At 42.0% G+C, this 1,153,433-nt stretch overlaps 3 protein-coding genes, 1 long non-coding RNA gene and 2 pseudogenes across 11 annotated transcripts in view; 5 read left to right on the top strand and 1 right to left on the bottom strand.

Annotated features, from left to right (window-relative positions):
* Positions 1-348,406: 348,406 nt before the first annotated feature.
* Positions 348,407-928,527, bottom strand: BBS9 (Bardet-Biedl syndrome 9). Of its 5 annotated transcripts, none has more exons than XM_073630475.1 (23): positions 928,456-928,527; positions 925,697-925,819; positions 906,331-906,453; positions 903,022-903,172; positions 863,260-863,324; positions 854,715-854,828; positions 777,088-777,262; positions 769,754-769,838; positions 754,050-754,233; positions 743,864-743,993; positions 695,514-695,695; positions 674,140-674,216; positions 660,375-660,428; positions 656,037-656,139; positions 654,118-654,222; positions 646,279-646,293; positions 618,969-619,109; positions 616,814-616,909; positions 612,236-612,408; positions 600,597-600,749; positions 452,188-452,370; positions 357,743-357,965; positions 348,407-349,495 (listed from the first exon to the last, which is right to left on the bottom strand). In XM_073630475.1, the coding sequence occupies exons 3-23, from the start codon at positions 906,440-906,442 to the stop codon at positions 349,452-349,454; spliced, it is 2,565 nt and encodes an 854-aa protein (XP_073486576.1). In that variant the 5' UTR covers positions 906,443-906,453; positions 925,697-925,819; positions 928,456-928,527; the 3' UTR covers positions 348,407-349,451. The 5 variants fall into 5 exon arrangements, with proteins under 5 accessions (XP_073486576.1, XP_073486577.1, XP_073486575.1 ...); XM_073630476.1 differs by lacking the exon at positions 928,456-928,527 and adding an exon at positions 928,107-928,419; XM_073630474.1 differs by lacking the exon at positions 928,456-928,527 and adding an exon at positions 928,187-928,419.
* On the top strand, positions 362,997-364,221 carry LOC141145844 (ribonuclease P protein subunit p40 pseudogene; annotated as a pseudogene).
* LOC141144617 (uncharacterized) lies at positions 902,975-917,155 on the top strand. 2 transcript variants are annotated; one of them, XR_012244427.1, is made up of 3 exons: positions 902,975-903,140; positions 910,536-910,646; positions 916,405-917,155. It is a non-coding gene; the product is annotated as an uncharacterized lncRNA (long non-coding RNA). The 2 variants fall into 2 exon arrangements; XR_012244426.1 differs by lacking the exon at positions 916,405-917,155 and adding an exon at positions 914,341-914,952 and having other exon boundaries at positions 902,976-903,140.
* A 169-nt stretch (positions 928,528-928,696) lies between the features above and the next one.
* Positions 928,697-1,051,887, top strand: DPY19L1 (dpy-19 like C-mannosyltransferase 1). Its single transcript, XM_073630473.1, has 23 exons — positions 928,697-928,777; positions 934,203-934,468; positions 941,883-941,907; positions 945,036-945,123; positions 951,957-952,094; positions 955,298-955,418; positions 955,494-955,587; positions 958,948-959,005; positions 974,070-974,161; positions 975,050-975,149; positions 976,705-976,782; positions 977,138-977,224; positions 978,024-978,080; positions 984,367-984,447; positions 993,184-993,285; positions 997,063-997,134; positions 1,020,783-1,020,841; positions 1,022,678-1,022,702; positions 1,033,115-1,033,234; positions 1,035,002-1,035,173; positions 1,035,502-1,035,601; positions 1,035,977-1,036,102; positions 1,037,660-1,051,887. The coding sequence occupies exons 2-23, from the start codon at positions 934,231-934,233 to the stop codon at positions 1,037,811-1,037,813; spliced, it is 2,187 nt and encodes a 728-aa protein (XP_073486574.1). The 5' UTR covers positions 928,697-928,777; positions 934,203-934,230; the 3' UTR covers positions 1,037,814-1,051,887.
* LOC141146336 (5S ribosomal RNA) lies at positions 1,026,718-1,026,837 on the top strand (annotated as a pseudogene).
* Positions 1,051,888-1,084,824: 32,937 nt separating the features above from the next.
* The window catches only part of NT5C3A (5'-nucleotidase, cytosolic IIIA), an 87,356-nt gene continuing 18,747 nt past the window's right edge, over positions 1,084,825-1,153,433 (top strand). The window contains exons 1-4 of one of the 3 annotated variants that reach the window (XM_073630469.1): positions 1,084,825-1,085,094; positions 1,147,308-1,147,406; positions 1,147,938-1,148,007; positions 1,151,751-1,151,797. In XM_073630469.1, the coding sequence (XP_073486570.1) occupies positions 1,084,957-1,085,094; positions 1,147,308-1,147,406; positions 1,147,938-1,148,007; positions 1,151,751-1,151,797 (354 nt within the window). In that variant the 5' untranslated portion in view covers positions 1,084,825-1,084,956. Of the gene's footprint in view, positions 1,085,095-1,130,544; positions 1,130,693-1,132,200; positions 1,132,226-1,147,307; positions 1,147,407-1,147,937; positions 1,148,008-1,151,750; positions 1,151,798-1,153,433 lie in introns of those variants that run through there. The other 2 variants (XM_073630470.1, XM_073630471.1) reach the window with 2 other exon arrangements.

The following is a 1,153,433-nucleotide window of genomic DNA, read 5'->3' as shown; positions in this document are numbered from 1 at the left end:
TACATTAGGGTCTACACCCCTAAGCTCAAACACACATTCCTGTGTGTATATGTGTGTGTGTGTATCTATATATACATATAAATATATACACAGACACAAACATTCTTATAAATAAAAGTAAAAAAAAAAAGTTAAAACATGGACGGTGTTAGTATGGCAGTGGACGGTGTCGTCAGTAGAGGAGTGGACGTGTCAGTAGGACAGTGAATGGTGTAAGTCAGTAGAACAGTGGATGGCATCAGTAGCACAGTGGACTTTGGGGAAATCTGCACGGCACAGGATGATTAGGGTGTGCCCAGGCACACCCAGCACACCCTCTGCGCACACACCTATGCCTGTAACATTAATACATGAGGGTAGATTTAGTAAAACTGGTGCATGCAGAATCTTGCCCACCTGTGCATTGTAACCAATCAGCTTCTAACTTCAGCTTGTTCAAGGAAGCTTTGACAATAAAACCTGGAAGCTGATTGGTTACTATGCCCAGCTGCACCAGATTCTGTGTGCATTTTTTTTGGTAAATATCCCCCATGGTGTATATATCCTATAAACATAGAAATGGTACTCCCAATAAATAAAGTTTAATATTTAGTTTCATATTTTAATTAAGGCAACAGATTTGATGTATTGTGGGGTGAAAATTACTAGGGAGAATGAAAAGTCTCCCAACCATTTTCAATGGTTCTAAGTGTTGGGAAGTTTTTCAGCCTCTCTGTTGTTACTAGACATCCAAAAATTATTAAGGTCTACCCCTAAGGATTATTAGTGTTGTACTCAGGCACTAAAAATAACAACATGTAGATCCAAATTACACTCAGAGCTTAATCTTTCTACTGTACAATAATCTATGTCTAACATTGAAAAAGATAACTCCCCCACTTCGATATTAGCTCTTCTTGCTGTATTTATTTGGCTGTCAGCAACGTGATTCTATACATCATGTCTCGACCCGGATACCAGCCTTCCTTATAGATTTGGGTTATATTGAAGACTGCTTCTACTATTATTTAAGTATAATAATAATCCATATATAAAAATGAAAGATTCTCCAGATTATCTTCTAAGAATCTGTTGGAAAATAAAAAACCCATTACGTAGTGAGTGATAGAGAACTTTCCCAAAAGACAATATAAACTAATTGATGTTCTGCAACAGAATAGGATATAAACAGATATTAGGCAAGACTGTCTTCACTTTATCATCAGTTTGCAAACGCATTGGTCAAGCAATTCAATTACCTGTAATGGATGGATGATATTTTTCAGATTCTAAGAGATCGTTCTTCATTCTTCACTAATTCTACATTCTTCATAATCATACTAATTATCCAGCCTTCCAGTGTAATTGCCATAAATCTGATTAGGACCCAGTGGGGGAGATTTACTAAGACCCCTTTCACACTGAAGCGCTGCTAAAACAGCTGCTGGCTCTTTAGCTGTGTGTTAGCGGTACTTTTTAGGCGCTAGCGGGTCACTTTTTTAAAACTCACGTAAAAAAAAACAAAAAGACTAGTTTTGCGGTGCTTTCGAAGCGTTTTAAGGTGCTTTGGAAGTGCTGCCCATTCATTTCAATGGGCAGGGGCGTTTTTGGAGCACTTTTTACAGGCCCCAAAGATGCTGCTTGCAGGACTTTTTCTACCGCCCCGCAAGAGCACCGCCCCAGTGTGAAAGCACCCATTCAAATGAATGGGAGGCAGTTTTCAGGCACATTTCAAGTGCTATTTTTAGCGCTAAAATGCATAAAAACTGCCTCAGTGTGAAAGGGGTCTAATGCTGGTGCACAAAGAATCTGGTGCAGCTGTGCTTCCAAGTTATATTGTCCAGGCTTAATTGAATAAGCTAAAGTTAGAAGCTGATTACTATGCACAGCTGCACCAGATTCTGTGTGCACCAGTTATAGTAAATCAACCCCAGTATGTTTCTGGACTCCACTTAAAGGCATTGTAAACCCTCAAGGTTTTTCACCTTAATGCATAGATTGCAGCTTCCCCCCAGAGCCCCCTTTTTCTTACCTGAATCCGATTGTTCCAGCACCGAGTATGAGCCAAGCAGCTGTCTCGGGTCCTCATTGAATAGATTGATAGCAGCAGGAACCATTGGCTCCCACTGCTGTCAATCAAATCCAGTGACATGGGAGAAAGGGCGGGGCCGAGTCCTGCTGTCCATGTCAGACTCAGGAGTGCGCCCCTGCACAAGTGCCCCAATGAAAAATGTCTCTCCCTGGGGGAACACGATGAAGGGGAGGAGACAGGACACCCCAGAAAAGGAGGATTGGGGCCACTCTGTGCAAAACCCTTGCACAGAGCAGATAAGTATAACATGTTTGTTAATTTACAAAAAAAAAATCCTTTACAATCACTTGAAGGAGCCCCATGGTACCACCCGAGTACCAACCTGTTCACCTCCTATTTGCACATATTCAATCAGGCGAAAATGGCTGATCCAGATCTCCGGCTCTACCAGACAGGGCTGTGCTGTGTGGCAGAACTGTAGATCCCAGGACTGGGTAGACAGTAATACAAATTCTTTGGCAGTTAAAATAGCTCACATGTATGGATTTCATCTCTGTATTTAGCTGTTTTCTTAATGATATTCAGTAAACAAAGTCAGTTAATGGGGTTTGTGTGACAGGATATTCAGTGTTGTTGTTTATATAATATATATACAATGACCTAGGTCTCAGTTTTGTAAGGCTTTCATTTTAGGGGCCTATGTAAGTTAAGACATCCTGTTGAAGATGCAACATAAAAGCCATGTAAATATGGAACAATGTGAACAACATTAGTCTGAAGTATAATGCTCTACCCTGTGTGCTTGACCAGTTCTCTTCTCTTTATTGAGGCAAAACGTTGAAAGTAGTGAGGGTTATCATAACATAGGGACATGTAGTTATATTGTGTCATTGATTGTAGCTTATTACTGGTCCTATAAACTAAATGTGAAATTGGATAAGCTCCAAATGAAATTGCAGAAAGCCGGATCATTCATATAAAAAGTGTAAAGCCGAGTAACTTTGATCCTTGCTAGAACTTGCGCCTAGAATGACTGAAATAATTCATTGCAAGAAATAATTTTAGTCTTGGAACTTAATGAAAAACCAGCATGTAAGATTTATTGGGCAAAAAAAATAAGTTCTCATTTCTAAGGTCATAAAACAAAAAACCCCAGGAATCCTCAGAAGGAGCGCTTTTGCAGTTCATGTGGATGTTATAACATTATATGCTTCAACCTGATTTATTATGTTTCATGGGAAAGGTTTTTCTATATTTTCTTCTTTGCATCATGTGACATTTATTATGCCCATCAGACTGTTTCACACTGTGCAGACATAAATAACTACGTGTCAGTGTTATGGTGTCTACAGACAAAAGATCAATTCTCAGTCCAGCTTGTTATGGTTGAGATTGGGCAACGATCATTTATTCGTATGGCTTCCCTCCCCATAACATACAACCCCTTTCCAAGACTTTGTTTTGAGGAAGCATTCAATTGACTGGATTGATTTTTCCCTGCCAATCGGCTTCATCTGTGGTGAGCTGGTAAAGGCAGGGTTTTGTTTCTGCATGTCAGAGCCTCCAGGAAGTAGAAAATTAGGCAACACATAGTAACATCAAAAAATCCCACTCCTAAACTCCTAAAACTAACAGTCAGAGGCTGCAGTGCCTTAGATCCTACACTGCAGATAGACAACTATGAAGTTGTAGGTACACTCACATGCCAAGAAGCACACTGCTTTTTTTCACGAGGAATTCAAGACAGAAGGCACATTTTTAGGGCACTTTTTGAGCACATTTAGAATTTTTAGATGTTCCTTTTTAACATAGCAAATAGCTTTTTGAGTTATGTGCTTCATAAATGCCATAAATAATTTGAGAATATCTTTTCTATATCCAGTTAACAACAGCATTAGCACCAAATTAGCTCTAAAGGAGTAAATGTACCCTGCAAATTCCAGAACTTTTTTTTTTTTTCATTTTGTATGGAGTATGGTTTAATCCCATGAAGGAAGTGGGAGAAAATATCTCTAAAGTGGGCTGTGTACTTTCAGTCCTTTTCTCCACTCTCCTCTCCAATTAGTAGGCAACAGACCAGTCAAGTGATCTTGCACTTTGCAGACAGCAGGAGCAGAGCAAAAATTACTACACATACATGCTAACCAAAAATCCTAATCACATTTAATGTGTTTTTTAAATAGTTCTGAAACAAGATCATCTTTACAGTACAGTGTGGTATTGCCCATCTAAGTGACACATTTATGATAACGTTAAAGCTCAGTTTTCTGAGGTTTGCAGTGTAGTAACCCAGAGCAACCAATCAGTTACCAAGGTTACCAACATAATCTTGCCTAGAAGATGAATTATTATTTATGTTATGGATTACTGCATCTTGTCTTATACAATAGGCATCAAAATGCTTTCCTCCAAAACAAAATGGCATCAGCATAGTTTGCTACATAAACACCCAATTTTGCAAAAGATTTCCTCTCTGCCTATTTGAAACATGTTATCATGCAGCCATAAATTAACTGACATGAAAATTATCAGCGTACCTGACCCAAGTTTTTAGAAGCAACATTTTGTATTTGTGCAAATAAATAGGAAAACATATAAAGGACAAAGCTACAATTCAAAACCCTGTCTTCAACATCTAAACAAAAAAGTAATAGCAAACATAAAATCACTGACTCTATGATGTAAAAAAAAAATATATATATATATATATATATATATATATATATATATATATATATATAAATGTTTTCTTTCACATATTCTGGAACATTTATCATCTGGAAACAATTTTTCAAAACCTAGGCTAGACATAGAATTCTAACGTATATATTTATTGGGTAAGATAGGATAACTACTATTGTTTTGTATTGTAGAGAACCTTTTCTATGGCTATGCCTTCATGTTGTATTTTAGAATTGTGCTTCACCACAGCCATTTTAGTTAAAAAGTAAGTAATAAACTCCAGCACTACATTAGTCTATTTCCTGGTTTCTGTTGATTTATATAACACCTTGAATGTGCAATATTATTTTTCCTGTACAAGGTGAAGCATGTACATTAATATTTTTGGCATCTCTGCCGTTTCAAAAAGCTTTTTATAATCACGTATTTCAAATAAAGGAAAATCATGATAACATGAACCATTTTTATGACTTTATGAATCAGAGGATGGAAGTTCTAGTGTCTTCATGCCTTCATAGTAAGCATCAAGAAATATTTAACTAGTGATATACTGCTAAATTATATCAGAGCTGAGAACTGCCATTTTGCCTGTTGAATGACATGTATTTTTTCAAGCACACTAGTTGTAGGTAGTACAACTGCTCCTGTACCCCAAGAGATGGATTAATTCAGAGAGGGTTTAAACTGTGGCACCAAAGACATGCAATAAGTCTGGATGTTGCAGGCACCTGAAAAGCAAGAAGACTGTAAATACATGATTACATAGGGGTTTAGTCCTTGCTTCAAGCTTGGATTATCTTACCACTTCTTGGCTTTATTACACTTACCGGCCATATCAATTATTCCATTTTGTTGATTCAATGGTTTTGGGCTAAATAGCATTTTGTTTTTTTTAATCTATCCTAATTAATACGTAGTCTGACAATTTGTGATGCAATCAACATATTTTTATACCCTCCAGCACGAGCTGAGTACTGTTTATATTTAAATAAATACTTTAAAATAGACCAATCAAAAGTCTTTTATATTAACCTATAAAATTCATTCTTTTATGCCTGACATGTTCCCATAGGTGGTTGTGGGGGACAGTTTCACCCCACTTCCCACTTGTCATTCTCCTTGTATTTTTTTTGGTATTCTTTGCAAAGTGAAATTTTACCACATTTACTAAGCTCTGGGATAATTCCTTGCAATGTGAAACTTCCCCTGCAAAGTGAACAGCTTTTTTGATTTTAGTAAATCAACCCATTGCTATTTAACCTTCCTGGCAGTATTCCCGAGTGTGGCTCTGGGTTACATTTCAGTACTAATAGCAGTAAGGATCCTGGTCCATGTTACTTACCTTGTCCCCAGGATCCTGCAATGTCCCCCTGCTGTGTCTGCGGGCTGTGTCCTCCACGCAATGCCTCTGTGTGCCGGGCTCTGTTCCTTGTGAGCATTGTGACGCATGGGGGTGGAACCCCGCGGCAAATTCAAAAAGTACAAAATTCATAACACATACAGTACACAGATTACATTACTGTATGAAATCATTCCACCTCACTTTTGTTCCTAGTGCTTTGTCCAGTGTCCTGCATGCATTTTTATATTATATATACTGTTCTTTCTGCCTGCAAACTTGAGAATGTCCATGGCAACCAAAAAGCATCCCTTTACATCAAAAGTGGTTTTAGGCCAGCTAGAAAACAGCGATAGTAAATTAGAACACTTGCAGAATTGAATCGTGGGTAAATTAATTTTATTATTATTATATTATTATTTTTTATAATTATTTATAGTTATTTATTATATTATAATTTATGATTTTGTGTTTCAACCTTTATCATACCCGGGATGTCTACTAGACTCTTGTTTGGACAGATTTAAGTGTGTTATTACAGGCCTACAATATAAAACGCCAAATTTCTATGGAAAACAATGTACCGATTTGAGACGCAAAAATCTGACATCATACAGCCAGAGTGGCTACTATCTTCTTAGAAGTTAAATGTGAAAGCATTGTAACTGGGTTGTAGTCTGCAGGGTGCTCTTACTTACCACCCTGGTAAAAGCCGGCCACTTCCATCTGAATCTAATTTTACAATCTATTTTTGAATAAATAGGCTGCTTACATAAACAATCAATTGAATTTGTATCCAATCAGGCAGGCCTTAGCACAAAACTATTGCTGGATCTAAAGGAAACTGTACAGTCAGATTGCAAAATATATGATCTTCTAAAAGTGCATGTACGTGCCTCTGGGCACACTGATGTTATCATGCATGTGGGAGTGCATGATACAAAGGCAATGTATACTAGTTGATAACTTCCCCCTTCAATGGGGTTCTGAAGCAAGAGTTTGCTTCCATTACAAAGTATATTTGTCTGTCCTTTAACTGATTTCTATTCTATGTTTATTTGGGATTGACAACTGATGCCAGCAGAACAATTCTGCCAGAGCTCTTTCTTAAACTGATAGCCTTATCGAGCATGACCTCTTTCCTTATTACTCACCTCATCTCTATCTCTGTTCTAGTATTCTTCTTCAGTTGTCTGACTTTCTGATAAATGATCTAAGGCCTTGACACCAACTACAATCCTGCCTAATGCTTTTTACTACACTTCATCCTGATTTTCCAGTTGCACACCAGTAAGATTAAGCCAGGATTTTTACTCAAGGAGAGCTGCCACACAAGATCCAAATACATAGATTCTATGTTTTGGTTGACAACCTTTTGTCAATCTTCTGGTAGCCAAAATGATGAGGGTTCTTTACAAATGTGGCCTGAGTGTACAGTTCTGAAGTAAGTATGAACAAACGGTGACAACTTTTGACAAAATAGTTCAAAGTTCTGTTGTAAGAATATATCGCTTTTCTTTCAAAAACTTTTTTAACTCACAGATGAGAATTTGTTAAGAAAACAAATTGTCGGTGTTGCCTTAGAAGCATGACACTGGCTGAGGTGAAAAACATAAAATGTATGTACGTACTTTATACATTAACCTTTTGATGATAGTGCATTCATTCTCAGAGCTTCAAATAAGGCGGTCACATTATAGTGTAACATAGGGCTGTGTGTAAAACCATCACCCGATAAATACACACTGTACTCCCCTTCATGAACACAGGATCTTATTAGTAATGCAGTGTCAACAAACTGGTTAAATAAGCCCAACTACTGAATATATAACTCACCAGTGAATTTATTAAGCTTAAGAAATTGAAAAATAACTAATTTAGCATGTGGAATGAAAAAACCCTTTTTTATCCCCAATCTGCATCAGAAAACTGGTTGAAGTGTTGGACAAATAGTATGCATGACATTTAGATAGATGAACTAAGAAAAAAATCTGTTGCTGATGCAGTTACTAATATGACCTGGAAGCTTTCACTGAATTCACAACCAGTCTAACTGACTGAAGTCATTGTAATTCAGTTAGTTCCAGAATAAGAAATCTCATTATCTTAATGTTTGACTTTTATGTGATCCATCTGAGTTTAATAATTATGTTCCATACCAAAGCAAGTTTTATTCTAGGCTATAAGGACCAGGTTTTATTATAAAAACCTACATTCAGCAGGAGAAATAGAAAGTCGTGAAATGCACATTATACAAAGATGTGATCAAATATATTTGGTGAGTACAATAATAAATGCATTCATTATTAATTTAGTTACAGTAACTCTCTAATTCCAAGCCCCAAACACATCTGAGTTAATTTACCAAAGAAGTAGAAACTGTTAACTTAGCAAATTTATGTTTCCTTAGCCTAGTGCAAAAATGTGAAGCTCTGTTCACATGCTTATCAAACTTGTGAAAGGAATTTTTTTATCCCTCTTTCATATGATTGGGTTTTAAAGTGTATTCAACGTCCTTTACTTTACTAAGCAAACTGAACGTTCATTGGTAAGTGATCAGTCTCTACTACTGAATAGGGATAAGATTCAGATTTACTGCACAGTGGATTCACACCAAATCCAAGGATTTTGAGGTTTGCATTACTGACAAATATAAAATATTTAAAGGACCCATGGGGTTTATTTACTAAAGCTGGAGAATGCAAAATCAGGCTCAGTTCTGCATAGAAACCAATCAGCTTCTAACTTCAGCTTGTTCAATTAAGCTTTGACAATAAAACTTGGAAGCTGATTGGTTTCTGTGCAAAAGGGAGCTTGATTTTTCACACTCCGGCTTTAGTAATTAAACCCAATAATGTCCTGCCTGACCTTTCAACTGTGGGCAACAAGGCTAGCATGGTCAATATTGGGGGCTTCATGTACCAACTTTCAGACTATAAACAGTTCAATTCTCAGCAGCCATTTGTCATTGTGTGATTATTAGTTTAGGAAGAGCTGTTAGTCTTTGTAGGGAGAGTCAGTTGCTATATGGTGCGATATTACACTTATTTACTGTGGATTGCAGTGTGGTGGGCTACATATTCTTGTGTCGCTCCCCTTCCCCTGTTTCTACAGTTGAGAGACCCAACAACTACTTTTTTGTGTATCAGCAAAAACTGTAGTTATTGTTTAGCTGCTGGGACCACCTTAATGTCTTTTTCTTGTTTTATTTATTTTCTGTTATTTTCTGTTATTTCATTTTTATCAATATTGTTTTGATAAGGGTAAAAAATAAAACAATTCTAATTAAGGTTTAGTATTTCAGGGTTTATATTTTGGGGGACGCATATTTTATTTTATGTTGCTGGGAAAGTTTTTTACTTCAGGGTCCAAAGCATACAGGAAAAGCTACACTTTGCTTAAAGGATGTCATCGCATACTTGTGCCGTAAAGTAATGCACACATAAGAATCACATATTTACCTATTTCCATAACTGTTATTATATAAAGGGCAATCCCCTTTGTTAAACAAAATGTCAGGTGGGTCTAAAGTGAGGCTCTGCATGGAGATAGAAGGTGGTGAGCAGATTCTGCAAGACAAAACAGTGGTGGGACCACACCGCCTAGAGGCAGGGCACATCTACCTTTTCTATCCTAATGTGGTCCTGCTGTATAGCAGTGGCCAACTACAAAAAATATATAAAAATCTTCCATCATTACTAACGCCTGCCACCTCTGCTGGTCTATTCTAACAATTTGAGACTGTAAAGGTATTACACAATATTTCCACAGCTCGAGCTGAATTGCAAAATTCCTAATGTATGTTGCAGGGCAAGGGTTCCCAGGCACTGTAAGGTGCTGCACAATGTTTCTGCAGCTGGACCTTAAGCTGCAAACATTCTAATGTTTGCTGCAGGGTAAATCCTGTGTTGCCCTTCAGAGTTTGAGGCCTATTCTGGTTCTGGTGCTCTGACACACACAACTAAATGTGGCTATTGTCTCTCAGATAATAAACATGAATGTATATTTCAATATGAAACTTCTCTCTCCCTCTCATATTGCAGCCTAGCCAAGCTGCCTACATACTGTCTAGTCAGTGTACAATATTTGTGGCTATTGCATCTCAGATAAAACACCACAATTTTTATTTCAAGATAAACCTTCCTTGTCTCTCCCTTTTAGGTTGCAGCCTAACTCAGCTGCTTGCATACTGTCCAGCCACTGTCCGAGCTCTTCTACTGGAATGTACTACATGGGCCAGCCTTAGCTTCCCAAGTGCATCAATAAGCCTTGACCGCCCATGACTCTGTCACTAAATCACCAGTGTTTCTTCCTTGGACCACTTTTTATTAGGTTCTGACCACTGCAGAAACAAAACAACCCACAAGCTACAGTTTTGGAGTTGCTATGATCTAGTTGTATAGCTATTACAGTTTGGTACACATCAAAGTCAATCAAATCCTAAAGCTTGCCCATTTTTTCTGCTTTCAACACATCAACTTAAGGGAAAATATGTTCACTTACTGCCAGATATATCCCACTCAATTTCAGATGCCATTGTAAGGGGATAATCAATGTTATTTTTACTTTTACTGAAGGAGTTAAATGTAGCAAATGAACTTATCTGAGAATCATCTTCAATACACATTCTTGTACAAAATCCTTTAAGTGGCCTCTGGTTGGGCCCCTGGTGCTTCCCTTTGCCACATGAGGTAGTCATATCTTAACCTCCCTGGCGGTATGATTATTTCGGATTTTAGGTGCTGAAAGCGGTACAATTATTTTGCATGGAAATTTGGCGTTTTATATTGTAGGTCTGTAAATCTTAACAATAACACACTTAAATCTGTCCAAACCAGAGTCTAGTAGATATCCCGGGTATAATAAAGTTTGAAACACAAAAACATAAATTATAATATAATAAATAAAAATAAATAATTAAAAAAAATTTAAAAAAATAGTAATAAAATAAATTTCCCCACAATTCACTATCGCTCAATTCTGCAAGTGTTCTAATTTACTATCGCTGTTTTCTAGCTGGTCTAAAGCCACTTTTGACGTAAAGGGACACTTTTTGGTTGCTATGGACAATCTCCAGTTTCCAGGCAGAAAGAACAGTGTATATCATGTAAAACTGCATGCAGGGCATGGGCCAGAGCACTGGGGACAAAAGGGATGTGAAATCATTTCATACAGTACTGTAATCTGTAAGATTACAGTACTGTATGTGTTATGATTTTGACATTTTTTTGAATTTGCCGCCAGGCTCCGCCCCCGTGCGTCGCGCCGCTCGCAGGGAACGGAGCCTGGCACAGAGAGGCTTCGGAGGAGGACGGAGCCCTCGGACACTGCGGGGAACATCGCAGGATCCCGGGGACAAGGTAAGTAACGCTGCCCCAGGATCCTGCAATGCGATCCCTCGGGGTTACCGCTAATGGTACTGAATTTTAACCCCGAGCCACACTCGGGAAAACCGCCAGGGAGGTTAAATAGGTGAGAAATTATTTTAGTCAATCCATTCATCACACGTCCATACCCTTGGAACCATGACTGGGCTCCAAGGGTATACCAGGCTACCCTTGACCTAGATACAGTTTTCCTTTTTATATATTTTGTCCAGCAGAGGGCAGAATCTTTCAGAAAATCCCAGGAAAACCCTGCAAGCAGTGTTAACCCTTACCTCTCAGGTAGTACCACTTCTGCTAGGCGACATTAACAAAATAATGCAATTACCACAGCATAAAATACACTTAGCCCAGAAAGATCATTAACACAGGCACCATAATACATTATTAACCACTTCCCTACCCGCCCATTGTCATATAGCGGTGGGATCTCCCATCCTGGGCGGGCATCATAGGATGTCCTCGGCTTCCCGGCGGTATAGGACCCACCCGCCGCATCACCAAGGAGCCGATGCATGTGCCCGGCGGGCACTTGCGATCTCTCGTTACAGAGCAGGATCGTGGATCTGTGTGTGTAAACACACAGATCCACGTCCTGTCAGGGGAGAGGAGACAGATCGTGTGTTCATACAAAGTACTAAGTATGAACACCGATCAGTTCCTTCCCCTAGTCAGTCCCCTAGGTAACAAATTCAACCCCTACAGTTAGAATCACTCCCTAGGTAACACATTCAACCCCTTGATTGCCCCTAGTGTTAACTCTTTCCCTGCCATATATTTATAGCACTGATCGCTGTATAACTGTCAGTGGTCCTAAAATAGTGTCAAAAGTGTCTGATCTGTCCGCCGCAGTGTCGCAGTCACGATGAAAAGTTTGCCGCCATTACTAGTGAAAAAAATAATAATAATAAAAAAGGTCTATCCCCTATTTTGTAGATGCTATAACTTTTGCGCAAACCAATCAATATATGATTATTGTGATTTGTTTTTACCAAAAATATGTAGAAGAATACATATTGGCCTAAACTGAGGAAAACATTTTTTTATTTTTTTTTTTTAATTTGGGATATTTATTAAAGTAAAAAGTAAAACATTTTTTTCAAACTTGTCGCTTTGTCTCATTTTTCTTTTTCTTTCACGTGCAACTACATGCTGAGGAAAATTAATGTCACATTTCCGAGCAGTAAAAGAGCACTGTTATGTAATGTTAGCCCACAGATTGTGTTGGTTTGAACTTTTTTTTTCGATTACTTTAAGCAGATGAATAGATCACTAAGGCAGGTATTGCATATTGCCCTGCTTGTCAAGTTCAGATCCTGGTCAAGTATGCTGATCTATGTTTACAGAATTGTGGTCATTGTAATTCTGTATGAATGTAAGATGCAGGTACTTAAACCATTCTTTAATGGGATGTCTAGACATCGGTTCTATTTGCAAATGAGAACATCAAAGTTATTTAATTCTAATACACAGTTATTGACTACTTGCCTGGCAGCAAAACTGAAAAGTGTTCCACTCCACGTCAAAGTCAGATAAAACAAAATCAAGAAAATCAATAAAACTGTAAAATGAATTAGGTAAACTGACGTATAGAAGTATATAACAGCAAAGGCAATATATACTTTTTTTTAATGAATTTGTCACATATGAAGCAAAATGGTTTTGAAGCAGAACGAGAAAGCACTGAAATCTCATTTAAAGAATTACAATAATGGTTGGGTTGATTTTTTTCTTTTTTCCTTAGATGATTTGATTTTTAAACTGATGTTTTATATCTATTTTACTGTAGGTATGCATTAATGACAAAGTATTCCTAGAGTAAGCTAAATGCTTTGTCTTATTGAACTTTTAGACTAAGCCATCCAGTACATTCAAGTTAGGTTCAGACATTGTATTAAATTATTCAGTTGCATGTTTTAAATGTTAGCTTCAATTACTGAGGTCTGTAAATAACAGGTTTTTATTGTAGCAGGTGATAAAGAGTACAAGTAAGTGAAAAAAAGGAGCCTAACTGACCACTTACTGGTTGGACTACATAATACCCAGATTAAAAATGTAATAGTTACTCGACTTAAAAAAAAACAAAAAAAAAAACATATATTTATTTATTTATTAGTCCTGTGCATAATCAGTGAAAAAAATCAAGACCACTATGCGAACCTTTAAAATAGTTCTACCATTGCTGAGAAATTAAAAGTTTTGATGCCTTTTAATTTTAAATTCGATTTTATTTTAGATTTCCAATATCTTTGCACAAAACAGCATAGAAACTTCAAAATATGGGGTGTGGCTTAGCAATGGCCGGATAAGGACGTGTACTGGAGGAGCTCCCGGGCTGGCCCGACTTATACCGGCTAAAAGACCAGATTAATTACATGTGGGCACGGCATGAGCACCCCTAAACGCTACAGGACCAGATCGATCACACGAGGGACTCAACTCCTGACACCTCAGCTTGGTATCCAGCGGTATTTCAGAGGCAGACAGGACCTTTCACCGGGCGCCATTGTGTCCGCACCACGTGCAGCACGAACAGGGAGGGGTGCTGTCATGTCTCAGGCATCCGTTCCTACACTCTCCCCGGACCCAGCCCTCCTTACGGGGACCCCGGCCGCTTTCCGATCGGGATCGGAGCCGGGCGCCCTGCACACAGTCAAAGCCGCCTGGATGATGACCTCCGCACCATGCTTCAGGCCCTCCCTACGAGGGCGGACATGGAAGCCCTTATCCAGCGTGTGGAGGAAGCACACAGCAGGGACATACAGGAGGTAAAGACAGAGCTGCACACGATCACTGACCGGGTGAGCGCCAGGGAAACTTTAACCTCCGCCTTGGAAACTCAGGGTGTTGGCTCTAGAGCGGGCACACGAATCCCACACCATGGAGGCCCAAGAGATGCAGCTTCACTTAGAAGAAATGGAGGACCGTAGCTGCCACAACAATCTGCGGCTGCGGGGGATTCCAGAAGCTACGGGCCTGAAGACCTTGCAGAGACAGTCACAGCCATAGTTCACAGATTGCTGGAGACCCCACCACCCACTTTGGAAATTGATAGGGTGCACCGTACCTTGGGCCCGAAACCCACGGATCCCGCAAGGCCCCGTGATGTGCTGTGCCGCCTACACCGATACGCCCAAAAGGAGACTATCCTACGCAGCGCCTGGGAACATGGAGAAATCAAATTCAATGGAGCACATATCCAGATACTCCCAGATATCTCCAGAGCCACACTGCAATGTCGCGCTATGCTGAAACCGGCGCTGGAAGCTGCTAGACGTCAGGGCTGCACTTACAGATGGGGATATCCTTTGGCGATAATGTTCAAGCTTCGTTCACGCTGCGCACACCAGCAGACCTCCCAGCCTTTTTCATCTTTTTGGGAACTGACCCAGTCCAAGTGCCAAACTGGTTAACAAAAATCCCAAGACCAACTGGTCGTTTGGACCCAACCACGAGCAGACCTAACCAGCCAGCCCGCTCTCAAAGACTCTGGGGTCGTCCCCGCGCCTCAACAAACAACAGGTCACGTGAGTCATGAGTATACTTCTTTTCTGGTCACCAAAGACTATCTTGCAGGAACTGGTAACATGACACTTTTAATGTTAAACCCCACGGACTGATTCCCACCTGACACCCTCCATTCCCGGACTGCCAATCTGCCACCCCAACAAGGAGACCTGGCGGAGAAAAGATGTCCTGGGCGGTACGCCCCGTTGTCTAGCTCATATCTCCCACATGTTCTTCATGACGAGATAACCGCACTATCCCCTAGAATGAGACGCATCCAACCGAGGCATTACCCGGGAATCCCGGGGTGCAGACTGGGCTTTGTTTTCAAGTTTATTTATTTATTTTATTTAGTTGCCCTAAGATGCACCCTCCAGAAAGACGGGGACGGCGACGGGAAGACACTCAACCCCTTGCCTATCAGGCAACCACACACCGTTGCAACTCAGGGATTCTTTCAACCCGAACATTTTGTATGCCTCTACTTTTTCGGAGGAGGACTGTCGACACACAACGTGCTATCTGAGTAGCTTAAACTAACGTACACCTATTCACGGGACAATACCAGATTATGCCGCACTACAGTAGTCTGCCTTGTCCCAGAGCCCTCTTTCTCACCATCTCTAAACCTGTCCGCTACCACAGGCATAGTCAGCACTCGTCTCGAAGGGATGGTAAGATTATAATACACCTGATACCTACACCTGCTACCAGTGGGCGACCACAGTGGTATGCTACCTATTAGGATGCGACTGTGAGGGTTCTATGGGGATATGCCAGACAGTAACATAGTAACATGATGGGAGGGGACTCTTCTTCTAGTACACGATTGATACCTAGTGGGGTGTGATTCGGTAGTAGTGCTGACTTAGTTCTGGAGGAGCGAAACTGGAAACGGTAACTTACATGGGGGATGTTCTTATTGTTTTTGTTGACCAACCCGCATATTTAATGTGTCAGCTGTAATGTTTATTATAGATAGTAATAACTGTTATAAAAGACCTTTTAAATCCCATAAATCCCAACACTATTTAAAGTATAAATCCTGTAGCACCAGCTGCATAATAATTGCCCACTCCCACACTTACACGATGGGCCGGGGGGGTCGCGGTAGCCCCGTAAGCCTCCCATGACCCTTGCTGAACACGCTCCCACCTAGGCCCATGCTCGTCATTCAGGCCTCCCTGAAGAGCGTAAAAGCAATATTTTGCTAACCACTTTAGATTTTATAAAACCCCTTTAGAGGGCTACACAACCTTGCTCTCTCCCCTACCTTACACTCTCTCTTCCACACCCTCCCTATCTCTCCCCCCTTCCAACTCCTTTCCCCCCCCTTTCCCCAACCCCCCACGATCATGGACGAACTTCACATCATCACTTTAAACGCAAAAGGGCTTAACGTCCCTGAAAAGCGACGGATGCTACAAAATGACATGAAACGCTTGAAAGCAGACATTGTTCTGCTGCAGGAGACGCACTTCAGGGAAAATGCTTTCCCTATTCTAAAAAATAGATACTATCCGATGGTATACCACTCCACGTACTCAGAGGCCAAGCCAAGGGGAGTCTCTATTCAGATTTCAGCAAAAATCCCGTGGTCCCTGATCGCTATGAAAACAGACCCGATGGGAAGATATTTATTTCTTAAGGGCATGATAGGTGACATGAAAGTGACTTTGGCCAACCTCTACGCCCCAAACAGTCAACAAGATACCTTTATCAAAAGACACTTGAAATTACTTCAAGAATTCTCAGAAGGCCAACTCATTGTAGGTGGCGATCTCAATATCCCCTTGCTCCCTGCAGAAGACACCTCAACGGGGACTTCTTCCATCCTTCGAGGTGCACGCAAAGTAATACACTCAGCCCTTCACGCTGCACAACTAATAGATGTTTGGCACCTCTTCCATCCCGGTGAACAGGATTATACATTCCATTTCCATCCACATCACACGTACTCACGTATAGACTACTTCCTAATGCCACACGGCCAACTTCAGGTGGTCAGGGGCACCACAATAGGATCCATAACATGGTCAGACCATGCCCCAGTCACAATGCGGTGTGCTCTGACTGACTGTCACAGGGGACATAGGAGACTTAATGAGAGTCTACTTACTACAAGACCCGGAGGTACTGACTGATGTGGTAAAGGAAATAACACATTATTTCCAAACTAACGATACTACAGATAGTGATATAGGCCTGGTGTGGGAGGCCCACAAGGCAGTGATCCGTGGCATTCTTTTAAAACACGGAGCAAGACTTAAAAAGCTAAGAACTGAACAAATTACCTCACTACTTGACAAACTATAGATGCTAGAGGCCGCACACAAACAGACCCAAACCAGACAACGGAGAGTCGACCTTGATACAGTTCGAACACAGATTACAGAACTGCTCCACTTTAAAGCTAAGGCGGCACTCCAAATATCCCAAAAAAAGGTGTACGAATCAGGAAATAAATGTGATAGACTACTAGCACAGTCCCTAAGAGCTCAAAAGTTAGCATCATATATACCATATATACACTCCCCGGCTGGCCAAAAATTGTCCCTACCCCAACAAATTACCAATGAATTCAGATCTTATTACGAGAAGCTGTACTTAACTACCTCCCTAATACCCACCCTGTCGGCTGAAACACGAGACCTTCTAGAAGAACCAATTACACTATCTGAAGTAGAATTGGAAATAGATACCACCAAACCAGGTAGGGCCCCAGGCCCAGACGGCCGTACAATTCAGTACTATAAAGCTTTACTACCATCCCTAGGAAGCCACTTGATTAAGCTATTTAACAGCCTAGTGAGGGAGGCAGGTTCCATAGCTCCATGTTGCAAGCCCAAATATTGGTCATTCCTAAAGAAGGAAAAGACCTGACCCAATGCGGGAGTTACCCTCCAATCTCACTACTCAACACTGATCTTAAGTTGTTTACCAAAATAATAACCTCCAGACTACAACTGCACCTTCCACACTTAATACATTTAGACCAGGTGGGATTTGTCCCAACCAGGCAAGCACGGGACAACACCACCAAAGTTCTGAACCTGCTTTACGTGGCCAATCTCACAAAAACACCAAGTGTCTTCATAAGCACCGACGCCGAAAAAGCGTTCGATCGCGTGAACTGGCCCTTTATGTTTGAAACACTTCGACATGTGGGGATAGGCAGCAATATGATGAGTTGGATAATGGCAGCCTACACAAATCTGACAGCCAGGATTCGGGCCAACGGAGTGCTAGCAGACCTATTCCCAATCACCAATGGGACGAGGCAGGGGTGCCCTCTCTCACCCCTCCTCTTTGCATTATCCCTCAAACCCTTTCTCTGTCACGTCAGACTAAATCCCAACATCTCCAGAATAAAGATAAACTAAACTCAATATAAGGTGTCCGCATACACAGATGACCTTATGTTCTCAATCACGAAACCCACAATATCCCTCCCAAACCTGCTACGGGAATTTGAAGTATATGGTGCCCTATCTAATCTGAAGATCAACCTGACTAAATCAGAGGCGATGAGTGTAGGAATACCACAACCACAGCTTGTAGACCTCCAATCCAGCTTTAACCTGAAATGGACAAATGCGTCCCTGAACTACCTAGGGGCACGAATCCCCCAAACATTCTCAAGACTTTATGAATTAAATTTTCCACCACTACTGAAGTCTGTCAAAACATTACTAAACAACTGGACCACTGGTCCACATTCCTGGTTGGGGCGCTGCAACATATTAAAAATGTCCATACTCCCAAAATTCCTCTACCTTATGCAAGCCTTACCTGTAAACATACCGCTTATTTTAAGAAAGTGCAGTCATTATTCACGGAATTTGTATGGGCCAAACGAAGACCATGACTTACAAACAAATTACTTGTCCTCCCCAAATAATCCGGTGGTCTTGCACTACCAGATGTATGCGCCTACTACCAGGCAGGGCATCTGGGGCGGTTGATAGATTGGTGCTGTCATCAAGACACCAAACTTGGGACCCAACTAGAACAAAACCAAAGTATAGTCCCCTTACGGGGAGCTCCGTGGTGCCACTCGGCCCTACCAGTGGAGATTAAGCGTCATCCATTGATAGAAAATACAACACAAATTTGTGCCAGGCTTTTTTCTCGGGAAAATATATCCTCATCAAACTCCCCTCTATACCCTATATTGGTAAACCTGCTGTTCACGCCGGGTATACAGGATCTTTGGGGGCCTGGGTGAGACGGGTCCACACCAAGCCTCCCACTTTAGTTCTGGTGGGCGTTGGAAAATGACTACAGAACTCTCTGATCCTATGGGCCCGTTCCGCCTGGACCTGAGATCACTACAGCTGAGCCATTTCCTTACCTCCATCCAACCTCCCACGGGCAATAACCAACCGCTAACCACTCTTGAAGAGCTATGCTCGGCCCTGGGGATACCACCACATACACTCTCCCAAACCTACAAACTCTTAAATACACCCCCAACAGATTTTATGCCACCGGGCCTACTTAAGTGGGAGAGAGAACTAGACTGTAGATTTAACACATCTAAGAGACAACAAATCTTCAGATTCACGTATAAATTCTTTATATGTGCCAAAACCCAGGAGACATATTACAAAATTTTATCAAGATGGTACAGAACCCCAGTATTGTTACACAAATTCTTCCCGACGACATCGGACCTCTGTTGGCATTGCTAATCAGAAAAAGGGACGTTATTACATATTTTTTGGACATGCCCTTGATTGACGAACTTCTGGCAAACAATCTGGAAGACAGTACAGAATTTCACAGACCACAACATCACTGATGATTCAGCTTTCTTTCTCCTGCACGCATCCAACATACCCACAAAGACATACAAAAACTCTGTGATCTGACACCTCCTAGATGCTGCTAAAGCCTGTATCCCATTACATTGGAAATCCCCAACCCCACCAACCATAGATTTATGGATCAAAAAAGTAGAGGAAATCAAAAAGATGGAAGACCTCATTCACACAGCACAAAACAGACAAGAGAAGTTTTCCAAAACGTGGCAGCTGTGGAACATTTTCATATACTCAGCTGAAGGTCAGGCCTTACGTGAACCTATAATAAATGGTTGAACACCCACAACACAAATTAAATTATAGATGTACCCTTGTCTGTCTCCTCCAAACACTCCATGATCGCGGGGACCACCCTTCTCCCCTACTCCCCTTCAACCCCTCCTCTTACTCCCTCTGCTACCCTTTCTTCTTTCCCCTGCCGTAGGATACTCCTACGCTACTTGGTGCTCACGGGACCACACTACCCCAACACATCGCACTTTTAGGAGGTACAGTTACCCTCCTCTAAAAATGGAGGGTAACTCGATAATACAATACACGATTCCTAGATGTAACCACAGTACCGCCACATAGCGAGCGAGAATTATAACTGTATAAAAACTTCAATGGTATCTAACACGATGTAAACATATTCTAACAACAATGTCAAAAAGTCATGTAGTTGTATTACAACTTTGTTGGATGATGGTGTGATGAGTTATGTATCACCTTGTATTATTATTTTGGTCCATGTGGGCCCCTTTCCTATTACAAATAAAAAAAAAAAAGAAAAAAGAAACTTCAAAATATAATTAATTGACAAGGGCGAGCCAAAGTAAATTTTATAGTAAATTGTAATGCATTTTCAGTCTGATAGGGTATGTAAAATGTTTATAATATGATGAAGAATCTTAGACCCTGATGGGCTAGGCAGAATGTTGCTTTAGCAATTTAATGAATTTACAAGCATTGTTTGTGGTTGCAACAAATTTGCTTAAATGCAAAATAAATATAAAGAACCAAAACAGTTTGTTATAGATTTCATCATGTTTTACTTTCTCAAAATGTATGTTAAAAGGGGGTGAAATGAGTGGGCAGTCCTAATTGTGATGCACCAAAAAGCGCAAAAGCAAATCCGATTTTAGGCATCAAAAATGAAATTTTTGGTGAGATACTCACAAAAGGTTAATCACTTTAGGGATGGAGACACTGTAACTTTCCTCATTAGAACACCCCAAGGCGCATCAGCTGATTAACCACTTAAGGACTGGGCCTATTTTTCAGACTTGTGTTTACAAGTTAAAATCATTTTTTTTTGCTAGAAAATTACTTAGAACCCCAAACATTATATATATTTTTTTCTAATACCCTAGAGAATAAAATGGTGGTCGTTGCAATAATTAATGCAAGCATTAATGGGCACTGGTGAGGCTGCGTTGATGGGCACTGATCAGTCTGCATTTATGGGCACTGATCAGGCTGCATTGATGGGCACTGGTGAGGCTGCATTTATGGGCACTGGCGAGGCTGCATTGATGGGCTACATTGATGGGCACTGATGAGGCTGCATTGATGGGCACTGGTGAGGCTGCGCTGATGGGCACTGGTGAGGCTGCATTGATGGGCACTGGTGAGGCTGCATTGATGGGCTGCATTGATGGGCACTGATCAGACTGCATTGGTGGGCACTGGTGAGGCTGCGCTCATGGGCACTGATGAAGCTGCACTGATGGGCACTGGTGAGGCTGCACTGATGGGCACTGGTGAGGCTGCATTGATGGGCACTGATGAGGCTGCATTGATGGGCACTGATGAGGCTGCATTGATGGGCATTGGTGAGGCTGCGCTGATGAGGCAGCATTGATGGGCTACATTGATGGGCACTGGGGAGGCTGCATTGATGGGCACTGATCAGGCTGCATTAATGGGGGTGTTTTTCAGCTGCAGGGACAGGACGACTGGTTGCAATCGAGGGAAAGATGAATGCGGCCAAGTACAGGGATATCCTGGATGAAAAGCTTCTCCAGAGTGCTCAGGACCTCAGACTGGGCCAATGGTTTACCTTCCAACGAGGCAATGACCCTGAGCACACAGCTAAAATAATGAAGGAGCGGCTTCACAACAACTCCATGACTGTTCTTGAATGGCCCAGTCAGAGCCCTGACTTAAACCCAATTGAGCATCTCTGGAGAGACCTAAAAATGGCTGTCCACTAACGTTTACCATCCAACCTGACAGAACTGGAGAGGATCTGCCAGGAGGAATGGCAGAGGATCCCCAAATCCAGGTGTGAAAAACTTGTTGCATCTTTCCCAAAAAGACTCATGGCTGTATTAGATTAAAAGGGTGCTTCTACTAAATACTGAGCAAAGGGTCAGAATACTTAGGACCATGTGATATTTCAGTTTTTCTTTTTTAATAAATCTGCACAAATGTCAACAATTCTGTGTTTTTCTGTCAATATGGGGTGCTGTTTACAATAATGAGGAAAAAAAATGAACTTAAATGATTTTAGCAAATGGCTGCAATATAACAAAGAGTACAAAATTTAAGGGGGTCTGAATACTTTCCGTCCCCACTGTATAAGGACAGCAGCCACACTAGTGTGCAGTGTGAGATGGTATAGGAAACAACATAAATTGCAAGAGTATTCCAAAGTTATTATAGTGCTCTAACTATTATAAATATTATTAGAAATATTATTTAAAAATTTATGGAATAACTACTTCCAAACCTATGCAAATACTTAAATGGCCTGGGTGAGGGGGAAGAAATGAGGAGAGAGTCATTATTGGCGTATAATACGGTAATACCAAAAGAGGGAAAAGATGCCACCTTATGTTCCAGTTATAGACCAATAGCACTGATAAATGCTGATACAAAATTATTCACTAAAGTGATACAGAAGTATAAGACACAAGGATAAAGACAAGGATAAAAAAGCTGATGCTGGAGTGGATCCATGAGGAAGGAAGGGAAAGGAAAGACAATGGTGTAAGAACATTATTATTGTTAAGAAAATAAAGAAGTGGGGAATCCCCGAGTCTTACTTCTGTCTATAGATGCAAAAAAAGCATTTGACAGGGTAGACTGGGGATTCATGATGGAAACAATAGAAAACCTGGGATTAGGGCCCAAATTGATCCAATGGATCAAAAATGTATATAAGTACCCGACAGCTTCAGTCAAAATAAATGGAGACATATTCTTACCATTTGAGATGTTCAATGGGACAAGACAAGAATGCCCACTGTCGCCTCTCCTATATGTATTGACGCAGCAACCATTCTTGGCAGCTATTCGGAAGAGCGTAGATGTGGAGGAAGCGAAGATGGGGGGAATAGAACACATGCACATCCTGACGATGTTTTATTATACATATCCAAGCCCAGACTATCAATTCCAAATTTAATGAAAGAACTGGGAAAATATGGGGAATAATCAAGTTTTAAGGTAAACCCAATAAAATCAGAAATTGAGAATTTGGTCTAACCAAGAAGGAAGCAACAGCATTACAAAATGAATTCCCATTTACATGGGTGGAGAAAGAACTAAAATATCTTGGAATAAAACAAACAGCCTCCGTAGATTAAATGTACTTAAGCAAATTATATCCCACTACTAAATGAGATTTAGCCTAGGTTCACATTGGAGCGATTTGTCATGCAATTTGAGGCTGGGTTCTTACCTATGCGACTTAGATGCGGGTTTTTCCCCGCATTCCAATTTGCATAGCAGGAGAATGTGACTGGCTCCCTTTAGAGCCGGTTCACATATCTCCGTTGCGGCTGCGAAGCGCACTGCACAGAAAAGTGTGTCTTTGGCTCAGTTTTAGGGCCGAATTCAGGCATAGAATTGGCCCTGATTCATCCCTGAAACGGGGAACAGGGATGCAAAGTACTCCTGTGCGATCCTCAGCGGGTTACAGTGTGAACCCGGCCTGAAAGATGAAATTGCATGACAAATCGCAACCTATTGGAGGCAATGACACTGTTCCAATTGGTGTGACACACCGATTTGCGAAATTAGTTCCTGCACTACTTTTGCCAATTTCAGGTGCGACTTCAATAGACATCTGCGCATGAAGCCACACAGATGTCTATCAAGTAGCACCTGAAATCGCGTTGACCTTGCTACTTTGAAATCACGCTACTTCAAGTGAAGTGGGCGTGATTTCAAAGTAGCATCAATGTGAAACAGGGCTCAATCGGAGATAAAAAAAATATCAATATGTCCGCTATCCTAGGTAGGAAGGATAAATATGATAAAAATGGCCATACTCTCGAAAATAATATATAAAATCCAAATGTTACCAATAGCATTTCCACAGAATTTTCTGAGAACCTTGCATAAAATGATTGTAAAATATATATGGCAAGATAAGAAGCCAAGGTTACAGTATCCGAAATTAAGTAGAGATAAAATGCACGGGGGGATTGGTAGCACCAGACATAAAAAGATATTACAATGCAGTAATATTAACACTGATGGCAGAATGGACAAACACAGAAAATGCAAAAGATGGGTTAGTATGGAAAACACTTTTGGATAAAAATATATGGATACCAAAAAAATACAGAACACTGGATAGGGACACGCACGATTTGACTAGAAACATCTTTAACCGCTTCCCAATCACTGCACGATGATATACGTCAGCAGAATGGCACGGGTGGGCAAAAGGGCGTATAGGTATGTCCCCTTTAAGAAGCGGCACTGCGGGCGCGCCTGCCGCATTCTCCGTGACCGCGGGACTCGATGTCTGCCCTGATCGTGTCACGGAGAGTTAGAACGGAAAGATGCCTTTGTAAACAAAGCATGTCCCCATTCTGCCTAGTGTCATGATAGAGATCACTGCTCTCTGTCATCGGGAGCAGTGATCGCTGTCATGTGTGTTGAAGCCCATCCCCCTCACAGTTAGAATCACTCCCTAGGACACACTTAACCCCTTCATCGCCCCCTAGTGGTTAGCATTTTTATAGCACTGATCGCTGTATAAATGACAATGGTCCCAAAATAGTGTCAAACATGTCCAATGTGTCCGCCATAATGTCACAGTCATGATAAAAATCGCAGATCACCGCTATTATTAATAAAAAAAATGAATAATAATAAAAATGCCATAAAACTATCCTCTATTTTGTAGACGTTATAAATTTTGCGCAAACCAATCAATATACGCTTATTTTTATTTGTATTTTGTATATTTTTGGGGGATATTTATTATAGCAAAAAGTAAAAAATATAGCTTTTTTTTCAAAATTGTCATTCTTTTTTTGTTTATAGCGCAAAAATTAAAAAATGCAGAGGTAATCAAATACCACCAAAAGAAAGCTCTATTTGTGGGAAAAAAGGACATCAATTTTGTTTGGGTACAACGTTGCATGACCGCGCACGACCGCGATTCGGCACTGCGTCGCGAAGCGACGCAGTGCCGAATCGCAAATAGTGCTCTGGTCAGGAAGGGGGCAATTCCTTTAGGGGCTGAAGTGGTTAAAATATGGGATGTAATATACAGACATGAATAATGGGAATATAATTCCCCACTAATTGCACTTTTTGGGACAATTTTTTTTTTTACCAGGCAAAGGGATACACTTTGGAGTTTGGATTGAAAAGGCACAATTAAAAGATATATTATATAAAGGAAAAATAAAAACCTTTCAGGAACTAAAAAGTAAAAGCGAGCTATTAAAGATAAATGAGTGGCGATACCAACAGCTGAAACACTTGATAACAACAATACCACAGCCAATTAGAACAGCGGAGAACCTGAACCCAATAGAACGGTTGTGTAGTGTACAGACAACACTGAAACATGTAATATCTCAGATCTATAAGATACTCACGGACCTAGGAGGGTCAGGAAAGACCCCCATTCAAATGGGAAGGAGGTTAAAGTGATGGGTGGAGTACACGAATACGCGACTGATATAAAAATGATAGAAATTAATTAAGTGCTTAGCAAGATGGTATCTAACATCTGAGAAAGTCCAAAGGTATCAACAGGAAAAATCCCCACTATGTTGTAGAGGATGTAACCAAATAGGTAACATGGCCCATATATGGTGGGATTGTATCAAAATAAAGGAATACTGGCAAGAGATACAATACTACATAGGAAAAATTACGGGGAAGGAGATCTAAAAATATCCATGAACATGTTTATTTCATAGAACAAGCATTACTACAAACCAATATAAAAAAACAATGATCCCACAGTTATTGAATGCAGCGAAGGGAATAATACCAAAAAATGGCTAGACCTGGAAAAACCTACAATAAAAGAATGGTTCGAGGGAATAGACTACATTTATAAAATGGAATATTTAAGTAGTAGAGAAGAAGGCAGGTAGAGAGATTCAATATTGTGTAGGATAAATGGATAGAGTTTAAGAAAACAAGGCAGTATACAGAAAAGTGGATGTAAAAGGCAGTGGAAAGGAAGAGGAGCGGGGGGGAGGGGAGAAGATGAAGAGCGATAAGAGCGACCGACATAGGGGAGGGAGGGGGGTTGGACAACATTTAAATGAGGTTAAAGGGTCTTATTGTTTTTTTATAGCTGTGTTTATTGAAATAACGTATTGTATATAAATGTTGTTTATAATATAAAATCAAATAAAGTTTAAAAAAAAAAAAAAAAAAGTTCCAGGGTGGGAAACTACTACTACTACTATGCAACAAGATTGTGTTTGAATCTGATAAAATTAGATCACACACTTGGTTGCACTGTAAGGGCAATTACAGATGTGGTGTGACTGTGCTCTTGCTGCACACATATCACCATGGGGAATGTTGTGTGTTCATATTCTAATGGCAAGCAAAACAAATTAATGTCTCTTTATAACTGCAACGCCCGTTATGTAATATATGTCATTACATGCACCATTTGCAATGTTCAATGTATCGGTTGCACCACGAGACGCCTTAGGGATAGGTTTCAGGAACACCTATCTAGTGTAGAGAAGAAATTCTCCACCAATGTTGCCAAACACTTCAGTCAATTTCATGAAGGTAATACCTCGGCTGTTGGCGTGCAAATTATAGAGAAGATCCATACACCCAAACAAGGCGGCGATGTTTTCATACTTCTCTGTAAAAGGGAAGTTTTTTGGATTTATTATTTTAAGACCTGCATTCCGTTTGGGATGAACTTTGAGTGGGATATCACACATTACTATGACTATTCATTTCCCACTCATAAAAAGGAGGGGGGTTGCCCTTGTTTAGCGATCTTTTGCGATATTGTGTGATTTTTTGCTTTGCATTTTTTTGCTTTTGCTCTCTTTCCTTGTACTTCAAAAGCAACTGATCTTGGGTGTTCCTTCTTCTTATGCCCTCTGTGTCTCCTGATTGTAGGCATTGTGCCAGTTTCCATATGTGCCTTACCTGGGATATATATAAATAAATAAATACTAAATAGCTCCTTTGGTCATATAGTGTAAAATACTTGCAATACGCATACACACATATGTAGTCTCCACAGAAGGGTAAAACATTTTCCTTGATTAATATATTTGATTGGTGGGTATCTATATGTGTGTGTAGATTTTTTTCTATTATTTATGCAGTTTTGCATTTCTAGCATCCATTTTTCCCCCTGGATAGACATTAAGAGTTTTTTTTTTAAAGTATGGTATATATTTATATACATTATTTAATTATTTAAATATCTACTTCACATTATTTTCGCTAATTTTTCTGTTTTTGTTTTTTATACATTTCTTGCTTATATGTTTACATTTTCTTTTCTCTGTTTATTTACTCTGTAACCATATTAGGATGTTTTTTGGCAACTAAGAAATGATTTTACGCTTGGTGAGGCTTTGTGTTGATTGTTCTCAGGTTGCAGGTGTTTTGGGTTTTGGGTTAGGCCTTTGATTTGATACATGCCTTTAAATAGCCTGTACTGAGAACATTTCAATTGTTGTGAACAAGCACGGTTCTTTCATGTGAAACGCGTCATCTATTCATTCTTGCAAGTTTGTCTGGCTTATGACAATAAAGAAAATTCAACAGCATCTTTTGGAATTGACTGTGCAATCAATTTTTTCTCTTCTTCTGTATTATTATACCAATGGCTCCTGAAGAAGTGGATTAAATCCAGGAAATGCATCAAGCCTTGAGATCATAATTTTTGGATATGATACACTGTATTTTTACAATGTTGTTTATAAATTTGTATTGTGATGTTATAACAATGACGCTATAGGGTTTTTTAAATTTGAGCTAATAAATTTGTATTTATAGACAAAAAATGTCTCATTTCATTTTTTGCAATTTTATTTGATGGGCTGCAGCCAGGGAAGTAGCCAGGTTTCTAAGCATTAGACTAGCATCTGCAAAAAGATTTATTTTATTTTGTCTATGATTAAATGTATAGCCAGTGATCCTAGGGTGGGACTGGATAGATTCTGCCAAAAGTTTTTTTAGGAGGTTAAAAATGAAGGAGGAGAGTGGGCAACCTTGGTGTGTTCCATTGTTTATAGGGAAGGGCTTAGACAGCTTTTTAGATGCGTATGCTTGGGCAGTTGGAAAGGAATATAAGGCCATAAGTATTGTGCCTGAGAATCCAATTTTTTTAGAAGCCAAGTAAGCTAGGCCCAGTGTATTCTTTGAAATGCATGCTTGGCATCCGAGGCAGGAAGCAGAGAAGGCACTTTGATAGTTTCTGCATGGTGTATTCTATTAGGGATTTTACAGGTTGCATATAATGCATGTCTGCCCTTAGTAAATCTAATTTGGTCCAGTGACATTAGAGTAGGGATAACTTCCATTAAATGCTGGGCATTCATTTTTGTTTAGTGGTGTTCAGTAGTGATATAGGGTGAAAACTTTGAGGGGTAACCAGCTCTTTCCCTGGCTTGGGGATGGTAACAATAATTTCTTTCAGCATGTCGGAAGGAAAAAAACAGAAGACACGGCTTGTAAATAATGTTGTATATAAGATTCAGGTATGGGCCTAAGACATTTTAAAGAGTTTATAATACTTACTAGAAGAACCATTGGGTCCAACGGATTTACCACTAGGTAAAGATTCTAGTGATATTCTGATACAGTGAACGGTGCATTTAAGCTCTCTAATTGTAGTTCAGAAAGTTTAGGCAATTTTGGTTTAGCAAGGAATGTAGGTATGGGCAGTTTCACACTGCCCTGGGTGCGGTTACACTGCACTATGGGCAAAGCTAACCTGTAGTTTCAGAAAGTGCACCAAAGATGCAGTATGCAGGAGCTTTTAGTGCACTTTCTGAAACCGCACCAAAACAACAGAACCTCATAAAAGTCTATGGAAAAGCAGACGTCTTCTGCCTCCCTCCCCACAGCGCTCCTGGCTCCTCCTCTTTGGCAAGTGCCCCCATAGAAGGCCACTTCCCATGAGGGAATGCATGTGGGGTTGGTCCAGAGCCACCCTATTTGTATCTACAGTATATACACAGACAGCATGGTTCAGCCCTGCCCCCCGCTCCCTCATCACAAAATGTGATTGACAGTAGTGGAGGCCAATGGCTCCAGCTGCTATCAGTCTGCCCTGTGAGGAGGGAGAGCGCAGAGAGACGCTGCTCTCTTGCTCAGCACTAGATTGAAATTAGGCTCATGTAAGTTTAACAAGGGTGAGGGGGGAAATCTGTAGCACAGAACGTTTTTACCTAATGCATAGAATGCATTAAGGTAAAAAAATGTAAGGCTTTAGAACTGCTTTAAAAACATGGTGGTAACTCAGAATTGCTGATGGTTGTTAACTTACATTAGTTTCAAGATGCTGGATAGTAGATTGGAAGTTTAACTAGCTGTTGGCAAAATAGATGTAATCTGTGAAACCTCAAGAGGCAAAGCTTAGGTATATGTCTTGAACTGTAGTAAAAATAGAAACAAAAAAAAGAAGCAAGAAAACACAGGAGGTAATGAAAACAGGCCATATATTGAAACCAGCGCTTCCCATGTGTCTTTTATTTGCCTTAATATCTGGCGTTTCACGCCATGAAGAAGAGCATATTCATAACATCTGTGTTGCTACTCAATGGACCATAGCTTGTACACTCTTTTTCACAAATTATTAACAGGATAGATATGATTATGTTGTTGGAAAGGCTTTTCCATACACTACATGACAATATGCCCCTTTTTACGGCCAACACTTGGTTTTATCATAACTTGCTCTTTTCTGATTCTTATATTTGTTTCTCCTTCTGGAATTTCTGATTACTCAACTTGTTCTTGCGGTGTATGGTATACATGGCTATTTGATTACTTTTGCCATCTCTTTTGTTTTTTGCATCCTCATGAAAGCTGTTGTACTTTCTGTTGGAGTCTTTGAATGGCCATTCGCCAACCAGCCATGTTGCGGAATCGGAGGAGATAATGTGGTATTTATTATTGGCCTTTGAGTTGTTGCTTTGACCAAAGTCCAGTCCAGGAACAGGAGGAGGAGGAGTTCTTGGACCGAAAATTGGTTGCTTTATTAATCGTGACCAATTATGTCATATTCCTTTACTGCGGGAGCTCCAGGAGAATAATCCAGATGTTTTTCAGAATTATCTCCGGATGACTGACCCCTGCTTTCACAAACTCTTGGCATTGTTTACCCCCTATATTAAGAAGCAGGACAAAGCAGGACACATGCATGAGTCTTTTATTTTATTTTTTGGTTGAATAATAATGATTTGGTTTGGTATATTATCTATATTTTTGGATGCATAGAATGCACTTTTTGGTTAAGTTCTATTGGCAGATAGCATGTCTAATCTTATTTGTTTTCTTTTTTTAATGCACAATAAAAAAAATTGTGGAGAATAATACTTGGCTATGTGTTTTACTTCGAATGACAGTTTGTTAATAGGCAGTTACATTTTAAAAAATATACAATGAAAAAATTGACAAGGGACATCAACATAGTTGTATCTTTGATCTTAAAAACTACGGGATAATGGTGTTGTGGTAACTTGCCCAAATAAAAAAAAAGCATAATAATATTATTCTTGATATCACTAGAAAAGAAAGCCTTTGAAAATTTGTTTGCAATAACCTCATGAAAGCTGTTGTACTTTCTGTTGGAGTCTTTGAATGGCCATTCGCCAACCAGCCATGTTGCGGAATCGGAGGAGATAATGTGGTATTTATTATTGGCCTTTGAGTTGTTGCTTTGACCAAAGTCCAGTCCAGGAACAGGAGGAGGAGGAGTTCTTGGACCGAAAATTGGTTGCTTTATTAATCGTGACCAATTATGTCATATTCCTTTACTGCGGGAGCTCCAGGAGAATAATCCAGATGTTTTTCAGAATTATCTCCGGATGACTGACCCCTGCTTTCACAAACTCTTGGCATTGTTTACCCCCTATATTAAGAAGCAGGACAAAGCAGGACACATGCATGAGTCTTTTATTTTATTTTTTGGTTGAATAATAATGATTTGGTTTGGTATATTATCTATATTTTTGGATGCATAGAATGCACTTTTTGGTTAAGTTCTGTTGGCAGATAGCATGTCTAATCTTATTTGTTTTCTTTTTTTAATGCACAATAAAAAAAATTGTGGAGAATAATACTTGGCTATGTGTTTTACTTCGAATGACAGTTTGTTAATAGGCAGTTACATTTTAAAAAATATACAATGAAAAAATTGACAAGGGACATCAACATAGTTGTATCTTTGATCTTAAAAACTACGGGATAATGGTGTTGTGGTAACTTGCCCAAATAAAAAAAAAGCATAATAATATTATTCTTGATATCACTAGAAAAGAAAGCCTTTGAAAATTTGTTTGCAATAATTCCGTCAGTATCACCAGCAAAGCAGCTTCATTATTATCCCATTAAAGAAGAAGAGAATGTGCGCTGGATTTCGAGGTGTTATAATTTGCCACGTCACGAATGTTAATTCTCCATTACGAGCGCTAGTTTACAAGACCGAATAATAAATTAATCAATATGTGGCGATAACTAACCTGTGTAACAATATGATGATAAAAATATAATCAAAATAATCGATGAATAAACACAGATAGTGAGTAATAAATATAGCAGCTAAATAATAAAGTGCAAAACAAATCTAAAAAATGCAATAATAAATATCCTGCTTCATTGACAAACTCTTCAAAAGTGCAATATAAAGTGCATTAGTGAGTGACACAGCTGAAAAATATATAACTAGTGAATGTATAAAGATTCCAATACAGTGCAATAAAAATAAAGTGAGATCCACTGAACCATAAGTAGAAATCCCAAAAACTGGGATCAGAACGCCTTGCGGCAGTCCATATGTGAAAAAAAGTGCAAGTGCAACAAACGATCAATGTGAAAGAAAAAAGAACGATGTCTATTCCATCCAATCACAATCCGGAGTGCGCCACCTGTTTCCCCAGCCTCTCACCTCTAGAAGCGGCCCCCACGGGCCGAGTTGAGCTTGGATCGACAGATAGTGCAGATTTCCTCAAACGATCAACCTCCAATGGTCACCTCAAAGGAACACACGATATCCAGCAAGCAGCTTCGATCTCCAGTCTCCAGAATTAAGAAACACGGAACTCAGCAATCAGAATGAATACTTCCGGTCACGGCCGTGACCAGAAGTGAACAACACCTGGCTCTTCCCTGACGCGTTGTGTCACTGCTCACGTAACTTTGAAAAATCAGGTAGTGTAGAGTGGAGTAAGTATTTAATGTATTGTTGTAGCTGGGTAGGTTTCACAGATTTGAAAATACCACAGATTTTAACATTATTACATTGTGATCTGTATAGGGTATTGCTAAACGTGCTCACCTTAGTGTAGTTTGTCTGTGTTTCCATCATCCTGGACTCCCTGAAGATGGTGTGGATGGTGCTGGAGAGACAAGTTGTAAGAAAGGTTTCTATATGGGAGATTTGTGGGAGCAGTGGGTTTGCTGGCCTCCAGTAGAAGAGCTGTCAGGCACCACCATTTTGGTTGATCCTCTGCGTTGATGGAGGAAAAAACTCTGGTAATTTCTGTGGCCTTAAACTGTCTTTCCTTTTACAGGTCATGCTGCTGCTTGCCTAGGTCTGTGAAGGGCAGGCGATGATGTTAGTGTCTTAAGGCAATGCTAGTGGGATGTAGAGCTAAAGTAAAAGCAGAGCTCTCAAGCTGTGTGACCATTCAGCTCATGCACTAGCCAGGCCCTCCTCTGCACATTGGGTTTTTGAAGTGAACACAACCAAGTATTTAGTAAATCTACCCTAGTGTATTTTTCTTGTTTGTATTTATACATCAGTGCTTTTGTCCCTGACATACCTTACAATATAGTAACCAGTTTGGATAAACAGGCAAAACTAAAACTGAATGGGTAGGGGACCAAAAGAAAAGAGCAGTTAAATTGTTTGTTACCTCAACATTTCATATTCCTTATATGTGCCTGCTGTACCATGTACTTGTATGAGAAAGTGTCCTCTTCCCTTTGTATTGCTTCCTTTATGTAAAATCCCTAGCGTTCCTGCCAGTACCTCTGTTTTCCTATTAAAACTGACCATACTAAGCAAGAGAGCACGCCGTGATCAGTTTCTAGCTGTACTGGGAACTTAGCCTGCTCTCTTCCAATGATCAGACTTGTGCTGACATGACTTCCCTGCACAGCCTTTCACTAGAAGCTCAGTGTGCTGCTGCTTCTCCTCCCCCAGCTCTTATGCAGCTGAGAACAGAGGAAATGTGATCATTTATAAAAAAAGGGAAAAAGGGTATTTACAATGTTTTTTTTATATCCATACACAAATGTTTTGCCTTTCATTTAAATTTTAAACTGTATGGCTTGTTTTACAAGGTATAATCACTTTAAGCTGGCATACACTGTGTGAAATTAGCACTGTATGTGGCCCCTTTCTGGCCTGAAAAAATCAAAGAAGCTCCCAGAAGTGCTGTAGTTTGCCTTAGCCTTTAAATGCAGAGAATAATATAAACAAAGTCAGTTGCTAAAACTCTTTGGGTAATTTACTAAATGCATAGAGCATGTTAAAGCTGGCCATACAAAGTTAGAATTCCTTGTTGATTTGGAGTAATGGGCTGAAATTGTAACAGTCGTTGCTCTGCCGGCCCAACAAAAGTCGATTACTGAATCGACTTTTGTCAAAAAATCCAGCCCAGAAATTGTTGGCCAAACAGCCTCTGCTGCCAATCATATGTAAGCACTGTTCCCAAATTCTGACAGCCGATGCTAGTGTATTTCAGAATAAAATGGCCCCACGGGGGCAGATGTTCAGCAAAAATCCAGTCACTTTGAAGCAGGGAGAAATCTGTTTATTTAAGTGTTCTTGCATAGCAAGACCACTTACTGTTATCTCACATATATATTATTCTTATTATTATAGCCAAATTTACCACCCTAACTCCTCCCACAGTTTTTACACTACATAGACAAGTAATATACCGAAACGTGCGGATTGTTCCCGAATGGTGTGCTATTACTTTGTGGAACGTTTCGCCGAATGGTTCACAAAATATTGTCATTTTTGCGGCGAAATTGGTCCCATAGGAATGAATGGGGAAACTAGAGTGGGAGATGACAAAAGCTGGAAAATCAGAACATGATTTCTAAACTGCCGCCACTCCCTCATTTTCAAGCCCACCTACACAAATCTTATATCAAAACGTTCAGCTATCCCTGCTGCCACTAAACATGTCCACGGCTAAGCCATAGTCCTGATAGTTTTCACAATATGACCATTTGTTTGTAACTCACGCCGTCCATTGACATTCATTGAAACTACACTCTAGCCCCCTCCAAATTTGAAGGGCAATTTCTAAACTGCGACCGTGCCTTCATTTTTAATATTTCACAGACATACTATACATCAAAATCTAGGTCTGGGTCTTGTGATTCTCACAATATAAAGATCTTCGCTGTAGGATGTATAGTTTTTAAAATACGGCCATTTGTTTAGAGGTCATTTCAGGAAATTTTAGCCATTAATCAGAGTGTACTGTTAGTGTTTGTTTTGTTGCCATGGTTACCAAAGCTTCTGTTATACACAGGGGGGAAGGTGGCTGGAGCATCTCAGCTGATTACAGAGCCCGGGGGAGGGGACAGACACACCATGTACTGATTTATAATAGAGGAATATGATGGGGCAGTTTTGATGGAGTAATTCTGATGGGGCAGTTTTGATGAAGCAGTATTTGGGAAGCATAAACAGGGCATGAGCGTTGCTAGGAAACAGTGGTTGTAAACACAAGATGCTGAGACACTCCAAATGCATGTGACTTCATCTGCTAGACTTGATAATGCTTGTAGACTCCTCCCACAGTTTTCACACTACAGAGACAAGTAATATACCGAAACGAGCGGATTGTTCCCGATTGGTGTGTTATTACTTTGTGGAATGTTTTGCCGAATGGTCCACGAAATGACGTTTTTGCGGCGAAATTGGTCCCATAGGAATGAATGGCGAAATGTTCAAAACTAGAGTGGGAAGTGACAAAAGCTGACAACCCCATGATCAGCCAAAACATTATGACCACCCCATGATCAGCCAAAACATTATGACCGCCCCATGTAAAAAAAAAAATATTTTTGAAAAAAAAAAAAAATTTTTGAAAAAAGTAAAAAAATAATTTTTGAAAAAAAAAAATCATTTTTGAAAAAAAAAAAATATATATTTTTGAAAAAAAAAATATTTTTGAAAAAAAAAAATTATTTTTGAAAAAAAAAAAATATTTTTGAAAAAAAAAAAATATTTTTGAAAAAAAAATTTCTTTTAAAAAAAAAAATATTTTTGAAAAAAAAATATATTTGAAAAAAAAAATTATTTTTGAAATAAAAAAATTCATTTTTGAAAAAAAAAATTACCTTTGAAAAAAAAAATTACCTTTGAAAAAAAAAATTACTTTTGAAAAAAAAAATCATTTTTGAAGAAAAAAAAATCATTTTTGATTAAAAAAAATTCATTTTTGAAAAAAAAAAATTACTTTTGAAAAAAATGTTCAGCTCTTTCAGCGAATGATGGAACTTTTTTACTACTATTTAAGCTTTTTAACACTTTTCACAGTTACTCAAGCCACTCCACCCCACCCAGTTACTCCGCCCACTCCAGTTGTAGAGGCAAGAACACTTTCACAATTTCCCCAGAAATTGTACCTTTTCTAGTTGTGTTTGTTTTTTAGCCTGCAGGGCTGCGTAAATTACGCTCAATGCTATGCTAATCACAATCTGTTATTGAAAGGCATTTTGGGGGGGGGGGTAGCAATCTTTTAAAGTATATGAGTATATGTGAATTATGTGAATCCTTCCCTTATAAAACAGCACATTCAGTTTAAAATAGAAATGCAAGGCAAAATGTTTTTGTGAGTACATACTATATATATATATATATATATATATATATATATATATATATATATATATACTGTATATGTTATTTATATATATATATATATATATATATATATATATATATATATATATATATATATATATATATATATAACTTTTTATGAGTGATAACATGACCTCCTTTCTCAGCTGCATAAGGGGCTTAGAGAGCTGGGGATAGAGATTGCAGGGGGTGTGTCAGCAGTAGACAGAGAATCGGCAGTACACTGATCCTCCCAGTGAGGAACTGTACAGGGGGCATGCCAGCAGAAGTCTAACCATTGGAGGACAAGCAGGCTGTGCCTTCTGTGCCTTCTTAGAATACTAAGAAAAAAACTACCACACTGGGTGGATGGGTGGATAGATAAATATGCTTTTACATCTGGCATGGTCAGTGTGAAATAGGAAAGCAGGGGGACCGCCTGGATCACCAGGTATTTTAAACAAAGGAAGCAATGCAAAGAGAACAAGATACTATTTCATACAAGTACATGGTACAACAGACACATATCAGAAATATGAATTGTTGGAGTAACATATACTATAAGGTTACTAAACACCATTTTTTAACTTCCGGGCAGCACAATTGCAAGTTCAACAATACTGTTGAACTGTGCTGAACTCATGTATGGTCAATGCCGCAGATCCGCCTGATGCCTTCACATAGATCTGTGTTATTTTTACTAGTTTGGGGGGCAGCTTGTAAATAAAAATAATGGTAACCAGTGCAGAAATTTCACATGCTGTGAATAATTTATGGGGCAGCCATAAAATGGAAGGTTGCATTTAATTCTGCTACAAAGGCTCGATAGAAATAGCTAACGTAAAAGCATTATATATTTCTCCAAAACACATTTGTGAAAGTTTATAGGACAACAACGCTCTATAAACCTTCAAACAGCTGTGCATTTTTAGACTGATATAACTAACCTATCACAAGATACAGACAAACTATAAACAATATTACGTTTTCCAGAGTTGCTTTATTCAACAAGAGTGTGATCCATAAAATCACCCTGATTCAGCTTTGTGGTTACTCATATGTTCCTACTTATCATCACTCCGTTTTACATATTCAGGTCATTACTACGGAAAGCTAATCAAGGGGAGATTTGTGATTTTGACACTCCAAAAAGCTTAACAAATTGCTGATTTTCCAGTGCCACTGTTAACAACACACATGGCAATGAAAGTAAGGCATTCTTGTAATATGACTGAGCAGGACTGTAGCAAGGAAGTTCACATAGGGAAAGTATACACTTTCCAAATCTACTTTCCTCATGCAGTGGGTTCCTTTTTTAAGGATATGTTCTATTAGAAGAGCTTTCTAAAAACTGAAATCAAGTCCACCCTGAATACTGAAGCTTATAGTAAACACTATTTGAACAGCTTAACTTTTGCTTGAACATTCCAGTGGTGAAGTATCCCTGTCAAAGCAATAGCATCACTCTCTTGCAGGTTTACTTATATTTTATTTACTAATTTTTTTTTTTTTTAAAGCTGAACTCCAGGCAGAAATATTTTTACATAGTTTGACAGAAGATTCTTTACCTTTAACCATACCTCCCAACTTTTTGAGATGGGAATGAGGGACACCTATCAGCAAAATCATCCAGGCATAGGACACACCCCCTGCCATGCCCCCTTAAAGGAGAATTGTACAAAAAAAACAAGATTGTTTAAACCCACAATTGCTTTTTTACCACTACTATTCCTTTATATTGGCTTTTGGAATTTACAAATGCAGCAATTTAGAAATCAGATGAAAGATTTAGTGCTGGAAAACACTTTTTGATAGATAAAAACATCTATATAGATCAGACCAAAATGAGGGACAAATGAGGAGGAATGAGGGACAGAGGGAAATTGCTCCAAATCAGGGACAGTCCCTCGAAATCAGGGACAGTTGGGAGCTATGCCTTTAACCACTTAGGCCCCAGAAGGATTTATCCCCCTTTTTTGCAATATGACACTGCATCACTTTAACTGACAATTGTGCGGTCATGCAACGTTGTACACAAACAAAATTGATGTCCTTTTTTCCCACAAATAGAGCTTTCTTTTGGTGGCATTTGATCACCTCTCCGGTTTTTATTTTTTGTGCTATAAACAAAAAAAGACTGACAATTTTGAAAAAAAAAAAAAAAAACAATATTTTTTACTTTTGCCATAATAAATATCCCAAAATGTAAAACATTTCTTCAGTTTAGGCTAATATGTATTCTTCTACATATTTTTGGTAAAAAAAAAATCGCAAAAGTTATAGTGTATACAAAATAGGGGATTTATTTATGGCATTTTTATTATAAGTTTTTTTTTTTTTTACTAGTAATGGCGGTGATCAGCGATTTTTAGCAGGACTGTGACATTGCGGCGGATAGATCGGACACTTTTGACACTTTTTTGGGACTAGTAACATTTATACAGCGATCAGAGCTAAAAATAGCCACTGATTACTGTATAAATGACACTGGCAGGGAAGGGGTTAACACTAGGGGGGCGATCAAGGGGTTAAGTGTTCCCTAGGGAGGTGTTTCTAACTGTGCGGGGAGTGGACTGACAGGGAGTAGAGAGAGATCGCTGTTTCTGATCATTAGGCACGGATGATCTCTCTCTACCCCCCTGTCAGGACAGGGATCTGTTTTTTTACATTCACAGATCCCCGTTCTGGTTCTCTGTAGAGGGATCGGCGGACATCGCAGCTGCCAGCCACGAGCATCTGCTCCGGTGTCGTGCCGTGGGCGCACACGCACGCCTGCTATTGCTTTAAAGTGTCTGACCTACACCTACGGCGATTTTGTGCAGATGTGCCAACCTGCCGCAGTATAATGATGGTAGCTGGTTGGCAAGCGGTTAAACAATGTAATTATGGGGTTAATTTACTAATACTGGAGAGTGCAAAATCTGGTGCAGCTCTGCATAGAAACCAATCAGCTTCCAGGGTTTTTTATGCTATGCCATGTTATCCTATGCCATAGCAAGTCTAAGCAGTTGTTAATAAGTTATCTTGTTGTTTCTTGATTTACCCTTGACTAATACCATCCTATGGCCATGTATTTGTATGGCCCTATTGTGAATATATGATGCATTACCATATCTAGAGGTTCCATGGGCAGTGGTTGGCTATATACATGAGTCCCCATATCCACTGTATAACTTGATCATGGTTCTGGCCCATGCACTCATTTGAAAAAATTACATTATTATGTTTTTTTTGTATATATGTCTTTACTGCATGCCATATATTGGTTTCTTATGTTAAATTTTAATTTGTTTAGAGCACATATTTAAGCTCCCGAAGAAGTGCTTTGTTGTGAAATATGTAGAGCTGAGCTTCATTAAGCTACCTCAAAACACAACAATCTCTTGTGGACAGAGAAAGCCTTACATCCATTGGCTGAGACGTTTGCACCTGTGTAGGATTGATGTGGGCCTATTAGACTCAATAGTAGCTTAATTTCGAATAGTGGTGTTGTACCTATATGATTTTAGACAAATTTTATGTTTTTTACGATATGAAATTAATTTCATATTTTATATAAACTTGTAGTTGTGTTGGTGTCTAAAAAGTCCATGGTTTGTTCACTTCAATTTGTTTGCATTATTGGGAAGTACCACCCTGTGATGGTGTAATTTACCTTATTCTCATATGTGAACAAGTTGAAATTAGAAGCTGATTGGCTACCATGCACAGCTGCATCAGATTTTACACTCTCCAGTTTTAGTAAATCAATCCCTATTTCTTCCAAAGCAGTATTCTACCCACTGAGTAATCACATTTTTGCTCCTGCATAATAAGGGTTTATTCATGTTTCTTTTGTTTCAAAAGACCAGTGCTCAGTATCCTAACTTCTTCCCTGGCCACCAGTACTGTAACACGCCTGTGTAATTCATTCACAGGGTAGTGGGAGGACAAAGCATTATTCTACCAACTGTTTAGGTTATTCATTAGAATAGTCGTAGAACCCAGGTCTTGATAGAACCCTCCCACTGTTTAGTTAATTTACAGTGTAGTGGATGAAGTTGGGTCCCAGTCTGGCTCAGTGTAGTGAAAGGACCCAGGTGCTGGTCTGAACTGCTCACCACTAGTGTAACTGAACTGACAGACCCATGTAGTGTTCTGAGACCTGCCAAATTTCCTTAGGATGTGACATTGGACACCTCACTGATTCTACCTCCTAGCGGCTGAGCATAGCTGCAGGACCTGAAAAGGCTGTGACATATTCCATTTAAAACTAATACTGATTTATCAGAATAGAGGTAAGTATCAGAAAAATTATCTGCTTGTATTTACTGTGCATAAGAAATAAAAACTTATTATTCATGCCCCCCCCCCAAGTTCATGTGAGACCCTTCAGGTCTTGTATAGATGTTGAGGGGTCTATACACAAAAAAAGCATGGGGTCCCCCCATATTCCTTAACAGACCAATATCTGAGCATGCAGCTTGACCAGCCAGAAAAGAGGGGTATGGACATGTACCCCCTCTTTGAACCATACCAGGTCACATTCCCCCAACAAGGGGAGAGTACACTCCCAGATGGGACCCCATTTGCATTGCTTCTCTGGATCTGCAGAAGGGGGTGGGCTTGTTGGAATCTGGGAGCACCCCTACTCTTTCACACAAAAAGAAAACAATAAATAGAAATTTTCCATTTGTAATATTACAACCAAAAACGTAAATGTATTTTTCAGGGATTTTATGTGATAGACCAACACAAAGTGGCAGATAGTTGTGAAGTGAAAGTAAAATGATAAATGTTTTTCAAACTGTTTTACAAATAAATATATGAAAAGTGTGGCACACATTTGTATTCAGCCCCCTCTTAGTCAATACTTTGCAGAACCACCTTTTTCACTGCAATTACAACTACAAGTCATTTTGGGGATGTCTCTACCAGCTTTGCACATCTAGAGAGTAACATTTTTGCCCATTCTTCTTTGCAAAATAGCTCAAACTCTATCAGATTTTTCTTTTTTTTCTTAATCAGAAAAAGTTTTATTAAACACAATAAACAACTTCCAATGTACATACATTGCAATTGCAAATAACTACATTTACAGATCATAGTCATCGTTGCACCAGCAAGATTTATAGGCATATTACTCAAGGTCACAGTCCAGCAAATCATACTCACTAATATAGTGCATTCAATACTGAGTAGCCCAAGCATGAAGAATCGCCCCGCAGGGCATTGCAGAAGTCTGGACATTATGAACTCCCTGGGAGTCCATGTGTATACAGCCATGGTGACCATATTCTTTAAAACCTACCCAGGCTCCCCCTATGTTGATATATATATATATATCATTCCATAACAAGAGTATTCCCTATGTGTGTTATCCTCGAGGCGACTGTGGGCGGTGAGATCGATTTCCATCCCATCAAAATGAGTTTTTGAGCATGAAATAGCGCCTGCAAAAATGCAATCCTGACCATCTCCTCAGGGATCACGTCTTCCAAACCTCCCAGTATACAGCAAATTGGAAACACCTGATTGAGCGTTCCAATTACTGCACTCCTGTAACAAGCTCTGTCAGATTGGATGGAGAGCATCTGGGAACAGCAATTTTCAAGTCTTGCCACAAATTCTCAATTGGATTTAGGTCTGGATTTTGGCTGGGCCATTCTAACACATGAATATGCTTTGATCTAAACCATTCCATTGTATCCCTGGCTGTATGTTTAGAATCGTTGTCCTGCTGGAAGGTGAACCTCCGCCCCAGTCTCAAGTCTTTTGCAGACTCTAACAGGTTTTCTAAGATTGCCCTGTATTTGGCTCCATCCATCCTCCCATCAACTCTGAACAGTGTCCCTGTCCCTGCTAAAGAAAAGCAGGTGGTTTGTTCAGGATGTGCAGTGTTAGTTTTCCACCACACATAGCGTCTTGCTTTTGGGCCAAAAAGTTCCATTTTGGTCTCATCTGACCAGAGCACCTTCTTCCACATGTTTGCTGTGTCCCCCACATGGCTTCTCGCAAACTGCAAATGGGACTTCTTATGGCTTTCTTTCAAAAATGGCTTTCTTTTTGCTACTCTTCTATAAAGGCCAGGTTCGTGGAGTGCACAACTAATAGTTGTCCTGTGGACAGATTCTCCCACCTGAGCTGTGGATCTCTGCAGCTCCTCCAGAGTTACCATGGGCCTTTTGTCTGCTTCTCTGGTTAATGGTCTCCTTGCCGGCCTGTTAGTTTAGGTGGACAGCCATGTCTTGGTAGGTCTGCCGTTGTGCCATTCTCTTTCTATTGTCAGACGATGGGTTGAACAGTGCTCTGTGAGATGTTCAAAGCTTAAGATTTTTTTTATAACCTAACTCTGCTTTAAACTTCTCCACAACTTTATCCCTGGCCTGTCTGGTGTGTTCCTTGGCCTTCATGATGCTTTTTGTTCACTAAGGTTCTCTAATAAACTGTTAAAGGCTTCACAGAACACCTGTATTTATAATGAGATTAAATTACACACAGGTGGACTCTATTTAATAGGTGACTATTTAGGTGACTTCTGAAGGCAAATGGTTCCACTAGATTTTAGTTAGGGGTATCAGAGTAAAGGGGGCTGAATACAAATGCATGGCACACTTTTCAGATATTTATTAGTAAAAAAGTTTGAAAGCCATTTATCATTTTCCTTCCACTTCACAATTATGTGCCACTTTGTGTTAGTCTATCACATAAAATCCCAATAAAATACATTTACGCTTTTGGTTGTAACATGACAAAATGTGGAAAATTGCAAGGAGTATGAAAACTTTTTCAGGACACTGTAGAAGACATTATTAGGATAATTTGGTTCATTTCACATGCCCCTGGATGGAGTAGCAATAAATAAATAAACATTTTTTTTGCTGTCTTGACCATTTTTTTGCTGCTATCACCAGGTGTAAAGTCACTATGTATATGAAAGCTGGGCATTGGACAGTGGCATATCTCAGTTATCTAACCAGGCTGGCTAGCTATATATTTTACAAAAGTTATGAAATATTTTAACTGGATGCAGTTGCAGTATCCAGCTTAAGAGCTGCAGTTAACATGTACTTCTTGTATTATATACATTCAGTGTGTGACAATAGCTTTAACTAAAACTGGGCATACATGGTTTGAATTTTGGCCAATTCCCATGAATCAGCCAATATTTAAGCTGTGGTTGGCCCTTCCAACATCACCCAGCCAGACAAACTTCGATCAAGAGATCTGGGCAAAAAAAAGTTGACCAAACAATGACCGCAATGAACTGCTGTAACTGTTTGGGTATTCTGACAGCTGTGGGTACTGGCTATCAGAATACAATAGCGGGCAGCAGGAGATTCATATATCCATGCTCTTTAGCAATGATTGGGGAAGCAATTAATTTCTCTCATTTAGAACAAAATAGGATTTTATGTGTATGGCCAGCTTAAAGTAGTTATAATGACAGAAGGATTTTACCTTACTGCATTCTATGCAGCAAGGTAAAAAACCTTCTACATTCAGTTTCCCCCCAAATACATACCTGAGCCCAATCTCCAACCAGCAATGTACACAAGAGCTGAAATTCTCTAGGCTCTTTCCCTAGTCATTGGTTCAGACACAGCCAGTGAGGAGGGAGCAGGTGACGAAGCTGAGCCCCACTTTATTTGTCTTACTGACACACAGAGAGGGGCTTTTTTATGGAGCACTTGGCGGGGAGAGGAGACAGAAGTGCCAGTGGGGAACCCAAGAAGAGCAGGATTGGGGCTGCTCTGTGCAAAACCATCCCACAGAGCAGGTAAGTATAACAAGTTTGTTATTTAAAAAAAAAAAAAAAAGACTTTACAATCGCTCTAAGTATTCCATAACACAAACAACTGCCTCTATAAAGAAGATCGTGCATGTTTAAGAGTGCGCCACGGTGAACAATGGGCTTGGTTTAAACTGAATAATGGGTGTGACTTAAATGAGGCGCTGCTCAAAAGGGGTGTGGTTCGAGTCTGAGATGAAAAAGGGATGTAGGGCGAAGAAAGAAATAGGGAGGGATGAAGAGAGAAGGAAGGAAAGAAAGAGGGATGGAGGGACAGCAGGCCCAGATCCTACCCCACAATAGCAATATGTGTATTCAATAAAGTTTAACAATCAGCAGATAAAGATATTCCAAACACCTGGTGCACCTGCTTCAATCATCCTGGCACCATGGTTGTTATGATGTCAGGATGATTAAAGTGCATTATTTCTATTATTACATGTAATATAAAATGAAATCATTCAACTCACCCTAATGTAGAATCAATGTAAGCCCTGAGCGTGTCACGTGCCACCGTCGCCTTCCACCAGATGCCTTTGGGTGTCCCCAGCAGAGTCCCTCCTTACACCAGGCATTCCCAGCAGAATCCCTCCTTACATCAGGTGTCCCCAGCAGATTCCCTCCTTACACCAGGTGTCCCTAGCAGAGTCCCTCCTTACACTAGGTATTCCCAGCAGAGTCCCTCCTTACACCAGGTGTCCCCAGCAGAGTCCCTCCTTACACCAGGTGTCCCCAGCAGAGTCCCTTCTTACACCAGGCGTCCCTAGCAGAGTCCCTCCTTACATCAGGCATCCCCAGTGGAGCTCCTCCTTACATCAGGTGTCTCCAGCAGAGCCCCTCCTTACATCAGGTGTCCCCAGAGGAGCCCCTCCTTACATCCGTGTACCCAGCAGAGCCCCTCCTTACATATGGTGTCCCCAGCAGAGCCCCTCCTTACTTTATGTGTCCCCAGCGGAGCCCCTCCTTACATCTGGTGTCCCCAGCGAAGCCCCTCCTTACATCAGATGTCTCCAGCGGAGCCCCTCTTTACATCTGGTGTCCCTAGTGGAGCCCCTTCTTACATCGGTGTCTGCAGCAGAGCCCCTCCTTACATCAGTGTCCCCAGCGGAGCCTCTCCTTACATCAGTGTCCCCACTCATCGGATACACGGGGCAGAGGGTTGGCAGCAGCTCCATTTCCTGTCTTTCCCCGTGTGTTCAGTGGAAAGGGAAGGGGCCTCCAATCCATGCAGCCTATCGGCTTCAGTGTACAAGAGAATTGTCTACTTGTACACTGAAGAGAGAATCCAATTGGCTGCACGGATTGGAGGCCCCTCCCCACTCCACTGAACACACGGGAAAGCTGGAAAGAGATCTCACAGCAGCGGCAGCCATCTTTTTGTAGCCTGCTGCAGTCTTTGCCAAAAACAGTCCCAATTCCTCGGACAAAAGCAAAATCCCGGGATTTTCATCGGGAAACGGGATTGTCCCATGAAAATTGGGACCATTGGCAAGTATGGAAGTGATAAATGCAGGTTCAAGAAACTAGTAAGTGTATTGTGTACAATTTAATTATCAGAAGATGGAGAACAGATATACAAAATAAAAAATTAAAACTATAAATTGAAAAGATTGTTATTTTTTGTTGTGTCAGTCCGTTGCAAAGATTGCTTTACAAATAATATTCTGATAATTTTATTTTTTTCATTAAACTAATGTCAATGGATTACCAAACTGCACAAATAAACTGCCCTTGCAAAATAAAATAAAAGACAATACAATTGAATAAATCCTTATTTGGAGGAGGGGGTCGACTATTGATTTAAGGCTGGATCTGTATGAACTTCTGCTTTTATGAAATTTTTTTGATATAGGCCTCTGTCAAGCCAGACAATAGGTATATGCATATTTCTATATGATTACATTTTTCTTGAAGACTATAAAAGACTATAAAATGTTCATTTGTGGGTATAGAAAATGTTCTATTCAGATAAAATAAGGCAAATCATTACATTTTTTTTGTTCCTGAACTTCTAATAACTTCATCAAACAAGAGACTGAATTAAACGCCACAACTTTCCATTAAATCTGTTCTAATCAGAAATGAAATAAGTACAAGATAAGCATTGTTACACATATTTCCCACTATAAAACACCCTGAAGTTGTGGGTATTTGCATAAACTCTAGAGCAAGGTATTGGAAATGTACTTCAAAGGTTTTTATAAGCTGAGATATAAACCTGTTGTTGTTGGCTTAGTACCAAATTGTTTTTATGGACTTCAGTGTGGAATTAAACACATATTCTATTCATAACTAGAAACTACAATAAACTATAACACAAGGTCATTATTAAAAAAAATATTCCTTCTTCTACCGCCGGGTTTTACTTTGTGGCTAATGACACTATTTTAATGTGTCAATTTTGTTAGTGGAAAGTCACTTAGTAGTACTTCTTTTTTGCATACATCAAGATAATAGCCTTAATACTTTACAACCAAGTCTTTTTGCCTCCCCAAAGTACAGACAGCCTTTGTGTATGATGTTTTTTAGCAGACAGATTCTAAAAAAGAGATTTTTGTAAATATTTTATTATATCTTTTCATGTGACAACACTGAAGAAATGACACTTTGTATAACAGTGTAAATTTGTTGTCCCCTCAAAATAACTGAACACAGCCATTCATTTCTAAACCGCTAGCAACAAAAGTGAGTACACCCCTAAGTGAAAATGTCCAAATTGGGCCCAAAGTGTCAATATTTTGTGTGGCCACCTATATTTTCCAGCACTGCCTTAACCCTCTTGGGCATGGAGTTCACCAGAGCTTCACAGGTTGCCACTGGAGTCCTCTTCCACTCTTCCATGATGACATCACTGAGCTGGTGAATGTTAGAGACCTTGCGCTCCTCCACCTTCCATTTGAGGATGCCCCACAGATGATGAATAGGTTTTAGGTCTGGAGACATGCTTGGCCAGTCCATCACCTTTACCCTCGGCTTCTTGAGCAATGCAGTGGCTGTCTTGGAGGTGTGTTTGGGGTCGTTATCATGTTGGAATACTGCCCTGCGGCCCAGTCTCTGAAGGGAGGGGATCATGCTCTGCTTCAGTATGTCACAGTACATGTTGGCATTCATGGTTCCCTCAATGAACTGAAGCTCCCCAGTGCCAGTAGCACTCATGCAGCCCCAGACTATGACACTCCCACCACCATGCTTGACTGTAGGCAAGACACACTTGTCTTTGTACTCCTCAGCTGGTTGCCGCCACACACGCTTGACACCATCTGAACCAAATGAGTTTATCTTGGTCTCATCGGACCACAGGACATGGTTCCAGTGATCCATGTCCTTAGTCTGCTTGTCTTCAGCAAACTGTTTGTGGGCTTACTTTTGCATCATCTTTAGAAGAGGCTTCCTTCTGGGACAACAGCCATACAGACCAATTTGATGCAGTGTGTGGCGTGTGGTCTGAGCACTGATAGGCTAACCCCCACCATTTCAACTGCTGCAGCAATGCTGGCAGCACTCATACGTCTATTTCCCAAAGACAACCTCTGGATATGACACTGAGCACGCGCACTCAACTTCTTTGGTCGACCATGGCGAGGCCTGTTCTGAATGCAATCTGTTCTGTTAAACCACTGTATGGTCTTGGCCACCATGCTGCTGCTCAGTTTCAGGGTCTTGGCAAGCTTCTTATAGCCTAGGCCATCTTTATGTAGAACAACTTTCTAAGAGAGTTCTTTGCCATGAGGTGCCATGGTGAACTTCCAGTGATCAGTATGAGAGAGTGAGAGCAATAACACCAAATTTAACACACCTGCTCCCCATTCAAACCTGAGACCTTGTAACATTAACAAGTCACATGACACCGGGGAGAGAAAATGGCTAATTGGGGCCAATTTGGACATTTTCACTTAGGGGTGTACTCACTTTTGTTGCCAGCGTTTTAGACATGAATGGCTGTGTGTCAAGTTATTTTGAGGGGACAGCAAATGTACACTGTTATACAAACTGTACACTCACTACTTTACATTGTAGCAAAGTGTAATTTCGTCAGTGTTGTCACATGAGAAGATATAATAAAATATTTGCAAAAATGGGAGGAATGTACTCACTTTTGTGAGATACTGTATATATATATATATATATATATATATATATATATATATATATATACACATACAGTGCCTTGAAATTGTATTCATACCCCTTGACATTTTCCAAATTTTGTCATGTTACAACCAAAAACATAAATATATTTTATTGGGATTTTATGTGATAGACCAACACAAAGTGGCACATAATTGTGAAGTGGAAGGAAAATGATAGATGGTTTACAAAATTTTGTACAAATGAATATCTGAAAAGTGTGGCGTACATTTGTATTCAGCCCCCTTTACTCTGATACCCCTAACTAAAATCTAGTGCAACCAATTGCCTTCAGAAGTCACCTAATTAGTAAATAGAGTCCACCTGTGTGTAATCTAATCTCAGTATAAATACAGCTGTTCTGTGAAGCTCTCAGAGGTTTGTTAGAGAACCCTATGCCCCGTACACACAGTCGGATTTTCCGATGGAAAATGTCCGATCGGAGCGTGTTGTCGGAAATTCCGACCGTGTGTGGGCTCCATCGGACATTTTCCATCGGATTTTCCGACACACAAAGTTGGAGAGCAGGAGATAAAATTTTCTGACAACAAAATCCGTTGTCGGAAATTCTGATCGTGTGTACACAAATCCGACAGACAAAGTGCCAGGCATGCTCAGAATAAATAAAGAGATGAAAGCTATTGGCCACTGCCCCGTTTATAGTCCCGACGTACGTGTTTTACGTCACCGCGTTCAGAACGATCGGATTTTCCGACAACTTTGTGTGACCGTGTGTATGCAAGACAAGTTTGAGCCAACATCCGTCGGAAAAAATCCTAGGATTTTTTTGTCGGAATGTCCGAACAAAGTCCGACCATGTATACGGGGCATTAGTGTACAAACAGCATCATGAAGGCCAAGGAACACACCAGACAGGTCAGGGATAAAAGCTGTGGAGATATTTAAAGCAGGATTACCGTAGGTTATAAAAAAAAAAATCCCAAGCTTTAAACATCTCACGGAGCACTGTTCAATCCATCATCCGAAAATGGAAAGAGTATGGCACAGCTGCAAACCTACCAAGACATGGCGGTCCACCTAAACTGACAGGCCGGGCAAGGGGAGCATTAATCAGAGAACCAGCCAAGAGGCCCATGGTAACTCTGGAGGAGTTCAACAGCTCAGGTGGGAGAATCTGTCCACAGGACAACTATTAGTCGTGCACTCCACAAATCTGGCCTTTATAGAAGAGTGGAAATAAGAAAGCCATAGTTGAAAGAAAGCCATAAGAAGTCCCATTTGCAGTTTGCTAGAAGCCATGTGGGGGACACAGCAAACATGTGGAAGAAGGTGCTCTGGTCAGATGAGACCAAAATTTTACTTTTTGGCCTAAAAGCTAAACACTGTGTGTGGCAGAAAAATAACACTGCACATCACCCAGAACACACCATCCCCACCGTGAAACATGGTGGTGGCAGCATCATGGGGTGGGAATGTTTTTCTTTAGCAGGGACAGGGAAGCTGGTCAGAGTTGATGGGAGGATGGATGGAGCAAAATACAGGGCAATCTTAGAAGAAAACCTGTAATAGTCTGCAAAAGACTTGAGACTGGGGCGGAGATTCACCTTCCAGCAGGACAAAGACCCTAAACATACAACCAGAGCTGCAATGGAATGGTTTAGAAGATCAAAGCATATTCATGTGTTAGAATGGCCAAGTCAAAGTCCAGACCTAATCCGAGAATCTGTGGTAAGACTTGAAAATTGCTGTTCACAGACGCTCTCCAGCCAATCTGACAGATCTTGAGCTATTTTGCAAAGAACAATGGGCAAAAATGACACTCTCTGGATGTGCAAAGCTGGTAGAGATATACCCAAAAGACTTGCAGCTGTAATTGCAGCTAAAGGTGGTTCTACAAAGTATTTACAGGAACACCGATCCATGTCTTCAAGTAGTAAAAGTACCTCCCCCACAGTTAGTAATCATTCCCTAGGCACACATTTAACTCTTTGATCGCCCCTGATGTTAACCCCTTCCCTGCCAGTGGTATTAGTACAGTGACAGAGCATATTTTTAGCACTGATCACTGTAATAATGTCACTGGTCCCCGAAAAAGTGTCAAAAGTGTCAGTTAGGTGTCTGATTTGTCCTCTGCAATATTGCAGTCCCTCTATAAGTCGCTGATCACCGCCATTACTAGTAAAAAATAAAAATATCCCATAGATTGTAGACGCTGTAACTTTTGCACAAACCAATCAATATACACTCATTGGGAATTTTTTTACCAAATATGTAGCAGAATACATATTGGCCTAAATTGATGAATAAATTAGATTTTTTTACATTTTTTTAGTGAATGTGTTTTATAGCAGAACGTAAGAAAAAAAAAACAATTCGAAATTGTCGGTCGTTTTTTGTTTCTAGTACAAAAAATAAAAACTGCAAAAGTGATCAAATACCACCAAAAGACAGCTCTATTTGTGGGAAAAAAAGGACATAAATTTTAAAAATAAAATTGGGTACAGTGTCACATGACTGCGCAACTGTCAGTTAAAGCAATGCAGTGGCACAGCTCAAAAATGGCCTGGTCAGGAAGGGGGGTAAACCTTCCAGAGCTAAAGGGGTTGATGTTCTCTTTGGCCTGTGGTTAGTTAGAAACTTATGGTTAGGTCAGCCATTTAGCCCCAGTTCAATGCTCACAGTTCATCTGTGACTGGCATATATTTTCTGCTCAAAAGTTGTGATGAGGTTTATTAACCCAGTGAAACTATGTCCATTCCAACTTCAAAATTAGAAACTTGACAATATTAGAGCAACAAACATTTAGTTATGGCAACACTACACTACACAGACAACACGTGATCAATTGTTACAATATGTGGGAAACAAGTGGGCATTCATTGCAAAAGATGGGCAAAACCTATATAATTGACAATATCTGGGAAACCATTCTGCTTCCCTTCCACTTTCCTTACCTTTACCCTAGAAATCATGTCCAGCAGCAAGCTATAGTTTATCTCCCTATGGTCATACACATCCTTAGTGGCCAAAAAAAGTCACTGGAGGAGGAAAGAGCACAGCCTCCACCTCCTCTAAACTTTCTTTCTGTACAGTCCTGTCTTGTTTTAGGACTGTTGTGACTGGCGTAGTGATGATAACATCCCCACTCCAGTCAGCATGTCATTTCAAGACTAATGCTGCGTACACACGAGCGGACTTTTCGACCGGACTGGTCCGACGGACCTAGTCCGGCAGACAATTCGACCGTGTGTGGGCTTCATCGGACCTGCAGCGGACTTTTTTGGTCGAAAATCTGATGGACTTTAGATTTGGAACATGTTTCAAATCTTTACATCGGAACTCTGCCGGACCCAGTTCCTATCGAAAACTCCGCTCATCTGTATGCTAGTCCGAGGGACAAAAAAGGACGCTAGGGCAGCTATTGGCTACTGGCCATCAACTTCCTTATTTTAGTCCGGTCGTAAGTCATCACGTACGAATCCGTTGGACTTTGGTGTGATCGTGTGTAGGCAAGTCCGTTTGTTCGGAAAGTCCATCGGAAGTCCAACGAAAGTCCGTCGAACCAGTCTGGTCGAAAAGTCCGCTCGTGTGTACGCGGCATCAGAGGGAGCTTCTGATGGCTGAGAGACCTGGAATTGAATTGAAATAGCTGTTTCTGAGTCAAACTTGGAGAGTTCCTGCCTATGAAAATGAGTGGAGGAGCTGTCACTGGGAAAGAAAGCTACAGACACTAGAAAAAAAAATGGCTGAAGTTTGGCTTTAATAAATGCAATTGTCTTTTACATGACATAAAATCAAATTTCTGTAAGGTGCTATCTGAGGCAAAGGAATTGAAATATACACTCACCAGCCACTTTATTAGGTACACCTTGTTAGTATGATGTTGGACCACCTTTTGCCTTCAGAACTGCCCTAATTTCATTGTGGCATAGATTCAACAAGGTGTTGGAAACATTCCTCATAGATTTTGGGCCATATTGATATGATAGCATTATGCAGTTGCTGCAGATTTGTCAGCTGCTCATCCATGATGCAAATCTACCATTCCACCACATCCCAAAGGTGCTCTATTGGATTGAGCTCTGATGCCATTGGAGGCCATTGGAGTACAGTGAACTCATTGTCATGTTCAGGAAACCAGTTTGAGATCATTTGTGACATGGTGCATTATCCTGCTGGAAGGAGCCATCACAAGATGGGTACACTGTAGTCATAAAGGGATGGACATGGTCAGCAACAATACTCAGGTAGGCCATAGCATTTAAACAATGCTCAATTGGTACTAAGGGGCCCAAAGTGTGTCAAGAAAATATCCCCCACACCATTACATCACCAAAAGCCTGAACTGTTACACAAGGCAGGATGGATCCATGCTTTCATGTTGTTTACGCCAAATTCTGACCCTACATCTAAATGTCGCAGCTGAAATCCAGACTCATCAGACCATGCAATGTTTTTTCACTCTTCTATTGTCCAATTATCGTGAGTCTGTGTGAATTGTAGCCTTAGTTTCCTGTTCTTATCTGACAGGAGTGGCACCCAGTGTGGTATTCTGCTGCTGTAGCCCATCTGCTTTAAGGTTCAATGTGTTGTGCATTCAGAGATGGTATTCTGCATACCTGGTTTGTAACTAGTTACTGTTGCCTTTCTATCAACTCAAACCATTCTGCCTATTCTTCTCTGACCTCTGACATCAAAAAGGCATTTTTATACACATAACTGCTCACTGGATATTTTCTCTTTTTCTGACCATTTTGAAATACTCAGCGCCATGTCTAGATGCCTAAATGTTTTGAGTTGCTGCCATGTAATTGGCGGATTAGCAATTTGTGTTACCAAGCAATTCAACAGGTGTATCTAATAAAGTGGCCGGTGAGTATATATACATAGTTACATAGTTACATAGTAGGTGAGGTTGAAAAAAGACACAAGTCCATCAAGTCCAACCTATGTGTGTGATTATGTGTCAGTATTACATTGTATATCCCTGTATGTTGCGGTCATTCAGGTGATTATCTAATAGTTTCTTGAAGCTATCAATGCTCCCCGCTGAGACCACCGCCTGTGGAAGGGAATTCCACATCCTTGCCGCTCTTACAGTAAAGAACCCTCTACGTAGTTTAAGGTTAAACCTCTTTTCTTCTAATTGTAATGAGTGGCCACGAGTCTTATTAAACTCTCTTCTGCGAAAAAGTTTTATCCCTATTGTGGGGTCACCAGTACAGTATTTGTAAATTGAAATCATATCCTCTCTCAAGCGTCTCTTCTCCAGAGAGAATAAGTTCAGTGCTCGCAACCTTTCCTCATAACTAAGATCCTCCAGACCCTTTATTAGCTTTGTTGCCCTTCTTTGTACTCGCTCCATTTCCAGTACATCCTTCCTGAGGACTGGTGCCCAGAACTGGACAGCATACTCCAGGTGAGGCCGGACCAGAGTCTTGTAGAGTGGGAGAATTATCGTTTTATCTCTGGAGTTGATCCCCCTTTTTAATACATGCCAATATTCTGTTTGCTTTGTTAGCAGCAGCTTGCCATTGCATGCCATTGCTGAGCCTATCATCTACTAGGACCCCCAGGTCCTTTTCCATCCTATACCTTTAGTTAAAAAATGCCAAACACATAAACAATATAAACCTAACTAATAAATAAATCAAATTAACACACATTCATTACATTTACCCTTTGCAGAAAGCTTTTAAGCAAACCAGCCAATGGAGGGTTGGATAATCTTGGGAGAGCACAGACTTTTTATTATGATAATGATCTGAGACCTATAAACGAATGTAATGTGTTTTAACACTCCTATTCCCTGTTACTAATTCTAATACCAGATTCATAGACTTCTTAGTTTAACTTAGCTTTATTGTACAGTCCCAATATACAAAGCTAGAAGAGGCTAGAGTTTAACTAAAAACTTTCAAATTAGATTAATTAAATAGTGATTGTCTCTCTGAGGTGCCGCGTTATTTGGATTACTACTAATTAATTTCTTATATTAAAGGCATGTTAAACTTGTAAACATTACACTGCTGTAATAATATGTTCCATGAGAATATAAAAATGATAGTGTTCCTCTGTATGACTGCTTTGTCTCATTGTTGTTATAATTTCACCTTGTTCAAACATCCTTGATTATTCAAAGGGATGAAAAGCAAGTTAGAACAAAAGTTAGACACAGGTATGACTGAAAAGCATAGACACTGTTCACCACAATCTTGTTCTGTACCCAATAATTTCTACATTCAAATTAATTATGGAGTCAATGGATGGCTCTCTTTAGGCTTCCCAGCTACTGCCTTTGAACTTCTGCCCACAATAAGCCAGTAAACCAGTGTCAATTACAACCTGCATTAAGATAATTGAGCATAGTTGGGAGGAAATGTGTGGCAGAGGTAACCTGTCAGGGTTATAGTAAGGGCTTATCTTTGAATCCGGGCAGATGGGACCACCTTAGCAGGTACTAATTTCCTTGCCTGTAGCTAATGTTAGTGGAAGACATTAAACTGTCGGTAGTGGAACTTGATGTTCTCAGATTCTAATGTTCTTCCTCTTGTGCCTAGTGTGTAAGACATGCTACAGCATTACCCTTGCTTCCCTAGTGATTACAAGGATGAAACATTGTACATACAGTACACGGCAATACAATATCAGCTTATAAAAACATATCCTGGAAGTTTTTTTTACGTGTAACTTAAATCCACTGTGAATAGATAATATTACAGAGAGAAATGATGTGTTGCTAGACTAGAAAACCAATGAAAGCAATGACTTTAGGTTGTAACTTTAAGCTGAGCTAAATGTTACATTTAGAATCATTGAACTGCCGTGTTTTAATTTAGCAGTCTGTGACCAGACAGAAGTTTGGCTGAAGGAAAAAAGGCAGCTTGAGTTAATGAAGCATGTTAATATAGGATGGTCGATTAAGCCAACCTGAACTTGAGATTTCTTCAATCTCCTATATTAGGACTAATTACAAGTGCATACAGAGATCACAGAAGCAATCACTCCTTCACTAAGCATATAACTCATCTCTCTAGTAGCTGTCATTACTGTGCACATTCTGTAAGTGGTTTCCTGTGGCCGTATGACAGTAGGAAATTTCCCTTTGACAAAATATTACAAACATATATAAAAAAAACAAATACATAAGAATTAAAAATACATGTCTATAAATGAGACTGCTTCTAAAACTGATTTTTTTTTAAGAACTTAAAGCTGAACTCGAACTTTCTTTTCACTAGAATTGAATGAAATAATCAATCCCAGCATAGATCATACCTCTGTACCATGTTGCTCTGTTGTCTGCAGATCCCCTGATATTCTGGGTTTAGTTGTGGCTTTGTATTATGTTACACTCTGTACATCCTGCTGATAGACTCTGTCCCTTCCACATCCACTTCCTGCAGAAGCTAGAGTCTGTAACACTCCTCTTTGTAGTGTTTCATACTGTAATGTTATGTAACTTCCTTCACAGCTCTGATAGTGGGTGGGATTGAATATATACTAATTAGCATTCAATCCTGCCCAGTCACACCTACAGGAAGAGTCCAGATCACCCAAGTCCCGCTCACAGATCACAGCATTATTCAAGAAGGTAACACCTTCATACACAGCCTGTTTTAAAAGCCAGCTGTGCTGCTGCTAGGCAGGATTGAATGGATTACAAATAGAATTCAATCCTGCCCAGTTAAATATCCCAACCAGTGTGAATAGGGAGAGTCCCACCCCTTAGATCCCGCCCTCTCAGAGCTTTACTCTCTGTGAAGTGATTCATTTACATATGAAGAAAACATCTTCATAATAACCTCCCACAGCCCTTCCTCTGTAGTCTTGCAGTAAGCCATTATTCTTTGGCATGCTGCAAGACAGAAATGGCACAGGGGGAGGTATGATGCATTTAAGCCTTTCACCACCCACGTGAAGGCCCAGAAACACCCACAGTAACCCTAGGACCCACCCACATAACCTCCCAGAACTGGTACAAGTGACTCCCATAGCCTGCCCTGAAACCAGAGGTTCAAAGCATCAAGGGACATGTAGTATCAGGACTGGAAAGGGAAGGAAACAGTAAGTCAGAGAACTTTGAAATTCAGCCAGGAGGAGGAGTGACATTACAGACACAGAGACCTGCTGTAAATAGCTAAAGGAGGTAAGTTATACATAAACTGACAGTAAGGGTGTGATTCATTTACATGCACAATGCATCTGTTGTTGCGGGGAGGAAAAGTTGGAGTTCTTCTTTAAAGTCATCCCCAGACCAAAGGAATTATTTTCCAGGAGAGATGCCTCTGTACATTTGTATACAGTATGTAATAATGCAAACACAAACATCTGAGTAAACAAAATATATTATAATTACAAATTTGAATCATGAACATTTAAAAACAACAAACTGACAGCAGCTGTAAAATTCTGTGAAAATTAGCTTTACCTTCAGAAGTTTGCCCAGATACAATGAGATTGTCCTTCTTTTCCCGACTGGCTGGAAGTATTCTTTTTATTTCCATTGACTAAAAGCTTGCTGTGCTAAAATCAAAAAGACATGAATTTTGGAAGACTAATGTCCTGTACACACAACCAGTTTTCCCGTCGGAATAAACTTTGAAGGTTTTTCCGACGGAGTTCCGACGGAATTCTGCTCAAGCTCGCTTGCATACACACGGTCACACCAAATTCCGACTGTCCAGAACGTGGTGACATACAACACGTACGACGGGACTAGAAAGCGGAAGTTCAATAGCCAGTAGCCAATAGCTTCTGTCTTGTACTTGCTTCTGAGCATGCGTCGTTTTTGGTACGTCGGAACAGCATACAGACGAGCGTGCTTCCCGATAGTAATTACTTCAGTCGGAAAAATTTAGAACATGTTCTCTATCTAAGTCCGTCTGAATTTTCGGCGGAAAAAGTCCGATGGGGCATACACACAGTCGGAATATACGATAAAAAGCTCCCATCAGACTTCTGACGGACATTCTGCTTGTGTGTACGCGGCACTACAGTAATACACAATACTCCACATCTGACTTCTAAGAGTAAAGTTTATTTTTACCTAATTTCACAGCTGCTGTCTGGGAACTGTGACAGATAGGGTATCATAAATACCTTCTCCATTGTGATGATTCCATTGTGCCTCATCCTGTGCAGAGATTTTCCAAATCTCACAACAACAATCTAAGCACCAGCAGACCGAGAGTAACCTACACTATGGAAGGTTAAAGAGAAGATCTAACCAAAAGTGGAACTTCTGCTTTAAGGCCTCCTCCCTGGCTCCTGTTTGTGAAACAAAGCTTTTGGGGAGATGGGGAGGGAGCTGGTACCCGATCTTGACAGGTACCTGCTCCCACTTCCGTTCTGGTCGCCTTAGACGATCAGAAGTGGAAGTTCTCCTTCCCCCCTCACTCCCAAAGTCTTCTTGGACTGCATGCGCAGTGGGCACCAGGCTGTGAAGCCGCAAGCTGGGTGCCCATAGTAGAGATGCCATCACGACCGAGGGAGGAAACAGAGAGAACACGGCTGGGGTGAGTGCACCTCTAGTTTGTGGGGCAGGTGAGTGTGTGTTTATTAAAAGTCAGCAGCTACAGTTTTTGTAGCTGCTGACTTTTAATAAACAAAAACATGGCTGGAACTTTGCTTTAATTCCACTGTCAGCCCTACACACACACACACACACACACACACACACACACACACACACACACACACCAAAATTAGTTTTAATGGAAACTCCAACTATTCACAGCAGAACTGCTGTTTCCATTTTGACCTTTTAGAAGAAATGTATCACTCTTTGCCACACCCTGACAGATATGTAATAGTTTATAATACAGTAGCAATAAGAATGCTCCTTTCCTTAAAACAACAGATTCTTCCAATGAAAAACCTAATGGCTTCCAATCAATGGCTTTCTGCAAAAGAAGACTATAAATACCTTTCCAGTGGGCAGCAATTCCGAACACCTCAGTCTTCCAGTGATGCAGTCTTCAACAAATTTCTTAACATTCAACAGTTCCAGGTGTATGCAGGCAGGTTGAAATGCATGTAGTTAGTTCCTGCAGCCGGCTCAGGCTGGGGAAGAAGTTTAAACATTTTTGGTTCTGTTTTGCCAAGCTTTTTTATTTTGGCAGGCCCACCTGTGGTATATAAAGAGGAGGATTGCTCAGATCAGAAAGAATGAGGCAATAGAGTAACTGTGGTAGAAGTCGACTTCAGCAAATGCTGTAAATCTCCGCCACTGAGATACAAGAAGATACCAGGGATCATGGATAGCATCCAAGTCACGGACAATGCCTATTTTGACTCTCACCTCAAGGAGGTATGCCTGGGCCATTACATCATGTTAGTTGGGATTAGGGAAAGGACATTGTTTATGTTGTATTATCATACTGCATTTCATCAGGAACATTATGTTAACTATCCTAAGCCTGGTCTGATGTTATTTAAAGGGGTGCATGTTGGTTTTGGCGTGTTCCAAAGAACCTGGGTCTGTAATAGCACTAAGGGGTATGGAGTAACACTACTACAAAAGGTTAACTCAGCGAGATAATAAAGTGGAGTGTTGGTGCCATGGGTAACCAAGAGAAGGAACAGCTACAGCAACCAGTCATTATGCGTGGTACCTGGTAAGTCCTCGGGTAGCAAGGGGGTCAGTGTTCTGGCTCCCTCTCTAGCAGTCCGTCTCCTATAGTAACTAGGAGAAGGCTAGCGCTACAAAGATCTATGGCTTGGTCACGTGGTACAGGAAGGACAGAGAAAGTGAGGGCACACATTAAGGTCCACACTAGGTGCTCAGCGTGACCCTATTATGTTACTGGAAGTGAGGTACCAGAGGTACACCAGACTGGTGGAGTGAGTGCAGGCTCAGCACGTCCCTCCTAATGCAAACATACAAGTTACAGTGTGTAGTGACATGGCATAAGTCGTTTTTCACAGGAACCCTGCACTTTATTGCTGCATACAGGGAAGGCTCATCTCTAGGTTAGGGAACTGCCTTAATGTTAGATTCTTCACATGACTGCAGTCTCTTCCTGGTCTCAGGCATTGATAAGTGTGCTCTGCGCGAGTGTTACCCCATGTGCACGGGTGCAGTAGAAACATGTATAAAATGTCTGTGTCCACCAACATGCACTTAGGTTCCATTCTCTTACTACTTTGTAACTTCAAGACTCTGCAGTGACATAGGGGCCAATGGGGGAAACCACAGCATTCAGTGGAGGATGCACACATTAAAAATGTATGCAAGTGATGACTGCTGAAGACTTTGCTGGAGTCTGAAAGACAGAGGAGTAAAGACTTGCTTGCGCCATCAAAAGGGTAGGTACTCACAGTCTTCTACTGCAGATTTTTCACAAGAATGTGCAATGTTGCTTTCAAATTCTTGGACAATAATTCAATAATTATTTCAAACTCTCAAAAGAATGTTTATGGTTAAATTATGCTCAAACATTAAACTGAACGGTAATATGGTCAGATTTTTGTCTATTATCATCATATATTTCTTATCTTTTTTTTTCCAGGATGAAATGTGTTTACCTATAGCAGTTCTGTAGATTTATTTTGAACCTGATGAATTACAAACATAAATTTGTTATAGATTTTCTTTACTACCAGCATATCTCTACAGTTATGTATAGGAAATCCACTTGGTTTTAAGAACATCTTGGTTTACTGTCAAAATGTCACTTTTTACTAATGAAAAGGCTGATTTATGAGACATAATGAACCCATGACTGGGAATTTCCTAATTTCTGACTACATGATTGAGAGTGTTTGCTTAATTATTTTTAAAAGCTACTACAAATGTCAACAGAAGGTGGCTCATTAAAACAGATATTAAAAAACTCTAATTCTTAAAACAACACATTTTTAAGATAATCCTTCCTTCCTTTTCATACTGATGAAGGGAAATCCACACAATCAGCAGATACACTATCTGGTGAATTCCCAGGACAGCAGTTTGCAGTGCATGACACAGGGTCTTACTAGAGGTCTCTTTGCTATCTATGACACAGGAAACGTGAAAAATGACAATATCATTTCCTACAGCATATCTGCATTAAGAACTGAATATCACAACTGTCCCATGTCTAAGTCATGTGGCCTAGGAATAACTGTTATTTCCTCTTATTCATTAGCTGCGAGCTAGTATGATAGGCTTATTGACGATTGTCTTTAAATATGTGGCATGCAAATCATAGCTATTATTAACTTTTAGAGTGTATAGTTGATAGTTGGGAAATTGTGTATGCTACACTAAGATTTTTTTTAAGGAGACATAAGGATTCTTGCCACAATACCAAACCTGGGCTCTGTAGCTTTCTGGCGTACCCTGGATAGTTCCCCAAATGTATCACATCTGATCTCTGAACTCAGTGTTATCCTAAGTATCTGTCTTACAAGATGCAGTTGAATTTAAAAAAAAAATAGATTCCATACCACTTTCCAAACAACATAAACACCTTTTACCCGTGTTGAAAGACAATCGTCTATTCTCTTTTCTTGCTTTTTTTATATATGTGGGCGGTGCGTGACATGTAGGCAGGCTGAATCTAAATCTTAAAAAGCAAAAGGGGTTCTCTTCCTCTGTTACAGCCTAGGTTCACATTGGAGCAATTTGGCATGCGATTTGACATGTCAAATCGCATGCCAAATCGGCGGCAATTGCCTGCAATGGCACCATCCGAATCAATTCCCAAAAGTAGTTTCTGTACTACTACTTTTGGTGACTTCGGGGTGCTATTTCCATAGACATCTGTGCCGAAACCTGCACAGATGTCTCCGAAGTTGCCCCTGAAGTCGGGACCGACATACGGGAATGAAATTGTGCGAGTTCAGATGAACTCACACAATTTCATTCCTGCTGTCAGTGTGAACCTGGGCACAAATAAGAAATACATAATTAAGGATTTCTTCACTTGCAGGACTCAGGGTGTGGTTTATATGCTCATATGTGATTGTGGTCTTCAATACATAGAACATCTAGGCCCCCCAATGTGAGAGTGGGGGAGCATATTCATAATATTAAGAAAGGCCTCACATAGCATGTCTAAACACTTCAGGAACCACCATGATAGAGATCCCAGTGGTATAAGGTTTTGGGGAATAGAGAGGATTAAAAGACACTAGAGGGGGGGTTTGGTTGTTAGGCATCTTATGCAATGGGAATCCTTTTGGATTTTTGAGACCAAGGTGCTCACCCCTGGAGGATTGAATGTGGACTTTGACCTCAATTGCTTCATTTCCGGGAAGGAGTATTGAAGGGATCCATGGGAGCACATTTTCTACATTGGAGTCCCCATTTCTGAGGACCTCTTACATCTGTTTGGTGAGGAAGAGTGTGAGAACGATCCAGGGAACACACCATCCACGGATATCTTCCACTACTAAGCCTGTATTGACCCCCCTGAGTAAGGGCGGTCGCAGGCTTTCTGGTAAGCCTCTAATTTTACCATCTGGTGGTGGGCTGCACTGAAGGTGGACCATGCAATTTTGATCTTTGCAATAGCCTCTCTGGATTTTGTCTGTATTCATCTTTTCATTTGAGACACATATGAACTTTATTGTTTATTTTTGCACCTTTTTTCTTTATATACACCCTTTAGGGTATGGACTCACATTTATAAGGATCATCACATATATGACTTATATTATACTATTTATGATGGTATAGATCTCAGATGAATAATCCACAAGTGTTCTTAGTATATATGTGTATTGTATCACCTTAAACCAGTGTCACATTGATTATTGTTTTAAGTATCACTTGGTGACACATAATAATCTTGTGGGTCTTGACATATTTGTATATATCAACATATGCTTCTTTTCACTAGTCTAGTGCTACACTGTTTTTCTTTTTGTATACTCTAGGTGCCCTTGTATTGGGGTTATTGTGTTTTAGCTGCAACACTTCCTTCACGGTTTTTTATTTTAGTTTGTATTATTATTTATATTTAGCACCTAGCGCAATTTCTTTCCCCCATTTTTTTTTATGTTTTGAGTAAGTGTTGGAACTTTTTTAACAATTAAATAGTACTTTCCCCTCACTTTTGCAAAGCCTAAGTGGGCTGTTATGTTACAGCAGGTTTGTTTCCTGTTGTTACTGAAAGGGGATATAGGCGGTGTCTTCAATTGCCGGAAGTATTTGTAGTGTAAGGTTTGGCGTCTCTTGTTTTCGTGGCACTGATTATTTTTATAGGATTCGGGTGACTCACTGACTCCACCCCGCTGACAAAGTCCCGTTGGAGGTAACGCGTACAGGAGGTGGAGGCTTGCATGTGACGTCACCTGCTGCTATCATGAGCCCGCATGAGAGCAGATGATCTGTATCACAAAGTTTGTAGAATTCACCTCCGTAACATCTCTAAAATTCGCCCCTTTTTTAACAAATGAAACCACCAAGCTCCTCATTCACTCCTTTATTATCTCTCGCCTTGACTATTGCAACTCCCTTCTCATTGGCCTGCCTCCCCATAGGTCATCCCCTCTTCAGTCTATCATGAATGCTGCTTCCAGGCTTAGTCACCATACCAACCACTCAGTGTCTGCCAAGCCTCTCCTCCAATCCCTACACTGTATCAGAGAAGTACTTACCGAGGCCGAAATGCAGAGAGCGGTTCACCCTTGCGACTAACCGCAGTCCGCCCCCTGGAGGTGATACAGGGAGTGGATGGCACAAAGATGCACAGGCTACCCAGAAGGCAGGGGGTAACTTGCGTGAAGTCCTTGCAGGGATGAGCAGCTGGGCAGAGACTGGCAGATGGGATGATTTGCCGGAGCGGGGTACAAGTAAGTCCAGAACCAGGCTGAGGGTCAAACACACAGGATCTGCATATTCAAACACAGGCTGAGGTGAGGTGTCAGGGAGACACAAGGCAAGTCCAGGTCACAAGCAGAGGTTCAAGGGCAAGGAGACAGTAGGCAGATCTGGGTCACAGCCAGAGGGTCAAACACAGGAGAGGAGCGGAATCTGTATAAACAAGCCATGGGTCAGGTCCAGGAGAAGAGCAGAAGAGTCGAGGTCAATCCGGGTCACAGCAGGTAATCAAGTATCAACAACAGGAACAGGGTATCACAGTGCGCATGTGCGTGCGCCGGATTGCCGGCCCGCAAATGCGCATGCGCCGGAGTGCCATTCCGCCGCGCAGGGACATGGCCGAAGCGCGTGGAAGCTACATTCCCCTCAAAGTCCCCCCCCCGAGGGGTGGCCTCTGGACACCCAAACTGGACATCAATTCTGGATGTTCCTGATGAAAGGCCAGGACCAAACGTGGGGCATGCAAATTTTTAGAAGGTTCCCAGGAGTTGTTCTCTGGGGGATACCCCTTCCACTTAATTAAATAATGGAGCTGTCTTCCCCTTTTTCTGCATCTCAGTATACTTTCCACTTCAAATTCGTCTTCTCCGTTAACTAGAACTGGTGGAGGAGGTGGTTCTTCTCTACCAGGGAAAGGACTAGAAACAACAGGCTTCAGAAGGGATGCGTGAAATACTGGATGTATCTTGTGCGAGTTAGGTAAGGCTAATTCAAAAGCTACAGGATTGATCATCCTTTTGATCTTGAAGGGACCTATGAATTTTGGCCCTAATTTCCGTGCTGGAACTGGCAATCTAAGGTTAACGGCTGACAACCATACTTCTTTACCCACCTTGAAGACTGGATTCTCCTTCCTTCCTTTATTGTAGTACTTGCTGTAGTCATCCTGGGCCTTTTGCATAGCTTCCCGAATTTTCTGAAAGTTCAGCTGGATGGAGGCTACACGGTCTTGTACCTCCAGATATCTCAGGAAGAGAATTTGGGAGAAACGAAGGATGAAAACCAAAATTTGACCAGAAAGGTGTCTGATTAGTGGCAGAATGAATGGAATTGTTGTACGCAAACTCGGCGTATAGTAGGAGAGTGGACCAGTCAGCTTGGGAATCGGAACAAAAGCAGCGGAGATACTGCTCCAGGGTTTGGTTCATTCTCTCTGTCTGGCCGTTGCTCTGAGGGTGGTATGCAGAGGAGAGGCAAATCTTTACTTCTAAGGACTTACAGAGTTCCTTCCAAAACTTGGATGTAAATTGGACACCTCTGTCTGAGGTGATACTGAGAGGAACACCATGAAGTCTAATAACTTCTTTGAAGAAAATATCAGCTGTAGCTGAAGCAGAGGGAGTACCCACCATGGGCAGGAAATGTGCCATTTTTGAAAGACGATCAATGATGACATGGATGGTAGTGAACCCCCCTGAGGGCGGTAAGTCCACAATTAAATCCATGGAAATGTCTGCCCATGGTCGTTCAGGGATGGGTAGCGGTTTTAGTAGACCCCAAGACTTCGTGTTTGACCTTTATTGCGCTGGCATGGAATGCAGGAAGCCACATAGTCTTTACAGTCCTGTCTCCAGCCCAGCCACCAAAAGGAACGCCAAACTAATTCAGCAGTCTTTAGCGTTCCAAAGTGGCCTGCCAGTTTGTGGTCGTGAAATGTTTTTAGGATTAGAGGTCTTACTTCCAGCGGGACAAAGATTTTTCCCCGGGCCCAGAGAAGGTCACCATGTTTCTCCAAAGAGGACATTTCAGGGTCAGGAAAGTGACTGGATGCAGATTTCATGGCGGTCAACAGGTCAGTTTGCCTGATCAAAGAAAAATTTTGTGGAGACAAAATGGTGCTGGTTTCAACTGTTTGAGAGGTTTCATGGAACATCCGGGATAGTGCATCTGCTTTACCATTTTTTTAACCGGGTCTGTATGAAATGTGGAAATTAAATCTGGAAAAGAAGAGAGCCCACCGGGCCTGTCTGGGTCTTAAACGTTTGGCTGTCCTGAGGTTTCAGGTTACTCCAGATTTTTATGATCTGTAAAGATCATGGCAGGGTGGGATGCTCCCTCTAGTAAATACCTCCACTCTTCTAGAGCAAACTTGATGGCCAACAATTCTCTATCGCCAACATCGTAATTTTTCTCAGGTGCACTCAACTTCCGGGAAGCAAAAGCTACAGGGTGCAGGAGGGCCTTGAGACCCCGCCTTTGAGAGAGGATGGATCCAGTGGCCGTTTCAGAGGCATCAACTTCTAGTACAAATGGCAGGGCTGGATCAGGATGCCATAAGATTGGTGCAGAAGAAAATAGGGCTTTTAATTTGGTAAAAGCTTCCTGAGCTTCCGAGGACCACTGAAACCGGCTACGTTGGCGTGTGAGCTGGGTGATGGGTGCTACAATAGCTGAGAAGCCAGCGATAAATCTCTGATAGAAATTTGAGAACCCTATGAATCGCTGTACTCCTTTTTTATCCAAAGGAGCCGGCCATTCCTGGATTGCCTTGACTTTTTGAGGGTCCATTGTGACCCCGTTGGTGGAGATGATAAATCCCAAGAACTGAACCATTGATTTTTCAAACTCGCATTTTTCTGCCTTGAGATACAATTTGTGTTTCTTAAGGATTGCAAGGACCAGTTTAACATGTATTTGGTGTAGTTCAATAGTGGCAGAAAAAATAAGAATATCATCCAGGTAAACGACTAGAAAGTCATCAAGGTATTCCCGAAAGATGTCATTTAAGTGCTGGAAAGTAGCCCGGGGCGTTGCAGAGCCCAAACGGCATCACCAGGTACTCGTAATGTCCAAACCTGGACCTGAAGGTGGTCTTCCACTCATCGCCCGCCCGGATCCGAATGAGATTGTAGGCCCCGCGAAGATCTAGCTTAGAGAAGACTCTGGCAGATCGGAAGCGTTGAAACAACTCTGGAATAAAAGGGAGCGGGTACAGGTTTTTAATGGTAATTTTGTTTAATTCTCTGTAGTCAATGCAGGTTCTGAGAGAGCCAAATTTTTTTTCTTCAAAGAAGATGCAGGCTCCAGCCGGTGATGAGGAAGGACGAATAAAACCTTTTTCCAGGTTTTCGTTGATGTAAGCTTTGAGAGCCTTTAGTTCGGTTTCAGATAGTGGAAAAATGCGACCAAAAGGGATTTCAGAGCCTGGTAAAAGATCAATGGGGCCATCGTAGGGCCGGTGGGGTGGTAGATGGTTGGCCTATTGTTTGTCGAAGACATCCTTATACTCAAGGTAAACTGGAGGTACATGCTGAAGGCTGTCAGGTCCTGGTACAACAGTGGAACAAGAGGCTGGAACTGAGAGGAAACAGTGCTGAAAGCAGTATTTGGAGGAAAAGGAGACTTCCTTCTTTTTCCAATTGATTTGGGGTTCATGTGCCTGTATCCAGGGAAGTCCCAATATGATAGGGAACATAGGAGATGGGATGATGTCAAAACGCAGGAACTCCTGATGACCGGAGTCTGTGGTAATAAGAATGGGTCTTGTTTCTTGGGTGATTAGTCCAGAGCGGGGAAGAGACCCATCAGCCAGGTGTACCCGGAAACTTTGTTTCTTAGTTAACAGAGCGAAATGTAGGCTAGCAGCTAGTACAGCATCCAGGAAGCAGCTGCATGCTCCAGAGTAAATTATGGCTGGCAGGCAGGTTACCTTTTCCGTTAACTGTAGGGAGACAAAGAGGGTAACATAAGTCTGTGAAAAACCAGAGGCTTGATAGTTCATGATAACTGGTGAGTAGGACTTACTAGGTCTCACAGGGCAAGTGCGGAGGAAATGTCCAGTACCTCCGCAGTAGAGGCACAGGTTGGCCTGACGCCTGCGTAGTCTTTCTTCTGGGGTGAGAGGAGTACGGACCTATCCCAATTGCATGGGCTCGGCCTCAGAAGTGGCGGAGGCTGGAGGAGCCGTAAAAGATGGGTGGATGGGAGTCGGCTTAGGAAGCATCCAGCTGGGACGAGGAACCTGGAGGCGTTCTGAGCGCCACTCCCGCATGCGCCTGTCCAATTTGGTGGCTGCTTGGATTAGATCCTCCAAAGCCACAGGAGTCTCCATCCTAGCCAACTCGTCTTTAAGAGCTTCAGACAACCCTTGGCGGAACTGATATTAAAGGCCGTGCTCATTCCAGCCGGTATCAGCCGACCACTTCTGAAACTCAACCGTATAGTCCTCAACAGGCCTACGCTCTTGTAACAAGTTATGTAAAGCTTTGGCTGTAGCCATGCGTTGGGGGTCATCGTAGAGTTATCCCATACTTTCAAAGAAAGAGTCTATTGTATTTAACACAGGGCTCCTCTTTTCCATCAGGCTGTGGGCCCAGGCTTGTGGTTCATCAGCCAGGAGAGAAGTAATAAAGCCCACCTTTACCACCTCAGAGGAGAAAGTCCTGGGCTGCAAAGCCAAATACAAAGAACAGGCATTTTTGAAGGCTCTGAACTTCTTGCGATCGCCAGAAAATCGCTCCGGTATGGGGACCCTAGGTTCTGGGGCAGCCATGTTTACCGTGGGGTTAGATGCAACTTGAGAGGAGGACCCGTTGGCGGGTGCAGGAGCTGAGGTAGGTGCTGCGGATGGTCCTGGAAGTTGTTGGAGACGACCATCTATTTGGGTGAAGCCTTCTTGCAATTTCTGAACTGCATCAGTAAGTGCCGACACCTGCTAGCACAGAATCTCAAGGGGGGAACGCGCTCTGTCGGTCTCTGACATGGCTGGTTTGTACTATCAGAGAAGTACTTACCGAGGCCGAAATGCCGAGAGCGGTTCACCCTTGCGACTAAGTGCAGTCCACCCCCTGGAGGTGATACAGGGAGTGGATGGTACAAAGAGGCATAGGCTACCCAGAAGGCAGGGGGTAACTTGCAGGGATGAGCAGCTGTGCAGAGACTGGCAGATGGGATGATTTGCCGGAGCGGGGTACAAGTAAGTCCAGAACCAGGCTGAAGGTCAAACACACAGGATCTGTATATTCAAACACAGGCTGAGGTGAGGTGTCAGGGAGACACAAGGCAAGTCCAGGTCACAAGCAGAGGTTCAAGGGCAAGGAGACAGTAGGCAGATCCGGGTCACAGCCAGAGGGTCAAACACAGGAGAGGAGCAGAATCTGTATAAACAAGCCAAGGGTCAGGTCCAGGAGAAGAGCAGAAGAGTTGAGGTCAATCCGGGTCACAGCAGGTAATCAAGTATCAGGAACGGGGTATCACAGGAAGCTGAAGACAAACCAGCAATTTGTCTGTGCGCCAGAGTCACTTTTATAGGCCAGCCCAAGGGTCACGTAGGGCGTGCGCCAGTGTGCATGTGCGTGCGCCGGATTGCCTGCCCACGAATGCGCATGCGCCGGAGTGCCGTTCCGCTGCGCATGCGCGCAGGGACACGGCCGAAGCGTCTGAAAGCTACATTCCCCTGACACACTGGTTCCCAATCACCCAGCGAATTAAATTCAAAATACTACCCACATACAAAGCCATTCACAACTCTGACCCTAGCTGCATCACCAATCTTGTCTCCAAATATCACCCAAATCGTCCTCTCCACTCTTCTCAAGACCTCCTACTCTCAAGCTCTCTCGTCTCCTCCTCCCATGCTTGTCCCTAGGATTTCTCCAGAGCCTCTCTCATCCTCTGGAACTCGCTACCTCCACTGGTCCGGCTATCCCCTACTTTTGCTACCTTCAGTTAATCCCTGAAAACTCATCTCTTCAGGAAAGCCTATCACGTCTCCAACTAATCTCCTACTTCCATAAGCTTATTTCCCACAGTTACAACCTTTTGTACCACCTGCCCCACCCTATTAGATTGTAAGCTCTTCTGAGCAGGGCTCTCTTAATCCTCTTGTATTTTATTGTATTGTAACTGTATTGTCTCCTTTTATATTGTAAAGCGCTGCGTAAACTGTTGGCGCTATATAAATCCTGTATAATAATAACAATAATAATCATGAGCCCGCATGAGAGCCGATTATCTGTATCACTACAGGCTATGTGTCATGTTGACTAAATCTGAGTGTTTTATCACAATAAAGAGGTTGATTGCTACAGAGTGCACTATCAGTCTGCTTTATTTTGTATGTATCATCGGGGGACTTTCCTACGTTGGAAGCATTGGAGCCGGATGCCTCTGGTGGTTAACCCTTGTTGGGCAAAGTGCATTTGACCATCCTGTTTAATCAGGGGTCAACACCCTGTGGTGAGCGGCTTGTGTTACTATCATTGGTAGAATGCTCTATATTTTATGGACTTTGTATTCTGGAGTTTTTTCCTCTCTTTTTGGAACTTTATAATATTTATATCTGGTTGCACTGCACCTTTTGATTGTCTGTCTATACTTTAGGAGTCTGCTGTATCTGACAGTATTTAATTCCTGTGAAAGATTATTAAACTATTAAATCTGTGGTCACAGCATACACTTTAATTTTATAGCATTAGAATTGTATTAGCAATCCAACCAATATTATTAATATTATTATTATTATTATTATTATACAGGATTTATATAGCGCCAACAGTTTACGCAGCGATTTACAATATAAAGAGGGACAGTATAATTACAATACAGTTCAATACAGAAGGAGTAGGAGGGACCTGCTCATGGAGCTTACAATCTAATGGGAGGTGGTACAAAAAGTAATAGCTGCAGGAGGTGATCTGATGGAGGTGACTAAGTGAGTTTATAAGGATCGCCTAAAGGCGGACAGGACATACTGGGTGCAGTATGGGAATGAAATTGTGCAAATTCAGCCAAACTCACACGATTTCATTCCTGCTGTCAGTGTGAACATGGGCACAAACAATAAAAAACACAATAAAGGATTTCATCACTTGCAGAACTCAAGGAGTGGTTTATATGCTCAAATGTGATTGTGGTCTTCAATACATAGAACATCTAGGCCCCTCAGTATGAGAGTGGGGGAGCATATTCATAATATTAAGAAAGGTCTCACATAGCGTGTCTAAACACTTCAGGAACCACCATAATAGAGATCCCAGTGGTGTATGGTTTTGGGAAATAGAGACACTGGAGGGGGGGGATTTTGTTAGGCATCTTAGGCAACGGGAGTCTTTTTGGATTTTTGAGACCAAGGTGCTCACCCCTGGAGGATTGAATGTAGAGAGGACTTTGACCTCAATTGCTTAATTTCTGATAGGTAAAGGTTTATATTGGTATTGATGCAGAACATGTATGCAGTTATAGATTATATATTTATATTTTTTTATATATATTTTTTTTACATGGGTTTTTCTTTGTAGAATTTGTATAGTTTTCATTGATTCAGGTATTATTGTGAAGGATAGCAGTGGGTGACATATATAAAATATTTTTTTTTATATTTGTATATATATCTTTTTATATTCATAAACCTTTTTTTATTTAATATGTATGTTTTGAGTAAGTGTTGGGACTTTTTAACAACTAAATTGTACTTTTCCTCACTTCTGCAAAGTCTAAGTGGGTTGTTATGTTACAACAGGTTTGTTTCCTGTTGGTACCGAAAGGGGAAAGGCGGTGTCTTCAATTGCCGGAAGCATCTGTAGTGTAAGATTTGACGTCTCTTGTTTCCATGGCACTGATTATATTTATAGGATTTGGGTGACTCACTGACCCCACCCCGCTGACGAAGTCCCGTTGGACATAACGCGTACAGGAGGTGGAGACTTGCATGTGACGTCACCTGCTGCTATCATGAGACTGCATGAGAGTGGATTATCTGTATCACTACAGGCTATGTGTCAAGTCGACTAAATGTGAGTGTTTTATCACAATATAGAGGTAGACTGCAACAGAGTGCACTATCAGTCTGCTTTATTTTGAATGTATCGTCGGGGGACTTGCCTGCATTGGAAGCATTGGAGCCAGGTGCCTCTGGTGGTTAACCCTTGTTGGGCAAAGTGCATTTGACCATCCTGTTTAATCAGGGGTCAACAACCTGAGGCTTGAGTTACTATCAGTGGTGAAAGTTAACACCTGAGGTGGTTGACGTTTCCCACTTTCACACTACCTATGAGAATTCTCTATTCTTTATGAACTTTGTATTCTGGAGTTCTTTTTCCTTTCTTTTTGGGACTTTATAATATTTACATCTGGTTGTGCTGCACCCTTTGATTGTCTATCTACGCTTTAAGAGTCTACTGTATCTGACAGTATTTAATTCCTGTGAAAGATTATTAAACTATTAAATCTTTGGTTACAGCATACACTTTAATTTTATAGCATTAGAATTGTATTAGCAATGCAACCATTATTATTATTATTATTATTATTATACAGGATTTATATAGCGCCAACAGTTTATGCAGCGATTTACAATATAAAGAGGGACAGTATAATTACAATACAGTTCAATACAGAAGGAGTAGGAGGGCTTACAATCTAATGAGAGGGGGAGGTGGTACAAAAGGTAATAGCTGCAGGAGATGATCTGATGGAGGTGACTCTAGTACAGTTCTTAGGTGGAGGTGGGGTAGGCTTCCCTGAAGAAGTGAGTTTATAAGGATCGCCTAAAGGCGGCTAGGGTTGGAGCTGACCGGAAATAATGTGGCAGCAAGTTCCAGAAGATGGGAGAGGTTTTGGAGAAGTTCTGGAGGCGAGGATGGGAGGAGGTAACAAGGGTAACAAGATTGCAATATTTTGACAATACAATGTATGCTTACTTTAAAAAACCTAATTTCATGTTGTGTGGAGTCTGTCTGCTGACCATCTCTTTCTACAACTTCCTGGATTCCATGCATGCTATTCAGCTTCTCCTCTGCTGTTTATTTCTAATTTTTAAGGACTACATACCTCATGGTACCTGTTGCTTGCAAACAGTGATTCATGTACTGACTCCGCCTCCTAAAACTTCTCCTCTCAGTACCTCTGTAGTTCAGAAAGCAGGTTCTGTAAATTCTATGACACAGTAGTACCTACTCACAGGGCATAGGGAATATGTGTCACAACATTTAAATGTGTGAGGATCTTCACAAAGTATGTTTACCAACTTCAAGATCATTTGCCTAGGCCAGGGATCTCCAAACTACGGCCCTCCAGCTGTTGCAGAACTACACATCCCATGAGGCATTGTAAAGCTCTGACATTCACAGACATGACTAGGCATGATGGGAATTGTAGTTTCTGAACAACTGGAGGGCCATAGTTTGGAGACCCCTGGCCTAGGCAGTCTGAGCGAAAGTGGGAGCGGAAACCTGTCAAAATCGGGTACCCATCCCCCCACCTCCTCCACCAAAAGCTAAATTTCAGAAACAGGAGGGAGGAGGCCTTAAAGTGAAACTTTCCATTTTGGGTGGAACCCATTCAAGGCACCTCCTGGTGGCCCTTTAAATGAGCTTTAATTCTCTACATGATACAGCAGGCACATATCAGGAATATGAATTGTTGAGGTAACAAATTTTTTAATACCATTAAAACCTGGATTAGCATCATGCTGTTCAAAAATACAGGGCACAGCATGGCACCCCAGGGTGCCACAGTGCCCCTATTGAGAAACACTGTTTTAAACCAATGACAAGAACAAAATGCAGTAATTTCTTAGTGATCTGAATATTTATGGTTTTACAATTGTAAACTTCTAGCTATTGTTACTGCTAAATCATGCACTTCTATTCTAATATTTCTTCTAGTTTTCCTTTTTACTTTTACTCCTTTTTAAGGACTTTTGCAGACAGTTGTTCAGTTGTAGACCTAATCCAAGTTTGTTTCAAAAGTGACTAATAAGGGCAAAATGTTAAGCGCAAGTGAAAGTTTCTACAATAAGCTCTTCTGACATAAAACATTTGTAAAGTTTTTGTGTGTGCTGTTTTATTATGCCACTGCCAGAAAAAAAATCCCAAGCACCATCCTTAACCACTCAATCAGAAAAAGTAAACATAGTCTGTTTTTATAAGACTTACCAGACTGTCACTGCTGTCACTAAATGAACCCTCCAATATAAGCAGTTACACCACATAAGTCTCTTTTCTTTTCCTGATTATTAATGTATAATAAAAGCTGAGCCAAAGTAAACAAATGCAGGGATTTCTAAGTCAGGATCTTAAGCCGTGCCTTATATACATAGCATCTTCATTATAAAACATTGGTGCATTTCGGCATTACATTAAGAATTGCCGTATGGCTAGTGTTTAACCTAGTTACAGAATAGTGGTTAACTGTTTTAGAACTAATAGAGCTTGAGATACTATTGTGCATGGGGAACTCTTTCAAAACTAAACTTTAAAGTGTTACTAAACCCACTGCAGTAAAATCAGTCTGTATATGCAGTAAAGCATGCTTGTTATACTCACTGTGGAATCTAAGCGGTTAATCCTCTGCAATGTGTAATAAGACATTTTATCCTGTCTTCTCTTAACCTCCCCTTCTTCCACTGTCCCCAATCTGTCTGGTGATAGAACAGAAGCTAGGGGACAAGCTGCACATGCACAGTTTGGTGTGTATTGCTAGAGAGTTTTTTTTTTTTCTTGGGAGAGTCAGGGGTCTTACAGCCTCTTAGAACAATTGGGGGAGAATAAAAACTCCTCCCACAGGGGCGTGTCCTGGCAATGGAGGAGTGAGGACACGTGTCTCTGCAGCTCCGTCCCACCGTCGCACTGTATCACCGCTACCCGGGAAATACCTACACCGGCAGACTCCTAATATGTCCCAGAGATACCGGGCATCCTCGCAGCCATCGCGGAACAACCAATCCAAGCAGGGACAGCTGGATTCCTTCTTCCTGGGGACCCGAGGACAGAACCGCAAGGCTTACAAAAAGGCCCAGAAATCTACTAAGGCCTCACAGAGCGCTGCCACCCGGTTGCAACAGCCGGCAAGCTCCCCTATACCATCCCTGAGGTTGGTGAGTGAATCGGCCCCCCCTGCCTCTCCAGGCTCTCCGGCTTCTCTGGATAGAGGCCCTGAAGCCCCTGAAGCCCCAGACTCGCTGGATGATGTGGACATGAGGCGCCATATTTGGTCTCTCCCCACCAGGGATGACCTGGAGCGATTTGCAGACAGGGTAGAAAGGACTTTTAAAGAGGATATAGCGCAACTTAAGGCTGACAACTCACATCTTGGAGGTAGAGTGGAATCCCTGGAGCACAGATTTGAAGAAACTCTCCCTGTTATCTCCATGCTGCAGGACAAGTGTACTGCACAAGACCATCAGATTGAAGCCCTGCTCTGTCAGCTGGACGACATGGAGAATCGCAGCCGCAGGGCCAGCATCAGGATTAGAGGCCTGCCTGAAGCGACAGGTGCTAAGGACATTGTTCCTACCCTGGAGGGCATCTTTAAGGAGATACTAGGTCTGCCAGATACAACTACCATTGAGATAGACCGGGCACATAGGGCTCTTAAGCCCCCTTCCCAAGATGTGAATAACCCCAGAGATATTATATGTAAGTTACATAAATACACGCTAAAGGATCGCATTATGCAGAAAATGCGTGGCAAGCCTTATTTTGATCTCGATGGAGCGCAGATATCATTTTATCAGGACATTTCCAGGCGCACTCTTATGCAGCACAGAGCACTCCGCCCACTTTTGGTAGCCATTCAAGATGCAGGCCTGTCGTACCGCTGGGGTTTTCCGTTCTTCTTCCAAGTCACTAAAGATGGCAAAACAGTGACCCTACGTAACAAAGATGACCTGCCTAATTTTTTGTCCTCCCTTGGACTAGACCCTGTGGACTTCCCAGACTGGCGAGGAACTTCAGACCTCCTAACCACCAGGCTCCCACCACCCCAGCCGTGGATACCAACTAGACACAGAAATCGCAGACGGGACCGCAGATGCCATTCCTCTGATGCCTCGCCAGGTCCAGCTTCCATGAGAGTCTGACAGTGCACTCCAGCTGGATCCGCTCTTACCGTACCTTCATTTTCCAGCGATGCCTGTGACGAACCTTGCCCGATATACCTGCTTTACCTAAAACTCCAGACTACCGTTTTGTTTCCATGTCTAGCAGAGCAGGACTGGGACCCACACATATTGGCTCCACCCTAACTAATTGCACTATACCTGACTAAGCCCACTCAGCTACGACTAAGGCTATTGCTGAAACGCGTCAGCTTTATTGTTTTATTGTCACTCTGATGTACCAATAAACGACACTTCAAGGATTACAGTTTTGCCGGCTCTCCTTATTACTGAATTATATTATATTTCCCTCCTTTGCCGCACTTTATTAGACGTGGTGGACAGGAGTGGAGGCCCTCTCATCTCCCCCTCCCTTGTTGGCCCACGTACCCCACATAGGCTAACCCTTATTTTTTTTTTGGGTAACGATCTCTATTGGGATCAGGGTTGGTGTTCGGTTCCTACCCCCCATAGGGGACGAGGTTCCGAATGCCACCCTTAGATGACTCTCATATTGAGATGGCTTCGGCCATTTTGTTTGTTTTGTTATGTTTCTAATACTTACGTCATATGTCTTTGTCTTTGTTTCTCTTTGACACTCCTCTCCCCCCCTTTCTCCCTCTCTTCCACTTTCCCTTTCCCAGGAGTGACCTGCCACGTCGTCTTCCCTGCCTTGCCAACCCGAACATCCTCAGACCTACACATGGCTGCTCTACAGGTAAGCTCATATAACGTTAGAGGACTCTGCTCTCCACACAAGCGTAACAAACTATGGGGGAACTAAAGCGGTTAAAGACCCATTTCCCACCTAAGTCACTTCGCAAGCTACCCACCCATCTTTTCAATCAGTGGTTCCTCAGCACCTCCCCGGTATCGAAATCCAAGGGAACTGCCATCGTAATCAACAAATCTTGCCCCTTCCAGTCTACCGATAGTAAAATTGATCCCATGAGTACATATGTCTTTCTGAAAGGCAGTATAGCTGGTCAGACGTACATGTTCGCGATGCTCTATGCCCCCGCCAACCAACTTACCTTCATTGACTCCACCCTGGAGCAGCTGGCTGACTTTAGAGAAGGCCTCTTGATCACAGGTGGAGACTTTAATATTAGCCCAGACCCCTTGCTTGACACATCACACGCAAGACCCCCACACTCCTATACTTTTCTCAAGCATTTCCGCAAGACACTTTAATCTCACCGGATAATAGATAGCTGGAGAATGTTACACCCCTCAGATAGGGACTTCACTTATTATTTCAAGGTGCATAATGTGTACACACGTATAGACCAAATATACGTAGACCATGTTACCTTAGAACATCTGCAATCTGCGTCCATTGGCAACATTACCATTTCCAATCACGATTGCCATCACCCTACCTTCAGGTACTCACAGGGTCTGGACGTGGAGGTTAAATGAGAATTTGCTAGATGGTGTGGTAGTGGTGAAGGAAGTCACTGACTCCCTGACTCACTTCTTTGGAGAGAACTCCACAGATGAAATCAGTGAGGGGGTAGTGTGGGAGGCCCATAAAGCTGTGATTAGGGGAGAACTGATCTCACAGGGGTCTAGACTTAAGAAGGCACGCTGAGCAGATTTCCAAAGAGTACACACAGCCCTCCAAAAGGCTGAACTTAAACATAAGGCAACCGGGGATAGGGGGGGATAGAAGGAATTAACTGAACTGTGGGAGCTGTTCCTGCGCCTCTTAGACCGCCAAACAAAACCGTAAACAGTTTAGCTACATGTCCCACAAATTTTACGAACAGGGAAATAAATGTGGTCGTATGCTCGCTAGGGCACTTAGGAAGAAGCAAGCACAGACATATGTACATAAATTACACTAGCCCTCTGGGGAACTGATGATGCACTCTTCTAAGATTGCTGCAGGATTCCGAGATTACTACGCTAAGCTATATAATTTAGATTCTGAGCTTCCACCCCATACACATGACACCAGGGAAAAGGCAATACAAGAATATTTGACCACAGCAGGCGTCCCCCCCCCCTTACAAAAGACCAATGTTCCACTCTAGAGCTGCCGATTACCCCAACTGAACTTGGTGCGACAGTGGAGTCCTTGCACAATGGGAAAAGCCCCGGGCCAGATGGGTTCACTAAGGCATATTATAAAACTTTCCTCCCCATCTAGCAGCACCCATGTGCAAATATTTCAACTCTGTAGCGTGAGGTAAAGCCATCCCTCCAGAGGCACTCCTGGCTCACATTACTGTGATCCCGAAGGAGGGCAAGGACCCCACTGCCCCCCAGAGTTACCGCCTCATCTCCCTCCTCAATGTGGACATAAAAATCTTGGCAAAAATTCTGGCTAACAGACTTAAACACCTCATGCCTGAGATTGTCCATCCCGATCAAACAGGTTTCATTGTAGGCAGGGAAGCAAGGGATAACTCCCTTTAGAGCAATTCAACTTATTCACTGGGCTCGTACCCGCTCAGACCCCCAGTCTTATATTATACTATCGACAGATGCGGAAAAATCATTCAATATTTAAATGCAGTACTTAGATCCCTGGGGATGGGGCCGCGAATGTTAACCTCAATCATGGCCCTATATTCTACTCCTTGTGCGCAGGTAAAGGTGAACGGGACCCTTTCATTCAGCTTTCCAATCAGGAACGGCACGAGACAGGGTTGACCTCTCTCACCCCTCCTATTCGCTCTAGTTTTGGAGCCGCTACTCCGCACCGTGCGAACCAATACAGACATTAAGGGCTTGCCGATGATGTTTTATTTCATCTTTCAGACCCCCTGATTTCTCTGCCTAACCTGATGAAGGAACATAACCATTTTGGCTCACTCTCCAATTTTAAAATAAATTATACAAAGTCCGAAATCCTGCCCATCTATTTACCCCCTTCCCTAGCCACAAATCTCCGAGCTGCCTTTCCCTTTGCTTGGGCCAAATCATCTTTGCGATACTTGGGGGTGCAACTTACAGATCGCTTTGATACCCTATACACGGCCAACTTCCCCTCCCTGCTTACGGCGATCAAAAAGGACCTCTCGCAATGGACGCAGACTGCTTTTACATGGTTGGGACGGGTAAACATCATAAAAATGAACGTATTGCCACGCATACTCTTCTTCTTACAGATGCTACCGATTCCCCTACCTAAACTTTTCTTTGACCGTCTGTCCAGCTTGCTGTCTGCATTTGTATGGAATGCACGGAAACCTAGAATAGCCTTAAAGGTACTGAGACGCTCAAAACGTGAAGGCGGCCTGGGGATCCCAGATATTAGACGGTATTATCGTGCCATAGTCCTCCAGAGGATACTTAATTGGCGTTTTCACACCTGCTCAAAACTCTGGGTTTCTCTGGAGAAATGTCTGGCTGCAGAAATTTATCCTACTCCCCATGGTTGCTGAGGGAACACAGGGGGCTATCTGATACGACTTCAACCGGATCAACCGCTCTTCAGAATAGCTCCCCCTGTGTCCCTGCTGGCGCTGCTGGGTGGGTTCCTGTGGTTCCCCCCAGGTGAACAGATGGCATTTTTTGGGCCTTGGGTGGTAGTCGGAGACACCAGTTGTAGTAAACTTATGAAAGACGGTAAACTCCTGAGCTTTGAGGCCCTACAGGCCAGGCATCAAGGCTCACAAATGAACTTTTGGAGATATAGACAACTACACCACTTCTTTGAGATACACGGCTGCAAAATTAGAGACCCTTTGTCCCTTACCCCGTTTGAACAACTCTTCGTGAATGAAGAACCCGTCCCTCACATGGTGTCAGAATTATATCGACTCTTGGGCTCAGCTGCCCATCAATCCAAACCAGCTTACATTCGGAAGTGGGAAAGGGAGCTGGGACGGGAATTCACTGATTTGCAGCTATCCCACCTGTATTATCTCACACACTCGTCCTCTGTAGATTCTAAAGCCCAAGAAACAAACTATAAGATTATGTCTCGCTGGTACCGGGTACCCGCCGACCTAGCACGTGTTTATCCTTCTGGGTCTGAGCACTGCTGGCGAGGCTGTGGACTCAGAGGCACACTTATCCATATATGGTGGGAATGTCCCCTAATCGTCTCTTTTTGGGAGGATGTAAAAGACCAAATAAAAAGCATAACAGGGATAGAAGTGCCTTTCTCTCCGACGCACTTTCTCCTGCATATCCCCCCGATCCCACTCAATTGATATAAAAAAAATGTGCTTACCCATTTATTGAATACGGCAAGGAGACTGCTTCCGATTTATTGGAAGCAGTCTAAAGTCCCCACCAGGAAAGAGTGGATCAGCAGGGTGAATGCAGTCCGAGAGGCTGAGGAATGGATAGCGACCTGCAGGGAGTCTAGAGACCGGTTTATCGGAATCTGGATTCCCTGGACTGAATACACCACAGAATCCAGAGATGTACCCTCTAGCTTGGACATTGCTCTACTGGAACTGGCAGACCCTACCCTTAAAACACATAGGCCGTCAAGAATCTAGAGGATGGGGAGCTCCCCTCGACAAGTGGCAGCTACTGGAGATAGCAGAAGCAGCTTGGATCATTCGGGGATGGTGTGCTCGGTGGGGACGTGACTAAAGCCGCTAATAGGATTGCAGGTACACTCAGTTTGCTCCTTTCCCTTCCCCTTCTTTTCCTTTCCCCCCTCCTCTTCCTCTTTTTCCCCCCTCTCTTTCTTTTTCTAATGGCCCCATGTGTTGAACATAACTTCTGATATACTGTACTTTCAAAATAAAATAAAGATTATATAAAAAAAAAAAACTCCTCCCACAAGCTTTAACCAGACACTGATAAAAGTCACAAGACTGCTCTGACTGCTAATAAGAAAAGGTATTTAGCAGTTTATATTTACTAAACTCCATGTTCTGTAAACTGTGGGAGACCAGATATAGTGAATGCAGGGTTTAGTAACACTTCAAGGGCCCATTCACACCAGATGCAGTGGGATGCATTTTTGAATGCATTTCAACTGCTTAGACAGTCCAAAATCCATGTTAGCTAATGAACCCCATGCTAAAAAAAAAACCTTAGAAGAAATGCATGGCAAACACACATAGATGCACATGTGGACATCCATGGGCCCTAAACTTTACAACAGACCCAGCCCATCTGCCCAAGTTTTTCAACCCAGGAAAGCTATAGAGTAGCAGGCTCTACATGTAAATACATGTAAACAGTGCAGTAGGTACAAAAAGACTAAAACGTCACCTCTTTTTCCATGGGCAAATTGTATTCACTTAAAAACTATATTGACCGTAATTCCAAATCAGTAATATATGTTGTGGAATGTAGTGCCTATCAGATGCAATATGTAGGTTACGCTATCCACCATTTGCGAACTAGGATATCAGAACATTACAATTATACTCTTAATATAAATGCCAAAAATATATCAAATGTATCCAAACATTTTAGGACAGTGCATGGAGGGAACCTTGATTCGTTCTCTTCTTCTGGTTTTGAACAGATTAAAAGACCTACAAAAGGGGGAAATATACATCACATCCTACTCCAGCATGAGGTGTGGTGGATCCACACGCTTAACACCAGGGTCCTTTTTGGTATGAATAACAGTGTAGATGTCAATCTTTCTTTAAAATAACCCATTTAATATGTTATGTAAATGGTTAATGTTTTGTATTTCTCCCTGAATGTCCTCGTTCAAATAGTGACCATCCCCAAGTGTTATCACTTAAAGGGGTTGTAAAGGTAAAAATTTTTTCACCTTAATGCATTCTATGCATTAAGGTGAAAAAACTTTTGACAGTACCGCCGCCCCCAGGCCCCCCGTTTTACTTACCTGACGCCTCGAATCTTCGCTGCTCGTCCTCGTCATCTTCATTGCAGCTCAGCCTGGTCGCTGATTGGCTGCAGTGGATGGATTGAAAGCAGCGCAGCCATTGGCTCGCGCTGCTGTCAATCACATTCGATGACGCGGCGCGCCGGGGGGCGGGGCCGAGTGATACAGCGAGCGGCTATAGCCGCCGGCTGTATCACGGGAGCGCGCCCGCAAGCACTCACCACCGTGCGAGGGAGCTCGCATTAAGGTGGTAAATGCTTGCGGGGAGGAGCTGAAACAGCCGCCGAGGGACCCCAGAAGACCAGGTTCGGGGCCACTCTGTGCAGAACGAGCTGCACAGTGAAGGTAAGTATAACATGTTTGTTATTATTTTTTTTTTTTTAAATTAACTTTACAACCCCTTTAAGTTTATACTGCCCCCTTATTTCAGGGGTTGTATCTTTATATATACTTGATTTTAATTTTATTTGTACATGCTATGAGGAAGGCTTCTGTCGAAACGCGTTAGTATTTATGGAGTTTGCCGTTGCTGTTTTGCTCTAATAAAAGGTTTCTAACAAAGAAGCTGCCAAGTTGCCAGGTGATATTTGTTATGGACATAAAGCAACAGGCCGCCTACCCCTGAAAAGTTCCTTGATCCAGAAAAACTATTGTACTTGGAACACCAGTTTTTGTTGGATTAACATTTATAGTTCGAGCTATGACCTGTCTCCGAGTGCTTACCATGCACTGCTCCTGACTCCCATGTGCTCTCTGTACCTGTTGCACTGTGCCCAGGGCTCCAATATCCTGTTGGTCCTCCTTATTGTTTCATGCCCATCTGTCGTCAGTTAGTAGACAGGAGCAGTTCTGATGAAGAATTTGACTAAGACTAAGAATTTTTCAATGTAATACATAACACTGATAATTTGAAACAATATGATCACAGAAACATGCTTCACCATCAATACTAGTCCATAAGTATAGTGTCACAATGAGGTTTTAATTTTAAGTTTCCTCTGGACAAGGCTGACAAGATAGAGAAATTAAGCTAGTTCTCAATGTATGCATTGCTATACAGTATATGCCCTCTAGCTGAAAGCTTACATAGTTTTGATTTAGGAATCACACTTTTCAGAGGTACTTTGATGCAGCACCATGTGTCTTAAGTATTTATAAATGTATACAACAAAAACCTCTGTTTTTAACCTGAGTAGTTGAAATAGTTTAGCTAGCTATCTGGAAAGTGTGCTGGGAACCTTTGTGTATCTACACAAGGTATAACAAGATTGAGGTTAGACAGAGAGATTGTTTTCTCACTCTGTGTTTGTGTGCCTAGAACCAATAACTAAAAGAGCATTGCAAATTGTACCCTACCCTGCTAGTGATTTTGTTACAGGTACACAGAAGCAGTCTTAGCGAATTGTATACAAATAGTTCCTTATTCCACCAGTAGTCATAAACTGGCAGCATTCATAAACTTTTTAATAAGCAGGAGAATGTGTTACTGATGGTATAGTTGGCAATGTGTGGTCACTGGGAGCCCTGCTGCCCTATGCTATGGACTATACAGGCTTTGCAGAAATTCTCTAGATCAGGGGGTTCCAAACTTTTGACCGTCCTGGGCCAAATTGGAATAAGAGGAATTTTCTTGGGCCACACATAAAATACGCTAACAACAAGAATAGCTGATGAATAGAAAAAGTCAGGCAGATCACAAGTTAATGATCACTAATATAGATATTGTACCTGTCTGAGTAATACAACTTAATTTTTTTGTAATATTTTTGATTATAAAGGTAAAAGAGGGCAACATAAAACTAGTGCAATATTTAATACTGTTTTTAATATCTGTTTCAATGGATGTAGTAGCAATTCTCAAGGTGCTCATCACGTATTTTGGTTCTAATTTTGCACTTCATGTGCTTCATCCTTGAAAATAGTTGTTTACAAATAGAGGTGCTGCCAAAAAAAAATTACATGAATGAGTCGTGATTGTGAAGAGTGTGCTAGCGGGTGACGGCCTACATTTTCGAGTCCACAGCGACAGCTGGAGCACCCCTAACATAAAAGACAAACTCATCTTCTGGGCACATCAGCCATGCTCTGTAGTATTCACAAGGCACCAACCTTCAGGGCATAACAACCCTTGCTCAGTAGTTTTCTCTCTCTTCCTCATGCATGGGTGGGGGCTGGTGACCAGGTCTTCTGCCCACCCTCCTGGTTGTGCAGTTGTACCCCCTCACTCCCAGGATGCTGACCCACTGCTCTCAGGGCTCGACAGCTAAGTGGCATCCTGTAACTGAACTCACTTCATGTGTTGGACCATCTGAAGAATTTACATAGAGGCCATATTTTCTTCTTTACTGAATTTTCACTGCATATATTACCAGGTCTTAGGCCAAGCACAGTCCTACAGCAAGTTCCAAAAGACATTGGATGCTGAAAGTCTCTCTGAGGCAAGGGTTATGTAGTCAGGCTCAGCTAAGGGGAATCCCTTCCTAGGGGCACCCTCAATAAAGTAATAAAGTACAGGTCTCAGGTGACCATACTTCTTATGGCAACCCTTCCAATGGCCAAGGCTCTACTCTCTAAAGCTAACTCCTCTCACACTATCTACTACAGGATCATGTCAGGCAGAAAGTGAAATCACCTTCCTGTCAGGGCTGTGCTCAGCCCTTCCTTCTCTGAGCTGGCCGCTCAGCTGTCGGCTAATTGCCAGCTCCCATCTCTCTCCACAGTTACCCAGCTGAATTTGATCCTGCTCATCAGTCCTGCCTACTGAAGCCATCAAGTCCAGAGGAGCTCTGCCTTCCCCTTGGTCACATCACAAGAAACTATCTCTTGCATTCCTGTTTTAAAGACTGGCTTTGCTGACATCCCTTCAGGCTACAGATCTTGCTTGATGTTCCACTACTTTGATCCCTGACTCCTGGCTTGGCTGATGATCCATGCGGTTACTGAACTTTGGCTATGTTTTGACTATGTTGGTTCTTTTTATTCTTATTATTAAACGAGTGTGATTCTACTGTACTTCTGTCTCGGTCTGATTTCATGGTTTCTGACAGTAGGCGAAGGCCATGAATTCAGAAGATACAGTCAATCCACTTGTTGGTAATATTTTTTCCAGATTGGATGAGCAAGATCACCGCATGGATCAGTTTGCCATAGCATTACAAACGCTCCTGAGTCGCACGGCTCACCTGGAATCTCCCACTGTGGCTGCTCCGGTACAACCTGAGTTGCAGGCTGTCCCTGCTGCTGCTCCAGTCTCTGTGCAGGCACCCGCCTCAAATATTACCTCTATTAGAGGTATGTCTGGTTCCGCTTTGCTTCCCCAGCGATTGGGGGGCGATCCAGTTCAATGCAGAGGGTTTCTCAACCAGGTTGAGATATACTTTGAGATGCTGCCCCAGGCGTTTCCCACTGACAGAAGCAAAGTAGGTTTCATGATATCTTTGCTTTCTGGGAGAGCCTTGGCCTGGGCAAACCCTCTATGGGAGACACAAAAACCTGTTGTCTTGAGTTACCCTGAGTTTGTATAAGGGTATTTGACGTTCCCGCACACTCCGCTTCTGCTGCCAAGTGCCTCATGTCCATCAAACAGAGTACGAGTACTGTTGCCAACTACACCATTGAATTCCGTACTCTGGCAGCAGAGATTGCTTGGAACAATGAGGCCCTTGTGGCTGCTTTTTCTCATGGTCTCTCGAATTCCATCAAGGATGAGATAGCAGCCCGAGATATACCCAATGAGCTGGAGAAGTTGATCACATTTGCCATCCTCATGGACTCCAGACTCAGAGAAAGACTCTCTTTTAAGGAGCGCTTGCAGAAGCCTCCTATGCGTTTGCCTCTGAGCTTTGCAGTCCCACCCTTGCCCCCCCACCTCCCATGCCTCCCCACCTCCCATGCCTCCTGTTACCGAGTCGGTCAGTGAAGATGAACCCATGCACTTGGGCTTCACGCATCTCTCTGCGGATGAGAGAACCTTTAGGAGGAGGGAGAGATTGTGCCCTTATTGTGGCCAGGCAGGTCACTTTTTGAAGTCTTGTCCTACCCGTCCAGGGAACGCCCGAACCTTGAGGTCCTGTCATGGACAGACCCTAGGTGGTGTTGTTTCATCCCCAGTTATCCAGAAGGATAAGCCCCTGGTTTCTGTCACCTTTTCTTGGGCTGAGTCGTCCATCGAGATACAGGCTCTAATCAACTCTGGGGCTGCAGGCCTGTTCATTGATGCTGCCTTTCTCCACTTGTTAAAAAGCAGGAGTAGTTATGGCACTGCCCTTGTGGGGTTAGAAAGATTTTTTTCTGTTAGTGAACAATTCCTCTATATATTACCTGGTGTACATAATTCCTATAAACCTAGGATATTGCTTCTAAAAATTACAAAAATTACAAAAAATACAAAAAACTTATATGTACCAAAATAACGTGAATATTTTAGATCTGAAATCTGTGACTAGTACTCGGTAATTAATAATCACATTGTAATAAAGGTGAAATTCCAACATAACATGCTTCAATTATTTTCACAAAGTGCATTTGTGCAAAACCAGTGTTGTAAATGTCATAAGGTGACTGGTGCTAAATCATACAAAATCATACAAAATATCCAGTGCTATAAATGCCATAAAGTGACTGGTGCTAGATCATACAAAATCATACTAAATGTCCAATATAAAAAGTGACTAATGTGTTTAACCAGTATTATTGGATAGGAAAAATTCCATTAATGGAAAAAAGTTCTTTTTGGAGTATTTTAGGATGTTCAATCTCTGAGAAACAGATTTCTGTGGGAAAACTTCTTATCCAGGTGCTGGCTCTTTAATTAGTGCCTTATCTGCATGCTCTGATACTGCTTGCACTCACCAGATTTTCTTTCCCCTGCAGGGGTGCAGGCAGTCACAGTATCTACCACTGTGTAGCAATCTTAGATGTCTCCAAACTTTACTTTTGCCCTGGATCTCCTCTTGGTCCTTCAGATCCCTGAGTTCCAGGGGCACCCAATTGTCCTGGTTGTCCAATTGGCCCTCTGAAACCACTTAGTCCAAAGGATCCTTTATTACCCTTATCACCTTTATCTCCTTGATCTCCACTAAGCCCATCAATTCCTTTCTCTCCTTTTTCCCCCTTTAGCCCTGATGGACCTAGAGAGCCAGGTAGACCAGGAACTCCTTGTCCTCCAATTTCACCCTTTGCACCTTTTATGCCAAGTTCACCTGGTTTCCCGCGGTATCCTTGCATTCCCCTATCTCGGTGGGGCACTTGCCATTGAGGCTCTTGACGAGAGACCTCTACAGCCTGCCCATGTGACTCATGAATCGGTTCCGTTGTCCGTGGTCGTAGGGGCTCTTCACCATGAGATAATTCAGTTCCAAGTAATTTCCTCACCTAAGTTTCTGCTGGTTATTGGTTATCCTTGGTTACAGAGGCCCTGGGCCCACCTGTCTATGGATTTCATTGTGGAGTTACCCAACTCCCAGGGCAACACAGTTATCCTTATGGTGGTTGACCGGTTCTCAAAGATGGAGTCGGAGGTTGCAAGATGACAGCCAGACCCTGTCCCCTACCTGGTAGGAAGGCGCAGGCAGGCGTCTGCGGTCAGCATGGAGTCTGTACCTATCATTAGCATGACGCAAAACCTCCCTGGTCCAGGAGGTTCACACCTCGGTTTATTGGGCCTTTCTGTATTCTTCGCAGGATTAACCCAGTGGCTTACACATTAGACCTTCCTTCTAATATGGGTATTTCGAATGTATTTCATGTCTCCTTATTAAAACCTTTGGTCTGCAACCGCTTTACCACATCGGTGCCATATCCTCACCCTATACAGGTTGAGAACCATGAGGAGTATGAAGTACAGTCCATTGTTGACCCTTGTAGGTTCCGTGGGCACATACAGTACCTGGTGCATTGGAAAGGGTACGGTCCGGAGGAACGCTCTTGGGTCTCATCCTCGAACGTACATGCCCCTGTCCTCCTCCGTGATTTCCATAGACATTTTCCCCTCAAGCCTGGTGGTCCTCCGAGGGGGAGGGGTCGTTGAAAGGGTAATGTCAGGGCTGTGCTCAGCCCTTCCTTCTCTGAGCTGGCCGCTCTGCTGTCGGCTAATTGCCAGCTCCCATCTCTCTCCACAGTTGCCCAGCTGAAGTTGAACCTGCTCGTCAGTCCTGCCTACTTAAGCCGCCCAGTCCAGAGGAGCTCTGCCTTTGCCTTGGTCACATCACAAGAAACTATCTCCTGCGTTCCTGTTTTAAAGACTGGCTTTGCAAACATCCCTTCAGGCTACAGATCCTGCTTGCTGTTCCACTACTTTGATCCCTGACTCCTGGTTTGGCTGACGATCCCTTCCAGTTACTGAACTTTGGCTATGTTTTGACTACGTATGTTCTTTTTATTTTTATTATTAAACAAGTGTTATTTAACTGTACTTCTGTCTCGGTCTGATTTCATGGTTTCTGACACTTCCTTCCTGGAAGTGGGCCACAAAGTGGTGGACCCTTCCTGACCTGCCTACAAGTGGGATAGTTTTCATTGGAAAGATAAAACTTATAAAAGTCCAGTAAAGCAACACTGTAAATTTTTTCTTTGGGCACATGTGTTCAAATTCGCCCACAAAAATCAACATTTTTAGGTAAGTTCAGAAGTGGCGCTGGTGCTCCATTTTTTGGGGGGCAGCAAACAAATCCCCCTATCAGGTCCGCACTTACCCCATCCAGGTCTTGGCTTCCCTGGTTTCCCCGGCTTCTCCTCCTGGCCAATCTGTCTTAAGACCCACTTCTTGTCCTGATTGGTCAGGAGGAGAAGCTGGAAGACAATAGCAAATATTGAACCTTTTTGAAGCCAATTAGAGTCTCAGGCTCTAATCATGTGCTTCAAAAGGAGAAAAAAAAATCATAGAAATCTATGCATCTGGCACCCCGCATGGAGATTAGGGGCCAGTGCATGGAGATTAGGGGGACGATGCCCCTGTGCCCCTTATGGATCGGCCACCGCTGGGTAAGTTTATGATTTTGTGTTGTGCCACATTCAAAGCCATCTTGGGCCACATGCGGCTCTTGAGCCAAAGGTAGGACACCACTGCTTTAAATTATCTAAGAATGTAATTTGCCTAAACCTAAGTACTATGTATGTCCAGAAAACCTTGTCCATTCTTTTGTTCATTTTATCTACTTACATATGAACATCGGGAAATGTTGTCATCAATATTCACAAGTCTCTGGGCTTGTAGTACCAGTCAGAGGATGTCTTTAGAGAGCACCTACCCAATACTGTACACATCTATTGTCCATACATAGTGCAGTCAGTCACAGCTATAAGTATTATTGACAGTTAATCCTGTTGTTTCAAGAGAAAGGAAAGATGGCTACATAGTAATTTCCCCATTGGACAATGGACCTACTTTCCACTGAAGATCACCAAAATCCCCCCTGATCTCAGCCTTATTTTAGGGGGATCAGTAGATCTGGCTCAACCAAGCTAAAACTTCTGGCACTAATAGTAAAAAGTAGAGATTTGAGGGTGTGTCTGGATTGCAATATTCCAAAAATTACACACAATTTCATAAACTTATTTTTTAATGACACATAATAGAAAAAAAAATGTATGTACCCATTACAAATACGCTGTTTAGGATAATTAAAACATTTAATAAAAAATAAAGCATTGTGGTGCTTTGCACATCTTTACTGGATTATTTCTAAATATGATTAATAACTCAGATTGTTCAGTCTGGGACAACCTAATGAGACACCGTAACTTTACTTCAAAAATCAAAATCATATTTTATTTTTCACAATACCACACTGCATATAGAATATTAGGTTATATAATAAGTTGCATCATTGAACAGCCTTCATAAATAGTTATGAGCAATCAGCATTTTGTTCCACTTTCTAGTTAGCAAAGCATAAATGGCAACATATACTAGAAAGCCAAAATCATCAAGTTTTATAGGATTTAAGGTATTAGTATAAATTCATAGATACATGTCAATTTGTAATTCTGTCGATTCACCTCGTATATCTTGCTCATTAAGCTGAAGTACATGACAGGGTGTTTTTTTATTTGGCCTTTTAAATAAGCTTTGGGTGATTTGTGAGACACCTGGGTCAAAGGCCCAGTACCTTTTACCACCCGGAGAGTGGTTTAACAAGATCAGAAAAAAACATGACCTAGGCTTTCGATTGGCAAGAATAATGAGGTGATGCTCAGACTGATGATGTCATAGCAAAGCTCAGTACGAGGCAAACACATGATTCTTCAGTACTAACATGACCACATGCAGCTTTGTTTTAGGTAAGGCCAAGCCAAAAGCTTACACGAGATATTAAAAACAAAATATGATTCACATGGTAGTGGTTGGAGAGTTATCATAAGTCCTGGTGGGACTATTTTAAGCTATACTTTCGGTAACAAATGCAACATCAAACAAGTATATGATCATTTACCAGTGGATGACAAAGCATAGCAAAAATATAATTTGTCAATTTACTTGGGGCCATGTAGACAAAATGCACCTCTGCGTTTCACACAGGTACAGAATTCTGCATTTGCAACTTGCAAGTAAAAATTTTCAGACTTCAGGTGCCAGTTGTAACTTGCTAGGAAAGCATGTTTGGGAAGTTAAGGTGCATAGTTTAAAACAGGGGTTCTTAACCATTAATATCAATACCATTTAGGTATATAAAAACCAAATGATAGGATATGGGACTGCCTCTTATTATTTATTTTTTTAATTGTAACAGGCTTGTCTGCATTAATGAACCTAAATTTAAAAGTGGAAAAACAACTTGAAGAGTCAGTTAACGTGTAAATTAACTTGTCAGTAACTGTACCTCTCCTTCATGCTTTCATTTCAAACATGCAAAAAAACAGCAAAGATCTCACTAGTTGTAGTTATCTTGTGCATTTATAATTAGATATTTTTATATAATTAAATATAAGAAAATTCTTTGGATTTTTTCTTTTAGATGGTCTGTTCTTAGATATCCATATATAAAGTAAAAACAAACTATTCACATCCCTTGAAGACGCACTGTACATACATACCTTACATGATGATGACAAATTTGATTGTTACTTCTGGTCAAGAGGATATGGGGACATTCTGGGCAATTCTTTGTGCAATCTGTAGTCGTAAAAAGTTATAGTAAAACTTCAGGCTTTAAAAAAAACAAAAAAAACAAACATGTCATCCTTACCTGCTCTGTGCAATGATTTTGCACAGAACAGCCTCAATCTTCTTTTTCCCAGGTCCCCCGCCATCGCTCCTGGCTCTTCTCCCTTGACCAGTGCCCCCATAGCAAGCCTGTCATGGTTATGCAGTAATGTTTGTTTGTCAGCTTATCTCTCCATGTGTTAAGATTAAGAGGCCAGCCACTCTCACCTGGCTGCTTAAGTAATATCTCCTGAAAGCATTGGTCCACTCCAGGCCCTAACAGGGAACTCTTTAATATTGTGTGTTTTGGCTTCTGTGTGTTCATTGCTCTGTGTCCTATGTCTGATCCTGTTCACCGATCTTGGCTTGTTCTTGACCATCCCTGCTTGCTTGTGACCCTGACCTTTTGGCACGTTCTCTGTCTATCCTTGTCTGCTAGTCGCCCTGACCTTTGGCTTGCTATCCATTGTTGTCCTAGGCTGCTGCTTCCTCTCTGTCCTCCTGTAGCCTACCAGGAGCGTGAGCTGGGAGACCCTGGGGGCCGTGACCTGGAGTCAGTTGCAGCACAGTCTATCCTCACTACTAGAGGTTCTGATGAACACCTGCTGGCTCCTAGACTCTGCGCCCTGGGGAATCTTATGCTCTAGCTCCCAGTCGGATCCGTGTTGGTTGCCCAGTGGTCCTGCATTCCTGAACCACCCAGAGTTCCATCCGCAGCAGTCAGCCGTAGGGTCCGCTACCTTAGCGGTGCACTCCTGACTCCAACGGTGTGTATCTGTCATCTGGTGGATACTCACCAAGGACCACCAGGATGCCGCCAGGACCAACACTGAAGAAATATAAAGAAAAAAGAGAAAGGTCTGGTGACCCCAGTAACACACCCTGGGACTTTAAATGAAGTGGGTACCGTTTCCGCCAGTAAACATAACAGTAGTAAATACAGTATATGGTTTATTCAAGTAAAATTGTTTACATGCATAGATAACACCAACAGTTTCGCAAACGGGCGTTTGGCCCCTGGTGGGGTCCCATCTGACTTCGTCCCCTCAGCTCCCTGGTGAGGCACCTGCTGCTGCTATCTTGGAGCCGCACACCTGTAGCCATGGTCAAGCTCAGTGGGGAGTATGGCGACCCATAACCCCTCCTATCCTGTGCCTTTATAACTAATACTGTGCCATTTTGCCAACTATATACTTTTTTATCTTAGGTACAATGTTACACACATCCACCCCTGAAGAGCGAGCTGGATCTCACGAAACTAGTCGGGTAGTATGATGCCCGTGTACTATGACTGCTATTACATCCATGTACCAATATTTCTTGTTTATATATCTTTTTTTTGGTAACTGTTGGTGTTATCTATGCATGTAAACAATTTTACTTGAATAAACCATATACTGTATTTACTACTGTTATGTTTACTAGCGGAAACGGTACCCACTTCATTTAAAAACCCAGGGCGAATCCTTCTTTTAACACTGAAGAAATGGCTGCACTCCAAGATCCATCAAAATTCTTATTTAATGAATGAACATCCCAAGTGTTACAGACAGTTCAAATGGTACCATTACCATTTGAACTGTCTGTAACACTTGGGATGTTCGTTCATTAAATAAGAATTTTGATGGATCTTGGAGTGCAGCCATTTCCTCAGTATTGATCGCATGAGGAGGCAAGCCAAGGTGGGCATCCGTTATATCATTAGGCTTCCTGTCTCACCTGGAGCAGTGAGTTTTTTTGTTTGGATATGCCGCCTGGACCACCAGGGATTGCCACCACACTGGAGCACCAGGTATGCCACCCTAGACCACCAGGGAAATGCTAGTCAGTGCCCAGGCAGCTGCCAATCAGTGCCTACCCCCAATGCCTGCCAGTGCCAGTGCCATCAGTGATGCCTATCAACGCCATCTATCAGTGCTGCATATCAGTTCCCATCAGTGCCTCGTATCAGTGCCCATCAGTGCACAGCAGTGCTGCCTATCAGTGCCCAGCAGTGTCGCCTATCAGTGCCACCCATGAGTACCCATCAGTGCAGCCTTTCAGTGCCCATCAGTGTCGCCTATCAGTGCCCATAAGTTCCCACCAGTGCCACCCATTGGTGCCCATCAGTGCCGTCTATCAATGCCCATTAGTGATGCATATCAGTGCCACCCATCAGTGCTGCCTACCAGTTCCCATCAGTGCTGCCTATCAGTGCCCATCGTCAGAGCCCATCAGTGCCACCTCATTGGTGCTACCTCATCGGTGCCACCTTATCACTTCACTGATGAGCACCTTATCGGTGCTCATCAGTGAAGGCGAAAACGTACTTATTTACAAAATTTTATAATAGAAACAAGAGAAAACTTTTTTTTTCAAAATTTTAGGTCTTTTTTTATTTGTTTAGCAAAAAATAAAAAATGCAGAGGTGATCAAATACCACAAAAAGAAAGCTCTATTTGTGGGAACAGTGTAGCATTTGTCATTTAAACAGCAAGAGCGCTGAAAGCTGAAAATTGGCTTGGGCAGGAAGGGGGTGTAAGTACCTGATTTTGAAGTAGTTAATACCCCATTAAAGATAAACTATAATGGTTTTTGAAATTATTTTCTTTTTTAATTTTTATATTTCTTGCAATATGTTTTTAAAATGTTTGTTTTACAAACAAACATAGATGCCAAAAGATTCTTAGACTGAGATATCTGGTTTTGGATAATTAATGCAATGGGTCAATTAGTACTGTGTGTACAGTAAATGTCAACTTGAGCTACTGACCTCTATGAACAACAGACTTTTTCAATTGAAATATACAAAATATTAATTTGAAATATGTCATATGTACCTTCCCTAAAAAAGTTATATTATGTTTTAGTCCTGAAAAAAATATATAAACAAAGAAAATATGTGCAAAACTACTATAAGGATATACTAACTATGGTAATTCTGTGTTTTCCTCTTAAAAAAAAAAATCACAGTATGTCAGCATTACCTCACAACATGGTCTTGAGTTTATTGTTTTCAAGCAATGAAATAAAAAGTTTGTAAGCACAAATCAGTATGCAGTATGTGAATATGTAAGATCAAATGATGCCCCATGTGCAATTACAAACTAGACATATAAACTGATTGAGTTATTTACATTAAAGTGGTTGTAAACACCATTAATGAAAGCTGACTAAGCACATATATCTGTAGTGTTTACTTATCTCTCTCCAAAGCTCTAAGTGCCATTTCTCTCTAGTGCTTTGTTCCTCTGTTATCAGCATGAATCATTTCTGACAAGTTCCGCGACACATGAGACAACAGTAGCTGAAAATTTGTGTTGGGGAGGAAGCTTAGAGGAAGATAAGCAGGGAGCTTGTCTATTCAGACCACAGCTCTGCATGTTCCTCTGCCTATGTGAAGGAGGGGGTGTCCCTTTCCTCCAATCAGCTCTCACATAGTGCAAGCAGAGGCTCCACACCCACCTCTATGTGCTGCTGAAAGAGGAAGAAAGATTTTAAACATGATCTGCAATTCCAAAGAGTGTAGCAATCTGAAGGCAGCAGATATACAAGTAAATCTTATGTAGGAGGATTGGTTTCATCTCTGTGTATCATCTGAGGCTATTCACTTCACTGGGTATATGTAAGGGTTTACAACCACTTTAAAATAAAATACCTGCCTCATTAGCAATTTCCAGGTGTGCTATTATTTATTCAATGCAACACCTCCTCTCCGTGTCCTCAACCAATTTATAATATTATTACCACTTAAGGACCGGAAGGATTTGCCTCCTTAATGACCAGGTCATTTTTTTCGATACAGCACAGAGTCACTTTAACTGACAATTGCATGGTCGTGCGACATTGTACCCAAACAAAATTGATGTCCTTTTTTTCCCCACAAATATAGCTTTCTTTTGGTGCTATTTGATCACCTCTGCGGTTTTTATTTTTTGCGCTATAAACAAAAAAAGGTGACAATTTTAAAAAAAAACAATATTTTACTTTTTTGCTATGATAAATATCTGAAAAAACGAATTAAAAAAAAAAAAAATTTCTTCATCAGTTTAGGGCAATATGTATTCTTCTACATATTTTTTGGTAGAAAAAATTCCAATAAGCGTATATTGATTGGTTTCCACAAAAGTTATAGCGTCTACAAAATAGGAGATAGGTTTATGGCATTTTTATTTATTTATTTATTTTTTACTAATGGTGGCGATTTTTAGCCCGACTACGACATTGCGGCAGACAGGTTGGACACTTTTGACACATTTTTGGGACCATTGACATTTATACAGTGATCAATGCTATAAAAATGCACTTACTGTGTAAATGTCACTGGCAGGGAAGGGGTTAAAACAAGGGGGTGATAAAGGGGTTAAATGTGCTCCCTGTGAGGTGTATCTAACTGTGGGGGGATGTAACTGACTGGAGGAGGAGAGAGATTGCTGTTCCTAATCACTAGGAACAGCAGATCTGTCTCTCCTCCCCTGTTAGAATGGGGATCTGTCAAGTTTACATTGACAGATCCCCCCGTTCTGGCTCTCTGTGAAGCGATCGCGGGTGGCTGAAGCGATCGCGGGTGGTCGCAGCGGCCGGTCATGCGCATCGGCCCCCCACCTCATGCCCTCTATCGCTCTTAAAGCGGCCGACGTACACCTATGGCAATTCGCCCAGGCGAGTCAACCTGCCCCAGTATAATGACAGCAGCTGGTCTTAAAGCGGTCAGGGACTCAAAAGAGATGCCGTATGTAGGATGTTGAAGATGCCAACAAGTTTATTATATGGTTGGTTTTGAATAATATTAAAGTGATGGTAAAGTCTCTTTTTTTTTTAGTGAAAAATAACAAACATGTTATACTTACCTCCTCTGTGCAGTGGATTTGCACAGAGCAGCCCAGATCCTCCTCTTCTAGGGTCCCTCTTCTCTGCTCCTGGCCCGTCCCTCCAGTCCCCACAGCAAGCAGCTTGCTATGGGGGCACCCAAGCCGAGCTGCAGCTCTGTGTCCATTCAGACATGGAGCTGCCATTCGGCCCTGCCCCCTCTCTCTCCTGATTGGCTAACTGACTTTGATTGGCAGCAGCGGGAGCCAATCAGGAGAGGGAGTCCCAGGTGGCCGAGAGACTCGTGAACATCGCTGGATAGAGATGGGGCTCAGGTAAGTATTAGGGGGGCTGAGGGGGGCTGCTACACACAGAAGGCTTTCTATTTTAATGCATAGAATGCATTAAGATAAAAAAAACCTTCTGCCTTTACAACCACTTTAACACGCTTCTGCAAATAATATTTTTTTTCAGAAGATACAAACAATGAAAAAAAAGGTCATTTGAGCAGTCGGTGCGCAATATCAGTTGTGAATATTGATTAATTAAGGGTTATTATTTGTATATCATACTGTTTAGCAGGTTAATTGTATCTATATTTGCTTCAAAACCCACAAACATGGCAGCCATTAAGATTTGCATAGTAGCACCACTGAAAATGTATCATTTAGTAGAATCCTACCAGAGTGAAAATTTCATTTTTTTTTTTTAAAGAAAGCTAAATAAAAATGTTTTTTTTAAAACTGGACATTTGTGAAAAGATGGATCAAGGAAGATTGGACAAGGTAGCAGATTTGCCAACCCCCATCCCTTAAGTTGACATTGATAAGTAGAGAAGCTGCTCCATTTGCCTTGTATGTGCCCTGCCTCCAAAGACATGCATTTTTTACCTAGCAATTATTAGAATCTGAAAGAGGACAGGGATGGGTTTGGCATAATGATAACTGAGCAAGTTATCTCCTGCGTCCCTTCACAATCAGAAAGGAGTTTCGGTGAAACAGACACATACGATTTCAAATGGCTATATAAGTTCCATGTGTTTTTACTTAGTTTAAGTTTTATGTAATAAGACATGGTAACTGCTATTGAGTAATCCTTTCTAGAAAAACAAAAACATACTCACATTTAATCAAATATTTTAATATGAGGTTATTAAACTAGCTTACAATGTCAACGTTGGTTAATAGAGAATCTTTGAACAGATTCCACGTAGGCATGACACTATGCAAATACTCTATCATTTTGTTTTCTTTTAAAGTTGTCTCGCTATATGCTATAGTGCAGTGGTCATCAACCCTGTCCTCAGAGCCCACTAACAGGCCAGGTTTTATGTTTTACCTTGGGGAGATACAGACTAGAATACTGCAATCACTGATATCACCTGTGATGTATTTCAGTTATCTTACAAACCTGGCCTGTTAGTGGGCCCTGAGAACAGGGTTGATGACCACTGCTATAGTGGGCATATAGCACATAACCCAACAGTACTCCACTTTCTATACAATAGTAGTGTTTTCTTCACCAAAAATAACGTTATATAAATACATACATTCAATTTTTGTTTTATAAATATATAATGTCATTCAATCTTTTGTAATATTTCCAGCATAGAAATAATTGCATGCAGTAAGGTCCCTCAGTTTTAAAACAGGTTCTGTATTTGTGTCCCATGTGATCTTTTCTTCCAATTCAGTTGGAATCCAACTAAATTCCATGTCTTTTTCTTCCCAGATTCTTAGGCATGTCTGATGATTTCTGCAACTAAACCCATTGTCTTTTTGCTTGCAAATGCTTTACACGCTGCCACATTTTGCCCACGCTGTCTACATTTGGGAAAACCTGCCAAATGGTCTGCCTTAATGAATCAAATAGTTCAATTGTTTTATGGCAAACGCTATTTTTAGAAGTCATCCACTGTAAATTAGCCATTTGTTTTTTTGTTATTGTGATAAACCTAGAGTAGCCAGAGGCAGAATGGGTCTCTGGGGACCAGCGGAGAAGACTGTCGCTGTAAACACAAAATACTCCATCATTATTGACAAAAAGGAGGGGGGGGTTTGGGACTTTGAAGGAGGCACATAATGGGAAACCAATAGTTTGATCCAAAAACAGTTTTATTAAAAATTACACATGAAGGGGGCGTGCCTAGTTTACAGCATCTATTGCCTTCTGCTCCACCACAATGGGGAAACCAAAGAAGTTGAAGGAGCCTAGGTCCTTCGGGACACAGCACCAGGTCTTCCTCTGCTCCTCCGCCGCTGATTACAGAGTACTTTAGCCACGAAGGTCCAGCGGGACAACGTGTGGCCAAGATGGCGCTGTCCTCCTCCACTGTGGCTCTCTCTCCTTCCTCTGCCTCCCCTGCGGCCAGCTCTATGAGGTATAGTTCGGATGGGGATCTTTCCCCTGCTCATGCCCCGGACCTCTCTGCTAGCCCCTTCACAATGGCTCCCATCACAACAGGCGGGCACTTGCCTGAAAGCCTATCTCAACCGTTCCCTCTGTACCTCCAGGGACCCCCACCTTCCTCAAGCGCTGCAGCCGCCCAGCCATTCTCCCCGTGGGACTCCTCAGCCATTACATGGGACTTGCAGCTACCTCTTCTCCAGAGCTCCAGAACCCCCAGGGACAGATCTCCCTCAGACACATTGCACCAGGGAAGATCCCCCTCGCATCAGGCTACCCCCTGTTCCCCGCAATCTGAAAGGTACCATGCGGACTATTCCCAGCCTGCTCACTTAGCCGGTTCCTCTAAGAAACAGAAGAACAAAACGAAGCCTACCAGCCAGTCCCCCTGGGGTAGCCATGCCCCGTCTACTTCCTATGCGCCCCTGGCAAAGGATGCCCGAGCAGACATGGCCTTGGACTCTGATACTGAACCAGAAGCCTATACCTCCTGGCGAGATTATGTCCGTTGCATGCCCACCAAACAGGAATTACGCATGCTTACCCAGGATAAGGACCTTCCCTCGACCTTACAAGCTATCTTCAATAACGTGTTGGGCCGCCCAGGGCACCAGAAAGTCAAATTAGACTGAGCCCGCTGAGCCCTCCGTCCCCGTGGCCCACCGTCTAGACCACGGGATGTGATCTGCAGGGTACACAACTATGCCCTCAAAGAAGAAATAATGCGAAAAGCCCAAAACATGCATACTATTCACTTTGATGGGGCCCTTATACAACTTTTTCCGTATCTGTCGTGGATCACGCTCCAGCAGCGTATGCAAACTCTCCTTATTGCGCTGCGTGACCATGACTTTCGATACCATTGGGGTTTTCCTTTTAGCCTGACTGCTAAAAGAGATGGGAGATCCGTGAGGCTACGCTATCCGGAGGATCTCCAGGCCTTCTGTAGGGGGTTCTAGGTTCTTTTTTTGTCTCTTCTTACTGGCCTCCCTATTTCTCTCTCTCAACTTCCACCCACCACCTAGGGTCCCTGGGGTTCTGTGTCTACTCAACGAATCCCGAGAGAACGGCTCTGGATCTCCCACGGGTTCCATTTGGACCATTGCCAGAACGCTTGGACGATTTCTGGACTGTTAAGTATATAGCTAATCTATCTTTCTTTGTATCCACCATGATCAATCTGATGTAATTAAATGTGAAAGGCCTAAACTCTCATTTTAAATGTAGCCTGGCCCTGCGCGAGTTCAAGCAGTCCACCGCTGACATAGTTTTTATTCAGGAGACACATCTTGACAAATCTGGCAATATGGCATTCGAATACAAAAATTTCCACCAAACTTATCTTGCCTCTAATCCACAGAAATGGGCGGGCGTGGTGGTCCTCTTTAGGCAAGGTTCCCCCTTTCAACTAAAAACCCTGTATGCTGATCCCCTGGGACACTACCTTATACTTTGAGGCTCCTGGAAAGGTTTTGACCTTACACCTTGTAACATTTATGCCCGAATGTAAAACAAATAGCCTTCCTGTCTAAAGTATATAAACAATTCTTCACAGCTCCCCATCAGTATTTAGTCATTGGGGAAGACTTTAACCTGTCGTTCCCACCTGGCCTAGACAGGCATACTGTGGGTCGTGGGAGGTCCACTTCAGCTTTAGACTGGCAATCTACTCTCTTTCGCCAATTGATCAGACGATATGCCTTATTTGATGCATAGGGGACCTCTTACCCCTCTGCCAAACAGTTTACCTTTTATTCCCACCGTAACAAGTCCCATTCGAGACTAGATTACTTTTTTGTCAATGCCCCCACTCTCAGAGCCTGTACCAGCTCCGACATCCAGGCAATATAATGGTCCGATCATGCCCCAATCACGCTTTCTCTGTATTTGTATTTCCATTGCCCTCAAACAGAATGCCAAGGTGACTCGTGAGTTGCTGGAAGACAAACTTAAGCAATTGGAAAAACGGTTGTTGTCCTCCCCCTCACTGTCTGTTCTGAGGGAAATAGCGTCAGAGCCGGGTTAAGGGACATTGAGATCGGAAGGTTTGGGAAAGCCCTCCTTCGACTGCCACAAACGTATTATGATAAGGCAAATAAGCTTCACACACTCTTAACTAGACAACTCTGCGAACGCTCCAGTGTGGCCTCTCCCACTTTCCTCAGGGACACATCCGGTACCCTACATTCCAATCCTTCTAAAATTACACAAATCTTCCACGACTATTATTTTAATTTGTATAATGATCCCACTGTCCCACACAACCCCCGTCCCCAGACCTCTCCCAGGCCATACAATCATATCTGGGGGACAGTGATCTTCCTGTCATTTCCCCTTCTGAACTGACCAGTCTCAACTCCTCTATCTCTGAGGAGGAAGTATTTGCCTCGATTAAATCTCTCCCAGCTAATAAATCCCCAGGACCTGACGGACTGCCGTACCTCTATTACAAAACCTTTCTTCCACTCCTTCTCCCTTACATCACTTCTCTGTTTAACGCTTTCCTAGCTTCTTCTCCTATTCCGAGAGACATGCAAACCTCCTTTCTTACGATGATCCCTAAGCCGGGTAAGGACCATACACTGTGCTCAAATTATAGCGCTCCTTAATTCGGATCTTAAAATCTTTATAAAAATGTTAGCAAATAGACTAAACAACCTTCTGCCATCACTTATTCGTAAAGATCAGGTGGGGTTTATCCCCCTTCGCCAAGCTGGTGACAATACCAGAAGAGCTATTGATCTTATAGATGTAGTGAACAGGACCCAATCTGAGGCACTACTCCTAAGTTTAGATGCAGAAAAGGCCTTTGATAGGCTCGGCTGGCCATTTTTGTTTGCAAATCTCCACCGTTTTGGCATCAGGGGCCCTTTTCTGCAAGCCGTTGCCCATCTATATTCCTCTCCACTGACGTTAGTTAGGACCCAGTTCGCTGCCTCTCCTGTCTTTCCCATTTCTAATGGCACACGGCAGGCGTGCCCTCTTTCCCCTCTTCTCTATGCACTCTGTATTGAGCCCCTGGCAGCCCATATAAGGCGAAACCCCAATATTCATGGTATTCCAGTCCGTATTAGAGATTTTAAGATCTCCCTTTTCGCGGACGATATATTACTCACACTCAGGGAGGAGAAAGAATGCCCCTGGTGGGAGTATGAGTAAGGAAACAGAAGTATACGTAAAAAACAAGTAATTTTATTACAAAATGACATTAACAAATTACATTATAAATATTCCTAAAACCATTGAATAGGATGTAGATACATATACAGTTGCTTGATTATTGGATCACAGGTAGACTCCAGAAGAGGGGTCATGCAGGTAATATGATCACAAAAATCCCAACATGTTTCAGAAAAGCGGAGGAATAAAGGTAAACATATTAATTTCCTTCCTCAGGGGTTAAATGGAAGCGAACTGTTATATGTCTAATGAAGAGAAAAGGTTTGTATTTCAGTATGGTAAAACATACAATACAGTATGTACAGTATATAGTATATATGTGTATATTTTTACTTGACAGAGTGGATTGTATCTAAACATGGCATGACATATCAAAAACAGAAAACAGAAATAGTACTCACAATTACAATATCCGATGTGGAAAGAATGCACAGACCACAATAACTATTACTCACACAACCCCATGTCTCTCTTCCAAACCTTCATATGGAACTAGATCGCTATAGTCTTCTTTGCGTTTACAAAATCAATACCTCCAAAACTGAAGCCCTTCCCCTTACTATCCCTGACCGGACGCTTTACCACCTTACGCAATCATTTGACTACTCTTGGAAGACCCCAACTTTAAAATACCTAGGCGTCAATCTTACATCTACCTACGATACTCTTTATAAGGCTAATTTTCCCCCATTATACACTTCCATTAAAGCATCCCTTGCCAAGTGGAGGTCTCAGAGGTTGTCCCTCTTTGGTTGTATGGCAACCATTAAGATAGCAATCTTGCCTAAACTTCTCTATCTCTTTGAGACACTGCCTATCACTATCCCATCCTCGCACCTTAAGTCCCTCCAGGGAGACCTGTTGAACTTCTTTTGGAATTACAATAGGCACCGCATTGCTAGGTCTATCCTCTTTGCCCTTTGTAGTCAAGGCGGCCTTGCGTTCCCGAATATGGCTAAATATTATCTGGCAACTCAACTGCGTCCTCTCGCTTCATGGTATACTCTGCATGCCTATAATCGTTGGACACAAATTGAGAAGCTGTGGCTGGCACCGATCCACCCGAATTCCATATTATGGAGTACCAAAGTCCCGCTTAAAAATTTACAACTGCTAGGGCCCATGTCACTCGTGCGGAGTCTATGGCTCCGTGCCAAACCGGTTTACCCCCTTACCTCCCCGGCCTCCCTGGCAACCTCATTTTTGTTCACGCCTAATGTCCCGGACAGCTTGACCTCGCTGATGTACACCCTTGGATGGAAAAGGCCCTATTTCACTTTGGACAGTTGGTGGATCATAGAACTAGAAGGTTGCGAACATTTCAGGATTTGCAGGAAACCTATGGCCTGCCAAGACAGGCTTTTAATAGCTACTTGCAAATACGACATTTTGCGCAGTTCTTAGTTACAAATCTCCAATTCTCCCCCTGACAGATTTCTAGAGAGTTTGCTTGGAGGGCTCATCCCCTAGAGGTATGATATCGCGTACGTATCAACTTTTAATCACAGACCCTTCCCCAGCTGGACCTAGGCACACCTATATGCATAAGTGGGAGCAGGCCTTGGGCGAGGAGTTACCCTTGAAATCGTGGCAATTAATTTTGTCACAGGCATCTAAGAGCTCTATCTGTACCCTGTACAAAGAGCACCAATATAAGATACTCTGCCACTGGTACCAAACCCCAGACCTGCCTTATTCCATATATCCCTCTGCCGATTGTCGGTGCTGGCGTTGCAATGCTGCTGTGGGTACGTTGTACCATATCTTCTGGACATGTCCTTTAATTACTCCTTACTGGCGGTTGGTCCACTCTCTAATCCATTCCATCTTTGGCTCCTGGGTGCCTTTCAATCCTACAATTTTTCTTTTGGGCCTTCCACCCCCTTCTTTCTCTAAAACGGCTAGAAAGCTTCATGCGCACAGGTTAACTGCCGCACGGTGCTTGATTGCCCTTAGGTGGAAAAAGCGTGACCCTCCTTCTATGGCTGATTTGCACTCCAGGATCTGAGATGTGAAACGGATGGAAAGCCTGACCGCTTCAATAAATGACACTCTTGAGGCTGATAATCGGGTTTGGGAATTGTGGGATTCGTTGGCATCCCCTTTAGCATGAAGTCTTCCTAATCTGGCGTCATCCTGTAGGGATAACGACTCCAGTCTCTGAGGTGGGTCCTGCTTTGGGTGGTTGCTCTTTACTACTCTCTCTTCTCCCTTTCTTCTTTCTCTGCCTCTGTTAGGCTCACTTGTCTTTTTCTTTTTTTTTATTCGTTTTGTTTTTTATTTGCCAACACACCCATTCCAGCGCTCTCTCCTATTAGAGTGTATACCATTAGACAGTTGTGCCATTGTAGTCATTATGTTAGGGTGACTGAGGCCAATGAATCTGAAGTTGACATCTACCATTCACATGTCCTATTTCAATTTTTCTTATCTTTATTATTGTTTTTTCTTTTCATGATGGTATTGCCTACGGGCGCTTAATGGCTTTTGTCATGTATATCCTTTTGTATGTTTTTGCCCTTTTTGTTGAAAATTAATAAAAATTGTCAGTTTAAAAAAAAAATCACACATGACATATACATACACAAGTAATTGGTTTAATGGTCATCATAACCAAGAGCCTAATATAGGGTAAAAAATTGCAAGGGTATCAGCATGGAAAATAGTATTATAAACATCTTTGACCAGTTGCTCCATGTAGAAAAAAGAGTTGACGTAGACATAGAGTAAATCACATCACCTTTACGCTTGACATGTTTTGGGGATTATACCGCCTCATCAGGAATGAATGCATGCGATCTGTAGAAAAAATTGTAAAATGAATGCCAATGTATCTACTGAAAACCCCAATGGTGGGAATATTCAAACAAGAAAGGGGAGCAAAGGGAGTCAGGAGGGGGGAAAATATCCATCCCCTACTTACATGTTGGTGCAAAATGTGAACATGTGGTACTAAACAGATGAGAACCATCAAGTGTTTCTCCTGGGAGCTGAGGGAATAAGGACCCAACAGGAAGGTATACGCAGGCATAAAACTCCCCAAAGGGGTAATGACGTCCATGTTGACACTGCTGGTGATGCAAGAGAGTGACCATAGAAGTGTCTGAAAAGCAAAAAATGTGGCTGTGGTAAAAATGAACAGTGGATCTCACAATAGTGTGAGCCCATGGACAACAGTGCCAAAACATAATAGAAGAAGTGTGAATGAAGTGACATGAATCTACCAGAGTGACCGAGTACAAACATATTCCAAGGTGAATGATAAGATAAAGTGTTGACAAAGGTCCCACCATATGATATACCAAAGATAGAGTAAGTAATAAAGTAATACCCTCGCAATTTTTTACCCTATATTGGGCTATTGGTTATGATGACCATTAAACCAATTACTTGTGTATGTGTATGTGCTATGTCATGCGTAATTTTTTTTCTTGTCAAAAGAAGTTTATTGAGTATACAATGTTATAAAGATACATAAAGTAAGTTTACAAGGATCTATAAAGTAAGCTCATTGTTTTACAGTAGGGTTTATATAGGTAAATATCATGAAATTTCAAATATTAAACATTGGGTTCACGTAAACCTAAATTAAAGATATATATCATTTCCTTAGTTACTTTTGTAGGTATTTAAATGATTTATACCTACTATACATATTGTTTACAAGTAGAGTGTATATAGGTCAAATAAATTCTGATAATGAGCTTTAATCGTAAGGTGGAGAAAAGGAAAGAGAAAGAAGAAAAAGGGTTGAAAGGTAGAGGTATGGTCCACAAGGTTGTCCCGCTCGTCAGTTTATTATTCTTTTTAGTTCTCTTTGAAGCCTTAGAATGGGTGTCTCTGTAAGTCATTTAATCTGTTACCATGGCAACAGGACAGAGTCATTGAAGTTTGACAGGAACTGTTGTTTTATCCAAGGATGCCAAAGTTTTTCAAATTTTGGAATTTGATTTTGATCGATGGCTACCATCTTAGCATGGGACATTGTATTATTCATTCTGTGAATTGTTTCTGCTAGTAATCATGCGTAATTTTTAATAAAACTGTTTTTGGATCGAACTATTGGTTTCCATTTGTGTGCCTTATTCAAAGTCCCAACCCCCCCCCCCTTTTGTCAATAATTATAGAGTATTTTGTGTTTATAGGGATGGAGGCACCCATTTCCCAGCTGTTTCATTCAAAGTCCAAAATTTTCCCCTCTTATTATTACTATAATTATTGACAGACACAAGTATAAGCATCTACAGAGACACTGTTAGTTCCATACTGGCAAAAGCGAAACATGTTTAGGGAAAAATCAGCACCCTGCTAACAGAACCAAAAAACAAAATGGGTCCATTGCTAAAAAACACTGGGCGATAAAAGAACAGCATGTATAATACAGACCTTTTCATTGGTCTGTATCTTGAAACATGACTGCTTTGCAGCTCCCCAGCTGCTGCAATTATTCCACACCTCCGGGTGTGTTGGATACCTCTTTCTTCTACCTCACACTGTGGTTCCTCTCACTGGCTCACATGTCACTACAAGATATACAGTAGAAGATGGCAGAAGGAACCACCGCCTGTGGTGAGGAGAGCAAATATCCAACACACATGTAAATGTGGATATATCTGCAGCAGCTGTGGATAAGTAAAGCAGCAACTATCAAAGTGGCTGCTGGAAAGGTAAAAAATTATGCATGCTGTTCTTTTACAGCCCAGCTTTCTTTTACAAGTCAGGCTTAAAGCGGTTGTAAACCGCTGGATGTTTTTTTTTTCTTTCTTACCCTGCGAGGTAAAGGCATAATGTGCTAGTATGCATTGCATACTAGCACATTATGTTAAACTTACCTTAAAATGAAGCTCTTCCAGCGCTGAGATGTCTGCGCTGCAGATGCTCCCATCTTCACCCGTCTTGCTTCCGGGTTCACAGACTCTGGCTCTGTGAATGGCCGGAGCCACGATGACATCACTCCCGCGCATGCATGTGGGAGCCGCCATTTACAGCACAGGTGGCCGTTCCTTCAGAGTGCATGCACCAGTAAATATCACTCTAAATGGTGCCAGTTTAGGAGATATTTATACTACCTATAGGTAAAAGTTAGTGATTGAAGTTTACTTCCACTTTTAGGCTGCATTCACACCTATGCATTTTTAGTGCTTTTTGCATTTTGCAGATTTTCACTAAGTCCATTTAACATGGTTTCTTATGGAACATGTTCTGTAGTGCAAATCTGCAAAATGCAAAAAGCACTAAAAATGCATAGGTGTGAATTCGGCTTTAATAACCCCCCCATATTTGACAAAAAATCCTTATCAACTATAATATGTGATTTGTCTGCTAAATAATTGGTCCTGTTAAAAATACAGTTTCAGCTCATCGTGGTAATGTATAAATACTCTGAAGTTACATCACTCCATATTTATTAATGTTTACACCAGCACAATAGCACTCCATTTAATCTAAATGATTGAAGAGGAAGGGATGTGATACTGTTTGGCTTTTTCAGAGTTTTCGCAAAAAATGTTTTTGCGTGGTGATAAGCTGTGCAGGGACAATACTATTTAGATCAAATGAAGTTTGGAGATAAACATATTTTGTGCTTGTTTAAATACTGTTAAGCGCATTTGTAGATTATCTGAACTAAAATGAACTTAGCAAGAAACGAATCACACTGTTAAAGAGCAATTTCAAGACAGGTGAAACTAATTACTGAAGATGTTCTTTAGCAAAACACAAAACTTTAGCTACATTTACACCTGTGAATGAACCCAACATCATTTACATGCGAGAACCCAGCGGGGGTACCAGGCGATTAGCTGCAGGAGGCAGCCCTATTTAAAGTAATGGGAGGCTGTTGGCTCCCACAGCTAATAAGGGCTGCTAGTGTGTAAGCGCTCATGCAGCGATCACATGCAGACAGTTTGCGTTCTGGGACAATCACTCACAAGTGATCCCTGCATGAGCAATTTCATGCCAGTGGCCCCCGATTAGCTGCAGGAGCCAGTAGCCTCCCATGACTTTCAATGGGGCTGCCTCCCACCGCTAATTGTAGAGAATGTATCAGTGTATGAAACATTTGCAGGCCTCGTTTAAACAGGTGTAAAGAACAGGCATTTGAGCAACATCAATAAAACTTTCTGAACATAATGCAAAGCTAATGGCTGCAGTTTAACCACTTTAGCCCCGGACCATTTGGCTGGCCAAAGACCAGAGGACTTTTTACAGTTTGGCACTGTGCTGATTTAACTGATAATTGCACGGTCATGCAATGTTGTACCCAAACAAAATTTGCGTCCTTTTTTTCCCACAAATAGAGCTTTCTTTTGATGGTATTTGATTGCCTCTGCGATTTTTATTTTTTGCGATATAAACGGAAAAAGACCGAAAAAAACATGATATTTTCTACTTTTTGTTATAAGAAAAATCCAATAAACTTAATTTTAGTCATACATTTAGGCCAAAATGTATTCAGCCACATGTCTTTGTTAAAAAAAATGTCAATAAGCGTATATTTATTGGTTTGTGCAAAAGTTATAGCGTCTACAAACTAGGGTACATTTTCTGGAATTTACGCAGCTTTTAGTTTATGACTGCTTATCTCATTTCTTGGGGTGCTAAAATGGCAGGACAGTACAACCCCCCCCCCCCCAAATTACCCCATTTTGGAAAGTAGACACCCTAAGAAAATTGCTAAGAGGCATGTTGAGCCCATTGAATATTTAATTTTTTGTCCCAAGTGATTGCATAATGACAAAAAAAAATGATTTCACTCATCACTACCTATCACAGTTTTGAAGGCCATAAAATGCCAAGATGGCACAAAACCCAGCCAAATATCCCCATTTTGGAAAGTAGACACCCCAAGCTATTTTCTGAGAGGCATGTTGAGTCCATGGCATATTTTATATTTTGCCACAAGTTGTGGGAAAATGACAAACTTTTTTTTTTTTTTGCATAAAGTTGTCACTAAATGATATATTGCTCATACATGCCATGGACATATGTGGAATTACACTCCAAAATAAATTCTGCTGCTTCTCCCGAGTACAGGGATACCACAAGTGTGGGACTTTTTGGGAGTCTAGCCGCGTACGGGGCCCCGAAAACCAATCACCGCCTTCAGGATTTCTAAGGGTGGAAATTTTTGATTTCACTTCTCACTACCTATCACAGTTTTGAAGGCCATTAAATGCCAAGATGCACAACCCCCCCCCCCCCCCCCAAATTACCCCATTTTGGAAAGTAGACACCCCAAGCTATTTGCTGAGAGGCATATATCAAATTTCTTCATAAATGTGGGCCAATATGTATTCTGCTACATATTTTTGGTAAAAAAAATCCCAAAAAGCATATATTGATTGGTTTGCGCAAGTTATAGCGTCTACAAACAAAGGGATATATTTATAGAATTTTTTTTTTTTTACTAGTAATGGCAGCGATCTTATAGTGGGACTGCGATATTGTGGCAGACAAATTGGACACTAACTGACACTTTGACACTTTTTTGGGGAACAGCGACATTATTACAGTGACTGTATGACTGTACTAATGACACTAGCTGGAAAGGTGTTAACATCAGGGGCAATTAAAGGGTTAACTGTTTGACTAACTGGTGTTTTACTGTAGTGCAGGAGGTGCTTTTATTAGAGGAAGGCATAGATCCATGTCCCTGCTTAGTAGGAACAAAGGATCCATGCCTTCGTTACTGACAGAATGGCGATCTGCCTGAACCCGAACAATCAGCGGGTGACGGTGGACATCAGGCCCACGGAACCTGCTGATCAGCTCCTGCTGTGTGGTATCACAGCGGGAGCCAGCCTCCAGCGGCATGCACTCGCACCCAATAGCCTGAAAAACTGCTATAGGGCAGTTGGCAAGTGGTTAAAATTTGATGTAACCACCTTTGCCTTCAAACAGTAACACAGTTGCACACAGTTTTTGAAAGAACTCGGGAGATAGGTTGTTCCAAACAACAACCTAACCACAGATCTTCTGTGGATATAGTCTGCCTCAAATCCTTCTGCCACTTCATGTAATCCCAAACTGACTCGATGATGTTAAGATCAGGGCTCTGTGAGGGCCAAACCATAACATACAGGACTCCTTGTTCTTCTTTATGCTTAAGATAGTTCTTAACCCCTTGGCGCAGGATCCCATTGGCTCTTTAACCACTTCAATACCAAGGATGTCATATGACGTCCTTGGCTTTGAGCAGGTATATCTGAATGATGCCTGTACAGATATCATTCAGATATTGCCGGTTTCAGCCGGCGAATCTCTACACCATAGGAAAGATCATAGCGGCCGTTCCACCGCTTGATCGTTCCTATGGGAGGCGAGAGGGGACTCCCCCCCCTCCCGCCGCCCTCCGGTGCCTACTCCGACTCACCGTTACGATCGGTGAGGCGGAGAGTGGATCCGCCGGCGCCAGATGTAGATCATAGAGATTTCCAGCGGACCAGATGGTCCCCGGAGTCTCTATGATCGTCGGAGGCCGGGTGCGATGTTATGGCGTCACGCCCGGCCTCTCCATTCAAAAAAACGGCTCCGCTTCGGCTTGGAAGCGGCGATCGTTTTATTTTTTTTTTTATTTCAGGCTTCCCAGCCTAGTGGTGAGATATGGGGTCTTATTGACCCCATGTCTCACTATTAAGAGGACCTGTCATGTCATATTGCTATTACAAGGGATGTTTACATTCCTTGTAATAGGAATAAAAGTGATCAATTTTTTTTTTTTCAAAAAAGTGTCAAAATAAAAAAAAATATATAATTAACAATAAAAAAAAAAATAAAAAATGTTTAAATCGCCGCTGTCCCCGTGTGCTCGCACGCAGAAGCGAACGCATACGTAAGTCCCGCCCACATATGAAAACGGTGTTCAAACCATACATGTGAGGTATCGCCACGAACGTTGGAGCGAGAGCAATAATTTTGGCCCTAGACCTCCTCTGTAACTCAAAACATGTAACCAGTAAAAAAATTTCAAGCGTCGTTTATGGGGATTTTTAAATACCGAACATTGGCGCCATTCCACGAGCTTGTGCAATTTTGAAGCGTGACATGTTAGGTATCTATTTACTCGGCGTAACTTCATCTTTCACAAAATGCAAAAACATTGGGCTAACTTTACTGTTTTGGGTTTTTTTAAACACAAAACAGTTTTTTTCCCCAAAAAAACGCGTTTGAAAAATTCCTGCGCAAATACTGTGTGAGATAAAAAGTTGCAACAACCGCCATTGTATTCTCTAGGGTCTTTGCTAAAAAAACATATATAATGTTTGGGGGTTCTATGTAATTTTCTAGCAAAAAAATGATGATTTTTACATGTAGGAGCAAAGTGTCAGAATTGGCCTGGTATTGAAGCGGTTAAGGGTTGTGGCATCCTGGGAGGGGGGACGGGGCTTGTGACCATGTGACCACTGTAATTGGCTGTCACAGCGGTCACATGATTGGAAAACTCCCTATCGTAAGAAGCGATCAGGAGCTTTTTGTGAGCTGCCAGTCACTATGCCAGAAGCGTGCAGGGCACACGCTCCCGGCACAGCTCTATCATCACTAAAGCATGCAAATATGTGGCCTCCTCGGCGCCAAGGCCTGGCTGCCGGGAGGCTGCATATTTGCATGTGGTCGGCTTTTAGGGGTTAATGGCATTGGCTGTATGTTTAGGGTCACTGTCCAACTGCAAAATAAATTTGGAGCTAATCACATGCCTCCCTGATGGTATGGCATGATGGATGATGATGGAAGTATCTGCCTGTATTTCTCAGCAGTGAGGACACCATTGATCCTGACCAAATCTCCAACTCCATTTGCAAGGAACCTCCACCATGCAAGGAACATCCACCATGCTTCATTATTACCTGCAGATACCCATTATTGTGCCACTCTCCAGCCTTTCACATTCAAACTGCCTCCCTAGGGCCAAATATTTCACATTTTCACTTACCAGTCCAGAGCACCTGCTGCCTTTTTCTACACCCCAGTTTCTATGTTTTCATGCATAGCTGAGTTGCTGAGCCTTGTTTCCACATCAATGGTATGGATTTTTGGCTGAAATTCTTCCATGAAGACCACTTCTGGCCAGACTTCTCTTGCAAGTTTCGTTGGCCAACCACTAGATCTACAGACCTCAACATTGCCTGTTTCTTTGTACTTTTTTCAAAAGAGCTTGAACAGCACAGAAACCCCAGTCTGCTTTGAAATCTTTGCCTGGGAGAGACCTTGTTGATGCAGTATAACTACCTTGTGTGCTCAGTCTTGCCATAGTGTATGACCTGTGACATTAAACTGTCTTCCACAACCCCGCCTTAGTAGCAGAGTTTGGCTGTTCCTTACTCCTTATAATTGGTTAATCATACACCTTACTTAAATCCTACAAAATCCCTGACTTTGTGCAAGAGTCCAAGTGTAAGAATTAATTCTAATTTGAAGCCAAATGGTAGTCCCATGAAATATTGATTTGATTAAAATTTTAATAAAAATAAACAATTACAATTCGTACTGTTAAAAGCATTCACACTGTACAGCATTTTATTACACCTGCCTAAAACATTTGCACACTACTGTATATATATATAGATATATATATATATCTATATATATATATATAGATATATATATATATATATCTATATCTATCTATCTATCTATCTATCTATCTATCTATCTATCTATCTATCTATCTATCTATCTATCTATCTATCTATATAGATATATATATATAGATATATATATATTTATATATATATATCTCTATATAAATTGTATATACATATATATTTACAGTAATATACATACAGTAATATATATAATTATATATACTGTATACATATATATATATATATATATATATATATAAAATTTATATATATATAAAACCCTAAATATTATTATAGGGATAATCGCCAAAAACCAACACAGTGAATTTATTTCCTTATATACGGTATTTATGTCAAGTTATGTCTGTACTACACTACTTTTGGTGACAGAAAAGTTTTACGATCAAAAATGTTCTTACTTTGTATACCCTATTATCAATGATATCTTCATTTGGTTGGATGCACCCTTAGTTCTTTATCACAGCCAAAAGCTGTATTAGATGAGAATAGATGAAGGACTAAATGATATCTGCAGCCTTAGTTGGGTATATTTGGCAAAGTACCCCCTTAGTATGTAGTTTGTCACAAGTAGATTTGTTGGCCACACAAACAAGGATACAGGGTGCAAGGCTTGGGTAATGATTTTTAAATGAAATCTATACAGATGATTAGGCACTGGTCCCATAATCTCAGTTGAAAGAACTACCTAAACTCTGATCCTTTATTTATCTAATGGCCCATTTTAGAGACATGGAAAAAACTTTCTTCTTTTGTAACTTTTGATTTTAAGGAATCAGGGTGGACAGCGGGTAAGTGACTTATTTTACTAGTTGGTGGTTTTTAGTAGATGAAGATATCAGAATAAATAATGTGAACCATCACATAAGCTTATTCATTATCAGATTTTGTCTAGGTAGAAAAAGGCTGCCACTGATTTAATTTCCTCTTTTAAGAAACTTATTTCAGATATCCTATAAATGTGTTTCAACAGTTTATGGATGCAAAAACATGGTAGATTTCAGTTATAATTGGAAATGAGTGTTGTCTGTCATTTTATTCTATTCTATGCTTGCAACAAAAGACATTCATGTTTTATGGTCTATATAAATTGGACTTCATCCCAAATCTATAGATTTAATTTTAATGGATTAAATACAAAATGGCTTGATTTGCAAGTGATATTCATAATTTGTGTTTTTTTTTTTTATAAAAAAGTAATAAACCTAAAATATTTAATTATTAGTATTGTTTTACATATATATTTATAAGGTTTGAGTAATATCTGGTTCCCCAACTCTCTTTATAGCTTCTCATTAATTTCTAAAAACTTATCATGCACTACACAAGACCAAGCAAGCGGGACTTTCAATGTGCCAAGTAATGTGACAAGTGTTAAAAAAATATATCAAATTTGTTGAAACGTCCACCTAAAATCATATAAAATCAGTAAACATTCTTTTCCATCAATACTACAGTATTTGATCCAAGATTGTCTTTTGATTGGCAGCCTGCACCCATTCAGGAGAAGAGTTGCTGTCAAGGTATACTGTATTAAAGTGAATTCACTAGAGACTGGTAACAACCCTAACAATACAGTCTATCTATTAACTAGAGATTGGTAACAACCCTAATAAGGTAGCCTTTCTATTTACTAGAAACTAGTGACAGCACTAATAATACAACCTACAGTATGTCACAAAAGTGAGTACACCCCTCACATTTTTGTAAATGTTTTATTATATCTTTTCATGTGACAACACTGAAGAAATTACACTTTGCTGCAATGTAAAGTAGTGAGTGTACAGCTTGTATAACAGTGTACATTTGCTGTCCCCTCAAAATAACTCAACACACAGCCATTAATGTCTAAACTGCTGGCAACAAAAGTGAGTACACCCCTAAGTGAAAATGTCTAAATTCGGCCCAAAATGTCAATATTTTGTGTGGCCACAAATTTTTTCCAGCACTGCCTTAACCCTCTTGGTCATGGAGTTCCCCAGAGCTTCACAGGTTGCCACTTGAGTCCCTACCTTCACCCTCAGCTTCTTTAGCAAGGTAGTGGTCGCTATGGAGGTGTGTTTGGGGTCGTTATCATGTTGGAATATTGCCCTGCTGTTCAGTCTCCAAAGGGAGGGGGTCATGCTCTGCTTCAGTATGTCACAGTACATGTTGGCATTCATGGTTCCCTCAATGAACTGAAGCTCCTCAGTGCCAGCAGCACTCATGCAGCCCCAGACCATGACACTCCAACCACCATACTTGACTGTAGGCAAGACACACTTGTTTTTATACTCCTCACCTGGTTGCCGTCACACACGCTTGACACCATCTGAACCAAATAAGTTTTTCTTGGTCTCATCAGAGCACAGAACATGGTTCCAGTAATCCACATCCTTAGTCTGCTTGTCTTCAGCAAACTGCGGGCTTTCTTGTGCATCATCTTTAGAAGAGGCTTCCTTCTGGGATGACAGCCATGCAGACCAATTTGATGCGGTGTGCAGCGTATGGTCTGAGCACTGACAAGCTGACCCCCCACCCCTTCAACCTCTGCTGCAATTCTGGCAGCACTCATACATCTATTTCCCAAAGACAACCTCTGGATATGATGCTGAACACATGCACTCAATCTTTTTATAGCCTAGGCCATCTTTATGTAAAGCAATCATTCTTTTTTTCAGATTCTCAGAGAGTTCTTTGCCATGAGGTGCCATGTTGAACTTCCAGTGACCAGTATGAGAGAGTGAGAGTGATAACACCAAATTTAACACACCTGCTCCCCATTCACGCCTGAGACCTTGTAACACTAACGAGTCACGTGACAGCAGGAAGGGAAAATGGCTAATTAGGCCCAATTTGGAGATTTTCACTTGGCGTGTACTCACTTTTGTTGTCAGCGGTTTAGACTTTAATGGCTGTGTGTTGAGTTATTTTGAGGGGACAGCAAATTTTTACTGTTATACAAGCTGTACACTCACTGCTTTACATTGTAGCAAAGTGTCATTTCTTCATTGTTGTCACATGAAAAGTTATAATAAAATATTTACAAAAATGTGAGGGGTGTCTTCACTTTTGTGATAAATTGTATATATTCACTAGATACTGATAACAACACAAATCATACAACCTATCAGCTCTAACAATACAGCCTATCCATTCAATAGACATCAATGTTGTTGCTGAAAATGCAGTCTACCCATTCAGTAGAGACCAACATCATACCTAAGAAGCAGCCATGCTACAGACCAGTGTAACACATAGGATCCATGATTTGGCCTCTGTCACACTATACTAAAGCACAGCATTCCAAAATGTAGCCCCATACTTCTACAGCAGACTTAGAAGTCATTTAAAGGCAATTGCACCCTTAAATACCAACAAAAAAAGTTTTGCCTTCCCCTCTAACTTCAAGGTATTTCATGTAAATGGTGAACTTTCACCAAAATCTTCCTATTTTTACTGAAATTTCAATGATATGAAAACTTTCAGTTTTATTAATCCCCAGATATCTGCTTATCCAACCACCCTTTAATTCCCATGGCCAACTTTTAAATAGTTGAATTGTAAGATCAGACGTATAAAACGATTAATGTAGTGCAGACAAAACACAGTTAATGAAAGAAATATTCTAACCTTTTAAGAATGTTATTGTTTAAACACAGCATAAATTCTCACAGAATTGAAAAGATCAGTTACATAATTCACAACTAGGATTATTTCAGAATTCCTTCTGGACAAATGACTGGATTTTCCATACCTCCTACGCAGAGTCTATCCTGGTAGCCAAATTTCAATGATCTCAGCATTAGTGTCTGTTGGCTGGTGAGTGCTCATGCAATTTTTTATTAAATAGATAAAATAAATCTGCAAGCATCATATTTGCGATAATCTTATGACAAGCTTATATTTGTATGACAACTGATATTTAGTGAAAGAGGTACACTAGGGGGAGAGAATTGCCACAGAAAATTACATCTGCATGAACAACTTAAAGCGGTATTAAACCCAAAAACAAAAATGGAATATATTCCAGATTACTGATCCTTAAATGGCTTCCATAGTTACAGTCATGCTCAAAAGTTTGCATACCCTGGCAGAAAACTGTGAAATGTTGGCATTAATATTGAAAATATGACTGATCATGCCAAAAAACTGTCTTTCATTTAAGGACAGCAATCACATGAAGCCATTTATTATCACATAGTTTTTTGGATCCTTTTTAAATCATAATGATAACAAAAATCACCCAAATGGCCCTGATAAAAAGTTTACATACCCTGGACACAGGTTAAAATGGCAATTAAAGGTTCATTTTCCACATTTGGATCACAATTAGTGTCTGTGTATAAATAGTCAATGAGTTTGTTAGCTCTCACATGGATGCACTAAGCAGACTAGACACTGAGCCATGAGGAATTAGAAAAGAACAGCCAAAAGACCTGCGTAACAAGGTAATGAAACTTTACAAAGATATAAAAGGATATAAAAAGATATCCAAAGCCTTGAATATGCCAGTCAGTACTGTTTAATCACTTATTAAGAAGTGGAAAATTAGGGGCTCTTTTGATACCATGCCAAGGTCAAGTAGACCGAGAAAGATTGCAGCCACAACTGTCGGAAAAATTGCTCAGGATACAAAGAAAAACTGTCAGGGCTGGGCTCAGCCCTTTCTTCCCTGAGCTGGCTGCTCAGCTGTCGGCTAGTTGCCAGCTCCTATCTCTCCACAGTAACTCAGCTGTTGATGATATCCCGCTTGTCAGTCCTGCATACTTAAGCTCTTAAGAGGAGCTCTGCCTTCATCTTGGTCAACATCACAGAAACCGTCTCCTGCGATCCTGTTCAAGACTTGCTTTGCTGACATCCCTTCTGGCTCCAGATCCTGCTTGCTGTTCTACTACATTAATCCCTGACTTCTGGCTTGGCTGACTATCCGTTCCGGTTACTGAACTTTGGCTATGTTTTGACTACATTTGTTCTTTTTACTTTTATTATTAAACAAGTGTGATTTAACTGTACTTCTGTCTTGGCCTGATTTCATAGTTTCTGACAAAAACCCACAGGTAACCGCAGGAGAAATACAGGCTGCTCTCCAAAAAGACAGTGTGGTTGCTTTTAACCACTTGCCGACTGACTCAAGCACATATACATCAGCAAAGTGGTTTGTGGTTAGTGGTACGTCAGCTCCTTTAAGAGCCATAGCGGGCGTGAGCGCTCCTCCTCCAGAGGCGAACGCCCCCCCAACGGCAGGGGACCCAATGCTCATGGCCGATGGGTGCAATCACCGCCGGCCACCCATGATCATGGGCATGAGAGACAGAACGGGGATTTGTGTGTGTAAACACACAAATCCTCGTTGTGACAGGAGAGAATAGACAGATCTGCTGTTCGTAGTAATTACAAACAACGATATGTCTCCTCCTTCAGTCAGTCCCATCCGCCCACAGTTAGAAACACTCACGAGGGAACAAATTTAACCCCTTGATCGCCCCCTAGTGTTAACCCCTTCCCTGCCAGTGACATTTACACAGTAATCTGTGCATTTTTATAGCTCTGATCGCTGTATAAATGTCAATGGTCCCAAAAAAGTGTCAAAAGTGTCCGATCTGTCCGCCGCAATGTCACACATCACCGCCATTACTAGTAAAAAAAAAAATCCTAAAAATGCCATAAATCTTTCCCCTATTTTGAAGACGCTATAAGTTTTGCGCAAACCAATCAATATATGCTTATTGCAATTTTTTACCAAAAATATGTAGAATACATATTGGCCTAAACTGATGAAGAAATTTGTTTTTTTTTGTTTTGTTTTTTATGATTATTATAGCAAAAGGTAAAAAATATTGTTATTTGTTTTTTTTCAAAATTGTCTGTCTTTTTTTGTTTATAGCGCAAAAAAATTAAAACCGCGGAGGTGATCAAATACCACCAAAAGAAAGCTCTATTTGTGGGAAAAAAGGATGTCAATTTTGTTTGGGTACAGGTCATTAAGGGGGAAAATCTTCCGGTCCTTAAGTGGTTAAGGAGCACAATTCAACGATACTTGAACAAAAAAAAGCTGCATGGTTGAGCTGCCAGAAGGAAGCCTTTACTGAGCCAATGCCATAAAAAAGCCAATGAGGCATGTCAAGGTGTTGTTGGGCATATTGTATCTAGGCTTTTTTGTGGAACTTGTACAGTAAAGGCTTCTTTCTGGCAACTTGACCATGCAGCTCATTTTTGTTCAAGTATCATCATATTGTGCACCTTAAAAACAACACCATATTTTTCCAGAGCAGCCTGTATTTTTCCTGAGGTTACCTGTGGGTTTTTCTTTGTATCCCAAACAGTTTCTGTGGCAGTTGTGGGTGAAATCTTTCTTTATCTACCTGACCTTGGCTTGGTATTAAGAGATCCCCAAATTTTCCACTTCTTACTAGTGATTGAACAGTACTGACTGGCATATTCAAGGCTTTGGATATCTTTTTATATCCCTTTCCATCTTTGTAAAGTTTTATTACCTTGTTACGCAGGTCTTTTGACTGTTCTTTTCTACCTCCTCATGGCCGTGTCTAGCCTGCTTAGTGCATCCATGTGAGAGCAAGTTACCGGTATACACCTTTTGCCAATCTGTGATCCCGTTGATACACCCCTTAAAGGGAACTGCCTGTGAGACCTGACTGATATACTCAGGGGTCCATGTTTTGAGGTGAGCTGCTAGGATTATCGTTGGTGGAGGTTGTCACTTAAGTCACCATATTGATCCATTTGTCATCACATTATTGGACACCTGCTGGTGCTTGCTGACCATCGTATGAGCATATTTTTATATGAAGAGCATGGACTGTTCCTTTGTTTCATCTATCTAGTTTTGTTGTCTTTTATGTTTTTGCGCTGCACTGCTTATATATATATATAGCCATTTTTGGGGATTTGATATTTTGACCCTCAGTGTTCTAGCTGCTGTATTAGGTTTTTTATTTGCGCTGATTGATTTTCTATATTTATTTATATAAGGACACTAATTGTGATGTAAAAAGCCACAAATGTGGGAAATTAACCTTTGCCATTTTTTACCTGTGTGTGCCACCTTCTGTGTCTGTACCAAGGCCAAACATTCAAGGGTATGTAAACTTTTTTTTAGGGCCAATTGGGTGATTTTTTTATCATTGTGATTTAAAAAGGATCCAAAAAACTATGTGATCATAAATGACTTCATGTAACTACTGTCCTTAAATAAAAGACAGTTTTTTGGCATGATCACTCATTTTTTCAATGATATTGACAAAATTTCACAATTTCTGCCAGGGTATGCAAACTTTTGAGCACAACTGTATCTTTTTTAGGCTTTTTTCCTTAACCTTCATCTAGTGATCCGGCCAGTGTCTCCACTCTGGATATAGGAGCAGCTGTGACATTGTCAGTCTGGGGATGAGCTATTGTTGAGTGCACTAACAGATTTAAAAAGGCTTAACTAACAAAGTAAAATTGAATTCCAGCTAACACCCTTTTAAGCAATTACAGCTGACAATCATAGAAAATAAACATATTAGGCTAACTATTTGTGGTGATTGTGTAAATGCTTGAAATATTCGTACAGAAGATGTTTTATGAATAGACCCCTAAGTATAATTGTCCTTGTATATGAGTGGATGAAAGTCAGGAAAAATTATGAGACTCAGACTAAACAGTTTGTAGAGCTGTCATTTTCATTCTTCAGGTATTGTTCTGACAGGGATGTATTATTGAGATAAAAGTACATTCATGCATATTAATAGCAGCATCTTTGTGGATGCTTGAGGCATTTCCACAGCAACTTTTTTAAAATTAGACCCCTTAATGTCTCTATACCCTAGGTTTTCTCTTAATAGGGTACAAAATGAGACATCACATTTTCATTTTTTGCACAAATTCAACCATAAACATTTTACTAACCTCCAAAATCAAAATGAAAACCAAAACCTTTAGTCAATACCATATTGTACAATTTACTGTAAGGATAAGATTGTTTAAACACTTGTTTTACTACTTGAAGATCGTGCCAAGGCCATTTTTTGCCATTTTTATTGTCACAATGACAAGTACTCAAGCAACACTATACCCACATCAATTTTATATAATTGTGTAGCAGTACCCCCGTAGGGGCTGCTGAGTGACGTGGCCCACCTGTCACCCGGCCCAGCCCGGCACTTACTTCCAGACACTCCAAGACAATGAACAAGTCCGTCAGCTTTGTTTTTTTGTATTTTATTGAGGGATTAGAACTTAGATGGGGTTAAGGAATGCCCAGGACAAAGATTATTGCATGGTTTGGGACGATTTAGATACCCTCCTCCTGCACAACACTTGCTGCAGAATATCTCTCCTTCTCCCTCCCCAGCACAATTCTTCAGGCACAGCTAGCACATGGTTAGGCCTGACACTGGCTCCAGCCAGGCTGGGACTGTGGGCCCCTATGGTGTAGCAAAGAAAGTTCTGGTGCTAGCTGCCCTCTTTGGTGGACTACTGATCCCAGTCAGCCCTTTGCAGACCCTGACAGTACTCCCCACTGCAGCAGCCCGACTTCACTGCCAGTAACATCACAGTCTCTCCCACTGCCTCTACATCCATCTCAGACTGCACACTCCCAGTCTGCTCCGGCATGCCTCTCCCAGCTCTCCCGACTGTGCCTGTCACTCACCAATGCCTGATGGATCCCTCCTGGAGACTTGCCCGGCAGTATTCCCCTGCTGTCCTCTCCTGCTCCTGTTCAGGACACCCCTTGGGTTGTGTGGGGTTCCTGTTCAGCTCCGAGCCCCTGGCTCAAGGTCACCCCCCCCAGAGTAAGGGGCTTCCTCAAAGGCCCCGACAGCCTAATACTCCATCTCCAGTTCTTCCTGCCCTAACTGAAAAATGAAACTAGCTGTGAGTCACCAGCCTACTCCCAGCCCACAGATCAAATCAAACAGGCTTAGCTTTTAGCTAGGCCTGCCTAAATTTACCCATACTGACAAAAAATCTCAACTCTAGCACACTACCTAAGTAGAGGGTGCTACACTTGTTTGAGACAGATAGACAGAGACAGAAAGAGCTTTATTTTGGTGATATTTAATCACCACTGTTTTTTTTTTTTTTTTTTTTTTGCTATATACTGTAAAGGAAAATATCAAACATTTTGATTACTTTCTGTTATAAAACTTTGCAAATAAATAATCTCTCTTCATAAATTCAAGCCAAAATGTATCCTGCTACATTTCCTTGGTAAAAAAACAAATAGGTGTATATATTATACTGCAAAGACATGCTGGTAGGTTAATTGGCTTCTGTCTAAATTGGCCCTAGTATATGAACGTGAGTTAGGAACCTTAGATTGTAAGCTCCTTGAGGGTAGGGACTGATGTGAATGTACAATGTATATGTAAAGCGTTGTGTAAATTGACGGCACTATATAAGTACCTTAAATAATAATGATAATATTATTTAGTCTGTGTGAAAGCTGTAGAGTCTACAAACCATGGTATATATAATATATTTATATCTAATTTCTTGAGGCCCTAAAATACCAAGACAGTACAGATACCCACAAAATGACCCCTTCTTGGAAAGTAAACAGTCTAAGGCATTTAGTAAAATGCATGGTGCATTTTTTGACGATATCGTCTTTTCTCGCAATATTTTGGAAAGATTGAAAAATGTAATAAAATGTGTTTTTTTACAAAGTTGTCATTTTAACAAGTAATTTTTAACTGTCAGGGCTGGGCTCAACCCTTCCTTCTCAAAGTTAGCTGTCGGCTAATTGCCAGCTCCTATCTCTCCACAGTGACTCACATGTTGATGATATCCTGCTCGTCAGTCCTGCCTACTTAAGCCGTCCAGTCCAGATGATCTCTGCCTTCACCTTGGTCACATCTTTAGAGACACTTTCCTGTGTTCCTGTTAAAGACTTGCTTGGCTGACATTTCTTCTGGCTCCAGATCCTGCTTGCTGTTCTACTATGCTCATCTCTGGCTCCCTGATGTCTTGGCTTGTCTGACTAGCCATTCCGGTTCCTGAACTCTGGCTATGTTTTGACTCTGTTTACCTTTTTTTTATTATTATTAAACAAGTGTGATTTAACTGTACTTCTATCTCAGTCTGATTCATGGTTTCTGACAGTAGGCAAAGGCCATGAATTCAGAAGATGCAGTCAATCCACTTGTTGGTAATATTTTTTGCAGATTGGATAAGCAGGATCGCCGGATGGATCAGTTTGCCATGGCATTACAAACGCTCCTGAGTCACACGGCTCACCTAGAATCTCCCACTGTGGCTGCTCCGGTACAACCTGTGTTGCAGGCGGTCCCTGCTGCTGCCCCAGTCTCTGTGCAGGCACCCACCTCGAGTATTACCTCTAAAAGAGGAATGTCTGGTTCCGCTCCACTTCCCCAGCAATTTGGGGGTGATCCAGTCCAATGCAGAGGGTTTCTCAACTAGGTTGAAATATTCTTTGAGATGCTGCCCCAGGCATTTCCCATGGACAGAAGCAAAGGAGGTTTTGTGATATCTTTGCTTTCTGAGAAAACCTTGGTCTTGGCAAGCCCTCTATGGGAGACGCAAAAACCTGTTGTGGCCTTAAAATGACACTGGGACTGGTGTGGTGGTGATCAGGGAGACTGTGACTTAATGCACTGATCTGGTGACATTTTACTGATCTGGTGACATTTGGCTGGCTTCCCTGACACACAGTGATATCAGAGCAGCCAGCCACTGTATATGATCACCATCACAGTGGTACAATAGCAGCATAGTGACACTGCACTTGTCCTGGTGACTGTATGTTTTAAAAAAATTCAAAAGACAGTGCAGTCAGACATTTTCTCTGACCAACGCCACAGCAGTACAATGTCACCATAGAGACACTGCATTGCTGAAGGGGCTGCCGTCATCTTTTTTTTTCACACTCTGAGTGCCTACTACAGTACAGATCACTGTAGTAAGCACTCTGTTTCCTCTCCCAGCTGATTGCTGTGAGTGGAAACGGTTCAGAGGCTGCATGCTTGATCGCTATGTGATCGCTGTGATTGATCACTGAGATCACATGTTACAGAGCCAATGGGTACAGGGTATCAATGCTGCATTGGTTTAGGGCCAATTTCATTTTAATTTCACAGGGCACGCATGAGCAGTAGGAGCGGGAGAACACACAGGTACATTCTCCCAAATCCAGGAAGCCACCACCCAACTGTTTATATACAGTCGCTGTGTGGGAGCTTAAACTATGGTTTGCAAAGTCACCAGAATATATTGGTGTAGCACCCTCTACTTTAGGTAGGTGCTAGAAGTAGGATTTTTGTGAGTGCAGGTAAATTTAATCAGGTCTAGCTGTAAGCTAGGCCTGTTTGTTTTGATCTGTGTGGGCTGGGAGTGGCTCAGTGTAGGCTGGGGACTCACAGATAGCATTATCTTTTGGTTACCTCCCTCTGGCTTCTAGAGGATATTAGAAGGGAGGAGGGGAAGAGAGGTGGAGCCATCTGAAGGTGTCTCAGGGAGCCCTGACCAATCCCCAACTAGGATTGGCAGGGGGTAGGCCACCTTGATATACCCAGGGTCAGCCCAGCTGGGGAGGAGTTGTCGGGTGGAAGAAGCTGGAGATGAAGCACTAGGTTGTCGGAGCCTTTGAGGCACTCCCCAGTCTGGGGGGGTAACAGTGGGCCTGAGGAGTTTGGGTTGCAAGTCAGAGCCTTTCTGAGAAACAAAGAAGGATCTTGACAGGAGGCACAGAGAGGAACCAATAAGGACAACAGGAGCTAGTGTTGCCGGGCAAGTCTCCAGGAGGGATCCACCGGAGTGCAGCCAGGAGGGCTAGTGAGGGAGGCATGCTGGAGCAGACTGTGAGTGTGCAGTCTGAGATGTATGTAGAGCCAGCAGGAGAGACTGTGATATCACGGGCAGTGGAGTCAGGCAGCTGCAGTCAGGAGGGCTGGCAGGGCCTGAAGAGGACTGACTGAGCAGTAGTCCACCATAGGACAGCTAGCATTAAAATACTTTTTCTTTCACTATTTGTTGTTACACTAAAGGGGCCCAGAGAACCTGCCTGCAAATGGCAGTTGCTAAGGCCTGACAGAGTCAGAACTGGGCCTACCATGTGCTAGCTGTGCCTGGAACCAAGTATTGTACAGGAGAGAGTGAAATAGTCTGCAAAAATCATTGGGCTGGAGAAGACTGGAGCTCTAGGAGTGTATATAGAGGTTCCAACTGATTATCTTATTGATTCTAGTATTCTAGTATTGATTCCGGGCATCCCATAATTTCCCTTACCCTATCCAAGTTCAAAATCCCTCAATAAAATACAAAACAAACACACGGACTGTTCATTGTCTCTAAGGTGAATGGGAAATTAATGCCGGGCTGGGCGGAGGTGACAGGTTGGACCACAATATCCAGCAGCCCCTACGGGGGGTAACGCTACATTGGATTTTATGGCAGTAACATCTTATCTAAACTATCTCCAAGTGCATAGCGGTGATTTTGATAAAAGACAAGTTATTCCTTCTTTTATGATGTATTCATTTTTGTATGTGTAATATATACAGTATCTCACAAAAGTGAGTACACCCCTCACATTTTTGTAAATATTTTATTATATCATTTCATGTGACAACACTAACAAAATGACACTTTGCTACAATGTAAAGTAGTGAGTGTACAGCTTGTAAAACAGTGTTTAGACATTAATGGCTGTGTGTTGAGTTATTTTGAGGGGACAGCAAATTTACACTGTTATACAAGCTGTACACTCACTACTTTACATCATAGCAAAGTGTCATTTCTTTAGTGTTGCACATGAAAAGATATAATAAAATATTTACAAAAATGTGAGGGGTGTACTCACTTTTGTGAGATACTGTAGATCAGGAGAAACTGGAAACCTATAAAAAATGAGCCTTTAGCTCTAATCCTTAGCTCAAAATAAGAATACAATATATTCATAAGCAATATTTCAGATTTAAACAAAACATCCCTAGGACTATCAAAAAGGATAGAGAGTATTCCTGTGCTATCGTGAAACGGGGGGGAAGGAAAGGGAAGACCCAGAGTATATGTAAAATAGGAAAAGCAGCCTGCACCGGGTAGGGTACAGCCTGCCCCTGGCTACAGTAGAAGTGGAAAAAATGTGGTGCTGCGCTAATCCTTTACATAAGGTGAGGAATGACTCTGTGTGTGATAACACAGTAATGGTGGGTGTCTCTATAGTGTGTACCTATTGAATTAAAACATCACTGCCTAAGTGTGGCTCTGTGACAACAAACGTGATAATGTAACTTCTAGAAAAAAATTATAGGTATATACCTGTCATTAAGGTAAACAAACAAATATATAAAAAGTGACTGGTGCTCACAGACAAATCCTTATACACCCAACTATGTATAAATGAAATATAAAAAATAAAAGATAGCAACCAACTCTAAAGTTACTGGTCCCTGACCAGACTAGTGTACATCTGGTGTAACTCAACACACAACCAGGTGTATGTATACAACAACCACAGTCTCAGTTAAACTGAGCGATAAAAAAGTTAATTAGTATACATGCAGAGCAAATAAAAAGATGACAGTGCTCCACTTGGAAATAGTCATCTATTCAAAGTCCACAGAATGTATATGTACGTGATCCATTTGGTGCCAAACGTGACAATGGTGATTATTCTTCATGCAGCACAGCACGCATTGGTGGGCAGTGGCCCCTTACCTGAAGGTAATGGGGTACTCGCTTTTATCCACTTTTAGGCATGGCAACCTTTCATTGTAAGAACCGTGGAATCAACCAACAGTGGGGGATGGTAGTAATGCAGTCCTATCCTGGTTTATCTCCTCTGCGGGTGTATGTTTCTTCAAGTAGTGTCCCGAAGTCACCCAGATAAATTAGAAAAGGAAAATCCCACAATAGTGTAATATTGTATGGCAAATGTACAAATCTTTATTAAAATTCTCATGTACTCACATTAAAAACAGCAATACTGGGCAGAGATCCGACGAGCAGCGAGCTTGTAATGCAAAAACAAACATAGAGTGCCTGTCCCGTCCCTACGCGTGACGTCACGGTCATGTGACTTCTTTAGGGGATACAGGGAGGCACTGTAGATGTCCTTAAGTAGCTCTCCCATAGACTATAACTGGCGGCCATTTTCCCAGAGCCGCCAGGAAGTACTAGAGCGGCCATTTTGCCTAAGTCGGATGGGCGCTGCTATACTGTGAATCGGCCAATTATCGCAGCAGGGGCGGATGCCTTTCCCTGCCAGCTGTACTGAACTTGGCCAATCAGTAAACATGCTCGTGTTAACTGTCAGCAGAGGGGAAACACAGACTGTATGTCGGCAAAGCGGCATATATGACCGCCTGTGTGCAGCGGCGGCTAGCCTGGCGATACACAGGCCGATGTAAAACAGGAGCAGGTGTGAAAAAATGATTTTTAAAACAAGGTGATGTTAATATACAGGGTCAGCTGAGTGGACATAAACCTGCTGTATACCCATACTCGGTCCCAACTCATAACAATATGTGTTGAGGCATGAATTATTAAAAAGTATATAAAAAAACCTATATGTAAAAGACTTATATATACAAAATCATATATATATATAAAAATACATATATGAAAGGCCGAACGGTAGGGGAGAGGCATCTATATACATTGAAATCCAACACAGCAAATATGTCATAACATTATAAAATCTGGTGACCAAAAGTGCTAGTGCAAAGTATGGATAAATGGTTGTCTCTAATCATGATAGACACTATGCACATGGCGTGGGCATACATATACACCGAAATACAACATAAACAAAAACAGATTAAAAAAATAAAAAATTGAAATGCAATAAATATCGGTAAACTTGGTGTATCTGCTCCTAGTATAGCTGGGCTGTTTATGGCTAAATGAGAAGAATCGGTTTTTAATAATCAACCAGAAGAACTTTTAATCTATAAAAGATATATTGACAATGTTTTTATATTATGGGGAGGCGATATAAATCAGTTAAAATATTTTTTAGATAAACTCAATACAAATGAGGTAAATATTCGACTTTCATGGGAAATAAGCGAGGAGAAAGTAACCTTCCTAGATCTGGACATTCTACAAGAGGATTCAACATTCAGCACACAAACGCACTTTAAGAATGTCGACCGGAATAGTTATCTCCCACTAGAAAGTTGTCACCATAAAAACTGGCTCTATAATGTCCCGAAAGGCCAACTGATGTGACTGAGGAGAAACTGCACGAAACTTCAAGTCTTCCTTGAACAAGCAGAGAAAATTGGAGCTAGGTTCACTGCGAAAGGATACGATCAAAGATATATAGATATGAAAACTGCAGAAGTTGCAGCGATGGATCGCAAAACACTGATTAAGGATAAAATGCTACAGAAATGCCCAATGGAGGGACCAGCGTTCATTCTTGACTATAATGCACAACATAAGAAGATCGAAAAAATAATCAGACGTCATTGGCATATTCTGTTGACAGACCCATTATTACAGGAAAGTCTACCAAAAAACCCCAAATTTATCTACAAAAGAGCACCATCGACTCGGGATAAATTGGTGAAAAGTGTGATAGATCCACCAAAGAAGCCCTTTACGTTCTTCTCAGGGAAAGGATTCTTCCCATGTAAAAGATGTTTTGCATGCGTAAGAACTAGACGCCCCAACGAGAAAGTGTTCCACTTCTCATCTACATCTACGGGGGACACCTATGAAGTCCGTAACTTCATCTGTTGCAACACGGAGGGGGCTGTATATGCCCTAAAATGTAGTTGCGGTTTGCAATATATAGGCCGGACGAAAAGACCGCTCAAAGTATGAATTAAAGAGCATGTGAAAAATATTCTAAACGGATACGACAAACATAGTGTGTCCAAACATTTTCTGTTACACCACAATAAAGACCCGTCTCATCTGAAATTCTGGGGAATTGAACCCTATGTAAGGCACTGGCGGGGGGGGCATAAGGTCAGGACCCTCAGCCAACTGGAGTCCAGGTGGATTTTCACCTTGGACACTTTCTCGCCAAGAGGCCTCAAGATAGAGTTCGACTTGAACTGTTTCCTGAGCAACTTTTAAATATTAATTCTTTATACTATAGACCATTTTAATATTTGAGTTTTAATACTTAGAATTTTCAGAATATTTTTACTACGTCTCTTCTGGCATCAGCCACATGTGGCTGTACTACGCCCATATACGTAGGTTGGAGCCAGCTAGCTATTACAGCACACTTCCAACCTCACCACTCTATATTGAGGAATCATGCGACAGATACACCAAGTTTACCGATATTTATTGCATTTCAATTTTTTATTTTTTTAATCTGTTTTTGTTTATGTTGTATTTCGGTGTATATGTATGCCCACGCCATGTGCATAGTGTCTATCATGATTAGAGACAACCATTTATCCGTACTTTGCACTAGCACTTTTGGTCACCAGATTTTATAATGTTATGACATATTTTCTGTGTTGGATTTCAATGCATATAGATGCCTCTTCCCTACCGTTCGGCCTTTCATATATGTATTTTTATATATATATGATTTTGTATATATAAGTTTTTTTACATATAGGTTTTATTATATACTTTTTAATAATTCATGCCTCAACACATATTGTTATAAGTTGGGACCGAGTATGGGTATACAGCAGGTTTATGTCCACTCAGCTGACCCTTTATATTAACATCCCCTTGTTTTAATTTTTTCACACCTGCTCCTGTTTTACATCGGCCTGTGTATCGCCAGGCTAGCCGCCGCTGCACACAGGCGGTCATATATGCCGCTTTGCTGACATACAGTCTGTGTTCCCCCTCTGCTGACAGTTAACACAAGCATGTTTACTGATTGACCAAGTTCAGTACAGCTGGCAGGGAAAGGCGTCCGCCCCTGCTGCGATCATTGGCTGATTTACAGTATAGCAGCGCCCATCCGACTTAGGCAAAATGGCCGCTCTAGTACTTCCTGGTGGCTCCGGGAAAATGGCCGCCCATTATAGTCTATGGGAGAGCTACTTAAGGACATCTACAGTGCCTCCCTGTTATCCCTGAAGAAGTCACATGACCGTGACATCACGCGTAGGGACGGGACAGGCACCCTATGTTTGTTTTTGCATTACGAGCTCAGTATTGCTGTTTTTAATGTGAGTACATGAGAATTTTAATAAAGATTTGTACATTTGCAATACAATATTACACTATTGTGGGATCTTCCTTTTCTGATTTATCTGGGTGACTTCGGGACACTACTTGAAGAAACATACGCCCGCAGAGGAGATAAACCAGGATAGGATTGCATTACTACCATCCCCCACTGTTGGTTGATTCCACGGTTCTTACAATGAAAGGTTGCCATGCCTAAAAGTGGATAAAAGCGAGTACCCCATTACCTTCAGGTAAGGGGCCACTGCCCACCAATGCGTGCTGTGCTGCATGAAGAATAATCACCATTGTCACGTTTGGCACCAAATGGATCACTTACATATACATTCTGTTGCCTTTGAATAGATGACTATTTCCAAGTGGAGCACTGTCATTTTTTTATTTGCTCTGCCTGTATACTAATGAACTTTTTTATCGCTCAGTTTAACTGAGACTGTCACCTTATGTTACGCACTATGAGCACTATTCACGTTGTATACATACACCTGGTTGTGTGTTGAGTTACACCAGATGTACACTAGTCTGGTCAGGGACCAGTAACTTTAGAGTTGGTTGCTATCTTTTATTTTTTATATTTCATTTATACATAGTTGGGTGTATAAGGATTTGTCTGTGAGCACCAGTCACTTTTTATATATTTGTTTGTTTACCTTAATGACAGGTATATACCTATAATTTTTTTCTAGAAGTTACATTATCACGTTTGTTATCACAGAGCCACACTTAGGCAGTGATGTTTTAATTCAATACGTACACACTATAGAGACACCCACCATTACTGTGTTATCACACACAGAGTCATTCCTCACCTTATGTAAAGGATTAGCGCAGCACCACATTTTTTCCACTCCATCCCTAGGACTCTTTTGCGGCATCTCTTTGTCCATTTCCATGGGCTATGCTTACAGAATCGGCAGAGAGACAGTGTGTGAGTGCTAGCACTACTTTTCCCAAGGGTGATGTGCAGTCTAGTATAATTAGCTGAAGTCACAAAACACCATATATACCATACCTCTCAACTTTTTAAGATGGGAACGAGGGACACCTATTAGCAAAACACAATCCTGCCACGCTTCCTTAAAGGAGAATTATACAAATAAATTATTAGTTAAGCAAGTGCTTTTTTTTACCACTGCTACTCCTTCATACTGGCTTTTGAAATTTATAAATGCAATCATTTAGAAATTGGATGAAAGGTTTAGCACTGGGAAAAATGTTTAAACAACTATATAAATCAGACTAAAATGAGAGACAAATGAGGAGGAAAAAGGGACAGAGGGACTTTGTTTAAAATCAGGGATGGTCCCTGGAAATCTGGGACATTTGGGACCTGTGCCATATACCAGGGCTCAAAATTTCAAGTCCTGAGCTACTAGCCAGACCTCAAGGGTTACTCGCCACTAGTTGCCCCGCCCAACCCCTATGTTGCCCCGCCCAACCCCTATCATGCCCCACCCCAAACCCCACCCCTAATCCCACCCCTAAACACGCCCTTATAAATTATCTCATGAAATGACACTTAAATGTTTTATGCAGAATTACGTTAAAAAAATAGATATTAACAACTTTATCTGTGTCCCCAATGCAGCTATGTGTCCCCAATGCAGCCTGTGTCCCCATTGCAGCCTGTGTCCCCATTGCAGCCTGTGTCCCCCAATGCAGCTATGTGTCCCCAATGCAGCCTGTGTCCCCATTGCAGCCTGTGTCCCCAATGCAGATATGTGTCCCCAATGCAGCTATGTGTCCTCCAGTGCAGCCTGTGTCCGCCAGTGCAACATGTGCCCGCCAATGCAACCTGTGCCGCCAGTGCAGCCTGTGTCCACCAGTGCAGCCTGTGTCACCAATGCAGCCTGTGTCCGCCAGTGCAGCTCTGTGTCCCCAATGCAGCTCTGTATCCTCAATGCAGCTCTGTGTCCCCAATGCAGCTCTGTATCCTCAATGCAGCTCTGTGTCCCCAATAGAGCCATGTGTCCCCATTGCAGCCATGTGTCCTCATTGCAGCTCTGTGTCCCCAATGCAGCTCTGTATCCCCATTGCAGCCATGTTCCCCCAATGTAGCCCTGTGTCCCCAATGCAGCTCTGTTTCCCCAATGCAGCCCTGTGTCCCCAATGCAGCTCTGTGTCCCCATTGCAGCTCTTTGTCCCCAATGCAGCTCTGTGTCCCAAATGCAGCTCTGTGTCCCCATTGCAACTCTGTGTCCCCATTGCAGCTCTGTGTCCCCAATGCAGCTCTGTGTCCCCAATGCAACTGTGTGTCTCCAATGCAGCTCTGTGTCCCAAATGCAGCTATGTGCCCCCAATGCAGCCATGTGTCCCCAATGCATCTCTGTGTACCCATTGCAGCTCTGTGTCCCCATTGCAGCTCTGTGTCTCCATTGTAGCTCTGTGTTCCCATTGCAGCTTTGTGTCCCCAATGCAGACATGTGTCCCCAATGCAGCCTACCTGTGTAGGGGAAGGGAGAGGAGAGCCACCGCCGCCTGGTTGATCAGATCACGGGGTACATAACAGCTTTCATTTCAATAGCTGTGTGTTCACCCGTCCAATCCTGGGACGGGTGATCTGTCTATCAAAGTGCCTGGACAAAGAGGAGGGGCTGTATATGACGGCGCGTGGCAGGGAACACACAGCTATTGAAATTAAAGCTGTTATGTTCCCCATGATCTGATCAACCGGGCAGCGGTGGCTCTCCTCTCCCTTCCCCTATGATCGCTCCAACAAACCCAGACTGCCGGCGGTGCTCTCCCCCCCTCCCCCAGGCAGCCCACACTCGCCAGCCCTCAAAATCCACTCGCAAAATGCAAGCAGGCGAGTGGATTTTTTGAGGGCTGCCATATACCACTATGTCTCACATAACCCCAGTGAGACTGAGATTGACCAAGTGTTTGAATAGGAAAGATCTATTTATTGCCACGCCTACCTCTAGCGTTGGTGGTCAGGCACTATAGCTGGCTGCTGTGTTCTTCACCTATAGCAGCCCCCTTTCCCATAAGGCAAGAGGGCCTACTCTGTACTCGGTTGCCCCTAGGTCTTATACACAATGCTATAGTGCCTAGCTACCATGCTGGGGCAGGTGCAAACTAAGCACAGCAAACAGGTACCATGGTCAAAAGGCGGGCTGAGTTGTAAGCATTGGGCAGGGCTCAGGTGAAAATGAAGGTCAAGGTACAGGAACAAATCAGGAAAACAGGAAGCTTGAAGCACGTTTGTAACACTATCACAAGTATGACACTGAGGGCTTGGCAGGCTTAAAACAGGTTTGAACACCACCCAGAGGCTGTGTCTAGCAATTATCCTGCAGGTGGACAGACAGAGTGCAGCTCAGCCAAAACCAATATGCTTGAATGAGACCTGCAGCTACCATGAGTCAGGAGCGTTACATGCTCCTGACATTTATATTGACTTTGCTCCAGTGCTAAGAATTAGTTGGAAAATTACTTATTTGAGCCCAGTTATGAACAACTAGAATCTTTTTAGCCAGTTATGCCAATATGTATATGTTGCGCCCCCCTAGTTAGGCTATTCGGTACATTTCGTTTTTGGCTTGTAATGTAATCAAAGGAGCAGTAATTGTTTGGTCTGCCCTGTTCAGAGCATCACAGACTGAGAGTTTCATTACTTCCCCCTGCCTCTAGAAGACGTTTCTAGAGCTTAGGGAAGGCAAATTCAAAAGTCCAGCCTGAATATTAAGCAGGACCTAGTCAATCATGGGGAGGTGTGCCAAGATGTTGGTTGGGCTGCTGTTTAATAGACTGGAGCTCTGAGGAGATTGTCTTTTTCCCTCTGTGGGGATTGGTGTTATGTGTTTTGAAGTAACATATTATTACAATAGTTTTTATCATTTTCAATGTTTTTCCAGATCTCTCTCCTTTGTGTATCTTTGATGTCAACACTAAAGATTACAGTCTAACCATAATAATTGTATTAAATGTTGGTGCCCGAAGATTATCTGCTGAAGTAATTCTTATCTCATAAACAGCCTGATTGTTTTCATAATTCAGCAAAATCACAGGGGTCAGATGAAGGGTAACTTTTGTCTGAGTAGTTGTACTGCAAACAAATCCATCAAGCACCAGACCCTAAAAACACCACTGGTTGGGGGTGCACAGCTATCAGTGAAACTGTATTATATAGAAAACGTCAGCACTTCATGTCTACCCTCTGCAATGTATTGAGGTCACATCAAAAATTTAGCAAAAAAGACATGTTCCACCTCCATTTCTACTTTAATTCCATTTCAGGGCCTCATCAGACCCCTTTCTTAAAGTGACAAGCCAATATATGACACTTAAACCTTTAAATATATACACACACACATTGATACAGACTGCATCTCTGTCTATGCCTTTCTTTCTTCTCCCAATGACTCTGCCACTGTTCTACTGACTGGTCATCAGAATAAATGAATAAATATAAATAAACGAGTAGTTGTACTGGCATCCAACAGAAGGAGCCCATTTTTGGCCCTCCACCAATCTAGTCTAGCAATAGATTAACGATATGTGGACAGTTATCGGTTTTCTTTAGCTTGTGAAAAATTTGTATGGAAATCCAACAGCACAGGGGGAGAAGGAATTCCTCATTAATAAAAGCAGAAAGGCTCCTGGGAATTTCTAAACCTGTGCAGCCAACACTTCTTCTCTATATATCTTTAATTCAAAGGCTTACAGAGTTTTCAAAACTTCTGTCCCAGAGTGGCTGTGATATCATGGTTGAAACTGAGCATTATGGATGTGTATCTTAAAACACAGTGCCTGTTGTGAGTTTCCTGGTTTACAGTAATGAGCAATAACATGGCCTAGGAATCAGAAGTATAGCCTGCAGCAGTTTGCATGCAATAAATATAACAAATGGAGTGACAACAACCACCTGCAGTCTGAGAGCTGGAACAGTCCTGAAACACATCCTCTTCCTGGCCCGGCTCTGAGAAAAATTAGATGTTGTCTGAGCTATTGATTACAAGTACCAGATTCCTCTACACTTCTCTTTATGCACACTGAAAGCTGTAATGATTTCACCTCCAGCACTCATAAAAACCACATTGCACAGGGGAATCCACAAAATATGTTTCTCTTTTTCTGTTTTGCAAATTCGCCTGAGCATTTGCTTTCTTAATGTGTGGTATCATATTGCTAGTCTTTGAAACAATGCCAAATGAAACCAGACAACAATAACAGCTAAGTGCCATCTAGAAGTAGAAGATTCTTGTTTTTCTTTGTTTTTCCTAGTAAAGTTATTTTCAAAATTTAAGCACTGCGCTTCTTTAAGTGAGGATTGAGAGTCCTCCAAAGCTGACAATTTTCTTGCCTCAAAGCAACCCTCAAAAGTGAGAAAGAATAAGCGTAAAATACTTGTGAGGGTGTAAAAGAATGCTAACAACAGGCCACAAGTTAGACACAAATAGGTAATAGGTAAAAGGCAATGTAAACAAGATTGGTGGATGTTGAACAGTGTGAAATAGAAGATCGTGTGAACAGAATGGGATTTAAGGAACTGGCTGCCTGCTATTACCAATAGCCTATTCTCTGCCCTACTTTATTTTCAGTTTGTTGGGGGCTGATTTTAGCATAGAATGGAGTATGCTTTATATAGCAGAAAATGCTGTTAATGCCTTCTATTTATGCATTTCGTGTGCTCTTTATTAGTAGCCCATCTAGTACCTATAAATGGGTGCAAAGGGTCAGCAAAAGAAGGTAGGGTTCAACATGAGCATTTTCTGAATTTCGGCATGCAAGAAATTCAAGCTGGGCAACGTCCATAAAGAAAATGTTTGTCTTATTGGGCCACATTTTTGGGCCCAGAACTGAGGCACTGTCACTAGTGCACTAATCCTACCTTCACAGTATCCATTCTTTGTCTCGTTTCTCACCCTACTCCTCTTTCTACCCCTTTTTCTTTTCCTATACTTTACCTTCTAACTTCACAAGCTGGTGTCCTGGCTTTTCACTCTTATACACGAGTAAAGAAAGGGGTTTTTTTTGGGACTTTGAATGAGGTGAGTACACATGGCTAGAAGATGAGTCAATATCAAAAACATGTTTTTATTGGTGAAACAAGGAACATGGTAAAATGACATGATACCGCAATAAATAGAATTATCAATCACATATTACAGACCATATATAGAAACAAACATTAGTAGCAACCAACCTCTGCGTGGTATGGAACAAATCCTGGATGTAATAAAAACACTAAAAAATGCATGGTAGGTGGTGAACTCAAGATATTTTAATGAGTAGAGGTGTCTGCATGAGAATAAGTGCATCCAAATTAGCCGTTGCGTTTCGTGCATAATACCACTCTTCAGGGGCAGGTGCATGCAAATCTATAAAACAAAACATGAGTAGACCAGTATGATCCAATGTTGTGCCCCTCAACGGGGATGATATGTGCAAAAAGAAAGGGAGAGAGTTACTCCCTATAAGTATTTACATCGTAATAAGTCTGGAAAATGGGGGGGGAGTCAGGGGCTGCCCAAATTGTCTGTACCGGGAGCTGTGGAAGGGACCCGCAGAAGAGGGACCGGGTGCATAAACATGATCCCCAAGTAAACGAAGAACAAAGATCCAGATGGTGGTGTGAGTGGGCTTCTTCTGCCCCTGAAGAGTGGTATTATGCACGAAATGCGTCAGTTATTTGGATGCACTTATTCTCATGCAGACACCTCTACTCATTAAAATATCTTTAGTTCACCACCTACCATGTATTTTTAAGTGTTTTTATTACATCCAGGATTTGTTCCATACCACACAGTGGTTGGCTGGTTGCTACTAATGTTTGTTTCTATATATGGTCTGTAATATGTCATTGATCATTTTATTTATTGCTGCATGTATCGTGTCATTTTGCCAAGTTCCTTGTTTCACCTATAAAAACACGTTTTTGATATTGACTCATCTTCTAGCCATGTGTACTCACCTCATTCAAAGTCCCCAAAAAAAACCTTTCTTTACACAGATTTAAGGATGGAGACATGTGACCTACATGTCTCATTTAAAATCCCAAACTCCCCCTTTTTAGTTATTATACACGAGTACACCCCTGTGCTATCTATTGTTATTTTTTACAAAACCTACAGCATTCAAGTCTTATTGGTCTACCATCTCCTCCACGTATGCAGGCACCACAGATCCTAGGCATGCCGTACTATGACTACAACCCCTGGCAAAAATTATGGAATCACCAGTCCCCGAGGATGTTCCTTCAGTTGTTTATTGTTGTAGAAAAAAAGCAGGTCACAGACATGGCCAAAAACTAAAGGCATTTCAAATGGCAACTTTCTGGCTTTAAGAAACACTAAACAAAATCAAGAAAAATAATTGTGGTGGCCAGTAACAGTTAGATTTATAGAACAAGCACAGGGAATAAATTATGGAATCACTCAATTCTGAGGAACAAATTATGGAATCATGAAAAACAAACAAACAAAATAACATTCCAACACATCACTAGTACTTTGTTGCACCGTCTCTGGCTTTTATAACTGCTTGCAGTCTCTGAGGCATTGACTTAATGAGTGATAAACAGTACTCTTCATCAATCTGGCTCCAGACTTCTGTGATTGCTGTTGCCAAATCATCTTTGCAGGTTGGAGCCTTGTCATGGACCATTTTCTTTAACTTCCACCACAGATTTTCAATTGGATTGAGTTTTGGACTGTTTGCAGGCCATGACATTGACCTTATGTGTCTTTCTTCAAGGAATTTTTTCACAGTTTTTGCTCTATGGCAAGATGCATTATCATCTTGATAAATGATTTCATCATCCCCAAACATCCTTTCAATAGATGGGATAAGAAAAGTGTCCAAAATTTCAATGTAAACCTGTGCATTTATTGAAGATTTAATGACAGCCATCTCCCCAGTGCCTTTACCTGACATGCAGCCCCATATCATAATTGACTGTGGAAATTTGAATGTTTTCTATAGACAGTCGTCTGCATAAATCTCATTGGAATGGCACCAAACAAAAGTTCCAGCATCATCACCTTGCCCAATGCAGATTCGAGATTCATCACTGAATATGACTTTCATCCAATCATCCACAGTCCACGATTGCCTTTCCTTAGCCCATTGTAACCTTGTTTTTTTGTGTTTAGGTGTTAGAGGTGGCTTTCTTTTAGCTTTTCTGTATGTAAATCCCATTTCCTTTAGGCGGGCGGTTTCTTACAGTTCGGTCACAGATGTTGACTCCAGTTTCCTCCCATTTGTTCCTCATTTGTTTTGTTGTACATTTTCTGTTTTCAAGGCATATTGCTTTAAGTTTTCTGTCTTGATGCTTTGATGTCTTCCTTGGTCTACCAGTATGCTTGCCTTTAACCACCTTCCCATGTTGTTTGTATTTGGTCCATGTGTTAGACACAGCCGACTGTGAACAACCAACATCTTGTGCAACACTGTGTGATGATTTACCCTCTTTACCTACATACTAACAAGCAGATTTTATCTGATGCAGGTGTTAGTGTTTGTAATGAAAATTTACAGGGTGATTCCATAATTTTTGCCTCAGAATTGAGTGATTCCATAATTTATTCCCTGTGCTTGTTCTATAAATCTAACTGTTACTGGCCACCACAATTATTTTTCTTGATTTCTTTTAGTGTTTCTTAAAGCTAGAAATTTGCCATTTGAAATGCCTTTAGTTTTTGGCCATGTCTGTGATCTGCTTTTTTTCTACAACAATAAACAACTGAAGGAACATCCTTAGGGACTGGTGATTCCATAATTTTTGCCAGGGGTTGTATGAGTTAAAGTTTTATATATAGATATATATATATATCTATATCTATATATATAGATATATATATCTATATATATATCTATATATATAGATATATATATCTATATATATAGATATAGATATATATATCTGTATATATATATATAGATATATATATATATATATAGATATACATACAAGTTCATGCATTTGTATTGTTTATGTCATCTGGTGAAATTATTGTTGTCTGTAATTTTTTCATGGATAAACTCGACTTGTCTGACCTAAATAAAGAATTTTTAGAAAAATAAAAAGAAAACATGGTGCACAGAGATCACAGAGAGAGAGAGGAGTGTAGTTAAATGAAGTCTAAGATGACTTTCACGGTATGTAATAAGGTAGTGTGTAATAAGAAATGTACAGCACACAGTACAGAACTAGGTGCTGTGGAATAGGGTATGGACAGCACAGTGTACAGAAAGGGGCAGTGTGAAAAATGGGTATGTACAGGGCAGTGTACAGAATGTTGGTGTCAGTGGAATACAATAAGCCTCAAATCATGGATATTCTGTGAACACTGCACCAAAGGCCAGAACCCTGTCCTCAGAGTGCTGCATAGACCCCTTTCTAGGCAGGATGCAGGGGAGGGAGTAAGGGACTATGGCACTATTGCTGCATGGAGAAAGGGAAATGAAGGCACTGTGATAATGTTGCAGACCCCCTTCCCCATTCAGCCACTAAAGTGCTATAGACCCCTATCCAATTCAATGGAAACAGTGATCCAGAATCCCCCCCCCCCCCCAAAGCCTCAACTAAAACATGCAATCCTCTAAAAGAAATATTATGTCTTCCCAACTGGCCTGGGAGGAGTGAAATACATCAGTCTTCAGTGAAGATACCAGTAGCAGCCCGTGTATTGAGGGCGCATGAGTGCCGCCCCCCCCATCCCTGCCGCCACCCCCTATCCATGCATCCGGCCCATTTCAGGCAGGGGTCCACCTGATTAGAGCCAGAGGCTCTAATAGGCTTTAAAAAAGGGTGGGTTTAGGGCGCAGATAGTGCGCCCCGATCCCACCTTATTGTGTCACAATAGCGAATGTATTTTTGCTATTTTCACACTAACGTTCCTCCCTGCCAATCAGGAGGCAGCCCATGAGACCTGTTTCCCGATTGGCCAAAGCGTTAGGGGATCTTATTGGATGTCTAGCTGTCAGGGCTGGGCTCAACACTTCCTTTTCTGAGCTGGCCGCTCAGCTGTCAGCTAATTGCCAGCTCCTATCTCTCCACAGTTACTCAGCTGTTGATGATATCCTGCTCGTCAGTCCTGCCTACTTAAGCCGTCCAGCCCAGAGGATCTCTGCCTTAGCCTTAGTCAACATCACAGAGATGCTCTCTGGCATTCCTGTTAAAAGACTTGCTTGGCTGACATCCATTCTGGCTCCAGATCCTGCTTGCTGTTTTACTACACTCATCTCCGGCTCCCTGACGTTTGGTTTGTCTGACTATCCGTTCCGGTTCCTGAACTCTGGCTATGTTTTGACTATGTTTGTTCTATTTACTTTTATTATTAAACAAGTGTGATTTAACTGTACTTCTGTCTCGGTCTAATTTCATTGTTTCTGACTTTAGCGATTTGGAGAACAGAGAGGAGACGCGGAAGGAGCTGACACCAGAGCCGCTGCCTCAGCCATAGATCAGGTAGGTGCCTTACTGCTGGCTGCCCAATAGGCAGGGGGCTTTCTCGGTTCCACGTGGGGGGGGCGGGCGGGGGGAGAAGTTGTCAGTCATGCGCCGCGGGCGGGGGTTGTCAGCTGCCACTGCACTGAACACAGATCTGTCAGCAAGATAATCCATAACAGGGGATTAGCAGAAGGAAGCTGCTTGGATTCACCAACCAAGTTATGAAGGGGACCCTGGCAGCAGGCAAGTGCCAAGTTTGGGTACATTTCATCCCCCACCAAGGAGCATGCCAGATAACTGTGGATGCCTAGATATGTACATGCCCAGGGCTGACTGTGGATATATCCCCTGATCTGTAATGCTGAGCTGTATACCCTGATCTGTGAGGCTGAGCTATATATCCTGATCTGTGTGGCTGAACTATATACCCTGATCTGTAATGTTAAGCTATATACCCTGATCTGTGAGGCTGAGCTATATACCCTGATCTGTGATGCTGAGCTATATACCCTGATCTGTAAGGCTGAGCTATATACCTTGATCTGTAAGGCTGAGCTATATACCCTGATCTGTGAGGCTGAGCTGTATACCCTGATCTGTAATGCTGAGCTGTATACCCTTATCTGTGAGGCTGAGCTATATACCCTGATCTGTAAGGCTGAGCTATATACCCTGATCTGTGAGGCTGAGCTGTATACCCTGATCTGTAATGCTGAGCTGTATACCCTTATCTGTGAGGCTGTGCTATATACCCTGATCTGTGAGGCTGAACTGTATACCCTGATCTGTAATGCTGAGCTGTATACCCTGATCTGTAATGTTGAGCTATATACCCTGATCTGTGAGGATGAGCTATATACCCTGATCTGCGAGGCTGAGCTGTATACTCTGTCCTGTGATTCTGGGGCTGTATACTCTGTCCTATGATGCTGAACTGTATACTCCTGACACTATGGGTGGAAGCAAGTGGAATACAGGGGACAGAGTGGGTGGATTCTATAAGGGGTGGGGCTTATGAGAAGTGGGATGGGTCAAAAAGGAAAGGCGGGGTCTGGCACCCCCATCCTAAAACTTCACCAGTCGCCACTGTTCTTCACCATAGTGTAGCAGCATAGCTGATGGAGTAAGCCAGAAGGCAGGTCTGAAGGGGAATGGACTTCAGGTAAGCTAGTTGCATGACAGAAGTGTCAACCTCTTCTAAATGCTGGGTGTTTCTGGGCTATGAGTGCTGGATTAGGTTGTGCCATGTCATTGGGGTTAGGATGCTGTGTCCTAGCAAACAACGATGGGTGCCTTGCTCTGGAGATACAGACCCCCAGACAGACCCTACTGATCTGAATCCCCAATATGCGCAGTTAGTGAGTACAAAGTGGGCCACCAGACACAGTAAATTGCGGCTCCCGGTACCTGGCTGCTTTGAGCGGCCAGGGTATAAAGTGTTTGCACAGTGATCACATGATCACAATGTAAACACAACTGTTATGAATAGGTTTCATTCATAACAGCTGTGCTTAGTATTTTGATGCTGTGATTGGCCCACAGCTATCACATGGTACTTGGGCCAATCATAGCACTCTGGACCATGTGATAGCAGCGGGCCAATCACATCATGCAATAGTAATCACAGGTGTTATGAGTGTAACCCATTCATGACAGTTCAAAACTTTGCTGTTACAGTACTCATCACTGTAAGAGCAATCAAAGTGTAAAAAAAAATAAAATCTTTGATCAGCCCCCAGAGTGGTACAGTGTCACTGTGTAAAAAAAAATTGTAAAGAAAAGAAAAAAATGTAAAAAAAAAAAAAAAAGAAAAGAAAAAAAAGAAAGAAAAATAATGTTTAAAAAATTGAATAAAAATGATTGTTTTTTTTATAACATACTGTCACCAGTCAGTATCCCTGATCACCGTCACACCAGTCATATGATGATGCTGAATGGCACCGGTGATAGTATTTTAAAACAAATTATGAAAAAAAGTAATTTTATTTAACTTGTTCATTTTCCAAAAAATTGTGACAAAAAATTACAACTTCAAAATACTTGTCATGCCTCTTACTAAATACCTACCATACCTAAATACGAAATACTAAATACTGTTTATTTTCCAAAAAAGGGGTCATATTGGTGGGTATTTGTACTGTCCTTCCATTTTAAGGGACTCAAAAAATGAGATAGGCCGTCAGTACATCAGGATTTATCAATTTTTAAATATATACTGTATACCATAGTTTGAAGACGCTATAACTTTAACTCAAACCATTTATTATACTTTGGGATTTCCTTTTAACAAAGGCATGTTGCAGAATACAATTTGCCCTAAATTTATGAAGAAATTTGATTTTATTAGTTATGTTTTATAACAGAAAGTAAAAAATATTTTTTTTTCCAAATTTTCTGTCTTTTTTTTATTTATATAGCAAAAACTAAAAAAACTCGGTGGTGATCAAATATCACCAAAACAAAGCTCTATTTGTGTGAAAAAAATTATATAAATTTCATTCGTGTACAGTAGTGCATGACCACTCAATTGCCAGTTAAAGTAGCATAGTGCTGAATAGCATAAAATGGCCTGATCATGAATGGGGGTAAAGCCTTCCGCAGGTCAAGTGGTTAAACAATGCTAAGTTAATATTAAGAGATTTACCATGTGTAACGAGCCCCTTGCTCGCTCGGTTCCACTCTCCCGACACTCCTCTGCAGCTATTGAATCAGATTGCAAGTCTGATGGTTCAGTCATCCAATGCTCCAGGATTAGAACTTCAGCTATGTGCCGTTCTAACCCAGTTGCGTAGCTCAGAACAAACACCAGGCAGGCTGTATGTAAGTTCAACCAGGAATCTATCTTTATTGACAAAATACAGGCTTTTATACACTCAAAGTGTAGGTGCAGACCTCCTGCTCATATTACTCTAACAATACAGCTGTAACCTAATTAACCTAATTAACATGAGCTAATTAACTAATCCCTTTAGACAGCCTAGATGACTCAGACATGACCGTTAGTCCAGACTGGCCATCTTGTAGTTCAGAAAGTCCAATCAACATTATCACAATCAACATAGACTCTTCTTCACACAATAGCAGAGTTAATTAACACAAATAACAATGGGGATCTAATGACTCTTAGATCCCATAGTAGACTTATTTACAATACACATTTTAGCAGACAATAGACAGACAGGTGTTGGAATTTACATCAGCATCTCCTAACAGTATCTGTCCCAGCATTATGAATCAGCCACTATTCCAATATGGCAAATCCAGGGTCCCCAGAGTCTGTGTGTCCTGGGGGACCAGGACCCGAATCCACAGTAATACCACCTCAAGAGTCCCCAGGCATACAGCTCACAAAGAGCACCGTTCCCCCAAATGCAAGGGCCCCCGATCGATCGGCAAGAGGCTAGCATACAGTCCCCTCCAAAAGTCTCTCTCCCGGCTAGGTCTGTCACACCATGTACCAAGAAAACACTCCCCAAAGCACTATATTGCTGCTATCATCAAAATGTTGACAAAAGACAGGATGGATCCATGCTTTGCACATCAAATTCTGACCTCATCATTACCGCACCAGAAATCAGGATTCACCCGATTAAAATACATTTTTGCAATTTTTCACTACCAGTATTGCACCTTTTGTAGCCTCATCTTTCTGTTCTTAGTTAATAGCAGTGGAAACTAAGTACCCTTTTGCTGTTGCAGCTCATGCTCAGCAAGGTTTGTCAAGTTGCAAGTTCTGAAACGCCCTTCTGTGCATTGCCATTTATGCTGTTGTGGGCTGCCTGTCAGCTCAAACTAAAGTCTGGCCTTTCTCTTCTGACCTGTTCCATTACCAATGACAATGATGTTTATCAATATTAACCTAGTAATCAGTTCCTTCTGTCATATCCAACCTGCTTAACCTCACCAAATTGCTGGATCTCCATCCACCAAGCATACTTCACTTATTCCACTAACTAATATCTGTGTACTGATACCCTTCTTCTATAGCGCTACCCTCATAGCAGCCGCTGGATAGGATTGGTCCTCTGTTGTTTGCCTTGACTTTCTCAAGAACCTCAGCCCCTCTGACACGCCAGGTTGAGGTACAAACATACTATATGTTTTGTTTTTTAAATAACAAACATGTTATCCTTACCTGCTCAGTGCAGTGGTTTTGCACAGTGCAGCCCGGATCCTCCTTTTCTCAGGTCCCATGCCGGAGCACCTGGCTCCTGACTCGTCCCTCCTGCCGGGTGCCCCCACATAGCAAGCAGCTTGCTGTGGGGGCACCCGAGCAGGCATGCTTCCGAGCCATGGCTCTGTGTGTTCATTCACACACAGAGCCATGGCTCGGGCCCTCTCCCTTCATTTCTCGATTGGCTTACTGGCTGTGATTGACAGCAGTAGGAGCCAATGGCTCCCGCTGCTGCCAAAAGATAATCAGGAGTACAAGTCCCCAGAGAGGCAAGACTCTCGTGAACATCGCTGGATCGAGATGGGGCTCAGGTAAGTATTAAGGGGGGCTGGGGGGGCTGCTGCACACAGGTTTTTTCCCTTCATATATAGAATGCATGAAGGTAAAAAACCTTATGCCTTTACAACCACTTTAACAATGGTAATAACACAATTTAGCCTACAATGTGATTAACAGTAAGAACTAGGCACACAATGACATTGGGCATTAGAAAAGTTTAATCTACTGAGTGTTCGAACTATGCTGCCAGAGCGCATTTATGGCAGCAATGCTAGATCTAGACATACTGGTTATGCACTGTGCAAAAGAAAAGGAAGATGGCAGCAGAGGGGGCAGGGGAACAAATGGAGATTTCAGTATAATTACAGGAGGAGCGGTCCTTTGAGATGTTCTTCTGCCAGCTATCATTGGGGCCCTTTAAGAGAGTTGGTGCCCTTAACAAAACTATTCCTACGTAAAGTAATTTTCAGTTTCTGCCATAGAAACCGCTAGAGTGATATTAAGATTAATAAATCTAATAAAGAAGAGGTAGAAGCCCCTGAGGCCCTGGTATCTTTACTTCAGGAAAACACTGACTCTGATACAGAACCGTCCAATGCTACACGAGAACACCCTCGACCATCTAATATTCAAATTAGATCAGTTAAGATGCCTCCTCCATCCAATCACAAGTGGATAAGTCTATTTCTGCATCAAGTACAACAAAACCTAGCCAAAATTAATTGGAACTGCAAAGAGATTGATAATTTAATTAAAGAGGAGAGAAGAGTCCTTAAAGAACTGGAGGAAGCACCCAATATAATTTGGAAAGGTAGTGATAAAGGTGGAAATATTGTACCTTTACATAATGAAATGGAGGTGATGCACCAGCTCTCGGATAGATCCACCTACCGAAGACTGACCCTGAACCCCTTTCCAGCTATTGTAGACTAATTGAATTTCCAACTGAGTTTAGCCTTTGAAGCAGGATTAATTACTAAAAAAGAACTCAATTACTTGAAGGCATATGAATTTAATACACCTACATTCCATGTAATCCCTATACATCACAAATCTGTCACAAATCCCCCAGGTAGTCCCATAGTGTCTGCTATAAAAGGTCCCCTCGAAAGACTAGGTAAATTTACCAATGCTCTTATTAAAGAACTTGTACAGGAGTTGCCGTCTTATGTTCAAGACACCAGCCATAAATGCAGATAGACGCAATCTCCTTGACACAACCAAATGTACTAGACATGACACCCCACAATCAAACCCGATTAGGATAATCACTCCAAATGGGGCCCAATGGGATCAGATTAAAAATATTTTAAACCATCATTGGCATATTCTATCAAGGTCTCCGATTCTGGGAGAAATTGTTGGGGACCGACCCCTGATGACTGCACGGAGGTCTCAGAACCTCGGAGATAATCTTGTCCATTCAGAATACCAAAGATCACAAAAAAACGAACTGGTTGACTGACATTCCACCTCTGAAGGGCATGTACCCGCGTTAACCAGCATGTAGTATAGGTACAGTATAGTCTCGGCACAGGTGCAAGGTAGATGTGGCTCAAATGCGGTAAACATTTGGTAAAATATGATATAAGCTTGGTATAGGTGCAATCTATGTTTGGAATAGGTGCAGTATAGAGTGCAGTATGGGTGCGGTATGGGTTGGGTACACTTGGTGTCCTGTTTACAGGGGCTCAGTCCCTTCTAGCAGTACCAGCAATAGGGGAATAACCCTCTAACGAGCCCCCGGGATGCTGCAATGACCTCTTATTGTAGAAGGGGGACCCTCTTAGTCTCTCCGAAAGCCTCTGGGGATCAGCGGTGGGAAGCAGAGGGTGAGTGGATGCTCCAGTTTCCCTGTGGCAGCGGTGCAGATGCTGTGATGTGGGCAGTGCTGTGCTGCCTCTGTGTGTCCTCACTCCCAGTCTCATGCACGGATCTCCACTGGTATGGTCTCCAGCTGGCAGGCAAATATTCAGTCAGAGGTGTTCTCTCTCTAAATCCCTCGGTGCCAAGAGGAAGAACATATCCTGGGCACTTTAATAAAAGTTATCTCTCCACTCCTCCCACTGCACAGTGCCTATTGGAATCTGTAGTGTAACCATTATAGTGTAGCCACCATATGGCTACCATCTCAAACTACAACTCCCAGGATTCTCAGTGCTCTGCATAGAGGTCTGTGAGCTTGCTTGGCTTTAGCTCTCCCCTGGTTCACTGCTGGAGGAGGATGGTGCAGCATAACATCAGTATCTCAATAGAGGAAGAGAAGAAAAAAGGGCAATGTCGCCATCTCCATTCTGCTGTAGTCCAGTGGCAGTGGCTACACTTCTAACAGCTCTTTGGTGTGAATGAGATTGAAATTCCCTGAAATTCAATTCTACAGGTTGCTGAGATTTCCATACAGTGATTTTATGGTTTGTAGGTAAACACAATATTGCCAGCAGACTATAAGCACCTATCTCCCCCCCCTCATTTTACATGCTACTGTATGTATGTTATGGTCATAACACAGCCAGAAAAGTGGAACTTTTTGTCTACTGTCTGTGTTTTTGTCAAGTGCATTGTTGAACCACCTTAATACTGGACACTTTCACCCCCTTTCTGCCCAGACCAATTTTTAAATTTTCAGCGCTATCACATATATATATATATATATATATATATATATATATATATATATATATATATATATGTTTAACCACTTGCCGCTTGCCCACCATCAAATGATGGTGGGGGCGATGAGGCTCTCGTTCTGGGATGTCGTCCCAGAACGGCCGCTCTCACGTGCTAGGACACGGCGCGACCCCGATCTCTGTAAAAAAACGCGTCCGTGGCTCTTTAACCATGTAATCGGCTGTGTCCAATCACAGCTTTTTACACACTGACAGAGTGTGTGGCAAGGAGAGCTGATTAGCGGTATCTCCTCACAGGGGACATCCAAACATATAATCAGGGCACTGATCATCAGTGCCCTGATTACATTATAGCACCACCAATGTCACCAATCAGAGTCAGCAATCAGTGCCCACCAGTGCCATCAATCAGTGCCCACCAGTGCCTACAAGTGCCACCAATCAGTTCCCATTAGTGATGCCCGTCAGTGCTGGCTATCAGTGCTGCCCATCAATGCCCATCACTGCTGTCCATCAATGCCCATTAGTGTCGCCCATCAGTGCCACCCATCAATTACCACATTTTGTAAAGCAATCACCACACAGTATTTTCTAAGAGGCATAGTAAGTCTTGCAAAGACTTCATTTTGACACAAATTTTTAGAGAATGCAAAATAAAAAGGACAATGTATATATTTTTTTACACAGGGTTGTTAATTTAATAAGATATTTCTTACACACAGCATGGGCATACTTAGAATTACACCCCAAAACACATTCTGCTACTCCTTCTGGGTATGGCAATACCACATATGTGAGACTTTTCCAATGTTTGGGCTGATATGGTGGTTAATAAATTTGTTAGTGTGCCTGCACTAAAGAGTTTATATGGGCTTCTGCTGTTAAACCATTTATGTTTCTGTGTCACAAAGACACAAAATGAGAAGAACAGATATCACTGGTACAAGCAGAAACAGACAACAATAAAAATCTGAGAAAAAAATGTTACCCTTCCCTATTCTAACCACAACTGGAAAATCTTTGGCTAAAGTTTGGCTTTAACAAGACCCTTTAGCTTAGAGAACTGCCACCCTCCAGATGTTTGGTTACTTTATTCTCTGTAAACTATAGTAACTTTAGTGCACAAAAATGTCAGGTAGTCAGAAGTTGCTCAAATAGTGCAGTCACCATTCTTTGCATCAATAACACTTGGATCATGCATCTGTGTTATTCCAGTTTTTGTTAGAACAACTGATGCTCGTGCATGCCTTAGGTATTGAGTTGCAGGGAGATTATTTTTTCTCTGGATAACTGAGCTGTCAATCAGGTGTACAAAATGAACTAATATTTTTGTGTTTAAGCCTGCCTTTATTATAGCTTAATTTGTCCATTAAGCAAAATGATGAACTCTGTGCAACTGGAGCAGGCAACAAATGACAGATTTCTTTCTAAAATGTGAAGTTTGAGCCTGGTCAGTTTTAAACAAACTAATCACTAGGTGTAAAATCTGCTTATTTCAGGCTATCATAATAACAAGATCTTGGATTCTAATAAGTTATTGAGTTCCTTCCAGCCCAACTGAAGTCTGTTATTAAATTCCAGATTACAAATTCTAGAGGGAGCAGTAAAACATACATTGTTGATGGGCTCACTGTTTGCTAATGTTTCCACATCTAACCTCTAAGCTAGAGCTGTGCTTAAGCAGATAGCATGAGCGCTAATGGTGATTTACTGATACTATATGTCTTAAGCCTACTACACACTACTGGGTTGAACGAAAAAAAACCTGTCAGCTCAGGTCAGAGCCTCTATACTAACAATCCGATGTTAGTACAGTGATCGTCCTCACTGTTCTATTGTGCTCTGACAGGGGGACGGCCCACCACCAGAGCACCCTGGTCAGCCAATGGCTGAGAGTGGCAGTAACGGGAGTCGGTCGGCAGACAGTTTTCGATCATTCTTACTTCGATAGAAGCGGGCCGCCGGATCGGCTGCAGTACACATGGGCTTGAATGCCGCCCGACATTCGGCTTTACATAAAGATAGCAGTGGTCCTCCCTATAACCTGCCACCTAGGCCTAATGGTTTTATGCTGCTGTTGGAGATGATACTGTAACATAGATATCTAGAGTAGCTTACAAAACTGAGTACACCCCTCACATTTTTGTAAATATTTTATTAAATCTTTTTAAGTGACAACACTGAAGAAATGACACTTTGCTACAATGTAAAGTATTGAGTGTACAGCTTGTATAACAGTGTAAATTTGCTGTCCCCTCAAAAAAACTCAACACACAGCCATTAATGTCTAAACCGCTGGCAACAAAAGTGAGTACATCCCTAAATTGGGCCCAATTAGCCATTTTCCCTCCCTGTTGTCATTTGACTTGTTAATGTTACAAGATCTCAGGTGTGAATGGGGAGCAGGTGTGTTAAATTTGGTTTTATCACTCTTACTCTTTCATACTGGTCACTGGAAGTTCAACATGACACCTCATGGCAAAGAACTCTCTGAGGATCTGAAAAAAAGAAGTGTTGCTCTACATAATGTCTAAACCGCTGGCAACAAAAGTGAGTACATCCCTAAGTGAAAATGTCCAAATTGGGCCCAATTAGCCATTTTTCCCTCCCTGTTGTCATTTGACTTGTTAATGTTACAGGATCACAGATGTGAATGGGGAGCAGGTGTGTTAAATTTGGTGTTATCACTCTTACTCTCTCATACTGGTCACTGGAAGTTCAACATGACATCTCATGGCAAAGAACTCTCTGAGGATCTGAAAAAAAGAAGTGTTGCTCTACATAAGGATGACCTAGGCTATTAGAAGATTGTCAAGACGCTGAAACCGAGCTGCAGAACGGTGGCCTAGATCATACGGCGGTTTAACGGGACAGGTTCCACTCAGAACAGGCCTTACCATGGTCGACCAAAGAAGTTGAGTGCATGTGCTCAGCATCATATCCAGAGGTTGTCTTTGGGAAATAGACATATGAGTGCTATCAGCAGTGCTGCAGAGGTTGAAGGGGTGGCGGTCAGCCTGTCAGTATTTTGAGGGGACAGCATATTTACACTGTTTTACAAGCTGTGCATTCACTACTTTACATTGTAGCCAAGTGTCATTTCTTCAGTGTTGTCACATGAAAAGATATAAGAAAATATTTACAAAAAACGTGAGCGGTGTCCTCACTTTTGTGAGATACTGTATGTGTCCACTTTGCCTTTTGATATTTAATACACAATACATCTATAAATAATGATGCAATGTTTATGCAACAATTAATCAAGCGTAACAGAGACAACATGCCATAATGAAAACACATTACACCCAGTGTTCTGCTTTCTAATCATTATTGCTATCTTCACATTTTGTACTACTTCCTGAGCTGTGAATAGTTATTAAATCATTCTCAGTGTGCTTACGGAGAGGAATATTTGAGGAACATATCAAATATTTAACAGGGCTTAGAAACACTTCCATCACAAATCCAAGGTCATTCAACATAAAAGGAATTATTGGATTTTTTTACTCTAAAGCTACTAAATACAGGAATGAAAAATTAAACTCCTATTTGCATAGTCTACAGCTTAAATCATTTTTCTAAGTAAAATAGCTAAAAAAATATTCAGTTCCAGACTGTGACTACATTTGGTATAAATTTTGGTATAAATCCATTGGTATAAATCTAGACATTTGCTTAAGAAATATATATATATATATATATATATATATATATATATATATATATATATATATATATATATATATATATATATATATATATATATATATATATAATTGTGCAAAAGTTTTAGGCAGGTGTGAAAAAATGCTATAAATTAGAAATGCTTTCAGAAATAATAGAAGTGTTAAAAGTTTAAAAGTTTATCTTTTATCAATTGACAAATTGGAAAGTAAATGAACAGAAGAGAAATCCTTGATCCAGTTCCTTTGTTTTCATGCATAGAACGTGGAAACAAGGTTAGGCAACTCAACTATGCACAAAAACATAGGAACTGGAGTGCAGAAAAATTGCAGCAGGTGCTCTGGACTGAGAAGTCAAAAATTGAACTATTTGGCTGTAGCAGGAGGCAGTTTGTTTGCGAAGAGCTGGAGAAAGGTACAATAATGAGTGTCTGCAGTCAACATTAAAGCACAGTGGAGTTATAAATAAAATATAATAACCCACTAGTGCTGTGCTACACAATATTACCTCATCAAATTATACACTGTGATAATATACCTCAAACTCAAAAACAAAAAAATATAAATATGACTTAAACAGCATAAATCATAACACATAAAGAACTACAAATTAGTCCCATAATGTACTGCTGCATGTGATAAAAGAAATGAAATCACTGCTAAATGTGATTTAAAAAGTAATAGTAATAGTGATAAAAGTGCTTATAATTCTTCTACCAATCCACCATTCAGTGCCAAAAACACTTCATGCGATAATTATATTTTATTTAGGTTCAATACGTTTTTATTGTTTGTTTTAACACATATTTAAACAGAAAAAGAAGCACAAACAGCACCAGGTGCCCGACATCAGGCATCCTGGTCTACAAAAATGAATAATACATATACAAAATATATTGCATTCTATTGCATGTGCATAGGTAACTTGAAAGTGTGTCGTTGAGGTAAAGTTGCAAGCATATGGCTGACATTCGTCTAAGTGCCATTTCTCACGGTCTGGACACCCCTTTGGGAACATGCTGCGTCCAGAGGCCGAGGAAAACAATATGTTTAGACTAAAACATTAATAATTGTTGAAAACATTGTGATAAGGTATTTCCAAGTCTCCTGAGTAATAAGGGCACTCATAGTGGGAGATCAGAACACATGATTTCTTGGGGTGGCCAAGAATAGCTGAAAGGAACAAGTTAGAGAGGGATGAAAGCGGAAGTAAAAGAGGAGAAAGAAGCTGAGGAGAGGAAAGACTGTGGGGGTAAAAGATAGGAAGGGGAAGGGGGAGGTGGAGAGACAGCGAGCCTCAACCCTTTGGGGGTGTTACATTTCAGGGTGTAAGGATATGATTATGGGATTATTTGGTCTATCAGGTAGTATTAATCACTGAGAGTCTATGTTTTATGTGATCTGAAGCAGAGTAATGCCTCCAGATACTCCAGGTAAAGGAAAACTTTGTCTAATGCTTTGGCTTGCATCTCTTCCATAAGCATTATATTATTAATCTTGCCTACCCATTCTATAAGGGAAGGGGGGTGGTAGTTTTCCAGTGCTTGGAGATTAATTGCCGCCCTGCACTGAGGAAAATATTAAAGAGGTTGTTTTTTTGTGATTTGACAGTACCAGGTAATATGGAAAGAAGGGCAATAGAGGGAGAGGGTGTGAGTGGTTTATCGTATATTTTCGCGTAATCTGGAAGATTTGTGTCCAAAATGGGAGGAGCACATTGCATTCCCACCAAGTGTGGATGTACGTACCCTTTGCTGAGTTGCATCTCCAGCAGATGTCGGTGGTTGACAGGAACATGATCTTGAGGTTGGTTGGCACCCTATACCACCTCGATACCAGTTTATAGTTCTTTTCTAGAGTATAGCTCGAGATGGATGATTTGTGGATAAAGAGAAAGGCTTTACCCCACTCTACCTCTGTTATGTCTCTCCCAAGTTCCTCTGACCAGGTATTAGTATATTTAGGTAGGGACCCGTAGGTGTGGTCTAGGATCACTCTATAGATCAGAGATAAGGTGTGGTGGGGAATCTCTGGAAGTGTGCATAGCTGTTCAAAGCCAGTCAGGGGTCTGTGGATCTGCTTAGAGTTGTAGAGTCTTTTGCAGTAGGAAGTCAGGTGTATACGTGTGAGCCACGTTACATTGGAAGATGTGCTATTTTGGTTAGTTACAAAGGTACCTAGGGTATTGTTGACAAATTGTTGTGCTGTGGGCCAGGAGGCTCTGTTGTAGTCATCTTTGATTTGGATTGCAGTGCCTTCAGGGAAGGCCAGATTATCGAATAAGGGGGTGAGGGGGCTCGGTTCGGAGGATAGGGAGTAGCTCTCCTTTCTGCGGTACCAGATTGCCAAGGCATCTCTAGTGAGAGGGAATATCATTGATAGTGATTTGTGAATCCGATCATAGCCCCATAGAAGTGCTCGGAGATCGTTTGAGGATAAATCTTGCTCCACTAAGGTGGAGGCCTGTCCCGCCTTTAATGGTGGGGGAGCATAAGAGTTTGTGTTTCAGCCTTGGGTGGTTCCCCTTCCATACAAATCGGACAGCCATAGATCGAAGGGTGCGGAAGAATGCCGCAGGGAGGGCAATCGGGAGGGCCTAAAATAAGTACAGTAGTTTGGGGAGTATGTCCATTTTTAGTGCATTCATGTGACCAAACCAGGACATTGGTAGGTCCATACGGCCTTTGGTAAGACGTCTGAGTTTTGTGATAATATTTTATACAAAACACATACATATGAGAGGTAGGTGTGGGCAATTCACAATTGATTTATAAATATATAAGTTTAGCTTAAAACGAACTAACACTAAATCTACTCACAGCCACATTCTAGGACTAACTTATCTAGCCCTGTAAAGAAGAAATCTTTATTCTAAAGCCGCTCCTGTCCGTTCCCATGCTGAGCTGTCAGCGGCGGCTTCTGTGTGTAGGTGTGTGCAGAAGACAGAACTGACAATGTAAGCCCCATAGTAACTCTATGGGCAATGTCACTTCACTTTATGTATAGCGATTTTTAGATTTAGAGTTAGTTTTAGGCTGAACTTCCACTGTTAGTCTGGCCCAGGGGTCAAATGCCCCTCTAACCCCACCCTAGTCCTCCCCTGCATCTAAGCCAAATCAATCCAGTCAAATTCTGTCTAGATGAACCATGTTGTATTCACCTGCCCTGTGCAATGGTTCTGCACAGAGCAGCCCCAATCCTCCTCTTCTGGGGTCCCCCACTGGTGCACCTGGTTCCTCCTCTTTGGAGAGTGCCCCCATAGGAAGCTTCTTCCTATGGGGCACTCGTGCGGGCTTGCTCCTGAGCCCCACTGCCTTACTTCCCAGCAGCTCCCACTGCTATAATTTTCCTCAATGAGGAAGGAGAGAGCCAAGCGAGCTACTGCTTTCGTGCAGAGCGCTGGATCGAGATAAAAGACACAGAAAAAGTTTTTTGCCTTAATGCAGAGAATGCATTAAATTAAAAAACATTTTACCATTAGAACCACTGTCATTTCAACTGGCAAGTGTAATGAGAATGCAAGAATCACTTTATTTCTCTCTTTTATGCATTAAAGAAAGCCTGTGAGCCTATGAACATGCTTAAACTAACAATACTAGCAAGGAGCTGTCATTATACATTATTACCTTTTTCTACCTGTCCAGAGCTGACCTTATGTCTCTCTCTACTTCTTGATATGAAGGTTAGACATGCCCTCATTCCACGATACAATTCCCAGTACCTAAGCAACTTAACACCCGGTCCTACCATTGTCAAATTAGAAGCATGCCTATGTAATCAGTGATTTTGAGAGAGTCCTTGCCTGCATAGCTGAAACAGCAGGGATCTTAGTAACCCTGTGGGAAAAAGCTCAGATGTAGAGGTACCTGTTGACAGATTATACTGTCAGCTTGCTATTGCTGTCAGTATAACCATTTTTTTGGGCCCACTGTTTGATCTTAAGGTTTTTCAATGAGCAGTGATGATGTGATTTCTGCTACCCCAATCAAAACTCTACTGGCTGAATATCTATAAATGAGGATGATCCTTCATTTTGACTTGTATTTCTCTTTTATTTTCAAAGGGAACCAGTCAGCACTTCTACCGTGTTCCTCAGATTTGTACTGATGACTAGGGATGAGCTTCGAGTCGAACATGAGTTTGACTCGAACATTGGCTGTTCGATCGTTCGTCGAGGATCGAACATTATGGACCGTTCGCACCAAATTCGAGCGGCGCTTCACGGCCCATAATGCACTGCGTCATCACAGTGGTTTTCTGGCTGATGATTGGTCAAGCATGCACTATGACCCGCATGCTTTGGCCAATCACAGCACGGTAAGCAAACAGAGCCATAATTGGCCAAAGGCAGGATGCCTTTGGCCAATTATGGCTCAGGGGATTAAGTACACGCCCCACACTATATAAGGCCACCTGCACGTCGGCCGTGTGTAGTGTGTTCCGGCGTTGAGAGAGAGAAAGAGAGTGTCATTTCATTTCATTTAGATAGATTGAGCAGACAGTTGATTCAGTTAGCTCCAGTATATTTAGTAATATATATATATATACATATATATATATATACGTATATATATATATATATACACACATTCCAGGCTTTGTGTGTATATATATATATATATATATATATATATATATATATATATATATATATATATATATACTGTATCCAGTTTAGCTAGATCTCACTGCAGACCATTCATGTTGCTCTGTTCCTAATATACTACAGGCAGGCAGTTCATTCAGTTAGCTGCAGTATATTCAGTACTGTATCCTGTGCAGCGAGATCTCGCTGCAGACCGTTCCTGTTGTTCTGTTCCTAATATACTACAAGCAGGCAGTTCATTCAGTTAGCTGCAGTATATTCAGTACTGTATCCTGTGCAGCTAGATCTCTCTGCAGACCATTCCTGTTGTTCTGTTCCTAGTATACTACAGGCAGGCAGTTCATTCAGTTAGCTGCAGTGTATTCAGTACTGTATCCTGTGCAGCTAGATCTTGCTGCAGAATGTTCCTGTTGTTCTGTTCCTAATATACTACAGGCAGGCAGTTCATTGAGTTAGCTGCGGTATATTCAGTACTGTATCCTGTGCTACTAGTGGTGATTCTGACACACCTCTCTCCTCCACCCCCTCCTCTTCTTCTTCCTCCATGGCCTCTTCCCCTATAGATTTGTCCTCGGAACCAGCGGTGCTCCGTAGGCGTTCAAGGGGCTACGCAAGCACTCAGGCAAAAAGATGCCATGCGGTGCTTGAGCTGGTGTGCTTAGGGGACAGGAGCCAAACTGAGGCAGAGATTCTGTCAGCTCTGAAGGGGCAGGTTTAGAGGTGGTTGACGCCACGCCAGCTTCAGGCAGGAATGGTGGTTTGCGACAAAGGCTCCAACCTCCTCTCTGCCCTCCAACATGGACACTTCACCCATGTTCCCTGTTTGGCTCACATCCTTAATTTGGTGGTGCAGCAGTTCTTGTGCAGGTACCCGGGCTTACAGGATGTCCTGAGGCAGGGCAGGAAAGTCTGTGTGCATTTGCGCCAGTCATATAATGCCAGTGCTTGGCTGGCTGACCTCCAAAAGGAATACAACCTGCCCAAGAACCGCCTAATCTGTGACATGCCTACCAGATGGAACTCAATGTTGGCCATGCTGCAGCGGCTGCACACGCAGCAGAGAGCCATCAATGAGTACCTGTGCGACTATGCCACCAGGACAGGGTCAGGGGAGCTTGGCTTTTTTTCGCCATGGCTCATGATCAAGGATGCATGCACTGTCCTGTGACCATTTGAGGAGGCCACAAGGATGGTGAACAGTGACAGTGCATACATCAGTGATACTGTCCCTCTTGTCTACCTGTTGGAGCACACGCTGCATGGAATAATGGACAGGGCACTTGAGGCAGAACAGAGGGAGGAAGAGGAGGACTTCCTTACCTCTTAAGGCCCCCTTTATCCAGACAGTATTCCTGCGGGCCCGCCGATCACACAGGAAGAGGAGGAGGATTAAGTCAGCATGGAGGTGGAGCCTAGCACTCAGCATCCGCAGAAGTCTTCAAGGGATCGTTTACAGTCTCCAGAAACCCATTGACTTGTATGTGGCTGGGAGCAGGTAGCTGCGGATCAGGTCGTCCTTAGTGACCCAGAGGACTCCGGACTGAATGCCTCAGCAAACCTACGCTGCATGGCCTCCCTGATCATGCAAAGCCTGCGAAAGGACCCTCGGATTCAAGGTATCAAGGAGAGGGATCAGTACTGGATGGCAACCCTCCTTGATCCACATTACAAGGGTAAGGTTGAGGAACTTATCCAGCCATCCCAGAGGGAGCAGAGGATGAAACATCTTCGGGAGGCCTTGCAGAAAGGTTTGTGCAACGCATTTTTTAGAGCCTGGGAGGTTACAAATTCCTGGTCCTGGACAACGTGTTGCTGAGGCTTCGGTCAGTCACAGAAGGAGCGGTGGAGAAGGTGGCCGTCTGACAGATGCATTCAGACAATTTTTTAGTCCTCAGCCCCATGGTCTGATCGGTTCCAGCAACCATGGCCAGTGTCTGATTTACATGGTGCAGGAATACCTAGAGGCAAGATCAGACTTGGAGACCTTTCCAACCAAAAGTCTTCTGGGTTACTGGATCTTGAGGATGGATCACTGGCCAGAGCTTGCACAGGCCTGTCCTGCAACCAGTGTTCTTTCGGAACGCACGTTCAGTGCTGCTGGAGGCTTTGTAACCGATCACAGAGTGAGCTTGTCCACTGACTCGGTTGATCAGCTCACCTTCATAAAAATGAATCAGTCTTGGATCACCAGCTACCAAGCACCTGATGCTGATGTAACCGACTAATTTTTTTTTTATGAATGTGAGATCCCTTAAAGACTGCCTATGCTGATGCTGAGTGGCTATCCTGTTATGATGAGTGACTATCCTATTCCTCCTCAATGTTCATGTTGATAGCTTGTAAGAACATTTTTGGTTCTGGGCACCACCACCAGTGGCTAAGGCCCAATTTTTCTGCCCCTGTTTTACAGGGGCGTGCAATTACAATTTTTGCTGTAATATTTTGCAGCAGGGCTTGTTCCTGCGCTAAACTAGAGTATCCATGAGGGGTTGCAATGTTGTGGCACCACCACCAGTGCCTAAGGCCCAATTTTTCTGCCCCTGTTCAACAGGGGCATGTAATTACAATTTTTGATCTAATATTTCACAACAGGGCCCATTCCTGCGCCCACCAAGAGTAACTGTGAGGGCTTACAGTGCTGTGGCAATACCACCACCAAAGGCCCAATTTTTCTGCCCCTGTTCAACAGGGGCGTGTAATTACAATTCTTGATATAATATTTCACAGCAGGGCCCGTTCTAGCGCCCACCAAGAGTAATGCCCCGTACACACGGTCGGACTTTGTTCGGACATTCCGACAACAAAATCCTAGGATTTTTTCCGACGGATGTTGGCTCAAACTTGTTTTGCCTACACACGGTCGCACAAAGTTGTCGGAATTTCCAATCGACAACCACGCGGTCACGTACACCACGTACGACGAGACTAGAAAAGGCCGGTTCAGAACCAAGCGCGGCACCCTTTGGGCTCCTTTTGCTAATCTCGTGTTAGTAAAAGTTTGGTGAGAGACGATTCGCGCTTTTTCAGACTCGTGGCTTTCAGATCGTTTTCTGCCGTTCAGTTTGTGCTTGTGGGTTTGTATCTGCTCTTCAGTGCGTGCAGTCAGTTCGTATCAGAGTTTTCTGTGTGATCTTGCCTGCTCGTTGCTGTTTTTCAGGTCGCTCTTCACAGCCTTTGCTGTTCTTCAGTGCGTTCTGTTACTTCGTTCTGAGCAGCCGACCGTTTTCTAGCCATGTTTCGTATGCATACTCCTCGTAGAGTTCGTGCTATGCGGGGGCTTGGTGTTGGGGTCCTGACCTTGACACAAGTCCAGTCCATGAACAGGGTGGGGAGGAGTTCATGGACCAAGAATTGGTTGCTTCAGCGTGACCAGTTCTGTCATATGCCTTTGCTCCGTGAGATCCGTGAGAATAATCCTGGTGATTTCAGGAACTTTCTCAGGATGACGGACCCCGTGTTTCACCATTTGTTGCTTTGCTGACCCCCTATATCAGCAGGCAGGATACCTGCATGAGGCAAGCCATCACTCCGGAGCAGAGGTTGGTCGCTACCTTGCGGTATTTGGCCACAGGGAGAAGCCTGTAGGACCTCAAGTTCTCGACAGGCATCTCCCCCCAGGCTCTTCTTTGTGGACATTTACTGCTTCTGTTTGTTTGAGCTGACCCTGACAGAAATGTGTGGAGTCCAGAAAATGTCGTGATTGTGTAACCTTACAAAGCACTGTTGGCTGTTATTTACTAAATGCAAAGACACTTTTCACTACAAGTGCATTTGCAACTGCACTGAAACTGCACTTGTAGTGCAAAGTAGATTTGCCCTTAGGAAATTACCCCCATTTTCTCATAAAACAACAATTACATCACCCCAAAAGTGTTGTAGCGTTGAGACAATAATCCACACATTCTTGATGAACAATCTTTTTAATACCTGCACAATCACATGTGCATTTACCAAAGGTTTTTCTGACAAACCGACATGTTTGTTGTATAACAATTTTTGTGGTGTCATTATCCAAAATCAAAATGTGCATTTTATAGAAAACAGGCCTGTGTAAAACCAACAAGAAAGACACAAATCTTGATCTTACAAAGTTCACATTTGGTAGAACTGGAAGGCAATATCAGACATGAGTATTTAGGAACTGTGTTTGATATTGCGTTCAGATGGGGGGAAATCACCCCTGGAAAAGCCAAATTTGGAAGATGCACACAAATTTCACAATGCCAACATGTGCGACCTGCCATCACGGGGGATCAAGGGACGTGTTTTGGGGGAGAAAGCCCTTCCTCACCGCTACTTTATTATTGAGGAAGGGGTTGCACCCCCCAAACCGCGTCCATTGATCTCCCGTGATGGCAGATAGCACATGTTGACACACTGTGTGCATCCTCCAAATTTGGCTTTGGGAAAAATCACAAAAACATTTCGCACATTGTAGCACACAAAAGAAGAAAGTGATTTGGAGGGGTTTTAAACTCGCCCCAAAACATCAATGATGTTTTTATATTTTGGAATAACATCATTGATGTTTTGCTTGATGTTTTCCAATTGTAAATTACACCCCATGATCTCCCCGATCAGGATCTGGGCACTTTCGGATGTGAAAGGATCTGGATCCACAACCTCACGATCACCTAAAAAGAGAGGAACCCCAAAATAAATTAGGTCTAAAAAAAATGCCGCCATCCATCTCTTATCTGAGCCTGTGGTTGCAGACACTCACCTGTTGTGGTGACTAGTTCCACCACGTCTTCTTCCTCCTGCTCATCTTGTGTTGGGGGATTTCCCCTTCTTCCAGAGGGGGGGGGGCTCTGGTCTCCTCGGATGAGGGGTGTCCTCCGAGTCTTTTCTCCCCTATGTAAAACAAAAATGGTATAATTAGCACACAGATATTTAATGTCAGAACTATAAAGATGAAACATTGCTTGGAAGTGGGGTACAATTATCTATTTTAGCAGAGTTCCAAGATGTAGCTTTTTTAGTGTCCTTTGTCAACATGCAATACTTTACCTGTTTGGTACAAGCTTCACAGATGTAGCCCCCCCTATAGTATACACTGGAGCACCTGTGTGTCCCCCCTAATAAAAATGGTGTTCTGGGGTCCCACACTAGTGCTCCAGCGTCTAGATGTGAAAACAGCTGCTCAGTGTCCTCTCCTTACACAGAATCTAGTTTGCATTTCATTCTAGTAACAAAGCCATCTACACAACCCAATTCTTTGAAGACAAGTATAGGGCCTCAAAATGGTGGCCAAATGCATATGGGCTAAACAATGGTATTTTATAGTCCGAAATAAAAATGTGTGATCCGAACGAATAATGTGCCCATGAACATGAAAGTTGCCATTTTAAACTGTACAATAGTTCCTAAAAGCACATGGAGCAGCACAAACGTAATAAACACAAGAACAATAGGAACACAGCACAAATATTTACTTTTTTGCAGCACTCTCCAGATCTTTCGGTACTGCTCATGTTCTCGTAATTTCAGGTCCGACCACCGCTTCCTGAGCTGATCTTTCGATCGTCGTACCCCGAAATTCCGGTGCAGACTCCTGACCACTTTCGCCATGATCTTGGCCTTTCGGACATTGGGGTTGGGGTAAGGCCCATACTTTCCATCATAGTCGGCCTTCTTCAGGATGTCCACCATTTCCAACATCTCCCCAAAGGACATATTTGAGTCCTTAAATCTCCTTCTGGATCGGGACGTTTCAGGCTCCGGCCTTTCCTCCTCCTCCTCGTTGCTGTAATTAGCACGATCCTGCTGTCTATCCGCCATGTGCTCTTCCTCCACTGCGCCGAACGAAAAGGGGCGGGGAATAGAATAGAAAGAACGTCAGGGGCGGGCGGAGTTATACGCATGCGCAGTGTGTATAAATCGTAACGCGCGCGTCTTACGTACGATCTGTGAGCAGAGGAAGGAGCATCGGAGACGCCGATCGTGCTAACGAAGGTAGGATCTAAACTTGGGCCTATACTGCTTCGAAATTGAAGCCTATATTGTAACAAGATTAGGGGAGTTGGGCCTGACATTAGGGTTTGTCTTGTGTTGTGTCTTGCAGAGAAAATGGATGGGTTCAACGACCACAATTTCCTGCCCCTGTTTATTGACAAGTACAGGGAGCTGCCCTGTCTGTGGCAAGTGAGACACCCCCACTATAATCACAAACAAAAGAGGCAGGCAGCGCTGGAGAAACTGCTGGAGTTGGTGAAGCCGGTGGTCCCCACAGCAACCATCCCTTATTTAAAAGCAAAAATTGGTGGCCTGAGGAGCACGTATCTGAGGGAGCGCAAGAAGGTCACAGATTCCCAGAGATCCGGAGCTGCAGCAGATGACATTTATGTCCCCAGGCTGTGGTACTATGAGAGACTGCGATTTCTGTCAGACCACACTGAAGTCAGGGAATCCCTCTCCACTCTTCCTTCCACGCTTCCTTCCATACCAGCTGAGGCTTCCGATGTACAACCTGGGCCTTCCAGCCAGGAAGAAGTGGAGGAGCCCAGCTGGAGTCAGGTATAGCATTCTTCTACAGATTTCTGGGCAATAAATAAATGATGTTTACTAGATATTATTATTGATCATTAATTGCTGATTAAAAAAAGTGTTTTACATATCAATAGACAGTAGTGGGCACCCAAAATTGGGACAAGAATGCAAAATGCTGGGCTCAGAATGATAGTCTGTTATATTTGTTAACATTCAATTTGCAGCAGTCAGGAGGTGAAAATTGTGTGTGATTGATGTAAAAAATACTAAAACTATGTCCCTTTTTCATACACAGGAAGACCTCAGCCAGGAGGAGGCTGTGGAATGTGGCAGTCAGGAGGAGGCGGGGATTAGTGGCAGCCAGGAGGAGGCGGGGCTAAGTGTCAGCCAAGAGAAGCCTGGGACAAGTCGCAGCCTGACTGAGTCTCAGGTTCCTCCCCTCCGCCTTCCATACAAAATGGCCAGGAAGGCCACTCCCAGTCCTGTGCAGGATTCAGCATACAGGCTGATCCAGGAGGCTTCGGCGTCCCTCAGAGCCTTCCCCAGTCCTGAAGAGGCCTTTGCCTGCATGGATGCCACCAAATTGCAGGCCATGCAGGAGGGCCAACGCAAGATCTCTGAGGACCTGATTTATAAAGTCCTACGTAAGGGGGAGAGTGGGGAACTGACACACAAGACGGATGTCATTGAGAGGGACGATCCTCCTCCTCCTCCTGCTGCCACAACTAGACCACCACAGTCAAAGCCTGTAAGGAAGCGTGGAAGGAAGACCAAAGAGTGATGACCCTGGGTTCAGTCTGGTCTGACAGAAGATGCAGTCTCTCGTATGACCACAGCCTGGGGACACAGATGTCATCTGCTGCTTTCCGGATCCCTTAGATATGGACTCCTCAGGCCACCAATTTTGCTTTTAAATAATTGATGTCTGCCCTGGGGGTCCAAGGCTTCGCCCACTTCTGCAGTTTCTCCAGCGTTGCCTCCCTCTTTGTTGATAGTTGTGACCCCTTAATAAAATATTTTTAGGTAAATTCTACTCTCCTGTGTGTGTTTTCATCCAAAAAGGACAGTTTGTTGGTGACGATTCAGGTACATTTCTAACATAAAATGTGAAATTAACAAGGGACAACAACACCAAACAATCTCCTACAGATTAAATAGAACAACATATTAGTGGTGTTGTGGGAACTTGTCACAAAAAACACACAAACATTTTCGGGAGTACAAATCAAAATCACCAAAAAAAAAAAAAAATGTTGTCAGATGTGAGAAATCAAAATATATTGAGGGAATCCCGATAAATAGTAACGAAATAAGTTTGTGAGAAGTGTGTGTGAATATGAGCAGCAAAACTACTTAATTCTTCTCACATTATAAAGAAGAAGAGAGTGCGCTGTATTAAACCATTTTGAACATTGCAGCGTGACGAAAGTGCTGTATCCATTATGAACGCTAAGTTTACCAAAACGAGCTGTCCCGTGTCGGAATTTCTTCGGAGCATGCGTGGCACGTTGTGCGTCGCAACAGGCCACACACGGTCGGAATTGACGCGATCGGATTTTGTTGTCGGAAAATTTTATCTCCTGCTGTCCAACTTTGTGTGTCGGAAAATCCGATGGAAAATGTCCGATGACGCCCGCACACGGTCGGAATTTCCGACAACACGCTCCGATCGGACATTGTCCATCGGAAAATCCGACCGTGTGTGCGGAGCATAACTGTGAGGGCTTACAGTGTTCTGGTACTACCAACACCTAAGGCCCAAATTTCTGCAGAGTATATAGGGCAGGCCCCTACTTTCAAACCTCTGACTTACAAACGACTTCTACTTACAAACGGAAGGAGACAACAAGAAGTGAGAGGAAATCTACCCCTAGGAACGGAAATTCTCTCCTGTAAGAGTTAATATGGGAAAAAGGTGTCTCCTCCACTGATGCTTTATCACCAATCCTTGTTTCCCTAAGAACCCCACATTTTCAAAATCCAATTGTCATTGGGACAGAAAGTGAGGTGAAATCTTCTGAATAGGGGCACAGACAGCAAAACAAATGTTACAGGGGTGATAACCCTTCCCTATGTTTTCCAAAAAGCTTAAAAATAGATTTTTTGGCTGGAGCTTTAACCACTTGCTTACAGGGCACTTAAACCCCCCTCCTATGCAGACAAATTTTTAGCTTTCAGCGCTAACGCATTTTGAATGACAATTGCGCGGTCATACAACGCTGTACCCAAATGAAATTTTTATCATTTTTTTCCCACAAATAGAGCTTTCTTTTGGTGGTATTTGATCACCTCTGCGGTTTTTACTTTTTGTTAAAAAAATGTAAAAACCTGAATTTTTAAAAAAAAAAAAAAATTTTTTTTTTATATTTTGTTATAAAAAAATTTTTAATGGGTACTTTTTCTTCTTCATTGATGTACGTTGATGAGGCGGCAGTGATGGGCACTGATAGGTGGCAGTGATGGGCACTGATGGGTGGCAGTGATGGGCACTGATGGGTGGCAGTGATGGGCAGCACTGACAGGTGGCACTGATTGGCACTACAGGTGGGCATTGGTAGGTGGCACTTGTGGGCATTGATAGGTGGCACTTGTTGGCATTGATAGGTGGCACTGTGGGCACTGTTAGGTGGCACTGTGGGCACTGTTAGGTGGCACTTTTGGGTGGCACTGATGAGGAATGTGTTGTGCTTCCACTTCGGGACCGATGTCCCTGACATCTGAGCCGGTGATCGGCTTTTTTCTCTACTCGCGCTGTCAGTGCGAGTAAAAAAAAAAACGATTACCGATCTTCCTGTTTACATCATGTGATCAGCTGTCATTGGCTGACAGCTGATCACATGGTAAGGGGCCGGGACCGGCCCCTTACTCAGATCGGTGATCAGCCGAGTCTCAGTGACTCGGTGATCACAGCGCGCCCGGCGCGCACCCTGCAGGGCGCGCGCAGGGAGCGTGCACAGGGGAGGACGTCATATGACGTCCTCCCGGGAATGCAGGTCCGCGCTGTGGCCGTCATTCGGCCATAGCGCGGATGTCTAGTGGTTAAGCATCATTAAAATCACTGCTCCCGAAAAAAAACGGCTGTTTTTAAAACTTTTTTTTGCATTGATACATGTCCCCTGGGGCAGGACCCGGGTCCCCAAACCCTTTTTAGGACAATAACTTGCATATTAGCCATCAAAATTCGCACTTTTGATTTCTCACATTCGAGTCCCATAGACTTTAACGGTGTTCGAAGGTTCGTGCAAACTTTCGGTCCGTTCGCGTGTTCTGGATGTGAACCAAACCGGTGGGTGTTCGGCTCATCCCTACTGATGACCAATCTGGAGCCCAGTCAGTGTATTTAGAATGCTGTGTGGCCAGAGCAACCAAAAACATCCAAGATTCTACTGCTTTCAATAGACAAATGTGTTTTTTGGATTCTATACAGTATAGGCACAGTAATTAGGACCTATAAACACGATCACACGATCCAAAGCATTGTTCCATAAATCGCTGTTTTACAGTGGAGATTGTTTGTTTCATCCCAAGAACACCCCCCCCCACACACACACACACACACACACACACACATTAAGAAGAAAGCAAAAATAAATATACATACCATAAGTTAAACATGAATTGCTACTGTGTTTTTACATATTTATATCATAAAACATATATTGTGTGGTGGAATTTAATATGAAACCAGCACTTTTAAAATAATAAAATATGACAGCTAGACACAGTATGTGTGGCCTAACAAGTAATTTACAAAGGCTGCAAGTAACAATGTCATATTAGAAATAAGCAAAAGTGGGGTCTCCAATGTACAACATTAGCATTTCTCCTTTAGAACTTTAAACTATTTACAGCTTTGTATACCATGAGAGTTATGATCATGGATATCAAATTAACACATTTGCATAGCACTGTTTATAAAAAAGAATTGCTGGGGAAGCTCAGATCTCTATATCATTACGGGCATTAAGGAACCAAAAATGCTCTAGAGTTGTGTTTACATGAGGAACTGTGTAATTGAAAACACAATAGCCATAAGAAGCAAACTTACCCAAACAGGTTGCTTCTTCCTGGTATTTTTAAGTTTAGTAATTGATAACAATCTACAGAAATGAAGTGAACAGTTCTTCCTCTAAACAATTTAAATGGATATTATTCAAAATTATTCAAAATGTCTATAATAGCCCCATTTAAACCTAATGCTGCGTACACACGATCGGACTTTACGGCATACTTGGTCCGGCGTACTGGATTTCGTTGGACAAGTCGATCATGTGTGGGCTCCAGCTGACTTTGTTTTCTCAAAAGTTTGAGGGACTTAGATTTGAAACATGTTTCAAATCTGTCTGACGGACTTGAGTCCGGTCGAAAAGTCCGCTCGTCTGTATGCTAGTCCGACGGACAAAAACCGACGCTAGGGCAGCTATTGGCTACTGGCTATGAACTTCCTTGTTTTAGTCCGGTCATACGTCATCACGTACGAATCCGTCGGACTTTGGTTGATTGTGTGTAGGCAAGTCCGTTCATTCGGAAAGTCCGTCGTAAAGTCCATCGAAAAAAACGCCGGACAAAGTCTGCTGTAAAGTCCGATCGTGTGTACGCGGCATAATTGCCCCGTACACACGGTCGGACTTTGTTCGGACATTCCGACAACAAAATCCTCGGATTTTTTCCGACGGATGTTGGCTCAAACTTGTTTTGCCTACACAAGGTCGCACAAAGTTGTCGGAATTTCCGATCGCCAAGAACGCAGTGACGTCAAGCACGTACGACGAGACTAGAAAAGGCCAGTTCAGAACCAAGCGCGGCACCCTTTGGGCTCCTTTTGCTAATCTCGTGTTAGTAAAAGTTTGGTGAGAGACGATTCGCGCTTTTTCAGACTCGTGGCTTTCAGATCGTTTTCTGCCGTTCAGTTTGTGCTTGTGGGTTTGTATCTGCTCTTCAGTGCGTGCAGTCAGTTCGTATTGGAGTTTTCTGTGCGATCTTGTCCGCTCGTTGCTGTTTTTCAGGTCGCTCTTCACAGGCCTTGCTGTTCTTCAGTGCGTTCTGTTACTTCGTTCTGAGCAGCCGACCGTTTTCTAGCCATGTTGCGTATGCGTACTCCTCGTAGAGTTCGTGCTGTGCGGGGGCTTGGTGTTGGGGTCCTGACCTTGACACAAGTCCAGTCCATGAACAGGGCGAGGAGGAGTTCATGGACCAAGAATTGGTTGCTTCAGCGTGACCAGTTCTGTCATATGCCTTTTTTCTCCGTGAGATCCGTGAGAATAATCCTGATGATTTCAGGAACTTTCTCAGGATGACGGACCCCGTATTTCACCGTTTGTTGGCTTCGCTGACCCCCTATATCAGCAGGCAGGATACCTGCATGAGGCAAGCCATCACTCCGGAGCAGAGGTTGGTCGCTACCTTGCGGTATTTGGCCACAGGGAGAAGCCTGCAGGACTTGAAGTTCTCGACAGGCATCTCCCCCCAGGCTCTGGGGATCATTATCCCAGAGACCTGTTCTGCCATCATCCAGGTCCTACAGAAGGAGTATATTAAGGTAAGATTTTTATCCTTTTATATCACATTTTATTGTATTGAATGTTTGATAATATATTGTATTTCTTTCCTCATTCCCTAATTACCATGATTGTAATATGCTGTGAATGTCCCCTTTGTCCTCATGCATGCTGGATTTTCATGTAATTATTATTTTAGGTCCTTCATACATATTTGCCCTTCAATAACCTCCCCAGCATGGTGTCTCCTGGCCTATATTCACCTCATGTAGTCACTTAACAATGTATTTTATCAGCTCCATAGTAGTGCTTTACCCCAAACACCCCCTAAAATGTTTGGAAATGTTATTTTTGATTTAAATTCAGGCAGAGTGCCAGAGGCTTTTTTTTGTGGTGTCCCCAAATTTTTGGAAACCCTCCCTCCCCCCAACTGCTAAGTCAGCTGATCCCAATTCTCTATCCTCAATCATCTATCTGCTGACTTTGCCAAACCCATACACACTATACCCATCTCTTTAGTGCTCAGATTTATGGATGAATTCCCCAAAGCATGTAGTGCAAGGGCCTGCCTGTATACTTTCCAATGGTACTGTTTAAAGTTCTTGTATCCTATTATGATCTTGATAGGTAATAGCAGAATGTCCAAATGTGCTCAAATGTGTACAGTGTGTATTTATATCTTTGTATTATGACACTTCTTACCTGTCCAGTGGGCTGCCAATAGTGTAACTAAGGAGGGGCTGTTCCAAGTAATACCCTGTATTTAGGCATTCATCTCTCAATGAAGTGAAGAGGGTTACCTGTCCAAGAGTTCCCCCCCCCTATAATGTTAGAAATGGCCCATGAGAGGGGGGAGGGGGAATATGATAGGTGTACCTTATACTTTGTTGTTGTTAAATTCCCCTTAATAAATGCTATCTGGAGGTTGACCCATAATGTTTGTGTCTAATCTGCTTGCCAGGTTTCTGTGAAAAAATAGTAATGTTTATTGTTTTTTCCTCAACAGTTTCCTTCCACGCCACAGGAATGGCAGACTGTGGCCTCCCACTTTGCCCAGCGGTGGGACTTTCCTAACTGCGGAGGGGCAATTGATGGGAAACACGTCCACATCGTCCCACCACCCAACTCGGGGTCGTACTATTATAATTACAAGGGGTTTAATAGTATAGTGATGTTGGCGGTGGTGTCGACTAATTACGACTTCTTGTATGTGGACGTGGGGAAGAATGGCCGGATGTCCGATGGTGGAGTGATCGCCCAGACGGAGTTCTACAGGCGTCTCCAGAATGGCAGCTTGGACTTGCCACCTCCAGAGGACAATGTTGAAGGTCTCCCATTTGTGTTCGTTGCTGATGAAGCATTTGCGCTGGGGGACCACCTGATGCGGCCATTCCCGATGAGGACCCTCACCCCGGAACAGAGGGTTTTTAATTACCGGCTGGCCAGAGCCCGAAGAGTGGTGGAGAACACATTTGGAATCCTGGCCAGCCGGTTCTGATTATTTATGACACCCATCCATATGGCGGAGTATAAACTGAACCATATAATACTTGCCTGCTCTGTTCTCCATAATTTTCTACGAAAACATTCAGCCAACTATGCTGGCTCAGTTGGGCCTGAGGCCGGAATCCCAAATACATCAACAATGACGGCACTTGAAAGCGGCCGTCCTGGCTTGCCCTCCCTGAATGCCCGTGATGTCCGGTTACGATACCTGGAGTTCTTTGCGTGTAGGGGGGCTATCAATATGCCAGACAATATGTGACACCTTTTTCAAATAAAAAACAACCAAAAGAAATTCTTGGTGGCCATTTACTGCTTGTGTTTGTTTTAGCTGACCCTGACAGAAATGTGTTGAGTGCAGAAAATGTCGTGATTGGGTAACCTTATAAAAAACAGTGTTGGCTGGTACTTCCTAAATGCAAAAACACATTTCACTACAAGTGCACTTGCAACTGCACTGAACCTGCACTTGTAGTGCAAAGTGTATTTGCCCTTAGGAAATAACCCCCATTTGTGCATAAAACAACAATTACATCACCCCAAAAGTGTTGTAGTGTTGAGACAATAATCCACACATTCTTGAGTAAGGCACTTTTTTATACCTGCACAATCACATGCGCATTTACCAAAGGTTTTTAAAACAAACCAACATGTTTGTTGTATAACAATGTTTGCAGTAGCATTATGAAAAATCAAAATATCCATTTCAGATAAAACAGGCATGGGTAAAACCAACAAGAAAGCCAAAAAACTTGAACTTACAAAGTTCACATTAGGTAAAACCTGAAGGCTATATCAGACATCAGTATTTAGGAACTGGGTTTGATATAGCGTTCAGATGGGGGGAAATCACCCCTGGAAAAGCCAAATTTGGAAGATGCACACCAATTTACAAATGTCCACATGTGCTATCTGCCATCATGGGGGATCAAGGGACGTGTTTGGGGGGAGCAAGCCCTTCCTCAACGCTACTTTATAATTGAGGAAGGGGTTGCCCCCCAAAAACGCGTCCATTGATCTCCCGTGATGGCAGATAGCACATGTTGGCACACTGTGTGCATCCTCCAAATTTGGCTTTTCTAAACATTGAAAAAAGTTTGGTACGATAAAACAGGTGATTTTGTGGGGTTTAAATTCGCCCCAAAACATCAATGATGTTATTATTTTTTTTAATAACATCATTGATTCTTTGCTGTATGTTTTGCAGTTCAACATTACACCCCATGATCTCCCCGATCAGTATCTGGGCACTTTCAGATGTAAAGCATTCTGGATCCCTCACATCACGATCACCTAAAAAGAGATAAAGAACAAAAAAAAAGGTCTCAAAAATCTGCCAACATCCATCTCTTTTACCTGAGCCTGTGGTCGCAGACACTCACCTGTTGTGGTGCCAATCTCCACCACGTCTTCTTCTTCCTCCTGCTCTTCTTCTTGGTTTGGTATTTCACCTTCTTCCAGAGGTGGGGGGTCTCTGGTCTCCTGGGATGAGGGGTGTCCGAGTCTTTTCTCCCCTATGTAAAACAAAAATGGTATACTTAGCACACAGATATTTGATGGCAGAACTATAGAAATAGGAAACATTGCTTGGAAGTGGGGTACAATTGTCTATTTTAGCCAAGTTCCAAGATGTATATTTTTTATTGCCCTTTGTCAAGCTGCAATACTTTACCTGTTTGGTACAAGCTTCACAGATGGAGACCCCCCTATAGTATACACTGGAGCACCTGTGTGGCCCCCTAATAAAAATGGTGTTCTTGTGTCCCACACTAGTGCTCCAGTGTCCAGATGTGAAAACAGCTGCTCAGTGTCCTCTCCTTACACACAATCTAGTTTGCATTTCATTCTAGTAACAAACCCATCTACACAAACAAATATTTGGCATCCAAGTAGGCCCCCAAAAATGTGTGTAAATGCATATGGCCTAAACAATGGTGTTCTAGAGGCCGAAAGAAAAATGTTTGATACGAATGAATAATGTGCCCATGAACATTAAAGTTGACCTTTGGAAACGTTACAACTAATCAAAGCATATGGAGCAGAACGAACGTAATAAAGACAGAAAGAATAGGAACACAGCACAACTACTTACTTTTTTGCAGCACTCTCCGGATCTTTCGGTACTGCTCTGGCTCTCTCAACTTCAGGTCCGACCACCGCTTCCTGAGCTGATCTTTAGACCTTCGTACCCCGAAATTCCGCTCTAGACTCCTGACCACTTTCGCCATGATTTTGGCCTTTCGGATGTTCGTGTTGGGGTAAGGCCCATATTTTCCGTCATAGTCGGACTTCCTCATGATGTCGACCATCTCCAACATCTCCCCAAACGACATATTTGTGGCCTTAAAACGTCTCCTTCTGGATCGGGACGTGCCTGGATCCGCCCTTTCCTCCTCCTCGTTGCTACAATTAGCCCGCACCTGCTGTATGTCCGCCATCATGCTCTTCCCCCACTGCGCCGAACGAAAAGGGGCGGGGAATACACTAGAAAGAACGTCAGGGGCGGGCGGAGTTACACGCATGCGCAGTGTATATAAAGCGTAACACGCGTGCGTATTACGTTTGATCTGTGAGCGGAGGAAGGAGCATTGAACGCGGCGATCGTAAGAACGAAGGTAAGAGACAAACTTGGGCCTATACTGCTTCTATAGATTGAGGCCTATATTGTAACAAGATTAGGAGAGTTTGGTGTGACATTAGGCTTTGTCTTGTGTTGTGTCTTGCAGTGAACATGGATATGGTACTGAAAGATCAGGACTTCATTTCAGTCTTCATAGAGATGCTAAGGGAGCTGCCCTGTCTGTGGGAGATTAAACACCCCCATTACAAGAACCAAACAAAGAGGAAGGCAGCACTGGAGCAATTGTGTGAAATTGTGAAGCAGGTGATCCCCACGGCAGACATCACTTATTTAAAGATATTAATTGGTGGCCTGAGGAGCACATATCTGAGGGAGCGCAATAAAGTCCTTGATTCGCAGAGATCCGGAGCAGCAGGTGACATCTATGTCCCCAGGATGTTGTACTACGACAGGCTGCACTTTCTGGCAGGCCAGACTGAACCCAGGTCATCACTCTCCAGTCTTCCTTCCACGCTTCCTTCCCCCCCGGCTGAGGCTTCTGACGCCCAACCTGGGCCTTCCAGGCCATATGTGGAGGAGCCCAAATTGAGCCAGGTATAGCATTCCTCTAAATATTTCTGCTTGTCCAATCAATGATGTGAACTAGATGTTAGTTGGGAGTACTAATTTATGATTGTGATTGATGATGCAAAAACTAAAACCATGTCCTTTTTCATACACAGGGAAGTCTCAGCCAGGAGGTGGCCGGGCCGAGCCGGCTGGCTGATCTGCAGGTCCCTCCATCCCCCCTGGAAAGAGAAAGTGGCAGTAGGAGGAGTGCCCTAGAGGAGGCGGCTATCAGATTTTTTTGTAGGGCTACAGAGGTCCTGGGAGCACCACACACCAGGCAGGAGAACTTTGCTGCATTCATAGCATATAAAATGCAGAGGATGGAGGAGGGCCAAAAAGCCATGTGTGAGGCCCTCATATCTGAGGCTCTGGCGAAAGGTATGAGGGGCCAAATTACACCTCAAACACACCTTCGCGATGGTCCTCCTCCTCCTCCTGCAGGTCCTACTCCTCCTCCAGGTCCTACTCCTCCTCCTGCCACATCTCCAACTGCACAGCCACAGCCCGGAAGGAAGTGTGAAAGGAAGACCAGACAGTGAGGACCCTGGATCCAGTCTGGTCGGCCAAAAGATGCAGCCTCTTGTGGTACCACAGCCTGGGGACACAGATGTCATCTGCTGCTATCCGGATCTCTGTGAATCCCGGACCAGACTGCCCTCCCTTACATATGGACTCCTCAGGCCACCAATTTTGAGGTTTAAGAATTGATGTCTGCCATGGGGGTCCCAGGCTTCACTAATTTCTCCTGTTGATCCAGTGTTGCCTTCCTCTTTGTTTGGTTCTGATCCCTTAATAAAGGATTTTTGTTTTGAATTATACTCTCCTATGTGTTTTACTTCAAAAATGATGGTTTGTTTGTGAGGATTCAGGTACATTTCTAATATACAATGTGAAATGAACAAGGGACACCAACAACAAAAAATCTCATGGAGATTAAATAATAAAAGATATCAATGGTGTTGGGGTAACTTGCCACACAAAACACACACAAAAATATTCTGGAGTAAAAATAAAAATAACATTGAACAAAGATCAGCCTTGGAAAAAATCCAAACATTAAAGAAAAAAAAAAGGCTTAAAAACAAAAAAAAAAACATAAAAAATATAAAACTGTCAGATGTGACAACTAATAACAATATATTGAGGGAATCCCACTAAAAAAACACAAATAAAACTTTGTGAGAAGTGTGTGTGCAGCGTGACGAAAGTGCTGTATCCATTGCGAACGCTAAGTTTACCAGAACGAGCTGTCCCGTGTCGGAATTTCTTCTGAGCATGCGTGGCACTTTGTGCGTCGGAACAGGCCACACACGGTCGGAATTGACGCGATTGGATTTTGTTGTCGGAAAATTTTATCTCCTGCTGTCCAACTTTGTGTGTCGGAAAATCCGATGGAAAATGTCCGATGGCGCCCACACACGGTCGGAATTTCCGACAACACGCTCCGATCGGACAATGTCCATCGGAAAATCCGACCGTGTGTACGGGGCATAAGAGTTTTGTAGCTTAAGCTTGACACTCCAAAATGCTCAACATCCAAAATCCCATGGTTTTCAACTCTACCTGTTCACCAGCATAGGATGGCTTGAAGTTTGTAGCTCAAAAAATGCATGAACTTCTTCTGAGCTACAAGCTTCAGGCATCAAGCATTTTTGGCTCCAATAGACTTCAGTGAGCCCCCCTGAAGCGACCACATATCACAAATTTTTTCCCTAGCTTTCTATAAGCTAAAGGTAATTTAAAAAATGCTCAAGCCTCAGATGCATGCAAAAATTCCTGTAAATATTCTCAAAAAGAAAACCTGCAAAATGAGCAACGATGCTCAGCACAAGTGAAAAAGCAGACTAAATTACCTTTCCATTACATGTAGGAGTGATTAGATCCTTCTCAGTTCAAAGAATAGGAACAGCAAAGATTTAAATTACCCACCCTTTCCTTTCATATCAATGCTCTTCCTTTCATGCATTGACAGGATGAGGAAGATTTCTACCTTAAAGGGGAGTCTCAGGTGAAATCACAAAGAATTCCACTATATGGCCACAGCTACTATCCCCCTTTTACTTACTTGCGGCCTGGGAAGTGGGAAGAAGCAGATAGTGGTCATGGGAGGAGGAGGACACCAAGGAAACAAGATCACAAAGTTTTCTTGTCAAAAGATTTTATTGAATGTACAGCAATTAACAGGTATGTCAATTATTCTTATAGAAATAGAGAAAATAAAGCTCCTTGCTATACAACTTTATGCAAACATTACCAATTAAATAAAAGTATCTTTCAAGTGGAATGTCTTTAAATACAACCTGAGGAGATGATGAGAGATGGATTGGTTGATTAAATGAATGAATAGATGAAACAGCTACCATGGTAGGAGGACCGATTCATTAACCACTTAAGCCCTGGACCATTTGGCTGGCAAAAGACCAGAGCACTTTTTGCGATTCTGCACTGTGTCGCTTTAACTGACAATTGCGCGGTCATGCCACGTGGCTCCCAAACAAAATTGACGTCCTTTTTTCCCCACAAATAGAGCTTTCTTTTGGTGGTATTTGATCACCTCTGTGGTTTTTATTTTTTGCGCTATAAATAAAAAAAGCGTCAATTTTTTAAAAAACGCATTTTTTTTTACTTTTTGCTATAATAAATATCCCCAAAAAAATATAAAAAAACATTTTTTTCCTCAGTTTAGGCTGATACGTATTCTTCTACATATTTTTGGTAAAAAAAAATCACAATAAGCGTTTATTGATTGGTTTGCGCGAAAGTTATAGCGTCTACAAAATAGGGGATAGTTTTATGGCATTTTTATTAATAATTTTTTTTTTTTTACTAGTAATGGAAGCAATCAGCGATTTTTATCATGACTACGACATTATGGCAGACAGATCGTACACTTTTGGCGCTATTTTGGGACCATTCACATTTATACAGCGATCAGTGCGATTAAAAATGCATTGATTACTGTGTAAATGTGACTAGCAGTGAAGGAGTTAACCACTAGGTGGTGCTGTAGGGGTTAAGTGTGTCCTAGGGAGTGATTATAACTGTGTGGGGGAGGGGCTTTGTGTGACACGACACAGATCACCACTCCTGATTACAGGGAGCTGTGATCAGCGTCAGTGTCACTAGGCAGAATGGTGAAATGCTTGTTTACATAAGCATTTCCCCCTTCTTCCTTTCCGTAAGACCCGCGATCACACGCCCGCAAACCGCTTCTTAAAGGGCGACATACAGGTACGTTAATATACCTGTATGTGCCCTTCTGACGACGTATATCGGTGTGAGCCGGTCGGCAAGCGGTTAAAGGTTGGCAGTAGGTGATTATTTTAACCATGGGTGCCATATCTTTTCAAACTTTGGGATTTGGTCTCGTTCGATAGCCATCATTTTGGCATGGGACATGGTGGCATTCATTCTATGCTTGGTTTCAGCCCTCACCAATGCAGGGGAATTCCATGCCTTTGCCATCATTTGTTTTGCGGCCGTGAGGAGTTGAACAAAAAGTTAGAATTGGGATTGTGTTAAACAATCTGGCTTCAAATTAAGCAGTGCAGTGAACGGGTCTGGTCGTACCAAAATCAGAAACATTTTGGAGGCAATGTCAAAGATTTCTTTCCAAAAGGTTTGGGCTATCAGACATGTCCACCAAATATGTAGATGCGTACCTACTTTTGAGCAACCCCTAAAACAGAGAGGACAGTAATTTTGTGCATATTTGGCTACTCTGGAAGGTGCAAGGTATCATTGGGTTAGGACTTTATAAATAGCTTCCATCGCTATAATGCTAGGTGAGGCTGATTTTTTTTATCGACCAGATCCCTGACCAATCTGCCGTTTCAAGGGTTAGCCCCAGGTCCTCCTCCCATTTCCGGACGTAGGTAGGTTTATCTAGAATAGGGTTGACTAGAAGTTGAGTGTAGAGGGATGAAATCATACCTTTAGAATGGGGGTCCTTCTTACATATGGATTTGAAATTGGAAAGATGGGTTAATGGATTTTCAACATTTATAAAAGGTGTGAAAAAGTTTTTAATTTGAAGGTACCTGAATAATTCTGATTGTGGTAAGTCATAACTCTCACAGAGAGTTGGGAAGGAAAGAAAGGATTTAGGAGAGACAAATAAGTGAAGCCTCAGAATTTCCAAGGATGTCCAAACTCTAATGCCTCGTACACACGGTCGGATTTTCCAACGGAAAATGTGTGATAGGACCTTGTTGTCGGAAATTCCGACCGTGTGTAGGCTCCATCACACATTTTCCATCGGATTTTCCGACACACAAAGTTTGAGAGCAGGCTATAAAATTTTCCGACAACAAAATCCGTGTACACAAATCCGACGGACAAAGTGCCATGCATGCTCAGAATAAATAAAGAGATGAAAGTTATTGGCCACTGCCCCGTTTATAGTCCCGACGTAAGTGTTTTACGTCACCGCGTTCAGAACGATCGGATTTTCCGACAACTTTGTGTGACCGTGTGTATGCAAGACAAGTTTGAGCCAACATCCGTCGGAATAAATCCTAGGATTTTGTTGTCGGAATGTCCGAACAAAGTCCGACCGTGTGTACGGGGCATAAATGATTTGGGGGAGATCCATGCAGGATAAAAAGCAGTGTTTTTTTAGGAAGGATAGAAGGGGGTTGTGTGCTGATTGCAGGTGATGTTTAAATTTGAGTTTATCCCAAAGAGATATAAAGTGTTTAATGATGGTGTTACTTAAGACCCCCTGGTTCTTTGGGTCGAAGCCATAACAAGTTAGAAATTCATAATGGGTCGAATTCTGAAGTCTCTATTATCACCCATAAGGGAATTTCCTGAGTTGCGTGGTATTTAGAAAGACTGGCAAGATGTGCGGCTTTATAGTAGGTTGCAAAATTGTGAAACCCAAGGCCTCCGTTAATTTTAGGAAGGTGCAATGTGTGTAAGGGTATAAGTGATTTGGAGGAACCCCAAATAAATGTTTTCACCCTTTTCTGTACTAGTCTCAAATAATAGGAAGGAATTGGGATCGGTAGGACTCTGAACAAATATAATAGTTTGGGCAGAATCATCAATTTTATTGCATTAATCCTACCTATCCTTGATAATGGAAGGTGTGACCATTGTTTCAACAGGCCTGTGACCTGTCTCAGTAGCGGAGGATAGTTAGCTGTGAATAGGTCTGTATTAGAAGCTGCGAGGTGTATTCCAAGATACGGAATCGATTTATCCGCCCAGGTAAAGGGGAGACCATTCTTAGCTGCAACCAATTCCATATTGGAGAGGGATATATCAAGAGCCAGGCATTTCTTAGGGTTAATTACGAGGCCGGAAAAGCCGCCTACCTATTGAGAACGAGCAGGAGATTGGGGCCTGAGACTTGTGGCGATGATAGAAACAGCAGGATATAATCTGCAAACATACAAAGTTTGTGCTGATATCCCCTTATCTCTATACCTGTTATTGTAGTTTTGGTTCTGATTTGTTGGGCTAGGGGTTCTATTAGAAGAGCAAATAGGAGGGGGGATAGTGGGCAACCCTGACGTGTACCCCTTTTTATATTGAAGGAGTCTGACTTGTATCCTGCGTATTTTATATATGTTTTAAATTTATTATAAAGTGCTGCAATCCATTTTATAAAATGTGGGCCAAAACCCCATTTCTGTAGGGAGTAATGCAAATATGGCCAGGCTACAGAATCAAGGGCCTTCTTGATATCACATTGTCACAAGCTTGTCAAGTCGGCATGAAGCCCACTTGGTCCCTATGAATTAGACTGCCTATGATTCTGTTAAGGCGTTTTACAAAAATTTTTGCAAGGAGTTAATATCTAGGTTTAAAAGAGAGATGGGGCGATAATTTGTACAGGAAGTTTCATCTGACTGGGGCTTAGTTATCATGCACACAATCGCCGTTAAAATTTCCTGTCTAAAGGAATGCCCGTCCAGTAATAGATTAACCACTTCAGCCCCGGAAGAATTTACCCCCTTTCTGACCAGAGCACTTTTTGCGATTCGGCACTGCGTCGCTTTAATTGACAATTGCGCGGTCGTGCGACGTGGCATCCAAACAAAATTGACGTCCTTTTTTTCCCACAAATAGAGCTTTCTTTTAGTGGTATTTGATCACCACTGAGGTTTTTATTTTTTGCGCTATAAACAAAAATAGAAAAAACGCATTATTTTTTACTTTTTGCTTTAATAAATATCTCCCAAAAATATATAAGAAAACAATTTTTTTCCTCAGTTTAGGCCGATACGTATTCTTCTACTTATTTTTTGTAAAAAAAATCACAATAAGCGATTATTGATCGGTTTGCGCAAAAGTTATAGTGTTTACAAAATAGGGGATAGTTTTATGGCATTTTTATTAATCCTTTTTTTTTTTTTTTTTAAATGGCGGCGATCAGCGATTTTTATCGCGACTGCAACATTATGGCAGACACATCGGACATTTTTGACACATTTTTGGGACCATTGTCCCAAAAATGCACTAATGCACTAATTACTGCGTAAATGACACTGGCAGTGAAGGGGTTAACCACTAGGGGCGGGGAGGGGTTAAGTATGTCCTAAGGAATGTTTCTAACTGTCAGGGGGATGGGCTGTGTGTGTGATGTCACTGTTCTCTGCTCCGATGACAGGGAGCAGAGATCAGTGACACTGTCACTAGACAGAATGGAGAGATGCTTGTTTCTGTTAGCATCTCCCCGTTCTTCCTCCCCGTGAATTGATCGCGGGTATCCCCGCGGCGATCGAGTCTGCGGGACCCGCGACCCGACTCACGGAGCTTGCCGCGCGCGCGCGCGCGCTGACCGCCTCTTAAAGGGGAACGTAGAGGTACGTAGTTTTGCCTGTACGAGCCCTTCTGCCGCAGTATATCTGCGTGAGGCGGTCGGCAAGCGGTTAAAGGCCTCAGCTAAGATGGGTAAAAGAGTTACTGTAAACGATCGATAATATAATATCCATCTGGACCTGGTCTTTTATTCATTTTTAATTCTTTAATGGCATTCGCTACCTCTTCCGTTGTGATAGATTCTTCTAGTAGACTCTTTTGGGCGTGAGATAATTCTGGCAGGGTTATATGGGAAAAGAAGGTGTCGGCTTCAGTAGCATTGAAATCATTTGTTGCCTCGTACAGGGAGGCTAGGTGGGAGTGAAATTTATGGACAATTTTGACAGGGTTACTAGTGTAGATATTTTTTGATAATTTTAAACTTATTGGTTTGAATGATTTGTTTACTGACTTCAGTGCGTGTGCCAGATATGTGCCTGATTTGTTGGATTTTGTGTAAAAGTTATGTCTAGAACAGTTGAAAGATTTGTCAACGGATTCCATGAGGAACGGGTCATATTCCAAGCGAGTTTTTTCCAATTTATTTTTAGTATTCCGAGAGGGGCTTTCTTAAAAGGATATAAAGGCTGCATTCAATTCGGATTCAAGTTTTCAAGCAAGAATTTTGCATTCACTGTGAACACAGCCATTTGTCTCTGGAATACTCCATGCAATACAGGCTTGTGAGCTTCCCAAAGTGTTAATGGAGAGATGTCTGGGCTGGTGTTAAGTGTTAAATATTCCTATAACGCTTGTTATATTTTTAGGCGATGGGATGGGTGTTTAAGCATTATATCTGGGAGGTACCAGGTGGAATCATGTGCCTTGGGTATAGTGGAGGCAATAGTTGTGTAAAACACATTATAGTCAGACCATGGGATAGGAATATCGGATGTGAGTATTTCTGGTAACATGCCAATTGTTAGGAATATATGGTCAATACGAGTGAATGACTGATGGGGATGTGAGTAATAGGTAAATCTTCTTTTTGTCGGTTTGCTTTCTCTCCAAGAGTCAACCAAATTATATTTAGAGAGGAGCTGAGAAAGTGATAGCTTAATTGGAAATAGAATAAATACAGGACTGGAGGTCACAAGCCTTGGGACTTTAAAGGTGTTGTATATATTAATAGCATAAAGTAATGAATTTTCATCAAAAACGTATGATAAAATATACATTTTATTTAACAATTAATTAAAAAACATGAGACAAATACATATTGCAAATATAGTTATTCCACTGGGATAAGATGCAGAAATGAGAAATGATACCACTTTCTCAACATGTTGAGGAGACTTTAGGTGTGGCATCTATTAAACTACGGATAACAAAAAATAATAATAATTGATAAATGCCCATGTTGAAAATATAATGTGCATGTATAACAGTTGGCATACAAAATGGATTATGCAAGTGTTATCCAAATATATTGAAAATATATATAGCACTTTTAGGGCATACAGACAGCATGGATATCAAAAATGGCTATAGAAAAAAGCAAACAAAAATGACAAAAAGAAAAAAGAAAAGAAGAAAAATCAATGAATCTTACCAACACTGCTTCAAATCTATGTATAACTTGTAATTGAAGATAAGAAATTTCAGACTTCTATTATGCAAATATAGATCTCCTCCTCACATTGAGTCCCATCAGGGTTTGCAGCAAAGGACAAAAGATTTTTAAACTGTGAAGTTTTTCTATATATATCTATATATCTATAGATATATACCTAAATCAGCAAGTATAAAGGCAAAACGCCTTAATTGACAATATGTCAGTATAGTTGAATCAATAGTGTGTTTAAATCACATCCACGGTGATGATTAAAATGTTCATCTTGCTTATAGGGATGTAACAAGATTGGGAGAGGAACAAAAGATCTGGCGTGTGGTCACAAAGACACCCAATGCCACAAAATAATGTCAAAAGTGAGCAGGCGCGATACTCTCCAGATAAAAGGATCTAAAAAATATTAAATAAAGAGCAACAGGGTATTAAAGCTAATGAATGAAATGGGAGTTGAAACAAATGTCCAACCCAAAGCGCTGGCATTGCTGAGTAATAAGTAGTAATCTAAAAGGAGCTTACCAGTGGCGGACAAGACAGGAGGTTCAGGGATATATCGGGAGAGATATACATCTCTCCCTGAGCCTCAGGGTAGCTGACAGAGAATGGCGGGGGACATCCCCAGTCTTATCAGCTTTGCCGGCGCGGCGACGTCTGACATCATCGCCGCAACGCGGACATAGAGAAAAGTGCTGTTTGCGCATGTGCCAGAGTGGGGATGGCAGCGCGATGGATGACGCTTGTTAGACACTAACAATGGCAGCCATCTTAGGAAATCCTGTGCCCACAGTGACGTGTAGCGTAGGTGTAAAACCACAGTAGGAATGATGAATGAGCAGGCAAACCGGCCTATAACAGTCGGAGCTAGAGGGAAAAGAAAAAGGACTGGTAAAAATAGGTCATGGTGCAATGGGAAAAGGTTTACTCAATAGGGCACAGATCAATCGGGATATTGATTAAAAACCAATTTATAAGTGCCCTGGGTGTCTGTGCAACCAGAGTAGAGAAGAAATCAAGCAGAAGGGCAGGACCCAGAATGCACAAATGGTCTCGACAATAGGGCAGTTCAAACTGCAAATATAAAAATAATAATAATTAAAATAGTTACTAACTTAATAAATATAATGAATTAATTGACTGAATTGATAAATTAGCATTGCTGGAAAAAGGTTCATTGAGTAGTCCATAGCCATGAATGAAAATATATATATATATACTTATATGTAGTTCATTATAGTGCACTCAATAACAATTTCAATGCAATAGACAAGAGATGTAAATAAATCTAAAAAAAAGTTGATTTAGAGGAACGGCTTAAAACTTAAGGCGTCATTTAGCCCAGGATGTTTAAGAGCACATAAGTCAGAGATCCATCTGGCCTCGCGTTGTAATAAATATTTATCATAGTCTCCCCCTCTCTCATTGGGGGGGACATGTTCGAGAGCAAAAAAATGCATCTTGGTATCATCAAAGTGGTGGCAGAGGCCCATATGGCGACTTTTGGGTGTCTCCATCTTCTTTTTTAGCACCAAGGAAACATGATCTCTGATGCGGTGAAAGAAGGGGCGCTTGGTTTTCCCCACATAAAAAGCGTTGCACTCACATGTCATGAGATACACCACGCCAATGGACTGACATGTGACCAAAAACTTGGGGAAATACATGCGTCCGTTGGGTAAGGCAACACTCTGTACCTACAAAAACCACATTTATGACAGGGCCTAGATTCCCTAGTGTTGACAGTAATTGTGGAGAGGGGAGCATAGTGACTATGCACAATTCGATCCCTAATTGATTGCAATCTTTTGTAACTTATCTCTGGATAATTTTTCAAATGTTTAGAAACAATGGGATCCCCCATAAGGAGGTACCAGTGCTTCTGCAATAGGTCACGTACCTGCTGATGTTGTCCAGAGAATCTAGTGATCATTCTTAATCCAGGGTCAGATCTTGGGGTTGTTTGACCATGAATTAAGTTGGATCGATCCTGTTTTTTGGCTCTAGCATAGGCCTTTTTAAGGCATTTGCTGCTATAGCCACATGCTTTTAAACGATCTTGCAAGGCTTTAGCTTCACGTTCAAACTGGGCACTTTCACTACAGTTTTTCCTAAGTCTTAGATATTGCCCATAGGGCACATTTGCTATCAAGGAGGAGGCGGGGTGAGAGCTATTGGCGTGTAGAAGAGAATTTCCCGCTGAGGGTTTGCAAAACAAAGTTGTTCCAATTGTCCTATCCAAGTTTATAAAAATCTCAATATCCTTAATATTATTATTATTATTATTATTATTAATACTATTATTATTATATCTTAATATATACACCTACGCTACACGTCACTGTGGGCACAGGATTTCCTAAGATGGCTGCCATTGTTAGTGTCTAACAAGCGTCATCCATCGCGCTGCCATCCCCACTCTGGCACATGCGCAAACAGCACTTTTCTCTATGTCCGCATTGCGGTGATGATGTCAGACGTCGCTGCGCCGGCAAAGCTGATAAGACTGAGGATGTCCCCCGCCATTCTCTGTCGGCTACCCTGAGGCTCAGGGAGAGATGTATATCTCTCCCGATATACCCCTGAACCTCCTGTCTTGTCCGCCACTGGTAAGCTCCTTTTAGATTACTACTTATTACTCAGCAATGCCAGCGCTTTGGGTTGGACATTTGTTTCAACTCCCATTTCATTCATTAGCTTTAATACCCTGTTGCTCTTTATTTAATATTTTTTAGATCCTTTTATCTGGAGAGTATCGCGCCTGCTCACTTTTGACCCCATTTTGTGGCATTGGGTGTCTTTGTGACCACACGCCGGATCTTTTGTTCCTCTCCCAATCTTGTTGCATCCCTATAAGCAAGATGAACATTTTAATCATCACTGTGGATGTGATTTAAACACACTATTGATTCAACTATACTGATATATTGAAGGTATTTTTTCTTCCTTTCCTATTATTGTCAATTAAGGCGTTTTGCCTTTATACTTGCTGATTTCGATTTTTTTTTTTTATTTCACTATGCTGTGTTGTTTTTTCTAACAGAAAATCTTCACAGTTTAAAAATCTTTTGTCCTTTGCTGCAAACCCTGATGGGACTCAATGTGAAGAGGCGATCTATATTTGCACAATAGAAGTCTGAAATTTCTTATCTTTAATTACAAGTTATAAATAGATTTGAAGCAGTGTTGGTAAGGTTCATTGATTTTTCTTCTTTTCTTTTTTCTTATTGTCATTTTTGTTTGCTTTTTTCTATAGCCATTTTTGATATCCATGCTGTCTGTATGCCCTAAAAGTGCTATAAATATTTTCAACATATTTGGATAACACTTGCATAATCCATTTTGTATGCCAACTGTTATGGATGCACATTATATTTTCAACATGGGCATTTATCAATTATTATTATTTTTTGTTATCCCTAGTTTAATAAATGCCAAACCTAAAGTCTCCTGAGGAAGCTCTGCCGAGCAAAACATGTTGAGAAAGTGGTATCATTTCTACATCATATCCTAGTGGAATAACTATATTTGCAATATGTATTTGTCTCATGTTTTAATAATTTGTTAAATAAAATTTATATTTTATCATATGTTTTTGATGAAAATTCATTACTTTATGCTATTAATATATACAACACCTTTAAAGTCCAGAGGCTTGTGATCTCCAGTCCTGTATTTCTTCTATTTCCAAAAATTTGGGGTGTGTTTTGTTTGATTCCCCTCTTCTTTGTTTTTGTATCATGATAGCTTAATTGGATTTCAGGGTGGGGTGTAGGGAGATTTATCAAGAAATGGGAGGAGGACCTGGTTGGAATCCCCACACATGATAACTGTACATATTTTATGTGTGGTCAACACCTGTAAAAGGTGTGAGAGGAAAGGTGTGGGCTGTTTGTTGGGAGCATAATTTGAGATCACTAGGGAAATAAGACTCACCATTTATTATACAAGCCTGGCTGGTTGAATCGACCTGTGTGGACTTTAGAGGAGAAGAAAGAAGAGAAGAATCCAATGGAGTCTGGAGTGGAGAAAAAATGTATAACATATAAGGTTAGATAATGCCATTTTTGAATTATCATAAAAAGAGTTACAAAAGTTGTCCGTGATAGGAGATAAAAATCCTTATTAGGGAAAAAAATGCCTTCATCGGACTCCCACATATCAAGGGTGGGAGAACGAGGGAGGTAAAGTAGGGCACACGGATCATGTAAGAGAAAAGCCCTAAAAACAGAGCATCGTAAAGATGCATATGTGTTTGGACCGCAGGGTATTAAATTGGTGCCGCGCTGCTTATTCCAGTGTTACTACAAAGGGGCATTACTAAAAGGTGTATACAAGATCAGTCACTGCACGATCTAATAAATCTAGGGTAGGGAAAGGATCTGAAGGTGGGGGGGGGGGGTATGGGAAATGGTTAGTATTGTATAAAGCTATGAGGGTGTGGAAGAGGATCAGGGTCCATGACTGCATGAAAATATTAAAACTAACCGAACTGAAGTAGTCAGAGTTGTAAAACCATTGCCATACCTTAAAGTATCATAGGAACAAATTAACTGCAGAGTCAGTTTACTTACTACCTTAGTAACATATGGTTATAAATGTTTGAACATTAACTTTGACCCATGACCTTTGAAAGGGGTCTGCAATAATTCAGAAAATTTTAAAGAAAATTTGAGACTAGGTTGAACAGTGCTACCTATGGGATAGAAGATTAGGAAAAACTGGTCTCTAGGTAGTTGGTCCTCTGATAACCCCAAATATGCTAGGCTTATTTTCTGTGTGTGGGCCATCCTCATTACTACCAGCAAGCACTATAACCAGACCTAGAAAATGATTGGTATTCAATACCTATGAGGCATTAGAGGACAAAAAATTGTATATATATCACACTGTTTCAGCATGAAATTTCAGAGATGGGCCTCATTAGGCCAATTGGCTATTTTGAGACCAATCACAAAACAAGTACGTAGGAGGGAGTTCTTTGGAACCAAAGCAAATGGAATCCTATGTTGTCAGTCCATGGAGTCCTCTTGGTCCAGTGGGGAAGAGACATAACGACCTCTCTTGTGGGAGTGCTGGTTTGCATTTTTCCCAGAGATCTGAAAGATGCTGTTTGGAGATGTTGAGGAGGCTGTTCATCTGTGTGATGGAGAGATGTTAGATGAGGTTTCTACCAGGTGCAATTTTAGGAGGGTTTATTGAAGCTCTTCTGCAGATCTACATGTGTATTTAGAGGCTTGATAGATAAAACTAATGGAGAAAGGGAAATCCCGCTGGTATGTAATGTTATGACGTTGTAGCTCCATTAGCTGCGGTTTCATTGCACGCCTTTTGGCTATGTTAAGTTAGGATAAGTCAGCGAACACCTGATAGTTGTTGCCCTGGAAGTTTAAAGCTTTTTTATCTCTGGCAGCCGCCATGAGTTGTTCTTTTGTCCGGTAGTAATGGCATTTTGAGATTATATTGCGTGGGGGACCGTCTGCTTTTGGGTGTGAGGGCCCGGTGTACTCTGTCTAATTCCAAGCATTCAATTGGAATAGTCAGTTGAAGTTCTTGAAATAATGCTGTAAGAGCAGATTGCAGATCAATTGCAGATCAAGTTTTCCTCTTTTAACCACTCCCCGCCCGCTGTATGCAGAATGACGTCCCGGAAGTGGTTGTGTTATCCTGACTGGGCGTCATATGACGTCCAGCAGGATAACATGCCGGCGTGTGCCCGCGGGGGCGCGCGGCGATCGCGGGGCGCGCGGCGATCGCGAGTGCGGCGTGTCAGTCTGACACCCCACATCTCCGATTGTGATAAGAAGCCTCTATTACAGGCTTCTTACCACGTGATCAGCTGTGACCAATCACAGCTGATCATCGTGAGAACCAGGAAGTGCCTGTAAACGGCATTTCTCAGTTCGCGCTGACAGGGAGAGCCAAGCTGCGGCTCTCCCTGTCAGAGGGGGGGTCTGTGCTGATAATCAGCACATGGATTATCAGCACAGCCCCCTCAGATGTGCCACAACACCTCAGATGTGCCCCCTCAGCTGTCAGTCAGTGCCCCAATTAAAACACAGCTCACAGTGCCCATCAAAGTGCCAATCGGTGCTAATCAGTGCCCACTGATTATCCTGACTGGGCGTCATATGACGTCCAGCAGGATAACATGCCGGCGTGTGCCCACAGGGGCGCGCAGTGATCGCAAGTGTGGCGTGTCAGTCTGACACCCCGCACCTCCGATCGTGATAAGAAGCCTCTATCAGAGGATTCTTACCACGTGATTAGCTGTGACCAATCACAGCTGATCATCGTGAGAACCAGGAAGTGCCAGGAAACGGCATTTCTCGGTTCGCGCTGACAGGGAGAGCCGATTGGCGGCTCTCCCTGTCAGAGGGGGGTCTGTGCTGATAATCAGCACATTGATTATCAGCACAGCCCCCTCAGATGTGCCACAACACCTCAGATGTGCCCCCTCAGCTGTCAGTCAGTGCCCCAATTAAAACACAGCTCACAGTGCCCATCAAAGTGCCAATCGGTGCTAATCAGTGCCCACCACAGTACCAGTCAGTGCCCATCTCAGTGCCCAGCAGTAAAACCTGTCAGAACCTCAACATCAGTGCTGCCCATCAGTGCCACCAGTCAGTGCCAATCAGTACTGCCTATCTGCCAATCAGTGCTGCCTGTAAGTGCCCATCACAGCCGCCTGTCAGTGCCCATCACAGCCGCCAGTCAGTGCCCATCAGTGCTGCCAGTCAGTGCCCATCAGTGCTGCATATCAGTGCCGCCTATTGGTGCCCATCAGTGCTGCATATCATTGCCGCATATCAGTGCCCATTAATTCTACATATCAGTGCATCCTCATCAGTGCCCATCAGTGCCACCTTATCAGTGCCAACTCATCAGTGCTTATCAGTGCTGCCTCATCAGCGCCCATCAGTGCCACCTCATCAGTGCCACCTCATTGGTGCCCGTCAGTGAAGGAGAAAACAAAATGTTATAATCAAAACGAAGAAAAACTTTTTTTTTCCAAAATTTTGTTTTTTTTAGTTTGATTAGCAAAAAATTAAAACTGCAGAGGTGATCAAATACCACCAAAAGAAAGCTTTATTTGTGGGAACAAAATTATAAAAATTTAGTTTGGGTACAGTGTAGCATGACCGCACAATTGTCATTCAAATTGCGACAGCCCTGATAGCTGAAAATTGTCCTCTGCGGGTAGGGGCGAAAGTGTCTGGTATTGAAGTGCTTAAATTCTCTATTTCATTCATATAGTCTTGTGCAGAGATTTCAATATCATCCACTCTGAGTTCTAATGCAGCTGTACGGTTGCCCAGCTCTCTTATCGCTTTAGCGAGGCTGTTAGTGATGTCTGCTTTAGTGCTTTATGAAGCATACCCTCACATTTTTGTAATAGAGCTGGGGAAGCAGTGGAAACCTGTGTGGAATTCTGTGAGGGATTCAGTTCACTGTCTGACTCCCCTGGGGAAAGTGGCTGTGGTAATCTTTGCCTGTGTGAGCGCACTGAAGCTGTGTATGAGGCGCCATCTTATGTAAGTCCTTTGTAAGGGGATTCTTTGCCTTGGCACGGCCGCTTCCCAGCACCATTTTTGTGGCTGAAAATGAGACAGCTGGTTCCCAGAGATTAGCAGGGGAAGGTAGGTACCTTATTGTTTTGTGATCTCTGTTTTAACTGCTGCGGATCTCTGGCAGTGCATGACCGCCCTGTTAAACTCCGTGCATGCGCCCCCCCCGATCAGAAAGATTTCAAGAAAAAGCAGCTACTGGTATGAATAATATCACTTTTTATTAATTTGATTAATCAGCCTAGACTAAAATTATTTATTAGATAGGGATTGTCTAAATGGGAAATTTGAATTCCCCCAAAATGTCAGCAAAAATCAGGAAATATTGTGCACGGCTAATTTTGCCATTTTATCAAAAGGTTGTGGAGTCAATTGTTATTAGGAAAGTCAAATGTTGTTTTCAAAGGTTCAACTGGCTTTAAATTGCTTCTAAGGGTTGTTGAAGCTATTTTTAACTATCCCGAATCTGTCTGGTGGACAAGGCCCCTCATCTGCCTCATTATTTTAGTTTTTACAAAAAAAACAAAAAATTTTGAAAAAAGCTAAATAAAAATAAATAAAAAAAAGTGTCAGTGCACAAATACCAATCAAATACAAAAAACCAAGGGAAAAACACAAACGGAAGAACACTATAAAAAAAGTAAACTGCCATTAAAAACACACGCTCTGCATAAAAGGAAAAAGAAAACAATTTTGCAAAAAATATTTACCTATGCAGCTTACTGAGTGAAAACTGAAAGTTTTTCCACACAACGAAATCAGTAATACATTTTGGTAAAATCACTCCACTCTGCTATGGGCAATTCATGTTTGCTAAAACAAAACGAGGAAGAGGAAGAATTGATTTCTGTTGTTTTACAGAGCAGACCAATGGTTTTATTATAGTGTTGCTGATGTTGTATCACTATTTCGGAATATCAATTTTGACAGTTACTGGTTTGTATCTCAGACAGCACTGTATTTATGTATAGTTTATCTAAATTTGTCAGGGAAATTGCCAGGTAATTTTTTTTACGAACTGTTCATGAACTTGCATCTCTTGCCATGTAACTGAATTCTTAAATTTGAAAAGGTAGAAAGACAATATATTAGTATTCTTTCCTCAATTTATAAATTATATAAATTATATTATAATAATACATTATGAATTGAATATATATATATATATATATATATATATATATATATATATATATATATATATTAGGGCTGTGGAAATTAAAGATCGGAGATCCGGTGATGTCACGGACATCGACGTCACCAGACTCCTCCCTCCTTCCCCAAGTCCCTCCATCTGCTAATGAAGGGAAGGGGGGAGGAGTCCGATGATGTCGATGTCTGTGACATCACAGGACAGCCTGGACAGTGATGGTAAATATGGATGTGGTTAACTGGGTTCATTCAGTGAGCTAAGTGTAGGCAAATTTGATAACCAAATTTGACAGTCAACTTACTAGATAAGTTTTATAATTAAAGTAAACTAACTTTCTACGTTTTTCTTAAAGTTTAATAAAAAAAATACTTACGTCAGTGCTACAGTTTGAATTTAAAACGTATTCGTGTGAATTGTGAAGTTAAGTCATGGATTGTGGAAACAAACTAGTGTCGGGTGATTGTATATAGTGTATACCACATTTACCACTGACTAATGCAGAGTTGCAATGCAAGGAGTTGGATCTGTATGTGCGTTATAATCAAAATTAGTTGATTAATCGATTTAAAAAAATCTATTAATCGAACACGAACATTTTAATCAGTAACAGCCCTAATATATATATATATATATATATATATATATATATATATATATATATATATATATATATATATACACAATGCCTTGAAAAAGTATTCATACCCCTTGAAATTTTCCACATTTTGTCATGTTACAACCAAAAACATAAATGTGTTTTATTGGAATTTTATATGATAGACCAACACAAAGTGGCACATAATTGTGAAGTGGAAGGAAAATGATAACTGGTTTTGCTAATTGTTTACAAATAAATAACTGAAAAGTGTGGCGTGCATTTGTATTCAGCCCCCTTTACTCTGATTCCCCTAACTAAAATCTAGTGGCACCAATTGCCTTCAGAAGTCATCTAATTCAGTAAATAGAGTTCAATACATACAAATACAGCTGTTCTGTAAAGCCCTCAGAGGTTTGTTAAAGAACCTTAGTGAACAAACAGCATCATGAAGGCCAAGGAACACACCAGACAGGTCAGGGATAACGTTGTTCAGAAGTTTAAAGCAGGGTTAAGTTATAAAAAAAATATCCCAAGCTTTGAACATCTCAAGGAGCACTGTTCACTCCATCATCTGAAAATGGAAAGAGTATGGCACAACTGCAATCCTACCAAGACATGGCTGTCCACCTAAACTGACAGGCTGGGCAAGAGAGCATTAATCAGAGAAGCAGCCCATGGTAACTCTGGAGGAGCTGCAGATATCAAACAGCTCAGGTGGGAGAATCTGTCCATAGGATAACTATTAGTCGTGCACTCCACAAATTTGGCCTTTATGGAAGAGTGGCAAGAAGAAAGCCATTGTTGAAAGAAAGCCATAAGAAGTCCCGTTTGCAGTTGTGGGGGACACAGCGAGCATGTGGAAGAAGGTGCTCTGGTCAGATGACACCTAAATTGAACTTTTTGGCCACACCATCCCCACCATGAAACATGGTGGTGGCAGCATCATGGTGTGGGTGCAGAGACAGGGAAGCTGGTCAGAGTTGATGGTGAGGATGGATGGAGCCAAATACCGGGAATTTTTTAAATTGAGATTCAAACCCCTAAGTATTATATTCTGTATTTCAAAACAGGTTAAAGATTTTAATCTGGTTCATATGTGTGCTTTTGGTTTTTTGGCAAAGCCTAGGCCTAGAGAACCAAATTTGAAGTTTATAGTAGATGTAGCAAATACTTTTCAGGCTCCTATGGCATTTAGAATAAGCATGGCTCAGAATGAATTTATATATATATATATATATATATATATATATATATATATATATATATATACACACACACACAGTGCCTTGAAAAAGTATTCATACCCCTTGAAGTTTTCCACATTTTGTCATGTTACAATCAGAAATGTAAATGTATTTTATTGGGATTTTATGTAATGGACCAACACAAAGTGGCACATACTTTTGAGGTGGAAAGAAAATATATAAATGATAAATGGTTTTCAATTTTTTTTTACAAATAAATATCTGAAAAGTGTGGCATGCATTTGTATTCAGCCCCCTGAGTCAATAATTTGTAGAACCACCTTTGACTGGGCCATTCTAACCCATGAATATGCTTTGATCTAAACCATTCCATTGTAGCTCTGGCTGTATGTTTAGGGGTGTTGTCTTTTGCAGACTTTAACAGGTTTTCTTCTATGATTGCCTGGTATTTGGTTCCATTTATCTTCCCATCATCTCTGACCAGCTTCCCTGTCTCTGCTGAAGAAAAACATCCCCACAACATGAAGCTGACACCACCATGTTTCACTGTGGGGATGCTATGTTCAGGGTGATGTGCAGTATCAGTTTTCTGCCACACATAGCATTTTGCTTTTAGGCCAAAAAGTTCCATTTTGCTCTCATCTGACCAGAACACCTTCCATATGTTTTCTGTGTCCTCCACATGGCTTCTCGCAAACTGCAAGTGAAACTTCTTACGGCTTTCTTTCATCAATGGCTTTCTTCTAGCCACTCTTCCATAAAGGTCAGATTTGTGGAGTCCACCTGAGCTGTGGATCTCTGCAGCTCCTCCAGAGCTACCGTGGGCCTCTCGCTGCTTCTCTAAATAATGCTCTCCTTGCCCGGCCTGTCAGTTTAGGTGGACGGTCACGTCTTAGTAGGTTTACAGTTGTGTCATACTCTGCATTTTCGGATGATGGATTGAACAGTGCTCTGTGAGATGTTCAAAGCTTGGGATATTTTTTATAACCTAACCCTACTTTTAACTTCTCCACAACTTTATCTCTGATCTGTCTGGTGTGTTCCTTGGCCTTCATGGTGCGGTTTATTCACTAAGGTTCTCTTACAAACCTATGTGGGCTTCACAGAACAGCTGTATTTATTATTTAAGATAGTAAATTATGCACAGGTGAACTCTATTTACTAATTAGGTGACTTCTGAAGGCAATTGGTTTCACTAGATTTCAATTAGTGTTTTTAGAGTAAAGGGGGCTAAATACAAATGCACGCCACACTTTTCAGATATTTATTTGCAAAAAATCTTGAAAACCATTTATCATTTTCCTTCCACTTCAAAATTATATGCCACTTTGTATTGGTCTATCACATAAAATCCCAATAAAATACATTTACGTTTATGGTTGAAACATGACAAAACATGTAAGGTTGCGTTAATTGATATCATATGCAATTTAAATGTCACTCCTTTAAACTTCATATGAATAAAACAGAGTAAATACAAAGTAACACCAATGTTAATTTGTATTTCTGAATCACATTTCTAAATGGTGTTTACAAAACCCTGTTCAAAATCTCAGTTTTGATAGCGGCAGCAACTGGCTGCTGTATTTCTCGGCAAGTCAAAGCTGTCATTTTGGAAGCCAGGAACTGCTGGTAAGAGCAGCAGTGGGGGCACAAGCTGGAGGGAACAGGGATTGGTCATGCTATGTATGCCCTGTGTACTTTGAGGCATGATTTTCTATGACTTAATATATAAGTCCTGCTAGTTGCCATCCTGGGGTTTTTAATTAAAGTTCAGTTGTCAAATCTAAATACCATTGAAGCCAATAAAGCCTAATCTTAAAATTCATTGATGGCCATTTTCTGCACTAATAGGCAAGGAATTGTCACACAACGGGCATGTACCAATCTGAAAATCAATTTTTAAAAATTCCATTTGGAGGGGAGCAGCAATTTTGATAATGACTAAATAGCAACATTAAAAATGCTAAATTCCTTTAAATAACCTGCCTATGAAATGGTGCATCTGTACAATGTTTGTCCTTCTACAGTAAAACTGACATTTACAAATAAAAAAAAATGCTATTTGAATTGTCAGTAAATTACAGTTTCCAGCTGCTTCAATCTGTTTGTAAACAAAGTTGACGAGGATTCCCTTCATCTAGACCAGTCCTGTATCCTAAATGAGGGTCTGGTATAAATATTAATATGGGTCCACACACAAAAAAAATGGATGGGGTGCCCAAATTCTATAACAGAACATTCGGGTCTAGTATGGATTTTAAAGGGAAACTCCACACAAAAGACAAGAAAAAAGTGTGAGGGACCTCCCCAAAATCCATACCAGACCCTTATCTGACCATGCAACCTTTGTGGCCAGGAAAGGGGGGTAAGAGTTTTCAGCCCCCTACACCTAAACCATACCAGTCTACATGCCCTCATGTTGATAAGGACAAGGGCCTTTTCCCTACAACCCTGGCCTAAGGTCTGCTGGTGAGGGCTTATTGGAAACTGGAAGCGCTCTGTAAAATTAAAAGGGCCCCCAGATACCACCCCCCCCCCCCAGTGTGAATCAGAAAATGACACATAGCACCCCTATTGATTCACTAAACAAAAAGTTAATGGTAAATAAAACACATGCTTTTTGATGAGTCTTTTATTTTAAAAGATGTTAAAAAAGTTCCACAATATAAATACATCATTAATCGTGTTGTCCAGCAATACAGGTCCATATCAATCATGATTAATGACAGCAACCAACAACCACCCTCCACATCTGCTCACAACAACTGCTTGTTGTAAATGAGAGCTCCCACTCTCCCCATCTTGGGTGACATCAACAGGAAGGTACGTTTGTTTTTTTTCAGAAAAGACATAGCATTTCTCTTCTATAATAAAAGGCTTTCCAGCTTGCAATTTTTTAACTAAAGGTTTAGTTCCACTTTAACCACTTGCTGACCGCCGCACGAACATTTATGTTGACAGAATGGCACGGACAGGCAAATGGGCGTACAGGCACGTCCCTTTAAATTTGCCGCCATGTGGTCGCGCACGCGAGTTCCGTGAGTGTGATCGCGGGTCCCACGGACTCGATGTCCGCGGGGATACCCGCGAGCGTCTCACAGAGAGGAAGAACGAGGAAATGCTGATGTAAACAAGCATTTCCCCATTCTTCCTAGTGACAGGACACTGATCACAGCTTGTGATCGGGGGTGGTGATCAGTGTCGTGACACATGTAGCCCATCCCTCCTACAGTTAGAACACAACCCTCGGACACACTTAACCCCTGCAGCGCCCCCTCCTGGTTAACCCCTTAACTGCCAGTCACATTTACACAGTAATCAATGCATTTTTAATCGCACTGATCGCTGTATAAATGTGAATGGTCCCAAAATAGCACCAAAAGTGTCCGATCTGTCTGCCATAATGTCGCAGTCACGATAAAAAATGCTGATCACCGCCATTACTAGTAAAAAAAAAATTATTACTAAAAATGCCATAAATCTATCCCCTATTTTGTAGACGCTATAACTTTTGCGCAAACCAATCAATAAACACTTATTGCGTTTTTTTTACCAAAAATATGTAGAAGAATATGTATCGGCCTAAACTGAGGAAAAAGATGTTTTTTTTATATATATTTTTTTGGGGATATTTATTATAGCAAAAAGTAAATAATGCTTTTTTTCAAAATTGTCGCTCTTTTTTTGTTTATAGCGCAAAAAATAAAAACCGCAGAGGTGATCAAATACCACCAAAAGAAAGCTCTATTTGTGGGGAAAAAACCTTGTCAACCATGTCGCACGACTGTGCAATTGTCAGTTAAATCGACGCAGTGCCGAATTGCAAAAAGTGCTCTGGTCTTTGGCCAGCCGAATGGCTTAAATGAATAAAATGTATGTCACGCCAGAACTTTTTTTTCCTTTTGAATGGAATGAAGAATGATTTGAATATGTGATGTGTTTTTACTGCTATCCAAAGCTCTATTAGAGAGATTTCCCCAACTTTTTTCCCAGAAATAATGTTTTTTCTAAAACAGTAACATTTTGGCTAGACCAACACTTTAAAAAATTTAAAATGGAGTACAGGTTCACTTTAACTTGAAACCTAACTATTGAAAAATTAAAAAGATTTCCTTGCGTTTACCCACAGGTAAGCTGCAATCCTAAAATATCAAAATGTTTCGACTTTAGGTAAAATGTTAACAGCAGAGCATAGTTGATATATGAGATCAAAAGATGTGAACATCCTGAAAATGGATCTAAAGATACTTATTAGGTTCTTACACAATAGCCAGGGAATTTTGGCTTGCAACGCATTCAAAATGAGATCCAGTTAAAAGTTCTGGTAGCATCGGCATATCAGCAAATAATTAGTGGTACAAACTGTATCATGCAAAAAAAGTGAGCTATTTACTTAAGTCAAGAGTAGCTCATAAATCCGAGACACTGGAGGAAGTCCAAACTTGTGAGGCTCTCCAGATGTCCCTATGTAAACAGATTCTCCATAAAGCGAATTTCCTCATTTATTATTGGCAAGAAAAGCATCTGTATGTCTAGTGTAGTATTTATCACCCCTTTGGATTCTGCCACATTCAGTTATTGTTAAGTACACTGTATCTTTTCATCTCATCAGATAAGTAAGAGCCATCTTGTGCATACTGCATACAGGAAATCTGTTTCTGATGGAATATGACTACAGAAATACCTCACCCAAAAACTTTTGAACTTTGTCCACTAGAGAACCTAAAAGAAACTAAACCATTCTTCAGGGGTATACATCATTTATTTTTCTAACACATATCTTGGTCTGAATCTCAATAACTTGGAATGAAGCAAGCAGTGACGTTACTATATCTATTGTTACTGAGACTTTAAAAAATATAGGCAGAAAATTACAGCAGAGGATTAATAGTTCTTAGAGCCCAAAGAAGAACTCCAGACAAAAAGAAATTCATTAAAGCTGAACTCCAGGAAGATTTAATGCAAACTCCACGAAATGCAGTTATTTATTCAATACAAAAATAATCACATGTATTCTTAAATGCAGTTACTCTAAGTAATATAATTCACCTTGGTTTTAGTCTGTTGTAATCCCCTGTACTTTAGAGCTTTGAGAGGGGTGGTGTGACAGACCCAACCAGGACAGGGGCTTTTGGAGGGGATTGCAGCATAGGTTTTTGCCTACCAACTATGTGCCCTGTCTTCAGGGTAGCCTCTTGCCTACTGACTATGGGCCCTGGCTTTTGAGGGGATCTATTGTTTGGGAGGTGTGTGCCTGGGGGACATTTGGAGTGGTTTTGCTTCTGAATCAGGTCCATGTCTCCCCGAAACACACAGACTCTGGGAACTTAGGACTTGGATACAGATTTGGGGTCCCTGTGTTTTGTTGGGGTATAGAATCATCAGCCAAAGCCAGTCCTAACTGCTTCAACCCCTTCCTAGACTGAGAGACTCACAGCAGAAGATTATAATCAGTTCAAACCACCTGATGCTGGTGTCTCATGATGCTTTGTGTAAATTTGTTTATTAAGGTGTCTTTCTCTCATTGTATAATTCCCCCATCGTGTGCCTCCTAAGTGTTGATCCCCATTGTAAATTGAGTCACCTATTGTTTCTGTCCGTCTGCTAATCCTCTTGGAGATGTGATTAGTAATGTGTCCACTTTACCTCATTACCAAATCTTTGTGGGATGTTTATATGTTTATGTTTGCTGTTCATTAGATGTACTGTTAGATGTACTAATGACATTACTGTTTAAAGTTTGCATTGTTTAGGATAATGTGATTAAGCACTTATCGAATTTTGTGTGGAATAAATTCTGTGCAAACTTACAATAAACAGCTCCAGATTGTACATAAGCTAGTGTTGTCTAGTTCTTGGGTGCAATTCTCAGCTGTAATTCCTGGTTCCTAGTTCCAGAGTAAAGGAAGCTATATTTTAGCGGGGGTGCCCAGGCAGGATGCAAGGTGCCAATGACATATACTACATTGCACATGTTGACAAGGGACATGCTCACAGGAGATAGCAGTATGATAAGAGGAATGACGTTATGGGTCTGAAACTGTGGATGCCCCCCATATGTTGATATGCCAATGTCATTGTATTGCATTGCACTGTTAATTTTGTGGTATCCACTGACACAGCGAGGTAATATAGTGCCACAGAAAACGTTCTCTGCATTCTACTTTGTGAAGTAAAATCATGTTGGATTTAAATTATATGTTTTATTGGAGTGTTAAAGTGTAACTAAAGGCAAAACTGGATAGATTATGGAGTAATGAAATCCCATGTCAGTTTTTTTTTCCCATTTTTCCCATCTTTGTCTCATTGGGGGATTTCTCTTCACTTCCTGCCCTGCACAGACAATAGAAAGTGAGTATAATCTATTCAATGTGAGAGAAATCCCCTCTCAGAAAATTATCACAGAAACAAGTGTTATCATTAGAAGATTTATCCTATATTTCTGTCCTGACCACAACTCAAAATGTATTTGTTTTTCAGTCCCAGAAATAATTGTCACCAGGGCAAATGGACAGAGTGTCTCTTCCTACAAGCAATAAAAACTTGACAGGAGTACTAACCTCTCATCACGTCATCTAAAACTAAAATAAAAGTTGTAGTTTTAGATACACTTTAAGCTGTCTGTGGATTCTGTTGAACTAGTAAGTAGCCATACTGTTTGGACAGATTAAGATCTATGGAGGTACTTTATATCATTGTACAAGGAGGTAAGTTGAGACAGAACAGTTTAAAAACAGATTTCTAAAGCCTTTCTAACGCTCTGCTATCTACTGTAACATTTGTCTGTGTCTCAAAAAGCACATTGTCTTTTCTCAGCTCTCTAAGTGGGCACATGGCTGCAATTTGCTTATATATACCAATATTCCTACGGAACAGATTACAGTCTACTGATCTATTCTAATGTGTCTGATCTTTTTTTTTGTGAGTTTTTGTGTGCTTTGAATTAGTTTGTGGAAATAGGACTGTTGTTTCAAGAGTAATCCTTGCTACTAGAGACTACATCTCTCTCCTCAACCTCTACCAGACACACTTAGTTATCTTCAGCATTATCCTGTTCAAAGTGTTCCACACTTAGCAAACATCTTATATAGCTTGTATTGAGGCTGAGGCTGTAGGGGTGCAAGGCAGTGACCTTTAAGGCACAAGTCAATGAAGCACAAGCCCAAGCGGAAGCGGAAGCGGAAGCAATAACTAAGCTAAGAGTTTTAGAACATGCTGATACTGTGAGTGAATTAGACAAGGGCAATTCATGCTGGCAGCCTCGTTGCAGGTCCCCACACCACTTAGGAGTGTCTAGATCAGAGTTATGGCAGTCCAGAAGCTTAAGAAGATGCCATATTCAAAAGGCTGCAATACTTTCCTAACATATCTGCTAAGGATTATCAGATGGTAAGGATTTTGAGTTTCAAGAACTATGTTGCCTTTTGCGTGAACTACAACTTGCTATAGCAGATTATCAGTGACCAGGTCTTAGCTATCTAGACACCGCTTGCAGCATTTCAAAGCTGCCATACAACAAATAGGAGAAGTGGTCAACTGTGGGTTCAAGATACAAGAAGGAAGATCAATTTCCCATTGCAGAAACTAAAAGTTATCCAAGTTTTATACACAATGAATCTATCACCCAGTGGCCAGCCTTTTCCAATGCACAGTGTTGGTCATGCTCAAGCATTTCATCCATCTCAGCACAACCTTTCCTGGTCTGTGTAAAAGAGGCACTCTAAGCATAGGGGTGTTACTTAGGGTGCCAAATGTTGTATACCTATAGGCTCCAGTGATGGAAATCTGGCCCCGCTGTGAATAAATGCCCATACTGTGAACCAAGTAAGCCACAAGTTTTTCTTAACATAGCAATAGTAGAAGGGAGGTAGTTTAGAAGGATTTTCAGGAAGGGGATTAAGAGGGAAAGGTTCAATAATAGTCCAACGAACAGACAGAAATTGGGGAATACAGGACACTGCAGAGCTTCTGGTTCAATATAATAGTGTTATCATTTAGCTCATAATGTTAACTTATATTTTCCACTGCAGTCTTTTAATACCAACTGTATTATACATTGATGTATATAACATTCATCGATGATAAGTTTCTGAATATATCATTGGACATCTGTTCAACATACGAATATGTTTAATTTAAAGAAAACCTAATGAGTGAGTTTATTATTTAGTTTAATCTAGAATAGGATACATTTAGGATGTTTTCATTCCTAAACCTAGCCATTCACTGTTAAGTGGGATGAACTATAAAAATGGATTCTTCCACCCAAATAAGCGAGTTGGATGGAGGAACTCCCCCCACCGAGACATTGCATTCTGACAACAGCTCCTGCTGCTGTCAGAACACACTGATCAACAGCAGCAAGTATTTGGCTGCAGCTGCTGATCAAGAAAGTTTTCCAACTTGTCTGCCAACAGAAGTCAATCAAATGATTGACTTCTATCTAGCAGGAATGGCCACACACTGATCAAAATTCGGTCAGTCCCTGATGAACTGGCTGAAATTCAATCAATAATAATAAATAATAATACATTTTATTTATAGTGCGTTTTCATCAAAAGATCTCAAAGCGCTACAGGTTAAAACAAAAAAGAAAGTTGAACAATTTATACAATGAAACAAAACATATAAAATGGACAAAAGGCTTTGCTAAAAAGAAATGTCTTAAGACCTTTTTTTAAAACAGTCGGTAGATTGAGGAGCCCTCAAGGTATCAGGTAGTGCATTCCACAGGCATGGGGCAGCTGCACAAAAGGCCCTGTCTCTTATTGTCCTGAGTCTAGTTCTGGGTATATGTCAGGAGACTTAGTAGACCAGACTATGTGGACTGCACAGAGACAACCCAAAAAGCATGTAAAGTGAATAATGATATTTATTAAAATAGATGATAAATCAAAAAATACAAACAGTGCACAACCAACCCAACAAACCCACCAACAACAACAATATATACAGCAAGGGGCAGTACCAGAATCACAGATGCCAGTCAGGCCAGGGTCATACACGGCAGGTCAGCAGGACAAGGGATATTCCAGAAGAGTAAATGTTAGCCAAGCCAAGGTCATACACAGGAAGATCAGTAAATGAGGGACAGGGAACCAATGGGACAGAGAGGGGATGGATCGGGCTGAAGGGTACAGGAACACAGAAGGGACCGGGTCAGGATAAACTCCAGGACAAGGTCAGATGCAGGCTCAGGATCGGTAAACAGGCAAACAAGGTCAGGGCTCAAGGAGAGAGATACCAAGGCAAGCATGTGAGGGCTTGCCGGGTATTTATGGGACCGACAATAATTGTCTTCATGTAACACCTGAGCGCAGGGAGTGTTGTCTGCTCCATACTGCCAGGATCCATCCACTGGTGGACATCAGTACTGCAGGCAAAAGATGAAATAACACCAGCAGGGAAAGATTCCCCTGACAGTTCCAAACTGCCAGGAGACACTTGCTGGTGGACCCCAGTACTGCACGCCAAATGATATATCTTACCAGCGCATGGACCCTTTCCTGACAGTACCCCCCCTCAAAGGAGCGGCTTCCGGACGCTCCAACTAGGAGTAATTGTCCAAAGTTAATGGCCTCACACTGAACAATAGATGAGGGCAAGTCAGACTGGGCATCGGGTACTTCAAACCGGACAGCGGGCACATCACAGCAGACAGCAGGCACATCACAGCAGGCAGTGGGCACATCACAGCAGACAGCGGGCACATCACAGCAAACAGAGGGCTCTGGGTGGTCGAGCTGGGCAGCAGGCTCCAGGTGGTCGAGCTGGGCAGCAGGCTCTGGGTGGTCCAGCTGGGCAGCAGGCTCCGGGTTGTCGATCTGGGCAGTAGGTTCCGGGTCGTCGAGCTGGGCAGCAGGCTCCGGGTCGTCGCGCTGGGCAGCAGGCTCTGGGTCGTCGCGCTGGGCAGCAGGCTCCGAGTCATCGAGCTGGGCAACAGGCCCCAGGTCGTCGAGCTGGGCAGCAAGCTCCAGGTCATCGAGCTGGGCAGCAGGCTCTAGAACATTAGGCCAAACAGCGAGCACCGTAAGGGCAGGCCGGATCACAGGTACCGGCTCAGCAAGCTAGGTAATAGGCCCTGGCCCAGTGGGCTGGGTAACGGGCCCAGGCTCAGTGAGATTGACACAACGGGCACTGGTTCGGCAAGCCGAATAACGGGTACTGGCTTAACAGGCCGAGTGACGGACTTCGGTTTAGCAGACTGGGTAATGGGCACCGGTTCAGCAGACTGGGTAACAGGCACCGGTTCAACAGACTGGGTCACGGGCACCGGTTCAGCAGGCTGAGACATGGGCACCGAAACTTCAGGTTGAGACACGGGCACCGAAACTTCAGGCTGAGACATGGGCACCGAAACTTCAGGCTGAGATACCAATATCATGACATCAGGCTGGAAGGCAGGCAATGAGACACCAGGCTGGAAGGCAGGTACCAGGATATCAGGCTGGAAGGCGGGCACATAAGACTGGAAAGCGGGCTCATCAGGCTGAACAGCAGGCACATCAGGCTGGAAAGTGGGCACATCAGGCTGGAAAGTGGGCACCGAGACATCAGACCAGGCAGCAGGTACTGGAACTTCAGGCTGGGCAGCAGACACAGGTGCTGGCACATCAGGCAGAACAGCAGGTACTGGCACAACAGGCTGAACAACAGGTACATCGGACTGGACAGTAGTCACTGGAGCGTCAGACTGGAACATGGACACTGGGATTTCAGGCTGAGCAGCAGGCACTGGGACCTCAAACTGGGCAGCAGGCACAGGCATTGGCACAACAGGCTGAGTAGAAGACACTGGCACATCAGGCTGGGCAGCGGACAGGAACACATCAGGCTGGGCAGCAGACAGAGGATCGTCAGACTGGGAAGGGGGCACATCAGACTGGAACACTGGCAGTAAAACTTTAGGCTGGAACATGGATACAAGGTCATCAGACCGGTCAGCAGACACTAGGCGTCAGGCTGGGTAGCAGGCACTGGGACATCAGACTGAGTAACAGGCACTGGGACATCAGACTGGGTAGCAGGCACTGGGATGTCAGACTAGGTAGCAGGCACTGGGACGTCAGACTGGGTAGCAAGCACTGGGACGTCAGACTGGGTAGCAGGCACTGGAATGTTAGACTTAGGTGGGTCATCAGGCTCAACTGGCATGAAGGTAGACTGGAGCAGGTTGGTCAGTGTGGAGGTAGACTGGGTTACTGGCAGAATTGTGTGGGTTGGAAAGAACTTCCGTTTCTTTTTTGGTTTAGCCACTGTAGCTTTGTAGGTAACTGCAGGGCTGAAAGAAAAAGATGTAACTGGGCAAAAGGAAGACCAGGGAATAGTGCCTGGAGGAGGGTTTTGTGGAATTGTTACAGGTGAAAGAGAAGAGGCAGGTGGATTGAAAGCAAGATAGGTGCAGTGAGTAGAGACTGGGTAATAGTACTTGGTGGGAAGCTGTGTATACCGGGCTGTAGCTGAGCTTGCCACGGCTGACGGGGAGATAGATTTTTGGGAAGGCAGGTGACTAATGGCAGGGCTGGATTGTTGTGGCTTGGCTAAATACAAGAGATCTGACCATGCCTGTAGCACAGGTTGAACAAAAGTTGGTTCACATACAGCCTGTTTAATCAGAGATTGTACGGAACAAATACAATCAGATAACACTTGCTGGGAACAAGAGGAATAATGTTCATCAAAAAAACCCGGATCATCCTCTAACAGCCATACCAGGGATTCAACTTGGCCACAATTGAAGTCATCACTTCCTTCAGGCAAACATGACAGGGCTGGCTTTGCACATAACTGAATCAAAGGCTGCACATCCTCAAACAACATATGACCCTGATCTACTAGGAAATGAACCGATCGGATCGTTTCCAGCAGCTGGTCACTGGACCAATCTTTTAACGTCTGGCGACAATATTCACTATCCTCTGCCGCCATCAGAGAGTAATAGACAATTTCATTGAAATCCATCTTTAGCAAGCCCAGCAAACCAGGAGGATTCCTCAATGCAGCCACGTCTGGTCAGGGATGGCCTTGGTATACTGTCAGGAGACTTAGTAGACCAGACTGTGTGGACTGCACAGAGATAACCCAAAACGCATGTAAAGTGAATAATGATATTTATTAAAATAGATGATAAATCAGAAAATACAAACAGTGCACAACCAACCCAACAAACCCACCAACAACAACAATATATACAGCAAGGGACAGTACCAGAATCACAGATGCCAGCCAGGATAGGGTCATACACGGCAGGTCAGCAGGACAAGGGATATTCCAGAAGCATAAACGTTAGCCAAGCCAAGGTCATACACCAGAAGATCAGTAAATGAGGGACAGGGAACCAACGGGACAGAGAGTGGATGGATTGGGCTGAAGGGTACAGGAACACAGAAGGGACCGGGTCAGGATAAGCTTGGGAACAAAGTCGGATGCAGGCTCAGGATCGGTAAACAGGCAAACAAGGTCAGGGCTCAAGGAGAGAGATACCAAGGCAAGCATGTGAGGGCTTGCCGGGTATTTATGGGACTGACAATAATTGTCTTCATGTAACACCTGAGCGCAGGGAGTGTTGTCTGCTCCATACTGCCAGGATCCATCCACTGGTGGACATCAGTACTGCAGCCAAAAGATGAAATAACACCAGCAGGGAAAGATTCCCCTGACAGTTCCAAACTGCCAGGAGACACCTGCTGGTGGACCCCAGTACTGCACGCGAAATGATATATCTTCCTGAAAGTATATGAAGAAGGTTTGAATGAGTGGTGTGGAGGGGACGTGTTTTGTTTATTGGTTTGAGAAGTTCTTTAAGGTAGGGAGGGGCATATCCATGGATACATTGGTGTGTGAGGAAAGAAACCTTGTGCTCAATTCTGGCGGAGACAGGAAGCCAGTGGAGTGAGTGGAGAATGGGGGTAATGTGCTCATGTTTCCGCACTCTCATCAGGATCTTTGCTGAAGAGTTTTGGATGTACTGAAGCCTCTGCAGACCCTTTCTAGGAATCCCAATGAGAAGTGCGTTACAGTAGTCCAGTCTGGAGGAGACAAAAGCATGAACAAGCTTTTCGGCATCTGAGAGGGAGAGAATGGAACGGAGTGTAGAGATATTGCGGAGGTGATAGAAAGAAGTCTTTCATAGGTGATTTATATGGGCCTCAAAAGTGAGTTTGGAGTCCATTTTTACACCAAGATTTGTGATTATTGATGAAAAAGGAATGTTAGAACCGGAAAAGGTGATGCTGGTAATGGATGATGATTTGGTCTGGTGAGGAGTGCCAATCAGGATGACTTCAGTTTTAGAACTGTTTAGTTGAAGAAAGTTGTGCTCCATCCATACCTTTATCTCCTCCAGACAGGTAGTGAGTACTGATAGGGATGACTGTGAAGATGGAGTTTCAGCTGTTGCATTTACATATAGCTGTGTGTCATCAGCATAGCAGTGGAACAAAATTTTGTGGTGGCTGATAATTTGGCCAGGGGGGGCAAGATAGAGGTTAAAAAGGATGGGGCCAAGAACTGACCCCTGGGGCACACCGCAAGTAACTGTATGTGAATTTGATTTGAAATGGCCCAGAGAGATGTATTCTGTCCGGTTTGTGAGGTATGATTTGAACCAACTGAGAGCTGTATCATTTAATCCAGTGGTAAGATGGAGCCAGTTTAAAAGAATACCATGGTCAACAGTATTGAATGCAGCAGAAAGGTCCAGGAGGATGAGGAGGGATGAAGAGCCAGCATCGGATGATATGAGGAGGTCGTTTGTAACTTTGACGAGGGCAGTCTCTGTACTGTGAGCAAAGTGTAAACCTGACTGAAGTTTTTCAAAAAGGTTATTATGTTTAAGATGGTCCCGAAGGTAAGTAGCAATGGCTTTCTCAAGTACTTTTGATATGAAAGGGAGGATGGAGATAGGCCTATAATTGGATAGGACTTCCAGATCAAGAGTGGGTTTTTTAAGCAATGGTCTAATAATGGCATTTTTTAAAACAGGGGGAACGTGACCAGTTTGAAGGGAATGATTTATAACAGCGGTGATCAGGGGACTCAGGACAGTGATATTAGTTTTTACCAGAGAGGTTGGGAGAGGGTCCAGGGGACAAGTGGAGGGTTTCATCTTCCTGACAAAATTCTGCACCTCTTCTGATGACACCTCAGGAAAGCAGTTTAGGGGTTGGGAGACGATATATGTTGGGGGAACAATTTGGTTGGGAGGACCAGAAAGGGCAGAGCGAATATGTGCAATTTTTGATGTGAAAAAATCCATAAATTTATTGCACTGCTCTTCTGTAATTGCAGTAAGTGGAAGGGATTTCGGTTTAAGATGATGGTTTAGAGTAGAGAAAAGCTGCTTAGAATTTCCTGGACTGTTTCTGATGACATTGGAATAAAACTATGACCTTGCCTCTTTGAGGGACTGTGCAAATTTTTGTCTTTGCTCCCGGTAAATTTGTTTATGAACAGTAAGGCTAGATGCTTTGAAACACTGTTCAAGGACCTGCCCTGCTGCCTTGATCTTACAAAGTTCATCTGTGAACCATGGAGCTGAGCGGGTGAAAGTGACTGTTCTTGTTTTAACAGGGGCATGGAGGTCCAAAAGGCTGCTAAGTTGACTGTTGTAATAATCCACTACTTCATCGGCTGATGAAAAATGTGTGGAAAGATGATGAAAATCTGCTGCCAAGAGTTCTGGGTGTATGTTTTTTTAGGTTTCTGAAACAGATATTCCGCTTACGCTTGTAGAGGCTAGATGGGGATGGCAAATCCATGGAAATTGCCTTGTGATCAGACACACCTAGGTCATATACCTGCAGGTTGGTAAGAGGAGCAGAATTTGTAATGACCAGATCCAAGGTATGCCCCCTGGTATGTGTGGGCACATCAATAAATTGTTTTAAATTAAAACAATCCAATAATTGAAGAAATTCAGCTGCAAAACGGCAAGAGGGAGTGTCAACGTGGATGTTCACATCACCCAAAATTTTAACATCAGCAGAGGATGTGCAGAAAGTTGTGAGAAGATTTGAAATCTCAGTGATAAATAATGGGTTTGGTTTTGGAGGTCGATAAATGAGAAGGAACAACACAGGGGAAGGGGATTTACATTTAAATGCAAGGCATTCAAATGAAGATAATTCGGGTAATGGTTGTAGAGATAACTCCAGATTGCTGCAATGGATAACTAATAGGCCCCCACCACGCCCTGTGCTGCAAGCTTTTTGGAGGTAGCTATATCCTTGGGGACGGCTCTCATTTAAAGAGGAAAAGGTATTTGGTTGGTGCCAGGTCTCTGTAATGCACATATAGTCTGGACATTTATCCAGGATATGGTCATGAATGAGGCAGGATTTGTTTGTAATAGTGCATTTAAAAGTTCAATCTTGCTACTTGATGATGCAACAAATCTTTGCACCAGCCATAGCAGACTAAAGTCCACTCCATGTTTCCCATTCGGCTCACTGAGAAGTGTTACCATGAAGACGTTAAAACTACATGTCCGGTAGGAGACAGTACTCTGATGATGCGTGCGCAAAGCGACAGTTCGCGTTGCTGACCAGAGAGCCAGGATGGTATGGCTTGTCAGTGAACAAACAAACTTACTTCTTGAATATTTATGGATGTAGCGCGGACGGTGAAGAAGCCCTAATTGTTTAATCACTGCAATGCACAGTGGAGTAAAAAAAACTACTGAGATTTATCAGCTGGTTAACGGAGTAGCTCAACATAGTGGTGGTGCCAACAATGTCATGGAAAAAGTGCAGGTTGTTTTTAGCTGCATAGCCAGAATGCTAGCTGCAAGGACTTTCAACTCTGCAGCAGCGGCGATGGATGGTTTCAGGCTTCCCAAATGCACTTCGTGATGGCATGAACAAGCTGAGTCAAGCCGATTTCAGGGAGTCTCCAGGCTAGTGTTTTGCTAGCGGCAACAGATAGGCCACCGCTAGACTCAAAAGCTACCTAATAGCTATCCAAAAAGGTCGACGATTTGGAGGTGTATAGCAACCTGCCTTCCTTCTCTCTACTCAGTATGTCCCATCTTACATGCACTCTATGTGCTGATCCTGCATTCGGTTGTAAGGTGTCATACTTTTACAGTTCTTTCCTAGTGACGGGGGGCCTCACCATCCCTTCTTTTTTAAACGCACAACCTCTCAGTTTACACTTTGCAGCCACAATTATCAATATTGAGTCAGAATTACATCAATGTTCTATATCGCACAGTTCTCCAGTAGGCGTACAGTCATATAAGCCTACAGTCTGACTATTAGTCCAGCAGGCAGTCTGCTGCAAACTTTAAGGGATATGCCCAAGATGTTCAAAAGTAATATGTCCATATGTCACATTGCTCTGTTCAGTCCAGCAGTAGTGCAAGAGAATAACAAAACCACTCACCCCCTGTTAGTTAGGCTCTGCTCCTCCAGGGCTCCAGGCAATTCCTCTCAGTTGCTACTTTGTAGCAACTTTTCTGCTGTAGCTCCAGCCACTGAGCTGACTAGATCCAGTAAAACGGGGGATGGGTGAGGACCGTGGGGAACATCTCCCGCCCTACAATCAAGGCAGCTGACTATCCCCACAGCGTGTCTCCTCTCTCCTCCCAAGCCGAGACCAGCGCTGATTTTGGGCACTCTCCTCCTGCTGCTTTAGACGCTCCAACACTAGGTAAGCCCCTGGAAGTGCAACCTCTCAGTACATCTGCCGCCGGGGCCACTGCGGGCTCTTCACTGACACTCTTTCTCCTGTACGTTTCCGAAGCACCGGGGCACACGAGGGGTGGAAGGGGATGGAGAGGGAATCCTTTCCTCTCTCTCAAGCTTCAAGACATTAATGGCTGTGTGTTACTTAGCTCGACTGGAGAAATGGCGAACAGACAGCGCCAGCTTCCTCTCCCCAAATAAATTGTGCTTCCAGACCTCTGATGTCTCACTTTTGAGATAAAGAATCAATCAGTGTTAATTCAAATTCAATCAGCCAGCTTGTTTACTGAAATAGACCAATAAGAAAACAAAGAGAGGAAGGCCTCCCAAGTGTAGTAATAGGACATATTTATTGGTAAAAGGACAATTGGCAACTCACATGTATAACATAAAAACACTGGCTCTTCAAAAGGTAAAAACCCCTACATCCAATCCTGTGCCCATCTCTCTGGAGCAGCTGCCCGCTCAGTTTGTCTGACTCCAGCATTGACAGGGTGCTCTGTCACTTCCAGAACCACGCAGGAAAGCATCAGCCTCGCCGAGTGGAGATGACCTCACGATGGGAGGATATAAATATATGTGACTCCCGCGCTGTCAAAGGGTCTATACTAAAGGACACTACTGCAACACCTGTGTAACTGATCCAGACAGAAAAAATGTAAATAAAAAAGTGATGGTGGTTGCGCTGTGAAATAAAAAAGGGGGGGAGGGGGGAAAGGAGGGGGGGTTGGATGTGGGAGGGGCTAAAATGTACTAGAATAAGAATGTGGAGGTGAAAGCAGCAATTATGAAAGTGAATACAACCATAAATACACTCAAATATCACAGAGTGTGTAATGTGATAAATAAATCCAAAACAATATGGAGAAATAAGACTGTGTAAAAAACTAATGGCAAATGAGTGGGTCAAATGCCTATAAAATCATAAATACAAAAAGTCCAAAAAAAGGCAAAATATAATAAAAAAAGTACAAAATACCTGACACAAAAATGTATAAGTGACAAAACAAGTTATATTAAATATAAATCAAAAAAGACTGAATGAGTCTATAAAACGTGAATATGAAACAGTCCTACCACCAAGCAGCGTAAGTGTGCCAGCTCACCTCACTGCTGTAAGGTGTACAGCATATGCTGATCGCAGACCACAGATAAGCTGGTGGATGCAAAGTTGAAAGGATATCCAATCCAATGGTTTGTTAAGATGAGTGTAAACACATATCCACGAACGCCGAGTTCGTATGCCCCCACCGGTAGCTCCAGTCAGTTCCTGCTCACAGATGCTCATCGGATGTGGTAAGTGTAAATAGAATATAGAGAGAGGATATACATAGCATAATCCCGTATGGAAATCCAAATTTTTTAAAGAAAATAGAAAAACTCACATTTAAAAACAAAACTGCAGATCGAAACATCCACAAGCGCCGAGCTCATCTCCTGTCATCAGATTGTGACAGTACCCAGTGCTCCAATCCCGACGCGTATCGTCACATCACGTGACTTCATCAGGGGCACTGATGAAGTCACATGATGTGACGATATACGTCAGTTTATTACAAATATCATAAAAAAAAAGGATACATTTCATACAAAATATAAGTTACATAGTGGAGCATAGGCAGGTGTTTACATCCAGTGGATGAAGAGAATCAACCAAATAGTCCTTACTAGTTTCGCCAATACATTGGCTTCCTCAGGGGATATAACAGGTTGTAATTCTATAAAAAAGAAAATCTCATATTAGTATAGCAAAATGTGTTGATTATAATGAAAAACAACGTTGTGCAGGCTACTAACACGGATGCAGGGAGACTAGACAAATGCAATGTCGCCCAGTCAATGTGTCCGAACAAGGATGGAATTAACATCATTCAAGGATTAACACAACATACCCACTGAACCCCAAGGGGCTGGATAGACCACCTCCAAGGTGGGGGTCGTTCTTCACTGCCTTAATGTGACTGCAGGGGGCTTGATAAAAAACCTTCTGTCTCTTCTTCTTTTTCACCTAGCAACTCTACTACATATTACAGGATAGATTGCCTAAAAAAAGAAAAGGTGGTCGTACCTTGGCTTCAACAAACTCTCTCCATCGTACTTTTAGACCTACCCCAGCTCAACATCATTCAGTGGTTCGTACCCATCCCAACAATATGCACTCTTCCACTCCTTTCCCTACACATGGCTCCTTCTACACTTCCCACATCTCAGTCACAATCACATGCTCCTACTGGGGTCACCAACTCTGGCACCTCTTCTATCCCTTCTACTATTACCCGTAGGGTAAGTGAACCCACACTATCAACACTATTTCCTTTAAGCACTCAACTGATGGATCCTAAAATTGCATCGATTTTTTTAGGGAAGAGTCCCAATCAAACACACAATCACGCAAAACCTCTGCAAACCCAGGAACTCCGGGACTAGAGGTTCTCAATTTATCCTCAGTTCCCCTATCTGAGGAACAAATCTTTGTACTCAAACTGGGGTTAACGTTTTGTCCGTCTACTGATCTTGACAGATTTCAACAAATTAAAGACATACATTTATTTGCCCGACGTTTGTTTGATGTTCAAAGTCATATATGATAAATCCAGGGTGACTACACCTTCCAACCCTTCCTCACTTGAACTCTCCTTAATTGAACAGCAGACCGTGGAGGATCTTATGTCACTATGGGAGGAGGGCCACACGTGTGGCGACGAGCCACTGAGCACCACGCTGTCTGGCGTTGTCGTGCCGGGTGTCTCCTTCCCCCCACCCATTTCTTTCAAGCCCAAATCTCGAGCATTTCCTTCACTTCAGTCTAACCCAAATATTTGGGCATTTGTTCAACAGACTACCCAGGAGATCAAACTCCTTAATCTGGATAATTCTGATGGACATAATTTATCCCCCAGCACCGCAAAGCTCTTAAGGACCTTCAATGCAACCCAGATCTTATCATTAAACCGGCGGATAAAGGTGGCAATGTCGTTCTCATGGATGTCCAGGCATACGAACGTATTTGCCTGGACATCCTTGACAATCGACATTGGTACAGGCCCATTTCTAAAACTCTGATTCAGAATTTCACTCTTGAGTACTATAGTCTAATTTTCAAAGCCTATCAATTAGGCACTATTGATTTGAACACTTGGAACTATCTAAATGTAAATGATCCAAAGATACTCACCTTTTACTCTCTCCCCAAAGTACATAAGTCCTTACAGCATCCCCCTGGATGACCAATTGTATCTGGTTGTTCCAGTTTAACTGAGAATGCGAGTGCCTTAGTAGACAACACATCACATCTTTATTTTCCTATGTTCAAGATACCATTGACCTACTTAGAATACTAGATGGCAAAGTACTTCCTCCTCACACCTGGTTGGTAGCCCTGGATGTAGAAAGCTTATACAATTGCATTCCACATACCAAAGGCCTGGACGAAATTCGCGAACAATTAAACGAACGTGAACCATCCTTTAGTTCATATAGTCGGTTTGTTCTTCAGCTGTTGGAGTTTATATTGACAAGAAATGTATTTATGTTTGGTTCCTCCCACTACCTCCAGGTGCAGGGAGTGGCTATGGGGACCAAATGCGCGCCCTCATATGCCAACCTGTACCTGGGGGGGTGGGAGAGAAACCTTTTTTCAAATAATTGCTTTTCAAAAATACTGAAATATGTCATCGCCTGGCACAGGTATATTAATGACATTTTGATATTCTGGTCTGGAACCCGGAATGAGCTTACAACGCTGATTGACTTACTTGCTATTAATGATTACAATCTTACTTTTATCATGGAATGCAGTCAGTCTAAGATTAGTTTCTTGGACCTACAGATCCATGTGGACCTTGACGGAACTCTCCACACACCTTTGTATCGCAAGCCCTCTGCGGGCAATACTTTACTACATGCTACCAGTGCACATCCGCAATCTCTCCTAGACAGTATCCCCTATAGTCAATTTCTCCGACTTGGGAAAAACTGTACCCTTGATCAATATTTTTATCAGGCATCTAGAGATTTATCTGACAGACTATACCAAAGAGGTTACAGTCGTTCTTTACTCAAACGGGCCTTCAGTAGAGTGGTTAGGTTGAACAGGAGGGATTTTATCCACTCCAAACAATCCCCTAAATCCAATCAATCAGTTCGAGTCATAACTCAATTTTCTAAACAACATATTGTTAGGGGCAACTCTTAAATAAGTTGCTTTAAGTTTATATTGCTTTGTCAAATTATTGCATCTATAAGAATAATGACACGGAGTCAGATTAGTCTGTGTCACAGTCCGGAGCAAGAGAGAACTGCACCCTTTTACTTCTTTCAAAGGCCTTTTATAGGCAGCTCTACAAGCAGTAATCTTATCGGCATTACCAAATGAGGTTAAGGTACAAAGAGTTTCTTATCAGCGAACATGTAATGATTATTCAGCAGTTCCAAATTCCATCTAGATACAGATTGATATGTACACAGAAGAGAAAAGCACAAACAATTTAAATAGAACAATTGATACGTACACAGGTAAGAAAGGAGCACAAACAATTTAAATAGAACAATTGATACGTACACAGGTAAGAAAGGAGCACAAACAATTTAAATAGAACAATTGATACGTACACAATTTAAGTGGAACTCTAAGTCATTATTTCAACCCTATCAATTTCCCCCTTTGACATCATCCTCTCCCTCCCCCTGGGTCCTCATGAATAAGTTCTAGTCAGTTTTTCCCCAGAGTCCTTTCCCTGACCGCAAGTTGTCAGAGGGGTAGAACCCATCCCCCTAGGTATTACCAACATCTTAAAATTCAAGAAGAGGAGTTTTATAGGAGTAGGGTGATGTCAATACACATTTATCGGTATGCCCTGTCTATTCTCCTAATTTTCCTATTTATTTTCCTGTATACACATATATTTGTGATTGTAAGTGATATTAATATTAGAATAATAATTACCATTGGACTTAACAACCAGTGAAAGGTATTGGTTGCTGTAGAAGACATTCCACTAAATATATCCCACCAATGTGGTGCAGTATCCTGTTGTATCTGTGAGGAAAGATGTACTAGTCTACCTTTGTCAATAATTGCGGATACAAGGTTATTCTGTAGGGTATGTTCTAGTGTTAATTACCTACATTATAATCCTTATTCATCTCATATCCTGAATCATTTGCTACTTTAGGATCATCTATAGCCCATTCGAAAGTTGTTGTTTCCTCTACTTCAAGTACATTAATACCAGGAGTCCATGCATATATTTGTAAAACAACAATCTTCAACAAAAAATATGTAAGTAGATATTTCATCATGTTGTTTTCTCGGGTTGTTTCTTGCAATGTGATGCGTGTATCCAGGTAGGTTTTCCTTCCAGCTTTACTGAGGTGGCTGTGGTCAAGAGTACTTGGTAAGGACCTTCAAACCTGGGTTCCAATGTCTTTCTGGTGTGTTTCTTTACATATACATAATCCCCTGGTAGCAGCGTATGTGTACCTGTTATTGAATTAGGGTCTGGAAGAGAAGAATACACACTTTTGTGGATCTTAGATAGACGTTGTTGTAATTGTAATACATATGCAGTCAAACTATCACATTGCAATTGCATACTCTGTGGAAAGTATAAACCTAATCTAGGTGCATTCCCAAAAAGTATTTCGTATAAGGATAATCCTGTTTTTCCTGTTGGAGTGTACCTTATAGAGAATAAAGCCAGAGGCAGGAATTCTGGCCAAGGCTTGTTTAACTCTTGCATGGCTTTTTGTATTTTTAACTTTATTGTCCCATTTACTCTCTCCACTGATCCTGAACTCTGTGGGTGGTAAGGGGTGTGAAAACTTTGTTGAACCCCTAACATGGTCATCACATTCTGCATGATTTCTCCCGTAAAGTGTGTCCCCCTATCTGATTCTATGGTTTCAGGAAGACCAAACCTAGGTATTAACTCAGTGATCAGTTTCTTAGCTGTGGCTTTAGCTGTAGCTGATTTTACTGGATAACTTTCGGGCCAACCTGAGAATAAATCGATACACACGAGGACAAATTCAAAGGGGCCGCTCTTAGGCATTTGTATGTAATCAATTTGCAGTCTCTGGAAGGGGTATTGGGCCCGGACCTGATGTTTTCGTGGGGTTTTCACTTTCTGTCCTGGGTTATTCAGGAGACAGATTTGGCAGGCTGCACAGTAGTTTCTTGCAGTGCTACTGAATCCAGGGGCGAGCCATCCTTGGTTCACAATCCTATACATGGAATTGGAACTGACGTGTGTGGGTAGGTGAACTGCCGCTGCCATTGCTGGGTACAGAGAGGCAGGTAGGCATATTTTGCCTCCTTCCCTCCATACATTGTCAAGGTCTGGTGCTGCTCCCATCCTGACCCACTTATCTTTCTCGCTCTCCCCTGCTTGCTCCTGTAATTTACTCAGCTGCTGCCATGTTGGTTCTGGGATACTCACCTCTACCGCTGCTAAGGTCTCAGGGCTTCCTTCCCCTAGAGCTGCCTGTTTTGCAGTCAAATCTACAAATGCATTTCCTTTTGCCTCAATTGTTTTTGCGCTTGTGTGTGCCGCTATCTTCATAATGGCCACTCGTTTAACCTTTTGAAGATTGTTCAGGACTCTCTTAATCCCTTCTCCATGTTTTACAGGTGTACCTGCTGCTGTCAGATAACCTCTAGCCCTCCATATGTGGCCATAATCGTGCGCTACACCATAAGCGTAGGCAGAGTCAGTGTAAATATTCCCTTCTCGTCCTTTTAAGTATTCTAGGCTTGTTCTAAAGCTTTTAATTCTGCTTCATGTGCTGACATGTGGGCTGGTGAGGGCTGTGCTTCAATCACCCGGGTATCAGTCACTACAGCATACCCTGTGTGATATTTACCCTTGTCATCAGCAAACCTGCTGCCATCTATATACAAGGTGTACTCAGCGTTTAAAATTGGTGTATCTGTAACGTGTGGGAATCCCATTGTCTCCTGTTCCATGAGCTGAAAACAATCGTGTTCATCTACTTCTTTAAACAAAAGAGTGTCAGTGTCCTCATTTCTTTTCTCACTAGTACTATTAGTACTATCATTCCCCGTTGCCAAATCTGGTGACTGAAGAGGCAAAAAGGTGGCCAAATTTAAAGTTGTACAGCGCTGAAAAGTGACATTTGGAGGTAAGAGTAAAGTACACTGTAACCTTAATTGCCTAGCCATTGAAATGTGTTTGGGCTGTACCTGAGACAAGATTGCATGTATGTCATGTGTGGTATGCACTACAACTGGATTGTCTAGAACAATCTCTGATGACTTATCTATGATAATTGACACTGCAGCTACCGCCCGTACACAAGACGGTGAACCTCTGGACACTGGATCTAACGCCGCAGAAAAGTAAGCGACTGGTCTTTGTTTTACATGTGCCTGTGTCAGAACACCTGTGGCGTGTCCAGCGATCTCAGCAATGTACAGATTAAATATCTTGGTGTAATCTGGTATACCAATAGCCGGGGCAGAAATCAACAACTTTTTCAAAGTGACAAACGACTCATAAGCTACTTCTGTAAGCATATACGGTACAATTTTCAAACAATCGTATAATGGCTGCATCAAAGCGCTAGCGTGTGGTATCCATTGTCTACAATATGACACAATACCTAAAAACATACGCAATTGTTTGAAATTCCGTGGGGGTAACATTCCCTTTATCACTTGAACCCTCTCCTCAGTGAGATGTCTCGTACCCTGTGATATACAATGTCCCAGAAAGATAACTTTTTCCTGACACACTTGCAACTTTTTCTTATTAACCTTGCAACCCTTTTCTGCCAAAAATCGCAACAAATTAAGGGTGGTGTGCAAGCTTTCAGTCTTTCACTTATCTGTGGAATTAATCCTTCCATAAACTGTCTATTGAAGGCTCGGATCGTGACTGGCAGAGCCAAATCCAATCCCTCATCTGCCATCATACTTTCCATAGATAAGTAAAATTCTGATACAGTCTGTCCTGGCATTTGTTTCATGGGTGATATTGACCCCCTCTCCTGTTGTTTTGCCTGACAGAAAGCTTCTAATCTAGCAATAAAAGGGGCCCTTGAGTCTATGTGTCTGACGTGTCCTGTCTCCAGATTGCCATCCCCCTCAGCTCGGTCTGCAGGTCAGTCATAAACTGGTTAAACAGGGTCAGAGTCATTTTATGTCTGCATAAATCCTCCCCATCCTGCCAGGTTGCTTCATGTGTATTCATTAACTGTGTCACAAATCTACAGAAAGCAGCTGGCTTTGCTATAATGCGTGTATCAGTGCGTACGGGAGCTACAGTTTCTGGATGAGGTTTTTGTGCCCCACAATGCTGACAAACCCATCCTCTCCCCTCAAGTACAGGATATATCTTGTGTGGTTTACGTTCTATGTCAGTATATGGGGGTGGGATGGCTGAGCTAAGATTATTTAAAATTTCAACATTTTTTGTTCTTCTATCTTTCATATCCCAACCATCACAGTCTGGATTATATTTCCACCCCTCTTCTTTTGCTCTATTTGAAACCTTAATTAAGCATTGAACCTGACTCATCCATTGCTTCTCTAACACCTCTCCTTGTCTGTCCCTTTTTGTTTCACTTTTTTTCACTATTTTTTCACTATTTCACTCCATACATCCGGGTCTAAACCCGCTGCTCCTTTCACCTTAAATTTACGAAAGACATCCTTTAAGTCCTATGCTTCATCTTTCCCACAGGTGTTTTTAATTATCTGTGGCACCGTATAGTGCGCCACAATTCCCTGACGGGGTTTTGTGTTCCTCTGGCCCATTCTAACAGTACTGCCTAGGTAGCGTGTGGGACACTTAGTGTACAATATAATGCGGCTACAACATATACAAGAATGAATAATTACTTTATATGCTAGCCCAATAACAAACCAGCTAAGTTATACTAGTTCCTCGTTGCCTTCCTCCTAGGGTGCTAGAATACTAAAAACCTCTCCGGAATGAGATTTCTGAAATCGAATTACTTTATATGCTAGCCCAATAATAAATAATTACTTTATATGCTAGCCCAATAACAAACCAGAATGCGGCTACAACATATACAAAAATGCGGCTACAACATATACAAGCATTCCTTTAAGTGGCCAGGTATCCGACTAGATCTCCGGACTTTATGGAGACCTTATTCCCTCCCCGTATCTGGGATCCCTCTCATGCACTCTTATCCCTGCTTTATGGAGCAGACAGGGCTTATACTCTCAACCCGTCTATGGTTTATGAGTTAGATGTGAGGTTAAGCATAAGCGTCAGACCCCCAAAGTCCTCTTGCGAGGTAAGGGCGCATTCCGTTGCTTAGTTCGGCAATCCCCTTCTAACTCATACCATCCTTGACAAGGCTCATTCACTTTCTCAACAAGACAGACAAGACAGATAACAAATAAACAAATAATTCCAGCAATATAAACCAAAATATGCAGTAATTCTAGACTCACCACTACAGAGGCTGGTGTTTTAAAACCAGGAGAACCGTAACTGACAGAACGGATAGGCACAAATCAGGGGAGCACAGAATATAAGAAAAATAAAGCTTTTTCTTACCTGCGCAGGTTTTTGATCTGTGGTTCCCGGAATGCCTGTCCTTTTGTTCCGTCAGCGTAGCTCAGCCACCTCTTGTAGTATCATCGGTGAGTCCCTCGTTCGGGCGCCAAAATGTTAGGGTCAACTCTTAAATAAGTTGCTTTAAGTTTATATTGCTTTGTCAAATTATTGCTTCTATAAGAATAATGACACGGAGTCAGATTAGTCTGTGTCACAGTCCGGAGCAAGAGAGAACTGCACCCTTTTACTTCTTTCAAAGGCCTTTTATAGGCAGCTCTACAAGCAGTAATCTTATCAGCATTACCAAATGAGGTTAAGGTACAAAGAGTTTCTTATCAGCGAACATGTAATGATTATTCAGCAGTTCCAAATTCCATCTAGATACAGATTGATACGTACACAGAAGAGAAAAGCACAAACAATTTAAATAGAACAATTGATACGTACACAGGTAAGAAAGGAGCACAAACAATTTAAATAGAACAATTGATACGTACACAGGTAAGAAAGGAGCACAAACAATTTAAATAGAACAATTGATACGTACACAATTTAAGTGGAACTCTAAGTCATTATTTCAACCCTATCAATATGCAAACCAGACCCATTCTCAAAAAATTTTGGCCCTTGTTGATGGCGGATCCCACCATCACCAATTATGTCAAAGCCTACCCTGAGATCACCTATCGACGGGCGCCCTCTATGAGGGACCGATTAGTCAAGAGTCATTATACATCTAAACAATCTACTAATGCCTCCAACATTGGTACTTTCTCTTGTGGGCGTTGTGACATCTGCCCTTTTATCAAGAACTCCAAAACAGTTATTCTCCCCAATGGTCAAATTCATTCTATAAAACATTGCATCATGTGCAACACCATTGGAGTGGTCTACTTGGCCCTGTGCGTCTGTGAATGTTTTTACGTCGGTAAGATGAAACGTCCATTTTTCAAACGCATTAGGGACCATATTATGCCACTCCATAAGCGATTGGCCACTACAGCCTTAAATAGACACATTGTTATTCAACACAATTGTGATCCTAATGTTGTGCGATTTGCGGCGCTTGAGCATGTGCCCGCACATGTTCGAGGTGGTAGTATTGATATTGCTCTCTTGCGACTAGAAACCAGGTGGATACATTGCCTAGATGCTACCAAATATCCTGGCTTGAATGAATACATTAGTTTCAAACCCCTTTTGTAAAGAGATATAGTATTATTTCTTCTTCAAAAAAATCTTTTTAATCCAATGGGCCTTCTGGTTCGATCTGGCTCTCATGTTTGGTCTTTTCCCTCTTTTCCATCTCTCTTCACTTTTCCGTCATGACTGCTACTGCTGTATTGGCCTTTTCCATTCTACAGGCCCAACACACATGTTAATGCCCTTCCTTCCCTATATTTTTTCCTATGTATAAATTATTCAATTTCTTGGTTTTATTTTTATTTTTTTACAATACCCTTTTATTATTTTTGTTGTTTTTCTATTATTTCTCCTTTTACTTATCAGTATTTTGGTTTGAATACAATTTAATATGGCTATGAATACATGTCTGCTTATTCCTTCAATGTGATTCTGTATTATTTCCTTGTCAAAAGAAGTTTATTGAGTATACAATGTTATAAAGATACATAAAGTAAGTTTACAAGGATCTATAAAGTAAGCTCATTGTTTTACAGTAGGGTTTATATAGGTAAATATCATGAAATTTCAAATATTAAACATTGGGTTCACGTAAAGCTAAATTAAAGATATATATCATTTCCTTAGTTACTTTTGTAGGTATTTAAATGATTTATACCTACTATACATATTGTTTACAAGTAGAGTGTATATAGGTCAAATAAATTCTGATAATGAGCTTTAATCGTAAGGTGGAGAAAAGGAAAGAGAAAGAAGAAAAAGGTTTGAAAGGTAGAGGTATGGTCCACAAGGTTGTCCCGCTCGTCAGTTTATTTTTCTTTTTAGTTCTCTTTGAAGCCTTAGAATGGGTGTCTCTGTAAGTCATTTAATCTGTTACCATGGCAACAGGACAGAGTCATTGAAGTTTGACAGGAACTGTTGTTTTATCCAAGGATGCCAAAGTTTTTCAAATTTTGGAATTTGATTTTGATCTATGGCTACCATCTTAGCATGGGACATTGTATTATTCATTCTGTGAATTGTTTCTGCTAGTACCAATGTAGGAGATTTCCATGCCTTGGCCACTGTTTGTTTTGCAGCCGTTATTAGTTGGATCATAAGTTTGAATTGAGAGAGTGTTAACCATTCCGGTTTTAGATTAAGTAACGTTAAATATGGATCTGGTTGTATTATTTTTTTAAATATTTTAGATGCAATCACGAAGACTTCCTTCCAGAAGGTTTGGATTACTGGGCACGTCCACCATATGTGTAAATATGTGCCTATTTCTGGGCATCCTCGAAAACAAAGAGCTGAGGTATTAGGTGAATATTTTGCCACTCTAGCGGGTACAAGGTACCAGCGAGTTAGGACTTTATAATTTGTCTCCAGTGCTAAGATGTTGGGTGAAGATGACTTAGATGTGAGCCATATGTTAGACCAGTCCGTGTCTTCTAAAGTTCGTCCCAGGTCCTCCTCCCACCTCTGAACGTAAGAGGGTCTATTAAGATTTGCTACTCCATATAATTGATTATAAAGTGATGAAATTGTACCTTTAGCAAATGGATCTTTTGTACAGATTGATTCAAAAATGGATAATTGGGATAATGGTGTATCCCCCTTTAGGAATGGTGTATAGAATTTTTTTATTTGGAGATATCTAAATATCTCAGAGTTTGGTAGATCATATTTTTCTCTAAGCGATGGGAATGACAGGAATGATTTAGATGCTATGAAGTCATTTAGTGTCTGAATGCCTGATGTTGTCCAAGCTTTAAAAGAATTTGGGTAGATCCATGCCGGATAAAAGGCCGGATTTCTGATAAAAGAAAGGAGAGGATTGTGTGGAGATTGTAACTGATATTTGGTTTTTAGTTTATCCCAGAGAGATAAGAAGTGTTTAGTTATGGGATTATGAATTTTAAAGCGGTCTTTAGGATCAAGCCATAATAAATTTGATATTAATAGAGGGTCATTTTCTGAAGCCTCTATAAATACCCATAATGGGATTTCCTGTTTTGCATGGTATTTGGACAGACTGGCCAAATGTGCTGCTCTGTAGTAGTTAGTAAAATTAGGGTATCCCAGGCCTCCTTTATTTTTGGGAAGATGTAGTGTGTGTATAGGTATACGTGGTTTAGAAGAGCCCCATATAAACAAAGTTGCTCTTTTTTGTACTATTCTCAAAAAATAGGAAGGAATTGGAATAGGGAGGATTCTGAATAGATAAAGCAATTTGGGTAGAATAGTCATTTTGATTGCATTAATCTTCCCTATCCAGGATAAAGGAAGTTGCGACCATTGTTTTATTAGATTTGTGATCTGTCTTAATACAGGAGGATAATTGGTTGAGAATAAGTCAGAATGAGATGCTGTTAAATGAATTCCAAGATATGGGATTAATTTTTCTGCCCATGTGAATGGGAGTGCAGCCCTAGCCGGGATCAATTCCATGTTTGTGAGTGAAATATTAAGCACTAGGCATTTCTTAGGATTAATCATAAGGCCGGATAGGGCTGCAAATCCATCAAGAGCTGGTATTAAGTTAGGACCAGAGACCTGTGGTGATGATAGAAAAAGTAATATATCGTCTGCAAATATACATAATTTGTGTGTAATACCTCCTACTTCAATGCCAGTTATAGTTTGGTTTGTTCTGATGTATTGGGCCATGGGTTCGAGTATAAGGGCAAATAATAAGGGAGATAATGGGCAACCCTGTCGGGTACCTCTTTCAATATTAAAGGCTTCAGATTTGTATCCAGCATATTTTATATAGGCTTTGGGTTTATTATATAATGCTTTGATCCATGTTAAAAAGTGGGGTCCAAAACCCCATTTTTGTAATGAATATTGCATATATTGCCAGGATACTGTGTCAAATGCCCTCTTAATATCGAGAGATAGAAAACATAAAGGGATTTTACGTTTTTTAGCAATATGTGCCAATAACACTGCCCTGCGTATATTATCGCCTGCCTGTCTATTTGGCATGAAGCCTACTTGATCTCTATGTATTAATTTTCCTATAATGCTATTGAGGCGTTTTGCTATTATTTTTGCTAATAATTTAATATCGAGGTTTAACAGAGAGATAGGCCGATAATTCACACAGGAAGTATCATCAGAAAGGGGTTTTGGGATCATACAAACAATTGCCATTAGTGTTTCTTGCCGAAAAGAATGTCCATCTAGAAGTTTGTTAAAAGTTTCAGTGAGAATGGGAGAGAGTATTTCTGAGAATGTTTTATAGTATAAAGCTGAGTAGCCGTCTGGGCCTGGTCTTTTGTTAAGTTTTAGGTCTTTTATGGCGTTAGCAACTTCATCTATAGTTATAGGCTCATCCAAACTGCTTTTTTGATTCTGAGATAACTCAGGTAAGGTTATTTTTGAGAAGAAGGATTCAGCTTCTGTAGGATTAAATTCATTGTTTGTCTTGTATAAAGTTGCGAGATGTGAGTGAAATTTATGGACTATTTTAACTGGATTACAAGTGTAAACATTTTTTGATAATTTCAAACGTATTGGTTTGAAAGATTTGTTAGTTGAATTTAATGCCCGAGCCAAATATGTACCTGGTTTGTTTGTATTCATGTAGAAATTGTGTTTGGAGCGTTTGAGGGATTTATCAACTGACTCAGTGAGAAATAGATCGTATTCCAATCTAGATTTTTCCAGATGAGATTTTGTACTCTGAGATGGATTATCTTGAAATGATATGTAGGCTGCATTAAAATTGAGTTCTAGTTTTTTTGCTAGATTTTTGCGTTCCCGTTTAAATAGTGCCATTTGTCTTTGTATTGTACCACGCAAGACAGGCTTATGAGCTTCCCACAGTGTTATTGGGGAGATGTCTGTTGTATTATTAATTGATATGTATTCCTTTAAAGCTTGTTCAATGGCCATCTGATGTAGTGGGTGTTTGAGCATTATGTCCGGTAAGTACCACGTTGGGTCATGCGCTTTTGGTATGGCTGAGGCTATAGTAGTGTATACTGCATTATGGTCAGACCATGGAATCGGAATTATATCTGATGCAATAATTTCTGGTATCATTCCTATTGTTAGAAAAATATGATCTATTCTGGTGAAGGTTTGATGAGGGTGCGAGAAATAAGTGAATTTCTTTTTCATTGGGTTACTTTCTCTCCATGAATCTACCAGATTGTATTTGGAAAGAAGTTGAGAAAAAGGTAATCTAGAGGTTATTTTGGATGGTGTAAAAGGTGGTTTATCTAGAAATGGGAGGAGGACCTGGTTCGAATCCCCACACATTATCACTGTTCCTATTTTGTGTGTATTAATCACTTGTAATATATGTGAGAGGAATGGTGTAGGTTGTTTGTTAGGAGCGTAGTAGGAAATCACCGTGATTGCTGTATCCATTATATAACCCATGAGTATCAGGTATCTACCTTCTGGGTCTTTAATTTCTGATGATAAGGTGAATGGTGTGGATCGGTGAAATGCAATTAGAGTTCCCCTTTGCTTGGTACAGGCAGAAGCCGTGTAAATTTGTTGATAAAAAGGAGAAATATATTTTGGAGTAGAATCTTTGGTGAAGTGTGTTTCTTGGAGGCATACTATGTGGGCCTTCTTGTTATGGAAAGTACGGAAGGCTTTGGTCCTTTTTGAGGGACATTTATTCCCTGAACATTCAGGGAAAGTATATTCAGTGGTGCCATGGCAATAGATCAAATAGTTTTGACTTACTTTTTGTTATGCAGAGCTGACTGCGCAGATCAACCTGTGTGGACTGAAGAGATGAATAGATAGAAAAGAAACCAGTGAATTCTGGAGTAAAGAGTAAACAAAAAACATATGAGATTAGATGATACATTGTATAAATTATTTTTTGCAAGTAATCACAATTTACCCGTGAAAGAGAATAAATATCTCTCTCAGGGGAATAAGTGCCTTCGTCACACTCCCACATAATATGGTTGGGAGAATGAGGAGGGCTAATGGGGGTACACGGATCTTCCGCTTACAGGAGAGAAGTGGTATGTCAAAAGACATCAAAATGATGTTTCATTAATTGGAGTGTAGAATATAGTTTTTGTTGAAATTATTTATTCCAGGGTGGTTGTATATGGTTAGTCTTCCCCTAGGCTAAATAATTCAGTTAGAAAGGTACTGTTAATAACTTTGGTATTGATGAAGATAGTTTGAATTATTTTGGGATTTTAACCCTTTTAGAGTAAACAATTACATATTTTATTCATATGTAACTGTTTAGATATGTTAACTCATAAAATTGAGGTTGTATTGCTTCAGATTAGAATAAACAAAAACATAATTCTAGGAACTAGTTAGGTAATAATATATTTGTTTTAAGAAAAGAAAGAAAAAGCTTCCATTACTTCTGGATTATTGAACATATTTGTCCTAAAAAGTAATAAATCTATTGTTATTACCTGATAATATATAACTGAACAAGAATTTCCTTATTTCACTTATATATTCTAAGGCTATATGAATCAGAAGTAATAAGAAATATAACTGGAATGTAACATGATCCCACACAGTGTGTGACTATCAGAATGCAGTTACATTCAGTTATAAATATAGGTTTTTTATAGAGAACCATCTCTTAGTATAATAAATGAAGAGATATCAGGAATTAGGATGTCAGTCCATTGAATCTTCTTGGTCCATGGATGATGTGGCATAACGGCCTCTTTTGTGAGAATGATGATTCTCATTTTGTTCTGAAATTATCTGGTTGCTGCCTGAAGGTGAAGATGACGCCATTCTTCTGCGTGTGGGAGTGTTGCTGCTTGTGGGTTCTGTCAGATTTAATTTTAAAAGGGTTTGTTGTAGTTCATCTGCTGATCTGCTTCTGTAAATTGTACCTTGGTAGTTAAATCTGACTGAAAAGGGGAAGCCCCATTGATACATAATGTTGTGGCGTTGCAGTTCCATTAGTTGGGGTTTCATGGATCGTCTTTTAGTAATAGTAAGTTGGGATAGGTCAGCAAAAATTTGATAATTGTGTCCTTGAAAATTAAGTTCCTTTTTTTCTCTTGCAGCAATTAGTATTTGTTCTTTCGTTCTGTAATAATGAAATTTTGTGATTATATCACGTGGGGGTCCATCTTTCTTTTTGGCTGTGAGGGCTCTGTGTACTCTGTCCAGTTCTAAACGTTCAATAGGGATATCTGGCTTTAGTTCTTGTAATAGAGCAGTAATAGTAGATTGCGGGTCTGTCACAGTTTCAGGTATTCCCCTTATGCGCAAGTTTGAACGTCTGGCTCTATTTTCGTAATCTTCGAGCTTAGTTTGAAGTATTAAATTCTCTTTTTTTAATTGTTCCAATTCTGTTATATTTTCTTGGGTTGTAATTTCAATTTCATCCATTTTTATTTCTAAGGCTGCGGTGCGGTTTCCCAGCTCTCTTATTTCTTTGGTTAGGCTTTTTGTTATTTGGTCTGAGGTTTGTTTTAAAGCCTTATGAAGCATCTTTTCAAATTGTAATAATATTACTGGGGATACTGAGGAGGCTTGTGGAGAAGTTTGTGAGAGGATTTGTTCTGTATCTGACTCAAATGGAGAGTCTTGCTGTGACATTTTCTGTCTGTGAGAGCGCCCTGATGCTGTATCTTGTGAGGTGACTGGAGCTGCTTCAGCTGCAGTGAGTGCCTGTGAGCTCTTTGTGAGGTGATTTTTATTTCTGCCACGGTTTCCTCCCAGTACCATATTTCCTGCCCAAACTTTCACAGTTTGTTCCCTGGGGCAAAAAGGTTCAAATGGATACCTTTTGAGCCTGCAGGCTCCGCTTTGTCCTTCTCTTCTCTCCTCAGCAGTGTGGAGCTCTAACAATGCATGTCTGCTCCGCTAGGCTCCGCCTCCTGCCCCCCGATTCTGTATTATTTATTTATGTTTAATTTTATTTATTGCTTTACAGTGTTGTGCATTGTACTGCTTCACGACTGCATGGCTGACTGAACTGCTTGGCTCTGGAGCATGCCTTGTATTTCCCTATTTGATCTTGCCCTCCCAATGCTTCTCAACTTATTCTTCTCATTGGTTCCCTGCATGCCCTGCTCTCCGCTCAGCCCTTAGCCCCTCCCTCATGCTGGGTAAGTTTCCTATCACAGCCCGTGGCTGTATGGACACCCAAGGGCTGGCCTTCTTCGTCGGCCAGCCCACCCCTCGGCCTGTCATCGTCCCCTACCCTCCGCCTACTCCATCTGCCACAACATCATTTCCATCTCTAGCCCCGCCCCTGATTGCGTGTGTTGGACGATCGCCGTCCTCCCACACTCTCAGGGGACACTAGGCATTATGGGTACTGTAGGCATTCGCGGTGGCTAGTGCGCAGGTGCACGGGCCGCTTTTTGTCTGCTCCTGATTGGCTGAATTTGTTCACCAATCAGGTGGGGGGCTTTAAATAGGTGAGTCACTCGTCCGTAATTGCGGACATACCGGGACGCTGCACAAGCTGTATTGACTGCAAAGGTAAATCTCCTTTTTGGGTGATCATACCACTGATAGAATGCTGTGATAATACATCACAGCATTTATCCCACTACCATCTTGCTTAATTGAGGCCCTTTATTTATATTTATTAGGCTCTTGCACCACACTTGATGCGGACACCATATGCATCCACTCCAGCTAGCGCTTTATCTTGAAGCGATCAGGCTGTCTTTGCTTGTAGCCCAGCCTGATGATCCTACTCAGCAGGTATGATTTTCTAGTTAACTCCAGTATTTTGTTACATATCATAAAACATTCTCGTTATTAGCATTTTATATCTTCCTTTTTAATTTTGTCCAGAGCAGTCTACCCATACAACTTACCAGCTGCCTTGATTGATCAATTATTATTGATCCTCCCAGCATCCCGGGTTTCTTATTAGTATACCTTGTTTTTGGTGAGTATTGAGGACTTTTTTGTTATTTCTAATTTATTTAGGTTAATTGAGCTCTTCAGCCTTATATATGTGTATTTCCACAGCTACTTCCAAGGTTTTTTATCAAGCCCCCTGCAGTCACATTAAGGCAGCGAAGAACGACCACCACCTTGGAGGTGGTCTATCTGGCCCCTTGGGGTTCAGTGGGTATGTTGTGTTAATCCTTGATTGATGTTAATTCCATCCTTGTTGGGACCCATTGGCTGGGCGACATTGCATTTGTCTAGTCTCCCTGCATCCATGTTAGTAGCCTGCACAACGTTGTTTTTCATTATAATCAATACATTTTGCTATACTAATATGAGATTTTCTTTTTATAGAATTACAACCTGTTATATCCCCTGAGGAAGCCTGATTCTCTTCATCCACTGGTTGTAAACACCTGCCTATGCTGCACTATGTAACTTATATTTTGTATGAAATGTATCCCCCTTTTTTTATGATATTTGTAATAAACTGAATTAATTTTAGTATTTGTACTGTTGTATTTTTGGCACCGCAATAATCCCATTACCCAGTCCATTGTTTCTATCTTTACCTTGCTAGGATGAGCTGCCTTATCTAATCTGGGACACACATACCACCACACCCTCTTAAATCTGAACAATGTTGAAGTTTGTAAACTTACACGTTTACTTTCTTGAATTCTGTGACATGTATTCACTATGCCAAGAAGTTGTGGAAAGAGATGTCCTGCAGACAGATTTTTCAAGTAAGCTTATACTGGATTGTCAATAAGAACTATTGTTCGAATGTTTCACAGTGTATGCTGTGACCTTCAAGCAGTCTTGTTAGCCCTGAGCTGCCCACACCTCCCTATCCTAGAGGGACAATGCTGCTCCTCCATAGATACAGTACAGTGAGTAAAAGTTGTCACCCTAAAACAGGAAGTGTGTTACAGGCCAGAAAAAGAAAAAAAATGAATCCAGCCACTACCTCTTGGTAAGCTGCAATATTACATTTTTGTTCTTGGGTTTAGATGCATTTTACAAAGAAGCAGTACAGGATAAACATAATTTCAATTATGGGAGCTAAACACAACATTGTCTTCACCATTGTCCTAGACAAAGATCAATGTGATAGCACAGAGGATGAAGCAATGACTAGAAAGTTGAAAAACAAGGAGAAAAGGCTGAATGTATTTTGAAATGAACTTAAACAGGAATACCTCACAATCTTTTTGTTCTCAGGCCCCCCTAGCTGAGTTGGAAATTGCTTCAGTATTGACCAGTATTCTAATAGTTTCTGGTGAAACATCACAAATAAATTGAACAAGATGTTTACACATTTAGGTGGTAGCAATTGATTGTTTAACCCCTTCGTGCCCAGCCCCAGCATCCCTTTACTAGAGATTGTACTCTGAAGGCGGGAAGGATTGGTAAACATGTGACCATTGTGGCGATCACAGTGGTCACATGATCAGGAGCCAGAAAAAGTGACCAGACCTGAACCTAGTAGGTCTCCCCCATTTTGTGTCTGGTGTCTCTTTGCCCCATGTTGGCATTGTGTCCACTGTAGCATTTGTATTGGCAGACCAGAGTAGGACTGGCCATAAGTGGGATTACTTCGAGACAGTTGGCCAGCTTAAACATGTATTGCAATATGTGTGAACTAAAAATCCCTGTTTTTAATTTCAAAGTTTCCTATAAAGGGTATATAGCAGTGTGCAGAAGGCTAGCCAGAATTTTTAATGATTAGGAGCTTGTCACACCTTCTACCGATTGTTAGGGGGATTGAGAGCTGCCTTTGACAGCTTGGTCTTTGCGCTGGATCATTCAGTGGGCGCGCTCTATACACAGAAACATCAGACACATATGTGAGGGTTTAAAGCCCACCCTTTTGCTGCCAAGGGTCAGATAAAGGCAAGCAAAGGACCACATCAGGCAAGCAAAGGGCCACAGTTTGGAGACCCCTGCACTAAACTGTGGCTGTATACAGTATGTCAAGTGACATTTAGAAAAAGATGAATAAATATATGGGCATATTTATGATCTGCTTCATACTTGATGTGTCCCCCAAAATGTTAGTTAACCCACCCGTAGGACATCGTATGATGTCCTTGACTTGAAGTAGAGATATTTGGATGATGCCTGCAGCTATAGGCATCTTCCAGATATCTTTCTTTTCAGCTGGCAATTTCATCTCATGTAAAAGCCATCCAAGAGTCTGATTAGCTGCTGGATTTGGACTCATCTGGCGGAGAGCCGGCTCTGCCAGAACACCTCAATTTTTTTCCTGGAAAGCAGAGATCAATGTTTTTTAATTTTTTATCTCATGCTTTCCAGGGTAGAGGAGATATCTGGGGTCTTGTAGACCCCAGATGTCTCCATAAAGTGGACCTGTCATACCTTATTTCTATCACAATGGGTTTACATTTCTTGTGATAGGAATAAAAGTGATCAACCCCTCGTGGTTGAACGCGGAAGCAAAAGCATACATTGGTTGCGCCCGCATATGTAAACAGTGTTCACACCACACATGTGAGGTATCGCTGCAAACATTATAGCGAGAGAAATAATTCTAGTGCTAGACCTTCTCTGTAACTCTAAACTGATAACCTGTAAAAAAGTTTAAAGTGTCACCTATGGAGAATTTTAAGTCCCGTAGTTTGGTACCAAAACACAAGCGTGCGTAATTTTAAAGCATAACATGTTAGGTATCTATTTACTGAGCGTAACATCATCTTTTTTATTGTATCACAAAATTGGGTTATATATTGTGTTATTTGCATTAAAATTAATTTTTTTCCCAAAAAATTGCATTTGTAAAAACCCTGCACAAATACCGTGTGACATAAAAAATTGCAACGACCACCTTTTTATTCCCTAGGGCTCTGCTAAAATATATATATATACATATATATAATGTTTGGGAGTTCTGAGTAATTTTCTAACAAACAAAAAATACAGATTTTTACATGCAGGAGAGAAATGTCAGAATTGGCCTGGGTGGGAACTGGTTAAAATAAAAAAAAAATAAAAAAAACCTTAGATATTGCTATCACAAAAGACATGGGAGAACCTTTTCTTTTAAACTACCTATCATATGTTTTCCAGTACCTAACCAAGAGCACATATACTGTGATTTATTGGACTTATATCTAATACTAATTGGTCTTTCATTTAAACTTAGCTGTAGTTTAGTTTTTTTAAATAATAGCATTGCAATGTATTCTACGGGTACTTTTATAATCTAATAAGACTTTATTCTTCTTATATATTTGACAAGACACTTGATTTCCATTTTAAAGCCAGTAAAAACTTTTTGCCAGCTCAGATCTTTGGTGTATAATGCATTCACAACTGTCAACTAAATTCAATACATGCACTTAGTCTAAAAGGGAAACATTTGTGCCTGTTTACTTTCAGAATATTGACTGTAAAAGGCTGAGAGGGATTAACATATTTGCTATTTATATTTATCTTGATATCCTGCTGCTTTAGGAGTGGCAAAGCATGCATCAAATCTTCACATCCCATATTTCCTGTTCAGCTAGCATTCCATTGCAGTGAGCATGCAACAGAATAGAATAGATAGGAGAGATAAGGAGGCATTTTCTATTGGGAAATTAAAATGGAATATTGGCAGATAAAGTAACAGGACAATCAATAGTAAGAAATGTAATTCCATATGATTAAAATATCACTAATGTTTACTTTAACAAAATGTAATTTCAATTTATCCTCAACCTTTAATTAAATTATAATCTGACTAAACATCTAAAAAAAAGGTTACCAACGTGACTTTTTTTGTGCAGTAGCATAAAAAAATGCTCCAAGATTTGCACTGTAAAAACTTGAACAATAGAATAATTTAAGGCTACATACTAACGGCTCTTTCACACGGACGTTCCGTATGTCCGTTTTTCATCCTTCCGTTTTCGGATGAAAAATGGACATACATGTATCCCTATGGAATAGGGGATGTCAGCGGATGAACGTCTGCTGACATCCGCTGACATCTGTCTCCGCTATGCTCCGTTTATCATGACGGAGGAAAACCCTACTTTTTCTTCCGTATGAAAAACGAAACGGACGTAAAACTGATGTCAGCGGACGATCTGATTTACATCTGATCCGCTGACATCCATTTTTTACCTAAATATTTTTTTTAATATATATTTCAATAAAAAAGTAATTTATGACCCTGGTAGTGGTCTAAAAGGAAGTCACATGCAGCCCATGAGCCCAGTATGTGGAGAGAGAGAAGAGAAGAGAAGAGAAGAGAAGAGAAGAGAAGAGAAGAGAAGAGAAGAGAAGAGAAGAGAAGAGAAGAGAAGAGAAGAGAAGAGAAGAGAAGAGAAGAGAAGAGAAGAGAAGAGAAACATGGCAAAAGATGTATCCCATGAGCGCCTCATTAACCTGGAGCATTCCAGGCCAACTAACTGGGACAAGAAATGTTGTGACTACAGAGACCGTATTACCAAATCTAGGATTTGGGAAGAAATATTCCAAGAGGTCACACCAGACTGGACCACAATGAGTCAAAAGTAGTGCAAGATACATGGTAAGCAGTTTGTGGGGATGGGGTGGCTTGGTGAGACTTGTAGTACACCCATATGTCCCTTTAGGCCGCGTGTACAGTACCTGTCAGTGCCATCTGTCCCCAGTGCCATCTGTCCCCAGTGCCACCTGTCCCCAGTGCCATCTATCAGTGCCAACTGTCCCCAGTGCCATGTATAAGTGCATCTGTCGTCAGTGCCACATCAGTGCCACGTATTAGTACCATCTGTCATCAGTGCCACATCAGTGTCACATGCCATCAGTGCCACGTATGAGTGCCATCTGTTATCAGTGCCAAGTGTCATCAGTGGCACATATTAGTGCCATCTGTCATCAGTGCCACATCAGTGTCACATGCCATCAGTGCACATCAGTGTCACATGCCATCAGTGCCACATCAGTGTCACGTGCCATCAGTGCCACGTATTAGTGCCATCTGTCATCAGTGCCACATATTAGTGTCATGTGTCATCAGTGCCACATCAGTGCCATCTGTCATCAGTGCCACGTATTAGTGCCATCTGTCATCAGTGCCACATCAGTGTCACATGCCATCAGTGCCACGTATTAGTGCCATCTGTCATCAGTGCCACATATTAGTGCCATCTGTCATCAGTGCCACATCAGTGCCATCTGTCATCAGTGCCACGTATTAGTGCCATCTGTCACCAGTGCCAAGTGTCATCAGTGCCACGTATTAGTGCCATCTGTCATCAGTGCCACATCAGTGTCACATGTCATTGTCCTGGTGCTCCAGGGCCTTCAAAAGTGTAATAGGTAGTAAACAAGTTTGCTTTAGAGCATTTTTACAGCTGAATACATATGGGTTACAAATAGTATACCTAATAATGTATTTTATGTTAACTTAGTCTACTTTTCATATGCAGGGAAAAAAATTGTGACACGTTGGACATCCATTAGGGACCGTTTTAGACGCGAATTGAATGATGAAGCAGAACAAAGTCGAAGTGGTGCAGGAATGACACAAAAAAGAAGAAGCCCCTTCTATGAAATGTTGGGGTTTTTAAGAACGGTTATGGACTTAATCGTAAGTAAATTAAATAAACTAAATAGCTTTTTGATCCCCTGCATGAACATTTACATTGGCAGAATGGCACGTACAGGCAAATGGGCGTACAGGTACCTCCATTTAAATTTGCCACCGTGTGGTTGCGCGCGTGACCCGAAATCCATGAGTGTGATCACGGGTCCCGCTGACTCGATGTCCACGGGGATATTCGCGATCGTCTCACAATGAGGAAGAACTCGAAAATGCTGTTGTAAACAAGCATTTCCCCATTCTGCCTAGCGACACTGACATTGATCACCGCTCCCTGTGATCGGGAGCGGTGATCAGTGTCGTGACACACGTAGCCCATCCCCCCCTACAGTTAGAACACATCCCTAGGACACACTTAACCCCTGCAGCACCCCCTCCTGGTTAACCCCTTCACTGCCAGTCACATTTACACAGTAATCAATGCATTTTTAATCGCACTGATTGCTGTATAAATGTGAATGGTCCCAAAATAGCGCCAAAAGTGTCCGATCTGTCCGCCATAATGTCGCTGTCACGATAAAAATCGCTGATCGCCGCCATTACTAGTAAAAAAAATTATTAATAAAAATGATATAAATCTATCCCCTATTTTGTAGACGCTATAACTTTTGCAATTTTTTTTTTTTTTTTTACCAAAAATATGTAGAAGAATACGTATTGGCCTAAACTAAGGAAAAAAAATGTTTTTTATTATATATTTTGTGGGGATATTTATTATAGCAAAAATTGTCGCTCTTTTTTTGTTTATAGCGCAAAAAATAAAAACCACTGAGGTGATCAAATACCACCAAAATAAAGCTCTATTTGTGGGGAAAAAAGTTTCGTTTGCAAGCAACATCGCACGACTGCGCAATTGTCAGTTAAAGCGACGCAGTGCAGAATCGCAAAAAGTGCTCTGGTCTTTAGCCAGCCAAATGGTCCGGGGCTTAAGTGGTTAAATTAGTTGACTCAAATCATAGACTCATTTAGAACAGTAATGGGACACATGGATTATGTATTCTAATAAATCTACTGTGCTGTCCTGTAATCCATCGATCAACATATCTTTTAGAGTACAAGCACCAACATTTCAGAAACAGAAGAGGAGGGGGATTCGGACTCGAGAAATATAATCCAAGCCGCAGAAATTGTAGCCGAAGAGATACCAGCAGAGCATGGTGCGGAACAACCCGTGTCATTCGAACCGTCACCAAATTCTGCTTCATCAAGAACAATTGCCCAGGAAAGACAACGTGTGCCTGTAAGAATCCCATACAAAATGACCCATTGTAAAATGTTTACATTGATAAATGTTCTAAAAAATGTCTCCCTCAACAGAATCATTCTGTTCGCGTCACAACAAGAACTAGACAACGCGGAGGACAATCCAGGCCAGACATTGAAGGTGCAATGATCGAATTCATGGAAGACATAAGGGAAAGGAGGAGGGCTGACACAAGGGATCCTTTTGCTGACCCCTCAAATCAAGATGCAGTTTACCTAAGGAGTCTGTACCACCAACTGGCACAGGTCCCCATGCATAGAAAGATGGAGGTGCAAATGTCTCTAATTAATTACACTGGTGTGTGTAAGGGCTGCAATTTCAGGTGACCCTATGCCACCGCTCATAAATGAGCAACAACGGCCCTACCAGGGTTATGCTTTGGACCCTGCTCCACTAAACCTATCATCACATCAAATGTATCATCATCATTACCCTCAAAGTATTACCCCCCATCAGCAACATCAACTAACCACCAGTGTACACAATGTATTGACCCCACCTCAAGTGGCACCTCTTAGTATTAATCCCCATCAGCAACATCAACCAACCACCAGTGTACACAATGTATTGACCCCACCTCAAGTGGCGCCTCTTACCCAGCCTCTCTCCAGTTCATATGAGGCATCCAGGTCTCAGATGCACTCCTTTCCTAGTTCCTCCCAATCGACCAATACATATTCCAATTCCCCCAAAGAGCCTTATTACCAGGATCTTTAAGCTAGCACTGTTTATTGCATGGGGGTAAAAGTATTATACCCATGCTAAAAACATGACGTTTTATTTTTTTGTAAACGTTGACAATCACAGAGGTCAGAAGTTTCTTTTAGTTGGCCACCAAGTTTACACACATCTCAGGAAGGATTTTGGCCCACTCCTATTTGCAGATCATCTACAAGTGAATGTTTCGAAGATGACATTTGGTAATTCAAACCTTCAGCTCCACTCCCTCCACATATTATCTAAGGTTAATGTGCTGGTTCCCACTAGTGCGATGACAGACATTGCATGTGATGTGAACAACAATGGGCTGTGAATTACATGCGATGTCAGTCAATGCACTAGTGTGAACTGGCACGTAAGGTCTGGAGACTGGCTAGGTCACTCCAAGATCTTCTTGAGCCACTTTTTTGTTGGCTTGGCTGTGAGTTCACCTGTGAGATCACCTGAGCTTCACATGTTGCCACTGGTGTCCTCTTGCACTCCTTCTTGACGACATCACGGAGCTGGTAGATGTTAGATACATTGCGCTCCTCCACCTTCTGTTTGAGGATGCCCCACAGATGATCAATAGGGTTTAGGTCTGGAGATACGCTTGGCCAGTCTATCACCTTTTTACACTCAGCTTCTTTAGCAAGGCAGTGGTCCTCTTGGAGGTGTGTTTAGGGTCGTTATTTTGGAATACTGCCCTGCAGCCCAGTCTCCGATGGGATGGGATCATGCTGTGCTGCTTCAGTATGTCACAGTACATGTTGGCATTCATGATTACCTCAATGAACTGTAGCTCCCCAGTGTCGGCAGAACTCATGCAGCCCCCAGGCCATGACATTCCCACAACCATGCTTGACTGTAGGAGAGACACACTTGTGTTTCTACTTCTCACCAGGTTGCCGTCACCCACGCTTGACACCATTTGAACCAAATATGTTTATCTCGGTCACATCAGACCACAGGACATGGTTGCAATAATCCATGTCCATAGTTTGTTTTATACAATGTGAGGGGTTTACTCACTCTTTTGAGATACTAAATGTAAGAAAAATATGTTTGTATATATGTTATTTTTTCTGGTTACACAATATATGTTTGCATATAATATATTTTGAGATATATACTGTGGTCACTTATTTTATATGACATGAATAAAAAATTTGAGTGCATGGAAAACTGCATTTTATTTTTGTACTTTCTATATACTACATAAAAATTTTCAAACAAAGTAGATGATAGATTACATAGGCAAAGAATAGCAATGTTGGCACTGCTTAAACATGATTATACTGCCATGGAACCTCTCCATCAGGGGACATAAAATGGTCTGCAAACTGGTCACGCAGAGCAAGAACAGAATAGCTTGGGCACTGTCCACAAAGATTGACAGATGGCAAATGGATTTCACCTTCCATGCTGATGCCTTCCTTCTCACGAATTATGTTGTGCAGCACACAGCATGCTTGAATAACACCTTCAGCATTGGTCAGTTTCAGTTGCATGGCGCTGTGGAATATGCGCCATTTGCTACTTAGTATGCCAAATGTGCATTTGATGTACCTCCTTGCTCTACTAAGTTGGTAGTTGAAGATTCTCTTTTTGTTGTTTAAATTATGTTTTGCATATGGCCTTAAAATGTGCTTTAAGAGTGCAAAAGCCTCATCAGCCACGAGGCATATCAGGTCCAGATGTTCCAGGAAGTGGTTTGTCAGGTGGTAAGTTCATCCTGCCCTCTAGAAGCCTTCTCCCCATTCTGGATGCCCTAAACACTCTTGATTCAGCAGTGCTGCCATGCACCAATATCCACAGCGACAAATTTATAGTTGCTATCACAGATTGCCATCAGAACCACGAAAAAATATTTTTTGTAGTTGAAATAGCTGGAGCCAGATCCAGGAGGCATTGTAATCCGAAAGTGTTTGCCATCCAAGGCTCCAAAGCAGTTTGGGAATTGCGTGTTCTTCAGGAATCCATCTGCGATTTTTGACCACATTTGTATGTCAGGAACTGGCATCACAAGCAGACTTAGCTCCTCCCATATAGTCTTGCAGGTGTCACGTACAATTTTTGATATTGTTGATATACCCAGCAGAAAATAGTGGTTCAAACTGGTGAGGGTTTGACCCGTGGCAAGAAACCTAAGATGAATATAAACAAATGTTAGACTAAACTGTACACAATGGTATATGTGCATGAGCTCTATACATCCAATACCAGAGAAGTGGGAGAGGAGCGAGGTGTCAGGCGGACGCATCGCTGGACCGTGGGACAGGTAAGTGGCTGTTTATTAAAAGTCAGCAGCTACACCTTTTGTAGCCAATGGCTTTTAATAGGGTGGAACTCCGCTTTAAGGGGGGTTTGGGTGGCAGTTGGGAGGGGTCTAGGTGAGTGGCGGGAGGGAAGTTATGTACATGCCTTGGCAAATATCTAAGGCTTTGACTATTGGTTTAGGGGAGTAGGGGGGCTCATAATCTAAAATAAACAACAGCAAAAGGCTGATATACCTGAGAGTAAGTAGGAGGCAATCCTCTGGGGGCACGCAACGTCTCATGTTTGTGTCCAAACGATGCAGACCTGGTTGAAGTTTATCTAGGATGAAATCAAACGTGGGGATAGTCATCCTGGTAACATTGTAGAATTTTGTTGGGTATCTTTGGAAATCGCCATAATGCAGAGCAACAAAACCCTCATAGGGCCTCTTCAGCAGCATGGGATGTGTCCAATAGGTGCAACGTTTTTGCTGCAATCTTCTCCTCCTCTGACTCTCCACTCTCCTCACATACTCCATAAGGACAACACATGTCACGTCGTCCCAAAATTAGGTAGAAAACATAGCTAAAAATACTACAAACGCACAGAGACAGGTAACAGGACAAAAAAAATGCCTGCACACTATCACTGGGACCACAAAGCAGCATGGGAAACACAATGCATGCTGGGGAAGAGCGAAGTCTCACGGGAGATTAGATAAAAAAAGGATGAAAAACGGATATGAAACTGAAGAAAAAGCAATATAAAAAGATGAAAAACGGATGTCCATTAAAAAAACGGATGTCTGCGGATGTAAAAACGGATGTTAGCGAATGTAAAACGGATGTTCGCAGACATGAAAACCGATGTCAAAATTGACATCCACATCCGTTTTTCAACAAAAAAAAAGAAACTGAACTGAACTGAACGGACATAAAAAAAGGAATGTCCGTGTGAAAGAGCCCTTAATCTTGAAAAAAAAAATCTGCTTTATCAATGTTATTCCTTCCTGGACAACACCAATACATGTAGAGTTAGCAGTTACAGTTGGTCCTAGCAGTTACACAAAATAGGCTAAATTCACAAAGTTTTAACACAAGAATCTTTATTTTAGCCTGTGACTGTAATTTCTAAATCTCTTCGCACATAGCTAAAAAAAAAGGTCTTTTTAAAAAAATTAAAATAAAGATTCTTATCCTGGTGTGTTAGCTTTGTAACTTAAGCCTCATGTCAGCCTACACTGTGCAATTTTATAGCAGAACAAACAACTACACACATGTTTACAGGCAGCATGATATGATGGATGACACAATTAAATTGAGATAACGAATGCACTATACTGCTGCTATACAGCAGGGCACAGTTCCAGATTGAAGGTGAATATTGCAGTTAAAGATGCTTTTAGAAGTTCCATTTTAATGTTAAGAATATTTTTTCTCTGCTTTAATAATTTCTAACAAGAAAAATATAGATAGATAGATAGATAGATAGATAGATAGATAGATAGATAGATAGATAGATAGATAGATAGATAGATAGATAGATAGATAGATAGATAGTAGGTGCTCTGTGTGCAGCTCTCTCTGACTTTTCCCCCCTCCCACTGTGAACAGTGACAGAGCCAGGACTTCTGTGTGTTATGTAGCAGGCAGCTCTCACCCCTCACTTCTCTGCTGTGCAAGCAGCAGCAGAGGATCAGTGGCAAGAGGACTTGCTATGACGCCACCATGGGTTCTGGGAAATGTTGTCCTTAAAGAGTCACAGTGCAATGCAAGTGAATGGACGCTGATAGAGCTGTGGACCTCACTGCCCAGTATTCCCTGCACAACAGAGAAGGAGAGATAAAACTTTTGCGAGGCAATTCTGGAGAGATCTGAGTCTTTTATGGAGGAAGCCAAGCCGGGCGGATATGTGGCCTTTGCTGGGACTGTGCAGAGACCAGGGTGCCATCTTAGAGGGGTGTGGAGACTAGCGAGTGTGATCTGTTGCCTTTGCAGAGCCTGTGCAGAGATCAGATGCCTTTGCTGTGTCCATAAGGGCCTGAGGACTGAACCACTGAAAGATTGTTTGCTTAGCTGGAGCCAGAGCTGAGAGGACCCATTGCTGTGAGTGTCTACAGCAAGGGAGGGGAAGGAAGTCCTAAAAGTCACACATCACAGCACAACCCTGTGAGGAGGTGTATGACAGCCTCAGCCTGGGCTCCAACCAAGCCACCCCCTAGTACATTTCACTCGTCCCTGGAGCTTAATCATGGGGAGACCATGGGATAACTAGCGAAGACCAGATCTGAGAGACTGAGCCTTGTAAGGACCTGTTTGAGAGGCCTGAGTAACCGAGTCCTGGGTGCCTGAGGACAGTAGATCACTAAGTGATCTGGACCAGACTCCTGTGTACCAGGAAGGGTGAGCTGAACCATCTGTGCTCATCTCAATACTGACACAGTTAATGCAATAGAGACTGCTCATTGTTTAGCAGCCCATCAGCCATCCATTGCACACTCTTAAAGGGACAGCTACACATGCACCACCTTACAGAAGGGCCCCAACGATAGTCGATAGACAGATAATATTGACAATTAGACACCAGGTACTTTGTAATCACCTTCAGGGTACCATTTTAGCAGATACGTATACACCAACCCACTTTTGGGGCAGTGTGCTCTAGTTGCACTATATCATTTATATATTATAGTTTATAATCTAGTTTACCATCACAGTTCAGTTGATTGCCATTTTATAGGTCAGTGCTCACTTTATCTAGTACAGTATCTTTAAATCTGTTCAATTGCCTGTTTATTGATTCATGCATTGTTTAACTGTATTGCCATAATAAATCATTTCAGTCTACCATGCAGTTGCTTGTAGCCTATTTTATGTGCATTATTATAGAGTGGTAGCTTATTAATTTATTAACTATTAAGTTACACAGGTGTGTCAGTGGGATGCAAGCAGCATAAAGAGTTGTGGCAGAACAGACAACCCATCAAATTCAGCAGTTCATGCCAGGGTAAGTGCTACAAAATAAACTTAAATAAAAAAAAAAAATGCACAAACTCCCCCAGACACAAATTCTATACTGGATTCACACCTTTTAGGCTACACACATCAATGCATGCATTAGTGGGGTGTTCATTGAAATGTCATTCAAAATGTGTGGTACTGCAACTCACCATGCTGCAGATTGTGAATTACCCCAACACATAGGTGTGATGTTAGCCTTAAAGTCTATAGCTTAAAGCATCCCTGTGCTTTTAGAAAATCTATGGTTTGGGGGGTCTTTTGCTAGTGTTCAGGTATTCAGCTGTACTTTTTGTCAATGCAGGCGTGGTGCAAAGAAAACTACCATGTCTCAATGCTGCTGTGTGAATAAAACTTTATTAAATGTCAATTTGACATTTCAATAAAGTTTGGACAAAACAAAAGGTACACGGTGTGGGATTGATGCATCAGCACTGTTCCTGTCAGTACTTGCTAGCAGCCATGCAATCAGTGTGGCTATCTGGCGTGAACAAGCTCATAAAGCTTTAAATAAATAATAGTAAAAAAAGAAAATACAGCAAAAATTGTCCAGCCACCTGAAGTCAAAAATGGGTGGCTGGGCCACGCAGTGAAAACTTTAAGGTAAAACACGTGGCTTGCAGATAAGCAGCTAAATAGCGTATGAGTTACGCAGTTAAGTAATGTAGCCACTTTATTCAGAGGACATAGTCCTTGTATCCATACAATAAAATCACACACCAACCTTGAGAAAAAGGATTTTTTTTTTAAATATTGCATTAAATGCAACTTTGAGACTACACAGCTCCAAATTCAAACACTTCATACTTGTGATTTAAAACAAATATAAACTTAGTTTACTGTGCATAATGCACCACTCAGGACCACTCAATACTAATCCAAAATCAATAAAACACTAATCCAACCTCAACCATTAATACTAATTATTGCGGGATTAGGGACCAACAGACAGATGTCAAATGGAGGTCTCAACACATAAATCTATATAAAAGGGCACTTTTCATCCACTTTTAGGTGCCTAAAATGTTTTTAAAAAAGGTTTCTCTCGCAAGGCTAAAAAGTGCCCTAAATTTAGCAAACAGAAAACAAGGTTTTTAGCCTTATGGTCAGCTCACTCCCAGTCTGTTGGACTGAAAGGCAAAAAATGAATAAAAAATAGAAGTACGCGCCAGTAAATTCAATTTCCCAAATCACTGTGGTATAATCAATTTACAAACCATGGTGTAAGCCTCTTAAACTACATAGACCATAGCAGAAAAGAAGGGAAAAGGTCACCATTAGTATAGGAAACCAAAGAGGTTAATAACTTAAATGCTGTTTGAAGTTAGAAAAAATATATAAATACAGTTTATTTTATTTAGCTAGCAATAGAAAAACACACTACGGTTAACCATTTGCCAAAGTTAAAAAATGACAACATTGGCAATTAAAACACTTCTCCTGGACATGGCAGATATTGTGGGCAAATAGCTTGTATGTGCATTTATTATGGTATAAGTATCGCATATATGATGAAGTTCACCTGACTAGAACTCATTATCCAACCAATCCAAAACTTGTATCTGCTTTTCAGTTTGAGTCTGTCAAAACCATCAACTTCCTTCTAAACCTTATTGACTCTTATTGAAGAAATTGCCAGACTCATGACGACAGATACAGTATTTCCTTTCCCACAATAACTTTCTTTGTACATAAGTATTAATTGTTATGCTTTTGGTCGAAATATAATTTCCCTGCATGCACAACATTTTATATTGATAAAGCTGAAGTTCAGATATGGACTATCTTGCATAGTTACATTGGTCCAGTCTAGAACAATGTAAGTATATATGTGCCATACCTGGCCAATCTCCGTGGAAGCTGGAAACACTGTAGTAGGCACAACCAGCTTTTTGCTTCCATGCCCACCAGCTTCCCTGCTTTTTAGTGAACATAGGATGTTGGTTACTCAGCACGGGTGCCATCCAGAGAATACCTTGCATTTTCTTAATGAGTGCAAAGTGTTTTTTGATTGGAGGTGTAAAGGCATGGCAATCCAATCTCATCCAATCAGAAAACGCTTTGCATTTATTGAGGGGATGCAAGGTTTTCTCTGAATGGTGGCTCTGCCATATAAATAAATAATTATTCGTACGCTGCTTTAAGAAAATACTGCTTTAACAAACTATCGCTGATCCTTTTTTGTCAGTATTGTACAATCATCTGATATTATATTTGCCCAAATCCCAAGCTGTTTGCACCACTCAGTATTGATGAATAGACAACACACTAAAAAGGTAAAATATAACTTTAATGAGCAAATAAAGGCTTTGACACTTCATTACATTTTTCATTTCACCTGCAATGATTTCATTTTACAGAGGGAAAATCTTAACTAATTCCTGGCTTTCATGTTATTTCAAGGTAAAATTAGTTCTGCAGATGAGAAAAAATTATTCTGCATAACAAATTCAAGAAAAGTGCAGACAGTGACTGTGTGAATAATGGGCTGGTCAGCAGAACAGCAAACTTTAATTTAGAAAAAGCTGCTAATCAATCCCTGTACTACATTATAACGGTTCCATGTTTGTTTATACAAGGATCCATTGCCCTTTCCTCCTGAAAGTAGCAGTTTTCATGTGGAAAACGCGTCATGTTTCCCATGGCAATCTGCCAACCTGAATTCTTCAAAAACACACATAGCCAACTATAACTGTAAAGTTATACATGCATGTGTGTACATTGCATCATAAAGTGTACATATTTAGTGCACATGCTTCATGTTACAAATGAGGAAACTTCATGATGTAAGGGGGAAAGAAACAGGTTATATTAACAGTAGGAGGATATGGAAAACTCTACCTACTCTTTTTCTAATCAAAGATCTCAAAAGTTTCTCTTTTAACTTGTGAGCCACAGTGGAACAGGTCAGGTATTAGTAGTAGGATGCAACAGGTATCAAAGAGTATGAGACCAAAGCAGCAATACATATAAAACAATTTGCTTTAATTTATCACTTAAAATCTATTACCGTATATACTCGAGTATAAGGCGAGTTTTCCAGGACATTTTTTAGGCTGAAAAACCCCCCTCGGCTTATATTTGAGTGAGGGTCCCACTTAAGAAAAAAATGTCCCAAAAATGGAGCTGAAAAAGGGGTGGTGCCATCCCGCTGGGTGGCGCACATGTATCCGCCCGGTGCACCCCTGTCAGTTTCCCCTCCCTCCTGCTCTTCTCACAAGTGTCATGAGATGCAGCCTCCCCAGTGCCTGGTAGCGTGATCTCATGCTGTGTGTCAGAGATCTGAATCGCCGTGCAGCCTCTGTAACGATGTCCTGCCTCCTAGACCACCTCTTGTGATAGACGGCACACTGATCCAATGCTAGGAATCATTGTGCCGTATCTCATAGGAGGCAGGACATCATTACAGCGGCTGCATGGCAATTCAGATCCAGCTCTGACACACAGTGTGACATCATGACATCGCATTACCAGTCCCTGGTAGGCTGTACATGATGGGCACTGGTAGGCTGTACATGATGGGCACTGGCAGGCTGCATGTCATGGGCACTGATAGACTGTACATGATGGGCACTGGCAGGTTGCTGCATTTCATGGACACTGATAGGCTGTACATGATGGGCACTGGCAGGCTGCATTTCATGGGCACTGATAGGCTGTACATGATGGGCACTGACAGGCTGCATTTCATGGGCACTGGTAGAATGTATATTATGAGCCCTAACACAGGCTGCTCTATGCAAACAGTCATGCCATCACATTCTGGAATATCATCAGCCTGCATTAGGCTTCAAACTATACAATCTTTTTTTATCCTGTTAGAAATGGATCCCAATACTTCTAATCCTGGACCAAAAGAAAAACGCAGGTCATACGAAGCTGGTTTCAAACTTAAAGGTTGTGTCAAGAGCAGAAGAAAGCAATAACAGTATTGCAAGTAGGGAATTTTGTGTTGACGAAAAACAAGTGAGGGAGTTGTGGAAAGCTGACTTGGAAAAGATTCCAAAGGCAAAAAAAACTTGACATGGTTTAACGACTTCATGTGGGGCTCTAGAGACTGAATTGCATAAATGGGTTATGGAGTGTTGTCAAAATGGTTACTGCGTAACACGCATGGGAATTTGCTTACGTGCCCTTCAAATGGCTAAAGATGACAAATTAAAAGCACCAGGCATTGAAAATGTTGCTGCGTCAGCAGGATGGTGTACCCGCTTCATGAATAGGTTTGCCCTATGTTTTCGGCAAAGAACAAAGATTTCACAGAAGTTGCCAAAAGACCTTGATGAAAAAGTGATGTCATTCCATTCATTCATCATAAAACAAAGAAGGATCCATAACTATGACCTGGGAGATATTGGAAATATGGATGAAACACCTATGACCTTTGATCTTCCAAGCAACAGAACTGTGGCAAGTTTGGGAGACAAAACTATTTTTCTCAGAACCACAGGAAATGAAAAAAACATTTCACAGTCGTTCTGTCATGTTTGGCTAATGGAACTAAGCTGCGGCCTGTCATTATTTTTAAAAGAAAAACCTTGCTTAAAAAGGTCAAATTCCCACCACGAATTACAGTGCGCGCGCATATTAAAGGCTGGATGGATGAAGATGGAACAAAAAATGTCAGGAAGAAATTTGGAATGGACGACCAGGAGCAGCCTTAAAGAAAAAAACATCATTACTAGTTTGGGATATGTTCAGAGTCCACACATCTGATGACATAAAAAAATTGGCAAAGTCTTCTCAAGTTACTTTGGCCGTTATTTCAGGTGGGCTTACATCTGTATTGTAGCCCTTAGATGTGTGCTTAAATAAATCTTTCAAAGACCGTGTGCGAAAGATGTGGCATGAATGGATGTCATCTGGTCAAGTCCGACTGACAAAAGTTGGAAATCTGATGAAGCCCGACGTAGAATTGATAGCAAAGTGGGTTTGTGATGCATGGGAAGAGATTCCAGAGGACATAGTGCAACGCGCCTTCAAGAAATGTGGCATTAGTAATGCTATGGATGGCAGTGAAGACAGCGCTTCGTATGAGAACAACAGCAGTGATGGTGATGACTGCGAACTCAGTGATGAAGACAATGTCTATGCTGATAACCTCACACCAGCTAATGCCGAAGCTCTGTTTGGACATACAGATGATGAGGAGGAATCCAGTTTTGAAGGGTTTTAACTCTTGTGTTTTAGCTTGGTTGCTGATTGAGCTAAGGTTTTTGTACTTTTAAAGTTATTGTTGATACCATATTGTTTTTATTGACCCTCTTTTCCACTTACAGAGCTAGTTTACTGTTTTTCTTTGTAATAAATATTCAAAAATAATATTGGTATCTATTTTTATTTTTTAAATTTACCAGTAGCTGCTGCATTTCCTACCCAAGGCTTATACTCAAGTCAATACGTTTTCCCAGTTTTTTGTGGTAAAATTAGGTGCCTTTGCTTATATTCGGGTCGGCCTATACTCGAGTATATATGGTATGAACAAGTAACAAAATACTAAAATAGATATACTGTGGCCCTAGTGAAAGCAAAACATAACAGAATAGAATATCCATACACTAATATACTATCCTGGCACAGAATAGTACAGCAAAGTACAGAAATGGTTAACTGTTGGCAAAATATTGAACAGACATTACAGAAAGAAGCACATAGGATAAATAAAAAATCATAGCACACTCCTCCCTGGACTCTCAGTCCTGGAAGCACAAAAGACACTCACACCATCAAAGCTCAGGAAGGGGAAGCGTCCTGCAGTTGGGTGAAACGAGTTACTGTTCGGCTTTGAAGAAGCAACTGGCTGGAGTTACATGTATGATGTTGTATGCAGATATATCCTAAGACATATGGCTTTGTGTGGAAAACAGTTAATAGCAAGCAATTGAAAATCAGTAAGACTGAGATAAATACCAAAAAGATATACCCAATGCAGAATCTTGATATTATCCCACACAAATGCCATCACTGAGATAGAAGACTCACAGCTCACTATATTGCAATAGGATACAGATACTCCTCTACAAAAAATAGTGATTCGGCTAGGTATAATGCGTGGGCAAGGCCTTCTTCGCCCTAAGCCGAGACCCTTCACAAAGGTGTTCCCTAATGCCTGGGAACTAGGCGGGGGCCGCAATCATGCCAGTATCAGCATTGGGGCAGCAGCCCAAACTTAGAAGCTTGCTCGCCTTGCACGGATACATTTAATATACAAAGCACTTTACTGTGAAACACTCTTCCCGTGACACAGCACAGCTTCCTTCCCGAATGCAGCATTATGGGGGGACACCACAGAGCCTGTGTCCGACTCCACCAGCTTAGCCATGACTTGTCACCTCACTCCCAGTGAAAATGTAGAACAGCAATAACTTTTTGTGGATCCAATTCTCTTTCTTTCAGTACCTCCAACTAGGTGCATAGGTTCCTTGTGCTTTGTTTTCGGTCCCAGATACATAGGGGTACTGTTCACTAGGTAGGGGTCAGGTTACCAACCCCACTCAATACCAGGGGACACAGTCACCCATGCTTGGTACTACCTTTCCCCTGCCGGACAGCTATGGCATTCTCACCAGTCTATGTTACTTACAGCAATGGCATGTTTGACATCTTCCCGCCAACTCCACTGTACCACTAACCTCTTCATGGTAGCTCACTTTCTATTCATTTTCATCCCCTTAATGTTAAAGGCCCTGTTTTTTTGGACACACCATTGACCTTAATGCACCCCTTTAAGACCAGGCAATTTGTAACTTTGAGAACATTTACTGAAGCTACTTGCAAGTGCAAGGTTAACAGATTACAGTCTTCCTCAGTTCATTGCAGACACAGTTCAGTTCATTCTAACTAACTAGGCTATGTCATACCTCTTAAGCTGATAAGAGTCTTCTATCAGGGTCCAGCCAGGTCCTGGCTTCAGTACCTGGACTGGGTATCCCAAAAGGGTGGTCATGTGTCCCTAGAGGAGCTACATCTTCCAGCAGGGCTTCCTGCTAGTTCCCATGTCGAAGAGCCTCTCTCTAAAGGTTACCTCCCCTTGTATGTATGGGCCACATTGGACCATAACACCAAGGAGTTAGCAACCTTAACCCCTTCTGACCTCCCTGGGTAGCCTGGTGCCTAGAACTCACTAACACAGACTTTACCACAACACAGGGCAATACATTAATATAACATAATGTGCACCCAAAAAAGTAGGCACCTGCCTACAAATGCATTAATATTTCCTGCTCAAAAGCTCATTGAACGTACTCTAAAGTCACTTCATAGCCTTTGTCAGGTAAATGGTCAGCAACGATGATGCTTTGGAGATATAGATTGCTGTCTTGTGGGAATGCCCAGACATGTCTTTTGTAGTCTTTAAAATAAGCAATGGCTGAGTATAATAACGTCTCAAATAGCTATTACTATATAGGTAATGAATAAGAAATCTGTTCACAGCTGTATAAAGGACATACTTAATTGTTATATAAATAGCCTGATGCAAAGTTCAAACCACAGTTTGTTAGATTCATAGCCACTGTATGTTATGCACAAAGATGAATCAGCAACAAAAAGTTCCCAGCTGTGTGCCAAGCATGACTGCAATTGTATGAGTGCTATGGACAATGTTCCAAATAATAAGGCCTAAACAACAATGAAACAGATTTGCAGTAAGCATGCACCACTATACACACGTGGCACAGCCAGCTTCCACACATGAACTGTGTATAACTCTAGTGAGAGATTGTCTCACTCGGCACACAGGAATGACAGGAAATTTCATAAATCTCTGTGGGAGAATATAAAGACGCTGCATTAAATATACTGTATACTTTGTTGGTACTGATCTCAAGCTTACTTATTCTACAAACTTACAAACATCACATGCATGCATTTGCAATACCTATTGGACATTCTAATGTGCATGAATCTGTTTTTTATCCTATATGCCAAATATCTCCCCTTTTAACTTAATTTGTTTTGGCCAACTCTCATCTGGTTTATTTCCTTCTAGCCTATTTTTTACCCTACAGTGGACAACATCTAAAAAGCTAGTGATGCCTTGTGTCACAGAAGTGTATAAGAAAAGACAAATGATGAATTTCAATGATCCAAGGATGCATGATCGATAACCTCTTCAGTTCTAACCAAGGCTAAGCAAGCTATGGCAAATGTATTTGAAAACCACATGTGTATCATCCACCACAGGCTTGATAAGTCTGGTCTACATGGTATAATAAAAACAGACATCGACAGAATGGACTTTTTAAGATCAGTTAATGAAGCTAACAATCCAGATGTTTCAGAGAAAGTGTCATTAAATTGTGAAATTTACCATCTAATATTATGGTATTTGACAAGTCAGAGACTCTTTAAGGAGTCTGTTCCTGAAAAGCAGTTTGTCTTATGTCAAGAAGCTATTACAGTGGTAATGTTATCCATATTTAGTAATTTATTGGCTGCAGTGAAGGTTATATCACTGTTTAAATGCTATAAAGATAAGTATCCTTAAACACTGAGTGCTTATTGTCTGATTCCTGCAATTACAATACATTTACATAAATGCATGCAGTCTGTCATCCTTAGGAAAATGTCAGTGGACTTGGCTAGAGAATTGAAATTGTTCTCTGGTGTTTATGAAGTCATTGTCATTGCCTATTATGTGACTATTAGGTATGTAGTTAAAGCAGAGTTCCAGTCCCCAATTAAATATTTTTTTAAAAGCTCCCCCCCATAATTGTCACCATTTCCACTGCAACATTAGGATACTGTCAGTAATGCAGTCCTTTTTTTGTTTTCTTTAAACCACTATAATGAACCTGAGGCAGGGTCCATCACTGTTGTGGTCATCTGAAGCCCGTTTGTCTTCATTTCCGCGACTCGGTGCAGTTGGCTAACCAGCATGCACCTCCCGATTTTGTGCCTGCGCAGTAATGCCACTGCGCAGCAATGTTTCTTACTGACAGGTTGCTATAGAAATAGCGGCATCGGCAGAAGTTCCGCCCCGTTGTTATGACAACATGTCAATCACAAGATATCTCAGAAGGTAATTGAAGTCGGGATGCCCAACTCCTCCTGTTCGCAACATTTCCTGTCTAAAAATCACATAAGATTTTGGTATTAGGTAATTCCCATGAAATCCTGGGATAGATGACGCCAATATCCCAGGGGTCCATGGGATCTGCCTTGTGACGTAATCACCTAAGTGGCCGGAGCCAGAATTGCTGCAGGAAAAAAAAAGGTAAAATGGTGGAACTCTGCTTTAATACCTAATACTTTCCCTAATATCTACAGATGTCAAACAGAATCAGTGCAATTTTCACTTTAAATTTTGTTGATAAAACATTTTTGTAGAGGAAAGGGTCTATTATGTGATTGCTTACTCTCAAATGTAGATAATACATTTACCTTCATAAATTCATTAAAGAAGAACTCCAGGCTTGGTATTAATTTACATAGTTGAATGGTGCCCATATTGAGCAGCCGACCTCCTGTATTCACAATGCATCAGGTCAGCCACTCAGCATGCAACTCAGAAGCAAGTGGATACCTGGAATTCTTCTTTACATAATAGGAAGAATGTTAGCATGAACTTTAGTTATGTCCACTTGTTCTTTGAAATGTTCAGATGCTCACTGATATCAAAAGAAGACCAAAAAATCCTAACAGCAATCATTCTGTTGAAAAATTGTGCAATAAACATTCATATTGGCCAAGTGTAAATGTCTTGCACTGACAAAGCATCTCTGATACTGGCCTTATCTTTGGGGAACTACAACAACCACCCCCAAAAATCCAGAAGTTGTCTGCAGAGGCCTTAGAGTGCCCATAGACATATATTCCTGATCTAACCGCAGTCAGTAGGATTGGCTTATGGTAATTTCATACGTATGGCCATCTTTGTTCATAATCACAAAGTCAGAGAAACATTTTTGAGGGCAGAATGGTAAACAAAGATAAGGCACTGAGAGAACATTCCCAAGCTGTTAAATGTTAATTCTCCTGCTGGATGAGATCATGGACTTATATTTAGCTCTGAGATAACTGCTTCACGTTTTATTTCCACATTTAGTCACTTCTGCCAGGAAATTTAGCAATAAAAGCAGTAGTTTAAAAAAGTCTTTTTTTAGATGCTGTGATGATTTGCTGTGGTTTGACTCAGTGATTTTGGCTTGTTCATATTGCTCAGGAAACTAAGAGTAGTTGGCTCTTGTTGAGGGAAGAAGGGGGAAAGCCTAAAGGACAAATATTTTGTCACTAGGGAGCATTCTTTATGTGAGAGTTATTCCCACCAAGATGATTACATAAGCCTTATGAATCATTTGTGACCACTTCTGCTAAAGTATGATGCATTAAACTTTAACGAGTCTTACACCAGACCTAGTGGCATGACTCTTGAACACCAAAGCACTAATGTGTTGAACCTAATTGCACTTAGATGAGGCAAATCGAAGTAGTACTTATGCCAGCCAGCAACATCAGATACAATGAATCCAGCTTCCCTACATGGTACTCTTAAATAATATATTATTTATGATTTTCATCTATTACTTATTCATCAAGCAATGACTTATTGTTTCATCCTGGTAAATGTGCTTGTTCTGCAAACTGGAGTAATGGCTTGTTTTAGTGACAAATTTACCTTAATCAGGTGAAAGGTTTCTATAGTCTATGGCAGCCTGTTGCTTACTATAATACGATACAATGGACACCCTTATATACTAATCCTTGGAAAGATATTATTTTCTGAATTGTTCATTATTCAGGTTATGACCATAAAGGTTTAGAGTGTTATGATGTTCAAAAACACAAAAAATGCGTAAAAAAATGGACTAGTAGTCTTGCAAATTTAAAATTTTTAAGATTGTTTGAAATATCCAAGATTAGATTGATTAATTGACAATCCACTGACACTCCTTGAGCAAATCTTAAATCACCTAGGGGCTTATGTATGAAGAGTGTGCTAACAGTACCATTTTTTGTTGTAGATAAAAATCCATCAGCTTTCAACTGTCATTTCTAAAGTCCATGTCTGAATATGAAAATATGATTGTGAATGATTGCTGTGGGTAACAATACATTTTCCTTCTTACATGGGTCATAATGATGAAGGCTAGTGCATTTTGATCTCTTTTTTTATCTGATGTCCACAAAGTAAACATTAAGGGGCTGGTTTACTAAAGGCACATAGGCTGTTTAACTTTTCATGGGAAGGTTTCTTTATCTTAGTGAGTGAGGTGAAACTCTGCTGACTTCTATCATCCAATCATGTACAACCAAAAATGCAGTTTTTTCCTTGCTTGTGATTGGGTATTCTTTGCAAAGTGAATTTTCATTTCATTCACTAAACTAAGTGAATATTCGCTTGGCAAAAAAAATATACATTTATTTGCCTTTAATAAATCAACCTCATAAAGCATGCAGACAATAATCAATACAATGTTAACTACGGTATCGATATCTCATCAAATCCTTTTGACTTTCTAAAAACTATTAGGACTTGGGACCACTATTCATCTAGAAATCTCTCCCGTCAGATGCAGTTCCCTATCCCTCTTCCCATCCCCCTCCCTTTCTTCCAACCATTTTATTTCCATTTTTTTAATGTATTTACCACTTTTGCATGGTCTTTATCTTCAAATTTTTTCTCCAGGTCAGACACATGTAGGTTTCAAATACGTGTCCCACCTTGATTGTTCTAATTGAGAGATACAAATTTCATGATTTCACACACTATAGATTGACGTGACATAAAGAACAAAGTTCCCCATTGAGTCTCTTACATGGTAGGTTTTGTGACTGTATTTCATACTGCTCCTGCTTATAATATGGAAACCCATTCTTTAGCAATTCCCTGTTTATGCATGGTGCGGTCTATATATTTGTCTGACCATGATGTACTCATTTACATGTCTTTCTGTATTCCTTTTTTTCTGTAACATTCTATGTAAAAATGTTCATATAAGTAAATAATGTATAAAAAAAATATTATAAATGTACATTTTGTCAAACCAAAAAAAAAACTGCATTCAGGAAAGCCAATAAATTATTTAGATACAAAAAATGATAACTACATTTCTGCTAAAAATTTTACTTTAAAAAGTAGTGGAGTATAAATATCAAATTTACTTATATGGTATGGATGACAAGTGATCAAGTATTACATCCAATGGAAATCTGTAAAATCTGGCACGATACTTTCTTTTCCATAGTGTTCTGATTAATATCAGGTGGGTGGTCATAATGGTATGGCTGATCCGTGTATGCTTCATAAGCCACTAGTAAGTTGTGATATGAATGGGTCCATAGACAGCGCACTCGTGTCTGTTTCTAGGGGTTTCTTTTCAGGTTTTTAGGGGAACAGGTACTTGGATAGGAATGGGAAGCATAGGATACGCCTGAACTACAAAGTGTTACAACCTGAGGACTGCTTGACTTCTGGCTGCTTTGCACAACTCCTCACTGCATTGCACAACTCCTGGCTGCAATGCACTTACAAACTAAATGTCCCACTGGATACAGGCTGACTGTGGCCTGCACTCTTTCCAGAGTCTCGAAGCACAACACTGTCACACTCTGCAGCACTGGAGACTTGTACTCAGTCACAGGATCATCGTTGCCTCCTGCTGATATCCCCCAAGCTCTTCCTTGTGAAGGAGATGTAGACTCACATCACTTCTGAAAAATTTGGTCTCTCTTCTATGGCTGCCTCCCCACTTTCTCCCGTGAGCTTTTCTCATGACCTAACAGGACCTTGCTGTCTTCAGGCTGGTTTTCTCCCAGGCTACTGCCCCAGGGGCAGAGCCCCTGCACAGGGGTCTCCTCCTGCAGGAATGGACCCAGGAACACTGCTCTTGGTAATCAAGCCGCTGGTTATTTATGAGCTCTCCCACCACCTTCTGGGCACACCACCCCAGGTTTTGGCTGGAGTATCACAAATATTCAGGCTGTCTGTTCTGTCCTTCCTCCCACTATGCTTCTAAAAACTGCTGCATCTACCATAGCTTCATAACTCAATAATAAATTACAGCACACAAGTGATGAAGACTTTAGTCCAGGGGTCTTCAAACTATGGCCCTCCAGTTGTTCATCATGCCTAGTCATGTCTGTGAATGTCATAGTTTTACAATGCCTCATGGGATGTGTAGTCCTGCAACAGCTGTAGGGCCGTAATTTGAGGATCCCTGCTTTAGTCCCTTTTCTCTATTGACTGCCCACTGGTTGCTGAGTTGTTTCCAATATGCTGAAAGATCTTTGAAGGAAGAACAAGTCCAGTCTGCTATGGTCCAGGCCACTACAGTAAAGTTTCACTGACAGTCCTACCACCAACACTACTGAGTCCCTGCTCCACACAGTCAAGTTCTCAGCTCAACAGGCAGCAATCCACCCCTCTGCCTATACATTCCAGGTGACCTGAAGGTAGCTTGCAGCTAACTCCAAACTTCCAGAAATAGATGGACAAAACACATTAGCTCCTTCACAGAACCCTTGCATATGTTGTGCTTAGACTAGAAGAAACAAAATGGTAATTAATAAATTAAAGGAAATCTGTTCTAGTTTGTCCCCTAAGGAAAAAAAATAATGATAACGTTTCAAAAAAAATATACAATAATATGTGCAATATATACAATATGATAGCTAGACATATATTTTTAACTGATGTCTGTATAAAACTATCCAAAGATTCATAAACCTGCAAGAAAAATAGGTAAGCTTGAACAATTCCATTTTAAATTTCAAGAAAGCAGCTCAGGGACAGTATAACATTTCCAAATCTGTCATCTGCAATCATGTAATAATTTATAGTGAGTACAAATTTCATTAAGCGTATCAGAATCCACACACAAATGAGTCTATTCATCAAGCTTCTCATTTTTCTTACATAAGACAAATAGAGAACCATTCACTGTTATTCTATGAAGGTTATTCATCAGCCAAAAGCTGCAAGGACTTTGATGAATAAGCTCCATAGAACAACTTAGAAAGGTGATGTATTTACCTTACTCAAGAGAAAAGATCCTTTAGTGAGCACAGTTTAAAATGATATATATAAAGTATACTGTATACAATATATATATATATATATATATATATATATATATATACTGTATATTTGATGTCTTCAAGGGTGGGGACAGACCTTAATATATTTAGGAAATTACTTTTTTAAAAATATGACGCTTGTTTACTATTGCTTTCACAGTTATTCAAAATCTGCCTCCGGGTTAACAGCACTTAGAGGTGCCGAAGTTCACAAGTTTGACAAGAGGCATATTTCTGCTGAGTCTGTCAGTTTCCAGATTTATGTAATAACGTACTAAATTTAGCATGGGAAAAGCCTTTTCTGAATAATTATGTGTGGGATCAGGAGACTCAAGACACAGAGCAATGTGGAGAGTTCCTTAAGGCTTAAAATAAGGCAAAACCCCCTAAAACTCTGTTGTTTCCCTGGTAAGTGTGCAGCTATGCATTATTCTGCTGCACTAATGGATATTTTGGTTTGACATGTAAGGTGGTGGCAAGTCATAAACATATGTTCAGGGTGTTGAATAAATGCTAACCTTGCATATATTTCCTCAGGCCAACTAACATTGTCATGGTATCAAGGGGCAAAGTGGGAAATATTTTTGGAGCCGATTGTAAGAAGTTCCATGTACAGTTGGGAAAGTAATTACCGTATTTTCTGCACTATAAGGCGCACCTAAGAGCCTTATATTTTCCTCCAAATCGGCCGTGCGCCTAATAATCCGGTACGCCTTATGTGTGCACTATGTTCCAAAATCATTTCCCGCTCTGACACAGGGATGTAGGCTGGCAGTGATAAACCAACCAGAGAACATTGCGTAATATAAGTGCAGTTTATCTAAGGACCCCCGAAAATGGCATCAGTCAAGAGACATGCTTACGAGGCACAATTCAAACTACAGGCTATCAGTTACGCGGTTGTAAATGGGAATAGAGAAGCTGCGAAAGAATTCAACATCAATGAATCTATGGTTCGGAAGTGGAGGAAGCAAGAAAATTAACTGCGCCAAGTTAAGAAGATGAAACAGGGGGGGCGTGGCCGGAATGTGAAGCAGGACGGACGTGGTCTCTGGAGCTCCGTGCAGCTCCAACCATTAAATCCTTGCATACTGGCACATCAGAATTTTGAATTCTGGACTCCTCTAACTCTGGGGGGGTGGCGTCGGTAGAGCTGGCAGCGTGGGCGGAGACGGCTGCCCTCACAGAGTTATGGAGGTGGAAAAATCCCACTACGAAAAGCTTCTCACACCTGTCCAAGACTCATAGATCCTTGTCCAGGATCGATTTGGTGTTTGCCAATGCTCCCATGTTACAGCTGGTGAAAGGAGCCAATTATCTTGCGGGAGATATATCAGATCACACCCCCCTACAGATTCATATTGGTATACATATGCAGGGGAGAGGGGGCACATGGCGATTAGAGCCAAGATGGTTGGAGGTGGAATCAGTGTCTTCCCAGGTGGTGCCAACTTTTTCTGACTACTGGGAGGATAATTTACAGTCAGCGTCCCTGCCGATAGTATGGGATCCATTTAAGGCGTGTATGCGGGGAAAGTACATCTCGGCAATAAAGCAAACGTGTAAACAATTCAATCTCAAATCACAGGAACTGCAGGATAAAGAGAGAAGGTGTGAGCCCATGCAGTTGACCAATCAAGTGTCACTTACATTGAGCTGCTTGAGGCGCGTCGTCTTCTGACGTTGCATTTTACTGAATTAACACACACTTCCTGGGCAAGGAGGGTTGAATCCCTCTTCGAACAAGGAGACAAAAATGGGAAACTTCTAGCCATGCTGGTTGCTGAGCAGAGAGTTCAGACCAGTATACCCTGTATTACTAATTCTCAAGGAACTCTATTGACAGACCCAGGTGATATTCTTGACACCTTTGTAAAATACTATAGCTCGCTCTACATGCCAATCCCGGCATATAATAAACAGGATCTAGAATCACTGCTTACATCCATTTGTATACCAAAGCTATCGGAGTCAGACCAAAACAGTGGAAGTAGAGATAACTGAAAAGGAAATAGAATCTGCCATTAGATCTTTCCCACCTCATAAATCACCAGGGCTGATGGTTTTTGTATTGAATGGTATAGGTCACATTTGGAGAGTCTTGTGCCAAGACTTAAAGCGTTATTTCACTTTTGCTTGGAAGAGGTTACCAGATTCTCTTATGGAGGCTCAGGTGGTTCTATTGAATATTTGGGTGTACATATATCCCCTAAAGTCACAGATTATTTGGCACTTAATCTGATGCCATTGCTCACAAAGGTAAAGACACAATTAGAGGCCTGGAAACATTTAGCATTCTCCTTAATTGGTAGGGTGAATCTCCTTAAAATTAAGATGTTACCAGTGTTTTTATATTTTTTGCACAACACTTCTATCTGGATCCCCTGCTCTTTCTTTCGGCACGCAAACAGCCTGTCCAGTTAATTTCTGTAGGGCTCCAGACACCCCAGAATAGGTCTCCGCAAATTACAAGAACCCTATGGACAGGGAGGTTTGTCTACCTGACTTGTTTAAATATTTCATTGCGGGGCACATGGTCTTTGCCAGGCGTTGACTGATAAGAGACGATGGCGATGCAGTGACAGTATTGGAGGCTGCTTTAGTGGGATCATATGAGGGTCTTAGCTTTCTGTTGTACAGAGGACCACAGGCAAGAGCGCCCTTGACTGGCTCAATGCGTGCTACTATTTGCGCGTGGGACAGGGCAAGGGTGCTACTGCATACTGATACGGAGGTGTGGTCACCAGATACGCCATTGTGGTTCAACCCCAGATTATCTAATTTTAGCAAAATACCAGATCAAATAATATGGGCCAGAGTTGGCGTCAAACAACTAAAGAACATAGTGGGGGGGACACTGCTCTCATTCAACCAACTTAAAGATAAACATGACCAAACTGGTACTTTTTTCGCAATCTGCAGTTGCGGCACACATTTAACACGCAATTTGGCACTGCCACGGTAGTACTTCAGTCCTCCCCTCTAGAGCAGTTACTCTGTGACGAGTCCCTGCAAAAGACACTGTCAGAAACATATAAAGAGTTATTTGCTGACAGACCCCCAGCACTCAATAAATGTAGAGAGAAGTGGAGCTCACTAGTCCCCAATTTTCAAGGGGATGACTGGGACGTTATGTGGGACCACCCATTTTGGGTCCTAGTATCGGCACGTGATCGATATATTCAATTTAAAATACTCCACAGGGTATACTATACCTCAAAAAATAGAATGGAAAGAATGTAGCAGCGCTAAGACCATGTGACAAGCACTAACCAAATAGTGACAAAAAATATGAGTATTAGTATAAAGTTCTTGGAAATATATATTAAAAAATATAATAAATAACACCAGTATGTTGTTCCAGAACCGTGATGTAAATAAATAATTGTAAGATGAATCCTCAACCGCAACCACAGTGTTAGCACCACACAGAATGCACGCTTACCCCAAGGCAAGCTAAGATAAGGCTGCGACCTAATACCCGGACAGGGCCTTTATCCGGAGAAGATGGGAGGCCGATGCCTCAGCAGATTCTTATGAGGTGATCAGCATACAACCCAGATCAACCGAGTCCCGGATCAGATAGATTGGTCAAATAAGGATGCCGTTCTCTCAGTTTCCTCTCAGACAGCACAGTGTTGACATACTTCAGCCTTGATGGTCATCACGCCAGCATTTACTGAAGCTGCAGGGCCACCGAGGTAATTCCACAATGCATTGATCTGGGTTGTATGCTGATCACCTCATAAGAATCTGCTGAGGCATCGGCCTCCCATCTTCCCTGCGTTTCTACAGTCACCATTCGACTGAAGGCAATAATGATAGCACAAGACATGGGGTTCGAACACTTTCAAGGAGGTCCGTCTTGGTGCGTTCGTTTTATGAAAAGGCGTCATCTCTCCATCCGCGCAAGGACTACCGTGGAGCAGCAACTGCCAGCGGATTACAAAGAAATGCTGGCCATTTTCCGCACTTACTGCAGTAACAAGATTACCGACAAAAAGATCCAGCCCAAGCACATCACCAACATGGACGAGGTCCCCCTCACTTTTGACATCCCCGTGAACCATACTGTGGAGAAAAAGGGGACCAGCACGGTATCGATACGCACCACAGGGCATGAGAAGTCAGCTTTCACTGTTGTTCTTGGTTGCAAGGTAATGGACAGAAACTACCACCTATGGTCATTTTTAAGAGGAAGACGCTGCCAAAAGAAAAGTTTCCAGCCGGAGTCATCGTTAAGGCCAATCAAAAGGGCTGGATGGACGAGGAGAAAATGAGAGAGAGGCTGAGAGAGGTGTATGTAAAGAGACCGGATGTTTTTTTCCGCGCATCTCCCTGTTGATCTGCGACTCCATGCGCGCCCATCTCACCGCTACTGTGAAAAATCAAGTGAAGCAAATGAATTCGGAGCTTGCCATCATTCCGGGAGGATTAACAAAAGATCTCCAACCACTGGACGTTGGTGTAAACAGGGCGTTCAACGTGAAGTTGCGAGCGGCGTGGGAGTGATGGATGACAGACAGCGAACACACCTTTACCAAGACTGGGAGACAGCGCCAAGCGAGCTATGCCACCATATGTGAATGGATTGTGGATGCCTAGGCTAAGGTATCTGCTTTAACTGTTGTCCAAGCTTTTGCGAAAGCCGGCATTATTGCTAAACAGCCACCTAGCAACAAGACTGACTACAACAATGATGACAATGATGAGAGGGAACCCGGCATGCTTGATGGCGAAATTGCCCAGCTGTTCAATTCAGACACAGAAGATGAGGACTTTGATGGATTTGAGGGAGAAGATTGATTAAAAAATAATGTGATTGTATTGTTAAATAGTAGAATAGTAGAATAAAGTACAAGTAAACTCACTGTTTTGCTTCCGTTACCTTTTTTTTGTAGACCGTATGTTTTAGCATGCGCCTTATAATGCAGTGCGCCTTATGTATGGGTCAAGTACAGAAATAGTCCCCGTAATTGAGGCTGTGCCTTATAATCCGGTGCGCCTTATGGTGCGGAAAATACGGGTATTTGATCCCCTGCAGTTTTTGTACGTTTGCTCACTTACAAAGAAATGAAGGGTCTATATTTTTTATCTTAGGTGTATTTTAAATGTTAGAGACAGAATATCAACCAAAAATCCAGAAAAAACACATACAAATGTTATAAATTAACCACTTGACCACTGGGCACTTAAACCCCCTTCCTAACCAGACCAATTTTCAGCTTTCAGTGCTCTCACGTTTTGAATGACAATTACTCAGTCAGGCAACATGCTACCTATATGAATTTCACACAAATAGAGCTTTCTTTTGGTGGTATTTTATCACCACTGGGTTTTTTATTTTTTGCACTATAAATGAAAAAAGACAGAAAAATTTGTAAAAAAAAAACATTTTTCTTGGTTTTGGTTATAAAGTTTAGCAAATTAGTAATTTTTCCTCATGAATTTTGGCCAAAATTTATACTGCCACATATCTTTGGTAAAAACAACCCAAATCAGTGTATATTATTTGGTCTGTGTGAAAGTTATAGAGTCTGCAAGCTATGGTGCCAATCACTTAAAATTGATCTCACCTGATCAAACCTGATGTACTTACGGCCTCATTTCTTGAGACCCTAACAAGCCGGGAAAGTACAAATACCCCCCAAATGACCCCTTTTTGGAAAGTAGACATTCCAAGGTATTTAGTAAGAGGCATGGTGAGTTTTTTTAAGTTGAATTTTTTCCCACAATTCTTTGCAACTTGAAGATTTTTTTACAGGTTATTTCTCTCACACAGCATATGCATACCACAAATTATACCCCAAAACACATTTTGCTACTCCTCCTGAGTATGGCGATATCACATGTGAGACTTTTACACAGCCTGGCCACATACAGAGGCCCAACATGCAGGGCGCAACGTCAGGCGTTCTAGGGATATAAATTACACAAAATGAACCCATTTTGGAAAGCATATTCTATAAGGCATAATGAGTCTTTTGAACATGTCATTTTTTTCCACAAGGAAAATGTACGTGGAACGTAAACGCATTTTTTTTTTACAGAAAGTTGTCCATTTATAAGATATTTCTAACACATAGCATGTACATAGCAAAAATTACACAGCAAAATATGTTCTGCTACTCCTCCTGAGTATGACGATACTACATGTGGGAGACTTTTCCACAGCCTGGCCACATACAAAGGCTCAACATGCAGGGACCAGCATCAGGGGCATACATTTCAAATATAATTTGATTACCTATTACACTTTTGTGAGACACTGATGGGCACTGTAGTGGCAAGGATGCAGCATGGATGAGAACTGATGTGGCATGGATGAGGCACGGATGAGCACAGATGAGGCATGGATGAGCATGAATGACCCATGGATGGGCATGGATAGCTGGAGCATGGATGAGCATGGATCGAGCATGGATGGAGCACGGATTGAGCATGGATGGAGCTTGGATGAGCACAGATTGAACATGGATGAGCACGGATAAGCCAGGGATGGATGGAGCATGGATGAGCATGGATGGAGCACTGATGAGCAAGGAATGGATGGAGCATGAATGAGCATGGATGGATGGAGCACGGATGAGCCAGGGATGGATGGAGAATGAATGAGTACGGATGGATGGAGCACGGATGAGCCAGGGATGGATGGAGCATGGATGAGCCAGGGATGGATGAAGCATGGATGAGCACGGATGGATGGAGCATGGATGAGCCAGGGATGGATGGAGCATGGATGAGCACGGATGGATGGAACACAGATGAGCACGGATGGATGGAGCATGGATGAGCCAGGGATGGCTGGAGAATGGATGAGCCAGGGATGGATGGAGCATGGATGAGCACGGATGGATGGAGCACGGATGAGCCAGGGATGGATGGAGCATATGGATGAGAACGGATGGATGGAGCACGGATAAGCACAGATGGATGGAGCATGGATGAGCACGGATGGATGGAGCATGGATGAGCCAGGGATGGAGCACAGAGTGAGCATTGATGAGCCAGGTATGGATGAGCACGTATGGATGGATCACGGATGAGCCAAGGATGGATGAGCACAGATGGATGGATCACGGATGAGCCAGGGATGGATGAGGTATAGATGGGCACATATGGAGCATGGATGGGCACATATAAGGCATGTATGAGCATGGATGAGCCAGGGATGGATGAATGGATGGAGCATGGATGGGCACAGATCAGCACTGTGGGCACCCCAGAGACAGCCCACAGTGCTGCTGCACCTGGCTCCCTCCTCTCCTTGCACACTGTACCGATCAGTGCAAGGAGAGGGGAGGAGCTACACCGGACAAGCTCCGGTTTGTTGAGAAGTGAACACTCCGTCATTGGACGGAGTGCTCACGTGGTAAAGGGCCGCTGTCATTGGCCCTTTACCCCATTCCGTGACGTGGCGGGTCGGAGGATTCGACGGTCACAGATATTACCCAGGTGCGCGCCCAAGGGGGCGCACGGGAACGCGATTCTGTGAGGACGTCCACGACAAAACATGACTTGGTACTTAGTGCCTTGGCGGTATGTTTTGGGTCATTGTCATGCAAGGGAAGAAGGTTCTCATCCAACATTTTACAATACATGGCCCCATCCATTGGCCCCTCAATGCGGCAAAGTCGATCTGTACTTTTGGCAGAGAAACGGCCCCAAAGCATAATGTTTCCACCTCCGTGCTTGACTGTAGGGATGGTGTTCTTAGGGTCATAGTCAGCATTTTGCTTCCTCCAAACAAGTCCCCCTCCTCAAGAAGGCACATGAACAGTCATGCCAATGAACATCTCAATGATTCAGAGAAGGATTGGGAGAAAGTGCTGTGGTCAGATGAGATGCTTTGGGGCATGGAGAGGTCTTCCAGCATGATGTTGATCCAAAACATACCGCCATGGTAACAAAGGAGTGGCTCAAGAAAAAGCACATTAAGGTCATGGAGTGGCCTAGCCAGTCTCCAGATCTTAATCCTATAGAAATCTTATGGAGTGAGCTGAAACTTCGAGTTGTCAAGAGACTGACAAGAAATCTTATGGATTTAGAGAAGATCTTTAAAGAAGAGTGGACCAAAATCCCTCCTGAGATGTGTGCAAACCTGGTCACTAACTACAAGAAACGTCTTATCTCTGTGCTTGCCAACAAGGGTTTCTCCACCAAGTACTAAATCATGTTTTGCTTGGGGATCAAATACTTATTTTACTCACTGAACTGCAACCTAATTTATAGCATTTGTTTTATGTGTTTTTTCTGCATATTTGGTTGATATTCTGTCTCTATCATTTAAAATACACCTATGCAGGGCTTTTTTTCTCAGAGAATAGGTGCAAGAACTCCCCCCTTCTAAGTCACCCCTTGTCTCCGCCCCCTACCAACCTCTGAGCACCCTCCCTTGGTTCCACCCCCTACCCACCTCTGAGTGCCGTCCCTTGGTTCCACCCCTTACCCACCTCCGAGCACTGTCCCTTGGTTCCACCCCCTACCCATCTCCGAGTACCGACCCTTGGTTCCACCCCCTACCCACCTCCGAGCACTGACCCTTGGTTCCACCCCCTACCCACCTCCGAGCACCGACCCTTGGTTCCACCCCCCCTACCCACCTCCGAGCACCTACCCTTGGTTCCACCCCCTACCCACCTCCGAGCACCGTCCCTTGATTCCACCACCTACCCACCTCCGAGCACCGACCCTTTGAGAGGATACAGAACCAAGTATCATTCTGTGATGTTAAGTAATTTGTATAGAATTTGTTAGCAGCAAAATAGATCCCCTGCAGCCAGCAACAATAGATACCCCAGCAACAATAGTTCCCTCACACAACAATGCCCCCCTGCAACAAAAATCCACCCCAGCAACAACAGACCCCCAGCAGCAACAACAGATTTCTCAACAGCCAGCATTAATAGAATCTCCAGCAGCCAGCAACAATAGACATCTCTCTCAACAGTAGATTCCTCTTAGCAACAATGGACCTACCAGGAATATAAAACCCCCTCCCAGCAACAATAGATCCTCCAGCAGCAACAATAGACCCCCAGCAGCAACAACAGATTTCCCAGCAGCCAGCAACAATAGATATCTCTCTCTGAACAGTAGATTCCTCTAAGCAACAACGGACCGCCCCAGGAATATAAAACCCCCTCCCAGCAACAATAACAATAGGTCCTCCACCAGCAACAATAGACCCCCCCGTGCAAAAATAGAACCCCGTCAGTGTAGTCATTATAGACTATAGATCCCCCAGCGGTAATCATTAATAGACCCTCCAGCACATCCCCAGCACCCCTTGCCATTACATACATTTAGTGCTGGAGGTGCTGGAACTGCGTTCCCCCATGTTCCCCCTGAAAAAAAGCCCTGCACCTATGATAAAAAATTATAGACCCTTAATTTCTTTGCAAGTGGGCAAACTTACAAAATCTGCAGGGGAACAAATAATTATTTTCCCCACTGTATATAATGATAGATGGATGTAGCCAAGTGAGAGAAGTCTTATGTACAGTGTATACTGATAGTTGGATTCTCAGAATATCCTGGTTTCATCTGTCTGTGAGAGGCGGCAAACTCATTAAGATATAAGGTTCCAGTGGTTCCTTCTGATATGTTGGTCCTGGAAAATCTATACTGAGGGAAGGCTAACATTACAAACCCCTAACCACTTTTGTGTGACTGTCACATTGATCCAGTGCCTTCTATAGGTTATGGATCCACAAGTATGCAGATATGGAATCCTGATTTACCTTGCCTTTACTGACTGCATGCTTGCTCCAGATATGTGGCTCAAGGTATTGTATCCAGAGACAGTCAGGCAACAGGGAGGAAAGGGAGATCAGCAATGTTAGTTCCCATATTTCTCCAATGACAGGTGTCCTTCCAAAAGTCAGCAGACCATTCGTAATCTAAAAGCATCCAGTGTAGAAGATGTGATAAGGTAAATGTAACATTTTTGGAATGTAGCGCATACGTCTACAGCCTACAAGTCTGGTACTGTTTCTGCAATTTGTGGTCTAAATATATGATAAAAAAATCAAAGAAAAGGAGGCAGCAGAATCCAAATGTGGCATATCAAGAATATATGCCAAATATTTTGAAAACAAAAGAAGACATTTTGGTATGCAGTATAACATTCTACATTTTCTTTGTACAAGAGATGAACGAATACAGAGGTGGGGGTGGGATCAGCATTAAGCATTAGATCAGCATCACAGCCAGGTAACTAGTATTTGGGGAATGGCAGCCCCTTTCTTTAAGCATAAGTTCCTTATAAAAGCATGCTTATGGCTTGTTAGCTGAATTCTTTTGAACTCTCAACCAGACTGAATTGTACAATTACAGAAGGCTTCCTAATGCCATTGAAAACCAAGGTCTTTAAAACAGAACATTACCTTGCCAAGTCAAAACAGCACTATAAATTCTGCTTTCTGTAAGAAGCTTGATGACATCACTTGTCTCAGAAAAGCAATCATTTATCCACTAACTGCACAAACAGAAAATGTTGTGGTGTAGATAAATCATACAATTTGTAGCTAATGCAATGTAATACCAAATTAGTGTTAACATATATAATCAACAGGAATTTAATAAGCACAATGAGATTGAAGAGCATTCATTCTTTCACTGTGTAACTTGGCAACTTCTGTTATGATTTTTGTAATATAGACTGAAATCCAAGTGACATTGCCAAATTACAACAACTTTTCCACATGTAATTTAGGGTGCAATATCACTGAAACCATGTCTGTTTAAGCCTTTTAAAAAGGCTGTGAGAACTTTCCTGTTTTTTCTACAACACAGATTTATTTCAATAATTGCTTTTTTTTTAAAAAAAATATAAATCTGTAAATTGCAATCTACATGAAGGGAAAACATCACTGTTGAAATGTATTGTACTTATAAGCATAATCAAAGTTTGCTTAGTGTCCCTCTCCCTAGCACCACATGCTCACCTTTTCTCCTCTCCCCTGTTACTCCATTAGCCACCAGGAGTGAAGAAAAGAAGTTCTGTGTAAGCTTTAGGCTGCTCTAGTTGGAGCTTACACAGGGCTGTGGACTCTCCTCCCACTCTATGGGAGAGCACTGGAGCAATCACCAAGTACCAGTGCTGTAAAATGCTAAACCATACCTGAAGTGCCTTGTTTTGTCTTTGCTCCCAGTGGCTGAACAGAATGGAGGCTTCAGCGCTTACCCCCAGCGGAGTAGTTTGGTATAAAGGGTCCTCTGTTCTTTACCACAACTCTGTGAACAGATAATGGGATGCTGCAAACACATGTGCGTGCAACTAATACTTTTCTACACACCACTATCTTATTACACATATAAATACAGTAGATATAACAATATGTTTTTAGTTTTTGTTTAGTTTCCCCACTGATCCCATTCAGGCCTACACCACACAGTGAGAGCAGCTTTTCCAGCCCATTTTTATGTGTAATCTGGTGGTGTGGGCTGCTTTCTGATTTTGGGGTTGTAGGTTTGACACGAAGGACCAGTTGTTTTAATGATCTTATTTATTTATTTTAACTACATAGATCACATGGTATATGGTGGCACATGACACATAATATTTGATGGTATGAGAGTGGGTTGTTTTAGTGCTGTGGTTAGTGAGAGACAAACACTAATCACTCAAGTGTCTGCACCTGTGCCGTCTACATATATTGGTCAGTCTTGGACACAGGAGGTTGAGGAAGTACTGTTATTAGCATAAAACATGTTCCATCTGTGATATCCCCATAGTGTCTGTAATGTTTTTATAATATACAATAAATGATTTCAAGTACAGCAATTCTGGAACTTTTCTTTGATGGGCATCTACAGACGGGCTGTGCTAGCACCCTCCCACAAGGTGATTCATTTCAGCTCACCTGGACCGGCTATTCTGAAATATATATACATATTATATATATATATATATATATATATATATATATATATATATATATATATATATATATATATATCTTGGCCATTTTTCAGAGATTATGAATGATAACACAAAAAAATTTCTTTCACTCATTGTTAGTGTTTGGCTGAAGCCATTTATTATGAATCAACTGTGTTTACTCTTTTTAAATCATAATGGCAACAGAAACTACCCAAACGATCCTGATCAAAAGTTTACATACCCTGGTGATTTTGGCCTGATATAATACACACAAGTTGACACAAAGGGGTTTGAATGGCTATTAAAGGTAACCATCCTCACTGGTGATCTGTTTTCTTGTTATTATTGTGTATGTGTATAAAAGGTCAATGAGTTTCTGGACTCCTGACAGACCCTTGCATCTTTCATCCAGTGCTGCACTGACGTTTCTGGAATCTGAGTCATGGGGAAAGCAAAAGAATTGTCAAAGGATCTGCAGGAAAAGGTAGTTGAACTGTATAAAACAGGAAAGGGATATAAAAGATATCCATGGAATTGAGAATGCCAATTAGCAGTGCTCAAACTCTAATCAAAAAGTGGAAAATGAGGGGTTCTGTTGAAACCAAACCACGGTCAGGTAGACCAACTACAATTTCAGTCACAACTGTCAGGAAAATTGTTCAGGATGCAAAGAAAAACCCACAAATAACTTCAGGTGAATACAGGACTCTCTGAAAACATGTGGTGTGGCTGTTTCAAGATGCACAATAAGGTGGCACTTGAAGAAAGATGGGCTGCATGGTTGAATCGCCAGAAGAAAGCCTACGCAAATGCCACAAAGTATCCCTCTTACAATACGCCAAACAGCGCAGAGACAAGCCTCAAACCTTCTGGCACAAAGTCATTTGGAGTGATGAGACCAAAATTAAGCTTTTTGGCCACAACCATAAATGCTACATTTGGAGAAGAGTCAACAAGGCCTATGATGAAAGGTACAGAGGTGGATCGCTGATATTTTGGGGATGTGTGAGCTACAAAGGCACAGGAAATTTGGTCAAAATTGATTGTAAGATGAATGCAGTATGTTATCAAAAAATACTGGAGGAACATTTGCATTCATCAGCCAGGAAGCTGCGCATGGAACGTACTTGGACATTCCAACATGACAATGATCTAAAACACAAGGCCAAGTCAACTTGTCATTTGCTACAGCAGAATAAAGTGAAGGTTCTGGAGTGGCCATCTCAGTCTCCTGACCTCAATATCATTGAGCCACTCTGGGAAGATCTCAAACGTGCAGTTCATGCAAGACAGCCCAAGAATTTACAGGAACTAGAGGCTTTTTGCCAATAGGAAATGGCAGCTTTACCATCTGATAAGATAAAGAGCCTCATTCACAAATACCACAAAAGACTTCAAGCTGTCATTGATGTTAAAAGGGGTAATACACGGTATTAAGAACTGGGGTATGTAAACTTTTGATCTTTTTTTTTTTTTTTTTTGTGCTGTCATTATGATTTAAAAAGAGTAAACACAGTTCATTGATAATAAGTGGCAACAGCCAAACACTAACCATGAGTGGAAAAAAAGTTTTTGTGTTATCATTCATATTCTCTGAAAAATGGGCAAGAAATCATACATTTTGCCAGGGTATGTAAACTTATGATCAAACTGTATATATATATATATATATATATATATATATATATATACACTGTATCTTACAGAAGTGAGTACACCCCTCACATTTTTGTAAGTAGTTTATTATCTTTTCATGTGACAACCCTGAAGAAATGACACTTTGCTACAATGTAATGTAGTGAGTGTACAGCTTGTGTAACAATGTAAATTTGCTGTCCCCTTAAAATAACTCAACACACAGCCATTCATGTCTAAACCGCTGGCAACAAAAGTGAGTACACCCCTATGTGAAAATGTCCAAATTGGGCCCAATTAGCTATTTTCCCTCCCCGGTGTCATGTGACTCATTAGTGTTACAAGGTCTCAGGTGTGAATGGGGAGCAGGTGTGTTATATTTGGTGTTATCGCTCTCAATCTCTCATACTGGTCACTGGAAGTTCAACATGGCACCATATGGCAAAGAACTCTCTGAGGATCTGAAAAAATAATTTTTGCTCTACACAAAGATGGCCTAGGCTATAGGAAGTTTGCCAAGACCTTGAAACTGAGTTGCAACACGGTGGCCAAGACCATACAGCGGTTTAACAGGACAGGTTCCACTCAGAACAGACCCGCCATGGTCAACCAAAGAAGTTAAGTGCACATGCTCAGCGTCATATCCAGAGGTTGTCGTTGGGAAATAGACGTATGAGTGCTGCCAGCATTACTGCAGAGGTTGAAGGGGTGGGAGGTCAGCCTGTCAGTGCTCAGACCATATGCCACAAACTGCATCAAATTGGTCTGCATGGCTGTCGTTCCAGAAAGAAGCCTCTTCTAAAGATGATGCAAAAGAAAGCCCGAAAACAGTTTGCTGAAGACAAGCAGACTAGGGACATGGATTACTGGAACCATGTCCTGTAGTCTGAGAAGACCAAGATAAATTTATTTGGTTCAGATGGTGTCAAGCATGTGTGGTGACAATCAGGTGAGGAGTACAAAGGCAAGTGTGTCTTGCATACATTCAAGCATGGTGGTGGGAGTGTCATGGTCTGGGGCTGCATGAGTGCTGTCAGCACTGGGGAACTACAGTTCATTGAGGGAACTATATATGCCAACATGTACTGTGACATACTGAAGCAGAGCATGATCCCCTCCCTTTGGAGACTGGGCCACAGGGCAGTATTCCAACATACAACCCCAAACACACCTCCACGACCACTGCCATGCTAAAGAAGCTGAGGGTAAATATGATGGACTGGTCAAACATGTCTCCAGACCTAAAACCTATTGAGCGTCTGTGGGGCATCCTCAAATGGAAGGTGGAGGAGCGCAAGGTCTCTAACATCCACCAGCTCCGTGATGTCATCATGGAGGAGTGGAAGAGGACTTCAGTGGCAACCTGTGAAGCTCTGGTGAACTCCATGCCGAAGAGGGTTAAGGCAGTGCTGGAAAATAATGGTGGTCACACTGTCATGGCATGGATACATTGAAAAAGTTATAAATCATAAAATACACAATCAGTAAGACTCAAGACAAGGTGGGTTTTCCCCAGAGAAAAGGAAAACATTGATTGAACTATCCCCATAGGTGGGGGATGGTGGGGGTAGGTTACAAACTCAGAGCAGAAGTCTGGACAATGGTTTCACTCAACCTCAACCAGAGATGACCTGACTCACTCTCAGAGTTCGTTTAGTGTGAAGACAGATTGTCCATTTACCTGGATAGGGAACAGGACATCTTCTCTAACAGATTGTTCCCTAGTTTGTAAGACTATGGAACTTAACCCAAAAAGACAATAACCCCTTTTATCCAGGTGCAACACTAATAGATATCCATTGTCTACTCTTATTGTTCCAAGGATGAAGCTATCCCTTCCAGAGAAATACAGTGTTCACTTAGCTTTTGCCCAGAACAATGGCGGAGACACCCAGTTAATTATACACCAAATTAAGTCCAGTTTCAGCTCAAACAGAAATTACAAAATATATGTATATATTAAATTACTAGGCTGCTATATACAATAATCAATGTATGCCAGAAGTCATCCACATCTTGTAAAAGAACTTTGGCACAATTAATATGAGGGGGAAAGGGTTTATTTGTTTTGTCCCATGAATATATAACAGTCACAGTATATTTACTAAAGGTCTCAATTTCTTATAACCAGCAAAGGACACAATATTGGGACAGCAAACCAAAGAGTTATGAATGTGGGCAGTCACCAGATCACCATAATATGAAACATTAAAATACAGTTTATAATAATACCAGATGCAATTATAGGACAATCAAAATTCTTATTATACAACTGCAATGACCATTAGTGGGCAGATGAGAAAGGGACAGTTACTGCCCAAATTTGAAACCAACCAATCATGAGATGGTAAACATGAGGGGGAAGATACCTATTAAAAACAATGGTACTCCACCCCATAAAAGAGAGACACACATTATTCTCAAAACGGAACCACACACCCACTTGCTGATACACTTCCTGGAAGATTGAGAAGCCTGCTGCCAGTTGACCACTCCCCATATTGCTGGACTTTGCTGTTGGAACTAACCAATTTAATACTCTGGACAGCTTCCCTTTCAAAGCAGTGGTGAGATACAGACTAAATATATCAACTAACCTTTTTGCTCCCAAAACTATAGGGATTGTATTTTTACTGTTTGTGTTTTGATATTATTATTAACGGTGTGCAGGCCAAATTGTTTACTAAAGTTTCCTACATAGTCTGTCCATGTTATATGTTGAAATTGTGTATGGGTAAATTAGGTATAGATCTGTATTGCAGCTAAATTGGCTATTGTGGTGTCCCAGCAAAATTATTTATTGTCCAACCTAATTTTTAACAGGTCTATTTGAAGTTAGGACTTATATTAAAATTTTAGTAGCATTTTTCTTTTTGCTCTTTAAAATACATTCCTTTCTCTCCTTCGGCCACGGAGAGTCAGAAATTGTCTTAAGAGTATTCAGGGTTCTTATTTTAATATTTTAAAGAACGGTTAATCACCCATTTTATAGTTGGTTGTAGCTGTCCTAGGTTTGGTCTTTGAAAGTTAAAAGAAATTACCTTCCTATTGTATTGATGTCCTTGATTATGTGTGTGAAATATTAATCACCAGTAATTCTGGTTTTGTATGAAACTGTATAATTATACTTGTATTTTAATAAATTATATTTACCTATTCATTTGGGAGATATTTATACATTGGTAAGAGATCGCCACAGATTAAAGAACTCAGGAAATTGTCGTGGTATACTACTGGGTGTCTGAGCAACATTCAATAACATTCAAGTTATTTATTAATTACCATAATTGGCTGGAGGCACTGTCTATAATCTATTCTTATAATTCGGTCACCACCTTTTTATTTATAATTTACCATTCGCTAAGTCCCTCCTTTTCATTTAATTGAATATTCCCCATATTTATCATCATTAAAATCTTATACCACACATTCACTACAACACAAAATATTGACACTTTGGGCCCAATTTGGACATTTTCACTTAGGGGTGTACTCACTTTTGTTGCCAGCGGCTTAGACATTAACCGGTTCCCGACCAACTCACGTACTTTTACTGCGGCAGAATGGCACAACTGTGTGAAACCCCGTACCCGTACAGGGCGCGCTCTCGCCGGCAGGGGGCGCGCACCGACCATCGGATTCGTTCCAGACCCAATCAAGTTTCAGGTCCAGACCAATGATTTCTGGCCTGGACCTGCTGATTGGTTCTGGCGAATGAAATGCTTCCCCTGCCTGTAAGTGTAAACACAGGCAGGGGGAGTGATGTCATCTGCTCTCCTGAAATTCTTTTTGGTTCCAGAGAGAGGACAAAGGACATCTAACTGTAAGTTGCACCAACACTACATTAACACCATTACACGTAGGCACACTTTTCACCTCCTGATCACCCCCGATCGCCCCCAGTTAACCCCTTCACTCCCTGTCACAGCATCACCAAGTGCAGTTTTCAGATTTTTCACTGATCACTGTACTGGTGTCATTTGTGACACTAATCAGCATTAGGGCAGTTAGTAGTAGGCCCAGGTAGCTTTAGTGTACCCCCCAAAACCCCCCCTAATAAAGGTTTAACCCCTTGATCGCCCCCAGTTAACCCTTTCACCCCTTGTCACCAATGTCACTAGTAGATCTATTTTCTGATTGCCCTATTAGTGTTACGGGTGATGCTGGTTAGTCAGTTTGTTTTTTTATAGCGTCAGTTAGGGTCAGCCCCAGGCAGGGTCAGATTAGTGCCAGTAGCGCTAACACCCACGGAAGTACCATACACCTCCCTTAGTAGTATAGTGTCTGAACGGAGCAATATCTGTGATCTGATCAGAACTATATTAGCGTCCCCAGTAGTTTAGGGTTCCCAAAAATGTTGCGTTAGCGGGATCAGCCCAGACACCTGCTAGCACCTGCAATTAGCCCACCCAAGTGCAGTATCAACAATTTGAGTCAGGCCTGATTCCTGCGAACGCTAACAATTTTTTTGGCAGCAACTGAAGCTCTGACAATCAGGTGCTCTTTTTGCCTGTGAGTTGCACTTGTTGTACCAGTAAATTTAGAGGCCAAAATGTCCAATCGGAGGTACACTAGTGAAAAGGCCTACATGTTTCTGAGCATGACAGATGATAGTGAAGAGGAAGTCACCCATCTGTCAGATTCAGGCTCAGAATATGAACCAGTAGACAGCAGTGGCACCCTGACAGATAGCTCTGACGACAGAGTAGTGGTCCCTGCTAAGGTCAGGCATACCCAACCCCATTCTTCTTCTGTTGTTGAGGTGCAAAAACTGCAGGACTCTTGTATGGAGCAGAGAGCCAGTACTAGTGCCGATCATTCTTCTGGTGAACTGGCAAGCACCAGTGGCCTAGTACATCCTGGTCGTACATCCAGCACTGCAGTATCACGTGGTGACGTGGCGAGTCCCATAAGTGCAGTTCAAGCTGGTGAGGTGGCTAGCACAAGTAGTGTCCCACAGCCATCAAGAAGACAAACACAGGCCCTTTCAAGCCCATAGTGCCCTTCCTGCTGCATTTTCCAATCCTAATTGGGAGCCCACCGCTTCTGCAGCACTCGTACTTCCCCCATTCACTTGCCAACTCGGAATTCAGGTGGAAACAGTTGATTTTACATCACTTGATTTTTATTCGCTGTTTTTCACGGAAGATCTCTATAGATCTATTGTGGACCAAAGCAATTTGTATGCTGGTGAATTCATCGCCACTAATCCCCAGTTGACCCTTGCCAGAGATTGGAGACCTATTACGGTTTCGGAATTTAAGACCTTTCTGGGCCTATCCCTTCTCATGGGCATAACTAAAAAAAGTGAGTTGCAGTCATATTGGTCCACTAACCCAATTCACCATATGCCCGTGTTCTCTGCCTCCATGACCAGGACACTATACAAGCAGATCTTGCTGTTCATGCAATTTAATGACAATGAACTCTGTCATCTTCGGGGTGACCCTGAATACGATTGGCTCCACAAAATTCGGCCCTCGTAAACCACTTCAACCAACAGTTTGCAGCCTTGTTTACTCCCGATCAAGTTGTCTGCGTTGATGAGTCCCTGATTAAATTTTCTGGTCGCTTGTCAAACAGTATCTTCCCAGCAAGCGTGCCAGATATAGGGTAAAGATGTATAAGCTCTGTGACAGGGCCATAGGCTATACATATAGTTTTATGGTTTACAAGGGAAAAGATAGTCACGTGGAGCCCGAGAACTACCCAAACTACATAGGAAGCACTGGTAAGATTATTATTATTATCATCTGCGATTTATATAGCGCCAACAGTTTACGCAGCGCTTTACAATATATAGGGGGGGGGATTGTATGGGACTGGTGTCACTCTTATTTGGAAAGGGGTACCACTTGTATGTGGACAATTATTACACAAGCATACCACTTTTTAGCACTTGTTTGATCATGAAATTGGTGCATGTGGCACTGTGCAAACTAATCGCCGGGGCTTACCTCAGCGGCTTGTAGAGTCTCGAATTAGACTGGGGGAGATAGGCTGCTTGAGAAGTAATCATTTGCTTGCAGTGAAATGAAGGGATAATCAGAATGTTTTCATTCTGTCCTCCCTTCACACAGATACAACAGTCCAAACTCCAATGGTCACTGTTGTTGTGGAGAAACCCCTGTGTGTCCACGAATACATCCTTAACATGGGAGGGGTGTAATCATTTGCTTGCAGTGAAATGAAGGGATAATCAGAATGTTTTCATTCTGTCCTCCCTTCACACAGATACAACAGTCCAAATTCCAATGGTCACTATTGTTGTGGAGAAACCCCTCTGTGTCCACGAATACATCCTTAACATGGGAGGGGTGGACCTCAACGACCAGTTGATGCACCATACTTAATTGCCTGTAATGCCAGACGCTGGTACAAAAAAGTGTCTGTATACTTATTCCAATTGGCTCTGCTGAACGCTTATGTGCTATACAAAGCGTCAGGATGAACTGGAGCCTTCCTTAAATTCCAGGAAGAGATCATCACAGCCTTTCTGTTTCTAGACGGTGCTGTGGCCCAACTTTCCATTGCAAATGCAGTGAGCCGGCTGCATCAGAGGCATTTTCTGTATGCCCTCCCTGGTACCCCTACCAATCGATCACCCAAAAGAAGATGTGGTGTCTGTGGAAAACGCGTATATAGACGTGACACCTGCTGTTATTGTCCCTCCTGTCCTGGCCAACCTGGTCTTTGCATCTGTGAATGTTTCTAACACTACCACACACTAGTGGAGTATTAGCATAGGGTACAGCACTGCACAGTCAAGGACACACTTTCACAGGGTCTCCAAAGATGACATCGTATTTTGAGAGACACAAACCTGGAACCATTACAGTTAGAAATAAAAGTGTAAAATATATATATATATAGATATATATCTATATATATATATAGATATATATCTATATATATATATAGATATATATCTATATATATATATGTTTTATTGTTACTATGTTTGCTTTTCAGGTATGTAATTCTTTTATACTTTACTGTTTACTGTGTTTTATTGTTAACCATTATTTTCTTTTCAGGTACACCATTCACCTGCAGCACTGATTTATTTATCTTGACAGCAACAGCGTTTGCTCTCACGATACATAAATCAGTGACCCCAGCGCTGTAGAAGGTGATTTCACCACTACAGTTAAAAAAAAAACAGCATATATGCCGAAGCATGGAGGCAGGGGTGGAGGGGGTGATTTGTTCCTAACATTAGGGGCAGATTGCCCCCATGCTTCGGCATATATTTTTTTGTCTTTTTTTGGCACAGATTGCTGTTGTTTTATTGAGTTAATGTTTTATTGTTACCATTGTTTGCTTTTCAGGTATGCCATTCAGCTGCAGCACTGATTTATTAATCTTGACAGCAACAGCGTTTGCTCTCACGATACGTAAATCAGCGGCTCCAGCTCTGTAGGAGGTGATTTCACCACCACAGTTTACAAAAAAAAACGGTCTATGTATGCCCATCATTAGAAGTGGGTGGATGCAGGGCGGTATTCTAATGGTGGGCATACCCACCGATCAATCTCTTTTTTCGTTCAGCCCACAGGCTGCATGAAAAAAAGAACATTACAATATATGCCCAACAAGGACCAGCAACGTACTGGTATGTTGCTGGACTTTGAGTGGTTATACCAGAATGATGCCTGCAGGTTTAGGTATCATTTTGGTATCATTCTTTTCAGCCAGTGGTCGGCTTTCATGTAAAAGCAATCCTAGCAGCTAATTAGCTGCTAGACTGCTTTTACAAGATGTGGGAAGGAACACCCCCCTCCTCTATGGTTTTCTCTGGCTCTCCTGTCCCAGGGGAACCTGAGAATGTAGCTGGTGGTTCTGCCAGCTGACCATAGAGCTGATCGAAGACCAGAATGGCTCCAATCATCATCGGCTCACCACCATCAATAGTAATTGAAGAAAAAGAAGATTTTTTAGAATTTACAATTCCTTGCCTATTAGCCTTAAAATGGATTGAATTGCTTTTTCAAGATTCACCCCTTCCCTCCACTGACTTTAGTGAGGTTCAGATTAAAGTTTGCAATCTCTAAATATTATCTCTAGATTTTATGATAAGTTTGACAAGCTGCTTGCAAATCAAAGTCCAGAAAGAGTGTAACACTGCTCAAACTGTGGATAAAGATTTCCTCGTGGGTGCTGGCATCGGCTCGCCCCCGTCAATAGTAATTGAAGAAAAAGAAGATTGGTCGCATACCATGGAAGGAAGAACTTCTGTCTGTAGAATAGTTACTTTATTGTCAAAGTTCCAAAGGACGTAGAAAGGATGTTACAGGAACATTGGTAGGCTGGTTTCATAAGGATAACGCGTGCTTGTTCACAACAAAAAAGTTCAAAACTTTTTGTTGTGAACAAGCACAAGTTATCTGTGTGAAACTGGTCTACCAATGTTCCTGTAATGTCCTGTCTTCGTCCTTTGGCACTTTGACAAAAAAGTAATTATTCTACAGAAGTTCTTCCTTCCATGGTCTTCTTTTTCTTCAATTACTATTGACAGGGGTGAGCCGATGCCAGCACCCACAAGGAAATTTTTATCCACAGTTTGAGCAGTGTTACACTCTTTCTGGACTTTGATTTGCAGGCAGCTTGTCAAACTTATCATAAAATCCAGAGATTGCAAACTTCAATCTAAACTCACTAAAGTCAGTGGGGGAAGGGGTGAATCTTGAAAAAGCAATTCAATCCATTTTTAAGGCTAATAAGCAAGGAATTGTAGATTCTAAAAAATACCATTCAGCAAGTAGAGAGTCCTCCTTTATTGAGACTTTGAAGGTGACAAGGGAAAAACACCATTCCTTTCCAATACATGCTTTGGAGATGCCACAGCTGCATGCAGTGTTACACAATATGATTATCAGACAGCATTAGTGACACCATATTCTGGTATCATGTTTTGCATTTGTAATTTATTTTTTTAATTCATTATAACTTGAAAAAAAACATTTTTGTTAGGTGGTTTTGCTTTTACACCCGATTTTATATCTAGAAGCAACAGTCCTGAATTGAGCAGTAAACATATCAGGCACTACAGACCTATAAACTATAGGAAAGTTTACTATGCAAAAAGAAAAAAAAGCTAAATACCTCAACTGCCTAGTGTTTGGCCAGTGGCAAAACAGTTTTATAGATAAGCTAGTGTATTGTGTAGAAAGTTTAATAAATATCAAAACACTGCCAAGTCTCCTACGGGAATTTGATTACTATGGAACCCTTTCAAATCTGAAAATCAACCTGACTAAGTCAGAGGCGATGAGTGTAGGAATACCACAATCACAGCTGTTACATCTCCAATCCAGCTTTAACCTGAAATGGACAAATACATCCCTGAAATATTTGGGTACACGAATCCCCCAAACATTCTCAAAACTTTATGACTTAAACTTCCCACCACTACTGCAATCGGTCAAAGAACTACTACACAACTGGAGCTCAGGTCTACACTCCTGGTTAGGGCGCTGCAACATATTAAAAATGTCTATACTTCCAAAATTCCTCTATCTTATGCAAGCCTTGCCAATTAAAATACCTGCAACCTATTTTAAGAAGGTACAGACAACGCTAACAGAGTTTGTATGGGCCAAAAAAAGACCACGACTTACAAACCATTTACTGGTTCTCCCCAAACAATCTGGTGGCCTTGCTTTACCAGATGTCCATTCTTACTATCAGGCAGTACATTTGGGGAGACTGATAGACTGGTGTCGTCACCAAAACACCAAACTATGGACCCAACTAAAGCAAACTCAAAGTACAGTCCCCCTCCGGAGAGCCGCGTGGTGCTACCTGGCCCTACCGGCGGAGATCAAGCGCCATCCACTGATAGGGAATACATTACAAATTTGCGCCAGGCTCTTATCTCGGCCAAGTTTGTCCTCCTCAAACTCCCCCCTATATCCAATATTAGGAAATCCGCTGTTTGCGACGGCTATGCGGGATGTGGTCTTTGGGAGCCTGGATGAGGCGGGTATGCACCAGGCCTCCCATTTTAGCTATGGAGGGCACTGGAAAACAAATGCAGAACTCTCTGATCCTACGGGCCCATTTCGCCTGGACTTCCTGAGATCGATGCAGTTGAATCATTTCCTTAGCTCCCTACAACCACCCCGGAGTAGTAACCAACAGTTGACTACACTAGAAGACCTATGCTCGACCTCGGGGATACTGCCACACACGCTCTCCCAGACCTACAAACTCTTAAATACTCCTTCAACAGACTTTATACCGCCGGGCTTACTGAAATGGGAAAGAGAATTGGGCTGTAGTTTCAATAAGACCAAGAAGCAACAAATCATTAGATTCACATACAAATCTTCTATATGTGCCAAAATTCAGGAGACAAATTACAAAATTTTATCGCGATGGTACAGAACCCCTGTGCTGTTACACAAGTTCTTCCCGACGACTTCTGACCTCTGTTGGCGTTGCCAGGCAGAAAAAGGGACATTATTACATATTTTTTGGACATGTCCTAGACTGACAAATTTTTGGCAAACTATACGAAAGATGATACAGAACTTCACAGATCACAACATTACTGACGACCCAGCTTTCTTCCTCTTACATGCTTCAAGCATACCCACAAAGACATACAAAAGCTCAGTGATCCGACACCTTCTGGACGCAGCTAAGGCCTGCATTCCATTACATTGGAAATCCACTGCCCCGCCAACCATAGATTTATGGATCAAAAAAGTAGAGGATATAAAAAAAATGGAAGACCTCATCCACACTGCACAAAACAGACAAGAGAAGTTTTCTAAAACGTGGCAACTGTGGAACATGTTTATTTACTCGGCAGAGGGCCAAGCTTTACGTGAACCTATAATAGACAACAGAACACACCATATCATAAACTGATCAGTGGGCACAATTTTACCCTATTTATCTCACACACTCCATGACCGCGGGGAACACTTTTCCCGCTTCCCGCCCCTTCCTCCCTTCCTTTGCTTTTTCTTCTACCCCTGCTTCTTCCTCCTCATGGAGGACGTTCCTACACTCTCTTTTATAAAAAAAAAAAAAAGGAAACATGGGGGGGTTTCATGGGACCGCACCACTCTAACACACTACACTTCTAGGAGGTTTAGATGCAATCCTCTACATAAGAGGATTACAAGATGATACAATGTATGTTTTCCGGTTATTACTACCGAACAGCCATAAAGTGAGCAATAACAATACCGTAAGGGAAATTTCAATAATCTCTGACATGATGTAAACATATTCTAACAACTATGCCATAAAACTATGTGTATGTATCACAAACTTTGTTAAATATGATGTTTTGTGTTATGTATTACCTTGTATGTTTTTGGGTCCATATGGGCCCCTTCCCTGACATAAATAAAAAATTTAAAAAAAAAATAAATATAATAAATAAATATCAAAACAGTGTGCGCAAAAACACTTCAAAACCAAAGCACCACAGAGGAGGCAGTTTTTATCTCAAAATAAGAACTGGCATGCCATATTTCAGAGAAATAGTCGCACATATAGAACAGTGGCTGGAGAGTATGTAAGCAGCTTTATTCTGCTGCAATGTAAGAGGAGAGATGAGGCAGTTTTAAATCATGAAATAAAATTAGATTGCATTATTTGAGTGACAACAGCCATAAATATTATATATACTCCAGATAGTATTTAACCATTTGCTTACTGGGCACTTAAACCCCCTTCCTGCCCAGAACAATTTTCTGCTTTCATGACAATTGCACGGTCATGCTACAGTGAACCCAAATTAAATTTTTGTTATTTTTTTCACACAGATAGAGCTTTCTTTTGGTGGTATTTAATTGCTGTTGGGTTTTTTATTTTTTGCTAAATAAAACAAAAAAGGACCGAAAATTTTGATTTATAGTTTCATAGTTTGTTATAAAATTTTGAAAACAGGTAATTTTTCTCCTTCACTGATGTGCACTGATGAGGCTGCACTGATGGACACTGATAGCGGCACTGATAGGCACTGATAAGGCGACAATAATGGGCACTGATAGGTGGCACTGATAAGCACTGGTGAGGCGGAACTGATAGGTGGCATTGAGAGGTGGCACTGATGGGTGGCACTGATGGTTGGCACTGATGGTCACTGATGGTTGGCACTGATGGGTGGCACTGAAGAACACTGATAGGTGGCACTGATGGGCACTGATGATCACTGATGGGTGGCAATTATGGGCACTGGTAGGCACTGGTAGGTGACACTGATAGGCAGCACTGATCTGTGGCACTGATTATGAGACACTGATGGGCATTGATTGGCAGCACTGGTGGGCATTGATGGGTGGCACCGTGGACACTGGTAGGTGGCATGGTGGGCACTGGTAGGTGGCACTGGTGGGTACTGATAGGAGGCACAGTGGGCACTGGTAACTGACACTGGTGGGCACAGAAAATGCAGCTGCGACTTTCTGTGTGAGGGACCGATGTCGCTCTGACAGAAGCCGGTGATTGGCTCTTTTTTTCCCTCACGCTGAAAGCGTGAGGAAAAAAAATACAGATTACCGAGCTTCTGTTTACATCACGTGATCAGCCGTCATTGGCTGACAGCTGATCACATGGTAAGGGCCCCTTACTTGGATCTGTGATCAGCCAAGTCTCATAGACTTGTTGATCACAGAGTGTGCCGCGTGCGACCCCCATGGACGCCCTCCCGGCATTTAAGGCCTGCGCTGTAGCCATCTTTCGGCTATATCGCGGGCAGCAAGTAGTTAAACATTTGGAGTAGGGTGCATTTTCAAAAAGACGTACAGCATGCAGTTTTTCAGCACAAAAATGTACATGAAAGTGTATGTGTTTTACAAAAAAAGAAAATAACACTGTGAAGATCCCATAAACAGTATGCAAACCTTTTGCATAGGCCATGTTTTCAAAAAAACACAGAGGGGGAGATTTACTTGACTGGGGAGTGCAAAATCTGGTGCAGCTTTGCTTAGAAATGAATTAGCGTCCAATTTTTCTTTGCCAAAGCTTAATTGAACAAGCTGAAGTTAGAAGCTGATTGGCTGCTAAGCACAGCTGTGTCAGATTTTGCACTCTCCAGTTTAAGTGCACACTAGACGCGGCACGACTGCCGGGGCGACTTGCAAGACGACTTCTGTATAGAAGTCTATGCAAGTCGCCCCCAAAGTAGTACAGGAACTTGCGTCGCTCCTATTAGAACGGTTCCGTAGCACAGAACGGGAGGCGACTTGTCAGGCGACTAGGTCGCCTGACAAGTCGCCCCTGTGTGAACCGGCCCTCAGTTAATCAACCCCAGAGTGTGTCTTTGTGGCCCAAAATATACATTACAGCAGTGGTTCTCAACCTGGGGGCCGGGACCCCCTCGGGGGTCGAATGACGATTTGGCAGGGGTCACCAAATCCTGGGCTGAATCCCGCACCGCTCTCCCAGCCTTTTCGCGGCCGCCCCAGCTGGGCTGTTCCTGGAGCCCGCAGCCGCCCACTCAGTCTCTTCCCAGCCACCCATTCAGTTCATAGAGACTAGAGGTCAGCTGACTGGTGAGGAATGTGAAGTGGGAGAGGCTGGAGGAGACCCTATCTCCTGATTTGGGCATAGGTGTTACTGCTGCAAGATACCACAAAGTCAGAGACACAGTGAAGCTGAAGACACAGTGAGTAACACTACCTGTGATTAGAGTTGCCATTAAAAGTCCCCACTACAGTTCTCAGATCAGTAGATGACCTTGATCAAAAGCACCTAAGTTGGCTGATCAGAACTCCCCCAGCACTGCCACTGATCCCATCCCCCACCAGCACTGCCACTGATTCCATCCCCCTCCAGCACTGCCACTCATCCCAACTCCACGCCAGCACTGCCACTCATCCCATTTCCCCCACCAAAGAGTAAGAGAAGGAATAAAAATAGAGAATACATGGAAGGGAGAGGAAAAGAGGGGGAGGAACAAAGAAAAAAGGAGAGAAAGAATAAGAGAAAGAACAAGAAAGACGGCTAGAGAGAGGGATGGAGGAAAAAAAAAGAAATTAGGATAGAGAGGGATAGAAGGGAAAGGAGAAAGGAGAACAAAGAGAAAGAGTGGTACATCCTAAAATGTACCATAAGGGGTTTTAATACCGAACGAGTGGAAGGGACTTGGGGAGCGCTAAATGTCCGCGGGTTAGGAGCACAAATTACTTGTCTTGCCTTGGGTGCTGACAACCCGCGCTACAAAATTAATTTTACTGCTAGGGGTCTCCACTTGGGAAATTTATCAAGGGGTCACGGCACTAGAAGGGTTGATAACCACTGTATTACAGTGTATATCTATTTAACATAAATGAAATAAATACTGTGCAAGCTTCATAAATAGTATTTACACCCTTAACATAAGCTGCTGTGTTAAAAAGACACACAGCATGCAGCTTTTCTGCCTCATTAAAAAGTGCTTGGAGTAGGCTGCATTGTGGACAGGAGGGACAACAGTGGGCTTTTAATCCAAAAATCGACATTCATGTGTTTTGGTTTCAGAGGGAAAAGCCAGCAAAATATTGTACTGACTCCATGCACAAGATGTAAAGACTTTTACCACAGTTTGACAATCGAGAGACAATAGCCATTAATATATGGTAATCATGGCATACCAGAGATGGTAATGGTGGTATACCAGAAGCTCTGGCAGAAACTGGTAAAGATTTCAGACAAGCAGAGGTGAAAGGAGTTGTAATGGTGCTTGGAGCTCGGATTGGTGGAAGGCAATGGAAGGACTTTCTAATGGTGGCAGGTCAACGGTGGTATGGGATGGGTGAAAAAAATGTACTGGTTCACATCAGCTTCATGCATTTTGTACTGATTGCTGATCCAGAAATGGTTATCCAGTCAACTGTGTCAGTGGACAGTCTAGAGAGGCGAGCCCGTGCCACTATTTATTTTGGCAGTTTGGGCTAAGTTTTGCAGAAAACAGGCACACTAATGAGCCAGGTGTTTGCTGGGCTTATATTAGAGCTGGGAGTAGAGGTTAGTGGCCCCACCCTTCCGTGGGGGTCATCCTGTGCAAGGGAGCTGTTAGGAGCACGTTGCTTCGTACTGGGACAGTCCATGCCCATGCTGGGACAGTTCACTGTCCATGCTGGGACAGTGAAAGGCAGAGTCTGTAAGGCTATAGCAGCATGGAGCTGCAGAAGAAACAGTCAAAGCTGGGGAAGGTTCAGCATTTAGTGCGCGAGCACTGGGACTGTGTGTTTGACGGTCTGGATGACCAAGGCAGGAGGCCTAAGCAGAGATACTGCAGAGAAGGGTCACGAGGTGGAGTTCTGTTTATTTGTCATATTGATGGTGAGAACCCCTGCGAGGGAAACTATTCTGATATGAATGTTTACTTTCCTTTCAATAAAAGTGGCCAGAAAAAGCCCTGAAACGGACTTTGTGGAGTAGAGTGGACTCACTGTTTGGCGCTACCAATGATCTAAAGTACCCAAAATCATCACAGTAGGCAGATGTCTCTCTGCCACTGAACGCCCACTGCACTGAATGCCTTCTCTGACAGCACACTAACCACAGAGCAAGCCAGTAGCTTCATAGTGGTGGTCCAGCTTTTCACCCAAAAGTCCATAGGGCCTTTTTGTTTGTTCTCTCTATTGTGGTAACATGAGATCTGCCATGGTTTGAATTCTGGGGTCCTTGCACAGGCACCTTTCTTTCCTTAGTTTTACTGAGGACATCAGGGTTCTCAAATATCTCACTCCACCAATGTATCCAACATTCATGCCGCGTACACACGAGCGGAATTTCAGACAGAAAAAGTCAGATGGGAGCTTTTCATCGTATATTCCGATCGTGTGTATGCCCCATCCGACTGTTTACTTTGAAAACTCTGAGAGACCTAGAAAGAGAACATGTTCTAAATTTTTCCGACTGAACCAATTCCTATCGGGAAAACCGCTCGTCTGTATGCTGTTTCGACGTACCAAAAACGATGCATGCTCTGAAGCAAGTGCGAGATGGAAGCTATTGGCTACTGGCTATTGAACTTCCTTTTTCTAGTCCCGTCGTACATCTTGTACGTCACCGCATTTTTGATGGTCGGACTTTGGTGTGACCATGTGCATGCAAGACAGCTTGAGCAGAATTCCATCGGAATTGCATCGGAGAAACCTTCAGAGTTTAATGGAAAAAACGTTCACGTGTACACGGCATTAGAGTTTAGAAGGCTTAAGTGGACCTCCAGCCCTCTGCCTTATACTTTTCCATTTCCTGCTGCTGTCTCTGTCTCACAGAAATGGAGTCAACTGTGAAAGCATCTTGCTGGCCCTGAGATAGGATAACAAAAGGTATTCTCTTCCTCCTGCTTCTGTGCCTCAAGAAGATGGTACATTTATCCTGAAGTAGTAGCTACTGACATTGTAAAAAGAATCACAGATCCCTGAGCTTATCTTTATCCCATACTTACACAAATACTTGGGTGCAACTGCCTAAGCATGTACATAGTTGTCAATAGTCCCGAATTTCCCAGGACATTCACGAACTTTGGACCCTTGCACTGATTCTAACGTTTCCCGTTATTTGTCCTGAATTTTTCCGTGTTTCCCGGGCATTGGAAATGTTTGGGCAATTATAGTGTTAATAGCGCCGCGTTAGAACAGCCTCATATCCTCCCCCTACCTCATTTTGTTTCTATTGGACAAGAAGGACCCATGCTCTCTCTCTTTTCCCTGATTTGCCAAGTATGGCAAGCGGGGGCGTGGCTAGTTATTACCATGCCAGCCCGCCCAGACCAGAGCGCAGTCGTTGGAACACAGGAAAGGAAGAAGGAGGTGCTGTGTGACGTCCATTAGACAGAGCTGCTGTGTAGGAAGAGAAGCCAGGAGGTTGATTCGCTTGTTGCCACTGCCTGGGAGGGACCGAGGAGGAGAACTAACTGGGAAGGTCCGGACAGTCTCTACGGTGAGGCCCGGCTGCCGGTGCCACGTGGAGGGAGCAGTGAGTGACTACTAGGCCCCAAACGGTAAGTGCTCCTGCTTCTGTGGAAAAAAAAATTGCCGTCCCTTTTGGGGGGGGGGTACAGTGATTGGTGTGCCCTTAGGGGACATTTGTAATGGTTTTTTATAATATATATTATTTTTTTTTTTTTTGAGGGGGTGATGATAGGTAGCGACAGTGAGCATGGCCTTGATGGGGTTGTGTTTTTGTTTTTTTTTTGGGGGGGAGATAGGAAGTGGTGGTGGGTGACCCCTCTTATGGGTACAAATGGCTGATGGTGGCCCTGTTAGATTTTTGTGTATTTAAAAAAAATAATAATAATAATTAGGGGGTGGGGGGCAGTAGTAGGAAGCGGCAGTGGGTGGCCTTTATGGGGTTGGATGGCTGAAGGTGGACCCCCTCCTTTTCCTTTTTTTCCCATTTTGGAGGGGGGGGGTGATAGGAAGCGACAGTGAGCAGGGCCTTGATGGGGTGTGTATTTTTTTTGGGGGGGGGGGGGATGGGAAGTGGTGGTGGGTGACCCTGTTAATTTTTTATTTTTTAAATACACAAAAATCTAACAGGGCCACCATCAGCTATTTGTCCCCATAAGGGGGTCACCCACCGCCACTTCCTATCCCCCCCCCAAAAAAGATAAAAAACCCATCAAGGCCGTGCTCACTGTCGCTTCCTATCACACCCACCCCCCAAAGGGGGGGTCCACCTTGAGCCATCCGTCCCCATAAAGGCCACCCACTGCTTCTTCCTATAACCGCCCCCCATCCCCCTAATTTTATTGTATTTTTTTAAACACAAAAATCTAGAGGGTGAGGGGCGGTAATAGGAAGCGGCAGTGGGTGGCCTTTATGGGGACGGATGGCTGAAGGTGCGCCCCCTCCTTCTTTTTTTTTTTCCCCCATTTTAGGGGGGTTTGTGATAGGAAGCGACCGTGAGCACGGACTTGATGGGGTTTTTTTGGAGGGGGGCCAGATAGGAAGTGACGGAGGGTGACCCCCCCTTATGGGGACAAATAGCTGATGGTGGCCCTGTTAGATTTTTGTGTATTTATGGGGGAAAATGAGGGGGGGCCTGTTCTATTTATCTTTATTTTTATGGGGGGGGCCTGTAGTGTGGTGTGTGTGTGTGTGTTTGTTTGTTTTTTATTTGGGGGGGTGGTTGACAGGCAGCTGCAGTGGGTGGACAGTATGGGGACACATGGCTGATGTGGGGCCTGTTTCTTTAATTTTGGAGGGGGGTGATTATTTATTTTTGGCCAAATTATGGTATGTGGTAGGGATGCACTGATACTGGTATCGGTGCCAATATTAAAGTGGTTATAAACCCTAATAAAAAAAAAATTAAAAAATGAGAAAAAAAAACCCTGCAGGCATAATGAGCTAGTATGCATAGCACACTAGCTCATTATGTATTACTTACCTCAGATCGAAGCCCCCGCAGCCGTACTCGTCACTCCCGCGCATGCTTCAGTTTGCCCCAGTGTGCATGTGCCGATGCAGATACAGAGGATATCTCCTAAACCGTTCAGGAGATATCCTGGGTAGCTACTAAGGATGGGTGAAAGGTTCGGCCTGAGCATAAGTTTGGGCCAAGCTTTGGTTGTTCAGATGTTCTGCGAACACCAACCAATATGCGGTGTTCGGGGCAAATTCGAAAGCCGCCAGAACACCGGTAAAGTCTATGGGACATTAACATGAAAAATAAAAAGTGTTAATTTTAAAGGCTTATATGCAAGTTATTGTCAAAAAGTGTTTGGGGACCCGGGGCCTGCCCCAGGGGACATGTATCAATGCAAAAAAAAGTTTTAAAAATGGCTGTTTTTTCGGGAGCAGTGATTTTAATAATGCTTAAAGTGAAACAATAAAAGTGTAATATTCCTTTAAATTTTGTACCTGGGGGGTGTCTATAGTATGTCTGTAAAGTGGCGCATTTTTCCCATGTTTAGAACAGTCCCTGCACAAAATGACATTTCTAAAAGAAAAAAGTAATTTAAAACTACTCACGGCTATAATGAATTGTTGGTCCCAGCAATACAGTTAAAAGTCATTGAAAAAAGCGGCATCCCCCCAGTCCAATATTAAGGGGAACCCCGAACCAAAATTAAAAAGAAAAATTGTGTGGGGGTCCCCCTCAAAATCCATACCAGACCCTTCACATGCCCTCAACATGGGGAGGGTGCTTTGGGGTAGCCCCCCCAAAGCACCTTGTCCCCATGTTGATGGGGACAAGAGCCTCATCCCCGCAACCCTTGCCAGGTGGTTGTGGGTGTCTGTGGGCGGGGGGCTTATCGGAATCTGGAAGCCCCCTTTAACAAAGGGACCCCCAGATCCCGTCCCCCCCATTTAAAATGGTAACAGGTACATTGTACTGGGGGCACCTGATGTAAGAAGGGACTCTGCTGGGGGCACCTGATGGCATCTGGTGGTAGGCGACACACTCAGGGGTCCCACTGATTCTGCATTATGGTGAGTTGAATGATTTCATTCTATATTACAATGTAATAATAGAAATAATGCGCTTCAATCATCCTGACACCATAACAACCATGGTGCCAGGATGATTGAAGCGCTAACACCAGGTGTTTATCTGCTGATTGTTAAACGCTGGAATACACATATTTCTAATGTGATGTAGGATCTGGGGCTGCTGTCGTTCCATCCCTCTCTCCCCCTTTTTTCCCCCTTTCTCTCTCCATCCATCATTCATCTCAGACTCTAACCACACCCTCTTTGAGCCACCTCCATTTAAGCCACACCCACTGTTCCGCATAAACCATGACCATTTTTGGCGCTGCGCACGCCTCATTTTTCTATGCCACACCTACAAACGCATGCCCCGTCCCCTAATTATAATGCACTTACAGCCAAAAAAGTGTCCCTAAAAAACTTTTTACAATGTTGGCAACTATGCATGTAGAATATTAAGTTCCATACGATTGGTGTATCACATATAAGGTGGATGAAGCGCAGTTTGTGTTGCCTCTGTGTTGCTACATTTCGGCCAGGCAAATACCCACTGGGTATGATCAGCTACAGTGGCCTCATACTCTTCAGGCCTAATACAAGTCATTCCAGAAATCAGGATACCAAACTAGAAACTGGTGCAAAATCTGGTTTAGAATGTGTGCAAGGCAAGGTATGTGTCTAAACCTTCCCTACCAAAGGGCTGACAGCAAGTTGATGCCATTGTCACACACAATCTTGCCTAGCAAAAAATGACATGGGACCTCTCAGTGATCTCTCAGCCTGCCCCTGAAGATCTGACAGCATCTCTAGTCCAGTGTAGCTCCTGTCCCCCAGGCATACCAGCTGCAAAACAGCATGTCAATTATTTGCCTGCACCATTGTTTAGGCTTTTGATCACTTGGGGGGACTGGTGGTTCTGACAGAAGGAAAATTTTGTGGAGTAAGGGGAGAGGTGGACAGGGTGGAGTGAGGAGGAGGAGGAGTGTGGGCCTTTTGCCTGCAACTGGTATCATTCATGCACTACTCACACTGTGCTTTGTGGTGAAAAATCATGTCTCATCATGCATATAGTACCAACATGACTGGTCCATTAACACACTGTGATTTACTGTAAAAACAGCTCTTTAAGATATCTTACTGTATAAAGCACAGGTTAGCAGCAACTATCTATTCCTGCAAATAACACCCAGTTAGTGGTTTATACCTACTCTAAGGGGGTTATTTATTAAAGGCAAATCCACTTTGCACTACAAGTGCAAAGTGCACTTGAAATTGCATTGAAAGTGCACTTGGAAGTGCAGTCGCTGTAGATCCGTGGGGGACATGCAAAGTAAATAAAAAACAGCATTTTAGCTTGCACATGATTGGATAATAAAATCAGCAGAGCTTCCCCTCATTTCAGATCTACCCCTCGGATTTACAGCGACTGCACTTCCAAGTACACTTTCAGTGCAATTTCAAGTGTACTTTACACTTGTAGTTTGCACTTGTAGTGCAAAGTGGATTTGCCTTTCGTAAATAACCCCCTAAGTCTCTCTCCACAGACCCTGACAAAAGGCTGTTGAGAACTCTTACTTTTATAGGAAGGGGTTCGGCACATGAGAAAACTCTCACTATTGGACTTTCACCTGACTACAGTTTAAAGGTGAGGAAGTTCAAGGTCAGTAAATTGTTACCATATCAGCAAATGGACACATTAGCTTGCCATTTTCCTGAACTACAAACTTGATTTCAGGTCAAACTCATGATCAACATGAACCCAAAGCCATATCTATTGACCACAATACCCACACAACCCTGGTAAGTTTAAAAGAGTAGCGCTAACTATGATAGACAAGATAGTAATCTGGTGCTTGAAAAGCGAGACCTTTGGGAAAGTTTAAATCAGCTATCTATGTTTGTTCTGGTGTTCAAGAAGCTTTAGTAATGCATATGTTCACATATGAATGTATAAATAAATCCTGAAGTAAGTGAAAATCAAACATACAAACCAAAGGAAATTCCAAATAAAGTGGGGATTATAGGCTCAATTGCAATCACTAAGTGATCAGGCAAAGAATTCATTTGAAATTGCTATCTAATATTTTGCTTGTTGAACTGAAGATGGTTCTGGATGAAAAAAACTAAAATTTTAGCTTATGTTAATATAACATAGCAAATAATAGTTAAAAAAAGAAGTCAAAAGTATAAAATATTGTGAATTGGGGGATAGTGTTTTAAATATGCGCAATATAGCAGTAGAAAGAATAGGCAGCAATGAAAGGTTGACATGATTCCGGAAAATCCAATCATTGCCAGCATACTAAAATGTAAACATTCATTACCATTGGAAGACTTTTCAGCAAAATGTAATGTTTCTTTACCTTTGGGTGCTTTGAACTTTGACCTCATGCTTGTTCCCAGGCTCTGTCTAGTTCTTGGGCATTAGCAAGTAAAAATGTTTTGTTCTAATAAGTGTTGAGTTCTTCCTCCCAAAATAAGGAAACACAACTTTCAAAATCAGTTTGCATGAAACAAAAACGAATTCTGTCCAGATGTTAAGCATTACATATGAATTTTATATATATATATATATATATATATATATATATATATATATATATATACACACACACACAGTGCCTCGAAAAAGTATTCATACCCCTTGACATTTTCCACATTTTGTCATGTTACAACCAATAACGTAAATTTATTTTATTGGGATAATGAATAATTGTGAAGTGGAAGAAAAATTATATATATAGTTTTCAATTTTCTTTACAAATAAATATGTGAAAAGTGTGGCGTGTATTTGTATTCAGCCCCCCTGAGTCAATACTTTGTAGAACCATTTTTCACTGCAATTACAGCTATAAGTCTTTTTGGGTATGTCTCTACCAGCTTTAAACATCTAGAGAATGACATTTTTGCCCATTCTTCTTTGAAAAATAGCTCAAGCTCTGTCAGATTGGACGGGGAGTGTCTGTAAAGAGCAATTTTCAAGTCTTGCCACAGATTTTCAATTTGATTTAGGTCTGGACTTTGACTGGGCCATTCTAACACATGAATATGCTTTGATCCAAACCATTCCATTGTAGCTTTGGCTGTATGTTTAGGGTCGTTGTCCTGCTGGAAGGTGAACCTCTGTCCCAGTCTCAAGTCTTCTGCAGACTCTAACAGGTTTTCTTCTAAGATTGCCTTGTTTTTTGGCTCCATCCATCTTCCCATCAACTCTGACCAGCTTCCCTGTCCCGTATGAAGAAAAGCATCCCTACAACATGTTTCACGGTGGGGATGATGTGTTCAGGGTAATGTGCAGTGTAAGTTTTCTGCTACACAGAGCATTTTGGTTTTAGGTTTTAGGCCAAAAAGTAAAATTTTGGTCTTAACATCATAATTTAATAGCAAGGACGTAGTCACCATTTATTTTAGCAAATTTATCTTGGCATGACTTTAAATATACTCACAAACTTCCCTCTTCCCTTCTCAATCATATCTCAGAATTTTTCTTTTCTTTTATCTTGTCTCTGTAGTAAGAAACAGCTTTTGAGGCTTTTAGCTGCATTTAAGAGTGGTGGTATTTGGCGAGGGGATGGGGCGTGACCGGATGCTGAGGTGAGGGAGGGCGCTGTAGCCAGACCTAGCCTTCGCCCCTCGCTCCTATTCCCGCTCCTGACAAGAGGATGCAGCGTGGCCCGTAGGAGACGCTGAAGAGGGGGAACGCCCGGAGTGCCTGGAAGCCGCCGCGGTTGTGATACGCCGCCTCACACAGACCTGAGCTGGGCTACTCGCACGGGGCTCTCCTGAGAGTGGCATTAGCGGCGCCTAGCCCAGTGAGAGAGGGGGGCGCCGACACCCGGGATTGAGCAGCAGTGCTGGAGAGCCCTTGGCAGACCTAAGCAGCAGAGGATTCTGTCCGCAGCGCTGGAGGGGTGAGTTGGCGGTTGTTTGTATACTCACCCGCAGTACACCATAGCGCAAAGGTCCATTAGGAAGAAGTATTCACAGCTGATAAACTTGTGGGGGAAAAAAGGCATACAGATCCAGGACAGAGCGGAACCTAGCACTGTGCTGAGAATAACAGTACCCTGCCAGCATGACGAGGAGGAAGGGGATGGAGGATGGGCCAGCTCAGGAAGGGTTAGGGGCCCCCGGACCTCACGGCACCAAGGAGAAGGGGAACCAAGTGGCAGCTAAGCTGGAGCGCTTTGCGCATACCCCAAATCAAACCCCTAAAAAGGCCAGCAGCACAGGGGGAGGTCAGCATCAAACTGGCCACCCTGGGAGGAGAAGTCAGACCCAAGAAAACGGAGCCTTGGCAGCTATACCACCAGCGGGCCCGGTAGTAGGAGGAGGCCCGGAAAGACAACAGGTCTTGGGTGCGGAAGGGGCAGTAGGGGGAGGTCAGTGTGGTCTGGTAAATGAAAAGGAGCCGTCCCTGAATGACATTCTCCTGGCTGTCAATAATTGCAAACATTCAATCAATGAACTGTCCGAGCAACTCAAGGGCATTAAGGATGAATTACTTGCAGTTAAGGGGGAGGTGCGTGCAGTTTGTACCCGGACAACAGCTCTGGAGGAAAGGCTTAGCCAAATAGAAGATGATGTGTATCCATTAAAACAAGAAGTAGCACTCATGAGAATTCAATTGAAGGACTGTTTGCAGAAAATGGACAGTATGGAAAACAGGCTACGCAGGGAAAATTTGAGGGTGCTCGGTCTCCCAGAGGGCTGTGAGGGTAATAACCCCATCAAATTTATGGAAGACTGGCTGAGGGAGAAATTTGGCAAGGACGCATTCTCAAACACCTTCGCTATAGAGCGTGCACATAGGATAGCTCCCAGGACTCCAGCTCTAGGGGGTCACCCCAGGCCCCTTATTTTTAAACTTTTATGTTTTCGGGACAAGGTTACTATCCTGCAGAAGGCAAGAGAGTTAAAAAACATTCAACACAATGGTGCCAGGATCTCAATATATCCGGACTTCTCCCCCGAGCTGCAGAGACAAAGAGCTAAATTTGGAGATTGTAAATGAAAGCTTCAACAATTAAGAATTAACTATGCGCTTTTGTATCCGGCACAGCTGCGTATCTCAGCTCTGGGGGAGGTCAGGTTTTTCTCCACCCCCAACGAAGTGTCAACTTAGCTAGAGAAGAATGAAGAGAGAATAAAACGGGGAGAAGGAATTTAGGCACTTTGGGATGGGGGGCGATTTGAGATGTGGGGGTGCACAATGAGGGGAGAAAGGTGGGGAGTGTGGACACGGAAGGATGTGTGTTGGTTTAGCCAGATACAGCAATGGGATTCAATAAAAGGTAGGGTGATATATAACATTCACAAAAGGAGGTGGTTTGGATTAATAGGAGACCAGAGTGTTGCAAAGGCATTAGCCCCAAAGGCTCATGAGCATTGAAAGAAGGTGTAATAAAACCCTGGACCTGAAAAAAAGGGTTAATATATGCTCATGGAATGTAAGGGGGATAGGGGACAATTTTAAAAAACAGGTAATTTTTTCAATAGCCAAGAAAAAGAAAGTTAAAATACTCTGCCTGCAGGAGACCCATCTGGTGAATGATACAATTAAAACTTTAGATAACATGCAATTCTGGATACAGTATCACTCTACTCACTCCTCCTATTCAAGAGGGGTGAGTATATTGATAAGCACAGGCCTGGCCTTCTCCTGCAGTCAGAGTAAGGTGGACGATTGTGGGCGGTACATTTTTCTCTCCTGCTTAATAGAAAATAAAAGATTCGTTCTGGCCAACATTTATATCCCTCCCCCATTTAGCATGGTAATACTGGATGAACTAGCTAGTTTTGTAATGGACTTCCCCGGGACCACAGTTATAGTGGTGGGCGATTTTAACATGACGATGAACAATAGCATAGACAGGTTCCCACCGAAAAGTAGAACTGGAGGGGCCCCCAAGAGCCCCCTCCTGCAATACTGCGACGAAATAGGGCTGGTGGATATCTGGAGGAGGAGGCACCCTGGGGAGAGGCAATACACATGCCACTCCAGGACTCATGCCACCTTATCCAGAATCGACCTTGTCTTGGGAAATGAGGAAGCATTAAACGCAGTGGAGGAAATAGTTTACGAGCCAAGGGGTATTTCAGATCATACGCCAGTTATCACTGTTGTGAAGGCAGGGGAGCACTGTAATAGGGGGGGTTGGAAAGTTAATCCCTTTTGGCTCGAACTCATAGGAGAGGAGGAGAAAATGATGGAGGGGCTGTCAGAGTTCATTAAAACAAATCTAGGATCGGCCTCAGTGGGGGTAGTATGGGACTCCCTGAAGGCATATCTTCGGGGAGCACTAATTCAGAAAATTGCATTTATTAAAAACAGTCGCAAGCAGAAGAACTAGGAGCCAAAGAGAGTGTAAGAATAGTGGAGGCGCAGTATGTAGAAACACCATCCCAAGCCAGTTATGAGTTTTGGGCGGGGAGGCAGGACGAGTACAGTAGGATACTCCGGGAGAGGTTGGAAAAGAAGAGACTATTTCAGAGGCGGAGCTTTTTTGGAGAAGGAGAGCAGGTTGGGAAGGCTCTGTCTCTGATAATCAGAGCAAATGGTCCCTCGAGTATTGTACCAGCAATTAAGGGAAGGGAGGGAGTAATCAAAAAAACCCGATATATTAGGTGAATTTAGGACATACTTTGAGAAGCTATACAGTTCTTCTAAAACAAATGTGGAGGGGGAAATGCAGGGTTTCTTTGAGGGGTTGAGGATAACCCCATTAACTTATGAGGACCGGGAAATGCTGGACGCCCCATTGACTTTCACGGAATTGCAGAGTCGGAGTCCCTCCTTACATTCAGCCTGTGTCCCATCAAATGCAGCCTTATTCAAAAGCAGTAGGAGAAGGATCAACCAGCCTGATCTCATCCACAGATGGATAACAACTGATGGGACACAGGCTGAATGTAAGGAGGGACTCCGCTGGGGGCACCTGATATAAGGACACACTCCGCTGGGGACACCTGATGGTATGTGGTGGCAGGCGATGTGGCTAGTGACACGCTCAGGGCTCCGACTGATTCTGCATTATGAGCCCTAGCTATTTTTTCTTCACACGCTCCGTCTATCTGAGAGAGGTATCCTGACCGACATCCCGATCGAGAATTTCCACACCCTCGAACGGTGACGGCGGACTTGGATGTGACTCCTCGCCAGGACCTCTATAGCCAGATACCCCTGGGATCATTGGATCCCTCAAGTCTGTATGACACTCCACCGTACGGTGACTGTGTCCACCTGTTCTGGTAAGGATACCCATTTTTACCATTCGTAGTCTTCTTTGAGCACGCAGATGATTCAAGTGTGAGGTGTCCCCATACAGAGTTGGTTCCAGTCTCCACCCCATGTGAAGTTGTGGCACCATCTATGCCTTGGAACCCCCATGTGTTGTTAATTAACATATGACTTACCACATCTCTATGGACTTTTATTTTAATTTGTTTATGTGTTAAACAAACACACATATCACTTAATAGATATCTTTTATGTTTTCAGCACTTTTTTATTAATATGTGTTGAATATGTTAACGCATAATTCTAGCGCTGCATGTGTTTTTTATTTTTTCCTATTTGCACATTGCTTACCACATTGTTTCATGCCGGCAGCTACCACTTATATAATTTTGTAATAGCGCAATTATTGATTGGTTTCATTGATTTTCAGTGTGTTTAGAGAGCTTATTTGGAAAAAAGGGGTGGCTAGGATCGGTTTGCGGACGCTGCGACAGCCAGAGGTGAAGGGCGGTCTGGCGGTACCGGATACGAGATACGAGGTACGAGGATACTTTCTGGCATCCCAACTGCAACAAGTTGGAGGTAGCAATAGGTCAAGGGATGAAGGAGTGGGTGGTAATGTCTTGTTGAATGACACCGGACATGATACAATTGCAGAGGCACTAGAGGCAGATTCATTCAGTACTAAATGTCCCACTACCCAGATGATGGTCAAGGCTTGGGTACAAGTCAAAAGAACTCTGGGTTATACTGGCTTTGTGGAATTTTCCCCGCTCTGGGATAATAACAACCTCAATGAGCTCAAAAAAATGGGGCCCTTTGAAGAGTGGGACCGCCAGGGTATTCACTGCTTGGCACAGGTATATAGGGAAGGGAGGTTAAAATCTTTCCAAGAGCTGGTGGAGGAGTACGCAATCTCTAACAGGTCATTCTATAGGTATTTGCAACTCAAGCATGCCCTAGAGGCACAATTCGGGAGGGATGCGCCAGTGTGGTGCGAAATGACCTCTTTGAGAAAGCTGATTGATGCGAGCTCTACGAAGTGATTAATCTCTGACATTTATGGATGCCTGAAGGCATCAGCCCAGGAGGGTATGGTGGAAAACAAAAATAGGATTAAATGGGAGAGGGACGTGGGAGCGTTGTCTGACGATCAATGGGAGCATGTCCTGTCGCTGGGGCCCAGGGTCACTCTTTTTCCTTCACAGGTGATGTCTCACTTTTATTTATCCTATAGGGCATATTATACACCATTGAAGTTATTTAAATGGGGTAAGAGGCCCGACCCAAAGTGCCAGAGGTGTGGAGGGGGGTACGGAGACTTGATTCACATGTTTTGGCGATGTCCCAAACTACACAGATATTGGAAAGGGGTTGTGGAAAAGATAAATTTGGTGTTTGGGACGTCATTGAGGTTGGAGGCGAGAGAGTGCTTGTTGGGACTAACGGGGGATAAGGTGGCCTCAAAGGACATACAGACAGCAAGGATCAGATGCCTGTTTCAGGGTAAAAAGCTTATTGCACGGTATTGGCAGAGAAAGGAGGCACCGACGGTTTCAGAATGGGTGAATGCAGTAAGGGAGGTGATTTGTAGGGAAAAGTATATATACAAGAAAAGGGGTAATCATAAGAAATTCGAAAAAATATGGAAGGTATGGCTGGACCAGGATAGGGTTGGATTGGAAGGGGGGGTAGGATAAGGATGGTATGGGGGGGGGTTTTGTTTAAAAAATGTTTGGCGAGGTGTATGGTGAGGGGTGGGTAGGGGGTGGGGGAGTGAATGGGGGGAAAAAGAAAAAAGAAAAAGAAAGAAACCTGTTTTGAAGTTTACTGTATACGGGTATTTTGAACCGGAACACATTGGAATGATAAATAATGTATGGATAAGAGGACGGTATTAATGTGTTCCTGTTCATGATGATGTTTCTTGTCCCTTTATTTTTTGTTTGTTGTAATGAAAATTTTTTCAAATAAAAAGATTTAAAAAAAAAAAAAAGAAACAGCTTTTATTATTCCCTGCTGGGAGATCAGCTCCTACCACCTCAGGAAAACCCCCAGCACTACATTTCCCAAAAGTATGTTCTCTTCACACAGTCTGTGGTCTGGCTCTTTGGATTCAAGACAGCACCAATGTTTTGCTAGGTTAGGAATCAATATATGCAAGTAGAGAGGGACAGAGGGGAGCAGGATAGGTGGAGTTCTGTAACCAGGCGAGCAGGGTTGGCAATACTGCTTATGATTTCAGCACAACAAAAGGCAACATTTTTAAAGGGATAAGGCATCATCAAATGTGCATTTATTGTAGAGATTATGTAAAAATATTTTTTTTTAGGTCTGACATACTCATATACAAGGGAAAACTGTCCCATATTTAATGAGTACACCTGTATACTCGAAAATAATTAAATTTTTTTGTGTCTTGCTTAACTACTTCAGCCTCGGAAGGATTTACCCCCTTGCTGACCAGAGCACTTTTTGCGATACAGCACTGTGTCGCTTTAACTGACAATTGCGCAGTCATGAGACATTGCACCCAAACAAAATTGATGTCCTTTTTTCCCACAAATAGAGCTTTCTTTTTGTGGTATTTGATCACCTCTGCGGTTTTTATTTTTTGCACTATAAACAAAAAAAGAGCGACAATTTTGAAAAAAAAGCAATATAATTTACTATAATAACTATCGCACAAAAATATATAAAAAAAACTGATTTCTTTTTCAGTTTAGGCCGATATGTATTCTTCTACATATTTTTGGTAAACAAATCTTAATAAGCGCATATTGTTTGGTTTTATCGTGACTGCGACATTATAGCAGACACATCGGACACTTTTGAGCGATCAGTGCTATAAAAATGCACTGAGTACTGTGTAAATGACACTGGCAGGGAAGGGGTTAAACACTAGGGGGCGATCAAGGGGTTAAGTGTGTCCTAGGGAGTGATTCTAACTGTGGGGGGGATTGCCTCACTAGAACATGACAGAGATCACTGCTCCCGATGACAGGGAACAGTAGACCTCTGTCATGTTGCTAGGCAGAACAGGTAAATGCCTTGTTTACAAAGGAATCTCCCCGTTCTGCCACTCCGTGATATGATCGCGGGCCCCCCGGCAGACATCGAGTCCACAGGACACCTATGAAGAAAAGCTTGTATACAGTATATTATACAGTGCCTTGAAAAAGTATTCATACCCCTTGACATTTTCCACATGTTATCATGTTACAATTAAAAACGTAAATGTATTTTATTGGAATTTTATGTGATAGACCAACACAAAGTGGCACATAATTGTGAAGTGGAAAGAAAATGATAAATGGTTTTCAAAAAGTTTTACAAAGTAATATCTGAAAAGTGTGGCATCAATTGTATTCAGCCCCCTTTACTCTGATACCCCTAACTAAAATCTAGTAGTATCAATTTCCTTCAGAAGTCACCTAATTAGTAAATAGAGTCCACTTGTGTGTAATTTATTCTCAGTTTAAATACAGCTATTCTGTGAAGCCCTCAGAGGTTTGTTATAGAACCTTAGTGAACAAACAGCATCATGAAGGCTAAGGAACCCACCAGACAGGTCAGGGATAAAGTTGTGGAGAAGTTAAAAGCAGGGTTAGGTTATAAAAAAATACCCCAAGCTTTAAACATCTCATGCAGCACTGTTCAATCCATCATTCGAAAATGGAAAGAGTATGGCACAACTGCAAACCTACCAAGACATGTCCGTCCACCTAAACTGACAGGCCAGGCAAGGAGAGCATTAATCAGAGAAGCAGCCAAGAGGCCCATGGTAACTCTGGAGGTGCTGCGGAGATCCACAGCTCAGGTGGGAGAATCTGTTCGCAGGACATTTAGTCATGCACTCCACAAATCTGGCCTTTATGGAAGAGTGGTAAGAAGAAAGCCATTGTTGAAAGAAAGCCATAAGTCCCGCTTGCTGTTTGCAAGAAGCCATGTGTGGGACACATCAAACGTGGAAAAAGGTGCTCTGGTCAGATGAGACCAAAATTGAAGTTTTTGGCCAAAAAGCAAAACGCTGTGTGTGGTGGAAAACTAACACTGCACATCACCCTGAATACACCATCCCCACTGCGAAACATGGTGGTGGCAGAATCATGTTGTAGGGATGGTTTTCTTCAGCAGGGACAGGGAAGCTGGTCAGAGTTGATGGGAAGATGGATGGAACCAAATACAGGGCAATCTTAGAAGAAAACCTGTTAGAGTCTGGGGCAGAGGTTCAACTTCCAGCAGGACAACGATCCTAAACATACAGACAGAGCTACAATTGAATGGTTTAGATCATAGCATATTCATGCATTAGAATGGCCCAGTCAAATTCCAGACCTAAATCCAACTGAGAATCTGTGGCAAGACTTGAAAATTGCTGTTCTCCAACGCTCTCCATCCAATCTGACAAAGCTTGAGGTATTTTGATGTTCAATATTATTGCATTACTTTGCACCACTGCTTTGTATGTGATTCAATTAGTACAGTTTGGCAGCAGGCAAAACCATAAGTAAACTCAGTACTATAGCTCTTACCTAAATAGAACTTTTTAGCTTGATATGCACCTTAACCACCACCATACCCACAAGCCCGGTACCATGCTGACGCTGGCCTCCAAAGGCACACTTAAAAGCGGTATTAAACCCAAAAGCAAAGATTAATCAAATTGCAGCTTACCAATTGCTAGATGGGGTAGCTGCATTTGTTTTCTTTTTTAGACTTTCTTACCTTTATTTTCACCTGGTAATAGTTTGTTCTCTTTCAACAGAACGAGCTGTCCTGCAGATTTAGCAGATAGAGGGTTGAGACAAACCATTTTCCACTGATAGGGGTCCGTCAGTTCTTACAAAGTATTAGCTGGAGTTTGGTATTTGTTAGTGTATCTAAATTTGCTAGTACATCTAGCATTACTGCCCCCACATGCAGACACTGCTGCTGTCCAAAGGTGCCTCTTTGCTCATAGGGGAAAAAAGCATAAAAAAGAAAACTAATGTAGCCACCACATCTAATGATTGGTAAGCTGCAAAATATTACATTTTTGGTTTTGGGTTTAATATTTCTTGTTCTGTAGCCTGTATAAAGCTTCTATACTATTTTTTTTTTAAAGGGTAATTCCAGATTTATACACTTTCCCTAAGTTAAAGTGTTACTGAACCCACAACAGTAAAATCAGTCTGTATATGCAGTAAAGCATGCTTGTTTTACTTACTGTGGAACCTAAGGGGTTAATCCTTTGCATTGTTTAAAAAGGCTGTTTGATCCTGTTTGCACAGATTCTCCTCTTCTTGCGTTGTCCCCAAAACATGTCCTTATAAGACAGAGTTAGTGGAGTCACTCTGCACATGCTCAGTTTGGTGTGTATTGCTAGAGAGTTTTTATATTTTGGGAGAGTGCATGTGATCAGCACAGGACTAATCAGCACTGTCCAGACAGAGAGTCAAGTGTCATGCAGCCTCATAGGACAGCCAGTGCAGTATGAAAACTCCTCCTACAAGCTTTAACCAGGGACTGATAAAAGTCACAAGACTGCTATATACTGCTGATGAGAAAAGGTATTTAGCAGTTTATATTTATGTTCTTTGGGAGACCAAATATAGTGAATGCATGTTCCTGGGTTTAGTAACACTTTCGTGCTCTGAGCTGAGATGAGATGAGATGGAAAAATACTCAACTTTGTAAATATCGTCAACCTGTCCAAAAAGTTTAAAAAACGGAGTTACCCTTTAAGAGAAAATATGATAAATATAACAACATTTTTACTTATTTTACTGACTTCAATGCTGTAGCTTTTCTTTGCAAAGTAGTACAAATGAGTAAGTCCAAAGTTCGGAATATAATGAATTTGGAGAAATTTGGAATTAGGCAGCAACCAAAACTCTGCGCCCATAGACTGAAGACCACCCGAAAGGTGCATAGACGAACTTACAAATGCATTAGAACAGTGCATGTCTATAGGCAATGCAGACTGCTCCGATAATGTTTTATTAGTAACAGTAAAAAAACACAAAGAGGTTTTTCCACCACATGCCTCTTTAGTGCCCTATACTGTATGTTGGGGGTCAACAACCTGTAGATCGCAGACAGGTGGCTTGTAGATCTCGGTCTGGGTTTGCTGACCTGCCATTCCAGAGCATCAAACAGAGCGCAATGCAGAGGGACTACTTGTAAAGTTGGAGCTGTAGAAGGGAGCAAGAGCTGCATAAGCCGATGCCTCCACTGTAGTGCTGGATCCTGTCCAATGCGGAGTGATACCAACTGCACTCCACATTTTATCACGGCTAGCGGTCTCCAGAGTAGTGCCAGCAGCAGAAAAAAAGAGATCTTCAGGACAGTGTGAAGCAATACACTGGGCATTATAGTATAGGGCTGCTTTCACACTGATGTGCTGTGGTTTACCCACACCGTGGGTGCAATGCAGTGTACCTGCAGCTTTCCTGTGGATTTGCTGCACTTAGCCATAGACTTCTATTATATCCTGCTGTTTTACCACCCCCTAACTTTACGTGTGAACAAGTACAAGTGCTGCTCCTCTGAAAAGCGATCCGAGTGTGTGTTGATAGGTGGTGAGGAGGTGTTATGTTGCCTTCTTAACACCTGATTTAAACCCATGATTGCCATGTAATGCACGCTTTTGCGACACGGTAGTCCTGCAATTAGAGGTTTAAATTAGGTGTGAGGAGGCAGCACTGTGACCGGTGATCTTTGACTTCTCCCATGTTGTTCAGGTAGATCTCCACCTCTCTAAGGTTGCCTACCCCTGCTGTATGTATTTCCACTATTCTAGGAACAAAAAGCAAATGGTTTTCTATCCAATGTCAATGGGTGCAAAGAAAGGGCACTTTCATCCTCATAAAAAAACAATTTCCTGCTAATCGCAGGGAACCACAGCACCAAGGAGCCACTGGACCAGGAAATTATGCCCTACAATCTCTCAGTCAAAGCCATGGCTTTGGATGTTTTGTGAGGGAGATAAACAATCTTACCTGGCTTTTGTTTAAATACAATGCATTTACCAAACTACAACTTTGCTTCAGCTTTAAAAACACTACACATAAATTAATTTGAAAAACCCACACTATTTTCTCAGGAAAAAATGTATAAATAAATAAAAGTATTCATTGACATAGTGTACTTATTCTCACAGGAAACATTATGTATTTAAAAAAATTGTTAATGTAAGCTACTCTTGTTTTGTTGTTTGCTTTTTACATGGGTCTCTCATGACAAAATAACTGAAGAATCCAAAACATCCCCAAAGGCATTTGGGGGTTTTACTGCCAATGAAAGTGGATAACATCACTTGAGGCCTAACTCCAGGCACAATTTAAAAAAAAAATACCCATGGCACTGCAAGGGTTAAATGTTCAATATTTCTAGAGGTGCTGGAATGAGGAGAAATACTTACCTAATTACATACTTCCAGCAGGTTCTCTACAGTATTGTTACTCAGTTGCTGCAGACTCTTCTCTAACCTGACCAAGACTAGTTACACACTTGCCCTCTCCAAGTACAATACAGGGTTAATAGCCCTGCATTGTACATTATAACACCAAAAGACCACCCACAGAGCAGAGCTTCGGGGGAGAAGAGGACAACACTGGAGCAAAGTTATGACTGGTACACACATTCAGTTTTTTTTTTTGTTCAACCCAGTAGGCTGAACAGAAAAAAACTGAGAGATCGCTATACTGAGATGTTAGTGCAGCGACCTCTCCCGGTCTGAATAGGAGTGACTTGGTCCGCATTCGGACCACGGTCCGCCATTTAGTAATACCTGGTTTAAACCCTTAATGACAAATATAAAACAAAAATGCCTGAACACAATTTTGCAAGTTGTTAGTAAAACTGTACATATCATTGCAACTACTTAGTGTGTTGTCTAGGTAAATGATACTTTTTTTTTTTTTTTTTTTTAGGACAAATTGGGCTTTCATTTGGGGGTAAATGGTAATGGATATCTCCTATTTTTTTATCATCATAGGACAATTGGACTAAAATAGTAAAAATAATATCATTTTTTTTAAATGTAGCTGTATTTTTATTGCTACTACCATAACCTTTTACCAAGGAACAACCCATAACCCCTGTGCTTTGTGCATTATGTATTACTTACCCCTGCTCTCTGTGCATTACACACTCCTAACCCCTGTACTCTGCATTCTATGCACTGTTTTATGTGCATTGTGCACTCCTGACACCTGCACCTGCACTGTGGCATATGTTACTGTGTATACAGTGAGTAGCCTCTCCCGTTTTAGCACAATTTGGCCACACCCACAATTCACCTTTTTCTCCTCAGGGTGCACAAGGCTGCTGCAGGACTTTTACAATCCTATCGATTCCTCTGACTACAATAATGACTGAAGAAATCTGACAGAACAGGGTTTTTAACCTACTGCAGGCTACAGGACAAATTAATTAAACATTAATGTGTCTGCACAGTGGGCTGTTGGCCTGAGGTACACTGTGACACAGATGCCAGGTGCTCTGTAATACTATATGTGTAACTGAGACATTTAGCTCATCAGCCAACCCAGTCCCAGATGGGCCTGTTGCAGCCGACCCCGAATGTAGCTAGGGGTCTGCATGCACTCACTAGCCAGGCTGGGGGTGACTACTGGATGTAGATTATCCAGTCGGTCACCCAGCCCAGCTGTTGATTTAAGATATTCACAGGAAAAAATCCCTGGAAAAAAGAAAAAAAGGAAAAAACATGAAACCACAGGTCCTAGCAGGGAAATACTGTAAGTCTTTACTCCTCCACACTAAGCAGAAAAAAACGAGCTGCTTAAAGAAGAGAGGTGATTTGTGAGAAAGTTAGGACTGCCCATAGGTGGTGCTGTGCTCTTTTTTACTGTTTAGTGTCCTACTCCTGAAAGTGGCACTATAAACTTACAGTCAAGACTAATGACAAGCTGTGTCCTTCAATGAACGTAAGATAATTTTTTTTTTGGCAATTTCTACATCACTGAATTAATCAGAAAGATTCTGGTACAACACACCCTCAATAAATTATCACTACCATTTCTGGAGTTTTCAGTCTCCAGTCTCCAAATATAAAGCCTCATCCACATGGCCAGTTCTTTATAGCAGCTCTCTTCACATCAGGAGGTTCATATGAAATATAAGTTGATGATAATTATATTTGCATTTACTTTGATAAGGGCTGGTATATACTACTATACACTGGGTGAATCTTGAACACAATATGAGGACTTTCTAGCCCCTATGTCCACCCACCAGGCTTAAAGCACATGCCGCCATGTTGTATGTGAGAGTTATATAGATATCACTTTGTATTTTGTAAGTGGAACGGGATATATGTATATCATTAGTGCTATATGTCTATTAATTTATTAGAAAAAGATATCCAATAGTCACGTCATCTGACGCAAGGACATTTTCTCATTCCCTACTGTCTCATGATCTGTTAGACCTCTGGAGGGAGTTCCATCCACTGAGTAAAGATTACACTTAGTATTCCCATCCCCATCATTCCCATTCTAGAATAGACCATATGTTTATGTTACGAAAACATCTTCCCCTGGTATGCTCCCCATCCATTCTTGCTGCTCCTTGGTCAGATCATGATCCTGTTCTAGTAGTTTGCCGTTCTCTATTATGTAAACCCCAGTACTCCTCTTGGGTTATGAATCATTCACTTTTGCCTCTTAAAGATATTCAGGCTGATCTTTTAAAAGCCTCAACGGAATACTTCTGCTTCAACTTCGCATCAGTTTCCTCTCCTGTGACTCATACAAAGCAGTGCTTAGGGGACAAATCATTCAGATGGCCATGAAATGTAAGCTAGAACATCAACAGCTACAATACAAATTAGAAGCCAGTCTAGAGACACTTTCTACTACCTTTAAGCAATCCCCTACTCCCGTTAACCGCAAACCTTTGGACCAGGCTCACGCGGAATTGGACTTATATCTTACTGATACCGCTGAACTCACTTTGCGCTGGTACCGTCAGATATGGTACGCTAAAGCAAATAAACCGAATGCGATGCTGGCCAACAGGTTACGTACTTTTACTCCCAAATTCACTCCAATCACTTTACGCACCCATCATAATGTTCTCACTAGTAACCCGGTAGGGATATTGGGCAAATTCCGCCATCGAATTATCACATTATACTTGGCCCATAACCAGGCAAATAGTCATGACATAGATACTTTCCTGCAACGTCTTTCATTACCTGCATTATCTCCAACACACACGGCCCTCTTGAACTGTGATATCCAGGAATCCGAGGTTCTGCAATATATTAAAGAACTAAAAGTTGGTAAATGACCAGGCCCAGATGGTTTCATGGCGCTTTACTATAGAAAGTTGTCAGACGTCTTAGCCCCCCTATCTGACAGCTATATACAACTCAGTCAAGAATGGTCAGCATTTGACCTTCTGACTGCTAATATAGTCATGATATTGAAACCAGACCATGATCACTCTTCCTGGGCCAACTTTAGGCCCATCTCACTTATCGACATATGAATATCTTTACCAAGATCTTGACTAATCGTCTAAACTCGTTCCTTCCTCGTTTAACTAAAAAAGACCAGGTCGGGTTTTTTCCGCAATGTCAGGTTGGGGACGCATTTAGACAAATCACCCAATTGCAACACATCACCCACAACCATTCTTTGGCAACGATGCTTTTATCACTCGATGTGAACAAGGCCTTTGACACTCTGTAATGGCCTTACCTATGTCCGTGCTTCGTCACTATGGCTTTGGTACTTCGATTTTAAGTTGGTTAGTGACATTATATGAATCCCCCAAGGCTAAAATTAAATATTATGGATTTGAATCCCCCCTTCTACCTATTAGGAGAGGTACCCGTCAGGTCTGCCCACTCTCACCACTCCTATTCATTTTGGCCTTGGAGCCTTTGGCAGAAGCGGTCCGCACCCATCTGGATATAAAGGATATCGAAGTTGTGGGCTTCCATCATCAGATTTCTTTAATCGCAGATGATATCCTGATGACCTTACCATCCCCTAGAGTCTCTCTGCCTAACTTACTATCCCTTTTAGACACCTTTGCATGCCTTTCAGGATTGTTAATCCCATCAAGTCTAAATCAATGTCAGATAATCTCTTACCTTCTGAAATGGCCACCCTAAGAAATGCTTTTCCGTTTCAATGGCTTTCTTCTTTGCCCTACTTGGGAATCCGGCTTACCCCCAGATATGAAGGATTATATCAGGCCAACTTCCCACCTATTCAATCGCTATTTTCCCTTACGAGAACATTAACATTTGAGGCTCTTAGATCCTCTCATGATATTCCCCTCTGTGAATATTATAGTTATTTACAATTAAGGCACTTTTTCTAGCGACTTATAAAATCCAGACTTACCTCATATATGTTGACCCCACTTGAGAGCCTCTGTAGAGCATGACCCCATTCTCCAGGACTAATATCTTTACTTCACTCTTTACTAATATCTTTAATTATCTCCTCTAGGAGACCCTCAGTACCATCTTATCATGCACAGTGGGAGAAGGAACCGGGGAAGCAGTTAGATGCAGAGGACTGGCAAATCATGACCATAGCTTTTTCTAAAGGCTCTAAGAATGTTCTCATATTAGAGAAAGCCTACAGAGTACTATACAGATGGTATTACACACTGACCAGGCTGGCTCGATTCATTCTATCCTACTCTCCTCTTTGCTTCTGGGGATGCTCCCAGGTAGGCACCATGACGCATATTTGGTGGTCTTATCCTAAGGCATGCAGATTATGGAACAGAGTATATACCCTTCTCCGTAACATTCTTCACACTTATATCAAAAGGGACCCCTACAAAGCCCTTCTCTATAAGCCAATTGCAGAACTGCTTCGTTTGGAATGGCAATTGGCACTGCATCTTTTTACAGCAACTAAGTTAATCATTGCAAGGGCTTAGAAAACTCCTGTGCTCAGCTTTGAAGCTGTTAAAAATCGTATGAACGATATCATGGTAAACGAGAAGCTGACGCCTTTCGCTTTGGACATGCATGATAAATTTCTTAAGGTCTGGCAACCATGGATTGCACAAACCCAGCCTTCCAGATTTGATAATAATCTTCTTTCAAATTAGTGGCTCTCTGACGTGCACCCCGTAGGACTCCTCTTCTCTTTCTTTTTATCCTGGTTCTTTTTCCCTCCTTTTCTTAACATTTCCATGTTTTCGCTCTAGTTTTCTTTTTAATGTGTATTTACTTTTAACGCCCATCAGATCACTAAGCATGGCTCGGGCGAGGATGGTTACCCTGTTCGTATTCTCCTAATGGCATATTGTATACTTACTTATATAGACATCCACTGTTACTATGCTTAAATGTTTATTGATCTTAAACATTACGCTTGGGTGTCTTTGTATCAGCTCATTATGCAATACAATCTAGAATCTTAAACTTTCCCAACTTTCGACTTATGGACTTTAGTTTTCACAATATGCTGAATTCCTTTTTACTTTATCCCTTTGTTGGGGTTTTTTTTTTCTTTATTGTTTACACTATATGCGATCATACCATCTTACTGTTCACCTAACCTGTCTGATTGCATTATCCTGAATAAATTATTTTTGTAAAAGAAAAAGATATCCAAGAGTCTTTTAAACTATCAATACTTTGCACTGACACTACCAAATGTGGAAGAGGGTTCCACATCCTTATCATCCTGACAGTGAAAAACCCCCTGCGCAGCTTAAGGTTAAAAAGCTTATCCTCCAATCTCATTGACTGGCCCTGTGTCTTCCTACACTCCCTGAGACAGAATAGTTTACTTCCTACAGTGGGATCACCATTGAGGTATTTGTATATCGCTATCATATCTCCTCTTGAGCGTCTCTTTTCCAGGGAGAATAAGTTTAGTGCTTGTAGTCATTCCTCATAATTGAGGTCCTCCAGTCCCCGTATTCATTTTGTTGTTATCAACCTTTAGCAACCGTGATAAAGAAGCTGTATTGCTTTGAAACGCATTCCTGTTACTAGAGGAGCATTGTGGTGTACTACAGGTGGTTTTCTGGACGGCCACTTGACCCTGGCGGCTCCTGTCATTTTTTTCTACAACGTTTGTATTTTCAGCAGCAGCCATCACTTCTCCCCAGCTTATGGCCAAGCCGGGGAGTCAGACATCCCTCGTACGGACTTCACATCAGCTTCAGCATCCTGCTTCCCACCGCATCCCCTCTCTCATTGTTTGTGAGTGTAATATTTTATTGGTTTTCATTCAATCTTTCTCACAGTACTGCACTGATGAGATGTGCGCCCTCTTTTTTTCTTTTGTCTTGTTCCACTCTTTCCAGTTCCAGCACATCCTTCCTGAGGATTGGTGACCAGAACTGGTCGGAATCCTCCAGATGTGGCCAAACCAGAGTTTTATAAAGTGGCAGGATTATCATTTAATCTTGTAAATTCCCTTTTTTTATGCATGCTAATAGTCAGCTGTTGGCTTTGCTTGCTGCGGCTTGACACTGAATGCTATTGCTCAGTCTGTCTTCTACCAGGACCCCCAGATCTTTCTCCATACTGGATTCCCCCAGAGGTTCTTCCCTAGTGAGTAATTTGTGTTTATATATTTAGCCCCCAAGTGCTAATTACTTTACATTTTTCAACATTAAACCTCATTTGCCATGTAATTGCCCACCTCATTGCTTTAATCAGGTTTTCTTGTAAAGTTTCTATATCCTGATGTGAAGTTATTGCTATGCTTATTTTTGTGTCGTCAGCAAAAACTGAAATTGAGCTATTTATACCGACCTCTATGTCATTTATGAATACATTAAACAGAATTGGTCCTAGAACCCCACGTACACGTTATTTATCACCACCCTTTGGACACGCCCCATAACCGGTTTTCTATCCAAGAACAAACCATATGAACTATGCCTACAGACCAGTTTGTAGATTAAGCATTTGTGGGGAACTGTATTGAATGCTTTTGCAAAATCCAAATACTCCACATCCACAAGCCTTCCATTATCTACATGGTAGCTCACTTCCTCATATAATGTTAACAGAGGGGTCTGGCAGGAACGCCCCTTTGTAAACCCATGCTGATTACTACTGATGATACTGTTTTCATCAGCAAATTCTTGGATATAGTCCCTTATCATCCTCTCCAATAGTTTACATACTATCAATATTAGACTGACTGGCCTGTAGTTTCTAGGGATATATCTCTGCCCTTTTTTGAATATTGGTACCATGTGGGCTTTTCTCCTATCAGTTGGTACCATTCCTGTCAGTATGCTGTCCATAAAGATTAGAAATAATGGTCTGGCTATAACCTGAGTTCTTTGAGGAGTCTCGGGTGTAAGCCATCTGGTCCTGGTGATTTATTTGTGTTAAGCTTTTTTAGCCTTTCCCAGACACTGGCTTCTGTTAGCCACAAGAGTACATCCTGTTACGTGTTACTAGTAATACAGTCATGGTTGTTATACACCTCCTTTTCCTGTGTAAAACCTGAGAAGAAGAAAGCATTTAGTACAGTTGCCTTCTCCTTGTCATTTGTAACCATCTTCCCTTCATCATCCAATATGTGGCAAATTAGCTCTGACCTCGCTTTTTTACTTAATATATTTAAAACATTTTTTGGTATTTTTTTACTCTCCTCCTCTATGTGTCTCTCATAGTCTATTCTTAGCTGCCCTGATTGTGTTCGTATACCTCTTATTGCATTCCTTGTAGTGTTTGAATACCAGCAATGACCCCTCCATTTTATAGATTTTAAAGCCCATATTTTTGTCTTTAATATGATTTTTTTACGTTATGGTTTAACCACCCAGGTTTAACCTTCATTCTTCTATATTTACTGCTCATTGGAATGCACTGGGTGATTTTACTGGCCTTATGGGCTGTATGCTTTTTAAATTTGTATACACAGTGGCGTTCCTTTTACTATTGAGTGTAAATAAAGCCTGTTGTTTTATTAAAATGATTGTGTAGGTCTCATGTGGGGGCCATTAAAGTCCATATCATGGCAGAATATATTTCTGCTTGATTCTGCTTTCACCATTTAATTTTAGGATGTGGTACGGTGAAGGTCTTTTTTTTTTAAATACAGTCAAGACTACACATTTCCTTTCATGTCTAAAATAACAGAGTTGTTTGTTTTTACTTAAAAATGTTTTCTTAGTGAATTTACACCATAAATATGAATAAAACCTTCAAAAACATAACTATGGTAAACAAATATGACACTGAGATAATGCAACACCTCAATGATTATGAGGTTTATAAGAAACTTGGAGATACTATTCCAGATTTTTATTTTCAGGCTTTAAATGAATCTTTCATGTGTGATTTCATTTGTTGAATTTCTTTAAAAACCTGTTTTTTAACACGTGGCTGTGCTATGATCCATAACATGTGATTCAATCCAACTAGTTGACCTTTGGCTACCCTTCTTCATTAAGCAACTGTGGACGTACACTAGCATAGCACATGAAGAATGTATTAAAAGAGTCACTGAATAGTAGCTGATGCACTTTTTCTTTTCTTGCTTGAAGTCATCTGGTAAAAGAACGTGTGTTTTTTTGCACTTGCAAAGGACATCAATGGGATCCAATATTTCCCAATCTTGCACAGGCACATTTATTGACTGGCATGAGCATACTTTTAACCACTATATGGCTTGATGGCAGTACACAGGTGACATCTTGTACTAGGGTATCTGTTGATTCTATTTGTTTTCTATACAGTAGATAACAACATAGTTCCATTTGTAAACTCTAATATTGAGTTAGAAAACTGTTTATCAATGGTCTTAAAGGGTAACTTCTCTTTCGTGTGAAAAAAAAAAGCAAATGAAAAAAAAAAAAGAAACAAATATAGCGTGTACAATTGCTACACAGGTCATATTGTAATTGAATGTTATTAAAAAGTACCATTCCTTTTTAATCTGCAGCGCTGTAATTTTCTGTAAAATGCAATGCACTATGGCTACCTGGAGTACTGTGTACAGAATGCCCCCCAGAAACATAATTTCCTGCTTGCGTGATTGGCTCAGTGATTTTCCCAGAAGTCTGCATTAAGATATCAGTCAGAGTTTGATCAATCCCCTGCAACAAAAATGTCATTTTTGGTGATATACTCCCAAAGGGAAATTAAAGGCATGCAGACCTTGCCACTTTCCTCATTAGAGCCCTGCAAGTGCAGCAACTGATTGAGAACTATAAAATCACTCCCATACAGATTAATTTCTTAGGAATAACAAAAGGTAGGAGGAATCTGCAACAAAGTTTGTTAAAATCCTCGCAATGTACATAGATCACCCAGAGGGGAATGCTTTTTTTTTCTCAAAAGTGGAGTTAAGGGCAATACACAATAGAAACTGGCCGACATTTGGCCCGTGTGTACGGCAGTCAGTCTAACAGTAGCCGGCTGAACGGGGAATGACTGAAAAAGGTCTGCTGACTAGTGTCTTCTGGCGGTGGGGGGGGCTCCATCTCCCCGTCAGAACACAATAGCATAGCAGGGGAGATTACTGAATTAACATTGGATTGTAAGTAACGGCACTCCTCCTGAGCACTTTTTTTTGTTCAGTCTGCTGGGTTGAACGAAAAAAAAAATACTAGTGTATACTAGGCTTAACTCTTTCAAGCTGAACTCCAGGCAAACAACTAAATACAAAGATGAAATACATAGATTGAGGCTTTTTCTTTTTCTTACCTTCCAAAGGATTTTATTACTTTATTTCAGGGATTATATAGCACTGACAATTTACACATCGCTTTACATGCTGTACATTACCATCAGGCCCTGCCTTCAAAGAGCTTAAGATGAATACAAGGCTTCCTCTGATTGGCTGAGGTGGGGAGCTGGGAGGATGACATCACAATTTCCACCTCAGCCAGAGGAAGCTTTGCATTCATTCATAAAAATACAAAGCTTCCTGTGAATGGCTAAGCAGTGCTCAGCCCAACTTAATTTTGTTCCGGCATTAAACCCGGAAAGTCCCCGTACATCATGTTGCATGTCTTGGTGTAGTTTACACCCAATTTGTGACTATTTGCAGCACAACACACTTATTTATTTATTTGCACCACTTTGTGGGAACTCATTTTTGTTTGCAGCAGCATCGTAACCCTCTACGCACCTAAGGGTAAAACAAATCTAAATGCCTAAGCTCAATTTTGCATTTTTGACATGTGTTAGTAAAACAGTACATACAGTGCCTTGAAAAAGTATTTATACCCCTTGCAATCTACCACATTTTGTCATATTACAACCAAAAACGTAAATGTATTTTACTGGGATTTTATGTGATAGACCAACACAAAGCGGTACATAATTGTGAAGTGGAAGGAAAATGATAAATGGTTTTAATTTTTTTTTCACAAATAAATATGTGAAAAGTGTAGCATGCATTTGTATCCAGCACCCTTTACTCTGATACCACTAATTAAAATCTAGTGGTACCAATTTTCTTAAGAATTCATCTAATTAGTCAATAGAGTCCACCTGTGTGTCATTTATTCTCAATATAAATGCAGCTGTTCTGTGAAGCCCTCAGAGGTTTGTTAGAGAAGCTTAGTGAGCAAACAGCATCATGAAGTCCATGGAACACACCAGACAGGTCAGGGATAAAGCTGTGGAGAAATTAAAAGCAGGGTTAGGTTATAAAAAAATATCCAAAGCTTTGAACATTTAATGGAGCACTATTCAATCCATCATCCAAAAATGGAAAGAGTATGACATAACTGAAAACCTACCAAAACATGTCCGTCCACCTAAACTGACAGGCCGGGCAAGGAGAGCATTATTTAGAGAAGCAGCCAAGAGGCCCATGGTAACTCTGGAGGGGCTGCAGAGATCCACAGCTCAGGTGGGAGAATCTGTTCACAGGATAACTATTAGTCGTGCACTCCACAAATCTGGCCTTTATGGAAGAGTGGCAAAAAGAAAGCCATTGTTGAAAGAAAGTCATAAGAAGCACCTTTTGCAGTTTGCGAGAAGCCATGTGGGGGACACAGCAAACGTGAAAGAAGGAGCTCTGGTCAGATGAGACCAAAACTGAACTTTTTGACCTAAAAGAAAAAACGCTGTGTGGTGGAAAACTAACTCTGCACATCACCCTGAACACACCACCGTGAAACATGGCAGTGGCAGCATCATGTTGTGGGGATGCTTTTCTTCAGCAGGGACAGGGAAGCTGGTCAGAGTTGATGGGAAGATGGAGGAAGCCAAATACATGGCAATCTTAGAAGAAAACCTGTTAGAGTCTGCAAAAGACTTGAGACTGGGGCGGAAGTTCACCTTCCAGCAAGACAAGGACCCTAAACATACTGCCAGAGCTACAATGGAAATGGTTTAGATCAAAGCATATTCATGTGTTAGAATGGCCCAGTCAAAGTCCAGGCCTAAATCCAAATGAGAATCTGTGGCAAGACTTGAAAATTGCTGTTCACAGATGCTCTCCATCCAGTCTGACAGATCTTGAGCTATTTTGCAAAGAAGAATGGTCAAAAATGTCACTTTCTAGATGTGCAAAGCAGGTAGAGACATACTAAAAATGACTTGCAGCTGTAATTGCAGTGAAAGATAGTTCTACAAAGTATTTACTCGGAGGGGCTGAATACAAATGCACGCCACACTTTTTACGTATTGATTTGTAAAACATTTTGAAAACCATTTATCATTTTCCTTCCACTTCACAATTATGTGCCACTTTGTGTTGATCTATCACATAAAATCCCAATAAATTACATTTAGGTTTTTGGTTGTGGAAAATGTCAAAGGGTTTGAATACTTTTTCAAGGCAATGTATCAACTACTTTGTGCATCCAGGTAGATTATACCACGTTTTTTTCAGGACAAATTTGTTTTTCATTTGGTGGTAAATGGTAATGGATATCTCCTGATTTTATTTTTATTATCAAAGGAAAATTGGGCCAAAATAATAAAAAAAAAAAAAAATGTAAATTTAACTGTATATTTCTTGCTACTACCATAACCTACCACCAAAAAACAACCCAAAATAAATTCTCCTGCTCCTGACAATCGCAGCGATAATACATATGTGTATATTAGTTTTTGTTTGTATCCGTAGTACAGCCCAGAAACAATAGTGCGCATTTTTTTTTTTTTAACAATCAGGAGTGCTTTATTGAAAAGTATAAAATGCAGTACAAAAGAAAAAAGAAGTAAACAGACCATGTGTATAGAAGTACATACAATTACGGATCATATATTTGACAAAGGGTAAACTCCTGCTCACATAATTGTTATCATACTACTTTCAAGGCATCTACACCAATTCGCATAGTATTCTTTATAAACCATGCTAGACAGTCCTATCAGGCACATCAAAAACATTGTCAGCTAATCCATGGTAACCAAACCTTCTCATACTTCCATGGGCATCCCCGACTCGTATACGTCAGTCTATAGAGAGGCAAAGCGTTGTTAATTCTCTTTTCCCAGGAGGATAGGGTCGGAGGGCGAGCGGAGGTCCACCCAGCAAGAATCTCTTTCTTGGTGTAATAGAAGAGGAGCGAAATTAAAATTTTGCTATGATGCGACTTGTGCTCATCCTCATGTATGCCCAGCAAGGCCATCTCAGGTGTTTTAGGAACTGACAAGTCCATTCTAAGATTTAAGTGATCATACACTCCCATCCAGAACTTTATCAAAGCAGGGCAGTCCCAGAACATGTGAAGATACGTACCAATCTGGGTTTGGCATCTAGGGCAATGTGGATCCCTATCGGGGTAAATATTGGATAACCTCGCCGGAGTGAAATAGATCCTGTGTAAAAATTTTGTTTGTGTCAGTTTATCTCCGGCAGATATTACCAGTTTGGGACCTTGCTCTAGACAAGTCTCCCAGTCCTCTCTATCCAAAGTGGGGATGTCCGATTTCCAAGTATTCCACAACCTGTCCATCTTGGGTATATTCCTAGGCAGCAGCGTGCTATATATGGCAGACAGGGGTTTCACTAGATCATTACTGGACAACAGATCTTCTAACGGGTCTAATTGTAGTAGAGGAGGGACAGGGAATTGTGCCCGAGTCGCATGACGTAATTGAGCGTATCGGAAGAACATCCATCCCGGAAGCCCATACGTTCTTGACATAAGCGCAAAGGACATCAATTCCCCATTGGGCATAATATCCCTTAGGGTTTTGATTCCGAATCCTGCCCATAATTGGGGATCAGGAATTGTTCGGTAATGGGGCAACTGAGGATTTCCCCAAAGAGGCTGGACAGGCGCCCAACGCCCCTCAAGGGAGAAGCTCTTACTAGCCATCTTCCATACCTGTAGTGTTGCTCTAGTCGGAGCAGGAAGCTCCGTATATGCTTTTACCCCCCTATAGACCAAATTTTGCAGATCTTGTAAAGAGCCAAGCTTCGCAGCCTCTACGCATACTGCCGCATTAGAACGCCTCCCCTCAAACCACCAGTACGTCGTCACCAGCATCGCCGCCCAATAATAGAGTCTGAAATTGGGGGGAGCAAGCCCCCCCAACTGTGTGGGGAGTTGTAATGTGGACTTGGCTAGACGCGGAACAGCTGCATTCCAGATGAAGGAATTAATTTGTTTATCTATTTCCCGAAAAAAGGATGCCGGGAGCCAGATCGGGCTATTTCTAAAAAGGTACGTGAACTTGGGTAAGAGCATCATTTTTAAGATGTTTATACGCCCCAGCAGATTCAGAGGTAGTCCAGACCATGCACGGCACCTTTCTTTAAGGAGGTGGAGTAAAGGAAGTATATTTAGGTTATAGTATTGTGCAGCATCCCTGGATACCCGAACCCCGAGGTACTTGAACTCTGTGACCCACTGGAGAGGCGTACCTCCCGTCGCATCAGGGATCCCACTATCAAGGGGGAAAAGGACTGATTTAGACCAATTTATTCGAATCCCCGACGTAGCACCAAATCTATCAAAAATGTCCAAAGCGGCCATCAGAGATGGGCCAGCATCATTCAAGTAAAGTAATGCGTCGTCCGCATACAATAAAATCTTCTCTTCAAGTCTACCAATCTGCATCCCTCTGACCTCCGAGGATTCTCTAACCAGAATCGCCAATGGCTCCAGGGCTAGAGCAAATAAACTAGGTGACAGCGGGCACCCCTGGCGAGTGCCTCTGTGAAGTGGGAAGGGATCCGAGATCCTGTCATTGGTGCGCACCCTAGCCTTCGGTGCTCTATAAAGCAATTTAATCCATTGGCAAAACCCAGGGCCGAAGCCAAATCTCTCTAGCACTTCCCCAAGATATTCCCACTCCACAGAGTCAAACGCCTTTTCAGCGTCCAGGGAGGCGATCACTCTATCCCCACAGTTATCATGGGCGATGGACAGGTTGAGGAACAGACGCCTGATATTAATATCTGTCCCCTTGCCCGGCATGAAACCGGTCTGGTCAACATGGATCAATGTGGAAATGATTGAGGACAGGCGGGTGGCAAGGATTTTGGCTAGAATTTTTGTATCCACGTTAAGTAATGAAATGGGCCGGTAGGACGCACATTCCTGAGGATCTTTACCCTGTTTGTGGATCAAAACTATGACCGCCTCCTCCATGGATTCCGGCAGAGCACCCCTCTCAGCCAGTACAGCAAAGAGGGACGTGAGTTTAGGTGCAAGCAGCTCCATATTCTGAGAGTAGAACTCCGTAGGGAGTCCGTCCACCCCCGGGGTCTTTCCTTTCTGCAAGCCACTTATTGCAATCTGTACCTCCTCCAGGGAGATATCCTTATCCAACATTGCCCTGTGCTCCTCAGATAATGTAGGAAAGGGGATATTATTCAAATACTCCTGCAATGCCAAAGTATTACTACTAGTTCTGGAAGTGTATAGATCACTAAAAAAATGGGAAAATCTAGCATTGATGTCCTCTGGAGAGGTCAGCAACTCCCCACTATCGTCCCGCACTCCCGCTATGTGTGTGGTTCCCATCTGTCCACGAGCCAGCCAGGCCAATAATCTCCCGTTTTTGTTGCCATATTCAAATATCCTTTGCGTTGAGTGTAGCATAGATTTCTTAGTTTGTTCTACATTAAATAAAGAAAGTTCCCTTAGAGCTCTCTGCCATATATGGTAGTTAGGTTCAGTAGGGGATCTTACATATGCAGCTTCAGTCTCCCCCGCCTCTCCCTCCAGCCGCTCCAGGGACCGACCAGCCTCCCTCTGAAGTGAAGATATACGGGATATGTATTCCCCCCTAACCCAGGCCTTGAAAGTATCCCAGAGGATCAGTGAGTCCACAGATTCAGTATGTCGCAGCCAGAAATTGCATATAGCTTCCGGCAGTACCTCCTGAATCCTCTCGTCCAACGCCCAAAATCTGGAAAGACGCCATAGCCTTGGGCCAGCAGGTCTACCCAAGGAGATGACAAGGCTTAGGGGAGCATGGTCTGAGATACCCCGCGCCAAGTGTTTAACCTCCCTCGTCCAACAGAGTGCACCCCCAGATACATATGCCAAGTCTATACGGGATAGGGCTCTGTATGAAGCTGAGTGGCAGGTATATTCTCGGTCCCTAGGATGAAAATGACGCCATGCATCCGTCATCGCAAAAGTACTTGCCCAGTTCTGCAGCTCTGTCGAGATGCGGGCCCCCGGGGTTTAATCTATCCGCCTCCTGGGAGGGCACCAAGTTAAAGTCCCCAAAAATAAAGACTTCTTGAGTATGGTATCCCATGACATTTTGCATAATGTCATAGAGAAGTTGAGCCTTCGCAGGAGGGGGGAGGTACAGACCCACCAATACCATTTGTCTAGAGTGTACAGTCATATGAATAATCACGTATCGTCCCTCAACGTCGGTCTTGACATCAAGAATCTGAAATGGGAGGGACCTGCGGATCAAAACACTCACCCCCCTAGCATAGCCGGAGTAGGTAGAGTGGTAATGTGCTCCCACCCAGGCCTTTTTTAACCCAAGAATTTTAGAGCCAATCAGGTGCGTCTCTTGTAGAATGCATATGTGAGGTAAGTATTTTTGTATATATTTAAAAACAAGAGACCTCTTAACGGCTGAATTTAATCCCCTGACATTCCACGAAATAATGGAGATGTCAGCCATCTATCAGAGCACCAAGAAGTACAGTTAGTCGGATCCGCAAGCCCCACCCATCCCTCAGCCCCCCGAAAGGACAGCATGTCCCGATATCATATATTCCATACAGAAATAACATTAACCACATATCTGCCAGTAAGTTGTACTGTAATGAAGGGCATAATATCCCTCTTGTGTTATGAGCAACTCCTTTTATAGCAAACCTACGAACACATCTAACTCCCTTGTGTCTGCAACGGCAGAAAACTTCCCCCCCTCCCCCACACCCCCTTGAAACTGGTGATGTGTCAATACCCATAAATCCCAACTGTTATAACCGTAGTAGGGGCGTGGACTTAAATGCGATGAGGTTGTCTAGCCAGACAACAGAGATGCTGACAAGACATAAAATATAAACACATATATTTCTCCTGGACTAATGCAGGGGCACATATCTTAGTTACAGTGTGGAGGCCTTGGTCGCACTCTCACCTAACTCAGCCATTAGCAAAAATCTCATGTAATGTAAAGAATCATGTCTCCTGGGCTGTTGCAGGGGTATATATCTTAGTTACAGTACCTAGGTACTAGGCATTCTCTCTCTTAACTCAGTTTTTAACAAAAACAGCGCACGTTACGAATAGCATTTCTCCTGGATTGATTTCAGGGGCACATATCTTAGTCACAGCACAACCACACTAGGTGCATTCACTTTTAACTGTAAGGCTGACATAGAAAACATAAATTACAGTGAGCCTGTCTCCTGGGCTATCACAGGGGAGACATATATATTTCCCCTGGACCAATGCAGGAGCACATATCTTGGTTACAGTGTGGAGGCCTTGGGCGCACTCTCACATTAACTCAGCCATTAGCAAAAATCTCATGTGCTGTAAAGAATCATGTCTCCTGGGCTGTTGCAGGGGTATATATCTTAGTTAGAGTACCTAGGTACTAGGCATTCTCTCCCTTAACTCAGTTATTAACAAAAACAGCGCACGTTACGAATGTCATTTCTCCTGGATTGGTTTCAGGGGCACATATCTTAGTTACAGTGCTACCACACTAGGTGCATTCACTTTTAACTGCAGGGCCAACATAGTAAACATAAATTACAGTAAGCCTTTCTCCTGGATTATCGCAGGGGCACTCATCTTAGTTACTAGACCAAAGATCTCGGCTCTATACACCTTATTTCAGATCCTAGCATAAAAGGCTTATTTAAAATGAAATATAGAACTAAAACCAGAAAAATATAACATAGAACCCCCTCCCCCCTGGAAACCACCTGCAGGTTGGTTATTTCCCTGCACCTGCCCTCAGCGTTTGTAGGATACCAGCAGGCATCAGGATCTATAGTTCGATAGTTCACTGCATGCAAATCCCTTGTGGCGAAGCACTGGATACACGTTCCAGCGGCATCCTTATCTTACTTAGCCCTCAGAACAACGTCTGGTGGAGTTTGTAAATCCTAGAGGGTCTTTGATATGTTGGTCTTCCTCTATTCCAGGTGCGCAGTAAAAGTTTTGTCAGCCAAAGCATCCAGTGCGGTTAAGTAGCACAGCATCAGTTGTTTGCACCAGAGTCACCATCACTGACTGAGATTAGTAGGTAGCAGCTTAATAAATGAGGGCTATAAACAATAGTGTAGCTTCCAGGGCAGACTGGAGAAAAACGAAAGTAATCCCACCTTTAACGGTGTTGCAGTAGGGCCTCAAGCCAGGTGGCAGCCTCTCGGGGAGATGTAAAGAATTTTACCGTCTCACCGTCCTGTACCCTCAATCTGGCCGGAAAGAGTATGCTATACTTAATGTTCCGTGCCCTGAGCGATGCTTTCACCTGATCAAAAGACCTACGCAGTTTCTGTGTTTCAACAGAATAGTCTGGAAAAAAGAGCAGGTTTGCATTTTGGTACTTTACTTCACCTACCCTGCGCGCCTCTCTCAGCACTGCATCCCGGTCTCTAAAGTTAAGCATACGGAAGATCATGGTGCGGGGGTTGGAACCTGGCGGTCCGGGCACAGGAGGGATCCGATGCGCTCGCTCCACAGTGTAAAAGGGGGAAAACTGCGCCGCTGGGAGCAGGGTTTTCAGTAGTTCCTCTACAAAGACCGTGGGATTTTTCCCCTCAGCTCCTTCTGGCATGCCGACGATCCGAAGATTGTTTCTTCGGTTCCGGTTCTCGGAATCATCCACCTTGTATTCTAGAGCCCGGACTTTAGTCTGCAGCGTGCGGATGGATGCAGTATGATCCGAGACCGCGTCCTCCGCCAGACCCACCCGCTCCTCCACCTCAGACACCCTCGATCGAAGCTTGTCTTGGTCCTGTCGGATCAAACTCACATCTAGTTGCACAGATTCAATCTTGCTCGTCAAGGCAGCCTGGCAGGAGGCTATTGCAGCCATGACCTCCGGAAATCCGAGCTGTGTCGTCTCGGCCGGGTCTGCGGCCTCCGTCTGCGACGCCATATTGGATAGCCGCCGGGGAGATCCCGCCACGTGTGAGTCCACAATCAGGGCTGTATCATCCAGGTTTTGCGGGAAACGTAACTTTTTGGCCCGCCGACGTGTTCGGTATGGCATTCAGGCTATTAGGGGTAGTTTCCCTCACAGTTTAGTAGCCAGGGGTCCGGATATTAGGAAGTCCGTCAGCAGAGCTCCAAGAAACACGTCCTCCTAAGTTGCCATCTTGGCCACGCCCAATAGTGCGCATTTTACTTTTTTTTTTAATCCTACCTTAACCACTTCAGCCCCTGAAGATTTTACCCCCTTCCTGACCAGAGCACTTTTTACAATTTGGCACGGCGTCGCTTTAACTGACTCATGCAATGCTGTACCCAAACAAAATGTACGTCCTTTTTTTGCCCACAAATAGAGCTTTCTTTTGTTGGTATGTGATAACCTCTACGGTTTTTAATTTTTGCACTATAAATAAAAAAAAAATAGCGACAATTTTGAAAAAAAAAGCAATATTTTTTACTTTTTGCTATAATAAATATCCCCAAAAATGTTTTTAAAAAACAAATTTCTTCATCAGTTTAGGCCAATATATAGTCTTCTACATAATTTTGGTTAAAAAAAAATCGCAATAAGCATATATTGATTGGTTTGCGCAAAAGTTATAGCATCTACAAACTATGGGAAAGATTTATGGCATTTTTTTTTTACTAGTAATGGCGGTGATCTGTGATTTTTAGCGGTACTGCGACATTGCGGCGGACAGATCGGACACTTTTGACACATTTTAAGAAAATTACTGTGTAAATGTAACTGGTAGGGAAGGGGATAACACTAGGGGGTGATCAAGGGGTTACCGTATTTATCGGCGTATAACACGCACTTTTGTCCCCTTAAAATCAGGGGAAAATCGTGTGTGCGTGTTATACGCCGATCCCCCGACGATTGTGAGCCTTTTGGCAGCTCTCGGCGGCTTTTGGCCACTCTCGGCGGCTTTCCGCTTTTCTCTGCGGCTTTCGCCCATTCTCGGCAGCTTTTGGCTATGCTCGGCGGCTTTTGGCCGCTTCCGGACATTCTTGGCGGCTCTCGCAGTCCCGCGTTAGCCACTGAAAGCCGAGTGCATCCGAAAGCCGCCAAGAGCCGCTGAGAATGGCCGAGAGCCACCGAGAACGGCGGCGCCATTTTCAAAGGACAGATTTCTGCAAACGAAGGGCAAGGCTACAGATGGACACTGACAAGGCTGCAATGGGAGACAATGCTGCAATGGGGGACAATGCTGCAATGGGGGACAATGCTGCAATGGGGGACAAGGCTGCAATGGGGGGCTGCAATGGGGGACAATGCTGCAATGGGGGACAATTCTGCAATGGGAGACAAGGCTGCAATGGGGGACAAGGCTGCAATAAGGGACAAGGCTACAGATGGACACTGACAAGGCTGCAGATGGATACTGATGAGGGTGCATTGATGGGCATTTAAATGTAAGTTTTTTTCCTTAAACTTCTCTCCTAAAAGTTTTTTTCCTTAAAATTCCCTCCTAAACTTGGGGTGCGTGTTATACGCCGGCGCGTGTTATACACCAATAAATACAGTAAATGTGTGTTCCCTAGATGTGTTCTAACTGTATGGGGATGTGACTGACTGGGAGAGGAGACATATCGTTGTTCCTGCTCAGTAGGAACAACGATATGTCTCCTCTCCCCTGACAGAACAGGGATTTGTGTGTTTACACACACAAATCCCCATGCTGGCGCCTCGTGCCTGCGCGTGGCCGGTGACAATCGCGCTCGCTGTCCACGTGCATCGGGTCCTCCGCCGTGAAGCGGGCGCACCTCCGGCATTGCTTGCTTGCCCTCTGTGGCTCTTAAAGGGTACAACGTACGCATACGGGGTTTCTGCCGACATATATTGGCATGAGCCGGTCAGCAAGTGGTGGTCTCTCGTCCATTCACAGAGATAGAAAACACAGGGGCAGGGTTCACAGTGACTGATTACTGTGATAGCCAATCAGAGGCTATCACAGTGATCAGGTGACCTGGAACCGTTCCAGGTCCCGATCGTTAGAACGGGGCCCTAGGCTCTCGGTGAGGCCCCGGTCTCTGTGCTGGGAGCGCGCCATGGGGAGGGCTCCCAGCACAAGGAGAGATAAGCAAATATGCGGCTCTTCGGAAAAAAGCACAGTGCAGTGGGGCCCCATATTTACGCATAGTCTGCGTGAAGGGATTTATTAAAAAGACCACTAGAAATTCACATTGGGCAGAGCAAGAGGTTATTCATTTAATATTGGCAGTGTACTGTATGTAGCTGTTGCAACATACATACAGTGCTGACAGGGGCTGCATTTCTTAGTAATGGAAATAATTTGTTTGGGTTAGCATGACACAAATGAACTGTTTAAAATGAACTGAAACCAGGAGTTAGGCTTTAAATGGGAACTAAGTCATTGGCGGTTTTGATTGGGCATTGTAGCATGGCGTATCTCCTATGCATGCACAACTCATTAATTCATGCCAGCACTAAGGCACCATGCCAAGGATTTACCCTGAGCTGCAAATGCACAATTTGGTGAACATGCTAAAGAAGACTGCAAATAGGAAGATACGTTTGTTTCACTGCAGAAGAGACATAGTGATAATAAACTCCCTGTATGCTTTCTTTTTTTTCCATTTTAGTCCCACTTTAATTTTATTTATGCTAAGGTACATTACTGTGCTCATCCTGGCTCACAATGAAAATACATCACAATACAAAACACAAAACACTAAATGCATACAACTAGATCACTGGAATGCTTTTAAGACACAGAAGTTTACATGTTTGCAAGGGCATTATCCTGACATTCACAGTGCTCACATTTATACAGAAAACTGAGAAAACTGTGTAAACCATGGTTTTGAAGATAGGAACCTAGACAAGTTATGAGAGCTATAAATTAGCCTTTGGCTGGCATTTTAGACTTTACATTGGGGGAGAAGACCCTACCAATCATGGTTTATATCTCCCCCCTTAATGAATTTCAATTAGTGCAACACTACATTGTGAGGGAACATTAAGCTGGACAAACACATTTTCAAGTTCTAGAGAAAATGGGGGGGGGGGGGGGTTAACTGAGTCACACGTCTAAGAAAAGCTTAAGGATTTTAACACCAATTGTTTTTGTAAATGCTGATTTCTTCTTTTCACATTCAGTTTTTTACTATACTGGAATGTTTGTTCTTTCTGTTTTTTTTCAAAATGAAGGCATATTATAGAAGATGTTTTAATGTTTAGAGAACAACAACGCATGGTGTCCTGGGTACTTCCTCCCAGATCTGGACCAGGGCATCACTGAGCTCCTGAACAGACTGAGGTGCAACATGTTGGCGTCGGATGGACCGAAACATGTCCCAGAGGTGCTCTATTGGATTTAGGTCAGGTGAGCATGGGGGCCATTCAATGGTATCAATTCCTTCATCCTCCAAGAACTGGCTGCATACTCTCACCACATGAGGCGAGGCATTGTTGTGCACCAGGAGGAACCCAGGAACCCAGGACCCACTGCACCAGCGTAGGGCCTGACAATCAGTCCAAGGATTTCATCCCGATACCTAATAGCAGTCAGGGGGCCATTGTCTAGCCTGTAGAGATCTGTGTATCCCTCCATGGATATGCCTCCCCAGACCATCACTGACCCGCCACTAAACCAGTCATGCTGAACAATGTTAGAGGCAGCATAACGTTCTCCACAGCTTCTCAAGACCCTTTCACATCTGTCACATGTGCTCAAGGTGAGCCTGCTTTCATCTGTGAAAAGCACAGCGTGCCAGTGGTGGACCTGCCAATTCTGGTGTGTAATAGCAAATGCCAATCAAGCTCCATGGTGCCGGACAGTGAGCACAAGGCCCACTAGAGGATGTCTCCTGAAATCTCCTCCGTGCTCTTGAGACTGTGCTGGCGATACAGCAAACCTCCTGGCAATGGCACATATTGATGTGCCATCCTGGAGGAGTTGGACTGCCTGTGCAAGCTCTATAGGGTCCAGGTATTGCCTCATGCTACCAGTAGTGACATTGACCCTAGCCGAATCCAAAACTAGTGAAAAAAAGTTAGTAAAGGTGAGTAGGAAAAAAAATGTCAGTGGCCTCCACCTGTAAAACCATTCCTGTTTTGGAGGCCGTCTCATTTTTGCCCATCTAGTGCAACTGTTGTTAATTTCATTAACACCAAAGCAGCTGAAACCGACTAACAACCCCCTCTGCTACTTAACTGACCAGATCAATATCCCATGAGTTTAATTGACTTGATGCTATACTCTGATTAAAAATAGTTTCTTTAATTTTTTTGAGCAGTGTACATATGACTGATTTAAAAGTTGGTTTGCCAGAACCAGCCCCAAACAAGCCATCTGGAGCTAAAAAGATGTTGATTTGTGACACTTCTAGGAGGAATAAGGAGCAATCTACATGCTATGCTCCTAGGATGAGAAGAACATCATGCATATGTAGTAAGCAAATAGAATTGTTTATATATATATATATATATATATATATATATATATATATATATATATATATATATATATATATATATATATCAGTGTTTCCTAAATCCCACCTGAAAGTGTTTGTAAAGGCAGAAGTTTTTTTTTTATCTTAATGCATTATGCATTATGATAAAAAAAACTTCTGTGTGCAGCAGCCCCCCTCAGCCCCCTAATACTTACATGAGCCCATCTAGATCTAGCAATGTTGCAGGAGTGTCTTGGCTGCCCAGAACTTTCCTCCTCATTGGCTGAGACAGCAGTGCGGCACCATTGGCTCCAGCTGCTGTCAATCAAAGTCAGTCAGCCAATGAGAGGAGAAAGGGGGAGGGGTTGGGTTGCGGCTCCATGATTGAATAGACACAGAGCTGTAGCTTGTTTCGGGTGCCCCCATAGCAAGCTGCTTGCTGTGAGGGCACTCAACAGGAGGGAGGGGCCAGGACCATTGAAGAGGGACCCGAGAAGAGGAGGATCTGGGCTGCTCTATGCAAAACCACTACACAGAGCAGGTAAGTATAACATGTTTGTTATTTTTAACGTAAAAAAAATAACAAGACTTTACATTCACTTTAAATTCTACCAACAGTTCATGTTCCTTAATATAAGCCAAGTGACATGGCACTTTTTTTTTCCCTGAGAGATTGCCTTCCAGGAGACACGTGAAAAGCCCTTTTGACAACCTTAGGCCCAAGCCCCAATAAAGGGGGGGTTCTTGATCCCCTAAATGAGTTGGCTAGAACTTTTCTTTTTGTTGTCATATTGCTCTCAACAGTTAAAGTAGAACTATATGCAAAACTTTTTTTTTCATTTTGGATAGAGCAAATGAGGGTTATAAACCCATTCCATTTTTTTTCCCGTTATCTGTGTCCCATTGCAGAGATTTCCCTTCACTTCCTGTCCCATAGCCAAACAGGAAGTGTGAGGAAAACCCTGCAAATTAAGGGAATTCCTTGGGGACCCCTAGGTCACCATTGGAAGATTTCACCACTATTACTTATCTGGGCACAACACCCAAAATTTGGGATTTTCTTTTACTTTCACTTTCAATTATAATGGTAAACAGGACAAATAAAGAGGGTGGATCTCATGATTTCATAATAAAAAAAATTGCCACCATCTACATTGTTTTAGTCTTGCTTTATATGTATAGTATTCACTCTGAATTAAAAAATGTTTATATATTGTGAGCAAGGTTCACACTATTGCAGCTCTGTGCAGGAGCGTTTTCAGGGGCATAGCAGCCCATTCATTTGAATGGTTTAGTGTACCTGTGGGAAATGCAGAAAAAAGGTCCCTGGACCCTTTTGCAAAACACACCGGTTGCAGCACCATGTCATTTCCACACCCAAAAATGTGCTGCGGTTTCCGATGCATGGGGGTGCCATTAAGAATTGATGGCTGTGGGAACGCATGCAATTTACACACTCTTCAGCATCCCCATTAGTGTGAACCTAGGGTTACAGAGCAGTAACTGATTACCGTTTCCAAGGTAAATAAAATAAGGTTAAGAATGTTTTTGAAGTATAGCAAGCGACACAGTAATCGCTGTAATCCTTCTCATTCTACAAAGAGTCTATAAAGAAGGCACTGTCATCGTGCACATCATTCACTGACATTATAAACGCTGTAATCCTCTTAAGTATGTAATTACATGGCAGTACCCTAATAATATCTAATGTATTAAAACATCTGCTGAGTAATAAAGACTGTTAAAGTGATATTAAAGTCTTGTTTAAAAAAAAAAAAAACATAACAAACCTGTTATACTTACATGCTCTGTGCAATGGTTTTGCATAGAGCAGCACCTATCCTCCTCTTCTCGGATCCCACGGCGGCGCTCCTGGCCCCTGCCTCTTGCTGGGTGCCTCTGGGAGCACCCACTCAGGCGCGCTCCCGAGATGGGGCAATGTGACTATTTACACACAGAGTCACGCAGAGTCACAAAAATCTTATCACTTCCCTAGAGTAGCACAGAGCAAATGCAGTTTCACTATGGTGACATTGCTGTGGCAACGATCATGTACAATGGCTGGCTGCTCTGATATCACTGTATGTCAGTGCCACCAGCCATTATCTCTGATCACCGACACAGCAGTACAACATCACCGGACAAATGCTGCCAGTCAGAGTCCCTAATCACCGTCGCACCAGTCAGTGCCCCCAATCACTGCCTCCCATTTACAGCGTTCCTAATCACTGCCACATCTCTCACAGTGTCCCTGATCATCCCTGGCACAGTGTCTCTGATCATCCCTGGCACTGCACATGGTGGGCACAATACATCACATGGCGGTCACTGCACATGGTGGGCACACTACATCACATGGTGGTCACTGCACATGGTGGTCACTGCACATGGTGGGCACAATACATCACATGGTTGTCACTGCACAAGGTTGTCACTGCACATGGTGGGCACAATACATCACATGGTGGGCACAATAAATCACATGGTGGTCACTGCATATGGTGGGCACAATACATCACATGGTGGTCACTGCACATGGTGGGCACAATACATCGTATGGTGGTCGCTATAGATCACATTGTTGTCACTGCACATGGTGGGCACAATACTTCACATGGTTGTCACTGCACATGGTGGGCACAATACATTATATGGTGGTCACTGCACATGGTGGGCACCGCACATGGTGGGCACAATATATCACATGGTGGTCACTGCACATGGTGGTCACTATACATCACATGGCTGTCACTGCACATGGTGGTCACTGCACATGGTGGGCACAATACATCACATGGTGGTCACTGCACATGGTTGGCACAATACATCACATGGTTGTCACTGCACATGGTGGGCACAATACATCACATGGTGGTCACTGCACATGGTTGTCACTGCACATGGTGGGCACAATACATCACATGGTGGTCACTGCTCTGCATATGACATGGGGGGAAGCAGCAGTCTGCCCCTATTACAATTATTTCACCCCCAGTTTCTGCACAATTCCCCTGTTTACTGACCTAATTTTAGCAGCATGGTAGATCTTCTTCCTCCCGGGCTCTTGCTGAAGGGGATGACATCAGCGCCCCTCCCCCACACAGTTGCCTGAAGCTCCCAGAGACTGAGAGGATCTGTGTGTGCAGATTCTGTGATAGGAGCCGGGCACCAGTGACAGCTTCAGCTCCCCTTCTCTGCCCCCATTGCGGCGCCTGGGTGCTGGGTGATCACCACCACACCAGTGCAGTGTTCCCTGGCCTAAACTGACCCATCTGCACATCCAACTGACTATGGTCTAATAGGACACCAGTCCCAGCCATCCTCTGCGGACAACTGCACTCCTGGAACCACAGAGACTCATTTGTTCTTCCTTTCTTCAGCCTCCTGTACTTCCTGGTCAGTGAACATGACATTCCTGGAGGCAGCCATGTACCAGTAGCAGGGCTGAAACTAGAGGGGGTGCCTGCCCCAGGTGACGCATCTAGGGGGTGCTGCCAGGGGTGCCACCCCCACTCACTGGGAACTGCTGCTCTAAGGGTGTCACTGCTGCCCGATCAAGTGTAATGGGCAGGCAGGTCTCCCTCCTAGTCCTGCCCAGGGTCCAAACAGCCTATGTCTTTTCTGCGTAATACATCCCAGATAAGGGGAAACTTCAAAGAAGGACCTGGATTAAGGGGGGTGCTGAGGAGGCCCTGGACTGGAGGGGTGCGGAGGAGGCCCTGGGCTGTGGGTGCAGAGAAGGCCCTGGACTGGGGGGGTGCAGTGAAAGCCTTGGGCTGGGGGGGTGCAGAGGAGGCCCTGGACTGGGGGTGGGTTAGAGGAGGCCCTGGACTGGAGGGTGCAGTGGAGGCCCTGGCCTGATGGGGGGGTGCAGAGGAGGCCTTGGGCTGGGGTGAAGAGGAGGGCCTGACCTGGGGGGGTGCAGAGGAGACCCTGGACTTTGGGGATGCAGAAAAGGTCCTGGGTTGGGGGGGTGCAGGGGAGGCCCTGACCTGGGGGGGGTGCAGAGGAGGCCCTGGACTGGTGGTGGGGTTGAAGAGAAGGCCCTGGGCTGGGGGGGTGCAGAGGAGTGGGGGGGGTGGAGGAGGCCCTGGACTTGAAAAGTGGGGTTGATAAATGCCCTGGATTCAGAGAGCAGGGAGATGAGGAGGCTCTTAATTTGGGGTGGGCTGTAAAGGAGGCCTTGGACTAGGAGAGGAGTGCAGAGAAGGCTCTGGATTAGGGGAGTGGGTGCAGAGGAGGCCATTGACTAATAAAAGGTGGTTGGTGTGGCAAAGGCTCCTAGATAAGGGGGGTACAAGGGAGATACTGGACTAGGTGAGAGGGTGCCTGGACGTCCCAGATTAGGAGACGGGGAGTCTGGAGGCCCTGAACTATGAGAGGGGGATCATGGAGGCCCTCTGGAGTCAGAAATAGGGTGCTTGAAGGACCTTCCTGCTTCAGGGAGAAAGAGCCTGGATTTAAAGCCTGGGCTGAGAAAGAGCCTGCCTGGGCCCTGGAGGGTGAGTTCACAACATAAATGGGGACATTTATCAATTGTCACAAATAATACAAAACAGGAGCAGAGAGACAGGTCGTTTAATAGATTTAATAAAGGAGAAATACAGCCAAAGCCTGTTTGGTTGTACTATTGTTGATCACATCAGTGCAGGCTTTGCACTCCTGTTACCCATTTTCAGCGGGAGCGAGCTTAATCTGATGTGACTAAGGGAATTTATCAAAACTAGAGTTGACAGAATTTGGAACAGCTGTGTATGGCAACCAATCAACTAGGTTTGTACTGTCTGTTACATACTCGCTTGTGGCACAGTCATTAAAGCATATGACCCGTTAAGCCCCTCCCACTATTGATGCACTCTGACCACACCCACAGTTTTGACGTGGTGCCGCTATATTGCCACATACCATTTTACTTGGGGGGGGGGTGCAAAAAAAAATGTCCAGCCCCGGGTGCTAGATGTGCTAGCTATGCCACTGACCAATAGGCTAATCTTGCTTGGCTTATAGGAACTGGGACTGCTATAGGTGAGGCTACACTAAGCTATATTCCCTTAATCACTTGTATAGAGACGATCATTACAGTACATTGGCTTGATACAATTTGGTTGATTTGTGTAATACACAAGATACAAAGTTCCGTATATAATCAGTCCAAAAAGAGAAAATGCTTCACACATGTGGTATGATACACAGAAGGAGTAGTAGAATGTGTTTTGGGGTTTAATTATGCCCATGCTGTGTGTGAGAAAAATCTTCTTAAATTGACAACTTTGTGTAAAAATAATTTTCTTTCCTGAATTTCTCAAAAACTTGGCAAAATATGACATTTTCAAAAGACTTAAGCCGAGTACACATGAGCGGAATGTCCAACAGAAAAAGTCAGACGGAAGCTTTTCATCGTCTATTCCGATTGTGTGTAGGCCTCATCGGACTTATTTTTTTTCAAAAATTCTGACGGACCTAAAAATGGAACATGTTCTAAATATTTCCGAAGGAACCTATTCCTATCGAGAAAAACGATCTTTTGTATGCTGTTCTGACAGATCAAAAAACGGCGCATGCTCTGAAGCAAGTACGAGACGAAAGCTACGGAGTTTATTCCAACGGCAAAACCGCTCGTGTGTACGCGGCATAACTATGCCTTTCAGAAAATACCTTGGAGGGTTTGGTTTCAAAAATGGGATAATTCTGTGGGTGTTTCTACTGTCTCAGTGCTCTCATGAGGAATTTATGCCCATATGGAATAATTTACGATTACCAGAAGTAGTGAAACTTAAAAATTTTGACTCTTGGAAAAGGGATGATAAAGATGCTCTACATCCATTTAATAAACTGGTAGAGAAATACCATCTAACAAATTATTTCTTCAGTACTTGCAGTTGCGGCATGCTCTGCAAAGTCAGGCAGCGACTTTTCCATGAAAATATAATCCTTCCACAAGTTTAACTTTAGCAGTGTCTACCAGGAATTCTAAAAAGGGACTTACTAGTGATATATACTCCCTTTTACAGATAACAACTAACGCTAATACACAGGATGGTAGTCTTGGGCAGTGGCGTAGGGATCTGGAGACTATTAGTAATGAGTAGGGATGAGCTTCGTGTTCGAGTCGAACCCATGTTCGACTCGAATATCGTGTGTTCGGCCGTTTGCCGAATTACGAGCGATATGGGTCGTTCACGCCAAATTCGAGTGGTGCGTCACGGCCCATAATTTACTGCGGCATCGCAGTGCATTGCTGGCTGATGATTGGCCAAGCATACACTATGGCCCGCATGCTTGGCCAATCACAGCGCCATCTGTACCGAGAGCCGTAATTGGCCAAAGCCAGTGTGGCTTTGGCCAATTATGGCTCAGGGGGTTTAGTACACGCCCCACACTATGTAAGGCCGCCTGCATGGCGGCCCTGTGTAGTGTGTTCCGGCGTTGAGAGAGAGATAGATAGAGAGACAGTGTCACTTGATTTAAGTTAGCTAGAGTAGGCAGGCGAGTCAGTTAGCTGCACTTACAGTGTATTGTGTACATATATACATCCTAGGTGTTTGTATATATATATATATATATATATATATATATATATATATATATATATACACACACTGTATTCAGTTTAGCTAGATCCGTTCCTGTTATTGTCTTCCTACTACTGACAGGCAGGCAGATGTTTTTACAGTATTTACAGCTACCTGAAGAAAATTGCTGGTGTTCTTATGATCCTATTAGTCCTATTAGCTAGAGTATTTACAGTTAGTGTAGTGCATCCTCTGCACAGTGTGCATCTAAAGCTACCTGAAGAAAATTAGTGGTGTTCTTCTGATCCTGTTAGTACAGTACCACAGGCAGCTGCAGTATTTACAAGTTAGTGTAGTGCGTCCTCTGCACAGTGTACACCTAAAGCTACCTGAAGAAAATTAGTGGTGTTCTTCTGATCCTATTAATACCACAGGCAGGCAGCTACAGTATTTACAGTTAGTGTAGTGCGTCCTCTGCACAGTGTGCACCTAAAGCTACCTGGAGACAATTGCTGTTTTTCTGCTCCTATTAATACCACAGGCAGCTACAGTATTTACAGTTAGTGTACTGTGTCCTCTGCACAGTGTGACCTAAAGCTACCTGAATAAAATTGGTGGTGTTCTTCTGATCCTATATTAATACCACAGGCAGGCAGCTACAGTATTTACAGTTAGTGTAGTGCGTCCTCTGCACAGTGTGCACCTAAAGCTACCTGGAGACAATTGCTGTTGTTCTGCTCCTATTAATACCACAGGCAGGCAGCTACAGTATTTACAGTTAGTGTACTGTGTCCTCTGCACAGTGGGCACCTAAAGCTACCTGAAGAAAATTAGTTGTGTTCTTCTGATCCTATTAATACCACAGGCAGGCAGCTACAGTATTTACAGTAAGTGTAGTGCGTCCTCTGCACAGTGTGCACCTAAAGCTACCTGGAGACAATTGCTGTTGTTCTGCTCCTATTAATACCACAGGCAGGCAGCTACAGTATTTACAGTTAGTGTACTGTGTCCTCTGCACAGTGTGCACCTAAAGCTACTTGAAGAAAATTAGTGTTCTTCTGATCCTATTAATACCACAGGCAGGCAGCTACAGTATTTAAAGTTAGTGTAGTGTGACCTCTGCACAGTGTGCACCTAAAGCTACCTGGAGACAATTGCTGTTTTTCTGCTCCTTTTAATACCACAGGCAGCTACAGTATTTACAGTTAGTGTACTGTGTCCTCTGCACAGTGTGACCTAAAGCTACCTGAATAAAATTGGTGGTGTTCTTCTGATCCAATATTAATACCACAGGCAGGCAGCTACAGTATTTAAAGTTAGTGTACTGCGTCCTCTGCACAGTGTGCACCTAAAGCTACCTGAAGAAAATTGCTGTTGTTCTGCTCCTATTAATACCACAGGCAGGCAGCTATAGTATTTACAGTTAGTGTATTGTGTCCTCTCCGCAGTGTGCACCTAAAGCTACCTGAATAAAATTGGTGGTGTTCTTCTGATCCACAGGCAGGCAGCTACAGTATTTACAGTTAGTGTACTGTGTCCTCTGCACAGTGTGCACCTAAAGCTACCTGGAGACAATTGCTGTTCTGCTCCTATTAATACCACAGGCAGGCAGCTACAGTATTTACTGTTAGTGTACTGCGTCCTCTGCACAGTATGCACCTAAAGCTACCTGTGAAGACAATTGCTGGTGTTCTCATACTAATAATACTACAGGCAGGCAGTTGATTCTGCTAGCTGCAGTATCAGTATATATATACATCCCAGCTTTGTGCAGCTACATCTCACTGCAGGCCATTAGTATGTCTGGAAAGCCAACAAGGAGAGGCAGACAGTCACAAGCCAATAAAAGAAGGCAAGCAGGCTCTGTGTCTAGAGGCAACAGTGCTGGTCGTGGAGACGGTGCATCCTCAGCACGTGGCCGTGGGACACGCTTGGCCTTTTTTTCGGCAGCTGGCCGTGTTGAGCCGCAACATGCGGAAGACTGGTAGAGTGGATGACCAAGCCGTCCCTCATCCTCCTCATCCTCCCTCACCCAGGCTCAGGGTACTTTGGCAAAGCAGCTGGCAACGCGGCCCCTTGGCTCAATGGCATCAGTCACTCCTTCCCTAGCCCCACCATGGCCTCCTGAGGAGTCCCCCGAACTGTTTGACCACATTGTTGGGTACATGCTCCAGGAGGATGCCCAGCGTTTTGAAGGCTCCGATGATGGTACCCAGCTTGAGGAAGGCAGTAACCTGAGCCCAGAGAGAGGGGGTGCCCAAGAAGGACAGCAATCTGGCAGTCATGTTCCCCCAGCTGCAGCATACTGCCAGCTTTGCTTCAGTGATGAGGAGGGAGGGGATGATGAGGTCACTGACTCAACGTGGGTGCCTGATAGGAGAGAGGAGGAGGAGGCACATCACTAACGAGGCAGGATGCCCTCCAGGGGCCAGCTTAAGGGCAGCACACCGACTGCATCACACTGCAGAGCTCCACATGTGCAGGGCGCTGCTGTCTCTGCGCGTTATTCCAAAAGTTCTTTGGTGTGGGCCTTTTTTGAGACGAGTGCATCAGATTCCACTGCTGCTATTTGCAACATATGTCTCAAGCGTATCTTGCGTGGCCAAAACATCTCCCGCTTGGGCACCACATGCTTGACCATACATATGTTGACCTGCCATGCAGTTCGTTGGCAAGTGTACCTAAAAGACCCACACCAAAGAACAAAGAGGACCTCTCCTTGCTCCTTATCAGAGGGGATCTCCAACCCCACTATACCTTCAGTCCTCTCTGAGACCTGCACTGAGAGGAATGAAGGTGTAGAATTAGGTGTGTCGCAGCCAAGTACTTGGGGTCAATCTACTATTGGTTCACCGACGTCAGATTGTACCAGGCAAATTTCCCTGCCCCAGCTGCTGCACCGCTAAAAGACGTTCGCTCCCAGCCATCCACATGCCCAGCAGTTGAATGCTAACATTTCAACTGCTGCCTTTTCAGTTGGTAGACTCTGTCCCCTTCCGTGAGTTTGTGGAATGTGCGGTTCCTCAGTGGCAGGTTCCCAAACACCACTTTTTCTTACGGAAGGCGATTACGGCTCTCTACCGGCAGGTGGAAGGCAATGTCTTGGCCTCGCTGGACAGGGCGGTCAGCGGTAAGGTGCATATTACCACTGACTCATGGTCCAGCAGGCATGGACAGGGATGTTACCTATCTTTCACCATGCACTGGGTGACTCTTCTGGCAGCTGGGAAGGATGCAGTACCAACCTCCTCTCCACCCTCCGACAGGGACAACTGACCCATGTGCCCTGTTTGGCTCATGTCCTTAACTTGGTGGTGCAGCGGTTCTTGGGCAGGTACCTGGGCTTACAGGATGTCCTGAGGCAGGCCAGGAAAGTCTGTGTGCATTTTCACAGGTCATATAATGGCAGTGCTTGGCTGGCTGACCTCCAAAAGGAATTTAACCTACCCAAGAACAGCCTAATCTGTGACATGCCCACCAGGTGGAACTCAACGTTGGCCATGCTGCAGCGGCTGCACACGCAGCAGAGGGCCATCAATGAGTACCTGTGCGACTATGGAACCAGGACAGGGTCAGGGGAGCTTGTTTTTTTTTCCCCACGCCAGTGGGCCATAATCAGGGATGCATGTACTGTCCTGTCACCATTTGAGGAGGCTACGAGGATGGTGAGCAGTGACAGTGCATGCATCAGTGACACTGTCCCTCTTGTCCACCTGTTGGAGCACACGCTGCATGGAATAATGGACAGGGCGCTTGAGGCAGAACAGAGGCAAGAAGAGGAGGACTTCCTTAGCTCTCAAGGCCCCCTTTATCCAGACAGTGTTCCTGCGTGCCTGCCGATCACACAGGAAGAGGACGAGGAGGAGGAGGAGGAAGAGGAGGATTGTGTCAGCATGGAGGTGGAGCCTGGCACTCAGCATCAGCAGCAGTCTTTAAGGGATCATTTACAGTCCCAAGAAACCCATAGACTTGTATGTGGCTGGGAGAAGGTGGCTGCGGATCATGTCGTCCTTAGTGACCCAGAGGACTCCAGACCGAATGCTTCAGCAAACCTATGCTGCATGGCCTCCCTGATCCTGCAAAGCCTGCAGAAGGATCCTCGTATTCGTGGTATCAAGGAGAGGGATCAATACTGGCTGGCAACCCTCCGTGATCCACGTTACAAGGGTAAGGTTGCGGACTTTATCTTGCCGTCGCAGAGGGAGCAGAGGATGAAACATCTTCGGGAAGCCTTGCAGAAAGGTCTGTACAACACGTTCCCAGAGACTGGGAGGTTACAAACTCCTGTTCCTGGACAACGTGTTGCTGAGGCTTCGGTCAGTCAAACAAGAAGCGGTGGAGAGGTGGCTGTCTGACCAATGCGTTCAGACAATTTTTTAGTCCGCAGCCCCAAAATATGATCGGTTCCAGCAACCATCCCCAGCGTCTGTTTTACATGGTGCAGGAATACCTAGGGGCAAGATCTGACTTGGACACCTTTCCCACCGAAAATCCTCTGGGTTACTGGGTCTTGAGGATGGATCACTGGCAAGAGCTTGCACAGTATGCAATTAAGCTACTGGCCTGTCCTGCATCCAGTGTTCTTATGGAACGCACATTCAGTGCTGCTGGAGGCTTTGTAACCGATCACAGGGTGCGCCTTTCCACCGACTCGGTCGATCGACTGACCTTCATAAAAATGAATCAGTCTTGGATCACCACCAGCTACCAAGCACCTGATCCTGATGTAACCGAATAATTTTTTTTTAAATGTCAGATCCCTTCAAGACTGCCTATGCTGATGCTGAGTGACTATCCTCTTCCTCCTCAATGATCATGCTGATAGCTTGTAAGAATATTTTTGGTTCTGGGCGCCGCCACCAGTAGCTAAGGCCCAATTTTTCAGGCCCTGTTTAACAGGGGCATGTAATTGCAATTTTTGTTGCAATATTTTGCAAGGAGGGTTCATTGCTGCGCTCAACTAGAGTATTTGTGAGGGGTTGCAGTGTTGTGGCACCAGCACCAGTGCCTAAGGCCCAATTTTTCAGCCCCTGTTTAACAGGGGCATGTAATTACAATTTTTGATGCAATACTTTGCAGCAGGGCTTGTTCCTGCGCTCCAACTAGAGTATCTGTGAGGGGTTGCAGTGTTGTGGCACCAGCACCGGTGCCTAAGGCCCAATTTTTCAGCCCCTGTTTAACAGGGGTGTGTAATTACAATTTTTGATGCAATATTTTGCAAGCAGAGTTCATTGCTGCGCTCAACTAGAGTATTTGTGAGGGGTTGCAGTGTTGTGGCACCAGCGCCTAAGGCCCAATTTTTCAGCCCCTGTTTAACAGGGGCGTGTAATTACAATTTTTGATGCAATACTTTGCAGCAGGGCTCGTTCCTGCGCTCCAACTAGAGTATCTGTGAGGGGTTGCAGTGTTGTGGCACAAGCACCAGTGCCTAAGGCCCAATTTTTCAGCCCCTGTTTAACAGGGGCATGTAATTACAATTTTTGATGTGATATTTCACAGCAGGGCCCATTTCTGCGCCCACCAAGAGTAACTGTGAGGACTTACAGTGTTGTGGCACCAGCACCACCACCACCAAAGGCCCAATTTTTCTGCCCCTCTTCAACAGGTGCATGTAATTACAATTCTTGATCTAATATTTCACAGCAGGGCCCATTTCTGCGCCCACCAAGAGTAACTGTGAGGACTTACAGTGTTGTGGTACCAGCACCACCACCAAAGGCCCAATTTTTCTGACCCTGTTCAACAGGGGCATGTAATTACAATTCTTGATCTAATATTTCACAGCAGAGCCCATTCCTGCGCCCACCAAGAGTAACTGTGAGGGCAGTGTTGTGGCAACACCAACACCTAAGGCCGCAATTTCTGCAGACTATATAGGGCAGGCCCCTACTTTCAAACATCCAACTTACAAACGACTCCTACTTGCAAACGGAAGGAGACAACAGGAAGTGAGATGAAATCTACCCCTAGGAAGGGAAATTCTCTCCTGTAAGAGTTAATATGGGAAAAACGTGTCTCCTCTCCACTGATGCTTTATCACCAATCCTTGTTTCACTAAAAACCCCAAATTGTCAAAAAACATTTGTCATTGGGACAGAAAGTGAGGTGAAATCTTCTGAAGAGGTGCACAGACAGCAAAACAAATGTCACAGGGGTGATAATCCTTCCCTATGTTTTCCAAAAAGCTTAAAAATAGATTTTTTGGCTGGAGCTACACTTTAAAAATGTACCAGTTCAAAATTACAAACAGATTCTACTTAACAACAAACCTACAGTCCCTGCCTTGTTTGCACTGCCTGTATACTGCTGTTCACGCCTTTCTTTTTTTTAATTTGGGTACGGGGTTCCCCTTAATATCCATACAAGACCCAAAGGGCCTGGTAATGGACTGGGGGGGTACCCATGCCGTTTGTCTCCCTGATTTTCATCCATATTGCCGGGACTCGACATTATATTAAAGCCGCAAGCAGTTTTAAATGACTTTTATTCCTTTAAAAATGTCATTTTGTGCAGGGACTGTGCTAAGCATGGGAAACACGCGCCACTTTACAGGCATACTATAGATACCCCCCAGGTACGATATTTATATCTTCTCCCTAAAAAACAGCCGTTTTTAAAACTTTTTTTTTGCATTGATACATGTCCCCTGGGGCAGGGCCTGGGTCCCCAAACCCTTTTTAGGACAATAACATGCAAATTAGCCTTTAAATTTAGCACTTTTGATTTTGAACGTTCGAGTCCCATAGACTTCAATGGGGTTCTAAGGTTCGAGCGAATTTTCGGTCCGTTCACCGGTTCTGGTGCGAACTGAACTGGGGGGTGTTCAGCTCATCCCTAGTGATGAGGAATGGAAGCAAACTTTGGAAAATTTGACCAGAGTTTCCTTATCCTCTTTACAGTGTTTGACTCAGCTATTTATTTTTCACAGGTCTCACTATACTCCTAAAAAAACTACATACTTGGGGTAAAGCAGCTTCACCAAACTGTCCCAGATGTACTAGCGAATCGGGCACACTTATACACATGGTGTGGCGTTGTCTTAAACTCCATCGATATTGGGATATTTGATACTTTAAAGCAAGGTTCCGCACGTTTTGTTTTTTTTTTTTTTAAGTCAGCAGCTACAAACACTGTAGCTGCTGACTTTTAATAAGGACACTTACCTGTCCAGCGAGCCCGCGATGTCGGCCCCTGAAGACTGCCTAGCAACAGGGGTTTCAGGTAAGTTAAAAAAACATTTTTTTTCAAATGTTTTTTTTTTAATTTATTTATGAATTTTAATGCCATTTCCTTTTTTAGGGTGGACCTCCACTTTAAATACCTTAGGTTCTAAAAATATTTATTCTGATCAAAAAATAGCTCTGTTAGGGATTATAACGGAAGATATTCTCCCAACTGAAATGCATGTGATGTGGCTGCGGTCTATGTACATAGCCCATAAACTTATATTGCAGAAATGGATATCAAACTCTCTACCAATAATTGCTCAATGGTCTGATGTAATTAATATTAATCTAACAAGGGAGGAATTGACATATAAACATAGAAAATGGACAAAAATTTTCAAAAAATTTGGTCTCGATGGTTAGACTCCATTTTGGTTGCGTAAACAAGCTGAGCAGACCATTGAGTTTATTGAAAGTTAGAAGAGGGATAGATTTCTGGTAGGTGATATAAGTACATATAATCTGTAACTGTTAAACTAAATATCATGACTTGTCCTACAATGCATTCCAATGTTATACTGTATATGAAGTGTGTTTTCAAAATTTTACTGTTATTTAGAAAGATCTTGAGTAACAAGATTGCATAATCAGGAAGTTGTACAGTTTATTAGGATTATCTTTTTTGTTGTGTTTTTTTTTTTTGTTTTTTTTTGTTTTTTTTCTAGCTTGTGTTGTCTTTGTGTTTAGTGTTCTGATGTTAATACAATTTTTTAAATGTTCAGTTGGAATGTTTTGTATGTAATAGTGTTGTTGTAAAGTGAAAACATTTTCAATAAAAAAGTATATGGTTTAAAAAAAACTGACAACTTTGTGTAAAAAAATGTATTAAAAAATCATTTTCTTTCCTGAATTTCCCAAAAACTTGGCAAAATATGACATTTTCAAAAGACCTACTATGCCTTTCAGAAAATACCTTGGAGTGTTTTATTTAAAAATGGGGTAATTCTGTAGGTGTTTCTACTTTCTCTGTGCTCTCATGAGGGCTATACCCAATTTATATATATAAAACACAAAGCGCTGTGATGCTAAATAGCTGATAATTACACATAAAACCAAGTGAGGCTGCCATGAAAAGAGAGTGTTTTCAGAGTCACTTAAAAAGAATAAATAATGATATTTGAAGCGCTTCACAATGTGCATGAAAATGAATATATAAGAATAAATATAAATATAAATAGTCAAATAAATCCAGTGGTGAGTAAAAATTCCTAAAAAATCCAGCAATCAAAATAGTGTAAAATTATAAAAAATTAGTGACACCAAATGTGTAAAAAAATTCACATAAAAAATCCACATAAAAATAAATATATAGGGATGTATTCAGAAGGTTCAATTATACAGGTGTAGAATCCTGATTGGTATAGAGCTTTTGATCACTAGCAAAGCTGTTTAAAAACACTTGCTTAATCAAGGTGCTCATTGACCTTCATAGTAACAATATGCTTTTTGCTTCTATTCACAACCAATGTGAGAATCATAAACAGGCAGATAAGAGAAAAAAACAATCATTGTGCAATAGTTAGGATACCAAGGTACACAGGCAAACTTCAATCCACTCACGTGTGCCTTATAATAATAAGGCATATGCACGTTTTACTATAGCAGTCAGCCGCCTTAGACAGGAGCAGATTCAGTGCAGTACACTGTGTGATACTGCTGATCTGCACAGAGCGTCCTTGGCTCCTCCCACGCGTTACATCACAGTCACGTGACTTTTTCAAGGATAATACAAGCTCTGACGGACTCAGCTTTATAGCACAACAGCAGAGTGGTTGCCCCAATTTATGCCCATATGGATTAATTTACGATTACCAGAGGTAATGAAACCTAAAAAATTTTGACTCTTGGAAAAGACTGGTATTGTCTTTCTTCACCAGCTTTTTTATAAAAATGCTCTACATCCATTTAATAAACTGGTAGAGAAATACCATCTATCTAACAAATCATTTTTTTCAGTACTTGCAGGCTCCAGAGCCTCCAAAAACCTGTTAAACAGGAAGTTAGATAATTTTTGCTCCTTGAAGGACCAAAGGTGCCCCTTGGATTTTTGGCCCCCTCTATGCATCTAGGCTTTAAAAAAAGTCTCACAAATGTGGTATCCCCATACTCAGACACAGCTGAATGTGTTTTGGGGTGTAATTATAAGTATGTCTATGCTGTCTTTGTAGGAAAAAAAAAAAACTATTTTTATTTGCCTTATTTTTTTTTTTATTATTTGGATATACAGTATCTCACAAAAGTGAGTACACCCCTCACATTTTTGTAAATATTTTATTATCTACAATGTAAAGTAGTTAGTGTATAGCTTGTATAACAGTGTAAATTTGCTGTCCTCTCAAAATAACTCAACACACAGCCATTAATGTCTAAATCGCTGGCAACAAAAGTGAGTACACACCTAAGTGAAAATGTCCAAATTGGGCCCAAAGTGTCAAGATTTTGTGTGACCACCATTATTTTCCAGCACTGCCTTAACCCTCTTGAGCATAGAGTTCACCAGAGCTTCACAGGTTGCCACTGGAGTCCTCTTCCACTCCTCCATGACAACATCACGGAGCTGATGGATGTTAGAGACCTTGCGCTCCTCCACCTTCCATTTGAGGATGCCCCACAGATGCTCAATAGGGTTTGGGTCTGGAGACATGCTTAGCCAGTCCATCACCTTTACCCTCAGCTTCAGTGGTTATCTTGGAGGTGTTTTTGGCTCATTATCATGTTGAAACTGTAGCTCCCCAGTGCCGGCAGCAGGCAGCACTCATGCAGCCCCAGACCATGACACTCCTACCACCATGATTGACTGTAGGCAAGACACAACTTCATTTGGAACTTCATTTGGTTCTCTGGGCTTTCGTAAATGTCTATCTGCCCCCTCCTGTAGACCCCACATTACCTTTCTCCATTTGCGAGAAACTAGTTCCCCTCCCCTCTACACATATAATTTTTGCTGGGGACTTTAATTCAATCCTCGACCCAGCCCTAGACTCCTCTAACCCCCAGCACATTGTTTCCCCTGATCTTGCTCAATGGGTGGACACCTTTGCTCTATCTGAGCTCTGGAGATGGACTGACACCAACGTTTTTTCACATCTGTCCACAGCACATAAATCTGGCTCCAGAACAGATTTTGCATTTGATAGTGCTCCAGTGCTCCAGTGTTCTATCGGGTTTAGGTCAGGACTCTGTGCAGGCCAGTCAATTTCCTCCACCCCAAACTCACTAATCCATGTTTTTATGGACCTTGTTTGTGCACTGGTGCGCAGTCATGTTGGAACAGGAAGGGGCCATCTCCAAACTGTTCCCGCAAAGTTGGGAGTATGTACAGTATCTCACAAAAGTGAGTACACCCCTCACATTTTTTAAAATATTTTATTATATCTTTTCATGTGACAACACTGAAGAAATTACACTTTGCTACAATGTAAAGTAGTGAGTGTAAAGCTTGCATAACAGTGCAAATTTGCTGTCCCTTCAAAATAACTCAACACTCAGTCATTAATGTCTAAACCGCTGGCAACAAAAGTGAGTACACCCCTAAGTGAAAATGTCCAATCTGGGCCCAATTAGCCATTTTCCCTCCCCGGTGTCATGTGGCTCGTTATTGTTACAAGGTCTCAGGTGTGTTAAATTTGGTGTTATCGCTCTCACTCGCTCATACTGGTCACTGGAAGTTCAACATGGCATCTCATGGCACAGAACTCTTTGAGGATCTGAAAAAAATAATTGTTGCTCTACATAAAGATGTCCTAGGCTATAAGAAGATTGCCAAGACCCTGAAACTGAGTTGCAGCACGGTGGCCAAGACCATACAGCGGTTTAACAAGACAGGTTCCACTCAGAACAGGCCTCGCCATGGTTGACCAAAGAAGTTGAGTGCACGTGCTCAGTGTCATATCCAGAGGTTGTCTTTGGGAAATAGGCATATGAGTGATGCCAGCATTGCTGCAGAGGTTGAAGGGGTGGGTGGTCAGCCTGTCAGTGCTCAGACCATACACTGCACACTGCATCAAATTGGTCTGCATGGCTGTTGTCCCAGAAGGAAGTCTCTTCTAAAGATGATGCACAAGAAAGCCCACAAACAGTTTGCTGAAGACAAGCAGACTAAGGACATGGATTACTGGAACCATGTTCTGTGGTCTGAAGAGACCAAGATAAACTTATTTGGTTCAGATGGTGTCAAGTGTGTGTGGCGGCAACCAGGTGAGGAGTACAAGGACAAGTGTGCCTTGCCTACAGTTAAGCATGATGAAGGGAGTGTCATGGTCTGGGGCTGAATGAGTGCTGCCGCCACTGGGGAGCTACAGTTAATTGAGGGAACCATAAATGCCAACATGTACTGTGACATACTGAAGCAGAGCATGATTCCCTCCTTTCGGAGACTGCATCGCAGGGCAGTATACCAACATGATAAGGACCCCAAACACACCTCCAAGATGACCACTGCCTTGCTAAAGAAGCTGAGGATAAAGGTGATGGACTGGCCATGCATGTCTCCAGACCAAAACCCTATTGAGCATCTGTGGGGCATCCTCAAATGGAAGGTGGAGGAGCGCAAGGTCTCTAACATCCACCAGCTCCGTTATGTCGTCATGGAGGAGTGGAAGAGGACTCCAGTGGCAACCTGTGAAGCTCTGGTGAACTCCATGCCCAAGAGGGTTAAGGCAGTGCTGGAAAATATTGGTGGCCACACAAAATATTGACACTTTGGGCCCAACTTGGACATTTTCACTTAGGGGTGTACTCACTTTTGTTGCCAATGGTTAGACATTAATGGCTGTGTGTTGAGTTATTTTGAGGGGACAGCAAATGTACACTGTTATACAAGCTGTGCACTCACTACTTTACATTGCAGCAAAGTGTCATTTCTTCTGTGTTGTCACATGAAAAGATATAATAAAATATTTACAAAAATGTGAGGGGTGTACTCACTTTTGTGAAATACTGTATTTGTCCAAAAGGTCTTGGTATGCTGATGCCTTAAGAGTTTCCTTCACTGGAACTAAGGGGCCAAGCCCAACCCCTGAAAAACAACCCCACACCATAATCACCCCTGCACCAAATGATTTGGACCAGTGCACAAAGCAAGGTCCATAAAGACATGGATGAGTGAGTTTGGGTTGGAGGAACTTGACTGGACTGCACCTCAACCCGATAGAACACCTTTTGGATGAATTAGAGCAGAGACTGAGAGCCAGGTCTTCTCGTCCACATCAGTGCCTGACTTCACAAATGTGCTTGGTCAAGCATTCCTATAGACACAATCCTAAACCTTGTGGACAACTTTTCCAGAAGAGTTGAAGCTGTTATAGCTGAAAAGGGTGAGCCAACTCAATATTGAACTCTACAGACTAAGACTGGGATGCTATTAAAGTTCATGTGCATGTAAAGAATTGACCATGACTAATGAATTTGGCCATATAGCAGTAGAATTTTGTTTGAATTTTTTGGTTTTAAGAGTGTTCTTTGATTTTCTAATTGCTAGCAGGGTCAAATTGATACTCATTTTCAACCTCAGTAATGAGAAAATTCAAAGGAGCAGGGTTAAAAAATTTTCTTGCATGAACAAATTTCTAACAGTGAACATGGTTTTTGTTTGGGAAAGTCCATTCATTCCAAAACTGTATGCTAAAAGCAAACAAGATTTGTCTAGTCTATGACCAGGTTAAGACTGGACAACCCAACCCAACTTGAATTTTAGCAGGTTCCGGTTTAAGATATTAGGCCATACAAGCAAAATATGCACTGACAGTCAGATCTTATAATGTAAATGATGGAAAACCGAATGCCTGTACGATAACTTTCATTATGTAGCATGAAAAAGGTAAAATTTCAGTCCATTTGTTAACAGTTCATCAACCACAGTGGATTCAAACTAAAATGTGTACAATTTGACTTTGGTCAGTTAAAAGAATGCAGTATCTGGGCAGGAACCATTGTCATCAAGATAGTAAGTAAAGAGTAAAGAGTTACAGAGCACCATAAAATCGTAAAAAGACCTTACAGAGATTTAATCCTTCCCCACTCTATCAAAATAAATAAATAAATAAATAAATAAATAAAAGTTGGCTGGGCATACACCTTAGCCAAGCTTTTACTAAAGAAACCTACTGTCAGGAGCGTGTGCGTTCCTGCTCCGTCTTAGCTGCTGGTTCAAGCATGCTGGTTTTGGCTGTGGCATTCTCCTTGTCTGTCTGTCCACCTGCAAGGTGATTGATTGTGTCCAGACTCTGGGTGGCGACCCAACCTGTTTTAAGCTAGTCAAGCTTGCAGTCTCATGCTGATGATAGGGTGTATAATACCTGATCAAGCTGCCTGTTTGTCTGCCTTGCTCTGCTAGATTGGATTTCCCTGTGTATGACCTTGGATCGGATATCAGACTATTCTCTGAACTCTGCCTGCCTTTTACCTGGACTGTCATTGAAACCACTCTGCCTATTTGCCAATCGCAAGTACTTTTTTGCTTTGCTCATTTCATGCATGCCCAGGCACTAAAGCAGTATGTACAAGTCCTGGGGGCAACCAAATATCGATAGGCCTGCTTGACTTATGGGAAAGGGGGCTGCTATAGGTGAAGAACACAGTAGCTAGCTATAGTGCCTTACTACCTGCGTTTGGGGTAAGCATGATACCTACAAACATGGCTTCTTAGCTAGACAAATAGGCAAGCAGGTAATACACACACACACAGACCCACACACACATAGAAACACAGAAGAAGCGAGATAGAACAATTTATGTTTATTAACAATTTACTAACTGGCTTGCATGTGTTACATTTCCAAAGCATAACATATTTTATATTATTTAGCCCTTTAAACCTATTAGCATATAAGAGCCTCTTTCTAAAGCAATGAACGTTTTTTTTTATAAAAGTCAAAACTGTTTTTTTTTCCAAGAATTTCATTTCTTTTCATTACCTTGTTTTCATTGTGAAAGAATCCATTTCATAATAGATTTGTCCTATTTGTAAACCGGTGAATACATACTCTCACTAGTGTTCACCGTTTCCATTTTTCCATTTTTAATGCTACTCTTCAATGCTTTTTTAATGGATATTAGGCTAACTTTGACACTGCTTCTGTGATGTTACAGAAACCATGCCACTTTATTTTTATCTATTGTGTCTAAAAAAAAAAAAAAAAATGTCAAAAAGCACAAGGAGTTAGCATCATTTCAAGACATACCAGCTTGGCACATCAAGCACAAGAGCTGGTATTCCTGTGGCTGGAGTGTCACTAGCATGCATTGTCCTCTGTACTGCTGATACTAGTCACTATGTCCTGTGTGGTTTAGGAATGCGGACAGGGTTACCTGTTCACCTGGCACATAGTAAAGTAAAATAACACAGGATTAAAAATGTGGTACAAGAATGTAGGTTGGGTTAACTCATTCACTTGGTGCATAAAAAATGCGATAACACAAATACATGGAGGATTAAAAAACTATAATAGAAAAAACACCCCCCTTCACTAATATAGGGTCATGTACCTAGAGACTTAAAGAAGTATTTGAACACTGACAGCGGGGGAAGTGGAACATGAGAATCTTGGAAGTTGGAGTGTGGTACTGAGTTAGGCATTGATGACATTGTGAAGAGTTCTTTTTATCCAAATAATAAAGAAGGTGAGGGTAATTCCTTCACTAATAGTAATGTAAATCATAGCAAGCTTTCAAGGTGTAGGACCTCCTCTTCTGGCTGATAGGGCTCTGTTCCTCAAAAGCTTACTATGCGTTCCACAGCCTATAGAGGTATTTTGAATGTAGTGTTCAGAAAACTTCCATAATTAGATTCATTTAGTTAGGGCTTAGAAGTCAATCAGTAAGATATGGGAGCTTTTACACCACATCCTTATAAGGGATGGTTGGAGCAAGATGACTCTATAGTACTACTTAAACTTGTTTATATAAATTGACAAATAAACATGAGTACACAAAAAGATTCTGGGTCACAGTTTACTGATCTAAATAGCAAAGTCTGCTTAGTTAGTGAACTAGTAAAGTAGAAAGTAAGTATGGAATATAATAATGATATTCAATGTTCCTTTTTTTTGGCAGTGATGCAAAGGTTGGCGTCTAATGACCCACAAATCCACACGCCTTTGTTCAATCAGTTATAGTGGAGCCAGTTAATAAGCTAATGAGAAGAAGGGTGCTTGTACTTTAGCACAAACAGATCAGTGGACAAGTTTTACTTATTCACCACATTTTGGACAGATTTCGAATATTAGCCTGGTAATGTGAATCTCAGCATTTAGCTGAGATTCAGTCATCTCTAATTGTGAATGAGTTAGGGTTTGTTTTAATTAATGTTTATTTTTAAACTGTTGTGATTATCTTTATATGAATGACTTACCACATTACACGCTCTGCGGTAGTGCTCAAGTAACAAGTGCTCTGATTGAAAGTACCATCTTTTTATGGGCCCCCTCTTGAATCATCAGTTACTCAGGCACATATGGGTTAACATCAGCAAGGCAGTAGACATTCACACGCACAGACCTATCAGATACAAACACTAATGCCTGGTGTGCTACACTCGAATGTCTAGAGGTAGAGAATGTTCTATTTTTTTCTTAATTTACATTTAAAAAAAGTAAATAAAAGATAAGGATTTTACAGGTAAGTCAGCATTCCTATCTTGAAGTACAGTATATGACACTGGACTATATGCTGGCTACCTTCAGGTAAGTATAGAGAAGGGAAAAACACAATGTGGGAGCCCCCAAAGCTGCATAACACAAATGTATACAAAAAATAGGAAGTTTCCCCAGGGTTTTTTTAGCAGCAGAGAATTTGTACAGAAAGTAGTAGATGTAAGAAATCATTTATTTAACAGACAATAATAATTTCAAATGAACAATAATAAATCATCCATATAGGTAGTGCGACACAAAAACAAACATGGGACATTACTCATAGCAAGGAACACCCTATGTGCAAGCATGGTTTGCCAATTGTATTTATGACGTATGTATCCACATGAAAAACCCCAATGCATTTCGACCCTTGCGATTTTTCGGTCTCTTCAGGGGGATTTATATTCTAGGAAAATATCAAAGTATCTAATTAAAGTCATTGGACAATATAAAAAATGTGTAAGTATAACATTTCGAATTGAGCAAAATTATATCTCCATACACATTAGGGTTGTCCCGATACCGAGCATTTGCCCAAGTACTTGTACTCGGACAAATGCTCCCGATGCTTCCCCGATACCTGGACTGTCAGCGGTGATCGGCGCGTGGGGGAGTTACAAGCTTCTCCCCCCGCAGCTTTCAGCTGCTTTAGTGACATACAGCAGTGATTGGTGTTTGTAACTCCCCCACACGCGATCACCGCTGACTGTCACTGCATCCTCCTCCATGCCCCCTCCGTTCCTCTGTTTCCCTCCGTTCCTCTGTCCCCCTCCGCTGTCCCCTCCGTTCCGCCATTCCCCTCTCCTCTGTCCCCTCTGTTCTGCCGTTCCCCTCTCCTTCTTTGTCCCCTCCGTTCTGCTGTACCTCTCTGCTGTCCCCTCCGTTTAGCCGTTCCGCTGTCCCCCTCTCCTTCTCTGTCTCCTCTGTTCTGCTGTGCCTCTCCGCTGTCCCCTTCGTTGTGCTGTCCTCCTCCTCTTTCCTTTGTGAATGGACAGAGTCAGCTGACTCTGTCCATTCACATAACTGAAACATTGTAATCTCCTGTGATTACGATGTGTCAGTTTATGAATGGAGAGCAGCCGCTGTCTTCTCTCCATTCATTTTCAGTGCAGCTGAGGCTGCAGAGAAAGGGACTGGGGAATCTCTATCCTCTGTCTCTTTCTCTGTCTCAAGGGGGAGATATCAGAGGTCTGTTAAGACCCCTGATATCTCACCAAAGCCCCCTAACAGGGCTGATTGAAAAAAAAAAAAAAAACACATATTGCAATAAAGAATAAAAAAAAATTATTGTAAAAAATAAAAATTGTAAAAAAAAAAAAAAACCACACAGACACCGTTCCCCCCACCCCCCGAAAAAAAATAAAGCATTGTTAAAAAAAAACAAAAAAAAAACAAAACACTGTCACGTGACATTACAAAAAAAAAAAGTATCGGTAATCGGCGAGTACTTGAAAAAAAAGTATCGGTACTTGTACTCGGTCCTAAAAAAGTGGTATCGGGACAACCCTAATACACATAGAGGTATAGTTACCAATGGGTAGATGAAGACATGAAAATGTATCGCACAAACTAGCATTGCAGGATTGTAGTTGTCCAAAGATCCCATCGCCGCCGCACATACCCTCCGCGTCCTCTGGGTGGGCGCATAGTCCACCGAGCTTGCAGGGGACCACATTCTAGGACCCGGAGAGGAGGATGGGGGGTAAAACACCTGCAGATGGACATGCAAAGACTTTTTGTAAGTAGTCGTTTGGATAATATAGGAGGAGTGTATAGAAGTGCTTGGCAGCTGTAGGCTGGTTGTTATTTGATCACTAGTGGATTCATGTTATAGAAAAATTAATTAAGTTATACATAACATAGCGTAGTTTGTTCATTAGTTGGATTGGTTATGAAAGGGTTGGCTAGCAGTGAAGAAAGGTTGGGTGGGGGGTGGAGTGTAGTGATGTGATTGGTGAAGCGAAAGTGCATGATGTGGGATTGACTGATGATGGGGCAAAACAAGTGTAAAAGTGAAAAAACAAAAAAACAAAATAAAAACAAAAAACACTAAAAACTGAAAAACAAGTGTTAAAAGTATAAACAATTGTATATGTGAAGTGAGAAGAAAGGGGGAATTATTATCCAAACGACTACTTACAAAAAGTCTTTGCATGTCCATCTGCAGGTGTTTTACCCACCATCCTCCTCTCTGGGTCCTAGAACGTGGCCCCCTGCAAGCTCGGTGGACTATGCGCCCACCCGGAGGACGCGGGGGGGATGTGCAGCAGCGATGGGATCTTTGGACAACTACAATCCTGCAATGCTAGTTTGTGCGATACATTTTCATGTCTTCATCTACCCATTGGTAACTATACCTCTATGTGTATGGAGATATAATTTTGCTCAATTCGAAATGTTATACTTACACATTTTTTATATTGTCCAATCACTTTAATTAGATACTTTGATATTTTCCTAGAATATAAATCCCCTGAAGAGACCGAAAAATCGCAAGGGTCGAAATGCATCAGGGTTTTTCATGTGGATACATACTGTACGTCATAAATACAATTGGCAAACCATGCTTGCACCTAGGGTGTTCCTTGCTATGAGTAATGTTCCATGTTTGTTTTTGTGTCGCACTACCTATATGGATGATTTATTATTGTTCATTTGAAATTATTATTGTCTGCTAAATAAATGATTTTTTACATCTACTAATTTCTGTACAAATTCTCTGCTGCTAAAAAACCCCTGGGGAAACTTCCTATTTATATTTTATATTTGTATACCTTCAGGTAAGTGGCCAAAAAAACTGCCAGGGCTGCCCCCAGAGCATACCATATACCAATACCATATAACTCCGTGAGTGATCAAAACACAGAGCGGATGGTGCTGTCTCCTGTACTGTACTCCAAGATAAAGAGTTTACCGATAAGTCAAAATTCCTTATCTTAATTGTAATGTACATGACACAGGACTGGTATTCTTAGGCCATGGGACTTACCAAAGCAATAAATGGATTGGGTTGACATAACAAAGCGACACTGGCAACAAACAAGACTGCCAACAAGCCCAAAAGAAGAACAAGAGTTAAAGAAAAACAAACAAAAAAACTCACATAACAGCATTAAGCAACTTGCGGCAGAAGTTCAAATCAGCGGAGGCCTGAACACCCACCTAGCAGAACTTGGAAAACGTGTGAACAGAGGACCAGGTGGCAGCTTTGAAATCTGGGATACAGATACTTGCTAAAAAGCCCAAGAAAGAATAACAGCTCTGGTGAAATAGGTACTGATAGGAAAGGGAGGAATTGTTTCCTTAAGGTGTAGGCCCTGGAAATTAGTTGTCTGATCCAACTGGCAATTGTGGAGCAGGAAGCAGGTTGTCCTCTACGAGGACCTCCAGGTAAAGCAATAAGGGGTTCAGTCTTGGAAATAGAGGTCCTCCAGGTATAGCAAAATGGCTCAGTCTTGTAAACAGACGTTGTGACTGCCAAGTATACCCTGACAGCCCCAACCACATCCAAACATTGTAAGGCAATTTCCTTGTCATGGTTTGGAGCAGGACAGAGTGAATGAAGGACATTCTTAGATAAAAGGGAAGGTTGGTCTCAAAATCACCTTGTCTTTGTGCAAAACAAGCAAAGGCTCTTTACAATTAAAAGACGCCAATACATAAATGTACCTTTGACATAGTGGCAGAGAAAGCTGCTTTTGTTAGACAGGCCACATGGTGTGTGCCTGAGAGGGAGCTTAAGTTACAGAATAGCAGCAGTGTCAAGATAGGATAATACTCTGGGACAAGGGAGAACCTGAGCGTTTTTTCTGTTTCCCGTAGTCCTTTAGCACGATGCATGTTGTTCAAGTCATTAGCCCCAGCTCCCTTGTGCCTGTGATCTGCCATTGCTAGTGAAGGAACCCCCCAGTGGGGTATGGTTATGGAATGCAGAATAGAAGGGGTTCTGCATCTCTTTAGAGGAAGCCACTATAACCCAGTCACTGGCTGTGTTCCCGTGGCTGTGTCTCTTAAAAAGAGACTGCAGCAACATACTGCGTGTGTTCCCAGCAGAACAGTCAGGTGGGAATGTGTCATCTAGGAAACATGACAAAGTCACCCCATCATTCTGAGACTAAATTTCTCATGCAGAGAAGCTTTGGAAACAGAGGTTAACACTACGCACAGAGGAATACATTAATAGCCAGGAACTGGTGTTACATACAGGGAAACCTCATCCATGATGCTGGACCCTCTATAGGTCCAGGCTTCCCCCCTTGTAGTGAGCGCAATATGGAAGGGGTCTTCAGGATCCGGGAACCATAAAAAAGGGCCACAGCACTGGACCTGTATAGCGCCCTACAGCTAACTTTACACATTGCACTTTGTGCTAAGGTGAGCACCTAACGCAGGATCCTGTGATTGAAGCAAACATTACAGGCTGGCCCAATAAGGTGGGGTATGGGTAATGTCCCCATGAGAAATGGTGTGTGATACTGCTTCACGGAGTGTACACAACAGGAGACTAAGGTGAAATAAGTATAAAGAATGTTTGATGATCAAAAAAAAAAAAATGTCCCCATGGTACACACTGAGGCTAACTGATCCCGAAGTCAGATGTTGATGGAAGTTTCGGAGGAAAAAAATAGTTTAAAAGAAAAATACTCTTCTAGAGGAGAACACATCCATCATCTAGGGACACTAGCTGAAAACTGGAGCCTCGTGGAGTGGTGGTTTGTATGGGTACATACTGTAGGCAGCCCAGTTTTTGCCAGTTCCCAATGACCTGAAGATGCCCAATGACCATGGTCCAAGAACACCAGTGCAGTGTTCTGTACTGTGCAATTAAGATATAAATATAGATAGATATTATATAGGAAACACTAACTGTAAAAAAAATATCAAGAAATTGTAATTGACTGTGAAAAAATGCATACAATTATTATATTGCTTAAATAAAAACAAGTAAACATTCTTTTTTTACCCTTTTATAAAAAGGCAATATACACTGGCAAAATGGATTTCACTGTAATACAACATTTTATTTTCATTAAAGGTGGATAAATCAGCTAAAAAGGAGCAAGAAAAGACAAAGCAACAGATTCCAATTTTGGTTTTACCCTTTATAAACATGTTTAATAGCTCAGCCAACAAACTCTCAATTTCCAAAAGAAAGTAGCTAAATAGGTGTTGGTAAATTTTTGGAAATGAAAGAAATGTACTGTATATAAATATTTCAAAACAGTCTATTAAGGATTTGTTTTAGCTCTGTTTTGCACAGTAGTTTATAGTCACAATGCTAAACATTAATAAAAATATATAAACATTTACATATATCACACCTCGTAAACTGATTGCTCAGCATTTTACTATTGCCTGGGATAAGAAAAAATATGGCTCCCAGCAATCTTCACAATCTAGAACATTGCTCTAAATCAGAAAGCAGCTGACATATGGTGATTATAATAAACTACTGATTACTGGAAAAAAATAACAGATAAAAAAAATACATGTTGGCTAATGGCAAAAGTGTACAGATGATTCGGTGGCCCAGGGGACAGAGTAAATAGCCATCTGTATTGCACAGATGGCTTGCAAAATATGGTCCCATTTCATACACAAACCACATAAAATTGCTATGTAACATTTCAGTTTAAAACTACAAAATAGTTTAGCAACATAGAAAAAAAATTAAGGATTGCTCTATAAATCTGTGGTTGTAGCTAACATGACCTGAAAATGTATAAAATATATTTTATGACACCATTTTTAAATTATAGTTGTCCATTGTCTGCCCATAACCACTCCATAGCAGCATCTTGAATGTTTCAATGATCTCCATTTTGTCGCAGTCCACATAGATGACATCAGAAGCTATTCTTCATTTTCATCTTGCGTCTTCACGTTTTTTCCTATTGATGTCAGTGCATAATGTTAGGACATAAGATAATGTCAGATTGCAATTTTCACCTTGCTTAAACTGAAAACAACACTAATAATATATTACAAAACAACGGAGCTATGCATTGCCAGCTGCTACTGGTGGGGGACTGGATGGGAGCCCTAAAAAGAGAAAATAAAAATAAAACTTAAAAGAGAAATCTCATTACAACCTTTAAGAATGTATTACAGAATCAATATACAGCACTGATTTCTATACTGTACATCTTTGAACATGTATTTTACAGCAGGCTGCATGGACAAGCAGTCAACATTAGTTTAACAATAAAGATGTACAACTCCCTAAACTGAGAAGAAAACGAATCATATATTACAAATTAATGGAGCTATATGCACTGCCAACTGACATTGGTGTGTTGGGGGGGGGGGGGGGGTGTTTGGCTAGATGGGAGCCCTAGAAAGGTATTGATGACAGTTTTTCAGGAATATGATTTTATATCCTTGGAAGATTTCTTGGTAAAAAATGACTACCAAATGATAAAATGATGGTACTCATAGCTGCTTGATTTAACCAGCACCAGTAAACAGAGTGGTGTAGCTACCTTGTAATTCAATAGAATAACTGTTCGCAAAACCTTAAAGCAACCCAGTCACCCATTTTCACGTGATGTTTTGCCATTAAGCCTAGATATTCGTAAGGCCTTTGACAGTGTAACCTGGCAATATTTGTCCATGCTTTTAAAATGCTATGGCTTTGGAGGGGAATTCCACCATGGGTTTTAAGCCTTATACACTGCTCCTCAAACAAGAATCAGGCTACCGGGCTGCAACTCTGTCTTCTTCCTTCTTGGAAGGGGAACAAGGCAAGGTTGCCCTCTTTCACCCCTGCTTTTTTTTTTCGTCATCCAGACATTATGGGCTATTTTAAAGGTCATAATACAGTTAAATGATGCATGTTCACCAATGATGTACTTCTATTTATCACCCAACCGACAACCTCTTTACCGAACCTCCTAATAGAGGTTCTGATGGGTCTTATAGTCAATCTTACGAAATAAATAGCCATACCAAATAATTTAGCCCCTTCTAGGCATCAGCCACTAAGAGAAGAGTTTCCTTTTGTCTGGTCTGCTTCTTTTATTTCATACTTAGGCATTACACTTCCCTTACATTTTCAGTTATTTCAACACATTTACCTCATGGTGGGTCTCAAAATTCATCAAATGCTTGGATTATGGTGTATCCTTTTCATATCTCCTTTTTGGGTAGGGTGGTGGCCATTAAAACAAATGTTTTACCCAAACGGCTTTATTTATTCAGGGTTCTGGCGATTAGAATTTCTAAAGCTTATCTTTCCCACATTCAGTTGAGTGTAAATACATTCATTTGGCAGAATAAATCACCTATGCCAGATTAATCTTATATCACTCTCATAAACAAAGGAAGTTTAGGTTTAAAACAGATATGGCTCTACTATTTAGCTTCTCGACTAACGCAGTTGGCTCAGTGGAATATTGTGGACTCCTTGGATTAAATTTGAAATGAACTCTATTTCAACATATTTTTTGCCATGGTTGCTTTGGTCTAACATGGTCCTTACAAAAGAAATGGCAACATGTAATCTTTGAGTGGCACAGTCCTTAACATTCTGGAACGTCTATAGAGTAGGCCATAGATGGTTCTAATCTCGGCCAGTTCAGCAGGAACCAGCCAAGATTTAATCCATGTATGGGCAGGTTCATTGTACCAAAGTCGATCCATCAATCGACTTAGGTACAACCAGCTGGTCGGATTTCTAGCATGCGATTATTGCCAGCAGCTATAGCCTCTAGCAATCATCACTGTATTTTCTTGGTAGGGACGGCTCCCCAAGCCCCCTTCCCCACAATAGCCGCGCAGGAGAGATTCCCCTATCAACACTGACTCAAGCAATTTTCTTTCCTGCAACACATGGTTGCAGGAAAGAAAAGCGCATCATCTATGGCCTGCCTAAGTTTCACTTGGTATCTACAATATCTCCCTGGTCTTCATATTATGAAGCTCCTAGGTTTGTGACAGCTTTCTCTGAACCCAGGGAATTCCACTGGTGGAAAACTCGTGCTATCACTAATCTCTCACGCTTTCAAGAGGGAACCACATTTATTTCTCTTTCTCAGCCTCAAAATTTGAAATCGGGGCCTTCCTTTGGGTTTCTTCATTATCTGCAAATTTCTACACTACACATTATGCTCTTTCCCCATCTATCTCTTATACTACCTATGACATTATTTGTCAAAAGAATCCACAAGGGAAGGAACTGATTCCAATTGTCTATTAATTGCCTCTTGATCACTAAGACTGTTATCAATCTTCTTTATATGTCCTGTTGGGAAGAAGAACTTGGGGAGAAATTTTTGACCAAGAATGGGACACTATGTGGGGCAATCTCACGAAATGTACTAAATCTTTAACAACTAGAGAAACAGCACTTAAAATGTTTACAATAAAATTACATTGCATCTATCCACAAACCCCACAGTTCTGTTTCCGTGGTTTCCCCCAACCGGGCTCCTTTCTAGATATATTTTGGGAGTGGGAGGAATTAACCTCGGTTTGGCAGGATATATTTAATTTAATTACCTCTTTGGTTGGTAAACAATTTACCCTAAATTGGGTACACTGCCAATTATTTGCAAAGATTCCTGATCTTGAATCTTTTTCTGAGAGATTGGGGGTAGATTTAGAAGTACATCTAAATCTCTCTTTCCTCTGAAGTCCGACCCATATTTAGATAGAGCTTCAGAGACTATTGACAGGTGTTGAGGAAGCAATGCAATTCCTCCTCACTGCTTTGTTTCAACCCAACCACCTCCTCACTTCCTGTTTTAACCCCATTTTTGCTGACAAATGTGACGCATAGGCTGCAGGACATTTGCGGAGCTTCCCTATTTGCTTGAATGTGTAGCTTGCCACCCGCCGATCGCTAAATGTGAGGTAAACTTGGTAAACACCCCTATCTGCTGCCTATTGCAGCCTAAAAGGGGGAGGTTGGCAGGCAGCAACAATGCATGTCCTAAATGAAGTCAAATTCATGCACTTTGTGTTTGCATGTCATGGGTCATTGCATACCATTGGAAATCTATTAAGCTTGCCCTCTCCCAAGTAATTTCCAAAATGGATGCCATTATGTTAATGGGAAAACATATATCATACTATTCATGACTCCAAATCTCATTTTGACAAAAAAAATGTCACCCATAGTTCCTTTATGGCCTTTCTGCTGCACATTAACTACCATGGTATGTTCCGTACTCTATGCCAATGTATTTTATTACACGTTTAATAGTTTCTGCCTCTGTCGTTTGTTGGATACAATGTATCTGTATTAACCTTCGTATATCAAACTGGTATTATTTCAGCTGTTCTTTTTATTTTTGAGTTTATATGTTCCTTGTAATTTGTTTGTACAGCTGATTTATATGCACTTTTAGGGGCTTTTGCCGTTATACCATTGTATACACTTAATGTATGCTGCAACATCTCTTTTGTCATACTTTTATTTAATAAAAGTTTGTAAACAAAAAAATAAAAGCAGCCTTACTAAACTATACTAAAATGTATTATTTAAAGTAATTCCAATTTAAATTAAGTGTCTAATGCCAAAATGTATTTGTCTTATTCCAGATAGAGTAGGGAATGGTTTAAACCCCTAGCCATTTTTCTTCTGCTGTCTGTGTCCTATTGGAAAGATTTCCCTTTACATCTTGTTCTGAAGTCAAAACAAATGAAAGCAAATCTCTCCAAAGTGAGAGAAATCCCCTTATTTGTTACCAGATCAGATGCATCCATTGGAAAATGTGTGCTCTATTCCTATCCCAGTGACAACTACAAATTCTAGATTTTTTCCATAATTTTTAAGAGAGGTTAAACCTTCCTAAGCAGGGAAAAAGACAGCAATAAAAACCTGATTCTTCGATGCAAAAGCGAAAAATATGTTTTTGTATCAGTCGCACTTTATTTATATTTACCAGTAACACTGTTAGTAGATCCAATCTTAGTTTTCTGGCATATCTACACTTGCAAATGGAATTGTCAACTTTGGACACTTCTGGGTGAGCTGGATGCCTGCTTTTTTCAACTGTGTGATGTAGTTTCAGACACTGAATCACTAGTTTCTCTACATGTAGTGGGGAGATGCCAGCATCCAACATAACCAGAAGTGTAGGATACAAAAAAATCGTCCCCGGCCTGTGTGCAGCTGGGCGCTATTTCTTGTAGTCTAAGCTGAGCCTGATGAGCCTTACATCCCAACTAGCTCCAGCATACACTGTTACCAGCCACAGGTCTCACCTACTGGAGCATTAAAGCGGAACTGTTTAAGTTCAGCCTACATCAACAGTGTAGGATACTGAAGATTCCAGTGGCAGGTGTAGGTCTGAACAGAAAAAATTGGAGCCACTGGAGTCACGACTGGTATTATTAATGTAGCTTTATAGGCTACTTTTTTTTTGTTACAGAGTTGCTTTCAGCTTACCAAGAAGTTGGGAACTTGAAAATAAAGCAAAGCATGTTAATTTTAAACAAACTTTAAGCCAACTGGACAATTAAAATGTGTAAGGCTGGGTTCAAACATGCTGCGGCCATGGCTCCTAGCAGGGGGTCCGATACGTCCCTGTTCACCGATTCAGGTGTGAATTAGGTTCGCATTTTCGCCTGAATTCACACCTATATTGGAACGCACAGGACCCTTCCAAATGGGGACCGAGGACCGCGCCCCCCCCCCCCCCCCCCTGGAGCTGTGTGAACCAGCTTCATTGCGAGCCGGGCGCACTGTCTTTTCATGCAAATTGGATGCATCCAATTCGCATAAGGGTTAACCCAACCTAACTGAAAATATTGAAATTGCATGTTTTTAAGAAATCTTTGTTGACATTGTAAAAATTATTTCACGTTTGATTGTTAGATATCAAATTGTTTATGTATTTTGGAATTTTATCTGAACAGATGGGAAGAAATCTTCTTCTTTACATTCTAAAATTGCTTCAAAAAAATTCAAAAAAAGTCATTTTCTATGTTTTCTTTTAACATAAAACTCATAATTTTTCTTTGCCTTTATTGATGGCTAACCTTATTTCTTTTACTATAAAGTCAGCTGTCAAGTTAAGGAATGAAACAAGTATCCCTTTCCTGAAAAAAATATCTTTTATGAGAATGGCTTAAACTTGTCCATAAAGACCCTGAATGTCTACATTGTGAACTGTCAATGTGTAAACAGCAGAGAAGGGGTTTTACAATCCCAGGAGGATGTTGACTCTTATCCCGGTCATTACTCTCTAAACATAGTTCAGTGAGTATTATTTACAAGTTCTTTGACGTTTTAGGCCTATGAAAAGCAGCCAGAGATTGACCCATTCTGGTCTAGCAAAATGTGGAATGTGTTCCACAAAAGCCTTCACTGCATATAGTATTATACACCAGAAAAAAATGAGTTTTCTTTCATTAGGACCTAATCATGACACATATAAAAATGATATTAGAGCTAATCATTTAAAACAGATAGCGAATTAGTATATCAAATGAGAAATTATAGCAATACTAATGTAAGGGAGGTAAACTTGAGAAATTAAAAATCCTGTTACCTTTTTTTTTCCATCAAACAAAAACGAAACACACAGATCAGAGTGAGTACATTTTTCATGCTAATCTAAGTATATACCTACAAATTAGGAACATTTCCAGTAAATATAATTTTCAAATATCCCTTTTACCTATATAGGAACTTAAAGCACTAATTATGCCAGCAGAAAACAACTGTTTCCATATGTTTTGTTCCGAATAAAGAAAGTAAAGATAAGAATATCTCAGGTTTTTACTGTTACATTTTGGGGAGATATCACTTATACTCCCTTTCCATGTGAGAGGGGGGTCAGTGGACAGGATGGGAGATCTCTCTAATGGGAACAGAGGCAAGAAAAAAGTTGCCTGCTAGTCATTTTTTTTTCCAGAATAGTATCCTCTCTCTCCCTTTCGTAATTACCTTCATTTTCTAAAGTCGGGTGCACACGTACCCAAATTCAATCGGTTCTGCGGGAGCCAAGTGAATTTTGGTCTGTGTGTACCCCTGTCTGAGTCGAACATTAGACCAGCTTCTGTCAAACAGTCATGTTGGTAAACCAGCATTCGATGTGCGCACACAGCCAATGGTTGCAGCGCTGATCAGGGTATTCTGAAGGAGGGGGAAGTCCCCACTGTCAGAATGCAATAGCTCAGTCAGGGAGATTTCTGCATCCAGATCGCTTGTGTGGATGTGAAGAACTGTCAGTTTTATTTCCTTCAACAAGTGACTTAAAAAAAACAAACTGACAGTTCCCCACAAAAACTGTGTGTATACCCTGCTTTAAATGGTTGTGAACCCTTACATTTACCCAGTGAAATGAGGTAATACACAGAGATAAAGCAAATCACCCTACATAAGTTATACCTGTTAATCTTCAGCTTTCTCTTCTCTAAAGCCATTCAAAGTCAAGAATTTATACAGCTTGTCTGAGCTTTCAGAAAGCAGGGGACAGGGAGCTGAAGTTGCACTCTGCAGAGCTCAGTGAGAGCTGACTGGAGGGAAGCAACACCGCCCCTTCACACAGGAACAGATCTGAAACTGTCAATCACAGTCTGTGTGCTGGAGATGTCAGGAAGACTTGTCAGAAGTAACTCATGCAGATAGTACAGGAACAAGGCATCAGACAGAAACAACACTTAGTCCTCTGAATGGATACAAGTACACACTTGGAGAAGCTATCCAATTGGATGCTGCCACCCCTTGTGACTCTAGCAGCCATCTTGGGTCAGGCAGAGCCTATCTAAGGCCCTGGCTCCCAGGCTTGGTGTGCATTTTGCGTGTGGGTAGTGTGGGGACAGGTCGCCCATCTGAGTGATAGTGATTAGTGGCAGGGTGAAGTTTCAGATGAGTAGAGAAAGGATAGAGACATGCCATCCTTCTGGAGACCTCCCCACTTGGGTTCGGACCGGCCAGGCCACATTCCATCCCTCAAGGCAGACGCTGTCGGCACATCTGAGACCTGCTCTGCTACACATTGCTGGTACATGCTGTGAGTGTCCCCAGTTAGGTGCCTTCCAGTGAATTACTGGATTCTGCAGTAATACAAGCTCTGTTCTCTGCAACTGGACACTGTGTTTACTGCAGCCGCACCATGCTGCACCTCCCCACACTCAGTCAGCCAGATGTGCCCCTTGTGCTGATTCCTTTTTATTTGAAATTCATAGAATCTTCTATAACAGCTGGGGGGGGGGGGGGGGATCTGTATAAATGTCATCTTTTGAGTTCTGCTCCACTCTGTGAAATGGAAAGAAGTATTGACATACTGACTCCCCCATGCTTAACAAGCTTTGAAGGAAATGAAGCATTAAATTGAAGTTTGTATGAAGAGAGAGGATGGGGAAAGTGTGGCCCGCAGGCCAGACTTTGGAGACTCCTGTTCTAAATCATAATCATAAAATGATTTCACTGACTTTATTACTGAAAAAATAAAATTAGGAGATGGGTGGTTAAGTAGGAGTTTAATGCACAAGACTAGATTTTTTTTAATCTCACTTCAGTAATAATGACTATTACCTTTTTTCCACTGGGGGACATCAATAAAAACTTGTGGTATGTGATATATACTGGAAACAAAATTGGGATAGAACACGATATCATATTGGATGTGACTGGGTCTTAAAGGGTAAAGGGCCAACCATTAGAAGGTGCTCTAATGGAGACTTTGTAAAAGTAATTTGTGACAACATACTGTATATCCATACATTAAAATAGAACTATAGGCAAAACTTTTTTTTCATTTTGGATAGAGTAAGGGATGATTATAACCCTTTTCAGATTTTTTTCCGCCATCTGTGTCTCATTGTGAAGATTTACCTTCACTTCCTGTCCCATAGGCAAACCCACCAATCCATTGGGGACCCCCAGGTCACCAGAACTAGTGTCCCCATTTGAAAATGTCCCCTCTATTACTTTTCTGGGGACAACCCAAAATTTGTGATTTTCTTTTACTTTCACTTTCAATGATAATGGTAATCAGGACAAATTGAGAGGATGACTCTCCCTAATATGAGCACAGACAGTAATAAAAACTGACAAAGTATTCTAATTCCTCTCCACTCTATCCAAAACTAAAAAAAAAAAGTTTTGCCTTTAGTTGTATTTTAAACTTAGTAGTAATGGGTATAGCTAAAGTGTAAATTTTAATAAATACGTACATAAATTTAAAAGAAAGGTGCCAACTGACAGTCTGCCTATGATAAAACATTCAACATTCAATTTCAGTAATATAGCTTTGATTTGAATTTGCGTTCATTCCACTTAGTACTTGTGAATTTTACAAATTTTCACAATCACATGTATTAATCATGTATTACCTGGCATTAGAATGGCTTGTTGAGATCCAGAGTCCGCACTTAATGACAACCTGCCACCTTTGGCCAGCCTGTCGCACAGCAAAGTGATGTGTTTCTTTAGCCTAGTAGTATCTTTTGGGATGCTGAGTTGGCTAGTGAGGTTAAGAGCCTGTTCTTTAGAGCTTTTGGACAGACATGTCCTTAAAAGATGAGACAGTGCTGCATCCACAGTCTCCTCCCAACCCTACAGGAAAGGGGAGGAAGAAAAGACAACCATGTCATTATAAATTGGAAATTCAAAAGCATATTATTTTGAAATATAAAGCTATATTGATATATTATACATTACATACTAAGAAGGAAATCATTTTATTAAAAGTCCACATAAACAATACAAGCAAGAACATACCTAATTACAAAAGACATTTTAAACTCTCCAGGGAGATACCAAATCTCAAGGCCCACAAGAACAATGTGACTTAGGGATGAAAATCAACTTTTTTCTGGCCAAAATCAAAGATGCTAAAAATCGCTCTAGGTGATCTAATTTACACATTTTTGGAGTTTTGTGTGACATTATGTCTAATTTGCTTTTTTTCCTCCCTTTTTTGTTTTGTTCCAATACACACAAAGGAAATAAACATGTGTATAGCAAAACATGCGTTACTGCAATACTTTTCTGTGTGAAATACTTGATTTTCTGGAAAAATTTCTGGGGTGCCAACAATTTCGGCCATGGCTGTAAATGCTAAGTGAATAATCTGCCCTTACTCAAGATGGTAGCAGCTAGCAATGCTAGGGGAGTGTTTATCAAAGTGATTTCTCAACAAAATAAAGCCTGAAAACATGAATGGATGGGTGACTTTGCTTTGAATATTAACATTAAATTAAATAGGGGTTTTAAGTTTGTGGTGCTCTGGTACAGTTTATTACCCTTTTAAGTGCATGGCTACTTGCAAATTTGCTTTGATCATCTATTTGTTTGCCAAGCTGGCAGGTCATTATTAGGTCTTGAAGTCCTCGTTACAGATCTACTTCAACTTCTCTGTTTAACAAATTTGCTAGTAACTGACATTTTTAATAACTGGGGCAACCTCTCTTAGCTTTCAATGGGGTATGGGGGCACACCCTGCTTTAAGGTAACATTTTTGCCACCTCTGCACTTTAGCTTTTACGAGATCATGACCCTTCATACTATGATTACATCACATATATTACCTCCCTAAAGCTTCAACATCCTAGCTGGATAATTTATAGATGCTTTAATTCTGATTCAATGCGGCCAGATGTGCCGCACGCTCTCCATAATACCACATTCGATTGAATTTTCTTGTTACTGTGATAATGTAATGCCTTGTATTTAAGCCAGAACTTTGGGCTCAAGCTCCTATCTTCATAAATGTTCACTAGTGCCTTGTTTATCTCTTTTATCTAAGGCTCCAATTCAAATGATGAAGCTGCCCAGGACATTTTATTCTCCATATGTGTATGTTTCTGGCCATTTGTCTAACAAATTTTGCTTACCCAGGAGTCCTGACCTTCAGGTCTTCGCCACTGGAGAATTATAAGTTTGTTTGGGAAGTATCTTGACATTATGGAAAATAGGCATTACCAGATATTCCTCGCTGATCTTGTATTGATGTATTATAAATGAAGACATTGTATTGTGCTGTTCATTGTTGCTGCCAGTTATCCAAAAGTTGTGAGAGAAGGTGCGTACACCCTATATCTGGTCCTTGTAGCTCCATTAACTTGGGTTAAACCACTAAATTCCTTACAACTAAACTGCTCTTTTACTGAATGTAAAGAGGAAAGGATCAGCACTACTCCCAACCAGCCAAGGTAAATAAACTATAAAGAGTGGCCTCAGCTTACATGTCTCCACTAAACCACACACCCTCATGCATTTTGCCCCACCCACTGGGGCTTAGTCATAGCATACCCTGGATTGGTATTAGGACAAGCTGGCACTCCATGTTCTGGGACACAGGGATATGCTTTCACCTCTACTTTGAGCGGCACCAAAGGTTATCAAACTGCTCTTACTGAGTTAATATTAAAGTGTTACTAAATCCACAACAGTAAAATCAGTCTGTATATGCAGCATAGCATGCTTGTTATACCCACTGTGGAACTTATGGGGTTAATCCTCTGCATTGTGTAAAAAGGCTGTTTTATTCTGTATGCATAGATCCTCCCCCTCCTGCACTGTCTATCTAAGGAAGGCCAATTAACACAGGCAGAGTAGCCGACCTGCACATGCTCAGGCATCGCAGTAACGACAGTGAATAGGTTCCAAATACTAGACAGATCCCATTCATAACTGAATTACACAAAAAAGGGCCTTTGATTGCCTGTGGGGACTCAAACACAAATCTAACCCCCCCATGTTGATAAATCTGATGACAATAATGTCTCTCATGCCACTGCAAAATATTTTCATTCCTGCTGGCACAATACTCACTTGCAGATTGTTGTTACTACTCACTCCCAAACAAAAAATTTTCCCTAATCAACTACAGTGGGTAAAATAAGTATTGAACACGTCACCATTTTTCTAGGTAAATATATTTCTAAAGGTGCTATTTACGAAATTAAATTTTCATCACATCAGTAACAACCCATGCAATCCATACATACTAAGAAACTAAAACAAATAAGTTTAGAAATTAAGTTATGTGTAATAAAATGGAATGACACAGGGAAAAAGTATTGAACATGCTAACTGAAATTTATTTATTACTTTGCACAAAATCCTTTGTTGGTAGTGACGACTTCAAGACGCCTCCTGTATGGAGAAACTAGTTGCATGCATTGCTCAGATGTGAGCCCATTCTTCCACACAAACAGTCTTCAAATCTTGAAGGTTCTGCGGGCCTCTTCTATGAACTATGGTCTTTAGTTTTTTTCCATAGATTTTCTATTGAATTCAAGTCAGGTGATTGGTTGGGCCATTCTAGCAGCTTTATTTTCTTTCTTTAAAACCAATTGAGAGTTTCCTTGGCCTGGTGTTTGAAATCATTGTCTTGCTGAAATGTCCATCCGTTTTATCTTCATTATCCTGGTAGATGGCATCAGATTTTTATCAGGCATGTCTTGGTAAATTTTTCCATTCATCCTTTCAATGATATGAAGTTTGCTTGTACCATATGCTGAAAAAAAGCACCACACCATAATGTTCCCACCTCCAAACTTTACTGTTGGTATGGTGTTTTTGGGGTGATGTGCAGTGCCATTTGACCTCCAAACATGGTGTGTATTATGGCATCCAGAGAGTTCAATTTTGGTCTCATTTGACCAGACTATATTCTCCCAGTATTTCCAAAGCTTGTCTAAATGTTGTGCAGCAAACGTTAAACAAGCTTCAACATGCTTTTTCTTCAGCAATAGAATCTTGCGTGGTGAGGATGCATACAGGCCATGGCGGTTGAGTGCATTACTTATTGTTTTCTTTGAAACAATTGTATCTGCTAATTCCAGGTCTTTCGGAAGCTCTTCACAAGTGGTCCTTGGCTCTTGGACTACTCTTCTGATAATGCTTTTGTCTCCTCTGTCAGAATTCATGTGAGGAACTCCTGGTTGTGGCCGGTTTAAGGTGAAATGATGTTCTTTCCATTTCCAGATTATGGCCCCAACAGTGCTCACTGGAACATTCAGAAGTTTAGAAATCCTTCTGTAACCAATACCATGAGTATATTTTGCAAAAATAAGTTTGTAAAAGTCATGAGAGAGCTCTTTGCTTTTACCCATCTTGGGATGTTTCTTGTGTGACACCTTTTTATAGACCATCAGTTGAGACTAAACCAGCTGATATTAATTTGCACTGACAAGGGGCAGAACTGTTTTGTAATTACTGATAGATTTCAGCTGGTGTCTTGGCTTTCCATGCCTTTTTGCACCTCCCTTTCTTCATGTGTTCAATACTTTTTCCCTGTGTCATTCCATTTTACTATACATAACCTAATTTCTGAACTTATTTGTTTTGGTTACTTTCTATGTTAACAACTCTCTTGACCGAATTCCCAGAGCTTGACAGTGTCTCCTTTGACAGCATGAAAACCCACAAGGCTGTATTGAGAGGCAAATACATTCAATTAGCTACACAACTGAAAAACGGAAGACAAAACTGAAAGAACAAGAGCTAGCCTTCCAGGACAAATCCAAAGATTTCCCAACAGGGTACTTTGCCCACAAGTAAACCCCTTGAAAAAACTGTGCAGGAATTCGCCAAAATAGGGATTTACATAAAAAAGCATATACAGGAAGTTTTTATTGCACTGAAGCTCTGCAGAACATTGGTGTGTATGTGCCTGCTTGTGGCCCCTGCACTCTGAGATACCCCACATGGCTGATATTTTCTCCATAAGGTCATGCATAGTAGCAGAAAACTCCTCTCCTAATTAGAAAGAGGAGGGGGCCACCCCTGAAGGGGTTATAGAGGCCTCTTAAGAGGGTAGAGACTCAGGCCAGAGATAGCGGTACAGAGCTTTCGGTGTCAGGACTCGAGGGGGTGCACTGAAAGCCCCCTTGGAGATGCTAACTGATTGTAAGCTGGCAAGACCCACAAGCATCCACCATAGTAAGCATACAAGTGAGGGATTTACACAAGGGGTATTCATGGGACAATGCCAGAGCAGAAAAAATGAATGCCATCTGTCACTGCAGGCAGAAGAGTGCACGATTATGGCCTGGAAGTTCATAGTGTTGGAGTAGCTGAGCAGATAATGAAGAAAGAGAGCAAGCTGGTTTTCTCTCACTGCTAGAGTGTAACAAGAAAGTGTCACAGTTGGCACTCCTAAGATTATCCCTTTTTGGGACTCAGAACAGAACATCTAGGCTCACATAATGGTCAAAGCCCTGACTTACCGCAGTGGTGGTCCTAAGACTTTCTGCAGTCCCCACCAGGCTCATAGGATAGATTAAAGGCACATTCCGCATCCAGAGGTCTTCGCTCTCCCAGTGGGATGCTCCCTAAGTTGCCTTCAAAGACAGGGATTCCCAGATGGGTGGACCATGGCCTTGAACTTGTAAAACACCTTGTAACCAACCCAGCCTGGTACAACCAGGATACCTAGGTAGGTGCCAAAGGCAGAGTCCAGTGCCCAGAAAGCACATTAGAGGCAGTCTCCACTTCTTCACAGTAGGGTCAGGATGCAGTCTGAAGGGCTAGGATTCAGAATTCAGAAGCTGCAAAAATTAACACCAGTGATTGCAGAAGCTTAGAAATGTATTAGATCCTCCTCTTCCTCGTCTCTTAGTTCGGGTCTGGTCAGTGATGCTGCCTGCGTTACAGACGTGTCCCCGACACCTGCCGGTGTGTGAGAAGTCCAGTTTCCTGGTGGAGAAATCCCAGCATGCCTCCCACGTGGAGACACACTACTATAACTAAGCTGTATCTATTTTGTTACCAGAATGTGGACATTTACCAGTAAAATTAAAGAATACGATTGATGGTTTGGGAAATGATTATCTTGTAAAAGACTTACCTTTACATGAGTCTATAACGCAAGAATTCAGAGACGCATTTAACACAAGAATTGATCAGGATAATGCTGCAGCTCTGCTACCAACAGGGAAGCTTATTATATCAGTGGATAAAGACACATATGAAGAATTAGGTTTGCAGGGCAAGCCATCTTTGTATTCTGGAAAAAACTATGAGATATATTGTTAATCTAGATCTGACAAATGAGGCTCTCTCCCAAGATGGCAAAAAACTTCAGCATGTGAGATGGGCCTTTACTGAGAAGAAGCCTTTGAAGTTTGATTTCCTCCTAGCATGGGATAACGCAGAAGCACCTACTATAAAGATGTATTTTTCAAAATATATGGTCAAAGAGTGCCCATTTAAGATCAGTTCTGTTTCCAAAGATGTGCTTTGTCCTGTATTGAAGAGCAGAGAATTACATGGGAAAGAGGGGGAGTTGTGTAGTGCTATGGAGATTTTCGAGTGGCTAGGTGCTGTAAGCAATAACATTGATTGCAACAATCAGGCATCCAGTTTAATATCAAGCTTTTGTTGCCCAGATCCAAATATTTTGGTAGAGATAGCTTATGTATGCACTATTACTGGATTATAACACCAGTAAAAATAATGCAGTTGTTACAGCAGCTACGAGAATATCGTGATGAACTAAAATTAAGTCAATGAGCATCCCTTATGGTGAATGGATTAGCAGACAGTCCTGTATCTTAGAAAGAAATTGAACATGGATTTTTTAAAGGTGGTGAAAATTTGTACAGTTTTGTTGTCTTTAACAATGAAGACTACTGGCTATACATGGCTGTTGTTACACACAATGGCTGCCCACCATAATTATCATTTATTGATGGCACTTGCAAAACTTTAACATTGGTGCTTCTTTGTTTAATGACTGCTGTCAGATGATTTGGAACCCTACATGAAATTCAAGGGAGTTCTTTTATTTGTCACAAAGACTGGAAATTACAATATCAGAATTGTATGCACCATGATCTGCTGTTGAATCTGAAAAAGCGGCCTGAACATTTTCTGATTGCACTCTATGTGGGTGGAATTCAGTCTATGTAAATAATGTGGCGAGTTGAGGGAGTTGAGGATAAATTGAATGCGAACATACAGATGGGTTGAAATTGTCTTGGAGGAACCTGTTATACAGTAAAAACCTAATTTACACTTCAGATTTATGATTGAATTATTTTGGTAGTAAATACATATTTTTTTGTAACAATAAAATTGTGACAACAGATTTGTATGTAACCCTGAAAATAAAGGTTGCATGTTTTGCACATACAAAAAAACAAAAAAGAAATGTGTTAGCCGAGAATTAAAAAGAGAGAAGTCAGAAGAGAGAAGTACATTTTCCTAGGAGACTAGCAAAATATGGAGGTATGCTGGGGGTGAGAGGGGTTACACTGGGCTGTCCTTACAGCTGTTTTCCAGTATCCATCTTCTAAAGACAACAGCATAACCCTAAGTATCTGATTATTTCGTCTGTGTCCCGTAATGTACAATTAAGACAACATTTTTAGTTCTCTACTAAAAAGAAAAAAGCTACGGAGTGAGGAGCAGACACGTATAACATTTACCAAATATATAAGGGCCAAATGACCCATAGGATGCAGAAACAGCACATGCAAAATTAAGGAAGATGATAAAAAAGGTCCCTTGTCTGTGGCCTACCATCATATGGGTGACCATTATGAAGTGCAATGCAGCAGAAAAAGACCACCTACATTAAGCATTATCTTAGGTTCTATTCCAAAAATGCATATGGTTTTATTAATATAATGTAAGTAGCAGTATAAACCTCACCATATACAGTTTAATTACAAGCAAAAAAAAGAGTCACCTCACACAGACTGAACTATAAACCCTGCTATTTCATATAATGTTAGATTTCTCAAGGCAAATGCAGGCATTTATTGTTCATATGGTAAAGCAGTAAATTCATTTTTATGGAGTAAAAATATACCCGAAGTGTAAACATTTTGAAATATGTATTGCTTTTGCCTGTAATGATCTACTTCACAGCTAAGGAACTTTATTCACCTTCACTATTCTGGAAAAAACGAAGTCTATGAAATACCATTCACTAGCTTATATTTGGAGTAGTTTAAAAGTTGAGGCCAGATGTGAAAAAGCTGGAGAAAAAGGAGGTATGTCTCCATAGCCCATAGCATCCAGTGGCTTTCTTTCATTATTCTTCTCTATTTGTGCTATAAATGAGAGTTGAAATATACAGTGCCTTGAAAAAGTAGTCCTACACCTTGAAAGTTAAAGGGATAAAAATTTCAAGGAGTATAAATACCCTTTCAAGGCACTTTAACTGTTTGTTATGAACAACAGAAATACTTTTCTTCTCCTCCATCACTCTATATGAAGCTTTATGGTACTTTAGAAAAACCCGGCAGTTATTAGCATATACTGTATGTATGACGTATCGATACAATTTGGGTTCATAGAGATTCTGTCAGCTTTCTTGATACTTTTCAGTCATAAACAAGTGTACTTGGGGCAAGAAGAGATCAACAGATCCATGTTTTAAAAAAACTATCTATACGGATTCATCAGGGCCACTAATAAGGCAATACAGCCAGCCCTTTTGTATTGGGCCTGGGCCCCATCAGTTCAAAAGGGGGGCCCGGGAACCTGCTGAGTAGGAGGGCCGGCTGTACTGTCTTGTTGTAGACACGATCCTCCTCTGCTTCCCCTGGCTGCACTGTAGGGGGGATTGGTTCTAGTACATGCACCGCTACCATTTGCTGTTTGGGCCACCCTGTGTGCCCCTTTCCCTCACAACACTGATGGCTTCCCTTCTCTCCTCTCCCGCTGGCAGCTGCTGCAGGCACACAGATGGATGTTTTAGGATGGAGAGCAGGGGAAAGGTCCGGTAAATATGTAATTTTCTGGCCCCTTCCTTTCTTGAAAGTGATATTAAAGTGTTGTATTTTGTTTAACCGCTTCAGCCCCGGAAGATTTTACCCCCTTCCTGACCAGAGCACTTTTTGCGATTCGGCACTGCGTCGCTTTAACTGACAATTGCGCGGTCGTGCAACGTTGCACCCAAACAAAATTGACAAAAAAAGAGCAACAATTTTGAAAAAAAAAAAAAAACGCATTATTTTTTACTTTTTGCTATAATAAATATCCCCCAAAAATATATTAAAAAAACGATTTTTTTCCCCAGTTTTAGGTAAATATGTATTCTTCTACATGTTTGGTAAAAAAAAAATCGTAATAAGCGTATATTGATTGGTTTGCGCAAAAGTTATAGCGTCTACAAAATAGGGGATAGATTTATGGCATTTTTATTTTTTTTATTAGTAATGGCGGCGATCTGTGATTTTTACCGGGACTGCGACATTATGGCGGACACATCGGAAACTATTTTGGGACCATTGTCATTTATACAGCAATCGGTGCTATAAAAATGCACTGATTACTGGTAAATGACACTGGCAATGAAGGGGTTAACCACTAGGGGGCGATGAAGGGGTTAAGTGTGTCCTAGGGAGTGATTCTAACTGTGAGGGGGATGGGCTTCAAGTCACATGACAGCGATCACTGCTCCCGATTACAGGGTGCGGTGATCTCTGTCATGACACAAGCCAGAATGGGGAAATGCCTTGTTTTCATAGGCACTTCCCTGTTCTGAGGCTCCGTGACACGATCGCTGGGAGACATCGAGTTCACCGGTTGCACGGTCACGCTGTACCCAGCAGTGTATGCCTGCTATCCCCAGCTCTTAAAGGGGACGTACAGGTACGCCCATTTGCCCTCCGCTGCCATTGTGCCGATGTATATCGGCGTGCAGTGGTTAAAAATAACAAACATGTTATACTTACCTGCTTTGTGCAGTGGTTTTGCACAGAGCAGCCCCCAGATTCTCCTCTTCTCGGGTCCCCCACTGGTGCTCCTGGCCCCCCCTCTCCTGCCGAGTGTCCCCAGAGGAAGCAGCTTGCTATGAGTGAACCCGAACCGAGACACTGTTCTGTGTGTCCATTCAGACATGGAGCCACGCCTCAGCCCTGCCCCCTCTCTCTCTCTTGGGTCACTGAGCCAATGGTGTCTGCTCCTGTCTCAGCCAAGGAAGCAGAGTCCCTGGACAGCCAAGGCTCTTGTGCAACATCGCTGGATCGAGATGGGGCTCAGGTAAGTATTAGGGGGGCTGAGGGGGGCTGCTGCTCATAGAATGCATTAAGATAAAAACATTCTACCTTTAGAACCACTTAAATGAACACAGTGAGCGATCAGTACCAATCACTCCTATTTCCATTCATCACTGAAGCGTAAACTGTGTTTACTATGCTTCAGTTTGTGAATGAGCAGTAAGCCTCAGAGCACTTCCTATTCATTCATCTGTGCAACTGAGGTGTCCTCGCTTTCAGCCGGGGGGGGGCCCTGTCAGGTAGGGTATATGGGGCCCCATGATTTCTAACAGCCCTGATTCCCAATCATGTGATATATCGGCTCTGACTTAGTGATCACACGCAGGCTGGATGCCTCATTAATGAAAAGGGAAGCCTTCAGCCAGCAGATGGACACTGGCACCTTCAAACTGCAGTGTTGATCTGCAGTGCCATTTATTTAATAATGTGACGGTCTGATACAGTTATATACCATACAGTTGGATACAAGAAAGTCATTGTTAAGGTTAACTGACACATGCTGATGAATTTGGGGTCAAGGCACCGGCAATCGCTGGTCACAAAAGGGATAAAGTATAATAGGGTCAACTGACCCTAACATGTCTGTAATGCTTTCTTTTTACTTGCCATAGTCTATCCCAGCTTTTCTGTGGACTGTATTTTCTATTCAAGTAACATGAAAGTAACTGTACAAAAATGTGATTAAACCTCAAAATTATAAAATAACACTTGTTTGATGTAAAAAAAAAAAAAAAAATAGTTTCTCAAATAGTTTTCTTTGTGCACAGAGCAGGCTAGAATCTCTCAAGCACATAAATGTTCATGCAATGTTTAATGATTTAGTCAGTCTGTTAAATAAGGTCAAAGCAGCTGCTTCAAGAAAAGACAAAAATATTTTTCATTTTTAACTGGGTAATAAAGACATTTTATTTTGCGAATAACAAAACCTAGAAATTGTTGAAAACCTACATAATTATTGTATTTGTTAGGACAAGGATGCATGAAGGAGAAACTAATATTAATTTAGAGAAAAATATACAAAACATAAAGCTTTAAGCCTTTTTGTCTACTTTTAGACAGCGTAGGAAATGGTTTAAACACCTGTGGGTTTTTTGTTTTGTTTTTTTGTGACCAACTGGTGAGATGTCCCCTTACTTTCAGTCCTGGAAGTGAAACCATTGAAAGATACTCCCCAACGCTGGCTCTTGTGACAACTGTAGGATTTACCAAAACTTTTTTTTACGATGGTCACCACCAGAACAAACAAAGAGCGTTAACCTGCTATCTGATAGAGGTCCTAACCCTTACCTTACTCTGTTCAAAAATTACAACAACAAAAATATATGTCTTGGCTCTAGATATATCTTAATGTAAGTATTTATATAATTTTATCACTGTTGAAGATCACTTTTAGTTCAGTTCAAATTTCAGTTCAATTTTGGTAAAGGTTTTTAATAAACAGTTTATGGGCAGTAATGTGAATTTTAGATTGACAAATGGCCACTGTTGTTAAAGGTTTCCGTAGAAACTTAAAAAAAAAACTTCTGTGTTACTTTTTATTTCCAAATGAAAAAAAAATGAATGCTAGTTTGACTGGTGTTAAAATGAAGATAAAACACAACAGTAATGTGGACAGAAGAAACAATGTGCCAAAAGGAAACAAAGAAAGAAAGCATATGATTCTATAAACTAAGGCCAAGCTTCAAGTGTCCAAAGCCAGGCGTTAACTATAAACTTTAGCTTAAAAACTATGCCAGATGGATTAATTTAACTGCTTCATTTTACAAGACATATAGAAAAAGAGTACAGCTTTCACGTCAGTAATGGAGGGGCCTGCTATACATTTCCAGAAATCCATAGCAGGCCCCCATTGGCACTTGCAGGGGTAAATCACACCTTTTTTGTGGGTGACCTGCTAAAATTCATTTTGTGGAGACCATAAAATGGTAAAGAAAAATGAAAAGAAAGGTTATCTGGTTTCACATTGGCTGTAAAACTCTGTGTGCACTGTCATAACAATAATAAGGTGAAGAAATGTACATGCCAAACCACTAGTAAGGAACCAGTAAATTCCTCTGGAGGCGTTCTGGGTGACATCATAAGCCACATGAGAAGAAGCCTGGAGTGGTCGCAGCAAGCCATAAGTAACTATTTACAACCATTTATGACATTTCTTATAGACTTGGGGAATATTAGGTATACTTTTTGCTTTTGTATTTTATGTCATTAACATAATCTTGTTTGCAGGCCAGCGGCAGGTACAATGTGGCGCTGTACACACTGAAGGCTTATAAGTTCCATGAAAAGATATTTGAAGTTGCAAGATTACACCTTAATTTTTTCCAACAAACCCATTGCAATTGTTTTTAAGATCTGTTTTAAGCAGGAAATTCAGATACTTTGATGATCTTGAATTATTACAAAGGTTTACACTAAAGCAGTGGTTGTCAACCTGTGGCATTACAGTGCTGTAAGTAGGGTTACCACCCGAGCTGTATATGACAGTGTCAGCTGGATGTGTTGAAGTGAGACATTCCCATATACTCACTGCCTGCAGCTTTGGTGAAGAGTGCAGCTGAAAGACTGATGTGTAGCTGACCAGAGAGTGGGATTATCTCCCAAAATTGCAGACAGTGTGGATTTCTAGTCTGACACTCTAACATTGGATTTAGGTGTCCACCTTCTGTGCTCCTGTTGCAGGAGAAGAAAGTAGTGACTGAGGGAGCATGTACAAGACAGGACAAAAAGAGGCATTGTCCCCATTCATATTTTTGTTTTATTTTCCCAGAGTAACTAAAGTGAAAAAGAAGTGGTTGATCTTGGCAACAAACCTCGTTTTTACTTTGCTGAAGTTCATATATTATTTTTTTATATGTCTTTTTCTTTAAATATTTTTCTTTATCGCAGTCTCACTCCTGTCATGTGCCTGCAGTCTCTAACCATCTCCCTTAGAATATCTGTAGTCTTTGACCATTTCTGGTAGGGTGCCTGCAGACTGATTATGTCATAATTCTTTGTTTCTATGCTCCTTTTCTTTATTTTCCATGTCCATAATTTTCTATCTCCTGTAGCATGTCAGCTGTCTCTGGCCACCTCCTAGTATATATGCAGTCTCCTGTAGTGTGTTCACAGCTTCTGATCATGTTCTTTGGTTGGTGCGTTGCCTCTGACCACATCCTAAAGTGTGTCAAGTTGGGGTAGGGGCAATGAAATTTCAATTGTAAAAGTAGCCACATTGCTACTGGTCCAAATTTTTAGGATAAAATGCAATACCATACCATTAAAAAAAGTTTAATAAAAATTGTACTGTATATATAAAAGCATTATATGCATATACAGACAAGCAAAACAGCTATAATTTTTCTATAGGTCTGAAAATAGAAGCACCTATCTGGCTGTAATCATTTTCAATATTTTTTACTTTACATTCCACTTAACTAAATGATAATTGACATGTTGTAAAAGTAAATTCTATCTTGCTAAACTGTCTATTAAAGTTAATGAAGTTTGAAGCAGAACTCTAGTTTTTCCAAAAATCTGATGGTGGGAGTAATCATTACTGCTTCATTGAACGGCGCTCATGTAGTGACAATTAAATGCGCTTCAGTGCAAAAATCCCCTGATCATGCAGGGCCCAAGGGAAATAGATTAAGTGATGTTTGCCTTCATTTGTCTTGGAAGACTAAGCAAATCTAGTGGCGAAAAGGTAGTATTGCAAAGGGCAGCTCCAAATTAAAGGTGAGTACTGCAGCAAGAACTGTTTTTTTTTTTTTTTTTAATACATTGGATGCTTAGATTTGTTTTTTAATTGGAATTTCACTGTAAAATAAAGCTCCCGTTTTGTTGAGTAAATGATCCCTTTAGGCCACTAATAATCACTGCAATAATTTTGTCAAAATTAAATGCAGCTTACTTGGTATTGCATCCAAAGAACCCTTTAGACCCTTGGCATATATATCAACAAATAGGTAAAGGCCACTGTAATCAATTGTAAGGATAATGTTGGGAAATAGGTTTGACATTTTACCTCAAACTTAGCATTGATTTCTGGGCAAAAGAGTGGGGGAACGGAAATTCTGGGAAACCAGTTTACTGAATTCCATGGGTGCAAGAAAGCAAGTTTATTCTTTTGTCAGTTTTAGAAATCCACATTTTAAAACAAAGAGGTAATTTTTCACTTCAAAATCAAGGAGAATTGAGTATACAACTAATTGTTAACAAAGAGAACAAGTAGTAAAAGAAATATGTAGGTTGTACTCGATAACCCCACCTTTTGAAAAAGCCGGCTGTTCTCATTCAGGCTTTGCAAAAATTAAAAAAATAAATAAAAAAAAACGGTATTAATGAAGCACTTACCCCCAAAGGAGCGGCTTAATAATTATTATATCCGTAATATACGTTTACCACTCAACCCTCGCAACCCATAGATTTAAAAGTCACAGTCCTTAATGCTTCTTCTTAATGCTTTATTCATCAACAAACTGGGATGGGAGAAGAACTTTCTTTGAGATGCTCTTTGGTTGATTTCTTTTCCTTTGCTTCACTTGCAAAGACTCACAGGATTGCGGGAGACAGCAATATAAAACTGGATGATGACTTTATCAGGGAAGAAGGAAGTAAATCTCTGACCCAGAATAAACGATAAGAGTCACTCTGAATGACCTCTCCCGCTTGACTGATTGGAATCCCGGGGCAATGTTGAACCCAAAGTCACAGGCCACAAGCACCTGTCTTGCTGACTTATGTACCAACATCCCTCAGCCTCTGGACAGTACCTCTTTCTTGGGCTTTTCACTCACTTGATCAATAGCCCGTATGCTGCTCCTAAGCGATCGATCACCCAGTTTCATTTCGCTTGACTCTGCTTCTCCCGCAAGGATTCCTAGTTTCTCTGCTCCTTTGTGGCCCGTTCCCCTCCCCGCAGGGGCGGCCAATGACATCAGCGACTACATGCTGTAAGATGTCATCTGTTCCTCCATGAGGACCGGTTCCTCACCTATCTCGCAAGGGTGAAGCTCCGTTGGCTTCCCGGAGGGGAAAAACCTCCACCTCCACCTCCGGGAACCAGGCTGGCTCTCTTGCTCCTCAGAGCAGGACTCGACTCGAACTCCCGGGCACCACGTGACCCCCCTTTTTATATGAGAGTCCCGGGCTTTACCAAGCAAAACAATGATTGGTCGAGACAATCACATAAACTACCTGTCACTCAAATGGTAATTTGACAACAACAGGCCTACTGTAATAGCATAAGCCTGTTCTAAATTTACCTGAAATAGAAAGCTAGAAAAAAGGGTCACCTACCTAAAAGTAGGTGCCCACTGCATTAAGTACTGTTGACATACGTCAAATGGTTATGAACTGTCATAGTGCTAGGTTCACACATGTGGACCCGGACCAGTGTATAGACAGTGAATGCACAGTGGATGGACCATAGGTTATGTTCCTGGATAGAAAACTGGTTACAGGGGTGTCTCCAAAGAGTGGGGATAAATAGCTCATACTCGGAATGGTCTAGTGTGGTAAGTGGGGTCCCCAAGGAGCTGTCCTGGGACCAATTCTGTTTAGTTTATTCATAAACAATATAGAGGATGGGATAAACAGTTCAATCTCAATATTTTCAGATGATACAAAGCTAAGCAGGGCAATAACTTCACAGCAAGATGCGGAAACCTTACAGGAGGACCTCAATAAAATAATGGGTTGGGCAACAAAATAGCAAATGAGGTTTTATGTTGAAAAATATAAGGTAATGCATTTGAGTGTTAAAAATACAAATGCAAGTTATTTGCTAGGGGGGAACCTCTGGGGGGAATCCAGGATGGAAAGGGACCTGGGGCTCCTATTAGATGACAGGTTCAGCAATGGCATGCAATGCCAAGCTGCTGCAAGCAAAGCCAACATAATATTAGCATGCATTAAAGAGATAAAATGGAAATTCTCCCACTCTACAAGACTGTGGTCTGACCGTATCTGGAGTATCTCATCCAGTTCTGGGCACCAGTCCTCAAAAAGGGACTAGCGGATCTCAGCTATAGGGAAAGACTACGAGCATTGAAACTATTCTCTCTGGAGAGGAGACGCTTGAGAGGGGATATGATAGTGATACAAATACCTCAATGGTGACATAGGGAAAAAACTTTTCAGTGAAAGGGAGTTTAAAAAGACACGGGGCCATTCACAAAAATTGTAAGAGAATTGGTTTAACTGTAATCTGCGTGGAGGGTTCTTTACTGTCAAGAGCGGTAAGGATGTGGAATTCTATTCTACAAGCAGTGGTATCAGCAGGGAGTGTCGATAGTTTCCAAAGCTTTTAGATGGGCATCTTAACGTTCGCAACTTAAAGGGATTTACGATGTACTATTAACGTAAAGACCCTTTTCACATTGTGGTGGTGCCAGCGTTGGCGGTAAAGCGCCGCTAGTTTTAGTGGTGCTTTACCGCTGTTATAGCGCCGCTTTTCAGCTGTTAGCAGAGTGCTTTTAACCCCTGCTAGCGCGCGAGGAAAGGGTTAATAGCGTCCGTGTAACAGCGCTGCCTAAGCGCTTTGCAGGCATTTTGGCAGCGCTGCTCATTCATTTTAATGGGCAGGGGCGGTGCGAGAGCAGTGTATACACCACTATGTATACACTGCTATGTATGTATACAAAAGATGCTGCTTGCAGGACTTTTTTCCTGTCCTGCAAGCTCACCACTCCAGTGTAAAAGCACTTAGGTTTCACACTGGGGTGGCTTGAGAGGCACTTTTCAGGCACTATTTTTAGGGCTAAAACGCCTGAAAAGCGCCCCAGTGTGAAAGGGGTCAAACACACGCACACACACACAGCCCAGGTTGAACTAGTGTCTTTTTTCGGCCTTACCGTCTATGTAACTATGTAACCTCATAAAAAAAAAAAAAAAAATTGGTATGGGGGTAGTTTAAGTCATAATGTGCTAGCATGCACACTAGCATACTATGACAGACTTATCTGAAAACGAAGCCCTCCAGCGGCACAATGTCACAGCTGAAGGCGCTTCCATCTTCACTCATCTTTCTCCTGGGTTTGCAGGCTTTCGACGATATGAATGGCAGAGCTGGCCATCAAATCACTTCCGCACAGGCACGCAGGAGTCACTATTTACTGCATGGCTCTGAAGGGACAGCGCGAGTATGCCATTCCTTCAGAGCGTTTGCACGGCGCGAATATACCATTCCTTCAGAGCGCTTGCCTCAACCCCATTTGCTGTCTTAGTCACATGACTTGACAAAGAGCCACACCCCAAAACACGTTGTCAGGACGACAGCAAACATCTCTGCACTCTTTCCCCCGGCTTGTGTTCCATCTACGTCTCTGTGTACCAAGCCTCGTTTTTGATCAGTGTTCCCCCGAATGGATGACGTCACGCTCGGGCGCTTCCATATGCCTGTCCACAGAGCTGCTCGTTAGCTCCTCTCCTTCAAGCGGCTGTTCATCATCGGTGTCCCCCAGTCTGACGGTTGACTCCATCCACCCGGCTTGACACCCATCCCCCTACATCGGGTTCTGCTCATTTCAGACGAGGAGCTCAGCTCGATCACCACAGCATCGTTCCATAGGGCTGGACCATAGCCCATCGCTTGCCAAGGTACTTAAACAGTGTTGTTCACGCTGACTTATTCCATCTACCTGAGGAGAGTTTTGCATTCATTGGTTTTCATTATTTTACATAATTTTTTTAATAAATTTCCTTTTGTTTTTAACTATATCGGCACTATCAGAGACTGTTTCAAGTGTTTACAGCGATCATCTGCTTTCTTCACAAAGAAGTTTCAATTCAGTGCTTTTGGTTGTGGCTGTTTTTTATGAGTGTTGTTTTTGTTTCATTTCCAACGCCGCTCCTGGTGCGGAAGCTCCACACAGCTGCTTTTTGGTCTCCTACAAGGCACCATACATTGTCTTCAAGGGAACCTGTGTCCTGGTCCCACAACGCCAGACTTCTTGTGGTTACCTCATCTTCTATATACAGTAAATTCTATATAGTTAGTTTGTTAGGCTTCCTGTCAGTTAGTTACTTTTGGTTATATGGTTGTAGTTCACTTGTATCTTCATGTTTGCTTGTTTTCTGTTTGGTGTGTGGATGTCTTTTGTTTTATTATTAATAAATACACTTCACTATATATAGTCTGGTCTAAGTTTCTAAATGTAGCCACGCAGATCTGGCCATCTCTGCTGCAAATTTCTGACATAAAACTGCCCAACAACAACCAGTCCAGTATTTGCTGTCCTTTATTTCTAGATGCTTCTAGGGGAGGATATTGGTCCTGTGGAATTGGCATTAGGGAGTAAAGATCTTTGCCACCTGATCTTGCAGGATTGCACTAGTGAAAAACTGCTGAAATATATTTAGGTGGTGCGTACCTTAGTTGATTACGGCAGATGTTCATTGGGAGAAATACAGTGTTTGGTTTAGGTTTGTTCTGATTTAGCTTCACCTAGTACTTCTCAAGGCCATGATGTTTTCACTTCTTCCTTTGGTATGGTTGGATCACAGGTTAACTTTCTGGTAAGGTTGCTGGAAAATGGCACAGATTTCTTCTTTGGGTAGTACTCAGCTTGTTCACAACAGATGCTGTTAATTTGTATTACTGATGTGCTTTTTCTACTCAGACAAGGCACCTGTAAACTAAACGTTGTGCCTGCTGATGGCGTTCATTCTGCCTCAATGCCTGCCTCTGATGATCTGCTGTCCATTGCCAAGCCTGCTTCTGATCTGATGATCTGCTGCCAAGCCTGCCTCTGATGATCTGTTGTCTGCTGCCAAGCCTGCCTCTGATGATCTGTTGTCTGCTGCCTCAATGTCTGCCTCTGGTGAGTCGCTGTCTGCTGCCAAGCCTGTCTCTGGTGGTCTGTGGGCCATTGCCAAGCCTGTCTATTCTGATTTCCTGGCACGTTGCCCAGCTGGACTATGCCGATTCCTGGGCTTTTGCCCAGCTTGACTATGCTAATTCCCAGACCATTGCCCAGCTGGACTATGCCGATTCAAAGGCCACTACCCAGCTGGACTCTGTTAACAAGGTTACGCTTCCATCTGCTGATGGGTCTGAAACTTCAGCATTTCCATTGTCATGTGGCTTGCATGGGTTACCCATCTGGTGTAAGATTCCTATTGTTCCTGTCCTGAGTTCTTTTTGCAGCTATTTTCTCCTGTTGCACCAAAGCCAAGAGGTCCAAATACCCACTTTGAGCATGAGAGCTGCACCTGCTATTAAAGCCCCAGTAGTAGAGGTCCCCTAGGGAAGGGCAGAGTTCCAACTGAACCTTGTCCTTACCTAGGTGTTATCTCTGCGATTGCAGATGCATTAGGGGACCCGGTTTTGGTAACCCTAAGCTTTGGGGAAGGAAAAATGTAGAGCAGTCTCAAACAACCTTGATGGGGAAGGTCCAGTTGTGATAGGGCACCCTGGCATCAGAGAACCTGTATGGACCGCAGACTTCAATGTTAAGCCTGCAGAATCCCAACACTGGGATGTATGCTACATTAAAGAATTGTAAGCTTCTAGTGTTCTAGCTTCTAGTGATCTCCTCAGGGATCTGGCCAGCAGGAAACCCAGCCAGTCTGGTGGTGGGACACGGAGCATTCGGAGGCCACTCCTTAAGGCTAGGAAAGTGTCAGGACCTGGTTCGTCTACTGTTGGCATTGAGGTTCCCTGGGTGGAAAGTTGTAGTTCCAGTGTCCACCAGCAGGTGTCTCCCAGCAGACAGCAGTTTTTAGTAACCAGTCTCCACCTGTTGCTGGTAGGGTACTTTTTTTTTTTTTTTTAAATCTTTTTATTGAGTATAAGACATACAAACAGAAAACAACAGTAAACCCGCTACAGCATTGGGACTAGACCCACGCAGGGGCCAGTGCCAGCCGGCAACTGGGCTGTTTCCATCATTAGTGACATACAGCTGTAGCACGTCTATAAGAAAAGAACAACAAACAACATTGTGCTGTATTGGCTCCTGCTCAATTGAAATATCTAAGGATCAGATCATTCATTCGAGACCCAAGGGACAATAGATATCAAATAAACCCATATCAGAGATTACAATACAAAAGTGTCACCCAAAGTATCAAAATCACATCCACCCGTAGAGTGGTATTATGTACATGCTCAATCAGTCTGCGGTTGCCGTGGAGGCCTCCGCCAGCCATTTGGCCCACACTCTACGGTATTTTTTGGGGCATCCTCTATTTTGGTAGGTTTCCTTATAAAGTGGTAGTACTTTATTGACATGTGTTTTCCATAGCAATATTGACGGCGGGGCACGTTTTTTCCAGCAGAGAGTGATCATTTTTCTGGCATAGAAAATCAGGAGTCCTATCAGAGTCCTCTCCGCTATCCTGGGGGCTAATGCTTCTACTAAGCCTAGAAGGCATATCTGCGGGGTCGGGGCTATATCTATTCCCACCACTTCTTTTATTACAGATATTACTTGTGACCAGTAGTTTTGAATTGCTGGGCAGGACCAGAAGATGTGTATAAAGTCGCCCGGATCCCCAGTACACCTCCAACACTCCGAGGACAGGGAGGTTCTCATTTTATGCATTCTATACGGGGTAATATATGCCCGGTGTAGTATTTTGTATTGTATGAGGCGGTCACGAGGTGAGACCAGGATTTTGAAGGGGAAGTCCCACATGTCCTCCCAATCCTCGGAGTCCAGTCCCGGGATGTCTTGTGTCCATCGCTGACGGAGCTTTGACAGATCTGGATAGGAAACTCTAAGGAGATGTACATAGAGGACCGAAGTCGGTTTCCTGGTGCATTCATATCTTGTGACCCTCTCCAGATCGGATTGCACTATTTGCGTGTCATTGGGTAATATTTGGGCTTTAAACGCATGAGACAGTTGCATATAGCGGAATAAATGCGAGGGGGGAACATTATTGTGGCACACTAGATGATTGAAGGGGTGTATTGCCGTGCCGGTGGTGAGGTCAGATATCAGTTTAATGCCACATTTGGCCCATATTTTGGGGTCTGGTAGTGAGTAAAGATGGGGTAAGGTCGGGTTGTCCATAGGGGGGCGTGTGGGGATACTGCATTCCATGGGAACTTCTCAAGTCCCAGTCCTGCCTTCCAGGCCCTTAGAGTCGTGTGCATGGAGGTGGTCAAGTCATATGGAGCCTTGGGACCTCGAAGGGGTAAATGTGTTAGGGCCTCCACAGAACCGACCACCGCAGCCTCCAGAACTGCCGCGGGGTTGGACGCGTCCGGCACTAGCCACCAACCTGCCGTGACCAGCTGAGCTGCCAGAAAATATTTCTGGCAGTCTGGAAACGCCAACCCCCCCTGCGACACTGGACGCATCAGTGTGGACAGTTTAAATCTAGGGGGGTTTGAGCCCCAGAGGAAGGAGGAGAACATTCGGTTCAATTTTGTAAAAAATGAGCAAGGTATCCATTGTGGGGAATTACGGAATAGGTATGTAAATTTAGGTATGATTTTCATTTTAATTAAGTTAATGCGGCCTAATAAGGATAGAGGAAGGTTCTCCCAGGCTTTTGGTTTAGCTTTGACTCCTTGGACCACCGGGTCTAGGTTAAGGGGGATAAAGCTGGATGCGTCTCTCGAGACGCGCACCCCCAAGTACACCATTTCGTCTATCCATTGCAGTTGGAGATCTGGCGGGGCTAGTCTTTTTGCCTCAGGGTCAATAGCTAGTAACTGGGATTTTGTCCAGTTCACCCGTAATCCTGTTATTTTAGAGAATTTCGTCAATACTTGCAGCACCCCTCTAAGGGAGGAGTCCGCGTCGTTCAGAAAGAGTAGGAGGTCATCCGCGTACAGAGCTACCCTCTCCTCCAGCCCCGCTATTTTTAGTCCTTTTATGTGGGGCGAGACCCGCAGTGCCTCCGCCACCGGTTCCATAGCTATTGCGAACAGTGCTGGAGAGAGAGGGAAGCCCTGCCTGGTACCCCTGGACAGTGGGAAGGGGGGAGAGACGTCACCCCCCAGTCTGATGGCCGCCCTCGGGGATTTGTATATAGTTTGCAGCCACCCAATAAAAACCAACGGAAATCCCCTTCCCCCGCAGAGTTTCCCAGAGAAATGGCCATTCGATCGAATCGAATGCCTTTTCGATATCGAAGGAGGCAACCGTTCTAGTGCCCACATTATCATGTATGGCATGCAAGTTGGTGAATAGTCTGCGGAGGTTAATATCCGTTGATTTATTGGCCATGAATCCAGTCTGGTCTGTGTCTATAATGGAGGGCAGAAGTGGGTTGAGTCTAACAGTAATTAATTTAGATAAGATTTTGAAGTCAATGTTGAGAAGTGCTATGGGCCTGTATGAGGCGCACTGTTTGGGATCTTTATTGGGCTTAAGGATTAGAATAACGTGCGCGTCTGCCATGGAGGGTGGGAGCGCTCCCTCCCTCAGACATTGGGTATACAGGTCTGCCAACAGGGGGGCTAGGAGGTCCGCATGAGACCGGTAGAATTCGACGGGTAGACCATCAGGGCCCGGGGCCTTCCCAGTTGCCAATGAGTTAATAATAGCATGTACTTCCTCTGTAGTGATAGGCCTGACCAGATGTGACCTCTCCTCGTCTGAGAGCCACCCCAGGGCCAGGGGGTCCAGGAGAGGTGCCATCTCGCCAGGAGTCATATCCTGAAGGAGCGTGGTACTGTATAGTGTCTGATAGAAGGTCTGAAACTCCTTCAGGATACCCTTTTGGGATGTAATAGATTCACCTGTAGGAGAGACCAATTCGGGGATCAGAGTCATAGGGGTGTCGTGATGAGACATCATTGCTAGCAGTCTACCATTTCTATCACCCTGCTCAAAGAATCTCTGTTTGGTGTGGAATAACTCTAAACGTGTGATCTCAGTGAGATGGAGTTGGAGATCTCTTTTTGTGGACTGCAGTCTATCAAAGTTGGAGATCGAGGGGTCAGACCCGTAAGTGGCTGATGCCTCTTCAATCTCCCCCTCCAACCGTGTTGTGCTTGCTTGTTGATTTACCTTCACCGCCTTAATTGCTGACATATAGTGTCCTCTAGTAAACGCCTTGAAGGCATCCCAGACTGTGGGAGGAGAGGATGACCCCGCGTTATGTTCCCAAAATTCACATAATGTTTGTGGGGTCTGCTCTGATATCTCGTCATGGGAGATCCAGTGGGCCCCAAGGTGCCACATGGAGCCACTGCGTTTTTCTCGGGTCAGCATAGTGATCTTGAGGGGGGAGTGATCAGAAAGTCCACTAGATAGATAGGTTGCCTCCACTATGTCAGTTAACATAAGTTGATTTGCGAACACATCAATTCTGGAGGAGGTTTTATATGAGGTAGAAAAACATGAGTAAGCTTTAGTCTGGGGATGTAACCACCTCCACCCCTCAGTAACCCCTGCCGAGTGTGTCCACCCCAGCAGGTCGCCCGTACAGGACTGTGATGGTGTGGGCCTGTCAAGATCAGGGGAGAGGGTGTTGTTGAAGTCTCCTAGGATTAACAATTTAGCTGGACAATACGGGGTAATCCTCTCCAAAATAGTGTACAGCACTTCCGGTTTGAAAGGTGGTGGGATATAAACACCTACTATAATATACCTTTGTTGCCAGGCCCTCAATACCACAATTACAAATTTGCCATGGGGGTCTGTATGGACCGCCTCAACTTTACATGGGTAGGATTTATTTAACAGTATTGAGACCCCCCTGGCATATGAGGAATACGTGGCATGGAAAGTTTTATGAAACCAGGGCTTTTTCAATGCCATCAGTTTGCCACCCATCAAGTGGGTCTCCTGTAGGATCAGTACCTGCGGGTTGTGCGCCTTGACATACTGGAACATCAGTGCCTTTTTAAATTTGGAGTTGAGGCCTCTGACATTCCAGGATATCACCGACATTGTTCCCTGATCATGTGATGTCATGATCCCAGGGGAGAATTGCTAACTTCAGGGTGAACGAGTCCCATCTGAGTCCCACTTGATGAGTGTTTTTAGAGCAAGAGCCAACCGCACATAACACATAGAAACCATAGAAAACAATACAACTTCCCAAGCACTGTGTGCTTTTCCTACCGGTACCCAGACCCCCCAAAAAACACTGGGGATGGGCCGGGAGCCGGTCTATACCCAAAACTGAACTCAACATTGTAAAGCGGTAACCTGTGAACTAGGCCACATTACAGTCCTCCGCAGCACCGAACAGAAGCCTCGGAGGCGAGATTGGGGGGATGTGTATCCTGTCACGGCAAGAGGGACCTGGTGACAATTTCTCTAGTTAGATGGAGAGCACCAGGTCTCTGGTTTCTTGTGAACCTACCCAATCGTGGGGGTTCAATGTGGATCACTCGTCGAGGTACTTTTGAGGTGGCTTCTGTACTTACAGGAAGTTTTAGTAGGATGTAACGGGCAAGGATGTGGGAAATCCGTGCATCTGATATCCTCATGGGATCAGGTCGTCAATGCAAGGTGGTCAGCCAGTCGTCAGCATCTGCTGGGTTATCAAAGAACCGGATTGCTCCAGCATGTTGGACTCGCAGGCGGCTGGGGTAATGCATGCTATATTTTATGTTCTTATCCCTGAGCCGTCTACGAACATCGTTGAAGGTTTTCCTCTTCCGCTGCAAATCGGCTGAAAAGTCGGGGAAAAGATGAACGGAGGTGTTACCATAACTGAGTGTGGGATGTTTGCGGGCTTCAGAGAGGATCTTATCCCTGTCCCAATAATTGAGGAAGCGGACCAGAAAAGGTTGGGGGAGGTTCCCCGGGATGGCGCGGCCGGTGGGCACCCGATGGGCCCTTTCAACTACGTAGGTAGGAGGGACATCTGTGAGGCTCAGGAGATTTTTAAAGAACTCTTCCGCAAATTCAGCCGGGTGGTCCCCTTCCTCTTTCTCAGGTAGCCCCAGGACCCTGACATTATTGCGTCTGAGTCGGTTTTCGGCGTCATCTGATTTTGCGACATGGGACTGTACCGTGCGCTGCAACTCAGCAATGGAGGAGGCATGCGTGGCGGTAAGATCTTCGGTGGCGGATACTCTGGTCTCAGTTTCAGTCATTCTCCCTCTTATTTTGTCAAGGTCATTCCTGATAAAATTGCACTCCTCAGCAAGATGGTCGATGCGCACAAGCAGTGAGGTCCTGCTCCGCTCGATCGCAGCGAGGATCGTGGCTGTACTATCTTGCGACAGCGGGGCCGACTCCTCTGTCACTGGAACCTCCCCGGGGCACATCTCCATTTCAGCTAATAAGGCCCGGAGTCGTCCAATCAGTATGGGGTCTGACTGCGGCGAAGAGAGTTGTGGCTGCCGGGGCGATGAGCCGATCCCAGCGGCCCTGGAGTTCTTCTTCCCCTTTCTGGAGGGGGGGGAATCTGATGAGCCACTAAAGGGGGCCCCAACAGAGGAGCAACTCGTGCCCAGATCAGTGACCAGGAGGCAGCCGCGGTCGGCCCAATGGAGCAGTGGGTAATGAGCCAGGGAGAGCACAGTCCAGGCAGGCAGACAGCAATTCCCTGCAGCCCCCCTCTTCACAGCAATCCCCTGAGCAGAGGCAGTCCAGTAAGGGTGGAAAGCTGGGAGTGAGATCAGGAAAGGCCCAAAGCAGGAGGGACCCAGGCAGAAGGATGGCAAAGACACCAGGCCCCTGGGCACCTACACTGGCCCACACAGGCAGTCCCCACCGGTCAGCACACCAGGCCACCGCAGGGAGATGGATGGATGGTGAGGCAGGTGGGGGCAGCAAGAGCTGCGCTCTTGATTTGAGGCCGGGCCGGCCGCGGCGCACTTCTGCGGGGTAGCCGCTCAGGAAACAGTGCCGTCAGGCAGGCTCCACTAGGCCGCAGCAAGCGCCCCCCAGCAGACAATCAGACCAAGCCAGGCAGGTGGGGGGGCAGGCAGGAGGGGGATGGAACACAGTCTCAAGGACGGATGGCAGTCTCTTACCCCAGGCTGGGATCAGCTCGCTCCGGCCAGGTACAGGTCAGCAAGATGGTGGCTGCAGGCCTGAGCAATGCACGGCCCCCCGGGTGACCACGGCTGAATCCCCACTCAAGATCCGCTCAGGACTCAACAGGGGACAGAGAGGAACAGATTGGCAGGTTGGGTGGTCTTTTTGGGCAGTTGGGTGGGTGGATGGCGAAGGATTGAGTTCAGGATACCCGCAGCTCCTCTCAGACAGTCTCCTCCGGTTAGTACACCAGGCCAAAGCTGGGAGATGGATGGATGATGAGGCAGATGGGGGCAGCAAGATCCGCACACTTGATTTGAGGCCTGGCCGGCCGTGGCACACTCCCGTGGGGTAGCCGCTCAGGAAACAGCGGTGTCAGGCAGGCTTCACTAGGCCGCACTAGGCCGCACTAGGCTGCGGCCGCCGCGAGCGTTCCCAGTGGCACAGCAGGCAATCAGTCCACACCAGGCAGGTGGAGGGCAGGCAGGAGGAAGGATAGAACACTGTTTCAAGGACAGATGGCAGTCTGTTACCCCAGGCTGGGATCAGCTCGCTCCGGCCTGGTACAGGTCAGCAAGATGGCGGCCTCCCGGACGACCACGGCAGAATCCCCACTCAAGATCCACTCAGGGCTCAGCAGGGGAAGGAGAGGAACAGATTGGCAGGTTGGCTGGTCTGTTTTTGGCAGTTAGATGCGAAGGATTGAATTCAGGATACCCGGAGCTCCTCTCAGACACGTCCGCCGCCGCTCACATCCGGACACGCCCCTCGCTGGTAGGGTACTTTAATCTCTTCTCTACTAGTTCACCTTGTGTCAATGTTTTGATTTGCTTGCTGTGCTCCAGTTTCTGATCTTGATCTTCCTCTAGCACTGCATCCTGTACCAAAATGCTGCCTTACATCTGCACTGCTTGTTCCTGTACCCAGTCCTGATTCCTCCATTCCTTGCATCTCTGGTATTCCCTGTTACCTGTGCTCTTAATTATCTATTTATATTGTACATACTGTATATAGGCAGTTTGTTAGGCTTTCTGTCAGTCATTTTGGTTAGTTGTAGTTCACTTGTATCTTCATATTTGCTTGTTTTCTGTTTGGTGTGTGGATGTCTTTTGTTTTATGATTAATAAATTTACTTCACTATATATTCTCTGGTCTCCGTTTCTAAGTGTAGCCAAGCGGATCTGGCCATCTCTGGTGCAGATTTGTGACATCGTGTCCTCCTGACTGCTGATTCTGGTCTTAGGTCTACTGTAGCCATTATTGTAGTTTTGCCCTTTTAAAAGAGAGGATTGTGATCGCATAAAAGTGAATCCATCACCCAGGACTCTTCATAAGGAAGAGAGGAAGCCACCTCTGTAAATACCAAAATTCTGAATAACATGAGAAAGTAAAGAAAACATGACAGTTATGCTAGGCATAGTGCTTCCATTAACCTCGTGGCCACAAAGTTCATTTAAGTTTTAAAGTTTTGACATTCTTTGTGGATGAGCTACCCCTTAGTGTGTCTGAAAATTATTTCAGCTACAGGTTCCACTAAGCAAGCACAAGGTTTCCTCAGCCACCCAGACATAGGATGTCCAAAAGCCCTCAAATTACCAAATATGTACTGGATGGTCAGACTGTGAAGGAGAAAATGCCATGTTAACGAATGCCAAACATTTAAAAAAGGAACAGCCACAGTCTAAACACCATACAATCTTCATCATGCCAATCTCTTCCGAAATATTAGTATTTAGTCCATATTCATATAGCGCATCTCATAAAATTAGAATATCATCAAAAAGTTAATTTCAGTAATTCAATTCAAAAAGTGATATATAGACTGAGTGATATATTTCAAGCAATTCTTTCTTTTAATTTTGATAATTATGGCTTACAGCTAGTGAAAGCCCCAAATTCAGTATTTCAGAAAACATAATATTACAATACAAAAAAAAGGATTTTTAATACAGAAATGTTGACTTGCTAAAACTTATGTCCATGAACAGTATAGTATGCACTCAATACTTGGCCTAGGCTCCTTTTGCATGAATTACTGCATCAATGCGGTGTGGTACGGAGGTGATCAGCCTGTAGCACTGCTGTGGTGTTATGGAAGCCCAGGTTGCTATCATAGCAGCCTTCAGGTCGTCTGTATTGTTGGGTCTGGTGTCTCTCATTTTCCTCTTGACAATACTCCACAGATTCCCTATGGGGTTTAGGTCAGGCGAGTTTGCTGGCCAATCAAGTGCAGTGAAACCATGATCATTAAACCAGGTATTGGTACTTTTGGCAGTGTGGGCAGGTTCCTTGATTTCCAAATTAAATGCAAAATTTTCCATCGTCCATGATGATTTGGGGAGCCAGGTCATCTGCTGGTGTTGATCCACTGTTTTATCAAGTCCAATGTCAGCGCAGCCCTCTGGCAGGAAATTCTAGAGCACTTTATGCTTCCCTCTGCTGACCAGCTTTATAGAGATGCTGATTTTATTTTCCAGCAGGACTTGGCACCTGCCCACACTGCCAAAAGTATCAATACCTGGTTTAATGATCATGGTAGCACTGTGATTGATTGGCCAGCAAACGCGCCTGACCTAAACCCTATAGAGAATCTGTGGGGTATTGTCAAGAGGAAGATGAGACACCAGACCCAACAATGCAGACAAGCTGAAGGCTGCTATCAAAACAACCTGGGCTTCCATAACACCTCAGCAGTTCCACAGGCTGATCGCCTCCATGCCAAGCCGTATTGATGCAGTAATTCATGCAAAAGGCGCCCTAACCAAGTATTGAGTGCATACTATACTGTACATGGACATAGTTTTCAGTAAGCCAACTTTTCTGCTTTAAAAATCCTTTTTTTTTTATTGGTCTTATGTAATGTTCTAATTTTCTGAGGTACTGAATTTTGGGTTTTCACTAGCTATAAGCAATAACCATCAAAATTAAAATAAAGAAATGCCTGAAATAAATCACTTCACCATAAATGTTCCATTAATGCATGGCAAAGGTTTACAGAGAAAGCAAGTTTATGGTCTTTTGTCCCTTTAAAAAATGACAGCTGTCACCTGTATGAAACCTTCAAAAAACTATAGCACTGTTTGCACCATTTATTCCTACAAATAATGGTAAATTTTATTAAACTTTGAACATTTAATCTTAGCAGTAACTATTTCTCTTCCGCCAGATTTGAAAGAGAATCTGTGCCAACAAAATTGTTTCCAAAATGGAAAACCTATGATTTGAGGTAAAACTGTAACTATCAATGCAGTACAAAAAATGTGCAATTCCGCAGACATATCCAATTTTACTTTAAGATGACTAGTTTGTTTTTGTTGAATTCTCACGTTTTCTTTGCTTGACTGAAATACAGCCTGTAAAGAAGTTCCCAGACATTACCAGTCCCTTCTGTAGCCAAAGTACAATGTACATGTGTTCCCACATTTATCATTCACTACACTCCCGTCCATGTGCCTCTGAATGCCTGGACATATGAAGGACAGAATTCGGACTATATGTTGATGTTTAGAAAAAAAAGAAGTATTGTGGGTGCCACGTCTGTCAACACTTTCATTTCATAGTAATTTGGTGTTCTGTAATCAATTTAGCTATTCTGACAAATGTCATGATTTGCAAAGGTATGCATTTCCCAACTCAAAATATAAGCACTAATGCTTTTGCTTTCAACACTACCTTAACCCTGCAAAAAATGCGTTAACAGACCTCGATGCAGAGGACAACAAAACAGCTGTATGTTATTACACAATATGTAGGTTACAACATGGTTAAAAAAAAATAACAGTTTAATTTTTACCAAAGTTCATTGGGGCTCCCAACAAATAAAAATGTGACTGAAGCAGCTGAGGAACAGTGAGCAGGGATAGTCAAAGGTAAGAACAATGCCACCTTTAAATATGGTTCCGCTAAGATGAGATTCTAACATTAAACTGTGGAAAACTACTTGCATAGTCAGGTAATATATTTTAAAGGCTGCATAAATATGCACACTTAATATCTACAGCAGCCTTTCTCAACCTTTTTACTCCAGGAGGGGCCTAAAAATAATTCAGGTCTCTGGGAACCCTTACTAAAACTGATTCTTTTGAGCAAATGATAAATCCCCCTTACGTTGGTGGTCAATGGGAAGAATGCCTCCTATACAGTGGTGGTTAGAATGCCACCCTTAAGGTCAACTATAAAGATCATCCGTGTCATTCCACTGACTCTGCCAAGAGGCACTGGCGCTGAAACTATGCAGGCACCATCAGACGGGAGGTCAAATAACCAAAGATAAATCAACCCCTAGCAAACTGTGTACACACGGGCGGACTTTTCGACCGGACTGGTCTGACGGAACGAATCCGTGGGACAGTCCGACCATGTGTGGGCTTCATCGGACCTTCAGCTGACTTTTTCAGTCGAAAATCAGACAGACTTTAAATTTGGAACATGTTTCAAATCTTTCCGACTGACTTGAGTCCGGTCGAAAAATCCGCTCGTCTGTATGCTAGTCCGACGGACAAAAACCAACGCTAGGGCAGCTATTGGTTACTGGCTATCAACTTCCCTGTTTTAGTCCGGTCGTACGTCATCACGTATGAATCCATCGGACTTTGGTGTGATCGTGTGTAGGCAAGTCCGTTCGTTCGAAAGTCCGTCAAAAGTCCGTTGAAGGTCCATTGCCTTTGATGCCGAAAAGTCCACCCTTGTGTACACGCCATTAAGGAACCATAGGGTTCCACAGAATACTGGTTGAGAGTGATTGATCTACAGTAATATCTTCTAGAGGCAAATTCATATAGATGTTACACAACAGGATGAAAAGGCTCCCCACTGATACCCTCTTCAAATGTCAAAGTTTTAAAGGAATATTTTCTTTCATTTCATTTTGGAGTGTCTGTTGATATGTCCATTCTGGCCAGAAGCCATGATATTGCCATCACTTTTGCTTTGCCTAACATCCCTAATCCAAAAGTGTGCATTCTGGGGTAGTATGGTGAATCTAACCATAACAGGAATTTTCTTTGGTCCTTTTTATACTCACAAGTTGCAGGCTAATACATGGAAAAGTGAATAGTTTGCTAAATGCTCCCTGCCCTGTTAGAGGATTACCTTCAAAGGCAGAGGGTGCCCCTTTAAGTTTGACTTCACTTTTCTCCATTTTAGTTAACCACTTCACCCTGGAAGAATTTACCCCCTTAATGACCAGAGCATTTTTTGCGATACAGCTCTGCGTCGCTATAACTGGTAATTGCGCGGTCGTGCGACGCTGTACCCAAACAAAATTGATGTCTTTTTTTTCCCCACAAATAGAGCTTTCTTTTGGTGGTATTTGATCACCTCTGCAGTTTTTATTTTTTTGTGCTGTAAACAAAAGAAGAGCAACAATTTTGAAAAAAAAACACAATATCTTTTACTTTTTGCTATAATAAATATCCCACATTTTTTTCAAAAAAACTAATTTTTTCCTCAGTTTAGGCCGATATGCATTCTTCTACATATTTTTGGTAAGAAAAATCGCAATAAGCGTATATTGATTGGTTTGTGCAAAAGTTATAGCTTATACAAAATAGGGGATAGATTTATGGCATTTTTATTATTATTATATTTTTTACTAGTAATGGCGGCGATCTGCGATTTTAAAGGGGACTGCAATATTGCGGCAGACAAATTGGACACTTTTGACACATTTTTGGGACCATTGTCAATTCAACAGCGATCAGTGCTATAAAAATGCACCAATTACGGTATAAATGTCACTGACAGGGAAGGGGTTAACACTAGGGGGCAATTAAGGGGTTAACTGTGTTCCCTAGGTGTGTTCTAACTGTAGGGGGCTAGGACTGTCTAGGAGGAGAGAGAGAGATCGGTGTTCATACATAGTCTTCTCTCCCCTGAGAGAACCGGGATCTGTCGCGAGCGATCGCAGGTACCCGGCATTCATTGCGCCTGCCGGGCACTCGCATCAGTTCTGGGCACACGCTGCAGGCCCCTAGTGGTAAGGTAACGTCGTTTCGCCCAGCCATGCCATTCTGCGGCAGCTGGTCGGCAACCAGTTAAACAATGCAGCTTAGTCACCAATTCATCCCACGCTTGCTGCCTAGACAGTAAAGGATTATCACCACATTTATAAGGGCCTCATCCAGGTTATTACCCTGCTCACTTTGCTTTCTCCTGCTGTCAGCACGCTCCCAGTGCTAGACTATCAGCACTCAGATGATAATAACTAATTTATCTGAGCACTGGTGTGCAGGGAATTGCATGCAGTTAAAATACTGAATGACAGGCTGTGGTTGTACCTCTGTAATTGAACATCCAAGCATTTGCATGCATACATGGATCGATGCGTAGCCCTGGAGACAGACGGTTTGCATCCAGGGCCTCTTATCCATCCCTATACACATGCAAATGCAGAGTGTGCAGCTACACTCATACAGCCATAGCTTGTTATTGATTTGTACAGGTGGCTGTATGTAAACCCCAGTCATTTCCTGGTGATCCGGGGCCACATAACCACCACCTGCTAAACACTGTACAGCCCACTGTGCCCATGTGAATGAGGAATTTTCAAAGTTTGGGAGCCCATAAAAGCCCCTTGAAAAGCATATTTTCACCTTCTGAAAAGCTGGGAATGCTTTATGAAGAGGGAATAAAGGTAGCCATATAATGATCACAATTCAGCCAGCTCAGCAGAGACCAGCCTAATTTGATCAGTGTGTGGCAGATCCCACTCAACAGAGATCAATTGTTTGATCAACTTCTTTCCCTTGTTGGAGAATGTTGGAAAATGTTTCTCGATCAGCGGCCACAGCCACTGATCATGGTATTCTGAAATCAGCAAGTGCAAGTGTCAGAATACCACGTCCCAGCAGGAGGGATTTCTCTATTTAACTTGTTTGTGTGAACAGAGGAATCTGTCTTTTTTCTTTTCATTCAGCCCACCAGCTGAATGAAGAAAAGCTAAAAGAGGTCTCTTTCGAGCCTGCATATGTTGCCTGGTAAGGCAACCATGATCTAAATGTCCCACTATAGATATATAGGGGTTAATTTACTAAAGGTAAATAGGCTCTTCACTCTGCAAGGGAAGTTGCACTTTGCAAAGAAGTGTTCTCTGCAACTTAGTGAATGGGGGGAAGCTTTGCTAACTTCCATTCAAGCAAAAAAATTTTTTTTACATTTTCCTTACATGTAATTGGGTATTCTTTGCAAATGAAATTTCACCACATTAAAGCGGAGTTCCACCCACATTTTTCACTCCTCACCATGCAGCACTAATGTGCATCCTTAAAATGAATTGGCAATTTATTTATTTTTTTTCTGTTCACTTATCCGATTTATGCCTATATCTAATTTCACTTCCTCTTCTAGGGGGCCACCGAGCTGAACATCATTTCCGGTTTTGCATTGGCTCCTGGGAGATCTTGGTCAGCTTGGCATGGCGTCTATGCAAATTCTTGGCCAGCTTGGCATTTTTACGGCTCAAGCAACATTTAACATTGGCGTCTATGGAAAATCTTGGTCAGCTTGGCATGGCTATGCCATGCCAAGCTGACCAAAATTGCATCGCACTGCATATGCGCCAGATTAGAAGGTGCATGCTGGGTAGCCAGCATGCACGGAATCCAGGAAGAAGGACACTGTGGCTTCAGATACACAGGAGATGGCCGCGCTGTGCAGAAACTTCACAAAAGCAAGAAACTGATGCTGCACAGATAGAAAACTGGGCATAGTTTACAGCATACCTTTGTTACATTGCACAAGGTATGAATATGCTAGGGGTATTTTTGTCTTAAAAGTCTAATTTCGGCCAGAACTTCGCTTTAAACAAGCGCTGGAAAAAAAACTTCCCCTGCAAAGTGAATACTTAAACCACAATTATAGTGGTATTCTTTAAGTGGACAGTTTAAATATCTATAATATTAATAAAATTGTTTTGTAAAGTGGTATTAAAATTAGCTTTAGCTTTGCCCTATAATACAGCGAAGCTCCACCCAAAAGGGGAAGTTCTGCTTTAGGACTTGTCCCCTGCTCCACTCCAAGAATTGGTATTTTTGATTGGGGGGGCGGGTACCCAATTGTGACAGGTACCCGCTCCCACTTCCGCTCCAACTGCCAACGGCGATCGGAAGCAGAGGTTCTCCTCCCTCCCTGACAGAAGACTTTAGGACCATTCACATTGTGCAGCACTGCTTGTGTATGCCACCTGGCTCTAAAGCTGCAAGCTATCACAGCTGGGTGCCCACAGTTAAGATGCCGGTGCCAAGGAAAGACGACAACAGGTGAAACTGGCTGGGATGAGCACACCGCTGGATCCTGGGACAGATGAGTGGCTGTTTTTTAAAAGTCAGCAGCTACAGTTTTTGTAGCTGCTGCCTTTTATATTTTTTACAGGAGACTGGGCAACCCCTTTAAATATTATAAAAGACTTACTTATCTTGGTTGATGACGTCACTTAGCTTGGTCAGCTCTGACCGATAACGTCACATGCACATGCCAATACACTGTGCATTCATGGCACATGGTCTGTGCCATGACTGCAGACAGTGCTGTGCCACAATGGTGTCTCCCATGCCCATGTGCGAGAGTGGCATCATTGCGGATCAGCCATTTAGGCAGCCAGAGAGCACAAACGGAAGGAAGACCAGGTAAAGTTGGAAGGCTTTGTTTCACAGGTAAGTCTGTCATAATGTGCTAATAAGAAGTACATACTTTGTGTGGCCACCATTATTTTCCAGCACTGCCTTAACCCTCTTGGGCATGGAGTTCACAAGAGCTTTACAGGTTGCCACTGGAGTCCTCTTCCACTCCTGCATGACAACATCATGGAGCTGGTGGAAGAGGACTCCAGTGGCAGCCTGATGTTAGAGACCTTGCGCTCCTCCACTTTCCGTTTGATGATGCATCACAGATGCTCAATAGGGTTTAGGTCTGGAGACATGCTTGGCCAGTCCATTACCTTACCCTCAGCTTCTTTAGCAAGGAAGTGGCCGTCTTAGAGATGTGTTTGGGGTCCTTATCATGTTGGAATACTGCCCTGTGGCCAAGTCTCCAAATGGAAGGGATCATGCTCTGCTTCAGTATGTCATAGTACATGTTGGCATTCATGGTTCCCTCAAAGAACTGTAGCTCCCCAGTGCCGACAGCACTCATGCAGCCCCAGACCATGACACTCCCACCACCATGCTTGACTGTAGGCAAGACACACTTGTCTTTGTACTCCTCACCCTTTTGCCGCCACACACGCTTGACACCATCTGAACCAAATAAGTTTAACTTGGTCTCATCAGACCACAGGATATGGTTCCAGTAATCCATGTCCTTGCTCTGCTTGTCTTTGGCAAACTCTTTGCCAGCTTTGTTGTGCATCATCCTTAGAAAAGGCTTCCTTATGGGACAGCCATGCAGACCAATTTGATGTAGTGTACGGCGTATGGTCTGAGCACTGACAGGCTGACCCCCACCCCTTCAACCTCTGCAGCAATGCTAGCAGAACTCATACGTCTATTTCCCAAAGACAACCTCTGGATATGACGCTGAGCACGTGCACTCTACTTCTTTGGTCGACCATGGCAAGGCCTGTTCTGATTGGAACCTGTCCTGTTAAAGCACTGTATGGTCTTGGCCACTGTGCTGCAGCTAAGTTTCAGGGTCTTGGCAATCTTCTTATAGCCTGGGCCATCTTTATGTAGAGCAACAATTCTATTTTTCAGATCCTCAGAAAGTTCTTTGCCATGAGGTGCCTTGGTGAACTTCCAGTTACCAGTAGTGAGAGTGATAACACCAATTTAACACACCTGCTCCCCATTCACACCTGAGACCTTGTAACACTAATGAGTCACATGACACTGGGGAGGGAAAATGGCTAATTGGGACCAATTTGGACATTTTCACTTAAGGGTGTACTCACTTTTGTTGCCAGCAGTTTAGACATTAATGGTTGTGTGTTGAGTTATTTTGAGGGGACAGCAAATTTACACTGTTATACAAGCTGTACACTCAATACTTTACATTGAAGTAAAGTATAATTTCTTCAGTGTTGTCACATGAAAAGATATAATAAAATATTTACAAAAATGTGAGAGGTGTACTCAATTTTGTGAGATACTGTATAAATAATAGCACGTGAAATATGGAAAAAATAAATCACATACCAGATACCACATTTAATGTATTAGCTGCAAGCTCCTCTCAGAATACAATTTTTTTGTAATAGTCCTTTAATACAAATAAAGCTTCCTTACTTTTTTGGAAAAGTGCTCAATACGAGGAAATTAACACAACAACAGCACATGTTTGGTAATAAATACAAACCTTTCATTTACTGAAATATATCGAGACAGCCCCACACATATGCCACATTTTAAAACAAACAGTAACACTGTTTATGGGGAAAGATATGTAAATCTGTCACTTTTACCTCCCTACACATACCACTGTTATTGCTGAACACACTGAATACCTCCTCTTCAAGTCTAGGACATAACCTTAAGAAAACATGCCATTCCAGGCAATTAGGTTATTGGTGAAAATGACACGGGAATGTAATGAAAACCACAATTTGCTTTAGTTCATTAAGTGTTTCTTTGCAATGCTTCAGGTGTATTTACTTTGTATAAACATATGCACTACAAAGGGTTTTTGGTTTAATCCCTCTTCACAAAGGACAGAAAAAAAAGGATAAAGGAATACAATATGGGGTTACACTTACTAAATCTACCATGGAAAGTATACAATTTCCAAGGGCTTTCTATGCACTCTCACATTCCATGAAATCTGCAGTAACTGAGAATAGGAGCCACTCTTTTACTATGTAAATTACCAGACTAAAAAAGGCCGTTCCATCATGTCAACTTGTTTTAGGCATCCTGCATTTATTTACAGTGTCTGCAAATACCTATGTTTACATTGCTAAGATTTGGTGGTAAAACATGTCATGTGTTATGTTAAAATAGAGCATTATTATAACAAATCGATCATCTTTTCTTACTATAAAGTGGTCATTTTAACAATCTCAGTCAGCCTAATCATGGAGTTGTGTAAAGATAATTATTTTTCAAGAACATAAAGCCTATAGATAAAAATAAGCAAGGGACCATATGTTTTTTGTTTCCAGCATTTTCAGCTGAGAACTGCAAATCCTGCACTACTAAGAATTCTTTACAGACATGTTTGAATAACATATAAGGATATTAACAGAACAAAAGTCCAAATGCAGACATTGAAAGAAAAACATTTTGCTGATTCTGATTAACAACTGCTAAATTTAAAACATTATTTAAGGCAACTTTCAAGGTACCCTCATGTAGGATTAAACCATTTGCAGACCTAGTTCCCAACATGAATGGTTGCAATGGCCAATCAACAAGGGGACGTTATTGGTGGATCTTCTAGTGTTGCAGAGTGCAAGAAGTGCCAGACCCACATTACTGTGATCCTGCAAACATGGTTGGAACATGGGTGTGAGCTCCCAAGATACAGCCCTCCGTACTGGCCAACTGGCATCAGCTAACAGGTGACAGGATGGCACACGAATATCAAATTTAAAAAGGGGTGTTTCAGTCAAGAAAAGTTTAGTACAGACAAAGTGGAAGAACCAGGCAGAAAATTAGGACAGCCAACAGACAGTAGCCAAAATTCAGATTGGCTGAATTTATAACCAAGAACAATGGTTTGGATGAGAATAAGAGGAAAATATGAGGGGAGAATTACTAAAACTGGTGCACACAGAATCAGGTGCAGCTGTGCATAGTAACCAATCAGGTTCTAACTTCAGTTTGTTCAATTAAGTTTTAAAATTAAAACCTAGAAGCTGATTGGTTATTATGCACGCCTGCACCAGACTATGAGTGCACCAGTTTCAGAAAGGCAGGGTTCACACTTATGCGAATTCACAATTCACATGACAGGAGAATGTGACCGGCTCTCACTGGAGCAGGGTCACACACTTCTGGGGCGGCCGCGGAGTGCACAGCAGAAGGGTCCTGTGCATCTGTGGCTCTGTTTCAGGTCCGAATTCAGGTAAAAATTCAGGCCAAATTCAGACCGGAAATGGTGAACGGGGACGCACCGGATCCCCTGCTGTGCCCAGCGGCTACACATGTTAACCCAGCCTACATCTCCCCCTTTGAGTCATAACAGAAAACAGAAGACAGGTCAGGTCCAAATCAGACCAGCAGATCAAGATATTTCAAAGGCAACTTTCTAAGTTGTGACAAGCATTAACAGACATGTTTGGTCAAGCCACCAAATTTTTATGTAGTACCTAGATGACACTGGGGTTTAGTTGCAGTGTCTTCACCACATTAGCAGTCATTTATCAGCAGGCTTGAGCCCAGGAACCAGTAAGCCCAACTAGACTTAATGCTGCATGGAAAGTGAATGAAAAAGGGATGGATGGGAGCTGCCAGCCAGCTAGGGGAGAAGAAAAACTGCTGGCTCAAATACTAAAGATGCCACTATATTATTTCAGCAATATTAGAGCACAATAAAGTTGTCCATAGGGTACATCAGACTAAAATATATGTTTCATTTACTAACCACAGTATAAAAACGGTGTCAGCTGATCAGACTGTAAATTAATTTCCCCAATTTCAGTGCTCACAAAACAATAATGTGGCATATATGTGTTACATACAATAGTACACTTGTAACAAGCATGTATGTGTATGTTAGAAACCATTAAACCCCCATGCGAACCATTAGCCTGCTGCTTTATTCCTGCTGTATTGGATTGCTTGTCAATTAAAGCACCAGAAGTTTAACAATAAAGGCAAACTTTTAAAACCAGACTTCACTACGGAGGTGTATGTTTTTATCTTTTGGTACCATACTACCATTGACTACTGAGTGGCGATCGTCTCCCCCAGTGGAAGCTAACCTTGGAACTGTCCCAACTGTTCTGGTAAGAGGCACCTGTTAACTACTATTATCTGGTGGTGGAGTCAATGTTCCCCTTTTTTGCACCTGTGACATCCCTTGGAGGAGTATACACTTTGGATGCTCTGTGATGGGACTTTGTTTATTAATTAATGGACTATATACACATTTTTAAGTGATTAATGTAATGAATTTGTGATATATGGATTTATATATGCACCAATAGTTGCACCTTTATATTTTTTATTTTGATTTTTAATTAATTTCACTTTTGAAATTTATTGAAGTTGAAATCATATGCACTTATATTTTGCAGTGCTGCTTTTTTGTTGGTTTATATTTAGAAAACATTAAAGTTGTACGTCATTTAGGAGGGATGGTTTCATAATACCTCAATACTCAAACATTCATTGGATAGGTTCCTGTAATTTTAACCTAATAATGAATGCCATAGGTCAGTATGTTTTATTATCTAATAACTGTTTCATCACTTATTGACATCTTTGAGGTTTGGGCAGGGGTTATGACAAGTGATTTGCTGATGCTGTCTTCATGTAAAAGAACAACTAAGACCACCAACTTTTTTATCGCAGGTCATTTAACTTTTGTTCTACAGCAGCCTGAGGGAGGATTAACTAAGTAACAGAGAGGTGAAAAGATCACTTTAGGGTTTACTTAATGAATAGCTCTATTCATGAAGAATGTCAAGTCAATGAAAATCGCCTCTATGTCTGCACTTTATTCCATCTGCAAACAGCCTGGCAGTAAAACCTTGTTAGACATGGTTTGCAGACCCCATACCAGGAGAGCTGAAGTGTAGTTGTGAGACTATTACAATACCATGCATAGTTAATGACAAATCTTGGCCTAGCCTAGGACCACGCATACCAGTGAAATCCCTTCAATTGATAATGTATAAAAACATATTACTGCCTATCTTGCATTTACTTTGAGCTTCATCTGGCAAATATACAAAACAATCGAAAATGAATTCAGGATTTTTTATTAAAAAATGGGGCACACGTAACTCTTTAAAAAAATACTGTTTACTCGTTTTCAACAGTGCTGCCCAATTCTTTTTTTATAGCAATTTGCTTTATAATTTGTTTTAATAAGTGATTAAACTAGTTAGACTTTCTGCGCCAATGCAGCTATTATAAGCAGCGTTCTTAATAAATAAACTGACCAATGCAAGAGAGCTCTTACACAGTATGCTTTAAAACTTATTGTACAAAGTTTTTATTTGTTTCTTCTGCCACAAGAAAGGGCACAGGACTGGATTTCTGGCAGGATCAAGAAGCCTTGATAAAGTATTCATACCCCTTGACATTTTCCACATTTTGTCATGTTACAACCAAAAAACGTAAATATATTTTATTGGGAGTTTATGTGATAGACCAACACAAAGTGGCACATAATTGTGAAGTGGAAGGAAAATGATAAATGGTTTTAACAATTTTGTACAAATAAATCTGTGAAAAGCGTGGCATGTATTTGTATTCAGTCAATACTCTGTAGAACCACCTTTTGCTGCAATTACAGCTGTAAGTCTTTTTGGGTATGTCTTTACCAGCTTTGCACATCTAGAGGGTGACATTTTTGTCCATTCTTCTTTGCAAAATAGCTCAAGCTCTGTTAGGTTGAATGGAGAGAATCTGTGAACAGCAATTGTCAAGTCTTGCCACAGATTCTCTGGGCCATTCTAACACATGAATATGCTTTGATCTAAAACATTCCATGGTAGCTCTGGCTGTATGTTTAGGGTCATCGTCCTGCTGTGAACCTCCGCCCCAGTCTCAAGTCTTTTGCAGACTCTAACAGGTTTTCTTCTAAGATTGCCCTGTATTTGGCTCCATCCATCTCCCCATCAACTCTGACCAGCTTCCCTGTCCCTGCTGAAGAAAAGCATCCCCACAACATGATGCTGCCACCACCATGTTTCATGGTGGGGATGGTGTGTTCAGGGTGATGTGCAGTGTTAGTTGCTTCACATGGGTTTTAGCCTTTTAGACTAAAACGTTCAATTTTGGTCTCATCTGACCAGAGCACCTTCTTCCACATGTTTGTTGTGTCCCCCACATGGCTTCTCACAAACTGCAAATGGGACTTCTTATGGTTTTCTTTTAACAATGGCTTTCTTATTGCCACTCTTCCATAAAGGCCAGATTTGTGGAGTGCACGACTTATAGTGGTCCTGTGGACAGATTCTCCCACCTGAGCAGTGGATCTCTGCAGCTCCTTCAGAGTTACCATGGGCCTCTTGGCTGCTTCTCTGATTAATGCTCTCATTGCCCGGCCTGTCAGTTTAGGTGGACGGCCATGTCTTAGTAGGTTTCCAGTTGTGCCATACTCTTTCCATTTTCAGATGATGGATTGAACAGTGCTCCATAAGATGTTCAAAGCTTGAGATTTTTTTTTTTTTTATAACCTAATCCTGCTTTAAACTTATCCACGACGTTATCCCTGGCCTGTCTGGTGTGTTCCTTGGCCTTCATGATGCTGTTTGTTCACTAAGATTCTCTAACAAACCTCTGAGGGCCTCCCAGAACAGCTGTATTTATACTGTGATTAAATTACACACAGGTGGACTCCATTTACTTATTAGGTGACTTCTGAAGGTAATTGGTTCCACTAGATTTTAGTTAGGGGCATTAGAGTAAAGGGAGCTGAATACAAATGCACGCCACACTTTACAAATATATATTTGTAAAAAATGTTGAAAACCATTTATCATTTTCCTTCCATTTCACAATTATGCACCACTTTGTGTTGGTCTATCAAATAAAATCCCAATAAAATACATTTACAATTTTTGTTGTAACATGAAAAATGTGGAAAGTTTCAAGAGGTATAAATACTTTTTCAAGGCACTGTATATTTGAACTTCAAGGCTAAGTAATAGAATAACTGCACATATTTTTGCAGGAAGCATGTTTTTTCCCCTAGGAGCCTGCCAATCATTGCAATTGAGATCAGTGGATCGTGGGTGCAATGTGAGGTTCCTGCAGGAAAGTCCTCCAGCTTTCTGCTCCTACCCCCACACAGGCTTTCTGTTAGAAAGCTGGAGGACTTGTGAATGGACTACAAGGGAAGCTCATCAGCACCCTCACAGTCCATTGAGAACTATAAGCTGTCAGTCGCAGTGGCTACCAGGACTTTAGTTTATTCATTCACAAATCCCAGGGAATAAATGATGCAGCTGTGCACCCACCATCACGGGGGGAGGGTTGTGGGGGAGGAACATGTGCTGGTACATGTTACATGTAACAAAAGGTTAATGGTAAATTTAACAGACCATAAAAAATATATTTATATGGGGTTTGCATACACTTTAAACCTAGAGAGGCTTGGTTTATAAGAAACAAAAATCACCTTAATTCCACAAATGACACATAAAAGTGTTCCACGTATCTAAACCCAAACAATTATACACTGTATTACCAAAAGTATTGGGACGCCTGCCTTTACAAGCACATGAACTTTAATGGCATCCCAGTCTTATGCCCCGTACACACGGTCGGATTTTCCGATGGAAAATGTGTGATAGGACCTTGTTGTCGGAAATTCCGACCGTGTGTAGGCTCCATCACACATTTTCCATCGGATTTTCCGACACACAAAGTTTGAGAGCAGGATATAAAATTTTCCGACAACAAAATCCGTTGTCGGAAATTCCGATCGTGTGTACACAAATCCGACGGACAAAGTGCCACGCATGCTCAGAATAAATAAAGAGATGAAAGCTATTGGGCACTGCCCCGTTAATAGTCCCGACGTACGTGTTTTATGTCACCGCGTTTAGAACGATCGGATTTTCTGACAACTTTGTGTGACCGTGTGTATGCAAGACAAGTTTGAGCCAACATTCGTCGGAAAAAATCCTAGGATTTTGTTGTCGGAATGTCCGAACAAAGTCCGACCGTGTGTACAGGGCATTAGTACTTGGTATTCAATATTGCCTTTGCAGCTTTAACAGCTTCAACTCTTTTGGGAAGGCTGGCCACAAGGTTTAGGAGTGTGTCTATGGGAATGTTTGACCATTCTTCCAGAAGCGCATTTGTAAGGTAAGGCACTGGTATGGACGGGAAGGCCTGGCTCGCAGTCTTCGCTCTAATTCATCCCAAAGGCGTTCTATAAGGTTGAGGTTGGGACACTGTGCAGGTCAGTCAAGTTCCTCCACCCCAAACTTGCTCATTCATGTCTTTATGGATCTTGTTTGTGCACTTGTGCGCAGTCATGTTGGAACAAGAAGGGCCAACCCCAAACTGTTCCCACAAAGTTGGGAGCATGAAATTGTCCAAAATGTCTTGGTATGCTGACACTTTAAGAGCTCCCATCACTGGAACTAAGGGGCCAAGCCCAACCCCCGAAAGACAACCCCTCCACCAAATGATTTGGACCAGTGCACAAAGCAAGGTCCATAAAGACATGGATGAGTGAGTTTGGGGTGAAGGAACTTGACTGGCCTGCACAGAGTCCTGACCTCAACCCGATAGAATACCTTTGGGATGAATTTGAGCGGAGACTGCAAGCCAGGCCTTCTCTCCAACATCAGTGTCTAACCTCACAAATGCGCTTCTGGAAGAATGGTCAAACATTACCATAGACACACTACTAAACCTTGTGGACAGCCTTCCCAGAAGAGTTGAAGCTGTTAAAGCTGCAAAGGGTGGGTCTACTCAATATTGAACCCTACACATTAAGACTAGGATCCCATTAATGGTCATGTGGATGTAAAGGCAGGCGTCCCAATACTTTTGGTAATATAGTGTACATGATTAAACATTCAGTAATAATCAATTAAAGTGCAAGTTGCTGAATGTGACAAGGTTTTCTGATCGGTCACCCCACTAGCAAGACATACTCACCTATCCATACACCCTCCCTGCCTCTGCTCTCCATCAGAGCCCTTGTTCCACTGACTCTCAAAAATGTCTACCACTGGCAGGACATTTAATCAGAATTCAAAATAAAAATATATTCCACACTTTAGAAAAAAATATGTTTACACTGGAGATGCAAAATTATTATTGCTGATCTTATCCAAATATGAGCTGTGAACTAAACCTTTAAATATGATAAATTATTTTTTTGCACAACATTACAGATGTTAGTGTAATACCAATTGGGCAATGCAGCAAAGGCTTCTAATTCTATTTAGGATTAGCAAGGATAACATTTTGATTTAAAATATATAATTGTCATTCTAGTTCAATTTGCTTTACCTGTAATAGCTGTGTACTAAACCTGTGCTTTTCCCATGCAAGGCAAATGCAACAGGTTCATTTTAATGTAGTCCTCCCCAGAGGATACACTACCTTCCTTTCTTCTGCTGCTTCATTTTTCTACAGGAACCAAAGAAAGACCTGTGTAAGATAACTGTTGCTGGAGGGATGCGACAGCACCAATTGTTTTAGCACTGCCACATGGAGTGAGCCATGTGCTCCTACATATAGAAAAGTAGAGGTATTTCCTCTGCCTCCTTGTACTGAACATGTATTTATTTACCTATATAGCGCCGTCACTTCGTGCATCACTTTACATATACATTGTACATTCACATCAGTCCCTGCCCTCAAGGAGCTTACAATCTAAGGTCCCTAACACCCATTCATACATACTAGGGAGAATTTAGACAGGTTCCGATTAACCTACCAGCATATCTTTAGAGTGTGGGAGGAAACCAGAGTACCCAAAGGAAACCCACGCAAGCACAGGGAGAACATGCAACCTCCAGGCAGATGGTTTCGTGGTTGGGATTCAAACCATGAACCTTTTTGCTGCTAGGTGAAAGTGCTAACCACTACACCACTGTGCTGCCCAGATAGATCACTGGGGAGTAAAGGAAAGGTAAGTATATGCTGGGGCTATATGTAGGTTTAAAGCTAAATCCGTTGCTTTCCCTGGAATATGCAAAGTACAGGTTTGTTTAAAAGTACTACTGAGACCATTGAAAACAAAAGAACATACTACTTTTATAGTATAGTGGCCACCTCCAGATGCCTAGTCAGATATCCTATACAGCAACCTTCTTCCACCTGAATCTGCTATTGAACTTATCTGATTCTTTAGCCCTGCCAGCACCCACCTCCTGCTCTTTAATAATGGCCCATCGTTATCCACTAAACAATATTGAGGCGCTAGATAGTTTGATTCAAATACTAATGTGTACATCACATATTTTTCTAGAATTATTGTTATATTTGATTTACGCTGTAATTTGTTTTACTTGTAATAAAGAAAAAGCTAGTCTATTTTCCCTTGTAAGCTTATTAATGCAAAGTGCAATAACTAATATAGCAAAAAATAATTTTATACTGGCCTGACACCTGTGCTTTATACTTCTTTTTATTTAAAGATTTGTGTACATCAATACAAATAATGACATATATCCGAAGACATAGCAGTATACAGTGTAAGTATGGATGTTAGACTATTGAGTGGATATGATATTAGAAATCCTAGAACTAGCACAACATGTACTAATTAGCTAACTATTAATCAGCAAAAAAGCATCCACTGTGCAATGTAATTTTACTGGAACAAAGTTATCATATCTTAAACTGCTCTACTGTTTTTTTTGTTCTGTGTCACAATGGATTTGTGTTGCTTGGAGGTATCGATTGTTCGGAGATTCCTAGAACTAATGTTAAGACTAAGAATTATCCAAGGTATCAGGAATTCCTAGCCATTCACCCCAATTTTTTTTACATTTTAATGGGCAGCCTCTAGCTTTGTAGATCAATCTATATATAGGAAGCACCTGGCTCATTAAAGCGGTGCTCCAGCCTCCTTGGCCAATTTTTTCCAAAAAGCACCCCCCGCGATTCTCGTTAGTTGTACAATATAATTAAGTTACTGCTGTAAGTGTAATCCTTATTCTTACTTATAAATTTGCATCACTCACAGGATCCCAGAAGGCAGGCAGTGACCATTGATGATGTGGGCATCTGAAACCCGTTCCTATTTGCTTCTGGGATTCTGCGCAGCTGACTCACGCCTGCGCAGTAATGGCGTGGTGTGTTGTTTACAGGTTGTCATACCAATGGCGGCATCGGCAGAATTTACCACCCCGTTGCTATGGCAACCTGTCAAGCAACACAGAACTTCCTGTCTCGAAATACCGCAAGATTTCACTATTAGCCCCCCCAGGACTCCTGGAATCGATGATGCCGATATCCCAGGAGTCCTAGGGAATCACCTAATGATAAAATCGCCTGGGCAGCCGGGACAGGAAGTGCAGAGCAAAATAAGGTATTTAGCAATAAAACAAAAAAAAAAGAAAAAGAAATGACTGCCATTACATACTGCTCTGCGGGTGGGCACAGTGTCTGCAAGAATCATGAAAAAATAGATGGAACTCCTATTAAATCTTTTCCTAAAGTTGAGGCTGAGGTATTCAGTGTGTATGCATTGGAGTACCACCGTTTTCCCAGCATAGCACAGAAGTAATCTCAAGAATTTATTTTTAAAAGCACTGATATCTAGATCCTCAACTATACCCAGAAGTCACCATTTTGGATTACAAATGTTGGGTATATCAAAGTGATGGGAAATGAAAGCAGTAATTTGGGACCAGAATGGCCTATCCAGGTCACATGTCCAAATCATAAGCAATAAATCCCCATTAGCTTTTTGACACTTGTGGCAAGTCGATATGTCTCTTTCATGCATTAGAAATAAACAAAGTGGTGCATAATAGACTCTGTGAAAATATCTTAGTTGAATGAGTTTATCTCTAGCTGAAATGATTGTATTGAAATTTGAGTTGAAGAATTCCTGCACGTTAATCTAGGTCTGCCCATCCTAACAAAACTTTGATGTTGCTATAATTGGATACCTTGTGAACATGCTAGTTATGTGGCAGCCTCTGATTTCTTTGCTTTCTGACACACTGATCTAGAAGAGTTACACAGGGATAAATCAAAATGAATTTAGAAGTTCCTATTTACATGTTTCCCGGTGGGTGATATTAAAAAAAATAGAAGCTATTGGATCATCAATTTGCAATACAACGTGACCTGGATTCATGGGCTTACTAGAGGCTTTAAATATCAACAGAAGCAACAAGGAGCTTTATTACGGTGGCCATTATAAAAGGCAAATAACAGTTTTAGAACTTGCTGAGAACTTGCTGCAGTTTTAGATTGCTGAGATATGTTTTATAGTTGGAGAAAAAGATAGATAGAAACATGAGTCATGCAGATATACAGTATATGCCAAAACTCTTAATAATCCAGAAAGGTAATAATGTTTGTACAAATGAGACTTTTAGGTAATTATCTGCGAATTTACAATATAAATACAACTTTAATTATTGGGTAACTGTATCCTTACACATGCTGTAAAATGAGAGTTTCCACAGTTGGGGCTTTATTACAATGGTCTGCAATGCGCCAGGAACTTTCTGACAGGCATGTGTTTTCCAAAACCATAATGATCAAAGGTGCCCTTGAATATCTATATTAAAAAGATGACAGTGGAACATATGCCACAGAAGGTAAACATATATGCACGCCAAACTAAAGGAAAATCACTATTAGGATTGAAGACTATAACAGCGATATTTTATTCCTAGCCACAATGTAAATGAAGGTGAATGAGCTAATGGCAGACTGAGTAAAAGCCACATTGTTTGCAGTTTCCTTTGACAGTTGATAGAAGAGAAGTGAGAACAATACAAAAAACACATTGTTACAGTGGCAGGTGAACACTGTCTCCCGAAAGTCTGCACCAGAGACAAAACCAGGACTCTTTGCTGTACTTTGGCACACACTTTGTATATAAACATTTATTAGGCATATTACCTAACAAGATGCTAACAGTTAGTTCATTTATTAGAATGTCTTCTATATTTCTATCTAACCCACATCTTAATGTCTTATCTGTGATAACCTCATGATTTATTACAGTTCCTAACATATTTATTACAATACACCTGATCATACATATAAATGTTGCTTCATTTTGAGTTACGTGAATGGAACAATGGTCTTTGTAAAGCCCAGGAATAAAAATCCATTGCTATATAAATGACTTGAAAATTACAAAATGTCTAGTGTTGAATCAGATTGGTGGTCATGGGGCAATTATTTACAGACCCTGTGAAACGCGGCATCACCACAATTCAGGAGCATATAAAACACTACCTGCACCATATCCTGGTAAAGTCTGTTTAGTAGACCTTCTCTACAATTGTCATATGTAATGTAAGTTCCAGAACCACAGAGGCTCCGGAGAAGCTGTGCTGCTTTGCAGGTGTAAAGCGAATGATTTTTATTTTGGATAGTGGCAGCATCATATAAAAAAAACAAAAACATACTAGACAACTACTAACGTTCTTGAAAGGTGGGCATAGCTTTGCTAGCCATTAAAAACAGGGGGGGGGGGGGGGGTTGCTAAGTAGGGTAATAAAAGTGCTTTGTGAGGCACTACAAGTGGTATATTGTAATGTATATATTTATTTATATTTATGGAATTTCTTTTCCTAGATTCACAGTACTTTTCCCTACTTGTGACATCCAGAATTTTACATGTGCACGTAATACGTCACTTTTATGTCCTTGATTTTGCCCCAGATCTGTTACAATCCTAGCAACATGCCCTCAGGTGGAAGATTCTATATTGAAGGCATGAAACTGCTGCCAGTCTGGACCAGTGACAACAATATCCACTCCAACAAATTAGTAACGCAGCAGCCCCTGCAACATGGCAGTCCATGATAAAAGAGAGATTTTTCTAGTATGTTTTCTGGCATGTTTAATCCTTTACATCTAATTGATTTAGGGTTAGCAGTGAATGATGGCTCTAGAATTATTGCTCTTACTCTAGAGTGCATGCTGATGCCCAATACATGTTCTGCACTGTTCTGCATTCTGTTTGAATGGTGCTTCGATACATTTTTGGAGAGTGGTTTTCTTTTAATAAACTTTAAAGTGGTTGTAAACCTCAGACATGAAATATGAACAAAGCATGTCCCTCTATGGGGGAGAGAGCTCCAGCTTACTGACAGCCTCAGCTCTGTTCCTGTGAGCTGTGTGGAAGGGGGGGGGGGGTCTCTTCCCTCAAATCAGCTAGGCTCTCCTAACTGAACTGAGGCCTGAAGTCTGTAATTTCAGCTCTTCAACCCCTTTTTTCTGAACAGTCAAACAAACTTTATAAATTCTGGACTGATGTAGAAAAGAGAAGACTGCATATAGGCAGGTACAACTGATGTAGTAGGATTTGTTTAATCTCTGTGGATCACCTGAGGCCAGTCATTTCACTGGGTATATGTAAGGGTTTACAACCACTTTTAAAATCTAACCTTATTGCTATCAAAATTAGTCTGATAACACCCCCCCCCCCCCCATGTGGTAGCATAGTGCAAGTGGCAGGCTCTCTTTGAGACATCAAGGGTCTGTTGGAACCCTGTTGTCACCCCTGCACTCTGTTGAAGCCATACAATATTAGTATGTTTGATTAAGGATTTAAAGATTTAGTAATATTTACTGAACATGTCTAACAAACTTTCTTTTGGGTAACTGCTAAGTTGCTGGGTTTAGTAACGCATTCGATTCCTGTTTTTTGTTTATAAATCAGTGTACTTTCCCCAACCATTCAGCACGAATACCAGGCTTGTAAAAGCCGAATACTCCATGGACAGAAAGTCACAAACATACAAGCACCGTTTCAAACTAAGAACATACAGTAATTGCTCTTCAGCAATGTCTTTGTTTCTCCCATTCATAAAGGGTCAGTCCACCCAAAATGATTCTTTAACCACCTCAATACTGGGCACTTTCACCCCCTTCCTTCCCAGACCAATTTTCAGCTTTCAGCGCTCTCGCACTTTTAATGCTGTACCCAAATGAAATTTTTATCATTTTGTTCGCACAAATAGAGCTTTCTTTTGGTGGTATTTATTCATGACTCCATTTTTTTTTTTTTTTTGCGATATAAGAGCAAAAATAGCGGAAATTTGGAAAAAAAACAATATTTTCTTCTTTCTGTTTTAAAAGAAATCCAATAAAATCAAATTTTGTCATAAATTTAAGCCAAAATGTATTCTGCTACATGTTTTTGATAAAAAAAATCCTGTTAAGTGTATAATAATTGGTTTGTGTGATCACGGACATATGTACGCAAATGATCATGTACAGATGTGCGCAGGTGATCACGTACATATGTGTGCAGATTACCATTGGGACATGTGATTTTAGTGGGACATATGTGGGGGACAGCCTTTTTTATTATTTGAGGACATGTGTTTTGGGGATATGTGTTTTGGGGACATATGTATTGAGGACTTTGTGTGAGGACATGTGTGTGTTTTACATTGTATGGGGACATGTGTGTTGACACTAGGTTGGTGATCAGTGAGTAAAAAGCTGTAAAAAATAGCTCATACTCACTGATCATCAGCCGGCTGCAGCGATCCCCTCTCCTCATCGACAACTTCCGTGTGAGGAGAGGAGAGCTGATCGCCTAGCAACCGGCTGTGTTTACATCACATGAAGGCTGTGATTGGACACGGCCGTCATGTGATCAGGAGGGCCAATCACAGAGCCTTCCTGCCGATCTGAGATGCGCCGTGTCCGGGTGACACGAGCGCATTGGGATTGCGCCGCTGCGCGGGCACATGCGCGCGATCCCGCTCCTTCTGAGGGACGTTCCTGAACGTCCACTCAGAAGGAGAGAGCGCCCACCTGGCCGTTTATGTACATTGGCCGTGTGGGAAGTAGTTAAAATTTTAGCATATGATGGAGAATATAACTGTGTCCTTTTGCCCTACCCCGTTTGTAAAATGAATACTAAAATTTATTTTAAATGTCTTGTGAAAAAGTAACCAGTGAAAAAAAGTAAAATGTACCAATCATGAATAATTGTGTTAATTAAGGTGCTGCTCACATAAACATGTGTTCCCACATACAGTGGAACCTTGGATTACGAGCATAATCCGTTCCAGGAGAATGCTTGTAATCCAAAGCACTCGCATATCAAAGCGAGTTTCCCCATAGAAGTCAATGGAAACGAAGATAATTTGTTTGGCATTGACTTCTATTGCATGCAATACCACATGTGGCCAGAGGTGGGGGGATGCCGGAGAGCCTCTGAAATACTTGGGGACAGCTCGGCTAAACTCAGAAACCCTCGAAAAGGCTCGGAAACACTTGGGAACGGAGTATTTCCGAGTGTTTCCGAGTATTTCCAAGTGATTCCAAGTATTTCCAAATGGGTCCGAACCGTTCCGAGTGTCACTGGCGCCCCTGCACCTCTGGCCAAATGCGGTATTGCACACCACATTAGCTTGAATTCTGCTCGTTTTGCGAGACAACATTCACAAACTGAGTCAGGATTTAAAAAAAAAAGTTGTTCGTCTTTCAAAAAGGTTTGTTAACCGCGTTACTCATTAACCCAAGTTCCACTGTATAGACAAAATTAATGAAAAACAAAAAATGTGGCGCTCCTCTTTCTAAATCTATATCTCTAATAACTTCAGCAAATATATAATAACGTCAAGATAAACACATATACAGATAAATAAAGAAACAAATAGGCACATAGATTAATCAAAACACAATCATAATTCTACTGTGATTGTCCCAAAGTTTATAATAAAAAATCATGCAATAATGTGTTTTCTTCTTTCCAATATGTGTTACCCATCACCTTATATCATATGCGCTCACTTCTAAGCATAGACCCAACAAATAATCAGGTCTAACTGCACTTTTGCCACTTTTAGGACCCATTTACACTGCAGCGCCGGTCATTTTTGTGGTGTCTTAGCGGCGCTTTTCGGGCGCTAGCAGGCTGTTTTTTTTAAAGTTACGTGACAACATGACCTTAAAAAAAAAATGGAAAAAAGACCCATTTTGCGGCGCTTCCAAAGTACTTTTAAGGCGCTTTGAAAGCGCTGCCCATTCATTTCAATAGGCAGGGGCGTTTTGGGAGCACTTTTTATAGCGCTCCCAACCCACCCCAAAGATGCTGCTTGCAGAACTTTTTCTAACATCCCGCAAGCGCATCGCCCGAGTGAGAAAGCAAACATTGCAATGGATGGGAGGCAGTTTTTAGGCGCTTTTCAGACGCTATTTCTAGTGCCTGAAAACTGCCTCAGTGTGAAAGTGGTCTAAGGGATGTGACGTAACGTGCGGGAGGAGCTGGGAGACAAGAGAGAGCTGAAGGGGAAACACAGCTGCATTTTATATGGAGATATGACAAGCATTTTTAACCTTTTATTTGTAAGTATAGTTTTATAGAATAAATGTTCATGCCCAGACTTGCTACACTATGAGAGATTTCTTTACATATATGCGAGTGTGCTGGATACAGAAGAGCGAAAGAAAGAGATCCCGCAGAAAGTTATACCTGCACATCCAGGGAAGTGGAGCCAGTGATCCATTCAACTTACCGTGAAGGAGAGAGAGAGTAATATGGGAATTCCCTGTCCCTAAAAAAAAGTGCAGCTAGACCTGATCTATTGTTGGGTCTATGCTTAGGTGAGCGCATATGATGTAAGGTGATGGGTAACACAGCATGAGAGGTGTCATATTGGAAAGAAGACAATACGTTCTTTCATGATTTCTTTATTATGAACTTTAGGACAATCATAGGAGAATTATGATAGTGTTTTGATTTATCTATGTACACAATTGTTTCTTTATCTGCATATTTGTTTATCTTACCGTTCTTATATATTCATTGAAGTTATTAGAACTTAGAGAACTAGTTAGTTAGAGAACTAAGTTATTAGAACTTAGAATTACATTTAGAAAGAGGAGCGGCACATTTTTTGTCTTTCATATGATGGAGCGTTAAACTACCTAATAGTTTCCTATATCTCTTGGGTCCTCTACGAGTTTTCTGTGATTGTTTTCTTGTATCTTCACACCTGCTGGGACCATTACAATCAATGCTCACTCTAACCGATGCATTTTAGATTATGAACAAGACAACAGGACACTTTGGAAAATGTAAAGGTGGGCAGGAACACCTAATACCTACCTAATGGTGCACAGCAAAAAAAGTTAGGAATCATAGCAGACGGAGAGACTTTATTTTTGTATTCATTTAAGTCATCAGATTAACCACTTGCACTCCGGAAGATTTACCCCTCTTCCTGACCAGGCCATTTTTTGCAATACAGCAAAGCGTTACTTTAACTGACAATTGTGCAGTCGTGCGACGCTGTACCCAAATAAAACTTATATCTTTTTTTTCCCCACAAATAGAGCTTTCTTTTGGTGCTAATTGATCACTCCTGAGGTTTTCATTTTTTGTTTTATAAACCTAAAAAGACCGACAATTTTGAAAAAAAAAACTTTCTTTTTTACTTTCTGCTATAAAATACATCCAATGAATTGAAAAAAAATCAAATTTCTTCATTAATTTAGGCCAATATGCATTCTGCTACATATTTCTGGTAAAAAAAATCCACGTATATCGATCGGTTTGTGCAAAAGTTACAGCGTCTACAAACTATGGAATATTTTTACTAGTTCTTTCAGCGATTAACGACTTATAGTGGGGCTGCGATATTGCAGGGGTCAAATCAGACAGATGGCTGGGAAGGCGTTAACATCAGGGGTGATCAAAGGGTTAACTGTGTGCCTAGCCTGTGTTTTCTTACTGTGGGGGAGGTGCTTGTACTAGGGGAAGGCATGGATCCATGTCCCTGCTTTGCAAAAACACAGGATCACTACCTTTCCTACTGACAGAACGGCTATCTGCTTGTTTACACAGGCAAACCGCAGTTCTCCTTCTGTACCGAAGGATCGGCAGGTGCCAGTGACATTCAGTCTGCGGTACATGCCGATTAGCTCCCACTGTGTATAATGACAGCTGGAGCCAGCCGGCGGCGGCGCACATGCATGCCCAAAACCCAGAAGTGTCAGATCACATACTAGGTACATGATCAAGTACAGCTGTGCCACTTTGCCACCGTATATCTAAGCTATACGGTCGGCAAGTAATTAATGGAAGACAGGCATCATGACTATACCATTATCTTGCTATCATTTAAAACAGAGACAACCAAGTTGCTCAAAGCAACTCATAGAACAACTTTTTTAATATTTTACAGTGATTTACTGTTTGAAAGAGAGAAAAGGGATCTCAAGATGTGGGGCCCTTAGCCCCAATATGCCCTGCCTTCTTTACACCTGGTAAACCTAACATCACTTTAACCTTTCATCTTATATTTTATCAGATAGAGCCCAAGCTTTGTGAGGACTCCAATGCCCCAGCTCCCCCCCTTCCCCCCACAAAACCCCCTTGTTGTCCCTCTTGACCAATGCTTGTCTTCTCTGCTTGCTCTTCCATTCTCCTCTATCCCTCCACATTGATGTGTCTACCTAATGTTGATTCAGGTAGAAGATGCACTGATATTTTTTTATTTGTGTACATCACTCTGCTACACCTGACCTATTTGACTTGATTTAATGCCTGGCAATGCAATACAGCCTGTGTGGCCATGGCTGTTGTTATGTTTGTTCTTTTCTCTGAAACTTCAATAAAATCCTTGAACAAGAAAGACAGAAAAAAGTAGCTATCAAAAACCATCAATTACAAAAAATAAATGTTAGAATAACAGAAGTTTTCTAAACACATCAGGAAAAAAGCTACACCTTCAGTATTTCAATAGGCAACTTAGCTGCAAAATACATTTTTTTATCGTACATCACGGGACACAGAGCACCATAGTAATTACTATGTGGGTTATAGGCCACCTTCAGGTGATGGACAAAGGCACACCCTAAACAGGAAGTTGCCTCTCTATATAACCCCTCCCACACAGGGAGCACCTCAGTTTTTTTGCCAGTGTCTAAGGTATTGGTCACGGTTGAAGATGTTCTACGAAGAGCTCAGCTGGAAGGATCCTTGCTGGATCAAACAGCCTTTGCAGACCGGATCCAACCAAAGTGCCACTGAGGCCAAAGTGGATGGTGCCCAGGCCTTGTGATGGAAGAAACGAGGTTTTGCCTGTAACGCCTCTCCTTGGAGGGCTGGACCCTGGGATCCAGTACTTTGGTCATGCATCTAATACCATAAAGTTTTCTGGCAGGGTGCTATACAGGTCCTAGGGAGTGGACCCCCGATAAAAAGGGACCCGTAGCTTGAAGGTTTTTTTAAACGTAGCCAACCGTGATGGGTGAATCTTGGGCCTGTCTGGTCATACCACAGAATCCTGCGGCGGGGAAAAAGTAAGTGAAGAATCCTAAGATACTTTAAATATACTTATGGATTTCTTCTTCTGAGTAAATGTGATCATGCCTAGTTTCTACCACTAAAGGGTGTAAGAGCACATACCTTTTACATATTCCTCAGATCTCGCTCTGTGTCAGAATGGAGACAGCGTGCCAGTCTCAGCCAGGAAGTTTTTGCAGGGGGGGGATTCCGGGATAAGACATGGTTAAGTGAGCCTTTACATGCAGGCTCTATTCCCCCCGGGAGCAGGGATGATGGAGGCTGTGGCGGATGGCCTGTGCCCCATCCCCGCCCCCCTCCGCGGGGGTTACGGCAGCTAACCATGTTTTTTCCTCCTTCACTCTCTCCCCCCCTATGCTGGAAGCATAATCTCTAAATAACAGAGATGGGCGTGTTGGGAAAGGGAGAGGGGCATGGCTTAGTGTGGCGCCGTGTGCATGGCCCAGCGTCCACGTGTATCACACGCCACAGGCGCAGGGCTGCCGAGCCCATAAGACAGCCATTAAGCATACAGTGCAGCTGGTTGAACGGACACAGGAGCAGTAAGGTCATGTAAAGCTGGTGCATATAAGCATTCCTAGGACACATTTACTCAGAATCAGGCTGAGCATTAATAGCAGCTTTTCTTTGCTGGACTATAGCTCAGCAGGTGGTGTGCTTGTTACTTTAGTACCTCTGGTTTTGTGCTTAGGACTATGCCTTCCAAGAAGGGTACAAACACCTCAAAGAAAGGCTCCAAAAGGCGTCTCTATCAGGCTCTGAGGATTCTAGTCATGCTTCCACAGTACCTTCCTCCCCGGAGAGACCAGAGGTGGCTAATCAGAGTGAGCCGTTGGGATTGTCAGTTGCAGCAGCTGTTTCCAATCTTCCAGCCCCTGTTTATGCTACTGAAGACGTTCGTCCTCAGCTTTTGTCGGGTTACTATAGAGGTTAGCTGCTTAATCACATCCTCTTCCCAGGGTGGAAAGAAACTTCCCTTCTCCACACTGGGCCCTTAAGCAAGGGAGCAGCAGTGATCACATAAAAACATGTGATCGCATAACATGATCATAATAATGCATGTTTGGATGGATATGCGTGGTGTTTACATAATTGCATATGATGCTTGATCGCACAAGGGTGCTTGGTCACACAAGGGTGCTTGATCGCACAAGATGCTGGATCGCACAAGGGTGCTGGATCGCAGAAGGGTGCCTGATCGCACAAAATGCTTGATCGCACAAGATGCTTGATCGCACAAGATGCTGGATCGCACAAGATGTTTGATGGCACAAGATGCTTAATCGCACAAGAATGTTTGATCACATAAGATGCCTGATAGCACAAGGGTGCTTGAGCGCACAAGGATGCTTGATAGCACAAGGGTGCTTGAGCGCACAAGGATGCTTGATCACACAAGGATGTTTGATCACGTAGAGAAGCTTGATCACCTAAAAGCTGCATGATCACCTAAAGATGCATGATAATGAGGCATGTTAATACATGTTTACTTAAATATACATGATTCCTCATGATCGCATAGGAATACATGTCTGCATAGATACGTGTTGCATAACGTTTCATAAACCCATGCTTACTTTGCAAAGATGCTTGTGCCATGGCAAGTGCTACATGAATGCGGCTCTACAGCGTGTGTTTTTCATATTTTGCCTAAAAGCATATTTGTATGGACCATGCTTCCATGAACGCACGCTTCCATAAAGGCATATTATGCTGCATACATTAAAACTGTATACGCTTTCTTTTGGAATTATTTACCTATGTTTTTATTTGCATAGAACTATGGGCCCTTCGGGTTAGCCACCGCTCCCCGGGTATTTACAAAGGTTCTGGCCCCAGTACTAGCAAGTCTAAGAGACCAGGGTATAGCGGTAATGGTATACCTTGATCTACAGCAGCAGGTCGTGTGTCGGTAGCACGGTTAAACCAAGGGTGTCCAGTACAGTCAGTTATCTGGAACACCCGGGCTGGATTCTCAACCTAGAGAAATCATCCTTGCGATCAGTAAGGATTATTTTTTGCCCCAGGCAAAATCAATGTTATAAGGAAGCTGGTCCAGGTGGTCAAAGCAAGGAAGTTTTCTTCCATTCGCCTTTGCATGAGGTTGCTAGGGAAGATGCTGGCTTCATTCGAAGCAGGTCCCTATGTCCAGTTTTAAGATTGGTGCAACACAGTATTCTGTCTGCTTGGAACAGGAAGGCCTAAGCCTTGGCTTATCCAATGAATCTGGCCCCAAGGGTGCGCCAGAGTCTCAGTTGGTGGTTGATAACCAGGGATTTTCAGGAAGGGAAATCCTTCATTCCAGTTACTTGGAAAATAGTAACAAAAGATGCCAGCCTATGGGGCTGGGAAGCAGTCCTAGAAGAGACCTCTATTCAAAGGAAATGGTCAGAGTCCGCAAAGTCCTTGCCCATCAACATCCTGGAGATTCGGGCAGTACGTCTGGCTGTAATAACCTGGACGTTCAGGTTGCGGAATTGTCCCGTCAGGATACAGTCCAACTATGCCACAGCAGTGGCCTATTTCAATCACCAAAAAGGGGGCACCAAAAACTCATGCAGCCCAGAGAGAGGTGAACCATGTTCTGACTTGGGAAGAGGAACATGTTCCTTGCCTATCTGCAATCTTTATCGCAGGGGTGGAGAATTGGCAGGTGAGTTTTTCTGAGCTGCCAACAGTTGTTCCCGGGAGCATGGTCTTTGCACCAAAAAGGGGGCACCAAAAACTCATGCAGCCCAGAGAGAGATGAACCATGTTCTGATTTGGGAAGAGGAACATGTTCCTTGCCTATCTGCAATCTTTATCACAGGGGTGGAGAATTGGCAGGTGAGTTTTTCTGAGCCGCCAACAGTTGTTCCTGGGGGGATGGTCTTTGCATCCCGATGTCTTTCTAGCCATATGCCAGAAGGGGGGTACCCCCGGACATAGATCTATTAGCATCTAGGTTCAACAAGAAGTTGGACAGGTTTGTGTCAAGGACAATGGATCCGCTCACCTACGGGCTGGATGCTTTAATGACTCCTTGGGATCAGCTTTCACTGATCTGTGCGTTCCCTCCAGTTCAGCTGCTACTGCGACTGTTACGCAGGCTCAGGGAGAAACGGAAGCCGGTAATTCTAGTGGCCCCCGGCGTGGCCCAGTAGATCCTGGTATGCAGGAATCCTAAAGATGGCAGTAAGGGGAACCTTGGTCTCGTTTATCTCGACCAAAACTGCTGTCGCAAGGGCCGGTGTTCCATCCTGCATTACAAGCGCTAAATGTGACGGTTTGGCTATTGAAACCCACATTCTAAGGAGTAGGGGGCTTTCGGGTTCAGTAGTAACTACCCTAATTAATGCAAGATAGCCAGCCTCTAGGACCATTTACTATAGGGTCTGGAAGGCCTACGTTTCTTGGTGTGAAACCAAAGGATGGCATTCTCAGAAGTATGTCATAAGTAGAGTTCTCGCCTTCCTACAATTAGGAGTAGAAATGAAGTTAGCCGTGAGTACTATCAAGGGTCAAATCTCGGCCACTTGCTTCGCATTCTTGGTCCGGGCCTTTAAACAAGGGGTAACGCATATAAATCCGCCAGTTAGGTCGCCCTTGTGCCTGTGGGATTTGAGTGTGGTTTTGTCGCTTTACAAGGTCAGCCTTTTTTGAGCCCTTGCGCCATGTCCCCTTGATCCTTGTGATGGGGAAATTGGTGTTCTTGGTTCCGGTAACTTCTGCAAAAAGAGTTCCAGAGTTGGCAGCTTTTTTAAAGAGCCATACTTAATTATTCTTAAGGATAAGGTGGTGCTGTGTCCTCACCCATCCTTTCTTTTTACCTAACGTAGTATCTAGTTTTCATATGAACCAAAGATGTTTCCCTAACTTAGTTTTTTTCCAGAACTCCATTCTGCAGAAGGATTATTACACTCTCGCGATGTAGTGAGAGCGGTTAAAGTCTATCTGAAAGCAACTGCTCAGATACGGAAGACCGATGCTTTGTTTGTGCTGCCAGAAGGGCCCAGGAAGGGGCAGGCAGCGTCGAAATCTACAATTTTTTTGAGTAGATTTGACAGTTTATTATTCAGGCTTATGGCTTGAAAAGGAGGATTCCGCCTTTTCGAGTTAGAGCACGCTCTACCAAAGCAGTAAATGCTTCATGGGCGGTGCATCACCAAGCCTCCATGACTCAGACTTGCAAGGTCGCAACTTGATCTACGGTCCATACATTCACTAGATTCTATCAGATGGATGTAAAAAAGGCATGAGGATGCCGCCTTTGGGCGCAGTGTGCTGCAGGCAGCAGTATAGGTCCTCAAGTCTGATGACGCCCTGATTGCTTGTGTCTCCCTCCCGTCAGATAGCATTGCTTTGGGACATCCCAGGCAGACACAGAGGTCCTTCCTCTCTTTTGGGACATATGTATATTGCTTTGCTACAAAAACTGAGGTGCTCCCTGTGTTGGAGGGGTTATATTGGGAGGCAACTTCCTGTTTAGGGTGTGCCAGTGTCCATCACCTGAAGGTGGCCTATAACCCACATAGTAATTACTATGGTGTTCTGTGTCCCGTGATGTACTCCAAGAAAAGGATTTTACAGGTAAGCTGTTATAAAAATCCTATTATTCAGCTGGCTGCAGTAACTCTTTAGAATCATCACTATATACAAAACTCTTAAAAAGTGCTAAGCAAAAAAAATGATCAGGTATCTTGCTTACTGGGGGAATTTGAGGTTATGGCTTATGATCCTTTGCTGTGTTTTCTTATTTTTAACATTAGATAGCCAAGCAGTCTGTATGTAATTTTCAATGATGTCAAGAGAAACTGAGTGCAGACTTCCAAGCCAAAGTCTGAAAATCCCTGCAGTAAATATAATAAGAAAAATCAGACCATCTACGCTCACTGTGGACAAACCACAGATATATTTGTTTGAATTGTTCCTAGCAAATCAGTTTTCATTATGTTCTCATATGTGTACTCATGTGTGCCTCCAATTTGGAAACTACACCAGAACACAGCACGTTTATTTTGATCTGAAGGCATATACGTGGAGTTACTCCAGACTGACATAAAGGAGCTAGTATTTGACAGATGAAGACTATGTGGGGTGCTTGCTCTTGGTTTTAAACAAAGCCACATTTCTAAACTCCAGCTAAATTTTTTTGGACAGTGTGGGGTATTGCTTTTAAATGACTTTCTGTGTCCTCATTGGAAATATTTTCTCTTACACCCTGTGTCATTGGGACAGGAAATTATTAGAAATATCTCCAATGAAAACAGAGACAGTCACACAAAAATTTCTTATGGGAAGATTGAGCAAACTTCTTCCATGTTTTTATTGCAGTCTGTCTTTCTTCTCTGGAGATACCACTTTTCTTACCCTGGGGTCACAGGGACAGAAAATGAAAGGGAAACCTTCCCAGTGGAGTTATAAAAAAAAAAAGACAGAAGTTTTAACTCTTCTTTACTGTACTAAAAAATAATTGGAGTTGGGTTTATTGGTGGCATGGGAAACGGCTTTGAATGAGCTAAGTTGTGGCAGTTTAACATTTTGCTTTAAGTCACTGTAATAGGGTTTTTGATTTTCAGACAAAAAATTGGAAATCCTTCCAGTTCTGCAGTTAAATACAGTGTTGTCCTTTATATCTTTGCCCTTCTGTTGAAAACAGCCTGTTACTTAAAGACTAAGTTCACTTTTTTTTTCTAAATTCCAGCTCCCCTTTGCACCAATATAGCATTCACGTACTTTTTTTGCAAAGATTTCAAAGCTTTCCATAAAATCTACAGACACGTACCTTACTGTCCTACAATGATTCAAAATGTATCTATTGCTTCTGTCTTACGTCCTTACAGACTTTAGGTTACAACACAGGAAGGAGTTGACCAGCTGACCTCATTAGCACACACCCTGCATCATCCACTTTCCCATTCCCAGCTGCATGTTTTTTCCTTGTCAAAAGAAGTTTATTGAGTATACAATGTTATAAAGTAAGTTTACAAGGATCTATAAAGTAAGCTCATTGTTTTACAGTAGGGTTTATATAGGTAAATATCATGAAATTTCAAATATTAAACATTGGGTTCACGTAAACCTAAATTAAAGATATATATCATTTCCTTAGTTACTTTTGTAGGTATTTAAATGATTTATACCTACTATACATATTGTTTACTAGTAGAGTGTATATAGGTCAAATAAATTCTGATAATGAGCTTTAATCGTAAGGTGGAGAAAAGGAAAGAGAAAGAAGAAAAAGGGTTGAAAGGTAGAGGTATGGTCCACAAGGTTGTCCCGCTCGTCAGTTTATTATTCTTTTTAGTTCTCTTTGAAGCCTTAGAATGGGTGTCTCTGTAAGTCATTTAATCTGTTACCATGGCAACAGGACAGAGTCATTGAAGTTTGACAGGAACTGTTGTTTTATCCAAGGATGCCAAAGTTTCTCAAATTTTGGAATTTGATTTTGATCGATGGCTACCATCTTAGCATGGGACATTGTATTATTCATTCTGTGAATTGTTTCTGCTAGTACCAATGTAGGAGATTTCCATGCCTTGGCCACTGTTTGTTTTGCAGCCGTTATTAGTTGGATCATAAGTTTGAATTGAGAGAGTGTTAACCATTCCGGTTTTAGATTAAGTAAAGTTAAATATGGATCTGGTTGTATTATTTTTTTAAATATTTTAGATGCAATCACGAGCTGCATGTTTTTTAAATGAAATGCAATCAATCAGTGATCACCCTTCTCACTAAATACACAAACAGATTGCATAGTGTATGGCCATCTTTATACAAGTACATAAGAGGGAGTGGACAGAAACACTCAGCTGCCAAGCCCCTTTCACAACTCTGCATAGCGGGAACTCCCATTCCCACGTTTGTTTTCCCCTTTAGATTTACCAAATTTATATAATAGGAGGAAACACCTATCTAACCAATCACTCTATATCCAATCAGGCAGGCCCTTGCATTACATAACTGATGGCAGATCAAAAGGAGATTGTACAATCAGATTGTATAGTGTAAGGCCACCTTTATACACCTAAAATTACTAGTTGCACTTTCAGTGCTATTAATTGTTAACAACACACCAAACACAGAGGCAAACACACATTTTGTAAAGTGAAAAAACGAATGGCAAATGTTGCCACAGTAAAAAACACGCAACATACAAAACGCCAACATGTCCCATAAGCCACAGATAACACAGCCCATTTAAATCAACAGGTTGCCCTATATGTGTCACAGGAAAAAACAGCCACAAAACATTCACTACCACTATTCTAGATGTGAATGGGGCCTGAAAGTGAAATTGGTGCGATAACACAAGAACAACGAGGCTCCATTACCATCTGTATATTTCCTTCCATTTCAGAAATGCACTGCACCAAAAATTGCAGTAAAAAACGCACACCTCTGCTCTAAAAAAAGTTCTTAAGCTTCTTTGGGGCGATTGCTGTGTGTAGAAAGGACCATTCAGGTGGATGGGCTGCCCTATGTGTGATGAGAGAAAATGCTTCAAAACACCTCCCCCCTCAATAAAAAAAAACAAAAAAAAAATACACATGTGGGAATGCAAGTTCCCTATATGCAGAGATGTGATAGGGGCTTGACAGCTGAGTGTTTCTGTCCACACCCTTCTATGTACTTGTATAAAGATGACCATACACTATGCAATCTGATTGTATATTGTGTATTTAGTGAGAAGGATGACCACTGATTGCATTTCATTTAAAAAACGTGCAGCTGGGAATGGGAGAGTAGATGATGCAGGGTGTGTGCCAATGAGATCAGCTTGTCAACTCCTTCCTGTGTCATAACCTAATGTCTGTAAGGACATAAGACAGAAGCAATAGATACGTTTGGAATCATTGATGTAGTACCACAAAGTGGTACATAATTGTGAAGTGGAAGGAAATAGATAAATAGTTTTCAAAATTTCTTACAAATAAATATGTGAAAAGTGTGGCGTGCATTTCTATTCAGCCCCCCTGAGTTAATATTTTGTAGAACCACCTTTCACTGCAATTACAGCTATAAGTCTTTTTGGGTATGTCTCTACCAGGTTTGCACATCTAGAGAGTGACATTTTTGGACATTCTTCTTGGCTTCTCGCAAACGGCAAATGGGACTTCTTATGGCTTTTTTTCCACAATGGCTTTTTTCTTGCCACTCTTCCATAAAGGCCAGATTTGTGGAGTGATCGACTAATAGTGGTCCTGTGGACAGATTCTCCTACCTGAGCTGTGGATCTCTGCAGCTCCACCAGAGTTCCCATGGGCCTCTCGACTGCTTCTCTGATTAATTCTCTCCTTACCTGGCCTGTCAGTTTAGGTGGACAGCCATGTCTTGGTAGGTTTGCAGTTGCGCCATACTCCTTCCATTTTTGGATGGATTGTACAGTGCTCCGTGAGATGTTCAAAGCTTGGGATATATTTTTATAACCTAACCCTGCTTTAAACTTCTCCACAATGTTATCCCTGACCTGTCTGGTGTGTTCCATGGCCTTCGTAATGCTGTTTGTTCACTAAGGTTCTCTAACAAACCTCTGAGGACTTTACAGAACAGCTGTATTTATACTGAGATTAATTTTACACACAAGTGGACTCTGAAAGCAATTGGTTCCACTAGATTTTACTTAGAGGTATCAGAGTACATGGGAGTGAATACAAATGCACACCACCCTATTCACATAATTATTTGTAAAAAAAATTGAAAACCAATTATCATTTTCCTTCCACTTCACAATTATGTGCCACTTTGTGTTGGTCTATCACATAAAATCCCAATAAAATACATTTCCTTTTTTTGTTGTAACATGACAAAATGTGGAAAATTTCAAGGGGTATAAATACCTTTTTAAGACACTGTAAATACCTTTTCTCATCAGCAGTATATAGCAGTCTTGTGACTTCTATTAGTGCCTGGTTATAAAGCTTGTAGGTGGAGTTTTCATACTGCACTGACTGACCTATCAGGATGCAGGACCCCTGAACCTCTGTCTGGACAGTGCCGATTGGCCCTATGCTGATCACATGCACACTCATAAAAAAACAAAAACTCTTTAGTAATACACACCAAACTGATCATGTGCAGCCTGACTCCAGTAACTCTGTCTTATTCAGACATGTTTTGGAGACAGTGCAAGAAGGGGATCTGTGCATACAAGATCAAACAGCCTTTTTACACAATGCAGATGATTAACCCCTTAGGTTCCACGGTGAGTATAACAAGCATGCTTTACTGCATATACAGGATGATTTTACTGTTGTGGGTTCAGTAACACTTTAACTTTCTCAAAACTGTTATAATTGAGGCATGCTGTAAATGATAACTGTCAAAGTTTCTTGCGTTCTCAACCAAATTATCAAGCCATCAAATAGCTGATGTCATAACTGAACACATACAGCACTATGGCTTCTGCAGATCAAACAGAGGTTAAGATGGTAGCTTCCATGGCTGTAAAGGATAAGAGGGATTAGTTCCACTTTAACCCTACTTGAACCTTGAGTTCTCAGGGAGTCCCCATGATACATACTGTATAGGAAGCAATTGGCAATAAGCAAGATAAAATCATGGTGCCTGCTGTACAGCATGATACAGTATGTGCTGCCTATAAACATGTTCCCTTTAACAGTATCTAATCTATTAGTATCTAATCTATTTTTAACAGCTTGCCTCATTCTAATAATGAGTATGACTAAGGCCAGCCAGTTCAAATCTCTGCTGGTTCAGCAGAAACCGTTAATGGGCAGGCTGAATGTACCAACTTGATCGATCAATCAACTTGCGTACAACCAACCTGCCAGATTCTCTTGTAATTATCACTAGCGACAATCACACTGTCGGCTTCCCCTGTCCACCCCGCTAGGAGAAGACAATGGCCCGGCAGGAGGGATTCCAGCATCAACACTGTCTGTGTTAATGGGGGAACCGAGCATGGCTGTGTATGGCTGGCCTAAAGCCTCACTCCAGACAATTTTCTTTTGTTTATTGATTTGAATACTGTACAGCGAGGAAAAGATAAATATTCTGTCTGTTTTTTGAAATTTGTCTGTGCCTCATTGGGAAGATTTTTCACTTCATGTCCTTGTGATGCCTGTTCAAGATATGGGGAGATGTGACTGTCAGGGGTAAACAGACAAGGACAGCAAAAAAAAAAAAAAAAATCAATGTCAGACGTTTTAACCCTTTCTCACTCTACGAAAATGTGTGGGTTGTTTTTTTCAGTGTCCCTGTAGAAATTTTCCATCACTTACTATCTTGACCATAAATGAAGGAATTTCTCCACAACAGGGAGACAGACAGCAATAACAATCTGACAGAAGCTCTACAAAATTCCCTACTCTTCTAAATATAAAATAAAAAGTATTGGCTGCAGGGTGGGATTAATAGCTGAACTCCAGGCCAATTTCCTAATATACCAGTGATATACATACATGTGAGCCATTTATCTTCCAAAGGATTTGTATTTCTGTCTATCCAGTCCTGAGATTTTCACAGCTCTAACTCACAGCACAGCCCTGTCTAGCAGATTAGGGGACTTTATTTTTCTCTGCGCTCAGGGCCGTCTTTATTATTGATTGGACCCTGGGCAAAACTTTTCTTGGGGCCCCCCCATGCAGTTTCGCTCTCCACCTGCTCTGAGACATACAATAAATTGCAGCTAGACTCAAAATCAGTTTACTGAATCAGATCAGGCAGCTATTGCGATTTGTTGCCAAAGGTTACAGTGTATCATTACCGCTCACTGACTGGTTGCTAGAGGTTACAGCACACATTACGGGTCACTAATTAGTTGCTAGAGGTTACAGCACATGATTTCTGCTTGTTGATTGGCTGCTAGAGATTACTATGGATATGACCTCAGGGGGGCAAGATATACATATCAATGCTGCCGGCCACCGCTATTTACATATGAATGCCACCGCTATTTACATATGAATGCCGGTAATTTACATGTAAACACAGGGTCTGCAGGTGAGTCATCTGTACACAACAAAAGGGCAGAGCTGGGCAGCATTAGTAGCAGCACTTCACACTGAGATATTGGGACACAGCACAGGACTAAAACCTCAAGGGACGAGGGAATTTAAACCAGGATAGTTGGCAAGTATGAGGCAGCTGCTTTGGGCCCCACAACAATGACAGGGCCCAGGGCAGCTGCCCCTTTTGCCCTGCCTTAAAAACGGCCCTGTCTGCGCTAGTTTTGATTTCATTTACAAGTTCCCTACCAACCCCAACATTGTGATTGGAAAGTGAAAGGAGAAGCAGCACACTGATGAGTTTATTTCTCTGTTACTCTGCACTCTCCACATATTCATGAACTACAGCACATTTGATTGGCTCTTAGTGCTGCTTCTCCCTCCCCCTCATTGATTAATAGACTGCAAGAGATTAATACTAACTCAAATTTAGGGACTTACAATGCTTACATTAAAAATATATATTTAATGATATATTAATGATTACAGAGTTGAATTAACTTTTTAATAGTCATAATAGTGATATAATTCATTAGAAGTAAACAATCATTTCTTTCACTTTATTTCATTTTTCTTTGTGTAAACTAACTAGCGACAATGGCTATCATATGTCTCTAGGTATTACAGACTGTTAACCTCATTTCCACTTTTCTATTTTTTTTTTTCAGTGAGTATGGTACTTTCCTTTAATGTGACATCCTGAAGATGTTTTTTTTTTTGAGCCACACAGCCTAATGTTTACAGTGCAGCTACAAAGAAAGGTATTCAGACGTCCATTAATCACTTGTAATTACAATCTTTAATAATAAAGAAAGCACTGTTGTGGCTGTTTGGCAAGAAATTTTAGGAAGCAGAAATATAATAAGCACCAAGACAGCAGTATTCTAATTTACATTACCAATGGTATTTTTATGACCTAAATTACTGTCCAAAATTGACACGCTAAAGGCATAATGGGAACGGGTTCAGTTTAGTGCAATAAGGCCAGCTCTTTTTTTTTTTTTTAATATAAAATGTTTTATTAACTGCTTCAGCCCCGGAAGGATTTACCCCCTTCCTGACCAAGCCCTTTTTTGCGATACGGCACTGTGTCAATTTAACTGACAATTGCGCGGTCATGTGATGTTGCACCCTAACAAAATTGACATCCTTTTTTCCCACAATTAGAGCTTTCTTTTGGTGGTATCCGATCACCTCTGCGGTTTTTATTTTTTGCGCTATAAACAAAAAAGAGCGAACATTTTTTAAAAAAAGCAATATTTTTTTACTTTTTGTTATAATAAATATCCCCAAAAAATATATAAAAAAAAACACATTTCTTCCTCAGTTTAGGCCGATATGTATTCTTCTACATATTTTTGGTAAAATAAAATCGCAATAAGCGTATATTGATTGGTTTTTGCAAAAGTTATCGCATCTACATAATAGGGGATAGATTTATGGCATTTTTATTAATATTTTTTTTAAATTAGTAATGGCGGCAATCTGCGATTTTTATCATGACTGCGACATTGGGGCGGACAGATCAGACACTCTTTTTTTTTTAATAATCAAAATTTTTATTTCCATTTTATAAATACAACAACCTTCATACATTATTACTAAATCCCCACTTCACCCACCCCAACCCCAAACCCATATTACATTACATCACTCTACTACCACAATCACTTAAATCATGTCTACTTATCCCCTCCCCCCTTCCCCCTCCTTTCAAATCCACTTAATGATCTTGTAATTATTCCTCGCCCACGTAAAAAAAAAAAAAAAAAGGGGGGGAAGGGATAGGAATTGTATGTGTTTTTCAATTTTATTTAATTGGTGTAAGAGGCCCTTATTGGCCAAACTAACCTAACAAGTGTTGTTGCCTTTTACCCATCGTGAGAAAAAAAAAAAAAAGGGGAAGGGATAGGAAGTGTATGTGTTTTTCAATTTTATTTAATTGGTGTAAGAGGCCCTTATTGGCCAAACTAACCTAACAAGTGTTGTTGCCTTTTACCCATCGTGAGAAAAAAAAAAAGGGGAAGGGATAGGAAGTGTACGTGTTATTCAATTTTATTTAATTGGTGTAAGAGTCCCTTATTGGCCAAACTAACCTAACAAGTGTTGTTGCCTTTTACCCATCGTGAAAAAAAAAAAAAAGAGGGGAAGGGATAGGAAGTGTACGTGTTTATCAGTTTTATTTAATTGGTGTAAAAGGCCCTTATTGGCCAAACTATAAGTGTTGTTACCTTTTACCCATCGTGTTATCTAAAAAAAAAAAAAAAAAAAAAATTTCCCCCCTTTTCCCTTCCCTTCTCCTCCCTTTGGAGGGAAGTGTTCAAGTGTTTATCAAATACCTTAGTGAAAAAAGCCCTTATTGGCTAACCTACTCAAAAAAAAAGAAAAAAAAAACACAAAAAAAAAAAAACAGAAGAAAAACAAAAAATACGTGATTCCCAATTCCATCACCCAGAAAGAGAAAAAAAAAAAAATATTAAAAGGTGGAGGGCGAGGGACCAAACACCTCCCACTCCCTATATTAAAATTTCTGTGTAGATTGGAGGGGATATGGGGAAGAGAGAAAAGAAAAAAAAAAAAAAAAGAAAGAAAAATAAACCCAACCCCCTCCAAACCCTCCCCCATATAATGGGTCAGCGAACTAATTTCAATACTCCTTTCTTTTCTTATAGGTCAGTACCTATTATTATACATATTTACAAGGGCTGTACCTCCACCTCCCTCTCATTTTAATCATTCTCTCTCTTCTTTTTCCATCTCTGCTATACATTTCTTCCAACCTGCCCATTTCTTTTCAAATTTCCCTTGTTGGCCCTTTACCACATTAACCCATCTTTCTGCTTCCATTATTAAACTTACTTCCCTTCTCCAATCTAGTATTGAGGGACCCTGTATCTGTTTACAAAATCTCGGTATGGTTTTTTTCGCTGCATTTATTAGGTGCGGTGTTATACCCTCCCGATACTTTCTATTAGAGCCCGGCATCCCATGGAACAAATAGTGTAGTGGTTGGAACTCCAAGTGCCCCACAGTCAATTTCTCGATCCATGGAGACACTGACTCCCAGAATCTTTTAATTACTGGGCATGTCCACCACAGGTGGAGAAATGTACCCTTCTGACCACATCCCCTCCAGCACCTATCACTTATGGTTGGAAACATTTGTGCTAGTTTAACTGGGGTCCTGTACCATCTTGACAAAAACATATACGCCATCTCTTGCACCTTTGAGCTTATAGATGAGGAGTGCGTTAATACAATCATCTTTTTAATTTGATTATTGGTCAATACCTGTTCTAATTCCTTCTCCCATTCCCTTTTAAAGTATGGAGTTGTTCCTTCCTGTCCACTAAGTATCACTTTGTACATTTATGACAATACATGCCTGGGACTGGATCTCCACACACATTGTTTCTCAAATATACTGAGAGAATTCATAGGTCTTATTGATAACTTACTTTTATTAAGAAAACTCACCATTTGATTGTACTTCCACTCCGCCATATGCACTGTCCCAAATCTGGACACCACCTCTGTCAGAGATAACAAGACTCCATCTGGGGCAAACCTGCCACAAGTGGAGTCCTCACCTCCGCCCCAAGCCCCCAGATACCCCATCTCCTCCCCTGGGGGGAACTAAGCGAATCCTTCCAGAGGAGCCAGAGGTGATATCCAGGGGGCATATTTCCCATTCTTATTCAACTTATCCCAAATTTCCAATGTGTTCTGGGTTAGTGGTGATACCCACTGAGGCAGCCCCCTTGATGAGCTTTGAATCCAAGGTGCTCCTGCTAGGTTTCTCCCTGCCATTGAGTTTTCTACTTGAACCCATAGTTTTTTATGTGTGTCATGACGCCAGTTCAAAATCCGGACTAAGCTCATGGCCTTATAATATAGAGCTATGTTCGGTATTCCCAGGCCCCCCTCGGCCTTACTCCTTCTCAGAAGGTCGTGGGACAATCTAGGTCTTTTATCGTTCCATACAAAAGCCACAAACATCTTACGTATTTGTCTGAAAAAGGACTCTGGTACCTTAATTGGTATTGTGTACAATATATAGATTAATCTAGGAAGTATACTCATTTTTATGGCGTTAATCCTCCCAAACCAGGTTAAGTATTGACCTTTCCATTTTTTTAAATCTTCTGCTATCTCCGTCAATAATGCGCCATGATTGACTTCATATAACCTTTTCATATCAACACTGATGCGTATCCCCAAGTACATCAGGGACTCTCTCCCCCAAACAAATGCATATGTACGTCGTAGCGTCCTTTCCAGTCCTATTGGGACATGGGTAGGAAGGATAATTGACTTTCCCAGATTAATTTTGAAATTAGATAAGGTACCAAACTTTTGTACCTCCAACATAAGTGCAGCTAAGGATGTCTGTGGAGACGAGAGAAAAAAGAGAAGGTCGTCCGCATAGGCTGCAACCTTGTGTTCCACCTGTCCTATTCGCGCCCCACTTATCTCTCTGTTGCTTCTAATTTTACGTAAGAATGGCTCTAATGTTATTGCAAATATTAAGGGTGATAATGGACATCCTTGCCTTGTACCATTTTGAATACTAAAGCATTCTGACAATGTTCCATTTACCTTAATTCTTGCTCTTGGGCCCGCATACATCGACATTATCCATCCCATCATCCGCTCCCCCAGGCCTATCCCCTTCAATACTTCTCTCATAAAGCTCCAATTCACCCTATCAAATGCCTTTTCGGCATCCATTGACAGTATGATCCTTGGAGCCTTATCTGGGCCTGACTGCATCCAGTGGAGGACATGAAGCGCCCGAATAGTATTGTCTCTTGCCTCGCGCCCTTCCATAAACCCTGTCTGGTCCAGGTGTACCATCCCCCCAATGTGCCCCGGAGCCTCAGGGCCAAGATCTTTGCTAGCAATTTAGTGTCCGAATTAAGAAGAGAAATAGGCCTGTAGTTTGCACAGCTCTGGGGATCTTTTCCTCCTTTCGGCAATACTGTTATGTACGCCAAAAGTGCTTCTGGTGGTAGTGGGTTGGATGCATTAACTGAATTGAAGTATTTGCACAGTGGTTCTATTAGTACTGGAAGGAATTTTTTATAATATATATTCGTCAGCCCATCTGGCCCTGGGCTTTTCCCTAATGGCAATGTTGCTATTACCTTTCCCAGCTCCTCTACCGTGATTGGGCGCTCCAATTCCTCTATAGTTGCCTAGGCATTGATACTTCATTAATGTAGTCCTGTATCAGACACTCTTGACACTATTTTAGGACCATTGGCATTTATACAGCTATCAGTGCTATAAAAATGCACTGATTACTGTGTAAATGTCACTGGCAGGGAAGGGGTTGAACGCTAGGGGGCGATCAAGGGGTTAAGTGTGTTCCCTGGGCGTGTTCTAACTGTAGGGGGATGGGCTCACTAGAACACGAGAGAGATTACTGCTCCCGATCACTAGGAGGAGTAGATCCCTGTCATGTTGCTAGCCAGAACAGGGAAATGCCTTTGTTTACATAGGCATCTCCCCGTTCTGCCTCTCCATGGCACGATCGTGGGCCACCAGTGGACATCGAGTCGGCGGGACCCGCGGCATGCTCCCGCAAGTCGCCGATGATGCAGCAATGTACGGGTACGTTTGTTTTTTTGCGCACCCATGCCACTTTGCCGACCTACATCAGCGTGAGCCGGTCAGCAAGTGGTTAAATTACAATTGTCAATAAACAATGAACAAGTACAACAATTCGACTTCCAAAGTGTTAATTTGTGCAATGTTTTACAGACAGTCCTGCAAGACAAAGCAGAATTATAAGATTCTATACAATCTCAGATGCTGGAAAGAAGGACAGGGAGGCAAAGGGAATGTAATGGATGGAGGGAAGGGGGGTTCTATTGACCCTGTCCATGGCAGCCAAACTAAAACATATTTACTAGAAATTCAGCTTTCATTTTCTGCCCCCTACAACCACAAACCAAAGGCCATCCATTGCCCAGGGTGAATATGCCATATTGCACAAAAACTCCATTCCTCAATGTGCACAATTCTTTGTCTTTGGCAGCTGGAATCCCATTCCTAGCTGTCGCCATGCTTGTCTTTACTCCAGGTCTGCCACTAGGGTTTCACATGGAGCCATAGAACACCAGTCACCTTATAGCAGCTCATGTGTATCAGGCAGGCACTCCTGAGGCTTCGGATATAGGGAAAATGCTGCGCTACCCAGTGAGACAGACTGGAAAACTACAGCAGCTAGCACACAAACAAACCAAGTCAACTCAAAGTGAAAATAATACAGTGCAGCGCTAAAAATAACCACATTCTCAGAAAATTACAGAGCTGCAAATTGAAAAGGAAAGTTCCCTTTTTTCTTTTTCCATGGGCCCACTGTTGACTATTGCCTCCTGACTAACTTGTTCCGGAACCGGAGATCGTGTGCGTTAGTGGTCCAACGGCTGCCCGGGACCACCACTCTTCACCGGTGATTGAGACCCAGAGGACGTTATTTGGCTGGACACCCCGGGAGACCATCCGCTTATGCCTAATAGACGTATGCTATACGGCAGGTACGTCCTACGGATTTGGTAAGGGTATCCAACTTTTCCTATTGAAGATCTGTGTGCTTTGGTATCTGTGGTCACCTTTCCATTTGAGTGTCCATATACTTCCCAGGATATATGGTACCCCCCCTTTGGAGAAGACTTCCACTCACCCCATCATTCATGGACTTTTGTCCCTTGCTGCCTCTATTCTAATATAGACATTGTTTTGACCACTCATGGCAGGCCACTGCTTGTGTTTCATTTATGTTTGTTAGCCTATTTCACATTTTCACAGGTGCATTTAATTTCCTATTTATGCATGTATTTTTAGCGCTGCACTGTATTATTTTCACTCCTGAGGCTTCCCCTGTCCCTAGCTTACATTCACATAACACTCCTCACATCCTCCTGGACCCCCATTACTTTCACAGTGATCCAAACTTGCCACTGTTCATCTCCTGACCCTGGTGCGCACTGAATGCCCCAGCCTCACACACTCCTTCACTCCCTGCTCAGCCAAAGGAGAACATTGCAGCTGGGTGTGCGAGGAAGGGGGTGGGTCCAGGAGCAGAGAGAAAAGGAGTACCATGCGATTCGGTGTGGGCAAGCGCACTGTGTTTGCAATCTGCGTTTTGGGGTGTCGTTAACTTTCTATTGACACCCGCTGCAGATCGCAAATGGAGTGCATTTTTCATGCAGTCTGAAATGCACAGGAACACACAGCGCATTTCTGTGCGATTCATGTGCGGGCATGGTGTGAACCGGCCCTTAAGGCAGAAGGTTTTTAACAAAATTCATTCTCTGCATTAAGGTAAGAAAGCTTCTGTGTGCAACCCCCTCCCCCCATACACACACATACACTAGCCCCTCCTTATACTTACCTGAGGCTTGATCTTGATCTAACATTATGTTCGGGAGCAGAAATTCTCTCCGCTCTCTGTATCTCCTCAAGGGAAGATTGACAGCAGTGGGAGCCATTGGCTCCCGCTGCTGTCAATCAAATCCTGTGATGAGGGAGCAAGGGTGGGACCAAGCAATGCTGCCTGTATCAATGGACGCATGTAGCCCGGCTCGAGTTAGAGCCCACAGGTGGCACACTGAGAAGGGGAGGAGCCTAGAAGAGGAAGATTGGGCTGTTCCTTGCAAAACCATTGCATAGAGCAGATAAGTATTACCTGTTTATTATATATAAAAAAAAATACTCTTTACAAACGCTTTAAAAAAAGAACAGGGAATTATAAGAAATCCCACCAATAGAGACACCAACAGCAAATAAAACACCCTTTTTTAGAAGGAGAAGAAAAAAGGTAAACTTGTTATGGTTCTTTTTTGCTGTTTGTGGGCCCATTACAGATATTTTCAACAAATAGCTGCCTCAGTGACAGTTTGTGCATCGGGATATCACTGAAACTGAGAATAATAAAAAGTTAGGGAAGATTATAACCCTTTCCTTCTGCATCAAAAAGTAAACATTTTCAGTAGAGCTTGTTGTTTAACTATTTATCATTTGCCATAATTTGGGAAGTCATTAATTACCATCAGAATGGCCACTTCCAGAAAACAAGTATTAAAGCAGTATTAAATTCAAAAATCTAAAATGTGACATATTGCAGCTTACCAAACATTAGGGGTCGTGGCTGCATTAATCAGAATCAGAGGGTGGGTCCAGGGGCCCAGAGAGAAATAGAGTTCCATGTGATCTGATGTGGGCAGTTTGTTTTCTTTTGTAGGCTTTTCCCCCTCTGTTTTCACCTTACATCTGGCCAGTAATACAGTTCCTGTATTAGGCGTAATGTACACGGGACGTTTTTACAACCTCTCCTGAACGATTTAACTTGACAGATAGTAACCCAAGGTTAAAACGTCTGTTTTGCCATGTTTACATGCCGCGTTTAGCCGCGTTTGCATTTAGAAGCATTTGAAAATAAATTTTTTTTTTAAATAGCCAAAAATGAAAAACGCCTGTAAACAAAATGCGGCTAAACGCGAGTTACCGCGTTTAGAAGCGTTTGGCGCTTGAAATGCCTCTAAACTCATCGTCTGAACTAATTTTTTTGCTTTCCAAAAAGGCCTCTAAACTTAACTGCCTAAAAACGACTTTAAACGAACCTGTGTACATGTACACATAAGATAACATTGGATGAGTTCAGGGGCAGCTGAAAAAAGCAGTCAACTGCCTCTGAACGTCCGTTTACCATCAGCAGTGTACATGAGGCCTTAGAGTGCCTATGTCAGAGTGCCTACACTCTGGATAAAGGAGCAACAGAGACAGCTTTGGACTGGAGCATTGTCAGTCTGGGGGTAGGGGAGTTTTAATGGGTAACTCTTCTTTCGTGGAAAAAAAAAGTAAATAAATAAAATAAAATAACATAGCATATACAATTGCGACACAAGTCCTATTATAATTAGTTACATAGTTACATAGTAGGTGAGGATGAAAAAATACACAAGTCTATCAAGTCCAACCTACTGTATGTGTGTAATTTTATGTCAGTATTACATTGTATATCCCTGTATGTTGTGGTCGTTCAGGTGCTTATCTAATAGTTTTTTTAAATTATCGATGCCCCCCGCTGAGACCACCGCCTGTGGAAGGGAATTCCACATCCTTGATGCTCTTACAGTAAAGAACCCTCTAAGTAGTTTAAGGTTAAACCTCTTTACATCCAATTTTAATGAGTGGTCACGTGTCTTGTTAAACTCCCTTCTGTAAAAAAGTTTTATCCCTATTGTGAGGTCACCAGTACGGTATTTGTAAATTGAAATCATATCCCCTTCTCAAGCGTCTCTTCTCCAGAGAGAATAAGTTCAGTGCTCGCAACCTTTCCTCATAACTAATATCCTCCAGACCCTTTATTAGCTTTGTTGCCCTTCTTTGTACTCGCTCCATTTCCAGTACATCCTTCCTGAGGACTGGTGCCCAGAACTGGACAGCATACTCCAGGTGAATCCGGACCAGAGTCTTGTAGAGCAATAGAATTATCGTTTCATCTCTGGAGTTAATCCCTTTTTAATGCATGTCAATATTCTGTTTGCTTTGTTAGCAGCAGCTTGGCATTGCATGCCATTGCTGAGCCTATCATCTACTAATTGAATGTTATTAAAAATTACCTTTCCTTTTCAATCTGCAGCTCTGTAATTTTCTGTGAAATACGATGCAATATGCCTACCTGGAGGTGTTTTATACACAGAATGTGTACAGAATACCCCCAGATATGTAATTTCCTGCTTGATTGGCTCATTGATTTTCCCAGAAGTCTGCACTAAGATACACATCAGATTTCAGGCATCCCCTGCAACAAAAATTAAATTTTTGGTGAGATACTCCCAATAGGAAATCACATCTAAAGGGATGCAGGCCCTGCTATTTTCCTCATTAGAGCTTTGCGGGTGCAGCAGCTGGTTGATAATTATGAAACCACTCCCATTAGACTCACTCTGTACAGACAAACACATAGGGATTTCTTCAGAATAACAAAAGGTAGGGGGAATCTGCAACAAAGTTTGTCAAAGTCTTTGTAATGTACATAGATCACCCAGAGGGGAATGTTTTTTCTCAACAAAAGTGGAGTTACACTTTAAATGTACTAGCAGGTTTAAACACACAAAACAAATTGAAGTTAAATTGCAGCTAACACGTTACAAGCAGTTACACCAAAAGTTTTGTTCCTTTTGGGATAAAGGTTTTACATAAATAAAAGCTGATTATTGTAAGCACTCCTGTCAGCATGGTGTGGGATATCTCCAGCCTTCTGTACCGGCCAGGCTCTGCAAACTCAGTGGGGAGAGGAGACAGAGGTATAGCGAGCAGGGACTCCAAAATTCTGTGAATCAATGAGCTAATCCCCCGCTGTGCAGCTATTTAAAAAAAAACTTCCCTGGGCCCCCTGTGTTCAGTGGGGGCTGGGGGGGCAGAAAGCAAGCTATTTAATCACCTTCAAGTTTAGGCGGATTAATCCACAGCAGAAAACCACACAATTACATTGAAGCCTGGCCTCTTCTATATCAATACACTGGGGCCAGTTGGGAGCGCTGATGCGGATTAATCCACCTAAACCTGAAAGTGATTAAATAGTCCGCTTTCTCTCCCCCTGCCCCCCACTGAATACAATGAGAAGTTTTTATGTTTTGTTTTTTTAAATAGCTGCACAGCGGGGGGATTAGCTCATTGGTGGGCAGAATTTAGGAGTCCCCGCCCGTTCTACCTTTGGTCCCCCCACTGAGTTCCCCCTAGCCCCAGTTGCCCAGCTCATTGCCCAAGAGGAAGGGATAAGACCAGGTGTAGTAGCACTACTCAGCTGGTTCCAGGCTCCCAGCTCCAGAGGATCTACCTGCAGGAGAAGCTCTGCACTTGGGCCCCAGATAGAGGAAGCTGTCCAGACCAGGTGCTGGAGAAGGGGAGGGGGGTGGAAGGGACTTACAATGCTGCATTTGAACTCATGCTTAATACCCAGCACATTTGGACTGACTCCTGTAAACTGTACAGTATATATTTCTGAAACTACACTGTATAAGTTACATAGTCCTGACCCCTGCACTCTGTACATTACATATTCTTGACATTTTTGTAAGTTATATACATATACCTGATACCTACCCTCCCATTGTTAGTGCAGTTTTACCACACCAACATTTCTCCAAGGCACACAGTCCATTCTGCCTCCTTCTTCTCCACTTGCTGCTTGTGGGCTATGGGGAGGGGTGGTCAGCTCAGGCCTCAGGCCCTATCAGATGGGGGGGGTCCTGTCAGGTAGGCTGTACGGGGTCCCATAATTCCTAATAGCAGACCTGCCAGCCTCCATCCTTCCCTACATTGTCTACAACTCCTAAAGCCTCCTGTTATCCACTGCTACAAATGAATAACTGGCCAACCTCACATTCTTTTACTATGTGCACAGCAACCAATACATAGCCAAGCACTCATGCCCTATCCTCTACCACCCCAATTTAAGACTCCAGAGGTCCCTTCCGGCCATCCAGTAAACTCCCAATGACCCTCCCTTCCCCTTCCTCTTCCCCCAGCAATAACAGCCTTTTCCATCCCAACCACCCCAACCCCTATCCCACCCCACCTGCTTTCGCTTACCCCACTACTACCCCCCCACCTGCCCTCACCCAACTCCCTAGCTCCCCCATCTCCCAAACCACCCCTCCGCCTACTCTTCCTAGGCAACAGGTATTGGTAATTGGTATCAGCGAGTACTTTTAAAAAAGTATCAGTACTCATACTCTGTGTTAAAAAATTTATATTGGTGCATCCCTAACCAGAACCATGTAATTACACATAGGTCTCAACAAAGAGAATGTGCATTTCCAATAATGAAAAAACTATTAAAACACACTTAAGCCAGCTATACTCAGACTTAAATGCAGCCGCTTCAGCAGGGACTGGCTGAATTTTAATCTATGTATGGGACCACGGTTGTACAAAAGTCAAACAGTAGATGTCAGTGGAACATTTGATCCTATTAGATTATTTATCCTCAGTTCTTGATCTGGTAAAATTTTATATTTCCCCTCACTGTCACCATGACTGTGTTCCCCAGGACACATAGAGGGGTTAATTTGCCCATCATGGACACAGATAGCAAAAAATGATAGACTAAAGCCGCCCATATATGGATCGAAATTTGGCCAGTTCAGCAGGGACCAGCCAGATTTTGACCCATGTATGGGCACCCTGATTGTAAAGAAATATTAATCAAAGTACAGATCAACTTTTGTACAAACAGCCTGTAGGGTATTTTCCTGATTGATCAGTGGCGCCAGCTATAGCACTGATTTCGAAGGCTCCCCACCATCAGAACACACAGCACAGGGGGAGGATTCACCTATACACATTGAATGTGTGGATGAGGGAATCAGATCATTTTCAATGATGAATATATAGTCTGCCTAATATATTGTAATATAGTCCCCTTAAAAGTCAATATCTTCACTTACTATATGTTAAAATGGAAAAAAGAAAACTATAAAATAAGAAACTTGTGCTATGGTCAGTATTTGTTGAGGCAAAATTCTGTAAAATTTTGAACTGCTTCAGTTTGGATTCCTGCCACTACATAAAAAAAAAATGTGCAGTAAATTTACCAAAAGTAAGCAGCCTATATAAACCTGGAAATTCATCACCTTAATATGTGTCTCCTTTGCTCTGAAGCATTAAGTCAACTAAAGTATATATAAATATAACAAAACAACGGTTCAGCAGTAAAATAAACAGATGTCCAAAGCTTTTCTTTGTTCACTCAGCACAGCTTTAGCTAAGTGCATTTTGTGGAAAACTGAAAACTGTTTTTGGTTTGCCTGTTTGATAGAATAAGGAGCTTCTGTGGATACTGTCAACATAACTCAAGTGCTGCTTGTTGCAAATTGTCTCCTTAAATTATGATCAAATTACATTCCTTTTCACACTGCCATGTCTGCCATGAACTAAATGGACACAAGTATTTGGTACATTTATAATCTGGATACCCATAGCAAAGAAACGTAACAAATGAAAATCAATACCATTTAAAATTTACTTCTGTAGTAATTTACCATCTTTCACATGCACGTAAACCATGTAATCTACTAACCCAATTTCATTATTATTTTTTTTATTATTATTACTATTATTAATATAAATATATTTTTTTGCAGATGCCACTTGGCATTGAGTGGTCCTGCTTAGCTTAACCATAATAGGTATTTCCAGGTATCTTTTCACTATGGAATTACAGTATCTCACAAAAGTGAGTACACATCTCACATTTTTGTAAATATTTTAGTATATCTTTTCATGTGACAACACTGATGAAATGACACTTTGCTACAATGTAAAGTAGTGAGTGTACAGCTTGTATAACAGTGTAAATTTGCTGTACCCTCAAAATAACTCAACAGCCATTAATGTCTAAACCGCTGGCAACAAAAGTGAGTACACCCCTAAGTGAAAATGTCCAAATTGGGCCCAATTAGCCATTTTCCCTCCCCGGTGTCATGTGACTCATTAGAGTTACAACGTCTCAGGTGTGAATGGGAAGCAGGTGTGTTAAATTTGGTGTTATCGCTCTCACTCTCTCATACTGGTCACTGGAAGTTCAACATGGCACCTCATGGCAAAGAACTCTCTGGGGATCTGAGAAAAAGAATTGTTGCTCTACATAAAGATGGCCTAGGCTATAAGAAGATTGCCAAGACCCTGAAACTGAGCTGCAGCACGGTGGCCAATACCATACAGCGGTTTAACAAGACAGGTTTCATTTAGAACAGGCCATGCTATGGTCGACTAAAGAAGTTGAGTGCACGTGCTCAGCGTCATATCCAGAGGTTGTCTTTGGGAAATAGACGTATGAGTGCAGTCAGCCTGTCAGCAGAGGCGGCTCTAGACTTTGTGAGGCCTTAGGCAAAACTTAGACATGAGGCCCCACTGTATTATGAACTGTATTAAGAGGGTACAGTATAGGGGAGTGGACAATACAGGGGGTAGGTAAGTGGGCATAATAAAGATATATTTTCCCTGCACAGGGAAGCTGTTCTCACAGATCCTACCTATTCTGGTAGGCTGTCACAAAGAGAGAAATAAAGGGGGATGGGTGGAGAAAGAAAGAAAGAAAGAAAGAAAGAAAGAAAGAAAGAAAGAAAGAAAGAAAGAAAGAAAGAAAGAAAGAAAGAAAGAAAGAAAGAAAGAAAGAAAGAAAGAAAGAAAGAAAGAAAGAAAGAAAGAAAGAAAGAAAGAAAGAGAAAGATGGAAGGAAAGAAAGAAAGAGAAAGAGAGAGAAAGAAGGAAAGAAAGAAAGAAAGATGGAAAGATGGAAGGAAAGAAGGAAGGAAAGAAGGAAGGAAAGAAGGAAGGAAAGAAGGAAGGAAAGAAGGAAGGAAAGAAGGAAGGAAAGAAGGAAGGAAAGAAGGAAGGAAAGAAAGAAAGATGGAAGGAAAGAAAGATGGAAGGAAAGAAAGAAATAGATATGGAAGGAAAGAAAGATGGAAGGAAAGAAAGAGAAAGAAAGATGGAAAGGAAAGAAAGAGAAAGAAAGATGGAAAGGAAAGAAAGAGAAAGAAAGATGGAAAGGAAAGAAAGAAAGAGATATGGAAGGAAAGAAAGAGAAAGAAAGATGGAAAGGAAAGAAAGAGAAAGAAAGAAAGAGAAAGAAAGAAAGAGAAAGAAGGAAAGATGGAAAGAAAGAAAGAGAAAGAAAGAAAGAGAAAGAAAGAAAGAGAAAGAAGGAAAGATGGAAAGAAAGAAAGAGAAAGAAGGAAAGATGGAAAGAAAGAAAGAAAGATGGAAAGATGGAAGGAAAGATGGAAGGAAAGAAAGATGGAAGGAAAGAAAGAGAAAGAAAGATGGAAAGGAAAGAAAGATGGAAAGGAAAGAAAGAGAAAGAAAGATGGAAAGGAAAGAAAGAGAAAGAAAGAAAGAAAGAAAGAAAGAAAGAAAGAAAGAAAGAAAGAAAGAAAGAAAGAGAAGGGGTGGAGAAAGAAGGAAGGAAAGAAAGAGACTAAAAGAATGGAAAGAAAGGAAGAAAGAAGGAAAAAAAGAAGAGATGGAAGGAAAGAAAAAAAGGAGAAAGAAAGGAGAAAGAAAGAGATGGGGGTGGAAGAAGAAGGAAGGAAAGAGAAAAAGAAAGAATGACAAAAATAATGGAAAGAAAGGAAAAAAAGAAAGAAAGAAGGAAAGAAAGGGGGATGGAGAAAGAAAGAAAGATGGAAGGAAGGAAGAAAGAAAGAGAAAAGATGGAATGAAAGAAAGAAGGAAAGAAAGAAAGAGAAAAGATGGAATGAAAGAAAGAAGGAAAGAAAGAAAGAAAGAAAGAGAGGGGGTTGGGGAAAGAATGAAGGAAAGAGAAAGAAAGAGACAAAAAGAATGGAAAGAAAGAAAGAGAGGGGGGTGGAGGAAGAAGGGAGGGAAGAGCATCCCCTACATCAGTGTACTCACTGGGAGGCAGGAGGGACTGGATGGATGGATGGATCAGACTCCCCTTTTCCTGGGCTTCAGATTGAATCTTCCCGCCCACACATCCCCTTCTCTGAGGCAGAACAGAGAACACTGCCGAGGAGAGTGGGCGGGGCAGACACAGGAGGAGAGGGCGGGAGGAGGAGCAGAAGCTCTCTCTCCTCTTCTGTCTGGCTGTGCGGGCAGCAGGGGGAGGGGGGAGATCTGTCAGAACAGGCTGTGCTGAGCGGCTCTCCCTGTCTGTGATCCGGAGATGTATGTGAGCTCCGATCACACATCTCACTCACAGCCTGTCTGTTATCTCTCCCTGTAGCAGAGTGAGGGGACTCAGGACGGATACCTCTGCTGCTGAATGAGGCGGCTCTCTAACTAGGTAAACTAGCCAGCTGTGCGAGGCCCCTATGACTGCGAGGCCTGAGGCCACCGCCTATTTCGCCTAATTAGAGAGCCGCCTCTGCCTGTCAGTGCTCAGACCATACGCCGCACACTGCATCAAATTGGTCTGCATGGCTGTCATCCCAGATTGAAGCCTCTTCTAATGATGATGCACAAGAAAGCCTGCAGTTTGCTGAAGACAAGCAGACTAAGGACATTGATTACTGGAACCATGTCCTGTAGTCTGAGACCAAGATAAACTTATTTGGTTCAGATGGTGTCAAGCGTGTGTGGTGACAATCAGGTGAGGAGTACAAAGACAAGTGTGTCTTGCCTACAGTCAAGCATGGTGGTGGGAGTGTCATGGTCTGGGGCTGCATGAGTGCTGCCGGAACTGTGGAGCTACAGTTCATTGAGGGAACCATGAATGGCAACATGTACTGTGACATACTGAAGCAAAGCATGTATTCCAACATGATAAGGACCCTAAACACACCTCCAAGACGACCACTGCTTTGCTAAAGAAGATGAGGGTAAAGGTGATGGACTGGCCAAGCATGTGTCAGCGCTGGGCTCAGCCCTTCCTTCTCTGAGCTGGTCGTTCAGCTGTCGGCTAATTGCCAGCTCCTATCTCTCCACAGTTACTCAGCTGTGGCTTATATCCTGCTCGTCAGTCCTGCCTACTTAAGCCGTCCAGTCCAGAGGAGCCCTGCCTTCACCTTAGTCAACATCACAGAGACGCTCTCCTGCATTCCTGTTAAAAGACTTGCTTGGCTGACATCCCTTCTGGCTCTAGATCAGTGGTTCTCAACCTGGGGGTCGGGACCCCCTTGGGGGTCAAATGAAGATTTGCCAGGGGTCACCGAATCCTGGGCTGTCTCTGAGGCCTGTGGCCAACCACTCAGCCTCTTCACAGCCGCACATTCATTTCAAGGCATGGCTAGGGGCAGAGACTAGAGGACTAGAGCACCCAAGTTGGCTGATCAGAACTCCCCCCAGCGCTGCCACTGATCCCAACTCCCCGTCAGCACTGCCACTCATCCCATTCCCCCCACCCCCCACTAAGAGGAGGAATAAAAATAGAGAATACATGGAGGGGAGAGAAAAAGAGGGCAAGGAACAAAGAAAAAGGGAGAGAAAGAATAAGAGAAAGAATAAGAAAGATGGCTAGAGAGAAGGATGGGGAAAAAAAACAAGAAATTAGGATAGAGAGACATACAAGGGAAAGAAGGGAGAACAAAGAGAAAGAGTGGTACATCCTAAAATGTACCAGAAGGGGTTTTAGTACGAGTGGAAGGGACTCAGGGAGCGCTAAATGTCCATGGGTTAGGGGGGCAAATTACTTGTCTTGCCTTGGGTGCTGACAACCCACGCTACGAAAAACATTTTACTTTTAGGGGTCCCCACAACTTGGGGAATTTTATCAAGGGGTCATGGCACTGGACAGGTTGAGAACCACTGCTCTAGATCCTGCTTGCCATTTTACTACGCTCATCTCCGGCTCCCTGATGTTTGGCTTGTCTGACTATCCGTTCCGGTTCCTGAACTCTGGCTATGTTTTGACTACGTTTGTTCTATTTACTTTTATTATTAAACAAGTGTGATTTAACTGTACTTCTGTCTCGGTCTGATTTCATGGTTTCTGACAGTAGGCAAAGGCCATGAATTCAGAAGATACAGTCCATTGTTGACTCCCGTAGGTTCCGTGGGCGCATACAGTACCTGGTGCATTGGAAAGGGTACGGTCCGGTGGAACGGTCTTGGGTCTCATCCTCGGACATACATGCCCCTGTCCTCCTCCATGATTTTCATAGACGCTTTCCCCTCAAGCCTAGTGGTCCTCCGAGGGGGAGGGGTCGTTGAGAAGGGGGTACTGTCAGGGTTGGGCTCAGCCCTTCCTTCTCTGAGCTGCCCGCTCAGCTGTCAGCTAATTGCCAGCTCCTATCTCTCCACAGTTACTCAGCTGTTGCTGATATCCTGCTCGTCAGTCCTGCCTATTTAAGTCGTCCAGTCCAGAGGACCTCTGCCTTTGCCTTAGTCAACATCACAGAGACGCTCTCCTGCATTCCTGTTAAAAGACTTGCTTGGCTGACATCCCTTCTGGCTCCAGATCCTGCTTGCTGTTTTACTACGCTCATCTCCGGCTCCCTGATGTTTGGCTTGTCTGACTATCAGTTCCGGTTCCTGAACTCTGGCTATGTTTTGACTATGTTTGTTCTATTTACTTTTATTATTAAACAAGTGTGATTTAACTACTTCTGTCTCGGTCTGATTTCATGATTTCTGACAGCATGTCTCCAGACCTAAACCCCATTGAGCATCTGGGGGGCATCCTCAAATGGAAGGTGGAGGAGCGCAAGGTCTCTAACATCCACCAGTGATGTCGTCATTAAGGAATGGAAGAGGATTTCAGTGGAAACCTGTGAAGCTCTGGTGAACTCCATGCCCAAGAGGGTTAAGGCAGTGCTGGAAAATAATGGCGGCCACACAAAATATTGAAACTTTGGGCCCAATTTGGACATTTTCACTTAGGGGTGTACTCACTTTTGTTGCCAGCGGATTAAACATTAATGGCTGTGTGTTGAGTTATTTTGAGGGGACAGCAAATTTACACTGTTAGACCCCTTTCACACTGGGGCGGTTTGCAGGCGTTATTGCGCTAAAAATACCGCCTGCAAACCGACCCAAAACAGCCGCTGTTGTTTGTTCAATGTGAAAGCCCGAGGCAGTGCGCTGGCAGGAGAAGAAAAAAACTCCTGCAAGCCGCATCTTTGGAGCGGTGAAGGAGCGGTGTATTCACCGCTCCTTCACCGCTCCTGCCCATTGAAATCAATGGGGCAGCGCGGCTATACCGCGGCTATACCGCAGCAATACCGCGGATATAGCTGCGCTATGCGATCGGTTTTAACCCTTTTTCCGAATACAGCCGCAAAAACGACGGTAAAACAGCGCTAAAAATAGCGCTGTTTTACCGCCAACGCCCCCACCGCCCCAGTGTGAAAGGGGCCTTATACAAGCTGTACACTCACTACATTGTAGCAGTGTCATTTCTTCAGTGTTGTTACATGAAAAGATATAATAAAATATTTACAAACATGTGAGGGGTGTACTCACTTTTGTGAGATACTGTACATTTGAAATGCAGGCAGAGATTCCACTGGCATGACCTAGTGATTACACTTACAATCATGAACATTACATTTCATCTGCCACTTAACCACCCTTGAGGCCAATACTGTAGTGTGTTACTATCCTGCTAAATTGTGTCATCAGAAAACAGGGCCACCTTGGTTACTCTGTTCCTTATGCCAAATTACTGATGGAAAAAAATAAATAAATAAAAATGCACTGGACCCAATACCAATCAACTGAAAGTTTTGGTCTATTTGGAATACGTGCCGTTGACAACCACCCTTTGCTTTCTGTCCTCTAATCACTTTATTACATACATACATCTTCCACTAGTCCATACATCATCTACTTCTGGACTTGGCTAATGTGAGAAACAGGGTCAAATGATAACTTACTTACTCAACTTACTCAAGCAGCATTTCCAACATCCATATTTAAACTTCAAAATATGGACTCCAAATAAACTCCAAATAATACTAGGAAAGTTAAATCTTTTATTAATCCCAATTTATTAATCCCAGTACTCAGCAATACTTAGATTTTATCCCTGGATCAACACATTTTGGGGAGGGGACAGGACGGAGCAAGAGACAGCTGATTTGTCTCAGAACGGAGAGACACACTATTTCGGCTTTTTGGCATTTTGTTTGGCTTTCTATAGAGTGGTGCGCTGAAGCCCCCAGCAAATGTGAGTACCCTGTCAGAAGGGTTATGGTTTATTAATAAAATTATTTTATAAAACAGTATCACACTATCAAGTCCCTTTATGTTTTGCACGAGTGTGGAAGCAGCAGAACTGAGCAGCCCAGGACTCCATCACTGACACTGAACCCAGGGGTGGTTCACAAGCGTGATTTGACTGAACTTAAATGTGAGGTCATACGCTCTAAGGTGAGAGTACAGACATAAAGGGGAGCACTAGAACACGTGTTTTAATACCAGTACAAGCTGTGAATATTTTTGGAATGGACTTCAATATTTAATGATGTTACTATTTATATGAAATTTTGACATTTATTGTGTGTGCACTTAGCACTTTTGATCACTGGATCACTTTAAAGCTGATTATATTAGACATGATCTTTCATGAACCTATGCCGATTCTGCAGTATATTTTCGTTTATCCCTTAATATCCTCAAGTCATTTACAAACAATGTAACTCAGGCTTACTGGGTCTATAGTTTAGAGTAGAACTATAGGCAAAACTTTTTTTTTTCCATTTTGCATAGAGCAAGGTATGGTAAAACCCCTGTTTTTTTTTTTTTTTCGCCATCTGTTTCCTATTGTGGCGATTTCCCTTCACTTTCTGTGCCATAGCCAAACAGGAAGTGAGAGGAAATCCCTGCAAACTAAGAGAATTCCTTGGGAACCCCCAGGTCACCAGAACTAGTGTCCCCATTGGAAGATATCCCCCTCTATTACTTTTCTGGAGACAACCCAAAATTTGTGTTTTTTATATTTACTTTCAATGATAATGGTAAACAGGACAAATAGAGAAGGTGAATCTCCTTAAAAGGTGAACAGATCGCAATAAAAACTGACAAGTGTTCTAATCCCTCTTCACTGTATCCAAATCTAAAAAAAAAGTTTTGCCTTTAGTTACACTTTAAGCTATGTACTCTCTTCTGTATGCCAGACTTGTAGAACAAGGTTTAGAGCAACTATACTTAAGTAAACAAGCACTGCTCTTACCACAGCCTTGTTCATATCCTTCACAGCAATTCTTTGCCACGTCTGGTCAGTTGTGGTCTATGGAGATGAATGGGACTGCCTCCTTAAGCTGGGAGTTGATGGATCAAAATTTGTCTGATTCAGCAGGGACTGGCCAAATAATGATCTATCTGTGGCTGTTTCCACTCATCAGAAGAATGGGAATGTTGGAAAATTTTAATTCAATCAGTGGCTGCAGCCAATCAGTTGCAGTGCTGATCAGTGTATTCTGACAGCTGAGGAATCCCTGCTATAGCACAGTGGGAAGGATTCCTCCATCCACCTCACTTGCATGATTATTTTTTTTCGATCAGGAACAATGCTATAATATACTTTATTTGAAAAAGGCGCATACTGTTTAATAAATTTAGCACTTATGAATATATGCCATTTAGGTTAGGTGCTTTACTAGCCCTTATCCTGTGTTATAAAAATATTGTTGAACAGCACTGACCACATCACTAAAGGGTCTGGCCCTGACAATTCCGTAAAAAAGCACTCCTGCATTGTGCTGTCATATTTTTGCTACCATATTGTATTCATTAGCACCACTGGTAATCTTCATCACCACCTTATTGTCCTTGTTAACAAGTGAGGCACCATTGCGGAAGAAACACAAACAGAAGAAGGCGCCTCTTTTGTAATGCAATATCCACCGACTGCCTAATCAAAACAAAAATCTATACAAGCTAGTGGAGGGAAGGCTTTGTTACCATCCTTAAGCTGCCCATAGACTAACTGAAATTCAGCCGGTTCAGCATGAATCGGGTGAATTTAAATTCATCTATGGGCAGGCTGCTTGTACTGAAGTCGATCTATTGATAGTACAACTAGCCAATCAGTTTTTTTTCTTACGATTACTGCCGCCAACTATAGCTGGCAGCAGTAATCATTGGATTTTGATGGCGGGGAAGCCTCCCACTGTCGGATTCCCCTAATCAACACAGACTGTTTTTTTTCTTCAACCCAAAGTTGAAGGAGAGAAAACTGCATAATGTATGACTAACTTTAGACATAGTCAGCTGTGCATAATGTATGTTATGAATAGACAATAAACAGCAGAACAGCAGGAGGCTAAATTATCTTTAGGATGGTAAAGCTGTTTGCCGCATAGCCGTAAATCACTGAAGAAAAGTGGAGTCTAACTCTAGCATGGTAGTGGTAAATATGAATTTTAAATTACAAAAATTTCCTGAAAAAAAAAAAGATCCAGGCTTCTAAAAATGTAAAACTGTCTAAAATAGTGAAATAGCAGCTTCATAACAACAAAAGGAAGATCCCACTCAAATACCAGACTGTGCATAAATTTGGTAATATTTGTTTATTTAATCTAAACTAAGGAAGGTCTTCATGCAGAACTTCTGGCCAAAACCCGAAGCAAATAAAAATGTCAAGCTTCATAAACACAAAATCAGAAGGATAAACCATGTAAACATCCACTGGACCATACTAGCAGTTGAAAACCTCCCATAAGACTCAAGAACGAACAGTCACACTCACATTTTATGGCTGTGATTGTAAATATTTTTTTGGTTACACTGGAGAATACTGGTGGATAAACTGGCAGGTTATACAGTGTATCTGTACGATGGAGCTGCTGTCTCCACTGAGTAAACTTTCCAACATGTGTATATGATATGAAAAGCTCGTAGGTCGTGAGAATACATGCAGGGAGGTTTATGAAGACAACCGATCTAATGTCTTTAAGATTAAAACCACACCTTAATTAAGCTTCTTTATTGATTGGTATTACTTTATTATTCTCTGTGGCAGTTTATTTATTTTTCCAGTTACACAGATTCAGGTTCAGTTAAATGCACAGGCAATTGTAATTCCTGCTGAGTTTGGACCTTTTGCATACAGCATCTGTAGTTTGTTTTTTTTCAGCTTCACTAATTTCCTCATATATCAGAAAGTGAACTTTTGCCATCCTCCCACTGAGCATTTTGATCACCTAGCTAGAACTATGTCACACAAAGATATTTCTATGGAAAGTTTAGAAATGTTATCCACAGCAACGCACAGCTGCCTAGGCTTCAGTTTTCTCTTTCTTTCACCAAAAACTTAAGGACACTGTTTATTTCCTAGTATTCTGAGATGATCCAATAAATTAGCGGAACAACTAAAAGAAACTTGTTCTGAGACAAATACTGTATGTAGGGTGCCACATTTTTTCTCCTTAAAAAAAAAAACAATTGTATAGTTATCCATAGCTTCAAAACTTTCTTATTTCCAAGTATTCTGAGATTCCTGAGCCACTAAATTAGTGGAGTAACTAAACGCAACCTGTTCTGGGAGAAATATGCACTTCTGATCTTCTTTAACACTTTCTGAGTTAAGCAGACCATACACTGAGCACATTTCATCTGATTCCTGATTAACTATATGAAATTCACTAAGTGGGTGGTTTTGTCTGAACCCTTCTGCCCAAAATCCATAAGCTAAAAATTCCAAGGAGCCTGGAGGAAAATTGTTGGCTAAAGTGCTGACATTGTTGGGATGCAGAGCCTGCATCCCGCTGTGACCATTGCGATAGGTTAGCATGGTTTGAGGAACCAGTTAGATTTTTTCAACTTGTCTTTAGCCAAGGGCCCATTTGTAACCACAAACTCCTTGTCCATCATCTGTGCTGGTAATGTCAAAAAGTGGCATTCAACCCATGCTACAGTCTTTAGTGTTGGTTCCTGGGAAGAACATTAACACCAGGAACTTGTAAAAGTTTAGCTCCAGCTGCATGACTAAAGAAGCCACTGGCCCCAATGTTATTAATACAGACTTGAAAGCAGTCTTCCTCTTTACCTTCATTCTGATTGTTAATCAAGCTTTTGATGACAAGAGGGAGATGCCTCATTAGCCCACCACTTTGCTTGGCTTTGCATTAAAGAGTGCTTTGCAGTTTATTTGCATTTCTGGAAAGAATATAAGGGTATTTAATGATCACTTATCTATTGATCTTTTTTTTTTTTACTGATAAGCATTGGTTCACTTATTTGTTAAAAACACAAAATAAATCTTGTGCGGAACATTTTGAAAACACATTGGATCTCAATGGGGAAAAATATCATGCTGAATATCTATACTGATATGGATTGAATAATGTGTTAGGAACAAAAGGATGCCACATCGTTTGATAGAAATGAAAATGATCAACCTACAGGGGGCTGAATTTAAAGACACCCCAAAAATCAAAGTGAAAAAATGATGCAGCAGGCTAGTCCATTTTACTGAAATTTCATTACAGCAACCTAAAATGGTACCCAGCAGTTTGTATGGCCTCCACGTGCTTTTATGCATGCCTGACAACGTCGGGACATGCTCCTAATAAGATGACGGATGATGTCCTGGGGTATTTCCTCCCAGATCTGGACCAGAGCATCACTGAGCTCCTGAACAGACTGAGGTGCAACCTGACAGCGTCGAATGAACGAAACATAATGTCCCAGAGGTGTTCTATTGGATTTAGGTAAGGCAAGCATGGGGGCAATTCAATGGTATCAATTCCTTCATCCTTCAAGAACTGGCTGCATACTCTTGCCACATGAGGCCGGGCATTGTAGTGCACTAGGAGAAACCCAGGACCCACTGCACCAGCGTAGGGTCTGACAATGGGTTTAAGGATTTTATCCCGATACCTAAAGGCAGTCAGGGTGTCTAGCCTGTAGAGGTCTGTGTGTCCCTCCATGGATATGCCTCCCCAGACCATCACTGACTCACTACCAAACCGGTCATGCTGAACGATGTTACAGGCAGGATAACTTTCTCCATGGCTTCTCCAGACCCTTTCACGTCTGTCACATGTGCTCAGGGTGAACCTGCTCTCATCTGTGAAAAGCACAGGGCACCAGTGGCGGACCTGCCAATTCTAGTGTTCTATGGCAAATGCCAAACAAGCTCCACAGTGTCAAGCAGTTAGCACAGGGCCCACAAGAGGACATAGAGCCCTCAGGCCACCCTCATGAAGTCTGTTTCTGATTGTTTGGTCAGAGACATTTACACCAGGGCTCTGTTAGTGCTCATCCTGTTCCTCCTTGCACAAAGGAGCAGATACCGGTCCTGCTGATGGGTTAAGGACCTTATATGGCCCAGTCCAGCTCTCCTAGAGTAACTGTCTGTCTCCTGAAATTTCCTCCATGCTCTTGAGACTGTGCTGGGAGACAAAGCAAACCTTCAGGCAATGGCACATATTGATGTGCCATCCTGGAATAGTTGGACTGCCTGTGCAACCTCTATAGGGTCCAGGTATCGCCTCATGCGACCAGTAGTCACACTGACCCTAGCCAAATGCAAAACTAGTGAAAAAACAGTCAGAAAAGATGTGTAGGGAAAAATGTCAGTGGCCTCCATCTGCTAAACTACTCCTGTTTAGGAGGTTGTCTCATTGTTGCCCATCTAGTGCACCTGTTGTTAATTACCTTCATACCAAAGCAGCTGAAACTGATTAACAACTCCCTCTGCTACTTAATTGACCAGATGAATATCCCAGGAGTTTAAATGACTTGATGCAATACTCTGAGTAAAAAGTGTCCCTTAAATTTTTTTGAGCAGTGTTTTTTTACAACTACGTAAAAATACTACCAACAATAATCACAATGTAGACAGTATTTTCCCACCTTAAAGTACTATGTATTTATAGGCATGCAGCAGTAAAAAATTAGGACAACATAAAAAAAAAATACATATTAAAACAACTGCTAACTGTCAAGCATATAGTACAGTACTACTAGCAAATAAAAAAATCCTGTATAAATATATATTGATACCCTACCATAAAAAGACCCTGTCACCAGAGCATTGATGTAAAAAAGTCTCTTTGTTTTATTTTTTTATTTATTTCAGGTACTTATATAGCGCCGTCAATTTACGCAGCACTTTACATATACATTGTACATTTACATCAGTCCCTACCCTCAAGGAGCTTACAATCTAAGGTCCCTAACACACATTCATACATACTAGGGACAATTTGGACAGGATCCAATTAACCTACCAGCATGTCTTTGGAGTGTGGGAGGAAACCGGAGTACCCGGAGGAAACCCACGCAGGCACAGGGAGAACATGCAAACTCCAGGCAGGTAGTGTCGTGGTTGGGATTCGAACCAGTGACCCTTCTTACTGCTAGGCGAGAGTGCTACCCACTACACCACTGTGTCTTTGTAAGGTTATTTGTATATGTAAAGTATTTTAGGCATGTTATTTACCCTTGTGTAGACTAAAAGCTTGGAGAATTTAGCTGGGTGCTGCCATCTTGGTTGTGATGTCAGCAGACTAAGAACTTTCATTTAGGGACAATGTATAGTATTTCCCTTCCATCCTCCACCAGCAGCTATATAAAATTTCTGCCAGCACAGAGAGTAATTAGACACTACCAGAGGAGGAGAGGGCTATAACCTGCAAAGACGGAAGGGGCAGTATTAGGGCACATATATGGAAAACTTACTTTTAGCTACCATCTGGAAGAAAGGGTTCTTCCTATATTTCAATGCTAATGTGTCCATTAGGAAGAAGGCTCAGTATGGAAGTCCAGCAAAAGCCAGCATAAAGGGCTTCAATTAAAAAAAAAAAATGGTATTACGGCCAATCCCAAAGCCCGTTCGCAACTGAAAATGGCCCAGCCAGAACCAGACTCCAAACTTTCTGCCTTTTCTCCCAACGTCAACCTGCAACCAAACGTGTTGAACCCAGTGCCAGACCTTTATAAAATCTGGCATATCATCAACAACCAGGATTCCTGAGTTGACCCTTTAGAGGGCTCAGAGAGCCAGCGATACAAACCCAGGCTCCCATAAAGGTAAAATAATGACTCACCACAGATACCACATGATACTTTGCGATTCCCACAGTTCCAACAGATGGGCGCATAGTGGCCCTGGACCTGTGAAACACTCTGTGGCTAACTCACATGTTACACCAATAGTGTCTAGGAGAGACCAGTGCCCAAAGCAAACTACAGGCCAATCCTGCTTTTTTCTTACAGTAGGGTCTAGATATGGCCCCCAGGGTTATGCCAAGGTTCAGTCAATCCAGAAAGCTGCAGAATTAGCCCCAGTGGCCTTAAAGCAACTGAAGAATCCTGCTAGTTGAAAAAGATCTTGATTAAAAAAAAGAGGAAAATAACACACGATTTTCTTCCCTCAGAGCAAAGATGAGACTTCTGCAGCACAAAAATCGAAGCATGCCATGAGTGTGAGGGGTTACACTGGACTGGCTTTTAGCCCTTTTTTCCAGTGTCCAAGCTGCAGCTGCATATCCTATTGATCCTGAATAATGTCACTTAATGTATTAATAAAAAAGACACGAACAAGAAAAAAAAATTAGGCAGTTACACAGTTAGACTTTTCTAAGTAGAGTGTCTATCCTCCAGGGACACTAGCAAAAAAAATGAAGGATGCTAGGAGTGGGAGTGGTTATAGCAGGCTGATCACTGTTGCTTGTTTGCCAGTGTACAAACCCTCCTGTAGGTAGCAGTTTAGCCCAAATGTCGATGAACCCTGCATCCCTCAATAAGTGAAAAAGTAAAAGGCAAGAATCCCCTGTTCGGTACTTACACCTTCACATACTGATAGTGGTTTAGCGTTCCCAAACCTTACAAGATATTACCAAGCGGCCCTTCTACACGTAGTTGCCTCTTGGTCTACACTACACACCACATCTACAATAAATGAACTGAAATTGAGATTTCTTACTTATTTGCTATATCCACAATGCCTGTATCTGTGTTTTTTTTCTTTTGTTTATGAAAAATGAAAAACATTTTTTTTTTTTTTTTAGCTTGTCAGATTGCTTGAACTGACACCATATGCATGTTTCTTTGCATCTTTCTATCTGCGTCTGAACAGTGTATCAACATTGTGTCAGACAGTGCATTCCTGAACAGCAGCGGCAGCTTCTACAGCAGCTGCTTTCATGCAACAACTCCCTACTGTCATTTTGCCAGCAAGCAGTGGAGGGGGGTGTGGCAAAAGGGCAGAAGGACAGAACATATTACAGGCATCTTGTGTACTTTGAAAACTGAGCTTTCCACTAATAATGTGATAAAGGTAATATCACAAACCAACAGTGACAATTAAATTCCAGAAGAAAATGAATTATTATATTAAAATCCCACAGTGATCTTTCTAGGGATACTGTGCTGGTGTTTTTTAAATCATACAACTATGTGTATACAAATCTAACCCCCAACAAAAATATTATTAAACACAGTCCAACAGTGATCTTTCAAGTGATGCTGTGTCAGTGCTCTTTAAATCATACAACTGTGCTCTGTTTCACTTGTGCTTATGGTGCCCTATACTGACTTGCACTCACTACATGGTAGTGACCAGCTATCGCTAGTATGCTCTATTGCGCTTGTGGGGCATTCCCCTTGTTGATCACTGTCACTTGAATAAATCCACCTCCACTCGTTATGCCTGGGTAGTCACTCAGAGGGAAGGATGACAGCGAGAGACCTCATCACGTAAAACCACTTAATACATTTTATTTATAAAATAGGGTAGAGATACACTCAAGTTGAAAAGTGCCTTTTGTACCTGGCACCTGGTGTACACAGCATTTGTAAGTGGTGGGTATCGGCCGGCGTCGGAAGTCACATTTATTTTGTATTACTATACAGCACATATCATTACTGCAGCTGACAATTATTTATTTTTTTTTTTTCACATTAAACTAAGGTGCATGGTTTTTCATATATATTTTATCTTGTGTACTTTGATTGGGTTTTCTTTGGATGTCTGTAGTATGCACATCCTGTAATGAGTTGACAATTGTTTCCCAATTGTGCTCCTGCGCTGTCAGCTTGTCATATGCGGACCTGTCGGATACTACAACCAATCCGCTAATAACATTGCATGTTTATGGGTCACCATTATCACAATCAGTAAATTGGTCCACAGAAATCCATTTCTGGTAAAAGGACAGATAAACAGGAAGCGGCTGAAAAAGCATGGTGGAGATCAACAGCGCTTAGATGCAAAGAAGGATAAAAAAGTTGAACACTGTATCTTATGAAAAAGAATCAAGACAATTGTTTATCATAAGTGTGTTAACAAGCTAAATATTGTTCAGCTATGATTTAGATTCATTTTTAGAATAATGGATTGTGTGAAAACATTTACAGTATACATAATTAAGAAGGAGTGGTAACAAATGTCATGTCCAGGGCTCTTTGAGATATACTAAGAAGAACCCTTTATACATTAGCTTTTGTGGAGAGTTATATACTATAGAAAGTTGGAAAACACTCCGATAAAACATCAACTTACCAATTCTTGCCCATCCTGTAAAAGTGGCAGAAATGTGGCTTCCAAAATGGTGATCTGGTCTTTACTAAGTTTCTGCCACAATCCTATTAGCAGAATTATCAGCTGTGTTGCACTTTTCAGCTTTGTGAAAGCCCGGAACAGGCTATTCTGTAGTTCTTCAGCTGCATCTGCTATACCAATAACCTGTAAGATATACAAGATGCATCCAGTTTAATAATCCATTTTGAGATACACAAACTGTTCAGTTCATTTTGCCTACTGTTTTTGGTCTATTTTATTTTAACATTGCATCTTATGCAAATAAGATGTTCTGTGTGTATTAAAAATACCAGTGTATTATAAATACAGTATTAGTATATGTTACACAGATGTGTATATAATAATATAAAGTCTTTCAATCTGCTGCACCTAAAAGCCGAGCTGTTAAAAGACTATAGACTTAAAATGTTTTTCAAAAACAAAAAGTAAATAGGGTTAGCTCTCACTCACTTCTGTAGCTACAGACACTGTGGTGCACTCTAGTTTTCCACAACTGAAAGCACTTTCACTTTTATTTTGGTAGCTCAACTTCTGCTTGCCCTTTTCACAGGTGACTTGTCAGCCTTAAATTCTCTGATATTCTGCAATGTAAACACAGAGGAGGTGCACTGGGGATGGAGGGAGGGAGCAGAATGCCGAGACCCGACTTGAAGGGCTTCACTGCTTCTTTTGTGAGTTTTGAGGATGAGATGTTCGATAGCGTAGCTATAGAGCAGTGTTTCTCAACTCCAGTCCTCAAGGCGCACCAACAGGTCATGTTTTCAGGATTTCCACTATTTTGCACAGGTGATTTGATCAGTTTTCAATGCCTTAGTAATCACCACAGCCATTTCATCTGGGGGAAATCCTGAAAACATGACCTGTTGGTGCGCCTTGAGGACTGGAGTTGAGAAACACCGCTATAGAGGACAATGGGGGTTTGTTTTAAAGCATATTTACTCCTCTTTAGGAATATGAAAATATTGTAATCTCCGCAGCCTGACCACATTTCTACTCTACGCAAAAGTTATATATATACATATACACATATATACATACATATACACATACACCAATCAGCTATAACATTATAACCACTGACAGGTAAGGGGAATATCTCGTTAAAATTGTAATCTGAACAATGGTGGGATATATTAGGCAGCAGGTGACCATGTTGTCCAGGAAGTTTACGTGGTGAAAGCAAAAAAAATGGTCATTGCAGTTTGTTGTGTATGGGGCTGTGAAGCCCATGGTGACCCATGTCCACAGCCAAAAGCTTCTACAATGGTCATGAACATCAGAACTGGACTACGTAGCAATGGAAGAAGGTGGGCTTGGCCTGGTCTATCTATATATCTATATATATATAGATATATAGATATATATAAAATAAATAACACCTTATTTTAGCCAAAATGTTCTTTCTGGAAAATCCAGCATTTTTCAGATATTCTAGATTTCAATTTAATGTTTTTTACATTTGTCAGTAAAAGGACAGTAATCAGCACAGTAATTGCACTTTGTGGGTGATTTTATACAATATGCCATTTTGATATATGTAGATAGATTATGCTGTATGTCATCTTGTGTTTTTTTTCATTCAGACTTCTTAAATTAATTGTAAGGTTAATATGTTTGTACCAATACTTATTGCAGCATATAAGTATAGACTAAAGAATGCTTATGACTAGCGGTGGGATCCCTTGGATGCATGCCTATTAGCTTTCTGATAAAAAGGCTTTAGAGCTACCAAAGTGTTCAAAGCTATTGGACTGTGTTCATCATGCTATAGTTCCTGCCCTTAAAACTAGTAAGACACAAAATAGCTCTAAATTCTCCAGCAAGCGGGTCTGTTTTCTACAGCTGATGGCTGAGTGTGAAGAAATGAAGTTTGGCATACAACTATGTCATGAGGTCATGTGACATAATCTAAATGCTGGGCTATGAAAGAATTTACATAGTACATAGTAGGTAAGGTTGAATAAAGACAACAGTCCATCCAGTGTAGGTGTGTGTGTGTAGAAAAAAAAATTCTCATATCCCCTTAAATTGTTTACGTTAAGATGCACGTCCAAGAGTCTTTTAAAACTATCCATACTTCCTGCCAACACCACCGATTGTGGAATTGAGTTCCACATTCTTTCCGCCCTGACAGTGAAAAACCGCCTATGCAGCTTAAGGTTAAACCGCTTTCTTCCAGTCTCATTGTGTGGCCCCATGTCCTCTTATGCCCCGTACACACGGTCGGATTTTCCGACGGAAAATGTGTGATAGGACCTTGTTGTCGGAAATTCCGACCGTGTGTGGGCTCCATCACACATTTTCCATTGGAATTTCCGACACACAAAGGTTGAGAGCAGGATATAACATTTTCCGACAACAAAATCAGTTGTCGGAAATTCTGATCGTGTGTACACAAATCCGAAGCACAAAGTGCCACGCATGCTCAGAATAAATAAAGAGATAAAAGCTATTGGCCACTGCCCCGTTTATAGTCCCGACGTACGTGTTTTACGTCACCGCGTTTAGAACGATCGGATTTTCCGACAACTTTGTGTGACCGTGTGTATGCAAGACAAGTTTGAGCCAACATCCGTCGGAAAAAATCCATGGATTTTGTTGTTGGAATGTCCGAACAAAGTCCGACCGTGTGTACGGGGCATTACACTCCATGGGACTGAAAAGTTTCATACTTATGCTGGGATCCCCATTGAGATATTTGTACATCGAAATCATATCTTCTCTCAAATAAATTTAGCGCTTGTAGTCATTCCTCATAATTGAGGTCCTCCAGTCCCCATATTAATATAGTTGCCCTTCTGTGGACTCTATCCAGCTCCAGCACATCCCTTCTGAAGACTGGTGACCAGAACTGGACAGAATACTCCAGATGCAGCCGAATCAGAGTTTTATAAAGTGGCAGAAAAATCATTTTATCCTTGGAGTAAATTCCCTTTTTAATGCATGCTAAAATTCTGCTGGCTTTGGTAGCTGCTACTTGACACTGCATGCTATTGCTCAGTCTGTCTTCCCAATTTGATTGCGTAATTATAAGAAAAATACTTTAAAAGAATGACTTGTGCGCAAAAGATAATTGGATAAATGCTACAAGATGATATCGATATGGCATAAACCTCATTAAAATTTTGTAAATATATTTTACGCCTATTCAAGATAATATAGAAGATTTCTTGCTGTTACTTTATAAAAGGAGAATAAACAAGTTCAATCTCAGGTCTTGAAGAATAAAAATCTCCAGTGTACTGAGATCAGGTAAGGTCAAGCCTGCTCTTTAGAAAGCCAAATCAGTCACCTGTATGACTTATGAAGGCATACTCCTGCTAACGTAAAAATGATACGAAGGCCATATTGGATAGCAATAACTACCACAGGGAATCTTGGGCCACGACCTCCAGAGTAAACATGAATTTGCCACACTAAACTTCTCTAATATTTGTCTATTGTTCTTTGACATCAGTGCAGTAATAAACTTGCAACATGGATCACAGCCATACATACATACATATATATATATATATATATATATATATATATATATATATATATATATTCAAGAGATCTTTTGATTTGTCTATGAATACATTGAGAAATATTACATGTAAAAGAAAAATTTCCTATGCGATTCAATAATCCTTACAAATAATAATACATCCACTAAATGACAATAAAAAATCAAGATCTTCAGAACTACACAATGTAAGATATAAGTTGCTAACTAAGACTGTAAGAAAATATACAATGAATTACACACCACGACTCTTTTAGTTTCTACAGTATTGAAAGCATCCCAAAATGCCCATTCTCACCTTTAATTACCATTCCACATTCAGCAGAGTGGGTGTTCTAAACCCAGTTCACTACCATTGATTAATTATTGGTCTGTAAGAATTCACATACCAGTAACAGACAGGATATTAGCAGGAAAAAGCATGTCCCTTAAAGCGACCCTGTCATTCTTCTAAAAAAAAAAAGAAAATCAGGGAGCTGCACCCTGTAATAGAACATTAAGTCCACACCAGTGCAGCTTTGAAATCACGCTACTTCAGCACAATTTCAAAGATGCAGATCAGTGCAATTCAGATCTCCGGTTTCATTGCGGCTTGCTACTTCATTTAACCACCTCAATACTGGGCACTTTCACCCCCTTCCTTCCCAGACCAATGTTCAGAATTCCGTGCTCTCAGATTTTCAATGACAATTACTCAGTCATGCTACACTGTACTTAAATGAAATTTTTATCATTTTGTTCACACAAATAGAGCTTTCTTTTGGTGGTATTTATTCACCACTGGGTTTTTTATTTTTTGCGATATAAGCGAGAAAGTGGAAATTTGTAAAAAAAACAATATTTTCTAATTTCTGTTTTAAAAGAAATCCAATAAAATCAAATTTCATCATAAATTTAGGCCAGAATGTATTCTGCTACATGTCTTTGGTTAAAAAAATCCAGATAAGTGTATATTGGTTTGTGTAAAAGTTATACTGTCTACAAGCTATGCATCACTGAAAATGGATCAATCCTGATATACTGATTGCCCATCTCATTTCCTGAGGCCCTAAAATGTCAGGAAAGTACAAATATCCCCCAAATGACCCAATTTTGTAAAGATGACAGTCCAAGGTATTTAGTAAGAGGCATAGTGAGTTTTTTTTACCCAAAATTGTTTAGAAAATTAAGATTTTCTTTTCTCCACAAAATTGTCATATTAACAAGTTATTTCTCACATATGGCATAGGTAAACTTGCAATTACACCCCAAAATATAATCTGCTACTTCTCCTGAGTATGGCGATACCACATGTGTGAGACTTTTCCACAGCCTGGCCACATACAGAGGCCCAACATGCAGGGAGCACCATCAGGTGTTCTAGGAGCATAAATTACACATTTAGTTTCCTGACTACCTATCACATTTTTGAAGGCCCTGGAGCACCAGGACAGTGGAATTACCCACTAAATGACACCATTTCAGGAAGCAAACACCCCAACGTATACTTTTTGAGGCATAATGAGTCTTTTGAACATGTTATTTTTTCCACAAGTTTTTGGAAAATGTGGAAAGAAAATGAAAATCTATTTTTTTTTTACACAAAGTTGTCAATTTATAAGATATTTCTAACACATAGCATGTACATAGCAAAAATTACACCCCAAAATACATTCTGCTACTCCTGAGTATGGCAATACCACATGTGAGACTTTCCACAGCCTGGCCACATACAAAGGCCCAACATTCAAGTAGCACCGTCAGGCATTCTAAAGGTATAAATTACACATTTACTGACTACCTATCACATTTTTGAAGGTTCCTGAACCTCTTTGTTAGGATTCTGTCCTCCACCGTTTCCATTTCAGAGCCACTGCTTTCTACTGGCTCATACTCGCTATCCGAGTCTGACGGAGAGAGTTCTCCGCTACTCTCATCCGACATACTCTGGAGTATATGGAAAGCCTCCTCGTTATTGAATAATTTTTTAGCCAGGTTGACAAATTACTGGGACAGATGTGGCAGATGATCACAGAAAGATGTGTGACAGATGTTGATCACTGGGACGGATTTGGCAGATCGTGGACAGATGTGTACAGATGTGCACCTGGACAGATGTGGCAGATGATCACATGGGGCAGAAGTGGCAGATGAAAATGGACAGATGTGTGCAGATGTGCACTGTGACAGATGTGGCTGATCATGGACAGATGTGGCAGATGTTTACTGGGAGAGATGTGGCAGATGTTCACTGAGACAGATGTGACAGATGATCATGGACAGATGTGCACCATATGTGCACAGATGATCACAGACAGATGTGCGCCGGTGATCACAGACAGCTGTGGCAGATGATCATGGACAGATGTTTGCCAGATGTGCGCAAATGATCACAGATACATGTGGCAGATGATCACAGAGAGATGTGGCAGATGATCACTGGGTCAGATGTGGCAGATGATCACTGGGTCAGATGTGGCAGATGATCACTGGGTCAGATGTGCGCAGATGTTCAATGGGGCAGATGTTCTTTGGGACATCTAATTTTACTGGGACAGGTGTTTTTCACTGTGTGGGGACACTAGCTGAGTGATCAGTGTGTAAAAAACAGCCCATACTGATCCCTGGCTCGCAGCACCGATCCGTTCTTCTCACTGAAAGGCTCCATGTGAGGAGAAGGAGAGACGATCACCTGGCAACGGCTCTCTATTTACATTACATGATGGCGGTGATTGGACACAGCCATTATGTGATCAGGAGGGTCAATCACAAAGCCCTCCTGACGATCGTAGTTGCGGCGTATCCAGGGGACACGAGTACATCGGATCAAGCAACTGTGCGGGCAGGCGACCGCGCGATCCCACTCTTTCTGAGAGACATTCAGGAATGTCCACTCAGAAGGACGAAACACCCACCTGGCCGTTTATATGCAGTGACCGGGAGGGAGGAGGTTAACAGAAGTCAATGCAAGTCACAATGAAATCCCAAAAAAGTAGTGCAGGAACCTTTTTCAAAGTCGTTGCGACTTGAGTCACAACAATTTGAACTGTTCCATTGCTGGCAATGGGGTGTGAATTGTCATGAGATTTTGAACTGTTAAATCACATGACAAATCGCACTGGTGTGAACCAGGGCTAATGCCTCACTAATGGGCACAAGAGTCTCTTCTTCTCTCCCTTACAGAGCTAGGAGTACTGCTGCTATTTGACACTACACAGTTCAGGGTCCGGTGACAGAAACCATGGTGCTCAGCAGGGAATATGCTATCGGACACACCTGGAAGTGTTCAGTAGTAGGCCTCATGCACACTGGATGATTTTACAGCTGCTGTTTTTGGCTTCAGATTTTTTTTCTGCAGTCAACAAACTCCCCAGCATGTTATTCTATGTGTCCATGCACACATAGACTGTTATCAGCAGTTATTGGCAGGGGCGTTTTCTAGCTGGAAAAAAACCCAGAACTAGTGAGTTTTGAGAGGAGTTTTTCAGCTGTAAAAATGCTCAAAGCTGAAAACTTTTTTCTTCTATTGCACAAGGAAGCTTCCTAAATTATTTTACAGAAGTGATGGAGTTGTTTTAAAAGCAACAGCCCAAGACGTGCTGGGCTCAACTTGCCCATCTGACTGTGGCAGAAAAATAAAATAAAATAAAAACAGGAGACATCAGCAATGTTAATGAGAACATAAAAACCTGACTCCTGTGAGAACGCACCGAATTACCTTCTATAAGAATACTATACAATTATATAAGAGTACTTCATATAGGCGACTCAGTGTACATCTTGAGCATTTATGCGTTCCTTGATTATCCGATTGAGAGTGAATACTGCTGTGCAAAATGTAAGCACATTTTTTCCCTGGAAGCCCAGGTTCTGAATCTGGGGAAGCAACTGTCAGCACTGAGAAGTCCTTCCATACTAAAGGAAAGCCAGGAACGTACACGGCAGGTGCCAGCAGGGGTAAGCACAGAGACGGGTGGAGACAAAGAGATGCAGGCACTAGGAAAGAGTAGATGGGTGAGAGTCAGGAAGGGTAGAGGGGGAAGTGCCAGTGAGGCCGATCCAGGGCTGGAGCATCCCAATAAGTACGCCCCATTGAGTGACATTGGTGAAACCAGTCAGGGACCAGCACTGCTGGAGCTGAGGGACTCTCCTAGCTGCTAGGGGGGGAAAGCGAAGGGAAAGGAAAGAGAGATTCTGGTGGTAGGGGACTCAATTCTTAGAAGGACAGAGAGGGCAATCTATAACAAAGACCTGAAGCGCTGAACTGTATGTTGTCTACCGGGCGCTCGGGTTCGGCTGAGGAAGACCCAGTTGTCATGGTGCACGTTGGCACCAATGACAAAGTCAGAGGCACATGGAGCTAAATTGAGGAAAAGGACCTCCAAGGTAGTATTCTCAGGAATACTACTGGTACATCGAGCCACACCAGTAAGGCAGAGGGAGATTAGGGAAGTAAACAAGTGGCTGAGGAGCTGGTGTAGTAAGGAAGGGTTTGGGTTCCTGAAGGACTGGGTCGACTTCTCAGTCGATAACCAGTACTATAGAAGGGATGGACTGCACCTAAATGAGGAGGGTGCTGATCAGCTGGGAATGAAGATGGCCAAAACGTTAGAGGGGTTTTTAAACTAGGCAACGGGGGGAGGGCCCAGAGGTAGAGATAGTCAGCGCGGAACATATTCCAGAGGGTAGTATTGGGGGCATCAGTGGTAGGTTGACCAAAGCACATAAACCCAAGGTAAGTAGAGTAGCAAGTCCTAGTTGCAATCTCGGAACACCCAATAAGAGGATAATATGCGACCAGTCTAAACTACGTGGCATGTTCACCAATGCCAGGAGCCTGGCGGACAAGATGGGTGAACTAGAGATACTGTTGTACGAGGAGGATTTGGATTTTGTGGGAATTTCAGAGACCTGGTTCAACAGCTCTCATGATTGGCTGGCAACCATTCAAAGGTATACCCTTTATCACAAGGATAGAGAGGGTAAAAAAGAAGGAGGGGTATGCCTATATAATTTAGGTAACAGCGATCACAGGTCAATTGGCTTCAGTATAAATCATACAAATAGGAAACATAAGGGGAATACAAAGTCACTGAATTTCAATAGAGCCAACTTCCCTAAACTACGAACCTTGCTAGAAGGCATAAATTGGGATAAAACCCTAGGAACAAAGAACACGGAGGAGAGATGGGTTTGCTTTAAGAGCATATTAAATAAGGGCATTAGCCAATGCATTCCATTGGGTAATACATTTAAAGGAGCGAACAAAAGTCCTGGATGGTTTAATTCCAATGTAAGAATGCATATAAAAGCAAAGGAGCAGGCCTTCAAAAAATACAAGGTTGAGGGATCACCATCAGCATTCAGACTTTATAAAGAATGCAACAAGAAATGTAAGGGTGCAATAAGGACGGTTAAGATAGAACATGAAAGACACATAGCGGAGGAGAGCAAAAAAAAAAAATCCCCCAAAATTCTTTAAGTATGTAAACAGTAAAAAAGGGAGGACAGAACATATTGGCCCCATAAAGAATGAGGAAGGACATCTGGTTACAAAGGATGGGGAGATGGTGAAGGCATTGAATTTATTCTTCTCCTCAGTCTTCACGAGGGAATCGGGGGGCTTCAGTAACCAAAACTGCAGTGTTTATCCTCATGACACATCACAGGAAGCACCTCCATGGTTAACAGAGGACAGAATTAAAATTAGACTTAGGAAACTTAACATTAATAAGTCACCGGGACCAGATGGCTTGCACCCGAGGGTATTTAGGGAACTCAGTCAAGTAATTGCCAGACCATTGTTCCTAATTTTACTGAAACTCTACTGACTGGAAAGGTACCAGCTGATTGGAGAAAAGCCAATGTAGCACCAATATTTAAAAAGAGCCTAAAATACATCCCTGGGAATTACAGACCAGTTAGCCTAACATCAATAGTATGGGATGATAAGGAACTATATACAAGATTTTAGTAATGAGAACGGTATAATTAGCAGTAATCAGCATGGATTCATGAAGAATCGTTCTTGCCAAACCAATCTATTACCTTCTATGAGGAGGTGAGTTGCCATCTAGATAAAGGAAGGCTCGTAGATGTGGTGTATCTGGATTTTGCAAAAGCATTTGATACAGTTCCCCATAAACGTTTACTGTACAAAATAAGGTCCGTTGGCATGGACCATAGGGTGAGTACATGGGTTGGAAACTGGCTACAAGGGCAAGTTCAGAGGGTGGTGATAAATGGGGAGTACTCTGAATGGTCAATGGTGGGTAGTGGGGTACCCCAGGGTTCTGTGCTGGGACCAATCCTGTTTAATTTGTTCATATACGACCTGGAGGATGGGGTAAACATTTCAATCTCTGTATTTGTGGCTGATACTAAGCTAAGCAGGGCAATAACTTCTCCACAGGATGTGGAAACTTTGCAAAAAGATCTGAACAAATTAATGGGGTGGGCAACTACATGGCAAATGAGGTTCAATGTAGAAAAATGTAAAATAATTAATTTGGGTGGCAAAAATATGAATGCAATCTATACAATGGGGGAAGGACCTCTGGGGGAATCTAGGATGGAAAAGGACCTGGGGGTACTAGTAGATGATAGGCTCAGCAATGGCATGCAATGCCAAGCTGCTGCTAACAAAGCAAACAGAATATTGGCATGCATTAAAAAGGGGATTAATTCCAGAGATAAAACAATAATTCTCCCGCTCTATAAGACTCTGGTTCGGCTGCACCTAGAGTATGCTGTCCAGTTCTGGGCACCAGTCCTCAGGAAGGATGTACTGGAAATGGAGCGAGTACAAAGAAAGGCAAAAAAGCTAATAAAGGGTCTGGAGGATATTAGTTATGAGGAAAGGTTGCGAGCACTGAACTTATTCTCTCTGGAGAAGAGACGCTTGAGAGGGGATATGATTTCAATTTACAAATACCATACTGGTGACCCCACAATAGGGATAAAACTTTTTTGTGGAAGGGAGTTAAGACACATGGCCACTCATTCAAATTAGAAGAAAAGAGATTTAACCTTAAACTACGTAGAGGGTTCCACAGGCGGTGGTCTCAGCGGGGGGCATCGATAGTGTCAAGAAACTATTAGATAAGCACCTGAACGACCGCAACATACAGGGATATACAAGGTAATGCTGACATATAATCACACACATAGGTTGGACTTGATGGACTTGTGTCTTTTTTCGACCTCACCTACTATGTAACTATGTAACATGTATAGGTGTAGTCAGTGGTGGCTGGTGCTCCATTTTTGGGAGGGACCAGGTGCATGGATTAGGGGGGCAGCACCCCTGCACCCCTTATGGATGGGCCGCCACTGGGTGTAGTAGAAACAAAACCTTGTGACCTTTGCAAGATACTGTATATCAGTATATTTGTTCTTCAAGTCTTTGAACTATTTAGCAATGGATACTCTAATTTATAGCACCTGAAGAACTATAGTACTTGCGGTCTCATCTCTTCATTCTCTTATCCGAGACAAGCAAGAAAGAGTCTGAATGTTTGCTTTTGGCAACAAAAAGAGTTCTTACTTTGGACACTTTCAATCATGCAAGCCAAATAAGATCTTAAAATTCTAAGAAAAAAAATTTGCTAACCTACTACTTCCTTGGACAGGTTTCAGAAAACCAATAAACGATCTGATGAAGCAATACGAGAGAAAGCACACAGGTTAGGTGCACACAGCCAGTCATTCATAAAAAAATAAAATCCTGAAATAAATCCTCTCTTTTTATGTCTGCTGTAAGATAAAGGAAAGTAAGTCACTAAAAAAAAAAAAAAACTAATGTTTGATAGGCAAAAAAACAGCCCCCATGTGGAATACAACTTTATATTCTTCCACTTTACAATGTGCTACATTTGTGTGATATCATGAGCTGTTAAAGCTGGAAGAATGTTTCCTATATTAACATTGTAAATTTACTGTGCATATATATACAATACAAGGTAGAATACAAATGTTTTAAAGTTTTGTAGAAGTTATAGCAAGCCTTTAATGCATAAGATTCCAGATGAAGCACCACGATGGATATGTAAAGATCACCATCTAGCATTATTGGAAACCCAACTCTACTTGCACAGCATCAGGCAAAGCAGTCCAATCAAGGAACCTGATATTTCAGTTAAGTTTTATTTTTAAACTGATAGCAGACTGTGGTCAGTTACCCACCATGAAATGACTGCTATACATACATTTTATGGTAAAGTAGATCTAAACTCAAAGAGCAAAGATAGGGAACATCCACAAATGTTAAAGTGCCTAAGCAGTACACTGAAAATGTTCCTTTTGTGTCGAATCTGTCTTAAAAAGTAGCAGCACTTTCTGATGTGCCTGTGCTTAGGCTCTCCTGTGCCTAAAGACATATAGCTGTATATCTGCAGTGGGAGATCTTCAAAGGCACTGCTGCCTCTGACTGCTAGTCCCGCCAGATTCAAAGTGAGATTTGGTAATGTCTCTACTGTGATGCTCACTTCTCTTCTGCGGCTTCTTGAATATGCCATTACCAGTCATTAATTGGCTGCTCTGGCAGCAGGAAGCAAATCCCTGCCTCCACCAAGGTGGCTGCCTCCATACAGAGACATGGTGAAGAACAAGCCATGGCAAGGCAGTATTGAGAAAAAGATCAACTGCAGGGACCCCACATGCAATACCGGTGACTAGTCCTTTGTCCCCTGTTTGCCTTTGTTGGGCAAAGCATTCACAGTTCAGGTGCTCTTTAAACATATAGTATATGTAGATATGTCTTTATCTGCTATGTAATTAAAAGAGCATGTTTTGGTTAAATAGGTGTGTTACTAGAAAATCTGTATTTTTGCTGGTTGTTATACAGCTGTTATAGCTGGAGAAAAGCTTTGTAAAACAGCCAAGTTTTAACAATGTTTCTGAAGATGAGCAGGATGGAGATTTTGGGTTTTATTTTTATCAGTGGTTACACGAGTCAGCCAATTTTCTTACGTTCAGGTTCTAAATTCCAAAGCCTTTACAGAGATAACGTATCACTGTGCCACAATGGTCCTTGTAAAGTGTATTCACAAGGTAGCCTCTAACTAAATACTTTTGATCCCGGCAAGAATAGGTTCATCTGATCTATACCTGGCTGTGGCTGAATGACTTGCTTTGTTAGGGGAAAACTGTCTGCTGCATAATATGTCCATGGTTTGTAAGTAATAGAATGGCGCCAGTATGACAGTGCAGCACAAAATGTCACAGTGTAAACACTTTTTTGTTACAATGTTTTTCATTCTTTTAATGCTGCAGAATCAGCTCAGATGGAATTCCAGAGACCAATGGACACAGATTGTTTTCTGATAAAGCACAAAAACATTTAAAGAATCCTGATGAGACCTTTTATCACAAGCTTAGCTAGGTCAATGGATGTATTTAGTTGCTTTTTGTTACAATAATTCACTTTTTACATGATACAGTCATTAAGTAAGGGAAAAAAGTCTTAAAGTGGGAATTTGTAGTAGTGGCCGCCACTTAACACCTCTGACTCCCAGTCTTTATCTGTATACATTTATATAAACAACAGTACAATTTTCGGCACCCTATTACTCGGGGCTTAAAGCATGTCTCCATTCTTTATCTTATCTTGATGAGAAATAACTTTGAAAAACTTCCCCTATCATTTCTAGCCACAACTATCTTGAGTAAGGGCAGATGATTCATTTATTTTTTACTTCCAGGAATCCATTGGCCCTTAACCACTTGCCGACCGTTGCACACCGATATATGTCGGCACAATGGCAGTGGTGGGCAAATGGGCGTACCTGTACATCCCCTTTAACTGGCGGGGGTAGTGGGCGCGCCACCATGTACAGGGTGACCACGGGGACTCGATGTCTGCCGGTCTCCCGGTGATCATGTCACGGAGCCGCAGAACGGGGAAGTGCCTATGTAAACAAGGCATTTCCCCTTTCTGCCTTGTGTCATGACATAGCTCACTGCTCCCTGTCATTGGGAGCAGTGATCGCTGTCATGTGAGTTGAAGCCCATGCCCCCACAGTTAGAATCACTCCCTAGGACACACTTAACCCCTTCATCGCCCCCTAGTGGTTAACCCCGTCACTGCCAGTGTAATTTACACAGTAATCAGTGCATTTTTATAGCACTGATAGCTGTATAAATGACAATGGTCCCAAAATAGTGTCAAAAGTGACCGTTGTATCCGCCATAATGTCGCAGTCACGATAAAAATTGCAGATCGCCGCAATTAGTAGTAAAAAAAAAATAATAATACAAATGCCAAAAAACTATCCCCTATTTTGTAGACACTATAAATTTTGCGCAAACCAATCAATATACGTTTATTGCGAATTTTTTTACCAAAAATATGTAGAATACATATCGGCCTAAACTGAGAAAAAAAATTTGTTTTTTTATATATTTTTGGGGGATATTTATTATAGTAAAAAGTAAAAAATATTGCTTTTTTTTTCAAAATTGTCGCTCTTTTTTTGTTTATAGCGCAAAAAATAAAAATCGCAGAGGTTATCAAATACCACCAAAAAAAAGCTCTATTTGTGCGAAAAAAACCGGACATGAATTTTGTTTGGGTGCAATGTCGCATGACTGTGCAATTGTCAGTTAAAGCGACGTAGTGCCGAATCACAATAAAAAAAATGCCCATGAAGACTCCTGAGATGTATGACATTTTGGCCTAGGCCAGAAGCCAGGAAGCAACTGAAGGAATGTAAAAAAAAAAAGTTTACTAAAAAAGTTTTAAATCAGTAAATATTCTATACCTTCCTATCTATTTACTAAGGCTTGGAGCAAGAGGATTAAAAATAGGTAATGTTGATTGAGAGAGTTTAGTTCCGGTTTACGGGTGTTCTACGATCACAGCATACAGTACACTTTCATTTTATAACATCAGCATTGCAATAGCAATACAAACAATAGTTATTCTTGACAATCCAATATAACGTTTCTAAAATGTTCGTACATGTTGTGATTGCTGCCTGTCTGCTGGCCATCTCATTCCACAACTTCTTGGATTCGTTGCAGCTTCTTCTCTGCTGTTTGCTTTCAATTTCTAGGGACTACCTATCCCATGGTACTTTGCTACCTGCAATCTGTGATTCCTGTACTGACTCTCTCTGAAACATGTGCCACAGCACTGCTTACTGACAGGGCACAATGAATATGTGTCACAGAATTCAAGAAAGTAAATATGTGGGGATCTTCATAAAGTAGGTTTACAACTTTGAAGATCATTCAGAATTATAGGAGTAGGATAAAATATAATTGAAATACAATATGGAAATAAATATATGATTTAACATTTTCACCATAGATACACTTTAAGTACTTACTCGGTATATTCTACAGTATATAAAACATCACTCTGTGAAATACTATTACTTTGGAATGACCAAGCTGTAAGGGCACTAATATTCCCCCTGTATCAGTTAAAGCAGAGTTCCACTCATTTTTCAGATTATTAAAAGTCAGCAGCTAAAAAAAAGTGTAGCTGCTGACGTTTAATAAACAGACACTTACCTCTCCCACGGTCCAGCGATGTGACCGCCCGAAGCCTCACTCCTCTCCCCATTCTCTCCGCGGCACCATTAGTGCAACTGTGGGCACTCAGCTGTGACAGCTCGCAGCTTCATAGCTGGGCACGCACTGTGCATGCGCGAGTCACGCTGTGCTCTCTTAGTGGCCAGGCAATCTTCAGGGGACCTGTGACGTGTCCCAAAAGATTGCAGAGAGGGAGGGGGAGAGGAGGAGTCGCCTAGGCGACTGAAGCAGGAAGTGGGACAGGAAGTACCTGTCAAAAGTAGGTACCCACTCCCCCCCTCCCAAAAAAAAAAAAATGACATGCCAAATGTGGCATGTAAGGGGCGAGGAGTGCTTAAAGCGGAAGTTCCACTTTTGGGTGGAACTCCGGTTTAATGTTAGTCACACCTCTGATCAAGGTTAACAAAAACAGTACAAAGAGATGGGTGACCAATAGATGGCTTTATTTATTAATAATAAAGTGTATGCACCAGTAGAATAAAGAAAACATTCAAGTACATGTCTGCAATACATCCATTTTTTCCCCCATGTTTTGCCTCTTTAAAAAAACTGCATGCATGGAAACGTAACTGTTGATCTGTCGGAAATATAAAGTGTTCCTAACTTCCTTTAGTGAGCTGACATTGCCGCATCTGCTTACCTAAAATGCCAACCAGTGCTGACATTATTGCTTGAGTTCTCCCCTGCAGGACTACAGAACACATCCATTTATCTTGTGAATATGAGAAGAGGGAGCTGTTCTGTAGTCCAGCAGGAAGAACTCAGGCAGAGCTGACAACACTTTATTTTCAGTGGAGCAGCCAAGGATTTCAGGATTTTCAGGATTTCAGTGCAGCCATTGTCAGCTCACTACAGGAAGTTACAAGATCATTGAATTTCTGGCAGATGAACAGGTACTTTTCTGTACTTATTTGCAGAGACAGCGCATGGTGAAATATGCATGTATTGCAGAGTTGTAATGATTTTTTTTTTATTTATATTCTGCCTGGATATACGATTTAATTTTCTTTTTGAGAATGTGAATTGCGCCGATGATCTAGTGAAATCACACATTTTTTTATTTTAAATGGATGCTAAAGTTAATAACATTTAAAAGAGAAGTTGAGGATTTTTTTAAATTGAAGAATCATACTTACCTAGGTGGATGCATCTGTCTCCCGTCTGCTCTAAGACTGAGAACCGAGCAATTAAACACCGCTGATCACTCAGTTCTCAGAGCTTTGTGAGCAGAAAGCAGGTGACTGTCAGTCACTGGCTGTCTGTTCTGCTCCCCTGCACTCACTGGTGTGCTGGGCTGTGGAGTGGGTGGGAGCGGCTGGCTTAGGCTCTTAGTGACTTGCTGAGAGGCTGAGCTGGGTGCTGGTCCAGGGTTGTGGGCAAGCCTGGACTGGCTCAGCCTGCAGTCTGCTGAAAATGGGTCACAGGAGTGCAAAACGAACTGCACTCCTGTGATCCACAGAAGTACAGCCAAACAAGCTTTGGCTATACTGCTCCTTTAATCTGATCCTACTACATGTCATGAGGTCATTTTCATTTGAACAACAGGACTTAATCTAAACTTACTTTACTTCTGCTTTAGATGCTAACACAACATGCCCATAATTAACTTATGGCCCTAACAGATTAAACAAAGGATCATAGATGCATGATTGCACTAAGCATACATTAGCCTGCTACCACGTATAAGATGTTGTAGATTAGTTGATGCTACTGAAATAATGAGAATCGTACTACAATGCATGATAAAATACTACCATGTATTATTGTGCGATGCTTTGGCAAAAATTATTGTTTTTTTGGAGGTTATAGTGCATTGCTGGCCTGTTAATTCGAATGGGCTACCTTAACTCAAGTTCATGCAACGCACCAGGATGCCAAGGTCTGAATGGGCCCAAAGACATTGCCCTGGAACACTATGCAGTTAATTTACTAAACACAAATAGACTGTGCACTAATTTCCCCAAGGGCTTAGTAAATGTGGTGAAGCTTCACTTTGTAAAGAATACCCAATCTCGTGCAAGGAACATAAAAAAAAAAACAGCATTTTTGCTTGCATATGATTAGATGATGGAAATCAGTAGAGCTTCACTACATTCAATAAGCAGTGGAAAAAATGAGTGCAACTACACCTGTAAAGTGCACAGGCTATTTGGCTTTAGTAAATTAACCCCTATAGCTTTCACAGACTCTTTATGACCCTAAACCAGGGTGAGTATATTTAATAAATATTTCTGTTACCATATCAGCAGGCCTTTAAGCATCAGAAATTGAGACAACGGTTTTAGAAAATTATGTTTAAAGACCTATACAGCTCAACAATTAGGGTCTATACAAAAGTATATGTTCGGACTGGAGTTCTTCCTTAAAATACAAACTGCTTTAATATGTCACAAACATTCTCTGTATTTGTGTTTAACTATAATCTCATTTAATATATTATAATGGTACTTTATCTTGTGCCTGTAAGACATACAGCTTATCTAAGCTTTTTTGTCTATTTGGTAAAAAATAAAATTAAAATGAGTATGAATGCATAACCCTTTCACCTTAAACTAGCCATAGATGCCAGAAAATGGTTGTTTGCTAAGATCATTGAAATAAGACAGACGCTTATAATCTCTTTTGCACACTTCATATGTTCTATATAAAGCTTGGCCACAAACATCAGACAGAAGCTGAATATTAGGGATTCATTTGACTGCCAAACGATGCCTTGATACCAGCTTCACCTCAGGGTATCAAATGAAATAGTTATGAAAATCCATCCTGGCCAGCTTATATTCTTCCCTAGAAATACAGGGACCTAAAGGTGACCACAGATAATGTGATCAAGGCCTGGACCTGACAAAACTTTTTTATTTAAATGTCCCAAAAGGAAATCTGCTACAAAGATTTGCACCCAATCCCCTGTCCTTAAAGTATATCTAAAGCCAATTTTTAATTTTGGATAGAGTAGGGGAAGGTTATATTCACTGTTAGTTTTTGCAATCTTTGTCTCATTAGGGAGATTTCCCTTTATTTTCTGTCTTGAAGACTCAACAGGAAGTGATTAGATATCTTCCCAGTTTGAGTGAAATCCCTTCGTAGGCCCCTTTCACATGACCGTTCGGGTTCAGTCAGTTTTTCAGGTGGACCTGATCGGACAGTCTATTCATCCCTATGGACTGGGAGGTCTAAATAGACCTGTGTCCATTTACACCTGCCTACATCCGATCCAATCTGGTCTGCTAAAAACAAATGGAAGGGGATCCTTTCTCCCCCATGTAGGCAGATTAAAGCAGAGGGTAGTTGGGTGTAAATGGACAATCAAGTCTATTTACACCCAGCCAGCTATTGAGCAGATCTGCCTGCTTTAATCAGCAGGGGATCTGCGAGAGGAGAGTCCACCCCAAGTAAAAAGGGCCCTAGAGAGTTGTCACAGGAACAAGTGGAACAATTGGCCCCACTTGAAGATTTCCCCTCTATTCCTGCTTTAGTGGTAACTCTACATTTTGGATTTATCATCACTTTCCTTTCCAGTGACACTGATGATCAGGACAATTAGAGAGCGTGACAGTGGTTCTAACCTCTTACCATTCTATCCAAGTCTAAAAATATTTTTATAACTTTAATTACGTCTCCATCCCACTGTTTTATTATTTTTAATTTTGGGGTCAATTTCTGTAACTATTTTAGTCTGTGACACCCATTTGGGAATACCTTCTTTCAGTTCCTGCCAATGCAATGCCTGTACACAAATAGTAAGGCACTGGCAACAATAAAAAGAGCATGGTCAAAAGTTAGAACTCATCTGCACCGAATAATACCATAAATATATTTTGGGCAAATAATTCCTATTACTTACTGCTCTGACACTGAAAGGAACTTTTCTCAGTAGGCACAAAAATAGCAATAAAAACCTGATGGAAGTTTTAACGTTTTGGGCTTTGAGTTACTTAATAGGGTGGTATAACTAACTTTAGGCTACCTATAAATATGAACATGGGCAGCCAGATATCTGTCCTTTCTCTGAGGGACTGGTACAAACTGCGGTTTCTCGTGTTACTTTCCTGATAGCGTGAGCTTCCTCTTATGCAGTTACTACGTCCCTTCTTTCTTCTCAGTGAGAAGAGAGGAGGATTGATTCCATCACATACAGTTGTGCTCATAAGTTTACATACTCTGGCAGAATTTATGAATTCTTGGCCACTTTTCAGAGAATATGAATGGTAACACAAAATTGTTTATTTTGCTCACGGTTAGTGTTTGGCTGAAGCCATTTATTATCAATCAACTGTGTTTACTCTTTTTAAATCATAATGACAACAGAAACTACCCAAATGACCCTGATCAAAAGTTTGCATACCGTAGTGATTTTGGCCTGATAACATGCACACAGGTTGACACAAAGGGGTTTCAATGGCTATTAAAGATAACCATCCTCACCTGTGATCTGTTTGCTTCTAATTAGTGTGTGTGTATAAAAGGTCAATGGGTTTCTGGACTCCTGACAGACCCTTGCATCTTTCATCTTTGTTTGGTGGATTGTAATTGTCACGGAACGTCCCACACTCCGCTTGAGTGCTTCCGTCAGTATACCACTTCCTAAGTTCTGGAACACGAGTCCAATGGATCTGGCTATAGGAACCCCCAAGAACTAGACAACACCAGTCTTGGAGTACATCAGGACTAACTCTTTATTTGAGATCTCACACACATTTATACAGCAGGCTGACTCAAAGCTAACCTAATTAACATGAGCTAATTTACTAAAAAATTTACCCAGACCAGATGACAGACTTGTGGGCACCGAGCTTCACACAGTAGTATAAACACAATAGCTGGAGCTAATTACAATTAACAATACAAACAACAATCTCCCCCTTCCTCAGCCTAGACTGTTCGTCTCCTAGCCAGTGCTGGTGGCTAATGTGATCAGCTCATTCAATTAACACACATTACCATAAACATCAACACAGGGTTAATTAGAACAAACAACAATGAGTTGAATACCCTTAGAACCTAGACTAAACTTATTTACATTAAACACATTATAGCTGACATCAGACAGGTGAGTGGAGTTGATGACATTAGCATCTTCTCACAGTATGAGCCCCAACAGTATGGCTCAGTCACTATTGCTACTATGGCAAATACAGGGGTCCCCAGAGTCTGTGTGTTTTGGGGGGACATGGAGCTGAATCCAAAGTAACACCAACCCCAGGGTCCTGAGGCATACAGCTAACAGAGAGCACCATTTCCCCAAATGCCAGGGCCCATAATCTGTTGGCAAGAGGCTAGCGTTCAGTCCCCTCCAATAGCCTCTGTCTCGGGTGAGTCTGTCACATTTCTCCCCCATCAAAGGTTGACTAACAAGGTCCCAGACCTCCACCTGGTCTGGACATGCGTTAGTCAGGCAGAGTGAACTCACATAGTCTTCCCGCATGATCTCCATTCTTGGCTGCAAGGAATAGTTGACCTCAGTAGGTGTGGGGCAGAGGTCATTTACTCTCTGTCTGGCTGCCAGGGCTTCAGCTGGATTGTTTTTAACATTCCTGGGCTCGGTCTGCTGCTGGGCAGAGGGGCCAATCACCCCTGCTTCTTGAAGCTGTAGAGAGACACTAGGTGCTAGGCAGAGGCCAGCGGTGCTCTGCCCTGTTGCCAGCGATTCAGCTGGGAATAGCAGCTCCACTACATCAGCTTGTCGTCAGAGAGAGGGGCCAACTGCCCTGGCTCCCTGGATCTCCACAGTTGTTGCCGGTGCTGGGCAGAGGTTGGTAACACTCTGCCCTGTTGCCAGCACTTCTGCTGGGGACCCTGCATTCTCCGCTCCGGCTAACCGTTGGGGCAGGAGGCTGGCTTCCTCCACTCCCAAACTGTGTAGCTGCCATTGGGGAGGTGAGCTGGCTGCTTCCTTTTCCATTCCCTCATCTGGTTGCTTGGACGACATGTCTATGGTACTGTCTCCTAGGTGCACTGATCTTTGCTGGGGAGGGAAGGCCGCTTCCTCCACCCTGGCCAACTGTTGGGGAGGGACAACACACACCTCCTCTCCCTTCTCCCCCTGTATCTGCTGCTGGGAAGTGATTGCCACCTTCTCACCCTGGGCCTCCAAAACTGCCAAAGGTGTGGGGCAGAGGTCTTGGACCCTCTGTCCGGTTGCCAGCACTTCTGCTGGAGAAGTTTGTTGTAACTCCACAGATACTGCTGTTGGTGCTGGGCAGAGCACAGTAAAGTTTGGCCCTAATACCAGATCTTCTGCTGGAGGCTCATCAGGTTGTTCTTCCTCAGCAGAAAAGTCTATTAAATCCCCTATCTCTATAACTGGTGGCTGGGGATAGAGGTTCACCATCTCCTGTTCATGGAACCCAGAAGATGTTATCAGTGCTGGACAGAGGTTAGCAGAACTCTGCCCTGTGGTCAGCACTTCAGGTTTGGGGACGGCAATCTTCAGATTTTCCACTGCCGATTCTCTGGCATGCTGCTAAACGTGTTCTAGCAGTTTCCTGTATGCCCTTTCCAGATGCTGTTCCTTCCTTAGCAAATGGTCCAGATCAGGTTTGAGCTCTGAGACCCCCTGCAAGACCGAGCATAGCCTCTCTATATTCTCGCAGGTCCTCAAGGTCAGGTTCCCCTTCATCACCAAACATAAAATGATCTGTAAGGCTCTCCCACAGCAATCCAGGGCCTCCAAAGTCATATCCCTCCAGAGAGCATTCTGTTGTCTCCCCTAAATAACCCTCCTCTGCATGCCATTGCAGAGCCCGATAACGATTGTCCAGCTCTATCTCTTGCTGGACCAGCCTGTCCAACTCAGTCACCCATTGCTCCTGGGGCCGCTCTCCCAGGAATGCCATCCACAATGCCCGTTGGTCACTGGCCCGTTGCTCTTGGGTTGGAAAGCACTTTCCCTGATTTATACCAGCGAGCTGAAGGGCTCCAATCCAGAGCTTCACCCGAATCAGCTGCCTGAGCTCCAGGTATTCATCCTCAGACACCGTTCTGGTGTATGTTGAAAGGATGATCCGCAGCAGCCCCGGGAACTCTGATGCCAGGTCCATATCTCCACTGGGGTGACTGAAGTCTGCTATGCTGATCTTGGATCCAGTTGGAGGTTTGGATGTCCCAGACTGCAGGAAGCTTTCCCGCTGCTGGAAGAGTCCCCAGCAGAAGTGCTGGCAACAGGGCAGAGTGTTACCAACCTCTGCCCAGCACCGGCAACAACTGTGGAGATCCAGGGAGCCAGGGCAGTTGGCCCCTTTCTCTGACGACAAGCTGATGTAGTGGAGCTGCTATTCCCAGCTGAATCGCTGGCAACAGAGAGAAAAAAGAGAGAGTAGTAGCATTGGGTAAGGTGGAGGGAGTTTTCCCATCCAATTTCCAATTAGGGATTCCCATATGAGCCATTTGTAAATAGTTATAGAGGAGGGGCCAGCGGCTTGTAACAAACATCCAATATCCTGTAGTGTAGGTCATATTAAGAGGAAAGGGGCCGTAGCAATAGACAAAGACAAGGTATCCAGACCTAATGGTATTTCTGTTGAGTGTTCTGAAGTTGTGCTGTAAGGCTATCCATTTTGTAGACATATCTCACTATGTTAAAGATAGTTTGGCAGTCTGGAAGATTTGTTTGATTTCAGCAGTGAAATATTTCACATCTGGCCACAGTAAGGTCATAATTCAGTAGTCGCTGAGCAGGAAACTGTGTACTACAAACCAATTCTCCTACTATACAGATATACAGGTTCAGATGGACTTGGAGGCTTGAGAGATCTGTTATCAGAAGCAACTTTTTTCCAAAATTCTTGAATATTAGGACAGAACCAGGAAATTTGGCTTACTGACCTGTTCAGTCCACGGCCTCAACAACACTGAGTGAATACAATGGGAGTCTAACTGTAGTTATGTACCATTTGAGCATAATTTGATAAATGTTCTCTCCGGTAAGGGTGTAACATTCTCCTAAAGGCCTGACCAGTTCCCTGATGTGATTGGGTACTGAAATACATGTTTTCGTAAGTCTGTATAACAATATCAAAGAGAGTGAGTGGGCGAGTCTGGAAGTGAAATGTGACACTATATTAAGGAGATCAAGTCTTTCTCATGCATGAAGTCATATTTTGTCTGTAGCCACATAAATATCTAAGCATATCTCTTAGTCAGGAAGTTAAAAGACAGAACCAATGAATGCTTACAGAAAAGTGAATTGCAGTAAGTAAAAACTTACTTTATGGTGGGAAAGTTGGGTCATTTCACATTAGCATTTAAAATGACATGCCAGTGCAGAAGTACTCAACAGTCATACACCAATAGGTTTGTTGATAGTAAAACTACTAATAATTGGAAAATTTATTTGACTATTATACAAACTGTTGTTCATTCTTCATTACCAAAGTCTATGATCAAATGGTGTTTGATAAAATAAGGTAAAATAAAATTATTTGAGATATTGTATATAAGTTTTCTAGTTTCTCACAATAATACTAAGTATAGAGTACAATAGTTACAAAAAGCAATAATCTTGCTATGCTTTAAAAACACAAATACTTTGTGAACATGTACTAATACTAGTTTTTTTAAAGGGAGAATGTCTTTCTATGGAGGTTTACACCCAGTTGGAGGGATTTATGCCTTAAAGCTGGACTCCAGGATAAACAACTATTGTCTAAATACATTCTACATGTGCATTCTTACTGGAATATTGGTGTGCTTAATGTACTTCTTCCAAATCTGTGCAGTAATCCAGTGTGAAAAATTACCTCTGTGCAGGAACTTCCTGTAAATAAGACCAGTAACTGCCGCTCTATCTCCTTGTGCAGGGTGACTGGTCTTCTCTCTGCCCCTCCTGTTGTTCATGCTGGCCCACTACCACAGCTCTGTTCTCTGCACAGGGTATGTAAAGCACAGTGTAGATGTCACTGCTACTTTTTCAAGGTAATATCAAGTTTGAAAAGGCAATTAATTAAACATTAATAGGTGTCCTGCATGTCTGCCTGGAGTTCAGATGGAACATCCCATCTCAGTTAGTGACTGAAGCACAGCACCAAGGCTGCTTAATCACTTCAGCCCCAGAAGGATTTGCCCCCTTAATGACCAGGCCATTTTTTGTGATACGGCACTGCGTGGCTTTAACTGACAATTGCGTGGTTGTGCGACGCTGTACCCAAACAAAATTTACGTCCTTTTTTTACCCACAAATAGAGCTTTCTTTTGGTGGTATTTGATTACCGGTTGCGGTTTTTATCAGTTTAGGCCAATATATATTCTTCTACATATTTTTGGGGAAAAAAAAAATTACAATAGGTATATATTGATTGGTTTGCGCAAAAGTTATAGCGTCTACAAAATAGGGGATAGATTTATGGCATTTTAATTTTTTTTACTAGTAATGGTGGCGATCTGCAATTTTTAGCGGGACTGCAACATTGCAGCAGACAGATGGGACACTTTTGACACTTCTTTGGGACCACTGACATTTATACAGCAATCAGTGCTATAAATAGCCACTGATTACTGTGTAAATGTCACTGGCACTCACTTTTGTTGCCAGCGGTTTAGACATTAATGGCTGTGTGCTGAGATATTTTGAGGGGACAGCAAATTTACACTGTTATAGAAGCTGTACACTCACTACTTTACATTGTAGCAAAGTGTCATTTCTTCAGTGTTGCCACATGAAAATATATAATAAAATATTTACAAAAATGTGAGGGGTGTACTCACTTTTGTGAGATTGTGTGTGTGTGTGTGTGTGTGTGTGTGTATATATTTATTTATTTATTTATTTTCTTTTAATGGTGGGATGCAAAATTACTAAATTACTTTAAGTGCATAGATACATAACATGAAACTAAAAAGTCTTATTTATACATAGACAATGATAAAAAAAAAAAATAGAAGGACGCATCTTTAAAACCTGAATATAACTTTTAGCAAGTAGGAATATTTTAGTGCAGGTTACATCCTGTCAGCTTATTATGTTTCATTGGGCCTGCCTGACATATGTATATTCACACTGAATTGCTGCATACACCCCATCTACTGAAAGGTAGAACAAATACATTTATAACATACTGTACACGTTTGTACGCATGTATCTTATCTGACTAATGTAACATCTGTAGCAAATTATACAGAATGGAACATGCCAGCGAATTAAAATGAATCTGTTGCAGATGCTGCTGTTATATTAGCAGAGAGATGTGCCAAGCACAAGATAAGCAAGTATAGTGGAAAGTGAGCACTGGGAAAGTGAACTTGCACCTTCCATTTATCCACACTGGATGTTTGCCATGGAAATCACAATAAATGGGGGATCATCAAAGATACGTGTATGTGATCTGTGCGGTTATATAGCACTTTGGTGTTTTAGCTGCTGAATGGGCGACTTGTTTATGACATTTCTGACATGTTAAGGTTGTGAGAATTCGATTCATGGTTGATAAGGATTGGAAAGGCACCTGTGAGGAGCAGGTATTTCCCTCCCCGTCTGACAACTTGAAACATGCTCTTCTTGAGATCAAACACTGCTCTATGAAAACTGAAAGCATCCATATGTGATACTGCTCTTCATCCACTGTAGACAACTACAAGGCATGTTGAATTTGATGTAAATCTTTGTCTATATATCGCCATACAGTATTTTTTCAACACAGAAATATATTTTATTTCTGTGTTGCTAAAGCAGCTGCTAAAATGCTAAAAAGCAAGGTTACATGGACCATTCATTAAACAGTTACAACATTTAGGGCTCTTTAAAAAGTTACTTTGGAGATGCACACAATTAGTAGAACAATTAAAACACCAAAAAAACTATGGGGTTGATTTACTAAAGGCCAATAGATTGTGCACCCTGGAAAGTGCAGTTGCACTCTGCAAGTGCAGTTGCTCCATAGCTTAGTAAATGAGGTAAAGCTTCACTTTGCAAAGAAAACCCAATCACATGCAAGGAAAATAAAAAAAACAGCATTTTTGCTTGCACATGGTTGATGAACGTCAGCAGAGCTTCTGCTCATTTACTAAACTCTGGAGCAACTGCTCTTGCCGTGTGCAACGGCACTTTTCAAAGTGCACAGTCTTTTTGCCTTTAGTAAATCAACCCCTATATGTTTACATAAATTTGCAGGCACAGACACTAACATCTATTTATAGCACAAATAAAAGGATGTTCCTACTAAAAAACGTATGTCAGAGTAAGTGCACATACTGTTCACAAGCATGCAATTGCTGAACCCAATGGAACTATACCAGATCAAAATGAATAACGCTGCAGTGGTTTTGCCCACTTATATGGTTTGCAAATCACCAATTTATGATTATGGGAAAATAAAAAAGTCAAAACCTGAGACTATCCTGACATATCAAGAGTCCCGGTTTAATCAACAGCTTAGAAACACCTGCTGGTTAATTATATTGGAGGGCTGGAAGGCTAAGCCCCAGTTCACACAGGGGCGGCACGACTTGCAGGTCGCCTCACCGAGGTGACCTGCACACGACTGCCACGGCAACTTGCAAAACGACTTCTGTATAGAAGTCTATGCAAGTCGCCCCCCTAAAGTAGTACAGGAACCTTTTTCTAAGTCGGAGCGACTTGCGTCGCTCCTATTAGAACGGTTCCATTGTACAGAACGGGAGGCGACTTGTCAGGCGGCTAGGTCGCCTGACAAGTCGCCCCTGTGTGAACCGGCACTAAGAAAGAGCTAAGATTTCAATGTCTGTGTTGTGAACTTTAATTTCTTCACAATGCTTTTAGACACAGAGATGACGGGAGGCTTTTTCTTGACATTAAGGCTGGGTTCACACTAGTGCAAATTGTGTGAACCCACAATTTGGGAGCCGATTCACATATCTCCACAGTGGTGCGATTTGCACAGGAGCCCTTTTGGTCCATTTCAGGCATGAATTCAGCCAAAAATTCGGTCTGAAATCAGACCTGAAACGGTGAACGAGCACACACCGGACTCCTGCTGTGAGCCGCTGCGTGCTCATATGTGAACCCAGCCTTAAGGATCCTTGAGAATGAATATCTTCACATTAAAATCAGCCAGAGGGAACAGGGTAGCTCGTTTTAAAACAATGATTTTATTGCTTGTTAAGAATATGTAATTAGATTAGGTTGCATAGTCTAGACACAGATGCAATTTAAATGTGCATTTTCAATATTGTATTACAACAGTAAAGTTAAGGTTGTATAAAAAACATTTGTAATCAAGACTAGCTCTGCAGACAGATATCATTGCTGGAGCAAATATGCTACTTTCTACTTTTCCCAGAAAGAAAACAGAGGGCCTCACTTCCCAATGCTACTGCCCTATTCTATGGTGTGCGCTATGGGCCACTCCTAGATCCTAGGCAGACTTCTCTGGGCAAGTGTGGGGTCCTGGAAAAGACCATTCTACAATTGGCAACACAATCAGCGAGAAAGGAAGGAAAAGGGGAAGCGCCACCTAAGTGCAGCATCACAATGAGAGGTTTATTGCCAATGGTTAAAAACACTTACAAGATGAAAATGATAAAAACCACTTATCGTGTTGATATGGAGTCTGCCACTGTCCTCTGTCCTGCAAGCTCCACTGGGATCGGGTCCATTGAAGATGGATGGAAGAGGAATGGATGCTCTGTAGATGACAGGGAATCCACGCTGACCAGTGTGAGACATTTTGGAAGATTTGACGTCACCAGGAGAGGATAGGAGAGGCTACATGGTAGTTCCACGACCGCAGCTGTACACTTCTTCCCCTATATAGAGCGGCAGGCTGCACTACCACCAAAGGCTTTCAGAAGGAGCAGAGAGCTCCGAGTGCATAGCCTGTACAGTCCAGCCTCTCCTATCCTCTCCTGGTGACGTCACATCTGCCGCAACGTCTCACACTGGTCGGCGTGGATTCCCTCTCATCTACAGAGCGTCCATTCCTCTTCCATCCATCTTCAGTGGACCTAATCCCGGTGGAGCTTGCAGGACAGAGTACAGTTGGGGATGCCATACCAACACAATAAGCGATTTTATGATTTTCAGCTTGAAAGTGTTTTTAACCGTTGGCAATAAACCTCTCATTGTGATGCTGCACGTAGGTGGCGCTTCTGCTTTTCCTTCCTTTCTTGTCTTCTTCACAGAGCTGGCTCAGCTCTGGGGACAGCAGCCTCCATTGCCTCACATACATGCCTCTATTTTTACACTGCCTGCTACAAAGGACTCTATAGACTGTTGCAGCCCCATCTGAATTGCTGTTTGCATGCATTCCTTGCGCCTGAACTATCTGACTTTTAACACAATCAGTGGCATGCCTTGCTGTAGAGCTGGCCACATGGGTTAGTTTCATGCTGCTTATTACACTTTTTAAAGTAAAGTCTTTATTAGAATGCCATAGGTCTGCTTTAAAAGTCTAACTTAAGCCAAATACCATGGGAAAAAGTTATTCTACATTTTAAATAGTGTATGGGTCTGCAATGAGTGGGTTCTGAGGCTAAAAATGAATTATATGCAACAAAGAGGAAGCCTACCAGTAAGCCAAACTATGCTATTGTGCCAGCTTTGGATGGCAATCAGCAATGTATGGGCTCAAATAACAGATAATATTCAGTACAGCTGGTCAAGTTCTTCACTGGCCATTTTATCATTTTTGAAGTAGTGGTAGCAGAAACATAGGTGCATAGATCTCACCACCAGTATTCCCAAGAACTACAAGACACAGAAGGCTGGACTAAACCACTGATATTTATTTAAACTCAATGCTTTTGGTGGACTTCCCACCTAACCCAGTTAAACTAACTTACCGTGTGCCAACAATGACAATATAATTTTCACAACCAAAAGCCTTGAAACTAATCCAGCTTCCTAGGAAGTTTGAGAGAGGGTCAAACAACAGATACAGTAGCACCAAAACAAATTGCAAAGGAAAATAGTTTTCACATTTGCAGCACACATTTTTCAAAGTTGCAGTTTAATGTAAACAGCCTTCCATTACTCAATAAACCACTAAGCAGCTTTCTTTATTTGCAATGAAATAATATAAAAAGTATTAGGAAAGAATTCCATCTGGCCCCATTTGTGGGATTTGCTGTGTAGTAGTTATAAATATGCATACTCTGTGAATCTTCTGAGATTAAGAAGAAAGAAAAACAGATTCAGTACAAGAAATATCTTCCCAAAAATAATAATACAAAAAATCTGATCTTGAAATCATTAGCGTCACCTCGAGACTAACAGAGGTACAGTATTTGGACTGTGAACTGTTTTGTAGCCAGCTTTCATAGAAAAAAATAAACTCTGTAACTGGATTGAGTATACAAAGGATTAATATTATATTGCAAAAATAAATGTAATTGTAAAAAAAATGTAGCAGAACCAAACATATATCTTGAAATAAAACGGGAAGCCAGATATAATTCCAGGTATAAACATATTTCTCATATTTATATTTTGCAGAGGCACAGTTATGAAGCAGACTTCCTGCAGGAGCTTACGTATCACCTTAAAACTTGCAATTAACTGAACTGAGCTAGCCAGGAAAATGATTATGTTAACAGACATTTATGCTTAAGCTCTAAGTTGCCCATACAAGGGAATATTGACCATGCATCCAACAATCACAGCTTTTTCAGAGTATTTTATGTTACCACCACCAGACTTAAAACCTTGATCACTAAAATTGGACATCACTCTAAAATGTCCAACCTCTACAATTCTTTGTCTTAAGACCTATGCAAACCTCTGCTTTTTCATTTACTGAAGTGTATTTTTGAGACATAGAATGTGAAGTACTACTCCTCTGGCCTCTAAAAAAAAAAAACGCAAGCAGGATTGTTAAAACAGCGCTACATTACCCACTTCCCGCGCGTTGGACATCATATGATGTCCTGGACTTTAAGTGGAGATATCTGTATGATGCCTGCAGGCATCATTCAGATATCTTTTTTTCAACAGGCGATTCCCTGCAAAGTAAAAGCCATCATAGCAGCTGTTTAGCTGCTTGATTACTTTTACAGGTGGTGGGCGGAGACGTTCCCCCCTCCCCCCTCCGGTGGTTCTCCCAACTCACCTGTGCGATCGGGGAGCCGGAGAATGAATCCGCCGGAGGCAGCAGTTTACCACAGAGTCGGCCGGGGACTGTCCCTGGCCAGCTCCATGACCCTTGGAGGCCTGGAAGCAACATCATGACTTCACTTCTGGCGCCAGCAGATGTAAACACTGCCGTTTCTTTGGCAGGAAAGCCCGAGATCGATTTTTTTTTTCGATCTCAGTCTCTCCAACATAGAGAAGAGATCTGGGGACTTATAGACCCCAGATCTCACTGTAAAGAGGACCTGTCATGCCCTATTTCTATTACAAGGGATATTTACATTCAGTGATCAAAAACTAAAAAAACTAAAAGGGAAAGTGTAAAAATTAAAAAAAAATAAAATAAACAATATATATATTTTTTAAAGCGCACTCATCCCCTTGTGCTCACACGCAGAAGCAAAAGCATACGTAGGTCACGCCAATATATGTGAACTCTTTTCAAACCACACATGTGAGGTATTGCCAGGAACGTTTGAGCGAGAGAAATAATGCTAGCACTAGACCTCCTCTGCATCTCTAAACTGGTAACCTTAAACCTTAGGTTTCTATTTACTCGGCGTAACATCATCTTTCACCTTATCCCCAAAAATGGGGGTAAATATTGTGCTTTTTTTTTTTGTTCATAAAAGTGTTTTTTTTTTTAAAAACACGCTTGAAAAATATATGTGCAAATATTGTTTGACATAAAACATTGCAATGACCACCATTTTATTCCCTAGGGTCTCTGCTAAATATATATATATATGGCAAAAAAAAAATGATTTTTACATGTAAGAGAGAAATGCCAGAATTGGCCCAGTATGGAAGTGGTTAAAACACATATGTGACAGACCCAACCAGGACAGGGGCTTTTATAGAGGACTAGGGGAAAGCCTCCTACCCACTGATTATGGCCCATGGAGAGAGCAGATCATTCTCCAACGATGCACAACAATGTAATGAATGCTGAGAGCAAGGCTTGGATTAATTCTCTGAATAAGCACAATAAAGCTTCCCTTCTGGAGTGGATGGAAAGATGTAATATTAAAGCGGAGTTCCACCCAAAAATGGAACTTCCACTTTTTGGACTCCTCCCCCCTCCGTTGTCACATTTGGAACCTTTCAGGGAGGAGCAGATACTGGTCTAATACAGGCATTTTGCTCCCACTTCCGAGTCAGCCGCGGGTATCTACGCTACTTCCTGTCCCCCCCTCGCTGTCTTCTGGGAGACACACAGGTCCCAGAAGACAGGAGGGACCAGTGGGATAGTGCAGCGCGAGTCACGCATGCGCAGTAGGGAACCTGGATGTGAAACCGCAAGACTTCACTTCCTGATTCCCTTACTGAAGATGGCGGCGAGAGCTAAGGGAGAGATCGGCTTCGGGTGCCGACATCGCAGGCACAATGGACAGGTAAGTGTCCTTATTTTAAAAGTCAGCAGCTGCAGTATTTGTAGCTGCTGACTTTTAAAAAAAAATTTGACTGAACTCCTCTTTAATCTTGTAGAGGCTAATTGTCAGAGGAAATGAATTGAATGGTGAATGGTGAATATGGTGGCCCTCCTGCAGACTGGGTTGGAGAGGCACTTTCACTTGGAACAGAAATATTTATTAACTATAATCCTCAAGACAGCTATGAAAATAAATCAATTCCACTGTTGCAGACTTCTGGGACATTGTTTGTCTTCTGATGACTCGTCTAGTGGACAGAATACATACATTTGTATGTCAATTAGGTAATCTATTGTTTCTGTCTGTCTGCTAGTATTATGTCCACTACACCTTATTAGCAAACTATTGTGGGATGTTATATGCTTGTTAATTAGAATATTGGGTTAATTAAGATCACGGTTAGTTGTTAGCGGTTAATTGGATTGGTGTTTGAAGTTGCTTAGTCATGCTAATATCCTCAAGAGGAGGAATGTCCTCCTGTGGAGTATAAAGTATGTGTCTAAGTTTCAATAAAGAGTCATACCTTCGGAATTTATCTCAACATCTTGCCTGTCATGTACAATGATTGGGATAACAGGGTTTGTATTAGCTCTCGGGCTGCTGTAACAGTTTGGAGGACAGGAGGAATTGTTTGGCAGGAGGAAGCACCTAAGTGGGGTGCTCAAGCGGTTTCATCACAAAGTAATTGATAACTGTGTCCAAAGTACATCTACACCCTAACTGAATGACACTTTGCTAAAGCACTGTTTATCATAGTCTCCATTGGAACATCGCATGAAAGGGTGACAACACAGGGGATCAACTGGGAGACAAAAAAGTGCGTTATTACACTATAACTGGAAGTGCCTGAACAAGGACCTTCATGGCAGGATCATCAGGTATTATTTAATATAACCTACAGATTTAAAAACAATAACAGTTACTTCTGAAACCACGTGATAATGCTAAAGTTAAACTCAAAGCAGATATAAAAACAAGATATTAATTTTGCATTCATGCAGTCAAAGTACAAATAAAGAATCCTGTATAGCCTAAACAAGTAGCAGATCCAATTACTATGTCATGCACAAGCCTAATAATATAAACACAAAACTTTCTTTACCTTCCCTGACTGAGCCAAATCCTCCTTTATATGTGTCCCACGTTTCCCCTTCCAGACACTGCAGCTCAAACTAGAGGATTTCAGAACAGAAGCAGTGCTATCAATCCAGAAAGTAGTGGGTAGGACAACTAGGTGTGGCCAGGTGCTGACTCACAAGCTACAGTGGCAAAGCCAAGCCCCCCGCCATATATTTTCACTGTAGTGCAAGAAAGCACAGCTTCCAGTTCAAGAGCAGTGCGGCATTGTTGTTCCATCACCACAGAGGCTGCATTATGTGAAATTTACTGCCAGGTTCTACCAGTATTTGTGGGATTTTGCAAGGGGTGTAAGAGAAAACAGTGAGTGCAGAAGCACCTATAATAAAATGTTGCAGCAAATATATTTTTTGGCTTAGTGCCTAGCACTTCTGCTTTGAAGCACTAAGGTCCCGAGACACTGTCTGCATGGGGTTTGCATGTTTTCCCTGTGCCTGTATGGGTTTTTCTCTGGGTACACCTGTTTTCTTCCACATTCCAAAGACATGACTGCACATTAATTAGCTTTTGTTTAAAAAAGAAAAATTAGCCTTACGCTAGCTACACACTATACAATTTTTATACAATTTTCTTATACAACTTTCCTTTAGATTTACCAAAACCATATAATATGAGGTTAAACCTAAATACTTCATAGTTGAAAGGTAAATCTAAAAGAAACTGAACAACAAAAATTGTATAATGTTTATCCAGCTTTTATGTGCGTGGGCATGTATGTATGCATCTGAGATAGGGACTTTAGATTGTAAGCTCCTTGAAAGCAGGGACAGTAAGTAAAATTATGACATGTTACCAGCACCATGTTAAAAACATATACACTGGTTTATTAGTTCAATGTCATATAAGCCAAGTAAGCCATCATTTCGGGGCCTACACAAGGTCCCTTCCTCAAAGCGACATAGGGACACTGTGCCACCCTAAATTGGTTGCAAAGATCAAAGATTTCTTACCTTAATGCATTCTCTGCATTAAGGTAAAAACCTTTTAGGTGCAGCTTCCCCCCTGCCCCCACTAAACCCTTAACAGAGCTTGATCTCGATCCAGCGCTGTGCCCGAGAGCAGCAGCATTGCTCTCTCTATCCCTCCTTACTGGACTCAGAGCAGTAGGTGCCATTGGCTCCTGCTGCTGTCAATCAAATCCAGTGAGTGGGGACAAGTGGCACTGGGTTTGTTAACAGGCACACACAGTGCAGCTCAGGATCGAGCCAGCAGGAGTGCACACCTAGCAAGAAGCTTGCTAGGAAGGCAGGAGGAGCCAGAAGTGCCAGCAGGAGACCCCAGAAGAGGAAGATCAGGACTGCTTTGTGCAAAACCATTGATCCTTTACAATCACTTTAAGGAAGGACCCTGCGTGGCCCTGAAATGTTGGCTTACTTGACTAATGTGACATTGCATTAATAAAAGAGTGTATATGTTTGCAACAAAGTGTGAATGACGTTTCATCATTTCACTGTGGTTTGTGCAGAGCCATCCACTACAGTCTTCACGAGCAACCATCTATTACCAAGGTCAAACACTGGAAGGAGTGCAATCTTCTACTCTGATTCATGTACTGTCTGTAAAGTGCTGAGTAAATTGTCGCTGCTATATAAATAACTAATACAATTCTTAGTTCTAATTTAAGATTTTATGTTTTTTTGGCATTTCCATTTCAGCATGCATGTTACTATTTTCATGTAGCCCTCCCCACTGCCTTCTGGATTGATAACACTGCCACTATTGCTGTACATGAACCTTCAGTTGTACTTTATGGGCCCATTCTGATCTATCTGCTTTGCTAGGTTGCAGTAAAGTGTGCTGCATTAGGGCAGAGAATTAATTTACAATAAATAGGCTGTACATACACAATATTATACTGAACATAAGACAGACAATTTTTTTCTGGCAAAATGCACCACAAGGTGCAATAGTGCACTACCATGCATTGTGGTAGGCTGCAAAGCAGGTGCATTACTTTTGTTAGAGTGCTATTAAAAATGAAAGCATGCATGGTGCATTGCTGTGGATTACCACAACACATAGTTGGGATCAGGCCCTAATGCCACATACACACGAGCGGAATTTCCGTCGGAAAAATCTTGGATGGTTTTTACGATGGAATTCCGCTCAAGCTTGGCTTGCATACACACGGTCACACAAAAGTTCTCTGAACTTTCGACCGTCAAGAACGCGATGACGTACAACACTACGACGAGCCGAGAAAATGAAGTTCAATACTTCTGAGCATGCGTCGAATTGTTTCCGAGCATGTGTAGAAATTTTGCGCATCGGAATTGGTACAGACGATCGGAATTTCAGATTGGAACTTTTTCTGGCCGAAAAATTGAGAACATGCTCTCAATCTTTTGCTGGCTGGAATTCTGCCAGCAAAAGTCCGATGGAGAATACACACGGTCGCATTTTCGGACCAAAGCTCTCATTGGACTTTTGCTGGCGGAATTTAATGTTAGTTGTAGCAGTAGCAAACAAAATAACACTGTTGCAAGTATGTTGAGTGTCATATTTATTAGTGGGTAGGTACCATTTCACATCAACCTATCTGATTAATTCTCCAAATTTGCCAACCAGTAGGAAAAGGCATTCACATTTGACTGTCTTTAAGGGCGATTTCAGAGACATCTGTGTGGGTTCCTGCACAGATGTCTATTGAAATCGCACCCGAAGCCACCAAAAGTAGTACAGAAACAACTGTTGGGGATTGGTGCGGTGCCGCAATGTCGGACGGTGCCTTTGCCAGCAATAGCCACCGATTTGGCATGGGATTTGACATGTCAAGTTGCATGCCAAATGTGAGCCTAGGCTTTGAGAACAATGCTTGATATGACCTTTCTGAGTTTTAATTTGGTTAGGGAATGGGGCTGAATAAAAAACAACAGACCAGGATATACAAAACAGACCAGGAAACAAGACTTCACAAAAAATGTAATTGCAATAAAACTAAGGCAATTATTTTTCACACCCAAAGATTTAATCATCTATTTAAATGTTTTAGTTTGATTAAAGAAATTGTTTGCCAGCTATACACAAAATTATGCAATGTTTTAGTAATTTAATATACATCCATTTGAGTGACAAAGGTCATAAATGGCACTGCACGCTGTATACAACAAAAAATGACTTTTTACCTGTTTGTGCATATTAAAGAACAAGCAATCATCATGGCACCAGTGCTCTATAAAAGCTGACATTGTGGAACTAATAAAAGTCCGTATAAAACGAATATACATCACTTTCACACCTGTGAATAATTACAGTGTACTTCTCACATGGCATTCTTTATGTGTAAGCCCAACCAGTGCTGATGGGTAATATCTGTCCCAATATCGAATTTGGATGGCATCTACCTTCTTATGATATTTTTTAAGAATGAATGCAGCAACAAAATAATATTACAGCAAGTAATAGCTCACAAATGCAATTTTCTAGATGTTTCTAGCCTTGACTATACATAGGAAGATCTGCCATTGATAAAGAGGGGGTGTAAGAGATTTGGCTTTCACTGTAATCAGTGCCGCAACTTTCTTTGTTTGTCCTATTCAGTGAACATTTTACTGTAGTACCTGTGAGTGAAAGAACAGTACCCTTATATGTAAGTACAGACAAAAGATTTGGAAGTATATTACTAATCACAGCAAACAACTCAGATTCTTTCAAGTAGTTAACATATCTTACAAGGGCATCCTTATCAGATTATTGCAAATAAAGGTTTGTTGTTGTTCTTGTAAATGTGGCATATACACTCACCAGCCAGGGGAAAGAGGATTTAAAGTGGAGTTCCACCCAAAAGTGGAACTTCCGCTTTAGGGACTCCTAAACCCCTGGCACATTTGGCATTTCATTTTTTTTTTTTTTGGGGGGGGGGGGTAGATACCTATTTTTGACAGGTACCCAGCTTCCACTTCCGCTCGCACCGCCTAGGTGACTCCTCCTCTTCCCCTCCCTCTCTGCAATCTTCTGGGTCACATCACAGGTTCCAGGAGAATGCTCGGCCATTCAGGACGCGCAGCGCGACTCTCATACGCGCAGTGCGCACCATGCTGTGAAGCCACAAGCCGTCACAGCCAGGAGTCGCCACACTAGTGATGCCAGTGCCGGGGAGAGGCGGGGGGAGAGAATTGAGGCTTCGGGCGGCCGCACTGCTGGACCGTGGGACAGGTGAGTGTGCGTTTATTAAAAGACAGCAGCTACACTTTTTGTAGCTGCTGCCTTTTAGGCTCAGTTCACACCTAAACCAGTCGCAGATCGCACAGGAATGCTGTGCGTCTCCGTTCTCCATTTCAGGGACAAATCAGGGCCGAATCTGTGCCTGAATTCGGCCCTGAAATGGAGCCAAAGACACACAGCGTTTCTGTGCAGTGCGCTCTGCAGCCGCCCCAGAGGAATGTGAACCGGCTCCATAGAGAGCCGGTCACATTCTCCTGCTATGCGAATTGGATGCGGGGGGAAATGCGTATCCAATTCACATAGGTGTGAACCCAGCCTCAATAAACAGAAATCGAGTGGAACTCCGCTTTAAGTGACTTTAAACATGACATGGTTGTTGGCGCCAGATGGGCTGGTCTGAGTATTTCAAAAACGACTCCTCTACTGGGATTTTCATGCATAACAATCTCTAGGGTTTACAGAGAATGGTCCGAAAAACGGAAAATATCCAGTGAGCGACAGTTGTGTGGACCAAAATGCCTTGTTGATGTCAGAGGAGAATGGGCAGACTGGTTTGAGATGATAGAAATTCAACAGTAACTCAAATAACCACTTGTTACAACCAAGGTATGCAGGTGGGCTACAGCGGCAGAAGATAACACCGGGTGTGACTCCTGTCAGCTAAGAACAGGAAACTGAGGCTACAACTTGCATATGCTCACCAAAATTGGACAATAGAAGAAAAACATTGCCTGGTCTCATGAGTCTCGATTTCAGCTGTGACATTGGTTGGGTCAGAAATTGGCGTAAACAACATGAAAGCATGGATCCATCCTGCCTTGTATCAATGGTTCAGGCTGGTGGTGGTGTAATGGTGTGGGGGATATTTTTTTGGCACACTTTTTTTGGGCCCCTTCGTACCAGTTGAACATTGTTTAAATGCCACGCCTACCTGAGTATTGTTGCTGACCATGTCTATCCCTTTATGACTACAGTGTACCCATCCTCTGATGGCTACTTCCAGCAGGATAATGCCACAAAGTTCAAATCAACTGGTTTCTTGAACATGACAATGAGCACCTTTGGGACATGGTGGAACTGGGGGAAATTCTCATCATGGATGTGCAGCTGACAAATCTGCAGCAAATAAGTGATGCTATCACATCAATATGGACCAAAATGTCTGAGGAATGTTTCCAACACCTTGTTGAATCTATGCCATGAAAAATTAACACAGTTGTGAAGGCAAATCCAGTACAAGCAAGGTGTACCTAATAAAGTAGCCAGTGAGTGTATATGGGTATTCTAATAAAACAATCAATATTGTGATGTCATTACAGAATGCAGTAACAAACCATGCTATCTTTATTAAGAGCAAGCAGATTTCTGTCCAGTAAAAGAACTATATTACACTGAAATAACAACATTAGTTCATTGAAAATGAAGCAAAGTTTGCTCTATCATCAAAGAAAGCTGTTCATTAGTGGTGTTGGTACACCAGGTAAGAAGCAGGAGAAAGGACAGCTAAATCAGCTGCAGGTTTTTGATAACACACAGTGGGGTAAGAATTCAAAAAAGCTGCTGCACCACTTTTCTGGTGTTAATCCCTTTTGCACCAAATTTATGAAGCATTTATGGCACTTATGTTATATTGGTTCTGACATCTTTTGGCGTACACAGAGGGAAAAATTGTCTCAGACAGATTTTGCAAAAGTGTCTTGAGTGCAGTCTAAAAGTGGCGCAGCATGAGCCAAAGTCAAATACAACTCCTAGACAGGTACATGAATTTGGCGCATTCAGCACCACATTTACAATGCATGAGAGACACTTTGGGAAAATCTGTCTGCGCCAGTCTTTATGAATTCCAGGGAGTATATTTTTTTAAATATTGTCATGGAGCTTCTAAGGGATCGCTAGGAATGCTCAGAGTTGCATCAGGAATCCATCAAATGTTCAAAAAGGATATGTAAGACAAACCGGTCATACAGTTGTACAAATGGCACTGACTTGCATGTATGTATGCTTAATCAGCAGAGTAGTATGGGAATTGTCTGATGCTCTGAAAACCTGCTCAATCAAAATCCAAGTATTCCAGCAGTGTTAAATGACATACTGCTTTGTATAATTCACACCAAGTAGGTGTACATTTATCCTTGGTAGTTAATCTGCGTTTTAACTGTCACTGTTAGGCCCCTTTCACACTTGTGCAACTTTTTCTGCAACTGTGGACATCAGAGTCGCATGACTATATATTAGCAATGGAGCATTTGGCGATGGCTTTGCATGCTAACAATTCAATACAGGGTGTTGAAATTGTTGATAAGCAATATGAGATGTTTGTTTGCGGACAATCTCTTGCTCCACATAACTAATCCAATAATTGCATTTCCAGCGATTTTAAAGAAATTGGAACTTTTTGGTACTTTAAGCAATTTTAACCGATTCAGCAGTGGAAGATTTTACCCCCTTCCTGACTGGAGCACTTTTTGCGATTCGGCACTGTGTCGCTTTAACTGACAATTGCGCGGTCGTGCGACATTGTACCCAAACAAAATTGACGTCCTTTTTTTCCCACAAATAGAGCTTCCTTTTGGTGGTATTTGATTATCTCTGCGGTTTTTATTTTTCGTGCTATAAACAAAAAAAAAAGCGACAATTTTGAAAAAAACAAACAATATTTTGTACTTTTTGCTATAATAAATATCCCCATTCTTTTTTTTAAAAAAGCAAATTTTTTCTCAGTTTAGGCCGATATGTATTCTTCTACATATTTTTGGTAACAAAAATTGCAATAAGCGTATATTGATTGGTTTGCGCAAAAGTTATAGTGTCTACAAAATAGGGGATAGATTTATAGCATTTTTATTATAATTTTTTTTTGTACTAGTAATGACGGCGATCTGCGATTTTTATCGTGACTGCGACATTATGGCGGACACACCAGAAAATTTTGACACATTTTTGGGACCATTGGCATTAATACAGCGATCAGTGCTATAAAAATGCATTGATTACTGTAAAAATGTCACTGGCAGTGAAGGGGTTAACACTAAGGGGCGATCAAGGGGTTAATTGTGTTTCCTAGTGTGTTCTAATTGAAGTGGGGAGGGGACTAACTAGGGGAGATGACAGATCGCTGTTCATACTCTGTATGAACAGACGATCCGTCACTTCTCTTCTCAGTTCTCGCCGTATTACGAGCGATCACGGGAGCCGCATCGGCTAGGTTTGGCCTAGGTTCCCGGCTGGACTCAGATATGAAATCTTAGTGAAGAGAAGAGATGCTGATGGCACTGGCCTGCCGCACCTAGAATTATACCACACGGCAGCTTTACTTAGTAGGGTGCTACATTGGTTTCACCATGGATCACTCAAGCAATGGGTTACACTTGAGTCTGATTTAGTGCCTATACCATTGACTTCTCTCCCATGGCTTCTTCCTATTGATCAGTCATGTTCAACACAGGTAACGCCCTTGATTTCATCTCTGTTATATCTATGGGACAAATTTATCACAACATACAAAGTATCTTCACGCCCAGGGCCATTGACTCCAATATTGGGTAACCCAAGTTTTCCACCAGGAATGCCAGAAAAAAGTTTTCTATGCTGGCAACCACTACATCATTCGCCTATTTGTCATTCATGTATGGATAGAGGCTTGAAATCTATGGGCGCCCAAAGGCAGGTGAATGGCTTTAATACTTCCAGCTAGGTAATTTCTATAAAGGGCTGAATAGTTAAAGTATCTATAGGGACTTAACTCAGTTTGAGGAGATGTGCTTTTCTGACTCAAAATGTCCTCATGCACTAAAACGTATGGTATTTTATTATTGCACGCATTTCCAGATCGCCCTTTCTATTTCCGAGCCTGGGAGCAAGAATTAGGTAAAAATCGGTCCCAGGAAGATTGGGACAAAGTGTTCTGCCTCACCGTTAAAATAACTTTGTCATCTTATTCACAGGAACGTAACTATAAGATTATGATGAGATGGTATCGTTGTCCGGTCTTACTAAATTAAATTAATTCAGCTATGTCTGACCTATACTGGAGATGCGGTGAATCGAGAGGCACACTATTACGCCTATGGTGGTCTTGTTCGAAAATAAAACCATTTTGGTCGGCTATATTTAAACTCAGTCATGAGGTCACTGGTCCGACTTCGATGCGAGTTGAGGTCCATAGATCTCAAGTTTACACAGGAATTCCCTGAAATTGCGGCAAAAACGCGTGACTCAAGTTGCAGCAGTGTGAAAGGGGCCTTAAAGCTAAGTTTCACAGTACCAAGGGGCTAGGGTTTTATTGGTCATGTCCATTACAAATTAAACAAAGAGGCTAAGAGGGACACTCTCGGTTCTACTTTACAACAGATTTGTTCTTTTTTGTTTTTGGTGTTTATTTTTATATTGCTAATTAAACCAAAAACAGTGATTCATATTTGTGTGAAAGTCTATATTTATTACATCGACACATCAACACTAGTGTAAATTGTCCATATTAGCCACCAGGAAAGGGATCTACTATGTAAAGCAAAGGAGAGAATATGCTGTCTAATTTAGCAGCTAGGATTCAAAAGCCGGTTTCTGCATTGTCACCTTTAAACAGGTAAGGGATGTACTCTTTCTTTCTTCTAAATACTCATGGATCCAGTAAAGATAATACTAGACCAGAGGTAGGCAACCTTTTGAGCACAGTGTGCCGAAAAATGTTTTCAAAGAACTTGAGCGTGCCGATTTTATAACCAAAAAGTGTCAACTTCACATTCTCATCCACGAAACGCAGTTTTTATAAATTAAATGCTGTAAACCACTTTAGTAGTGAGAAATTAACATTCTGCACTCTCACGCCTCAGATCAGCCCAAATTCTGCAACTCCACACCTCAGATCAGCCCCAGTCATGCACCTTCACACCTCAGATCACTGTCCCTCCTGCAAATCTGTTTCACCTCTGTACCCCCCTGCTCATCTTTCCCACCACTGTAACCCTCTTTCTCATCTGTCCCACCACTGTACCCCCTGCTCTTTTGCCCCACCACTGTAACCCCCTGCTCATGTGTTCCATCAATGTACCTCCTTTCTCCTCTGCACATCTGCCCCACCTCTGTACCCTCCTGCTCCTCTGCCCCACCGCTGTAAACCCCTGCTCATCTGTCCCACCAATGTACCTACTTTCTCCTCTGTCCCAACATAGAACCCCTCCTAACACTGAACCCATCTGCTCATCTGCTCATCTGCCCCACCACTGTAACCCACTTTCTCATCTGCCCCACCAATGTACCCCCTGCACATCTGTCTCACCTCTGTAGCCCCTGCTCTTCTACCCCACCTCTGTTCCCCCTGCTCTCCTGCCCCACCACTGTAACCCCCTGCTCATCTGTCCCACCAATACACCTCCTTTCACATCTGCCCCACTGCTCTACCCCCCTGCTTTTCTGTGCCACCACTGAACCCCCTTCTAATCTGCCTTAACTCTAAACCCGCTGTTCATCTGGCCCAACACTGAACCCCCCTGCTCATCTGCTCCAACACTGTACCCTCCTGCTCATCTGTCCCACCTCTGAACCCCTCCTGTTCATTTTCCCCACCGCTGTACCCTCCTGCTTATCTGCTCCACTGCTGTACCCTCTTTCATCCATGATATGCGTGATATGCAGAGTGCTGAAAGGAAGCAGAGATGAGACACAAATAAAAAAAAAGAGATGACACATCTACCTGTCCTGGCACACTCATCCTGCTGATCCAACTCTTGCATCCAGCCCACTTGCTTGTATGTGATGTCACATACAAGCATCTGGAATGGATGCGCAATGATAAGCTCAGGTCAGGGGCATTTTCTGAAAGCAGTGGGCCTGTGTGCAGGATCATAAGTTGGGCCCCCGCAGCTGAGAAAAAGTGCAGCGCTCTGCGCCACAGGAAAAGTTGGGTGTGATTTTCATTGCGCTGAATACTGGCTGTGACCTAAAGGGACACAGAGTGCAGGAGTTCAGTAGCAAGTGACGCAATGTTTCAGAAATAAATTTTAACAAATTTCCCAGAACCTCAACAGTAATTCCACAAACTGTCACCTGATTGGTAGTGGCAACCAAGCAAGTCATCTTCCTCCAGATGGTGGATGGGGCTAGCAGGACTGTGATTGGCTTTAGCAGCGGCCAATGACAGTCCTCCTCCTCCTGGAAACAGGTACTGCCCCCCCAGCAGAACTGCACCCAATCTCTTCCCCACAGATACTAAAAATTGCAGCTACAGCAAGGTTAGAGAACCAATGTTTCTTATCTTTTCACATCTTTTACAATGTGTGGGGGCACAGAGCAGGCGCGGCATGGGGAATTCTGAAATTGGAATGCAGTAGTGTCTCACTGACACTTCCCTGCGCTGCTCTGCTGATGGAAAGGGAGTGTCGAGTGCCGACAAAAGAGGCTTTGTGTGCTGCTTGCGGCACCAGTGCCGGGGGATGCCTACCCCTGTACTAGACAGTCAGACATGAGCAGGCAGAATTATCCAAATGTTTCTTTTTAGTTGACTATGACAAAAATGTAGTAGTCCTTCCAAGAGGTGACAGAGTCCAGTGGGGAACAGGCTGCATTAAAATGGTTGTAAACCCCTGAGATGAAAATTGAACAGAGCATACCTTTTATAGTGTGTACTAGCCACAATCCAAGGCACCTTGTGTGATTTCTGTCTGCTCTCTCCTTCTGCTATCTTCATTACTCATTTCTGACAGTCTATGCTGACATCACAGAATCATAGGGATGGCCCTGCCCTCCTTCCAGAACAGAACAGGTAACAAACAACCTCAGCTGTGCATGTTTCCCTATGAGACTGTGTAGAGGGGGTGTGTTCCATTCACTCCACTCAGGTCTCAGGTTACACTCAACTCCTAGCACTGTGCTGTGCGGTGTGTGACATAAGATCCCTGCCCTCAGCCTACTGGAGCTAAGCATTTGATATGTGTTTTAGAAGGAGGTAGAAGAGACAAGGCTGCAGAAAAGCAGATACAATGTATGTAGGCGGATGTGTTTTACTACTGTGTATCACCTGGGGATTGTCACTTCAGTGAGTCTATGTAAAGGTTTACAACCCTATGAGACTGTGTAGAGGGGGTGTGTCTATTCTCTCCACTCAGGTTTCAGGTTATACTCAGCTCCCTGCTCTGCAATGCTGTGCAGTGTGTGACATCAGACTGCTGGCCCCTGCCTGCTGGAGCTGAGAAATAGCTTTTGATATGTGTGTTTTAGAAGGCGGTAGAAAAGAAAAGGGCTGCAGATAAACAGATATAACTTTTGTAGGAAGATTAGTTTCATCTTTGTGCATCACCAGGGGCTTGTCACTTCAGTGGGTATATGTAAGGGTTTACTAATACTTTAAGAGAGAGTGATGGTTTTCCTCTGCACGATGTAGATTAAGACAGATGTTAGATTCTTCATAACAACTCGAGGTACATTTCACTTTAAACAATCAACAGCAGCACAGCAGATGGGTACCATGGGTTCCAGGATCTAACTCAGAATGCTTCCTCTGTCATTAGTGAAGACCTACTAAGCTTCAAATACATAATTGCTTCAATAGTATCTCTCCAGTTTGTGGGTGGCAAAGGATCATCTCACTCTCTGAGGAACTCATGGGAGCAAAGGAGCCTTACCCAGCACCATCCACCAAATCTGCTAAACTTCAGCCTCAAACTCCCCTTACCTTGCTCATTCTCCTCAGAACTTGACTGTCCCTTCTTTAGCCTCTGTCAACCTCCTGGTTGGCAGTTGGCCAGATAACCTTTAAGTGAATTATTTTTTATGGTATAATTAGAAAAATCTGGAGTCCATAAAATTGTTTTTTTATTCAAAGAATATAAGCCCCATTTAAACATTTAAAGCAAAGTCTCTTTCACACATCAATAACAACAAGCATTGAACATGATCGTTTAGGCATTACACTTGCATAGTAAGTGCACAATATGAACACATGCAACCCCCGCGCCCCCCCCCCCCCCATATCGCTGCCATACTCCCCCAGAAGAATGAAGGACACCACACAATGTCTTCATGGTGACTCTTCATGCGCAGTCTTTCTCTTAATTCTTGAAATGTCATACTGTAGTAAATAATCAACATTGTATGTCATGTTAACTATCTTCCTCCTTTGGGTGTGTACAGGATGTTAAAAGATAAACTGAGCTTGGTTTTGCTGGTAACTATATTGTTTGTTTACCATGGTCTATAATTGTCTAGAGAAGCAGGGCGGAATGTCATCTTATGCTTCCCATTTCCTTCTAGAGTTTATAATTCTTATTTGTGTACAGCTGGCTGGAGGTAAATCCATATTCCTTATGATGAAGTGACAGGTGATGACAGATTACAAGGACCATTTCACTTCTTGCCCCTTGTCTTTTCTTGAAATGCCACAGATATGCAGTTGGTAATAGGAAAACACACAGGTATTGGAGCCCTTAACCACAAGTGTGCATGTTACATTCAGTGAAACATGCCTTAAAATACAGATGCTGATGCCATATACATATGCAGTATTGCTGAAAGATGTAAATGTTTATACTTCACTTGAGGTTGAAGTTGGACAAGTTGATGGAAGCAGTTGGAAGCAACCCAGGGAACAATGAGTCACTGACCCGTAGTAAAGAGAAGCTAATACCTCCTAGTTCACAGATAATGCGCTGAAACGGAAGCCTTTCAAATATCTCATATTTAGGTACATTGCTCCATATGGCTTCCGCTTCTACAAAGTAAAGAACAGTCTGTTTAGTGTGGCCCGAGCAGCCAAGAAATGTATCCAAACCAAAATAACCACATGAGTTTTTAATTCCTCTTCGAGGCATTTTTAGTTGTATATTTGGGTTTGGATTCATGTGCAGTGAGTTCTAAAGTTAAACAATTCTGGTCTGCAGCAAATTAAAAATTTCCCTAACAATTGGGGGGTATGAATATTTCTTTTTCTCACTGAAACCATACTGTCTACCTAAAATGTGTCTGTACCACATTTGCTGAAAAGAACATCAAAGGTCTCTTGCAATGGACAAGAATAATGGATTTACTATATTCTGAGCCTGCCACTCTAGAGAGTAAAGACAGCAGAAAACATATACTTACTTTCAGACTCGGCTGTGTTTGAAGGCATGGAAATGTCCAGCAGGGCCCGCAGTTGTTAAACCACGTTATCATCACTAACCTCAGACATACATGTATAATGCTTTGAATGAAGCACATCATTGAGATTTTAGAGAGGTTTTTGGTAGAGAAGCATATTATTCACTTATGTGTCATCCACAGGAAAAAGAAACATAGGTAACCCTGAAACCTGAAATTACCTCTGGGACTGTATTAACTTGGCAAAAAAATTGAGACATTCACAGACTGCAAAGTACAATGAAGAACAAATAGCCCTCTTGTGGTCACTATTTAGTTGAGCAGAAAATGTCCAGACGACCAGAAACAATTTTTTACAGTAAGATGAAATAAAAACAAATATATCTCGTTACTATAAGGCTGGCCCATACATTAGTCTTTTTTTTTCCATTCAAAAATGACCGATTCCACTATCCACACACTTGATGTTGATGAGGGAGTTCCTCCTGCTGAGCTATTGCGTTCTGACAGTGGGGAGATTTCCCCGCTGTCAGAATACACTGATCACTGCTGCCAACTATATTGGGTGGCACTGGCCGATTGTGAAAAACAAGACAGGCTGGATGTACAGAAGTTGATCAGTAGATTGAATTCAGTACAACCAGCCTGCCCATAGATGGATTGAAATTCGGTCAGGCACTGCTGAACCGGTCAAATTTCGATCCATGTATGGCCTTATATCTTTTGTCTTATTACAGTATTTCCCATTTTTTATTTTCTCTTGAAAACAGATAAATGGTTAAAATGTACTGCGCACACTTGTTTATGTATTTATATACAATACACAAGATATACTGAAATTCAGTGTTTACAGACTAACCTAATTTCAAGTAATCTAGTAGAATGTTTTAATTGTTTTTAGACATGTTTATCTCCAAATAAAGTATAAACTACATCTCACATTTTTTTGTAAAGATACCATTGTTCTGTAACCTCAAAAATATAAGATTTACAAGATAACCAGAAAAATGAACTTTAGATCTAATAGAATATGGACAAAACTGAAGGACTTATTTGCAATTAGGACTTATGTCGCGCACACACGATCGGAAATGCCGCCAGCAAATCTCCGATGAGAGCTTTTTGTTGGAAAATGCGACCGTGTGTATGCTCCATCGGTCTTTTGCTGGCGGAATTCCAGCCAGCAAAAGATTGAGAGCATGTTCTCAATTTTTCAGTCTGGAAAAGTTCCTATCCGAAAATGCGTTCGTCTGTATGCAATTCGGACACGCAAAAAATCACGCATGCTCGGAAACAATTTGACGCATGCTCGGAAGCATTGCACTTCATTTTCTCGGCTCGTCGTAGTGTTGTACGTCACCGCGTTCTTGACGGTCGAAAGTTCAGAGAACTTTTGTGTGACTGTGTGTATGCAAGGCAAGCTTGAGCGGAATTCCGTCGGAAAAACCATCCAAGTTTTTTCTGATGGAAATTCAGATTGTGTGTACGTGGCACAAGAACTGACCCACTCTAGCGTTAAATTACAGAAAACCAGCATGATACAAATGTACTCAATGAGTCCCAGATTTGCTGGTTCTAAATACAAATATATGCATAACATGACAATGTAGACAACTATACATTGTGTGATGGGTCTAGGATCCTGTTGATGTTGGTCTAAGTGCAATACATGGCAAATCTGACAATGAGGGGGTCCTACTAAAATATTTTTTTGTCCAGAAAGACATATTCAATTTTTGTGATTAAAGCACAGATTTAGAAGAGCAAAGCCTGTAAACACAAAAATGGTTCGTAGGATAGAAAATAATCCTATGCAGGGCAAGGTAAAAGGGTGAATTAAAGGGTCAATTAAATCCCCTTCTCAGTAGCATATACTCACAATTCTTCTCTGCTATGCCACTCCCTTCTGCTACTGGAACTAGGGAGAAAAAGCCCCAAACCATATTTCTGGAGCTTACACAAAGCTATAGACTCCTTCTTTGCCCCCAAGTGACAGCCTTGGCCCAACTGCCAGGCAGAAGCACTGGCACATGAGAGAGAAGAAATGATTAACATGAAAACAAAAACTCTGGGGACTACCACTAAATTGCAAAGTATATAAAAATAAATAAAATAAATAAGTAAATGATAATATGAATCTCTTAATCAATTCCAGCAAAAACACTCAATGTGTTCCCACACTAAAAGCAATATATAGTGATAAATAGTAGTGCGCTACTCAGTGATATATCTACTGGTAGTAATTTATGTGCTGAAGATATATGACTGAGTAGCGCAACAGTATTTATCACTATATAAAGCGACTAATAGGCTCACCCATATTCAAAAGTGTATTTCACATTGCTCCCGAAGACTGAATGGATTGGTAAGTGGATGAGTAAAGGTGAGTTTGAGATGCTGGGGAGGGGGGAAATTAAGTGACAGCATTAGTAACCCTTTGATTGCACTTTGGAAATTCTAGCACTGTAAAATCATACTCGTTCTTTGTTTATGAGAGGCCTGGGTAGCTGTGTTTGCCATTACTATCCCTATCTGTACTGAGCAGGCAGATCGTAATTATCAGTTGTAAACAAAGGGTTAAAGGTTTAGAAGACAAAAACAGAACATTCCATAGCTCAATTCACCAACCAGTCTGCTGACAAATGGAATTAACCTGTCCAACACTCTGCGTTAAAAACAGGGGTTTCGTTAGCACGCATTTGAAAACGCATGCAAAAGCTGCAAGGCCACTTCACGGCACTCTGTGTATGCTTGCAGTCCTAAACGCCACTGAATTTATGAGCGTCCCCACAGTGGGAGCACATGCATTCAATGGATAGATGAGGGGCAGGTGGGCCTGGAGGCCAGTTATAGATGGGGGCAGGGGCCATTTGTTTGTTACTGGTGTAAATATGGTCCGAGGACACACTGGGAACCTTTACTGCCACTGTGCTACATGCTTGCTGGGTGGCCAGTGTGCTCCTGTTACTTTTAAGGGGTATTGGGCTGCCTCCATGCCCATCTGCCCCTCATCTATCCATGTGCTCCCACTGTGGAGACTCTCATAAATTTAGTAGCGTTTAGGACTGCAAGCATACACAGGGTGCCGTGAAGAGGCCTTGTAGCCTTGCTAACTAAACCCCTGTTTTTAACGCAGACTGTTGAACAGGTTAATTTGGTTTGTCAGCAGACTGGTTGGCGAGTTGAGCTATGGAATGTTCTGTTTTTGTCTTTTATGCCTTTGCCCTTCCATGTGCTCCTTGCTGTGAAGGGCAGTTATAGGTGGGGCAGGGACCATTTGTTTGTTAAAGCGGAGCGCCGCCGAAAAAAATTTTTTTAAAAGTCAGCAGCTACAAATACTGCAGCTGCTGACTTTTAAAACATGGACACTTACCTGTCCAGGGCGCCCGCGATGTCGGCACCCGAGGCCGAACCGTCTCTCCGTCCTCGGGTGCTGCCGCCTCCATCTTCGGTAAGGGAATCAGGAAGTGAAGCCGTGCGGCTTCACTTCCCGGTTCCCTACTGCGCATGCGCGAGTCGCGCAGCGCAATACGGATGGTCCCTGCTGCCTCTGGGACCCGTGTGTTTCCCAGCAGGCAGCGGGGAGGGAGCAGGAAGTGGCGTAAATAACCGCAGATTCTGCGGCTATCTATGCCGGAAGTGGGTACAGATACCAGTAATATACAGGTATCTGTACCCCCCTCCCCCCTGAAAGGTGCCAACTGTGTCACCGGAGGGCGGGAGGAATTTGATGAGTGGAAGTTCCACTTTTGGGTGGAACTCCACTTTAAAGGTTTAGAAGCCTGGCTTCTTGCATTGTATGTTAATGAGAGGAGACTCAGCCTAGCCTTAGGACAGACTCATTCTGACATTGTTCAAAAATACTTGAAGGCAGCCATGACACCTTCTCCTGAGAAACATCTAAAATCTGTATGATATTTTTTTTAGTTTATTTTTTGTATTCTGTGTAAATGGGAAGACATAAGATACATATAGTAGGTTTTCTCAAATTTGACTGCAAAAGTGGAAATACACTTTAAAGTTGATGAGCACTTTAGCTATACACTAAATATATTGAATTTAAAGCCACATTAGCATAACATTACACGACTGAAACACAAAAAATAGCAGATAATTCCATATAACATTACAACCTACTTTTGATCTGCAGATTATATTTAGCTTGTAAAATCATACTCCCAGGAAATATATAACTTGCAGATACAATCCTGATGATGTTTTATAAAATGCATATAAGAAAGTGTGACAAGCTTTTAACACTACTCCTGGTGTCCTTGAGGAATGTAGAACAAGCAGTGTTAGAGAATACACAGATGTTGCCTCTTCTCTTCCAGCTTGGAAGATGTGTTATGTTAGAGTAAAATAAAACAGATTTTGGATCATAAAGACAACTGAGCACCTTTTTTTCTGGAACCCAACAGAGGAGCACATGTAACAATTGTAGATTCTACTTTGCCAAAAATTCTTTGGAACACTTCTTTATTAACAAACATTAGACATGAGTAAAGTGATTTGAGTGAACCAGGGTTCGACCCAAATCACACTGATTTGCTGAAGGTCGGCAAAGGTTTGGTGGTTCACAACTTTTTTATGCTGATCTTATTTTGCGTTGTCCCAGGCTGACTGCAAGTACTGACAATTCATTATTAGCTGTCAATAGTTTTTACACTTCCCATTGTTTGTTATAAGTAGATGAAGGACTGGTGTCATTCTACGTCACAAAAAAGCAAACTTCAGGAGTCAGGCAGGGTCAGCTTGAGGTCTTTTAGCGGCAAAGTGTCAGCGTTAGGAAGCAAAAAACTGGAGGATACAGTATATGAACAAGGTAAGCAATTTAGGAATAATTAGCTGTTTAGCTTGGGAGCAGTAAATTAAAGAGCGTTGATAAGATACATAGAAAAGTAAGTGGCCATTACTGTTTTTTGTCATGGTTGACCAAGCATCACCAACTATGTTGTATGTTTTTGATCAAAATAAAGTGTTTAATTCTACACAAACATACAGTATCTCACAAAAGTGAGTACACCCCTCACATTTTTGTAAATCTTTTATTATATATTTTCATGTGACAATACTGAAAAAATTACACTTTTCTACAATGTAAAGTAGTGAGTGTACAGCTTGGATAACAGTGTAAATGTGTTGTCCCTCAAAATAACTCAACACACAGCCATTAATGTCTAAACCGCTGGCAACAAAAGTGAGTACACCCCTAAGTGAAAATGTCCAAATTGGACCCAATTAGGCTTTTTCCCTCCCCGGTGTCATGTGACTTGTTAGTGTTACAAGGTCTCAGGTGTGAATGGGGAGCAGGTGTGTTAAATTTGGTGTTATCGCTCTCACTCTGTCATACTGGTCACTGGAAGTTCAACATAGCACCTCATGGCAAAGAACTCTCTGAGGATCTGAAAAAAAAAGCTGTTGCTCTACATAAAGATGGCCTAGGCTATAAGAAGATTGCCAACACCCTGAAACTGAGCTGCAGCACAGTGGCCAAGACCATATAGCAGTTTAACAGGACATGTTCCACTCAGAACAGGCCTCGCCATGGTCGACCAAAGAAGTTGAGTGCACATGCTCAGCGTCATATCCAGAGGTTGTCTTTGGGAAATAGATGTATGAGTGCTGCCAGCATTGCTGCAGAGGTTGAAGGGGTGGGGGGTCAGCCTGTCAGTGCTCAGACCATGCACTGCATCAAACTGATCTGCATGGCTGTCCTCCCAGAAGGAAGCCTCTTCTAAAGATGATGCACAAGGAGGCCCCAAACTGTTTGCTGAAGACAAGCAGACTAAGGACATGAATTACTGGAACCATGTTCTGTGGTCTGATGAGACCAAGATAAACTTATTTGGTTCAGATGGTGTCAATCGTGTATGGCGACAACCAGGTGAGGAGTATAAAGACAAGTGTTTCCTGCCTACAGTCAAGCATATTGGTGGAAGTGTCATGGTCTGGGGCTGCATGAGTGCTGCCAGCACTGGGGAGCTACAGTTCATTGAGGGAACCAAGAATGCCAACATTTACTGTGACATACTGAAGCAGAGTATGATCCCCTTCCTTTCTAGACTGGGCCGCAGGGCAGTATTCCAACATGATAATGACCCCAACACACACCTCCAAGACGACAACTGCCTTCCTAAAGAAGCTGAGGGTAAAGGTGATGGACTGGCCAAGCATGTCTCCAGACCTAAACCCTATTGAGCATCTGTGGGGCATCCTCAAATGGTAGGTGAATTAGCGCAAAGTCTCTAACATCCACCAGCTCCGTGATGTCGTCATGGAGGAGTGGAAGAGGACTCCAGTGGCAACCTGTGAAGTTCTGGTGACCTCCAAACCCAAGAAGGTTGAGGCAGTGCTGGAAAATAATGGTGGCCACACAAAAATATTGACACTTTGGGCCCAATCTGGACATTTTTACTTAGGAGTGTGCTCACTTTTGTTGCCAGAGGTTTAGACATTAATGGCTATGTGCTGAGTTATTTTGAGGGGACAGCAAATTTACACTGTTATACAAGCTGTATACTCACTATATTACATTGTAGCAAAGTGTCATTTCTTCAGTGTTGTCAAATGAAAAGATATAATAAAATATTTCCAAAAATGTGTGGGGTGTACACTTTTGTGAGATACTGTATATATGTCTGAAACGTGTAGCAGACCATTGCAACTCAAATTGGACTTTTTTTTTACTCCTATATTGTTGGAACATGGGTAATTGGAAAAGGGCACACCCAGGGGCCAAACAGCAGTAAGATGTTGAGCATCTGAGAGGACAAAAACAGAGACAGGCAAGGGTAATGTTCACTGCCAGCAGTGGTTGAGGGTTTAAAGCTGTGGTTTGGGGTGCCTGTTACTCATCCTTGCCACGTCTTTCCAGAAAGGTTGAGCTTGATGTGACCTTCACGTTGCCCCACTGGCATCAAAATAAGGTCAGGTAAAGGGAACAGAGGGGACAATGAGGTATAACATTAGATGTAATATAAGACTGATAGGTAAATGTATAGGCTATAAGCAAGTGAAAGACAAGCAAAAGTCACGTGGAGTAGATACATAAGCATGTGGTAAAACTTGGTTGCAAAGAGGTAAAAATTCAGAAGGCAAGCCTAGTTATTACCAGGATAAAAACAGAGTATTATTCAGGGGTGGATAAATACCACTGGTCCAGATACAGTATATAGGTAAAGATCAGAAGCCAAAGAGAGTAATATATGCCAAAAACGGGAAACAGGAATAGAAGACTAAACCTGAACCCTTTTAATTATGAACCTTAATCCCTTTTTAATGAAGAAAAAAGGAGCAGAAATACACAAAGGAATGGGTAAAGGACTCTGCATCAAACTAACCAGACACTAGTCTAGACTGAGGACACAACCATCATAAGAGGAAGGAGACTTCTGAAAAATCTCAAGGATTGCAAAAACAAAGCACAAATAAAAAAGCTCAAGCCAGGTAAATAGATGATAGAAAAATTGGGAGCAATACAGACCAAAATAACAGCACAAATGCAAAAAAATGATCAAGCATAATAGGAGGCAGGACAGTACTCAGTGATTTGTAACTATTTCAACATTAAGGTGCCATGTAAAAGGTTTATTTCTTGTGATGTGTCATTGTTCTTACACTGTGGGAAAGGGTTGGCCATTTAAGAAAACTTATTTAGAAAGTAGTAAACAGTAGCATTGAGACAGTACATTCCAGCAACACCTCAAACCACAAACTAAAAGCTGGGAATCCTAAATAAGATAATGACAACAGCTGTAACAGCAGGAAATGTTACTGTTCCTAACTATTTACAATGTACCAGCAGGCCTATTTGCCCATATCAAACTCTTTTTTCAACTTAAAACATACCTTCACCCTGAACGACAGTGTAGGTGTAACTGGATCCAGCCCTCTCACTCTACTACACTCTACCACAATTTTTTTAATGCGCTTTTTACTTTTTCTGTGCTGCAGGGCAGCACTTCCTAGGTGAGAATGATGATGGTGTTGGAGACCCAGCAGAGACCTTTGGAACACCTGCTCACATGTGTGCATCATCATTCTGGCACAGACGAGAAAGGAATTCGTGCTGCCCTGCAGCATAAAAAAAAAATGAAAAATAGCGTAAAAATATAAAAGCACTGAAATGCCGGGAACTGAAATTTAAAGCCCAACCTAGAGTTGGGCTTTAAAGGTTGTGCATTCCACTGGGCTGGCACAAGGACCATCTTCACAGCCCTCTGCAATGTTGCTTTACCTATGCCAGCAATTTATTTTAAATTCTTATAGACCAAAACGAGACCAAATTGAACATCATACGAGTCGCATTTCAATACAATTATACATAGTAGTGGAACTGGTACATATTAATACCTAGAAATAAATTGTATAAAGTGGACATAGTACCAATCAAATTCCACAGGATACAAAAGAGAGTAAATTGATGTCACCCTTGTCATGGTCTGTGGTTTTAAATTTATAGGGGAAGGAATAGACTATAGGGAAATTGTGGGGTATAAGAAGAAAGTCCCTCCATTAGATTAAGGGAAAAAGCCAGCAAGTAGTTAAGGGGTGTATATAAGAGATAAAAGAGGGGTGAATAGGTAGATGGGCAGGATTTTGCACTCTTCAGTTTTAGCAAATCAACCCCATTGTGTGCAAAGAGAAGTAATCGATCTTTTTCAGCCTGGATTAATGTGGTGTGCAGTTCTTGTTCCCACTTAGACCCCTTTCACACTGGTACCGAGTGGGCAATAGCAGTAAAAAATATTTTCTATAAACCTCGCGCCACTAAATTAAATTATGTGTGAATGCACAAATATAAAGCTGCTATCCCCCAAACTAGATGAATATTCTAGTACAGTGAGAAAAATATATATGGTGCGGGGCACTAGGTTAGTGAAGGAAATTGCATGTATGGTGTTAATATTTGAAAAAACAACTAAGCGACATACAAAAATCCTAAATTGGCATATATATTCCAAAAAAAACGTGATTCGCAATCATGCAATCCCTGCATTTATAAAAGAGTGTAAGATTATAGTGTCCTTGTGAAAAGACCCTACAAGAGTATTTTTCTATACAAAAACTATACAAGTTCATATAAGAGTCCACGTGCAATAAAAAAATATATAAAATATAAATTCCGATGCAGATAAATATATATGAATTCTCCACGGTAAAAATTAAATTCCATAAATCAAATAGATGTGAGATATCTTTCTGTGTTGATAGATAGACCACCTTCACCAGCTGTAATAAACACCCAATGTGCTCAGTATATGGATATCCGCTTACCAGATGCTGTTGACTTTTTTAGTTAAAAAGAGGTCAATATAAGCCTTTAGCAAGATATAGCTTGCCGCCATGGTATGGATAAGCCTTGTAGATATCTTTTCCTCTCCCCCAGTAGCACATCAGAAAATATAAAAAGAGGGGACAAAAGAGGACTGGAATAGTGTAACCCCGTTTATTATAAAAATATTAAAAACAAAAAGCCAATTGGCTGCTTACATGAAAAGTGCCCTCGCCCGGGACTGAGGCTGTATTGCTCGTAATGGGTCTTGTCGTTCCACTCTGTGCATGGCGGCTGGCGTGCGCTTCACCATCCGCCGCCGACAACCACATTGACCGGAATATAATGCATTCCCTGCGCTGCTTTCAAATCACTTTTAAGGCAATTTGAAACCGGCGCTCATTCATGTCAATGGGCAGGGGTGGTGTATATACCACTCCTGCACCACCCCAAAGATGTTGCTTGCAGGACTTTGTTTTTTGTCCTGCAAGTGCACCGCCCCAGTGTGAAAGCACCTGGGCTTTCACACTGGGGCTGCAGAAGAGGCAGTTTAAAGGCGCTTTACAGGAACTATTTTTAGTAAATAAACGCCTGTAAAGCGCCTCAGTGTGAAAGGGGTCTTAGTTATGAAGCTAAGATCTTTGTTATGATCCCCAGAGGTCAGCGCCAAATATGAGAAGGACAAAGCCAGAGCAGCACTGATTTCAAGCAGAGTGCTTAGAAAGGGGTCAGTGCTCAAAAGCTTTGGGAAGTATCTGGTAGTGATCCAAATAATAAGCCTAACTGCACACAACTCATGAAGTTTAATTTGGACCAATACAAAGAACTAATGTGAGACTCCGGCATGACCCAGATAGCAAGCAACTGTGCTGCAAGTTTGAAAATTACTTGCAAACCTATTGCTAGACTTGCCAGGCTTCACAAGTTTGTTGCATAATTGCAGCAAGTCTGCATTGCAAGACTCCAGATCAACATTCTTTGTAAACATTCTGCAAATCTGCTGCAAGTTCTGGTTGAGTTATGTTGTGCAATAGTCATCCCACCATGCTGTAGACTTGCAGAGCTCTTGCTGTAGACTCACCACTGCAACTTTGCTCTTGCTAGAGACTTGCCATGCCAATTTATCACAAATTGGAAAAGTGTCAACTACAACCCCTGGCAAAAATTATGGAATCACCAGTCCCTGAGGATGTTCCTTCAGTTGTTTATTGTTGTAGAAAAAAAGCAGATCACAGACATGGCCAAAAACTAAAGGCATTGTCAAATGGCAACTTTCTGGCTTTAAGAAACACTAAAAGAAATCAAGAAAAAAAATTGTGGTGGCCAGTAACAGTTAGATTTATAGAACAAGCACAGGGAATAAATTATGGAATCACTCAATTCTGAGGAAAAAATTATGGAATCACCCTGTAAATTTTCATTACAAACACTAACACCTGCATCAGATTAAATCTGCTTGTTAGTATGTAGGTAAAGAGGGTAAATCATCACGCACTGTTGCACAAGATGTCGGTTGTTCACAGTCGGCTGTGTCTAAAACATGGACCAAATACAAACAACATGGGAAGGTGGTTAAAGGCAAGCATACTGGTAGACCAAGGAAGACATCAAAGCGTCAAGACAGAAAACTTAAAGCAATATGCCTTGAAAACAGAAAATGTTCAACAAAACAAATGAGGAACAAATGGGAGGAAACTGGAGTCAACATCTGTGACTGAACTGTAAGAAACCGCCTAAAGGAAATGGGATTTACATACAGAAAAGCTAAAAGAAAGCCATCTCTAACACCTAAACACAAAAAAACAAGGTTACAATGGGCTAAGGAAAGGCAATCGTGGACTGTGGATGATTGGATGAAAGTCATATTCAGTGATGAATCTCGAATCTGCATTGGGCAAGGTGATGATGCTGGAACTTTTGTTTGGTGCCGTTCCAATGAGATTTATGCAGACGACTGTCTAAAGAAAACATGCAAATTTCCATAGTCAATTATGATATGGGGCTGCATGTCAGGTAAAGGCACTGGGGAGATGGCTGTCATTAAATTTTCAATACATGCACAGGTTTACATTGAAATTTTGGACACTTTTCTTATCCCATCTATTGAAAGGATGTTTGGGGATGATGAAATCATTTATCAAGATGATAATGCATCTTACCATAGAGCAAAAACGGTGAAAAAATTCCTTGAAGAAAGACACATAAGGTCAATGTCATGGCCTGCAAACAGTCCGGATCTCAATCCAATTGAAAATCTGTGGTGGAAGTTAAAGAAAATGGTCCATGACAAGGCTCCAACCTGCAAAGATGATTTGGCAACAGCAATCAGAGAAGGCTGGAGCCAGATTGATGAAGAGTACTGTTTATCACTCATTAAGTCAATGCCTCAGAGACTGCAAGCAGTTATAAAAGCCAGAGGTGGTGCAACAAAGTACTAGTGATGTGTTGGAGTGTTATTTTGTTTGTTTGTTTATCATGATTCCATAATTTTTTCCCCAGAGTTGAGTGATTCCATAATTTATTCCCTGTGCTTGTTCTACTGTATAAATCTAACTGTTACTGGCCACCACAATTATGTTTCTTGATTTCTTTTAGTGTTTCTTAAAGCCAGAAAGTTGCCATTTGAAATGTCTTTAGTTTTTGGCCATGTCTGTGATCTGCTTTTTTTCTACAACAATAAACAACTGAAGGAACATCCTCAGGGACCGGTGATTCCATAATTTTTGCCAGGGTTGTAGAATTTGTGCTTCAAGTGTTCCGCAAGTGTATAACCTGCCAGTGAACATGTGCAGCAAATTAACAGATTTACAATTCAACACTGCCACAAATGTGTGGCAAGTTATCCTTGCTATCTGGGGAGTTTCTTTGGGAAATTAAATAGTATAATCTGATCTGTGCTTTTGCAATGAGATTGCAGAATTGAGAATCTGTTGAGCTGTACAAAAATAGTGGTAAGCTTAAAATTGATAAAATCAGGCTAAGGTGCAGAGATATAGATGTAGTTTTAAAAAATGGACTTGGTGGTATCTATGGTGGGGCCTATTAAAGGATGTGAAAATATCTATACATCTCTCATATATATATATATAAAGGTGAGGCTTCAGTCTACAGAAAGCCCTCGAGAGAAAAAAAGAATCATTTTAAATCTATCCAAGGTTTTCTAGTCAGATGGGCTGCTGCATGGTAATTTACAGGGTCAGGGAACCGAACATCTCCCCCATATTTTGGTAGCATTAGTGTGGATCTATTCAACCTTGCTTCTAGCACCCAGATACCGACATGGGAAGGGGACCATGTGAATGGAAAGTCATATTTCATTTGTTCATGTAAAGTGGTTGATGCAGTAACATTCATTGCCTCTGACTTATAAATATGAATCTTATAAAATCATAGGAGTCCCATATCCGTTCAACTCCTCTAAAAGGACAGGAAGGGATGTGGTTGGGGAAGTGCTAAGGAAGATCAAGTCATCAGCATAAGCTGTATCCTTGTGAGTGGTCTTAGCGATTTGAAGGCCTGCTATTTTACTGTGCACCCTGATGGTACGTTAAAATGGCTCTAGGGACAGTATAAATATTAAAGGTGATAATGGACACCCCTGTCGGGTGCCATTACTAATGAAGAAGGGTGACGAGATGGATTCATTACTTTTAACAGTAGCTGCTCAATGGGAACATAGGGTTGAAACTAATTTTGTCATATTAATCCCTAAGCCTATATGTGCTAGGGCTGTATGAAGTAAATCCCAGCTAACTCTACTAAAAGCTTTTTCTGTGTCAGCGGAAAGGAGAATCATGGGGATATTTCTCTCCTGAGCCAGATAAATGCCATTAAGCATATGTTGCAGGTTATTTCTCGTTTCTCTTTCCGGTACAAAATTCGATTGGTTAGGGTAAATGAGGGAATGTATATGTGGCAATAATCTGGTTGCTAGAATTCTCGTAAATTAGTACATTTAAGATGGAAATTGGCCTATAACTAGGGCACAGTTATGGATCCCTACCCTTCTTTTGGGATCACTTAACTGTGCCTGTAAGGTGTCTCTAGGCAGAATACAGTCCTGTAAGTTGGAGATTTAAGCTGTGACAAAATGAGCTGCTAGTGTATCCTGAAATGTTTTACAGTGAGATAGAGTGAATCTGTCCAGGCCCGATGCTTTCCTGGATTTCATATTTTTTAAAGGCTAGACTAAATTCCTCCCCAAAGATGGGTTGTTCTAGTTGTTGAATAACCTCATCTGGTAAATGGGGCATGCCCGATTCCTGCAGATAGAGAGAGATGGTGGAATGTGTTTAAAGCCTGATACACACTAATAGGTTTTTTTGTTGAAATAAAAAAACTGTCAGCTCTGGTTGCAGCTGCTGTACTAACGATTGAAAGTTAGTACAACAATCTCCCCCCGCTGAGCTGTTGTGTTCTGACAGGGGGACGCCAGAACACTCCAGTCAGTGCTCTCAGCCATTGGCTGAGAGCACTGATCGGGAGTCGGTCAGCTGCTGGTTTTCCAGCATGCTCGTCCGAAAGACGCTGGCCAAACGGGCGGCTTCTGTCAAACCGACTGACATGCACACGGCCCAGAATGTTGGACTTTATTTTTTAACCAGCCGATGTCTCCCGACATTCGGCCCATGTGTACAGGGCTTAGGAGGAAGGTGTCTGAGGAACAGAATATGCCAAGTTATACAATTTGGAACAATAAAAGCTAAAGATTGAAAATATACAGTAGAAGGAGAGTCCCTAATAACATTCCTGTCTTCCCCTTTAAATTGAGAAATCTAGTTTCTCGCTTTAGCAGTCCTTTGTGCCCTAGCTAACATTTTAGCTAGTTTATTATATTGTATTTATAATATGCTCTTGTACATCGACTCAGTTATGCTTTTGTTGTGTCAGTGATCACTGCATTTAAGCAAATCCGCAGGGCCTTTAATTTATCGATGGCTAGGGATTTTTATGGGATTGTTCAAGTATTCTAATCTGGGACAATAGAGAGTCTATCTGTTTTTGAGCTCTGTATTCCCAGCTTGATTGGGGTTCCTCATTTGTGGGATTCCCGTGTATTAGGGATGAAGTGTCGTCCACTGTTTGTTAAGAAGAATAAAACCTGTGAGTTATATATAGGAACCTAAATCGAACTTTCATTTAATTTTGCCTTGTTATACAGTATATTTTCACTTAAGCCGACAATAGACGGTTAGAATTTTGGCCGGTTGAGCAGGAACCGGCTGAAATTCGAACCATGTATGGGCAGGCTGAATGTAACCAAGTACCAGCCTGACTGATTTTACATGCGATTATCGCTAGTGGCTGTTATAGCTGCTAACAATAGTGTTCCCCTGCCCCACCTCTCTTCACCGGGAGAACACAATGGCTCGGCAGGAGGGATTCCCCTGGCAACCCGTGGTTGCAGGAAAAAAATTTGCTCCATCTTTGGCCAGCCTTAAAATACACTAAGCATAATTAGCAATGTCTTGATCATGGTACCGTACAGCTGAGAACCGCTACAACTTAGCCAAAACTGATGATCACTCAGTCTCAAGAGTAAAATTTAAGCCCTAAGCAGTTCAAATAGCTTTGATAAGAGTGAAGAAACCCATAGAAACCAGCCTATACTGAAATGTAAAGTAGAAGTTCAGTTAAATCCTAACTATACTTAAACCTGCTCCCATTCTATTCAAACTACCCTGTAAAGGAAAGATGTGTATATTTACCTATTCTGCGAACACTTCAGTCCAGTCACATGAACTCTTCAGGGGCTGGCTTCAGTGAAGAGGAGAGATCTTCGGCAATGACTGCAATCTTATGCGATGGCATTACATAGGCTTGCTATGGTGCATCCTTTGTCGGCTGTCCCTCCTATACACTGAAGGTGTCGCTGGGAGCCGATCATGTGACCGGACCAGAGTGCCCTCAGAATAGGTAAGTATAAACGTCTTTCCTTTACAGGGTTGTAAGAATAGGCTTAGAATAGGGGTAAGAGTAGGTTTAGGTATATAGGGATTTGACTGGACTTACACTTTAAGTACTGAAATATGAATTCAGGTTACTGCATTGCAGGTGGATCATTAAGCTAACAAGAATTTTAAGAAAAGACAACCTCAGTGAGCATACAGAACTTCAGTTTTCAAATGTTCTCTATCATGCATACAGTAACACAAAGCTCAGAATAAAACAAAATAATAAATTAACCAAGCCATAATAGGCTACAATAACAAAAGAAATGCTATTTTCAGATTTTTTTACACAAAAACCCCCCACAAAAAACACACAATTCAGAGTGGTTTGACATTTATTATTTGTATAATCCATTCAGTGAAAGAAGCAGTTTAACAAGTGTGTTTCTGGACCAACGCTTTTGTTGGAAACTGTTTTCTTTAAGCACTTTCCTTTTTAGTAGGACACAAAAGAAAGTTGTGTAAGACACTAGGGACAATAGAAAGCACTAACTTAAGTAGCAGTTTAATTAAAACTGAACAGCTAGCTGCCACTCAACATTTTAGACGCTTGGGTTCATTAGTCAAGCTGAATGACTTCCATAAGATTTGGAATCCAATCCTTTTTCTGCGAGCTACAGACCAGTGGAGACAATATGTGCTAAAAGGATTGACATAATATATACAAGAGCACTTCAGTGGAGAGATAAAGTTGTCCATATCTTCTCAATAATCACTCTTCCATAAAATGTACAAAGTGATGTCCCCAATGCTCCCCTTGGGCAAACACCTGTTTACAAAGGGACAGATGACATTATAGAGGGAATACATCTCATCTCGTGATCCCTTTCAAATTGAGTGTTGTTTTACCGGCCAGTGTCAGAGTGGATAATTTAATCTCATGTTCTGGCCAATTAACCAGAAACCATTTGCTTTCTGAAAGGCTGGCTCTAAAGTATTTAAATATATAATGAAAGGAGAAAGAACAATTATATGTGAGATATTTTAAGCAAAGATACATTTGATTAATCTTACTGTAGTCCATTTGCAATAGCTCAGAAGCTGGAAAAAAGGCAAGGAGGTGAAAAATCATATTACATTGATGCTACACTTTCATGATGGTGTTCATATATGCTATGATATATCTTCTCTATGATGAGTAGAATAAAAAAAATATGAAATTGAATCTGTGATTTAAAAGGAGTTGTAAAGGCAGAAGGTTTTTTTTTTTATCTTAATGCATTCTATGCATTAAGATAAAAAGCCTTCTGTGTGTAGCAGCCTCCCTAGCACCCACTAATACTTACCTAAGCCCCATCTCTGTGCAGCGATGTCCACGAGTCCCTCGGCTGTCCAGGGCTCTCCCTCCTGATTAACTGAGCAGAGGTGCCATTGGCTCCCACGGCTGTCAATCAAATTCAGCTAGCCAATCAGAAAAAAGAGAGGGCAAGGCCAAACCATAGCTCTGTGTCTGAATGGACACACAGAGCTGCAGCTCGGTTCGGGTGCGCCCAATAGCAAGCTGCTTGCTGTGGGGGCACTCGACAGGAGGGAGGGGCCAGGAGCAGCTAAGAGGGACCCGAGAAGAGGAGGATCCAGGTTGCTCTGTGCAAAACCACTGCACATAAAAAAAAGAGGCTTAACAATCAGCATAGATGGATGGAAATGCGGCTGGTTTAACAAGGACCAGCTGAATTTCGATCCATATATGGCTGTCTCGGTTCGGCAGAAGTCGATTGTTAGATCGACTTCTGTTGAAGGGCAATATTGGGGGACTTTTGGCAATCCGCAGCTGCAGCCCCTGATCAGTGTATTCTGACAGTGGAGAAGTGCCTCTGTCAGAGTAAAAGGTACCAGTGGGAAGGATTCTGCCATCCACCTCGCTTGTATGGATGGAGGAATCCTTTTGTTTTTATTTCGATAAGCCCTCTAGCTGACTGAAGAAAATGAGTCATCTGTGGCTTTTGCTTTAAAGGATAAGTTCACCTTTTAACAAAAAATAATAAATGCACATTTTTTTGCAGGTAAAAGATGTGCATTTACTATTTTTGGTTTCTGGAGTGTCTAAACCACCACACCAGCGACCAGTAGATCGCTGATGTCGTGCAGGTCTCCTGCAGACTTGTCAGTGTGTGCCCATACATCCTGTATGGGAAAGCAGGTACAATCTGACAGAAAGAGAGAATGAATTTCCACAGCGCCATGGTAGTTCATTGAAAACTATAAGCCGAAAGCCACAAAGGCTGGCAGACCTTGTCGTTTTTCCATTCACAGGACACTGTGAATGAATGACGCGGCCGGGAGGGCAGAGCCTCACTCAGCCACGTTTTTTTTTAAATTGTGACAACAGTGGGGGAGAGAAGTTTCCTGCTAGGTGTCAGATCAGGGAGCCGGGGGGTATGGGGGCCAGACTGTTCGTAACATGTTACACCCTGATTATGGGTATAACATGTTATGAAATGTGAACTTATCCTTTAAGCATAATTATAATCATGATCATGGATGGATTGAAATTTGGTTTTAGGTCGGAACACGTAACATGTTCCCAGTTCTGCAGCCGCAACCCGCTGCCCCTTTTCCCTGTGGCAGCAGTATGGGGAGTTCCCTGTACCAGCTGTCATTGTTTGAAAACAGCGCAGCCGCGTGGGGCTCTGTCCACACAGCCGCGTCATTTATACACATAGCTCTGTGTGTGAATGATCTACAAGATCCGATATCCTTAGCGGCTGTCGACTTGTAGTTCTCAATAAACTACCACGGCGCTGTGGTAGTTCATTGAGTTTTCCTGTCAGCAAGTATCGGCTTACCCATATGGGATGTACAGGCAAGCAGATACACTGACAGTGTGCAGGAGACCTGCATGGCCCCAGTGATCTGCTGATCGCTGGTGCAATGCTTTACAAACTTCTACTGCAAAAAATATTAAATACACATTTTTTTACCTGCAAATTTTGTAAAAAGGTGAACTTATCCTTTAAAGTGGAATTCATGGATAACCCTAACTACTCTTAAGTCTGTCCCCATCACTCTCCTAACATCTACGCTTACTTACCTGTGAAAGAAAGATGTATATACTTGCCTATTTTCAGGCTGCTCCACTCTGCTCACGTGATCCCGCTCCCAAATGTCAGTCAGCTCCACTGCAAGGGAGAGGAGGAAGCATCAACAATAAATGGACCATTGAAGCCTATGGGTGACGTCATGCTCCCAGGCATTATAAGCCATTGTCAGAGTGTTCTCTCCTCTTCCCTGCAGCCACCGCTGGCTGACACAGGGGAGATCATATGACTGGACCAGAGCAGCCTGAAAACAGGTAAATATACAGTTCTACCTTACACAGACTAGTAAGGCAGGCCATAGACAGTTTGAATCATGTATGGGCAGGCTGAATGTACCCAAGTCCATTGATCAACTTGAGTACAACCAGCCTACGGGGTTTTACATGCAATTATCGCTAGCAGGTGGTATAGCTGCTAGCAATTATCACTGTGTTTTCCCAGCGGGGACAGCTACCCCCTGGGAGAATACAATGGTTGTAGAAAATACATTTTCTCCATCTATGGCCGACCTAAGCATAGGTGTTAGAAGGGGGACAGTTATTAAAGTGGTTGGGGATATCCCAGAATTCCACTTAAAGGGGTTTACATATGTTTAAGGTACTAAGCAGGTAAGTATAACATGTTATTTTAAAGAAAAAAAGTCCAAATGTTTAATGTTACTTTATGTATTCAGACCCTTGACTTTGCTGAAGTAGCTATTAGAGCGTAGAGTCTTTTTGGGTATTATTATATTATTAATATACAGGATTTATATAGCGTCAACAGTTTGCGCAGAGCTTAACTAAAATTAAGGCAGACATTACAGTTACATTACAATTTGGTACAAGAGGAATCAGAGGGCCCTGCTCGCTAGAGTTTATAATCTAAAATGGGAGGGTCAATTGATACAAAAGATAATAGCTGGGGGATGAGCTGATGGATAAAGTAAAACACTGTATTTGTATGTAGTTAGAAGAAGTATAGGCTTCTTTAAGGAAAAGAGATTTCAGGTACTGTCTAAAGATGGATAGATAAGGGGACAATCGGACAGAGTGGGGTAGGGAGTTCTAAAGAATGGGAGAAGCTCTCGAGAAATGCTGCAGGTGAGCATAGGAAAAGGTGACAAGGGAGCTAGAGAGCAGGAGGTCTTGGGAGGATGGAAGAGAGCTGCTTGGTTGGTATTTTGAGACTAGGTTAGTGATGTAGCTGGGGGCAGAGTTGTGGATGGCTTTGTAAACAATTACTAGTTAGTACATTGAATTGTATTCATTGGGTGAGTGAAAGCCAGTGGAGGGATTGGCAGAGAGGGGTGGAGGACACTAAACAGTTGGTAAGGTGGATGAGTCAGCAGCATTCATTATGGACTGAAGGAGCGATAGTGTATGTAAAGGTAATCCAATGAGGAGAGAGTTGCAGTAGTCGAGACAGAGAGATAACCAGGGAGTGAATTAGAAGCTTGGTGGTGTCATTGGTTAAAAAGGGGCGTATTCTAGAAATGTTGCCGTAGGCCAAGGCGGCATGATTTGGACAGGGATTGGATGTGGGCCTGAAAGTTCAGAGTCTAGGGTTACCCCTAGCACCCTGGCATGTGGGGACGGATTGATAGTTGTGCCACTGATCTTGACAGAGAAGTCAGGGGAAGGGGAACGTGGGGGAGGAAATATTATGAGCTCCACCGACAAGCTCTGCATACCTGGATTGGGGGATTTTCATCCATTCTTCTTTGCAAATCCTTTCAAGTTCAGTCACATTGGATGTGAACCATCGGTGGACAGCCATTTTCAGGTCTTTTCCGAGATGTTCAATAGGGTTCAAATCAGGGACTGGCTGGGCCACTCTAGGACATTCACAGAGTTGTCCCTAAGCCACTCCTGTGTTGTCTTGGCTGTGTGCTTAGGATCGTTGTCATGTTGGAAGGTGAAACTTTGGCCCTGAGTTCTGTGGAACAGATTTTTATTTAGGATAGGATATCTCTGTACTTTGCTCCATTCAGCTTAAACTCAACCCTGACCAGTCTCCCAGTTCCTGCTGCTGAAAAACACCCCCACAGCATGATGCTGTCACCACCATGCTTTACTGTTGGGATGGTATTGGGCATGTGATGTCTGGTTTCCTTCAGACATGACGTTCAGAATTGAGGCATAACAGTTCAATCTTGGTTTCATTAGACCAGAGAATCTTGTTCCACACAGTCTGAAAGTCCTTCAGGTGCTTTTTTGCAAACTCCAAGCAGGCTTTCATGTGTTTTGCACTGAGGAGAGGCTTCCATCTAGTCACTCTGCCACAAAGTCCAAATTGGTGGAGGGGTGCAGCGATGGTTGTCCATCTAGAACTCTGTTCCATCTCCAGAGAGAATCTGGAATTCTTGGTCACCTCTCTTACTAGGGCCCTTCTTCCCCAATTGTTCAGTTTGGCCAGGCAACCAGCTCTTGGAAGAGTCTTGGTTATACCAAACTTTGATCTTTAGTTCTTTACATAGATTTTCTATTGGATTCAAGTCAGGTGATTGGCTGGGTCATTGCTTACAGCTTTATTTTCTTTCTTTGAAGCCAATTGAGAGTTTCCTTGGTTCTGTGTTTGGGATCATTGTCTTGCTGAAATGTCCACCCTCGTTTCATCTTCAACATCCTGGTAGTTGACAGTATATTTTTATCAAGAATGTCTTAGTACATTTTTCTATTTATCCTTCCTTCAATGATATGAAGTTTGCCAGTACGTATGCTGAAAAACAGCCCCACACCATGATATTCTCACCTCCAAACTTCACTGTTGGGGGTGTTTTTGGGGTGATGTGCAGTGCCATTTGACCTCCAAACATGCTGTGTATTATGGCATCCAAAGCGACCAATTTTGGTCTCATCTGCCCAGACTATATTCTCCCAGTATTTCACAGGCGTGTCTAAATGTTGTGCAGCAAACTTTAAACAAGCTTCAACATGCTTTTTCTTCAGTAATGAAGTCTTGCGTGGTGAGCGTGCATACAGGCCATGCTGGTTAAGTGTATTACTTGCTTTCTTTGAAACAATTGTACCTGCTAATTCCAGGTCTTTCTGAAGCTCTCCACAAGTGGTCCTTGGCTCTTGGACAACTCTTTTGATAATTCTTTCCACTCCTCTGTCAGAATTCTTGTGAGGAGCACCTGATCCTGGGCGGTTTATGATAAAATTATGTTCTTTCCACTTCTGGATTATGGCCGCAACAGTGCTCACTGGAACATTCGGAAGTTTAGAAATCATTCTGTAACCAATGCCATCAGTATGTTTTGCAACAATAAAGTTGCAAAGGTCTTGAGAGAGCTTTGCTTTTACCCATCAAGAGATGTTTCTTGTGTGACACCTTGGTAATGAAACACCTTTTTATAGGCCATCAGTTGAGACTGAACCAGCTGATATTAATTTGCACTGACAAGGGGCAGGATTGCTTTCTAATTACTGATAGTTTTCAGCTGGTGTCTTGGCTTTCCATGCCATTTTGCACCTCCCTTTCTACATGCATTCAATACTTTTTGCCTGTCTCATTCTATTTTATTACACATAACTTATCTTTTGAACTTATTTGTTTTGGTTTCTTTCTATGTAAAGATTGCATGGGTTGTTACTGACATGTGCTCTGAAAATGCCATGTCAATAGCATCTTTAGAAATATATTTACCTAGAAAAATGGTGATGTGGTCAATACTTATTTTACCCGCTGTGTATATATATATATATATATATATATATATATATATATATATATATATATATATATATATATACACACACACACACACACTGTGTATTTACACACACAAGCATGCTACATTTTTCATGTTTGCCTATTGTAATTGCACAATCATTGCAGCAAGCAAAACAAATGAATACACCACTGCATATAGACACTTGCAATTGAAGCATGAATAATGTAAAATTGTTTTTTACAGGGATGTGAACTCTCCTTTAAGGGCACATTGGTTTTCACATTCATGACCCCAAACTAAAGGGAAATAAGCTTACTTTCACCTATAAATCACTGTTAAAACGAGATTGTTAATATTTTTTTCATACTAAAGGCTCCCCCTAGTGTCCACTAAGCTAAATTTTGTAGAAGCAGTAATTTATAAAAATGACTTATTTAGCGTAACAAAACTTCATAAACATAGTAAATAATACAACTGTACACATTAACACATACATAAACTCTCTGTTGATGAAATTATGGCATTGCAATATCCATGCAAACTTTAGGTCTAATTTTAAATTAAAAGAAAAAGCAAGGCTATCAACTATAATAGCATTCAGTATACATTCAATTGAACTGGACATATGCGATTGTACACTGTATTCAGTTAACCTAAAGAAAACAGTCTTCAGTGAATTGCACATCAGTGTTTTGGTCTTTAGAAGATAATAAACCCTTTTTTTTTGTGCTTCACGTCTATATTTAGATGTAAACGTAAGGCCCCTTGCATACAGGGCATCTAGATTCAATGCCTGAAACCCCAGTGTTTTAGTGTGGCCGGTAGGAACAGTTGCAGTGTTCCAGTCCTGCTGCCTACAGCCTGTCAAAATCTATGGCAGGCTAAAATACACTTTGGCTGGTAGAGGGTTGAAAGCTGTATCACATGGTACTTGTGTTTAGGGCCCCATGAGTTCATGGACGAATGCCAAATGCAGGCATTCTGTGTTCCAGGCGTTGGTCCCTGTACCTGTAAGCCCAGTGCACTCCAAGACAGCTTCCAGCTTTTTGTATCCATGTGCCCTGTTTACTCCCAGTGAGCTCTGAGTGCTGCTGCACACCATACTTTCAGAGAGTCTCCTGTGTTCCCAGCACCCAGTGCTAGAAGAAACTCCTATTCCTGTGTTCCCAGGACCTCAGAGATGTAAGAGACTCTTCGGTGTTCCTGTGTTCCCAGCACTTACATGATGTAAAACACTCACCCTTGTGTTCCAGCGTTTTGGCACCCCAGTTCTGAAACAGCTTTTCACTCCAATGTTTTTACAGCAACACAGTGCTTCAAGAGACTCTCACTCCAGTGTTTCCAGCACCCCAGTATGTACACTTCCAATAAAGTTAAAAAAATTAAATTTTGACTTACCTGTAAACTCCTTATCTTGAAGTACAGTAAGGGACACAGGACTTTTATTCACAGGCCATTGGTTAGATGCAGCTGCCTTCAGGAGACTAAACAATGGCAAAAAGAAAAAATTGCCAAGGCTGACACCAGAGTGCACCTTATAACCCCACCAAACCAAGGTTTTAGCAATAGCAATTAGCAATAAGGAGTGATCAATATACAGCGGAGAAGGTTTAGGTCCTGTGCTGTATTCCAAGATACCAAATTTACAGGTAAGGTAAAGTTCCTATTATCTTAATCATACAGTAAAGGACTTATGATCATGGGACGTACCCAAGCAGTAAGCTGAGGGGTGGGCAACATAGCAAACAGAACTGCCAAGAGGCCCACAAAAAAACAAGGGTTAAAGAACCTGAACGAAAAAAAAAATATCAGAGAACAGCCTCGGAGAACAAGTCAACAGAGGTCAAGGTGGCGCTTAAGCAAATCTGGGAACCGGATGCTTGATTATGGGAAGCCCTAGAAACACAAACTGCATTGGTAGAATGGGCTATGATAGGAAAAGGAGTAACCCTTTCTTTAAGGGAGTCTGCCATGGAAATTAATTAGCTGATTCACCTAGCAATGAAGCAAAGGGAAGTAGGTTCTCGACAGGGAGCACACAGAGGGACTTTGTCTTGCGAACAGAGGCTTAGATTTCAGGTAGACCTTGACAGCCCTGACCACATCCAGGCAATGTAGGGCAATCTCCTTGTCATGTTTTGATTCCGGGCGGAGGGAAGGAAGAACGATCTCCTCATTCAAGTGGAAAGAAGGGACCACCTTGCATTCTTGTGCAGCACAAGAAAGGGCTCTTACCAATAAAGATCTGCCAGTTTAGAAGGATGCCTAACAGAAAGGAGACCTTACAAGTTAAGTCTTCCAATCGAATATCTCAAATTGGCGCTAAGGTACAGAAAGCACCAGGTTGATATCCCAAGGTTACACAGGAAGTCAAATTAGGGGATCTATGTGAGCAACTCCCTGAGATTCTGATAAGGGAGTACGGGGCAAGAGGTTTTTGCGATAAGGGCCTGAAACTGGTCAAGACCAGAGTGAAGAAAGGGCAAAATGCCAGTGATAAAGTATTGCCTGTGACTCAACTTCCTGACCAGGCAAAGTAAATCTTTCATGTGCAATGGCAAATCTTGCAGGAGTTTATATTTCTTGCTCTGAGTGGGGTGAGAATAACAGTCAGAAATATCCCTATCCTTTAGGACTTGTGTTTCAGTAGTCTGGTCTAAAAGAGCCCAGGGCTATCCGCCAGAAGCCTGAGAAATACTGCGTACCATTTTCTACTGGGCCAATTTGGTGCAATTGGAATCAGCAGAACTTTTTCCTCCTTCATCTTGGGCAGCAGACGAGGGAGGATGGTCATATCCCTGGTCTTGACTACAACTGAAATCCCCCACCCTGCCACCCCCCTCCTACCAATTATCCACTCCCGAGACAGCTGGAATATGAGTTTCTGCCCAGGAGGGTATTTGGCCTTTTTCTTTTAGGTCAACCTAACTTTTGGTGTCTCCCTAGGACAAATCACTGTGGTGGAATTGTCTGACTGTACCCTGATTAGATCTGTTTATTCCACATTGAGAGTATGTTGTATTGAAGAGGTCTATAGTGAACTGGGAAACGAAAACTGCCTTAAAGAAGGCTACCATCAAGCCCAGAACTCAGATGCGGAAACAAACTGAGGGGTACCAATTCGAAGCATTCTCTTCTTGAATTCCAGATCGTGCGAGAGATGGAAAGCAAACTTTGGAAGGATGATTATCCAAAGGTTTGAAGTAACCGAATCGTTCTCTGGACATTCATAGCCAAGGTTATGGCCAAGAAATCCTTCAGTAAGAGGTTGTCCAGGTAGCCTGTGACATGAATGCCCTGGGTTTCTAGAAAAGCACTTTTGTGAACACTCAGGGTGCAGAGAAGAGCCCAAATGGTCCAGCTACAAATTGTGTAGCAAAACGTGTAACAACATGAAGCAGAACACAGAAATTGCTAATGTAAAGGGTCAGATGGGGATGTGTAGACAGGCAACTTGTATGTCTTCTGATGACAGAAATTCCAATTGTCTGAGAGAAGCAGTGACAGATTCAGTTGATTCCACACAGAATCTAGGTACATGAATAAATCTGAAGATTTCAAGATCAGTATTGGGTAGATGCCCCCATTTGGTTTTGGGGCTGTAACTAGGTTTGGATTGAAACCTTGAAAACAATATTTTGAAGAAACTAATACAACCACTTTTTTTCCTGTAGTTGGGGCAAGGCAGTCATTAAATCTGCTTTATTTTGGCCTGAGGTTGGCAGGTTTAAAGGCAAAAATCGGGGATAGGGCACAGATATTGACTATTTAGTATCATAGTTACATAGTTAGTCAGGTTGAAAAAAAGACACAATTCCATCTAGTTCAACCATATCCTTCTGAAATGACAGACTAAACATAAAGGTTTGGGATGTCTCAGATCTAGATTAGCGCACACACCAACAGGTGTCTCCCTACTTCTAAGAGCAAGGCTGCCCACTTCATTGTGAGATGCAATTTGGGTAGGCTTAGGCTAAACTCTTTTGCTGAGAAATGATAGCTGCTCCAGTAGAAGACTTAAAGCGAAGCTCCACCCAAAAGGGGAAGTTCAGCTTGTCTGTCTCCCCCCCTCCGCTGCCACATTTGACATCCTTTGGGGGGAGGGGAGAGTGGGTACCTGATTTTGACAGGTACCCGCTCCCACTTATGACTGAGTTCTCCGCAGCGACTCAGCCAGAAGTTTGGCCCCCCTCCTCCTTCCTCCGCAGCCGGCCCATTCACAGAGCGCAGCGCACTTCGCACATGCGCAGTAGAAAACTGGCCATGAAGCCGCACTGCCAGTTTCCTTTAGCGGAGATGGTGGGGACAGCACCCGTTAGATTGAAAAATCGGCTCAGGTGAAGACACTGCCGGATTCCTGGACAAGTAGGTGTCCTAATATTAATAGTCAGCAGCTACAGTATTTGTAGCTGCTGACTTTTATTTTTTTTTCGGCAGGAGCCTGTAACTCCTCTTTAAGCTTTTTCTGTGGGGTGAAAGCTAATTTTTCCCAAGCACTTCCTTAAAGCGGAGCTCCAACCAAAAGGGGAAGCTCCGTATGTTTGCCTCCTCCCCCCTCCACTGCCACATTTGGCACCTTTCAGGGGGGGGAGGGGGAGCAGGTACCTGGTTTTGACAGGTACATGCTTCCACTTCTGGCTGACCTCGCTGCGGCAAAGTTTGGCCCCCCTCTTCCTTCCCCCACCACCGAGACATTCAAAAAGTGAACCGCACTACACGCATGTGCAGTAGGGAATCGGCTGTGAAGCCGCAAGGCTTCGTTGCCGGTTTCCCTTACAAGAAATGGCGGTGACAGCACTCAAGAGCCGGTTGAAAAATCAGCTTGGGCGAAGACACCGCTAGATCCAAGGACAGGTAAGTGTCCTAATATTAAGAGTGAGCAGCTACAGTATTTGTAGCTGCTAACTTTAATTTTTTCAAATGGAGCCTGGAGCTCCTCTTTAATTTATCAAGGGACTCCCCAAATAGGTGATTACCATCAAAAGCAGATTCAGCAGACCAAGCTTTCTGCCACAAAATCCTACACAAATGCAGCCATCAACACAAAACAACAATGCTGAGGGTATCAGCTGTAGTTGTTCTAAAACCATAGATGGAGTGATTTTCTTTCCTGCAACCATGGGATGTAGGAAAGATAAGCGCTTGATTTTGACTGACTGCGTTGATTAGGGCTATTGTGTTCTCACATGCAAAATCCGACAAGTTGGTTGTACCCAAGTTGATCGATGACTCAACTTGGGTACAATCAGCCTACCCATACATGGTTCGTATCTCAGCCAGTCCCTGCTGAACCGGCCGAGATGTCCTCAAAGACAGGTTCATGTTCTCTATTCATATGTCCTGTTCAGTTAGCAAAAGTCTGGCAAATTGACATAGCAGTAATAGCTGGCTGCACGGCAGGACCTGCTAGGGCAACAAAGGTCATTAAGAGGGCTTCCAGATGCCTGATGGCATAATTCTTAAGGCTGCTTTCACACTGGGGCGGGCGTTGGCAGTAAAACGCAGCTAGTTTTAGCGGCGCTTTACCATCGTTTTAGCAGCGATATTCGGCCGCTAGCGGGGCGCTTTTAACCCCCGCTAAGGAAATAAAGGGTTAAATGCGCCCATGTAGCTCCACTGCTGAAGCGCTTTGCAGGCAATTCGGCAGTGGTGCCTATTCATTTCAATGGCATAAGCGGTGGAGGAACGGTGTAAACACCGCTTCTCCACCGCCCAAAAGATGCTGCTTGCATGACTTTTTCTAACGTCCTGCAAGCGCACTGCCCCAGTGGGAAAGCACTCGGCTTTTCCACTGGGGATGCAGGGGAGGCATTTGTCAGGAGCTTTACAGGCGCTAATTTTAGCCCAAAAGCACCTGAAAAACGCCCCAGTGTAAAAGGGGTCTAAAAGATGGAAAATCCTCAATAGGAACTGTAAGGTGTTTATTGAGAATTGAAATGGCAGGATCCACTACTGGAATAGTCCCTTTCTTCATAAATTACTTTTCTATAGGATACATATTCCACCATACCAGCATTCCAGAAGCCGGTATGGTGATAGTATGTACACACAGTCGGATTTTCTGACGGAAAAAGTGCAATCGGATTGTGTTATCGGAAATTCCGATCGTGTGTGGGCTCCATCGGACTTTTTCCATCGGAATTTCCGACACAAAGTTTGAGAGCAGGCTATAAAATTTTCCGACAACAAAATCCGATCAGTTAAATTCCGATCGTGTGCACACAAATCCAACGCACAAAGTGCCACGCATGCTCAGAATAAATTAAGAGACGAAAGCTATTGGCTACCGCCCCGTTTATAGTCCCGACGTACGTGTTTTACATCACCGCGTTCAGAACGATCGGATTTTCCAACAACTTTATGCAACCGTGTGTATGCAAGACAAGTTTGGCCCAAAATCCATCGGAAAAAATCCATGGATTTTGTTGTCGGAATGTCCGATCAATGTCCGATCGTGTGTACAGGGCATAAGTGTACTCCGCTTTCTTAGGTCAAAAAGTGTGAAGGTAAAAAGTGTACCGCTAACAAGCGCAATGACAATGTTAACAGTAAAAGCCGATCCACCGATCAGCAGTGTAGAGGTGGCAGCGGGTGACGTCCGCAAAAACAAGCTCCGCCCCCCCATACGCTGCGTTACGTCCCAATTGGACTTCGTCAGCGAGGGGTGGAGCTAGGAGTCACCCAGCAGCTTATGTAGAGCTACTGGTGTCTGCAAGGAAGGCCTGGAAGACCGGAAGTAAAAACTGCTTAAAACGTTACACCTAGCGGAGACACCAGCGCATAATAGAATAAAAAAGTATAAAGTGGATAAAAAATGGGATAATTACCAACTTGGCAATATCTAGTAAATGTAAAAACGGACACTATGTACACACGGCCATCTCTTTAACAATATATAAATGAGACAAAATGCACCAATATAAAACAACAAAAAAACTACCGATCGAAATGGATACATATCCATGGATAGCTGTCACCACCATTCATGGCTATATAACACCCCCAGGGGCCAAGTTATTTGATTATGGCAAAACTGCACGTTGGATTCGGATTATTTTTCTCAGGCCAATGTACTGGCTGATTGATTTTTGCAGAAGGGATATACCCAAGATCAGATAGCTAGCGAAATTTATAAAGTTGGAAACATGGATCGAACATCTTTAGTTACAGGTTCAGATACTAGAAGAAAGAAGCAACAAAGTACAGTACAGTACAAAATAATATTAGATTATAACATACAGCATAACTTTTTATCAGGATTCTATGCTTGTGGGAAATGTCCAGCCTGCAAGAAGTGTAAATCTTAAAAGAAGGAAAGAATTCATTGCCTCAGCGACTAATAAAAAGAATGTAATAAAAAAATCTGATTACATGCGATACGATAGGTGTTGTATACATGTTACAATGCGATTGCGGACTCCAATATGTGGGGAGAACCTCCCGATTAAGGGCCTTGTTACGCATAATGTCTCCAAGCACTTCAAAATCTTCCACAATCAGGACCTGCAATTTTGGGGCCTTGAAAAAGTTAATAGGCATTGGAGGGGAAGGGAATTATATTAGCAGTTGAGCCAATGGGAATCCCTGTGGATTCATGAAACCAAGGTTGGGGTTCCGAGGGGGTTAAATGTTGACTTTGACCTCAACTGTTTTATATCTAATAAAAAATACTGGTTTTCTTTCTGTTTACATTTTTAATGCTTACCTTTGCACATTTTTCCCCCTTTTTTGTTTTATATTGGTGCATTTTGTCTCATTTATATATTGTTAAAGAGATGGCTGCGGGTACATAGTGTCCGTTTTTACATTTACTAGATATTGCCAAGTTGGTAATTATCCCATTTTTTATCCACTTTATATTTTTTTATTCTATTATGCGCTGGTGTCCCCGCTAGGTGTAATGTCTGTTTTAGGTAGTTTCTACTTCCAGTCTTATGGCCTTCCTTGCAGACACCAGCAGCTCTACATAAGCTGCTGGGTGACTCCTAGCTCCACCCCTCGCTGACAAAGTCCAATTGGGACGTAACGCCGCGTACGGCGGGCAGAGCTTGTTTTTGTGGACATCACCCGCTGCCACCTCTTCACTGCTGATCGGTGGATCGGCTTTTACTGTTACCATTTTAAGTCATTGCGCTTGTTAGCGCTACACTTTTTACCTTCACACTTTTTGACCTAATAAAACAGAGTACAATAAAGCCCCATACACACTATCAGATTTTCTGCTGAGTTTTTCCTTCAGATTTACCAAAACCATGTAGTGCAAGGGCCTGCCTGATTGCATACACATTGAAACTCCTAAGGTTTGACCTCGTATTATATGGTTTTGGTAAATCTGAAGGAAAAACTCAGCAGAAAATCTGATAGTGTGTATGGGGCTTTAGAGTGATTCCTTTGTTTTTTTGGAGTGCTGCATACTATCACCATACCGGCTTCTGGAAGTTTCACCTTGTATCACTGGATTTTCCTGCTGGATAGGAGCTCCATACACTGTGACTGAGGATCGTTCAAACCGTTTGGGAGGTTTGCAACATCCCTTGGGGATACATGCGTTTTTAACCTTCTGTGGCAGGGAGGTCCATCCATTCTGGTAAGCGTATCTGGGCTTATGTGGTGAAGGATACTGTCACTTCACATCAGAAGGACTTTTCCCCCTTTTCTACACGAGGGATCCTGCCATTCCTTCTGTCCGGTGGTTGGAGTTTCCACCTTGATTGGACTAGTTTCTTTTTCTTTTATTTAGTTTTTTGCGCTGCACTTACCTTTGCTTTTATTGGGTGATATTAACTAACCCATCAACAGAATAGCCTAAGGCTATTGGCATGAGGTCAAACATTCCACAAACAAGATTAATGTGGAGGGAGAATTTTAACCTTTGGCTCAAGTCCAGCCAATATAAGTTGTAATGCAGGCCCAGCCAAAGTAAAAGTTTTTTGAAAGGATATCCAAATGCTTATCGATGGGATCCTTAAAAAACAGGCACATCCTCTACAGGAATTGCTAGTGCTTTAAAAGATGGGATATTACTGGGTTCACAGTAGGACCAGCCTATTTCTTAGCAGAAAATAGCTCATATGGGTAAAGAACTGCCAAAGTTTAGTAGGAACAAAAGCCTCTCGGGGGTGTTCCGATCACTATTAAGTACGTCTGGGACTAATACATGCACTAAGAGATCATAGACATGTTACAGCGCTGGTAGAAGCTGCAGGCTGTTCTTTCAAGGTGGTCAGCACAGCATAAACAGAGCTAAAACAGTTTCTCTAAGCCTTGGAGTAATGGCAGCTGCTTTAGGCTCTCCAAAGGTAATATCAGTCATTAAGGGTTTTTGACACTCTTAAGTGGAAAGAGTCTTTGTGGCAAAAGGTACAAAGGCCACTATAGTTACAGAAGCTCTGATATAGATTCTGGGGGGGGGGGGGGGGGATCCTGAGGGACTCGAGCAGAGGCTAACGTTCAATGCTGTCGGTGCTAGGCCATTAAGAGGGGGCCTGCAGACAGCATTAAAGTGGATCTAAAGGCAGAAGGTTTTTTGCCCTGATGCCTTCTATTCTCCCCCCCAGCCCATCCTTAGGCTTACCTGAGCCTGACCCCGATCCAGAGATGTGCATGAGAGAAGAGGCTCTCCCAGGTCTCTCTTGTCACTAGCCTAATGAGGGGGGCCCTGCGTGGCTCTGAAATACTGCCTTATGTTTACCATGTGATCACGAAAATAAAGCTTTGGACCCATTTTGAGGAATCCTTGGTGTGCTAGTGAAATTTCTTAATTTCTCTCTCCTCATTGGCTCTGCTGCTGTCAATCACAGCCAGTGAACCAATGAGCAATAAACAGAGTGGTGGCAAGGCCGATCCATGCTGTGTGTGAATGGACAATTTCTATTCACAGGGGCATGACTCGGGAACAAGTCTACTCAAGTGCCTCCATAGCAAGAGGCTTGCGGAGGAGCCAGGACTTCGGATAGGGGACCAAACAAAGAAGAGGACAGGGGCTGCTCTGTGCAAAACCACTGTACAGAGCAGGATCACATGTTTCTTATTATAAAAGATCCAGCCTTCAGAATAACTTTAAAACATATAGAGGATTGAGCGTTTGAGGGACCCATTACAGCAGAACTGATGCCTGCATGTCTGGGACTTGACATGTCAGGCAGGGACCTCATAGCCCAGGGTATAGGGTTAATCTTTGGGTACTCAAGAACCAGCTGCTGGAAGCAGGTGAGGTTCAGACAGCCATAGCTGGCCTGGTTACTGTAGGCAGACCACAAAAATAAAAAAAAGAAAAGCCTTGTGTCATTTGCAACTAGCAGCAGTAGTGGGAAAAGTTACCGTACTTAACTCTGAATTAGTGCAAGTACATGACACTCCCCTAAACAAAGTGCATCGACTCTCAGTCATTTAGTCCGAAAACAACAAAAAATAGGAATAATAAGGTGCTCAATGATCCTAATTGTTGGATAGCTCCCATGCTTGCAAAGTGAGTCATCAAAGACTGCGTAACTCAGAGGCTGTGCCATGGCTCTGGACCTCAAAAGCACTTTGTGGCTAACTAACAGTACACTCGGGTCTGGAAATTGCCACAATGCAGATCCCAGTGCCCTAAGAAACATTCCAGCCTAACCCATAAGCTTTCAGCGCAGTGTCATCTGGGTACAACCTCCAAAGCTATTGCTGAGGATACTCAGATCAGGATAGCTGCATATAGAGGCCAGCTTCAGCAACTTGTAGGAAATGTTGAAGGAAAAAATGTTCTTGAAGAAAAAAGGGAAAAAAAAATATATAAAAAATATTTTCAGCAGAGAAAAGATATCCATCCTCTTAGGAATTTTGCATAAAAATGAGGGGTTATAGCTGCTGGTTACATTTCTTTTGTTTGCCAGTGTCTAAATCCTCCTTTATCTGGCAGTATAACCCAGTTGTCTCTGAATCCTGTGTCATTCAAAGAACGAGAAAGTAAATGGACCCATTTACCCATTTAATACAACCAGAATAAAAGTCTCTCTTAGCAAGAGACTGTCTATTTTATTTAATAAAATAGAAAGAGGAAGGAGTCAGCAGTAGTATTAACTACACTAGTTGACGCTGGCTCTCAGAAAGTTCATACAAATTCTGAGATATTATCTAGGATGTTAACTTCATCCAGCTGAAATGTGTATCAAAGCCTTCAACAGAGTCCCTGAGGCAGGCTACATTTTAAAGCTAAAAGGTTACAAACAAAACCTTATTCAGACCACTTAGAGACAACGGTGTACAGGAAAATGTAAAAGTGATGCACAAAATAGATTTGCAGTGTGTGTTACCAGGACTTTTAAACCTACTTGAAAACCAAAAGCCTTTGATTTCACAGTCTGGTGCTCCCAAGCTTTCACCATACTATGTAGAGCAGAATATAAACAGGATCTAATCTACTAAAAAAGCGAGAAGCACGCGTCATTAACTATTACAAAGAAAAAAATTATGTCACTGTCAATCTGAGTTATGAAATTATTACACAGCAGTGTAGAATGGAGAACCAAAACATGTTTAGAGAAAACACCTTTAAAAAAAAAATAAACATGCCTCAGTAGTAGAAACAAATAGACTACAACAATCCAGCCAAAGAGTCCTATTGTGTATGAGGACGGGGTGCAAGATCAAATTTTATTCTTGGAGGTATCATCCCTCTAATCTATAGAAATAGGGGTACATCAAAACTGGGACTTTAATTATACCCCCATGGGTGTACAGTAGTATAAACACAAAAAGATACAAAGCTAAAATATTAATACCTTTTTAGCCATATCCATTTAAGACTAAATATACAAATTAGCCATAGTTTACTGTATGCTTGGTCTTGAGAACAACCTATAAGGTCGACACGTGTTGCACGGGGAACCCCACTTCATAAGGACCTGGGATCTCAGTGTAAAAGGCGATGTGGGCGTTAACAGTAAAGCACTGCTAGTTTTAGCGGCGTTTTACCTCTGTTATAGCGGCACTTTTCGGACGCTAGTGGGGCACCTTTAGCCTCTGCCAGTGGCCGAAGAAAGGGTTAATAGCGCCTGTGTTGCAGAGCTGCTGAAGCACTTTGCAGGCACTTTGGCATGCTGCCCATTCATTTCAATTAGCAGGGCGGTTTGGGAGCGATGTATGCACCGCTCCCGCACCTTCCCAAAGATGCTGCTTGCAGGACTTTTTTCCCGTCCTGTGAGCGCACTGCCCCAGTGTGAAAGCACTCGGGCTTATACACTGGGGTGGTCTGAGAGGTGCTTTACAGACGCTATTTTTAGCACTAAAATGCCTGAAAAGTGCCCCAGTGTGAAAGGGGTCTAAGTGTAGCATTTTTATTGTCACAAGTAAACATATTGCACCCACATTTCATAATATATGCTTGCAGTAGCAACCTTCCCCTCTAGATGAACAGCCACCTTGGGACTCAATGCCTGGTGGAAAGCAACCAATTGATTGTGATTAAGGAAGTTCCAGTCATAGAAGGAAATGATGTTCAAGCCTCAGGAAGGAAATGCCAGCACTAGAGCTATACTAAACCACACAGGGACTTGTGGAGTGGGTGGAGCCCCGTAAAGATGTCATATGTCAGAAAGTGGGTGTGGCTACATGTTTTGGGGCAGGGGGCCCCTTTCTCAAGCCCTGACGCTAGAACTTCCCGACTCACGATCCATTGGTTGTGTTCCAGCAGACATTGAGTCCCAAGGAGGCTGTTCTAGACTGGAAGGCTGCCATCTATAACAATTAGAAATTAACAATAAATAAATAAATCACACCTACAGTGTCACACAAACATATAAAGTGCTTTAAATCAGTGACATAAAGTCTATAAGTGTCGACACACCATGCTTAAAAATGTGTAAATCATGTCTGAGATGAATAATCCTCCAGGTGCTCCTCCACTATCACATCAAACTGCTTACCAACACTAATGGACCCCACAGATTAAGAGGTCTCACAGTGCTTCAATACAGTATGTAATCTAAAGAGCAGCCAAGAACCAAACGCTCTGATCACAAACAGCAGCTCCGTAGTTAACTCAGCCATGTTGCAGGAAAAAACACAGAAAGAGGCTCCATAGTGCAGTATTTGGGTTGAAGCACTTATTAGGAAAAAGAGGATTAGTACTCAAAAAACTAAAGGGTGTACAAATAATCATTGTATGAAAATGCTCCACCTCTTTTTTTTTTAATAAATGCACAGCTTTTTTTACTTTGTAGAGGCTAGTTATAATTGCTGTGAGCCTATATTATTATTAAATGTGGGTGCAATATGTTTTTTTAACTTTTTAATTGTGACAATAAAAATGCTATACTGAGTGTGGTGTTCTCTCTTTGTATCTTTTTCATTTTTGTGCCTATTTGTCAGTGGGAATTTCCTGGTTCCTGTTTAAAACGAAAGACTGCAGACACTAAAGAGTAAAGTCCCCTGAGCACAGACTATATCTTTAGTGCATGTGGAACATACTTAAAGCAAAGACACGTATTCAGCATCTCATTCTAAACATAATGTAGCATACAAGGGCTTCCGTTTTTCAATGGATATAATCCTTTGACTCCACACTTTCAATGACTGGAAAAAAGTAAGCAGGACAGAGAAGTTAAAAAATATACTGCATCTAAAGCCAAAACCTTTTTTTTTGGTTTTGGATAGAATAGTGAGGGGTGAGTTTTTTTGCCATGTGACCCCTATTCGGGAGATTAACATTTATGCTGCAGATTACTGTCACTGTAAATTGGGAAACCTAAATGTTTGAGCTTAGTCACCCAAAGAAGACAACAAGCTTTAATACTTTTTGAGTAACTGACCCAGAGCAAGCATGTAGAGTAAGGCCAGGTTCCCACTGGTGTGCCGCAGTTTGTGCTATATGTGCGGTTTCCGTGCGTTTTACCCACGGTCCCACTGACTACTGTTAGGCAGGTCATTTTTCCCACATTTTTTTCCCCACATTTTATGTGCACCAGAAGTCCTGCATGCCGCATCTTTGGTGCACTTTCAGAAAATTTGTCAAAAACGTTCAACCTAATAGAAGCCAGTGGGACCACAGCTAAGAACACAGGTAAAATACACGTAAACCATGCATACACCTGTGCTACGGCCAAAGCACAGCGCACCAGTGTGAGCCTGACCTACAGCGTGAAATTTGACCTCCTGATCTGCATACTTGTGACTCAGAAAGCAGCATGATAATCATGTATCTAAAATTTTCATGAGAGGTCACCAATGACAGCTTCCATATTGTTTCAGTACAGGTTTACCAGTAAACGCTGGAACGTTACACTATGTTATCCTATATAAATCAGGTGGAACATATAATCAATTCTGAAGTTTATTTGATCTTAAAATACCTCAGAATAAATATTTTATTTTTTTCCCTGAATTACCTGCTCTAAAATAGTGTCTTGTTTTGATTTTATGACTATAAAATGGCATTCTTCCCTCATTATATTGCATTTCAATGTGTGTAATGATATCATTTTACAAGTTATTTCATAAACAGTATGTTGTGTATGCAAGCAAACATTTGATCCTGGTTATTTTTTTTATTTGAATTCTATATATTACAGTGGATATAAAAAGTCTACACACCCCTGTTAAAATCGGGTTTTGTGCAATGTAAAAAAATGAGATAAAGATAAATAATTTCAGAACTATTTCCACCTTTAATGTGACCTATAAACTATACAACAAACTGAAATCTTTTAGGTGGAGGAAAGAAAAAATAAAAAGAATAAAATAATATGGTTGTATAAGTGTGCACACCCTTAAACGAATACTTTGTTGAAGTACCTTTTGATTTCATTACAGCACTCAGTCTTTTTGGGTATGAGTCTATCAGCATGGCACATCTTGACTTGGCAATATTTGCCCACTCTTATTTGAAAAAAACCCTCCAAATTTATCAGATTCCGAAGGCATCTTCTGTGCACAGCCCTCTTCAGATCACCCCACAGATTTTCAGTCGGATTCAGGTCTGGGCTCTGTCTGGGCCATTCCAAAACTTTAATCTTCTTTTGGTGAAGCCATTCATTTGTTGATTTGGATGTATGCTTTGGATCGTTGTCATGCTGAAAGATGAAGTTCCTCTTCATGTTCAGCTTTCTAGAAGAAGCCGGAAGGTTTTGTGCCAATATTGACTGGTATTTGGAACTTTTCATAATTCCCTCTACCTTGACTAAGGCCCCTCTTCCAGCTGAAGAAAAACAGCCCCAAAGCATGATGCTGCCACCACCATGCTTCACGGTGGGTATGGTGTTCTTTTGGTGAAGTGCAGTTTTGTTTTTGCATCAAAAATATCTTTTGGAATTGTAGCCAAAAAGTTCATTCTTGGTTTCATAAGACCAGAACACATATTCCCACATGCTTTTGGGAGACTTTAGATGTGTTTTTGCAAAATTTAGCTGGCTTGGATTTTTTTCTTCATAAGAAAAGGCTTCCATTTTGCCACTCTGCCCCATAGCCCAGACATATGAAGAATACAGGAGATTGTTGTCACATGTATCACACGTGATCAATATGTGCAAAATAATTCCGCGCTGCTCGCAAAAAAACAAAAAGCAGCTAACACAACCAACAAAGTATATATGGGGAGAAACAACAAAAAAGTGTAGCGCTAAACAATATCATAAACGACAATAGATTGGTCGGTATGCAGTGAAGGGGATCCCCTTCACTGCATACCGACCAATCTATTGTCGTTTATGATATTGTTTAGCGCTACACTTTTTTGTTGTTTCTCCACATGTACCACACGGCCAGTACTTGCCAGATATTCCTGCAGCTCCTTTAACGTTGCTGTAGGCCTCCTGGCAGCCTCCTTGACCAGTTTTCTTATCATCTTTCCATCAATTTGGGAGGGACATCCAGTTCTTGGTAATGTCACTGTTGTCCCATATTTTCTTCACTTGATGATGACTGTCTTCACTGTGTTCCATGGCATATCTAATGCCTTGGAAATTCTTTTGTACCCTTTTCCCGACTGATACCTTTTAACAATGAGATCCCTCTGATGCTTTGGAAGCTCTCTGCAGACCATGGCTTTTGATGTAGGATGTGTCTAAGAAAATGTCAGGAAAGACCTACTAGAACAGCTGAGCGTTATTTGGAGTTAATCAGAGGCACTTCAAATGACGGCAGGTGTGAACTGATTCATATTTAACATGAGTTTGAATGTGACTTTGTCGTAAATTCTGATCGTGTGTACACAATTCCTACGCACAAAGTTCCACGCATGCTCGGAATCCAGCAGAAGAGCCGCACTGGCTATTGAACTTCATTTTTCTTGGCTCGTCGTTTGCGTTGTACGTCACCGCGTTCTTGACGTTCGGAATTTCCGACAAGATTTGTGTGACTGTGTGTATGCAAGACAAGTTTGAGCCAACATCCGTTGGAAAAAATCCATGGATTTTGTTGTTGCAATGTCCGATCGTGTGTACGCGGCATTACGCGACCAATTTAGCAGCATCAGCATTCACTGGTTAAATCGACAAAAACTCTGTGACCAGTTTGCATACCATTGGCCACTGTCTCCCACTGCTGTCAATCATAGCCAGTGAGCCAATCAGTAGACGGAGGGAGCAGGGCCAAGCCGTGGCTCCATGTGTGAATGGACACACAGAGCCACGGCTTGGGAGCAGGTCTCCATGGATGAGTGGCCAGGAGCGCCAGTGTGGGACCCGAGAAGAGGAGGATCTGGGCTGCTCTGTGCAAAACCACTGCACAGAGCAGGTAAGTATGACATTTTGGTTATTTTAATGTAAATAAAAAAGAGGGTTTAGTAACACTTTAATTTGTTCCCAACATGAGGTATCATGCTGGGCAGCAAGGGGTTAAACAAGTTGCTTGGGAGCTTCAATAGGTTCCATTAAAGTTCAGCAGTATTTTAAGCTCATGGAAATTTTGTCAAAGTCTGCTAGAAGCTTGTTTGACCACTTGACCTCCAGAAGATTTAACCCCACCCCCCTTCCTGATCAGGCCATTTTTTGCTATACGGTACTGCATTATTTTAACTGACAATCGCGCAGTCATGCAACGCTGTCCATGAATGAAATGTATGTATTTTTTTTTCCCATAGAGGTTTCTTTTGGTAGTCTTTGATGACCACTGGGTTTTTTATTTTTTTGCGCTATAAACAATTTTGCAAAAAAAAAAAAAAAAACCCAATATGTTTAACTGTCTGCTATAAAACATATCCAATAAAAACATTTAATCACATTTCTTCAAAAATTTAGGCCAATATGTATTTTGCTGCATATTTTTGGTAAAAAAAATCCCAATAAGCGTATATTGATTGTGTTGCGCAAAAGTTCTAGCTTCTACAAACTACGGTATATTTACTGCAATTTTTATTATTTTTTATACTGGCGGCGATCAGCGACTTATAGCAGGAGTGTGATATTTTACGGTGGACAATCTGACACTGACACTTTTGACACTTTGTGGGAACCAGTGACAGTAATACAGTGATCAGTGCTACAAATATGTACGGTCACTGTACTAATGACACTGGCTGGGAAGGGGTTAAACATCTAGAGCGATCAAAGGGTGAAATGTGTGCCTAAGCAGTGTTTATGTGTAGACAGTGTGGTGTTTTTACTATGGAATGTGCTGGCTTTTATCCCCTGCTTTGCATTTCCCTGCTGTAGCAGGAAGAGCTATAGGGCAGGCATGAACTGGTTAAAGTGACTGTCAGCACAAGGTTGAGAAGTGAGCTATTTACAAAACCCAGGGTTGAGGAGTGCGCCACGTACAGAGTGCAGGGTTGAGGAGTGCGCCATGTACAGAGTGCAGGTTTGAGGAGCGTGCTACGTACAGAGTGCGGGGTTGATGAGCACGCTACGTACAGAGTGCAGGGTTGAGGAGTGCGCCATGTACAGAGTGCAGGTTTGAGGAGCGTGCTACGTACAGAGTGCGGGGTTGATGAGCACGCTACGTACAGAGTGTGGGGTTGATGAGCGCGCTACAGAGTGCAGGGTTGATGAGTGTGCTACGTACAGAGTGCAGGGTTGAGGAGTGCAATATGTACACAGCACAGGGATGAGGAGTGCACTACGCACACAGTGCAGGGTTGAGGAGTGCACTACATATACAGTGTAGGGTTGAGGAGTGCGCTATGTACAGAGTGCAGGGTTGAGGAGTGCACAATGTAGAGAGTGCAGAGTTCAGGAGTGTGCTATGTACAGAGTGAAGGGTTGAGGAGTGTGCTACATACAGAGTGCAGGGTTGAGAAGTAAACTACGTACACAATGCAGGGTACAATAATTCACATTTTGTCAAGTTTTAATTGTTGTCATTTCACTCCAGGTACTGGCAAATCTGGTAAAATGTTAGTAATATTAAAAAGAGTAGGTCTAGCCAAAACTGTTTGTTGCTGTTTTTTTGTTTTGGATGGATTGGTGGAGCATTAGGCACCTTTTGGGGTTTTTACTGCTATCTAGGTCCCAGGAAGAGAGCTTTTCTCTCTCTTACTGTCATGGTAAAAACAGCTGAACCCATTCCCGCCAACGTAACACTTACATGCGGCCCCACTGCACTGGGTTTTATTTCCGTGGGGCCGCATATATGCTCCCAGCACAGAGACCGGAGTCTCACCAAGAGCCCTGGGCCTCATACTAACGAGCGGAACCCGTAACGCCAGCTCCCGGGTCACCTGATCACTGTAGTAGCCTCTGATTGGCTACCAAAGTGAGCAGTCACTGTGAAGCCCACCCCTGTGTTTCTCTCCCTGTGGATGGTGAGGAAAGATACAATGCATATTTCTCTTGCCTTGCAAAGAGGAAAAAAAAATGTGTGTAAAAATAAATAAAAAAATACCTAAATCAAGGTTTGAGCTAGATGAGTGCCAGGGTTGGTGCTTGGGCCATGTAAGGGTCAAAGGTCAAGGTCAGGGTCAGTATATTTTGGGCAGGATTTTTTAAAATTAGTATCAGTGTCAGTGTGTTTTAGGTACGACAAAAAAAACTGCAAAATGAGCACTATTGCTTCTGGGCTGTACTATGGATGCAAACAAGAAATTACATACACAGTTGTGGTATCACTGCGATCATCGGGAGCAGAAAAATGTATTTTGGGTTGTTCTTTGGTGGTAGTTTATGGTAGTAATAAGAAATATACAGCTAAAGTTAAAAAAAAAAAAAAAAAAATACTATTTGGGCCAGTTTTCCTTTGAGAATAAAAAAAAATATCAGGAGATATCCATAGCCATTTACCACCAAATAAAAGTCCAATTTGCCCTGAAAAAAAACCAAGGTATTTGGATGCACAAAGTAGTCGTTATGATATGTATGGATTTCTAACACATGTCAAAGATGAGGGCAATATGTGTGACCATCCTAAACATCTAAGTTATGTGTCAGCCAAATGTACTGGGTTGCAATCAATTTTGAATTTTTTAATGGACTATTTTTTTTAGCAATTCTGCTTATTTAAAAAGCTGCTTGGGGCAATGTCCTTGCTCATTTACATCATATGTGTATTACATTCATGATAATTCTGAAAATAACTGTTTTACCTAATTTTACATTAAAATTTCAACCAAGAATTTACATCACCTTTAACAAACCAAAATGTTCTTTTTTTTTTAGCTTTTATGCATTCTATCGTATTTTTTTTTGTCTACTCTTTATAGTAACTTAAGCAGTACTTATGTCATTCAGAGAATGAAAGGGATTCATCCGCAACTTGAACATCATATCCCTGATGCACAAACTGATGCTGATATTATATATTGCAAGCACTGTAGGATGAGCTTGCAAGGGGGATGTGTCATCTCAGCCTGGATGGGCGTTGTGCTGTCAAATACTGTGGTGCACCATGGCTACAAAGCAAAGAGCGTTGCCACCTTATGACAAGAAGTAGGGAGTCAATGGTTCTGCTGGCAGGATCAGGTACAGAAACAATGTTACAGGAGGATTTTACAGTCCATCTTAATAACGTGAGCAGCCTGCATAACATAACCTATTTTTACTTTTGACCATAGATAGTTGCACTTTATTTTATGATAGAGGGGGATTCCCTGTTTATACCTTAATGTTTTTAAGCAATATAAGCTTGCTAATGGTATAATTTTGAAGCTACAAGATGAATTCTATGCCAAGGATCTATTTGTTATTGTTGTTTCTACTTTTGCATAATGAGTGTTGGCTTACTGCACCATAAGGCATAATAAAAGTCACAGCATTGGTCAGTTAATGGTCTGTATGGCATGTATCTGTTTTTGTAAGCAGCCTTCCAAGTTTTCAGGAAACCGAGTAGGAAAGTGTCTACACAGGCATTATTTATATAGTTCCATATTCAAGCTACCTGCACGCCACTATGCAAAGGAAATAAAAATAGAAGGGAACTCTTTCAGGACAAGTGGACACCAAAGCCATACTCCTGCTAAACTGTGTTTTCTATATCAAAAGTGTATTCTTTAAATCATTGGGTAACTCTGAATACCATTTCATGGGAAAATATTGAATTATGAGATTCAGGTCTTTAAAGCAAAGGTTATATATTACAAATATCATGCACACCACTGTAACCAACACATCATGCTGAATTAGGTGAGAAATAAAATATTGAAGCTAGCAAAAAGCCTCTTTCTGGAAAGCTTTTGGAACCAGGCTTTACAGAGAATATGTTCTGAACAGAACTCTTGTAGTTAATCATTGTGCTGGTGTTGTCCTTCCGTTTCTGCTATTGTCATTTCCCAAGTGCAGGAAACATTTTTGGCATCTTCGGAAATGTGCTAAGAAGATCATACTGCTTATTGTCACCTCATCCATGCCAGAATTCCTTGCAAAACAATAAACATTTTTAAACAGGCTTGGGAAAGAGTCCCTAGTGTAATTCAGGACAGAGCGTATTTTTGCAGCTGATTCAGTTACTCTCCTTAAGAAATATTAGCAGAGAAGCAGCGATTATGGGTCATGTTAACACAGAAATATGGAATCATACGGTCAGATGTATTATTAATATTCCAGGTGGGAAGTTTAGCAATCAAACAGGATGCAAGGCTTTCCACCTGGGGACCTACGATCAAGATCTCAACAATTAAATCAAGACTTTACCAAGGTCAAGACTTTATAAGGACAAGGTCCTTGGTCTACAGAACACATGTACAGTCCCTAATGTATAATCAAAGCAACAAACCTAAAACCATCATGCTTTTTATTCCAAATCTGAAACAGAGGTTTTATTATATCAGACATCAGTAACTATATATTTGGGTACCAGAATAAAGAGCGACGATTTTAAAATGTGTATTCTTTTTTAATAATTGTATGGAACTTCAGCAAACAATTTAACCTTTTTTAATTGATAAGCATTGAAATCCTTAACCATTGTTATGCTGACAGCTACTACTTTCTCCCTCATATAACCTCTTAATACATTTATAAGAATGAAGGCATGTTAAAAGATTTTTTTTCCACTTGCTGCTTCAAAGTGCAGTATGTTCTGTAATAACAATCTTGCATCAGGTGTACATACCTTAATCAGTATATGCAGTAGTACACAGAAGGTAAAAAGATACAATAGTACAATTAGGTGATATTTTCATGTTCGAGATCATGCTGCTTTCATCCAGAACTGCTTGACAAAGCAGGTTCTAATTCTTCAAAACCATGTTACTATCATTTGGGGATCTCACTCCACCTAGGGTGTCAGGTAATGACTGAAATTTCAAATAAGCTTAGATTTTTTAAAAATTTGCTGTTGCTACAGGTTTAGCCCATATTAGGTATATTGGGGCATGTTAAGGTGTACAGTATGTACATCTCAGTTCACATGTTAGCAAGTATAGGTTATCTATGGCCAACAGATATTGTAACTTATGTGCTCCTAAAATATGAATCGGCTTAGAGGCTGGGATAAAACCCATTGAAGTTAAGACATCAGGATGCATAATGGTTTCTGAATGCTGTACATGGGGTATGCAAACCCAACTCTATTATTAAAAAAAATGTGTAAGTGAGACAAAAGCAGAAGAAACCACTGAAATGACATCCAAGCAAACTTGACATAGAAGTAACGCCTGAGGACAAGCATTTGGTGAAGACACAAAAATGGGGGATTTCAAAGGAGGAATTGCTGAAAAATGAAATACTGTTTGCTTTACATATTGAAAAATGATAAAGGTAAACCAATCAACCAAAATTAATATGGAAATGAAGGCTGGCCATAGATAGATCTTTTTTTTTTTTTTTCATTCCGCCAATGGGCTGAAGGAAAAAGAAATGACCAGATTCCTCCATCAATACTATCAAGATGGATGGAGGCATCCTCCTCACAGAGACACATCTCAACTCTCTCCGCTGTCAGCATACAGTACACTGATCAGTGGCTGCAGCAACATTTTTCCAACAAGCCTATCTAACCAAAGTCGATTATGATGGTCTTCTGTCAGAAGCATAAGGGGCCACACATGGATCAAAATTTGTCTGCTCCCAGCTGAACTGGCCACATTTCATCACAAAGAGACCAAAGCAATAAGTGTAACTGTAACCCATTGCACTACCCAATCTGACCAGATTTGCTCTCATGAAGGCATTGCTATGCTTTAAGACAGCTGACAAACTTTTTTCTTGGAGACAGAAGGTATGATGTGAACCTCATTACTGCTACTATACAACATACCAGCTAGGATCTAAGAGCACCAATATCTCCCAAACTCCTAAATATATGTAGTTCCAGGGAAAACTTACATACTGTAGATATAATGATTAACATGCTCTTATGTTTTTAATTACAAAGGTTTAAGGATGTTTTAAATGGGTAGTATTCTACTGAACTACCAAATAAATTAAAACTCATCCTCCAGATATCTCAACTTCTATTGTATATATTGTATTTTGCAAATGTAAGAAGTTTAGATTGTGAAAGAATTTAGTGTTATTAACACTAATGTGCTGAGGAGTATGAACAGCAACTGGACATGTCACACTGAACTCTACCATTCGCTAACCTACTATTGCATTGTCTCTGGAAAAAGAAAACACCCAGCCACAAAGAACTACTGTAGACATTAACCACTTTCTAACTGCCCTATAGCAGTTCTACAGCTATAGGGTGGCAGCTGTGTGCAGGATCACCTATATATATATATATATATATATATATGATGCGCGCACAGCGGCGGCGGACCACTTCTGCTGTGATTAGTCACCCGACACCCATCGATCATCGGTAAACAATACAGAATGGAGATCTGCCTATGTAAACAAGGCAGATCGCCATTCTAACAGGGGGAAGGGATGGATTCTGTGTTCCTGCAAAGCAGGGACTAGAATTAATTTCTACCCCTAGTAAAAGAAGCAGCACATACAGTACACATAAACACTGTGGGAAAAATTAGCTGCTCTGTGTCCTACATAACATAAAAACGGCAGCAGCTCCAAGTGCGAAAGAAACAAAAATATACAAGAATATAAGATATGAGAGCTATGCACTGTGAACAATTCTAATGAGTGACATAAATGGATAGGTGACAACATGTGAATCAACACTAATGGTTAATGAGTCCCAAGAATCAGCAACACAAGCAAAAGTCTTTGATAAGTATTGCTGATACACAATAAGCAAACACCAAGGGTTTGGAATCCTCCTTTTGTAGATGACAAGATCACACCAACATGCAAAGTGTATCCTCCACCACATAAAGTGCACGCTTACCAGCTACCACAAGCTGGATCGCTTGTGGCCAATACCCAGCGCCAGGGTCTTTGTCTCCCAAGATGGCAAACAGCGACTCAAACCAGAGCGACCTCCAAACGCCTCTTGCAAGCAGATGGACTTAGAATATCACAAGAGCTCAAAAGTATCCAAGGTCCTCAATTCCCGTGTTCATAATGACTGAAACATATGTCCATGTACAGTATAGTATGTAGGGCTGCAACCAAGGATTATTTTCATGGCCGATTAATCAGATAATAACCTTGCCCAACAGGAAACTCCCCTTCTTTTGAGCACCAAATGTGTATCAGCAATACTTACCAAAGACACAAACACTGGCTAGGCACACAGTTAACCCTTTGATCATCCTAGATGTTTAACACCTTCCCAGTCAGTGTCATTAGTACAGTGACAGGGCATATTTTTAGCACCGATCACTGTATTAGTGTCACTGGTTCCTGTAAAGTGTCAAAAGTGTCAGTTATTGTCGGATTGTCCACCGCAATATCGCAGTCCTGCTAAAAGTCGCTGATTGCCGCCATTACTAGTATAAAAAAAATTAATAAAAACTCCAGTTTGTAGACACTAAAACCTATCAATATACAGTGCCTTTCAAAAGTATTCACCCCCCTTGGCATTTTTTGTGTTTTGTTGCCTCACAACCTGGAATCAAAATGGATTGTTTGAGGATTTGCATAATTTAATTTACAGAACATGCCCACAACTTTGAAGATGTTTTTTTTTTTTTTTTATTGTGAAGCAAACAACAAATAGGACAAAATAACAGAAAAAGTCAATGTGCATAACTATTCACCCCCCTAAAGTCAATACTTTGTAGAGCCACCTTTTGCAGCTATCACATCTCCAAGTCGCTTTGGATAAGTCTCTATGAGCTTGCCACATTTTACCACTGGGATTTTTGCCCATTCCTCCTTGCAAAACTGCTCTAGCTCCTTCAAATTGGATGGTTTGCGCTTGTGCACAGCAATCTTTAAGTCTGACTACAGATTTTCTATTGGATTGAGGTCTGGGCTTTGACTAGGCCATTCCAACACATTTACATGTTTCCCCTTAAACCACTCAAGTGTTGCTTTAGCAGTGTGTTTGGGGTCATTGTCCTGCTGGAAGGTGAACCTCCGTCCTAGTCTCAAATCATACACAGAGTGGTACAGGTTTTACACAAGAATATCCCTGTATTTAGCACCATCCATCTTTCCCTCAACTCTGACCAGTTTCGCAGTCACGACTGCTGAAAAACATCCCCACAGCATGATGCTGCGACCACCATGTTTCACTGTGGGGATGGTGTTCTTTGGGTGATGTGATGTGTTGGGTTTGCGCCAGACATAGCACTTTCTTTGATGGCCAAAAAGTTCAATTTTAGTCTCATCAGACCTGAGCACCTTCCTCCATACATTTTGGGAGTCTCCCACATGCCTTTTCGTAAACTCAAAACGTGCCAATTTGTCTTTTGCTAAATATTTGGCTTTCCTCTGGCCACTCTGCCATAAAGCCCAACTCTATGGAGCATACAGCTTATTGTTGTGCTATGTACAGATACTCCAGTCTCTACTGTGGAACTCTGCAGCTCCTCCAGCGTTACCTTAGGTCTCTGTGCTGCCTTTCTGATTAATGCCCTCCTTGCCCAGTCAGTGAGTTTTGGTGTGCGGCCGTCTCTTGGCAGGTTTGCTGTTGTGCCATGTTCTTTCCATTTGGTTATGATAGATTTGATGGTGCTCCTAGGAATCATTAAAGATTTGGATATTTTTTTAATAACCTAACCCTGACTTTTACTTCTCAACAACATTGTCCCTTACTTGTTTGGAGAGTTCCTTGGTCTTCATGGCAGTGTTTGGTTAGTGGTGCCTCTTGCTTAGGTGGTGCAGCTTCTGGGGCCTTTCAAAAAGGTGTGTATATGTAATGACAGATCATGTGACACTTGGATTGCACACAGGTGGACATCATTTCACTAATTATGTGACTTCTGAAGGTAATTGGTTGCACCAGAGCTTTTTATGGGCTTCATAACAAAGGGGGTGAATACATACGCACATGCCAATTATCATTTTTTTATTTCTGAAAAATAGTTTTATGTATATATTTTTCTAATTTTACTTTACCAACTTAGACTATTGTGTTCTGATCCATCACATATAATTCAGATTAAAAAAACATTGAACTAAAGGCTGTAATGTAACAAAATAGGTAAAAAGGGGGGTTGAATATTTTTGCAAGGCACTGAAAGCTTACAGGGATTTTTTTTTACCAAGAAATGTAGCAGAATATATATGGGCCTAAATTTATAAGGAGATTAAGAAATTTGATTTTTAACCCCTTCCCGACCGGCGCACGCCGATGTATGTCGGCAGAATGGCACGGCTGGGCAAATGGACTTACAGGTACGTCCATGTGAATTCCCCGCCGTGCCATTGCGTGCGTGCCGGCCGGGAGCTCCGTGAGTCGGTCGGGGTTCCCGCGGACTCGATCGCCGTGAGAATATCCGCGATCGCCTCACGGAGAGGATGAATGGGGAGATGCTGATGTAAACAGCATCTCCCCGTTCTGCCTAGTGACAAGTGTCACTGATCACAGCTCCCATTCATCGGGAGCAGTGATCAGAGTAATGACACTGCTAGCCCATCCCCCTACAGTTAGTAATCACTCCCCTAGGACACACTTAACCCCTCCCCACCCCCTAGTGGTTAACCCCTTCACTGCCAGTGTCATTTACACAGTAATCAGTGCATTTTTAATCGCACTGATCGCTGCATAAATGACAACGGTCCCAAAAATGTGTCAAAAATGTCTGACATGTCTGCCATAACATCGCAGTCACAATAAAAATCGCTGATCGCCGCCATTACTAGTAAAAAAAAAAAATTATTAATAAAAATGCCATAAAACTATCCCCTATTTTGTAAACGCTATAACTTTTGTGCAAACCAATCAATACCACTTATTGCGATTTTTTTTTTTACCAAAAATATGTAGAAGAAAACGATCGGCCTAAACTGAGGAAAAAAAATGTTTTTTTATATATTTTTGGGGGATATTTATTATAGTAAAATGTAAAAAATAATGCGTTTTTTTCAAAATTGTCGCTCTTATTTTGTTTATAGCGCAAAAAATAAAAATCGCAGAGGCGATCAAATACCACCAAAAGAAAGCTCTATTTGTGGGGGAAAAAACGCTCTGGTCAGGAAGGGGGTAAAATCTTCCGGGGCTGAAGCGGTTAAAAAATGTTTTATTGCCTATATTTTGTAGCAAAAAGTAAAAAAATATTGTTTTTTTGTTTTCAAAATTGTCTGTCCTTTTTTAGCATTTATAGTGCAAAAAAATAAAAAACACAGTGCTGATTAAATACCACCAAAATAAAGCTCTATTTGTGAGAAAAAATGACACAAATTTTATTTGAATACAGTGTTGCATGACCACACAATAGTCAGTTATAGTACTGCAGTGTTGTATTGCAAATAGTGGCCTGGTCATTAAGGGGGGTAAATCTCCCGGAGGTCAAGTTTATAAAAACTGTAATGGGTGCAGTTATGTATTTATTTAAAAAATCATTACATTTATTTTAAAATCAACTAGTATAAGTACCTGGATTTTACCATCTTGTAATCCCTTGCACAGTGAAATGAGAGGAGAAGGGGCAGTACTTGGAGCCCATCAGATGTCCTTCATATAAATATATTGAAGGAACATAATGACGGGAAGAGAGAGCAGATAGATAAACTCATCAGTCTACTGCTGCTCCTTCGCTGTCCATTCACAGGCTGGGGGCTGGGAGGTGAACTAGCTGTGTTGCTTAGCTGCAGCAGAGAAATGTCAGGTTACCAGACTAGCTGTGCTATGTAGCAGAGTTGTGTAAGCCCTGGTTCACATTGATGCGATTTGGCATGCAATTTGACATGTCAAATCAGATGCCAAATTGGCGGCAACGCCACCATCCTAATCGGTGCTACGCCACATTTGCGGGGCTGCACCGGTTTCCAAAAGTAGTTTCTGTACTACTTTTGGCGATTTTGGGTGCGATTTACATTGACATCTGTGCAGAAACCCACATAGATGTCTCTGAAATCATCCCCAAAATCGGGACTGACATGCGGGAATGAAATCGTGCCAGTTCAGCTGAACTCACACAATTTAATTTCTGCATTCAGTGTGAACCTAGGCTAAGTCTCAGGACGAAATAGACAGAAATACAAAACAGATTTGATTAATTTCAATAGCCTATTAAGCCTTGTTTGCATTTATTAATACAAACCACTCTTTAAGAATACAAAGTAACACTTATTTTAACATAGGGCGATGATTAGAAAAAAAAAATGTTATGTCAAGGGAGGCTAATTAAACAAAGATCACTTTAAACTTCTACGCTGTAAGTTATATTTATGAAAAACAGACATTTTACTGCATTAATTAAGCAAATCGGGAAAACAGAAAACATTTACTGGAAATTAAAATTCAAGCCTTTCCTGTTTATGTTTCTTCTCTTTCCCTACATTGCAAATAATTGTGGTGATTGCAACATAAAACATAAACACTGACCGGTGTGTTAAAAAACTTATGTAAAATTGTGTTTGCTTTTGTATCTAACCTCAACATAAAACCAAATAGTCCTAAATCGTTTGGATCTGTTTATCCTGATGGAAAGATCTTGGTGATGCGTCCTTTCAGTGCAAGACCTCATGCTCAGGCCCCCAGCACAGGATAAGATAAGTATGCTGGGCGTTCCATACATCGCTGTGCCTTTAAGGAGGGATGGGCTCCCTCCAGGCAAACCTGCACTACACTATTTGCACATGTGTGCAAAAAAATCTCTGTTTTTAACATAAACAGTTAGACAGGGTCAATTTGGTTTGTTTGCAGGTCAGCTGGTAAGTGTGCAGGCAAATCTTTGTTAAGTGTGTTGGCCTTCCATGTCCACGCTACTGCAAAGTCTGTATATAGACTGGGGTGGTTACCACTTTTTAATGGAACATAACAGTGCCTAATTTGTATTAGAGCTTAATTTAAGGGTTCGATTAGCGGTAAGGGGTTCAGTGTTGGGGGGTTAAGTGTTAGAAGCTCTCTTTTGAAGTTAGGTTAAGGGTTAGGGAGGGTGATACTAAAGTCAACTTTATTTTTATTTTTTTTTAACAAAAAAGAGGTTATACTTACCTGCTCTGTGCAACAATAATGCACAGAAAGCTCCATTTCCTCCTCTTCTGGCAGTCCCTTCCAGCACTGACAGCTTGTCCTTCCTTCAGGTGCCTCCCTTAGCATGCTGGGTGCTGAGGAGGTACCTCTGCATGCACAGTTATCAGGCAGACTGTGTGTGTTCATAGCGACACAAAGTGACGGTAAACCATGCCTTCACTTCCTCCTCACAGGAGTTTGACTAAAGGCAGTTAAACTCCTATGGCTTTGCTGCCCTCAGTTTCTCCTGGGAAAGCAGGAAGTGAGGGTGGTGGTGCTGGAGTGGTGACATGGAGCTAGGTACGTGTTTAGTGACACAGGTGGGTAGGGCAGGTAGTGGGGAATTTTTTTTCTTTCCTTATTGCAAAGAATGCATTAAGGCAAAAAATGTATAGGCTTTAGTACTGTGGTAGGAAAGTGTGCCTTGTAAAGGCCTGATACCATTACATATCTTGATATATCTTTATTTACCTTTAAAGGATAAGTTCACCTTTCGTAATAGGTTACATGTCACACCCATATTCAGGGTGTAACTTGTTACGAGCGGACTGGCCCCACACCTCTCCAATCCCCATTGTGACAGCTAGCAGGGTTCTTCTCCCTCCCTGCTAGCTGTCACAATTTTGAAAAAAAAGTGCCTGAGTGGGACTCCATGTCAGTGATTGACAGGGCTCTGGGTATGGAAAACAACAAGGTCCGGCAGCCTTTGTGACTGTCAGCTTATAGTTTTCAATGGACTACCATGGCGATGTAGAGCGCCGTGGTAGTTCATTCATGCTTCCTGTCAGATTGTATCTGCTTACCCATGCAACTGTACAGCTCAATTGAAAAACAAACAGAAATCTTTAAGGGGGGGGGGAGTAAAACTAAAAAACTAAAATTATAAACCAGAATAATGTGGTTGCATAAGTGTGCACACCCTCTTCCCTCTTATAACTGGGGATCTAGCTGTGTTTGGAATTAATCACATTCAAACTCATGTTAAATAGGAGTCATTACACACCTGCCATCATTTAAAGTGCCTCTGATTACCCTAATTAAAGTTCAGCTGTTCTAGCAGGTGTTTCCTGACATTTTCTTAGTTGCATCCTATAGCAAAAGCCATGGTCTGCAGAGAGCTTCCAAAGCATCAGGGGGATCTCATTGTTAATATGTATCAGTCAGGAGAAGGGTACAAAAGAATTTCCAAGGCTATAGATATACCATTGAACACAGTGAAGACAGTCATCATCAACTGGAGAAAATACGCACAACAGTGACATTACCAAAAACTGGACGTCCCTCTAAAATTGATGAAAAGACGAGAAGAAAACTGGTCAGGGAGGCTGCCAAGAGGCCTACAGCAACATTAAGGAGCTGCAGGAATATCTGGCAAGTACTGGCTTTGTGGCACATGTGACAACAATCTCTCGTATGTCTTTGCTTACAAAGAAAAAAATCCAAGCTCGGCTACATTTTGCAAAAACACATCTGAAGTCTCCCAAAAGCATGTGGGAAAATGTGTTATGGTCTGGTGAAACCAAGGTGAACTTTTTGGCCATAATTCCAAAAGATATGTTAGGCCCAAAAACAACACTGCACATTTCCAAGAACACCATGCCCACAGTGAAGCATGGTAGTGGCAGCATCAGGTTTTGGGGCTGTTTTTCTTCAGCTGGAACAGGGGCCTTAGTCAAGGTAGAGGGAATTATGAACAGTTCCAAATACCAGTCAATATTGGCACAAAACCTTCAGGCTTCTGCTAGAAAGCTGAACATGAAGAGGAACTTAATCTTTCAGCATGACAACGAACCAAAGCATACATCCAAATCAACAAATTAATGGCTTCACCAGAAGAAGATTAAAGTTTTGGAATGGCCCAGACAGAGCCCAGACCTGAATCCGACTGAAAATCTGTGGGGTGATCTGAAGAGGGCTGTGCACAGAAGATGCCTTCGGAATCAAGTGTTTTTGCAAATAAGAGTGGGCAAATATTGCCAAGTCAAGATGTGCCATGCTGATAGACTCATATCCAAAAAGACTGAGTGCTATAATAAAATCAAAAGGTGCTTCAACAAAGCATTAGTTTAAAGAGGAAGTAAAGCCTCTGAAAAAAAAAAAATACACCCTGCAAGACAAAGGCATAATGAGCTAGTATGCATAGCATACTAGCTCATTATGAATTACTTACCTGAGATAGAAGCCCCCGATTCGGCCCTCATTTGCCTTCTCCGACGCCGCCATCTATCCCGGAGTGACTTCCGGGTACCGCGGCTCTGGTGCTGTGACTGGCCGGAGCTACGATGACGTCACTCCCGCGCATGCATGCTGGTGACGCCACTAACGGCATGATCGCCGTTAGAAAACGGCACGTTCAGTGCGCCTACGCCCAATGTCTACGGCGCATGTGCCGTAGACATTGGTACCGCTATTTCTGCAAATATCTCCTAAACCTTTTAGGTTTGGGAGATATTTCTTCCACCTACAGGTTAGCCTTATTCTAGGTTTACCTGTAGGTTAAAGTGGTTGTAAAGGGTTTACAACCACTTTAAGGGTGTGCACACTTATGCAACCATATTATTTTTATTTTTACTTCCCTCCACCTAAAAGATTTCAGTTTGTTGTTCATCTGAGTTGTACAGTGAATAGGCCACGCTAAGAGCCCATTCACACAGGGACGACTTGTCAGGCGACCTAGTCGCCTGACAAGTCGCCTCCCGTTCTGTGCTATGGAACCCTTCTAAGGGGAGCGACGCAAGTTGCTCCGACTTAGAAAAAGGTTCCTGTACGACTTCGGGGGCGACTTGGGGCGACTTGCATAGACTTCTATACAGAAGTCGTTTTGCAAGTCGCCCGGGCAGTCGTTTGCAGGTCGCCTCGCTGAGGCGACCTGCAAGTCGTGTTGCCCCTGTGTGAATGGGGTCTTAAGGTGGAAAAAGTTCTGAAATTATTTATCTTTGTCTCATTTTTTTACATCACAGAAATCTGATATTTTAACAGGAGTGTATAGACTTTCTATATATCCACTGTAGCGATCCATAGAACTCTTGCATCGATTTCACAAGCTGTGCAAAATTTACATAGCTAATTCCAATGTGTGTGACATATTTACAAAGTTCTTATTTGTGAAACTTTCCAAAGATGTCACTATGGCTGCAAGAAATTCATTAGGAAATAGTACCATATCTGATATAGGAAAACTGAAGGTAAATCAGACCTGTTTCATTTTGTTATAAATTTTGTTACATGAGGGCGCGTCCTAGCCGCTGACTGTGATGACGGCTCGGCTCTAGAGCTCCTCACCACACCTGGGTCTCCACAGCGGCTCACAGCCACAAAGACAGCTGACATCAACCCCAAAAGGGGTCACAGACATCGGACAGTGTCCAGGCTATGTCCCGCAAAAAGAACCAGGCACCGGGACCACGCCGTCTGACCGAATTTTTTATGCAGTCAGAGGGAAAGCACAACCAAGATGGCGCCTGGGAAAGCGGCCTCTCTCCTCCCCTGCCTCACACACAGGCACAAACTGCACAGCCTGCTCTGGATACAGACAACCTCGCTGACATGGAGAAAACCTCACAGCTCTAAGACAAATCCCCAGTGTCTGAGAGCAGCAGACTCTCCTGCATACTCCCCCAGAAACAGCCCTCTGCAAAGAAGCATCATTGGGCAGACCTGCCTGACAAACAAACACCTCTGCAGAATACACTGCACCATTAGCTGCCTTCCCAGCAGCTGACACCCCAGCCTCTAAAAGCACTATCAAGGCAATGCTGCACTCTCTGCAAGCTGATCTCCAGTAAGGATGAGCTCAGGCGTGTTCGCAAACAGCATGCGCAGAGCCTGCCAGGAAGTCGGCACTGCACAGTGCTAATCAGAGGCATTGAGACATTTCCTGATCTCTGCAGCCACACATTGGGACAATGTCTCACTGCTTGTGATTAGCACTCCGCAGTGCCGACTTCCTGGTGGGCTCTGCACATGCGGTTTACATTTTTCACTAATCTTTTGCATTGAATTTTTGTCACATTCTTATGTAGCAGCTGTTAATTTTTCTTCACTAATTGAGTTAACGCATAATATTCCCTATCCACATCTGCCACCCTGGATACCAAGCTCACTACCTTACTTGCTTATATAATCTTCCCTCAGCATAGCTCCACCTCAGCCTCTAATTAGGAACACTATATTGCAAGCCAACCTTGCTGATCAACCATTGTGTGTTTAGCTTTTGTGTGCAACTTGCTGTGTCTCCTACGTATGATTCCAGTTACCGATCTTGGCCTGTTCTCGACTATCCCTGTCTGTTGTGACCCTGACATTTGGCGTGTTCTATGTTTATCCTTGTCTGGTAGTTGCCCCGACCCTTGGATTATCCCTTTACTATCCTTGTTGTTCCAGCCTGCTGCTTCCTTCCTCTTTCTCCTGTAAGTTTACCGTGAGCGTGAGCTGTGAGACCTTGGGGGCCGCGACCTGGAGCCAGACTACAGCGCAGTCCATCCTCTCCACTAGAGGCTCTGGTGAACAACTTCTGGCTCTTAGACTCCGTGCCCTGGGGAATCTATGCTCTAGCTCCCAGTGGGACCTGTGTTGGTGCTCCCATGGACCTGCTTCCTGAACCTCCCAGAGTTCAATTCGCAGAGGTGCACTCCTGACTCCTACCTAGTGCATCTGTCACGTGGACTCAGGTGACCTGACACTGCTGGAGCCACCACAATTGGAGATATCCTACACAATGGAAATGTCTGCACCTTCCAAGATCTCCATAAAAAAAATAACATCCCTAACAAGGACTACTTCAAATATCGGTGCAGCCCAGATTTCACTTTTTGGAAGTATCGGTCACAAACGTATCCGATATTACCAATATTGCTTCAAGGGGTTAAACCGTACTGTTAATTAGAGAGGACGGTCAGCTTTATTGTAATGACAACTGATGCGGCTGTTATTACAAGCAGCAGGAAGGGATGTCCCCCCCACCACCTTCTGCCACTCGCCTGGGCTCTACCGTACTACCGGGAGGCCCAAGCAACCAGCCGGCACATCTACTGGCTGGCAGAAGACCCGAAAAAAGCCGATGCTTCGTTCGGGTCTCGGATCTAGTAACCCGGAAGCAATGTCATGACATCACTTCCTGAATTACTGGCATCTTAAAGGCGCCAGTGTACAAATAAAAATGTTAATTGTACAGAATATTGGCAGAGAATATCGGCTATCGGCCTGAGAGGTGGCCGAAATATCGGTATCGTAATGGCACAGAAAAAACGATATCGGTCGATCCCTACTAAATTTCTCAACATATCACACAACCTGGCACCAAGCTTCATGCTTCACCCTGAAAGCATCTAGGTGCCTTTCACACTGGTGAAACTGCACAAAAAATACTACACCATTGGTACTATACACCTACAAAATTATCCTGCTTCTCGCCCCTACATCCACCTGGCTTCTGGAGGAAATGTGGAGGCTCTGGATCTACAGTACCTTTCTGGTGGCTCCTTCCCTTTTGGCAATCTATTCAAACCCTTTTCAACAATCTTACAGACAATCCCACAAGGGTTGCACCCCCGCTAGCATTACTAGGAGTGGGACTAGAGGCTTGGGATATTCGTATAGCATGCTGTCCTCACCCACATCCTAATTGCAGCTAGACTTTCTATAACCAGAAATTGGAACAGCAACTCTCTGCCCTCTATTCAAATGGTCCACCAAATTTTCACCCAACATCTTCAGATGGAACGTATGTTCGGCAAAGCAAACCTGAGCCTACCCAAATTCCAGAAGAACTGGACTTCACCTGAATCCGTAGCCTGTTAATAACACTACCAATATACAAAATCCGATGATACTTGCCTCCTTGCTAACTCAAGTCCTCTTCTGCTCTCCATACCTAGTGGTTAAAGCTACCTCATACCCAACTCAATCTCTTCCCATACCCCCCCCCCCCCTCAATAGGAACAATCTCCCAGAGGACTGTGATCTAAAGCTCTTTGAATCTACTATAACGAGACTCTCCATGCTTTGTTTCTGTTATACATCCTCTGTTACATAACTAACAATTCTGGACTATCTTTGCGATAAATTCATGTACACATTTCCGTTAGGTATGTTATTCTGACATGCACCAACATTAGTTATTCGTGCGTGACACACACTTCTAAACACTATTAGAAAATCATGAATGTCTGCAGATAAAAAAAGCAGAAGAATTTTAGCAAGAATAAATTACAATGGTGCTTTTGCCAGTAACATAATTAAAATTAATAAAAGCTAAATAATATAACACAAGGTGCATACATTATTACTTTTTCACATAATGGGAATATACATAAAATACATACGTGACTATTCTTTACCGAGTATATTCTAAACATAGCAAGCCATACATTGATGTTTTGATCATTTAAGATATGCAAGTATGTATAAGTATGCAGTAAGTTATATGTATTCCCTTTCTGCAAATTTAGATCAGCTTTAAAATGGACAGAAGCAAGCTTTTTATGAATATTTCTTTGATGTGGGACATAAATACTATGCTACTTGGAAGACACTAAACAAACAAATTAACACCTCAATATTGTTGTAATATTAGAATATATCATGGAAGGGCGTGCATATGCTCACAGGGTATCTGCACAAGACTGCTGCAAACAACATACTATATTCCAATGCAGCAGAAAAAAAATACAAAGCTTGAGGCTGACACTTTTATGATAACTTGTAAAATAATGCATAAGAAAGCATAACAGGCATACATAGTTTGATGCAGAGCACTATTGTGTTAGCTGTTCTATGGTAGCTTGGAAATAATGCATACAATATGCAGCATGAGCAGGACACAGCAGTACCTCACAGGACGCTAAAGCACTCAGGCCATGTTATTTAATTTCTGTGGTAAACCAGAAGTATAATTTACAATGTTTGTGTCTGATTGATGTCACATGCCTTCCATTTTCTCATTTGGAATACATAGCATGTAACCCATATGGACATATATAGAGCAATAAAAGGTATACAAGAAACCAGCAAAATGACCCCCCACTCAGATAGACTATGTAAGAATTTCTATTTTACATGCTAGGTTTTTAGAAATAGTACTTTAACAAGCTAATTTGTATATATGAGAAAAAGTAGTACACAAGAAATAAATACAAAAAGATAAAGGTCAGTTCTATCAAATATTAAGCATACACAGGCCAAAAGAAAACAATATTTATTTACCATAGCTCCAGCCATCTCTGAGTGATGGTACCGATCCATACTGTCCTATTCGGTAGCTGTCCTAAATTTGTGTGATGTATCTAGAATATGGAAGGTCTAGTCATGCCCCGAGTTTCCATTCCTTGTAATTTTCTATTTTTGGGCTAAAACTTTAATAATCTGCATTAAAGCCCACATCCAGATAAAACTATTTTTTTTAAGTTATGGATATAGTGGTGAAGGATTATAACCGTGTTGGATTTTTAATAGGATTTTTGAGTCCACTGAGGAAACTTACCCTATTTAATGCCTTCAGAACAAGAAATGGAAACACAGACAGCGATAAACACAATATTTGTAGTAGAATGGGAAAGTTTGAGTCCTCTGTCAAGTTTTTGCTGCCTGTGCCCCTATTGAGGAGGTTTTCTTTTACTTCCTGTCCTGGTTATACTTGTCAGAGGAAATAAGGAGAAATTTCCTTAATGGTTCTGTAGATTTGTGCGCCATACTAGATTATACAATATTGGGTAGGGTGCTATTGCAACCAATGAATGGCCACACCAATACTTTATGGTAATGTCCATTATGGTACATCAATACATTATATGTGAATGACAAGCCACTAATACATTAAGGCCTCATGCACACTAGCCGTCATAATAATGTTAGAAAAACGCCAGTAGCTTTGCAGTGAGTTTTTCAACGTTTTTCAATGTTTTTGCAATAGCGCTTTTACCTTTTATTAGCGTTTTTTCCTCGTTAGCGTTTTTAGCGTTTTTTCTTCTTAAAAAAATATTTTTTTTTTTCTTTCAATGGATTAAAAAAAATGCTGGTGAGCTGTGTTTTTTGAGCATTTATCAGCGTTTTTTGACGTTACAGTGTTTTTACAGCTGAAAACAACTGAAAAACTCCTCTCAGAACCCACTAGTTTTGGGGTTTTTTTAAAGCCAAAAAACGCCCCAGCCAAAAACTGCTGATAACAGCCTAGGTGTGCATTGACACATAGGATAACATGATGGGGAGTTTATTGACTGTAGAAAAAAACACCTGAAGCCAAAACAGCTGCTGTAAAAACGTCCAAAAACGTCCAGTGTGCATGAGGCCTAAAGTGTAGGCACTTTAATGAAGGCACACCAATACATTTTAGCACTGTCCATGGTGGGCTACCAGCACATTAAAGTGTAGCACTTGTTGGCACCAATACATTATAATGCTGTCCATGATGGTATACCCGTACATTATACTGTAATGTTGTCAATGAGCCAGTGCTACATCATAGAGTTGTCCTTGCCTGTACATCATCACAGCCCAAACTTTGGCCTAGACTTGTGTCAGGTCAGTTTTTACCGTGTGTGCTCTCCCCGTGGAGGTTTCCACTGACTTCCAATCACAGTAACAATGGCCAGTGAAGCACTAGGTGAGGAGGAATCACGCCAACAAAGACATATAAACCAACACAAACATTTCTGCAGTAGGGGAAAGAGACCTTTGTAAGGTGTGTCAGCTCTTATTTCTAGTCCCGGTATTGCTGGTCACAAAAAGTGATGGTAAATGTACCCAACAAGGACACAGAAAGCAATCAAAACTGGAAAGAGGTTCCAACACATTCTTACTTTACGGAAAAACATTATTGTCTAGAATTACACTTACAAGGGGATGTATAGTGTTTTTGTTCATATTTGGAAAAAAGCCTATTTACAGTCTTTAGATAAAGCTAAAAATATACACACACAAGTGAAGGAAAAATAACTGTGACCCCCCCCCCCTATTTTTGGCAAGATGCATGGGAGAGACAGTGCACCTGCTTGTGCCATTGTCTCTCTTTAGATATTGGATCAGACAGAGAGTGGATGAGAAACAAAGAAAAGCAATAAAAACTTTCCCCAGCAACTTTCTAAAAAGCCAGCAAAAAAAATGGCTAAACTATTTTAACTACTCAGGTTAAAAACTAACTCTTTCTGCATCCATTTGCAAATACATGCAAAGACAGCTAGTGTCCAACGTATATAATAAATGCATGAATTGAGCATGTTACCAGGAGACTGCCCTTGCCTTTTTTTCCTTTTTAAATCAGATGTTATTTGTAAGTACTTTGGTATAAGTACAAAAACACAACAACTCAAACATGACTTAAAGTGGAGGGCCACCCTGTAAATAGAAATGCCACCAAAAATCCTAAAAAAATTAAAAAAAACATTTGGGAAAAAAAAAAAAATTTATACTTACCTAAACCCTTGTTGCTAGTCAGTCTTCCTAATCTGCCTCTTCCTATTCCACGGCGCGTTCTTCTCCTCGGTGAGCGGCCCCGTTGTCTTCTGGGAACTGTGTGTGTTCCCAGAACACCACGGGGCCATTCACAGATCGCAGAGCCGCTCGCGCGTGCGCAGTAGGAAACTGGCAGTGAAGCCGCAAGGCTCCACTGCCTGTTTCCCTTACCTAGGATGGCAGTGCCGGGACCCGAGAGCCGAGGGACGGGTCGGCCTCAGGCGGCCGACATCGTGGGCACCCAGGACAGGTAAGTCTACTTATTCTACAGTGTTTGTAGCTGCTGACTTAAAATTTTTTTTTTAGGTGGCCGGAATCCCGCTTTAAGCTGGCCATACATTATACAATTTTCTTATTCAATTACCTTTAGATTTACCTTCAACTATGTAGTGCAATGGCCTGCCTGATTGCATAGACATTGAAAGTGTTTGGGTTTGACATCATATTATATGGTTTTGATAAATCTAAAGAAAAATTGTATAATGTAAGGCCAGCCTTACAGGCAATTACAGTCCAGTAGAGCTCCAGGGCATGAAGTAAACCGTACAGGGTTGCATAACATCACAGCCTGCTTGGTAGGATTACACAGTTCACAAAGTTAAAGTAGAGATCTGAAGGATCTCTACCTTGACTTTACTAGTGTGACCAGATACGGTCAAATTTTCGTGTGGCCTGAAAATAAGTGTGTTGCTCAAACGTTATGCACCTATCAAAGTGATTGTAAATGATCACCTTGTAAAATGACCCATTCAATTTAAAATTGAAATGAAAGGCAAAACATTTGTGTATAGATATAAAAAAAACAAAAAACAAAATTATAAATACCTTTTTTTACCTTATTTATAAGTGATCACATTTCCTCGGTTCTCAGCTGCATATGAGCTAGGGCTGTGATGGCAAACTTTGGCACCCCAGATGTTTTGGAACTATATTTCCCATGATGCTCGACTACACTGCAGAGTGCATGAGCATCATGGGAAATGTAGTTCCAAAACATCTGGGGTGCCAAGGTTCGCCATCACTGAGCTAGGGGGAGGAGGGGGGTGTCAGGACAAGTTTGATGATTGGAGGAGAGCACACTGAGTTCCCAGCACAGCTAGAAAACTGACCACAGTGTGCTTTCCTGCTTAGTGTGGTCAATTTTTAATAGGAAAGCAAGGAGACGGACAGGAACACCAGGAATTTCACACAAAGGAAGTGATACAAAGAGAAGAGGATACTTTCTCATACAAGTACACGGTACAGCAGGCAGATATCAGGAATATGTTGGGATAAACGCTTTAAGCTCTAGTAACCATTCTGCCATGGTAGGGGGTGTCACACAGACCCATTTAATAGCTAAGAGTCTGTGCACAAACAATGATCAGGAGACGGCCAGGGATTCAAATTTATCCAAAGAGGAAGAATGAAAGCTACCCATCACTTTATTATTAATATCGATAATGTCGGACCAGCATCTTTTAAATTTAGGGTATCACCATAAGAAATAAATTAGATTACCCTGGGGTTGATTTACAGCAGTTGGAATTAGGGCATAGGCCAAAATAATGAAAAAAGTCTGCCATCCCCTTCTTAAAGGATACCTGAAATAAAATGTTGCTTAATAGCATCTGAAGACTTCACAAGTGTTTTGGCACAAAATACTGTATTTATAGGCGTATAACACGCACCCTAATTTTAAGAGGGACGTTTCAGAAAAAAAAAATTGAATTTTAAATAACGGACTTTGAAGCAAAATAAGAGTCCGTTCCCATTAATACAGCCTGATCAGTGTCCATCTGCAGCCCCACCATTGCCTATTACTGAAGTCTGATCAGTGCCCATTTGCAGCCTTGCCATTGTCCATCATTGCAGCCTGCTCAGTGCCCATCTGCAGCCTTGCTATTGCCCATCATTGCAGCCTGCTCAATGCCCACCTGCAGCCTTGCCATTGCCCATCATCATTATTGCTATTGCCCATCATTGCAGCCTGCTCAGTGCCCATCTGCAGCCACACCAGTGCCTGGTAATGTAGCCAGTGCGGATGTAGACAGAGCCAGACCTTCTGTGTACTTGGCTCAGCTTGGCACGCAATCCGGAACATGTGACATGCTAGGAGCCGTCCAGGAGGCGGGACTGGGTGTGACTGCGAGCCGAGCTGAGCTGAGCTGAGCTGAGCCGAGTACACAGGAGATCCCGGCTCTGTCTTATCTGGCGTCGCTCGTCCCCTCCTTCCCCTCCGAGGCAATACTATGTTGGCGTATAACACACACCTATGATTTTCTCCCTATTTTCAGGGGAGAAAGGTGCGTGTTATACGCCGATAATTTTTTGCACATATACTTTTTTTAAAAATTTCTTTTTATTGAGATTTTTCCGATAGTGTAGTGTACAACTGGGTGCGTCAAGTGACCCTTCCCCAGTGAAACTTGGCCTCGCAGGGCCTTGAAACAACTAAACCTAACAGATACAAACTAGGCCTACCCTATACCCTCTCCACTTCCTCCCCCCCCCTCCCCCCTCCCAGAAACCTGTCACAGCTCAGGGACATTTCTTATCAGGCTAATTGTTTAGTCTTGCATTTCACATTTTTACATTCTTGCATTTGTGCGTTCACATTAACTTCCACCTTCTTGTCTGTTTCCTTGTTTCAGACTTCCCTTCCCACTTGTACGTATAGTACACTGAGCCTTTACATTTTGTCTTTTGAATTTCATACCATCCAAATGTGTAAGCCATGGAGTAGATCACTTATCCCACCGTATTACTAGATTCCCACCAAACCTTCCATATTTTGTCGAATTTTTTCTCACACCCCCTTGCTCTATATGTTGTCTTGTAAAACGGGAGCATATTGTTGACTAACTGTTTCCAAAACCTGCCCTCTGGAGCATTCTTGTTTTTCCATTTAAGGAGGATCGCTTTTTTCCCATAGAATAGGAGGATGGTTATTAGCGTTCTTAATGCCCTGGTTGGAACCAGGTCTTCTACCAGCCCCAATAAGCAAACCTTTACTGTTACTGGGATGGGAACTGTGATCAGGTCTGAGATGCACTGTGTGATTTCCTTCCAGTATATTTGAATATTTGGGCATGACCAAATTTGCACATATACTTAATAGAGAAAAACTATTTTGGATGTCGTCCTGAGTGCTGACAACCCCTTTCCTTATTCTGGTATGTTGGAGGTGTCAGCAGCCTCAAGGTCTGACCCCCGGGTGGAGCTTTTATGTGGAAAGATTGCAGCGCCTATACACCTGTTACTCTTCTAGTCCCACAATTGTCACAGAACAAATTTCCCCACTGGAAGATTTGCTTTCCTGTGATAAATAAAAGAAAAAATGGAATTTCCCTTTGCTTTCTGTTATGGCTATATTGGTCTTCAAAACAGAGGAGAGGTAAATCTCACCAGTGGGGAAAAAAACAACAGACCACCACTACAAAACGAACAAAAATGTTGGGCTTTATGAACACTTTTATCACAAAAAACCTGAAATTGAAGAAACTAATAGAATACATTACCAATGAATTCTTCTAGTACAAATTACAAAATCTTAACACCTTAACATCATTAAAACTGTTTCAGTAATAGTTGGGGTAGGAATGGGATAAAGCATGATAAAATTATGAAAAAGGAATATGATAAATTATTTAAAAAAAGTATTCAGTGACTACAACAGTAATATGAATGCCACTGGAGTTGGTTAATGCATTTAGGCAAACATTTTTAAATAATGCTTGTGTCTATAAATAATTATATTATTGTTTTTAAAATGGTAGACAGCGTAGCAAGCAAGATATCTTATGTTGTAATTTTTTGAGAAAAATTACAGGAAGAAAAAGAAAAGTATCTGATATTTGTTGTAAACCTTCAGGGATTAGGGGTTTAAAAAATACTGGCACTAAACTTTACAGAATTATAGGCTAAAGTAATATTAAGTGATGTTTCCAAAACCACAACCATTAACTCTATATAAAACCCTGATGAGAAGTAATAACTTGATTTCCAGGAAAATATTAGCATGTCCTTTAACTAACACACCTATCAACACTAAATATTCGGCAAATCATTAACCTACATATAATGAAATAGGCATGAAACAGCCAGTCATCCGGTTGCTAAGTAAGGGTTTGTGGCATGCACATAAATCTTACATTTATTTAACTTGTTTCCAAATTAGTTTTGGGCTATATGCAGTAGGTTTACTTGGTGTAACTAATCTCAAGGTACTTCAGCCTATAGCAGTGAAAAATGGATGACACATACAGTACACAATTTAAATAATACATATGTGAGAACAATAAAGAGTTCAATTTGCAGAGTAATATTTTTAACCATTCAGTTCCATGGCCTGACATTACAATTATATTGGTATTATTTTTTCTCATGGTATGTTGTAAATGTGCATACAGAAATTAGATGATAGTCTACCTATCTGGCAGTTTTCAGCTGGCTTGGGCAATGGCAGCCTCAGACAGCGCCACGTGACCAACCTCAACATTTATGGCTCCCAAAAATTTGTCTTTGGTTTTAGCTTGTATAGGACATTTTCGACATGAAAGTGTATTTTGCCTATATTGACTATTATACATTACCCACTTCCAGACCAGCGACGTACGCACACATCACTGGACTTCAAGTGGTTATACCGGGATGATGCCTGCAGCTGCAGTACCATTTTTTAGAGCCATCAGCTCCCTTGTAAAAGCAATCCTATCGGCTAACTAGCCACTAGACTGCTTTTACAAGCAGCCAGAGGGGACGTCACCTGCCTTCCCTGGCTTTCTCTGGCTCTCCAGTCCCACCAGGAAACCCGAGCGACCAACCAGCGCTTCCGCCAGCTGGTCAGAGAGCCGAAAAAAGCCCGGATCAGCTTTGATCAGCTCTTGGCCATGGTAACCCAGAAGCGATGACCTGAAATCACATCCAGTTTACCCGGATGTCAATGGCGCCTTTTTTATTTTGTTAATATGTTTATTAAGAATTTTCATTCAAAGGAAAAACAATTATATAAAAGTATTACAAACACAAGTCATGTATCCATGAAGGCTCGAAGACAAATAACATAGCCTTCGCAGAGTAGAACAAAAATAACAGTAATATAGAATCAGCCTTGATAACACTGCTAAAAGTCAGAACAATCATGGTTAACTGATAATAGTGCATCTGGCATAACCAAAGAAACAACCTGGGAGAGGAAACGAGTAGACATTCTAACCAGATAGGGGAAAAGAGACTATTAGGGTTAATACCAAGTACACATTTCAACTGCGCCATTTAAAAGAAAATCAAAAGCATTGTTTTTTTTTTAAATAACAAACATTTCATACTTACCTCCACTGTGCAGTTTGTTTTGCACAGAGTGGCCCCAGGTCCCCCTCTTCTGGGGTCCCTCAGTGACGCGCTCCCAAGTCCTGCATCTGTGCCCATTCACACAGATGTAATTTTAAGTAATTTTCTAGCAAAAAATACTGACTGTTACATGTAAACACAAAGTACCAGAAAAGCCTTGGTCTAGAAGTGTTACAAAATGGCATGTCTTCCAGTTAGGTCACCTATCTATCTACAAAGTACAGACTGCTCTCACCCACAAAAATGACTGTGCTAGCACATTTTACAAGTTTTTTACAAGTTTACAAAATGGCATGTCTTCCAGTTAGGTCACCTATCTATCTACAAAGTACAGACTGCTCTCACCCACAAAAATGACTGTGCTAGCACATTTTACAAGTTTTTTACAAGTTTACAAAATGGCATGTCTTCCAGTTAGGTCACCTATCTATCTACAAAGTACAGACTGCTCTCACTCACAAAAATGACTGTGCTAGCACATTTTACAAGTTTAAATTTATATTCATTATTCATATCTTTAACATTCACAGTTCTTTATAATGGTGTGTAATGGCAATTAATTTACTTCCATGACCAATCAAATGCACATATAAGCAATGCCACTGGACTTAAAAAAAAAAAAAAAATAGAAAATATAATTAAAAGCACACGAAATATTATGCTAAAGAAAATCTTTCCTTCATCAATTTTAAACAAGTTCTACCATCTAAACACTGTTGCTTCACTATCATATTCCCTTTGTAGTTTACTGGTGGCATGCCATTTGTTCTGTTTAGAGCCTTTATCCAGTCAAAAACATTTTGAAATTGATTAGATTTGCTTTACAGTCCTCAGAGAGCAATCACAAGAAGAAGACTAGAAGGCTGTTTTACTGTCTGTTCCATCAGCTGTGACCATGCTGATTAAACTACCTAGCATATATTATTCAAACAAATTCAGAACAATATGAAGCAGCTGTGCATACCAAAGACATCGCTTTTCACCTCCAGAACATGGAAATATGCAGATAAAGCACGAATTACATAAATATAAATCACCTACAAAAATGTACACAGCTGTAGTTTTTGGTGCTTTTTAGGCTAAAAAAATACTATCTGAGATACATTTGATGTGAATTCCTTATTGAATGAAGGCTTTTGAGGAAAAAAATGTTCAAAGTTAAAGTTAAACCCTAAAGCTTGGTGTAACAAACAACTGCAAAGGTTTTCTCATTGTAATGAACTATTTCCATTATTTGTTTGCATCTCAAAGCTGCTGATCTTCTACAGCTTCTTTCAGCCACTTTCTATCTACATGAACTCACTGCAGCATTGGCTGTAAATTATAGCACTCTATTGGCTTCCTGAAAGTGACAATGATAGCCCATAAGCTGTAAGTGACAATTCTGTGAGTGGCAATGTCCCCCTATGGAAGTACCTGAGCAAGGACTTTCATAGCAATATTTAAACAGGCTGAAAACAACTTTTGGAGTTTTTTTTAAACATTAAACATTAGCTTTGGTTAGGATCTACTTTGAAGTGGAACTCAATGAAAATCTTGATTTATATATATATTTTTTCATTTAGATATATTAGGGAAGGGTTAGACTATAAATCTGTTATTGCTGCCTGTGTCCCTAATGGGTACAAAGACCCTCACTTCCAGATACAACTAATGGAATGTCTCTAGGACAGGAAGTGTGAAAAATTCACCAATCTGGAATGCAAACAGCAATTAATACTCAAAAAAGGTTATAAACCTTCCCCAGCCTGTTGAAAAGTGTTTTTGCTGCTGTTTGTATTGGATAGATTTTCCCTTATTGCCTATTTTGGTGAACAAAGACACTAGAAGGGAGACAAACAATAAATACCTAGTAGATGTTTAATGCCTTCCCCACTTTAGAAACACAAAGAAAAAAAATTTGACTGGTATTTCATTTTAAACCACACAATAAAGAGTTTTCAGCACACAATACAAATGCTTTTAAAGTGGGTTCAACCACAAAGAAAAGTAGAGTCACCTTCTCAGTCATATGTGATAGATACAACCTACTACATTCCAGAACACTCAAAACCTTTGTTAATTTTTTATTTTATTTTACGGGAAAAGTCTGCCACCTTTACTGAAAGAAAAAGACATTTTAACCTGAGTTGAACACATATTCTCTTTATGTAAGGTCCACTATTTGCTCCTTGGGCAACTTATTTAATTATAACAGGTGAAAACTTTCGTAACTCTATGTTTTCTGAAAGGCCTGTGACACGTGGTAACCTCTAAGTCACATATACAAATAATAAACCGCTTTGTAGCACAATGCACATTGCTACTTTATAACATAAAAATAATAGGTTTCAACCTTATCTTCTGCATAGTTGTTAAGATTATAATTACATAATAACAATCAAGAACAGTCAAGAGAATAGAGCAGCAAAAGCTTTGGTATGATATAATTGCCTTGTCAGAAGACAAGTGAAATATTAAAATACAGTAAACTATAGTAAAATATTGAGGCCACAATGGAAGGTGAAACAAAAACTCAAGTGAAGATTTAGGCTGAATTAACACTATTTGCGGAGCGGCTCACAGCAGATGGTCCGGTGAGTCCTTGTTCTCTGTTTCAGGGGCGAATCAGGTCCAAATTTTTGTCTGAATTCGGACCTGAAACGGATCCAAAGATGCACAGGACCCTTCTGCAGTGCACTCTGTGGCCGCCCCGGATATGTGTGAACTGGCTCCATTGAGAGCTGGTCACACTCTCCTGTCATGCGAATTGGATGCGGTGAAACCCATATCCAATTTGCATAAGTGTAAACCCAGCCTTACTGCTACAATGACAAGAAGCTTGGGTTTGTATCTATTGAAACTGAATATTTTACTGAATTTGGCATTTAAGATGATACATGATAATTAGATAATAAACTGAATTTTATAAATTACTGAACATTTGTCTATTTCCTACCAAATAAATAAATAAAAATACAGAGGCATAACTGATAAACACAATCCAATTCTTATTTTTGACTCTGGCTCATTTCTTGAGGTTGAAATAGCTGCATAATTTAATAAACATAAATAACATTTAGTGTCCGTTATGCCTTTGTGCAAAGAATTAGCGATCACTGACCCCTAAATGCCCACTTCCTGCTTCTTTAAATGCCATATTGCTGAGTAAAAATGCTGTTTTAAATTTAACGTAATGAATTAGGTCTTACAGGGGGCCATTTACTATAGCGAATTAGCGCTAAAACGGTATTCACTATAGCGCTGGTAAAGATTACTCCCAAAATCGAGTTTACTATAGTTCCCTGAAAACAACTAGCGCCCAAACCCTTACTGAAAACCTGAACTAGTGCACATGGAAATAATGTTTAGAGCATGATATAATTGCCTAAATGGTAATGAAATATGCGGTATATTGTTTAACCACTTCAGCCCCGGAAGAATTTACCCCCTTACTGACCAGAGCACTTTTTGCGATTCGGCACTGCGTCGCTTTAACTGACAACTGTGCGGTTATGCGACATGACTTCCAAACAATATTGATGTCCTTTTTTTCCCACAAATAGAGCTTTCTTTTGGTGGTATTTGATTACCTCTGCGGTTTTTATTTTTTGCGCTATAAACAAAAAAATAGCGACAATTTTGAAAAAAACATAATATTTTTTTACTTTTTGCTATAATAAATATCCCCCAAAAATATATAAAAAAAACATTTTTTTTCCTCAGTTTAGGCTGATACGTATTCTTCGACATATTTTTGGTAAAAAAAAAAATTGCAATAAGCGTTTATTGATTGGTTTGCGCAAAAGTTATAGCGTCTGCAAAATAGGGGATAGTTTTATGGCATTTTTATTAATAATTTCTTTTTTACTAGTAATGGCGGCGATCAGCGATTTTTATCGTGACTGCGACATTATTGCGAAAACATCGGACAATTTTGACACATTTTTGGGACCATTGGCATTAATACAGCGATCAATGCTATAAAATTGTATTGATTACTGTAAAAATGTCACTGGCAGTGAAGGGGTTAACCACTAGGGGGCGGGGAGGGGTTAAGTGTGTCCTGGGCAGTGATTGTAACTGTGGGGGGGGGCTAGCAGTGACATGACACTAATCGCAGCCCCTGATGATAGGGAGCAGACGATTGGTGTCCTGTCACTAGGCAGAACGGGGAGATGCTGTTTACATCGGCATCTCCCCGTTCTTTAGCTCAGTGACACGATCGCGGGTATCCCAGCGGCGACCGAGTCTGCGGGTCCCGCGGGCATGGTCACAGAGCTCGCGACAGGTGCACGGGCGTGCCTGCACGCCAGGAAATTCAAAGTAGCGTACAGGTGCGTTACTTTGCCCAGCCGTGCCATTCTGCCGACGTAAAGGTGCTGACAGCGGTCGGCAAGTGGTTAATGATAATCTGCTTTAAAAATGTGTGAAAAAATCATTTCTACATTGAAATATATTTAAAGTCTGAGAAGAGATAAATTTCCTGTCTCTGCACAACTAGGTGCCAACACAACTGAGCATGCTCAGACCTGCAAACAGCTCTCATTTTAGCTCCTATGGCTTTTTTACAGGGTGCTATAGTAAATACCAAAATTAGCACTTGGCTAAAATGCGTTTCTGAGAATGAAAATTGGCGCTATTATAGTCCAATGCAAGTTTCAGCCATTGATTCTAATGGTACAATTGTAACTTCCCTTAATAAATACTTTTGATGTTGAGATGAAATGTATCTTTCTCTGAAATAAATGTTCCTTGTAACAATGTTGCTGCTTCTATTTTGTTTTTTCTCATCTATTTTGTTTTTAAGAATGCTAGAATGTGGAATGTTTTGATAAAATATATTTTTCTATGTCACTTTCACTTGTTACTCTCCATCTCACAACAATCTTTACCCAAACTCACACAGGTGACTTTACAAACCACAAACAATACCATTGCTGATGCTTGTGTGCTTTTTATTATTTCCAAAAAATCATATTTTTAGCCCAAAAAATGTTATATGTGTACCAACATCAGAAATCGAAATGTAATTCCCAAAAATTACAGGGTAACAAAACTATTCTACACTCACCCACCAAACATAACAGAATAAATCAAGCAGAATAACGCTTGAGTAATGTAATGTGATGTGTTGCCCGTCCATTATGAAAGTAAAGCTGTGTCCACTCTAAGGTTTAGACACATTTTAGATTGTATGCTATGAGCAGGGCCCTTAAAACCCAATTGCTAACTGTTTTGTAGCACCATATATCCTGTTTAATATATATTTTTTATGCTAGTAAATGTACATAATTTTGTTTCTGCTGAAAAAATAAAAGTACGTCATTGAGCTTGTTGTTTTTTCTTTTTTCTTTTTAAATTCGTTTTGGGGAAGGTGGTTTTGGGGAACTGCAATATCTGACTTATACCCATAGAAATTATAGTATATAATTGTGCACCAAAAAAAAAAATCTCTTCAGCACACCTGCAAGTAAATGATAAAGGTGTTTAGGTGAAATGTCTTTGTATATAACAGCTGTGGAGAATTGCAGTTAATGAATTCACCTGGTGGATAGGCTGTGTTTGTACGTGTCAGCCCTGGTTGACATTGATGCGATTTGGCATGCAATTTGACACTTCAAATTGCATGCCAAATCGACAGCAATTGTAATTCACCTGCTGCAGACCCAGGGACACATTTCTTATAAAACTCCCTTAAGTTTGCCTTTAAATATCGTTATTTGTAGAAATACAGATTTGCACATCTGCAAATAAATGAAAATAAAAAATACTAATCGTGGTTGCGATCAAATATTTGCAGCTGCGATCAAAAGAGCGTGGTTTCACCTTCTGACCCAGAAATTAGTCATTGTATTGCCCGGAAGTGCCTGTGCTGGTCAGGATCTCTATCTAGGTGGACATGGTGAGGTCCCTCTTTAGCAAATAGGAGGCGCTGCTCATTCTCCGGGTAAGTGTAGGATATGTACTTGTGCTTACTCAATGTGGGGGTGGATGTGATAGATTGGTGTGAGTGGGGTTCATTGATTTGTTTGGCATCACCACACATTTGCTTCTGGCCCATGTGCACACATCACTTCTTGCATTTGTTCTGCTAATGTAAATCAGTAAGAACTATGCAAATATAATCCTTTTATATAAATATATATATATATATATATATATATATATATATATATATATATATATATATATATATGGCTTGTTTCACACTTGGGTGACTTTTCCAGCAAATTTGGACCTCCAAGTTGTATGACAAGTTGTACCCCATGATTCTTAATGATAACCATTCATATCTGTGCTACTTCAAGTCGCACCAACTTCAAAGTAGTCTCTGTACTACTTTGGTATGACTTTCATGTGACTTGAGGTACATAGGTCACTATATTATCCAGGCATTCCCAGAAGTTGGGGCCAAGTTGTAGCGGCAAAGTGGCAGCAAAATAATGTGACTTTCAGTCGCAGCAGTGTGAATGAGATTCATAGATAATATCTTTGAATTTGACCCTATTGTCACTTGTGCATCCTGAAAGTGGGGCAAATTTGTCCCTGCACCACCTTGGTTTGACTGATGCGATTTGAGGTCCATACACCACAAGATTACACAGGCATTGCTTCTTATCACAGCAAAGCTGTGCAATTTTAAGGTCACACAAGTGCAAATAGGGCCTACTTCAAAGGTGTTATCAATTAATCTCATTAGGTTACTTTCACACTTGGGTGACTTTTCCTGCAGCTTTGGACCTCAGAGTCGCATGAAAAGTTGCACCCCATGATTTCCAATCATATCTATGCAACTTCACCCATGTTCACATAGCTCTGAATTGACATGTCAAATTGCAGGCCAAATCGGTGCCTATTGGCGGCAATGAAACTGTCCGAATTGGTGCGACGCCACACCAATTCCCAAAAGTAGTTCTTGCACCACTTTGGGCGATTTCAGGGGGTGATTTCTTACCTCCCAACTTTTTGAGATTGGTATAAGGGACACCTATTAGCAAAAGTATTTAGGCATAGGACACACCCCCCTAAAACACCTCCTTAACCCACTTGCCGCCCGCCCACCATCAAATGACGGCTGGGCGGTGCGGCTCTCGCTCTGGGTGGACATCATATGACGAATGACCGTTCTCGCGGCCGCGGCTCTTTAACCATGTGATAGGCTGTGTCCAATGACAGCCAGTCACATGTAAACACGGAGATGCCAGTAATCGGCGCTCCTCACCTCACACTGACAGAGTGTGAGGAGATGAGAGCCAATCAGCAACATCTCCTCACAGAGCACAGCTAGGTATGTAATCAGGGCACTGATCATCAGTGTCCTGATTACAATTAAGTGCCACCAATGAGTGCCCACTACTGCCAGCAATCAGTAACCACCATTGCCAGAAATCAGTGCCAACCAGTGTTCACAAGTGCCAGCAATCAGTGCCCAAAAGTGCCAGCAATCAGTGGCCATTAGTGATGCCAGTCAGTGCTGGCTATCAGTGCTACCCACCAATGCCCATCACTGTTGCCCATGAATGCTTATCGCTGCTGCCCATGAATGCTTATCACTGCTGCCCATCAATGCCACTCATCAATGCCTATCAGTGCCGCCTATCTGTGCCCACCAGTGCCGCCTATCAGTGCCCAGTGCCCATCAGTGCTGGCCATCAGTGCTCATCAGTGCCACCTATCAGTGCCCATAAGTGTCACCTCATCAGTCATGTCATATTCGTGCCTCCTCATCAATGCCACCTAATCAGTGCCCATAGGTGCCACCTCATCAGTGCTCATCAGTGCTGCCTCATCAGCACTCCTCAGTGAAGGAGAAAAATTACTTATTTACATAATTTACTAACAGAAACTAAGAAAAACTTTTTTTTTTTCAAAATTTTTGGTCATTTTTTTTGTTTTTTAGGAAAAAATAAAAAGCCCAGGAGTGATTAAAGTGGAGTTCCACCCCCCAAAAAAAAAATTAGTAAAGTGCTTAAAAAAAATAAAAAAAAAACATTTGGAGAAAAATTTTTTTTTTTTTTACTCACCTCTAAATGCCTGTCGCTAGGGGGTCCCTCGTAGTCTGCCTCCTTCGGTGCCTGGGCTCCTGACGTCACTTTCCTCAGCACAGGAAGGGAGATCGCCTCTCCACCCTCCCTCTTGTCAATCATCTGGGACACGTGACTGGTCCCAGATGATTGTGGAGCCAGTGACGGCGCGCGGCACGGCTCGAGCATGCGCAGTGGGTGGCTTCACAGCCGGGCGCCCACAGTTAAAATGCCAGCGCCGCCGAGTGGAGGGGGGGACGAGCAGGGCTTCGATCCCCCGTATCGCTGGACCCTGGGACAGGTAAGTGTCCGATTAAAAGTCAGCAGCTACAGTATTTGTAGCTGCTGATTTTTATTTATTTATTTTTTTTAATGGGAACCCCATTTAAATACCAGCAAAAGAAAGCTCTATTTGTGTAAAGAAAATAACAATTTCACATGGTTATAGTGTAGCATGACCGAGCAATTGTCATTCAAAGTGTGACAGCGCTGAAAGCTGAAAAATGACTTGGGCAGGAAGGGGGTGTAAGTGCCCTGTGTTGAGGTGGTTAAAGGAGAATTATTCCAAATAAAAAATTGTTAAATCCCCAAGTGTTTTTTTTTACCAATAATATTCCTTTTGTTTGGCTTTGGAAATTTACAAACAAAGCAACTTAGAAAATAGATGAAAGGTTTAGCACTGGGAAACCCTTTTTGAAAGATAAAAAGTGCATTGTATATACAACTATATAGATCAAAACAAAATGAGGGACAAATAAGGAGGAAAGAGGAACCGAGGGACTTTGTTCCAAAACAGGGACAGTTGGGACTTATGCGATTTCACTAGACATCTGTGCAGGAAAGTGCACCGATGTCTCTGAAATCGCTCACAAAGTGGGGTTGAGGCCCCTTTCACACTTGTGCGACTTTTCCTGTGACTTTGAACATCAGAGTCGCATGACAAGTCATAACCCCTGATTTTCAATGAGTACCATTCATATCTGAGCGACTTCAAATCACACCGACTTCAAAGTAGTCCCTGTACGGACTCTGATGCGAGCTGAGGTCCACAGACCTCAAGTTTACACAGGCATTCCCTGAAATCGCTGAAAAATTGCAGACACAAAATCGCTGGAAAATTGCGTGACTTTCCCTGCGACTCCTGCGTCCATAGACGTCAAAATTACATAGGCATTGCGTAAAGTCGCATCAAAATCGCGCAACTTTCAGGTCGCACAAGTGTGAAAGGGGCCTAAGTCACTGTGCTGAGTACTATTATACCTAGAATATAACGTATGTTCTCAATATAATCATGCTCAAATGGCTGAAAATCACACAGATGGTATCACCTACTGAAAGCTTGCATTCTACTCAGCAGCATATGCTGAAAAGATGCGAATGCCTATTAGCCAATGCCACATCAGCATGAGCACGGTGTTACTATAATATTAATGCCTACAATGCAAAACATTATTCTATAGAATCAAACATTAGTAAATGTATTTTCTATGTAGGTAAAGTATCTCACAATAGCGAGTACACCCCTCACATTTTTGGAAATATTTTATTATATCTTTTCATGTGACAACGCTGAAGATATGACACTTTGCTACAATGTAAAGTAGTGAGTGTAAAGCTTGTATAACAGTGTAAATTTGCTGTCCCCTCAAAATAACTCAACACACAGCCATTAATGTCTAAACCACTGGCAACAAAAGTGAGTACACCCCTAAGTGAAAATATCCAAATTAGGCCTAATTAGCCATTTTCCCTCCCCGGCCTCATGACTCGTTAGTGTTACAAGGTTTCAGGTGTGAATGGGGATCAGGTGTGTTAAATTTGGTGTTATTGCTCTCACTCTATCATACCGGTCACTGGAAGTTCAACATGGTACCTCATGGCAAAGAACTCTCTGAGGATCTGTATAAAATAATTGTTGCTCTACATAAAGATAGCCTAGGCTATAAGAAGATTGCCAAGACCCTGAAACTGAGGTGCAGCACGGTGGCTAAGACCATACAGCGGTTTAACAGGACAGGTTCCACTCAGAACAGGCCTCACCATGGTCGACCAAAGAAGTTGAATGCACGTGCTCAGCATCATATCCAAAGGTTGTCTTTGAAAAATAGACGTATGAGTGCTGCCAGCATTGCTGCAGAGGTTGCAGGGGTGGGGGGTCAGCCTGTCAGTGCTCAGACCATACGCCGCACACTGCATCAAATTGGTCTGCATGGCTGTAGTCCCAGAAGGAAGCCTCTTCTAAAGATGATGCACAAGAAATCCCACAAACAGTTTGCTGAAGACAAGCAGACGAAGGATATGGATTACTGGAACCATGTCCTGTGGTCACAAGATAAACGTATTTGGTTCAGATGGTGTCAAGCGTGTGTGGCAGCAACCAGGTGAGGAGTACAAAGACAAGTGTGTCTTGACTACAGTCAAGCATGGTTGGCGGGAGTGTCATGGTCTGGGTCTGCATGAGTGCTGTCGCCATTGGGGAGCTACAATTCATTGAGGGAACCAAGAATGCCAACATGTACTGTGACATACTGAAGCACAGCATAATCCCCTCCCTTCGGAGACTGGGCTGCAGGGCAGTATTCCAATATGATAATGACCCCAAACACACCTCCAAGACGACCACTGCCTTGCTAAAGAAGCTGAGGGTAAAGGTGATGGACTGGCCAAGCATGTCTCTAGACCTAAACCCTATTGAGCATCTGTGGGGCATCCTTAAACGGAAGGTGGAGGAGCGCAAGGTCTCTAACATCCACCAGCTCAGTGATGTTGTCATGGAGGAGTGGAAGAGGACTCCAGTGGCAATCTGTGAAACTCTGGTGTCATTTCTTCAGTGTTGTCACAGGAAAAGTATATAATAAAATATTTACAAAAATGTGAGGGGTGTACTCATTTTTGTGAGATACTATATGTGCTCAGCTCTGTAGTATAGTGGTATGCCCTGCTACCTTCAAAGGTTCAAGCCATGAGTTCAAATCCCACGGACGGTATCACCTCCTGAAAATGTACATTGTACTCTGCAGCATAATTAGCCAATGCACATCAGTTTGGTTTATTCCATATTTTAACTGTTCAAATGCATGCAATGGTATGTACTTATTCAATAATAATATGGTGTGGAATTCCAAAAATCAAGGAAAAAAACATCGTAGGGTCCCCCTCAGTACATACCAGGCCCTTCGGGTCTGGTATGGACTTTAAGGGGAACCCCAAACCAAAAATTAAAAATAAAAAATGACGTGGGGCCCCCAAAATCAATACCAGACCCTTATCCGAGCATGCAGCCTGGAGGTCAGTATAGGGGGGGGAAGTGAGCACCCTCCCCTTCTGAACCATACCAGGCCACATGCCCCAAAGCACCTTGTCCCCATGTTGATGGGGACAAGGGCCTCTTACCAACATCCCTGGCAGGTGGTTATCAGTCTGCAGGCAGGGGATTTATCAGAATCTGGAAGCCCCCTTGAACAAGGGGGCCCCCAGATACTGCCCCTTATTTGAATGGGTATGGGATACATCGTACCCCTACCCGTTCACCACAAAAAGCAGTGAAATGTAAAAAAAACAATAGCCAGTTTTTGAGTAGTCCTTTATTGTAAAATAGCTCTGAGCTGTCTTCTTCCCTAAGCCATCTTCTCCTGCCACTGTCTCTCCCTCCTCCATCTTCTCCCCAACCTACCTTCTCCCAGAGCTGTCTCTCCTGACACCGCCATCTTCTCCATCTGCTGTGTTCTTCTGCACCGCCGGTTACCCGCTAATAAAAAAAAGCTGCTCTTCTTCTGTGGCAGTCTTCCTCTGCTGTGTTGTCACTCGCTGTGTGGCATCTCATACATAGCCATGGGGCGGGCTCTCCGGGTGGCATCATCGGATGGCCACAGAAGACCGCCACAGAAGAGCGGCTTTTTTTTATTAGCGGGTAACCAGCTGCGCAGAAGAACACAGCAGTGGGAGAAGATGGCGGCGGCAGGAGAGACGGCTCGGGGAGAAGACAGCTCGGAGAGAAGAAACATCAAACACCAGTAAATATATTTTCTATGTATGATTGTGCTATGCCCAATAGGCTAGTGGTCAGCACTTCTACCTTGAAAAACCCAGGCTTTGAAGGACTCATGGGTTCAAATCCCACAGAGAGCTATTAAAAGATTGACTTGGTGAAAAAAAGGCGAATGACTATTAGCCAATTAGCCAAAGCAGCATATGATGAAAATAGGTGAATGCCAATTAGCAAGTGCACTTTAATTTGGCTGATTCTATTATATTAACTCTTCAAATGCATGCATTGGTATGTAAGAATTCAATAATATTATGGTATGGAATTCCTATTCCAATTCTAGCTAATGGGCAGTTTACATTTCTTTGTTTGTTTATTATAATTCGCTTGTGCACTGAAAAAATAAACACAGTTGGTGGATGGTAGGTTGGCTGGGATGTGAACTTATATGCCCCGTACACACGGTCGGACATTGGTCCATGGATTTTTTCCAATGGATGTTGGCTCAAACTTGTTTTGCATACACACGGTCACACAAAGTTGTCGGAATTTCCGATCGTTCTAAACGCGGTGACGTAAAACACGTACGTCGGGACTATAAACGGGGCAGTAGTCAATAGCTTTCATCTCTTAATTTATTCTGAGCATGCATGGCACTTTGTGCGTCGGATTTGTGTACACACGATTGGAATTTCCGACAACGGATTTTGTTGTCGGAAAATTTTATAGCAAGCTCTCAAACTTTGTGTGTCGGAAATTCCGATGGAAAATGTGTGATGGAGCCCACACACGGTCGGAATTTCCGACAACAAGGTCCTATCACACATTTTCCGTCGGAAAATCCGACCGTGTGTACAGGGCATTACTGTGAGTGCTGTGGAGACATCTGAGCAGACCACCAAGCCATTGTGCTAAGTACGCTGAGACCTGCATAATAGTGTAGTATGATTAAAGAATGAACATAAATAATTACCGCTTTATAGTAACAAAATAAAAAAAATAAAAAAAAAAAAACATGAAAAAAACAACATACAATAAATAGGTAACCTAAATGTTCAATATATGTAACTTTACAGAATAGCGGTCATTACTCTGTAATAATCATTCGTAACTGCACTCCTTAGCAAAAGAAGGAAAAAAACTAGGAATACTATATATATATATATATATATATATATATATATATATATATATATATATATATATATATATATATATATATATAAATCTCAAACCAAACAAACATGACCGGTATGCCTAGTGCCAATTAAAATATGTCCTTCTTCTTAGCATCGTTATATATTAGTTAAGCATATTACAAGACAATTTGTTATAGCAGATAAGCCATTGTTTTAGTAAAAACTAATCAGCAATAACTACTTCTTGATTAGATCATTTAAAGAATGCTATCATATAATGTAATTGTTATCTAAGCTGAAAAACATTCAGAAAATGCAGTTAGAATTAGATTTTGATCTTGTAATACGATCTTTCTTGTTAAAGGTACTTTCCGACTCAATTTACAATTTTAATTGGAAACAAGCAATGACATCACAAGATGCATGACATTTAAAATTAAATTCAAGCTCATTTATCGAGTTAGGAAGTATAGTGTTATAACAGAACGGGATCACCTGCAGGTCTTTTATAGGCATTCCAGTGTTTTTTATTTCTGACCCTCTGTGACTTTACTTGATTTAATAAATAGCCTGGCTCATACAAAATGGATTTAAAGTGAAGCAGAAAACACACATTTAAATATGGTGCTGAAATAGAATAAACAAGGATATAACTCAATTTCTTCTTTGGTTACAGACATTCGTGGCAAGCTTCCTCTTCGTCATTCTGCCCAGTTGGCAGAGCAATATGTGCTAAGTAGCAGTTAAGTGTGTGTGTGTAGAATACAAATAAATTGGAACCTCTGGCAGGAAAAAGTGATTTGCTTGAGACACACGTACAAGCCTATATTCATGGGTGGAATTATCACTATGGAGTAAATATACAGATGAGGAAAAAGTAGCCTTGTGTTGTGACTTTCACAACTGGCAGGTATCTGTGTCCTTCTTACAAAATTGACAGATTAGGCTAAAGAATGATGTCAAAACTCAGTAGGTTGGGGTGGAAAGAGCTGTGCCATCTAGCATCTGCAGTAATTTAGAAGCTTTCTATCTTTCCCAGAGATCTAGTATTATCAAGCAACCAGAGTATAATTATTTTGTATCCAGGAAACAATTTCTGACTCATTTTGGGTCAAGAAGTGATAGCACTCACAAGGCAGAACATGAACTAGTAGAAGTATGGTGAAACTATTCCTAACAGTCTTTAGTTTCAGCCTTTCCATTGCAAAATATTCCAAAGTATTATCACACCTTCAGTTTCTGCCTACAATCAGGATGATTTATAAAAACTGAAACAAAGACTTCATATTTCATTCAATGGAAAAATGAAACCTGGAACCTAGGTGCTACAAGTCCACAGCTCCATATTTTCTGCAGTAGTCTTTCCTTTTCTACTGTTTTTCATAATTCATTGATTCTTTAAAATAGACAAATGCTAGCTATATTACAGGAACATTGTATGCCTTCTGACTTTAAAAGGCAGTACAGCATTTCAAGTTTCAAAAGGGCCAAGCTCATCAAAAGTGAAAAGTGAATGCAACCTGTCAAAATATTATTAAGGGAAAAGTACAGCCAAAGCTTGTTTGGCTGTACTTCTCCTGTGAATTATGGGAGTGCAGTTCGTTCTGCATTCCTATGACCCATTTGCAGCTGATGTCACAGAGTCTGTCCAGGCTTGGGAAAGGTTGTGACCATATGGTTGGGATCTGCCCACATGCCTGGACTGGCAACCGGCTGCTCCTGCACCCTCCACAGCCCAGCGCTCCAGTGAGTGCGAGGGGGGCAGTACCGAGCAATTGGTGGTGTTTGATCACTCGGTTCTCAGTCTTAGAGCAGGCAGGGGACCAATGTGGCATCCACCTAGGTAAGTATGATTCCAAAAGAAAAAATATTCCCATACTTCTCTTTTAACCTAATTTCTACCAACATTGCTTCTAATTAGGGAAGAGCTTAATGTTTTTCGATACTTCGATTAGTAGGTGTGCAGCAACCTTGGCACCCTACCTGTCCATCAATATCTCTGCATCCAATAGCAGAGGGATTCCAATTCACCACCAATCAAAAATCAGAAGGTTTCAATTATGAGGTCTAAAAAAAAAAGCAACATTTCTTCTTTAGAACGTGTGTGTGTATTAAAAAAATTACAAAATAATACAAAAATTAAAAACCATAAATAAAAATGTAAATAAAAACATTTTTAAAAGCAACCCCATCGCCCTGCACACCCATGGGTATGCAAATGTATGCGTTAGGTGTACTCAAGTATGTAAGCAGTGATTGCGGCACACGCTAGGTATCGCCACTAATGTTGGAATAAGAGTAATAATTCTAGGGTCCTTATTCATTGTTAACTCCAAAATGATAAGCTGTAAAAGCTTTTAAAGCGTAATCTATGGACAATTTTGAGTACTATAGTTAATTTTAGTACTGTAGTTGTAGTATTTCACAGGCACGTGCAACATGTGGCATGTTTGGTATCTATTTAATTGACGCAACTCCGTCTTTTATATGCTACCAAAAAATTGGTATTCAGTTTTGCTTGTGTGTGTACCAAAATTAGTTTTAGTGTATTTTTTTTCCTGAAAATATAGATTAAAAAAATTGCTACGGACACAAAGTGATTAAACTAATACCTAGTGATCTGCCATGAATATACTTTCTTTTATTGCGTGACAACACACTGTCCTTGATTCCCAGATGGGCCGCTGCATTGCCACCCTGTCAGAAAGGCTTCAAATGGATATTACAAGTAACAGTTTCAACACACAAGTTGCAGGCATATCACCACTAAGAACCCTGAAGGGAGACATGCAAGCACCAATGGATTGTTTTCAAGTAAGCAGGAGGTGGCTGCAATAATGCAGCAGGAGATCAGCAGCACTGTGATGCAACAAAAGATAAAAGAGGAGAAAATCAAGTAATTTTTGAAAAAGGCAACTGTCAAAGTGACTTAGCAAACTACACATCATTCAATTAGGGTTTACATTTCTGTACATAATAAATTTAAATGTGAAACTAGCGTAAGCCTCATAAATTACTGCTATACCTAACAAGCTAGAATGGTAAAGAAGAACAGTGTGGTTGTTTCTAAAAAGCAACAAGCCTAAATATATTTTTGAACAGCAAAAGATATTATTCAGAGTTTTATTTCTATGCTGTTAGAAGAACAGCACCTGTCAAAACCAGTAACTTGCCCAGGGAGGAACTACTATTGGGTGGTCAGCAACTCAAATTAGTAAGTATTTACACAAATAGTAACTTTTGGTTTTTGCGGCAGCAGATAATCTAAATCAAGCCGTCAGCAAATACTTAGCAAAATAAAGAATACCCATATTTTCTTTCTGCCAGTTGGCATAGTTCTTGGCCCACACATATTGTAAGCATTCTTCCAGCTTCTATTCAAACTATCAGAAAGATTCTGAAAGAACAGTTTCTTAAAGTGTACAAGTATAACTTTCTATACTTCTTTAGACACATAAATGTAAAAAGTAATTCAAAGTTGCTATAGCTCAGGCATTATTATCTATAGCGCGCAAATACAAACATATCTATCTTAGAAAAAACTGCTTTTTTGGATATGAATGTAAGCAAAAATAACATTCAGTAGATGTAATAAAAAAAAAAAAAATCTAAGAACATAGGTAATTTTACTGTACAGTTTAACATGCTTCCTTAACAACAAAATCACGCACATGAAGAAGAAATGTTTATATACGGGACTTTTTAATTACTAATCTTTAACTTAAAATGATTGTAAAGTCTCGTATTTTTTTCTATACAATTAACAAACATTTATTACCTACCTGCCCTGTGCAGTGGTTTTGCACAGAGCAGCCCCGATCTGCCTCTTCTCAGGTGCCTCTTTTGTGCTCCTGGCCCCTGCCTCCTGTTCAGTGCCCCCCACAGCAAGCAGCTTGCTATGTGGGCACCCGAGCCGAGCTGCAGCTCCCGGTGTCCATTTAGACCCGGGGCCGCGGGCCGGCCCCCACGCCCTCTTATTCCTGATTGGCTAACTGACTTTGATTGACAGCAGTGGGGAACCAATGGCGCCGCTGCTGTGTCTTAGCCAATCAGGAGGGAGAATGTCGGACGGCCGAGACACTGGTCGACATTGCCGGACAAGGCTTAGGTAAGTCTTAGGGGGGCCGAGGGGGGCTGCTGCACACAGAAGGCTTTTTTATCTTAATGCCTAGAATGTATTAAGATAAAAAAAAAACTTCTAACTTTACAACCCCTTTAAACTATTCCCCAGGGGTTGCTACAAAGATTGTTAAAATATAAGAAATACCAAAAAAACTAAATGTACATTGATCATCCAGAGGGGATTGTTGATATTAAAGTATTTTTTTTTTTTAACCACTTCCCGCCCGGCCTATAGCAGATTGACGGCCGGGCGGTGGTTCCGTTATCCTGACTGGGCGTCATATGACGTCCAGTCAGGATAACAGGCCGCCACGCGCCTGCGGGGGCGCGCATCGCGGCGATCGGTGGAGCGGTGTGTCAGCCTGACACACCGCTACACAGATCTTGGTAAAGATCTTCCGGCGGAGGCTCTTTACCACGTGATCAACCGTGTCCAATCACGGCTGATCACGATGTCAATAGGAAGAGCCGTTGATCGGCGGTTCTCTTGACAGGGGGGGTCTGCGCTGATTGTTTATCAGCGCAGCCCCCCCTCAGATGACCACACTGGACCACCAGGGACACCACTAGGACAACCAGGGAAGGGGGCAACATGTGGATGACCAGGTATTTACCCCATGACCATCCACATGTGCCCAATGTGCCAAATCTGTGCCAATCAGTGCCCACAAATGGGCACTGATTGGCACCATTATATTTCAGTTCTGCCCAGCAATGCCACCAATCAGTGTAATCAATGCCACCAATCAGTGTCATCAGTGCCACCTGTCAGTGCCCATCGGTGCCACCTGTCAGTGCCCATCGGTGCCACCTGTCAGTGTCCATCAGTGTCCATCTGTGCCACCTATTAGTGCCACCCATAAGTACCCATTAGTGCCACCCATAAGTACCAATCAATGCCACCTACAAGTGCCCATCGGTGCCACCTATGAGTGCCCATCAGTGCCGCATACCAGTGCCACCTATCAGTGCCCAACAGTGCCGTCTTTCGGTGCCCATCAGTGCCACCTCATCGGTGCCACCTCATTGGTGCCCATCAGTGCCGCTGTATCAGTGCCCGACAGTGCAGCCATATCAGTGCTGTCATTGAAGAAGAAAATGTACTTATTTACAAAAAGTTTTAACAGAAACAAAGAAAAACGTGTTTTTTTTCAAAATTTTCCTTATTTTCTATTTGTTGCGCAAAAAATAAAAAATGCAGAGGTGATCAAATACCACCAAAAGAAAGCTCTATTTGTGGGAACAAAATAATAAAAAATTTGTTTGGGTACAGTGTAGCATGACCGCGCAATTGTCATTCAAATTGCGACAGCGCTGAAAGCTGAAAATTGGCCTGGGCGGGAAGGTGTCTAAGTGCCTGGCATTGAAGTGGTTAAATAACAAACATGTCATACTTACCTGCTCTGTGCAGTGGTTTTGCACAAAGCAGCCCTGATCTTCCCCTTCTTGGGTCCCCTGCTGGTGCTCCTGGCCCCTCCCTCCTGCTATGTGCCCCCAAACAGCCTGTAATGGGGGCACTTGAGCAGGCTTGTTCCCGAGCCATGGCTCTGCATGTCTATTTATATACAGAGCCACGGCTCGGCCCCACCCCATCTCTCTCCTCATTGGCTCACTGGTTGTGACTGTCTCAGTCGATGAGGAGGAAGAGTACAAGGAAAGCCGAGGCTCTTGTGCACATAGTTGGAGGAAGATCGGGCTCAGGTATTTGGGGGGGGGGGGCTGGAATGGCTGCTACACAGGGAAGGTTATGAAGGGAAGGTTACACATAGAATGCATGAAGGTTAAAAACCTTCAGCCTTTACAAACACTTTTAAGACAAGCCGGCTTAGCAGCACTTGGTTGTACCGTTAATTATTACACAATGTATGATGTACTTTGGCAAGGTAGCACAAAAGGCTAAGCTGGGGTCAAACGAAAAAGGTAGCTGCGGCACATGGGAGAACCAGGTGTCCACATAGGATAATAAATATTAGTACCATAGGAGGTGTGTAGTAATTGTGACATGCAGGGATGTGGGATCAGGCAAAAGACATGATCAGTATATAGGCATGAAGTCGGTCCATTGGTCAGTTCAAGCTGAAGTCAGATCACGATACAGGTACAGGTGAATGGGTAGTGGGGCACAAGCCTCAGACATAAGGCTACTGAGATTTAAATCAGTAGCCGACAGAGTGCAGAACCAATAGAACGTGAGAAGGGAGGCGTTGTCTGGAAACAGGAAGGCAAGAGTCTGGGCTGCAACTGCTTTGCCAGGATTCAGGACAATGTCCAATAGGAAGTCAGGAGGAGGAGCCCAAGGTGCAGGCATATTGCTTGGGAAACAGAACACTAAGTGAAATGGCTGCACAAGTGAGCAGAGATGCACCAGGATGATCCATGAGGGACAACAGCAGTGGAATTACAGGAAGTCGTATTGTCCTGTATAGACAGCCTTAAAGCAGACTAAATTTAACTTTGCTTCAACAGTCCCTATGACTTGCAGGGCATGAGCAGCACAGCTTACATGCTGGGATATGTAGTGAGCAGGCAGGTAGGTGTATTTTATTGCAGAAGGGACACTGCATGTCCCTTCTGCAATAAAGAGCCTTTAAAGCAGAACGCCAAGCTAAAAACTTTCAGTCATCACTTACATATAAGGCCTCATGGACGTTTTTTGACATTTTTACAGCAGCTGTTTATGGCTGTAGACGTTTTTTTCTACAGTCATTAAGCTCTCCATCATGTTATCCTATGTGTCCATGCACACATAGACTGTTATCAGCAGTTTTGGGCAGTGGCGTTTTTCAGCTGTAAAAATGCTCTAACACTGATAAACGCTCAAAAACGTCGCTCACCAGCGTTTAACGTTTTTGATCCATTGAAAAAAAATAAAAAATTTAAAAAAATGTTCTTAAAAAAAAAAAAAAAAACGCTAACACAGAAAAACGCTTATAAAACGCTAAAAAACTTTGAAAAACTCACTGCAAAGCTACTGACGTTTTTATAACGTTATTTTAACGTCCAGTGTGCATGAGGCCTTAAAAGGTACCCCTTTCCTACAGCTTGTATTCTGTCAACCATTCACAAAATACAAGGCATTGTGCAAATAGGCAAGGGTAGAAGGGGACAGATAAACGACATACAGCTTCTGTGTATGAAAGTTGTAGCTCTTATGTATGCAGCAGGCTGGAAGTATAGCATGAGCTTTGCAATCCAGCCATTTATAAAACTGTAAATGGGCAGCAATCCTGGATGTGGCATAAACTTCATTAAAGGATAAGTTCACCTTTTTAACCACTTCAATACTGGGCACTTTCACCCCCCTCCTTCAAAGACCAATTTTCAGCTTTCAGCGCTGTCAAACTTTGAATGAGAATTGCACGGTCATGTAACACTGTACCCCAATGACTTTTTATATTTTTTTTTTCACACAAATAGAGCTTTCTTTTGGTGGTATGCAATCACCACTGGGGTTTTTATTTTTTACACTACAAATAAAAAAATACCGAAAATTTTCCAAAAAAAATGCATTTTTGCAAATAAGTAATTTCTCTTGATAAATTTTGACCAAAAATGATGCTTCTACATTTCTTTGGTAAAAATAACCCAGATCAGTGTTTATTTGGTGTTAGCAGTGATGGGGGACAGACAGATGTTTTATGGGGACACTGACATATGTATAGGGACAGGGGTATCAGTGGTGCTTGGTGTACTATTTGTGGGGTGATCTGTAACAGCTCTCTGTGTAAAATCATCCTCACACAGAGAGCTGTCACAGATCTGCAGATACACACACACACACACACACACACACACACACTGAGCTCTCACTGAGCTTGGTGGGGAGAACTAACTATCACAGAGACACGTGTCTCTGTTTACATTGTGATGGCTGTGATTGGACACAGCCGCCACGTGATCGGGAGGGCCAATCACAGCACCCATATCTCGATCTCTGCTCAGCTGGATTCTGTGAGCACTCGTTCTGAGGGACGTTCCTGAACATACACTCAGAACGGGAAAGGACCACCCGGCAGTTTATCTGCAGTGGCCGGGTGGGAGGTGGTTAAAAAAATAAATAAATGCACATCTTTTTGCAGGTAAAAAAAATGTGCATTTTTTTATTTCTTTTACTTGGAGCCTGGAAAGTATTGCACCTGCGATCAGCAGATCACAGGGTGCCATGCAAGACTCCTGCAAACTTCTCAGTGTATCTGTCTGCTCGTACCTCGTATGGGCAGGCAGATACTCACTGACAGGGAAAGGCAATGAACTAACAGAGTACTCAACAGCGCCATGGTAATTCATTGAATCTACAGACACCGGCAAAGGCTATCCCATTCATAGAGGACTGTGCATGAATGACGTGTCTGAACGGGTGGAGCCCCGCAAGGCCACCTCATTTTTAAGCAGCGACAGTGGGTGCCTGGGGAAGTTGCCCACCCTCTTTCACTGGGGGGGGGGGAGAGGCTGCAGTTGTAGGAACATGTTACATGTTCCACCCTAAATATGGGTGGAACATTTAACATGTTCCAAAATGTGAAACTGTCCTTTAAACTTTAAAGGTAACTTTTTTCTACACAATAGTTATGATTAAAAGCTTTTCCCCTTTCGTTCTGCTTTAATTCTATTCTTCACTCTCTTCACAGTCTGTTAAGCAAAAGTGACATACATAATTTGTTTTAAAAAAATACAAAAAAATCAGTTTTTTGTTAACCGATCCTTTAATCAATTTGTTTGTAATTTTTTTCTCTTCAAAGTAGGCACAGTCTAGACAAGAAATCTTTGAAACCGATAGCCAAAATGACATACTCTTTTATTCTAACATCCTGAAGATGTGTAGATTGGCAGAAATTTAATTCCGGTCATTCCAGTTGAAATAATTACTCTATATCTTTCTAGTAAAGCACAGAAAAAGTAACAATCAATGGTTTTGTAAGCAGTGGTCACAGAATAGTCCTAAGTCCTATCTCCTATTTCTTTTCTAAGAAAAATAGGTCAGTGTCAAGTGTAGGCAGCACAATAGGAACTGATCTATCGGTCTCCTTCTAAAGTGTATTTACAATAACTGGTACATAAGAATTAATTATAGTGGACAAAATTAAGCTTAAACACACTTCAGTTTTGTTTTCTAAAACAAAACTTTCTGTCTTTATAAGGATGAGAGATAATTCCTTTGAAAGCCTTTTCAAAGTAATATACAATAGATTCACCTTGATGCTGTTAACGTATAGATATTCACTGTTGTGATAAGTTTAGAATACCTTTCAGTGGGTGAGACCTGTTTATAAATGCTGACAGTTGTTGGTTGTCAAAGTTTTTTTAATTTTCCTGAATTCTGCCACAAAATTATGCCTGCGAATATAAGATATTTTCAACAAAAAGATGAAAGTTTCATGTCATAAGGACTCCCTGATGGCTTTAGTGGTCATCTTGTGGCAGGACAGGGTTAAATTAAAATTATTGGGAGAGGATAAACAATGATTGGCACAAAATGCAGGTGCTAAGTGTGAGCCTGGAGATCACAGTAAGAAAAAGGGCAGTCCATATGAAATATATATCCAAGTCCATTGAGATATAGGATGCTCACTGCAGAGGCAGCTCATTGCAAGAACAAGAAGCAACTCTGAAAGACAAGCAAGGGAGAAAACACAAGCGCCTTCTAAGTGCAGCATGAAGGGAGTTGGAATGTAGATAAAAACAAGTGTTACTCACAAGAGTTAAAATAACACAGGCATGTAGCACTGTTGCTAAGGTCCTTGACATCACAGTTACAGCCGATGAATGGAACGTGTCAGTGAAGAAGGCCTGACGAAGGAGCGCATGCTCCGCAAACGTGTCGCCAGTATCCATACATCACATCCTGGAAGTGACGTCAGGGAGGCCCAACAGTGCGTTCCACTAATCCAGGAAGCATCGGAGTCCACCGATGGTCCCCTATTACACGGATCACCCCCAGGACTGTGATGTCAAGGACCTTAGCAACAGTGCTTCATACCTGTGTTATTTTAACTCTTGTGAGTAACACTATTTATCTATTTACTCTACTATTTATTTATCTTAAGTTTATTTTAAACTTCCTTCATGCTGCACTTAGAAGGCACTTGTGTTTTCTCCCTTGCTTGAATTAAAATTATGCATCCCCTAATAATTTGAAGGACCTTGCTGACAGGAGGGTTCACTGCCCAGTTCACTAATAATCACTCTAGGTGGATGTTTAGGGCTCATTCTTCACATCATTTGGTGGGACGGATGTCAATTTTGGACCCACCACTTGCTCTCATGGCCAGAGGACTTCATCCACCTGATATAGCAGTGATGCCTGCTATCAGCTTCCTTTGGTGCCATTCACTGTTGACTTTCACATTGATCCTTCTTTTCACTTATGGTTTAGCATTTGGGGTGTCCAGTGTGTCACCTCTTGCACCTCAGACCTTTTCACCCTTTATTGTGTTCCTGGGCCCTTGGATAGCACAGGAGTGCCTGAAGTTGCCACAACCTTGCCACAGCCCTCCCCTTTACAACCTCTTTTTTTTTTCTTCACATTCTGGATATACAAGTGGCTTCCATCCCGGACTGTGTTTGATTTATGGTTTCTGGTTGCGGCACTGTCTACCCGATGTCTATAATGTTAATGTCCTTTACACTGGCCCTTTAAGATGACCCCCTGTGTAGATTCTACAAAAGAGGTCGCAGGTCCTTCATAAAGGCCCCCTGGCCAAAAAAGTCTTGTCCAACCTCAGTATGAGATCACCCTATTTTGGGTGCCACTTTAAAAATCACCCTCAAGACTTCTCTTTTATAACCAACTTGAAGCTGGATTGTCTGATTCTCTTATTTACACCAGATTTTGCTAATTAATAACGGGTAACAAATTCAGGCTGCAAAACTTTCAGGAAAACGGAAGTTAGAAATCTATCCCAACCATCCAGTCCATGCCTATCATATTAGACAGTATTTACTCTCCTGCAGCTACAGCCAGCCTCAATCTCACCACCCACCTCTTTTGAACATGATTGTGTCTCAACCACAACTCTCAGACATGGCCTCTCCATTGACTATGCCAAGCTAAAAAGCACAAAAACACCAGCGCTCAACAATCGAATCATGTGTAACAATCACAGCCAGGGGAATGAAATTCAATGGAGAGAGGTGTCAAACCCAGTGCTGCTGGAAACAACCATAACTGGTGGATACGGATCTAACTATGTACAACAGAGATCCAGCGCTCAATGGGTTGTAAATGCAGTCCACAATTAATAAAATATCTTTGGATAACGAATAATTTTATTCAAAATATTCGGCTGAATAAAAACAGTCCAGTTCAATCATGTTTAAGAAAATATTGAAAAAAAGGCTTACAAGGTCACTATCATTCCGCTGAGCAACGAGGAGCCAAGTTCTTACACAGTGTCATCCATGCTGCTAATGCCAGAAGGAGAAGGGGGAGAGAATGGGGGTGTGTGGAGGCAAGGACTGCAGTCTGAACCCCTGCTGTGTAGCGGTGCAGTCACGATGGAACAATTACACTGTTGTACCGATGATAACCCTGCTGTGGGCGAATGCTTACCGCACTGACAATCAACGAGAGGAAGGAGAGAAACTTCAGCCCCTGTGAGTTTGTGACGTCAGATCAGCTGAGACACAGACCCAGGAGAGACAGGGGCTCGGCATTGCAGGAACGGCTCAGCTGTTACACTCACACATGCACACAGCACTGGACTGCACTGCTGATCAAGGTGTGTGTGTGTGTGAGTGTAACAGCTGAGCTTTTCCTGTAACGCAGAGCTCCTGTCTCTCCTGGGTCTGTGTCTCAGCTGGTCTGACGTCACAGACTCACAGGGGCCAAAGTTTCTCTCCTTCCTCTCGTAGGGGCTGAAGTTTCTCTCCTTCCTCTCGTTGATTGTTGCCCCATTCTCTCCCCCCTCTCCTTCTGGCATTAGCAGCATGGATGACACTGTGTAAGAATTTGGCTCCTCGTTGCTCAGCGGAATGATAGTGACCTTGAAAGCCTTTTTTTCAGTATTTTCTTAAACATGATTGAACTGGACTGTTTTTATTCAGCCGCATATTTTGAATAAAATTATGCCAAGCTAATCTCCCCTTTGAAAAATTATGTCCCCCCCTTTCTTTGCTGAATGGGAGAAGGATTTAGCCCTACATTTGTTTTCCATCTCTTCAAGGTTCCAGCAATCAGGCTATAAGCTACTCACCCAGCGGTATAGGCCCCAGGGAGAATATTTCACATATTCCCAGACATCAGTCCCGCCTGTTGGAGATGTGGCACAGATTGGGGTATGATATCACAAATCTTTTGGTTGCGTCTGAGAATCTGCCCTTTCTGGAGAGATGTGCCTTAATTCATGACCTAACTGGTCTGTCCCTTTAACAGGACCTGGCTGCATGCCTCCTCCACCTTAGCCCGCTATATAAGCAAAAGTACTGCCACTCATTGATGAGGCACCTCCTTAATGCAGCCAGGGCAGGTATACTGGCACAATGACAATCTCTGTCTCCTCTCAGGGTGTCACAGTGAATGAAATCGACAAATGAAATTATGCGCATGGAGAACCCTACTTCATACTTGAGGAAGCAAGTGGCATGCTTCCACAAGATGTGATTTTACTGGACTCTGTTTAGTTTTTCTGAGTGATACCTAGAGCTCGTTGCCTCTATCTTGGGCAAACAGAGATGTGGTGGGGACCATTTTATGCCCACCCGCCAAATACTACCCCTCACCTTTTTTTAAATTAACCACCTACTTCACCCCATTTCTCACTCTTTCTACTCTTTTAATCTCTCTTATGTCTCTTTGAAAACATAAAACCCTTTGGTGGGAAGTCAGATTCCTCTCCCCACCTGTGACTTGTGTTCTAGCCGGCTCTCATACCTTTTTACTTATGTATCCTAGTGGGTCATCTTGTTCTTAGCAAATTTACTAGCTTGGTTTGTTGCCAATTACTGATTGTTAATACCTTTATGAACCACTCTGATTATGGTGAATTATGCCCTAGTCTCCCATGTTCATTTGAGACCAGACCTGTTGTAGTAATGCGAACTTTGTGTATTTCTTTTGTGCACATTATCGCTAAAATAAAGAATATGAAAAAAAATATGCATCCCCTTTCCACAACAAATCTGGCACCATTGTTTCAATTCCCATCCACACAAACCCAGCTCAATATTGTCTTTCGTTGTGCTCTCTTTAGAGTGCATAGTACATGTATACGTATTTCCTCCCTGATCCAGTAATCTTTCCTCAGACATGGTCTCAGCCTCTTAATAATGTGCATATGCCCTGCTACCCTTATAGGCAAGTCTTATTCAGAGGGGCCAATAGAGGTAACCATGAGTATGAGCTTATCCCCTAGTAATGAATAGGAAAATGGTATTAAATTACAGTATGAAGAGGAACTAGCTGGGACAATGTCATAGGAAACATCAGGGAGTAAGGTAAGTATTATCCCTTGTGGGCTGCACTCAGGGAGTGGGAGGATTTATAAAAAGACAACTTCACTAAAGGTCTGGAGCACTCCTAGATGATTTGGAAAATCCTGTATACTTTTCCAATGTGAGCACCTGTTAGACACCTATAGTCAAAAAAAGGGCCTGCAACCGTGTAATTCACCTGATGTCCATTTGTTGATCACTGAGATGACAGCTTCTATGAGTATGATGGCAGAATATATCATTTTAAACCTATTCAGCTCGATTTCAATCTATTAGGTAGTGTAAATGAAAAATAAATTAATGATGTAGCACCCTGGAAATTGTTTTCCGTGGGGCTGAGATATTCATGGGGGACCTTTGTGTTAATGCAGAGAGGTGCCAAATTACCTGGAGGGGGTTCCCAAATCATTAAAATACACATGAAAGGAAATAAAAATAGCATAGAAGCATTATAACAAAACAGTCAGATAGCTGGCATCCAGTTTTACCAAATGGGATTACTCAGATATACCAAAAGTACGTTAACAATAATATTCTTTTGATGTGCTCAAAGAGGGCCGAGAAAGGGATACTAGGGGAGGGACAGTTAAACAAGGAGCAGTACTACAGAGATATCAGGTTTGTAATAAAAAGAGATTTCATGATCACACTGTTCTCAGTACTGAACCCCTGCCCCAGAATAATGAAAGCCTATTCTTTTTTGGATATTGTTTTCAGAGGATCACATAAATCAATACACTTGGGGGATTCTTTCATTGCTTGATTGTTCATTTTGATTTAGGATGACAAGAGTGCTGGCAGGTGTGTATAAATCTTGCACGTTCTCCATTTATTAAACAGGTGGTTAGCATAAGAGTGACAGTGATGTGATTCATTGCACAGAAGAGAGGGAAATCACATGGGATCCATATCTTCCTTTGAGTCTAAAAATCTGAATTTTATTTCATCAGTGGCCCTTTTCTTAGTATCCTTTGGCGTGGAAACTCTAGCCTCCCCAAGCAGACTTTATTTTAACTGCGTAATTCTCAGGAAAGGTATACATTTTTCAAAGTTTAAAATTTAGGCAAATTATCGCAATTATATGTACTGGCCAGTTAGTGGTAAAGGGACATGAACTGCATAGGTTAAAACTGTCCAAAACTAATCTATCCCTCTTTTCGACCAGTTATCTGCTGGTATCATTTGCCATCTGAACGTGGATTTGATATTCAGCGCTTAGAATACTTTATATAATGACAAACAAAATAAATTGATGAATCACTGAGCTTGAAAAACATATTTTTTTTTAAGTGTAACTCCCTGCTCCTAATGAGCTGACGCTATCTTTTTTAAAAATTTAAATCAGTTGAAGCTACAGTTTTGGTTCAACTTATTACTGCCTAAATTTAATGGTTTCTGTGTCAGATTGGCTGGACTGTGCAGATTTCCATCTAACCATGGGTGGTGCTGTCATCATTGAAGGATCGGGAAATACAGTCTGGTCAAACACATTGACTACTCATTGCTCAGAGGCTTTTCGGTGGGAGTGGTTCACACATCGGACATTTCTGGGTAGGAGTATTTAAGGCACAGACGCCATCCTTTGTGGGTTTTTCGCTATCGGTTGGTCCGCGCTTTCTCACCCCCCAGGCTCGGGGGGTGGGTTGGCGCTCCCCACCTTGTGGCCCTCCTGGCCTGGGAGACTACGAATCCTTAAAGTTCTGTTTTGAGCTTGGCAGACCTAAGGCCTAGTTACTAAAGGAAGGATCAGAGTCTTGGTGGCCTATGGGTCGGCATGATGGTCTCTTTGCTGTCAGGCCTGTGGGAAGAAGCAAGGGACTGTAGTAACCAGGGGAGGACTCTTCGGGAGAGGACCGAGCATAAGGCTGGTATCTTGAGAAGAGCCTGGGAACTCAGTCGGAGATGCATCTTAGATTAATACCACAGTCAGTTCTTTCAAGACTGTACGGTCTGTGGCAGAGACCGTTTAGATCATCCACAAATTGTTCACCCAGAATCGTAAGGTCTGTGGCAGAGACCGTGTTCGAGCATTGCATCGGCTGCTAGGTCAGTGAGAGGGGCCTATCCGGTGACTGCTACTACTCTAAGCGCAACGTCCAAGGTACCTGAATCCTTTTTCACCCTCTGTCTTTCTATTGCGTATGATGTTACTAAATAAATCTTGGGAAGAAAAAAAGGACTAAGTGTTGGAGTCAGTGTTTCAATTGAACAAGTGATGAGTACCCCTAGGTTGGACACTGAAAAGAAGATAACGGTAAGCCCGAAAGAAAATAATTAGCAGTTGCTTTGGGGTGAAGAAATTAAAGTAATAATCTGATACCTTGGCACCTGGTAACGCTACATAAGTGTTACCAAACCCAGGACCCTGCCTTTACTATATCTGGTCTCCCATAGTAAACAGAACATGGAAATGTAATTATTTTAGTAAATCTTTTTTTTTTTTTTTTTTTACCACATCAGTGAGCACCACCAACTGGCCTAATCAGCGTAATATTCATTTATTGTCGCCAACTTAGATTCACATCATTGTGGTCTTCTTTATTTATTTATATATATATATATTTTTTTTTTTCTTTCTTTTCTCCTTTTTTCCTTTCTTTTTCCTTTTTCCCTCTTACTTTTATCAAATTTACAACGAGCAATTATAGACAGCTTTATTAGGTACCCTATTGAGGGATTTCTTAGTCCGCTTGTTCTCAGCTACTTAAATAACCAGGATGTATAAATCTTATTTCTCCCACCCGGGGAAACCCTGGGTGGCATCTACACTCACGACCCCGCGTGAAGCAGAATAGGTGGCAAAGAAGTATAAAAAACACTACCCATCAATGAAATCTAGGAGAACCACATATATGATGCTGGGCTAATGGGGTCCCCTCACCCATAGCCCCCTATTAAGACCACTAGTGGACTGTTACGTATTTATGAAGAACCCCCCCTCCCCTTCCCATTCCCCTACTCCCACACCCCTCCACCCCTCTACCCCTTCTATACAAAATCCAACCCCAACACAGAATTTAATGTTTACTATTGTTACCTACTTAGATCAAAACACCAATAACCCTAAATTACTTTGTGTAGTTCACCGGTACTGTATTACTCTAGTGCATATATATCTTAGCTATTAACCTAATCCCTTATACTCCAAACTTTTCCCTTAAGCAGGCAGCCTTATCCATCCATGGCTTCCATATTTTGTCGAATTCCTGGAGATTCCCCCTTTTTATATACTCCAATCTCTCCCTGCCAATGGAGGCACCGAGTGTATCTATCCAATCATTCACTTTCGGGGGCTCCTTTGATTGCCACCTTAGCATTATCATTTTTCGAGCCTGAAATAAACCTCTCAGGATTGCCAGAGTAGTACCCCTCCTCTCCCCCTCCATCCTTCTATATCCCATAATGCATTCCACCGCCTCCCTCTTTACTGACGTATGATAAGTATCACCCAAACTGCTAGCCACTCCCTCCCAGTATTGGTGCAGCTTGGGACATCTCCAGAGCAAATGGATGAGGTCCCCAGACTCCTGGCACCTAGGGCAATTATCATTAGACAGAACCTAAAGAGCCGTTTTGGAGTATAATAGGCCCTATTAAGCAGCATCAGATGAGAAATCTTCTGCGAAGGGGTTACTGACACTTGAGGTGCCATCTCTAAAATTCTCCTCCATTGTTCCTCAGAAATTGCACCTAGTTCCTCTTCCCATTTAACTCTTACCTTCTGAAGTATTTCCCGTCTGTTCTCTGAGTTACTTAGTTGGTCATAGATTTTAGTTATTAGTCCCCTAGTGGGTTCTACTTGTAATAACTGACGAGCAAAGGGCATTTCCACCCATCTCGGGGGCTGATCACCAAATTGAGCCCTGAGAGCATGTTCTATCTGCCGGTAAAGGAACAAGGAGGTCTGAGGGATCTTAAATTCCCTAATCAGCTCGGGAAATTTTTTAAGGGTGTTACCTGAATAGAGCTGTCTTAGCTTTTTAATACCACCAGCCTCCCACCCCCTACTCTTTCCAATTTTTAAAATTTCCTGTAGATTCCGGCTGTTCCAAATAGGGGTGTAATCTGTAAATCCCTCATACCCCATTAATTTCTTAACAGATTTCCAAATCTTAATTAGCAACCTAATTGTCGGGAATTCATGGTAAAACATATCTGCCTCTAATGCCTCGATAAGCGTATTATGCCGAGCGCTTAACAAGATTAGCCTGCCATTCGGAGTGCCCCCCCTGGGATTCCACAGCCCGTTAAGTGCTGTAGTTGTGATGCGAGGAAATAACACTCCGGATGGGGAAGAGCAAACCCCCCCTCCTTAGTAGGAAGCTGGAGGACTTGCAACCGTAACCTAGCTTGCCCACCTTTCCATATCAAGTCCCTAAATAGAGTCTCTATTTTCCTAAACCAACTCTTATTAATCCATACTGGGGAATTATGCATGATGTAGAGCAATTGAGGCATCCAGATCATTTTTATCAGGCTACATCTTCCTGCTACTGATAAGGGGAGGCGTCTCCAAATGCTTGTTTTTTGTTTAAATTTGGCCAGGAGAGGTACTAGATTCTTACTAATATATTGGTTAGGGTCTTTAGTTAGGACAATTCCCAGGTACTTTAATGCTTCCACAATTGCCACCTGGGGAAGTCCAGGTGCAATTGGTACTCCTAGGGGGTCAAACGGTAAGAGCTCGGATTTCTCCCAGTTTATTTCCAGGCCGGAGAATTTACCGAATTCCTCCACTATTCTCATTGCGCCTACCATTGATCTCTTATAATCGTCTAAAAATAACAGGATGTCGTCTGCATATAGGGCGATTCTTTCCTCAATCGGCCCCCTCTGAAAACCTTTTATCTCGTGGCTCCCTCTAATGGCCATAGCCAGGGGCTCCATTACCAGAGCAAAAAGCAAAGGAGACAATGGACACCCCTGTCTTGTCCCCCTCTCAAGCACAAACCAATCTGAAAATTCGTTATTTATTTTGACTCTTGTCTTGGGATTATTATAAAGCATCTTTATCCATCCAATAAAGGATGGACCAAAGCCAAACTTTCCCAGCACATACCACATGTAATCCCACTCCACACTATCAAAAGCTTTGGAGATATCTAGGGTCAACAGGGCTCTTGAGCTCTCGTTTTCCAAAGGAGACTGTAGATTCAGGAAAGCTCTTCTAATATTTAGGCTTGTAGATCTATTAGCCATAAAGCCCGCCTGGTCCTCATGTATTAGTTTATGTATGACTCTGCTCAATCTGACAGCCAAAACCTTGGCCAAGATTTTAGCATCTGTACAGATTAGAGAGATTGGCCTATAGGCAGACACGTCAAGGGGGTCTTTCCCCTCTTTCTGCAGGACTATGATGGTTGCTTCTAGCATTGATACAGGGAGACGCCCCCCCTCCTTCGCTTCCACCAGAGCCTTCATTAGTTCAGGGATTAGCACCTCCCCGAGATGCCTATAGGCCTCGATTGGTATTCCATCGGGGCCAGGCGACTTAAGGCACGCCATGCTTTTAATCGCTTGATGTAATTCTGTAGTTGTTATTGGGGATTCCAACAGATCCCGCTCCTCTTGCGATAAGAGCAGGACTGACAGCTTCCCCAAGAAGTCCTCCATCGCCATTTCTTTATTATTTTTTTTCTGAGAAGTGTATAGCTTTTTATAATAGGCTCTAAAAGTTTGCACTATTTTTGGGGAGCTTGAAAGGATTTCTCCATTCTGCGCTCTAATAGCGAGGACCGTTGATGGAGCCTTATTAGACTTCACTACCTGTGCTAACACTCTTCCCACTCTCTCACCCTCGACCAAAGATACCTGGCACTGGAGAAGCCGTCTGGTCTCAGCCTTCTGTAGAGTAGTCTGTTTATACCCCCTTTGTTTCTCTTGCCAGATCTTTTCCTTTTCAGGGGTTGGGTCTCTAATGAAGTTGTTTTCAGCCTCTATTACATCCTTCCATAAATTCTCTACCTCCCGCCTCTCTTCTTTATTATATTTGGCCATCTGCTGTATCAACACCCCTCTAAGGAATGCTTTGCAAGCATCCCAGAGCACAGCTGATGTTGCTGTTCCCTGGTTGAAACTTACAAATTCCCTCAGTGCAGATAGAATTCCCTTCTCCTTCCTGATTACCTCAAACCAATGCGGGCTTATTCTCCATTCCTTCCGGAGGCTATGTTCCCCTACCTTCAGTGAAACTACCATGGGAGAATGGTCTGAAACCCCTCTTGGCCCATACATAATTTTTCCTACTAGCTGGAGTGTTCTATCATTCCCCAGGGCCATGTCTATCCTCGAGAGGGTCGAGTGTGACGCTGAGCTGCATGAGTATTGAAGCACCCCTGGGTTCCGTATCCGCCATAGGTCTACCAGCCCCACCTCATCCATAAACTGACTTAGACGGCTCTTGACTGTATACTCCAAAAGGGCTCCCCTCGGGAAACGGTCTAACTTTCTGTCTAAAACCTCATTAAAGTCTCCCATTACTATGATAGGAACTTCTTTTTTATCTATCAGGAATTCATTCAGTTTAAGCATGACATCTAAATTAAAAGGGGGTGGAATATATATGTTTGCCAGTACATACTTAGCATTATTGATAGAGCAAGATAAAAAGATGTATCGACCCTTTTCATCAATCTTGGTTTGTCTGCAGGAAAATTTAACTCCCGTTCTCACCAGGATACTCACCCCTCTACTATAAGAAGAGTGAACCGCATGATATTGATGTTGAAACTTATGCATCTGTAGAGATTGTATTGTATCCCTGGTGAGATGGGTTTCCTGCAGACAGACCAAGTCTACCCCATAGTTCTCCAGCACAGAGAGCACTGCCAACCTTTTGAGAGGAGTCCCCAGTCCTCTAACATTCCAGGATCCAACTTTCACCATTTCAGCCTGCATCCCACATTGTTTAAAGAAATACAGTGAGGAGGCAGCAAATAACCCCTACAAAACCTCCTGTCAGGACTTAATTTAATTACTATTAAATGTGTTTGCACTATGCTTATCACACGTGTAAACCTAGAAACCATAATAATACTAACTTAATATAAACGTGAGCTCTGAACACGTGTTTTTTACCCAAATAATTTTAAGAGTCAGTTTCCTGTCATTGTGTCTATATGTGTATCTAAATGTGAATCCCTGGTTCCAGCCCAGGTGTTTTCCACCCGTGTGTAGAATTTCTGTGTTAAATTTTCCAATCAAACTATCCCTCCATCTTATGAGCAGAGGTCTGGGAAATCCTCCTGCTGGAGGAGCTCTGAAGGGAACCCTATGGGCCCTTATAACTGAAAAAGAAGCTGAAAATGATTCTCTCCCAAATAACTCCCCCAGCCACTTTTCAATGAATTCAGGCGGGTTAGGGCCCTCGCTTTTTTCGGGGAGTCCCACCAATCTCACATTGTCCCTTTGGCTCCTATTCTCCATTTCATCAAGCTTGGATGCTTGCCTGGATAACTGCTCCTTCAATAGTTTCATTTCCTTAATCAGTGGGGGTAGATCGTCCTCCAACAGGCCTACTCTTTCTTCCAGGGCTGTTGTTCTCTCAGTGGTTTTCTTAAGGTCTTGCCTGACCAATACCAGGTCCGCTTTTACTTCCCTCATCTGGTCACAGAGTTCCCTAAGTGAGGAGTTACACTCCCCCACTGCCAAAAAAACGTCCTTAAGTGTTGGTTCTGTTTCTGAGGGTAGGGTTGGGTCAGTGCTAGTCTCCATATTAACATTTATGTTCTGATCATTCAACCCCGGGCCTTTTGGATTATGGGTTTTAGATAGTTGGGCCGCCTGAGAGCCTCCTATGGGCAAAGCTTGCTGCTGCCCCTGGCTTTTCCTATCGAGGACCCCCCCTGATGTGTTTTTGATTGTGTCCCCTTCTTTGGAGGGGTCACAGCCGAGGCATGAGCATATTGCTCTAACTTCGCAGCTGCTGACGCTGCTGCTGAGATTTGCAGGTTTTTATCTTTGGCAGAGCGCAGGTTCTGCATTATATATTTCTTAACCTTACACCCCAGTACCCGTACTGTATTTATACAAAGGAGGAGTATAGAGACAGAGAGGGGACAGTGTGGAGGATCTATATGTTATATCCTTGGTGTGCACTGCTATTGCATCAGGAGAGGACACATACAATATGCGCCCTATTCTATAGAAAAAAACAAACAAAAAACAAAAAAAAAAAAAAAATGGTTCCAATAGCGACTCCAATGAGAGGTGCCTCCCCCCAATTAGCATAAATCACAGCGAGGGGTTTCTATCCCCTAATAAACAGAGCACCCTGTTGAGCCTGTTAATGCTGAGCAGCTCTTGGTATCCACCTGTCGTCCCATTCCGATAATCCCTTTATTCAGCAGAATATTTGTGGTACATGTAGGTTCCCTTCCCCCTACTGCTGCTGTAGCCGATAGTCCATACAACTGTGTGTTGGAGCAGTGGGAAGGGTGTATACAACAACCTGTCTTCCTGAGCAACAAGAGCTCAAGATTTTGTATGGGGGGTAATTTCACCTTGATGGCCAGGATAGACTAGTGAGCCAGTACTACTAGACTCTACTCCAAACTCTCCTCCTGAGGTATCCACCATCACACAATCCAACAAGCCTCTTACTGGGCTAGATACCTTAGTGGTGTGACCCCTTTTGTTTTTTTTTTGTTTTTTTCCTTTTCCCCCTCCTAGTAACGTAGCACAAGCAGTCTTTTTTCCTTTATATAAAGAGCAATGTAACAAATGAACTACATGCTGGACACCACTTGCATTTGTTTCCGGTTTTCCTTATTGGAGGATATTACCTGCTTTAAGGGACTTACTGTACCCCTCCGCCTGTATAGCTCCAGGTGATGAACCGCCGGGTAATCCAGTGCCTCTCACCTCCCCGCTCTACAGACCCGAACGGTCCCGACCTTCCTCAAGCGCCTCGTATGCAGGGTGAGCGTCTTCCCTCCACACCGCCTGCTAGCAACAAGGGGGACTGGGAAAAGGACAGGGATAGGGCTGGAGCAACCGTTGCCTTTTACTCAGGGCAGGTATGCCAGCAGGCGAGCGCTAGGCTATACACAGGAGTGAAGCGGGGGGTGGGGAGAGCAGCACGGCATCCCTGCTTTCACTCACTCACTCGCTCCATCTCACAGCGCCGCGCCCTCCCATTCATCCGGTCACGCCCCTCTCGCCACAGTGCCCCAATCCACTAGTAAATCTAAACTGCTAAATACCTTTTCTCATCAGCAGTCTTGTGACTTCTATCAGTGTCCAGCCGAGCACTGGTTAAAGTTTGTTGGAGGAGTTTTCATTCTCCTCTGATTGACCTATGAGGCTGCAGGACCCCTGACACCCTGTCCAGACAGTTCTGATTGGCCATGTGCAGATCACTTGTACTCTCCCAAAAAAAAAAAAAAAACCTCTCTAGCACTACACACCAAACTGAGAATGTGCAGAGTGCCCCCAAGGCTCTGTTCTATCAGCAGATAGATTGGGGTGGAAGAAGGGGTGGATCAAACAGCCTTTTTAAACAAAGCTGAGGATTAACCCCTTAGGTTCCACAGTGCGTTTAACAAGCATGCTTTACTGCACTTTTAGTAACACTTTAAAGGAAACCTTTTGCCATTTGTTGTCATACTAGTTGCTTGGCTGTTATGCGGACCTTCTTATATGAATACTTTGAGTCACTGACCCAAAAAAATACGCAAATAAGGACTTCTGACTCTTCCCTGACTTTGCTGTTCTCCACATTAGTGATTCCGAAAGTTCCTAAGCCAGAGGAAAAACGTAACAGCTAGGTAACTAACATTTTCAGAAGGATTTTAGCAATAGCAGCTGCCATGTTTCACTTAGGGAGTGTTTACTTTAATGAAAATAAATCATATAAAAGTGTCTTTAATCATTATTACCAGGTACCATATATATATATATATATATATATATATATATATATATATATATATATATATATATATATATATATAGACATTTTTTTAACAAAGGGTAAAGCCCAACCCCAATTGCATTTACAGTTTTTCTTTTTTTTTTTTTTTTTACCTTTAATTTCTAAAACTCCAGTTAAAGGTGTAAATGTTTGTGGACTTTACTAAGGTTTCTAAGCTCATCTGAGCTGTAGATACAGTGGAAGCCACATCAGAACAGTTCCAGTGTTGTTGCCTTCCCCTCCCCTTCCATCTGCTTGTGCCACAAAGCACAGCCACAGTAATGTTACAGGCTGTGCTTTGTCCCCTCTGCCATAGAGCGTTTTACATGCAAGCTAGCAAACCTCTTTCAATTTTACATTGAGCTGTGCTGCAAAAATGATACTGCCTTACCTGCCTGTAGGTCCCATCCAGCAAGGTATCCAGATTTTGAAGTGGAGCAGGTGTCTTGTCCTTGAACCTGGTTAACAGGAGTCTCTGGATAGCACGGAACTGTACTGCCCGTTCTGATAACAGATTTTCATACTTCTCTGTATTCATTCTCAGCTGGAATTTAAAGAAACAGAAACTATCATTACATTTTGTTGCATACTATGGTCACATACAGCTCTTTTTTGGAGCTTTGTCAGCTTCAGAGCTTACCTGCATCTTCTAGTAAGGCCTTATCAGACAAGTAAACTTGTGTTGCAAGCGACAGCATCATTAAGTGTAGTTCCCTATGTAGTTGCTCTCTCACTGGCTGATCCAGCCAATTGTTGTTTCGTTGCTAGCTAGTAACATTCTACAGCCTTCCAGAGCAGTGAGAAAGCAACTTTTTAAAGGGAAATGGTTGTCAAATCAACAAAGATTCCAAACAAACAGCATCATGAAGGCCGAGGAACACACCAGACAGGTCAGGGATAAAGATGTGGAGAAATTTAAAGCTGGGTTAGGTTATAAAAAAATATCCCAAAATATCCCTTTGAACATCTCACAGAGGCACTGTTCAATCCATCATCCGAAAATGAAAAGAGTATGGCACAACTGCAAACCTACCAAGACATGGCTGTCCACCTAAACTGACAGGCCAGGCAAGGAGAGCATTAATCAGAAAAGCAGCCAAGAAGCCCATGGTAACTCTGGAGGAGCTGCAGAAATCCACAGCTCAGGTGGGAGAATCTGTCCACAGGACAACTATTAGTTGTGCACTCCACAAATCTGGCCTTTATGGAAGAGTGGCAAGAAAGAAAACCATTGTTGAAAGAAAGCCACAAGATGTCCCGTTTGCAGTTTGCGAGAAGCCATGTGGGGGGGACAGCAAACATGTGTTAGAAGGTGCTCAGGTCAGATGAGACCACATTTGAACTCTTTGGCCTAAAAGCAAAACGCTATGTGTGGTAGAAAACGAACACTGCACATCACCCTGAACACACCATCCCCACCGTGAAACATGGTGGTGGCAGCATCATGTTGTGGGGATGCTTTTCTTCAGCAGGGACAGGGAAGCTGGTCAGAGTGGATAGGAAGATGGATGGAGCCAAATACAGGGCAATCTTAGAAGAAAACCTGTTAGAGTCTGCAAAAGACTTGAGACTGGGGCGGAGGCTCACCTTCCAGCAGGACAGCGACCCTGAACATACAGCCAGAGCTACAATGGAATGGTTTCGATCAAAGCTTATTCATGTGTTAGAATGGCTTGATCAAAGTCCAGACCTAAACCCAATTGGGAATCTGTAGCAAGACTTGAAAATTGCTGTTCACAGACGCTCTCCATCCAATCTGACAGAGCTTGAGCTATTTTGCAAAGAAAAATGGGCAAAAATTCCACTCTCTAGATGTGTTAAGGGAAAAACTGTGCTAATAAGACAACTAAAAAAGCTGCAACTCAAAACTGTAATGCCCTGTACACACGGTCGGATTTTCCGATGGAAAATGTGTGATAGGACCTTGTTGTCGGAAATTCCGACCGTGTGTAGGCTCCATCACACATTTTCCATCGGATAAAAATTTCCGACAACAAAATCCGTTGTCGGAATTTCCTCATCGTGTGTACACAAATCTGACGCACAAAGTGCCACGCATGCTCAGAATAAATAAAGAGATGAAAGCTATTGGCTACTGCCCCGTTTATAGTCCCAACGTACGTGTTTTACGTCACCGCGTTCAGAACGATCAAATTTTCAGACAACTTTCTGTGACCGTGTGTATGCAAGACAAGTTTGAGCCAACATCCGTCGGAAAAAATCCTAGGATTTTGTTGTCGGAATGTCCGATCAATGTCCGACCGTGTGTACGGGGCATAATACACACCAAACAAGTAAGAAACAAAAAGGGAAGTTGAGCTAAAAAATGAGATAAGCAAATTAATGTGATCTAATAAGCAAATATTCCTGTGAATTAAATTGACAAATACATTAAATGAAAACATAAAAATGAAAATAAATAAGGAAATATTTCATTTCTTTTAATTTATTTGTCAATTTAATTCACAGGAATATTTGCTTATTAGATCACATTAATTTGCTTATCTCATTTTTCTCACTCTCTAGATGTGCAAAGCTGGTAGAGACATCCCCAAAAAGACTTGCAGCTGTAATTGCAGCAAAATGTGGTTCTACAAAGTATTGATTCAGGAGGGCTGAATACAAATACACGCCACACTTTTCACATATTTATTTGTAAAAAATGTTGAAAAACATTTATGATTTTCTTTCCACTTCACAATTATGTGCCACTTTGTGTTGGTCTATCACATAAACTCCCAATAAAATACATTTACGCTTTTGGTTGTAACATGACAAAATGTGGAAATTTTCAAGGAGTATGAATACGTTTTCAAGGCACTGTAAAAATAAGTCAAAGGAAACTAAAAAGCCCTCCACAGAAAGGATGTGAAGCACATTAGTTTTGAACATCTTTTCCTGAAAGTTGTTACTCCTTTTTTGCATGAGACAGACAAGACATATATGGCAAATAAGTAAAAAGACACTGTAAGTAACAAGTAGGATCATGGAGGAGTGGGCCAAAGGGAACTAAAAAGCCCTCAATACTGTGCCTTCTTAAACTCACCACACACCTTACAATTGGATTGTACAATCTCCTTTAGCTCTACCAACAAATACTGAATGTAGTGCAATAACTTGCTCAAATGAATACAAATTGATTGGATGGTTTAGGCAGGTCTTCATATTACATAGTTTTGGTGGATCTAAGGTTGATTGTACAGAGATTGCATGGTCGGATTGAAACCTCTATTGTGAGCTTTGCAAAATTATGTATTTACATGTGATCACATACATTGCAACCCAAAAATGTAAGGTACAGTCTGCTTTTACAGTGCACCGGTAACTAGGCTATGAGAAACGTAAGTATTTACATATCCTTCCCTCTTATTCTAACCTCTCTAGCTGCTTGTACTGTGAATTAATGAATTCTTAAAATATCCTTAAATATCAAAACAAAAACTCAAAAGTTGGGTTTTGGTCTGTTCTCCAAAAGCTTAGAAACAACCTATGCAGGTAAGGAGGGGGGGGGGCTTGTAGATAGAAGTAAACTTTGACCACAGTTGAAGAATGCCCTCGCTATAGGTGTCGGCCATTTACATATCTCCCGAAGCCTGGTCTGAAAAACTCCCGAAGATGTCATCTCTATGTCCTGCCTTGTTGCGGGGATGTTACCAAGACACTCCCAGCTGTTACTGCTCACCCCCTCCATCACAGGAGTGAGCTCCTTCTCTGATTCAAGGCCCCTTGCATTTGTTCTCCCGATTACAGTGATTCTAAGCTCAGCGATGCTGCGAAGGAGAAGATAATGAAAACACATGTGTGGGGGTTTGAGAGCCCACCTCTGTAATGGAGGGGGTGAGCAGTTACAGCTGACAGTGTCTTAGCATTGTCCTAACAAGGAAGGATGGGGTGAGGCCATATCTAGGCATTTTTCAGCCAGGCTTCAAGAGGTACACAGATGGCCTACAGCTATAGCAAGGGCATTATTCAACTGTAGTCAAAGCTGCACAGTTTGTTTTTAACTACAGGTGCCCCTTTTACCTGCAAAGGCAGTTGTTTGGTAAAGGATGAACTATAGGAATCTCCCACCTAGCTACCAAATTCCCCAGCTGCTGTGCTGTCTGCGTTACAGCTGCAGCGGGGGGGGGGGGGGGGAGATTGAGTGAAGATGGAGTGTCTGTATGGCCTCATGTACCTATCTGAGTAATAAAACTTCATTTTTTTGTGTAATATTTTTATTATAAAAGTAAAAGAGGGCAACATAAAACTAGTGCGATATTTGACGCTGTTTTTAATAAATGAATGCATCAATATTTAGTTTGATGGATGTAGTAGGAATTCTCAATGAATACTCAAGGTGCTAATTAGATATGTTGGCTCTAATTTTGCCCTTCGTGTGCATCATGCTGCAATAATTGCTCATAAATATAGGTGCAGCCGAAAAATGATGACATGAATAAGGTGTGATTATGAAGATTGCAATATTTTTTTGTGGGGGAAGATAAAACATATAAAAGTCCAATAAAGAGACACTGTCAAATTTTTTTTTGGCTGCATGTGTACACTAATGCCCCGTATACACAGTCAAATTTTCCGACGGAAAATGTTCGATGGGAGCCTGTTGTCGGAAATTCCAACCATGTGTAGGCTCCATCGGACATTTTCCATCTGAATTTCCTTCATACAAAATTTGAGATCTGGATCTCAAATTTTCTGACAACAAAATCCGTTGTTGGAAATTCCCATTATGTGTACACAACTCCGCTGCACAAAATTCCACGCATGCTTGGAATCAAGCAGAAGCGCCACACTGGCTATTGAACTTAATTTTGCTCGGCTCGTCGTACGTGTTGTACGTCACTGCGTTCTTGGCGATCGGAATTTCCGACAAGATTTGTGTGACCGTGTAAATGCAAGACAAGTTTGAGCCAACATCCATCGGAAAAAAAACATAGATTTTGTTGTCGAAAAATCCTATCGTGTGTACAGGGCAAAAGCGTAAATGCATTTTCGACAAAAATGTTTTTTTTTTCTTAAATCAACATTTTTACGCATGTTTACGATTTTGTGGTATGCCACATTCATAGGCTTCTTGGGCCACATCTGGCCCATGGGCCGCAGTTTGGACACCCCTGGTTTTAAGTTCTGTGTTCACCAGCACCTTTCTGGAGTTTATATGTGGACAATATGCAATAGTGAGCTTTTTTAATGAATGACACTTTACACTTAGTTGCACTTAGTTACACCTCAGCACATTGTTATCACATTTTGTGTCTTGTACACTAAACTTGTGGCACTTTTAAAAAACCATATGTTAATATTGTACGTTCATTTCAAGTTGTTGGATTGTAATATGTTTTTGGTATCAAAAAATGTTTTATTTTTATGTTTTATTTTGCGCCATACGTATACTGTGAAAAGAAGCAATGTTGTAAGCAATATGCACCTACTATGTGTATTTTACCACCAGAAAAAAAAGAAAATCTATTCCAAGAAAAATAATTGATGAAGCCAAATTTTTATAACACCAACATAGTGATTTTACTTACTGTATATTTTATATAGACCTACCTATTTATATAAATTGTAAAGGTTTAGCCAAATGATCATGATGCATATGTACTGTAATATCCTACACACAGGTACAATTTAAAATAAATTATAATAAAATTAGCCCTTTGTTTATATGCATAATGTTAAGGAAAAAAAGGAAAAACTATATATAGGACAGTAATAAATTACTGTCTTTTTATTAAAGCCTAAGGGGGTGGGGGGGGGTGTTGGTGGGATAGAGAAAGATTTATACTGAACAGAGAAGAATAAACTCAAGGGGCACATCATACGAAGTGTAATTTATGTTCCCTGTGCTGATTTTTTAGTTTTTATTTGTAGCTAAACTTAGGCTTTAACCACTTCATTACAGGGCACTTTCACTCCTTCCACTTTTCAGCTTTTAGCACTGTCGCATTTTGAGTGACAATTACGCGGTCATGCTATGCTGTACCCAAACAAAATTTTGCCAATTTTTTTGAGACAGATACAGCTTTCTTTTGGTGGTATTTAATCACCACTTTTTTTTTTTGTTTGTTTTTTACTAAACAAATTAAATAAGACCAACAACTTTTTTTTTTTGTTATAAAATTTTGTAAATGAGTACTGCGTTTTCTCCACTGATGTGCACTGATGAGGCTGCACTGATGGGAACTGATAAGGCAGCACTGATGAGGAGGCACTAACATGTAGCACTCATGGGCACTGATAGGTGGCACTGATGGGCAGCCTTTATGAGCATTGTTTGGCAGCAATGATGGGCACTGATAGGCAGCACTGATGAGGAGGCACAGACAGGCATCACTGATGGGCACTGAAAGGCATCACTGATGGGTACTGACTGGTATCACTGATGGGCACTGTTGGGCATCACTGATGGGCATTGATGGTCATCGCTGATGGGGCTGCACTGATTATCAGGAGAGTTGCTTATCAGCTCTCCTGTACTCACGCCCTGTCAGCGTGAATAGAGGAATGCCAACAACCGGCACTTACTAATTAAGCTGTGATTGGATACAGCTGATCACATGTCAAAGAGCCTACATCATAGGCTCTTTACCGTGATCGGACATGCGGTGTGTCAGAGTGACACACCGCACTACCGATAGCCACGCTGCGTGCGCCCAGGGGCGTGCATGAGTGGCTCGTTCTAGAGGACGTCATATGACATCCAGCTAGAATGGGAGAGCCACCCCCCCGGCCGTCATGGACCGGGTGGGATGTGGTTAAACTTCTCTATTATGGCCAAAATGTGCAAGACAGAAATTTTAATACTGTTAACGTAAACCTGTGTAAAAAGAAAAAAAAGAAAAAACCCAGATACCCCCCCCCACCCCCCCTTAGTATATCCTGCCCCTACTATGTCCTAAGTACTGGTATACAGGGCAGGACAGTGTTTAGGTAGAAAATCACCAAGCTCAGGTGCTTTCACATGTAATAGGTGGTTTACTGGAATACAGTATCCTGGAAGATATCTTTTTTAAATATCTATTCAAAAGCCTGGGACAAACCTGAGGGTAGTGATTTGGGATATCATGCAAAGAATCTTAACTCTTGACCAAGTTTATGAAATACTCTGCTGCTAGTTTATCGTGACATTGTTTTAATGGTGCTTACTAATCCAACTGCTCTCTAAAGTCTATGGGTGGCCTAAAGTTGTCGCCACAGGAAGAGAGATACGTTATTTTGATACACCTGACTCTTCTCCCTTCATGCTATTCAAAAATGCTACACTTGGTCAACCCAATTACCACAACAGCAAACTACAAAGATAACACTGTAATAGTTTAAATAAAGAAGAATTTTAATTGCACATAGGTAAAATGATAAAAGAAAGATAAAGAAAAAAATGAAATTGGAAACAGTCATCATAAATGTACAGTTAATCCCATTACTAAGCCATTTAATTCTATGTTGCAGTTTACTTGACTTGGCAGTTCACCCAGAACTAAATTCCCACTGTGGACCAGAAAACTATTTCTAATGAGTGAAGAATTTAAACTGGACTTCCTCTGAAAATATGTGCCAGAAAGTAGTAAATGTTTTTAAGTGCATGACATTCCATGGGTCAAGCATAAAACAAAGATTTATGTTTTGTGGATAGCTGATAACCATTTTCACAAGCCCCAAACACACAGTGCAAGCATCACTCCAGTATGTTTAGAATTTATTTTCCACTAGTCACCGGTTCTCATAGCTCAGTTTGAAGAATAAATCTTACAAGGAATTTGCCAGCACAAAAAGCTACTGGTAGCTTTAGTCAGCCAATACATAGTGAAAAAAGGGTCAAATGAGGTTTTCTCAATGCAATTCAATATTTTGATAAAATAAGGACTATATCAATGCACACATCCATATGAACTTGGTAGACACTTCCCTGACAATTGCAATCTAGTTAGCGTTACCCTCCATTACCCTCCCCAGACACTAATTCACCTAGTTGGTGTCCTTTTAACCACGATCAGGATATTAGCTATTGCCACCATTTCCCCTCACCAAAAAGGTTTTCTATTATTGGTCCTCCTTTGCTTAAAATGTATGTAAACCCTAACAATGAACGTCTCTAATTTGCTCCTTTTTGGTCTGTTAGTTCCAACTAGTGTTCAAATGCAATATTTTCTGTTTTAAATTTCGAACAGCACATGATATAGACTACTTACATTAATTTTTCCCCAAGCCCAATTCAGTGTAGATTTTTGACAGTATTCTATATTGAAAACTGCTGCAATCCCTTTGATAATTACATATGGGACCCACACCAGTTTCTTTTTCACTCTGAAATCGAAACTGATAAGGTGACGCGGATAAACTTGAAACGGGTCTATCTACTTTGTTAATGTGCCAGTTTCCTGTTCCATTATAAAGGCACGGGAAGCTTTGTTAATTCCCCCCTAGTTAATTTAAAAAAATGAAAAGGAGATGCGAAAGAATCTTCAGTAGTGTTTGTCTTTAGCAACACAAGGATCCACTGAATGATTCCTGAATCAATGGAGGGCAGAGGTAGCATGTTAACTGCAAGGCCCCCAGTATTAATGCTTGGGTAATATCCAGAAATATGCTGGATGAAAATTGGACCAATCAGCATATTATTTTGAATGCAATGGATCAATTTGATAACTTCTGATATTCAGATAACGTGGTATGTTTAAAGGTATTGCATTCTCTTTAAAGCGTTTGTTAACCCAAAAAATAAATAATAAAGATCCTGCCCCTTTAAAGCATTTTATACAGCACGGTGCTTGTGCTGTGTAATTTGCCCCCTGTATAACCTGAAATACGTGGCTGATCCTGCCAGTTTCTGCCCTCCCCTCTGTACTAAGCCCTGACACCGTGGTCAGCGTACGTGCTTCCGTCATCTGCAGCCCTGCTCTCTGCTATCCTGTGTCTCCCTCTATCCTCCTCCCCCTCCCTGCCTGTCAGCTTTGTGTCACAGCCTCCCCCCCTCTCCTGTTGCATAAATAACTGGTAATGCTTTGCATAATCCTCTTGGTTCCATAAGCCTGTGTTCCCCTGTCCCTGTGTTTTATTTTTAAAAATGCTGTAAATACCAGATTTCAATACGCTGCTCAGTGATGCAAAGCCACAACAGTGGGTAAACAACCACTTTAAAGTATACTAAAACCCCAAACTTTTCTTTCAGTTTTGACAAAGTTGGGGGGGCATCCTTTTCTTTCCATTTGTGCCCAATTGGAGAGAGATTCTTTCACTTCCTGTCCTGTAGAAAACAAGGAGGTGAAAGGAAATCGGCCCAGCAACATTCTCTCACAGGAGCAAGTTTTATCAGTGAGAAAATGTTGCTACTATTCTACGGTGTAAGAATACTGGCCAAACCCACTACTATAGACGCTGATCTTAACTATTTTGCAGAGTTCCACCCACCAACCACTATGACATTACTGTGTCCCTGGAAAATTGTAGTGGCCAGAGTCACTTTAACACAGGAAAATCAGTTCTTTACATTATGAACAATAAGTTTCATGCCTTAAAGTTTTTTCTTGAAAGCGAACACTGTTACGGCACCACGTTTATTCTGTTATATCACCTGTACTGCACAAGACAGTGGGGTTGATTTACAAAACTGGAGAATGAAAAATCTGGTGTGCTGTGCATGATAGCCAATCAGCTTCTAACTTCAGTCAGTTCAATTAAGATTTGGCAATATAACCTGGAAACAGATTTCACACTCTCCAGTTTTAGGAAAGCAACCCCCCACTGTATTTATTGGGGTAGATGTGACCATACAAAACAAATTACGTTTTTGATGCCTTGCCGTATGTAAATTGCTCTTAATTTACTTTTTTTTGTTATCTTTAGCAGTTTTAAACCCGGCTAATCTGTTTCTTCAAAATTCGTACTACCTTGCTTTTGACTCTGCTATTCTTTGCTCTGTAGGATAAATAAAACTGCTACTAAATTAAAATCCTATCCACCATAGAAAAGATTATGTGTAATATTTTAAGGTAGACTACAAAAACTAAAAGATACAGTGGGGACGGAAATTATTCAGATCCCCTTAAATTTTTCACTCTTTGTTATATTGCAGTCATTTGCTAAAATCATTTAAGTTCATTTTTTTCCTCATTAATGTCCACACAGCACCCCATATTGACAGAAAAACACAGAATTGTTGTAATTTTTGCAGATTTATTAAAAAAGAAAAACTGAAATATCACATGGTCCTAAGTATTCAGGCCCTTTGCTGTGACACTCATATATTTAACTCAGGTGCTGTCCATTTCTTCTGATCTTTCTTGAGATGGTTCTACACCTTCATTTGAGTCCAGCTGTGTTTGATTATACTGATTGGACTTGATTAGGAAAGCCACACACCTGTCTATATAAGACCTTACAGCTCACAGTGCATGTCAGAGCAAATGAGAATCATGAGGTCAAAGGAACTGCCTGAAGACCTCAGAGACAGAATTGTGGCAAGGCACTGATCTGGCCAAGGTTACAAAAACATTTCTGCTGCACTTAAGGTTCCTAAGAGCACAGTGGCCTCTATAATACTTAAATGGAAGACGTTTGGGACGATCAGAACCCTTCCTAGTGCTGGCCGTCCGGCCAAACTGAGCTATCGGGGGAGAAGAGCCTTGGTGAGAGAGGTAAAGAAGAACCCAAAGATCACTGTGGCTGAGCTCCAGAGATTCAGTCGGGAGACGGGAGAAAGTTGTAGAAAGTCAACCATCACTGCAGCCCTCCACCAGTCGGGGCTTTATGGCAGAGTGGCCCGACGGAAGCCTCTCCTCAGTGCAAGACACATGAAAGCCTGCATGGAGTTTGCTAAAAAACACCTGAAGGACTCCAAGATAGTGAGAAATAAGATTCTCTGGTCTGATGAGACCAAGATAGAACTTGTTGCAATTGAGGGAAAGATGAATGTGGCCAAGAACAGGGATATCCTGGACGAAAACCTTCTCCAGAGTGCTCAGGACCTTGGACTGGGCCGAAGGTTTACCTTCCGACAAGACAATGACCCTAAGCACACAGCTAAAATAACGAAGGAGTGGCTTCACAACAACTCCGTGACTGTTCTTGAATGGCCCAGCCAGAGCCCTGACTTAAACCTAATTGAGCATCTCTGGAGAAACCTAAAAATGGCTGTCCACCAACGTTTACCATCCAACCTGACAGAACTGGAGAGGATCTGCAAGGAGGAATAGCAGAGGATCCCCAAATCCAGGTGTGAACAACTTGTTGCATCTTTCCCAAAAAGACTCATGGCTGTATTAGATCAAAAGGTTGCTTCTACTAAATACTGAGCAAAAGGTCTGAATACTTAGGACCATGTGATATTTCAGTTTTTCTTTTTTAATAAATCTGCAAAAATGTCAACAATTCTGTGTTTTTCTGTCAATATGGGGTGCTGTGTGTACATTAATGAGGAAAAAAATGAACTTAAATGATTTTAGCAAATGGCTGCAATATAACAAAGAGTGAATAATTTAAGGGGGTCGGAATACTTTCTGTCCCCACTGTATATAATGCTGCACAGAAACATCTCTGAAAATACTCTGTGATTCCAAGGGGTTACAAGGAGAAAGATGGTCAGGCATGCAAATGGTTAAAAATATAATTGAAGGCTATGGTTTCCTCATACCAAGTACAAAGTCAGAAATCATTCATTATAATACTCCAAATTTTTTTTATGCCGCATTCTAAGACAAATTTTAGGAAATACTCATTCTATGTTCAAAATCATTTAATATTATACTGCAAAAAACAGTAATGATAAAGAAACAGTAATGACAGCATTTATGTCTAATAATCCAGCTAGATCAATCACCTTTTTATCAAGTATGCAAAGGTCTTAACACAGCAGTGAGAATATATTGTGCTAGTGACAAAAAAGCAGAGCACTTTGTTGCATTCCATCATATATACCTTGGTCACATCCTATTAGAGTACAGCTGTCTAGAAATACAGTAAGCTAAATCCCATTTACCCTGGAAAACATGTTTTCAGTATTACCGCATGACCACAATAGATATAACATACCTCAAAATGTTGATCTATAAGTTCAAAATATTCTTGCAATGGAACTTGTCCAGAAAAGGAGCACGTGAAGTCTTTAATTCCTTGTTTCAGGAAATATTCCTCAAGACGCAAGATGAGCTCTTTTGTAATAAGCCATAGATCCTCAAATTGTTCACTCTGGATCCTATATCTCTCTAAAAAATGGAGACAGAAAATACATATATTTTAATAGTTAGTGCACTGTAAATATGTTTTTTTTTTTTTTTTTTTTTTTTTAAGTGTACACAGCACCCTTAGGGCCAACCCTGGGCATACAGGGTTTGCTGACAACAAACACTCAATGCAAAGTAGCAGCTTCTTTAGAAATTCAATATAAACTATCTTAGATCTGAAGCTATAAACATATCCTTTAGCCAATATAGTAAAGAGAATTTTGCTTGCAATGGGCAAACCCCAGCCTTAAGTATCTGGGATTCAGGATCACCCCTAACCACGGCAAACTTTATGTAGCTAACTTCTACCCCCTCTTAGCTAAAAATCCATGCACACCTTCAGCACCTGCAGTTGTTAACACCCACACGGTTGGGAGAAGCAATGCTTTCAAAATGACCACAAATACCATATCTGTTCCAGATGCTTTGCATTTATACTCCTGAGTCCCTAGTCCTCCTTCTCAAATGTCTGCTCTGTACTTTTAAAAATGAATTCGGGACAACAAACCCTCGAGTATATACTTGTTTCTTTTTACCTTTACTATACATAACAAGTGTATAAGCCCTCCCAATATGCAGTGCATCCGGAATGTATTCACAGTGCTTCACTTTTCCAAATTTTTTTATGTTACAGCCTTATTCCAAAATGGATTATTATTATCATTATTATTTCCCTCAGAATTCTACAAACACATTTTTTGCAGCTTTTTAGGCTAGGTTCACACTGTAGCGATGCAGGAACCAGCGCAATTCCAGTGCCTGTTCCCGCGTCACATCCCTCCCACAGGCAGTTCACAGTGCCTCCTGTGAACCACTGCAGGGGTCAATACAATGTTAATGACACCCCCAGATCAGTTCACAGATTTCAGTGCGAACTGTGGATACGGACAAGAATCAGATGACATGGGTGAGAACACCCATGCCATCTGATTCCAGTTCCTGCACCTTTTTTGTGCAAATCCAATGCGAGTTCAGCTATTACAGCAGCACCATCTTGAATTTAAACGCATTGTATGGTGTGCCCCCCAAATATGTTCTTGCGCATTGCACAGACATCGCATGTGATCGGCACCACAGTGCGGGTGCAAATCACATGCAATGTCTGTGTTCGCTACAGTGTGAACCCAGGCTCACAAGTGTTTTTTAAGCATTTTAGAAGCGTATTACAAGGATTTTACAGCTTCAGGTGTTTTGGTTTAGCCAATAGAAAGCACTAGGGGAGGAGAGGGAGAGTAAATTAGGGGTGAAGAGCTGCTGTTTGAGCAGAAAACAAGCAACAAAACGCTTGTAAAACACTCAAGTCAGGCGTTTCTATTGAAGTCTATGGGGTCAAAAAACGCTTGCAATTTCCAAAAAGAAGCTTGTGTACTTTTTGAGTGACAGGTGTTTTGCTTCAAGCGACAGAATGCTCATATGAACAGGGGCAATTTAAATGAATGTGATTTGGCTTGTTGAGCGTTTTAGAGCTACAAGCTTCAAGCAGAAAATCACTCAGGTGTGAACGAGGCCTGAGAAAGAATGAAATTCTGCATGTTGAGCATAGTCAGGCGTAGGGAAATGAGCATTACAATGTCCAAGTGTGAATAGTGGCTATATTTGCAAACATGGCAAAGTTAACAAGCGTCTACTGCACCTGGGGATGAAAGTGATAAGGAACATAAATATATGACCTAAACATCTGAAGCTTTTTCAAGGGATGAAGCTGTGACGGAAGTCAGCAGCAGGAAAACAAGATACTTGTTTATTTCAGGTCAGGTGCCTGTGTAGAAAAAAGTATTTGATCCAATCATATGGCAGTTTCTTAGGGAGAAAGAGACTATGGAGCGTGCTGCAGAGTTTTGGCTTTAAGACTAAATAGGTTTAATAGCTGTATGTAAACCCACAGTTATTCTTATGCTTCAGTTCCATCATAGAAAAAAAAGTGCAGGTGCTAGCTTTAACAGATGTTTTTGCAGAAACCATTACATGTCCTAGTCATTTTGATTGCTCAAATAAAATATGCAGTTTGTGCATCAGTGAGTTTATTAATTATTAAAAATACCGGTACAAATCGAATACATTTACCCTTCCATTAGTCATTAAGTATATAGGTAGAATGCATTGCTTCAGTTCTACTATATTACGGCCAGTTAAGTTAAAACTTCTTAACAAAAACAGGAGCTTAGACCACAATTTCTGACACTTATCCCTAGATTTATGGGATTTACACAAATACAGTATTTGTCTTGCAAGGTACATTAATATATGTAATATATCATTTACAGTGTTTGTATTATACTTCCTGAATATACTTCAGTAAACTGTACTGTATAACGTACTATATATTGTAGAAGATGAACATTTAAAGTGAAATTGAACTCCAAAAACTAAAAACCACTGACAGGTAGAGTTTTTATGACAGAGGGGACTCTATTGGTCTCTTCTGTCATAATTGCTTCACCCTACCTGTCAGCGGTAATTTACATTGAACCACGCACACACAGCTCTCTGTACATTTACAGGGAGTGATGTCATCATGGCCCGGCCATTCAACCAACTTAACAGACTGAACCCAGAAGGAAGGGAACAACGCTGGAGCACATCATTTGGCAAGTAAGCCTGCCATAATGTGCTAATATATTGTGCATACTACACATTAAAGCATGCATCCCCTGGGTGCCCGCTTATTTAAAAAGAAAAAAAAAAAAGAAAAAGAGAAATAGCATAGTTTAATTCCACTTTTAAATACAGTGAGGAAAAAAAATATTTGATCCCCTGCAGATTTTTGTAAGTTTGCCCACTTACAAAGAAATGAAGGGTCTATAATTTTTACCATAGGTGTATTTTAAATGATAGAGACAGAATATCAACCAAAAATCCAGTAATAAAAAAAAAACACGATACAAATGTTATAAATTGAGTTGCAGTTCAGAGAGTAAAATAAGTATTCAATTCCTAAGCAAAACATGACTTAGTACTTGGTGGAAAAACCCTTGTTGGCAAACACAGAGGTAAGACATTTCTTGTAATTGATTACCAGGTTTGCACACATCTCAGGAGGGATTCTGGTCCACTGTTCTTTACAGATCTTCTCTAAATTCTTAAGGTTTCTTGGCTATCGCTTGGCAACTCAGTTTTAGCTCCCTCTATACATTTCCTGTAAGATTAAGGTCTGGAGACTGGCTAGGCCACTCTATGACCTCAATGTGCTTTGTTTTGAGCCACTCCTTTGTTGCCCTGGTTAATGTTTTGGGTCATTGTCATGGTGGACCCTTCCACGACCCACCTTCAGTGTTCTGGCTGAGGGAAGAAGGTTTTCATCCAAGATTTTACAATACATGGCCCCGCCCATTGGCCTCTCAATGCGGCAAAAGCGGCCTGTACCTTTAGCAGAGAAACAGCCCCAAAGCATAATTTCTCTACCTTTGTGCTTGACTGTAGGGATGGTGTTCTTAGGGTCATAATCAGCATTTTTCTTCTTCCAAATACAGCGAGTTGAGTTAATGCCAAAGAGTTTAATTTTGGTCTCATCTAACCACAGCACTTTCTCCTAATCCTTTTCATGAATCATTTTGATGGTAACTGGCACACTTCAGATGGGCCTGTACATGTGCCTTCTTGAGGAGTGGGACCCTGCAGGCACTGCAGGATCTCAATCCACGGCAGCATATTGTATTACCAATGGTTTGTTTGGTGACTGTGGTCCCAACTGCCATGAGATCATTCACAAGATCCTCCCGTGTAGTTCTGGGCTGATCCCTCACTTTTCTCATGATCATCTTTACCCCATAAGGCGAAATCTTGCATGGAGCTCCAGAATAAGGACAATTGATGGTTATTTTGTATTTCTTCCATTTGCGAATAATCGCTCCAACAGTTGTCCACTTCTCACCAAGCCTCTTGCTGATGGTCTTATGGCCATTCCAGCCTTGTGCAGGTCTACAATCTTGTCCCTGATGTCCTTTGACAGCTCTTTAGTCTTGCCCATGATAATGAAGTTTGAATGGAAGAAAAGGATTCTGTGGACAGGTGTCTTTATTCACATAACGAGTTGTCATTAGGAGCACCTTCTTAAATTCACAGGACTAATCTGTGTACGACATGAGCACATACTGTAGCCAGTCTGTGGGAGCCAGAATTATTGTTGGTTGATAGGAGATAAAATACTTCTTTTACTCACTGAACTGTAACTCAGTTTATAACATTTGTATCATGTGTTTTCCTAGGTTTTTGGTTGATATTCTGTCTTTATCATTTAAAATACATGATAACAATTGTAGACCCTTAATTTCTTTGTAAGTGGGCAAACTTACAAAATCTGCAGGGGATCAAATATCTATTTTCTCCACTGTAACTGGCTTTGTTTCTCACTATAGTTCTGCTTTAGTACACAAAACACTGCACTCACGTGATGTTTTAGAAGCAAGTAGTGTGACCTTGTGCCCAGCAAGCAACTGGAATCCTAAAACACTGATCTGGTCATCTTCTGTACGTTCTATAAAATCTGAAAATAAAGTAATCTATGTGATTAAAAGCCTTAACACAAAAACAGCAATTTCAAGGAACAAATTAAAGAAATTAATGAATTGATAGTACTGGTTAGGAAAACACCATAATTGTGCTGTGTCTGTGTTCTATGAAATTTGCAGTCAAATTTTGCAGGGTGCAGGGTGGTGTGCTGTCAAAATTCCAAGGCAGGTTTGAATCTGATTAGAGACTGTGAGAGACTTCTTAGGCAAGAGGTCGTCAACCCCCGGGCCGCGGCCCAACACCGCGCCATAGCGCCTCTATTGCCGGGCCACGCCGCGAAAGAGACTGTCAGCGTTGCAGGAGCCCAAGCAGAGAGATTACATAATTTCTCATTGCCCACACCGCTGTTCCATCCTTACATACAGGGCCACAAAGGCTGCTCTACACAGAGGTGCAGCCGCGGCCAATGAGAGAGAGAGAATGACATCATCTCTCACCGTCCGCCCTCTCTATATGTGGAACAGTACCTTCCAACCCATGGGCACAGCTAGCTTTACCCGCAATCCGCGCTAAGAGACTGTAAGTACAGTGTACTCTGCACTGTTGGGGTGGGGGGGTGGGACTTGATTTTCCCGTTAAATAAATAACAGTGACAGGCTGCTATTTTTTTGTGGCAGTGACAATCCACATCTGGTGGCAGGTCGCAGTAGTGGGAGGCTGCAGCAGTGACAATCCACATCTGGGGGCAGGCAGCATGGCAAGTGACATTCCTCAACTGGTGGCTGGCAGCATGGCAAGTGATATTCCTCATCTGGTGGCAGGCAGTATGGCAAGTGACATTCCTCATCTGGTGGCAGGCAGCATGGCAAGTGACATTCTTCATCTGGTGGCAGGCAGCATGGCATGTGACATTCCACATCTGGTGGCAGGCAGCGTGGCAAGTGACATTCCTCATCTGGTGGCAGGCAGCGTGGCAAGTGACATTCCTCATCTGGTGGCAGGCAGCGTGGCAAGTGACAAGCTTCATCTGGTGGCAGGCGACGTGGAAAGTGACAAGCTACATCTGGTGGCAGACAACGTGGCAAGTGACACGCTCAGGGCTACCACTGATTCTGCATTACCGTGAGTTGAACTATTTAATTTTATATTACAATGTAATATAAGAAATAATGCGCTTCAATCATCCTGACGCCATACATACCATGGTGCCGTGATGATTGAAGCGCCAACACCAGCTATTGCCCCGATAAATTGCCCACAAAAGATCTTCCACGCAGCCGGTCCCCGGTGCCAAAAAGGTTGGGGACCGCTGTGTTAGGCCACATTCACATTGGGTGTTTAGCACCAATGCATAAGGCTCCAGCGCTTAGGTGTGGGTGGAAGGTACAAAGCGCACTGTCCAGCTTCACTGCAAACAGCCTGTCAAACTCTTTGAGAGGCTGACAACTGCTTGGACGGGGCTGGATAGTGCATCAAGCGAGACTTGTGTTTAGATTGTATGTGCCCTGGGACGATTGGTCACAACACAGACAGATTGCCTTCTAGGAAATAATCCCTGAGCGCATACTGCTCTAAATGTAAAGTGCTTTGTCCAGCCCCACCCAGTAGCAGCAGCTGTCACCTTCTCAGCTACATACAGTATACAGCCTTGTGTGCCAGGTTTGAGCCCAAACCTTCCCATCACACACCTAGAACAAAAGAGAGTCGGGCTGGGTGGCGCTCAGCCATTAAAAGGCAGCTTTGTACTCAGTGAATGCATACAAAGTCTCCTCTGATTGGATGAGGTGGAGAGGTGATCTGATGACATAATGATCTCTGCCTCAGCCAGTTAGAGCAAATCAGTTTTCTAATTCTTTCCTCACCTGTCTAATCTGTAAAATATTTAGTATACATTTAGTGTCATAACCCAAATTGTCACATACACCAAAGCAACAAGAACCTTAGTCACAAAAGAACCTTAGTCACATTACTGTGGAAACTCACTGGCTTTTTTAAACTATTCTTTATATTCTTGTTATTATGGTTTCCTTCTTGTCCTATGTATTATACTAAAAGGAAGAGTTATAAAAAAAAATAATTGACTTAAAGCTCACCTGGAAACATGTTGATGAGGTTGACAGGAGGTTTGTTGGTATCAATGGTCAGCTTATGGTTTGCTGCTTTAGATGGCTGGACGGGGGAACAAATTAATCGTAACGGAAGACGAAATTTACACTGTGCAATGCGGGGAACACCTGGTATGAAAAACACAGTACAATGGATTTACATGCACAGCTCTGATCTGTGAAATGGTTTACTGTATGACAAATAGCTTATTTCCTATTTAACTAAAATTATTATATATGCTGGCATTCATGCATTGTATATAATGTATGAATACCATTATTTTGGCATTAATAATTGCAGACACAATGAAGTTCTCCAATTGCAAAAATATTCTAGCTGGCTTATATACAATATGTAGTTGACCAAGTTCAATAGATTTTCATTGTTTAAAAACATTTGTAATTGGTTAAAAACTCAAACATGCACACACAAGCACAAACTATATTTGTACCGCAAATACACTGTATACAAATGCATCTATGACCAGCATTGCAAATCATTGCTTGATAACAAAAGTAATAAACATTTTTACTGTTACTATTAAAGTGGTTGTAAACCCTTACAGACCACTTTGACCTACAGGTAAGCCTAGATTAAGGCTTACCTGTAGGTCCAAGAAATATCTCCTAAACCTACACGGTTTAGGAGATATTTGCAAAAAGACAGGCACTGCTGTCTACGGCGCAAGAAAAAAAAGGTTTTCTAAAGGGCTATAAACATGGGCCAAATATCTTACAGCATTGGCCAGTTTAACAGAAACAGTGTGTACAGCAACAGCTGACCACCGTTGTGTTCAGGTGGGGGGGGGCTATCAGAACACAATATTAAGCCTTTGTGTATGGCCTTTAAGAGAGGGTGATGAAGGGGCGTGGCCTGACCTGGCATGAAGATGGCTGCCTAATCCAGTAGCTCCTGCTATCCGACGACTTACCATCTGCCTAACGGTGATCCAAGCAACCCTTGCTCGGCCAAAACATGGGGACAGCCTCCCGGAACGCTTCAACATCCCGATCACGCTCTCCCAGAGAACAATCGGGCTCCTCAGGCCCCAATAATATCCCTGAAATGTTCCGGACTGGACGGGGCAATATTGCGGCTCTCCGCCACAGTACCTCAGAGGCCACAATCTCCTCACAAATAGATCATATACCCCGCAGCCTAACGTCTAGCCAGACGACCGAAAACACAACAGAAGAACGATCCTTACCTCAACTGAACATACAAGACCTACGGATGATAGCCGCAGACATTAAAGATACTCTCTCGGCAGCAATCTCAGAACTGCGCATCGACATACGCGCCCTTTCCAATAGAGTACAGGCGGCGGAACAAATGGCGGACCGCCAAGACCTGCAACTACGCAAGACAACGAGGCATGTTGATACACATACACTGCAAATGAGAGAAATGCAGAGACACCTCGAGGATCTTGACAACCGTGGCAGACGCCACAACTTGCGGGTCAGAGGAGTGCCAGAATCGATTGAAGGTGAACAGATCACCCACTCTACAATCAGCCTGTTCAACGGCCTTTTAAGCAGACCACTGCAGACACCTATTGAATTAGAGAGGATCCATAGAGCACTGAGGCCAAAGGGGAAAGACACCGATCCCCCACGGGACATCATCTGCTGTCTGACAGACTTTAAACTCAAAGAAGAGATACTTAAGCAGGCCAGAGGCGTTCCACAGATCGTACATGAAGGGAAAACTGTTCAAATTTATCAAGACCTATCAAGCATAACCCTCCAACATCGCCGTGATTTGAAACCCCTGCTGGACACTCTACGCGCAAACAGCATCATATACAAATGGAAATTTCCTTTCTGCCTGGCTGCCACCTCACACGGCCGAACAGCATACCTTAAAGTGCCTGAAGATCTCCCCATCTTCTGTGATACTCTACACATACCGAGAGTAGAGGTGCCCAACTGGTATGCAGATTTTCGACGCTCCGCAATCCGCAGAGATCACCCGCCTGAAGAACCTATGGAGGCCTCCAACACAGACCAACGGAGAAGAAGATCCCCCTCTACCACCCCGCCTCATGGTACACACCGTACTAACCGACGCAATCAAAGCCCACACTCTCCCACCTACAGGAGAGCCAGGAGGGGACGCTGATACCCACCTCAGTCGGTTGTTGACATCTGGGCCCCAGTACCTGTCCCTATGCCTGGTAGATCACGGCAGTTACTGACCCAGACACAGCTCTTCTCAACGTCATTTTTATTGCAGTTATATCTAGATTCTCCGGTTTATACTTTCTTTTATATTTTACTACCACCGCGTACCAGACTCATTGCCTTCACAAGGGATCCATGTCAGGTATCTGCACGCGGAATCCCAACCTCCGTGCTCCTAAGATGATGCCACATAGCCTCCCCATTCTAACCACAGAGGCCTGAAATGAACCATACATACTACAACTACCAGAATGCACAGCGCTGGCCACTCGGAAACCGTGAGTGACCTCCCTAGCATCACACCAGCTTCCGGCACCTCACACTCTCATCACCACCGACGCGACGGACACAGAGGACTGATGACAGCTCGTCCTCTTCACGGAACAGGATCTACTACTCACCGGACAACATTGGCGCCTTAACCTGGCTTATCACGGGACTCCCGCAAGTCTGCGACCACCTCTCAACTCCGGACTCCTGCTATCTCGAATTGACGAGCCACGACCTACATCCCCACAGCTCGACATCATCCAGAGGAAAACACACTTTAGATCTGATGCCATCCCCAAGCTACGGAACACTTTCCCACTGTTTACCACGCGACCAATAATGACGCCAAATCTAAAGGAGTCTGCATCCTTATTTCAAAAAAGTGCCCTTTTATAGTTACTGATGTACACCGAGACCCTGCGGGGAGATTCCTCTTCCTCAAGGGTTCTATACATAACAAGACCTTCACCATTGCCAACCTGTACGCTCCAAACTCACGACAAGTACCGTTCTTCCGCAACGCACTACAGCTCCTCACGACTTTTAGCACTGGCAGCCTTATAGTAGGCGGCGACTTTAATGTCCCGCTCGATCCCTCCATGGATACATCCAATGGTACATCTTCCTCTACTTATAGGGCTTTACGCGCAATAAAAACACAATTCAGGGAATTGCAACTACACGATGCCTGGCGCACACTCCATCCCACATGTAAAGACTTCACCTTTTTCTCCCCGCCACACTCCAAATATTCCAGAATAGATTACTTCTTCATCTCCCAAAACAAACTTTCAATACTTCACAAGTCCTCAATTGACCCGATGATACTTGCAGATCATAACCCGGTTTCCATGACCCTACACATTCCTAACAAAACTACCCGCGTCCACATATGGCGTTTGGACAACTCCCTACTCACAGACACCGAAATCTCACAAAAGGTTTCCGAACACCTACGTAACTATTTCTCGGACAACTGTCAGGGCGACTCTGCTCCAGACATAGTGTGGGCCGCACACAAATGTGTTATAAGAGGCACATTCTTATCACAGGCCTCACATAGAAACAGACTTCGAAAAGCAAGAATTGAGGAACTAACTACACGCATTTCTGTTCTAGAACGGAAACATAAGGCATCTCTAGCCCTAGAAGCACTGACTGAACTGACTCAACTACGTACTGAACTCTTAGAAGAATTGCACAAAAACGTCAAACGGAAATATATGCTCTCACAAAAATGCTTTTACGAATTTGGCAATAAATCCGGGAAGATGTTGGCTAGAGCAATACAGGCAAAAAAGGCGGCCCACACTATACACTCCATTGTAGACCCCTCGGGTAAAACTCTGGTAAAATCTGAAGACATAGCGGAGCAATTTGTGAACTATTACACAAACCTATACAATATACGTGCCCCCCAATTGTCTCCCACCCTGACCGACAGGAAAGAGGCAATACACAACTTCCTTTCCCAATACGCACCCTCACCCATCCGGACCGAAGACTCAATGTCCTTAGACGTCCCCTTAACGACAGAAGAGATCACCTTAGCACTAAAACAGATGAAACCGGGCAAAAGCCCCGGACCGGATGGGCTGACGGTCGGTTACTACAAATCCTTTCCTGATCTACTATTACCTCACCTTGTCCAAGCCTTTAATAGTCTATCCCCTGCCACTACGGCCTCCAAAGATATAATGGAAGCCCATATCACCCTAATCCCCAAACAGGGGAAGGATGACAAAATTGGTCTCTAATTACCGCCCTATCTCTCTACTTAATGTAGACGTTAAACTGTACGCCAAAGCAATAGCCAATCGACTCCTACCCATGATCCCATCTTTAATCTCCACAGACCAAGTTGGTTTTGTCCCCGGTAGGGAAGCTAAAGACAATACTACCAAAGCCCTAAACATACACCATTGGCTGACCTCCACTAATACTAAAGGCTTCTTCCTATCCTTGGAGGCGGAGAAGGCGTTTGACAGGTTGGCATGGGACTTCATGGAAACCACCCTACAAACCATAGGCCTCCCGCCGAGACTTGTCAACATGATTTTAATTCTCTACTCTTCCTCCACAGCCAAAGTCCGAGTGAACGGTGGACTGTCGAGCGCCTTCTCCGTGTCCAACGGTACCAGACAGGGATGCCCCTTATCCCCCTTGATCTTCATACTAACAATGGAACCCATGTTACGCAGACTTAGGGAAAACTCAGACATCAAAGGCATTCAAATTAACCAAACACAATACAAAGTAGCCGCTTACGCGGACAATGTCCTACTATTCCTCACAGAACCGACCACTACCATCCCGAACCTGCTACAAGACTTTGCTCTTTTTAAATTCTTATCGAATTTACAAATCAACTTCTCCAAATCCAAGGAACTTAATGTATCACTTTCCCAAGAAACAGTCACGCAATGCAAACATAATTTTCCTTTTGGATGGGAAACACAAGCCATAAAGTACCTTGGCATTAACATCCCCACCAAACTCTCAGAACTGTTCAAGCTAAACTTTTTACCAATCCTACAAACCATCGAAAATGATCTTCAAAAATGGCAAGCTGGACCATTTTCATGGTTTGGAAGAATAGCTATTTTGAAAATGAACGTTCTATCTAGGCTACTTTATCTTCTTCAAACCATCCCTATACTGCTCCCACACTCCTTCTTTGCCAAGTACAAAAGAATTTGTAGAAAATTCATTTGGCTATCCAAACAGCCTCAATTGAACTGGCACAGACTGACAACTCCCAAACTACAGGGAGGATTGCAGGTCCCAGACATACAAACTTATTACCAGGTCTGCCATCTAGTCAGAATTGTAGACTGGCACGTACACGGCAAAGAAAAAGAGTGGGTAAATATAGAAAATGCCTTTACCGAAATCCCGTTAAAACTCCTCCCTTGGATCAACCCAAAAATGATCCCGAAAACAACCACTCTGAATCCCCTAATCAATTCCACCCTATTAAACTTTACAAAATCGTGCAAAACCCTTAAGATCCAACCCATATCGGGACCACTAATGCCTATTGAAGACAACCCGGAATTTTCGCCGGGTGTCTCCTTACTCCTCCCAGCCAGAGATCCTTACAGACCAAGGCTCCTAGCCCCGCAACTTTTCCATCAAGGAACTATACTATCGCACCCAGCTCTGACAAACAAATTTCCAGAATATCACATCCCCTTCTACAAGTATCTGCAGATCCGCCATTATTTACAGAATCTCCAACACAAAGACAACATACACAGGGAACTCACACCCTTCGAACTTTTATGCTCCAACACTGAACCTCAAAGACACCTCATTTCGACCATTCACGCACTTTTCTCCTCACATCAACACATTGAAACAGATACACTGGTAAAACAATGGGAAAATGACCTGCATACAACCCTAACCACTGACGACTGGAAAAGTGCGCTCTCTCACATACACAAAGGGTCCGGCAACGTAGCAACACAGGAGTGCAGGTTCAAAATCTACTCAAGATGGTACAAGACTCCCGACAAAATCAACAAATTTTTACCCACTGTATCCCCCAATTGCTGGAGATGTAACGCTGCCAAAGGTTCCCTTATCCACATCTGGTGGGAATGCCCTCTCATTCAATCCTACTGGGCTGCTGTTCACAGTTTAATCACTCAGATCACCACTTACACCCCAGACTATACTCCGGCACAATACTTACTCCACCATACCTCGATTCCCCAACGTATATACAAGAAGTCACTTACTCTCCATCTCATTAACGCAGCAAACCTATGCATCCCCGTGCACTGGAGAAGCACGTCCCCTCCCTCGATCCCAGAGTGGATCCAGAGAGTGGACAGGATAGCTGACATAGAAAATCTCATACATCAAACCTCCGATTCTCCATCCAAATATAAAGATACTTGGACATGTTGGACCCATTTTAAACAAACGCACCTAACACACACTCAGACAATCCTCCAATCCAATACCACTGGAGCCGACACTGGCCGGTTAGCTCATCCCCACACGAACCATTAAATATACATATTGTCCTATCCCTCCGTCTTCCTGTCCTCCCATCCCCTCTTTCATGTCTTATATAAAGCCCTGCCAATTGACTACTCCCTTTTTCTCCATCACCTTTTTTTTAACATTGTGAAGACTACCGCCTTACATGAGGCACATTACCGACATGCCCTACTTATAGGCAAATTAATATACCCACTCTGGGCACAGTTAGCACCCTATTGGGGTGCCCAGGGTTCTGGGTAACTCTACTACCGTCGGTCAAGATCATACTCATTACGAATACCTTATATCACACTTAACCCCACTCAGGATCCGCTCACTGCATTCGATCAGACAGTTCCATGTAAAACAGAGGATATGTTCTTGTTGTTTCTCTTTTACTTTTTAACATGGAATGTACTCATCAACTCATTAATATTGTAGGCCTCTGAAATTCTGTCTGAATTTATCCTTTACTTGATTCTGTTTAGTTTATTCTTCATATGAATCTATATGTTGACTGTAGACTACTCCCTGCTGTATTGGTCTACCACTGTATTGTGATTTGTAATCTGTGAAAACCCAATAAAATGTTTTAAAAAAAAAAAAAAAAAAAAAGAGAGGGTGATGTCACTGTCCCTCTAGTGACATCCTGGGAATTATGTCTTGTGATCTTATGAAGATGCTTCAGCAAAGTGCAGGACAATCTTTTTTTTTGATCTCTGGATCCTCAGGATGTAGCCACAGGGCCAGTGACACAAGTAGTGCCGGTTTACATTGGGGCGACCTGTCAGGTAACTTAGACGTCTGACAAGTCGTGCTCCATGCAGTGCAATGGAACCATTCTAACGGGAGTGACTCAAGTCGCTCTGACTTAGAAAAAGCTTCCTGTACTGCTAACTGTGCTGAGGTCGCGCTGTGCGGGGCAGTTTCAGAGTCGGGCGACTTTAAAGCCACCCCTGTGTGAACCGGCACGTACCGTATATGTTTTACTTTACTTTTGTTTTTCTTTCCCTTTTTCCTTTTTTATCTTTTCTTGCATCTCAGGACTGCTGATCTCCTGCAGCTACGTTCTGTCTAAATGCATGCATTCCAGTGGTGGTTGTCTCTATTGGAAGCCTGTGCAACAGGGTGACAATGGATCAGCACTACTGAAACATAGGGACAAATCGCACTGTCACCCTATAACAATCTAATTTAAGAATTGTCTGTATTGCTTTCAGCTTCGATCACGTTCCTATTTCTATAAATTGATTTTTCATTTATTTTACTCTTTTACATACCGGGAATTTGAAAGCTTAGTATTATTATCTGCTGATGTCGAATTGGGCATTCAAACATTTCAATAGCAATTCCTCAAATGTTTTTTTTTATCTGTAATTGTGACAACTGGCAACAGATAATTAATAACAGTTTGTAACAAAGCCCATAGGCTAAATATGTAGCACAGTGTAATTATTAGTTGTTAATTCTGTTAAAAAATACTGTAATTAATTGTAGCCGCAGGAAGACACTCTGGTCTCCTACCGTATGTCTGTGTCTTAGGTATCAATCAATGGAAAAATGTTGTGCCACACTACACGTTTCCCTTTGTACCTAACTACTATTAAAGGCATCTGTAGTTAGATGGAGCCGTTTGCTCTAACATATGAAGCATCATTTTGATCTGAGTCACATTTGCGAGCAGCATTTATTAGACGTCCTTTCATCCCATCATTAGGCATGTAATGCAGGTCACTAAAGGGCAGAGGTGAGCTCTGTCTAACTCATAAATGCTTTGAAAAGGGGCAAATATTTCAGATGGCTAACTTTTAACTTGGATACACTTTTCAGGCTTTTGCAGGTCTAGCCTAGATGCAGACTTTCAACAGTTCAGATATAGTGTGTACATGTACAGTGGGTCAAAAATGTATTTAGTCAGCCACCAATTGTGCAAGTTCTCCCACTTAAAAAGATGAGAGAGGCCTGTAATTGTCATCATAGGTATACTTCAATTATGAGAGACAAAATGTGGAAACAAATCCAGACAATCACATTGTCTGATTTTTGAAAGAATTTATTTGCAAATTATGGTGGAAAATAAGTATTTGGTCAATATCAAAAGTTCATCTCAATACTTTGTAATATATCCTTTGTTGGCAATGACAGAGGTCAAATGTTTTCTGTAAGTCTTCACAAGGTTGTCACACACTGTCGCTGGCATGTTGGCCCATTCCTCCATGCAGATCTCCTCTAGAGCAGTGATGTTTTGGGGCTGTCGCTGGGCAACACGGACTTTCAACTCCCTCCAAAGGTTTTTTTATGGGGTTGAAATCTGGAGGCTGGCTAGGCCACTCCAGGACCTTGAAATGCTTCTTACGAAGCCACTCCTTCGTTACCCAGGCAGTGTGTTTGGGATCATTGTCATGCTGAAAGACCCAGCCACGTTTCATCTTCAATGCCCTTGCTTATGGGAGGAGGTTTGCACTCAAAATCTCACGATACATGGCCCCATTCATTTTTTCATGTACACGGATCAATCGTCACATTCCCTTTGCAGAGAAACAGCCCCAAAGCATGATGTTGCCACCCCCATGCTTCACAGTAGGTATGGTGTTCTTTGGTTGCAACTCAGCATTCTCTCTCCTCCAAACACGACGAGTTGTGTTTCTACCAAACAGTTCTACTTTGGTTTCATCTGACCATATGATATTCTCCCAATCCTCTTCTGGATCATCCAAATGCTCTCTAGCAAACCTCAGATGGGCCCGGACATGTACTGGCTTAAGCAGGGGGACACGTCTGGCACTGCAGGATCTGTGTCCCTGGCGGTGTAGTGTGTTACTGATGGTAGCCTTTGTTACGTCGGTCCCAGCTCTCTGCAGGTCATTCATTAGGTCCCCCCATGTGTTCTGGGATTTTTTTCTCACCGTTCTTGTGATCATTTTGACTACACGGGGTGAGATCTTGCATGGAGCCCCAGATCGAGGGAGATTATCAGTGGTCTTGTATGTCTTCCATTTTCTAATTATTGCTCCCACAGTTGATTTCTTCACACCAAGCTGCTTGCCTATTGCAGATTCAGTCTTCCCAGCCTGGTTCAGATCTACAATTTTGTTTCTGGTGTCCTTCCACAGCTCTTTGGTCTTCACCATAGTGGAGTTTGGAGTGTGACTGTTTGAGGTTGTGGACAGGTGTCTTTTATACTGATAACAAATTCAAACAGGTGCCATTAATACAGGTAATGAGTGGAGGACAGAGGAGCCTCTTAAAGAAGAAGATACAGGTCTGTGAGAGCCAGAAATCTTGCTTGTTTGTAGGTGACCAAATACTTATTTTCCACTATAATTTGCAAAAAAATTATTTAAAAAATCAGACAACGTGATTGTCTGTATTTGTTTCCACATTTTGTCTCTCATAGTTGAGGTATACCTATGATGACAATTACAGGCCTCTCTCATCTTTTTAAGTGGGAGAATTTGCACAATTGGTGACTGACTAAATACTTTTTTGCCCCACTGTATGTAAATACACAAACACATCAGAGAGTCAAAATGCTACAGGAGAATCCATTGGGCCATATTCACACAGTTGTGTTGCAGGAAAACGTTTTTTCTCCCCCACAGCCTCGTCTGTACTACATTACGTGACAATGCAAATTATGCGTGTCAAACCTGTGCATCATGCAAACACATAGTAAAATGCATTTTCCCATATGTTAGAACAATGCACAGTGTGCTGCAGAGCCATTCACGTACAATACCACCCCAATGCACAAGTGTAGTAAGTGTCAGCAGGCCCACACTGCAGCACACCACTTTGGTTGTGGTGTTCTGCATTAAAAAAAAAGTAAAATATAAAATTAAAATAAAATAAAGGTTGCGTTATTTAATCATGCATATACAAATGTAAAAATGAGATGGTTAGAACAGTCCACAAGTGATGTGAAACGAAATCCTGATGTCAATCTCCACCATCCACCACCGTAGTGATCTTAAGTATCAATGCCTCCACCAACAGCTGAAAAGCTCACTTACCAGCTTCTATTGATCCCTCATTACAAGGGATCGTTAGCGATTGTGGCATTAGCCCAGCCAAGGCCTTTCTCCAGGTCCAGATGGTCTCCCAACAAGATCACCCCTTGGCACCGTATAAGATGTGAAGATTTCACACTCAGGTTCCATGTGATGCATCTTCTCCATCCGGTCAATTTTAAATTAATGGGCTGCCCTAAGGCAACAAATGTTAACAACTTCAGTCCCAGAAGGTTTTACCCCCTTAACGACCAGGACTTTTTTTTGCGATGCAGCACTGCGTTACTTTAACTGACAATTGTGTGGTCGTGCGACGCTGTATCCCCAAAAAAAATGTCCTTTTTTCCCACAAATAGAGCTTTCTTTTGGTGGTATTTGATCACCTCTGCAATTTTTTTTTTTTTGCTCTATAAACAAAAAAAAAGAGTGACAATTTTGAAAAAAAAAAAAACAATATTTTTTACTTTCTGCTATTAAACATTGCCAATAAAGAAATGTAAAAAAACAAATTTCTTCATCAATTTAGGCCAATATGTATTCTGCTACATATTTTTGGTAAAAAAATCCCAATAAGCGTATATTGATTGGTTTGCGGAAAAGTTATCACGTCTACAAACTATGGGATATTTTTATGGCATTTTTTTTTTACTAGTAATGACGGCGATCAGCGATTTTTAGTGGGATAAGGACTTCTGACTCTTTCCTGCCTATGCTGAAATTCTGACATTCTGTTAAAGGTCAGAGTCTCAGAAGACATTGAAACTAGTTGGTAAGCATAACAGAATTCCTTCAAGGTCAGAAGAAATAGCAGCTCCTAGTTTTTACATTTATACTTGCCACACACAGAAAGCTTTTTTCAAGTTAGCAAACAAATGTGTGCTTTCTTGGGATTACAGTTTACATCAGGAGATCTGTACCAAATAATGCCACCCTTGCTGCTCCACAAAATGCAAAGGAAAAGTCACATCTATGATTAAGTGGTCACCAAAAGCTGAGAAAAGCACAGCAGGTTCTAAAAGAAGCCTTGTTAGTTCAGACTGCTCAAGATTTCAAAAAGGAGTTCATTGTCCAAACAGATGCATCTAATGTAGGTGTAGGAACGGTGCTTTCACCAGTCTGGGATGGGGAAGAGAAACAGTCACGAAAGAAAATAAGCAGTTGTTGAGAAAGTATGTCTGGCCATTAACCAGGCACTGGAGTTTCTCCAATATTACGTTCTAGTATGGCACATTAATCACACCCCTCTAAATTGAATGAGAACAAAGAAAAAAAACGCAGAAGGCCCACCAGATGTTTATAGTCTTATAAGACAAATCCATAGTGGAGTATGGGCTAGATGTCCATATAGGATGCTCTTAGGCACTTTGCTGAGAACCCTCCTTACCATCACGCTGTAGGCCAGCCACTGGACTGAAAAGGGAGGATATTGCCATTAATCTCTGTCAAGATTAATGGCACATCTATCGGTCTGTCCCCACATGCCAGGGTGCTAGGGGTAACCTTAGACTCTGAACTGTCCTTTCAGGCCCACATCCAATCCCTGTCCAAATCATGCCGCCTTAGCCTCCGCAACATCTCCAGAATATGCCCCTTTTTAACTAATGACACCACCAAGCTTCTAATTCACTCCCTGGTTATTTCTCGCCTCGACTACTGCAACTCCTTCCTCATTGGATTACCTTTACATAGACTATCCCCCTTCAGTCCATAATGAATGTTGCTGCCAGATTCATCCACCTTACCAACCATTCAGTGTCCTCCACCCTTCCCTGCCAATCCCTCCACTGGCTTCCACTCACCCAATGAATAAAATTCAAAGTACTAACAATAATTTAAAAAAGCAATCCATAACTCTGCCCCCAGCTACATCACCAACCTAGTCCCAAAATACCAACCAAGCCACTCTCTTCGGTCCTCCCAAGACCTCCTGCTCTCTAGCTCCCTTGTCACCTCCTCCTATGTTCACCTCCAGGATTTCCCCAGAGCTTCTCCCATCCTTTGGAACTCCCTACCCCAATCTGTCTGACTCTCCCCTAATCTATCCATCTTTAGACGCTCCCTGAAAACCCTTCTCTTTAAAGAAGCCTATCCTGCTTCTAACTAATACACTGTTTTACTTCCTCCATCAGCTCATCCCCCACAGCTATTACCTATTACAACCACTTTAAGCTCAAAAAGTCCACGAAGAGGCAGAGTTGTGCATTTTTGGTACCTATAGAATTTGATGAGAGAGCCTAAAAGGCACATTTTTTTGCGCAATTTCTTGCCTCCCTTTTAGTAACTAACTTTCCATTGACGAAAACAAATATGCTCATGCCTGAAAATGCCTGAAAAACCACATGCGCATAAAAAAAAGTTCCAAAAAAGCTTGAAGAAGCTTAAAGGGGATGTAAAGTCAGCAGCAGCAGCCCCGCTCAGCCCCCCTATTACTTACCTGAACCCCCTCTCCATCCAGCGATGTCAACGAGTCCCTAGGCTGCCCGGGACTTTCCTTTCTTATTAACTGAGACATAGCAGCGGCACCATTGGCTCCCTCTGCTGTCAATGAAAGTCAGTTAGCCAATCAGGAGAGATGGGGCGGGGCTGAACTGCAGCTCTGTGTCTGAATGTCCCGCTGCTGTCAATCAAAGTCAGTTATCCAATCAGGAGAGAGGGGTGGGGTCAAACTGCAGCTCTGTGTCTGAATGGACACATGGAGCTGCAGCTTGGCTTGGATGCGTCCATAGCAAGCTACTTACTGTGGGGGCACTCAACAGGAGGGAGGGACCAGAGAAGAGGAGGATCCAGGCTGCTCTGTGCAAATCCACGGCGACAGACCAGGTAAGTATAACATGTTTGTTTGTTTTTGTTTTTTTACACAAGATTTTACAATCACTTTAAGGGGGAACCTAGCTTATGTGTCACCATAGACAACTATTTAAGATCAAATTTATTTTTTGTAGAAATCCTGCTCTTCTTCCTATGCTAAACATTACTTTGTCCAAATGTTTTTAAAGCAATCATAAAGCACTTTAAAATGGAAAACCAGGAAAAATATATGTTTTGCACAAATGAAATGATTTACCTCAATGCTGATCTCCTATTCCCAGCTGGCTACTGTATAAATCTTAGTTTCTAACAGGCTGGATACAGCAAACGACAGTGTTCTTCCAGTTCACCCTTCAGATAGTTGCAGCTACAGTACAGTGTGAGTACTCTCCGCTTCCTCTCCCCTCATCCATTCACAAAAAGCATTGTATTCATTTTCACAGAATACAAGGTGTGAATGGTAAAGGTTACATCCTGTTTTTTACCTACCACTTTTTGTGTGGGTTAAGAAAGAGGCAGAAAAGAGTAAAACACAATATCCCAGCATTTTCCTATTGCTGGAACTGCCAGTGCTAGAAGCAGAGCTCTGTCTGTAGCATCCAAGCTGCAGGAAACTAAGGGTCAAAGGACCCAGGAGCAAGCCAGGAATATGATAATCAGCAATTAGAGATAAAATTATTTCCCTTGCACCTATGGCAAAAAATATTTCTTTGCTGGGGTTCCACTCTAAACACTGAAATCCTCTTCGAATTGACTGAAAATAGCCTGTACTGCCTGAATTACCCATTCTTGGTGTACTGACCACATTGCACATGTAAGCTAAAAATGCCGTCCTATTGCCGTTCTCTTTGTAGTCTTTCATCATAATAACAAATGATGGTCATATATGCTTTAATTTTATCATCCGATCAATGTGTGATTTGATCAAAACGATCAAGTTGGCAAATAACTGAATAGCCATAACTTAATTTTCCAATCGATTTAGACTCAATTTAGATTGGATTCAATCAAAATGAGTCAATCTCCAGAGCAGAAAATTGTTTGCACTGATCAACAGCACCACGATACTTCGATTATGAATACAATCCTTTTTTGATCGATCAGATTATAAGATTACGTGGTGAAAACAGATGTGATTAATAACTTACGATTGAAAGTTCTAAAACAGAAATCGATCATTTATCGAGGTGTGGATGGCCACCATAAGGAACTCAGTTAATTGAATATAGAAACAAACACATGCAAAGCACCACTCTTTGTTACTGCATAATTTTGAATGTACTATGCCCTGTATATGCATGGTAGAACAGTACAATGTCATAAAAAGAAAACTATATTTGTCACATTTTAAAACAAAAAATCAAGTATATCTAAAGCCAAAACATTTTTTTTCGTTGTGGATAGAGTAATTAAGGGTTAAAACAACTGGAATATTTTGCTGTCTCTTAGTAGAGAGATTTATTTTCATTTTTGTCCTATAGACTTAAAGTGGAAGGCGATATTCACACTGCATGCAGCCGATGACGTGACCTGGCGCATCATTTGCTCGGAAGGTTTGGCATACCGTGGGAGTGATGTCATCAGGGCCCCAGCCACTCATACAGCCAGAGCCTGCAAACCCGGAAGGAAGGCCGGGGGAAGATGGAAGCCCTGCCAGCGGTGACAGCGCACCGCTGGAGGGCTTTGTTCTATGGTAAGTATTTCATAATGTGCTAGTATGCGATGCATACTAGTGCATTATGCCATTGCCATGCAGGGGATTTTTTTATTTTATTTTAATGCTGCACTTTACTACCGCTTTAAAACTAAGCCTAAATCTACTCCTGCCCCCATTCTAAGCCTATTCTATCTACCCTGTAAAAGGAAAGATATCTGTAGTTACCTATTCTGAAGTTGTTCAAGTCCGGTTACATGATCACTCAAGCACCGGCATCAGTGTAGAGAAGAGATCAAAGACAACGGCTGCAAAGCCTGTGCGATTATGTCACCCACAGACTTACTATGGGGCATCCGTTGTCAGCTGTCTCTCCTCTACACTAAAGCCGATGCTGGGACCAGATCATGTGATCGGAACGGAGAAACTTCAGAATAGGTAAGCGTAGCCATCTTTCCTTTTACAGGGTAGATAGGCTTGCTTTTTAATGAGGAACTAGCCCCCCCACCCCACCCCGCAACAAAATGGCAGTAATATATAATACATTGCATAAAAACCAAGTACACTTACTCATGTCAATACTGCCTTTACTTCCAGCTAGTATCTATGCTCCTACGCCACCATTTTAAAAAATATGCCATGTATGTGTGAAATGCACCTGTGCACCTCATCTCATGCATGTGTCATATGAGATTACACTCATTTGTTTTTAAAGATAAAACCTTCTCCTGATTTTTTTTTTTTTTAAAGCAAATTAGTTTCATGCCATACGGTACATGCGCAGGATGAAGAGCATGGCATCATGCACCTCATCTCGTGCATGCGTAGTATCATAATACTGTGAGATCTGACAGCTTAGGTATGGGATTTTCCTGCAGGCACTAGTTATGTTACCTTCCCAGGGGGCATCTGTGCAGTCAGGCCTATGTCACTAGTGCCTTCAGGGGAACCAGGAAGAAAAAAGGGATTTTGGTAGATTTCCCCTCTATTCCTGTTCTGGTGGCAACCCAAAATTTTGGGATTTACCCTCATTTTATATCTAGCGACACTGGTGATCAGGACAATTGGAAATGGTGAATCGCCATAGACAGATATACAAACTTTACAAAAGTTCTATCCCCTTACTATTATATACAAATCTAAGTAAAGTAAGTAAAAGTAAGTATATATATATATCTATACACATACATATATACATACATATATATATATATATATATATATATATATATATATATATATATATATATATATATATATATATATATATATACACACACATACATACAGTGGGGACGGGAAGTATTCAAACCCCCTTAAATTTTTCACTCTTTGTTATATTGTAGCCATTTGCTAAAATCATTTAAGTTCATTTTTTTTCCTCATTAATGTACACACAGCACCCCATATTGACAGAAAAACACAGAATTGTTGACATTTTTGCAGATTTATTAAAAAAGAAAAACTGAAATATCACATGGTCCTAAGTATTCGGATCCTTTGCTGTGACACTCATATATTTAACTCAGGTGCTGTCCATTTCTTCTGATCATCCTTGAGATGGTTCTACACCTTCATTTGGGTCCAGCTGTGTTTGATTATACTGATTGGACTTGATTAGGAAAGCCACACACCTGTCTATATAAGACCTTACAGCTCACAGTGCATGTCAGAGCAAATGAGAATCATGAGATCAAAGGAACTGCCTGAAGAGCTCAGAGACAGAATTGTGGCAAGGCACAGATCTGGCCAAGGTTGCAGAAAAATTTCTGCTGCACTTAAGGTTCCTAAGAGCACAGTGGCCTCTATAATCCTTAAATGGAAGACGTTTGGGATGACCAGAACCCTTCCTAGAGCTGGCCGTCTGGCCAAACTGAGCTATCGGGGGGGGGGGGGAGAGAATTGGTGAGAGAGGTAAAGAAGAACCCAAAGATCACTGTGGCTGAGCTCCAGAGATGCAGTCAGGAGATGGGAGAAAGTTGAAGAAAGTCAATCATCACTGCAGCCCTCCACCAGTTGGGGCTTTATGGCAGAGTGGCCGGACGGAAGCCTCTCCTCAGTGCAAGACACATGAAAGCCCGCATGGAGTTTGCTAAAAAACACCTGAAGGACTCCGAGATGGTGAGAAATAAGATTCTCTGGTCTGATGAGACCGAGATAGAACTTTTTGGCCTTAATTCTAAGTGGTTTGTGTGGAGAAAACCCAGGCACTGCTCATCACCTGTCCAATACAGTCCCAACAGTGAAGCATGGTGGTGGCAGCATCATGCTGTGGGGGTGTTTTTCAGCTGCAGGGACAGGACGACTGGTTGCAATCGAGGGAAAGATGAATGCGGCCAAGTACAGGGATATCCTGGACAAAAACCTTCTCCAGAGTGCTCAGGACCTCAGACTGGGCCGAAGGTTTACCTTCCATCAAGACAATGACCCTAAGCACACAGTTAAAATAACGAACGAGTGCCTTCACAACAACTCCGTGACTGTTCTTGAATGGTCCAGCCAGAGCCCTGACTTAAACCCAATTGAGCATCTCTGGAGAGACCTAAAAATGGCTGTCCACCAACGTTTACCATCCAACCTGACAGAACTGGAGAAGATCTGCAAGGAGGAATGGCAGAGGATCCCCAAATCCAGGTGTGAAAAACTTGTTGCATCTTTCCCAAAAAGACTCATGGCTGTATTAGATCAAAAGGGTGCTTCTACTAAATACTGAGCAAAGGGTCTGATTACTTAGGACCATGTGATATTTCAGGTTTTCTTTTTTAATAAATCTGCAAAAATGTCAACAATTCTGTGTTTTTCTGTCAATATGGGGTGCTGTGTGTACATTAATAAGGAAAAAAATGAACTTAAATGATTTTAGCAAATGGCTGCAATATAACAAAGAGTGAAACATTTAAGGGGGTCTGAATACTTTCCGTCCCCACTGTATGTATATATATATATATATATATATATATACTTACTTTTACTTACTTTACTTAGATTTGTATATAATAGTAAGGGGATAGAACTTTTGTAAAGTTTGTATATCTGTCTATGGCGATTCACCATCTCCAATTGTCCTGATCACCAGTGTCTGGTGATATATACACACACACTGTATAAAACTAAATATATTTTTGTCTCCTTTCCTTCTTTTCTAATTATATGACTGTTTTATGCTATGCCTGTGTTGGTATCCAAGTAATGAACAGTACTAAATAAAATATGATTACATTGCAATCAACACGGATTATGAAGAGAACATTCTGATGAAAAAAAAAAATTGGCTGCCTTTTTTTTGCTTTAAAATGCTGTTTATATTTTAAAACAAAATTTTAGTGAAGAGATGACTTGTTTACAAAAAAAGTCAGCAACCTAGACAGAAACCATTCCTTGGATATTTGAGGACGCCTATTTAATGCAGCAGCTGTTTCAAAGGAAAACTCCACTTAACATATTCAGTTCTTTTATTATATGAAAAATAAGATAATATTTATTCTCAGATCTAGGTTAACTCTTATTCTTACTCTTCACTCTATGGTAATTGGGAAAAAAAATATCAGCAGGTTTTTTGTATCATTAAGCTTAGAAAAAAAAAAAAGCTTCACGTACAGATCTGCAGCACCCTCTAGTGTACTTGTTGTAAAGCTTAACCCCCTTAATACAATAAAGTATTCACATTGATCCAGTTGTAGAATATTACATGTCTTATAGAGCAAAAAAATATTTTCATTATGCATACACTACACCAGCAACATGTAAATCTGCATATGTGAACATCTGAGAATGTGTGGTTTTATAACACCGACCATACACACAACTGTTGCCTGGTTTTTGAGACGCTACACTTGATTTGGTACTCTAAAGTAGTGTTTCTCAACTCCAGTCCTCAAGGCGCCCCAATAGGTCATGTTTTCAGGCTTACCATTATTTTCCACAGGTGATTTGATCAATTTCACTGCCTTAGTAATTACCACCGCCGTTTCATCTGAGGGAAATCTTGAAAACACGACTTGTTGGGGCGCCTTGAAGACTGGAGTTGAGAAACACTGCTCTACAGCCCTGCCTTATATTGGACTTTGTTACTGGAGTCATCAAAGACAGGATGTAAATGAACAGTTTATTCTGTTATTGTATAATCCTGTGAGACCTGGGCTATGATTGTACTGCATAACTCCTAAATAAGGCATGACAGTTTTGATTTCCAGACACTAATAGCACCAAAGCTCATCAAAGCTGGCATGGTTTTGAAAATGTTGCCAAAAAAAGTTGGGTTTTGGAAAGATCAAAATGATGCTGAATGTTGCAGTACTTTTAGAATGCATACTTCTGCCCTTTGGGTCTTATGTACACACATCTTGACAGGAGTATCTAGACTTAAGTAGGAACAGCAAGCCTGCATATCCAAAAATGTGCACTGTGGATATTTTATTTTTTTTACATTGTACTGTATAACAAGAAGCCTGTACAAATGGTTTCTGCACTATTGCATTTGTATTTTACCTGTCCAAAAAGATGCAGGTATCAAGTAGTTCGATAAGTCATAGTCTTATTGCTTCGACTTAAGTTGCACAGATTGTCTACGGATAGGCCATGTACAGCTAATTATTTTCCCTTTGCAGCTCTAACACACACACATATACAGTATCTCACAAAAGTGAGTAAACCCCTCACACATTTTTGTAAATATTTTAATCTTTTCATGTGACAAGAAGAAAAAACACTTTGTTATTCAAGTTGTGCACTCACTACTTTACATTGTAGCAGTATGAATTTGCTATCCCCTCAAAATAACTCACACAGCCATTAATGTCTAAGCCTCTGGCAAAAAAGTGAGTACACCCCTAAGTACAGACGAAGTTGCTAAACTCCTTTCTATCGCCCACCTAACCACCTGTCCCCTGGACCCTATTCCCTCTCAAATGCTACGGTCACCCTCTGACCCCATCCTACACTCTCTAACCCACATCTTCAATGTCTCCCTCACCTCTGGCATCTTCCCCGATGCTCTAAAACATGCACTGGTCACCCCAAAACTCAAAAAGCCGTGCTTGGACCCTACCAATCTTGACAACCTACGCCCTATCTTCACCTTTTCCTCTAAACTCCTTATACGCCTGGTTTACAACCAACTGAGTGACCACCTCATTAAAAACAACCTTCTTGATCCCCTTCAATCTGGATTTCGCCCTCAACACTCCACAGAAACTGCTCTTTTAAAACTCACAAATGACCTACTAACTGCAAAAACCAACGGACACTATTCTGTACTCCTACTTCTGGATCTTTCAGCTGCCTTTGACATGGTTGACCACCCCCTCCTCAAAAAAAAACTTTACTCCCTCGGTCACCGTGACTGTGCTCTTCAGTGGCTCTCATCCTACCTATCCCAACACACCTTCAGTGTCACTTACAATTCTACTTCCTCCACTCCTCTTCCCTTCTCTGTCGGGGTCCCCCAAGGTTCTGTTCTTGGACCTCTTTTATTCTCAATCTACACCTCTTCCCTGGGTCAGTTGATAGCCTCTCATGGCTTTCAATATAATTTCTATGCTGGTGACACACAAATCTATCTCTCCACCCCTCAACTCACTCCATCAGTCTCTTCACACATCACTAACTTACTAACCGACATATCTGTATGGATGTCACACCACTTCCTCAAACTCAACTTGTCCAAAACCGAGATTATATTATTTCCTCCCCCACGTGCCTCTTCCCCTGACTTCTCTGTCAAGAGCAATGGCAAAATCATCCACCCGTCCCCACATGTCAGGGTGCTAGGTGTTATCCTGGATTCTGAACTCTCCTTTCAGCCCCACATCCAATCACTTTCCAAAGCTTGCCGCCTCAACCTCCGCAACATCTCTAAACTACGTCACTTTCTAACCAGTGAAACCACAAAGCTCCTGATTCACTCCCTGGTTATCTCTCGCCTTGACTACTGCAACTCACTCCTCATTGGCTTACCTTTAAATAGACTATCCCCCCTTCAGTCCATCATGAATGCGGCTGCCAGACTCATCCACCTTACAAACCGCTCAGTGTCTGCTACCCCTCTCTGCCAATCCCTCCATTGGCTGCCACTCGCCCAAATTAAATTCAAAATACTAACAATAAGTTACAAAGCCATCCACAACTCTGCCCCCAGCTACATCACTAACCTAGTCTCAAAATACCAACCTAATCGCCATCTCCGTTCCTCCCAAGACCTCCTGCTCTCTAGCTCCCTCATCACCTCCTCCCATATCCGCCTCCAGGACTTCTCCCGAGCCTCGCCCATCCTCTGGAATTCCCTACCCCAATCTGTCAGACTGTCTCCAAATTTATCCACTTTTAGGCGATCCCTGAAAACGTTCCTCTTCAGAGAAGCCTATCCTGCCTCCATCTAACAACTGCACTATTTTCTCCATTAGCTCATCCCCCACAGCTATTACCCTTTTGTATAACTTGACCCTCCCTCCTAGATTGTAAGCTCTAACGAGCAGGGCCCTCTGATTCCTCCTGTATTGAATTGTATTGTACTTGTGTAATTGTATTGTATTGTACTGTCTGCCCTAATGTTGTAAAGCGCTGCGTAAACTGTCGGCGCTATATAAATCCAGGATAATAATAATAATAAATGAAAATGTCCAAATTGGGCCCAATTAGTCATTTTCCCTCCCTGGTGTCATGTGACTCATTAGTGTTATAAGATCTCAGGTGTGAATAGGCATCAGGTGTGTTAAATTTGCTGTTATCGCTCTCACTCTCTCATACTATTCACTGGAAATTCAACATGCCAACTCATGGCAAAGAACTCTCTGAGGATCTGAAAAAAAGAATTGTTGCTCTACATAAAGATGGCCTAGGCTATGAGAAGATTGCCAAGAACCTGAAACTGAGCTGCAGCACGGTGGCCAAGACCATACAGCGGTTTAACAGGACAGGTTCCACTCAGAACAGGCCTCGCCATGGTCGACCAAAGAAGTTGAGTGTACATGCTCAGTGTCATATCCAGAGGTTGTCTTTGGGAAATAGATGTATGAGTGCTGCCAGCATTGCTGCAGAGGTTGAAGGGGTGGGGAGTCGGCATGTCAGTGCTCAGACCATACGCCGCACACTGCATCAAATTGGTCTGCATGGCTGTCGTTCCAGAAGGAAGCCTCTTCTAAAGATGATGCACAAGAAAGCCTGCAAACAGTTTGCTGACAACAAGCAGCCTAAGGACATGGATTACTGGCACAATGTCCTGTGGTCTGATGAGACCAAGATAAACTTATTTGGTTCAGATGGTGTCAAGTGTGTGTGGCGGCAACGAGGTGAGGAAGTACAAAGACAAGTGTGTCTTTCCTACAGTCAAGCTTGGTGGTGGGAGTGTCATGGTCTGGGGCTGCATGAGTGCTGCTGGCACTGGGGAGCTCAAGTTCATTGAGGGAATGCCAACATGTACTGTGACATACTGAAGCACAGCATGTCCCCCCCCCCCTTCAGAGATTGGGCTGCAGGGCAGTATTCCAATATGATAAACTACTCCAAACACACCTCCAAGGCGACCACTGCCTTGTTAAAGAAGATGAGGTTAAAGGTGGTGGACTGACCAAGCATGTCTCCAGAGCTAAACCTTATTGAGCACTGTGGGGCATCCTCAAACGGAAAGTAGAGGAGCGCAAGGTCTCTAACATCCACCAGCTCCATGTCGTCATCATAGAGGAGTGGAAGAGGACTCCAGTGAAAACCTGTGAAGCTCTGGTGAACTCCATGCCCAAGAGGGTTACGGCAGTGCTGGAAAATAATGGTGGCCACACAAACTATTGACACTTTGAGTTCAATTTGGACATTTCCACTTTTGTTGCCAGCGGTTTAGACATTAATGGCTGTGTGTTGAATTGCTTTAACCACTTAAGAACTGGAAGGATTTACCCCCTTCATGACCTGGCCATTTTTTGCGATACTGTACTGTGTCGCTTTAACTGACAATTGCACGGTCATGGGACACTGTACCCAAACAAAATTGATGTCCCTTAGATAGAGCTTTCTTTTGGTGGTGTTTGATCACCTCTGTGTTTTTTAATTTTTGCACTTTAAACAAAAAAAGACCTACAATTTTGAAAAAAACACAAGTATTTTTACCTTTTGCTATAATAAATATCCCCAATTTTTTTTAAAAAAAACAACAAATTTCTTCATCAGTTTAGGCCAATATATATATTCTTCTACATATTTTTGGAAAAAAATTCGAAATAAGCATATATTGATTGGTTTGCGCAAAAGTTATAGTGTCTACAAAATAGGGAATAGATTTATGGCATTCTTATTACTAGTAATACTAGCAATGGCGGTGATCTGCGATTTTTAGCGGGACTGCGACATTGCGGTGGACAGATCGAACACTTTTTTGGGACCACTGACATTTACACAGCGATCACAGCTAAAAATAGCCACTGATTACTGTATAAATATCACTGTCAGGGAAAGGGTTAATACTAAGGGGCAATCAAGGGGTTAAATGATATGTTCCCTCATGTGTGTTATAACTGAGGGGGGGATGGGACTGACTGGGGGAGGAGACCGATCGCTGTTCCTAATTACTAAGAACAGACGATCACTCTCTACTCCCCAGACTGTTTATATTTACTGTTCTGTCTCTGTCAGGAGTGGCCGCGGGTGCCTGGCGGACATCGTGGCCACTGGCACGCGCACTGACTCCTACATGACGCGGCGGAAGTGAGCGTGCACCCCCTATACCCCTTAAAGCGCCCGCCTTACATCTATGGCGATTCGTGCAGGGGAGCCAACCTGCTGTCGTTCGGGTGGCACAGTGGTGTAGTGGGTAGCACTCTCGCCTAGCAGTAAAAAGGGTCGCTGGTTCGAATTCCAACCAGGACACTACCTGCCTGGAGTTTGCATGTTCTTCCTGTGCCTGCCTGGGTTTCCTCCGGGTACTCTGGTTTCCTCCCACACTCTAAAGACATGCTGGTAGGTAAATTGGCATCTGTCAAAAAAAAAAGAAAAAATTTGGCCCTAGTAAACGAATATGAGTTGGGGACCTTGGATTGTGGGCTCCTTAAGGGTAGGGACCGATGTGTGTGTGGAGCGCTGCATAAAATTGACAGCCCTATATGGGTACTCTAAATAAATAATAATAATAATAGATAAGCATCTTAATGTCAATGTATAGGGATGGGGACAATTGTAGACAGGCGCACACACACACACACACTCAGGTTGAACTGGATGGACTGGTGTCTTTATTCAACCTTACTAACTATAACTATGTATAACGGCAGCGGCTGGTCGGCAAGTAGTTAAGAGGACAGCACATTTACACTTTTATACAAGCTGTACACTCACTACTTTACATTGTAGCAAAGTGTCATTTCTTCAGTGTTGTCACATGAAAAGATATAATAAAATATTAACAAAAATGTGAGGGGTGTACTCACTTTTTTGAGATACTGTATATATAGTGACAGTGCTAGGCCCTGCCACGGTATGATTATAGAGAAATGACACACAGGATATGCATTAAGGCAGAATGTGAAGTTCCAGAATATTGTTTCTGAATGGAGAAGACCAGCTTTTTTGTTTTCTCCAGGTTTGGTAGTTCCAGATCAGAGTCTGGATCTTGGAGACTTTGAAGTGATTTGAGTGGGAAGAAGTCTCCAATGCTGTGTCCAGGTCTTCCTGGAGGCCTGCTGGTTGTGTGAGTATGTATAATAAATTCAGGTGCCCTACTAGTGTCTCAATGGTTAAAGTTGATCTTTAACCCAAAACTTCTAATTATTTACTTAAGTGACAAAAAATAATAAACATGAGTGAAATCCCAAAAAGAGAAATAAATAACAAAAATTTGTTGAAACAGTGTATGAAAAACAAATACAAATTGTATCAAAAATAATAAGGTTTCAATAAAAAATAGTCCTTCTTTCTATTAGTCGGATAGCTGATCCTTTTAGTGTCTGAACTTGCTGACAAGGTGAAATATAAAAATGCTGATAAAGCTGTAACACAATATTCCATTGGAATATCGGCTGGATATACATACCATACAGATCTGCATCCAGGTCGTCTATCTTTGAGGGACATCCATATTCTTCTACCATCAGGATCACATAGGGGCAAAGTTTAGGATACGGCATTCCAGTGTTTAAAGGGAACGCAGGGCGGATTCCTAATCGCAGATGAAATCAGCTATCTGAGCCCTTAATCGGCAAAACCCTGGAGACACCTGAGATTACACAGAGGCATCAGTCGAGGTGAGATCATCCCGGTGCTCGGTAAAAAGCCAAGGCGGACCCGAAGCCGATAAGCAGCTGTTCCTGCCCAAGATCTGGCACCTGTGAGGCTCTAAAGACCCCCGTAATAGGGGTCCATCTTATCTGGAAAGCAGCCCCCCCTTGTGTTACCGCTTTGTCAGCATTTTTATATTTCACCTTGTCAGCAAGTTCAGACACTAAAAGGATCAGCTACCTGACTAATAGAAAGAAGGACTATTTTTATTGAAACCTTATTATTTTTGATACAATTTGTTTTTGATACACTGTTTCAATAAATTTTTGTTATTTATTTCTCTTTTTGGGATTTCACTCATGTTTATTATTTTTTGTCACCTAAGTAAATAATTAGAAGTTTTGGGTTGAAGATCAACTTTAACCATTGAGACACTAGTAGTGCACCTGAATTTATTATACATGGCATAGAACTAGATATTCAAGTTCATTTTTTGGTTGCAGCACTTTATGTCCATAGTTGTTTGTTCACATTTATTGAGTTTAATATCACTGTAGGTGAATGGGGACAGCGCAGATTGTGCTGGGTTGTGTGAGTATGCAGGTGTGCATGCTCATTATAAGCCAAGTCTAAGCACAGCTCAGAGTTCCCATTTTGGAAACAGAGTCCTGTCAGGAGAAGGCTGTGTGTGTTCCTGCCAGGAGACTTCCTCATGTTGGGGGGATTCCTTGCCCAGAGGACTAGGAAAGTCGGGACAGCTGCACAAGTCTGTGGAGATGGGGAAAGCTGAAGCGGTTAGCGAGTCCAGGGGGCTGGAGGAAGTCTATAATTCTCTAGAGGAGTGACAGAGCCAGGGGTACTAGGAGAACTATCTACAGGCCAGGAGTGTACCAATGCAGTGTGGTTCAGTAACTGAGGTGCTGCTTACTCACAGATAGACCACAGCACAGCAGGCTACACATGGAGCTCTGATGGGTTGCATGTTGGGATTCACTGATATACAGTAGATGGTAAAGCAGCCTACAGCCACAGCAAAAAGCCCATCTCCTGCTCCCTGCTAAGTAGAGGGCTCCAACACGGACTCACAGAGAGTGTGTTGGCCCGGAACAGAGATGACAGCTATTTACACAAAGTACAGCAGTCTAGCTCTGCTGTACGACAGACTTTTTACTATGGCTGTGGGCTGCTTTACCATATACATACACTTAAGAATCTGCTCTCTTGGAATTATAAATGTACAAGGAAGCTATCCTCACATTTTCATAGGATTTATTTAGGAGGAGATCTTTTAAAGATTTTACAATAAACAGAATGTTTTTAATAAAAACCAAAACCAATATTTGCCTGTATGCCAGCAGCTCAAACTGTCAGTGACAGGGATGGAAAGACAAAAAAAGGTTATTTCCAACAGAGAGGAAAGGGTTCACCAACCCATACATGCAAAAGATGATGATGATGATGATGAGGTGAACTGCAATGTACAGCACCTAATTTAGCCAGTTTTAAATACTTTATGAAAAGCAGAATCCTTCAGAACTGAACAAATACTCCTAAAAAATAAACGGATTTATATAAACAATAATGATTAATACCATACTCAACACATTCTAGAGTGCTATATATAGTCTACACAGGGCAAAAGCTACAGTATACAGATATCCCATTAAAATAAACTGCTCACTCTAGCCCAAACTTCAATACAAAATAAAGCAGTATTTTTGCAACATACTGTAAGTATATCAAAATTTGAAAATATGAATTGAGAGGATCAGATAATATGATGTAACTCCAAAAATATGCTGTTAAGTTAGCAGACTTCTGTCTAAATTGGCCCTAGTATGTATATGCATGCGAGAAAGGGGCCTTCGATTTTATGTTACTTGAGGGCAAGGACCAATGTGAATGTACAATATTTGAAGTGATGCGTAAACTGCCAGTGCTGTATAAATATTTGTAATAATAGGTTGTCGAAGAATCTTTATAATTATACCCACCCGCTGAGCATTTCATTTTTGTGGCTAGAATCCATGATATATAAATTTGCACATAGACTCGATGCCCATAACGTCTAGCAAACAAATGCTTTTTTGTCTTTGTTCTTACTACTAGGTGCTTACTATTTAACAACAATGTTTGGTAACTCACACAACTAATGTCCAACACTCATTCCTCTTACCTTCAGGGTTCAGTTCTAAAGTCACAGGCAGCAAATAAAGAGAAAAATAAATCAAGAAATAGTAAGAAATGTTTCATAAAAGTACAGCTGTGTAAACTTTTGGGCACTTTTGCTGGAAAATTGCATATTCTGTTGGAAGATTGTTAATCCAATAAAGATCAGCAACTTAATGGAAATTTAATAAGCAACAGCACAATGAGGTAAATAGGTTATGAACAATTTTCGCCTTCCTCTTACAAAATAATCTGTAGTATATTTCCAAAATTTGTGGCCCTCTAGCCACAGAGAACTGCACCAAATCATGATCCCATAGCATATTTATTGACATGTGGACGCGAGCCTGTTAAATGGTTACATAGTGTTATTAGAAGCATACACTTCTGTTACATACCCATATGATCATGTAACAGTACTGGAAGCACATTTCCATATTATTATATTATTACATTTTCAAGAGTAACTTTGATATGTATCTGCTGATCAACCCTTTGGCTCTGGTTTGAACTTTGACCTCACATCACATTTCAAATGTGATTTTGAAGGAACAAAATGTAAAAATATGGAATTATTTAATATCTATCTATCTATATATATATATATATATATATATATATATATATATATTTATATATATATATATATATAGACAAAATTAGTTTTTTGAGTGATTGGATTTTTTTCTAATCTCCATAATTATAAACTATAACTTTTTTAATCTCCATCTCACATCTGAGGGGAGACATAAAGACCATCAGTCCAAAACAAAAGTGCTACAGTTTATAGCAGTGGTTTCCAAACTGTGGCCCTTTGCTTGCCCTTATGCAGCCTTTGGGGCACTGTTCCTCTCGCATCATTTCCTCCTACTGACACCAATGATGAAGCACCATTCTTACACCAAGGCTGAGGCCCTATTCCTCCCACTGACATCAAAGATGGAGCCTATTCTTCCACTGACACCAGTTACAGGTCACTATTCCTCCCACTTACACCAATGACGGGTCCCTATTTCTCCCACTGACAACAATGACGGGGCACTAATCATCTCACTGACACCAATGATGGGTCACTATTCCTCCCATTGACACCAACAATGGGGCACTGTTCTTCTCACTGATACCAACAATGGCATACTATTCCTTCCACTGATACCAATGATGGGGCACTATTCTTCTTCCTACTGACCACAGATGCTGTTTCATTTTTTAATCGCACCAAGAATGAGGCATTTTCTACTCCCACTGGCCACAATCCAGCCCTCCTAAAGTCTGAAGGACAGTAAACTGGCCCTTTGTTTAAAAAGTTTGGAGACCCCTGGTTTATACCTTATAGATCTTGCTGCTTATTTAGAAATGCCCATAAACACAACTAGTGAAAGTCTGAAAACAAACGTTTACAGCAAATATATCGCTTATATTTGGTTACAGTGTCTTAGCAAGGAGTTCTTAGAGAAATAAGTAATGTAAACTTAAACTTAATTTTGCTGACAAAAATCAAGCTCTGCACATTATTCACAGGTCATAGAATGGTTGTCACAAACTAAAACTAAACTTTTAAGGCAAAATTTGAAAAAAGGATCACTGTGTGGAATAAAACTGGCTGCACAACTAAACACTACCGTACATCGGCTTCTGGATGAAAAAGGCCAAGAACACCTTGTGTTCATAAAAAAGTAATAACACATTTCATTTTATAAGTCTTCCAGAAGTACAAACATATTACATTGCCAGTATACAATGATTTTGCAGTTTGGCACGTAAGTTTCTAATACAAGCTTTTAGTAAAAGCACATCGTATGGCTGAAGTCAACAGATATTGAAAACCCTATTCAAGAAACTAGTTAATGTCAAACAGTTGTGATCATAAAAGCAGAACATGAAAACTGGATGAAAGATGTAAAAATTATTACACAGAGTCAGTGTATTCAATTTCAATTGGTCAGCGAACAGCTTTATTTTATTAAACCAAGGGTTTGCTCCAAAATAAGGTACTTAAGTTTCTTGTAGATTCACCTACCAGTTTTTTCTGCTCACTGGGAGCTCCAGTGGCAATATCTATGCATTAGTTAGTAGGTCTATCTGCTTACTACTGCTATTGCAAAGAGGATCTGGAGCAGGCGGAAACTCCAAAGCACAAAGCTCTTTAACCTGAGTTTCACATAGGCAAGCAAATAGCTGGGTGGCTCAATGAACGAATTCCTGCCAAAACTATAGTAAACAAATTGTGTCTGAGGTGCAGTTTTCAGATTCAGCCACACATTTACTGGGAGACCATATTAAAACCCATTCTCTATCCCTACTCAATAGCAAGCAGAAGTGTGTCATACCTGATTTCTTTAAATATCTTGGTATAAAAAAAAAAACTCAATGTTAAAGTACATAATTTGCCCCACTGAACTGTTACAATTAACCCCACAGCTCACGCTGACATTAGGCACTGCCAGGTGCTAGCTGGTACCAGTTATTTAAATACCTTCAGGCTGCCCATACTTTGGCAGCTTGTAGCAGAAAATGAGGGCAATGGACCCCAGAGTCCCAGTAGAATATCAGAGCAAAGTCTCCAGAGCACCCCACAAAGCAATGCAAGGCATAACAACCTGCCAAAAGCACAAGCATAGCAGTGTGGGATGCATTTGATGTTCTCCTTAAGCACCGATAGCTCTAAATCCAGGAAGCTATGTACTGCAGACATCCAGGGCTTCAGGGACTCAGGGGTTGCATTTCAGATATCAGATCAAAAATACCTCGTAATGACTGGCACCGGTGTCTAATAATTATCCGTGTATATGTTAAGCTGCGTACACACGAGTGGAATGTCCGACAGAAAAAGTCTGACGGAAGCTTTTCATTGTCTATTCCGATCATGTGTATGCCTCATCGGACTTTTTTTTCGAAAATTCTGACGGACCTAGAAACAGAACATGTTCTAAATATTTCCAACGGAACCAATTCCTATCGGGAAAAAACGCTCACCTGTATGCTGTTCCTACAGACCAAAAACGACGCATGCTCTGAAGCAAGTATGAGACGGAAGCTATTGGCTACTGGCTATTGAACTTCCTTTTTCTAGTCCCGTAGTACGTGTTGTATATCACCACATTCTGGACGGTCGGACTTTGGTGTGACCGTGTGTATGCAAGACCGCTTGAGCGGAATTTTGTCGGAATTCCGTCGGAGAAACCTTCGGAGTTTATTCCGATGGCAAAACCGGTTGTGTGTACACGCCATTAGAGCTGGCATTTCAACAAAGGCATGCTCTGAGAGAAATACAGAGGCTTCCACTGCCAACCCCAAGCCAAAAATTTCTGTTTGCCTGGCTGTCAGTAACTGCACGAAGATCAGCAAAAGTGAAATCCGATCTCCCAATCTATTTCCTTCTGGCTATGGAACCACTGATTCAGCATCACAGCCAGACAGCTGGCATTTTCATAAGCAGAAGTTAGCAACAGCAGTCTTCATACTTCCTCGGTTAACGCTTTCTTTAACAACTGGCTTAAAAGTTACAGATCTAAATAAACATTGAAGTGTTTTTAAATCATCCCATGCAGTGCTTAAACTCTAAAGAATGCTGAAAATACAAATACAGCTGCTTATTGCATTTATCATTTCTAATATTTATTAAAGGCGATTTAACTTGTAGACTCAGGGGAAGCATTTGTAAGACATTTAGCATAACGAAAAAAGAAAATTGGATGCCAAAACAAGATGCTTGTTGTGCATTCACCCACCACAGGTCTCATCAGTCTGATAAACTGCTGTGTTCAATTTGAAACTGTACTCATAATTCTTCATAGAATGATGCTGAAAGCAATAACTCTATTTCTCTTGGAGAAGGGGAGGGATTGTTAGTTTTGTTGGAAGGTGGTGAAAAAACAAAGCCAAGAATCTCCACACAAAGCTTCTTATGCTTATTTTGGCAGGCAAAGCAGAAGATGTATCTGGGACTATAAAATCAGAAAGTGGTTTAATGCACCTGATCATTTGCACAAATTTCAGTCTATTCTCAGAACTAGATACTAAAACTCCTAAGGTGTGTCTATAAAATAATAATAATATTTATTATAATAATTATATTAATAATAAATGATAAATATTTTCAAGGGATAAAGCATACTAGAGCCAAGATTGGATTTTGACTTCCTGCTCAACTAGGTCAATTACATTGTGCCACGCTCTTCCTACCCTGGATGGATGACAATATCAGGTGTTTTTGCTACACAAGGCACACTGAGTTTGCCAACTGTATGACAACGGGTAGTATGTGCTGGAAAGGAGTGCAAAAGGTATGACAGAGGAAATTGTGTGCAGAAGAGGGGTGCAGAGGATATGATGGCAGGCAGTATGTGCAGAAGAGGAGTAAGATGAATTTATCAGCAGGCAGTATATGTTGAGGTATGTACAGGAGAGGAGTATGGATGATATGATGGTAGGCAGTATGTACAGGAGAGGAGTATAGGGAATTTGATTACAGGCAGTATGTACACAAAAGGAGTTCACAAACTTAATTCCTTAAAACGACTCTGGTCGCAAACGGAATTGGTTGTGAACCGAAGCAAATTTTCCCATAGGGTTCAATGTAAATCAGGTTAATCCGTTATGAACTTTTTTTTTTGTTTATATATACAATAAAATTATGAAATGTATGTAAAAAAAAAAAGATTTTAAACATATATTACATATGGTCTTTTACATTAAGCTGACCTCTTTCATGTGTACATCTAAAAAGAAAAAAAGAAAACTATAGCTCCTCTTTAATACTTGTTTGAAACAATCCCAAACCCCAATTTAAATGACTAATCTAGGGGCCAGAAAACAGCACTGTGCATCCAGGAAAAGATCATCTGAGGGCATGATAACGTTGTAGAATTCAACTGAACTGTTTTTCCATGATTCCCAATCAAGTGAGCCCACCCTCATAGTAGTCAGGGGGCAGAAACCCCTATCTGAGTGGACAGGTTCTCCTAAGACTCTCATCTTGCAATGCTCTTCTCAATATGAACGTATCAAAGCAGGGAAGATGGCCACGGTTCATGTTCGTGAACCAAAGCAAATGTTTGTGAGCTCTTCTGTTTGTGAACCGAGTTGTTCATGAACAGAAGCATTCGTGAACCGAGGTATCACTGTTTAGAGGATATGATGGCAGGCAGTATGTACAGCTATGTACAAAAGAGGAGTATGCCAGCAGGCAGCATGTTCAGGTATGTACAGGAGGGGAGTATGGAGGATATGTGCAGTGCAGTAAATCTGACAGCCGACAGTATGTACACCAGAAGAATACAAAGGGTAAGATGGCGTGCAGCATGCACAGGAGAGGAGTGCAGAGGGTATAATAAAGGGCAGTGTGTGTAAATGATTAGCACAGAGGGCATGACCACAAGAGGAGTGCAGATGGGAATTCTGGTGGACAGTATGTGCAGATAAGGGCTAATCACATTCAACAAAACTCTCCCTTATCAAAAAATTTTAAGAATTTTGCCTACTGCCAACCTGAGATAATGGAGTGGATTAAAAAAAAAGGCAAATAGGATGTTCACTATGCAGGGGAATTTGCACTTTCCAAAGGGATTTTCTCTTAGTAAACGTGGTGAAAAAAATCAATTTGTAAAGAATACCCAATCACATGCAGGGTAAACAAACTGTATTTTTGCTTGCACATGAGTAGATGATTAACCACTTCCCTCCCGGCCCATAGCAGATGTCGGCCGGGCGGTGGTTCAGTTATCCTGACTGGGCATCATATGACGTCCAGCAGGATAACATGCCGCCACGCGCCCCCGGGGGCGCGCATCGCGGCGATCGGTGGATCGGTGTGTCAGTCTCCGGGGGAGGCTCTTTACCACGTGATCAGCCGTGTCCAATCACGGCTGATCATGATGTCAATAGGAAGAGCCATTGATCGGCTTTTCCTCACTCGCATCTGACAGATGCGAGTAGAGGAGAGCCGATCGGTGGCTCTCCTGGCAGGGGGGGTCTGCAGTGATTGTTTATGAGCGCAGCCCCCCTCAGATCACCACACTGGACCACCAGGGATTGCCACTAGGCCCACCAGGGAAGGGGGCAACATGTGGATGGCCAGGTATGTACCCCATGGCCATCCACATGTGCCCAATGTGCCCAGTCAGTGCCCAATCTGTGCCAATCAGTGCCCACAAATGGCCACTGATTGGCACCATTATATAGCACTGATGCCCAGCAATGCCACCCTTAGGGGCATCAGTGCCATCAATCAGTGTCATCAGTGCCACCCATCAGTGTCATCAGTGCCACCCATCAGTGTCCATCAGTGCCACCTGTCAGTGCCCATCTGTGCCCATCAGTGCCCGCCCACCTATCAGTGCCCATCAGTGCCACCAATAAGTACCCATCAGTGCCACCCATAAGTGCCCATCAATGCCACCTACAAATGCCCATCAGTGCCGCCTATGAGTGCCCATCAGTGCCACCTATGAGTGCCTATCAGTGCCGCATACCAGTGCCACCTATCAGTGCCACCTACCAGTGCCCATCAGTGCCGCCTATCAGTGCTCATCATCAGTGCCTGTCAGTGCCACCTCATCGGTGCCACCTCATCGGTGCCCATCAGTGCCGCCGTATCAGTGCTCGTCAGTGCAGCCATATCAGTGCCCGTCATTGAAGAAGAAAACATACTTATTTCCAAAAATTTTTAACAGAAACAAAGAAAAACTTGTTTTTTTTTTCAAAATTTTCGGTCTTTTTTTATTTGTTGCGCAAAAATTAAAAACCGCAGAGGTGATCAAATATGACCAAATTAAAGCTCTATTTGTGGGAACAAAATGATAAAAAAAATTGTTTGTGTACAGTGTTGTATGACAACGCAATTGTCATTCAAATTGCGACAGCGCTGAAAGCTGAAAATTGGCCTGGGCGGGAAGGTGTCTAAGTGCCTGGTATTGAAGTGGTTAAACTCAACAAAGTTTCAATTCATTAACTAAGCTAAGGGTAAATTCTGTTGCAAATTGCAAGTTTCTTTGAACAAGCTATTTGCCTTTCGTAAATCGACCCCAATGTGTTAACTTTTTTTTTTAGTATAAAATGTTAGTCTGGTAGTAATTCGTTAGATAAATACACCACTCATCTTCAGACATATTCAGACTCATATCAATTAGCATGCCCAGTCACATAATAATGATGTCAATTTCCACAGCGACTAGCCTTCCTTCCCTAAGCAAAAAGCTCCAGGAATATAGTGGTAACCAGAGCCAGAACAGTGCTGCAGAGTGTTTGCATATGTAAGTGTACGAGGGAGATGGGTGGGGTCAAAGTCAGAAACACACTGTACAATTGCCAGTGTTTCTGTGTTGTAAATTTTGGCTAAAGGCAGCTGTAGATGGAAGCCTAAGAGCCCCTCTTTTGAGCTGTAATCATACTTGGAGAAGGCCACTACTACTACTACTACTACTACTACTACTACTGCTTATACCGTACACTAAACCCTACAACCAGCAGTCCCACTGTGTTCATAGGCACGTGCATGTTTTTTTTTCTAAGCATAATGCAAAGCATCTCAACAGAATTATAACTTTTTGGGAACTGTTCACTGCACTTTACAAAACAATAAAGTGAAGGCAGATGCAGTTGGGACTCAGACAACCTTTCAAATTGTGGTCCACACAAAGTCTAAGAAAAAATACATTGGAATGAAGTGATGGTTTTGTTTTTGCATGACTGGTCTGCTAAACAAGAGTTCTAAAATCAACTTATTTTCCACTTAATCAACAATTTGGACAATCTCTAGGCTTCTTACCTTTGTTTGCTGCCTTTTTATTCTTAATTTATATAAATGTTAAACAATAAATATGTTGGTTCAGCTTTAGGTACTTGCCTGTTGGTGTACTGTATGATGCCACAGCACTTCCTTCAAGGTCTGCTGGTAGACATTTACCCTTCAGGAAGACCGAAATGCTTGCTGTTTTAGGTATGCCTTGGTCTGTAGTAAAAAATGATTATTGGAAGAGAAATATGTGCAACTATGCCCACAAAAGGTTGGCAAACTAAATATAATTGCAAAATCACACAAATATGAAATCACAAGAGTAGTAAGACAGTACAAATCATGCTAGCACCAATGAGAGATATTACAAATGAGTGACATTACTCAAGTATGACTACAGAACAATGACATCCATAAGACAGACAGACAACACATAAGAATATTATTACACAAAACATCCAAAGAAATCACAAAAAAGTGACACTGCACTAGTGTGCCTCATTGGTTTCTATATCATCTCTTTCTGTCTCTGGTGCTTCGTGGAAAACTGTTTTCCTCTTTTATTTTCCACTCCTCCCCACCATCTTTATTCAAATTTTCACACAAGAACATTGCAGTAGGCAGACTTTCTGTCTGATGACACTAAGCCTCCCACAAGACCTAATGACTGTCATAGGCAGGCTTTCCTCACTACAAGAGGTGTCAATTAGAGCTGCTGCATCATGAGTAGCGCACTCAACTTGCACAGAGCCAACTTCATCTGGCTGGGAAAGGGTTAACTGTAAAGCATGTCCCCAGGGCCACCAATAGGGGGGTACAGCCAGCCCTTCTGTCCTGGGCCTCACCTCACCTTTTGAAGTGGTGGCCAGTGGTATTTTTTTTGGGGGGGGGAAACAGTGCACAGCCAAGCCACCCCCCTCCCCTCGGGTGTCTATTAGAGCCTGCCCCCCCTTGTAATCCATGCGTCCGGCGCCCTGCATGTAGATTAGGGGCCGGAAGCATGGATGGGGGGGCGGCGCCCGTGTGCCCCTTATGGACGGGCCGCCACTGACCTTGTCATCTAAACAGATGTCTGCAATGACATTCAATACCTGTTCACACCATGGTGTTGCAGCAATGCATGTTACATGTGCTGGTTTATTGTGACTAACACCCCAGTGCACCATGCAATGAATGTGCATTGCACTGCCAAATAATAGTGTGTGCCATATTTTTTTTTGCAAGCGCATCGAAATTTGACTGGTTCAGAATGAACTGGCCGAATTTCGATCCATCTATGGCCGTTCCTGTTCTCGACTCCTCTCAACAGGACTGTTGGAAAGTTTTGAGCGATAAGAACATGCAGCCAACTGGCTTCGGCGCTGATCAGTGTAGTCTGACAGCGGAGGGGTCCCACTGTCAGAATACAATAGCACAGTGGGGAGGATTCCTTCAAACTCCATTGTGGGGATGGGGGAATCTGATCATTTTTTTTTTTTATTGATCAGTTAGCTGATCAGAAAAAAAAAGATCCATCTATGGTCAGCTTTAGAGCTGTATCTCCCTACATTATGTGCATCATTAGAAACACACAGGATGGCAAGACACTCCCTTGCTCTTCTCTCCTCCAAGCTATCAGTCTGACTGAAGACTGCACTATCGACTGTTAACTCTTTGCTGTGAAAACTGGAAATTCAGAACTGACAGCAGGAACCTGCAGCACATGTACATGAGTTTTGATTATGAATGCCACTATTCACAATCAAATGCAGTTCTACTCTAGTATACTGTATGCTTCTGAGCACAAAATGCTGCAGATGCTGCATCTGACCTGCTTTCTCTGCTATGAAAAGAGATCTTAATAGGAGATGCTGTGTGCAACCACACACAAAGCAGAGTAGGCCAAGGGAAGGGGCGAGTAAGAGAAAGCGGAAGGGGGAGGTAAAGGGCCCAGGTTTAGTTCTTCTGATTCATGTAATACTGAGAAAAAGTGAATACAGCATTATAAGCTACAGCTTAAAATGGAATATGAAACAAGTTTGTTTACTCACCAATAGAATTGAATATGAACTGGTCCTGAGTAGTTGCTAGAAATGCTGGGACTGTAATGGAGAGTATCGTCTTCTGCACCTGCCGTTTTGTTCGTATGCAGAACTATTCAGAAATCAAGAACCCAAAAGTACAACATTTTAGTTGTTTGTTTAAAAAACATATTCAGAAATGTTAAAACAAGGTAATTATCTGTACCCTAGAAATAAAAACATATAAAACATTTTCAAAGTTTTTTCATCTATGTTTATACATTTTTTTTTTTTTATTTATATCTGTATTCATTTCAGAAAAACTTGAGAAATAAAGTTCTCAAAAAAACATTAAGAATTTGTTAACATTACCTTGTTAGACTTGTTAATTTTCTAGAGAATAAAAAGTTAAACCTATTTAGACACTAGAAGGGAAAATATTTTCTCCACTGTTTATGAAAAGGTCCATAAGCCTACAGTTGGGGGGCTACTTAAAGGTATTTCTTGAAGCCCATATTTATTTGCATATGATTACTGCTTTCTTGAAGACAATTCGGCTTAATTTTATTTGTGTGTTTGAATACATGGGCAGTTGTCTGCACACATGTTGGAAAGTGTCTTCATTTCCTGTCCAAGAAATAGGACAACAAAGACAAAAAAGTTACGGGAAATCTCTCCAGCTGGCACCCAGACTGCAAGTAAAACCCAATAAATATTCAAATCCTTTCTCTAAAGTTTGCATTTACACGTAAACAATAAAGAAATGATTCTTTTGTTTCTTGTTGGAGTGATACGGCTTAACTATCTTCACTGAACTGTGTTGCAGTAGATATTTAAAACATATAACAAATCTTTAAAAGAGACAGTAAACAATATCCGATAAGCCCCCTGCTCGCACACCCCCACAACCACATCCCAGGGTTGTGGGGAAGAGGCCCTTGTCCCCATCAACATGGGGAAAAGGTGCTGTGGGGTGGGGGGGCTAAGCCCCCCCGCCCCACAGCACCCCCCTATGTTGAAGGCATGTGGCCTGGTATGGTTCGGGGGGGGGGGGGGGTCGCTCGTCCCTCCCCTTTCCTGGCATGCCAAGCTGCATGCTCGGATAACAGTCTGCTATGGATTTGGGGGGTTTCTTTAAAAATGTTCTCAAAAGCAAAACCCGTTGCAGGACAAATTCGGATCGACAGCTGCATGACTTTCAAATCGTACCAGTGTGAACTGGGCCTTAGTCCCTTATCCAGCTGGAGCAAGAGAAAGTGGCTACATTCCTACATACAGTGGGACCACAAGGTTTGGAGGGGGCTGAGAGCAAAAAAGGTATCTTTGAGTTACGAATACATACTTGAATATGCCGTAACTTTCATTTTTAAAACAGAGTTTAGAGTCACTTTGAGTGCAATTTAGTAAAAAAACAAAAAACCAATGGGTTGATTTACTAAAACCAAAGAGTGCAAAATATGGTGCAGCTCTGCAAAGAAACCAATCAGCTTCCAGTTTTTTGTCAAAGCTTAACTAAACAAGTTGAAGTTGGAAGCTGATTTGCGACCATGCACAGCTGCACCAGATTTTGCACTCAAGTTTTATTAAATCAACCCCAATGTCTAAAACAAAACGTAATCCTTCTATGAAATTACCTTTCCTTATTTTGTAAATTACAAGGCAATATATATTTACAGAGCACATTTAAGTCTTTCAGCATTTATCAGTGGTAAACCTTTGGCAGGACATTTTGGCTTACTAGCCCCAGTGACAGTCTGTAAAGAAGAAAAAGTAAGGGAACCATATTTTATTTCCCAAGAATGTGCAGGCATTAGTCAAGGTGCACAGCAACACGATTTACGCAGAGTTTTAAATTGGTGATTACAGCTAGATTCCAGAATAAATCAAATACTAGACCAGGATACACGTGAATTTAAGATTTCTGTTAACTGGCTATCACTGTAATCTGTCTGCATATACAGCTCCTTCTTCACACACAACTATGTAGTGGAAAATAAACACTTTTTGCAATCCCTGATGTTACAAAATGCCTCCATTCATGAACAGTCACCTCATATACCCTTTTTCTTTACTGAACATTATAAACTGCAGAATTTCAGATAAAAAAAGAAAAAATATATACATAATGTTCTGGGCGTTTTGAGTAATTTGTATAGTCGTGAATGCAGATTTTAACCAAAGGTACAAAAGTTACGTATTTTTTTTTTTATTTCTTTATTTAAAGGTTCCTCCAAAAGTATACAGTTAATACAGTTGTCATCACACCACCAGGGCTGAAATGGATAACATTGTTAACACATACAGTGCCTTGAAAAAGTATTTATACTCTTTGAAATTTTCCACATTTTGTCATGGTACAACCAAAAACGTAAATGTATTTTATTGGAATTTTATGTGACAGACCAACACAAAGTGACACATAATTGTGAAGTGGAAGAAAAATGATAAATGATTTTCAATTTTTTTTTACAAATAAATATCTGAAAAGTGTGGCGTGCATTTGTATTCAGCCCACTTTACACCGATACCCCTAACTAAAATCTAGTAGAACCAATTACCTTCAGAAGTCACCTAATTAGTAAATAGAGTCCACCTGTGTGTAATTTAATCCCAGTATAAATACAGCTGTTCTGTGAAGCCCTCAGAGGTTTGTTAGAGAACCTTAGAGAACAAAAAGCATCATGAGGGCCAAGGAACACACCAGACAGGTCAGGGATAAAATTGTGGAGAAGTTTGAAGGAGGATTAGGTTATAAAAAGTATCCCAAATGTAGATTATCTCAAAGAGCACTAATCAATCCATCATCTGAAAATGGAAAGAGTATGGCACAACTGCAAACCTACCAAGACATGGCCGTCCACCTAAACTGACAGGCCGGGCAAGGAGAGCATTAATCAGAGATACAGCCAAGAGGCCATGATAACTCTGGAGGAGCTGCAGAGATCTACAGCTCAGGTGGGAGAATCTGTCCACAGGACAACTATTAGTTATGCACTCCACAAATCTGGCCTTTATGGAAGAGTGGCAAGAAAGAAAACCATTGTTGAAAGAAAGCCACAAGAAGTCCCGTTTGCAGTTTGCGAGAAGCCATGTGGAGGACACAGCAAACATGTGGAAGAAGGTACTCTGGTCAGATGAGACCAAAATGTGTGGTGGAAAACTAACACTGTACGTCACCCTGAAAACACCATCCCCACCGTGAAAAATGGTGGTGGCATTTATCATGTTGTGGGGATGCTTTCCTTCAGAAGGGTCAGAGTTGATGGGAAGATGGATGGAGCCAAATACAAGGCAATCATAGAAGAAAACCTGTTAGAATCGGCAAAAGAAGTTCACTTTCCAGCAGGTCAACGACCCTAAATATATAGCCAGAACTACACCACACCTTTCAGATATTTATTTGTAATAAATTTTGAAAACCATTTATCATTTTTCTTCCACTTCACAATTATGTGCCACTTCGTGTTGGTCTATCACATAAAATCCTAATAAAATACATTTACATTTTTAGTTGTAACAGGACACTGGTTGTAACATGGCAAAATGTGGAAAATTTCAAGGGGTGTATGGTATAATAAAGGGAAAAGTAGCAGAGTTCCACTGTCATTTTGACAGCTGGTTTGAGGCATTCTGTGTATCAGGAGTGATATCAGTGTTCCCGATACACACAGCAGGGCCAACTTGCATACGGACAGGGGCACCTAGCTAATTATACCAATAGAGCTGCTTTACCAATGTAATCCGAAGATCTGCATGGCTGGGTTTTCAGTCTGACAGCCTGTCCTAAACACAGCCTGTGACACAGTGGCACAAGAGGCTCCTGTCTCAGTTGTGCCCCCTTCACTCACCCCCCCAAAGTACCGAAGACAGGAGCCTCCGCTTCCCCTCCCTCGTCCTGCACAAAAGGATGCTCATTTAAGAACAATGGATGTTCACATGAAAAGGTATGCCTTAATGCATTCACAGCACAAGCAAACATTAGATCAACTGGAAAATGATTAAATATTTTTTTTTATACCTTTACTATTTGCTAGTTTATTTATATTGGGCATCTGTTTTTTGTTGTTCTTAATGCCTTAACAACGTATTACACATAATTACGTACTCCATAAAAAATACCTGCCAATCCTCATACCTGCAATGGTGGCGCATTTTTTTTATCTTGCACTTTTTTATTGTTTACCAATGTCATTGTTACCAGATATGGTTAAAAAAAAAAGGTTTTTTTTTAGTAATCAGGTTGCTTTGCTCATTGCATAAATTGTGAAAAAGCTGAAATTATTACAGCAATGGAGTATACAAATATAAAAAATGTGTTGTATAATACCATTTGAAGAACATAAGCAAATTCGGAAATATAATCCATACCTTAACTGTTACTGAAGGGACATCTTCTGACTCCAAAGCAAGGTCAACAGCTTGCTGATGAAAAGAATCCATTTATAGTAAATTAGTATGAAGCAAAAAAACTTTGTAAAAACTAATAACAGCAATAAAAGGAATGTTCAAAGGGTGGAGACTGACCTTTACCCACTCAAAATCTATTGGCCATATTTTAAAAGGTAATAAATATTTTGAACTGATAGTGATTTTTTTTTCCATGCAGCATACATCCTTAGGCCCCTTTCACACGGACGGATAGAATGGTGCTTTTAGCTGCGGATTTTCTAATTTTCTACTGCAGCTAAAAGCACACAATGCTTTCCTATGGCCCCATTCACACACTGCGTTTAGCTGCGAATTAGATACATGTGGTTCTGTGCGGATAGAAAAAATAGAATTGACTACGTCCAGGATCGATTTAGCGCAGCTATCCGCACATAACCGCAGGTAATCGCAGTGCACTGTGTCAGCTGCGGATAACAGCGCTGAGCAGCTCATCAGGAAAGGAAACAATGATTTTTCCTTTCCCAATGAGCGACAAGCACGGGGATCCGACTCGGATCCCTGCCAATGCCCGGCACTGTTTGGTATGACTCTTGAGCGGGAACGCCACACCAAATTTTTAATAAAAAAATGGCGTGGGTTCCCCTGCAGGGGCATACCAGGCCCTTCGGTCTGGTATGGATTTTAAGAGGAACCCCTATGCCGAAAAAACAGCGTGGGGTCCCCCCAAAATCTATACCATACCCTTATCCGAGCACGCAGCCCGGTCAGTCAGGAAAGGGGGTGGGGACGGGCGAGCGACCCCCCCCTTCTGAGCCGTACCAAGCCGCATGCCCTCAACATGGGGGGTGGGTGCTTTGGGGGAGGGGACACCCTGCGGAGAGACCCCCGAAGTCGGAAGAAGACCCCCGAAGCCGAAAGAAGACCCCCGAAGCTGTCTAATAAAATACTTTAAAAACCTGTGTAGTGTTTTTTTTTTTATTGACACTTTTTCACTAGGTGAATGGGTAGGGGTACCATGTACCCCATACTCATTCACATAGGGTGGGGGGGCCGGGATCTGGGGGCCCCCTTACTAAAGGGAGCTCCTGGATTTCGATAAGCCCTCTGCCCACAGACCCCAACAACCAATGGCCAGGGTTGTCGAGAAGAGGCCCTTGTCCTCATCAACATGGGGACAAGGTGCTTTGGGGTGGGGGGGCCGCAGGGCGCCCCCTCCCTCAAAGCAGCCCCCCTGTTAAGGGCATGCGGCCTGGTATGGCTCAGGGGGGTGTGCTCGCCCGTCCCCACCCCCTTTCCTGACGGGTCTGGTATGGACTTTGGGGGGGAACCCACGCCGTTTTTTTATTAAAAATTTGGCGTGGAGTTCTCCCTCAAGATTCATACCAAACAGTGCGAGTCAGTACCCTGTCGGGTTGCCATGGAAATGGCAAACCGCAGCTAAACGCAACCGCAGCTAATGGCACTGTGCAAATGCAGCTGATCGCAGTGCCATTAGCGGAGTCTTGAATTTCACAGGAAAAAAAATATGCTTTTAACTGCGTCAGAATAGCCGTCCGTGTGAAAGGCTCCTAAGAGGGTTTTCACACCGAGCTGCGGGGGGGGGTGTCGGCAGTAAAGCGGCACTATTCAGCTGCTAGCAGGGCGGTTAAATCCGCCCGCAAAATGGCGGAGCAGCGTTTTGCCGGCAGTATCGCAGCGCTGCCCCATTGATTTCAATGGGGAGCAGCGGTGGAGGAGCGGTGAGTTCACCACTCCTTCACCGCTCCAAAGAAGCTGCTGGCAGGACTTTTTGTGACGCCCGGCCAGCGCACCGCTCCAGTGTGAAAGGCGCTATTTTTAGCGATGTAGCGCTTGAAAAATGCTGGTAGTGTGAAAGGGGTCTAATGGTTTATACATCCTAGAATAACAGTTTTCACTTGGAGTTGCTATAGCAATAATCCATGTTAAAACTGTAGTCAAAATTAAAAACTTTAAGTATTATATGTAGTCTGTGAATAACACTAAACACTGCAGTCTTTGCATTCCTGAGTCTCCAGTAACAATACAATTTGATTGATGATTCTGCCAGCATTTTTTTTCTCTCAGTAAGAGGCAATACTATCCTGCAGAGTGTCACTTACAAGTGTTGAGATACACCATTTAAAACCAACAGGGGGACTTAAAATGAATTAAAAGCTTATATTTTTCTGGATTAAAGTGGTTGTAAACCCGCTCATATATGAGTGAACAGCTTTAGATGATACACAGAGATGAAACAAATCCTCCTGCAGAAGTTTTACTTTATCTGCAGTCTTCTCTTCCCTACACCCCTTCAAAAGTGTAGAATTGTGATAAAACCCTTCTTCATCTGTCAGGAGCAGAGAGGAGGGGGTGGAGAGCTGCAGTTACTGTGTGTGAGAGCTGATTGGAGGAGGGACACACCCCCTCCACACACTGCACAGGAATGACAGAAGGCTACAGAGCTGTGTCCTGAATAAACAAGCTGTGTGCTGAGCAAAGAGCTCTCATGTGTCCGGGAAACTTCTCAGAAGTGACACATGCTGATAACAGAGGAACGAAGCACTAGAGTGAAACGACACTTAGAGCTTTGGAGAGAAACAAGTAAACACTACAGATGCATGTGCTTTGTCCAGATTTCATGACTGAGGTTTACAACCACTTCAAACTTCAAATGGTTACTTGCTTAACTGATTGGCACTTGCCCACTGTCAAATGACTGAGGGATGGTGCGGCTCTCATTCTGGGTGGACGTTATATGACGGTGCACCTGAACGGCTGCTCCTGCTTTGTTGCTAGGACATGGCGCGACCCCGATCTGTGATCTGTGAGCCAATCACAGCTGGTCACATGTAAACATGGAAATGCCGGTAATCGCCTCTCATTGCCTCACACTGACAAGGAGAGCCGATCAGTGGCATCTCCTCACAGGGGACATCCAGACATGTAATCAGGGCACTGATCATCAGTGCCCTGATTACAATACAGCGTCACCAGTGCCAGTAATCAGTGCCCACCAGTGCCAGCAATCAGTGCCCATTAGTGATGCCAGTCAGTGTTGGCTAACAGTGCCACCTATCAGTGTCCATCATTGCTGCCCATCAATGTCCATCATTGCTGCCCATCAATGCCCATCATTGCCGCACATCTGTGCCGCCAATCAGTGCCCATCAGTGCTGCTTATCAGTGCCACCTATCAGTGCTCATCAGTGCCACATATCAGTGCCCACAAGTGCGGCATATTAGTGTCTCCTCATCAGTGCCATCTAATCAGTGCCCATAAGTGCCGCCTCATCAGTGCCCATAAGTGCCACCCCATCAGTGCAACCTATCATTGCCCATCAGTGCAGCCTCATCAGTGCACATCAGTGAAGGAGAAAAATGACTTATTTACAAAATTTATTGACAGAAACTAATAAAAACTTTTTTTTCAAAACTTTTGGTCTTTTTATTTATTTTTTAAGTAAAAAATAAATATAAAAAAACAGCAGTGATTAAATACCACCAAAAGAAAGCTCTATTTGTGTGAAAAAAATGATAAAAATTTCACATGGTTAAAGTGTAGCATGACCGCGTAATTGTCATTCAAACTGCGACAGCGCTGAAAGCTGAAAATTGGCTTGGGCAGGAAGGGGGTGAAAGTGCCCTGTAGGCAAGTGGTTAAGGGCCATTTAAAACTACATGTCCATCTAAAAGTATCCCCTCCACAGGGTGAAAATGCTGCTGCACCATTTCAATGTGGAACAAACAGTTTTGTCACCCTTTTACAGAAAAGGGGAAAAATAAAGTCTCTGCTGGCTAGATTGACAGGTAATAAAATTTAGTTACAGTGGTGCTATGTTACTGTTAATGACAGACTGCATTATATATGCCATTTTTATTATTATTTATATTTGTTCATAATTACACATTAAAAAGGCAAATGAGAGGCCTTACAGCCAGGTTTTATTATGAACACAAATGTCCTTGAGCAAAATCATCATATAGAAAGGGAGACAAACAGACTGGAAAACATTTTATGTACATGAAATGTGCTGTTATCAAGGGCAGTGGACATGCACGGTTACACAAGTATTGTCAAAAACAGAAATACTTGGGTTGTTGGACCAATTCCCAATGTCCCACCAAGCTCCTTTTCATTATTATGAAGACTTTTAATGCATCAGTTAATGTGATATGATTTCTTTGATAAAATTATGTTATAATGCATTCATGTATCTTTATTTAAAACAAAGTAAAAGTTTAACTTAAATTAACGTAAGGTATAACTATAGGCAAAACTTTTTTTCATTTTGGATAGAGCAAGGGAGGGTTATAACCCCTGTCAGATTTTTTTTTTTACCATCTGTGTCCCATTTAGGAGATTTCCCTTCACTTTCTGTCCCATAGCCAAACAAGAAATGAGAGGAAATCCTTGCAAATGAAGCACTTCAGCCCCTGAAGGTTTTACCCCCTTGTACCCAAATAAAACCAATGTCCTTTTCTTCCCACAAATAGAGCTCTCTTTTGGTGGTATTTGTCACATCGTGGCCATCTCATCTATGTGAAACTGATGGTTTTATGCCCAATCAGTTAGCACTGTTGGAAGTTCCACACTTGTGAGTTTTTATAATTTATTTTATGTGAAAAATAAAAGTTATTATATATGGAGAGCACTAGATTCTGCCATCTTTTTCCTCATATATTCGTCATTGGTGGGAGGTATCGAGGCTCATAGAGCCGGTGTTGTGACGAGAAGTGTCCTCCTATCAGATAGTGTCCGCCCCGTACTGCGCAGGCGCAGCGCCTGCGCAGTACGGAGGAGAAGGTGCTGCCGAAAGTGTCTGAAGTTGATCAGCTGACCATCAGCTGTACACGGCGCTTGGGCACTTATTAGTGATGGCTGCGTAAGAGGGCCGCTCGCCACGCTTCGGGCACGGCCTCGCTGCGCTCGGCATCTATTTATTCTTGCTCTATGTCCACTTGGATAGTAGAGAATGAACCTGGACACAGGGTAAGAATAAAAGCGCAGGCGTCGTGTACAGATGATGATCAGCTGTTGAACTTCGGAGACTTTCGGCTCTCCTTTGTCCTCTGTACTGCACCTGCGCAGTACAGGGCGGACACTTTTGGATGGGGGACAGTATTCGACAAGACACCGGCTAAAGGAAGTGTGGGTGATAGAAGATCAAAGCGTCAGCACCACACCAGATTAATCTTTCATCTCTAGAGGGGAACCGCTGATTTTGACCCACTGGTGAAACAGGGGTCAAAATATGAGGTGAGCAGCCATTGCACACTGGTGAAGACGAGCACTAGCACTTGTGGAGTTTTCTGCACTCCTTGGTTGATCACTTTTGTGGATTTGTCATATCAAGTCACATATTGAATATGTTTATGGACTTTATTTTTGTATTTAGAAATGTGGTAATTAGGTTTTAATTACATATATTTTTTTCTTATTAGTACTGGATCACGTAATCGCATTTTTGCTTTTGCTGATATTCATTTTTTTAAGTACACCTAGTAGCGCAGCACTGTCTTTGGGTTTGTATACTTAGAATTACACCCCAAAACACATACTCCTTCAGAGTATGGTGAGACCACACGTGGTATGTCCGTGATCAGTGACTGGTGTGGCGGTGATCAGTGACAATGACTGGTGTGGCGGTGATCAGTGACAATGACTGGTGTGGCGGTGATCAGGGACACAGGAACAGGTGTGGCGGTGATCAGGGACACAGGAACAGGTGTGACGGTGGTCAGGGATACTGTAACTGGTGTGACAATGATCAGGAACAATATGACTGATGTGGTGATCAAGGATGCTGTAACTGGTGTGGCTGTTATTGGGGACAATATGACTGGTGTGGCTGTGATCACTGTTAATGGTGCAGTGGTAATTAGGGACACTGTTATATATTATATACAGTATATAACTATAAATATCTGTACACATACACAACATGTATACAGTAATATATACAGTGAGGGAAAAAGGTATTTGATCCCCTGCTGATTTTCTACTGACAAAGAAATGATCAGTCTGTAATTTTAATGGTAGGTCTATTTTAACAGTGAGAGACAGAATAACAAAAAAATATCCAGAAAAACGCATTTCAAAAAATGCATTGATTTGCATTTTAATGAGTGAAATAAGAATTTGACCCCTTCACAAAACATGACTTAGTACTTGGTGGCAAAACCCTTGTTAGAAATCACAGAGGTCAGACGTTTCTTGTAGTTGGCCACCAGTTTTGCACACATCTCAGGAGGGATTTTGTCCCACTCCTCTTTACAAATCGTCTCCAAGTCATTAAGGTTTCGAGGCGGATGTTTGGTAATTTGAACCTTCAGCTTCCTCCACATATTTTCTGTGGGATTAAGGTCTGGAGACTGGTTAGGCCACTCCGGGACCTTAAATGTGCTTCTTCTTGAGCCACTCCTTTGTTGCCTTAGCTGTGTGTTTTGGGTCATTCTCATGCTGGAATACCCATCCAAAACCCATTTTCAATGCCCTGGCTGAGGGAAGGAGGTTCTCACCCAAGATTTAGCGGTACATGGCTCTGTCCATCGCCCCTTTGATACTGTGATGTTGTTCTGTCCACTTAGCAGAAAAACACCCCCAAAGCATAATGTTTCCACCTCCATGTTTGATGGTGGGGATGGTGTTCTTGGGGTCATAGGCAGCATTCCTCCTCCTCCAAACATGGCGAGTTGAGTTAATGTCAAAGAGCTTGATTTTGGTCTCATCTGACCACAACACTTTCACCCAGTTCTCCCCTGAATCATTCAGATGTTCATTAGCAAACTTCAGATGGGCCTGTACATGTGCTTTCTTGAGTAGGGGGGGCTTGCAGGCACTTCAGGATTTCAGTCCTTCATGGCATAGTGTGTTACCAATTGTTTTCTTGGTTTTCTATGTGACTGCTTTGAGATCATTGACAAGATTCTCCCGTTGTCAGGAATTGTCCCACCTGCTGGTAGCATTGTTAGACATCTGGCATGCAGTACTGATGTCCACCAGTGGGTGTCTCCTGACAGTCTGGAACTGTTGGGGGAGCTCTCTCTGGCTGGTGATAATATTTGACCTTTGGCCCGCAGAAATGGCACCCACCAGCGGGTGGTTCCTGGCAGTGTGGAGCCGACATCATCTCCTGCGATCAGGCATCACCTGAGCCTGATTGCAGGGGATGTGTATAAATACCCGGCAAAGCACACACATACTTTGCCTTGGTATCTTCCTTGTGCCCTGACCTGAACATGAGAGCTCTGAAACCTGATCCTGATCCCATCTCTGAACCTGATTCCTGTACATGAACCCTGTGCCTTGTACCTGAACCCTGTGCCTTGTACCTGTACCCATCCCTCCTGTAAACCATCCATCCTCTCCTTGTCCTGTTTGTTCCCTTTCCCCAGCTGCTGACCTGCCGTTGACGACCCTGGCCTGGCTCTGTTTATCATTCCGGTATCCCCCATTATATATATATATCTGTCTGTTTATTATTATTGTTTGTGGATTTCTGTTTGTGGTTGGTTGGTTGCACATTGTATTATATTGGAGGTGGTTGTGTTTATTCACTTATCTTAATAAATCCCTATATCTCACTTTTAGGTTTCCTCTCGTGCAGTCCACACAGTTCTGCTCACACCTGATATGTGATACCCGTGTAGTTCTGGGCTGATTCCTCACTGTTTCCATGATCACTGAATCTCCACATGGTGAGATCTTGCATGGGCCCTGGACCGAGGGAGATTGACAGTTATTTTGTGTTTCTTCCATTAGCAAATAATCTCACCAACTGTTGTCACCCTCTCACCAAGCTGCTTGGCGATGGTCTTGTAGCCCATTCCAGCCTTGTGTAGTTCTACAATCTTGTCCCCGACATCCTTGGACAGCTCTTTTGTCTTGGCCATGGTGGAGAGATTAGAATCTGATTGATTGATTGCTTCTGTAGACAGGTGTCATTTATACAGGTAATAAACTGAGATTAGGACACTCCCTTTAAGAGAGTGATCCTAATCTCAGCTCATTACCTGTATAGAAGACACCTGGGAACCAGGAATCTTACTGATTGATAGGGGATCAAATACTTATTTGACTCATTAAAATGCAAATTAATTATTAACTTTTTTTAAATGCGTTTTTCTGGATATTTTTGTTGTTATTCTGTCTCTCACTGTTAAACTTACCATTAAAATTATAGACTGATCATATATTTGTCAGTGGGCAAACATACAAAATCATCAGGGGATCTATTTTGCCTTACAACCTCGCACCTTCTCCTTGGAAGCTACAAAGGTGGGCTTTGTCATCTCCCTGCTGGCCGGCGAGCCTCAAACCTGGGCCCACCGCCTTTTGGAGCAAAAATCAGGGTCCCTGGACTCCCTTGATGCCTTCTTCTTAGCCATGTCACAATTATATGAGGACCCCCAACTAACTGCGACTGCTGAAGCGACATTGCATTCCCTGCAACAAGGTCGCAGAGCGGCCGAAGATTATGCAGTTAAGTTCAGACGATGGAGCTCTGATACAGAGTGGAACGACGCTGCCCTGCATCATCAATTTCGGATGGGGTTGTCCAACCCTCTTAAAGACGAGTTGGCACGTGTTGGAATACCTCAGTCCCTGAATGAACTTATCAACGTTTCCATTCAAATCGACCGCCACTTAAGAAAGAGACATTCTGATAGGTCAACTAGTCACTCTCGACCTATCTTCCTAAGGTTTCCAGTCCCCCCAGTCAGTTTCCGCCTGCCTCCTCTGCTCCGGTCTCAGAGGTTCTGGAACCCATGCAACTCGGTCTACTCCGTCCTTCTCTTACTCCAGAAGAAAAGTTGCGCAGACGTGCCCATAACTTATGTCTGTACTGTGGATAACCTGGACATTTCGTGAGGGCCTGTCCCAACAAGAAACTTAAGTGCCTGCCTTCTTCTTTGGGCGCACCTGTCTTGCCTAAATCCAGTACTCACCTGGCTCTGTCATGTTGCAGCTTCCCGAAAGGAACATCCCAGTATCAGTCTTAATTGATTCCGGAGCGTGTAGCTGCTTCATTGACCTAGTCTTCGCTACCAACCATGGCATTCCTCTCCAACCCAACCGGATGGCTCCACTCTAGTTCCAGTCCAGTCACTCAGGAGACCGTTCCTTTGCTGGCTGTCATAGGCCTCACCATCAGGAACCCCTATGCTTGGATGCCATCTCCTCTCCTCTCTTGCCAATCATCCTGGGAATGCCTTGGTTGCAAGCCCACAATCCCAGTATTAACTGAGTCACGGGGGAAATCCAGTTCCTCTCTACTGCCGGCAACACTGTCTACATGGAACATCCGCAAAGACTTCTCAACTTCTCTGTTTGGATTCAGACACTGAGTTACGCCAGTCTATTCCTGAACCTTACCAAGACTTTCTGGATGTATTTAGCAAGAAGGGAGCAGAGACTCTCCCACCACACAGGTCTTATGACTGTCCGATAGAACTCTTACCCGGGACTGAAGTCCCCTTTGGAAGGATCTTTCCGTTAACTGAGCAGGAGCTGGGCACCTTGAAAGATTACATAGATGAAAATCTGAAGAAGGGGTTCATTCATCCTTCCACCTCCCTAGCTGGTGCGGGCATTTTCTTTTAAAAAAAAAAGGACCACTCCCAGCGTCCCTGCATTAACTACTGGGAGTTGAATAAAATTACTATTAAAAACAGATACCCACTACCACTAGTACCTGAACTTTTCTAAAGACTGGGAACCGCAACAATTTTCACAAAGTTGGATCTCCACGGAGCCTACAACTTAATCCGTATCCGAGAATGGAAGACGGCTTTTCGTACTTGATTTGGGCACTTCTAGTACCTTGTCATGCCCTTTGGTGTATGTAATGCACCAGCAACTTTCCAGTACTTTGTCAATGACATGTTGTGCAATTACCTGGACCTGTATGTCATAGTTTACTTGGACGACATCCTTATTTTCTCTGCTTTAATGACCACCGATCACCGCAGGCATGTCCGGAGTGTACTCACTCAACTTAGGCAACATGGACTTTATGCCAAACCCGAAAAATGCGAGTTTGAGCTCCAATGTGTGCAATTTTTGGGCTTAGTCATCTTGGTCGAGGGCATTAAGATGGATCCTCAAAAAGTATCTGCTATCCTGGACTGGCCTGCACCTGCAGATAAGAAAGGGGTACAGCGCTTCATTGGCTTTGCCAATTTCTACAGGAAATTCATCAGAGGGTTCTCTTCAATAATCGCTCCTATTGCCGAGCTAACCTGACAAGGCACCTGATTCTGCTGGACTCCTAAGGCACAGTCGGCCTTCGAAGAACTCAAAGCACTGTTTACCTCGGCTACTATCCTTAAACACCCTAATCCAGCTTTACCTTTTGTTTTTGAAGTTGACGCATCTGAAATTGCAGTAGGAGCGGTGCTTTCCCAACGGCAAGGCGCCAAAGTTCTCCTTTACCCAGTGGGGTTCTTTTCACGCAAACTTTCATCATCGGAGAGAAATTATGATGTGGGGGATTGGGAACTCCTGGGCATCAAGGCGGCTTTGGAGGAGTGGCGTTATCTACTGGAGGGTGCTGCATATCCCATTATGGTCTATACCGACCACAAAAACTTGGAGTACCTGAGAACAGATAAAAGACTAAGACCTCTGCAAGCCAGATGGGCACTCTTTTTCTCCCGATTCCAGTTCCATATTACCTACAGACCTGGATCCAAAAACATCAAGCCAGACGCACTCTCCCGTATGTTCCACGACTCTGAGGAAACCTTACCTTCGGACACCATTCTTCCTTCTGGGAACTTCCTGCTTCTTCAAGGGGATCTCATCTCCCGGATTAGACAGGCCTCTATGGGAATGACCCCACCTGCTGAGACTTGTGCCAAGGATGGCCTGTTCTGGCACAAGGGCAAGATTGTGGTCCCTGAGAGCCTAAGAGTACATATATTAGAACTCTGCCATGACCATAAGTTGGCCAGACATTTTGCTGCACTAAAATCTACTGACCTGGTACAGCGTACCTTCTGGTGGACTCAACTGATTAAGGACTGTAAGGATTATGTTGACTCATGCAATACTTGCGCCAGAAGTAAGAACAGCCGGACAAGAGCCTGGGGCCTATTAAAACCCCTACCGGTCCCAGAGAGACCGTGGAGTATGAACTTCCCCTATCAGAAGGTTTTTCCTCCATCTTTGTTGTGGTAGATAGGTTGTCCAAGATGGCACATTTTCTTCCCATGAAGGGCATTCCCTCAGCCATGGAAACAGCAAAAATTTTCATTAAAGAAATAATAAGATTGCACGGAGTTCCAACGAGTATTGTATCCGATCGAATGGGCAAACTGAGAGAAACAATCAGACTCTGGAGCAATATCTCTGCTGTTTCTCCGCTTTCTCTCAGGATGACTGGGTCTCCTTGCTCCCTGTTGCTGAGTTCTCGTATAACAATTCTCTGCATTTATCCATCAGACACCATTCTTCGCCAACTATGGCTTTCACCCGTCTTTTCTGCCTAGATCAATACCCGAATGCACTGTTCCTGCAGTCTCTGAACCCTTGGATTTTTTCTCCTCTAACAATAAATTACTACAGGAAACCATGGCCAAGGTTCAGGAGTACTATAAGAAGATGTTCGATAGGAAAAGGCGTGGGGAACTTGTTTTGGAACCTGGCAACTAAGTATGGTTGTCTACTACCAATCTGAAATTGGCTTGTCCTTCTAAAAAACTGGGCCCTAAGTTTGTGGGTCCTTTCTTGGTGAAAAGGAAAATTAATGACATCATCTATGAACTTAACCTGCCTAATTCCTTGAAGGTTCACCCGGTCTTTCACGTGCCTCTCCTGAAACCTGTTACTCCAAACTTTTTTGCTGGCCGCAGTATCGGCCCACCCAAGCCTATTGTAGTCAACAACGAGGAGGAATTTGAAGTGGAAGCAATTCTGGATTGCAGGAGGAGACGCAATCAAACCCAATACCTCATTAAATGGAGAGGGTATGGTCCCGAAGACAACTTGTGGGAGAGCAACCTGCACGCCAGAGAACTTTTACAAACATTCAAGAACTCGCATGCCTCCAAATTGGCTCAACTGGGCATCCGGAGTCTGCCCTTGAGGAGGGGGGCCTGTCAGAGAGGTTACCTGGTTGGACGATGTGCTGGCCGTCCCGGTGGGCGCTGGTACGCGTTGGCACGTGTGTTCCTGTGCGCGCTGTTGTGGGCGCTGGTGTGCATGCTCCGGCTGGCTCTGGTGTGTGCGCTGGTGCTCAGGCGTGTCCATCTGTGGGCACTTGTCTGCATACGCCTGTGGGCGCTGGGGTGCGCGCCGATGTCCGGGCGCGCACACGTGCACAGTGCCAATCAGCCCACTTAAGTCTGCTGCACATTCTGCTCGGTGCTGCCTGATCAATAGCTTCCTGTGACCTTGCTCCTGTATCCGTATCTGTGTTCCTGACCTCCTTACGACTCGGCTTGACTCCCGGATTTCCCCGACCTCTGCCTGCATCTGACCTTGGCCTGTTTTGTCTTCGCTTCTGCCTGCCCCTCTGTACTTTGCTGCCCGCCTGTTGCTGAACCCGGCCTGCACCTGGACCTGCCCGCTCTGCTCATGCTCAGCACCTGTTGCCTGTATTCCTGCTTACCAACTTGCTGTCTGAAGATCCTCTACCTTCCAGCATCAGGATCCACATTACCAGGCTCTCATACCACTCTGTACTTCCGTGCCACCTGTCCTCTCTACCAGGGGCCGCAAGTCGGATACGTAAGGGAGACCACCTTCTGCCCAAGCGGACTCGTCGGTCAGGTACGTAGTGTCTGACAGAAAAGGACCCTTAAGCACCCTTAAGTTCTAATTGATGGCTCATAAGGGAATACAAAATATTATTATGAAATATTTCTTAAAACCTCAAAATACCGTATTTATCGGCGTATAACACGCACCGGCGTATAACACGCACCCCAATTTAGGAGGGAATTTTAAGGAAAAAAAAAACTTTTAGGAGGGAAGTTGAAGGGAAAAAAACTTACATTTAAATGCCCATCATTGCAGCCTTCTCAGTGCAGCCTTGCCCCAGTGCAGCCATGTCAGTGCAGCCATGTCAGTGCAGCCTTCCCCAGTGCAGCCTTGTCAGTGCAGCCTTCCCCAGTGCAGCCTTGTCAGTGCAGCCTTCCCCAGTGCAGCCTTGTCAGTGCAGCCATGTCAGTGCAGCCATGTCAGTGCAGCCATGTCAGTGCAGCCTTCCCCAGTGCAGCCTTCCCCAGTGCAGCCTTCCCCAGTGCAGCCTTCCCCAGTGCAGCCTTGCCCCAGTGCAGCCTTGCCCCAGTGCAGCCTTGCCCCAGTGCAGCCTTCGATCAACGGTCCCTGCTTCCGAGTAGGTTCGGATAGCTCCGCTCGGGACTACGAGTGGAGCCGAAAGTAAACGAGAGCCGCCGGAAAGAGCCGAGGACCGGCTCTGTGTATTTCGGCGCCGGCGGCGCCATTTTCAAATCGCGGTCGGCGATTTTGAAATTTTGACAGCTCGGGATCGCAGGATATCGGCGTATAACACGCACCTGCGACTTTCCCCTGATTTTAAGGGGAAAAAAGTGCGTGTTATACGCCGATAAATATGGTACTTATTTGTACAAAACCACTATTCATTCCCTTTAAGCTTTTATTTCCTAAATACGGTAAAGGTTTGTGGAAGGAACTCACAAAATCACAAAGACAATTATCACATGTGAACATAAGCACAATAATTAAAAGGTCAACACATTTAGATTTAATACTTACAGACATAGCATCAAGCGTAGAAGAGACAGTAGCTGATAAAATCAAGTCATCTTCTTTTTCAGCCTTTGGTAAAATATCTAACAGAAAATGAATTAACAGATTATGACAGAATATATAAATATTATAAATTATAATAATACACTATAAGAAAACACTAAGAATAGGGAAAAGATACTTTGAATAGGTAAGGCGTAAGTAAAACAAATAATCAATGGGAATTATAAGAGATATTTATATACAGGGGGAAAACAACTACATGTTTTTAAATCAAGCAGCTGATTCTAAATCCAGTATGTACATTTAAATGATAATTTGAGTATTTGAGTTCATGTATAATATTTGATTTTCTAGCCTGAAAAATACAACCTATTTTGCTAAAAATAAATATACAAGGCTAACAGATCTTAAGTGTGAAATGATACATTGTTTATGCTAAAATTTTGATAAACCTTGCACATTTTATGAATGATCACCAAGTTATGGATGGGTTGTTCTATACTAGGAATATCAAGCTATAGAATGGTTCTTTTTTTAGGTGATTGCCACTAAGATTCGTCTATACATTATGCCACTTTCTCCAGTGTCATTGAGAATTGCTGTGATCTATCGGCCTCCTAAACCGGTATCAAGCTTCCTTGAGGACTTCTCTGCCTGGCTACCCTACTTTCTCTCTTCTGAAATTCCAACAATCATTCTTGGTGACTTCAACATCCTTGTTAATCTTGACACTCCCACTACTTCTAAACTGCTGAGCCTAACCTCCTCTTTTGACCTAAAACAATGGACACACGCTTCTAATCACTCTGCTGGCAACTGCCTTGACCTCCTACCTGTGCACTCCACACAACCTCTCCAACATTCCTTTTCCTCTCTCTGATCATCACCTTATTAGTTTCACTCTCTCCTCATCTTCTTCCTCCTTTCCTTCCAACTACCAAACTATTACCCGTAGAAACCTTCGCCATCTTAACCCTTCTCTTCTTTTTTCTGCTACAGATTGTCTCTACGACAAAATATCATCCTTGTGCTGCCCCAACCTGGCCACTTCTGTCTACAACAGTTCACTGTCATCCACCCTGGATACCTTGGTCCCCCCTGACTACCCATAGAATCAGGCCCTGACCGCTACACCCCTGGCAGACAGACAATACCTGTAGCCTCAAAAAACGTAGCCGCGCTCTTGAGATCTCCACTCTACAGATATCTCCCTCACTTTACACTCCTTGTCCTCCTGCACAATCAATACTTCCCTCTTTTAACCCAGTTACTATAGAGGAAGTCACTAAACTTTTTTCTAACGCCCACCTAACCTCCTGCCCCCTGGACCCTGTTTCTTCTCAAATACTACGGTCACCCTCTGGCTCTATCCTACATTCTTTAACTCAAATCTTCAACCTCTCCCTCTCTACTGGCATCTTCCCCAACCATCTAAATGCGCTACTCACTCCCATACCAAAAAAAGGCTTCACTGGACCCTACCAATCTTAACAACCTAAGACCAATCTCTTTACTCCCTTTTGCCTCCAAACTCCTTAAACATTTAGTCTACAACCGACTGAACGACCACCTCATTAAGAATAACCTTCTTGACCCCCTACAGTCTGGATTTCACCCAAAGCACTCCACAGAAACTGCCCTCCTAAAACTCGCAAACGACTTACCAATGGCAAAAACCGACAGTCATTCTGTACTCTTACTCTTTGACCTTTTCGCTGCCTTTGATACAGTTGACCACCCCCTCCTCCTCAAAAGACTCAATTTGCGTGGTCTCCATGGCTGCACTCTACGTTGGTTCGAATCTTACCTATCTCACCGCACCTTCAGTGTTACTTACAACTCCATTTCCTCCTCTCAACTCCTCTTACTGTTGGGGTCCCTCAAGGTTATATCCTTGGACCTCTACTATTCTCGATCTACGAAAATAATGCATTTGACCAAAACCTGGTTCTTAATAGTACTTCCTCTATTTAACTAATAGTCAGTCAAGTCTCAATTGTAAGAACACCAGAATTCTAAGCACAGAGTAATTTCTCAGGGATACAAATGCCTGTGTTCACACCAGGCAAAGAAGGATCTCCAGGTATGATAGAAAATTTTCTGAAATAGTTTTTTCCCCACTTTTCGCTATGTGTGAATGACAGAATTTGAGACCTCTCTGTTTGGAAGAGGCCAGGGGTCATTTTCTAAAAGACTGAGAATATCTGTGCACATGGTCCTTCTGGGCCAGTTTGGTGCAAGAAGAATTGCTGTTTTTTTCTCTTACTCTATTCTACGAAGCAGTCAATGCAGAATTCCCACGGGGAAAAGACAGGGAATTTTCAGAGCATCCAATGACAGTTCTAGAGCATTCCTGGCCTTGGCCACAAAAAGAGGTAACTTCTTGTTGAACCTGGAGGCCAGGATATCCAAATCTGTATTCCCCTATCTCTGACATATAATATTGTAGATGTTGGGGTGAAGGGCCCATTTTCCTTGGTCCAGGCGATGATGATTGTCCCCCTTCCAACCGTTCACTCCTGATATATATGTGAACAGCAGGGGTCGCTGGACAGCGTTTCCCTGTCCTTGAGTTGATTAGGCTTGCTTCCTTCAAGGCTGCCTGACTCCTAGTAACCCCCAGGAGATTGCTGTAGGCCACAGCCATACTGTTGTCTTACTGCACCCTAAAGAAGGGGGGCCCAGAAGTGCAAAACCACAATTTTTAGCACTCTGAACTAAAAGATGTTGATGAGCAGCTTGGCTTCCTTGGGTGACCATGTTCCCTGAACTGTGAGAGATTGGAACATTGTTTCCGAGCCTGAGAAACAGGTATTTATTATCATCATCCATTGATATGGAAGAAAAGACTTTCCCCTTTGTTAAGACTGGGTTGGTAATTGACCGGGCTGATCCTTGCTTGGCTGGATAAAAGCTTAGGGAGGTCCAGAGAAGGAACATATTTGTTCTATGCCAACAAAGTGTTGTATTTGAGAGATCTTGAATGAAACTGGGCAAATGGAACAGCCTCAGAGGCCACCATGAGGCCCAGAACTCTCATGGAAAATCTCATAGAGGGATGTCTCTTTGACCTTAAAGAGTAATTCTACTTTTGTTGAGAAAAAAATCCCCTCTGGGTTATTAATGTACAGTTGTACTCATAAGTTTACATACCCTGGCAGAATTTGATTTCTTGGCCATTTTTTAGAGAATATGCATGATAACACAAAAACGTCTCTTTCACTCAAGGTTAGTGTTTGGCTGAGGCCATTTATTATCAATTAACCGTGTTTACTCTTTTTAAATAATAATAACAGAAACTACCCAAATGACCCTGATCAAAAGTTTACATACCCTGGTAATTTTGGCCTGATAACATGCACACAAGTTGATACAAAGGGGTTTGAATGGCTATTAAATGTAACCATCCTCACCTGTAATCTGTTTGCTTGTAATCAGTGTGTGTGTGTAAAAGGTCAATGAGTTTCTGGACTCCTGACAGACCCTTGCATCTTTCATCCAGTGCTGCACTGACATTCTGGATTCCGAGTCATGGGGAAAACAAAAGAATTGTCAAAGGATCTGCGAGAAAAGGTAGTTGAACTGTATAAAACAGGAAAGGGATATAAAAAGATATCCAAGGCATTGAGAATGCCAATCAGCAGTGTTCAAACTCTAATCAAGAAGTGGAAAATAAGGGGTTCTGTTGAAACCAAACCATGGTCAGGCAGACCAACTAAAATTTCAGCCGCAACTGCCATGGAAAATTGTTCAGGATGCAAAGAAATACCCACAAATAACTTCAGGTGAAATACAGGACTCTCTGAAAACATGTGGTGTGACTGTTTCAAGATGCACAATAAGGAGGCACATGAAGAAAGATGGGCTGCATGGTCAAGTCGCCAGAAGAAAGCCATTACTACGCAAGTGTCACAAATTATCCCGCTTATAATACGCCAAGCAGCACAGAGACAAGCCTCAAGCCTTCTGGCACAAAGTCATTTGAAGTAATAGGACCAAAATTTAGTTTTTTGGCCACAACCATAAACACTACACTTGGAGAGGAGTCAACAAGGCCTATGATAAAAGGTACACCATTCCTACTGTGAAACACAGAGGTGGATCGCTGATGTTCTGCTGATGTGTGAGCTACAAAGGCACAGTAAATTTGGTCAAAATTGATGGCAAGATGAATGCAGTGTGTTATCAAAAAATACTGGAGGAACATTTGCATTCATCAGCCAGGAAGTTGTGCATGGGACGCACTTGGACATTCCAACATGACAATGATCCAAAACACAGAGCCACATTGATCTGTCATTGGCTTCAGCAGAATAAAATGAAGGTTCTGGAGTGGCCATCTCAGTTTCCTGACCAAAATACCATTGAGCCCCTCTGGGGAATGCTCAAACAGTTCATGCAAGACAGCCCAAGAATTTACAGGAACTGGAGGCTTTTTGCAAAGAGGAATGGGCAGCTTTACCATCTGAGAAGATAAAGAGCCTCATCCACAAATACTACAAAGGACTTCAAGCTGTCATTGATGTTAAAGGGGGCAATACACGGTATTAAGAACTGGGGTAGGTAAACTTTTGATCAGGCCATTTGGGTTGTTTCTGTTGTGATTAGGATTTAAAAAGAGTAAACACGATTGATAAAAAATGGCTTCAGCCAAACACTAACCATAAGTGAAAGAAAAGTTTTTGTGTTATCATTCATATTCTCTGAAAAATGGCCAAGAAATCTTAAATTCTGCTAGGGTATGTAAACTTATGAGCACAACTGTACATTGCAAAAAATTCTAGCCCAAAGGCCAACACTGCTCTAGAAATGTAGAATATCAATTACAGCTGTTAGCACAATTCAAGTCAGATACAAACTCAATAGATATAAAATACAAAGTATAGTGCAGCGCTAATACAATTAAAATTTATATAGGCGAAAAAAGACTGAAAAAGGAAAATGAATGAGGAGTCCCAAAATGTATAGTCCCTAGAAAAAAGTAGAAATCAAAATCTGTGCTTCATATAGATGGAAAAACCACAGGTGAGGGAAAAGGTGATGATCCTTCACACAAGATAAATTCTGCTCCACACCCGGGTGAGAGTAAATAATCCTGCTTACCAGCTTCCCGTGAGCACTATAAAATGGTCTCACCAAACACAGGGAAATGGGTCTCCCCAGAAACCTTTAGTAATGGCCTGGGATCTCCGCTTTGTAGATGGAACTCAGAAATGAAAGATAAAAATAAATTCTCCCATAGTGCAGTACTTTAAAATTCCAAATTAATGGTATAAAAACGGTTGCACTTACAAGATAGAATCGTCAAAACAGCATGTCTCTGTACCAGGACTGCTTTGTCACTGCGAGCGTCACTCCACTTCCTGCTTTGCTTGTTCGCCAAGCTCCTAGGAGGTGTAGTGTGATGACGTCACCGTCGTAGGCCATGGGTGGGTCCTATGATGGTGACGTCATCAAGCTACACCTCCCAGGAGGTTGACGAACAAGCAAAGTAGGAAGTGGAGTGAAGCTCGCAGGGACGCTGTGGTCCTAGTACAGAGACATGCTGTTTTGCAAATTCTATCTTGTAAGTGCAACTGTTTTTATACCATTAAATTTGGAATTTTAACGTACTGCACTGTGGGAGAATTTCTTTTTTATCATTCATTTCTGAGTTCCAACTACAAAGCAGAGATCCAAGCCATTACTAAAGGTTTCTGGGGAGACCATTTTATAGTGGTGACCCGGAAGCTGGTAATCAGCTGTACATTGCAGGGATATTAACAAACTTTGTTGAAGATTCCTACCTTCTGCTGTTCTGAAGGAACAGCTGTATGTTATAAGTCAGCTGATAAAGTTGCAATGTTCTAATGATGAAAATTGCAATATCTGAATGTGGCCCTCCAGCTGTTGCAGAACTACAAGTCCCATCATGCCTCTGCCTTTGAGAGCCATACTTATAACTGTCAGCCTTGCAATGCCTCCTGAGACTTGTAGTTCTGCAACTGCAGGAAGCCACAGGTTGAGCACACCTGCCTTAAAAAGTGATTAATGCTTTCGGAGTATCTCATCAAAAATGATTTTTTTTTGGGTTGCAGAGGATGCCTAAAATCTAAATCATATCTCACTGCAGATGTCTGGAAAAAAACAGTGAGCCAATCACTCAAGCAGAAATTTACATTTCTTGGAATGTTCCACACATTAGTTGGTATACAGAACACATACAGGTTGCCATATTGTATTTAATTTTACAGAAAATGACAACACTGCAGATTGAAAAGGAAAGGTCATTTTTAATTATATTCAATCATAATATGGCTTTTGTAGCAATCGTATCTGCTATATTTTTTTTTTTGTTGCTATTTTTCCCATAAAAGTGGAGTTACTCTTTAAGGCCCAAGTGTGACATCTGAGAAAGACTGAGAAAGACTATTTTCTTTTAAGGAAATAAAAACAAATGGGGCAGGCATGGAATAGGGAAATAAAACTTTTAATTTGCAAGTGCAAAGTGTAAAAGAAAAGTAATCCACTCTCATGCTTGTTCTCTGAAGGACTCAGTGAAAGCTGAAGCTGATAAAACTGGTGCTGCTTGGCTCCCTCAGATTACCTGCCCCTGTATACAGGAGAGAGAAGGGGCCACTTACTCTCGCAGTGTCTGGGCAGTGTAGAACATAAGGCTGGTAGAGGAGCTGTCAGTGGCCACAACAGCTCACAGAGCACTTCCTGAAATGCAGTAGCAGGTTGTATGGTTATGACGCGTTTCAGGGGTGTGCCCCCCCTTTCTCAAGTCTTCATTTTTTATTTTGGAAAAATTAATTTGCTTGAGCATTTTCTAGAACGAGGCACAAGTATTCCAGGCAGAGGGCAAGTTGGTGAGCAGATTTTTGGAAGTTGATTACCCAACCAAAAGTCTGAAGCATCCAAATAGTATTGTGGAGGTCTGCAGATAGGTGCAAGAGTGGTAGATACAGTGGGGATGGAAAGTATTCAGACCCCCTTAAATTTTTCACTTTGTTATTTTGCAGCCATTTGCTAAAATCATTCAAGTTCATTTTTTTCCTCATTAATGTACACACAGCATCCCATATTGACAGAAAAACACAGAATTGTTGACATTTTTGCAGATTTATTAAAACAGAAAAACTGAAATATCACATGGTCCTAAGTATTTAAACCCTTTGCTCAGTATTTAGTATAAGCACCCTTTTGATCTAATACAGCCATGAGTCTTTTTGGGAAAGATGCAACAAGTTTTTCACACCTGGATTTGGGGATCCTCTGCCATTCCTCCTTGCAGATCCTCTCCAGTTCTGTCAGGTTGGATGGTAAACGTTGGTGGACAGCCATTTTTAGGTCTCTCCAGAGATGCTCAAATGGGTTTAAGTCAGGGCTCTGGCTGGGCCATTCAAGAACAGTCACAGAGTTGTTGTGAAGCCACTCCTTTGTTATTTTAGCTGTGTGCTTAGGGTCATTGTCTTGTTGGAAGGTAAATCTTCGGCCCAGTCCGAGGTCCTGAGCACTCTGGAGAAGGTTTTCGTCCAGGATATCCCTGTACTTGGCCGCATTCATCTTTCCATCGATTGCAACCAGACGTCCTGTCCCTGCAGCTGAAAAACACCCCCACAGCATGATGCTGCCACCACCATGCTTCACTGTTGGGACTGTATTGGACAGGTGATGAGCAGTTCCTGGTTTTCTCCACACATATCGCTTACAATTAAGGCCAAAAAGTTCTATCTTGGTCTCATCAGACCAAAGAATCTTATTTCTCACCATCTTGGAGTCCTTCAGGTTTTTTTTAGCAAACTTCATGCGGGCTTTCATGTGTCTTGCACTGAGGAGAGGCTTCCGTCGGGCCAATCTGCCATAAAGCCCTGACTGGTGGAGGGCTGCAGTGATGGTTGACTTTCTACAACTTTCTCCCATCTCCCGACTGCATCTCTGGAGCTCAGCCACAGTGATCTTTGGGTTCTTCTTTACCTCTCTCACCAAGGCTCTTCTCCCCCGATAGCTCAGTTTGGCTGGACGGCCAGCTCTAGGAAGGGTTCTGGTCGTCCCAAACGTCTTCCATTTAAGGATTATGGAGGCCACTGTGCTCTTAGGAACCTTAAGTGCAGCAGACATTTTTTGGTAACCTTGGCCAGATCTGTGCCTTGCCACAATTCTGTGTCTGAGTTCTTCAGGCAGTTCCTTTGACCTCATGATTCTCATTTGCTCCGACATGCACTGTGAGCTGTAAGGTCTTATATAGACAGGTGTGTGGCTTTCCTAATCAAGTCCAATCAGTATAATCAAACACATCTGGGCATAAATGAAGTTGTAGAACCATCTCAAGGAAGATCAGAAGAAATGGACAGCACCTGAGTTAAATATATGAGTGTCACAGCAATGGGTCTGAATACTTAGGACCATGTGATATTTCAGTTTTTCTTTTTTAATAAATCTGCAAAAATGTCAACAATTCTGTGTTTTTCTGTCAATATGGGGTGCTGTGTGTACATTAATGAGGAAAAAAATGAACTTAAATGATTTTAGCAAATGGCTGCAATATAACAAAGAGTGAAAAATTTAAGGGGGTCTGAATACTTTCCGTCCCCACTGTAGTTGGGAATATGCAGGTATCTTGGATGTCTATGAATGATAAGTATTCCCCTTGTTTCAGATAGTAAATAAAAAACCTTGATTCCACATGAAACGTTGGAATTTGAAAATACTTGTTTAGGGATTTTAGGTCCAGGATAGGACAGTATATAGAGCCCAGGCTTCGCCTGTCTGTTATCACAGTCACATGATACTTTACGTTTTTTGGGTTGTATTCAATATTTGCAAAGAGAGATCACACAAATACGTATAAGTATAACACTTATTAAAAATATTGACAGATACATATAATATTAGAAAATATAACAATAATACTTAATTAAAGATGCTGTTTCACCATGGAGTCCCCCCATGATGGCGTGGCCAGATAATCAGACGGATGCATGCCTAATGGCAGCTCTGTTATGAGACTGAGGTCTTACAAATTTTGGCTGTGGTAATATAGAACCACATATAGAATGTAAGGAAGTGGCCAATCGTAAAGAAGAAAGTGGGCTTAGTCACATCCGGGTCAGTTAACAATAACATTCCTTTGGTATAAAGTAAAGCCATGCTTATGTCCTTATATGGCCTCCTTAACCAAGATTTTGAGTTTTAGAATTCAATAAGGAAATATGTAATATGCAATTTCCCTCCGTCTGTCACAGTGGGCATTCCCCCAAAGGGGTCTTCAGGACCTGGGTAACACAGGGAACTTTTATAGCACCCTGCGGTTAACTGCATGTGCTGTACCAAGTCCCGTGGTGAGCATTCAACCAGGGTTACGTGCAAGAAGCAAAGATACATTGGGTGATCTCGGTACAGCTCCCACAGACTTAACGAGGTTGCACCGATCCAGATTAACAGCTTCTCTTGTTGTGAAGAATGATTTCTCTATGACATGGAAGAGGTCCATCACATTAATACACTAGCAAAAACATAGGACTCACTGAGTGGGGTAGTGTTATAAGGAGACTCGGGGGGCACATTCTCAAAAGCTTGGTCAGCGTCCAATTAAATTAAGTTACCAGCCTATAACCTAAAAAGAAAGGCATACCAAAAAAAGCGGCACATATGCAGAAAACAAGTAGTGACGCCTGCCCAGATGTCCAACCTTCAGTATTCAAGTAAAATACAAGCATTCCAGCAATGAAATAGACTCCAAAACATAGCACAAATAAAACGTAAGAACAGGCAGTGGCAATATAGCAATATAGTGGCAATATAGTCTGTGGTGGGATATATCATATCCCTATGATGGTTGAACAGCTATAGAATGGAAAACTATGGTGCGATCGAAGGAATAGCAGTAACACCTTTGTGTAATTGAAAATAGGGTGGTGTCTATTCAAATTGGGTAGAATGCCAAGATCAGCAAAATGGGCGGAAAAAAAGGGGAAAAATACCTCATTACCATCCATGGGAGCAAAAAAAGGCATTCAAAAGTAGAGTATGCTGAAAAGGAAGGGCAAATGTACATGAAAAGGAGTAAAGAAAAATAGAGAAAGGAGAGCAAATTAGGCAGAAAGAGGGGGGGGGGGGTGGAGAGGGAGCGTACACCAGATATTAGACCGTATGTGCACAGTTATAGTCCAAAAAACGGGTGGTCCACTGTGAGACTGGGAAGTGGTCATGCCAAGGCTGCCAAGTGTGCAATAATTTATTGTGTCTTTATTATCGGGTGTGGCGTTTCATTAATGAATGTACCCTGAAACCGTTTCTTGACTACTTCATAGCAAAGTGTTGAATATTTCCACAGATTTGTGATTGTCCGTTTTTTCACTATAAAGATATGGGTGGTGAGTGTGAGCTCACGCCAGGACACATTTCCTATTGGTTTATCCAAGATGGCTTGCCAAGGGTTCTTGTGAAGATAAACATGGAGAATCGTGTTGGCCATAGTATATATCCGTATCCATAACCTTCTATGAGACAGGTCCAACAGATATGTTTTATATTGTCCAGGTCTGAGCAAATTCTCAAGCAGTTTGTGAATAAGTAGGTAGACATTTGGCTATCTGTGCTGGAATAAAAATGCCAACGTGACATGACCTTGAACAAATTTTCCAAGGCAACCACATTATGTGACCAGCTGCTCACATAGCATTCCAGTCTTCAGGAGTTTGAGCTGCATCAAGATCACTTTCCCATTTAGCACAATACAATGGTGTTTGTGTAATTGTGATGCTCTTGATGTTGGGAGAATAGCAGAGAAATTAGGGTTTGAGCGATATTTGGACTCAAAAGCAGTGGTGGCTATAGACCAGTCATGATTCCGAAGAAGGGACTCCAAAAAGTCGGGAATTCGTAGATAATAAAATTACTCAAAGCTCATTTAATCTGGGTCTAGTGGGACCCCAAATAAACTGAAGGACGAATTGCTGTAGTGAGTGGAGAATATGTGGCGGGATGGGAATAGGAAGGACCCTAAATGCATATAGGAGGGACATCTTAATTGCATGGACGCGGCCAAGCCTGGAAACATGACACCTGTCCCAGGTATCCAAGATGCGCTTCAAAGATTGAATAAGAGGGGGATAATTAGCTGCGTACAGGGAACAAAAGGGAGGGTAAGATGTATACCTAGGTACGGAATGGCATTGGACTACTGAAATGGGAAGCTAACGTGGAAGGAATCAGACAGTTGTCCTCAAGGAAACATTCAGGGCTTATGATTTGGATTAAGTCACGCTCAAACTTATAAAGGATGCAACCCAGTTCATAAGAGAGGATATTAGGCAGGGTGGTATGGGGAGACATAAAATACATAAGAATGTCGTCTGCAAACATGGCTATTTTATGTGACACACCTGTCAGCTCAGTCCCTATTATGATTGCATTCGTCCATATATGGGCCTCCAAAGGTTTTAAAGCTAATATGAACAGAAGGGGCGACAGGGGACAACACTCTAAAGCTCCACTATTAAAAAATAACATTTCTGACGATATCACCACTTTGGCCTGACTGAATTCCCAGAAAAATTGAGAAAACCAAAATTTATGTAACTCTTAAGCCGCATACACACGATCGTATTTTCCGATGGGAAATGTGTGATGACAGGCTGTTGGCGGAAAATCCGACCGTTTGTACGATCCATCGGACACATTCTCTTCTTTATTTAATGTGATAATAATGAAGCTGCTTTGCTGGTGATACTGAGTTATGGCAAACGTATTTTAAAAGGCTTTTATTTTCTAGTGATATCAAGAATAATATTATTATGCTTTTTTTTTGGGGGGGGGGGGGCAAGTTACCACAAGAAAAAGGATTGCTGCTCAAGGTGTGTGATGAGAGACTAAGGTAGTCTATAGGAGTGCCAGCCCCGGCCCGCCTCCGTGGGAAACTTGGAAAGAACAAAGGAATAGCTGCACATCCAGAACTCCCGATTGCCTTTTATTGATCACAGGGATAGCACCAAAAACACCAACAGATAGTCACGTAGACAAGTTTCACACATACATCTTGTGCTTAATCATTACAATGACTGAAAAAACTGATAGAACTTAAATAGACCGCCCCAGTAGATACAGGTGTTCCAGGGGTGGTGCTAATCAGTAATACAACACAGCCTGATCAAGCTTCAGCCTGTAAGAGCCTCCAATTGGTGATTAAAATAAAGAACCAGATTGAAGGTCCAAGTCAGCATGCACTGAGAAATCTCAGCAACACATGCAACATAATGGACAGACAATCACATACACACATAGTGATACATATACTAAATACCATTAAAAACATTTTGAGAAAGGGCAGAATAATAGTGAAAATAAGGACAAGTATAGTTCATTCACACAGAAAAATTATATAAATGTACATACATAGACATAACAAGATAACAAAATAATAATAAATTAATAAATAAGTTTAAGTGGAACCCAATCCAGTGTATCTACATAGAAATCCCCGAGGTAGAGATAAAAGAATCCATTCACAAATGGTGAAAGGCATGTATAGCATGTATATATATATATATATATATATATATATAATATACAAGCACCATCGTAAAAATAAAGCCGGACACAATCAGGGCACAAGACCCAATATATTACCTGCAGTTACAGCGTGGTATGCCGAAGCCCAAAGACCTGCAATACTGTCCAGAGATGCCCATGCACCGGCCAATATCGATCGCATAGCAATTGCGATATGAATATGTAATAATGTATAAAGAAATAAATGTGGCTCAAGAGATACCGCACACAATAATAATAGCAAATGAAAATAAATGTAAAGGTATCGGACCTAGTTCAGGGTGGTGAGGTGAGAGGTAAAGCATATAAACGCATACGAAAAAAAATGAAAATGTGAAAAAAAAAGTTATATATATATATATATATAAATAATATATAGGAGGCAAATGTGTCGGTCCCCAAAGTATGGAGGGAAGTACAAACCTGTCACTCATAAAAGTGGCTAACATCCCACTCAAAGTTGAGCCCGAGCAGGATGCGAGTCTGTAGGTGAAAAATCCAGAAGACTTCCCTCCGACAGAGGGAGCGAAGAACATCACCCCCTTGCCTCGAAAGCTTGACCTTCTCAATAACTTGAACCTGCATGGCTGCTCTGTCCCCATTGTGGCACCTATTGAAATGTTTAGCCACATTGGTAGACAGATTTTTGTGCACACTATAAATGTGTTCTTGAAACCGGTCTCTAAGGCGTCTTGTGGTCCTGTCCACAGATTGCATGTCACAAATCGCACAAATAACTTATGTTGCTAGTGTTGCAATTGAAAAAGGACCCAATGTTGTATACTCTATGGTTGGTCGAGGCGCTAAATGTGTTCCCACCACATATGTGGCTACAGCAAGAACATCCCGGTGCACCACACCTGTAGTTGCCTTTGCAGTGTAACCAGGTGACAGAACGGAAAACCTTGGCGTGGAAAAACCACAGCACCATTATCCCGTAGTTTTAAAGATCAAAGATACAACTATGTTGGTGTTCCTTGTCAATTTTAAAATGTATTTTTTTAAATGTAACTGCCTACTCCCAGATTGTCATTTGAAGTAAAAAACATAGCCAAGTATTATTCTCCACAATTTTTTTATTGTGTATTAAAAAAAGAAAACAAATAAAATTAGACATGCTAACTGCCAATAGAAATTAACCAAAAAGTGCATTCTATGCATCCAAAAATATAGAAAATATACCAAATCAAATCATTATTCCACCAAAAAATAAAATAAAAGCCTCATGCATGTGTCCTGCTTCTTAATATAGGGGGTCAACAATGCCAAGAGTTGGTGAAAGCAGGAGTCCGTCATCCGGAGATAATTCCGAAAATCATCTGGATAATTCTCCTGGAGCTCCCGCAGCAAAGGCATATGACATAATTGGTCACAATTAATAAAGCAACCAATTTTTGGTCCAAGAAATCCTGTTTCTGGACTGGACTTGGGTCAAAGCAATAACTCCAAGGCCAATAATAAATAACACATTATCGCCTCCGATTCCGCAACATGTCTGGTTGACGAACCTGGTTGAACTAACTGAAAAGCACGAAATGAAAAGTGCAAACTGAAAAGAGTTAAATGAAAAGCGCAAAATGAAAAGCGCAAATCAACACTCACCAAACTTCTACTAACACAAAATTAGCAGAAGGAGCCCAAAGGGTGGCGCTAAAGGGCTGAAAAACGACGTAGTACGTCACTACGTTCGTGTTTGTTGGCCGACAATTCCTTGCTGTTTGTATGCAAGACAATATCCAGGCACATGCCTTCGGACAAAAGTCAGAGGTTTTGTTTGCGTAAAATCCGATCGTGTGTACGAGGCTTTACTCTCACCCTTATTTTCAACAATCAGAACAAGAACAAGAAGAAACTGTAAATAATAATATTTCCTATCACTCTGTGGAACCTTGTCAGCTTTACTGCAACAAACTTCTGCTACAATAAACCAACCATAATAAATGCTGATCCCTCAAGGATGCTGTCTGCTGAAAGTAGTTTAACTAGGAAAATAACAAAAATAAATCACAAGCCATCATATTATACTTTAATTTCAAAAGCATTTTAAAAGGAACCAACTATAATCCCAGCAAGACATCTCAGCAAAATGTTACTGTCCCATAAATTGGGACCTCTGGGGAAGACCAGTGTTAATTACATTCACACGGCATAGGAAACCATTACTGAACAAAAGCCAAGTGGTTTTGAGGACTGTAGCAGTTTAACTGTGTCAGATCTTTACTAAAAGAAAGGCTGCGCTTTAAAAAAAAAAAAAAAGTGAAAATCCGTGAACACTTTACTTAAACAAAAGTTTCATAACTGTTTATTGTATCATCTGCCTAAAATTTTTAATTTTTCATACAATATGCTGATGAATATTAAAGATTAACTCTGAGCAGATAAAAGATAAAGCATACTGTAAATGCAGCAATAAACTTACTTTATGCAGAAAATGTCTCTTTTCCATCTATTGTCATGTGTCAAAGTCACATGATCTGTCTCCTCCTATCACAAAGCTATCTATGCTCCATTGAGCACAGAGAATATCTTGGAGCTTCCTCAGCTACACACCTTGGACCAGTTTTTAAGAATGTAATGGGCTGCGGCATGCACAGCGCAATAGTGCATAATGGAGATAGTGATATAGTGAGCACCCTAGTCTGCCTCCTATCTTGTTGTCCTATTTAACCACTTCAGCCCCGGAAGATTTGGCTGCTGAATGACCAGGCCATTTTTTGCGATTCGGCACTGCGTCACTTTAACTGACAAATACGCGGTCGTGCGGCGCTGCACCCAAACAAAATTGATTTTTTTTCCCACAAATAGAGATTTCTTTTGGTGGTATTTGATCATCTCTGCCGTTTTTATTTTTTGCGCTATAAACAAAAAAAGAGCGACAATATTGAAAAAAAAAAACAATATTTTGTACTTTTTGCTATAATAAATATCCCCATTTTTTTTTTAAAAAGAGACTTTTTTCTCCGTTTAGGCTGATATGTATTTTTCTACATATTTTTGGTAATAAAAATCACAATAAGCGTATATTGATTTGTTTTCGCAAAAGTTATAGCGTCTACAAAATAGGGGATAGGTTTAAAACATTTTTATTATTATTTTTTTTTTACTAGTAATAGCGGCGACCTGCGATTTTTATTGGGACTGCGACATTATGGCGGACACATCAGACACTTTTTTGGGACCATTGGCATTTATACAGCGATCAGTGCTATAAAAATACACTGATTGTAAATGACACTGGCAGGGAAGGGGTTAACACTAGGGGGCGATCAAGGGGTTAACTGTGTTCCCTCTATGTGTTCTAACTGAAGGGGGGAGGGGACTGTGTAGGGGAGATGACAGATCGCTGTTCATAATTTGTATGAACACACGATCAGTCTCTTCTCCCTTCAGAGAACCGGGATCTGTGTGTTTACACACACAGATCCCGGTTCTCGGTGTGTCACGAGCGATTGCGGGAGCCAGGCGGTCATCGCGCCCGCTGGGCACTCGCATCGGCTCCGGGGGGCGAGCAGCGGGTGCGCCCCTAGTGGCCACAGGGCAAAGCAACGTAACATAACATCGTTTCGTCCAGCTGTGCCATTCTGCCGGAGTAAAACTGCAGCAGCTGGTCGGCAAGTGGTTAAAATTGAACAGATTTAAAAGCAATCATTCAAATTATCCTGCAAAACAAATGTGTGTTTTTACAAGGGATTCCTTATTTTTTTGGGTTATTTAGCTTTAGGTTTTCTGGTACAATGATTTTTATTAGCATATAAAGAAAGAACAGATATAACATTTCCATGCAGGTGATATGAACATCAAACATAATTCATGAAAACACAGAAAAAGATGTGTCATAAATTACAGATGAAAAAAAAACATGATCCACCGACCCAGGTCAGGGACCAATGCATAATGGTTGAGCCGTAAGACTCATGGGCTAAGGTAAGCAAAGGAGACAGATGCGCCCATCAAAAGTGGGGCAAACAAAACAAAAAAAAAGGGGGGAGATTGTTAAATAAAGCAGGAGGCAAAAAGAGGGAAAGAAGAACAGAGCGGCGGACAGGGAGTCCAGAGAGGAGGTTTTCAATCCTTATTGTGCTGCTTCTCCCTCTCCCAGTCTAAGCTCTGCATAACAAGGGATTGCAGGAGGCTGATATCAGTAGCTGTGTTAATGAATAGAGAACTGTATTATCTTCTGTATTTTTTTATACACCTGAAATGACAGAGACTTTAATTCAGCTTTAACTTTGGAAAGCTAATCCTGGGCTATAAAGAAAGGACCCCCTCTATGTGCTGCCTGCGGTTTTGTTTATTAACGCTACTAAACTATTGTGCTTAACCCCATGATGAAGGTAAAACAAACATAAAACATTATTACAACTGCTTAGTGTATCTAGATGAATTATACTTGTTTTTTCAGGGCAAATTGAGCCTTCATTTGGTGGTAAACGATAACCTTGTGTTTTTTTTTTCTTATCATTTAGCTGTATATTTCTTGCCATTACCATAACCCACCACCAAAAAACAACCCAAAACGAATTCTCCTGTTCCTGACAATCACAACAATACCACGTATGTGTATGTTATTTGAAGTTTATACCCATAATAAGACCCAGAAACAATAGTATGTTTATACTTTTTTTATCTACACATTGACACTAATGGCCCGTACACACGATCTGAATATCGTACAAAAACGGTCGTCCGAGGAAGCATCGTACGATATTCGGTTCTTGTGTACACTACTTTCGACAGCCGATCACAACCGTTCATCCGATATTATTCGATCAGGCATACCCGGAAATTTTCCTCGTAAGATTCCAGATCGTACGATTTTCGTTTAGTTAGTATAGTTGTCGTCCGAAAATACAATACAAATACATTACAACACGTGACATCACTTCCAATTTTTTTTGTCTGTGGTACGAGAATTTTCGTGACTTTATTTTAGCTATTCAATTTCTACTTGCGACTATTAGCGAGAACGGTCATACGATCAGTCGTACGATATTCGGATCGTGTGTACGGGGCATTACTGACAATGTTTTTTTCGATCTTTTTCGATTTTTGATCAAATTTATTTTAATAAAATGCTTTTGGAGATGCTTTCTAAAGATAGTTTTCTATTTAAGATGCATTAATAATTTTGTTTATTCAGCATGAAATGGAGTTATGTAGCATGAGGCTGTAGTATATTCTGCAATATTTCCATTTTTGGTAAACTCATTCAATGAATCCAAGCTCTGTACGCCGAGATAACATGCACTGCATTGATGCAATTTCACAGTAACCATGAGATAAAACAAAGTTCAAGAATATTCCTTTATCCCATTGTTTTGCAAATCTATGTACACTACAAAGGCTACGATTTAATCGGTTCTGATATCACTGTTTTACTAACCTGACAGCTTATTATTCTAAATAGTAAACCTTCATTTTGTTTGCAAATATTAAAGATTCTAACTACCAGCAAGAATAAGTGCTTGCATTTAAAGAGCACCTGTCATTTCAGATCCATCATGGCAGCACCTTTTAGCGGGCATCCACTCACCAGCTACCGCCACGTCCCTCACCTTGTTGTGTCACTGCCGTATCACCAGCCGTACCATTAAAGTGAATGGGACTGTTAGTGAGTCAACAGCATGTCAGAGGAGAAGCCGCTGCGGGACAGAGATGACAGTTGCTCTTTAAAAATTATGATTTAAATAGAGTTGATTTACATAAAGCCTTTTTACTAGTGATTTAAATCAAATCCACCATGACACCAGCCCTGACATTTGACCCTAATCTTGTCCCTATCTCTGATCTAGCTATTTTATCTAGATTATATTTATTTATTTTTTACACAACTTTTTTTTTTTTTTATTGACATACTTCTCTTCTAGCAAGTAAAAAAAGATGCAATGAGAGGGATTTATCAAAACTGGAGCAGCCAGAATCTAGAGCAGTTGTGAATGGAAACCAATCAGCTTCTATCTTTCATTTTCAAAGCTTAAATGAACAAGCTGAAGAAAGAAGCTGATTGGTTGCCATACACCTCTGCTTCAGATTCTGTCTGCCTCAGTTCAATCAAATTCCCTTCAATATATCTTTTCTCCATTCAAAGGAGATAGAACATAGGGGTAAGCTGTACAGTTACTGATCACTGTGATAGCCAATTACAGGCTATCACAGTGATCCTGTGATCAAGAACCCAGAGCTGTCTCTGACACCTCGATCTCCCAGCACAAACACAAGAGTAGGAGCCACTTCAGTGAGGCCACATATTTGTGTACACTTGTCAAAAAGGGCTCCCCCCCTCCACTGCCACATTTGGCACTTTTTTTTTGGGGGGGGGGGTACCTAGTTTTGACAGGTAACAGCTCCCACTTCCTGGTAAGATCGCCACATGATGACCTACGTCATTTCCGGCTCCTCCTCCTTCCCCCCCACTGCCTTCTGGGACACTCAGAGATCCCAGAAGACTATGGGACCATTCGGAAAGCGCAGCGCGACTTGTGCATGAGCAGTAGGAAATAGGCCGTAAAGCCGCAAGGCTTCACTTTCTGTTACCCTTACTACAGATGCTGGCGCCTGCACCCAAAGCCAGTTGACGAGTCGGCTTGGACATTGCGGGATCCCTGGACAGGTAAGTGTCCTTATAATAAAAGTCAGCAGCTATAGTATTTGTAGCTGCTGACTTTTAATTTATTTATTTTTTTTACAGACTGGAACTCCTCTTTAAGGTATAGCTATCAATAAAAATCACACTTCACATGAATCAATAGGGTACATGTTGGCATTACAAAATCTATTTGAAAGGACAAAAGTGCTCTAGAATGTCAATATAACCACTTTTAGCTACAATGATAATGCATTAATTACAAACTCTGATGCAATTTTTTACATAAGATAGGATAATCTTTTCTCATGTACACCTAAAAATTTAAACTTTTTTAACTTTAATTTTACTTTAAATTACTTTTACTTTGTATTTTAATTTTTTTTATCCAAGACCATTTTCAAAAAAATCTCTTTTGGCATGACTCGTGCCTCCCAGTGTGTCATGTTGTTGAGACAAAATGTTAAATCTGGTGCCTGCTTTAATAATGTTTACTGTCCAACTGGAGAACCTTTAAGACAACATCAGTGAGTCAGGCTGAGGCTGCTATCTCTTTTTTTTTTTTAAATAAAAAGGGAAATTGGAGTGGCTGAAGTCCAGCTACCATTCATCACTTCCATTTCTTGAAGTAGATGATATAGCACTAAGCTTTATTATTATTTTTAACATTCTCTGCAGAAAGTCACACAGGGGCTACACTTTCCTACACATAGAATGCCAATGTGCTAATATGAGAATAGCCAATGCCATGAGTAACTGGGATCGAACACCAGATTTGTTCTGACTTCAAACTCTTTATTTGTGCCAGCAGGCTCTATTCTGTTTCCGTGCTGGTAACTTATGCTCACTATACTGTAAATTGGAAGAAAGGGGCTGAAGAAAGCAGATGCAATTGATACCATTTCATTATTCACATTTTTATTGGCATGTGCACCTATAAAGAGTAAAACATAGAAAAAATATATACTGCCCTACTGAAAAAGAACATTCTACACCACACTTCATATATAGAAATTTCCAAACCCTTCTCTGTCGATATAAGGTAAAAATAATTATAAATAATAGGAATAGAATAAAATAATATTTTGATTTAAATAATATTTCGATCTACCAGACTGACAACTCAGGTCGAGCTAGATCTATATTATACTAGAACTATATTACGTCTTTCAGGAGAATAAATCAAACATAAAAGCACATACCGTATATGTAGCAATGTGTTAGAATTCCAGAAATATTAAATTAGTGTAGCATAAATTACTTACTGTAAGTTAAGTTTTGATACTTATAGTCAAATCATGCTAATGTTCAAATGATCTTACTGGGATTTCTTTTGGTAAACCAAGGTATTATGTGTAGAGAGTACTATAACATGTTACATGATGTAATGTGTAACATAATAAGTATTAATAAACATGACAACATTTTGAATACATTATTTCACCAAATGTCACAACTTTACACCACATTTCTTACAAGCTCCCAATTTCTTGCACCGTAATAACAGCAAACAAGGGTTGTGAACAGTGGCGGCCCGTGCATTGTGGGCGCACAGGTTCCGCCCCCATATCCCTGCCGCAGCCCCCTATCAATGCGTCTGGTCCATTTCAGGATGCCAGGTGCATGGATTCCTTTGGTGGGGGCGGTTTCTTTTGAAGCACCTGATTAGAGCCAGAGGCTCTGATAGGTTTCAAAAAAGGGTGGGCTCGAGGCACAGACAGTGCGCCCCGATCCCACCCAATTGTGTGACCATAGCAAATGAATTTTTAGTTATTTTCACACTAAAGTTCCTTTAGTCCAATCAGGAGGCAGTTTCCCAATTGGCCAAAGCGTCAGGCTATCCTGTTGAATGCCTGGCGCTTAGGAAGACAAGACACGCGCTGGAGAGACACGCGCCGGAATGACATCCTCCACCGCCGCTGCTGCCTGCACATGAGACACAGGCTTTGGAGGAGACTGCCCAGAGCCCCGCACATAGGAGGAGACTGCCCTCAGCCCCGTACACAAGAGACTGCCCACAGCCCCACACACAAGAGACACCACCACAACCCGGCAAGTGCCGGACCTCCCACAGGGGGTCTCTGGATGCGGTCAGTGCCGTGCTGTGCCAACATGGGGGGGTGCTGGTTGTTTGACGCCCCCCCCCCAAAAAAAAAAAAAAAAACCACCAGCCGCCACTGGTTGTGAATGAAAATAGCAATAGTTATAAAAATAACAACCGCTAGAATTTACATTATGATGCAATTTGTCAAAATTTTACCTTGTGTTTTTGAAGCTTCCTTAATTATTTTCTGGAGTCCTTTCATTTCCACATCCAGTTCTTCATAGTTAATGTCACGAGATTCCACCTTAGGAGCCTGGAAGAGCGAAGGGTCAGTACCCAAGTAGGAGCACTGTAACTGACCACTGTCACTGAGTGTCACTATCATCCCTTTCATGTCCCTGCAAGAAAAAAAAATGTGCAAATAAACTCATATTCTAGAACTATAATTATAAAAAAAGACATAAATCAGCAAAGTATTTTTTAGACCAGAAAGCACAAAAAAAAAATATTTTAATTTCCCTTGGAAATTGAAGTGTTACTAAACCCTCAACAGTAAAATCTGTCTGTATATGCAGCAAAGCATGCTCTTTATACTCACCATGGAACCTGAGGAGTTAATCCCCTGCATTGTGTAAAAAGGCTGTTTGATCTGGTCTTCTCTAATCCTCTCCTTTTTCCACTGTCCCAATCCATCTCCTGATGGAACAGAGGCTAGGAGATGAGCTGTACATGCTCAGTTCAGTGTGTATTGCTAGAGAGTGTTTTTTTCTTGGGGGAGTGCATGTGATCAACACAGGGCCAATCAGTACTGCCAGACAGTAGGTCAAGGGTCCTGCAGCCTCATAGGACAATCAGAAGAGAATGAAAACCCCTCCTACAAGCTTTATCCAGACACTGATAGAAGTCACAAGACTGCTATATACTGCTGATGAAAAAAGGTATTTAGCAGTGTATATTTACTCAAATAATTGCATTTCCATGTTCTGTGTACTGTGGGAGACCAGATATAGTGAATGCAGGGTCCTGAGTTTAGTAACATTTTAAGGGTGAAGAGGTCCCCATTTTCAAACAAATTTGATATGGTTCCTTGTACTTAACAAGTACAAGGAAATTAAAATGACCCTGTCATAAGAGAAGTATGATATAGAGGCATAACCAAAAACACTACAGCGCTGACACTGTGATAAAATGTCATATACCAGGTTAAAAAAGAGGTATTAAATACTTATTCCCGAAGGTATAGGAATAAAAATGTCAATTAGTAGGAAATGGCTGGCACTGTGGTGCTGGCAAGGCTGCTTTTATTTGTGGGCTGGAAATCCACAATCTGGAAAATAGGAAGGCAAGAAAGCACCAAACCGGCATAATATAGCACAATTTATTAAGTAAAATACCTTATAAAACAAATAGAACTCACAAGCGGGTGAGGGGGAGAGAAAGGATGACACTCTGCAGTGGATTGTAATGAGCTGGGAGCTGTGGGGTAGTCATTGGTGGAAAAGAAAGCCAGCTGTGGTGGGGTACAAGATGAGCCTGAAGTCCGTGCAGGGAGACCGGCGTTAGGCTGCCCTGTATGGCCATGATGGTATATCCAGAAATCGGATGTCCGCCCAAATGTGTCCAGTTGGAGTAGTGAGGAGCTGTCAGTCCAACTGCTCTGTGAGCCAATTAGGATGCGTTTCAGAAGCTTAACCATGCCTCCTTCATCAAAGGCTGATAGAGGCATGGTTAAGCTTCCGAAACGCAACCTGATTGGCTCACACAGCGGTTGAACCGACAGCTCCTCTCACTACTCCAGCTGGACACATCGTCTTTGGGCAGACATCAGATTTCTGGATATACCACCACGGCCACACAGGGCAGCCTAACGCCGGTCTCCCTGCATTGACTCCAGGCTCATTTTGCTCCCCACCACAGCCAGGTTTCTTATCCACCAAGAACTACCACACATCTCCCAGCTTATTAAAATCCACTGAGGACTGTCATCCTTTCTCTCCCCCTCAGACCTCCTTAGACCTCCTTCTAAAAATGCTAGATGCCCGGCTGTGTCTGATTTCAGTATGTTAATCACAGACCAGGAACAAGCATAGTTTAAATGAGTGTCGGAAAAGTGTCAGAACTGCTTATATCTATACTTATTCTATTCCCGTGAGCAATGAAGCAATGAAATCAAAACATCAGAATGACAGCCAGGGAACTAACATTTTAAAGGAAAGCTTAGTAACTGCAATTCTATTAATCTTTCATGGCAGTGTCCCTTTAATATTGGTGCACTCTAGAAATAAAACACAGGACAGATCAGTTCATCTTCATTAATTCTAGATGAAACACACCAAGGGCATGCATGTTACTTATGAGGTTTAATAAAACCCCATCGACATTTCTTCCACATTCTCTAGTCAGTAAAATCAGTCTTTCTACGACAGAATTAATCTATAAAAAAATAGCTAAATTTCTTTTAAAATCACCTTAGAAAATAGAGTAATAAGCGCTTTCTTCGTAGAAAATCTTACGTTTCAATAACCCACGGTCTCACAGAACTATTAATGAAAAAAATTGAAGTTTTGTGTATTGGATGACTTGAAAGAGAATCATTTTGGGGGTGTAATTCTATTTCTGCTACAAAGTACAAACCAACCCTGCTCTATTTAATTAAAGGAAACACAGTGTACCAAGTCTAATGAGTACCATATTACCGCCACACTTCCTATTAAATTAAATTTACTAAAAATACATTTCCATTCTGAAAGCTGTGGAAAATACAGTTTTTCCAAATTTATATCTTATCTTATATAGCTTAATTTACAGTGTGCCCAAAACTTACTACTGTTTCTGCAAAATGTATTACTATATCTGGCACTCAAGAAATGACACCTGCAATTTCAATCACCTTTCCACAAGATTTTTTACAAGGAATAATTCCGCTGTCTAAAGCACCACCGTCCCTAAGTGCCATATTTTTATAAGCCACTTCAGGTATCAAATCTGTAGTATTTTTCAAAAGACCATAATCACTACTTATATATATATATTCTGAATTTCTCATGACATAGAGAGGTTCTAAAGTTTAAACACAATTCCCAGTTACTTCTGAATAGAACAATTTAATTGTAAGGAACATGAGAACCCCTGTGTCTCTGCTGTTTATACTGATTTACAAAGTCAAGCCACTGTGTCTGAAAGGAAGAAACACAATACCAGATTTTATCTTTAGGTGGCAATGCATGTAAAACGTGAAAGTGTGGCTCTGGATAAAATTGGAGGAGTCATTGCAGGAGAGAACCTGTTCGTGTTTGTACATAAAGTAGTGAAAAGCATGAGATAATAGCTAGTTGATGCCAACTGTAGGGAGGATGTGCTACATAAAAAAAAATATGAAAAAACCTATACCAGAAGGCCAACTTAGCATGGCCTGGAGTAAATTGTGAGATTTTGCTTCAAATAGAGTGTTCCAAGGAGTCACTCCTCTCAGAAAAATGCATTTTAGGGTTTTTTACCCAATATTATTAATTCAAACATCAACATAACACAGTGTCATGTTCAAAGACCCTTTTTCTACTGAAACAGATTCTGTCCGCATCTTTAAGCAGGGACACGCCTCCCTCCCTATTTAAACCTGTGCGTCAGAGCACACAAACCCCAGCAGCAATGATCAGCTTCTCCTAAAATTACTGTATACGCACTTGGATAGAAACCCTTGGCCCCTTTCTCAAAAAAATTTTGCCATCTATCACCTTCATTATGGGTACCCATTTGCCTTTTTCTAGTCCTATACTGACAAACATAAGGCTGCCCACTACAGGGCCTGAATGACTTCTCCCCTAAATCCTTATTGTCCCATGCCTTTTCAGACTGGGGATACATCTGCTGGAACAGCTGCCCACACAGTATGTGAAGGGGAACTCCTCAGTATGTGAGTCAGAGGTACATTTGCTGTCACCACACTGGTATACGTTCGAAAGGGACATGTCAAAAGCTTCTTAACAGTACATTAAAAAGCCATAGTGCCATATTTAAATCAGGGCATTTTTGAGGCATGATACCTTTGTGGGTAATAACAGGACTCCTAAGCATTGACATTGCTCTGTAAGCTTTTTTAGCTATATGGATTTAATGGAGTCTAGCAGTAGCATTACTCTGCATGTGCTGACCAAGCACAATGGAACATTTTCTTTACACCAAAATATATACTTTTATTCAGCTTTGAGTTATGTTTTCAATCACTTTAACAGAAGCAGGTATGGGATGATCTAATTGGGAATTAAATTCCCTTTTGTCCATTGCCACTAGCAATATTGAGAGGGGAAGACGTTTAGCAATTTCAGCTATTTCATTAAGCATATTCTTAAAAGACTCACTACTTCCAGATCACCCCTTAAGCTCTGTCTCACAGAGCTAACTTCTTCAGCCTTTGAACTTTAAGACTCACTCTTACGCTCCAAAGTTTCCAAAACATCCTTCCCCAAATTAACATGCTGTACTCATGCAGGGCTTACCCCACTACATACAGTACTGTACCACCCGTAGTTTCCATCTCCATTTTTCAGGAGGAGTAATTATCTACCACACTGCAACCATCAGTCCCTCCTAAAAATCAGACTGGTATCTGAGGCTGTTTTCACCCACGATAACTACATTATTTGGGGCCAGCAAATACTTCTGTTCCCACCATCAAACACAAAAACAACCATATGCTATCCTAACTCTGTGGAAGGAATACACACAGCTTAGCTTGCAAAACATTGACTCACCTCTTATCGAATACTCTGTAGGCAAATCTCCTTACATCTGACATTTACTATAGGCAACCAGGTCCCTTGCTAGACCTTCATCAAGTGAGAACCCTTCTGGCACAAATTGCCAGTCTCCATTTACTGCTTCTCCCTGCACTTCAGGAGCTTTATTTGGTTTACCATAAAAAATGCACTTTTGAGACCTCAAACTCTTCACTCACACCACTGCACACTCACCAACACCTTTACTCACACCTCTGTGTTTATTTTTGGAATTTTACAGTCTGGATAAGAACTATTACAATTACACGCACATTAGCATAAGTCACTAACCAACTGGGTTAAAGCTAAAACACAGGGGAAAGTGAACATTCCCTCCACGCAGGTAGAGGTGCTACAAAAAGAAATGCATACAATTGTACAAATTTGACAGCTCACAGGAATGCTATAAACAGTCAGTTCTAAGCATTTCCACCTTTCTGCTCCAACATTAGGTCCAAGATTTTATTGAATATCTTTCAATTTAAAGAGTAACTCCACTTTTGCTGAGAAAAAAAACATTACCTTCTGGGTGATCTATGTATATTGCAAGGATTTTAACAAACTTTGTTGCAGATTTCTACCGGTTTCTGCTCTGAAGAAAAGCTGTTTGTTCTTCTATGTCTTTTGGATACTGATTCTGAATGGGATTGGCTTTTTCATAATTGATCTGGTGATGCACATGCAGTGCTCTAAAGAGGAAAGAGGCAGGGCAATTTTTGTTGAATGCCTAAAATCTGGCTTTATATTTTAGTGCAGAGTTCTGGGAAAATCAGTGAGCCAATCACACAAGCAGGAAATTACATTTCTGGGGGCGTTCCATACACAAGCTGTGTATGTAACGCCTCCAGGTATCCACGCTGCACTGAATTTTACAGAAAATTACAGCGGTGCAGATTGAAAAGGAAAGATACTTTTTAATAACATGAAATCAAAATATGGCTTGTGTCGCAATTGTATATGTTATATTTTTTATTTATTTTTTTGAGATTTTTTCCCACAAAAGTGGAGTTACACTTTAAAAATTTGCAAAGCATCATTCATCAGCTTGAAGAACAGCTTGCTATTTGGAGGTTTTGCATCTGTTCAACCCAACCTAGTAAGATTAGCTTGCGAACAAAGAAACAAATCCAGCAAAAGAGTTTCCTGTTGTAGGAGCCTGGAATACAATTAAAAACATACAGAGCAGCACTTTTGGATAAAAGAGTGTTATGAAGGCCAGTGTTTGCACCAAGAAAAAGCGCACTGCTTTCCAATAAATTTAAAACACCTCATAACATGTTGTTGAGTGTATAGAGTGTGATCGAATAGTGTCATCTTAGAAAGCTGTGTGTAGTGTAGTCCATGGAGCAGTTTAAACTGACTCAATTTGTCCATATTCAGCAAATCTGGTTTGCTGCAGCTCATCCCATAGGTCATCTGTTAGGGAGTAAAGAGACAAGAGCTCTCTGCAGCAGATAACATAGGTTAGTAAACACCTTTTTTTTTTGGACAGGGTATCAAAAGGAGGTTCTGAAGCAGAGTAGTTGTCAGAATTAGCGCAACTGCCAAGGTGTGCTGCAACAAGAGGTGGATCTTGTTAGGAATATCATGGTTATCCTTTAGCTATTGAAAACTGAAAAAAGATGCCATTGACAAACGAATGAGACAGGTATTTGATATCCTTGGATGTGCACCACACAGAGTCTGGGTGCCAGTTTAGCTCCTGAAGGTTGAGCTTAAACCACTGAGGCACATGAGATGAGGGCAGCTCCTATTATAACCCAGCAGTGTGATAGCTCAGTGCCAAGCCAGGACAGAGGTATTCGAAAATGATATAGGCTGGAGCGGGGTAACAGATATCCTGTGGATCAGGTTCCATAGTGGATCAAGGGATCCTACCACAGCTGCCTCCATAGAAGTAACTGAATTTTTCAGTGGAGGAAGTCAACCACTCCGGCATTAATGCCAATTGTGAGGATAAAAAATATTTATAGAAGTTAGCGTGAGCAAGGCTGCCACCTGCAAGTTCTGTCTGTAATGTGGGCTTAACCGTGCAGAAGCATTATTCCAAATAAATGAGAATAAGGAAGAATCAAGTTGTGAAATCCACTTTGCACTACAAGTGCAGAGTGCATTTGAAATTGCACTGAAAGTGCACTTGGAATTACAGTCGCTGTAAATCTGAGGGGTAGATCTGAAATGAGGGGAAGCTCTGACGATTTTATCATCCAATCATGTGCAAGCTAAATTGTTTTTTTTTTTTTCCTTGCATGTCCCCCTCGGATCTACAGCGACTGCACTTCCAAGTGCAATTTCAAGTGCACTTGTAATGCAAAGTGGATTTGCCTTTCGTAAATACCCCCCAATGTATTTGGAATACAACCTGGGACATCTGAATTATTTATAGAACTTTAGGAAGATAAATATTTATTGGGTTGATATAGCCTCAACCAAATTAAGAGGAAGAGCAGAGCAGGTTTTAGAGAGATTATAGCAATAAGATGCTGTTGAAAAAAAAGTAGAGCCCATATTGGGTAAGAACACAAAAGTATTTAAAGATCTCAACTGTGGCCAGTTTAGAATGATGCATAAAGAAGTATGATTTGGGGGGCCTTCTAGGGAGAATGATTGACTCTCCCAAGTACACCTTCAAACCAGATAAAGTAGCAGAGCAAAACTATCCATAATATTTAACAGATGTTGAAGTGAAAGTTTGACATCTTGTAAGTATACCAGAGAAACATTGGCATACAAAGAGATGCACTCCTTAAGGAGCCTCTTCTGGATGCCATTAGGCACACATGAATGCCGAATGCTACATGCAAAAAGCAGCTATAAAATGGGGCAACCCTGATAGGTAGGTACCCCTTTACAGAGAAAAAAACGGCAGAGACATCCTGACTAGTAGGTATCCTCTCTAGTGGTTCAGCATATAATAGTTTAGCTTGATGTAGAAAACTGCAGACCTATACCAAATGTCTGCCTAGCAAACACATATTGCCAGCTGACTGAATAAAAAGCTTTCATTATATAAGTTGACACCACAAAGCCATTACTCTGTTGACACTATGTCTGGTGTATGTTTAAGAATAGCCATCTAATGTTGCCATATGTGCTCTTGTCAGGCATCAAGAATGGCCTGAGTGAACAATACTTAATACTGTACTACTTTAGCAATTTGATGGGCCAGCACTTTAATTAAAATTATTCTATTACTATTAATGAACAAAATAGGGCGATAGGATACACATTCCTTTAGACTTTTGCCTGGTGTGTATAAAAAAATAATCAGCAATTTGGTTATGGAATGAGGCAGTTGACCTCTTTTAAAAGTATCATTATAAACTGTAAGTAAATGAGGCACCCAGAACAACAGGCCATCCATCCTCAGAGGTATTTTTTAGCTGGGAAGGAGTGGAAGGCGTCTAGAATTACTTGTTGTGTCTGGAAGTTATCCAGTGAGGTACTGTCCTCCTGTGATAACTGAGGGAGATATAAAGGGGTTGTAAAGTCAGAAGGCTTTTTATCTTAATGCATTAAAAGCCTTCTGTGTGCAGCAGCCTCCCTCAGGCCCCCTAATACTTACCTGAGCTCCCTCTCTATCCAGCGTTGTAGGATTGTCTCAGCTGCCCGGGACTCCTCTCCTCATTGGCTAAGACAGCAGCATAGAGCCATTGGCTCATGCTGCTGTCAATGAGAAGAGAAAGAGGGTGGGGCCAGGCTGCAGCTCCATGTCTGAATGGATACAGGGAGCTGTGGCTTGGCTCGGGTGCCCCCAAAGAAGCTGCTTGCTGTGGGGGGCACTCGTCAGGAGAGAGGGGCCAGGAGAGCCAAAGAGGGACCCGAGAAGAGGAGGATCTGGGCTGCTCTGTATAAAACCGTTACACAGAGCAGGTAAGTATAACATGTTTAATAATATTAACAAAAAACAAAACAAGACTTTACAATCACTTGGTGCGGATTTTTTAAACAGTTTTGTGCATACTTAGTTTGCCTGGAAACAATAACTGCAACTTGAGAATTTATCTCAGCTTACAGGCATTCTATGTAGTGGGGGGTGGGGGGGGGGGGTGTTAAGGTGCTATGACTGTCCCAAAAGGAGATCATTTCACACTTTTTCCTGTGTCCACTACAGTCCCACTACATGCCCATGACAATTATTTACTAAAATTATTAAAATTATACTTTCATCAGAATGATGCTTCTTGTTCTTTTGGCCTCTGTACATAATATCCCAGTAATGCGTATTTCATTGAAATGTGCTTTTCTAATAAGCTACTGAATGCATTTGGGACCATCACCTTAATACCACTGCCAACAACAAACAATAAACCAAACGTTAATCCACAGTCATGGCTAAAAACTGATAGGTATTTTATCAGAAATTGTGATCAACTGACATCACAACAAGTAAAGTCTTTTTTGTTGCCAAGAGATTGCACAAAAAAGCTTTTAACGGGTGATTTGATGACAATACACTTATCCCTGTAGGTGTTAGCAGTTCATATTGCACAGGTTATAGGTTAACTCAAGTTCTTCTTCTATTGTTATTCAAGCATTAGCAAATCCCAGAGAATTGTATTTCAGATTGCTGGCAGTGGTTCATCTTCAAAAGCTAGATGGGTCACTTGCTGTGAAAGAAGAGAAAGTGGAAATATGGCTTGTAATACTAAAACTTCTAAAAAGAACTTTCAAGTGACACTTAGAATCAAATACAGTGAACAAAGAAATCCATTATTATATACAATGGTAGCCTAAAACTGAGAACAATACAAGATTTAAGCTCCCCTTTTGACACAGGGTGAAGCATTTTTGTGTGATATAATAAAATATGTAGTTTGGAATGATGGACTAAAAAAATGGTACAGCCACATATCACAGCTGTGGAATCTCTTCCTACAATGCAAGGCCCTTATTCCCAATGTAGGAAATATATGCAATGCTACCCACAGATATATATTATATCTAAAATGTCTTCCTGTTATATTAATTGGATTATTAGAAAAACAACAAAATTACTGTCACTTTTGGTACATTACTACTTTTACTGTATTAACCACCTGATATTACTATTACTGCCATAGCAATTATTATGCGATACTGCTGGTATGAATTGGTTTAGTTGGTTTGGTTAAGATTCTGTGTGAGGGGCATCATAATTTAAATAAAGGTGTCTTTAGTCATCTAAGAGTAACATACAGTATATGCACATACCTTAGATCTCTCTCACTGGATTATGAAAACTGGAATGCTTTATTTACCAACAAAATACCTTAGAAAAGAACTATATCATTTTTTTACTGCTATCATTTACCTACATATTTTTTTTTAACAGATAGAACCTACATATCTTTAGCAAGTTTTTCCAAACAAAGATAGATGACCTAAGCTTTAGACGACATGTCCTAATAGCAGATGTTGTCTTTGTTGGGGGCTATACTTTCAGATACCATTTTTTTTAATACCTGTGCAAGCAGACACCAATGCCCACCCATCCATGAATTGCCCTGTTTTTTAAACAAATTCAGGTATAAGTAAATCAGAATAAATTATTAACTCATTGTCAGCATAGCACTTAAATGTGTACTAGCATGCAATGATTCGATAACACTAATGCCCCGTACACACGGTCGGACTTTGTTCGGACATTCCGACAACAAAATACTAGGATTTTTTCCGACGGATGTTGGCTCAAACTTGTCTTGCATACACACGGTCACACAAAGTTGTCGGAAAATCCGATTGTTCTAAACGCGGTGACATAAAACACGTACGTCGGGACTATAAACGGGGCAGTAGCCAATAGCTTTCATCTCTTTATTTATTCTGAGCATGCGTGGCACTTTGTCCGTCGGATTTGTGTACACACGATCGGAATTTCCGACAACGGATTTTGTTGTCGGAAAATTTTATAGCCTGCTCTCAAACTTTGTGTGTCGGAAATTCCTATGGAAAATGTGTGATGGAGCCCACACACGGTCGGAATTTCCGACAAGGTCCTATCACACATTTTCCGTTGAAAAATCCGACCGTGTGTACAGGGCATAATACAAGTGCTACTGGATAATATCTGGTGAATCTAACATAAGATGCAGAAGATCACTTCTGCTCAGGTAAGTATTTAAAGGGGCCTGGGGGCAACTGAACATAGAAGGTTTTTTACCTTAATGCAAAGAATGAATTACTGTAGGGTAAAAAAAACCTCCCTCTACCACGTTTCTCACAATATTGTCTTCTTAAACTTTCATTCCTGTACCCTTCTTCTCCACCCCACAATGTATACTGTATATCACCCTCACTCCTGCCTGCTCCATACTGCACTTATCACCATCCGCTTATTCTGAATCCACATGCTGACATATCCTCTAGGGTTACATGCATCAATATAAATTTCACTCCCCTCATCCTCTTGCTTTTCCTGACCTCATGAGATATTTTACCCAATCCTCGACCTCTTCTGTTTAACTTTCACCCCCACATCTGGCATCCTTCTTCCTCCTGCAACAGCCAGAATCCACAAACTCTAATTTCTATTCACCTGCTCTCAAGGACCAGCCCCTCTTCTTATGCATACTCCGGAATGCCTGTTCTGTCTGTAACAAGCTCATCTCTGTCCATGACCATGTAATCTCCAACTTGCTTGAACTAGTTGCCATTGCTTCAATAATCTGACTGCCTTTCCAGCTGACCTCTCCTATGGTGGCCTCTGCTAGACTCAACCAAACCCAGTGGACAAATAGGGGGTAGAGTTGGAATCCTTCTATTCCCACAAAGCTGTTTTCAAGTTCTTCCTTCACCTCCATCTCTATCACTCTGCTTTTTTGAATCTCACTGTATCTGCATGTTTTACCCAGTTTCTCTGAGGATTGCTGTGATTTATTGGCTTCCCTGACAATTTCTCTATCTAGCTACCCTACTTTCTCACCTCTGTAATTCCCAATATCATTCTTGGTGACCTCAACATCTCTGTGCTAAGAAGCCGGCTATTTCTCAAACTAACCTCATCTTTCAACCTAACGCAATGAACACACCCTTCTACTTACCTTGACGGCCCCTGCCCTTGTTTATTTTCTGCCTCTGCATTCTCTACAACCTCTCAAACACCAATCACAACCTGGTCAGTTTCACTCTTATCCTGTTTTCAACTTCCTATCCCTTCAACCAGCAAACCGTTATCATGTAGTAACCTTCACCACTGCCACCTTTTCTGTTCTCTATTCTGCTACTGATGATCTCTGTGACAAACGCTTACCCCTGACCTGGCCACTTTTGTCTACAACAGCTCACTATCATCCATCGCTGAGTGCTCTTGCTCCCCTTACTACATACAGAATTAGGTCCTGATCATGTTAACAAACAAGTGACAATAAAAGTCCCAAACAATTGAGCGCATGTGATGTAAAACTAGATCCATGCAAGACTTTACCCCATATAAAACTGTCCTCCTAAACATAATTCCTCCCTCAGTGCTGCCAAAAATATTTATCACTCTCATTAACACACTCTCATCCAATCCTTGGTATATGCAATTTGTGATGAGATTGCCACTGTTAAAGCGGAGCTCCATCCAAAAGGGGAAGTATCGCTTTAAGGTCTCCTCCCCCTCCAGGCACCTAGCAATCCAAGCTCTTCTCCCCTTCCCTCCCCACAGTCTTCTGTGAGACGTCACAGGTTCCAGAAAACTGCAGGACCATTCACAATGCGCAGCGCAGCTTTCACATGTGCAGTGGGCACCCTGCTGTGAAGACGCAACGTGTCACAGCTGGGTGCCCACAGTTGAGATGCTGGCGCCGGGTGTTTTAATAAACACAAAAACTGACTGGACCTCGTCTATTATCTCCCCCAATTATCATACCTGTTAACACAACACTATACTTAAAAAGCTCTTCTTGCACCCCATCAGTCTGAACAACCTAAGACCCATCTTCTTGCTCCCATTTACCTCCAAACTAAAACGCTTAAGGCTGGTACACATGGGCCACATAAAAGCCGGTTTTCCATTGAACAGGCCTATACTGAACGTGTGTGCTGTCAGTGGACCAGCATCCAATTAGCACTTGCAGCCAATGGCTGTGAGCGTTGATCACTGTTCTGGTGGGGGGCAGTCCCCCTGTCAAAACACAATAGCTCAGCAGGGGGGGAGCATGTTGTACTAACATCACTTGTGTTATTAAAGCAACCTATCAGTCTTTTTTCCTTCAGGCTGCTGGGTTGAACAAAAAAAAGCTCCCTGTGTGTACCTGGCATTAATCTTCAACTGTCTGCAATGTTATCTTACTGATAACAATTTTCTTGATCCTGTACAGTCTAGCCTTCAGTCACAACACTCCACGGAAACAGTCCTTTTAAAACTCACTAATAACTTATTTCTACAACCAATGGCCACTACTCAGTACTCTTACCATTAGACCTTTCTGTTGGCTTCAACACAGTTGACCAAAACTCAACTTCCTTGGCCTCCAAGTCTCTGCTCTTTCCTGGTTCCTACCTATGTACGCACTTCTTTAGTGTTATTTACAAGTGGGTGTTTCCCAGGGCTCTGTCCTTAGACCTCTACTATTCTTTATCTATACCTCTTCCCTTAGTCAGTTGATAACCTCACTTGGCTTCCAATACCAACTCTATGCTGATAACATCCCAATCTCTCTACTCCTCAGCTAACCCCTTCCGTCTCCTTGCACATTACTAATCCTCTAACTGACACATGAGTATGGAAGTCAAACTACTTCCTAAAACCGAAATTATTCCAAAATTGAGCTCATAGTTTTTTTTTCTCCCAGTGCCCCCTTCCTTTAAGATTAAAACACAATTATCCTTTCCTCCCTTCATACCAGGATACTAGGTGTTATCTTAAACTCTGACCTCTCCTATAATACCAATGCGCTCCTTCTTAACCAACAACACCACCAAGCTTCTAATTAACTCTCTTGTTATGTCTCGCCTTGACTACTGCAGCTTCCTCTTTGTTGGCCTGGCTCTACACAGGCTATTCCCTCTTTAGTTTATCACCTATGCTGCTGCTGCTAAATTCATCCACCTTACTAACTGTTTAGTGTCTGCCACTACCTTCAATCTTTCGATCATCCAACAAATAAAATTCAAAATATTAACAACTTACAAAACCATTCACAACTCTGCCTCTAGCTACATCACCAAGCTCATCTCAAAGTATAAACGAAACCATCTGTTTTAAGTCTAAGCTTCCTTGGTTTTACCACAAGAACCTTAATAGATAAACGCAAAGCAAAACACCATCCAATTCACTTCTCCCAAAACCTCCTGCTCTGCTAGCGTCCTTGTCATCTGCTCTCATGCTTACGTCCAGGACTTCTCCAGAGCCTCTCTCATCCTCTGGAACCCCCTACCTCAACCTGTACTGCTATTTCCTAGTTTGTTTGCCTTTAGGAAATCCATGAAAACTCATCTCTTCTGACAAGCCTATACTGCCTCTAGCTAGAAACTGAATTCTATCCTCTTGATCAAATCATCTTCACACAGCTACTAACTTTTGTATCACTTTCCTTTCCATTTAAATTGTAAGCTCTCATGAGCAGGGCAATGTTGTAATCTAGAGAGTTCCAAATTGCTGGTGTGCCACAGCCACCAACAGCTGCATTAGATAACATGAGTAGCCAATGAAGATGGTTAACTACGAATAATAGATGTAAATTGCTTAGCGACCTTTCACTGACTACAACTTATTTTTTCTTGTCAAGGAGAATGGTTCTGTAGGCACCACTAAAATGCTAGTGTGACATGGGCCTTACAGTCAGTTGTTTTGTTCCTCATGCAGAGTTATAGTTACGCTGGATATCATCACTTCCTCTGTAATGATACATGTAATGTATTGTATTATATATGTTGGAATTGTTATGAAAAATGATCTACCCTTTAATAAATAAAGACATGACCTTCCAATTCAAAACAGTTGCCAAGTGTGCTCACCTCTTCCAGTTCTTATCTGTATTATAGCAATTGAATACATGCCAAATACTAGGGTATGGCAGGGTACTAGGGCATGGCAGAACAGCTAAGCTGCTGTAAGCTGTTTTCAGATCTGCCTTGCTGTACCATTATTAACATATAATACTTTTACATGTGCACATGGATCTTCTATATCTTTCTGAGCCCAAATACAGTGATGATTTCATATGCATTTTTAAGAAATTCTTGCAATTCAGATTCACACTCTTTGCCCCATTACAAGGGTAGAACCTAAAACAGAATGCACTAAAATGCCCATTAGGATAAAAAGACATACAACCATGATACTAATTTCTATTGTAAATGTCATTATCAACAAAGACTTGGTCATGACATCAAGTCCTACATATCTCCAAAATACAGGTCAGCAAGGTATTAAATATAATACTGTAAATATTATTAAGATTTTAAGGGCATATTTATAAAGCAGAGAACCTGACATTCAGCAAACATTCTTTCCAGGTGAATCTTCCAGGCACATGTGTTTTAAATAACAGTGATTGATTCACAACCAGAGAATGTTTGGTGAAAGTCACATTCAATGCTTTAAAATTGGACCTCTAAGTATAAAGTTATAAACAGAACTAAAAAGAATTAAAGTTGGTTGTAAACCTATACATATACTCAGTGAAGTGACTAGTCTCAGGTGATTAAACAAATCCTCCTACATACAGTAAGTTGTATCGGTTCATTTGCAGTCCTCTCTCTCTCTCCGTTACAGCCTCCTAAAGCACATATTTTTAATAGCAGTTCCGAGCTTCAGTAGGCAGGGGGTAGAGATCCAATGTCACACACTGCTCAGCATAGAGCAGGAAGCTGAGTGTCTGAGTGTAATCTGAGACCTGAGTGGGAATCCACACAGTCTCAGAGAAACATGCACAGATGAGGCTTTCAATCACCTACTGTGAGCTGGAGAGGGGGTGGAGCCATCTCCCAGGATTCTCTGGTGTTGGCATACACTGTCAGAAATGACTAATGCTGATAGAGGAATAACAGAGCAGACAGAAATCACACTAGGTGCTTTGGATCACGGTAAGTACACACTATAGAAGGATATACTTTGTTCGGTCTTTATTTCAGAGGTTTACAAACACTGTAATGCGTATAACTAAACATAAATGGCCTTGTGCAAGCCACATTCATTATTATGAATATTTGTAATTTTTCTACAAAAGCGGCTAGCAGTTACATATATAAAGAGTATAATTAATTTGACTGAATTTTATCTGACCCTAGTTTGTAGAGCATGTCAATAAACTAGCTGGCACAAAATAAAAATCCATACCATAGTTCTCAGCCAAAACAAAAACCCAATTTAACAGCTGTTGACAGACTAACACTTTAATGTCAAATAATACTACCATTAAAAGTAAACTAAAGGACACAGAGAAAAGAGACTAAGTGATCTGTGAACTTTAAGTGCTTTAAAATAGGTTACTTTTTGAAGGTGATGAGATTTAGGCAACTCTGGATAAGAACTGGGGAGCCATTTAAGTGCTTCACTCATCTGAATAAGCCTATTGTAAAAAATAGAAGGAATATCATGCTCCTGTGTGCTACACGAGATGTAGATAGAGTGGATGTTATTGTGAATCATCAATCATTCAAATCCCATTCATATACCAATTTCTAAAAGATATATTTCTGCATTGGAAAGTAATTCACTATGCTACTTTAATGTAACGATTATAACATTTATGGTTCATTCTATCCACCTTGTGTATGACTCGATTTAGCCATATATAAATTAGGCTATATATGAACCTATAGAAATGACTGCAAAAGAAAACATTTCATATAAACCCTTCTGTAAAAAGAGCAGTCCTGCTCCCACTTTATATGATGTTAATTTATAAGTGTATTCCCATATTTTGATATACATTATGAGGCTGATTTACTAAAGGCAAAGAATTAAGACTTCCCCCAAGAGTTAAATGCTCACTTATGTCTAGGGTACCAGGAAAAAGGACATTTTACTTACCTTATCCCTGACTCCCCCCCAACAGCCAGCAGTGTCCTCACCCTCGCAGGACCCCTTCGTCAGGTATGTGATGATGCCTGACAAAGAAGTCCTGCGAAGCTCCGAAAGGCTGCCCTTGCTACTTCGCAATGTGATCGTTCTTCAATAATAGCTTTGGATGATACTTGACGATCCGTGTGCCTTAGAGAAAAGGATATGGGGGTCCGTCTTATGGCACAGAGGGTGCCTGCAGGATTGAAGGATTAGGTAATCAAAACACCTATGTAGAAAAGAACATTGAGGTTGATTTACTAAAACTAGAGAGTGGAAAATTTGTTGCAGCTATGCCTGATAGCCAAACAGCTTCTAACTTCAGCTTGTTCAATTAAGCTTTCACGTCAAAACCTGGAAGCTGATTGGTTTCTATGCACAGCTGCACCAGATTTTGCACTCTCCAGTTTTAGCAAATTAACCCCACAGCAGTACCTGTCAAGCCACAGTACAGAGGGGAGAAAAGCAATCAGTGTGGCTTGCAGTCTAGCACTAGGCCTCATTGAGTCAAAAGAAGGGCTAGTGCAGGCTGGAAGTGCTGTGCTCAGACCTACATGTGATTAACTCATCCCTCAGTTGCAGGACTGTATCTGTTGAGACTGTTGCCCTCGAATGTACCAATGAGCAGGATTTTTTTCTCAAATGAGCTGATTAATGGCTGGTGGTGTGTTTTTTTACAGAATGCAGCAGAGAGGGTGGGAAACATTTAGGGATGGGCAAGACCAGACCCAAGGACCTGCCTGTGGGAGGTTTGGCAACATGTGGCAGGGGGACAATTGCCTTGAGTGCAGGAGTGGTCTGTGCAGAGAAATCCAGTCACTTGATGATGGAAAGGACATCTGCAGTGAGTGCAGTTTTCCATAAGTCCAGTAATCCTGTTCTGTGCTGTGACAGTCCATGGCCTGTGATTTGTCCAAGAGTGATTGTGGCCTGATTAATGATGTATGTATCGGAACAGCTGTGGCATTCCTCACACATATTACACTGCTATCATCACATGTGTAACTATGTTCTTCATTTATAATAGCTGGGGTCTTGGATATTACTGCACTGTCCCAATTGGGGTCCATGGGGGAGGTTGTGGCTCCAGTAGGTAGGCTGTACGGGCCCAATAATTTCTAATGGTGGCTCTACCAGAAAACAAAAATACATCACTTCCTACTTTGGTCCGACTTTGAGCCTACTTCAGCCCATTGAATATCACTGATGTCGGATCAAAGTCGGATCGCCGTTTAAACTGACCAGACTTTGGCATGCGGCTTGTGCTCTGAGGATCTTGAAGGGGAACTCCATGCCAAATAAAAACTAAAAAAAAGGCATGGATTCCGCCCAAAATCCATACCAGACCCTTATCTGAACACACAGCCCGACAGGACAGGAAAGGGGGTGGGGACAAGTGAGCGCCCCCCCTCTTGAACTTTATCAGACCATATGTCCTCAACATGGGGGGTGGGTGCTTTGGGGAAGGGGGGCCCTACGCCCCTACCCCAAAGCACCTTGTCCCCATGTTGATGAGGAAAAAGGCCTCTTCCTGCCAACCCTGACCGTTGGTTGTCGGGGTCTGTGGTTTGGGGGCTAATCAGAATCTGGAGGCCCCCTTTAACAAGGGGGCCCCCAGCTTCCAGCCCCCCCCACCCTATGTGAATGAGTATGGGGTACATTGTACCCCTACCCATTCACCTAAAAAAAAAAAAAAGTGAAAAACAAAACGCATTACACAGGTTTTTAAAATAATTTATTATGGCAGCTCTGTCGTCTCTTCCGATTTCTTCTCCCCTCTCTAGCTCTTCTGCATCTGCCGGTTCTTCTCCCCTCTCTGGGTCATCTTCGCTTTCTGCTGATGTCTTCTAGCCCTCGCCGGTTCTTCTCCCTCTGACTGCTGTCTTCTCTGCTATCCCGGTCTTCCCCGCTATCTTCTCGCTCTTTTGCTGGGTCTTCTCCGCTGTCTTCTCCCTCTGTTATTCTCCTGGGCTCACCAGAGGCCCGCCCCTTATGACAACACCGCCCCATCATGCCCCGGGTGGTGACGTCATAAGAGGCGGGGCCTATGGATGACATCCTCCGGTGACTCTGCCCCATGCCAATATAAGTAGTGGCACACCGGCCACACCAGCATTAAAGAGGGAGAGAGTGTCAAGTCAACATCGGAAGAAGAACAGAGGGGGAAGACAGCGGAGAAGACCCAGCAAATGAGCGAGAAGATAGCGGAGAAGACCCGGACAGTGGAGAAGACCTGGCAAAAGAGCGAGAAGATAGTGGAGAAGACCCAAACAGTGGAGAAGACAGCGGACAGAGGGAGAAGAACCAGAGAGGGCAAGAAGACATCAGCGGAGAGCGAAGAAGACCCAGAGAGGGGAGAAGAACTGGCAGAGGCAGAAGACGTCAGCGGAGGGGGGAAACAAGGCGGAGAGGGGAAAATAAATCGGAAGAGACGACAGAGCTGCCTTAATAAATTACTTTAAAACCCTGTGTAATGTGTTTTATTTTTGCCATTTTTTTTAGGTGAATGGGTAGGGGTACAATGTACCCCATACTCATTCACATAGGGTGGGGGACCGGAATCTGGGGGGCCCCTTGTTAAAGGGGGCTTCCAGATTCTGATAAGCTCCCTGCCCGCAGACCCCGACAACCAACGGCCAGGGTTGTCGGGAAGAGGCCCTTGTCCTCATCATGGGGACAAGGTGCTTTGGGGTGGGGGCACAGGGCCCCCCTGCCCCAAAGCACCCACCCCCCCCATGTTGAGGGCATGCAGCCTGGTACGGTTCAGGAGGGGGGGGGGCGCTCGCTCGTCCTCACCCCCTTTCCTGACCTGCCGGGCTGTGTGCTCGGATAAGGGTCTGGTATGGATTTTGGGGGGACCCAACACTGTTTTTTCGGCGTGGGGGTTCCCTTGAAAATGCATACCAGACCAAAGGGCCTAGTATGCTCTTGGAGGGGGAACCCATGCCATTTTTTGTTTTACATTGTGCGTAGCGTTCCCCCTAAAGATATATCAGACACAGTGCCTGGTATTGTCAGGTATCAAAGTCGGATCCCAGTTCATTAAAGTCGGATGCATGTTGGACTTCAAGTCGCAGGGCAAAGTCGGATCCAAAGTAGTAAGACTGTTGTGTCGTACTGGTGTGAACCCGGCCTCAAATATCACCATCATGGGCAAGACCAAAGAGCTGTCAAAGGACATCAGGAAAAAGATTGTAGACCTGCACAAGGCTGGAATGAGCTACAAGACCATGAGCAAGAAGCTTGGTGAGAAGGAGACAACTGTTGAAGCAATTATTCGCAAATGAAATAAATACAAAATAACCATCAATCGACCTAGGTCCGAAGCTCAATGCAAGATTTCAGCTCATCGGGTAAGGATGATCATGAGAAAAGTGAGGGATTAGCCCAGAACTACACAGGAGGAGCTTGTGAATGATCTCAAGGCAGTTGGGACCATTCACCAAACAAACCATTGGTTAAACAATCCTGCAGCACCTGCAAAGTCACCCTCCTCAAGAAGGTACATGTACAGGCTCGTCTGAGGTTTGTCAATGAACAGCTAAATGATTCAGAGGTATGTCGGTCAGATGAGCCCAAAATTTAGCTCTTTGGCATTAACTCAACGCACTGTGTTTGGAGGAAGAAAAATGCTAACTATGACCCTAAGAACACCATCCCTACAGTCAAGCACAGAGGGGGAAACATTATGCTTTGGGGCTGTTTCTCTGCTAAAGGTACAGACTGACTCTGCAGGCATTGAGGAGCCAATGGATGGGGCCATGTATTGTAAAATCTTGGATGAGAACCTTCTTCCCTCAGCCATAACACTGAAGATGGGTCCTGGATGGGTCTTCCAGCATCACAATGACCTAAAACATACTGCCAAGGCAACAAGGGAGTGGCTCAAGAAGAAGCACATTAAGGTCACGAAGATGTGTGCAAACTTGGTAACCAACTACAAGAAACATTTTACCTTTGTGCTTGCCAACAAGGGTTTCTCCACCAAGTCATGTTTTGCTTGGGGATCAAATACTTATTTTACTCACTGAACTGCAACTCAATTTATAACATTTGTATTATGTGTTTTTTCTGGATTTTTGGTTTATACTCTGTCTCTATCATTTTAAACACCCCATGATAAAAATTATAGACTCTTCATTTCTTTGCAAGTGGGCAAACATACAAAATCTGCAGGGGATCAAATAATTATTTTCCCCCCTGTATGTATTATTCTTTCTTTTTTCCCTCTTATTACTGTTGAGGCAGAGAAGCTTTTCAAAAGAACTTACAAGGTTGAGATTAATGGTTATGATTAAAATGGTTACAATTAAGTGTCCACACAGAGACAACAGCAGTAACAGGTGAAATTAACAGTGAAGTCATGATTCATAGTCACATGTTACCATCTAAAAAAGAAGGCACGCTTTCCTAAACCAACACTTAAATCCATATTGTGACTCTAATGGTAAACTATTTTTACAGTTTGAGCTGGCTGACAGTAGTCTTCCTCTTTGCCAAATTGTTCTTGGCAACAATAAAAAGCTTAATAGTGGCAAGTACACCAAAAAGCCAATTTATTAATTGAAAGCTGCTACATTTTCAACTGTGAAAATCTGTTTCAGCAAGTGAATACAACATTTAAAAGCAAATACTTCTTTTTTCGGGAAGCCTGGTTTATTGTAGTGAATATGTAAAATATTGAATTATTTTCAGAATAGATCATATTAAAAATGAAAATGTTGTAGTGGTTAGTCAATATTTTTGTACAATCTTGTACAATCTTGTAGTGCAAGTGCCTGCCTGATTCGATACAAACAACTGGGGAGACCTGAGGATTGTGGATGCAGTGGCCCCATTGGATTACACTTACCTGAGGTCCCTGTCCAGCGATGGCCATGAGTCATTGTCGTCATTGGCTCCTGCTGCTGTCAATCAAAGTTAGCTAGCCAATCAGATGAGAGAGGGGGTGGGGCCGGGTCAGGGCTCCATGTCTGAATAGACACAGGGAGCTGTGAGTCAGCTCGGCTCGGGTGCCCACATAGCAAGCTGCTTGCTGTAGCGGCACTGAACAGGAGGGAGGGGCCAGGATCACAGAAGTGGGACCCAAGAAGAGGAGGATCCAGTCTGCTCTGTGCAAATCCACTGTAACAGAGCAAGTAAGTATAACATGTTTGTTATTTGTATAGGGAAAAAAAACGAGACTTTACAATCACTTTAATTTAGTGAACATTTTAACTTAAGTCTGTCTGCATTATTTGCTGTACAGCATAACAGTTTTCTAATTAGTTTCAGTTTTAGCACGAAACTGCACTTAGGAAGACCAATAGTGCACATTTTGCACACATCATTACTACATTAGAGTGTCCACGTCACCACCGAATGGCTTTAAAACACAAGGTAGTCTGTAAAATAAGAGTGAATATAGTTACCTGGCGGCCTGTTTAAAAGCCACAGCTTCACTGCACCCTAGCTGCTGCAGTCATTCAACATTTCGGGAGGGTCGAATACCTGCTAACCCACTAAACACCGTGATTCCTCCCTACAGCTTGAACATCCTGTGGTGACATACAAGCTGGCAGGAGGAACTACAGCGTGCAGGGGGAGCAGATATTATACACACACACACACACACACACAGAATTAAAAAATAAATTAAATATGGTGTGGTGCTAGCGGTGCTACAGGACACCTCCCCCTATTTAATATTGTTGCTATAACCTCTTATGTAAACATTCAACTTCAATAAACCATAAAAATCAATAAATCAACAATTCAAGTCAATACAAACTATGTGCTGTGAAGAGGTGCTGATAGCGCCGACTGCACTACAAAACAACTCCCTCAATTGTGCCTTAAACTAAATTAAAATGGATGTAAACTCTCACATATACCCAGTGAAGTGAACAGCCTCAGATGATACACAGGGATGAAACAAATCTCCCTACATAAGCTTTACATGTATATCTGCTGTCCTCAGCTTGCTATATTCTTTAGAAATGCACATTATGATAGATATTTTTTCTTCCTGTTCAGCACTGGGTGTGGATTCTTGGCATACACTGTGTGGCAGCTGATTGGAGGAAAGGCACACACCCCCACTCCACATAGGCAAAGGAAGTAAGGAATGTGCAGAGTTGTGCTGTGAATAGACCAGCACTCTGCTAATCTATTTATAGCACCCACCCCGGCACAAATTTCAGGCTGGTTTTATCTCGGTTGGTGGAGCATCTCAGTTTTAAATCAATAAAGTGCAATAATCCAGCAATGTAAAATAAAAAAACACAATAAAGTGCATGAATTCAATAAGCAATGCTAGAAGTCTCTGTGTGATAAAAACATTGTGCAATAAAGTACATGCATCCAGCAAACAATATTGTGAATCTCTATATTAGTAAAGTGCTCTGTAAAAAGTCTCTTGTGCTGATAAACGTGCCCCAATATAAAGTGCAAGGAACCCACAGGGCTTATTGCATCACTTTTTCTTTCATACTTCCGGTCCTTGGAGCGCAGGAGGCTCCAGGAAGTGTTCAAATGTGCTTTAGCTTGTAAATGTACAAGCAAACCAATGGAGTAAGTGTATTTTAAATGTTTTTAAATTGTCAATAAAATGCAGATTTACACTATAGGAGGCTGCCTCCTTGCTTCTTCCCTTTCCATTTACATATTGCAGGAGAGGTTTTGAAGAAGTGGTCTTGCTGAATAGACCTGGAAAAGCCGCTGAAGGAGAGACACATCCTAAAAGTGCTAGTGACCCAATTATAATTAAAAGGGGGTCATGGATGCAAAATAAAAATTTACAGAAAATGCTGGATGCAAAATAAGAACACTAAAAACCCTTGCACTTTATATTGGAGCACTTTTATCAGCACAAGAGACTTTTTACAGAGCACTTTACTAATACAGAGATTTGCAATACTGTTTGCTGGATGCATGCACTTTATTGCACAACATTTTTTTATTAGAGAGACTTTTAGCATTTCTTATTGGATATATGCTCTTTATTGCACAGTGGTTTTATTGTTTTACATTGCTGAATTATTGCACTTTATTGATTTATGAAGTTTATTTAGTATAAGGCACAATTGAGCGAGGTGTAGTACAATTGGTGCTATCAGCACAGAGTTTTTATTGATTTGAATTGTTGAACTATTGATTTGTGCACTTTACTGAAGTTGGGTGTTTACATAAGGGAAAGGTTATAGCAACAATATTGAATAGGGGAGTATTATCTTGGTGATACACATGGACCGTCACCTATTTTTAATTCATCATTGATATTTTTGTCCTGTATTGTGTATCAATAAATTATTGTATATCTTTTTACATGTTTGTTTCTGTATCTGAATTTACCTTTATTGCATTGTACCGAGATAATCCAATTTCCCTTTAGCCTTTTGGTGAGTACCTGGCTGGGGACCAGGCTGCCAATCCCCTTAATTCATTGAATGGGGGGAGGTGTCTTGTAGCACTGCTAGCGCCACACCATATTTCATTTATTTTTTTATTCTGGGTTATATCCTATTCATAGAATAGGAGTACAGTGGAGGCAGCTGCACTTGATAGTAAATCCATAGCGCAGAGTATTGAACTGGTTCCACACACCCAGAAGTGTAGAAATATCCGTAGCAGCCTGGGAGCAGCTATGATAGAAAAAAATATGGTGACGATAAAAAGGCATCCAAATAAGAGGCCACATGCACCCAAGAGTCTTTCCTCCTTTCTAATACAGTCAATCTGGCAGAGGAGAGAAATGGCTGTCTGTCACCCATGAATCAGTGCACTTTTATCAATAGTGGGACAGCTGATGACAGTGTAATGAAGAAAACCTCTTGTAGTCCAGAGCAGCAACAGATGTGTTCCTGACAATTAGACCGCAAAGGTAGAGTTTGGATGTATTGGGCATTATTCATACAAGAACTTCTGCAGTAACCATAGACTTTATAGCAAATTTAAAGGTATACAAGGGAAACGCAGCGTTTACATAATGAGGACAGCAGCCAGATTACAGGTACACTGGTATGCTGAGGATGGAGTACAGCGAAAAGTAATTCACTGATGGGATATTAGAGCACTTTATGGTGAATCCCTGTAAACAATGTCTGGTCTACATTACTATTAAAAGCACCTAAATAGTAGCTAATGGCTATTAAATAATTTAACACCTCTGACAAACAGGATATTTGCATAGCAGACCAATATGTTCAGTGGTCATCTACCAGACTTTCTATTAGTAAGATAGCTGCCTTAACTGCAATGAACAAAGACTTTCTGCAATTGTTTTAGATGGTGGATTGTGCTCTGCCTGAAATCAATTTTGCCACGGTAGATGTAGCCATACCGTTTGGAAAGAATTAAAACTTAAAAATACTGTCTGAACAGTAAAAATGTATCTACAAAATAACTGTGTATAGCCACAATATAAGTCAACCACGGGTCACTTTGACTAATATGCACATAAGCCTCTATCAATGAAAAGCAATGTATGAATGGGTGGACAATGCTGCCTCTGCTCCAGACAAAACCCAAGCAGCCTCTGCTGCACATTTTCCCTTTTTAATGCTATGCACAGACAGGTGTGAAGAATATGTCTGCTAAAATCATTATCTTTAAAACTGGACATACACGCCTCAAATTTGGGCGCATTCCTGTCAATAGCCCTGCCAACACCACCTTGCTTGACATAATTCAAATAAATGAAAGAGCCAGGTAGAAAGAAGTTGACTGAGCACTGACTGCAGTCAATCTTCGACAGTCACTGTTCAGACATTCTGACAAACATTGGTGCCGGCTGTCAGAATGTCTTTCAGCAGGAGATTTGTCGATTCATGCTATTTAGTATGGATGGCAGAATCTATGGGTTTCTCTAGTTTAGCCCAAAAATATTTACATGCATATTCAGCTTAAGATAAAATGAACAGAGGTTTAAGTGGACACAAACAGGTCAGATGGCTTAGTAGGTTTATGATAAAGAAATACTGACTGACATCGGAACATTTTTTTGCATATTAAAATATGCAAAAATGTCTTCTGAAGCAGCTTGCAACAATCAATACAGACAGCCTGAGATAGTTGTTCTCTCAAATACCTTAATAAAAAAGGTCAAAGGTCGCCCACCTTTGAATTTGAGCAGGCAATGCCAAATGGATTGCAAAGCTAAATGAAAATTAAACCAACACTGACACCTTTTGGCTTTTTTACTTCAATAATTCCTAAAATAAGCCAGAGTCATGTCATGGAGTTAATTACTTAATTAATTCCAAATAAAAGCAGGATGAAAGGTTGCATTTGAACTATTCAGGCTGTATTAGAACACCATGTGAAAGCTTAGGCTGACAGCACTGCATGGGATATTCATTGCTAGCTAACAGCTCATCAAGAACCACCAAGGTTATAAAGAATTATGAACACAGTAACACACCAAACCCAAATTGCAAATTACTGTTTCAAATTATCAACATTAGTTTTAATGTCTTAAAGCCAAGTCAATGGGAACAAAACACTCAAAGAACTTCAAAAACACTATCCTATTAGTCCCTTTCCTTTTTGGCATAATTAACTTGCATATTATGCCAAGAGTTCTCTTTCAAGTGAACCTATGCCCACATTATGCACACTAAAGCAATAAACAAGCAGTAAAAGTATTTTAAAACAAACCTTTATTCATCTCTGTAGCTATAGGCATTGTGGAGGAATTTATTTTCAAAGTTCACAACAGATTTACTGCAATCTTAGCTTTTTCCATATTGCTTTGTATTACACCAGAATCTTGATATCATGTTAGCAATTCAATGCTATAAAGGTTATTAAAGGTCTGATATAAAGAACCAAAACAAGAGTGTATCGAACTTGTGCATTAAAATGATTATATTAAAAAAAAAAAACAAAAAAAAAAAACTTTATACCCTCACATTTGGGTAGTAGAAGCAGCACTTGTAAGCCACCCTGAGGTCCACAGTATAGCCTACAAACCATGGCTAGCGAGGGGGCTAAAAGTTGAATATTCTGTTATGCCGTGTACACACAAGCGTTTTTTTCGTCGGAATAAACTCTGAAGGTTTCTCCAACGGAATTCCGCTCAAGCTGTCTTGCATACACACGGTCACACCAAAGTCCGACCGTCAAGAACACGGTGATGTACAACATGTACGACGGGACTAGAAAAAGGAAGTTCAATAGCCAGTAGCCAATAGCTTCCGTCTCGTATTTGCTTCAGAGCATGGGTTGTTTTTGGTCCATCGGAACAGCATACAGACGAGCGGTTTTCCCGATAGGAATTGGTTCTGTCGGAAAAATTTAGAACATGTTCTCTTTCTAGGTCCGTCAGAATTTTCGACGTAAAAAGTCCGATGTGGCATACACATGATCGGAATATACGATGAAAAGCTCCCATCTGACTTTTTCTGTCAGAAATTCCGCTTGTGTGTACACGGCATTAGTAACTCCCTGAGTCTGCACAGGCACCCAGTCATAGATGGTATTCGCACAGTGTCCTATGTTGCTGTGATGTGTCTAGAGGTAGAGGACATGTCTGTTGCAACCAAGATATGCAAACTTTGCTGTGCACTTCAAGGTTGCCTACAAGCACTGCTACTTTTACCCAAATGGGAGTGTACACATTTTCTCATTTTTAATATACAGTACATAAAATTTGTATTTATGTATTTTATAGTTCTTAACAGGATCAGCTTCACAGCAAAAAGTGTTACGGGGCGTACACACGGTCAGACTTTGACCGGACTTGTCTGACAGACGCTGACAGACCAAATCCGGCGGACAATCCGATCGTGTGTGGGCTTCCCTGGACCTTCAGCGGACTTTTCCAGTCACAAATCTGACGGACTTTAGATTTGGAACATGCTTCAAATCTTTACGTCGTAACTCCGCCGGACCCAGAAATCCGCTCGTCTGTATGCTAGTCTGACGGACAAAAACCGATGCTAGGGCAGATATTGGCTACTGGCTATTAACTTCCTTATTTTAGTCCGGTGTACGTCATCACATACGAATCCGTCGGACTTTGGTGTGATCGTGTGTAGGCAAGTCCATTCGTTAAAAAGTCGGAAGTCCGTCAAAAGTCCGCTGGAAAGTCTGTCGGACAAGTCCGGTCGAAAAGTCTGATCGTGTGTACACCCCATAAGATACAGAACAAGGTACATATCCATCTAAATAACAATGGGGTTGATTTACTAAAACTGGAGACTGCAAAATCTGGTGCAGCTCTGCAAAGAAACAAATCAGCTTCCAGGTTTTTTTTGGTTAAAGCCTAACCTCCCTGGCGGAATGATTATGTAAGATTTTTGCGCTTCAAAGCGGTACATTGTTTTGCATAGAAATTTGGAGTTTTATATTGTAGGCCTGTAATTCTTAGCAATAACACACTTAAATCTGTCCAAACAAGAGTCTAGTAGATATCCCGGGTATGATAAAGTTTGAAACACAAAATCATAAATTCTAATATAATAAATAACTATAAATAATTATTAAAAATAACAATATAATAATAATAAAATGAATTTCCACACGATTCACTATTGCTCAATTCTGCAAGTGTTCTAATTTACTATCGCTGTCTTCCAGCTGGTCTAAAACCACTTTTGACGTAAAGGGACACTTTTTGGTTGCTTTGGACAATCTCAAGTTTCCAAGCAGAAAGAACAGTATATATAATATAAAACTGCATGCAGGGCATTGGACAAAGCACTAGGGACAAAAGGGATGTGAAATGATTTGATACAGTAATGTAATCTGTAAGATTACAGTGTACTGTATGTGTTATGTATTTTCAAATTTTTAAATTTGCTGCCAGGCTCCGCCCCCGTGCGTCGTGACACTCGCAGGGAACGAAGCCCAGCACACAGGACATCGGGAGGAAGACACAGCCACCGCACACAACGGGGGGGACATCGCAGGATCCTCGGGACAAGGTAAGTACACTGCACCAGGATCCTGCAATACAATTCCGAGTGTGGCTCGGGGTTACCGCTAATGGTACTGAAATTTAACCCCGAGCTACACTCGGGAAAACCGCCAGGGAGGTTAACTGAACAAGCTGAAGTTAGAAGCTGATTGGCTAGCATGCACAGCTGCACCAGATTTTGAACGCTCCAGTATTAGTAAATCAACCCCTATGTATCTCAGTGAAGAAATAAGACACGCCAGAGGTCTTTGAGCTCAGTAGCTTTAGAATACACACTGTCAACAATGAAGATCAACACCAATGTACAAAATTACAATTACAAAAATAAAATAAACTAGTTCAGTTTAGTCTATAGTTTATGTTATGAATTACTGCATTTAACCTGCCAGAACCTATTTATAACTATCCGATGAGGTACAGCGTATAAAGAGGCCAGGGAGAGTAATATCTATTGTATTTGTCTCAAGTACGGCGGCCCATGATGGATCAGTTTTTTCTTTCAACCAGCGAGTTGAATTAAAAAAAAGGGTGCCGTTTCCACCATTGAGCCCTGGTTCACACTGGTGCGATTTGACATGTGATTGTAGGCAATGACACCGTCCTAATCGGTGCAGCTCCACACCAATTTCAAAAAGTAGTTTCTATACTACTTTTTGCGATTTCAGCTTGCAATTTCCATTGACATCTGTGCAGAAACCCGCACAGATGTCTGTGAAATCGCTGCTGGAATCGGCACTGACATGCAGGAGTGAAATTGTGCAAGTTCAGCTGAACTCGCACAGCTTCATTCTTGCAGCTCAGTGTGAACCTTGGCTTAAGGTGGATGGGGGAATCCTTCCCACTGAGCTATTGTATTCTGACAGCAGGAAGAACTGCCTGCTGTCAGAATACACTGATCAGCGCTGCCGGCTGTAGCAAGGGACTTTCCCTTAGCTTAGTGAATGTGGTACAATATTGACTTTGCAAAGAATAATCAATCAGGTACAAGGAAAAAAAAAACTGTATTTTTGCTTGCACATGATTGAATGGTAGAAGCCAGCAGAGCTTTACCTATTTTTCTAAGCAAAGGCAAATTTCCCTTGCAAAGTGAACAGCCTATATGCCTTTAATAAATCAACCCAACAGTGCATCAATTTTTCAGTATCCATTATCTTACTCATTCCAAGAAGGTAGTCTTTACTCGTGAGAGCTTTGTCAATTTTCTATAGTTTAGGTATCAGGCACTTCTCTGTGTTTCACGAGTGGGGAAGAATTTCCCAGTCTCCCAAAACCTTTGGCTTATCGTCAGTAGCATATGTACTAGGATTTTATATAATTTACACAGGAGATGAAGTTTCTCCTCTGTTTTGGCAAAGAGGGTTTCAAATGCTGTAAGGGAGTCCCTGGATATAAATGTTCAAATATTTATTCAGAATTATTTTTGCAAGTGTCTCTATGCTTCAATTGAAAATGTGCCCAGCTCAGTCTTGAGCACTGACAGAGGCTTTAGCCTCCATCTGCTCCCCTTACAGAAGAAAATCTGGTCTGAACCACTGGAAACTCCCTAACAGGACTATAGGAGATATGCTGGGTGCCAGTATGGCTATTTTATTGTTTATTCTAATTTTGTGAAGAAAGGCTTTTAGTACAAGGATAAAAACTGTAGGGGACATAGGGCAACTGTGACAGATACTGTCCCTGATCACAACTGTTGAGGCAAGCTCCCATTAACCTTAATTTTCACCAAGGGGTTTTGATATTAAGTTAAGATTAAGTTAGGAACCATGACAGCTCATGGTTCTACAGACCCAATGACCTTAGTTTTTCTTCTTTCCAGTCCACCCTGTCAAAGGAGCTTTTTCAGCATCTGTGGCCTAAATTGAGTTGTCTCTACCCTCTCAGCCAATAAACAAGCCGATTGGTTTTGCTGGGTTCAGTCAGGAAGCCAAGCTCTCAGTCTACCAGCCAGAAGTTTAGCCATCAATTTGATGTCTACATTTAATAGCCTGTGTCTTTAGAGCCTCATTGGGAATCTTACCTCTTCTCGTTTCAAGGAGCTAGAGTAGCTGCAGAGGGATCCTGAAAGTAGTGGCAAGTATTTAATGTAGTATCGACTCAAAATGCTATCTGGTCTTGGACTCTTCCTAATTAACATAAGGGATCCCCCAGTTTTGGCGACTGGCTTCTGTCACAGACGCATAATTCATCTCTCTTAAATTGTCTACATTTATGGAGAGCCTTAGTAATTTCTGAATCTTTCACATTAAATAGGGTTCAGTAAAAATGAAAAAATATTTTTGCTATTTTATTTGTGTGGACTACTACTTCGCCTGTTACATTATGTAGTTTTTGTGCTTGTGCAAGGCCCTAGCTTACATCCTACCACTTTTCCCCCAAAATTATTAACATTTTTGTGTAAAAGAGACAAGCATGTAGTTCAATCAGTTTTAGGCTCATCCAAAGCTTTTGCTATAGTGTTTGATGTCTAGTTCTGAATTTCTAATAAAAGTTGATTGACTTCTTTCTGTCTCCCAAGTTTTGCACTTAGTTTCCTGCAACAACTACCTTGTGGCCTTCCCAAATTATCTCCTCTGAGACCTCTTGGTTACTAATTTCCTAATAGAATAGTTGGTAATTGCAGTTCTTATTGAATGCATGATATTTAAATAATCCAATACATCCAATACATTTTCATTCAAATTCTAGGTCATTGATGGTTGTATCACTATTAGGACTAGGGCAAGGTGTGATTAGGTCAGCTTTGGCTTGAGTTACCCTATCCTTACCCATTGTTCACCAAAATTAAATAGACCTTGAAATAGTAGCTATACATTTTCTCAAGAGGATTCAACACTCTCCTGCAATAGATCAGTCTGAGCCTTTACCTGATTTGAGTGAGGTCTCAAAGCTGCCTGTGATAAAGTGGTCTTACCCATAAGGGTATACAGACTGGAGTGTGGGCTAAACTTGGAATGATCCCCAAGACACAGTGTGCCCTTAGTAAACTCAACATTTCTACACTGCTGTGTATGAAGAGTAGACCATCTCTTTTGTATTAGGGGAGTATAATCTAGAACAAGTTATTGTTTGACCCTGTAAGCACCCCTTACTCTCCCTCTCCCCTTCAGGATTCATTATGCTTTTCAAAAAGATTAAGGGGTGGACATTGTGGATGACTTTTACCACTCCTCTGGATTTTCTAATTGGGGAATTACTCAAATATCATGGTTTGTAAATATGGTTAGGGAGTTGTGTGTTTTCTGTAGAAATAGAATTGTAGGCATGACATGTTTCAGCTAAATTCAACGTTTATTGTGTTTTATTTGGGGGGCAGAGGTCATTCACAATTTAGATTTTCACTTATGGTACTATGGTACTGATTATATTCGTGACATAACATAAAATAAAGCAAAACAATGAACAAACAAGTAATAAAAACAATAATATGGTAAACCAGGAATACTAATTGTGTGCAGGGGGTTTGAGTCACATAAATCTTTTTTACCTTCACCCCACCTGGGCTAGAAACCTCTGAACGGGGTTTCCCACATTGAATGTTTATTAGGAGTTAGTAGGCAGCCACCACACACAGAAGCTTCTCATCTGGCACTACCATTAAATAGTTCTGAAAAGCATACAACAGGGCAAAAAAGCCTTGGCAAAACAAATCCCTTAAGCACAAAATGAAAGAGCATAACCACAGCAGCAGTTCATTAACAAACAAACATTGATCAAAGTGGGGTACAGTCTCTGTATGCAATCAACAAGCAGTCTAACATAGTGGTGGTCAACTTGATTAACATAAAGAGCCTCAAGTGCAGCCCCCCCCCCCCCCCCCCCCCCCCATGTCCACATAGCAGGTTTAGGAAGATAAATAAATAAATAATAATATACAGCAGATTCAAATTGTTGATGCTTTGGCTAGGAATCAGATACTGGCCCCCTATGTGACAGACAGAAGTTCTACCTCTAAACCATTATTATGTTCCCCAATCACAAAAAAAACTTAATTTAAATGTAATACTGAATCTGTGTTGAAAAGTATACATTGACGATATCTTAAAGTGGTTCTAAAGGCTGAAGGTATTTTATCTTCATGCATTCCCCCTATACTCACCTGAGCTCTGTAGTGATCCAGCATAATGAATCCTGAAGGGGAGAGGGAGAGTAAGGGCTGCTTACGGGGTCAAACCATAACTTGTTCTAGATTATGTGTACGAGTGTCTTGGCTCTCTGGGGACTCTCCCTCCTCATTGGCTGAAACAATCCCAGACAGTGAGCCAATGATGAGAGAGAGGGGGTGGGGCTGATCCACAGCTCTGTGTCTGAAAGGATGCAGAGCAGTGGCTCGGAGGGGGGAAATGTGCGGGTGCCCCCATTGGAAGCTGCTTGCTCTGGGGGCACTCGACGGGGAGGGAGGGGACAGGGGCACAGGCAGGGGACCCAAGAAGAGGAGGATTGGGGCTGCTCTGTGCAAAACTGCTGCACAGAGCAAGTAAGTATGACATGTTTGCTATATATATTATATATATATATACACACATATACACATATATACACACACACACACTATATATATAATTTTTTTTTTTCTTTGTAATTGTGCCTTTAAAATCACTTTAAATTCAATAGTTGGAAATAAGATATTCACATTCAGTTCTATAATAAAACCATTTGGATGTAAAGTGTCTAATAAAAATATACATTTTGTGTTTTGATACATATTGTATCATATTAAACCCCCTCCAATGTTTAAAAATATTGTAAATCCAATGTTTTTGGACAGTGTGTTTATTTTGTTTATTATGTGCTTCCCAATGCTAACAGACAATTTTCTTGTGGTGTAACCTACATACTGAAGACTACAAGGACACTCCAGCACATAGGTCATGTGGCAGCTTCACAGGAAATAAATGTTCTCCAGGAATAGTTCCTACCACTCTACAAGGTAAACATCTTTTACAAAAAATCATTTTTTTTCCATCAAAGAAAGTTAGTTTTCTTTCTGGCAGATTAATAATATTATGAACTGATCTCATTTTAAGAGGCTAGTGATAAAAGGCATATTCATGATTAGAGCCCTGTTTTGTTTTTCTTAAAAAAGGGATTCTTTCATTTTGATTGTCATTTCCCTAAACATTTTCTCTAAATGTTCTTTGCCTTTCTGTTCAAAGTTATTAAAAGCACCAGTTTGGTTTCTAAAATCCTCTATTTTATCACAATAGACAGACCAGAGCAGATGACTCACAGTAGCAATCCTCCTCAAGTACACTTAGCTCAAAATTTTCAAAGGGCCAGCACTTGTTCTCAATCCTAACATTACATATATTTAAAGCATATCAGAATAATAAGTAAATATACTCTCTACCATATTTCGGCCAATCCTGCCCTTAGTCATAGTTACAGCTCAAGCCAGGATTGGCCAAAACATACCAGCGTGGATGCATACTTTTATCCTGATATGCTTAAAATAAATATATAATTTGGATCAAGAATAAGTGTTGGCTCTTTGAACTATAATTTTGAACTACAGGGTAACAAAGCAAAATAAGATGTCCAAAGTATTAAATGAATTAATGAAAAAGCAAAAAATCTACCCAATTCAAGTAAGACTAAAATGAAGCACATTAAAGTTGTTCTAAAGGCACAAGGTTTTTCCCTAATGCATTGTATGCATAAAAGAGGAACTGCAATCTGCTCACATAATTTGTAATAAAAACATCTTTGCCATTCTGAAGCTTCCCTCCAACCACTTTGCATATAATTTTATATATACGGCGATTCTGTACTTGTCAAATATGCTGCAGAAATCTCCCTCCACTGAGTCGGGCTGCATCATTTTTAACTGTGGTCAGCTGAAGCTGCTGCTTGTTCACTTCCTGGATTTACACAGATACACAGAGGCACACCTTCATCTTTGCAGCTCTCATTGGCCCTCTTATGACTCATCCCCCTCCCTTCCTAGCAAACTCTCAGGAGAGTTAGAGAGAGAGCTGTGCATGGTGTCATAAGCCTAGGCTTTTTTACCAGATAAGAAACAGGTAGTGGGCTGTATAAGGTATTTACTGGCAGAAAACAAATGTTTTACTATCCAAAGTTAAAACAACAAGGGCAGAAGATTTAATAGATGGGAAAATGAAAAAATTACAGAAGTTCCACTTTAAGGTAAAAACCTTCTGCATGTAGCTTCCCTCTCAGACCCCCCTAAATACTTACCTGTGCCTGATCTCTATCCAGTGTTGTACAGGAGAGCAGCAGCTCTCTCAGGTCTCTCACTCCTCATTGGAATGGGAGGGAGCAGTGGGAGCCATTGGCTCCTGCCAATCATAGCCAGTGAGGAGAGAGGGGGGAGAGGGATTGAACTGCACTCTGTGTGTCAATAGACATGCAGAGGTGGCTCGGGAGCAAGCACACACAAGTGACCCCATAGCAAGTATCTTGCTATGTGGGCACTCGGCAGGGGGGAGGAGCCCAGAGTGCTGGCGGAGGACGCCAAAAGGTAAGTATAACATGTTTGTTATTTGACAAAAGAAAATTACATTTAGAATCACTTTAGGCTGTATACATTTTTTGCATGATCCCTTGCAGCCAAATTAGGCAGGGATTGCTGGGAACTCTGGGTGGGATGCAAGTTATCTTGACATAAAGGAAAGTGGTCAGTCCAGAGGAGGTAAAATGGTATGGAGAATATCCATTCTTAAAAAAGTAAAGCAAGAAACATAGGGAAGTAACACTTATACCATGTAATTAAATACTAAGACTTATAATTCAATCATTGCAGTTAATTAAAGTTGAGAGTCTGTGTTTTTCTTGAAATTAAATAATAGCAGAACAAAATTTTCCATTATTAAAAAGTCAACCTCTCTTGTTCTGCACTAGTGCTTTAATGATAGGCTGATGGCAGTTACATTGAGGAACTGCAGATGGGATGGAGGGGAGAACAAATATTCTTATTAAAACTGAATGGAAATGCTTAGCAGTGCCTTTATTCTAAAGACCTTTAGTCACCTCGCCCACTTTTCTATGTTTAATGTCACATTATTACAGCACCGATTTAAACTTTTTTTTTTCATGGTCCAAATAAACTACTTCTTATAATGTTCAGAATATACAGAAATTGCCTAATTACCAGTTCTACCCCTATTCAAGTCATATTTGGATTGTGACCAGCACAATGATAAGTTGGTTAGTAGAAGATGTACGAAGAACTCTAATAGCTATCCAAATTGTAGTATTACTAATATAAGCTCATCAGTCTAAACCCTGACCCCTGCAACAAAGTGACCAGAGACTTGCCAGTTATTTACTGTATGTTTAAATGACAAAAGAATATTTAGATTAGAGGAATATTTAGATTATGAGGAGAACAACAGAATTCAAACAATGGCAGAACTACCGCCATAATTGCCCATGCAGTGACCCATGTCGGGGTCACTGCATGGGAAGGAAATGGGGGGGGGGAGGTCGCAGCCCTGAGCTGAGAAGGGGTAGACTGAAAAAACTCCCTTTGGGTGTCCTACATTTAGACATTCTGAATAGCGGCTGCGGGTGACACAACCAAAAACGTTAATGTATTTTATTGGGATTTTATGTGAAAGACCAACACAAAGTGGCACATAATTGTGAAGTGGAAGGAAAATGATAAATGGTTTTCAACATTTTTTACAAAAAAATATCTGAAAAGTGTGGAGTGCATTTGTATTCAGACCCCTTTACTCTGATACCCCTAACTAAAACCTAGTGGAACCAATTGCCTTCAGAAGTCACCTAATTAGTAAATAGAGTCCACCTGTGTATAATTTAATATCAGTATAAATACAGCTGTTCTGTGAAGCCCTCAGAGGTTTGTTAGAGAACCTTACTGAACAAACAACATCATGAATGCCAAAGAACACACCAGACAGGTCCAGGATGAAGTTGTGAAATAGTTTAAAGCAGGGTTAGGTTATAAAAAAAATATGCCAAGCTTTGAACATCTCATAGAGCACTGTACAGTCCATCATTCAAAAATGGAAAGAGTATGGCACAACTGCAAACCTACCAAGACATGTCCGTCCACCTAAACTGTCAGGCCGGGCAAGGAAAGCATTAATCAGAGAAGCTGCCTAGAGGCCCATGGTAACTCTAGAGGAGCTGCAGAGATCCACAGCTCAGGTGTAAGAATCTGTCCACAGGACAACTATTAGTCGTGCTCTCCACAAATCTGGAAGAGAGGCAAGAAGAAAGTCATCCTTGAAAGAAATCCATAAGAAGTCCCATTTGTAGTTTGCAAGAAGTCATATGGGGGACACAGCAAACATGTGGAAGAAGGTGCTCTGGTCAGATGAGACCAAAATTGAACTTTTTGGCCTAAAAGCAAAATGCTATGTCTGGCAGAAAACTAACAATGTACATCACCCTAAACACACCATCCCCACTGTGAAACATGGTGGTGGCAGCATCATGTTGTGGGGATCCTTTTCTTCAGCAGGGACAGGGAAGCTGGTCAGAGTTGATGAGAAGATGGATGGAGCCAAATACAAGGTAATCTGCGAAGAAAACCTGTTAGAGTCTGCAAAAGACTTGAGACTGGGGCAGAGGTTCACCTTCTAGCAGGACAACGACCCTAAACATACAGCCAGAGCTACAGTTAAATGGTTTAGATCAAAGCATATTCTTGTGTTAGAATGGCCCAGTCAAAGTTTAAAACTAAATCTAATTGATAAAAGGATCAGGAGGGTTGGGACTTTATATTTCATCCCACCCCTTTATATGTTGATACACATTAGATCATTTAAACAATCAATTTTTAATTTCAGACACATCACGTGCTTTCTCCTGAAGAGTGGCTCAAAGGCACGAAATGCATAGATCCAGCAGATGCCGTGTTATATTTATCATGTGCTTATCATGTTATTTTGTATATATATATATATATATATATATATATATATATATATATATATATATATATATATATATATTTATTTATTTTTAAATTTTGGTGAATTGTGGAGTTTTAATCTTGTGATACCAATTGATACCAATGTTATTATCATGTTTAACCACTTCAATACAGGGCACTTATACCCCCTTCCTGCCCAGACCAATTTTCATCTTTCAGTGCTCTCACATTTTGAAGGATAATTACTCATTGTCATGCAACACAGTACCCATATGAAGTTTGTGTCCTTTTTTTCACACAAATAGATCTTTCTTTTGATGGCCATCTGTCATCAGTGTCACGTGTAATCAGTGCCATTTGTCATCAGAGTCAAGTGTCATCAGTGTCAGCAGTGCCCACCAACAATGGCTAGAAAATCATTTACAGCTGAGGAGGTGTACAATATTCTTGCGGCCAACGAGAGCAACGGGGAGCTCTCCGCTTCGGATTCCTCAAATTCAGATTCTGAGTCTGACGTGGACTACGAGCCTGTCCTAAGCAGTGGAACACTGACAGCCTCAGAGGAGGATGAGAGCCCGCCCACCAGACGAAGGCGTTCTGGTGAGGAGGCAGTGCCATCCACCAGCACTGCAGTACCTTGGCAAGAAAGGCCAAGTACCAGTGGGGTGTCACCTCAGTCCCAAAGGTCTAGGTCCCATGCCAGCCTTCCCTATTCCCTTCAGAACCCCTTGTGGCTTCCTCCTAATTCAGGAGAAGCTAACATTCCCCCCCTTTCACTGCCTAGCCAGGAGTCCAGGTGGACACAGAAAATTTTTAGATAGATGTTTTCCACCTTATTTTTACTGAGGACATGCTTGCATCAATTGTAGCCCAGTGCAACCTATATGCCCAACAATTCATAACAAGTAACCCAAAGTCCTATTATGCCCGTCCCTACGAGTGGAGAGCCCTAACAGTGGAGGAGTTTAGGATGTTTTTGGGCCTCACATTCTGTATGGGACTAACCAAAAAAATGAATTACGTTCATATTGGTCAACCCTCCCCACCACATGCCCATCTTTTCCTCAATAATGTCCAGAACCAGATATCTCATGATTATGAGATTCCTACACTATAATGATAATACCCAGTGCCCTCCCCGAAATGACCCAAATTATGATAAGCTCTATAAAATTCGGCCACTACTAAATTATTTTTCTGAAATCTTCCCCCAGTTGTTTACCCCAGACCAACACATATGCGTAGGTGAGTCCCTTGTCAAATTTACTGGCAGGCTGGGCATAAAACAATTTATTCCCACCAAAAGGGCCCGCTATGGGGTGAAGCTGTATAAATTGTGCGACCGAGCAACAGGGTATACATATGCCTTCATGGTATACGAAGGGAAGGACACCCAGCTGCATCCCCCTAATTGTCCAGATTACATAGGAACCAGCAGGAAAGTTGTTTGGGAACTCATAAACCCACTCCTGGAGAAAGGCTACCATTTATATGTGGACAACCTTTATACTAGTTTGCCCCTGTTCCTTAACCTTCACAGGAAGAACACTCCAGCATGTGGCACCGTAAGGAAGAACCGGAAGGGATTTCCTCAAAGGCTCATCAACCAGAAGTTAAGAAGAGGGGAGACGGCGAGTTTATGGAATGAGGAAATTCAGACTGTGGAGTGGAGGAACAGAGGGGATATCTTCATGTTGTCTTCGATCCACAATAATACCTTTGTGGAGATCACCAGGAGGAATGGCCGAATCCAAATACCAACATGTATCCACGAATACAATATGTTCATGGGGGGGTGTCGACTTCAACGACCAAATGCTCGAACCCTGCCTAGCTACAAGACAAACATACCAGTGGTATAAAAATGTATCAATTTATTTGTTTAATTTGGCCATATAGAACACCTATATAATCTATCGCAACTCCACTGAAAGCCCCAAACCCTTCCTTGGCTACCAGGAGGAAATCACCACTGCCCTTATATTCCCAAACGACCCACCAGAAAACATCCAATGTGATTAGCTGACTCTCCGTACGCCACTTTCCCGATAAAATCCCTCCCATACCAACAGGTCAAAAACGGCAGAAAAAATGCCGGGTGTGCACCAAAAGGAGGAGTGAAAAGAGACACCATTTATTATTGTCCCCAATGTCCTTCAGAACCAGGCCTCTGCATAGTTGACTGTTTTCGCCGTTACCATACTTCAGTAAATTATTAGTGAAGTATGGTAACCATAACCCTCACTTCCTGCCATTTATCTTCACACCCCTTATGCCTCTGCTTGCTCTGTAACTGACCCTGGCTTGTTATTCGACCACACTTCTGCCTACCGATTCTGTACATACCTCTGCCTGATCTGGAACTGACCCTGGCTTGTTATTCGACCATGCTTCTGTACATACCTCTGCCTGATCTGGAATTGACTCTGGCTTGTTATTCGACCACACTTCTGCCTACCGATACTGTACATACCTCTGCCTGATCTGGAACTGATCTTGGACTGTTTGACCATGCCTCTTGCCTGCCTTTTGGACTGATCTTGTACCCTGCTACTGGACTAGTGGGATTCATATCACAGGGGTCTCACATATGTGAGGGGCTCCAGAAATGTTTTTCTGGATGAAGAAAACAATTTTTTTTGTTTTCTCATTCCTAGATTAGGGACTGGAGACTTGAAGGCTTCAAAGATTTGAGTGGGAGAAGCCTCTACCCCTGTCCCCATTCTGTCCTGAATGAGGCCCTACTTCTGCCTGCTGTCTGTAGGACTTCTGCCATCATGCCTCTGCCTGTCGCATGAACTGACCACACCACATGGACCATGTTCCTGTCTACTACCAGGACCGATATTTTGGCACTGGTGACAATCTCTGCCTGCACTGACCCTGGACTGTATATGGACAGTATCCCTGTCTGATGCCCTTTACTGACTATGGACAGTATTCCTGCCTGTCGCCTGGACAATTGCGTTAACTTTTGCTGACCAAGTCCCTGCCTGCTGCCTGGACCAGTGCTATCCTCCTGTGGACAACTGCTCTACTAAAACCCACAGGTAATCTTTTGTTTACCTTTTACTCAGCAGAATGTATTTTGGGGTGTAATTCTTGGAATGTGCATGCTATGTGTCCCTAGAACACCTGACGGTGTTCTTTGCATGCTGGGCCTCTGTATGTGGCCATTGTCCTGGTGCTCCAGGGCCTTCAAAAGTGTAATAGGTGGTTGAGAAATGAGATGTATAATTTATGCTCCTAGAATGCCTGACGGTGTTCCTTGCATATTGGGCCTCTGTATGTGGCCAGGCTGTGTAAAAGTCTCACACATGTGGTATCGCCATACTCAGGAGGAGTAGCAGAATGTATTTTGGGGTGTCATTTTTGATATGTACATGCTATGCATTGGAAATATCTTATAAATGGACAACTTTGTGTAAAAAAATGCATTTTTAATTTTTTTCCCAGATTTTCCAAAAACTTCTGGAAAAAAATGAACCGTTCAAAAGACTCATTATGCCTCATAGATTATACGTTGGGGTGTTAGCTTTCCAAAATGGGGTTATTTTGTGGGCGTTTCCATTGTCCTGGTGCTTCAGGGCCTTCAAAAGTGTAATAGGTAGTCAACAAGTTAGATGTATTTTATGCTCTTAGAACTCCTGATGGTGCTCCCTGCATGTTGGGCCTCTCTATGTGGCTGTGAAAAAATCCCACACATGTGGTATTTCCATACTCAGGAGGAGTAGCAGAATGTATTTTAGGGTGTCATTTGTGGTATACACATGCCATGTGAGAGAAATAACCTATTACAATGACAATTTTGTGGAAAAAAATTAAAAAATTAAAAAAATCCTAATTTTGCAATTGTGGGATTTGCAATTGTGGGAAAAAATGACAACATCAAAAACCTCACCATGCATATTGCTAAATACCTTGGAATGTCTACTTTCAAAAAAGGGGTCATTTGGGGGGTATTTATACTTTCCTGGCTTGTTGGCGCAAGAAATGAGATAGGCCACCAGTACATCAGGTATGATAATTTTTTTATGATTTGCACCACAGCTTGTAGACTCTATAACTTTCACACAGACCAAATAATATCCACTAATTTGGGTTATTTTTACCAAAGATATGTAGCAGTATAAATTGTGGCCAAAATTTATAAAGAAAAATTAATAATTTGCAAAATTTTATCACAGAAACAAAGAAAAATGCGTTTTTTTTCAAAATTTTCGGTATTTTTTCATTTATAGAGCACAAAATAAAAAACCCAGAGGTGATCAAATACCACCAAAAGAAAGCTCTATTTGTATGAAAAAAAGGGACGAAAAATTAATTTGGGTACAGTATTACATGACTGAGTAATTGTCATTCAAAATGTGAGAGCACTGAAAGTTGAAAATTGGCCTGGGCAGGAGGGGGGTTTAAGTGCCCAGTTTGTAAGTGGTTAATCACTACAGAGTTTTTTTTTTTGTGCTATAAATAAAAAAAGACCAATCTTTTTTTGAAAAAATGCCCTGTTCTTTGTTTCTGTCATAACATTTTGTAAATTAGTAATTTTTCTTCATAAATTTTGGCCAAAATGTATACTGCTACATATCTTTGGTAAAAATAACCCAAATTAGTGTATATCATTTGGTCTTAGTTATAGTCTACAAGCTATGGTGTCAATCACTGAAAATTGATTACACCTGATGTACTGAAGGCATATCTTATTTCCTGAGACCCTAACAAGCTAGGAAAGTACAAATACCCCCCAAATGACCCCTTTTTTGAAAGAAGACATTCCAAGGTATTTAGTAAGAGGAATGGTGAGTTTTTTGTAGTTGTAATCTTTACCCACAATTCTTTGAAAATTTTTTTTTTTTTTTAACCACTTCAATACCAGGCACTTAGACACCTTCCCGCCCAGACCAATTTTCAGCTTTCAGCGCTGTCACAATTTGAAGGACAATTGCGTGGTCATACATCACTGTACCCAAACAAATTTTTTATCATTTTCTTCACACAAATAGAGCTTTCTTTTGGTGGTATTTGATCACCTCTGCGTTTTTTATTTTTTGCGCAACAAATAAAAAAAGACCGAAAATTTTGAAAAAAAACACGTTTTTCTTTGTTTCTGTTAAAATTTTTTGGAAATAAGTATGTTTTCTTCTTCAATGACGGGCACTGATATGGCTGCACTGACGGGCACTGATACGGCGGCACTGATGGGCACCGATGAGGTGTCACCAACGGGCACTGATGATGAGCACTGATAGGCGGCACTGATGGCCACTGATAGGTGGCACTGATGGGTGGCATTGGTATGCAGCACCGATGGGCACTCATAGGTGGCACCGATGGGCACTCATAAGAGGCACTCATGGGCATTTGTAGGTGGCATTGATGGGTACTTATGGGTGGCACTGATGGGTACTTATGGGTGGCGCTGATAGGTGGCACGGATGGGCACTGATGGGCACGGATGGGCACTGACAGGTGGCACCGTTGGACACTGATGGGTGGCACTGATGACACTGACTAATGGCACTGATGCCCCTAAGGGTGGCATTGCTGGGCATCAGTGCTATATAATGGTGCCAATCAGTGCCCATTTGTGGGCACTGATTGGCACAGATTGGGCACATGTGGATGGCCATGGGGTACATACCTGGCATCCACATGTTGCCCCTTCCCTGGTGGTCCTAGTGGCGATCCCTGGTGGTCCAGTGTGGTGATCTGAGGGGGGGCTGAGCTGATAAACAATCAGCACAGACCCCCCCCCTGCCAGGAGATCCGCCGATCGGCTCTCCTCTACTCGCATCTGTCAGACGCGAGTGAGGAAGAGCCGATCAACGGCTCTTCCTATTGACATCGTGATCAGCCGTAATTGGACATGGCTGATCACGTGGTAAAGAGCCTCCGCCGGAGGCTCTTTACCAAGATCGGTGTAGCGGTGTGTCAGACTGACACACCGATCCACCGATCACCGCGATGCGCCCCCCCCGGGCACGCGGCGGCATGTTATCCTGCTGGACGTCATATGACGCCCAGTTAGGATAACTGAACCACCGCCCGGCCGTCATCTGCTATGGGCCGGGCGGGAAGTGGTTAATTGTTATATTAACAGGTTATTTCTCTCACAGAGCATATGCATACAAAAAATTACACCTCAAAATACATTTTGCTGCTACTCCTGAGTATGGCGATACCACATGTGTGAGACTTTTACACAGCCTGGCTACATACAAAGGCCCAACATTGAAGTAGGACCTTCAGGTGTTCTACAAACATAAATTAGATATCTAATTTCTCAACCACCTATTACACTTTTGAAGGCCCTAGAGCACCAGGACAATGGAATTGCCCACAAAATGACCCCATTTTGGAAAGCAAACACCCCAACGTATAATCTATGAGGCATAATGAGTCTTTTGAATGGTTCATTTTTTTCCAGAAGTTTTTGGAAAATGTGGGAAAAAATGAAAACGCATTTTTTTTTACACAAAGTTCTCCATTTATAAGATATTTCCATCACATAGCATGTACATAGCAAAAATGACACCCCAAATTACATTCTGCTACTCCTCCTGATTATGGCAATATCACATGTGTGAGACTTTTACACTGCCTTGCCACATACAGAGGCCCAACATCCAAGTAGCACCATCAGGCGTTCTAGGAGCATACAGTAAATTACACATATAATTTCCTGACAACCTATCATTTTTGAAGGCCCTTCATATTTCTAACACATAGCATGTACATACCAAGAATTACACTCCAAAATAAATTCTATTGAGGAAGGGGTAAAAAAAAGTATTACCTGTGGTTTTAGAGGAGAGAATTGGTCCAGGCAGGTGTGTCCACAGAGGAGAGGAGAGAATTGGTCCAGGCAGCAGGTAGGGATCTGCTTAGCGACAACAATAGTAATTATCCAGGCAGCAGGCAGGAATGTTGTCTATAGTCAGCACAAGGATATTGTCAGCACAGCCAAAGCATTTGTCCATAGGAATTGTCCAGGCGGAGACAGCCAGCACAGCCATAATATTGGTCCCGGTACACTGTGACCTGCAGACACTCACTATTGTAACGCTCTCCAGCCCTTCATAAACATACTACCTCTTGCTACAGCTAATTTTTTCCATAGTCCAGGTAGCAGGCAGAGGTGTGGTCAGTTCATGCTGCAGGCAGAGGCATGATGGTAGTAAGTCAGCAGCAGATTGATGGCCGCAATCAGGTAAGACCTGTGCACAGGGGCACAGGGGTAGAGGATTCGCCCACCCAAATCTCTATGAAGCCTCTGGACTCCAGACCCTAATCCGGAAATTACAAACCCCAGAGAAAACTAAAAAAATTGTTTTCTCCATCCAGAAAAACAGTTCTGGAGCCCCTTCACATATGCGAGACCCCTGTGTACTACAGTAGCAGGGAAACAGATCAGTCCAAGCAGTAGGCAAAAGCACAGTCGATAAAACAGGCCAGGGGCAGTTCACATGCAAGCAGTCCAAACGGTGGGCAGAAGCGTAGTCGATAAACAGGCCAGGGTCAGTTCATGTGGAAGGCAGTGGCATGGTTATTTGCATGGAAAATGGTCAGCACAGATGATGGAAATGGTTTAAACTATGGGCTAATGTTTTAGGGAAGTGTGGAAAAGTCTGAAACATTCATCAATGCAAAGGCCGGGTTAGGAGGGACACTGGGGACAATGGAAGCTGGTATCTTTTCTAAATCCTCTTTGGTGCATACGCAACATCTTTTTTGGCGTCTTCAGCCTGCTTCAGATGGTGGAATGTTGTCTGGGAAGTGGCGCTCATGAAATAGGCTAACTGCCTCAGAGCGAATGTCTTCTGGGGGGGGGGGGGGTCTTTGTTGGTAGATGAGGGACATAACAATTTCTTTGATGAATTTGAGGAAGGGGATGGGGCTTGCCGTGGATCTGGTGTAGATAATGTATGCGTTTTAAAGGGGCAAATGGATGAGATATATTGCTACTTTCTTGTACCAGAAATGGGACCTCCTTATTGACAAATAGGGATAAAGCATTTGGTCATTATACCCCCCCCCCCCCCATGTAGGGATTGGGACACATGTTGGCTTTTCAATGGGACCTTGTCTTCTTTGAACCTCAACTGTGGTGTCATCATGGATGGTGGACATCATGTGCACATTTCTGGTATCCTTCCACCTCAAGGCCATCACTTTGTTGCATCTCAAAGCTGCTCTTTCCCCCCTTCTTAGTTTTTTGTGGACTATAGATTGTGGGAAGCCCTTCCTGTTTTTTTTCTTTTTTTTTTTTTGGAGGTTCCGCAGGCCAGGGTTTTTGCGAGGTATTGGTGTTTGAAAAGGGGCAAGTTGGTGTAGAAGTTATCCAGGTATATGTAGTAACCTTTACTCAGCAGTGGGTATGCCAGTTTCCATACAATTTTTCCAGTTGTGCCAATGTAGGCCGGGCACTCAGGGGGCTGGAGCTGGGAATCTCTTTCTTCGTATATGCGGAACGCATACAGATATCCCGTCACTCTCTCGCAAAGTTTATAAAAACTGAAAAGGGACTCATCTACACATATATGTTGATCGGGGACACAGAGTTATGCAAATCGTTGGGAAAATACATTTTATACAAATTCTATATAATTTATCATTATTTGGATGTTTTCGGGGAGGGCATTGGGTATTGTTGCTGAAATGTACGAAGTGCAAAATCATCTTATATCGGACCTGGGCATTACAGCAGAATAAATGGGCATGTGATGGATGGGGCTGGTGGACCAGTAGGTATGTCCTTAATTTTTTTTTCTTGTAAGCCCCATGTTTATGGTGAGGCTCATAAACAATTTGAACTCCTCCAAAGTCAAATCTCTCCACTCAAATGGACGGGCATATGATGAATGGGGGTTGTTGGCAATATACTGCTGGGCATACAGATTGGTCTGGTCCATGATGAATTGCAGCAAAGTGTCAGGCAAAAACAGATAAAAGCAATCAATCTCTGTGAAGTTTTCAGTATTGGCCTGCACACCTGTGCGATGGGTGGCAGGTGACGTTCACTGATGACGGTGTGGCGGGAGATGGTCACTGAAGGGTGACAGGCCACGGTCGGTGACGGGTGATGGTCATTGATGGGTGACGGGTGCACCGCTTACGGTCACACCGCTGACGGTCACTGATGGCAGTCTCTTATGTGAAAGGTGCACTTTATGGGGTGAATGTGGTGACTGTTGGGTGACAGGTGACAAAGTGTGTGAGGAGGGAAGAGCCGGTAACAGTTAGTTACCGGTCTGTGTTTACATTTAGTGATCGACTGTGAATGGATCACAGCCAATCATGTGGTAAAAGCCGCCGACCAATGGCTATTTACCACTGTCGGTGACGAGCAGTGTTCCCGGGAACACGCCGTCACCGACATGCACGTGCAGCGCGCCTGCGAATGCGCCGTGTGCATGGGAGCAGTACCATCCGTGTTCACCCGTGACTTGAGCACGGACGATCATGTGTTAAACAGCCATGCCCAATGGCTGTTCGCCTCTGTCGGTGACGAGGTGTCTCGGTGACACGCCGCCACCGACAGTGCAGGGATGCGTGCACCCGATCGCGCGCAATCTCTGCTTGAATGGGATGACGTCATATGACGGCGTCCCAGAACGAGAGCCGCACTGCCCCTACGTTAATTGACGGTGGGCGAGCGGCAACTGGTTAAACTGTTTCAGAACCTGACACAGAGATTATGTTTGTACATACATGTATATGAAGTAATAAACATCTTATTATATTCAGCAATCTATTCATTTGCAACCACGTGCTTCATATACAGTCCCAACCCTCCTGCCCCTTTTATCATATTGACAGGGATGGAGGCACATGGCCTTACACAGCCGTAGCTTCATACAAAGTCCCAAACACCCTCTCCCCCTAAATCCAATTGAGAATCTGTGGAAGAGCTTGAGCTATTTTGCAAAAGAAGAATGGGCAAAAATGTCACTCTCTAAATGTGCAAAGCTGACACAGACACACCCAAAAAGACTCACAGCTGTAATTTCAGTAAAAGGTGGTTCTACAAAGTATTGACTCTGGGGGGGGCTGAATACAAATGCACCCCACACTTTTCACATATTTGTAAAAAGTTTGGAAAACCATTTATCATTTTCCTTCCACTTCACAATTATGTGCCACTTTGTGTTGGTCTATCACATAAAATATATTTACGTTTTAGAAACAATGACATATCTTCTGTGATAGTTTGAAAGACTACTTTATGAGCCAGGGGAGCACTGTCACTGCTGTGGTTTTATTATTGAATAAAGGTTCTATAATTAGAAAGACACCCTAAGGTCACATACCGTGTAGCTGTGCGAAACTAGTCCACCTTGGTTCCGGCTACTGCAACCGTGGTGTGTGTCACTGTTTGCATGGAATAGTCAATAAATGGACTTCAATCACGTCGGTGTGCAGCCAATTTCTTCCTTCATAAAGTCTAAGGCCTGCCACAGACGGTGCAAAAAAACTGGTTCCAGGAAAGAAATTTGCGTGATTCCCCCATCAACGCTGTCAGTACTGACAGGGGAGTCCCTCCTGCCTAGCAATTGTCTGCTGCCTGTGGGGAAGGGGGGGGGGGGCAGGAGCAGGCGGGGGAAGCCGTCCACGCAGGGGGAAGACAGTTATTACCGCTATCGGCTGTATCAGTCGCTAGCGATCATCGCAAGAGAATTCAGCAGGCTGGTTGTACCCAAGTTGATCGATCGATCAATGTGGTACATTCAGCCTGTCCATTAATGGTTCAAATCTTGGCCAGTTCCTGCTGAGATCCGAAACGTGTATGGGCGGCCTAAGTTTAGTCAAAACATGTTTTTTAAAAATCAACACAGGCGGCATTACATATAGTCACTGCACTGTTTCCCTTGTGCTGCTAGCTACTACTTCGTTGAAATCTATCGTCCACCGATTCCACCCCCCTTCACCCCCTGCTACTGTAAACCAGTGCTGCGGGCGTTAATAGAGCCAAGGGATATTCATACCTATGTGAAGATATAACACTTGTTTAAGACAGTAGTAAAACTAAGTATGTGGTTTTTCACAGACACTTACTGGAAGTTGGCAACTTTTACTGCAACTGGAACATGTGGAAGCTGCGCTGCCCACTTTAGTGTCACATCCTGATACACAAGCAGCATGTTATTATGATTTCCAACCAAAGAGTTTATTGTTCCTTCACTCACTGTTGAATGACAAGAAAAGGTTGTAAGAAAATACCCAAGTATAACAAGACAGCAACATCACATTTTCCTATTTCCCATTTATTCACATAATATCCAATACAAACAATTATCAAAGAAGCACTGCAACTGCATACAAAGCAAAAGGCATATACACTTTCCTTATTATGAGCTCTACTATTAAATCATGAAAGCGAGTAAAATACTAGTCAGACTTGATATGATGCATGTCAAATGAAGAATGCAAAATCAGGTGCAAAGGGGAATACTGCAGCACCTCTGACTGTTGTCGCTTACCAACATAGATGTTCATGATTCCTAAACACGTTGAAGAAGGTTCATATGAATAAAAGTAAGAAAATCAATTCAGGGAAGATCTTCCCTTTCCAACAGTCTCAGAAAACACACTGAATGTGTATTTTTAACACTGTGTTCTTAAAAAAAAGCAAAAACTTTTAGCTAACAGCATAAGTTGTCACCAAGTACCTTTTATTCCAGCTTCTGATCACCAGTGCTACCCAGCGTCATGGCCACCTAGGTATGGAAATATACACTTTCTGAAGGTGGCTATTGGCAAATGCATTAATGATCCAACACTGGACCACAACCTGGCCTGTCGCCAGCCGCTAAGACCTTTGTGGTGTATGATGGGGGCAGAAAGCTGTGTCTAATCTCCACTACACACTCATAGAAGGATTTCAGGGCTCCTCTGGGTGGCACTAGTGGGCACAAGCTGGATATAAACTTACCCCCTGACAGGATATACTGTCACTATAACAGACAGCTACATATCCATTGATAAACTGATAAGCATTGCCAAAAGTAATTGAGAGAGTCTATAATTTATCAGCTTAATGCAGTAAATGCACCAATATTGCTTGCTTCGGATCGGAGAATAAGAACAACTTTAGAAAATAAAGAAATCAAACAAATAATTATGGGATCATTTGTAAAACATTACTGTTATGATCTTTGAAATTTGAACATCTGTGTTAAACTTTACTTTGCTGACTGTGTTTTGGGTGTTCATTAGAAGTTTTTTTTTTTTTTTATACTAAGGGGTATATTTATCAAAAAAAATTGTACTGCTATATATCTTGTGAAATTGCATGTACATTTGTTCTGTACGAATGGGAGCAAGAATGAATGTTAACAGACTATTTTCTCTCAAGGCCATAAAAAGGAATAGAGTAAATCAGGAAAATACTGCACTATGGCCACTAGATGGAACTGACAATCAAGGTAAATACAGTGGAGACAGAAAGTATTCAGACCCCCTTGAATTTTGTTATATTGCAGCCATTTGCTAAAATCATTTAAGTTCATTTTTTTTCCTCATTAATGTACACACAGCACCCCATATTGACAGAAAAACACAGAATTGTTGACATTTTTGCAGATTTATTAAAAAAGAAAAAACTGAAATATCACATGGTCCTAAGTATTCAGACCCTTTGCTGTGACACTCATATATTTAACTCAGGTGTTGTCCATTTCTTCTGATCATCCTTGAGATGGTTCTACACCTTCATTTGAGTCCAGCTGTGTTTGATTATACTGATTGGACTTGATTAGGAAGGCCACACACCTGTCTATATAAGACCTTACAGCTCATAGTGCATGTCAGAGCAAATGAGAATCATGAGGTCAAAGGAACTGCCTGAAGAGCTCAGAGACAGAATTGTGGCAAGGCACAGATCTGGCCAAGGTTACAAAAACATTTCTGCTGCACTTAAGGTTCCTAAGACCACGGTGGCCTCCATAATCCTTAAATGGAAGATGTTTGGGACGACCAGAACCCTTCCTAGAGCTGGCTGTCCGGCCAAACTGAGCTATCAGGGGAGAAGAGCCTTGGCGAGAGAGGTAAAGAAGAACCAAAAGATCACTGTGGCTGAGCTCCAGAGATGCAGTCGGGAAATGGGAGAAAGTTGTAGAAAGTCAACCATCACTGCAGCCCTCCACCAGTTGGGGCTTTATGGCAGAGTGGCCCGACAGAAGCCTCTCCTCAGTGCAAGACACATGAAAGCCCGCATGAAGTTTGCTAAAAAACACCTGAAGGGCTCCAAGATGGTGATAAATAAGATTCTCTGGTCTGATGAGACCAAGATACAACTTTTTGGCCTTAATTCTAAGCGGTATGTGTGGAGAAAACCAGGAACTGCTCATCACCTGTCCAATACAGTCCCAACAGTGAAGCATGGTGGTGGCAGCATCATGCTGTGGGAGTGTTTTTCAGCTGCAGGGACAGGGCGACTGGTTGCAATCGAGGGAAAGATGAATGCGGCCAAATACAGGGATATCCTGGACGAAAACCTTCTCCAGAGTGCTCAGGACCTCAGACTGGGCCGAAGGTTTACCTTCCAACAAGACAAGGAAAAGGACCTCCAAGGTAGTGTTCTCAGGAATACTACCGGTACATCGAGCCACACCAGAGAGGCAGAGGGAGATTAGGGAAGTAAACAAGTGGCTGAAGAGCTGGTGTAGTAAGGAGGGGTTTGGGTTCCTGGAGGACTGGGCCGACTTCTCAGTCGGTAACCGGTACTATAGAAGGGACGGACTGCACCTAAATGAGGAGGGTGCAGATCTGCTGGGAATGAAGATGGCCAAAAAGTTAGAGGGGTTTTTAAACTAGGCGATGGGGGGGAGGGTCCAGAGACAGTGATAGCCAGCGCGGAAGATATTCCAGAGGGTAGTATTGGGGGCATTAGTGGTAGGTTAACCAAAGCACAAAAACACAAGGTGAGTATAGTAGCAAGTCCAAGTTGCAATCTTGAAACACCCAATACGATGACAATATGCGACCGGTCTAAACTATGTGGCATGTTCACCAATGCCAGGAGCCTGGCGGACAAGATGGGTGAACTAGAGATACTGTTGTACAAGGAGGATTTGGATTTTGTGGGAATTTCAGAGACCTGGTTCAACAGCTCTCATGATTGGCTGGCAAACATTCAAGGGTATACCCTATACCGCAAGGATAGAGAGGGTAAAAAAGGGGGAGGGGTATGCCTATATATCAAGAATAATGTACAAGTGAATGTGAGAGATGACATCACTGAGGGGGCTAGGGAGGAGGTGGAATCTTTATGGGTAGAGCTCCAAAGGGATGAAGCTAAGGGGAAAATAATACTGGGAGTATGCTATAGGCCCCCTAACCTGAGGGAGGAAGTGGAGACGGATCTCCTATCACAAATTGGATTAGCAGCAAGGATGGGAAGTGTTATCATAATGGGGGATTTTAATTATCCAGACATAGACTGGGCGGAGGGAACCGCGCATTCATTTAAGGCTCGCCAGTTCCTTAATGTCTTGCAGGACAATTTTATGGGTCAGATGGTAGACGCACCAACTAGAAATAAAACATTACTGGATCTACTGATTACCAACAATACAGACCTCATAACAGATGTGGAAATACGGGGCAATTTTAGGTAACAGCGATCACAGGTCAATTAGTTTCAGTATAAATCACACAAATAGGAGACATGAAGGGAACACAAAGACACTGAATTTCAAAAGAGCCAACTTCCCTAAACTACAAACCTTGCTAAAAGGCATAAATTGGGATAAAATATTAGGAACAAAGAATACAGAGGAGAGATGGGTTTGCTTTAAGAGCATATTAAATAAGGGCATTAGCCAATGTATCCCATTGGGTAATAAATTTAAAAGAGCGAACAAACATCCTGGATGGCTTAACTCCAATGTAAAAATGCATATAAAAGCAAAGGAGAAGGCCTTCAAAAAATACAAGGTTGAGGGATCATCCACAGCATTCAGAATTTATAAAGAATGCAATAAGAAATGTAAGGGTGCAATTAGGATGGCTAAGATAGAACATGAAAGACACATAGCGGAGGAGAGCAAAAAAAATCCCAAGAAATTCTTTAAGTATGTTAACAGTAAAAAAGGGAGGACAGACCATATTGGCCCCATAAAGAATGAGGAAGGACATCTGGTTACAAAGGATGGGGAGATGGCAGAGGTATTGAATTTATTCTTCTCCTCAGTCTTCACGAGTGAATCGGGGGGCTTCAGTAACCAAAACTGCAGTGTTTATCCTCATGACACAACACAGGAAGCACCTACATGGTTAACAGAGGACGGAATTAAAATTAGACTTGAGAAACTTAACATTAATAAATCACCGGGACCAGATGGCTTGCATCCGAGGGTACTTAGGGAACTCAGTCAGGTGATTGCCAGACCGTTGTTCCTAATTTTTACAGACAGTCTATTGACTGGAATGGTACCAGCTGATTGGAGAAAAGCCAATGTAGCACCAATATTTAAAAAGGGCCCAAAAAACATCCCTGGGAATTACAGACCAGTTAGCCTAACATCAATAGTATGTAAACTCTTGGAGGGGATGATAAGGGACTATATACAAGATTTTAGTAATAAGAATGATATCATTAGCAGTAATCAGCATGGATTCATGAAGAATCGTTCTTGCCAAACCAATCTATTAACCTTCTATGAGGAGGTGAGTTGCCATCTAGATAAAGGAAGGCCCGTAGACGTGGTGTATCTGGATTTTGCAAAAGCATTTGACACAGTTCCCCATAAACGTTTACTGTACAAAATAAGGTGCGTTGGCATGGACCATAGGGTGAGTACATGGATTGAAAACTGGCTACAAGGGCGTGTTCAGAGGGTGGTGATAAATGGGGAGTACTCAGAATGGTCAGGGGTGGGTAGTGGGGTCCCCCAGGGTTCTGTGCTGGGACCAATCCTATTTAATTTGTTCATAAACGACCTGGAGGATGGGATAAACAGTTCCATCTCTGTATTTGCAGACGATACTAAGCTAAGCAGGGCAATAACTTCTCCGCAGGATGTAGAAATCTTGCAAAAAGACCTGAACAAATTAATGGGGTGGGCGACTACATGGCAAATGAGGTTCAATGTAGAAAAATGTAAAATAATGCATTTGGGTGGCAAAAATATGAATGCAATCTATACACTGGGGGGAGAACCTCTGGGGGAATCTAGGATGGAAAAGGACTTGGGGGTCCTAGTGGATGATAGGCTCAGCAATGGCATGCAATGCCAAGCTGCTGCTAATAAAGCAAACAGAATATTGGCATGCATTAAAAGGGGGATCAACTGCAGAGATAAAACAATAATTCTCCCGCTCTACAAGACTCTGGTCCGGCCGCACCTGGAGTATGCTATCCAGTTCTGGGCACCAGTCCTCAGGAGGGACGTACTGGAAATGGAGCGAGTACAAAGAAGGGCAACAAAGCTAATAAAGGGTCTGGAGGATCTTAGTTATGAGGAAAGGTTGCAAGCACTGAACTTATTCTCTCTGGAGAAGAGACGCTTGAGAGGGGATATGATTTCAATTTACAAATACTGTACTGGTGACCCCACAATAGGGATAAAACTTTTTCGCAGAAGAGAGTTTAATAAGACTCGTGGCCACTCATTACAATTAGAAGAAAAGAGGTTTAACCTTAAACTACGTAGAGGGTTCTTTACTGTAAGAGCGGCAAGGATGTGGAATTCCCTTCCACAGGCGGTGGTCTCAGCGGGGAGCATTGATAGCTTCAAGAAACTATTAGATAATCACCTGAATGACCGCAATATACAGGGATATGTAATGTAATACTGACACATAATCACACACATAGGTTGGACTTGATGGACTTGTGTCTTTTTTCAACCTCACCTACTATGTAACTATGTAAAACTATGTAACAATGACCCTAAGCACACAGCTAAAATAACGAAGGAGTGGCTTCACAACTCCGTGACTGTTCTTGAATGGCCCAGCCAGAGCCCCGACTTAAACCCAATTGAGCAACTCTGGAGAGACCTAAAAATGGCTGTCTACGAACGTTTACCATCCAACCTGACAGAACTGGAGAGGATCTGCAAGGAGGAATGGCAGAGGATCCCCAAATCCAGGTGTGAAAACTTGTTGCATCTTTCCCAAAAAGACTCATGGCTGTATTAGATCAAAAGGGTGCTTCTACTAAATACTGAGCAAAGGGTCTGAATACTTAGGATCATGTGATATTTCAGTTTTTCTTTTTTAATAAATCTGCAAAAATGTCAACAATTCTGTGTTTTTCTGTCAATATGGGGTGCTGTGTGTACATTAATGAGGAAAAAAATGAACTTAAATGATTTTAGCAAATGGCTGCAATATAACAAAGAGTGAAAAATTTAAGGGGGTCTGAATACTTTCCATCCCCACTGTAATGCCCCGTACACACGGTCGGACTTTCCGATGGAAAATGTGCGATCAGAGCTTGTTGTCGGAAATTCCGACTGTGTGTGGGCTCCATAGGACATTTTCCATCGGATTTTCCGACACACAAAGTTTGAGAGCTTGCTATAAAATTTTCCGACAACGGAAATTCCGATCGCATGTACACAAATCCGACACACAAAGTGCCACGCATGCTCCGAATAAATTAAGAGACGAAAGCTATTGGCTACTGCCCCGTTTATAGTCACGATGTATGTATTTTACGTCACCACGTTTAGAACGATCGGATTTTCCGACAACTTTGTGTGACCATGTGTATGCAAGACAAGTTTGAGCCAACATCCGTCGGAAAAAATCCATGGATTTTGTTGTCGGAATGTCCGATCAATGTCCGACCGTGGGTACGGGGCATATGTATTTCATATGATCTAGTGCACATAAGTATTTTTCTGATCTACTCTATTCTGTATGAAGAATAGGATTCAAACTGGAGAAGAAATAGCACAATAACATTTCCCTTTTCCCCTATTCGAACAGAACGAAAGTGCATGCAGTTTCACAAGAAAAATAACTCTGCAATTTTTTTTTTTATATATACATCTAAAGTGTATGTAACAGAGTGACCCCATGCTACACGGTGAAAGGCAGTTTTACTTTACAACCCAACCACTTTAATGATAAGTAGTTTTTTTAAACTAACTTTATTTACAAGTGAAACTCCATAAGCATAACTATTGTGAAGGAGTTGTAGAAGGTGATACTACAAAAATCTATTTAAAAATATGAATAACAGAAAGAATATGCTGTCATTTATATCCATAGATGTCTGCCGTAGTTTTGAATATAGAAATGAAAGTGGCACTAAGTTCAGGTTTAAAAAAACAAAAACAAAAAAAAATTCTATTCAAGTTTGAATAAAAAAAAAAAATCCTTCTATTGCACTCAGCCTCCTCCAAATCACATTCCTGCTGTGACTACATTCGTTCTCCATCGTCCCACTGTATGTAGGAACATAGCCACCCTCTCTTGCTGCTGGCTCCCGAAATGGACTAAGGACTATGGGATTTGTAGTGTGCATAGAGCAATACACATGACCACAACTATGGTACATTGCTTACTTTAAAAAAAAAGTAAGTTAAGGAGCTCATAGAGGTCATTACAAGGAAGCAGAAAAACACAGTAGGAAACAATTTCATGAACAATAGATTACAGGATCATTAAAAGACTCGCAGCTTCACAGCCGGTTCCCTACTGCGCATGCGGGAAGTGCACTGCGCTTTCTGAAGGGCGGAGGAAGGAGGAGGGGGGGCCGAACTTCCGAGTGATCTCGGCGAGATCTCTCGAAAGTGGGGTCAGGTACCTAATCCCCCCCCCTCCCCCCCGAAAGGTGCCAAATGTGGCACCGGAGGGGGAGGGGGAGGCAGATAAATGGAGCTTCCACTTTTGGGTGGAATTACGCTTTATAGAGTAACTCCACTTTTGTTAAGGAGAAAAAATGTACCCTCTGGGTGATCTATGTACATGGCAAGTATTTTGATTTGTTGCATATTTCTACCTATAGTTATGTTGAAGATACAGCTGTTTGTCTGTGATCATGTGCACAGTGAATGTGAATGGGAGTGATTTTATAATTATCAATCAGCTGCTGCACTTGCAGGGTTCTAATGAGTAAAGTGGCAGAGACTGCATTCCTTTACACACAATTTTCCTTTGGAAGTGTATCATGAAAAACAAACTTTTTTTGCAGGGAATGACCGAAATCTGACTTGTATTTTAGTGCAGACTTCTGGGAAAATCAGTAAGCCAATCCCACAAGCAGGAAATTACATTTCTAGAGGGGTTGGGGGGCGTTCTGTACAACACGTGTGTACATAACGCCTCCAGGTAGCCATATTGCATTGCACTTTAAAGAAATGTACAACTCTGCAGATTAAAAAGGAACGATCATTTTTAATAACATTTAATTACAATATGACTTGTGTAACAATTGTATACGCTATATTATTTTATTTTTTGCTATTTTTTCCCACGAAAGTGGAGTTACCCTTGAAGTAATGAATGTGCATGGATCATTTTTGAATAAGGATATTGTTTAGTGTCACTTTAATGGAATAGCACTTCTGTTCAGGAAATCGCTCAACTGAAAAGTTTAATTATCATTTCAAAGGTTTTCAAAACATAATTTGAAAATATGTAATATTTAAGAGCATGCCTTTTGCCACAAGAAGGGTACACCAAAGTATTTTTACTTACAAACTGAGCCCTCTGCTCTCCTTGGGCACTTTGATTTCAGGAAAGACAAAGGCAATTACAGCAGCCATATTAAAGAAACATAGCTGCAGGCTTGTCATAAAAGTAGTATACACACTAAATGCTTCTAACTTGGCAGTCCGGTACAGCTGCTCATAAAAATATGCTGAAAAAATAAAGCTCCTTGCGGAGAATAAACGTAACCATTCTATAAATACTTACAGAAACGTTTTTATTTTATTTAAGCATTTTGGTTTCCAAAACTAGGTGCTGTAAGTAGAAGGCAAAAACCCTTCCGTTTCACACTGATGTCTCATCTGCAAAGCTGTGGGCAGTGTACATTATTAAGCAGGTCACCCAATAAACCTTATGATGAATGTCTCTTTATATAGAGTTCAATGGAGACAACAGACCTGCCTAATACAAGGGAAATTGGTAACAACCTTTAGTTGGGCTTATTATTGATTACATTCATTTGTTGCCAACAGACATGTCTGTAAATTATCAGGTGGGACAGTGTATGCAGACAGCATATTATGCTATGTATAAATGTGAACATCTAGACCAGGGGTCTCCAACTTTTCAGGACGAGGGCCACATCGTACATTTTACAAATATTCACTGGTTGAAAAGAAATCAGTTTTATAAATGAATGAATGAATGAAAATGTTTTACTTTGAACTTCCTAGTAATCATGGTCTTCAGTCATGTTCCTGTTACCCAGCTTCGGATACGCATCTTGATCCTGTTATTGACCCGGCTTCCCCTCTGACTTTGCTTTCAGATTCTCTGATTGTTCATGTTCACTGGCTGTCTCCACTACCGGCCCCAGCCTTTACTTCTGACCACGCTTTTGCATAGTGAATCTGTACCTCACTGCCCTCTTGTTGCTGACTTCTGACTGTTCCTGACTCGGATTCTGTTCAGGCTATGGTGTACCTTCAATTGGCTATCCTTCAACCAGGTTTGGGACCTGACCCCCATCTTTAACTGGTCTTGGAGTCTCCATGATGCATCACCAGCTGCACTTTTGCTAGTCAGATACCAGCGCTCCCTGCTCACAGTGTCTACACCTTGGCATTTGTGCCTTTCTATCTCTCCTGCATACAGATTCTCAATGTCCAGGTGTGCTCAGAAGGGAAATGTGCAAGAGGCCACCCTTGTCATCTCAGGCTCTGCATACAGGTACATGACACCCCCACACATCACATCAGAGTCCCCCTTACATCACAATCCATATCTGTGCCCCCCCCCTTACATCACAGTCCACTTCAGAGTCTCCTTAATAACACAGCCCACACATCAGAGTCCCCCTTACATCAAAGTCCATATTAGAAATTCCCCTTACATCAGAGTTCCCAGCAAAGTCCCCCTTACATCAGAGTCCACATAAGAGTCCTGCCTTACATCAGGGACCCCATCTGGGTTCCCCTTATATTAGGGTCCCCATCACAGTGGAGACTGCGCTTATCAGCTGAGGCCTGAAAAATCTTGTATCGGGCCACATGTGGCTCTCGGACATTAGCCCGGAGACCCCTAATCTAGACCTATGTAACATAAACTATTGAGTTTTATTGCTCTAACTCACCTGAACAATATGGAAGGAAGCAGCTTGGATGGTATTCAAGTTTTTTCATGAAGCGGATTTGCCCATTCTCTTTGAGGCAGAAGAAATTTCGTTCACCAAGAACAAATATTGAGAAAACTGTGTTATTAAATGAGACAATACTGATATCCAGTGCCTGCTCACCGATGTTCAGAGTCCAGTCTGCCTGTAAAGGGGAAAGAACAAATGCCAAGTAGTCACATAAATAACCTAGATGTAGAGCAAAATGTAGCTACAGAATCATACAAAATGTCTTGGTTGAGTTTATTAAATGTTTATGCAATCTATAAAAAGATTCAGTCACTAATAAGGTACATCTAAAGCCCAAACTTTTTTTCCCATTTTGGTTTGAATAGGAAATGGATGTTTTTTGCCATTAGTGTCTTATTCAAAAGATATCCCCTAATTTTCTGTCTTGCAGACACAACAAAAAGTGAGAGAAAATCGCTTTAAATTGGGGGAAATCCCTTCTTAAACAGCTGTTACTGGAACAAGTGTCCCCTTTGGAAGATGACTCCACTATTCCTGGTTCTCATTACATTTCAACAATTTTGGACAAATAGAGAAAGAACTTCCCTAGCAGGGATACAGGCAGAAATAAAAAAATAAAAAATTGACAGATTCTAACTCTTAACTACACTATTAAAAATGTATAGTTTTGGCTTTGAATAAGCCATAGCCTTTGCAATATTTTGTGCTCTCTCTCTTATTTCCTTCTTTATTGACATTCTGAAAGCCATTGCTGTATCTAGTACTAAGCATATTGGTTCATACCCAGTGGCTTGTGAGCCATTGAGGTTCAAGCAGACTCTCAGTGGTTCTTAGTATGCTCATTCAGTGCCACTGATAAGGGGGTGCAGGCAGGCCTCCTGTACAGGGGTCCCATTGGGTCAGCAGGGGGGCTGTCTGTGGCTCTCCCCTCTCCTTAGTTGCATTGTCCTCCCCAGTGCCCCAGGCAGAGTAGCCAGGAGCCAGGGAGTACTCAACAGATTCTCCCTGGGCATCCAAAGGTGGTGGACGAGGCCAGGGGTGTGGTCACTTCCTCCACTCTTTGCACAAGTAGCGGTTTCCTTCTGGCTGATCTAGCAGCTGAAGAAGATGAGGAAAGAGGGGAAAGAACAGATGGTAGCCTCTTCTATTTCCAACCATGCAATAAGTGACTGAATGACTGCCATGCCACTACATATTGCTCACTGACCACCAATGCATACTACTCACTGACTGCCCTGTCACTATATACTGCTTACTGACTTCCCTGCCATGACATACAGCCCTACCCTGCCATTACATACTACTTATTGACCACCCTTCCACTACATATTGGTCACTGATCACCCTGCCACTATGTACTGCTCACTGACCACCCTGCCACTACATACTGCTCACTGACTGCCCACTGACCACCACTGCATACTGCTCACTGACTGCCCTGCCACTATATACTGCTCACTGACTTACCTGCCAATACATACTGCTCACTGACTGCTCTGCCACGACATATTGCCCTACCCTGTTACTACAGACTACTCATTGACCACTCTGCCACTACATATTGGTCACTGACTGCCCTGCCACTATGCACTGCTCACTGACTGCCTCCTGCTACATATTGCTCACTCACTGCCCTGCCACTGCATACTGCTTGAAAGGTTCATCCCATTGCTTGCATCAGGGCTGAGGTGTGAAGTGATATTTTCAGGAAGAGATTTACAGCACCAGTGGCGGAACTCGCGCCATAGCAACACACGCGGGCGCTATGGGGCCCACAGCCGAGTGGGGCCCAGTGAGGACAGGCGGCTCCGCGGGTGAGAGCGGGCGGCTTTGCAGGCCCGCGGGTGAGAGCAGGCGGCTCCACGGGTCCGCGGTTAGAGCGTGGGCGGCTCCGAGGGCTGTCAGGCGGTGAGACAGCTGGGCGACTCGTGTGTGAGCGGGCTGGCCAATCAGGGAGCTGGCAAGCGGGGGTGCATAGAGATGACATCATCTCTCACCGCCCGGCACCCTCCCTGCATCCCTGCAGTGCAGTTCCCCCTTCACTGTGCAGGCAGCCTCGGGAAGCAGAGAGATGACATTATCTCTCTGCTGCCTGACTTATAATCTGCTGCCTGACTCTGGGACACAGCAGGAAAGTGACACAGCAAGTGACAATCCATAATGTGTGACAGGAGAAGTGGCAAGTGACAATCCGGGACGTGGCAAGTGACAATCCGTAATGTGTGGCAGGTGACGTGGCAAGTGTCAATCTGGGGCATGGCAAGTGACAATCCGTAATGTGTGGCAGGTGACGTGGCAAGTGACAATCCGGAATGTGTGGCAAGTGACAATCTGGGGTGTGGCAAGTAACAATCCGTAATGTGTGGCACGTGACGTGGCAAGTGACAATCCGTAATGTGTGGCAAGTGACAATCTGGGACGTGGCAAGTAACAATCCGTAATGTGTGGCAGGTGACGTGGTAAGTGACAATCCGTAATGTGTGGCAAGTGACAATCCGGAACGTGGCAAGTGATAACCCGTAATGTGTGGCAAGTGACAATCCGGAACGTGGCAAGTGATAACCCGTAATGTGTGGCAAGTGACAATCTGGGACGTGGCAAGTGACAATCCATAATGTGTGGCAGGTGATGTGGCAACTGACAATCCGTAATGTGTGGCAAGTGATAATCCTGGACGTGGCAAGTGACAATCTGGAATGTGTGGCAGGTGACGTGGCAAGTGACAATCCGGAATGTGTGGCAAGTGACAATCCGGGACATGGCAAGTGACAATCCGTAATGTGTGGCAAGTGACGTGGCAAGTGACAATCGGTAATGTGTGGCAAGTGACAATCCGGGACGTGGCAAGTGACAATCGGTAATGTGTGGCAGGTGACGTGGCAAGTGAAAATCTGGGGCGTGGCAAGTGACAATCCGTAATGTGTGGCAGGTGACGTGGCAAGTGACAATCCGTAATGTTTGGCAAGTGGCAATCAGGGACGTTGCAAGTGACAATCCTTAATGTGTGGCAGGTGACGTGGCAAGTGACAATCCGTAACATGTGGCAGGCGACCTGGCAAGTGACAATCCGTAATGTGTGGCAAATGGCAATCCGAGACGTGGCAAGTGACAATCTGTAATGTGTGGCAGGAGATGTGGCAAGTGACAATCTGTAATGTGTGGCAGGTGACGTGGCAAGTGACAATCCTTAATGTGCGTCAGGTGACGTGGCAAGTGACAATCTGGGACGTGGCAAGTGACAGTCCGTAATGTGTGGCAAGTGATAATCTGGGACGTGGCAAGTGACAATCAGTAATGTGTGGCAGGTGACATGGCAAGTGACAATCCAGGACGTGGCAAGTGGACAATCGGCAACATGTGGCAGGTGAAATTCTGCAACGTGTGACAAGTGACAATCTGCATTTGGTGGAAGGTGATGTGGCAAGTGGACAATCCGCAACCTGTGGCGGGTGATGTGGCAAGTGACATTCCGTGACAAGTTGCATCTGGTGGTAGGCGACGGTGGCAAGTGACACGCTCAGGGCTCCCACTGATTCTGCATTATGGTGAGTTGAACTATTTCATTTTATATAACAGAACAGAAATTGGTTAGAAGGCATGAGGTCAGCAATATGTGTCCTTCAGGGGCTGCATACAGTATACTGCATACTTTGTTGTTCAAAATTCATATAAGCTGTTGCCTGGGTACTGTGCATGGGTGCAGTAATCTGTTGTTCAATGGCATTAGTTCTTTTTTTTGTGGGGGGGGCGGTTCGCAGGGGGGGGCCCATACAACATTTTGCTATGGGGCCCTGTGATTTCTAGTTACGCCCCTGTACAGCACCCTGCTGTCCCCCAGCCATTATTTGTCTGTATTGCACACAGATGTACAGAGAACTAATGCTGACATCACTGGGTCTAAATTCAAGAAATATGAAAATGGAAAGTTTTTTTTTTTTTGCTAATATCATTGGGAAGTGGAAACAGAACCAAGGAAGGCAAAATATAAGCAGATTAAGCTTCAGCTTTAAAAAATACTGGGTGTTTTTAAGCAAACAGTACTAATTTACCTTGACTGAATGCAAACTGAAATGATTTATGAAGGAGAAGTTGGGGAAAGTGTGAGTTATTATAAAAGAGAGCTGCCAATAAAACAAGCTGTGTGTGACAACTAGAAAGAAATGTTGAATGATCAGACCAATAATACCCTGGCAGCAGAACAAAGCTGTTCTTAGCTACAGATCATTACAAGTGTGTTATTTTTCCAAAAGTACACAAGAGATGAGAAAAATTGATTTAGCAGCTAGACAAGCTTTCTATGCAAACTGGGATTTTAACAGTTATGGTTTTACTGGCAAATACAATCGATGCTGCCATGTAATGTTTCGTACATTTTCGCAAGTGGATGTAAACCCCCATTTTTTTTTTTTAAATTAAAACTCATATCTGTTACAGCAGAGGATGTCATTTCATCTGTGCCCAGTCTTGCCACGAAGAGTTAAAGCAGTGTTCCAGCCAAAACTTTTTTTTTTTTTTTTAAAGTCAGCAGCTACAAACATTGTAGCTGCTGACTGTTAATAAGGACACTTACCTGTCCAGGGAGCCCACGATGTCGGTCCCCCGAGGCCGAACTGTCCATCGGATCGGGTGCAGGCGCCGCTATTCCAACTAAGAGAAACTGGCAGTGGAGCCTTCACTGCCAGTTTCTCGACTGCGCATGCGCGAGTCGCGCTGAGCTTTGTGAATGGCCAGCTTGTCTTCTGGGTCACACACATGTCCCAGAAGACAACGGGGGGGCTCGCCGCAGAAGAGGATGTGACGTCCTCGGCTGTGGCCCGGATGGATCAGAAGTACTCTCAGTACTTCCAAAAAAGGTACGAGAGAAAGTAAAAAAAATGTTCAAATATCCAAAAACTAGGGGTTGAGAGGTGGTCTTTCGTTGAAGACCACCTCTCAAAATTGGGTGGAACTCTGTTTTAATCCAGCTCCGAGCAATCCTCTTATCTTTCTTCAGTAAGATAAAAACTGACACACAGAGAAATAGGCGTCTGTTCTTCCCCCTTGCTGTGAGTGACAGGTGATTTCCTTATCTCATGCACAAGTGTGAGAGAGACATTCTGTGTACTTCAGATCCCCCCTCCTTTCTTCTCCAGCTCTCCCAGGATTGGCTGCTCCACACCTCAGCATGTTTGGGCATGCTGAAGTCATGTGATGACTTTCCTGGGTTTTGACTCGATGTTAATGATCATGGGGCATAATATACGAGACCAGCAGAAGTTCAGCGTAAGAAATGTCGATGCCTGGCCAAGGGGAGTGTAGAAGTGGCGGGGAGTCTACTGACATCACAACTCCACCCACCGAGTCCTGGACAACAGACCTGCCCACGGAATTCGGAATTTTGCAAGGCTCCAAACAGCTAAAGGGGAGATATTTGACAGATAAGGATACATGCAGGAGGCATGTATATCCTTATAGATAAGCACTATGGAAGTAATTTAGAAATTATGAGAGTGGGTTTACATCAACTTTAAGCAGTGGCGGAAGTACCAGGGTCACAACAGTTGCACTTGCTACTGGGCCTTGGGGTTCTGCCACTGTGAGGGGGCCCCCAGACAGCACGAAAGACTTCCGGTCCGGCGCCTGATGTAACAGCCGCAAGGACGGTAAGCTCTAAGACCCCTTTCACACTGAGGGCGTTTTGCGGGCGATATAGCGTTAAAAATAGCGCCTGCAATCCGCCCTCAAACAGCTGCAGCATTGTCTCCAGTGTGAAAGCCCGAGGGCTTTCACACCGGAGCGCTGCACTGGCAGGACATCAGGAAAAGTTACTTCCATAGTGCTTATCTATAAGGATATACATGCATCCTGCACGTATCCTTACCTGTCAAATATCTCCCCTTTAGCTGTTTGTATAGCGCATAGCAAGGAACTATGTCCTTACTCCTGATTAGGCAGAGAAAAAAACTGGAGGCCTATAGCAGAGAGGGGGGTTTATATCACCTAGGACTGCCCATAGGCGTATACAAGTCTTTTTTCTGCCTAGTATCCTACTCCTGTAGGGGGCGATATAACCCTATGGTTCTGAATAATAGAGCACTGTCAATAAACAAATGAGAACTTTTTGTTCTTGGGTTTTGATATCCGTTAAAAGAAAACCCCATGTCTTTAAAAAATGTTGGTATATGTAATTATTTCACAAGTATTTCTGTAAGCAAAGGTTATCTGGATTACCTTTCCAATTCAGTCTGAAGTCACCAAGACTTTCTAAGACAATTCAATTGTTGGCAACCTGAAAGCATTCTGTCACAGGGGAAAAGAGAACATTTGGCCCGGGAAACAAACACAACCACCTGTCCCTTTCATGGTAGCGACAGCTTCTTGTACACTGCTTCAGGCAGCCATAGTGAGATGCGGGTCATGTCTTGGAGAACATGTTCTATTGTAACATATTGCTCGTTTACACGTGCTTTAAAATGTGGTATTGAACACGCTTTTTTAAAGCACTCTGAATGCTAATCACAGCACCTGTCACCAAATAAAATGGTAAGCTTACAGTCCTGTTTACACATTTTGTTCGCTTTGCTTCAAAACTTATACCCCATGTTGCCTTCTTGGTGCTTCAAAGTGTCTTCAAAGCCTCCATAGATGTCTATGACATTACTCACTTACAGCACCTACAGCTTTTGAGAGGCCTTTATTCAGCTTTAGCTTCACTTTATTTTGTAGGCGTTGCAGGTATGAGATTTCCCAGAATGCACTGGCAAACCAACAAGCAAACCAGAATGATGTCATCAGCAGTCACTTCCAGTTCATGTGTATATATTCTGGGAGTTTCTGGTGCAGACATCACATCTGGTGTGCAGTGTGGAACAGTAGGAAGATGAATAGGGTCCAGACTGGAGCAGAGAAACTAGCAAACATGGTGTGCAACATGGGAACGCTATAGTGGAAGGTGAGTGGGGACTGGAGAGATAGGACTGAGCAGCAGAGAATTAGCAGAGCTGGAGAAACTAACAATGTCACATGTGGTTCGTAGCATGGAGCAATATAGCAGGAGCAGAGAGAGAGGAGGATCAGCAAACCAGAGAATGAGTAGAGCTGGGGGTTACTACTGAGTGGGGGAATCAGCAGAGCAATAAAATCAGCAGTGGGCATTACAATATATACACTATATTGCCAAAAGTATTGGGACGTCTGCCTTTACACGCACATGCACTTTAATGACATCCCACTCTTAGTAAGCTTCAATATTGAGTTTGCAGCTATAACAGCTTCACCTCTTCTGGGAAGGTTTAAGGAGTGTGTCTAGGGGAATGTTTGACAAGTCTTCCAGACGCGCATTTGTGAGGTCAGGCACTGATGTTGGACGATAAGGCCTGGCTCACAGTCTTTGCTCTAATTCACCCCAAAGGTGTTCTATCAGGTTGAGATCAGGACTCTGTGCAAGCCAGTCAAGTTCCTCCACCCCAAACCCGCTCATCCATGTCTTTATGGACCTTGCTTTGTGCACTGGTGTGCAGTCATGTTGGAACAGGAAGGGGCCATCCCAAACTTTTCCCACAAAGTTGGGAGCATGAAATTGTCTAAAAAGGTATGCTGACGCCTTAAGAGTTCCCTTCACTGGAACTAAAAGCCAAGCCCAACCTCTGAAAAACAACCCCACACCATAACCCCCCCCCCCCCCACCAAATGATTTAGACCAGTGCACAAAGCAAGGTCCATAAAGACATGGATGAGCGAGTTTGGGGTGGAGGAACTTGACTGGCCTGCACAGAGTCCTGATCTGAACCCAATAGAATACCTTTGGGATGAATTAGAGCTGAGACTGTGAGCCAGGCCTTCTTGTCCAACATCAATACCTGGGCTCACAAATGCTCTTCTAGAAGAATGGTCAAACATTCCCATAGACACACTCCTAAACCTTGTGGACAGCCTTCCCAGAAGAGTTAAAGCTGTTATAGCTGCAAAGGGAGGGCCAACTCAATATTGGACTAAGACTGGGATGCCAATAAAGGCAGGCATCCCAATACTTTTGGCAATATGGTGTATGTATATATATATATAAAGATAAATACTTGAATGTCAAACTATGCTTTGCTTTAATGAGAACCATAGAAGCATATACTTGTCTATGTATTCCTTTAGTGCTGGTGTTTAGTGAATGTCCCAGCACTGTCACATAGGGGCAAGGAAAGTTTTTATTTTAGTGTAAGTTTCAGCTGCAGTGAATTAGAACTAATGCTGGCCATACACTATACGAAAAATCAGCCAAACCCGTTTTCGAAAAACGAACATTCGGCCGTGAGCGCAAACAATGGTGCCATCATGTAATGACCCATAAATTGTTCAGTGGACATAAATGAATGAATTTTTGTTTGTTTTTTTTACATATACCTAGTGCAGACAGTTCGGACGGGAAACACATTAACCTTTCAATTTATCGTTTGTTTGGCAGAAAATTTCCAAACTTGTCCTTTGTTTTTTCATCTCAAAAACGTCCCAAAGATTATCGATTTTGTGCCTATTAACTGGCCGAAAAATGAATGGACTGTCTAAATGACCAAATTTCGGACGATTTTTCGTATACTTTATGGACAGCATTACACAGGGTTGTCTATTGGCAGCTGAATGGAGAGAAGGGTGAGCGCAGAAAGGGGAATTTATGCTGCTAGTAAGGAAGATATCAAGGTGAACCGGTTGCTTTAAACTAGGTGGGCAAAGCAGAAAATCACATTAAAGTATGTTTAGACAATATGAGGAACAAATACCATGAAAATAAGCAAAAACATAAAACTGTAATATATTCTAAGCCAGGCTGTCAATTGCAGTGACTGTTTAGTTATGGCAGTTTCTTCAGCAATAACATTTAAACTGTTTTTGCAAAGTCCCGATCAACCTAAAATCACTGTGGAATACTTCAAGAAGGAGACATTGATGACAAGTATCGAATTTTTATCTCATCGCTATACTTGCTGCATTAAAGCATAGAAAGCTCACCTAAAGATCATGTGAAAGACATAAAAAGTGGAGACCATATCGTGATTAGGTGAAAATCTCAAACAGCGCCAGCAATATGAACATAAAAGAGTCTCCAGTGTGATCAAGCAGGAGACAGTAATACATACTCACTTTAATATGATGAGCAAGGGAATATTATATCAATTTGAAGGGGAAAAAACATACAAAAAATAAGATTGTTCCTTTTATGACCGAAGGGAGTTTTATAAACATGTGATAGAACTTAAAATAAAGCATTCCCTGCCATATGCTCTAAAGCAATTATCTGACACAGTGTGTCTGTAAAACAGCTGCGGCTGGTGAGCAACCCTCAGAGAGTCTATTAAATATATATCCATAGAACAGTAATACCGACCGAGAAATCAAATTCAGCCTTTGGATTCAATGCAAAAAAAAAACGCAGCAGATGCTATTTTAGGAAAACGTGTTCTTGTCTGCTGTGGAGTAAACTGAATTTCCTCTTTATGACAAAAGTGTAAGTTGCAGGAGTTGTGAATGACGTGTATCCCAACACACCATGTCATTACAACAGATGTGCAAGCCACAGGCCAACTTGCTACTCTCTACGCAATAAAATTAGCCACAAAACTTTCTATATTGAAAATAAAACCAAATGTAAACACTAATACTTTCAGGGTATACTACATTACATTTGATCGTGTTTCTTAAGCCTTCCCCAATACGATTTGCTTCACTACTGGTGTTGGTGTAAACTGGAATATACCACAATTGCAGGGGTAATCATTCACTCCCCCCATTTCCCCCAACTAGAAGCTCCATGCAGCAGTTTTACTAGCCCTAAAGTGGATGTTTGGTGAAGTTTTGATCCATATATCGGCAGGCTAGTTGTACAGAAGTTGATCTACTGATCAACCAGCCTATCGGATTTTCCCCAATTGATCAGCGCTGTAGGCTATAACTGGCAGCACTGATCAGTTGTTTTTTTTTTTTTACAACAGGGAAGTCTCCCACTGTCATTATACAAAGACACATTGGGGAGGATTCTCCTATTCACCTTAAAGTGTTACTAAACCCACAACAGTAAAATCAGTCTGTATATACAGTAAAGCATACTTGTTATACTCATTGTGGAACCTAAGAGGTTAATCCTCCGCATTTTGTAAAAAGGCTGTTTGATCTGGTCTTCTCTGATACTTTCCTTCTTTTACTTTTACTGTCCCCAATCCATCCATCCTTGGAAGCACTCTGCACATGCTCAGCTTGGTGTGTATTGCTAGAGAGTTATTTTGTTTTTTGGGAGGGGGCATGTGATTAGCACATGGCCAATCAGGACTGTCCAGACAGTGGGTCAGGGGTCATGCAGCCTCATAGGACAGTCAGAAGAGAATGAAAACTCCTCCTACAAGCTTTAACCAGTGCTTGGCCGGACACTGATAGAAGTCACAAGACTGCTATATACTGCTGATGAGAAAAGGTATTTAGCAGTTTATATTTACTAAAATTATTGCATTTCCATGTTCTGTGTACTGTGGGAGACCAGATATAGTGAATGCAGGGTCCTGGGTTTAGAAACACTTTAAGTGTTTGAATTGGGAATCAAGTCATTTTTTGTTCTTCACTAGCTTAAACAAAAAAAAAAAAGACTAATCTATGGACTGCTTTAGTCTTAGACAATGGGTTATGCAGCGACTTGCAAGTGATTGGATACTGGCAAACAAAGCTGTAAGGATAGCGCTAACTCCTCTCAGGTTAGGGCTAAGCCTCAGGTTAGTAGCAAGCAATAATGAGTTAATCATAAGCAACAGAGGGGAGGAACCACAGCCTGTAATTTACTCTAAGAAAAGGATTTTACTGGTAAGTCAAAATCCTGTTTTCTTAATCATACATTACAGAACACAGGATTTTACTATTAGACTACTATGGGATGTCCAAAAGCAATGCAACTGAGGAGAGGGCAACACTGCAAACACATGCCTACAGGCCCACATAACAAACAGGCAAAAAGAGGATTCAAAAACACAAAAGGGCAGCCCAAAGCACCACACGCCTGAAACTGGCATCAGAAAAGACATCCCAATGGTAAATCTCAACAGAACCAGGTGTTTAAAAGCTGCACAGTGACTACAACATCCAGACGTTGGAAAGAAATCTCCCTGGAATGTTGCAGAGCAGGACATAGAGAAGAGAAAAGAACAATGTCCTGGTTAAGGTGGAAGTAGGAAACCACCTTGGGAAGAAAGTATACCCTGGACCACAATGGTGTCCCTGTGTAACATAATAAAGGATTCCTTACAGGATAAGGCCGCAAATGTTTAACACATTACAGAGGTGATAGCAACTAGGAAGGCAACCTTGTGAGTGAGGGAACACAGGGGATATTCTTAACAGGGCAGTTTCTGAAGAACAGTTTATAGGTTTTGGTCCCCCGGTGTCGCTTAGGGGTGAACAGGGAAAACAATGTGAGCAACATCCTGCACAAAGGCCTTCACTAATGAGTAAGAGGAAGCTCTCTCTGAAAAAGAATAGCTAGGGCTGAAATTTGACTCTTGATCGTACTTAAGACCAAATGCTGATCCAGACAAGACTTGAGGAAAAACAGAATACTTCCTAGCCCCATACCACGCAAAAAGGCCTTCCAGGTCCAATTATAAATGTTGAGAGAAGTCGATTTCCTAGCTTTCAGGAGTACAGGGATGACTGAGTCTGATACAAGTGTTTTACCTTGATGCATTCTCTACATTAAGGTAAAAAACACTGCACTATCTTTCCTAGCCCCACTTTTCATAAACAATTACTTTGCTACTGTTACCACTCCAACTGTCTACGCTCCGGCACCACTCCCCTCTCTTTCTGCTTTCACAGGTGACACTGAGGATAGCAGGAGCTTTAGGCTCTTGCTGCTGTCAGTCAAACTCTTTGAGGAGGGTAAAGGGACATGGCTTACCAGCACTGTTTGCATCTATGGACACACACACAGCCCGGCTCAGGAGTATGCATGCACTGGTGCCTCGAGAAGGTGACAGCATCGGCGAGCGTCTGCCAGACCCCAACCCAGAGGCCTGAGAGAAACTAAAGGAACTTTTCATCATCAGGAGAGTTTTCCTGTAGGGGTTTTGACCTTCTTCATCTTCTAAGTATTCTCTCCTCCCATGCCTTCCTTGATGTACATAAGTATCCAAGGAGTTACCAAATAGGTGTTGTCCTTCAAAAGGCATACACACATGGTGTTTCTTGCAGGGACGCTTCATAGATCAAAGGATCCTTTGAATATGTTCCAAAAGGAGGCTCATCCTGAATATTTGGCAGAGGATCTTGGCTAACCCATCCACACAGTAGCACTATGGGCGAAAGCATTAGCTGATGGTTGACAGATGGTTCCATCAGAATGGACCCCAAGGTCCCAAGCTATGTTTTTGGACCAGACAGCTAAGGTCAGACAAAGTTGCAATGGCAAGTTGTACATCAGGACCAGCCAGAGGAAACATGGACTTGAAAAATGCTTCTAATCTCTTATTTAAAGGGCCCTTGAAAATCCTACACCACCAGCCCATATGTCTTGATTTGCAGATAACCAGTATATGATACTTATGTCTCTGATCACCTGGTGAAGGAGGTTGACTGATAGCTCTGGTGCCCCCTCCCCCCAATTTGTTTTTCTCTCTCTCTTCTCTTTTTCCTTTCACATAGCCTGTTTTTTTTATCTGACTGTAGGAAGTTTCTCTTTTTTATGTCCTTAACACTTTTCCATAATACCCAATCTTTGGGAGATCATTTCAGGCGTTGTGTTGTCTTTACAGGATTCCACCTGTAACTCAGAAGCCTGTATTACTAATTTTGGGCATAGATATAGACATCGACATAGAGATAGATATAGAGATAGACAGTGTTCCTGTAATGTCTGTGTATCTGTACCCCATTAACTTGTTGACTCTGTTTCATATTAGCTTTCTAGTCTGTAATAATTGTACCAACATTTGTTTTGTTTTATATTGGTAACTGTAATGCAGGATTAGACTGCAATTATTTTCACAATGTAGTGAATGTAAACCTGATTCATGAAATTTGACCCAAGCACATATATCTGCAGTGCGCAGTGCAACCTAGATAAAACCAGCCTGAAATATGTAATATGTTTTGGGGTGGGTGCTATAAATAGATTAGCAGAGAGCTGGTCTATTTACAGCACAGCTCTGCACATTCCTTCCTTCATCTGCCTATGTGTGTGTGTGGGGGGGGGGTGCCTTTCCTCTAATCAGCTGTCACACAGTGTATGCCAAGACTTCACTCCCAGTGTTGAACAGGAAGAAAAAATTCTAACATAATGTGCACTTTCTAAAGAATATAGCAAGCTGAAGACAGCAGATAAACATGTAAAACTTATGTACGGAGATTTGTTTCGTTCCTGTGTATCACCTGAGGCTGTTCACTTCACTGGGTATATGCGAGTGTTTACATCCACTTTAAGGCAGGAAATAACCAAGTCCATGGCAGAGAATTTATTTTTCGTTAGGAATCCCTACTCAATAGAGTATTGCAGAACAAGGTGTTTGAAAGGGATGAAGATTTTATTGTACATCAGTCATATCAGCTGTGTTGCCTAAATTGCATTATGTGCTTGGATTCCACACAGACTGGACCACAGACACAGCAATGAGCTGTGCCTACCTGTCTACACGCCATCTATACAGACTGTACTCCCGTTACAACTGACATCCCTGTTTGCATGCACCCAGCTGTGGATTTGTGGACAAGTTTATGTCTGCATCTGTGAGCGACTGATTGACTCATACAGAGAATATTATATCCAGGCTGCACACCCTCCTACATAATGTTTTTCTGCCTGCATATACCCAATCGTGGACTCAATAGTACTTTGGTGCTGCAGTATATTTGGACATTAGTACCCACTGTGGTCAGGCAGTAGACAGGTCCCTCTTTGAGGGTATAGGTATTACAGGGCTCATTTGCCAGTGCAGTTAGTGGGGGGCTGCCCGGGAGAGGTGATATCTTTGGGTGCCTGGTCATATCTGCTCATTAAGGTCCTTACATTGGTCTGAGCACCTGAGTATCCTATCTCTCAAGGGGTGCTACATATTGCTAGGGTGGGGTTCATGGCGGGTCAATAGGGGAAACAGGGGTAGGGATGCTTTGCTCCTACTGGGAGGGCTGTTAGGGGGATGGTTTGTGGGTTTGGAGATTGGATGATATGGGATGTTCGGGGAGTGGTTGGAGAGGGAGGCACTGGTTTATGTGATTCATGTGACTTATACTGCTCTTTGATATGATGTTGAATAAATATATTGGTGTGTAGCTGGTCTTGTGTCAGTACCTTTTTTTGTACTTTTTGTTGTGATTAAGATATAAGCTTACGTAAAAAACATCCTTTGCTGTTGTCTCCTGGCCATCTCTTTCCACACCCTTTTGGATTCCCTGCAAAGCGTACCTTGCTGCCTGCAAGTTGTGATTCTTGTACTGAATGTATCTTCTGTAACTACCTTTCTCAGCATATCTGTAGTTCAGAAGGCATGTTCTGTGATTTCTGTGACACAGCAGTGCCTACTCGCAAGGCATAGTGAATACGTGTCCCAGAATTCAAGGAAGTAGATGTGTGGGAATCTTCTTAAAGTAAATTTACAAACGACACGATTTTAGATTAACTGGAGTAGGCTAGATAAAAAATAAAATACAATGTACTAATGTCCAAATATGCTGCAGCACCAAAGTACTATTGAGTCCACGATTGGGTATATGCAGGCAGAAAAACATTATGTAGGAGGGTGTGCAGCCTGGATATAATATTCTCTGTATGAGTCAATCAGTCGCTCACAGATGCAGACATAAACTTGTCCACAAATCCACAGCTGGGTGCATGCAAACAGGGATGTCAGTTGTAACGGGAGTACAGTCTGTATAGATGGCGTGTAGACAGGTAGGCACAGCTCATTGCTGTGTCTGTGGTCCAGTCTGTGTGGAATCCAAGCACATAATGCAATTTAGGCAATATATAATTTTAAATTTTGACCACAGGTATAATCTCAGGCCCACCTGCCCTGCTGCCGCAATTATGCATGACATGGTGGGCAAGAGGTTAAAGTATATGTCAAGGCAAAAAAAAAAAACAAAAGACATATGCCGTACATTTCTGCAATGCATGCACATTATTTACAGGTTTTATCATTTGCAAGTACAGAAAAATGCCTGTTGATCTGCCAGAAATTCACCCAACCCCTAACTCCTGTTGGGGGCTGACCAAACATAGCATTTTTTGTGGACTGAGTAGTATCAGATCTGCCTAATGTCTTCTGCCAAACTCAACCACTCCTACACAATCATCAGGGGTTTTTTTTGCACTTATCCAGCACCAAAAAAACAAAACACTCTTAATGTTTTGTGAAAAACCAAAAGGGAGCAAATTCGAAAAGTTCATTGTTAGGGTGTACATACACTGCAAATCAAATAAGAGCCACTGCTACACAGCAATTAGACTTCATATTAAAAAGCAGCAAAGAAATGGATTGCTTTTTTTTTTATAGATAGCTGCTCCCTTTTTGTACACCAATCTGTGTTATACCAGGACTCTATTTTCCAAGCCTATTACCCAGAATTCATGAAGAAAGAAAAGGAATGGCTTATGTGACTCACCAATAATTATCCTAAACAGTATTACAATTTGTAAGACTGAGATGATTTCCAGAAAGAAACAACCATTTTACTGTTATGAATGAATAAATTCTTACCAGCAGCCTCTTCCCAGAACCAATTTTTTGCTGCTCTGTCTCCTTTTTCGAATCAGCATCTGTTGCTACAGCAAGAACCTGGTATCTGTTAGAAGATACAACATATCATGATTACATTGAATGATAAATTAGACAAACATTATGGCATTTTAAATAACTGACAAAATGTTGTTCTGAATAAAAACACTGAATTGATAAAATACTTTGTCATATATAGCTAATCATTTTTCTTAAATGGTGTTTACTCAGGTACTACAGAACAAAAAAAAACAGAACAGTAAATTTTTATTAAAGTAAAGATAATATATTGTACAAAAGAGCTTATGAGAACGAAAATAAAAACACATGTATAAAATGTACTGTATGCTTTTCTTGAATCTGAATCTCTTGATGATAATCTATTTCCTTCCATGAAGTGAGAATGTTATATTATATGGAGCACACCCAGAATTGGCAAAACAAAATTCTCTCCTGACGTCCACATCCCCACTTTACCATAATTTGCTGAAAGGGGAAACGTGTGTACATGAGAACCTTGACTTAAGTGTCTCCGGAGTACTGGAACCAGGTAAAGAGGTATCATGTTCAACTAGGATGTGACGAAGGTTTCCCTGGATCCTTACATAATTCAAGTTTTTATTAATATTACAGTATTATCCTCACTATCATAAATAAAAAGAAGAGCATTCCATAAAGCAGGTTTCTGAACGTCACGTTCACAATAATTAGCTAAAATCTATATGTTCTGAATGTATTAACATTTTTAAGGTATGCCAAATTTCAGCATTCTTCGTGTGTTTCATGGTGGAATGTATGCTGGTCATACTCAAGGCTTGCACAGCAGAGTAGTGGAGATGTGCCCCCCCGTTGTGGATCCAGAGGGGGAAAGGAGACAAATGAGTGGAAGTTCTAATTTTGGGTGAAACTCCGCTTTAACTATCAGCAGAAGTGCATCTGTTGAGCAAGAAAATGAGCCGCAATGAGGAAAAAAACCCCAAATTTTATTCCTTCAGGTTACCCTCGCACACAGAAGCACTTGGGTGCTCAATACAAGCACATACTGAGCAGCCAAATTAAGCTCTGTGAGGCTCCATTCACACCTAGGTGTTATGGCATCATGACAGAATCATTACAATTCTGCCGGTGATCTCAAAACGCACTACAAAAGCAAAATACAAGTTCAAGTACCATTATTTTCAATGACACCTAAAATGTGGTGCGGTTTTGCCATGATTGTCATGCAGCAAATCACATCATGTGAAGCTTCTTGGCCAAAAGAAGCTCTTGCTCCTTTTTAGGTGACAAGCGATAATCACGGCAAAACTGCACTGTGTTTTAGGTGAAAATAATGGCACATGAACCTGCGTTTTGCAATTGTAATGCATTTTGAGATCGCAGGCAGAACCGAAGTGATTCTGCCGAGATCCCAAAATGCCCAGGTGTGAATGGAGCCACTGATGCAAATCTGATGTGGATCAGATGCGATCCAAAAGGCATAGATTTGCATGGAATCTGAAAATACATTGTTTTCTATGAAGGATGTTCACATCTATGCAGTGTGAAGGCAGTTTTGCATAGAACTGGCTAGAAGACAGAACTGCATAGAAGTGGCTACAAGACAGATTTGCACAGTTTTTACCAGCACAGTCTCAAGAGCATGGAGGAGATTCCAGGAGGCAGGAAGTTGCTCTAGGAGAGCTGGACAGGGCTGTAGAAGGTCCTTAACCAATCAGCAGGACCGATATCTGCTCCTTTGTGCAAGGAGGAACAGGATGAGCACTGCCAGAGTCCTACAAAATGGCCTCCAGCAGGCCACTGTTGTGAATGTCTCTGACCAAACAATCAGAAACAGACTTCATTAGGGTGGCCTGGGGGCTGACCTCATCTAGTGGGCCCTGTGCTTACTGCCTGGCACCATGGAGCTTGATTGATATTTGCCATTAAACACCAGAATTAGCAGGTTCGCCACTGGTGCCCTGTGCTTTTCACAGATGAGAGCAGGTTCATCCTGAGCACATGTGACATACGTGAAAGGGTCTGGAGAAGCCTTGGAGAATGTTATGCTGCCTGTAACATCGTTCAGCATGAGCAGTTTAGTGGTGGGTCAGTGATGTCTGGGGAGGCATATCCATGGAGGAACGCACAGACCTCTACAGGCTAGACAATGGCACCCTGACTGCTATAAGGTAGTAGAATGAAATCCTTGGACACATTGTCAGACCCTATGCTGGTGCAGTGGGTCCTGGGTTCCTCCTGGTGCACGACAATGCCCGGCCTCATGTTGTGAGAGTATGCAGCCAGTTCCTGGAGGATGAAGGAATTGATACCATTAAATGGCCCCCACGCTCGCCTGTCCTAAATCTAACTGAAAATCTCTGGGACATTATGTTTCAGTCCATCAGACGCCACTAGGTTGCACCTCAGTCTGTTTAGGAGCTCAGTGATGCCCTGGTCCAGATCTGGGAGGAAATAACCCAGGACACATTCATCGTCTCATTAGGAGCATGTCCCAACTTTGTCAGACATGTATACAAAGCACGTGGGGGCCATACAAACTACTGAGTACCATTTTGAGTTGCTGCAATGAAATTTCAGCAAAATGGACTAGCCTGCTGCAACATTTTTTCACTTTGATTTTTGGGGTGTCTTTGAATTCAGCCTTCTGTAGGTTGATCATTTTCATTTCCATCCAACGATGTGGCATCCTTTCAATCCTAACACATTACCCAGACCATATTAGTATAAATATCCAGCAAGATATTTTTCCCCATTGAGATCTGATGTGTTTTCAAAGTGTTCCTTAAATTTTTTTTGAGCAGTGTATAAAATGTTTATATATATATATATATATATATATATATATATATATATATATATATATATATATATATATATATATATATATATAGTATTCATACCCCTTGACATTTTCCACATTTTGTCATGTTACAACCAAGAACGTAAATTCCTTTTATTGATTTTATGTAATAGACCAACACAAAGTGGCACATAATTGTGAAGTTGAAGTAAAATGGTAAAAGGTTTTCAACATTTTTTACAAATAAATATGTGAAAAGTGTGGCGTGTATTTGTATTCAACCCCCCTGAGTCAATACTTTGTAGAACAACCTTTCGCTGCAATTACAGCTGCAAGTCGTTTTGGGTATGCCTCCACCAGCTTTGCACATCTAGTGACATTTTTGCCCATCCTTCTTTGCAAAATAGCTCAAGTTCTGTCAGATTGGATGGAGAGCGTCTGAACAGCAATTTTCACATCTGACCACAGATTCTCAATTGTATTTAGGTCTGGACTTTGACTGGACCATACTAACACATGAATATGCTTTCATCTAAATCATTCCATTGTAGCTCTGGTTGTATGTTTAGGGTCATCTTCCTGCTGGAAGGTGAACCTTCGCCCCAGTCTCAAGTCTTTTGCAGACTCTAACAGGTTTTCTTCTAAAGATTGCCCTGTATTTGGCTCCATCCATCTTCCCATCAACTCTGACCAGCTTACTTTTCCCTGCTGAAGAAAAGCATCCCCACAACATGATGCTGTCACCACCATCTTTCACAGTATGTTCAGGGTGATGTGCAGTGTTAGTTTTCCACCACACATAGCGTTTTGCTTTTAGGCCAAAAAGTTCAATTTTGTTCTCATCTGACCAGAGCACCTTCTTCCACATGTCTGTGTCCCCCACATGGCTTCTCGCAAACTGCAAATGGGACTTCTTATGGCTTTCTTTCAACAATGGCTTTCTTCCTGCCACTCTTCCATTAAGGCCAGATTTGTTGAGCGCACGACTAATAGTTGTCCTGTTGACAGATTCTCCCAAATGAGCTGTGGATCTCTGCAGCTCCTCCAGAGTTATCATGGGCCTCTTGGCTGTTCTCCGATTAACGCTCTCCTTGCTCGGACTGTCAGTTTAGGTGGATGGCCATGTCTTGGTAGGTTTGCAGTTGTGCCATACTCTTTCCATTTTCGGATGATGGATAGAACTGTGCTCCTTGAGATTTTCAAAGCTTGGGATATTTTTTTATAACCCAGCCCTGCTTTAAACTTCTCCACAACTTTATCCCTGACCTGTCTGGTGTGTTCCTTGCCCTTCATGATGCTGTTTGTTCACTAAGATTCTCTAATAAACCTTTGAGGGCTTCACAGAACAGCTGTATTTATACTGAGATTCAATTACACACAGGTGGACTCTATTTACTAATTAGGTGACTTCTGAAGGCAAGTAGTTCCACTAGATTTTGTTTAGGGGTATCAGAGTAAAGGGAGCTGAATACAAATGCACGCCACACTTTTCACATATTTATTTGTTAAAAAAAAATGAAAATCATTTATCATTTTCCTTCCACTTCACAATTATGTGCCATTTTATCACATAAAATCACATAAATTCCCAATAAAATACATTTAAGTTTTCGGTTGTAACATGACAAAATGTGGAAAATACTTTTTCAAGGCACTGTATAGAGAAAACAAAGAACGGATTGCTACACTTAAAGTTTAATGTAGAAAAAACAATATACAGAAAAAAGTTTTCTGTTTTCAATATATAACTATTTCTGTATGTCATTTTTTCCATATAGATAGATAGATAGATAGATAGATAGATAGATAGATAGATAGATAGATAGATAGATAGATAGATAGATAGTGAAGAAGGGGTTGCTGCCCTTAACAAATAAATATATACTCTCTAAGCATAAGTCAAATCATTTTTCAGCCCTTTTTTTGGACTGCGAGTGCCCCCCTCGACTTATATTCAAGTCACTGCCGTCTGTCTGCATGATCAGCGTGTCATGCAGGCAGACGGCGGCCGACGTCTGATAATACCGTTCAGAGGCTATTCCAGCTTTCAAAAGCCACGTCTCCTGCTTGTCTGTGATAGGCTGAACACTCCATTTCCCAGCAGTCAGTGTACAGCCTATCACGGACATTCTCTCATCCTCGTCCATGGTATGAGAATGAGAGAATGTCCATGATAGGCTGACCGCTGACTGCTGAGTGTTCTGCCTATCACAGACGAGGAGGAGGCGTGGCTTTTGAACAGTGGAATGGCCGCCGAAGTGTATTATCACACGCTGATCGGAGGATGGAGATCGCCACAGGGAGGATGGAGATCGCCACAGGGAGGTTGCACAGGACACAGGTAGGCTGCACAGGGACACAGAACACAGGACACATGCACAGGACACAGGACACATGCACATGTACAGGACACAGGACACATACACATGTACAGGACATAGGGACACATACACATGTACAGGACATAGGGACACATACACATGTACAGGACACATGTAAAGGACACAGGACACATACACATGTACAGGACACATGCACATGTACAGGACACAGGACACATGCACATGTACAGGACACATGCACATGTACAGGACACAGGGACACATGTACAGGACACATACACATGTACAGGACACAGGACACATGACACAGGACACATGCACAGGACACATACACATGTACAGGACACATGTACAGGACACAGGGACACATGTAAAGGACACAGGACACATACACATGTAAAGGACACATGTAAAGGACACAGGACACATACACATGTACAGGACACATACACATGTACAGGACACATGTAAAGGACACATACACATGTACAGGACACATGTAAAGGGCACAGGGAGGCATAGTGGGCATTGTTGACCCTCTTTTTCCACTTACAGTAGCTGCTGCATTTCTCATCCTCGTCTTATACTCGGGTGAATAATTTTTTCCCAGTTTTTTGTGGTAAATTAGGGGCCTCGACTTATACTCGGATCGACTTATACTCGAGTATATACGGTATATATAATATATACACACACATACATACACACACACACGTATGAATTAATGAATTGCCTTGCGTTTCTAACAGGCTATAAACATATACCGTGTTTCCCCAAAAATAAGACCGAGTCATATTCATTTTGGCTACAAAAAACACACTAGGGCTTATATTCAGGGGATGTTTATTTACAGTATGTACAATGATGATCTTAAAGTGGATGTAGCCCTAAAAATATATATATATTTAAAAAAAAAAAAAAAAAAAAAAATCGCAATAAGCGTATATTGGTTTGGTTGCGCAAAAGTTATAGCATCTACAAACTATGGGAAAGATTTATGGCATTTTAATGGTGTTTTTATTTATTTTAATTTTTTTTACTAGTAATGGCGGTGATCTGCGATTTTTAGCAGTATTGCGACGGACAGATCGGAGACTTTTGACACATTTTTGGGACCATCGACATTTATAGAGCGAACAGTGCTATAAATATGCACTGATTACTGTAGAAATGTCACTGGCAGGGAAGGTGTTAACATTAGGGGCAATCAAACGGTTAACTGTGTGTTCCCACACTGTGTTCTAACTGTGTGGGGAAAGGACTGACTAGGAGAGATGACAGATCGCTGTCCCTACTTTGTAGGAACACACGATCTGTCTTCTCTCCTCTGACAGCACAGGGATGTGTGTGTTTATACACACACATCCTCGTGCTGGCTCTCGTGCACGTGATTGTGACCTTCTGTGCAGCGGGCGTGCGCACGTGCGTGCCTCCAGTGGCGCTTTATAACTGTTTTATGGAGAATACTTTTTTACAGCTCCCCTGGGTGCTCACGTGATCTGCTCCTCTTCTTCGTTCTGAGATCCCTGCTGACGTCAGCCCATGCCGAGCACTGAAGAGGGAGGAGCTGCAGACGTTAGCTGAGAGGAGAAGAGGGAAGACCCGAGATCCCCACTGACATCAGCCCATTTCGTGCACTGAAGAGGGTGGGGGGGTGCAGACATCAGCCGGGAGGAGAGAAGAAGACCGCCGGCAGGTCAGCGGCAGCTGTAAATATGGTATTTTTATTACAGTTACAAGGGGAGACACACTGCACCTTATACCAGTATAATCATTTTACAAAACAGATTGCAGTTTTTTTCATGATCTTTACCAGGGCTTATTTTCAGGGTAGAGCTTATATTGCAGCCCTCCCCGATAATCACGTTAGGTCTTATATTCGGGGTAGGGCTTATTTTTGGGGAAACACGGTAGTATATACTATATGTGACTGCTGTCTCAGAATGAGTGCAAAAGATTAATGGCAATATTTTATATTTACTGCACACAGTTTAGAAAAAAAGTGTGTAAATCTGTGTTGTATGGCTAGGCCTGGATCTCGAATCAAAATAAATGTTACCATTGCAAATGGATTCTTAACTAGCCTTTTTCCTTTGTTTAACTGAACACATCCATGTGTGTGTATTTATTCCCAATGCACTGTTCTAACTGTATAGAACTAAAGCAATACTTACTTATAACATTCAACCTGTTGACAAGAAGAGACGGTAATGAAAGAGTCTGTTCTAGGACTGTATCTCAGAGGGCCAGGTAAAAGAAACCCCGGTAAGTATCGTCCAAACGCATAGCTTTCCTGTTCAAAGAACATCAGCATTCCATCCATTGACTGAATACAAATCAAATCCCGGCCTGCAGAGAGGAAATAAAATATTTACAAAAGGCTGAGCAATCTGACCTAACTTTGTTTTCAGGTTCTTCTTTTGTCTCTGAAATATTTGTAGAAAGTTCAAATATATACTCAGAGCCTGATTTATACTTCATAGACCCCTAGGCCATCTGTTTTGTGCAACCCCTATACCGTTCAAGTATCTGACTCAGATCACACTGATGAGCTCAAACAACCTAGTCACACAAGGCATGGGGAGGCCGGGAAAGGCTCAAAGAGACAGTTTGCCTACTCTGCATCAGTACACCTGGAACAGACCAGAAGATCTCTTAGACATATCAGCCTACCTACAGAACTTCCTCAACTAGGACCTTCAAAGTCCTTGTTCCAATAACTGCTACTGTACCGCAAACTGTCTTTGCATATTCTTATCAGGTTAGTTCTAGGTATACAAACCCTGTATTTTACCCTCATATTCAAAATGCACAGGCAAGGCCAACTTTATATTATATATAAACTAAAAGTAATCAGCGCAAACAATCTTAAGTAGATACTAATAATTGAAGCTGAACACTCAATGCCAATTTCGCAACACCTTCAGGATGTAGTCCTGCCCAGAATATTACGCGTACGCATGACGTCACCCACAGCCATCTTACTAGATTATATGTCTATACACAGAACGCTCGTTTGTGCACTTGCGACAAGTGCCATAATTGTAAGTGGTTTTACATTTATTGAATAAATGATTATACAACAGACAACGCTAGATTCTTTCTATTTGCTTTTAGATCAATATCCATGATCCTATGGAGGAATTGGCTGTCTTGAATCCACTTAGACCATTGGGAGGCTATTACATCCCTACATAGGAATGCTTGTTTGGCCATCCTATTGGTTCAGGGGGTCATGGTCCTAAGGTGAGCAGCCATCTGTGTGTATGGTGGAGGTGCTGCACATTATATGACACTTGCATGTTCCATCTAGAGACACCACTTTGCAGCATCCAGGATCTTTTTTATGAACTTTTTATGGAAATTTATTTGGACTTTCTCATATATTTTATAAGATTTATATGTTTTTTAATATACAGTATGAATATTTCTTGTGCGGTACCATTTCCATTTATCAACTGTTATGCCCTGTACACACGACCGGTTTAACCGTCGGAATAAACTCTGAAGGTTTTTTCAACAGAGTTCTGACGGAATTCCGCTCAAGCTGTCTTGCCTACACACCATCACACCAAAGTCCGACCGTCCAGAAAGAGGTGACATACAACACGTACGACAGAACTAGAAAAAGGAAGTTCAATAGCCAGTAGCCAATAGCTTCCGTCTCGTACTTGCTTCAGAGCATGCGTCGTTTTTGGTGCATCGGACCAGCATACAGACGAGCGGTTTTTCTGATAGTAATTTGTTCCGTCTGAAAAATATAGAACATGTTCTCTATCTAAGTCCGTCTGAATTTTCGACAGAAAAAGTCCAATGGGGCATACACACGGTCAGAATATACGATGAAAAGCTCACATCAGACTTTTTCTGTCGGAAATTCCACTTGCGTGTACGCGGCATTACTGATAATTAGCAACATATAGGGGTTGATTTACTAAAACTGGAGAGTGCAAAGTCTGGCACAGCTCTGCGTAGAAACCAATCAGCTTACAGGTTTTTCAAGCTTAGTTGAACAAGCTGAAGTTGGAAGCCGATTGGCTACCATGCACAGCTGTACCAGATTTTGTACTCTCCAGTTTTCGTACATCAACCCCAATGCGTGGGTGTCACACTTCCCAGTCCTGAAACCCTAGGCCACAGGCAATGCGAAAATTTGATTTTGTATATAGTGAAGTCATGGCAGAAATTGTAACCGCTAAATATTGTGGCGCAGCTAATTTTTTTTAATAAATTTTGACACTATTGTCTAAAGCCTACCTGGGACACTTACAATTCCCTTATATCTATTCTATATTCAACAGTTACTATGCTTGAGAAATTTAGACCTTTTGTACTAGAGAGATCACATCTGGCTGAATGTCATGGTGCTGCTTATTTTCCCTCAGCTAACTGGACAAATGTACTCATGCTTTTCTTTTTCTAGAATTCCCAAGAAATGCTAACCCAATTCATAGAAGCACAATTAAAATGAAAATTTAGATTAAAAATATCTGAGAGAATTTGTTTTCTTCTTAGTTCTTTATAATGAAATCTGACGGCGCAGAACCATATCTACACCTGTGCATAGCTAGTTGTACTTAGTCACATTCAAGTGGACATTAAAGAACAAGTATAGCTGAAAATGACTTACTACTACTAGCTATACTACGACAGGAATAAATGAGAATCTTCACCGACATATTGCCCTAACATAGATTAAACAAAATCTGCCATTTTCTTTATACTTCAAATAAAAACAAACAGTCACAACCTGGAATACAAGATTTCTGAGTTAATAAAACTTTTTTTTTTTTGCATGACAAGAAGTCCTTTATAAACACTAGTCCTACCGCACCTTTCAAACTGGAAAGGGAAGATAATATTCTAATAAAGACAATATATTAGAAAATAGGGCACAACAACTTAAAATGTATGTATTCATTTTTAGGAGTATCCAGCTTAGTTTTCTCCCTTGGGTTGTTAATATTCAGTTAGATGTATTTACTTATCTGTGTACCTGCATATTACATGGAACATATTTCTCAACATACCTGAACAGCCTTACTGAGATCACAATAGACTCTCCCACTGACGTGGCGTGGGTCTATTCACAGTCTATGCCACGTTCTACAGTGGGTTTAGAAAAGAATCACTCCCCTTTATAATAATCACATTTTGTTGATTTGCAGCCCGAAATGAAGACAGACACCGTTTTTGTTTTATCCAGCTGTACTTACTAGTGCAACTTATAACATCCAAGTGAAGGATAAAACACCAACAGGTCAGAGAAAAATTAAAAAAAAATCAAAAACAGAATCACTGAGTTGGACCCTTATGTCAGTATTTTTTTGGACAATATTTTTCTTTAATTACAGCCTTTAGTCTGTTGGGATATGTCTTTACTAACTTTGCACATCTAGACTTTGCAATAGGTGCCCACTCTTTGCAGAACTGCTCAAGTTCAGTTAAATTTGATGGTGGCCATTTGTGGACAGGCTTCAAGTCATTCCACAGATTTTGGGGTTTAAGTCTAGGCACTGACTAGGCCATGCAGGGACATTCACCTTTTTCTACTTCATCCACTGTGTGGTCATTTATGCTGTGCGCTTTGGGTCATTGTCGTGTTGGAAGATAAACCTTTTTCCCAATGACAACTTTCTGGCAGAGGGCAGCAGATTTTCCTCAGGAATTTGATAAAATTTGGCCTCATCAATTTTTCCTCCTATCCTGACAAGTGCTCCAGTCCCTTCTGCAGAGAAACATCCCCATACCAGGATATTACCACCTCCATGCTTTACTGTAGGAATGGTGTTATTTAGATGGTGAGCTGTATTGGATTTCAGCCAAATAATTCAATTTTAGTATCATCTGACCACCTTAAAACGCACCTTAAAGATTCTGAGGCCACATGGAAAAAGGTGAATGTCCTTGCATGGCCTAGTCAGAGCCCAGACTTAAAACCCATTGAAAATCTGTGGAATGGCTTGAAGACTGCAGTCCACAAACGGCTACCATCAAATTTAAACGAACTTGAGCAGTTCTGCAAAGAGTGGGCAAATATTGCAAAGTCTAGATGTACAAAGTTAGGAAAGACATATCCCAACAGATTAAGGCTGTAATTAAAGCAAAAGTGGTTCAACAAAATACTGACATAAGAGGAGTGATCCTTTTTTTTTTTTAACTCCGTGATTCTGTTTTTGTATTTTTAAAATTTTTTCCTGATATGTTGGTGTTATATCTTTCACTTGGATGTTAAAAGTTGCACTAGTAAAAAGAGCTGGATAAAGCAAAAACTGTGCCTGTCTTCATTTCAGGCTGCAAAGCAACAAAATATGATTATTTTAAGGTGGGGGGTATTCTTTTCTATACCCACTGTATATAATTTTTGTTATTATTTCTAATGCTTGTCAATATGTTGCTGTATAAGTGATTCCTAAGTTCGGATATACATTTCTGCGTTATTATTTCTTGTTATCTATGTTGATTCTTACCTGTAGCGAAAATGTTCTTTTTTTTTTTTGGCGCTGATCTTTGTATCTGTACTTTCAAAACTTAATAAAAAAATATGATTGAATTTAAAAAAATGTACATATTTTAATAATGACGTAACATGCACTCACAGACCCGGAAGAAGTAAAACAGCTTGTCATGAACCAGGGAGACAGAATCAAGCAGCTCGCCATGGCCACCACTGGAGCTGTATGGGTCAGGAAGTCCATCTGGGATTCTGGTTTGCTGGTAGGATGGCGGTTCGGCTGAACCTGCCTATTGCTGAAATGCAGGAGTGTTCTGCAAAGTCTTGCTGCTCAGATCAGTACAGAGGGGGCCTGACATTGTTAAGTTGATGTTTCGGGGGGCTCCTCCCTCTTGGTTTGACAAAGGGTAAGGAGCCCCCAAAATAAACTAGCAACATAAACCAGAAGAATTTGTCTGATCTGAGCCCCAAGGACTTTGCAGGACAACACCGCATCCCAGCAACTGACTGGTCCAGCAAGAATGCTATCTGACTAGACAGCCATAATCCAAGATAAACATACCAGTCTATACGGCTCCACCTCTGGCCACGGAAACTGAATGATTCTGTCTCTTAGGCTTGTGACAAGTTGTTTTAACTCTTCCTTTTCTGAATGCATGTGATGTCATTATTAATGTACATACATTTTACTAATGCACTTTGGTCATTGCACCCGGTTTTCTGTTCTATTGCTTTACTCAGTTATTACTCATGCATCTTGGCCAAAAAGCCAGCCACTACAAGAAACATTTTTAGCTTGAATGAACATAAAAAAATCTGGTTTTGCTTTAGAAAAACACTCTAAAATAATCTTAACCATCAACAACACTACTGTGGTCTTTAGTTTTCTTATGATGAAAACCATTTTTCAAGTGGAATTTCTGTGGTAGAACTGGCATTACTAAGTTCCAGGTTCATGGTCCAGAATGGTCACTTGGTAACATTGACAACACACAGTGTAAACCACTGACTAAGGTTTTCCATTAACGTGTCACAAATTAACAGCACTAAATCTTATATTTGTTGAAAAGGAACAGCCTCTGAATATACTGTCCTTTGGTGAAATAGGAAACCAAGCAATGAAGTAGTAGACACCTGGAAAACAACCAAAGAGAAGCTTATCGGGCAAAGTGGCCCCGTTCCAAAAACCGCAGCCTTGCGCAGAAATGGCTTCTTTGCTTTTCAGTAAGCACAATAAGAAGGCATAAAATACAATTTTCTTGTGGCACCGACCACCTGAGCCTTTGGCAACATGACTAACTGACCATAAAAGCCAGACCATGAGTAATAGATGTAAACTCTATTTAGGTCTGGCACTATGACAGAGTACTCCACCCGAACCACTTCATTAAGCTAAAGAAATATTTAAATATATCGTTCAGACATCAGATAGAATAATCAGGTTAACTAGAACATGTAACTTACTGAAAACCATAAGGCTGGCAGAAAGAATGGCAATGTGCCTAAAATGGAACTGCAGATTGGTTTGAAGCTTTGAGTAAAGACTTTCTATGTGATTTTATTTACACTGACAGGCAACCATTTTAGCCAGGCTGTACCAATTACGCAAGTACATATATCAAACGAAGGTAGCAATGCAGAACACTGTTCAGGCCTTTGCCACTGGGGGTTTCAAATATTTCTTATAGGCGCATATATCAACTAAATACACATCCAGAATTACTATTAACTCAAGTGACTCACTAAAAATGTCATTGAGGTCTATATACCATCCCAGCTATAGAATAACATACAATGCAGAAAAAAACATCAGTAATGATAACATGTATTCTATCGGTCTGAGTTAAAGGGAAAGTACAGAAAATCTCTAGAGGGCAAATACCGAGTTATTATTGCAGTAACTAAATATTTTAATATGACTTTCACACTTTTTTTTTAATGATTGTCTTTTAAAATAGTTATTGTATTTAATACAGAGTTTTTTTGATTAACCACTAGAGGGAGCTCTGTATTTGATTAATTACCCCTTATACTGTCTTCTACTGATGTATGAATTGGCAATAGAACCATAGCATACTGTATTGGACCAGGCACCCAACACACCCAGAATTATGTCAAAAGTCCCTTCAGCAGCAATAGCACATAAAGACAGAGAAGATCAGTAGTGCGGGTGCTGGGACAGGAGTGTACAAGAAATCTTCTTTAAAGCCTAAATTTGGTTCATTAAAAAAATCAGTACAAGGGACAGTGCTTCCATTTAATGAGAAGTGTCCCTTGGGCTGGTCGCTGCTGCCTTTGTTGAAATTATCCATCCTATACCTCCACCCCATACCTCTGCAGTGTTAATCTTCCAGTGCTGCTGAGGTTAACAGAGTCACTATACCCATCATAGGCATTTTCAAGACTGCGGACTATGTCCACCCTTTCCTCTCCCCTCCATGCACAGAAGCTGTACTATAGCTTCTAGCAATGAAAAGCACCATATGATAGGAGGACGAGCGAATGAATGAAAGGTCACCTCCTCCATTCATGGAGCGTTTTTCATTTATGGAAGCTATAGTACAGCTAGAACTTCCCTCACTGGCACCATTTCCAGATGCAAGGTAATCCTAATGCAGCAATGTAAAAGTGCCTGCACTGACCAGTCAGTGTCAGGCTCCTTTTGCTAACAGCACTGCTGAAATTCCTATTCTGGACCCTGAGAGGTCCACATCACTGGATAGCCAATAGGAGGTGTCCATGTCCTGTAGGCACTGGGGTGAACACAAAGTGTGAAAAAACTTTTTAGGAGGGAAAAAAAATGCTTATCTGGGTGATCCCACTCAGATATAAAAAGATTTTCCAGCAATGAATGGACAGGAAAGGTATGCACAGCTTGAGGAGGCTTTAGCGAACCCAAACACTCAGTTAAGGGTACATAAATGTGGAGCGGACCATTTAGCAAGAAATTGCACCATCAATCTTACAGATTGTGAAAGCTGATCCTCCCACATTTGACACCTCAGTAGAGGAGTCATTAGCCTCACCACGGTCCCCTGAGGGAATTCATCTTCTCCTGCCCCTAGTTCCTCAGTTTGAGGGTCCTGGGTAATGGAAGAGAACCTGTCACATTTTGTCCCACACTGGGATGCGATTAAAGCCGCTAACCTTTTTTTTTTTTTTTTTTTTTTTTTTTAATCCTATCATGGCTGAGGAAAAAAAAGACCTTTTTAGTAACATAAAAAGGGGCTGCAGTGTTAAAAACAGTTGCAAACATTTCATGGCCCCGATGCTCACTCTGACCAGCTACCCCCTCTTAGGGGAGGATGCCATTGTAGAGATGAGTAGGCTTTCCAGAGCTTGAGGGAGACCCTTTTAGCCCTTTTTGGGGGTGTTTCAACCCCCTTCTGACTTTAGACAATGCACAAAAGCAGAGGTACTATCAAAAGAAATCGCATCCACTGCTTGAGCAATAGTTCAGCCACTGCCGCTGCTATTAATGCTCAGCCTGATGCAAATAGTAAATGTGTCAAATAGGAAATACCTGTGTCCCCAAACCTCTTTCATGCCCCTCTTAGCTCCTGTGTCCCTCCGACAACTTGCAGGCAGCACAAATGGAGTTTTTATAACACACTCTCACTCTTTAGCTCTCTCCTAATGTTCAGCCTCGTTAAGAGGGGGAGAGTTCAGCCCAGGTGGGGGGTGTCAGGTGAAGCAAAATCCCCCCCGAACTTACCGGAGATTTGCCTGCTAGCCGGAGGAAAGAAGCCTGCTGCTTCTGTGACACAGTGTGATCTCTGAGCAAAGCATGAGAAGGTACATGCTCCATGCAGCCCCTCGTGGTGACTCTTAGGCATGACAACATTTTACTTTTTAAAGGAAAATTTCTTAGAAAAACTCCACTTACCTTTCCCGCCGCAGGGTTTTCTGTGGTAAAAACCAACAGACCCAATCTTCACCCTTCACAGTGGGTTCCGTTAACAAACCTTCAGGAACCGGGGACCCTCAGGAAACCCACACTCCTGGCCCTGTAATAGCACACCGCCAGTAAAACTTTATGGCTCTAAAACAACAAAGTACTGGATCCCGGGGTCCAGCTCTCTAAAAAGAGAAGCATTATAGGTAAAACCTTGTTTCTTCAGACACGAGGCACGGGTACCATTCAATTCGACCTAAAAGACACTTTGAATGGATCCGGTTGCATAGCTAGCTCCAGCAAGGATTGCTCCAGTGGAGCTCAGCACAGCACATTTTTACCTGTGACCAACACCTTAGACACTGGCGAAAAAACTGAGGTACTCCCAGTAGTGGGAGGGGTTATATAGGGAGTGGACTTCCTGTCTTAGGGTGTGCTAGTGTCCATCACCTGAAGGTGGCCTATAACCCAAATAGTAACTACTATGGCTCTGTGTCCCGTGATGTACGATAAGAAAAAGAAACCTGCCTCCTCTACATGTCCTGATAATATTCAGGACTGAAACCAGCCATTAGAGGTTAGTCCTTTCAGCTTTAAAGAGAACCCAACTTGAATTAAATGTGCCTAGGATAACAGTAGTGATGAAGTACAGGCAGGCCACTTCCTCTCATTCAACTGTAAAATTTCAATTATTAATGGGCAGTAGAGGCTCAGGCACTCATACAGCCTGGGTTTAAATGTCCAAGGGGGCCCCAAAGCATTTGATGAAGACTGAAGATATTACTAGCACTATAGCAACATTGTTGCCTCAGGACATTTGGGACTGGCACCAGTGATTACAGTGCCTTGAAAAAGTTTTCACACCCCTTGAAATTGTCCACATTTTGTCATGTTACAACCAAAAATGTAAATGTATTTTATTGGGATTTTATGTGATAGACCAACACAAAGTGGCACATAATTGTGAAGTAGAAGGAAACTGATAAATGGTTTTTAAAATGTTTACAAATAAATATCTGAAAAGTGTGGCGTGCATTTGCATTCATCCCCTTTACTCTGATGCCCCTAACTAAAATCTAGTGGAACCAACTGCCTTCAGAAGTCACCTAATTCGTAAATAGAGTCCACCTGTGTGTAATTTAATCTCAGTACAAATACAGCTGCTCTGTGAAGCTCTCAGAGGTTTGTTAGAGAACCTCAGTGAACAAACAGCATCATGGAAGCCAAGGAACACACCAGACAGGTCAGGGATAAAGTTGTGGAGAAGTTTAAAGCAGGGTTAGGTTTGAACATCTCATGGAGCACTGTTCAATCCATCATCCGAAAATGTAAAGAGTATGGCACAACTGCAAACCTACCAAGACATGGTCGTCCACCTAAACTGACAGGCCGGGCAACGAGAGCATTAATCAGAGAAACAGCCAAGAAGCCCATGGTAACACTGGAGGACCTGCAGAGATCCATAGCTCAGGAGGAGTAATCTGTTCACCGGACAACTATTAGTCGTGCACTCCACAAATCTGGCCTTTTTCGAAGAGTGGCAAGAAGAAAGCCATTGTTCAAAGAAAGCCACAAGAAGTCCCGTTTGCAGTTTGCGAGAAGCCATGTGGGGGACACAGGAAACATGTGGAAGAAGGTGCACTGGTCAGATGAGACCAAAATTGAACTTTTTGGCCTAAAAGCAAAACACTATGTGTGGCAGAAAAAACTAACACTGCACATCACCCTGAACATACCATCCCCACCTTGAAACATGATGGTGGCAGCATCATGTTGTGGTGATGCTTTTCTTCAGCAGGGAAGCTGGTCAGAGTTGATGGGAAGATGGGTGGAGCCAAATACAGGGCATTCTTAGAAGAAAGCCTGGAGTCTACAAAAGACTTGAGACTGAGGTGGAGGTTCACCTTCCAGCAGGACAATGACCCTAAACATACAGCCAGAGCTTTAATGGAATGGTTTACATCAAAGGATATTCATGTGTTAGAATGGCCCAGTCAAAGTCCAGACCTAAATCCAATTGAGAATCTGTGGCAAGACTTCAAAATTGGTGTTCACAGTTGCTCTCCATTCAATCTAACAAGCTTGAGCTATTTTGCAAAGAATGGGCAAAAATTTAACTTTCTAGATGTGCAAAGCTGGTAGAGACATCCCCAAAAAAGTACAGCTGTAATTGGAGTAAAAGGTGGTTCTACAAAGTATTGATTTAAGGGTCTGAATACAAATGCACGCCACACTTTTCAGATATTTATTTGTAAATAATTTTGAAAAACATTTATCATTTTCCTTCTGCTTCACAACTATGTGCCACTTTGTGTTGGTCGATTACATAAAATCTCAATAAAATACATTTATGTTTTTGGTTGTAACATGGCAAAATGTGGAAAGTTTTCAAGGCACTGTACATAGAGGGGATTCTCTTCAGCTGTTAAGGAAACCCAACCTGGTCTAAAAGTGCCTGAGATAACAACAGTGATGACATCATTCAACTGACAAATTTCAGGGATTAAAGTGGAACTAAATTTGGAAAAATAAAAATTGCAAACAGGCAGGCTCTGTATTGCAGAAGAGACATGCAATACCACTTCTATAATAAAATACACTTACCTGCCTGTTCAGAATACCCTGTATATTGTACACCGAGCTGCACATGCACAGCTCAATTTCCATTTAGGCACACATAATTTCAGAGTTTAAAGTGGAAGAGACATGCAGTGTAATTTCTGCAATAAAATACGCTTACCTTGAATAATTTCCTATTGGCCGGTAGACAAGTCATACCTATATCTTGGAAATCTCCTACTACCCCCTGTCCCTCATCTCAGGTGCCCCTCTCACCTTCTTCAGTTTTATCACCTTCACACAATTGTTAGTATGGACAATTTTACTGGTCTTATCTGACCTTCAGTGGAATACCTACTTTTACTCCCTGTTCTAATGAGCACTCTTGCAATAACAATTATTCTCTTCTACCAGCAAAACCCCAGGTCTACATACTCTCTCTTCTTACCTGACATTTAATTCTATATGTAATTTATTCAGACAATATTTCACTTTGATCATAAAATACACTTACCTGCCTGTTCACAATACACTATAGAATGTACACTGAGCTGCACAAGCTCAGTTTCCATTCCTGTGTGCCAGGATGACTGCACTGCTGCACATGTTTTAGAGTGATGTCATCCTGCAGCAGCTAATCAAGACATTTGAAGACCGACACCTGAAAAAAGCCAGGGATAATATGCTGGCAATAGCAAGGGAACAGAGGGTAAGTATTTCAGGCACCTCTGGAACAGAGGTAAGTATTACTGCCTTAAGTTCCACTTTATGTGGGTAGTAGAGGCTCAGGCAATTAACAGTTGAGGGGGCAGCCTAATCCTGATTTGGAAAGAAGTTGAGGCTCTGTGTACAATGTAGGCTTAGAGTCTAAGGGGGCCCTAGAGCAACACAAGGTTTGATCCGTAGACCAAGACATTGCCTGCACTACAGCAATGTTGGTACCTCTGTCACTTTTTAAACTAAGTTGGGTTCACCTTAATATTTAACTGTAGCAAACTCAAGCCAAAGTAGGCTACTTAGTGTAAGTCTGGCTTAACTCCACACACATTTAGCATCCAAATATTGCATTTGAATATGTCAAAATGTGTTTGATTCGGCTATTTTTGCACTACATATATTTATCTTTAATATTTTAGTTAAAATTGTAGGTTTGCTTTTTCACAGCCAGAATGTCCACTTCATAACTGTTCACTGCCGCCAGTTGGCTTTGTCACTGACATATTTATATATTGAAAATACAACCTGTTTTGATTTTCAGTGGATCAGATGGAATCATTTAGCTCACTCTATAGTTTCAGCAGTTGCTGCCTCAGGAGACCTGCCATTCAACCCGAGTGTTACCTTCAAGCATCCTGCAAGCTACTGTTGGTCTGTGGCCTTAACTTACTTTTGGAGAATATCAGTTTTTTCAACATGATAGGAAAATCAAATTCACATAGTTTAACTAAACAGATGTTGCTGAGGTATAGCAGCCAGGGATTCAGGAGCTGTGATCACTGTTGGGACCCAGATCCTTCTTGTGGAATAATGAAAATTCAGCTTAAAGCGGTAGTAAAGTGTTGAAAGAAATAATAAAAAAAAGATTTCCCCCTGCAAGCCAATGTTAATTTGTGCTAGTATCTATCTCTCAATCTGTAATTGATTGTCTTTATTTCTAGGTTGCAGAAGAGCTCAATTCTACAGAGGCCATGCTCATAGTAGCAGACATGGGCAGTGTCAGCGGGGCCTGGAATATCTATAGAACAGGAGCAGCAGATTGTTAGAAGTGCGGCAAGAGAGGAGATCTGCAGATTCATTTCTGAATCCCAATAACCCCCAGGCCATCTTTTGTTGCAACCTCTACCAAACGTTGGAGGACATTGGTGGGGACCTTGAGAAACAGTGCATGAATGCCATTTATTCTATAGCCATGCAACATAGGGCAGCTAAGTGGAGTGGCATGCTACCGCCCACCTATCCATGCACTGGTTCTCTAGGTCCACCCGTGTACCTGGAATCTCCGCTAGGCCATCTCCCCCTTTCTATCAGCATGCTCCTGGGACCCCTGATGGACCATCTCCCTCTTTCTATCAGCATGCTCCCAGGACTTCCACTGGGCCATCTGCCCCTTCCTATCAGCATGCTTCACCACAGCTGCCCCCACCACCAACACGCTTTATGAACCCACCAGTCTAATACCACCGAGATTGCCCCCCAATCCCTAGCTATAGATATTATTTTTAATTATTTTTTTCCTGAAAAATTTTGCCCCTTACCTTAGATAGTGACATATCTGTACAAGCATTTTTGTTATATATTTGCCATAAAAAAATGAAAAAAAATTGCAAAATTTTCAGTTACCCTATATTTCTCTTTTGTTGTGCCTTTCATTATTTGATTTGCTAGTGTTAGCTCAGTGGTCTCCAAACTGTGGCCAGTGGGCTGGGTTTGCCCTGATCACTTTATCAGGGCTTTTGGGGCAATATTTCTCTCAGTGGGCAGTATTCCTCCCACTAATACCAATAATGGAACACTATTCCTCCCACTAATATGAATGATGGGGCACCATTCCTCCCACTAATACCAATGATGGGGCACTATTCCCCCCATGAATACCATTGATGGGGCACCACTCCTACCACTAATACCAATAATGGGACACTAGAACGACAAAAAATCTGAAATAGGATTTTGTAGGCCCTAGAAAAAACATTTTTTTTTTAATTACAAAATATTTTACTATCCAACAATCATAAAAGCACAATTAATATAAATGCAATGGACTGATAAGTAGTTGAATGTTACATCAAGACCACCCTTGATAAGCCATACATAGGCAGTTATAATTGCCACAATTGAATAGCTAAGCCCCAACACATTTTGATTTGAAATAAATCTTCATAAGGGGGAATGGTTATCAATATCAAAGTTTCAACAGCATCAACATTGTTGAACCAGGTGGTGAGATATATCAATCTGTCCTCAATTGTCCTTATAGCATGCAATCAGAGGAACACAAATGGCACTAATTCTCCCAAAAAAGAGGATAAGATAATAAGGCAGACCATACAGAGAATGAAAATCCGGCAAGCTGGTGTTGATCAACTTGGGTACAAGTGGAAGAGTAAAAAGACTGAAAAAATCACTTGGAAAGGCTCCATAAACTACCCCTCCAGAGAACCCTCCTCAAGATCTCATATAGAAACACATGTTCTGACACGATTGCAACCATGTCCACGATGACAGTTGCTGTTTGGATGTATATTTTCCACCTACTCCAAGTTTGTCGAGTAGGGTACCGAAAGGGCCACCTAGAACTCAGAATTCCAGCCGATTTTGCAGGGTTGGCAGAAATTCGAGCCTTGTATAACCAACATAAGGCTTCATGTACACTGGCAGCTCCTGTGGTGCGTTTTTGCCGTGATTTCACATTTTCCAGCTGCCAAAGTGTTCCTATCCTGAACCTGATTCTTCTGCGTTCATTAGAGGGAGGTTCAACCTTACCCAAACATAGCAGCTCCTAAACTCTGCTAATAGCCTATGTGTACATGAACACATAGGCTTTTATGGAGTTGAGTTTAGGAGCTTTGGCAACAAAAACGCCAAAAGCTCCTAAACTCAAGTTTAGGAGCTGTCGGGAGCTGCCAGACTACATGAAGCCTTAGAGAGACACAGTTTGCCTGCTCTGTGTCTGTACACCTAAAACCAAGGACTAAAGGTGGCAACAGACGGATCAAAATTCAGCTGGTTCAGCAGGGACTGGACAAATTTTGATCGATGTGTGGTTACTGCGCTTAAAAGAATTTGATCTATCGATCAACTTCCGTTTTATCTGAGCTGTTGGAAAAAAGTCTCTTGGTCAGTGGCTGCTGCATTGATCTTTTTATTCTGACAGTGGAGTCCCACTGCTGTCAGAATATAATAGTGAAGTGGGGGGGGGGGGGGGGGATATCTCATTCACTTGGATTGTGTGGATGGGGGAAATCAAATCAGTTGTTTTTCATTCAGCCCACTGCCTGAGCGAAAAAACTGAGCCATGTATGTCTTAGAGCGGTATTAAACCCAAAACTGTAATATATTTCAGCTTACTAATCATTAGATGTGGTGGCTGCATTCGTTTTCCTTTATTTTTAGGCTTTTTTTCAACTGGTGATCTAGCCAGTAACACACCTCCTGTACTAGAGTGCCACCGCTCTAGATGAAGGAGTACAGGGGGCACCTTTTGACTAAAGCATTGTCAGTCTGAGGGGAGGTAATTGTTAGATGGACTAGCAGATTTAGATACACTAACAAACTGAAGCCAAACTCCAACTAACACTCTATAAGCAGTTACAGCAAACATTTTTTTTTCTTTTGGGATAAAGGTTTTACATGAATAAATAAAAGCTGACCATTTGTAAGCACCCCTGCCAGTGGTAAATGATTTGTCTCAACCCTCTAACTCAGCAGTCGCCGGCTGCGGTCCTTTGCTTGCATTTATCCGGCCCTTGGGGCACTATTCCATCCACTGACACCAACAATGGGGCACCATTTCTCCCACTCACACCATCAAAAGTGTACAATCACACACACTGACACCAACAATGAGGCACAATTCTTTCCATTGACACCAAGGATGGGGCACAGTTCCTTTCATTGATACCAATGATGGGCCTCTATTCCTTCCACTGACACCAATTATGGGGCACTATTCCATCCACTGACACCAATTGTGGGGCACTATTCCTTCCACTGACACCAATTATGGAGCACTATTCCTTCCACTGACACTAACAATGAGGTGCTTGTCCACCCACTGACATTAAGATAGGGCATTTTTAACTCCCACTGGATGCCAGGAAATGTTCCACTCCCACTGGCCCTAGCCAGTCCCTTCTAAAGTATGAAGGACAGTAAACTTGCCCTTTGTTTCGTTTGTCTGCAGGACAGCTTGTTCTGTTGAAGACATCAGATTTACTGGCAAAATGACCAGATAAAAAAAAGGAAAAAACGCCTAAAAAAAACACGAATGCAGCCATTACATCTGAGAATTGTTAAACTGCAATATAATAAATGTTTGTTTTTGGGTTTAATACTGCTTTAAGGGCTCATTTAGACTTGCATTCGGAGGTGACGTTAAAAACAGGCGGTTAAGGCTTGTATTTACCTCCCCCCCAACTGTCCACTTCTAAGCTGCAAAGTTAACTGGAAAGGGGTGTGCTCATGCCACAAAATTGCAACAAAAACTTAACCTCCACAGGTCACATTTGATTGGCCATACAGCCACAAAACATGACCAATCCATGTGAATGGGACCAAGCCTCAAACGCCCTGCAACTGCGTGTATGGCAGGCAGTTGCAGCACGGTGCTGAGGCATTTACAGGGCTAAAACAGAAGCACCTCCTGTCAAATATCTCTGAAAAGCGATTCACCACAAATCAGCAGCTGCAAGCACTGCCGTATGTGTAAACATAGCCTAAAAGAGTAGAGAAAAATGTTGGCTTTCTTTGGTAGCAGGTCAGGTGTACAGGCCCAGAGTATATGACTTGTATAAACACAGTACACTATTCCATCAACAAAAACTTCAAACTGTGCAGGGTCAGTGTAACAGTAAGTCCCCAGCCGACGCGTTTCTGCAGACAGGGCAATAATCAGTAACCTTTCATGATAAAAGCGAATATGTTACTAACAGTCAGCAATATCAAGCTAGGACATGACCTGTGTTAAAGCGGAGTTCCAGCCTGGGGAAAAAAAAAAAAGTCAGCAGCTACAAATACTGTAGTTGCTGACTTTTAATATAAAGGACACTTATCTGTCCAGGGAGCCCACGATGTCGGCACCCTAAGCAGATCTGTCCTTTAGCTTCGGGTGCAGGTGCCGGCATTGCAAGTAAGGGAAACCGCCAGTGAAGACATACACAGACATGAACTGTGTATGCACGAGTCGTGTGACACTTTCTGAATGGTCCTGTGGTCTTCTGGGACACACTGGTCCCAGAAGACAACAGGGGGCAAAGGAGGAGGGCCAGATAAAACCGTGGAAGTGACGTACCTCGCCGCGGCGACATGAGACGGAAGTCCCAAAGAAAACATGCAAAAAAGGTACGAAAAAGAAAAAGTATATATATCAAAAACGAGGAGGGTCAATTGTTTGAGACCAAGTTCTCATTTTGCCTGGAACGCCCTTAAGAAAATATCTGGTCCTATCTACTACACTGAGGCGTGCTGAATCATACAAGTGAATTTATAGTATTCTTCAACTTTAAAAAAAACAATCAGAAATGATGTGCCCATTATCAGCGCAAACTAATTTACTAAAATGGATGTGTTGGATTACAAAGCATGACTAAGATAATGCAAAATAGGCTGAGTATTTTGCAATGCCGATCAATTCTTTACCCAGAACGACATGCTTGCTGAAAAGCACAATTAAATTACTAGTACAGGTTGTTCCAAGCAATACAGACACATGTCCATGTGGATGGAACTAAGCACTATTTAACCATCTGCTTTCTGAACTATAGCGCTAATATTTATTTAGCTGCAAAATGACTGACTAAATGTTTATTAAAGTTTAAGTATATTTTCTGTGGAGGTCCAAAAGTCCCTCTGTTATCAAGACGTATGATGATCTACTACTGCTGTTAAACCTCATTTTGCAAGTCAAACCTTTTTTGGTATACAGCCCACATAAACCCACAACGTGCTCATTTTTGTGATGTTTCCAACACAATCGTAAAAGTCATCCTGGCTGTTGGACTTGTCTTACTCAGCACATTAGTCTCTTCTGCTAAGTACATTTGACAACGAGTGTTATTTGGAAGCAGTGGCACAGTTCAAGATGATGCTGCTGGAAAAATAGCAATGCAACAGTCAACAATAATTGATAATAAAAACTTCACACAGGGTGTGTCTTTTCCTACTCCAAAAAAAGAATTCCACATTAAGTAAGGTTCACATTTTTACTTAATTAAATATTTGGAAATAGAATGTTGTAAAGCCATTAAGGAAGAGAGGGGGTTCTAACAAGCTGCTACCAGGATTGGTCTGCTATCTAGTTTAAATAAAACTGCCTGTATTTAGCAATGCATTTGCTGCAGTTTGTGTGTGCTTACAACTCCTGATCATCCTAATCATCTAACTCAGTGGTCACCAACCTTTCGGACTTCATGGACCACTAAACTCACAATTTTGAATCCTGCGGACCACTAACATTAATTTTACATGCCTTATACACACAATGTTCCTGCTCTCTGACCCCCCCCCCCCCCCCCCCGCCCTGGATCACACTGCTGCCTTATACACACAATGCTCCAGCTCTCTGCCCCCCACTCTGCATCACACTGTGCCTTACACATACCCATCAATGGATCTCACCTCCTTATCCAGCCATGTGCTCGAGCTCCGTGCTCCCTCCTACAGTGTGTAATCATCACTGCCATTGGAAATCCCCTACTTCTTTATCTCCCGCTCTCTCTGATGTCTCACAGGTACCGGAACTACAGAGAAGGTATCAGGTATCAATGTGTGCTGACAGTATTGACTGTCAGAGCACATTGAGACCAACACTATAAAAACATTGAGCGATATACATCCGCCACAATGTTGATTTGCGGCAGAACCCCTGGGGACCACCAACATTTTCTCGTGGACCATCAGACCACTGGTTGGCGACCACTGATCTGCTTTCTGAGTTTTAGACCCAGAAAAAGCATGTTCCAATTATCGATAAACTACTGGGTTACAGGATCAGCAGAATAGCAGGCAGCAAGCAATCTAAGTCAGCTAAGTCCGCAATTGCAGCCTACATACTTCCACAGTAGAGGTATCCTTTAAAGAAGACCTACCGCAAAGTTCTGAGAAACCTCAACTAATGATAAAGGTCCATAGTTACTTCTTGTCTCAATCCTAATAAAAACTAATACTGATGGGCCCATCATGGTAAGGTTTCTGCAGGTGATAATAACGGGTGACGCATGAACTTTCCCGTCCTGAATATCCAGTCCCTGTTCACAAGTTGCCTTCTAGGTAATTCCCCCTAGTCTGCCCACAGTACAGTAGAACTGAAGCTCCTCAATATAGAAGAGCCAGTGTTGCCGATGGTTCAGCTTTCTGGCAGAGGGTACGCGACTCATATCATATCAACTAAAGACGTACTTAATTTTTAGGTTTATGGTGAGTTTGGTGGTGGGAAGTTGAAAGTGGAATTTTTGGCAAATAACAAAAGAGTTAATACTAATCCTCCCTGCGTTGTCCACATGTTTATGCTGGTAAATTGCGGCCAAAAATGTAGTAATTGGATTACAACAAATTTGCATGGCATTACCATCCTGTCTGCACCATCACAGTGTTCCTTAGAAACTCTAGAAAACCCTCTGTAGTTTACCAGGAACGAAGATGTGAGGGCTATACAGAATGGGTATAATAGTGTCCTTACACTGTACTTAAAAACTCCCAGTGCATGTCCCCTGCAGTCCAAGACAAAACATGAGCTTTGTCCCTGACCACAAGGTCACTGACCAGGGCCTAGAAATACAGAAATTAAATACATACTGTGAGGCACTGGCTGTCAGGGTTGCAGATTTATATGTCACATAGGTTTATCATCTATACAGGGTGAAGGATTCCAGGGTTGGTGTCTGCTATGACGATAACAAGCTATTCGTTTTCTCTAAACTAATAAGTTTAGTAAGTTCTGGTCCTAGAGTCTGGAGACTTTGCAAAGCTTTGGGTGGGATAAAGCCTCTATTCCTAGGTCCACGTCTTACCTGGCAGCCAGACATATTATAAGTCAGCTGCTCACAAATCATTTTGTTTGGGAGCTAACAGGCTCAGTGCTCCTCCCACGCCAGGAGATATCTGTGTAGTAAGGGAGAAATTCTGTGTGTACAGACCACAGACATACATACATATCTACGTCAGCTCTGCAAGATTTTACCCCCTTCATGACCAAGCCATTTTTTGCTTTTCGGCACAGCACTATTTTTGGCGATTGTGCAGTCTTGCAATGCTGTACGCAAACAAAATTTATAATTTTTTTCCCCACAAATTGAGCTTTCTTTTGGTGGCGTTTATGCACCTTTGGGTTTTTTGGGTTTTTTTGTGCGCTATAAATGCAAAAAAAAAAAAAAAAAAAAGCATACATTTTGAAAAAACAAAACAAAAAAACAATATTTTTAACTTTGTTATAAAACATATCCAATAAAAAAATTTAAAAACTATGAGATATATATAGTATGTATCCAAAAAGGTATTTACACTATGGTAACCAGATTATTGTACCTTGCTAGAAAGCTGATTGCCCAATTTTGGTTGGCAGCCACTGTGCCTACCAAGGTGCAGTGGATCGCCTATGTTAACTCCCTTCTACCTAAGAACAATTAGCTTATCGCCATCGAAAAGCGATTAAAAAATATAATCTCATTTGGCGGAGTTGGCTTGATAACCCAAGCTTTGCCCCACCACAACTAGTGATGGATAGGCTGTTACAACTTTGAACCCACCAAGAGTTACAATGGTTTTGGCCGGAGCTTGGGTATTAATGAGTTTTATCGTGAATAGAATAAAGATGCTGGTCTGAGCAATTGTCCCTCAATAAGCTCTGGTTGTTTTGTTCTGTGTCCCTTTTGTTTTCCTATTTCTTAATAAATTCTTGTATTTGTTCCAAATATGATGTGGGTCTTTGTTTCGATGTATACCTCATGTACAATGCTCATGCTATTGGTTGTGTTGTGTATCCTTTTTTCCTACTATGTGCTCTCACTTTTTATTCTTGTCAATAAAAAAAGTTTGGATAAAAAAAAAACTATGAGATATATACCAGATTTTTATCTTCTTTTTAATATTCTAGTAATGGCGGCGATCAGTGACTTATAGCGGGATACTGAGTAATCTGACACTAACTGACACTTTGTGGGAACTGACATCTCCAGTGACACTAACACAGTGATCAGTGCTAATAATATACACTGATACTTTACTAATGACACTGGCTGGGAAGGGGTTAACATCTGGGGGAATCAAAGGGTTGAATGTGTGCAACGTTTACTATGTGTAATGTGTGCTGATTTTACTAAACAATATGCCGATTTTCATCCCCAAAAAAACGGCACATCCCTGCTGTCAGAAGAGAGCTTTGTGTTGTTTACATACACCAAGCTCTCTCCTGTCACTGGCTCTGATGATCGGCGGGTCCCAGCCAGAAATCATTGGCCGAGAACCGCTGATGTACTGGAGTCGGTGAAAGCACAGCCGGGCTGGTGGGTGCGTGCACCCCCTACCTGGAAATGCAGTACAGTGCCTTGAAAATGTATTCACACCCCTTGAAATTTTCCACATTTTGTCATGTTACAACCAAAAAAGTGGCACATAATTGTGAAGTAGAAGGAAAATGATAAATGGTTTTCAAATTTTTTTACAAATAATTATGTCAAAAGTGTGGCGTGCATTTGTATTCAGCCCCCTTTACTCTGATACCTCTACCTAAAATGTAGTGGAACCAATTGCCTTCAGAAGTCTTGAGGGGTGTGTGCCACGGGTGCATTTAGTGCAAAAAGTGACAATATAAGTGCAGAAAATAAATATTTGTATATTCACAAAAATCCACAAAAAAATCCTACTGTGTAAACTTTCTAACCGCTTATATATAATGCATATTGTTATGTTCAAACGAAAATAAAATAAAATAAACACAATCCTGTGCAAAACCTGCAATTCAAAGTGACATTTCTGTGCAAAAAAATCCAACATATGTGACTGGTGTATATTGTTGCCGTGAAACTGGGTTCAGAAATATGCATATACCGTCCTTAAACCCTGGTGTATAAAAAAGTCCAATAAAGTGACAATGTGCTCCTTCAAATTGTTCTGTGCTTCTTGGAAAACAGTGTCCCATAAGAAACGCACTGACTGCTATTATTCACCCCACAAGGAGGTATTTCACCTTCACAGTATGAGCCACTGTGTAGCCTGTGGAGTGGGAGGAAACTTCCTGTCCTGTGTTCTCCAAGTGCCTCCTTGTCTGCATTGTAAGTGGTCTCCTCTCTGTTAACCTCTTAGATGTTGCCCACATGTAGAGAGGAAAGAGACCCCATAGTGTGATACCGTATATACAGCGTCATTGCATCACTTCCGGTTTCGAGCCGTGGAGCGCAGATCGCTCCAGTTTCCTGTTTTTAAATACTGTTTTCGCTTTTAATGATTTTTAATAAATGTGAGTACCCATCAGTATTATTAATAAATGTTTGGATATTTGTACGGTATCACACTATGGAGTCTCTTTCCTTTCTACATGTGGGCAACATCTAAGAGGTTAACAGAGAGGAGACCACTTACATCGCAGACAAGGAGGCACTTGGAGAACACAGGACAGGAAGTTTTCTCCCACTCCACAGGCTACACAGTGGCTCATACTGTGAAGGTGAAATACCTCCTTGTGGGGTGAATAATAGCGGTGAGTGCGTTTCTTATGGGACACTGTTTTTCAAGAAGCACAGAACAATTTGAAGGAGCACATTGTCACTTTATTGGACTTTTTTATACACCAGGGTTTAAGGACGGTATATGCATATTTCTGAACCCAGTTTCACAGCAACAATATAAACCAGTCATATATGTTGGATTTTTTTGCACAAAAATGTCACTTTGGATTGAAGGTTTTGCACGGGATTGTGTTTTCGTTTGAACATAACAATATGCATTATATATAAGCAGTTAGGAAGTTTACACAGTAGGATTTTTTTGTGGATTTTTGTGAATATACAAATATTTATTTTCTGCACTTTGATTGTCACTTTTTGCACTAAATGCACCCACGATACACACCCCTCAAGTATTTAGAGGTTGTAGGTCACCTCTTAATAAGAGCAGTGCCATACCTATCCCCTCTTTTTCACATTTCTTCTAAATTCACCTTAGGGTGAATTTATTGATAGAGGCTGCAGCTCCTCATTTTTCATTTTCACCATAAGTGCGGGGGCTAATAATTTTTTCGCTATTGCCTTCAGAAGTCACCTAATTAGTAAATAGAGTCCACCTGTGTGTATTTTAATCTCAGTATAAATACACCTGTTCTGTGAAGCCCTCAGAGGTTTGTTAGAGAACCTTAGTGAACAAACAGCATCATGAAGGCCAAGGAACACACCAGACAGGTCAGGGATAAAGTTGTGGAGAAGTTTAAAGCAGGGTTAGGTTATAAAACAATATCCAGGTTATAAATTACCGTATTTTTTGCTCCATAAGACGCACTTTTTCCCCCAAAAAAAACAGGGGGAAATGTCTGTGCATCTTATAGAGCGAATACTGACCAGCAGAGCCGTTGCTAGGGGGATCGTTTCAGCGGCAGAACGATGCCCTGTGCATCTCTCTGCCCCAGCTAAATCCTGTTTCTCCCCTGCCTTCAGCTGCTAGAGGGAGAGAAACAAAAGGTATTGTTACTTAATTAACCCCACAGGATCTGCATTCACATGTAAATCGTGCATGCCTTGTTATGTAAATTAGGCCGGCTGCCGCAATTCATATGCAAATACACTCCCTTCTCTGCATGCCGCCCACCTAGAACATGTAAACAGCATACAGTACAGGTGAGCATGTGGGGCATGTAGAGGTGATCAAAGAGGGGGGTTTGAGGTGCGGAGGTGAGCAGAGGAGGTGTGCAGAGATGAATGGGAAGGAGGGGTTGGAGTGCAGAGGTTAGTAGATGAGGGGTTTGGGGGACAGAGGTTAGCAGATGATGAGTTACAGGTGCAGGTACCTGGCTGTCCACCTAAACTGACAGGCCGGGCAAGGAGAACATAAGGCCCCTTTCACACAATCGGACCATTCAGGTCCGCCTGTCAGTTTTGACGGCGGACCTAAACGGGCGCTCCATGTTAGCCTATGGAGCGACGGATGACAGCGGAGACATGTCCGCTGACATCCGACCCGGTCCGATCCGCAAAAAGCAGACGGATGGCCCTACATCCAGATCCGTCGCTGGTGGATCGGATCGGGTGAGATCTGATGCTGTCCGTTTTCATCCGATCCCTCCATAGGCAGCAGCGGCGCCTGACAAGCCCCTCCCCGCTCAGTGAGCAGAGAGGGACCTGTCATCCGCCGGCTCAGCGGAGATCAACGGAGAGATCTCCCGCTGAGCTGGCGGACCGAGGCAGGCACCGTGGAAGCGGAGTCCGCCTCGTGTGAATGAGGGCTTAATCAGAGAAGCAGCCAAGAGGCCCGTGGTAACTCAGGTGGAGCTGCACAGATCCACAGCTCAGGTGGGAGGATCTGTCCACAGGACAACTATTAGTCATGCACTCCAAAAATCTGGCCTTTATGGAAGTGAGGCAAGAGGAAAGCCATTGTTGAAAGAAAGCCATAAGAGGTCCCGTTTGCAGTTTGAGAGAACATGTGGATGAAGGTGCTCTGGTCAGATGAAGAGACCAAATGTGAACATTTTGGCCTAAAAGCAAAACACTATGTGTGGCAGAAAACTAACACTTCACATCACCCTGAACACACCATCCCCACCGAGAAACATGGTGGTGACAGCATCATGTTGTGGGGATGCTTTTCTTCAACAGGGACAGGGAAGCTGGTCAGAGTTGATGGGAAGATGGATGGAGCCAAATACAGGGCAATCTTAGAAAAAAGCCTGGAGTCTACAAAAGACTTAAGACTGGGGCGGAAGTTCACCTTCCAGCAGGACAAGGACCCTAAACATACAGCCAAAGCTACAATGGAATGGTTTAGATCAAAGCATATTCATGTATTAGAATGGCCCAGTCAAAGTCCAGACCTAAATCCAATTGACAATCTGTAGCATGACTTGAAAATTGCTGTTCACAGACGCTCTCCATTCAATCTGACAGAGCATGAGCTATTTTGCAAAGAAGACTGGGCAAAAATGTCACTCTCTAGATGTGCAAAGCAGGTAGAGATATACCCAAAAAGACTTGCAGCTGTAATTACAGTGAAAGGTGATTCTACAAAGTATTTACTCAGGGGGTCTGAATACAAATGCCCCCCACACTTTTCACAGATTTAGTTGTAAAAAACTGTGAAAAACATTTATCATTTTCCTACCGCTTTACAATTATGTGCCACTTTGTGTTGGTCTAGCACATAAAATCCCAATAAAATACATTTACCTTTTTTGTTGTAACATGACAAAATGTGGAAAATTTATAGGGGTATGAATACTTTTCAAGGCACTTTATATATACATGATACTGCACAGGAGGCCCACTCTGTAAAACTACAGTGTGCGGTCGGCAAGTGGAGATATACACACATACATACACTAATATATATATATATATATATATATATATATATATATATATATATATATATATATATATATATATATATTGTTGGAAACCGATAAAAAGGGTTATAAGCACACATAAATGTCTTCTAGAATTCTTAATGTGTTCTTAAACACAAGCATTTTTTTTAAATTGTCTTGTTCAGTTATTTAAGATGACCTAATACATTTGTAATAATTTTATGTTGAAAGGAAAACGCTATGTACCCCCAAACCACATTTTACGGCCCGCTGAATTGCAACAGTTAACATCATGCTTTGTTAAAATTCTCTGATAAATTGTAGCCAAGCTCTGTAAGAGGGCTGACTATGAAACATGGCAGTAAGAACTATTTAACCTTCAAGGACATAACCCAGCTGATAATTTTTTTCTTCCTAGCACCTAATAAAACTGTTTCTTGCAGAATTGTGGAAAAGTTAAGTACAGTCCTGTCTTATTATAAGGTTTCCTGTTACAAGGCTATATGGTTTACACACATGTTATGTTTCAATATAAAGGGGAAAAAAAGCCCTCCGTATAACGCACTCTTTGTTGCAATGCTCCCTACATTTTCCCTCATGGCAAAGTGTGTAATGAAAGTAAAAAGGAATCCAGAAAGTTAGCTGGTCTCTTTCCTGTCCTTTGTACCGTCTTGGTTTTCTACTTCCTCTTGTTTTTACTTCCTATTCTGACCTTCTGAGCTAAGGTTCCTATTCCATCGAAGTACAACGGACCATTATATGATGTGAAAAGACAGCTTCTTGCTGCACTGGGGACTGGCGGACAATTTGGACAACAATAAGCTCAAGAGGCACAGATCTCAGGTTACACATGTGTCAATAGAAACACCTACTTGTGACATATCTGGCCCAAAATTCCTTCATTTCAAAGGTCTATTTCAATACGGTAGCAATTGAGCTTCTCTTTCTATTTATCCTTGAAAGGAAATATCTCTTGGCAACAAGTTATTAATAATTACCATCACACATACATTTACTTCTTCTGTCGTGGTTGTGTTTCTTCTAACAATTATGACAATTTACCAATTTGCAAAAATTATAAATAACACAGAAAAGTCGTTTTTCTAACTGCTAACTGGACCCGATTTTTCATGTACCCAAAACAACGTTCAAATATTTCTCTCTTGGTTAAACGCTTTTTCTGCATTGCACGCCTTTAAAAGAATTGTGTGAAAAAAACATTCCTCTTCTGGTGTAGCATATCTAAAAAGCATTTTTACATTGTATTTGGGCTGTTTGAAAAAGCTTAGAGGAAAGAATGTGTGTAAGAAATGGGGGAAAATCACTACCCACCTATCCTCTGTGTTCATTCCACAGTAAGACCCCTTTCACACCGAGGGCGTTTTGCAGGCGCTATAGTGTTAAAAATAGCGCCTGCAATCAGCCCTCAAACAGCTGCTCCATTATTTCCAGTGTGAAAGCCCGAGGGCTTTCACACCGGAGCAGTGCGCTGGCAGGACGTCAGGAAAAGTCCTGCCAGCAGCTTCTTTGGAGCGGTGTGTTTGCCGCTCCTCTACCGCTGCTCCCAATTGAAATCAATGGGGCAGCGCTGGGACACCGCTGGCAAAACGCCGCTACTGCGGTGCATTGCGGGCAGTTTTAACCCTTTCTCGGCCGCTCGCGGGGGTAAAAGCGCCCCGCTAGCGGCCGAAATGCGCCGCGAATCCGACGGTAAAACACCGCTAAAAATATTGGCATTTTACCGCCGACGCTATAGGCGGCTCGGTGTGAAAGGGGTCTAATATTTTTTAAACTATTTGCTGTACAGCTCTGCTGCATATTATGAAAGACTGTCAGCTTCTTAGGTCACAGAGGGTTGGTTGCACTGATACCGCTACTAGTTTCGGTATTGGTGCCGATACCGAGCATTTGCTTGAGCACTTGTACTTGTACAAATGCTCCAATGCTTGACCTGATACCTGTCAGGAGACCAGTACACCCGGTGTCCTCAGTGTAGCAGGGGGGTGTCAGGGCTGGGCTCAGCCCTTCCTTCTCAAAGCTGGCCGCTCAGCTGTCGGCTAATTGCCAGCTCCTATCTCTCCACAGTGACTCACCTGTTGATGATATCCTGCTCGTCAGTCCTGCCCACTTAAGCCGTCCAGTCCAGATGATCTCTGTCTTCGCCTTGGTCACATCTCTAGAGACACTCTCCTGTGTTCCTGTTAAAGACTTGCTTGGCTGACATTCCTTCTGGCTCCAGATCCTGCATGCTGTTCTACTACACTCATCTCTGGCTCCCTGACATTTTGGCTAGTCTGACTATCCGTTCCGGTTCCTGAACTCTGGCTATGTTTTGACTACGTTTACTCTGTTTACCTTTTTTGTTATTATTAAACAAGTGAGATTTAACTGTACTTCTGTCTCAGTCTGAATCATGGTTTCTGACAGGGGGGCTGGGCAGCCTCACAGATGATCGGTGCACTGGTGGGGGCAGTTACAAGCACCGATCTCCCTGTATAGCTTTTCTGACAGCCGCTTCTCCTTCTCTCCTTCCCGCGGCTGTCAGTGCGATCAATGCTTGTAACTGCCCCCACCACTGCACCGATCATCCCTGATTGTCCCATGTCCTCCCCAGCTCCTCCTTCGGTCTCCCCTCAGTTCAGATCTGTCAGGATGGAGAGCTGAGGAAGGAGCCAGTAAATATGTAATTAACCGGCTCCTTCCTTTTTCGAATGCACAGAATCAGTGATCACTGACTCTGACCATTCATGTCTGAGCATCATAAACTGTGTTTAGGATGCTTCAGTTTATAAATGAACAGGAGCCTCTGTCTCCTGTCCATTCATCTTCAGTGCAGATGAGGCTGCTGATAAAGGGACTGAGGAATCTGTGTCCTCAGTCCTTTTCCCTGTTTCAAAGAGGAGATGTCAGGGGTCATGATATATCACCAAAGTCTCCCCCCCCTCCCCCCAACAGGGTTGATAAAAAAAAAAAAAAAGGAAAGATTGTAATAAATATTTAAAAGTAAAATTGTAAAAATAATAAAAAACTAAATAAAAAAAAAAAACACTGATATCTTAGCGCCGCCCCCCCCCCCCCCCCACCACCAACAAAAAAATAACAAAAAAGATATACCCGTATTTATCGGCGTATAACACACACTTTTTTCCCCTTAAAATCAGGGGGAAATCGCGGGTGCCTGTTATACGCCGATCCCCTGCGATCCCCCGCTGTCAGATCTAAAAAATCGTCGACCGCGATTTGAAAATGGCGCCGCCAGTGCCGAAATACACAGTGCCGATCCTCGGCTCTTCTCGGCCACTTTCGGCTTCACTCGAGCTCTGCCCGAACCTAGCCGAGTGTACGGTCGGCGATTTTCAAGCTCAGCGAGCTGCAAGGCTGCACTGGGGCAAGGCTGGACTGGGGCAAGGCTGCACTGGGGCAAGGCTGGACTGGGGCAAGGCTGGACCGGGGCAAGGCTGGACCGGGGCAAGGCTGCACGGGGCAAGGCTGCACTGGGGCAAGGCTGCAATGGGCACTGACAAGGCTGCACTGGCAAGGCTGCACTGGCAAGGCTGCACTGGCAAGGCTGCACTGACAAGGTTGCACTGACAAGGCTGCACTGACAAGGCTGCACTGGGGCAAGGCTGCACTGAGAAGGCTGCAATGATGGGCATTTAAATTTAAGTTTTTTTTCCCTTCAACTTCCCTCCTAAAAGTTTTTTTTTTCCTTAAAATTCCCTCCTAAAGTGGGGTGCGTGTTATACGCCGATAAATACGGTAATTTGAAAAAAATATAAAAAAAATTAATTGTAACAAATAAAATTGTAAAAAAAATTAAAAACTAATGACACAGTCCACGCCTCATCAGTGCCGCCTATAAGTGCTGCATATTAGTGCCACTGTCACGACATTAAAAAAAAGTATTGGTAATCGGTATTGGCGAGTACTTGAAAAAAAGTATCGGTACTTATATTCGGTCTTAAAAAAGTGGTATAGGTGCAACCACATGGTTCAACAGCTTACTGGGCACAAGGCACTTCAAATGCACTAGAAAAAACATAAAGATGGGTGGAATGTCCCCTCAAGGCAAAAATAGTGGCAATAATCCTCAGTATATAATTTCCACAAAAACAAGTGGAAATTAACAAAGAAGCAAACTAAATGAACATAATGTAAAAGCACTACTAAGGCTAGGTCCACACTAATGCAGGTGTGGAAATACGCTTAAATCCTATGCATTCTGGCGACTGCAGGCAAAATGCGCTGCTCTTTAGCAGACACACATGGGTGCCCTTTACTTTTTAATGGCACCTCCACGTATCTGAAAATGCAACACAAGCCTGCAATTTTCGAAATGGTGCAAAGGCCTTTTTCCCTGTTTCCCGCAGGTACAGAAGCCCAATGAAATAATGGATGGGAAACTAGCCAAAGACATTCCACAAAAGAAGATAACTATCCATTTAGTGAATGTGTAACCCACTAGGTTTTTAAAGCATCACAAGGCCTTTACTTTACCCATGGACAGTATTATTTTGGCCTTTTGTTGGTGGTGGTTGAATAAACCTCTTTAAAAAGAGAAAAGACTTCTAGATCAACACTCATCCAACTTTTCCAAATTGCTAAAAAAAAAAAAAAAACAAAAAAAAAAAAAAAAAACTCTCTGCAACCAGGCTGATTCTTGAAGTGCTGAACTTCACATGTGCTGCTTTTGTCCATGGCACTGCAGAAGACAGCCCTATGTTCACCTGCTCAATATTCTTATGGAAACGTCAGGCATCCTAATGCCCCGTACACACGATCGGACTTTCCGAAAACAAAACCGTGGAATTTTGTTCAAAGGTTGTTGGCTCCAACTTGTCTTGCATGCACACGGTCACACAAATGTTGGACAAAAATTACGAATGTGGGAACGTGGTGACATACAAGACATATGGCGAGCCGAGAAAAAGGAAGTTCTATAGTCATGTGATATCTCCATTACGAACGCTAGTTTTACAAGACCGAGCGCTTCCGGCTCGTACTTGATTCCGAGCATGCGTGAACTTTGTGCGACAGACTTGTGAACACACGATCGGAAAGTCCGACAACAAAATTTTGTTGGCGGAAAATTTGAGAACCTGCTAGCCAACATTTATTGGCGGAAAGTCCGACAACAAATGTTCGATGGAGCATACACATGGTGGGACTTTCAGCCAACAAGCTCACATCCAACATTTCCCGTCGTAAAGTCTGATCGTGTGTACGCGGCATAAGGCTTACTGGAGAGTAATCTCAAAGAATAGGGCCAGAGAAATTTGGTTTCCATAATTTTACTTACTCTTTGGACTCAACTACTATTACTTTTCGGTCTAAGGCAGAGATAGTGTTTACTGCAAACACATTAATGCTTCTAAAAAGTATTTTTGAAAAAGTAGGTACAAAAATATCAAATATGATGCCAGTTAACAAGATGCATTATGCCAAAGACAGCAACATGCAAAAAACTAAGGGGTTGATTTACTAAAACTGGGGAGTGCAAAATCTGATTCGGCTGTGCATAGTAGCCAATCAGCTTCTAACTTCATCTTGTTCAGTTAGGCCCCTTTCACACGATCGGACCGTTCAGGTCCGCCTGTCAGTTTTGACGGCGGACCTGAACGGGCGATCCATGTTAACCTATGGAGCGTCGGATGTGAGCGGAGACATGTCCGCTGACATCTGACCCCGTCCGATCCGCTAAAAGCAGACGTATGGCTCTACGTCCAGATCCGTCGCTGGCGGATCGGATCGGGTGAGATCTGACGAAAACGGACACGCTGTCCGTTTTCGTCCGATCCCTCCATAGGCGGCAGCGGCGCCTGACAAGCCCCTCCCCGCTCAGTGAGCAGAGAGGGACCTGTCATCCGCCGGCTCAGCGGAGATCAACGGACAGATCTCCCGCTGAGCCGGCGGACCGAGGCGGGCTCCATAAAAACGGAGCCCGCCTCGTGTGAAAGGGGCCTTAAGCTTTGAAAAAAGATCCTGGAAGCTGATTGGTTTCTATGCAGAGCTTCACCATATTTTGCACTATCTAGTTTTAGTAAATCAACCCCTATACCATTTTTAGCAACATGTGACACAGGTAGACAATAGCCATTCACAGTGGTCTTAAACAAATAATTATTTAGGAGTTTTTATTGTGCCCCTTCCTTTTTTACTTCTTTAGAAAACAATACTTTCCTAATTGTACAGTACAGGACACATGCTTCTTTACATCATTACTACTGGGTTATATGTAGCTACCTGAGACTACCTGAGGCAGAGTTCAAATTGGAATGGGAAAAGGTCCTTAATCGTTGTTCTAAGAACCTTATGGTCCTACTTATAGTAGTTTATAAAAAACAAATAGACAAAGATCTGGATCTCATGAATGCTTTATTACACCCTTTTAAAAACGAAACTTCTTACGCTAGCAAAAGAGAAAATACTTAAGGAACGGCTAGATAGATTTAATAGAACCATTCTCATTAAAAAAAAAAATAAAATCATGAGAGACAGACTATCTTTCAGAGAAGGTGCCTATAAATGGTCTTCAGGGCATAACAAATCCATGTCACACGTTAATACCTCTAAAAATGTTTCTCATGCAACCTCTGGTGTATCTTCTTCTTCCCTCTCATAATCTCAGGTTTCCCCAAAAAAAAAAAAAGATAACGGACGTCAAAAGTGACAAAGAAACGGCGAGGGGACTTTGGACCCATCAGCCAAGAAATCACTATGGGAAAATAACCAACATTCACTCTACAATACTCATTTCTTCTATTGATGAGACACACAAATAGACAAATACTGTCATTTCATTTACACCCCACATCTCACAAAGTCACCATTTTCACAATTCCCAACACAAGCAAGGGCAACAAACCAGTGAACTCACTGTCAGGGCTGGGCTCAGCCCTTCCCGCTCTGAGCTGGCCACTCAGCTGTTGGCTAATTGCCAGCTCCCATCTCTCCACAGTGACTCTCCTGTTGATGATATCCTGCTTGTCAGTCCTGCCTACTTAAGTCGTACAGCCCAGATGATCTCTGCCTTCGCCAACATCACAGAGATCTCCTGCGTTCCTGTTAAAGACTTGCTTGGCTGACATTCCTTCTGGCTCCAGATCCTGCTTGCTGTTCCACTACGCTGATCCCTGGCTTCCTGACTTGTCTCACTATCCGTTCCGGTTACCGAACTTTGGCTATGTTCTATTTACTTTTATTATTAAACAAGTGTGATTTAACTGTACTTCTGTCTCGGTCTGATTTATGGTTTCTGACACTCACACAGCACAAATCCAAAATGAATATAGTTAATCTTTCTTCACATGTCCTCACCAATTCTGAGAAAACAATATTGTCCAAAGGTCTGGGCTTCTGTCCGACTGCCACCTTGGACAAATGTGATCTCATCAAAGATTTACAAATGTTTGCTCTCAAACTTACACTACAAAGTATAACAAACAAGAACAAGATCACACTCAGGGTAAAACTAAAGAGGAACAAAAGGCAATTGATCAACTCATCTCACTTTTAGAAGAAAATCACCAGACCGATTTAATATAGACTGTGTTGACATGGACAAACTTCTGGACAAATGTGCCCAGACGACAGATCCACCACCTCCATCAGGATCAATGCTCAGATAAAAATCTGACCGCTTTCCCTCTCCCAGTATTAACCCAAACGTGGTGGCTTTTCTCAGATTAGTCTCAAGGGATATTGACAAACAGCTACGGCAATCCAAATACGAACAAAATTTAACCTATGAGGAACAACAAGCCCTTAGGGACCTTGCCAATAATCTCTCTTTAACCATCAGTTGGACAAGGGAGGGAATATTGTGGTAATGGATAATAAACAAAATGTACATATGTGTAGAAAGATTTTGGACAATTCCCAATTGTATAGACCCATCTCTTCTACAATGGTCAACAAATTCAACACTCAATTCTATGAATTTGTCGACAATGCCTTTGCCAATGGCACCATTACCAAAAAGACATGGGACTATGAACACACCGATTTCCCTAAGGTCCCACCTTCTCCTCCCTAAAGTTCACAAAAGTCTTGTCAATCCACCTGGGAGACCTATCATCTAAGGCAATGGGGCACTAAGTCATCTCATTGGCGAACACTTAAGACCCCATGTAACCAATCTTCCCTCACACATAAAAGATACCATACATTTTTTGAAAATTCTTGAACACCTCTGCATTCCCACACACTCTATTTGGTCACTTTAGACACTGAGGCCCTGTACGGTTCAGTTCCCCACAATCTTGGCCTGGCTGCCATTAGACACGTCCTTTCTCAGAAAACACACGATGACTGGGCCTATAACGACTTAATCGTGCAGGCTTTGGATTTTGTCCTCAACCACAATGTGTTTGCCTTCAACGGTTCCCTTTTCCTCCAGGGGCAGGAGGTTGCGATGGGGACATGCTGTGCCCCATCATATGCCAACCTGTACCTGGGAAAATGGGAAAACATGATCATGTCAGATGAACGACTTTCGATGTATGTGGGCCACACAGCCATGTGGTACCTATACATCGATTACATTTTCATTATTTGGGATGGTCCCGAAGACCTTTTAAAATCCTTTTTGGGAAAATTGAATAAAAATGAATTTAATTTCATTTTTACTATGATTTACCGTCCCCATGAGGTTACCTTCCTGGATGTTACGGTAACACGCGACGCAGATGACATACTCCAAAGTCAATTATATCTGAAACCCGCGGCAGGTAATTCTCTTTTACACGCCTCCAACTTTCACCCCAAGCCTTTACTGAGATCAATTCCCTAAAGTCTATACCTTAGGACCAGAGGAAACTGCTCCGATGAAGTATCCTTTCATCAGGAAGCACAAAAATTAAAGGATCGACTTTTAGAAAGAGTCTATACTCGAACATGTAAAAGAAAGCTGATAAAAAAAGCAATGACCTTCACTAGGAGCGAATTATTATATGGGACAAAAAAAAAAATAAAGAGCAGGACCATTCCACCAGAATCATCATTAAATTTTCAAGGCAACATTCCAAAATTAGACACATTATACAAAGACACTGGCATCTTCTGTCTTTGGACTCCAACGTAGGTAAATTTGTTTCGCAAACTCCCCAGATTACGTACAGGCGCTCCATGTCACTTAGGGACTCCCTCACTCAGAGTGAATACAGGGGTGAAAAAAGAAAAGATTCATGCAAATATAGGGGTACATACACCTGTGAAGGATGCACCCACTGTAGATATATATACACTGGTTCTTCCACCACGCTACCAAATGGTCGGAAGCTTAAGGCAAAAAATTATGTGAACTGTAAAACATATGAAATAGTATATCTTCTACTTTGTGATTGCGGCTCTTTCTATGTTGGGAAGACCAAAAATGAAAGGTGCAAAAGAATTTATAGACATATACTCAGCATGCAAACGCTAACCCTAAATTATCCCTTGGCAGACATGTCTGAGTTATGCATGAGGGGATTTGTCCCAAGGTAAAATTTTGGGCTCTTGATCGGATCCACCCCAGTGCCCGAGGAGGAGATTGGAACAAACTTCTTCTCCAGAGGGAACTGAGGTGGATCAATTCGCTTAAAGCCACTACATTTCCAATTACGCACCTTTTCTGGAGGGATCTGCCTCCGGTGGTATGGAACAGTAATTCCATCTGCTGCCCCATCTCCTCTCCTTTTCCATCTCCGATGCCCCGTGGCCATATGCCTCCTATTCCTGCTGTTTCAGGGGGACACACATGCCTACCCATGGTTAAGTTTTATTACTATTAATATTAATATTTCATGACCAGTTTATATCATTTCATATATTTTATATACAGTGGGGGCGGAAAGTATTCAGACCCCCTTAAATTTTTCACTCTTTGTTATATTGCAGCCATTTGCTAAAATCATTTAAGTTCATTTTTTTTTCCTCATTAATGTACACACAGCACCCCATATTGACAGAAAAACACAGAATTGTTGACATTTTTGCAGATTCATTAAAAAAGAAAAACTGAAATATCACATGGTCCTAAGTATTCAGACCCTTTGCTGTGACACACATATATTTAACTCAGGTGCTGTCCATTTCTTCTGATCATCCTTGAGATGGTTCTACACCTTCAATTGAGTCAAGCTGTGTTTGATTATACTGATTGGACTTGATTAGGAAAGCCACACACCTGTCTATATAAGACCTTACAGCTCACGGTGCATGTCAGAGCAAAATGAGGTCAAAGGAACTGCCTGAAGAGCTCAGAGACAGAATTGTGGCAAGGCACAGATCTGGCCAAGGTTACAAAAAAATTTTTGCTGCACTTAAGGTTCCCAAGAGCACAGTGGCCTCCATAATCCTTAAATGGAAGACGTTTGGGACGACCAGAACCCTTCCTAGAGCTGGCCATCCGGCCAAACTGAGCTATCGGGGGAGAAGAGCCTTGGTGAGAGAGGTAAAGAAGAACCCAAAGATCACTGTGGCTGAGCTCCCTCCAGAGATGCAGTCGGGAGATGGGAGAAAGTTGTAGAAAGTCAACCATCACTGCAGCCCTCTACCAGTCAGGGCTTTATGGCTGAGTGGCACGACGGAAGCCTCTCCTCAGTGCAAGACACATGAAAACCCGCATGGAGTTTGCTAAAAAAACACGGAAGGACGAAGGACTCCAAGATGGTGAGAAATAAGATTCTCTGGTCTGATGAGACCAAGATAGGACTTTTTGGCCTTAATTCTAAGTGGTATGTGTGGAGAAAACCAGGCACTGCTCATCACCTGTCCAATACAGTCCCAACAGTGAAGCATGGTGGTGGCAGCATCATGCTGTGGGGGTGTTTTTCAGCTGCAGGGACAGGACGACTGGTTGCAATCGAGGGAAAGATGAATGCGGCCAAGTACAGGGATATCCTGGACGAAAACCTTCTCCAGAGTGCTCAGGACCTCAGACTGGGCCGAAGGTTTACCTTCCAACAAGACAATGACCCTAAGCACACAGCTAAAATAACGAAGGAAAGGCTTCACAACAACACTGTGACTGTTCTTGAATGGTCCAGCCAGAGCCCTGACTTAAACCCAATTGAGCATTTCTGGAGAGACCTAAAAATGGCTGGCCACCAACATTTACCATCCAACCTGACAGAACTGGAGAGGATCTGCAAGGAGGAATGGCAGAGGATCCCCAAATCCAGGTGTGAAAAACTTGTTGCATCTTTCCCAAAAAGACTCATGGCTGTATTAGATCAAAGGGGTGCTTCTACTAAATACTGAGCAAAGGGTCTGAATACTTACAGTAAAATAATTTTCTATAAACAACAATTATTTCAGCTTTTTATTTGCCAGGCCTTGTACTTTTTTTTCTTCTTGTTTTTACTCCAGATGGATTTATTACAAACATTATTTACCATTGGTCAACAAACATTATTCTTACCATTAGTCAACCCTGTGCTTTGTTCCTCCACTCAGGCATAGTGAGTAGCTGCTGTCATGCATTTTTTTTTTTTTTTGCTTTTCCATTTCTCACTCCCCTCCACCCTTATCCTGTTTTGCCATCAACAATCAATGCTCGAATATATGTTCTGTTTATAAATTGTATTTATCAAGATTATTAAAAACCTACTCTGAAGAAGGAGTTCTTTTCAGAAACCATGAATCAGACTGAGACAGAAGTACAGTTAAATCTCACTTGTTTAATAATAAAAAAGGTAAACAGAGTAATTGTAGTCAAAACATAGCCAGAGTTTAGGAACCGGAACCGATAGTCAGACAAGCCAAAACGTCAGGGAGCCAGATATGAGCGTAGTAGAACAGCAAGCAGGATCTGGAGCCAGAAGGTATGGCAGCCAAGCAAGTCTTTAACAGGAACACAGGAGAATGTCTCTAGAGATGTGACCAAGGCGAAGGCAGAAATCATCTGGGCTGGACGGCTTTAAGTGATTGTAAGGGTTCGTTTTTTTTTTTTTTTAAACAAAAATGTCATACTTATCTCCACTGTGCAGCTCATTTTGCACAGAGTGGCTCCGAACCTCATCTTCTGGGGTCCCCCGGCGGCTCTCGCGGCTCCTTCCCACATCAGATAACCCCCTAGGAGAAGTGCTCCATAGCCGCCGAATGTATGACTCGGCCCCGCCCCCCAGCGCCAGCGTCATTGGATTAGATTGACAGCAGCTGGAGGCAATGGCTGCACTCTATCAATCTATCCAATCAGGACACAAGACACTGGCCGAAGCTGGTGTGCTCGTTCCCGTCGCACAAATTTTGGGGCTCAGGTAAGTATAAGGGGGGCTCGGGGACGCTGCTCCATTAAAATGCATTAAGGTGAAAAACGGCGAGGGTTTACAACCCCTATAAGTAGGCAGGACTGATGAGCAGGATATCATCAACAGGTGAGTCACTGTGGAGAGATAGGAGCTGGCAATTAGCCGACAGCTGAGCGGCCATCTCAGAGAAGGAAGGGCTGAGCCCAGCCCTGACAGCTCTACAGACTCCGAAACACGTTGGTGTATGGTTTTCTGTATTAATCTTCAATATTATTACTGAGCGAAACAACCTACATTGGCTTGTGGTTTTGACCATTTTTTTTCATGTGTTTATTGTATTGAGGATACCCTTTAAATGTTTTTTTTTTTTTTTTTATATATATTTTTGATATCAATAAAAATACTTTTCATACAAATTTGATTGCACCTTCCTTAGAGCCCTTAAAGTCCCATGTGTGAGGGGTATTTTCATTTTCTCACAATCTATCAGGGATGTGGTCACTATTTTAGCAGAGTTGAACCTCTTCCTTTTTTACATATGTAGCTACATGGAACTGTACATAGACGCCATCTATTAGATAATGCAAGGCCAACCTGTAATTTTTGCATTGCACTGGATCCCTCTATGGGTGTTCTCCTTGGCATGTGTGTGGGCTTAGCCACAAGTGCCCTACATGTCAAGAGCCATCATTCTTCGTGACAAGAATAATTTTCTGCTACAATGTCAATTTATGGGCAGAATTTCTAGCCTTGTTGAGACCTTTAAAGGGGTTGTAAAGGTATTTTTTTATTTTTTTTTAAATAACAAACATGTTATACTTACCTCCACTGTGCAGCTCGTTTTGCACAGAGTGGCCCCGAACCTCGTCTTCTGGGGTCCCTCGACGGCTGTTTCAGCTCCTCCCCGCAAGAACTAAACATCTTCATGCTCTCTCTCTCCCTCTCATGGTATTTAGTTCTTGCGGGCGCTCTCCTGTGATACAGCCGGCGGCTATAACTGCTGAGTGTACCACTGGGCCCCGCCCCCCCAGCGCGCCGCATCATTGGATGTGATTGACAGCAACGCCAGCCAATGGCTGCGCTGCTTTCAGTCCATCCACTCTAGCCAATCAACGTTGTTGGGAGCGAGCGCGGGACTTTCGAGGGGTCAGGTAAGTAAACCGGGGGGGCTGGAGGGCCAGCATTGTCGGATGTTTTTTCACCTTAATGCATAAGATGCATTAAGGTGAAAAAACGTGAACCTTTACAACCCCTTTAACTACAGAGGTGATGGTTGATTCCCTTCTATCTCTCCTCTGACTTCAGTCTTTGACTTTGCCCTTGAACCGGACATGGTAAGTTATCCCTTCCATGTTGGACTTCTCTATTTCAAGAACAGCCAACAAGAATACATTCCGTAAATGCTGTGACATACATCAATCATCATGAAGGCACCAGAAGTCATGCTGTTTTAAGGGAAGTAGATTTCATGTTCTAGCTTTGTCAGCTGTGTGTCATTCCCTGCATTAGGGTAAAAAAAAACATCCCCTTCCTATACACTCACATGACTCCTCTCACCATAGGTGTGCTTGGGGTTGTGTAAGGTGTGCCTGGGCACAACCTAATCACTATGTGCAGTGCCAATACCCCCTACTGCCTGGGCTTCCCCCATTTTGGCCCGCCCCACAGTGCTGCTGGCTTCTCTCCTCTCCCCCCAGCTGCTGCAGGGGATGTTTCAGGATGGAGAGTGGGAGAAGGGGCTAGTAAATATGTAATTTACCAGTGTCTTCCTTTTCTAAATGAACACAGTGCACGTACTCACCCAAAGTGTTCATTCATAACTGAAGGATAGTAAACTTTACTATCCTTCAGTTTGTGAATGAACAGGAAGCTGCTCAGCACAGAGCACCATCCTATTCATTCACTGTCCCATGCAGCTGAGGCTGCAGAGAAAGGTATGTGTGTTTGAGCTTTGGGGTGCACACCCTAATGCAATAGGCTGCACACACCTATGTCTCTCACCACTGTCCTGGCTGCAGCACCACTCATCTCACTTCCTGGTCTCACAGGCGTCACTAAGAGCAGCAGGAGCCACAGGCAGGTAAGTATAACACTTTTTTATTATAAAGAAAAAAAAATAACCTTTAGTATCACTTCTTTAAAGTATAGCTATGTGCTTATGTATGACAAGTACCAAACTCAGTTATTATGTGATGTCCTTCATTTATGTCTTACAGTATCTCACAAAAGTGAGTACACCCCTCACATTTGTGTAAATATTTTATTATATCTTTTCATGTGACAACACTGAAGAAATGACACTTTGCTACAATGTAAAGTAGTGAGTGTACAGTTTGTATAACAGTGTACATTTGCTGTCCCCTCAAAATAACTCAACACACAGCCATTAATGTCTAAACCGCTGGCAACAAAAGTGAGTACAACCCTAAGTGAAAATGTCCAAATTGGGCCCAAAGTGTCAATATTTTGTGTGGCCACCATTATTTATCAGCACTGCCTTAACCCTCTTGGGCATGGAGTTCACTAGAGCTTCACAGGTTGCCACGGAAGTCCTCTTCCACTCCTCCATGACGACATCACGGAGCTGGTGGAGGTTAGAGACCTTGCGCTCCTCCACCTTCCATTTGAGGATGCCCCACAGATGCTCAATAGGGTTTAGGTCTGAAGACATGCTTGGCCAGTCCATCATCTTTACCCTCAGCTTCTTTAGCAAGGCAGTGGTTGGCTTGGAGGTGTGTTTGGGGTCGTTATGTTGGAATACTGTCCTGCGGCCCAGTCTCTGAAGGGAGGGGATCATGCTCTACTTCAGTATGTCACAGTACATGTTGGTATGCATGGTTCCCTCAATGAACTGTAGCTCCCCAGTGCTGGCAGCACTCATGCAGCCCCAGACCATGACACTCCCACCACCATGCTTGACTGTAGGCAAGACACACTTGTCTTTGTACTCCTCACCTGGTTGCCGCCACACATCTGAACCAAATAAGTTTAGATTGGTCTCATCAGACCACGTGACATGGTTCTAGTAATCCATGTCCTTAGTCTGCTTGTCTTCAGCAAACTGTTTGCGGGCTTTCTTGTGCATCATCTTTAGAAGACGCTTCCTTCTGGGACAATAGTCATGCAGACCAATTTAATGCAGTGTGCGGCGTATGGTCTGAGCACTGACAGGCTGACCCTCCCCACCCCTTCAACCTCTGCAACATTGCTGGCAGCACTCATACATAGAAGTCAATGGAAACAATAATTTATTCCGCATTGACTTCTATTGCATGCAAAACTGTATGTGGCCAGAGGTGGGGGGCGCCGGAGAGCCTCGGAAATACTCAGGGACAGCTCGGCTGAACTCAGAAACCCTCGGAAACACTCAGGAATGTAGTATTTCCAAGTGTTTCAGAGTATTTCCAAGTGGTTCCGAGTATTTCCGAATGGCACTGAACTGTTCTGAGTGTCACCAGCGCCACCCGCACCTCTGGCCAAATGCGGTACTGCACACCACATTAGCTTGAATTCTGCTCATTTTGCGAGACAACACTCGCAAACCGAGTCAGCATTTTTTTTAAAAAGTTGCTCATCTTTCAAAACGATCGTTAACAGTGTTACCCATTAACCAAGGTTCCACTGTACCCCCTTTTGTTGCCAGCGGTTTAGACATTAATGGCTGTGTGTTGAGTTATTTTGAGGGGACAGCAAATTTACACTGTTATACAAGCTGTACACTCACTACTTTACATTGTAGCAAAGTGTAATTTCTTCAGTATTGTCGCATGAAAAGATATAAAATATTTACAAAAATGTGAGGGGTGTACTCACTTTTGTGAGATACTGTATATGACTCACCTCCAACACTGTATCTACTAGCAGGAGGGTTTTAGCAGCAGAGGCAGCATCATGACTACAGAAAGCAGTAGGCAGGACTAGATGTGCTTAACTACTTCAATACCTTAATAAAAAAAAGTAACATTTTTTACGTTTTTTTTTCTACATACTGTGACCAGAGCAGTAGTGTCACCATAGTGACACTGTACTGCCCTGGGGAGGTGATCAAGATTTTTTTTTACACTACGATTGTTTATTACAGTGGTGATCACTGTTATAAGCAATCATATTTATGAATACAATGTGACCACTGTGACCAATCACAGAGATCTCAATAGTACACAATAAATGGTTATGAATGAAAGTCATTGTGTACTATTGACATGTGATCATTGTGATTGGTCAAAGCAATCACATGGTACCAGGTTCGGCCCAGTACAATGGTCTGTCTTCTGCTGTGCCTGGTAGTCAAAGCAAGTGACAGATCGTGCCGCTGCGTGCATCTGGAAGACGACATAGGATGTCCACCCAGGATAACAGCGCTACCGCTCGGTTGTCATTTTATAATAGGCCAGATGGGAAGTGGTTAATTGCTAAAGGACAAAGCCATGCCCCCAACATTTTATATCCCACTGTAGTGTAAGCAGGCACAGCCGAAGTGAGAGTGGCAACGCTGCTCTAAAATCAGGCAAGGCATCATTGCCACCCCAAAACAGGAAGCTGAATTATGTGGGCTTCCTTGGCAGAATCAACAAGTATTTGTGTGACTTTGAAGGGCGACAAACAGTAAACAGTAAGTGCAAATGCACCTATTGTCATGGTTATGCAATACAGTTTTGTCTGTCAGCTTACCTGTCTCCATGTGTTCATCTCTAGAGACTAGCTGACTTTCACCTGACTGCTTTTATAATCTCTCCTCTAGCATGGCTCCACCCCAGCTCCTATCAGAGAACTCTATATTAACCTCTGCACTGCAGGCCAGCCCTGCTGATCAACCTTTGTGTGTTTGGCTTCCTGTTTCCTGCCTGCCGTTTGCTTTACCTTTGTTTCCGTTACTGACCTTGGCGTGTTCTCAACTATTCCTGTCTGCTCGTGACCCTGACCTTTGGCGTGTCCCCGACTATCCTTGTTTGCCTGTGACCCTGAACCTTGGCGTGAACTCTGTTGTCCTTGTCTGCTTGTGGCCCCGACCTTGGCTTATTCCCTTACTATCCCTATCCTCCTGTTGCCTACTGTGGGTGTGATCTGGGGGACCCTGGGGGTCGCGACCTGGAGCCAGTTGCAGCCCAGTCCATCCTCACCACTAGAGGCTCTGGTGAACACCTGCTGGCTCTTAGACTCCGCGCCCTAGGGAATCTTACGCTCTAACCTCAATGGGATCTGTTTTGGTGTTCTATCGGCCCTGCCTTCCTTACCACCCTGACTCACATTCGCAGGAGTCAGCCGTAGGGTCCACTACCTTGCGGTGCACTCCTGATCCCAACGGTGTGCATCTGTCACCTAGCCTCAATGTGACCTGACATCTATTAAGAGCTGCTTTGGGTGCATGTGTTTTGAAGCAGCATCTCACCAATGCAAATGCTGCTAAAGCCCTGTACACACTAGTAGTTTTTTTTTTATGTTAAACCCAGAAGGGCTGAACAAAAAAAAAACTGAAAACTCATGAGGACCGGTGTACTAACAATCTGACGTTAGTACAGAAATCTTTCCTGCTGTGCTATTGTGTTCTGACAGGAAGAAAGCGCTGACCGAGAGAAGACCGACAGTCTTTTTTTGGTCATGTCCTTTCAAAAGAAGCCGGCCGAACAGCCGGCCTGTGTCAGACCACCTCCAGTACTAGGGATGGGCTCAGGCGTGTTCGGATCCTATTCCCAACCCACCTGAGCAATCCCGCCAGGAAGCCATCACTGTACATCGCTAATCATGAGTAGCCTAATCAGGGCCTGTTTTTTGTGCAGCTGCAGGCCGGGAAATGTCTCACTGCCTATGATTGGCGGTGTGCAGTGACAGCTTCCTGGCGGGATTGCTCGGGTGGGTTGGGACTAGGATCCGAACATGCCTGAGCCCATCACTATACAGTGCACACAAGCTGAATGTCGGCCAGTTTCTATACCGGCCGATGCTGCCCGACATTTGGCCCATGTGTAATAGGCTTTAGGGCATTACATGGTCATCAACTATTCAAAAACATCTAACAGTGAAAGTGTTTGGTAAGCATTTTGAAAGCATTTGTGAGAGATTTAATAAGCATTTCTCTCTAGCATTCTATGAGCCAAAACTTAGGATAAATTACTTCTTACTACCTACAATCCTTTCTGATATCCACATCTCCATAGAACTGAGTTTGGCAAACAATCATTGGCACACTTATTGAGGAGAATTTGCGAAGACTAAAGCAGAAAGAATCTGGAGCAGCTGTGAACTGCAACCAATCAGCTTCTGTCTTTCATTTTCAAAGCGTACCTGAACAAGCTGAAGATAGATGCTGACTGAGTACTATGCACAGTTGTTTGAGATTCTGTCTGCTTCCGTTTTGGTAAACTCCCCCTCATTGTATATTGATGGGCACGTAAAAACATTTCTTAATCATCAGGAGGAGGTTTAGGAAACACTCACTGAAATCCTTGATTCTGATAGTCATCCAAAAAGGATTTTACAGAAGTTACATTTAAACAGTTGTTGGTTTCCAGTCTAACGTTCTCAAGGTACTATGAGGCACATATATCATTTCTCCTCTCAAGAGCCCTCAGCCCTCATGCAAGCACTGGGTTGTGCAAATATCAAACTCTCCTAATGGGTGGATCTCAGTCTGCAGGAATGGACATACCTAGGCAGGCTGTCTTAAATAACACCCATGTAATGCTGAACCTCCATGATTGAAAGAACAAAAACCCAATGAATGTAAGGAGTGGACCAGGGACAGTAACGCTGAGAAGGAAAGGTCTACTCTAGACAATGCTGGGTATCCTCCAGCAATAAAATGAGGTGGGATTTAGCTGACTTGCTTCAGCTACTAATGTACAGTGTGCAGTGAAATCAATCATAGAAAGTATGTTCAATACAACTGTGCAAGACCAAAAATAAGGCTGGCGTTCAGCTTTAAAAGTTAATTCGGTCTAGAAAACTCTTTCTTTTCCTGGTCCATCATCAGGTGTTCCTATAAGCCTTATCATGTACAAGAATTACAAGCAAAGATTTTTTTTTTTTTATTGCAAAAAATATGGAAAGTTTCATTTTTTTTTTTTTTTTTTTTTTTTAGACAAATATCAGCATAACACAACCAAGTAACACTTTACTAATATTGTTGCAAATATCTTGGAGGGTTGGGTGCCATATACCGGATAGTGCATCCCATTGGTTGGCATCACCAAATGCATTTTTTTGTTGTGCAATAATTTTAGATGAGATACTAAACTTCTGGACAGTTAGCAAACCCTGAATGATGCTCTTGAAGGTTTATAAATTAACAACCAAATGCAATGAGTCCTGACTAGCACACAGAGACTTGCAAACGGCTGTGTTATATAATATGAGAAAAAAAAAATTGTTCAGTGCTTTCATCCAAGGCATGATCGAAAGGCTCATTTAGATGAGCAATTAGCTGCACTTTCTTGTTGGTCTGAGCTCCCTGTGCACTGAAACAGCTTTCCTGCATGAATGACAGCTATATTAATCTCATCTATGGATGAGCTGAGCTATAGCTAAATGGAACTCTTAATTCATAGTGTGGGTAATTACAGATCTGTATAGAAGCAGTAAAGAAATGTACAGAAACTGGTGCATTGTAAGCCAAAAACAATTGGATAGAACGGGGAAGGATTAGAACTCCTGTTGAGATTTTACTGCTATCAAGGGCACCATTAGAGAAATGTACCCTCACTTCCTGTCCTACTGACAACATTTTACTAAACATGAGGAAAGGATATCTCTCCAAACACAGCTCAGGCAGAAATACAAATCTGGATAGTTTATGTAAGAGGTGCTGGATTTTCCTTTTAAATATTTGTTAGGTAAAAAAGGTATTCCAATATATGGAGCCCACTAGCTCTGGTAAGACTGCTCCCATAAAAAAGGGTGCCCCCAGGGTAAAAATTCACAGATAGAATAGGAGCACCAAACCAATACAAAATAAGTCCAAAGGGGTCTTTAGTAGTTCATACTGATTAGCCAACATGTTTTGGGGAATTCTGCAAGACTGCTTACAGGATGCTTGTTTAATACAGCCACTAATATAGTATCCTTGATGAGCGTCAGCTTACCTATCCTTCCGATACCCATAAGCATTTCATTTATTTTAAGTCCTTGCAAAATTCAAGCCCAAAGTCAGAGAGCCCCTGAAACACAAAGTGTTCCATTTACTAAAGGCAAATATATTGTGCACTTCAAGTGCATTTGCTCTAGATCTTAGTGGAAGCTCTGAAAGGAGGGGAAGCTCTGTTGATTTCTATCATTTAAGCATGTACAAGCAACAATGTTGTTTTTTTATTTTCCTTACATGTGATTAAAGTGTTACTAAATCTACAACAGTAAAATCAGTCTGCATATGCAGTAAAACATGCTTGTTATACTCACTGTGGAACCTAAGGGATAAATCCTCTGCATTGTGTAAAAAGGCTGTTTGATCCTGTCTTTTCTGATCCCCCCTTGTTCCGCTTTCCCCTAACCATCTCTTGATAGAACAGAGCCTTTGGAGTCACTCTGCACATGCTCAGTTTGGTGTTTATTGCTAGTTTTTTTTTTTTTCTTGGGACGGTGCATGTGATCGGCACAGGGCCAATCAGCACTGTCCAGACAGAGGGTCAGGGTTCCTGCAGCCTCATAGTACAGTCATGGGAGAATGAAAACTCCTCCTACAAGCTTTAACCAGACACTAATAGAAGTCACAAGACTGCTATATACCGCTGATAAGCAAATGTATTCAGCAGTTTATATTTATTAAAATAATTGCATTTCCATGTTCTGTGTACTGTGGGAGACCAGATATAGTGAATGCAGGGTCCTGGGTTTAGTAACACTTTAAGTATTCTTTGCAAAGTGAAGCTTTACCTTTACTATAATTTTCCTTTAGTAAATCAACCCCAATGCCTTTTAATAGTCATTGCAATATGAAATAATAAAAGTCGCTTTTGGACTCTTTCACCATTGGTCTCTTATTTTATAATGTAAAGAAATAAAAATCTGACAGGGGTTCTCGATTACCCTCCTCATCTCAATATGAGACAAATAAAAGAGTCTTTTGTACTTTTTCAACATTGGTTTGGTGATCTTACTTTTTCTGTGGAAAAACAATTTTCTGTGTCTGAAAAACATATTTATAACTTGTATTGAAATTGGAGATTTCCCTCTCTTCCTGTCTGATAAAACCTGTCAGCAGAACATGAAGTAAGGATAAATCTCTGTAATGGAGCCTTGATTAGCAGTAAAAACCTGACAGGGATTCTAACCTTTCCCCACACTATCCTAAAACTAAAAAAAAACGTTTTGCCTGGATATACGCTTTAGTATTCTGATAGCTTATACCCAAGACTGCACTTTCTTGCCCTGTGCCCAAATAGTAGCTTCATTTATTTATAGGAAAGACAAAGTCTTTCATTTACGCAAGAAAGCCTATTTCAGTGCCGCAGGAGCTTCGAGCAATGAGAAAAAAAAAAAAAAAATGTCTACACGCTCAGAAGGGTTTTATCAGCTTCAGGATCAAAGCATATATGTTTGGAATTTGCTTTTGTATACCTGAGACTAACCCTTTATTTCCTATACTACCCAACCTGACTATTATAGGATGCTGCATACACAGTATAACTGTTTAATTCCTCTAAGAAGCTGAGAGTGGAAAAAGACTATGACAAAGCAGATCGGAGGCTGTTAAATAGTATCTACTAAGAACATTCAAGGTAATATTAGCATTGTTGCTGCTTTTCAATGAAAGCCATGTGTTTGATCATTTTCACTGGGTGGTTCCTAGATATATTTTTGTTGTGTTACAATCACCACTTACATGAGCAGTTTTACTACGTGTTACCACACCATATAAACTAAACACAATGCAACTACCCCAACTGGCTTAGATTATCTTTGAGTAATAAATATATATATATATATATATATATATATATATATATATATATTAGTGGCAGAGTGAGGCTCTGTCCCTATGAAAATTGGAGGTAAAAGAGACACAGAGTTTGCATATCTGCGGACTGCAAGACTACAGAGTGTAGAGTTTATATGGAGAAAACTGCTACGTCAGTTTTCTCCAGGTTTTGCTAGTTCCGGATGGGATCCCTGAGAGTCATGGGAGGGACGGGAACTCCAATCCTGCGTCCGGGTCTTGAGGATAGCAAGCAGGGTGTGAGCCCAGCTGCACACAGCCCTTATAAAGAGGGGCTGGGGAGAGCAGAAGGTGGAGTTGGAGTAGTGGCTCCAAGTGAGTGTCTCTGTGTGAAGACAGAAGCTGTGTGCATTGAGGGGCTTGAAGCCTGTGTGCGTTTAAGAAGCCTGAAGCTGTGTGCATCCAAGACTGTGGGCCTGGAAGAGCAGTGGTTTGAGGGATCAGTACCTGTAGCAGCAGTGCTACTGAAGAGTAGCCAGGTGGGCTTGTATTTTCAGTTGTGTCTGAATGACGTTTAAACCCCTGCGTGGGATTCCTGAGTGGACTTTTGTTTCGTTTTTATAATTTAATAAACGTGGGCTACCAGGCCCTTAACTATAAAGGCCTATATATATCACACACAGTATCTCACAAAAGTGAGTACACCTCTCACATTTTTGTAAATATTTTATTATATCTTTTCATGTGACAACACTGAAGAAATTACACTTTGCTGCAATGTAAAGTAGTGAGTGTACAGCTTGTATAACAGTGTACATTTGCTGTCCCCTCAAAATAACTCAACACACAGCCAATAATGTCTAAACCGCTGGCAACAAAAGTGAGTACACCCCTAATTGAAAATGTCCAAATTGGGCCCAATTAGCCATTTTCTCTCCCCGATGTCATGTGATTTGTTATTGTTACAAGGTCTCAGGTGTGATTGGGGAGCAGGTGTGTTAAATTTGGTGTTATTACTCTCACTCTCTCATACTGGTCACTGGTAGTTCAACATGGCACCTAATGGCAAAGAACTCTCTGAGGATCTGAAAAACAGAATTGTTGCTCTACATAAAGATGGCCTAGGCCAGGGGTAGGCAACCCCTGGCACTGGTGCTGCAAGTGACATGCAAAAGCCTCTTTTGCTGGCACTTGACTCCTTCCCCATCAGCAGAGCAGTGCAGGGAAGTGTCAGTGAGACACTAATGCATTCCAATTTCAGAATTCCCCATGCCGCACCTGCATTGAGGGGTAGGCACTGTGCCCCCACACATTTTAAAAGATGGGAAACGTTGTTTAGTTCTATAACTTTGCTGTAGCTGTGACCGTCCGCTATTGTGATGGGGAAGAGATTGGGTGCAGTTCTGCTAGGGGGGGCGGTCCCTGTTTCCAGGAGGAGGAGGATTGTCATTGGCCACTGCTGAAGCCAATAACAATCCTGCTAGCCCCATCCACCATCTGGAGGAAGATAACTCACTTGGTTGCCACTACCAATCTCAGAACAGGGCCGTCTCTTCGCATGGGCATGCTGGACAGTTGCCCAGGGCCCCACTTGCCTGGGGGGCTAAGAGAAGGGGAACCAAAGCTGTGGCATGCCGCTCACTTGACTGCACTGGTTGCTAGAATCGCCGTCCGTAGCACCCGGCGCCTAGCAACCAGTGACGTCAGAGGCCGCGGCCGCCCCAGCATTCAGAGCGAGCCGCGGCCGCCCCAGGATTCAGAGCACGCCGCCTTTGCAGCTGGAAAACCAGCTCCACCCACCTCTTCCATCTTCAGACTCAGCGTGGCTCAGAGGGAGCCAGGAGGAGAGCGAGCGGATAGCGGAGCACTTCTGAGAAGAGCTGCCTGACTGAGCTGAGCCTGTCCTGAGCCTGCCTTGCTGTGAGTGTGAGTGACTGCACTGCACCTGACCTGATCCTCGGCCTTACCCTGTAAGTAATTTGCTGTGCCATTCAAACACAGCCACTGTGCCATTCAAACACAGCCACTGTACTATTCAAACACAGCCACTGTACTATTCAAACACAGCCACTATGCCATTCAAAGGCAGCCACTGTGCCCGTCAAACACAGCCACTGTGCCCGGCAAACGCAGCCACTGTGCCCGGCAAACGCAGCCACTGTGCCCATCAAGCAGAGCCTCTGTGTCATCAAATGCAGCCACTGTTCCCATTTTAATCTGTAATTTCTTGCTTTTCAAGCTCGTGTTATATTGTCCAAACGTTGTGTTAATGTTTAAAAACTGATTTTGCTGGAAGTACCAATAAATATAGTCTTATTGATAATTTGCATTTTTATTCTCGTGCGTGAGTGTGTAGACAGGGCCCCAGTGCACTGTATTGCCCTGGGGCCTATAATGCTCTTAAGATGGCCGTGTCTCAGAAAGAAGGGATTTCACTGTAATTGAGAAAACCACAATCAGGTGACAGTTTGTGGAATTACTGTTGAGCTTCTGGGAACTTTGTTGAAATTATTCCTGAACCTTTGCGTCACTTACTACTGAACCTCTGCACTCTGTGTCCCCTTAAGCCACAGCCAGTATTTAGCGCAATGAAAATCACACCCAACCACTTTTTTTTCAGCTGCGGGGGCCCAACTTATGAACCTGCACACAGGCCAACTGCTTTCAGAAAATGCCCCTGACTCTAGCTCATTTTTGCGCATCCATTCCAGATGCTTGTATGTGACATCACATACAAGCACATTGGCTGGATGCGAGAGGTGGATCAGCAGGATGAGTGTGCCAGGACAGGTAGATGTGTCTCATCTCTGCTTCCTTTCACCACTCTGCATAACACACATATCATAGATGAGAAGAGGGTACAGCGGTGGAGCAGTAGGGTACAGCGCTGGGGCAGATGTGCAGGGAGGTACAGTGGTGGAAAAAATGAGAAGGGGGTTCAGCAGTGGGACAGAAGAGCAGGGGGGTACAGTGATGGGCCAGATGGGGAGGGGGGTTCAGTGTTGGGGCAGAAAAGCAGGGGGTAGAGCAGTGGGGCAGATGTGAAAGAAGGTGTATTTGTGGGGTAGATAAGCAGGGGGTTACAGTGGTGGGGCAAGAGAGCAGGGGGAACAGAGGTGGCACAGAAGAGCAGGGGGGGGGGGGGGTTCAGTGTTGGGCCAGAAGCAGAGCATGATTCTCTCCCTTAGGAGACTGGGCCGCAGTGCAGTATTCCAACATGATAATGACCCCAAACACACCCCCCAAGTTGGAGGAATGCAAGGTCTCTAACCTCCACCAGCTCTGTGATGTCATGGAGGAGTGGAAGAGGACTCCAGTGACAACCTGTGAAGCTCTGGTGAACTCCATGCTCAAGAGGGTTAAGGCAGTGTTGGAAAATAATAGTGGCCACACAAAATATTGACACTTTGGGCCCCATTTTCACTTAGGGGTATACTCATTTTTGTTGCCAGTGGTTTAGACATTAATGGCTGTGTGTTGAGTTATTTTGAGGAGCAGCAAATTTACACTGTTATACAAGCTGTACACTCATTACTTTACATTGTAGTAAAGTGTAATTTCTTCAGTGTTTTCACATGAAAAGATATAAAAAAAATATGTACAAAAATGTGAGGGGTGTACTCACTTTTGTAAGATACTGTGTGTGTGTATATATATAGACTTAAAGTGACATACTGAAATGTAAAATGTAAAAAAAAAAATGTAGCTCAAGTACTGTAAATACCTATTTACAGCATTTATCAAATTAGAGCTGCAGAGCCACCTAGTGGTTTAAAAATAAAAAAGTTCAAAATATAATAATAATAAAGGAACGTCACAAAGACAAGTAAAATCAAGCAGGTAGCCTGATTACTATTTCTGTTATATGACAAGATATGCACTATTTGGTGCATTTCAGGTAATACCATCACTGGGCACAAAGCATGACAATGGTTTATCTCAAAGTATACGCAAGCTTGATCACTAAAAATCATATAATCTTTTACGTGTTAATGTCGTTTTGAAAGTCACTTTCTTTTTTATTGCACCAGAAGTCGATGGACGAATCAACTAGGGGTGCCTTGTTCAGTTACTTTCTGTTATAAGGTGACAACACTCTATGCATGTCTTCCAATGTCTTTGCTGCATTGTCACCCTGTCACATGAGCTTTCAATGGGGACTATAAGAAGATGTGTTTAAGCTTGTTGCACTGGCATTGCCTACTAATGAGCAGTGAGAGCAGCCACTGCTGGAATGCATGCATAAAAGGACAGTAAATGGCTGAAAAAGGCTGCAGGAGATCAGCAACACTGTAATGAAAAAAAAAGGGATGAAAAAACGAGTATTTTCCAAAAGAAAATAAAAACATGGTAGTATTTATAATACAAAGCTTTAAAAAACTGTCAACTATATGAGAGCATATTAAGCTAATAGTAAAAATAACGATGATGGTAATAATAATAATAACAATAATAAAGTAATTAAGGTAAGCTAGGACCTTAAAAATCACTACTGTGAAAATCTTAATAATGACCTGGTGAAATCTTTCCTACTGATTTGGTATTTAAAACTGAATGGAAGTTCAAAATCATATAGTAATATAGTTTATAATGTAGTTTATACGGTATATCGCAATAGCCAATGTTAAAGTGGAGCCCCACCCAAAAGTGGAAGCCTCGCTTGTTCGCACCCTCCACTGCCACAGCAGATACCTGTCAAAAACAAGGTACCCGAGGTAAGATTGCCGCACAGCGATTGCGGCGATCTACAAAATTTCCAGCCCCTCCTCCCCCCCGCCTTCTGGGAGACACACAGGTCCCAGAAGACAGCGGGGCCATTTAGAAAACGCAGCACAACTCGCGTATGCGCTAGAGGATTCGTAAGGCTTGACTTCCTGTTTTTCTTAGTAAGGATGCCAGCGCCTGCACCAGAAGCCAATGGACAAATCGGCTGGGGGTGTAGACATCGCGGGATTAAAAATCAGCCGCTACAGTATTTCACAGCCTGGTGCGCACTGCGCACGCGCGAGTTGCGCCCTGCTCTCTTAGTGGCCATGCAATCTTCTGGGACCTGTGACATGTCCCAGAAGATTGCAGAGAGGGAGGGGGAGAGGAGGCGTTGCCTAGGCGGTGAGGCGACGAGAATTGGAAGTGGGAGCTAGGTACCTGTCAAAACTAGGTACACCCCCCCCCAAAAAAATGACATGCCAAATGTGGCATGTAAGGGAGCGAGGAGTGCTTAAAGCGGAAGTTCCCCTTTTGGGTGGATCGCCTCTTTAAGTATTGGGACAATGTTCTTCATGAATATAAAATCATCCACTTCTTCAAACAGATATATATTTATGGCCCTTGCAAATGATACAGGTTTTTCTGCTGACAAATTTATATATCCCAGGTTACAACTCAGCGCCAATACCTTTGCAATAAAACCCAGCAGGGATTATTACTTTTATTCAAACAATTCCAATTTATGATGAATTTTCATGTGGTGGTTTCAGTATGAGTGGATTTCCATCCTGTCACTCTGTTTTTCCCATCTCAGAATTCCTCCATTTTTAATAAGATGATTATTATTTTTTTAGTCTCCTCTTCGTTATTTTGGCCCAGAGTCTTTGCTCTGCAGAGAGCAGATGATAACAGCTGAAACTACAAGTAAAATCATTTTTTTTTTACTGAATCAGTTACACTTCTAACAAGACAGGATCTGTAGGATTTGGTATTAATTAGTCAAGGCGTTTTTTTTCTAGACTGAATATTTCTACTCCCAAGTCCCAAGAACTACCCACGCGTCCATATTTCATGGTTAGATATTTACAAGCTGGAAAGCCAGTGTTCTTGAAGCCACTAAGTTCCCTCTAGCTCACCTAGCTGAACGTATTAAAAATTTAGGACCGGTATGAGCAAGAATGTCTCTGACATCAATAAAGTGTCAGATATAAATATCTATATGCTCAGTTTACTGGAAAAGGCCCTGACAAAAAAATCCTGCTTGTCCTTTCGGTCATGCCAGATGCCATTTTTCAGCTGAAATTTCAATCTGTTCTTGCTTCTGGCTTGTTTTCTTGATTATGTCTGCCTGCCTGCACAATGAATTGTAAGGCAAAAGCAAAGTTATATTTCATCTAAGATCTATTTACTAATGAGAGACGCAATCTATCCTAAAACGAATATTGTACTAATGAGATAACTGTTAACAAGCAGTTAAAGTAGTACTAAGGCCCCTTTCACATGGACTTTCCAATGAGGTCTGACGGGTCACGTCTGTGTTCTTTTCCGTTTTTCCAGACCTAAAACGTGATGGATTGGATGTAGCCTGAAGTAAACAGACACAAGTCCGTTTACATTCAGCATCCCATAGATCCAGCATGTATTCCCCACAGTCCACTGTCAATATCTTGGGCTTGGCTTATCGATCCCCACATTGCCCTGAATTTTAACCTGTAATCACAGTTTTTTACTCTTATTGCTGTATGCTGTTTTTTAGAAATAAAAAACCCAATTTTTTGAACTACACCATATGGAAGCATTTTTTCTTTACATAACCATCTGGACGAGAGTTGCCTTGTGGTCCAGCCAGTCTCTTCACACCTAAGGTCCAGCCCTGGTGCTCCTTCCATCGGAGGTTCGTTTGGTGGTTACCCATAACACCCCTGGATTCGTGTTTTGAGGTCCTGGATCCCTTGGAGTTCCGTTTATCTGCGATTTCGGCACCTTTGCCTTTATGACTCATTGTCGCTGACACTCAAGTCCACCTGTTCCGGTACAAGTATATATACATCTCTTTTTGGTTGAAGATGTACCATCCTTGATGCTTCCCATGCCCGACAGTGGCAGATTATTCCATCCTTGATTTATCATCATTTGGTGGTTGACGCATAAGGCCTCTTTTAAAGATTTACACATTCTTTGGACTTTTTCACACTTCCATATATGTTACTTTTGTAAATTTGATTTTTGCACTGTTCCACGTATATATTGATATAAGTGTTCACATGTTAGCACTACAATATCTACCATCCACTGTCAATATGCAGACAAAAAAAAAAGTGACATCTGTCCTGTTCTGCAGCAGACTTGTTCACAGATCCCCTGCCAAACGGAGCAGAGCACGCCTGTGTGAAAAGATCCTAAAAGGCTTCTGTAATAAGGCTCATGCACATGGGTATACAATATAGTGTTCAGATTGGTAATTTATGACCATATCTTATGCTGTACGCATGTAAATCTTGGTACTAATGCTTGCATGCATACAGTGTAAATTTACCCTATGCCCTGCTGCTGCTGCCTAGTGGATTCAGGGCCAACATGTAACCATTATCAATGTTTAGGCAGTGCAGATCAGTGTTACCAACCTACCAGATCGAAATGTACTGACAACACTCCCAAAATTTACTGGCATAGCCAAGTTTTTCCTGGCATTTAAAAAATTACAGTTTTAAGTGCAATTTTCAGTATCTAGGCTACAAACAAGCACAGTATGCAAGTAGCAATGTGATTTAACCACTTACGAACCAGCCGCCGTCGGTGTACATCAGTTGTTTGACGTAGAATACTGGGGTTATGGCAACAGATAGCTGCCATAACCCCGGTATTTTCTTCAACGGCGGATGGTCCTCTTTCAGATAAAAGTGGTCTCCGCAGCAAGATCACTTTTATCGGCTATGGGAGAGGTGCTTCCCGCCCGCGCTACGGTTGTCTGCGCTGCTTACCGGAGCTGCCAGTAGCGGGGGAGACGATCAGGTCCTTTGTAGCATGGAGCTGAGTGAGGGGAAGATGACCCCCACTCGGCTCCATAACACTGTATGACTGAAGCGACGTCAAACGTCACTTCCGCCCAATGGTCTTAAAGGGGAAATTTAAAAAAAAAAAATTATTGAAAAAATAAGACATTTATTTATTTATTTATTTTTTGCATTTAAGTGTAAATGTGTGATTTGAGGTCTTTTTGACCCCAGATCTCACATTAAAGAGGCCTTGTCATGCTTTTTTTCTTTTACAAGGGATGTTTACAATCTTTGTAATAGGAATACAAGTGACCCAAACATTTAAAAAAAAAAAAAAAAAAAGTGTAAAAATAAAAAGTAAAATAAATAAGAAAAAAAAATTAATAAATTGAAAGCGCCCCGCCCCGCCAAGCTCGCGCAGAAGCAAACGCATAAGTAAGTCATGCCGCATATAATAACGGTGTTCACACTAGACATGTGAGGTATCGCTGCGATCATTAGAGCGAGAGCAATAATTCTCGCAAAAGACCTTCTCTGTATCTCAAAACTGGTAACTTGTAGAACTTTTTAAACGTCGCCTATGGAGATTTTTAAGGGTCAAAGTTTGTCGCCATTCTAGGAGCGGGTACAATTTTGAAGCATGACATATTGGGTATCAATTTACTCCGCATAACATTATCTTTCACAATATAAAGAAAAAAAAAATTGGGCTAACTTTACTGTTGTCTTATTTTTTAATTCAAAAAAGTGTTTGTTTTTTCAAAAAATGTTTTCAAAAATTGCGCTTGTAAGAACGCTGCCAGCCAGGGCCAGCCTCAATTACAGCCCTTAGGGGCTGCGCCGGCTACCCAGCCTTCCAAATCTTTATGTAATAAAGGTCCAGGGCTAAGTGATCAAAACACAAACGTAAACTCGGAGCTAATAAATGACCCGAATTTACCCTTGAACAGAGAACCAACTATAACGGATGTATTCATGGCTGTAGGGGTGTGTAACGGCTCGCTTAAAGATCTTTGTGAACAGATGAAAGGTGTTAAAGCAGATCTGTTATTGGTTAGACAAGATCTGCAGAAAACGGCGGAGAGAACAACGGCCCTGGAAGAAAGAGTCAGTGGGCTAGAAGATAATGTGCTCCCAATAACCAAAGAAATAAAATGGCTGAAGGAACAGCTATCTAAACAAGCCTCTAAGTTAGATGAGATGGAGAACAGGAGTAGAAGAGATAATGTGAGGCTGATAGGTTTACCCGAAAGGAGTGAGGGCGCCAACCCAATTGCATTCCTAGAAAAATGGCTGGGGGAGCTAATCGGGAAAGAATCATTCTCGGCTTCGTTTTCCATCATAAGAGCTCATAGGATCCCTTTCAGGGCACCATCGGAGGGGGGCCACCCGAGACCCCTCCTCCTGAGATTTCTTAACTACCAGGATAAAGTAACCTTATTACGGAAGATCAGGGAAGCAGGGGAGGTTTTTTTTAAAGGAGCAAAAATATCGTTTTATTCCGACTTCTCTCCGGATTTGCAGAGGCGTAGGGCAGAGTTTACCCAGGCAAAACGCAATCTACAAAAATTTAAGTTGCCCTATGCTCTTTTATATCCGGCAAGGTTGCGGCTCTGGGGGAGACTCTGTTTTTTAACTCCCCTGCTGAAGTTGAGAAGTGGCTGAAAGATAATAGGGAAAAAATCACGAATTTTACGTAGAGAATGGGGGAAGATATATTAGGCCGGGATATCAATAGGATGGCACGACAAGGTATTGGGAGGTACAGGGGCTGTATCTTTGTTTTTGTTTTTTTCTTGTTCTTGTTTTTTTTTTTTCCACCCCTTTCTGCCATCTGTTAATGCTTTTTGTTATAAGGGGACGGAAGGGGATGGGTGCACACAGCTATTTGTGGGTAGGGTGGTGTGGGGTTGTGAGTGGAAGATTTGGTATAAAAGGTTGGTGTTAGTGTAAGAGGCAACGGTCATGGTAAACCCCCAGGGGGTACACCTAGATAGGTGGGTACGGGTGGGGGGAGGGGGATGGGGTGGGAGGGTAGGGGAGGTTAGGTGGGGAGGGAAGGGAAGGGGTGGGAAGATGGGAGGGAGGGGAAATAGGGTGGGTAAATCATTCCTTACGAACACTTATGCCACTAGAAATTATAACGGAGGTATCCAGACCTTCCTTAAGATTATTTTTGCACATACAGGCACTTTTTATAGTAAATAGGTTTTTGGTTGTTCTACACGCACATGCAAGCAATGTCTATGGCAAATTTATGCCCAAAGTAAGGCTAATATAGCCAAAATGAATACGTGGTCTAGTGGCCAAGTACGCACACACACGGAACTGTTATAATAGTCACTAGGAGGAGAAAAATTGGTTTTGGGTTAGGGTTATATATATTAAATTTCTCCTATATCTTTCTGTTATATACGTTTGTATGTGTTGGGGTAAAGGATATTCCTCAGTCTTTAGATGTTAGCTAAGACTCTGAAAATAGGATCCTGGAATGTCAGGGGCCTGGGTACACCACTTAAAAGATTAGCAGTGTTCTCTATGATGGAGAGTTGTGGGGCTGATCTGGTCTGTCTGCAGGAAACCCACCTAACCAAGGAAACTATTCATCACCTACAGATGAAAAAATTTCAAACCCAATTTCATGCGGTTCACTCCTCCTACAGTAGGGGAGTGAGTGTTTTGGTAAAGTCTGGGGTGAAGTTTTCCTGCAGCCAGGTCAGGATAGACGAGTTGGGTAGATACATCTTTTTATTATGTTCTATTGAAAACGCCAGGTATGTGGTGGCAAATATATATATCCCTCCGCCCTTTAATCTGGATGTCTTGCTTAAACTGTATGAATTTTTGCTAGATAAAAAAGAGGTGCCGATTGTAGCAATGGGGGACTTCAACGAGGTTCTAGATAAAGGGCTGGATAGATTCCCACTACGAAAAAGCTCAGAGGACTCAGTAAGGAGTCGGTTAAGCTTTTTTCTGGAAGAAGTGGGATTAATGGATTTGTGGAGGGCACGGAACCCAGGCGTGCTGCAATATACTTGCTGTTCTGCATCTTACTCCGTGCTTTCAAGGATAGACCTAGCCCTAGGAAATAATAGGGCTCTCCAGATGGTAGAAAAAATAACATACTGGCCAAGAGGCATCTCAGACCACTCACCTATGGTAGTCATTTTAAATCTTGGGGAGCCTAGGCCCCGGAAGAACTGGAGTATAAGCCCGTACTGGTTTGAAATTATTAAAAAGACGGAAGGGATACTTTCCTCCTTAAGGGAGTTTGTTGAGATCAATCAGGGAACGGTGTCCCCTTCTACGCTATGGGACGCCCTTAAGGCTTTTTTTAGGGGGGTCCTGATACAGCAGATAGCTACATTCAACAAAGAGGCTAGAAGGGAGGAGGAGAGCTTGTTGAGAGACGCTCTTGAAGCAGAAAACAACTATACTTGCAACCCAACCCCGGAGACGGAAAGTATCTGGCAAGAGAAACAACAAGCATATAAATCAGTGGTTATACAGAAAGCAGAAACCAGGCGGTTACTCCAAAGACAGGAATCTATGGTGGAGGGCGAGAGAATGGGAAGGACACTGGCTATGCTAGCAAAATCCAATGCAGCTCCATCCACGGTCCTCGCGATTAGATCCCAGAGCGGTGAGGTAGTATCAAGCACCTTTAAAAATAGTACAAGCCTTCAGGGATTACTATAAAAAACTGTATTCCTCCCAGAAGAGGGGTAAGGAGGCCAAGATGGAGGACTTCCTAAGGGGGTTAGACATCCCCACCATATCACAAGAAGAAAGAGATATATTAGATGCCCCAATATCTATAGCAGAATTACACCAAGCAGTAGCAGGCATGGCAACCCATAAGTCGCCCGGACCAGATGGTCTTCCAATTGAGACCTACAAACACTATGGTGAAGTGTTGATCCCCGAACTGCTGAAAGTTTTGGGGGGGGCGCTTGAGGGGGGCCAATTACCTGCCTCAATGCTAGAAGCAACTATTATTGTATTACAGAAAGAAGGGAAAGATCCCTTGGATATGGCCGCCTATAGACCAATTTCTCTCTTATGCACGGACGTAAAAATTCTGGCCAAAGTGCTGGCAGCAAGATTGAATGGGGTTATCCATAAGCTGATCCACGAGGACCAGGCGGGCTTCATAGCCAATAGATCCACGAGCCTGAATATTAGAAGGGCGTTTTTGAATGTACAGACCCCAATGGTGAACGAGGGTTCGAGAGCGTTGATGACCCTTGATGTATCCAAGGCTTTTGATAGCGTGGAGTGGGGCTATATGTGGCGCGTGCTGGAGATCTTTGGATTTGGCCCTGCCTTTATAGGGTGGATTAGAATGCTATATACTCGACCCAAGGCAAGATTAAAAATTAACAACGAATTGTCGGACTGGTTTGAGCTGGAGAGGGGGACGAGGCAGGGGTGCCCACTCTCCCCTCTGTTTGCACTAGCGATGGAACCCCTGGCCATTTCCATAAGGGGAAGTCGAGTGATAACCGGCTTCCAGAGAAAAACAGGCGAGGAAAGAATCGCATTGTATGCGGATGACATTCTGTTATTTTTGGGAGACTCGAGGAAATTGCTACCGGGAGCAATGAGGATAGTGGAGGACTTCGGCAGTTTTTCTGGCTTAGAGATAAACTGGGAGAATTCAGAGTTTCTACCGATAGACCCCATAAATGAGACAATAGCACCTGGTATGCCTCAGGTGGTAACAGTGGAAGCTCTGAAGTACCTAGGGATTGTCCTGACGAAGGACCCTGTTCTATATATCAGTAAAAACCTTGTCCCTCTATTAACAAAATTTAAACGAAAAATAGGAATTTGGAGACGCCTGCCTCTATCAGTTGTAGGAAGATGTAGCTTAATAAAAATGATATGGATGCCACAACTGCTATACGTCTTGCATAATTCCCCTGTCTGGATAGGTAAGAAGTGGTTTAAAAAAATTGACAGTCTCTTTAGGGAATTGATTTGGAAGGGGAAACAAGCCAGGATCCGTCTTGGAGTGCTCCAGCTCCCTACCCAGGAGGGGGGCTTTGCCCTCCCACATCCCGAGAGTTATTTTTACTCAACTCAGTTGCAGCAATTATTTGGCTGTGGGATACCGAAAGGAGGCACCCCTAATGGCAAGTTACTGTTGTTGAGCTCCACACATAATACAATTATTGAAGCCCTAGAGGCGGACGCGTTCCATGATAAATTTCCAACAATTAAATTGATAATCAAACTTTGGAAAACAGTTAAGAAAAAGATGGGGTATGGAGCCTTAACAGCCTACTCTCCTATTTGGAACAACCGTAATTTGCAGGAAGTTCTTAAGATAGGCATATTTAGAGAGTGGGAGAAGCTTGGTCTCAGTAAGCTAAGTCAATTATATAATGACTCTGGGTTAAAGAAATTTTCAGAACTGGTTAGGGAGTTTAAGCTTCCCCGGGGGTCTTTCTTCCTATATGTCCGGTTGGAACATGCCCTTAAAGCACAATTTAAAGCCCAGACTCCGAGATGGGAAGAGATGCCTCTATTTCAGTGCATAATTCAAATAACCCCCACTAGAGGGGTAATTTCAAGAATTTATGACCAATTAAGCAAATCGGTTAATAGCAGGGAAATACTCCTTGGGGTAAAGGCTAAATGGGAAGAGGAGGTGGGAGGAATGACCCAGGAACAATGGGCGAGAATTTTGGAGTTGGGAGCGCAGGTTTCTGTGACCCCTTCACAGAGACTCTCACACTTAATGCTGTTAAACAGAGCCTATTATACTCCTAAAAGACTTTTTAAATTTGGGAGAAGGCCCAATGACAACTGCCCCAGGTGTCGAAGGACGGGAGATCTCATTCACATGATGTGGAGGTGTCCCAAGTTGTTTAGATACTGGGAGGAGGTGACTGGGAAATTGGGAAATATTTTCGGTACGACAGTGGCAAACGAGCCCTTGGCTTGTATTCTGGGACATAGAAGAGTGATGGGAGAAAGGTTGAGTACTACCTTAGCTGTCACGCGGGCCCTGTTTCAGGCTAGAAAGTTGATAGCACTTAGATGGCAGGTAAAGGAGCCCCCCACCGTGAAAGACTGGATCTCTACAATGAATGAAACCTTGGGTAGGGAAAGAATGGTGTACATAAAAAGGGGCAATCTTCAGGAATTTGAAAGCATGTGGAAGATGTGGATAGAGAAAGTGAAGAGTCATTAATAGTGGGATCGGCATAGACACGGAATAGACTGAGGGATGGGCTTAATATAGGTATATAGGCAACTGGTATCCTTGCAGGCAAAGGATGCTATAATAAAGTGTTTCTGGATATGAACATTTTTAGTTAAATATATAGCTTAGTAGGGCATAGGATAAACATATAGGGAGCAGGTGGGGGGGGGGATCGGGGTATTAGGGCATAGGTAATTTGGTACACAATACAGGCTGGGTCAGTAGAAGATGGGCACGGGGAGCCCACAAGTTCATTTTTACAAACCTCTCTTCTTGTATTTTTTGTTGGTGTTTTTTGTCCTTTTTCTTCCTTCTTACTGGTCCCCTCTTTCTCTAAACTGAGTTGGAAAAGGATGGGTCCCTTTGGTTATCGAGTCCTAGTTGGTGGGGCTTACGAGATGGAAGGGACAGAGGACTTGTTGGTAAAGAGGCGTAATGGAATCCGTTGGTCATTATGACGATATAAAAAGCAATGAGAAAAAGTATAATCCACTATGATGTGAATACGAGAAGGCGACAGTTAATGAACATCAAACTGATTTAGCCCTCCAAACACTGTTTACTGATGTGGAAAAAAAAAAAAAAAAAAAAAAAAAGAACGCTGCGCAAATATGATGCAACATAAACTGCCATTTTATTCTCTAGGGTGTCTTAAAAATATATATATAATGTTTGGGGGTTCTAAGTAATTTTCTAGCAAAAAAAAAAAAAAGATTTTAACTTGTAAACAAGTTTGAAAAATAAGCGGTTAAGGTAGATATTAAGATAACATTTTTTTTTTTCTTATTTTATTTTTATTGTATTATCTATTAAGTATGTAGCTGAGGGACAGGACTCAGGAGGGGAAGAAATTAGAATGGGCAGGCGCACACACACGACATTGACTCTCACAGTGACACTGACAGCAGTGTGCAGCAGCACAGATGATGATGATACCTCACAGACACGACACGTCCCTTCCTGAGTCACAGTGACCCTCTCTCTCCACGCCAGGTGGTCCCTTCAGTCCAGTCCAAACAGCACTGACAGTCCCGCTCACGGTTTGCCTTGCTCCCATTCCGCACACCTGCACACAAGGCTCCGGCTGCTCCGCTCGGCCCCCTTGCACCATGACATCACACAACATACTTAGGCACCGCTTCCGCCAGACCCAGCCCAGCTGCCACAACACACTGTAGCAGGCACTCAGATGGTCTCAGCTGGCTTTGGAGCTGAGCATCACAGCCATATTTTTAACTGTAAAACTTTTTCAGTCACTGGCATTTACTGGCAGGAGAGAAGTGCCGTTTTTTACTGGCTACCAATAAAAATACTAACGGTTGGCAACACTGTGCAGATGCAGAATGACTTTGGAGAAGTAAAACACTCCCTACTGTGATGTCTTAAAGCGTTATTAACCGCTTGCCAACCAGCCGCCGTCATTATACTGCGGCAAGGTGGCAGGATACCCACAAATCGCCGTAGGTGTACGTCGGCTCGGGGACTTGCTTTTGTGGGTGCGTGCACGCTCCCATTGGCCAGCACGGGAGCTGATCAGCGGGTCCGGAGGACTCGATGTCCGTCGGCCACTGGAGATCGTTCCCCGAAGTGACAGAACGAGGATCTGCCTGTGTAAAGGCAGATCTCCGTTCTGACAGGGGAGATCACACAGATCCTGTCTTTCTGCCAAGCAGGAAGATGGATATGTGTGTTTCCCCAGTTACACAGTCCCCCATACAGTTATAAAACACCTGTAGGGAACACACCTAACCCCTAGACCCCTGTCCACCGCAATGTCGCAGTCCCACTAAAAATCACTGATCGCTGCCATTACTAGTAAAAAAATAAATAAATAAATAAATAAAATAATTATATATATATATAAATAATAAAAATGCCATAAATCTATCCCCCATTTTGTAGACGTGAAACTTTTGCGCAAACCAATCAATATACGCTTATTGGGAGTTTTTTTTACCAAAAATATGTAGCAGAATACATATCGGCCTAAACTGATGAATAAATTAGTTTTTTTACTTTTTTTTTTTTTTTTTTTTTTTTTTAATGTTTTATAGCAGAAAGTAAAAATTTTTTTTTTTTTTTTAAATTATCGCTCTTTTTTTTTGTTTATAGCGCAAAAAATAAAAACCACAGAGGTGATCAAATACCACCAAAAGAAAGTTCTATTTGTGGGAAAAAAAAAAGGACATCAATTTTGTTTTGGTACAGCGTCACACGATCGCGCAAAATGGCCTGGTCAGGAAGTGGGTAAATCCTCCTGGGGCTGAAGTGGTTAAAAGGTACATTTAAAAAAAACAAAACAAAAAACAAACATAAATTATTATCCTGCTCTGTGCAATGGTTTTGCACAGAGCAGTCCCGGTCCTCCTCTTCTGGGGTCCCCTGCCAGCGCTCCTGGCTCCTATTCTCCAATAGCCCCGCTCTGTATATCCATAAGCAACACAGAACGGGGCTTGCCCCTGACCAGCCCCCCCCCCTCCCCCGTTGCCTCCTCACTGGCTGTGATTGACAGCAGCGGGAGCCAATAGCTGTGAGGGAGCTGCATACTAAAAGTTTTTTTAACCTTTATGCATACCATGCATGAAGGTCAAAAAACCTTCAGCCTTTAGAACCACTTTAAGGCAGTGCATGACAGGACATGAACTTTCTTAGATAGTTACATAATGCTACAGAAAGTCAGGGCTCAGAATGCATTGCTTGAAATTTTTGAACTGAGAGGTACAGATTCAAGAGAGATAAGCTTTTAAATACATAGTTGCTAACACATCAACATGAAATAATATAAAACCCCTGCTTAATATATATACCCTGCTACATTTTTACATATCTAGCTCTTGGCAAATTGTGTGGTCACTAAGTTGGAAATATAACATTACATAAAAGAATAAAGACTGTAGTGCATATATCCTATTTGACACCCAGGATTGCTTTTTGAACGCTCCCCTGTTCTACAAAAAGTAGTAACAACCATGAAATGGAACAAAATAATTATGTCACAAAAGACCAAATGGTGAAAATTGCAGGGCCCCTTACATTAATATCAGTGGTTACTGGGAGCTGGAAACTCCTCATTGCAGGAACCCCTTGTGACCTCTGAAGGAACACCAGGATTCCACAGAAACCTGGTTGAGAAACCCTGATCTAGACATGAAATCCTTTCACTAAGTACCCTGATTGCCCATCCACCTAATATACTGTATACAGTATATCTCGCTTTAGTCTTGCATGTTGATCAGGAAGGTGGGGTCCAGGTAAGGTTGGATGTGTTTCTTGGTTTTACAGACCTGCTTCATTGAAAAGTGTTATGGGCCTTCATCTTCCTACACCTCCCCGATAGGAAAGGAATAGGGAAGATAAAAAGCGTAGGGGACCTGTTGGTTGGTTGGTTGAACTGATGCAGACAGGGGAGGTACAGGTAAAAACCACCTCCTATCCCCTCATGCTCTAAATAATTGGGTACAGTGGCGGCTGGTGGGTTCTTCTTTTGGGGGGGCGGCAAACAAACAACACCACCCCCCCCCCAGCGGCGCGGCACTGAGACAGCACCCTCACGGGCAGTTCAGCACCTACCCACTCGTGTGGCGGGGCTGTGGTGTCTTCTCCTCCTCTCCTGGAGTGCGGGCAGCAGCGGCTCCGGTATCCGCTCCTCAAGCTTCCTCTGCCATGCGTTTCCTTTTCTGCCAAAGCACTAGGCATCCAATAGGATCGCCTGACGCTTTGGCCAATCAGGAAACAGGTCTCACGACCTGCTTCCTGATTGGTGGGGAGGAACTTTAGTTTGAAAATAGCGAAAATTCATTTACAACATTTGTCACAACAGGGTGGGATCGAAGTGCAGTGCTCTGCGCCCTGAGCCCACCCTTTTTTGAAGTCTATTAAAGCCTCTGGCTCTAATGAGGTGCTTCAAAAAACCACCCCTCACCATTGGAATCCATAGTCCGGTACCCTGATATGTAGATTAGGGGGCCGGACGCATGGATGGGGTGGTAGCCCCCGTGCACCCTCTATGGATGGGGATATGGAGATGTGGTACACAAATTCCAGCAGCCAGGTCCAAGTTATAATAATAATTAAAGTTACATTACACGCCAAAACAATCTTCAACTGTGGTAGCTGCATTGGCTTTCTTTATGTAAGCTTTTTTTTTACCTAGTGGTCCAGCCAGTGGCACACTTCCCGCCTTAGAGTGTCTCAACTCTGGATGGAGGAGCCTCAGGAGACACCTCTGGACAGCAGCATTGACAGTCTCGGGAGAGGGTAGTGTTAGATGAACTAGAAAATTTAGATGGACTTGACTAACAAATATAAGCTGAACTCAGATAACACTTTATAAGCAGTTACAGCAAACTTTTTTCTCCTTCCGGGATAAAGGTTTTACATAAATGAACAACAGCTGACCATTGTAAGCACCTCTGTCAGTGCTAAATGGTTTGTATCAATGCTCTAATTGCCACTTTTGCTGGGACAGCTTGGTATGTTGGAAGTTAAAAATAACACACTGGCAGGCTGGATAACCAGGTAAAAATAAAGCAAAAAAGCCTAAAGAAGAAAAACTACTGCAGAAGCAACATCTATGTATTGGTAAGCTGCAGTATGTTACTTTTTTTTGTTTTTACTACTTTTAATGCTACTTTAGGATGCAAGTCTCAGTCATGACTAATACAATTTGATTGTAGCTCAGGTCAGTAACATTGATCTGTCTGTCTGTGGTGCATACAGTGGGGCAAAAACGTATTTAGTCAGCCACCAATTGTGCAAGTTCTCCCACTTAAAAGGATGAGAGAGGCCTGTAATTGTCGTCATCATAGGTATACCTCAACTATGAGAGACAAAATGTGGAAACAAATCCAGACAATCACATTGTCTGTTTTTTTTGAAAGAATTTATTTGCAAATTATGGTGGAAAATAAGTATTTGGTCACCTACAAACAAGCAAGATTTCTGGCTCTCACAGACCTGTATCTTCTTCTTTAAGAGGCTCCTCTGTCCTCCACTCATTACCTGTATTAATGGCACCTGTTTGAACTTGTTATCAGTATAAAAGACACCTGTCCACAACCTCAAACAGTCACACTCCAAACTCCACTATGGTGAAGACCAAAGAGCTGTCGAAGGACACCAGAAACAAAATTGTAGACCTGCACCAGGCTGGCAAGACTGAATCTGCAATAGGCAAGCAGCTTGGTGTGAAGAAATCAACTGTGGGAGCAATAATTAGAAAATGGAAGACATACAAAAGCACTGATAATCTTCCTTGATCTGGGGCTCCACGCAAGATCTCACCCCGTGGGGTCAAAATGATCACGAGAACGGCGAGCAAAAATCTCAGAACCACGGGGGGACCTAGTGAATGACCTGCAGAGAGCTGGGACCAACGTAACAAAGGATACCATCAGTAACACACTACGCTGCCAGGGACTCAGATCCTGCAGTGCCAGATGTGTCCCCCTGCTTAAGCCAGTACATGTCCGGGCCCGTCTGCGGTTTGCTAGAGAGCATTTGGATGATCCAGAAGAGGATTGGGAGAATGTCATATGGTCAGATGAAACCAAAGTAGAACTGTTTGGTAGAAACACAACTCGTCGTGTTTGGAGGAGAGAGAATGCTGAGTTGCAACCAAAGAACACCAAACCTACTGTGAAGCATGGGGGTGGCAACATCATGATTTGGGGCTGTTTCTCTGCAAAGGGAACGTGTTGATTGATCCGTGTACATGAAAGAATGAATGGGGCCATGTATCGTGAGATTTTGACTGCAAACCTCCTCCCATCAGCAAGGGCATTGAAGATGAAACAAGGCTGGGTCTTTCAGCATGACAATGATCCCAAACACACCTCCCGGGCAATGAAGGAGTGGCTTCGTAAGAAGCATTTCAAGGTCCTGGAGTGGCCTAACCAGTCTTCAGATCTCAACCCCATAGAAAACCTTTGGAGGGAGTTGAAAGTCCGTGTTGCACAGCGACAGCCCCAAAACATCACTGCTCTAGAGGAGATCTGCATGGAGGAATGGGCCAACATACCAGCAACAGTGTGTGACAACCTTGTGAAGACTTACAGAAAACGTTTGACCTCTGTCATTGCCAAGAAAGGATATATAACAAAGTATTGAGATGAACTTTTGATATTGACCAAATACTTATTTTCCACCATAATTTGCAAATAAATTCTTTCAAAAATCAGACAATGTGATTGTCTGGATTTGTTTCCACATTTTGTCTCTCATAGTTGAGGTATACCTATGATGACAATTACAGGCCTCTCTCATCTTTTTAAGTAGGAGAACTTGCACAATTGGTGGCTGACTAAATACTTTTTTGCCCCACTGTATATACAAATTCAAATACAAATATAGTCATATACAAATTATATTCATAATGCCAAAAAACATAATTTCCAGAAAACGCTTATGATGATTAACATGGAAACAAAATAAAAAATAGCACATCTGGTGAGTAACAAGGCTATTCCCAGCCACCAGATCATAATTCCTTTGCCAGATTAAATTGCCTTGTCCCTGTGGAACCTTAGAGTTGTCCAGCCATTGGATTTATGCATTTTTAATTACATAATGTTTGAGCCATTTAATTGCACTGTTCCAAATACAATGAGGTGTATTAAGAAATTGCATGTATAGGTTGATTTACTAAAGGGTTTGAGAATGTTTACACAATAAAATGTTTAAAGATTCACTTCAATTGGCTGATTAGATTTAAAGCACAGCTCCACTTTTGTTGAGAAAAAAAAATTCCCCTTTTGGTGATCTATGTACATTACAAGGATTTTAACAAACTTTGTTGCAGATTCCTACCTTTTGTTATTCTGAAGAAATCATTATTTGTTCCTCTGTGCCGATTGAGTCTAATGGGAGTGGTTTCATAATTAATCAACCAGCTGTGCACCTGCAGGGCACTAATGAGGAAAGCTACTGGGCCTGCATCTCTTTAGCTGTGATTTTCTATTGGGAGTGTCTCACCAAGAATGAAATTTTTGTTACAAGGAATGCCTGAAATCTGACTTGTAACTTAGTGCAGACTTCTGGGAAAATTGGTGAGCCAATTACACAAGCAGGAAATTATGTTTCTGGGTGGCACTCTGTGCATATTCTGTGTACAGAACACCTCCAGGCAGCCATATTGCATTGCAATTTCGAAAATTACAGTGGCTGCAGATTGAAAGAGAAAGGTGATTTTAAGAACATTCAAATACAATATGACTTGTGTCACAATTGTATATGCTAGATTATTTTTTCCTTATTTGAAATTTTTTTCCACCTCAAAAGTGGAGTTACCCTTTAAAGAAAATTACTGTTTATCTATATCATCTGCATGTGATTGGATAACTGAAGGGAAAATTCACATACTTTATGGTTTGCAAATTCTCAAATCCTTTAGCAAATAACCCTTCTACAGTAAATAATTATGTAGGTTGCTACACCAATACTTAAGGATGCCTATCTGCCAAAAGATTGAAGTGTCAGCGACACTATATGAACCACAACAGCCTGAGCTGAAATCTGTAGATAAGATAATAAGGACACTCTCCAGGAGGTGGGTGTATCATTGTCAAAGTCTACAATCAAGAGAAGACTTCACAAGGGGAAATACAGAGGGTTCACCACAAGTTGCAAACCATTCATAAGCCTGAAGAATAGAAAAGCCAGATTAGACTTTGCCAACAAAAAAAAAACTAAAAAAGCCAGGCCAGTTCCAGAAAAGCATTCTTTGGATGGATGAAACTAAGATTAAACCTGTACTAGAATGACAGGAAGAAAAAAGTGTGGAGAAGGCTTGGAACAGCTCATGATTTCAAAGCACACAACATCTGTAAAACATGGTAGAGGCAATGTGATGGCATGGGTATGCATGGCTTCCAGTGGCACTGGGTCCTTGGTGTTTATTGATGATGTGACAGAAGACAAAAGCAGTCGGATAAATTCTGCAGTGTTTAGAGGTATAGTCAGCCCAGATTCAGCCAAATGCAGCAAAGTTGATTGGACATCACTTCACAGTACAGATGGACAATGATCCAAAACACACTGCAAAAGCAAACCAGGAACTTTTGAAGGAAAAGAAGTGGAATATTCTGCAACGGCCGAGTCAATCACCTGATCTCAACCCAATTGTGCATGCATTTGACTTGCTGAAGGCAAAACTAATGGCAGAAAGACCCCAAAACACCGAACAACTAAAGACAGCTGCAGTTAGAGCCTGACAAAGCATCAGAAAGGAGGAAACCCAATCTTTGGTAATGTCCATGGGTTCCATACTTCAGGCAGTCATTGCCAGTAAAGGATTCTCAACAAAATATTAAAAATTTACATTTTATTTATGATTATATTCATTTGTACAATTACATTTGAGCCCCTAAAAATGGGGGGGGGGCTGTGTATAAAAATGGTTGCAGTTCCTACAATTTGTACTTGATATTTATGTTCAACCCCTTGAATCAAAACTAAAAGTCTGCTCTTCAAATTCATTTGGATTGTTTTGTTTAAATTTTATTCTGGTGGCATACAGAGCCAAAAGTATGAAAATGGTGCCTGTGTCCAAATATATATGGACCTAACTGTATTTATATATATCATAAATAGTTACCTCAAGGGTAGCCCCTGTTAACATGATCTATGTTTGAGCATAGTAAAGGTCTACTAATATACAGAACATTAGTTGATGGAATAGAGGTGGTCCACACCTATCCTGAAAGAGTTCAGGTGGTTGGTGAGGTACTGGTCAAAATATGCTGTTGAATCAGGTTTCAGTGTAAAGTCTACTTCGGAGAGGGGGGCTACATGAGAAATAAAGGTCCTCTCCATTAGGGAGGTGGGGAAACATATATAAAATAAATAAAAAAGGAAAAAACAAAAAGTGAGGAACAATATATGAAAGAGAAAGAATGGATGGAGGAAGAGGACATCAAAGATATTTGAGGTAGGTCCCTAAGGCTAGACACCTACCAAGAATATTAACTAGTTATGGGAATAGAGGGATGAGTGTATTGTATCCAAGAAGCTTGTAAAACAATTCTTATGTGTCTCTAGAAGAACACTGGTAAGTTTTTTGTTACTAAAAAAGGGTATCAACACTCCACGAAGTAAGAGTGTTACTTCCAAGCTTTAGCCCTTGCCTATTTCACCTCTAATAAAAAATAAGTTGCTAGCCTGAACAGGGATTTAGTGAGGTCTGAGGGCTTAAAGTGTTACTAAACCCACAACAGTAAAATCAGTCTGTATATGCAGTTAAGCATGCTTGTTATACTCACTGTGGAACCTAAGGGGTTAATCTCGTGCATTGCGTAAAAAAGCTGTTTGGTTTGGTCTTCTCTGATCCTCCCCTTCTTCTACAGTCCCCGATCCATCTCCTGATAGTACAGAGCCTTGGGGGCACTCTGCACATGCTCATTTTGGTGTGTATTGCTAGAGAGTTTTTGTTTTTCTTGGGAGGGTGCATGTGATCGGCACAGGGCCAATCAGCACTGTCCAGACAGAGGGTCAGGGTTCCTGCAGCCTCATAGTACAGTCATCGGAGAATGAAAACTCCTCCTACAAGCTTTATCCAGACACTAATAGAAGTCACAAGACTGCTATATACTGCTGATGAGCAAATGTATTTAGCGGTTTATATTTATTAAAATAATTGCATTTCCATGTTCTGTGTACTGTGGGAGACCAGATATAGTGAATGCAGGGTCCTGGGTTTAGTAACACTTTAAGTATTCTTTGCAAAGTGAAGCTTTACCTTTACTATATTTTCCTTTAGTAAATCAACCCCAATGCCTTTTAATAGTCATTGCAATATGAAATAATAAAAGTCGCTTTTGGACTCTTTCACCATTGGTCTCTTATTTTATAATGTAAAGAAATAAAAATCTGACAGTCAGAAGACAATGAAAACTCCTCCTACAAGCTTTAACCAGACACTGATAGAAGTTACAAGACTGCTATATACTGCTGACGAGAAAAGGTATTAAGGTATTTAGCAGTTTATATTTACTAAAATAATTGCACTTCCATGTTCTGTGTACTGTGGGAGATCAGATATAGTGAATGCAGGTTCCTGGGTTTAGTAACACTTTAAGAAGGAGCAAAACCACGGGTCCCTTGGGAAAGAGCAATTAAACAGAGTCTGCAAAAGTTTGAGGACTTTGGTCCAAAACCTTGCAAGCATAGCATGGGGTAGGTCCAGCATCTATGTAAGATATCTCCTGAGGCAGTGAAACCACAAAAGAATACATCAGGGAAAGATGGATGTAGATGTGGTAGCTGAGGTGGGACCATGTACTATGTCACAACAGTCCTAAATGCAGGATCATTTGCAGTTGTATTTATAGAAAAAGTGGCAATTGTGGACTAAATCTGTTACTTGGCTTTGGTGCACTGGAGTTCTTTCTGGCTCTCTCGTCTCTACTGTAGGGACAGAATTTGTGCTAGGAAGAGGAGGGATTTGGTGGAGAGGTTGTGCTAGGTGGTGGATCTGGGAGTGAGTGGGGGGGGGGGTTGTACTGGGAGGATGATTTGGGTGGAGGGTTGTGCTAGGTGGGGTATCTGAAGGGTTTGTGCTAGGAGGGGGAAATTGGTTGGGTCGGGGGGGGGGGGTTGGGCTGAGAGGAGGGATGTGGGTTTTTTTTTACAACCTATGGACCACTGAACGCTCCCTCAGAGTAAATTTTAGGGCTTGTTCACACCAGGTGCGGTAACACATGTGAAATCACATATTTTTTCATACCGCACAAAAATGTGCTGCCTTTTGCAGATGCGTGGGGGTGTCATTAATTCTTAATGACATCCCCACGCATCTAGCAAATGCTCATACGTTTTTGCCTGCTATAATACATGGTACCAGAGTACCATGTGTTTTGGTGATGCACAATTTAAAAAATCATGCTGGTGTCCTTTTGCATGTTTCACACGCATAGAGCAGCTCATTCAAAAAATAACGCGCGCTCACGTTCGGACGCACCTCCTGGTGTGAACGAGCCCTCAGACTGGTGTGCTCTGGGATTGTGCGTGATTCTAAAGGGTGCCTCGACTGAACAAAGGTTGAAAAACACTGACCTAACCCACCACAGGACTCTAGCCTCAGTTTTGAATGTAATTATCCAACACAAGGCTATTCTTAGTGAAGAATTACTTGTTTTCCAGTAAGAACTTGATAATATTACTAGAAGTGATTTCGAAAGTTTTTGCTCACACGAGTCACTGCATAAAGTATCAAAGTGACTGAACCATAGAACAAGTCCCAGTTTACAAATATGTCCATCAAAATGTATGCACTATTAGATTTATTATAAGAAACTGTAACTGTTATCCTTAGTAACAGTGTCCTTGGAGAAAAGATTAGAACACTAGCCAAAACTAGGTTCTTTTGTACGATTTTATGACAGTTTATTATAGGCTATTAGAGAGTTTGCCACAGGATGACAAAGCATTTCCCTACAAAACCAATTTATTGATCATGTAACTGCCAATAGTGGCTAACATCCAGCAGACAAACCTGCACTTGAAAGACCGGAGCTATCGGATGTAGAAATAAGCTTCTCATACTGAAGACTGCTGGATGGAAACATTATATGGAGACCTCCCTTTACATTCCAACAACTGCACTGGGGATTGTTCACAGGGCAAGCTAATACATATTGATCACATGTTCTGCAGGTATTATTGGAGTGTGCTCATTGACCTCTGGTGTGAACCCAAATAGTTCCTGACAACACTCATCAACATGGAATTAGACTATTATACTAGGTATGTAAATTGAAAGTTCATACTCCCCTAAATGTATAAAATTTGCTGCTCCCATACATTCTGATAGAACCATTTTAGATCTCAGGAGCCTATAGGCACAGAACATCTTTCATTTTTATCCCCAGACATCAACATTCTAAGCTACCGTCCCTTAGGCTGAAATAAATGTACCTTCTCCTGTCTATTTAGAGGTTCCAGACTGCTTCACCAGGTTTATGTTACCCTTTTGACCTTATTGCAGGTCACACCCAAATTTAGCGTGTAACATGGTTACAAGCAGAACTCCCCCTCATACACACCAAACTGACCGCATGGGGGGGGGGTTCTTGTCCCCGGCAGCAGCTGTCACTTTTGAATTCTGAACAGCTGTGGCCCCACAGCCATGCCACTGATTCACAAAGATCTGTGAATGAATGAACTACGAGTCCCATCTGTCACCTCAGCAGATATGCAGTGATTATCGCACTCAGAGTCCATTGACTCTTCCTCCAGCTCAGAAACTGAAAGTCTATGCCCTAGTAGTCCTTAGCTGGAATCTTCAGGAACCTGTGATCTTCTGACTGCAGTAGCAATGCTTTGCAGGCTCAGTTGCAAAAAGAAAAAGAAAACATTTTTTTCTGCAAATATGGGTGCATGCAGGAATCAGCTAAATGTTGATCAGTGGCACCACAGTGCCCAGCTGGCAATGGTGCTTTTTGACTACTGTACTGAATACCCAAAATAAAAACAGGTGCAGCATTCACCAACCCACCCATCACTTCATCTTTACCTTCTACTTCCTTATCAGCCCTCTTACTCATTAACCATGTGGAGGCTCTTATAGAGCCTATCACCTGAGGGACAAATAAAGAAGCTATATACCTGCTGTCCAGAAAATAGCACTTTTGGCTAGTACATTTCCCCTCCTCTGCCTTAAACTGGAAAGGTGGAATAGCCAGTGGAGCTAAAACAATGTATATAGAAAAAAACAACAGCATTTTAATGACGCTTACCAGGGAGCACCAGGAACTAATCAAGTCTCCCTAGCATTTGTCCTCTTATTTTGTGGCATCCATGTCAGAGGAACATGGCCAAAAATATAAACCTCAAGCTTCTTCCTAAGTGGTAATACTGGAGCAAATCTAGGGCTCATTTAATGGACAAGCATTCTCGTTTTGCTATAACATAGTTTCTCCCAGTTGTGGTTAATTTCCAAATGAGAAAGACCACACAATGCTCCCCTACATGGTTAACTTGTCACAGAAGCTCCTAATCCCACATCAAAGACATGCTTCTGGGTGAAGAAAGCTTTTGAGAGATCCAGAGCTACCAGAACAGGATGCTGGCACAGTGCTGACTTGAGCTACAGGAAGGCCCCTTAAACATCAGCCTTCCACTCAACCATCGATCCTTAGTCAGAACGGCCAATGGAGCCACCAGAGTGTCAAAATTGGGCAATTCTGTAGTACTCTATGTCTAGAAATGCACACATCTGCTTTTTGTAGAATGGCCAAGGCCCAGTCTGTATAGCCATATACCTTGCTGATTTGTAGTGTTACCAGCCCTCCTCCATTGATGCACCCAAAGTAAGTACTTACTCCATTCCTAAGGCAAAGTTTTTGGGGTAAATGGTAAATCCTGCTCTCCTCTGGAAGTCTAATACGGCCAGGACCTTTGGTAAATGAGATTCCCAGCTTATACTAAAAATGGCAATGTCATCTAGCTATACTGAGGTGTATCACCAATGAGGTCATAACAACCTACTCATCAACTGTGAAGTGACTAGCCTCAGGTGATACACAGAGATGAAACAAACCCTCCTACACAACTTCTACCTGTTTATCTGCAACCTATCTGTAATGTACAGCCTTCTACAACACACACAATCTGTCAGCATCTCTCAGCAGCACAAAGCAGGAGGCGGGGAACTGAATTCACACACTGAACAGCTAAGGTAGAAGAGCTCTGTGCCCTGATTGGAGGGAAGGGACACACCCTTACACACTACACAGAGAACAAGCACAGATGTGGCTGTCATTCACAGGATGCGTACCAGAGCTCTCCACCATCTTTACTTGGTGGGGAAAAGCTGTCTCATGTAGATAACAGAGGAACGAGGCAGCAGAGAGAAATCACACTCAGAGGTTTGGATAGAGACAAGTACATTTTATATAAGGATGTGCTTTGCTCATATTTCATGTCTGAAGTTTTCAACCAATGTAAGCTTCTGGAAATTATTGCAGAACTTAGAAATTATTGCAGAGTGCAACTGGGCTTTGTAACCAACACATAAAAGCTCAACCACTCAGTTTTCCCCTGCATCAAAATCTTTGTCACCCCTTGTAAGACAGTCTTCCTCCAAGCCTATGTGGTAAAGCCTGACACAAACCTTGATACCAGGGTTAGTAATGATATCATGCTCAATAACATAAGTGAGCCTGGGTAAATCTGAGAAAATCTCATTGTTCCTTTATTGAAATGCCTTAGCTTCCTGGGTTTGGGCTTTGGACAGTGCGATTGCCTCTTGAATGCTGTACACCACAATCCTAGGCTCAAGTGTCGCATCCACCAGGGTAGTCACTAGCTTTCCAGGGCTTAAAATTTACTTAATAAGGCTGATAAGTTTTGTTCTTGCCTGGTTGGTGAACTAATTCACATCACTCACAATTTTAAATGGGCCTTGCCATCTGGTCAGGAACTTACTTCCCAGTGTGGGAATCAGCACTGCCACACTTTCCCCCACTTTAAAATGCCTTATTCTAGCTGACCTATTTTAATTTTCGATATTGTACCTCTTGGGAACTATGCAAAGGTTCCTTGACCAGTGGCATCACATTAGCGATCCTTTTCATTTGAGAGATGTACTCTAGAACACTCATGTGAAGGGTGAACTCACTCGCCCATTCTTATTTTTCTACATGTCAAGCAATCCCCGGGGACGCTGCTCATATACCAATTAAAAGAGCGAGACCCTTATGGAGTACTGAGGCATCTATGGTAAGCAACAGTGCTGGCAAGCCAAATCTTTCCCACTCTTTTCTACCACAAGCTTAAGTATGACTTTTAGAGTCTTGCTTAGGCATTTGATCAGGCCATCTATTTGTAGATGGTAGACAGGCATGCGCAACTGCTTAATCTGAGACAGTCTGCAAATATCTGCCATAATCCTCCACTTAGTGTTCTGGTTTGTAAGAATTTCTGTGGGAAAACCTGTCCTAGTAAACACTTGTAACAGTTCACAGGTGATCATTTTGGACAAGGTATTCGGCAGAATAGCTTCAGGGTATCAGGCGATATAGTTGAGGATCACCAATATGTACTGGGGTACTCAGCTTTTACCAGTGGGCCTACCAAATCCATGCCTATATGTTTAAATGGACTTTCAACTACAGAGGTACAAAAGAGCTGTAAAAGTACCACAACAAAATGGTTAACTGGCAGGCGGGACAACGTGCAGTCTTTCTTTAATTCAGCTTTCAACCCTGGCCAGCAGAACTGGTCAGTGATGCATGACTGTTTTCTCAGTCCCCAGGTGTCCCCCAAATATTATGTGCCAGATTGAGGACTTCAGTGACTTGACAAAGCAGGTCATTATTGACTGCAAAATGAGGCTACTGCTCATTTGCACCCAGCACCTTGGGGAACACCATTTATGTTCTTTTGCCTGGGTCAGAGAAGAAATTTGCATCTGGACAGTGGCAAATGCCCCCTTGGACATGTCCAGGTCAGGGAGGACAGGACTAGATGCAGCCTCCCGTATCTGGGGAGCCACAGTTGCCACATATAGCCACCAATACAAGAGAATGGCTGTTCACAGCTGTACTTGTGTAAAATCAGCAGTTACCCGCGCATGCATGTATAGCATATTCCCCAAATGCATCCCTTTAGTGTTCTGGAAAATATGCTGTATGCACATGTATGGGTAAAGCCAATGCAGAAGTGATCAACGTTTACACAAAGGCCACAAAGTCATTTGCTTGTATTGGTAGCTGTACATGGAACCTGTGCCTCCCAGGGTGGGGGAAAGCTCCAAGGATTTTATGTTTGAGAACATGGGAGCTAATAAACATAAGGGTGCATGAGGCCATAGAGTCAAGACCTGAACTGCTGGAATGTGCAGCACTAGATAACCCAAATGCTGAAACACACTAATTGTACTGAAATTCAGAAAAAAAACAGCATGCACTTTTTTCATACAATATTCACTAACATTATAAAATATGAAAATATGAAAATATTGCAGGTAATGTGACTAATGTGACTATTTCAGCTTCTTCCAAGAAAAGCATCAGAATGACACATAGAACCATGTGTATAGAACCAGAGTGATATTCCATTCTTCAGTATAAAGTACAGGCAATACAATCAGATGCAGATTCTACTATGAAAACTAGGCATACAAAAAAATCCTTTAAATATTATTTATCTATATCATGGCTATATGTACTATTTATATAAATATATGAAACATATCTGGTTAAGAGTATAGAATTTAAAAAATTAAATCAGAACAACAGCAATATTACCATAAAGTATCGAAATATAGCTAAAAAACTTTATTTCGTATCAGTTCTCCCATTTTCGTTTAAGCCCATGGGCGAGTCTTCTAATTACTGAAAAGACCTGTTACCCCAAACTTAATCTTCTAGTTATATGCCATTATATAGCTGACAAACTCTCATCAATATATATACACAAGTCTAATTTACGATTTATCTCATAATGGTTAAATCAACTAAACAAATAGCAGAACGCACATTCCAATTAAAATTGACATATTCATTGTTATGGTTGTCCTTAAGACGTGGTAATAGAAATAAATGCCCACACGCATTATTTTCAATAGTTTTTGTATATCTTATATTAAATCAGTTGTGCTACACTGGACGGTTTAAATACAAGCAGAACATTTTACTAGTTGTTGAAAAAATACCTTTCACTCCTCCAAATGACCCATGAGTCATGTTACAGGCTGTTCGTTGAAGATTATGTTCATACATCAGTTTAATCTGATACTGATTGCCATGCTCTGCATTTCCTAATGTACCTTTAAAAAGACAAATGGAAGAGATATATAAATATATTAGTAAAAATAGGAGGCAAATTTGAACCGGATTTGCTACAAACACTATTTATGTTACATAGATGAAAACAATCTGATTAAAACTGGGGCTTGTTTCTTGAAGTGTTTTAAAAAGCAACTTTCTTAATGGCAACTGATCAGATTCAGTTTTGTACTGGAAAAAACAGCTACAAGGTCAATATAAAATGCCAGTATTTGTTGTGGGTAAAATAGTGGTCTTTTTTCAGACACGCAAGGCCGGATTTGCCACACGGCCACCGAGGCCAGGCCTCGGGGCGGCAGTGGTGCAGGGGCAGCGCCGTTTCTGCGGCGACTTCGCAGCCGCCCTCCCCCTTTCGGGCTGCCCGTTAATGTTCATTAGGGGCACTGGTGCCCGTAGAAAAGATGGCCGCGAGCCGCCCACTACTGCGCATGCGCCGTTCCGAAGACGGCCGGGCTCAGGAAAGCTTGTACGTGCTCGGCCGGGCGGCGCATGCACAGTAGCGTGATTGCGCCGCCCGGCGCCATTTTTGAAAAGAAATGTCTCCAACCTGTGTGCCGCGGCGCCTCTGCTGCCGGGCCGCAGAGGTGACAAGTAATGTCAGTAGGGAGGCGGCGGGGGAGAGAGATGACATCTGTCATTGCCTGCACCGCTGTTCCACCCTCCTCCATCTGGTGGCAGCCAGGCAGCTTGGCAAGTGACATCCCCATCTGGTGGCAGTGTGGCAAGTGACATCTCTATCTGGTGGCAGCTTGGCAAGTGACATCCCCATCTGGTGGCAGCCAGGCAGTGTGGCAAGTGACATCCCCATCTGGTGGCAGGCAGCGTGGCAAGTGACATCCCCATCTGGTGGCAGGCAGCGTGGCAAGTGACATCCCCATCTGGTGGCAGGCAGCGTGGCAAGTGACATCCCCATCTGGTGGCAGGCAGCGTGGCAAGTGACATCCCCATCTGGTGGCAGGCAGCGTGGCAAGTGACATCCCCATCTGGTGGCAGGCAGCGTGGCAAGTGACATCCCCATCTGGTGGCAGGCAGCGTGGCAAGTGACATCCCCATCTGGTGGCAGGCAGCGTGGCAAGTGACATCCCTATCTGGTGGCAGGCAGCGTGGCAGGGCTCCCAATGATTCTGCATTATGGTGAGTTGAACTATTTCATTTTATATTACAATGTAATGATAGAAATAATGCGTTTCAATCATCATGACACCATACCAGCCATGGTGCCGGGGATGATTAAAGCACTAACGCCAGCCATTGCCCTAAAAATTTGCCCGCAAAAAATCCTTACTCCTCGCGGGGGGGCGGCATTGAAGGACCCAGCCTTGGGGCAGCAAAGGGAGTAAGGCCCCTTTCACACTGGGGCGGTTTGCAGGCGTTATTGCGCTAAAAATACCGCCTGCAAACCGCCCCAAAACAGCCTCCGCTGTTTGTTCAGTGTGAAAGCCCGAGGGCTTTCACACTGAAGCGGTGCGCTGGCAGGAGAAGAAAAAATCTCCTGTCAGCCGCATCTTTGGAGCGGTGAAGGAGCGGTGTATTCACCGCTCCTAAACCGCTCCTGCCCATTGAAATCAATGGGACAGCGCGGCTATACTGCGGCAATACCGCGGCTATAGCCGAGCTATACGAGTGGTTTTAACCCTTTTTTGGCCGCCAGCGGGGGGTTAATACCGCACAGCTAGCAGCCGAATACCGCGGTAAAACAGTGCTAAAAATAGCGCTGTTTTACCGCCGACGCCCCCTACTGCCCCAGTGTGAAAGGGGCCTAAATCCGGGCCTGCAGACACGTGAAAAAAAGAAAAAAAGATTCTCCTATCTTGCTGGCAGGTTGAGCTTCATGCACCTACTAATTTTCCTGATTATTCTAAGCTACCGGTACTTTGTTGAAAAAAAAAAAAAGCCAATTATTTAGAGGTCGCAATAGCTCAAGAAGAAAATGTTACCCCAACATTTCATATTCTCGATATGTATGTTGTACCATGTACTTGTGTTGAAAAGTATCCTGTTCTCTATGTATTTCTTTCTATGTATGAAATTCCTGGTGATCTTGCTAGCCCCCCTGCTTTCCTATTTTAAACTTACCATACTAGGCATAGAGGCACATCCTTCCCCGTGTGGTCAGTAGTTTGGCTGTGCTGGGAGCACAGCCTGCCTGTCCTATGGATTATAGCTTACAGCTATAATCCAAAATTCAGTATCTCATAAAAAAAATTAGATTATTACAAAAGACTAATAAAAGTAAAGGATTTTTAATACAGAAATGTTGGCTTACTGAAAAGTATGCCCATGTACAGTATAGTATGCACTCAATACTTGGTTGGGGCTCCTTTTGCATAAATTACTGCATCAATATGGCGTGGCATGGAGGCGATCAGCCTGTGGAACTACTGAGGTGTTATGGAAGCCCAGGTTGCTTTCAAAGCAGCCTTCAGCTTGTCTGCATTGTCTGGTCTGGTGTCTCATCTTCCTCTTGACAATACACCATAGATTCTCTATGGGGTTTACATCAGACGAGTTTGCTGGCCAATCAAGCACAGCGATACCATGATCATTAAACCAGGTATTGGAACTTTTGGCAATGTGGGCAGGTGCCAAGTCCTGCTGGAAATTGAAATCAGCATCTCCATAAAGCTGGTCAGCAGAGGGAAGCATGAAGTGCTTTAGAATTTCCTGGTAGAGGGCTGCACTGACTTTGAACTTGATAACACACAGTGGACCAACACCAGCAGATGACATGGCTTCCCAAATCATCACCGACTGTGGAATTTCACACTGGACCTCATGCAACTTGAATTCTGTGCCTCTCCATTCTTCCTCCAGACTCTGGGACCTTAATTTCCAAATGAAATGCAACATTTTCTAGTCAGTGATGATTTGGGGAGCAATGTCATCTGCTGGTGTTGCTCCACTGTGTTTTATTAAGTCCAAAGTCATCGCAGCCCTCTACCAGGATATTTTAGAGCACTTTATGCTTACCTCTGCTGACCAGCTTTATGGAAATGCTGATTTCATTTTCCAGCAGGACAGTGCAGCATGATCATATGATTGGTATGGCGGTGAGTTTACTGCGGCAAGTTTACTGACTGGTGACAGTATGAAATTAAACATTTTTGCTCAATTTTGTTTAACTTTTTTTTTTTTCCTTTTTTTTTTTTAAATTTTGTTTTTACATACTGTGACCAGAGCAGTACAGTGTTACTATGGTGACACTGTACTACTATGGGAAGTGATCAGGAATTCTTTTTTTTTTTTACACTATGGTTGCCTAGAACAGTGATGATCACTGTAGTAAGTAATCATTTTTCTGAATGGTATCCATATAATCATAGTCATTCATTGGGTACTATTGTAAAAGCTGTGATTGGCCACAGCTATCACATGGCAGTGTGATTGGCCCTATCTGTGCCCTTTGATCACTGTGACCAATCACATAGATCATCACAATAGTACACAATGAATGGCTATAAATGAAAGCCATTCATTGTGTACAGCTGTCATGTGATTGGTCACAGCAATCACATGGTACTGGGGCAGGCCCTTTACAATTATCTTTTTTTCCGGTGAGGCAGACACAGCAAGTGACAAATCGCACTCTGCCATTTGGCGTCCACCCAGGATGGGAAAGCTCCCACTCACCCTTCTTTTGTCTATAGGCCATGCAGGAAACAGTTCAACAGCACTTCTGGACTGGACTGAATTTACTGAGAAGCATTACCAGTGAGCAAAAATACCCAAACCATCTATATAATATATATATCTATATATACACACACATATGTATACACACACATATGTACACACACACACACACTGCTCAGCATAAATTAATACACCCCTTTTGAAAAGTAAGATATTAATCAATATCTCAATTAACACAAGAACAATTTCTAAAATTATGACATTTGAACTGAAAGAACATCTGTTTAGCTCATTACATGACAGTAAGGTTAATATTATAACATAGATTACAAAATCTTTAGTTTTACTAAAATTAGTTGCAAAAATGAATACGCCCCACAACAAAAACTACTAATCTAGTATTTTGTATGACCTCCATGATTTGCAAGGACAGCACCAAGTCTTCTAGCCATGGAATGAACAAGTTGGTGTCAGAAACCATGAATCAGACCAAGACAGAAGGACAGTTAAATCACATGTTGTTTAATAATAAAAGTAACTAGAACAAATATAGTCAAAACATAGCCAAAGTTCGGTAACCGGAATGGATAGTCAGACAAGCCAGAAAGTCAGGAAGCCAGGAATCAGCGCAGTGGAACAGCAAGCAGGATCTGGAGCCAGAAGGAACGTCAGCCAAGCAAGTCTTTAACAGGCACACAGGAGAGAAACTCTGTGATGTTGACCAGGCGAAGGCAGAGATCATCTGGACTTGCTTAAGTAAGCAGGACTGACAAGCAGGATATCATCAAGAGGTGAGTCACTGTGGAGAGAAAGGAGCTGGCAATTAACCAACACCTGATCGGCCAGCTCAGAGAAAGAAGGGCTGAGCCCAGCCCTGACAGTTGGTGACATATTGCAACATCTATCTTTTTCCATTCTTCAAGAATGACCTCTTTTAGTGTCTGGATGCTGGATGGAGAGTGATGCTCAACTTGTCTCTTAAGAATTCCCCATAGGTGTTCGATTGGGTTCAGATCAGCAGACATACTTGGCCACTGAATAACTTTCACCTTGTTCTTTTTCAGAAATGCAATAGTGGCCTTAGATGTGCGTTTTGAATCATTGCCATGTTGGAAAAGTGCACGACGACCAAGGGCACAGAGTGAAGGTAGCATCTTCTCTTTCAATTCAGTACATCCGTAAATTCATGATACCATCAGTGAAATGCTGCTCCCCAACACCAGCAGCACTCATGCAGCCCCACAGGAGGACACTGCCTCCACTATGTTTCACTGTAGGCACCATGCATTTTTCCTTGTACTCCTCACCTTAGCAACGCCATACAATTTTGAAGCCATCAGTTTCAAAAACATTTATCTTGGTCTCATCACTCCACAGTACAGAGTCCCAGTAGTCTTCTTTTTCAGCATGGGCCCTGGCAAATTCTAGGTGGGCTTTTTTGTGCGTGGGCTTTAGGAGAGGCTTCCTTCGTGGACGACACCCATGCATGCCATTCCTCTACAGTGTACGCCGTATTGTTTCACGGGAAACAATTACCCCAGTTTGGCTTACTACTTCTTTAGCTACCGCAGTGAACTTACATGGCGATTTTCTTTAACCCTTCTTATCAGAAGATGCTCCTGTCGAGGTAGTAACTTCTGTGGACGACCGGGATGTCTCTGTGAAATGGTTGCAATTGCATCTAGCTGATCTCTTTGTAGCCTTCACTTTTCTTCAGTAAAGAAATTAATTTTATTTCTCAGGCCTTGTGACATTTCTCTTCCTTGTGGTGCCATTGCTGATAGCATGAAATGGGAATGGGTTTTCTTTGTTAAAAGTATACCTAAAGGCAAAACGTTTTGGACAGAGTGTAGAGAGATTAGAACACCCGTCAGGTTTTTATTGCTGTCTGTGCCCCCATTGGGGAGATTTGCCCTCTCAATTTGTCCTGTTTACCATCATTGAAAGTGAAAGTAAAAGAAAATGCAAAATTTTGGGTTGTCCCCAGAAAAGTAATGGAGAGGAAATCTTCCAATGGGATACTAGTTCCTGTGCCCTGGGGGTCCCAAGAAATTCCCTTTATGTGCAAGGATTTCCTCTCACTTTCCGTTTGGCTATGGGACAGGAAGTCAAGGAAAATCTCGGCAATGGGACACAGATGGTGTAAAAAAATCTGACAGGGGTTATAACCCTCCCTTACTCTATCCAAAATGAAAAAAAAACATTTTGCCAATAGTTCTACTTTAAGTAACGCCCTTTTATAATCAATTGTCTGCTGACTCACCTGTAGTTGAATTCTTGTTAATTTTGTTGTCTAAAATTTAGCTTTGCTCCTAAGACTTTCATTGGGGTGTATACCTTTTTGCAACATGGTTTTGAATGAATTTGTTAAGAAAAATACTTTTTTTTGTGTGTGCAAATGAACAAATCTTGGTTGCAATCAATGGGCCGCATTTGTGGGAGTATTTTGCAGTATAGTGTCTCATAGAAAATGTTGATTCTGAAAGGAGAGTAAAGGTTTTCTGACAAATCTGTTGGGGTGTACTCATTTGTACACAGCAATCTATATATATATTTTTTATAATATATATATATATATATATATATACACATACACACACACACATACATACATATATATATATATATATATATATATATATATATATATATATATACACGTTTTGCATTGCATTTTTTTTTTTATAAATAGCATGGGTTGTTTTATAAGATGAACGGTAACATATACTTTTAGACCCCTTTCACATTGGGGCGGTTTACAGGCGTTATTGCGCTAAAAATACCGCCTGCAAACCGACCCAAAACAGCCGCTGCTGTTTGTTCAGTGTGAAAGCCCGAGGGCTTTCACACTGAAGCGGTGCGCTGGCAGGAGAGAAGAAACAAACTCCTGCAAGCCGCATCTTTGGAGCGGTGAAGGAGCGGTGTATTCACCACTCCTAAACCGCTCCTGCCCATTGAAATCAATGGGGCAGCGTGGCTATACCGTGGCAATACCGCGGCTATAGCCGCGTTATGTGAGCAGACATAACCCGGAGGTTAAAACCGCACCGCTAGCGGCTGAATACAGCCGCAAAAACGACGGTAAAACAGCGCTAAAAATAGCGCTGTTTTACCGCCGACGCCCCCACCGCCCCAGTGTGAAAGGGGCCTAACATATCAATGAATGATCATAGAAGTGAATCAATCCCATTCCATGTCTGTGTATTAATACAGCTCTGTGCAGTGTTTTAATCAAAGTGAGAAAGACTAAGGATAATTATTCTCTTACTCATTCTACTTATCATTTCATATTACTCAACCTTGAATAATCATTCTGATTTTTATGACTTGTTGACATCTATAATATATAGAATATAATATGACATAAATAATATAAGATCTGCTTCCCTTACTAGAAAACAATCCATGAAATATTAAATAAAAAACCTGGATTTAATAGTGCCTTCAAAGTCTGCCACGTCTATAGAGAAATCGGTTGTTGAAACCCATAAGGATTTCTTTACTAAAATGAAGGGATAGGAAAGTCAACAGAGTACAACTCTAATGCCGCGTACACACGACCGGTTTAGCCGTCGGAATAAACTCCGACAGTTTCTCCAACGGAATTCCATTCAAGCGATCTTGCCTACACACGGTCAACCCAAAGTCCGACCGCCCAGAACGCGGTGACGTACAACACTTACAACGGCACTATAAAAAGGAAGTTCAATAGCCAGTAGCCAATAGCTTCCGTCTCGTACTTGCTTCAGAGCATGCGTCGTTTTTGGTCCGTCGGACCAGCATACAGACAATCAGTTTTCCTGATAGGAATTGGGTCCGTCGGGAATATTTAGAACAAGTCAAAAATAAGTCCGATGAGGCCTACACACGATCGGTATATACGATGAAAAGCTTCCGTTTGACTTTTTCTGTCAGACATTCCACTCGTGTGTACGCGGCATTACCCTTCTTATAAAGTGCACCTTCCCAGCAAACAGCTTACTTTAACACACATGGGTGTATGAGGTGTCAAAAGACGTGTAATACATGTTATTGGCTTTACACTGCCCTACTACAGAAGTACTACTTTTGAAAAATTTGTGTAATGATTCAAAGCATTTTTAGATTCTGAGACACTACAGGGTTCCCTTGTAGACAAGCCCCTCGGTTTTATATTTTAATGAAGCAGAAGGTTACCAACACACCTGTACCTGGCCATGACATAATTAAAGACCAACTCTGGGAAATTCTCCCTTGCAGTGAGTGGGGCTGTGCCCACATGAAGGGCTGACTGCTTGTTTAGGTCTAGGGTAGAGTAAAAACACTTTGGACCCTGCACCCTGGTCTTGATGATGTCAGGACCTTAGACCACTGGAGAATAGTGGAGAACACACTTTGGGGACTGGTTTAGCATTGCAGAAGACTGGGTAAGTAAATCTACTTTTCCATGTCCCCTAGACCTATATGAGCAGTTAACCTATGGAGTGCAGGTGCAGCCCTACGTCAACTGAGAATTTTCAAGTGTCCTGTTTTCAGGTTTTAACAGCAAGTGGCTTTCTCACGAATTGGCATTAGGAATGAAAGGTCGCACATATGAGTAAAAGGAGGCAATTTTTCAACAGGCCACACAAAATTCTGTATGTGAACCAGATCAATGGCCACAATGATCCCTGATCTGAGTTGTCCAATAAAGAACATGGCTACACATAAGATCTATTGGCCCACGACAGGCCTTTTAAAAAGAGGAGATGTTGTCCTACTTTATTTTAGGATTCGATATGTAAATGTTTTAATAATTACCTGAGACAGAATATACACAGAGTTTTCTTGGATGTAATACAGCAAGATGGAGAAGTTCAGTACCCCTACAAGAGACAGATAGATATAAATAAAATTCTATATGATAAGTAGTTAAGCAAAGGAAACATTACAAAAAAAGGTATTGGTTTTACATGAAAACACACAAAGAAAGGATTTTATCTTATCAGCAAAAATAAACTGCAAGCTGAATACATATCAGAAGGTGCTAATTCAATTTACAAATATTGTACGCAAAATATCTATACCCATTCGAAATCTGAGATACTGGTCAAGGTACAGAAGAGTTATTAGCCAAAATGTTAAAGTATATGTTAACCCGAACAATGAACTTTACTTATGACAATTGTGCGGTCATACAACGCTGTACCCAAACAAAATTGTTATAATTTTTTTTGAGACAGATAGAGCTTTCTTTTGGTGGTATTTATTCACCACTGGGGTTTTAATTTTTTGCTAAACAAACGAAAAAATACTGCAAATTTGGGGGGGGGGGGAGTTTTTCTTTAGTTTCGGTCATAACATTTTGTAAAAAAGAATTATTTTTCCTTCACTGATGTGCGCTGATGAGGATGCACTGATGGGCACTGATAGGCTGCACTGATATGCATCACTGATGGGCACTAACAGGCACTAATGATAGGCTGCAACTGACAGGCATCACTGGTGGGCACTGTTGGAGCTGCCCTGATCATCAGGACACTGATCAGTGCCCTGATTATCAGTGTAGATGTCCCATGTGTGGATTTGCCGGTTATTGGCTCAATGTCACTCGCTGTCAGCGTGAGGAGAGGATAGCCGTTAAACGCCAAATCCTGTTTGCACTGTGATCGGGCACAGCTAATCAAGTGGTAAAGAGTCACTGTGATAGGCTCCTTACCCTGATAAGTGATCACAGGTCACTGCTGATGCATGCCTCCCGGCAAAGTGCAACCATGCTGTAGCCGACATTTAGGTATTGCATGTTCATGAACAGGTTAAATATGCCATTGAGACATTTTGTTATACCTGTAAGGATATTTTAGCTTGCTGTCCACCATTTTAAAAGACTGTATGCATTTTAGAATAATATGTATATGTGACGTTTATGAGAAGTTAAGTTTCAATTTCTTATAAATGGTTTGATTTTCCCGAAATGATGTACGAAGCCTTTTCCTGTTGTTAGTTTCTATATGAGTTATTAATATTCTATTTTTGCTTGTTTTAAACATCCTGTATGCCTGTATGTCTGTATCTTTACCATATATTAATGAAAGGGTTGGAGTTTTGTTGTGATGTCATTTTGGTTATAGAAGTGGAAACACGGAAATAAATTGGCAGATCATTCTGAGAATTGCATGCCTTGTATGCGTATCATAATTTCCATCGGAATGGTCTCCAGATCTGAATGGGTTTGAAGGAACACTCTAGGCAGGATATCATACGAGGGTTCACTTGCTTTTAGAACATACTTACACCCCATCAGCTTCGGTGTCAGAAGTGGGATAGTCATCATTATCTAAGTTAGTCTAAGTCCGGTGAGTGATTTAATTATTATTATTTCTCTTACCATGACTTTTAGTTTAAAAGACCGTTTCCCTATATGGGATTAACAGAAGGTGTAGTGTTAAAAACATTTATGTAAATGTATGAACCTCGGTAGAAGTCCGTTCGGGTGGCGGCAGTGTAAGGAACTCTGAGATAGTTCCAAAGGGACTCTGAGATCGTTCCAAGGGGTTCTGAAAAGCCCAAAGTAATATAATACAGTACTGTAAGAAGTTTGATAAAGATATGTGATAGAGTGTGCCAGAAAAACCCAAACCTCTTTGCTTGCCTTTCTGTCGCTTAGAAGTAATTAAGGAGATAAAATAAGTAGATAAAATAAGGTAATCTGTTTGTCTGTGTGGAATTTGTCATGTGTCATAAGGTAAGATGATACCTTTCCATTGCATTTTTTTTATAATGAAACGTAGAGTGATGCTACAATATTTGGTGATGTATTGATGCTGACTTTTAATGATTTATATATGAATGCTTTGACTCTAAAGTATAAGATATAACCTGTATCGTATTGTAGTTTGCAGGATGATTCTGGCATTGATTCAGTGAGTAAAAATATTTTCTTTTCCTTGCTGTAATCGCACGTTCAGTGTCATCTTAGGGAAAGTAAAAAAAAAAAAAAAAGTGTCTCAAAAGTGTCCTGACTGTATTACTGGTTTGTTATTCTGGTATACTGGTCCTCAGACATATCTTGTAGCCAGTGTTCTGGGAGGTTATTATTTGAAACTAGGAAAGGGACCCTTATTTAGAGAAGGCAAACCACTGGTTTAAGTTTTAAGGTTTATTTACATAACAAACTTGTGTTTCAAGGAGGATTGACAGTGCAGGGAGTAATATCACTTATTCGAAGAGCAGGGGAGACTTATCAAGTCTGTCCCAGGTCTTTGAAGTATTGTGACATTAGGGACGTTTTTTCTAATTAAAATATGGGTAGAGTGTTAAAAACACTTTTTTAAGGTAATACATAAATTGGTGAGGCTAACTTTTAATTAAAACATGCTATTTGAATAATTCTTTTTGCTACTGACATCTCTTGCGAAGGGGAAGTTAGGTGCAAAATTTGGACATTTGACTTTTTGCCAACAGGGTTCAAGTACTAATATCTCACTGACTGTAATAGATAGTGGGGAATTGTTTGTGGCATTAGTACTACCGCAATTGAAGGCACTGTTTGAACCTGTGGGCACACACCAAAAAAAAAAAAAAAAAGACTCAGTATCTAATTAGAATGTTTAGAAAGAAAAATAAATATGTATGTTGTAGAGATCGGCTGGACCGAGGCTCCCTATAGTATCCAAGCCCATACATTGTTCATGATGGGTTTAGCAGAGTCATAGGATGGTAAATTAAGGGTTAAATCAACCTTCTCTATGTCTGTACTTTGTGCCTAGAGGCTGCACACGCTGTAGAGGGTCAGAGTACAAAACAGTTTTAAAACAAGCAGCAGACATAGAGGAAAAAGAGGAAGTAACTATGCAGTTAGTTAGACTGAAGCGAGCTTTCACTAACAAATCATCACTCCCCACCTGCAGTAGCTTGCAAACAGAAATCATCAGAGTTAGTATTGGAATTTTGGAAGGGATTCCAAGAAGTCTGGACACAAGATGCCGGACTTAACACTCAAGATGAAATGCACAGTCTTTTAATACAGACTTATCTCAGTAACCTTGCCCCTAAATATGCACTCACTGTGAGACAGTAGATGTCAGACTGGGCTACAAAGAGTATGACTGACTTTCAAAAAAAAAAAAGTTGACTGAAAAAGATGCAGCGGGATGTTTTGACATCCCAAAACAAACACCAGTACCAACGCATTATCAAAATGATTTCTTAGGAAATCAAAGGGGAAACTTTTATAAAAAAGAGGGAGTTACATACAGAGAAAAAGAGGATTTCTTAAAGAAAGGAATCTTAAGGGAAATTGTCTCGCCTTACAATACTCCCATTAACCCGGTAAAGAAGGCAAATGGTGAATATAGGTTTGTACAAGACCTAAGGGACATCAATAGCCTAGTGGTACTGATTGACCCAGTAGTGCCTGATGTGCCATCAATACTTACCGCCATACCATACGATGCAGAGTATTTTACTGTGATTGATTTAAAGATTTTTTTTTTTTTCATCCCTGTAGACGAGGAGACACGGCCACTGTACTCCAAGTCACCCTTGGGCCCTGGACTGCCCCTCATGGTTCTGTACTGTTGCAGTATTTTGATGATTTTTTGATTTGTAGTTCTTCAGAGGAGGACTGCCGAGCGGATAGCCTATCTTTATTGAAATGGTTACATGTATGTAGTTACAAAATGTTTAAGAAAAAGTTACAATGGTGAAAAAAAAAAAAAAAAAACAGTTGAATATTTGTGCTCACAAAAGGAGAAAGAAGAGTCAGTCACAAAAGAGCTGCGGCTCTGATGGGTCTGCCCCACCCACTTAACAGGAAGGACATGCTCACCTTCCTAGGTATGATTGGCTACTTCCGCCAATGGATACCTGACTGCTCTTTCAATGACAATATATTGAGACAAGCAACCCTCTCTGAAATGTCTGATACTGTAAAATGGTCTGATGAAATGTTAAATGCTTTTGCCATGTTGAAATGGTTACCAGCCCGAGCCTCGGCCTCCTTGAATATGGCAAAATGTTTCACTTGTTTGCCAGGGAAAATTGCAGAACCATGGCGGGAGTATTGGCCCAGGAACATGGTGGGAGACTGCGCCCTGTAGTTTTTTTCTCAAAGATGGTCCCGGTGTGCTCTAGCGTCCTGTGCAATGGTGGTTGAGATGGCCACTTCTTTCACTCAGGGACACGACACCACACTTCACATCACCCACAATGTGTCAATCTTGTTGAAAAATGTACATTCACAGCACATGTCTGCTCAGAGGTTGAGCGGATATGAGGTAATTTTGCTGTCCAATCCAAAATTGCACATCAACTATGCTTCTCTCACTGCAGGCCCAGCACCCATTTTAAACGCCCTTTTAGGATTAAAAAGGAGAACAGGATGAGGTTGTGCCATAACATGACTGCATAAACCTCATTCATCAAGACACATCACCCAGGTCTGAATTATCTTCCACAGCACTACCAGACACACAGAATGTTTTTGTGGATGGTTCTTGCTCTAGGCTATAGTACACTGAGAGCACACACAGGCCAACAGACAGAGATAGCCAGGGGAAATGAGCAGGTCTGGCTGACCTTGCTGCTAAACAAGCTGCTATCTCACAGACAGCAGACATCCAAATTGCTATGCTGATACCTGACCTATCCCCATTTGAACAGTCACTTGCAGATCTCCAGGATTATGCATCAAATTGTGAGTTAAGGGACTGGAATGGAAAGGGTGTGTAGAGAGATCCAAGGTCTGGACTTCTCTGCAAAGAGGGGAAACCATGTATACTAACAGCAAGTGCATTCACAGTACCACAGAATAGACCACGGAATAGGCCACGCAGGTATACAAGTCACGGCTGATCTCACACACATGCCCAAACTAGGCAAAAGACAGGAATATCTTTTGATAATTGTGGACATGTTCTCAAATGGTCCAGCTTTTATAGCCAGGGTCTGCCAGGACTTGATAAAAACTCTCAAGATAGAATGGAAGTTTCACATTCCCTACCACCCTCCAAGTTCAGGAATAGTAAAAAGAATGAATAGAATAAAAGACAAGATAAGAAAAGCCATAGGAGGAACATTTGCCAACTGGAGAAAGGTTCTCCCAGCAGTCCTGGCAGAAATACGTTTTTTGAAGTTTTGATGGGTAGACCTTTCCCCACCCCATAGGCCAGAGCACCTTCAATGGTAGAAAAGGGAGATTTAGACTTAATACAGGAAGAATATGTAAGAAAACTGGTTGAAATATTGGATACAGTCAAAGAAATGTTGCTCGCACCTTTCCTTTTTCTTCACAGGAAGCTACTCACCTCTTCAAGGAGGGAGAGACCGTGGTGGTCCAACAGCTGAACAGAAATAAGAAGCGAGAGTATCCCTTTGGACCTCCTACCACAGCGGTTGCAGTGACCAGAACAGCTATCCTGGTGGATAACTGCCAGTCCTGGATCCATGTCAGCCGAGTGAAAAAGGTTGCCCAAAGCCCCAAGAGCAGGAAGGAGATCCTAAACACAGGAGGCCCTCAAGCAGAAGTCCAAGCAGATGAAGGAGGAGTTCCTGGAAAAGCAGGTCCGGCCAGAGAAGATGACCTCGCTTATTTCACCACATACAGCATTTTGCTTGCCGTTCCTGATCACCCTGATAGTGTTCCCGCCCACTTGGATCATCACTAACTGTATTTACCACCCTGAAGCCTTGGGTGCCATTAAAAGTATTTGTGGGAACACACATACACGGGAGAACATTACAGTGATACAAGTTAGAAACAATAGAGACATTGAGGATAATCTTGCTGATAAAATGCTTTTGCTAAAATTTAAATATGCTTATGTTCAGAAATCAGGATTTCAGAAATGTTGGATTTGTAGCAAATTGCACCCTAGCACTGTTAGGATACCATTAATGGCCATGCCTTTGAATATCACACCCCTTTTTAAAAGGAAAGACTCCCCTTGATCTCATAAATATCAGTAGAAGAACAAATAATACCATTACCTTTCACATTATTAGTAGAAGCCATAATCCTACTTGGTGTTTTAACTTAGGAAATTCCACTAGAAATACTCACACTTGTAGTATGTATTACCAGAAACGGACTGATTGCACCATCGTGACAAGGAAGTGAGATCATACAAATATGATCTAAGAGGGGATTGTAAGGATATTTTAGCTTGCTGTCCACCATTTTAAAAGACTGTATGCATTTTAGAATAATATGTATATGTGACGTTTATGAAGTTAAGTTTCAATTTCTTATAAATTGTTTGATTTCTCCAAAATGATGTACAAAGCCTTTTCCTGTTGTTAGTTTCTATATGAGTTATTAATATTCTATTTTTGCTTGTTTTAAACATCCTGTATGCCTGTATGTCTGTATCTTTAACATATATTAATGAAAGTGTTGGACTTTTGTTGTGATGTCATTTTGGTTATATAAGTGGAAACACGGAAATAAAATCGGCAGATCATTCTGAGAATTGCATGCCTTGTATGCGTGTCATAATTTCCATCGGAATGGTCTCCAGATCTGAATGGGTTTGAAGGAACACTCTAGGCAGGATATCATACGAGGGTTCACTTGCTTTTAGAACATACTTATACCCCATCAATACCAGTTCAAAACATTGGGGGGGGGGGGATCTTCTGTAGTCCTAAAACACTTCCTGTCCTTGGGTGACATTGCTACTCCACCATAAAAGGTTACTTTATGTGAGAATTGCCATTCTAGGAAGGGAAGTGTATTGCTGGCAGGTACACCAATTGAAAATAAAGCAAAAAAATTACACCCCCCCCCACCCCCCCAAAAAAAAAAAAAAAAAAACTATGCAGCCACCACATCAAAGCAATGGTAAGTTGCAAAATTTTACATTTTTGTTCCTGGGTGTACATACATTTTAAAGAGATATTTATTTCTTCAATAAAAAAAAAAAACAAAAAAAAAAAAAAAACACACGATTGTTTTGCTGTGGGTGCCGCTGTTCAGAAGATTTCACCTTTCTGTCCCTGTGACAGTTGGATTTTGAAAATTTTGGGTTGTTGTGGAAACAAGGATTGGTGATAAAGCTTCGGTGAAGGCAAAAGACCGATGAGAGTTTTTCGTCGGAAAATGCGACCGTGTGTATGCTCCATCTGACTTTTGCTGGCCGAATTCCAGCCAGCAAAAGATTGGGAGCATGTTCTCAATTTTTCGGTCGGGAAAAGTTCCTATCAGAAAATGTGATTGTCTGTGGCAATTCCGACAAGCAAAATTCCTACGCATGCTCGGAAACAATTCAACGCATGCTCGGAAAGCATTGAACTTCATTTTTCTTAGCTCGTCATAGTATTGTACGTCACCGCGTTCTTGACGGTCGTAATTTCAGCAAACTTTTGCGTGACCGTGTGTATGCAAGGCAAACTTGAGCGCAATTCTGTCGGAAAAGCCGTCAAATCTTTTTCCGACGAGAAGTCCGACCGTGTGTATGCGGCATTACAGGTGTGAATTTCCCTTCCTAGGGGTAGATTTCCTCTCACTTCCTGTTGTCTCCCTCCGTTTGTAAGTCAGATGTTTGTAACTCAGAGACTGCCTTTATATAAGTGAACTAGTGATTTTTGAATATATTTTCTTGGTGTTTACTTTATAGAAAGTTATTTTTACAATTATCACCGATTCTTGGTTATGACCAAATCTAAGCTAAAGTAGTTGTGTTGTGTGTGTTACATAAAGTAAAAAGTTCACTGCCATAAAATCTTTTCTAAACCTTTTATTCAGATGCTAACAATATCATAATAAAATTCTGAGTACTAGTATTTTTAGAAAAAAAAAAAGAGATGATCCATACCTTTTCCTGATGATACCATCCTTCTCTTTGTTTCAAAATTGTATCCCAGTTTCTTCTGTTTTAAATAGTAATAATCTTAAGATTACATAATGGCCTGCCAAACTAACATGCTGCCCTCTTAACTAACAGAAAGTAAAAACTTTATATTAGAACCCCTGACCTGAGTGTTTGTGTGCAATTGCACCGTGAAATGAATGCTATTGGCTCCTGTTCTTATCGCTCACACCTTGTGAGAAGAGAGCGGAGGGCGGGGCCAAGCCCCGCTGTCTGTGACTATAGATGCAGGCAGCGCAACTCGCAATCAAGACCACAGGTGTGCCACCATAGGAAGTGGCTTCCTATGGTGGCACATCAAGAAGAGGAGAAGCCAGGAGCACTGGCGAGGGAAGAGGAGGATCGGTGGCTGCTCTGTGCAAAACCATTGCACAGAGCAGGTAAATATAAACCTATTTGTTATTTTTTAAAAATAGCCTTTACAATCACTATAAGGCTGGGGCAAACTTGATATAAAGTATAGCAAAGATTGTGGATAGTAAGGAGATTACACTTGCAATAAAATACACTTTCTGTTGACTGGAGTTCAATTTTACTGCAGAATAGAGAAGGAATATAATGCATGTGTTATGTTGCTCTCAGTGTCAGATAATAATTGTGATGATTCCAGATCCTACAAGACCTGATCTTCAGGGTCACATTGATGCAGTGCAATTTTAATGAGTCTCTCTCGCTCTCTCTCCCCCGCACTAAACACACACAGGACGCAAATCGCACTGCGTTTTGGACTGCATATATGTGAATGGCCTCTAAGGAAACACATGTTATTTCACTTATCATGCAAATCAATGCATTCTGGAATGCATCCGAAATCGCATCAGTGTGAACCAGAACTTAGTAGGGGTTTCATACTAAAGATCTTAAAATTACCGTAATTTAGGGGTTTCTCTGGGGTAAAAAGGTTGAAAAAGAGTAGTCTACTTAGACCCCAGGACACCACTGTCAGGTAAAATAATGGGAAGGCTGACTGGAAAAGATTCTGCTTATTTTCCATTTTATTATAAATGCAGATATATGCCAACCTGCTGGCTCAAAGCCTACCAGGTTCTAATGCTATAAATGCCAAAAAATATTCATCTTGACATAAATGTAATTCATTGCATTCACAAATAAGAAATAAATCCTGATCTAAGAACTACTTAGCATTGATATCAGACTAACTTAAAAAATACATCAATCTCAGTGCAGACATCAAGTCCCTATGCCATCCAATTCCCATGACAGTTGTATGATTAATTATTTTGACTTTACAAGGCTGTATGCAAGCTAAAGGCAAATAAACTACTTTAAAAGGGAATGTATAATGTGATTATGTCTTGTATTATGCTAGATCAATGCTAAACTAAAACCAGCACTTTGATCTTGTATATCATTTCTGTACTGTATATTCTAATACTAAAAGAGGGGTGTACAGGACTGGAGCCCCAGGAATGTGTTCTTACTTCAACCATGCATCCGTATTGCCTGAAGTTTCATATTTCAAATTATTATTATACAGGATTTATATAGCGCCAACAGTTTACGCAGCGCTTTACAAATTAAGATATGTATCCACGCAGCCGGGAAAAAGTCAAAGAAATGTGGATCTCTACATTGAAAAGGTATAAGAAGCTTCAGATAAAAAATAATGTAAATTTAAAAAGTGGTAAAAAAAACGCAGCAATTTATAAGGTTAAAGCGGTTGTATACCCCGCTTTGTGATTTTTATCTACAGGTAAGCCTGCATGCAGCCGCTGATGTATCGTACCGGAACTTCAGAGCTTCTTGCTGGAATCGAGGGCTCCTGCACGCATGCGCTGGAATGACATCATCGCGGCTCTGGCTACTCACAGCGTCAGAGCTCGCAAACCCAGAAGAGGCGCAGGGGAACAGGTCAGCCCCCTCAGCAGTGACTGGGCATAGCTGCGAGGGCTTCGTTCTAGGGTATTTCATAATGTGTTGGTATGCGATGCATACTAGCACATTATGCCATTGTCTTGCGGGTTTTTGTTTTTTGGGGGTTTTTTTTCCAGTGGTTTACTACTACTTTGAGGAGAATATGTAGCAAAGGCGAGGATTTTGAGAAAGATAAGAGGGAGATGAGTGAGAGGTTCCTGTCATGTGGGTACAGCACTGGCATAGTCCGTAGAGCAGCAGATATTGCAGACACAGTTCAGAGGAGTGCTTATTTACAGGACAAAAAAAAATGGGCGCTTGTTGGGATTCCATTTTTTCCCCACTCCTTACAGTCTTGAATTCAGGAAGATTAAAAACATAATTGAATGGCACATTTCCATTTTATATGATGATGAGACATACAGTATGCCAAAATTTTATTCAAGGGATTTAAAACAGTGTCCCACCGTGCGCCCACTTTGAGTAATGCTCTATCGCCAAGTGATTTTAGTTCATTTAACACTAGGAGAACTTGGTTAGATTTTGTCGGAAATTACAAATGTGGGGCTACTAATTGGTCGAGTTGTCCCTGCATCATGAGAGGAGATCATCTTCGGTCCAACAGTAGTGGTAGAACCTATGTTATCAAAACCTTTTTAAATTGTAACACTAGAAATGTTTATTTAATTTCATGTAAAGCATGTGGGATCCAGTATGTCGGACCACGAGAAGATTAAAGGACAAGTTACATGTTTATGATACTGAAAAAGAACATACCACTAATGTTGCAAAGCACTTCAATGAGGCCCATGGTAGGGACACGTCTTTAAAGCAGAGTTCCACACACTTTAGAAAGGTAGTCTTAAACAAAAGACCACCTCTCCACCCCTCAATTTTGGATATTGATTTTTTTTTTTTTTTTCCAATAGTTCTTTTTTGGAAGTATGAGTATGATCACTCTGGGAATTGTAGTTCCTGAACAACTGGAGGGCTATAATTTGGAGACCCCCTGGTCTATCACATAAAATCCCAATAGAATACATCTATGTTTTTGGTTGTAACATGACAAAATTTGGAAAGTTTCAAGGGGTATGAATACTTTTTCAAGAAACTGTATGTGTTAACCACTTGAGCCCCGGACCATTATGCTGCCTAAGGACCAGAGGTCTTTTTCCAATTTGGCACTGCGTCGCTTTAACTGCTAATTGCGCGGTCATGCAATGCTGTACCCAAACGAAATTTGCGTCCTTTTCTTCCCACAAATAGAGCTTTCTTTTGATGGTATTTGATCACCTCTGCAGTTTTTATTTTTTGCGCTATAAACGGAAAAAGACCGAAAATTTTGAAAAAAAATGATATTTTCTACTTTTTGTTATAAAAAAAATCCAATAAACTCAATTTTAGTCATACATTTAGGCCAAAATGTATTCGGCCACATGTCTTTGGTAAAAAAAATGTCAATAAGCGTATATTTATTGGTTTGCGCAAAAGTTATAGCGTCTACAAACTAGGGTACATTTTCTGGAATTTACACAGCTTTTAGTTTATGACTGCCTATGTCATTTCTTGAGGTGCTAAAATGGCAGGGCAGTACAAAACCCCCCCAAATGACCCCATTTTGGAAAGTAGACACCCCAAGGAAATTGCTGATAGGCATGTTGAACCCATTGAATATTTATTTTTTTTGTCCCAAGTGATTGAATAATGACAAAAAAAAAAAAAAAAAAAAAATATTTACAAAAAGTTGTCACTAAATGATATATTGCTCACACAGGCCATGGGCCTATGTGGAATTGCACCCCAAAATATATTCAGCTACTTCTCCTGAGTACGGGGATACCACATGTGTGGGACTTTTTGGGAGCCTAGCCGCGTATGGGACCCCGAAAACCAATCACCGCCTTCAGGATTTCTAAGGGTGTAACTTTTTGATTTCACTCTTCACTGCCTATCACAGTTTCGGAGGCCATGGAATGCCCAGGTGGCACAACCCCCCCCAAATGACCCCATTTTGGAAAGTAGACACCCCAAGCTATTTGCTGAGAGGCATGTCGAGTCCATGGAATATTTTATATTTTGACACAAGTTGCGGGAAAGTGACACTTTTTTTTTTTTTTTGCACAAAGTTGTCACTAAATGATATATTGCTCACACAGGCCATGGGCCTATGTGGAATTGCACCCCAAAATACATTTAGCTGCTTCTCCTGAGTATAGGGATACCACATGTGTGGGACTTTTTGGGAGCCTAGCCGCGTATGGGGCCCCGAAAACCAATCACCGCCTTCAGCGTTTTTAAGGGCGTGAATTTTTGATTTTACTCTTCACTGCCTAACACCGTTTCGGAGGCCATGGAATGCCCAGGTGGCACAAAACCCCCCCAAATGACCCCATTTTGGAAAGTAGACACCCCAAGCTATTTGCTGAGAGGCATGGTGAGTATTTTGCAGCTCTCATTTGTTTTTGAAAATGAAGAAAGACAAGAAAAAACTTTTTTTTTTTTCTTTTTTCAAATTTCAAAACTTTGTGACAAAAAGTGAGGTCTGCAAAATACTCACTATACCTCTCAGCAAATAGCTTGGGGTGTCTACTTTCCAAAATGGGGTCATTTGGGGGGGTTTTGTGCCACCTGGGCATTCCATGGCCTCCGAAACTGTGATAGGCAGTGAAGAGTGAAATCAAAAATTCACGCCCTTAGAAAGCCTGAAGGCGGTGCTTGGTTTTCGGGGTCCCGTACACGGCTAGGCTCCCAAAAAGTCTCACACATGTGGTATCCCCGTACTCAGGAGAAGCAGCAGAATGTATTTTGGGGTGTAATTTCACATATTCCCATGGCATGTTTGAGCAATATATCATTTAGTGACAACTTTGTGCAAAAAAAAAAAAAAAAAAAAAAAATTTGTCTCTTTCCCGCAACTTGTGTCGCAATATAAAATATTCCATGGACTCGACATGCCTCTCAGCAAATAGCTTGGGGTGTCTACTTTCCAAAATGGGGTCATTTGGGGGGGGTTTTGAACTGTCCTGGCATTTTATGCACAACATTTAGAAGCTTATGTCACACATCACCCACTCTTCTAACCACTTGAAGACAAAGCCCTTTCTGACACTTATTTTTTACATGAAAAAGTTTTTTTTTTTTGCAAGAAAATTACTTTGAACCCCCAAACATTATATATTTTTTTAAAGCAAATGCCCTACAGATTAAAATGGTGGGTGTTTCATTTTTTTTTTTCACACAGTATTTGCGCAGCGATTTTTCAAACGCATTTTTTGGGGAAAAAACACACTTTTTTAAATTTTAATGCACTAAAACACACTATATTGCCCAAATGTTTGATGAAATAAAAAAGATGATCTTAGACCGAGTACATGGATACCAAACATGACATGCTTTACAATTGCGCACAAACGTGCAGTGGCAACAAAATAAATACATTTTTAAAAGCCTTTAAAAGCCTTTACAGGTTACCACTTTAGATTTGCAGAGGAGGTCTACTGCAAAAATTACTGCCCTCGATCTGACCTTCGCGGCGATACCTCACATGCATGGTGCAATTGCTGTTTACGTTTGACGACAGACCGCCGCTTGCGTTCGCCTTAGCGCAAGAGCAGGGGACGACAGGGGTGCTTTTTTTTTTTTTTTTTTTTTTTTTCTTTATTATTTTTTTGCTTTTTTATCTTATTTTTAAACTGTTCCTTTCATTTTTTTTTTTTTTTAAATCATTTTTATTGTTATCTCGGGGAATGTAAATATCCCCTATGATAGCAATAGGTAGTGACAGGTACTCTTTTTTGAAAAAATTGGGGTCTATTAGACCCTAGATCTCTCCTCTGCCTTCAAAGCATCTGACCACACCAAGATCGGTGTGATAAAATGCTTCCCCAATTTCCCAATGGCGCTATTTACATCCGGCGAAATCTAAGTCATAAAATGCTCGTAGCTTCCGGTTTCTTAGGCCATAGAGATGTTTGGAGCCACTCTTGTCTCTGATCAGCTCTATGGTCAGCTGGCTGAATCACCGGCTGCATTCTCAGGTTCCCTGTTGAGACAGGAGAGCCAGAGAAAAACACGGAAGACGGTGGGGGGGGGGGGCATTCCCTCCCACGGCTTGTAAAGGCAGTCTAGAGGCTAATTAGCCACTAGGATTGCTTTTACATAAAAGCCGACCGCTGGCTGAAAAGAATGATACCAAGATGATACCTAAACCTGCAGGCATCATTCTGGTATAACCACTCAAAGTCGTGAATGGCGTACCTGAAGACAAAAAAATGGTTAACAATAAAGCACAGTAAACAGTAAAGTATAAATAATTACATACCTGAAAAACAAACATGATAAAACATAATAACAATAACAATAACAATAAAACACTGCAGAATAGAATACAGTAAAAAAAGAGCAGAACAATAGAGAGAGAGAATAGAGAGAGAGAACAATAAAACGACAACTATTTTTTTTTATTTTATATATATATATTTTTTTTTTTACACTTTTTTTGTAACTAACTTTTATAACGGTAACCGGTTCCAGGTTCGGGTCTCTCAAAATGCGATGGCATCTTGGGAGACCCTGTGAAAGTGTGCCTAGTCTGTGCAATGCTGTACCCTACGCTAATACTCAACTAGTGTATGGTAGCGTTCAAAACATTCACCAATGCAAAGACCAGGATTGTCAGGACAGGAGGGACAATAATAGCGGGTGTCACGCCTATATCCGCGTTTGCTGCAGACACAACATCTTTTTGGGGGGGTTCGTTGGGTAGGGGTACTCGGGAGCACATAAAAATGCCTCTCATGCAGCCGACTGCATTTGGTTGGGGATGTGAATGGGGGAAGTACGGGCGCTGCAGAAGTGGTGGGTTCCCAATTAGGATTGGCGAATGCAGCAGGAAGGGCACTATGGGCACGACGGGCCTGTGTTTGTCTTTTTGGTGGCAGCGGGACACTACTTGTGCTTGCCACCTCACCAGCTTCAACTGCACTTATGGGACTCGCCACGTCACCAAGTGTTACTGCAGCGCTGGTTTGACTACGACCGGGGTGTACTAGGCCGCTGGTGCTTGCCAGTTCAATAAAAAGCTTCCAAAAAAACTGTTAGCGATCGCAGGGATCAGGTCTGACTCTGCGAACGCTGCAGTTATGCGTTTAGTGTTTTGTAAGTGTCAGTGATCGATCGATACTGCACTTGGGTGGGCTGGACTGGGCCGGGTGGAGGGGCAAAACGCAGGTGCTAGCAGGTATCTGGGCTGATCCCGCTAACACTGCGTTTTTGGGAACCCTAAACTGCTGGGGACGCTAGTATAGATCTGATCGGATCAGATATTGATCCGTTCAGATACTATACCACTAAAGGAGGCGTATGCTGCGTGCGTGGGTGTTAGTGGTACTGGCGCTAACCTGACGCTGCCTGGGGCCGGTGCTTGCTAGTTCACCAAAATGCTACCAAAAAAACTGTTAGCGATCGCAGGGATCAGGCCTGACTCTGCGAACGCTGCAGTTATGCGTTTAGTGCCTTGTAAGTGACAGTGATCGATCGATACTGCACTTGGGTGGGCTGGGCTGGGCCGGGCGGAGGGGCACAACGCAGGTGCTAGCAGGTATCTGGGCTGATCCCGCTAACACTGCGTTTTTGGGAACCCTAAACTGCTGGGGACGCTAGTATAGATCTGATCGGATCAGATATTGATCCGATCAGATACTATACCACTAAGGGAGGTGTACGGTGCGTGCGTGGGTGTTAGCGGTACTGGCGCTAACCTGACGCTGCCTGGTGCTTGCTTGCCAGTTCACCAAAATGCTACCAAAAAAACTGTTAGCGATCGTAGGGATCAGGCCTGACTCTGCGAACGCTGCAGTTATGCGTTTAGTGTTTTGTAAGTGACAGTGATCGATCGATACTGCACTTGGGTGGGCTGGGCGGAGGGGCAAAACGCAGGTGCTAGCGGGTATCTGGGCTGATCCCGCTAACACTGTGTTTTTGGGAACCCTAAACTGCTGGGGACGCCAGTATAGATCTGATCGGATCAGTAATTGATCTGTACAGATACTATACCACTAAGGGAGGCGCATGCTGCGTGCGTGGGTGTTAGCGGTACTGGCGCTAATCTGACGCTGCCTGGGGCGACGCATATCACCGCCGGGCGATCAGGGGGCTAAACCTTTATTCGGTAATAAACGGCGGGTGCCCTGACACTATAAAAAATAAACGAACTAACCTGCGTCACCCGTAACGGTTATACGGTGATCAGTGGTGAAAGGGTTAACTAGGGGGCAATCAAGGGGTTAAAACATTTATTAGGTAGTATATGGGGGTCCCTGTCACTATAAAACGCTGACGGCGAACCTAAATATTTACCTCACTAACTAGCGTCACCAGCGACACTAATACAGCGATCAGAAAAATGATCGCTTAGCGACACTGGTGACAGGGGGTGATCAAGGGGTTAAAACTTTATTAGGGGGGGTTAGGGGGGTATCCTAGACCTAAAGGGGGGTAATACTCACTGTCCCAACACTGTAACTGTCACAAACTGACACTATGCAGTAATCAGAAAAAAAAAAAAAAAACCTGCTGGTGTCAGTTTGTGACAGGGGGGGGGGGGGGGATGATTGGGGGGGGATCGGGGGGGGGGATCGGGGTGTTTTGTATGCCTGGCATGTTCTACTGTGTGTGTAGTGTGTTGTGCACTCACATTGATGTCTTCTCCCCTCGGCCCGGAACGGAAAATACCGAGCCGAGGGGAGATGACATCATTTCCTTTGCTGCTGTTTAGCATACAGCAGCAAAGGAGTGTTCCCATTGGCCGGCGGCGATCGCGAGGGGGGGGCCACGAACGGATGGCCTCCCCCTCATCTCGGATCGCCGGGGAACAGAACGGGACCGCTTCGGGCACCGGGGGGGGGTCCGATCGGACCCCCCACCCGCGAGAGGCAAATCACGTACATGTACGTGATTTTGCCTGCCCGTGCCGCCTTGCCGACGTAAATCGGCGTTAGGCGGTCCTTAAGTGGTTAACAATGTTACCCATTTCAGCACTGGCGGTGTTCAGTAGCGGGAGCCAAATGGTTACTGCTGCCGTCTCAGCCAATAAGTAAAAAGAGACCCAGGAGAGCCAAGGCTCTTATGCACATCGCTGGATCAAGACAGGGCTCAGGAAAGTTTTAGTGGGGACTGGGGGCGCTGCTATAGACAGAAGGTTTTTTACCTTCATGCATAGAATGCATGAAGTGAAGGTAAAAACCTTGAGCTTTTACAACCACTTTAAAGTAGAATTAAACCTTGAGTGTTTTTTGTTTAACACATCAAGCACAATAAAATAAACTTAAAACATAAAATAAACATAAGATAAAATAAACCTCTGTAAACCATTTGTTAAAATTCTAATCCCAGCAAATTGCAGTTTACAATTTTCAATGCTGGTAGCTCCTGCTCTCTCAGTGCTGCTTCCCCAAACTCTTAACAGGAAAGAATTAAGAGTGGACAGTGCAGTTAGCCAATCTGTTAGCTAGGAAAAGGAAGAGGGGAGGAGGAGGAGGGAGGAGCAGGGGAGTGTCTTCCCATCCTAGGCTATGGGGTTTTGTGTTTCTATTGATGAACACCATGTAGGAAGACACAGCTCTAGTCCCTGCATGCAAGGCTGGCTCTATAGGAAATTGCAAGAGAAAGGAGTCACTCTGAAACAGAAGCCTGGGTCAGCGTCATGGCACCAGTTTAAACAGGAACATAAACAAAGATTAAAAGACAAGGAAGCTGCATACTCAGTAAGTGATTAACCACTTGCCAACCAGTGGCAGCCGAGTCAACCTGCTGCAGTGACTCGGCTGCGCGAATCACCGCCATTGTACGTCAGGCGTGCACGCGGCGATCTGTGGGCATAAGCACAGGTGCTTGTTTGCCAGCGGGGGGGAGCCAATCTGCTGATTGCTCCAAAGAGAGGCAGAACAGAGATCTGCCAGTGTAAGCAAAGCAGATACCCGTTCTGTCAGGGGAGTAGAGTGAGATTGTCTGTTCCTAGTGATTAGGAACAGTGATCTCTCTCTATTCCCTGTCAGTCCACTTCCCACATAGTTAGAAAGCACCTCCCTAGGGAACATTTAACCCTTTGATCGCCCATGGTGTTAACCTCTTCCCTGCCAGTGTTATTTATACAGTAATCAGTGCATTTTTATAGCACTGATCGCTCTATAAATGTCACTGGTCTCAAAGAAGTGTCAAAAGTGTCCAATCTGTCCACCGCAATCCCGCTAAAAATCGCAGATCACCGCCATTACTAGTAAAAAAAAAAAAATAATAATAATAATAAAAATGCCATAAATCTATCTCCTATTTTGTAGACGCGATAACTTTAGAGCAAACCAATCAATATACGCTAACTGGTATTTGTATTACCAAAAATAATATTATTATTATTATTATTGTTATACAGATGTAGAAGAATACATATTGGCCTAAACTGAGGAAGAAATTTTTTTTTTTTTTTTTTTTATATTTATTATAGCAAAAAGTAAAAAAAATTTTATTTTTGTTTTCAAAATTGTCGCTCTTTTTTTGTTTATAGCGCAAAAAATAAAAACCGCAGGAGGTGATCAAATACCACCAAAAGAAAGCTCTATTTGTTCGAAAAAAAGGACATGAATTTTGTTTGGGTACAACGTCACACGACCGCGCAGTTCTCAGTTAAAGCGATGCAGTGCCGCATCGCAAAAAAACGGCCTCGTCAGGAAGTGGGTAAATCCTTCTGGGGCAGAAGTGGTTAAAGCAGCTACTGAAAGTCTTATCATTTTAAGGACTCGCACATATCAGTCTGTTGAGCTACTTTTTTCTGCACACCGACGCACATGTATGGATGCATAGAAAACATTTGTGTGCAGTGCTGTGCAGAAAAATGCAGCTCAACTGACATGGTGTGGACAAGCCCTAAAAAAAAAAAAAAAAAAAGGGAAAAGAAAGGAAAACGAATGCAGCTACCACATATAAGGACTGGTAATCTGCAAAAACTGTCATTTTTGTTTTAGTGCTTAGATTAGGTTTTCAGACTATGGAGACCTGAAAGTATAGCAAGCATTTTAAATTCAGCTGAAAACATAATACACCGAAATTGTAAAAGACAGCAGTGGTGGGAAAAGACTAACTCTAGAAGTAGGTTATTATGAAATTTGCACATTAATAGTGTACAATGCTTCATCTTATTATCTAGTATGACTGCGGAGCAGAAAATCCTAAGAAGCAATTCAAGCATCGTGAAGAGAAGAGAAAGGCCAGTGAGTGTAATATGCTAAAATCTGAAGGCTGGAAAAACAACGTCTGGATAAATGCTAATGGCTAACAATAGTGGGAGGTTGGTTATGGCAAATATAAATCCAGACTGATGGGAGTATGATAGCACAAAATGTGTAAGCATATTTCTAAAGAAAAAAAAGGAGTATTTAAATCTATTTAAATGGATATGTCAACATTGTTGACAGTCTTGTCCATTAAGTCCATTACGTCAGGTTTGATGTTTTACAACCTTTTTTTTAGCTTTGGACAGATTGAGGTAAGATTAAAAAATCTAGGCTCGGTTCCCACTACTGCAATGCGACCTTGATGCAATTTACAGTATGATTATGGGGCAAGACTTTGCATATTCTATGGGTCCAAGTCGCACTTTAAATTGCACCAAAGTAGTGCAGGAACCTTTTCTTAAAAGGGGTTGTAAAGGTAATTTTTTTTTTTTTTTTTAAATAACAAACATATCATACTTACCTTCACTGTGCAGCTCGTTCTGCACAGAGTGGCCCCGAACCTGGTCTTCTGGGGTCCCTCGGCGGCTGTTTCAGCTCCTCCCCGCAAGCATTTACCACCTTAATGCGAGCTCCCTCGCATGGTGGTGAGTGCTTGAGGGCGCGCTCCCGTGATACAGCCGGCGGCTATAGCCGCTCGCTGTATCACTCGGCCCCGCCCCCCGGCGCGCCGCGTCATCGGATGTGATTGACAGCAGCGCGAGCCAATGGCTGCGCTGCTTTCAATCCATCCACTGCAGCCAATCAGCGACCAGGCTGAGCTGCAATGAGGACGAGCAGCGAAGATTCGAGGCGTCAGGTAAGTAAAACGGGGGGGCTGGGGGCGGCGGTACTGTCAAAAGTTTTTTCACCTTAATGCATAGAATGCATTAAGGTGAAAAAATTTTTATCTTTACAACCCCTTTAAATCGCACCGTTCTGAGTCGCATTGATTAGAATGGGCACCGCTGACAACAATGAGCTCTCCCTGGTCATGTGATTCTGTACGACTCAAGTCGCATCAGAAGAAGTCGCACTAGTGTGAACCAGGCCTAAAAGGTGTTTGTTTTACATTTTTGATCTGGATTTGTGTTTGCTTCTTTGGACTCTACCTAAAGTCAGCCAAAACTTTTTATACTAGTTGTTAATAAAGTTAGGACTACTGTTCTTCCCCGTAATTTTGGTGATTTCTCTTTTCTTTAAGAGAGAAAATCAAGCAAGAAAAAATCTTTTCCATCAATTTGACCAATATAAGATGGAACACTGAAAGGGGGATGAAATCCCCAAAACAATAAAAGCATATTTTCAAGACGAGTGGGGAAGTTTTAGACCCTTTTCATGATTTAGTTAACCACTTGACCACTGGGCACTTAAGCCCCCTTAATAACCAGACCAATTTTCAGTTTTCGGTGCTCTCACATTTTGAATGACAATTACTCAGTCATGCAACACTGTACCTATATGAAATTTTTGTCCTTTTTTTCACACAAATAGAGCTTTCTTTTGGTGGTATTTAATCACCGCTGGGTTTTTTATTTTTTGTGCTATAAAAGAAAAGAGAAAATTCGGTAAAAAAATGAATTTTTCTTTGTTTCGGTTATAAAATTTAGCAAATTAGTCATTTTTCTTCATAAATTTTTTGGCCAAAATTTATACTGCTACATATCTTTGGTAAAAGTAAGTACAAATTGGTGTATATTATTTGGTCTTTGTGAAAGTTATAGAGTCCAAAAGCTATGGTGCCAATATCTGAAAATTGATCACACCTCAAGTACTGACGGCCTATCTAATTCTTGAGACCCTAACATGCCAGAAAAGTACAAATACCCGCCAAATGACCCCTTTTTGGAAAGAAGACATTCCAAGGTATTTGGAAAGATGCATGATGGGTTTTTTGAAGTTGTCATTTTTTCCCACAATTCTTTGCAAAATCAAGATTTTTTTTTTATTTTTTTTTTCTTCACAAAATTGTCATATTAGCAGGTTATTTCTCACACACCGCATATGCATACCACAAATTACACCCCAAAACACATTCTGCTATTACTCCCAAGTATAGCAATACCACATGTGTGAGACTTTTACACAGCGTGGCCACATACAGAGACCCAACATGCAGGGAGCACCTTCAGGCGTTCTGGAGCACCCAGGCCAATTCTTATATTTCTCTCCTACATGTAAAAATCATAATTTATTTGCTAGAAAATTACATAGAACCCCAAAACATTATATATGTTTTTTTAGCAAAGACCCTAGAGAATACAATGGCGGTCATTGCAACTTTTTATCTCGCACGGCATTTGCGCAGCAATTTTTCGCACGATTTTTTTTGGAAAAAAATAGTTTTGTGCTTTAAAAAAAAAAAAACAGTAAAGTTAGCCTAATGTTTTTGCATAATGTGAAAGATGAAGTTATGCCGAGTAAAAAGATACCTAACATGTCACCCTTCAAAATTGCACACGCTCGTGGAATGGCGCCAAACTTCGCTACTTAAAAATCCCCATAGGCGATGCTTTAAAACTTTTTACTGGTTACATGTTTTGAGTTACAGAGGAGGTTTAGGGCCAAAATTATTTCACTCGCTCTACCGATCGCAGCGATACCTTATATGCATTCGCTTCTGCATGCGAGCACACGGGGACAGGGGCGCTTTACTTTTTTTTTTTTTTTTAATTGTTCATTTTACTTTATTTTAGTTTGACACTTTTTTCCCCAAAAATTATTTTTTGATCACTTTTATTCCTATTACAAGGAATGTAAACATCCCTTGTAATAGGATTATGGCATGACAGGTGCTCTTTACAGTGAGATTTGGGGTCAATAAGACCCCACATCTCACCTCTAGGCTGGGAAATCTGAAGTAATAAAAAAAAACAATCCTGGCTTCGATCACAGCGGTGAGTCGGTAGAAGCACCGGAGGGTGGCAGGAGGGGGACGTCCCCTCTCGCCTCCCGTAAGAACGATCAAACAGCGGAAGAGCCGCTATGATCATTCTTATGGTGTAGGGAATCGCCGGCTGAAAAAGCTGATATCTGAATGATGCCTGTAGCTGCAGGCATCATTCAGATATCCCCGCACAAAGTCGAGAACGTCGTATGATGGCGGGCGGGAAGCGGTTAAAACGCATTTTTTTTTTTTTTTTATAACACAAAGTTGTCCATTTATACAATATTTCTATATATTTCAGGGGATTCTGATGGCTTCAATGAAGTCAGAGCATACAGACAACAGCAGAATAATACAACAGCATGTTGTGTGCCCACAGCAAGGACACTGCATTCTGTGTGCAAGGACATATTGCTGATGTTTGTTAATGGACGCCATCAACATTACATCACATCACTTGCCTGCTCCAGCTATCTAACATAAGGCTTTGGAGACTCCAAACTCCAATTACTGATGACCTCCAAGGTTCCTCCTCCATTGTCTGTTGACAATACAAGCTCGTTTGACTCATAGAACATATGTTCTTTTGAGTTCAAACTCTCTGGTAAGCCTGCATTTGTTCTGGTGGTGGCACTATCACACTGGTATTTTCACCTTTCATCTACCTTATTGGTTTTACACATGGGGATCAGGACCATCCTACTCCAATATGGACTGCGATTAATCACCGCACACTATTGACACTTGGAGATTACTAGAGGCTTTATTTTATATTATTTTTGCCATATAATTTTTTCACTATATGTATAATTCACCATGTTTTTTATGTTTATAACATTAATTATGGTCATTTAATTTGGCACTTCAGCGCTACACTTTGATGCACTTATACAATATTTCTAACACATAGCATGTACATACCAAAAATGACACCCCAAAATAGATTCTCCTACTCATCCCGAGTACGGCGATACCACATGTGTGAGACTTCCACAGCCTGGCCACATACAGAGGCCAAGTACAGCTGAGTATGGCTGAGCATGGCAGAGTATTGCTGGGTATTGCAGAGTATTGCAGAGTATTGCAGGCTATTGCAGAGTATCGCACAGAGTATTGCAGGTTATTGCAGAGTATCGCACAGAGTATTGCAGGCTATTGCAGAGTATCGCACAGAGTATTGCAGGTTATTGCAGAGTATCGCACAGAGTATTGCAGGCTATTGCAGAGTATCGCACAGAGTATTGCAGGCTATTGCAGAGTATCGCACAGAGTATTGCAGGCTATTGCAGAGTATCGCACAGAGTATTGCAGGCTATTGCAGAGTATCGCACAGAGTATTGCAGGCTATTGCAGAGTATTGCACAGGGAATTGCAGAGTAGTGCAGCGTATTGCTGAGCAAGGGGGGATGGCTGAGCATGGATGGATGGATCCATGGATGTGACTGCACATGTCACAGAGCAACGCTGTGGGCACTACAGATCCAGCCCACAGCGCCGCTGCCATCTGCTCCCTCCCCCTCTGTGTACCGATCGCTACAGAGAGGGGAGGGAGGAACCGGCGTCATGACATGGCGCCGGTTTGTTTACATGTGATCTCTCCGTCATTTGACGGAGCGATCACATGGTAAACGGCCGCGATCAGCGGCCGTTTACCATGATCTGTGATGCGCCGGGTCCTCTGTACCCGGCGGTCACGGATGTTCTCGGGTGCACGCGAGAGCGGAATTCTGGGAGGATGTCACTGTACGCCCTCCCAGAGTTAAGAAACCACCCTGTAGCCGTCATTCGGCTATGGGCCGGTTGTTAAGTGGTTAAAGTTTATAACCTCAAGGGAGATAATTGTTATTCATTTTCTGTGGTGATAGGTATCAGACAGTGTAGGAAATGAAGTGAAATCCCTTTAACAAGGACACAGACAGCATTTAAAACCTGAGAGCAGTGCCAGAACATGGTCATCCAGCGCTCAGCGCAAAGAAGTCAAACTGCTCCCTCCACTCCTCACAATGTGTAAGCTTAGGGCAGTGGTTCTCCACTCCTGTCTTCATAACTGAAATACATCACAGGTGATATAATTTGCTGCTCAGTGATTGCAGTATTCTAGTCTGCATCTCCCCAAGGTAATACATAAAACCTGGCCTGTTAGTGAGTCCTGAAGACAGCAGTCATTCTCTTGTCAAAATCACTGCCGCTGTCACTACTCCTGTCAGCCTTGTAACAGAAGGAAGGCGCCTTCATCCCTACAGTAAACCATTGCACCCAAGGCAGCTGTCCCTCCTGCCCACCCCTTGTCCCAGTCCTGCCTGAGAGAAAACCCTCCTCAGCATTATACAGACATTATTAAAAAATCTGAAAGAGGGTCTAAACCTTTCCCATTTTATAAATACATAAGTAAAATCTTGGCTAGAGTTGAGATCGAAGTAGAAATGGTTCCAAGCACTACATCTTATGTAATCATAAATGTTTAGGGAAGGATAAAAGATATGACAATGAGTTCAGAAGCCTAAATCTGAGGTTTAGCTAAAAATATATATACTGTTGTATACATTGTGCAAGCAGCTGGATCCTGGATAAATCTTCTGTGCAGGTCTTCTTCCTGTCTCTGAACTGCTGACACTGCATTGACTAACCGCTTTGAGTAGGCAGATGGTCAGACAAGTGCAGATGGTCAGACAAGGACATGCCCCCTCCTTCCTTTCCCTCCACTGAGAAAAGTTCTTTCAATGGTTTGTAACACCATTGTGAAGGAGGGAAAGTCTGATCAGTCACAGGATTCTCTCCCTCATTCACAGACCGTGCTATCGGCAGTGCATGAGGAGGAGGAAGGAGGGAGCATGTGGCTTTCGTACTGCCTGTAGTACTGCTGTTCTGCACAAAGACTTGGAGGTTCAGAGACAGGAAGAGGACAGGCCATCCTTGCAAAGAAGATTTCTCCAGGATCCAGCTGCCTATATGACGTGGGGTATACTTCATTACAGGTGAATGATGACAGTAAAGCTGTAGGGATTTTTTTTTTTTTTTTCTAAACTTTAGCTTTAATAAAGCCACTTCCACAATTACTGCTTTTGATTTAAAATCCCAAGCTATTTCGGGTTCACATTTGTTCCAAGCCAACTCCACATTTTAGTCACAAACGAGGGAGCAATGCCAACATGCTTGCGTAACATCTTGTTGAGTCATTGTACATCTGCGATAACAATACTCTATAAAAACACTCTACAATATACAGCGCTGATCTGTTTACCTCTCCTTAATCAATTAAAGTGTTTGTTACCCCAAAATTTCATATTCCTGATATGTGCCTGCTGTATCATGTACTTGTATTAGAAAGTATCCTGTTCTCTTTGTATTGCTTCCTTTGTGTGAAATCCCTGGTGTTCCCTTGCTTTCCTATTAAAAAATGACTGCACTAAGCAGGAGAACACACCTTGGTCAGTTCTCTAGCTGTGCTGAGAACTCAGTGTACTCTCCTCCAAAGATCAGATTGTCCTGACCCGCCCCCCACTGCACAGCCATTCACTGGGAAGCACAGTGTTCTGCTGTTTCTCCTCCCCCCAGCTATGCAGCTGAACACAGAGGGAATGTGATCACTTATAAAAAGGGAAAAAGGTATTTATAATTTTTTTTATATCTATGCAAAAATGGTTTGCCTTTCATTTCTATTTTATACTGAATGGGTTGTTTTACAAGGTGATCGTTTACAATCACTTTAAAAGGGTAAGTTCACCTTTACAGAACAATCTGGAAGGTAAACTTACACTGGACCCCCTCCTTAACCCCCCTGGTCCCGCTGACCTGGAGCACGGCGATCACCCGCTAGCAGACCTTGTATAGCCGCCTCACCATTCGAGGCTTAGAAATTCCCCTGCAGTTTAAGCTCCTAAATGTACCTCGTAAGGAAGTACGTATAGAAGCATTCCAATTGGTCAGCCCCATCACATGGGCGGCATGACCAATCAGAACCTGCTTAGCCTGGCTTGTCACAGCAGGCGAAGAGGAGAGAAAGCCGCGGGGATTTCAAATCCCCTGACCGGTATAGCGAAAATGCGATCGGTCAGAACAGGTGATCACTGGACTACAGGTTAGCGGGACCGGGTGCGTTGGGAAGGGGGTCCAGTGTAAGTTCACCTTTCCAGATTTTCTGGAAAGGTGAACTTACACTTTAAAAAATGTTACATATGTGGTACATCCTTGGTGCAAAGCATAGAACTCCTAAACGTGAGTAGGATTACCTAGTTTTTTTATATACGTTAAATAAAGTGAATGGTTTTATACTGTGGTGATTCTCCCTCGTCTTCCATGCGCGTCACTTGTGACTGTATTCCAATCTTAATGGGAGGAAAGGATGAGGAGAGGAGTGGATGTCCTAGGGCTGCTGTGGTGAACCTTCTGTAGAGTGTTCATATATACCATAGCTGCTTTATCTGGATATAACATCCCAGAACTGGTGATAACATATAATATAACATATAATATCTACAGTACATCTGTGATAAAATTGCTCCACATTCTGAAAAGCAAAATCACTAAATTACTGTCATACTCAGGAACTGTATTTTAAAGCGAAACAAAATAATAGGTACAATTTTTTGGTAAAAGTGATTCTGCCAACGACTGCTGTATCTTTTTGCCATCACGTGCCCATGCCCACTTATTCCCAGACTAGTATCTGTAAGTTGCAGAGAATAAAGGCGGGAGTAGGGGCAACGTAACTCCAGGACAGGAGATAGGTCATCAAAAGACTGGGAGAAAATGTCAATGGACATGGTCGGACAGACAAGGGGAAGTGCGGACCTTGTATTGTTGCAAAAGAGCCCACTAGAGTGTAAGGCTACCATAATGTTTAAGTTATTATGGAATAGCTCTGGGGACACACAGCAGCTTTAGTTCTTCTATTAAAAAAAATAATTGAATTTTGAAGTAATGTATCCCAGTTTCTAACTGTAGCAAATCATACATCATTTAATTGATTTCAAATCCAGAGTGTTTTCTATAAAAAATAATTAAATAATAAAGTAATATTTTTTTCACTGATTTAGCTAAAAGAGGAACTGAACTCTGGAAGCTGTACCCAACAATCAGTCAAAGAACTAGTCACTGGTATTGCCTTCTTGTTTTCTCCAATACTGACTTAAGCAGCCTATAGATGACTTGATTTTTTTTTTCCTTCCACCACGGGTGGAAAAAAAGAAGAAAAAAAAATAAAAAATTGCTCAATTCTTACATAAACGCAGTCAGTTTTGATGAAGGGAATGCCTCTTGCAGAGCTATTGTGTACTGCCAACAGGGGGTTCGTGGGGAGCCTTCCAGGCCGTCAGAACGCAATGATTGCTGCTATAGCTTCTGGTAGTAATTGATTGTAAAAAAAATCCGACAGGCTGGTTGTACCAAGTCAATTGATGGATCAACTTGGGTTTAATCAGCTTGCCCATACATGGATCAAATCTCAGTCGGGCCCTGCTGAACCAGCTGAAGTTTAATCCATGTATGGCTGGCTTTACCATGCATTGTTTTGCATGGTGTGTCTGTGTTGGGGGCCACCACCTTGGTCAAGGTAGGACTTTTGCTTTCTCATGTCAGAGCAATAATAAGTAGCACAGTAATGACATCACCAAATCTCACTGAATGTCTGGTGAGACTAGCAGTCAGAAGTAGCAGTTCCCTAAACAATTGTCTACCTTTGTCACTTATAAAAGGATTTTAGACACACTCCTAGCTGCTATATAGTATGTTTAGATTTGTAAAGCAGGTGATGCTCTCGTGTGAAAGTAACTGCACAGACCGCCGAAATTACAGCGATCTGTGCTCCAGTAGCTTCAGTGGAAAGCAGGTGGGTTATAAGGAGTCAAATAGACCTCTGATGTCTCAGTAAATAGAACCTGTTACAGCAAAATGTTAGACCAATGGTCTCCAACCTTTTTGGCACCGAGGACCGGCATTGTGGAATAAAAGCGTGCCAAGGCCCGGGTGGGGTCTATGCGGCTTTTCGCGGACAATTTGTCAGGGAAATGGCTGGTGTTAGCGCTTCAATCATCACAGCACCATGGCTGATATGGTGTCAGGATGATTGAAGCTCATTATTTCTGTCATTACATTGTAATATAAAATGAAATAGTTCAACTCACCATAATCCAGAATCTGCCATCAGATGCAGAGTGTTACTTGCCACCTTGCCTGCCACCAGATTTGGTTTTACGCTTTCCACATCGCCTGCCTCCAAATGCTGTTTGTCACTTGCCACGTCACCTTCCACCAAATGTGGTTTGTCACCTGCCACCAGATGTGGATTGCCACCTGACACCAGATGTGGATTGCCACGTCACCTGCCACTAGATGTGGATTGCCACCTACCACCAGATGTGGTTTGTCACTTGCCACGTCACCTGCCACCAGATGTGGATTGCCACCTGCCACCAGATGTGGATTGACGCTTGCCACGTTGCCTGCCATCAGATGTGGATTGCCATCTGCCATCAGATGTCGTTTGTCACTTGCCACGTTACCTTCCACCAGATGTGGATTGTTGGTTGCCAAATCGCCTGCCACCGGATTTGGTTTGCCTCCTGCCACCAGATTTGGTTTGCCACCTGCCACCAGATTTGGTTTGCCACCTGCCACCAGATTTGGTTTGCTGTGGTGGCAGCACATGCCAGTGAGAGAGAACAGCGGTGATGCGGGGCCGGTGATGAGCTTATCTGTCTGCTGCCCTGCCTCACCTCCAGCAGTGTAGCGGCTCCGCTGTGTGGGTGGAAGAGCGGTGATCCGGGCGGGCGGTGAGAGATGATCTCATCTCTCTGCTCCCCCACCTTACTGCAGTGTAGCGGCCCCACTGTGTGGGCGGAAGAGCGATGTTCCAGGCAGGCGGTGAGAGATGTCATCTCTCTGCTTGCCGCTGTCGCACATCAGACAGTGCAGCCTTCGCGGCCCGGCTGCAAACAAGCCACGGCCCGGCAGTGGGCCGCGGACCGGGGGTTGGGGAACACTGTGTTAGACCATAAGGGGCTATTGGCTCCTATGTCATAGCAATAAAGTTAATTGTGAAAAATAAATAAATATATTTTTAAAAAATAATAACAAAGTAACATGAACAATACAAAGAAACTAGGGCTGGGAGATTTTCTTAAAAAAAAAAAAATCTTCGATTCTCTTAAAAAAAACTCGATTCACAATTCGAATCGAGTTTTTTTTTTTTTGGAAATCACGCCGGTCCCGAGGCGCTGCGGGCATGAGCTTTTAGGCGAGGCCGCGGCTTCGGCCTAGTCCGCGGCGTCCGGCCTCGCGGACTAGGCCGAAGCCGCGGCCTCACCTAAAAACTCCTTGCCCGCAGTTCTTCAGGCCCAGCGCGGTGTCCGCGCCGTTCCGGAGGCGCTGCGGGCATGAGTTTTTAGGCGAGGCTGCGGCTTCGGCCTAGTCCGCGCCGTCCGGCCGAAGCCGCGGCCTCGCCTAAAAACTCATGCCCGCAGTGCCTCCGGACCGGCACGGTGAAAAAAAAAAAAAAAATCGATTTGCTTAAATTTTGAATCGATTTGACCTCTCAACTCGATTCAAGATTTAAATCGATTTTTTTCCCAGCCCTAAAAGAAACCCCAAAAAGTCCTCTGTCCCCATGTAAATGCACATAAGAACATAAACATACAGTATGTGGCAATGTACAGAAATGGCGATTGCGTGGGGGGCGTGGCCAGCAGTGGAGGAAGATGGCTGCTATCTAGCTGAGCTCTGCAGCACTGACTTTTCCTGAAGCGACACACGGCAACTAAAAGAGGTATTGAGGGCACAAAAAGATACTGGAATATCTGGAGTAATAGCGTGTCACAATGGGGAAAAGGAGCGACCGCGGAGGACCCAGGAAATTGGGGTCATTTAAGAATCACTATAGTGATTCTGTGAGGAAAAATGGCGCAGCTTTACCTCAGCACTCCAGGGCCGAACAGCAGCCAGCACGCCTCAGTGACAGAGACCGTAAGCTTGGTAACACTGAAAACGGCAGATATGTGTCTGACCCTGACATGGGGGAGGAAATTATTGGACCTCAGAGATACAGATATCAAAGAAATGCTTCTGTCCCTGAGAGGAGCGATTCAACATGATGTGCAGTCATATATGTACAAAACTAATGTGGCAATAGAAGGTCTAGGAGTAAGAATTGATGACATGGAAAATAAAATGGAGGATGTCGCTGACACGCATAATGAATTGGTAGACTCCCATTTTGAGCTAATAGAAGAATTGAGGCAACTTAAGTGTCAGAAATCAAGGACAGATCCAGACGCAATAATATAAAATTCAGAGGAATCCCAGAAATTGTCAAAAATACTGAATTACAGGGATTTTTGAAAAAAAAATTATGTCTGACCTACTCCCCAAAATCCCGCATCAGGAGCTGACAATTGACAGGGCTCATCGATTGCCAAAACCTTTGCATATACCAGAAAAACTCCCGAGAGTTGTTATTGCGATAATTCATTTCTATCATATTAAAGATCTCCTGATGCAAAGCGCACAACAATATGTCCCACTACCTGAGCCATATGCAGGTATTTTTTTCTACTCAGACCTTTCACAAGCAACTTTATTGGCATGGAAAAACATGAATTAGATTACTAAATTACTCCGTTCTCATAATCTCAAATATAGATGGGGTTTCCCAACCAAATTGATCATTGATCGTAATGATGTTTCCTACAATATCCATACATTGGATGATGGCCTGAAGTTGTTGGGGAAATGGGGGTTACTCCCCATGGATGAAGATAACTCTCAGAGCAAATAATTTGCAGTATAAATCGCACAAGAAAAGCAACTTGGTTATGCCTAAACTCACTGGATTATTACAGTTCACTGCTTATATTGCTAAACCCTCAAACCTATCTGTTCTCAGGGAAACTTTTACCCTGGAAAGAGAAGGTAAATTTTCCCCTATCTATAAGTGCACATTGGTGCACCCTACATTTGCATGGCGACTCAAAGTTTTTCTTCAACGTTCTGAAATTTTATGATTGTTTCTATTTTTGTCTCCTTATATTTTTTTCTAACGGGATTTCAAAATTACTCATACATTCTATGAGAATCTATCTTTTTTCTTTCAAGGTTGGTCTCTCCACTCAGGAACATGATCATTATATATCTTGTCTTATCCACAATAGGATGTCGCTGCTACTTATCAACACCTTAAAAAATGTTGCAACTTAAAATGTTTTCTCTGAACACAAACGGGCTTAAGAGTCCTCATAAAAGAAAAGCTCTCTGGACTGATGCTATCAAACTTCAGAGTGACATCATATGTGTACAAGAGTCGCATTTTGCGAAAGATAAAAGCACCTACATTTTCGCATCCTCTTTTCCCACATATCTTCTGCTCTAACAACCTCAAAAAGAAGAAAGGTGTTATAACAGCAATCAAAGGGACAGTCTCATTCCACCTTTTGGACTCAGTAATAGACGATCATGGTCGGTATATAATTCTAGTTTCTATTATAGACAATGTTACTTACACAATAGCCAACATTTATGCTCCTAACAAGCATCAACAAAAATTCATCCGTAAGCTGTTGAGAAAGGTACGGAAAATACAGAAAGGGCATATTATCATCTGCAGACATTTTAATGCCCCGATGGATCCTAATGTAGATACTACTAAAAGAGACCGCACAAGTAGATTGAGCCTTGGTAAGATTTTCGCTGAGGAAGATTTATATGATCCATGGAGGTGTTTACATACTACTGAAAAAGACTACACATTTTTCTCTAATGTACATAAAACGTATTCCAGAATTGATTTCTTCATTGCAGACAAAATGCTCTTACAAAAAATTTCAGATGCACAAATTCATAATATCACTTGGTCGGACCATTCACCAATCACTTTATCTATTACGACAGGCCAACAAGGCCTAATGTCAACCTTTTGGAGGAATAATAAATTTCTATTCTCTCAAGAGAGATATGTGTCTGCAATGAAGAACAAATTGACAGAATTCTTTGATTTTAATGATAATGGCTCTACATCCACTACAAATCTGTGGTGTACACACAAAGCCTTTATGAGGGGTATCCTTATCCAGGTGGCATCTAGGGATAAAAGAGAAAGGCTAAAATTTGTTGATACCCTTTTAAGAGATATATCTAGTCTTGAAAAAGAACATAAGTTAGAATTTTCTGGAGATTGCTTATTACAAAAACTCAACAGCAAAAGGAATGAGCTTAGGACAACTTTAGTAACTAACCATGACAAATACCTCAAACGACTGAAATTTAATTATTACTCCTAAAATAATAGGGTAGGCAAATTGATGGCTTCTGTACTACGTCACCGCCAAAGAACACAAAAAATTGATAAACTAATTCATCATAAATCTGGGAAAGCATTAATAAACCCACAAGAAATAGCAGATGCTTTCTCAGATTATTATGGAGGTTTATACAACTTAAAAAATGACAAGGATACTATCCAACCAATGTTAAAAGACATTACAGTATTCTTAGACAAAGTGAACTTACCCAAATTGACTCTAATACACTTGACGCACTAAATCAACCCATATCGTTAATGGAAACCCAGAAAGTTATAAAAGACCTTCCGCTGCATAAATTGCCAGGTAATGACGGTCTATCCAATAAATACTACAAAACATTCATTAATATTTTAGCTCCGCACTTAACAAACCTGTTTAATTGCATAGCTACAGCCAAATGTTGCCCAAAAGAACTATTAGAAGCGGTAATAATTACTCTCCCGAAATCTGACAAAGACTTGACATCTCCTTTAAACTATCGACCAATCTCGTTGCTCAATTCGGACATAAAAATTTATGCCAAAATATTGGCCAATCGTTTGTTAGAAATTACCCCTTACCTGGTCGACTCTGACCAAGTAGGCTTTTTGTTAAGGGTCGTCAAGCCCCGGACAGCACGAGAAGGATGATCAATTTAATTAACTACGTTGAGAACACATGAACGCCTTCTCTGCTCCTAGGTCTGGACGCAGAGAAGGCATTCGATAGAGTGCATTGGAACTATATCTCCAGGACTCTTGAGAAGTTTGGATTTTCAGGATTTATCCATGAAGCAATTATGCTACTTTATACACAACCATCAGCAAAAGTTTCCACCTCGGGAATGTTGTCTAAGACTTTTAACCTCAAGAATGGCACCAGACAGGGTTGCCCACTCTCACCCATTATATTTTCTTTGGTAATTGAACCCTTGGCGGAAACCATTAGGTCCAATGAAAATATTTTAGGAATAAACATAGGTGATAAAATACATAAAATTGGGCTATTTGCCGATGACATCATTCTATCTTTAACTAGTCCCAACAAATCCCTGCATGTGCTACAATCAACACTTAACTCCTTTAGTAAAGTATCTTATTACAAAATTAACAATAGGAAAAGCTTTGCCCTACCTATGAATATATCTAACAATACCTCTACCATCCTCAAAGAAAAATATAATTATAATAATTGGGATGCATCTTCGTTCACCTATCTAGGTAGCAACCTTACATTTCCCGCAAAAAAACTATATGCAGCTAATTTTCCTAAGTTATTAGACTTGATTTCTAAAGATTTTCAAAATATAAAACAAACGCACCTATCCTGGATAGGCAAAATTGCAGCATTTAAAATGCAAACCCTACCCAAGATACTCTACCTTTTTAGAGCCATACCTATTCCAATACCTTCAAGCTTTTTCAAGATTCTAAATACTAAATTGAGAAACCTGTTCTGGAATAACAAAAAAACCAAAGGGTAGCTTTCTCTATTTTAACATCTTCTAAAAACAAAGGGGGTATGAACTTACCTGATATGCATAAATACTACTACGCAACACTTTTGGATCAAATGAAATACTGGTTTTTCCCAAATGACGATAAGCTGTGGCTATCCATTGAAAGAGAAATCACCAAGGGAAATGATTTATGATTTTATTTGCCCTAAATTGCTTTTCATTAAAGCTATCCTGTTAGCATGGAAGTTTCTTGTCTCAAACTTCCATGCTCTAGGGCATTTACAAAAGATACCTATACCACTCAGAGCCCTTGACTACTGTAGAGCAAATGGATTGCTGAGGGCTTTAACTTTTACGTACACCTGCCCTCAGGATACAAAGCCATGATTGATGATAAGTTAAATAAGCTTAACCATCTGCAAAGCTTTAATCCACATCAAGATTTTGAAATTCCATCTTTAATTTGGTCACACCTCACCATTAACAAACATGTAAAACATAAAAGTATAGCTTTCTTCTATAAAGTTTCTCAGTATCCTAAATATGAGAAAAACCCTAATATGTATAAATGGGAAAAAGATTTAGGACAATCCTTTTCGGACGAATGTTGGTACAATGCTATGAGAATAAACCAAACTGCAACATCCTGCTTAGAGCATTGGGACAACTCCCAGAAAATATTGAATAGATGGTACCTAACTCCTTACAAATAGCTAAAATATATCCATCTACATCACCACTATGCTGGCGTTGTACAGATCAAGTTGGTTCCTTATTCCACATTTTATGGAGTTAAAAAATCTGACCTGTTTCTGGAACTCGATATCCACCTTTATTGCCTCTCTCACAGGCAACTTGTTAAAACTATCACCTGCTATGGCCCTTTTAGGTATCAACCTTGACACTTTCCAATTTCAATACAGAATATTAGTGGCGAATATTCTTATAGCAGCTAGACTTACCATAACGAAAATGTGGAAATCAATTGAGGCCCCTAACCTGTGTGATGTCATTCTTAGAGTCAACACCCAGGCGTACTATGAAATACTGTTAGCACTTAAAAATTAGAACGTAATTCACTTTAAGAAGCACTGGTATGTATGGATCATACATCCTAAAGCATCTACAGTACTAAAAGACTTGTACGCTCAGTCTTAACTACCACTAGGTAGCCTGTGGGTATCACTTATTCCATGTAGAGACTTATGCTGCTTTCATTTCCTGATTGGTTTGACTTGCTAGAATACATTGATTTACTAGACGACATCCTGTTCTCTCTTTTGTTTATTCAAGTTAGAATAGACCTGTTCACAGTTTACTCCCCTAGGGGTGAATAGGTTTATTCTTGGATGTTTACTAGCTAGAAACTGAATTCAAAGATATGAATTTGAAGGATTATTCACGATTATTATACTGACTTAATGTATTTATCAAAAAAGCATTTGCTATACTATGTAACTGTAATGGTGTGAATCCTGTTACACCTTTCTTAATGTCTTTATTTGTTATTTTATGTTCTGATAACTAAATAAAAAATTGAATGTTAAAAAAAAGAAATGGTGATTGTGTTATACATGTTACATATTGCTGCAAATGTCAGAGAGAGCAATAATTTCTGGGCCATCATTCAGTTACAGTAACTCTAACTTCATAGTTGGTAAAAGCTTTTAAAGCAACTCCTATAGACAACTTTGGGCACCAAAGTTTGTCACCATTTCACAGGCATGCACAATTTTAAAGTAATTGTAAAGTCTCATTTTTGTTTCCTTAAAAATAACAAACACTTTATACTTACCTGCCCTGTGCAGTGGTTTTGCACAGAACAGCCCAGATCCTCCTCTTCTTGGGTCCCTCTTCGCCTCTTCTGGCCCCTCCCTCCTGTCGAGTGCCCTTACGGCAATCAGCTTGCTATGGAGGCACAGCTCCCTGTGTCCATTCAGACATGGAGCCTTGGTTCGGCCCTGCCCCCCTCTCTCCTGATTGGCTAGCTGACTTTGATTGACAGCAGCGGGAGTCAATGGTGCCGCTGTTGTGTTACAGCCAATCAGGAGGAGAGTTTTGGGTTGGCCAAGACACTCAAGAACATCGCTGGACAGAGATGGGGCTCAGGTGAGTATTAGGGGGGCTGAGGGGGGGCTGCTGCACACAGAAGGGTTTTTATCTTAATGCATAGAATGCATTAAGATAAAAACCCTTCTGACTTTACAACCCCTTTAAGGCTTGACATGTTGGGTATCTATTTATACATCACAACTTCATTTGTTTATAACTTTACAAAAAAAATAGGTGATAAATTGTGTTTGTGTGCACTAAAATTATCTTTAGTATATAGCGCCTGAAAAACATGTATGCTAGTATCATGTGACCTAAAGAAGAAATATAGGTATATTTAAAAAAAAAAAAAAAAAAAAAAAAACACATACACACACACGCACACGCACACGCACACACACACACACACACTCAAGTCTATGATCCTGCAGCTGTCCCAAGTTGGCTCAATAGCCTGCTGTCAGCCGACGCTGGGTCACAGCAGTCCAGAGTAAGTACACTACTGTGCCCCACCGGAGAAGTATAGCCATATTTCTCTTTTTTTTTTAATGAAAAAATGACCCTGGTAAAAAAGTGGTTAACCTTACACTGCAGATACAGTCTTTTTTTTTTTGGGGGGGGGGGGGGGATAAATAATTTTTATTCCAATTTTTTATTTTTTTTTGTGATAGAAAAACATATTATAAAAGGAAAGTAAAGAAAATGGACATATGTGAATAAGCCTTCCAATAGAAATATGTTGGTCATACGTGGCAGAGTATCACATTAAAATGCATAGAGCAGACACGGTAAAAAAAAAAAGTCTCTCTGTTCCAACAACAGCAAGCATGTATATAAAAGGCTTTTAGCAAAGTACAGTATTGCATTGTATGTACCATTCAACTAAACAAAATAAAACCAGTAACAAACAAGTGTCTGCATATACCCAAAAGCATGTAGGTAAATATATGTGTGCATCAAAACCTCTAGCTCTCAGCACTATTCAGGAGGTTGTATAATTAAAGCCAAGGAAAAGTAAAAATCTGCCTATTTCCATAATGATCTATCCCCAGCTATTAAAGTTAGAACGGTAGCAACCAGAATTAAAAACCAGTGAGAGGGGGGCCAGGCCCGGTACCATGAGCCATGGCTCCCACAATTTGGAAAGTTTATTTGGAGTGCCCCTGTATTGGTATATCTGTATTTCAAACAGTAGGGTATTACTTACTTGAATTTGCCAGTTTTCAAATGTGGGAGGACTAGGGGATAGCCACTCCATAGCTATTATTTTGTGGGCTATAAAAAACAAACGTATCACAGCTATTCTAGTCTCGGGAGAGAATCGCTCCTCATCAATATCCCAAAGCATAGCATTTAAAGCATTTCAAGTTCTATCTGAAAGACTCTATTGATGGTATCTACGGTCATACTCCAATAGCAGACCAGCTTGGGGCATCGCCACAGCATATGAAGAAGATCTGCCAGGGATCTTGGTCTACAACCCCACTGGTATAATCTAAGTGGAGTATGGTATACTCTATGGAGAAGAAACAGAGGAGACATCCTTTGTGAAGGCTACAGAGACACCTGAGTTACTAGATCCAATATATTATTACATGAGTCATCGGATATGTCCCCTAGATCTGTCTTCCACCCTCCTCATCCCGGGAGACCTATATGGGCCACTCAGAATGCCTTAAGCCACTTTTACTAGAGGTACCTGCAAGTGAAGTTATTAAAGGCATGGATTGCACAGACATACTAGTGTTCTTAGATTGACAAGCTAGCGCATGCCTCAACTGCATATATTGGAAAAATCTAGTAGAAGGCAAATGATAGGAGGCCTACATATCTTGATAGGAGCGTAGGACGGTTTGATGATACAGTTGGACAACAAACTTTATTCCCCTTTCATACAAGAAATTAAACCCTTCCAGTTTACCCAATTCCTCTAGTCTGAGGTTATCCCATAAGGGCATGTACTCTGAAATACCGTCATAATTCATAATGCCTTTCATGTCATTCCAGACCTTATGCATAAGGATAAAGGTGGGACTCAGATTAGCATCTGTAATTGGTGGTAGCCTTCAATTGCACCAGTAGGCTATATTCAGAGGAGCGGGAAAACAGGATAGACTGAATAGGATCAGCTATGTTGATCGAGTCCCAACCAGCAAAACGCTGCAACTGTAAACCTCCTTCTGTTTTAGGTAATTGTAGACTGGATAACCCAATTTAGATGCACAGTTTTTAGTGCCAAGGCACCCTCACATATCAGGAAGTGTACTGCTAGTTTTTAGATTGCAGAAAAAAAAAAAAAGTAAAATTTTCAGGGTACAGCTTAGGCACAAATAACATTTCTAAAATATTCCCTTCAATATAACACATTTTCACTTTCTGAGTTCCATTTTAAGGCCTTAAGTACACAATTGTCAAAATACCCGCAGATGCATTCTGAGCTGATTTCCGGATGCATCTGGAGGCATGCAATGCTAAATACACATCTAAATGTTTAGCAGCAACTAAACATTTGGTCTAACTGCATTTACATAAACAAGAAATGTGTGCATTCCAGGACCACTTAACCTGGTTTTAGGCAGATAAACACATCTACATGCAAGTACATGCAAAAGATTTTTCAGCTTCAAGAGCTATTGAACAGTGCGAAGATTGGCGGCTCAAGGGTAAGTATTTATTCTTTTCTTTACAAGCTGACCTGTTTAAAAACTTTTAAAAACTAACAGATACCCTTTAAAGCAAAATTGTGCTTTGCTCAAGCAAACCTAAGCAACGGCCTTGTGTTATGCAGTATGCAGTCATCTTTCCTTCCCTCCCCTGATGCTCCATTCCACCACAGCAGGTGCAAAAAATACCCAGTTTATCTAGATATGGGAGGAGCTTGTGATTTGCTTTCCTTCCTCCCATGTGGCAGCACTGGTGCATGGTGACTGGCCCAGGGTTGTCACATCCCCTCTTCCAGATGAAAAGAAAAAAAAATGCCCATAAAGACTCCTGGAATCATCTTGGCCTAGGCCTAGGCCAGCCTTTGTCAACCTTTTCAACACAGAGGAACCCTTGAAATAACTTTCCAGTCTCCGGGAACCCCTGTTAAAAAGTACTATATCTACAACTCGTGATACATTAATGTGATGGTCAGTGGGAAGGACGCTCCTTACACTTGTGGTCATTGGAAAGATTTAGCCCCTTACAGATAGCTAAAAAGATCAATGGTGTCAGTGGGAACTTATCTGAGAGGCAGAAATCGTTCATTGCTCAAGGAACCCCTAGCAACCTCTGGAGGAACCCTACAGTTCCATTGAACCCTTGTTGAGAAACCCTGCCCTAGGCCATAAAATACATTTTTTTTTTTTTTTTTATGTAAAATAAGTAAATAGAATATCCCTTCCTATCTATTTACTAATGCTAGTACCATAAGGATTTAAAATAGTTAATGTTTATTGAGACTCAAGATAGTAATGCACATAAAAGAACAGATTTTAAAATCAACGATTAGCTGTTTTCAATCACCAATCAAAAATTATAATTTTATTACAAATCAAAAAGCAGCTGATTGCCAGCGGGAAGCTAAACTGCTCATTAGCATTAGCTTAAAATTCCCCATATACAGCTTTAAAATCAATGCCAATATTCATTCATTAAATTAAAAAGCATTTGCATAGAGTTATATTATACTTCATTTTAGAAACATTTATTCCTTGTTCTCAAGCAATGTGAATTCCCTAGTCAGCTTGTGATGTTAAGCAGTATCATGGGAGGAGATACTTGTTACTGTGCAACAGCTACCCAGCTAACAATGTCCTTCATAAAAACAATGTAAACAAAACGGGTTCCAAACTCCAGCTGTTGGAAAACTGAGGATTATGGGAGATTAGTTTCATAACAGCTAAGAGCTTTCATATGTACTTACGAAACAAACTTTCCCACTTCCACTTGGAGTACCGGATCCCTTAGCTGAACCTCAAGCAACAAATCTTCTGCCTGAATGGCATCACCAGTTTTCAGAGGATGGGGAGAGAATATACGGAGGTATCCATTGTAACTACCAACAATGATTTTGTCTAGGGAAACAAAAAATGAATTTTTTTTTGTTTATTGCAGGAAGAATGTGCTATTAGAGCAGTAAGTTAATAGTGATTTTTTTTTTCCAAATGCTTCTTATAATTTTCAAAAACTAGTCATGCTGGTGGCCACTTCCACCATTTGGATACAAAAACTGGAGTCGAAAGAACAGTAAACAAGTATGTTTAAGCGTGAAACTGCAGCTCACCATAGCCGATCCTAGTGTCACTGTTCGGGCCATGCCCGCTGACGTGTTTCGCCCTGGCCACCGGGGGTTTAATCATAGAGGTGGGTGGTGGCAAAACATGTCAGGGGGCATGGCCCAAGGAGCGGCATTGACTGAGGCTTTCACATGTATGCATCCACACCAGGATCGGTTATGGTGAACAGTAACTTCCAGTCCAGGATACATCACATCACATGACAGGACAATTGGAAGTCCAACAGGCTAACGCATTTCAAGTACTTGCTCCTTGGTTGGTTTTGAAGAAGAGACAAGTCCTCGAAACATGTTAGCCTGTTGGATTTTCAATTGTCCTATCAAGTGATGTAATGTATCGTTGACTGGAAGTTGCTGGTCAATATGACATTTTGATGTACCTGTCAGTTTGTGAGTATATTACTTATCACTGTTTTATGAATTAAAACCTTCTGTGTGTAGCAGCCTCCGCAGCACCCCCTAATACTTGCCTGAGCCCCATCTCTATCCAGCGATGTCTGACATGTTTTTTTTTTTTTTACATTTTTTAAAATAACAAACAAGACTTCACTGCAAGTCAAATTTTAGGGACCCTCTGCAAAAGAAATGTTAGTTTTGGCGAGGTGCTCCCAAAGGGGCATTTACTTCTGAAGGGATGCAGACCTTGTAATTTTTCTCAACAGAACATGGAGAGTGTACCAGCTGATTATAATGAACCAGATCCTACAATTCAGAATCAGTCTGCAAATGACACAGTGAAAAAAAACATTTTTTTCTTCAGAGCTGCATTAAAGTTTGCAAAATTTTCTGCAATGTACATAAGTCACCCAGAGGGGACTGTTCATTTATCAACAAAAGTGGAATTCCATTTTAAAGATACTCTGAAGGGAAGGAGGGGACAAACTGCTGCAAGCATGAGATACCTGGACATTCTTGCAGCGGCCTCCCACACCTTCCTGCCTGTCGAAATGCCAAACCATTCTGACAGGCAAAGCTCCAAGTCTTCCAGGTAGAGTTGGAGATTAATGTCTCATCCCTAAGCATTTCTACTGGTCTGTCACTCTAAAGGGCAGCCTAACTCACTAACAGAAGAAAGGTTGGGCAAGCTTCAACATTTTGGTGGAGGCAGGATAAGTTTTATTTAAGAGATGAGGTTCAAGGGAACGCCTGTCCAGAAAGCTGGACAGATTGGGGTAGAAAATTCCAGAAGATGGGAAAAACTCTGGAAAAGTCCAGGAGTCAAGCATGGGAGGAGGTGACAAGGGGGCTAGAGAGCAGGGGATCTTAAGAGTAGTGGAGAAGATGTTTTGGGTGATATTTTGATTTAAGGTTGGTGATGTACCCGGGAGTAACCCAACCAACTGTTAAAACCCACAAGATATAGAAATAGTCAGTTAAAGCGAAGCAGAGTACATAAGACACAGCCTTTAAATCTGCAGGGCAGCAATGTTAACAATTGTGCCTCAAAGCTGATGACTGCACATTATTGATTTCATACAACAAGCTCAATTCAAAATGTGTGCAAACGTCTAATTCCAAACGATCTATCGAAAATTTGTGCGTTTTGTAATCCAATGGTGCCACCACTGATCTCGAAATTTGACCAACCAAATCTTCAATTTCACCTCATTTTGTTACGGAAAAGAACATTCGTGGCCAAGAATCTTCTTTCCTTTCCACGTCACAGCTCATACGCATTTCTTTTTCGATTACCGTATATACTCGAGTATAAGCCGAGTTTTTCAGCCCATTTTTTTGGCTGAAACCCCCCCCTCGGCTTATGCTTGAGTGAGGGCCTCGAGTAAGGGTGCAGCCTCACTGTGCCCATCTGCCGCCGTACCTTTGATTACTAAAACAGCGGGTGTCTCCCGCTGTGTTATGCAGTCTGTTCGGCGGGCGTCCACTGTAACAAAGCCCTGCCTCCTCCTCGTCCCGATAGACGGAACACTGATACGGTTTCCCAACATTGTATCAGTGTTCCGCCTATCACGGACGAGGAGGAGGCGGGGCTTTGTTACAATGGACAGCCTCCGAACAGACTGCATAACACAGCGGGAGACACCCGCTGTTTTAGTAATCAAGGGTATGGCTGCAGATGGTCACAATGAGGCTACAAATGGGCACAATGAGGCTGCAAATGGGCACAATGAGGCTGCAAATGGGCATTGTTTACCCAGTAGCCGCTGCATTTTCCCACCTTAGGCTTATACTCGAGTCAATACGTTTTCCCAGTTTTTTGTGGTAAAATTAGGTGCCTCGGCTTATACTCGAGTGTATACGGTCCATCATCGCTTAGAAATTTGTTCATTTTTCCAAAAATTTCCAACATGCTTCATCATGCAAATTCGATGAAGGCATGAAAATTGGCCTCTAATGCTCAAAAATCAAATAAACAATTATTGAAAGGTATGATCTTCAAACGAAAAACCGCTTGGAATTCAACACGCGTGTGACCAGTCTTAGGCCCTATATTTGCAGCCATGTGACTGCAATTTCAAAATCTCAACTGAAAACAATGGTCACCTTTTTAAAAAAAATAAGAATCCTTATCTTTGTTTTTGAATTGAGCCTAAAGTATAAAGAAGAGTGTGGCATTCTTTACCAACAGAATTGTGAAAGTAAAAGTGGCTCGAGTTGGCACCCAACTGAAATCTACTGTTATACTTCCATGCTGGATTTTACGATGATGTGATGGAATGTAGCAAGGGTTGAATAAAGTCTGACAGACGAGTGATTTCCCTCACCGACCCAAGCCTGGGAGGTAGAACACAGCAGAATTGCTCTAAGTAAAGCGGTCTTTGGGACTACAAGTAACAAGTCTCATTTTTTGTTTATATACTGCATCCTGAGATCAAGAGTATCACAAAAAATCATGAACATTTGAGGAAAGATTGAAAGAATTAAACCACACAAAGCCATATTAAAAAGAACAGTTTTATGAATCCCAGATGTGTTTACCTTGTCCAGACTCACTGTTGTCAACATCAGCCACTGACAGACATCCTTGGTCAAACTCCTCATTTTCTCCAAGTGACGCGGACCACCAATCTCGAGCTTTAAACAGTGACATGTCTGCGCTCTCTAGAAAGTAAAACGTACAGTTTACAAAGCTGATATAGGAAGAATTTCTTCAACACGCAGCTACAGTGGATATAAAAAGTATACACACCCCTGTTAAAATGTCAGGTTTCTGTCATGTAAAAAAATGAGACAAAGATACATTTCAGAACTCTTTCCACCTTTAGGCTGGGTTCACACCATCGCCGCATGCGGCTCCCAGCAGGGGTCCGGTGCGTCCCCGTTCACCGTTTCAGGTCCGATTGCAGCCCGAATTTGAGGCTGAATTTGGACCTGAAAACGGACCAAAAGACGCACAGGACTCCTGTGCAAATTTGAACCAGAGCCACAGCGAATGTATATGTGAACCGGCTCCATAGAGAGCAGGTGAAAATCTCCTGCTATTGCGAATTGGATGCGGAGACCCTGAATCCAATTCGAAATGGCATGAACCCCGACTAAATGTGACCTATAAAAACTGTAAACTCAGTTGAACAACAAACTGAAATCTTTTAGGTGGAGGGAAGTAAAAATAAAAAAACAAAAATAATATGGTTGTTTAAGTGTGCACACCCTTAACCACTTCACCCCCAAAAGAATTTACCCCCTTCCTGACAGGCCATTTTTTGCGATACAGCACTGCGTTGCTTTAACTGACAATTGCTTGGTCGTGCGACACTGTACCCAAACAAAATTTACGTCCTTTTTTTCCTACAAATAGAGGGACAATTTTGACTAAAGAAGAGCGACAATTTTGAAAAGAAACACATTGGGGGTTATTTACGAAAGGAAAATCCACTTTGAACTACAAGTGCAAACTACAAGTGCAAAGTGCACTTGAAATTGCACTTGGAAGTGCAGTCCCTGTAGATCTGAGGAGGACATGCAAGGAAAATAAAAAAAACAGCATTTTAGCTTGCACATGATTGGATGATAAAATCAACAAAGCTTCCCCTCATTTCAGAGCTACCTCTTAGATTTACAGCGACTGCACTTCCAAGTGCACTTTCAGTGCAATTTCAAGTGCAGTTTGCACTTGTAATGCAAAGTGGATTTGCCTTTCGTAAAAAACCCCCAATATCTTTTACTTTTTGCTATAATAAATATCCCAAATTGAAAAAAAAAAAATTTTTCCTCAGTTTAGACCGATGTGTATTCTTCTACATATTTTTGGTAAAAAAAAAAAAAATATATCGCAATAAGCGTATATTAATTGGTTTGCGCAAAAGTTATAGCATCTACAAAATAGGGGATAGATTTACAGCATTTTTATTATCATTTTTTTTTACTAGTAATGGCAGCGATCAGCGATTTTTATCGAGACTGCGATATTGCGGCAGACAAATCTGGCACTTTTGACACATTTTTGGGACCAGTGACAAATTATACAGTGATCAGTGCTATAAAGATGCACTGATTACTATATAAATGTCACTGTCAGGGAAGGGATTAACACTAGGGGGCAATCAAGGGGTTAAACGTGTCCCCTCACTGTGTGTTCTAACTAAGGGGGGAAAGGAGTAACTAGAGGAGGAGACAGATCGTTGTTCCAACTTAGTGAGAACACACAATCTGTCTCCTCTCCCCTGACAGAACCGGGATTTGTGTGTTTTCACACACGCAGATCCCGATTCTCGCTCTGTCACGGGCGATCGCGGGTTCCCAGCGGTCATCGCGCCTCCTACAGCGTCTTAAAGAGCCAACATACAGCTATGACGGCTCGCCCAGGGGAGCCATCCTGCCGCAGTATAACTGCAGCGGCTGGTCGGGAACCAGTTAAACTGATACTTTGTTGAAGCACCATTTGATCTTAACATCTTGACTCCACTCCACTCCAAATCTGTCAGATTGCGAGGGCATCTCCTGTGCACAGCCCTCTTTAGATCATCCCACAGATTTTCAATCGGATTCAGGTCTGGGCTCTGGCTGGGACATTCAAAAACCTTAATCTTCTTCTGGTGAAGCCATTCCTTTGTTGATTTGGATGTATGCTTTGGGTCGTTGTCATGCTGAAAGATGACATTACTCTTCATGTTTAGCTTTCTAGCAGAAGCCTGAAGGTTTTGTGCCAATATTAACTGGTATTTGGAACTCTTCATAATTCCCTCTACCATGACTAAGGCCCCTCTTCCAGCTGGAGAAAAACAGCCCCAAAGCATGATGCTGCCACCACCATGCTTCATGGTGGGTATGGTGTTCTTTTGGTAATGTGCAGTGTTGTTTTTGCACCAAATATCTTTTGGAATTATGGCCAAAAAGTTCAACCTTGGTTTCATCAGACCATAACACAATTTCCCACATCTTTTCGGGAGACTTCAGATGTGTTTTTGCAAAATTTATCCTGGCTTGGATGTTTTTCTTCATGCATTTTTATTGCGTTTTGCTGGGGTTTTTTGGCTAATAGAAAAGTATGACAACTCTGTTAAAGGAGTGCGACTTCGATGCAACTTTACACTCTCTGGCGCTCAAGTCACATCAAAGTAGAACAGGAACTCTTATGTGTCCAAAGTCACATGTTAGGGTTAAGGCTAGGTTAGGATTAGCGGTAATTGTTAGGGTTAGAGCGGTAATTGTTAGGGTTAGAGCACTAACCCTATCCCTAATGATTTACACTAATCCTAACCCTAATGATTACTGCTGACATTAACTCTAACCCTAACTCTCATGGCCCATTCACACCAGAAACTGCATATAACTGTGCATTTTTGACTGCAGGTTTACATGCATTTGAAGCATGCATGAATGTGTTTTGCACTGCGTTTAAAAACTGTGTTTGCAGTGCATTTTTCTATGTTTTTGGGCATGGCTTTCTTGGCTTAAAGGGGCACGGTGCGTTTGAAGCGCAGTCCCTGCATTTGCGGTGCAGAAAAATGCAGCACGCTCTTCTTTTTTTTTTAACTGAGCTGAACTACACTTCAATGATGTGAACTATGGCATTGATTTACTAAAACTGGAGAGTGAAAAATCCGATGCAGCTGTGCATGATAATCAGCTTCTAACTTCAGCTCAAAAAAAACTTGGAAGCTGATTGGTTTCTATGCACAGCTGCACCAGATTTTGCACTCTCCAGTTTTAGTAAATTAACCCCTATGCCCATAGGATTAGCTTGATTTTGGGCTGTCTATGCAGGTGGAGTGCAGTTCAAAATGCATCCAACTGTGTTTGATGTGAAAGGGCCCTAACCCTAACCCTTAACCCTAACATGGACACAATAAAGTTCCTGCACTACTTTGTCACATCAAAGTCGCACTCCATGAACAGAATTGTCATACTTTACTATTAGCCAAAAAAAAGGAAAAGGCATCAAAATCATGTGTTCAAAAATGCAAAATGCAGGCTCAGTTAACATACATGTGAATCAGATCAGTTTTGAACCGCATCCTAACGTGAACCAGACCGGCTTTCAATGGAGCCAGTTCACATATATGCGAGCCGGTTGCGGTGCAAATTAAAAAAGGGTCCTGTGCGTTTTCCAGTCCATTGCTTAGTTATGCCCCGTACACATGATCCGAAAATCAGACGACAGTTCGTTAGTTTTTTTTTTTTGTTTTTTTTTTGCATGCTAGTCGTATATTGAACATGAAGAGCTCACTAAAGTTATGAAAATTCTCGTACGACAGAATGAAAAATCGGAAGTGATGTCATGTGTTGTAGTGTATTTGTATCGTATTTTCAGACGACAACTGTGCTGATTAAACGATTATCGTATGATCTAGTATCGTACAAGAATAATTTTCATGCTTGTCCAATCGGATAATATCGGATGAACTGTTGAGATCAGCTCTCAAAAGCTCTGTACTAACGATCTGATTATTGTACGATCGCTTCGAAAGTGGTATTTTCCGTACCATTTTCGGATCGTGTGTACGGGCCATAAGTCTTGTGCACTTCAGGCTTAGAAGAAAGTTACTAATCAGCAAGAATATTTATACCACATACAAAGCAGCTGACTAATCAACGTGAACGACTTATAATCAAGATCCTGAAATGTAGCATCAGCCTCAGAAGTCAAATTAAATTAAAGATGAACTCCAGGCGAAACACTATATACACAGTTGCTGTTTTACCTGCCAAAAGTTTTATATTTCTTTCCATCCATTCCCTAGATTTAGACAGCCCTGCTGGAGAGCACGGCCAAGATGGTGACCTGATTTTTGTCTACTACAGTTAAGCAATACAACTTGGTCAGCTCCCTGTCATCAGCCTGTGATTATACGGTAAAGTGATTGTAAAGTTAAAAATGTTTTTTTAAATAACAAACATGTTATACTTACCTGCTTTGTGCTATGGTTTTGCAGAGAGTAGCCCTGACCCTCCTTTTCTGGGGTCTGCCACTGGCGCTCTAGACTCCTCCTCTTTTCCATGTGCCACCATAGAAAGCTGCTTCCTATGGTGGCACATATGCGGGTTCGGTCCATTGACACACACAATGCAGATCAGCCTCACCCCCAGCTCCTTCAGCACTGGATTTGAGTGACAGCAGCTGGTGCCAAAGGCTCCCACTGCTATCACTGAGTATAGCAAGCAGGGAGAGAGAGCAGCACCACTGCTGGATCGAGATCTGGCTCAGGTAAGTATTTGGGGGACTGGGGTTGGGGGGTTTGCAAGTTGATAATAAAAGTTTTTTGTACTTTAATGCAGAAAGTGCATTAGGGTAGGTTTTTGATCGCTCTGTTCTCAGTCTTAGAGCCGGCAGGGGACAGATGCTGCATCCACCTAGGGGAGTATGATTTCTATAAAAAAATAAAATAAAATAAAAAAAAAAAAAGCCAAACTTTACTTTTACAACATATATTGTAATACGATGTATATATTACAATATGTTAATAAAATGTAACTACCCTAGTTAAAATACTTATTTTAATTTATTAAGAGATACCTACTTTAAAGCGGAGTTCCACCCAAAAGTGGAACTTCCACTCATTTGTCTCCTCCCCCCTTCCGATGCACATTTGACACCTTTCGGGGGGAGGGGGGACAGGATACTTGTCTTTGACAGGTACCCTGTTCCCACAGCCATGGCTATTGACGTCACCGCTCGGCTCCCTTCTCTCCCTCTGTCGCCGGGTCAGTAGGAGAAAGGAGCAGAGCCTTACCCGCAATGGCAACGGCAGCACCTGACAGCTGATAGAAACATCAGCTATCGTGCAGACATCGCTGGACTCCAGGACGGGTAAATGTCCTATTATTAAAAGCCAGCAGCAGCAGTACGTGTAGCTGCTGGCTTTTAATTTTTGAAGCGGTGGGCGGACCTCCGCTTTAATTAGTATGTATTTATAGATGCCGGGAGTTAAAAGTTAAAGTATAGCTAAAGGCAAAACTTTTTTTCTTCTTTTTTTTTGTTTTGGATAGAGCGCAGAGGGATTCGAATACCTGTCAGTTTTCATTGCTGTCTGTGCCCTCGTTAATGAGATACAACCTTCCTATTTGTCCCGTTTACCATTACCATTGAAAGTTAAAGTAAAAGAAAATCCCACATTTTGGATTTTCCCCAGAAAAGTAATAGAGGGGAAATCTTCTAATGGGGACACTAGTTCTGGTGAGCTGAGAGTCCCCAAGAAATTCCCTTAAAGTGGAAGTCCATTCTAAAACTAAAATCCCTGCATCTATAGCCACCAACATTCTAACACTAACCTCTCTAGCCCTGTAAAGAATAAAATGAGTATAGATACCTTTTCTGCAGGCGATCCGACCCGATCTCCAGTGGTGGAAGCTCTGCAGAGGACACGGCCCAAAAACGGCTGTGAAATGAATGGGGAGTGACGTCACCCATAGAGTTACTATGGGGCTTTCGTTGATAGTTGTGCCCTCTGCACACGCCTCCACAGCTCAGCGTGGGATCGGGTCGGATCGCCTGCAGAAAAGGTATGTATACTCATTATTTCTTTACAGGGCTAGATAGGTTAGTGTCAGAATGCTGGTGGCTATAGATGCAGGGATTTTAGTTTTAGCACGGACTTCCACCTTAATTAGCAGGGATTACCTCTCACTTTCGGTTTGGCTATGAGACAGGAAGTGAAGTGAAAGCACCGCCATGGGACACAGATGGCAAAAAATAAACTTACAGGGGTTATAATCGTCTCTTACTCTATCCAAAATGAACACAAAAAAAAAGGTTTTGCCTATGCAGGTGGTCCCCAAGTTACAAACAACCAACTTACATACAGCTCATACTTACAAACGAAGGGAGACAACAGGAAGTGGGAGGAAATCTACCCCTAGGAAGGGAAATTCACTCCTGTGAGAGTTCCATTAGGAAAAGGTGTCTCCACTGATGCTTTATCACCAATCCTGGTTTCCACAACAACCCAAAATTTTCAAAATCCAACTGTCATAAGGACAGTAAGTGAGGTGAAATCTTCTGAACAGGGGCACAGACAGCAAAACAAATGTTACAGGGGTGTTAACCCTTCTCTATGCTATCCAAAAAACTTAAAAATGATTGTTTTGGCTGGAGCTACACTTAAAAAAAAAAAAAGTATTTGTTCCGACTTACAAACAAATTCTTTGTTTGAAAAGAATTAAAAGCGGAGTACCACCCATTTAAAAAGTCAGCAGCTACAAAAAGTGTAGCTTCTGACTTTTAATAATCAGACACTCACCTGTCCCACGGTCCAGCGATGGGGGTGCCCCGCTCCTCTCCCCCTCCTCTCTGCGGCGCCAGGATTTCTAACTGTGGGCGCCCGGCTGTGTGGCTCCCGGCTGCATTGCGCATGCACGAGCCGTGCTACACGCTGTGAATGGCTGGGCAATCTTCTATAACCTGTGACATGTCCCAGAAGATTGCATGGAGGGAGGGGGAAAGGTGAACTTCCACCGATGCCAGGGGAGGCAGTGGGAGCTGGATGCCTCTAAAAACAGGGTACCCGCTCCCCCCCCCCAAAAAAAATAAATGGCATGCCAAATGTGGCATGTCAGGAGGTCACCAGCACTTAAAGCGGAAGTTCCATATTTGGCTTTAAGAGCAAACCTACGGACCCTATCTTGTTTGCAACCCGGGGACTGCCTATAATTCTACTTTAATGCATTTCTTAAGCCACTGTGCTGTCACTTTAAGAAAGAAGGCAAACAGATATGAAAACTTCTGTATATATACAATTCATGCACATCTCCCCATGTTTAGCCCTTTAAAAAGGCTGCAAGTACAAAAAAAAGCACGTTGGTAAGCCAGAAATCTTGTGTACTGAGAACTTCCTTTTTTAAAGCGGGGTTCCACCCAAATTTTGAACAATATCTGTATGTATTCTCTTCCTTGCCTAGATGCTGACATGCTGTTTAAAAAAATTTAAATCGCCGTAATTACCTTTTATTTTTCTATTCTTCTTTGCACTTCCTGGTTCTCCTCCCGTGGGAGTAGGCGTGTTTCTAGCCTCTCCCAGACTCCGCACAGTCTCCTGGGAGCTAGTCTCAGGCTTCCCAGGATGCCACTGAGCATGTGCGGGAACGAGCGGTGAATGCTGGGAGCACAGCATTCACCACATCCAGGAAATAAATGCTTGAGGGCTTCAAATGCCCACAATGAAGATGGAAACTGCCTGCAGTGAATAATATAAGTTATTCTTTCCGACGAAATCTGACACAGGCGGACATATTACACACAATATGTGAGTATGTAATGCTGAGAAGAAAAGTTTGTGAATGAACTCAAAAAAAAAAAAAAAAAAAAAACAATAGATGGGTGGACCCCCGCTTTAAGCTGACAACGCATTTCCTCTGCTGCTCTGATGTTGTCGGCCTCTCCCCCTCAGCTCCCATGCCATGCATCTGTCGCTGCCGCCCCTGGGGGAATCCAGCAATTGGTACTCTGGCTGTATCGATTGGTGAGTATGTGTCAGGGCTGGCTCAGCGCTTCCTTCAATGAGCTGGCCGCTCAGCTGTCGGCTAATTGCTAGCTCTCATCTCTCTCCACAGTTAACCAGCTGTTGTGGATCTGCTCATCAGTCCCGCCTACTTAAAGATCTCCAGCTCACTTCATTCCTGCCTTCGCCTTGGTCACATCACAAGAAAACATCTCCTGCGTTCCTGCTTAAAGACTGGCTTTGCTGACATCCCTTCTGGCTCCTTATCCTGCTTGCTGTTCCTCTACTTGGATCCCTGACTTCTGGCCTGGCTGATTACCCGATCTGGTTAATGAACTCTGGCTTGGCTGACTACCCGATCCGGTCACTGGGCTCTGGCTCTTCTTTGACTACGCTTACTCCATTTACCTTTTTATTTTTATTAACAAGTGTGATTTGTGTGTACTCCTGTCTCGGTCTGGTTCATGGTTTCTGACAGTATGGGGTTTATTATCCCTGGCCCCTCTTACCAGTCACCTTAAACATTCATCACTATGTCACATATATACTTTTCTGCTTTTTTAGATACATTAAATATGCATCTACCCCCTGAGGAAGCGAGCTACATTCTCGCAGAAACGCGTCGAGTCTTAATGCCTGTGCATACTGTATGATATTCATACATTAATGTTAATTTTATTATGTGCAATCTTGTTGGCTCAGCAATTGTTTACATCACCCATGTATGTATACTATCTTTGAATAAATATTTTTACTGCATTACTAGTTACTTAGTGCATTATGTTACTTAGTGACTAAACATTGCTCATTTCATCTAAAGTCACAGGACGACTTCTTGTATATAATCTCTGATATCCCAAGTGATGTTGTCAGCCCTACCTAGCTATCCTATGATGTACTACAGAACCCCTCTTTATCTCTATATCATAAGGGGAGGTGTTCTGTAGTCCATAGAATTTAGTCAGGGCTGATAACACCCTCTGGAATTTAAGTGTAGCGCAGGCACAATCAGCTCAAATAGGAGTATACTGCATTTTTAGGAGGATCTACAGGTCATTGTTTGCAGGGTTTTTAGCCACTTGCCGCCCGTCCACCATCAAATGATGGTGGGGCGGGGCGATGCCCTCTCGTTCATCATATGACGGCCCTCCAGCTCTCGCGCACCCGTGAGGGAGTGCATTGCGGCGATCGGTGGTGCGGTGTGTCAGACTACACTGATCTCGGTAAAGAGCCTCCGACGGAGGTTCTTTACCACGTGACACGGCTGATCACGATGTAAACAGGAAGAACCGTTGATGGGCTTTTCCTAACTTGCGTCTGACAGACACTAGTAGAGGAGAGCCGATCAGCTGCTCTCCTGACAGGGAGGGTCTGTGCTGATTGTTTAGCACAGCCCCCCCCCCCTCAGATGCCTACCCAGGACCACCAGGGATTGCCACCACACTGGACCACCAGGTATGCCACCCTAAACCACCAGGGAAATGCCAATCAGTGCCCAGGCAGCTGCCAGTGCCCATCCCCAATGCCTGCCAGCGCCATCAGTGATGCCTATCAATGCCATCTATTAGTGCCGCATATCAGTGCCGCCTATCAGTGCCACCCATAAGTACCCATCAGTGCAGCCTTTCAGTGCCCATCAGTGGCTACCAGTGCCACCCATGAGTGCCCATCAGTGCCGCCTATCAACGCCCATCAGTGCTGCATATCAGTGCCACCCATCAGTACCCATTGTCAGTGCCACCTTATCAGTCCCTGTCAGTGCCGCCTTATCAGTGAAGGAGAAAATGTACTTATTTACAAAATTTTATAACAGAAACAAAAGAAAAAAACTTTTTTTTTTCAAAATTTTAGGTCTTTTTTTATTTGTTTAGCAAAACATAAAAACGCAGAGGTGATCAAATACTACCAAAAGAAAGCTCTATTTGTGGGAACAAAATGATAAAAATTCTGTTTGGGTACAGTGTAGCATAACCGCGCAATTGTTATTTAAACAGCAACAGCTCCGAAAGCTGAAAATTGGCCTGGGCAGGAAGGGGTGTAAGTGCCTGGTATTGAAGTGGTTAAAAAGATAAAACAGTGACACGTGCAAGTATTGCAGACATAAACTGAATATATGTTTTTTTTAATTTTGCTTACACATAAAATGTAAGACTCACAATATCTGTTATTTCTTTAGAAAGCCTCAACTTTGCCTCCAAACACATCTCACCCACCCTCGACCTTGTGAGCGTTGTCTTTGCGCAAGCTCTGCCCAATCTCAAGCAATATCAAGGCTCCAGATAGGAGAAAAACTGAGAAATCATTTGTGTCAGCAGCCAGTGCTGGAGTGGAAAGGATGAAAGGGATGGAATATAAAGAAGGATTAGGAGAAAAAACACTAAATGCACAAATCTGCCATTGTTCAAGGTTATGTATTGGGCCTTAACGGACTAATCCTAGAGTTATGCATTATTCATAAACCAGTCACTGGTTGTCATCTGGCAATACACAGCATCTCTGACACTGGGAACACAAATGGTTAAAGCACGTCAGGAATGTCCTTGCATGCAGTGATCGCATCACTCCTACTAGTAGCAGAACAATAATCTACTTAAGGCTGCTCAACGTGTCAGCCATCGGAGCAATCCTCTTTACAACGTTACCTTCTGCTGACAAAGAGGGAAGAGACCAGTAAGAAAGATGGCACTTGTAATCACCTAAGACAAAAACACTTCATATGATACAATTAGCCTTATTAAAAGTAATAAAAGAATATGAGCAAGAAGTATAAAATTCATATTCAGTGTTGTGCTGCAACACCATTTATCAGATGCTAAAACTGACATTTCTAGTAAAATGGCCACATTAGATAATAATGCTCGATTTATCAAAGAGGGAAGATCTTCAGACATTAATACCATTTATTTAACTTGGAGATGTTAAAGAGGAACTGCAGTCTGCTCACATAATTTGCAATAAAAATATTCTGAAGCTTCCCTCCAACCACTTTGCATATCATTTTATATATACTGTGATTCTGTACTTGCCAAATATGCTGCAGAAATCTCCCTCCACTGAGTCTGGCTGCAGCCATTTTAACTGTGGGCAGCTGAAGCTGCTGCCTGTTCACTTCCTGGATTTACACAGACACACAGGAGGCACACCTCCAGCTCTGCACCTCCAGCTCTCATTGGCCCTCTTATGACTCATCCCCCCTCCCTTCCTGGCAAACTCTCCCGAGAGTGAGAGGGCTGTGCATGATGTCTTAAGCCTAGGCTAATTACCAGACAAGAAACAGGAAGTGGGCTGTATAAGGTAATTACTGGCAGAAAAAAAATGTTTTACTATCCAAAGTTACAACAACAAGGGCAGAAGATTTAATAGATGGAAAAATTATTTATTAGAAGTTCCACTTTAAACACCTGATTCATAAAGCTTTAGCATAAAGTGAGCAAGCAAATTTTTAGCATTAAGGCTCCATTCACAACTAGGCATTTGGAATTGTGGGCGGAATGACCGCGATTCTGCACACAATTCCAAATCGCTGCAAAACGCGGAACGCGTTTGCGATTCCTTTACTTCTTAATGGCATTTCAAACGCATTTCGCGTTTTTCTGTGATTTGGAATTGCAGGCAGAATGCGGCAATTACAAACGCCTAGGTGTGATTGGAGCCTAAAGAGTTACTAAACCCAGAACCCTGCATTTACTATATCTGGTCTCCCACAGTACACAGAACATGGAAATGCAATTATTTTAGTAAATATAAACTGGTAAATAGATTTCCTCATCAGCAGTTAAAGCAGTCTTATGACTTCTATCAGTGTCTGGTTAAGGCCCCTTTCACACTTCTGAGACTTGTCCTGCGACTTGGGACTGCAAAGTCGCATGACAAATTGTACTTCATGATTTCCAATGAGTACAGTTCATATCTGTGTGACTTTAAGTCGCAGTAACTTCAAAGTAGTCCCTGCACTACTTTGGTCCAGCTATGATGCGACCTGAGGTCCATAGACCTCAAGATTACACAGGCATTGCTTCAAGACTTGATGCGTCTGGAAAAATTGTGGCAAAGTCACGTGACTTTCAGGTCGCACAAGTGTGAAAGAAAGCTTGTAGAAGGAATTTTCATTCTCCTCTGACTGTCCTATGAGGCTGCATGACCCCTGACCCTCTATCTGGACGGTGCTGATCACATGCACCCTCCCAAAAAAAAAAAAAAAAAAAACTCTCTAGCAATACACATTAAACTGAGCATGTACAGAGTGCCCCCAAGGCTCTGTACTATCTGTAAATGAATTGGGGACTGTGGAAGAAGGGGGGGGGGTCAGAAAAGACAGGATCAAACAGCCTTTTTACACAATGTAGAGGATTAACCTCTATGGTTCCACAATGAGTATAACAAGCAGGGCCGTCTTTAATATATATTGGACCCTGGGCAAACATTTTCTTGGGCCCCCCATGCAATCATTATAAGCAAACATAGTGTGTAGAAAAAAAAAAAATCCTAATCGCCTCCCCATAGTAGTACAGTGCCTATCAATGCCTCATCATCAGTGCCGCCACTCAGTGCCCATCAGTGTAGCCTATCAATGCAGCCTCATCAGCACACATCAGTGAAGGAGAAAAAATACCTGTATGCAGATAAAAATTTCATTTGGGTACAGCGTTGTATGACCGCACAATTGTCATTCAAAGTGTGACAGCGCTGAAAGCTGAAAATTTAGGATTGGGTCACATCTATGCAGGTTTGCAGCACACGTTTGTGCAGGCATGGCAGCCTATTCATTTGAATGGGTTGCTGTGCCTGCATTTTCCGCAGAAAAACGCAGCAGCTTTTCCAATTTGCGATTTCCAGCAGTTCCCATACCTGCGCTGCAGTTTTAGATGTGTGGGGGTGCCATTAAGAATGAATAGCAGCTTTGCCTGTTTTTAAACAACAGCACGTTTTGACTCTGGGTGAGAGAATTGCTGCAATTCCTGCACACGCTGCTGTTTAAAAAAAAAAAAAAAAACACATGTGGGACTGCCATTCATTTCTAATAACGTTTTCTCTTTCACTGATGGGAGCTGATGAGGCTGCACTGACGGGCACTGATAAAATGGAACTGATGGGCACGGATGAGGTGGCACTAATGAGGTGGAACTGATGAGGCACTGATATGCAGCACTGATGGGCACTGAAAGACAGCACTGATGGGCATTGAAAGGCCGCACTGATAAGTGGCATTGATGGGCAGCACTGATGAGGAGGCACTGGCAGGCATTACTGATGGGCACCTCTAATGGGCACTGATTGATAATCAATCAGCGCAGACCCCCCCTGTCAACAGAGCTGCCAATCGGCTCTCCTCTACTCACGTCTGTCAGTGCAAGTGGAGGAAAAGCCAATAAACGGCTCTTCCTGTTTACGCTGTGATCAGCTGTGATTGGACACAGCTGATCACATGGTAAAGAGCCTCCATCAGAGGCTCTTTACCGAGATCGGTGATACGGTGTGTAAGACAGACACGCCACACCGACGATCACCACGCTGCTTGCCACCGCGGGCGTGCAATCGTGGCTTATCCTGCTGGAGGCCATATGACGTCCAGTCAGGATAACTTAACCACTTTCCGGCCGTCATTCTGCTATATGGTGGGCGGGAAGTGGTTAATAGAGGCAAAGTTCACCTTTTCGGGCAGAATTTCACTTTTCATAATAAACAGAAGCCTTTTCCAATGTCCTTTCTGCCCCAGCCATCCCAATGTGCTTATCTCTCACTTCCATCACCTACGGAAGCTTTGAAATTTCACGTTTCTGTTTGAGTTTTTGAAAAATGCTTTCTGCTTCCATCACTTCCTGTAGGTCATCTCCCATCATGCACTGGTTTTCTGCTTCACAGAAAAGGGCATGATAGTGCCATGCTGACCTGTCTGGACCACACCTCTGTCATTACTTTACCACCTCTTGTTTTATTTCCTCCCACTTTCCCAATTCTTCCCTTAAAGTGACCATAAAGGGTGAGCTCAGGTGTGTTCACAACTCCACGCGCCTGCGCCCGCCAGAAAGCTGACACTCCGCAGCGCTAATCACAGATAATAAAACATTTCCTGATCTGTGCAGCCGCAATTTGGGAAATGTCTCACTGCCTGTGGTTAGCGCTGTGGAGTGTCAGCTTCCTGGCGGGCATGTGGAGTTGTGAACATCCCTGAGCTCATCCTTAGTGACCATACACTGTACAATTGGATTATACAATCTCCTTTAGATCTACCAGCAGCAGTGTAAGGGTCTGATTGCATACAAATTGAATGGATTGTTCAGGTGGGTTTTTCTATTCCATAGTTCTGGTAAATCTAAGGCTGCTTTCACACTGAAAGCTCCGGCCGATAGCGGTAAAGCGCCACTCGCCACAAACTGCCTCACAGAAGCATGGAACATTTTTTTTTAGAGCGGAGCGTGGCACATTTTTTACCACCCTTTATTTTTCATCTACAGCTTGTTTGTTATACAGAAGACAGGCGCCTGCTACTTGTGCTTTGAGTGTCATTAACATTTAATTGCACTGCAAGTGCGATGCGCATTTGCAGGATGTTTTCTGTGCAGTTTGCTGTGCAATCAGAAACACACAGATGGGAATGGAGCCTTTTTGTTCTTGTGTAAACACAATTTCACTTTCAGGCCCCATTCACATTTAGCATAGTGGGAGTGCATGTTTTTAGGCTTATTTTTTTCCACAACAAGGATAGGGTGGCCCATTGATTTCAAAGGGCTGTTCTACATGTGGCAAAGTAGCTCATGGGACATTTTAGCCTGCTGCACGTCTTTTACTGCAAATTTTGCTGCGTTTGCCACTCGTTTTTTCACTTGGCAAAATGTGTGTTTGCTTCTGCATTTGGGGTGCTGTAACAATTAATGGCCAAAAGCATGACTAGTTAATTTTAGGTGTATAAAGGTGGCCATACAATATGCAATCTGATTGTACAATCTCTGTATGATCTCCTTTAAATTTACCAAAAGTATATAATAGTAGTACACACCATCTATCCAATCACCCTATATCCAATCAGGCAGGCTCTTGCAATACAAAGTTGATGGCAGATCTAAAGGCGATTGTACATTCTACTACATCTCTGCTCCACATAGGCTGTTGCCTGATTGCTCAGCTCCGGCACACTCTGCCAAATGAACAATCTATGCAAAATGAAGGAAAGGTAGAAAAAAAAAAATGATGGCTGTGTATTTAGTGAGAACGGTGATTGTTAATTGCATTGGAAAATCATGAACCTGCAGAGGTGGGTGGAAGCGATCTCCTGGAAGGGTAGAACAGGTACAGTGTGTGTGTTAATGAGGTCAGCTAGTGAACTCCTTCCTGTGTCTTAACAGTTTTTCCAACCTTAGGGCCGTCCAGGAAGTAATGGAGTTTTTTATATCACAAATTGGCTGCTGAGGTAAGTCCTTGTCTAGAACAAATAGAAAAGCTTTTTCTTTTCTGCAAAAGAGTTACATTAATGATGCATTGGTACACAGGGAAACTGAAATTTAGACAAAAAAAAAAAAACATACCCTTTAAAAAGGTATTGCCTGTCCTTTCAGCCAATCGAGTGACGGGTTTCAGACCCGCTTCAAGATTGGCCGGGAGGAGGATCAGTGTTACAACAATGAATATTCATTTCCTAGTGCAAAACACCTGGGTGGGCTCCGGACGCAATGCTCTGCATCCAGAGCCCACCCTATTTTGAAGCCTATTAGAGCATCTGGATCAGGAGCTTCAAAAAAAAAACAAACAAAAAAAAACAAACAAAAAAAAACAAAAAAAAAAACACCCCCGCCACTGTAATTCATGCACCCGGTGTCCTGCAAGGGGCCAGACGCATGGACAGGGAGAAGGCTCTGTGCACCATTATTGGATGGGCCGCCCCTAGTTAATTGGCTCCCATCTATCTTGGCCCTAGTATATGAACTGATGTAAATATACAGGATGTAAAGTGCTGCATAAATTTCTGCAGGCTGGTGGTTGGCTCTTACCTTAATTGCCAAAAAGTAGAGCTGCACTATTCTGGCCAAAATGAGAATCACAATTTTTTTGCTTAGAATAAAGATCATGATTCTCGCAGCGTAACATCTTTCACATTATAGAAAAAAATTGGGCTAACTTTACTGTTTAGTTTTTTTTTTTCATTAAAGTGTATTTTTTCCAAATACAGTGTGACATAAAATATTACAACAACCACCATTTAATTCCCTAGGGTCTCTGCTAAAAATAAATATATATATATATATATATATATATATATATATATATATATATATATATATATGTTTGGGGGTTCTAAGTAATTTTCTAGCAAAAAATAATGATTTTAACTTGAAACCAGCAAATGTAAGAAAAAGGTTTAGTGTTTAAGTGGTTAAACTTCAAACATTTAAGCCCCGTGCACACGATCAGAAAATCGTATGGAAAATAACGCTTTCGAAGATCATAAGATAATCGGATCGTTAGTACAGAGCCGATCATGACAAATGATCTGATATTATTTTATTGGACATGCACGAAAAAAAAATTGTACGATCCCAGATCACACGATTTTCATTTAATCAGTATAACTATCATTCAAAAATGCAATACTAATGCATTACAACAAATTACATCACTTCCAAATTTTTTTTCTGTCGTACGGGAATTTCGTGACTTTAGTAAACTCATCAGATTCAATCTGAGATTAGCATGCAAAAAAAAAAAAGACGATCATTCGTCCGATAATCCGAAGTGTAATCCTTTGATCTAAAGAACAAAGCGTTACAATGTTTATACTTAGTTCTGCAGCTGAAGAATGTTGTGATACTTGGCAGACTGCCTGTTTTTTTTTTTTTTTTTTTTTTGACGGCAGCGGCTTCAGCAGAGCAGAGAATTCTATGCATAGAAAAAAAAAAAGAAAAAAGAAAAAGAAATCGGGAAAATACTTTGTCAAGATCGCAAGGGGGAAAAAAATTGCGATAATGATTCTTAATGATTAATCGTACAGCTCTACCAAAAAGCATACTTGCACATTCAAAGGAAACCTCACTCCCCTATACCTTTTTCGCTGTGTTCCCTACAAAAAACATACATTCCCAGTGGTGTTCTGTAGGGATTCAGCACTCCATTGCTTTACTCCAGGTCCTGCACTAAAATCCTCTACTCTGAAGTCATTGGGAGCCAGGTGCACCTTCCAGGTTCTTGCAGCCAGCCCCCTGATGATGTGCATGCTCTGCAGCAAGTCATCAAGAGGCCAGGTGCAAGAACCAGGAAGAGACAGCCCCCCCCCCATGAGGAGCAGTGGCACGTGTGCAGTATAGCGCCCTGAGGCATCCTGGGATGCATGGCATGGGTACACAAGAAGGCTACTGCATACATCATTCTTGCCTAGGCAAAATCCAGAAAATGCATGGAGGGTTCCCAAAAATATGTAAAAAAGCCCAATTCTGAGACAGGAAGTAAGGAGTACGGGTGAGCCGACAGGAAGTGGGTGGGGACAGTGAAGGTCTGCTTTGTGCCACCCTAACCTCACAGTGCGCTCCTCCAACACTGACAGGTCCAACCTTCAGTTGTTGCTCTCTCCAAAACGACCATCTCCCTTGCAATTCTTTCCTAGTCCTGCGACAATCCTCTTTAGCCACCAGACAACCGCTGACAATGCAATTCCTGCATATTTGCACAAGCATCGCATTACCCGGACACCTGGCTCTATTCTCTGCATCCAAATGGTGACGTGTTGACAACAAGGTAAGTATAAAAGCTTTTTCTTTATTATTTCCAAGAACTAAAATATGACATAGAGCAACTAACGTTAACGCGTTTCAGTGAACAAAATGGCGTCATGAGCTACGAGCAAGGTCATCTTTTGACTGAAACGCATTAGATTTGGTTGCTCTATTGTCAGGGCTGGCCTCAGCCTTTCCTTCTCAGAGCTGGCCGCTCAGTTGTCGGCTAATTACCTGCTCCTATCTCTCCACAATTAATCAGTTGTTGATGATATCCTGCTCGTCAGTCCTGCCTACTTAAGCCGTTCAGCCCAGTGGATCTGTGCCTTCGCCTTGGTCAACATCACAGAGACCATCTCCTACGTTCCTGTTTAAAGACTTGCTTTGCTGACATCCCTTCTGGCTCCAGATCCTGCTTGCTGTTCCACTACATTGATCCCTGGCTTCTGGCTTGACTGACTATACTTTCCGGTTACTGAACTTTGGCTATGTTTTGACTATGTTTGTTCTTTTTACTTTTATTAAACAAGTGTGATTTGACTGTACTTCTGTCTCGGTCTGATTTCATGGTTCCTGACATCTATGGAATATTTTACTATTCGGAAGTAATAAAGAAGAAGGTTTTATACTCACCTTGTTGCCGACAAGTCGTAATTTGGATGTCTATACACAAGCAGATGGAGATTGCTTGTCTGGCACAATAATGTTTGAGTCTTAGCCTAAAAGCAGTTTGATCAGGTTGTAGCACCTTTTTCTTCTTTTGAACTGTATCTATTCTCTGCATGCCAAGAATGATGCACACTGCTTGTGCAATGCAATGTACATAAAAAAAAGTTGCTAGAATCGCGGAGCAAAGGTTTTTAGCAAAAGTAAATTTGTATGTCTAGTGTGCCAAAAAAGCTCTAGCACCCTGCAATGTTTCACAGTGGGGCTTTATTTTCACTTTAAAGTGGATGTAAACCCTTCCATATACCCAGTGAAGTGACTAGCCTCAGGTGACGCACAGAGATAAAACAAATCCTCCTTCATAAGTTGTACCTGTTTATCTGGAGTCTTTTCTTGTCTACATCCATTTAAAAGACCCAAATTTATAAAGCCTGTCTCAGCTGTCAGAAAACAGGGGGCGAAGAGCTGAAGTTGCACTCTACAGAGCTCACTGAGGAGAGCTCTGAGACCTGATTGGAGGGAAGGGACACACCCCTTTCATACAGCACACAAGAACAGAGCAGAGGCTGTCAATCACAGGCTGTGCACTGGAGCTCCTTCCCCTTTCACCTTTTTTTCTCTTGGTTTCAGGAAAACTTGTCAGAAGTGATTCATGCTGATAGCAGAGGAACAAATCAGCAAATCAGCATTGTTCTGGATTGAGACAAGCACACGCTATAGAGCAGTGTTTCTCAACTCCAGTCCTCAAGGCGCACCAACAGGTCATGTTTTCAGGATTTCCACTATTTTGCACAGGTGATTTGATCAGTTTCTTTGCCTTAGTAATTACCACAGCCATTTCATCTGAGGGAAATCCTGAAAACATGACCTGTTGGTGCGCCTTGAGGACTGGAGTTGAGAAACACTGCTATAGAGGAATATGCTTTGTTCATATTTCATGCCATGTCTGAGGTTTACAACCACTTTAATCTGGGGAGTGTTTATAAGTGTCAGGAATTAAGCATTAGAAATGTAACTGGACCATTTTGAGGCAAAAGCATTTCAAATACTGAGAACAATGAAACTAAACCATGAATAATCAACAGTTTCAGAGGCACTTACCACTGCTAATGAGAATGAAGCAGAAAAAGTCGTATTTCTGTGGCACTTGGTTACTGCAGGATAAAATGGATTATGCAAAACACGTCATTGTGTTCTCAATATGTATCCAAGATATGGGTTTTTCTAAATAAAAGACAAGAAAACAACATTATTGCACAAATAAATATAAACAAAGATATTAAAAAAATATGCTATACATGTAATGATTCATTAAATGTAGATGAAGTGACAAGTCCGTGCAAATATTCTGACACAAAACATGCTAATAGGAGGAGAGACCAAACAGAGATGACCTCATCAGTTTCCTACTGCTCTATCACTGTCCAATCAGCAGGCTGGGAGTGGATAGAGGACACACTGAGCCAGCTGCTGGTCAGGAATCTGGGTGGATCCCGACATCATTGTTGGGATCCTTTCAGAGACTGGAGCTGGGCTGTGACATCAGCTGACAGTAGACTTTAGCCCGCTGTCGGCTGATTCTGGGTCACAGGAGTGCAAAAATAAGTGCACTCCTATGACCCACATGAAAAGTATAGCCAAACAAGCTTTAACCATACTTCTCTTTTATGATCTATTGACCACACCATGCTCAAAAAAAAGAAAATACCTTACTTCAGTGCATACTATTACAACACAAGCGGCGTGAACTAGCCTGATAGGAAACAAGGTATTTTGTCTTGGTACTGTGCTGGGCAAGGCTGCTGAGGGCAGTCCCATAGCACCTGGTGTGAATGGATCCTAAAGTTAGGCTCACACCGACTACCGAGGTGCAGTGAATTAAAACAAACACATAGTGCCGACAATTTATGCAGCAGTTTACATTCATATTGTACATTCAGCAAAGTCCCTGCCCTAAAGGAGCTTACAATCTATAACTCACATTCATACATACACATACTGGGGCCAATTTTGACAGGAGCCAATTAACCAACCAGCATGTCTTTGGATCGTAGGAGGAAACTGGAGTACCCGGAAAAAACCCACGCAGGCACAGGGAGAACTCCAGGCACATAGTGAAGTGTTGGGATTGGAACCAATGAGCCTAGTGCTGCCAAGCAGATGTGCTAACCCACATGTGTCTAACACAAGAGCCGTGGGCTGAATCCAGCCCACCAGACCATTTCATGTGGTCCTTGCACCCAGGGCTTTATTTCAGCCGGAGGTGGTGAAACCCTGCACACTGCACACCCCTAAACTCTGCATTCTGTCTGTAGCACACCCCTGAACTCTTCACTCTGTATATAGCACACTCCTGCACTCTACGCTCTTTACATAGTATACCCCTGAACCCTACACTCAAAGTGCATCCCTGAACTCTGCGCATCGGTCACCCCTGAAACTGCACTCTGTACATATGGCTCCCCTGAACTCTGCACATAGGGCACCCCTGAAACTGCATTTTGTACACAGGGCACCCCTGAACTCTGCACATAGGGCACCCCTGAAACTGCATTTTGTACACAGGGCACCCCTGAACTTTGCACATAGGGCACCCTGGAACTCTGCGTGCTGTGCATAGGCCACCCCTGAAACTGCACTCTGTACATAGGACACCCCTGAACTCTACGCACTGCACTCTGTGCATAGGGCACCCCTGAACTATACGCACTGCACTCTGTACATAGGGCACCCCTGAACTCTACGCATCGGTCACCCCTGAAACTGCACTCTGTACATAGGGCACCCCTGAACTCTACGCACTGCACTCTGTACATAGGGCACCCCTGAACTCTACGCATCGGTCACCCCTGAAACTGCACTCTGTACATAGGGCACCCCTGAACTCTACGCATAAGGTAACACTCAGAATGAATGGCATCACATCACAGCAAGTAGTGTGTGGCATCTTGTGCTGCAGCAATGCATGCGGGAACAGGCACAGTCCCATAATGTAAAAGTGTGGATGGGGCCTAAAGCTTAGGGCACAAGCTGATTGTATAATCTGCTTTAGATCTACCAATAACTATGTAGTACAAGAGCCTTCCTGATTGGATAGATTAGGTAGGTCCTCATATTACATTGTTTTGGTAAATCTAAAGCGTATGGTGAAGTAGTCCAGTGACCCTAATCCTTTGCACACCTTTTCTTTTGATGCCTCTGGAATGTGTTTAACTGAATTGAACTGGAAGTTCCGTTATGAAGTAACCTAAACAATTCCCACATCCTGTAACTGTCCTGAGTTTGAATCACGGCCAGCAATTCCAACTGTCACCTGGCAGAGTTCAGTGTCACCTCCATACACAGAGAGATCCCAATGATCAGGAAAGTTCCCATAGAGATGTACCATCCACTCATCACCCACCTGGATATACATTTCTAGATACTTTATATATAGAACCACAAGAGAAGCTCAGTGATTAGTATAAGTGTAATGAGGAGACACACAGGACTGACATTCAGGGACATCTACCTCTAATGACAGGCAGGATCAGCTGTCACCTCCATACAGACACGATCAGCCAGGTATACACGAAGTACACGGCCACCTACCTGCTCCCCTGTGTGTGCCTGGACAGGACAGTTTATTGTCACCCGCAGGCTCATCACCTCCCGTCCATTCACAGACGAGCTGATGACGTCAGGCTGACAGACCCCCGCCCCCTCTTCTCATTCAGCCACTCACAGCCTTTCCATCCCTCCGCTGCTTGTCCCCAGTTCATGTGAACACACACACAGCAGCCCCCACTTCATTTCTAGGCCTGCTCTCCCCCAATGTCATGTATAAGATACCCTGTACAGCCGGCCTGCGCTCCACCCACCTTACACCGAGTTCCCCTGTGCGTTCCACGGCTGCCCAGCGACTTCCCGTTGCCATAGTTACGCGCATGCGCACATTTACAGATAAGCGAAAACGCTTTGAGGTGCGGCAGCCATTTTCTTGTAGCACAGTGATTAATACGTTTACTACATGTTATAAACGAGAGAAGTATCATTCAAATACTAGACCAAAAATGATGGGCGCAAAGAACAGCGGCGGCCATTTTGTTGTAGCCCGGAGGGGGAGGAGGAAGGGAGCTCTAGTAGTAGCAGAGTCCTCCTGGAGTGGGTGTTACTGTGGACTGGCAGCACAGTGAGCAGGAGGTAATGTGTATTTGTGTGATGATAATACTGTGGGGATTTGGATGATGAGGAGAGCGGGGGGTGGGGGGTTTATAGCGCTCAGGGGAGGGGGTCATGTGACCTTGTGAGGCGAGATGCCGGGTACAGCGCCGTCCATAGGCGGGGGATGGAATTGTTCTCCGCTCGGTGTATAGCGGCTTGTTAGTCCTGTACCATGTGATCGTTATTACTGTGTACTGCCGTGCCGGGGTTTGCTTATCACTGCTTTTCATACATTCATTTACTTTTCATTGAAAACTGCTTTACATCTCATCTGAGGGACTTGATTCAATCTGAACTCCAAGCAACAAAAACTTTCATCTAATTGTATTCCTAAATAGCCACAAAGGATCTAAATCCACTTTGTGTGCACTGATTGCCTTTACAAACCCAGATATTACCTTGTTAAAGTAGCAGTGACGCCATCCCTGTACTGTATATGGCCTGAGCAGAGATGTGGGAGGGGCCACTAGGTCCCACCCACTACCAACTGCCTATAGAAAACTAGAGGAGTGGGCGGAGACAAGACCAGTCATCTTACACAAGGGCAGAGCACAGCAGTGACCGGTCTTTATTACAGAGGCAAAGATTCACACCAGATTACTGCACAGATCTGGAAGAAACGCACAAAGCACACCAAGATTTATGTAATAATACACATGACTTGTACTTAGACAATATTTGCTTGTCCCAGAGTTTAGCTTTAAAGCTGATTTCCAGGAATTCAGCTCGTTTGCATCCTTTGTAAAAAGTGAAGGCATATCGTGATTAAAAGCAGAACTTTACCCAAAACAATGTGATAAAAATATAAAATAATGTTCTTTAGCAAGGAACATACATTTCACATTAATAATTATTATTATTATTATTATTATTATACACAATTTATATAGCGCCAACAGTTTACGCAGCTCTTTACAATGTAGAAGGGGGACAGCACAATTACAGTACAATTCAATACAGAAGGGACATCAGAAGTTCCATCTGCTGGGCTTATCTCTATTATTTACATCTGACAGTTTTATAGTACTCCCGGAAGACCGCTATCACTGTAGTTCCGGGAGAGCGACACTTTTCCTTCTGAGCTCTGCATCTTGAACAAGACAGTCGCTTCTGCTGCTATGCCAGCCCCTCCTATCCTCCGGTCGAATTACAGAAGCCTTGGTATTATGGGAACACAGTCGCAAATTACAAAGGCTTCTGTGAATGGGCAGCAGAGGAGGAGGGGTGGGCATAGCTGTTCTATGTGTTTCTCTCCACTCAGATTCCACTCCAACAGAACAGTAAACTTGTCAAATGCAATTAATAGAGATAAGCCCAGGAGATGGCATGCAGAGCCTTGGATTTAACTCAGTGTGTTCTTACAAATCAAATTTAAAGTGGCTGTAAACTTCAGACATGAAATATGAACAAAGCATATCCCTCTATAGTGTGTACTTGTCTCAATTAAGAGTTCTAAGTGTCATGTCTGTCTGCTGTTTCATTCCTCTGCTATCAGTCACTAGTGATAGGTTTTCCTGAAGTCAAGAGAAAAAAAGATGATGGGAGGGACCTCCAGCTGATTGACAGCCTTAGCTGTTCCTGTGTGCTGTGTGGAGGGGGGGTGTCCTTTCCCTCCAATCAGCTCTCAGAGCTCTCAGAGCTGAGCTCCGCAATGTGTAATTTCAGCTCTTTACCCTTTTTTCTGACATCCCAGACAAGCTGCATAAATTCAGCACTTTGAATGGATGAAGAGAAGACTGCAGATAGACAGGTACAACTTATGTAGGGGAGTTTTATTCATCTCTGTGTATCACCTGAGGCCAATCACTTCACTGGTTATATGTAAGAGTTTACAACCACTTTAACTTAGTTTGTTGAGTATGACAGGCGGCACCATTTGTCAAACTTGCTAGTTGACATCAATGGGGCTATGCCACAACCATGAGCCAAATGCTTGACTGGCCCTTGTGGCATTGTATTTCATTACTAAATACATCTTCAGCTAGAATAAAAAAGGAGGTTCAGAAGGAAGCAGGATCACCTCTGAAAAGTGATCCACTATGTACTGTAAACAAGTCCTTAGGCTTCTTTCACCCCGAAATAAAGAGATTCACTGTGTATTGCTTTTCAGAGATGGTTAGGTGGCAGTTTGCAGGTATTTAGATGGTGATACTGCCGCCTCCTGAATACCATATTTTATTGGATGTTTTATAGCAGAATGTAAAAATAAATTAAAAATATATATTTATTTATATTATTACAGTTGTGCTCATAAGTTTACATACCCTGGCAGAATTTATGATTTCTTGGCCATTTTCCAGAGAATATGAATGATAATACAAAAACGTTTCTTTCACTCATGGTTAGTGTTTGGCTGAAGCTATTTATTATCAATCAATTGTGTTTACTCTTTTTAAATCATAATCACCACAAAAACTACCCAAATGACCCTGATCAAAAGTTTACATACCCCAGTTCTTAATACCGTGTATTGCCCCCTTTAACGTCAATGACAGCTTGAAGTCTTTTGTGGTATTTGTGGATGAGGCTCTTTATCTTCTCAGATGGTAAAGCTGCCCATTCCTCCAGTTCCTGTAAATTCTTGGGCTGTCTTGCATGAACTGCACATTTGAGATCTCCCCAGAGGGGCTCAATGATATTGAGGTCAGGAGACTGAGATGGCCACTCCAGAACCTTCACTTTATTCCGCTGTAGCCAATGACAGGTCGACTTGGCCTTGTGTTTTGGATCATTGTCATGTTGGAATGTCCAAGTACGTCCCATGCGCAGCTTCCTGGCTGATGAATGCAAATGTTCCTCCAGTATTTTTTGATAACATACTGCATTCATCTTGCCATCAATTTTGACCAAATTTCCTGTGCCTTTGTAGCTCACACATCCTCAAAACATCAGCAATCCACCTCCGTGTCTCACAGTAGGAATGGTGTACCTTTCATCATAGTCCTTGTTGACTCCTCTCCAAATGTAGCGTTTATGGTTGTGGCCAAAAAGCCCAACTTTATGGTCTCATCACTCCAAATTACTTTGTGCTCTTTGGTGTATTGTAAGCGGGATACTTTGTGGCATTTGCGTAGTAATGGCTTTCTTCTGGCTACTCGACCATGCAGCCCATCTTTCTTCAAGTGCCTCCTTATTGTGCATCTTGAAGCAGCCACACCACATGATTTCAGAGAGTCATGTATTTCATCTGAAGTTATTTGTGGGTTTTTCTTTGCATCCTGAACAATTTTCCTGGCAGTTGTGGCTGAAATTTTAGTTGGTCTACCTGACTGTGGTTTGGTATCAACAGAACCCCCTCATTTTCCACTTCTTGATTAGAGTTTGAACACTTCTGATTGGCATTCTCAATTCCTTGGATATCTTTTTATATCCCTTTCCTGTTTTATACAGTTCAACTACCTTTTCCCGCAGATCCTTTGACAATTCTTTTGCTTTCCCCGTGAATCAGAATCCAGAAACATCAGTGCAGCACTGGATGAAAGATGCAAGGGTCAGTCAGGAGTCCAGAAACTCATTGACCTTTTAAACACACACTAATTACAAGCAAACAGATCACAGGTGAGGATGGTTACCTTTTAATAGCCATTCAAAATGTAAACTTTTGATCAGGGTGATTTGGGTAGTTTCTGTTGTCATTATGATTTAAAAAGAGTAAACACAGTTGGCTGATGGTAATTGGCTTCAGCCAAATACTAACCATGAGTGAAAGAAAAGTTTTTGTGTTATCATTCATACTCTCTGAAAAATGGCCAAGAAATCCTAAATTCTGCCAGGGTATGTAAACTTATGAGCACAACTGTGTGTGTATATCTATATAGATTATATAAAATATATCTTTCACAAAAGTGAGTACACCCCTCACATTTTTGTAAATATTTTATTATATCTTTTCATGTGACAACACTGAAGAAATGACACTTTGCTACAATGTAAAGTATTGAGTGTACAGCTTGTATAACAGTGTACATTTGCTGTCCCCTCAAAATAACTCAACACACAGCCATTAATGTCCAAATCGCTGTGTTTGGGGTCGTTATCATGTTGAAATACTGCCCTGCGGCCCAGTCTCTGACTGGAGGGGATCATGCTCTACTTCAGTATGTCACAGTACATGTTGGCATTCATGGTTCCTTCAATGAACTGTAGCTCCCCATTGCCGGCAGCACTCATACAGCCCCAGACCATCACACTCCCACCACCATGCTTGACTGTAGGCAAGACACACTTGTCTTTGTACTCCTTACCTGGTTGCTGCCACACATGCTTGACACCATCTGAACCAAATAAGTTTATCTTGGTCTCACTAGACCACAGGACATGCTTCCAGTAATCCATGTCCTTAGTCTGCTTGTCTTCTGCAAACTGTTTGCAGGCTTTCTTGTGCATCATCTTTAGAAGAGGCTTCCTTCTGAGATGGCAGTAATGCAGACCAATTTGATGCAGTGTGCAGTATATGGTCTGAGCACTGACAGGCTGATCCCCCACCCCTTCAACCTCTGCAGCAATGCTGGCAGCACTCATACGTCTATTTCCCAAAGACAACCTTTGGATATGATGCTGAGCATGTACACTCAGCTTCTTTGGTCGACCATGGTGAGGCCTGTTCTGAGTGGAACCTGTCCTGTTAAACCATTGTATGGTCTTGGCCACCATGCTGCAGTTCAGTTTCAGGGTCTTGGCAATCTTCATGTAGCCTAGGCCATCTTTATGTACAGCAACAACTCTTTTTTTCAGATTCTCAGAGAGTTCCTTGCCATGAGGTGCCATGTTGAACTTCCAGTGACCAGTATGAGAGAGTGAGAGCGATAACACCAAATTTAACACACCTGCTCCCCATTCATACCTGAGACCTTGTAACCCTAACGAGTCACATGACACCGGGGAGGGAAAATGGCTAATTGGGCCCAATGTGGAAATTTTCACTTAGGGGTGTACTCACTTTTGTTGCCGGCAGTTTAGACATTAATGGCTGTGTGATGAGTTATTTTGAGGGGACAGCAAATTTACACTGCTATTCAAGCTTTACCATTTCTACAGTGTTGTCACATGTAAAGATATGATAAAATATTTACAAAAAATATGAGGGGTGTACTCACTTTTGTGAAATACTGTATGTTTGTGTGTTTTGTTTATTTCGCAGAAAATAAAAATGTAGTGGCGATCAAATACCAACAAAAGAAAGCTATTTGTGTAAAAAAGAAAAAAAAAATTGATAAAAATGTTGTTTAGGTACAGTGTGTATGACGTGCAATTACCAGTTAAAATAGCCCAGTGCTAAATAGCAAAAAATGGCCTGGTCATGAAGGATGTAGAATCTGAAGTGGATATTGAGAGCCATGCGGTATTGTATAGAAAAGAATGGAGCTTCTAGTTGGGATGGTTGAGTTGTATATCTCTTTTTCAGGAGTTTTGATTTGCAAGTGGTCCACATCATGGCCGTGGAGGGCAGGCCCCGGCTCAGAGATTCCCCAAACAAGTCTGGTGAGCAGAGTGGAGTGGCAGATGGTCAAGTGAGACATCGTCATCGGGGGGTCACTTCTCCTAAGGGAAGAACTAGGGGCCACCACCCAACTGAGACCTCCCATCACAGGAATAATAAGGGAGCCAAGGAGCGCCTCTTCTCTTACCTCAGCCCAGCCAATGCAAAGTTTGGGCTCAACCTGGTGATTGGTAAGCTTTCCCTGTGGTCTAATATTGTACTTCTGGCAATCCTATACAAGGCTTAACAAAATGCCGATGGGTAAAAACTGGTCAACTTTCTCCCCTGTGCATTTTGTTTTAGATCCATAGCCTTCTTTCTCACTTACCATCTAACATCATTAGTAATAGTCACATTCAACTGGACTTTTTCTGTAATGGTGAAGACATTTCATCGCTCATCCTCAGTTCAGTTTGAACAAGTCCAGTTCGATGCGACTAACTACTATTAGCTACACAATGATCTGAATCAAAGAGAACCTCATACTTTCTAACATATTTCTGTCTGGGAGATCTTTCGTCTAGTACTTTTAGAGCCGGTTCACACGGGGGCGACTTGTCAGGCGACCTAGCCGCCTGACAAGTCGCCTCCCGTTCTGTACGCGTCGCTCCGACTTAGAAGAAAGGTTCCTGTACTACTTTGGGGGCGACTTGCATAGACTTCTATACAGAAGTCATCTTGCAAGTCGCCGCGGCAGTCGTGTGCAGGTCGCCTCGGTGAGGCGACCTGCAAGTCGTGCCGCTTCTAATGTGAACCGGCGCTTAGTGACGTGAATGAAGCCACCAATCGGGCCACAAACTCGCATTGTAAAACGTAGTGTGTGTGTCCCAAAGCAATATAAAAATTCTTTGGGATCCCTATAAAAGACTTTCCTGTGTGCTGGAGTTTAGTGAATATACCAGCTCATACTGTACGTAGCATGGTCACTAAGCTTTATGATACTCAGGTGTAGTAGAGGTTAGCCAGCTGTATTTCATTTTTGGTTTGTACTTGATAGTTTTCAAGTGCCTATCAAGTATAATACATAGTTGGAAAGTTGAATAACAACATAAGTTTAACCCATGTGGGTGTGTGTATGCATTTATGTCTCTAACACTTCCCATATCGCTGTGTACTGGTTACGCTAAGATGCCTATCTAAAAGTTTTTTTGAAATCGTTAACACTTCCCGCTGACACCACCAATTGCGGAAGGGAGTTCCACATCCTTACCTTTCTAACAGTAAATACCCACTTATGCAGTTTAAGGTTAAACCACTTTTTGTCCAACTTCATTGAGTGACCACATGTCCTCTTGAGCAACGTGAGACCGAACACTGTTCTCCCTATGCTAGAATCCCTGTTTAGATATTTATATATTGTGAGCATCGCAATATTGTGCCTAAACAAATATTTCTTTTGAAATTCTGGCAGTTTTTGGTTGCCACTAAACTCTTTCTGCTTGGGGAGCACCTTGAATCATTGGTGCACAGGATACTTAAAGTGGAACTTTAGTAAGAAAATTAAATCCCGCTAGATCTCTTCAGGCTGGCCCCTTTTTGCAGGTATAAAACATTAAAAATAAGTCACTATACTGTTTAAAATCCAGTAAGACACTGTCTCGCCCTGCTCTGCACATGCTCAGTTGCTCTCTATTTTTAGACATTGCCAAGTTTGTAGAGGTTGATCTGCTGACAGCCTTGAAGGATAAGTTAAAAACAACAGGTAGGGCGCCAGGTCAGTATGAGTATAAAATCAGTAGCACTTTATTTCAAATACACTTACATAATGGTATCTTGCAAGCTGCATACAGGGGTGATGTGGGGTGCCATTCAGGCGTCACAATGGAAGAGAAGACCGCTGTAGAAAGCAAGCTCAGGTCCACCAATCAGGAGTGTTACACTGGCAGTGTCTCCAGCTCTCACACCCACCTCTGACAGGGCTAGCAGGAGACCCGACGTACAGACGGGAGAGCGGGAGGACTGTGATGTGTTTTCCAAGGCCCCACCTCCTTCATCAGGCAGACCCTGCATGAAGCCCTGTTTGTGGGTGTTCCCTTTGTGGAGCTCAAGCAGAGCGCTTTCGCTACCATCCCCTCTCCTGTAAACATGTCTGTCAGAAAGTCCTGTGTGTTTACAGTGACTCTAGAACAATGTGCACTAAAAAATAACTTGTCACATATTATTATTGTTGTTGTTGTCTGCTCAATCTCACCAACTCTGTCCTCTTCAGCCTCCATCCGCGCTGTCTGCACCATCTTGTACCCGCTCTGTCTGCACCATCTTGTACCCGCTCTGTCTGCACCATCTTGTACCCGCTCTGTCTGCACCATCTTGTACCCGCTCTGTCTGCTCCAGCAGCGTCAAACAGGTGCAATTAAATCTCTCCAGTTGATTAAGTGGCAACTGGCTGTGGGTGCTCTGTCTTCCTCCCCAAAGATACAGTGAAAACTCTGGCCCGCACACTGCTGTTTCTTCGCCTTGGCTTACACACCCCCTCTGAGTCACCTGTCATTAAACTTTCATAAACAATCCAACTGTGGATCACTTTTCAGGGCTGTCAAAAAAAAAAAAAAGCCTCCTGTGTGAACAAGGCCTTAGTTAAAGCGGTTGTAAACCGCTGGACGTCCTTTTTTTCTTTTTTTTTTTTTTTTTTCTATTTCTTTTTTTTTTCTTACCCTGTAAGGTAAAAGCATAATGTGCTTGGATTCATCGTATACTAACACATTATGTTAAACTTACCTTTAAAACAAAGCTCTTCCAGCACCGACGTGCCAGAGCTGCAGACACTCCCATCTTCACCCGTCTTGCTTCCGGATTCATGGACTCCAGCTCTGTGACAGGCCGAATCCACCATGACGTCACTCCCGTGCATGCGCACAGGAGCCGCTGCTCACAGTACAGGACTCTGAAGGAACGGCATGGGTGGCTGTTCCTTCAGAGCGCATGCGCCAGTGATGTCACTGGCTGCATCTACAGTAAATATCTCCTAAACGGTGCCAATTTAGGAGATATTTACACTACCTATAGATGGGTAAGCCTTATTATAGGCTTACCTATAGGTAAAAGTTGGTGATGGAAGTTTACTTCCACTTTAAGTCCCATGCACACTTGACGTTTTAACATGGTTGTTAGGGGCGTTTGGCGGTTTTTTTTTTGGGGGGGGGGGGTTCTGCCTCCAAACTACCTAGATATTGGCCTATGTGTCCAGGCACACATAGGCATTTAGAGGCAGAAAAAAAAAGAAAACGCTGCCAGCCCGTTACAGGAGTAGCAGTGTTTTGGCAGAAGAACGCTTGATGTGTGAAAACACACATTAACGCTAGGCGCATTTAGTTGAACATTAATTTATTTCAATGGCCAGAATTAATTCATGTAAAAGCTCTTGACGTGCTTAAACGCGGTACATGCGTTTTACAAGCATTTTTCCCACCAGGAGGAATGGCGTCCAAGAGACTTGGCAAAACTTCCAGTGTACACGAGGCCCATTCAGCCACCAACCCATTTCTATTAAGGTCTTTTAGCTGCTGCTTTTTAGCTTCCCATTTAGCAATGTATTTACTTTGTAGTGTACTTTGGCTCATGTCATGCTTTGCTATGTATGTGTGCTCATGTTCTCATGTTTGATGATTGCTTTGTCTAATGTTTTCAGAAAAATACTTATCAGATTGCAAAGATTTCACCACAGTGCACTGACCAGAAAAGTAAGATGAAATGCTCATAGACAGCTGTTTAAATTAAATAGTTGTTCATTTTTTGATCTTTCTAAGGCTGGCTTCACACCTTTACGCTGCAGTAACGCACTATGCACACATTGGTGTGCCTTTTCTTTTTGAATGGCATCCCAGCACACTAAAGCAGGGGTCTCTAAAGGGCCAGTTTACCCTGCTTCAGAATTTAAGGGGGCCGGATTGTTGGCAATGGGGGTAGAAAATGCCCCACATATGGCATCAGTAGGAGAAAACAATGCCTCAAGTGGTGTTCAGTTGCATAGTACCTGTGGTCTGTATGAGAATAGTGCCCCATCGCTGGCGTCAGTGGGAGGAATAGTGCCCCATCGCTGGCGTCAGTGGGAGGAGTAGTGCCCCGTCGCTGCTGTCAGTGGGAGGAGTAGTGTCCCGTCTGCTGTCAGTGGGAGGAGTAGTGTCCCGGAGGAGTAGTGTCCCGTTGCTGCTGTCAGTGGGAGGAGTAGTGTCCCGTCGCTGCTGTCAGTGGGAGGAGTAGTGTCCCGGAGGAGTAGTGTCCCGTCGCTGCTGTCAGTGGGAGGAGTAGTGTCCCGTCGCTGCTGTCAGTGGGAGGAGTAGTGTCCCGGAGGAGTAGTGTCCCGTCGCTGCTGTCAGTGGGAGGAGTAGTGTCCCGTCTGCTGTCAGTGGGAGGAATAGTGTCCCGTTGCTGCTATCAGTGGGAGGAATAGTGTCCCGTCGCTGCTGTCAGTGGGAGGAATAGTGTCCCGTCGCTGCTGTCAGTGGGAGGAATAGTGTCCCGTCGCTGCTGTCAGTGGGAGGAATAGTGTCCCGTCGCTGCTGTCAGTGGGAGGAATAGTGTCCCGTCGCTGCTGTCAGTGGGAGGAATAGTGTCCCGTCGCTGCTGTCAGTGGGAGGAATAGTGTCCCGTCGCTGCTGTCAGTGGGAGGAGTAGTGTCCCGTCGCTGCTGTCAGTGGGAGGAGTAGTGTCCCGTCTGCTGTCAGTGGGAGGAGTAGTGTCCCGGAGGAGTAGTGTCCCGTTGCTGCTGTCAGTGGGAGGAGTAGTGTCCCGTCGCTGCTGTCAGTGGGAGGAGTAGTGTCCCGGAGGAGTAGTGTCCCGTCGCTGCTGTCAGTGGGAGGAGTAGTGTCCCGTCGCTGCTGTCAGTGGGAGGAGTAGTGTCCCGGAGGAGTAGTGTCCCGTCGCTGCTGTCAGTGGGAGGAGTAGTGTCCCGTCTGCTGTCAGTGGGAGGAATAGTGTCCCGTCGCTGCTGTCAGTGGGAGGAATAGTGTCCCGTCGCTGCTGTCAGTGGGAGGAATAGTGTCCCGTCGCTGCTGTCAGTGGGAGGAATAGTGTCCCGTCGCTGCTGTCAGTGGGAGGAATAGTGTCCCGTCGCTGCTGTCAGTGGGAGGAATAGTGTCCCGTCGCTGCTGTCAGTGGGAGGAATAGTGTCCCGTCGCTGCTGTCAGTGGGAGGAATAGTGTCCCGTCGCTGCTGTCAGTGGGAGGAATAGTGTCCCGTCGCTGCTGTCAGTGGGAGGAATAGTGTCCCGTCGCTGCTGTCAGTGGGAGGAATAGTGTCCCGTCGCTGCTGTCAGTGGGAGGAATAGTGTCCCGTCGCTGCTGTCAGTGGGAGGAATAGTGTCCCGTCGCTGCTGTCAGTGGGAGGAATAGTGTCCCGTCGCTGCTCTCAGTGGGAGGAATAGTGTCCCGTCGCTGCTGTCAGTGGGAGGAATAGTTTCCCTTCGCTGCTGTCAGTGGGAGGAATAGTGTCCCGTCGCTGCTGTCAGTGGGAGGAATAGTGTCCCGTCGCTGCTGTCAGTGGGAGGAATAGTGTCCCGTCGCTGCTGTCAGTGGGAGGAATAGTGTCCCGTCGCTGCTGTCAGTGGGAGGAATAGTGTCCCGTCGCTGCTGTCAGTGGGAGGAATAGTGTCCCGTCGCTGCTGTCAGTGGGAGGAATAGTGTCCCGTCGCTGCTGTCAGTGGGAGGAATAGTGTCCCGTCGCTGCTGTCAGTGGGAGGAATAGTGTCCCGTCGCTGCTGTCAGTGGGAGGAATAGTGTCCCGTCGCTGCTGTCAGTGGGAGGAATAGTGTCCCGTCGCTGCTGTCAGTGGGAGGAATAGTGTCCCGTCGCTGCTGTCAGTGGGAGGAATAGTGTCCCGTCGCTGCTGTCAGTGGGAGGAATAGTGTCCCGTCGCTGCTGTCAGTGGGAGGAATAGTGTCCCGTCGCTGCTGTCAGTGGGAGGAATAGTGTCCCGTCGCTGCTGTCAGTGGGAGGAATAGTGTCCCGTCGCTGCTGTCAGTGGGAGGAATAGTGTCCCGTCGCTGCTGTCAGTGGGAGGAATAGTGTCCCGTCGCTGCTGTCAGTGGGAGGAATAGTGTCCCGTCGCTGCTGTCAGTGGGAGGAATAGTGTCCCGTCGCTGCTGTCAGTGGGAGGAATAGTGTCCCGTCATTGGTGTCAGTTGGGGGAGTTATGCCCCACTGCTGGTGTCAGTGTTAGGAATAGTGCCTCAAATCAGTGGGAAGAATAGTGCCCCAAGGGCCAGATTAAGGCTAGCAAAGGGCCACAGTTTGGAGGCCACTGCACTGAAGTAATGCACTGTAATGATACGTTTCCGAAAGAAGTTCAGGTGAAAGGGCCTTTATATGTTGGCTTATTTCCTCACATATAACACTATTAGGATTTTGAGAGACAGTTTAACATTAATTACATTGTATATGAAGTCAAAACTTTATTATTTTTGTTTATATGTTACTTTTCTTGTGGTTGATCTAATTGGCAGATACATAATTGCTTGTGGACTATAACATGTATCAGGTTTGTAGCTTATTTCTTGCACTTTTCAAGTGTCAAGAAGGGCCTCCCACCTAAGGCTAGGTGCACATCTATGCATATGTGGTTGATTGGTTTTCCAGCATGTTTTGCATTTTTTTTCATGTGCATTTTTGATGCATTTTTTGGGAAGTTTTGCTAAGAGGAGGTGTCTGTTGTCATGCAGCAAACTGCACCAAAAAACACATCTACATGTATTTTTAATGCAATTCCATTAAAGTCTATGGAGCCAAAAATGCACTGTGCTGCAAAAAAAAAAAAAAAAAAAATATCCTTGCACCTTTCCAAAAAATGCATAGATGTGAACGGGACCCATAGGAAATAAGGTTAAATTTAACACAACATGCCTAGTTGACAGGTGGCAGCACTTGTCAGCCGTGGCCATTAAAGTAACTAGGGTCGAACCCCAACTGATAGCCAAATGCTTCGCTTGCAATTTTGGTACATTAGCCCAATTATAATCTGCCATTCAGCAGAAAGAAAAGCAGATATTCAAGAGGCAGCAGGATCGCCTTGAGAATGCCTTTCACTGTGAAGCGCTTTTCAGAGCTTTGGCTACTGTCAACCTAGACCGACTGAGGGTGATTTTCAAAAGGCGTATGTTTTTGAACACCGAATCATGAGCATAGGAATTTTTATAGGGGACATTTCTAAATGTGTTGAATAATATTTAACCTATCAAAGTTAACTTCGGAAAATTTTGTCATGCCAGCTTATAAATGTTCTGACCTCCTGCTGTCTAGCTCCCATGTCACCTCCCATACTGTCCTTTAGGACTTCTCCAGAGCCTCCCCCCATCCTCTGGAACTCCTTACAACCAATCTTTCTGACTATCTCCTACTCTGTCCATATTTGGGTGATTCCTGAAAACCCTTCTCCTGCCTTTTACCTAAAGATTGAACTTTTATTTTCTCCATCATCTCATCCCGCACAGTAATTTTGTATCACTTGACTCTTCCTCCTAACAAGCAGGGCCCTCTCATTCCTCTTGTATTGAATTGTATTGTAAATGTACTGTCTGCCTTAATTTTGTAAAGTGCTGCACAAACCGTTGGCGCTACATAAATCCTGTATAATAATTAATTGGTTCTCAATTTTGGTATGCTTCCTTTTCAGCTGCTTTATTTGGTCTTTTGCACTGGTAAGATTTTTTTCTTATTTTATTGGGGTACAGTTTATCTTTTTTTCTTTGTTGTAAGGGTTGGTCTCAACTGTTATTTCAGTTCTGGGTAGGTTCTGTCAGTTTGAATTACTCTCTATCTTTTTATATCTCTTTGGATTGCTATAACAAGGTCTCAGATTCTTCCCACTTGCATTGACCCCTATGAGGTAGCTATGACTCTCTGATGAATATTTTTTTTAAATTTATCTTCCAATATGAAGATTGTGGTGGAATGCAGAAGCGGTGGTGGGACCAGAAAATGGAAATTTTGATAGGAGGCCCTCATCCTAGAGGGGTAAATGGTTGAGTGATCTGACTAATGACCACCCATAACCAATTTGTTCTTGTTCAAAATGCTACATATGCCCAAGTTTCAATGTATGGGGATCCCAAAACACTGTTTACTTGCCTCCTTACACATGATTGGTGTATGTGTTCCTATCATGGGAGAAATATGGAGGCTGCCAGTGCTGACCCTCTCGTATTTCTCTCATGACAAGTTTTCTTTAATTTCTCCAAGAGCTCAGTAATTTACATCTAAGAGTTAAAAATCCCTGTTAGTTTCAAATGTACTGTCCATTGTCTACACCCACCTAAAGAAAATAACAGAACTGTATGGAGCACGATCTTTTGTACCACCTGCATTCGCTAGTCTTCGATCTTCTCTATATTCAGTGCCAGCCATGTAGACTGCATTCAGTAGATGTGTTAAGCCCTCCAATTAAGCAGTCTGATTATCTTGATTACTTGCATACATCAGTTTCAATGGCAATTATTGTCTTGGCTTCCCATGTACAAAACAAATTATAGGCAGTACGTTCAGAAAAACTGAGCAAAAAGAAACAATGTTGTTACAAGCTGCAAGCAGTAATGTTACCATTTTGTTTTCTAGGCTGCACTAGGTGACTTCTGGAATGTGGTGCGATTGGCTGTATTATGCCTTCTTTTAAACTATTTTCCATACAGAATTTAAAAGGGCTTAATTTATAAAAGCTTAGTGTATGTATGTGTGTGTATTAAGCTTAGTAAATGGCAGCCCTGCACCCCTTCCCAATTTATTTATTTATTTCAGGTTCTTATATAGCGCCATCAATTTACACAGCGCTTTACATATACATTGTACATTCACATCAGTCCCTACTCTCAAGGAGCTTACAATCTAAGGTCCCTAACTCACATTCATACATACTAGGGACAATTTTAGACAGGATCCAATTAACCTACCAGCATGTCTTTGGAGTGTGGGAGGAAACCGGAGTACCCGGAGGAAACCCACACAGGCACAGGGAGAACATGCAAACTCCAGGCAGGTAGTGTCGTGTTTGGGATTTGAACCAGTGACCCTTCTAACTGCTAGGCAAAAGTGCTATCCACTACATTACTGTGCATCCCAATCCTCCATTGTTACAGCAGGCAGGGAATCCTCAACCTGCACACGCTGTCACAATTTTAAAATGGCACGGCTGTTCAGGGCTCCACCCTTAAAGCCATGTCATTCATTCACAGAGTGAATGAATGATGCATGTAAAGGCAGGTGTCCCAATTCTCTTTAGACAATATAGCGTCATTTTAGACAGCTTGCAAACACAAAGGTATGCCAGTGCTGCAGCTTTTTTTTTTTTTTCCTATTAAACCACTGGGACTGATTATGTGATTATATTAAACAGAGGTTCTCCACTCCGGGGAAGAAAAAAAATTAAAAGTAGAGGTGCACTAATTGGAAATTTTGGTACTGAAAATGCAGGGTGCACTTGGCCAAAAACCGAAAATTACCAGCTAAATGTAGTAGAGGAAGGGAGAGGAAGAGGACATAAAGGGGAACTTCCTCTTTTGGGTGAAGCTCTGCTTTAAAGTGATTGTAAAGGCTCGTTGTTTGTTTTAAAAAAAAATGTTATACTTACCACAGTTGGTTTTGCACAGAGTGGCCCAGATCCTCCTCTTCTCGGGTCCCTCTTTGCTGCTCCTAGTCCCCCCCTCCTTTTTGAGTGCCCCTCAGCCAGCAGCTTGCAACAGGGGTCAACCAAGCTGAGTCAGAGATCCGTGTATCCATTGAGACACGGAGCTCCGACCTGGCCCTGCCCCCTCCCTCTCCTGATTGACAGCCATGGGAGCCAGTAGGGCTGCTACTCTGTCTCCGCCAATCAGGAGGATTGTACTGGATGGCTGAGGGAATCGTGGACATCGCTGGGGAGAGAAGGAGCTCAGGTAGGTATTTGGGGGTGGGGGGGGGGGCATTATGATAAAAAAAACCTTCTGCCTTTAGAACTCTTAACCTTCTAAGATATTTTCATTTTTTTTTATGGATGTTAGATGCACGCTTTTAGTTTTGAAAAATAAAAAAAGTTTGAATCTGAATCAAATGCCTAGATTTGTTTTTGTTTTTTACCTTTTTATAGCTTTATCACTAATATCATTAAACTTTTGGCCACCGGACTACCCTGATTAAAGGCTAAGTTCACCTTTGAAACATGTTACATGTTCTACCTGTATTTTAGGGTGGAACATGTTCCAGCTCCTGCACCTCTCCCCCTGATTTCCCCCCCCCCCCCACCGTGACAGTGGGTGGGGGTTGTTTTCCTGCATCGGTAGTTACTTTTTGAAAACTGCATGGCTGTGCGAGGCTCCACCCACACAGCTGCATTATTCACTCACAGATTCTTGGGAATGAATAAACTACAAGTACCATCTTTCACTGCTGCAGATGGACTTGTAGTTTCAGTGAGCAGCAAGGGGAGGGGGGGGGGGGGGGCTGATGAGTGCTTTTGTAGTCCACTGAGATGTCCCCTGACTTTGAAACGGAGGTCATGTCTGCAGGAGCCTACATTGTACCCGTGATCTATTGATCGTGGGTATGATGCTTTTTCAGGGTCCTGAAGGAAAAAGTAATACATTTACATTTACATTTACAATACATAATACATGCTTCCCTATAGATGGGTAAGCTGCAATATATATTTCATTATTTTTTTGTATTTTTCTTGGGTTTAGGTATGCTTTAAGTCCCAGGTCAAACAGCAGTTAACCACATTTGTTTTATATTTGTGACAAAGTAACACAGTAACAATCGCTTATGGTAAATTTGTTTACACATGTCCTTTTATCCATAGGAGCTACATATCTACACTTTTTGAGAATGACCGTCATTTTTCTCACCTGTCAACGCTGGAACGAGAAATGGGTTTCCGCACTGAAATGGTTAGTTTTTTTATGATCTTTATTCAAAACGTATTAATGTGACCATTGTCTTTTCATATGTAATTTCTTTAGCGTATGTCTTTTTAACCAATAAAAACAACAAAAACTGTACATATCAGATTTGAAAAGGCTCCATTTTTTTATTTTTTATTTTTTCTTGCAAACTTTTCTCCGTCAGGGTTATATTTATGGGCCAGTGGCTAAAGCAGCAGGGGGGTGTAACTGTTCACGTTTGTGCTAAAGGCTTGATTCAACAAAGGATTTGTAAAGAGCTTAGGAGATGTTGAGAGGAGTTTGAAGACTCCCTATAATTCAATAAATACGAAACTAGCCCTGTTTTCTCTTGTTTGTTAATATGTATAGTTGAAAAGTAGCTGGGAGTACAAAACAGACTTTTTGTCGTTCATGATCAGAGTCTTTTCATTTACATGGACTCTAGCTTACAGAGTTAAATATCTAGTCTCCATTTTTGTATATTTAATTTTGTAAATAGGAAACGGTTATGACTCTTAAAGGAGCATTATAGTATAGTTCGGTGAATGTATATTTTGAGCTACTATTTCAGAAATTTTTGGTATGACTGTTCACGTTTGTACATGCTTGCTCTTTCCTGTGTGTTTTTTTTTTTTTTTTTTCTTTTCCTTTCAGAAGTGGCAACCAGGAAACAATACATATTAAATACGTATATGTAAAAACATTCCTGAATTATTTGCATAAATATATAAACTAGTGCAGTGCTATAAAAAAAAAAAAAAAAAAAAAAAACCTCCAGCACTTGTGTATAATAATAATAATAATAATAATAATAAATGCAATGCAAGAACATAATCACAAAATAATAAACAAGCTTAACAAGTAAGAATTAGAACATTAAGTGTCCAATAATAAGAGTCCAAATCATCAGCCCCGGTTCACAATATAACCCGCATGTGAATCACGCAGGAACCGCACTGCATTCCTGTGCAATTCACATGTGATTAAAGGAGAAGTAAAGTCTTCCTCTTTAATTGTGCCTATGCGATGCATACTAGCTCATTTTGCCTTTTTATCTTGCAGGGCTTTTATGTTTTTATTTTTTGGAATTCTTTTTTCTGAGGTTTACAACCTCTTTAAGTGCGTTGCGATTTGAGCCCATTCATTTTGACGGGGCTCAAATCGCACCGCAAAAGTGCAGGCAACTGTTTTGGGACTGCATTACATGGGCGTTTTGTACCATGCGATCCGGTGTGGGCAAACTGCACCGCATTTGTGATCCTTTTTGGGGTGCCATTAACTTTGTATTGACATCTACAGCAGATCGCAAACACAGTGCGATCGCATTGCGGGAAATGTGCAGGGATCACTGCGTTTCCCACACCGCATATGTGTGAACCTAATGTCAGCTTTCTTATCCCATGTGAGCTGAAACGTTCAATCAAACAGAATCCAAAGTTCAGGAAGTTCAAAACGGTGATAATATGAGACAGCAAATCCTCTTGTTGGCATACAAGTGAAAAGCCATGCTCTCCCAAATCCTCCTCACGAAACAGATGCACACACTGCCCACCTTCTAGTTAGACCCCGTAAAATTATAAGAGGTGTAACTGCACTTTGTTATAAAGAGATTCACTCCACACATTCAGCTCCAGGAAAGGAAGGCACGATGGTAGGAAAGGGGAAAATGAAAGGCGTGCCACTTTAGTTTTTTCTTAGTTTCTGCAGAGTCTACTTCACTCTAAAGGGTGTTGCCATGGGTGCTGTGCTTTACTATTTACCTGTCATCCATTTTACATGTCCCATACGTGGACTTTTATGAACTTTGCACTAATGACGTTTCAGTTTTAAGTAGTCCTCCAGCGCCATTTTTTTCTTTGTTGCAATGGTAGGAAAGGGTTAACTCTTCCACTCCATGCAGCATGACACTCATGTAAGAAAGAAATGAAAAGAGACCACAGTGTTCATTGCATTCCTAATAGGGCACCAATCGCGTTAAATAACACTAATAATACCAATAAACACCTAAACAATGAGTAGACTGCACAAAAGAATATGAGAGATACAGCGATGAAGAAATACCAGACCGCTCAGAACTTGTGGTCGCCACTTCTCTCTATGGGGATCGCTCAGACACTTGCATCAGCATAATGACTTTATTGGGGTTCCACCCCTTATGCGTATCTTGCAAACAGGACTTCTTCAAAAGGGGTCTGAAGAAAGCCTGGCCTTCAGAAGACATCATGTTCATCATATGCTGGGTGAACTTTCTATAGAATTACCTGTAGGACGAGATGCTAAGAAATGATTCTACACATTTGAAGGTGATTTCTCTAGAACCTTATTGGGATGAGGCACTTTTTTGTTTTCCTAGCCATAAGCCAAGGTGAGCAGAATAAATCAATTGATTTTAAATGTGAGTTTTCTGGTCCTCTAATGCCTCGTACACACGGTCGGATTCTAAGACGGAAAATGTTCGATGGGAGCTTGTTGTCAGAAATTCCGACTGTGTGTAGGCTCCATCGGACATTTTCCATCGGAATTTCCGTCGCACAAAATTTGAGATCTGGATCTCAAATTTTACGACAACAAAATCCGTTCTCGTAAATTCCGATCGTGTGTACACAATTCCGACGCACAAGTTCCACGCATGCTCAGAATCAAGCAGAAGAGCCCCACTGGCTATTGAACTTCATTTTTCTCGGCTCTTCGTACGTGTTGTACGTCACCGCGTTCTTTACATTCGGAATTTCCGACGACGTTTGTGTGACCATGTGTATGCAAGACATGTTTGAGCCAACATCCGTCGAGGAAAAAAAACATAGATTTTATTGTCGGAAAATCCTATCGTGTGTACAGGGCATTAGAGGCGCCTCTATTTCTTTGTTTACATAGTACTTTAAAATCATGACAGTTTCAGTTACCATTTCTATCCACTGATGATCCGCTGAAACTTACACTGGTTAGATCAAGCTCTCTTGGAAAAAGAATCTTTCTGCTATGTTCTAGTTTCTTGGCCTGATTAGTTTGTTACATAATACAACATATATTTTAAAGAAAATCTGGCTACCAAGAGAGAAGGTGGACATGCAGGGTTCTTCTATCTAATTAGACAATGTAACATTTTTCCGCTGAGTCTGCCAGTGTTAGTAGCAAATTGTGCCCACTGAGGCACAGAAAAAATTGAGCTGGAGAAACAGCGGGGAGTGTGCTGCAAACCTGTACACATTCAAAACGTAGCAGAGGTATTAAAAAAAGAAATAAAAAAATAAAGAAAATGAATTGTCTTGGTGTTATGAAATATTTATTTTGTCACATATCTAGATGAATGTAGTGCGATTCCCCTGCTTGCATTGTCAGGATACAGACATATCTGTAGGTGTTTTAGGGAGGAATATTCATGTAAACTAGAATAAAGCATTTGCATTTGCTGTGGTGATAATATATGCAATGATAAATGGATCCAGCATATACCTATTATTATACCATGAGTGCAATTTGCCAGGTAGTATATTTTTAACTTTGTGTTTGTAATTTTACGTGCTTGCTCTTTTATATTTGTTATTATTTTAAATGTAGAGATTAGTCATTTGGCAACTGTAGGCTGGAGAGATTACTGATACTATAGGGTTGGTGTAATAAAGCATGTTCACTTAGCAAGGGAATTTTCCCATAGCTAAATGAATGTGCTAAAGATTACTTTGCAAAGAACACCCAATCACAAGTAAGGAACTTTTTTTTTTTTTTTTTTTTTAAACTATATTTTTGCTTACACAAGATTAGATGATGGAAGTCAGCAGTTTCACCTAATTTTCTAAGTTAAGGGAAAATTCTCTTTGGCAAGTAAACAGTCTGTTTGCTTTAATTAATCAACCTGACTGACTCTGCCTTATGCCGCGTACACACGGACGGACTTCCGACGGACTTTTGAACGAACAGACTTGCCTACACACGATCACACCAAAGTCCGACGGACTCGTACATGATGATGTACGACCGGACTAAAATAAGGAAGTTGATAGCTGGTAGCCAATAGCTGCCCTAGCGTCGTTTGTCGTCCGTCGGACTAGCATACAGACGAGCGGATTTTTCGACCGGACTCGAGTCCGTCGGAAAGATTTGAAACATGTTTCAAATCTAAAGTCCGTCAGATTTTTGACCGAAAAAGTCCGCTGCAGGTCCGATGGAGCCCACACACGGTCGTATTGTCCGCCGGATTCGGTCCGTCGGACCAGTCCGGACGAAAAGTCCGCCTCTGTGTACACGGCATAACAGTTGTAAAAAAAAAAAAAAAAAAATCAACTGCACAGGGAGTGCATTGTCAGCTGAGTCAGCTGAGTTTAAGTGGTTGTAAACCTCAGTCATAGAATCTGAGCAAAGCACATATATCTGTCGTGTTTACTTATCTCTCCCCAAAGCTCTAAGTGTCCTTTCTCTCTGGTGCTTAGTTCCTTTGTTATCAGCATGAGATGTTTTCCCAACACATGAGATGTTAAACCTGTCAGGGAGGGAAATAAGCACGGAGCTTATTTATTCAGTTTACAGCTCTGCATGTTCCTTTGTTCCTCTCCCTATGTGGGAACCCCCTTTTCTCCAATCAGCTCTCCCACACTGTAACAGCAGATTCTCTGACCCCTCCTCTGTGATAAAGACAGATGCAGAAAGATTTTACCACTATTCTGCCCTTTTGAATGCATGTAGAGAAGAGAAGACTGCAGATAAATAAGTAAAACCTGTAGGAGGATTTGTTTAATCTCTGTGTATCGTCTGAGGCTGTTCACTTCACTGGGTATATGTGAGGGTTTACATCCACTTTAAGCCAGACATACAGGGATTGAAATTCAACCAATTCAGAAGGGACTGGCGGAATTTCAATCCATGTATGGGCACCCTGGTTGTATACAAGTTGATCTATTGATCGACTTGTGTACAACCAGGCTGTCGGGTTATTCCCTAACATGTAATGCCCCCGGTTATATAGTAGCTGGCCACACTAATTGAAGGCTCCCCTCCGGCAGAACACAAAAGCTTTGGGGGGGGGGATTCCTCCATCAACACTGACTGTTGCTGGGGGGAATCAAGCAATTTTGTTTCCTTCTACAGGTGGTGAAAGGAGAGAAATTTGTATAATCTATGGCCTGCCTTGGATTTTCCTGACTTTGAAGTAAGAGTATGTATTTGTAATGTGTAAATATGGCTGTACAGTAATACCTTGGATTACGAGCATAATTCGTTCCAGAAAAATGCTTGTATTCCAAAGGACTCGTTTATCAAAGCGAGTTTCCCCATAGGAAATAATGGAAACTCAGATAATCCGTTCCACAGCCACTGCTTGTCTATGCAGTACCACATTTGACCAGAGGTGCAGGGGCACTCAGACGCTCTGAGACACTTGAAGAAGCTCAGAGACACTCGGGAACCGAATGTCTCTGAGCGTCACCGGTGCCCCCGTACCTCTGGCCAAATGTGGTACTGCACACCCCAGCAGCGTGAATCCAGCTCATCTTGCAAGACAACGCTCGCAAAGCATGTCAGGATTTTTTATTTTTTTTTTTAAATAACTCGTATTGCGAAACGCTCATATACCGCGTTACTCGCAATCCGAGGTTCCACTGTACTCTTGTACACATATACGTAATTATGTATTGTACACAGAGAAAACTTTAAAACAACATACTGATAGTATTATTTACATCTAGCTGTTCTTTTACATTTATACCTAAAACAAATTTATACATTTTTTTTTTTTTTTTTTTTTTTTTAGTTTTGGTCCCTATTGGACCCTAATAAGACCAGTCTACAATCCTTGCTGCATAGCCATGGTCACACAATAATATGAATGCACAGGGCACTAGAGTAGACCTTTTTAACTTTTTAATATTTACAAAATATATCAATGCTTTTGATTGGCTGAACCAAATATATAGTTTCTAATGCTACGTTTTTGTTTTTGTTTTTTGCGGTTTCTTTTTTTCCTGAGTGTTTGAGTCTCTGTTACTATTGGACCATCACCGTCACATTTTGTCCTGAACCTTTGTTGTAATGATGGGGAGGGAGGTGCAGAGTGCTTGACTACCTGTTCAGTTTACAAAGACTTTCTGAGCTAAATCATGTCTTTTATACCAATTAGCTATACCTAAAGTCTAGAATCAGAATATGCCTTTCCAAACTTTAGGGCTTGGTTCACATAAATGTGAATCGGATGCATTTTGAACCACATCCGATACGCATCACATGTGAATCAGACGGGCTTTCAATAGAGCCGGTCCATATATGTAGGCCGGATGTGGTGCAAATTAAAGGGTCCTGTGCGCTTTTCCGTTTGGTTCAAGTGCAATTTAAGTGTCAAATTCGCACATGAGCCGCTGAATGAAAACTGCATCGGACTTTGCACAGAAACCGGCCCTGCATATAGGTGAACCCAGCCTTAAAGCATGATATTAACATGAGCATAAACTGTGTTTAAGACGCATGTAAGGTAAAGAAAATGTTATGTAAGTTAAAAAAAAAAATCATGATTGTTTTCCTTTACATAGAGATACAGTTAAAGTTATTGACAGCTTCGATCTAAAGTGGCATTCTCTGCTCTCCTCAGAAGTGCTCTGTATAGACTTTAAGTTGGGAACAAAAGCACTTTCTGTTAAACCACGCATTTCCATCCTTTCACTTGTATGCAAATTTTTCATTTAACCATGGAAATCGATCAGACATTTGCTTTGTGCCTAACAAGACAGATAAGTTAATTGCTGATTGTCATTATCTAAATGTACTTTGGAAACTTAATGCGTTATATTAATTATGGCTTTTACTTTGTGACATTGTTTGTAAGGTTCATACATAATTTTTAATTGTTTCCACAGGGCCTGTATTATTCTTACTTCAAATCCGTCATTAAAGCTCCATCATATTTTTCGGGATTGCATCATATCATGAATGATAATGTTACAGAATATCCTAGTGTAATAAATACTTTGCAAAGATTTAATCTGTATCCAGAGGTAAGAAATGGATGTATAAAACGTGTGTATAATACAGTATAGGTACATTTAAAGTGATTGTAAATGTCTGAAGGTTCTTTTTTTTTTTTTTTCTATGCATGAAGGTAAAAGTAGAAAACCTTTGGGTGCAGCTCCCCCCACAGCCCCCCCCAATACTCGCCTGAGCCACCTTTCGATCCAGTGATGTGCATGAGAGGCTCGGGTGTCCCAGGACTCCCTCTCCTCATTGGCTGAGACAGCAGTGGGAGCCAGTGAGCCAATAAGAAGAAAGCAAAGGGTGGGGCTGAGCTGCATGTGTCTTATGGACACATAGAGCAGGGCTCAGGACCGAGCACACACCAATGCCCCCCGTAGAAAGTGGCTTGCTATTAGGGGCACTGGTCAAGGGGGAGGAGCAAGGAGGATTGGGGTTGCTATGTGCAAAACCACTACACAGAGCAGGTAAGTGTGACATGTTTGTTTATTTAAAAAAAAACAAAAACAAAGAACCTTTAATACCACTTTAACCTCCTCCTGCCCGCTATATAGGGAAATGACAGTGGGCCAGTTTCCCTCTCTGCGGGGTTGCGCAGCATGGCGTTTGCATGCATGCCATGTCCGTAGGACACCGGGCAACCCAATCTCTGTAAAGAGCCGATGACGCAGCTCTTTACCCATGTGATCAGCTGTGTTCAATCACAGCCAATCACATGTAAATGCAGGAAGTGCCATTTATCGGCTCTCCTTGCCTCACACTTGACAGAGTGTGAGGGGAGGAGAGACGATCAGCGGCATCTCCTTGCAGGGGAGACTTTACAGGTAATCAGGGCACTGACCATCAGTGCCCTGATTACAGTGCACCCCCAACAGTGCCCAGCAAGTGATGCCAGTCTACCAATCAGTACCACATATTAGCGCCTCCTCATCAGTGCCACCTAATCAGTGCCCTTTAGTGCCGCCTCATCAGTGTCTATCACTGCAGCCTCATCAGCCCACATCAGTGAAGGAGAAAAATTACTTATTTCCAAGATTTTCTGACGAACTAAGAAAAAGCTTTTTTTAATTTTTTCGACCTTTTTTCATTTTATTTTTTGCTAAAAAAAAAACCCAGTGGTGATTAAATACCACCAAAAGAAAGCTCTATTTGTGTGAAAAGAATTATAAAAATGTCATTTGGGTACAGCTTTGCAATTGTCATTCCAAGTGTGAGAGCGCTGAAAGCTGAAAATTGGCCTCGGCAGGAAGGGGGGGGGGGTCAAAGTGGCCAGTATTGAAGCCGTTAAGAAGGCCATAAATTACTTTTTTTTTTTTTTTTATTAGTTCTTGATCAGCCAGTGGGCTGATAAAAAACCAGAACACAAATAAATTTCTCCATCCACAAGATGGATAGAGACATTGTATTCTGACAGAGGGACTGTCAGAATACATTGATCTAATGATTGACTTCTTTTGAACAGGAATGGCCATACATGGGTCGAATATCTGCCGGTCCCTGCTGAAGCGGACAAATTTCAATCCATCTATGGCAAGCTTTAAGTATTCTCCTTCTAACGCCAGAAAAAAAACTGTTTTAAAATCTCCCAATACAAATTTATTTTGGGGGACTTATTGGTTGCCCAAATGTCAATTCTGGTGGGAGCCCAGGCTGAGGTTGTCATTCTCCCCACCATACACTCGTGTAGATGTGCGGCGCCGGGGGACTTCTTTCTTTCTCTCCAGTCAATATTTTCCTTGGTGGGTGTGGCTTTCAGTAGCAGAGACATAGTATTTATGCCAGCCTGTTTATTAAAGGGTTGCTTTCATTGCTGATACATTTTTGAAGGTGCAGTCTGTAAGTTTTCATTACTGCTGATGTCTTTTCACTGCCTGTCAGCCTGTGTACTTGTAAGCTGTGGCTTATGATCAGGAAGTCAGTGGTTCCTTGATTAAATCACCGAAAGGTGAACAGCCAGGGACAGACTGGAGGTGCCTGGGTTTTTTTTTTTTAATAAATCTAACCACAGGTATAGTTTTAAGGATATGAAGTTTTTTTAAATTGGTAAAATCTCCTTTCAAATAGTCATGTGAATATATAAACAATTCAAATAAAAACAGCTGCTGTGAAGTATGAAACCCTTGCTGCTGGATCCCTTATTACAGTTTGATACTTCTGGGTAGTGTTTCCATCTCTTAAGCCCCATACACACTATTAGATTTTTTGCAGATTTTCTGCAGATTTACCAAAACTTTGTAGTGCAAGGGCCTGCCTGATTGCTTACAAACTCAAAGCCGCGTACACACGAGCGGAATGTCCGACAGAAAAAGTCCGACGGAAGCTTTTCATCGTCTATTCCAATCGTGTGTAGGCCTCATTGGACTTTTTTTTTTTTTTTTTGAAAATTCTGACGGACCTAGAAATGGAACATGTTCTAAATATTTCCGACGAAACCAATTCCTATCGGGAAAACTGCTCGACTGTATGCTGTTCCGACGGACCAAAAAACGACGCATGCTCTGAAGCAAATACGAGACGTAAGCTATTGGCTACTGGCCATTGAACTTCCTTTTTCTAGTCCCGTCGTACGTGTTGTACGTCACCGCGTTTTGGACAGTCGGACTTTGGTTTGACCGTGTGGGCGCAAGACCGATTGAATGGAATTCTGTCGGAGTTCGGTCGGAGAAACCTTCCGAGTTTATTCCGACGGAAAAAACAGTCGTGTGTACAGGGCATTAAGGTTTGACCTCCATATTTATATGGTTTTGGTAAATCTGAAGAGAAAAATCTGCATAAAGTCTAATAGTGTGTATGAGGCTTTACAGTGCTGTGCTCTGTGCCTGAGAGGTCAATTGCAAGGCGAAGTTTCACATGTGGGCTGAGGGTCATGCTTGGCCATATGCAAATTCTTACTTTTAAATTGTCTGTTTGAACAGGATTTTAGCGATCCAGCGATGAATTGATATGACTCTTTATATGTGGTAATTTGCATTCTTCATGCAGATACGCTACACAATAGGAATGTAGGATAGACACACATATAGGGCAAAGTATAAATGAGGTTTTATTTCTCAACCTTCCTTCTTCTTCTTTCTTCTGTGTTGCATAGCTACAGAAAGAATAATTCCTAGATCTTAGTATTTTTGTACAGTTGGAGATTTGCCCTCCTTTTCAGTTTGTTTTTATTAAACAGGAAAATTAACATTTAAAATCTCGTTGCCAATAGCATCAAATCCTTTTCTCCATGCAGGTGATCTTGGCCAGCTGGTTCCGTATTTATACCACGACAATGAAATTTGTTGGCATTGAAACTAAACTCTGCTGGACAGTTAATCGAGGGGATGATCTCAGTCCTGTTGAAAGCTGTGAAGGTAACTGAAGATGACATTTTGCCTAGAAATGTTCTTTCACTCCTGAAAGTCATTTTTATTGTTTTCCTTCTGCAGGTCTTGGTGATCCTGCCTATTTTTATGTCACCTTTATATTCGTTTTAAATGGACTGATGATGTCATTATTCTATATTTATGGGACATATTTAAGGTAAGCCATTCACTGCACAATTATTAGTGTACAAAACAGCAGTATACCAGTGAGGAAAACATCTTTAAAGTAAAACTCTTATAGCGGGAAAAAAATTAAATTGTTTTAAAAGTGGATCTATTGAGGCACATCATTTACATTAAAATACTACTCCTTCTTTTTTTTTTTTTTTTTTTCTTCAGCATCCATAAAATACTCTTCATTTTGTTGTACAAAATGTCATGGAATACCATAATACAAAACAAACATTAAAAGCATGGTAGTGACTGAACAGTGTATAGTGTCACAGTATACTGATTTCTTGTGGCCCGATGCATTTCATAGACATTATCAACTTCTTCAGGAGACGACAGTATATTTATTAATTCACAAAAACATCTGTACAAAAATAATCAAAATTATTTAAAAAACTATATTAATTTTCCCAGTATAGCTACACTATGGTGATAGCCTTGGGTTTCAAACGCTTGGGAATAGGGGCCAAAGGCAGGGGCTGATAGGGAGCTCATAAGTGAAAGGACCTCACCCCACTAGCATCCCCACCTATAGGTGCACCATATATCTAAGGTGTACAGCATGTCTAAAAATCAACAGTGTGCCTCAAGGAAAACAACATTACTTAGATAAATTCAAACTGCAAGGTTAGTAACTAAGACCGCGAAATGGTTATACCTACTTCCTACCGAGGATTGTCAGGCCAAAAAAAATAACCTATTAAAGGGGTTGTAAACCCTCTGTGTTTTTTCACCTTAATGCACCCCCCCCCCAACTTTGAGCCCTGGAATTTCCAACGGCGAGGACGCACTGTCCCTCTACCCGGGGTTCTTGGCACTTGATTGGATAGATTGATAGCAGCACAGCCATTGGCTCCCGCTGCTGTCAATTAAATCCAATGATGCAGGGGGCGGGGCCGAGTCATACATTTGGCGGCTATGAATGCCGAATGCTGGACTCGGGAGCGCGCCCGCCAAGTAACCCCCCCGGGAGAGCGCTTCTCCTAGGGGGTTATCTGATGTGGGGAGGAGCCGTGAGAGCCGCTGGGGGACCCCAGAAGTCGGTGTTTGGGGCCACTCTGTGCAAAACGAACTGCACAGTGAAGGTAAGTATAACATGTTTGTTATTTGTAAAAAAAAGAATTTGAACGTTACAATCACTTTTAAGCTGTTCAAAGAGAGCACCATAGGGAGTACTATGGAAGGAAAACAGATTACACAATGGTCCATCTCATGCAAGTTTTTGATTCACTATTTTAGAGTAAAATATTCCCTCATATTTATCTCCAAGTAGCCAATGTGATGTTAAAAACAGCTCTTAATGCCTAGTCTGACTGGACCCAGAAGAAACAAAATTCCTGCTGGCTTCAAATTGGTGGGAGCATATGTATCTCCCGATATAAAAAATGAAACATATATATGCATGTCAGTTACGATCCTCATAATGAAGCCTTGCTAAAACATTGTCAAATAGTAAGGACCTACCTACCCCTGTAACCAAATAAATGAAAAGGCACTGCTGCTGTAATCCAGAACAAATCATCGTACATGTATCAGGCTGCAAGTGGTTACTCAATCTCCTTGTCCTTGGGACCATACCAGATCCCCTGTAATACCAAAATCAAACCAGTAACCCATTTAAAATACCATAGTAACAATACAGAGCTAAGAGCCTACCCTGCCTCATATGTACCTACCTTATGTTGCAACTGACCATGCTGCAGCAACAGGTGTATCCACAGATTTGTGGGGAGCCTAAATTGTGGACCAGATGCCACACTATATAAAGCCTCCTAAACGGCTGTTCAGTCACTACCATGCTTTTAATGTTTGTTTTGTTTTGTGGTGTTCTGTAGCATTTTGTACAACAAAATAAAACTTATTTTATGGATGTTGACTTAATAAAGAGCAGGATTTTAATGTACAGGATGTGCCTCCAAAAGACCCGCTTTTTTTTTTTTTAATCAAATGTTTTCTTTTCTTCTGCTATATACTTGAATAGGCATGTGCCATTGTTCATATAGATATATAGATAATAAATATATATAATATATAATTTTTTTTTTTTAATTACCGGTATATCGCATTTTATTTATACAAATGTAATAAAGTGTAACGCTAATGGTTTTGGATAAAAAAAATATTTCAAAATTTCAACTTTAAGGCTGGAGTCACACCTATGCGAATCGGTTGCCGTTTTCCCCACATCCAATTCCTATGGTAGGAGATTGTGACAAATTATTAAAGATCAGAATTTAATATGGGAACAAAAGGATCCCAAGAGAACTATGGGTTAGCATTAGTTTTCTATTTTTATAGCTGGCCTGCCTGAATGAAACTTTGGACTGAACCATTCCATAAGGGATGAGTCATTTTTCTGATGATTCATTCAGCTGAATGAACAGTAAACCATTTTTTTTTAATTCTTTGGTTAAGAGGAACTTTACAGCAGTGGTGGTCAACTTGCAAGATATGGGGGGCCTCAAGTGTGGCCCCTAAAATGTCTAAAGTGTTGCTCATGTGCTCCTATTTATAGTATAGTGACAATAAGATATTAAAATAAGTGTTCTACTGTTATTATTGACAAACTGGAGTTCTTCTAAGTTGTTGCCTTTTGAAGCGTTTTCTCTGCCAGCTTTTTCCCTGATTGGCTGTGTGACAAAGATGTTGTTTTTTGTTTAGGAGATAGTCTTACCTCTTACAGCATTACGTTATGGTGCACCCAGGACAAAATCTGCAAATCATTAGAATGATATTCAAATAAGATTAGTTTGGGTTTGTGTGGTCAAAACATTAGTAAAACAGTGATGCTTTCACAGGTTTGCGATCATTAACATTCTGAAAAACATTGCAATCACTCATACAGATGTCATGGCACTTCCGCTTTTAACACAATGCAGAAACCTTGTATTCTGCTAAAGTGCCCTGTAGTAGGTACCGCCTGTTGTGCACTGTGGCTTTCACTGACTGCTTTTGGTACCGGTGCTATACCCCATCAGAGCCACTGGTACTCATTGTGCAGCCCGCTATGTTTCAGACCTGAACTGAACTCATGTTGGACAAAAGTGATCTACAACATGTGAAGGAGCATAGAGCTCCACCTATTGGCTGTATTAAAGACTACATGAAATGCAGTATTTAATATTTACCTGACTTAAAAGTTGTGAAAAGAATTTTTTTTTTTTTTTTTTATCTTCTAGCCCTGACTATAATAAAGACAAGGTGTACAAAACCACTAAAATTTCCTTTACTGCAATACATACTGTAAACAGCTGAAATTTGATTTCTGCATACCACACCTAATACCCTATATAGGACCCCTAAAATCCAGGGTATATAAATGTTTTTCTGTGTGTTCATTTTCTAGTGGCAGTTTACTTGGAGGGTTTGTCACAGTCATCTGCTTCTTCTATAACCATGGTGAGGTATGTACAAATAATTATTAAACATGTCAGTATACAGTATATGTTTTATATATTAGAATCACTGGAATAAATCTACTTATCCAATTTTATTTAATTTTTATTTTATTTTTTTGTGGATAATGTATTAAATCTGATGTGCATGCTGCATTGTGGCTTTTTTGGCAACCTAAAACTGTATTAAATTCAAAGTTTTATGGCAAAAAAATAGTATACATAAAAAAACGAATTTTGTAAAAATGTTTAGCTTTTATGGTCTTAATTGAGCTCCAGCACCAATATAAAATGCTAGGCTCCATTCGACTTCAGAAAAAATACTTCTGCTCTGTGGGTAAAATATTCTTCTCTCTGCAGTGGTCTGATGTGCCTCCTCTTAGTCAGACTTACTGCTGTGCATTCAGCAATGCTCACTTTCCAAGCTTTAATGTCCAATGTACTGGACTGATAATGTAAACTGGAAGGAATCCTGTTACTAAAGGACATTTATAAAAATAGGAATCTCGCTCTTAATTTTTTCACCTTTCTGGTATTTGTTAATTTTTTTTACATGTATTTTGTCAGGGCAGACGTATCCAGCTGTAAGACCATCCTATCAGCTGCCTGAGAGCAAAATAACAGCCATTCAAAAACAGTCATTCAGGAAAAACTAAAGGTTTTAGAAAATTACTGTTTTACTTTCCTCCAGCAGCCCAGAGCTCACGCTGTAGTTCTGAACTGCGGTAGGAGCCATGTCATCTTCTGTGTGGGCCTCACATCCTGAAACTAAGCTGTCTTTTTTTTTTTTTTTTTTTTCTCTGACAGGGAGAGAATACAAATGAATTAAAGCAAATACATCTATACCTGATATGTCTGCACTTGTGTAGCTGCTCCTTTTTTTTTTTTTTTAAAGCTACATTTTTATTGTGTACTTCAGCAAGACAAGGAATGTTACAAAAAAAAGGGGGGGGACAATAATACATTACTACCTGTAGCCTTTATCACTGTATAATCAGAACAGAATGAGTCACAGCATACGATAGGGGGGACGAACCCCTTTTAATGTAAATACCTGTTATAACAGTATGCTGTGTAGAGAAAAGATTTCAATACCTCTTAACCAAGACCTTGTTTATGTACATAATATTTTCCAGGTTAGACTTTAAAATGTATTAAAAAGAAAGGAAAAGCTGAACAGATAACAGAAGTCGGTAATACTACAATAGCGTCCCGAATTTCTATCAAAATATTATCAACTGGCACACTTCAATTAGCGTGTTCTACATTATATGAATAAACATTAGGAGAGAGGGAGAGAGGGAAAAAAAGGGGAATAAGGGATGTAGGCAAAACCAAGATGAAGTACATCAAGACATTAATACAGCTGGGCCACCAGAGGGCGAGCCATCGCTTCCTGGCCCACACACATCAGTCCTGCTCACCGTCCTTGTTTAGCTTCTTAAAAGTACTTAAAGTTGCCCTTTAATGATTGTTAAGTGTTTTTTTTAAATGGAAAGAAAGGCATTATTTTTTATTATTAATATCTTATTGTTTTAAAGTAAGGAATGCTTATAACCCCTGTCAGTTTTTATTTTATATATACGCTGAACCCACCAAGGGATTTCTCTAGCGGCTATGGACTTTCTTGCATGAGGATATTCCCTAGGTTGGCTGTTCATATTGGCGCCTGATCTTTTCTTGTTGTATGCCTCACTTTAAAAAGAATTTCCTTAACTACCAGTTTAGGAAGCGAAGAAAAATCTTCCCAAGGAGCACAGATGATGGTGAAAAAAAAAAAAAAAATTATATATATATATATATATATATATATATATATATATATATATATATATATATATATATATATATATATATATATATATATTATAAATAGAATATTTTTTTTTTTTTTTTTTTTCCTTAACTGGTAGTTAAGGAAATTCTTTTTAAAGTGAGGCATACAACAAAAAAAAGATCAGGCGCCAATAGGAACAACCAGGGTTCAGCATAATACACACATCCAATATCTCTGTATGAGCTCTTAGGACTAGTTATTCTATCCCGCACTGTGAATACATGTGATCCTGAAATTCTGCAATGTCTCAGTGAGGATAAAAACCAGTTCATAAAAGTGCCATTGAAATAACCAACGATTTATTGGAACTTAAACAGTCACATAATTCTATCACAATTGGCTTTTGGTTGTCATATAAAGGAATCGTGATGTAACTGGGGGGTTTTGTGATAATCAGCTGTGTAACATACCCAATTATGGACCCAAGTCTGGTCAGGGATGGTAAAGTGAAAGCTGCTGGCACACTGATGGAGATAGTATGCTAAAGGCCCTCGGCTGCTGGAGTATCCGCTGCACACAATGTAGACTTGTGAATCTTCGTAACGGGAAATGCACAATACTCTCCTGACTGGGACCAAAGCATCTGAGCTTCTGAGCTCCCGAGCTTTGGAGCCGGAGATTATGTCACCGGCCACGCCGGAAGGGGACAGAGCCAGAGAGGGTCACTGTCGGTGGTTGCAAAATGGAACGCACGCCAGTGTCTCAGAGTGTCACCATAACTGTTTTTTATCCTCAGAGACCATGCAGAATTTCAGGATCACATGTATTCACAGTGCGGAATATAATAAATAGTCCTAAGCACTCCTACAGAGATATTGGATGTGTTTTTTTCAAAGTGAGGGAATTCTTGGTTGCCACCAGATGTGGTGCCCCTATTTGAAGATTTCCCCTCTATTCCTGTTCTGGTGACATCCAAAAATTTTGGAATTTCTTCATAATAGTAAACTGGAGAAATTGTGCCCCTGTTAGGGAGATTCAGCCTCTCAGACCACAATAAAAACCTGACAGGTGTTCCAATCCCTCTCCACTCTGTCCAAGACTAAAAACACTTTAAAGTGGTTCTAAAGCATAAACATTTTTTACCTTTTTAATGCATTCACTGCATTAAGGTAAAAAATGTTTTTAGGTATTAGTATGTCGTCGTCCCCCCCCCATAGTTACCTGAGCCCTCACTCGGTCCAACACTGTACCCATCCGCAGCAGCTCTCCCTCCTCTCACAGACTTTGGTGAAGCAGCAGGAGCCGCTGCTGTCAGTCAAATGTTGTGATTAAGTAGTGCGATGAGAGAACAAGCCACGCTGTCTGTGTCTATGAACGCAGGCAGTGCAGATCGGGATTGAGCCCGCAGGTGTGCCACCATTGGAAGAAGCTTTCTGTGGTGACACGTCAAGAAAAGGAGGAACCAAGCATGCTGGTGGGGGATCGGGTGCACTCTGTGCAATTCTATTGCACAGAGCAGGTAAGTATAAAACTATCCGATAAGACTACGGTGCTACTGTGACTACCAAAGGACAGATCAGGAGGTGAGGATGGATAAAACAAAGTCAGTGAGATTGATGGTGGCTGATCCTCTATAAACAAGTTCTGAGTAATCTAATACACATAAGCAAGCACAATAGGGCACCTCCATCTGAGTGTAAACCATAGGAATAAGTGAAAGTAAGGAATAAACATATATTGCACTCACTAGATATACCTGAAGGTTGGCGTTAAGAATGTCATTTTAGGAAGTGTGATCATCTGAGGGACTGCAGAGACTGGCAGCAAATGGCTGGTACAGGCAGAGTTGCGCTGGATGACTGAGCGTGAAGACCACTGAGAGCTGGAGCGCACGCTGTCAGAATAGGTGGGGGGTTCTGGGTCCACTCAACAGGAATCTGTTCTCCACGAGGATAATGTCACTACATACAGTGGGCGTAGGTACGCATTTCAGGGCGCCGCCCCTTTGACTAATTGATGGGAAGAAGGAGCCCTCAGTCATCCAGCCGCTTTCCAGTGCAAATCTGCCTTTACCAGCTGCTTGCTGCCGATCTCTGCAGTCCCTCAGATGACCATACTTCCTAAGATGACATGCTTAACACCAACCTATATCTAGTGAGTGCAATATACAGTATGTTCGTTACTTTCATTCATTCTTATAGTTTACACCCTGGATATAGGTGCGCTCTTGTGCGCGCTTTCTTATGTGTATTCGGTAAGTGTAGCATATTTGATATTTAAAAAAAAATATATATATATTCATACTTTAAAATCACTTTTAAGTGTCCTTTTTTATATATAAGCTGCAGAATGCTTGTAAATCTTGCTTCATTGTCCTGTTATCAGGGAGAGGTTATTACAAGTCCAAATGAGGACAATCGTCATTGTGTTGACATCACACAAAGACGATTGTCCTCATTTGGACTTGTAATAACCTCTCCCTGATAACAGGACAATGAAGCAGGATTTTCTAGCATTCTGCATTTGGAAACATCTGCCGTTTTTTTTACTTTTTCGTTCATTCCACTGGTTGAACAAAAAAAACTGTCTGTGTATACCCTGCTTTAGAGATGATGAGTTGCAATGTTTTTTTTTTTTTTTTTTATATACTATTATATTGATACACATTTTAATATTATAGATTAGCTAAAATTTGGAGGTGTTTAATTAGATTGTGTTTTACAATAAGTTCCAGTCATTTCATGCCTCCCCTCATAGTACTTCTTGTTTTTTTTTTTTTTTTGTTTAATAAATTTTTAGTAAGTATAAAAGAGAAAGAGGTGTACATCATGTTTCTTAACATATTGCGTCAATAAACGATATAAAACCTTGTCGAACAGGCATAATATGGAGGTTTGTAATATCAAGGTACATCGAAAATATATATCACATATCTACCATGTCTTCTAGTGAGGTGCAGCTTGCGCCACCCGAAATGGAGTACCCAAAATAACCGTATATGGACCATCTCAGGGGTATCGGCAGCATCCGCACCTCTACATACAGTCACATGTAGGGTACACATCTGCAGTCAATGTAATCGAAATGGGGAAAAAAGATAAGAGAAAAGGTGGAAAATTGGAGAAGATAGAAGGAAAAAAGGGGGGAGGTGAAGGGAAGAGAAGAGGTGCGGGGGGGGGTAGAGCTGCCTCGGTCCAAACTCATCTATGCAGGTTATGATCTATGAACAAGTTACATGGGTTGAGACATAATTTCCGCGTATGCGGTGGTGAATTTAAAGGCAAACCAGCAGGACCATATCTTTTTCGCTAGATCAGATTTGTTTCTAAGGGTGAGAGTCGTATCTTCCATGTAGTAGGTGTTGTCCATTTTCACCAGGCATTGGTGCAATGAGGGAATGGCCGGCTGTTTCCAATATAGAGGAATAAGTGCCTTTGCAGCGTTGAGTAGGTGTGGTGTGATTGATTTTTTTATAGGATCCTGCTGGTTTGCCTGTACAATGAAACAAGACAAACCATGGGTCATTGGGAACCTCCCAACCTTGAATTTCTCGAATCCAGTGTAAAACGGTCAATCAGAACGGGCGTATCCGTGGACAGAACCACCAAATGTGAGCATGTCTTGCATTTTCTCCACAACCTCTCCAACACATAGACGGAATTTGTGGAAAGGTTTTGTGTGGAACCACAGGTGTATAGTGCCATCTCGTTAACAATTTGTAATTTACTTCCGCCGTTGCAGATGCACCAGATCAGGTATGGGCCAAAATTAGAATGTTGGATATTTAATCTGTTGATAATTTTTTTTTTTGTAAGTCCTGTTCCCAGTTGTGAATGAAGGTAGGAGTACCAGTAAAGGACAGAGTTATCAAAATTTTGTAAAAGTGAGAGGTTTCTCAACAGGGTGATCATCGGAGAGTGTGGCTTCCAAAGGAGTCAAATCCGAAAAGGATCGCAAGGGCTTAGGAAGAGAGTGGACAAAAGCTGCTAGTTGCCTGTATTTCCATTGGTCCATGGCTGAAATGGTGGAGGAAGGTAGTAGTGTGGATAAAGGCAATACACCTGATGTTGTAGTTACTTGATGTAACAGAAGCTTAGATCCAAGATTCCATGTACTAATCCCAGGGTCATTATTTCCTGGGGGAAAGTAGTTGTGTCCAGTTAGAAGTAACAAGGGAGAGTTGTATGTCCATTTATGTGTTTTACACAGGGAGTCCCATATCATGAGGGATGATCATATTAGTGGGGACGTGGCAGGGGATAGGTTTCTATATTTCTTCGGTATCCAAATTTGTGTAGAGAGATCTGTGCCATTTCCAGGGACACCCATAGTTTAGTGTCTCTGTGATGTTTCCAGTCAGAGATTCTATTTAGAACAATTGATCGGAAGCAATTCTTAAAATCAGGTATTGCCAAGCCTCCTTCTCTCTTGGGTCTGATAAGAAGGGACCTAGAGGGTCTAGGATTTTTCCTGTTCCAAATATATTTACCAATTAAGGAGCTTAATAATGTAAAAAAATCCTACTGGTATACCATATGGTATCATCTGAAATAAAAACAGTACCCTGGGCAAGACGTTCATCTTTACAACTCCCATTCTCCCCAACCATGAATGAGCAAGCTGGGACCATTTCTGCAAGTCAGATCTGATTGTGTTTAGAAGGGGGATATAGTTAGCGCGGAACAGTACGGTCAGGTTTGGAGTGAGAAAAATACCTAGATATTTTTTTTTTTTTTTTTGACTGCCAGCTAAAAGGAAAGGTTTGTTTTAGTTGCGTCACAGTAGAGGGGGGGACAGAAAGGTTAAGAATCTCAGATTTAGTCATATTGATTTTAAAGTTGGATATGTTGCTATATTTTGAGAATTCTGCCATGAGGTTAGGTAGGGTTATCAGGGGCTGTCGGATATAAAACAAAATATCGTCTGCATATGCAGAGTATTTGCGTTGAGATTTACCCATTGCTATCCCGTGAATACTAGGGTTGTGTCTTACCGTGGAAAGGAAGGGTTCCAATGATAAGGCAAATAAGATTGGCGAGAGGGGGCAGCCTTGGCATGTGCCGTTGTGTAGGGTAAAAGGGTCGCTCAGTGTGCCATTTATGCGTAGTTGTGCTGTGGGATAATTGTAAAGCGCTGAAATTTGTGCTCTAAGGATTGCATCAATGCCTAAATGGGCCAGTGTAGCCATAAGGAACTCCCAGTCCACCCTATCAAACGCCTTTTCAGCATCCGTCGAAAGTAACAGGGTGGGCTGGGAGGATCCTCGTACCTGTGCCATCAGTGAGATGGTGCGAAGTGAATTGTCCCTATGCGGGATAAATCCTGTTTGATCTTTTGAGATCCATTGTGGGAGCAGAGGGAGAAGTCTGTTAGCCAATGCTTTGGCGTAGAGCTTAGCGTCAATATTCAATAGCGAAATGGGATGATAGCTACCACAATTGCTGGGATCTTTTCCAGGTTTAGGGATGACTGTGATATGCGCATGAATAGTCTCAGGGCGGAGGTTACCACCTTTAGAAGTTACGTTAGTGTAATTAGTCAAGTGAGGGAGTAGTATATCTGTGAAAGAGGGTAGTAAGCAACTGTAAGTCCATCAGGACCCAGAGCTTTACCATTAGCCATGGCTTTTAGTGCTAAGCATAGTTCCGAGGTGGTAAGCTCCCCCTCTAATGAGGCTAAAATATCAGGTGAGAGATTTGGTAGGTTTGCTTGTTCTAAATAGTCCCTGATGAGTCCCGCCTTGACCTTCTGATCTGCAACTGAGGGTTGGACATTGTATAATTGTTGGTAGAAGTCCCGGAATTCTTTAGCTATATTTGGAGTGTCGTGTACCGTATTTGCTGAGGGGTTCTTAATTTTTGCCATGAAAGAGGCAGATTTCTTTTGCTGTAGGGAGCGGGCCAGTAGCTTACCTGGTTTATTTCCCCATTCATAAAAACTTTGAGCCACAAAGCGGGCCCGTCGTTTTTGGTCTACATGCAAGAGAGATTTCAACTCTTCTCTCTTTTCAGAGTGTGAAATATATCTTCTGGGTTTGTGTGGCCTTATGTTGGTACTCTAATGTTTTAATTTCACTAAGCAACCTGGTTTGATGAAATGTACGTTCTCTTTTTTTCCTCGCTCCTAATTCTATTAATTTACCACGAATATGGGCCTTATGGGCCTCCCATAATGTTCCAGGTGAAATATCAGGATGTGAATTTTCCTTAAAGTAGAAAGATAATTCCTCGCTGATCATTTTTTTTATCAATTTCGTCCATGAGGAGTTCCTCATTTAACTTCCAATTAGTGGATTTAAGAGGCATGGAGGGAAGTTTAACAGAGAGAGTAATCGGTGTGTGATCAGATATGTGTGACGTTTCAATTGTCGATTTCGTTAAGATGGGTAGGTGGTGGTGGTCAATAAGGAACAAGTCAATTCTGGAGTAAGTCTGGTACACCTGAGAGTAATGTGTAAAATCTCTTTCTCTCGGGTGCATAATCCTCCAGGCATCCACTAACTGGGTGTCATGTAAGCATTTGCGAATGTATCTCAGACGTGCATGGGACATGCTGGAGCTCCCCCTAGAGGTGTCTACAGCAGATTCCAGGGACGTATTGAAGTCGCCTGCAAGGAGAATGCACCCATGTGAGAAGTCTCTCAATTTCTTAAGTGTGGAGGCTATGAAACCTGCTTGGTCACGGTTAGGGGAATAGAGAGTTGCTAAAGTACAAGGTACATTACCCAATGTGCCCTTCAAGAACAAAAAGCGACCAAACGGATCACTCAACATAGACTCCAGTTTAAACGCGGTTCCTCTACGGAACCCAATGGCAACACCTTTTGCTTTATGTATATCCGAAAGGCTATAATACCACGTAGGGTATTGTTGTGAGTAAAGTTTTACCGAAGTAGTATGCGTAAGGTGGGCCTCCTGCAAGAAGATCACATCCCCACGCAGGCGACCCAGTTCTCTATATAGGCTATGCCTTTTGCCAGGGGTATGTAGACCCCGTACGTTAAAGGATAGTAGATTTACCGTAGCCATGGGGACCAGTAGTAGGAATCCACATCACTTTCATCATAAGGAGTTGGACCTGAGGCAGGGGGAGAGGGGGAGGTAAGCAGGGGAGGAGGGAGTCGAGGTTGGAGAACGATAGAGGAAGTAAGAAGAAAAAGGAGAAGAAGAGGGGTTAGTTTCACATCTCGAGGAAGGTACACATCACTGTGGGGGAGTGATTGCATGTGCACGCATAAATCTGCAGTGCATGAACAGGGCAAGCATGAGATCCAGCATCCCCACATCCACGGCCCACAAAAGGACATGAGCGCAAGGACGCAGGACCACGCAGCCCTCGTAACAGGGGTGGTGGTGAAACCTAGGCATCCAGACACAAGTCCCATTAAAAATGTAAGCAGTGTCCCAATGCCCCGACGCCGACACCATGTATGAAAGCAAAAAGGTTAAACTCAGTAAAATAACGCTAAACAAAAAAAGCAAAAAACCTCTGTATGTAGCGCCTAGTAAGGAACAAGAAACCCAGGGAATAGTCCAATGATTACACTCCATATGGGGTGTGGCCATAACTAGTAAACTGGTGTATAATCAAACAGGTAAATGAGGCCAATCAGTAAATCAGGTATAGGACTATGATGAACAGGGTATACTTGTAGAGAGAATTGGCCCACCACCGTCCGGTGATGGGAGTGTGATTCTGAAGATAGCAGGGAAGCTATTTAGCTGGGTTGAAGCGGGGATCCAGAGGCAGAGGCACAGGTGCGGTGCTTGTGGTTTACCTTCTGCCACTTCTGTTTAGAGTTACCGGGTAGAGGTGGAATGACGTCCTGCCAGCCAGAAAGTTCCGGCGGAGATATGTTCAGGTCCAGGCAAAATTTCTCCAGATCTTCTGGGAACCGGAGAACAGCCGTTTTGCCATCTCTGTTTGCCATTAGGGCTGCAGGAAAGCCCCATCTGTAGTTTACAGATGCTGCTACTTCTTGTTTTAAGCCCAATACAGATCATTTCTGGGGTTCATTGTCATGCAGCTTCCTGTGATTGACACATAGAATTCACCTGATAATATGACATGTAGACAAAAGGAGCTAAAAGACAGTAAGAACTAAAAAGTAAACAGTGTAGGAATTTGCTCAACTTGTAAATTTGAGGACATATAAGTCAGAAGTAAAAGAGAGATAGACAAATAAAAAGCAGGAGGTGTAAACGGCACAGTACCTAACCTAAAAAGTACAGCAGCTATAAGTCACATAATAGTGTTGCAATTACTAAATATTAAAGACAAAATAGCCTAAATACAGCATTCCGTGGACAAACATTTAGGGTAGTGAATCCGTAAAAGGTTCTTGTAAACTGCAGCTATTTTATTTTTTTGTATTAACACAAAAGCACAGAGGAATTTATAGGTCTGAAGTCTTAACGCACTTTCTCAGTGCCCTCTGTCTGCACTCAACAGAGCCGCCAGCAATTTAAAACCACTCTTGTATAAATCTTTTTCCATACATCGGCAACCTTTTATACCATTTCAACCTTTTTAAGGTTCATCTTAGCCCAAGAACAAAAATGTAATATTGCAGTTTCAGTCCTTCAATGTGGTGCCAGCCTTGGTTACTTTTTTTTTTCCAAGCTAAGTACATTTTCTGCAAGTAAAGAAAACCTATTGATCCGATTTGGCCAAAAATCTTGTTCCCTTGTAACTATCTGATCTAAAATGTCAGACAGGTTTCTAACCTTTCTTCTGTAAACTACAAAACCAACATTACTGAAGCCAGACCAGTAGTTGCTATGGGTTCATGTGTAATGTGTAAAGCTGGGATCATGTTAGTCTGCAGCCAAATCTTTTTTCTTATCGTACATCACGGGACACAGAGCCATTGTAGTTACTATGTGGGTTATAGGCCACCTTCAGGTGATGGACACTGGCATGCCCTAAGAGAAAAAGTCCACTCCCTATATAACCCCTCCCACTACTGGGAGTACCTCAGTTTTTTCGCCAGTGTCTAAGGTGTTGGTCACGAGTAAAGATGTGCTGTGCTGAGCTCCACTGGAGCAATCCTTGCTGGGGCTAGCCATGCAGCCGGATCCATTCAGAGTGTCTTTTTGGCCGAATTGAGTGGTACCCGGGCCTCGTGTAAGAAGAAACGAGGTTTTGCCTGTAAACGCTTTTCTTTTTAGAGAGCTGGACCCCGGGATCCAGTACTTTTGGTATGAAGGCCATAAAGTTTACTGGTGGTGGTGCTATTACGGGTCCAGGATTGTGGGTTTCCCCAAGGGTCCCCAGCTCCTGAAGGTTTTTTTAACAGAACCCACCATAAAGGGTGAAGATTGGGTCTGTTGGTTTTACCACAGAAAACCCTGCGGCGGGAAAGGTAAGTGGAGTTTTCTAAGAAATTTTTGAATTTTCTTATGAATGTCTCCTTTAAGTTAGTGAATGTTGTCATGCCGATGTGTCACCACTGGGGGCTGTATAGAGCACATACCTTCTCATGCTTCCTCAGAGAGCTCACGTTGCCTGGAACAGCAGCTTCCTTTCTTCCAGCCAGCAGCAGACCACCAGTAAGTCTGGAGGGTTTTCCTCCCCACCAGACTCCCCCCACCTGTGCTGTTTTCTCCCCCTCTTCACGAGGAAGAAGCGTCAGGAGAAAAAAAAAAAAAAACACCAACGGCACGCCGCCCTACTCGGCGGCTTCCAGGCTCCCTCTTCGCCATTTTCCCCCCTCCCAGTACGATCCCATAGGATCAGAGGCCCACGCTCACGCGGGAAAGCTCTTTTTTAAAAAGAGAGGGGGGGGGCTATAGGCGACGGAGGGGGCGGAGCTTAGCGCGGCATTGGCGTCCTCCAACATCCAACGCGGGAAAGTGTGTTTTTAAAGCACCATTGTTACTGCTGCAAGCTAACGGAGGGACACAAGAGCAAAAAGGGGCATGAAAGAGGTTTGGTGACACAGGCATTCCTATTGACACATTTACTATTGCATCAGGCTGAGCATTAATAGCAGTGGCAGGGCTGGACTATTGCTCAAGCAGTAAATGCATTATTTCTGGTAGTACCTCTGCTTTGTGCATCGGGCTATGGTCGGAATGGGGGTAAAAGCACCTCAAAAAGGGGCTCTAGAAAGAATTCTACAGCCAATAGGAAGTCTAAAACCATCTCTAAAAAGATGGCATCCTCCCCTGAAAGTGATATGGCTGGTCAGAGTGAGCCATCAGGGACGTCGGATGTTGCAGCTGCTTTTAGCACTGCAGCCCCTGTATATATTACTGAAGAGTTTTTTTCCTCAACCATTTTAGGCTTGGAACAAAAAATTGATGCCTTAATCGCATCCCGGAGTGGGACTAAGCGTAATAGGTCCCCGTCCATTACCCAGGACCCTCAAACTGAGGAACAGGGGGCGAGAGATGACCCTTTTCTCTCAGGGGACCAGGAAGAAGCTGATGACTCCTCTCCTGAAGAGTCTAATATGGATGGATCAGGTTCACAGGAAATGTTGTTGGTACAATCTCTCACTCAATTGGTCCGCTCCACATTTTTGCTGCCAGTAGCGGAGTCAGTCGATGAGCCCACTTCTTGTTTGGGTTTGCTAAAGCCTCCCCAACCTATTCATGCTTTTCCTATCCATTCATTACTGAAAAAGCTTATGTATTCTGAGTGGGAGCACCCAGATAAACAGTTTTTTTCCTCCAAAAAAGTTTTCAACACTTCTTCCTATGGAGGAATAGTTTAATAAGAAATGGGGATTCCGGCAATTGATGCTGCTATATCCTCTGTGAACAAGAACTTGACTTGTTCTGTAGACAATGCTCAAATGCTGAAGGATCCAACAGATAAGAAGGTGGAATTCTTATTTAAAAACAACATTTTTCTGGCAGTTTCAGTGGTTTAGCCTGCGCTGGCAGCGATTGGAGTATGTCAGTCCTTAAAAGACCAGTTTAAAGAGGTGCTCAAGATTATTCCTGATAAGCAGGCCCAAGATACGCTTCGAGATAGAAAATCTTCATTTTCAGTTTTTAGCTCTGCCTTTCGGTCTAGCTAGTGCACCTTGAGTGTTTACAAAGGTTCTGGCTCCCCTCTAGCCAGATTAAAGGCTCAGGGGATAACGATTCTGGCTTATTTAGATGATCTACTCTTGATAGATCAGTCGGTAGTCCACTTAAACCAGTGTTTGGTCACCTCAGTCAGCTACCTGGAATACCTAGGTTGGATTCTCAACCTATAGAAATCCTCCTTAAAACCATTAAGGAGATTGCAGTACTTGGACCTGATCATAGATACAGCTCATAAGTGGGTTTTCTTGCCCCAGGCAAAGATCAGTTCCCTAAGGGAACTGATTGAGGTGGTCAAAGCAAAGAGGAATCCTTCTATTCGACTTTGCATGAGATTGTTGGGAAAGATGGTAGCTTCATTCGAGGCCGTTCCTTATGCGCAGTTTCATTCGAGACTACTGCAAAACAGTATCCTGTCAACTTGGAACAAAAAGATCCAAGCTCTAGACTTTCCGATGCATTTATCCTCCAAAGTGCGTCAAAGCCTCAGTTGGTTGATAACCAAGAATCTTCAGAAATGTCTCCTGGTGTGAATGCAGGGGTTGGCACCCCAGGAAATATGTCATAGATACGATCCTTGCTTTTCTACAGATGGGATTAGAAATGAAGCTGGCCTTGAGTACTATCAACGGCTAGGTGTTGGCCTTATCTATGTGTTTTTTCAACGACCACTTGCTTCACACTCTCTGGTTCGTAGCTTTATTCAGGGGGTAACGCGGATTATTCCTCCAGTTAGGTCACCCCTGAACCATTGGGACTTGAATTTAGTCCTGTGGGTATTACAGAAACAGCCTTTTGAGCCGATACGAGATATTCCCTTGGTCCTTTTGACAAGGAAATTAGTTTTTCTGGTTGCCTGAATAAGTCTCTCTGGTCCTGCATAAAGTACCATTTTATAGAGAACCTGTTCATCCAGATGCCTGTGGAAGTGAGAATAAAAAGCCCTGTGCAAATCAAGGTCCCTCTGGTTGGATATTACATAGGGTTATGGACTTTCTCCATGCCTCCTGCCAGCACTGTGGCTTGGTGATTGGCTGCTTAAGCATTTAGTGCTGCACTATTGGGGTTAATCACATGTTCCCCATACCTGCAAGCATTTATCTAGTGTGTATTTTTGGTTCAGTTGGTGGAGTTTAGTGTCAGGGGAGTAATTGAAAGGTTTGAATTTACAGGCGGAGGGACATTTAATTGAACCTGTTGCTTTTTCCTAAATGGACAAGTCATTGGTTCACTTACAGGTAATTCTCGGAAATGCAGGTCTGCCATTAAGTGATTGCACTTGGCCAGCCTTTCCTGTAGGACACTTATATGATGGTGATATTAATGTCAAGTTTTGTTTTTTGTTTTTTTCTAAACAAACATGTTATAACCCGCTCTGTGCAATGGTTTTGCACAGAGCAGCCTGGATCCTCCTCTTCTTAGGTCCCCCCGCTGGTGCTTCCGGCTCCACCCTCCTACCAAATGCCCCCAGAGCAAAAAGCTTGATGTGGGGGCACTTGAGCAGGCTCATTCCCAAGCCGCTGCTCTGCATGTCCATTCAGACACAAAGCCGTGGCTTGCCCCCATCCTCTTTCTTCTCATTGGTTCACTGGCTGTGATTAACAGCAGCGGGGGCCAGTGAGGAGGGAGAGTCCCTGGAGATCCGAGACTCGCGCACATGGCTGCATCGAGATGGGGCTCAGGTAAGTATTGGCGGGGGGGGGATGCTGCACAGATTTTTTACCTTCATGCACATATCTGCACCCCTGGTTGTGGCGCAGTCCCATTTGCTTAAATGTGTTAAGCTCAGTCGTGCAGTACCGCCTACTGAACGCATAACATGATTTTCCCATGTGCAGCTGCCTTTGCAGGGGAAGCAGTTGGGAGGAGGTAAAAGTACAGTTCAACTCCCCTATGCTCTGGCAATTGGACTGTCCATTCTAACCTCCAATGCAGGACTGTGGGCTCTGCATTGGACTTGATTATGTCAGAGAACCTGCATCTATCAGAGCATAGTGCAGAAGAGGCAGGGGGTATCAGTCTTACAGCCTAGAGGAAACCTGCAGAAGGAGCAGATTAGGTAAGTGAAAGCACTGTTTGTGGTTCCCTAGCGCTAAACATAAATTTAAGACTTGCAGTGCGGGGCATCCCTACTGCAAGGGGGAATTTATTTCCTTTCCCTGCAGTTCAGTTTTAATCTTATTGTATTTTTCCCTGTTATACATTTTTCTCTTACTTCTATTTGAGGTGTAATTAAAAAATTCTCTTTTATCTATAGAGCACAAGAGTAATGTGGACTCCGCCACTACGTGAAAGCTTTTCATATCCATTCCTTGTTCTGCAGATGGTACTGCTTACATACATCTTAAGGTACGGATGTTTACAGATATTCTGACAGAACAGAAACTGAACATTCCTGATTTCTCCCTCCTCGACTCCCCAGGACATGTGACCCCCCACCCCCACCCCCTTTTTATGAGAGACCGCCTTCAAGATCACAGAAATTAACCATTGGTCACTTTTCTCACATGGGGTTTCCTGCCACTCAGGTCTCAGCCCATCCTCTCTTGCCAGCAGAATCCACTCCCAAGCAGAGGAGGTATCCCTGAGTCCAAATGTAGGCGGCCACACCCCCTGCTATTCTAGCAAAACACCACTAATCCTCTACCAACTTTGGTAGGGGCGCTACATGAAATCTCTCTATCTCAAAAAAAATTTGGAGATGCAATCTGTCTTTGCAATATTTGCTTTCACTTCAAATCGTCATGCCTATTGCAAGCAAAAAGCAACTGCACAGTTTCAAACATAAACATGTTCTTCATCCAGCTGTGAGCTTGATCATAGTTACATAGTTAATCAGGTTGAAAAAAGACACAAGTCCATCCAGTTTAACCATAAAAAAATAAATAAATAAGTAAAAAATCATAATTTGTAACAGTGTATGTTTTCACTCAAGAAATCCCATTCATAAGAAAATGTAATGTTAAAGGCAAACAAATTTTGAAGTACTTGCGAAGGACATTCGTCAAGTCTCTGATGGCATTATGGAATGTATGGACAGGATTTTTGCGTTTGAAATTCTACCAGTGTATAGCCAGCAATGGCCTTCTTTTGTAACCTACTAAACCCAAAATTCGAGACCATACAAAACCGGGTATTTTAGGACCTAATGTCTGCTTTTGACAAGATTCTGAGATTTAAAAGTTTAAAATGCTGATAGTATAATTTTACATTTACAATTTGGTGTTTGTTTTATAGGACAACCAACATTGGTAGAAGAAGCCTCATTGCACTTTGTGCTTCTAATGTCTTTTTTATGCTTCCATGGCAGTTTGCCCAGTTTGTTCTTCTAACGCAGGTAAGCTTTCCAAACATTGTATACCTACAGCACTATATTGTCGTACTGTTGCTGTATTACTGATGATGAAAGTAGATAATACCAGTGTATATGAATTGGTGCAAATAAACTGTATAAATATGTTTTTTTTTTTAACTTTTTTTTGTGGCAAAACTTGATTGACATTACTTTTTTTTTTTTTTTCAAACTTGCACTGCGCCACAAAGCAATTCAGTAATAACATCACTGGATCTAAAATAAGTTATGCTTTAGTAGCATGTTGGAATGTTGGTGGGGGGCAGAAAGGAGGAACCAGGGAAAGGAAAATATAAGCAGACAAAACTATGGCTTTAAAGCAGGGTTCCCATTTAAAAAAAAAAAAAAAAAAATTAAAAGTCAGCAGCTACAAATACTGCAAATAAAGGATGGAAAAAATACCGCGCTATAGGATGGTGAAATAAACCGTGCAGATAGTGACACAAAAACTGACCTTCATCAATTATAAAAAAAAGTTTTCAGGACCCTAAAAAAATTGAATACCAATAGGAGCAGCCGCTAAATGTGGGATACACACAAAAACAAATAGAATAAAAGGTAGCAGCGCTAATAACATTAATACCAAACATTCAATTGTGATATACACCAACATAAAAAATATACAAATACTGCAGCTGCTGACTTTTAATCGGACACTTACCTGTCCCAGGGTCCAGCGATGCGGGGGATCGAAGCCCCGCTCGTCCCCCCCGGCATTTTAACTGTGGGTGCCCGGCTGTGGCGTCACAGCCGGGCACCCACTACTCATGAGCGAGCCACGCGCTGTCACTGGCCCGCAATCATCTGGGACCGGTCACGTGTCCCAGATGATTGACAAGAGGGAGGGTGGAGAGGCGATCTCCCTTCCTGCGTTGAGGAAAGTGACGTCAGGAGCCCAGGCACCGAAGGAGGCAGACTACGAGGGACCCCCTAGCAACAGGCATTTAGAGGTGAGTAAAAAAAAAATTTCTCCAAATGTTGTGTTTTATTTTTTTTAAGCACATTACTATTTTTTTTTGGGGGGGTGGAACTCCACTTTAAGGCCTCATGTACACTGCTGCTGGTAAACTGACGTTTAGAAGCAGTTGGGCGGGTTTTTTTTTCAGCTGCCCTTCAACTCTCCTCTGTTATCTTACCAGTACATGTACACAGGGTCGTTTATAGTCGTTTTCAGGCAGTTGAGTTTAGAAGCATTTTTTGGAAAGCAAAAAAATGCATTCAGGATGTATTTCCAGAGGCATTTGAATCGCCAAATGCCTGTAACAGCTTGTAAACGCAGTAACCCACGTTTAGCCGCATTTTGGTTATAGGTGTTTTTTAATGGAGATACATTTCTGACCATTTGCAATGCAAAAAATACTTCTAAACGCAAACACGGCATGTAAATGTGGCACAAAGGACGTTTTTAAAAGTCGGTTACTAGCTGTCAAGTTCCATCATTCAGGAGAAGTTTTAAAATGTCCGTGTACATGAAGCCTAAGACATATCTGTAAATCCAACAGTATCATGATCTATATTAATTGATTTTTTTTTTTTTCAGATTGCCTCACTTTTTGCTGTATATCTCATTGGCTTCCTGGATTCAGACAAGTTTTTGAAAATTCTCTATACACACATGGTAAGGAGTGTTATATTATGCATTTATAACTATTATATTATTATTATTATTATTATTATGTTAGCAATCAGACTGATGGACCATATTAATAAAATGGTCAAAGTAAGACTGAGACAGGAAGTTGTTTGGTGGCTTTATTTAATACATTTGCATAATCTTTATACAGAATTATCTAAGTTTATATTACTCCATACTGTGGATAAAAAGTGTGCTTGAAAACCTAGATTATCAGTTCTAAAATACTGTTAAACTTCGTAGACACAAGTATTTTTGCAACTTCATTTATTGTACTGCTCCTCTGAATGACATTTACTTTTATTCCACGTTAACAACACTGCTTTTGACTTGTCTACAGGTTTCATTGGCACTGTGTGTAATACTGATGTTTGGAAATTCTATGCTGTTGACCTCCTATTATGCTTCATCCTTATTGATTATTTGTGTAAGTACTTGGAAAATGGAAAAGCATTAAAGCGTTTTTTAACCCAAAATAAAAAAAAAATATGGATCCTGCTCCTTTAAAGCATGTTATACAGCACATTTGACCCCCTGTAACACCTAAATAACCTGGCTGATCCTGCCAGTTTCTCCCCACCCCTCTGTAAACTGACCATGGTGTATCTTGGATGCTGAGACCAGACACCGTGGTCAGTTTACATGCCTCTGTCATTAGCAGCCTGCTATCTGCTCCCCTCTCTGCTCCTGTGTCCTCCTCCCCCCCTACCCTATCTGTCTGTGTGTGCCCCCCCCCCCTGCTCTCCTAACACTAACCTGTATACACCATCAGTACTGCCTCCTATTGCAGTGTCCCCCACTGTGAATGATTTACAAATATAAATTGCGATCACATGACCAGACAGCTCTCTCCTCCTCCCCTCCAGACTGACATCAGCAGTTGAATCTCAGCCCTGCCCGCTGCATCTCTCAGAGGAGAAAAGGAGAAAGCTGGCCAGTCATGTGATCGCAATCTCGGCAGTGAAATTAGGTATTTGCAGCATTTATTTTTTATAAATCACACACACACAGGGGGATACTTCAATAGGAGGCAGTGCTGATGGTGTATACAGATTAGAGTGGCTTAACAACAACTTTAACTCCTGTTCTTTGTACAGTTTTTGGTGGTCTGTTTTTTTTTGGTTTTGGAGACCTAGCCCTGCTATTATGATGCACTTCAATAGCTTTTACAGCAAGTTTGTCACTTACAAATATGTTTGCATTCTAAAGATGCTTATATTTTACAGCTGATTGTTAGGAAGAGGATAATTGCAAGCCTTGAAATGAATAAGTTTGTGAGTTGGGTAAGCTTTTGTACAACTTTTTTCCTTTTTTGTTTTAATGACTTTTTTGTGTATTTTATTTCAGTAGAGCAATAGACTGCTATCCTGTATGATTTTTATGTAATATTGGAATAGAATATGTAGTAAAGTTGATAGTGACTAGGAAGTACCCTGAAACATCTGCTTTTACCTTGAATTGGCATTTAGAATTTGCAGTTGTCCTGCTCTTTTTAGCTGCAATGTGAGATTACTAATGGTATCCTGCTCACTTCTGCCTTTCATTAATCTTAAAGTGATTGTAAACCTTCAATATTTTTATAAAAAAACAAACAAACATGCCTATACGTACCTGCTCTGTGCAATGGTATTGCAGAGCAGCCCCGATCCTTCTCTTGTGGGATCCCCCGCCGGCGCTCCAGGACCCTCCTCTGCATCAGGTGCCCCCACAGAAAGGCGCTTTCCCTGGGGGCACCCATGTGGGCTCACTCCTGAGTCCCGCTGCTGCATCCATTGACACAGACAGTTGATTGATTTGACTTGGCCCCGTGTCACAGGGAGCCAATGGCTCTTTCTGCTATTAATCTGTCCAGTGAGCTGGTGCACATCGCTGGATCGGATCGTTCTCGGGTAGGAAAAAGGGGAGGTCTTGGGGAGGGAGCTTCAGCACAGAAGGTTTTTCACCTTCAGGTATAACTAAAGGCAAATCTTTTTTTTTTTTGGATTGGAACACCTGTCAGTTTGTATTGCTGTCTGTGCCCGTTAGGGAGATTCACCCTCTCTATTTGTCCTGTTTACCATTATTATTGAAAGTGAAAGTAAAAGAAAATCCCAAATTTTAGGTTGTCCCCAAAAAAGTAATGCCGCGTACACACGACCGGACTTTCCGGCAGAAAAGGTCCGACGGAATCATTTCATCGGATATACCGAACGTGTGTGGGCTTCATCGGACTTTCTCTTTGGGAAATTTTGACGGACCTAGAAATAGAACATGTTTTAAATCTTCCCGATGGAATCAATTCCTATCAGGAAAACCGTTCGTCTGTATGTTATTCCGACGGATCAAAAAGGACGCAAGGGCAGCTATTGGCTACTGGCTATTTAACTTCCTCTTTCTAGTCCCGTCGTACGTGTTGTACGTCACCGCATTCTAAACGATCGGACTTTGGTGTGATCCTGTGTGCGCAAGTCCGTTTCAGCGGAACTCCGTCAGAAAAATTGTCAGTTTATTCTGACAGAAAAAACGGTCGTGTGTATGCAGCATAATAGAGGGGAAATCTTTTAACCTCCCTGGCGGTATGATTATTTCGGATTTTAGGTGCTGAAAGCGGTACAATTATTTTGCATGGAAATTTGGCGTTTTATATTGTAGGTCTGTAATTCTTAACAATAACACACTTAAATCTGTCCAAACCAGAGTCTAGTAGATATCCCGGGTATGATAAAGTTTGAAACACAAAAACATAAATTATAATATAATAAATAAAAATAAATAATTAAAAAAAAAAAGAAAAATTAATAATAAAATAAATTTCCCCACGATTCACTATCGCTCAATTCTGCAAGTGTTCTAATTTACTATCGCTGTTTTCTAGCTGGTCTAAAGCCACTTGTGATGTAAAGGGACACTTTTTGGTTGCTATGGACAATCTCCAGTTTCCAGGCAGAAAGAACAGTATATATAACATAAAACTGCATGCAGGGCATAGGACAAAGCACTGGGGACAAAAGGGATGTGAAATAATTTCATACAGTACTGTAATCTGTAAGATTACAGTACTGTATGTGTTATGGTTTTTACACTTTTTTGAATTTGCCGCCAGGCTCCGCCCCCGTGCGTTGCGGCGCTCGCAGGGAACAGAGCCTGGCACGGAGAGGCTTCGGAGGAGGACGGAGCCCACGGACACTGTGGGGGACATCGCAGGATCCCAGGGACAAGGTAAGTAAAGCCTCACCAAGATCCTGCGATGTAATCCCGAGTGTGGCTCGGGGTTACCGCTAATGGTCCTGAATTTTAACCCCGAGCCACACTCGGGAAAACCGCCAGGGAGGTTAACGGGCACACTAGTTCTGATGACCTGGGGGTCCCTAAGGAATTTTCCTTTTTAATTTGCAGAGATTTTATCTCACTTCCTGTTTGGCTATGGGACAGGAAGTGAATGGAAATATCCACAATGGGATACAGGCGCAAAACAAAATCTGACAGTGGTTATAACCCTCCCTTACTCTATCCAAAATGAGAAAAAAAAAATTGCCTTTTTAGTTCTACTTTAATGCATAGAATGAATTACCATGAAAAACTTTGAAGCACTTTAAGGCTCCGTGCACACTAGTTTATTTGTAAGCTCCTAGTAGCTGCTTTTTTTTTTTTTTTTTCCAACCCCTAGAAGGAAATGGTGTTATCCTATGTGTCCATGCATGCTATATTAGCTTTGTTTTTTTAACCACTTCCGGACCGCCGCACGCCGATGTACGTCCAAACTTTGCCGGCGGATATCGTTGTTATGGCAGCAGTTAGCTGCCATAACCCCGGTATCCCCGTTTTCGTGCGGCTGTCGGATTTCTGATAAAAGTGGTCCCTGCGGCGGATTCGCCGCGAGATCACTTTTATCGGTGGCCGGAAAGGGCTGTGTCCTTCGCCGCGATCCGGAGCCGTCGGTAGCGGCGGAACTGATCGCGTCCGTCTCCCTTCTGTGCCTGGAGCCGAGTGAGGCTAAGATGTCGCCCACTCGTCTCCATGACACTGCTGGGCGGAAGCGACGTCAAAAAGTCACTTCCGCCCACGCCTCTTAAAGGCATTTTTTTTTTTGTCATTTTTTTAAATTACTTTTTTTTTTTTTTTTTTTTAATTGCATTTTAGTGTGAATTTGAGATCTGAGGTCTTTTTGACCCCAGATCTCATATTTAAGAGGTCCTGTCATGCTTTTTTCTATTACAAGGGATGTTTACATTCCTTGTAATAGGAATAAATGTGACACTTTTTTTTTTAACAGTGTAAAAATAAATAAAATAATGTAAAATAAATAATAAAAATGTAAATAAAAATTTTAAACCCCCCCCCCGTCCCGACGAGCTCGCGCGCAGAAGCAAACACATACGCAAGTAGTGCCCGCATATGAAAACGGTGGTCAAACCACACATGTGAGGTATCACCATGACCGGTAGAGCGAGAGAAATAATTCTAGCCCTAGACCTCCTCTGTAACGCAAAACATGCAACCTGTACAAATTTTTAAACGTCGCCTATGGAGATTTTTGAGGGTAAAAGTTTGACGCCATTCCACGAGCGGGCGCAATTTTGAAGCGTGACATGTTGGGTATCAATTTACTTGGCAAAACATATTTCCCAATATAAAAAAAAATTGGGCTAACTTTACTGTTGACTTATTTTTTTATTCAAAAAAGTGAATTTTTTCCAAAAAAAGTGTGCTTATAAGACCGCTGCACAAATACGGTGCAAAAAAAGTATTGCAACGACAACCGTTTTATTCTCTAGGGTGTTAGAAAAAAAAACATATATAATGTTTGGGGGTTCTAAGTAATTTTCTAGCAAAAATACTTTTTAAACATGTAAACACCTAAAATCCAAAATGAGGCTGGTCCTTAAGTGGTTAAGCTTCAGCTTTTGGGAGCGGTTTGCCAGCAGAAAAAAAAAAAAACTCTGTGTGCGGTTTTATTAACTTTTTGACACTTTTTTGGCAAATGAGTAGGCCATACCCATTCACATGGGGGGGGCTGGGATCTGGGGGCACCCTTGTTAAAGTGGGCTTCCAGATTCCGATTAATAGGTCACCCCCACAACCACCAGGCCAGGGTTGTGAAGAAGAGGCCCTTGTCCTCATCAACATGGGAACAGGGTGTTGGCCATGTTGGGGGCATGTGGCCTGGTATGGTTTAGGAGGGCACTCGCTTGCTACCCCCTCTTGACTTGTGTCTGACAGGTTCTCTTCCCTTATCTGAATTGTATTAAGCCCTTTTTTGGCATGTTTTTAGTGTTATTAAGCAAAAACAAATCCTGTTTGTTAAAGGGATTGTAAAGTCAGGTTTTTTACCTTAATTCATTCTATGCATTAAGATAAAAAGACTTCTATGTGCAGCAGGCCCTCTAACACTTACCTGGGGTCCCTCTCTGTCCAGCGATGTCCCCAAGTGTCTCAGCTGTCCAAGATTCTCGTTCCTGATTGGCTGAGAGACACAGCACTGGCGCCATTGGCTCCCGCTGCTGTCAATCAAAGTCTGCTAGCCTATCAGGAGAGAGAGGGGGCGGGGCTCCATGTCAGAATGGACTGAATGGATGTGGCTTGGGTGCCCCTATAGGAAGCTGCTTGCTGTAGGGGCACTCACCAGGATGGATGGGGCCAGGAGCACAGAAGAGGGACCTGAGAAGAGGAGGATCTGGGCTGCTCTGTGCAAATCCACTGCACACAGCAGGTAAGTATAACATGTTTGTTATTTTTATAGGAAGAAAAAAACGAGACTTTACAGTCACTTTAAGTACATCCTACGATTTAGCTCTAAGGTCAACATCCTATAAGCACCCAGCATTGGTTACCAGCCCCTATCATGGCTAGTCTCAACCTTCGGCTCAGCATTTAGGTAAAAAGTGGAAGCCACACTTCAAAAAATATTAACTAAGAAATTGTTCTTCAGCAAAATGGTGGCCATCTGCACACAGACACCGATTCCCTGTTGCATAAATGTAATGCGATGGGTACAAGATGGCTTTGACCCCTGTTCTCCACCTGTAGAGGACTCCACTGACGAATTTCGCCCCCAGCTGTGTCATGCATACCTGTCTTAGTCAAGCACACCCCTAAATTTCTTTTTCCATCTTTTTGTTATTTTATGCTGATTAGGCAGAGATGTTACATTTTGAGATATTTGTAGTTTTTCTAACATTCTTTTCAAGTGTAGGTGCATTTGGGGATTAAATGGTCTTAAAGTAATAATAAAATATATATTTTTTTCTGTCACTAGTGATAGGCCTGAGCTATACCATAATGTGAGGGCTAAATATTATTAATTAATACCCACTTGGAGATTGGCTTGATACTTCTTTAAGTCATTGTGTTTTCCTCACAGGATTATTTGCTGTCAGTCCGTCTGTCTGTCAGTTTCCCTTTTTAGCCAGTAGATGGCAGTAGCACTCGCATAAGAATAGTATGCCAATACAGTACCAGAAAAGATTCTAGCAATGTAGCCAGGACTATGAACGGCCAATCCCATGCAAGAAAATCAATTCAATTATTGTTCTTCCTAACTGAATAATTAAAATCTGTATATGGTCAGGTAAACAAAATTACCTGAAGATATTAAGATGGCTGCTCAAAACTAGGTTTTACCTTTTTAATATTGGATCCTAGTGTAGTGACTGGCCAGCCAGACTCTAAAGGAGAGAGGGAAATGTAGTGGAAAGTCAGAATATTCAGTACAAACAGTGAAATTCATTGAACTCCACATGTTTTTATGATTGCAGGGAGCAAAAATGTCCATCCCTGTAATTTACCTGTACATCATGGTAATCTTTAACTTTCAAATACAGTAGATGCTTTTGCATTGACATTCAGCTGCGAAAGAAGAAATAAAAGGTGTTTTCCACCTATTCATTAAACTTTTATTATCCATGAGAAACTTCCGCAATAAACCTTAAAAAAATATATTAGGAGTAAATAAAAAATATATACTTACCTTACACCCTGTGTCCACAGCACCCAGGCGAGAGTGACCTCACAAGCCTTCTGGCAGCTTTAATTCAGTGCATAGAAGAGCAATGGTTGCCCAAAGACACAAGGCAGTGGTCAAATTCAACCTCTGGATATTTCATATGCAACTTTAGGGGGGGGGGGTTTCGTTTTTTTTTTTTTTTATTGCCTGGTGTACATGTTTGTGCACTGAGCAACAACTCATAATAATGCAAAACAATTATCTAAATTTTCCCCTAAGGTACTTCAGCCCTAATTGGATACTTGTACAGTTATTTTGGAAATGCAGTTGTTTTCTGAGCTCTATGTATCCAGCCAGATTGTGTGACAATCATCCAATGTCCATTGCTACCCATGCTTATGAATGCCGTTTCATTGAAGAAAAATCTTCCTCTGAAGTCGGCTGAGAAACTGACGCTTCTTGGAGTGTTGATCTTCTGGTCCTCTTGCTGTACTTGGTGGTTCCTCCTGCCAACCTCCACGTGACTAACATGGTTGCAGCTTGTTTTTACCTTACGCTTTAAGTTATTGTTGGCCTTGCTTTTTGGTATATCTATTTTTCTTGGGTTACTGCTGCCCTGATGCCTATCTATTATTTTATACTTCTAGATTTTGCAGGTCTTGTCTTGGATTTTTGGTACCGTAATCCTAAAAGCACTAATTTCTAGGATACTGGGTGTTAGAGATGATGTAAGTATTACATGTTACCACGTGTGCTTAGTTAATTCAAATATGTTGCTATCACATTTATTATTCTGAGTAAACTAATCTATTGTAAAACAGTACAGTACATGATACAGGCATAGTGTTCATAGAGCCGAGGTTATGAGCACATGCCTTCAGGTGATTGCACACTGCCGAAGCTTTCGCGAACCCGTCCCTCCAGGGCACCCCCGCAGTAACCCTATCCTACCCTAGCAGATATCTGTTTTTTGCTGGTTTTCTAAGTTGATGTACCACTTCTCTGCCCCAAAGAAATCATTCTAATGCCGCGTACACACGATCGCACCTTCCGACAACAAAATCCATGTTTTTTTTCCGACAGATGTTGGCTCAAACTTGTCTTGCATACACACGGTCACACAAATCTTTTTGGAAATTTCAAACATCAAGAACGCGGTGATGTATGACGAGCTGAGAAAATTGAAGTTCAATAGTTCAATAGCCAGTGCGGCTCTTCTGCTTGATTCCGAGCATGCGTGGAATTTTGTGCATCGGAATTTCCGACAACGGATTTTGTTGTCGGAAAATTTGAGATCCAGATCTCAAATTTAATTCCAACGGAAAATGTCCGATGGAGACTACACACGGTCGGAATTTCCGACAACAAGCTCCCATCGGACATTTGTTGTCTGAAAATCCGACAGTGTGTACGCGGCATTAGGCTTAACTAGTTTTGGCTTCAGATTCTCCAATACATGTTCAGTCTGGGGAAAAAACAATCCTTGGTTAGCCAATTATACACATTGCAAACAAGTTCTTAGTTGGTTCTGTTTTGTAGATGCTGAACTAGAAATTATTGTAACTTCTTTAGGCAAACTGCTAAGAAAAACATTATCATTCCTAGTGTTGTAAAAAAAAAAAAGAAAAGAAAAGAAGCTTGGCATCCCTCAAGATATGCAGTCCCCTTTCTAAACACATTTTGGAATGCCTTAGGATAGTGCAGGGAATATCTTAAAATGTACCTTAAAGTGGTAGTAAACCTCGGACATGAAATATGAACCAAGCATATCCCTCTATAGCGTATACTTGTCTCAATTAGTGTCTGCTGCTTTGTTCTTCTGCTATCAGCATGAATCACTTCTGACAAGTTTTCCTGACACCAAGAGAAAAGTGGTGATAGGGGAGGTATCTCCAGCAGATTGCCAGCCTCATATGTTCCTATGAGCTGTGTGAGGAGATGTCTCTTCCCTACAATCAGCTCTCAGACCTCTCCTCACAAAACTCTGTAGTGTGTAACTTCAGTTCTCCACCCCCTTTTTCTCTGGAATCTCAGACAAGCTTTATAAATTATGAACTTTGAACAGGAGTAGAGGAGAGAAGACTGCAGATAAACAAGTGCAACTGTTTCATCTCCTCGCTTGAGGATAGATCCTTAACTGGGTATATGTAAGAGTTTACAAGCACTTTAAGCCTCTGCTTACTACTGATGAATGTAGTAACTTAATCATGCAAGCGGGAATTGTTATTTTTCTAGAGGTGTACTATACACCTGTGTGCCCTATATGTTGCCAAATTTAAATAGAAAGATGATTTCAAATTTTTTTTAAATGACAGATTATGTAACAAATATCTTTTTTACCCAAGATGGGGGGTTCTTTAAATTTTATTTTTTTTTACAAACAGAATTGCTCTTTATTAGAAACATAGATGGTACATGAACAGTAGGCATTCAAGGTTTACATAGTACAAAGGTAAAGTAGGAGACATCCCAACAATTAAGACATATCAGTATGTTATCCAAAGAACATAAAGAACATAGATTTAATAACCACCAATGAGGAGAAAAGAAGAAACATTTAACAATCCAACCATGGTTGCCAGATTTTCTCATAATTTTGATATTAATATATGTCAACTTGTACATTGGCAGGACCCCATTTATGATAGATTCCCATGAAGATAACGTGGGAGGAAAGGGGGAAGCCCATTTGAGGAGTATTTCCTTTTTAGCATAATACAACAGGTACAATACTAATAGCTTGATATATCTAGGTCTTTGCTCATCATCGTGTATGCCCAGGAGTGCAGGGGAGAGACAGCTGTAGACGGTTGTTGATGAGATAAAAAACTGCCTTCCAGAATTGTGCCACCCGTGGGCATGTCCAGAACTTATAGCGGAGTTCCACAAAAAAATGGAACTTCCGCTTTTCGGAACCCTCCCCCCCTCCGGTGTCACATTTGGCACCTTTTCAGGGGGGAGGGGGGTGCAGATACCTGTCTAAGACAGGTATTTGCATCCACTTCCGGCATAGACTCCCACGGGAGTCTATGCCTCTTCCTGTCCCTCCGCGCTGTCTCCTGGGAAACACACAGGTCCCAGGAGATAGCGGGGACCAGTTACGATGCGCAGCGCATGCGCAGTAGGGAACCGGGAAGTGAAGCAGCAACGCTTCACTTCCTGATTCCCTCACCTAGGATGGCAGCGGCTGCTGCCGAGAACCGAGCGGGTTATCGGCGTCGGCTGCCGACATCGCTGGACCCTGGGACAGGTAAGTGGCCATGAATTAAAAGTCAGCAGCTGCAGTATTTGTAGCTGCTGGCTTTTAATATTTTTTTTTTTTAGGTTGATGTAGGTGGACCCCCGCTTTATGGTAATAAGTGCCCTCGGTCATAAGACCTCTGGGGATATATTCTGTGCAAATTCTGTGGTGTTAAAAACACACTGTGTAGGAATTTTGTCTGAATCAGTTTGTCCCTGGAAGCTATCACTAACTTGGAGCTGTCCTCAAAACAAGCCTCTCTATCCAGTGTAGGGATGTCAGCCTGCCATTGTTCCCACAGCCTATCCATCTTGGGTGACTCTACTCTGAGAAGAGTTACATAAAGCGCAGATGAGGGTTTAGTTAGTGATTCCTGTGCCAGGAGATCTTCAATCTTGTCAGTCGCAAACATGGACAAGTCAGGGAATTGGGAACGTACAGCATGTTGTTTTTGTAGATATCTAAAATACATCCAACGTTGTAATCTGAAGCTAGCTAGTAGATCCTTAAAGGGTAGGAGCATACCTGTGTGCATAATATCTTTCAGTCTCCGAATACCAAATCTGGCCCAGACCTGCGGGCCAGGGACCAACCTGATATGAGCTAGAGAGGGATTAACCCACAGAGGTTGGAAAGGAGACCAGTGATTGGGTTTCATAAAACGAGCCCTAGCAGCTACACCCTCAGCGTCACTCTAGTAGGGAGTGGAAGGGACAGGTATGCCCCCAAATCTCTATAGACTAGGTTGCCTAGCTCTGTAAGGGATCCCAGACAAGCCGCCTCCAGGCAGACCACTGCATTCGTTCTCAAGCACAAAAACCACCAACGGACGGTGACAAGTACGGCAGCCCAGTAGTAGGTTCAGTAGTTGGGAAGGGCCAAGCCACCACAACTACCAAGAAGCTGAATGGTAGACTTTGCCAAATGCGGAGGAGCACCCGCTGATAAAAATGAACTGACACAGCGATCAACTTCTCTGAAAAAGGAGCATTTCACCCAAGTAGGACAATTGCGGAACACATAGAGGAACTTGGGGAGAAATGTAATTTTGCGCATGTTAATGCGGCCAAGGATTTTCAGGGGTAGATTAGCCCAAGAGGTACATTCCTCCTGCAGCTGTAACAAAACAGGGTGAATATTAAGACCATAAAACATATTCAAATCCCTGGACACTGTAATGCCAAGATACTTAAAGTCCTTAACCCAATTTAGGGGGGTATAAGCTGACGAAGCCCTGGCTCCCAGATCCAACGTTAAAAGGACCGACTTGCTCCAGTTTATCTTGACACCAGAGAAATGCCCAAACTCATCAAAGATTGCCAGAGCGGCTCTCAATGCGGAGTTCACATCAGCTAAGTATAGCAGGGTGTCGGCTGCATAGAGTGAAATCTTTTCCTCCAAGGGGCCGATCACCCAACCCTCAACCAGTCGCAAGTCCCTCACCGATATGGCCAATGGTTCAACTCCAAGGCAAATAGGCTTGGCGACAGAGGGCACCCCTGTTGGGTGACTCTAGAGAAGGGGAATAATGCTGAGAACCTATCATCGGTGCAAACTCGGGCCTTAGGATTTTTGTAGAGCATTCCCAACTATTGGAGAAATCTAGGGCCAAATCCAAACCTGCGCAATGCGTTCCACAGGACGGGCCAACTCTAGTACCAGCATTGTCATGAGCAGCTGACAGGTTGAGAAAATAGCTTGGCATCAGCATTGATCAGAGAGATCGGCCTGTACGAGGCACAATCCTCTGGATCCTTACCGGGTTAGGGCACTAACACATTGGGGGCTTCAGACATGGAGTCCGGCAAGGAGCCTAAGGTCTGGTTCCGGGTGCATTACCCAATTGCATGTGTCCCAGGGCAGTTTGAACTTCCTCGAGCGTGATGTCCTTGTCTAGCCCATCTCTAACTTTGTCCTCTAGGACAGGAAACTTTATACGGTCCAGGAAATTATCTAGATCAGAGGTCTCATAAGTCACCCTAGATGAATAAAGGGTCTCAAAGAAAACTGAGATTAATAGAGCCCCGTGTTGTCAGTAACTCTCCTTTGGCCTCCCTAATCTGTCCTATACGAGTAGCCACAAATTGTCCCCTTGACAGCCAAGCAAGAAGCCGCCCATTTTTGTCTCCATATTCAAACACCCGCTGAGCAGTAGTGAGTAGGGTTTGTCGGGTTTGTTCTAGCCTAAATACCGTGAGCTCCCGAAGGGCATGGTGCCAGTCTGCATATCTAGTCCTATCCGGGCCCACAGCATAGGCTGCCTCCATCTGATTAATGGTCCCCTCAAGTTGCTCCAGAGCATGCATATTCTCCCCTTAACCAGGCTTTAAAAGCATCCCAGACCATTAGTGGACTAGTAGAATCAGCATTAGTGAGCCAAAATTGACACAAAGCTTCTGGGATGTCCTCCTGTATCTTGGGGTCCATGATCCAGAATCTGGACAGCCTCCAGACCCCCCTGCCAGCAGGTGTGGACAAATAAAGAGTGATTAAAAGCGGGGCATGATTTGAGGCACCTGGCTAGGATGTAGACGGTCAACACCCGCTTTAGGGCTCAGATGAAGCTAAGTCAATTCTTGAAAATATTCTATGAGCGGCGATGTGGCACATGTATTCCTTATCAGATGGGTGAAAATGGCACCACACATCCGACAAGGAAAATGTATTCATCCATTGACAGGCCCGGGGTGCACACAGAGGGAGAATGAAGTCTGTCCAGATCTGGAGAGGGGGCCAGATTGAAGTCTCCCGTAATTATCATAGGAGGTGGTCATATGCATAATAGAGTACAGCAAAGTAACCTCAGCTGGGGGTGGTAAATAGAGGCCAACAATTATAAATGGAATACCTGAGATGAGGGCATGTACTATTGCATATCATCCCCCTGGGTCGGTCCTGACCTCCAGGAACTGAAACGGCAGGGATGTGTGCATGAGAATACTAACCCCCCCTAGCATAATTAGAGTAAGTAGCGTGATAATGAGCACTAACCCAGGCTTTTTTCAATCCTAATATACAAGTCCATTACAGGTAGGTGGGTCTCCTGAGGTATACAAATATGGGGGGAGAATCTTCACAAGAAATTGAAAACCAGGGGTCGTTTTACAGCAGAGTTCATCCCACGTACATTCCATGAAATTATGATAACCATAGTCATTTATCAAACTACGGTAAATACTATAAAGAAGGGAGAAAAAGACCAGGCTGACTGAGTTACTAAGTGCACAGGGGGAAGCAGTCCCCATCCCAGACACCTACAGTATACCTTAAATACATCACCGCTAAAAAGCAATAGTACCAAAAGAGCAAGAGCATAACAAAACTAAAATAAAAACAAAGATAACAATAAGCGAACATAAACCAGAGCAGCAACGGCATGCTCCCCCCCCCCCCCCCCCCGCCGAACCCAGAGACCTGGGCTAAGCATGAGTCCCTGAATTTGCCCCAACAGAGTAGTTAATGTATTAGAGAGGCGTGTGTCCAAAAGCAGGGACACAATGTCGTTGCCAAGACAAAATATGTTTCAAGCAACAGTAGAGAACCTTCCATGTAGGTAATCCAACCAGAGTGGTTCTGAGGAAAACCTCAGCAGGACCAATATCACCTGGTCAGGCCCAGAGATGTAAACTTCCATGCAGATTTGAGTTTAGTGCTGACTGTAGAAGTGCTTAACCGATCCATCATCTCCCAGCACTGATTAATGTGGAAGTGAAGTCCTGCTAGATCGCTTCAGGCTGGCCCCTTTTGCAGGTATAGCTATGTAAAACATTTAAACGTAAGTGCCTATATGTTTTAAAATCCAGTAATACTGTCTCACCCCACTCTGCACATGCTCAGTTGCTCTCTATTTTTAGACACTGCCAAGTTTGTAGAGGCCAATCTGCTGACAGTCTTGGGCTTGGTTCACACCTATGCAGTTAGCTTTTGATCCATTTCTGTGGGGAATTTTGCGGTTTTCAACATTTTTGTCTCATTTTTCATGCGTTTTTTGTTTTTTTTTTTGGCCAATTTGTTGGGTGGATTAAAAAACACAAATTGCTGCAAAATCGCATCAAAAATGGACTACATGGTTTTCTGCAGCATTGGTTCAATTGAAGTCTATTGAGCCAAAAATGCACAGTTTTGCTTTTAAAGTCCCTGACTTTTTCCAAAAACGCAGCAGCTGAAAAAAGCATAGATATGAATGTGTCCCATAGGAAACCATGCTAAATGGATTTTAGTTAGTTTCTGCAAAAAGCATTAAAAAACACATAGGTGTGAACTGAGCCTTAAAGTGAAATAAAACTCTCCTATCCTTTTACAGCCAAGAAAGCTGCTCCTGTTTAATCTGCAACTGCCATGGTGCTGCACATGTGATCAGTTCTGACACCAGCCATTTGATGGTTAGATGGGTTGGTTGAGGATACAAGCAAAAGTGACACTTGGCATTCAAGGAATATAACTGTTTTTTGAAACCGTTAAATCAATGGGTTTAGTTCCACTTTATGATTTACTGCTGTTCAGAGGCTCTGCAAAATGGCTCAGCAAAATGGCTGCTTCCAGCAAGAAGAAACAGTAGCAATGTGGGAGGCAATTTATAGCACACACTAATTATTAATGTGGAATGTATGTTCCTTGCCAATGAACAATATTTTTATCAAGTTATGAGTAAATTTTTTGCTTTAAATCCATGCTTTCAGATTGATAAGCAGAAACCGCTACAGTAGCTTTTCATAAGAAGATGACAGCATTTCATTTACTATTATTTTATTACTTGATATAATACTTCCATATTCCACAGTTATTTACAGTAAGAGCTGAATCATTCAGGCTTCTGCCCACAAAGGGGAGTTTTATTATAGTACAGAGTCAAACAGACACAAATTACAGAGCTCAGTTGATCAAAAGGTAATGAAGTGGTTTGAAAAATGTGAGATTATGTGAACTTCATACTGACATGGCCCTGATGAGAACCCAAGACTCCAGCTCTGCAAGTACTGTACACTCTTAACCACTTACGGACCGCCGCACGCCGCTATACGTCCTGACTTTAAAGAGGAATATCGTGGTATTGGCAGCAGCTAGCTGCCATAACCCTGGTATCCTCTTCTTCGGCCAGTGGTCCACTTTCAGATAAAAGTGGTCTCTGCGGCAGGTTCACCGCGAGATCACTTTTATCGGTGGCGGGAGAGGGGGCCCCCCTTCCTTGGCATGGAGATGAGTGAGGGGAAGATGGCCCCCACCCGTCTCAATACCGTTGCATGGTGGAAGCAACGTCAAAACATCACTTCCACCCATAGCTCTTAAAGGGCCATTTTTTTTTTTTTTTTTTATTGCATTTTAGTGTAAATATGAGATCTGAGGTCTTTTTGACCCCAGATCTCATATTTAAGAGGTCCTGTCATGCTTTTTTTTCAATTACAAGGGATGTTTACATTCCTTGTAATAGGAATTAAAAGTGACAGATTTTTTTTTTTTTACAGAGCAGTGTAAAAATAAAAGGTAAAATTAAATGAGAAAAAAAAAAAAAACATTTAAACGTGCCCCATCCCACCGAGCTAGCGTGCAGAAGCGAACGCATACGTGAGTAGCGCCCGCATATGAAAACGGTATTCAAACCACACATGTGAGGTATCGCTGCGATCGGTAGAGCGAGAGCAATTATTCTAGCCCAAAGCCCCCTCTGTAACTCAAAACATGCCACCTGTAGAATTTTTTAAACGTTGCCTATGGAGATTTTTAAGGGTAAAAGTTTGTCGCCTTGCCACGAGCAGGCGCAATTTTGAAGCGTGACATGTTGGGTATCAATGTACTCAGTGTAACATTATCTTTCACAATATAAAACAAAAATTGGGCTAACTTTACTGTTGTCTTATTTTTTAATTCAAAGAAGGGTATTTTTTCCAAAAAAAGTGCGCTTGTAAGACCGCTGTGCAAATACGGTGTGACAAAGTATTGCAACGACCGCCACTTTATTCTCTAGGCCTAGGGTGTTAGAAAAAAAAAATGTATAATGTTTGGGGGTTCTAAGTAATTTTCTAGCAAAAAAAAAAACAGTTTTTAACTTGTAAACAACAAATCTCAAAAAGTGGCTGGGTCCAGATGTATTCTGAGTCTAGAATACACTTTAGACTTATGAGTGATGCAGCACCCACTGAGAAGTTATGTTCATAATTACTTTTAAATAATATACTGGAATACTTCACTGTGCGTACTGTTTTTTTGTTTTTGTTTTTTTTTTCAGGCACATATATTCAACATACTAAAATCAAAGTTTACCAGCTACAAGGATTTTGACACTTTGATGTATACCTGTGCGCCTGAGTTTGACTTCATGGAGAAAGAGGTAATCTGTTTTTACTTGCTGTTTGTGTAAAATATTCACGTAGATAGGTTTTGTTTTTGTTTTTTTATAAAGGAAACTTTGTTCTCCTAACCGAAATCTGCAAAAAAAAAAATGTTAAAAAAAAATTCAAGTTAAGGCAAACGCCATATTTATTAAATATTTACATGCACCGCGCAGCCTATTGGTACATTCCAAAGTAGCTGTTGTCGTTTTTTCAAATGTTGAGCTTTATGCGTTTTTAACTGCGTGTTTTGACTTGTTTGTTAAAGCAGAGCTATACACACCTTGAATTCAGCGATGCGCTGTCCCTGGAACTCCCCTCCGGCTGCTGCCCTATTTAGGCAGCCGGCTTCCTGGGTTTTGATTTCTTGTTGTCATTGGCCGGGCCGTGATGACGTTGCTCCCATGCATGTGCTGAAGTTCTGTCCGTTTCGGCATTACCAAATTTGTGCAGTGAGCTGTGCTTGTGCACTGTACAGAGGGCAGGCAGGTAAGTAGATTTATTTTGCTTCTTCTGCATTAAAAATCCTGCCTGTCTGCCCATTTTTTATTTTAAGGGTCTTTTTCCACGCAGAAAAACGTGCATTCATTTGCCACATTTAGGGTGCCATTAGCAGTTAATGGCACTGCAATCGTGACACGTGGTTTTTAAGTGTTTCATAAACAGGCATACAAACGTATGATTTTGCACGCATTCACAAAATGAATAAATAAATAAAAGAGATTTTATATCTCATTGCTAACAGCTATAATTGCGTGTGTATTGCTGCGCAATGCTGGCATAGTGAAATCTGCAATATCACATATGCTGCATTGGACTAATGCCTAAAAGAGAAGTTCAGGAATTGAAAAAAAAACAAACATTTATACTCGCCTAGGTGAATGCAGCATCTGTCCCCTCGCTGCCTCTAAGATAAAGTACTAAATGATCAAAGACCGCTGATTGTTCAGTTCCCAGTCTTCAGTGAGCAGAGAGCCGGTGACTGCCAGTCTAACCGGCGGCTCTCTGTTCTGCCCTTCCAGCACTCACTGGAGCACGGGGCTGTGGAGAGGGCGGGAGCAGAGGCTGAGCCAGCTGCCGGTTAAGGCTGCTAGGTGGATCCCAACATTAAACGCAGGATCAATCCAGAGCCTAGACCAGTGAAGTGCACTCCTGAGACCCACAGGAGAAGTAGGGCCAAAAGTGCTTCGGACCTACTTTTTCTTTAAAGTGATTCTAAAGGAAAGAATTTAAAAAATATATACTTACCTGCTCTGTGCAATGATTTTGCACAGAGCAGCCCCAATCTTCTTTTTGGGTCCCCCGCCAGCGGTTCTGGCTCCTCCCCCTGCTGAGTGCCCCCAATAGCAAGCCTCTTGCTCTGGGGGGCACTCAAGCAGGTTCGCTCCCGAGCTTCACTCCGTGTGTCCATTCACACACGGAGTGCGTGCTCGGCCCAGCTTGCTTAATTGGCTCGCTGGCTGTGATTGACAGATGGGGTCAGGTAAGTATAAGGGGGGCTGGGGGGTGCACCCAGAATTTATTTTATTTTTTTTACCTAATGCATAGAATGCATGCCTTTTAGAACCTCTGTACCGCCCTACCATTTCATTCTGGAAATGTTTCAATATTTTTCTGTTTTCCTTTTCTTAATAAAGTTGCTCACTGATTAAAAAAAAGATATTTTCAAAATACTGTTTACAGAAGAGATTAAGGAGTAAGGCTCCGTTCACATCTTGGCGTGTAATCACAGTTGCACAAAAGAAGCTCATGTACTTCTTTTGGGCGGCAGGCGTCCCACGATTCTGTTTGTGGGATTTTACTGATCGCTGTGTTTGGGGGTGCTATTGAAATTGACGGGCACCGCACTGGAATGCACGGTGTCCCGCGATTTGCCACTATTGTGAATTGCGGTGATTCCGCCCACGATTCGGAACGCAGAGATGTGAACAGAGCCTAAATGAAGAAGGAATACAGACACAAAAAAACAGGCGGGATTAATAGCAAATGCTTATTCAACTTAATTAAAAGAAAACCACTAGTCTTGGGATACCCCTTGGCATAGGCAGTTGGAAGTACAGGCACAATTTGACCACCTTTTCTGTTTCAATAGTGTTTTATTCAGTTTTAACAAGTGGTTAAAATGCAAAAGTTTTGCCAACGCAGGGGGCATTGAAGTTGGAAAAGGTAAGGGCAAAATTAAAGCGACAAGTAAAAAAAATGCAACAGTAGTAAATTTAAATGAATGTTACCGTCAGGATCCAGGGGTCTCTGAGAGGCTCCCCATAATTACGGGGCACCCCCTAGGCCCCCTCGAAACGTGGTGCAATGTACAGCCCAAAATGAACTAACAAGGCTAGAGGAGCAGAAAACAGAAGAAAGTTAGGCATAAAGGTGAAGCTAAAGAGAGGGTGTTCGCTCACCTACGGAGTAGGAAGCTAGAGAAGGGATAGGGAAGTCTAGGAAAAAAGGGACGGTCAGAAGGATGGGCACCAGGAGATGGGGGGTGGGGGCTGGGGATCATCCGGACCATCCATCACAGGTGGCCCAAGCTAGCTGAGGGGAGGGTAGGAAAGGCATATGCCAGCCACGGTTCCCAAATTTTGAGGAGCTTGGCATGAGTGCCCCCACTGATGCTCGACATCTGCTCATTAAGCATCAACGCGGTTATGCGATTTTTCACCCCCTGAAAGGGGACAGATGCATTTTTCCAGGCTTGGGCAATAGTTCTTTTGGCTGACAAAAATAGGTAGATGGCAAGTTTCCGCTGATGAGAAAACAGGACTGAAATTGGACAGTCTAATAAGGCAAACTTGGCCTCTTTTGGTACGGGCAGGTGAAACAACGTGAATAGGAGGCCAAATACCCGAGACCAGAAGCCAATTAATCTAGGACATTTCCACCATATAGGTATAACGTCAACAGCCCCCCCCCCCCTTAGCCACAACCCTGGAAGCAGTGGTCACTGTGAGATGGATTGGCATGGGCAGGGACCCAATACCAACGTAGAGGCACCTTATATGCTGCCTCCAAGGTGGCTGTATTAAATGAGCATTTGGCCACAGAAGACCAGGCCCCGCTCCAGTCCGCCAAGTCTATTTCGGTCGCCAGATCCCGTACAATTTGACCACCTTTTAATACCTATAACATTTGATCCTTCCATAGATACGTTTGACTTGGTTTTCACCACCAGTTACTTTAGAAGGACCAAAGGCAATCAGGACATGTTTTCTAATGCCGTTTACCCACGACCAGATTTTTGGACAGCAAAGGTCCGGCAGAACGAATCCGCCGGACAATTCGATCATGTGTGGGCTTCATCGGACATTTGCTGTCGAAAAATCAGACTGACTTTAGAAATAGAACATGTTTTAAATCTTTCCGACGGACTCGAGTCCGGTCGAAAAATCAGTTCGTCTGTATGCTAGTCCGATGGACGAAAAATGACGCAAGGGCAGCTATTGTCTACTGGCTATGAACTTCCTTATTCTAGTCCGGTCGTATGTCATCACGTTCAAATCAGTCGGACTTTGGTGTAATCGTGTGTAGGCAAGTCCGTTGCGTCCATTGCGAACTCCGTCGAAAGTCCGTCAAAAAGTCCTTCGGAGTTCAGTCCATCGAAAGTCCGCTCGTGTGTACACGGCATTACTTGTCTAACAATTGTTACACCTGTAGCCTGGAGAGTAGTTGTATTGTTATGTTAATACAGGTACACTTTAAACTAATGCAAATTCTGTGTTTGTATATGTTTTGAGTATGCTTAATCCATTTCAAACCTCATTTTTGTTTAATTTCAGACGCCATGGAGATATTTAAAGACCCTTTTACTTCCAGTAGTCCTGCTGATATTTATCTTCATTTGTGCTCGGGTATGTAATTGGAATAATATGGTAGCATTCAGTCATGAATAGAAAAGCAAACTTGAAGGTGCTCTAATTCACAGCGTTGTACAGTGAGGCTGATTTTGAAAAACTGGAAGAAAGTTATTGTGTTGCCAACACGTAAAAGCAAGTGAGTTTATATTTCTGGTCTGAATTGGAAACTTGGCAACTGGGATCTAAGTTTATGAACCAAAAATCTTACTTTAGTCTACGTTTTGCACAACACCCCAGTGTTGTATGCATAAATTCAAGTTCCAAAAAGGCCCTCAAATAGATTGTTGCATGCAGATTTATACTTGTTTAACGCTTTCGTTGCGAGAGCAGTTTTTGTGTTTTTTGAACATTTGTTTAGAAAAACATTTTGACCCTGAAGATTAGTTAAAACCCCCATACATGTTTTCTGAAAGCAGACTTCCTAGAAAATAAAATGTTATTTCTAATTTATTTATATCACATGATAATTAAACAAAGGTTTATACACTAAATTAAATATAAATTAATAATAATAAAAAAAAAACACTAAAACTTATTGTAGGGCACAAATAAAAACACAATATATTATGTAGTTTTTGGTAAAATATAAAATATCAAGTTGCTCTGAGTTAATGGATACCCAACATGTCCACCTTTAAACTTGCACATGTCCGCAAAAGGATGATGAAGTTCAGCGCCTTATATTTTCCATAGCCACACTTTAAAAGCCTCATCGGTTTAGCGTTAACCCCGGATAGTGAGCAAAGAATTATTGCTCTCACTCCGGCGTAAGCGGCGATATGTAATATGGGCATCACAAGCGATTTTTTTTTTTTTTTTCCTATATACATGCTCCCGACTAATGCTTTTATGTTTGTGTGTGTGTGTGTGCATATGTGGGGCAGAGTAGGCAAAAAAAAAAACTTTTGTAGGGGTTTTTAAGTACTTGTATGTAACTTTATTTTTGATATTTTTTTTACTTTCACTAAAAATTTATATCACATAGGGGACAAAAAGTCCTCTATTTTTAAGACTGTTTTTCTCCCTTGGCCCAGCTGCTTTCCAAAGCAGGGAGGGAGAACTTTTCCCTGGTGTCTGTTGGGAGCAGCTCGGGAACAATGAAGAAGTGGAGGCTATTGATCATCCTGTGTTTGGTTGAACATGAGCTCATGTGACCTCCTTTTTAATATAGAGATTTCGATCCGGGTGAACATATTAATTGCACACAGTGTGGAGGGGAAGATGGTAGTTTTCGAAGCACTGAAGAATAAAGTAGGACTATAGGCAAAACTTTTTAATTTTTTTTTTTATTTTGGATAGAGTAAGGTAGGGTTATAACCACTATCAGTTTATTTTTTGCCATCTGTGTCAAATTTTATTTGGGTACAGCGTCGCACGATCGCGCATGTGTCAGTTAAAGCAATGCAGTGATGTATCACAAAAATGGCCTGGTCATGAAGGGGGTAAACCTTCCGGAGCTGAAGTGGTTAAAAAGGTAATAGTTCAAGAAAGGTTGACCGCACTTCCAGGTATGAAGCAGCGATGATTACTTTATTGAAGATTATTGCAGGCATGGCAAGATTAACGAGTATTACGAATTAAGGTTCGCTTAGTCATAATCTAACAAACACCAGTGAGTGCAACTGTAGTTGTTTATAGTTATAGTTTATAGTTGTTTTATTATTTATTTTGCTTTTTTATTTTTAAACTGTTCTTCTTTTTTTTTTAATCATTTTTATTGTTATCTCAGGGAATATAATATCCCTTATGATAGCAATAGGTAGTGACAGGTACTCCTTTTTTTTTTTTTTTTTTTTTTTTTTTTTTTTTAATTTTGGGGTCTCTCCTCTGCCCTCAAAGCACCTGCCCACACCAAGATTGGTGTGATAAAATGCTTTCCCAATTTCCCAATGGCGCTGTTTATAACCGGCGAAACCTAAGTCATGAAATGCTCTCAGCTTCCAGTTTCTTAGGCCATAGAGATGATTGGAGCCATTCTGGTCTCAGATCAGCTCTATGGTCAGCTGGCGGAACCACCGGCTGCATTCTCGGGTTCCCTATTGGGACGGGAGAGCCCGAGAAAACCATGGAAGACGGTGGGGGGGGGGGGGGGTGTTGCTGTCAGAATAAATAAACCTGTGCTGCAGCTGAATGGCTACCTGGTAAGCAAATCATGGTTAACAATAAAACAAGGTAACATTACAGTATCACAGTAAGACACATACCTGCAAAGCAAATACAATAAAACATAGAAAAAATAAAACATTACAGTTCTAAAATACAGTAACAATAGAGAGAGAACAATAGATATAGAACAATTGAGAGCGAACAATAGAACGGACAATAGAGAGCAAACATAAGAGAGAGAAGAATAGAGAGAGAGAAGAAAAATAAAACCACAACTATTTTTGCTTTTTTATTATTTTTTCCTGTGTTTTTGTGTGTTTATTTATTCATTTATTTTTTGCACTTTTATATAAACTGTAAACTTTCCAGATTAGGGTCTTGCAAAATGTGATGGCCATCTCATCTTTCGAAACCCTGTGTAAGTGTGCTTTAGGACTGTGCAATGCTGTACCCTACACTAGAACTCCACTAGTGTGTGGTAGCGTTCAAAACATTAACCAATGCAAAGACCAGGTTGGTCAAGACAGGAGGGACAATAAAAGCGGGTGTCACGCCTATAGCCACACTTTCTACAGACACGACATTTTCTTTAGGGTTAAAATAAAGTTGCATTTGCGCTAGGAAACCAAAAAAAAAAAAGAAAAAATATTAAAAAAAAAAAAAAAATTATAAAAATATATATATTAATATAAAGTGCTTAACTATCAAAAGGGAATATATTCAGAAATCTATTATAATCCGTGTAACATTAATGTTGTGATACAACTCATAAAGTGCAACATGTGAAAAATATTAAAATACAGGTGCAAATTTAGGATAAATGTCCACTCCTTCACCAGATTAATTAATAAAAACCATAAACGTTCATCAAAATTAAAGTTTCTAGTGCATAAATCCAGTGTTCATATAAAGTGCTTTTCATCATGCTCCTTAAAACCAGTGCAGAACTTATAGCATGCTTCAGTGCTCTTCCAGTGTTCCCCAAAAGCCTATGCGCTCACCTCAGAGTGTGTGACACAGTACTTAAACTATGTCAAAACACGCTTGGGAGCCATTCCTGGGCTCTAACGATATGCAGGTGATGAAATCCAACTCCCTCAATCAGTAGTATTCCAGATCATGGATAAAAGAGAAAAAGCTCCATAGCGTGATATTGTAAGGACTTTATTTAAAATAAATATTCCCTTCATAGGGGTACTCACATAATATAGGTGCGTGAGTGCACCATCCTATTCAGGGCTCTGTATGTATGAACCAAATCATTGGTACGGCGTGCGGTGTGTCTATCTCGTCTCACTACCTCTGCTGACAGCTCCGTCCTGGCCCCTCCCCTGACGCGTCTTCGGCACAGGGATCACGTGCCTTCTTCAGGGGGATCCCCCTGAAGAAGGCACGTGATCCCTGTGCCGAAGACGCGTCAGGGGAGGGGCCAGGACAGAGCTGTCAGTAGAGGTAGTGAGACGAGATAGACACACCGCACCGCACGCCGTACCAACGATTTGGTTCATACATACAGAGCCCTGAATAGGATGGTGCACTCACGCAGGCACGTGATCCCTGTGCCGAAGACGCGTCAGGGGAGGGGCCAGGACGGAGCTGTCAGTAGAGGTAGTGAGACGAGATAGACACACCGCACCGCACGCCGTACCAACGATTTGGTTCATACATACAGAGCCCTGAATAGGATGGTGCACTCACGCACCTATATTATGTGAGTACCCCTATGAAGGGAGTATTTATTTTTAATAAAGTCCTTACAATATCACGCTATGGAGCTTTTTCTCTTTTATCCATGATCTGGAATACTACTGATTGAGGGAGTTGGATTTCATCACCTGCATATCGTTAGAGCCCAGGAATGGCTCCCAAGCGTGTTTTGGCATAGTTTAAGTACTGTGTCACACGCTCTGAGGTGAGCGCATAGGCTTTTGGGGAACACTGGAAGAGCACTGAAGCATGCTATAAGTTCTGCACTGGTTTTAAGGAGCATGATGAAAAGCACTTTATATTAACACTGGATTTATGCACTAGAAACTTTAATTTTGATGAACGTTTATGGTTTTTATTAATTAATCTGGTGAAGGAGTGGACATTTATCCTAAATTTGCACCTGTATTTTAATATTTTTCACATGTTGCACTTTATGAGTTGTATCACAACATTAATGTTACATGGATTATAATAGATTTCTGAATATATTCCCTTTTGATAGTTAAGCACTTTATATTAATATATATATTTTTATAATTTTTTTTTTTTTAATTTTTTTTCTTTTTTTTTTTTGGTTTCCTAGCGCAAATGCAACTTTATTTTAACCCCAAAGAAAATGTCGTGTCTGTAGAAAGTGTGGCTATAGGCGTGACACCCGCTTTTATTGTCCCTCCTGTCTTGACCAACCTGGTCTTTGCATTGGTTAATGTTTTGAACGCTACCACACACTAGTGGAGTTCTAGTGTAGGGTACAGCATTGCACAGTCCTAAAGCACACTTACACAGGGTTTCGAAAGATGAGATGGCCATCACATTTTGCAAGACCCTAATCTGGAAAGTTTACAGTTTATATAAAAGTGCAAAAAATAAATGAATAAATAATAAATAATTTCCTAGCGCAAATGCAACTTTATTTTAATTCATGAGTGTACCTACACGAGTATGAAACGTGTTTTAGCGTTTGCAGCTTGGTTATGATACGCGCTCACTTTTATAGTACTGTTCCATTGTTGGCTCGCAAGATCTATTTTATTATTTTCTTTGGGGTGTTCTTTGGGTAGGGGTACCGGGGAGGACATACGGAAAATGCCTCTCATGCAGCCGTCTCACTGCATTTGGATTGGGAAGTTGGGCCACAGCACCGTCTGGAAACAGAAGGGCTGTGATGATCTATTCCTGGAATATAAGGAAGGATCCAGTTTGTCCTGAACCTTTGTATAGCTCATAAGCATTCAGCAGAGCCAACTGGAATAAATATACAGACGCTTTTTTTTTTATACCAGCGTCTGGCCTTACGGGCAATTAGGTATGGCGCCAAATGGTCGTTGAGGTCCACCCCTCCCATGTTAAGGTTGTATTCGTGGACACAGAGGGGTTTCTCCACAACACCAATCGGCGTTTGAATTTGGACCGTTGTGTCTGCATGAAGGGAGGACAGAAGGAAAACATTATTATTATCCCTCCACTTCACAGCAAGCAAATTATTACATCTCAAGCAGGCTCTCTCCCCCAGCCTAAGACAGGAATCTACAAGCCGCTGGGGTAAGCCCAGGCGATTAGATTACACAGTACCACATGCGCCAATTCCATGATCAAACAAGTGACTAAAAAGTGGCATGCTTGTGTAATAATTGTCCACATACAAGTGGTACCCCTTTCCGAATAAGGGTGACACCAAGTCCCACACAATCAGCGCTCCCTATGTAATCTGGGCTGTTCTCCGGCTCTACGTAACTATCTCTTCCCTCGTAAACTATAAAACTATATCTATAGCCTATTGCCCTGTCACAGAGCTTATACATCTTGACGCCAAATCTGGCACGCTTGCTGGGAAGATACTGTTTGAATGACAAGCGGCTAAAAAACTTAATTAGGGACTTATCAACGCAGACAACTTGATCTGGAGTAAACAAGGCTGCAAACTGCTGGTTGAAGTGGTTTACGAGGGGCCGAATTTTGTAGAGTCGCTCGTATTCAGGGTCACCCCAAGGACGGCAGAGTTCATTGTCATTGAAATGCATGAAACGCTAGATCTGCTCGTATCGTGTCCTGGTCATGGAGGCAGAGAACAAGGGCATATGGTGAATTGGGTCAGTGGACCAATATGACTGCAACTCACTTTTTTAGTTATGCCCATTGGGAGGGATAGGCCCAGGAAGGTCTTAAATTCGGAGACCGTAATAGGTCTCCAATCTCTGGCAAGGGTCAACTATTAGCGGCGATGAATTGACCAGCATACAAATTGCTTTGTTCTTTGGTCTTCCGTGAAAAACAGCAAATAGAAAAAAGTGACGTAAAATCAACTGTTTCCACCTGAATTCCGGGTTGGCCAGTGAATGGGGGAAGTACGGGTGCTGCAGAAGTGGTGGGATCCCAATTCGGATTGGCAAATGCAGCAGGAAGGGCACTATGGGCTTGACGGGCCTGTCTTTGTCTTCTTGGTGGCTGCGGGACACTAGTTGTGCTAGCCACCTCACCAGCTTGAACTGCACTTATGGGACTTGCCACGTCACCAAGTGTTACTGCAGTGCTGGATGTACAACCAGGATGTACTAGGCCGCTGGTGCTTGCCAGTTCACCGGAAAGATGAGCGGCACTAGTACTGGCGCTCTGCTCCACACGAGAGCCCTGCGGTTCTTGCACCTCAACAACAGCAGAAGAACAGGGTCGGGTACGCCTGACCTTGGTAGGGACCACTACTCTGTCATCAGAGCTATCTGTCAGGGTGCCGCTGCTGTCTACTGGTTTGTATTCTGAGCATGAATCTGCCAGATGGATGAGTTCCTCTTCGCTCTCATCTGTCATGCTCAGAAACGTGTAGGCCTCTTCTCTAGCGTACATTCGATTGGACATTTTGGCCTCTAAATTTACTGGTACAACTAGTGAGACTCGCAGGAAAAAAGAGCACCCGACTCTCAGCGAGTGCTTCAAACGCTACCAAAAAACTGTTAGCGTTCACAGGGATCAGGCCTGACCCTGCGAATGCTGCAGTTATGTGTTTAGTGTTTTGTAAGTGACAGTGATCGATTGATACTGCACTGGGCTGGGCAGAGGCAGGTGCTAGCAGGTATCTGGGCTGATCCTGCTAATGCTGCGTTTTTGGGAACCCTAAACTATTGGGGACGCTAATATAGTTCTGATCGGATCAAAGATCTCGATCTGTTCAGACACTGTACTACTAAGGGAGGTGTATGGTACTTGCGTGGGTGGGTGTTAGTGCTACTGCCACTAATCTGAAGCTGCCTGGGGCAACGCAGACCCTAACTCATGCTAAAACCTGCCGAGTGATCAGGGGGGTTAAACCTTTTATTAGGTAATGTACGGCGGGTGCCCTGACGCTATAAAAAAAAAAACTAACTAACCAGCCTCACCCGTGACACTAATACGGTGATCACTGGTGACAGAGGGTGATCAAGGGGTTAAACCTTTATTAGGGGGGTCCCTAGACCTATCTGGGCCTACTAGTAAGTACCCTAATGCCGCGTACACACGGTCGGACTTTCCGGCATACTTGGTCCGGCGGACCAGAGTGTGCCGGACAATCCGCCCGTGTGTAGGCACCGGCGGACTTTTCCGGCGGACTTTTTCCCAAAAGCCCGCCGGACCTAGATTTGAAGAAAGTTCTAAATCTTTCCGCCGGACTCAGTTTCGGGCGGAAAGTCCGCTCGTGTGTGTGCTGGTCCGACGGAAAGCCCGCTCGTGTGTATGCTGGTCCAACGGACCAGATACAACACGAGGGCAGGGTATTGCATCTCACGCTCGCTGCAATAGGAAAAACACATTTTCCTATTGCGGCGAGCGCGGGGCATACCAGGCCCTTAGGTCTGGTATGGATTATAAAGGGAAGCCCCTACGCCGAAAAAAACGGCGTGGGGTCCCCCCTAAAATCCATACCAGACCCCGATCCGAGCACGCAGCCTGGCCGGTCAGGAAAGGGGGTGGGGACGAGCGAGCGCCCCCCCCCCCCTCCTGAACCGTACCAGGCCGCATGCCCTCAACATGGGGGGTGGGTGCTTTGGGGGAGGGGGGCGCCCGCGGGGCCCCCCCCACCCCAAAGCACCTTGTCCCCATGTTGATGAGGACAAGGGCCTCTTCCCGACAACCCTGGCCGTTGGTTGTCGGGGTCTGCGGGCGGGGGGCTTATCGGAATCTGGGAGCCCCCTTTAATAAGGGGGCCCCCAGATCCCGGCCCCCCACCCTATGTGAATGAGTATGGGGTACATGGTACCCCTACCCATTCACCTAGGGAAAAAGTGTAAGTAATAAAACACACTACACAGGTTTTTAAAATATTTTATTAAACAGCTCCGGGGGGGGGGATCTTCCTCCGGCTTCGGGGGTCTTCTTCCGGCTTCGGGGGTCCCTCCGCTTCATCTTCTCCCGGCGTCCGGTTGGTTCTTCTCCCGGTGTTCCAGTTCTTCGGCCGGCTCCTCTGCTGTCTTCAGGTAGCTCTCTTGCCAGCAGAGGTCCGGACTTCTGGGCTTCTGGGCTTCTTCTCTTCTCCAGATGTTGACACGACGCTCTCTCCGGCTGGACTGCTCTCCGAGGGCTGCGTTGTGACTTATATAGGCGGAGACCCCGCCCCCTTTTGATGTCACAGTCCCTGGGCATGCTGGGACTGTGACGTTTTAGGGGGCGTGGTCAACCTCACCTAGTGACCACGCCCCCTAAAACGTCACAGTCCCAGCATGCCCAGGGACTGTGACATCAAAAGGGGGCGGGGTCTCCACCTATATAAGTCACAACGCAGCCCTCGGAGAGCAGTCCAGCAGGAGAGAGCGTCGTGTCAACATCTGGGGAAGAGAAGCCCAGAAGCCCAGAAGCCCAGAAGTCCGGACCTCTGCTGGCAAGAGAGCTACTTGAAGACAGCAGAGGAGCCGGCCGAAGAACAGGAACACCGGGAGAAGAGAGCGGAGAAGAACCAACCGGACGCCGGGAGAAGATGAAGCGGAGGGACCCCCGAAGCCGGAAGAAGACCCCCGAAGCCGGAGGAAGATCCCCCCCCCGGAGCTGTTTAATAAAATATTTTAAAAACCTGTGTAGTGTGTTTTATTACTTACACTTTTTTCCTAGGTAAATGGGTAGGGGTACCATGTACCCCATACTCATTTACATAGGGTGGGGGGCCGGGATCTGGGGGCCCCCTTATTAAAGGGGGCTCCCAGATTCCGATAAGCCCCCGCCCGCAGACCCCGACAACCAACGGCCAGGGTTGTCGGGAAGAGGCCCTTGTCCTCATCAACATGGGGACAAGGTGCTTTGGGGGGGGGGGGGGCGCAGGGCGCCCCCCTCCCCCAAAGCACCCACCCCCCATGTTGAGGGCATGCGGCCTGGTACGGTTCAGGAGGGGGGGGGCGCTCGCTCGTCCCCACCCCCTTTCCTGACCGGCCAGGCTGCGTGCTCGGATCGGGGTCTGGTATGGATTTTAGGGGGACCCCACGCCGTTTTTTCGGCGTAGCGGGGTTCCCCTTTATAATCCATACCAGACCTAAGGGCCTGGTATGCCCCGCGACGGGGCTAGTAAGGTGTCAATCTCGCCGATAAAAGCGGCAAGATTGACATCCTTTTCTAGTCCCGTCGCACCTGAGTCACGTTCAAAATGAACGGACTTGTCCGTGTGTGGGCAAGTCCGTTCATTCTGAAAGTCCGCCGGAACTCCGGCGAAAGTCCGTCGGAAAGACGGGCGGACTTAGCCCGCCGGAAAGTCCCGGCGTGTGTGGGCAAGTCCGTCCGTTTTAAAGTCCGGCGCACCTGGCGGACAAAGTCCGTCGGAAAGTGTGCCGGACCAAGTTGGATAGAAAGTCCGCTCGTGTGTACGCGGCATTACGCTGATTAGTGTCACAAATAACACCAGTACAGTGATAAAAAAAAAATATGAACACTGCACTGGGTGATGGAGACAGGGAGTGAAGGGGTTAACTGGGGGGGGGGGGGATCGGTTGAAATGTGTGCCTACATGTACTGTGTCAGTGTAGTGTTGGAGCAACCCACGTTTGGATGTCCTCTCTCCTCTCTCTGGAACGGAAAAGAATTCCAGAGAGGGAGATGGTATCACTTCCCCTGCCTGTGTTTACACTTACATGCAGGGGAAGCATTTAATTCGTCAGAACCAATCAGCAGGTCCAGGCCAGAAATCATTGGCCTGGGCCTGGAAACTGATCGGTTCTAAAACAACTCCGATCATCAAGGCTGCCATAAGGTAACATTGTTTCGCCCACCCGTGCCATTCTGCCGCAGTAAAACTGTGGCGGCTGGTTGGGAACCGGTTAAAAACACACATCCGCCTCACTCACACAAGCATAGTGACCCAATGATATTGATAAAGATGATATAACAATTCATATATTTCTACACAGCAGATATAGACAAAAAGTAACACTCCAGGAATCATTGGGTAATGGTTCACATCAAGGATTATATTCCCTACGTTGATACATGTACATCAATAGGAACCCTTTTTCTTCACCATGGCAAATTTAGAACAAATTTGGTAATTGTGCTGAGTAGGCATATAGAGGAAACGTGGAAATCCTTAGGAAAGTTCTTAGTGTAGAGCAATGCAATGAGGGTCTTGAGTATGGGCTGGTTAAACCCCCCTTCCCTCAGAATGATCACAAGCGCAAAGTAATCACGTGCTCACGCACAATGACGCATGTGCACTGCCGTTTGTGCGATGATGCATTTGTATGTGCCGTCCCAACGTGGCGGACGTCCATGACCTAGCAGCCATTTTAAAAGTCATATTTGTGCATGGTGGCCAGCCTATCTTCCAATCTGCCTCTGAAGCAGCCGGTCTGTGTCCGGCAAAATCGGTCAGGCATGCACCCACTGAATACCCCCTCACAGTGACCCCATGTTCACCCATCCAGTAACTGAAGGGTCACCTTGCAAAGAAACTTGATATTGGTTCCTGATGCTTGTAAGGGCTCCAACAAGTATTAATGCACATGCACCCCATGGGAAACTGATGCCAGTATTTTTGATTGGCCATGTGCACTATATGTAACTGTGCTGTCTTTACCTGTTTGGAAGACTGATGAATTCTATGGTTCATGGATACAGGGGACTATCTTTTAGGTCAGGTCTATTGCTGGAGTGCGAGGGAGGCTCATGATATTGACATAGAATTTTATAGATAGGCAACTCCTATCCTCATATTGATTAGTGGTTCCAAATTAATAACTACTGCAGTAGGGAACAGACACAAAAGATACACTCCGCATCTTTCAAAGTAACTGTTCTGCTTTATTATATTGCAATTGAAGGTTTTTATACACATGATTACGTAGGTATTACATTAATATTACAATTGAACTTGTATGGTAATAAGGGGCGTAACATAGGCAGACTAATTCTAATCAGGACTTGAAAGAATGCAAACATGTACTGAAAACATTATTAGTGCCGTGTGCACAGTAAGGACAGTGTGCAATACATACAAAATAGAATACAATTATATACAGAACTTACAAATTTCCTTTACAGTCTCCTCTCTTTTGATCAATATTTTGATCACTAACCATATCTGCTATCACCTTTAACCTCCACACGCCAAAGAGGCAAAATTCCATTGTGGTGAATATAATAGCTGAGCAGCTTTTTCATTACAAACTGACTTTTCATTGTGAAAAACAAATGATTGATAAGACATATTTACAAAGTACTGGCTGTACACACCTGTGGCCAGAATGGCCTTCTAGCTTAATTGTTGGCATGCTGACTTATCAGCATATGTAAACACAGACAATTCAACATAAAATGGAAGACGTACAAAAGACAAATATGACTTCAACATGGCTAAACTACTTTTCAAATCACATTCTATCTATCTATCTATCTATCTATCTATCTATCTATCTATCTATCTATCTATCTATCTATCTATCTATCTATCTATCTTACTATATATATCCCTTACAATTATATTATTTGATTAAATAGTACCCTAGACTGTGATCGCAAGCAGGGGCGGATCCAGAGCCTAGTCTCGGGAGGGGCACTGCCAGAAAATACTTTTTTTGGGGTAAATTTAATAGGGAAATGGTTGGTGTTAGCGCTTCAATCATCACGGCACCATGGTTGTTATGGTGTCAGGATGATTGAAGCGCATTATTACTATTATTACATTGTTATAAAAAAAGAAATAGTTCAACTCACCATAATGCAGAATCAGTGGGAGCCCCGAGCATGTCACCTGCCACTGTCACCTGCCACACGTTGCGGATTGCCACTTGCCATGTCGCCTGTCACTAGATGCAGATTGTCACTTGCCACGTCCCATGCCACACGTTGCAGATTGTCACTTGCCACATGTTTCAGATTGGCACTTGCCACGTCCCATGCCACACATTGCAGATTGTCACTTGCCACGTCCCATGCCACACGTTGCGGATTGTTACTTGCCATGTCTGATGCCACACGTTGCGGATTGTCACTTGCCACGTCCCATGCCACATGTTGCAGATTGTCACTTGCCAAGTCCCATGCCACACGTTGCGGATTGTCACTTGCCACGTCCCATGCCACACGTTGCGGATTGTCACTTGCCACGTCCCATGCCACACGTTGCGGATTGTTACTTGCCACGTCCTATGCCACACGTTGCGGATTGTTACTTGCCACGTCCCATGCCACACGTTGCGGATTGTCACTTGCCACGTCCCATGCCACATGTTGCAGATTGTCACTTGCCACGTCCCATGCCACACATTGCGGATTGTTACTTGCCACGTCCCATGCCACACGTTGCGGATTGTTTCTTGCCACGTTCCATGCCACACGTTGCGGATTGTTACTTGCCTGCTTTAATCATCTCTTGCTGTGTCCCAGTCAAGCAGCAGAGAGATGATGTAATCTCTCTGCTGCCGCGGCTGCCTGCACACTGCACACACAGTGAGGGCGGAAATGCAGGGCGGGCGCTGGGCGGTGAGAGATGGTGTTATCTCTCTGCTCCTCCACCCGCCGGCTCCCTGATTGGCCAGCAGCCGCTCACACTGCCTGTCACCGAGCCGCACAGCTGCTCACCAACAGTGCAGCCCACTGTCTCTCTCCAGTCCCCACCGGAGCCGCCCGTTGTCTCTCCCCACTGGAGCCGCCTGCTGTCTCTCCCCAGTCCCCACTGGAGCCGCCTGCTGTCTCTCCCCAGTCCCCACTAGAGCCGCCTGCTGTCTCTCCCCAGTCCCCACCAGAGCCGCCCGAGACCCGCTGTCTCTTCCCACCGCTGTCTTTCAGCCGCGAAGCCGCCCACCGGCTCTCACCCACAGCGATGCCTGCCAGCACATTTACTGACCCACATTCTCAGAGGGGGCAATTGCCCCGTTGCCCCCCCTGGATCCGCCCCTGATCGCAAGAGGGAAACAAATCGCAGAGATTTCTTTCATTTAGTCATTTTTGCAGTGTCTAGTGTGGATCCAGGTTCAAGTTTTGCACGACTGTACATGAAATAGATGCTGTATTAACATTTCCTTATATATAAATGTCTCTTAACAATCCACAAGTCACCTGGCTTTAGTTTTAGATCCTTCCAAACTGTTAGGATCTGGAATTGGTGAGAAAACACATAAATGAGTTTGTCAAAAACCTTAAAAGATCAGCAACATTCTCTGTGAGATGCGAATGGAGGACTTCAGCTGCTGAGACAAAATATAAGCAAGTGAGTTACACACTCCCAAACAAAATCTCATAGGGAGAGAGTCTTATACCCCCTTAGGGGCTTGATAAAATATAAGAAAACATTCAGGCAAAGGTTTTCTAGTTTCTTTCTCTACTTTTTCCGCTACATTGTAGACCGTAGGGGGTGTCAAAATAAAGCCTCAAAACTTCTAGTAAAGACTCGCCTATAAAAATGATATCCTCTGTTACTCTGTGTAGATTCTGGCACTCTGTTACAAATTACTTCTGATAACGCTTTTTACTGTGGCCTTTGCAGTAGCATTTGCCACTGGACATCCAGAAAACATGTACATACAGACAAAATGCATACTTGTAAGATCCTGACTTGGACATATCTTTTTGTAATCTCTGGAAGGGATGTTCAGCTTTTGGTAACACCTTTGGTAACAGGTAAAACAAGAAGTGGCATGTTATAAAAACAACTGTGGAGAACCCTGGCTCTATCCCACGCTCATTTACTAAGGCAGCCATAACTGCTTGTGACTGATGACACGGTCCATGTGTCAAGCTGGATGGAAAAGAGTGGCTGGCAGACCTAAAAGATCACATTTTTCCAAAGTCCTGTTTCATAAGAAGTTGCCCCCTGTGGACCACTTGTTCTTCTCGTTCTGGGGTCCTTAAAGTTGAATTATTAATCCCAGCTATACTGGGCCAGAACTAGGGTGGAATCAGAGTTGCACAGACCCGGCAAGTGTCCGGGGCTGTAATGCAGCATCCTTGGTCACCTGGTCTGCTTCCATGTGTGAGTTTTAATGTTAGTATGGCTACCTCAGCAAGAAGCTGGAAGGCTGAAAACAGCCAATCAATTTAACTTGGCATGCTTGATTGGTTTACCTGCCGAAGTAAAAACAAACTTCTGGCCCTTCAAATGGAACCAAAAGCTCTCTGTATCTCGACTATCTATATAAATATATACTCTTCTTTCTTTTTTTTTTTGTTATAGCTCACAGGCTTGCTAAAACATGGAGCTCTGTTTCTTGAGCTGGGCAAAAAGGATCCAATGACTCTGAATACAGAGTATCCTTCTGGAGGAAAAACTGCATACTCAGTATGGGTATTTGAACAGAAAAAGTTCCCCTAGTGGACTTTAAAGGCACATATAAGAGGACATATAGGAGAATGTATAATAAGTAAATGATAGTTTATTCGTTACAAAAACATCATAAAAAACATCAAGATATAGTACAAAATAAAAGGAGTGCTATTCATGCATATATACACATGTAGCTAATGATACCAATGTGCTTGCACCCAATCAGTATGGGTATTGCTATCCTCAGTATAAAATCGGGATCGTATCTACAAAAACAATCTAATATTTGGGTCTTCAGAAGTGTGTCCTGCACTGGGCTCACAGTAGCTGATTCCTACGCCATCAATTTAACACATGTGGTTTTTCTTCGTCTCCAGGCTCCTACAATAGAGGCAATAAGGTGGCTGGATACAAATGTACGCATTTTTCATTGTTAGATTTATACATAAAAAAACAAAACAAATTCATATTTTGAACCTTTTATTAGACAAACATTTAATTGCTGTATATTTGCTGCGCAGATTGTGGGACCATTAACCGGTTCCCGACCGGCGTACGTCGGCAGAATGGCACGGCTGGGCAAATGGGCTTACCCGTACGTCCCTTTAAATTTGCCGCCGTGCCATTGCGTGCGGGTCGCCGGCGGCGCGCGCTGGCCAGGACCTCCGTGAGTCGGGTTGCGGGTCCCGCGGACTCGATCGCCACGGGGATACCCACGATCGCCTCACAGAGAGGAAGAACAGGGAGATGCTAATGTAAACAAGTATCAAGTTCTGCCTAGTGACAGTGTCACTGATCTCTGCTCCCTGTGATCGGGAGCAGAGATCAGTGACGTGTCACACGTAGCCACACCCACCCCCCCACAGTTAGAAACACTCCCCAGGACATACTTAACCCCTACACTGCCCCTAGTGGTCAACCCCTTCACTACCAGTGTCATTTACACAGGAATCAGTGCATTTGTATAGCACTGATTGCTGTATAAATGACAATGGTCCCAAAAATGTGTCAAAAAGTCCGATGTGTCCGCCATAATGTCGCAGTCATGATAAAAATCGCTGATCACCACCATTTCTAGTAAAAAAAAAATTATCACTAAAAATGCCATAAAACTATCCCCTATTTTGTAGACGATATAACTTTTGCACAAACCAATCAATAAATTCGCTTATTGCGATTTTTTTTTTTTTTTTTTTTTTTTTACCAAAAATATGTAGAAGAATACGTATCAGCCTGAACTGAGGGAAAAAAATGTTTGTTTATATATTTTTGGGGGGATATTTATTTTTGATGTTGAGGCTCTGTACTCAAGCATCCCCCACGAGCAGGGCGTCCGGATGGCTGGCTCCTTCCTCATGGAACAGGACCACCACACCTGGCCCACCAATACTTTCATTCTAAAACTTTTAGAATTTATTCTTACTAAAAACTATTTTTTGTTTATGGATCAAATGTATCTTCAAACCCAAGGCGTGGCAATGGGCACATCTTGTGCCCCCTCTTATGCTAATTTATTTTTGGGTGGTTGGGAGCGGTTTGTCTTTGGTGACGAACTAATGGAACCCTTCTTGAACCATGTCCTGGGCTGGCACAGGTTCGTTGACGACCTACTGGTCATTTGGACAGGTACAGAGCAACATTTAAAAGCATTCATTGAAAGGTTAAATACCAATCATTTCAATCTCCATTTCACGTTTACTTATGATACCCAGAGCATTTCTTTTCTAGATGTACAGATTATCAAAAATTCCGCTGGACAATTAATTACAGATTTATACCGTAAACCCACAGCGGGCAATACGCTGTTGCATGCGTCCAGTTCCCATCCCCATCCTCTGATTCGCAGTATCCCTTATGCTCAGTATCTGAGACTAAGAAGGAACTGCACAGAGGATGGGGACTTTCATAGACAAGCTAATGCTCTACGCACATGTCTTCTGACCAGAGGCTATAGCCGCACCACTCTGAGGAAAGCCTTTAACAGGGCCTCAGCCCAGGATCGACAAACATTATTTTTTGGTCTTTCACGTCCTGAAAAACCTTATATGACCAAAATCATCACCAAATTCTCCACCCACCACCATCAGTTACGTAATATACTATCCCGTCATTGGCACATTTTGACTGATCATCACACGCTTAGAAAATACATTAAACCAACCCCTGACCTGGTTTTAAGGAGGGCCACTTCCTTGAAGGATAAGCTCACTCACAGCCACTACAAAACCTCCACACCTGGCCCAAGAGAACCCAGAGGCACCTTTAAGTGTGGCAATTGTCCACACTGCCCCTGGATCCAAGAGGGACAGCAGATTGTACTTCCAAATGGAGAGATGTTCTCCCCAAAACACTCAACCCATTGTGATACACGAGGTGTTATCTATCTAATGACCTGCGCGTGCAGCGCTTTTTATGTAGGTAAAACTATTAGAGAGCTACGGCAGAAACTGGGGGATCATTTATATGCCTCCACTAATGGCAAGCTCACTACGGTGGGCCGCCATATTGGCATTCACCACCAATTTAATTCTGATTACATCAGATTCACCGTACTGGAAGTCGTCCCTGAAGACCCCAGAGGGGGCAACTGGGATCACCAAATTTTAAAACGAGAATCACTCTGGATAGAGCGAATCAATGCCTTGATCCCACCCGGTATCAATGAGGCACACACTTATAAACATTTCCTTGAATGACTTTAAGTCACATCTACCAGTCTCTGCTGTAGCTCTCCTCAGGTGTCTGTTTTACATCTGTTTCACACCTGCTGAACTCAATGTATAACATCTTCTTCCATACAGTGTTTACCTTTTCGGGCCACTTATATACTCCATTTGCGTCCCACCCCCATTTCCTTCATTTGTAAAACTAGGACTCATCAATGATTGTTTGTGAGTAGATTTTTATACACTGTCTTATGTACAATGTGTATACAATTCCCTTATATTTGTTCAGTTGGCATACCATAAGCATTTCACAGTATATATGTATTGCAATCATTGTCATGTTCATTTAATATATATGTTTTGGGTTTTTTTGTTTTTTTGTTTTTTTTTGCTTGGCAGGCTTGTGCACATCCATGCCGGCGAGTAAGGTTTGCTCCCTGGATAGTTGGAGTGCATTCCTGTTATTTATTTGCTTTTTGTAAACATTACTATTTACTTTTTGCTTTTGCACTCGCTTCCCCTCTTGAGCGACATGAGGAGTTTATTCTCCCCCGTACGGCGGGCTTGCGACTCCAGGCAGTGGGCGGGGCCCCTCGGAGCCCGGCAGCTGCTTCTCCATAATGACGCTGCTGCGTCATTAGCTGTGGAGCTACGCGCTTGCGCTGGATCACTCCTCGCGCATGCGCAGTAGAGGGGGGTCGGACCCGGAAACGGCGGCGGCTGACGTATTCAGCACCGCTGATCTGCCGGGTAGGGGGCATTTAAGGCAGCAGACTCTTTGGTCTGCTATGAGAGGCACACACCCAGCTGACCACCATCCTCCTTGGAAGCCCGTAAGTAACCACCATACGGGGGGGACATTACCATGTTCTTTCCCCCTCTATATCTTTACTAAGCCATATTTATTCATACACTTGGAAGCATTTTCCTTTTTGAATCTCTCAGCAAACTATGACATAAATATAATGCCATATGTTTACCCTTAAAGGCTTCCTGTGATGGCATATATTCCTGGTTAAAGCGGCTGCTGTTTCTCTATCATGATCTCTGGGTGTGGATAGCCACTGAGCCTGTAAAATTTTAACATCACAGCAACGGTGGGTATATATTCCCCAAGCTTCCTCATGAACACTATCTACGTTAATGTGGCGGGTTCCCCTTGTTTGTCCTCCCTTGTCTCCCCTCCCATCATCCCCTTATCCCCCCCCCTCTCTCCCCTTTCTTCCTCCTTTTTTCCCCCCTCCCCCCTTTTCCCTTCTCCCCCCCCCTCTCTCTCCCCTTCCCTTTCCCCTTCCCCCCTCCTTCTTCCTTCTCCCCCGTGTGCTCCCTACTCCCCCCCCTCTCCCTTTCCCCCCCCTCTCCCTTTCCCCTCCCCTTCCTTTGTTCTCTTCCCCTTCTCTATTTCTTTCTCCTCCCCCCCCCCTTCCTCACCCCCCCTCCCTTTCCTTTTCTTTCTCCTTTCTCCCCTCCTTTCTCTCCCCTTCCCCCTTCTTCCCCCTTCTCCCCCCCCCTCCTCCCTCCCTCCCATCGTCCCGGCCCTCTTTTCTTCTTCCCTCTAGTCCCACCTTTCCCTTTCTCCCCCTCCCTATCTTTCCCTTCTTTCCTTCCCCCCCCCTTCTTTTCCACCACATTCATTTTCATTTCATGCACCGAGGTGGTTCTCTTACTTAAAGAACCCCCAGTTTACAACCATTTATTCTCTTATTTTATACTAGTATTTCCTAAGTGCCCCCCTTGCCCGCCCCCGATGGAACGCCCGTTGTGGGCGTCTCACAGTGTCGTTCTTACCCTTTGTGGGCCAAGGTTGGTGAGTGCATATATTAACTAATGATTACCTTCTCCAATGTCAATATTCTGTATGTTTATACACCTTTATATTTTTCACTTAAATATGTAGTTATTTTTTGTAATGTTGATTTTTTTATCCTGTAGAAAATGTACTAAGACGCCTCCTGAAGAAGCGGCTTGACCGCGAAACTGTAGAGGTTACGTCCGCAAGTACTAAATAACCTGCCTTCATTTACCTGTGCGGGCATTATTAACACAAATTCCCTTGTCAACATTGCTGTAAACATTTTTTTGTATTATGTTATTGTTCACTTATAATTGTGTCCTTATTTGGACTTTTTTCTTTCGGACTTTTTTAATGTCTTAGTCTTTAATAAACTAAAAGATTTTATATATACTTCTGTCTATATCCCTTTGGTACCGCAATAGTCCCAAATTCCTTTTTCTGAAAGAGGCAGGACTCAATTGGAGAGGTCCTAGCTGCTCTCTCTTTCAATCAAAGGTTGTCTTAACCAGTTACAATATATCTATATTATTAATAAAATTGTTAAACTCCTATTAGAAATGAATACTCAAGTGATAATCTCGATATCACACCCTAATATATATCCACAGATATATTTCCTTAAAGGAGGACATTTTACTTAAATTCCCTGTTATAAATGCATTGTTTCCACTATCAAAGGATATTCAAATTTGTGTAATACACGGTTAAATGTAACCTTCATTTTACCATGTTTGGAAAACCGATTCAAAAATAATTGTGATCACATTGTTTATCAGTAGATTAACCGCTTGCCGACCGGCTCACGGCAATATACGTCGGCAGAAGGGCATGTACAGGCAGATTAACGTACCTGTACGTTGCCCTCTGAGAAGCGGTTTGCGGGCACGCGCGCAATGTCCGCGGGGATACCCGCGATCGTCTCACGGAGAGGAAGAACGGGGAAAGGCTGATGTAAACAAGCCTTTCCCCGTTTTGCCTAGTGACACTGACAGTGATCACAGCTCCCTGTAATTGGGGAGCGGTGATCAGTGTCGTGTCACACATACCCCCCCCCCCACAGTTAGAATCACTCCCTAGGACACACTTAACCCCTACAGCGCCACCTAGTGGTTAACCCCTTCACTGCCAGTGACGTTTACACAGTAATCAATGCATTTTTAATTGCACTGATCGCTGTATAAATGTGAATCGCACCAAAAGTGTCTGATCTGTTGCCATAATGTCGCAGTCACAATAAAAATCTCTGATTGCCGCCATTACTAGTAAAAAAAAAATATGAATAAAAATGCCATAAAACTATCTCCTATTTTGTAGACGCTATAACGTTTGCACAAACCAATCAATAAACGCTTATTGAGATTATTTTTTTTTTTTACCAAAAATATGTAGAAGAATACGTATCGGCCTAAACTGAGGGAAAAAAGTGTTTTTTTATATATTTTTTGGGGGATATTTATTATAGCAAAAAGTAAAAAATAATGTGTTTTCTTTCAAAATTGTCGCTATTTTTTTGTTTATAGCATAAAAAATAAAAACTGCAGAGGTGATCAAATACCACCAAAAGAAAGCTCTATTTGTGGGGAAAAAAGGACGTCAATTTTGTTTTGGGAGCCACGTCGCACGACCTCGCAATTGTCAGTTAAAGCGACGCAGAGCCGAATCGCGAAAAAAGCTCTGGTCTTTAGGCAGCTAAATGGTGCGGGGCTTAAGTGGTTAATTAACCCGGCACATTTTGTTATTAATGTTTTGTCTAAAAAACAGAAATTGACATGGTGTCCTTCCAGATTATCACTGATCTCTCATCCCAGCTACATTCTTTCATGAGAGCGCAAAGGAGGGGGTCACATCTGTATACATGAAACACACAAGAGATAGAACTAAAGGTTCCAGCATTCACACACATACATGAATATCTTTCTAAAATCGCTTACATTTTTCCCATTTGTACACAACACATGCATATCATTCTCTCACTTTCTTTTAACTCGTTAATATTTCCCTGCCTAAATTCTGCTTTCCTTATTTTGTTCTGATATCCTTTGCATCCCATATTTCACATACTCTAGCTTCTATGGTTCTATGATCAGACAGGCAGCCATAGTGCTCATCCCATCTTCCCTCTCTGACAACATACAAAGTATTCTTTTTTTAACTCTCATTTCTCTGTTTTGACTTTACTAGTTGTAGTGCCTGACCCAAAATTCATTCCACAACTTGACATCAAAATGTCCCTTTCTGTCTAGTGCTAATTGTCGCCCTTGATCCATCCTGCTCACATAGATAGCTGTTTACTGTGCATGATTCTTAGTCCCTGTGGACTTTGGTAACCCAGTTACCCATTGTGGATCCCTGTCCACTCTAACCATTTATGTAGTGGCTCAGCATAGGCAGAATCGCACCTTCGGTTCATATATTCTACTACTTTATCTAGCAGATGTGTACTACATATACCTGTGAACAGCACTATTCTTGCCTTTCTTATCTATAACCCTCCGATGGACAGTAGACAGTGACACCATAACATATAACCACCAATCAATACAGTTTGATTAAGGGGAGTAAAATAGGTACCCGTTGTCCCAAAAATGCCTTACCGATCAAGGAAGTCTGATTACTCAAATGTAAGCAAAAGGCTTACCTCAGCCGGCTGATTATCAGAAATTCCCGGATCGTCTCACGCTCCTCATTTTCGGATTCTCAGGGTCACCTGTAATTTCCCTCCTAGGCAAAGCTCGCCATCTGAAATGGAAATTTATAGATAGGCCTACTCCTATCCTCATATTGATTAGTGGTTCCAAATTAATAATAACTACTGCAGTAGGGAACAGACACAAAAGATACACTCAGCATCTTTCCAAATAACTGTTCTGCTTTATTATGACGCAATTGAAGGTTTTTATACACATGATTACGTAGGTATAACATTAATATTACAATTGTACATTTATGGTAACAAGGGGCGTAGCATAGGCAGACTAATTCTAATCAGGACTCCAAAGAATGCAAAAATGTACTGAAAACATTAGTGCTGTGTGCACAGTAAGGGCAGTGTGCAATACATACAAAATAGAATTCAATTATATACAGAACTTACACATTTCCTTTACAATATGCTTGCCGTTACAGATGGAATAGAATTTGCTCATATAACCTTATCTGATGTTATCTCAAGCTTCTATTGTTTGTTTCCTTCTCTGGACCACTATACTAATGTTGTCCCCTTGACCATCATTCTCATGGAAGGGTCGGTTTAACCAGCCCATACCTGAGACCTTTATTGCATTTATCTACACTAGGAACTTTCCTAAGGATTTCCATGCTTCCTCTATGTAATTACGCAGCACAATTACCAAGTTAGTTTTAAATTTGCCATGGTGAAGAAATAAGGTTCCTTGTGATTTAGATGTACCAATGTAGGGACTACTATCCATGCTGTGAACCATTACCCAATGATTACTGGAGGGATATCTTTTGTCCAAATCTGCTGTGTGGAATTGTATACATGAATTGTGATATCATTGTTCTCAATATCATTGGGTCACTATGCTTGTGTATGTGAGTGTTTTGGTTACCTTTTTAACGAAGTGCAACATTTTCTTGTATTTGTTTAATAATAAAATGATTTTTTGGTTTGCAAAGCCCAGTGAGTTGTAGCACTGATTTACTGATTATCATTTATTGAGAGTGGTTGAGTCAACAAATTTGTCTTTGTTCTCAGTCTTGTTTGATTCCTCCTATTCCATTGACTCCCACCCTCAGAGTGATGTTCAATTAATAGGATTAATACATGTTGGATATTATGTCACAGGTATATATATATATATATATATATATATATATATATATATATATATATATATATATATAAGTTTTTTCTTAGGATCTATCTGTATGGATTAGTATCTAGAGCAGTGGTTCTCAACTCCTGTCCTCGGGACCCACTAACAGGCCAGGTTTTCAAGATAACTGAAATACATCACAGGTGATATCATTTGCCGCTCAGGGATTGCAGTATTCTCCCCAAGGTAATACTTAAATTCTGGCCTGTTAGTGGGTCCCGAGGACCGGAGTTGAGAACCACTGATCTAGAGGGTCTCAATCTAGGGTATTCACTTGTATTTATGTTGAACACATTCTGTTTGATTTAAAGTGATTGTAAAGGCAGAAAGTTTTTTATCATAATGCATTCTATGCATTAAGATAAAAATCCTTCTGCGTGCAGCATTCCCTTCCCCAGCCTCCCTAATACTTACCTGAGCCCCATCTCTATCCAGCGATGCCCACGAATGCCTCAGCCATTCCAGGACTCTCCCTCCTGATTGGCTGAGACACAGCAGCGGCGCCATTCGCTCCCACTGCTGTAAATTAAACTCCGCCAATCAGAAGAGAGCGGGGGTGGGGCCGAACCACAGCTCCGTGTCTGAATGGATACACGGAGCTACAGCTCGGCTCAGGTGCCCCCCATAGCAAGCTGCTTGCTGTGGGGGCACTCAACAGGATGGAAAGGCCAGGAGCTCCAGCCAAGGACCCGAGAGGTGGAGGATCCAGGCTGCCCTTTGCTAAACCACTGCACATAACAGTTACGCTTCCATTTTATTTTATTTTTGTATCTATTTATTGATAATGTACATTGATCTTGTAAATTTGTTCTTTTTTTCAGGCTCTTAAACATATGTTTTACAATAGCCAAAGTGCCATTAGAAGAGAAGAAAATGAGAGGTATGTTTTTGTATTGTGGTAGAACAGTTGGTAATTTTAAAGATTTTGTCTTCCTACAGCATTGTGCATTGATTATCTATAAAAAAGTGTTCAGACTCCACTGTACTAATTTAGTGGCATTTAAAGCGGAGCTCAACCCAAAAGGGGAAGTTCCGTTTTAAGGACTCGCCCCCCGCTCCTCTCGAAGAACTGGCACTTTTGAGGAATGGGGAGCGGGTAGCCTATTTTGATAGGTGCCTGCTTCTACTCCGACCGCCTAGGCGATCAGAAGCGGAAGTTATTCAGTTTTGGAATTTTTAATAAAAGATTAAGTAAACACCAATTTTTTTTTTTTCTTCATGTTTTATTTTTTTTTTCGTTATGATGTGCTAATTAGAACATGTAAAAAACATGAAGTAGCTATTCTCCCAATGTGGCTTTAGAAGGGGAAATGCACTTTAAAACTCCTATTGCTATGTATTGTTAAGGCTGTGCTGCCAGATCGTATTTTCAGCTGTAACCTAGATTTGAACATTGTCTGTCCTTACAAAGGGATACAAAGATTTCAAGGCCTGAGTGGTACATTATATGTTAATGCACTTTGTCCCCCTAATTGCACTTGAAATTGTTCAGAATAACTTGCAAACTGCCTATAAAGCCCTATGTTTATTCCTGTTTCAAAGAAACTAGTGGAAAGATAATACTTATAATAATAATATTATTATTATTATAAGGCTGTCCACAAGGTTTAGTAGTGTGTCTATGGGAATGTTTGACCATTCTTCCAGAAGCACATTTGTAAGGTCAGGCACTGATGTTGAATGAGAAGGCCTGGCTCGCAGTCTCTGCTCCAATTCATCCCAAAGGTGTTCTATCGGGTTGAGATCTGGACTCTGTGCAGGCCAGTCAAGTTCCTCCACCCCAAACTTGCTCATCTATGTCTTTATGGACCTTGATTTGTGCACTGGTGCGCAGTCATGTTGGAACAGGAAGGGGCCATCACCAAACTGTTCCCACAAAGTTGTGAGCATGAAATTGTCCAAAATGTTTTGGTATCCTGACACCTTAAGAGTTCCCTTCACTGGAACTAACGGCCAAGCCCAACCCCTGAAAAACAACCCCACATCATAATCCCTCCTCCACCAAATGATTTGGACCAGTGCACAAAGCAAGGTCCATAAAGACATGGATGAGAGAATTTGGGGTGGAAGAACGTGACTGGCCGGCACAGAGACCTGACCTTAACCCGATAGAACACCTTTGGGATGAATTAGAGCAGAGACTGCGAGCCAGGCATTCTCGTCCACATCAGTGCCTGGCCTCAAAAAGTGTCAGACATTTCTGTGGACAGCCTTCCCAGAAGAGTTGAAGTTATAGCTGTTATAGCTGCAAAGGATGGGCCAACTCAATATTGAACCCTACGGACTAAGACTGGGATGCCATTAAAGTTCATGTGCGTATAAAGGCAGGTGTCCCAATACTTTTGGTAATATAGTGTAAGAAGTATAGACACTATGCAATTCAAGTGTCACTTATGTTGACTAGGGCAGGTACAAGCGCCGCTGCTGAATCGATTTGCAGGCGATGCCTATTGATAACAATGGGCAGGCCATTTTGGGAGCGGTGTATACATCACTCCTACACCGCCCGAAAGATGCTGCTTGCAAGCACACTGCCCCAGTGTGAAAGCACTCTGGCTTTCAAACTGGGGAGGCATGATGGGCGCTTTTCAGGCGCTATTTTTAGTGCAAAAACACCTGAAAAGCACCTCAGTGTGAAAGCAGCCTATGACACGTTTGTTCATTTAAAAAAAAAAAAAAACGTTACAATCGCTTAACAGCCTTTCTCTCTTTTCAGAGGGGAACATTCTGTCAGTGGAGAGGTAAGAAAAATGTTATTATACATTTCTTTTATGGTTCTACTAAACTTACTGAACTCATTTGATTTCCACAGTTATATTCTGCCATTATATACATACTGTACATATATATATATAGATATATATATCTATATATATATCTATATATATATATATATATATATATAGATATATATATCTATATATAGATATATATATATATAGATATATATATATATATATATATATATATATATATATATATATATATATATATATATATATATCTATATATAGATATATGTATCTATATCTATATAGATATAGATAGATATCTATAAATATATAGATATATATATATATATAGATCTTTTCATGTGACAACACTGAAGAAATGACACTTTGCTACAATGTAAAGTAGTGAGTGTACAGCTTGTATAACAAAGTAAATTTGCTGTTCCCTCAAAATAACTCAACACACAGCCATTAATGTCTAAACCGCTGGCAACAAAAGTGAGTACATCCCTAAGTGAAAATGTCCAAATTGTGAATATTTTGTGTGGCCACCATTTATTTCTTATCATACATCACGGGACACAAAGCCATAGTAGTTACTATGTGGGTTATAGGCCACCTTTAGGTGATGGACACTGGCACACCCTAAGACAGGAAGTCCACTCCCTATATAACCCCCCCCCCCACTACTGGGAGTATGTCTAAGGTGTTTGTCATGAGTAAAGATGTGCTGTGCTTTGCTCCACTGGAGCAATACTTGCTGGGGCTAGCTATGCAGCCGGATCCATTCAAAGTGTCTTTTAGGCCGAATTGAATGGTACCCGGACCTCGTGTCTGAAGAAACGAGGTTTTACCTGTAACGCTTCTCTTTTTAGAGAGCTGGACCCCGGGATCCAGTACTTTGGTATTTTAGAGCAATAACGTTTTACTGGCGGGGTGCTATTACAGGGCAAGGAGTGTGGGTTCCCGGAGAGTCCCTTAACGGAACCCACCGTGAAGGGTGAAAATTGGGTCTGTTGGTTTTTACCACAGAATACCCTGCGGCGGGAAAGGTAAGTGGAGTTTTTCTAAAAAATTTTTTCAAATTTTCTTATGAGATGTCTCCTTTTAAAAAGTAAAATGTTGTCATGCCTAAGTGTCACCACTGGGGGCTTTATGGAGCACATACCTTCTCATGCTTTGCTCAGAGATCACGCTGTGTCACAGAAGCAGCAGGCTTTTTTCCTCTGGCTAGCAGGCAGACCTCTGGTAAGTTCGGAGGGGATTTTGCTTCACCAGACAGCCCCCCACCTGGGCTGAACTCTTCCCCTCTTCACGAGGCTGAACATTAGGAGAGAGCTAAAGAACGATTGGCGATGCTGTTTTTTCTTTCACAGCCCCTAGTATGGCGGCGGCTTTCAGGTGTCCTTCCCGCCATCCCTCCCTCCCACACAAGCCGATCCTGGCGAATCGGAGGCCCGTGCTCTCGCGGGAAAACTCTTTTTTTGAAAAGAGAAAAAAGAAGGGGGGGGTGCGATGCAACGGAGGGGGCGGGGATTAGCGTGGCCTGGGCCGGCGCGGGAGTGTGTTGTAAAAACTCCATTTGTGCTGGCTACAAGTTGTCGGAGGGACACGAGAGCTAAGAGGGGCATGAAAGAGGTTTGGTGACACAGGTGTTTCCTGTTTGACATATTTACTATTTGCATCAGGCTGAGCATTAATAGCTGCAGTGGCTGAACTATTGCTCAACCAGTGGATGAGATTACTTCTGATAGTACCTCTGCTTTTGTGCATCAGCTAAGGTCAGATGGGGGGTTGAAACACCCCCAAAAATGGGCTAAAAGGGTCTCCCTCAAGCTCTGGAAAGCCTACTCATCTCTATAATGGCATCCTCCCCTCAGAGGGGGTAGCTGGTCAGAGTGAGCATCGGGGCCATGAAATGTTTGCAACTGTTTTTAACACTGCAGCCCATGTTTATGTAACTAAAAAGGTCTTTTTTTTCCTCAGCCATGATTAGATTGGAAAAAAAAAAAAAGGTTAGCGGCTTTAATCGCATCCCAGTGTGGGACAAAATGCGACCGGTTCTCTTCCATTACCCAGGACCCTCAAACTGAGGAACTAGGGGCAGGAGAAGATGAATTTCCTCAGGGGACCGTGGTGAGCCTAATGACTCCTCTTCTGAGGTGTCAAATGCGGGAGGTGTCAGCTTTCACAATCTGTAAGATTGATGGTGCAATTTCTTGCTGAATGGTCCGCTCCACATTTATGTACCCTTAACTGAGTGTTTAGGTTCGCTAAAGCCTCCTCAAGCTGTGCATACCTTTCCTGTATATTCATTGTTGGAAAAGCTTTTTTGTATCTTAGTGGATCACCCTGATAAGCATTTTTCTCTCCTAAAGTTTTTTCACACTTTATCCTATGGTGGAGAAAATTCACTAAAAGTGGGGTATACCAGCAATTAACGCTGCTATATCCTCTGGGAATAAGAGTTTGACTTGTCCGGCAGACAATGCTCAAATGCTTAGGGATCCAACGGATAAAAAGTTGGAATTCCTATTATTAAAAAAAACAAAACAAAAAAAAACACTTTTTTCTCTGGCAGATTGAGTGTCTCAGTCTGCACTGATAGTAATTGGTTAATTGTTGAGAGACCAGTTTAAACAGGTGTTCAAGGTAATCCTGCTCAGCAGGCTCAGGATCTGGCAAGCTACTAGCAGCTTTATGTTTGCAATAGTTGCTATGAGAGATTCTATCCTTCAGGCCTTGCGCCCTTCGCTAAGCACCATGCAAGAAGCTCCTGGCTAGTCTTCCTTTTTGTGGTAGCTATTTGGGGATAATTTGGATAATACATCCAAAGAAATTCTAGTGGAAAAAGTGCCCCTTTACCATTTAAGAAAAGGAGTAAATGTATTTTCATTTAAAAAACTCCAGGCAGTCACGGCGGCCTCCGCCGTCAAGTTCTAATGGTAATCCTCAGGGTCAACCCCAGGGACAAAAGAGGTCTTGGGGGAGGAAACCTACAAAATACTGAAGCCTCCTTATGAGGAGGCGCCCCCGCTCGCTGAAATAGGGGGAATTCTTCTGCAGTTCTCAAGGATCTGGTGAAGAGTGTCGAGACAGATGGGGGACCTCCTCAATAGCTCCAAGGTACAAACTGGAGTTCTGAAAGTTCCCATCTCCTTGTTTTCTCAGATCAAACGTTCCTAAGGATCCAGAGAAAAAGAGGTCTTTCTCTCAAGCATTGGACCATCTTTTGGCAAAAAATGATCATGGTGGTCCCCATGTAAGAGCAGAGGTTGGGGTTTGGTTCAAACCTTTTTTTTTTCCAAAACCGAATGGACATTCTGGATTTCAAAAATCTAAATTAAATTTCTGAATATAACCACTCTTTTTTTCGCATGGAGTAAATGCAATCAGTTATCTCCATCCTACAAGGAAGAGAACTTCTAGCGTCAATCGACATCAAAGATGCATACCTCCATATGCCTATTTCCTCGCTCACTAGTAATATCTACTTTTCAAGGTGGAAAATCTTCATTTTCAGTGTATAGCTCTGCTTTTCGGTCTAGCTACTGTACCTTAAGTGTTTACAAAGGTTCTGGCCCCTCTTCTAGCCAGATTAAGGGCCTAAGGTATAACCATTATGGTTTACCTAGACGATCTGTTCTTGTTAGACCAGTCAGTAGCCCGCTTAGACCAAAGTATGGTCAACTACCTAGAATATCTAGGTCGGATTCTCAACCTAGAAGAAATCTTCTTTAAAACCATAATGAAGGCTAAAATACTTGGGTCTGATCATAGATACACCCAGAAAAGGGTATTTTTGCCCCAGGCAAAGATCAGCGCCATAAAAGGTACTGATTCAGGTGGTCGAAGCAAGATGAATTCTTCTATTCAGCTTTGCATGAGGTTGTTGGGAAAGATGGTGGCTTCATTCAAGGCTGTTCCTTATGCTCAGTTTCATTCGAAACTGCTGCAAAACGGTATCCTATCGGCTTGGAACAAAGGGCTCAAGCTCTAGATTCCCAATGTGTCTGACTCCAAAGCCTATGGCCACATCACCCTGAAAGCACCCAATCTCGTCGGATCTTGGAGGCTAAGCAGGGTCAGGCCTGGTTAGTGCCTGGATGGGAGACCGCCTGGAAATTACCAGGTGCTGTAGGCTGGGTGTGCCGGAGCCTCAGTTTATGGTTAATAACCAAAAATCTGCAAGGGGAAAATCCTTCCTTCAGTTACCTGGGAAGTGGTAACAACATATGCCAACCTTTTTTGAGTAGGGGAGCAGTCCTGTAAGAGGCAACTGTCTAAGAGAAGTGGCCCAAATCAGAAATGGGCTTGCCCATTAACATTCTAGAAATTCAGGCAGAGCACTTGGTCCTGAGGGCCTGAATGTTCAGTTTACGGAATTGTCCTGCCAGGATTCAATCCGACAATGCCACAGCAATGGCCTATATTAATCACCAAGGGGGCACAAGAAGTTGTGCGGCCCAGAGAATGGTGAATCATATCCTATCTTGGGCAGAAAAACAATGTACTTTGCCTATCGGCAGTCTTTATTCTAGGAAACGAAAATTGGCAGGCGGACTACTTGAGTCGCCAGCAGTTGTTCCTGGGAGAATGGTTCCTTCACCCTGATATCTTCATGTCAATATGTCAAAGATTGGGGGATCCCAGATGTAGATCTGTTTGTGTCCAGGTTTAACAAAGAAATCAACAACTTCGTGTCAAGAACAAAGGACCCGCTAGCATGCGGAACAGATGCCTTGCTATTCCTGTGGAATCGGTTCTCACTGATTTATGCATTCCCTCCTATTCTGCCTGCACCCACGACTTCTTCGCAGGATCAAGCAGGTAGGGAAGTCGATGATTTTTGTGGCCCAGGAAATCTTGGTATGCATAGATCGTAAAGATGGCTCTAGGGGACCTATGGACCCTACCGCCACGGCCAGACCTTCTCTCACAAGGTTCGGTATTCCATCTTACTTTACAAACGCTAAATTTAACTGTTTGTAGCGCAAATAATCAGCGCTACCCCCAGTGAACCAATGAAATATGAATTGATCAAACTAATAGTGAAAATAAATTGTGAATTAACAAAGGAAATATATACAAGAGTATATAAAAATTAAATTAAACAGTGTTTCCTTTTCTCTCTTGGCAAAAAAGAAGGAAACTATGGAAATCCTAAACAAACTAGATTTTCATAACAAAAAGACTAATAGTGCTGCAACCCAAAAAAAAAACGGAATATTCAGTTTTGACAAATTGGTATGAGCACTCAGGTGCGCTACTATTGTCAGACAAAATTGTTGAAAAAAACCCCTTCAACCTAGGTGTGCATATTTATAAACACAATGAATCAATAAAGTGCAATGCATAAGAAACAATGTATAAAATGGTGAAGTGCAGTCCGCTTAGAAGGAAAAGTCCTACAGGCTCAATATGATCCAGGATTTTTCAGAGTTAAAGTGTCATCTTCTCTATATGGAGCATATAAACTTCTATGGAAAGGAGTAAAAGGGGGCCACTTACCAGACGTAGATGACCCCTATTACAGAGGTCTTGCAGGCTCAGATTAACAGATCCCGACAGGAACAGCTGATCAGGTTTCCGTGCTCAGATATCCATCCACATTGAGGATTACACTGCCGCTTGGGATAACCGTGCAGCGCGCTTCTCAAAACAGCTGATCAGTTTAGACACAAGCTCCGGTCTTCTTTGCGCTTCTCACAGGCACTGTAAAATCTGGATGATATAATTTGCGTCTGTGGCATCGCTCACAGATTTCTCTCCTTTAAATCCCAAGCGGCAGTGTAATCCTCAGTGTGGATGGATATATGAGCACGGAAACCTGATCAGCTGTTCCTGTCGGGATCTGTTAATCTGAGCCTGCAAGACCTCCGTAATTAAGTCTGGTAAGCGGCCCCATTTTACTCCTTTCCATAGAAGTTTATATGCTCCATATAGAGAAGATGACACCTTAACTCTGAAAAATCCTGGATCATATATTGAGCCTGTAGGACTTTTCCTTCTAAGCCGACTGCACTTCACCATTTTATACATTGTTTCTTATGCATTGCACTTTATTGATTCATTGTGTTTATAAATATGCACACCTAGGTTGAAGGGGTTTTTTCAACAATTTTGTTTGACAATAGTAGCGCACCTGAGTGCTTTTACCAAATTTAATGGTTTGGCTATTGAGACCCACATTCTGGAGAAGCGTGGGCTGTCAGGTTCAGTGGAGTCTACTCTGGTTAATGCAAGAAACCCGGCCTCCAGAGTCATATATTATAGAGTCTGAAAGGCATATGTCTCCTGGTATAAATTACTGTGGGGACGGAAAGTATTCAGGCCTTCTTAAATTTTTCACTCTTTGTTATATTGCAGCCATTTGCTAAAATCATTTTTAAAGTTCATTTTTTTCCTTGTTAATGTACACACAGCACCCCATATTGACAGAAAAACACAGAATTGTTGACACTTTTGCAGATTTATTAAAAAAGAAAAAACGAAATATCACAAGGTCCTAAGTATTCAGACCCTTTCCTGTGACACTCGTATATTTAACTCAGGTGCTGTCCATTTCTTCTGATCATCCTTGAGATGGTTCTACACCTTCATTTGAGTCCAGCTGTGTTTGATTATACTGATTGGACTTGATTAGGAAAGCCACACACCTGTCCATATAAGACCTTACAGCTCACAGTGCATGTCAGAGCAAATGAGAATCATGAGGTCAAAGGAACTGCCTGAAAAGCTCAGAGACAGAATTGTGGCAAGGCACAGATCTAGCCAAGGTTACAAAAACATTTCTGCTGCACTTAAGGTTCCTAATAGCACAGTGGCCTCCATAATCCTTAAATGGAAGACGTTTGGGACGACCAGAACCCTTCCTAGAGCTGGCCGTCCGGCCAAACTGACCTATCGGGGGAGAAGAGCCTTGGTGAGAGGTAGAGAAGAACCCGAAGATCACTGTGGTTGAGCTCCAGAGATGCAGTCGGGAGATGGGAGAAAGTTGTAGAAAGTCAACCATCACTGTAGCCCACCACCAGTCGGGGCTTTATGGCAGAGTGGCCCGACGGAACCCTCTCCTCAGTGCAAGACACATGAAAGCCCGCATGGAGTTTGCTAAAAAAAAAACACCTGAAGGACTCCAAGATGGTGAGAAATAAGATTCTCTGGTCTGATGAGACCAAGATAGAACTTTTTGGCCTTAATTCTAAGCGGTATGTGTGGAGAAAACCAAGCACTGCTCATCACCTGTCCAATACAGTCCCAACAGTGAAGCATGGTGGTGGCAGCATCATGCTGTGGGGGTGTTTTTCAGCTGCAGGGACAGGACGACTGGTTGCAATCGAGGGAAAGATGAATGCGGCCAAGTACAGGGTAATCCTGGACGAAAAACTTCTCCGGAGTGCTCAGGACCTCAGACTGGGCCGAAGGTTTACCTTCCAACATGACAATGACCCTAAGCACACAGCTAAAATAACGAAGGAGTGGCTTCACAACTCCGTGACTGTTCTTGAATGGCCCAGCCAGAGCCCTGACTTAAATTCAATTGAGCATCTCTGGAGAGACCTAAAAATGGCTGTCCACCAACGTTTACCATCCAACCTGACAGAACTGGAGAGGATCTGCAAGGAGGAATGGCAGAGGATCACCAAATCCAGGTGTGAACTTGTTGCATCTTTCCCAAAAAGACTCATGGCTGTATTAGATCAAAAGGATGCTTCTACAAAGGGTCTGAATACTTAGAACTATGTGATATTTCAGTTTTTCTTTTTTAATAAATCTGCAAAAATGTCAACAATTCTGTGTTTTTCTGTCAATATGGGGTGCTATGTGTACATTAATGAGGAAAAAAATTAACCTAAATGATTTTAGCAAATGGCTGCAATATAACAAAGAGTGAAAAATTTAAGGGGGTCTTAATACTTTCTGTCCCCACTGTATATCATAGGTAGAATCCTTGACTTTCTACACATGGGATTAGAAATAAAGCCGGTCTTGAGTACTATCAAGGACCAGGTTTCAGCCTTATCGGCATTTTTTCAGCGACCACTTGCTTCACACTCTTTGGTTCATAGCCTTAATTAGGGGGTAACGCGGCTTAAAACCTCCGATTAAGTCGCCCCTGAACCCTTGGGACTTGAATTTAGTCCTGTCGGCATTACAGAAACAACCTTTTAAACCGATATAACATATTCCCTTGATCCTTTTTGATAAGGAAACTAGTTTTTCTGGTAGCCATATCTTCTGCAAGAATGGTATCAGAGTTGGCTGCTCTTTCTTGTAAAGAGCCATATTTAATTATTCACAAGGATAAGTTTGTATTGTGTCCTCATCCTAATTTTTTACCTAGGGTAGTCGCAGGTTTTCATTTAAACCAGGATATTGTTCTACCTTCATTTTTTCCCAGAACCCCGTTCTGCAGAAGAAAAGTCACTACATTCTCTTGATGTGGTGAGAGCAGTCAAAATCTATTTAAGAATGACAGATACGAAAAACTGATGTTTTTTTTGTGTTGCCTTAAGGTCCTAAAAGAGGACAGGCAGCATCGAAATCTATTATTTCTAAATGGATTCGACAAGTGATTGTTCAAGCTGATGGTTTAAGGAGGAAAGATCCACCTTTTCATATTAAAGCTAGGGCTGTTAGTGCTTCGTGGGGGTGCATCACCGAGATTCCATGGTTCAAATCTGCAAGGCCTGAACTTGGTCTCAGTCCATACTTTTTACCAGATTTTATCAGGTAAATGTAAAAAGCCATGAGGATATTGCCTTTGGGCGTAGTGTGCTGCAGGCAGCAGTATAACTCCTCTAGCCTCATGTTGTCCTAATTCTGTTGTGTCTCCCTCCCTTCAGTTGGCATTGCTCTGGGACATCCCACATAGTAACTACTATGGCTCTGTGTCCCGTCATGTACGATAAGAAAATAGGATTTTTATAACAGCTTACCTGTAAAATCCTTTTCTTTGAAGTACATAACGGGACACAGAGGTCCCGCCCCTCTTTCTAGTATACACGTGTATTGCTTTGCTACAAAAACTGAGGTACTCCCAGTAGTGGGAGGGGTTATATAGGGAACGGACTTCCTGTCTTGGGGCGTGCCAGTGTCCATCACCTGAAGGTGGACTATAACCCACATAGTAACTACTATGGCTCTGTGTCCCGTGATGCACTTTAAAGAAAAGGATTTTACAGGTAAGCTGTTATAAAAATCCTGTTTTTACAGTACTTCCTTAACCCTTTCATTGGCAGTTATTAATATCTTACACATGCTTGGTTTGATATCATAATCGTGGTATGTATTTTGTACCTATTATGCATTACGCTAGATTGCCCCTAAGGTTATTGAGGCTGCATTCACACCGGAGCGTTTTCAGCTCAAAAAATGCCCGAAAAAATGCCTGAAAAATGCCCAAAAAGCAAAATCCCATTCATTTCAATGGCACCTGTTCACATCTGAGCGTTTTGTCACCTGAAGCAAAACGCCTGAAAATCGCCTTAAGCTCAAAAAAGAATATGAGCTTCTTTGGGGCAGATTACAGGCGGTTTTCTGCTTTTTTTCATTGGTGATCTGCACGGCAAAAAAAGGCACAACTTTGAAATGCTCAGGTGTGAATGCAGCCTTAAAGTTTTGGGTGCCATTTAAGTATTAAACATCCATAATAGATGCTCCTCAACTTCCTCATGGTTTTTACATCAACACATGAAGGTGCAGTGCTGATCTGTTATTAGAGAATGTTTTGTTCAGAGCAAGTTCTTTTCATTGTCGCTTTTCTTAATTGTCATAGCATGTTAGAGATAATAGAAACGCCTGAAAATCCTTCTAAATAACCTTTACTTTTGCAGTCAGCCGTATAAAATGAAAGTCTATAATAAACCTGACCAGTTATTGCTTCTGACACAACAACATCTTAATTGATGGGAAACTGCATTTTTTTTAGACCATTTTATTTTAATTGTTTTTAAATGTTTATAACCTGATTTATTTATTTATTTTTTTAACATTTTACGAAGCATTGCTTCCATGTTTGCAGGGCATGCTGGGCTTTCTAAGAAAGCCTAGCACTCCCTTCATGCTTTTTTGGCAGTCTGTTAATTCACTAAAACACTGCATTCTGCTGGGAGAAGAGTTGAGACTTGTCCCTCTGACCCTTTCACGTCTATTTTTGGCAAAGCATCGGGCTGCTGGCTGCCCGCGGTAAATATTAAATGGCCATATGCAGTATTTCTTAATTGGCTATTTTAACTGCTTGCTTATTGGGTCAATTTCGAAATTTCTCATATACATATATGTTAAAATCTTTTTTTTTTTTCCAAAAAATTTACCTAGAACCCCCAAACATTATACATTTTCTGAAAGCAAAGTTCATAAATTACAGTACTCCAATAATAAAGTGGTGATTTGTTTTTTTTTTTGGTTTATTTTCACAGCTGTTATATCATGCCCTTCAGCTGGTGGCGTTTGCTGTTCTTGCCATTTTAATAATGAGGTTAAAATTGTTTCTTACACCTCACATGTGTGTAATGGCTTCCCTCGTATGCTCCGGACCGGTAAGAGGCATTGTGTGTTAAACTCTTAAAACGTATTCTTGCATGCATATTGCATAGATGGGGGTCCAAAGTACATCAAAATGCATAGTATGAATAAGTATGGTACAAATGTGCAATATAATATGTGTATACCACAGAAGCTTAGGACATGGAACATTTGGCTGACATGAACTGAATAATAGAAGAATAAGAAGCTTATCATCCAGATCAATAGTCGGACCTCCTTGAAAACAAAGTATCCAATAAAAAAGAATTCACTTTGTTCAAAAACAGAGAGATCATTCTTTGAAGATTACAACCTCTCCAAGAATTCTTTATCCTGTCAAAACCCATAAACTTTAACCTCTTAGGGTCACAATTGTTAACATTTTTAAAATGCAGTGATTAAATGGGTGTTTTTTTCAATCCTTTTTTTATATTACAAGTATGTGTCCATGAATTTCAGGACCCAAAGGACAGCATGTTCTGCCAATATTTTGGTATCCTCAATATCACTGAATGAGGCAGACATGTATGACCACACAAGTAGTCTACATGAGTTTGGGGGTCAGAAGAAAGGATGAGCTGCTTTCTTAAGGGTGGTGATTTCTTGGCGCACTTTGACAGTGCATGGGTTTTGACACATGAATATATTTATGAATTGCATATGAAATTGTACAGATATATTTAATTATGAAAATGGATTTACACTGATTAATTTGGTGTTAAAGTGAATGTAAAGCTTTATGATTTTGCACAGGGTAGCCCTGATTCCCCTTTTCTGGGATCCCCTGCAATCATCCCTCTCTCTTTTTCTCTCTCGCAACAATCCCTCCCTTTGTACTATTGTATTCTGAGGTTTCCCTGCCATCAGAATACAATGATCACTGCTGGCAGCTATAGCCAGCTGCAGTAATCTTATGGAAAAAAGGCCTGTTGCACTGAAGTTGATCAATAGATGGACTTCAGTACAACCAGCCTGCCCATAGATGGATCGAAATTCAACCAGTTCCTGCTGAACCGGCCTAATTTCAATTAGTCTATGACCAGCTTAAGAACTTTTGGACTTTCTTTATGCATATAAGACAATGAATGAATACAACACAAGAACCATGAAAGGATCATTATGTTATCAAAGGAGAAAAAGAAAAAAATGCTTATTGGTTGCAGATATAGTCAGAAGAGATGCATCTAAAGTTACACTGTTTGAAAATCTCTCTACTTAAAGTGAAACTATACTCGCCTTCAATTCAGCGATGCACCATCCCGGAACTCCCCTCAGGAGGCTGACATCTTTGGGTCTCAATCTCCTGCTGCTATCGTTGGCAGGGCCGAGATGCCATCACTCCTGTTCATGCACAGGAGTTCTGTCAGCTTCAGCATTGCCAAATTTGTGCATTGAGCTGTGCGTGCAGACAGGCAGGTAAGTAGTTTTAATGGTGAAGAGGCAAAGCATGTATCTTGCATTAAAAATCCTGCCTGTCCACCCATTTTTATTTTCGTAGTATAATGTTCCACTTTAAACTTCCACTATATTTGGTTAAATCAAAAAAATAAATCGGCACATTACCTTCAATGCAATGTGTCTCTTGTGCTGCTGTCATCTGGTTTAGTAGAAACCTTCCTCCTGACAGCTGCTAGTGTGAACCAGCCCTAAAAGATCCCCAAAAATGCAAAAAAGCACAGGACAGGAATATGGTATGGGACTGAAAAGCCATCTATGTGTACAACATGGCAGGGGCTTTTTCAAGTCATATATTTTGTTTTGTATTTTTTATATTATTATAGCTGTTTGGGTGGATCTTCAAAAGATTCCAGTATCCAGTGGTTATTCTTCTATTAGCATTGATGTCCATACAAGGCATCAGCAACATTCAAAGCCAACTAAATATAAAAGGAGAGTTCAGCAACATCGCTCAGGAAGAACTACTGGAATGGATCAACTCCAGTACAAAACCAAGTAAGTCTAATGCTTTTTTTTTTTTTTTTTTTACACTTATTAGAGTAACATTCACAAGCATACTAGGTTCTGCAAATAAAATACACACTTCTGTTTCAAAGTATAAAACAATAAACATGCTGGTCTTGTGTTTATCTCTGAACAAGGCATTGTCACATGAAGCTTGGATATTTCCCTTGTGCTACTGTGGGTTATAACAATGGGTAGTAGTTTTCTTTTACAGCTTAAGAACTTACCGAGCAGGTAAACTGGCATTTACCCAAAAATTGTCCATGCTATATAAGCGTCTCTGGCAAGGAGAAATAACAGTGTATTTTCTGTAACCCAGATGCTGTATTTGCTGGCGCAATGCCCACTATGGCAAGTGTTAAGCTATCAACAGGACGCCCCATAGTCAATCACCCACACTATGAAGATGCTGGTTTAAGGTAGGTTTTTCTTCTTTTTTTTTTTTTTTTTTTGGTTGGGCTTTTCAGTAGATTGATCAGCAGAGTTGCTTTTGGTACTAAAAATTATACCAGTGATGTTAATAAATGTCAGATGTTACCGGTAGCTCCTGCGAGCCCCCCTTGGCATGTAAGCTCGAGCTGTAATCCCAGAAGCTAAAACCATCATCTCTGGGGTTCTGATCGTTTTACTTCTCTGCCCCTCTTTTCCATACAGCAGTAGACCACTGCTGTAGCGATCTCAATCAATCTACACTTAGATCAGGCATGCAGGCAGGAGCTTGTGCTTAGCTGAAAAAAACGTTCCTCCCCTCCTGAAGACTCCTGGAATATATGACAAAATTTTTCATTTTTTAGAGAGCGAACAAAACTAGTTTATTCAATGTACAGCCGTAAACCTGCTAAAGAAGTAAAGAAAATCCTGATGAAAATGGGAGTGCATTACTTCATATTGGAAGACGGATGGTGCACAAGAAGAACAAGGTAATGTGAGGAAAAATTGACCAAGAAAAGGGGTGTGTGTGTGTGTGTGTGTGTGTGTGTGTGTGTGTGTGTGTGTGTGTGATAGATAGATAGATATACACTACTGTGCAAAATGTTTAGGCAGGTGTGAAAAAATGCTGTAAATTAAGAAAGCTTTCAGAAATAGACGTGTTACTAGTTTATTTTTTATCAATTAACAAAATGGAAAGTAAATGAACAAAGTGAAAGCCAAATCAAAACTTACTGTGACAACCCTTTGCCTTCAAAACAGCATCAATTCTTCTAGATACACTTGCACACAACTTTTGAAGGAACTTGGCAGGTAGGGTGTTCCAAACATCTTAAGAAGAACAGCATTGCGCAATCTGAGTGTAGTATATTAACGTATTTATTGTAGTGAAAAGACAAATGACAACTCACATTGTGACCGGTAAAATCAGGCTCATCACATAGTAAGGGCTTCTGGTGGACAGTCTCAGGGAACCACAGACAGACCAGGATAGGAACACTGGGTAGATGGATGGATACACCTGCAGGACCAAGAAAACACACCGGGGGGGGGGGGGGGGGGGGCGCCAAACTAAGTGCAGCATTAAATGTACTGAAAAACACAAGTAAATTGGCACTTCACATAAGAAAAAATTGTGCTTTTTGAATGTAATTTATGAGAAGCCTCTTCCTAAAACTTGCAGCCAGGAAAGTCCAGGCATCAGGCTGGATGACAGTTTAGATGAGAAAGTGCTTGCTCATGAATTACATACAAAAAGTGCCATTTTATATGTGAATATATTTTTCTCATTCTTATCTAACAGCATTTCTACACACCTGCGTAATGCCCCGTACACACGATTGGACTTTCCGACAACAAAACCATGGATTTTTGTTCTAAGGATGTTGGCTCCAACTTGTCTTGCATACACACGGTCACACAAATGTTGGCCAACAATAACGTACCTAGTGACGTACAAGACGTAATTTATATCTCCATTACGAACGCTAGTTAAATCTCTAGCTCGAACTTGATTCTCCAAGCATGCGTGGACATTTGTACGACGGACTTGTGTACACACGATCGGAAAGTCCGACAACAAGCCTTTGTTGGCGGAAAATTTGAGAACCTGCTAGCCAACATTTGTTGGCGGAAAGTCTGACAACAAATGTTCGATGGAGCATACACGAGGTCGGACTTTCCGCCAACAAGCTCACATCCAACATCTGTTGTCGGAAAATCCAATCGTGTGTACGGGGCATAAGACTTTTGCTTACATATACTGTGCAATATGAATTCTGGTTGGGTCGTATCTTTTTTTTTTTTTTTTTTTTACCAGGCCAAAGGTACATTATTTTAGGCTGTACACGGCTAAGGGTGTATCCTTTTATTATGAGAAAGTACACATATTGTTTAAAGTTAAAGTACATCTAAAGCCAACTTTTTTGACAAAAATTATATGTACCCTATTTAGTCATGTGAAGTGTGTTTTTTTTTTTTTTTAATTGGTTTACTTAAACTGACCACATTCTTCCAGCAATGTATTTGACTGTATGCGTGTCTTGCAGGACTGGGTGCAGCATGTCAGAGATTTGGGATATTGAAGATCCATCCAATGCTGGCAAGACTCCATTGTGTTCCATTTTATCCAAGGAGTCATTGCCACACTTCCCCACTGTTTTAAGAAATAATGTTTACAAGGTGTTAAAAGTTGGCATTTAAGTTAAAATAGAAAAAAAGGTTTCTTCAGGATTGCTATGTTTTGAATTTTATTGTAAATTCATTTTACAGATATTTGTAACCTGACATTTTTGTAACATAAACTATGCTATGCAAACCTTTATTGCTAAGAAAAACTTTGAAAAGTACATTACATTCTTATTGTTCAGAGAACTGCAATTGTTTTGCTTGGTGTTGCTGATTCCACATGTAAAGAGAAGAAAATCTGTATAAAGCTGCCTTAAATATTTTCAATTGGCAGAAGTTTTATTGACTAAGCACCAAAGAGAAAATTCAGTGTAAATATGTATGGAAAAATATGATGTTCTATTCCAGCAATGTTTTATGTAGCCTTGTAATATTTTGAAGCAGTGTATATATTGAGCTGTAGAGATCCCATTTAATGAGTGGTGTTATAGAGAAAGGGACTATTGTACCATGGTGCCAAAAAAAGGCTGAATGGTACATAACAAGAATACATTGCAGTGCCAGTTATAGAGCAGAAATGGCATTATGCATGCTATCATGCTCTGTACACAAATCTCCTTTAATTCTCAAAAGGTTATGTTATGGATATTTTTTTTTGTTTTGTTTTTGTTTTTCCTTTTCCTTTTGTGTTTAAAAAGAAGTCACCATAGGTTTAAATGGTCTCACTGATTGAACCTGTGAGAAGTGCACATACTCTTGACTTACAATCTTGCAATTGTGGATTTAAAAGAATCATACCTGTGCAATTGTGAATTTAAAAGAATCATACCTGAGAAAGACCTATTTATTATGGTATAATTGCCATTGAGTAATAATTTGTACTGACCTGCTGAAAGGTGGTAGCTGTAGCTAACTACACATTACGGCTGTTTACACCCTCTTCTACTAAAAGGCCTATTGTGCAATTATCACATATTGATTGGTAAAGAAAATTATTTCTACGATGCAAGAAATTGGATATTAGGATAAAATGACTCCCTATAGTGAATGATTCATGGCCATCATAGGCTGCTTTAGACCTAATACGCCATAAAAGTTAGCATGGGGAGTTAACTTGATATGGTCAATCTTGGAGACTTCAGAGAGTGAACCAATTTGTCTTGTGGTATAATAGCTGGCCTTTTTGGCTGTGACAGTATACTGCAGCCTGAATAAAATGGATCTTGCACGTACTAGTTCATTCACCAAATCCTCTGTTCATTCCAATCAGTACATATACAAGGTATTTTTCTAGCTGTATATGCATTTCTTTGTTAGGTCCTTAAAATGAATTTTTCTTAGTTGGTATTGGACACGGGATCTTTAGTCATTTAGATGGGTTAAACGCAAAAAAAGTTGCTGGCTTATCCTGTATATAGCCCCTCCCACACCTAGCTAGCCTTTGTTTTTTTGCTGTGGTATTTAGGTAATCGGCCTCTTCTCTCTACTGAGAGAAGATTACCTCTTTTCTATAGAAGTGCTCTCTGATGATTTTTCTATCAAGCGCTGGTGACGCCTCATTCTTGTGTTGGTTAATGAGTCTGCATACCAAGCCTCTTCCTTTTTTAGGTGTGCCTTCCAGCTGTCAACAGCTCCCAGCCCTCCTCCATTGGCACAGTGACACCAAGACCTTCCTGTCTCTCTCAGTAGTACAGGGCAGGAGTACTCCTCTGGGGACATTTAATGGTGCACGGCAGATCACAAGTGCAAGGGAAAAGGGTCAAACGACGTCACTACCTCAGACTCAGGTCATAGCTCCAATAAAGCTGGTAGATTATCTACACGGGGCCCAAGTACCCTTTATTCTAATATTTGCCTCCAATCTGACTCCTGCTGTCCCCTGGCTATTCTGCTGCACTGTCTGTCACACAGGTTTCCTCTTTCTTATCCGGAGACAAATTTTCTGCCACAGTATCTGATTTCAAGGGCAAAATCTCGGGTCTTATAGAGGCAATTGATGGCAAGGCTTGCACTCATGCCTCCCATTCTGAATTGGTATTTGAATTTGCCCTTAAGACAGACACACATTATCTAAAAAGGTAGCAGTAGTTTAGGAATCAGATCACAATAACACACCTGGAGTAAGATTTCTTCAAAGCTTAAATATATCACTGGTATCGTTAGGGTTTATACTCATGGATGCTGTACCCAGCCCTTGCTAGTATTACACAAGGGCAAGGTTGTTTAGAGGCCAAAGGGCTTTTTCATAATTGGGGTGGTCTCTTCCATCCACCTCAACCAGGACATTCCTTCCTGATGTCCTGCTGCAAAACATCCCAAGGAACTTGCTCTCCTCAGTCTTGACGTGGTACATGCTGTACCTCCATAGCTGTTGCCTCTTTTTTAGACAATTGGATTCCCTCCTTTTACTTTTTAAAAGCTGCTTTCTGAGTCTGTCAGGCCTTTCTTGACCCATTTGTTTACTTGGGCCTGTTGGTGTTTGATTGCTGTTAGACTGCTTTTGTACGTCCCATCATAATGACTAAAGATCCTGTTTCCCACACTGTACAGCTAAGGAATAAGGATTATTGACTTGTTAGAAAATCAAAAATGCTGACTCAGGCATAGGGTTCTTGGAGGGGTGCCCAGGGGGTGTGTCCAATCACCTGAAGGTACAAGCCCATAACCCAGGGTCTATGAATATCAAGCATGCCTTCTGTACTGTACAGTTAAGATAAAGGATTTTTGACTTGCCTGTAAAATCTGTTGCAGTACAGGACACTGGTCCGTCCCCTCTGTTCAGATCCCTATTGCTTACTACAAATTTGAGTCTAGCTGGGAGTGGGAGGCATTAAATAAGGGATGTGCCAGCAGCCTGCTTTTTGCCAGTGTCCAGTCACCCGAAGGTAGCTGTATGAAAACCATGGCTAAGGATCCCAATTTCTGTTTAAAAAAAAAAAAAACAAGGATCCTGCGCCCTGTACTATATTTTAGGAAAAGGATTTTACTGGTAAATCAAAAATCCTATTTTATTTATTTTGCGTTTATATAGTTTAGCCCATGAAATGTTACTTGGGATGGGGGAAAGGGGTAATGTAATTTAAAGTGGTTGTAAACTTCAAGCATGGAATATGAAAAAAGCTCATCCTTCTGTACTGTGTACTTGATTCTCTCTAAAGCAGTGAGAGTCATTTCTCCCTGATGCCTGGTTCTTCTATTATTAGCATGACTCCGTTTTGGCAGCTTTTCCCGACACCAGGAGTTAAAATGGTGCTGGGGGACAGAGCTGCAGCACTCAGCCTGTGACTTATCCACAGCTGTGCATGTTCACCATACTGTGTGAAGGTGATGTGTCCCTTCCCTCCAATCAGGGCGCAGAACTGTTGAATGTGTGAAGACTTCTGATCCCCATCCCCTGTTTTTAGAACTAAGGAGAAATCCTTTCCTGTTTGTTTTCAGAATGATCCACTGAAGAAATGACTGTAGATACACAGCTACAGCTTACGTAGGAGGATTTGTTTCATCTCTGTGTATGACCTGGGGCCAGTCACTTATCTGGGTGCTTGTGAGGGTTTACAACCACTTTAAACTGCAGCTAAAGGTCAAGCTCTAGGTGAGGCAGGTAATGGCTCCTTGGGTAAAGGCAGCCAAGCTGCGATCCTGGCTCACACACTGCCCACTTTTGGCCTTATCAAAGTGTGAGTATGACAGCAACCAGTTAGAACTGAAGGTTTTGACTCAAAAAGACAGGTGGTAATTTTTTTTTCTTGGGGGGGAGGATTATAGTTTTATTTCAAGGCAGCAGCAAGGGGAAACCGCAGGCCAGTGTTTGTCTTTAGGTGTATTTCAAAGTACTAAGGAGAACAACAATTCCTAAACACAATAGGCTAGCATACATAGTTGTAGGAATTTGGTTATTCCAATGTTTTGCTCTACAGATATGTATTCCATGTACTATAGTTCAAATGAAAAAACATAGAAAGTAAATGAGACCAGTGTTATTTCACCATGCAATCGTACATATTTACCTTGATTTTTATTTATTTACCTTGATAAAGGCCTTGCTGATTTATTTTGTTGGTTTGCAGTAGTGACCATTTCAGTAAGTGGTCGTTTAGTTTTCCTGTCTAGCATGATGATAGCTCCTGATAAAAAGGGATTTTACACTTTCTCTTCAGTATAGTTCCCTTTTTTCATCCCTCTGTGCTACATTTGGCATAGACCCCTTTCCTGCCCTTCAGTGCTTGCTGTGACCACACTATCACATCATTGTAGCTGGTTCTGCTTTGAGTGTTATGTCGGCATTGACGTAAAGCCTGTGCAAATCAATATAAAAAGAATAGCAATATGTGTCATTAGTGTAATTGCTGCTTATTTGGTGAGTGTTAGGTAGGTGGGGCCACCCTATGTTGTTTTTTTGGGGGGTATTTTCAATAAAGTAAAAACCTTTAACTGGCATTATATGTTATAACTTTCAATGGATACTGTGGACCAGAATATAAGCAGATATAGTGAGTGTCTGTAATGCCTTGGGGCAGAGAGGAAGCCATTTTGGGCTTACCCGTAAAGATTAAAGGACTAGTTTTGTACAGCAATCTATAGTCTGAGCTTTGTGCTCCATCTGTTTTGTAAAATCTGTGTATATACAGTATAAGCAGAAATATACAGGTAGAGTAAACGATTACTATACATAAATGCCAACATTACAACAGCATATGTGCAATAATTAGGAAGAATTCTGTTGTATCTAAACTCCTTTCTCAGATCTCTTGTAAAGTGTAAACCCAGGCAAAGGTGTTTTTTTTTTTTTTTTTTTTTTTTTCTCTGTTAGCTAGATTTTCCCCTCACTTTACTGTGAACTTGATTACGATTTCAACCAGACAGAAGTGAATTTGATATCTGCAACAGAAACACAGACAGGGATGTAAAAATGTAAAAAAAAAAAAAAAAAAAAAAAAAAAACCTGACATGGTTTCTAGCTTTCCCTATATTTCTGTCTGTGTTGCTGTTCAGTATTGTCTTTGGGTAGACAATGAGGTGGATTTACAAGGCAAAAAGACTGTGCACTCTGCAAGTGGAGTTGCACTCATTTTTCCCAGAGCTTAGTAAATATGGTAAAGCTTCACTTTGTAAAGAATACCCAATCAGGTGCAAGAAAAATAAAAAAACAGCATTTTTGCTTGCACATGAGTGGATGATGGAAATCGGCAGAGCTTTACCACATTTGCTAAGCCCTGGGGAAAATGACTGAAACTGCACTTGGAAAGTGCACAGTCTTGTGCCTTTAGTAAATCAACCCCAATATGTCTTGTTGGATAGCAATACAACCTGACAAGGGTTTTTATCCCTTCCCCACTCTATCAAAAACTAAAAGAAAAGGTTTTGACTGGGGATGCACTTTAAGGACAAATCAATGTACTCTGTGACCCTGTATGAATGTATGCAATATAGCAGACAAGTGCATAAATAAGCCTTTAATAAGTATTTGCTAAAGAAATGTTGACTTCCATGTGGCCTTTGATCTGTGTCCATTAAAGCTTTTTGCTTTTCATATGACCATATTCCATGTGACAGATTTTAAAAGACTATTTGATGTTAGGATTAGGGTGATTTTAATGTTTTGTTTTTTTTTTTTTACTTTCTGAGTGTAAAATCGAAAGTGGAAAGGTTCAGCTTTGGGTGCATTTGGGGTATCTCTGGAGCGTACATATGCATTGTCATTCACATCTGTGGGCACGAAAATTCATTCAGAAGGAATAGTATTTGTAATATTGTGTATACTGATGCCAGTTTACAATTTATGTTTAAAATAATTTTAATATAATATACTGTAACTTTATTCTTTTCTTTTTGAAAATATTTACTGTTGTACTAATTTTACTTGATGTTAGTAGAAGTGAAAGTGTACCCTGATTTCTCACATATGTATATATTTTTACGTAAGACTCTATATGGTGTACTCAAGCTATTTTGCTTTCATACATATGCTTCCTATTATGTGTCATTTATAGTTCTAGAAAATACACTGTGAATGCCCCTACCACTGGGATCATCTACAACAGCCTTTGTTGTACATTTTTTTTTTTATCCATTGTATAGTGTACTGCTGGGCATAAGCAGGGACGTTTGGGGCTTTAACATTTTGTACTATTTAGATGTAATGATCACTTATAACACCATTACACAATTATTGTGAAGAATGGTTATGTTTAAATTAATGGTCCAAAATAGATGATGCTTGAAGCAAACATTTACTTTGCACAGCCTGAATAAAGTAACAGGCATATTGGGGAGCAAATAACATAAGGCACCTAAGCTCCTACCTCACCAGCATTTCATTATTGTTCTAGTTTACCCCTACAAACCCTAAGCAATACCTGGTACTTCAAGGTGTTGGTGACCTGACACCCCCCCCCCCCCCCCCCCTCGCAAATCATTTCATTAAGTATTCAGTGCCTGAAGAACAAATTGCCATGCCTCAGTCCTGTCATATGTGGCTTTCATAAAGTCAGTAGCTGCGTAGGAATTTTAGGGGAACGGGCTGTGATTTGCAGATTGGGGCAGTGGGCAAGTAAAGTAGAATCAGGCTCATTATGGTGCCATTATGGTATTATGGTTTTCAAAGTCCTGGTTCATTTTAAATGTGAAATCATATAGTCTAACAATATTACAAATGTGTCCAGTGGTAGGGTCAGAAGCTTTTTCGGTTTCCCATTCATTTTTGACATTAATTAAGGAAGGGAAATCGTGATACTGCATTTTATTACTATTAGCTTCTGTTACTTTAGGTACAACTTGTTTTGACACTGCTTTCACCACTATTTAATGATCTCACAATTACAGCCTGTGTGTCAAAGGCAGCATTTGCTGGACAGATTATTCCCAAATGAATAACTAATAGCACCAATCTCTTGCCCAATAACTTTTACATCATTTGTGATTCCAGGAAAGAGCAGAGCTAGTCCGGACTTCCAAGGGCAGTCAGACATGCAGGCATGATCCAACTGTCACAAGTTTTTTCTGCAAACATGCCAGGGCGATCTGTGCGTGCACGTTTATTACTATGGAACAGGAGACCATCTCCTGTACATCTCAGGGATAAACCATCCAGATTGGCAAGGAAGATTCAGCCAGGTCACAACAACCAGAGGCAATTGTCGATCCTTTGGAGAGTCTGTACCTGCTGCTGTTTTTAATGTGACCCACTAAATAAACTGAATCTGTGCACATATGGTTAAGGCCTTCCTTCCCTCTGTTCAATAAGAAGAGGCAAAGACTGGCTAAAGTGCTCAGAGGGTACCCTTAAGTTGCATATTAGGCCAGGATTTGGCCTTATAGCCAGCTGTACCTGTGTGAGCAGATGAACAGCGAGATTCGGGAGTACATGGAACTGGCCAGATCAAGCAATGATCAACTTGGATCTAATTCAGTAAAAAAGAATACTCAATCTTAAGTACCACTATGCTGAAATCAGTTCAGCATGTATTCTGATTGGTTGCTGTTGGTTTTTGAGAGTTTATTACTCCTTATAGAATAAAGCCCTGTGATGTTTTTGGACACCTTGGGTTTCCCATGATTAAGCACCTCAGGGTGGATTGAAACGTGTTGGGGGCGTGGCCTTGTTGCTTGTTGGAGCCTGGGCTGAGGCTGTCATACACCACCTTACAGGGTTTGCTGTGATGTGTGACTTTTAGGACTTCCTTTCCCTATTAGAAGTTTTGAGCTGGGGCGAGCTCTGTCCTTGTCTGCACTACTAGCGGTTTCTCATGCAAGGGGACCTGGTGGAGCCTTGAGTTGCACCTGTCAGTGTTGTTGTGGGTAACTGATGGTCGTTTTAAATCACAATCCTTATGTGTGATCAGTATATCGGAGACTGACTGGTTGTTGAAGGATATGTTGCCGTATCATATGTAGACTTTTCAGTTTTATGAGAGATTATGGTAGCTTCTGTCCAATAACCACTTTTAACAGAATTGATCACAAACCAGGGCTACAAGCTGGTAGCTCATCAACATGCTAAAAAAAAATTTGTATATGGAGAATCTGTCACTTTTATTCTTGCTCCTGTATTGGCTGAGGATCCAGCCTGCATCAAAGGCTTCCTTCATCTGAAATCTAGGACTGTTACTACATTTGGAATGGGCATGTCATTATGGGAAGTTCCTTCTGTTCAAAATTTGTACTAGCCAGGAGTTGGATGATGGAACACAATTCAGTAAAACTATAAACCTCAGCTGTCATAGATAGGAAGTAATGGATTTCTTTTAAACCAGGTCTTAACTATTATACAGTATATGAACAGCATTGGCCTTTTTAAATGTTGGAACATTTAATTTTCTTAAAACTACTACATGGTTACTATTTATTATACCATGCAGAGTATGTAATACATAGAAGCTATTAAGATATCAAAAATAATATATTGTTTATTACCTGCATTCTGTTACAACTAGTAAAGAAAAAAACCAAAGAATGTTTGATGTACAATTAGCCATGTTGTTGATGTTCTTGGTGATGTCATCTTCTTAATTGTGAGAGACGGGGCCTAGCTTTTTTCTCTTGGCAAAATGACATGGTGACAGAATGAGATATGTGATGGTGAACAAGGGTTGCAACTTGCAGCCAACAGCAGTGGCGGCTGGTGGTATATTTTTTTTGGGGGGGGGGGCAACAAACAATCCCCTGCGTCTCCACCTCCTCAGCGGCCAATAGGATCGCTTCTCCTCTCGGCCAATCGGGTGACAGGTCTCAGGACCCATATGGATGCCCGCCACTGGCCAACAGTTATGAATATGGTACTGCAAAGAACAGTAACACAGTACACCTGGCTTTATAGCAGAAAAAAAACACGTATTTGAGTTTGCTCTATAAATGCAGGGGAATGCTTTGACCAGGCCATCTGCTTGAAAGGCAACTAAGCTCACCATTGTACTACTAATGAAAAGATTGCTATGTCAAATATGTCAAATATCCTTCTAGTATTTACAGAATATAATTGATGAAACTTTATAACTTAAGTTTTATACTTGATTTTACAACTTGTTTTCTTCAAGCCTTAAAACCAATATTTATTTTATCTTAAAAGTAGAATTCTGGAATCTTTAACTGCCCCCCCCCCCCCCCCCAACACCTAGTCTGAACAACCTGTGTAAGAAAGATCTGTATACTTACCTGTTTTTTAGGCCACTCCAGTCTGGTCATGTGATCTCCCCTGTGTCAGCCAGGGAAAGGAGACAACAGCTGGCAAAGCTTCCTATGGCCATCCATTGTCGGTGCTCCTCTCCCCTGTAGCCACTGACCTAAAAGGCAGATCAACATGAGTGACCCAGAACCAGAAAATATTTAAATATACAGAACATTCTTAAACAGGTTATTCAGCATAGGTGTTTGCAGGGGGAGGGAGCATTTTTGAAGTGAACCTTCGCCCGCAACCCCCCACTTTTTTTTTTTGTCATCCCGCTTACCAGGTGGTCAAATTGTGCACATTTCAGATACTTGCCCACTCAGAGGATCCAGCATTGTCCCACTGAGATCATCTTGTCTTCTGCCACCGCTCGGTCCCGTGATGCCATGTTGCATGTGATTGAGTGGCCCGCCGGCTCTTCTGGGCTCCCCCGTCACCCCTCCCAATGACGCCGCGCTAAGCACGCCCCCCTCTTCCTCCTTTCTGAATGAACAGCTATGCCTCCTGGGAAATGTCGAGTGCTTATTCCAAGAGTCACAGCAATAACTGTGCACATCCTTGCCCTAGGAAAGAGACTTGTATGGGGGGGCATATTTTCATTAAGAAGTAAACAACAAAAAGACAGCGCTATTCATGTGGTGGGAGGGGGGAGAAGAATGGGTTGATTAGAGGGAAGTTCCCTCAGGGTGTAAAGATCCATTTTTAGATTAGTTAGGGTTATCCTGAAGTCTGAAATTCTATTTTAAGCATTCGTTTTTTATTTTTTGTCAGCTGACAAACTTTTTAAAACAATACAGTAAATTCAATATGTAGCTTAAATAATGTATGTGTTACAATGATCTTTTTGTTACACTTAATGACAAATATTGAGCTGCTCTTTGCAACTATTTGCATTTAAAAGCAAAGTTTGTATTTCTTGTGTTTTATTAGTGCAATATAGGTGAAACATGTATTTTTTTATCTTCATATCTCCTAAGTGTTCTCATTGTACAAACTTTTCTTTTTGTTTTTTATATACATTCTTTTAAGTAGGCTTCAATTTGTTTGGAATAATGTGTTACAACATTCGGCAAAGGTTTTTATTATCTGAGTTTGTTTAATTCCTAAAAATGCTGCCAAGTGGTTGTCAGCTGGCTGTTTTGTTAAATGTTACATTATCTATTAAAAATATTGACTGTATGTAATATTCTTAGAGGCCAATACACTGTCTGACTGAATGCTGTTTAGTTAAAATGCGCTTCAATAAGGAATGTGTTAACAATAATACAAGAATATGATGCAGGCAATGCAAAAGGTGCTTTTATTTTATTTTAGTTGTCTTGTTAACCAGTATTTTAATGACTTTTGTGCATGTGCCAGAATGTTGTGTTTTTTTTTTTTTTCATTCATATTGTTTTACATAGGACATAATTTTGCATGCCTTTTTAAATATATCCATACATTTAATTTGTAATGTTAATACAATGTAGAGCCTGTGTAGTTAGTGCTGGACAAAACAAACTGCTGCAGGAGAAGTGGTTAAGGAAGGTGGATATGTTTTTTTTTTTTTTCTCAGCTATGTTAGCTTTAAAGTGTATTTCCACCTTTGTTTCAAATTTGAGAAAACGCCATGTTATCTGTTCTCATTCACACAGCATACCAAAAAAAGATTTAACCATTTCAGAGTGAGTCTGTCCTGGGGACAGGTTAAAGCTAGCCATAGATGGATCTTTTTTTTTTTTTTTTATTCAGCCAGCGGGCTGATTTGAAAAAAAAATCAATTGATTCCTTTATTCTCTTCAATTGTGTGGATAGATGAATCTTCCACGCTGAGATGTTGTATTCTGACAGCAGGGATCAGCCTAATTTCGATCCATCTAATGACTGACTATTGTTGAACGAGATTGTTGGAATTTTTTTCTCTATCAGCGGTCACACATGGATGGAAATTCGGCTGGTCCCTGCTGAACCACCAAATTTCGATCTGTCTATGGTCAGCTTAAAGTAGAACTACAGACAAATAATTTTATTTTGGATAGAGTAGGGAAAGGGTTATAACCCATCAGTTTATTTTTGCTATCTGTATTCCATTAGGGAGATTTCCTGCCACTTCCTGTCCCATAGCCAAAACAGGAAGTGAGTGGATATCCCTGCAAATTAGGGGAATCCATTGGGGGACCCCGGTTACCAGAACTAGTGCCCCCATTGGAAGATTTCCCCTAAATTACTTTTTTGGGGACAATCCAAAATTTTGGGAATTTCTTTTACTTTCAATGACAATGGTAAACAGGACAAATAGAGAGGGCAAATCTCCCTATTGGGGGCGCAGACAGCAATAAAACCTAACAGGTGTTCTAATCCATCTCCACTCTGTCCAAAATGAAAGAAAAAAAGGTTTGCCTTTTAGTTGTTCTTTAACCACTTCAATACCTTAGGGCATCATATAACGTCTTTGACTTTATGCGGGGATATCTGAATGATGCCTGCAGCTACAGGCATCATTCAGATATCATTATTTGCAGGCGGCGATTCTGTGCATGATAAGAACGATCACAGCGGCAGTTCCATCACTTGATCGTTCTTATAGGTAACGGGAGGGGACGTCCCACCCTCCCGCCGTCATCCAGGGCTTCTCCGAGCTCTCCCGTGCCATCGGGGGCCCGGAGAAAGAATCAGCCGGTGCCGGATGACGACCATAGAGATTTCCGGTGACCAGATGGTCCCCAGTCATCTCTATGACCGTCGGAGGCCCGGCGCGATGTTATGACATCACGCCCGGGTTCCCGGAAGTAAACAAAGCCGCGATCTTGTCTGTCAGCATGAGATCGGTGAATATTTTTTCTCGATCTCATGCTTTACTGCCTGGAGGAGAGATGTGGGGTCTTATTGACCCCGCATCTCTCCATAAAGAGGACCTGTCACAATAGATTCCTATTACAAGGGATGTTTACATTCCTTGTAAGAGGAATAAAAGTGATCAAAAAAAAATTTTTTTTTTAAAGTGTAAAAATAAAAAAAAAAATTAAACCGCCCCTGTCCCCAGTAGCTCGCGTTCAGAAGCGAGCACACAAGCAAGTCCTGCCCACATATGTAAACGCCGTTCAAACCACACGTGAGGTATTGCCCCGTGCATTAGAGCATGTGCAACAATTCTAGTACTAGACCTCCTCTGTAACTTTAAACTGGTAACCTGTAAAAATTTTCAAAGCGTCGCCTATGGAGATTTTTAAGTACCGAAGTTTGGCGCCATTCCATGAGTGTGCGCAATTTTAAAGCGTGACATGTTGGGTATCTATTTACTTGGCGTAACATCATCTTTCACATTATACAAAAAAAATTGGGCTAACTTTACTGTTTTGTTATTTTTTAATTCGTGAAACCGTTTTTTTCCCAAAAAAAGACGTTTGAAGAATTATTGCGCAAATACCGTGCAAGATAAAAAGTTGCAATAATAATTTTTGGGGGTTCTGAGTAATTTTCTAGTAAAAAAAGATGATTTTTTACATGTAGGAGAGGAGTGCAAGAATAGGCCCGGTATTGAAGTGGTTAAAGTGGTTCTAAAGGCAAAATATTTTGTATCCTAATGCATTCTATGCAGAAGGCAAAAAACCTTCTGGGTGCAGCTCCCCAGCCCCCCTTATACTTACCTGATCTCAATCAGACGATGTGCATGAGAGCAGCTGCTCTCCCGGGTCTCTCTCTCCTCATTGGCTCCTGCTGCTGTCAATCAGTCAGCCCATTCCCAAGGGGAGCAGCTCGGGAGACAGCCTGCTCAAGTGCCCCCATTGCAAGAGGCTTGTTAGTATAAGGTGTTTGTTTATTTTTTTATTTTTTTATTATTGTAACTTTTACAATCACTTTAAGTATCCTCTCATTTAACATACCATGCAAGAAGCCTAGCTTCTAAACCATTAACCCCTTTGTTAGGACAGACAGTTTTCAAATCTAGTTTAAACTAATAATTAAGGTCTGCATGCACAGCACAAATACGGCTAATTTTAACAAACATAGTTGCCCAGCCCTCACTAAACAAAGAGAACTAGTAGGATTTGACAGTGCTGGATTTTCCAGAACAGAACATCTAAAAAAGGTACTACACTTTTTAAATAGTTTTTTTTTTCCATGTGACTGAGAACTTGTAACAAACTTGTAACAAATTCAAAGTAGGTCTCATGCCACAAGGTTTGGCCCCTGCCTGGGCTAATTTTGTATACTAATGAAAAATGTAATAAAAAAGATTTTGCAAAAAAAAAAAAAGTAGGTCTCATGCCAGTTTGGCTGCAAAAGTGGAAATACACCACCTAAGTGTTTTTTTGAAGATAACCGTAAGCCCTGTCTCATGTGTAAATTGACTCCCGTTTCTGGTAAACTCCAGCAGTTTAATTGTCCACACCAAAAAAAAAAACTGATGTAGAGGGGTTTGCTTTCATGGCGATGCCAAGAGGTGCTGAATGATAGTTTAACATGTCACACCTACTTTTACAGCCTATCTTGGTCGCCTTGCCATAAGAACAGTAAAAATGTTACAAAGGCATAATACATTAGAGTACTTCTAATAACACAAAAGAACCCAGTCAAGTGTCAGGCTTCCCTAACCTCTTCTTTTCCAGTATTTGCTTAGTACAAATGTGGTAGTATGTGTTTTTAAATCATTTCCTGTATAAAGTTTAACAATATTACATTTTAAGAAATAACATCTGAATTGAGAGCAGTATTTTCAGATTGTGAACTTACAGAACATTTTAAACGTTTGCATATTTTCTATAATTGTGTATAGATATTTATTTCTGCCTCAAGGTGTTAATTAACTACAATAATATCCTTGAGTCACATCAATTTTGAAAATTTAGATAACCTACACAGAAGCAGAAACAGCAGAAACCTTGATATACATGTGTATTAAGCATTTACACATTTTGCTACTGTAGCAGAAGAGTATTTTTATGAAATATGTAATAGTTTGCATATCTGTATTAAAACATCCAATAAAATGTCTTCTTTCTAAAACTGTCCTTTTCTTTAGTCAAATAACATCTTACTGTTTGTTATGAGTGAATACGCTTCACACAGCAGCCTTGCTCTTTCTGCTTTTATTATTGAATCTATTATTTTGCATGATTTGTAGGTCACTTTCTTATAAAAGCATGCAGATTAATAAATGAGATGTGCATTTTTTAAAATCGGAATAAAGTTTATTAACAACTTTTAACAGTACAATAAACAATGCACATTCTGAAGTATTACATTTATACCATACCTTCACAAAATACAACGTAGAAGCCAGGGGTCGCTAGCCAGCATCCCCAGATCTTATTGAACTGGGTCGGGCTGCCTCTATGCTGATATATCAAGCGCTCATATCTCAAAGTTAATTCCATATTGGCTAACCACATCTCTAAAGTTGGAGAGACTTGAAAGATCCAATGTTCAAGATCAATTTTCGAGCTTGGAACAGTGCTCTGGACACCATTTTGACATATATGTCCGTTGTAACCTCATCCAGTATACCCAATAAGCACGGTTTAGGGTCAAGAAAGACGGTTACTTGAAAAGTATTGTTGATGGTGTTTACTATGCCAGTCCAAGAGCGGTGCAACTTTGGGCACCGCCAAATAAGATGTATCAGGGTCACCAATAGCTCCCTTGCATCTCGCACACAATGGGTCTGGGCAGAGTCCGAGAGCAGACAATTTAAGTGGGGTACGATGAACCCACAATTTATATATATATATATATATATATTTAAATTTGGGACAGTCTTTGAGTTACATTTAAAGAACAGCTGTGGACAGATTCCAGGGCCTCCAACCACTGAACCCAGTCTATATCACCCACATCTTCCACCCATTTTTCCACAACCGTGATGGGAAAATTCTCCACGTACTCTGGCAGCAGCATCGCATAGCACCTGGAGATGAACCCTTCAGTGGATGTTTGCTGCATCATATTGAAAAGAGAAGTGGGAGATCACACTGCCTGCTAGTAAACCCTGACACCCTTTGCAGTTGTTTTTGCTTTGAACCAAATCTTATGTAGTAACCTATACGTGGGGTACTTTTTGTTAAACTTTAAGAAGGGCTGGGCCTCAAGGGCTTCCGGGAGAGTCTGAGCCCTTACACAGTGTAACGCCACAGTTAATGTGGAATCGGTGTGCATTTATCCGTCGGCCAGTACACCATTCATGCCGTTCAGCAGCTACTGCAGCTGGGCTGCCAGGTAGTACAGCCAGGGTTTCGGGGAAGCTAGGCCCCCATTGTCCTTGGACCTCTGAGATTTGCAGTTTTTTTAATTCATGGAGTCTTCTTCCAAATAACATTCCAGCCCTATCTGATTGATTATTGGTGTATCAATTCCCAATTTGCGGGATTGGCATAAGAAATCAAAGCCCTTCTTTTTCTGCCAGGATAACTGTCTTCACGCAGAGGATCAAGACATGGTAGGTCAGCAAATTCTATAGGCCTACAGCACAAACACCACTTATAGGAGCATTTGACTTTTTTCTGCCTCTAAATGCCCCTCAAGGTTGATTTACTAAAACTGGAGAGTGCAAAATCTGGTGCATCTGTGCATGGTAGCCAATCAGATTATAATTTCAGCTTGTTCAATTAAGCTTTGACTTAAAAAACCTGGAAGCTTATTGATCTCAATGCAGAGCTGCACCAGAGCTTGCACTCTCCAGTTTTAGTAAATCAACCCTGTGTGTCCATAGGTGTTTAGAGGCAGAAAAAAAAAACCTCAACCAGCGTATTCAGGAGCAGCAGCATTTTGACAGAAAAATGCTTGACACGCCTAAATGCGTGTAAACAAGCATTAACACAAGGCACTTTTTTAAGCTCTTTTGCATTCATTAATTTCAATGGCTAGAATAAATTATTATACTGGCCAACGAAGTGATTTCACACTCAAGAGCTTGATGCGTCTAAACGCGTTTATAAAAACGGCTTTAAGCATGTTTTTGATGCTGCTTTTCTCTTGCCAGAAGAAAGGCTTTCATGAGAGCTGTGCAAACACCCAGTGCGCATGAGGCCATAAGGTTAGCTGCAGGCAATACTGGTGATTAGTTGTTTGCCTGTGGCATGCTTTCTTGGGCACAGCCTCCACAGTTCTAGTCCTCCTAAGGCCCGGTTCACACTGGTGCGACATATGCTCCGACTTTGGAAGCACATGTTGCATGATGTGTACAGATCAATGGTTCCCTATGAGACCCATCTTAACTGGTCCGACACAACTCAGTCTGACTTTAGAAAAGGTTCCTGTTTTCAGCCCATTCAATATCATTGAAATCTGATCCTTGTCCTAACCATCCAACTTGTGACATCTTCCATGGTGATTACAGCAGCAGGAAAAGGAATTATGTCACACTGGGATTGTTTTGATTGATCAAAGGACAAGTTGGACTATCTCAAAGTCGGAGCAAAATCGGATCCTGTTCATTTAAGTCGGACGGAAGTAGGACCGATGTCACAGGGCAAAGTAGGATGACAGTCGTACAATAGTCGTATCAGTGTGAACCTGGTCTTAGTTTGATTTCTGTACAGTCAGGTAGGCCCTCACACTACATAATTGTTAAGCAGATCATACAATCAGATTGTAGCATGTAGAAGGTGAGAAAAATATGTAAACTACCACTTTGGAGCAACAGTGGTAACCTGTGAGTAATATGGAGGAATACTTTAATTCACGCACTCCCGGATCTCTGAACATACTCGGTGCAGTCAGAAACCACTAGAAACACACATGCATATTAATTGAACGGCTTCCATTTATTTCAAGTGGTATAAATTTACATAGACAACATTCATATGATCATAGAACAAAGACATAATTAAAGCTTGCATGATTAGGGATAATTGTATATTACACGACATGCTTTTTTAAAAATAAATCTATAACCTATTCCTTATGCATCACTATATTCATCTTAAGACTTTGCTGTGATTGTTAAAATTAAATTCACTTTAAACCAACTATTTAGAAAGAGATGTAATCTTACTGATTTAAAGCAGTGGTGGTCAACTTGGTAAATATAATGAGAGAGGAATCAAATCGGGTTATGCAGAAAATAATTGTTAAAATTTTGCATTCATTGTGTTGGCTTACACTGGTGTTTAATGTCATTAAAAAAAATTATAAAAAAGAGAAGGGGGTTGCAAGGACACACCCTGCTGATCATGGACTTTAATGGCATGCCATGAGACAAGGATAAGTTTGAATAAAAGATTTTTTATTTACAATTTTTAAAAAAATTTTTTAAGAACATACATCATTATTAAAACATTAAAGAGTTGTGCTTCAATATAATATACTAAACCTCTTAACACCTTCTAATATACTTATACTTTGTAAGCTTAAGGTGTACAGGTTGCTCATTCTTCCAGGGGTAGACGTGTTTCACTAAATTGCATAGCTTCTTCAAGACCCATAGGTTGAGTATCATATTGGAAACACATGGCGGAATGTTAGAGACATCGAAAAACGTCTGTGGGGTGGACACAGGGGCTTTAGCTACTTTCAAGTAACCTGAGAATAGACTAAAAATGAGCCAAAAACCTTTTGCATGAAAGTTTTATAATGTGACTCACAATGTTTAATTTAGATGTATATAGCTGTTGTGTAGCATTTAAGACACCAGAGGGAGCTGTATACCAAATTAATTTTCATGATCTAATAGGTACCTCCATATAACTTAAAGGTTTTTGGCCCAAAGATAGTCGTCAACAAAAATGAATCGCTGAAATAACCATTGTTCAAAGAGGAATAGCCAGTCACTATGTGTCCCCCCGCAGGGCACATATGATGGTGCTGCCAAACAGCTCCCCCTGGTGTCTTAAATGCTACACAACAGCTATATACATCTAAAGTAAAGATTGGGAGTCACATTATAAATCTTTAATTTAAAAGGTTTTTGGCTCATTTTTAATCTACAATTCTCAGGTTACTTGAAAGTAGCTAAAGCCCCTGTGTCCACCCCACAGACGTTTTTCGATGTCTCTAACATTCCGCCATGTGTTGCAAATATGATACTCAACCTATGGGTCTTGAAGAAGCTATGCAACTTAGCGAAACACGTCGACCCCTGGAAGATTGAGCAACCTGTACACCTTATATTTTATAAGCTTAAGTACCTTAGAAGGTGTTATGAGGTCTAGTATATCATATTGAAGCACAACTCTTTAAAGTTTTTATATTATGAGGTATGGTCTAAAAATCTTAATGAATTTTTAAAATTTTGTAAATAAAAATCTTTTTTTTATTCAAACTTATCCTTGTCTCATGGCATGCCATTAAAGTCCAGTATCCGCACGGTGTGTCCCTGCAACCCCCTTCTTTTTTTCTAATATCATTTTTTTGGATGTGGCACGGGTAGAGGTCGCCTTTTATAAATGCCATTTAAAAATGTTATTAAGAGCATCTAATCTATTTATATGGAAACCTGGAGTTTAAAAAAAAAATTAAAAAGAAAAAATAGCAATGTCAACCCCAAACCGTTCCTCTGAATATTGTACATGCCTAAAATCATAAAGTCTTAAAGCGGTGTTCCGCCCCAAAAAAAAAAAAAAACATTAAAAGCCAGCAACTACACATACTGCAGCTGCTGGCTTTTAACAATAGGACACTTGCCTGTCCTGGAGTCCAGCGATGTCGGCACCGCAGCTTATGTTTCTATTAGCTGTTGGGTGCTGCCGCCGCCATTGCGGGTAAGGGTACCCGGCAGTGTAGCCTTACGGTTTCACGCCGGGAACCCTACTGCGCATGCGCGAGGCCCCACTCCTCTATTCTACTGGCCCGGTGACAGAGTGAGGAGGGGGACGGAGCCCCACAGTGATGTCACGGGCCGCGGCTCGGACTCCTGGAAGTGGGAACAGGATACCTGTCAAAGACAGGTATCCTGTCCCGTCCCCCCGAAAGGTGCCAATTGTGGCACTGGAGGGGGAGAGGAGACAAATGAGCGGAAGTTCTACTTTTGGGTGGAACGCCACTTTAATGTGACCTCTTCCATTGGCAACAGCAGTGTTCATTTTCATGTCGTATATCAATTTAGTTTTAGTCAGTGTTTTGACTAAAATGCCATTTTAGTTGTCAAGTTTTAGTCTTTTGAATTGTTTTAGTTGACTAAAATCTCCAGTACATTTCAGTCGACTAAAATCTATTGGGTTTAGAGAACTTGTAATGCAATATTTAAGTATTTCTCCAGAATTTCCAAACTTGTTATATACTTCTGGAGTAAAAATCTAATAACATGTTCTTATTTATTAAAATGCAAGTTGCGCTGATTGGTAATTAATGATAAGTGATACCTTAAATATGTGACACATAAACTAATTTATATGTAATCCTGTGAAAAGAAATTTTTGATAATATAAAATGATGCAATTTGGTGAAAAAGTCACTCATTTAGGCTCCATTCACACTAGCGCGTTTTTTGATGCATTTTGCATTTTGCAGAAATGCATGGGAATTTTTTAACATGGGTTCCTATGGAACATGTTCACATCAATGCTTTTTTGTATCTCTGCGTTTTTGGAAAGGGTCGGGGACTTTTTTTCATGCAAAAAGCAGCGTTTTGCATGTAATGGATTTCAATGGACAAGCATCAAAAACGCAAGTGCACCGTTTTTTGCAGCGTTTTTGCAGCGTTTTTGGTGCGTTTTTGCCGTTTTTTTTTTTTTTTTTTTTTTGTAATTTTTTTTTAAGACTGTAAAAAAAATGAAAAAAAAAAAAACGCAAAACGCAAATCGCGGCAAAAACGCCGCAAAAACGCTACAAAAACGCTGCTCAAAAACGTGCCAAGCATGAAAAAAAAACCTCCAAAAACGCTCAAAAGCAACATGCATAGGTGTGAATCGAGCCTCAGTCCTTGACAGAAAAAAAAGCAAAAAAAGTCCATGTATTATAAGTGGTACATCAATGTATTCCTCCGCGGAAAAAAAAAGTGCAAAAAGAAATGGGATAGTGCCTCCACCTCTGCAAACACTGCCGCTTACCAGCTGTAAATGATCTCCTATTATGGGAGATCAGATGCGCTTGTGGCTTATTACCCCGCCTCAGGTCTCTGTGTTGTGTGCCAATGCTCCCAGCGTTCTCACCAATGTAAAGCCTCATACACAAATGCATTCAATAGGTCAGACTTATGCCCCGTACACACGGTCGGACTTTGTTCGGACATTCCGACAACAAAATCCTAGGATTTTTTCCGACGGATGTTGGCTCAAACTTGTCTTGCATACACACGGTCACACAAAGTTGTTGGAAAATCCGATCGTTCTAAACGCGGTGACGTAAAACACGTACGTCGGGACTATAAACGGGGCAGTGGCCAATAGCTTTCATCTCTTTATTTATTCTGAGCATGCGTGGCACTTTGTCCGTCGGATTTGTGTACACATGATCGGAATTTCCGACAACGGATTTTGTTCTCGGAAAATTTTATATCCTGCTCTCAAACTTTGTGTGTCGGAAAATCCGATGGAAAATGTGTGATGGAGCCTACACACGGTCAGAATTTCCGACAAGGTCCTATCATACATTTTCCATCGGAAAATCCGACCGTGTGTACGGGGCATAAGAGTGAACACATGGAGAGATGAACATTCAAGAGGAACTGTACTGAGCAAACTCCGAAAAGATTTACACTGTGCAATCCTTTATTGTCTTTCCATGGGGACCTATTGAATGCATTTGTGTATGAGACTTTACAATGTTGAGGACATTTTCCATCATTTTATATTATCAAAAATGTATTTTCACAGGATTACATATAATAGCTACAGGAAGTGGGTCGAATGACATTGACACTGGCCCTCAGTTACCCAGAAGAGAACCTGATCCAGCCTCTCTACCACACTGCATAGGGCTATACAGCAACAAAGTGGTTTTAAAGTGGTCTATTGCTGACTGTTATCAGCCAGAAATACATCACCTACAACAGTGATCTGCTGCTGCAAGGGAATGTAGGACAGAGCTACATCTGCTCTGCCCTAGTCTCCGGACTTGATAGAAAGTGCCATTAAAGTTAGCTTACATTTTCTGCAAACAAAACTTGGAAGAGTTTTTTTTAGCAGGAGCAGAAGCCCGGGTGCAGCTGGCAGACCAGAGCAAGCCATATGCTGAATACTGGCAGGCAGCATACCGCCTATGGGGCACATGTTCGGCACCATGGATTTAAAATGTTGGGTTCACATGAAATTTCAACTTGGATATCCACTAAATTAGTGAATTTCTATCACTTTTCTTCTGTGCAGTAGTAGGTGTGCATTCATGATATTTTACACAGACAGCTATCATATCTTTCTAGCAATACTTTCTATTACCTACACATGTAAACATAGTGCACACATGGCCACTTAGTGAAAGTGGAGGGGAAGCAGTTCAACCTTAAACTGCAGAGGGGGTTCTTTACTGTCAGAGCAGTAAGGATGTGGAACTCCCTTCCACAATCAGTGGTATCAGCAGGATGTATCGATAGTTTAACCACCCGCCTGCTGGTTCAACCGGTCGGCGACCAGCCGCCGTTGTTATACTGTGGCAGGTCTTCACGTTCCTGCGAACCATCATAGCTATATGTCGGCCCTTTAAGCGGGGATAGCAGGTGCGCGCCCGCTGCACTGCGGGGGTGCCAATGCGCGTGGCCGGTGGTCGCGATGACCGCTGGCCACACGTGATCGTGGGCACGAGAGCCAGAACAGGGACGTGTGTGTGTAAACACACAAATCCCTGTTCTATGAAGAGAGGAGAGACAGATTGTGTGTTCCTACTAGCTAAGAACAAGGATCTGTCATCTCGTCTAGTCAGTCCCATCCCCCTACAGTTAGAACACACACGAAGGAACACAGTTAACCCCTTGATCACCCCCTAGTGTTAACCCCTTCCCTACCAGTGACATTTACACATTAATCAGTGCATTTTTATAGCACTGATCGCTGTATAATTGTCAGTGGTCCCAAAAATGTGTCAAAAGTGTCCGATCTGTCCGCCATAATGTCGCATTAACGATAAAAATCGCTGCTCACCACAATTACTAGTAAAAATGCCATAAATATTTTCCCTATTTTGCGCTATAACTTTTGCGCAAACCAATTAATATACCCTTATTGCGATTTTTATTACCAAAAATATGTAGAAGAATACATATCAGCCTAAACTGAGGAAAAAATTAGCTTTTTTAAAAAAAAATTGGGGATATTTATTATAGCAAAATGCACAAAATATTGTGGGTTTTTTTTTTCAAAATTGTTGCTTTTTTTTTGTTTATAGCGCAAAAAATAAAACCGCAGAGATGATCAAATACCACCAAAAGAAAGCTCTATTTGTGGGAAAAAACGGAAGTCAATTTTGTTTGGGTACAGCATCGCACGACCGCGCAATTGTCAGCTAAAGCGACATAGTGCTGTATCGCAAAAAATGGCCTGGTCATTGAGCAGCGAAATCTTCCGGGGCTGAAGTGGTTAATTGTTGTGACTAGGTGTCATATGATGTTCTTCACAACATGCCATTCATGTACACCACCGGGGTGCACGGCGACCGGTGGTGTGATGTATCACTCAACCACACCGCATCTCTGATAAAGGTAAAGAGCTTATAACGTAGGCTCTTTACCATGTGATCAGCTGTGTCCAATCACAGCTGATCACAGTGTAAATAGGAAGAGCCAGTTATCAGCATGCCTCTACTCATACTGTCAGCGCATGAGTAGGGGAGACCCAATAAGTGCCTTTCCTGACTGGGGGGGTCAGTGCTGATAATCAGTGCAGCCCCACTACTGCCCATCAGTGATTCTTGTCAGTGCATCCTCATCAGTGTTACCTATCAGTGCTGCATATTAGTACCGCCTCATCATTGAAGGAGATAAATTACTTCTTTACAAAATGTTATAACAGGAACAAAAAAAGCTTTTTTTTTTTTTTTTTTTTTTTAAATTTGGGGTTTTTTTCATTTGTTTAGCAAAAAAAATAAAAAACTCAGTGGTGATTAACCACTTGCCGTCTGCCCAGTTGTCAAATGATGGCTGGGCGGTGCGGCCCTCGTTCTGGGTGGACGTCATACGACGGCCTCCCAGAATGACCACTCGCGCGGGTGGCGCATAGCGCAGCGATCGCGGACGCGCTGTGTTGCTGGGACACACCGTGACCCTGATCTCTGTAAAGAGCCTTGGCTCTTTAACCATGTGATCGACTGTGTCCAATCACAGCCGGTCACTTGTAAACACGGAGATGCCGGTAATCGGCGCTACTCGCCTCACACTGACAGAGTGTGTGGAGAGGAGAGCCGATCAGCGGCATCTCCTCACCGGGGGACTTCTAGGGATGTAATCGGGGCACTGATCATCAGTGCCCTGATTACAATTAAGTGCCACCACTGCCAGCGATCAGTACCAACCAGTGCCCACAATTACCACCAATCTGTGCCCACAATTGCCAGCAATCAGTGGCCATTAGTGATGCCAGTCAGTGCTGGCTATCACTGCTGCCCTTCAATGTCGCCCATCAGTGCCACATATCCGTGCCGCCTATCGGTGCCCATAAGTGCAGCATATTTGTGGCTCCTCATCAGCGCCACCTAATCAGTACCCATCAGTGCCGCCTCATCAGCGCCCATCAGTGAAGGACAAAAATTACTTATTTACAAAATTTACTGACAATTTACTGTTTTGTTTTTTTTTAGGAAAAAATAAAAAACCCAGAAGTGATTACATGCCACCAAAAGAAAGCTCTATTTGTTTGAAGAAAATGATAAAAATTTCACATCATTACAGTGCAGCATGACCGTGCAATTGTCATTCAAAGTGTGACAGAGCTGAAAGCTAAAAAACTTCCTGGGCAGGAAGGGGGTGTAAGTGCCTTGTATTGAGGTGATTAAATACAACCAAAATAAAGCTCCATCTGTCTCAAAATTTGTCATTCAAAATGCAACGGTGCTAAAAGCTGAAAATTGGCCTGGCTGGAAGGGGGTAAAAGTGCCTGGTATTAAAGTGGTAAAAAAAACCTCTTAGATGGGCATCTTAACAAACACAATATACGGGAATATGGGAAATGACATTGACATAAACACAAGCACACTCTGGTTGAACTGGATAGACTGGTGTCTTTTTTTTCAACCTTAATAATGTACTATGTAGAGGTACCTTCATAATCTGTTATTTGAGATGTTTCAAATTCACTCGTTTTTTGGAAGTTTTTTTTAATGAAAACAAACGGCATAAACAGCACTGTTACGGATGTAACTTTTGATCAAAAAGTCATCAACTAAGCCTCAATTCCATTTCTAATCTCTCCTATGGGCTGCCAACATATGAAGAAAGAAATGACATGTGACTCACAAGAAGGCTAATATGTCTTTGATGCCTGGGTTGTTATTGACAGCCTGGCTTAACTTTTTACTATACCAGTGGCAAAATGATGTAACCCATAGCTCTCGACTGTCCCCAAATTAGAGGGACTGTCCCTGATTTGGAGCAATGTCCCTCTATCCCTCATTCCTCCTCATTTGTCCCTCATTTTGGTCTGATCTATATAGTTTTATATAAAATGCACTTTTAACCTATCAAAAAGTGTTTCCCATTGCTAAACCTTTCATCTGATTTCTAAATTGCTGCATTTGTAAATTCCAAAAGCCAATATAAAGGAATAGTAGTGATAACAAAAAGCCCTTATGGGTTTAACCAATCTTGGTTTTTAATACAATTCCCCTTTAAGGGGGCGTGGCAGAGGGTGTGCCCTATGCCTGCATACTTTTGCTGATGTCCCTCATTCCCATCTCAAAAAGTTGGGAGATATGTGTAACCAATGGGGAAAAACTGGGTCTCTGGGACAGATTTTAGTACAGTTTTTGTTCAAGGATTATACACTGATGAGTTGTTAAACTGACAATTTCATATTTGACATTGGTTTCTATAAACCCTGGCAATGGAAAGGTTTGCTTTAACTTTGATGTGGATACAATGTTTTCATAACACTGCTGTTCTACAGTAGTGGTTGAGGGGTGGTAAAACTCTTTAGTTGCAGAGAACACCACCTCGTTGTCTGTCAAATGCTCTCTGAAGTGCAATCTGAACACAGATTGCTCTTCAGAGGCCAAAGAATGTGTGAACAAGCCCTTCTTTGCAGCAAACCCATCCTTTGAAGAAGACCCCAATGAAATGGGTCGAAACGCGTCAGTATTTGTCATACATTAGACATGTTTGTCAGGTAATGTTATGTACATTTCTGTGTTTGCTACATTTGCACTTTTGGGTATACCCCCTCTGGAGCTCATATTTTAACTATCATGGAAACATTGTATGCCAATAACTTTTAATAAAGAATATTTTCTCTAATCTATTTACCATTAATTTACCTCGCTGCTAAAAAAAACTTCTGGGGGAATTTTCCCATTACATATTATTCGGGGTGTGCAGCACTATTCTCTCCTTATATGTGTTTTTCCCATGCTACAAGCCCTTAGGGGTATTTTATATTTCAGGAACTGCTCATCCCAAAGCTCCAAACATCAGTTGTCCCACACAGAATACTCTCACTAGAAAGCACACATTCACTGTCTACCTGGTCTATTCCCAAGCATCACAGCATCCAACTGAGGCTCTCCTATTCGGAGCACCCCAGTCTCTATGTTTTACTGTAAGTATATTCTGTAATTTTACTTACTGGATAACTTTTCTTATAGCTATTTACAGACTACTTCTCTCGCATCTCTTTGTCACAGCACATGCAACAACTTTTATTCCCATTTGTTATAGCTTTTTCTCCCACAACTTCTGGTAATGTACAATCAGTGAGACATTGAACTCCATTCACATAGCGGTATTTTCCGCTACTTTAAAATTTTTGGTAAAATAGCTCATTGCATTTTTCAAACATTTTTTTTGTCATTCACAACAAGACACTACTAAAATAGCGCATGTGATATTTTATTGAAATATGCGGTATTTATCTCATGAAACCATGCAGTATTTTATCTCATGCGATATTCAGTGAGATGGATACAGTGGAGAAGAATTAGAACCCCTGTCAGTTTTTATTGTTAATAAAGAGGTAAGGTGGTTTGAACAATAGAAATATGCCAACTCACTAAAGCCGCGTACACACGAGCGAAATGTCCGACAGAAAAAGTCAGACGGAAGCTTTTCATTGTCTATTCCGATCGTGTGTATGCCTCATTTCACTTTTCTTTTCGAAAATTCTGACAGACCTAGAAATAGAACATGTTCTAAATATTTCCGATGGAACCAATTCCTATCGTGAAAACCGCTAGTCTGTATGCTGTTCTGACGGACCAAAAACAACGCATGCTCTGAAGCAAGTACGAGACGGAAGCTATTGGCTGCTGGCTATTGAACTTCCTTTTTCTAGTCTCGTCGTAAGTGTTGTACGTCACCGTGTTCTGGACGGTCGGACTTTGGGTTGACCATGTGTGGGCAAGACGGCTTGAATGGAATTCCGTCGGAGTTCCGTCGGAGAAACCTTCGGAGTTTATTCCGACAGCAAAACCAGTCGTGTGTACGCGGCATTGGTCAATGCAGTCCCTGCAGCATATGTATTAATACAAAAGAAAAAAGGGGACTGGAATACCAAAGATATGTTGCTTTCACAGGACACGTGGTGTATCAAAACATCTAAGTTCAATTAAGTATGTACAAAATATCTTTTAAAAAGTCAAATATTGAATGAAAATAGTATAAAAAAATTACATATATATATATATATATATATATATATATATATATATATATATATATATATATATATATAAATGAGCTTTTAGGTTTGGAGATAGTCAATTTGCCAGTTAAGATGGGACATTTATTATATTGCACGGCACTTTAAAAAATAATGGGAGGGAAACGCCTGTTAGCAGAAGTTGATTGAGTATGGATCCATCCCGAAGAACTGTAATTACCTCCCATTTTTAATGAGAACAACTGTTATTTCCCTAAGTGACCTTCAATGCACTGGAGGAGCAGAAGCTAGTGGAGGGTTTGGCAGGAAGGGTTTGTGGATACTGAGAGTTTGGATATGTTATGGAAATTGCTGACTGAGGATGGGTTCACACATATGCAAATTGAATGCTGGTTTCACACATCCAATTTGCATGACAGGTGAGTGTGACCGGCTCTTTGAGGAGCTCGTTTACATGGGTCCGGGGCGGCTGCGGTCTGCATTCAATAAGGGTCCTGTGCGTCTTTGGGTCCGATTCAGGTGCGAATTCAGGCAAAAATGTGGACCTGATTGACACCTGAACTGGTGAACAGGGACGCACAGGACCCCAAACACGAACCTGCGGCCTTACATATGTGAGCTCGGTCTCAGACAATAGAAATACAACGAAGTATGCAATTGCATGAGAACAGAAAAAGACGAGACACCAACTTTTGTCAAAGTATCTGTTCTATCCATGTTTATTTGGTACATCTTATTTTATACCCAAGATAAAAAACGTAGTGATATGAGGTAATAAGAATTGACAGGTACTTGGAGAATTTTCCCAGGCCACATCCGAGAGATAGGGGCAGGCCCGCCATCAGCGGGGTACAGCCGTTACAACTGTAAGGACCCTGGGGCCCGCCCGGGCCAGAAGAAGGCAGGACGGGTGCAGGGGATCCGTGCTGTGCATTACAGAAACGATCTCACAGTTTTTGCAGTTCTCGTGTCATTGATTTTAGACATCGAGCTCTTTAATGCCACCTCTGGTTACTATGTGCACGTGCACCCCTCGTGTGACAGTGATCTGCCTGTACTATGCTTCTCAGCAACATGTCAGCTTTGTGAAAATGAGCTGGGACCAGGTAGGAAGTTACAAGTAGGGGCTGTGAAGGAAAGAGAGGGGTGTGTGGGGAGGCGCTGACATATATACAGGTGTGTGCGGGGGGCGCTGACATATATACAGGTGTGTGTGGGGGGCGCTGACATATATACAGATGTGTGGGGGGGGGGCGCTGACATATATACAGGTGTGTGGGGGGGGCGCTGACATATATACAGGTGTGTGTGGGGGGGCGCTGACATATATACAGGTGTGTGTGGGGGGGCGCTGACATATATACAGGTGTGTGTGGGGGGCGCTGACATATATACAGGTGTGTGTGGGGGGGCGCTGACATATATACAGGTGTGTGTGGGGGGGGGCGCTGACATATATACAGGTGTGTGTGGGGGGCGCTGACATATATACAGGTGTGTGTGGGGGGGCGCTGACATATATACAGGTGTGTGTGGGGGGGCGCTGACATATATACAGGTGTGTGTGGGGGGGCGCTGACATATATACAGGTGTGTGTGGGGGGGGCGCTGACATATATACAGGTGTGTGTGGGGAGGCGCTGACATATATACAGGTGTGTGGGGGGGGGCGCTGACATATATACAGGTGTGTGTGGGGGGGCGCTGACATATATACAGAGGTGTGGGGGGGGCGCTGACATATATACAGGTGTGTGTGGGGGGGGCGCTGACATATATATAGGTGTGTGTGGGGGGGCGCTGACATATATACAGGTGTGTGTGGGGGCACTGACATATTTCCCTTTGTGTGCACACACCTCCCAACTTTTTGAGATGGGAATGAGGGACACATATTAGCAAAAGTATGCAGGCATAGGACACGCCCCATGGCCATGCCCCCTAAAGGAGAATTGTACAAAAAAACAAGATTACTGTATTTATTGGCGTATAACACTCACTTTTTCACCATGAAAATTGGGTGCAAATAGTGCGTGTGTGCTAATCGCCAATACTTCAGTTTTAGCTGCCTCGGAGGGGATAGGGAGGGGGGGGCAGGACGAGTGCCGTCAGATTACATAAAGTGAGAATCTCCTGTTTACTTGGCGGCCTCTGTAAAAGGAACTTCCGTCTCCTGGGCCTCCATTGGATCACTGTTCTGTCTATCATAGGAGATTCTCACTGTATGTAATCTGTTGGCGCTCATCCCGCCCCCCTCCCTGTCCCCTCTGGGCTGCAGATGGGCATCGATCAGGCTGCACTGATGGCAATGGTGAGGCTGCTGCATTGATGGCAATGGTGAGGGTGCACTGATGTGGACTGATAAGGCTGCATTGATGGCACTTGTGAGGCTGCAGATGGGCATTGATCAGGCTGCATTGATGGCAATGGTGAGGCTGCAGATGGGCACTGATCCTTATTTTGCTTCAAAAGTTCCTTATTTAAAATTTAAGTTTTTTTCCTGAAACTTCCCTCTTAAAATGAATGTGCGTGTTATACGCCTGTGCGTGTTATATGCCGATAAATACAGTAGTTAAACCCACAAGTGTTTTTTTTTAACCACTACTATTCCTTTATATTGGCTTTTGGAAATTACAAATGCAGCAATTTAGAATTAAGATGAAAGGTTTAACGCTGGAAAACACTTTTTGATAGAACGTGCCTTTTATATACATCACATATATCAGACCAAAATGAGGGACAAATGAGAAGGAATAAGGGACAGAGGGACATTGCTCCAAATCAGGGACAGTCCCTCAAAATCAGGGACAGTTGGAAGCTATGTGTGTGGGGGGCGCTGACATATATACAGGTGTGTGTGGGGGGGCGCTGACATATATACAGGTGTGTGTGGGGGGGCGCTGACATATATACAGGTGTGTGTGGGGGGGGTGCTGACATATATACAGGTGTGTGTGGGGGGCGCTGACATATATACAGAGGTGTGGGGGGGCGCTGACATATATACAGGTGTGTGTGGGGGGCGCTGACATATATACAGGTGTGCGTGGGGGGCGCTGACATACATACAGGTGTGTGGGGGGAGGCGCTGACATATATACAGGTATGTGTGGAGGGGGGGGCGCTGATATATATACAGGGTTGTGGGGGGGGCGCTGACATATATACAGGTGTGTGGGGGGGGGTGGCTGACATATATACAGGTGTGTGGAGGGGTGGCTGACATATATATATACAGGTGTGTGGGGGGGCGCTGATATATATACAGGGGTGTGTGAGGTGGGCTGACATATATACAGGTGCGTGGGGAGGCTGACATATATACAGGTGTGCGTGGGGAGGCTGACATATATACAGGTGCGTGTGGGGGGGGGGCTGCCATATATACAGGTGTGTGTGTGTGTGTGTATGGGGGGGCTGACATATATATAGGTGTGTGTGAGGGGGGGCTGCCATATATACAGGTGTGTGTGTGTATGGGGGGCTGACATATCTACAGGTGTGTGTGAGGGGGGCTTCCATATATACAGGTGTGTGTGTGCATGGGGGGCTGACATATATACAGGTGTGTGTGTGTATGGGGGGCTGACATATATACAGGTGTGTGTGAGGGGGCTACCATATATACAGGTGTGTGTGTGTGGGGGGGCTGACATATATACAGGTGTGAGGGGGCTGAAATATATACAGGTTTGGGGGGGCGGACAAATATACAGGTGCGTGGGGGGTGACATATATACAGGTGTGTTTGAGGGGGGCTGCCATATATACAGGTGTGTGTGGGGGGGGCTGACAAATATACAGGTTTGAGGGGGCTGACAAATATACAGGTGTGAGGGGGCTGACATATATACAGGTGTGAGGGAGCTGAAATATATACAGGTTTGGGGGGGCGGACAAATATACAGGTGCGTGGGGGGGTGACATATATACAGGTGTGTTTGAGGGGGGGCTGCCATATATACAGTTGTGTGTGGGGGGGCTGACATATATACAGGTGTGAGGGGGGCTGACAAATATACAGGTGTGAGGGGGCTGACATATATATAGGATTGTGGGGGGGGCTGAGTGCATACAGGTGAGGTGGCCGGTGTGCGGATTAGGTAGGATGGCCCATAGGCAAGCCCTGGGGAATGTTGGTGGCCAGGCTCGGGGGATGGGGGGCCCAGGTCTAAAGCTGTGTAAGGGGCCCAAAAATTTCTGATGGCTTCCCTGGATAGGGGGGAGGGTTATGGACTCTGGGGATCAATGGGAAGCAGCCCCAGAATCTGTACATTTATGCTCCCTGAACGTCTTGTAAAGACTATCCCAGTTGTATATCCTATTGAGAGTACATCACACCCCATTCAAGTTAAACTCTATGGGCCTATGCCCAGACCCCATTTGTCCTTGGGGTGGTAGAGAAAAGGAAGACCTTATACATTTGCTTTGGCGATGCCTGAAGCTTCATAGATATTGGAAAACTCTTGTTACTACAGTTAATAACACATTCCAAATTAATATTCCTACAGGCCCTAAACAATGTCTACTAAGTATGCTTGATGAAGTGATTCAGGATGCGTACAGTAGAGAGACGGCCTCCAGGGCCTTATTTTTAGACGTGTAGGCTCATACTGCTACACTGGACCTCCCAAAATTTCCCTTTACAGATGTGGCTTGAGCTTGTGGGCACAACATTACGTTATGAAAAACTGATTTATCAAAATAGAGGTAGCTCCTCTAAGTATGAGAAAGTATGAGGCGGATGGCTTGCTACTCTAGGCTTGGCCCCGGTTGACTTGATGCTGGATCACATATTGCTGTGAAGTACGATATCTTAGGGAAATGTAGATTTAAACTAGAAGCTTGCTGGTATCATTGGTTATGGACGGGCATATTATGGAAATGATAGGAAGCTGAAGGCGGCAAGATTTGGATAGTGATTGGATGTGGGGCTGAAAGGAGAGGAAGAAGTCCAAGGCTGCCATTTTACTGAAGCCCAGAGCCCTTGTAAAGGATACAAGGGTTTAATTCCGTTTTAACCACTTGACCTCCAGGAGGTTTTACCCTCTTCATGACCAGGAAGTTTTTTGCTATGCAGCACTGTGCTTCTTTAACTGGCAAATGCACGGTAATGCAACACTGTACACAAATTACATTTAGATCTTCTTTTTTCACGTAAATAAATCTTTCTTTTGGTGGCTGGGTTTTTGTTTTGTTTTTAAACAAAAAAAAACACACAAAAGAAAAAACACTGAATTTTTTTTTTTTTTAAATGTAGACCAAAATGTATTCTGCTACATGTCTTTGGTAAAATCCCAATAAGTGTATATTAATTGGTTTGTGTGAAAGGTAAAGCGCCTACAAACTATGGTATATATCTGAAAATTGATCAATCCTGATGTACTGACAGCCTATCTCATTTCTTGAGGCCCTGAAAAATGCCAGGACAGAACAAATGACCCCTTTTTGGAAAGTAGACAATTTCAGGCATTTAGTGAGAGGCATGGCGAGTTTTTTGAGGTTGTAATTTTTTTTTTTGTCACAATTGGAAAATGTTTTTTTTTTTTTTTTTACCAATTTATTTTACATACTGTAAAATAGCACAGTACAGCGTAATCATGTGACTTTCATTGGAGTAGTTCAGTATCACTGTAACACTGTACTACTCTGAGGGGAGTGATCAAGGATTTTTTTTATGTATATTTTATTGTTACAATGATGATCATTACAACAGCAATGTAGTTTTCCACAGAGCAGCCCTAAACCTCCTCTACTCAGGTCCCCCCCCGCCGGCGCTTCTGGCTCCTCCCCCCAGAGCAAGTTATCTCCCGAGCCCTTGCTCTGTGTGTCCATTCACACACAGAGCCGTGGCTTGGCACCCCCCTCTCCTCATTGGCCAATTGCGCTGTCTCATCCAATGAGGAGGGAGAATCCCCAGAGAGCGGAGGCTCTTGTGCACATCGCTGGATCAAAATGGGGCTCAGGTAAGTAATAAGGGGGCTGGGGGGTGCTGCTGCACACAGAAGATTTTTTTTTATCTTAATGCTTAGAATGCATTAAGGTAAAAAAAAATGCTGCCTTTGGAACCACTTTAAACCCTCCTATCCTTTACAGCCAAGAAAGCTGCTTCTGTTTGATCTGTCATGGTGCTGCACATGTAATCAGTGTGTTTTTTGAAACTGTTAAATTGATGGATTTAGTTCTGCTTTATGATTTACTGCTGCTCAGGGGCTTTGGGCTTCAGGAAAATGGCAGACTCCAGCAAGAAGGAACAGGAGTAACGCTGGAGGTAGTTTACAGCTCACACTAATTTTGGTAGCAGAATTATTAATGTGGAATGTATGTTCCTTGCTAAAGAACATTATTTTTTTATCAAGTTATGGGTAAAGTTCTGTTATAAGTAATGACAAAGTTATTGCTGAATAAACAGCTCCAGAGAAGACCTGTAAAAACTGCTGTGGTCCAGGCTTGTCTGTGTACGGACTCCACTTTGTTCAACAGGGATTGATTGGCTGATCCCCGCTGAGCAGGCGGATGACAGATCCGTCTCCGCTCACTGTGCAGAGATGGACCTGTCAGAGCCCCGCAGTTGGATGAAAACGCAGATCGGGTGAAAACGGATCCGATTCTCCAGACAGACGGAAAATAGGGTTTCCATCCATCTGGATTTCACAGACCGGATCGGATCCGATAACGATGGATGTCAGCGGACATGTCACCGATGACATCCGCCGCTCCATAAGGCTGAATGGAGCATCCGCTCAGATCTGCCTGAAAAACTAACAGGCGGACCTCATCGTAAAGCTCGTGTGAAAGGGCCCTAAAGTGGAACTAAAAACCCATTGATTTAAAGTGATTGTAAACGTTTGTTTGTTTTTTAAAATAACAAAGCTGCTTTGGTCAGAGGATGACCCCTGGCAGAATAAAGTCTTTTGTGGCTTTATCCTTTGTCCCCACAGCTATGAGTATCATGATTGAGGATTCCTGGCTGTGCATAACAGGGGAAGAACCACAGGATTATGGGAGAAAACTGACCCCATCTGAATCTGCCCTCTCAGAGGCTGCAGCTGATGGCCCTGCGTTCCTACAGGCTGACATGTTTGGTGTCAGCGTAGAGGAATTCAGGGGTTGTGCTGGCAGACCTTCTGTTGAAGCAGAAAGAGAAAAAGTGTGGGAAACAGGCCAAAGGGTAGAGGCCCTGGTACCCAGGCCATGGAACCAGGCCCAGACCACCCAGGGACGGCCTTATGCCAGGCTCAAACATCTGGGTGTGGTAGCTAATAGCGTACCACCAGATGGCCAGGGCCAATGGCTGAGAATGATGACAGCACACAATGAATAATTTGCCTGTACTCTTTCAGTAGGTAGTCAGTGGCCAGTGAATGAAGTGGATCCGCAGGGCAATCTGCTGGCCAATCCTGATCCAGACCCGTTAGGATCAGTCAGAGAGGGGTGTGGTCGCCCCCTCCTATGTGCAAAGGGACAGGCTGAAATGTCAGTGGTGCCAAGCTTCAGTTGGGGGAACCTTCCATGCAGACGCGTTAGCTGACCCGTTTAGGCTCAGCTGTGCGTCATCTGGAAGGTGGAGATGTAACGAAAATGTAAGCGTAGGATAGTTTTGCCTTAACATGATGTGGTGTGATCTGTAGAAGTAGTGTAATTGTAGATGTAGTTTAATTCTGGGTTATTAAAAATATAGCCTTCTATGTCAGTCATGCACATATGTTCTTTTATTAGCATTTGAAAAGGACAGAGCAAGTTTTTTTAGGATTGAAGTGACACCTAGATGCCAATAAAAGTTCCCATTAGAGTAAACATAGATTGCCACCTTCCTGACGCCTCAAAGAAAACTCCTAGTCATCTTGGCTACACGGATCTGCAGGGGGCATTCATAAGGCCCCATCCGGTCTGCAAGCTTTGATTAATATCAACAGATCTAAGGAACCTATTTTATCTCTCATAAAAGCTAAAATATTAACGGCAAAGAGATGAAAATAATTCCTTTTGATCGTACATGCGATGGGTTACGTGTACATGTAACTCTGTATTTTTAGCATGTGAGGAATCCCAGGGAACCGAACAAAACCGTTATATGGCGCCTGATTGCAGCAGGCAGGCAGTGATTGGTACTGTTGCGATCGGACTGATGCGCTGGTATCGGAAATCTTATCCATGACCCTGCAATCAGTGCCGTTCTGGGCCAATTTGACTCTGGTCATTTCAGAACACAAAACATTCTGTGGGCTGAGACAGGAACATCCCCAGGGTTTATTGGCCAAGGACTAAAGTCCAGCCCACATCCATATTTCAATAAATTGGGTACCCTGAGATATGGACATTGTTCTTCCACAAAGCCAGTTCGAAACTGGGGAGTTCCCACATGTTCCAGTATGCTTCTACAAGATGATAGACTTCAGGTAAAGTTTATTTTTGTTTTTATCCCGTTTTATTTTCATAGCAAATTGCCAAATTGTGTGTCTTTCTGTATTTCTTGTATCTTTTTTAGTAATTCCTTTTTCTTTGTATATCTTTTATGCACTGCCCAATTTCGGGATATTAAATGATAAAATTAATAAGTGACTTCTGTGTACTAAGCTAGGACTCATATCTCTGGAGAGGTTGGTGTATTTTAGTGCCTAAGTACTCGGACTAAGTTATGTGCCAATCGGTATGCACTTGCACTGCGTGTTGGCAGATTGCATGCAGATTGGCTCAGCAGACCAGTCTGCGGACAAACTGTTGGGTGGTGGTAGGCTATCGTTTATGGTGTGTCTGGTGTGTGGGGACCGTGGGAAGAGTGATTAACACCAGGGTTCAAGCTTGCAGGATAGCTGGAGGAACCCTAGAAGTGTTTAGTAATTGCTAGACTGCTCCCCAACCCTTAGAGCCCATTCACACAGGGGCAACACGACTTCCAGCGCGACTTTCGGAGGCAACTTGGACACGACTTGAGTATGAATCACAGCACGACTTGGAGCAACTTACAACACAACTTGAAGTCGCCTCCAGGACAGGGAACTTTACAAGTGGCCAATCAGAGCTTATCAGCTGTGTGTGAGAAGGAGGGGGCTGGCTGTTTAGTGGAGGAAATTACTTTCTGTTTCCTTTCTGCTTCCTGTAAAGTTGCCTCAGTATGAACAGTGATCAGACTTGGAGGCAACTTCCATTGAAATCAATGGGTACAAGTTGCCTTCAAGTCGGATTGAAGTAGTACAGGAACCTTTTCTGAAGTCGGAGCGACTGCAGTAGTGTGCATTAAGACAGATCCATTAATTTACATTGATTTTTTCATGTAGCGCGACTTGAGGCGACTAGGGGCGACTTGGGGCGACTTGAAGTCGGATCCAAAGTTGCCCCTGTGTGAATGGGCTCTTAGAGTGCACCAGATTGTATGTAAGATTTGTATCTGCCTGTGTGTGGTCAGCTAGCTGGATTGGAGTGGAGTCTCCCTCTAGTGGTGGCCAAAGGTAGTGCAGGCTGTGAAAGTACCACAGCCAGTCATACATGCTCAGTATAAGTTCCCCCTTATTCCCTTAGTTCCTCATATACCCTGGTTACGGAATGCACGTCGCGGGTAGCTAGTCGCCATGGGCGTGCGTAATCCGTGACAGGGAGGTCTGGGGGTGAGCTGCAGCACAGAAGGTTTTTCACCTTAAACACTTCAGCCCCGAGCCTCGTTTTGAGATTTGCTGTTTACAAATTAAAATCATTTTTTTTTTGCTAGAAAATTACTTAGAACCCCCAAACATTGTATATGTTTTTTTTCAGACACACTAGAGAATAAAATGGCGGTCATTGCAATACTTTATGTCGCACCGTATTTGTGCAGCGGCCTTACAAGCGCAATTTTTTGGGAATAAATACACTTTTTTGAGTTAAAAAATAAGACAACAGTAAAGTTAGCCCATTTTTTTATATATTGTGAAAGATAATGTTATGCCGAGTAAATTGATATCCGACATGTCACGCTTCAAAATTGCGCCCGCTCGTAGAATGGTAACAAACTTTGGCACTTAAAAATCTCCATTGGTGACAATTTAAACATTTCGACAGGTTACCAGTTTCGAGTTACAGAGAAGATCTAGTGCTATAATTATTGCTCTCACTCTAACGATTGTGGCGATACCTCATATGTGTGGTTTGAACACCGTTATCATATGCGGGAGCAACTTACGTATGCGTTCGCTTCTGCACACTAGCTCAGCAGGACGGGCGCTTAAGAATTTTTTTTTTTTTCTTATTTATTTTACCTTTTAGTTTTACATTGTCCTTAAAAAAAACAAAAAAACTTGGTTTACTTTTATTCCTATTACAAGGAATGTAAACATCCCTTGTAATAGAAAAAAAGCATGACAGGTCCTCTTAAATATGAGATCTGGGGTCAAAAAGACCTCAGATTTTTACACTAAAATGCAAAAAAAAAAAAAAAATTCAATGTCATTTAACCACTTGAGCCCCAGACCATTATGCTGCCTAAGGACCAGAGGTCTTTTTCCAATTTGGCACTGCGTCGCTTTAACTGCTAATTGCGCGGTCATGCAATGCTGTACCCAAACAAAATTTGCGTCCTTTTCTTCCCACAAATAGAGCTTTCTTTTGATGGTATTTGATCACTTCTGCAGTTTTTATTTTTTGCGCTATAAACGGAAAAAGACCGAAAATTTTGAAAAAAAATGATATTTTCTACTTTTTGTTATAAAAAAAATCCAATAAACTCAATTTTAGTCATACATTTAGGCCAAAATGTATTCGGCCACATGTCTTTGGTAAAAAAAATGTCAATAAGCGTATATTTATTGGTTTGCGCAAAAGTTATAGCGTCTACAAACTAGGGTACATTTTCTGGAATTTACACAGCTTTTAGTTTATGACTGCCTATGTCATTTCTTGAGGTGCTAAAATGGCAGGGCAGTACAAAACCCCCCCAAATGACCCCATTTTGGAAAGTAGACACCCCAAGGAAATTGCTGAGAGGCATGTTGAACCCATTGAATATTTTTTTTTTTTGTCCCAAGTGATTGAATAATGACAAAAAAAAAAAAAAATATTTACAAAAAGTTGTCACTAAATGATATATTGCTCACACAGGCCATGGGCCTATGTGGAATTGCACCCCAAAATATATTCAGCTACTTCTCCTGAGTACGGGGATACCACATGTGTGGGACTTTTTGGGAGCCTAGCCGCGTATGGGACCCCGAAAACCAATCACCGCCTTCAGGATTTCTAAGGGTGTAACTTTTTGATTTCACTCTTCACTGCCTATCACAGTTTCGGAGGCCATGGAATGCCCAGGTGGCACAACCCCCCCCCAAATGACCCCATTTTGGAAAGTAGACACCCCAAGCTATTTGCTGAGAGGCATATTGAGTCCATGGAATATTTTATATTTTGACACAAGTTGCGGGAAAGTGACACTTTTTTTTTTTTTTTTTGCACAAAGTTGTCACTAAATGATATATTGCTCACACAGGCCATGGGCCTATGTGGAATTGCACCCCAAAATACATTTAGCTGCTTCTCCTGAGTATAGGGATACCACATGTGTGGGACTTTTTGGGAGCCTAGCCGCGTACGGGGCCCCGAAAACCAATCACCGCCTTCAGCGTTTTTAAGGGCGTGAATTTTTGATTTTACTCTTCACTGCCTAACACCGTTTCGGAGGCCATGGAATGCCCAGGTGGCACAAAACCCCCCCAAATGACCCCATTTTGGAAAGTAGACACCCCAAGCTATTTGCTGAGAGGCATGGTGAGTATTTTGCAGCTCTCATTTGTTTTTGAAAATGAAGAAAGACAAGAAAAAACTTTTTTTTTTTTTCTTTTTTCAAATTTCAAAACTTTGTGACAAAAAGTGAGGTCTGCAAAATACTCACTATACCTCTCAGCAAATAGCTTGGGGTGTCTACTTTCCAAAATGGGGTCATTTGGGGGGGTTTTGTGCCACCTGGGCATTCCATGGCCTCCGAAACTGTGATAGGCAGTGAAGAGTGAAATCAAAAATTCACGCCCCTTAGAAAGCCTGAAGGCGGTGCTTGGTTTTCGGGGTCCCGTACACGGCTAGGCTCCCAAAAAGTCTCACACATATGGTATCCCCGTACTCAGGAGAAGCAGCAGAATGTATTTTGGGGTGTAATTTCACATATTCCCATGGCATGTTTGAGCAATATATCATTTAGTGACAACTTTGTGCAAAAAAAAAAAAAAAAAAAAAAAAATTTGTCTCTTTCCCGCAACTTGTGTCGCAATATAAAATATTCCATGGACTCGACATGCCTCTCAGCAAATAGCTTGGGGTGTCTACTTTCCAAAATGGGGTCATTTGGGGGGGTTTTGAACTGTCCTGGCATTTTATGCACAACATTTAGAAGCTTATGTCACACATCACCCACTCTTCTAACCACTTGAAGACAAAGCCCTTTCTGACACTTATTTTTTACATGAAAAAGTTTTTTTTTTTTTGCAAGAAAATTACTTTGAACCCCCAAACATTATATATTTTTTTAAAGCAAATGCCCTACAGATTAAAATGGTGGGTGTTTCATTTTTTTTTTTCACACAGTATTTGCGCAGCGATTTTTCAAACGCATTTTTTGGGGAAAAAACACACTTTTTTAAATTTTAATGCACTAAAACACACTATATTGCCCAAATGTTTGATGGAATAAAAAAGATGATCTTAGACCGAGTACATGGATACCAAACATGACATGCTTTACAATTGCGCACAAACGTGCAGTGGCAACAAAATAAATACATTTTTAAAAGCCTTTAAAAGCCTTTACAGGTTACCACTTTAGATCTACAGAGGAGGTCTACTGCAAAAATTACTGCCCTCGATCTGACCTTCGCGGCGATACCTCACATGCATGGTGCAATTGCTGTTTACGTTTGACGACAGACCGCCGCTTGCGTTCGCCTTAGCGCAAGAGCAGGGGGCGACAGGGGTGCTTTTTTTTTTTTTTTTTTTTTCTTTATTATTTTTTTGCTTTTTTATCTTATTTTTAAACTGTTCCTTTCATTTTTTTTTTTTTAAATCATTTTTATTGTTATCTCGGGGAATGTAAATATCCCCTATGATAGCAATAGGTAGTGACAGGTACTCTTTTTTGAAAAAATTGGGGTCTATTAGACCCTAGATCTCTCCTCTGCCCTCAAAGCATCTGACCACACCAAGATCGGTGTGATAAAATGCTTCCCCAATTTCCCAATGGCGCTATTTACATCCGGCGAAATCTAAGTCATAAAATGCTCGTAGCTTCCGGTTTCTTAGGCCATAGAGATGTTTGGAGCCACTCTTGTCTCTGATCAGCTCTATGGTCAGCTGGCTGAATCACCGGCTGCATTCTCAGGTTCCCTGTTGAGACAGGAGAGCCAGAGAAAAACACGGAAGACGGTGGGGGGGGGGGGCATTCCCTCCCACGGCTTGTAAAGGCAGTCTAGAGGCTAATTAGCCGCTAGGATTGCTTTTACATGAAAGCCGACCGCTGGCTGAAAAGAATGATACCAAGATGATACCTAAACCTGCAGGCATCATTCTGGTATAACCACTCAAAGTTGTGAATGGCGTACCTGAAGACAAAAAAATGGTTAACAATAAAGCACAGTAAACAATAAAGTATAAATAATTACATACCTGAAAAACAAACATGATAAAACATAATAACAATAACAATAACAATAACAATAAAACACTGCAGAATAGAATACAGTAAAAAAAGAGCAGAACAATAGAGAGAGAGAATAGAGAGAGAGAACAATAAAACGACAACTATTTTTTTTTATTTTATATATATTTTTTTTTTTTTTTACACTTTTTTTGTAACTAACTTTTATAACTGTAACCGGTTCCAGGTTCGGGTCTCTCAAAATGCGATGGCATCTTGGGAGACCCTGTGAAAGTGTGCCTAGTCTGTGCAATGCTGTACCCTACGCTAATACTCAACTAGTGTATGGTAGCGTTCAAAACATTCACCAATGCAAAGACCAGGATTGTCAGGACAGGAGGGACAATAATAGCGGGTGTCATGCCTACTATATCCGCGTTTGCTGCAGACACAACATCTTTTTGGGGGGGGTTCGTTGGGTAGGGGTACTCGGGAGCACATAAAAATGCCTCTCATGCAGCCGACTGCATTTCGTTGGGGGATGTGAATGGGGGAAGTACAGGTGCTGCAGAAGTGGTGGGTTCCCAATTAGGATTGGCGAATGCAGCAGGAAGGGCACTATGGGCACGACGGGCCTGTGTTTGTCTTTTTGGTGGCAGCGGGACACTACTTGTGCTTGTCACCTCACCAGCTTGAACTGCACTTATGGGACTCGCCACGTCACCAAGTGTTACTGCAGTGCTGGTTTGACTACGACCGGGGTGTACTAGGCCGCTGGTGCTTGCCAGTTCAATAAAAAGCTTCCAAAAAAACTGTTAGCGATCGCAGGGATCAGGCCTGACTCTGCGAACGCTGCAGTTATGCGTTTAGTGTTTTGTAAGTGACAGTGATCGATCGATACTGCACTTGGGTGGGCTGGACTGGGCCGGGCGGAGGGGCAAAACGCAGGTGCTAGCAGGTATCTGGGTTGATCCCGCTAACACTGCGTTTTTGGGAACCCTAAACTGCTGGGGACGCTAGTATAGATCTGATCTGATCGGATCAGATATTGATCCGTTCAGATACTATACCACTAAAGGAGGCGTATGCTGCGTGCGTGGGTGTTAGTGGTACTGGCACTAACCTGACGCTGCCTGGGGCCGGTGCTTGCTAGTTCACCAAAATGCTACCAAAAAAACTGTTAGCGATCGCAGGGATCAGGCCTGACTCTGCGAACGCTGCAGTTATGCGTTTAGTGCCTTGTAAGTGTCAGTGATCGATCGATACTGCACTTGGGTGGGCTGGGCTGGGCCGGGCGGAGGGGCACAACGCAGGTGCTAGCAGGTATCTGGGCTGATCCCGCTAACACTGCGTTTTTGGGAACCCTAAACTGCTGGGGACGCTAGCATAGATCTGATCGGATCAGATATTGATCCGATCAGATACTATACCACTAAGGGAGGTGTACGGTGCGTGCGTGGGTGTTAGCGGTACTGGCGCTAACCTGACGCTGCCTGGTGCTTGCTTGCCAGTTCACCAAAATGCTTCCAAAAAAACTGTTAGCGATCGCAGGGATCAGGCCTGACTCTGCGAACGCTGCAGTTATGCGTTTAGTGTTTTGTAAGTGACAGTGATCGATCGATACTGCACTTGGGTGGGCTGGGCGGAGGGGCAAAACGCAGGTGCTAGCGGGTATCTGGGCTGATCCCGCTAACACTGTGTTTTTGGGAACCCTAAACTGCTGGGGACGCTAGTATAGATCTGATCAGATCAGATATTGATCCGATCAGATACTATACCACTAAGGGAGGCGCATGCTGCGTGCGTGGGTGTTAGCGGTACTGGCGCTAATCTGACGCTGCCTGGGGCGACGCATATCACCGCCGGGCGATCAGGGGGCTAAACCTTTATTAGGTAATAAACGGCGGGTGCCCTGACACTATAAAAAATAAACGAACTAACCTGCGTCACCCGTAACGGTTATACGGTGATCAGTGGTGAAAGGGTTAACTAGGGGGCAATCAAGGGGTTAAAACATTTATTAGGTAGTATATGGGGGTCCCTGTCACTATAAAACGCTGACGGCGAACCTAAATATTTACCTCACTAACTAGCGTCACCAGCGACACTAATACAGCGATCAGAAAAATGATCGCTTAGCGACACTGGTGACAGGGGGTGATCAAGGGGTTAAAACTTTATTAGGGGGGGTTAGGGGGGTACCCTAGACCTAAAGGGGGGTAATACTCACTGTCCCAACACTGTAACTGTCACAAACTGACACTATGCAGTAATCAGAAAAAAAAAAAAAAAAAAAAAACCTGCTGGTGTCAGTTTGTGACAGGGGGGGGGGGGTGATTGGGGGGGGATCGGGGTGTTTTGTATGCCTGGCATGTTCTACTGTGTGTGTGTGTGTTGTGCACTCACATTGATGTCTTCTCCCCTCGGCGCTGGAACGGAAACTACCGAGCCGAGGGGAGATGACATCATTTCCTTTGCTGCTGTTTAGCATACAGCAGCAAAGGAGTGTTCCCATTGGCCGGCGGCGATCGCGAGGGGGGGGCCACGAACGGATGGCCTCCCCCTCATCTCGGATCGCCGGGGAACAGAACGGGACCGCTTCGGGCACCGGGGGGGGGTCCGATCGGACCCCCCACCCGCGAGAGGCAAATCACGTACATGTACGTGATTTTGCCTGCCCGTGCCGCCTTGCCGACGTAAATCGGCGTTAGGCGGTCCTTAAGTGGTTAAAAAAAAAAAATAAAAACAAATTTCCCCTTTAGCATTGGGCAAAAGTTTGATGTCGCTTCCACCCTCCAATGCTATGGAGCCGAGCGGGGGCCATCTTTCCCTCACTCGGCATCCAGGCAGTGAGGGGAGCGGACGCGATCGCCTCCGCCGCTGCCGACGGCTCCAGTAAGCGGCAGGGACGACTGGCGCGCGGTGGGAGGCTCCTTTCCCGCCACCAATAAAGGTGATCTTGCAGCGAATCCGCCGCAGAGACCACTTTTATCCTAAAGAGAAACGCACGCCATTCCTGAAAATACCGGGGTTATGGCAGCTAGCTACTGCCATAAAAATGGTATTTAGCATCAAAGTATGGACGTACAGGTACTGTGAATTGCGTGAAATGGTTAAGGTAAAAAAAAACCTCCTGCCTTTAGAACCACTTTAAACCCTCTTATCCTTTACAGCCAAGGACGCTGCTTCTTTTTGATCTGTAACTGCCATGGTTCTGCACATGTAATCAGTTATGTTTTTTTAAACCGTTAAATGGATGGGTTTAGTTCTGCTTAATGATTTACTGCTGCTCAGGGGCTCTGAGCTTCAGGAAAATGGCAGCCTCCAGCAAAAAGGAACAGGAGCAATGTTGGAGGTGGTTTACGGCACACACTAATTTTGGTAGCATAATTAATAATGTGGAATGTATGTTTCTTGCTAAAAAACATTATTTTTTATTAGGTCATTATGGGTAAAGTTCAGTTTTAAGTAATGACAAGGTTATTGCTGAATAAACAGCTCCAGAGAAGAACTGTAAAAACTGCTGTGGTCCAAAGGGGGTGAACAGCTATGAGGGGGAAGTGTTTAAGGCCCCCTTCACACTTGTGCAACCTGAACGTTGGGCGACTTGAAGCAATGCCTGTGTAATCCTAAAGTCTAGGGACCTCAAGCTGCATCAAAGTTAGACCAAAGTAGTGCAGGGACTACTTTGAAGTTGCTGCAACTTGAAGTCGCACAGATATGAACGATACCCTTTGGAAATCATGGGGTACGACTTGTCATGCGACTCTGCAGTCCCAAGTCGCACAAGTGTGAAAGGGGCCTTAAAGCGGAACTTCAGTCATTTTTCATCTTCCCATCTATTAAATCTTCTGCCCTTGTTGTTTTAACTTTAGATAGTAAAACATTTTTTTTTTTCTGCCAGTAAATTCCTTATACAGCCCACTTGCTGTTTCTTGTCTGGTAAAAAGCCTAGGCTTATGACATCATGCACAGCTCTCTCTCTCTCACTCTTGTGAGAGTTTGCCAGGAAGGGAGGGGGATGAGTCATGAGAGGGCCAATGAGGGCTGCAGAGCAGGAGGTGTGCCTCTGTGTGTCTGTGTAAATCCAGGAAGTGAACAGGCAACAGCTTCAGCTGCCCACAGTTAAAATGGATGCAGCCAGACTCAGTAGAGGGAGATTTCTGGAGCATATTTGGCAAGTACAGAATCACAGTATATATAAAATAATATGCAAAGTGGTTGGAGGGAAGCCTCAGAATGGCAAAGATGTTTTTATTACAAATTTTGTGAGCAGACTGCAGTTCCTCTTTAACCACTTGCTGACCGCTGCACGCCGATATAGGTCGGCACAATGGCAGCGGTGGGCAAATGGGCATACCTGTACGTCCCCTTTTTCGAAGCGGGGATAGCAGGCGCGCGCACCGCGTACAGCGTGACCAGGACCGGCGGACTCGATGTCTGCCGGTCTCCCGGCAATCGTGTCACTGAGCTGCAGAACAGGGAAGGGCCTATGTAAATAAGGCATTTCCCTGTTTTGGCTTGTGTCATGACAGAGATCACTTCTCTCTGTCATCGGGAGCAGTGATCGCTGTCATGTAACTTGAAGCCCATCCCCCCCACAGTTAAGTTAGAATCACTCCCTAGGATACACTTAACCCCTTCATCGCCCCCTAGTGGTTAACCCCTTCCCTGCCAGTGTCATTTACACAGTAATCAGTGCATTTTTTTAGCACTGATCACTGTATAAATGACACTGGTCCCAAAATAGTGTCAAAAGTGTCCGATGTGTCCACCATAATGACGCAGTCCTGATAAAAATCGCAGATCGCCGCCATTACTAATAAAAAAAAAAATGAATAATAAAAATGCCATAAAACTATCCACTATTTTGTAGATGGTATAACATTTTGCGCAAACCAATCAATATACGCTTATTGTGATTTTTTTACCAAAAATATGTAGAATACAACATATCGGCCTAAACTGAGGAAAAAAATAGTTTTTTATATATTTTTGGGGGGATATTTATTATAGCAAAAAGTAAAAAATATTGTTTTTTTCAAAATTGTTGCTATTTTTTGTTTATAGTGCAAAAAATAAAAACCGCAGAGGTGATCAAATACCACCAAAAGAAAGCTCTATTTGTGGGGAAAAAAAACCCATCAATTTTGTTCGGGTGCAACGTCACACAACCGCGCAATTATCAGTTAAATCGACGCAGTGCCGAATCGCAAAAAGTGCTCTGGTCGGGAAGGGGGTAAAATCTTCCGGGGCTGAAGCGGTTAAATGGAACTAAAAACCCATTGATTTAAAGCGGAGTTCCACCCAAAAATGAAACTTCCGCTTTTCCGGTCCTCCCCCCCTCCGGTGTCACATTTGGTAGCTTTCAGGGGGGAGGGGGGAGCAGGTACCTGTCTAATACAGGTATTTTGCTGCCACTTCCGGGAATAGATACCCGAGCCACCCGCGGGTATCTACGCCATCCCCCCCCCCACTGTTATCTGGGATACGCACGGGTCCCAGAACACAGCAGGGACCAGTGGGATAGTGCCGAGGATGGCGGCGGCAGCACCCGTCAGCTGAGAGATAGATCAGCTTCGGGTGCCGACATCGCGGGCGCCCTGGACAGGTAAGTTTCCTTATTTTAAAAGTCAGCAGCTGCAGTATTTGTAGCAGCTGACTTTAAAAAAAACAAACGGCGGAACTCCGCTTTAAGGCCCCTTTTCACACTGGGGCGGGAGGTGCGTCGGCGGCGCTTTTCTATCGTTTTAGCGGCGGTATTCGGCCGCTAGCGGGGCGGTTTTACCCCCCACTAGCGGCCGGGAAATGGTTAAAAACCACCGCAAAGTGCCTCTGCAGAGGCGCTTTGCCAGCCGTATAGCCCCATTGATTTCAATGGGCAGGAGCGGTATACACACCGCTCCTAAGATGCTGCTAGCTGGACTTTTTTTCCCGTCCTGCTAGCGCACCGCTCCAGTGTGAAAGCCCTCAAGGCTTTCACATTGAAGACAAAGCAGCGGCACTTTCAGGGCAATTTGCATGCACTATTTTTAGCGCTGTAGCGTCTGCAAAGAGCCCCAGTGTGAAAGGGGTCTAACCATTTAAAAAAACTGTTACATTTCTGGATTGCTGGGAATGTAACTGTCACATTTGCTTGTATCCTCAAACAAACTGTCAAACCATCAAATGGCTGGTGTCATTATTGATCACATGTGCAGCTCCATGGCCATTACAGATCAAACAGAGGCTAAAATAACACCTTCCTTGGCTGAAAAGGATAGGAGGATTTAGTTCCACTTTAAAAATGAAAGCTAGAAGCTGATTGGTTGCCATGCCTAGCTGCTGCAGATTCTCTGCTCCAGCTATGATAAAATCCCCTCTTCTTCTGTCTGTTCACACACATTTGTCTTTTTAGATGAACTCCCTGTGCAGTGTGCATGCCGTCTATAGTCTAACCCCCGCACCTGTAGGGTCCCTGATTGGAGCTTCTTTTCGTCTCCTCTGGACTACAACAAAATGGCTGCCTACATTGCCTTCATAGAAATGTCCTACCTCTTCTGGCTCGTGTATGCCATGGCAGTTATAAAACAGGCAGCGAATGAGTTCTATTGTATTTCCTACAAAGAGAAAAAACGGTCAGAACCCTTTGAGCGCTAATCTTCTTTTAGTTCTGAGCGGTCACACCCCGGTTACTATGACAACAGGCAGCTATAGCAGACACACGAGGACAGGGGGCGGGAACCGGCGGTGTGATGGGCGGACATGTCAAGTCACTGAGATCCCGGCTGTGTCCCTCCTCATGAGTCCGGGCATTGCGAGGGTCTATCTGTCACCATGGACAAGGCGTCTGTAGTGAAGGCTGGAGCGGTGGCCAGTGCCAGTATGTGTGTTGTGGTGGCCGGAGTGGTGCTGGCCCAGTATATCTTCACTGTGAAGAAGAAGACTGGGAGGAAGACTAAGATCATAGAGATGGTAAGTGTCCTCATTGTATTGGGCATGGAGGCCACTTTGCTGGCACCTCCAACATCCATGGGATAATCTGCATTGTTTTGCTAGAAAACGACTTCGTACTTCCAAATGTTATATATTTTCTGAAAGCCGAGGCCCTGGAGAATAAAATGGTGGTTGTTGCCAGTGGCGGTCCGTCCATTAGGGGTGCCAGAGCGCTGCCCCCCTCTATCCACGGCCGTTACCCCCATGCTCTATGCACGGCCACTATTCTGACAGGAGATCGGCACCCCCTATTTATGCGTCCGACCCCTTTCGGGACGCCAGTGTTTTTTAAGCACCTTCAAAATAGGGTGGGTATCATGGTGCAGAGCATTGCGCTACGAGGCCCACCCAGGTGTTACAACAGCTATCGAATATTCGCAAACACTGATCCTCATCCTGGCCAATCAAAAGCAAGTCTGAGGCCTGTTTTCCAATTGGCCAAAAAGAGAAGAGCCCCAATTGGCTGCTGAGTAGGAGGGAGGAAATGCCGCAATGCCCATGGAGAGCAGGGGAAGGGAAAGCTATCACCGTCGAGCAAGGGAAGCTGCCGGTGAAGCCCAGGAGAAGCGCTGCCCACCATAGATGGGGGTAAGTGAACCAGACCCGACCCGACCGACCCAAAGACGGGGGTGGGGGAGGTGTTACTGTTTGGCACCCCCCCATAAAAAAAAAAAAAAAAAAAGAACACCGGCCGCCACTGGTTGCAATGTTTTATGTCTCAGGATATTTGTGCAGCGATTTACTAAACACCAGTTTTCAGGAAAAAAATGCACTTTAATTTTAGTGCACACAGACCCCATATAATACCCAATTTGTGATCAAATATAAAAGATGAAGTTACGGCGAGTAAGAAGATCCGTAACATGTCACGCTTTCAAATTGTGCATGCATGTGGAATGGCAGCAAACTATGGTACATTTAAATTATTCATAGGCGATGCTTTCAAAGCCTTTACAGGCTCTACTAGTTTAGAGATAAACGTGAGCTCTGGTGCTAGAATTATTGCTCTCACTCTGACATTCATGGCGATACCTAAAATATATATATATATATATATATATATATATATATATATATATATATATATATATATATATATATATATTGCGATCATCAATTACATATGAGTGTAGGATCTACATGCACATGAGCGTTGGGAGACAGGCGCTTAACCACTTGCTGACCGGCTCATTCCGATATACATTGGCAAAGTGGCACCATCCTGCGAATCGCCATATATGAACGGCGGCTTCTTTCAAAGCCATAGCAGGCATGATTGTGGGCACGACAGCTAGAATGGGGATTTGTGTTTGTAAACAGGAGCGAAGAAACAGATTGTCTGTTCCTACTAAGTAGGAACAATGATCTGGCTCCTCCTCTAGTCAGTCCCATCCCCTCACAGTTAGAAACGCACACCTAGGGAACACATTTAACCCCTTGATCACCCCCTAGTGTTAACTCCTTCCCTGCCAGTGACATTTATACAGTAATCGGTGCATTTTTATAGCACTGATTGCTGTATAAATGTCACTGGTCCCAAAAAGGTGTCAAAAGTGTCCGATCTGTCCGCCGCAATGTCACAGTACCGCTAATGATCACAAATCACCGCTATTACTAGTAAAAAAAATGAAATACTAAAAATCCCATAAATCTATCCCCTGTTTTGTAGATGCTATAACTTTTGCGCAAACCAATAAATATACGCTTATTGGCGAATTATTTATTTATTTATTTTTTACCAGAAATATGTAGTAGAATACATATTGACTTAAACTGCCGTATCGCGAAAAATGGCCTGGTCATTAAGCAGGAAAATCTTCCAGGGCTGAAGTGGTTAAAGAACAACTCCGGGCAAAATGTATATTCTCCCATGCAGTGGGGCTGTGCTCGTTTTGGTCTATGGCAGGGGTGTCCAACTCAATTTAATTGCGGGCTGCATCAGAATTATGGTTGTATCTGTAAGACTAGATGTCCAGAACACCCCACTCCTCCTTATATCAGATGTCAAAAGCCTCCCCCGCCACCATTAGCAGTCAAGCGTCCCCCACCACCCTAGCTGCAGGAAAGGGCCACATGAAATAGCCTGGCAGGACGGATTCGGCCCACGGGCCTTGTGTTTGACACGTGGTCTAGGGGATTGCAGAGCGAAGATATACTTGCACTTCCGAGCGCAAGCCCGGTATCCGCCGCACCTGCCCATCTACATGCTAGCAATCTTGTGAATGGACTGTTCCTGACGTCATCACGCCCATAGACCGGCTCTGGACGTGAGGACGGCATGAACAGTCCACCGCTGGATGTGGGGGAGTGTGGTTTTCTGGAGGATTGGATAAGTATAGCGTTTCCTTTTGCCCCTGGACAAAATGAGCAGTTAACCCATTTGTTGATTATTTTTGACATTTGATTTTAATAAAATTATTTTTGACACACTTTTTTTTTTTTTTTTTTTATTCAACTTTATTTCTTTCACAAATGATAAACAAAATCCCCTGTGATAGCATGGGCAGTGACAGGTACTTTTACTGAGAGATCTGGGGTCCATTAGACCGCACATCTCTCATCTGCCCTCAAAGCATCTAATCGTACCAAGACCAGTTTGATCGAATGCTTTACAACCAGTAACGGCTTGTAAACAAACAAACCAAAAGTTACAACATCCTTGTCCCTTTTGGCTTCATTCATCACAGAGAAGGGGAAAAAAATGGCTGTTCCTTCTCCTTCTCTATCTACAGCCAGCCATACAATTTGCCGCAGTCTCCAGCGCCTCTCCAGCACAGAAGGGAGGGGGCCCCTTTTCTGCCACTGTTGTAATGCTGTGCAGCAAAAATTATCCCTCATTGCTTTGGTGGGCAAATGGGCGCTCTTCTTCCCATCTTGTTTCTGACCCGGAAGCGACTTGTATGATGTCATTTCCAGGTCCCCATTGACAGTTTCCCCAGCCAGCATGGCCAGGAAAGAATGTAATGCGGTGCGATCTGCACTGCACTACATTCACTGTAGTACAGGGGAGACATGCAGGGTCTCATTAAATAGAACCTGTCACCACAAAATCATCACTTTTTTTATTTGTAAAGTTACACCAAAGCACATCAAATCCCCGCTCCAAAAAAAAAAAAAAGAAAAACTTGAGGCCCCCACCCCTACATATACAGTTACAGTATCTCACGAAAGTGAATACACAGCTCACATTTTTGTAAATATTTTATTATATCTTTTCATGTGATAACACTGAAGAAATGACACTTTCCTACAAAGTAATTAGTGTACAGCTTGTATAACAGTGTAAATTTTGCTGTCCGCTCAAAAAAATTCAACACACAGCCATTAATGTCTAAACCGCTGGCAACAGAAGTTCGTACATCCCTAAGTGAAAATGTCAAAATTGGGCCCAATTAGCCATTTTCCCTCCTCGGTGTCATGTGACTCGTTGGCGTTACAAGGTCTCAGGTGTGAACGGGGAGCAGGTGTGTTAAATTTGCTTTAATTCTCTCTCATACTGGTCACTGGAAGTTAAACATGGGACCTCATGGCAAAGAACTCTCTGAGGATCCGAAAAAAAGAATTGTTGCTCTACATAAAGATGGCCTAGGCTATAAGAAGTTTGCCAAGACTATACAGCGGTTTAGCAGGACAGTTTTCACTCAGAACAGGCCTCGCCATGGTCGACCAAAGAAGCTGAGTGCACGTGCTCGGCGTCATATCCAGAGGTTGTCTTTGGGAAATAAACGTATGAGTGCTGCCAGCATGGTTGAAGGGGTGGGGGGGGTCAGCCTGTCAGTGCTCAGACCATACACCGCACACTGCATAAAATTGGTCTGCATGGCTGTCGTCCCAGAAGGAAGCCTCTTCTAAAGATGATGGACAAGAAAGCTCGCAAACAGTTTACTGAAGACAAGCAGACTAAGGACATGGGTTACTGGAACCATGTCCTGTGGTCTGATGAGACCAAGATAAACTTATTTGGTTCAGATGGTGTTAAGCGTGTGTGGCGGCAACCAGGGGAGTAGTACAAAGACAAGTGTGTCTTGCCTACAGTCAACCATGGTGGTGGGAGTGTCATGGTCTGGCGCTGCATGAGTGCTGCCCGCACTGGGGAGCTACAGTTCATGGAGGGAACCATGCATGCCAACATGTACTGTGACATACTGAAGCAGAGCATGATCCCCTCCCTTCGGAGACTGGGCCGCAGGGCAGTATTCCAACATAACGACCCCAAGCACACCTCCAAGATGACCACTGCCTTGCTAAAGATGCTGAGGGTAAAGGTGATGGACTGGCCAAGCATGTCACCAGACCTAAACCCTATTGAGCATCTGTGGGGCATCCTCAAATGGAAGGTGGAGGAGTACAAGGTCTCCAACATCCACCAGCTCCGTGATGTTGTCATGGAGGAGTGGAAGAGGACTCCAATGGCAACCTGTGAAGCTCTGGTGAACTCCATGCCCAAGAGGATTAGGGCGGTGCGGGAAAATAATGGTGGCCACACAAAATATTGACACTTTGGGCCCAATTTGGACATTTTCACTTAGGGGTGTACTCACTTTTGTTACCAGCGGTTTAGACATTAATGGCTGTGTGTTATTTTGAGGGGACAGTAAATTCACACTGTTATACAAGCTGTACATTAACTACTTAACGTCATAGAAAGTGTAATTTCTTCAGTGTTGAAAAGATATAACATATTTACAAAAATGTGAGGGGGTATACTCACTTTTGTGAGATATTGTAGGTCCATATATATTTGGACACAGGCACTGGTGAGCTCAGCAACATAAAAAGGCCTGGACGTCTACAGAAGACAACAGTGGTGGATGATCGCAGCATCCTCTCTATGGTAAAGAAAAACCCATTCTCAACATCCAGACAAGTGAAGGACGATCTCCAGGAGGTGGGCGTATCGTTGTCAAACTCTACAATCAAGAGAAGGCTTCACAAGAGCAAATACAGAGGGTCCACCACAAGGTGCAAACCATTCACAAGCCTGAAGAATAGAAAAGCCAGATTAGACTTTACCAAAAAACATTTTAAAAAAAAAACAAAAAACAGACCAGTTCTGGAAAAGCATACGTTGGACGGATAAAACTAAGATTAATCTGTACCAGAATGACGGGAAGAATAAAGTGTGGAGAAGGCTTGGGACAACACAACATCTGTAAAACATGGTGGAGGCAGTGTGATGGCATGGGCATCCATGACTTCCAGTGGCACTGGGTCATTGGTCTTTACTGATCATGTGACAGAAGCAGCCGGATGAATTCTGCAGTGTTTTGAGATATACTGTCAGCCCAGATTCAGCTAAATGTAGCAAAGTTGATTGGACAGCGCTTCACAGTACATATGGACAGTGTTCTAAAACACACTGCAAAGCAACCCAGAAGCTTTTGACGAAAAAGTGGAATATTCTGTAATGGCCAAGTCAACAGTGTTGCCAACCGCCCATAGATTTATAAGCAGCCTGTAAATTTAACACCTTTTTTGAGCTGCCTGTTAAAGTCCATTACGGGCACCAGTGCCCGTAAAAAAAGATGGCCGCGAGCTGACCATGCAACTACTCATGCGCCGTTCCGAAGCCGGCAGGGCTCAGGAAAGCTCGTACACGCTCGGCTGGGGGGCGTATGCGCAGTAACGTAATGGCGACTCCTCCTGCAGTGCATTCGTCGTAGGCGGAGGAGCCGAGCAGGGGTGAGGAGGAGGAGAGTGAAACTGTGGGGGGATATCATAGCAAAAAGGGGACAGAGTGAGAGGAGGACATTATTGGGAGGCTGAAGTTGTGCCATGCAGGGGTCAGAGACTAATGTGCACTGTCCACCATCATATTACTTCTCCACATCAGTGTGTTGTGTCCTCCTCCTGTGCCCCTTTCACCTCTCCACAGGTCAGGGCAGCACTGTGCCTATACACAGGCCTATACAGCGCCACCAGGCCAGTCTGAGGGGGGTCACTGATGTAAGGAGGGGAGTGAATACAATAATGTAAGGGGGCACTGATATAAAGGTTCCCCCCTATATTCGTAATCCCCCCCCCCCCCCCACCTGTATTCACTCTGCAGAAGGTGGTCTCTTGGTCACCATCCTGCAGACTCTCATTTAAGGGAGAACTCTGTGCTGGCTGGGTTATAGTATACTGACCTTTATGTAAATTTGAGAAATCTGTTTTTTGACTTTTGTTTAACTTAGCTAATGTGTTTATAGGTGGAATATTGATATTTGCACTGTTTAGCACTAAGTTTATTGCCAGCATAAACATAAAATCCTACTTACAAGCAGGGCACTTGGACCAAGTGCGGGCATATGAGCATGGCTGCATGTTTCAAACCAAAAATGAGCATCCCTCTCTCCTTAACCTAAAGGAACACTGCTGCAACACCTCAGTAGCTCATGTATAAAACTGCGCTTAGGGCAGGCCTATACGCCAAGAAAACACAGGTTGCTGCCCCCCTTACACAGAGTACCCACGTTAGGTGCTAACTGCTGCAACACCTAAAGACTGATCCAAACAGGCAGATAAAGCAAAAAAAATAGGAGATGGTGGTTGCGCTGTGATAAAACAAAAGGGGAACAGGGAAGGAAGTGGGAGGGACTACACTAAAGTACATAGAAGACAAAAGATGAATGCCAGATAACCTAAGTGCATGAGTCAGGTACATAAAAAGGACTCAAGAAAACAGAAGGACTGGCAACACCGGCTGGAGTTTAACACATCCACGAACGCTGAGTTCGTCACAATCAGCTGGTTTGTGGCAGCGTCCCGTGCTCCTGCATTATCTCACTCTATGGACTTGTCACTTACAGGTTCTGTAAGTTGCTACGTGCTGGCGTGATACTAGTACACACTTATTGGGACTATTTTTATTGCTTTCAATATTTTCATTTCCTTGTATGTTATCAGCTGTTTGCAGTGTTTTCCACTCATGTCAGTAATTTGATTCACTCAATAATGGTTATGTACCTTATGTCTGCTGGGCCTATGCACCCTCTATTTTGATATACATATTTAATTTGTATTGTTTGTTTGCATATTTATTGATGTCAGCATTGCTTGTATGCACTACTATACCATTTTTTTAGTATTTAGTGTCTTTATATGCTTTTACACGCATTCCTACACTTTTTATATATATTCCAGATTGCCAGTCCTTCTCTGTATCTATGAGTCCTTTTTATGTACCTGACTCATGCACTTAGGTTATCTGGCATTCATCTTTTTCTATGTACTTTAGTGTAGTCCCTCCCACTTCCTTCCCTGTTCCCCTTTTGTTTTATCACAGCGCAACCACCATCTCCTATTTTTTATGTATGGTTTATGTTGCGCTGCACTGATTCTGTTTTATAATTTTAATCAAGGCTTTTTTTAATTATCCTTGTAGTATTCATCTGGCAATTATATTGTTCATCTGCAGTGAATAATTGTAGTACTTTATTACCCCCTGCTCTAAGGGTAATTCTCACTAGCTGTTGGGAGGCAGTAAAACCCTGTGGTTGAACCATGCTTTTATCACCCCCAAAGGCTAACCACTTTAGCTGCAAAGGCAACAGCTGGGGATATACACATGCTGCGGCAGAAATTGCACCCCCCTGCTGTTGTTGAAGCACCCTACAACTGCATGCAATGCACATGGCTGCTGTGCGCCAGGGTGGGGTTCAAGGGGTTAAAGTAGGCAATGAAGAGACAATATATCGTATATACTCAAGTACAAGTCGAGTATATACGGTCTTTTTTTTTTTTTGGCTAAAAGTGCCCCCCTTCTACTCGAGTCACCGCAGTCTGCCTACATGATTCCACTGTTCAAAAGCCGCGCCTCCTCCTCGTCTGTGATAGGCAGAACACTCCATTTCCCAGCAGTCAGTGTACAGCCTATCACGGACATTCTCTCATCCTCGTCCGTGGTATGAGGATGAGAGAATGTCTGTGATAGGCTGACTGCTGGGAAATGGAGTGTTCTGCCTATCACAGATGAGGAGGAGGCGTGGCTTTTGAACAGTGGAATGGCTGCCGAATGTTATTATCACACGCTGATCAGTGGATACAGATCGCCACATGGAGGCTACAGATCGGCACACGGAGGCATGCACAGGACACATGCACAGGACACAGGTAGGCTGCACAGGACACATGCACAGGACACAGGTAGGCTGCACAGGACACATGCACAGGACACAGGTAGGCTGCACAGGACACATGCACAGGACACAGGTAGGCTGCACAGGACACATGCACAGGACACAGGGAGGTATACAGCTGCAGATGGGTATTGTTGTCCCTCTTTTCCACTTACAGTAGCTGCTGCATTTCTCACCCTCGTCTTATACTCAGGTCAATAAGGTTTTTCCCAGTTTTTTGTGGTAAATTAGGGGCCTCGGCTTATATTTGGAACGACCTATACTCGTATATGGTAACTCCTAATCTCTGCCTGTCAAATGCTCTCTAAAGAGTGATCCGAATGTGGATTAGTCGTCAAGGAGCCAAGCTTGTTTGAATGAGCTTTAACTGATGTCAGTCCACTTTGTCTGGACAGCTTGGTCTGTTAATGTTTAAACATAACAGACTTACTGGCTGGGTCACCAGGTAAAGATAAAGGGGAAAAAATCCTAAGAAAAGAAAACCAATGCAGGCATTGGTATTGGTAAGCGGCAAAAAAATACATTTTTGTTTTAATACCACTTTTCAACCCTCAGAAAAAAACTTTGTTTTTGCTAAAGCTTTATTAGCTAATGATCACCTTTTTATAATGAAAGGGTCTCTGTGTGCAGACTATGGACATTAATCTGTCTACGTAATACCAATCAGTTAAAAAGCTCTTACCCAGTGTTTTTTTTTTTTTTTTAAATAAAGCACAGGCACAAGGCAGCTTTTTATCTGACAGAGGGGATGATATAAAGATGAGATAGTGGCGTAACAACCACTTTAATGATTTGATTGCAAAATCTCCTTTAGATCTACCATCAACTATGTAGTGCAGGGGTCTTCAAACTGCGGCCCTCCAGGTGTTCAGGAACTACAATTCCCATCATACCTAGTCATGTCTGTGAATGTCAGAGTTTTACAATGCCTCATGGGATGTGTAGTTCTGCAACAGCTGGAGGGCCGTAGTTTGAGGATCCCTGATGTAGTGCAAAGGTCTGCCAGATTTTAAATTATTTGGATGGATTGTTTGGGTTTGACCTCCATATTACGTAAATCATTTCTCAATCTGAATGATATTGTACAGAGATTGTACCATCAGATTGTATAGTGAATGGCCAACTTTATTCATTTATAAAAATCACAACAAAGACTCCAAAGTCAGGTTTCAGTTGGTTTGTAACAACGTAGGGCCCATTCACAACATCCATTTGTGGTAAGGCACATTACAGACTCGTTCAGACCTTGCGGTTGGGGGGAGTGCTAAAAACATTTGGTTGATCTGCATTTTTAAATATAAGGGGGCAGAGAGCTGCAGTTACTCTGCAGAGCTCAGTAAGAAGTGCTCAGAGTTGATTGGACACAGCACACAGGAACAGAGCCCCCACCCATGTCACCTTTTTTTTTTTTTTTCCTCTTGGTGTCAGGAAAACTTGCCAGAAGTGATTCATGTTGATAGCAGAGGAACAAAGCGGCAGACAGAAATGACAGTTGAACGATTATAATTCATATATTAATAATAGGGGCAAGACTTAATATAATTAGCTTATGGAAATCCAATGACGCACCAAATCTATCAAATGTCATTGCTAGAGTAAACATCCAAGCACAATATGAACTGATGTTGGCCTATAAGAACTACTCCATCATCGCCTTTTTAATTTTTTTTTTTTTTTTTTTTTTTACCACTTAAGGACCGAGCTTCTTTTTTTAGATGTGGTGTTTACAAGTTAAAAACAGTTTTTTTTTTGCTAGAAAATTACTTAGAATCCCCAAACATTATACTTTTTTTTTTTTTTCTAGCACCCTAGAGAATAAAATGGCAGTCGTTGCAATACTTTCTGTCACACCGTATTTGCGCAGCGTTCTTACAAGCGCACTTTAAAAAAAAAAAAAAAAAAAACAAACACTTTTTTTCAAATTAAAAAATAAGACATCAGTAAAGTTAGCCCAATTTTTTTTTATATTGTGAAAGATAATGTTATGCCGAGTAAATTGATACCCAACATGTCATGCTTCAAAATTGTGCCCGCTCGTGGAATGGCGACAAACTTTTACCCTTAAATCTCCATAGGCGACATTAAAAAAAATTCTACAGGTTGCATGTTTTGCGTTACAGAGGAGGTCTAGGGCTAGAATTATTGCTCTCGCTCTACTGATTGTGGTGATACCTCACGTGTGGTTTGAACACCGTTTTCATATGCGGGCGCTACTCACGTATGCATTGGTTTCTGCACGCGAGCTCGGCAGGACGGGGCACGTTTTACATTTTTTTTTTTTAATTATTTATTTTACCTTTTTTATTTTTTATTTTTACACTGTTTTTTAAAAAAAAAAAAATATCACTTTTATTCCTTTTACAAGGAATGGAAACATCCCTTGTAATAGAAAAAAAGCATGACAGGACCTCTTAAATATGAGATCTGGGGTCAAAAAGACTCATATTTACACTAAAATGCAATAAAAGAAAAAAAAAAAAAAAATTGTCAATTAAAAAAAAAAAAAAAAATGGCCCTTTTAAGAGCTATGGGCGGAAGTGACGTTTTGACGTCGCTTCCGCCCTGCAGTGTCATGGAGATGGGTGGAGGCCATCTTCCCCTCACTGGTCTCCATGCACAGCCACAGGAAGGATCCGATTGCCTCTGCCGCTGCCGACAGCTCCAGTAAGTGGTGGAGGGCACCGGATCGCGGCAGGCACCGATAAAAGTGATCTTGCGGTGAAGCCACTGCAGAAACTACTGTGTAACAGCGTAGTACTGCGTACTACAGCTGCTGCCGTAACAACAAATAAAGTGAGGACGTACATCGGCGTGCAGCGGTCCGGAAGTGGTTTAATGGCAAGCTTGGCTATCTCACCCTAGAGCCTCTAAATACTTAAAAGAATTTAAAGCGGTTGTATGCCCAAAAAAAAACAAAAAAAAAACCCTATAAGGCAAAGGCATAATGAGCTAGTATGCATCGCATACTAGCTCATTATGAAATACTTACCTTAGAACGCAGCCCCCATATCGCTTCCCGGTCGGTCACCGCTGAGGGAGCTGACATGTTCCCTCAGCGTTTCTTCTGGGTTTGCGGCTCCGGTGCTGTGGAGTGGCCGGAGCTGTGTATAATTTTTTTTTTTTTTTTCCTTCAGCAGCATCCGCCGGACCTTCAGAGCGCATGCGCCGCTGACGTCAGCGGCCTGCATGCAAGGTGAATATCCTCCTAAACTGTACAGGTTTAGGAAATATTCATTTTACCTACAGGTAAGCCTTATTATAGGCTTACCTATAGGTGAAAATCACAAAGTGGGTATACAATTGCTTTAACCCTTAACAGCGCTCTTAAATTTTGACAATTTTGAAAAAAACATCTTTTACTTTTTGCTATAATAAATATCCCACATTTTTTATAAAAAAAAACAATTTTTTTTTCATCAGTTTAGACCAATATGTATTCTTCTACATATTTTTGTTTAAAAAAATCACAATAAGCGTATATTGATTGGTTTTGCGCAAAAGTAATAGCGTCTACAAAATAGGGGATAGATTTATGGCATTTTTATAATAATAATTATTATTATTTGTTTTACTAGTAATGGCAGTGATCTGCGATTTTTATCGGGACTGCGACATTATGGCTGACACAACGGACACTTTTGATACATTTTTGAAACCATTGACAATTATACAGCGATCAGTGCTATAAAAATGTACTGATTACTGTGTAAATGTCACTGGCAGGGAAGGGGATAACACTAGGGGTGATCAAGGGGTTAACCGTTTTCCCTGGGTGTGTTTCTAACTGTAGGGGGGATAGGACTGTCTAGGAGGAGAGAGAGATCGGTGTTCATACATAGTATGAACACACGATCTGTCTCCTCTCCCCTGAAAGAACCGGGATCTGTGTGTTTACACACACAGATCCCGGTTCTCGCTCTGTCGCGAGTGATTGCGGGAGCATCGGGGTCAGGCACGCTGTGGGCGCGCACCCCTAGTGGCCACAAGGCAAAGCGACATACGGTAACGTCATTTCGCCCAGCCGTGCCATTCTGCGGCATTAAAACTGCAGCGGCTGGTCGGCAAGCAGTTAAAATGTGAGTAATGGTGTTTATGAGCCCTTAGAGAAGAAAGCTAAAATTCAGATTCTTACGTTGTGAGCATAATTTTTTGGTAATGTAATTGAAAGGTCACTTAATGATGTACTGTGGCAGTTATTCATAACAAGCAGCCTGTGCAGCATGATGGGCCGGTACGACAGGTTTTTGTTACAGCTTCTGAGATACACAGGCAGAAAAACAGGCGGTTTCTCTGCTTCACATTTTTTTCTGGAGCGTCATTTGGGGGCAAGTTTTATAAGGTTTTATAATTGTCAACTGATGAGGAGGGAGGGGGAGTTGATTTGCAGTGAGTAGCACAAGGTGCACCTAATGCACATTTGAAAGTGATTGTAAACTCTGTTACTCCACTTGTACCTACCGTTAAGCCTATAATAAGGCTTACTTGTAGATAATAATAATAATAATATTATTACTGATGGAGAAAGTAAATATACAGTTGTTAGGTGGGGGCCAGATAGGCTTCTCTGAAGAGATAAGTTTTCAGGGATCGACTGAAAGTGGACAAAGTAGGAGAAAGTCGGACAGATTGGGGTAGAGCATTACAGAGGATGGGAGAGGCTCTGGAGAAGTCCTGAAGGTGAGCATGGGATGAGGTGACAAGGGCGTTAGAGAGCAGGAGGTCTTGGGAGGAACAAAGAGAATGATTAGGTTGATATATTGAGACTAGGTTAGTGATGTATAATAATAGTGCGCTGCAATCAACCCTCTATATGCACACAAAGTGAAAATAAATGAAAGTAAAAATTATTACTAATGGTGCTCTGTAAATCCTGTGCTCTGTGCAATAAAAATCCTGGTGAATCCTAGGACATATAGCACAACAGCACCAAATTAGGAGACCTAATGACACCCCCAAAAACTGTTCACAGATGCTAATGAGTCTGAGACGATAGCCTGTCCAGAGAATGACTTTTAAGTAGATATCGCAATGATTCACGGGCAGTTTAACCCAAACAGCTCCTCCTACTGACTTTCATTCTGTTAGGAGTAATCAGCTGTTTTCTCCTGCTATTCCTCTTGTTTATCCTCCATTAAATGTGGGTATTCACATGGAACAAGAGAAATGCATCATTGCGCATTAAACAGAACTGGTAAAGGTATATAGGAAAACGGCGTATCCACTCACATTTGCTGAGATCAACCAAGGCTTAAATGCAAACGCCTCACTTTTTTTGTGTGCATATAGAGGGTTGATTGCGGCGCACAATTATTATACATACTTTTTACCACAGTGTCAGAGCACTATAGAATGGTTGCAGCTTAATCATTTGGTCATCCTTTATATTATTTATTTAATTTTTCATATCAGCGCTTTAGTACTACTTTTACCACATAGGTTAGTGATGTAGCTGGGGGCCAGGTTGATGATGGCTTTGTAAGTTATCGTTAGTATCTTGAATGTAATTTGTTGGTTGAGTGTCAGCCAATGGAGAGACTTGCATAGTTTAGGAGATTCTCTGTATACACTGCTGCTGACGTCACATGCGCACTGAAGAAACGGCCCGCTGGTGCCCTTTTTTCAAGGCCCAGGCTGTGACCGTCGGCTTCCACACGCATGCGCGGGAGTGACATCATCGGGGCTCCGGCGCCGCGAACCTGGAAGTAACTCCGATGAAAGATGTCGGCCCTGGGAGCGGAGTGCGGGCGGCACTGCAGGACATCATTCTAAAGTAAGTATTCCATAATTAGCTAGTATGGCTCATTATGCCTTTTTTGTCTTGCAGGGTTTTTTTTTTTTTTGTTTTGTTTGGGGTGGGGGGTTTCCGGAGGTTTAGAACCTCTTTTAAGATTATACCATATTACATACCGTATTTTTCGCTCCATAAGACGCACCTAGGTTTTAGAGGAGGAAAAGAAGAAAAAAATATTCTGAGGAGGTTACTACACATTACCATTCACCTTTCGGTTGCTAGAGGTTCCTGCTCACTGGTTGCTAGAGGTTACTCCACATTGCCACTCACCATTCAGTTGCCAGAGGTTACTGCGCACTAATTGCCTGCAACCCGGTGTCCCCCTCTGCAAGCTGCTCAGTCCTGCCGCTGCTTTGTAAATCCCCAACCCCGCTGCAAACAGAAGGAAATGAGGAAATAGAATGCACACACAGCCCGCTCTGTGTGTCTTTGATCTCCTGCTCGACTCGTGCTGCTGCCCGGAGAAGGAGGGGGGAACAGAGAGGCCGCTCTGCCCGGAGAAGGATGGGGGAACAGAGAGGCCGCTCTGCCCGGAGAAGGAGGGGGGAACAGAGAGGCCGCTCTGCCCGGAGAAGGAGGGGGGAACAGAGAGGCCGCTCTGCCCGGAGAAGGATGGGGGAACAGAGAGGCCGCTCTGCCCGGAGAAGGATGGGGGAACAGAGAGGCCGCTCTGCCCGGAGAAGGATGGGGGAACAGAGAGGCCGCTCTGCCCGGAGAAGGATGGGGGAACAGAGAGGCCGCTCTGCCCGGAGAAGGATGGGGGAACAGAGAGGCCGCTCTGCCCGGAGAAGGATGGGGGAACAGAGAGGCCGCTCTGCCCGGAGAAGGATGGGGGAACAGAGAGGCCGCTCTGCCCGGAGAAGGATGGGGGAACAGAGAGGCCGCTCTGCCCGGAGAAGGATGGGGGAACAGAGAGGCCGCTCTGCCCGGAGAAGGATGGGGGAACAGAGAGGCCGCTCTGCCCGGAGAAGGATGGGGGAACAGAGAGGCCGCTCTGCCCGGAGAAGGATGGGGGAACAGAGAGGCCGCTCTGCCCGGAGAAGGATGGGGGAACAGAGAGGCCGCTCTGCCCGGAGAAGGATGGGGGAACAGAGAGGCCGCTCTGCCCGGAGAAGGATGGGGGAACAGAGAGGCCGCTCTGCCCGGAGAAGGATGGGGGAACAGAGAGGCCGCTCTGCCCGGAGAAGGATGGGGGAACAGAGAGGCCGCTCTGCCCGGAGAAGGATGGGGGAACAGAGAGGCCGCTCTGCCCGGAGAAGGATGGGGGAACAGAGAGGCCGCTCTGCCCGGAGAAGGATGGGGGAACAGAGAGGCCGCTCTGCCCGGAGAAGGATGGGGGAACAGAGAGGCCGCTCTGCCCGGAGAAGGAGGGGGGAACAGAGAGGCCGCTCTGCCCGGAGAAGGAGGGGGGAACAGAGAGGCCGCTCTGCCCGGAGAAGAAGGGGGAACACGTTCCCTGTCACATACACTCAGTGCCTGCTTCTCTCCTGACAGGGAAAAGCAGGCAAGCCACAGCTGATTAGCCCAGCGGTTGGCACAGTATACGGCGGCTGGGGGGGGGCTGGTCTATATTGGCTCCATAAGGCGCACAGGCATTTCCCCCCCATTTTTGTTGGGGGGGGGGGGGGGGGAGTGCGTCTTATGATGCTAAAAATATGATTACTTTTGTAAGTTAATTACACAAATTAATGAATTAAGTTTTTTTTGTTGCATAACTTGTAAGTTTTTCATAGTTATACATTTTCCATGATTTTGTTAGTTTTGTATAGATATGTCTGCATCTGCTTTGTGCTTGTGATTTTTGAAGATAGTTTTGGTTTTTTTTAAAGCCTTTCTCCAGGGAAAAAATTGCTTGGACAGTGTGGGAAAGGATTGGAACCTCTGTCATAGTTATTGTCTTCTCTGTTGGGAGATTTTTCCCTAATTTCCTGTCTGGACAAAAACTTAAGAGTACAGTACTTTACCAGTAAGAGGACAAGAAGAAATGTTCACATTGAGGTCACCGACAGATTCATTTTTTTTTTATTATTATAATAAATTCGATTTTCAAATGATAGCAAATTACAGTAACAGACGTACTTGTCTCCAGAGTAACCATGTCATTATTGACAGCAATAAATACCCGTCCAAGCAAATGTCCAGCAAATAGGCTGCACACATCCTGAGAGGTAAAAGACACAACCCAAGACAGAGTGAAACTCTTGGCCATTGCGGTACATGTCAATCTATAAAAGTGGGAAGAACAAACCTACGCAAATGGTTGGTGGATGTGAGCAAATGCTGATAATGAGAGCAGCTCGTTATAAATGAAAAACCATATGTGATCAAAAATAATTAATAAATTAATTTAAACTGCGCTCTCTGTGTTGTGTATCAATTAAATATTGGTTTCAGTATACTAAACCATATGAACACCACTATATCATACGGTAAAGTGCAAGTGTTTAATTATAAGTGCATATTCCAAAAAACATTTAACCAAGTGCATATTAAGTGTCCATAGTGGTGATGATTGAACAAAAATGGAATAGGAAAATAATGTCCAAATAACAATGTGTATATAATTCTTCTTAATCCTGGTGAACAATTAGAAGTGACTGTATCTTCCAACACCTGCCAAACATCCTACTCACCAGAACTCCATGACACCCATTACAGGTAGTCAAAAGCGCAGTGGGATCAGACCAATTAGGGGAATTCTCCTGATCTCGAATCGGACCTTCAGGCATCAGTGGATTAATGAAAGAGAGAGACTTCCATAGTGAAGTTCGTCACGATTTATTTGAAATGTAAAATGTGTCAATCGCAGCATGCAATACAAACTTGTGTTGGAGAATGCCGTATGTGCTCCAGCTGCGTTGCAAGGGACGGAAGTGACGTATCAAGCGTTAGGCACCCTACGCGTTTCGTCAGCATGCTCTGGCGTCATCAGGGGTCATGTGAGTGGATACGTCGCTTCCTATTTTATACAGATCCGCCATTGAAGGATATCCAATCCGATTCAATCCTTGCTTATTAACTACTAGAAACTTTAATTTTGATACACAATATATTAATACAATCAAAAAGATTTTAAAAAAAGGTTGAATGAAATAGAAATTAATTAAATTTAAAATTAAAATATATACCGCCATCTTGTGGTTGGATACCAAATGGCAAGGAACCATATACAAAAAAACTATATACGCCATCCAGTGGTGATTAATTAAACTGGATTTAAATGAAATTGGAACACCTTTTACATCAGTTATAGATTGTAATTGTAATCTACATCTCATACTTAAATATGAAAAAAATCTATGTCTAATAATTAGATAGGTAACAATTAAGATCTATAGCTATGTTAATTCCCGCAGGAGTGAGTGTATTTAATTTATAGATCCATTCGGTTTCATTTTTAGATATACTCTGGATCATATTACCTCCTCTCCAATAGGGATCTATTTTGTATATCCCCAAAAATCTGGCTAAACTGGGATCCTTGTTATGATGAGGCAGCATGCAGATATAACCTTTCGTGCTCTGGATTGAGACACATACAGTATCTCACAAACATGAATACACCCCTCACATTTTTGTAAATATTTTATTATATCTTTTCATGTGACAACACTGAAGAAATAAACAAACCAGATATTTGGGGGGCACACCCTAAAAGATGCATTAAAGATGGTGCAGTCATAAGACCATACAAAACAAAATATTACAGCGCACACATGCAAAATGACATTTACCTCCTGCAGAGCTTATTTAAAACACCTAGACCTTTACAAAAAGCATTATCAAAAAACACTGAAGAAATGGCACACAAAAAGTAGTGAGTGTACAGCTTGTATAACAGTGTAAATTTGCTGTCCCCTCAAAATAACTCCTCACACAGCCATTATTGTCTAAACTGCTGGCAACATAAGAAAGTACACCCCTAAGTGAAAATGTCCAAATTGGTCCAAAAATGTCAATATTTTGTATTATTTACCAGCACTGCCTTAACCCTCTTGGGCATGGAGTTCACCAGAGCTTCACAGGTTGCCACTGGAGTCCTCTTCCACACCTCAATGATGACATGAAGCTGGTGGATGTTGGAGACCTTGCGCTCCTCCACCTTCCATTTGAGGATGCCCCACAGATGCTCAATAGGGTTTAGGTCTGGAGACATGCTTGGCCAGTCCATCACCTTTACCCTCAGCGTCTTTAGCAAGGCAGTGGTTGTCTTGATGGTGTGACACTCCCACCAACATGTTTGACTGTAGGCAAGACACACTTGTCTTTGTACTCCTCACCTGGTTGCCGCCACACCTGCTTGACACCATCTGAACCAAATAAGTTTATCTTGGTCTCATCAGACCACAGGACATGGTCCCAGTAATCCATGTCCTTAGTCTGCTTGTCTTCAGCAAACTGCAGGCTTTCTTGTGCATCATTTTTAGAAGAGGCTTCCTTCTGGGACGACCGCCATGCAGACCATTGTGATGCAGTGTGCGGCGTATGGTCTGAGCACTGATAGGCTGACCCCTCACCCCTTCAACCTCTGCAGTAATGCTGGCAGCACTCATACGTCTATTTACCAAAGACAACCTCTGGATATGACGCTGAGCACGTGCACTCAACTTCTTTAGTCAACCATGGCGAGGCCTGTTCTGAGTGGAACCTGTCCTGGTAAACCGCTGTATAGTCTTGGCCACCATGCTGCAGCTCAGTTTCAGGGTCTTGGCAATCTTCTTATAGCCTAGACCATCTTTATGTAGAGCACCAATTCTTTTTTTTTTTTTTTTTTTTTTCAAATCTTCAGTTCTTGAGGTGCCATGTTGAACTTCAAGTGACCAGTATGAGAGAGTGAGAGCGATGACACAAAAATTAACACACCTGCTCCCCATTCACACCTAAGACTTTGTAACACTAACGAGTCAAATGACACTGGGGAGGGAAAATGGCTAATTGGGCTCAATGTGGACATTTTCACTTAGGGGTGTACTCGCTTTTGTTGCCAGCGGTTTAAACCTTTATGGCTGTGTGTTGAGTTATTTTGAGGGTACAGCAAATTTACACTGTTATACAAGCTGTACACTCACTACTTTACATTGTAGCAAAGTGTCATTTCTTCAGTGTTGTCACATGAAAAGATATAATAAAATATTTACAAAAATATGAGGGGAGTACTCATTTTTGTGAGATACTGTATGTACACACACTATAGAGCAGGGGTCTCAAACTGGCAGCCCTCCAGCTGTTGTGAAACTCAAGTCCCATCGTGCCTCTGCTTGTGGGAGTCGTGCTTGCAACTATCAGCCCTGCAATGCCTCATGGGACTTGTAGTTTCGCAACAGCTGGAGGGCCACCAGTTTGAGACCCCTGCTATAGAGGAATATGCATATGCTTTTGCTCATATTTCATGTCTGAGGGTTACAGCTTTCAGTGTAAGTTCTGTTCTAGTAGTAACTTTAATAAAAATAGAAAACAATTTCTATATTAATGACATGGTAATTGAGGTAGTTTATGGGTGCAAAGGTTGAAAAAGTTCTACCACAGAAATTAGACAACAAATCTATTAATGTTGTTTTTTTTTTTTTTTTTTTTTTTTTTTTTTCTGTAGAAGAAAGGAGTGATCTTTGTCCAGGGTCACCATCTATTTCCTGGACTGAGGTGTTGGCTCAGAGATCGCATAGTCATGTAAATCCCTGTACCTGTGCAGTTCTTGGCTGTGTTCATGATTGCCTCATACAGATCAACTCCCTCTTGGAGCCTCTCTCTTTGTGACTTGTTCCAATGTTGAAGTCTGGTCACTGCTGGAGAGAAGACTGAATAAAATGCTTCTGTCTGCCCGCAGCAGACTGATGACATAATTTCAGCCTAGGCAACGTCACTTAATCAAAATAACTTTTAGCCACGCTCAACTGGTCTGTTACCATATACAGTAGATTGCTGAGTGCCGGTGCTCATGGCTGGAGTGTGCTCCCAAGGTACCAATCCATAGAAGAAATTAGCCAGCAACCCGGTACTTTCCAAGTTCCATATACTTTTAGTAGGCTACATCAGGGTGGATTTGATTTTAAATCACTAGTAAAAAGGCTTGACTTAAATCAACTGGATTTAAATTATAATTTTTAAAGAGCCACTGTCATCCCTGCCCCGCAGCGGCTCATCCTCCGACCCGCTGTTGACTCATCGACGATCCCATTCACTTTAATGGGACGGCTGGTGATACGGCAGTGACACAACAAGGTGAGGGACGTGGCGGCAGCAAGTGAGCAGATGCCCGCTAACAGGCGCTGCCATGATGGATCTGAAATGACAGGTGCTCTTTAAATGTAAGGACTCATTCTTGCTGGTAGTTAGAATCTTTTTATATTTGCAAACAAAATGAAGGTTTACTATTTAGAATAATAAGCTGTCAGGTTAGTAAAACAGCGATATCAGAACCGATTCAATCATACAGTATGTACTGTACATAGATTTGCAAAACAATGGGATAAAGAAATATTCTTTAACCGGTTCCCGACCGGCTCCTGTAGATATATGTCGGCAGAATGGCACGGCTGCGCAAAGTAACGTACCTGTACGTTACCTTGAATTTGCCGGCGGTGCGCGCGCCTGCCGCGATCTCCGTGAGTCGGGTCGTGGGTCCCGCGGACTCGATCGCCGTGGGCATACCCACGATCGCCTCACGGAGAGGACGAACGGGGAGATGCCGTTGTAAACAGCATCTCCCCGTTCTGTCTAGTGACAGTGTCACCCGATCTCTGCTCCCTGTCATTGGAGCAGAGATCAGTGACGTAACACACACTGCCCATCCCCCTGACAGTTAGAATCACTCCCCTAGGACACACTTAACCCCTCCCTGCCCCCTAGTGGTTAACTCCTTCACTGCCAGTGTCATATACACAGGAATCGGTGCATTTTTATAGCACTGATTGCTGTATAAATGACAATGGTCCCAAAAATGTGTCACTGTCCGCCATAATGTCGCAGTCACAATAAAAATCGCTGATCGCCGCCAAAACTAGTAAAAAAAAATTTTTAATAAAAATGCCATAAAACTATCCCCTCGTTTGTAAACGCTATAACTTTTGCGCAAACCAATCAAATGCTTATTGCGATTTTTATTTATTTATTTTTTTAATATATTTTTTGGGGATATTTATTATAGCAAAAAGTAAAAAATAGTGCATTTTTTTCAAAATTGTCGCTCTTATTTTGTTTATAGCGCAAAAAATAAAAATTGCAGAGGTGATCAAATACCACCAAAAGAAAGCTATATTTGTGGGAAAAAAAGGACGTCAACTTTGTTTTGGAGCCACGTTGCATGACCGCGCAATTGTTAGTTAAAGCGACGCAGTGCCGAATCGCAAAAAATGCTCTGGTCAGGAAGGGGGTAACTTTGTTTTATCTCATAGTTACTGTGAAATTGTGTGATTGCATCAATGCAGTGCATGTTATCTCAGCTTGCAGAGCTTGGATTTATTGAAAGAGTTTACCAAAAATGTAAATATTGCAGAATATACAGCCTTATGCTAGATAACTAAGCTCCATTTCATGCTGAATAAACTATATATTATTAGTTTTCTTTTTAAGATACATTATCTTAAGAGATTTTTTACTCCAAAAGCATTTTATTAAAATAAATTTAAAAAATATCAAAAAAATCTGATTTAAATCAAAAAAATCTTAAAAGGCTTTGAAGAAGGCCGTCATGGCCTAAACATGTTAGGTATTTTATTTTGAACTTGGGACGTACCGGGTTGCTGGATAATTTCTTCTATGGAAAGTCACTTAATTGGAGTTCAAGGACTGCTTTTTAGTGATAAAGGGTACAGTGTTTTTGAAAAACTCTGCCGTTGCTGTATATTTTCCTGTCAGTAACAAATTCATTCAGAGTTGTACAGATACTAAAAGGTGCACTTTAACCCCTTCATGGATAGTCAAGAGATAATGTCTCATTTTACTCATGGACCGGAATCAGGCCATAGTAAGGCAATATATTTATCCAATTGATGTTCGATCAATGTGATATAGCTACCTAATTTAATTATAAGTTGTTTAATATCCAGCTGTTTTTTTACATAAGAATATGAGCTTAATATAGTGGTATTGGGCACATGGCAGGAGGTGACTTTAACGCAGACCTTCACTCTAAAAATCTCCTTCCTTCCTTCCTTCCTTCCTTCCTTCCTTCCTTCCTTCCTTCCTTCCTTCCTTCCTTCCTTCCTTCCTTCCTTCCTTCCTTCCTTCCTTCCTTCCTTCCTTCCTCCTTCTTCTTCATAGCAGGACTTTACTAGGCTTGAGTATGTAAATTGAAGATAACCCTGCAAAAAAAAAGAGGGATAGGATAAAAAAAATAACAGCACAGGGGTTGGTATTAACCAAATCTTTATCTCAAGTCCATAAAAAACTTGACCTGCAGGATCCAGGACTGTACAACAAGGTATAAATGAGGACAGAGAAAGATGTTTGTACTGTCCTCCATAGAAGGATCTGTGTGAGTTCTGAGACAGGTGGAAAGAATTTGAATCTGAACTACCTAAAGCTTAATTGCGGTTAGAAGCCAGCTAGCTGTAAGCGCCCTTTCACACTGAGGCGGTTTGCAGGCACTAAAAGTTACATTCGCTTTAAGTAAATTGCTGTCTTTGTGAAAGATTTGTTTTTAGTTGTTTTTGCAAAAGTATTAATTAAATGTAATGTGACACATTTCTTTAAGCGTTCTCTGATATATTGTTTAATTAGTAGTAGGCCCTAAGGTAAATACAGTAGCTGCATTACCTGTTTACTGGGTTCCTGTCACATTAGTTGTGTTATGTGTACCATCAATCATAGTTGTTGTGTTCCTTTATAGAAATGACTTGCATATCCATGGTGACAACATTACTACAAAAATACATGTGACCCATTACCTTTTAAACATACTCACATCAAAATCTAAATTCTGCACATAGAGATATATCTATCTATCTATCTATCTATCTATCTATCTATCTATCTATCTATCTATCTATCTATCTATCTATCTATCTATCTATCTATCTATCTATCTATCTATCTATCTATCTATCTATCTATCTATCTATCTATCTATCTATCTATCTATCTATCTATCTATTGTATGTATGTGAGAGAGAGGTGTATAGATATAGAGAGAGAGAGAGACACTGCCCAGGTTGCTTTGATAGCAGTCTTCAGCTTGTGTGCATTGTTGGGTCTGGTGTATCTCCTATTCCTCTGAACAATACCCCACAGATTCTCTATGGGGATTAGGTCAGGTGAGTTTGCTGGCCAGTCAAGCACAATGATACCATGATCACTTTTGAAGTAGTAGAAAAACTTTGAGATATATATATATATATATATATATATATATATATATATATATATATATATATATATATATATATATATATATATATATATATATATATATATATATATCTATATATCTATATAATTTCAAAGTTTTTCTACTACTTCAAATATTGAAGACTTTTACAAGCATGTATTGTGAGGAAAACTCGTTGGAACAATGACTGCTTTCTTTACAAAACAAGGAGATATTTACATGGTATTAGTGAATAAACAAAACAAAAAAAATAGGAGACAAGGTTATACAGGCTCTTCTCGCATAGAAATAACCTTGCCTGGCCTAAACCCATTGTGTTCAAGTTAGGGACTGTTTAAATAGCTAACACCTTGACTAACAAAACCCATTGTATGAATTTTTAGGAATGGTTTAGACAAACAAGTCATCTCTAAACATCCAGTGGGAATGGTCAACGTCCATCTCAACACGTTAGAAAGAGTTGAATCTATATAAGACTGTAACCTGTGCTTAGATAAACAAATATTCATTGGAGATACCAGAAGTTATACAGGTATCCAGATGGATAATCATTTTATGCAGTACTGATTAATATATATAACAACATGGGTCTTCATAGATAGACCAGTTTTTATAGAGATACATTTATAGAGATACATATATATAACCAGTTAGGTAAAAATGATTAATCAAGATTATACTGAATGTGTTTTATATTAGACTAATTACCAGAACATTTAAAGGTGTATACTATTCTTACCATTATACACATTATGAAAATAGAACGTATTAACTTAAAAGGATAGACTCAAAACACATGTGAGACACCTGGTGGTTGAAGATGGTATTATGCGGACTCCCTAAATTTCCAGAGAAGGTTAATAATTAAGTCTCTTTAAACCAATGGAAAGTGAGCCAAACCTTCTGGGCTGAACTGGTGATATTTTTATGAGCTTATTATCCCAATTGGGGATAAAAGGCTGGGAGGGCCAAGAGGAATTGGATCACAGACCCTACACCGGATGCACCCCTGACATCAAGAAGTCTGTTGATATTGAACCATTCCTGATCCTACTGGACTTTATGACGAAAGCCATTTGACGTGCTTAAACTTTGTCGGAATTTCATTATTCAGCTGATTGGTAAGATACAGACACCCCAAGTTTATTTAACTTCTGTCCTTAAAATGACAGGGATTAGATGGTAGAGGTTATGTATTGATGCTTATGGACCGTTTGATAGTGATCATATTTTAGAGGTTAAATATTGATGTTTATTGATTGTCTAGGGGTGTAGTACTACCACCGTGTTTTAGGTAATTTAAGCCAATATTTACATCGCTTTTAATATCTGTGACCCCAGGGAAGCTTTATTACCCCATTTAAATTTTAGCTCTGTTGGTTTAATAAGTAATTCAAATGGGCAGTATGGTTCCGTTGACTCGGTGAGATAAAACTTTGAATTTCTTCCGGCCGGAGAGATTTGAAGAAGCTCCCCCCTGAGCAACAAGGGATACTGCATTCTTGAAGACAAAGGGTAAAATTGTACCCATATTTTTCCAACAGACCATTGTGACTCCCCTGGGTGATTATAATAATTTTCCTCACTACCAATACTGATGTTTGATAATGTATGTGTGAAGTCTCAATCACCAGAAAATTTATGTTCTGTATAAAATTGTATGAATGTATCCGCTAATGAATAAAGGGCAAATTAGTTACCTTTTAAGTTTGTTGGGACATATTTGATACTTTGGTATGAAAACCCCATAAATCAATCAACTCAGGAAAGAATTGTGGTGTGCACCGAAAGAGGAACCAAATTTAGAAAAATACCGTAAGGTTGGAGGCACTGAAATAAAATCTTCATTAAGATTCCATACCACACTCACAACAATATATATATATATATATATATATATATATATATATATATATATATATATATATATATATATATATATATATATATATATATATATATATATATATATATATATATATATATATATATATATAATCTCAAATATGTCTTATATTTTGAAGAAATGCGTAAATATTTTATATATGACATGGTAATAGGATTACAAATTGCCATGTAAATGTGCCCTATATGGGGGCACAGACAGTGGGACAGGGAAGCATTAACAGTTTTCTTTTGCAGCTACTTTTTGTTTAAAGTGTACATGGAGCCAAAACTTTTGTTTTCTAGTTTTAGAGTGGGGAAAGCCTGGAATGCATGTCATATTTCATCGCTGTCTGTGAATCCATTAGAAAGATCTCCCCTGATTTAAGCCGGCTGGTTTGAATCTCAGGCAGTTCAGCAGGGACCGGCCTAGATTGCATCCGTCTATGGGGAGGCTAATTGTACCCAAGTTGATCCAAAAAATTAAAGACCTATGAAGGGATAAAACCTCTCATAGTGTAGTAAAGCCAGTGATCAGGTTTATTAAAACCGGTTAAAATAAACGCACATAGCAAAGTGGCCACACTGGCAACATCTCATGTAATATGGTATAAGCATCCAATCCTCCGCTATCTCCCGGCAAGACCCACTTCTGGATTCGGCTTGCGTGATGGTGTCACTTCCGTTGACCCCGGCTGATGCATTTCATCATAGCAGACATCATCATGGGGATTGGCATGTTAACATGCCATGGTCTTGATGCTCTGTGTTGTGGTCTCAAAAAATCAAGACATCAGCCATTCAAGTAAATGGGGTTGTGCCGCAACTGCGAACCAGGTGCTTGCCTCACAGTTGTGATACATTCGCCTCAGTCTAAAAATCTAAAAGTAGGTATTCAGGAAGTGGAAGAGACATTCATTTTTTTTGAGAACCAAAATAGATACTTTAAACTGACAAAGGTTAAGCTAAAAATAAAAACATTTTTATATAGCTGACACATAGAACTACTTTGGATTCATCTACTTAATTATGTAACAATGAAAAATAGTCTAATCATTCCTCAGCAAGTCTGCATGACTCAGTTCCTTTCAACATATACCGTATCTTTCTCATCTTCAGATGATGAATAAGTGTTGAGGTTGATTGGTTTATAGGTAACCTGTCAATTTTATAATCCCCTTCCTTTTAAATAGAAGAAAATTGTTACACACATGGTGTGCTGTAAGAACATTGGTATGAGAAAATTCATAAAGGCTGCACTGGAATAACTAGTCTGATGTGGAAGTTCTCATAAGTTGCTTGCATAAGATTAGATGGATCTATAAAACACACAGAATATAACACTTTGATTTGTAACATCTGCAGCCACCACTGAGGTAAGACTTAACAGATGCACACTGTATATATACTGACATTTATCCGGTCAGGGTTGTAGGTAAATTGACATTTTATTATTGAGGTACAATAAATATAATATTCTGTGATATAAAGAGATGCAGTATGATGACCATGTGCTAGGTTTCACATTTACAAGAAATGAATTGGCTATTGTTTTTCTTCATTAGGGAAAGACTACTTGAAAACCAAATATAAAATCAGTGAGGTTATGATGGGCTAAAAGGAACCAAAAAGCTCTATGTGGAAACCGTACAAAGCACAGTAGAGCGTACTTCAAACAAAAGATGTTGGGGTGCTTCATCTTCCATCACAAATCCATGGAGGTTAGCGGTTCAAGTTAAAATATACCTTTCATATACCTGGGGAAATCAGACTGAACATATGAATAAAAGAAATACATATGTAGGTCTGCATGCCCTGTGCGTGCAAGATTTTCCTCCAGGTACTCCAGTTTCCTCCCACACTCCCAAAGACATGGCTGGTTAATTTGCATCTGTTAAACTGGCCCTAGCATATGTATCTATATATGTGAGATAGAGACCTTAGATTATAAGGTCCTGGAGTGCAGGGACTAATACTTGTAATAAATAGAGATAGCCTTAATTAAAACCATGCAACAAAAAATGGTAAACCTAGAGATCTAGGCGCCTGAAGTAATATGCAAATCTTGACTTTTCTTAGGCAAATGAAGCTTGGTATTGCTACCCTCAAGCCTACTTGTTTTACAGTGGTTCTGTCCATTATTTTTTGAAAAGCAGAGTTTTCGAAATGCTTGATTTGGCAGGAAAAGTCGAAAATTCCTAAAAATTTCAACTTCATGCCATGATCTACTGATTGTTTTGATATGAGGTTTTTAATTGTTTTTAGCCTCTTGTTATGCTTTTAGTTGCTGTTGTTTTTGTATACTTCAGTTGCGCAGGTTTCATTTTAAGGGTTAAGGTTGGGTTTCTTGTTTGGGACACCCATTTTTTTTTTTATACAGTACACATTTTTTCAGTTCAGGGGTTGTTGTGCAAAGTTAGTAATTGACAGCTTTTTATTTTAGATTTTACAGTTGACTCATGAGGTACGGGGGTGAATTGGTTTACTGGCTTTTTCCATGTAACCATGAGAAACCTAACAAATAACTTTAATAACTTAACTCATATTAAAAACATATATACACCTGATTTTATTTCATTCATGAAATTGGTTGAACTTTGTTATATGGTACATGCTAAAACCATATTAAGTGTTTCAAATTTACTCAATGTATAGGTTTTTCTAAGGCCCCTTTCACACGATCGGACCGTTTAGGTCCGCCTGTCAGTTTTGACGGCGGACCTGAACGGGCAATCCATGTTAGCCTATGGAGCGTCGGATGTCAGCGGAGACATGTCCGCTGACATCCGACCCCGTCCGATCCGCTAAAAGCAGACGTATGGCTCTACGTCCAGATCCGTCGCTATCAGATCGGGTGAGATCTGACGAAAACGGACACGCTGTCCGTTTTCGTCCGATCCCTCCATAGGCGGCAGCGGCGCCTGACAAGCCCCTCCCCGCTCAGTGAGCAGAGAGGGACCTGTCATCCGCCGGCTCAGCGGAGATCAACGGACTGATCTCCCGCTGAGCCGGCGGACCGAGGCGGGCTCCGTAGAAACGGAGCCCGCCTCGTGTGAAAGGGGCCTAAATGTCTTGGTCGTACAGACACAGGCACATTCTAATGCCGGCCATACACGGTTCGAATTTCGTAAGAATTTTCTTTCGAAAATCTATGAAAGAATCTTCGTATGAATTTCGCACCATTAGTGGGCTGCAACAACGGCCGATTTTCGCACGGCAATCAAATTTGAGGAATCGGACATGTTGGAAATTTTTTGAAAAAACGAACGATTTTCGATTTCGAAAATCAATGGTGGCATCATCGGATCACAAAAATAACGAACATTCTGATTTTGAAAAGAAAATTTGTTCGAAATTCAACCGTGTATGGCCAGCTTTAGATAACTGAAGGTAGCAATATATGACCCAGTCATCCTAAGAAGTCAAAATCCTTTTATTTTTATGTACAAATTACAAGTAATAAACCAAAAAAGGCTTAGAATTGTACCACTCCCTAAAATGTAAAAATGACATTTTATATACAGTATCATTGATTAAATTTACCCAGAAACAGTATTCTATTATAACACTCTGCAAACTGATGACATAAAGCATCCTGAAAGAGTGTATATATAACAAAACGCCTTCCTAGCCAGGCCTGCTTTTATAATACACATACAGTATATCGGTCACCCATATGCAATCCATTAAAATATCCCACTTCATTCAACGTGGTTATTAGCCTCTTACCAATAAATTACTGCTCTTGTTTTTAATCAACACTATAATCAAAGTTCTAATGAGCTTAATCCCAATAGGGAGAAGCACTGCGCTTGGGCAGTGACTTGCACATGGGTAGTACTGGGATTGCTCTGGATAGCATCTATGTTCATCAGTTAGACATTTCCATGTAGTTTTTGATCACAAACATCCATTGGGTTCACATGTCAGAACACCTCATTAAATGCAGAATTATGAATAATAGTTTCTTGTTTGTGATTGGATCTAAGAGTTAAGACATTCATCTACTAAATATTCACTGAGAACAAAAAGGTGTGCAATAAACCCTTATCCTGGATATAACTGTGTCATATCCAATAACGTCATATGTTTAAAGCTGGATGACATCACCAGGCAATATAGTTTAGACAACATTTGTCGAGATGTGAACTATTATAATATTATGATTATCATCCTGATCCAGGATTTATATAGTGCCAATAGTTTGCACAGGACTTTAAATTAAAGGAAGACCGTACAGTTACAATAAAGTTCAATACAAAAAGATTAGGAGGGCCCTGCTCATAGAGTTTACAATCTAAAAGGAGGTGGTACAAAAGTTAATAGCTTTGGGGGATGCGCTGATGGAGGTGGTCACCATACAGTTTATAGGTGAAGGCTGGGTAGGGTTTTCTAAATAAATGAGTTTTCAGGGATAGCCTAAAGGCAGACAGGGTAGGAGATAACCAGACAGATTGGGGTAGGGAGTTCCAGAGAATCTGGAGAATTCCTGAAAGTGTACAGTCTTTGGAGAAATGGAGAACTGTCTTAGATACAGCTGTGAACAATATGTACAAAGGAATGTCTCTAAATTAAATAAATATATTGGGCAGATGGTTGAATCTCCAGCCAACCAGTTTTGGTTTCTATCAGGATAAAGCTTATTGCTTTTTAATTATAATGTTTATTACAGACAAGAGCTGAAATGTATTTGTAAGAGACTAATAACCATGTTGGATATTTAAATAGATTGCATATGGATGTGCAATACATGTTCATTATGAAAGCTGGTCCTCTAACATTTTTCGTCCACCCACGGGCTTAATCGAAGATCTCTATGATTAAGCATCTGGGGGTGAAATGCGTTAGAGTTATGGCTTCGGAGGATACAAGCTGAAGCCAATCATATACTGGGACTGAGCTGATTGCTGGTGTGCGGCTTCCCATAGTTTCTGACAGTCAGATCTAAGATGCCATTTATTACAATTGTATTCACATATGGGCGCTCTGTTGCTGTAGCTCAAAGTCCAAAGCTACACACGCTACTTTTGAGTTATATCTGGGCATTTTTGGTCTCATAGACTTCAATGGGAACAACTAAAAACACCCAAATTTAATATTTTGACGTGTTTTTTCAGGTGTATTTCAGGCATATTTGAGCCTGTAAAAACTGATCTTCTCCCTTTAGTGCTTTCCATTGGTAAAAACAGCGAAAGCCTCAATAGACTTGTAAACACATGTGTGCAGCTCCCCATACTTTGACTGTCAATTCCAGTGGGCCAGGCGAGCCCCATTGGATGCTGGCAGCATTGGAGTCGTTGGGTTATTATATATTGGTGCTTGGAGCAGTTCTTCTTCTTTCTTCTTCTTTCTTCTTCTTTCTTCTCCCTTCTTTCTTCTCCCTTCTCCCTTCTCCCTTCTTTCTTCTCCCTTCTCCCTTCTCCCTTCTTTCTTCTTCCTTCTCCCTTCTCCCTTCTTTCTTCTCCCTTCTCCCTTCTTTCTTCTCCCTTCTCCCTTCTCCCTTCTTTCTTCTCCCTTCTCCCTTCTTTCTTCTCCCTTCTCCCTTCTCCCTTCTTTCTTCTCCCTTCTCCCTTCTCCCTTCTTTCTTCTCCCTTCTCCCTTCTCCCTTCTTTCTTCTCCCTTCTCCCTTCTTTCCCTCTCATATGTGAACCGACTCTCAGTGTTTTTGAAGCTGGCACAGCAGAATAACATTGGTTAATAATATTACACATTTGTTTACAATCTGGAATTTCCTCCAGTGTTAACTTGCATGCCTTTTGGTTACATGAGTAGTCATCCTATATTTTCCATAGACATGTAAACTGTTAATGCTATGTATAGTCTACCAGAGTGTCTACTGTGACATCCTCCAGCCACTTGACTTTGAAAAGTAACAAGCATCCAGCACCTGTTACCAGCCTGTACATCAGACCCATCCAGCTCCTGTAGTTTAAAACATGTAGACATATCCTTTTAACATTTTTCCTTTTATGTGCTCTCTCTCTATGGAATGGTAAACATTATTTTAAAATCAAATGATTTTCTCAGAAGAAAAATCATATACAAAAACCTGGGCATTTGTCGTACCAGAATTTTCATACCTTTTTTCTTCCACTTTTCCAACTTGCTGTGAAACATGGAAGAAAACTGGACGATCATTTCCCATCCCCAATTTTCTTATAGCGTGAACCAGCCTTTTCGGGAACATGCTTAATTTGGTTATTTGGTTTATAACCGGTGCTGACACTTTTTTAAACCTCTATTTACAACATTGTTTCTTTGATGCTGTGCTATATGTGCATGCCCATCCTTTTTTTTTTTTTTTTTTTTTTTTATTCCTTCATCCTACAGGCCAATGCAGTTACCATGCAGCAGTTTTTTCCCACCTGACCTTTATGCAAGCTGTTGCATGTGTTGCGACATTACCAAACTGTTTAAAGTGGTATTAAACCCAAACCCAAAAATGTATTCTATTGCAGCTTACTAATCATTAGATGTGGTAGCTGCATCAGTTTGCTTTTTCTTAGTGTTTTTTTTTTATCTTTTTGCCCTGTTTTCACCTGGTGATCTGGACAGTAACATACCTCATGTATTAGTGGGAGACAACTCAGGAGGAATGAGAACAGGAGGAACGAGAGGCAGCAGCATTGTGAGTCTGGGGGGGTAGTAATGTTAACTGTATTAGCAGATTTAATTAACAAATTGAAGCCAAATTCCAGCACACTTTATAATCAGGTATAGCAAACAGATTCCTTCCTTTTGGGATAAAAGTTTTGCATGAATAAACAAGATGCTTATTGTAAGCACCCCTGCCAGTGTTAAGTGGTTTGTCTCATCCATATAGACTGATACATTCTACTGTAGAGCTTGAGCTCCTGAGAAAGAAAGCTTAAATAAGAACACAAATGCAGCCATCACATCTAAGAATTGGAAGCTGCAATATAATAAATTTAGTTTTTTCGGGGTTTAATACTGGCCATAGATGGATCTTCTATATCTTTTTTTTTTTTTTTTTGCTGAAGGAAATAAAACAAAACACATTTATTCCTACATCCACACAAGTTAAATGGATAAGAGAATCCTCCCCACTGAGTTGTTCTGACAGTGAGACTCTCCACTGTCAGAATACACAGATCTGTAGCTGCAGCCCATTGGCTGCAGTCTAATTTTGATCCATTTATGGTCAGCTTAACCATCTCAATACAGGGCACTTTCACTCCCTTCCTGCCCAGGCCATTTTTCAGCTTTCAGCGCTGTCACACTTTGAATGACAATTGCGCGGTCATGCAACACTGTACCCAAAAAAATTTTCTTATTTTTTCACAACAAATAGAGCTTTCTTTTAGTGGTATTTGATCACCTCTGCGGTTTTTATTTTTTGCGCTATAAACAAAAGAAGAGTGACAAGTTTGAAAAAAAACACAATATTTTTTACTTTTTGCTATAATAAATATCCAATTTTTTTTTTTTTTTTTTGTAAACAAATTTTATCCTCAGTTTAGGCCGATATGTGTTCTTCTACATATTTTTGGTAAAAAAATTGCAATAAGCGTATATAGATTGGTTTGCGCAAAAGTTATAGCGTCTACAAAATAGGGGATAGATTTATAGCATTTTAATTTTTTTTCTAATAGTAATGGCGGCGATCTGCGATTTTTATCATGATTGCGATATTGTGGCGGACATATCGGACAGTTCTTACACATTTTTGGGACCATTCACATTTATACAGCGATCTGTGCTATAAAAATGCACTGATTATTGTATAAATGTGACTGGCAGGGAAGGGGTTAACACTAGGGGGTGATCGAGGGGTTAACTGTGTTCCTAGGGAGTGTTTCTAACTGAAGGGAGAAGGGACTCACAAGGGGAGGAGACCGAACGGTGTTGCTCTATACTGAGAACACACCATCGGTCTCCTTTTCTCTCTGACAGGACGTGGATCTGTGTGTTTACATACACAGATCCATGGTCCTGCCGTGTTACCGGCAGTCGCGGGGGCCCAGCGGACATCGTGGCCGCCGGGCGCGCGCATCGGGTACCCAGTGACACGGCGGGCGTGCGCGCGCCCCTGGTGGGCAGGGAAGGCGAGGGCGTCATAAGACACCCTCCCAGAAACGAGAGCCGCGCCGCCTGGCCGTCATATGAGAGCCGGCGGGCGGCAAGCGGTTAAAGTAGTTGTGGACATCTAACATGAAAAATGTACAAAGCATATCCCTGATGACGACCCCCCCCCCTTCCTCCAGTGCACAGCAGATGACTTGTAGTCTAACCTAGCCCTTGCTAGCTCTAAGACCGAGAGCTAAAAGATCATATGAATGCAGAACAGTCAGCTCTCAGTCTGTTTGTAGCAGAGAACAGAGACTGTCAATCACTGCACCACTCTGCTCCTCCAGTGCTCACTGGAATGACAGGCTGGGGAAGGAGCTGGCATGGCTGACTCTGGTTCTCAGCTGCAACCAGAAAGGTGAAGTCAGCTGTCAATTGGGCAGCTGTGTGGATCCCCACTATTGGGATCTATTCCACTATTCAGAGAGCAACACAAATGTAAACAAGCCCTTGTAAAATTTAACCACTGAACATTCAGTGGTTAGATGAACATTTAAAAAAAAACAAAAACAAAACCTTCCTTAAAGGGGTTGTAAAGGTAAAAATTTTTTCACCTTAATGCATTTATAGCAGAAGGGAGTCTCTTACGCTGCGTCCTTCCCAAGCTCTCCTGTTCTACGGGGGAGCCTGGGAATGAAGCTGGCGGTTCTGCCGGCTGACCATAGAGGTGACCGAGAACCAGAACCTTTCTGATCATCTTTATGGTCTAAGAAACCAGAAGCGATGAGTATTTCCTCACTTCTGGTTTTGGCAGGATGTAAACAAAAAATCCTGGCTTGGGAAAGCTTTGGATCAAACTGATACCGGTTTGATCTGATGCTTTTAAGGGCAAAGGAGAGATCTGGGGTCTGATAGACCCCTTTGCCTTCAAAACAGCATCAATTATTCTAGGTACACTTGCACACAGTTTTTGAAGGCACTTGGCAGGTAGGTTGTTCCAAACATCTTAGAGAACAAACCACAGAGCTTCTGTGGGTGTAGGCTGCCTTAAATCTCTTCCTGTAATCACAGACAGTTTCAATGTTGAAACTGGGGCTCTGTGGGGGGGCCAAACTACTTCCAGGACTCCCTGTTTTTCTTTACACTGAAGATAGTTTTTAATGACATTGTATGGTTGGGGTATTGTCCTGCTGCAGAATACACTTGGGGCCAATCACATGCTTCCCTAATGGTATGTCATGATAGATAAGTATCTGCCTATATTTCTCTGCATTGAGGACACCATTGATCCTGACCAAATCCCCAACTCCATTTGCAGAATTGCAGTCCCAAACTTGCAAGGAACCTCCACCATGCTTCACTGTTGCCTGCAGACACTCATTGCATTGCTCTCAATCCCTTCGGCAAACAGACTGCCTCCTGCTGGGGCCAAATATTTTAAATTTTGACTCCTCAGTCTAGAGCACCTGCTGCCATTTTTCTGTACCCCAGTTCCTATGTTTTTGAGCAAAGAGTCACTTAGCTTTGTTTCCACGTTGGCGGTATGACTTTTCGGCTGCAATTCTCCCATGAAGACAACTTCTGGCCAGACTTCTCTAGACAGTAGATGAGTGTACCTGGGTCCCACTGGTTTCTACCAGTTCTGTGCTGATGGCACTGCTGGGCATCTTCTGATGTCAAAAGGGAAGTATGCATGATGTGTCTTTCATCTACTGCATTACGTTTCCTAGGCTGGCCATTGTGTCTACAGTCCTCAACGTTGCTCATTTCTTTGTGCTTCTTCAAAAGACCTAAAAAGATGATTTGTGTCAGTGGTTACCTATCTGAGAGGCAGAAATCGCTCCTTGCTCAAGGAAACTGGAGCAACCTCTTGAGGACCCCAGATTGGGAAAGGCTGAACTATACCATCAAAATTCAGGTAGCTCACAAAAAAACATATATAGGATTAGAAAAATGAAATGCATAACCTATGTGCAAAGGTAAACCAAAAAGTCTCTGTTAAAGTGATTACCCTTGTTTACCAAATACTCCCGCTGAAATGTTTTGGCTTGGCTAAAAATAGAAATGATATGTACAGCCAAGGTGATAACCTCTGAAGGATGTCACACAGTGAGAATTATACTTAGGAACAGACTGACATTATGTTAGAAGGGGGCTTTTGAAATCATTACAGTTACTGTGCTGTAACCCTAGTACAGTTTTTACTACATGCCATCCGTGTGTGTTTGTCATCAAGGCATATACAAATAGTAGTCACTTTACTAGGTACATCTACTCATTAAGATAAATAGCCAAACGGCAAATCGTATGGCTGTAAATCAGTACAAAGTATGCAGACCCAATCAACAGATTCCTTTGTAATTCATCTGAACCTGAGAATGTCAGGTGCCGGTTTTAGCAGTTTTGGCTATGGATCACTATGCACTGTAAACACATTGATAGATTATATAATCCACATTAGCTGTTTCCAGCACAGTCCCTTCCTCGAAAAAGGGCAGCCAAAGCTAACTAAACAGAACTGTTACTGGTGGGCAAATTGTGACTTTTGTCAAAAGTCAACTGCAAAACCCTAATTTCCACATATAGCCAATTCCCCTGGCTACAAAAAAACAGTGACACATTGGGGTTGATTTACTAAAACTGGAGAGTGCAAAATCCAGTGCAGCTCTGCATAGAAACCAATCAGCTTCTGGGTTTGTTTTGTTCTTGTTTTTTGCCAAAGCTTAATTGAACAATGCACAGCTGCACCAGATTTTGCTATTTCCAGTTTTAGTAAATCAACCGCATACTGTATCTGTCACAGAAGGGCTGGGATGTCTTCAGTGTCTATGCTGTGATTGACAGCCTGGCTTTACCTGTAATTGACAGCCTGGCTTTACCTTCTCTATGCTGTGTAAGAGAATACATGACAGTAACATGATGTGACAATCAGTGGGAGATAACTAGTCTTTCAGGACAAACTTGCGTTTTTGTTCACCGAAGGCAAGTTTATTATTAAGCTCATATTTGGCAGTGGCATTGGTAAAGAAAAGGGTTGCTTTAAAGCAGTATTTTACCCAAAAATAAAAATGTAATATATTGCAGTTTACCATTCCATAATGTTTACAATGTGGCTCAGCAAAAGTCTTTTTTTTTTTTTTTTTTTTTTTTTTCCTTTTGGCATAAAGGTTTTACATACAGGTGCATCTAAAAAAAAAAAAAAATTGAATATCATTAAAGTTAATTTATTTCAGTAATTCAATTCAAAAATTTAAACTAGTATATTATATAAACTCATTACACAAAGAGTGATCTATTTCAAGGATTTTTTTTCTTTTAATTTTGATGATTACAGCTAGTAAAAACCCAAAATTCAGTATCTCAGAAAATTAGAATATAACATAAGACCAATAAAAAAAAATGATTTTTAATACAGAAATGTTGGCTTACTGAAAAGCATGTCCATGTACAGTATAGTATGCATTTAATACTATGTCGGGGCTCCTTTTGATTAGCCTGTGGCACTGCCCAGGTTGCTTTGATAGCAGTCTTCAGCTTGTGTGCATTGTTGGGTCTGGTGTATCTCCTATTCCTCTGAACAATACCCCACAGATTCTCTATGGGGATTAGGTCAGGTGAGTTTGCTGGCCAGTCAAGCACAATGATACCATGATCACTAAAGCGTTTGTTAACTTAAAAAAAACATAAAAAAATAAAATGGATCCTGTTCCTTTAAAGCATGTTGTAATTTGGCCCCCTGTATCACCTGAAATACCTGGCTGTTCTTGCCATTTTCTACCCTCCCCCCTGTAAACTGACCACGGTTCATCAAGGCTGCTGAACCCTGACACCATGGTCAGTTTACGTGCCTCCGTCACCGGCAGCCCTGCACTGCCCTTCTCTCCCCCATCCTCTCCCCCTCACCTCCCTGCCTTTTAGCTCTGTCCACTCCATGATGATTCCCTTCTGCCGCTCTCATTATAAAACAAGCTTGCATCAACCCCCTCTGCTATATTAAACAAAGTCCCCAGTGCATTTGTTTTAGTTTTTTTAAATACCGCTGTGTACCTGATTTCATAGCGCTGATCGGCACTCACATGACCGGCCACCTCTCTCCTCCTTGCTGATGTCAGTGGGGGTTTCCCAGCCCCGCCCGCTGGAGCTGTCAGTTTAAAAGAGGAGAGAGGTGGCTGGTCATGCGAGTGTCGATCGGCGCTATGAAATCGGGTGCACAGCGGTATTTATAAAAAAAAAAAAAAAAAAAAAACGAATGCACTGGGGACATTATTAACCACTTGACCACTGGGCACTTAAACCCCCTTCCTAACCAGACCAATTTTCAGCTTTCGGTGCTCACACTTTGAATGACAATTACTCAGTCATGCAACACTACCTATATTAAATTTATGTCCCTTTTTTTTCACACAAATAGAGCTTTCTTTTGGTGGTATTTAATCACTGCTGGGTTTTTTATTTTTTGCGCTATAAATCAAAAAAGACTGAAAATTCGATAAAAAAAATTTTTTTGTTTCTGTTAAAATTTATTGGCAGAGTATTGGCACAGTGATGCAGAGTATAGCACAGTGATGCAGAGTATTGCAGATTATTGCCATTATGTATATTGAGCAGCGCTGTGGGCACTAAACATCCAGCCCACAGCGCTGCCATCTCTCCCCCTCTCCCTCCGCACTGTACCGATCGGTACAGAGAGGGGAGGGAGGAACCGGCGTCATGATGGTTTGTTTATATGTGATCACTCCGTCATTTGACGGAACGATCATGTGGTAAACGGGCGCGATCAGCGGCTATTTTCCGTGATGCGCCCGGTCCGGTCACGGATGTTCCCGAGTGCGCGCCACATTCTGGAATGACATCCATGGACGTCCATCCAGAACTAGCCGACCGCGCTGTTGCCGTCTTTCGGCAATGGCCCGGTCGGCAAGTGGTTAAATACGGCCCCAGTCTTTGGTTTAAACACGCTGCCTGCCGTGATGGGTGAAGTTTGGATCTGTCTGTTTACAGTAGTATCCTGCAGCGAGGAAAAGGTAAGAGGAAAGCATAGGAACTGCAAAGTCCACCTATGACTTTTTCCTTTCAATTATATTGTAAAATGCCTTAAACTCCTCTAGAGGGAGTAATGGTGTATAGACCCTGTTTAAATCTGTGCTAATACAAAGTGTGTCTCAGCAGCTGGAGGGGGGGTCTCCTCTCCCCCTAAATGGTGAAACTGAGTGGATAGGGATACATGTTATGTTTAAACAAGCATAAATCTGAAAAGCAGATAAAAAGGCTGTGTATATCCCCTCCCCTCTGAGGTGACTCTTGCTAAAGCACAGGAAAGGGCGTGGCGCATAGACAATCAGGCTCACACCTAAAAAAGCTTAAAGCTGATACTCTGGGAAACAGACAGTGTCTATCAGAGCAGCTGAAGCAAGGCTGCCACAGGACACAGAAGCGCTGGTGCATGTGAGGGGTTTACACAGACATTTGCAGTACAGGAAAAAACGTATTGTTTAGCATTAGATCATTCATGCTATCACTGTTTTTCCTACTATTGTTCAAATAAATAGAACAGTTCTTAGAGTACCTTTTGCTTTTTGTGCTTTGCACTAAGGCTTACTACTAAGGCACCAAAACCACCCCCAGCCAGTAGGGGCAGGATGAGTTATTACCCTCAAACGATCTGGAAAAACAAACCGATTACTCCTCTGCTGAGAAAACAACAGTTGAAGTTTCAGCTTCACAATCTGAGGTACAAATCCTTATGGGACATGGTTCGCTCCACTTTCATGCTACCCCTAACAGAGTCAGCTGAAAGTCTGGTTTCTTCTTTGGGTTCCTTGAAACCTTCACAACCAGTGCATGCGTTTCCAGTCCACACATTAGTAGAGAAGCTTATTTTTACCGAATGGAATCATCCGGATAAGCATTTTCTCCCTCCAAAGAGATTCTCAGTTCTCTATCCTTGGGGAAGAAAAAAAAATCACCAAAAAAAGGAAAGTTCCAGCAGTAGATGCAGCGATTTCCAGTGTGAATAAAAGTTTAACTTGTCCAGTGGACAATGCACAAATGCTAAAGGATCCAACAGATAAAAAGTTGAAATTCCTGTTAAAAATCCTTTTTTTTTCTTTAGCAGGTACTGTTGCTCAGCCTGCAATTGCAGCTATAGGCATCTGTCGGTCCTTAAAAGACCAGTTCACAGAGGCCCTTAACGAGCTCCCTGCACAACAGGCCAGTGAGTTGGCCGATTTACCAAAAGCATTATGTTTTGCCATAGATGCTATAAAGGATTCTATTCACCAGGCGTCTCGCCTTGCACTTGTGCTAGTACACGTGTAGGACCCTTTGGCTAAAGGGTTGGTCTGCTGGAGCACCCTGCAAAAACCTACAGTCTAGTTTCCCATTTCATGGGGAGTGACTATTTGGTGATGATTTGGATAAATACATCAAGACAATTTCCAGTGGAAAAAGTACTCTTTTGCCAGTCAAAAGAAAGTATAAACGTCCTTCATTTAAACAGACTTTTTCTCCTGCGCCAAGCGCATCCGCCTCTAGGCAGTGGCGACGGCTTCCACCGTCAGATTCGAGAGGAAAGTCGCAGGGTCAGGCCCAGGCTCAAAGGAAGACCTGGAGCTGCAAGACTACAAAGCAGAATACTAAGACCTCTTCATGAAGAGGCGTCTCCCCTCACCAAGGTGGCGGGAAAGACTTCTGCATTTCGCAGAAGTCTGGCAGAGGGAAACTCAGGACAGATGGGCTCTCTCCACAGTGACTCTAGGATACAAACTAGAGTTTTGGGAGTTTCCACCATCTCACTTTCTGAGATCAAACGTTCCCAAGGATCCAGGGAAAAGACAATCCCTGTTTCAAGCATTAGACCGATTATTGACTCAAGGGGTAATCGTACAGATCCCCACAGAAGAACAAGGTTTAGGTTTCTATTCAAACCGGTACCAAAGCCGAATGGAGATGTCGGACCCATTCTGGATCTAAAAAATCTAAATCGGTTCCTAAAAATTTGTTCAAAATATTTCCCACTCACCAAAGGTTTCTGCGATTCGAAGTGGAACAACGGCACTTTCAGTTCGTGGCCTTACCCTTCGGGCTAGCCACAGCACCACGGGTATTCACAAAAATACTGGCCCCACCTCTAGCCAGGTTGAGGGCACAGGGCATAACAATGTTGGCGTACCTAGACGATCTATTGTTAATAGACCAGTCAGTGACTCGCTTAAGGCAAAAGCGTACGCATTACAACCAGTTACCTGGAAAATTCTTCCTTAAAACCAGTAAGAGTAAGAAGGCTGGATTACTTAGGCCTGATCATAGATACAGCCCAGAAAAGGGCTTGCCTCCAGCAAAGATCAGCTCCATACAAGAGCTGGTACGGATGGTCAGGTCAAAAGCAAATCCTTCAATTCGCCTTTGCATGAGGTTGTTAGGAAAGATGGTAGCTTCATTCGAAGAAGTCCCCTATGCCTAGTTCCATTTAATGCAAAACAGAATCCTCTCTGCTTGGAACAAGATGATCCAAGCTTTGGACTTGACAATGCGGCTGTCCCCAAGAGTGTTTCAAAGCCTCAGTTGGTGGTTACGAAGCCAGAAATTGCTGAAGGGGAAATCCTTCAGACCAATTATCTGGAAAGTAGTAACGACAGATGCCAGCCTCTCACGCTGGGGAGCAGTACTAGACGACTGTCCAGGGACAGTGGTCAAAACTCTAAAGAGCCCTGCCCATCAACATGCTAGAGCAGGGATATGCAATTAGCGGACCTCCAGCTGTTGCAAAACTACAAGTCCCATCATGCCTCTGTCTCTGGGTGTCATGCTTGTGGCTGTCAGTCTTGCTATGCCTCATGGGACTTGTAGTTCTGCAACAGCTGGAGGTCCGCTAATTGCATATCCCTGTCCTAGAGATTTGGGCAGTGTATCTGCTTCTGAAAACCTGGACCTCCCGGTTAAAGAATTGTCCAGTCCGGATTCAATCCGACAATGCCACGGCTGTGGCCTATATCAATCACCAAGGGGGCACCTAGAGTCTCTCAGCTCAGAGAGAGGTGAACCATGTCCTAACTTGGGCAGAAAGGAGTTTCCCATCCCTATCGGCAGTTTTCATTCCGGGAGTAGAAAATTGGCAGGCGGACTATCTAAGTCGCCAGCAGTTATTTCCAGGGGAATGGTCTCTTCACCCCGAAGTGTTTCGGGCTGTTTGCCAAAGATGGGGGACTCCGGACATAGATCTTCTAGCATCCAGATTCAACATTAAGTTAGTCAACTTTGTGTCCAGAACAAGGGATCCACTCGCATATGGAACAGATGCGCTGGTAACTCAGTGGGATCAGTTTTCACTGATCTATGCTTTTTCCCCGATTCAGTTGCTGCCTCAACTTCTTTGCAGGATCAAGCTGGAAAAAAAGCCGGTAATTCTGGTAGCACCAGCATGGCCCAGAAAGTCATGGTACGCAGAGATCGTAAAGATGGCAGTGGAGGGTCCTTGGCCTCTTCCACTAAGGCCAGACCTGCTATCTCAGGGGCCGATATATCATCCTACTTGACGAACGCTAAATTTAACGACTTGGCTATTTAAATCCACATTCTGAGGAAGCGTGGGCTTTCCAGGTCTGTTATCTCAACTTTAATCAATGCAAGGAAACCAGTTTCCAGAGCTGTATATTATAGCGTTTGGAAAGCTTACGTTTCCTGGTGTGAATCCAAGGGTTGGCAACCTCGGAGATATATTATAGGCAGAATCCTTGCCTTTCTACAATTGGGCGTAGAAATGAAGTTGGCCCTAAGTACTATTAAGGGCCAAGTCATAGCCTTATCGGTTTTATTTCAAAGACCACTTGCTACGCATTCTTTAGCCGGGGTTTTATGCAAGGGGTGATGCGGATTAATCCGCCAGTTAAATCACCCTTTTAACCTCTTGGGACTTGAATTTAGTTTTGTCAGTGTTACAAAAACCACCATTTGAACTATTACAGCATGTTCCCTTAGTCCTTCTGACTAGGAAGCTGATATTTTTGGTTGCTCTATCCACAGCAAGGAGGGTTTCAGAATTGGTTGCTCTTGTAAAGAGCCATATTTGATTATACATGAGGACAGAGTGGGGTTATGCCCTCGTCCAGGCTTTTTGCCAAAAGTGGTTTCAGGCTTTCATCTAAATGAAGATATTGTCATGCCATCGTTTTTCCCAAAACCATGTTCCAGGGATGAAAAGTCACTACATTGTCTTGATGTAGTGAGAGCAGTGAAAATCTATTTAAAGGAAACTGCTCAGATTCGTAAGACTGGTGTCTTATTTATTCTGCCAGAGGGTCCTAAAAAGGACATGCAGCGTTGAAATCCACTGTTGCTAAGTGGATTCGGCAAGTTATAATTCAAACTTATGATTTAAGGGGTAAGATTCCCCCTATTCAAGTTAAGGCGCACTCTACCAGAGCGGTTAGTGTTTCTTGGGCAGTGCGTCACCAGGCCTCCTTTGCTTAGATCTGCAAGGCCGCAACTTGGTCTTCGGTCCATACATTCACAAATTTTTACCAAGTAGATGTAAGAAGGAATGAGGATATTGCCTTTGAGTGCAGTGTGCTGCAGGCAGCAGTATAAGTCCTCAAGGTCTGGGGGTGCCCTACAGGTTGTGTCTCCCTCCCCTCAAGTAGCATTGCTATGGGACGTCCCACTAAGTAAATACTTAAGGCTCTGTGTCCTATGATGTACGATAAAGAAAATAGGATTTTTAAAACAGCTTACCTGTAAAATCCTTTTCTTGGAGTACATCATAGGACACAGAGGTCCCGCCCCTCTTTTTATGGGATGTAAGTATATTGCTTATATTGCTTGGTTACAAAAACTGAGGACTCCTGGAAGGAGGAGGGGTTATATAGGGGAGTCAACTTTCTGTATTGGGTGTGCCATTGTTAACACCTGAAGGTAGCTATAACCCACTAAGTAAATGCTTAAGGCTCTGTATCCTATGATGTACTCCAAGAAAAGGATTTTACAGGTAAGCCGTTTTAAAAATCCTATTTTTTATCTCCTTTTTTGACACTGATCTTTCCTTTTGGTAGTATTTAGTCACCACTGGGTTTTTAATGTTTTGCTAAATAAACAAAAAAATGCAGACATTAAAAAAAAAAAATCTTGCCTTTTTGATATAAAATTTTGCAAATAAAAAATCTTTCTTCATAAATTTAGGCCAAAATGTATTCTGCTACATTTCTATGGTGAAAATATTAATCCAAATTAGTGTTTATTATTTAGTTTGTGTGAATATTAGAGTCGAATTACATAATATTACAAGCTATGGTGTGTGTGTATGTATATGTGTGTGTGTGTGTATATATATATATATATATATATATATATATATATATATATATATATATATATATATATATATATATATATATATATATATATTTATATTTTGAAAAATGATCAATCCTGATGTAATCACTACCTATCATTTTTTTTGAGGCCTTAAAATGCCACACCATATTACCCTTTTTTGAAAAGTAGACAGCCCAAGGTATTTCGTGAGAGTTATGGTGAGTTTTTTGAAGTTGTAATTTTGTCCTACAATTCTTTGGAGAAAGTACATTTTATTTTTATTTTTTCACAAAATTGTCATTTTAACAAGTTATTACACACACACACACACACACACACACACACACACACTATAGACATACCTACAATTACACTTCAAAACACATTCTGCTACTACTCCCAAGTATGGGGATACTACACGTGAGACTTTTTTACACCCTAGCCACATAGATGGGCTCAGCATCCAAAGAACACCTTCAGCCGTTCTAGGGACATAAATTACTCATCTAATTTTCTGACTACCTTTTGCATTTTTGGAGGCCCTTGGGCACTTCTTCTACTCCTCCCGACTATGGCAATACCACATGTATGAGACCTTTGCAATGTTTTCACTGATTATATATACCCAGCATTGCAACCTGTGTATAAAAAAAAAAACAACCAACACTTTATAGAAAACTATGTTCTGTGATAGTCGCCTCTTTACACGTGGTCAGTAAGTATAGCCTACTGTAGCTTCACCTACAGCAGTCCCTGTTCCTAAATGCCTAGCAGGCCTAGCCTAATACTATGTGGGTGCACCCATAGCACAGTGCTATGTTCACTGGCCAGGAAGTACAGGAGGCTGACAGATGTTGATGGTGTACTGGTGGCACTATGAGAGATGTTGACGGCGCCCTGGGGACCACTGATGTTGGTGTACTGGGGACGCTGACAGATGTTGATGGTGTGCTGGGGACATTGACAGATGTTGCTCCTTTGGTGTATGGTTACATTGGTGTGGAATGCAATCGGCTCAATAAATGTCTGTCTATAGGTGGCACTGAAAAGACTGTAAATCACTGTAAACTCACAGCTCTTCACAGATTGTCACAGATTGGCTTTCCTTCTCTTGACATGGGCTCTCTGTGTAAGAAGGAGAGCCGGTACATCATGTGCCTTTTTTGTTTTACATTTGTGATCTGCTATGGTTGGACACACTGATCACATGGTATAGGGGATAATCACAGAGCCCCTATACCGAATGGGTGATGTGTTGTGTCCAAAGGACACAGCCATCACAGATTGCGCCACTGCATGCCACAGGACGCGCAAATGTGAGAAGACACAAAAGTGCAACTTTCCAGAACATCGCTTGTCTCACCTGGCTGCATCTGTGCATTGGCTGGACTGGAAGTGGTTAAAGGAAGATGAAAAAAAAAAACAGACTTACTGGCTAGATCACCAGGTGAAAATAAAGAGAAAAGGCCTTACAAAGAAAACTAATGCAGCCATCACATCAAAGAATTGGTAAGCAGCAATATAGTAAAATTTTGTTTTGGTGTTTGATAGCATTAACATTTTTAATGCAGATACTTGGCAGTGGCACGCAGTGCTGGTAATAGTGAAACCAGCGGAGATAAAAATAAAAAGTTTTTGTTTCGATTTTTTTTTCCCACTGGAATTCTGAGTAAACAAAAGTAAAATTGTGAACATTAATGCTTATCTTCTGTTTTATTCTTGTACACATAGTAAGAATGCCACGTCATGTCAGCAGTGCAATCAATTATCAAACAGAAGAAACGTGTTTGCACTGGATTGACGCAGAAACGAAAGCGATTTGAGGAGAATAAATCCTCACAGCTGATTACATGATCTTGCACAGCAACTTCAATGTTTCTGCCTCATCAAACACAACCTGTTCCTTAGCACTAGAGATTGTAACCTTTGACCTCCTGTGAGGATTCCAGGCCTGGCACAGGGCCCAGTTATGCCTGCGTACGTCACAGGGCTACAGCCTGCAGGGGTGGATTAGCTGCTCTATTTATGGAGACGCCCTCATCTACACCTTGAGCTATATAAGCTCTTTGCAGACAAGCAGAATTTTCTTTTCTCTGATCAGCTGCTACAGCAAGTCCCGTGGTAAGGTCCTTCTGCCCATGTAAACAAGCAAGCTGATTCTCCACACAAATCAATAACAATAGTGGTTGTGCTGTACTAGTAAAACAAACTAACAGGCTTGGCTGTATTTTACAATGCAAGCTAGACTGCTCCCAAAAAGCCCAGACCTTGTTTATGAAAGTTTAAATACTGACTATATCATTATTTGCACCTTTTTTGTGCATGAGATTTCTGTAGAACTATATGTTACATTGGAAAGGAGTGTGACACACAATTTTATGTATTCGTACATGACTTATTTTCTGCAGCGCATGTACTATTATTAAGTTAATGTATTCAAATGAATGTATTAGTTCAAATCTATTGCTTCTTTAAAATTCACAAATTGTGTTTTGGATGTTGTTTTAACAAGGATGTATACTGTGTATAGTTTTTATATGATGCTTTGAACTGTTCAAGCATTTTAGTAAACCTAAAAATAGTATACACCCTTTTGTAATTTGTTACCGTATTTGCTGCTAATTATGCTTAAATGTGTTGTGGTGCTTAGATGCTTGGGTTAGGGATATTTTGTATATGTGTGTGTGTGTGTGTGTGTGTGTGTGTGTGTGTGTGTGTGTGTGTGTGTGTATATTATGTATGTTTATTGAAAACTGCATAGTGGTTGCTAGGCAAATTTTCTTTTTAAAGTGTAAAGTCATGGTGTCTGTGATGTAGCCTCTTCTGCGTTATCAAATTTTACAGACATCTCAATCTTTAGACATCCCCTACTTCTGGAAAAGGAAAGTCTTGTAAATCTTTAAACAGGCAAGCCAGACAGTATTGCAGAGAGATAAGAAGTTATGTGAAGTTTACCTTTTAAAATTGAAAAGGGGAAAAACTTTCTGCTTACAAATAGAGGACAAATTCATCACAGTTTATTTTGAATGCTGTTTCTTCTTCTTTTTTTTAATTTATTTATTTTGCAGTTAGCAGTGTTTGTCCACATTCAAACTTTTGGGCTCTTCTTTTTTTTTTTTTTTTTGCTTTGTGTTTTTTGGGCAGTTTGTAGTGGGGGGGGCACCAATAGTATTTGACTGTTGAGCCATGTTGCTGAGCTGGACATGACAATTTAGTCTTCCCCTATGACAAAACATTGATCTTCAGAGTAGTTGTAAAAAAAGTTATTTTTTACAGGACATGTTAAGTATAATTTAGTTTATTTTTGTGTTTTGCCTACACTACCCTTACAGATTAATACGTGGTCAGAAATGTCCTGACTAGTAGTGACTAGTCAGTTGCTGAGACATTAGAGCTGAAACAAGAAAAGCCCCAGGGCTCTTATCACACGATCTCATCATAAGTACATCAATAATCACTCATGTTAAGATGTGTCGTTTTTTTGTTTTTTTAAGCTAACTTACTGCCGCAATTGTGTCTCATGTGTTGGATTTAAATATCTTTTAAAAGTTTTTTATTTTTATTTTTTTGGACTACTGCCTTCCTGAAGAGGGATACAGAAAACCCAAAAGGGAGACACCAGCAGTAACTTTTTTGGTGCACCAGCTTGACAAGGTTGCATATTTAAATATGTTCTGCCTAAAAATGTAATAGTGTCATTTTAATTCAATTTCCATCCATTAGACAGCCTGGTTTTACGTTATGTGTACAGATAAGATTGTATCCATTTTATTTTATATGTCTTCCACTTTGTGGAGATGCATTGTCAGATATGTTTGTTGGGTAGACTTCTGTTTCAATACGTTTTTATTGAAAAGGCAACAGTGATACCTGTACAGTAAACACAAAAATATTTGGAGGTATAAAGTTCTGTGTGACATACAAAGAAGATCCAAACTTCGGACAGAGACAATACAGTATAATTACAATTTGAGACCACCAATAATTCAGGTCTGGCGGTTTTCAGTTATTCATATACTGTAGCTATATCTGTATCATCTTTGCTCCTCTTTTTGTACAGCTTAGCTGCTTTACATAGCTTGCTTATATTACCCCGTGTCCAAAAATAGCTTAACATGTAATTATTGTGTTGAGTTGATGTGGAAGATCAGTAGTACTTGATATGGATGATAACTATAGACAATAGAAGGTTTTAATTTTTTTTGCAAAACCCCTTTATGTTTATTATAATTTCATAGATATATGATACACTTTCCATGGAAAAAAAGTGTTTTGGGGGTGTTTGGAGAAGGTCTGTTTGCTCAGGTTAAAGTGGTTGTAAAGGCAAAAGGTTTTTTATCTTTAATGCATTCTATGCATTAACCGCTTCTGGACCGCCCACTGTACATATACTGTGGCAGGGTGGCCTGGCTGCGCAAAATCACATACCTGTACGTCATTTTGTGCACGCGCTTTCGGGGGAGTGCTTGCGCACCGCTCCCGCTGTCATATGTTAAAGCAGGGAGCCAATCGGCAGGTCCGGTGGTTGTGACCTGCCGATTGTTCAGTGGAGACACGGATCAATGGTGTGCCGATGTAAACAAGGCACACTGCTGATCTGTCAGTGAGGAAAAGTGAAATCTAGTGTTTCAGCTAAGCTGAAACGCGATCTCCGCTTTCCTGCAGTGCATCTGTTCCCCATTCAATTAGAAAACGCCTCCCTAGGATACACTTAAAGCGGGGTTCCACCCAAATTTTGAACATTATCTCTATGCATTCTCTTCCTTGCCTAGATGCTGACATTTTGTGTAAAAAATTTAAATCGCCGTAATTACCTTTTTTTTTTTCTAATCTTCTTAGCACTTCCTGGTTTTCCTCCCATGGGAGTAGGCGTGTTTCTAGCCTCTTCCAGACCTCCCACAGTCCCCTGGGAGCTAGTCTCAGGCTTCCCAGCATGCATTGTGCAACAGCGTCATCACAACATCTCGGTGAATGCTGGGAGCACAGCATTCACCGCATCCAGGAAATACATGCTTGTGGGCTTCAAATGCCCACAATGAAGAAACCGCCTTCAGTGAATTTTATAAGTTATTCTTTACAACGAAATCGGACACAGGTGGACTTATTACACAGAACATGTGAGTAGACAATCATGAGAAGAAAAGTTTGTGAATGAACTCCAAAAAAAAAAACGATAGATAGGTGGACCCCCGCTTTAACCCCTTGATCGCCACTAGTGTTAGCCCCTTCGCTGCCAGTGTCATTTATACAGGGATCAGTGCATTTTTTTGACACTGATCCCTGTATTAGTGTCACTGGTCCCCAAAAAGTGTCACTTGTCAATCTATCCCCTATTTTGTAGACACGATAACTTTTGCGCAAACCAATCAATATATGCGTATTGCGATATTATTTTTTTTTTTTAACAAAAATATGTAGAATACATATTGGCCTAAATTTATGACTACATTCGTTGTTTTATATATACATTTTTTTGGATATGTATTATAGCAGAAAGTAAAAAATATATTGTGTTTTGCGATTTTTATTTTTTGAAAAAAAAAAAAAGAGGTGATCAAATACCACCAAAAGAAAGCTCTGTTTGTGGGAAAAAAAAGGACATAAATTTTTTATGGGTACAGCGTTGCATGCAGTGCCGTATAGCAAAAAATGGCCTGTTCAGGAAGAGCTTAAAACCTTCCTGGGCTAAAGTGGTTAATATAAAAAGCCTTCTGTGTGCAGCAGCCCCCTAATACTTACCTGAGCCCCATCTCTATCCAGCGATGTGCCTGGGCTGCCCGAGACTCTCCCTCCTGCTTGGCTGAGACACAGCAGTGGCGCCATTTGGCTCCCGCTGCTGTCAATCAAAGTCAGTTAGCCAACCGTGGCTCTATGTCTGAAGGGAAACCTGGAGCTGCGGCTCGGGTGCCCCCATAGCACTCTGCTTGCTGTGGGGGCATTAGACAGGAGGGAGGGGCTGAGAGCGCCGGAGAGGGACCCGAGAAGAGGAGGATTGGGGCTGCTCTGTGCAAAACCATTTCATAGAGCAGGTAAGTATAACAGGTTTGTTATTTTTAAAGAAAAAAAGGAGACTTTAGTATTGCTTTAAGACCAGTCATCAGGATTTTGTTCTACTTGGCTTAAAGTTGAATTCCATGAACTCAGCCACTTTGTAAAAAGTGAAGGCACACTATGAGTTGAGTCAAAGGAGTTGCATGACATCTCCTGAGCTTCTCTTTTATTTACATCTGACAGGCTTATGGCTCTGCCAGAGCATACACTGACACTCTGGGCTGTGAGAGGAGAGAAGCGCACAGAGCAGCTATGCACATCCCTCCCATCTGCTTCCCCTTCAGAGAAGCCTTTGTATTTAGTGAATGAGATGTCATAATACAAAGACTTCTGTGCTTGGGCAGGAGAATTGGGGGGGGGGGGGGGTGGACAGGCCATAGCAGCTGCTTTGACTCTAATGTTGAAGATGCCTAGACCTGAAGGATCAACATGGGATCCCAGAAATACAGCGATAGTTTTATTGCTCTGCCAGAAGATGGCTATCAGATGTAAATAATAGATAAGCCCAACAGCATTTCACCATAAGAGCTCACTCACATCAGACAGCTGCAGTGATCGCACGACTGCTGTTGTGCTCTGACGGTAACGGTGCCAATGTACTGATCTTGGCGCACTGTGTGCTTTTATTTTTTGTCTTAACTTTATTGAAACATTAGAATGACATTACAGAAAGTTCTTTTTAATATAGCACCATTATGATGTGGTAGTTTGCGTGTGAACGAGACCTAGCAGATGCTATACAGTGACTGCTTCTAGCTCTTAAATCTGAGCTCCGGAACCCTTGTTTCCAAGCCTTTGTACGATGTGGTAAGTGTCTTTACCCATTATTGACATGTACCGGGGGGAGCAGAAATACCAGGTATTGTTAACCTGTAACATTGGCTTACACTTTTTTCTAAAAGGTACTGCTGCCAAATTTAATGTTAAGCTTTGAGTTAGAGGAATTTTAGTGACGTTAAGCATCGCATTTAGAGGTAACATTGAGGTTTAAGTAGAGCTTGCATAAATGGGTTCTCTTATCTGGAAGCCCCAAATTAAATTATCACTAATTTTAAAAGCTAAATTAAATAGAAAATAAAATCTATCCATGGGAACTGTGACGGACTGCCTGGCACCCAGCCTGGTTGCCTCCGCCAAGATACAGCTTCCTTCACTCTGGAACCAGGTATTATACCTGGGAATTGCACCCAAGAACTAGACAACACTAGCTTAGGTGCAAACTGTAACTGACCCTTTATTCACACAAAATCAGATAAGAGCTTGATTACATTATCCTAAACAATGCAAACTTGTAGGCCTCATGCACACTGGGCATTTTTACAGGTGCTGTTTTTGGCTTCAGTTTTTTTTTTTTTTTTTTTTTCTGCAGCCAGTAAAGTCCCCAGCATGTTATCCTCTGTGTCCATGCACATATCAGTGTTTTTTGGCTGAAAGAAACCCAAAGAACTAGTGGGTTTAAAGAGGAGTTTTTCAGCTGTAAAAATACCGTAACTCTGAAAAACGCGGCTATTCTGAGTTTGAGCGTTTTTGAGCCATAAGCTTTTGTGGGAGTATAGTTTTGCTAAAAAACGCTAATGCAAATCATGGCAAATTTGCATTTTTAATACGGCATTCTACAGCTAAAGCTACTGGCGTTTTTATAACGTCCAGCGTGCATGAGGCCTTAACAGTAATATCATCAGTACATCTAATGAACAGCTAACAGTGATTGAATTAGCAGTAAGCTAATCAACCGCTAGCACCTTACCAAGCCTCGATTACTCAGGGAGCCCACTCCCCAGACAGTCCGGCACCAGTATTCAAGAAGACCCAGGGCTGTCCAAATCTCATTAACCAGCTTTCTTTTTACATCCATCTTCTCACTGAGTTTCAGTTTGGCAGAGACCATCATGGCTTCCTTGACTGTTATATAATACAAGATGACATAGTCATTAGGCAAGAGGCTACCCTGCAGTCCCCTCCAAAAGCTGCTGTCCCGGTTGGATCTGTTACAGGGACTTCTTAGATAAGCAGAGCTTGCTATTTTTTGCAAGGTTCACTTTGAGCCAGCCTGGAGGTGATTGCTGCTGTTTGAGGAGGCACAACAAATGCAATAAGTTATTTTTACGGATCTTCTGTGTGTCAGCATTTCTGCAGAGGAAGCTCCCATGCCAAAAAAAAACATAATTATACTGCATTTAAAAGCTAAAAACAAACTTGCTGTTACACACACACACAGTGGGGAAGGTTGATGATTCTCTTCTCCTTAGGAAAGATTTTCTCTGTTAGATTAATTTTACCTGTTCCCTTACCTGCTAGACGTTGGTGGAACTCACTGGTTCTCTAATGGATTCACCATAGGAACAAATACCTGCCAAAGGTATTAGCTGGAGATCCGCTTTTACTTTTGTACTGAAGCATCTTGCTTCATCACTTCATTATGAAAATAGTTTGTGATTAATCAATTTTGACCCTAATAGTCTAGAGTTTTTGAGATAACAAATGTCGCACATAGAAATCAATCACATTCTTCCAATGCAGAAGAAAGTTGAAAGGGGGATATATGGTTTCAATAGGACATGCTGTATCTTACATAAAGCACTTTTTAGCAAAATATTTTTTCATATTTAGTAGTTACTGTGTAGCTGCGGCCACGACTCACAGCAGGGGGTCTGGCGCGTGTCTGTTCACCATTTCAGGTGTGAATTAGGTCTGACTTTTTGGCTGAATTCGCACCTGAAACGGATCAGAAGACGCACAGGACCCTTCTGCAATTCGACCGCGCAGCTGCCCTGGAGGTGTGTGAACCCCCCATTGAGAGCCGGTCACACTCTCTTGTCATGCGAATTGGATGCGGGGAAACCCGCATCCAATTCATATGTGTGAACCCAGCCTTATACAGCATTTATTGATAGTTTTTTTTATAATGGTTTTTTTTTTTTTTTTTTTTTGTTCTAGTTTTGTGGAAGGATTAGAACTCCTATTATATTTTGTCTGCTATCCAGGGCTCCGTTAGAGCGACTTTCTGTCCTGCTGATAAAGGTTCAACTAGAGGGGAAGTGAGGGAAAATCTGCAACGGGGGCACCATCCAAAAGAATAACCTCTTCTTTTAGCCAGACTTATTCTTAAAGTGGAGTTCCACCCAAAAGTGGAACTTCCGCTCATTTGTCTCCTCTCCCCCTCCGGTGCCACAATTGGCACCTTTTCGGGGAGGAGGGGGGACAGAATACCTGTCTTTGACAGGTATCTCGTTCCCACTTCCGGGAGTCCGGGCCGCGGCCTATGACATCACTGCAGGGCTCCCTCCTCCCCTGTCGCCGGGTCAGTAGGAGAGAGGAGCGGGGCCTCGTGCATGTGCAGTAGGGTTCCTGGCGTGAAGCCGTAAGGCTACACTGCTGGGTAACCTTGCCCGCAATGGCGGCGGCGGCAGCACCGACAGCTGATGGAAACATCAGCTGCGGTGCCGACATCGCTGGACTCCAGGACAGGTAAGTGTCCTATTGTTAAAAGCCAGCAGCTGCAGTATGTGTAGCTGCTGGCTTTTAATTTATTTATTTTTTGGCCAGAACACCGCTTTAAAGGCAAGTTGATGCATAAAAGGATTTCTCTGTATTGGAGTTCTAAAGAAAACCCCTATGTTTTGTACTTGGTTGCAGCACCAAATTAGAATGTTCACCTTTTAACAGGCCTGCTAAATTGCAGGAGGTATATTTGTTCAACACATTTGCCAGTATCAATAAACACCTTTACCATGTCATTGCATTTTTTGCAGTCATCTGTAGTATTACTATAAGAATCAAGGATTTTCACAATACAGTTTGCTGGAGTACAGCCCAGTATTTCATAATATGTTACAGAAGGTCTTTCAAGGACATTGGTTTGTTGGGGGAATGGAGGCACATTCCACTTTGTGCTCAGCTCCTAGTTCCTCTAATTATTCAAGCATGTGAAAACTATTATGAAAAATAATTACTTGACATGACTTTTAATTCTGTTTTTACAAAGGAAAGTCATGAAAAAAGCTACACTATTAAACTCTGATTGGATGAACTGCCAAGGATGTAGGAGAGAACAGGGGGTTCGATGAAATTAAATAATAGTGTCATTGCTCTGAGCGGATATATATATATATATATATATATATATATATATATATATATATATATATATATATATATATATATATATATATATATATATATATATATATATATATTATACTAGGGAAAGTAGATACATCATTTTATAAAAGAAAGACTTGAAGCAAATCAGCTAAAGATAACTTCTCCTGATAGGTCTACTTGTAATTTATCTGATCCTAACTTAGGCCAGCATAGTACATAGTCCCTTCTCTCTAATCAGCTCTCGGAACTTTTCTCACTGAGCTCTGCAGAGTGTAATTTCAGCTCTCCATCCCCTGTTTTCTGACAGCTCAGGCAAGCTTCATAAATTATGGACTTTGAACAGATGTAGAGAAGAGTAGACTGCAGATAAATAGGTACAGCTTATGTAGAAGGATTTGTTACATCACTGTGTATCACCTCTGTGTTACAAAAAAAGAGTTCCCCTTTTTTTGGCAATTGTAGAAAATAGTGGCTGTTAATTGAAATACAAAAGTCAGTTTCATACCAATAACCAAATAGTTTCTGTGCCTTTTTCCTATATACACTGTGGGGGAGATTTACTAAAACTGGAGCCCAGAAAATCTGGCACAACTGTGCATAGTAATCAGCTACTAGGTGTTATTGTCAAAACGTCATTGAACAAACTGATTACTATAAGCAGATTTTCTGGGCTAGAATTTTAGTAAATTTCCCTGTGTGTATCAATTTTTATTAATCCTATATTTACAGTTTTTTGTAAAAAAACGAAATAGAAAAAACTAAATAGAGATCAGCCTAACCGTCCTGTAGTGGAATTGATCCAAGAGACAAGTCTGTTTCTAAAAGATGTCTATAACGGGGACAAGAGGCCTACGGTGAACAAGCGCACATTATTCACTCCCAAGAGGAGAGGAGGGTTGGGGACTCCAGACTTACAAAAATATTTTTATGCGGCACAGTTGGCCCAGCTAGCCAAATTTCATTCCAATCAGCCCCACCTATCTGGATGCAGGTGGAGGCTTATGCATGTCTGGACCGGCCGATCTCTCATATCCTCTGGTTGCCACCTATGGAACAACCCCCAATAACTATTGAGCTGGATGAATGGTATATTATAGCCCAAGAGGCCTCAAGGTCTCTCATAAATACCTTTTTATTATCAAAAAGCGAATTATAATGTGCTTCTGAGATGGTACATGGTTCCAGCTATGCTGGCAATCTATATACCAGGAGCGTTGTGTTTTCCGTGGAAGGTGGACAAGAGGAGACCATGTACCACATATGGTGGCAATGCCCCAAGGTAAGGCAGTACTGGATAAAGGTGTATAATTTCATTTACACTCTCACCCAAGTAAACCTTGTCAAATACCCGATACAGGCTCTGCTGGGTCGCAAGGTGGAGACAGCGTTGAAATCCCAGAGATGTCTCATAGCATTTATATTCATATCAGCAATTAAGGCAGCTTCAGGATGGTGGGATTTGGTGCGCAAGGTCGTACCCTACTTTCCCCTCAACCTTTCTCTTCTTCTCTAACCCTCTTCTCAGTCTTTGCTATTGTCCCAAGTGGGTCTTCTTGCCTATTCCCTATAAACCCGGAACATTGGCTACTTCCTTAGTGAGAAATCCCAGTTTCTGAGTGACGAGGGATGCGGCTTCCTTTTTCAGAAAGTTTTGATCCCCTTTCATGAATATATACAGCCTATATCCACTGCATCTCCAATCCACTAAGGTTTATGAGCTGATCCTTAATTTAAATTTAAATTGAAATATGTAGATGCTCTGTCCCTTCTTGTATTATGGGATTGAGATGTGCCTTGTTAATGTAACATTCAGAGTTTTGAGCGTGTTCTGGGGCTACCCCACATTGACAATCTATATTTACAGTGAAGATTCTTACTTGGAAGAACACATTCTTTATATGTACTTTCATGCTTTAAAAATGTTTGGTCTCTGAATCAGTATGAATGTTATATTCCGTGAGATACGCATTCTTTTGTTATAACTTTTGTATTCCTTTTTGTGAAATACTTTAACCCCTTCCCGCTGACCGTACGCAGATGTGCGTACTCGGCTTTCCGGGGTTATACCGGGATGATGCCCGCAGCTGCAGGCATCATCCCGGTACCGTTGTTTCGAGCCGGCGATCGCCTATCCGTGTATAACAACCGATGCAGCTAAAAGCCTCTCGGCTGTTATAACGGAGGAGCGGGAGGGGACGTCCACCCCTCCCGCCGCTCTTATCTTGTCCAATCGGATGCCTCCGGCAACTGGGGGCGGGCTGGAACGAAGCCATGAATGGCTTCGTTCCAGCCTTCTAATTGTAAACGCGGAAGCGACGTCATGACGTCACTTCCCGTTTACTCGGCTGCCAATGGTGCCGAATGTAAAAAAAATACACAGTATTCAGAATCGCCGTTTTCGGCGATCTGAATACTTAGAAGTGCAAAGGAGGGATCGGGGGTCTTTTAGACCTCCGATCCCTCCATAAAGAGTACCTGTCACCACCTATTACTGTCACAAGGGATGTTTACATTCCTTGTGACAGCAATAAAAGTTAAAAAAAAAAAAAACATTTTTTTTTAAACACAATTTATAAGTATAAAAATAAATGTTAAAAAATATATATTTTTTAAAGCGCCCCCGTCCCCGCGAGCTCGCGCAGCGAAGAAAGCGCTTACGGAAGTCGTGCCCTCATATGTAAACGGTGTTCAAATCACACATGTGAGGTATCGCCGGGATCGTCAGAGCGAGAGCAATAATTCTAGCACTAGACCTCCTCTGTAACTTTAACCTGGTAACCGTAAAAAAAATTTAAAGCGTCGCCTATGGAAATTCATAGATACCGTAGTTTGTCGCCATTCCACAAGTGCATGCAATTATAAAGCGTGACATGTTTGGTATCTATTTACTCGGCGTAACATCATCTTTCACATTATACAAAAAAATTGGGGTAATTTTACTGTTTGGATTTTTTAAAATTCATGAAAGTGTTCCTTTTCCAAAAATTTGCATTTAAAACACCGCTGCACAAATACCGTGTGATATAAAATATTGCAACAATCTCCATTTTATTCTCTAGATTCTCTGCTAAAAAAATATATATAATGTTTGGGGGTTCTAAGTAATTTTCTAGCAAAAAATACGGATTTTAACTTGTAAACACCAAATTTCAAAAATAGGCTTAGTAATGAAAGGGTTAATAAAAACATTGAAACAGAAGATGCCCATAACGTCAGGGTCACTGGAAAGTCAAAAATATTTTATATATTTTATTGAGTCTGTATAGTGAGGGACAATGTGACAGCACACAACATAATGTAACACACACGCATAAAGGTTCATAAGTATGGGTATCCATACTCCTTGGAACCAAATGATAGAGTATGGGATCAAACTAGTAATTTCTGCCTTGCTGAATGTGAAATCAAGTGTAAAAGTAATTTTGATGTGTAAATACCTGTACCACGATTCTATGTTTTGACTGCACAAATACAGCTACAAAAATCTCACCAGTTGTATCTAGCCGTATTTGTGAGTTACCTATGTTATATGATTAAATATAATAACATTCTTGTAAGCTTAAAGCCAAGCTTTTGGCATATTCTGAAATCATAATGGTACCTAATAGGGCTGATGATTATGACAATCTGGAAAAGAGGATATGAGCACATATTGGGCTTGGGCAATTTTTGGAGGTAAGTAATTATAAAACAACTAAGATCCCCTGGGTTATAGTTTATTACTAGATAAAAATTATCTTTAAAACTACTTGGTGATGTTTCCCATTCTCCCTTTTCCTGATAAAAATATAATGTATTCCAAAATAAACCGCACAATCATGAAGGAAGAACGCCACCATCCGTATTTGCCATTCCAAAAGGTTATTTGAAAATATGCAGTGTACCAAGCTAAAGCACACTTGGGCACAAATGCGTTTTTTTATGCTTTTAGCATGTTGCAGAAATGCAGGGAATTTTTTTAACATGGGTTCCTATGGAACACGTTCACATCAATGCATTTTTGTGCCTGTGCGTTTTTGGAAAGGGTCTGACTTTTTTTCCTGCAAAATGCAGTGTTTTGCATATAATAGACTTCAATGGACCCCGCATTCAGAAAAGCAAATACTATGTTTTTATCGTGATTTTGCTGCGATTTGCGTTTTTGAGGTTTTTTTATATTCACTCTATACAGCTGGTTGCTAAGGAGCGGACTGGGAAGCCGGCCGCCGCGTCCTTAACAACCGATGAGTCATCAGCTGTCAGCGAGCTTCTGAAAGCTGGATGTAAAAAAAAATTGCCGGCTAAAAAAAAAAATCACGAAAAAAACTGCGTGGGGTACACCCCCCAAAAGTCCATACCAGACCCTTCGGTCTGGTATGGATTAGGAGGGGGCACCCCCACGGCAAATTCTTTTTAAAAATGGCGTGGGGTCCCCCCAAAATCCATACCAGACCCTTATCCAAGCATGCAGCCCGGTAGGTCAGGAATGGGAGGGGATAAGCGAGCACCCCCCAACCATACCGGCAGCATGCCCTCAATATGGGGAGGGGTGCTTTGGGGCAAGGGTGGGGGGCTCTGCGCTGTTTTTTTACAAGTCCTTTATTTAAAAAAAAAAGCTCCGAGCCATCTTCTCCCGCCGTCTTCTCCAGCTGCCGTCTTCTCCCATGCCGCTGTCGTCGTCCTCCTCACCACTGTCGCAACAGAGGAAGACAGCCTCAGGACAAGAGCAGCATTTTTTGTTCTTAGCAGGTAACCGGCGGTGCAGGAGAAGACAGCGGCAGGAGAAGACGGCTCGGAGCTATTTCACTGCTTTTTTTGGTGAATGGGTAGGGGTACGATGCACCCTAAACCCATTCACATGAGGGGGTTAGCTTGTAAAAGGAGGCTTCCAGATTCTGATAAGCCCCCCGCCTGCAGACCCCGACAACCGCCAGCCAGGGTTGTTGGAAAGAGACCCTTGTCCCCATCAACATGGGGGCAAGGTGCTTTGGGGTGGGGGGGTGTAGAGCAACCCCACTATGTTGAGGGCATGCGGTCTGGTATGGTTCAGGGGGGGGCTCACTTGTCCCCTCCTTTTCCTGACCTGCTGAGCTGCATGCTCGGATAAGGGTCTGGTATGGTCGTTTTTTTTTTTTTGTTTTTTTTTTTTTTTTTTTAGCCTGCAATTTTTAATTTTTTTTTTACATTTAGCTGTCAGCGGGGAAGCCCGCTGACAGCTGATAAATCATCGGTTGCTAAGGACGCGGCGGCTGGCTTTCCGACCCTCTCCTTAGCAACCAGCTATATACAGTGAATCGCAAAAAACGCGGTTACAAAACCGCAGAAAGCACTGCAGAAATTCTCAAAAGCAACATACATAGATGTGAATCGAGCCCTAACAGAGACTAACACCACAGAGAGGTATTTGGTACCATTGGTGACAGCACACATTGCCACATCTATTGTTGCAGCATGCCTTCATATTGTTTGCTGTATGCCCTATTAGCATGTTAAGCTCCATAGAACAGTTTGTTCCTAGCTAGGCTTGGCAATGTTTAAAGCTTTACAATACATTTCATTATCTGTGTACTTAGTCTTGTGTGTTCCCTCTACTAACCATAAGTTTAATATTGTGTGGTGAAAACAGATTAAAGCCATGGTAAGCGTACACTAAAATTGGTCCCTGATTTATTAATGCTTTTGGCCATGTTGTGTCTTGAATATGTTACTCATTCTATTACAAATACAGTTAAAGTCACAATTAAGGTGCTTGAGGCAAAGCTGTTTTTTTTTTTTTTTTCTTCTCCACTAAAAAGAAAAAATTGTGCCTGGAGTTCCACTTTAAGGGGGGTTCTGTGTTCTTGCCTATAGTAGAGCACACATATTGAAAGAGACAAAATAAATGTAGTACATGAAGCACAGTCCCCGTGGCAACACTTATATCCTGTGAGATTTAAAGCATATTATGTATGATTAAGATTTAAGAATGGCTTATACCTCCTGAAGGTATGCTGTGGTATGTGGAACCAAGCCATCAGTAGCAGATTCTTTTTAGTGTTGAAAGTTGGGAGGTGGGGTCTCCATAGATTGGACTTGGTTTTTCCAGAACATCCTACTGATGCTCAATTGGATTGAGATCTGGTGAATTTGGAGGCCAAGTCAATGCCTCAAACTCGTATTCCTCAAACTATCCCTGAATTCAACAGACCAGGCCACCTTTATCCATTGCTTCGTGGTCTAGTTCTGATGCTCAGGTGACCATTGCAGGTGCTTTTGGCTGTGGACACAGGTCAACATGGGCACCTTGGCCGGTTCTGAAACTTTTCTGTTTGAACCAACATTAACTCTTCAGCAAATTGATTCACAGTAGCTCCTTCTATTTGATCAGACTACACGGACTAGCCCTTGCTGCCCACGTGTATTGATGAGCCTTGGGCGCCCATGATCCTGTTGCCAGTTTTCCTTTCTTGGACCACTTTTGGTAGGTCCTGACCACTGCAGACAAGGAACATCCCACAAGAGCTGCAGTTTTGGAGATGCTCTGACTCCTTCATCTAGCCATTACAATTTGGCCCTTGTCCGTGTCGTTCAAATCCTTGCACTACCCCATTTTGTCTGCTTTCAACACAGCAACTTCAAGGACAACATGTTCACTTGCTGCCTAAAAAATCACTCCCACTTTCAGATGCAATTGTAACAATATAATCCGTGTTATTCACTTTACCTGTCAGTGGTCATAATGTTATGGCTGATCAGTGTGTATAATAATTTCCAGATTCAATTTCAATTATTATTAGCCTACTCGTATTTCGTATTTCTGAATGTGCTTGAAGTTGGTAAGCTTACTCTGTGAAGAATCCCAATGAAATACAGATACTGTTCAGGTATTTTGACAGTCGGTGAGCTGGCTGTCAAAATTGAATACTCCCAGTGGGAGATTTGTTCATCCGCACTATAAAGCATGAATGGAGAAATCTGTTTTGTTTGCAGACTAAACAAAAAAAATATTTTCAGTGTATGGCAAACTTAAAGTGATACTAACACACTCTGTTTATTTACATTGTCCCTTCTATTTCTGTATGTGGATAATGGCACTGCTCTTTTCCAGCCTGTCTGCAGGGAAACATAAGCAGAAGAGCTAAAAATAAATAATATCAATAAACTGTTTTAAATTATCATACAAATATATGCCAGTCACAGGCTGTCTCATACCCCTCCATCTGTGTCTTAGAGTGAGGTGAAGCCCCCATCAATCTACATGTAATATCCTGCCCCCATTGTGTTTAGCTGGCTAGTGGGGATGGAGGAGGAGGGAGAGAGTGGTCTGTCATTTACCACTATGTATACGCCCGCATGTGTGACTCTATAGTCACATGGGGTGCTCAGATGTGATAGGGAGGAAATGTTCAGATAGAAATTTACTAAAAACTGAGCATGTGCAAAGCTGCCAACACTGCTATGCAAAATCCTCAACTGCTTTGGGGACATGGACAGAAGGTGTAGATGGAGAGCAGCAGGATCAACCAAGTTTTTTTGCAGAATGCAGAAAACAAATCTCATGGTGACTGAGTATGAACAGCATATAATACAGCATTTATTGATAGTTTTTTTTATTATGTGGGTTTAGTGACATTTTACGTTTGGGACAGCCATAATCTGGAGCAGCAGTGCATGGAACCAATCAGCTGCCGTCTTTCATTTCCAAAGCTTAAAGTGGATCTAAACCCAATTCATAAAATTTGACCTGTATATCTGTAGTGTTTACTCATCTATTCCCAAAGCCCTAAGTCCCGTGTCTTTCTGCTGCTTTGTTCTTCTGTTATTAGCATGATAACTTCTGATAAGTTCTCAGACACTGGAGATAAAAGCAGCTGAAAATTTGTGTTGGGGTGGGTGCTATAAATAGATTAGCAGAGAACTGGTCTATTCACAGCACCGCTCTGCAGGTATCTTTGTTCCTCTGCCTACGTGGGGGGGGGGTGCCTTACCTTCAATCAGCTGTCGCACAGTGTATGCCAAGACTCCCCTCCCCCTGCTGGAACAGGAAGAAAAAAATTCTATCAGGATGTGCACTTTCTAAAGAATTTATCAAGCTGAAGACAGCAGATATACATGTAATACTCATGTAGGGAGATTTGTTTCATCTCTGTGTATTATCTGAGGCGGTTCACTTGGGTATAGGAGAGGGGCTACATTTGCAGGGACAACTAGCCATGGTGCAAACTGCTGCTGTGTTTGTCACCTGAGCCTGTACACTTTTGAGGCAGATTAGTGGCTGCCCACAGCTATCCATGGCTGATTGTACACTCAGCGATTACCTGCATTGATCGCTGCTGGATGAACAACTGTCTAAAGCGTACAGGCTCGGTGGCTGCAGCTAATTGCTCACAGTTGGCAAAAACAGCACAGTGACTAGTCACCCATGCAAATGTAACTGAACAGGCTGGAGTTAAAAGTTGATTACTTACTATGTATAGCTGCTCCAGTTTTAGTTACATTCCCCCTAGTATATGTTATCATTTTAACCTGCATCCTCTACACTTTTTTATTTTGCAGGTTTGAAATGAGGACAGCACTCTGTCTATTTTTTAATTAAGCTATGTCCTTATCTTTTTATTAACAGATGCCAGAATTTCAGAAGAAAACCGTCCATATAAAGGACCCAGCAAAAGTGGAAGAAATAATATGTGGACTAATAAAAGGAGGTGCTGCTAGGCTTCAGGTATGTGTTGCTACAACTTCCGCTGACTGAATTTTTTTATTGCTGTTTATTTAAATTACCCTAAAGCACTAACATAAAAAATAAGTTTTGGTAGAATCACAAGATCACTTAGAGCAGGGGTCTCCAAACTCTCCAAGGAAAGGGCCAGTTTACAGTCCTTCAGACTTTAGGGGGGCCAGACTTTGGCCAGTTGGAGGTAAATTTGTCCTGGAGCCAGTGGGAGTAAACCTTGCATCTTTAGCATTAGGGGGAGGAATAGTGAACCATCGTTGGTGTCAGTGAAAGGAATAGTGTCTTGTTGATGTCAGTAACAGGAATTATGCCCCGTTGTTGGTGTCAGTGGGAGGAATAGTGTTGCATCAGTGGGGGGGGAAAGTAACCCAAGGGCCTGGTAAAGACAAGCAAAGGGCCACATCTGGCCCCCGGGCTGAAGTTTGGAGACCACTAACCTAGATTTATGACAGATCTGCTAGGGCCTTTTATGAAATCATGACAATAAAGCAAGTAATGTGGTTTCTTTTTGTGTTTCAGATCATAACAGATTTTGATATGACCTTAAGCCGATTTTCCCATAATGGAAAGAGGTGTCCCACATGCCATAGTAAGTAGTCCATATTTCACCTCTCATATGCAGTGACTAAACATTACAGTATACAATGTAAATATTTGTAACACAATATACATTTCAAGATCATATTGCACTTGGAAAAGGTTGTCTTAAAAAGGACCTCAAATGAAAGCACACTATTCTCAGAAGAACCAGTGAACAGACAAATGCTGAGCTCAGCTGGTCTCAGGGGAATCTGCTCAGTACACTTGTTGCTCCAAAAAATTCTGGTATGTGCTAGCTGCTGAGACCTATCCATTATGGGGTTATCTAATTGCTCTTAAAGGATAAGTTCACTTTTTAGAAAAAAAACCTAAATGCACATTTTTTACAGGTAAAAAAATTTACATATTTTTTTTTTTTTGGAGCCTGGAAAGCATTGCACCAGCTGGTGCTATGCAGGTCTCCAGCAGATCTGCCAGTCTATCTGTGCGGCCATACATTTTGTACGAGCAAGCAGATACAATCTGAGAGGAAGAGAGATTGAAACTACCACTGCGCTCCACAGCCCTGTGGAAGTTCATTGAAAACTACAAGCCGACAGCCGCAAAGGCTGCCAGACCTTGTCGTTTTCCATTCACAGGAGACTGAGTGATGCAGCCAGATGGGCAGAGCTCCACTCAGTCGTTTTTTTGTTTTTTTTTTTAAATGTGACAGCAAGTGGGGGGGTGGAATTATCCCCGCTAGCTGTTGGATCGGGGAGGTGCGGGGGTGGTCCATTCGTGACATGTTATATGGGTTAAACATGTAACATATTAGAATAGGTGAACTTATACTTTTAATGCTACTACCCAATTGTACTGTGTTAAAGTAAGCTGTTTAGTAACACAGGGGAGGCCCCTCTTACGCCTTTTTTGTATATAAAAGCAAAATTTTTGCCCTGGATTTTACAGTTACTAAAGCCGACCACAGATGGTTTGAATCCCTGCTGAACCGGCCGAGATTCTAACCACGTATCGGCAGACTGATTGTACCCAATTTGATTGATCAATCATCTTGGGTACAGCAAACCTATCAGATTTTTTTTTTTTGTTCCAAACAGAGCCTGTCAGATTTTTGCATGCGATTTATTGGCAGCTGCTATAACTGATAGCAATAATCACTCTGTGTTCTCTAGGCCAAGATGGCTCCCCCGCCGGGATTCTGCAGGCATTAAAATTCTTGTATAAAATCAAAAGAGTCCAACAGTAAACATCCACCCACACTGTAGATCCCACCACTGCGCCAGAGTATTATAAATATACTATAATTTGACACAATGAAGCTGACACTTTAAAATAAACAAATGATAATAAGGCGTCTACCGTAATAACTAATGCAGTAAATAGTGGCGCTAAATGAACATAATAAAAATATCACCCAGTGATAAGTGATAGATTTATAACATGAAAATAAATGAATATAACAAAGTCCACAGACTGAATCAGTCCTAAAATTTAAAAGGTGAGAGTCAATGTAAAATTCAAGAAGTGTTGTAAGGAGGCTCTATTCATCAAGCTCATCCCCCACACTGCGTGCAAATGGTGACACCACTCCCCTCTAGGTGTCCACTTACCAGATGACGTTGCCTTGCACTCTAATGCTTGGCAAATAAGCATCAACCCACTCAGAGTTAAATGTTCACATCAATCTCCAATCCTTAATGATGATCCCACAGAAATCCACATATAAAAAAACAAAGTGCTCCAATAGTTCAGTAACGTTTGATCAAATTTATTAAAGTTAAAAGACTTCAAACATTGCACTCACATTATGTCAGATAAATGCACGCATGTAATAAATCCACTGCAGCAGGAGACTGGCATAATATGGTGTACAAGGAAAAGGCGCAAAAAAACTGGAAAATATCATGCAACATCACAGTAAACAGCAAACAATTTAAGAAACTACAATTTTAAAAGATACATGTGCAATGTAAAAGGAAAAAACAACATGAATAGTCCATTAAAGGTCCATGTAACAAGTCAATGTAAAAGGGGATAAATGTATAGTCCACAAGCAGGGCTGCCTTCCAGGGAACTGAAACCAAGCTCCAGAATCTATAGAAAAAACACAAGGAAGGGAGGCGCCTCTGGGTGTAGTATAAAAGACCGTTTTTAATTTTTAAAAGCAATATGCAAGCAACTCACATTTTAGATAGATCATTCCTCTGGCTTTTTAGATGCTTTGTTTACACTACTAAAATGTGAGTTGCTTGCATATTGCTTTTAAAAATTAAAAACGGTCTTTTATACTACACCCAGAGGCGCCTCCCTTCCTTGTGTTTTGGCATAATATGGTCACAGCGGACCCAGCATGTGTGTGTATAACGCTATCTCACCCACACTGAAATTGTCACTGCTAAAATGTCATTTCTGGTGTTGCGTCTAATGTCACTCTTGCTGTACAGCGACTTACCGACGAGTTTCGTCATCACAATTTCCTCCTGGGATTAAAATTCTTGTGCTAAATGTCAGCACTCCTCTGGTGTTTTTATATGCTGAAGTCATGTGGTTACTTTCCTGTGTTTCACTGGATGCTAGAGATCATAGCAGAAGTTCAGTGTAAGGAATACACAGGAGAAAAATGCATATTGACAAGGGGAGTGTAGAGGTGGGCGGGGAGTCTACTGACATCACGACTCCACCCACCGAGCTCCAGACAACAGACCCATTCACAGAATCTGCAGTTTTTCGGGTCTAATAACAGACAGAGGGGAGACATTTGACAGGTAAAGATACATGCAGGAGGCATGTATATCCTTATAGATAACCCCTATGGCAGTAGTTAAGAAAGGATGACATTGGGTTTACATCCACTTTAAGTTCCTTTTTATTTCTGCTGATAATAGAAAAAAATTGTGTGGTTGGTAGTTATACAAGAAAAAGTTAACCATTTGTCCCTACTGCCTATAGGCACAGGCATATTGTGGCTAATACTATATCTGGTCTTGGAAATAGATTAGAGGTCAAATACAGTTTACTGTTGCTTGTTTTCAGTGCTAAAAGCTCTGCACAAACAAAACCCTATGGTGCTCACCCTTCCCAAGATTTTTCTTTTTTTTTTTTTTTTTTTAAGTTTTGTCATTGTACACGTGCCTGTTAGAAAGATTCTGCTCACTTCTTGTTTCTGTGACTACAAGAACCTGATGGGTCTTTTCATTTTTATTTTTTACTATAAAAGGGGAAAAAGACCAAATATTTTGAAACTAAAATCTGTTTACTTTACTTTTTCTGTTAAAGATGTCAGAGTAGTCTGAAAACACCACAAATTATCCTTTTTTTGAAATCTGAAGGTGATCCAATTTTTTGCCACAGTTTTTTTTTTTTGGCAATAAAGAAACATACCAGTACTAAGGGGGTTAAACACTGAGCTGAAGAATGGTGGACTAGATATAATAATGTACAGATCATACACAGAGGAAGGAGTTAGTAAAAGGGTTCACGTACTGGTCACATACAGTGGCGAGATGAAGAGGTTATTATACAGATGGTCAGGGTAAAAGAGGTTTAGTTTACAGGTCACATGTAGACAGCATGGGAGATAGTATGTGTAGGAGAGGAGGGAGGCGTAAAAAAAAATCAAATTTACCAATCACAATGATCACATGGTACTCAGCCCCTCAGATTTGCTGGGTTCAGTGTCTCTGTGTACCCAACCGACTAAAGACATCGGGGTACACTGCGATCAGCCACCAGGTGACTAATTTGTTTCTTGGAGAAAGCAATGATTATTATTTTTTTTTTTTCAATCCACAGATGTTATTGATAACTGCAAATATGTATCGGACGAATGTCGAAAAAAGGTATGTACACCTGTTACTGACAAACATGAGGCCTTTTGTCTCATATTACTGACATGCAATTTAGTAACCAGCATCAACGCTTACTCTAATTCTCAGTCACTTTCCAGTGTAGATTTATATCTGATTGGTTGGTATGAGTTGTTTGAGACTGTTCTACCTCCAAGCAGTGTTACGTATATTGCAACTTGAAGGTACAGAGAGCCAACAACAGTAGCTTTGTTGGTAACATTTGAGCTGTGCTGAGTAAACACTGCTTTTGTTTCTACTTTCAATAATTTTGATTAAAGATTTCTACAGAATACAAAACCAACAGTAGAGGAAAAACAGACATTTGCATAAAAAAAATATTAGATAATATAAAGTTGTACAAGGATACATATTCCAGTCTAGGTGAGCTAAAAACAGCATCAGGTAACACAGGGGGAGAAATAATACCTATAACCGTAACATCCAATAAAACGCCCCCTAAGACACAGCATAGAACAAACCAGAAAAAATGAACAGTCATAGGAAAACACAATCTCTACCATGGGCTTTGCAGAGCATTCCAATTCTCCTAAAAAAAACAGCCCCAGCACAAGGGAAGAAAAAAAAGATAGAAAGAAAAAGACAGATGTGGACAAGAACAGGGGAGACGCTCGTCCCACCTCACACACAGCTTTTGTTTTTATAAATATGTTTTCTTAGGTTCACACCACTATCCACCACTATTTTTTTTTTTTTTGTCAAACAATAGTTTACAATAGGACTAACCTGCTGTAAGTGTAAGCAAAGTGTTTGCCTTGCGGTTGCAGTGTGGCCCTATTGTGAATGGTGCAGTTTGATAGCCTGTCAACTCTACATACTCTACATACCATGTTAAATTTGCTGCAGCATGTTAAGAGTCCCTCTGGCTGTATTGTGGACAAGCTGAACCCCCCCCCCCCCCCCCCCCGTGTGAAAGAGGCCTTACTGACAGAGTAAAGATCGGTCAGCTCTATTACATATGAGGTTTTTGGAACCTAATTCTAAAACAGTAAGGATAATTAGGAATACTGAATTTAGAGACTGAGGTTGAGATTAGGAAGAATCCTTAAAACGCATGAAGTGGCCACAATTTTGAAAGGGTTAAGTGATTGTGTTTTCCTGTGTGATAGTCCACACAGATTTTCAACTTTAAGCTTTCATCCATCTTGGTTGAGAACCTTTACTGCAGACAATGACGTTCTTAGTATAAATCGGCCTTCCTAACCTTTTTAACACAGAGGAACCCTTGAAATACTGTTCGCGTTTCAGGGAACCCCTGCAAGAAATGAGCAATTATGATACATTGGTGTAATGGACATTGGGAAGAATGCTCCTTACACTTATGGTCATTGGGAAGGATTACCCCGACAGATAGCTAAAAAAAAAATCTATGATATTAGTAGGAACTTATCTGAGAGGCAAAAATTGCTCATTGCTAAAGGAACCCTTAGTAACCTCTGATTCTCAGGGTTCCACGAAACCCTGGTATAAATGACTGAGGCGTGTGGCAGTTGTTTTTCATTGCATATTTTGCTGGAGAGGGTGTATGGCAGTGTGTAGAAGGTCCATCCAGAATTTGTAGTTGTTTTTGTCAGTCTCCCTACTGATATGTAAGACAAAATAACAAAGT

Source organism: Aquarana catesbeiana, linkage group LG05, assembly GCF_042186555.1.
Source record: "Aquarana catesbeiana isolate 2022-GZ linkage group LG05, ASM4218655v1, whole genome shotgun sequence".
Taxonomy (NCBI): domain Eukaryota; kingdom Metazoa; phylum Chordata; class Amphibia; order Anura; family Ranidae; genus Aquarana; species Aquarana catesbeiana.
The sequence above is the reverse complement of the archived record's forward strand: the minus strand, read 5'-3'. Positions and strand labels throughout refer to the sequence as shown.

Bases quoted from the DNA above. Each gene is read 5' to 3' on its own strand.
- BBS9 (XM_073630475.1), bottom strand. From the start codon at position 906,442: ATGTCACTGTTTAAAGCTCGAGATTGGTGGTCCGCGTCACTTGGAGAA. The intron at 754,234-769,753 runs GTAAGAATTTAT...TCCCCTTTACAG, and splicing joins GTTCTGGGAAGAGGCTGCTG to GCAGACTGGACTCTGAACAT. The intron at 612,409-616,813 runs GTGAGTGCAGTG...TCCATTTTTTAG, and splicing joins ACTTGCTTCTAAAACATCAC to AGAGATATAGGATCCAGAGT.
- DPY19L1 (XM_073630473.1), top strand. From the start codon at position 934,231: ATGGCCGTGGAGGGCAGGCCCCGGCTCAGAGATTCCCCAAACAAGTCT. The intron at 945,124-951,956 runs GTTAGTTTTTTT...TTGTTTCCACAG, and splicing joins TGGGTTTCCGCACTGAAATG to GGCCTGTATTATTCTTACTT. The intron at 1,022,703-1,033,114 runs GTAAGAAAAATG...TTATTTTCACAG, and splicing joins AACATTCTGTCAGTGGAGAG to CTGTTATATCATGCCCTTCA.